Source organism: Antechinus flavipes, chromosome 3 (assembly GCF_016432865.1).
Source record: "Antechinus flavipes isolate AdamAnt ecotype Samford, QLD, Australia chromosome 3, AdamAnt_v2, whole genome shotgun sequence".
Classification (NCBI taxonomy): domain Eukaryota; kingdom Metazoa; phylum Chordata; class Mammalia; order Dasyuromorphia; family Dasyuridae; genus Antechinus; species Antechinus flavipes.
Genome location: NC_067400.1, coordinates 359326364 through 360471363, shown reverse-complemented (window position 1 = coordinate 360471363; position 1145000 = coordinate 359326364). Strand labels below are relative to the sequence as shown.

At 34.9% G+C, this 1145000-nt stretch overlaps 4 protein-coding genes across 11 annotated transcripts in view; 1 reads left to right on the top strand and 3 right to left on the bottom strand.

The window, feature by feature from the left end:
* CCNT2 (cyclin T2) overlaps window positions 1-33013 on the bottom strand; it is a 38348-nt gene extending 5335 nt beyond the window's left edge. The window contains exons 1-8 of one of the 5 annotated variants that reach the window (XM_051985783.1): window positions 32797-32994; window positions 31696-31777; window positions 29694-29720; window positions 14386-14511; window positions 13206-13266; window positions 9881-9943; window positions 5546-5591; window positions 3783-3946 (exon numbers count right to left, since the gene is read on the bottom strand). In XM_051985783.1, the coding sequence (XP_051841743.1) occupies window positions 3783-3946; window positions 5546-5591; window positions 9881-9943; window positions 13206-13266; window positions 14386-14511; window positions 29694-29720; window positions 31696-31777; window positions 32797-32954 (727 nt within the window). In that variant the 5' untranslated portion in view covers window positions 32955-32994. Of the gene's footprint in view, window positions 1-3782; window positions 3947-5227; window positions 5592-9880; window positions 9944-13198; window positions 13267-14385; window positions 14512-29693; window positions 29721-31695; window positions 31778-32796 lie in introns of those variants that run through there. The other 4 variants (XM_051985781.1, XM_051985780.1, XR_007951951.1 and 1 more) reach the window with 4 other exon arrangements.
* A 20948-nt stretch (window positions 33014-53961) lies between these two features.
* ACMSD (aminocarboxymuconate semialdehyde decarboxylase) lies at window positions 53962-122905 on the bottom strand. Of its 2 annotated transcripts, none has more exons than XM_051985778.1 (10): window positions 122799-122905; window positions 112374-112418; window positions 97266-97362; window positions 94343-94392; window positions 92836-93072; window positions 88068-88161; window positions 86434-86529; window positions 82403-82590; window positions 57761-57859; window positions 53962-54187 (listed from the first exon to the last, which is right to left on the bottom strand). In XM_051985778.1, exons 1-10 carry the CDS (start codon window positions 122853-122855, stop codon window positions 54125-54127), a joined length of 1026 nt encoding a protein of 341 aa, XP_051841738.1. In that variant the 5' UTR covers window positions 122856-122905; the 3' UTR covers window positions 53962-54124. The 2 variants fall into 2 exon arrangements, with proteins under 2 accessions (XP_051841738.1, XP_051841739.1); XM_051985779.1 differs by having other exon boundaries at window positions 82403-82575.
* Window positions 122906-247968: 125063 nt separating this feature from the next.
* Window positions 247969-543604, top strand: TMEM163 (transmembrane protein 163). The gene is made up of 8 exons (XM_051985777.1): window positions 247969-248808; window positions 255060-255179; window positions 402732-402775; window positions 404191-404282; window positions 477280-477376; window positions 516778-516889; window positions 541739-541880; window positions 542562-543604. The coding sequence occupies exons 1-8, from the start codon at window positions 248625-248627 to the stop codon at window positions 542620-542622; spliced, it is 852 nt and encodes a 283-aa protein (XP_051841737.1). The 5' UTR covers window positions 247969-248624; the 3' UTR covers window positions 542623-543604.
* Window positions 543605-545555: 1951 nt separating this feature from the next.
* MGAT5 (alpha-1,6-mannosylglycoprotein 6-beta-N-acetylglucosaminyltransferase) lies at window positions 545556-922355 on the bottom strand. 3 transcript variants are annotated; one of them, XM_051985774.1, is made up of 18 exons: window positions 922154-922355; window positions 861782-861934; window positions 766261-766646; window positions 747845-748015; window positions 694543-694619; window positions 693575-693664; window positions 674859-674930; window positions 672061-672222; window positions 670841-671010; window positions 669486-669620; window positions 664150-664283; window positions 641401-641534; window positions 596642-596791; window positions 580924-581070; window positions 576178-576294; window positions 572413-572487; window positions 567166-567323; window positions 545556-552414 (listed from the first exon to the last, which is right to left on the bottom strand). In XM_051985774.1, exons 3-18 carry the CDS (start codon window positions 766499-766501, stop codon window positions 552216-552218), a joined length of 2232 nt encoding a protein of 743 aa, XP_051841734.1. In that variant the 5' UTR covers window positions 766502-766646; window positions 861782-861934; window positions 922154-922355; the 3' UTR covers window positions 545556-552215. The 3 variants fall into 3 exon arrangements, with proteins under 3 accessions (XP_051841734.1, XP_051841735.1, XP_051841736.1); XM_051985775.1 differs by having other exon boundaries at window positions 766261-766643; XM_051985776.1 differs by lacking the exon at window positions 922154-922355 and adding an exon at window positions 879266-879340.
* Window positions 922356-1145000: the final 222645 nt, after the last annotated feature.

Here is a 1145000-nt window from a genome sequence, read left to right as displayed (position 1 = left end):
AAGGGAAAGTTTACACAATTTGTAAAAATGAACCTTTTCTTAAATGAGCAATATTGAAGAAGCTCATGATTATGCTCCCTAAAGGAAAGGACCAATGAGAACCTATATAACTTAGCCTGTCATGTGATCAGGATATTGACTACATATTAATTGTGTTAACTGTCTCCTTACTCTTTGCTTTCTTTCAGTTATCTCATGAATCTTACTAAATTCCAAATAAAATGATATCCTGAATTGCACTTTTAAAATTGATAAACATACCTATTTTCCTATTCCAAGATACTATTTTGCAAGCAAGCCTTTTTTGGGGAGGGTAGGGTGAAGTGGGGTTCTGTTGGTTTTTCCTAATCTGCATTTCCATTAATTCAGTTCCTTATGTAGAAACTTAATTTACAATATGTTCAGTTATAACTTGAGATCAGTATGTGAGACACTAACAAGTTCAGTGCTAGAGGTGGGACTTTAACCCATGTCTGCCACCCTCCTCCCCAACCGAGAAACCCAACCCAACCCAACAAACTCTTATGTCTAAAATCCTTCACTCATTATGGACTCAATTAGAATTCTAATTTGTATACAGGATATATACAGATAAAGTTAAAAGTGTGATGGTTGTTAAATAAACAAAAGAACAATTCCTCTTTAAAATTTAAAAAAAAAATTATGAAAAAATTTAAACATAGGCTTCCTTTTAATTGTACAAATCAAACTACAAAGATGCAAAACAATACATATATTCATTCAGCATTAGGTAATTTTCTGGGGCAATACATTTATAAGGGTTTTTTGGGAACTGTCTGGTAAGGGTAAAAAAAAAAAAAAGCCAATTAGTTTTCTTAAAATGGAATCTGATTTAGAAAGAACTCTAATACTGAAAGGATTTGTTCAGCATGTTAATTTGACAAAACAGTTCAGGAATAATTTTTCAAGTTACTGTTAAATATGATTCTTATGGGGCAATTAGGTGGCACAGTGGATAGAGCAACAGCCCCGAGTTCAAGTCTGTTCTCAGACACTCAATACTTCCTAGCTGTGTGACTGTAGGCAAATCACTTAACCCCAATTGCCTCAGCAAAAAAAAAGAAAAAAGAAAAAAAGTAATTATCATCCTTTCAAAGTGCTATGAGGGTAAGCTATTGAAGTTACAACTACACAAACTGAATATTAAAAGTTTTGATCCTAGTTGGGAGACAGATTGTGAAGATTTTTTTAAAAAGACACACCGTGGGGGCATCTAAGTAGTACAGTGGATGGAGCACCAGAGTTGAAATCTAGCCTCAGACACTTAACACTTTCTAACTGTGTGACCTTGGGCAAGTCCTGTAACCCCAATTGCCTCAGGGAGAAAAAAGATATACTCTAGGGATTAACAAGAAGTCACTGGGGTCTAAAAAATTTTAACTATGATTACAATATTACTTTTGCATCTGTGTGGGTAATAAATGAGAGGAGAGAGTATGAAGGCAGTAAGATGAATCAGGAAGCTACTGCAAAAGTCTAGGTGAGATTTCTAACTAGAGTAGTGGCCACCTGAGAACATTGGATGTAATGGGTAAAGAAGGATGTAGAGTAGAAAATGATTTAGGTTGTAAATCTGGGTGACTGGAAGTAGAATAATAGTATTCTTGACCGAAATAAGGTAGTTTGAAAGAGGGTTAAAGGAGAAAGATGGGTCCTATTTAAGATAAAAGGTTATACTCTTTATCTAGTATGAACTGTCCTATAGTCAACTGATGATAGAGGACTGAAGCACAGAAGGTGGACCAGGGTCTAACATATGAATCATTTATGTGGATATGAAGCCAGAGAGTATACCCTTCTTTACATAATTAAAAAAAATTATGGTATTACCATTACTTAGTAACTATAACATTGACAAAATCATAGCCTCTCAGGGCATGAATTTATTCTATAAAATGGAAGGATTGGACTAGATGATTTTTCACGTAAGAATAATCATTCTGGCTCTAAATCATTAAAAAAAAAAAAAAAAAAAACCAACTATGTCTTTCTTTCTCTTTTGGTAGTAGACTTGACTTTGGAAAATGATATTTTTATACTTAGTCCATAGGTAGTCTCTGCATTTTGGAAAGGAATTTTTTTTTAGTCATTGCTTGAGCTGAATGAGAAGGCAGGGCATAATCCTTAATAGGATATGTATTTTTAATCATCTTTTCTTTTATCTACAGGTTGACCTGGAATATTACTGAGAATCAGGCATTTGTTACGAACCCACTTTACTTGACTCATTGGTAGAAAGAAAAGATCTCCCTTCTGAAAAAAAAAAAAAAGAGCCTTTTTAATATTTGTAGCTGAATTCATGACCTAGCAACTATTTTTCTAATTTGTTTAAGGAAATAAAATTCTGTGGGAAAAAATTGGCTGTTCAAACTCTGCAAGGGTACTATAGTTAAGGTAGATAGGTTCCCAACCTTTATCTCAATGATCCTCAATGAAGAATGAATGAACACGGCCTTCTTTTTAAAGAAATGATAATCAGGAAAAAGGAAAATTGATAGAAAAAAAAACCATGAATATTCTGGTCAAGAATATTTTGTAAAGATTTTTAAAAGGAATCCAGTTTTATATATGTTTTTAGCAAAGCTAAGATTTTTGTTTTCAAATGACTTTCTTTACATTTCCATAAAAAAACAACAAAACTTCCACAGGGCCTAACCTGAAAACTTGGAATAGAAGATATTATAAGGTTGGGCAAAGCTGCTGATATGAGAAAGCTTCAGTAACCCATGCTCTCTTCCACTTCTCTACTATTCAGAAGTGTCTAGTACCTGGTAATCTCTGATTCTCTCACACTGTGCTCCGAATTCTGGTCCTTGTTATTTATATCTGTCACATCTACTGGAACTGGCTACATCATCAATTAACTTGTTAATTAATAACGTCTACCAGTACTGGGATACAAAGATGCTTACCTTCTACTGGGGCATGGAGCTTGTACATATCTAAGTAAAAAGTAGGTTGGGTTTTTTTTTGGGGGGGGTGGGATCATATAGGTCGTGGGTGGAGAATGTCTGGCCCTCGAGCCATATAAGGTTTGCAAAATCATCTGGTTTGGCGCTATCAAGGCAACAAGAATCTCCCATTACTTGAGTTCTTTAAATTGATAAATTTTGTATGGCTTGAAAATAAAGTTATACATATCTAAATGGCCCTAGGCCAAAAAAGGTTCCTGAATCCTGGTACAGAGAGTACAAGCAGTTGGGGGAATAAGAAAAATCTTAGGCAGGAAGTAGCACTTAAGTTAAATTTTTAAAAAGGATAAAGATTCTCAGATGCAGGAGTAAAAGAGGAAGTATATTCTATGAGTCTAGGCATGAAGGAGAGATTATGCAAAGACATGGAGATGGGAATGGCTTATAAAGAATAGCAAATAGGCAAATTTGAATGAAATGTGGTATATATGAAGGGTAGTTAATATGTAAAAAGCTTGCAAGAGAAGACTGGAAGTGAATTGGAAAGGGCTTTCAATGTTAATGTTCATGTTTTATTACTGAGCATCATCAATTGGTAACATAATTTAGATTCCTTCCTATGGAAGATGCCAATTTTTTTTTTTTTTACAAAGAATTACCAGTTTACTTATCAATTCTATAACTTTGAAATCACAAAATTAGTTAAGACATTTGTATTGGGTAAGTTCATCTTGCAGTTGTGCCAACCTAAGAACACTTTACATTATGGCAGCTATCATCCATTTCCTTTCCCAATATCCTGAATAATTCCTTTAGATATTTTTGGGATGATAATTTGATTATACTCACCATCAAGTAATTCTAAAGTAACTGATGGATCCACATATTCCCACCAATGCTTTCCATCAGTAGATACAGGAATCTCCCAATTGGACCATTTGCAGGCCAAATGAATGCATACACATGCTATCACTGTGGGTTTATATTGAAGGCAGAAGGTAGTAAGATGTAGACTATTGCAGGACAGGTTTGAAAATGAAGAACCAGATATTCAAATATGCAAAAACAAAGGAAAAAAATTAATCAGTAAGATTAGGAATAGTACCCCCAAAATATATAGGTTTTCTTTAAAAACCAGACACACACTAATATCAGGTCAATGAGGCTATCTTAATGGTTAAATCAAATAGTTTACTTATTTATAGGGACAAAAGATAGAATATTTACCTTTCAACTCATTTTTAATTTAGTACAAGTTACTATAAATGTACTTAATTTAAAAAATCATATATTTACTTCTTTCGTAATTTGAGAACATTAAAAAAAACAAAAACAATTAAAGAATAATTTGTTAAACTAACAAAGTATTATTAAAACATGTACATAAGTTGGGATCAAACCATTTCATGTGGATCTCCAATAGCTCTTATGAACAGCAAATTATCTAGTCACACAAGAGTTAACACTTTTAGCTCCTGAATGACTCTCTTTTTTCCTCCAGCAAAAGCCCCACCAAAACTTACCTCTGGCTGAATAGCTTCTTAAGGCCCAAAGTAACCAAAAAAGCTAACTATAAAAATGTTTAACTAGTAGGCTGACCAAATAACTTCTGTGACAGCCATCCCTCCCACCCCCACCTCATCTAAAACCTTTAAATCTAATATTATCCCAGAATACTTTCAACTATGAAGGTTAAATTTTTAGGAATGAAGACATGCATCTAAGGACACATGTGTATTTACAAAAATCTTACTGCTTAACAATGTTTTCTGTCATAAGAAACTAAGGACCACACAAAGTTGGTTTGTTCCCCTCCCAATCATCTTCTAAAAATATGTAAAACGTTAATGTTATGTCTATACCATAAAAATTTAATATTCAGAGCTCAAATATTCTGACACCTAACTACTCTTCCAGGTTCAACTTTCAACCGATGGAAATGGAAATAATTGATGGATATATTTATTGAACAAACATAGAAGCTTTTACATAAGTTGAAAAAAGGTTTTACATATTGTTTTATCTAAGATGAAAAAAATAAAACAAAACAAAAAACCAAAAACCAAACCATTTACTTAAGGCATAAATTGTGCTTATGGAAACCCATGCACTTATATGATTGACTACTTCTAGTTTACTACTAGAGGGTATTATCTGGAAAAAAATCCGAGTTAAAAGATTTTATTTTTTTTAAACTTTAATGATTATTTTAAAGTTAGGATTGGATCAATATGTTTAAATTAAAAAATTGTCATTTAACTACAATTGTAAACTAGAAATAGCTTTGTACTTACCAAGATGCTCGAATTTCTAGGTTAAGTTTAGCTCTTTGTAATCTTTAGCTGCTATTCAGGCTACCAATTTTAGACTTATGCACTCACAATCGAGAATATGTCATCAGAAAGCACCACTACACTTCTCATTGTGCATTAAACCCCTTTGTGCCAAAAGACCCTTGTACAATACACCGCACTGCAAACAGGAAGGTACCACCACTCTAGATGGTCCAGTCGCCTGTTGCAACAAGGGTAAAAGACACATGGAGGGGGCCCTGCAGTAAAGGAAGCTATAGTGTGCTACAACAGTGCAACAAAGAGGGTCAGGATAACAACCTGTTGGTAGCCATGAAATAGGATGTCTGTGCCAAATCCTTGCTTGCTGTAAGAAAAGAAAAAATGAAATATTACTATTTGTTCTAATATGTTAACACCAAAAGGCTTTCAATACAAGAAAATATTTCAGCTCAAAGGCTTGTGCACAAAATTAAGTGCTATGATTTTAATACATAAAAATTAATACCAGTAGAGCTCCAACATTCTCAATAGTACTGAAAACCTTCAAAAACATTCATGTCCTATGCTATTCACTCAAAGATCTAAGAAAATCTACTAAATCTGTACTAGTCAATTACACTGGCTAAAATTTCTTGTGAAGTTAATAAGATAGTTCCCTTGATTAAAAAACATAATGGAAAGAAAACATAATGGGAGCCTTGATGATGAATACAAAAAATGTTTTATCTTCTGTGATACTAAGTTGACACATGCATTTCTAACAGTAAAAATCCCTAACTAGTTTGTTCACTGTTAAGTAAACTGAAGAAAAAAGTTTCTGTTTAGCATAATGAATTGCTGTGTCCCTTCAATAGACTGTTAATTAAACCATCCCAAAAAAATAATTTTTTAAAAATCCAGATATTACTGAATTTCCTTTCTATTATAAGAAATAAATTATTTACAGGATCACAGGTGAGAAATTCTATCTATTCCAGCATTAGGATGCTTTAATCCTGGTGATCCCAGAAAAATACTTTTTAATATCTAGGTAATATAATCTTAAAAGGTTTGATTAAACTAAACTAAATTCAAACAATTCCTAAATTGCCATGGCTGTTTTCTTTCTCATTCCTTTTTAAAACTTATATTTTAAGTTAATGCCTCTACTGAAGCCCAATGTCCTCACCACTGCTACTGTTAAGGATGTCAACATCTGTCCTTCTAATCCACACTGAGAGTGATCAAAAAGTTGAAGCATTGCTGAGCTTAGGAGGTATTTCAATGTGGCAGGTATCTTGTGAATTCTTTTGGGAGTGAGAGAGGCAGTGAATAAAAGTCACCAAGACTGTATTAAAAAAACATTCACAGTTTCAGAACTTCTGAGGAGGACATAATCACTTAATGCACAAAATAGCTATTTTGAAAGAAAAAGCTATGATTCCAAATTTGTGTAGTTTTCATCCTGAAGAGTCTCAAAACTTAATGATGAGAGCCATTAACTTTATCATTAAAACACAGCCATCACTAATGTAAAGCATAATACAACAGACAAGTTATTTTTATTTATGGAAGTCTGTATTAAAGTAAATAATTATAAATACTAAAGTTTAGAAAAAATTGATGATTGCCAAAAATCTACAATTTGAATGGCAACAACAAATTAAAGCTGAAACAAACTTTTAAAAAGAATTCATTCACAAATATTAAACAGGTTTAAATATTTATTTGATATATTTTAAACTAGCACATAAAAAAAGTTTTAAAGTATTTATATAAGCAAAATTTTTACCTTACGTTTAGAAATGTAGAATATTTGTAACCAATGACAAATAATACTTTGGGGAAGACATAAAAACTAAAACAAGTTTTCCTAATAAGGCTGATACAAGCTAGAAGTTCAAAATACTCTTTACAATTCCACTTAAAGTTTTATTTCCCGCCACATCTCAAAAACAAAACTTTGAATCTATTTAAATTCATGCTTCATTTCAAAATCTCCACAAATGAAATCACATTATGTACCTTTTTCCTACCCTTGATGAAACTTACACTGACTTTCTATGATAGACAGCCAACAACTACTCTGTAGAGCAAGTGTGATCTTGTTTTGGTCACCTCAGGTTGGAGATTCTTACATCATGTCACAGAAGTATTTTTAAAACTGGAGATAAGAATTAGTATTAAATACCTAATGAGATAAGCCATATGACCTGGCTTCAAAATACAAAGTATAAATCCCATACCTATCTATGAATTTAACTAACATCATGACTCACAACCAAAACTCTTAAGAAATAGATGTAACAAAATATCAACATCAAATGATAAAACAGATTTATATGAGATAATAGAATTTAATGAAAAGCAGTGTATAGCAGTGAATAAAACTTTGGCTTCAGAAACAGAATAACCTGGATTTAAGTCTGCTTCTGACATATTCTAGTTATGTTATCCTAGGATAGTCATTTAATGCTTTGCTGCCCCCAAGTCTTTTTTTAAGTCTCTACTTTGCAGAGCAAGTGATCTCTGCTGCTAAAATGAGTTTCATTAGAGAATCCGAATACAAATTCCTCTTCTAATAACTTACCATGTAATGCATCAAATTTAGGAAAATGTGTGTGTATGTGTTGATGGTGATGGGTTCAAAAGAAAATTAAATTATATCTTTTCAAATAACCTTTAAATTTCCTATCCATGTTGGCCAGGAGAAGCCTAGCACATCCACTTAAGTTTTATTATTAGAAAGAAGCCATGTTTTTTGAGAACTGCAAGGTTATAGCACATAAAGCTTGATATGAAGGAGTAGTTCAAGTCCTGCTTGCGACTCATCCTGGTTATGTGATTTTAGGCAAGGACTTAATGTTATTAGTATGGGAGGCAATTTTTTAGGACTAAATGGTGCAGACAATGATCTGAATTAGTAGAGGGGAATTTTCTTATTTTCTTAAACCAATGGAATTAGGACTCTTGGGGGGAGAAGGAAAAAAACCCTCCAGGATGACAAAAATCTTTTAAATAAAATGAAGACAGCATGTTACAGTGGGAAGGATACTGGAACTGAGAACCAATAGACTTGGTTCCATTACTTTTTTTTTTTTTTTTGGCACAGAGGCAACTGGAGTTAAGTGACTTGCCCAGGGTCACACAGCTAGGAAGTATTAAGTGTCTGAGGCCAGATTTGAACTCAGATCCTTCTGGCTTCAGGGCTGGTGCTCTATTTACTGAGCCATTTAGCTATCTGCTCTACTACTTATTTTTATCCATTTGACTGGATAATCTTATGTCTCTAATCAATCAAATTTGTTTTTTCATTTGTGAAATAATGACTGGAATGATCTAAGGTCCCTTCTAGCTCTAACATTCTATAACTATTTTTGTCCACACAAAACTAACAGGACAAAGGTCAGGCAAAAACCTATTGGCAATCAGTAAAAGTCATTTCAAAAAGGAAGCAGCAACATGTAAAGCAATATGCAGAAGTGAAAAGCTTTCCCTGCTCGAGGTTACAACATTAGACTATTATAGTATAGCATTAGTAAGATTAAATGAAAAAGTGCATTCTCTTTCTTCCCTCAAATTTATAGCTATATCTATCTATATCTGGATATGTATGTGTATTTACACAATTATTACCCAGAGTTGGTTACTGAGAGCAGACAATAGTCAAATGAGCAGTTACACTCTTAGAACAATACATCTTCATTTATTAGTGCTTTATATTTATTATTTCATTCAATATTACTAATGCTGTATATACTATAATACAATTATAGTCTAGTGTCGCAACTGAGTAATGAAAACTTTCCACTTCTGCATGTTACTATATACCTAAATTTTTATTTCCGCATTGTTGCTTCCTGTTTGAAATGACTTTTACTGACTGCCAACAGGTTTTTGCCCTGACCTTTGTCCTTTTAATGCTGTGTGGACAAAAATATTTGCAGAATGTTAGAGCTAAGAGGTCATTTTGTCTAGTTCTTTTATTTAACAAATGAAAGTTAAGATTTACACTAACTTTTAGCAGAAATTTCTAATCATCAAATATAAAAATACAAGTATTTCAACTAGTTTTTCTACCTTAATTATTTCTGAATATTTTATTCTGAATACTGAAAGAGAGTAACAATTAGGACACTATTTTGCATATGTTGATGATTACGGTTATATGGTTATACAGTGGGAAATTAGAATTAAGAAAAGAAAAGCCCAAGTTTTGCTTTAATTTCTACAAAACTTTCCAAATTCCAGTAAAAGATCTCCAATGTGTTATATAAGCCATACAGGACATATGGAAAGACACAAATAAGAATCAAACAGAATTAGAAAATATGGATAGGCCATAATTTTTCTAACAGTATTAGGCATTTCTTGGCTAATCAGAGAACAATTCCATTTAATTATCCATATTGCTGGCTTATACCTATGGAGTTCATGCAATGGCCTATGGAAGGGAGGGAACTGGCATAAGCATTAAGTCTCAAAAGACCTACTGAAATTTTCTAGTGAAATTATGCATTCTCCATTAAATCTAGGTCAGACATTAAATCACCATGTAGAGTTAGAAAATATTTTCCCTGTCCTCATAAAATTCTCACATATGAGAATGAAATCACACAAATCAATTATTAAATCTTAATACCATTGTATGAGAAGGTTTCAGAGGTTATTTACCTCTCACTAACTGGGTACATTTCACCACATCTGTATGTGGGTGTTCAATGGTGATCTCAAAACCTGAAACAGAAAACAGTTTATTAAATTAACTACCATTTTGATGCCCATCTTAACCAGCATAAATTAACATGAAACAAGTTATTTTCCATTATACCTCAAGTCTATTTCCCCCATCCCCACCTTGGTTAGGAGAAAAAGTCCCGCCTTTTCAAAATCCAAAAGGACTTATAATATATCCTACCCATTATACTTGAAGGATTTGTCTTGTCATTAACATTAAAAAAAAATCAAGTGGGCTTTCCATATACTCTGAAGTTATAACCTGCTTTTCTGATATAAAAGACAAACTCCTTCATATCAGAATCCTTTCTTTTTGCTTCAATCAATTCAGTTAACCTTTCATTGTCCCCTGCAAGCTCTTTTAAAACTTAAGTTACAGATCTAAAATTGGTAGTTTTCCACTGGAATCTACCTATACTAACTACCAATCTACACCAAATTAAAAAAATAAAAAACTACTAAAATTCATTCTAGTTCAGCAGAGTACTGTTTTAATAATTGAAAGAATCAAAAACATAACCCCCAAAAAGTAAAAAAATAGAGAATGTATAAGTAAAAAAGAAAAGGTGGTTATTGCTAAAAAACTACTTTTCAATTTAAAAACCAAATTCATTTACAAAATGACCTCTTATATTTTTTGTTATATTTACAACTTCTTCATAGTTCACTTGTGAAAAAGTAAAACTAATAATGCATGTGATATTTCTTCTAAAAGTGCATGTAACATTCAGCATTTCCCTGAACTCTTTATTTCTTTTTAATGCACAGAAATCTATTATTTTCCTTCCTACCTCTAATTATCACTGGGAAAAAAAGTTCTCCAAACAAATATGCATAGTCAAGCAAAATAAATTTCATCAATGACTGCATACAAAACTATCTCTCATTCTATACCCTAAATCCATCACTTGTCATTGATAGCAGGTTTCATATCAATCCTGTGGAATCACAAATGATCAATGCTCACAATTCTTATAGCTTTCAAAGTTTTTTGTTTGTATAGTGTTGTTATTGTATTTATTTTCTCCTAGTTCTGAATTTTTACTTTTTATCAAGTTATGAAAGTTAAAAAGTGTTCATTTTAATAATACTGATGTTATAATATTAACTGTTCTGGGATTTCACTACGTAAGTTTTAAAGTTCATATATTTTTGAAATAATCTTTTTCTTCATTTCTAATAGTACAATACTATTTTGTGCCATCACTTGACTTAATAATGACAGGTAGCACTAAGTTTGTAAAGCACTGTAATTTGTTACTTCTTTGATCCTCAACCAAATAATCACAACTTATTTAACCACTCTTTATCTGCCAGGTTTCCTTGTAGTTTTTTTTTGGTGATTGTTGTTGCTACCATGAAAAAAATGGCTATAAATACATATAATCTTCTTTTCTTTGGGTATAGGCCTCGCGATGGTAGAGCAGGATAAAACAATAAAAACTGTTTAATAATTTTTTTTTGGTAATCCAAATTGTTTTCTAACATAGTTACATCCTTTCACAGTTCCACTAATAATGTATCAATATATCTATTTTCCTACAATCCTTCCAATATTTATCCTGAGCTTTTCTTTAGAAGGTAGAGATTTCATTCACAAAGATATGTGTAAAAAAGTGATTTTCAAATTCATATTTAAATCCAGAAAATTGTAATAGGAATGACTACACCATCAACTTGATATTGTTCAAATTAATTTTTAATATGGCACTTTAGCCTTTCATGAAGAGTAGTCTTTTCTTAAATATCAAATCAAACTGTTCAGACAAGCAAATGTTTTGGTTTAATTTTTAAACAATCAAATTTTCAACGCCAGGTAAACAAGATTATTACGTTGCATATAATGTTATCATTATTGCCTCTTGAATCACACTGCAGAATAAAAAAAGGATGTAATTTAAAATACATTCATACAAGACTTACTCTAGATTTTATGTATTTTCTAGGTATTAAAAAGAAAAAATAGTTTGAAATCAGGAAGAATTGAATTTAAGTCCTGCCTCATATACTGATTAACTGTTTGACCCAAATTTAACCTAAATTTTCTCACTCATACCTTACAAGTTGTTATAAAGATCAAATAAGATAATAGATATAGCATTTTACAAACCTGAAAGCATCATCTTATTTCTGTTTAAACAAAGATACTCATTTAAGTAATTTATTTCTGTTCTGTTCTCCACTTCAAATATTATCCATTCCCCTGCTAAAGAAATTTCCTTTTCAGGAATGATGGAATGTGAAAAAATGTTAATAGTTAAATCACTTTTCCTTCTCAATAATTAGTAATAAAGTGATCTTTTTTTCAACTGTAAGTATATCTCATTTCTAATACATGAAGGCGATAATGTTCAAATATTTAGCCATTTCTGAATACAGATACCAGAACAATAAGATAACTTCTTTTCCCACTTTGGTAATTTTTAATTATTTCTTAGCTTGCTACATAAGATAAATGATTTAAGAAATAACTTGAATATTTCAAGAATCACTTCTTAAGTTTGAGTGCTCCCCTCTAACAACACAGACTGTAATCATTAGAGTCTTCAAAGAGCTTGTACAGCCAGAAAATTCATCACATTCAGGATAACTTGATAATGAGAGCTCTTAATTTAATTGGGGTCATCCTTAGGTGACAGACATAATACATCATTCAACTGACAAGGTATGGAAGAGAAATCAGAGGTCATGTTGTTCAATACTGTTATTTCACAAATGAGGAAACTGAGGCAAAAGAGGTTAAGTGATCTCCTCAGGGTCACAAGGATAATAACTGTTTCAGTTCAGTTTTGGATCCAGGGCTTCCTGACTCCAAATACAGTGCTATAATCTATAAATTAATCTGCTTCTTTTCATACTTTATGCTTTTTCATTCTGGTCAGGACTGATGGAAAAGCCTTTCAGAAATCAAGTCTTCATGACATCAAGAAGCATGAAAGTAGGCCCACTGGTGTGGGCTATCATAATACAATCAAGTCAAACCATTTCTATGTGTTTTGATAAACTTCCACCCCCATATGTTTAATCTGAAGATTTGTTGAGATTACATAAGCTTTCAAAGAATGTTAGAAATGTTTCTAACATTTCCACAAGTTCAAAGTGTAATTTTAAAAATAATATGCATTTTTGTGATATGGAATAGACCCTATAGCTACTAAGTTTTTAACATGTTATGCCAAATATATACTCAAATTGTTCATTTTTAGAGGTTTAAGAGAATGAATAGATCAGTAATAAATTTTAAATGATACCTACTACATACCCAGAGTTTGTAGCATTATAGTTTCAAGTATAACCAGTTCTTGGGTCTGCTGAAGGTATGCCTGTCATGGATAAATGATAATTACTTAATAAAGAACAGATTAGTCAATTTTCTTTTATTAGAATTATGGGTTACACGAAAGAATGTCTAAATTATAATAAAATCCCAAAGAAATTTATTCAAAGTTTTTGAATTATCTCTAGTGCTTACAAGAATATGTAAATTTAGAGAAAATATGTATTTATATCTTATTTAAGGTATTGGATAATAAACATCTTCCCATTTCTGAAACAAAATCAATTAAATATAAGCTAATGGATAACAAGATTTTGGACTTCCCATTGAACAGTTTATTTAAGAAATACAAATCAAAAAATGATTTGAAACACCTACAACTAAATTGTTTTTAACAAAGACTTTAAATTCAGTTTTACAACTTTCATTTTGATAAATGAAGTTAATAAATCAACTCTTTTAAAGGGAAAGTGGGGAGAGAAGCTATCAACACAAAGAGTCACAAGTAATGTATTGTGGTGTTAATATGGCTCATGCCCCCTAAAATTAAAGCTTTCTAAAAAATACAATTAAAACATATAAAATTTAAAAATTACTCCCCACCATTATTCTATGTAAGAGTCAGAAAACACCCAGACCACAGAGCTTTTAATGGTTAATGAAAAATGTTAAGATACAGCTAAAATGATTCTCATTTCCTTTCCCTATCCTTCTTTTACTTCAACACTGAGGACAGACAACTAGTTCAATTTTTAAGACTGCAAACTACACTAACTGATGTGATATACCACTCATAGCCTTCTTTTCTCATGCCTAATTTTCTTGGATACCAAATACAAAACTATATATTTAGTGCTTAGATTTTATATCACAGAAATGGAAGGGAAATACAGCTTTTATCTGGTTTAATATGGTTTAGAATTCTTAGGTGTTATCTACCTGATAGTTGAGTGATAGCACTTTGTAAAACAAACAAAAAACAACAATATAAATTGAACAACTCAACGACTACATCAATAATGATTTATGATTTTGTGAACTGAAGTTCAGTTCAGAGACTTAAGATAGGGGCTCTAATAGTCATGAATACTGACAAAAATCTAGGTAAATCAGTGTCAAGTGCTGAAGTGAAATAATTTCAATTTTTATGAATTCTGTCACATACTTCACTCTTTGTGTCCAACAGTAGCTCTTGATGAAGACAGGCATGTGCTACTTTGATGACATGTTCAAGTTTTCTTGGCTGTTCTTCAACTTTTGCAGCCAAGAATAATGCAGTAGGTGCTATTATCTGCAGAAAAGACCAACTTAATTTTAGTTTTGTTAGTTTTCTTTTAAATTAAGCAAACTCTTTATTTGTAACATCTAGTGTCTCTGGGGAAACAGAGGAATTGCCTATCTCAGCCTAATTCTTTTAAGTATTTGACCACAGGACAAGTGTATGTATATATATATATTTGTATATATATTGCTTCTTCAATTCAAGTAACAAAGCAAGGGGAAAAAAGAAAGAATAAAAAGATAATTCTACTTCAGATGGAAGAATTTAGCTATATGGGAAAGTCTTAAGTAGTTTTATTTTATCATTATGCTCATTAACATGTCACAGAAATAATTTCTATTCCACTATAAAAGAAAAAGGCATCAAAACTTATGCATTTTGTTTTATTTGTGTATATATATAAATATGTAACAGTCTATGTATACACATACACTTTTTTTTTGCAAAAAAGATAATGAAATAATTTGTTAAATTATGTTTAATCTCATATTTAGCTAAGAAATTACTGAGAAGCAAATGCAAACACAATGGCTACATTCTTTACAAAATATATAGACAAAGAATAAGCCTGATTTATATCAGAAATTAGGTATAGTGCATCATTACTCAACCACACAATCAAAAACCAAAAAGACAATAGCTATTAATTTTTTTTTTAACACTTCGCTAACTGAGCTCATACCTTTAAACACTTTAATGATTCTGGGAATAGGAAACATTGGATTCTATTTTCAGCAGGGGCAAAAAAGCACGGCATGTTTCCTACAACACTTCCTAGAAATTGCTTTTGAAGCAAAAATGAATTGAACAATCACAAATTTCTACCACATTATATTGCTTTTGGCTTAAACAAGAACAGGAAGGAAGAACAGTTTAAGTATAAAGAAAAAATAGTAGCTGTATAGTCTGGATTTCAAGAATAGAAATATGGTCACCAATAATGAAAAGAAGTATAATTTGAACATGAAAATTCCTTTAATGGGGCTGCTAGGTGGTACAGTGGATAGAGCACCAGCCCTGAAGTCAGGAGGACCTGGGTTCAAATCTGATCTCACAGACTTAACCCTTCCAAGCTGTGTGACCCTGGGCAAGTCATTTAAGCCCAATTGCCCTGGAGTTAAAAAAAAAAAAAAAAAAAGTCCCTTTCATTACTTTTATTGGAGTTACTTTCATTCAACTGTTATAATAAGTCTAAATAATAATATTTGAGATAATCAGTATGAGATCAAGAAAATATAATTTATAACAATTTTGCATTTATTTTTGATTAGAAATAACTGCACTACAGTCCTTCATTGTTAACTAAAAATAAATCAACTAATTTAAGAAGGCTGCATTAAGGTTAAAGGGCAGTAGTATTAACTCAGAAACTGGGAGCTACTAAATTTTACATAATACATGTTTATGGGTCATGTATTGGCTTTAAAAGCCACATATAAACAATCTATTTTCTACTGTATTTTTATTTTGTCCTATATGTCTCAATTACATTTAATTTAGTTTGATACAAGTTTGACCCTTCTGGGCTAAAGAATATACACAAAGGTAATGAGGCAAAGTCCCTCCTCTCAAAAGTAAGAGAAAAAGAATTGTGACAAAAGTCCTACATTTTTTGTCCTCATTTTAGTAAGTTGCTAACTAAATCTTTCAAACTTCAGTTTCTTCATTTCTAAAATGAAAAGGCTGAAGCATAAAATCTCCAGAAACCTTTGCCAGGTCTATATTACATCCTATTGCACCTTGTGAAAAAGTTTTATTGATGCTTTATATTTTTATACCATCATTTCCCAAAATATCCTTTCTTTTACGATCATTTGTGACATAAAAATGAAGTAACACCAAGAGAACCCACACCTAACAAGATGTACAACATTCTGGAAAAGAGGAAAGAAGTATGTCTCATCATCTACTTCCTAAGGTCTAGTTAGTGTAATTAAGTAAGATTAGGATGCCTTTTTTTGCTGCTGTTTATATGCCCTCAATGTTCTTTTCTGTCTTTTGCTATAGCTAAAATTTTTTAAATGATATATGTAATTATTAAAAAAAAAAATGGTGGGAAGAGCCTAACCTTGTCTTTGTTTGTTTGTATAACAAAGTTCTTCAATACCTATGCTTCTGAAATTTAAAAAAAAATTCAAACAAATGGTAAATTCTTCACTACTGATCAAATGTTTTTGTTTTGTTTTTTTGTTATGATTAACCATGTTATTTCCTAATGTTAATTCACTCTTGAATGGGTTAAGACCCATCTTGACACAGTAGATACTTATTTGAACAGATTACTAAGTAGTTGCTGAGACTTTTATATTAATAATTATTAGCAAGAGGTAGCATGGCATATAATGGACAGAAAGCCTTCCTTAGAGACTTAGATTCAAACCTACTCTGTTGGTATTGTTGCTTTTTTATTAAATACCTGAGACATAGTAAAATTTTCTTTTCGGATCTTTTAATTTTGAATGTGACTTAAAAAAACCTGTTTCTTGTAGGAACAGAGAGAGCAAACTAGAGATGTCTTTTTCTTTGTCCGTTTCGTTATTAGGGCATTTTACATTAACAATTTTTATTAATTGGTTATAATTGTCTTCTTTATGGCTCTTAGCTAGCTAGGCATTCTACAATACCATTTTTGATGACACCAGTGACATCATGAGTATATCCCCTTCCTTATATGTGAAGATGTCTCTAACAAGGAAAAAAAGCCCAATTTGTTACATGCAGATATTTTCAATGTGTTTAATATTTTCTCTACTCCTTTCTTTCAGGAGATTACTTACTGGGAATTAGATGCTAAATTCGGAGATAGAAGACACCAGCTTAATCTAAGTCTGACAGTTCTGAATGGTGAGTTTCACTATTATTCTTAGTCTTTTTCCATTATCAACTATTAAGAAATAAAACATTTTGAAGATACACCTAAAGGGACCTATTTTGATAGCTAGAGATGTGGCACCACGTTAAATATTAGCATACCACATTGTATTTCCTTCCTATCCCATGTTGTTCCACCTTCTGAGACAAGATCTCATTTATATTCTTTTTTCTCAGGCAGCTCAAGAGATTGAAGAAACCACTACCCAATTTACCCCCAAAACTCATTTGGACAGGAGCTATATATCTGTTCCTCTTCTTTCAAGTATTATTCACTTAAAATGGAATTTAAATTCTGTAGTTTCAAATGGCTTCATTTTTGTAATATATCTTTGAACAGGCTGTACTGCCAATCAAAAATAGGTTCCAAAGGAGTTACTAAAGCAACCTTCAATTTTCAATATCATAATTCATAGTCAGAAAAAGAAAATCTTATTTGCTATTAACTTAATTCATTCAAATTTTCAGGTTTTTCAAATTTCTCCAGTCTTTAGGAAGCTGAGGGTACTTCACAGGTTACGTATATAGTTTCATTAGAGTATTCTAAACACAGAAAAATGTTTCAAAGATAATCTAGAAAAAGCAATGGACTCCTGGATTTGAGGAGCAGCATGACTAACTAGCTCAGTGACCGTGGGCAAGTCACTTAATATCTCTGGCCCTCAGGGGCCATCTAGTGAAATCTGTACATGAACAAGAATTTCCATAACTAAATTCATCCTAAGTAGTCAGATAAACTTTTGTTTAAGACCTCAACCTAGTCAGGGAGAATCTATTGCCTCTTAACTCCCTATTTTTAAAAAAAAGAGTTCCTTTCAGCTCTTAAGATTTACACAATTAGTAGCTCTTCCACTTCCTACCATTAATTTTTTATTTCACTAAAACAATAATTGCTAAGATTCTGATTATTCCTTTTTTTGTCAACAACAATCAGTATTCTCAATTCTGATCCAATCTTTCCAAAAGTTCTGGCTTCATAAATAATCTTGTGATTCATCTTTAATAACATGGTAGTACTTAATTTTCAATTTAACTCCATAAAAATGTCAATGTCCACTACACAAGGCATTTTAAAGACTTGGTGCAGCTTTAAACCATTAAAGTTATTGAAGCTTAAAACTGCTCTAACACATATGGGATACTGTATTTAAGACAGTGTTAGGTACTGGGGACAGAAATAAATATACATTTAATATATACTGCATGGCAATATCTCCTCAAGAGACTGATAATGTCTACAGATTTAAAATATAATTACAACTTAATCTTAGGAAGGAATGAACACTTAACTAAGATGAGTCAAGTGTTTCAGGAAGAATGGAGTCAAGATAATTAATTTTGTTTTGATCATGCTGAATTTGAATTGTAGTGATATTCAAGACTGAAACTCAAAAGAGATTAGAATTGTATGTGGAATTGTATGTATTGTAGAAATGATACCTGAATTCATATAAATAGGAAAAAACAAAAAGCTTTTCTTCTATCACTTGTTCTTGAAAGACAGTCTCCAGCCAATCGAAAGCAAAATATTTGTACTAAAGTGTATCTCTATATACTTTTCTTGGGAAAAAAATTTATTATCTGACAACTTAAATGGTCATGCTTAAATCTGGTAGAACTGAAACTATTACGTATCTGTAGTCAATTCTTTCACAGAAGAGTTTAATATTTGCTCCTCTAGCTGTGCTCACTTTCAGCCATTCAAAATGGTTCTTTTCATGTTAAAAAAAAAAAAAAAATTTTGATCATGTGGAAAACCAAAAATCCAATGATTTGTTCCAGAATCTATCTTTTCAGTGACATTTGAGACAATAGTACCTGAAGGCATTTTTACTAATTGCTATCATTTATAGCTTTTCATTTCTCTTTACTCCTGCTTTTATTTTCTTTCTTTCATATTCTTCATCTCTCAGGTCTGCTAGTGGCACCCATTTGCAATGTGCTGAACCTAGGATTACATTCCAGGTTAACTACTCCATTTGATTTGAAATATGACAGATAACTTCTCTGGACCTTAAGTTTATTCATTTGTAAAGATAAAAAGAGTGGACTAAATGATCTTTTAAAGTCCTGATAGTCTGAATGAAAACAGAATCTATTTCCACTACATTTCTTTATTCATTTTCTTTAAACTTTACCCCAAACAAATATCTTTCCCCTTTTATTTTGTGATAAACTCTGGTTGTTCAGTCCTATTCCCGTCATGTCTGACTCTATGACTCTATAGCCCTATCTAGGGTTTTCTTGGCAAAGATACTGTAGTGGTCTGCCATTTCATTCTCTAGCTCATTTTATAGATGAGAAAACTGAGACAAACAGGGTTAAATGACAACTAAATTATAAATCTTTATTTGGGTTGAAGTGATCCCAATGGAACTATTCCTTACATTAAAATGAATACTCCATATAAATATATGGTAAAGAAGATAATGGAATAGCATCTAAGAAATAATGAAGTCAAGAAATAGTTGACATAGTGGATAAAGGACAGGCCTTGGAGTCAGAAGGACACAAGTTCAAATCGTACCTCAGACCTTTCTAACTGTGTGACCTTGGGCAAGTTACTTACCCCTACTCTAACTGCGCCCTCTTCCCCAAAAGAAGAAATACACATAAAGAAATTCAAAGAAACTTGAGAAGTATAAAACTAATGCAGAGTGAAACAAGTAGAACCAAGAAAACAATCCAAACACAAAATGACTAAACTCTAATTTTTTTTTTAACTACTAGAGGAAAAACAAACTGAGTAATTGTAATGACCAATCTTGTTCCTTAATAATAGAGAATAAAACAGCTCCTTTTCAGAAGATGGTGACTACTGATATTAGAATATTGGTTCTGAAGTCAAAATGTAATTCCTGTGCCAAGTGGTTTTAACTAACTGTGATTCTTTGGTACCAAGAAGAGTAGAAAGAGCAATATCAAAAAACAACTGATAATTCAGGTACCACAACTAAATTATAAAAAGACACCTTTATAAAAAGCTTTATTAAATGCATGGGCATAGATCTATTACAAAACTTCTTGTTCAAACTTTAGTAGATCCTTATTAGCTAATAATTGTTAACATGAGCTTTTCAGCCAGGGCATAGAAACAGTATGGCTACCTGTATCATGACATTACAATATCACCAATTGGAATAGTTAACTACCTTAATTTCCAAGTAAAAACTTGGTAATGATGATTCATATACTAAAAAAAAAAAAAAGACACATGCTAAAACATAAATCAAATATAACTTTCATGAGTTTGGGTTAATTCCTGGCTTTGCCATTAAAAACCAGTATGACCTTGAACAAGTCACTTAACCTCTGTGTCTCAGTTTCTTTATCTGTATAAATGAGAAAGTTGGACCAGGAAACCTCTCTACAGATTTGTATCTATGATTCCATGTGCCTAAGTACTAATAAGCATAATGTTACATGCTGGGAGACTAAAGATCTCCTCTCCCTCCTCCCTGCCCAAAAAAAGTGTCACAGGATTACATATAATTCTCTTTTATTGATGAAGACATAGGCCCCCAAAAGTTCCTTACTCAGGGTCATACAAATTAAATGGTAGGCTCATTAGGCCATAACTATCTAAGTACAGCACCTTCTCTACGATACTATTATTGGCCCAGCTTAATTCCAATGAGCAGAGGATATAACAGGAATACAAGTAAATATACAAAATATAGGCAAATCTGTTTCAAGAGAATGTTAGAAAATGCTCACGGCTGTTGTGTTAGTCTGAAAAAGCAAAACAGTTCCACATTAATAATGCTTAACTAAATCAGAAGACATCTTGGGAAATGTTCATAATATCACCAGTGTGAAATATATCCTCTACTAATGCAAATTTCAACTTCTTTATACCTTTCCATCAGATCCTTGTTTTGTTCATTTTTCATGAAGGATCTTAACTTGAGGAAGAATCTCTGACTACTTATTCTCATCTTACTGTTCATACTACTTATACATATGTTAAAAAATGTTCTTTAATCAAGCAAGCATTTATTAAATGCTCATCATAGTGGAGGTACTACACAATGTCTGCAATGTCTGGGGATTGGACGAATAACAAAAAACTAAAACCCCTGAAGCATTCTCTTCCCGTAGATCACCTAAAAGCAGAAACAACACCCTCACATAAATAGATATAAAGTAAATTTAAATTAATTGGAGGAAAAAGGAAATAGCAATTGGGGGAACGTGGTTAAGAAAAAACCTTATAGTATCTGAAGTCGGCTTTGAAGAAGGCCAGATATTCTACCAAGAGTCAGAGTGAATGCATTATAGACATGAAGGACAATCTGGGAATCAGAGGACTATGTATTCAAATTCCAATTCTGTTATTAACTGTATTGTCTTAAGCAAGTCATTTTCCCTGCTTTGGGATTTGAGTTTCCTATAAAGAATAAAGGGTCCAAAATGGGTATCTAAAGTCAATCCCTGTTCTAAATTAGTGGTATCAAACTCAAAAAGCTAAAATTGACTTATTAGCAAACTACAAATTAATATTATCTAGACTACTGTATTTTCATTCACCTTGTTAAAGATCCAAATTAAATTTTAATCTGGTTTGGGCCACATTAGGGAATTTGACATCTCTGTTCTAAATCATATTATCTGGGATTTTATGGTAACATATTACAGTACACTATCATAATCGTTGGGCTATTTGTTATTCTATATATTTTGAGATCATGACATTCCAAGATTTGTGGGCATACAGAAAACATAAGCCAAGTATTGATATAAAAAAGATGGTGAGCTATACATTGGTGATGTGCCACAGAAACTATCATCACTTATTTTTTCAAATACAATCCAACTTGATGAGGTGCAATATGGTATAGAGTAAAGAGGATTGAATTTGGGTGAAGAACAATTAAATCCAACTATTGCCTTTGAAATTAAATATATAAACATGGTGTCATTTTCATTGTGTCCTGCACTGATCCCATATCAGGTTTTCTTGGCAAAGGTACTGGAGTAGTTTGCCTTTCCTTCTCCAAATCATTTTACAAATAAGGAAACTGAGGCAAAAAAGGTCAAGTGAGTTGTCCAGGGTCAGGCAACTAGTAAAGTCTCTTAAGTTATACTTGAACTCTAGCTTTCCTTCCTCCAGATCCAATACTAACTACCTTGCTGTCCCTTGTTATGGTATATAAAACCTTAAATATCAAAAATATTTGTATTTTTTTCCTGAAAAAGGAATCATTCAGTTTTTAAACATGAGAGTAAGGCTAGATCTGAACTCAGGTAATCCTAACTGCAGGTCCAGCATTCTATTCACTGTATCACCTTACTGCCCTATGAGAATGTGCAAATCATATAAACCTCTTTTTTTGAACCTCAAGTTTCCTTATTGGCAAAATGAAGATAAAGCCAGTACTATCTATTTCACAAGGTGATTGGCAAGATCAAAATAAAGTGAAGCATTTTGCAAATCTTAAAAAACACTGTGGAAATGTCAGATATTAACTTTCTCTTACCCCTCTCAATTTTACTTCAACTCATCTACCTGTATCATTTAAAGAAAAACAACTTGACAAATCTATTAAAACAGCTGCTCATAATCAAAGCAATATATAATTTTCACTCTTTCTAGCATGAATTACATTAAGAGGTTTGTAGTATTCTAAAATTTGATGTAATTAACATAATACTATCTTATCATTTCCAAGAAGAATCTTACCATCAATGAAAAATTTTTTTAGTTTGAACTTTGTTAAAATACTTTCTGTGGATTAGCAAGCATCTCTTGAGTGTGAATTTCCCTACTAAACATAACCCTCTTGATGTACTCAGTGGGCCACTGATTAAAGTTTTGTTTGAAAACTGCTATAAATTTTATAAAAATCATATATAATTTTTAATTTATAAAATTTTGATTTTTATATAACTATAATATGTATAACTATATATAATATATAATTTAAAAATATATAATAGAACTTTTTTGAGAAGTGCCTTCAATCAGGCTCTAAGTCAAAGACTTAATTAAACAACAAATACAATGGTAGCAGCACATTCTCTATATTTTCAAATAGTCGTTGGACCCTAAAAATGTAATCCAGTATAGAAATTACCTGTTTTTCTTATGGTTTTCTTTGAGGATGCCTTTGATAAAAGCAGGAACCAAAATTTTATAGGGTCGTCTTTTTTGGTTAATGCAGCATCTTTTTCCTTTCTTTTCAACTTTTCCCTATATTGATAGAACTTGAAGAATGTCCCCCACCAAATTTTAAAATTATATCATTTCTGATAACCACTCTTCCTTACTCATCTTGATTCATGGTTCCATTAATGTTGCTGATGAGAAAAGATTGCTTGACTTGGGATCAAGAAATAAAAAGCCAGACTTAAAGATTATTTTGAAATCTCACTACTGTTTAATGACAACTACTTTTTTCAAGAAGATAGCTAAAAGGTATTAGTCATGCCGCATGCTGTAAAATCATAATAAATCGCAACAGAAAAGTGACTAGTTACAGATGTAGAAGTGGTAGCCTACATACAGTAAAACTGGCTGCTTAGAACAAAGATTAAAGTAAACACAAATTAGAAGGACAAGAAATGCATTATATTCACAGCAGCTCGAATCCAATTTGTTTAAACAAGCAACTGACTCCAAAGTTCAAATGAAAAAAGTACGAATACTGAATCATGCAACTATAAGGAGATAGAGTGTTTAGTCATATGGGTATTGGGAATATAAGTTTTTCCAAAAAATTTTTCTCTTCAGATTGAGGGAGGATTGGAAAAGAAATTATAAAATCTTTTGCCTTTTTTCTTCCAAGCTTTTTCATGTCCATGACAATTTAGTTTTGACTTTCCTTTCTTGTTTGTTTACAGAATGGAAAGGAACAAGCCTGTTGTCTCAATTCTCATGTGTTTTCTCAAATTAAAATTGGTCCAAGGACTCATTCTTCACCCAAATAAGGAATTACTGTCATTTAAAGTAGGACTATCACTTTCTTAAATGATGAATACCAACTATTTAGAATGTTAACATTTTCATTATTGTCTTTCATGGTAGACAAAAAATTACTTATTTTTCTATACTAGTACATATCTTTACTATTTAATCATGGCAAAACGGGTGGGTTTTAGGTGATTTTCCTAGATATTTAGTATGTAATAAAATTCATAAATATCATGACTTTGAATTATGATGTTTGGGGTAGAAACAACACTGAGCAACTACATATCTATATTATTTTTTAGTAATTTATTAAATTTGTGATAGGAATCTGACACCATTCAATTTAACTCACCATAATATCAGTTCAGTTTGGCATAAAAACCAACCAAAGCCTCAGTTTAAAGTTTTATCTCCATATAGAATTTAATGTCTGTGCAAAAAAAAAATTCTGTTCAATAATCTCAGCTTACATTCTTAACTTAAATAAACACATGGACACTGACTGGGATTATGTGGAAAGGCTAAAAAAAAATCCTTTATTCAAAGGAAAGAGCTATCAATATGTACACTATCACTGTTATAAAAGTACTACAAAATGACCTTTAAAGTACGGTTAATTTATAACTAAAAAGGAGGTCACATAAGCAACAGAGTACAATAAGTAGATTTCTTTATGGGAAATCAGGAGACTTGGGTTTCAATATTGCCCCAGATACTTACTAGCTATGTGATCATGGGCAATTTTCGTTTAGCCACCAATTGTTACTTTCTAAACAAACTACTAATTGCAAAGGTAAGTATTCTGCAAATGTAAAGCATTACATAAATGTTAATTACTGCAAAGTCACTATTGAAGAAAGGTAAAGTTGTTTTGTTTTTTTTTTTTAAATCACAATACCAAGCAAAGAGAAGTTATCATAGACTGAGTCCCTTTCATTTTAGGTAGAAGCAACTAGGAAAAGACCTTCATGTCATACATTTAATTGGATAGCTTGTGCTTACCACATTTAACATTGTAGCTAATATAAAATTTACAGTAATCACCCAAGTTAAACATACATTATTTCCTAAACATTATGAGTCTGTTTGGACGCATTTATCCATCCCTTAACAAACTCTAGAAGAGATCAAGGTATTGGCTATTGCAATAGAATATGGAGTTTCTGGAACAAAAAAATCGCAACAAATATTTGAATGTAGTTGATATGCTACATACATTTTGAAAAGTTACAAGTCAGAGTTAAATCCACTGAGTAAAAGGAATGACAATAATTTTAGTTTGAGTTTATGAGATATGAATAAAGTGACAATACTAATTTGCTTATATAGCAAATGTAAGAAATTTAAGATAATTTTTTTTTTTAAGACAGTGATAACATCATTTAATTAAGTGTATTTCAAGGTGAAAGCTTTGAAGGACAACACAAATTCTGCTGTTTAACTTCTGGTAATTTTACTCATATTTTTCATATCTCCCAATAGAGTGTAAGCATTTTGTTATGTGCAAGACCATGTCTGAGAGTGATAATAAGGTCCTCAGAGTTTTTAGTTTTTATGATGAAAGTATGCTAAGTCTGTAAATCTTACTTTAAAACCAAATTTTCTTTGTCACTGCTGATGAGCAATTCTATTAGCTACTAATTTAGCTTTTAGCTAATGCCGTTCCTTCTTCTGTCCTACATACATTTTAGTAAACTTGCTTTTAAACCTCATTCACAGACAAGTTCTCGATTCTACAGGGTTGCCATAAGCATAATGCACTTTATAAATCTTAAGAGTTATATTTCTATAATGAATGCTATAAAAGTATTGTACACTGTGTAAGTATAAATTAGCAAAAGACTGCTTTTTCACAAGTAGGGCATATCCCTGATGTCAGCTTGTTACTTTGGAATTAAATATATATTTATGCAAAAGTAAAAGAATATAGTCCTACTTTTCGTTTTTACTCCTTGTTTTGACATTTTTGCAATAAATTTAGCTAGAAAAAAAATTCCTTCATGTAAACCAATTTAAAGGAAAGATACTTAAAAGTTCTTAGCTTTATCAACTTCAGATAGCTAGTAAGAATTTTGTAAGTTAATAAAGCTTGTGACCCCCAATTTCTACAGCACTATTAAGAATTCTGATGACTAAATCTTATTCAACTGTAAATTTGCAAAGGCTGGTTTAACTTAACAACAAATTTGGAAAGCAAGCAAAAACATCTCAAAATTAAATCTATTTAGCACAATGTCTTATAGAAAGTAGACATTTAATGTTTATTAAGTTGTTCCTACATCTTAAATTATTTTCAAAGATATTTATGATGGCAGGAAAGAAGTTTAAAAGATATCTTGAAACAATAAAATTTAACGTAGTATATATAGCACAGTTAAAAAAGAGTATTGGATTTAGAAACTGAGAATCTGTATCTGACCCCCAGATCTACTATTTTAACTAGCTAGGACTTTGGGCAAATCATCACCTCTTTGTGTCTGATTTCTCATCCATGGATTGAGGGGATTAGATAAGATGCTAATCTCTAGAGTCCCTTCTAACTCAAAATTTCTGACTCTTTCTATTAAAAATGAAATTGCCTTACTTTGCCTTTTATCAGTGAGCCAGGAATGAAATAAATAAAAAAGTCAAAATGGCTCAACAAAAACAAAATAAATTAATATTTGGCCAGTTCAGGAGACCTCGTTTCTATTTCCAAGTGGACCACCAATTCACTTTGTGACCATGTCACTCTCTTGACTTCAGTTTCCTCGTGTGTGTGTGTGTGTGTGTGTGTGTGTGTGTGTGTGTGTGTATGTGTATGTATAAAATTTAAATAAAAAAGGGGGAAGAGAGCGTATGGACTAGATCAGAAACGTCAAACTCAAATCTCAGAATTTCTTAGCACAAGAAGACTAAAATGTAACTGGGAAATACTTAATAAGGCAAAAATAGAATAGAACATTAATTTGTGATTGTCTAAATCAATATGCAGCCTGCAGGCTATTTCTATATGAGTTTGACACCACTGATCTAGATGATTTCTAAGTTTCTTCTCAGCACTAATAGTCTATGATTTAATAATCTGTTTCATGTTATATTGATAAATAATGTCTGGGTAAAATGACAAAGAATAAATCTTTTTTAGAAATCTAAAATGACACCAAGTTCAAACAGATAATAGTACCTATTCAGGGAAAAAATACAAAAGTAATGTTTAAAACTTGGTATGTTCTCAGCATAAAGCACTGAAATCACATCAAATTACTGTTAGACATTAAGCTAACAATTACCACTTTATTTTAGGTACAAAATTACTTAAAAGCATTAAATACATTAGAAAGGATAGTCCCAAACCCTTAATTAACAAGATCAGAAGTGCCAGATTACAAATGTGACCCTTGTTCATGAGAAAGGCAGCTAATAGTGCCCAGGGGAAATAGACAGGTGAATCTGGAATACAATTTCCATTCCTGGTTAGCTAGTAGACGTCAAACTAAAAGACAGAATTATTAAAAACAACTGAGGGAAATCTCCCAATTTTTGTTTTTACTATAGTTCTAGGCAAAGGGATATCAGGCCTAAAAAGTTTACTAGTGTTTGAGATGGTTAAAAGAATATTGAGATAAAAGAGAACTATAATAGTTAATTCCAAATAACTTTAGTAGTTAGTGTATAGTAAAGTTCCCAATTTTCAGATAACAAACTCTTCTACCAAAGCACCAAATACATGGGATACATTACTAAAAATTAAGTGAAAGAGATCAAAGTAAGTGGTACAAAAATATTGGATTCTCAGCAAACACCCAGGAAAGGGACCTAGAGAATCTTTGTAAATTGTCTACTGAGAGCTGACAAAAAGATCAGGCATTTTTAAAAGGTTGAAAATACAGGAAAAAAAACACAACATTATCCTACCTTTGTAAAACTAGTGTATCCACATCAGGCCTACTGTGTGTAGTACTCTCATTCCATTATGTATTCCTTGAGTTGTGGTAATTAGACGGGCCAAGGAAGATCCAAGGAAAGACAACTAAAATAAACAGAGGATTCGGGGTGGGAAGTGGGAGTTGGAGGGAAAAGTAGGACTGTTGTATGGAGAGGCTAAAGAATAGGAGTTCTTCAATGTATACAACTAAAAAAATAAGAAGGGATGAGATGGAAAGCTATAGAATCTTAAAATGACTGGATAAAGTGAGAACAATCTTAAAATGACTGGATAAAGTGAGCACAAACTTGTATATTAAATCCAGCAATACTAGGATGATAGTACAAAAAGATATCTTTGAAATGGGAGTGAAGCAAGTTCAAAACAAAGACAAGAAACTACTAATTCATTTAACAAACATGAATATCTACTACATTCCAGGCTCTAAACCAAGTATTGAGAAGTATACACAATTTTTAAAAAAAATAATCCTCACTAACAAGGAAAGTTTATCAGTCATGGATAAATGCACCTATCCAAAATAATAATCATGCTAAATTTCAATGCATTTAAAAAAGGGTCTGGATTCATTATTAGTGAATGCCACATAAATGTCTATTACAAGAAACTAGGATACAGCTAATTTTTAAGTTACGTTTTCCCAATAGGGAAAAACACTTTTGTCTTTCTGTAATTACTGGTAGCAATAGAATACTGGGCTAAGCAAATCCATACTAGTCTGACCTAGTATGGCTATTCTTATATTCCCAATTCCAATTAGGAAAAAAAAAACCCTGAAAAATAGAATGAGGTTGACCGGCTTTTCCTCTTGGGTAAAAGGAAACACTTAATCATAAGGTACTTGATTCATGTCATTTAGCTTTCAAGGTGATTTAACCTTCCAAATAAAATCCTCAATATAATTCAACAGTATGTTCAAGGCAAAGAAAAAATTGCTGGGTTGTAGAGAATACCACAAAGATACAATGTTGCATTAATGAAGAATCTTAGGAAGGGGAGAAGTAAGAGTTACTAGGAAGTAGTTCCCATATCTTCTGGCCACTTTTAATCCAGAATTGAAGCAAGAAAAGTCAAAGACTATAGGATCTGCCTTCTTTCTCTGAAAATCATCTTCAGGGACAAAGATATCCATGTTTGTTTTTTTATTCAAATCCACTTTTCAACAGAACATAACATCACACTTCCCTGTTGTGTTAACTTTTAATTTTATGCTAATAGATTTTAAATGGAAATATCGCATGCCATAAATACATTATGTTTAAATATAAAGTTTCTCATTGGGTATGCTTTAAACCTGTCATTACTATTGTAACATTCTATATTGTTTGTTTTTTTATTAAAAGGAATAGTTTTTCATTTAGCTAGATATCCTAAGGAATTATAATTTCCTAAATTTAGTTATACTCTTCAATTAAAACCCTATTATTGAGCAAAAATTTCCTGATGATTTGGGGGAGTATGAATTTAAAAGTGACTCACATTCAATTTGAGACCACCCCCTTCACCCTAAAAGAATAGAAAAAAAAAAGATAAAAGAGTAAAGTTGTACATTTGATGCTAGGGCATCAACATAAATATTAAAACCATTTTTGATGTTATATGACAGCAAATGTAAGAAATTTCTGTAACTGATTAGGTTCTTATATTAAGGTTGTATTGTACAATCTTTTAACACTTTGTAAAATAAAAAATGAATAACACTTTAGAGTTTACATTAACACACAAAGTTTCAAAAAGTTGTTTTGATTCGTGAGGACAAGTCAGATACACTAGATTTGCAATTTGATATCATTTAAATAAAGACTGAAAAATACAACGAAAGTAGCTAGTACTTTCAACCATTGCACAAAAGATTTCTGAAATGGACAAAGCTTTGAATCTTGACACCAGATTTGACAAATTGCTAACGTAGGTAGACTTAAAGACACTCGATATCAAAATATCAAAACTTTCAGAAAAGTGACTCTGAAAAATCCTATGAGCTATTATTAATCAAAACTGTAGTTTGTAAAGTGTGTGAAAATTCTCTGTGTGACTGTAGATCATTTATTTTCTGAATTAAGTTTTTGCTTTGCTTTTTGTATTAAAATCTGTTACTGGAAAACTTCATAGGGTGGTATGGGGTAGGAGATTACAAAACTGGCTTCTTCCTATAATTTGTCTCCACAGCCTGTGTGGTATGTTTTAAATCAAGCAATTCCTAACCTAAAGGCTGTCACCTTTAACTTTACCTCTACCACTAATTCAAACCCACTAGACTAAAACTATATGAACTATATGAAGACTGATGAGATTGATTAGAAAGAAAGGGAACATACCAGAGAAAGGAAAAAGATGTATAATAGAAAAATGCAAGTGGGGGTGGTCCACTAGAAAATATTCATATTAGAATTATGCAAAATAAATAGAATATACTAAGGATCAGAGGACTAACTTATAAATGGGAATGTTAAACATTGCTAAAATTAATTTAAATATGCCTTTTCATTTATTACAAAAAGTGTACTAATACCTTTTTAAAGAGTTATTTTGATTAACTATTTTGGATCATCCACTGATGATGATCAAGCCCTTTATGATATATCCTTATTGTTAGAACAACATTCTTTATAAAGCTGTGGTTGAATAAAATAACTAAAAATGAGGGCAGGGCAGAATATGGCTAGTGCAAAATTCCATCTAAAGATAGGCAACTTTCTTCATTATAAAGAACATGCATTGTTAGCATTTTTTGTTAGAGTGCCTAATATAATTTATATAGAAAAATTTTCATAAATTATAAAAAAATATATATTTTTAGAAATTAAGCTCTAATGTTACATGGAAAAGTGAACTAGAAAATGTTTATATCCCTACAGTTCCATAATTTACCTGTGAGATATGTTTGAAGCAAGATTTGTCATTTGGTTGACCAGTATTTATAAAGGTAATAAGTCCCCCAGTAGCAAATGAAATTTTGGCATCCTTTGTTTACCAGACATGAATTACAAAGATACTGACCTTTTGCAAATTAATATTCCTCAACTTTTACTCCCCCCTTTAAAAAACAAATGGTCAGTTTCAAAATCAATTACAAGGTCAATATAACAAAGAATTGATAGGACAAAATCTCCTAAGAACTACTTACATATATTTCTGGCTTGTCTAAACAAACTTTGTATTTTACTGAAATATTTAAATATAAAATTTAAAGTATTTTTTTTTAAAAAAGTATTGCTGCCAAGTAAGTAACCCTAATTATACGATTTTCTAAGACGTAGGTAGTATTACGGATAAAGATTACTATTCTACATATTTACATGAAAGCAGGATCAGATCATTTGAAACAAAATATAAGCATGAGTTGCAAATATAAATTTACTATTAATACCCAGATCATAGTAAAACAAAGCACTGACAGACTCTTTCTCTATTATAAAATAATTGAAAGTTTAACTACTTTGAACATATGGTCAAATGCTGTTTAAAAAAGTGTACTTACATTTCTGTTAAACTTGGTGAAAGAATGGTGCATATAAAACCTGTGCATGTAAACAATTGCAGTATTTATTGTAAGTTGAGAGCTGGAAAGTAGTGTTTAGGAAATAAACGTTTTAAAGGCGAAAAAAATCTAATTTTTTTTCTTAAAACATAATTCACAAAATTAATACTCGGGTGTTGGCCCCAGCTTTCTTTGAAGTACTTCAGTGCTCTTTTCCAAATCATCTCATTCAAGGAAAAAAAAAAACTAAAATGGAAAACTGATAGGAGAGGGCCTTAAAATTGTTAAGGGGAGGAGTGAGATGGGAGGAAAAGAAATATGAAGCTTTTCAGAGTAGGCCAGCTCGCCAAACCTCCTACGAGGATTTCTAACTAAATGAGTGATATTTCCTTCAAAAATCTGAGCACTTCAAAGCCGCCCCAAGAACATAAAGCCTAGGCTCGGTGCGTTCCACAGCACATGGAGTCCGAGCCGCCCTGTCTCCTCCAGTCCAGCCAGCTGGATGCTCGGGGGGTGGGGGGTGGGGGAGGCCTTCGGAGGGAAGTCTTTCAAAGCTCCATCCACCGGCCTCTTCCTTCAACAGTCTCCCCAGACCCTCCCTTCCCCGCCCCCTCCCCCCTTCCCGGTTCCGCGCTAAAGCTTCTCCGGGATCAGGAGCCTCCAAAGAAGCTGTCCCGTCCCCCCTCCCCCATCCCTGCTTTCCAAAGCGGCCTTCCCCCCCCCCCCCCTCCCGCCACGCGGAGCATCCGAAGGGATTACACAACGCAGTGTTCAACCTGGGCCGGGGATCCCAGGGCCCCAAGCTTTCCTCTCCACCCCCCCCCACCTCTTGCGGCCTCACCGGCTCCGACCAGCCCCCCGGCGCCCCTCGTTCCAGCCTCCCCCCAGCGCCGGCCCCTACTTGATCCCTCTCGGCGTGGCCGACGGCTGCAGCGCCATGTTCTCCACGTCCAAGCCCCAGACGCCGGCCACGGCGGTGGGACGATGAGGGAGGTGGCGGGGACGGGGATGGGGGGAAGGGAAGATGGAGGTTGGGAGAAGGGAGATTAGGAGGTGAATGGTGGAAGGTGGGGTGGGGGAGGAATAAAAAAGAAAGGATACACATTGAGACGCTGCCCCATATCTTGGATAAAGTTGGCCGCCTGCTGGCGGTACGAGAGCTCCTTATCTGCCTCCACCCCGCAGCGGCGGCTCGGCGTGTTCTCCAGCTGCTCCCGGCTGAAGAACCAGCGAGAAGAAGCCCCACGGCCCGACGCCATGACACTTCCTCCTCCTCCGGCTCCCCCTAACCCGCCCCCCTCCCACCTCCCCTCCTCCCCGCCAAGGCCTCGCGGCCCCGCCCCGCTCCGCTCCGCTCGCCGTAGCCGCGCGCCACCCCCTCCCCACCCCGGTCCACCTCGCTATCTTGAGCGCGCTTGCGCGCACCCTCTCACACGTTGTGTTTATTTGGTCGGCCTTGTTCTTTACACTCCCCACCCCCCTAATCCTTTCTGCGCCGGCTCGGCCGCGCAGGAGACCATAATGCCCCGCGCCGCGCATCATTCAGTCGCGCCCAGAGGAGTGTCGAGTTGAAAGGAAAGGCGGAGGGAGGGGACGCTATGGGGAGGGAGGAGCGCGGGGCCGTGTGCTACGCGCCTGGGGTGAGAGAGACGAGACTGAGGTAAAGAAGAAGGGGGAGGCCATACTTATTAAGGATGGCGGAGGAATGAAGAGCGCTGAAAGCAATCCCATCCTGGTGGAAAAAACTCGAGCTCAGAGTCGGAGGTCTTGTCCTAACGTTGCTCCTAAGCTTTAATTTGGGCAAGGGTCTGGACCTCCCTTCATATATAAAATGATGAGGGATTTGGATAAGCTGGTCTTTAATTCCTTTTCCAGCTTTTTCGTTATTTTCTAGTTGAAAACATTACTCTCCTTTTCGTAGCATCCTCGAAATTATAAATAGGTATACATATGCACACATTAACGTTGGTGGCTAATTTGGTCTCGTCCCGCTATTGGGTCGTAAGCTATTTTGAGGTAGGATTCACGTTTCTTCTTAAATATGCATTTTAAATACTCTGCTGTGCACAGGTATGCAGTAAGACGTCAAGTCTTTATTCAGCTACTACATGGACTATTAAAAGCAATTTTTCCCCATGCTGGAGGATACTAAGTAAAGATTAGCATAAAATCCTGAAATGTATCAAATGCATAATCTTAAAACAACAATGACGATGCCATTCCCTTACATAAAAATCTAAAATGTCTGCCAGTTGACACTAGGAAATCATGAAAAACCTTCACTCTGTCATTTTAAGCCCTCTACGATATGCCTCCCACCTACCTTTCATAGACTGTCCAGTCAAACAGGCAGGCCTGCTTAGCTGTTCCTCGTGCACAACCTCTCACTTTGGTGCCTTTGCACAAATGGCATCCCGTATCTGGAATTTACTCCCTCCTCACCACTTTCAGCTTCCTTCATAGCACAGCTCACTTCCTACATGCGGCCTCTCCTCATCTTCCCATTTGTTAGCTAGCTCACCCTCTTGAAGTGATTTTGTATTACATTGTATATATTTTAGATTTACTTTTTTGTGTACATGTTACATTTCCTCAGTAAACCGTAAGTTCCTCTAAGAGGAAAATTTTTTATTTTTGTCTTTGTATTCCCATTGTCTTCTACTTGTAATGTTACAGTAATAAGATCCTTGGCAATGTAGTCAGAGGATCTAGATTCAAATACTACCACCTTTTTACATATTATCTGTGTGATCTTTAGCAAGTCATTTAACCTCTCTGGGTCACATGTAAAACAAAGGGGTTATAGTCTCTAGGATTTCTTCCAGCTCCTAATTTGTGATCATATGCAATATTTGTTGAATTAGTCCTACTATTACTATACTTAAAAGATATATAATTATGTCCACATAGTTACTCTCTCCAACAATACAGATTCTCTACATGGAGGTGATTCATACAAACTCAAAGGTCATCTAGTCTGACTGGAGCCTGAACAAGAATACTCTCTATTGTGTCATCAAGCAAAGAGATGTTTGATTATAATAGGAAGGGGGGAAACAAGCATTTCTTTTAAGGACTTACTATGTTTCAGACATTGTACTAAGAACTTAAAAAAAAAAAACTCACTTGATCCACTATGCATATGTACATTTAGTAATAAATCAAAGCTGAAGTGACTAAAAATGCTGGGAATGAGAAGGCTGGAACTCATCTGCAGAAAATAAAGTACAAATAAGGAAAGGACTCCAAAGTGTTGTCATTAGCTGGCACTACTTTCTCCTGAAGGCAGTCAGTTGAACATTTAAGAACATTTAAAAAGAATGACCTTGCAATTGTGTTTTGATCTAGATCTGGCTCCTTGCTTTTGCAAACTTACTCAAGCAGGAAATGTCAACAAGGAATCTTTGATTTTGTTGTGAGATTTGTTTTAGACTCTGAGAGTTCTTGTGTCTATAGTAGTCTTGAGAATTGGCATTTAGTTTTATCCTGATTGAGTTTGTATTCCTGCCTTTGGTTTTGCCCTGATAGATTTCCAGGAAGGTACATCCTGTCTCTGTGTCCCCATTGTTCTATCTGTCTGTTTATAATGGGAAGTGAGACAAAGCCAAGGATAAAGTCATAGCCTCAGCTAAAATAATTGTGCTTGTTTCTAAAAATGTCCACCTAAGATTACTTTTATTTCAGCTTCCTCTGCACCTCAATAGAATAGTGAATTGTTGTGGCTGATTAAAAAAAACAAACAAACAAACAACAACCCTAATCAACTCTTGTGGTGAATCTAAACTTAATTTGGCTGGTTTTTAGATGACAGATAAGCAAGCTGCCATATACTATACTTAAGCCTAACTAAATAGTATCTGCTAAAGAGTGCAGTTTGCAAGCATAATATGTAAGAAAACAGAATTGCTTTAACACTATGCTTAAACATCACCAGATGCTTATTAAAAATTTTACTAAAATCTTTTCTAAATTATATTATTCTGTTTGTTGATTACAATTTTGTTAAAAGTGGACCAGACCTGAGAAGAGAATTTGAATTGGACATTACCTGTTATTTATTTCAGTGACTCATATGCTGTTGCCTCATCTCCACTAATCAAGGTAAGCTAGATGTATATGGACTGAAATTTTTTGGATGCAAAAGAGGACAAGTATTGCTGAATGATAAATCAGTGAGTGTTAGGTATGAGATATGACTTTGAAGAAGGTATAAAAACAGGTAAAGAAATTAGCTTTATTTGAAGAAAGGTCAGAAGTTGTTATGTATCAGGGATGGAATAATAATTGATATACTAATAATGACAGGGAAACCGAAGGATTTATTTGAATGTGAAAAGGAAAGAAATGGAGTTGAACAAAATATTTTCCACAGTTCCTTTTAATTATAAATTCTATGAATCTGTAAGTTACAGTGGAAACAGAGGACTGCATTTATTTCAAATATCTAATAAAGCATGTGGCATTCACTTTGTGACTGCCCCCTCAACTTGTACTTGCTGAACTCCCACAGAACTACTACTTTTAAGTTCAAGTTATTCTATAAGCTCATTCTTCTGAAACTATGGCTCAAATTCTCCCGCTGTTGGGTTCACATTTAATTGTCAGCCACCTGACAATTAATTAAAAGCAAAGGCATTTGCAGAAATGGCAACTTAAAAAATAATACCAAAATATTTTCTCCTCAGATCTGCACATAGTTTCCACTCTTTCATAAATTTATAAAATTTCACTAGGAAGAATGGACATATATACAGAGTATATTAATGAAGAGGTACATATCTGGGGAATACATGTGATATAGCATTTCAGTATCTAATGCTGAAAAACCTCAATATTGTTTTTCATAATGTCTTCATACTACTCTCTCCTGGGTATGGCATCTATGTAAAGCTTAGGTTGTCTCAGCTGTTCTTGTTTAATTCACAGATCATCTCTGATTCATTGGATACTGCCTACCATAGGCTGTGGAAGGGGAAGAAGTAGAGAGGAAGAGAGGAAGATCTCCTCTCCCCTTGCCAAACATTGCTCAAAGCTTTTCTAAGAATTGGTTTTCTCCACTGACTGGGATGACTCCCATGACTGACTTTATTAAGAATACACCTTGCTTTTTAAAAAGCCCACCAGATATGTGATTTTTCTTTCAGCCATCCAATGGTTATGGACCCAGTAATTCTGCGAAGAATATGAATGAAGAATTTTTTCAGTATTGCTAAAGGAAAAGCAAAACACATACTCCTTCACACTCTCTTTAAGACTGGAATATTTAATTATCTCTATTATTTGCTCCTTATACTCTTGTCATTTCAAGTGAATTGTAAGGACTCAATTGACCAATCCTGCCTTTTATCCTGATCTGTCCCACACCATAAATGCCATATTGCCTATACCCCTTTATTTCTTAGGTCCTAGGCATACAGGATAACAAGGCACCCAAGATTATTAAATGTTTACAATAGACAATTAATTTTATGGAATAAACATTATAAATGCACAGTAGGTCAAACAGATACTACAGCCAGGTTTTATAACATTGGAGTGGGATTTAAGTATAATTATCATGTTAACTGCAATCCCCTCTTCTTCCCTTTTATATGGAGAAGAAATTGTCTTGGTAGAATTCAGATAGATTGAATCCAATTACAACTTTAATCATTGTTTAGATCTAGATACAAGTTAATATGAATAATGAATACTTTGACATGTTTATATGTATCTGAATTTGTACTATTAAAAGTTATAATTATGTAAAATATGGTCTAATAGAATTATATATTGTCCCAATTTTGGTGCATTCTGGAAGTTCTCTTCCATCTTGAGACAGTAGTTATGGCATTTTTTGACTTCTCCCTTCACTGAGGAATTGATAAAATTAATTTAACACAAGGCTAAAGCATTCCTGGAAACCAAGTTCAAAACTGGCCAATTCAAACCCTCTAAAATCCATCAAATTATTGTCTGGTTCATATCTTTATCCTCTCTATAAAAGTATTATGGAATACTTTAGTGCTTTGTTGAAATTTATGTTTGTATATGTGTATAAATATGTGCATGTGTGTGTGTATACATATATATACATATATATATAACACATATATTTCTCCTGATTATCTGTTTAATAACTTTGTAAACAAGAAATGAGTTTAGTTTTCTCATATTCATTTCATCATTGATCATTATCTTTTCCTGATTTGATCTATTCTTGATGAAGCCATGCAACTCTTTTCTCAGTGCTTCTAATTGTCTTTTGAATGATCCATTTTAGAATTTCTTTGGAATTAAAGTCAAGCTCACTTTTAAGACAATATTGGCATGCCTTACATAGTGTTGTCTTTAAATATTGTTTGATAATATCATAATAGAGTGACAAATTTTTTTTTTTTTTTGGAAAATCAGGATATTTGTTTCTCTTTCATCTTTGCTTACCTTTTTTCAGTATTTAACATCTTGTCCTGTATGAACGTCTTCTCTGTAAACAGTTGAAATGAGTAGTGGCTGATTGAGCCATATATATTTTTTTAATTGTTAACTTTTATTGATCTCTTTTGTTTTTACATCTATTTCATTTCTGAATATATCTCTTTCTATTCCCCTCCCCAACTAACTGTCTTTTATATTCTGGACCAGGCTTAACTCAGTTTTAGGACTCAAAGTAGGGATTAAAAAGCAATATAATGCTTATCAACCATAAGATGCAATAAAAATTACTTGACTTATTACTGAAGATATAACTAAAAGTAGACACTGCTCTACTCTGCCTTCACATTTACCAGGGCAATAAGGACAGTAGGAACTCTGTCAAACCTCAGAAACAACAATACTCCCCTTTTTATATTCCTTTGATCCAACCAAATCTGGAGGATAGTTCCCTACCCTTTTTAATGAAAAATTCATTCTAGTTTATCTAAAATAAATGTGTATCCTCTCCTTATTTCACTTGTAATGCCAATTATTCAGGGTTTCCTGCCCTTCAGAAAAAAACAAAACAACTTTGGAAGGCTCATCTAGGAGATGGTACAAATGATAGTACTGATTGTGGTGCAGCCCTTAGGATGGGTGTAGAAATAATCCCAGGGCCACCTCGCCTTGGGAGTGATAGTTAGAAATGACATATTTTTCCCTTAGGTTATTTTGCTCCAATTTATAAGACCAGGATGCTGAGCCCATAAATATTGTTGGCTGTCATATAATAGTTTGTTGGTCAGTGATAGTGGGGTTTCTGAAATTAATGAGTAACAATAATGAGGTACTTAAAGTTAACTCAGGGGCAGGACAAAATTGGATGCCTGCCATTTGACCTACTGATGTTTCAGGCCTAAAAACACACCTCGGGAAAGTGTCCTACCATTCCTTTCCCCTGTCCCTATCACATACCTTGTGAGCTCTGTCTAGAGAATTATGGGTATGCATTATGAAGTCAGTACCAGATCACTGCTCAACTCCACCTCTAAGCCATAAAATCAGCATATTGGTGACATGAAGCATCTATCTGGTCTCTAACTTTTTCCTATAAATTTACCTTCTTGTTTCTGGTTCTTTGCTAACTTCTTTTGGAATTTAGCCCTCTCTAGTGGCCATTAAAATTATAATAAGCTTTTCTCCTTGACTTGGAGATGGGTCCGAGCCTGCAAATTCTTTTGAGACACCTTGAGGTGCTAGTCTGGAATCCCTACATTTTTGAGGTTCCCCCTTAAATCCCATTAGTACCAAAGATGTACTTTTAGCATCTCACCCAAAAGGTTGTCCTAGTCTTTTTGCAGAGGCTAAGTGAAGACTCCTCACTCGTCTTCATTTAGGGACTCAAGATTGCTATCAAGTCCATTAAAAGATCTTTTATCTTTTAGGTAACTACATATTTACTATTATTATGAAAAATCTATTTTTCTCCCTTAAATCATTAGAAAGCAAAGCACTTCTCACCAATTCCTTCCCTTGGCATCCTAAAACTTTTTAGTAAGAATTTATACAAATCATGTCGGAGAAGAAGTAAAATCCACAAGGACTGGGTATTTCTGTATAGAATATAAAATAAAGAAGGACTAGAAAGGATTGATTGGAGACTGTTTATAATTAATCTGTCCTTTTTAAAGTAATTACTAGAGACTGAATCCAAGAAACCACTGAAGTCAAGCTCTCAGCTTTCTAGGATAGTGTCAACTCTTCACACATATCAGTTTCTATGAGGGGAGATCCAACCTTAATAAAAAGACGTATGATGAATAATCAGATGTATGCTGTTTTAAGAATTCTTTTCAGCATTCAACATAAACAAATGCATACAGGAAATGGAAAATACCATCAATGTGATTGTTGTCTGCCCAATCTTGAAACTACTTTAAAGTAAAATGGGTGCTATGATCAGAAATAAAAACATAAGGGGGAAGAGTGGCATAAGGAATAAGTACATATTTTGTAAAAATTTTAATCTATAGTAGTGGATTTGCCATATTTTGCAATGCCATATCCCAAATATGGACATTGGTAAGGACAGCTGATATGATTACTCTTCCAACTGGTGGCAGTTTGAGAAATATGTGGATGTTCTGTTTAGCATGTTGAACTTTAGTGAACATAAGTAACTGCCTCATCTTAATTAAGGAGATCATTTGGGTGTATACTTTTTGCAGCAGTACATCATAGCCTCTCTGTCCAGATTGATGATGGATCTGATTCCCAATTTTTGCTATTCTTATAATATTAATCTGATTCATCTCAGTAGAAGATACATGATGTTTCCTATGAGCACTAATACACTTTATAAACAACTATATATGATGGGAAGCATCAGCCTAATTCCTCCATTGGTTCTGACCCTTATAGATAGAACATTTTATTATCTACTCCTCTTATCTCTAAGACCCAGACCAGATTTATGAATTTAGCTAGATTCATGAATATTAATCAGTTATCAGTCAACAAGCATTTATTAAGAACTTACTAGTTACCACCCTTTGCACTAACACAAAGAACACAAAGAAAAAAAATTACACTCCTTGCCCTCAAGGAGTTCACATTTTAACGTCTTGGCCTAAATTCAAAGGTCAAGGCTACTTACTTTGACAACTGTATAGAAAAAGTATATCTGAAAGGGCTAGGAAGTATTTTGCTACAACTATGGATGAAATTATATACTTCAAAGAGTAATGTGGAAATAGTTTTCCAGAAACTAAAGTCCCTGAGATAGGCATTAGAAAATACAGGACAAGCTATTTCAGACTTCTAAAAAGTAAGTCCCTTCTTTTTTCATAGTCCTTTGAATTTAGAATCACAAGACCCTGTGTGGCAGCAGTAGTGAAATTTGATGTGATAAAGTGCTATGCTGTGGAACTCAAATGACAATTATATTTTAGTTTTATAAAGAAAATGTACCAATAGCTTGTGAAAAAGTAGATCTTCCCTCTGTGAAATGAGTAAGAAGTGTTATTTCTAATAGTCAAGTCAGTACATTTGGAATTTTCTGAGGAAGTTATGAATATTATCAAGAAGGTAAATACCAGAGCCTTGTTATATCCAAACATAGGCAATATTTTCAGTATTTTGACACTTATTTGGGATCATTTCTAGACTATTCTGAGTATTGGCTTACAACATTGTAGAAGCTGTAGGAGGACAGAGGATCACACCAACTGGGCTATGAGAAGACTAATATTGTCCAAAGCCCATTCGTGTATTACCATATAAACCCTCTTTTATGATTTTAGATACATGGAGCAAGAGAAAATTCTTGGTTCATAATGGGAAATTATTGGCTCAGATTTCCAGAAGATTTAATACTAAATAAAAGGCCAAGACTTACCTTGCTGTGTTCAGAGGAAAGTTGTCACTTAGAAAACATGGCAACAAGTCTTTGATGCTAATGTCATTAAACTTCTTGTCTTTGGTAGGAATTAAAGAACATGAGCACATACTAGTGGTGATGGATAACATCACCCAGCACACTGCTCACTTAGCAAATAAAGAAATCCAATAGTGGACAAAGGAGTTCCAATAGCAGACAAAATATTTCATTAAGTATACAGTGGATAGAGTGCCAGGCTTAGAGCCAGGAAGACACATCTTCTTGAGTTCAAATTTGGCTTGAAACACTAGCTGTGTGGTCCTGGCAAATCACTTAACCCTGTTTATCTCATTACCTTATCTGTAAAATGAGCTGGAGAAGGAAAGGACAAACCATTTCAATATGTTTGCCAAGAAAATCCCAAAGGAAGTGATGACAATATATGCATATATAAAACATATATACATGTAAACATTTGCATAGCACCTACTATGTCAGACATTGTACTGTGCACTTTGCAATTATTATTTTATTTTATTCTCACAACAGTCCTGTGAGTTAGGTGCTATTATAGCTTATGGGTGGGGAAAATAAGGAAAACAGAGACTTAAGTGATTTGCTAATAAATGACTGTGGCTGGATGTGAACTATGGATTTCCTCATTCCAGAACTATTGCTCTTTCCAGGGTGCCATCTACTTGCCCCAGTTTTAAGATCAGGTCTAGGATAATAGTTTCCTATTCACCAGTTGCAGCTGGATACAACTGTGCAACCAGATGGTTGAAATGGGGAGAATCTTAATCAAAAATCTGATGAAGATGAAAGCCAAATTTTGATAAACAAACACTTTCAGGATGGAGAAGCATTCCAAAACTGTTTTAGGGAGAGAGAGAGATCCCTGTCTGAATAGAAGGAAGGGCTAAATCCAGAAGCCTTTTATTTCTTGCCTGCTAGTCCTGCTTAGGAAGCTCCATGTGAACAGAACTATCTACAGATATTGCTGACTTCTTAGAAAATGGAAACAGATACTTTTAGGCTGTACCATCCATGGACCCATTTTGGGGGCTGTGGAATCAGAATTTGGGTCAAGGAAACCTAGTTCTGCACAGAGGATGGGAAGACCAACTGTTGAGAAATGGCAGGACTTCATAGCATAAATGTTCAAATTTACATAGCAATTTAGCTAGTGAAAAAGTCTGACATACCCAGATGGTGATGAATAAACATTCTACTTGTGGTTTGGTGTTGCTTGCTGGCACAAAGCCTCAAACTGATTGATGGTGGAGTAGGAGATAGAATATTGGTCCTAGAGTTAAGAAGACTTGAATTCAAATTCAAGTTACTTAATAGTTGTGAGACTCTGGGCAAATCATTTACTCTGTTTGCTTCAGTTTCTTCATTTGTAAAACAGTAACTACCTCACAGGATTGTTGTAAGGATCAAATGAGATAATTATAAAGTATTTAGCACAATGCTTGGTACTTATTAAGCTTGAACGAGATAAAATGAGATCTTTCAAGACAGTTGTGAAAATCGAGTAAGGCTTCATCTATTTCAAAGTTTGAGTAGGCCTGAAGGACTTTAAGTATTAAGTCAAGGGCACACAGTGTCTTCTCCCTGCTATTCTCCTAAAGGCATACTTAAAGTCTCCTCCCTTCTATCTTAAGGGCATACTTAAAGTCTCCTCCCTGCTATCTTAAGGACATACTACCTGCTGTCCCTTCCCTGTTATCCCCCTAAGGGCATACTTAAGTCCCCTTCTTGCTATCCTCCCTATTTCAGCCAAATATGGGCAACTATGTACTTATTGGTCAAGTTCAATTTCTTGGGTAGTTCCCGAATTTAGAATGTAAGATCCTCAGCCAATAAGGATGAGGGTCAGTGGTGGGAGGGGGAATTTGCGTTAGGGATTAAAATCGTTGACCCTGCCCCCTACGGTGCTTTCTCCCTTCCATTGTCTGCTCGATTGGTGGGCCGCCCAATTATCAGGGGAACTTATAATAAACTTTGCTTTGCTTCTAGAGATCTAGCCAGTCTTTTTTTATTAATGGTTTCTGACCCACACAAGCACTATATAAATATGTTATTATTATTATTCATATATAATAGAGTATATTTCCATTGTATGATATTTTGTAATATATAACTGCATGTGATCCATTTATTTATATACTTTGTGCAAGACTATGCTTTGCATAATCCATGGGTGTTATCTATGTGCCTGTGCATGACCTACATATATATGTACTTTGAATATAGCCACTTTATATGACCTATGGATGTTGTTTTATAGTACCTACAAAAGTGCACATATGATATATTTTGCATAAATTTGAGTGTATACAACAGAATTTTTATTTAGAATGTAATATATATTTGGGAATAGGCTTTGAGTCAGCTTTCCTTCAACCTTCCTTTTACCTTGGATAGGCAAGTATAGGGTTCATGCAAAACAGGCACTGAACAGGAACTATGGTTGTAGTCAAAAGGCTGTGAATGCCACACAGAAGAGACAGGGCATGTAGGCAGTCAGTCTAGAGCTATTCTGAAAGGATTCAGTTATTCTGAGGCTCAATATGGACAGAGCAAGCTATAGGTCATTACTTCTATGCCAAGAGACTAGAGATGAATGTTATTTGTAAGGAACAGTAAAAAGATCATGTACAACAGAAAACTGATTTAAATTCTACTTTTAAGACTTAGTTGAACTGATATAGATATAACACTCATTCGTACTGTATGAGTCAAAACTCATAATCCTTATAACTTCACCATTCACCTAAATTTTGGAAAAAACTTGTCTAAAGGTCAAGTTTTTATATAATTACCTCTTCTTTTAGTGAAGTAGTACATAGTATACTATACTCAAGTCTACAGACTAATCTTGTCACTTGAATTATTACTCCCATCTCCTAATGAGGAAGTAAAAGGAGTAGCAGGTGAGGAGGAAAGTGAGTTGAGGTGACTCATCCTATTTACTCATTAAAATATCTGTTGTTCAGTCATATCTGACTGTCTTGACCCTGTGGACCATTTCATGCCAATAGTATCCATGAGGTTTTATTGGCAAAGATACTGGAGTGATTTTCCATTTCCTTCTTCAGTGGATTAAGGCAAACAGGTTAAGTGACTTGACTAGAGTGACATAATTGTTAAGTATCTGATTTAGGATTTGAACAACACTTTCTGAACTATACCACCATTGCCTCTGTGTCCAGCAGTCTGACTAGTCTCTAAAGATTTATGAAGCACCTGCTGTGTGCTAAATGACATGTTAAATTCTGGGAATATAAAGAAAGATAAAAAACACAACAAAACAAATGTCCTCCCAAACTCCCAATCCTTGCTCTTAAGAAGTTAAGTCTAAGGAGAAGAAAACATTCAGGCAACTATATACAAACAAGTTATATACAACTTGGAGATGATCAACAGAGGGAAGTCAGTAGGATTAAGAGGGATACAGAAAGGCTTTCTGTAAAAGATGGATTTTAGCTTAGAAGAAAGCCAGGGAAGACAGGAGAAAAAGATGAAGAAAGAAAGAATTCCAGGCTTGAGAAAATAGCCAAAAGCTATTTGAAATTTGAAAACTAGAATTGGGAGATGGAATTCTTGTGAGAAATGCAAAGAAGTCTGTATGGGTGATTAGAGTGTGGGATTAAAGGACTGGAATGGTAGGAGAGATCTAGGTAATTTAAAAATACTTAATATTTTTATTTTCCCAAGTTATACTTAAAATAATTTTGAGTTCTAGATTCTCTCCCTTCCTGCTTATCCCCAGCTTTCATTAAGAAGGCACATGTGAAGTTATGCAAAACATTTCCATAAAAGTCATGGTGTGAAAAAAAATATGGATTTCCCACCCCCCCAAAAAAGAACCTTCAAGGGAAAAAAAAAAGAGTATGCTTCAATCTGCATTCAGACACAATCAGTTCCTCTTTGAGTATGGATGGCATTTTTTATCGTAACACTTTCAGAGTAGTTGTGGATCATTGTACTATTGAGAATAGCAAAATCATTCACAGATGATAACAAGGACCAGGCTTTAAAAAACAAACAGAGGAATTTAGATTTGATCCTGGAGGTAATAGTGAACCACTAAAGTTGATTTAGTCAATAATCAAAGATTTATTAAATGCTTACATATGTCAGATACTGTGCTAGGGATATGCAAAGAAAGGCAAAAGATGGTACCTACTCTTTTTTTTTTTTTTTTTTTTTTTTGCTTTTTTGCTGAGGCAATTGGGGTTAAGTGACTTGCCCAGGGTCACACAGCTAGGAAACGTTAAGCATCTGAGGCCAGATTTGAACTCATGTCATCTTGACTTCAGGGATGGTGCTCTATCCACTGCACTACCTAGCTGCACTTTCCTTCTCTTTTTTAAAAATTAAATTAACCAATGGTTTTTCTATTTTATAAGTTATTCTTTTCATAAAACCAACTCTATTTTGTTTATTAATTCAGTGATTTTTTTCTCTCAATTTTATTAATCTCATCTTTGATTTTTAGGATTTCCAATTTAGTGTTTAATTGGGGATTTTAATTTATTTTTTCCTAGTTTTTTAAAATAGCATGCCCAATTCATTTTTAATTGATGTAAGCTCTATTTATTGATGTAAACATTTAAAGATATGAATTTTCCTCTAATCACTGCTTCTGCTGTATTTGTTTTGATGTTATCTTATTATTGTCATTCTCTTTAATGAAATTATAATTTGTGCTTTAATCTCCTTATGCATTAAGATTAAGGTGTTTAATCTCCAATTAGTATATAATTCATGTTTCTGTGGTCCTCTATTAAATAAAATTTTTATTGCATTATGATCTGAAAAGGGAACTTTTAATATTTCTGCTTTTAGCAATAAAATTTTTATGTATTAGTATATATGATCAATCTTTGTACAGGCATCATGAAGTGCTGAGAAAAGAAGTTTATTCCTTTTTTATTTCCATTAAATTCTCTCCTGATAGCTATCATATCTAGTTTATCTAAAATTCAATTCATTTCCTTAGCTTATTTCTTATTTATTTTTTGGTTAGATTTATCCAGTTATAAGAGGGACAAGATTGAAGTTATATTATAGTACTACTATCGATCTTCAAATGTAATTGATGTAACTTTTCTTTTGAAAATTTAGATGCTATAGTATTTGGTAGATATAGGTTCAATAATGATACTGTTTTACTGTCTATAGTATTTTTTATCAAAATGAAATTACTCTATCTTTTAATTAAATTATTTTAGCGATAACTATGAGATCATAATAGTTACTCCTGCCGTTTTTTGCATTCTGTGCAAAATAATATAGCAGCATAATATAGCACACAGCAGGTAGTAAATTCTACCCCAACCAATTATTTTAACTCTATATCTCTGATTTTTAAATGTGTTCTTATAAACAACATATTTTTGGATTCTGATTTTTAATTCATGAGTTATCTATTTCCACTTTATGGGTGATTTCATTCCTTTCTCACTGAAAGTTATAACGATTATTTGTGAATTTCCCTTCATCTTATTTTTATGCACTATTTTCCTTCTCAACCTCTCTTTTTTACCCTATCCTTGTTACTTCATCTTTTCCCCTTACTCTCTTTTTTCTTATTTTACTCACCCTTGTAAAAATCCCTTCCTTATTTTCTCCCACCCTCCTAATTTTAATCTATACATCATTCTAAAAGTCCCACTCCCACCCTATCCTCCAATTTTCTTGCCTCTCTAGAAGTTCGGAAGATTTCTGAAACTCTTCAGGTGTACGCTTTGTTTCCTCTTCAACCCAGTTGAAAGTAAGTTTCTTCTAATTAATCAGTCTTTAATGATTTCCTTATATTTCTTCTTGAAATTTTCTACCATTCTAATCTTTTTGCTACAAATATCTGAAAATCTTTCAGTTTGTCAAATGCTAAATGTTTTCATCATATTGTAATATGCTCTTCTTTAAGTATTTTTTTTTTTCATTTTTAAAGATTATTTGCCTTCATGCACTCTGTGTTCTCCCAAATTGGAACATCTTTGAAGCAAATTACTCTAATAAAGGCTTCATTTCCAAAATATATAAAGAACTTATTCAAATTTATAAGCTGAACAGCCATTCTCCAATTGATAAGTGCTCTAAATATATAAATAGAATTCTTAAAGAAAGAAACCCGGACTTTCTATAACCACATTTAAAAATGCTCTAAATAACTGCTAATTTGAGAAATGCAAATGAAAGCATTTGTGAGATTCATATTTTATTTTCATCAGAGTGGTAAGATAAAAGAAAAATGACGAATTTTGGAGAGACTGTGGGAAAATGGGCACACTGATGAATAATTAGTAGACCTAAGAATGGGTGTAACCATCCTGGAAAACAATTTGGAATTATATACAAGAAGTTACTAAATTGGAATGCTTCCTTTCTATTACATATACTACTTCTATGCCTATACTAAAAAGAGATCAAAGAAAAAAGTAAAGATTATCTGTGAACAAAAAAGGAAAGAGATTTTAAGGATCTGGTTTGTTTAAAAGAAGAAGCTATCTCAAAAGAGGAGGAAGAAATAATAAACTCTGGATCTCAAAGACTGGAATATTATTGGCATTTCAAGTAAGTCCTTTATTTTTTTTTTATTTTTTTATTTTTTTTTATTTTTTTATTTTTTAAGTAAGTCCTTTATAAGCAAAAAGGAAGCGTGAGCTTTAACAGAGAAAGGAAACACCTAGAAGAGCTTTTAGCTCTCAGGAAGACCCAGGATGAACTAAGTACTGAAAAAGGTCAGCTTTTGCTTCATTCCATTTACATTTCTTCTGAAAACTTCATATCATTTGACCACTTATCTTTTGGATAATGATTTTTCTTTTTTGTAATCCACACTGTAGAGTTTATCTCTCTGTCTGAAACTCTTCTAAAGACTCTTTTGGAATTTCTATATCAGCAGATATTAAATTTAACCTAACGGTTATATTATGCCTCAAATTACTAAGAATTTAAAAAAGGCTTAACAGTGTACAAAGATAACAAAGTTCTTTTCATGTACATACATCCAGTCACTTCTTTCTCTTTTCCTCTATCTTTTCTCTTCATCTAGCCTACAATAGAATTATTACCTTCTTTGTCCTATGCTTATGTATGAAATAAAATGTACAAGGAAGGAAAAGCTCAGGCTTTAATATCCTATACAATTTCACATGGCTTAAAGAAAAAACTGTAAGTGCTAGGTTATCTATTAGTTTTTGAGTAGGAACAGACTACTATGGGAATGTTGAAAGCTTGCAGATTTTTCCTATCTTGTCCTTCATATACAGAAAAAACACAACACTCAATATCCCAAGAAAGCAAAAACAGGAATACCCTTTGTCTTTCATTCCAGAAATGTAGCAGAATCCAACCCTAACATTAAATTTAAAGTCAGGAAGTAGACTGGAAGAATAGTTGAACAAACAAACAAAGAATTCTACTATAAAGGCTAATTATGGAGGCAGAGAAGTTCAAGACAAAAATACAAAAGAAAATTATTTACAAAATATCTACAGGCAATGCCTTAAAAAAAAAAAAACATAGTTTGGGCAAAAACTCAACTTGAATTTCTAGGAGAGATGAAGCAAGAGTTAAAAAAAAAGTTTCTATAAATAAAATGAGAGATTTGAGGAAAAAAAGGAAAATAAATGAAATTAATGGGAGAAAGAATTAACTTGTCAAAAAAAAGGTACAAAATCTTGTCTCTGAGATCCTGAAACAACACAATCCTCAATATCAGAAGAAAAAAGCAATAGGAAACCCAAACCTTCCTTTCAGAAGTACACAGAGACTGACCTTAACATAAAATCCAAAGTCAGAAAGTAGACATAAGAAATATAAAACTTTGTCCAAGCAAGAAATTTCCTGAAAATGAGAATGGACCAAATAGAAGACAATGACTCCACGAGATGGCAAGAAATATTAAAACAACATCAGAAGAATGAAAAAAAAAGAAAAAAAATGTAATACATAGAAAAAACAACTCACCTGGAAAATAGATCAAGAAACAATTTAAAGATCATTGGAATATATGAATGCCATGTCCAAAATAAAAATCTAGACATCATTTTTTCTAAGAAATTTTAAAAGAAAATTTCCCAGATTTCTTAGAATCAAAGGATAAAGTAGAAATAGAAAGAATTTATTGGTTACTTTCTGAAAGAAATCCCCCAATGAAAACTCCCACAAAAGTTATAGCCAAAATTTTAGGTCAAAGAAAAAATACTGAAAAATTAGAAATAAATAATTCAATTATGGAAGAGCTATAGTCAGGATAATATACTTAAGGAGTGAATAACTTGTAATATGATATTCCAGAAAGCAAAGAATATGGGTTTTCATTCAAGAATAACTTATTAGGAAAACTGAGTATAATGTTATGGGGGAATAAAAGAAACTTTAGTGAAATTCCTGTTTAAGAAGATGATAAAAAACATAAAAAGGTAAACATAAATGAACAATGATGATGGTAAAAGAAGTAGTACCTCAGCTAATGTCTTGACCTAAAACTAGAAACTGAAGGAAGCTGCACAATCATGTTGTAATGCCTCAGTTTTCTTGGTGGCCACCTCCCTTTCCTGGCCATTAGGACTGAGAGAATTAGGACCCCAGAGGCTTGGATCACTCTCACATTCCAAAAAGTCATAAAACTCCAGATGGCTTATCTCAAATACCTGGGTATCTCCTGGTCTCAGACTTCTGTCTCCTGCTTTCGACCCCCAACCTGTCAGAATTAAAAAGTTATGGTCCTTCCTGGAATTTCCACTCACTCAGTGCTCTGACCCCCTTTGCCTTTGTTTCCCTGATAGCTGGAGCCTTATAAAAATCTCTGGAATTACTTGCTGGTTTGCTGAGTGCTTTGAGACAAAAAGTGCCATCCAGCTGGCTAGTATGGCTGTTGCAAGTCCAAATTCTCCAGTATTACAACATTAAAAACCCTAATCTCCATCTTGCCTCAGTTTCTCCAGCATTACATTTCACCTAGTGAAGCCTAGGAGAGATCACATGACTAGCAGACACCATCTGACAGTAGTAGCAGCATCATCATGAAACTAGTAAAAACTGGCAAATACTCTGTCACATTAGACCAGTAGAAAAGTGAATAATTATATCACTAAAAGACATATATATATCATCCTCCAATATGTTTTCCTTCCATATACAGCTATACAATTTGTGAGTTGAAGGGGATCTAGGTAATGTTCTGAACCCTCCATATTCACATTTTACAAATGGGAAGACTGAAATAGAGACTCTATGTTTGCACAGATAGTAAATAATAAAAAGGAGAGTTCAAACCAAGGGACTCAAAATCCAAATCTATTGCTTTTTCATGACTATGTAGAAGATACCATGTGTGATCACAGAGTGAAGACAGAAATTTTAGTAAGATGAGGTTTTTGCTTGTGCAATCCCAACCCTTTTGGAAAAAGGAAAATTTTGACACATTTACTTGAACCATTTAATAAAGATAATAGAAGAAGGACACACAGATATACAAGCCTCATCAGTCATTTAGCAACTATAGTTGCATTTTGTTTGTCCCTGGGGTATGCAACAAGTTTGTCTAAAGGCAATTTAGCATCTTTTGAGCCAAAGATCAAGATTGAGATAGTCTGCCCCTCCTCTTCCTTGTTCACTTCTTTTGTAATCTTATTTGAAAGAAGTACACTGAAAGCTGCATTAACTAATTATGGGTAATTTATTATAGTAGTGATTGATAAATTACTAAGGAGTCCTCAGTCTTGAGTTGTACACTTTCAGGTTTATTTCTAGTATATGCAGTGATCCTCAGATCAATAGGAAGGATCTACTTCTCTTTTTTATTTCTTTGGATCAGGTAGGCAAGACAATAGGATGAATAAAAATGGCACAATGGTATATAAAAAGTAATTACAGATAAGAAATGTCACTATGTATAGTGGTATACAGTACAGTTATATAGATGGATATATATTTGTAAAAATATGCATATATATTTAGAGAGAGGCTATTTGCAGAATAGCACACAAAACAGTAAGGAAACTAATAGTTTCTATAAGATACAATTCAGGAGAAAGAACAACTATAACATCTATTATTCTAATAAAAATATTAGGTGATATTTTTTAACCAACAATTCTAAGTACAAGTAAATTGATACTTGTTTTGTTTTTTACTTTGTTTTGATTTTGAAATCTTATCAGAAAGTTTTTAAACTTTAAGGAATGTTATACATACCACCATGTTACACTCAGAGGATATATGTTCTAGGGAGAACTATAGTATGTACTCTGGTGACGATAATAAAATAGAATGTGAAAATAAATGTGAGAGGCTTAAGGTGCTGGAAGCATTTCTGAGAAGGAAGAACTATCTTTGGATGAGGGAATGATTTCTTGCAGTAAAATTTCACTTAGCTACTCCAGCTCACATTAATCTCTCTTCTTCTGAGCTTCTTTAAGTGCTTTGAAAACAAACAATGATAACAATAAATATCTCATGTGTATAAGGATTCTTTATTATAGCAGATGTTAGTACTCAAACATTTAAATGCATGAAAATTATCTTAAACTGAACTGACTTCTAAAGAAACATATTGTCTAGTTATAACCTAAAACAAATGAAAGAAAAAGAAAATTTTTTCTTTAATGGATCTCTGCAAAACTAGGATATCCTAATGCAAAAGTAATGGATAGAGAATCTCTTCAGTGGATCTGTAAAAATGAAAAGGGCTCCAAAATTATACTAGAGATTTTACAATGTAATCAAATCCTTTCGAGGTCTACTTTCTTCAGTTCTTGCTTGTCTGGGTGAGCCAAATCCCCAGAGAGTAGCTGATTACTTATTCTTAGGCTTCTAGTAGGTAACTGAAAGGTTTGGTGTCTTCTATTGTCAATCATAAGCTCTTATGGTTGTTCTATGCAAGGAAGCACTCTGCCCTAGTGTGCTCTGCCCTAGAGAAACGTATCAGCCACATAGGATTGTCAGATAAGAATTTCAACTTTTAGCAAATATATTTACTAAGATGGTATAGTTTTAAAAAATTGGTATAAGTCATTCTCTTCCAAATAAGGGATGTGTTCTTCCCCTATGCATATAAAGTCTGGGGACAGTGGATTTAAATTTAGTGTACAATGATAATGAGGCATATGAATAAGCTATACATTTAGTAAAAGAATCCTCATTGGTTCTTGGAATTTTATGGCCTAGAAATCCTAGAAGAAGCAGTTAACAGTAATGATAATAATGGCTAGCATTTATATAATTCTTTAAATAAAGACATCTGTCTTTATCATTTCCATTTTATAGATGAGGCAAAAGGCCAACATAAATCAAAGGGACTTGTTCATACTCACACAGCTAACAAGTATTTGAAGCTGGGTTTGAACTTGGGTATGCCTAACTCAATGTTCAATATTCCATATGACTGGCACGTTTTTCTGGTGCAAAGAGTCACACTCCTTGAAACTGCTTCCTTCCATTGGCAGGATGTCCTACTTTGAGATATGAACAATTTTAAAAAATCTTGTTTACACATCATGTCCTTGATTTATTGATTAATTCTGTAACTTAGTCAAACTAATAAAAGTATATGTGTATATGTATGTGTGTGTGAGGAGGAGTATAGAACTGTTATTCTTACAGTTTCATAAATACAAGTCCTATATCCCCACTAAATTCTACATGGCAAAGGTTTTAAATACCCATTAGTACTAAACATTGTTTAACAAATATAAAATGATTGGGAACAAACAATTTAGGGGCTTTTTATATTTTATTTTTCAAAATAGAGACTAATCATAGCCTTTTAAAATAATAATATGTATTAAGGGGACATGTCCAAATATGGATTCCATGTTCTCTCTGGAACTAAATTCCTAAGAATATTTGTGAAGTCACAGTGTGAGAACTTCTTAGCATGGTAGGTTTTGAAAAACGTGTGGGGAAGTGTTACAATGAAAGAGATATAGGATTGGATGATTATAGAGGTCAACCAAAAGAGAGAAGCAAACGACATCTATTTCCTGATATTTTTTATCCCCTCTTCTATCTCATTGAATTCCTTTAACACTGTCTATGAGTGATGGGTGAATTCTTCCTATTGCTCTGTTGCAGAGACAGAGTAGTAAATTAGGAGCTAAGATGAGTATGAGACATAGGGAAACAACAACTATTTGGGAATAGGTGCCAATAATATTTTATCCTTGACTTGATTCCCTTATTTTCTCATTATTCTATTTTGTCAAATGAATTTATTTTGAATTAGTCTTCAAACTTGGTAAAATAGCTTGTGATATCTTTGTTTGAATGTGTCAATTTTCCAACGATACCATAGACAGAGATGTACCTGAAAAGAAGGTCACCTGGAAGGCTATATACCATTTTGGATCTTTCCCCAGACATTTAATTATCCTGCCACATAAGATTAGAATGGTTTGAGAGGAACAGGTACATTGTACTAATTTCTTAGACTTTCATTTCTTGAATGAAATGCTTCATGGAAAAATGAAGAAAGTGATAAATAATTTTAATCATGAATAATTGATTTTTTATAAATGTTCTATTTCTGGAAATAGAGTACACAATAGAATTTATAGCAACATATACCTGATACATAAAGAAGCAGAGAAAAATAGGATTTCCTCCTAAAGTTTTCCTCAGTAGTAAATTCAATCATTCAAATTGTTTTTTCTCAAGACCTAAAAATGCCAAAGCATTGCCAGCTTTGAGTTTATCCTGGAAAGGAAAAAGAAAACATTAAAAATATTACTGGTGTTTGGTAAGTAAATACTTCAAGGACTTAGTTCCACAAATCATCTGAAAGTAAAAGTTTAGATAGCTGCCCAAGTCTCAGGAAGTTTAGTTGATATTCATAGTCATACAACTGATAGTGATCAGAAGCTGGATTTGAATTTAGGCTTTCTGATTTTAAATACAAAACTTTGTCTATTAGGCTACACTTTCTTATCACTATTATTATTACTACTGATGATGATGATGATGACGACCATGATGACCAGGCCTTTATCTTATTCAGATTATAAGTGCAGTGGACACTTATGATTGCAGTTTCAGTGCTGATCTGCATAGAAGCTTTGACCTGATCCACTTCTGACCTGGACTAATTTGTCTTTTCTTGGTCCTCAGTTTTTTGGGCTTCACCATATTGATGAGGGACTAAACTCACCAACTAAGCCTGTTGTATCTCAGAGCTCCCCAACCAACTTCAGCTCTCCTCATTAGAAGGAATTATAGACAAGAACCACCATTCCTGACGACATTGCCTATTTAAAATGCAATCAATTCATTTGAAAAATGTATTAAGTACCTATTGTGTGTCTTATGCTACATATGTATGCTTTTTTTTTTTTTCTTCAAGAATTTGCCTCAGTATAAGAGAAAATATCTTAATGAACATCTCACCAAAATCTTATTGGCTTAGGACCTGAGAATCTGGAAATTACAACACAGTTATCCTAAAGGGGAAAAAAGATGAATTTGGAAGCTAAAATCCTTCTAAACTATCCATCGGTTCACTGTGGTAGAAGTTTCCAGAACAATGTTTTCTTGCTTAAACTAAACTATGTTCTGGATTAGTAAAATGTCTAAAATTCTGCATCTTGAAGTATTACTGTCCTTCTGTTTTCTTTCCAAAGATCAGATATATGGAAAAGAAAATTAGTTGTTTAAGTTTATAGATTTGAAAAAATATATAAATTAAAACATTATACCATATGTAATAATTCATATCCATTTATCCTGTTTAATTAATTTAGTTTGTCTATAGCTTTCTTGTATATATTTGTTTGTTGTCTTTGCTATTAGATTGTGAGTTCCTTGAGGGCACTATCTTTTGCCTATTTTTGTAACTCCAGTGCTTAATATAGTGCCTGGCACAGAGTAGGAACTGAATAAATTTTTTTTTGTCTGACTAATATTTACTGCTTTAAAGTTTACATAGCACTTTACAACGACCTCGATATATAGGTAGTATAATATTAGTGTTCTTGTTTTCCAGAAAAAGAAACTGTCATAAAACTGCTCATTCAGTGTGGTACAACTGATAAATCTTAGAAGCAAGAACTCATGCCTTATGAATCTTGAGGTTATGACCTTTGGTGGTAAAAATTATGTAGATCAGCAAAGCAGTTCTCATGGAGAAACTACTGGTCATGGGACCTTTCCCTCTCTGGGAAATCGGCCTCACTAAGAAAATCTCTATGACACAAGGAATTAAGAACTTAGCCTTGTACATTTGCACCCACCCTGGCAGTCTGGTAAAGCCTTTGAAACTCTTAAGGTTTTTAAATGCTAAAATAAATATTTAGGATCACAAAGGAAACCCATTATATTGAAACATAACCCCTGCCATGATAGGTTATGAGACAGGTGGGGAGTTCATGGATGATGTTCATAAGATCTTAGATTTAGAGCTGGAAGGAATCTTTGATTTCATCTTGTCCAATCCCTTCATTTTACAGAGGAGACAAATGAAGACAATGGAAGGTAAATAATTTTTCCTGAGTATTAGAAATGGGTTTAGACCCAGGTCATCTGACTCCAGAGGTAATGGTCTGTGCTACTTTAGATATAGCTATATAGCATGACCACATAGACATATTTATGTGCATACAGACAGATGGCTGATAAAAGAATGTTTACACCAATGACTATTTCCCCTACCCTCACTTGACACATGCAGCTCTGAGAAACCATTTGTATTCCCTCACAAGAGGAGTTTATACGTTCTCTCCAGCAAAAATCCCTCTAGAACAATGTCCTTAGAAGGTCCTTTACTGTCAGGATTTTTATTTCCTGAAGAATGATTTTTTTAAAAAGTATATTAAAATCATAATTGACTAGAATGTTTGAGTAATGAAATTAATTTCATTTTCTGATTAACTGAGTTTATGTGAAAAATTCTTTAAGTTGTAGCCCTTATGTCTGAAATGTCTCCTATCTTTCTTCTCCCTGTTCCCTCATAGTTCTTTAAAATATTTGAGGATATTTTTCTCTTCTCAGTAAGAGAAAAACCTTGAATGTGATTCAAGATATTACAGTGCATTGTGATTTTAATTTAAATCACAGATTTAGAGCCATAAGAGACTTTAGAAATAATCTTGTCCAACTGCTTCATTCTACAGTTGGGGAAACCAAGGCTGTAAGTTATGTGACCTATAGGCCACGTAGCCAATGAGTATCAAAATAAAATTATAGATCAGTTTAGAATTGGAAGGGATCTCAGAGGCCACCAGTCTAATCCTTTTCATTTATAGATGAGAAAACTGAGACACAGAGAAGTTGTGATCTGCGTGAGGAGTCACCTGGTAGTTAGCAAAGCCAGGCATTTTCTGCAGTTACATCCACTGATTTCAAATCCAAGTTGACTACACTTCATTGTCTCCAATACATTTATGATGTGACATTGTGGATGTAAACTTGTAGGAAATTAGGTAATTCTGTATTAATTCTAGGACTCTGGAAAACTCTGGAAAAGGCTTATTAAGTATATCCCTATTAGTTCGTTATTTTGTTGCCATTTGCTTAACAATAATGAAACCTTCAGTTATGATTGGTTAGTTTCTGGATCATTAAATTTAGACACTAGAGAAAAAGAAACAGGGTTTTGTAAAATGAGAATGATAACAATACTAACTTTCAGATTGTTATGAAGATTAAATGACATAATGTTTGTGAAGTACTTTGTAAATCATAAAGCACTATACAAATGCTAGCTATTACCATGATCATTTTCATTATATTTTTATAAATAGCTAATTTCACAAATTGCAAGTGAGGAAACTGAGGAGGCAGATGGAATGAGAATAAACATTTATGTGGTGCCTATAATGTGCCAGGCACTATGCATTTTACAAATATTATCTCATTTTATCCTCACAAGACTGCAAGGTAGGTAGAAATCATTATTATCATCCTCATTTTATAGATGAGGAGACTTGAGTCAAGCAGAAGTTATGTGACTTGTCCAAAAGAACACAGCTAATAAGTGTGTGAAGCCAAATTTGAGCTTAGTTCTATTTGACTCCAGATGCATATTGTATCATATTACTACTTTGGAGACAGAAAAACAACATTTACTTTATAAATTATTAAACATTCCGATAGGATGATTCAACTATGCTGTTAATTATCAAATATCCTCTGACAACCACATTTACACTTCTGTGACATTTTAAAAAGAGTCTTGAACTCTTTTTTGTGTAAACCTCTATCCCAATCTGAATTGGAAATATACTCCAAAGAAATAATAATGAAGTAAAAATCAAAACCAAAACCCAAATAACATACCTTTGTTTCATCATCAAATTCTTCCATAGACTCTATCAGTTTTCCACCTTCAAGATCTCCCAGGGGAAAAGGATAATCAGTCCCTAAAAGAACTTTATCCTGAAAATAGAAAAAAAATGTGGTTTAAAAAAAATCTTTTAATTTCATTGGATACCAAAATACATGAGGTAAACCAACCAAAGTGGTAAACTTTTGGAAAATATTTCTTGAAAACAAGAAACTGTGTCTACATTTGGTTTATCCTCCATCAAATCAATGGAAATATAAAATATAATGACCATGATATTTTGAGATTGAAAAGAATTTTTCTTCATTTGGAAGGTTTTTAAAAAAGTCATCCTAACATCTTTTCTCCAGCAGATGTCACCCTGGTGTCTTCTAAAATTACAAAACTGAGTAGTTTAAGAGAACTGGAGGAAAATAGAGAATTATGACCTAAAAATGAAGGCTTCTACCTGATATGAAAATATGGATGACTTCAATGGCTACATTGAAGCAACATAATACTATGTGATGATATAATTTCTGAAAAAAAAATCACTGCACACAAAATCTATAAGGTTTTTAAGGGTATAGCTTGTACAATCCATTTTGCAGATGAATTAGTGCCCCAAGAAGTGAAATGACTTCTCCAAACCACACAGGCAGTCACACAAGATCCCGACTCTAAATTTGATGCTCTTTCTACTCTATTCCACATTTTTCTTTTTCTTTTTGACATCGGTAAATTACTTTTAATGTTTTCTTTTTTTTTTTTTTCTGGTTATGCCTGTACATTGATTTTTAAAAATACGCATTTCTTTATGAATCATGTTGGGAGAGGAAAAATCAGAACAAAAGGGAAAAACCATGAGAGAAAAAAAAACCAGTAAACATCATAGCATGTGTTGATTTACATTCATTATCCATAATTCTCCCTCTGCATTCAGGTGGCGTTTTCTATCCAAAGTTTATTGGGATTGTCTTGGATCACTGACCTGCTGAGAAGAACCAAATTTTTCAAAACTGATCAAAGCACAATCTTGTTGTTACTGTGAACATTATATTCCTGGTTCTACTTGTTTCACTCAGCATCAGTTCATGTAAATCTTTCCAGGCCTTTCTAAAATCAGTTTGTTCATCATTTTTTATAGAACAATAATATTTCATTACTTTCATATACAATAACTTATTCAGCTATTTCCCAATTGATGGGCATCTACTCACTTTCCAATTCTTTGTCACTATAAAAACGAGCTACTATAAACATTTGTATACATGTAAAACCTTTTCCCTCCTTTATGGTTTCCTTGGGATTCAGACCCAGTTTTAGCACTCCTGGATCAAAAGGTATGTACAGTTTTATAGTCCTTTGAGCATAGTTCTGAATTGCTCTCCAGAATGGCTCAATCATTTCACAACTCCAGCAACAATGTGTACCATTTTTTGCACATCTCCTGTAACATTTATCATTTTCTTTTCCTGTCATCTTAGCCAATCTGAGAGATATGAGGTGGTACCTCAGACTTGTTTTAATTTACATTTCTGTAATCAATAGTGACTTAGAGTATCTTTTCATATGACTATAGATGACTTTAATTGCATCATTGGAAAATTGTCTATTCATATACTTTGATTCATTTTTCTTAAAATAAGCAACTAACTAAACAAACAACTTTCACAATATGCTATGTTTGTTTTTTGAATGATGTTGCTTCAATATTCATTTGGGATGTTTGTAAATTGGAATAGTATTAAAATCTACCTTCTTTATTGAATAAATTACATTACATAAATTAAGATCACAACACATTTTTAAATAATGGATTTCTCAGTTAAATATAAGAAGAATGATTCTTTCATTGACTACAGTCCTTTCTAATGGGGTAAAGTGAAATTCTTCTCAGTATCTGAAAACGTAGTTTACTGATTTCCTGTCAGTGAAACCATCATGTTGGTGTTTTTCCAGCAGTAAAGATCGACTTGATCTGAACAATTTGCATCCCTTGCAGGTGCTCATGAGTGGGGTATTTTTAAGACAATTGGACACAAACAAGTAATATCATCTTTGGTTTTGGAACAAATTTCTAGCTAGTCAGGCACAATGGTACAGTAGAGGGGGGCATTAGAGAGGACATCAGGAAATTTGGGTTTTAACCTCTGTTGTACTACAAGGATTCCAAGAGGCCAGGAAAGCAATTAGTTTGTTTTTTTTTTTTAATGTATCAACCATAGTGGACTCAATTTCTAATTTAAGATAAGTCTGAGCTTTCATTGCATTGGCATAACATTGCCACTTTTAATTAGAATTGTACTCCAAGTCTTAATTGGATAATTTCATACAATGCAAATATCTGTCACATAAATTTTAAAAAGTACAACTTGACAAAGACAAAAAGATATAAAGCTACATTCTTAAACCATCAAATATATCGTTAGCACTTTAATTTTCATAGAAGCCCAAATGATAGTTCATTTCATCAAATCCATAAAATGTAAAAAGATTTTAAAAAAATATATTTTATATGAAATAGTTTGAAAGAAAATTTGAAGACAAGACATGATGGATCAACAAATCTGTTCCTTATTTCCATGATCGCTGCTATATCAAACCAAGCAAATTAACATTTTCAACTCCTGCTGTTGGAAGTCCCCCAAAGACCAAAAGTTATGTCTTTGTACATCTGTGCAAACAGCTGATCCTTTCTTAAATTGCCTGTTGATGTTCACTAGAGATTCATTTGTCCTTATTTCCAAGCTCTCTTAAAAAAAAAAAAAAAAAAAAAAAAAACCTCTACAACTATTTGCAGTCCTGAACTCCTTCTATCACATTATGCATTTTAAAAATTTGAATGTTTATAATATACTTGTCAACTCTTTGCATATGAAAATCATGTCAGAAATTAATTTATCTTTCTAGTCATTAGTGCTCCCATTCCCAGTATATATAACCTACTTTGATATTTAATTTGTGATCAGATCTATTCTGCTTTACTACAGAGAATACGTAATTCAAAAACAGAAATGAAAATGGTTTCTTCTGAAAAAATTCAAAAATTCTGTTTTTTTGAATTAATTTCACAGAATTTTAACACCAATAGGGACACTAGGAATCATCTTGTCCAACCTTCTCATTTTACAAATGAGAAAACAGGCCCAAGTATTTTCCCTATGTAGATTGTTAATGGAAGAGTTGGTGCTGAAATCTGGTTATATTCATTCCTATTATGATTTTCTATTTACTAATCTATATTTCCTCCCCTTTATCTCTATTACAGTTTTCTGGATCCAAAATACAGGAAAATGAGAATACATAATTATTTCTAGATTTTTTTGGAACCTGCATTGTTCAGAACTTGTAGGAATTGTCTACTCTCAGAATTAGCAAATAACCTTTTCAGAAACTAAATATTGAAATCCATATGGGAAAAAGAACCCAGACTGTTACATACTTCACAACTTGTCATCTACCCTTCATATGAAAACTTCTGAGGGATGGGGATCTCCCCCAATTTAGCAATTCAATTGAAGTTAGGATAGTTTTAATTGTTAGAAAGATTCCCCTTCCAAGCAACTCTTCCCATCCCCACTCCTCTTTATGTTGAGCTAAATCCTGTTTCTTTGTATCTTCTATACATCAGTCCTCTTGGACCAAGCAAGACAAATTAAATCCCTCTTCTACATGGGAGCATTCAGTATGGGAACAATATGAACATCTAGAGAGCACATATATAATATTGTGCCAAAAGTCAGAAAAACCTGAGTTCCAATCCTGCCCTAGACACTAGCTTTATGATGTTGGACAAATGACTTAGCCTTTGTGTACTTCACATTTCTTAACTGTAAAATAGGATAATCATAGCATTTGTCTCCCAGAATTATTGTAAGATCAAATGAACTGTATTATTGAGTCTTCAGCATTGTCTAAAAGGATCTACTTCAGCTTGTAAGAGATTTTCCTCATAGGGGACAACAAGAACTGAATATAGAACTCTGGTTGTGGTCCAATCAGAATCTAATACAGGAGGACAATTCATTTGTGCAATCTAATAATCTAATAATAATAATAGTTAATAGTTATATAGCACTTAATATGTGTCTAGCTAATTCCATGTGTTAGCTATTCCTCTCAGCCACATTTCTAATCTGATTTAATAAAAATACCACCTATACTTTCATTCAATTTACTGATAAAAATACGATATCTCTGATGGCCCTTGACAGGAGTTTTGCTCTGTGTTATACTTAGGATCACAAAAGGGGTTCTATTTCCAAATATATCATCCTAGAATCTGTTAATTTTTACAAAAAGTTTTTCCCCTGGTGGCACCTGTCTCTTATTAGAGATTCTGTCTCAGAACCTCAAAGTTATCTTTGACCATTCCTTTTTTCTCACTTCTACATCCAATGAGTTGCAAAAACCTCTGGGTTTTATTTCTAAAACATCTCATATATATCCTCTCTTTTCACTTATAGAACCTCCACTCTAATTCAGATCCTTCTCACCCAAATCATAATAATAACTAACATTTATATAGCTAGAACTTCAAGGTTTACAAAGAACTTTGCATATTTCATCTTATTTGATTTTCACAACAAGGCTATAAAGTAGGTGTTATTATGATGCCAGTTTTATAGATAAGGAAATGAGGCTGAGAAAGGTAAAGTGACTTGCCTAGGAGAACATAGCTAGTAAATGTCTGAAGCAGGATTCACTCAGGTCTTCTTAACCTTGAGTCCAGTGCCCTATCCATTATATCATTTAGTTATCTTCTAATTGGTCTTTCCGGTTCTAGTATCTCCTCTCTCCAACTCATCCTTCACACTTAGTTTTATACACATTTGTGTATGTCATGTTACTTATTAAAAACTTCCAGTGGCTTCTAATTATTTCTAAGATATAAAACATCATTTAAGGACCTCCACAATCAGGCCAAAACCTACATTGGCTGCAAGTGACACTAATTTTATTTATACAGTCTACCATTCCAGTAGAATTATTAGCTATTCCTTGATTTCATCCTGCCTGCTCCTATTTCTGAACACTCATTCAGGCTATCCTCTCTGCTAGGGTCATACTAAGAATCACAAGATTTATATCAGAGTTGGAACTCATAGGGTCACTTACTCTAACTTTTACCTGAACAGGGACCCCATTGACATTACCTCTGGAAAGTGGCCACCCAGATTTTGCTTGTTGATAGCCTGTAATAGGATGTCTGAAGATGAAGCATTATACTCCCACTTCATCTGCATCTGTTGAAATTTTTATAATGTCATCCATGATATTTCCCCTCTTCTCCCTCAGCTAAAAGTGACTTCTTTCCCCCAAATTTTCTCAGAACATTTTAACTTTTATATTTGCCCTTATCATAGTCTACTTACCAAATTTAATTATGAGCATGTTATAAACTTTTAAAATTGTGCCTTGTGTAATTTTTCATCTTTGTGTTCCCAGTATCTAGTTTAGTGCCTTGCAGTCAGTCTGCCAGTCAGCTGGTCAATAAATATTTATTGGGCACTTAGTTTGTTCCAGGCATTGTGTTAAGTGCTAGGGATAAAAAAACAAACAAACAAACAAACCCAGAAAAGATAATCCCTTCTCTCAGAGATTTTACAATCTAATGGGGAGACAACATACAACCAACCATGTACAAAATATAGGACAAATTGGAGATAATCAATAGCAAGAACACATTAAAATTAAGGAGGAATGAGAAAGGCTTTCTGTAGAAGTTGGGATTTTAGCTAAGACTTGAAGGAAATCAGGTAAGCCAAATAGTGGGAATGAGGAGGGAGAGAATTCTAGGGTTGGAGGACAGGCAGTGAAAATTCCTGAGATTTGGAGATGGAGATGTCTGTATGAAGAATAGCAAGGAGGTCAGTGTTCTTGGAACACAGAATAAAGTATGGTGAATCAAAATATTAGTTTAAATAAGGAGAACTGGATGTTAAATAATGATTTCTCACAATACTTTGCAAAGTTCACTACCTTAATAATCTTAATAAGATTTTTAAAAACTAATTGAATTTTATTTCTCAGTACTAATCTTGACTCAGTACTATTAATAACAAAGATGATTATATTTTAAATTCATCTAGATGAAGGAAATCTAGAAGTTAAATCCATCTGTGCCATTGTCCTGATAGATAGATAGACACATGCAGTTTTGAGTAACTCACAGTCCTACTACCTCATCCTTAACATAATCCTTCCCCACTCAGGCATCTAGGGATTTCAGGCTATCCTTGATTGTTAAGCCCCCTTACTACAATTTCCCTTCTAGCAGTATTCTGAACCTTTGTTTTCTGCTCCTTATTCCTTAATCAAGAGTTATAGATAAGTACTTCATTCCCTTAGTACCTTGAATGACACATTGATAATTTGATAAAATTACATTTATGAGATGATAAGTTAATATAAATATATTTATGTTTTCATAGGCCATATTTGGTGATATTACAAGAAGTAACTCTAGTTATGGAAATTTCATGTACCATAGCAGCTTTATGAGGAAAATATTTTGGGGGTAAATTTGTTCTCTCATTACCCTTGAAAGAAAACTTATTTAACAAAAAGGCCCTGGATTTCCCTGCTTACATAATTTTAAAATGGGGAATCCTGTATAATTCTACAATGGTAATAATTTAGCCTTAGACTCTTCTCTTCCACTTTTTTTTTTTTTTAGTATTATCAATGGCAAATCTCTCTTTTTGAGTTCAAGTACTTACTAAATTTATAATAATATAATTAACAATCTTGTTAGTGAAAAGGAAATAAACTGGTTGCTAACTAGTTGAAGGGCCATTAGCTTGCTGTCTCATTACATTTTTAGTTTTCTCAAGTTCAAATATCCTATGAGGTAACTTGATAAATGAATATACAACTGGCCTGAAAAAGTTAATGTATCTCTATGTTGTGAACAGCTGAATCCCTCATCATCATTAGATTTTATTAGGAGATCAAATAACAAACTCAATATAGTTATAATAGAATGCATTCTATTGTTATACAGATTTATTGATGGCTATCATATTCTTAGAAATATAATACTAAACAGAAATAGTCTGATATTATTATTACAACTTTACTGATTAAGTTGAGGCTCAGAGAAGTTTTCATTTTTTTTTAAACTTAGAAATACAATTTATGTGTATAAAATTAGCAAAATTCTGCAAATGGAGGTGTTTTTTTTAAATTTTTTCTCCAAATAGATGTTCTAGTTACTGTTTTTGGCACTTGCAGCTTGATGAGTGATTTATGAGTACCACTGGATGATTTTAAATACCTTTCTTTAGTTCTTAAGCAACAGTAGCTCTCTTGAATGTTCATATCTTCACTCTCCCCCACTTTTTTCCCCATTTCTTTCTTCTTTATAAAATGTCTGTTTTTATCTGAGTCCCCAGTTGCCTTGATTCCTAATTCTCAAGTAGTTTACACTAATAAGGGTTACCACCAGGCTTACATTTATTGGGAAACAAAGAAGTCCTTTCTCCTGTGGTTTGAGTTTCAGAACTTAGGATGTAACCTAATCTATTCTTGAAAAGTCTAGTAGGTTTCAGATAAATTCAGGAGAAGCAGGGAGTTCCCAAAATGAGGCTACTTATTCAGAAACGTTTAATAACATATATATTCATGCAATTGGTAAATATGAAAAGGAGAGTTTTAAAGCTGGGTCTTTAAACTCCAAGTCTAATGCTATTTACTCTATTATTTCAAAGTTAAAACAAAGAAGAAAAAGAATGTGAAGAAGCAGAGGCATTTTCTATTTGTGTCTGGGGATATGACTCAAGAAAGGAAGGGAAGATAGACCACTTAATTTTTGGAACTGTGGAACAGATTTGATATTCTTTGTGTAAAGAAGAGATAGCAACTTTTGTTCCATGGAAATATGATGAGATTTATAGATGCTTCAAGTAATGTTCAGCATAGAGTATAGAGAAAACATTCAATATTATTATTAGGAAGAGGAGAAAAGTCATGGTGCTTGATAACTTCCTGATGAAGGGTCCAAAGGTAGCCATGTGATGACTTAGCATGAATAATTGGAATGGGTGTTTTATCCTTGATTATATTTCTAGAATTTAATAGAGAGGCTTAAGAGACTTGTGAAAGCTGAGGACCATTGGCTACTTTAGAGATCCTTATAGGAAAAATATTATAGCAAGAAGGAATCAAGGAAGCATTACTAGTGATTTTGAAGTCTTATAAAAGGAAATGATTTCCTTAGGTGCTAAAAATAGTAACTTTGTCATTGCCACTGGTTGGAATAGAGGGTTAAATCAAAGAATGATAGCTGTGACAAATTAAAAACAAACAACTTTCTAAGAAAATGACATGTAAAAATAGAATTTGGATTTCTGTATTTGGGTTTCAGATAAAGATTATTCTAAGGAAGCACTTAGTTAATAAATCTATACCAATATGAGTTTTCTTAAAAAAAATATTACTGATTATTTTATTGATGTACCACATAAACAATGACAATTTGAAGGGGGTGATAATATGCTAATACAATCCATTTCCTCAGATAGTATGCAGTGCATTCAAAATAGCTTTCAAATGACATGATACATTAATAAATTTAGGAAATGGATTTCTCTTTTCAAATTATTGTTTTTTTTTAAACTTTCATGTTCTTCACAAAATCATTTCTTTCCTTAATAGAAGCTTTTAGCACTGGAATGGTCTCAAGGACTATCTTCCCTTCAAAAGGGGAGCTTTTTCTAATGCCTTTTTTTCCCCTCAAGCAGCAAGCATATGGAAAAATAAGAGCACTTCATTTCTTCTGATGTGACAGAGGAAAATTCCATTTCTTTCTTCTTTCCATTCATTGTCTCCACAATAAAGAAGACAAATCTGGTACTGACATAGACCATCTTTAGGGTAGTAGAACCTACTCTAGCATTAGCTTTGACAACTTCTATTCTAGTTTCTTGGATTATTCTGTCAAGGTTTTCAGCTGTTCCTTAGGAAAATCTATGCATCAGGGAAGTAATAGTCTTCCCTGCATGGCCACCAATGATGGGGACATTGACTCAAGAAGGATCTTCCCTTCTGTAACACAAGAATTTGCTCTGATGATATCCAGTGCTGTCCCACCAAAGATTCTGTTGAAGATTGTACACAGATTTTTTTTTTGGAAAATTTTAGATGTGATTGGGATGTTAGAGTTGACTAGTTGCAATAATCCAAACCATGGCTTCTGGGTAATATTTAGCACTTGCATCAAGTAGCTAGAGGAGTAGAGGAGTTATAGTATTAGTATTGAAAAAGGTCAGGAATAATTCCTGATTTCTTTGGGACTCCGACAGGAATCATAACAACATCCCAACTTTTCAAGCAATCTGTTCATATGCAACCTTTCATAGTTTGGTTTCAATGCGGCTCTGATCAGCTGCTACAACAGGTGTATGAGCAATATCATAAAGCATTAGATGGCTCACTAAACAGTTATTCTTCAAGAAAAGTGAAAGGGGTTGTCTAATTCTTCCAGAAATATTGAGCACAGCTACTTTAGTATTATTCTGTACTGTGGTCCTAAGACCATTGAGCAAGCCAAGGGCAGGTACATTAAAGGAACAATAGATGGCACAGTTTCAGTGTGGGGCAGAAGAGAGGCCATTTACAAATGGAAATTATTTTCAGAAAACAAATGAATAGAAGGATTGTAGCAATGATAATGTATTAGATCATCCTGTCAGATAGCAGAAATGGAATATGAGTTTTAGAAATAGATGACAAACTCAATAAGGAAGCATGATATAGTATGATGGGGAAACCTCAATTCTCTTAGCATCCCTGAGAGCTCTTGCAGAGAAAATTTTGATTTTGAAAGATTGATTTCAGAGGTCATAGATAGGAAGGAGGCTCAAGTGAAATGAGATGCTCTCAAGATAAATGTAATGATACAAACAAAAAAGATTCTGATGAGGAAGAAAAGGGGGAACTGAATAAAAAAAAGAGTTATGGATGGATAAGGAGCTCACTAACCAGTTTAGATTTTAAAAAGACATCTACACTATAAGACTGAAGCAAAGGCAGATAACATGAGGAGTTTTTTAAAAAACTGGTGGTATAGTTCTATGAGAATGCTATCAGGTACATTGTCTCAGAACAGCTGATGCTAATAATGAAGGCTCAAAAAGCTTAAAAGAAGTTTTTACAAAGCTGTGTCAGAATCAGAAAGAGATCAATATATTCAGGAAAACTTTGGAGACATTTGCAGGAACCAGGGGGAGCAGCTGAGTCTAGGCACTTAAATTGTGACTAGGACTCCAGAGTCTGGGGCATGACAGTAAGTTAGTTGTGGATGACTTGGTTCCTGGAAGATGCTGTGCATGTGTAGTCTGCATGATGAAGAAATATGGGTAAGTATTATGTCTGACTTGACCCCTTTTGGAGTTTTTGGCAAAGATTCTGGAGTAGTTTGCTATTTCCTTGTCCAGCTCATTTCATAGATGTGGAACTGTGTCTTGCTCAGTCACAAAGCTAGTTAAGTATCTGAGGGCAGATTTGAACTTAGGAAGGTACATCTTTCCGACTCCCAGCCCAGGGCATTATCCACTGTCCTACCTAGCTGCCTTAAATAATAGCATAGTTAGATTCAGAATTGTTTGAATGATTGGATCCAAGGAGTAGTTATTAATAGATAAATGTTATCTGGGAGAGATTTCCAATAGAGTGGTCTGGATATTTGTCACTGTCCTTATTTCCTCAAGTCAAATGTAATTATTTAATTTTTTATCTTTATAGTCCCATTGTCTAATACAATGTCTGGAATGTAGTAAGAATTTAGTAAGTATTAGTTGAATTGAACACTATTTTATCAATTAGAGAACTACTTTATAGATAAGAGAATCCTATTTTATAATCGAGAGGTTGAGAACTTACTTATCAGCAAGTAATGGTACTGGGATTTGTATCTTCGTCTGCTCCATACACCTTATACTACTCTTCTAGAAAGGGTATTTATTAACATTTATTGTTGTGAAAGTGCAATATGGTTGCAAAAAATTTTTTTTTAGTAGCAGCTTCCTAAAAGACCATAAGATGGTGATACAACTCCATGGAAGCAGGTCATATTTTTTCTTTTACCTGTAAAATGAAATAGCTATTTTCTACTTTCCAGATCAGGAAGTTTGGGTTTCTTATTAGAAATTAGGAAAAGATGCAGATTAAAAAACAGCTATATATTTACAAAATTTATAGGTAGGAATTAAAATACTTTTGAATGAATTCCAATAAGTTTTTTTGTTTGTTTTTCATTCTAAAGAGTTATATATTACCCTCAGGATAATATTAAAAAAAATTAGATATTTGCTACTCAGGTAACCATATTGGATCTCTTTGTTGCACCCACGTCATGGCAGCTAGTTGGCTAAATGACTAGAGTGCAGAGGTGGAGTAAGGAAGGCTGGAGTTCTAATCCTATCTCAGATACTTAGTTTTATGATCTTGGGTAAGTTGCTTAACCTTTCTGTGCCTTAGTCTCATCATTTGCAAAATAGGAATGAGTTTTTAAGAGTTATGAGAATCAGTTCAATTAATATATGTGTGTATATACACACACACATATATATGTGAAATGCTTTATGAACTTTAAAATACTATATAAATGCTAAATATTATCATCATCATCGTCATCATCATTATTACATTTTTTTGTCTCTACCTTTTGTCAGGATTCCTGCATGACTAAAAGAATGACTACATCAGTGAAGACAAAGCCTCTGATGACAAGCTGTTAAGAAAAAGACCAACTATCCCAAAGTGAATTTGAGGAGTACAAATCAGACATGGCTTTGCCTTTGGACACAGATACTTAAAGACTTCTAAGCAAGAAGGATTTTTCATCAGGGGACTAAATTCTGCTTTTAAAGGTTAGAACTTGATTGTCATAGCGGAAAAGCCCCTGGTCTTGGAGTCAGAAGAAATAGATTAACATCCCAGCTCTAAAACTTACTATCAGCTATGTAAACCTTTCCGAGTCACAGTCTTCTCATCTGCAAAATGGGGATAATACTCCTACTACCTACTTCATAGGTATGTTAGAGAAAATTGCTATGTAAACCTTAAAATGCCATATAATGTGAGCTGTCATCCTCCTTATTATTCTTGTGTTTGGCTATGATGAAATGATTCTGACAATAGAAGAATTTTGTTAGAATAGCAATATGCTTAGAACTTTCTTTGATTCTGCAGCCAATGTAAGGAACTAGACCAGTCACACTAAAAATAATATCACTATCCTCTTGGTTGTTATATTTTTCCATATTTTCACATTAAATATGTTATATTAATATATTATATTGAATATAATATGAAATGTTAATATTAATTATGATAAATTATAACAGAGGTATCATGTGTTATATTTGTTAAATTGAATTTTAAATCTCTAGTCAGTTGAAAATCAAGAATGTCTAAAAATGACTAAATTTTCATTTGTATGGCTCTATCAGCTTCATGATGGAAGAGCCTTGAGTGTCTTTTAGAACACAAACCTTTTTCACCAAATAAAGACATTCACTAAATAAAAGGATGCACTTGGAAAAAATTTCAATTGTATGTAAGGTACTGGAGGATTACTCGCACTCTTTTATATAGAATTTGTTGAGAAATGTCTCAATTTAAAAGATTGTTTCATCAAGAAATAAATAAGCCAAATATATTATACAATATATTTATATTATGTGCTTTAATTGTAGTATGCTTATTGGTTAAATAAATATATGGAATAATTGTTATGATCCATTACTGAAAAAAAATTTCTCTACTCTTAGTGGAGCTTCTTGGACAGCTAGGTTTTAGGAAAACCAATAGAATTCTGGTTTTGAAGTCAGAAAGACCCCATATTCTATTTTAGATACTTCTTATTTGTGTAATCCTAGGTCTCAATTTTACCTCAGTTTTCTCATCTGTATAATGAAGATAATTAACATCTGCCTCATAGAGTTATTATGAATATCAAGTCAAATGAGACAATATACAAATGTTAAATTATTTCTATTATTGAACTGACTGCATATGGAATTCAGGACATAGGCTAGAAAGTTGTTTTTTTCTTTTTTAGCTTGTTTTCTTAGGATTTGTTTTTTTCTCCTAGAAGTGGTTAGTAGAAAAAAATTAAGATTATTGAGAATTCCGCTTAGTGGAGTTCTCATTAATCAAGGTTTCACTGTATTATCTCATGTACAGCAGAATAGAGCATACAAAAAAAGCTTATTATTCTCATTATTTTATTTTAGTTAAACAATCTGACATATTAGTTGAAATTTCCCTTGTGACCACCATTAGTCTAAATAAAGTGGAGTAAATGTTATCATTATATCTCAGGCTTTACTTGACTTTGAACTATCCAAATTTCATTTTTCTCCCTTGGGAAACAGGGAGTTGTCACAGTTGTATTTGAAGTAAGGTGGCTTTTAAATGATTTATTTTCCTCTTGACACAGTAAACACAATACAAAGCTATTTTGTCATTATTCCTTACATCATTGGTTATGCTCTTAATTCTAAACATCTGTCCTGTCTTTCTTCATTTTACTATACTCAATCTTGCTTTTAACACATTCAAATATAGCATTCCTTTAGGATAGTTTCCATTACTTATTTTAGTTAATTTCTCTTGCCTTTTCAAAGCTGTGAGCCTATTATTCATATCAACTATAATCAAACAATAAGGTTTACATAGTTAATAACTTATTTATTTCTATAGCTGGAAGTTCAAGGATACGTATGCTTACACATTTTAGGTATAGTACTTAAAAGATCTTTGTTTAAAAATGCTAATAATTAACATCTTCTCTACACCATTTTTTAAAGCATGAAATTTGTATTGATATCTTTTATTTTCCATCCCATTCATTTTTGAATGTCCCTCCTTTTAGACCACCCATTCAATCTTTCCTTGCAACAAAGATTAAGGAAGAGAAAAAAAAATCAGTTCAATAAAACCAATCAACACATTAGTTATTTGAAAGGTCTTACACCAAGAGTATTCCACCTCTGAAATGAAAAGAACCTCCTCATTATTTAAAGTCTAAAGAATGTTTCTTCTTTCCAAGTAAGAATATTAGTGAAGGGGTAAGGGTTGAGAGTTATTAAACTAACCACATCCTGCAGGTCTATGACATAATAAAGAGTTTTGGAGAGTATTTTATGTCTTTGAGGAGGGGAAAGAGTAGTGCCTCAGTCTTTTCCTCCCTCTGCCCTTGATTTTTTTAACATTGAAAGATTGAAGGATATAGATTTCTCATAGGTGGCTTTCTAGGAGTACCAGGGACTGGCCGCAATGTCTTTACAGAGAGTAAACTAGGGACATTGAGGCAGGAGAATGTTACGGTAAACTCTAACCAATTTAGGAACAATTAGATTGTTAATTTTTAATGTGAGCATATATAACTCAGAAATCATTGTTACAAATCAGGACTTGATTTATTGTTTTGTTGATTGTCTAGATTCAAGAAAACATTAATAATGCTGATTAAAATTAAAAGTATATGTGTATATATGTATATATATTCCCCCTTCTTTCCCACCTGTTGTATAACTTCTACTAGCATATTTCTGGATTATTCCGTAAATATTTTTTGGACTCAGCAGGAGTAAGTATAGTAATAGGCTCAGGGAATCCCTAGACTGGAGATCTTATGACTATAGGTTGTTGCTAATAATAACAGTAACAATAACAACAGCTTCCATTTATACAGTACTTTTAGGTTTACAAAGTACTTTTTATTCTTTATCTCATTTTAACCTTATTATACTCTTATATTGAGGAAAAGCAGTTCAGGACTACATAAGGATAGACAATCCATGACAGGAATTTTTGTAAGGATTCCATGAAAAGAAAAAGAAAAAAAAAAGACTTCCAGGAGTTTTGAGTTATTTCCTTTGCCTCATGCATGGAAAGCTTGAGCTCACTTTTTATTTTTTGGACTCAGCTGGAGTACAGTATAGTAATAGGCCCACTTTTCCTCAGGGAGAGTATACCACAGACTTTTGGGGAGATTTTTGTTATCAACTTAGTATCTTAGTCATCTTAGTAAATATTCCTTTCTAAAAGCTTGCTACATAAATGATATAAACATAATCATGGAAGGAGGCACATGAGGGAAAGATTTGAAAAAGAGGACCTCCTCTGAGTGTCAAACTCCAATAGATATTGAGGTCATTAAACCTTATACAAGGATCCCTGGGGTTGAATATTGACTTAGAAAACCACAAAATGAACATTGCTTATGTTTGAATGTATTCCTTTTTGTTGTTGTGTTAGATATTTCCCAATTATAGTTTAATCCAGCTTTGGCCACTCCAGAGTGCTGGGGCATCAGGATGGCCTTTGGGCTTCTATGTGACTTGCTGCTCTAGAACTTTGAGAGTAAAGTTAGCAACTGTTCTCTGAGGATAGAGCCTGGAAGTACGAGTTGGAATCTAGAGAATACTTATAGAGCAATGCCATGGTACTAGATAACTTGGCTTTTCTGGCTTTGGAAAACATTGAAGTATTCCTAATATCTGACCCATGTCTGGTCCTTGAGTCAAACTCCTGCCCTCAGACTCTGGACTGTTTGGGAAGCATTTGCCATATCTAGCTTAGGCCCAAAATCTATCTTGCAAATCCCTTTCCAACTTCAGCTGTGTAACAATGATCAGTTCATCTCTAGCATTCCAGGACAGTCAGAGCCCTATAGTGCCAGTTACTGTCTTTATGACTTTCTTGCACAAAACATTCCTTCTTAAGCATGATTCCCCTGTATTTTCTTCCCTTAGTACAACATAAGCTCCTTGCCTGTTGGTATTTGTTTCCCCAGCACTTAGTACAGTGTCTAGCAAGTCAAATCACAGTAACATTTATGAAGCTTTTATTAAGTGTCAGACTAAGTCCTGGGGATTCAAAGAAAAGGAAAAACACTTTGCACTGGCACCAGTTATTACAAATTATTTTTGGATCAATGCTTAGAACATAGTAAGTGTTTAATAATTAAATTATTTTTTATTCATTCGTTTCCAGACACAAAATACAAGATGACTTGAATGAAGACAAAACAACAGACGGCCTAGCAAAAGCTTGATGCATTGCCACACAACATCACCTAGCAAAACAATCAAACACAGAGAAATGAGATAACTTGTAAAATCCACATCTAATTTCTACAACTCCTGAATTGTGAGCAACTCCTTATATAGTTAACTAATAAAGATTGCTATAAGGCCTTTCCTTCATTCAATTGCTAAGTTTCTCTCCCATAGCTTTAACATTACCCACTCTATTTTGCCATTTTTGCTTATCTCAAAGTTCTATGGCTATGGGCAAATGAAGAACTGTCAGATGCAGTTGCATCTGGGAGTTGCAGTGATTATTCTGTACATAGGTGGCCCAGACCATAGTTTTATCTTACTAAAGTAGCAGTGGAATTTGGCAGCTTTCTGGGTGTCTGAGCAACATTTTTAAGGAACTACATGGCTCATCTCCAGGCATGAGGTAGAGAAAAGAAGCACTAAAATTGTCTGCTTTACTTAAACTAACTCTTACCTGATTACTACAGCAGACAGGGTTGAAACACACAAAAATGTACCAAAACTTTTTCAAAAATGATTCCACTCACCATTAGTACATGGAAATGAACAAACTTATGAACAAGAAATTAGACCTGAAAAATGAACAGCTCTTATTGCAAGAGAATTCAGCAGGTATCACATCCAAAAAGCAGCCCTGAGTGAAACAAGGATGGCAAATAAAGGTCAGCTTACCAAAGCCAGAACTGAATACACGTTTTTCTGGAGTGGCTGCAGTAATAGGAACATCGTGAAGTTGATGTGGGTTTGGCAATCAAAATTAATCTAGTCAACAACCTTGTATGCTTCCCAAAAGGAGTGAATGACAGGCTCATGAGAATGCAATTGGCACTCGCAGAAAAGCTCCAACCATCATCAGTAATCTGTCTGCACCATGACAAAACTTGATGAGGTAAAAAAAATTTTTTAATGAAAACTTGGAGGCTCTCATCATTAATGCACTGAAAGAGGACATGCGTGCAATTCTGTGTGACTTCAATGAGCGTAGGTACTACTCTACGAGGAGTATCAGGAATGACAGGGAGTCATCTGGAGGTTTGGAAATGGAAATAGCAACAGCAACAGTTACTGGTCACAGTTGTATCTCATGACCTTCTATCACCAACACTATTTTCCATTTGCCTAAATGCAATAAAACTTCATGGATGCACCTTCACAGCAAAATTGGCATTTAATAGAGTATGTCATTATTAGTAGAAGAGACAGGCAGCATGTGATAGCGACAAAAACCATGTGTGGGGAAGAGTGTTGGAGTGATCATAGACTTGGTTTCTCCAAGTTAAATATTCATCTTCAACAAAAATGGTGGATCACGAAGCAAGATGACTACCAGAAGACTTCATGTCAACAGATTAGAGTAATTCTTCCTGCATAAATAGCTTGTTTCTAATTTGGAAGGAAAGCTAAACAAACACATGGTTGACAATAGTGTAACTGAAAAGAAATAAACAGCTTTCAGAGATTTGCTGTGCAGCAGCACATTTATTCATCTGGGCCAGAATACTTACAAATATCAAGACTGGTTTATTGAAAATGATGGAAAAATTCAAAAACTACTAAAAACAAATGAAAAACGAGAATTCCATAGCCTTTACCAGCAGGATAGTTCATTCATCTCTAAGTAGGTGGCATTTAATTCCATCAGAAGTAAAGTGTGAGTCAAACCCTTAGAGAGATGAAGGATTCTTGCCTCCATAAGAAGGCAGGTGAAATCTAGTTTTATGCTGAGTTACAATCCAAAGTGCTTTTATGATATCCTGAAGGCTCTTTATGATCAGACATATACTGTATCTCAACTATTCAGTGTTGGTGGGACCACATTGGTTAGTGGTACAGATATGATCTAGAGAAATGGACTGAACAGTTTCATAACAGTTCTCACTAAACTGTTATTAACCAATGCTAAAGCCATTGACTGTGTACTTCAGGTTGAGGTAATCTCTAGCCAAACTTCCAATTGAAGAAGAGCTTTTGAATGCCATTAGACTCCTCTTATGTTGCTGGTGCTGATTCTATTCCAGCTGAGCTTTACAAGGCTCTCCTCATACAAAAGCTGACTAAAATCCTCTGGATTATATGGCACAAGGAGGCATTCCCTCAGGAATTCAAGGAAAGGAAAAGTAAAAGGAAAAACATTGTCCTGTGACAATCACAGTTCTCTCTTTTAGTCATTGTTAGCAAAATTCTTGCCAGAGTTCTTAATAGGCTGATCCTTCACCTGGAGGATGGTCATCTACCTGAGAGCCAGTATGGCTTCAGAAAGGATCAAGGAATGATTGAATGGTCTTTACTATCTAACAATTTCAGGAGAAAATGCCAGGAGCACAACAAAAGTCTGTATGCAACATTTGTTAGTTTGACCAAGGTCTTTTATACTGTTAGTTGTTAAGACTTATGGAAAATAATGGCAAAATTTTGTTGCTTAGAGAAATTCATCAGTATTGTACATCAGTTTTATGATGGCATGTTTACATGGGTTCTGGATAATGAACAATGGTCTTGTGCTTTCCTAATAACCAATGGAATGAAACAGAGTCATGTGCTTGCTCTATGCTTTTTTATGAATTTTTTTTATTTTAAGTTAAGTTTTATTGATGCTCTTTGATTTTATATCACAGTCATTTCTGGAAAAAATCCTTTCTCTTTCTCAAAAAAATTAATAAAACTTATGCTTGTAAAAAGAAAAACAGTTATGCAAAACCAACTTATATTGTAATTTCTATCAATAATCAGCTAGATCAATATTTTCATCAAAACCAAAAAACCAAGAAATTGAAACCATATGGAAACAAAATGAAGCATAAATCATCCCCATCATCCTCTCTACTACTGCCATTATTCCAAAGATGTTGTCAATTATTATTATTATTAACCCCATTTTGCAAATGAAGAGACTGAGATTAAATTATTTGTCTATTATTCTCTGAACCTTTTATTTCCATTATTTCTTATTGCATAATATTTCATTAAGCCTTGATCATTCTTCTTTCAGTCCCTACCACATTTTTTAAAATTTATTTTTTTATTATAGTTTTTTATTGACAAAACATATGCAAACCATGCTTTTTTTATATGATGTTTTCAGTGATGTTGTTAGACATCTTCAACAAAGACAAAAAAGGCAATGAAAGCAAGGTCGCCTACCACACTGATGTTTAATTATTTAACTTGAAAAGGCTACAAACCAAGACAAAAGTGGAGGGAAAATTAGTGCATAACCAATTATGCACAAGATATTGTACAACGGGATGTACAAATTTAGAGATATCTCCACTCCAGAAGTTCATATAGATTATTTATTTCTGAGCACGGTAGAGCCTTCTGAGCTTGTATTGTGATCAGTCATTGTGAGGCTGTTTTGGTCCTCTGAGCACAAAAGAAAACAACCATCCCTTATGCAGATAAAATCTGAGAATTTTACTATCCAGTATATTTCTACTAAATATAGTCATCAATTCTCCTTGTTTTGTTTTTGTGATTTGGGTTTAAGTGACTTGCTTAGGGCTACACAGTGAGGAAGTGTTAGGTGTCTGAGGCCTAATTTGAAATCACTTGGCCAGGATCACATAGCTAGTAAGTGTCTGAGGCCAAATTTAAACTCAGGAAGATGAGTGTTCCTAACTTCAGACTTGATACTCTATCCACTGTGGCCACTTAGCTGCTCCCTACCTCACAGGATAAAATTATATAATATTTATAATGCGTTTTACAAATCTTAAAGTGCTATATAAATACTAGCTATAACAAGTCCTCAAGATCATAACACTTTGGATTTCTTTGACAAAGAGACCTAACTCAGTTTAAATTGATAAATGATGGACAGAAGCAGCTACATCCAAAGAAAGAACACTGGGAAACGAATGTAAACTATTTGCATTTTTGTTTTTCTTCCCAGGTTATTTTTACCTTCTGAATTGGATTCTCCCTGTGCAACAAGAGAACTGTTCGGTTCTGCAAACATATATTGTATCTAGGATATACTGCAACATATCTAACATATATAGGACTGCTTTCCATCTAGGGGAGGGGGTGGAGGGAGGGAGGGGAAAAATCGGAACAGAAGTGAGTGCAAGGGATAGTGTTGTAAAAAAATTACCCTGGCATGGATTCTGTCAATATAAAGTTATTATAAAATAAAATAAAATATATTTAAAAAAAACAAAGTAAATCAGTTGACAAAATAAAAAAAAATCATAACACTTCAAAATACAACAATTTTATTTGCAAAATAAAAGACCCCCAAAATGCCTGTATCTGAGCCCATGAAGACTTGAACTTTGATAAGAAGAATTCATTCTAACAAGCTATGATATATGATTTTTGGAATATTATTGTGCTATAAGAAATAAAAGCAGAATGATTTCAGAAAAACTTGGAAAGACTTAAATGAACTGATGCAAAATAAAGTGAGCAGAACCAGAGATTATTCACAGTAATGGCAATATTAGGTGATGAAGAAATGTGAATGACTTAGTTGTTCTCAGTAATACAATGATTCAAGAAAATCCCAAATATGATGAAGCATGTTATTTTATTCCAGAGAAAGAACTGAAACTGCTTGAATACAGATTGAAGCATGTTGTTTTTCTTTGTTCTTTCCTTCCTTCCTTCCTTCCTTCCTTCCTTCCTTCCTTCCTTCCTTCCTTCCTTCCTTCCTTCCTTTCTTCTTTCCTTCCTATTTTTTCCTCCTTCCTTCCTTCCTTCCTTCTTTTCTTCCTTCCTATTTTTTCCTCCTTCCTTCCTTTCTTCCTTCCTTTCTTCTTTCTTTCCTTCCTTCCTTCCTTCCTTCCTTCCTTCCTTCCTTCCTTCCTTCCTTCCTTCCTTCCTTCCTTCCTTCCTTCACAGAAATGTCATAGGACCTATCATTAGTGCTCTTCTGTTAAGTATTTGCATTGATGACTTTGATTAAAAGATGGATCAAATTTGTGGATGACAGTTGCAAGGAATAGGTAATATGTTGGACCATAAAAATTATTGAAAGGTAAAAAAAATTGACAAGTTTTAAGGATTTGCTCTAATAAGAAAGAATTCTATAGCAATGAATATAAACTATACCTGGATTCAAAAATTCAATTGCACAAATATGGGATGGGGTAGGGAGGAATAGATAACAATTCATGTGAAAATGGTCTAGAAATTTTGGTTTTAAGTCTAAAACATTGGGGCAATTCTAATTTTCTTTGATAGGGATATACTGTCAACAACGAGGCAGGAAATAATCTCTCTGTTTCTGATTTGGTGGACCATGGCAGAAACATTGGGTGCTAAGTGCCAAGTTTTAGGAAGGTCATTGATAAACCAATGTACATCCAGAGAAGACTGACCAGGCTGGTGAAGATTTTAAAACCGTTCAATGCAAGAATTGATTGAAGAAGCTAGGAGACTTGTGGGAAATATGATCATTGCATACAAATATTTCAAAGTTATCATGTAGAAAGGAGATTAGTCTTGTTTTCTTGGTCACAAAGGACAAAACTAGGATCAATGAAGGAAAGTTGCAGAGAGGCAAATTTCACCTGGATAAAAAAAATCTTGCCAATTATAGAGTTATCTAAATGTAGAAGAAACTGCCTTGAGAGATGGTAAAGTCTTCATTACTGCAGGTCTGTAAGCTGTGTCATCCATCAAAGAAGAAAGCAAATTTTTAATTCTATTGAAATAGATGTGCTTATTTATTTTTACATAAGGAACTAAATCTTAGCTGAATATTTGATACTTTTTTACCATTTACTGTTGTCAAATTTTTTTTTTTACAACCCCTACATTCAGCTTTTCCATAAGAGTTTCAATCCAACTTAAGAAACTTTGGCATAGTGGATAGAGTGCCAGCCTGGAATCAGGAAGATCTGAGTTCATATCTAGCCCAAGATGCGAGTAAGCTGTATGACCCTGGACAAATCATTAAATTTCTATTTGCTTTAGTTTCAATTGTAAAATGGGCACGATAATAATAATGATTAACTCTTGCTTGGTTATATTTTCACCTTTTTTTCCTTACTTTTTCTTTCTCATTTTTTCCCTTTAGGTCTGATTTTTTTCTTGCCCAATGTGACACATATGGAAATATGTTGAAAAGGATTGTACATGTAGAATTGACACCAGATTTCTTGCTGTATTGGGGAATGGGGAGGTGAGAGAAGGAAGGAGAAAAAATTTGGAATATAAAATCTTACAGAAGTGAATGTTGAAAATTATCTTTATATTATCGGAAAAGAGGATGCTATGAGGAAAAAAATAAACAATTTTTTAAAAAAAGAACCTTCCTTTATAACAAATTTGGCCTTGTCTGAGAAAGGACGTTTCAATGGGCAACTATTACCTATCACTTCTTTTCCAAGAAGAAATAGATATATTCCAGTGCTAGTCAGATTGATTTTGGTCTTGACAAGAATTTTTGATGTCTTTCATTCTAGTGGGGTACTACTCCACTTAGATTCTGATATCATTTCCCTTCTATCATCGTGCAGATTGTTCTCCTGGTTGTGCCTACTTTATTCTGAATCAATTCATAAAAATCTCCCCAAATTTCAAAGAATGCTTCTGAAAATATTTTGTTGTTCCAATAATTCCAGTTAATTTGAATAGTACTTTTACTAATTAATATTTATTATATTACTCTTTTGTTTGGCTTTTTTTTTCTCTTTTTCACATGACAGTCCTTCAGATATGTGGATAGCTATCAAGTCATTTCTAAATCTTCTCTTCCACATCCCCTGCTCCTTCAATCAATCCTTCTATATCATGATTTTAGGACCTTTTATTACTCTGATCACACTTCTGAGGATACTCTCCAGCTTATCAATGTTCTTCCGAAAATATGATGGCCAGAATTGAATTTGGCACTCCAGATATAACCTTTCTGGCCAGAGTTCAGTGGAATTATTATCATCCTAGTCATGGATGCTATGCCTCTCAATGAAGCTAGATGTCCTTTTATATCATCTTAATTATTTGGGTTTCAACTCCTTGCTATCTAATTGTCTTCTTTTCTTTCTAATCTAAAGTTTATTTTTCTTGGTAGAAAAGTGGAAACAAGTTATAATTCATTGTCTTTTTACCCTTGCAACATTCATATCCCTTTTTTGATCCTCCTCTTTCCTCCAGTTTAATATAAAACAGTCCTTCTTTGGTCATCCTTCATTTTTCTTATGAGACTTAGTTCATTCTGACACTATCCCTACAGGATTATACTTGTTAAATTGTTGTTGAATGCCCTGCATTTGTGGCTATTCTCATTTTTTTCCTCATTTGATTTTTTTGTCCAAAAGTTTTTAAAATCTCAATTGGTCAATGAATTTCCTTTGCATTCACATTGTTCTTTTTAAGAAATACTCCTTTTTTTTTAAACCTCATTAAATTTGGCCTCTTTTTATCATTAGAATTTCATTGTTAAGAACTCTCCATCAAAGAACTTGATGTTCTTTGAGGAATTGTAGTGTATGTAATCTTACCTGCCTTTTCTCTGAACTCTCTGAAACTTGTCTTGTATAAGGTAAATTTGTGTGATGCCATAAGCATTGCTGCTATCTATAATATCTAATTTGGTAGAAATATATAAATGGACTTTATTCCACTTCTTCCTTTTAAGGGTAAAGCCTATCACTTTGCTTTGGGGGAACCTCCTCTACTAGATTTGCAAGACTCGGGACAAATATATTTTTATGAGTCCTTACTGACTGTACTTCATCCTTGGCCCCAAAGTCCTTTATTCCTATAATTTAAGCCATGGTTAGGCAATCCCAAACCAGTTGTTTTCACATATCTTTTTAGTTAAATTCACTTCCCATTGATGTCATCCCAAAGTATAGAATTTATCTTTCCTTTTTCTGAGGTACCATAGAATTTCATGTCCTATCCCCTTTCCTCTTTTTCTGTTTCTGTCTTTGTCTCTCTCTCTCTCTGACTCCTATATTCTATTAGTCCCTTTAATTATTGTATAGTATGGCATATTTGTTTATGGATGTCTTTGCCAATAGTACAAAGACAATATCTTAATTATCTTTCTTTTCTTCCCCAGTGCCTAGTATGTTGCTTTGCTCACAAGATCATATATCTAGAATGGAAAGAGATTTTAGAGACCATATAATTTAACCATCTTATTTTTTTACAAACAAGGAAACAGAAGTCCAGAGAGATTAAATAATATGCAGAAGGTCACACAAATAATTAATGTATATTTGGATCTAGAATCCAAGATTTTCCCCATTAGTTTTGTATTCTTTCAGTTATATCATGCTGTCTCACCTCTTCAATTTCTGCTTGGGAGGAGGAGTTGGGGATGTTAAAATATCTAATTGGTTAAGCTAACTTGTTCGGAATGGTAATAATTCTCAGGTAATAGTATTAGGCTCTAAGATTTCTCCTTGTTTAAGTAAATCTACACAGCAGGGCTGAATTTTCAATTTGGTAGGTGACAGAAACAGAGTTCTTATTTGCCTTTTCTTCTCTTTTCTTTCATTCATATTTCTTGATTATTTTGTAGATAATAGAGTAAAGAACATAAACTTCTTCAGCAATCCTCCCTCCACTTCCTTCATGTTTCCCTCCCCAAAAGCAAACATCAAAAGGATGTCAGCTTACCTTCCCTATAACTTCTGTCAGCAGCTTCAGGGCCAGAGGATCATGAACCAGGGAATCTGTATAAAAAGCTCCGAGGTATTTCCTTGGGTCAATTGGGTTGTCTTGGGCACACAGATCAGGGCGCGCATTGAATCCGTGAGATATTCTACCCACTGTAAATGGAAAAGCACCACCTACAAAGAAAGCTTCTTATTGAGGGGGTTAATCTTGATTAGAAAAATACATGACAAAGCAGAGAGGCATCCTTGTGATACTGACAATTTTGTGCTGAGTATTAAATTTATAAGAATCATAAGATCACAAATCTAAAGCTATAAGGTATCTTAGACATTATCTGGTTGAAGCCCTTTATTTCTCTGATGAGAAAATTAAGTCCTAGTGACTTGCCCAAGAGCACATCAGGGGCAGGATTTGAACACTGATTTCTGGTTCCAGACACTGTGCTTTTCTGATTTGACACAGGAAACGAAAAATAGACAAGTATGTTTGAGGATCTTACATTCTTCTTTTAGGTCTCATAGGTTAAAAACAGCAGTAATCTGTACTGAAGTCTTCTCTAAGGATTCCCTTACAGGGGTTCTCAAACTACAGCAGTGGGCCAGATGCGGCAGCTGAGGACCTTTATTCCCCACAGGGCTATGAAGTTTCTTTATTTAAAGGCCCACAAAACAAAGTTTTTGTTTTTACTATAGTCTGGCCTTCCAACAGTCTGAGGGACAGTGAATTGGCCCCCTATTTAAAAAGTTTGAGGACCCCTGCTAGGATATTCATATATCTAAAGACATCAGGGCAGTATATCCTGCTGCTTTTTCAGAGATAAATGATGACACCTAGGCTACAAAAATATTCTATGATGAAGTCAAAATATAAATGTGTTCATGTTCCTAGAGAGTTTTGCTTTTTTTTTTTTTCATCTGGGAGACCTTAGGGCTTTTTCTCTTTTAATTAGAAAAGTATTAATAATTTCCTTATTACAATGTGGAGGTAGGAGGATTTGTAGATGCCAAATTTAATTTTTTCCATTTTCCACTAGAGATGCAACACAAGTAGAATGACTAGATTGGAAGTATTGAACCTTTGTAAGATAGAGTAGTACTGCACAAATCATCTGCTGGACTCCTTAGTAAAGAAAGGAGGTCCCCATTGAATTATGTGACCAACCCCTGAATTGAGTATATATATTTACTTTATATTTATTGGGTGTCCCTAAATAGTTAGAGTGGTTTTAAGATATTAATGCCTGATGATTATAGTGATGGCAATAGTAATAATAACAATAACCTACTTACATGTATATATGTTGTTTTGCTTGATAGGATGTAAGTTACTTGGGAGCAGAAATTCTTTGAATTTTTGTTTTTGTATTTCTTAGTACCTACTGTAGTACTTGGCAAATAGTAGGTGCTTAATAAGTGATTGTAAAATAAATGAATATTCAAAAAGTATGATGAGTAACTACCTTTTACTTTTATGCTCCCCCCCAAAAAAATCTATCAGTGGAATTAATCCACTGAACAATGCAACCTAAAGGTACAATAAACCATAAATTTGCCATAAATTAGTTCAATTGTCATTTAATAGCATTGACCTTTTCCTCAGTATCTTTTGGTAATTATTGTAGTGAGATACTTCTGTTGGCTGCCTGTCTTCTACAGCTTTGTTAGAGAATGGGCCACTTTTAATTAAGGAGTTGTTATTTCAGAAAGAAAAATCTGGTAATGCTAAGGAAAAAAAATTCCCTTCCCTCTCCAAAGATTCCTGTATCCACTTCCAAGCAATTTGCCTGAAATAATATCCAATTTTCCGATCTACTGGGGTTAATAATCTTGGAAGCAGAATTTTCAGGTTGGAGAGACCTCAATAGCCATCTAATCTAACCCCAACTCAAAATGAATTGTCATTACAATATACTAAAGAAGTGGTCAACCAGTCTCTGTTTGCAGATCTCTGATGAAGGGGATTGATTTCTCAAAACAAGCCATATCCCTTATGGATCACTCTAGTAATTAGAAAAATTTTCCTGACATTAAGCCTAAATTGATTTCTATGCAACTTCCAATCATTATTCCTAGTTCTGCCCTTTGGGACCAAACCAAAATGAGTCTCTAGCTTTCAAATGACAGTCCTTCATATACTTGGAATATTTATCATTTACCCTTGAAGTCTTTATCTTTTCAGGATAAAAAATACCCAGTCTTTCAACCAATCCTCATATGACATGGATGCAAAGGTCTTGTTTTACTGATTGTTCTTTTCTGGGCACTCTACAGCTTATCACTGTCTTTCCTAAATGATGGCAGCCACAACTGAACACTAGACTCCAATTATGGTCTTACCAATGCAGAGCACAGAGCTATCACCTCCTTATTCCTGAGAGCCCTGCCTTTCAGTGTAAACTAAGATTGATTTGCTTTTTTTTTAAAGCTGCTACCTCACACTGATTCATATAGAATTGTAGAAAAAATTCTCTGTTTTTTTCTCCTTCTCCATCTTGAGCTATGAAGCTGATTTTTTTGAACCTGAAACTCACATATTTCACATTAATCCATATATAGTAAAAGCAGCAGACTTGGAATAAGGAGAGACTGTTCAATTAGAAGCCCAGCTTGAGTTTTCATTTCTTGTTTTTCCTTTCCATTAGCACAACCAATAAAATTGAGTACTATAAAGTATTACATATTTCTGCCTAAGATCAGTTATATAGAGTGGTGAATATGTTGGATCAGGTCAGTTACTAGAAAATCTATGGCTTGAGATGGTCACTTAATTGAAGAGTTGATGGGAGTGAGTGTCAGTTGATTTTTATAGCCATATATCTTAGAGCTAGAATAGGTCTTAAGAAATCATTTGGTCTAAACAGCTGTCTATGGGCAGATAAAGTATTTCTTATGCTCATTTTATAGCCATAAACACAAAATCTCTTCAAGTTTTAGGTTCCTCATTGGCAAATTCATATAATATTTGCACTACTTTGCACTAATGAAGAAAAACTGTGTGAACCTTAAAGCTTTATATAAATGACAGTTATTATTATTAACCCAAGTGACAGAGGAGCCTTACTGGGGAGTAACAAGAAAAAAGCAAAGTAACATTGGACCAGGAATCAAGAGAACTGAGTCTTACTCTGTCAACAGATAGTTGAAAGATGTGGAGAGATGTATAAGAGAAATCCCTTAACTTTTGGGGGATGAATTTGCTTTACATGCAAAAAATTGGAAGGTTGGTTTTGATCATGTGAGGTGATATACAATTTTAGAATTCTGTTAGGCCTTGAATTTATAAGGAGAGACTGTTTTATAAAAGACCTTTAGGAATAGGCTTTTGATTTTTAATTTATTTCAACAGAAAGCCAATTTCCAGTTCTCTAATAGGAGAATCATACTATGTATCAGATACTATCTTTTGCTCTGAACTGTAAGCTTCTCTGGGACCTAGATTATGTTTTTTGTTTTACAATTACAGAAGTAAATCCATGGTATGCCCTGTCCCTGGTGCTAATGAAATGTAACTGATTTTACTGTTGCCATGATGGGCTACTAGACCAGACTGACATTGCCATTTAAATCCAGTGACCTTAAAGTAACAGAAAACATTCAAAATTAGACAGGTTAGATGTATAAATTAGTGGTTGATGATGAGTGATCAGATGTCACTTTTTCTGATGTGTAGATAAGTTTTCAGTATAACTAATAGGTATAAGAAGAAATGGAATAAGGGGAGCACTATATAGCACCTATTATGTGTCAGGCACTATCATGAGTACTTTTTCAAAAAACAAACAGTATCCCATTTGCTTCTACCAATAACCCTATGAAGTAAGTGGGCTTATTTCGATTTTACAATTGAGAAAGCTGAGCAGAAAGAGATTAAGTGACTTTAAAATCACACAGCTATGAAGCTATGAATTGGATTTGAGTTCAGGTTTTCCTGACTTCAACCCTAGTGCTGAATACCCTGAGTCACTAGTTATCTTTTTACTCTAAATTCTATGAATTGAATTATTTGGAAAATGAAGCTCCCCAAACTCTTACCTCCATGTGCAAAGCACACTTTAAGTTTAGGAAACTTCTTAAAGACTCCTCCCATAATCATGGAACAAATGGCTATGGTAGTTTCTGCTGGCATGCCTGAAAATAGTAAGAAAAGTAGCTTGTTCTATTGGATTGAATAGCTGAGGAGTTGTAGGTTTTTTTCTTACCTTCAGTTCAGTAATTTCTTAAGTTTATGCTCTCATGACTTGATAAATACAGATGTTGGAAATATCATTACTTTGGAGATAATGTAAATTTACTTTTTTTTAACTTTTAGTTTGGGTTGTTTAGGGGTTTAAAATAATATTGTGATCAGATGACCTAGTTTCAGTTCCTGAGTTTTTTGATAATTTATGAACATGAATGGCAATTTGGCTTTAGTCTGCCTGTCTCTAAAATGAGGATAATAGTATGTAGTTCCCTTCTTCCCTTTTTTGTTCTTTCCTCCTGTCTGTCCCAAGATATAAGATCAAGACCAAGTAGTGTAGCTTAATATGAAACTTACAAAGTTCTTTAGGATAATTGCTATAGTTGCTCTACATCAAATGCATTAATTAACTTCCCTTCCCTTAGGCAGATAATTACCAATTTTGTTAAGAAGATCTTTAGGACAGGTCAATTCCATAGAGCTGAACAGGCACATTTCTGAGTTGTCAGGTCACTAGGGTATAACTCAGGGTGATGGGGATGATGAAACTTCATTCTCTGATTAAAAAAAAATTCAGGCTGCCCTATAGTTCCCAGAAGAATTTGAGCCAACTATCCAAATAGGATGTTTGTTTTAAAAATCTCTTGTTGGATTCCTTTTATAAGAAAGCAAAACACAGGGAAGAGATTTCTGGTCATCTTAAATACTTTTAGAGAAGCTAAATAATCTCTATGCCTGGAGGTCTTTGAATACTGTATGGATATTCAAGACTTGCCAACAGCCCTGAGTTTTAACCTTTTTTCCTCTTATTGCCAGAGCTGATAACAAGTGACCAAATAAGTACAGTGTGAATTACTTCCTTTTTTCTATGGATTGTGGTAAAGTCATAGCAAGAGGTGATATGACTAAAAATGTGGGGGCAAAGTGAAGCAGGTCTGGATAATCTACTACAGAGTCAAAAATGAGTCACTGAAATTTGGCTGACTGGTTGTAACAGTGAGAATCTCAGTTTTCGGAATGGAAACACTAAAATTACTAGAATGGAATCTCTAAGTCTCCTTCAATAATTGGCTCAAGCTCTACCTTCTACATAAAGCCTTTCCTGATCCTCACAGCTCCAAGTACTTTTCTCCTCCAAATTGCCTTGTATAATTTTTGTAAAATTCTTTATGTGACAGAATGTAAGTTCCTTGAAAGTAAGATACTGCTTATTCTTTTTTTTTTTTTTTTTTTGTATCCTCTGTGCCTAGAAAATGCCCGGCACCTAGTAGACATTTAGTAAATGCACTTTGATTGATTGAAATTATTAAAACTAAGTCATAAAACAATCTAGGAGTCACTGCTTGGGCCTAATAGGGGAATTTGGTCCTGGGGATCTATTCTATATTCCCATTAATGATTAAAATTTGGTATCATATGTGTTAACTGATGATTGGGAAAATGTGAAGTTGTAGCTACCTTCCCAGCCTCCCAAAGCAATACAAACCCACTAGCCACGGGAGCCAATACTTGGCCATTCGTCCATCCATTTGCATGTCCCAGGGGTGTACAAATAAGGAGCAGTTCAGCTGTTCTGCAGCCTTTAAGGAAGCGAGCAACACAAAAAAGGTTATTTTAGATTGGTCAGTAGCAAAACATTAGCCACATTTATATTTGCCTCTATCATTTTGAGGAAATGACCATACTTTGATTCTGAATATAATAGTGTACTGAATAAATAGATTCAAGGAATTAGGATGTTACCTTTTGACTTAGGGGACACATTTATTATTAAGTTCTGACCCTGCAAACATGATTCCAGGTCGAAGAAATTCAGAAGAGAAGATTAGAATAAAATGAATTTATAGTTAAGATTGATTTACATTGGCAAAATAACACACCAAATTTTCATAAATCAATAAATCTTAAAAGATTTCTGAATATTGGAGGGAAAAGTGAAAAGAGAAAGAATCTGCCAATTGCCTCCTGAAAGAAACACACAAATGAAAACTCCAAGGAACATCATAGCCAAAATCCAAAGCTCCAGATCATAATTAAAAAAAAAAAAACTAGAATACACAATATAATGACAACATAGCTTCGGCTATGGCAACATTATATGAAGTATAGAAAGCATAGGATCATAGATCTAAATTTGGTAGGGACATCATAAGCCACCTAGGCCTTGTCTCTCATTTTACCACTGAGGCAACTGAAACTTGGGAGGGTTGCGCATGGTTGCACAGATAGTGATCATGAAAGATGGGATTTAAATACAGGTCTTCTGATTCCAGAGTGAGTGCTTTTCCCCCTGTATTTTATGTGGGAAAAAAGTTTTTCTTTTTTGTCTCTTTAGCAAGTTTAGTGGTTAGATGGTTAGGTTTAAACAGTTAGATAACACAGTAAATAGATCTCTGGGCGCAGATTCAGGATGATCTAAATTCAAATATGGCTTCAAACATTTACTAGCTGTGTTATCCTGGTTAAACCATTTAATTTCTATTTGCCTTAATTTCCTTGGGGTTCCCAGGGTTATTGTCAGAGTCAAATGAGATAATATTTGTAAAATAGTTAACACAGTGCCTAGCACGTAGTAGGAACAATATAAGTACTCATTCTTTCCCATCTTTTTTTCCCACTATATTGGGGCTATATTAAAATGTGTAAATCAGATAGTCTATGCAGCCATTTAGTAAATGCTAAATAAAAAAGGATATATTCTTTTGAGTTAGAAATTTTTAGCATGGTTATTACATTGAGATAAAATGTTAGAAACTAAATTATATACAATAATTTGAATGATTTTTACCCCTAGGTGGGACTTGTACATTCATATTCATTAGAAAGTTCCCTTTTAGTTAACTCCTCCTACCAATGTAAATTAGCAACCAGCAAGTACTGGCTCTGCCAGGTTAGATAACTTGTCTAGAGTCACCTAGTCAATATGTGTTAGAAATTTTCCTAAATTTGAGGCTGGCCCTCTATCCATTATACTATATTGCCTTTCTCTTTGAACACAGTAAAAACTTAACAAATACAAAGGAATTGCAAAGAAAAAAAAGAAGCCATGATTATTATTAATGCATATCTTATAGTGGAAAGTTCACTGGTTGTAGCCAGAGAACCAGGGTCAGATAGCACCTCTGTTACATACTACCTGTGTGACTTTGGACAAGACATTTTCTTGCTCTGGTCCTCCATGTCTATACCTGTAAAATGAGAGGATTGAATGAAGTCCCTAAGGTCCTTTTCATCTCTTAACAGCCCATGATCCTGAGGTATTATCTTTTGTTAATTACATTTACAAACTGTAATGAATCATCTTCCTTTTTTCATCTACCTTAAATATCCTTAGAGTAATCAGGCTGATGAATCATGTTTATCTGCAAATAGTTAATGAATGAATAAGAGATATCCCTAGAGCTCCTTTCCAAAGTGTCTCTAGGGAGCCCCAAATGACTCTAGGTTTATAAAATAGAAAGATTAAAAAGGAACCCAAGTGTCTGAATGGAACACACAGGTGATATAGAAAAAGAGAAAAGCGTTTTAATTCAAAAGAGGTTTTGATTAGAAAAAGAAATATTCCTTGAGAAATGAGGAGAGAGCAATTAAACCTGGTTGAGGAAAAAAAGTGGTTCAGAAAAAGAATAGATGTGAGGAACTAGACAGGAAGACCTTGACCTTTAAGTAGATTAGGTTCAGGTGTTGGAACAAAGATATCCAGATGGCAATGGTCTCATAGGATTAGAATTAGAAAAAAATCTTAGAATCATCTAGTTCAATAAACTCATTTTATAAAAGAAGAAATAAAGTCCTCCAGAGTTTAAATCATTTGCCCAGGGTTATACAAGAAGTAAAACAGAGCAGAGACCACTAGTAGGAAACTAGCATTACATACTCTAAAGAAACAATCCCCGCCTAGGAAAGGTTTGATTCCAAGTTTGATTTGTAGTCAATTGCTTGGAATTTAGGATGCCTGTTCATATGAAAAGAGTATTAGAAAAGCTAGTCAGATTTCCTCTAAAGCCTGTTTAATACCAAGTTAAAGCACAGGTTGCAACGTAGCTGCATTTTGAATAACCTTTGCAGAAATAAGACATCAGCAGTAGAGGTATCACATATTGACAAGAAGAAAGCTAAATGGTGCAGGAGATAGAATGTTAAGAGTTGGTGTCAGGAAAACCAGAGTTTGAATCTTATCTCCTACCCTTACTTATAAGTTATTTTCTTCCAGCTTCAGTTTCCTCATCTGTAGAATGGGAATAGTAATAGTATCTACCTCACAGGATTATGAGGATCAAACAAAATAATTTATCTTCTTTGCAAATCTTAAAGAGCTATATAAATATTATTATTATTAAAACTCTTGAATGAGTAGTCATATATAGTGAGATGCAAATTTCTTTGCTTAATGATGTGGAAAAATATAGTCCATCCTGAGTTATTGGTATTCTGGCAGTCACACACACACCAAAATAGGCAGGCACCATACACATGAATATATTGCAAAATCTGTTTTGAGTAAATGAAGCCCAACTTGGACCAGAGGAGTGAAAAAAAAAAAAAACCACCCTCTTTGCAATGTAGAAATTTACAGTGAAATAGGTGGGCAAATACACATCTCTGACCCAGTTCTTCAAAAAGTCATCAAGTAACCCCAGATATGGCCAATAAAAATCTCACAAAGCTCTTCTGAACTCTGTGACCTGAGGGTGATGATTTCTTTTTGCCTTCTGATGTGAACGGTAGAAATAAAGCAAGAATTAATGACAAAGAAATCAGTTATGGTAAGTCAGATGATTTCTGTGACTTTCTAATATTGTGATTCTGTGATACTGTGTGCTTGCAATGAAAATTATTTAAAATTATACAGTCATATTACTAGTAAGTAAACTTTAAAAACAATGCACTTGAACATGAAATAGCTTTTTAGGATTGGTGTTTTAGGAAAATTTTGGTTTAAATGGAGAAAAATCACAAAGTTGATGAAGTTTTCTGGAACTAATGACAGATCTATGACATTCCTTTCTCTTGACATACTAGATAACTAATAAAGTAGTCTTTTTCTGTAAGTTAATCTATATATCTGCCTGCCTATATGACTGTCAGTTTCTTTAGTGCTCACTGAGACAAAAAAAAAAGAGAAAGAGGAAAAAAGAAAGAGGGAAAAGAAGGTTAAAGAAGATTATGAAAAGACATGAAAGGAACTTCTGGAAATGGAATAAAGTTTGTGAAGCAAACATTTACATATATCTATTGGTCCTTTTAACTGTGAATAACTGTTAATATTATCTCTATTACACAAGTGAGGGAATTGAGGCTGAGAAAAGTTAAGTGATTTGCTCAGTCACATGATTTGTAGGGGTCTGAAGTATAATTTGAACTCAGGTCTTACTGGCTAGAATTTCAGTGCTCTATTCACCAATGTCTAGATATGCAATATCTAGAATTGCATTATAGATATACTATAAGCCCAGATTGGGTGGAAATACGTATTTGCTTGAGGGAGATTCTGCCTTTATTTAATATAGAGTTTAGGAAAAGTGTGCATTTAAGGGTTTCTCTGCTTCTGGGCATACCACTCAACTGTGCTCAGGGAAGTACTTAGGGGAGAAGAAGATTAAAAAAAAAACAAACCAAAAAGATCTCAGGTTCTCCCAAGCACATAAATTGCCCTTATGGCAAAGTCTATGGGGATTGGAGTGAATTTCTGGAAATAATGCCTTCTCCCTACCACCCTCAGGCTATGTGTTATTATTTCTGTGCTACCTCTCCTCCCCTTCTCTGTTTTTTCAAGTCTACCTTAGGTGTTCATTTTAAGTCAAGTTCACCTTGTAAACATATCAGGAGTTTCACTGAGTGATGGAGAGGGAAAAGACTCACACAGTGGATCACCCCTGTACCTCTCAAATTGATAGTATGGGATTGCCAGATTTCTGGGCTTCAATTCCCTCCCTCTATAAATTAAGGAGATTTGACTTAATGACATCTAAGGATCCTCAGATATACTAATGTCAACTCTTAGACAAGTCATGAATCTACAACTGAGGAAGAATATTGCATACAGCAGAGCTGTTAAACCTTCTGCTGAAGGCTGCAAGCACCTGCAAAACAAAACAAAACAAAAAAAAACTCCAGAGCACAGCTGAACCAGATTTAAATGCAATTGGAAAATGTTTAAATAAATAAAAGTACAACAAGATAATATTAATTTGTGATGTTCTGGAAAAATGGAGGGCTCAGAGATCTATTTCTATTTGAACTCAGTGACTTACAGCATAGACAGGGAAGAGCTCCTTGGAATTCAGGTCCCACTCATTGATGTGGGATCCAATCTGTATTCCAGGAAAACCCAGCTCCTTCACACACCGATGCATCTCTTTCACTGCCAGGTCTGGAGCCTGCATTGGCAACGTTCCCAAGCCAACAAATCTCTTTGGGTACTTTGCAACAGTTGTAGCTAAGTCGTTATTTAAAATCTGGCACAGGTCTAAGGTATCATGAGGTTTGGCCTGGTAAGAAACAAAAAGGCATGAATGAACTGGTTGAGTATCTCCCCATCCATCTATAGCCCTAGACATGTGATTTCATTAGTGTGCAGGAGTAAGAGGAGGGAGAAAGCATTTATACCTACTATGTGCCAGCCATTGTGCTAAGCACTTTACAAATAGTTGCTCATTGTAAGATCTTAATGTTTCAGACCAATGTCTGCAGCACTGAGATATCAGGTGATTCATTGAAAACTAGGGAGAAGTGGAATTTAAACTCAGATCTTCCTGACTCCAGGAATGGCCCTCTAAACATTATTCCAAATTGCTTCTTGCTCTATAGCGGAAACTTGATAAATTTTTGTTTAATCCAAGTGAAATATCTCATCCAGTCTACTAGCACTATCATCTGTCCTATTTATGTATCCTGAGGACTTATAAGTTTTGATATTTACCTCATGAAAATACTCTTGGCACTTTGGGGTTTTTTCATTTGCTCTGCAGCAGAATTTTCTTTTATGAGTTGCCTCCCCCAGTTAAAGTGTGAACTTGTGGAGAGCAGGTACTATTATTTTAATTTTTTTCTATTTATATCCTTAGTGCTTAGAATAGTATTTGAGATATAGCAATTATTTAATACATTTTCATTCATGAATTAATTAATTGATAGTTTCTAAAATTCTCAACATTAGACACCCTTTCTTTTTGTTTAAGCTTTTTGATTCCAGGAGCTCTCTCTTTCAAATTTTTACTTTCAAAATGAAAGTTAAATGTATTTTACTTTTAAAAGTAAAATAATTATTAAATATATTAGCATTCCAAAGCTATCCAAAAGAATAATTATTTTACTAAATATATTAGCATTGAAATGCTAATGTATTTAATAATTATTTTACTCTTTAACATTTGTTAGTTAAGATTAGCAAATCAGTCACTAAATAAGGATCTCTGAACTGAGTTCTGGGACAGATAAGTTTTTTTGTTGTTGTTGTGGCAATTGGGTTGAAGGGAAATGTCTGAGGCTGGATTTGAACTTAGATCTTCCCAACTTCAGGGCTAGTGCTCTATCCACTATACCATCTAGCTGCCTCAAAATGGGTAAGTTTTGATGGAAAGAGAGAAGGAAGGGCAACCATGTCAAAAATTGCTTGCTTTTGAAATTTTGCTCATTTTACTCCTTATTCTGTGTATAGAGAAGCAAGAGAGAGGGTAGATGGAGGGACGGAGGATTGTGGGAAGAGATTTGTTTGATTTGAAGAGATTGTTTGAATGGACAGTTCAGTTTCATACTTACCCAGTAGCTAAACATAACAGGGACTGTAGAAAGAGCTTGGACAGTTACTCCTAATCAAGAAAACAGACCAGAAAAAATGTCAGCTCTTTGTATTTCTTCATCTGTCATTCATATGAAGTCTTATCTCCCTTTGAATCCCTACTACAATCATCACTAGCAATCTTTGCACCTTGGTTGAGTAGAATGAAACCTACCACTTCAAATCTATAATTTAAAATTTTATTTAGTACAAATTTGGGGATGGGTGAGATATAGGGTATGAGAGACTTAAGGTTACTATCTTGTGGGAAAGACACAGAGTTTGGGGCTACTGGCTTCCAATGGGGAGCCCAAACAAATGTTAAGACCTTTATTGGAGAACAATCATTCAAAATTTGAGAGAGGGAAGCAAGTGGTATAGAGTTGGTAGGAAGGAGTTCACCTGGTGGTTAGCCAGAGCAGGAAGATGTATGCTTCCTAATCGTTTCTTATTTTAAATTATTATTCTGTTTCTGACTAGGTGCTATGTTGCTGAAAGAATGTGGATATCATCAAAATGTAAACAACAGTACAAACTTTAATCAAATTAACCAATGGTTTTTATATTTTATTGCTTTCCCTCTATAAAACTAGCTTCTAGTTTTGTTAGTTTATTTTTTTTTAACTTTCAATTTTATTACTCTCTCCTTTGATTTTCAAGATTTCCATTTTGGTATTTAATTGAGAATTAAAATTTTTTTTAACTGCATGCTCATTTTATTGATCTGTTGATCTGAATGTTTTCTCTACTCCATCAGCTTGGTTCCACTCCCCTACACAAATCTTAAAACTCATTAATTTAAAATTTAAGCCCTCTAAACTTTGACATTCCAAGGAAAAGATTTACTCTTTGGTTACAGTTCTAGTTTCTCCTTTTCCCTACTTCCACATGAATCCAGATGTCTTTATATTGGGGTTTAAGAGAACTCCTCTAAACACTCACAAGTGAGCTTGAGCTTAGTGTAGACTACTATTTTATCATGGAAAGTTTGTAAGACCAATCCTGATGAGTGGGGCTCACAACTCCTAGTTTGTGTTCAGTCCCATTCTATGGTGATATGCCAAATACAACCTCCATGCCTCACACTGATTCAAGCCACTGGTGGTGGACAGGGAGATTCTCACTCTTACTAATGAAATGAATCAGCATTATTCTCTACTCAAATTCCTGGAAACAGTCAATATAGATAGCAAGTATTGTGTCTGGGTTTGTTCAACAATCACTACTGATTTTTTTTGTTAGGGTAGTGAAAAGGGTACTGGATTTGGAAGTGGAGATTTTGCTTTTTTCTCTCCTGGCACAAATCCTCCTCCTACCCCCAAATGCTAGATCTTTGGCATATACTGTGCCACGATAGGCTTCTTCCTCCCCCAAGTCATATACCAGGTGAAACACCTTAACTTCACTTGGCTCTGTTAGGTGATAAACCAGTTGCTTCCTTTCTGCTGTCCTATCCTTCCTACTCTCTCCTCACCCCCCACAGGACTTGCATAGGTTTACCATTCCTGATACTGTTTTCTGAGCCTAATTCAGGCATCAGTCACAGGCCCCTTCTTATTCCATTCTTTTTCAGCTCTGCTTTGGGGCAGGTGGTGGAGTGATCCTGAAAGCACTAATTAAACTTTTCTTCCCCTGAAGATGACAAACAGATTTGCAACTTTTCCCCTTAGAGCTTATCATTTTATCTCCTTCTTCTAAGGACAAGGAACATAGAGTAATGAAATTACATAGAAATGGAAAGGGGGGGCAGAGGAAGAAAAGTAAGAAGCACATTTTAAACTTAAGTTTAGTCATAAACAACTGGTTTATGACACCAATTACTCTGAGTTCTGTCTTCTTGAGTTTTCCCCTTGGAGAGGAAGAGATTTGAAGTAGTTTCATTTGAGATCAAGTCTTCTCATTTCCTGGGGAAGAGCTTTGTCTTTTTTTTTTTTCTATGTAGACTTCTAAATCCCCTTTTCCAGAAGTCATTACTAAGGACTAAGAACTGCTGTTCACTGTTTTTCTGCAATTATGTTGGCACAAGAAGGGCCTGGGGAGATCACCTCCTCAAAGTGCCTTGTAAATCTGAAAGCCTAAATAGAAATTGGAGTTTGTAATCTTATCATTTAATGTAGACCTCCCTACAGAGGAAGGTGGAACACAGAGCTAGAGACAGCCAGAGTGATTGATGTATGTAATTGAGTACAGCTTGGAATCCAAAGGAGTCCTACCAGCCCTGTGTTCAGACCTATTGTTTGCTCAGCCTAGATAGGAACATCCAGCTCCTTTTGTCTTCAACAATAAGAGTCTGTAATCCCTACATTTCCTTATAGTTAAATATTTTTGGCTTAAGTTCAGTTATTTGATGACAATAATAAAAATAGGTAATATTTATACAGTTCTTTAAGTTTTACAAATTGTTACATATGTTATCTCATTTTATTGTTACAATAACACTATAAGGAGATGACACTATTATTTCTGTTTTACAAATGAGGAAACTAAAGCTTATTGATTTTGATTTGTCCAGAATTATACCGGATTTGAATTCAGGTCTTTCAGGTCTTTCTAATTTCAAGACTATCTGCAGTCTTATTTTACTGAATAAGGCCAAAGCAGGGATTTGGAATGGTAGTAAAGGATGGAAGGTGTACATATTTTCATGTACCTTTCCTGTATTAATCTTCCCAGGATATAGTTTGCTTCATTTATGTCTTTAAATCCCCTTTGCCAAAGGGGATTGCCTGAAGTATAGTAAATACTTAATAAATGCTTGCCCAGAGTATGGCTATATAGTAATCTTGAAGTTATCCTGGCCGAATCTCTGCTCCTTGAAATCCAAAACTATTATTATTGTTATATACTATCTCAATAAATAAATTTCTAGAGGATAGCTGTAATCATCACAAAATAATAGCCTACCTGTTTGATCCATTTCTCTAATACGAACTACTGGATCCCAGCAATTTTCTTGGACAATTCGAAAGAGCCTTCCATCTTTCATCATTTTGGCTTCTCCCTAGGATGATAAAATTCAAGAGAATTAAACCAAGGTGGGTGGTGTTCTTTTGGAATCAAAAAGAATACAGCTTTAAGTATTTTGGAAGGATTTTCCCATTAAAAATTACAGATTTTTGCAGAACCTTCAGTTTTATTTCCCCTTAGAAATGGAAATATATTTTCCTGCTGAAAGCTTCCTGCCTACATAGTTGCTTGGAACTGGACATATGCTCTTAAATTCTAAAGCTAAGTTTGGGACAAATAGCTTATTTGATTAAAGTCAGGTGGCAAGAGGGTTAAAGTTAATCTTCAAGGGGTTTAGTAAGCTTCCCTTTATTTCTGTAACAAAGTATAACTAATCAGAGGATCATCAAATTAAAGTGGAAAAGGACTTTAGAGGATATCTAGTTTAACCATCACATTTTTTTAAAGAGAAGAAACTGAAGTATTGAGGAGCTAATACTTGCTCAAGATCATACAGCAGAATTCAGAAGGACACTTGCTAGTATTTATATAATTTTTTTTGAGTTTTGCAAAATTCTCTACAAATATTATCCCATCATATTCTTAAAGCAATCCTAAGAAATAAGTTATTATTATTATTATCCCCATTTTGCAAATGAGGAAACTGAGGCAGACAGAAATGCCTTATTCAAGGTCACATGGCTAGTAAGTATCTGAGGAAGAATTTGAATTCAAGACTTCTTGCTTCCAATCAGGGCTCTATCCACTATACCAAGCAACTTCTCTCTTTTTAGGGGCAGGTGGGTCGTGCAATGGATAAGGTGCTGGGTCTAGAGTGCTATATAAATCTAGCTATTATTATTATTTTCTTTTTTTAAAAATAGTATTTTATCTTCCCAAAAACATGCAAAGATAGTTTTCAATATTCACTTTTGCAAAACTTTGTGTTCCAAATTTTTCTCCCTCTCCCCACTCTCATAGACAGCAAGAAATGATATAGATTAAATATGTGCAATTTTAAAAATATATTTCCATATTTGTCATGTTATGCAAATCATATCAAAAGGGAAAAAAAAACATGAGAAAGAAAAAAATTAGCCAACAAACAAAAAATGGAGGTGAAAATACTAGGCTTCCATCCACATTTAGTCTCTATAATTCTCTCTCTGGATGTGGATGGCTTTTTATATCACAAGTATATTGGAATTGCCTTGAATCACTTCATTGTTGAAAAGATCAAGTCCATCACAGTTGATCACTACATAATCTTGTTATTGCTGTGTACAATGTTCTCCTTGTTCTGCTCACTTCACTTAGCATCAGTTCATACAAGTGTTTCCAGGCTTTTCTGAAATCAGTTTGCTCATCATTTCTTATAGAAGAATAATATTCCATAACATTCGTATACCATAACTTATTCAGTCATTCCCCAATTGATGGGCATCTACTCATTTTCCAATTCTTTGCCACCACAAAAAGAAATGCTACAAACATTTTTGCACATGTGGGGCCTTTTCCTTCTTTTATAATCCCTTGGGATAGAGACCTAGTAAAGACACTGATGGATCAAAAGGTATGCATTCAAGCCATTATTATTATTATTATTTTTATTTTTGCAAATGTTGACTTTGTCATAAAAAAATTAAGTATGAATGGATCATTTTGGAACTGGGAAATACTTCATCCTATGCAATCCACACCTTTTATTTTATACTTGAAGAAAATAAGAACGAGAGAAATCATAGTGATATGGTATAGCTTCCAGGGGAAATATAGCAATATTTTAAGGTTCCCTAACTTAGAGTACTCCTGCTTTAACAATCTGTCAGTGATTCTAGAATCTTCTGGCTTTTGAATCTGTGATCCTGAGGTCCCTACTCCACCAAATTTGGAGGGCTATCATTCTGGCAATCTGTCAATGACTGTAAAAGTCCTTTGGCTTAGAAATATAATAATATTTCTTCCCTTAGATTTTAGGGAAGATATATTAGTGATCCTGAGGACTTCTGACCTTAGAATGCTATTGTTCTAACAATCTCTGTCAATGATTTCAAAGTCTTCTGGCCTTAGAATAGTCCTACAGACATTACTGACTGTCAGATTGAAAATCTTACCTGCCAGTGATAACCAAGTTCCTGAGACAATAGTGAATAGACCACTCCTCAAAACTACTTGTAAGCCATAAAAGTAGTAAATAGCAATATGAAGCTTTGATCCAATTCTGTCCTGTAAATCTATCTCCTTTCTCTTGGTTCCTTGCTAAATTCTTTTGGAAATCAGCCCATTTCAATTGGTGTTAACAATTACAATAAACTTTCCCCCTTGATTTGGATATGATTTCAAGCCTGTAAATTCTTTTGAGACACTTTGTGACACCAGTCTGCGACCTCTAACCTTTATGGGTCTCTTCTGAACCTCAACAATAGGAATAAAGATTTAGAAAGGTAAGGAACCTTATAGTCTGTTGAGTCTAACTCCCTCATTTTACAGATGAGAAAACACCAAGGCTTACAGAGGGATTAAGCAATATTCTCAGGGGAATATAGATAACAAAAATATAGGAAATAGGATTTGATCCATGTCTTTCTAACCTCTGTGTCCTTTCTGGTCTTCTCATAGTAAAGGTTCTTGCCTAAGGTTTCACTGGGAGTTAGTACGACTAGCATATTTTTACCTTTCCCTTTTCTTTCTGGGCATAGTGCCTTTTGGGAAATTATTTATGGGACACCTCAATGACTCAAGAATGACCTTTGAATCCCTATTGGGAGAGTAAAGTGGGTGTGAGCAGGTAAAAAAAGAACACTGTACTTTGGTTGGCTGTTTTCTTCCCTCCCCTCTTCCATGCCTTCCCCTTCCAAGACTCAATCTTAAGCCCTATCCATAACCAATTTGAACTAAAGCTCTTTGCTTTTTCCTTCTCTATGTATTTGAGCTATCCTAACACCTTCATCTAAAACTCAGATTACATTTCACACAAAAAGTGAATTCAGGTCTTTTTAATTAGATCATTGGATCCAAAACAATGTTTGATCAGTAATTCTTTAGAGTCATTGAGCAAGTGACTTGTGAAATCATGTCAGGGAGAACAAACATAATTATTTACAACTCTGAATGTCTGTGTCCTGGTCATCAGCATCCAAATGCAGTTTCAGTTGTAAAGGTATGAGTGTTAAAAAGTTTTTTTTTTTAGGGGGAGGAGGAAAGGAGGTAAAATCAAGAGATGGCATTAAGAAAAAAATCTGGGAAATGTATTTCATTTGTCACATAGTCCTTCCCCCTGCTAAGTATTAGAATGCTAATCAGCATAAAAAAGTACTTAAAAGTTTCTTCCAAAAGAAAAAAGTATTCATATGGAAATCATATTTTTTTAATGTATGTGTCAATGTTAAAGCTGAAGGAACCTATGCTTATCTCACAGAATAATAGTCACAGAATTTCAAAGTTGGAAGGGAGAGAGTGATTTGTCAATCAATTAATCAACAAGCATTTTATTAAATACTTAGTATGTACTAAGCACCGTGGTAAGCACTAAGGATACAAAGACAAAGATGAAACATTTTCTACCCTCAAGAGGCTTGAATTCTATAGGAAGAAGGCAACAGTTACATATAAACAATGTAAATATAAAGTCATTTCAGGGAAGACAGACTAACAGTTGAGCAAGGGGGGAATAGGAAGGTTTAATAAAAAGAATTGACATTTGGGCTATTGTGAATCAATCAGATAATCAACAGTATTTTTAATAATATATAATAATAAAAAGCATTTATTAAGAGCTTGCTATATGCAGGGAGGTGTTGTGCTAAATGTTGAACATATGGAGAAAAAGAAAAAAGCAATCATTGTCTATAAAAAGCTTATACTCTAATAGGGGAGACAATATTTACATAAAGGAGGTATCTAAAAAATATAGACAAAGTGGATGGAAAGTAAAGTGGCATTGAAGAGAATTCTTGAAGAAGCAAAAGATTCTAAGAGATGGAAGTGAGAAGGTAAAGACTTCCAGGCAAGAGGGAGAGCAATCAGGGCAAAAACACAGAGCTATAGTCTGTGTGAGGATCAGTAAATAAACCAGTATGGTGGAACCATAGAATATATGGGAGAAGAGCATTATGTTAAAAAACAAAACAAAACTGATATTAAAGGTAGGGTTGGAATGCCATTAGGCTCAGTGACTTGTCCAGACTGAAATACTTTTTTGATTGAATCAATCACAACTGAGTGTGAATAGGATCTATAGATCTCCTTGACTCAATCAAAACTGTAGCCTTAGAGAATGGGTCACACCTTTCACTTTGAGTGAAAGGAAGAAATTTCAAAACAGAAAATGAGGTGGGGGAAGGGAAGATTACTAGGGGCTGGATTTCGAGATTGGGGTAAGCATGGCATTTCTAGCACAATTTTGAGGCATAAAAGTAGGACTAGGCTATGAGAGAGAAGGTAACTACCTAGGAGAGTCATTGGATTTAGAAATATTTCAGATTAGATGATCCAGCCTGATGGAAATCTCAAGAAAAGTTCAACTCTTTTCTGAACTTTTCCTTATCTATCTACAGACACCATAATATAATTTGCTGTCTTGTTCCCCACGTATCTCCAGTAAATTTAATTTCCCTCAGTCACAAAGAGGCCAGGGGTGAACCAGAGATAATAAAGGTAAATTTAGGCAGACAGCTCAACCTTGGCCTTGGTGTTAGGAATTTCCTCTGTCAGTTTGCAGCAATCCTGGCAGAACTCAGTTTTTCATCTAAAATAACCTCCCTTAAGTCAAAAAGAAAGAAACCAAGTGCACCCCAAACATTGCCCCCTTCCAAGTTTCCTTATTGACTTTTTCAGGGCACCACCATCTTTCCAGTCTTTCATGCTCACAACCTGGATGTCATCCTTCACTTTTTACTCACCATCCCATTCCTGACATATCCAATCTGGTCCCAAGGCTTGAGTTTATTTTTGCAAAATCTCTCCATACAACTCCTTTCTCTCTGATCCTTCTGATTCCTTGTAGCATAGTTTAGGACCTTCAGTCCTTATACCTAGTCTATTACAATAGCCTGCTGATTGGTCTTCCTGCTGCAAATCTCTGTGGTCTCCAATTCATCCTCCATTCAGCCACCAAAATGATTTTTTCAATGTGTTACCCTGACCATGTTACCCTCATGTTCAATAAACTCTAGGAATCAATAAACTCAATGTTTTAAGCTTTTCATAACTTAGCACTACACCCCTTATCCTGCTTCCAGTCTTTTTAGTCTTCTTGTACCTTACACACCATGCATATACTCCAATCCAGTGACACTGATCTCCTTATTGTTTCACTAACAGGACACTACTTCTTTCAGCTCCCAGCATTTTCTTTGACAGTGCTCCTTATCTGGAATATTCTTCTTCTTCATCTCTGCTTCCTGGGTCCCCTAGGATCATCAAGTCCTAATCAAAATTCCACCTTTCCCAATCTTTTAAAATTCTATTGGTTTCCATCTGCCAATCACTTTCTATTTATGCTGCATGTAGCCTATTTGTACACAGCTTTTGCATTTTGTTTCTCCCATCAGACTGTGAGCTTCTTTAAGGCAGACATTTCCTTTTTCTTTTCTTTGTACTTCTCTGTTTAGCACAATGCCTGGCATATAGTGGGTGCTTATTAAATCATTATTGACTTATTAATCTTAAGGGCCTTTAGTCTTAAAACAAGTTATTTATTATAATATTATATTACAAATTGTGGGGTGCTCCAAGGTAAATTTTTTCTTTTCTCTGGTTAGAAATTTAAACCCTGTGCTAAATTAAAAAAATTGTTTGTTTCATTTTTTATCAGAGTGGAAGATTGGAAAGATAGAAAGGACCTAGATTGCAAGGAGTTTTAAATGTTAAACAGAGTAGTTTATATCTAATCCTAGAGATGATAATGGAGCCACTGGAATTTATTGGAGAGTGATGTGTGTGTGTGTGTGTGTGTGTGTGTGTGTGTGTGTGTGTGACAGACAGACAGAGACAGAGACAGACATAGTTAGATTTGTATTTCAGGAAAATTACAATGACAGTGGAATGGAGACAAATTGGAATGGGGTTCTATGAGTATTTCAGAGTAGAGAAATTAGGTTTAAGTCTGGAAGAGCAATTAGGAGACTATAATAATAGTGTGATAGTAGGCCTATGGCTATTTATTGTGAATCTACTGTTTTGTGCTGTAAAAGTCACTATAAAAACATCTATGAGGATGGAAAGTGAACAAAGAGCTTTTTCTTGGGATTTAGTATCCATATATCTTACAAGGTGTTTAAGGAGTATTTCCAATTTATGTTTCTTTTCAGTGTTTTAGACAAGAGAAACAAATGTCAATCAATGACCATAAATAGACCTCTGGAAGGCATACTGCTGTGGTGCTGCAGTTGATAGCATTTTCAATTTCCAAATTCTTTTGAACTTTGATCAATTAGATTAATCAGGGATTGCAAATGAATTGAATTATGAACCAAAATCTAAAAAAAAGTGGCACTGATTTACTAAAACAAGAGTGAACCTTTGTTTTTCACTTGAAATGTCTCCCCTGTGAATTTTTTAAGCCACTAGCAAACCTATTTGAATAAATTTTATTTAAACAATTTCTTTTCATTGAAAATATTTTTATTGTGAGTTTGATCAACAATATTTCAATAAACCAAGGACAAAAAAGAGGATTGCATAATAAGTTGTGAACTGTTTACTTTTTTAAAAACAAATTTATATTAAGTTGAAAAAATAGTAAGAAAATCATACCATTTGTATGACCTACAATATCTCTTTTTGTTTTCTTCTGTGCATCTAACTAAGTATGAGTTTGGCTTTTTGTTTTGTTTTGTTTTTTGCATTTTTTTGTGCTTTCACTACCAACATCTCAGGACAAATGTATTATTCTATATCTCTTGTCCTTCATCTAGGTTGTTGTCAAAAAAATATTGAACTGGAACAAAACCAAAAAAATACAAGATATAATGGAACATTGGGTTGGAATGAGGCAGTGAATGCTGATAGCATACTCCACTGTACAAAACCAACTAGATTTTAAAATAGGAAATTACTGCAACATAGCTTCCATGACTAGATTTCAGAATGTACTTGGATGGGAAAAAGTTTCATCTTTCTTTTTTATTAATCTTCCATTGAAATTTAGGATTTAAAAAAAATAAAACATTATTCTGAGAAGTAATTCCTAGTTTTTCTAGAGGTCCATGACAAAGAATGCTACGAAGCCCTGCAATAGATGTTTTCTTCCCCTGGCTGCCACACTCCCATGTGAGCTCTTCTTCTTCATCTTCCATATGGATTAGCCTCTCTATTTCCTTAGTACCTGGTATTTCTTTTCCACCAAATGAATTTTTCTTTAAAAGTTGACTTGATGGCTCATTACTCTTGTGCCTTTTGTGAATTTTGCTTCAGAAAAGTTAATGAAAATGCCAATTAGGCTCCTGAAATCATGACATCAATATTCTAGTCTGGGTTTTTTTTAGTAATTTGCTATGTGAATAGGTCAAGTAATTTCATTTCCATGCCTTGGTATACTCATCTTTAATGTATAGAGAATGGACATGATGATTCTGATGTCTCACTGTATTCTAACACGTTATGAAAAGCTATCAAAATTGAACTTAATCAATTAGTATTTTATTCAATTTAAGTATCTGATATTAATTTATTTATTATTCAGAAGTATAATACTGTTCTCAATAATTCATTGTCTCATTGACTTTAATCACAAAGCAAACTGCTAGGATGACTAGACTGAACAAGAAGAACTGGTTGAACTCAGGAATCAGTCACTTTTCTAAGACTCTCTTCATAGGAGACTTTCACAAATCTCTATTTTTTGGATATATCCACTTGGATGTTTTGTTAGCACCTAAAATTCTTCATGAATAAAACAATACTTATAATTTTTCCTGGAAAGGCTGAACTATTTAGATCCTTTTCTGTCCTCCCTAATTTCTAACAAATAAAATTATTGTTCTTGTTAAGTAGGTTCAAAACCTTTGATTCATTCTCAACTTTCCCCTTTCTTATTCCTTTTACTTTCTTCTTCTTGTCCCTTTTTCTTCTCCCCACATTTAATTTGTTCATTTCAGTCTTCACATTAATGTTAGTTTAATCCTCCTTGTACATAAAACTAGTTATGTTGTTGTTATTGTTTGTCCTTCATTCTCAAAGAGGACTATGATTTCAGGGATATGATGCCATTACATGCAAGTGTAATTACCCTTCGATGAATCCCTATTTCCTATTAAATAAATTAAGTAAAGTTCAAATTCCATTGGCCTGGCATTCAAAGACTTTCCACAACTTAATTTTATCTTCTTGTTCTGACCTGATTTGAGAGTACCCTCTTCCACATACTCTCCACTTTATTAAAACCTTTCCCAAACTTCCCTTCATGCTTTGGCTTTTATTATTTCCTATAAATGAAAGCTGCCTTCTTTTTTCTCTGTAACTGTTGAATTCCTATCATTCTTTAAAAGCCAACTCAAATGCCACCTATAAAAGTTTCCTCTGTACTCCCTTTTAGCAATGACCAAAACCTTCACATGACTGCACTTTATTTGCTTTTCTAGAGCATTTAATATATTCTCTTTTGTATTATAGTCATTCATATATGAGTTACAGCCCCCTACTAAATTGTAAAGCTTTTTGGGGGAAGGGACAGTGCTTTGTCTAAAGTTTTTTATGTGTCTCAAGCTCTTAACATAGTGCTCTGTACAAAAAAAATACTTAATATTTTTTAAATTTCAAAGTCAGCAAATCATTTAAATTCTTTTATAAAGTCTTTCATATCTACCTTCCCTTCCCCTTCCCATTGTCAAAATCTTAGTCTGGGACATTAGCACATTAAGCTTTTTTAAATCTAGTCCTCTAGCTAATTTTCCTGCCTTCAATCTCCCCCCACTCCAGTTAATCCTGTATATAAACAAATTAATCTTTTTAAAATACCATTTTATCATATTAATAAAACCCAAATTTCTATGATTGACTTTATGGTCTCTACCTACTTCTAATTTATCTTCCTACATGGAGTTCTAAAACAAGGATAGGGCTATGGGGTGGGAGGTAGAGATGGAATTTGTCCAGAGGCTGGCAATTTGTTCCACAGAAGATTTTTAAAGAATTGAAGATAAGAAATTGTATTCTTCTAAGTAAGAAGATTGTTACTATATCCTTGAGTTAAGGAATGAGTAGAACTATGTGTTTGTGGAACTTGTGATAGAATAATGAGAGTGGAGACAGAAGCAGACTCCAACTGGTTTTTCATATTGGTGGTCTTTTAGGGTTCCTTAGGGAGAGTTTTGGGTATGGTGATATCAAATTGAAGATCAGCCTTACAATAAGAAGCAAGGTCTAGCCCTGGTGTAAGAAGTTTATCTGCTCACTGTCAAGTGGCCACCTCACAGCATTTTTCTGCTCCAGAATACCAACTAAATTGATCTACAGAAAGTGGGACCAATGGTTTGAATGGCAAGGTAAGAGAAAGAAGACTGCTTCCTTTATCATTATGGCATCCACCCTGTCTCTCTCTATCTCCCTCCCTCCCTTCTTCTCTACCTCCTTCTTTCTTTCTGTCTCCTCTCTCTCTCTCTCTCCTTCTCCCCCTCCCCTCTCTCTTTCTCTCTTCTCTCTGTCCCTCTCTTTTCCCCCTCTTCTCTATTCCTTACCCTCTCTCCCCCCTTAGAACATTACCATGCTACACAACTTAAACATTCCCGAAGAGTAAAAGAAGGAGCTTGGATGGGGTGAATTTGGGTCACAGGGTACATGTGGAAGTTTTAAAGAGCCAAATTCCCGGTTAGGTATTTGTCATGAAATAAAAGACTGATGTCTTGGAAGGGCATTTACACTCTGACCCCCAACTCTCCTGTCCCTGAGGAAATCAGATTTAAATTTGTTGTTGAGTAGTTTCAGCCTCATCTCATCTTTCATTATTTCATATGAGGTTTTCTTGGAAAAGATACTGGAGTACTTTTCTATTTCCTTTTCTAGGTCACCTTTATAGATGAGAAAACTGAGGCAAACAGGGTTAAGTAATTTCCCCAGGGTCACACAGATAGTAAGTATCTAAAGCCAGATTTGAACTCAGGAAGATGAGTTTTCCTGACTTTAGTCCTGACATTCTAATCACTGTATATCTTGTTCCTCAGATTGAAGTAGCCTGAATGAAAGAGAGCTGGGCTGAAACATAAGAGAAAAGGATTCTAGTTCCTGCTCTGACACTAACTCTGAGTCTTTCTCTTCTATTTAGTAAAATGAGAAATTTGGACAAGAGGATCTCTAGTTCTTTGTATCCTCAAGGTATTCAAGTCTGTGAGATTTGGATTTGTCTGTGTCCTTGAACAAGTGACTTGCCTCTCTGAGTTTGTTTCCTTCCCTATTAAGTACAGGAATTTGACCAGATGATCCTTAAGGTCCTTTGTAGCTTTAATATGATATTTTGAGGGAATTTTTAGGGGTTAATTTAAAGCCTACTTTCTGCCCCCTCTCCAAAAGTAGCCATCTTCTTTTTGTTTACTGCTCATTCCTACTAGTTAGGCTTAGGTGTCAAATGCAAAGAAACAACTGATCTCATCAAGAATAATAGATTTATATAGTATGTATTTTTATTCATTACTTAATCCACAAGCATTTATTAAAGACATATTATGTAATAGGCACTGAGCTAGTTATTGTGCAATTTCCAATTAGATCATAAGATAATTGAAAGAGGGACTGTCTTTGAATGCTTAGCACATAGTAAGTCTTCAATAAATGTTGATGAGAATGACCCACAGATGTGGAATGATTTTTGTTCCAGCCCTCTTGTGTATGGTTTCTGAAACATTTTTATGTTTTCACTGGTCAAAGAATTGCCTATAGTCGATAAACTAATAAGTATCAGAGGTGCCAAAAGTACACTTGCTTCATTTGCTGCTTCCTATATATACTAATTAAAAGAGAAATGTATTGTTCTTTGAAATCTTTATAAAACTCTACAATGACACACAAATGTCACTGGCGCTGTTCCAGGTCTATTCAGGAATTAAGGACTGAGAAGGAAAACAGAGAGAAAAACAATTGTAAAGTGTTTCAGGGAGATCTTTTGGGAAGCTCAAATCTCAGTTAAATTAGGCATTGAGACCAGTTGTCCCAGAAGTTTAGTTTTATTAAATGAATGTAGAAGAACGAAAATACTTTGCAAGTGAAAAATCCCAAATTTCATTATTGCTATTTACCTGGGGAAGGTGAAAGAAAAGTGGTGTCATAATTGTTATATTTCTCATGAATCAACTTTATGAGCTCAAACTACATTTGTCTCATAAAAGAGTTGAATTAGCATGCCATTTTTATTATGTTTAAAAATAGTCTAGAAATATAAAGATTACATCTAGTCATCCAGCTAATTTTTCTGTCTTCAATCTCTCCCCACTCCAGTCAATCCTGTATATAGTTAACAATTTGCAAAAATTCACTGACAGAATGGATTTGTCCTGGTGTTTTTTGCAGAGAAGCTCATGAATGATTTATTTGTTTTCTCCTTTTCTGACTGGTCTATTAAGATCATATTTCTTATTTTATAAGTTTCAATATTTTATCTTTTATAGATATTTTTTCTTTTATTTTGTTCTCATTTGAATAAAGTTGTGTATACATATCTCTGACTTTTCACTTTATCAAGGATCTATTGATGTGGATCATCAGTTACAACTTCCCTTCTCCCCAATCCAATTCCCAGTCATAAATAAATTATAATTTTGAGGTGTTGACTGTGATACAGAAAGTTTAAATGAATTGCCTATGGTCAAGAAGCTAGTAAGTATCAGAGGTGGGATTTGAATACACATCTTTCTATTTTCAAGTGCAGTAATCTATTGATTATATCATTCTGCTGCTTAGATTACTGACAATTTTCTTTAAGAATAATTATCAATACTTATTAAAATTTCTGACTGCTTATCCACATTATGGACATTCTTGCAGCACAGCTTGGAAAGAACAGCTGATGAGCAACTGGGGAAAAGCAGGGCAACTAGATTGGTGAATGACCTAACATCAATTTAATAGGTCATGGAAGGTGTGAAGTACAAGTTGGTCTATCATATAACAGAGAGTTAGATTAGTTCTCTTGGGCTCAAGGGGGCATACAGTGGAGCAATGAAAAGGTGGAAATAACAAAGAGGCTTTAGGTAAGGAAAAACTCTTTTACATTAGTAGGAACCCCAGCAATGATGCTCTGGTCTTTCAGTCTATCTGCATTTTTCTAGCTCCTCTTTATGTTTTATTTTCTTCTTTTGGAATGTAATCACTTTGAGAGTAGGGAATGTTTAGTTTTCTTGTTTTGATATCCCCAGCACAGAGTATAAGTACTTAATAAATTTCTATCAATCTCCACCCCCCCACCAGCTTCTGTCTGTCTCTCTGTCTCTGTCTCTGTCTCTCTCTCTGTCTCTCTGTCTCTCTGTCTCTCTGTCACTCTCTTTCTCCAACTATGAAGCTGTCCCAAAGCAAAATGAACAGGTTTGGGAGTCTTTCATTGAAACTTTGCTTAAGACTAGATGAACATTTATCATGGATGTTGTAGAGAGAATTCTATTTGAAATGGGATTGTATTAGTTGGCTACAAAAATCCCTTTCAAATCTGAAATTGTTTTTTCCCCCTCTCTGTCCAGTGCAAATACTTAAGTAAAGTTATTTTGCATTTTTACAGTCATAACTTCTACAGTTCTGAGATAGGTAACTAGTGTGTTACCTATGAGTGATGGTCCTAAAGTCAGGATGATTCTGTGTTTATATGCTGCTTTAAACACAGTCTGTGACTTTGAGAAAAATCTTAAAACTCTTATGGCATCAGTTTATTCATATGTAAAATTAAAGTTAAAGTTTTTGAACTTGATGTTCTCCAAGGTTTCTTCTAGATCTAGAGTACTAGATCAGGAATCAAGAAGACCTGAATTCAAATTCCACCTGAGACATTTACTAGGGGTGGAGGCAAGTCACTTAACTTCTTTCTGCCTCAGTTTCCTCAACTATAGAATGGAGATAATAATAGCACTTATCTCCCAGTTTATTAGGAAAATTAAATGAGACAATATTTATAAAACTTTTAACACAGTGTCTGGAACATAGCAGACATTTCATAATTACTTGTTTCCTTTCTTTCATTCTATCATCTGTGAATAATTCCCTTGTATTTCCATTTGTTGATGGTCTGTACCTGTATCAGTGGGGTGAGGTAAAGAGCACATATTATACTCACCTGTGTGTGTGTGTGTGTGTGTGTGTGTGTGTGTGTGTGTGTGTAATGGACATCATTAATATTAGAGGCATTATTGGAGCACTTCATCATGACCTCAAGAGACAAGCTGACTCTGAAGCATGTCATCTAACCAATCCTTCACATTACAAAGTAGAGACGGGTGGCAAAGTTCTTCAGTATTAGCAGCTATTTATGAAATTTAAATCTCAAAATGATTGATGAGAAGTTTGCTTTTAATGATCTCACAAGGTCATCAGATATTTAAGGGCTTATGAAAAATCTAATTATGGTTTATGTTTTGTTGCTTATTGACTCTAGCATAAAATAAATACTCCTTTCTTTAGTATTTACATCCCTGCCCAACCTGCCCCTGGTTAACTTTGCAGGCTTATTTTTACCTTATTCTCCCTTGTGAACTCTTAACTGGTCTTCTTGCTATTAATCATACACAGCATGGCATCTCCCACCAACTCCCCTGGAGTGCCTTCCTTTCTCACTTCTACCTGTTAGAATTCCTAACTGCCTTGAAAGCTTAACTTTCTATAGCTCCAGCTACATCTCCAACCTCAACTCAAATCACCTTGTCTCTGTTTTATATAGACTTTGACCTTATTTTCCTCATTTGTAAAATTGAACAAGATGATCATTAACAAAGTCCCTTTGAACTTTGAATTCTGAGATTTTACTTGATTTGTGTCTTGGATAATTGGCCAAGTGATGCTACTGAGGGATTTGATTATAATGTAATAATAAGGGTTTTTTTTTTTTTGCAAAAATAACAGTTCTCTAGGCAACATTTCAAATGGTATGCTCATATCATAATCACTTTGCACAATAATGTCCACTTCAAACACCATAATTTCATTTGTAAGATGGTATTACCTTATATAAAAAATATTATGACTCCCTACATGTAGGTACATATTTGTAGTAGACAGTATTTCCAGAGCAATCAGATTCTGTTCTAGAGTCAAATTTCAAATTGAAACAATGGCATAAAAATTAGGCACGGAGTTCCTAAGATTTGGGTTACTTGGGAGCCATGAAGCATCTCCACCTTGTAGTACTTTACCTTTAATAAAATAACCAACCAGTTAAAGTTGTGGACTCTAGAAAGCTAGGCATAATGCGCGCTTTTTGTGTATCCTATTTATGCTATGTGCTGTACAGAAAGCATAAATAAGATTCAGAAAAGTGGAAGATGAGGAAGAAATGCTAAGCAGGCTCCAGCTGTGTTAATGATAGCTCATTATTACTCTGTGAATAAAGTTAGGGGATACAGTCCTTCCCAGGGCCAGATTTGTAGCTCACCCTTGGGCCTAATTATTTGCAAATTGGATTGCCTGGAGGCTCTTTCTCCTTCCTTCCTTTTCACTTTTATCAAGCTCTGGCCCCAGTGAAGGCTTTTCTCCTTTGCCTCTGATATTTAATTTCTCTAACTTGCACCAGAATCCAAAATACTCCATTTATTTAGCCTACCTTAATAACCGCAATAACCTGTGGTGAAGACTAGGTCATTTCCTAAAGGCAGAATAATAAATGTCCAAATTGATTTTAGGGCAAAAAGAAGTTTTTTAGTGGCATCTCAGACTACAGTTTCATCTTTTTAAAATGCTGCTCTTAGAAGGTAACCATTTTTTCCTAATAACCCTGAGAAACCTTTCAGAGAATGCCAAATTAATCAGGGAGATAAAGTAACTCAGCTATTTGGAGGCCCTCCTTTGGAATCACACAAATTTCTGTAGGTTCTATACTGCATTGGGTGCTTGTAGGGGACTAGTGGGTCCATAAAACCTGAAGAGAGGAAAGGTACCAACCTTACTGTCGTGATGGAGCTGCACCCATCCTCCGTAGCCATATCTCTGTAGAGAGTAGAAAAGCACAATTAAATTCTCAAAGGATTGAAATGGAAACAAGCCCATCATTCATAGGAACATTTGATTCAGAGAATATAGTATTTAAATCCCTAAAAACAAATAATAATGACTATGGTATGAACTAAATACTCAAATAGAAATGAACTAAAATATTCAAATAGATCTGTGATCTCATTAATTTGGAAGTTCCTTCCAAAACAATTCATCTACACCTATCCATCCCCCATAGAACTCTAGACTTTATCATCTTATGAGACTGACTGAAGGTCTCTTTTGGTCTCTTCTGACACCACAAATGTACCAGTGGAAGTTCTGGCAGTGCTCATATCATTCTCTCTCTTCCCATGTGACCAACCCATTTTTTCTTCTTCTGATAAATTTCTTGATGACATCATTGCCTCTTTTTTTTATTTTGGAATTCATTATTAGTTATATATTGTAGTGAATAATATTTGGCTCACTGTTGGGCTGTTGGAAACTGATGGAAAAACAAAGATGAAAGGATGTATAAGGGGATGTTCTTCATATGAGTTTTGTAGGTGGGCTTGAAGTTAGGAGCCCTAAAGTTAAGTCCCAATTCTGTCATTTCCATCTATTTGATCTTGGGCAAAACATTTTTCTCTTTGGACCTCAGTTCCTTCATCTGTGAAATGTAAGCATTAGATGATCTCTAAAATTGCTTCCAGTTTTGATTCCCTGTTTCAGATTTTATCTCAATTCCCTGGATTTTTAGTGAAACTAGGTGATATACTTTCAAAAAAATTCACTTTCTTCTCTACAATTCAAACTGTAGAATGGTGATGTGCTTTCTTATCATTCTTAAGGCTTCCTTGAAAAGACAGCCTGGAATGCTGGCAAGAATACCAGGTTGGGAATCATAGAACCAAGATGTAAGAGGCAGGAGGAAGGGTTAGCACATCCTTGAACGGCAATAACGGCTTTTCAGGAATCATACATACTACTTGCACAAGTTTTTCTTCATTCTCATTGTTTTTAATTAGCAACTTGGCCATTATTGCAATTATTTCAACAACAAATTTAGTAGTTAGCCCATGATCCTTTTCTTTACATCACCATCTCCTATAATGGGAAGCAATGTGGTATGGTAGAAAGAGCACTGAATCTGGAGTTAGAAGACCTGAGTTTGAATCTTGGTTCTGCTATTTAATTCCTGTAAGATCTTCATTTCTAGACCTCAGTTTCCCCACCTGAAAAAATGAAGGAATTGGACTAGATAACTTTTGAGGTCATTTCTCTTTCTTAATATATGTTCCTCAAGGCTTTCATTATTCATGTTGATAATCCTGCTAAAAAAAAGCTGTGATTTGTCATGATTCCTTCACTTCCTAAATTTCTGGCACCCTCCTTCATTCCATTCAGTCAAATACCAACACATCCAAGATCTCAGTATTTCTCAGATTCTGCCATCTCAAAGATCTGGAAATGTAAAATCCACCTCTAACTACAGCCTCCTATGCACCTCTACCTCTCAGTCTCTCAGTAAACCTATATTTTGCAATTTTCATAATCTTCAGTCTCTTGAGGAATCCTTATTTTCCAGGTCTTTCCTCCCTACTCCAGCACAGTGCTTGACACTGAATAAGTGCTTAATATCTTTTCATTCACTTATTAACTTGCTTCCATATCCAACTTTCATTCAATTTCTATATGGAATTTTAAAGTTTTAATCATTCAATTGACTAATAGGCAGTTATTGAACATTAACTATGCACACTATGCTAAGTATTGGAGGTACAAATACCCCCAAATACAAATGCAGAAGAAAAAAGACAGCTTCTGTCCTCAAATGCATTACATTGTTTTTTGTTCTTTTTTATTATTATTATAGCTTTTTGTTTACAAGATATATGCATAGGTAATCCTTCATCATTGACAATTGCCAAACCTTTTGTTCCAATTTTTCCCCTCCTTCTCCCCCAGATGGCAGGTAGACCAATACATGTTAAATATGTTAAAGTATATGTTAAATACAATATATGTATACATGTCGAAACAGTTATTTTGCCAAATACATTACATTCTAATGGGGGCAGATAATGCATAAGAGGGGGAAAGTTGCAGTAGAGAAGGTCCAGAGTGCACACAGCCTGATGAAGAATGAGTTTCAGTAGCTACTATACCAGAATCCCTTGTATCCCTTCATTATCTGCCATCCTAGCCCTGTGAATCCTTATTCCTTTGTAACCCCTACATATGATTTCTTCATTATTGCTTTAGGGCTGCTGAGTCATTGAATAAGTTAAAGTAATTGAGTTTAATTTTCTCACTACAAATACATAGTAACTAACTTCAGCTGGATCCTTGCTAACCCTCTCTAGTTTTTTAAATGAATTTTTGCTTTTCTTGTTCAGTTTTTTTTTCAGTTATGTCTTATTCTTTGTGACCTCATTTGGGATTTTCTTGGCAAAAATACGGGGGTGTTTGCCATTTTCTTCTCAGGCTCATTTTACAGCTGAGGAAACTGAGTCATTTAACTAAATGACTTGCTTAGGGTTACATAGCTAGTGTCTCAGCCCAGATTTGAAATGATTTTTCCTGAATCTAAATCCAATACTCTATCCCCTATGCCACCTAACAAACTTCAAAATACTATAGAAACATCAGCTTTTATTATCATAGCAGATAACCTAGCCTCCTAATTTATTGAGATTGTGGTCAGAGTCTTGGGCCTGGAGTCAAGAAGGCTTGAATTTAAATCAATTTTCAGATACTAATTAGCAGTTCAAATCCATGTCTTCCATGAGGATAATAATAGCAGTTACTTCTCAGGGCTGACATGAAGATCAAAGGAGATAATATTTGTACATCATTTAGCATGGTGCCTGATACATAGTAAGTTCTATATAAGTGAAATCTGTTTCTTTAGAGGTCTTAAGATCTTTAAAGAAACAGATTTCATTTATACAAACCCCTGCTCTACCCAGGAATTCACATGTAAAATAATATCAATGAAAACAGTAGAAGAAAATCCTAGACCAAAGCAACTATAAATTTCATGGAAGCTTTGCAGTCATTTATTTCCTCATGATTTCAGAAATCCTTAAATGTCTTAGGAGTATGTGTGCTAAGATATGTTTGCCTTGACTCCTGGTTTAAATATCTACTAGATATAGATGGAGTCTGTAATTATTTTAGTTTTTAGTAAAGCTGCTCTTTCCTCTCTCGTCCAAGCTCCCCTTCTGTTATTTTTCTTTTCCTTTAATGTAGGACTCCAGTTGAACTCCACTAATACTTGTTGATAGTCTTTGGATTTTTTCTCTGTGGACTATTCCATGAAATTTAACAAGTTCAAAGAACTTTATAGAATCTTTGCAGGCAATTGCAGTCAACACAGAGTTTCAAGGCATTTTAATTTGATGCTTTAACTTCAAATAAAAATAATAGCTATATAACTGAAAAATTACCTGCTTATTAATTTTTCATAAATTGAATCATTTTCAAGAGCTTACCTCTTAAATAAATAATAGCTTACATTTATGAAGTAATTTAACATTTACAAAGAACTTTCTTCACAATAACTCTGTGATATATGTGATACAAATATTATTTTCTTTTCATAGATAAGCTAACTAGGAGTGGTGAGATGACTTTTCCTACAGTTCAGAGATATAACTAAGGCAGAGTGAATGGAGCTTTGTCCCAGAACACAAATTTAGAAGAAACTGACAACATTCAAAAGAACAGCCCAGACAACAGTTCAATGCCTAGTTTTCAAAGTAATTACTATAGGAAACTATCACTAGACTGAATTTCAATTTTCTGCCTCCAGTACCTCATACAGGGACATATTTTGTTCTTTCTTTTCCATATGCAAAAATACCTAGGGCCACTGTAAAAGTTACATAGCAAATAAGAGAAAGAGACCCAATTCAAAGGATATTTATAATGAACTCTTTTTGTAAAGTTAATATCAAATAACTTCTAATTTATTTTCTTTGTGAAAACCAAACTTTAATGTATGATTATTACACAAAACCATGCTATGCTTATTATAGTTTCTTCCTAAAAACTAAAAGTACTAAAAGAAAATCATGATCATTAATTAGCAATTAATTAGTGATTAGCAGGTGAGGATATATATATACTTAAAATAATAGCCTTAGATTTGCTTGACTTCCTTGGAGTTTATTAGGGGAAGGGATTCTTACAATTTGAATCTGTCTTCTGTGTAATTACTTTGCGAGTCACAGGATCGTTTAGAGTTAGTGGGGATCATGGAAGTCATTCTCATTTGACAGGCAAGGAAATTGAGGCATTGAGAGGTTAAATGGCCTGCCTAGTGTCATAGAGGTAGCAAGTGGAAGTGCTAAGATTTGAATTCAGCATCTTCTGCCTCCCAATCTAAGACTTCACAGCACCAAATCTCTCACACAAATCTCACTCTTAGTGCATTTTGTTAGAATCTTTATTTTTCGTGAAGGTGGACCTTAATGAATTTGAAATACCCAAATGCAGCTCCATAAAATGTGTCTCTCCAGCTGGGATGCTTCCTAAGTTTTCAGCAATAACCACTAGGCCCAACAACACTCTTTTCCAGAAAAGATGAAAAGCACATCTTAACTGGCTTTTTGATCCTCCTCATTTGCAATCAGCTAATGATTAGCCAATGCCTTGTTGATTCTGCCTGCCCTCTTTTCTTCTTTCAGCTGCAAAGTAAAGGTCACCTTGGTTTGGCTATTAATATTTAAAAAGCAACGATGGGCTTAAAAGAAGCATTGATTCTTTCAATGAAGCCTGAGGTTCTAAAATGATACCTAAGACCAGATTATTCTTTTAATGCTTTTATTATAGAGCTTGCAAAAAAAAATGGAAAAGAAAAAGAAAGAAAGAAATGGTAAGAAAAGCAGATGCAAGAGGGAAAGAATATTCTTCAATTGCATTGTATACATCAAAAAATATTTTTAAAATAAAGGAAAACCTTTAATGTTACATCTAATATGCTTTATATCATGACCTCCTGAGGGTCCTTGAAAAGGAAAAGCATTTTTATCGAATTTATTTGTGTCTCTGGCATCTTTATTTGTTCCATTTACCCAAGTTTGCATATGCATTTAATGTAGCTGAGTTTTATGGCCATATGCCCAATCATTGAATTTGCTATTGATAACTGCGCTCATAATTAGAAAAGTGTTATAGGAAAAGTTTGATGGTTTTGTTCGTTGCTTGGAAATCAAGCTGAAGTTAGTCTTTGAAGAAAAACCATTAGTGGGCTGACATGGAAAGTGTTCAGGAGAACATTGGAGGATATCTTGAGGCAGCATAATACAAAATGGACCAAAACAATATTTGTTCCATTTACCCAAGTCTGCATATGCGTTTAAAGTAACTGAATTTCTGGCCATGTGCCCAGTCATTGAATTTGCTATTGATATCTGTCTCATAATTAGAAAACTGTTATAGAACAAGTCTGATGGTTTGGTTCATTGCTTGGAAATCAAGCTGAAGTTAGTCTTTGAAGGAAAGCCTTTTGTGGACTGACATGGAAGATGTTCAGGAGAGCACTGGAGGAAATCTTGAGGCAGTATGGTACAAAATGGACTAAAGTAATCGAAGGTCTGAATTTTAAAAAATTAATTTTTAATTTATGGAATAAAACAATAATTTCTATAACATAGCATAATGAAAAGATGATTGCTCATGTAACTACAAATCCAACAACCCTAGGAAGTTGGTTTTATTATTATTGCTATTTTATAGAAGATAAAATTGAGTTAAATAGAGATTGTGTCTTGTTCAGAGTCCCATAGCTAGTATCTTTATCTCCTCCAATCTGTGAAATGATGGGATGGAAAATTTATTAGATATATGTTCTTTGTAGTTTTAAAGGTCTGTGATTTTAGGGAAGAAAATCATTTTGAAACAGGAACAGAGGAGGGAACAGAAAGTAAGCCTGAGCCAGGATAATTCAGGAAAGGACTTTGAACAGCTGATGGGTAGCATAAGGACACTGGGCAGTGGAAGAGGTGAGATGTGGAAAACAGATTTGACCTCATTGTTAAATAGGCAGGGCCAGGTCTCCCAGGGTACTTAGGTGGAAGACTGTAGAGGAGGGTGACTGCTGATTTTATTAGTGCCAGGATATCAAATGCAAGAATAAGAAGATATTCAAACAGGTCAGAATAAGTGAATGAAGACAAACAGGCAATTCTGCTCCTCCTACTCTTAAAAAACATTCTTACTCATCAGTCTCTAGTTATGGATAGGATTCTGGACTTGGAGTCAGGAAGTCCTGGGCTCAATTCTGTCTTAGACACTTACTAACTGTATGATCTTGGGCCAGTCATTGGAACTTTATATACCTTCGATTGCTCATCTGTAAAATAAACGACTGGTCTCAGCCTCTAAGGTCTCTTTCTGCTCTAAATCTATGATTCTATAAGCTCCTTTTTCTGATTCTATTCAATGGGAGCACTGATTGAATGAGTTATAAGATATGCTAATTCATTTTATGCACCCAGTCTCCATGCTTCCCAGAGACTCTGAGGGCTGATCACAATTTCTATCTATCTTCCACACCCCCATTATGTTATAAACTACTCTGTTAACCTTAAATAGCAGCATTTAAATTTATTCAGTATTTGTATTGTGCTGGGTACTATGAGATAAATAAAAATGAATTTTTATGCTCAAGGACCTTATATTCTAGTAGGGAAGACAAAATAAGTAATTAAATAAGTAAAAGTCAAATGGGGCAAGTGCCATAATATGCTAAGACAAAACAACCTGAAGTGGATTTTTAAGAGGAGGGAAAGCCCTAGTGTAGTAGATAGCATATTGGACTTGAAATCTAGGCTTTATATTCCCTGATTGTCATTATAATTATAGACAAATAACTTAAACTCTGTGAACCTCAAACAACTATCTAAGGCTATAGGGTATAAAATTTTTTTAATTTAAGCTTTTTATTTTCAAAACATATGTATAGATAATTTTCAACATTCATCCTTGCAAAACCTTGTGTTCCAAAAATTTTTTTTCTCTCCTTTTCCCTCACTTCCTCCCCTAGGCAGCAATTTAATCCAATATATGTTAAATAAGTGCAATTTGGGGGGCATAGATTTTTATAACTAGAAGTTAGAGACTTTTACATTGATGGAGCTTATTCCTACAAGATGATAGGGTACAGAGTGTATGTGGAAAAGGTCACACTTGTATACTTGTAATAATTTCCTCAATATATTCAATACTGACCTCATGTCCAACTTTGCCCTATTCTTTTCAATTGTGACACTAATTATGTGACTAGCTGTTTTTATGTTCACTGCCCCTGCTGGTTAGTATGGCACACTAGGAAAGAAAGAAGTGGAAGAGAAAGAATTTGAACCCAGATGTCTTAATTGCAACTCCTCTTCATACAACTATGTATTGCTAGGACCTGTATTCAAATACAGTCTGGATTAAGATCCTAGACTACTGATTGAGATATATATATATATATATATATATATATATATATATCAGTAGTGTACAATCTCAGCTAAATGTTATAAGGAAAGTAGCAGAGTAAATTCATTCACACTAAAATGTAAATGACTGCTAAATATTACCAGATTCTTAAAATAGATTGTTTTTTAATTTTAAAATATCATTAGCAAATGACTCTTGAATATATTCTAGAGGTAATGGGAGAAATTTTGAGGCAGAGGTCATCTCAGTTCCCATCTAAATTATTTCTGAAGGAATATATATAGCACAACTCTTACTTCTGGGCCCTGTTCTTGAGAATTTTTGACCCTCTTCCACTCTCCCCACATGAGAGTTCATACTTAAAAATCAGTTAAAACTACTGCCATCAGCTCCTAGACCTTAGCAATATGGAGCCTGGGAGTTTTTAATTTTCTTTTTACTTATGAAAGCTGCAAATTCTGTATAAATGTTCTTCTGGTCTTTTATACTTAGGAAGCAATCAACAACTATAGGTCCTGTGGACTGGGTGATATTTCAGGGTGGGATAATAAGAGGGAAATGTTGTTGGGAATTCTTAGGATTGACTTCCTCATGAGTGGGTCTGTGCAACATGAAAAGTCTTAAAGCCTGAATTAAAGTTTGGTATCTAGAATCTAGCTTTGGAATTTGGTGGTACCAGACCCATAAAGAACTAGTTCAGTGCTTATCATTCTTGGTGTTTTGTATGAATCCTCTTAGTATATAAGCTCTTCAAGGAAACAAAAAGCAAAATAAAAAACAAAACAATGTGATGCTCCAGCCTAAAGTCTGCAATAAAATTACTATCATTTCCTAGCTCTAAATGCACTGAAAATAGGTCTAATTGCTTCTGTCTCAAAAATTTATGAATTAAGAGTTTTTGGTGCTTTTATTTCATGAAATAGTTTACATTAAAGAGAGTCTGCTTGTCCTTCAGGAATACATAACTGGGTCAAAAGGATGCTAAGGAGCAAGTTCTTAGCGGAGATGTTAGTCACATTATTATTATTATTTTTTATTTTTATTTTTTTTTGTCAGCAGGGAAAAGAGTAGAGAGGAAACAACTTTTAAAGATTTTTATTGATGATGTTTATAGAAATGTATAGAGTGGACATTTATAGCTTTTCTTAAAACTTTAAAATTGATATTTTCTTTATATGTCAAATTCATTTGAAACTAAGAATAAAAAGATAAAGAGAAAAACAAAGCACTTGAGCAAAACCAACCATTCCTTCTACATAGTCTGGAAGTATAGATAATATTTCACATCCATGGGCCCTCACTTCAATAAAGAAGATACAAAGGTACATTTTTTATTTTTTTATGTAGGGTTAAATTTCTAGGTGATAATTTCATTGTTTTTAGTTTCTTTCCCCTTTTTCTCCCATGTGTTTTTAGAGTTGTTTTCTTTATTCTTTTTTATAGTTCTGGTCTACAACATTTCAAAAAGGGTCATTTCAGAATTTTAATCTCTGGGCTGCTAGTATTGGGGAACCATATGTTCCTGAGTAATTAATTCTCAGAAGAAAGTAAAATTTTGAGCTTTCACCTGTATTAGTATATAAAGAAAATTTAGGATTACCAATCCTTCAGAGCACATGGAGAGAGGAAAAATAAGTTTCCTTGTGCTTGGAATAAAACTTAAATGAAATTTTGGGTTTAATTTATTTTTTCTTACTTGGATTAGAGGAGGTAGAATATTCTCAGTGGTATAAAAGTTCTAGAAGATTGAATACTGTATTTTAAAAAGAGAAAGAAAGGCTTTCCTAGTTTGAGCTAAGCTGAAAACTATTTTAACTTAATTTTATTTTTAAAAAAAGTCCTAAAAAAATTACCCTGGCATGGATTCTGTCAATATAAAGTAATTATTAAATAAAAATTAAAAAAAGTCCTACTTCTGATTTAATTAAGAAACATTCATTCAAAAACTCATTGTGAAAAGAAGAAAGGCACATTTTGGACTTAAGGAAACGTCACATTTTACTCTTTAGGCAAACCCATTTTACAAAAGATGCATCCTTTATTCTAGTTTCTGAGGTTGTAGCTTCATTGTTCTTCATAACAAATTTATCAAGCATAAGGCAAAGAGAAAGGCAAACTAGACAGAAATAGGATTTAGAGTTGGCAGAGATTTTAGACTCATAGAGGATGTTGGAGGATGTTGAATCTAGCCCCATCATTTCCAGATGGGGAAAAACCAATTCCCAGAAAGGAGAACTGGGATTTGAACCTACATTTTCTGCATATAGAATCAGAAAAGAGGTTTGAGATCCTGACTCTATGACTTTCTTCCTGTCTGAGCTGGTTCAGACAGCTTTCTAGGCTTTCCTTTTCCCAACTTGTAAAATGAAAACCTTAGATTCCATAATCTGGGAGAATACTCTCAGTTTCTGATCATCTGAAGTTCAGCCAAAAGCCATGGACAAAAAGGTGAAAAGCTGTGCATCTCTCTGTAAAAATTATTATCCAGATTTTGTAAAACTGCCAGGCTTTCAATCTTCTGGGAAATTTATGCAAATGAATTTGATGGTCATTTACTTGAAAATCCCAGTTTTCGATTCTGCAGCTGTGACACATCCCTATGCATCTGTTTGTTCATTTACAACCTGATTTAAAGCAAATAAAACTGACTTCCACTAGATAGATTTATGATTCATAAGGGGTGATATATGGCAATAATAATAATAATAATAGTAATAATGATTATTTGAAAAGTAGCAAAATTTTGATTTCTTCCCATAAGCTGTTTCTCAAAACAAATGTCAGAAACATGGAAAACAAATTTATAATCAATAGCAATTAAATCCCATAAAATTAAGGAAACCTAATATTTTATTTTATAAAAAAAAAAGGATTGTAACATAAACATGGAGAAATCACAGAGGAAAGCAGAAGTTCAGCAAGGTCATTGAAAGTTACCTTTTTCAGGTCAGGCCATTCTTTAGGCAAAATATGACTGTGGATATCAATTTTCATCTTTAAAAAATCAATTGAAGATAGGTGTTAAGGAGAAGATGTTGTTTTATCCAATGATACCTGTGAAGGCCATTGAGTTAATCAGGTTATTTTAATTATCTACAAAGATTTATCCTCCCTAGCCAATCAGTAGCTTGGGTCTCATGAGCTGGAATCTCATTGGAGCTGTCTCATTCACGTTAAAAGTATTTGCTGTTTGTCAAAACTGCTATGAGTCAGCAACCCTTAAAGCATTTCTCTCTGTACTAATTGTTAAAATCTGGACTCTGGCCCATCTCCTGAGGTTAAAAATACTAGAGGCTGCTTCAGATTAGAGTAAAATGAAAAAAAAATGTGTAGGAACATATAGCCAGAAGGAATCTTAGAAGTTTTCCAGTTCAAGTCCCTCCATTTTACAGATGAGGAAATTGAGGCACAGGGAGGTCATGGTCATAATAAGAAACAAGAATCAGAAGTAGAATTTAAATCCGAGTCCTCTGATTCCAGAATCATTGTTCTTTCCACTGTACTACACTGATTTAAAAAGCATTTTATTTTTAAAAATATAGCAGGTTAGAGACATTTTGGAGGATCTTCTAATTATTTGAGGAATTCATTTTTTCAGTCTATTTTATGTTTATCAATAGTCAGGGATAAAGAATTAAGAGATAAAAGTTTCTGTATTTCAACCCTAAATATCAGGTAGATCTGATGTAGAGACTGATTGAAAGGCAGGTGATGAAGCTGACTCCAACATTTTTAAGAAATAGGTACATTTCTTTTTATTCCTGTTCATTAATCATGAGAAGTTTTTCTAAATTTCTATTCAGATCATATTTTTTTTTCTGATTTGTCTTTTTTGTTAAATTTGTCTAGGCCTGAAAAGGGCACATTAAGATCCCCAACTCTTCTAGTTTTGCTATTTATTTTTTCCTGTAATTCAATTAGCGTTTCCCTCAAATATGTAAATGCTATGCCATTTGGTACACATATATTAACTATTGACATTATTTAATTATCTGCAGTACATTTAAGCACAATGTAATTTCCTTGCTTATCTCCTTTAACCATTTCAATTTTATTTTTGTCCATTTTGTACTATGATTACGATCCCTACTTTTTTGAAAACTTTTGAAGCAGGAATGTTCTCGATTGGTTTCTGCTTTTTAATATATCTGGCTACCTTCTTCTGTTATATGGATGAGTTAATGATATATTTCTCTCCAGGCTAACCTGGTTTCCTTTTTTCCATTTTTACAAAGAGGAAAGGGGTGAAGAAACAGAAATATCAAACCAGATATCTACCAAGTGGACTTCTCCTATTTCCTTGCCTTTCTTCTCTTCATCAAGCCCAGTCTCTGATTTCTGATTCTTACAAACTCCAATCTTTTGAAATTCTCCTTTTATGATCTTCTGAAGGTGAAGTTTATTTTGTTTGTGACTATTATCTCTGTATTACACTGTACTTCTGTCCCATTATCCTTTTCTCTTCTCTTTCCCTGTCCATGCTTGCTTCCACATTGAATTTAACATTTTTATAGCAAACTGCATGTGTTTATGTGTATATGTTTAAGCCTCCTTTGCTTATTTCAAATACAAATGACTCAGGTTCAGGAGATGTTCTTTCCCTCACTTTCTATGCTTGTATATTCTTTTTCTCATACATTCTCTTTATGTAAAAATAAAATAAAATTCTTTCTCCATTTTCATTTTTTTCTGTGTATTCCTTTTATTTTCTCTCTTAACACTAATATAATAGAACAAACAGCATGTTTTTATGTTTGTCTTAATTCTCTCTGTGACTCTTAAAGACAGTAGAATTTGGTAGAACACTTGACTCTTCTTCTTTATTAGAATATAAGGACCTAATCTTCATTTCACCCTTTTCAATTGCTGGAAATGTATTTACCTTCCTAGGTTTCTCTGTACTCCTGTGTTTGCATTTTGAAGTTCACCTCTGCCTTTTTTTTTTTTTTAAATCAAGAATGCCTGAAGGACTTTTGTTTTATTTAAGATCCATGCTTCTCCTTCCAATCCCACCCCTAATCCCATAGGTTTAAAGAGTGACATTCTTGGCTGTAAATCTTTATCTTTTATCTTTTTGAATATCATATTCCAGATTTTTTCTTCTTCCACTAAATGCAACATAGGCTCATATGAAAAACTGGTTGTTTACAATATCTTTCTTTTGACTTGAAAGTTTTGGATTTGGTGTTGCTAGGTGGTGTAGTGGATAGGGTACCTGCTTTACAGTCAGGAAAACTTGTCTTTCTGAGTTCAAATCCAAACTCGGATATTTATTAACTGGGTGACCCTAGGAAAATCACTTCACCCTGTTTGCCTGAATTTCCATCTCTATAAAATGAGCTGGAGAAGGAAATGGCAAACTACTCCAGTGTCTTTGCCAAGAAAATCCCAAGTGGGGTCATGAAAGTCATACGTGAATAAAAAATGACTGAATAATAACAATTTCTAGATGTTTTCACTTTGAAGCTTCCTTTAGAAGGTGATTAGTGGATTCTTTCTAGTTTTACTTTGCCCTCTGATTCTACTAAATCTTGTTAGTTTTCATTGATGTTTTCTTGAAGTATATACTATCCTGGATATCTGTCTATTTACCTATCATGGCTTTCAGGGGTTCACTTCATTCTTAAACTATCTCTCTGTTATCTATTTTCTAGCTTAGTTGCTTTTGATAACGTGTACTTTACATTTCTTCTTTATAAAATTTTTTTGACTTTTCCCCAAATATTCCTTGTTTTATGAAGTTATTGAGTACTTTTTTCGTTCTATTCAATTTTTAGAACTCTATTGCTCAGGTTAGATTTTCTATTCTTTGTTCTAAGCTATTTATTCTCTTTTTTCCCCCCTCTCAAAGTTTTATTCATTTCTAATTTCATTTTTATTTCTTGCTTCATATCTTCTAGACATTATGGCTAATATATTCTCTCTCACCCCAAACTGAATCTCTTTTTATGGGTTTTATGGGTTTATTTTCTTCATCTGGTCTAGCTTTTGGGTATTTCCTGATTCACAGTATTTCCTCATTGTGTTTACCATTTTCTTTGGTTTATTCATGTTTTTAGTATCAGATCTTGGATTAGGATTTTGTTCTCATGCTAGTCACTTAAGGCACTATCAAATAGATTAAGTAAATTTTGACTAGTCTTGTCCTTTCTACAGTCTGGATACTACTACCACTGACACTGTCATTACAAATTTGGATGGGGTTACTAGGTCCCATTCTAGGCCACAATTTTTGGCTTCTGTTTCATTCTTCTGTTAGTTCATTGTGAATTCTGGCCTCAGTTTTTCCAACTCCTTCACTTTGCATATTCTCCAATTAGGAGTTGGTTCTGACCGTTCCTGTGATCCTGAATGACCCCACTGTAGAATTGAGATCGTTCTTGTCTCTGACTTCTTGCATGCTGTTTTTAAAAAAAAATCATAAAAAATTTTTATTTTTCAAAATACATGCAAAGAGAGGTTTCAAAATTCACTCTTGCAAAACTTTATATTTCTATTTTTCTCCCCCCGTAGTAATCCAATATTCTTCTAAGCACAGTTACACATTTATCATGATGCACAAGAAAAATCAGCTCAAAAAGAGAAAAAATTGAGAAAAAAAAAACAAGCAAGGAAATGACCACAACAAAAAGGGTGAGAATACTTTGTTGTGATCCACATTCAGTCCCATAATCCTCTCCTCTGGATGCAGATGGTTTTCTCCATCACAAGCTTATTGAAATTGATCTGAATTACCTTATTGTTGAAAAGAGCAACGTCCACCATAGTTGGGAGGCAGAGATGTACCAAGATGGCACAAGTAGGCTTTTATTCCAGTCAACACATTTAAAACGCCATGTAACCTTTTCTTTCCAAGGACTTCCTTCATCCTGTTGAGGATGGCAATTCTAGAATTTGCCAAGGGGTGTAATGGATGATAAAATTAGAAAGGATATAAATTATTTTGACTGTCAGACTAGTTTATATTTGATCCTAGCAGTTATAGGGAGCCCCTGGATTTCATTGAGAATGGGAGTAACATGGTTGGGTCCAAACTGAGACCAGTGGGATCATGGGGATGGGAATCATGTATGAACCTTCCCAACCATCTTCAAACATTTCTACTGGGGAGATGCTTGGTACCTGGACATGTAGAAGGGAATAAGCAAGAATGTCATGGCCACAATGTGATGGCTGGAATTAGGCTATCCATCACCCCATTTATCTTGGTGCCAGTTTATGTCTGGGTTTTATTAAGGGGGAAGTAAGGCTTGGACAGGGATAGGGACCTAGAGGACCTCTTGTATAGCAACATCTGGTACTGAAGCATAAGAACCTTTAGAGGCCCCCATATCTGCAGAGGGAGTAGGAATTCTCCTCACAGAAGGCTGGGCAAGGGGGCATCTGATTGGCATTGGGCAGCTGACTGTCATAAGCTTCCTTCTACCACCCAACTCCAGGCACCTTTCTTGATTCTTTCCCCAGGTCTAAAAATTCTTAGTCATGGCTCTGGATGGAGACTTTGATGTTAGTCTCTAGGAAGGACATTCTCTTCCTCCAAGACACTAGGAAATGATGGGAGGAAAGGTGTAAGGACAGTAATAGGTTGGGAAGAAGTTAATGAAACTCAGCTGGATGACTTCAGCCACCACTTAGTGTTGGCTGTTACCATGGAGAATAGTGAAAGTGGCAATAAGACAAATGCTTCACAGAAAGAGAATTTAGAAAAAGCTGAAAATCAGAGCAGTGCCCCAAATATTCACCTGCCAGCAAGGCCCTTGATGGCTCATAAATTAATTTTTTTATTTTGTTTTGTCTAACTTGATATCTTGTTTTCTTCAACAGTGGTTACTTTAGTAGCCTGTCCCTGGACTTTGCCTCTCAGTGGCTCCTGTGAACTTGGCTGTGATTCTGCTTCTCTATTAGATACTGTTTAGCTGCTTTTTGGCAGTGTGGGGTAGGAGGGAAAGTGCTGAGTGTGAAGTGAGAAGTGGATTCCTTGCCCTGACATTTATTAACTATGCAATGCTGGAGATGAAGTTTTTCTCTTTCTCTGTTTCTTCACCTGTAAAATGAAGATAATGGGACTTTGCTATTTACATTTCATGTTGTTGTGAGAAAAGAACACATCTCAAAGCTCTATGTAAATGTTTTGTTATCCAAAGCTTAGCACAGTGCCTGGCACACAGCAGACACCTAATAAATGTTTTTTGACTTATCATTTTAGACATTTAGTTCCATGTTGCATATTCCATTTCACTGGGTTTAGCTTGTTCTCATGATTCACCCTATTTGCTCAGAAGCTTATTATGATCAACTTCTATTACTTTCCACTTGTATCCCTCAGCCCTGCCCTATTGCCTCAAATAGAAATGCATCCACCAGGTCCATTGAACCTTTTAGCTTCATCCTGTGATGAGTCCTCCCCCTAGAACCACCTAGAGGCAATAATACAGATCATATTTATCCATTCTATGAGGTGGGAGATGAGGTACCTTCTAAGACTCAAATGGAAAGGGGAGGAAAAGGTCAAAGAATTAAGGAAGAAGGAAAAGATGAAGAATGACAGCCAAAACTAGGAGAAAGTCAAATGTCAAGAAATTTTAATGTGTGAAATCTGCACCATCATTTAAAGCTAATAAGGGAATTACTCTTTACAACCACACATAGCCACACAGAGAAACTCACACAGTAATGTTGTTTTTGAAGTTAAAAACAATGTTATGTATTTTCTTTCTGGGTAGTTAGAATCATAAATTCTTAAGGTTATCTTGTCACACTCTGACACCTTAGTGCAATATGGCAGAGCTCTCCAGTAATCTTATTTCCCCAATTTGTCACCATAACTCAGTAAATAACCCAACAACTCCTGAAAAATAGGCTTTTGCAATATTGTTAATTTTCTTTTATTTTCCTTCTCAGCTGCTGGAACTCAGATATAAGGCTCAGTCCAGGAGCCCAGCTGATTGTATTATTGTCTTGTCACATCAGAGTAACTTAATAAGGCTCCATACTTTGCAGAAAGAAGCTATTACTGACACACAGGGAAAACCAAGAGCTCATTCACAACTGCATACAGTCATGTCAACTTGACAGCCAGTTTGGAGCTTGCATCTTTCTATCTGTTTCACTCTTGTTTTGAGTCATGGCCCAGAGCCCTCTTCTCTTTCTACTGAGTCTCTTCAATCACTATTTTCATAATTGATGTCTAATTCAGAAATGAGGTGTTATGAATTTGCATAATGGGCAATTATATACTATTCACTCATAACACAAAAGGTTAGCATTGTCAATCAGTCCTGTACAATTATAGTGCAGGGAAGGTGAAAGACTGAAAAAAAAATGACATTCATTGGTTTGATTAAACACAGAATGAATCCTACCACAGAAATACATGTTGCTTCACTCTCTCCCCTGCAGAACTGAGAGTGGGCTGCTTAATCCTATGCAAGGACCCCTTTATAGGATCATGTGGGCAGTGTGATGGGCAGAATGCTTTCCTTTTCATGTTCATTCAAAAATATTGTGATGTTCTTAGTTTCCACATTGGGGTATGTCTGGGGTAGAAGAAGAAGAACAATAGGAGAAACTCAGAAAATTCATTGCTAATGATAAAAAGTCTTCAAAACATTTTGTGCAAATTATTTAATTTCATTCCTAAAACAATCCTGTGAATTAGGTAATAACATTCAACATTTATACAGGATTTCAAGATTTTTTTTTTTTGGGGGGGAGTGCAATTGGGATTGCCTTCACCAGGACCACACAACTAAGAAGTATTAAATTATCTGAGGCAGGATTTGAACTCAGGTAATCCTGACTTAAGGGCTGATGTTCTATCCATTGTGCCATCCAGCTGCCCCAGATATGAAGGTTTGCAATGTGCTTTATATACATTATCTTACTTAATTCTCAAAATGTATATACAAAGTAAATGCTACACATGTTATCATATCCAATTTATTGTTTTTGTTTTTGTCCCATCATTAAGTCAAATCCAATTCTTTTTTTTAAATTTTATTTTATTTAATTTTTAAAATTTTAATAGCTTTTTATTTACAAGTTATATGCATGGGTAATTTTACAGCATTGACAATTGCCAAACCTTTTGTTTCAATTTTTCCCCTCCTTTCCCCCACCCCCTCCCTTAGATGGCAGGATGACCAATACATGTTAAATATATTAGAGTATAAATTAAATACAAAATAAGTATACATGTCCAAACCATTATTTTGCTGTACAAAAAGAATCGGACTCTGAAATATCATACAATTAGCCTGCGAAGGAAATCAAAAATGCAGGCTGGCAAAAATATAGGGATTGAGTTCGATGTAATGGTTCTTAGTCATCTCCCAGAATTCTTTCACTGGGTGTAGCTGATTCAGTTCATTACTGCTCCATTAGAACTGATTTGGTTCATCTCATTGCTGAAGTTGGCCACGTCCATAAGAATTGATCATCATATAGTATTGTTGTTGAAGTATATAATGATTTCCTGGTCCTGCTCATTTCACCCAGCATCAGTTTGTGTAAGTCTCTCCAGGCCTTTCTGAAATCATCCTGCTGGTCGTTTCTTACTGAACAATAATATTCCATATTATTCATATACCCCAATTTATTCAGCCATTCTCCAATTGATGGGTATCTACTCCACTTCCAGCAAATCCAGTTCTTCATGACCCCATGAACTCTAGCACACTATAGCGTCTATCCTCCACTATCTTCCAAAGTCTGTCCAAGTTTGTGTTCATTGTTCCTGTCACACCATTTATTCTTTTCATCCTTTGCTGTTTCCTTTTCCTTTTGACTTCACTTTCCCTCCAAATCAGGGTTTGTTCTAATGAGTCCTTTCCTTCTCATTATGTGACAAAGTATTTGAGTTTCAGGTTCAGTATTTGTCCTTCTATCAGAAGAACAATATTCTGAATTAATTTCTTTAAACTGATTGATTTGATTTCCTTGCTGTTCAAGGGACTCTCAAAAGTCTTCTCCAGCACAATTTAAAAGTGTCAGTTCTATGTCACTCAGTTTACTTTATAGTCCAACTCTCATAGCCATATGATTAGACAGACCTTTGTCAGAAAGGTGATATTTCTGCTTTTTTAGTATTCTGTCCAGATTTGCCATAGTTTTCCTCCAAGGAGCAAGTGTCATTTAACTTCTTAGCTGCAATTTCCATCTGCAGTGATCTTTGAGTCCAAAAATATAAAATGTGACATTGCTTCCATTTCTCTCTATATATGCCAGGAAGTGATGGGACCAGTTGCCATGATTTTAGGATTAAAAAAAACATTAATCTTCAAACTAACTTTTGCACTCTCCTCTTTATGCCAGGAAGTGATGGGACCAGTTGCCATGATCTTAGGATTAAAAAAAAAACATTAATCTTCAAACTAACTTTTGTACTCTTCTCTTTATGCCAGGAAGTGATGGGACCAGTTGCCATGATCTTAGGATTTAAAAAAAACATTAATCTTCAAACTAACATTTGCACTCTTCTCTTTATGCCAGGAAGTGATGGGACCAGTTGCCATGATCTTAGGATTTAAAAAAAACATTAATCTTCAAACTAACTTTTGCAGTCTTTTAAATTTTTCATTTTTTGTCATCAGACATCTTCTACATATCTGAGATTATTGATAATTCTTCTGGCAACCTTAATTCCAACTTTTGATTCATCTAGTCTGGCATTTTTCATAATGTGCTCTCCATATAAAAAACAACAACCAAAAACATCCTGCCCCCCAAACAACCCAAACCTAAAGAAAAAAACCTTTAAAGCATTTCAGGTAAATTATTTAATTTCATGCTTAGAACAACAGATCAGAAAAGTGAGGCTTGGAAAGGTCACATAGCTGGTAAGTGCCAGAACAGGATTTAGAGATCTTCCTAAATCCTAAATCCATCTCCTTGTCTGCTACACTCAGCTAGTCTGAATACTTTTGTAACCATCATCCCAGAAGCTCCCTCCTGACAATAAGGGGAGAGGAATACTTCACTTTTCTTTCTTTTTTAAAAAAATATTATTATCAAAGCTTTTTATTTACAAAACATATGCATGGGTAATTTTTCAACATTGACCCTTGCAAAACCTTCTGTTCCAACTTTTTCCCTCTTTCCCTCCACCCCCTCCCCTAGATGGCAGGCAGTCCCATGCATATTAAATATGTTAAAGCATATATTAAATACAATATATGTATGCATATTTATACAGTTATCTTGTTGCACAAGAAAAATCGGATCTAGAAAGAAATATACCTCACTTTTCTGTCTCATCATTGCTCAGCTGGCTCTTGTAAATATCTGATACTTTCTCAAGAACAGTCACCAGCACTCCTTATAAGTGTTCAGGCTAATACAGTTCAAAACACAAAACAATTTTAGTTGTAAATCAACATTCACAGGAAGGAGTTAGTTCCAAACCAAGAGGTTAACCCCAGTCTCATATATAGTATAGTTTCTGCAAATGACATTTACTGTTCTAGGTGAAAATAGTGCTACTTGGAATATTCTTTTATGTCCTCTTCCCACTGCCTGTAGTTCTCTTTGGATTCCAGCAGATGGTGGTCACTCCTTGTGGACCCTACTTGCTGTGTAACTCTTAATTATTGTTTGTCCTCAGTTCTTGAAAAGGATTAGGACGTCTAAGAACTGATGCTATGATCCTCCAGTGAATTAGATTTAAGTGAGGGAGAGCTATGCAAAGTCATCAGTCTCTCTACTTCGGAATCATCTGGTCCTCTGGCAAGATCAGGACACGATTCAATCTTAAACAGCTGGCAGCTAGTGCAGCAGATGATGCTTGCAATCTTTTCAAAGGTTGTCCCTTTATGTGAGTTCCCATAGTATGTTCTCTCTAGAGATTTTGCCTTTCTTAAGTCTATTTATAGCTTAAAAATATAATTCAGAACCAATGAACCTGATTTTATTTTTTTAAAAAAGTTTTTTATTATAGCTTTTTATTTACAAGATGGTAATTTTTCAGCATTGACCCTTGCAAACCCTTCTGTTCCAACTTTTCCCTTCCTTCCCCCCACTCCCTCCCCTAGATGGCAGGTAGACCAATACATGTTAACTATGTTATAGTATAAGTTAAATACAATATATGTATACATATCCATACAGTTATTTTGCTGCACAAGAAAAATCGGACTTAGAAATGAGGTAAAAAATAACCTAGGAAGGAAATAAAAAATGCAAGCTAACAAAAACAGAGGAAGTGGAAATGCTACGTTGTGGTTCACACTCATTTCCCATAGTTCTTTCGCTGGGTGTAGCTGATTCTCTTCATTTTTGAACAAATGGAACTGATTTGAACCTGATTTTCTTTGACAATCTTTCGTATACTTTGTATACTTAGTTCACATAGTCTTTGACCTCTTATTCTCTCAGGATATGAGAGTTCTCTCTTCTAGCACTGTTCAAATGAATCTCCACCATCAACTTTATATGGGATAATGGTGAGTCAATTTTTTTTGCTTCTCCCTCAGCAAATTCTGTAGGCAGCATATCTCATGTCCATATCATGTCCAAAACTATATTTCTTAACATGATTGCTAAGAAGAGCTATCATACAGAGTTGATCTTCAGACAATGTTGCTAATACTATCCGCAATATTTTCCTGGTTCTGCTCACTTCACTTTGCATCTGTACATCCAAGTCTTTCTTGTTTTTATGAAATCTGCCTACTTGTCCTTTTTTATAGCAAATTAATATTCTGTTATATTCATAATCTACAACTTGTTCAGCAGTTTTCCAATTGATGGGCATTCCCTCAATTTCCAGTTCTTTGCGATCATAAAAAAGAGCTGCTATTGATATTTTTGAATCTGTAGGAACTTTCCCCTTCTCATGATCTCTTTGGGATACAGATCTGATGACAAAAAATGAAAAATTTAAAAGAGTGCAAAAATCAGTTTGAAGATTAATGTTTTTTTTTTAAATCCTAAGATCATGGCAACTGGTCCCATCATTTCCTGGCATAAAGGGGATCAACCAAAGGATATGCATAGTTTGATTGCCTTTTGGGCATAGTTCCAAATTGTTCTCCAGAATAGTTGGATCAGTTCACAACTCCACCAACAGTGCATTGGTGTCCCAATTTTTCCATATCCTTTCCAACACTTATCAATTTTCTTTGCTGTCATAGTAGCCAATCTGACAAGTGTGAGATCACTACATCATACTATTAACTCGTATTGAACTTCCAGTTCTTTATCCCCTCTCAGATCACCCATTAGTTTCTTTCTTTGTTTTTATCTTTATTTTGACACTACAGAGTAATGCTATGAATATTTAATTGCATATGGGATATTCTTATCATATATTCCTGGAAAATTATCAAATAGGGGAATGGCTGGATTAGAGTATATGAACAATTTAAAGCATATTTACTTGGATCATTTAAAACATAAGATCTCCTTTGCTACCTCATTTTGTTGAAAGATCATCTTTGAAATTTCTCAATAACCCAGTAGCAGAAGAATAATAAAAATCATAATTTAATGAATAAACATTTAATTAGGCATCTTATTATTGTTGAGTCATTTTTGATTCTATGTGATTCTGTTTGGGGTTTTCTTGGCGAGAATACTGAATTGGTTTGCTATTTCCTTCTCCAGCTCATTTTACAAATGAGAAAGTATCCAGGGTTATACAGTTAATAGGTATCTGAGGCTGTATTTGAATTCAGGTCCTCTTGCCAGGGTGCCAAAGGTAGCATGACAGAGTGAATAGAGACTGGTGTCAGAACCAGGAAGACCTGGGTTCAAGTCTCACCTTTAACACATTTAACATAGAGGGACCTCAGATAAGATCTGACTCAGAGTAAAATATGAATATATCACAAGAGCCCTTGCCTGCTTTCTTGAAAGTACAGTAGACAGAGCTACATATAAACATGTAACAGCAAACTTTTACAGGCTTCTTATCACTTAAGACTCCCCCAAGGACTATGATATTTTAGCCAAGATACATGAATATGAAGCTGACTTAAGTGCTGCTTAAGGTCTGGATATCTTAAATGACTATCATCAATTCACTAATATATTCAGTTAACATCATATTCTTTTGCCTTTAATCAATCTACTAATCAATTAAAAATATTTTGTTAAATATCTACTATGTATGTTATTCTAGTTGTTGGACATACAAAGAAAAAAATGAAATATCCCCTGACTTCAAAGGGAGACAATACACGCACACACACACACACACACACACACGTATATATGTGTATGTGTGTGTGTGTATATATATATATATATGCATATATATATATATATATATATATATATATATATTATATATATATATATATATATATATATAAAATGCAAGGTAATCTGGGGAGGAAAGGTACCTGGAGGAGAACATAGAAAGCTTCATGGAGAAGGCAGTGCTTGAATAGAGCCTTGAAGGAAACAAAGGGGAAGAAGTGCAAAGAGAATATATTGCTGATGAGGGATTTCAAGGTTATTCATATTTCTTCCTATGCATATACCCAAAGATTACTTCATGCTTAGTTTAAAGCAACTACTCTAATTTCACCTGCTTCCTGCTAATGATGGATTCTGATTCTTACATTAGATTGCTTTGTCAAAATAGCCCTAAGTCAACATTTGCTTTATTATGTCTAATAATAACTAGCATTTATATAGCCCTTAAGGTTTGCAAATCACTTTACACATATTCTCTCCTTTTATCCTTACAACAACCTTGGAAGGCAGGTGCTATTATATCCTTATTTTATAGATGATGAAACTGAGGCATACAGTGTTAATTGACTTGTCTTAGGCTAGTGTGTGAGGTAGTTTAGAAAATGTTTGGAGATGTTGCTTCTGCATATCACTTATTAGGGTGTAGACCCCTATGTGACAGAGAAACTGGACTGGTTAAAACTGGTTGAAACCAGATTAAAATAAGGAGAAGGAATGCTGAAATGTGGGGACAAAAACTCATTAAAGGTCTAAGTACTCTGTTTAGGCTGTAAAGTCTACAGTTACCAGCCAATGGGGAAACAGTGAAGGGAAATACAAATGAAGAATAGAGAATAAAAGGCTGTGTATTTGTTTTGACAGGTGTGCTCACTATTTTGAACATCTGCTTTTGCAAGAATATTAATAAAAGTCTTTCCTGACTAACCAGTAGCTTTGTGGAGTTCTTGGTAAGGCATTTGTCTCTTGCAGTACAATTTGAACTTAGTACTCCTTGTGCTACCTAGTTGCCAACAATATTTTATTGAATATTCATGGTGAGTTTAATTTAGAACAAAATGTTTGCATTAAGGTATAGTTTGAGCTGGGGATATAATATAGCATTTGTCAGCTAGTTGGCACATTGGATGGAGGGACCAAGAGTCAGGAAGACTCTTCTTTCTGAGTTCAAATCTTTGACATTTACTAACTGTGTGAACCTGGACAAGTCATTTAACTCTGCCTCATTTCCTCATCCATAAAATGAGCTAGAGAAAGTAATGGCAAACAACTTCAGTATCTTTGCCAAGAAAATTCCAATCATGGTCATGAAGAGTCAGACATAACTGTACAGCAACAATATAATATAGTACAGTACTGTATTGTATAGTGTGGTATGATGTAAAATGGTGTGGTATGCTCTGAAGTAGTAAGGTAATATAGAGTTTCCTGTATAGTTACAGAATCAGAGTTGCTAAGGATCTTAGTTGCCATCTGGAATAATAAGGAACCGGAAGAAGAATTCCCCTCTAGCACATACTCATCGAGTTATTACATAGACTGTTTGAAGATGTCTATTGAAGTAGGACCCACTATCTCCTAAGGCAGCTTGCTTCATGTTTAGATGGATCTAGTTGCTAGGAAGTTTCCCTCCTTTTCCTCTTCCCCATATCATGCTTAAATTGACCTCTTGGATTAGTCACTACTTTATTGTATGACCTTAGGCAAATTAATCTCTCCACTTGTCTCAGAGTATAGTTAGAAAGATAGAGAGAGAAATACTGTTTATGAAGATTCTTTGAAAGAACTTTTGAATTTCAGAGTATTATATAAATGTATGGTTATATTTATTTCAAAATCAGTCATTCTAGATCACTGTGGATAGAGAAAAAAACTATTTTGTTCCTATCACACAATACTTCATTGTTTCTCATCTTTGAACCTTTGATTGGTTGTTCTCCCTTCCACTTCTTAGGTTCCCTGGTTCCCCTCAAAGCTCAGTTCAAATCTCACCTTCTGTCATTCCTACTCCATCCTATTGTTAGTGCTTTCCTTCTGACATTTGCTTCATCTCTTCCGTATACCACTTCATATCTTTAGCATTTTATATAGTCTTACCTGTTAGAGTGTAAGCTCTTTAAGGAAAGAGATCACATTTTTTTACTTTTCTTTGAGCACAATATGTGGCACATAGTAGGTGTTTAATAAATACTTATTGGCCAAGAGACTAAATTTATTCATTCATATTTAAGAAAAGCCCAACCCTTTACGAAGACCTGGATTAATTTTTTTGGACTATTAACTTTGATCTTTACATCTTATTAAGCTCCTAAAAATGGTGACAACAATCTTTTCTTTTTCAAAGCTTATGTTTTACTGACTGCTGGGAAGGGATATAGCTGCCTATAGCATCCCAAAAAGAAATGTTTCCCACTTCTCAATTTCTAGGTAAATAGTCTGTCCTAATCACTCAATTTCATATTATTGAACTGAATCAGTACTTAAATCTTTAATCCTTCTAAGGAATGTTAGATGCATTGAAAAAAATAGATATATGCCAACACACAAGGTAATTTGATTTTCTTATAGTTATTCATCATATATTGAAAAATAGTTCTTGGAAAGATTGGTTACAAGACTATTTTCTTTGGGAAAATAACAATTGTATTTTTATCATTAAGACAACCTGACAGGGAATACAGAGGTGACTTTGATATCATGTAGGTCTGGGGTCCATTCTAACGTCAGGTACTTATCAGCTCTGTAACATGACTAGCAAGTCATCTATTAAATGAGTGCTTGATAAATGCATTTTGAATGATTGTTTGCTTGGTTGAACTCCAAATGGATTGGTTGAACTCAGGAAGGGATATAGTCTTTCAAAAATTAGGGACGATTTCATTCTATGTTTTGCCCAGAGCCTGTCACATAATAGGGCTGGATAAATGCTTGTTGATTCCTACTTAGTCCTTGATTTGTTCATTTTATACTAGCACCCACTGTGATATCCTATTGATAGTCCTTCATGGACTTCTGGAAGCTGACTCCTGGTTCACATCGCTCCCTCTAATATTGAGAATTAAACTATTTCCCCAAGTCTTACCCCGCCAAAATTAAACAATTATAAAAATCAAATGAACAAACTTCTGCTGGTCTCTCAAGGCAATCAAACCAAAGTTCCCCTAGATCCTGCAGGGCAAGTGTCCTTAGCTGACTGGACTCAGTCAGGTCTTTGCTGCCCTCTTCTGGTAACTGAACCCTGAGTCTCCATAGCCACCTTCCATATCCTAAGCTTGACTTTGTTACTCTGGTTCTTCAGAAGGCTACTGGTCGCTAACTTTCACTGCCTCTTTCCTTGCTCTCCAGTTTATTTTGGAAGTTCTCATTTATCAATTTACAGCCACAGAAATGATCTGGGGAGGAATCCCATTGGGCTCATCTGGGTAGATGCTATTAACCAAAGCAAAAGCATTTCACCTTTTTGGAACGTTCAGAACAAAGACTACTACACACTGCTGTAGAAAATCAGCATGAAAAAATTATCAACATTTAACTTTTGATCTTATTCACAGGAACTATTTTGATAATTGACTCACTGTTTTAGTGTCCCAACAATATTTTCTCTGGAACAAAACTGTGATGAGATCCATTAAAATAATTAAATCTGATTTAGAAAGGCTCTAGTCTATATCTAGTATTTTTGAAATTTTCTCTACCATTTTGGTCAATTAGTATCCATCTAGGGCTAGGACATCTCTAACAACAAAGAATTAGCTATCATACTAGTTGGATTATACATTTTTGTGCTATTCTGTGTTAGGAGGTTATTTTTTATATTGAAAGAAATCATCCTTCATAGAACTTCCAGTCACTGAGCCTATTATTACCTTTAGAAGCCACTTGGAATAAGTTAATCTTTCTTTCATATAACAGCTCTACAAATATTTGAAAATGACTGCTCTGGTTTAGTTGTCTCTTTTAGGAGAAACTTGAGGGAAAGGGGGAATTATGATACATTATTATATGTGGTGAGGTTTATAACCATAGAGTTTTGGCTAGGTTACAGTACCTATTCTCGAATTGCTTATTGGGAGATTGATCAGGAGATTCCTAGATCAAACTGATATGTTTACACCCTTTATTTTGGGTTTGGATTGTAACTCATTGATCGGAGATAAACTGATTAGATTGAGTTATTGTGAGTTAGAAATGTTCCTTCATGATAACCTTTGAAAAAAAAGGGAGGGAACAGCCATAAAGTTGGTCTTTTGGATCTTTTTCATTTGTAAAGAGTAATACCAAGTCAATTACTGGAGATCTAAGAGCAAACTTTGGTCCTTGGGAAACTCCTGAAAATGGATACAGCTCATGCACCCCACAAGAACTGATCAATTATCTCATTTCTCTCATTTGTTTCAAGAGGTGGTAGGAGTTAGTTCAGTGATGGGATACTGACAGTACTTGGAACTTACCCTGGAGAAGCTCTCATCCATGTGACTTCAGCAGACCTAGAGCACTGAGAAGGACCTGCAGAGGGATACAGAGCCAGGATGGATCAGGATGGATCATTGAACCTGAGGCCAGGTCACTAGCCATTATACCAAACTATCTTTCATAAAAATAATAGTAATCATAGCTAGCACTTATGAGATTTGCTAAGAGCTCTATGTGTATGATTTCATTTGATTCTCATAACTGTCAGATACAATTATTATCCCCATTTTACATATTAGGAAAAAGACTCAAAGAAATTAAGCTATTTTTCCAAGGTTAGAGACTAAGAATAGGGATTTGAATCCAGTCCTCTCTAACTATCAATTCAGTGCTCTTTCCCACTGTGCCATTCTGACAATAGCCAATATTCAGATTTTAGCTATTGTGACCTCCCAGGTAATCACACCTGACTTGATGATGTAATCACCTGCCTAGTCTGTGCATAGCTTGCTTTTCCAAGCTGCACTTTCCCAGGCGTTCTGGCCTGCTCAATCTGCTCTCAGTTTGCAGTAATTCGTGTCATTCTGACTTGGCACAAACCCCCATTCCTGTCTGCTTATTGGTCGGCAGAAGCTGGGAAGCTTCAGGAGTACTGAGTTCTCATGAGAATAGAATTTGCAGAAATGATAAGAAACCTGCCCAGAAAGGAGGAGAGACAGTTTGTCTGAGAATGCTAAAGTTTCTCCTTGACCCTAACTTTCTCATAGTCCCTTCATACACTGACTGATTTATCAATTTTTTTTTGTTTTCATTTGTCTTTCCTTAGCAACATTGTGTTTAGAAAGCATTTAAGGGTACTATTAATGATAATAAAGTGCTTGAGTCTCTCTTTAGTCTCTTCTGGAGAGAACTTTACTAAGGAAGAACACCGGTGTCTGTCTTTCTTTTCTGTAGCTTTTCCTGGTCTCTGTGAGAGCCAGAACAGCTGGTCTGCTTTCTGGCATTTTCATGGGTTATGCATTCCACTAACTATCCCTCATCCTTAGGAAGAACTTTTAAAGCAACATTTCCAGTCAAGTCAGAAGTTTGATTTCTTAAAATGTGGATTATATTTTATAGCAAACGAAGTCTTCTTGAAGAAGTAAGTTAATCTTGGTAGGGACTAAAAAATACCTATTTTGTACTAATACAAATCTTAGCGATCTTAAATTTATTCTATCTCCACAGTCTTAAATTTGAAAAAAAAATGGAATTTGATGAAGAATGGGGGCATCCCACAACTGAAGATCTGTCTTTCAAACAGTAGCTTCTGGGATGCCTAAGGACTCTTTTTTCCTTAAGATTAGTTCTAATACAATCTAAGATTGACAGTGAGGATAAGCAGTCTCTGTAGCAGGTTTACAATAAAATTATTAGACTACCAAAAACTAATGCAGCTAAACTGGATTAAGAGAAACAGAGTGTCCAGAACGAAGGAGGTGATACCACTGTTGCCTTCTCTGATCAAGTCATATTTGGAATAGTGTGTATTATGTTTTAGAAGGGACGCTAAGGACTAGAGTAACTAGAGTTAGACCACAAGGGAAAAGAACTAGAAACCATGTAGCTAGCTGGAGCAGTGAATAAAGTATTAGCTTGGAGTCATGAAGTCATCAAATACTTACTAGCTATGCGATGTTGGACAAGTCTTGTAATCTTCTTTGGTCTGTTTCTTCAGTTGTGCAATGGATATAATAATAGCATATACCTCACAGGGTTGTTGGAAAGAGATAATAAGAATATAAGATAATAAGAAATGAGATAAAAGTTATAAATCACTTAGTACTTTGGCACATAGTATGTATTTAATTAATGCTTGCTCCTTTAATCCTTTCCCCTATATGATGATCAATTGAAAAAAGTAGAACGCAGTAACTTGGACAAGAGGAGCTTTTGGGTTCCAAAACATATTAGCTGTCTTTAGATATTTTGAAAGATTGTCAGATGGAAGAGGGATTGGATCTTTTTGTTCGATCCCTTAGGGAAGAGTTAGAATTGATGGAAGAAAGTTTTGAAAAAGCAGATTTTTGGTTTATTAAAAAAATTCTCTTACAAATAGATTTTTCCTAAAGTAAAAAAAGTGGTGGTGGTGGAAACAGTCCAGCAAAACCAATAAAGATATTAAAAAATATGAAAACTTGCAATGTTCCATGCCCCAAAAAGAAGAGAGGAGAGTTGTCCTTCCATATCTCTTTTTGGGAGGCATGCTTATTTTCTGTATATTTTCAACACTGATTTTCTATCATTTTCTGGTTATTCTCTTTGTTTTCATTATTGTAGTCATTTGTTTTCTTGGCTCTGCTTATTTCATTCTGTATCAATTCATATAAATCTCTTCAAGCATCATTTATCATATTCATCATTTGTTATAGCACAGTAATATTCTATTACATTTACATGATGTTTAGCCATTGCCTAATTGATGGACATCTACTTTGTTTATAATTCTTTGTTAACACACACACAAAATGGTGTTAGAAATATTTTGAATATGTGGGCACTTTTTAAAAATTAATGACTTCCCAAGGATCTATATCTATATCTATATATAAATAGATTCCACTATTAGGCATATCTATCTATCTATCTGTCTATTTATCTATGTATCTGGACTCTCTGGGTCAAAGGTTATGGACATTTTAGTCACTTCAATTTTCAAATTGTCTTACAAATTGTTTTACAAATGGTTGTACCAGTTCACAGCTCCACCAGCTGGGTCCTAGTATGCCTCACTGCACACAATCCTGTTAACAAATGACTAGTCTCACCTTTTGCCATCTTTACCCATTTGCTGTGAATTAGGTATATCTTCAGTGATTTGCATTCTATCATATGTTGATGAATAGTTTGAAATTTTTTTGAATAGAGGAACGAATAGAGCATTTATTAAAGTTTCACTCTGTACAAAACATGGTGCTAAGTTCTGGGGATATGAATAGAGAAGATAGTTCTTGTTCTCAAGGAGTTCACATTCTACTGGAAAGAACAACACACATGGAAGCTTTTAAATATAAGTTGTTGTTTCCCTGGACGGTGGCTGTCAGGGCTGGGCCAGAAGGAGGACTGGTGCTCTGGTGGTTGCAGCCACTCTCAAAAAGTCTGTCTGCCTGTTGATGACAGTTAGCAGCTGTTGCTGAAGGTGATGAGGAAGTCAGGTCCCTATTTAATTTTCCCTTTAGTGATGGATATAAGCTTCAGAATTTTTTAGAAATGTTTGTTCATATACATTTATCTTTTGGGCAATGGATTTTAGTTTTCTATATATTTTTTAGTTGTTTTTATATCTTGGTTACCAAATACAAAGATCTTTCCCCCTGCTTTTCCGAAATGCATTATTGTGTGTGTGTGTGCATGTGTATATTTATGTGTGTGTGTACGCATGGGCACTTACATGAGTGCACAGACACATGTTGTGTGCAGAAGTTTTTCAATTTTATGTAATCAATTAAAACTGTCTACTTTTTTTTTGTAACTGCTATTATCCCTTGTTTAGTTAAGAATAAATCTTCTACCTACAAGTGTAAATGCTATTCAATCTGCTTTTCTTTTAATATTTTAATGATATAATCAGTTCATTTTGCCTTTTTTGTGTAGTATGGTATATGATCTAAGACCAATTTTGGTTAGATGGCTTAAATTCTTCAATGATTCCTCATGGTTTACTAATAAACCTGAGCCAATCTATATTTCCAGCCTTATCTTCTACTACTACACATAAGTATTGCATTCTTAGCCTTTTTGTCTCTTAGCTTCCTTATCTATAAAATAGGGATAATAATAGTTGGAATACCAAACTTAAAAGAGTGGTGTCAGCAAAATGCTTTGTAAATATTAATGTATTTTTTAAATGCGAGGAATTGTTATTGCCATCATCAACATTATAGTCACATAATTTCCATTCTATCCAAATTGATTTATTCACTATTTCTTGTATGTAGTTATGTTGTTTTGCCTCACTGAAAGATAAGGTGTTTTTTTGGTGCTGAAGCAATTGAGGTTAATTGACTTGCCCAGGGTCACACAACTAGGAAGTATTAAGTATCTGTGACCAAATTTGAACTCAGATCCTCCTGACTTTGGGGCTGGTGCTCTACCCACTGCACCACCTAGCTGCCTTAATAACCCTCTTTTGAAATAAAAATGGTTAACTAAAAGTGACTTTTGACAGAATATGCAATATTCTGTACCCATTGTCCCCACTTTTTAAATGGAAAGAGTGAAGTATATTTCATTATCTATTCTATTGAAGTTATTTTTGTATGTGAAGTTCCAACAAGTTTGGAAGGTCCTTGTGGATAGTGACTCTATCCTAATTCAACTTGATACATCCCACAACACTGAAAACAATCTCTGTACATAATAAGTACTCACGAAATATCTGGTCAATGTGAGAATGAATGGAGGGATGTCAGCTAGGATGGAATAAGAGAAAGAAGTTTGGAATTAAGACTTTGGAATGAGGTCAAGATAAATATGTATAACATAATAAGCATATACAATAAGTAAATTTATAAAATAGTCTTCTCTTACTTTTTATTCTTTTGGGAAGTGGGAGTCATATGCAGCTAAGTGATATTGTAAAGATTATAAGACAGTAAAATAGATTTTATTTTGAATTTTACTTTACATAATCACTACCTGTGTGATTCTGGACTAGTTATTTAGCATCTTACAGTCTCAGTTTCTTCATCTCTTAAAAATGATATATTACTTGCCCCTGCTTCCCAGGATCATTGAGAAGATCAAATGAAATAACATAAATAAAGTTATGTAATGGGAGACTGGCCAATAGGATTTTAGTCTTGATATATCCATGTTTTTGGAAGGGCCTCATGGAAAGTCCTTGTCCTTTCCTGATTCAGTGTATAAAAACCATATGATTGTTTTCTGTTGCTTACAAAACAACAAATGTATGGTGACAAAAAAGTCTTTTAACTGAAAGATGAGCTGGAACTCAATTTGCACACAAAAAGCTAGAGTGAATGAATCACTCTTTCTTGATGGTTTTTAAGGAAGAAGAAAAACTATAGTCTTCTGGATGGAAAGAGAGATAAAGGAGGGGTGAAAATGGACCCTGCTTTGGATGGCAATGTGACTGCATGCTGCTGACTCTATTTCTGTCTCTGTTATGTGTAATCTACCTTGATTCTAGATGACTAAGGTTTGGAGAGGGAATGGACTAGGTTATGACCCTGTGAACTTTGAAAGATCACAAGAGACAGAAATTGAAATTCTGGAACTCATAGTAAAGGCTATGCAGTAGTATGCAGTGGTCAAGTTCAGTGGAGTCCTGCTTGACCTAATGCAAGTGACTGGATCTGACAGCTGAGATACAATGTCCTTAAAGCAACATTATGACTTTTCCATTGGTTATGCCCCACTAAGAAGTAAACTTTATGGAGCGAATGTTTCGTAGTGCCCACTTTGTTTGAACTGATATCCTGAGGGACTAAGAGAATTAGTAGAGGAATAATATGCCCTGGTTTTGGAAGAGAGGATACACTTGTATTTTCCTTGTAATGAATTCTCAGCAGATGTTCCTTTGAATTTACAAGATATTCCTAATAATTTGTAACTACTTGGTTAATTTAGTAAATGATATTGAGTAGAAAACAAGTGATCAAATTAAGATTGGGGAGATAGTAATTTCCCAAATGATATGAGTTGAACACAGTAAAATCAATAATATTAAACAATAGAAACTAAAATTAATAATTTTATTTTATTTTTAAAAAATAATTGCTTTTGTTTTCAAAATATATGCAAAGATAGTTTTCAACATTCACCCTGGCAAAACCTTGTGTTTAAAATTTTCCTCCCTTCCTTTCCCCTCTACTAGACAGAAGGTAATCCAATATATGTTAAACATGTACAATTTTTTCTATACATATTTCCATATTTATCATGCTGCACAAGAAAAATCAGATCAGAAAGGAAAAAAAATGAGAAAGAAAACAAAATACAAGCAAACGGCAACAAAAGAAGTGAAAATGCTTTGTTGTATTCCACACTCAGTCCCCACAGTTCTCTCTCTCTGGGTGCAGATGGCTCTTTCCATCAGAAGACTGTTGGAATTGGCCTGAATCATCTCACTGCTGAAAAGAGCCCCCTTCATCAGAATTCATTATCATATAATCTTCTTGTTGCCGTGTACAATGATCTCCTGGTTCTGCTTACTTCACTTAGCATCAGTTCATGTAAGTCTCTCCAGCCCTCTCTAAAATCATCCTGCTGGTTGTTTCTTATAGAACAATAATATTCTGTAGCATTAATATACAGTAACTTATTCAGCCATTCTCCAACTGATGGGCATCCATTTAGTTTCCAATTTCTTGCTGCTACAAAAAGGGCTGCCACAAACATTTTGCACATGTGAGTCCCTTTCCCTCCTTTAAGATCTCTTTGGGATATAAGCCCAGAAGAGACACTACTGTATCAAATGCACAGTTTGATAATCCTTTGGGCATAGTTCTAAATTGCTCTCCAGGATAGTTGGATCAGTCCACAACTTCACCCACAGTGCATCAGTGTCACAGTTTTCCCACATCCTCTCCAACATTTATCGTTTTCTTTTCCTTTCATCTTAGCCAATCTGAGAGATGTGTAGTGGTACCTCTGATTTGTCTTAATTTTCATTTCTCTACTCAATAGTGATTTAGAATATTTTTATATGACTAGAAATGGCTTTAATTTCTTTGTTAAAATTAATAATTTTAGATGAAACACCCAAACTCTTCAAATTTCCCCTAGAAATTTAAGGGGAGAAGAAATCAGCTTTTTTCTGGGGAATTGACTTGCTAGTAAAAGTGGGAGTTGAGGTAGTGAGCCAGAATCTTTATGCTTCATTAATTTTTACTGTGAAGATTGGATGGGATTATAGAGATGATCTAATGCAATCCTTTTATTGTATAATGTTAAGTGAGAAACATGAAGTGAGAAGTTACATCATGTGGCCTAAAGGTAAAGTCACAGAACTAAAAAGTAGCAGGATTGGAACTGACTTAACAGCAAGACAAATACTAGTACATCTCTCTACTCCATTGAGGAAACAGCTCTACAAAATTTGTCTGCTTATTTTACATCTTTTCCAACTCCTTAGGAGCTGAAATGTCTCTTCATTGATAATGATTATTTAAATTATAAATCCTAAAACTAGAACAATATGCCTATTTTGCTTTAGTAGTGCTTATTAGTTATACTAGTCCTGGGCAGGTCATCTCTGTTTGCTTACATTTCTTCAAATATAAAATAGTAATAATAATAGAACCTCCTTCCCAGGGTTGTTGTGAGGATCAACTGAGATAACATTTATAAAGAGCTTAGTATAGGTCCTGGTACATAATAGGCTCTATATAGATGCTTATTTCCTTCATTTATCTTTCCCTACTTCTGATTTACTGCTGTATTATGACTCCACTGGGAGTTAAGTTAGTTCTATTTTACCTAATTCAAAACTTAAATTTGTCTAAAGCTAAGACTCCTGAATTCTTTGAGGTTAATAGGCTACAACTTGGAAATTACTATTTCCAAGCAAACCTGAAACCCCTTGGGTCCTAAGAATTAATGCAACTTTTTAGAGAAATATCTAGTTCAGACTCTAGGAAAATAAGATTTATATTACTACTTCTATAATTTAAAACTTAGATGTTTTGCTTGTGAAGAATTCAATAATAGATTAGTAGTGCTTCAGATTTTTGAGAAGGAACACCAAAAAAAGTCTTTGTGATCAGAAGGTTAGTGATTTACTTTGGTCTCAGCATGGATGTCAGCTAGACAACCCAGGGGTGGCACAATAGACTTAGAAATATAGACGCCCTCTGTACAGAAGATGATCAGGAAATAACAGAGCGTTGCTATGGGAAAGGGGATGGAGAATTGGCCATTGTGGTATCTCTGGGCAACCAGTTGACAAATAGCTGAAGTTTGACTTAAAATTACCAGCAAGAAGTTACTACATGGGGACAACTTGAATTACAATTACATCAAGTAGATTTCAGTATCTCCAGAGAAGACTGAATGCCAGAACAAGGAGAAAAAAAATCTTTTCAGTTTCTCTTGGCTAGATTCTTAGCTGAGAATTCCCTCAGCATGACAAAGTGATGAAAAGTATTTTTTTAAGTACCTAAAATCACTTTTTTTCATTTTCTCAATTCAGTGCACTTCAAATCTGAAAAGGATTATCTCTTGATTGCCAAAAAAATTAATCTATTGGGAACAGTAAAACAATGGAATATTTCTTGACTGATATGACTAGGGCTGTGAAAAAGAATTAAAAAAGTAATGAGAAAAAACACATTTTAAAATAAGAGCATATATGATTAATTGATTTATCTGACAGTCATAACTTACATGAAACTTTTCTGGAGAATGAAAAGTTTCTTTGGATGATATTTTCTATACATTCTGAGGTCCTACATAAGAAATAATGCCATATTTCAACTTCATTGTAAATATTTAGCTTTATAGTTTGTGGCCAGTAACCTGAGAACTTGGGCTTTTAAGGACTTTGTTTAGGACTTCTTTTTTGTTTGTTTGTTCATTTTTTTGATTTCTCATTTTAATTTTGGCTCATGTGACCACTGAAGATTTCTGAGTCCCTTGAACATCAGTTCTTATCAGTTCTATAAAGCAGAGAACAAATTTATTTATATTATTTTTATTTCATGCAACAAGGAATTTAGAAAATACTCACATCTTATTCCATAGATAATTAAGGAGCCTTTCCCCAGTGGTGATCCAACCTTCTTCAGAGACTTAAGCAGTTTCTCCAGATTTATAACATCCTTGTAGATATGATCCCTTTATTCAAATTCAGATAAAATTTTAAGTTACTAAAGAGTCAACATCCTGCCTTGCAATTCTACAATTTATCTGACTCTCATAGGACTAGGAGGAAAGAATTCCAGGTTCACTCTTTTATATATAGTGACTTTTTGTCTTTTTTCTCCATGGTATTAGCTCTTTTAACTTCCAACTTGAGCTAGGAATTCTTTGGCTTTGTATGTTCTTTACACATTTATACTGGTCAGCATTCTCTTTCTCAGATTGTAGGCTCATAGACCCCAGAGAACTTTCTTCTGACATACAATATATGTTATCTTCAAGTACCAGTTAGCAGATGCTTTACTAATGTACATTTATAATGAGGTATACTAATGATGGTATTGAAATTCATTTTAGGTTATTAATCTCTATAAGAGACTTCCAATTATGATAATTGCTACCTGTGGGTCATGCTCTAAAATTCTTAGTTGATTCATCAGAAATACTATATTAGGCAATCCTGCATTGAATAAGAAATATTAGATGATTTAGGAAGAACCTTTCCTAAAATCACATAATTCTATGATTTCTTCCTTTCTCAGTGTCATATACACACATTAACAGTACTTGATTAATCTTCAAGCATTTCTCAGGTCAATTTATTAAAGCCATGGTACAAAGCAAATGAGGCTTTCCTTCATGGTGGAGGTAGGATAGAGAAGGAGTGTGAGGCAGTAGGGGGTGAGAAGCACAGCCTACTCCTTAGAGGGGAGGCTACCATTGTTTTTGGCTCATGCATCCACATGGCACATCTACATCAAGGTTTTGTTTCATGATATCTCCTTTCATATTCTCTCATGAGATTAAGGATCAGAGAATCTTCCTTTCCCAGCAATGCATGACGATTGTCTATAAAGCTCCAAGACCATTTGAAAACCAGAATTTTTTGTTAAAACCATGGCTACATATTGCCATGACAAATGTAATTCAATTAAGTAGAATAGAATCTGATTTGCCCTTGCTTTGCCCTTTCATCATGATTATTATTTGTCTTTAGGTCACAGGAAGGGTTCTTATCTTCTTTAGGGTATTAGTTTACTCTCAAGCCATTTTCTATTCTTACTGGCTTTAGTATAACTTCCAGATCAGTCCTATCTCCAGTACAAGGGAATAGATTGTCAGACATACATGAAACCTAGCCCTAAACTAAGGGCTAGCTAACTAAAATATTTTGAGTTAAGATTTAATATTGTTCCATTCCCCATCCCAGTCTTTTGGATGAACTATTCTTGCATCCATTGAGTCATGCAGAGAAATCTTGTATAGCCTCCACTAGGAGAAGGAGAAAGAACAAATAAAGAGAGCAAATATTCATTGTAGACCCATAAAAGAGACAGTCTTGGAAACAAGAAGACATGACACAAACTGGTTGTGTGACCCTGGTCACGACATGTAACTTCAAAGCATTCTATGCATTCAAGACTAAGTTTCAGAGAAGGTGCTGAACATGCATGAGCAGAAAAAATTTCCACATCTGGAAGTTCCCCATTTCAGTAAACTCACATTTCAGGTCCTACTAAACACAAAACACAATACTTAGTGTTTTGAGGGACACAAAGACATAGAAGATTCAAGGAATTTATAATCTCATTGAAGAGACAAGATACTCGTATAATGCTTCCCTTAATCTATTTTATTTTGAGCTAGCCAAGACTCTTATTTCTGAGACCATTCTTCTTGTTCTTTGGTCCTCCTCCTCCACATTATTTCTGGCTTTTGGAATCCTTTAAAGGCTATTACATGAAGCCTTCCCTGGTTTTACAAGTTAAAAATGGTTTCTTTCTCAACTTTTCCATGGTGCTTTGTCTGGATTGTTCATTTGCAAAATTGTTGATTTATTTAGCCTCATAGGTTAAGACTTGGATTCAGCAATTTTTAAGAAATTGTTACTGTGGTTTTATTATACGGTGTGGCAAATAGGCAAATAAAGATCACACACATATGTATACATACACACCAGGTTCATCCTTATAGGTTCATCGCATTCCAATGTGAGAATGAGGGATATGTGTTGGGGAGTAAATATGCTCAAAGTTGAGATTTGGGTGGTTAAATTATATACACTAAGAATAGCCTTGGTTGAAAAAACATAATTGGTACCAGATATGGGAGGAGGCATTCTTTCTCTGACTCAGATATGGTTGAAAAGTTCTTGGGGTCACTTATCCAGGCTTGGGTGAAGGCTGAATCAGTAGAGTTTCTTTAACAGGACTACTAATTAACTGTCTAAAGCATCAGGAGAATGATTCAGGCTGCAACTAATCAAGAGTTACCCCTGTTCAAAAGCTCAAACCATGATCTTCTTGACAAAGAATTAAGACAGAGCAGAATAGTGGAAATGTATACATTTCTCTATTAGCCTATATAGTTTTATGGGTATTAGGACCACTTTTCAAATGACTCTCTATTAAAGTCTTAAAATGATCTCTTAACACAGCAAATGAAATAAAGTTAGAACTATTATAATTATTTATAATTTTCTTTTTTCAGTTATTAATATAACTAGATCTTTACCTAAGCCTGGGACATTTTGCATACTACTGTGTCTACACAAGGAGATGTAACTCTGGATTGATGAAGAGAATGTTGAGCAAGATGTTTAGCTCAGTAAGGGACAGATTTGATGTGAGAGGCCTATGTGATTCTTTGGAAGACTCTCTAGAGAAGAAAAAGTCCTTAGAAGCTACAGATATATAAGGGAATCCAGTTCCTCAATATTCCTATTTTCTAGTTTGCTTCCCTAATGATTTCAGAGATTTTATTTTCTTATGGATGAGATTGGGCTCTCTCTTTTGGTTGAGTTGATATTTAATTTGATCCCATCTACAAATTTCAATAACTCTTGGGTATTTTTTTTTGTTAATTCCACTTTGTATAACTTCTCTGGCTTCTGTTTGCTATTTGCTTATATAAATGGATTTATTCCATTTCTTATTGTGATAATTGTTGAAGGAGAAATTCTGAGAAACAAAGTTCTGAGCATAATCCTTTTGTTAGCAAGGCTAGCAATCGCCAATAAATGTGTTCAGTGGTTTCTCAATGACCAAAGACCTCAAATTATGAATGATAGTATCTTTTATACTGATTAACGAGATGATAGAGCAAAGTAATATAGATGTGTCTTCTGCTGATTGGCTAGAAAGAAAAATCCTCTGACATCAGCTTGATGTAACATCATTTGGATCTCTCCTTTTGAAAACCTTTTAACTAAAGAAGACAGGAGATTTGGAAAATTTGGGAATGGCTACAACAGCTTTGATTGGATTAGCTTGACCTTTAGTATATTTTCTCCAGAATGTGGGCAGTAGGTGAAATTACAAGGGTAGAGGTACAAGCTGCACAGTAAAGAGTTAGAAACCACAATAATAGAATCAAGAGCCAAGATAACCTGAAGTTACCTGAGTAAACTGGCCAGAGCAAGGAATTTAGGCATATATGATGAGAAAGAATATTATATCTATGCAAGTTCAATTAAGTCTTAACAATATAAAAGAAAAAATTGGTTTTCAACGTCAGTCTTTTGTGTAGGAAAGAATTGGTGGAAACGACTTAGGCTGAAAAATATAAACTAAGGGCTAGCATCAACTTTTTTGTTTTAGCATCCAAACTCATACCTCCGGAATAACAATGATTAAAGGGGATAGGTAGATGTAATTATAGTCTGATACCTCTCAGAGGAAAGTAGAAAAAGGAGCAAATATCTAGCTTTGGCCCTTTCCTCAAGGTTTACCTCAAGGCAGATATTGCAATCTCTCTTGGGGAGGAATGGTCCAGATTCTGGAGATATCTGTACATTAGTATCGATTAAAATAATCCTTGTGGGCATATATATTTTACATGGGCCTACACATAATCCTATATGTCATACTTCCTATTAGACTATAAGCTGAGGACGGGGATGTAAGGAAGAAATAGATTGTCATTTAAAAAGTATATCCTCAGAACCCAGCATAAGCACTTCATACATAGGTATTAAACAATTGAATCTAATCCAATAATTGAAAATTTAAATAGCAACCATGAATAAATTATATTGAGGTTGAGAAGGTGACAAATCATTACAATCAAGGAAAAGTTCATGGAGGAGGCAAGATTCTTATATGGGTATCAAAAAATGGAGTAGGATTTAAGAGGCCTAAAGGAAAGGGGAGTAAGTAGCAAAGCTAGAAATAGAAAAATGATAAGATGTGTGGACACTTGGTGAGAGGTAAAGAGAGAGCAGACAGAAAAGAAAGTCATGATCTGGTTTTATTTCATCTTTTCTTCAGAGGAAAAATTGATAGAAAAATATATCATTAGATGAATTCTGTTATTTCAATTTTATAAGAATGTTGGGAAAACACTAGCAGATAGCAAGGAAGAGATGAGGATATGTTTAAATATAGATAAATGCTTCACTCAATTCCTTGGGAAAAAATAGTTAATTAAAAAAATAACAAAATCCCAAACCCCTATTATTAAAAAAATTCACAAATTAATAAACCAATAAAACATTCTGCTCTTTGAAATTAAAGTTTTAAATAAAATTCATTGTTTTAGCTGATAAATTAAAAAGTCTTTTCCATAGCTAATTATTTTAATTTACTTTTAAAAACTCAAATATAATTTTTTGTATTTATTTAAGAAATAAACTTGATTTTAAAGTCTAGATTCTAGTTTTGTCTGTACTTGTTAAGTTAACTTGCAAATGTACCTGTTATTTAGATAGCAACACATTACCAAGGATTTCTTTGTTGAACCACTGGTTCCTTTGATAAGTCACTGAATAAGATATAATAATTTGACTAAGTTTTGATGACATTGAATAAGTATACAGGGAACAGCAAACCCATGGTAACAGCAACTTACTTAATCTTTACAATTTTAACCAAAGCCGATGTTTATTGGGTTAAAACTGATGTTTCTATTAAAGGATATTTGCAGTTAGAAGAAAACCCAAGGGTTCCTACATATTTGTCTGAGTTAATTAACCAGACACATGAAAACTTTTATATTTTATTATAAATAAAGAGAGGGAGTGGGACATTTTAGCTTCAAACTCTCTACTTAAAGACAATCTTGAGAATATTGTAAAGATTTTGGGATATATTAGACTGAGAATCAAAAATCTCACTCTGATCCATTCTGGTTTTGAATTTATCACTTAGAAAGGAGACACATTAGATCTGTGATTTTATCAGTATAAGGAACTTCCAGTGAAGAAATTTCTAACATAAGTAAGTACCTTATCTGCTTGTAGAGTTTCTAAGAACACTGAGATTTTAAATAGTGTGTACTTGTGAGCCATGTCTCATATATATCTGATAGGTTTTGAACTTAGGTTTTCTACCTCTCAATCAGCCCCCTATTTACAAAGTAAAATTTGTGAAAAAAAAAAAAGATTGCATTTCATATGCTTTTGTTAAATTGAGAGTCCTCTGGAGTAGCATTCCTGCAAATGCAATAAACACAGTTAATATAATATATTCCAATGAGGTTGATTCACTAAGTGGAACATTTTGTAGTTTACTTTGGGGACTTCAAAAATTATTAATTTTAGATTTCTTTGGTAAAATCCTTCTTTGGTTCCACCTTGTAGTATGGAGATGACCCTAGGTTCTCAAAAGTTTTGTCAAAGGCCACAAGATCCTTTAAGTCATACCAGAGTAGAAAAACTGATTGTCCAGCTAAGGACTGGATTGTTATTTGGCCCAGCCTTAAAAATGGACAGAATAAATTGGAGATACTCATCATTGGGATGGCCACAGGATGATGTTGTTTTCAGCTATAGTAAATCTCTCAAGTCCAGGGAGGATAATAATCTGTGTCATCATATAGATAAAATCATATCATCTAAATGAAATTATGGGACTCTCCGATTCTTTTTGTACAGCAAAATAACTGTATGGACACGTATACATATATTGTATTTAACTTATACTTTAACATATTTAACATGTATTGGTCAACCTGCCATCTGGGGGAAGGGGTGGGGTGAAGGAAAAGAAAAGTTGGAACAAAAGGTTTTGCAGTTGTCAATACTGAAAAATTACCCATGCATATATCTTGTAAATAAAAAGGTATATAAAAAAAAGAAATCATGGGACTCTGAAATATTTTAAAATGAACAAATAATTGACTAGGACAGAGGGACATAGAATTTAGATTTGGAAAAGACCATAGAGATGACTGAAGATAAGGGTTCTTATCTTTTATGTGCATTATATATCCTTTTGACAGTCTGGTAAAGCCTGTTGGTGTCATCACAGAATAATGTTTCTCAATTCATGAACTAAAATACATAGGAATACAAAAGAAACCAATTATACTTATGTGCAGTTGGCAAAATATTCTCAAAATAAGTCCAAAGATCACCAGATTAAGAATCCTTTATCTAAAAGAACACTCAATCTACAGATGGGAAAATTCAAAGTTCAGAGAGATTGCTACTTGCTCAATTCTATAACCAGCAATAAAAGGAAGAGAGACTTAAACTCCATTTCCTATCTCAAAGCCCAATATATTTTCTTCTTTTTTTCATTTATATACTAATTATACATGTGCCCGGAATTGGGAAAGGGTCCTGAAGAAACAACCCCTTTAAGAAAAAAAATCCCCCAAAACAACCACCCCACAAACAAACCTCAAATCTGGTACCCAAATCATTTGTGACTTCTAGAAATAAGCTGTCTTAATGCAGTAATCATTAACATTAACTGAAAACAACATCTTCATTTAACAGCTGACCAACCTTTTCCCAATCTGAATTTAGTTCTGGCTCAAAATCTAAATACCATCTTTATTAGGTTTGCTTTTTGGGAGTTTGTTAATTGAAGACATTCTCACAGGTACACACCTTGTGATGACTATGAATTTAACAAAGGAAGACAGAAATGACAACTGAGCCTACATAATTAAAATTCAGTGAGTGGGAGTTGTCTGTGTCAGTCACACCCTCGGTGTTACCAACACTTCTGCATTCATGTGTTAGTCTATTCAGGCTTTAAAAGGATTTTGTTTTCCAGCTAAACATCTGGGAAAGGGAAATTAACATGGGGTGATGGGTTCTTTTTTGTTTTTTCCTATAGCAGAAAAAGAGAAGCTGAAGAGGAAAAGATGAAATAGTCTCTAGATTTAAGATGAGTGGAAGATGAAGGTCCTGAAATCAGGTCTGAAATCAGAATTTCCTTCCTATGTGTTAAAATAGCCTTTGTTTAAAAGTCATGAAACAAATAAATTAAAAAATGCATATTATTTAGTTCCAAATGTTGTAAATTTATGTGGCTCTTAAAAATTCATGAAACAAACATTTTATTTCCACTTGGCATTTTGTCCTGTTTTGTTTTTCCTTTGGAACAGAAATGGAGAGGTTCCCAAGAAAGATGATAATACTGCAACTGAATGTTTGATTATGAAAAAGTATCTCATAATTACACATGTTATCTTCTATTTATACATCTATTGCTTTTCCTTCATGGCATATGTAGAACTCCACAAATATAATCTTATTAATTTTCACAAGCCTTCTGTCTATAGAGTAAGTAATATTATTTCCATTGTAAAGATGTAGCTACAAAGAGATAAGGAGTATAATTAATTTATAGATGAGGGATTCCAGGCTCCAAAAGATTCCAGGTTCCAAAACATCAATCTGTTGATAGTGTTCAATAACAAATTCAACTCATTTCAGCAAACGTTTCTTAAATGAATATGCAGAGTACTTTGCTAAATATTAAGATAGGTAAATATTAATAATTGACACCTCTGCCCTAATTACTTCAATATGGACCCACAATCTCATTGGAGTGGGGTTTCTCTTCTCTGATAAAAATCTATAACCTTTATTTTGTACAATTCTTATTCAGTGTTCCCACCCAAGCTTGACATGCAGGATCTACCAAATATACTGGGGGACTTACTCTTCATATTTTAATATTTCAAGGATAGAAGTACAGTACTCAGTTTTCCTATCTTCATTTTTATGTAAAGTTAAATTTCAAATGGAAACAATATAGCTCCACATCTGATGGAAAGGCAGGAGACAGAATTTATACCAATAGTAGCTTTTCTAAAACCCCCAGCTATTAGTGTTCCTTATTAATCTACTTTGTATGTTTTTTGTTTAGTCTTATGTAATAGAGTATTAGCCAATGAGTCCTTGGAATATGTACAGGAATATCACATGGATGATGTACACATTGTCTCCTCTGATGGAATATCAAACTCCTTGATGGCAGGGACTATTTCATTTTTTAAAATTTTGTATCCTTAGCACCTAACAAAATGGTAAGCACTTCATAAATGCCTGTTGATTGATTGATCAATTAAATGAAAGATTCAATCTGTCATAACTAAAAAATTATGCCCTGGTGAAATGAGGTTCTCTCTCAATTGTTTCTTCAAGAAATGACATCTCTCCCTGGTATTAGTTTGTCTCATCTAATTTGGGAGCACTTTTTGGTGGAAGAGATTTGTAACAAGGAATAGATGAATGGATGAGTAGAAACTGAAAACAAAATACAGTTAAGACCTGGTAATCTTTTTTTTAAATAACTTTTTATTGATAGAACTCATGACAGGGTAATTTTTTACAACATTATCCCTTGCATTCACTTCTGTTCCGATTTTTCCCCTCTCTCCCTCCACCCCTCCCCCAGATGGCAAGCAATCCTTTACATGTTGAATAGATTAACAGTATATCCTGGATATAATATAAATGTGCAGAACCGAGCAGTTTTCTTGTTGCACAGGGAGAATTGACTTCAGAAGGTATAAATAATCCGGGAAGAAAAACAAAAATGCAAGCAGTTTATATTCATCTCCCAGTGTTCTTTCTTTGGGTGTAGCTGCTTCTGCCCATCTTTGATCAATTGAAACTGAATTAGCTCTCTTTATCGAAGAGATCCACTTCCATCAGAATACATCCTCAAACAGTATCATTGTTGAGATATATAATGATCTCCTGGTTCTGCTCATTTCACTTAGCATCAGTTCATGTAAGTCTCTCCAAGCCTCTCTATATTCATCCTGCTGATCATTCCTTACAGAACAATAATATTCCATAACGTTCATATACCACAATTTACTCAACCATTCTCCAATTGATGGGCATCCATTCATTTTCCAGCTTCTAGCCACTACAAACAGGGCTGCCACAAACATTTTGGCACATACAGGTCCCTTTCCCTTCTTTAGTATCTCTTTTGGGTATAAGCCCAGTAGAAACACTGCTGGATCAAAGGGTATGCACAGTTTGATAACTTTTTGAGCATAGTTCCAAATTGCTCTCCAGAATGGCTGGATGTGTTCACAATTCCACCAACAATGTATCAGTGTCCCTGTTTTCCCACATCCCCTCCAACATTCCACATTATCTTTCCCTGTCACTCTAGCCAATCTGACAGGTGTGTAGTGGTATCTCAGAGTTAAGACCTGGTAATCTTGAGAGAACTATGGAGATTTAATGTGGATCAGAGCATAGTTTTTTCACCTTTTTGATGTTTCTTTACTTGTTTTTTTTTTCCTTTCTTGTGTTTTTTTCCCTTTTGATCTGATTTTTCTTGTGCAGTATGATGAATGTGGAACTGTTTAGAAGAATTGCACATGTTTAACCTATATTAGATTGCTTGCTATCTTGGGGAGAAGGAGGGAGAAAAATTTGGAACACAAGATTTTGCAAAGGTGAGTATTGGAAACTTTCTTTGCATATATTTGGAAAAATAAAGTACTATTGGAAAAAAATGCCACCAGACAAATAGTACAGTAATGCCTAAGAGGATCTGTAGTGACCTTAGTATGAGGAAATCCCCTCATCATCTTTCAAGGAGTATATAACATTTCACTTAAGTAGATAAATACAAGGAAGTCCTATATGTAACTTGTGGCTCTCCTAATAATTTCTTATTTATGGATGTAGATCTTGAAAAGTTGCTAGTGGAGACTAGATGTGCTTCAAGGGGACAACTGAGTTGGAGAAACTGAAGTTCAGGTCAAATGAGCATTGAGCCTAGAGGATCTCAGCAGTATCTATTTAACCCTATTAAAAGGAAGATAAAATGGAGAGCTTGTGGTCACTCAGGCCAGCAACAAAAAACACTCATTTCAGACACGTTGGAATTCTGCTCTGGGCTCAGTTGGCCCTAGGATTAATCTACTTTCCTCAGATGTGCCCTCTTTAAGACTTCACTTTGGATTTAGCTGGGCTATTTTTGCTCACTCCTGGTCTGAATCTCACAGTAAGACTGGAATTCATTAAATTTTTTTCCTTGCTGTTCATTTTTTTTTGTTTTTGAAGAGGAGGAGCAATGGCATCATAGTGATGTCTTTACTTGCATGTAAGTTGGATTTAAGTGAGACAGAGTTGCACAAAATTGTCAGTCTCAATCTCAAAGTCCAATGGCTTTGAATGGCAATGGCCTAGATGCAATGAATGAGGTGGGCATCTTCAATTCCTGACCAAGCTCTAATGGCTCTATAGCATCTGCTTTAGCTACCTGTTGTTGTAACAAATTGTTCTCACAAGATCCATCTGGGGACCATTTCTTTCAGGTAATTCTCTGGGAAGAAATATCATTCTTTTTCTGGGCATATACATTTCAAATTATGAGGAAAAAAATCTGGTTAATTATAATCTTATTTTAGTGTTTAGAAAGAGAAGTTCAAAAATTTTATTGGATAATAATTTTAGCTTAATTTTTGATTTACCCAAATCATTCAGATGGTAAAAAGTAGAACTTGGGACTTAGGAACTTTGGATCTTTTCATTCCAAATGTGGTATGGTATTGATGACATCATGACATTCAATTAATTGAATTTGTCTCTGTTTTGGTCACTTCCTCTTCACTCTTGTTACCCATTTCCTACTGATGTGGTGACCTTATGCTAGTTCTTGGTCACCCAAGTTAACCAACTCCAGAGATGTCCCAGGCCCCAAACATTTTTTAATCTCAACACAAAAGCATATGCTTTATTATGAAGCAAAGAAGGATTTAGGGGCACTGCTCACTTTGATTTCTACACTCGAATATTTTTCTTTCTCACATCCACTTATTGAAGAGTCTCCAAGGATTCTTTTGTACCATAACTAGGCCACTGCCAACATTTTCTCTTTTTCAGAAATATGGAGCATAGACTACATAAATAAATCAAAGACAAACCTGCTTTATTATGAAAGGATAAGACAGTTTTGGGGAAAAGGAATACATGTTATTTTATAGTATATAGAAATAAGCATTTGTCCATTTTAATGATTTTTATCATTTTGACATTTCTCATTTTATATTTTGTATTATCTCAGGCAATACCTAGTCCTTAGGCCTTCTATCTCAGTTGACTAGGCTTGAATACCATGATTACCACTTATAATTTTCTACTTTCTTCCTATTTTTCCAATTAGGAATTTTTTGGGGGGATACTCAGTCCTACTTACTACAAAATCTGAGAAATCCAGTTTATATTTTCTAGATGTAACTTGCTTTCTTAAATACTAAAACAAGATTTCTGAAGTAAAACAATTCAGTGTTAGGTGACATTTATACAAATCCAGTGCCTACATTTAGAGAGAGAAAATAATCTTATTGCCTCAACCATATTTAGAGGAAGTTCTGTTTTCATTTCTGGGTACCATATTTTAAGAAAAACATTAACAAACTGTATTACATTTACAGGGAAATACAATCATGATGATGATAATGATAAATAAATTTAAAATCATATTAAGGAAAGAATCTTGAGGAAACTGAAAATGTTTTGCTGGGAGAAGGGAAACTTCATGGGGACCTTATTAACTATCATTAAGTATTTGAAAAGACATTTTCTGGTACATAGTAAATGATTAACAAATGTTTGTTGATTGATTGGAAAACAGCATAAACTTAATCTCTATAGGTTCAGAAGAATGAAATCTCCAGAGAGAAAGAATGACCTTGTAGAAAGTCACTAATGCTGATTTTATACATTATACTTTCATGGTCTATAACTGTTAGCCTCAGCTGATTGTTGATAATTCTATTTGATCAATCAACAAAGCTTTATTAAAAACACCTCTAGCTCAGAAACTCTGATATGTAATAAGTATTAAAAAATGGAAGTCTCTCTCCTCAAAGAGCTTACATTCTATTGGGGGAAACAATATATGTGTAATATAAATGCAAGATGAACTTTTTGGACTGTGGAGAATACTCTATTGTGGGGGGTGAAGATGATAATTATGTAGAAGAAGGCATGTGTACAGAGTTATGAAGGAAAGAAGGGATTGAAAGAAATGGAGATGAGAAGGAAATGCCTTCCATGCATTGTGGATAGCTGTCCACAGGTGGCGAGACAGAAGATGTAGGGTCTTTTATAAGGAACAACAGGAAGACCAATTTAGCTCTTCCTTTATCAATTTCTTATTTTATCCTCCACAGCTATTATTCTTAAATTTTTCTTTTCTCTTTTCATTATCAACATCCTGCCCTGACAGCAAATAAGCTTGCCTCCTCCTTTTCTAAGAGAATGGGAACTACCTGATGTCAACGACCTCATCTCTTCTTCCTTCATTTCTTTCCCCTCCACTTGACAAATTTTCTTGGGCTTTTTCTTCTTAATTTACACACAACAGCACCTTTCACCTGAAGAGCCTTAGATATTTTACAAATGTCAACACTTTAAAATAACCACACAAAGAACAAGAGTTTTTGCAGTCAGCCTTTGATTCAAAATACACTGGTACTTGTCAGAGCAGCAGTCTTGCTAATGATGATTCAGGACACAACTCTTTTTTTTATGGGTTTTAAATTGAATTGGGGGAGGGACATCCTCCTAATACAGGCATCTTTTTTGGTAATAGAGGAAAATACAGACTTGGATAAGCCTCAGGGAAGTGGAGAACTTCACAGGGTTGTCGCTAACACCTGAATGCACCTCATAAGGCAGTCAACACTATTTCAGGAACACAGTATAAGATCATAGAATCATAAATTAAGAGTGAAAAAAGACTTAAGAAACAATTGATGGTTACAGATAAGGAAATTGAGGCCAGTAGGATTGAACAACTTGTCCACAACCACATAAGAAGAGTCAGAGGTAGGATATAAATCTTCCTTTTCTTTCCTTCCCTTCCCTTCCTTTTCTTCCTTTCTTCCTTCCCTTCCCTTCCTTCCCTTCCCTTCCTTCCCTTCCCTTCCTTCCCTTCCCTCTCTTCCTTCCTTCCTTCCTTCCTTCCTTCCTTCCTTCCTTCCTTCCTTCCTTCCTTCCTTCCTTCCTTCCTTCGTTCCTTCCTTCGTTCCTTCGTTCCTTCCTTCCTTCCTTCCTTCCTTCTTTCCTTCCTTTCTTCCTTCCTTTCCTTTCTTTCTTTATTTCCAAGATGGCAGAAAGAGGAAGCTGAAAAGAGAGGCTTCCCTGATCCGGATTCTTCCAAACATTCAGAGAATGCACCACCCTGAATCCTGATGGGGCAATTGAAGAAAAAAATCACAGTGAGTCATATTTTTTGGAGTAAGTTATCACAGAGAGATGAATGGAGAGGGTTGTGGACAATGGGGATGGCTCTGAGCAAAAACCCAAGAACCCACTACATAAAACACTCCAACACTCAGGGAGAGACGGTGCAACGGGGCAAATGGAGATCCCAGAATCACAAAGGTCACATTCAGACCTATGGCAGGGCATCTTGATGAGAACAGCAGTTTTATTACATACATAGAATTCCAAGTTACAAAATTAAAGGAGGAAAGAAGACTTGTGCTCTGTCTCCCCTGCCTCCTGCCAAACACAGACTCTGGGATGTGTATTGAGAGAGGAGGAGGTTCAGAGGCAGGAGCAGTGTGATTCAGACCCCAGCAGAGTCCAACAGAGGCAGAGGAATCACTAGGTCAGGAATTCCATATCAAAGAGTACTCTGCAGTTCTGTTGCTTTGAACCAATAGTGGCTGAGTCCAACTGCATTCTATTGTTACTCAAAACTAAACTCAGGAACTTGCAGAGTTAAGAACAGGAGACAACAATCAACTTTGCCTTGATCAGAGCTTTTTGGGAGTGGCTGACAGGTCCTTAGTGCGAATTATTCCTGAGATCTTGGAATGATAGCACACTCAGTACCCCAAGAAAAACAGCAAGAGGACTTGTAACCGTCCTTCAGAAGTGCACAGAAACCGGCCCTAATGTGTACTCGAAAGTCAGGAACCTGTCTAGAAGAATGAATAAATAAAGAATTTCACCCTAAAAAACTTTGATGGTTATAAACACACTCAAGCCATTAACCCAGAAGAAGAGATGATTCCAACACATAAATAAGCAAAGCCTCAGAGAAAAATAGTTTGGGCACAAATTTGACTAGGAGTCCAGGAAGAGATGAAGCAAGAGTTTAAAAAAAGTTTTTTTTTTTTTTTTTGTCAATGAAATTAGGGTGATAGAGGAAAAAACTGGAAAAGAAATAAGATGTATGGAAGTAAAAATTGGAAGGAGAAAAAACAATTTTTAAAAAAGGTACAAAATTGTGTCCAAGCAACAAATTCCCAGAAAGTTAGAAGAAATAGAAGCCAATGAGCCCATGAGACAAAAAGAAAACATTGAAACAAAGTCAAAAGATTAACCCTCCCCCCTCCAAGAAAATATAAATTATTTCATAAAAAAAGCAATTCATGTTGAAAATGTATCGAGAACAAATTTAAGAGTCACTGGGATACCTGAATGCCATGACTAAAACAAAACCTTAGATATCATATTTTAAGAAATATTAAAAGAAAATTTCCCTGCTGTCTCAGAATTAGAGGGCAAAATGGAAACTGAAAAAAAATTGACTGGTACTTTCTGAAAGAAATCTCCAAGCAAAATCTCCCAGGGACATTATAGCTAAATTTGGAGCTTTTAAGTAAAAGAAAAAAATACCACAAGGAGCTAAAAAGAAAGAATTCAAGTACTGAGGAACTATAGTCAAGATCAAATATGATTTAGCAGTCAAAACTATAAAAGAACAGAAATAAGGTAGGCAAAAGATTTACAGTTAGGAATAACTTACTTGTCAACACTAAAGATAATCCTACAAGAAAAAAATGGATTTTTAATGTTAGAAGGCTTCTAAGCATTTCTGATGAGAACACTAGAGCTGTATAGAAACTTTGAAGTTCAAGCACATGAGTTAAGAGAAACATAAAAAGGTACATATGAATTAATAATGATGAAGGAACAAACAAGGATAAACTATGTTTTAATATGAGGGGAAGATGCATGTGTCGCTATTGAACACCATCACCCATAGAAGTCATTGATGTAGTCCAAGTAGATAAGGACTGGAAGTAGTTCTTTTATGTTTTGATCATAAGAGAAGAAAGAGAGGAAGGAAATTACACTAGGAGAAGAAGGGAAAGGAAAGTTAGGGGAAATTATTTCATATAATCAGGGTGTACAAGTACACAATTATACAAACAATGAGGAGGGGTTGATAGGAGTGTAGACAATATATTTATCTGAATTGGTCAGGGGAGGGATGAATACATAAACATAATACAATCTGTTGGGTGTGATAGAGGAGATAGGAGGGGGAAGAATTAATGAAAGAGTACAATAAGGGAAAGATTAGTCCTAAGCAAAAGAAACTCTAAGATTGAATAAAAATATTTATAGCTTTTTTTTAAATAGCAAAAAATGGGAATCTGAGGGAGTACTCATAAACTGTGGAATGATTGAGTGAGTTTGATGTGAAGATATATGAACTGATGCACAGTGAAGTGAGCAGAATCAAGACAATGGTGACAATAATATTTTATAGACAAACAAGTTGAAAGAATTAAAAGCTCTGTTCAGTGCAATTACCAAACACAATTCCAGAGAACTATTTATGAAACATGCTACCTACCACTTTTTAAAAAGATATGGCCAGTGCAGAAATTTGATTTGTTTCACTATATAAATAAGTGATAAAGGTTTTGTTTTTCTTTTATTTTCATTTTGGGGGAGAGGAATTGAGGTGAGATGGAGAGAAGGCAGGTTTTGATGATTAAAAATTTTTGCTCATATATATATATATACACACACATATATAATTTTAGAAAGAAAAAACAACTTTTTCTTGTGAAAACCATTAAGCTGAACATACCTAGTACATCAATCAGAAGTCAAGGCAGTTATTTTTCTCGCTACTGTACAGATGGTAAAAGTAACCCTTCTTAACCCAACACAAGGGATTTCATATACAACCTAAATGGAGAGAGTAACAAATTCTTTTGTTTTAAGGCATATTAAGATGATCAATTCTACCTTTTCTTTCATTTTATGTCATTGATTGTTCTGTATAGTACCTAGCCAGTTGTATAAGATCATAGAACTAGAGCTGAAAGCACCATTAGAGTCAATCCAAAAAAAACATTTTTTATCTTCCAGGCATTGTACTAAGCACTGGAGAAAGATATAAAGAAAAGTAAAAATAGTTTCTGATCTTAAGGAACTTGTACTTCCATACAGAATCTGTATGTACAGGTACGCATAGGGAAAAATTAGATAATGTCAAAAGAGAAAGAATTAAAGATTAAGGAAAATTGGGAAAGGATTGGTTAGGATCTGAGCTGTCTTGAAGACAATGAGGGAAGCTAGGAGATAGAGACAAGGAGGAAAATCATTTCATTTACAGGGAACATTAAAAATGCTGAATTAGGAGAAGACCAGTTTTGCTACATCACAGAGTGTGTTTTTCTTGTTTAGTTGTTTCAGTCATGTGTGACTTTGTGACCCTTTTTGGGATTTTATTGGCAAAAATACTAGAATGGTTTGCCATTTCCTTTTCTAATTCATTTTACCGATGAGGAAACTGAGTCAATCAAGATTAAATGACTATCACAATGTCACACAGACAGTAAATATCTGAGACTGGATTTGAACTCAGCTCTCTGATATCAAGAAAAAGGAGGAAAGAGTAGGAAGGGGCCAGGTTATAAAAAGCTTTAAAATTTATATTTTATATTTGAATCCTATAGGAAATCAGAGCCACTAGAGTTTATTGAATAGGAGATTCATTGACATGGTTACAACAGCTGCTTTAGGAAGATCATTCAGTTCCACCTTTTCATTTTACATGAGAAGGAACTGAAGCCCAAAGGGGTTGCTTGCCTAAGACTTGCCTAATGTTACAGAGTAAGTTACTGACAAAGCTGGGATTTAATCTTAGATCCTGTGACTCCAAGTTTGTTTTTTTCTATGGTACCTCACTTTCCATTGTGTTGACAAGAAATAAGTCAAGTCTATAGATAGAAACTAGATGGAAGATAATCAGCATCTTCTTAACCAGTGATGAACACCCAAGGTCTCATTAAAAAGTCACATTGAAGTGAGAATGCAAACACTGACATAAGTTAAGAAGTGTTTCATGGGAGACGAAGTATAAATAAGTAGTTTTATTGGGATACAAGAGTCATAGATATAAAACAATTCAATGTGATTTATGGTAATCAATATATGTATATGTACACATGGTGCATATATATACATGCATGTATATATGTGTACATATATTTTAATATTTAAAACAAAGAAACATCATTTATATCATATATTAAAACATAATCAATTTCTAATTTTCTATAACTGGTGAAATACATAGTTACAGAGAATCCCTTCAAATAAAAATGCTCTTCCCTTTCTGAATTCACCTGGGAGTTAAACCAAAGATGAAAAGTTTCTAATCCACAATTAATAGTTGAAATTCATGCTGTAAAGTGTCTGTGTCACCTTATTGAGGTTCTCTTCCCTGAGCTCTTGAAGAAGAGGGACTGTTTTGCTTTTCTATGTGTATCCTTTGCACATTGTAAGTGTTTAATATATGTTTTTTCAATCACCCATTCTATTTCTTATATAGCTATATAATTAAAAGCTACACATATTTGGGGCAGTGGATTGGATGCTAGATATTCCATTTTTACCAAAAACAGTAATAATCTAGACAGTAGCCAGGATGGTGAAGGACTTTGAATTCATGCCAGAAAAACTTTGATTAAAGGAAGTGGAGATGTTCAGCTTAAAGAAGAAAAGATTTAGGGCAGACATTATCATTGTTTTCAAACATTGAAAAGGCCAATATGTGGAAGACTGATGACACTTATTCTACTTGACTACAGAGAACAGATTAATGAGGAGGAGGTGGAAATCACAAGAAGGCAGATTTAGGATCGATTTAAATATAATAATGTTCACAATTAGAACTATATAGAATGGAATGAGCATCCTTGGGTTCCCAAGCTAGACGTTTTGGTTATTCCATTTGGAAAAGGTAAATTTGTAAAGGGAAGAAAAAATGGTGGAAAACATGTCTAAAAGAAGTTACCCTCTTCATTTCCCCAAATATAAAACCAAACCAAAGGTGTCCTCACACACATACATTTTTCCTCCCCTTCCCCTTACTAAGCACAATATGTCAAGGAGAGCTTTTGACATGGAAATTTTTTAAAAATGAATTTCAGGGTGATTGGGAGGTTATTTCCTCAGAGGGGAAAATTTGATTTTCAAAACTACCTGAACAGATGCTAAAATGCTTCATTAAAGTGAACTGGCTTCACAACATTCTCAAAAAGACAAAAATAAACTGAAGTCAAAGGATACCAAATAGTACACAAAACAATTTACATCAACTTCATCTCTGAGTGTGCACTAAACACACTAAGAACACTTGACCTATATAAACAGATTATTATATCTTAAATATATAAGTGATTTTAAATTAGAAAATCACTTTAATCTGTTGAGTGCTTTGACTACTCCCCCCAACTCAGTGCTAAATTGCTAAGTGTTTAAGAACTAGCTCTCAAAAAAAGAGATAATGTATATATGACATACTTTAAAGTTTAATCTGCTTCATTAAATTTTTTTCTATCACTCTCTAAATAACCAATAAAATCAAACTCTTGATTGTATTACTTGATTTGTGAATCAAGTAATTGCTGATTTCTGAGATGTAAAAACTCATATTCAGACTTTAACAATATGTTCTGGTGGGCTAGTGTGAACTAGCTCTAAAATAGCCCTGAAAAAAGCCTAAAACACATCTTAATGGTGCAGTAAATCTGTAATTTCAATGATGTTGAGCTATTCAGCAATGCAAAGGATAATTCTATACTTGTTTAATCCATGGAACTTTTGTTCACACCCTCCTATTTGATTTTTCTCAAAAATTTTTTTTTCACATGGTGAGAACATGTGTGGGCTGTCCTTATTTCTTATGTTTGACACAAGACTGGTCTGTCTTTTTTTTTTTAATATACATGTCTTTGATGATATCTTTTATACTGTTTCTCCATAAATTTCCTAAAACCATGACAAGGAATGATGTTATAGAGAGCTCTAGCTTGGCTTGGCTTCAAAGGACTTTATGTTTTAGATGTACAAAATGTCCCGTTCTTTTCACCTTTCATGTTGCATCCAAAAATAAACCATGCTTTCAAAGTGAAATGCAACAGAAACAATGACTTTATTTAATATTCCTTGTGAAGGGCTTGTAAATTGAATTAACCTTAGTTCTCTAGGGAAAAAGTTCTTAATTTGGGGTCCATGCCTCCCTCCCCAGAAGTTTAAGGATAGATTTCAAGTGATGGGTAGGATTTGGGTGGGGAAAATTACATTTCCCCCCGCCTAGTTTCTAAATGAAAACTATAATTTCCTTCAATTATCTATTAAAACAATTATTCTCAATAAGCATCCAAAGGACTCACCAGATTACCAAAGGGTTCCATGATGAAAAAAAGCTGAGACTTTGCTCTTGGGGCTCTGTTCAACATGGTAGAATGAGTTCTCTAACAACTACTCTCATAAGTATTTTGAAAGAATCACCACCAAGTTACAAAGAAATGATAAAAAAAAATCTAAGAACCTATAGTAAGTGTATTTTTTTCTAGATCCACACAAAGGGATTGGGAAAGGCTGGAGGACTCCTAACATAGCTTGCAGAAGCTTTCTAGCTCCAAGGCTAGAGGCAAATCCAGAGAAATTTAGGAACTAGAGTTAAGTAGATACTTTGAAATGGAAACACTGGCATCAAAGAAGAACATGGTAAGATATTTGGACAATCAGAAGAGTGAAATATAATAGTGAATTGCTTATATTTTAACAAGAGAAAAGAAACAATGCCCCTTCAGAATTCTAGTAACTTCTGGAGTTATAGAGGTAATAAATATGGTAGTGGGCTTGGGAGCAATTGTGTTATTTTCTGATGATCTTAAGAGGGAAAAGAAATATGCTATAGAAGATAGAGGGAAAGATGGGTAGGATAAGATGGGAAGAAAAAACAATTATGGTCACCATAATACACAATAAATTTAGATAATTTGAAATGCAAAAAGTTAATTGTGACCTTTGCTATGAAAACTATCTTGATCAGAGTGGTTGAATCAGTTCACAACTCCACCAACAATGTATTAGTGTCCCAGTTTTCCCACATCCCCTCCAACATTTGTCATTATCTTTTCCCGTCATCTTAGCCAATCTGACAGGTGTATAGTGGTATCTCAGAGGTGCTTTAATTTGCATTTCTCTCATCTGTAGTGATTTGGAGCACCTTTTCATATGACTAGAAATGATTTCAATTTCTTCATCTGAAAATCGTCTGTTCATATTCTTCAACCATTTGTCAATTGGAGAAAGGCTTGAATTTTTATAAATTGGAATCAATTCTCTATATATTTTAGGAATGAGGTCTTTATCAGAACCCTTAAATGTTGAAAAAAAAATTTCCCCCAGTTTATTGCTTTCCTTCTAATCTTGCCTGCATTGGTTTTGTTTGTACAAAAACTTTTTAACTTAATATAATACAAATTATCTATTTTGTATTCAATAATGTACTCCAGTTCTTCTTTGGCCACAAATTCATTCCTTCTCATAGATCTGAGAAGTAAACAATTCTTTGTTCTTTTAATTTGTCTATAATATCATACTTTATACAATGAACCTATTTTGACCTTATCTTGGTATATGGTGTTAGTTAGATGTGAGTCAATGCCTAGTTTCTGCCATACTAATTTCCAATTTTCCCAGCAGTTTTTGACAGATAATTATCAATGGAATAGGTTATATTTACAAAACACATTAGTCAATGAGTATAGTGGTCTAATGTTTGAAAAACTAAAAGACTTCAGCTTCTGGAATAAATACTCGTTATTTCACAAAATTGCTGGGAAAATTAGAAAATAGTATAGCAGAAACTCGGCATTGACCAACATCTAACACCCAATATTAAGATATTTCACTGATTGACTATTCTTTTTTAGCCAGTACTTTTGATGACTGCCGCTTTATAATATATTTTTAGCTCTGATACAGCTAGGCCACCTTAATTTGCATTTTTCATTAATTCCCTTGAAATTCTTGACCTTCTGTTCTTCCAGATAAACTTTGTTATTTTTCCTTGATCTGTAAAACAATTTCTTGGGAGTTTGATTGGTATGGCACTGAATAAGTAGATTAATTTAGATAGTATTTTTTATCATATTTGCTCAGCCTATCCATGAGCATTTGATATTTTTAGACATTAGTTAGATCTGATTTTTTTGTGTGGAAAGTGTTTTGTAACTGTGTTTATATAGACTTTGCCTTGGCAGGTAGACACCCAAATATTTTTATATTATCTATAGTTATTTTAAATGGAATTTCTCTTGTATCTCTTGCTACTGGACTTTGTTGGTGTTATATAAAAATGCTGATTATTTATGTGGATTTATTTTGTATCCTGCAACAAAGTTGTGAATTATTTCCAGTAGTTTTTAGTTGATTCTCTAGGATTCTTTAGATATACTATCATATCATCTGCAAAGAATGATAATTTGATTTTCTCATTATCTACTCAAATTCCTTTAATCTCTTTTTCTTCTCTTATTGCCAAAGCTAAAATTTCTAAAACAATATTGAATAGTAATGGTGATAGTGGGCAGCCTGTTTAACTTTCATGATTTCTTTGCTAGAATATAATGTGATCCATGACATTTAGCCTTTAGTGCATCAAGGTAAGCAAACGTCTTTAGATTATAGTATTTACTATATTTACAAAATTGATCACAAATATGTAGCTAATATTAGGAATTTGTTTTTTAGTTTTGTATAGTGCTCCTAGTTCATAGATGACACCTTCTATCTTTGATATGATTTTCACCCAAAATTGGGAATTGGTTGCTGAGATAGAAAAATAGGAATCTTTGTGAGAATCAGTTAGAAATTGAGAAAGAAGAGAAAGAAACAAGGCAAAACCACACATTCACCATAGATTTTGGAGTATATTTCAATGAATTTAGAAGAAGTAAGATCCAAATGGGCTAAAATTCTGCAAGAGACATGAATTCGGGGGAAAAGAGAAGCTCTTATGAATGAAATTCTCAAGACAGAAAAAGAAGTAATTCTGAAGAAGAGGAAGGGGGAGTTGTTAAAGAGATTGATTTGGCTGCATAGGGGACTCATCAAGTTTTAAATAGATTTGAAGCTTTAGATTTAAATTTAAACAGATTTCAAGTTTTAAATGGGTATGAATAGAAGATGAAATTGAGAGTGGGTCAAAGAGAATAAATATAAGAGAATGTCATAGTCCTGTAAAAATTACCTCTAGGATTGGAGCTGAGATTGGAGACAGAATTGTTAGTGCAAAAAAAAGTTCTTATTTTTAAGCCATGCTGAGGGAAAGATGATGATTAAGAAAGAGAGAAGACTATTGTTCAATATTGATGGGAGAATAATAATGGATGATGGAGAGGATTAAGAGCCCCTCAACTGCTATTTTTACTTCTGTTTTCTTTTTCAACAATCATAATCATTGGATTGTAGAGGACAAAACAATGATGATTAAAATAGGAAGTTGTTGCTCAAAATAAATATTGTTGTTCATTCTTTATTTTCAAAGAAGACTAATGATATCAAGATGTTGTCTTGACTTGTGCATGAATTGGATTTAAGTGAAGCACAGTTGCACAAAGTCATCAGTCTCCATCTCTCTTCCAGCATCATTGAAATCCAGTAGCAGATCAGTAGTAATGGCTTAGAATGCTGTAGATGACCTTGACAATGTCTGATAAAACTCTTAAACTCCACAGAACTTGCTTCTTCTGCCTTCACAGCCATTGGAACAAACTGCTTTTATCTCCTATTCTGCTGAAGGAAGTCTTCACATGCTTGGGATACACATTCCCCTAACTCACCTATGGGTTTGAGGCCCCTTGGTCATCCTCATCCTAGTTTAGCCTATTTGCCAAGGCAGTTTTACTGGATATAGCTGCCATGCATGCTACAGCTTCTTGAAGCTACAGGTAAGACTTGGGTGAATCAGGTGGACACTAAAGGTGGGTGACCAGCCTGAAAAGGATTTGGCAAGCCCTCACCTGAAAAATGCTAGTCTTTCCTAAATACCCTATATACTTGGACCAAGATAAATAAAGTCACAGAAGAGATTATCTAATTAACTTGTTCAAGATACCAAGTCTAGAGGGAAAATGTCCAAGTATTGAAAGAAGGAAGGGAAGGGGAAGAGAAGAAGCATTTATCAAATACCTACTAAATCCTAGGCACTATGCTAAGAGCTTTACAAACATTATCTGCTGTGATTCTCACAAAAAGCCTGAAAAGTAGATGCTACTATTATCCCCATTTTATAGTTGAGTAAACTGAGTTATAGTTGATGAGTTACTATCATTGATCTTTGAAATATATACTTGAAATCAGGGACCATTTTCTTTTGTTTTGGTTTTTCCTCAAGGCTCAGCACAATTCTTTGCACATAGGAGGCACATATGTGCATTTGTTGAAGTTAATCATGAAGAATGGAAGATTCTCATTTGGAAAAGAGGGAAGAATATAGAGTCTATAGCACAAAATCCACTAAACATTATTTTTATTACTAGCAAAACCTTTAACATGTTATTGTGGAGATGGTTAACTTATGTTACCTTGTTTTTCTTTTTAAAATTTTTTATTAATTGTTTTATTTTTCTGTTTTTGCATGTATATTAACTTTTTAAATACACATTTCTTTATGAATCATGTTGGAAAAGAATAATTAGAACAAAAGAGAAAAACCACAAGAGAGGAAAAAAACAGAAAAAAAAGTAAAAATAACATGTGTTGATTTACATTCAATCTCCATAGTTCTCTCTCTGGATGCAAGTAGTATTTTCTATCCAAAGTTTATTGGGATTTCCTTGGATCACTGAACCATGAAAAGAACCAAGTCTTTCATAGTTGATCATCATATAATATTGCTGTTTATGTGTGTATTGTATTCCTGATTCTGTTTGTTTCTTTCAGCATCAGTTCATGTACATCTTTCCAGACCTTTCTAAAAATCAGCTGGTTCATCATTTTTAATAGTGCAATAATATGCTATTACCTTCATTTACCACAACTTATTCAATCATTCTCCAATTGATGGGCATCTATTCATTTTTCAATTCTTTGCTACCACAAAAAGAGCTGTTATAAACATGTTTTTGCACGTGTGAGTTCTTTTCTGTTATCTTGTTTTCTAAGCATCTAGAAGGAAAAGTAATGGTCACAGCAGGTGAGCATGGCTTCAAGGAGAACAGGATATGTCAGACAAATTTCATGTCTATTTTGACAAAATGGTAGATTTGGGGGATGTATTTGATAAAATTTCTCATATCATTCATGTGGAAAAGATGGAGAAATGTACAGAGAATTGAATTAGGAATTGGTTGAATGAGTGAATCCAAAGAATAGTCATTAATGATTTAAAGTCAGCTTAAAAAGGGATCACTAATGGAATATCTCAAGGATTTATGCTTCATCCTGTTCTGTTTGGCATTTTTACTGATAACTTAGAAAGTGGCACAGATGGATTACTTGTCAAGTAGCAGATAATATAAAGTTGGGAAGAATAGCTATTATGTTGGTCAGGACACAATTCTGATGTTAGGATGACTCTAAAAAGATAAAATTTAATACACATAAATATAAAAGTTTGGGGAAAAACTTTTAAAAGTTTAATTCACCAGTGAAGGAGATGTAGCTAGCTCATTTATTTGAAAAAGATCTGAGAATTCTAATGGTCTGCCATTTTAATATGCATCAAGAGTGTGATAAGGCTAGTATTATTATTTTAGTCTATATTGAGAGAAAAACAATATCAAAGACTAGGGAGTAGTGAGTCTTATGTTACTCTACTATGGTGACACAGTATCTGGGGTATTTGTGTTCAGTCTTGAATTGACATATTCTAGGAAGGATATTGATAAATTAAAGAACATTCAGAAGAAGCTGTTAACTGTGATAACAAGGTATTAGTATGTTAATGAATGTTGTTCTGTCCTATTATTCTTTTACAAAATAGGGAAAAGTTACTCTGAATTGACTAAGATTGACAGTGCCAATGGAAGCCTTCTGAGAGGTAAGTCCCTCAAACCTCAGACACAGAGGTTTGTGTCCAGAAATCTAGCATAATTGAGATGTATATGGTAGCGAGCAGAGAAACTTACTCTCTCAGGAGACACAAGACAGAAAGGAGCAGATTTAAGGCAGAAAATTTTTACGGAGTGGTTCCTGGCAGTAGAGAAGAAGAGGGATTTTGGATTCCAAAGAAAACTAGCCTTGGCAGTTAAGAGTCAAGTGGTGGAGAGGAGCAGACCCAGAAACTCCAGCTGAGTCAACTGCTTAGCGGAAATGCTGAGAAGCAGTATGAAAACTCCATGAAAAGGGAAAGATGTTGGTACCCTATGGTGCTAGAGATGTTTTGGCTGCATGTTCCTTACAAATGTTTCTCACTACTAGAGTACTCCTACTCTGTGCCTAGTCTTTCAACGTATAGTTTGTATTTATGGAATTATAGGGTTTTTTATTCTTTTTTAAAGCTTTTTTTATTTTCAAAACATATGCAGAGATAGTTTTCATCATTCATCCTTGCAAAACCTTGTGTTCCAAATTTTTCTCTCTACTTCCTCCCCTCTTCCCTCCCCTAGACAGCAAGCAATCCAATATAGGTTAAACATGTGCAATTCTTCTAAACATATTTCCACATTTATCTTGCTGCACAAGAAAAATCAGATCAAAAAAGAAAAAAAAACAAGTAAACAACAACAAAAAGTGAAAATACTATGTTGTGATTCACACTCAATCCCCACCTTCCTCTTTCTGGATGCAGATGTCTTTCCATCACTGAACAATTGGAAATGGCCTGAATCACCTCACTATTGAAAAGAGCCGTGTCCAACAGAATTAATCAATTTTGCTGTTGCCGTGTACAATGTTCTCCTGGTTCTACTCACTTCACTCAGCATCAGTTCATGTAAGTCTCTCCAGACCTCTCTAAAATCATCCTGCTGATCATTTCTTACAGAACAATGATATTCCATAACAATCATGTGCTATAATTTATTCAGCCATTCTCCAGTTGATGGGCATCCACTCAGTTTCCAGTTTCTGGCCACTACAAAGAGGGCTGCCATAAACATTTTTGCACAAGTATGTCCCTCTCCCTCCTTTAAGATCTCTTTGGGTTATAGATGCAGTAGAGACACTGCTGGATCAAAGGGTATGCACATTTGATAACCTTTTGAGCATAGTTACAAATTGCTCTCCAGAATGCTTGGATCCATTCACAGTTCCACCAACAGTTTTCCCATATTCCCTCCAGCATTCATCATTATCTTTTCCTGTCATAATAGCCAATTTGAGAGGTATGAAGTGGTCTCTCAGAGTTGTCCTAATTTGCATTTCTCTGGCCAATAATTATTTAGAGCATTTTCCCCATATGACAAGAAATGGTTTTAATTTCTTTATCTGAAAGTTTTTTGTTCATTAAATGTCTAGATTTTGAATTAGTTGTGTCTACTATCTATTATAATAAAGCACACTGATGGGAGCTCAAGATCTATTGCTTTAGAAGTATGGAACTACAGGGCACCATTTGAACGTATCAGAATAGATACTCCTTTGGAGACCTAACTTGTAAACCTATGAGTGCTGGATTGGGGAGGCCCAAAATGAGTACTGAATAGAGGGGAAAATCCTTAGTTACTCAAAGATTAAATGGACAACTTTGGGAAGTAGTAGATTTTCCCTCAATAAAAGTCTTCAGGGAAAGCTTGGATGACTACTTGTTATTAATGTTCTAGGGAGTTTTTCTGTTTAGATTTAAATTGGATTAGATGTCTTCTCGTGACCCTTGCAACTGAGATTCTGTAATTGTCCATTTATATCTCCACATATTGTAACAGGTGTAGATACTGATTGAACATATAATTTTTTGACAGGAAATAATACAAATACTCTCATAATAACTTCAGATCATTTTCTGGCAGTTATTTGCAAAGTCCATAATATCCATTTACTTTTCTAGGCCCAAAGATGTGATTTGAAGAATTAAATGCCATAGCAGTAGCAACGGAAGTTGGAAGATATCTAAAGCTATAATTCTTCCCTCCTTCCTCCAGTCTTCAAATCTCACCATTTTTACTCTTTCTCTGATCTATCCTTTTGGTTATAATAGAAGATACATTTTTATTTTTCAGTAAAGCAAATCCTTTTATCCACGTATTTGATCCCATGATCCTCCATGATCTTTGTCATAGCCATTATCCATTTTTTTCTCATGCTTCTACAAACATTTCTTTATAATTGGCTTCTTCCCTTTGAGCTGCAAACATGTTCAGCCTTTCCAATTCACCTCTCCTTCTACCCCAGTCTCTTAAGTTGATATTTCTAGCTATTCTGCTGTGATCTTTTTTTTCTCTTTCTTTTCAAAACTTCTTGAAAAATTTGTCTATGCTCAATTCTTTATTATTTGTTGTCTTTTAATTGAACTTCTTTTCTCATTCCTCTACTGTTGCCCTTTCTAGGGTCAACTATAGCCTCCTCGTCACCAAGTCTGGTAGCCTTCTTCTTTCAGTCCTCATTTTCATTGACCTTCCTGCAGTTTTGAACATTATTGTCTGGCCTATTTTTTTATATTTATAGCTTTTTATTTACAAGTTATATGCATGGGTAATTTTATAGCATTGACAATTGCCAAACCTTTTGTTCCACTTTTTTCCTCTCATTCCCCCCCATTCTCTCCCCCTGATGGCAGCTAGACCAATACATGTTAAATATGTTAAAGCATAAATTAAATACAATATAAGTATACATGTCTTAACAGTTATTTTGCTGTACTAAAAGAATCGGACTTTGAAATAGTGTACAATTAGCCTGTGAAGGAAATCAAAAATGCAGGTGGACAAAAATATAGGGATTAGGAATTTTATGTAATGGTTCATAGTCATCTCCCAGAGTTCTTTCACTGGGTGTACCTGCTTCAGTTAATTACTGCTCCATTGGAATTGATTGGGTTTATCTCATTGTTGAACACATCCATCAGAACTGATCATCATATAGTATTGTTGTTGAAGTATATGATGATCTCCTGGTCTTGCTCCTTTCACTCAGCATCAGTTCATGTAAATCTCTCCAGGCCTTTCTGAAATCATCCTGCTGGTCATTTCTTACCGAACAATAATATTCCATAACATTCATATACCACAATTTATTCAGCCATTCTCCAATTGATGGGCATCCACTCAGTTTGCAGTTTCTGGCCACTACAAACAGGGCTGCCACAAACATTCTTGCACATACAGGTCCCTTTCCCTTCTTTAATATCTCTTTGGGGTATAAGCCTGGTAGAAATACTGCTGGATCAAAGGGTATGCACAGTTTGATAGCTTTTTGAGCATAGTTCCAAATTGCTCTCCAGATGATTGGATGTATTCACAATTCCACCAACAATGTATCAGTGTCCCTGTTTTCCCACCTCCCCTCCACATTATCTTTCCCTGTCATTCTAGCCAATCTGACAGGTGTGTAGTGGTATCTCAGAGTTGTCTTAATTTGCATTTATCTGATTAATAATGTTGTCTGTCCTATTTTATTGACTGCTTTCTCCTCCCTCAGTTTCAGAAAAATCATTCTCTTTGCTTTTTTCTCATGTTTGCTTCTTATCCTTTTTTAGTCATTTAATGTGGATATTCTCCAAGGTTCTAGCCTTGTCTTTCTTTTCCTTTGTACATTCTCTAAATTTTCATTCATGTATTTTCATTCATTCATTCCCAAGGCTTTTCTAAAAAGATGGCACATAAATCTATATTTGCAGCCTGATTGCTTTTGTAAGTTACAGACTAAAACTGCCATAAATCTTCAGGGCATCTACATCTGGATATTTCAAGTGGCATTTCTTACTCAACATATCAGAAACTTTAGTGATTACAGTGGAACTATCACAATGGGATTACCTCATTATTGGATATAATGGAGGAAGAAGTAGCAAAGGCAATGAAGAAAGTAAAGATTCAAGCATATCTGAATCTGAAAAAAAAAGGTGAAAATAACACCCAAAACTGCTAATAATATTAAATAATAATAGCTAACATTTATATAATAATTACTATGTGCTAGGTATCACATTAAGCACTTTATAATGATTATTTCAATTGATCTTCTCAACAGTTTTGAATGGTTTTTCTATTTTAGTGATAGAGAAATTGATCAAACAAAAGTCATGACTTGTTCAGTATCACGCATCTACTGAGGCTCCAGAAAAATCAGATCCAAAAAGAAAAAAAATGAGAAAGAAAACAAAATGCAAGCAAACAACAACAAAAAGAGTGAAAATACTATATTGTGATCCACATTCAATTTCCATTGTCCTCTCTCTGGGTTTAGATGGCTCTCCATCACAAAACCATTGGAACTTGTCTGAATCATCTTATTGTTGATGAGAGCCATGTCCATCAGAGTTGATCTTTGAATAATCTTGCTGTTGCCATGTATAATGATCTCCTGATTCTGCTCATTTCACTCAGCATCAGTTCATGCAAGTCTCTTCAGGTCTCTCTGAAATCATACTGCTTGTCATTTATTACAGAACAATAATATTCCATAACATTCATACGCCATAACTTATTCAGCCATCCTCCAACTGATGGGTCCACTCAATTTCCAGTTTTTTGCCACTACAAACAGAGCTGCCACAAACATTTTTGCACATATGGGTCCCTTTCCCTCCTTTATGATCTCTTTAGGATACATGTCTAGTAGAAGCGTGGTTGGATCAAAAGGTATGCACAGTTTGATAGCCCTTTGTGCATAATTCAAAATTGCTCTCCCAGAATGGTTGAATCAGTTCACAATTCCACCAACAATGTATTAGTATCCCAGTTTTCCTACATCCTCTCCAACATTTGTCATTACCTTTTCTTGCCATTTTAGCCATGATTCTAGTTAAAATAAATAGAAAGGGATGGAAGCAAGAGATAGTAAAGTGGTAGGAGATACAAAATTTGGCAACACACACACATATATGTTTATTTATAAGATTTGAAGATGGAAAAGTTGAGGATGACTGCTAAGTTGTAAATATAGGTAACTAGAAGAATGGTAGTATCTTTGATAGATGTGGGGAAATTTGGAGGAGAGGTAGGTTTAGAGGGAAAGATAAAATATTTTGTTTTGTATATGATGAGTTTGTAATGTCTTTGAAATACTGAGATATTCAAGCAGTTACTTGGGGATGTAATCCTAGATTTTGGTGAAAGAGATGAGTTCTAGATAGATAGATTTGGAAGGCATCTTCATAGAGATGTGAATTTAATCTGTGGGAGTTTGCAGAGAGGGAAAGAAAGAGAGAGACAGAAACAGAGAAAGGGACAGAGAGAGAGAGAGACAGATAGACAGACAGACAGACAGACAGACGCACACACACACACACACACACACACAGAAAGAGAGACAGAGAAACAGAGAAAGAGCTCTATAGTACTAGAAGGCAGGACATAGATAATAATCCTATAAAGAAGATTTGAGAAGGAACTGTCAAACAATTTGGAAGAGCCATGACATAGCAGTGTCATGAAAACTTGAGTGGGACAGCAATAAGAAAAAGAGGATGATCAACAGCATCAATTCTGCATAGTAATCAAGAAGAATCGAGACTGAGGAAAAAATAATTCGATTTAGAAATAAAGGGATCATTAGTAATCTCAAAGGAAGTGGTTCCAGTTGGATATTGGGAACAGAAACCAGATTATATAACACATCAAAGGTTTCTTTGATATAAACATGAGAAGGAAATATTTCGTTTTTTATGGACCCTTTTCAATACCAGACCACATCCTTATGGTCACCAATTAGCTGAGAGGTATAGGGAATTTATGATTCTGTTATGCTTACTGTTATTGAGAATATGGACCCACTCTCACATGTTCCTAAGTATATTCTACTTGCCATTAAAGCTCACATCCAGACCCAGACCCCTATAGAGAGATTATTGGAGAGCTCAGGAGGATGCCAATCAGATGTCTATATCTATTAGTTATTGGTCATCATAGGTCCAAAAATGCTAGAATTAATCCATGAGACTAAGTCCTTCCTTAAAGTATTGATGCACTCAGATTTAGAGCTGAAGTGTCAGCAGAACATAGAAGCCTCCATTTAGCCAAAGTACCCTCTTTTTTCTGCTTTCCCAAACTTTCCAGAGTACAATAACCAGTAAATCAGGGAGTTACATTTAAATGCATACTGTGGACTCACACAAAGTTCTCCTCAAATATGATGTTTCTCATACTTATTAAAAGCATACAATATCCTTTTTGTAGTGAAACTACAAGAGATAACTGTTCAAATAAAACAGGCAGATACTTTAATAACAACAGCATCAAAAACCTGACATTTATATGAGCCTATAGAGTTTACAAAGTCAGGCAAGTACTTTGGAAATTGTTTTATAGAGTCCCAGCAAAGAAAGTTTCTTATTGAATCAGTGCTATGTATGATCAAGAGTGCAGAATTTAGAGTCTGAACATTGAGGTTTGAGTCAATCTAATATCTGTTTAAACCCGAGAAGGTCATAACTTCACCAATTTTAAAATTCACCATATATATAAAATGAAGTAAGGCTAAATTATATTTAAAGTCTCTTTGAACTCTGATTAGATAATCCTATGATTTTTGACATTAATAATTACTACATATGTGACCATGGAAAGTCTCTTCTCTGAATGTTTCCTTATCTGTAAAGCTTGACTACTAATACTTTCACTACTTTCTTTATAAAATTTTTTTTGAATAAAGAATTCTGGAAACCTTAAAGCAATATACAAATTGTTATCTTCTACAGGAAGTCTTTCTCAAACCCTCTTAATTTTAGTATCTTTTCTCTGTTGATTTTTTCTGATTTGTCCAACACAGTTGTTTGCTTGCTTTCTCTCCAACTAGACTGCAAGCTCCATGAGGGAAGGACAGATTTTTGCCTTTTTTTTTTTTTTTTGGTAATGACAGTCTTAACACAGTGATTAGCATACAGTAGATGATAAATGCTGTTGACTTGTATGAAAAATGCAAATTTCTATGACATCCAGCTGAATAGAAAGACTGCATTAGTTAATCAATTTAAGAAACAAGTTCCTGTGCAGAACATTGTGATAAACACACAGAGATAAAAAGTTTAGGTAAGTTAAATTCCTGTCTTCATGGAACTTATGAAGATTTTGGAAAGATGCTGAAGATAGACAATGTAATGATCCTAGAATTAGATAGAAATAGGACATTGATTTGGCAATTCTGAGAAGAAAACTTAGCAGTGCCTTTAATGATATGAGAATTCTTGCTGCTATAAAAACTCAGCAACCCCCTCCCCAATCTTATTAAATATATTCTCCTGATGAGAGAATGGTTGTGAATCATGGAATACCTATATCCCAAAATCAGAATGATTGGAACTCAGAGGGCATTAATGACACATGTTAAATCAAAGTAGGCTATTCTATGATTGGTCCATTAAGGTAGATTTAAGAAAAGCTGAGAATAAGATTTTAACAGAGTCAATATGAGTAAGAGCTATTTAACGATTATAGCTATACAACAATGGAATATGCTGTTTCATAAAGAAATGAGTTCTCATCTTTGGAAGTAGTAGAAAGGACTGGCAGGCTATTTCCCAGAGATGTTGTGGAAAGGATTTCTTGAACAAATTTTTAATATAATCTTTTAAAAAATATATATCACAAAGTATCCCTCTATCTTCAGAGTAACATTCTACAAAGAAAAAAAGAGAAAAATGAAATGAGAGAAATCAACCAATAAAATTCTGATATATGAAATGTTCCATACTGTTTTGTAAACAGGATTTTTCATTGAGTAAGAGCTGGACAAGTAACCTCTCACACCCTGCAGCTCTAAAATTCTATGATCTTAGGAGCTCCTAGAATTAGAGTTCTTTATTCCAGACTTGTGATTTTAATAGGTTAGGGAGTTCCCCAGAAAAGAAACTACCTTATAAATAAACAGAATTGTTCAAATCTTTATACTATACATGAAAGATTGTAGTCTGAAAGAGGTTCTTGGGATACTAAGAGTTTGTGACTTTTCCGAGTATCATATAGCAAGTATATCATGTAAACGTAGATCTTCTGAACTCCAAGACCATCTCTCTATCCCTTAGACATGCTGCATCTCCATTATTATAATATGTAATTAAGAAATTAAATGACAACAAAATTAGATATTGCAGCAGTTTTTCAGTTAGAAAATATAAAGAAATTATTACAGTATTTAATTTTTAATTATTGACATAAGTAAATGTGATATGTTTCACAGCTACTATGGTACACAGGGATCAGCTTAATTTACTCACAGATCTCATCTTGTGTTCTGACTTGGTTGAGATTCCTGTGCTCTGGGACAGTATTAGCTGATTAGCTGTCATATATTGGCAGGGAGAAGGGCAGAAGGCATGGTTCTGAAGTCAAAGGAAATTGTGGAGAAACGTGGTCACAAATTTAGTTAGAGATGGAAGGGTAGCAATGACTATAGACTAGGGGCGTATAGGAGACTGCCACCAGCTAGGTCAGTGAAGGGATTCTCACCTTAAAACCAATAATACTTTGCATTATAAAATATATACTATATATGTATATATATATAATATAATGTACTATAATATATGTGGTAGGATATATAGTTTGCTAGAATATATAGAATTATATGTTTAGAACCATTAATACATAATTGCAGAACTTAGATAATTGTAGAACCTGGACAAGATGTTCTGGTTTCCTCCCCCCATTCACACTAGATGGCATAGTGAGCTAGCTGGCCAAGACTGTGCATCATGGTTTGAACTGCCCAGAAAAACAGCAGCAATACTTCTATCCAGTTTGCTGATGTCAGTTTCTACCTGCAAGGGTACTTTTCATGATGCTTCAAAAGAGAATATTTTCAATTCAACAAACATTTCTTAAGTGACTTGTTTAATATCTCTAAATAAGGCTCAGGGTACAAAAGATAAAATGAAAGTCCCTGCATTCAAGGAGATTATGTATTATTAAAAGGTAATAAAAATTAAAACAATTTCATATTCTGTATAATGTATATTAAATTATTAGAATGTAGGAGAAACAGTGTGTGCATACAATTCTTGAATCAGGAAGACTTGGGTTTGAACCCAACTTCTTTCACGCAGTAACCATGTAACCTAGGGATAAGTTATTCTAACTTTCTGAGTATTAAGCAGGACTAATGTAAAGTCCTTGGGAGTAGAGTTTTTTCCACTCTTTATATCCCCCAAGGGCTACAAAGTGCCTGGCATATAGTAGATCCCCTAATGGGGAAAATGAAAAGAACAGGTATATATTAATCACCCTTTATGTGCTTTTTGAATGCTTTAAACATATCTCATTTGATTCTCACAACAACTTTGCAAAATAGGTGCTTTTATGATTCCCATTTTATAATTAAGTAAACCGAGACAAGCAGAGATTGAGTGACTTACCTAGCCCACACAATTAGTAAATGTACAGGCTGGATTTGAACTCATCTTCCTGACTCTAAGCTCAAATTATTTGTTGATTGATTGACTGACTGAATGACCTAAATGGAAGATCTTTCCATATTGATTAATCACTAAATCATCCTGAAACAGGTGCCATAATAACATAACTCACATTTCCACAGTGCATCAGTGCTTACAAAAAGCTTTCTATACAAAATGGGTAATTGTAATTACTTTTTTATATATGAATATAATATATATGAATAGAAGGAAGTTTAGAGAAATATGTTTTGCACAAGTATGTATTTTTATACAGAGATCCTGAAACTTTTTCTCCCAGGGAAAACTAATTCTTTGAGGGAAAGGAATAGTTTATACTATTTGCTTGAAACAGTTCAGCTGTTTTTCAGCCATGTCTGATTCTTTGTGACCCTATTTGGGGTTTTCTTGGTAAAGATACTGAAATGATTCATCATTTTCTTCTCCAGCTCATTAGACAGATGGGGAAACTGAGACAGAGTTAAATGATTTGCCCAGAGTCACAATTAGTGTTCAAGGCCAGATTTGAAATCAAGACGAGGAGTCTTCCTGACTCTGGACCTGGAACTCTACCCACTGTGTCACCTAGCTGCCCCATCTAGAAGAAAACTATAGCCTGGCAAAGTGATGTGGAAGACAGGGAATTGCAGTATGGTGTAGAATAGATGATAGGGACTAATATTTCCTCCTGAGAACTACAGACAGAGCAGCAGGCCACACAGAGGAACTGGGGTGAGGGATGTGGAAGTGGAGAAGGAGAAGCCAGCAAGAGGCATCCAACCAGAAGGTCAACAGGAGACAATGTCTGAAAAGCCCTTCCACCCTTCTTTCTCCATGTCTCCTTCTTTTTTTCTCTTCTTTCAATTCTTCCTTCCTTTCTCTCTCCCTTCCTAGTACCTGAGATTTGAGTCATGGCTTTGACATTGATGACCTGTGTGACTGTGGTCAAGTCCTCCCATCTTTCTACATTTCTTCTCCATCTTTAAAAAATGATAGTTATAATTCCTTATTTCCTGAGTTGATATAAAGAAAGAATTTTGTACATTTTAAAGTCAAACCATCATTGCTGTACTTGAAAAAGATTACATTAATCATACAAATCCCATTATTTTTGCCTCTCATTCTTATAGGGTTGTTTTGTTAGCCTCTTCTTCTGGAGGTCAGCCTGAAGGTTATTTGCATTCCTTTCAATCAACAGTCAGGCCTCAAGATCCTGTCTCCAGCTAAATCCCTGCTCTACATACAATATTTATTATCTATATAAATTATTTGCATTATGAGTGTGTTTGATTTGTTCATATGTACACTCTTTAGTTTTGGGGACACTTAAGAACAAAGTGTTATACTGCCTTCCTGTTCTCAGTTCGGGCTAACCAATCTTTTGAAGTTATTTCTCTTTGATTGCATTCAGTACTGAGGAAAAGCACAAAGGGAAAGTTTATTACTGTGTCTTATGTGATAACTCTTTTTATTCACCTTTTTATTTCTTAGTGCCAAATAATTTTGATAATTACTGCCTTATAACATAGTGTAAGATCTGACACTGACAGACCTCCTTTCTTTATATTTTTCATTAATTCCTTTGATATTCTTGACCTTTTGTTCTTCCAAACAACTTTAAATTTTTTTCTAGCTCAATACATTTTTTGGAAATTTATTTGGGATGACTGCATAAACAGATTAATTTAGCTAGAATAGTAATTTTTATTAAATTGGTTATATTATTTGGCATTTTTATATTGCCTTGGCCCATCCATGAACAATTAATATTTTTCCAATTATTTACAACTACCTAATTGTACAAAAAGTACTTTATAATTAAATTTATATAGTTTTCAGGTTTGTCTTGTTAGGTATATTTAAGTATTTTATATTGTCTATAATTATTTTAAATGAATTATGTCTTTAAGCAGGAATTTTTTTATCATATATAGAAATACAGATAATCTGTGTCAGTTTATTTTATATCTTGCTACTTTGCTAGAAATATTGTTTCAAATATCTATTTAGTTGAATTTATATGATTGTACAACTATCCCATTATATAATCTGCAAAAGATATGGTTTTAATATTTGTAATATGGCAAAGAACTTTTTGTAATGGCAAAGAACTGGAAATTGAGTGAATATCCAAGGTTGGAGGAATGGCTAAATAAGTTACAGTATATGAATGTAATGGAATATTATTGTTCTATAAGAAGTGATAAATAGACTGATTTCAGAAAAGCCTGGAAAAACTTAAATGAACTGATGCTAAGTGAAGTGAATAGAACCAAGAGAATATTATACACACTAACAGCAATATTATGTGATGATCAACTGTGATGGACTTGGCTCTTTTTGACAATGAGGTGATTCAAGACAATTTCAATAGCACTATGGAGACAGAATGTGGCTCAAAACATAGTAGTTTCACTTTTTGTGGTTTATTTGTTTGTTTGTTTTTCTTTCTTGTGTCTTTCCCCCAATTTTGACCTGATTTTTCTTGTGCAGCTTGACATATGTGGAAATATATTTAGAAGAATTGCATATGTTTAACCTATATTGGATTGCTTGCTGTCTTGGGGAGAAGGGATGGGGGAGAAAAGGAGAAAAATTGGAAACATAAGGTTTTTCAAAGATGAAAGTTAAAAACTACTTTTGCATTTATTTGGAAAAATAAAATACTAAAAAAAGTTTTATTATCTCAATGCACATTATGGTTCCTTTAATTTTTTCTTCTCTTATTGTTATTGCTATCATTTCTAGTAATATTGAATAATATTGCTGATAATGGGAATTTTTGTTTCAAACTTGTCCTTTTTAGGAAGGCTTTCTAGCTCATCCCTGTTACTGATAAAGCTTGTTGATGGTTTTAGGTAAATATTTCTTATCATTTAAAGGAAAAATCCATTTATACTCATGGATTTTTTTTTTACTTTTCTTATTAATATAAGTAATTTTATTAATAGTTTTCCAAATAATCAAACCAGCCTTGCATTCCTGATATAAATTTATGTCATAATGTATAATATTTGTGATACATTGTTATAGTCTCCTAACTAGTATTTTATTTATAATTTTCACATTGATATTTATTGGTGAAATTAGTCTATAATTTTCTTTTTCTGGTTTTACTCTTGCTGGTTTAGGTATCAGTATCATATTTGTTTCATGACAGGAATTTGGTAGGATGCCTTCTTTGCTTATTGCCCCAAATAACTTATTTAATATCAGAATTAGTTGATCTTTAAATGTTTGACAGAATTTACTTGTAAATTCATCTGTTATTGATGTTTTTGTCTTAGAAAACTCATTTACAGCTTGTTCAATTCCTTGTTCTAAAATAGGTTATTTAGATATTTTATTTTCCCTTCTGTTCATCTAGGCAGATTATATTTTTGTAAGAATTCTTCCATTTCACTTAAATTAATAATTTTATTGGCATATATTTGGGAAAATTAACTTCTAATAATTGCTTTCATTTCACCTTCAGTATTGGTGTATTGATCCTTTTCATTTTTATACCCATGATTTGGTTTTCTTTTCTCTTTATAAAAACATATTAACCAATGGTTCACCTATTTTATTAATTTTTTCATAAAATCAACTCTTAATTTTATGTATTAATTCAATTTTTGCATTAAATATTATTAATCTCACCTTTAATTTTCAGGATTTCCAACTTGGTGTTTAATTGGGAATTTTTAATTTGTTTTTATAGTATTTTTAATTGCATACTTAATTCATTGATCATTAATTCTTTTTCTTTTTTATTAGTGTAAACATTTAGAGATATACATTTTTCCTCTAATAATTTGGTTTTTTTTTTTGATCCCATAAATTTTGATATGTTTTCTCATTATCATCATTCTCTTAAATTTTTTTTTTAATTATAGCTTTTTATTTACAAGACATATGCATGGGTAATTTTGCAGCATTGACCCTTGCAAAACCTTCTGTTCCAATTTTCCCCTGCTTTCCCCCCATTCCCTCCCCTAAATGGCAGGTAGACCAATACATGTTAAATATGTTAAAGTATATATATTATATATATATATATATATCTCATCATTCTCTTCAGTAAAATTATTTATTGTTTCTATGATTTGTTTTTTGACCCACTCATTCTTTAACATCAGATTATTTAGTTTCCAATTAATTTTTAATTTGTTCCCATAGTCCATTATCAAATGTAATTTTTATTTCATTATGATATGAAAAGGATGCCTTTAACATTTCTGCTTTTCTGAATTTAACTGTAAAGTTTTTATAGCCTAATATATAATCAATTTTTATAAAAGTGCTATATACCACTGAAAAAAGGGCATATTCCTTTCTATTCTCATTAAGTTCTCTCCAGATATCTATCATCTAGCTTATATAAGTAGATTCTATTTATCTCTTTTACTTCTTTCTAAATTTTTTTTGTTAGATTTATCTAGTTCTGAGGAGAGAAGGTTCAAATGCCCCACTAATGTAGTTGTGTTATTTCTACCTGTAATTTATTTACCTTTTCCTTTAAAAATTTGAATGCTTTAGCATTTGGTGCTTATACATTTAGCATTGATATTACTTCATTAGGTATGGTTCATTTTGACATAATATTGTATCCCTACTTGTAGAGGGCTGAAACTATGAAAAGGTGTGCTTGAATCAGATGATGAGCACTTAAGGCTAATTATCTATTATATGTGAGACAATGACTCTATTAGCCTATGTTTGGAAAAATGGTTCTTCTCACTGTTTGGTGCTTACTGAATGTTTGGTGTTAAGATAATCATAGAAAAGGATTTGAGGGTGGGGTGAGAGAGGGGCCAGAGAGTCACTTTGTGGCAGGAGGAGGAGGAGAGAGACTGGTGACTCTGGACTCCAGAATCCAGGATACATCATTGATAAGTCTCATGGCAGTTTGCCTGTTTCTCTCAATTCTCCCCCTAAAGACCAAGGACTTTTACTTATCCTGACTCTGGCTGACCCTGAAGCCCTCTAGGGAGCTAGCCTGAACCTTACACCTACTTATCTCTTTTAATTAAATCTATTTAGTTTTTATTTTGTCTGAGCTCATGATTGCTACTCCTGGCTCTATACATATATACATATATGTGTATATATGTATATGTTTATATCTCTCTCTCTCTCTATACATCTGAAACTTAACATATTGTTAGGTTCTAATTTTTCATCCATTCTATTATCAATTTCTGTTTTATGCATGAATTTATTCCATTCACATTCAAAGTTATAATTACTAAGTATGTATTGGCCTCCAAGGGTATAAAAGTCTTTACAGAGAAGCAAGATGGTAAGAGGATAGAATAAGGCAATGACATTTAGAAGCATGTGGATTAAGTGTGGATTAAGGTAGGGGGAGATTTCTAAAGTGGGGGGAGAGAGAGAGAGAGACAGAAAAAGATAGAGAGACAGAAAGACAGAGACGGAAAGAGAGTCAGAGAGACAGAAACAAAGAAAAAGAAACAGAGATAAAGACAGAAAACAGAGAAGGTTAGAGAGAGAAAGAGACACACAAAGACACAGAAACATAGAGAGAACAACAGAGACAGATAGACACAGAGAGAAACAGAGAGAAATAGAGAAGGAGAGGGAGGGAAAGAAGGAGAGAGAGGGAAGGAAGGAGGGAGGAAGAGAGGGAGGAGAGGAAGAAGGGGAAGGGAGGGAGGAAAATAGAATGGAAGGAAAAACATTTTAAAATGAGAGATACACATAGTGTATAAAATAAAGGGGCTGGTGCAGAAATAATTATGCTTCAGCTTCCCACAATTCCTGGTTGCCTTAGTTTTTAAATAAGGATTATAACAGCACCTATTTCACACAGTATTTGTGAGAATCAAATAAGATTAAGGTTTGCAACTTTGCAAACTTTTAATGTGCTTCATAAATGTTATCTGTTAGATATGATTATCTCCATTTTGACTGAGATTCAGAAAGGTAAAGTGATTAGCCCAGGATCCCATATCTAGTGTCAGAGGCAAAATCTGAATAATAATTGTAACTAACATTTGTGTAATACTTTTAAGGTTTACAGAATATTTTACAATTATTATAGCATTTGATCTTCATGACAACCCTGGGTGATAGAAGTTATTACTATCTCTATTTTAAAAATGAGAAAATAAAGGCTGATGTAAGTTAAGTGACTTGCCCACGTTCACACAGGTAGTAGATATCTGATGCAGGATTTGCATTCAGTTCTTCCTGATTCTAAGCCCATTACTCTCACCCACTGTGCCAGCTGCCACTTAGATACTCTCAGATCCAGGGCTAATATGTATAACATGATCAGATACCTTAATTTAGCCAGGATAATCTATTTTAGACTCTCTGCTCCCTGATGTCCCTGATTTTTGGATTTTGCCAAGACTCCCTTACTTTCTTTGTTCTTTCTTTCTGGTTTCTATTCTTTCTTCTATGCAATCCAATGGAATCCAATCCAGTCTAGCCTGCCAAGGATTTACTAAGCACCTATTATATGAAAGGCCTTGTGCCAGACACTAGGGAGGCTTCTTTCATCTCAAAAGTTAAGTATGCTTATTAAAGTATTATCTTCACAAAGCCCAGAGTTGTTACTTAATTCTTAGGTGGAGGCAGCAGAGCTAATGTGATTATGGGTTCAGAGTCAACTCCAGGGGCTGAGGCTGGCACTCAGCATTGCTGGGCTGCAGTGTTCTCAGTGGCAATTGAGTGCTGAGTTTCAATTGGTCCGAGTTACCTACTCTTACTGCTGCTATTGGTGCTGCTGTATAAGCTGCAGGGGGAGACCCAGAAGAAGGAGAATTTCTTTGCTGAAAAATTATAACAACTGAAGGACTAGAGATTAAGACATTCAGTTGTCTGAATGGGTGGAGATAAATTCAAGAGATTTGGGCAAAACAACTTTAGAACTATTCTATAATTGTTAGGCAACTAGGTGGTGCAGTGGATAGTTGTCTGGGACTCAGAAGTCAGGAAGACCTGAATTCAAATCTTCAGACACTTATTAGCTGTGTGAACTGGGCAAGTCATTTAGCTCTGTCTGCCTCAATTTCCTCAGTTATGAAATAGTTGTGATAATAGCACTTACCTCCCAGGATTGTTGTGAAGGTCAAATGAGAGAATACTTGTAAAATGCTTAGCACAGTGGCTGGCATATAGTAGGCACTGTATAAATGCTGGCTATGATGATGATGATGATGTTCATTCAATGTTTTGCAGCTACAGAGACAATGTTCTATAGTAGTAATGATGAAAAAGAGGGGCTGGCAAACTCTTGGAGGAACTCCTATCTTTTCTTCCACACATTATTCTTCAATATAGAGAATGATAATGAGGGGGTAGATGTTTTTCAATAGCTCAATATGAATTTTGATTCCAAGTTAATGAATTTTCTTTCAAAAGAGAAACTTAAGAAAGACAATACTTCAGATCTACAAAGAACTAGATTTGCAACAGGAAAACTAGCAAAGTAGGTTGCTGACAGGTTTTAGACCTCCTAGTTCCTTTGATACCATTGCCTTGGTCCTATTGGCTTTCCTTATGGAAGCTTACTATACTTGAAAAGGAACAAAATTTATCATAAGCCTGGGTGGGCTATGACTTTTCCTTGGTAGTCTTTGTTATGACATCTGGAAAAATCATATCCAGGAATCTCCATATGCTCAGAAGAATTCTCAGAATGAACAAATGATTTACATTTATATACATAGACGTCTTCCCTGCCTTTCTTCAAGTTCCAGTTAAAATCTTAATTTCTGCAAGAAGCCTTTCTCTATCCTTCTTTAAGAGACTTTCCTTTCAGATTATTTTCAATTTATCTAGTGTATCTCTTGTTTGTACACAATCATTTGCATGTTATCTCCTCCATAAAACTATGAACTCCTTAAAATATTTTTAGGATTTTTTTTTACCTTAGTATCCCCAACATTTAATATAAGGTAGGTGCTTAATAAATGGTTGTTGACTTAACAAAAAACTAAAGCACAACAGCAGCTGTAAGAGGCTATCGTTTATCTATGGAGAATTGTGTTTAGCGAGTAGAATGGAAACAAGGAATTTCCAACCTGAAAAGGAAGGTCTAATAGTGAGAGGAAGAACAATGGATAAACTAACAGTCTATTGGTTATATTTGTAATTAATGGTGGAATATTAAGAGAACTGGAGAAAGTCACCCCTGCTCTCTGCGTGGGCAACCTGTGGTTGATTCCTGGTAGCCCACAGACAATGTCAAATTGGATGAAAAGGAATGGGTGAGTTGCCATTTGTACTATTGGACAGAGTAACCACATTGATAATGATTGCTATATAATTTATTATTATTGCCATGTAATATATGATAATAATATAATTATGTTACTAAATATGTTATTAGATAATTTATAATGTGCTTTAAGGTTTACAAATGTTTTACATATGTCATCTCATTTGATGCTGTAATTATTTCTATTTTACAGAAGAGGAAACTGAAAATGGTTAGTGATTTGCCCAAGGTACCATAGCTATTAAGGGTCTGAGATAAAATTTTAACTTATGCCTTTCTAATTCCAAGTCTAGCACCACTCAACTAGATCCCTCAACATAGATCCATAGAAATAAGATATTGATATTTTTACTTTCCCTTAAATACTCATTCAAATTGATTCTTCACTGGGAACTTAATTAAATTCATCATTTAACCCATCATACAATAGATCCTGAATGAAATAGAAAATTTAGGTATGGTTACTGTTCTTACAATAGTTAAGAACTATGTAGTTTAGTAGGAGGGAGCGGTGCATATGAAAATGGCTGAAATATGATAAGCATGAAAAAAACATAATAGGAGAAGTATAAGCAAAGTTCTAAGTGAGTCTCAGTGAAAGGGAGGTCATTATCAACTCAGAGTAAAGATATAGATATCATGGAGTTCTTTAAAAGAAGTAGCATTTGATCTGGGTTTTAAAGGGTGGGAGAAAAGGGATTATGGAGAAGTCATTTCAGATACAAGAACAACTTTGATCAAAGACATTGCCTATCTTCCCAGTGCTTTCCTATCTTCTCACCTGCCTTCTTAGTTTGGACTCTCTTCCTTGGATGTCCTATAGACATCATGAACTCAATATGTCTAAAATTGAAATTGTTATTTTCCCACCAAAGCCCTCCCCTCTTCCTTACTGTCTTACTACTGTCTAGGATATTATCATCTTCCAAGTTTGCAACCTAAGTATTATCTACTCTTTCTTGTCCCTAGCATCTAATCTGTTATTGAATATTATTGAGTCTACCTTCACAATATCTTGGTGAAACATATATCTGAACCATTGGTTGGTTTCTATCTCATTTCCTCCCTCCCAACCCCCACTCAGTGACTCCTTATTACTTCTAAGATCAAATATAAACTTTTCTGTTTAGCTTCTAAATGACTTTATAACTTGTCCCCTTCTTACCTTTACAACCTTACATCTTATTCTCCTCTACATAACTTTGACATCCTTGCATTTTTGCTAACTGTCCCCTGTGCCTGAAATTTTCTCCCTCCTAAATTTCATCTCCAGGTCACTCTGGGTTCCTCCAAGTCTCAGATAAAATCCCATCTTCTTTATTTTTATTTCTTTATTTATTTTGCTGAGGCAATTGGAGTTAAGTGATTTGCCCAGGGTCAGTCATACAGCTAGGAAATGTTAAATGTCTGAGGCCAAATTTGAACTCAGGTCCTCCTGACTTCAGAGCTGGTGCTCTATGCACTGTGCCACCTAGCTGCCCCAAAATCCCACCGTCTTTAAAATCCTTTTACAATGCCATTAATGTACCTTCTCTTTATTAATTCAATTTTATCCTTTTACAATGCCATTAATGTACCTTCTCTTTATTAATTCAATTTTATCCTTTTACAATGCCATTAATGTACCTTCTCTTTATTAATTCAATTTTATCCTTATGTATTTAGTCTATACATAATTGTTTGCATTTTGTTTTTCCCATTTGACTGTGAGCTCCTTAAGAACAGAGGCTTTACAAAAAAATAACCTTTTCTTTGTATCTTTAATACTTAGCACCATTCCTGGCTTAACAGGTGCCTAATAAATACTTGCTTATTTGACTTGTGACTCAAAGTGGTTAGAAGCCATTTTCAAGAGAAAAATAGAAACTTGGAATGCATTTTGCATTAGCAAAGCAAAATGTTGACCATATACAGTCTTTGAATTTGCACATGAGGCTTTGCATCACTTGGTTTATTTTAAATTAAGAAAAACTGCCACTTTCTAGAGAACAGGAGCTGTATTTATCATTAGCGTTGTATGGAAGCCTCATGAGTTTTCAGAAAAGAAATGAGGGTTTTTCCTCTTTTGTTTCTGCTAAATGAAGTGGATCTAAGCCAGGGTATGTTATCATGTCAAAATGAAGAATATTTTTAAACATTTATTTTATTTACTTCAAGGATTGATAATACTCTCAGAACCATAAACAGAAACATGAGAGAGTTGTCTAAAGCAAAATTTGTCTTGAAACTTCTGGGGATCCTATTTGTAGATGGGGTAATAATTAATAGTAATTAAAATAATACTAGTAGTGACAGCAACATCAAGGATTTATATAGTGCTTTTTAGTTTACCTAATGTTTTATATTTTTAATCTAATTTTATCATCATAACAATTCTGGATAGCAGGTATACAAAGAAACTGAGGATAACAGGTGATATAACTTAAAATCACTGAGGTGGTAAGTCTAATAAACTATGTCTAATAATAAAATCAGGGAAGTTACAAAAATAGCCACTATCCTAAGACAAAATAGATTTCAGAATTTGTCAAATAAATGAGGAAAACGAGGTCCAGAAAAATTAAGTGTTTTGCCCAAGATCACACAAGTAGAAAATAAGAAGTAAAGTTGGGACAATGCTCTCCTGGGTCCAGATTTGTTGCTCTTTCCAAGATGTATCCAAGATGTATCATCTCTTATATCCAATGTGTAACATAGTATAGAGAACACTGAGCATAAAGAACAGATGTGAACCCTTATCCACATTTGTTCACTGACTGGCCAATGATGGGTTACAAATTCCCAGACCTTCCTTTTTCTTATCTGTAAAATGAGGGTAATAATATCTACCTCACAAGATGATTATTAAACTCAAATTAAATTTTACATAATGTATTCGTGTTGAAGTTAGATAATCTGAAGTCAGATCTCAGCTCTGCTCCTTACTTCCTGGGTAACCTTGAGAGAGCCACTTAAATTCTATGGGTCTCAGTTTTCTTCTTTATAAAACTTTTAACTGTGTGACCAATGACAAATCATAAATTTCAAGAACTTCCGTTTTCTCATCTGTCACTAGATTCCTGGTAAGGCATCCCACTCTAAATCTCTACTGTTGAATTATGTTCTTACATGTTTGTTTTCTCATTGTGTAATTTAGAGATCCTTTACATAATTATTTGCCTTTTGTCAAGTTTTTCCAAGACTTTCATATACATTTTTTCCTTTGATTCTGATCTTTTAAATTTTTTGACATACATTGCTTTATGAATCATGGTGGAAAAAATCAGAGCAAAAGGGAAAAGTGATGGGAGAAATAAAAAACAGAAAAAAAGAAGTGAACATAGCATGTGTTGAGTTACATTCAGTCTCCTTATTTATTTTTCTGGATGCAGATGGCATTTTTTGTCCAAAATCTATTGAGATTGCTTTGGATCACTGACCCACTGAGAAGAGTCAAGCCTTTCATAATTGATCATCGCACATTCTTGCTGTTATTGTGTACAATGTATTCCTGATTCTGTTTGTTTCACTCAGCATAAGTTCAATCTTCCCAGGTCTTTCTAAAATCAACTTGTTCATCATTTTTATAGAACAATAATATTCCATTATCTTCATATACCACAACTTGTTCAGCCATTCCCCAACTGATGGGCATCTACTCATTTTTCAATTCTTTGTTACCACAAAAAAGCTGCTACAAACATTTTTGTACTTGTGGGTCCTTTCTCCTCCATTATGATTTCTTTGGGATACAGACCCAGTAATGGCACTGTTGACTGTTGGTCAAAGGGTATGCACATTTTGATAGCCCTTTGAACATAATTCCAAATTGCTCTCTAGAATGGTTGGATTATTTCACAACTCTACCAACAATGTTTTCCCACATCCCCTCCAACATTTATCATTATCTTTTCCTGTCATGTTAGCCAATCTGAGAAATGTGAGGTGGTACCTCAGAGTTGTTTTAATTTGTATTTATCTACTCAATAGGGATTTTGAGTATTTTTTCATATAATTATAGATAACTCTGAATTAAAGCTATCTATAATTATATGAAAAAAATGCTCTAAATCCTTTCAATTTATTATCTTATAGAAACAATTTATTATATTACATAATTAGAAGAAACTGTGGCCAACAAAAACCCTAAATACCGTAGAATAATTTAAAATGTAATTGGAAAATGACAGACAAAATAAACAAATAAAACCAGCAAAATAAATAAAAATACAATATAACATAGGTAATGTTAATTTACTGTCTCCTAAGTCAATATACAGATAACAGAGATCCATGTCTATTTGAATTTGATACCATTGAAAGAATCCCTAGAAGTTAAGTGACTTACCCATGATTCTATGGTCAGCATGTAGCTGAGGTACGACTTTATCAAACTCTTTGAATCATATATCATATAGCCAGTCTCCAAACTGGCTCCTTCTCTAACCACTATACAACACTATCTTTCAGCTACTTAAGGAGCACAAAGGCAAAACAAAGAAAAACCCTTGCCCTCAAGAAGGGCATATAAACATGTAAAGAGATAAATACATGAGTGGCCATTAAGAAAGAGGGAAAAAAACTCTACCAGTTGAGGTAAGAATTCTTAACAATTTTTGTGTTATGGATCCTTGAGCAGTCTGGTGAAGTCTCTGGACCTCTTCTCAGAAGAATATTTTAAAATGCATAAGGAATGATTACAAAGGAAATTCTAATGAAATGTAAATATCAAAATATTCTTTAAAAGAGATTATGGAATTCAGACTAGAATAATTAATAACAGAATTAGGATTGGGAAGGTTCAACTACAGGAAATGCACTTTAGCTGAACTTTGAAGGAATTGAGTTATTCTAAGACATAGAGGTAAAGAGGAATACTTTCCAGGACATCCCATAAGTGACACTTAGGTGCTATGTGATTATGACACTTAATTTTCACAGACCTCAAATCTGGAGGAATGGACTTGATGGTCTCTGAGGCCCCTCTTAACTTGAAAGCTCTGATTCTAGGACATGGAGGCCAGCCGTGATAAGTTCGGCACCAAAGCCTGAGACAGGGGAAGAGGGAGTAGACCAGCTGGGACCAATTAGGGTAGAGAGCATGAAGGGGAGTTATGTGCCATCATTCTAGAAAGGCAGCGCATTGGATTGTGAAGGACTTGAAAGGTGCCCAGAGTCACACTATTAGTAATCAGCATAGCTGAGACTCACACTCAGGTCGTCTGACTTCTAGTTTCATTATCTGCATTATATTCCCTCTTAGAAATAATCTCTAAGTCTTATTCTACCTCTAGAATGTAGTGATAATACAATTTCTTGTGTTCAAATCCTGAAAAAAAATTTTTTCCCCCATGTCCTTTTGCTGCTTAGGAATCAATGGGAATAATCCAAGATTGTTATCCCTCAAGTGTTTAAGCAGTTTTCCCCCTAAGCAAGGAAGTCCACCTCCTTGTTCATGAAGGCCATATGAATTATCCTAGGCCTGTGTGGGCTTTTCTGTTCCTTAGAAAATACCTCTACTGTCATGGCTGCATCTCATGCTCATAGCTGAATAGAGACTTTCATTCACATGCCCTCCAGAGCTGGGGAGTCTCTTGAATATAAGCTTTGTGAGAGCCTTGATTGTATGTCTTCCACATTATGTACTGTACCTAGCACAGGGTGAGCCTTGAATTGAGGGTAAATAAATTTTGGTGGCAGCAATTAGTAATAATAAATAATGATATTCATTAGGAAGCACTTCTGCCTATTCATACATCTGCCTTCGTGTATACACAATTCATTCTCATTATACTTATGCTGAGTAAAAAACTCTCCTTGTTTTCTGGATGTAGACCCCTGTGCAGACAACTTTCTCTGTCCAATTTTCCAATTTGGGAGCCAGATAAGGTTACAGTAAGTACAGTAGTATAGCAGAGTTAGAGCATGTGCTATAATGCAAAGCAGACTGAATTTTGGTATTGAATAGCTTTTAATTCAAGCTTTACCACTTAAAAAAAATCTATTCCTAATCATTTTGGTTTCATTTTCTTCATCTGCAAAATGAGGAGGTTTGGACTAGATGGCACTTAGGGTTCCTTCCAAAACTTAAACTTATTATTCTACTATTCTATGATCTAAGAATAATAGTTAATATTTATATAGTGCTTTCAGGTTTACAATGCTTCACAAATAGTCTTCCACTTTATCCTCACAATAAGCCGGAAAGATAAATGCTATTCTTATGTTCATTTTACTGATGAGATAACTCACACAGATAAAAAATAGAAGGTAGAAGTGACTTGCTCGCGTTCATGCAACTAATAAGTGCCTGAGGGAGGATTTATGCATGTTTCATATTCCCAAGCCAGTGTTCCATCCGCTGCATCACCTAGCTGCTTCTTATTTCTAGATCACAGAAATTAGATCCTACGCTATCACTTTTTCTCCATGCTATATATACAGGGCTTAATATTAGGAGAAGGAGAAAGGAATTGGAATGGTTTCTGTATTGAAAGTTACACCATATTCAAAAAGGTTGGATCTTTGAGTAGGTAAAGAAGGCAGTCAATATGATTCATTAGGATTCCAAAATCATAGCTTTAGATTTGGAAAGGACCTTAAAAGTCATGTAGGATCCCCCCCCCTCCTCATTTTATAGAGAAGGAAAGACTGGACAAGGAAAATAACTTGCCAAAGATCACACAATATTAATAGGGATTAAAACCAGGAACTCAGGATCCAAATCCAGATGGAAATTCCTGTTATTAATACCATGCCCCTTTGTGATAAGATACTAGGCAATCATATATCATCAAAACACAAATTTAAACCTTTAAGACACAGTAGAGACCATTTAGTCAAACCCCTGCATTTTAAAATGGGGAAAATGAATCACAGAGGAGTTAAATGGCACGTCTAACAAAATACAACTAATGACAGAGGCAGATTTGAAACCAGGTCTTTTGATTTTGCCATCTGAAGATATGTATCCAGCTGTCCTCAGCCATGCTTTAGTTTCCTCCCCAGCCAGATTCTTGCCACCCACTCTGCTGGCAGTTATGTCTATTGGACAACCAAATCGCCAGAGATGATCTCTTGAGGATATTTAACTCTGTAGATCTGGAACTCCTACCGTAAATAATATCCTGACTGGTGACTTATGATACCTAACTACTCCTAAACAATGTTTCACTCTACCCAGATTCCTGCTACTTTCCCTGATTATTGTTGCACCCTCTGACCACTGGACCTTCTTACCATCTGTACTGGAGAAATTTCTGCTGCCTTCTCTACCTCCCCATTCTCTTATCTTATTCTGGGATTGTAATAGAATTAGTTATACCATAAAGAGTATGCCCATCATTTCTCAAGAGGCTCAGCTTAACATCCCTATGATTTCCCAAACCCAAACCCAAACTCTGTCCTTGACCACAATTCTGGGATATATTGTATCTCACATTCTAGAAAGTAAACTCCTTGAGTTGTGGGAACTTAGCTTTTCCAAGTTATATACAATGCTTACCACAGTGTTGGCACATAGTGATCGTTAAATGAATATTTTCCCATTCATTCATTTATTAAAGACAATGTACTTTCTATTACATCAGCTGACTCTTCTGAATAAGATCCTGTGAATACATACATATGTTTCTAAAGTGTGTCAAATAGGCATTTATTATAACTCTGGCACTATTAATTGACCAGATTAACTGATATTCTCCTTGGTAAATAATAGTATCAAAGGGGAATAGTTCACAATAAATTCTGATTAGGGCAAGAGAAATGGAGGAAAGATTAATAGTGGGAAATATAACTGAGAAGGGTTGGGAGGCTGAATTTTTATGAGGGAGAGGGTCCTGGGATCCTGGAAGTGAGAAATCATTTCTGATGACATGGAACACTTGGAAGTTGAAACAAAGTTAAAAAGTGATTTTGGGAAGGTGATGAAGAGGCACGCTCTTATTTCAAATTAGATAATTAATGTAAAACACTTTAAAATACAATGGAAATGCCAAGGTCAGTGAGATTGGATGTTTCATCAACTGAGGAGAAATGGTGGTAGGGAGGGGTGCCAGTGGAGGATGGGAGGGAAGAGCAGAAGAAATAGAAACAATAATGAAACCTGAAAGTAAAGAGACCATTCTAAAGTTGTTTGTATAAGATCAGAGAAGAGGGGATGGAATTAAAGCAAATGTGGACGCTAGCATGTCATTCTCACTTCATTGCACAATTCTCCAGCCATGTAGATGCATGAAATCCATTAGCCAACATCCCTTTTCACTTGTGAAAGAGAGGGTGTTAGTCATCTCCTACAATCCCTTCTAGCTCTATCATATTTTTCCTAAAGTAGCAGTAACATGCTTTTTCTTGTCAGATAAAGTCATTATTATGACCATATCCAGGAGTACATGCAATATTCTTTATATTTAGGCATCTCTTTCTCCAATCTGAGCAAAGACAGTGGAAGAAGACAATTATTCCATGGAACTAGGAGTCACTTCAAGGCTTTAGTGTGTGTATGTGTGTGTGTGTGTGTATATGTGTGTGCTTGGGGAGAGAGTGAAAATATAAATATCAAAGGACAGACTTTAGTGAAAACTATCACAGAAAACTTCATAATTAGCCATGGAAAATCAACTTAAGAACTAAATAGCCAAGAATTTCAAATGACAAAGTGAGGAGGACATATGGGAAGCAATGAAAAAATAGGTTCACTCAATTAGATTTTCTTAAACTTTTCCCATTCACGTTCCCCCTTTTGCCTGAGAAATCAGAATCAAGGTTGCAGTGAAGTTGTATGTTACCAAGTTACCCAGAAACATCTTGGGTTCATTATGTGTTTGATTTTGAACTAATTTTTGATCATTGCATTCAGAAACCATTTTTGTTGCCAAATTTTTGTGACCTCCACATTCATTCAGTTATGTGACCCCAAATGAGGTTCTGACCTAGTTTAAGAAGTTTTGCACTACATTCTACAGATATCTCCTCCACAGAATAACATAAATTACCTATTTAAATAATTCTTTTCTTTAAGATGTGTGGATCTAAAACCCTATCTTAACATAGAAATAATATCATAAAGTTAGTCAATAAACAATTATTAAATCCTTACCATGTCTCAGACAGTGCTAAAAACTCAAATAAGAAAAAGAAAGACAGCCCCTCCTCTCAAGGAGTTTATAATCTAATGGGAGAAGATAGTACACAAAAGGAAAATGAAAAGGGGAAAGGATGCCAGAATGCACACAAAGGAAGTATGATGTTTATAGAATCAAAAAACAAGCAAAGAAACTGGGAGGAATGAAAAGATAAAGTTATAAAGGATTATTAGATTCCTGCTCACAAACTCTTCCTTTAATCTGTAAGAAGTCTGATGAATGCTAATACTACTATAGTACAGTGGGGAGAGGGAGCTACTAAATTGTGTGTAAGGATCCCTGCAATCTCTATGTTCCTTTAGAAAACCACATATCTATGTTCTATTGTATTTTTGCTTATTTTATAAATATTTTCAATTACATTTTAATCTAGTTCAGAAATACCATGTTACACTTCTAAACTAGGCTATGTATATGACATCTCTGCTATAATACTATCTCAATGGCAACAAACATAATACTCTTGTTAACACCATTTTATATCATTGATAAATTTTATTTCAACATAGAATATAAATCTCTACTTAACTGACAATTATAACTCCCACAGTGTTTAATGTGATTGAAAATAGTTTAGCAGAGCACTATTATTAACACTGCTTCTTGTTATTGATAAATTTTCTTTCAACATAGAATACAAACTTTGACCTACATCACAATTACAGCCCACAAAATGTTCAGTGATTGAAAATAGTTTGGCAAAAACACTGTTATTAACACTGTTTCTTGTTATTGTAAATTTTCTTTCATCCCACAATATAAACTTTGGCCTATATCACAATTACAACCCCTACAATATTCACTCATTGAAAAATAGTTCAGCAAAACAGTATAAAAATGAATTTGACAATGTTTGGGATTTTATACTATTGTGTAAATGGTAGTTTACCAATATTTTTTAAAGATAGGAAAAGCAAATGCTTTAAGTTGAATGTTAGTACTAAAGTTGCCCATTATGAATGATCTGAATCCTGTTGATTGCACATTATATTTTTTGTTCTTTTTTTTTCCTTTACTGCATTACTGGACACATTTCCAATATTTCTTTGAATTCTTCATATTTGCCATTCCTTATAGCACAATGACATTTCATGTTCACTCTCCATAATTTGTTCACTCATTCTTATTTGTTGTGCATAAAGTTTGTTGCCAATTTGTTAATACATATGATGTTGATATGAAGATTTTTGTATAGATAAGGCTTTACTTATTGGAATTCTGAGTCAAAGGAATAACTTAGAAACTTTTCTTGCACTACTCCAAATTGTTTTCTAAAACAGATGGATGAGTTCACAACTTCACTAGTAAGCACTGAATTTGTTTGATTGTTCCCCATTCATTTTCCAGAGTCAGATTAAACTGTGACTTAAATTTTTTTTACAACCTTTTCCAATTTGATGTGGTACTTTTAGTGTCTTAATTTGCATATTTATGATTCTAAGCAATTTTGAACATTTCTTTATATGGTTATAAGTAATTTATATTTTTTTCCTTGAAACATTAATATCTTTGACCCATAGCTCCAATTTTGTCACTGGTACTTAGTGAATAGTTTTCTTTCCCCAGTATTTTGAGTACCTGAGTTTATCAAAGATTAGATTGATACTCATATTTTCATTTTATCTAATCTATTCCATTGTTTCAATTTTCTAATTTTTGTACCAAAGTTTTAATAATTATTGATTTATAATGTAATTTGAGGTCTGATAATAGTAAATCTCTTTCTTACTGTTTCGTCCTCCACTTTTTCTTCTCAATTTTTAGTTCTCCTATACAGATTTTGTTACTATTTTGGCTAAATCTCTTTGGTAAATTGATTGCCACAGAATAAGACCTGTAGACTATTTGTATATTAATTCTAACAGGTTGACATATAACAACCACAAAATTGGATATCTCTACAATTATTTGCATTGTTGAATATTGTTTTGCAATTTTATTTATGAAACTGTTGGGTGTGCTTTGGTAGATTAACTCCCACATATTTAATGGACTTTATTACTATTTTAAGTAGCATGACAATTTTTCTCTCTATGTATATCTATAATTACTTTCCTTAGTAATATAAAAATGAGTAGAGTTGATATCAAACTTAGGAAGTCCTAAATTCAAGGACTACCTCTAACATATACTGATATACCCTCACATACACAGGTACCTAGATCTGGGCAAAACATTTTAACCTCTCAGTGTCTGAAGCAACTCTCTTTGATTATATGTTTAAGAAAAGATATTGACCTTCATTAGTAGAGTGAATTCTTAGGAAGAAACTCCCTGGGTGTGAATCAAATTTCAAGTCCAAGCAAACAAGCAAGAAAAAGAGAAAGAAGGGAAGGAAGAAAAGAAGCGAGGAAAAAAAAAAGAAAAACCGATCATTTTACAGATTTATGATACTTTGCTAATATTATTATTGAGATGTTTTCACTGATTCTCTAAAGCTTTCTAAATGAACCATTGTGTTATTTTCAAATGGAGATAATTTTACCTTCCCTTTTTCAATGCATATTCTTTATTTTTTCTTATGTTCTTCCTATCACCAGCATATTTAATCCTGTGACAAATAACAACAGTTGGACAATGAGAGTGAGTATGCTTTTTATGCTCTTGATCTTACTGGGAAAGCTTCCAATGTATATTACAAATAATACTAATGCCTAACTTTAGATAGATATTTCTGTTTATATTAGTGAAAGAGGCTTTCATTCCTATGCTTTTTATTTTTGTTAAATATTAGAATTACACTTTATTAAATGTTTTCCCCAAATCTATTGAGATAATATCTAGTTTATGTTGTTTTGTTATTAATATGATCAATTAATCAACAAGCACTTAGTTACCAGGCCTGTGATATATTATGCTAATTATTTTCATTTCTTGTATTACTATTATAAATCCCACATGGTCATAATAAATCATTCTTTGGAAGTAGTTTTGTAAAATCAGCTTTAGAGGCTATAGAAGATGGAATGGAACGGGGAGAGATGAACTAGTTAGACTAATTAGAAGGCTGTTGATACAGTACAGGTGCAAGGAGAGTGAAAACCTGAACAAGGGTAATGACTTTAAGTAGAGAGAATAACATGTGAAATGAGTTTTGTTATTTTGATAGAAATGCTAAGATTTGGTAAGTGATTGGATTTGAAAGAGTGAGGAGATGAGGATGACAATGAAGTTGATAACATGAGTGACTAGAAGGATGATTGGTGTCTTCAATAAAATTAAGGACATTAGAAAAAGAAATGGGTTGGAAGGGCATGGTGAAAATAAGTAGTACTATTTTGGACATGTTGGATTTGAAATGTCTTTGAGACAACTAGTTAGAAATTTCTGTATTCTACTTTTATTGATATGTTTTTCTTCTCTCTAACCTAACCCTAGTAAGAATATAGTTTAGGAGTATGATTTTCTCTACCCATTTTCTACTACTAACTTTTACAAGTGATACTCAATTTGAAGAAAAAATAGCTCGTTTTTAAACCCTCCTTTCCATTCTCCAGGTAGATTACTTCTGTTTGTTCTAATTCTATAGAATGTTTCCCTTAAGTTTCTAACTTTTATATTCTCAGTGCCCCTCTTGAAAAGTAGGACTTAAAAAACTACAATAATCATATCACGTTCTTATATCATGTAAATTTTATTTTTTTAACTTGTTATTTACTTTCAAATTTTATTTTACCGAAGTTATATTGTTTGATTAATTAACATAAATTAACAGATGACTGAACAGAACAGAACAGGATTGAAATTTTTTGACATCAACTAAGAATTTTTTTTCACTTGGTAAATTATGTTCAGCTTTGTAAAAATGACAATCTTATAGAAACTGATTTTCTTTGTTCCTTTTTTATTGAATTTTATCCAGATTTTTCTTTTTCCTTCTTCGCTGGTCAGTCTTAATTCTTTTTGATATGTACAATGCTTCTTCTTGCATATATGTAAGATTCTTTCTTTGATAACGAAGCTTTGATTTGAGACTACACTTTCAGAAGAATTAAAGTTAGTTTTTCTCTCTGTGGGCACTCTATGGATTCTATTGATTTTTTCAATCTGGTACAACGTAGGTCCTTAATAAATACTTGTTGATTGATTTATATTTACTCTGTTATTTGTTCCCAATACTTCCAAAATTTTTCTTATATGATTTTCTGAAATTTGGTATTTATTCTGTTTGTTTTTCTGGGAGACTCAGAGATAGCTAGGTGGTACAATGACTAGAATGATGGGTTTGGAGTATGGAAGACAAAAGTTTAAATCTGGCTTCTGACACTTATTAATTGAGCATGTCACTTAGTTTTTGTTTGTCTAAGAGTCCTCATATGTAAAAACCGGATGATAATAGCACTAATCTCTCAGTATTGTTATGAAGACCAAATAATATTTTATATAGACATATGCATGTATACATATATATGCAAATATACATATAAAGTACTAAGCACATTATGGTATATAGCAAGTACTTTGTAAATGTTAGTTATTATTATTGATTGGTATAATTACTATTAACCTTTGAGCTCTGTCCTCTAGTTCTTTTGATTTGGTTTATTTTTCAATGGTGCCATTTAATTGATTTTGCTTTATTATATCTTGATTTCTAATAAAATCATTAGCTTCCATTTATGCAATTCTAATTTTTAAGGAATTATTTTCCTCAGTGAGTTTTTGTACCACTTTTCTTGTTTGGCCAATTTTGTAAGGCATTTTTCTCCTCATTAGCTTTTTCTATTTTTCTTTTGTACCATTTTCAATTCTCTTCCTAATTTGTCTTCTATCTCTCTTACTTGATTTTCAAAATCCCTATTGAGCTCTTCCATATTCTGAGATCAATTCTTATTTTTCTTGGAGGCTTTGGATATAAAAACTTTGACTTTGTTATCTTTCTGATTGTGTGTTTTGATCTTTCTTGTCACCATAGTAACTTTCAATGTCAGAAATTTTTTTCTGTTGTCTTCTCATTTTCCTAGTTTATTATTTGGCTTTTAAATCTTTGTTAAAACTCTATCATGGAGCTGATTTAGAGGTCCCTATGTCAGTTCATGTTTTGCTGGTGTGCAGCTGGGACTGGGCACTGGGGCTGTGCTGACATGGCTTGCATGGAGACTATATGCTGGATTCCTACTCTGGTACTACAGACCTTTTCTACTGACCTTCTAAGTTGTCTTCAGGTGGAAAATGTACTACTTTGTCTTTTGGGTGTTCTGACACTCTAAAATTTATCCGGAGTCATTATTTAAAGGAATTTGGAGTAGTTTGAAGGAAAAGTCAGGGAGTTCCTGCTTTCATTCCACCATCTTGATTCCCAACTTGTGTCTTTTAAAAGCTTGCTATTTTTCTTCTTGTGACTTATGTGACACCTTTTATGAGCTTTCATTTCCTCCTATGGAAAATGAGGGTGTTGGACTAGAATACTCCTAAGGTCCCTTATAGTTCTCTAAATTTATGACCTTATTATTGTAAAATTCTATTGACAGATACCTCTACATGGCCTACAATTAATTTACTGAAATGTTCTTAAACAAATAAAGTTTAGATACTGAAAAAAAAGCTTGGTATTTATCTCACGAGTCCTGTGTTTTCTGTTATTTTTGAAAGGTTTATTCTGAGTTTCTTTCCTTTTTTTTTTTCCTTTGAAAAAATTCATGTGCTACATTTGTTGCTATTTTAAGATGATAAGGACATTCTGGAATTTGTTGTTATTCACTTGGCCATCTTGCTACAAGTTCTATAACAATGTTTGTATGGGAACCAATCTTTGAGGTCTAACCAAGGACATCAGGAACATATTTTACTCTCTTTTGAGTATTGCATTATTGGAGGGGCACTCCATATTGGATTACTTCACAACTCCACCTACAATATATTAGTGTCCCAGTTTTCCCACATCCTCTCCAACATTAATTATCTTGATGAATATACCCAATTTTTTTTCACTTTGAGATTATTTCCAAATTTTATGTCTGCCTTAATTTCCCTAGAACAATGAGGCTATTAATCTTGCATTTACTTTTAATTTTTATAAAATATAATCCTTATCTTTCCCTAAAATAAATTATACAGAGTGGTACTCCAAATCTTACTAAGATATTTCATTTGGAAATGAGTTCCTGGAATTACTCAAAATCACAGGACTTCTTCTCTGCAATTTTGACAATAATACATTTTCAAACCTCCAAAATATGTTGATGTTTTTAGCAGTTTTATAAACTTTCATTATCTGACTTTGTTTCTATAATTCCAGTGTAACTATAGCTGAAATGACAGAAAAAAGTGTTTTGTAGATAAGACACTTATAACCTAATTTCCTGAAGAAAGCCTAAAGTGGGAGTCAATTTTGTTTACTGGGACAATTGCTTCAACTTTCCCAATGTTCTAAACTCTCTGGCTACAGTCCTTAGAAGTTTTTCTGGTTGACTGCATTTTATGTTTTTCAAGGTAATAGAATTTAACTCATAACACAAACACAGCACAGACATTTTACATTTTACAAAAACACAAAGACAGACAAAATGACAAGGCAGATACAGACAAAGATAGTTTGAACAAAGCTTGCAGCTACACTCCATTGACAAGCATACATTTACCAGTTTAACAGAGGCATGAAGCTAACCGAACATCATTTTAGCCTATAGGGTGTGTGTGTGTGAAGTTGGGTCAGAGAAATTAAGAGCCTCCCAGGCTAAAGATCGCTGTAACCTTGCAAAGTATCTTGAGGTTTATGGCTTAGATTTCTTTTTTTAAGGATAATGCCAAATTATTCTGCTGGTCATTGTTTGGGCTTTGATGCTTCAGAGTGAGTATAAATAGGAATTATTTCCAGACCTAGAGAATCTTCCTCTCCCATTTTGACTTTTTTTTTTTTTAACTGGGCAGAAGAGGCCATTCTTTGCTTCATTTATTACCTACCCTTAACCACTGAATGGACATTGCCTACAATAAACTGAGACCTTGGAAAGACCTTAGTTTAAAAAGGCCAAGGTCTCCCACTGCATCCAGGGCCTTCTCTAGTCATCTTGACCTATATCTTGCCAGGTGGCTCTGGAGGAGTGAGATTGGTGACTCTGCAAAGTCCTGCTTCACTTAAATCCAATTCACTTGCAATTCATGACATCACCTTCTTGATGTCATGAAGCTCTATGAGAATGAAATGTCTCAATTTTCCCACATCCCTTCCAACATTTGTCTTTTCTTTTATATTAGCCAGATGTGAAATGGTACCTCAGATTTGTTTTAATTATCATTTCTCTAATCCATAGTGATTGAGAATATAATTTCTTATGGCTATATATAGCTTTTATTACTTTGTCTGAACACTGCCTGTCCATGTCTTTTGATTATTTATCAACTGGAGACTGGCTCTTATTTTTGTAAATTTTACTAAGTTTCTCTCTCTCTCTTTGGATATACATACACGCACACAAATATACATACATACAAGTATACATATGTGTGTACATATGTGTGTGTTTGTGTGTGTATGTGTCTTAACCTTATTTTGCTTAAGGTTAGTAACCAAATTCTCATTTTCAGTCTAATATATTTCTTCAACAGAAATATAAGGTGTTTTGATGATAACAATTCCCTAATTATCACATTCATTTCTCTATTTATATATATATATTTCAGTGAAGCATATCATGTTCTTCCTTCACTGTAAGATTGCACAGTTTATCACATTCAAATGAATAATGACTATCTTGGAACTCTGAGTCTCACTTAACTTTAATCATAATTTCTATTTGAACTCTCAGCAAACTTATGTTCTATACAAGGAAACTGTCACTCATTTATACATGTGACCAGGGAACACACATGGAGCTCTCATATAGAAAGAATATATATGACTGGTCTAACAGGAACAATATCTTAACTTATTCTCTCAAGGAACTTAGGCTAGTTTTTCCTCAAAAGTCATTAAAACCATCCTTGTAGTTAGCTCAGGGGGGTAAGAGTTGTTGACAGCACTTCTTGGCTGTCTGAGTACAAGATAGGCTCCAAGCTTGGTGAAACACAATGGACAAGTCACACAAAGTTGCTTCTCTCAGCTGGAACAAGTCAGAGTGTCCTCAGCCTCTATGCTTGTTTAATATCTTCTACTGTGGCTAAGTAATCCTTCTTTTGTTAACTATCAAGTAATCTTTAATCAATGATCTGCCAGTAAGTGTTTAATAATTTGCTCTATAAAAAAGTATACATCACACACTTTTAAATTTAGTTTGTATTATTTCTGTCTCACTCTTAAATCCAGAAATCAAGAAAATATTAAATTGATATTTGTTAATTTCTGAAATATAAGTGCTCATATTAAAAATTTCATAATGATTCCCTGACTGGTACAAACTAGCTCCATTATCCCTTGCCTAAAAGTATCTCATTTTGCTCTGATATCGAACCTAAAGTAACAGCAGATTGATTCAGCAGTGAACAGCAGGAAACATATAGAGAGGGAACACAGGAACTTTGGGATTATGGTACTTCTATATGAAAGGCACACATGTAACTGCAGAACCATTAATATACTCTTGGGATTGGGTCTATCTGCTCTTCACTGAGAAGCTCTACTTCTTTCATAGTTATTATGCTGTTTCCTCTATAACCTATTGGCTTTTGGCTCTGGAGGGCTATCTGTTGCCTTTTATACCAATTTTTTAGTGGTCTATCATTCTTTTTGCTTATAGCAGAGTGCTTTAATTTACCATAGCAACCTAGGCAGAGAACAAAAAATATCAGCACATCTTTGGATAACATTATCTATGAAGACTTAAGGGACCAAGGACTTCTGAGTGGGGAATTAGAAAATTACTTCTTAACTCACAGTAAGTTACTGACTGGGGGTCTATATTCTAAAATCCATTCCAAGGGCTTCTATGCAAAACTCCCCATAGAATGAGTATGCAGTTGAAATATTAGATTTGCCTCTTTTCCACAGGCCTTCTTAACTGGGGTGCAAATGAAACTAGGGACAAGAACAAAAGGCTAGGTGAAGCAGGGCCATTAGTCTCCCATCCTGATCCACACTCCTGCCAGTTTTATTGCTACATTTTGGCCCGAAAATGCTTGCTGTTCTCTCTCCCCAGGTAAAGGATTTCGGCTTTTCAAAGCCGGGTTCCTGGCACTTGGTATATAAACATGTAAATGGGCACTTCACTCTGTGAGACTGTCAGTCCTGTGAAATGTGACTCTCTACTTGGTTTCAACTTTAATCCATTGCTGGGTAAGTGAAAGGCTGTTTCTGTGGCAGCAGGAAATTTGTTTCCTTATTCAAGCTGTGGGGTTCAGAAAAGGTTATTTAGCAATAGTTTCACAGAGGAAAGAGAAAATTATATCAGGTTGAATGAAAAAAAAATCCTGAGAAATTCATTTTATCTTTTTATTTTCAGGAACATCTCATTCAGAGGATAGCTGTCATTTTTATATTCGTGATCTAGCATGCTCCTCATAATTAATGATGCTCCATCCTTTAGCTTGATTGAAGATTAGGAAAGATGGGGGCCTAAGGGTGCTCCAACATCCGCAAAATAGAAGAAGTAGAAATGGATGTAGCAAATTGTTCCTTTTCTATAATTACCCCTTGCTCCTACCTCCAGTAATTTGTATGTTTTCCTTACCTTCAATTCTTTCTCACCCTCATCAATCAACAAGCATTTTATTAAGCAGTTACCATGTGCCAGGGACTATGCTAAATGCTAGGATACAAAGAGAAGTAAATCCATTGTATTTGCTCAGATCCAAATGGGGGTAGAGATAGGATGAAAACAATTTTGTTCATACAATATCCATCCATCCATCCATATATATATTTACCATATTAGGGTTGCCTCAAGGTGAGTTGGTCTGCTTCCAGGTCAAAGTGAGAATGTAGCGATTTCCACATAGAGTGATCCCATCACTATGATGCTCATTGTCTTTTTTTTTTCTTTTTCTTTTTCTTTTTTTTTTTTTGCTGAGGCAATTGGGGTTAAGTGACTTGTCCAGGATCATACAGCTAAGAGGTGTTAAGTGTCTGAGGTCAGATTTGAACTCAGGTCCTCCTGACTTCAGGGCTGGTGCTCTATCCACTGTCTTTTTTTCTTAAACTATATCATCTCCTAATTTTACTCTTTCTCCCAAGAGTACCATCTGCTTTCTAATTGTTCAGCTTTTTGACCTAGGAGACGATTTACATGGTTTGCTGTTATTTGCTCATTCCATTCTAGTAGTTGCCTCTTTTGTTTACTCTCAACTCTAACAATTCTTTTATTTAAAAAACATCAAATTTGTGGCCCTTGAGCCACAAGAAGCTGGCAAAATTCCAAAGTGTGACCCAGATCAGATTAAAACATATTTAAGAATGACTAATAAAATTAATAAAAATATAATATAACAGAGAAAATATTAATTTTTAAAGTCAATGTGTTGCCTACAAGAACCTGTTTCTATTTGAGTTATTTTATCCATTTAAAAACGTGATTCTGAGGCAGGATCCTGCCAAAGGACAGTCTGACCCCAAAATGGTTAAGAACTTCTGCCTTAAGAGAAATGAAGAATCTGGAATACTTGTTACATGAGAAACATTGTTCTAGTTTTATTCAATTCAATATTAATGTATTGATGTATTAAGTATAATTGTTTTTTATCTTTTGGTCCCGTCTCATATAAATGAGTGACACAATGGCTCTGAGAGGTGAATCTTGCCCTTGGAGCTACCTATATGATCTTAGGTAAGTCACGTAACCACTCTGTGAATTAGTTTCCTTATCTATAAAATGATGGAGTTGTATTACATGGCTTTACTTCATTTCACTTCTGGACTATAGCCACAGACTCTTAATCCACATAATTCCCAAGTACTTATTTCTAAAGCATAGGTCTGCCAACCATGTCATTCTCCTGCTCAAGAAACTTCAGGGGCTCCCTGTTTCCTCTGGGATAAAATACGAACACCTTTAATATTTAAGTCATTCCCAATCTAGATCTAACCTATTTCCATGCCAACTGTGCATGACTCCTCTCTTTATATTTTATATTTGGGTCAAACTGGTTTCCACAATTTTCTTCAAAAATCAAGTTCCATCTCTAGGCTCTATCTTTTTACATGGCTTGTTCTCTACCCCGGAAATTCACTCTTTTATTAACTCCATGTTGAGCCCCAAATTCTTTTTAAGATTAAGCTCAGCTCAATATTTAGCATGCCTGCCACATAGTAGCTAATTAATAAATGTTATTGGCTGAATGACTCAAGTGCTATTTCTCTCATCTTTGATTCTTCCCTGCCCCCCCCGAAATTCCTCTCTTCCCCCTTCCCATATTTCTTCTATTTATTTACTCTATAGTTGTATTAATTTATCTATGTGGAAGTTGTTTCCCCCAGAAGAATGTAAATAAACTCCTTGAGAGGACTATTTCATTTTTGTTTTTGTGTCCTTAGCAACTGGCATAATGCTTAGCATAGGTCACTTAATACATTCATATTGAATTGAATAGAATTAGAACAATTTTCATGTAACAAATATTCCAGATTCTTCATTTCCCTTAAGGTAGAAATTCTTAATCATTTTGGGGTCAGACTGTCCTTTCCCAAGGTTGGGATAGCCTATGGGTCCTGCCTCAGAATCATGTTTTTAAATGCATAAAATAGAATACATAGGATTATAAGTGAAGTCAATTCGGAGTACAGTTCGAAGCATACTATTCACCTTTTTTTTTGGTTGTTGTTTGCTTTCTTTTTCTCTTGGTTTTTCCCTTTTGATTTTTCTTTCAAAAAACAACTAATATAGAAATATGTTTTAAAAATTGTATATATATATATATACATACATATATATGTATATATAGCTATAATAGATTGCTTGCTGTCTCAGGGAAGAGGAAGTAAGGAGAGAGGGAGAAAAATTTTGAACTCAAAATCTTACAAAAATAAATATTGAAAACTATCATTTTGTGTAATTGAAAAATAAAATAATGTTAAGATAAAAAATAAAGTTCCATGGAAAAAATAGGTGAAGTAAATTATATTGAAGAGTTACTCCCCCAAATTTAAGAAAGCAAATTCATGGGCACCAGGTTAAAGTTAAAAAGAATCCTCTTGACCTGGCTCCTCTGCATAAATCCCTTTGGACCACCCCAGAGGTTTATTTCTAGACACAGTTCTTATTTCTCACTTTCATTAGTGCTCTAAGAAAGGGCTCAAACGTCATAATTTTGAAATGTGTAATGGATACTAAATTAGGAGGTGCTGCAAGCAGCAAGGACAGAAAGTCATACATGAGAACCTAAAGAGGATCACGAAATTTTATTTGGGAAAATGAAAGTGAATAATTTGAAGAAAATAAAGCTATTTCAATTGAAGGCACTTAAGGAGTAGTCAGTCACTTAGGAGAGATCAAAGCTGAGAATCCAGCAAAGTCCCATAAGTAGTCCAAGTATATGGAAGCCTACATAATGTAATTCAAAGTCTTCATTGTCATGCATTTGCTTTTTAAAACTTTGACCCTGATTTAGCCTGAGCCACTCTTAGACATTATGGTCTTGTTATCTGAATGCTTGCCGGCCTAATGCTTCTCCGGATATTGATTGGCTTTGGACATTTTTAATTTATATTTCTGTGCATTACCCTCTCTGTACTTCTTTCCTTCTGATACTATTAGCAGACTCCTGCCTCTTGTATTCCATATGCTTTTCCGTTTCCCTTCATCTTGCATCTGGTCTTGTCTACAGGTAGAACAAGTTTGGTCCTGACAATATTTTGATTATAATAGAATCTGGTGTCTTGTAACATTGAATATACCTCCCTGGGTCATCATCAAGCCCTGCTTAGTACATCTTGTCCACAATGATCATAAAGCATAGTGAAAAAGGGACTAGAACCTGAATCAGAGTACTTAGATTGAAATCTCAACTTTACCACTTACTAGCTGTATGACTTTAATTATCCTCTCTGGACCTGCGCTTTCTCAACTGTAAATGAAGGGTTGGATGAAATGATCTCTAAGGCTCCTTCCTGCTCTAAAATTCTGATTCTATATCATGAGTCCCTTTGACACACATTTTGATAGATCTATTATCTTAATGGTCTATATCTACTTCAACATGTAGTATATATAATATCTAGACTTGGAGTCAAGAAAATGTAGGTTCAAATTCATATAATTAGAACTAGCTACATGACTGTAAAAATCATTTAATCTTTTCAGGTTTCAGATTTCTCAGCTTTTCCAAAATGGAAATGACCGCTAGGTTTCTTGACATCTCTAAATCTGATTCTCCAATCTGCCCAACACACTAGGGGATTTTTTCCAGTTTCTTATTTTTCATGATCTCACTACAATCAATAAGAATTTATATATTAAGTACTTATTATGCATCAGGCACTGTGATTAGTTCAGAAAATTCATATACAAGTAGAAAGAAAGGCAGTTCTGAACATCAAGGAGCTTATTTTTTAATAAATAATAATACTAATAAGTATAATAAGCTGAAAATAAAGTATGGAGGGTATCTCATGAAGGGACATAGCAGAGAAAATCTGGATAGTTAAGCCTGAAGAAGAATTAAAACATGGCTGGCTTAGGCATTAACAATATTTTGTAACATATGCACATCTACCATGTGTTTCTTCTTTTACTTTAAGGTCACCTAAAATATTACTCTTTGGAAATGAGTCTTCTTTCATTTGCATCTCTGTAATATGACTGAAGCAATATTAAAAACATAGCCTTTTGGTGTCAGGGAACAGCTTGGATCACTGAAAATACTGCCAAATTTTCAAATGACAATCCAGCCCCACCTGCCTGTTCCTCTTCCATTCTAGACAATCTCATTGTTCATTGATATTATCTGAGACAAATGTACTAATGAAACAATAACATAGATTGTTCAGCTAACTACATGTTATAATCTAGGTAAAATGTGTTTTTCTTTCCTCAGTTTTTCTTATGTATATTACTAAACCAGTCCATTTTGAGTGGCCATACATCTCATTCAAGAGATTTATATATAACATTCTTAGATGTAATGTCATGCCTTTTTGAAATTCAGAAACACCATGTAGATCAAACTGTTCTTTATACCTACCAGTCTAGCAGTTCTATCCAAGAATGAAATGGGGTTAGTGTGATAGAACTTGTTTTTATTGAACCTATGCAGGCTCTTGATAATCACCAACTTTTTTTTTTTTTTAAAGAGTTAAACATTCTAGATTTCTGCTGGGAACTGGCATCAAACTTACTCTTCTATTGTTTACTTAATCTACATTTCTATTCTTTTAAAATTTAGTGTGATATTTGTTTGCCTCTTGTCTTATGGCACCTTCTTGTACTTGACAAAGACCTCTCCCTCCCCTCCTTGCCGCTGCTGAGTCTCCTGGGACACTTTTAGTAGCCTACATTGGAGGCAGCTGTCTCATTCTGTATCTTAGAGGGGTGCCAATGAACAAGATGGGAAAAAAGAGAAAGGAATAGGAGACTGGTCCAAACTCGCAACTGGCAGAAAATCCAGAGAGTTGAGGCGGGGAGATAACTGAAAGATTCAGATCTGATACTGGGGTGATGAAAGAGGAGGATCTTAAGGAAACACAATGGAGGGAAAAGTATAAGGCACCAGGGACTGTCTCACTCAAGGCTTCAGACTAAGACCATGTTCTTTTGGGCAGCAATGTACCCTGTCCTTCTACTCAGTTGTTGCTGTGCAGCTGTGTGCCTGGAAGCTACAGCATATCAAAGATAGCAATGCTGCATTTCTAGGTTTTAATCCTCATAGATTTCCCTCCTCTTCTCATTTGGTTATACTTTCAATAACCCTGGAGCAAATCTATACAGGTACATTCAGGAATGAATCAAACAACCAAGTTAAAGACAGTGAATTCTAACAGGAAAACAGACTCTGAAGTTCTGTAAAAGGAGAAGTCTCATTGTTTTAGGTCAGTGATAAGAGCAGGTTTTTCAATTTAGCCAGAAAGATAAATTTCTTATGAACTGCAGTTGTTATTTTTAAATGTAATATCATTAATCCATTTAGGATGTTTAATTCTCTTGGGGGGGGTAGTGGAGAAAAAATGTTTATCTAGGAAAAGAGAAAACTTGGGCATATGATAGCTATTTTCAAATGAAGTACTTGCATGTGGAAGAATAAGGAGAGCTAAGAGGAATAGGTGGAAGTGAGGGGAAAGAATATTTGACTTTTCTCTAAGCAATGATTTCCTCACAATTAATTGTCCTTAAATGGAATGGGCTACCTCAGGAGGGAGGGAGTTTCCTGACATGGGAGGTGTTAGGAGAGTCGGGATAATGGCTCACGGGGCTGTTATAGTGTCATAGGCTTTAAATTTAGCAGAGATCTTAGAGTTTACCTAAAGAAACTTTCTTCTACTAACTGCCACAAAGGGATTTTATGAGGAAAGTTCTTTATAAATCTTAGAGCACTAAATAATTATGAGTTTTTATTAGTAGCCCTCTGTCAGCTGCTACTTTTCTTTCACTAAACATTTTTATTTAAATATATCCTTAAACTTTTATAATAGAGTGATGGAAGTGATGGCTTTGGCTTCCTTCAGTAAACTATACACTCAGCTCTTTGCCCAAGTCTTATGTCAAACATGCTAAAAATAAGCTGGAGCTTTTCTCCTTCATCCCTCATACAGCTCCTGAGGAGAGCACATCTTTTGGGCTCAGTTACCAGTCATCTTCAGCATCCTATCACCTCTTGACTGGAAATCCTGGGGATAAAACAAAAACTTCTGATTGCATATGTCCTATAGCAAAAGGCCCTGAATATACGGCTTCTGAAGTGACCAGAGATCATATTTAGTCCCAGGCTCCCTTTTATACTTTCTTTACTTTATTTCTCTTTCTTTTGTCTTACTTTTCCCAAACCAGAACAAAAAAGATGAGGGAAAACATAGGTTAGTTTCCTTCTGGTCTTCTTGCTATTCAGTCAATTTTCAGTCATATCTGACTCCTTGTGATCCCATTTGGGGTTTTCTTGGCAAAGATACTGAACTGGTTTGCCATTTTCTTCTCCAGTTCATTTTACAGATGAGGCGACTAAGGTAAACAGGGTTAAATAACTTGCCCAAGGTCACACAGTTAGTAAATGTCTGAGGTCAGAATTGAACTCAGGAAGTTGAATCTACCTGGACTTTAAACTGAGGCTTCTATCCATTGTACCACTTAGCTGCTGCATTGATATTAGTCACATTTATGTTATTGAGTAGTTTTGCTAAAATGTTTTAAAGAATATGTGTTGTACAGAAATGTGTTTTGCATCACTTTGTATACTATTCCCTTCTCGAGTTGGGGAAAGGGATGGAAGAGAGGGAGAGAATTTGAAACTAAAAATTTTTTAAAAAATGATTGTTAACATTTTTATGCACAATTGGAAAATATTTAATGAAATTAATAAAATAATTTTTTAAAAATAAAAAAGTAGTAAATTGAAAGAGGATTTGGGGAACTGTCTTTATTGTCAACATGTAAAGTACTGATATTTTTGTAAAATAATTTTAAAAAACAAAATGTCCCACTCCCTCTGGACTCATTCTTTCAACTCCCATCCCATGGATGAGAGTGCTCCTTCTAGGCTCATTTTCCTTCTTCCCCAACAAGTATACTGTGGGAAAAATGAATCTTTTTGGGGATATGTTTTTGAACTATACAATAATTGGAAATAACCATAATGAAAACCTAATTAAAATCCATGTGACTGATTTTCAACTGGATAATTAATGAGACATATATTGGGGGGTTCTTGTAAACAATAGTATGAGGAACCCCCAAACATCTCAAAAGTTACCACTAGGATCTTGAGAGAAGAAATAGAAAGTTCCATTATCTTGGTTTCTAATTTACTAGTCCAATGGTGATTGGAGAAGCAGTCCTACAATAAAAGAATATGTTAAGTTTTTTCTGTTTCTTATCTAAGATTCAAAATAATCTGTATCCAATCAAATTATGTATCATCTAGGGACTAAATTGCTAGCTAAAGTAACTTCTAATTCCTTTCTTTTATATGTGTTTTACTCCTTTATTTTAAGAAATTTCTCATTGGTATAGGAAGAATTCATTTGACAAAAATATTTTTGGTAGAGAAGTCCTGCACTTGGAATGAAGAAGACCTGAGTTCAAGTTTTGCTTCAGTGTTCCTAAATATTTGTAACCTTGAAGAAGTCACTCTCTTAGTCACTCATGGGAATAATGATAGTGCTCATTCATAGCTTGTTGTGAGAATCAAATATGATAATATAGAACACTATATAAAAGCTAGTTATTACTATTTCATGACTACCCATTTTTCTAGACAATATCAAAGTAGCTCCTTATCAAAGACTTCTTAACATACTACTTTTTCCTACTGAATATTTTAAAATACATTTTGAATGCAGCAGAACAGTTTTTAAATATAGTTACAAAGTTATTTCCTTTAGATATCCTCTCTCTTTTTTGTAAGAGGCTGGAATTTTGAGGTCTGTCTCATTTAATCTCATTCAGGCAGATTTAAAACAGCAGCAAAAGTGACTCAAGGTTCAGACTAAGCATAGGACAAATCCAATCTCAATCTGCCAAAACAGGAAGAAAGGAAGCATTGGCTCAGAAGAAATCAAAGGAGGCAACTACTTCAAAAGAGAACTCAATTCATTTAAATATTCATTAAGCATCCATTATGTGTAAGGCAATGTTCTAGGTTCAGAGAAAAGAAAGATAGATATTACATAGACCTGCCCTCAGGGAGTTTACATTCTACTGATGGGAAAATTCATAAATAAAACAGTAGGAGGCAGGACCAGAGGGCCAGTGGAAGAGGAGAACCTCAGCACGTGCTCTGGGAGTTAGGACATCCTATCAGCATGTAGAAGGGCAAGGCATTAAAAACTCCCTGCTCCAGCCTCAACAAGACAATATGCCATCTCCTCCCTGCATAACTGGAAGGAGAGACCACTTAGAACAGGGTCTTAACTTAGGGCCTATGAACATTATTATTATTATTATTATTATTATTATTATTATTATTATTATTATTATAGCTTTTTATTTCCAAGATATATTCATGGGTAATTTTTCAGCATTGACAGTTGCAAAACCTTTTGTTCCAACTTTTCCCCTCCTTCTCCCTACTCCTTCCCCCAGATGGCAGGTTGACCAATACATATTAAATATGTTAAAGTACAAATCAAATACTTATATAGTTATTTTGCTGCACAAAAAGAATCGGACTTTGAAATAGTGTACAATTAACCTGTGAAGGAAATAAAAAATGCAGGCGGACAAAAATAGAGGGATTGGAAATTCTATGTAATGATCATCTCCCAGAGTTCTTTTGCTGGGTGTAGCTAGTTCTATTCATTACTGCACTATTGGAACTGATTTGGTTCATCTCATTGTTGAAGAGGGACATGTCCATCATAATTGATCATCGTATAGTATTGTTGTTGAAGTATATAATGATCTCTTGATCCTGCTCATTTCATTTAGCATCAGTTAGTGTAAGTCTCTCCAGGCCTCTTTGTATTCATTCTGCTGGTCATTTCTTACAGAACAATAATATTCCATAACATTCATATACCACAATTTGTTCAGCCTTCTCCAATTGATGGGCATCCACTCAGTTTCCAGTTTCTGGCCACTTCTAATGAACTTGTTTTTAAAAAATATTTTGATAACAGTATTTCAATATAATTGGGTTTCTTCTTAATCCTATGTATTTTATGCATTTAGAAAGTGTTATTCTAAGGCATCCATACGCTTCACCAGACTGCCAAAGAGGTCCTGATTTAGACACATTCATCTGTTTGTCATGATGAATATTTTGCCAAATGCTTTAATGGGGGGATGCGGCTTCACTCATCATTATTATGAAAAAGATGGAAAGGGGAGAGTTCTGGGATTAAGCTTACATTCAGATAGGGAAGAGTTACTATTGTTCCCCTTCTTCCAATCATACTTGGTCTAATTAGCACCTAGTTGGTAACAATAATTAAAACAATAATCTTTTATCCATATTTTCCCTCACAATCACAGCTAAACACCTAAGGGGAAAAACAGCCCATTGCCTCTGGTTCCTATTTTCTCACTTATTTCTCCACTGAATTATAATCCTATTAAAGTAGCTAAAATAGCTTTCTTCTAGATTATCAAGAATCTATCAATTACTAAATCCTACAGGTAACCTCATCTAAAGCTTGCTTCTTCTTGACTTTTCTGCATTTTTTAGATTTGATTGCCCCCACCTCTTCTATCTAATCATTGTTATAGATTCAACTTCCATTTATCTCATTTCCATATTTCCTTCTCCAACTATCTATTTACTACCTCAGTTCTGGTTTTCATCACTCCTCACTTGTGTGATTGTGTTTGTAATAGTCTCCTACTTGAAATTAGATTCATTTCTTCCAATCCATCTATTATGCAACTGCTGAAGTAATTTTCTGAAACTCCAAGCCTGATTATATTGTTGTCTGCTCAAGAATTTTCAATGACTCCCTGTTGGCTATAAACAACTCCCTGTTGTCTTACAAACTTCTAAGCTCAACATTTAAACTCCTTTATGGTTTGTATCTTTTTGGTCTGTTTCACAGAATTTTCCTTTATATATTCTTCATAATAGCTAAATTGATATACTTTCTGTGGTTGGTATTATTGTATCATTGTATAGACTGTGTCTTCCAACCCATATCTGATGTATATTCCCTTCCTGATCACTCCTCTTAGAATTCTAGCTTCCTTCAAATTTCACTTCACATTGTCACCTTCCTGGGAAGAAACCTTTCCCTTGTCCCTTAATTGTTAGAGCCATCTCCTTAGTCTCAAAGTATCACGCAAATACTTAAATACATGTTACATCCCACTAGAAGAATGTAAATTCTCACAGGACAGTAATTTTTTTTATTCCTAGTGCTGCATTTGAGTAGTTAGTTCAGAGGTATTTTACATTTGATTGGAAGCCATGAGATGATCTAAAGGTGAGATCCCTTATACCACTGAGTCTGTGAAGTACAGGGTAGTTTAAGAAACTTTTCAAATTTTGTCTGGCATTCATATATAGAGAATAACAACTTCCTCACTCAGTGGTCCTTATTCTGCTATGAACACACAGTCACAGTATTTCTTCTTTATGGCAATGCTTAATATTCTGACCTAAAAGGAGATATATAAACACAGAGAAGAGCAGTTGTGGAAGAAACCCCAAGACATTGTAGTGATGTAACTTCATTGACAAAATGTCCTGTATAAGTTCCTAAATGTAAAATTTAGACTTCCATCTGTCTATAAATTTTTTTCTCCTAGTAAAGTGAAGAAGCTGTGCAGAATGGATGTTGATGAAGGTCAGCCATCTATTACCAATATCAGATACTTCTCTCAGAATGAGAAGGGAAGGAAAGAGAATTTTATTTAAGTACTTACTAAGTTCCAAGAATTGTGCTAATCATTTTGCAAATGTGAAGTAGGTTCTATTATTCCTATTTATAATTGAGCACTGAAGTTAAGTGACTTCTTCAGGGTCACACAGAAGGAAGTATCTGTGGCTGAAGTAGAAATAAGGTCTTTCTGCCTCAGGCTCAACAGTATTTCCACTATGTCATCTATCTGCCTCGATTATAGATATAGACCTCATTCAACTATCTCCTTGACCCATACTTCAGATAATAAACACAAGTTTTGTCTTTGACATTATCTCCTTAGGAAAGAAAAGTTAATTCTAGTTGGATAAAAATCACATAATCTCACTCTAGCTGAAACTCGAGGTGATTCCGAGCATCATTTGAATGAAGTCTCCATGATAATCACCATAAATCCCTGGATAGCCAGAGATCCCATTCTTTAAAATCCTAAGTTTTCTTCCTAGGCAATTATTTAACTAAACTATCATATCTATCATTCCATACATATCTAACAAAGCCTTTCAATTTATGACACCCTTTAGCTACCCAGATCAGAGCCCCAGATTCTGGATAACCCTTTTGGTGCCAGAATGACTATCCTGCAATCCCTACTCTCCTGCATGGTGAATGCCTTCTGTGGCTCATTATATTTAGGTTAGCTCCAGTTATGCTTCATATTTTTATCATATCAATCTTGACTATTGCTATACACTCTAGACCACTATATTTGGCATCCACCCCTCAGTTTACCGTACCTTCCAAATAAATATCATTAATTAATACTGCTATTGCTACTAGAAGATGTATATCAATCAATTTCCTTATTACTCCACTTACCATCCCTAAACTTTTCCAAAACTAAACACTTCTTTCTAGTCACTACTCACTTATATGCATTAATTACCTTGATTAGAAAATTCTTAAAGGCCAGGATTGTTTTCATTTTTGTATTTGTATTCTGGGCTATGTTTTAGCACATGTTATTTAATAAATACTTTTTCTTTCATTCATTCATTCAACTAATCTTCAAAATTTCTATTAGCACTGCTTTTTCCAAGCCCTCAAAATTTTTTTGCTATCACAACTTATTAATAACAACTATAATTATAATAATAACAATAGCATTTATATATCACTTTAAATTTTTTAAAAGCACTTTACACATGTTGTTTTATTTGTTCTTTACAACTTACAACTTGTTCTTTTCTACAGCTTATCTTATGAGTTAGGTGCTGTCACAATCCCTATTTTACAAATGAAAAAAAAATGAGTCTGAGAGTTTAAATGATTTATATATAGTCACATGGCAGAAATTGAACTCATTTAATGTTTGTGAGTACTTACTACATGCTTTATACCAATCACCAATTTTACTAATGTCATGCTACCCATGAGAATGGTTCCCTATATCCAGGAATTCTGTCTCAAAAACATAAAGGTCTTTCCTCCTTCATTAAAGTCCTTAACTAGTCAGAAGCAACTGCTCCCAGTTTTTTCAATGCCATTAATGCTACTCACATCTGTTCTAATGAAAAAGTATAGGGAGAATTTTAAAAAACAACAACTGACAATGCTCAGAGAAAGCTAATGATTCCCTTCCTTTGGCCCCAGAAGATGGAAAAGGATACAATAGTGGATCCATTATACTTAGGTCATTACTGCAATGTCTGCATTTCCTGCACTTATTCCCCTGACTTCTACATTCCTTTGATCTAGGACATGGAGAAGAGAGCTGCCTGAGTAGTGTATTATTATAATGGTCAGGTCCCCTGTGACCTGTGATGGCCAATCAGCCAGTCAAGCAAGCAGTAGAAAGTCAACAAACATTTATTAAGTACCAAAAACTATGCTAAGTGTAGTGGATTCAAATAAAAAGAAAAACACAATTCTTGACTTCAAGACACTTATAGTCCAATAGAGGAATGAGTGAGAAAAATTTTTTCAGTGTGCCCTTAGTCTCAGATGATGTTCTTAGGGATGAAATATCTCTTGCAATGACTGAAAAAAACGTTTATTAGGCTCTAATGCTGTCAGGCACTGTGCTAAGAACAATCACTGCCCTCCAGGAGCTTACCTTCCAAAGAGAAGGGAGGTGTATTGTAGTATTTTTTGGAAATAGCCAGAGAGACAGAAGTCTGGCTCCAACAAGATAAGGCTCAGATAAATCCCAGAGAATCACAGAGATTCCAATGGAAAGAGAATGAGGAGGATAAGGATGACAAGAATTCAAGCAGCATCATTTGGGAATAGCTGGGAAGCTGATTTAGGGCATGAATTTTCATCATAGCCTCTCCTAGTAGGTACAGATGTTCCAGGCAGCAGACCTCATGAGAACAGAAACACACAGTCCTTTAGGGACACAAAAACCACAATTCCCCTGATATTTTTCCCAAAGAGAGAGCTGACAACAGTGCACATAAATGCACACATGAGAAAACACCCAGGGCTCTAGCTGCTGGGCTTGTGCTGCCTAGTTGTCCCCACAAGCTACATCCGATTCTTCTCTTGCTTTATTCCCCAATATAACAATATGATTCTAACTAGTTCTCCAAGTAATATACCAGTCCCATCCCTTCTGTCTGTTTCCCTTAAATACCCTACCTATAGCAACTCTGGAATAAGAATGCTACAGCAATCAGCCTCAAAACAGCTGTTCTCAGTGGCTCAACAATAGAAACCTCTTGGGGACAGTTTTCAGTGGGACATACATGCCTTATCTGGACTTTGTTTGACTTTTATTCCCTATTGTATTTCTCTCCTAATTAAAGCCATTCAAAAGTCCTCTGATCACTAATATCAAGTGAGGAATAAAACAGGGAAACAGATGCTGGCTAAGGTATTTACCATCATCATGGAAAAGGTTCAATGTAAAGTGCAAATTTTGAAGGGAATTTCTAGAGTTGTTAAGGTTCTCCAGATGCTTCTGTTTGCAAATGAAACTCTTGATTTCACCTGAAGTTGTTGCAGAACTTCTTATATGAGATATATTTGCACTTCAGAAGTGTCTGATCTAACTCTCTGCAGAGGAAAAAAACAAGTAGATGAAGATTGCCTCTTGTTCAGACTATGACGGGTAACATATAGATCTGATTTATTAGTATATGGATCTTGAAGACACACCTCGAATGAACAATTCATTGAGCCCAGAATTGTATAGGAGAAAAAAAGATTAGTTTTCCTTTGGAAAGTTGTGCAGTGTTTTTAAGAATGAACTAAATGAAAAAAAAAAAAACTTAAGTACTTACTATGTGCAAAGCATTATACTAAATGCAGAAGATACAAATAGAAAAGCAAGACAGTTCTTACTTTCAAGAAATTGACATTTTAATAGAGGCAATATCAGCTACAAGTTAGATGGGAAATTCCCATGATCCCTAGTAACAGCATCTTTATGTCATTTCCATTGATAAAAAATCATTATGTTCCTAACATTGAACCTTTTGATAGGACCAAAAACTCTTGGCAAGAACTTTCTTTTCTAGGTTTTCAGTAGCTGTGGTTGCTGAGGAGGCACCTGAAGTTGCTAGATTGAATTTCCACAGATATTGCTTCTAGGATGATGGTTGGGGAAGCTGGGTTGGAAATAGGGCCAATAATAGTCTGGGGGATGCTCCTATACCCAGGGCTCTTGTGCTTACTTGCTGATGGCAGCAAAATAGGGACATTTAGCAGGTTAATGACTCCCTAGCTTCTCTCTTTAATAAAGCACCATCTTAAAACAAAACAACTATTCTTCTGATGCTGTCACAATCAATGGCAAAATACAAGAAGCAAAGAATTAAAATTGAGGGTCACCCAAAAGTCAGCAGGACACACGGTGAGTATGAGTAAGCTGCAACACTATATTGTGCCTCGAATATTGTAGTACTTAACAAATGCCCTGTTCTCTTCTCTTTTCTCTTCTCTTCTCTTCTCTTCTCTTCTCTTCTCTTCTCTTCTCTTCTCTTCTCTTCTCTTCTCTTCTCTTCTCTTCTCTTCTCTTCTCTTCTCTTCTCTTCTCTTCTCTTCTTTTCTCTCTGTCTCTCTGTCTCTCTCTGTCTCTCTGTCTCTCTCTCTCTATCTCTGTCTCTCTGTCTCTCTGTCTCTCTCTTTGTCTCTCTCTCTGTCTCTCTCTCTCTCTCTCTCTCTTCTCTCTCTCTCTCTCTCTCTCTCTCTGTCTCTCGCTCTGTCTCTCTGTCTGTCTGTCTCTGTCTGTTTCTCTTTCTCTCTCCCTCCTCCTCCCCCCCTCTCTCTGTCTCTCTATCTCTCACTATCCTTGTTTCTGTCTGTCTGTCTGTCTCTCCCTCTCTCTCTCTTTCTGTCTCTTTGTCTCTCTCTCTGTCTCTGTCTCTGTGTCTCTCTCTTTCTCTTTCTCTGTCTCTCTGTCTCTGTCTTTTTCTATCTCTTTGTCTCTGTCTCTCTTTCTTTCTCTCTGTCTGTCTCTTTCTGTCTCTCTGTTTCTCTCTCTGTGTGTGTCTCTGTCTTTCTCTGTGTCTTTCTCTCTGTTTCTGTCTCTCTCTTTCTCTCTCTGTCTATCTCTGTGTCTGTGTCTGTCTGTGTCTGTGTCTGTCTGTGTCTGTGTCTGTCTCTCTGTCTGTCTCTGTCTCTCTCTCTGTCTCTCTGTTTCTCTCTCTCTCTCTCTCTCTCTCTCTCTCTCTCTCTCTCTCTCTCTCTCTCTCTCTCTCTCCCTGTCTCTGTCTCTCATCTTTTTTCCACCTGTTAACAAGTGGGTTAACCTTAGGCTATGAACTAGTTACCAGTATTTGATAAGAACTCCAATCACTTGGCTGAAGAAATATTTACTCTATGCTCACCAAACCTGCACAAGTGAAGTCATTCTTCCCTAGCAGAAACAATGGCTGTGTTCATGTCTGGGGCTGGCTAACCCATAGCAGGAGATGAGGGGGTTAATTGCCAGCAGCTGCAGCCTAGGAGCCAGGGAAGGGTTGGGCAAAAGTTCTTGTAGGAGGTCTCTGCATGGGGCATTGGCAGGAAGACAATCAGCAGTAGGTGAGAGAATTGGGAGTGACAAATCCAAGGCAGGAAGCAGGAGCAGGAACCAAGCACATGCTGGGTTGGAAAAGATGTGATGCAATGTTGAGAAAAGCAGCCAAAAGCAGACATATCCGGCAATGGAAGAATTAGAATGGAATTGAAACTAGAAAGTAGCCAGAAGAAAATAAAGTATTTTTTTATCATAATGGAGACTGATTGTCACATGACAAGGAATGTCTTTTTCTAGTCCCCTGAGAAGCATACAATTAAATTAATTAGAATTATTATAGGACATTATAGCATTGAATGAACAAACTAAGTTCTCTGGACAATTGTTAATTTCCAATAAACTAACTTTACTTTGCCTCCATCCTCCAGGTCTCTCCCACATATAACAAACAAAAATTAAATAAACTAAACATCACATATAATGATATATGAACCATTTTGAACCTCTAACACAAGGAGAGACAAGGAGAGAGAATGTATCACTGGCCTTATGGAGCCAAAATTAATCTCGATATATCCTCACAATTTGACTTTTAATTAAGAAGAAAAATTTATCATCTCTCCCAAGAACATGACAGAGATGTGATATAACCCTAAACAACTATTTCTCAAATTTCTCCAGATCTTAACCTCTTTTGTGTCAAGGATCCCTTTGCTATTCTCAAGAAGTCTCTGGATCCTTCCTCAGAATATTTTTAAATGCATAAAATAAAATATGTCAGATTACAAAGAAAACCAACTGTATTGAAATAGTTATCAAAATATAGTAAAAAATAAATTCGTAGACTTTAGGTTCAGAGCTCTTTTAAATCAACGATAGCTCTTTTAAATCAACGATAGCTCTTTATAGACTTCTTGTCAGGGCAGAAACCCTTTGTAAGATATAGTCACCCACATAGTTTGCAGAGGGTGACTTCAAGATTTTGTATTATTTGTCTTGCTTGTATTTGGTTTGGATCTGGAACAGTTTGGCAGTATTTTGAAGAGTTTCCCTTTATGAGATAAGAGAGGCAATAAATGGAGGAAATTCAGAATGAGAATAGCACTTGAAAGCAAGAGGAGGGGAGAGTTGCAACATATTTTCATGAAACTAGGAACACAGAATTAGCAGCAATTCTCAAGTTTCGCAAAGGACTACAAAACATCACAGTCTCTTGAGATGGTGCCACTTTGGATAGCAATTCTAAAATTCAACTACAACCAGGAGTATTCTTGCTTAGAATAGCACCTTTCATCCAAAGATCTTAATGTGTCTCTACCCAATGAGCAGTTATGATTTTCAATCCCCATAGGAGAGGAGAAAAAAACTAAGGAGAAAACAAAGAAATGAATTCTGAACAATTCCAACAAATTGTTTGTTGGCTGAGAGAAAAAAATTGGCTTTAGAAGATGGATGAAGAATATTCAGGTCCACTTTTAATTTGTTTTCTTACAGAGATTTTGTTGTCTGCTGAAGCATAGTTTTAAGGAGATAGTATTTGTGTTAAAATGTTTGATGGTGATGAAGGTGAAGGCTGAAGAATTGGGGGAAAGAAATTTATGATAATTTTGTCGAGTTTCACCTTTCCTTTTCCAACTTGGCTCATCTACTTACTGTTCTTTATCTGTGGATTCTGGGACTATTCGTTCTCTTAATGCTTGATTCATGCTCTATTGTATCCTGTATTTCCATGGCACTATAAGGTAGCATAGGGAATGTGGAATAAAGGCAAAGCTTTGAGAAATGACTCTGAAATAATGGATTGCAGTGAGAGGTCAGAGAGCTAACACAGGTCAAGAGGATCTGTCATCAGGCAGGTGGACAGGATGTGAGAAGAGCAGAGTTAAGAGGCAGAGAAAGAAATGGTGGAGAAAGGTTATTATCATACACTCAGATTGTAAATGCAACCTAATCCAACCAATCTGACATAGTGCAATTGAATTTTAACCCAATCCAATGCAACTAACATTTATTAAGCATCTACTATATACAAGTTTACATGGCCAGGTGAAAAGGTCTTCCAGTTTTGTTAGAATCTGGATAGATGGGGGGGGGATTTAACATTAAGGACTGCTAATTAGCACATTATGAGGTGACTGATTTGAAGCAAATTTCTGGTAGAACTATGAGTTCTTATTCACTCCTTACTAATGTACAATTCTTCATGGAGGCAATGCAAGGATTGTAGATGAGAGTAGGCAAGTGAATATACTTGTTTCATTTTGGAGGTCATCTTAGAAGTGATCATGCTGTCTAAGCTAAAAAGGGAAGGTTTCAATTAGAAAATTTCGGACCAACAGAGAATTGAATCTGAGATTCCTTGGCTGCTTACCAACCAATTGTCTGTTGTTTATGTGATCCATGAATACTTTCCTCCATATCTCCAGATTTCTAATTTTATGATGATTATCTTAGGACTGAAACAAAACACAAAACATACTTGTCCATCTAGGACATGGAGATACCATAGAGACCCAGATCTAAACTTCATTATTCATATGACGCCTTTTTGGCAGGTAAACTAACTCAAATATACTTACTATTTCTATTTGTAGAAAAGACTAGATATTTAGTTTATCTAAAAGTAAAAAGTTTTTATAAAAAAAGGAATGAAACAAAGTCAAACTTAAAGATTCAATAAAGAGAGAAATTTACATATGTTGGCCATATTAATATTTGTAATGGGTCAGAACTCTGGAGAAATATACTTGAGGCAAGGATTCTTACAACAAGGTGTTCATTCAGTGGAATTGATAAAACAATGGTTATCTAGTTTAGCATGATGATTAATAGTTCTCTAGTGCAGTATGATTGATTTAATCTTACAACAAATAATGGTTCCCTAGTGATAGAATGATTGGCTTATACTTAGTATGATGAGGATTTAATTGTAATAGAGTATTTAAGAGGTCAGAGTCATTCCTAGAGAGGACTCAAAGAGACTTGAAGACAGAGACCCTAGTAGTGGCTGGCCTGTCCTTCTTCACTTCTTTACTGAGAAGGCCTATCTGAAGGTCTTCCAGAAAGCTAGCCCCGTCCCAGGCAGAGGAGACAGACTGTGAAGGAGATAATAAAGACTTTGGACTTTATTCCTAACTATTCTTGTGGTGATTATTCTGCTGAAACCAAGGCTGGTCCCGAGACCTCCAGAAACCTAGTCAGACCATTACATTTTGGTGCCTGAATGTGATCTAAGGACCTAAACTCAACTGACTTGATTGGAAGCCCAGTGGAGAAGTCCCTGTGAGATCCTGCGACCCAGAAATAGGGTAAGTACAAAAACAGATAAGCAGGAAACTTTGGTAAGGACTAAACTAGTTACTTTTATTTCTCAGCAGAAATGGGGCAAGAACTCAGAAAAGAACCATCTCTACCCCAAGGGAAGTGTGTAGAAAGCATAGTTAAGTTAATAAAGAGGCAAGATTTGATTGTAATAGGGAGCAGATCATTGAACTCTTTGAAACATTAAAATACATATCTCCTTGGCTATCTAAGAAAAATTAAAGTCAGATAAGTGGGAATTAGTGGGAGAGTGTGGGGAATAGAGATAAGGTGAAGAACTTACAGGAATGTAAGAATTATTTTTCTGTATTTTATTATTTTTGTGTTTCCCCTATGACCTGCATAATATGTGCAGGCTCAGATCTACTTGAGCCTTGGCCAGCTAGAAATGTATTTACTTAACCTGAACTGATGACATTTATTGGTATTTGACATTTATCGATATTTAGTCTATTAGCTGGACCACTTTCTGCTTGATTAAGCCTGAAGGCCTGATTTTCTGTTTGCTAGAAATCAGGAGATTTCAGGGAAACAGAAACCTTCCATTACAATCTCCCCAAATAGCAACAACCAATTAGATAGCTCCCCCTCGCATTCTCGATGCTCTCTTAGTAGTGATGTAATTTCTTGTATAAGAGTGATGTGTCTTTACTACTTCTTTAGCCCTCCTACCATGAGCTTTCTCTTTCTTATCTCATGATGGGATGGCTCATCTTCCAGAGGTTTTCAAAAAACAACTTTTCTGCCTTCTACTGAGTGATCTCTGAGTAGTCATTTGGGTAAGGATCTTCTACATCTTTCACAAGAGCAACTAATAGAACAATACAATGATAATGGTCCTAATTCAATACCTAAGGAAACATTCTATATATACAACATAATACAATTGGCTTTAAGGAATTACGTAAGTATTAGAATAATGAAAAAGAAGAAAGAGGAGGAGGGAGATGGTACTGAAAAAGCAGCTGAAAAGCATAAAGAATTAGACAAGAGAGGAGTTAAATACAGTAGTGATGAAATTAAAGAGGTAGATGGTATTGATAAAACAGCTGGAGAACATAGCCAATTAGACCAAGTTAAGTACCAAGCTGATAAGCTTAAAGAGTATGGTGATTCTCAGTTTCACAGCTCTGTTTCTTTTGACTCTCCCCCGCCTCAATTTCCCTTTGTGGGTGGAGGAAGGAGGGAGGAGGGGCAGTGACACCATCAGCACCACTCATGCAGCAGCTTTGTCCACCTCCTATGACAAGATTACAAAAGGCACTAGTTAAAGCTAAAAAAGGACAGGATATATCTGATTTGAGAATAAAAACATACTCTGTGACTAAAGAATTTGATTCTTCAGGTCAAGCCAGGAGAAGATACACTCCTTTTAATCTGGAAAGTATCAAAGATCTGAAAAAAAACTTGCATTCTTTATGGGTCTACATTGTCTTATGTTAAGATGTTATTAGAGAATTTGGCTTATGAACTTTTAATCCCTAGTGATTGGAAATCTATAGCAAGGACAAACATATGTTTAAAACCTGGACAAAATTTGTTGTGGCTTTCTGAGTATAGTGAACTCTGTAGGATACAAGCCTAACTTGTATGAAATAGGCAAACTGGAGTTAATATATCAGTCACCTTTGATCAACTAGAAGGTTTAGGTCATTATGTAGACACTTTAGCGCAGATTAATTATCCTTTGATAGCATATGAGCAAATTGCTGCTGCTGCTAGAAAAGCATGGGGCACCCTCCCAGGAAGACAAAATAGAAGGGAAGCTTTCACAAAAATAGCACAAAGTCCAAATGAATTCCTTGCTGATTTTGTGGGAAGTCTGCAGATAGCTGTCACACAAACTATTGGTGAAAATGCAGCAACAGAAATTGTGATAAAAACAACTTGCTAAGGAAAATGCTAATGAGGTTTGTAGAAGAATTATACTAGGACTACACAAAGATGCTCCTTTCGAGATCATAAGACGCTGTGCCATAGTGGGTACAAATGCTTTTAATACCCAGGCTATGATGCAGAACATGAGAAGGGTCCCTCTCAGCAAGGGACTCCCAGAGAGACTTGTCGATGCTTTCAATATGGTAAAGTAGGGCATCTGAAAGCTCAATGTTGGCATAGAGACAGAGTGAGAATACAAAGTGAGAGAACAAGACCCAAAACTCTATGTCCAAAATGCAACAGAGGCTTCCATTGGGCCTCAGAATGTAGGTTGACCCAGGAAAATGAAAGGCAGGGCCCAGCTGTAGGGCCTGAGGCCAAAAACAGGTGGGGCATGATGGCAACCAAAGTTACACTCAGAGAGTCTTTAGAAGTTCAGGACTCTGATATGATCAATCAGTCAAGAAGCAATCTGATGGGAAAAAGGGATTACAATTGGGGAGAATACAGGTTTTATAACCCACTGGAAGTGCAGTGTCCAATGTGAGTAACTGCTCTATCTTTAGATAATCACCAGGTGATATGGAGAGATCCAGAAAGTAGTGAATGTAAGGGAGCAGATAGGTTAACTGTTTGGGGGAGAGGGTTTGCTTGTATCTCTACAGATGGAGATACCCAATCAGATGGGTGCCAATGAGCCATATTCGGCTTTTCCATCAGAGAGAGACAGAAAAAGAGAAAAAACCCCTCAAAACAAAGCAGAAAACTCAAGAAACATTGGGTGATTCCATCTCTAACTACATGTGCCACTGAAAAAGCATGACTGTTAACCCAATGTGTATGGCAATTGACTTATGAACATCAAAAAATTGTTGATAAGACTATTACAAAACTTAAAAACTCTTAGGAATCCTTGCATTCCCTGAGACATGATGAGACTATGGCAGGACTTCAAAACTTGCAGAAATCATTGGATTCCCTGACATATGAAGTAATGGACAATAGATTGGTTTTGGACTATCTCTTGGCTGCTGAAGGAGGTCTGTGTGTGATTGTTATTTATATACCCTCCTTCTAGGACTTACGGACATGTATAATTCCTCATGTTGATTCATGTTGTTTGTTACATCACTATTAGACTGTGTTATATTACTATGTGCTTGTGTAATACCTCCCATGTTGATGGATTATGTATGCTTGTTTCAAATGAGAACCTTCAGAAACCTGCTAACAAAATCTGGTTTGACTCTCCATTTCCCTTTGGTGTTTTCATCTCCCTTCCTGAGAAGTCAGGTAGGCGTGACCACTTATGTTCTAAAACAAAAGAAAGCGCCAGATGTAGAGGGCCAGAATTCTAGAGAAATGTACTTAAGGCAAGAATTCTTACAACAAGGTATTAATGAAATTAATAAGACAATGGTTATCTAGTTTAGCATAGTGATTAATAGTTTTCTAGTTCAGTATGACTGATTTAATCTTAGAACAAATAATGATTCCCTAGTGATATAATGACTGGCTTATACTCAGTGTGATGAATGGATTTAATTGTAATAGAATATTTAAGAGGTCGGAGTCAGACCTAGAGAGGACTTGAAGTTTGTGGCAGCTGTCCTGTCTTCTTCACTTCTCCACTAAGACCAAGGCTTGTCTGAAAGTCCTCCAGACAGCTAGCCTGATCCCAGGTGAAGGAGATAGACTATAAAGGAGATAATAAAGACTTTGGACTTTATTCTTGACTATTCTTGTGGTGATTATTTTACTGAAACCAAGGCCCATTTGGAAGACCTCCAGAGAACTAGCCATAATATTACAAATAATGTTTTATATGCATATCTACATGTGTGAAAATTCATATGTATATATGCATGTAGGCATATGTATGTGAGTGTGAATCTTTGTGTGTATGTGTGTATGTATGTAAATAGAAGGGAAAAAATAAAATACTTTTTGTATCTTTTTGTGTATTATATTAGGACAGATAGTTCCTTAAAACATAATTATATAGACTTATGTATGAGCAAACACCATAGTTTTATAGTACCACTTAGAATTTTCAACTTTGTTTAAAACAAAAACAAAACCTTTATCACTCATAATAGAAAGTTAATAGACAGTCTGATATCTCTTAAATGCCAGAGCTAAGGGTCTTTTCTCAGTTCTCATCCTTTTCAATGTCTTCAAAGAATTTGGCATTGTTTATTGCTCACCTTTCCATTCTAGATACTCTCTCCTCTTTGGATTTTCTGGATTTTCTTTTCATTTGGTTCTCTTTCCTACTTACTCCATCTCAGTTTCCTTTGCTGAATTTTCACATGACTACTATAATAATGTTTGTGTTCTAAGGATCCATACTAGAGTTTCTATCTTTTCCCTCTTCATACATTCCCATTTGATGATCTCATTAACTCTTATTAGTTATGCAGATAATTTATAATTCTATACTGTATATCTAGCCCTGGCTTTTTTCTTAAGCTCCAGTTCCACATCATCACCTTCCAAACTATTTATATGTCAAAATCAACATATTCAAAAAAAAATTTGATCATTTTACCCAAATTTATCTCTCTTCCAATAATCCTTATTTCTTTTAAGGGCGCCAGCATCCTTCCAGTTCAAAGATTCAGGGTCACATTTGCTCCTTACTTTCACACATTCCATCTATCCAATATAATTTATTTTTTCAATTATCATTTATTTTTTCTATCTTCTTTCTCTTCCTACTCACTGGGAACCCTTCTCTCCCAAAGTTTTATAACTTTTATGTATAGTCAAGCAAAAATAAATTCCTTTATTGTGTCTCATTCTTGCATACATTACTTCTTAGGAGGTAGATAACATTCTTCATCTTTGATTCTCTGAAATTATGATTAATTATCACATTGGCCAGTTCTTGAGTTTTTAAAAATTGTTTTTTTCTCTTTTTATGATTTTTTTGATAATATAAATTCTTCTCTTTGTTTTGCTCCTTCACTCTGAATCAGTTCATATGAGTCTCCCCAGATTTCTCTGAAGCCATTTCTTTCATAATTTCTCATAGCATAATAGTATTTCATTACATTCATATATATTGTATATTCATTTATAATATATGTTCATATATCTGTTCATTCATTTATTTGTTCATTTGTTTAATATATGAGAATTTCCTTAGTTTCCAATTTTTATTCTCTCCAGATTTTGTATATAAAGGATCTTTTCCTCTTTCTCTGATCTCTTTGGGGATATAAGCCTAGCAGTGATTTTGCTGGATCAAAGGCACACATGGATTTTATTTTCCATTTTCAAAATTTAATTTAGTTATTTTCAATGAAAATTTTTTTTACTTCTCTCCTCCACTGCGGAAAAAAAGAAAGACAAAAACCCTTCAATGCCAAAGGAGGGATGTGTATATGTTAAATCTTTATAAGAAATATACATAGTCTAGCAGAATAAATTTCTATATTGACCATTTCCAAAAAGCATGTCTTAAAATGTACTCTGAGTCTATCATCTCTCTGTCAGGAGATGGGCAACATGTTTTATCATGATTCCCCCTGAAATCATCATTAGTCATTGAACTGATCAGTGTTTGTACTTTTATATTTCTTTGTTCAATGTTTATACTTTTATATTTCTTTGTCTTTATAATGTTGTTGTAATTTTATAAATTATTTTCCTAGTTCTGTTTATTTCATTATGTATCATTTCACATGAGATGATTTTAATAAACCATCCCCTTCAACATTTTTGTAGCACATAATTCGACTATATTCATATACCATAAATTATTGAGTCATGGGCACTCTCAGTTTCTAATTCTTTACAAATACAGAAAAAGCTATTATAAATATTTTTGTGCAAATGGGTCTTCTTCTTTCTTTTGTCCCTTGAGGGCTTAGTAAAAGAATATGCACAATTTAATAAATTTCTGGTAATGACTCTAAATTGCTTTACCAATGGCTATACCAATCCACAGTTCTATCAAAATGCATCAATATTTCTGTTTTCCTTCAGACCATTCAACATTTTTCATTTTCCTTTTTTTTAACTTTGTATGATTTACTTATTTATAACATATTTCATGTCTCCTCTTTACTTGCACAGTTATAATTCTAGTTTGGGCCATCATTGCTCATTTGAGCTATTAAAATTGCTTTCCCAATTGGACTCCCTTTCTCAAATTTCTCCTCACTTCAATTTGTTTTCCATTCTAGGCAGCCACTTAAATGATTTTTCTAAAGTATAGCTCGAACATATCATCCCCTACTCAACAAACTCAAAGGTTCCCTATCACTTCTAGAATCAAATACAAATCCTTCTAGTGAACTTTTTAAGCTCTTCAAAATTTGACCCCTTCTTGTCTTTTCAATGTTCTTTGGACGCTAGTCTAGATCAAAGCTTCTAAAACTATGACCACATATGGGGTCACAGAACTAAATGTGGAAGTTACCAAAAAAACTTGCAACAATAAAAGGGTTCTGAATGCAAAAAAACCCAAAACATTAATTCAAAATAAAATGAGTTGGGATATTTCTGGCAGCACCTGCCTGTGTTGCATTGCATGACTTTACTGCAGCATTGGTTCTGAACACACAACATACGCATTTTGCATTATGCATGAGTGCTGCCAGAAACACCCCAGTTCAGATTAGAGATGGCAAAAAGAAGTCACAAATGGAAAAAAAGTTTAAGAAGCCCTCGTCTAGCTCACTGGTCTGCTTGCTTTTTCTCACATATAAAGATATATCTCCCATCACTGTACCTTTGCACTGCCTATCCCCCATGCCTGAAATGTTCCCCCTAATAATCACCAATTCTTTTTCCCTGGCACCTTTTAAGTGTCACCTCCTAAAAGATATATTCCTGTAATGACCGCGTATTTAAAATCAGCCGGAGTCAGGAATTCAGGTTAAGGGAAAAATCTTCAATATTTATTGAAGTGAAGAGGTGAATAAAGATTGCAATAGCAAATATAGGCAAGAAAGATTGCGATAGCAAATATAGGCAGTTGCGACAGGAAGCCAGCTAAGAGAGAGCGACGCGAGCCGAGCCAACCGTGGCAATGGCAGTCCCAAAAACCTCTCCTCCCCTTCCTTTTCCACTCCCCTGCCTCCACCCACCAAAATTGTCATTTCCTATACAACACATCAGGACTTGCACAAAGAGTGGGTGGGGGCCATTCTTTCTCCAAGCTTATCTATTAATAGAGTATGGTCCAATTACTATTTAGCCTCATGTGCTTGGGACCTCAGTGCATCAACTCAAGCCTCAGCCCATTACATATTCCCTTCTAAGGTTACCTCACATCTCTTCTGAATGTGTCTTATATATACCGATTTATGCACATGTTTATCTCCTAATAAAACGTAAAACTCTGAAGAAAAGGACTTTTTGCTTTTTCTTGTATTCCTAGAACTCAACATAAGTGCTTTTTACTTGAAACTCATCAAGGTTACTCTGTATATAAATAAGAATTCTCTGTACCACATCTCCACAAATGGTCATCTAGAATCCATTTAAAATTCTTCAGTGATGGGAAAACTCCCTACTTCCCAAGGTAGACTATCCTACTTTTGAGCAGCTCTAATTATTAGGAAGCTTTTAAAAAATATTCAGCCCAAATCTGCTTCTTTCCAATTTATACCAATTATTCTTCAATCTGCGTTATGATGTTATGTAAAATTTATCTAATTCTTTTCTACATGATAGCTCTTAGAATACTCAAGAACAATTATCATGCCCATTTTTATATCTTCTTTTCTCTAAATTAAATAGTCTTAATTATTTTTATATGGCAAGGTTTTCAGTCTCCTTGCAATACTGGTCATCATCTTCAATACGCAACCAAATTGCTAATGTCCCTTCCCAAAATATGGCATTGAGAACTGAACACAGATCTGATTAGGACAGAGATGAATGTACCTATTTCATTCTTTATTCTGGATACCATGTTATATGAATGTTTCATTTTTCATCAGATTTCAGTGCTTCTCCTTCATGTCCCTGAAAATTTTTTAATCTTAGAATTTATATTTCTCATTCCCTCTCTAACCCCTTACCAGATCAGCTATCTCTTCATTTCTCAGTAGGTCTTATTCACATGAACAGTAATATGGGCAAGACTCTCTAATTTTAAAAATCCAGGTAGTACTTTTATTTTTTAAAATTAATTATTAGATACAGCCCTATTGTCTAATGCCATCAATATTTTTTGGTTCCTGTCTTCATCATCCAATATATCGTTAGCTACTTCTGAAAGTTCTGTGTCATTTGAAAATTTGATAAGCATGTTATTTATACCTTCATTATAGCTGTTAATAAAAATGTTGAACACAACGGTATTAGAACTGAATTCCTGGAGCACTCCAACTAGAGACTTATCTCCAGGTTGACAGTGATTCATTAATCACTATTCAGTATATTCAGCAGTTATCCAGTTTGGAATCTACCTAAATGTATTATCAAACTTTTTTTATTCCATCTATAATATAATATAATATTCCATATTATACACACATACATATATATATGACTTTTATATACACATACACATATATGTGCGTTCAAGCCCTTGCTACCAATATATCTATTATTTACTTATTACTTCATTATATATACTTTACATGTATTTATGCATGTTTATACATAATTATGCAGCATAAAATTATAGAAATAGAAATTTAAAAAGAATGCAGTAAAGATGAAATATTTCTTAGAATCAATAAGGAGCCATTGGAATTTCTGGAATAGAGAAGGGCCAAATAAATCATTTTGGAAGCTGTGTGGAAGGTCATCTGGAGAGGAGAAAGATGAAAAGGAAACTAGGGAGGAGTAAAGTTCTTATTTATTGATCATCAATCACCCTGGAGCTCAGAATCTCCTCTCCTAGGGAAACTTGCACCAGGTAATCTGTGGGATTTACTAGGGGAGGAAATTTTCCCAATGGGATTTGTGTAGCTGCTGCTCTGGATTCCGAGGAAATGGTTAGGTTAGAATCACGCAGAAAGATCTAGTCTTTTGTACTTATAAATAGGGTTGGACATACTGTGCTTCTCCAATGAAGGTTGAATGTTGTGGTATAACCTTAAGTGTGATTGTGCTGATTACAAGCCTCAGAATTAACTATTGTTGGGGAGGTGAGATGGAAGTGGGAATCAACTACTTTGAGTAGTTGACAAACAATAGGATGGGTAAGGGGGTGATCTTTCTATTTTGAAGGATACTGGTCTGCCCTGTAGCCTTTCCAACCCGTCCACAAGGATTTTACAAGGGACTTTATCTCTTTTCCTTTCTGAAAGAAAACAGAAGTTCAGAAGGGGACATACACAAGTCAATTTTGTTACAACTTAAAAAAATCAAATATTCATTTAAAAGGTTAATTACATATAACAAAAGTGGTATGGATATTGTCTCTATTTTTATCCATGGAGTTACATGTTTCCACATAGATCTATAAGGTATGGCTCATAGGAATTGACATTACATATTTAAAAGCTCTCCCTTTACCTTTTCCAAGGAAGAGTGATTTTTTTTTTGCTGAGGCATTTGGGATTAAGCATTAAGTGAAGAGACAGATTCTTGACAACAGGGGAAGCAGGGAGGAGAACCCTGTTTTCTTTAGAAAGAGGGACTACCAGCCTAGAAGTAAATCAATCTGTTCCCTTCAATATTATCAGTCTAGAAGATGTTATTTTAGGTTCCAAGTACAGCTCTTGAACACTCTTCCTTAATGGAGATGGAGTATGCTAAGTTTTATATCCAAGGGTTAAAACCACTTTCCTATCAGATGCCAGTTTCATAGTGAATACACACACACACACACATATCTCAAATAAAAAAGCTACTTCTCTAAGTTTATAACAAAATAGAAATCACAGAAAGTATATATAGGAGACTATAAAGTAAATAGTAAAGAGCAAAGGAGTTCATTTATTAGGAGTGAGATAACTCAACTCAACCAAGAGAAAAAGTATCCAAAATCTCTGGATTTTGGGGAAATTCTCCACAGTCTCTAGTGAAACAAGCTAAGTACAGGAACATCATCGAGACCGGCAGCTTCTCTCTATATTGGCTCCTTTCCAGAAGCCTTTCCAACTTCATGGTCCTGAAGAAATGTTAGAATAATACATTTTTTGTCTTGAAGTTGCAAGGCATGATGTTTTTCCTTTCCTGCTCTTACTACCTCTATCTGCTCTTTATACAAATATGGAAGAATAATCATCCTCCACTAAATGATGGAAAGAGTTGCATGTAATTGTCCCTCTGACCCAAGAGTTACAGTATATATAATAGAAGTTCTATACATCACATCACCAACAAGGGTTTAGGATCATGATCCCAAGATGTCTCTGTTCCTCATGTTGTGGCTTGTCTGGGTCTTGTGCTTTTTTGTCCATCTCATCAGTTATCTTGGATTTCAGTTCTGTCACTAATTTTTAATGTCTCTTTTCCAGAATAAAGATTATTATTCTTTGTAGAAAGAACAGAAAGGAAAACAAGAGTTGAGTAGATTTGCTTCTTCTCTATCATTCATTATCATCATTACTATCCACCTCAAGGAATGATTCTACCTCTTCTTTCATTTTTTCCCCTGCTCCCAATGTGTCAACAAATCTCCATTTTTGTTGTCCTTACAACAGTGTAGACTCATTCTGAGTATTATCAATCATGATGCTATTCAAAGAGTATCATGCCTCTTTTTTTGTATATATCCTTACTTCTTAATCTTGCTATCTAAAGGTCTAATTTAGTCAAGCCTCTGTGTATTCATTTTAGATAGCTTGCCTTTCCCTTATTGGTTGGATTAAATTTCAATTGTATTGCTTTTCATGCTTAAAAGTATTTTCTCAGGGGTACATAAGAAGAGAGGGATGGAGAATTTCAGGCTATGATTAAAATGAAAACAACTGTCAGTCACAAAAACTCATCTTTTCCAACAAATAAGATAAAACACAAATTAAACATAGTTTTATTTTTAAAGATAAAACCAATTTATGTTTGGTAAGGAATAGGTAAAGATTAACTCAATTAGATTAGATTGCCTCAAAAATTTAGGCTTGTACCCTTAGTTAAATTTAAGACAATATGTCTCAAATTGTGATTTTCCCAAAAAGATTCCTTCTTTTCTCTGCCATTTTTACTTCTCTTTTTCTCTTACCTATCTCCTTATAAGGAAACTTAGTCAATTTATTATTAAATGAGAATTTGTATTGGAGAAGAGAATTTTTAAAATGGAAGTTCAAAAGACAAAAATAATAAAGCAAAATCCTAAATTGAATAAATAATAGGTTAGAAATAGGTGAATTCAGTGAGGAGGTATGCAAATTGGACACAATCACTTGAAGATACAATGCAAATGAATTTGTAGACCTTTGGTTTAGAGACTAAAATGTGGCTGTGGAATGCCGTCATGGAGGTCATAGGTTTAAGGTATTTGGACTTAAAATTTTTACAATTCTCCTGATAATTAAAGGCACAAAAAACAAACAAACAAACAAACAAACCAAAACCTATGCTGAAAATGAATGTATGAAATCATACATTTTCATTTAACTCATGTCATATTCTATATATTCCACATCTGCATTTTAATTAATTTTGCCTTTTGGTCTGTTTCTTTTGTGCATTATCCTTTGGGTTGGAATATTTCCACAATCAATCAAATATTTTTTGAAGGACTGCTACATAGAAGAACTATACTTTCTCTGTGGAGATTTTTTTAAAACTATGACATGATCTTTTGCCCTCAAGGCGCTGACAGCTTAGTTAAATAGAAAAAGGTAACAGATACAAAATAATTAGTGGAGAATTAAATATTTAAAAATTATGGTTCTGGCTCCAAGTATAATAAGAATTCAGAAGAAAGAAACATCAGGTAAACTAGGGGACTCAGAGGATATAGAAGAGAAAATTCTTCTTTCAGTCAGGAAGGACTGATTATTCAGGAAAAAATATTATATTTGACCTAATCCAAGTGTAAAAAATGTTTAGAAGAGAGAAAAGGGGAAAGAGATACTTTTTAATTGATAAAGTTTAGATTATATTTATTCTAATCAATTTAAGATTAGTAACTGATTCTTTAGTTTGTAAGATTGTTTAGTTATAATAATAATATTATTTATATAGTATTTTAAAACTTTACAAAGTGCTTTATATAGACTTATTTGACTCTTACAACAATATTGTAGGAGAGGAGACAAAATAAAAATTATAAGATCATAGATATCCTTTTTTTTAAAGTCATTTAGCATTCTAATATTGAAAATATATAGTGGACTATCCTTAATATTCCTAAAATATTTATTTGGGCACGTGTATATATGTATTCATATATGTTGTATGTGTGGATAGATATATATCTCTGTGATATCTACTGTTTAACCTATATAGATGTGCTATTTATATGTTGATATTAATAATGTACTCATACTATTTTCCCACAGCTACTCTAGCATTTATCATGATGAATCTGCCTGGCAATGAAAGTATATCATTCATATGACACAGTAAGAAAGGTGCTATTTTTTCCAGCCTGATAGTCTCTCAGATGCTCCAAAGTTATGGTTCACATATAACCATTCTAGGATTCCAGCCTGCCTATATTATGAGTTGGAATCAGTTTTGAAACCATTGGATTCTGATACTAGAAGCCACAGTGGCTAGGGATTTCTTGTTGAACAATTTCTATTTTGGACCCAAGTTGTTATTGTCAATCTGGAGCCTATGGGAAAACTGAATTAATCATTTCAAACGCAGAACTTCACATATTTTCCAAAAGCAGTTCATTCTATGCTTGTGAAATATCCTTATTAGGATCACTAGTTAGCTGGTTGAATATATTCAGTCTATTGTCATCATTTATTTTCCTTTTTATTTCATATTGTTAAATGTGTCACTGGTTGGTAAGTGATGTTTATCTAATTCTGAATGACTATAATTACTTCTTTTACCGCTTTAGAAGGGTGATATTATTTCTGCTTTATAATTTTGGAGGACAGTGGAAGCTTTGTTAGCATCTAGGTAGTTAAGTGGATAGAGCACTGGGCTTGGAGTTGGGAAGATCTGAATTTAAACCTGACCTTAAATACTTAGCAGCTGAATGATCCTGGGCAAATCGCTTAACCTGTCTTTGCCTAATCCACTGGAAAAGGAAATTGCAAACCAGTTTCTGCTCCAATTTCTTTGTTAAGAAAAGCCTATACAGGGTCACAAAAGAGGGAACCAATAGAAGACTTTTCCCAATTACTCCACATAAGTATTCCTAGAATACTTTGGGGAATGAATGAGTTTCTTTAACCCAGAGCTTACTGGCCTTACCAATGAAGTAGACCCTTTCCATTTTTTTCCCCCTGAGGCAATTGGAGTTGAATGACTTGCCCAGGTCACACATTTGGGAAGTGTTAAGTAAACTCAGGTCCTCAGGGGTGGTGCTCTATTTACTGAGCCACCTAATTGTCTCCCCACCAACATTTCTTCAAATATCTGTTCTCTAGAAGCTCACAAATTTAAAAAGAGAATCCTCAGTCAGTCATCAAGCATATTCTGTTTAAGGCACCATACTAAGCCCTGGGGATACAAAGAAAGGCAAAAATAGTCCATGTACTACAGGTCACATCCTCAAAAAACTGTCATTTAAAAGTCAGTGGTTTTTTTTTTTTTTTTTAAACTTAGTCAATTCTCTTGCTTCAAAACTTTGTAGTGGAAATGGCTTCTGGTCTCATAAGTGGAGAACTATTCATTGTTTGTGGGTATATTAAACAAATATAATGAAAATGACAATACTACCTAAGTTAATTCACTTATTCAGTATCATATCAATCCACTCACCAATCGATTGCTTTAGAGAATTAGAAATAACAATAATGGAATTCATTTGAAAGAAAAAAAAGTGAAGAAGCTCAAGGAAAATAATGAAAAAAAGTGGGAAGCAAGGGGACTTAGTAGTACCAGATCTTAAATTATATTTCAAAACAGTATAGCTCAAAGTTGAGGTCAACCAGTGGAATAAATTAAGGACATAACATACAGAAGAAAATCTACCTTTTAGTAGGATGTTTGGTAAAAACAAAGATATTGACACTACAAGAACTTATTATTCAAAAAACTGATAAAATTGCAAAACTCTTCTGGCAGAAATTAGGTAGAGATCAATACTATCATACCATGTACCAAGACTATATTGTAATTGGCTAGTAACAGATGGGCATCCCCTAGATTTCCAATATTTTGCCACCACAAAAAGGGCTGCTATAGATAGATATTTGCATATATAGGTCATTTCTCCTTTTAAAAATAATCTCTTTGGGATACAGATTTGATTTCTTCATATGAATCTGCCAGTTCATATCCTTTGACCATTTGTCAATTGGGGAACAAGATTTTTAAAGAAAGAAATTTAAGTTATCAATAGCTATATGAAAAAAATATTCTAAACCCCTTTTTCTTAAACTGTTGTTTAAGACTACATATGGGACCTCATAATTGAATTGGGAGTAACAAAATTATGATTGATTATCACTAAATGTTTGGTTTTTATACCTATTTTATATACTATGTACCTATGCTCTTGTAAAATTTTCTGTATTGAAAAGGGGTGGGAAGAAACCCTGCTCTAAACAACTAATAATTAGAAAAATGCAAATTAAAGCAACTTTAAAGTACCACACATTAGATTAGTAAAGAGGGAAAAAGGAAAATTACAACTGGTGGAATGATTTTGGAAGAAAAACATATGAATGCATTGATGGTGGAATTATGAATTTGAAAACAATTTGGAATTATATCCCCAAAGTCACAAAATTGTTCATCACCTTATGACTTAATGATACCACTAATAGAATTATGCTTCAAAGAACTAAAAAAAGGACTCATTCCTACAAAAATATTCAAAATAATTTTTTCTATGGTTAAAAACACCAAAAACTAAGAGGATTTCCATCAATTGGGGGAATAGTTGAACAAATTATGGTATTATGAAGTTAATGGAATACAATTGAGTTATTAAAATGAGAGAAATAATTTAGAGAAAAGTGAATTCTGCATAGCAGAGATACAGTTTCACATGTTCTATCATATAAATGTTCTGGGGGTAAAAATGAAAGGAAGTCAGTCTCAACATTCAAGGGGCTTATATTTTAATAAGAAAAGAAAACATATAAAGGTAAGCTATGGAACATTAGGAACTGTTCTTTGTTGTGGATGCTTGTTATTATTATTTTTTAAGAGAGTTGATCTTAGATCCTGTTGAGGAGTCTTCTTTCCTTAACTAAATCCCACACAAGTCTCCATTTGAGATGCTCTGAATTGAAATTGGCTAAAAGAAGGATATGGATGAGTGATCAAGTGCGGAGGCAGTTGGTTAGACCTTGTCTACCATTCCTTTCTCCTTCCTTTCTCCTCTGTGGCCTTTCTGCCTGTACAGATTTCTCTATCACTTCATGATCTGTCTATTAATTTTACTCTTAGGTTTCATTGTGGGAATCATTCTTTCCTTCTGTCAATTCTTATGTGACAGAATAGGCATAGGAAAGGATTATCTAGGTTTGAGTTGAAGGAGTCAAGAGTGGTGGGCATTTCCTACTTGACTAGCCCCTTAAAATAATAACAGATGTCTCAGTTCATGATCTTTTCCAATTAGGGGTCAGAACCTGAGCATTTAGATTTGACATAACTGCAAATTAACTTTTCTTTGCTCTATTAAGTTACCCACATAAGAAGGATCTGAGCCTGTTTTTCTGATTTCCCAGATGGCTTTTGGTAATCCTCCAGTTTATTCATGTAAAGCTAATGTATGAAGCTTTCTTTCTGTCTAGTGCATTCTAGCTACTGCTCCCCTTGTAGTTTGCTTAAATTTGTAAGAGATAATTCATCCCATAATCCCTGGGCTGTCTTCTCCTCCCATTTTTTGGTAGTTTTGTATCACCTTTCCTCATCTTTCTCCATCTGTGGAAAAAAGTTGATCACATAGAGATGACATATCTCTCCATGGAACACCATTGATTTCCATGATCAATATGGCCCTTCACTTTAGGCGTGGTGGGCTAGAAGCTTTTTTTTTCACCCCCCCCCCCACCTTAATTTTATATAATATCCTTGGTTATTTCAGATTTTTGGCACTTAAAAAAAAGGCAGTTTGCTCACTCTTATTTAGATTTCTGATACTGAAAATTTCAAATGGACTCACCTTTGAATCTCAAAAGAATTTATTAAAGGGGCTTAAATAAATAAATAAATAAATGTACATGCATATATATGTGTATATATATGTATATGTACATATATATATATATGTAAAATCATATGCTAATGGAATAATGAACTGATCCTATTTGCTTTAACTGAAAGGAAAAAATTTTTGTGGCATCATAAAATGGGTGCTTTTTCATTTTGGTTAGTAGTTTTTTCAGCTTGAACTTATCCAGGATTCCTGCATAGTCACTCTAGACTCCAGCTGACCTGTCCCTGAAGGTACACTCTACTTCTAATAAGTTGGGTTTTAAGGCCAGTTACTATATAAATCAATAAACAAACATTTATTATCTGTCTTCTCTACTTGCCAGGCACTGTGATAAACACTAAGGATACAAAAAGAGACAAAAAATAGTCCCTGTCCTTCAAGAGCTTACAATCTAATGGGCCTCCAGTAAAGTACTTTTACTGAGCTTTTGGGGCACTAAATGCTTATAGATCTCTTGGAACCTATGACAGTAAGCACAAATGTACTTCATTTCAGTGTACTTCATTTTAGCGTGTTTACTATCCAGATATTTAAATTTTTTTTTTTTTTTTTTACAAATTGAAGATTTGTGGCAATCCTGCATCGAGCAAGACAGTGCCATCTTTCCAATAACATGTGCTCACACTGTATCTCTGTTACATTTTTGTAATTCTCACAAAATTTAAAATTTTTCATTATTATTCTATTTATTATAGTGATTTTTCTACTATTTTAGGGTTCCATGAACTGTCTCCATATAGGTCTGTGAATTTAATAAATATTATGTGTGTTCTTATTGCTTCCTGCTCAGAAGTTCCTTCTCTCTCTTTCTCTCTCTTCTCTCTCTCTCTCTCTCTCTCTCTCTCTCTCTCTCTCTCTCTCTCTCTCTCTCTCTCTCTCTCTCTCTTTCTCCCTCCTCCTTCTCTTCCTCCCTGCCTCCCTCTTCCACTTTTCTTCTCCCTCTCTCCCTCCCTCTATCTCTCTCCCTTCTTCTCCCTTCCTCTCCTTTTTTTCCTTTCCTTCCCTCCCTTCCCCACTGTCTCTGTCTCTGTGTCTGTCTGTCTCTCTCCTCTAGATCTGCTTATTCCAGAAAATACAACACTGAAATTAGTCAGTTAGTAACCTCACAATGGTCTCTAAGTGTTCAAGTGAAAGGAAAACTCAATGAATAGGGCAAACTTCAGTGTTATTTATTCCTAAAATAAGAAATTGTCCCAACTACCTAAACTTCCAGCAACCACTGTCCTGGTCAATAAGCAACTGTCAACATCCAAAGAAGACCCTCCACCAGCAAGAAGACTATAAATGATGAAGGCTCTGGTGATGATTAGCTTCCCCCCCACAATAAAGTATTTTTATGCAATATGATTGCACAATTAATAGATGATAGAATAGTGTAAACATAATTTTATGTGCATTGAAAAACAAAAAAATCACATGACTCACTTTATTGTAATATTTGCTTTATTGCAGTGAAAATACATTGTAATAGGTTGTGTAGGAATATAAAATGCAAAGACCAAAACTCAGGCCCTGCACTTGACAGAATTTATAGTTTAGGAGGGATAAAATAAATGTATACAAATAATAATATAAGATAGGAATCAAAAATGCAAAGCAAATCCTAAAGGATTTCACAGGACAGAGAGAAATCACTTTTAGGGGAGAGGAGAAATCAGAAAAGGCTTCAAAAAATTCTAGAGTTCTGGACTTGTTGGGTAACCAAGATTCAATCCTGACTGAATTGGTTACATAAGATTCTTTTCATTGGTGCAAAGAATGATCACATGAAGCTCCATGCCAGTGAAGAGAGGAGTTGGAAATCCTGAAAGAGAGAGTCCCTATCTCACCTGAAAGGAAATTCCCTGAAATCTCTAGTGCCCCAGACTGGAAAACATTGTAGAAGTTGGATCCTCTGTATCGCTCATTATTCTCAGTCTTTCCCCTCTTCCAAGGCCTTTCCCTTGAATTTCCCTGAATTCCCTAAATGCTCTCTCCATCATCAATGAAGATAGCTTTTTATAATTGCATCAGGCTTGAATCCTGGGTTATACCTACATATGGGTATGAGCCAACAAAATGCTAAATGAATAAGAAAATAACTGGTAGTTCAGGAAGGGGAGTGATCAATATGTGATAAAGGGGCCAAAGAAAAATATTCAGAGAGGATGTGGCTTAGTTCTGAGAGGATATGGGGCTTGGTTCTGGTCTTGAATGACTGATTGGTTTTAGGAAGGAGGAAGCTGGGATGAAGATATCCTAGATGGTGAGAATGTGCGGTGCTGAAACAGCAAAAGGAGCAAAGACTGAAGGAAGAGTGTTGGATTACGCTGAGGATGTCAGCTGGGCTACAGCAGAGGGTTACTGTTGGGGAAGGTGCTTTGCTGGGAGTAGCCTGAGATTTTTTAGGGGAGAGAAAAGATCTTTGGTTTTATTGACATAGAGAATTCCTTCCAGCAGTGCAAATCAGCAATTTCTCTGCAACATCTCGTCTTAGAGAATGATTGCGGTATCAGGAGCTTAGGTGAATTGTTTAAGGTCACATAGCTAGCACTGGATACCTGGTTGGACTTGGACACGGTGGGATAGATGGCTTGTTACCACAGAAATCTGTGACATTGGATAATCAAGATTCCCATTTGATGCTCCTGAGGTAAGTAGGACATTGGGCCTTGGGAAAGCAGAGAGAGTTGGAAATGCAACTGGCAGGATCCAGTAGTTCCTGAACGAGGAGCACACGAACAACCTATAAAGTCATCTACATAATGCTCTAGGTTTATGCCAGAGAAAATAACCTTTCCTTCCACCTTGATTTAAAATTTTTTTTCTAATTAATAACCTTTTTCTTACTCTCTTTTCTCTCTTTTCGCTTTCTCCTACTCCATTACACCCCGCAACTTTCCCATCAAATCAGCGCAGGGGCATTCATGTACGGGACACAGAGTCATTGGCAATAAGGTTCTCCGGAAAAGTGAAATTCAGTGTCCCCCCATTTTGCGCTGCTATTCCTCCAGTCTTTCCCCAAAGAAGCAAAGTCAGAAAGGACCTCACAATCCGATTTCTGAGTCCCGTACCCCCTCCCTGGCACTCCCAATGATCCACAGCCCTCCTCTCTTGGGTTTCTCCGCATGTCTGCTTTCTGCAGCAGGGCACCCCTGCACATCCCGGCTTGGAGAGGGTAGAGGCGGGTCCCTCAGTCTTTGCACCTGCCCTTAGGGCGGGGCGGGGAGCCGAGGGCCGCCCCCTTCAGGGCGGCTGCGGTGTAGCCGAAGCGTGCGGGGCTCCTGTCTGCCAGCCTGCCTGCCAGCCAGCTCCAAGCCTAGTCTCCTCCTCCCCTTTCCCCTGTGTCCTCCCTCCCCTGCCCACCAGAACGCACCTCTAGCTAGCGTCTCCCTCCAACCTGCCCTCTCTTCTCCCCTCCCCTCCCCCAAGCGCCCGCTTTGCCTAGCACTTCGTACTCTCTGGCCACGGTCTCCTGCCTCTGCAGCCTGGTCCCTCTCCGTCCCTTGCCATGGAGCCAGCCACAGACAGCGAGCACGGCAGCCCCTCAGAGCCCGGAACCCTACAGCCCCCCGGGGGCAGCTCGCCCTTAGCCACCGGCTCCCAGCCTTACCCAGGCCGAGAGCCACCGCAGGAGGAGCGGCACCTCCGGATCAGCGAAAGCGGCCAGTTTAGTGACGGGCTGGAGGATAGAGGTAAGTGAGAGTAACCTTAGCTCCTCTCTTCCCATTTCCGAGCTCTTGGTTTATCTCTCAGTCTCGTAACTTCTCTACGAGCTAGAGTGGATCCGGGCTCCTAGGACTGGGTGATACCCACACCTCTCAGCCAGCGGCTTCTTTTTCTTCTCCATCTATGGGGGTCCGTTACACTCTGCTCTTTTGGGGGGAAAGCTCGGGTCTCCGACTCCTTGCGCCGAACGAAGTGGTTTTTTTTATGTTAGAGGGATGGAAATGAACTCGTCTGCGTTCCAGCCGATCTTTCTCAAAGCCGGTTTTCTTCACAGCTACTGCTTTTGAGAATTCCAAGAAAGATGAGTGTGTGGGTGGGTGTGCGGGGGTCTCCTCTTCTTTCCTTGGGTATCCTCCATCCTCCCCACCCTCCGCAGATGTGGCTACCTTTCTCCGAACAACCCTTTTCGGGTTTCTACCAATTACCCTTCAGCACCAGCCTAGAAAGCATCCCCATCCCGCTCCACCGGGAAAAGTTTGAGGGAGGCATTTCGATCCCCTGAGATCGGGGCTTCGTTGGGACCCTGGAGCCCACGCATCACTTGCTTGGGAATGCTTAGGGTTGAAGCCCTCCAGCTGGACGGTGTATTTCCCTTTTTTCCCCCTCCGTAGCTTGGGCACAACTCTCCTTCCAGAGGCGCGCCGACATCCAGGTTCCTCTATCGTGGCCTTGCCAAATCACAGGGTAGTCACTGGTCTTGGCTTCTCCACTCATTTCTGATCTCCTTTTTGAATATTTCCAAATGCGGATTTAGTTTCTCCCGGTTATTTCTTCGTTTCTGGAGCTAATCCGCCGCAAAGCTCTGGGTGCCAACACCTGAGGACAAGTGTGGGAATACCAAAGAGAGGAAAGAAGAAGGTAGTGAGAAAGAATTCGTTCTTTGTGTTACTGTCCAGACCGATTTCTATTGCATTGTCACTTACTTTATGTCCCAAATCATAATGGATTTGTTTGGACAGCAAATCTTATCCATCTTTTGATAAAAAGAGAGACAGCACGATATCAGAGGACAAAGGTGGCTCCTGATTGCTATGAATCCAAGAGCTTTGCTGAATGGATCTAAAATCCAGGAGCTTATATACCGAGGCAATATAAAATGTCTCTGTGGTTATTATTGATCAGCTATCTTTCTCCTCCCCCCCCCCCCAATCTGTTGTGTTACCACATTCCTGTAATGGCTCTTAGTAACAAAACCTAAACTCTTGACTTCTGAAATTCTTCTTTTAGTTAACTTCAAGAATCAGCAACGATTTGATGATACTCTTATTTTCCTTCTCTTTCTTCTTTTTTCTATCCTTGCACCTCCTTTCATATTTTCAAGCTCAGCTTGCTTGCAGAACCCAGATCTCTGTTTCATAGCTGTATCCTTACTTCCTTTCTTGTCCAGGCAACCACTGGTTCCAAATTGACTTTACAATTTGGGATTTTAGTTGTCTAAACGGAGTCACTGGGTTTATTCATTAACCAAAGCAGAATTTTACAAACAGTCATCTGGAGAAATTCATCTCATTTAGCCTTCCCTGACATAGAAATCTTGATTAAAAGAATTCTATTACAGGTTGAGATCAATTTGTATTTTTTGTCTTATCTTATTTATGTCCCATTTCTAGCCTCCCTGAACTGCGTGCCTGTTTGGATTTTAACGTCCTAATGCATGACCCCCATTTTTTTCCTTCTGAAATTTAAAACTGTAGGATTTCAAATAGAATGAAATGGAAACAACTCCCAGAGATTCAGCAGAGATGCTTACAGACAATTGGAACTGTTCCAAATGCACCGAGTTCTGCAAATGCCTTGGCGTTTCAACCCTTCTCCTGTTTCCCATATACTTAACAAAAAATTATATAAAGGAATATTATAGGAGACTTTGCAGGTAGCAAGATTCTTGTTTTGATCATGTTAGAGTTTTGATGAATGTTGTACAAATTAAAGTCTAAGATTTATTTTGAGCTGAAGACAGCCAGTCACCTGCCTTGAGCTTATTTTTGTAGCATTGCAGGTTATATTTAAAAGATGGCCTATTTCTTCCCACCCCTCAAAATGATAATTTTAATAAGGCACTGTGACAAGTTACTTGTAGCAGAAATGTGAAAAAAATCTCTCATTCCTAGGAATTCATTTCTAGGTTATTTTTGTTGGTAAACTGATTTTCATTTTTTCCCACTCTATAGCAGTATGAATGAATTTGCTTCCTGTTCCTGAAATATGTCAATGTGTGAATTCAGTGCATGTCATATACAATAGCCTGGATTTCCCATTCCTGTTTCTCTCCCACCCAGCCCTAAGTATTCTTTTCAATATAGCTGATTCCTTTGCTACAAGATGTAATTCACTTGCTTTCTGAAATTGAAAGGTGAAATAAAGACAAAGCAGGTGAGGTTTTTGGGGGAAAGAAAAAGGAGGAAAAAACTAAATCTCATTTATATTCCATAATTCCATATCCTAGACAACAAAAAGCTAAAGTTGAAGTATTCATTTTTATAAAACAAAGCATATCACAATCTTGGAAAGTTTATTTTAGTATTTATGTATTCATTTCTTAAAATGAAACAATATGGCATAATGGGAAGAATATTGGGTCTAGAACCAGAAAATCAACATCCAAGTCTTATCTCTGCTACTTATTGGCAATGTGACTTAGGGCAAACCTTTTTTTACCTCCCTTGCTTTCAGGCTCTTCATTTTAAAGTGGGGATAATACTTATGCTGTTTATTTTATAATGTTGTTATTAGGAAAATATACAATCTAAAACAATATATAAATGTGAGATTATTAAGAGATTGAATATAATTATTTTGCCATTGACCTGAAGAAGACCTCTGCATATCTTATTTCTTTGCTTTTTCTTTCTTTTTTTTTTGTTTTGATATTTAATTACTTAAAATAGAGAATCAGTGGCAATTCTGGCTGTCTATTGTGCCCTTGATTTAAAATACCTGCTTAATAATGGCTTAAACACCTCCTGGTATTGGGGGTGATGAGGGTTATGTAGATTTGGTGCTACCACACAGTCTCTCTGGAAAGATAACTGACTCTGTAGATATTGGACTTGGATTTCAATATTGCTTTTAAAAATACTTATTCTCTGAATGATCTTAAGCAAAAATTACTTAGTCTCCCTAAGCCTCAGTTTCCTCATCTGTAGAATGGAGGTGTTGTACTTGATGACCTTTTAGAACCTGTCTCATCATAAATTCCTATAATCCTCTCCCTCTGACTCTATTTCCGAACTTTTTATTCAGAACTTCAAGCACAGAGGGAACTGAATATAAATCAGTTGTTTAGAAATGAATGATAATCTGATTCTTGGACTAGCTCTCAGAAAATTGATCCAGGGAAGTTAACTAGAGAGTACCACTTTAGGAGGGGAAGAGAAACAGAAATATGTTGGCTTGAAGAAGGAAGTATCTTAGAGACAGAAAGGTGGCTTTGTGAAAGAACTTGGAATAAGGAAGACCTGAATTCAAATCTTGCCTGAGACATTTACTAGCTGTGAAACCCGGGGAAAAAAGGACTCAGACTTCAGATGTTTCTTCAGTAAAAATGAGGTTAAAAATACCACTTATATCATGGATTTCTTATTGAGATCAAGTGAGATAATATATGTAAAGCTCTTTACAAAGCTTAACATAATATATTCTATCATTTATTTTCCTTTTTCTTAGAGCAGAGCTAGATTTAGAGAAACTCTGGTGTGTGTTTTTTTTTGTGTGTACCTACTACCCTTATTCTACCTGACAAAATGTTTCCCACTAGACCTTGCCTATAACTGAAACTCCTTTAAATTTATCCCAGCACTCAGCTAGGTGTTAAGAAGAAAGCAGTTGGATTGGATTCATTTATACTAGTGTTTGAATGACAACCCATTCCCAGATGAATTCCCAAATGGCAAAATGTTAGCTTGGTAGCCAAGAAAAGTGAAAATATTCAGGAAGTATGGTTGAAAATCTTTTTTTTTAATTTTAATTTTTTTAAACTAATAACTAGTAGAGATTGGCATTTTGTGGGTCTTTTGTAAATCAGATATTTTTAAGTTGGGAATGTCTCATGCTTTTTTCTGCATTCCTTACCTAATCTCTGAGCCTAACTTCTGGGTTAGCATGTTCTTTGCTCATTTTAGGATGGAAACTCAAACTATTTTTTGAGGGTGGAGATGGGAAGGGATTGGTAGAAACAAAGAAGGTTGATCAGTTCCAGGACTGTCTTCACAACAGTTATACTCATTGGGGATAGAATAAAGGGTTAGTTCATGAGAGGAAGAAAATTATACTTTAATTATAGAGGCCAATTGAAGGTATATTGTGGGAGCAGACCAGCCATACTAAGTAAAAATTATACCTTGTCATTCCTAGAAATTCCTTCAGACAAATGTTGGTTGGCTGGTGTGGGAGAAGAAATTTTTGTTCTTTCTAATGCCTGGCATGTTGTTAGCAGTGGGTAAATTCATCATAAAGAGGATAAATGTTATGGTGTTTAATAGAAAATCCAAATCTTCATAGTTCCTCTCTGAATTTTAAATCCTTTTCTAAAAAGAAATATTAGCCTCCTATTCAGCAGATAAACTGCTGAAGTATTGTCATTGCCAAAAGCATCTACCCTATGAATAACTTATACAAGTCAATATTCAATACAGCTTTATACAGTCATGAAAATCCAGTGGCAAGGATGAAAAAAATTTTATTTTGTCACTGAGGATAGCACAGATAAATTCTTAGGAGTAAAGGGCAGTAGGAGTGAGAGGAAGAGGAGCAATAAAAATCTCTGAGGTTTTCATTTCTACTTAGATAATCATAGCTAATATTTACATGAAGGGGACAGTAAAATTTAAGTAAGAAGAGGGAATTTTTTATGGTTAGGAAAGATTAGACAAAGAAAAGTGCTGTATTTGAAATTAAGATTATTTATCTAATAGAAAATTTGATAAAAGAAAAGACCTCTTGTATTAAAGTAGTTTTATCAGAGGCAGTCTAGGGACGATAGAGGGAGTTTTTATATTTGCCACTTTTAAATGTACCTGTCTGCTTTAATATGCTACACTTTTAGACATAATAAACTGGCTTTAGATGTGACTGGTTTTTTTCCTGACATTCTCCCTCCTTGCTTTATTTAATAAACTATCACTTTGGAATCAATTAGTCAACAAATAAGTATTTGGTCAATGCTTATTATATGCCAGACACTGAGACATAAGTGAAGGAGTTCCCACGTGATTCCTATTTTCTTGGTTGAAATGAAAATGCAGACCAAGGACTAATTGATGCCCTTCATCTAAACACTATGTGATATATGTGAATTGTAAAACAAACACGAGTCCATTTATTAGAAAATAAAATATTTCAAAGCCTTTTTGTTTATAAACTGGGCATCTGAGGTAGTTTTCTCAATTTTAACTTATTATTAAGATGCTAGAGCACATGAAATGACTAGTTCATTGCATTGGTAAACTCCCATTTTACTTAAAACAGTTGGGAATTCACCTATTGGATAATAGAAACTATGGCTGATAAATTTTCAGAGAACTAGAGTATAATAAAATACAATGACTGCTGAAGCTATAGTGATTATAACATTGGATTCAGATTTTAGGTACTTTAGTCTTATCAGTGATAAAACCTATTTACAATGTATGATATTATGAATGTTGAAATTAGGAAATTGGATGGAATCTTTTCACCTATCTTTTCATCTATCTATTCTTGTAAAGCCTATTGATTTGTGGAAGCCTAAAAGTTTTCCAGAAAAATTTCTAATGTATTTTGTTTACTTTTGTTTTCTCAAGTTTTTTTTTTTATCAGTAGAGATATGTGAAGAAAAGAAGACAGAAAAGGGAAAATTCTCAAAGTTGGTTTTTTTTTTTAATTTGGCTGTTTAGAACATGGAAAAACAGGAATTTTGTTATTATCTCATTGCTTTATTATGTGGTTAATTCTAGATACCATTCTACATGAATTCAGGTTAATTCTACTCCTGGAATAAAATAATTTAGAGATTATAGTTTCCTAAAAGGGGAGCTTCAATATCATCTTCATATATAAAGGACGGCATATCATAATCAGTCTTTAAGACTTCATTACCTAAAAGAAGTAATGTAAATACTAAGTTGCCAAATTTACATTCAAGAACTGATTAGGCATTGCTGAATCTGGTTATAGATTTCTTAAGAGAGAAATGTGTTTATGAATGTTTATTAATTTTTTCCTTCATTTTTCTTGTCAGGTTTACTAGAAAGCAGCACAAGACTAAAACCTCATGAGGCTCAGAACTACAGAAAAAAGGCATTATGGGTATCCTGGTTCTCTATCATTGTTACATTGGCACTGGCAGTGGCTGCCTTTAGTGAGTATTGATTGCTAAGCCATACATAAACGTTAGCATTTTTATATATGTGGTTATTTATTAGTATTTTATTTTTTCAAATACATGTAAAGATAGTTTTCAATATTCATTTTTGTAAGACTTTATGTTCCAAATTTTTCTCTTTCCCTCCCTTCCCTTCCCCCTCCTCAAGACAGCAAGTAATCTGATGTAGGTTAAATATGTGCAGTTTTAAAAAGATATACTTCCATATTTGTCATGATAAACATTAGCCTTTTAAAAAATTCTCATATTTGTTTGTCATGATAAACACTAGCCTTTTAAAAATTTCTCATGATGGTGAGGGAATGCTCCCATTGCTTTTAGTCCAAGATGATGTTGAACACTTTAACAGATCTCTGGTGAAGTCACAGTCTTTACATTTTAGTAAAAAAAACAAGGAAAAGATGTATTTTTTCTTTTCTGTAGAGGAAAGTAATGGTTAAGAAGTAGAGAGGCTTTGATGCTAATTTATCTATCTATCTATCTATATGAAAATATGTGATTGTTATCACCTGAAGAAGAAAAAATACTCTGTTGGTATATTGCCTCAGATGACAAATATGATAAACATATATTTTTGACATCCACCTCTTGAACCTAATGCAGATAGATGAATGAAACATTGTGTATTATTTTCTTTACTTTTTTTATTGGTATGGTATGATATTGTGTGAAAATTTCAGTTTTTCCTCTGCTTAAGAAAACAACAGATTCTTATGTTCTGTTTCCTAGTTTGTGATATCTACTGAAAGGAAAACATTAATTTCGATCAAGAACAAATAATTAAAGAAAATGAAATTTCCTCTGTGTACAGAAAATCATGTTTTTCATTTAAAAATTCTGTGCCATGAATTGTTTTTGCAAATGCTTTCCATAATGAGATCTGTGCACAGTGGATGCTTTTATTCATTATTAAGAGATGCATGTGCTTAACCAGTGACACATTGGAACTCCAGTCTCTCCATATAGAAATGCTGTGTGTGTGTGTGTGTGTGTGTGTGTGTGTGTGTGTGTGTGTGTGTTTACATACTGGGAGAAGAGAATAATCTATTTCCCTTTTGAGATTATTTTATTACCTTAACAGAAAGATGTCTGAATCAACGTTCCTCAGACCTGTGTATATACAATATATGGATGGGGGATGGAGTGAAGAAAATTCTGCTTTCTAGAAGCTGCTCCAGCATGTGTGTTTTTCTGATCGACAGTGTTGGACCTGCTGCTGGAAGTTGCTGTTAACTCCCAAGAGGGATTATTAGAACTTGACCACATGCTCCCTGTAAAACTTGGCATATATCACTTGAAGTGATTTTATATTAGAAACACATACCATTCCTTGGCTCCAGAAACAAACATTTAAAAGTAGGCTACAACACATTAGAGAGTATAAACATTTATGAGGGAGTTAGAAATCTAATCAAGAAAAATTCTTATTTCTGAAATTCCCTCCTCCCTCCTCTCTTCCAGCGGAAATCAAATAAACAAGCCTGTCTGTTTTCCCCCAAGGATGATTTGATTGTGGTAGTTGTGATCTATGGATCAGACATCATAATTTACATATGTAAAGGAAGTGGATTAGATGAAAGATGGTTGAACTGGGAAGGAGCATAATGGCCATTCAAGCACTTCCATGCCTAATAAAATCATTGTGGCTTTATTATTTGTGTGTTTGAGGAAGTAAAAATAAAGATATATTGAGGAAATCTCTTTTGTTTAGGGAGGACTTTATTAGATGTAGCATAGGAAAACAGTGTTGGAAAAAACAATGTTAGGGAATAGAGATTTCACATTCGAGCCTCATGATCAGATCGGTTATCTTACTTTTCTGGAATAGAAAACTATTATCACTCCTGTATCCTCCTTTCCCTAATTAAAAAAGATTTGAATAAAATACAGAGAAATTAAATATCAATTTTTCCCAAAGGATTCTTATTCTTTTATCCTAGCAATTGTTACAAGTAGCTAAGTATGAACAGTAGACTACTTCCTTATCTTTATTGCTAAATATTAAGAGAAAATTAATATATTTATGACATATATATGTGTACACATGTATATTTTAAAGTAGTCCATGTTTTAAAATAACTCTGGACTCACACAAGTCCAGATCTTTTGCATAAGGATTCTTTTCAACAAATCACTTCCATGACTTCTTATCTCACCTGCATAATTCTAAGGACATCCAAAGTTAATTGCATTTCATGTATTTAAAGGCTAACCATAGCAGCAGAACCAGATCAGAAAAAGCAACAAAAATGTAAGGTAAATATTTAGGGCAGATATACAGTAAAGACACAGAAAACAATCACTAAGCACATTTCCACTGAATGAACATCTATTCCCCTTTCCACTAGTTCTATAGGTTTGCAAGCATGATAGGAAAGTCTTGGTCAAAGCCTCCTTACAGCCAACGACAAGGGGTTAGACATTTCATGCAATTTTGCTCATTCACCTAGTAAGTCTGCAGTTAGATTTTTGTTTTCTTGCTTCTAGGGGAGATAGCAATGACTTTGAAGTCCTCTGATCTTGGAGTGGTATTGTTCTGAAAATCTGTCTGTCAATGATTCTAAAGTCTTTTGACCTTAGAATAGTCCTACAAACATTACTGACTGTTAGACATAATCTGTGATAACCAAATTCCTGAGACAATATTGAATAAGACTACCCCTCAAACCTACCTGAAAGCCATAAAATAAGCAAATAAGTAACATGAAGCTCTGATCATATTCTGTCCTATAAATCTATTTCCTTTCTCTCAGTTCCTTCCTAATGTCTTCTGGAGCTTAGCCCACTTCAGTTGGCCCATAAACTTTGCTCCTTGACTAGGAAATGGGTTCAAGCCTGCAAATTCTTTTGAGACACCTTTCGACACTGGTCTGTGACCCCAACCTCTTCCCAACCTCAGCAGGATGTCAGGAAAATTCCAGAATCTTGCCAACCTTATCCAGTTTTTCATGATTTTCTTCATTTTCAAGAGGTTATGTTTCTCCCTAATTAATAGCTATGTCATGAGTACATGTTATTATGAGAAATAGAGTTCTTATTCTCTCTAAGTGCATGCTTGTATTCTGGGCCCAAATATTCTAGGAAAGAGAGACTTTTCCTATCAAGCATGCCATTTATATATGTGCTTAAAAATGTCAGTGTTAGGATAGTATACCAGTTTGCATACACACATATATACACATACACATATACTGTATATATTTATATATCTTAAGTTGTTATGTTGTTTAGTTGTTTTTCAATTATGTTTGACTCTTGATGATGCCTTTTGGGAGATTTTCATGGCAAAAAAATACTGCAGTAGTTAGCTGCTTCCTTCTCAAGCTCATTTTAAAATGAGAAAACCAGAGGCAAATAGGATTGAATGACTTGCCTAGAGTCACACAGCTAGTAGGTGTCTGAGATCAGATTTGAACTCAGAAAAAAGAGTCTTTTAACTCCAAGCCTTGTACTCCATTCATTGTGCCACCAAGCTGCCTATTTATATTTATATCTATGAATATATCCTACATAACTATATCTAAATATATCTATATCTAACTTTTTATTCACACATATGAATTTATATATATACATGTATATATATGCACACACATCTATACATATTTATGTATAGATGTGTGTGTATTATATATTCTACACCATTTATAGTGTAAGTTAGGCTAGCTTTTCTTTAATAGGCATTGAAAGAATCCTTGGAGGACTGAAGGATGAGGCTATTGATATCACTTCCTGATCCTCCGAATACAAAAAGCCACCAGGAGCTTTATGTTGATTTAGCTACTTGGCTGATGGACCACAATGGGCCACTATGATGGGCCACTATGACTGGGGAATTTTACTCAGTTAAATCAATTTCTGATATCCTTAATGCATATCCTTGTTGAATATTCTGCTTTTGTTAAGATTATATAAATCTTCTTCCCCCTTCCCTATTACATTATCTTTAATAAAGAGTAAGTGCTTTGTGAAAGTCTTCTGTTAGCTGTTGAGTGACCTATGATTATCTCATTTCATTCCAATGTTGATCATAAACTAGGGTAACTAGTACTCGGGACACTGGTCCGTATAAGGCTCAGTTTAGAACATCATCTCTTTTTTTAAACATAGATATAGCATAGTCATATGACTAACATGGCATTACAGAGGCTACATGAAGTTACGCAATTCTGTAAAAAGTAACAATATTAGAGTTATCTCCAATAATAGCTAGAATTTATATGGTGCTTTAAAGTTTGCAAAATGCTTTACAGATATTATCTCATTTTTATTTTTAAAATAATCCTGGGAAGTAGATGCCATTTTTTGTTGTTCAGTCATTTCAGTTATGTCTGACTCTTCATATCCTCATTTGGAGCTTTCTTGGCAAAGATACTGGAGTGGTTTGCATTTAAGTGATTTGCCAAGCATAAAGATAAGCGGTTTTTGAAGTTGGATTTGAACTCGAGCCTTCTTCACTCCAACCCCAGTTTTATGCACTTTCATTTAGCTACCTCATAGCTGTTCTCTATCTTCTAGTAAACTTCTGTTCTGTAAGAATTGTCAGAATATTTAGCTTTCTACTTGTAGTACACTGATGATATTTTGAATAGAATGGAATTTATCCTGTTCAATCCCAGAATGTTTATCATTTTTGGACATCCCTAGCCTATATCCTCTCACTGACACCTATGACTTTCAGGCTACTCATCTCACTCTGATATGATCCAAATGTGGGTGGTCCTTTCAATTCAGGCTACAGAGCACTAAGCCCTACATTATTCCAAGTATTCATCCCCAAACAACTGGAAGCTAATTGTCTGTTAGTATTAATTGTGAAACATGCTATGCTGCCATTGTCACTGCTGTTGCTGGATGGGGGTCCAATGGATCAGGTAGAAAGGACCTCTGAAAATGTCAGTAGGGAAATATTAGCTTTCTTTTTTTTTAATGTAATGAAAATGTTTTTTAAAATTATTATTATAACTTTTTATTTACAAGATATATGCATAGGTAATTTTTCAACATTGACCCTTGCAAAATTTTCTGTTCCAAATTTTCCCCTCCTCCCCTCTACCCCCTTCCCTAGATAGCAGGTAGTCCAAATATTCACATTCTTTAAGGTCTGGGATCAGGTCCTGGAACACCACATCTTCTGATTAAACCATTGGGTAATTCCCTTTCTATAATGCATCTAGCTTACAGGAAGAGAAGAGAAGCAGCATTTATTACACACTTACTCTATACCAGACCCTGATATGTGCTTTACAAATATTATCTCATTTGATCCTCACAACAGCATTGTGAGGTAGCTGCTGTCATGATTTCCCTCTTACAGCTGAGGAAATGGAAGCAGTCAGAAGCTAATCAGCTTGTGGAGGATCACACACTAAGTGTCTGAGGCTGGATTTGAATTTAGGTTTTCCTGATTTCAGAGTCAGCATTCTGGGTCCTGTTGCACCTAGCTGCCTTCTACTATAATGGTAATAAAGTCTTTTTCTGCCAGGGCAGTTGCCCTGTTCCCAGTATCTCTGGGCTTGATCTATAATGATCTCTTTTTAGAAGGATTGGTCCAGTTTTCTTCAACAAGGCTTAATTAGAATTGTTTTCTCTTTTGAGCTCAGTAATCTAGACCTTAGGCGACTGGGACCATGAAGAATTGTCTCTTATTACTTCTGGATGATCTCTTTCTTCTTGAACAGGTTTATTTCTACCTCCTTGATCAAACAGAACAATTCTGAGTAACTGGGAGGTTGTTCTTATTATTCTCATAGCATTAGGGGCAACCATATCGAGGTAGTCAGGAAGTCCTCTGGGTGTAGAGTACTGGACTCAGAATCAGGAAGATCTGAATTAAAATCCAGCCTTAGACACTATCTGTGTGATCTTGGGCAAGTCACTTAACCTGTCTCAGCATCTTTCCTCTCCTGCCAATTAGCAAACACCTCACAGAATTGTTGTGAGGATAAAATGAGAGAATGTCCACAAAAAGGCTTTGAAAATCTAAAAGTACTCTATTAATGCTAGCTGTTATTTTTATTAATTTAGTGAACTCTACCATCATTGCCCCATTTTGATTGTTGCCTTTTAAAATATCTTTCTAATCCTAACAAAAAGCTGAAAGCTTTCTCTTCCTCCTTTTGAAAATTAGGAACTTCATGTACTTAACCTCTATATTCTCAGTGCTATCAAAAATAATTATCCAGTTCCTGAAAACATTTGAGGACAATAGTCTTATGATGTTGCATGTTTAGGGTCTCTATGATGGCCAAGATGATAATCTACATTTCCTTGCAAAAAAAAAAAAGCAGAGACATAAATTCAAAAATATCTTCCAAATCTGACAGGCTCAGAGCACTAAAGGACCAGGCTATAGATACATCATTTTTCTGGTCATTTGAATACAAAAGAGCTACAATGTATTCCAGGTATATTCTGATGCTTGGTCAATAGACTTCAATGGACAATTCAGAGAGGAGAATTATAGTCAGCTAAATCCAATTGGGATGTCCTTAATATATATCTTTGTTAAGTATTCTTCTTTTGTTATAGGTAAATAAATCTTTTCCCCTCCCCCAACTGCATTACTTTACATTATATTGCATTATATTATTTTATTTCTGCCTCTCCCATCAAGCAAATATTGGGTACAAAACTTCTCAAGAAATGTAGTTCTTGCTTTTCTTCAATGAAGACCTGTGCTCAGGGTCCCAGCATCCTCAGAAATAAAGTCGTTTCTCTAGTAGTCATGCTTTTGACATATTTTTTCTTTATAGCCATTGAAAGGAAATTAATTAGTGTCTTTCTCCTCCCCCATTCCTCATATTATAAAATATGAAGTTTCTAATGATACAGTTAAATTTAGCATTTGTGGTATCAATAGGATGTCACTTTAACCAGATAATTTCAAATTGTCTAGTTTAGATGACCCAAATGTATGAGCAGAAGATATTTTAGGTGCCATATAAAGCATTATCTACACTTTGAACTTAAGTTCTTTTGTGTACTGTACATTTCAGAGGCCAACTTTTTCATGGAGATGTGACTGATGTTAGGAAAAGCAGTCATAGCTAAGGAATTGAAAGAGATTGTATTCAGGATAAATTGAAATGTGTCTAAGGGAAAACTTCAAGTTTCAGAAAAGGTGATACAGACTGAAAAATAAAATGACACAAAAAGCATAGAGATAATATATTCCAAAAACCTAGTACATGATGTGATGACCTAACCTAGTTCGACAATTATCACTTTTTTTTTCCTCAGCAAAAATTGTTGGTAGAACAATCTGGTGTAGTGTTTGCAAAATATCAAAACATCCTCAGGTATTAGTTGAAAAATAAATCTTTGGTGTTTATAATATTCTCACTGTTGGTTGTTATTTCCCTCAGCCAGTTGGGCTGTTGATTTTTTTTTTTGAGCCAGAAACATATGCTTTTAAAAAAGTATTTTATTGATATCCATGGTCTTCACATCATCTCATTTCTAAACAAGAAAAGACACTTTAATCTCCCTTTAAATTGGATTCTTCCATTTGACTAGAGGTATGGAAAGGCATTGATTAGAAATGGGGGTAACCATGAAGGGAAGGAAGAGGAAGCATGGCTGCTGAGTGTACATATGTAGGTACATAGACACAGAATTAGTCTTTTTGAGACTCTTTGGACCTCTAATTCTTCATATATGCAAATGAAGAGACTGGGAATAATATACGCTTACTAAATGCTTATTGACTGTGTTGACTGAGGTGTGAGACAAGATATTTTTTGTTACAGATCTTTCTAGTAGAAGTTATTTCTTACTTCAAATCTCTTTATACTTTGTATTTCTCTTCTGCATTTAAAGTGCTCCAATCTATATCAATTTTTATACCTAATTTTATTTCTTCTACTGAATTATGAACTATATGAGGCCAGAGATATGGCCTTATTTCTTAATTGATCTTTATGTCTGCTTGACATGTATTAAAAATAAGATTTTTCTTAAATGTTTGTAGAATTGAATTAGTTAAATAATAAATCATTATTCTAATTGAGCAAACAAATAAAAATCATCAGATTTCAAACTGGAAAGAAATTTAGAGTCATCTGGTACAATTAACTCCTTCTATAAATTAGGAAACTGAGGCTCAAAGAAGTTTCAGTGATTTGTTTAAGGTCATCCAAATCAATAGAAGAGTTGAGACTGAAACATAGGCTTTCTAATTCTAATAGGCTTCTGATATGCCATGTAGATTTTTTTTCTAAGATAGTTATCCTACCTGTGTTGCTGTCAGTAAATTGTTGTGACCATTATCAATCATACTGATCAAATATCAAATGTGTCTTAAATATTAAATAATTGTCAATAGTATTGCATTGAATTGGTGTGACAAATGCTTTATATCTGAAGTGGTTAGAATACTTTAATGTTTGTTAAGGGATTGCCAGCTATTTAAGGGAGGAGAGTTTTTTTTTGGGGGGGGTACTTTAGAATGCAATTTTGTCAATAGTCACATTATATTAAATAAGTAAAAAGAATAATGCCAGAAAAATTATAGAACAATCCTCTACACTGGTTTCTATGTTAATTTTGTTCTATAATAATAATAATTATTATTATTATTTATTGCATTATTAAGTGCCTACTGTGTGTCAGGCAGTGTGCTAGGCATTAGAAATGGAAAGACTAAAAAATCAACATTAAATTTAGAGCTGGAAGTATTCTAAGAGGCTCTTGAGTCTAACTACCTCATTTTACAGAAGAGAAAATTGAAACTGAGAGAGTTTAATTGACTTTCCCAGAATCACACAGCCAATTAGTGTTTGAGGTAGGATTTACAACCCTATGTTCATGATTCCAAGTACAATAACTATCTATTACATTGTGTATGTGGTTCTAGGAAACCACAAAAACATACAATCCAATTGTGTGCAAAGGAGCGCTGTATAGACTTACATCCCTGCCTTCAAAGAGTTTATATTCTATTGTGTAGGGTTGGGGGGACAAGGAAGACAAAATATACATAGAAAATTAAATATAAAAAGTAGGTGCATTCTATCAATCTTTAAACATTTATTAAGTACATACTCTTTGCCAAATACTGCTGAGTGCTGGGGATATAAGAGGCAAAAGCCAGTCTTTTTCTGTAGTAAATACATAGTAAATTTCAGAATGGAGGTAGGAGGCACTAACAGTAAAGGGATAAAAATATGCTTCCTATAGAAGGTGGCATTTCCTCTGGCCTCTGTAAGGAGTCAAGAACTGCATGAGAAAGACAGCGGGAGGAAGAGTTTTTTCAATAAAGAATGTCCCCATGTAAAGCCTATGTGAAGGAATAGAAGCATAAGACAGAATTTGCAAATAGGCCAGTTTAGTTGGAATGTAGTAATGGAAAAGGATAATGTGTGATAAGTCTGGAAAGGTAAGCTGGAGTCAAATTATGAGCAAATTTAAGCATTAAATAAAATTTAATCTGAGGCAGTGGTTCTTGATTCAGGATCCATGAACCCCATAGAAAGATTTCAAGGAGTCTGTATACTTGGACAGGAAAAAAATTGCCATTTAATTTCAAAGTAATTGATTTCTTTTTTAAGCTATGTATTTTATTTTATGCACTTTAATGGGAAGGGGTCAAGAATCCCTTCACCAGACCGTCAAGGGGATCCATGATGGACAAAAAGTTCAGAATCTCTGTCTGAGAGGTAAGAGGGAGCTACTAACACTTCTTTAGGTATGATATAATATGGTTAGACCCATGCATTAGGAATATCAATTTAGAAGCTGTGTGGAAGCTAGATTGGATAGAGGGAGCCTCAATGCAGAGAAGTCAGAAAGAGATTAGGAAGTGCTATTGCTGTAGTGATGGTAAAAGGTATTAAGGACCCAAGATAATGTGGTGGCCACATTAGTGAAGAGAAAAGACAAAATACAGAATATTTAATGGAGGTAATTTCTGCCAGATATGGCACCTGACTAGACGTGAGGGAGAATGAAAAGACTTATAGATTTCAAAACCAAATTCAAAAGGATAGTAAATGGAAAGATCATTTCCCCGACAAAATTTTCAGTTAAAGTTTAGTGAGTTCTTTGGACATTTTGAGTTTGATACTTATGGAATGAACAATTCCTGATGCTGAGTGCAGGGTGACATATTCATTTTTCATTGTAGAAATTCACAAAAACTATATCTCAATGGGTAGAGATACGAGGTTTGGGAATCAACATTGATAAAGGGAAAACTCACACTTAAAAATCATTGATCTTTAAAATGTTGAAATATAATTGACAAGATATTTATCTGTTATTTCCATAAAGTTCTTGTAATAATGTGGCGTAGAAACTAGGAATAGGTGAAGAAGATGATTATTTCTTACAGATTCTCATGTATTGATGAGTATAATGACTTTATTTGTTTTCCCAATTGTCATTGGGAAGGCAGGGAAACCTTGACCCAGAGGAGATGAAGTATGGGCCAAGAGGAAGAACAGATAGGAAAAGAAAGAGGAGTAGGGAAACATGGTTACAGATGAACACTAAAGATATTGGATAATTGCAGAAAAAAAGGAGGCAGCATTGATAAAGAAGAAAAAAGGATCTGCCCTTTGAGCACCAGACCTAAAATCAAGAAGCCTCATCTTCCTGAATTAAAGTCTTGTCTCAAGATTTAGTAGCTGTGTGAACCCACTTGCCTCAGTTTCCTCATCTGTAAAGTGATCTGGAGAAGGAAATGGCAAATCATCCTGGTATCTTTCCATGAAATCTGTAAATGAGGTCATGAAGAATTGGACATGATTAAAAAGTAATAGCTGCAAAAAGAAAGAGCTTTGGGTTTGGATGTCTGAGAACCTGGATTTTGTAGCCTGGCTCTGGTGATCTTGGATGAGCTCTTCTCAGTTTGCTAATTTGCAAAATGAGAAGATAGGACCCAATAACATCTAGAATCCCTTCTAGTCCTCAACCATGGGTTATATATAATTGGGTGTGAGAAAGGATCAAATGGCTTAGTTAAAGATTCATTATGTATAGTAAGCTTTGTAATATGTGTTTACCTGTTAATGAGACAATAACACAAAAGTACAGACTCATTCATTGATTCTAACTGAAAGAACAGCAGAAGTTATTAAAGAAACACACATCTTCCTTACTCCTGCCTGATGATGCTTATCTTAGAAAAATCTTTGTTATGAATCTCTTATCCCCAAATGTCTTCATCACTTCTCTTTCTCCCTGTTCTTTTTCTCCCTTCTATCTCACTGAGCAGACATGTTTGGTTCTTTTGTAAGATATGTTTTGTTTCATGCAGTTAAAAACATTACTCTGAGGAGTCTGCCAAAGGGTCCATGAAAATCCCTGTCACTAAAGATAGGTATATAACTTTTGAGGTAGGATATAACTTTCAGACCCTTGCATTAGAAATGTCAATTTGGAAGCTGTGTGGAAGGGAGATAGGAGAAGGGAAGGCTGGGCGCAGAAAGGTTAGAGGCTGATTAGGAAGATTTATTGCAATAATGCAAGAAAGATGTGATGAGAACTAGATTGTTGGTCCAGCAAATTTTCCCTTAGAAGGTGATCTCTTTTGCCTTACTAGATATGAATTTTAAAAGGGGAACCTAAGACATCTGGTCTTGTCCTATGCCAGTTGCATTTGAAATCTTTACAGAAGACCAGATTATACCATTTACTGGTCCAATACTCTGTGGCATAGGACTTTTTGTGTCCAACAGATCCTGTCACTTAGCTTGTATGTTAAGAGTCATTTATACATTGGTTTTTCCTACTTTTTCTACAGAAATGGGAACAGAAGTAATATAGATAATTATAATCTTAAAATCAGCTAATGAAATACCCCTTTTAGTTTTATTTCAGAGTGGGTTAGACTTCTTAATAGTTCTAAGATATTAAGAGAGGCAGAGCAATCACCTTTACTCACTCATCCTTTTTTGGTCCATGATGCTTCATGAACTTGCTGTAAGACACAAGTCATACATGATTTACTTGATTGTACATTGAATGAGTTTCAAAATTCTGTACTGCAAACTCTAATTTTAGTCTCATAATCTATTAATGTTGAAGTATCCAAAAGCCATAGAACTATGCCTAATGGGCTTGTTGCCAGGGTGATGTGCGCACACACACACACACACACACACACACACACACATCCAACAGAGAATACATTTCAAAATGACATATTTTGCTATCTTTTACCTGCTGCTTTTCCATTTTCCGAATTTTAAATTTATAGTTTTGCCCAGACCCTGTGTTTAGGTTCCTTCAAAGGCACTGAAGATTGACATAATGCTTCTTAAATTTCTGAGTATTTGGTGATCATGCACTAAATGAGTAGAAAGGCATTGGGACTCAGTACATATGGATTCAACAGAACTTTCTACCTCTAACATTTTATGATGATAGTAGTATTCATTGTCATTAGCACCAGATACAAAGATGCTTGGCACATGGCAGGTGCTTGATAAATGTTTATTGATTGATTTATTGATTGTTAGAGCTGACTCATACTAAGCCTGTGAGAACCTATTGTTATATTTTAATTGTGAATGCATAATCTTAATTGGCAAAATGCTATAAATCAGGGCTTAATTTAAATTTTTTTGATTGTCTAGACTTAAGAAAGTAATGGAGAAAATGTTAATAACAAAGTATACTTATTTGTTTTCAGAGAGCCGGTTGTTAAGCATTTACCAATACACCCCCAACTAGCTCTCAATATTCTTCTATTCAGTTTTATATAGTCTGAAGTCTCCTACAAAATCATAAACCTCTTAGAGTCAAGGATTTTGTATTCTATTATTGGAGCAAGAAGCGTCAAAATTTTTTCAAATCACAGAACGTAAAAGTACTTCAGTAAATAATTTTCAATGAAATAACATTGTTAATGGGCCAGAACTCTGAACTTGAAACAAAGGATTCTTACAAGGTACTAAGTCAGCGGAATTGATAGAGACAATAGTTATCTCATTCAGCATGGTTCAGTATGATTGATTTAATCCTACAAGATGTTATGGTCCAGAACTTGAAACAAGGTACTAAGTGGAATTGAAGAGACAATGGTTAAATCTAGTTTAGCATTGATTTAATCCCACAACAAATATTGGTTTCCTAGTGATATAATGATTGGTGTGTACTCAGTGTGGAGCATATAAGCTAGAAACTCTCAGGGTCAGAAAGAGACAAACGCACTAGAAGCCTCTGAGGCTGAGACAATTCATTTCATCTTCCACCTTTGTTGTGGCTGGAGGCTGAAGCACAAACCCTTGAGATTCGGAAAGATTCAAAGACAGACAGTAGGCTGGAGGGTAAGGGCTGGAGCACAAGCCCAAGCCTTTGAACTCAGACAGATTCATCCCATCTTACACCACCTTGGTGGCAGGCTCCCTTCCTTTGCTTCCCCGCTGAAACCAAGACTCCAGAAGGCCCCCAGAAAACTAGCTGAGCCCCAAGTGAAGGAGATAGAACTTTGAAGGAGACAATAAAGGATTTGGATTTTAACTCCTGGCTACTTGTATGTTGATTACTGAACGAAACGAAGGCTGCTCCCAGAGACCCCAAGAAAACCTCAACAAAGGACATTACATTTTAGAGAGAATACTACAATAATGAAAACATTTTCTTGGATGTCTGGGAAATAGTGATCAGTAAATATATCATAAATCTCTTCTGGAAATTTAAACATTCTTGTTATTATTACTGGTAAGACTCTTGATGGTCTTGCTACCACATTCCACGATAATTTCATTCTCATAACAACCAATATCTATTTGATGGTGGGCAAATGCTCTGTCCAGCAGTTCTCCTATGTGCTTTGAAGATGTATATATATATATATATCCTTTTGCCTGAGCTAGATGACAAACTGCTGAGAGTGGATGGAATTTCTGAATACAAAATTTTGGGAAAACTTTTTTTAGGCAACTATAGTGATACTGACATTTCTACCTGATATATATATATATATATATATATATATATATATATATATATATACACACACATATATATATATATACATATATGTATATATATAAATATATATATATATATAAATATAATATTCTAGGCATTGTTAATCTATGACTTTCCCAGTAGCTTTTAATTCATCAGGTGTCCTGTAATTTTTGTTGGTTTTTAAGTCTTTTCCCTGTTATGTAAAATATTTAATTTTCTAACATAGCTAAAACATTCCACATAAAATTCTATTTTAAAGACTTGGTGACTTTGTAAGTTGGAGTTGGGGGGTATGGGGCACCTTTCTGCATTGGGGATGGTTAGGTCAATGAGTCTACAAGCATTTAGTAATGGCTTTCACTATGGAAATACAAATACAAGGATGAAAAAGATAGTCCTTGTCTTCAAAGAGCTTACATTCTAATAGGAAAGTCAAGACATAAAAAAGAAGCTAAAAGGGGAGGCATGATTGTACCCTGGTCTGAGGACATGGAAAGAAAATTTAGTGGAATAAGGAATGCAGTCTGGAGAGAAATAAAGATGTGTCTGTTCTTGATGACCATCTACTTTAAAAGATGATTCTAGAGGAAATATCCAAACAAAGAGAGAGGTTCCAGGAGTGGAGGTTTCAGCTTTTAATGTATGAAGTCCAAAACTGCAGCAAGCTTTCGGGTTGAGGAGGTTGCAGGAGTATGGTAGAAAAAGTGCTAGAGACTCAGGAATACAACCTGGGTAGAAGCAGAAGTTCTGTTCTGTTTCCAAACTGGGAATTTTATACACAGAAGAAAAAAAAAGTTTCTACCTTTCCCCTATAGTTAAGGAAAATAAGATCAAACATTTTGACATTTGAATAAATGAGTCTTAATCTTAGGACATTATGTACATGTTGAGGGAAAAGATACTTATAATGCTTTCTTAGGGGAAGAAACTCTATATACCCATTTAAAGATATTTTAAAAGTTCAGAAATCTTAAAAATAAAATTAAGTTCAATCTTCTCTTCCCTGGATGCATGCATGGATGAAAATATATATATATATGTATATATATAAAGCATGTACTATATACCAAGCACTGTGCCAAGAACTGGGATACCAATATAAAAACAAACAGTCCCTCTGCTCAAGGAACTTTTATTCTAAATGTGGATAAATGATTTTCTTGTTTATTCATTTAGTCAAGTCTGATTCTTTGTGACCTCATTTCGGGTTTTCTTGGCAAAAATACTGGAATGATTTACCATTTCCTTTTGCAGATAATTTGACAGATAAGGAAACTTAGACAAAAACAGTTAAGTGACTTGCTCAGAATCACGTAGCTAGTGTCTGAGACTGGATTTGAAATCAGGAAGATTAGTCTTTCTGACTCCAGGATTGGTATTCCATATCCTGTGCTATTTAGTTGCCTTGGATAAATAATGCTCATAGAAAAATGGTGGATAGGGAGAGGCACTTTGGTGCAGAAAATTACATGGAAGGTGAGTTTTTATTTTATTTATTTTTTAAAAATTATTTATTTTAATCAATCAAAATTCACCATTTTACTCTCCTACCCAACTCCTCTTCCATAATGAGAATATGAGAAAAATAAAACATCACAAACATGTATTCAGTAAAAACACACTTCTACATTGGCTATGTCCAAAAACATTTTTTTCCTCATTCTTCATTTTGAATCCTTTACCACTGTATCACAAGGTGTGTAACATTGTTTCATAGTCCTCAGGATTCAAGTTTGTTGTATTATTATAACAATTAAGTTGTAATTAAACTGCACAATAATATGCCATTACATTTATATAATATAATTTGTTCCTTTACCCCCAGTTTAAGGTCACTCCTTTAGATTCGCATTCTTTGTCACCTCAAAAAGCTACACATCGTACATTCTTAGGGTTTGTTTTCTTAGAACTAATCCTTTTAATTTAGCTTCCCTCAAATTCTTTCTCCCCCTTTCTCCTTTCCATTATTTTTCTCTGTTGAGTGAAATGTATTTCTATAACTAATATTGTGGATATATGTGTGTATTTTTCCTTCTTTTAATCAATTCAATTTGAGTGAACGAAGTTCAAGTGTCAGCTACTTTAACCTCTCTTCCAACTTGTTTGTATAGATGTATATGTATGTTAAATATTTTTTCCTGCCCTTTTCCTCCCAGACTGTACTCTTCTTTTCCTCTATTTCCATTTTCTCCCTTAAGATCATCAAGATATAACACAGTGGTTCTCAAACTTTTGTTTTCAGTATCTTTATCCTATTAAAGTGTTTTTGTTTATCTGGGTTATATTTATAGACGTTTACCATATTGGAAATAAAAGCTGTTTTTGAATTTGAAATCCTAAAAGGATTTCAGAGATCCCCAGGATTCTCTAGACAATACTTTGAGAACTACTGATATAATAGAACTATTCTCAGATCTTATCTAATTGGATTCCCTTACTGACTCCTGATAATGATAGAGTTCCAAGAGGACATGTATCATCTACCCTTATACAAATGCAAGCAATTGGCTTTTGTTTAACCCTTTATCATTTTCATTTGTGTTTTCTTATTTGTGCTTCTCTGAATTCTTGCTTTGAACTTGATAATTTTTATGCAGCTCTAGCTTTTTCATCAGGAATATTTAAAAGTTTTTTATTTCATTAATAATCTATTTTCTCCCTGTAGCATTATATTAAATTTTGCTAGATAAGTTATTCTTGGCTTCAAGCTCATATCATTTGCCTTCTGGAATATTGTATTCCAAGTTCGTGACTCCTTTATAGTGGTGGCTGCTAACTTATGTTTGATCCTGACCATGGTGCCTTGATACTTCAATTCTTTCTTGTCTGCCTGTGGCAGTTTTCTTTGACCTAGAAATTCTGCATTCTAGCTATAATGTTCCTGGGAATTTTCATTTGGGAGTTTCACTCAGGCAATGCCTTTATATTTCTACTTTGTCCTTTGGTTCTAAGAGTTTTATTTTAAGATTTAAGATTTCTTGTAATAGATTTTGTAGGTGTTGGGTTTTTTGACGTCACCGTGTTTGGATAATTCAATGATTTGAACATTTTTTTTCTCCTCTATTTTCCAGGTCAGTTTTTCTTTACTATTTTTTTTAGTCTTTTGAATTTATCCTGTTATTTCTTATTGTCTCATGAAGTTAGTCAGCTTCTATTTGGCTCATTCTAATTTTCAGAAAGTTTTTTGGTTGAGCAAGGTTTCCTATCCCTTATGGCAAACAGTTAACTTTCTTTTCATTTCCTCCTTTTTGGTTTGTATATTGAATTTCCATGTTACCATAAAAGCTCTTTAGGATGAACTTTTTGTTTGTTAATTCTTCTGGTTGCCTTTATAAGTTTGAATTTGATGTTAGGGAAAGACTGAAGCATTTCTAGAGGAAGGTTTAAGCTGATGTTCTTGCTTCTTTCTTAGGGTATTGAATGTTGTATTATTCTAGGATCTCAGGGACAGGCTGAAAACCTGCAACTTGTGAGTGCTTTCAGACAGGTCTGATCCAGGGCAAAATCTGATTGTTGCTTCCCTGGTTAGAGCTCTGCAAGTTCTTGATCTGGATTTAGGTCTAATAGACTGCTTTTGGTTTTAGCCCCTATCAGCTAGCTGGAAAGCTCTGTTGGTTCAGATTGACAGAATTCTAAGTTCTCTTTTGGTGTGGGATTCCTACCATGATATTTCTCTACAGAGTGGGCTATATCCTGGAAATAAGATAGTGCACCAAGCCTGGGGGCCAGGCCACACTGCTGCTGATGCTTGCTTCTGAACAGAACTTCCTTTCTTAGTATTCTGCTCATGGCCTCCCCTGTGACTGGGTCTATGACATAAAACTAGGCAGTGGGCAATAAAGCCACCAGTTAACAACTATTTCCTTGGTAAGACTAAAGTATGGGTTTGGTAGAACACAGATATGAGTCTTGCTCTCACCCTGGTGTACAGCCATGCTTTGAGTATGTGATGTGCTTCTACACAGACTCTATTCCCACTGTCTGCAGATTTTACTGTTTGTCTCTTAAGCCAAAAGACTTGTGTCTTTTTCCAGATTTCCCCATCAAGACTTAATTTTTCCAGATCTATATAAAGGAAATTTGTGGAGGAAAGTTAGACTGATTTCAACCACTACATCATCTTGTTTCTCTCTTCCTTCAGTCTTCAGGAGAGTATATTGGCATAAATGAAATCTCTTAAGGAAATTGTGGGGAGGAAACAATAGCTTTAGAAAGAAATGATTGGATTCTGATAACCACTTTTATATCTCTTGACAAGTAGAGTGCATTCTTCCATATTTCTACTAATAGTTTAATAATGATAAGATAGTTTAAAAATATTGGTTAAACTTATTGTAATCACCCAAATATAATTTCAGAAACTTTTTAAGTGTTTATATCTCAGCACTTCTTAAAGTTTTTCACTCATAACCCTGAGAAACCTTATGTGACCACATGTATATAGGCATGTGAAACAGGTATTCAAAACAAACATTTACTGATAATAAGGACATTTATTTTAAAACAATTCTTTTAAACACATATAATTTTACCATTTATTAAAGATGAATCAAATTTGCATCTTAATGAGATGGATGTGCTTGTTCATTTTTACATAACGAATTAAATCTTGGCAGAATATTTGATACTTTTTGCTGTTGCCGAATTTTTCAAGACTCCCACATTCAGTTATACAACCCCACATGGGGTTGTGACCTGCAGCTTAAGAAGTTTTGCTATATCTCACTCAGAGAATCCACAGTGAGATTGCAAATGTAGCTACTATTTTGATTTCATAAATTGCCATCTAGATAGCCTTTCAATCAGGCTGGTTCCCTCACCAAAGACCACATAATCTCTTGGAAATTGGGTGAAAGAACAAGGAATGATGCAGTTTGGGACCATTATGCTGACAACTTCCTCTTCTCCTTGTCCCTTTTATTCTCTGATCATTTCATCAAAGATTTTTGTTCCTGTTCTTTTCTAACCTGCATGATTATTCTACACATAATTAATATCACTCAAATTATTGTGCCAATAATATTCTAATAAACACATTTTTATTCATGTTGGAAAAGGCATTACCTTTATACTTTTCACTTCCATGACTGTGTCTTCTTACTGACTTCCCCCTATATTTGGAATGTAACCTGTCCTCACCTGCACTTCTTGGCTTTCGTAGCTTTTTTAAAGATTGAACTCACGTCCTACTTTCTGCAGGTGAATTTCCTTGGTCTTCCTTTATCACCATCCCCTCAGTGCCTTCCCTCCCAAGATTTCTTCTTCTCTCTCTCTCTCTCTCTCTCTCTCTCTCTCTCTCTCTCTCTCTCTCTCTCTCTCTTTCTCTGTCTTTGTCTCTGTCTCTATCTCTGTCTCATTATCTATCTAATCTTGCATGTCCTGTTACTTGCATGTTTTCTCCCCCATTAGAATATAAACTCCTTGAGAGTAGAGATTATAATCTCCCCCTCTCCTTTCTTTGTATCACCAGCTCCTGGGACAGTGCTCAGTATAGAATGATGCTTTATGATTACTTGTTGACTGTATGATCGCCACATTATTGAGAACCAAAGAGCGAGCTGAATCTCCCGTTAGTTCAGATGAATGATGGAAAAACAGAGGCTGGATGTTAAGTTTTCAAAATCAGTCTCCAGACAAACTCAGAAATGGTTGGAGTAGTCGCTTTATTTTTACTTCTATGGCCTCTCAAAATAAGTTTATATAAAAGTCACTGACACTGTTAGAAAAGCACATTTCCCTTTTAGGGCTTTCACAAAGGTTATCCCTTTGGGTGTGTGGAGGGAAAAAGCTAACCAGCTGCTTCTCACTCCTATTTCCCTTTCTCAGTACATTCTACACATTGTATTTAATTAAAAGTGTGGTCAGGGCACATTATTAGCAGGAGAGTGTAGTTCTTACACAGAAATGGCAATGACACATTCAAGTAGGGCTGGTGAGCCTCAGCTGTAGTTCTAGGATGGTCTAATTAGACAGGGAAAGGTCTTAACCTCCCTTACCTTTCAGGGCCTGTGTGCTTTATTTTAGGAGTTACACAGGATCCCTTTGGGGAAATTTATTTTCTTCTCTCTCACCACAACCCAGATTATCTTCTAGTTCTATTCCTGGCATTAGAATTATAATTGTAAGATATTTAGCACAGTTATTGGCACATAGAAAATTATATAAATATTTATTTATAGTTATTATTGTTATTGTATTTGTTTTTCAATACAGCATCCTAGATTAAAGGAGAGTTCTCAGATTCTGAGATCTGTAGCATAGCTTTCTGATACTCTCATTCCTATTTTTTTAAACTTTCTGATGAGAGACATTATGGAGTATAAGACAAAAGGCTATCTTATAGTTAGGAAAATATGGGTTCAGGTTCTTTCCCAAACATACCACAGTGTGATTATCATGGACAAAGTCATTTAATCTTTCAGGGTGCCAGGCAAATCTCTAAAATGATAAATTGCAATGTAATTGCTGATAGCATTGGTAAATGCAGTTTCCTCATGAAGATCCCTCACATCAGTGAAATCAGAGGTCAAAACCAACCTTTCTTGTTTAGGATAGATATTGTTCTATTAAAATAATAGCTGAAAACAAAAAGGGAGTTAAACCCAAGATTGTATGTATCTACTTTGTCCCATTCTTGATTGTATAAATAATTATATTTTTGCTCCTTTGTTGGACCACTCATCCAATGAATTTTAATGAGTATCTATTAATGTACATTGTAGAAGATTCTAAAAAGAATAAGAAATGTTCCTGTCTTCAAATAACTTGTAGTTAAGAAGATAAGGTTTACATATATGAAGTGACAGCCATACAAGAGATGTAATAATGCAGAATATGATATGGAAGAGGTTCACATAATGGAGGGAATCAAGAAGCCTTTTTCAATAATGTGTGGATCTTGTGGCTCAGGGGCAAGGTTTTCAGCAAGAAGGGTCATGATTAGATTCTACTGGCTTATACTAATTATTAGGAATGTGGATTTGGATAAGTAATTACCTATTAGGGAGGCTTTCCTGAGTCTAGTTAGGGACCACAAGTTTCTGTCACTGTTATGTATAGTGTAGAATTACATTGGATTCTGCATGACAGCAGATGGATGTAGCACGACAGATACCAGAGTAAGCCGATGAGCAAATTGTTCTACTTTCAGAGAAAGCAGACAAAGAGGGAAGACATGGATGCTGCTCTCACTGAGAAATCCAATTCAACTTATACTACTGAGAACTTCTCTTTTGGTCTTATGAGTTTGTTACCATGGACATAGATGGGGAAGAAATATCCCTATAGGGAGGAATAGCCCTATTCCTTTGCCCCTGGGTTTTGAAGTGAGTCTTTTTTCTGTTATTCCATGCCCAAATGTTTAATGAGAGTGTGTTGCTTTAGGGAAAAGCTAAAGATGAACCAAATTTAGGGTCTATTCTCTAAGCATGAAGTGCTTAGTTTATTAGAGAGATCTAAAGATTAAACCTGCTTGCTTTGTTAAAGAAGGGTCTGAAAATCCCAAATGATACACAAAGAGATAAGTACCACCTGAGTGGGTGGCAGGTCATAGGAATATAAAAGATGGAGGTATTAGTCAACTGAGTCTTGATATTTTAGCAGATAGGCTGGTTGACCGTCTAGAAAGGAATTTTAAGTTTGCAATGTCCTTAGCATAGTTATGCAGATAACCATTTTCTTGATGTATTTAGGGGCATAATAAAGAAGTGGGAAATAAAGTTGAAAAAATAGATTAAGTTTAATAATATGGGAAATTTTGAATGCCGTGGTAAATCAGGAATTTCATTCTCTAGGAACCGGGAAGTCATTTAGATGGATGCATACTCTGAATGTGTGTGTGTGTGTGTGTGTGTGTGTGTGTTATGTATATGTTTATGTATGTGAAAAAGTACTGATGTTATGAAAATTTAAGAAAATTAATCTTTTGTTAGTATGCATAAATATTGAAAAGGGGAGAAGTAGTTAAAAGGTTATTGTAATAGTCTAGATGTGAGAGGTCAGTATGAGAGAAATGAAAGGAATATTCTAAATTCAGCTTTTGATATCCTGAATTTTAACTGACAATGGAACATAGCAGAAGAATTATACAATCTGATATTAGAAATATTGGATCATTGCATCTGCAACACTAGGCTCTATTTTTCTAAGTGTTACTTTAGAAAAATTCTAAAGCACAGGAGAAAAATCAACAAATAATCAAGTCATGTGTATTGACTAGATCCACTGATTTGATTGCATTGAAAATTTTCTTAGAAGGGATCCACATGTGCAAAAATGTTTGTGGCAACCCTGTTTGTAGTGGCAAGAAACTGGAAAATGAATGGATGCCCATTAATTGGAAAATGGCTGAATAAATTGTGATATATGAATGTTATGGAATATTATTGTTCTATAAGAAACAATCAGCAGGATGATTTCAGAAAGGACTGGAGAGACTTGCATGAACTAATGCTAAGTGAAATGAGCAGAACCAGGAGATCATTATATACAGTAACAAGATTATACAATGATTAACTCTGATGGATGTGGCTCTCTTCAACAATGAAATGATTCAAACAAACCAATTGTTCAGTGATGAAGAGAGCCATCTACACCCAGAGAGGGGACCATAGGAACTCTCTACTACATGTTGAGTGTGGACTACAACATAGCATTCTCACTTTCTGTTGTTGTTTGCTTGCATGTTGTTTTCTTTCTCAGTTTTTTTTCCTTCTTGATCCGATTTTTTTTGTGCAACAAGATAACTGTATAAATATGTCTAACATATATTAGAATTAACATCTATTTTAACATATTTAACATATTTAACATGTATCTGCCATCTAGGGGAGGGAGTAGAGGGAAGGAGGGGAAAATTTGAAACAGAAGGCTTTGCAAAGGTCAATGTTGAAAAAATTACCCATATATATGTTTTGTAAATAAAAAAGCTTTAATAAAATTAAAAAACATAAAAAAGAAAAAAAGAAATTCACCTCCTATGAAAAAGCAATCAGCAACAACAAAGAAAGTTTTCTCACTGTTTGCATATGATTTTGTCTACAAGTGCGATTACATGGTTTTTGCTTCTTGATGGCTCACATTTTTCTTCCTTTTTAGTTGTTCGTATGGATCTCTGTGTCCATCTTCTTGATTATTTTAGTTTCTTGGCCTTCACTTGTATGCGTATGATTATTCCCCACAAAATCTTTGCCACAACACACACATATGAACACATATATACACATACCCACACACACCACTTTTTTGTTTGCTATCCATTATCCAATAACTCCTGATAGTCAAAGAGAAGAATGTTTAAGGTTGAATGTAAAATCTATTTAAAAGTTTTCCAAAGAAATAATCTTTAAAAGTCTTAAGAGGGTTACAAATGTTCCTTTATAAGTCTTTGATAATCTTTTTTCTACATATCAGTATTTAAGTTTATCGGTATTTTAAAAAATAAAGTTGCAAATCACCTGAAGACTAACTGAACGGATGTACCATGGGGATGAGTAAGTTGACTTATTACCAGTGAAAAATTGCATAGGAGAAGCAGTTTAAAAAAATGTGAGGGGGATGAAGGATATCTGGACTTGTGATTTCATTTGTATGTGAAATTTCTACTAGAGGAATTTATCCCATTAATATAGATGAACAATTCATCTGTAATTTATAGTCTCAGGAAATAGCTTAGAGATACTGAAAAGTTTAGAGATGTCCATAGATCAATCATTAGTTATATGTCAAAGATAGATCATATTCATATGATCTCCATATTGACTCCAAGGTCAATCTTCTATTCATAGTGCCATGTTGTTTATGGTGTAAAAGATATCAGATAATTGTTTCTCATGAAAAAAAGGAGATAGGCAGGTCATGTAGTGAGAATGAAGTCAACCTGATGGATAGGTCCCAATGTTCTCCTCAATGTCCTGGCTGCATTTTAGCCTATAATTCTCCAGAATGCAGTTTAAATAAGATTAAAATATAAGTAAGAAATATTTAAGAAAATATATAAAATACAATAAAACACAGATAATAGAAATTTATGATTTTCAAAGTCAGTATGTGACTCCTAGAAATTCTTTTATATGGCTTAACATTCCTGTTTCTACTAGAGTTTGACATCATTGCCTTACTGGCACCTAAACAATGTTGAAAGACATTTAACATTTCTATCACATGTCATCATAATGCATATGTTTCATTCACATTAAATAGGATCTCCTCTTTAATATTTATAGGATAGAAGGGAGAGTGAGGGACCAGGAAGAATCACATATCTTCAAGGTTTTGAACTGGGCAATAATGGTGTTGATGGTAGTGATACCACCAACAGGAATGTGGATGTCAGGAGAGACTACAGAATTAGGGTAAAAATTTTGTTATTTTGCTGGGTTGAGGGGTGTTAGCAAAACATCAAAGGAAAAATGTCAAGTAGGGAGCTATGGCACCAGAATTTAGGGCAAGAAATTAGAACTGAATAACAAAAAGGTATGTGGTGGTGTGGATAGGGTACTTGGCTTCAAGTCAGGAAAACCTGTATTTAAATCCTATCTTTGAAAATACTCTAATGACCATAGTTGAGTCACTTAATTTCTCTGAAATTTCCTTACACCCCTCAAAGTCTCTGCTATTCAGTCACTCTGGGCTTCTTGCTATGCATTGAACAATATATTCCATCTCATGCTTCAGAACGTTTTCTCTGGCTATCCCTCATGCTTAGAATGGTATCTTTCTGCATCTCTGCCTTTTGCTTTTCCTGGCTTTCTTTAACTTTCAGCTAACATCTCATCTCCTATAAGAAGCCTTTTCTCAGCCTCTTTGATTTGAGCTACTGATAATCTCCTATTGATCCTGTACATGTTTTGTTTGTACAGAATTGTTTGCACATTGTTTCTCCCACTAGACTATGAATTCCTTGAAGACAAGGATTATCTTTTGCTTTTTTTTTTTTTTTTGTATCCTTGGTATTTAGTGTACTGCTTAACACAGTGGTGCTTAGTAAATATTTCTTAATTGAATGATTATGTGCCTCAGAAAACATATAAAGGTAACTAGTTACTGTGCAATCACAGTGTTGAAGTGAAGGACTTCACAAGCAATATCCAGGATCATTCCTAAATTGATGGTAATATAAATTTGGGGATCATCTACATAGAGATGAATAGTTAAACCTATGAAAATAGCTCAGATCACTAAAACAGAGCTGTAAGGTCATATGGGACTTGTGAAAAATCCACCAAATATGTAGTAGAATATTATTGTTCTATAAGAAATGAGAAGCAGGCTGATTTCTGAAAATCATGGAAAGACTTGTGAACTGATGTTGAGTGAAGTGAGAATATTGACCAAAAGAATATTGTGTCATAACAATATGATTTTGTGATGATCAACAATGAGGGATTTGGCTCTTTTGAACAATAGTGTTTCAAGGCAACTCTTGGGATGGAAATATGGCTTCTGCTTCCAGAGAGAGAACTATGGATATTGAATGTGGATAGAAGCATAATATTTTCACTTTTTTAATGTTGCTGTTGTTTGCTTGTTTTTTTTTTTTTTCTCATTTTTTCTATTTTGATCTGATTTTTATTGAACAACATGACAAATATGGAAATTTGTTTAAAATGATTATACACGTTTAACCTACATCAGATTATTTGCTGTCTTGGGGAAGGGGGGAGATAAGGAAGGAAGGAAGAAAAATTTGGAACACAAAATTTTACAAAACTGAATGTTAAAAACTATCTTTACATATATGGAAAAATAAAATACTGTTGAAAAAAAATCACCTTATCCTCACATCATTTTTGTAAGAATTGCATTAAGCCACATCTCTATTTAATATTTATTTGATTAATTTTTGAAACACCAAATGAAAGACTTTGCATTCATCCTTTTCAAATTTTATACAGTTGGTTTTGGTTTGGCATTCCATCTAGTTTATTAAGATAACTTTGACTCTTGCATCTGTCACTGATATTACCATTAATTTTAGCTTTGTGCCATCTGGAAATATAAAGAGATCTTCATCCAACTCTTTGATTAAAACATTTAATAGGCTAGCACCAAGGACAAAGATCTATGTCAAAGGGATAACTCTGGAGTATGAAACTGAATTTATCACTAAGAACCAGCATAGGTTTACAACACTAGATCATATCAAATTAACTTGATTGTCTCTACGGACAATTACAACACTTAAATCAAGGAGATGCTTTAATCATTATATAACTAGATTCTAGCAAATTATTTTATGACAATTTCTCAGAAGAGACTAGAGATCTAGATATAGAGGCTGGATGACTATTAGGGATGCTGTAGAGTAGATTCCTTGTCCGGTATGGGTTTAGGAAGATAACATATGAGGTCACTTTCATCTCTAAATTTCTATATACAATTCTGTGGCATACCATGGAGATTTTCTATCAAGTTTATTTAGTAGACATCTATTTAGCACCCATTTTCTGCAAGACATTGTACTTGGTCCTGTGGGGGAATACACAAAATGATATTCAAGGAGCTTTTATATTCTAATAGGGATATTCAAGTAAATATAAGTAATATGTGATAGGTGCCAGAATAGTGATACAAACACTGTGAAAATAACAATAAATGCTATAAATTAAAGAATACTTTAGGCCATCTAGATCTCTAAGACTATCACCAAAGCCTCCTAATTAATCTTCCTATAATTCCTCCAAACTGCTTTCCTAAATTGTTTTTTCATAAATTGCAAGCAACTAGTCTTCCTCTTTCCTAGATATTCCTTTTCCCCAAAATTTGCTATATACATTGAAATAATTGGAAAAGTGATGAATTTGTGGAATTTGTGGGCATTACTGGAGGCACAAAGACAAAAATGGAATATTTTATGTTTTCAAAAACTTTTCGTTTTTATCAGGGGAGACAAAATATGCTATCATTTTGCATAATTCCTGGCATATGATAGGTAGTTAATAAATGCTTCTTGACATGATATGGATATCATGTATATAGAGATATGTGTATAGAGATAAGGTGAGTTTAGTAGGGGGGTCCCAACATTGAAGGGAAATCAGGAAAGAATTCATGTACAAAATAGTCTTTGAGCACGAGCCTTAGAATGAGGGATTTTAAGAACTAGAGTCAAGAAGGAGTGTATTCTAGACATGGAGGACAACCATCACCATGGCATGGAAAAGGAAAATGTATGGTGTCATGTATGGAGAATAAGCAGATCAGAACTGGATAATAGAATGTTTGAAGAAGAGTGATTGATAATAAGAGTAGAAAGGAAGAAGTTTGGAGGGAGGTTATAGAGGGCTTTAAATTCCCAGAAGAGATGATATTGACTCCAAGTCATAATAGGGAATCACTAAGAATTGAATAGGATAGTAATGTGGTCAGAATTGTGCTTTTGGAAAACTATTCTAGCAGTTTCGTGTAAGTTAATAATATTGACTGAAAGATGATCAAGTTGCAAGTCTAAAAATGAGGGGAGTAAATATTTTTTAAAAAATTATTCATTTACACCTAACTACAAAATAAGAACAAACAAAATTGAAAAAGGAATACAGACAAACAAAACAAAACAAAATGTCATATGCTCAACAGAGCATTAGAAAAGACTCAATGTATAACAAAAAATTTCCATTAAAGAAAGCATATATAATAATAGGATATTATATTCATTACTGTCTATCTTTACTTCCTTGTAGAGATTTTTGTTTTCTGCTATGTACTTTTTATTTTATTCTTCTCCCCTTTTTATTCCCTCACCTCTCCCAAGCAGGGTATAGTTAAGCATAGATATATATTCTCATTCATACTCACCCACATATATGTACACATACATATACCCACATGTATAATACACACAAAACACATATAAATGCATTTGTAGATATGCACAGACATGCATCTAAAACAATATCAATATGGCTGAAATATAGTATAGATTTTGCTCTTGATTGAATCTTTAAATTTGACTTTGAGATCAATGATTGTTAGCCCTACTTTTTTCCCTCTAATAATCTACTTGTAATCCTTGTTATAGTATTTGTGTTTATCTCTTACTTTCTATTCCTATTAACTCTTTTACTTTAATTCCAATCCTTAATTTGCCTTGGTATTGTTTAACCCCCACCTCATTTCATCCTTATCTTCTTCCCCCATCCTTTCCCTCCTTCTTTACTCCATTCCTATTAATCTATATACCTTATCCCACTCCCACTTTTCTAAATACGCTTCTGTATCCCACCTTATTCTATGTACCTTTTCTTCCATTTTTATTCCTTTTTCATTAATCAACACATCTTGTCCCTCTGCTATAAATCTACACAACCTTCTATATCCCATCTTGTACTATTCCTTCCCTCCTCATTTCCTTATAGATTTTGGAGGGGGATATACCCTTCCTTCCTGGTATAAATATGTATTATTCCCTCTTTAAAATATTACCTATGTCAGTAGGTTTTCAGAACTGCTGGTCCTTCTCCCCCATCTAATACCTCTGTCAATTCTTTCTCTGCACCTCATTTGTACAGAATAATTACTATTTTTACCTTTTCCTAGACAGTTTTGCTTTTTAGAGTCAGAAAAATATTCAGCTCTTTCTTTTAAACTACCTAATTACTGATGTCAATCTTAAACATATGGTTTATATTTTCATGTAAAAAACATAAATAGTTTGTCCTTTGATTCCCTTGAAATTAAATTATCATGTTGGCTCTATATGCTAGATTTTCTATTGATTTCAGGTATGGTTGAGAAAAAGTCCTGAAAATCTATAAGTTCATTGAATGTCCATTTAAAAAAATTTGATGTATGCTTGGCTTTGTGGGATATGATTTTTTGGACCACAAGCTTAATTATTTTGATTGTTGATATATATTATTCTAAAACATGCAGTTTTTTTATTTTAGCTGCTGATAAATCTTGTACAATTCTAACTGTAGCTCCAGCATAGTTGAATTAGGATGTTTTTTGTTTCTTATTTAGGCTCAGACTGTCTCTGAACCCAGTTTTCTACTTGCTATTTCTGTGAAGCTAGACTGGAGGTATTTCCACTTCACACCAGTTAAACCCCAGTGTTGGAATTTTTATTCAGGGCTTCTGGGGTTGTGCCAGGATGATCCCTGTTCTGCCCCAAGTCTTGCTTGTTTTTCACCAGAATAAGTTCGCCCCTATAATGCCATTTTGTTTTGTTTGTGGGTGAAATATGAATAGCTTGAAATTTTCTGACCTACTCTGCCATCTTCCCAGAATCCTCACTCAGAAGTAAATCTTAGGACACAGATGTGATCAGATCTTGGTTGTTTGAATTACTTTGGGAAATGATGATTTGATTCAGATAAAGATATATGTTAAAATCAATAAAGGAAAGCTGTTTTCTCCATCACAATTCTGAGTGACATAGATATACTTAAAGATCTCTGATATCTTTTTGAAATATTTCTTCATTGAATTAGCTCTCATGATATGTGATTTCTGATGCGTCTTTTGGTACCATGCTGCCCAGGTATAGGTTGCCATGTGCTTTAATTGGTTTTCCTCTATAAGATATGACACTGCTGTAAAGTAAACCCTAGACCAAGAGCTCTAATATTTTTTATGTCATGGACCATTTTGACAATCTATGGTCCTTTTCTGAAAATAATGTTTTGTTGTGCCATTTTGTTGTCTTTTGTAGACTATATCTCCCTTTTTTGGAAGAATAAAAATATGGTGGCTACCAGGTCCCATTGTACCACTTGAAACTGGAGTTTTGACTTGCTCTGTTTACCACATAGGTGGTTAATTCTTCCTTCTGCAACTGAGTATCTCACCATATTGATACTGGACTTAGTACAGAGACCCCATCAGTTTAGTCCATTGCACTTCAAAATTCCTGAGCTTCAGCTTCCAGATAGCAGAGATTATGGGCCTGTAACACTATGCCCAATTTAAATAATTAGAATCCAAAGGATAACACACACATATATTACTTTGTGAATCTTAAAGTATTTTATAAATGCTAGCTATAGTTATTGCTGTTATTATAAGAGAAAACAATTATGTTGAAATACCACTATCAAAATATTTTTAAAACCCCCAAACACACACAAACCTTAGTTCATGAACCCTTGCCCCCTAAGGTTACAAAGCAATAGTAGAATGGACACTGGAGTTGGAGTTAAAATGTCTTGGGTTGATTCTTGATTATGCTGCTATGACAGTGAAAAAATCTTGGTAAGTCAATACAAAAAAGGCTTCAGTTTTCTTATTTGTAAAATGAGATAGAATTTTAAAATCCTTTCTAGTTCTAATGAACTCTGATTCTATTATATGGAGTTTTAAATATGGTTAATGCTTCAGAGAAAAATTCAGAAGACTAGGGAAAATGATTATTGATGGGTTAGGAAGAGCTTTTATTTCTGTTTCTAACTGGGGATTAGAGAATTACCTAAATAATTAAGGGCTTTATAATGATTGGGTTTTTTAAAGCTCAAATTATTCTTATTTACATTTCTAATCCCCAAATCAAATATACTCCCTCTATGCTTAAACCTATTTTGAGATATTTTAAGCTTTAATAAATTTGCATTTGGAAGAACATGACAACTTCTAAGTGAAGGGAACTTCATAATGTTGTACTGCCTCCCCAACTGCCCTTCCTATACCTCCTTTCCCTAGTTGTTAATACTCTCCTTCTGTTTGAAATTAGTGTCATTTTTATATACTTTTTATTGTCTTTTATATTGTTTTATGCTCCTAGTAGAATATAAGCCCTTTCAGACCAGAAAGTCTTTTATTCCTGTCTTTGTATGTCTGGCACTTAGCATAGTCCCTAAGTGTTGTAGACATTTAACAATTGCATATTGAATGGCAAATTTCACATGGACTAGGTAATTCTTTTGTGTCACTAAGTTGATTCTTATACATAATAACACAAAGGAGAAGATAATTTGTTGCATGTCTTTAGTTAGAGTATAAGCTATTTGAGGGAAGAAGCTAAAGTTTATGTGTCTTTGTATTTCTCACAGGTCCAAGTGTGGGATATGTGCATATAGTAAATGCTTTATAAATGTCAAAATTAATTTAATCGTTTTTCCCTCTATGTTGTTTATTTTTTTATTATAGCTTTTTATTGACAAAACATATGCGTGGGTAATTTTTCAACACTGACTCTTGCAAAAACTTCCAATTTTTCCCCTCCTTCTCCCCACCTCCTCCCCTAGATGGCAGATAATTCCATACATGTTAAATATGTTAAAGTATATGTTAAATACAACATATGTATACATATTTATACAGTTGTCTTGCTACACAAGAAAAATCGGATTTAGAAAGAAGATAAAAATAACCTGGGAAGAAAAAACAAAAATGCAAGCAAACAATCACAGAAAGAATGTAAATGTTATGTTGTGGTCCATACTCATTTACCAGTGTTCTTTCACTGGGTGTAGCTGGTTCTATTCATTACTGATCAATTGGAACTGATTTGGATCCTCTCACTTTTGAAGAGAGCCACTTTCATCAGAATTGATCCTCATATAGTATTGTTGTTGAAGTACATAATGATCTCTTGGTTCTGCTCATTCACTTAGCATCAGTTCATGTGAGTGTCTCCAGACCTTTCTGTATTCATTCTGCTGGTCATTTCTTACAAAACAATAATATTCCATAATGTTCATATACCACAATTTACTCAGCCATTCCCCAATTGATGGGAATCCACTCAATTTCCAGTTTCTAGCCACTATAAAAAGGGCTGCCATAAACATTTTTGCACATGCAGGTATCTTTCCCTTTAATATCTCTTTGGGATATAAACACTGCTGGATCAAAGGGTATACACAGTTTAATAACTTTTTGAGTATAATTCCAAATTGCTCTCCAGAATGGCTGGATCCATTCACAACTCCACCAACAATGCATCACTGTTCCAGTTTCCCCACATCTCCTCCAACATCTGTCATTATCTTTTCCTGTCATCTTAGCCAATCTGAGAGGTATGTATTAGTATCTCAGAGTTGTCTTATTTGCATTTCTCTGATCAATAATGATTTAGAACACCTTTTCATATGGGTAGAAATAGTTACAATTTCATTATCATCTGAAAACTATCTGTTCATATTCTTTGACCATTTATCAATTGGAGAATGGCTTGATTTCTTATAAATTTGGGGCAATTCTCTATATATTTTGGAAATGAGGCATTTATCAGAACCTTTAATTGTAAAGATGTTTTCCCAGTTTATTGCTTCCCTTCTAATCCTGTCCACATTAGTTTTGTTTGTACAAAAACTTTTTAATTTGATATAATCAAAATTTTCTATTTTGTGATCAATTATGGTCTCAAGTTCTTCTTTGGTCACAAATTCTTTCCTCCTCCACAAGTCTGGGAGTTAAACTATCCTATGTTCTTCTAATTTATTTATAATCTCATTCTTTATGTCTAGATCATGAACCCATTTTGACCTTATCTTGGTGTATGGTGTTAAGTGTGGATCAATGCCTAGTTTCTGCTTTACTAATTTCCAATTTTCCCAGCAGTTTTTGTCAAATAGTGCATTCTTATCCCCAATGTTGGGATCTTTGGGTTTGTCAAACACTAGATTGTTATAGTTATTGATTATTTTGTCCTGTGAACCTAACCTATTCCATTGATCAACTAGTCTATATCTTAGTCAATACCAAATGGTCTGGTGATATGCTGTTTATTTTTTAAAAATTTAAATGTAGCATCTCAATAAGTCTTTTAAGATTTATAATAGTTTTTAAAAGTTGATGTTCATAAAAATTCTTTTAGGTACATAAAAGAGTGCTCTGACAGGTTTTCAACCATGGTTAAAATGAGCAAATTTCATAAACCGGGACTTGATTTATTGCTTTGCTGATTTCTAGACTTAGAAAAGCATTGTATCAATTGTTAATATTATACATTTGTGTGTGTGTATGTGTGTGTGTGTGTGTGTGTTGTGTATTGAAGAGGAGGAGTGAAGCTGGGTGCTAAACAGAGACCAGAATGCCCAGGTTAGCATAACTGAGTTGTTTATTGTGGAGTTTGGCAAATATCTGCTGCTGTGTTATATCTGTGATCTAATTAACTCTCAGTTAAGTGATGTGTTGTACAGTTAAGTGTAACTTGAGAATCACAATTACCACCTGTGCTTTGCTTGCACTTAGTCACAGTCAATGTCATGGTGCATATTTATTTAAGACATCCAGGTGCCTGCTTTTCTGACTATGAATAAGATTGGTGTTCTCCCTTCAAGGGGAGTATACAGGTTAGTCTTATTATTTTCATATTTTTCTTCTAATTTGTTTCTCTTCAAAGTCATATTATTTTGTGGATTTATGTCACTTCATGTTCTGCAGAAGTGTTTATTTGTATAGAAACCCTGCCTCTGTTTCCCAATGTGGAGGTGAGGGATATAATGCAGTTTCCAATAACTAGTTTGAAAAGTGAAAATGTTTACAAAGTTAGTGCTTTATGAATCATAATACTGTTTTATAGCACCTTCCAGCCTTGGTCTTAAAGAGTTAGACAAGCCATCCATCATCACAACAAAGAAATTCAATTATCTCTGGAATGGGAGGCAGACTTCTTTCAACCTTAAGACTACCATCTGAGCACAAAATACTCAAATAAAGTTATATGTTAACAAGTTATAGAAGGGAATATGAGGGGAATGAGATTTCATGTGTCTTATTGTTATTGGTTGCCCTCAGTTCTCAAAGAGGACCATGACATGAGGGAGGTGATGCCATGATATGCAAATAAGTTGGATTTAAGTGAAAGTGGGCTGTGTACATCAGTAGCCTCACTTTCTCCTCTAGAGTCATCTGGGTCTAGTGGTAATGATATTAGGTTTTGAATGATTGCAAATAGCAGTTGTTTCTGCTTTGGCCAGAAATCCTGAGGATCTTCCCTTACCAGCTTGAATTTGTTATTGCTGTTGTTTTTTGGATTAGGTTAAAAAAGGTCATTCTTTGCCTCAATTCTTACCTAGCCTTAATTATTGAATGGGTATTGCCTCAGTCAAACAGACCTATGTTAACGACCTTAACTTAAAAAGACCAAAGTATTCCACTGCATCCAGGCCATCTACAGTCATCCTTACCCAATGTGTCTTTGAAAATGGAACTGGAATATTTTACTCAGAAAGACAGCTAAGTAGCACAATGCATAGAGCACTGGATTTGGAATCAGGAAAACTCATCTTCTTGAGTTCAAATACATATTAGCTGTATGACCCTGAATAAACTGTTTATATCAGTTCCTTCTCTGTAAAATGAGCTGGAGAAAAAAAAAGCAACCCAGTATCTTTGTCAAGAAAACACTAAATGGGTGCACAAGACTGAAATTACTGAACAACAATAATCACTGGGTATCTATATCTTCATTTAATGGGAAAATGAGCCCTTCAATTTCACACAGGTTGCTTTGAGTCATGAGGGATTCACTTACTAGAAAGCAGACCCTGTAAATATAACCTCAAGTGTGTTAGGGTCTTCTGCTGCAGTGACACACTTTCTCATTAAGTTCTTTCAGGGATTTTTTTTCCCCCATGATCCTCTTAGAAATTCTCTTATATTTTAACTCCTAAGCTAACAATGCTGGAATTATACTTTATAAAATATGCATGATTTACTTATTCATTCATTCATTTATCTATCTATTTATTTTGCTGAGGCAATTGGGGTTAAGTGACTTGCCCAGGATCACATAGCTAGGAGGTGTTAAATATCTGAGGCCACATTTGAACTCAGGTCTACCTGATTTCAGAGCTGGTGCTCTAACCACTACGCCACCTAGCTGCCCCCACATGATTTATTTTTGATAATTCTGCTGCTTAATTTCCCCCAGGGACAGCAGGAACCCCCAAATTGTCCTTGATAGATGAGTAGCAGATTTACCTATATGGTTTTATTTTTTGGATACTGCCTATTTACAGCGCTTATCAGAAATTTTTTGGGAGTTATCTATAGAGAAGAATAGGTTTTTCAATTCTGATAAGAGACTTCTTTCTTTCCTCTTTTGGGGAGTTCAAGAAATGTTAGTTATAAGCCTATAACTTATAGGGGAATGTATGAGTCCTTGGGGAAAAAGTGATCAATATGGGCTTGGATTGCTTGAGTTTCTAGCAACTTCCACTTTTTTCTCTTTGATTTAACTCCCTCAGGCTTGTATATAACAGTTTATTATTGTGTGGGTCCCTGGGAGATCCAGATACTCTTCAGAAAGGGAAGGAAAAGAAGATTGTTTTGAATGTTCATGGACTCAGAGGTGAATTCATTTGTATTTTGCATTTTCTTCCAGATTAAATAGTCTGTTTTTTTTTGTTTGATATGATTACTGCTTATATTCCTGTGACTTTAAGCAAGTTACATAAATTGTCTATGTCTTGACTACTTCATTTCCAAAATCAGAACTTTGGACTGAACCACTTTTGAGGTACATTCCAACTCTAAATCTAGCATCCTATGATGTTATTAGTTTGTAAAAGTGACTGTGTGATCTGTAGGGCACTAATCATAAACCATATTATTTTGTCCTTAGGGTAAATGTTTTTTGGTGGCTTGAACCAAAGAATCACTGTGTCCCATTGAATCTAATCCATATAAAACCCAGAACTTCAGTCCTGAGCCTCTGGTTATAATAGTTCATCTTGGAGACTGGATTTCAACACTAGTTCCTCTACATTAGTATTAGTAGTTTTTCTACCATATAACACTTAGATTCCTGGTAGAAAATGCCAGTGTTTAATTCCTCTTGTAGTTTACTATTGAACGACAGAAAACTATTATTTTGAAATAGGAAAACACCAAAATTATAGGATTTTTAAACTTATAGGACAAAGGCACTGAAAACTTTCACTCATTTGTTTTCTCTTATGAGAAATATGTAAGCCATCAATCAATCTTAAGCCAATTTTCAATGTGCATTTGAGAGGTTAAGAATCTGGGGTGTAGTGGATAAAATTCTGAACTTCAATTAGGGAGATCAAGTTTTAAATCCTATCTCTGACATTAGCTCTCTCAGCTTAGAGACAAGTCTCTCTCCCCCCTCTGAATAGGGTTTCTCTAAAATTGATCTAATAATATATAATTATATAGACTGGTTATGCATCTCCATTGATGAGTTGGTAGGAGTACCAATAATGCAAAAATTTCACATCTTTGTCATGTTGCTATATATGAAAAGTTTTGAATAACTTAAAGAGGTAAATAATATCATCCTCTAATACATAACTCTTGTTATTATTCATGGCAACATGAAGTATGAAGCATTGATGGGGCTTGTGTGCAATGGATAGCATTGGCTAGATACAGGTAGAAAAAGGAGAGTTTAGGCAACTGAGGCATTTTAAATACAATATGAAGATATTGTAGTGAAGTGAAGAACAATTTGGATAACTTGTAGATCTGGTATTTTAATTATCTTCTATTTTATCTGGTATTCTCTCCACATCTCCATAGGAGATGGTTCCGTAAGTTATGTCCAAAATGGCAGCTAAACCTCTGGTGATGAGCCTCTCTAAAATTAGCTAAATCAAAACCTGATAGACAGTCTTTTCAAGGATCCACACTTGAAGTCCTTCCAATTAATTTGGACCTTGAACTCTACTAGTATTAGCCTTTGAAAACTCTGAGTGATGTCCATTCTCCAATGATGTATTAAAATACAACTTAAGTGAAGAAATTAGTTAGAATCTTGTGAATTTAACAATAGACTATCTAGGAAACTTGTACTTTAAAAATGAGAATTACAAAGGAAAAGAAATCAAAGTTTTTTAAATAGAGGTATCAGAATAAGGATAAAAATATAATTTTTTTTGTTTGTAAGCTTGGGTTTATGGTTTAACTAGACCACAGACTTAGAGAATAGCATATGTAAGTTTCTTTCCTTTGGAACAAAATAATTTTTGATTGTTTAAAAATATTTTTGAGTCATAAATATTTGACTTTTAAAAAAAGAACCACTTAAAATGAGAATGCTCAGAACTCTATTTAAAAATAATAAATAATAAATTCATTTATTGCTTTATTTTTAAGTTTTTACTCAAAATAATTATGCAGAAGTTATTTTACCATGCAGCCATTTACTTGACTAAAATTTATAAAGTCTTAGAGATTTTCCAAGGGAATTTCCATTTTTCTATTTATTAACACTCATTTGGAGTTGTATAGTCTGGTAAATACTTATATTCTTCACATTGATTGTCTGAAGAAAGTTTGATTGGGAATAATGTATACTAGACAACACAGCTCACATCAATTAATCAAATAGTGACATTTCTTCATTACCTTTTTTGGTGGGAATTTTGTGTTTGTAGACTAATTCCAAGTATATTTCATTTTGGAAAGGCAGTTGGATCATTTAGATGTGACTAACAGAAAAAAGTCATATGGGTTAAAGTATGTCTGTTATGTTGGGAGATGATCGAAAGATAGACATCTTTTCTTAAAGTCACATAAGCAGAAAAAAGCCTAAATTATGCTTCTAATATTCTTGATATGATGACTTGATTTTCCACGAATAATAATACTATAGAGAAAGGTCTGGCAAACTATGACACATGTGTCAAATTATTATATTTATCATTACTGTAAAGAAAAAATAAATATTAAATAATATTTTATTTATGTAATATTTATTTATACAAACATACTTTAAAATGTAAAAATCATTCTTAACTTGCTAGCCTTATGAAAAAAGGTAGTAGATTGGATTTGGCTCAAAAGAACCAATTCCTACTCTAGAATTTGACTCTAATGTCCTATTATGGCATAAAAGAGTCTGTATGTTCTTTCAGTTCTATATGTTCTATCTGGGATTCAAACTCTGAAAGGTCCAAACAAACCAGAAAATCCTTGAGGTCTATGTTTGCTGTCTGAAGACCAATCTTTACAAAACATGGAGACCCTCAACATAGAAATTTGCTTGTCAGATGTGATTCTCCCTCCCCCACCTACCTTAATTGTTGAAAGCTATTTATTAATAACCTATGGCAGAGTTTTTTCTGTCATATTAAAAAGTAATGGATCCTTGAAGTATTAGTAGAGGTTCCTACAGAGTTATTCATTTAATATGTTGCTTTGTTTTATGTTTTTGGTTTTGATGTTTTATGTTTTGAATATTTGTAGGCATTCTGGGGTTTAGTGTATATCTAACATTATGATTTAGAATAGTTAATTTTCAAGGCTTTTTAAAAATCTATACCTCATATTTATTCAAATGAAGTGGAAAGATGAACAATTGTTCAGAATATTTGAATGACAAAATCATAGAAAGTTAGAGCCAGAAGGTATCTTACACTTTATCAGTCAATTTCAAACTTTTTGTTTTCAGGACTTCTTTGCATTCTAAAAAAACCATCAAAGACACTTTTGTTTATGTGGGTAATGTATACAAATATTTACCATTACTAAAATATCATATTATTATTATTTAAAAAGAGTTTTGATTTCATAGATACACTGAAAGGACCTCAGGGACCACTATGGTCCTTCTCAACCATAATTTGAAAACCATTGAACTAAGCCAAATCTTTAATTTTATACATTGAAATATAGAAATATTATAGATTTAGAGTAAAGGGACTTTGAAGGCCATTCAATTAAAAATGCTCATTTCCCAGATTAGAAAATCTAAACCTGGAGAATTTTAGTATAGTGCTTTAATTCATGCAGATTATTGTTTAGCCATTTTATAGTTGTTGCTAACTCTTATTGACCCCTTTTGGGATTTTCTTGGTAAACTGGAGTGGTTTGCTATTTTCTTCTCCAAAAAAAAAATAAACAAAGTTGTGATTTGCCCAAGGTCAGACAGCTAGTAAATATCTAGAGCTAAATTTGAAATCATGAAGAGAAGTCTTCCTAATTCTAAGCCTGGTGCTCTATTCCTTGTGCTACCTAGCTGCTCTGTTCACATGATAAGTAGCAAAGCAGGACTCAAACCCAAGCCTTCAAACACTAAATATACTGTTCTTTCCATTGTACTAAGCTTAAATCAGATTGAATTAATTAAAGTTAATGAATAGGGACTAAAGCAAGGTCAGTTCTCTTCATCCTGATTAATTTCACAAGTGACAGAAAAATAATTTTATAAACATTCACAAAGGATGATTCTCAAGAAAAAGCAGCACACAGGAAATTTGATCTACACATTTGGGGAAGGGTGTCAAAGGGTTTGTTTTCTTAAAGCAAAGATGGAACAAAATGCAGCTTCAAGGAAATTGTCAGTCAGGGACTTTTGTACTTTAGGACAGGGAGGGAAAAATAATAGAAACATGAAGGCCTAGGATTATGGTTCCCAAACTATGAGCTCTAAGAACGCCACAACAAACATAGGAAATCACAAATTTTTGCAGGAAACATAGAAATACACTATATCTGTCAGATACTGCACTAACTCCTGGCTCAGGGGAGTTGACAGTTCCAACATTAGATCACAGCTGCTTTTCTTTTGAAGACTTTCTCAAATGGTAGTGATATGTTTTCATTTACTTGTACTTTCAGATATGCCAATAATCTCTCAAACTTTCTCATTTGTAAAACTGAGATTTTGTTGATTGTTGTGATAAGAAGCAAGTACTGTGCAAAAATAAATATAGAAGAGGTAATGAAAGCAGTGATACCCTATCTAATTCCAAGGCTCAAAAAGCTGCACACTGCCTAATAGGCACACATATCCCATTAGTAAGCCATTGTGGTTATTGAAGAATGCAATAAAAATAGTATTTCAATATCTACTATTCTTAGGACATAATTTCTTGTTAAGTTGTTACTGCTTAATAAAGGGAATTGTTAGGTATTTCTTTAAGCATAATGACGCTTTGAAAAAAATTACTAAAACACCTAGGGTGCCATGGACAAAGAAAATTTGGGAACTTTTGGTCCACAAGGAAATCACAGCTTTTCCTTCATCTCCAAGAATAGCCACCTAAACCAATATACCTCTAAACAATAATACTATATGATGATCAATTCTGATGGATCTGGCCCTCTTCAGCAATGAAATGAACCAAATCAGTTCCAATGGAGCAGTAATGAACTGAACCAGCTATGCCCAGTGAAAGAACTTTGGAAGATGACTAAGAACTATTATATTGAATTCCCAATCCCTATATTTTTGCCTGCCTGCATTTTTGATTTCCTTCACAGGCTAATTGTACAATATTTCAGAATCCAATTCTTTGGCAAAACAACAGTTTGGACATGTATACTTATTTTGTATTTAATTTATACTTTAATATATTTAACATGTATTGGTCATCCTGCCATCTAGGGGAGGGGATGGGGGGAAGGAGGGGAAAAATTGGAACAAAAGGTTTGGCCATTGTCAATGCTGTAAAATTACCCATGCATATAACTTGAAAATAAAAAAAAAGCTATTAAAATTAAAAAAAGAAAAGAAATCATCCTGCTGGTCATTTCTCATAGCAGTTCATTTTCTTTTAATAGGGAGAGGCAGCATGATCAATCCTGGCTCAGAGTGGTAGGAATGATGGAAGAGGAAAAGATAAGTGTTGCTTTAATAGAAGAAGCAAAGAATAGTACTACAGCTATTCACCCAACTTCACAATTTTGTTATTCCCTCATTTAGAAATCATCCCATCGTCTACCCTTATAGAATCAATGAATATTACAGGTGGAAGGGACCTGGGAGATTATTTGGCATTTATACATATATATGTGGGAAGAGAGAGGGAGAGAGAGAGAGAGAGAAAGAGGAAGGGAGGGAATGCAAGAGAGGAGAGAGAGAGAGAGAGAGAGAGAGAGAGAGAAGAGAGAGAGAGAGAGAGAGAGAGAGAGTAGTTATTTATCCAAAGTAGCTATATTACTTATTATCAGAATCAGGATTCAAACCCAGATATCCTCTGGTTTGGTGTTCTTGCCACTACATTGTACTTCCTCAACCACTTCTATTTAAATGGCTTAGAAATGATACATTAATTAGAGAATTGAGAGTAAAGCACACTTTGGTTTTTCTCTTTATCCCTATCTCATCTCCTAACCTGATCCTAATAACAGGTACTTTCCTTTGTGTTGTTGATATCCTCTGAATTTCAAAAATTACCCTGTTAAATTGTTTCAAGTTTACATAAATACTTCCTAATACCCTTCTCTATTTAAGGCACAAACCAAAATATACAAAATTAAAATGTGTCCATCCATTCTACAAAAGAAATATCACTTTTAGATAAAGACTCTGAGCAGTGATACAAAATCATATATTTATGATCAATTAAGTATAAAAGATGATTATATTTCCTAAACACAAGATATGAGAATATTTTTAAACAGTCTATATCCCACTTCTGGTGTTGTTTTTGTTTTTTAATCTCTCAATTGTTGGAATCTTTACAAGCTGTTAAATCTTTTAGGTAGGTTAATTGCTTGGGGAAGAGGGTTTGCTTGCATTTCCACAGGTAGAGAAGGAATCAGATGGATGCCAATGAGCTGTATTCGCCTTGTCCATCAGAGAGAAACAGAAAAAGAGAAAAACCTCAAAACAAAGGAGAAGATTTAAGAAACATCTGACACTGAAAGAGCATGGCCGACAATGAGACTGTTAAAAGAACTTTAAAAAATCTTCAGGAATCATTGGATTTCCTAACACAAGATAAGACTGTTTTAGTTCTTGAAAAATCAGCAAGAATCATTGGATTCCTTGAGATGAAAAATTGTTGATAAGACTATTGCAGTACTTCAGAGCTTACAGGAACTATTGGATTCCTGGCACATGAACTAATGGACAATGGATTTCTTTTGGACTATTTCTAGGACTTATGGGCATGTGTAAATTCGCAGGTTGATTCATGTTATTTGTTACATTACTACTAGCCTGTGTTATATTGCTATGTGCTTATGTATTTTATGTAATTGCAAGAATCATTGGATTTCTTGAGATGAAAAATTGTTGATGAGACTATTGCAATACTTAAATTTTCATGTTGATTCATGTTATTTGTTACATTACTACTAGTCTGTGTTATATTGCTATGTGCTTATGTAAATTATGTGTAATGCCTCCCATATTGATGGATTTATGTATACCATGTATATCTGTTTCAAGTTCTGGCCCATATTGATGGGTTTATGTGTACCTGTTTCAAGTGAGCTCCTTCAGAAACCCGCTAATCTGATTTGATTTCCTATTTCCTTTGGTGTTTTCATCTCCCTTCCAGTGTCAAGGGAGGGCGTGACCATCTTCTTTTTATGGTGTTTTCACTCCTTTTTTGAGCAGTCAGGGAAGGCATGATCACCTTTTTTGGGGGGTTCTCACCTTTTTGAGAAGTCAGGGAGGTCATGACCACCCTATATTCTACAAAAAAAAGAAAGTGGGAGATGTTGGAATCTTTACAAACTGTTAAGTTATTAGAGTTGATAGACAATAATTATCTAATTTAGCATGGTTTAGTATGATTGATCTAATCCTAAAAGGAGATGTTATGGGCCGGAGGAAACAAGGTACTAAGTAGAACTAATTGATACAATGCTTGTGTTCACACCTTTACTCGTTGGAGTTTACAAGTATGGGAGAGTCACAAAGTAAACTTTGTAACTTTGTGAATTCACACCTCTCTTGAAGCTCTTAGGGCCAGAGAGCACTATGGGAGAAAACCCATAATCCTGCTCTCTGATATTTAAGAAGAAAGCAGAGGCCCAGTGAAGGAAATTCAGCTGAATTACATGAAGAGTGGAGCTGAATTAGATTGAGAAGGAGCATCAAGTGAGTTTAGCCAGAAGCCCTCTATGAGTGAGGAGTTTTACTTTGGAACATTGACTGGGGTCGGAGAGGAGCACTCTGGGAGACTGAGAGCCAGAAGCCCTCTCTCGGAGGCAAGACAGATTCATCTTTGTGCTGGCTGGGCTGAAGGACAAACTTTTGGATTTGGAGACATTCGGAGGGAGCTCTTGGAACCAAGCAAAGAGATAGGCCTCTAAGCTTACCAGGCTATAATGGAGACAATAAAAGATCTGAACTTTTATCACCTGGCTGTGTTTTGGGTGATTATTTACTCTTAATTGAAATTAAGGCTGCCTCCAGAAAACCTCCCCGAGAAACCTGCTTTCTCTCAGAGAACCATTATATTTGAGAGAAGAACATTACACTCAATAGTATTTTATTTTTTCCACTTACAAAAAATAAAATTTCCAGTGTTCATTTCTAATATTTTGAGGTCCAAATTTTTCTTCCCCCTCCCTTCCCTTTCTTCTCCCTAATAAGCAATTTGATATAGAATACATATATGTGTATATATGTATATTTATACAATTATTTTAAGCATATTTCCACATTAGTCATGTTGTGAAAGACAAAAAAGGAAAAAAAAAACATGTGAAAGAAAAAAATTCTTTTTACATTAATTCTTTAAATTAAAGCTTTTTATTTATAAAACATGCATGTGTAATTTTTCAACATTGACCCTTGCAAAGCTTTCTGTTCCAAATCATTCCCTCCTTCCCCTCACCCCTTTCCCTAGATGACAGGTAGTCCTATTCATGTAAAATATGTTAAAATATACGTTAAATCCAATATATGTATACATATTTATACAGTTATCTTGCTGCACAAGAAAAATTAGATCAAGAAGGAAAAAAAACCGAGAAAGAAAACAAAATGCAAGCAAACAACAAAAAGAATGAGAATGCTATGTTGTGGTCCATACTCAGTTTCCACAGTCCTCTCTCTGGGCATAGATGACTCTCTTCATCACTGAACAATTGAAAATTAGTTTGAATTATCTCATTGTTGAAGAGAGCCATGTCTATCAGAAGTGATCATTATGGAATCTTCTTATAGCTGTGTATAATGATTTTCTGGTTCTGCTCATTTCACTTAGCATCAGTTCATGTAAGTCTCTCCAGGGCTCTCTGAAATTGCCTGCTGATCATTTCTTATAGAACAATCATATTCCATAACATTCATATATCATAATTTATTCACCCATTCTCCAATTGATGGGCATCCATTCAGTTTCCAGTTTCTTGCCACTACAAAAAGGGGCTGCCACAAACATTTTTCCACATGCAAGACCTTTTTGGGATATAAGCCCAGCACTGCTGGAAAATTTTTTTATAATCATTTTTTTTTAAATATTTATAATCCTTTGGGCAGAGTTCCAAATTGTTCTCCAGAATGGTTGGATCACTTCACAACTCCACCGACAATGTATTAGTGTCCCAGTTTTCCCACATCCCCGCCAATGTTCATCATTATCTTTTCCTGTCATTTGTAGCCAATTTGAGAAATTTAAAGTGGTACCTCAGAGTTATCTTAATTTGCATTTCTCTGATCAATAGTCATATTTCATATGACAAGAAATAGTTTCAGTTTCTTCATCTGAAAACTGTCTGCTCATATTCTTTGAGAGAAATTGGAGAGTAATTGGAGACTGGCTTGAATTCTTATAAATTTCATTCAATTCTATATGTATTTTACAAGTGAGGTCTTTATTAGAACTTCTAATCTTCTCTGCTTTAGTTTTGTTTTTACAAAAACTTTTAAACTTATATAATAAAAATTATCTATTTTGTGATTAATAATGATCTCTAGTTCTTCTTTGGTCACAAATTCCTTCCTCTTCCACAGATCTGAGAGGTAAACTATCCTATATTCTTCTAATTTGTTTTTTAATATCATTATTTATGTCTAGATCATGAACCCATTTTGACCTTATCTTGGTATATAGTGTTAGGTGTGGGTCAATGCCTAGTTTCTGCCATATTAGTTTCTAATTTTCCTAGTAGTTTTTGTCAAATAGTGAATTCTTATCCCAAAAGCTGGGGTCTTTGGATTTGTTATACACTAGTTGTTATAGTCACTAACTATTTTGTTCTGTGAATCTAACTTATTCCACTGATCAATTGCTCTATTTCTTAGCCAATACCAAATGGTTTTGATGACTTCTGCTTTATAATATAGTTTTAGATCTGGTACAAGTAGGCCACCTTAAATTGCTTTTTTTTTCATTAATTCCCTTGAAATTCTTGACCTTTTGTTCTTTTATATGAATTTTGTTGTTATTTTTTCTAGGTCAATAAAATGGTTTTTTGGGAGTTTGATTGGATAGCATTAAATAAATAGATTAGTTAGGTAGTATTGTCATCTTTAGTATTTTTGCTCGACCTACCCAAGAACAGTTGATATTTTTCCAATTGTTTAGTCTGACTTTATTTGCATGGAAAGTGTTTTGTAGTTTTGCTCCTAACTTTCCTGACTTTCCCTTGGCAGATAGATTCCCCAATACTTTATACTATTGATAGTTATTTTAAATGGAATTTCTCTTTGTATCTCTTGCTGTTGGATTTTGTTAGTGATGTATAAAAATGCTGATTGGTTTATGTGGATTAATTTTGTGTCCTACAACTTTGCTAAAGTTGTGGATTATTTCTAATAGTTTTTTAGTTGATTTTCTAGGGTTCTCTAATATATCATTTGCAAAGAGTGATAATTTGGTTTTCTCATTACCTATCCTAATTCCTTTAATCTCCTTTTCTTTTATTGCCAAAGCTAGCATTTCTCAAACAATACTGAATAGTAATGGTGATAGTGGGCAACCTTGTTTGGTCCCTGATCTTATTGGGAATAGTTCCAGTTTATCTCCATTATATATGATACTTACTGATGGTTTTGAATAGATGCTACTGACTATTTTAAAGAAAACTCCATTTATTCCTATACTTTGTAGTGTTTTTAATAGGAATGGGTGTTAGATTTTATCAAATGCTTTTTCTGCATTTATTGATTTTTTAAAATTTGTTTTTGTTAATTTGGTTATAAATATAGTCAATTATGCTAATAGTTTTCCTAATATTGAACCAGCCCTGCATTCCTAGTCTAAATTCTACTTGGTCATAGTGTATTATCTGTGGATAATTTTCTGTAATCTCTTCACTAATATTTTATTTAAGATTTTTCATCAATATTCATTAGGGAGATTGTTCTAGGTATAAGTATCATGTCTGTGTCATAAAAGGAATTTGGTAGGAGTCCTTCATTCCCTATTTTTTCAAATGGTTTATATAGTATTGCAATTAATTGTTCTTTAAATGTTTGGTAGAATTCACATGTAAATCCATCTGGTCCTGGGGATTTTTTCTTAGGGAGTTGCTTAATAGCTTGTTTTATTCCTTTTTCTAAAATGGGACTATTTAAGCAATTTATTTCCTCTTCTGTTAATTTGGGCAATCTATATTTTTGTAAGTATTCCTCCATTTCACTTAGATTATCAAATTTATTGGCATATAGTTGGGCAAAATAACTCCTAATTATTTCCTCTTCCTATGTTGTCTTATTGTCATTCTCTTGGATGAAATTATTGATTTGTGTCTATGATTTGCTGTTTTACCCATTCATTGTTTAGGATGAGATTATTTAGTTTCTAATTACTTTTTGGTTTATTTTCCCCCTGGCTTTTTATTGAATGTAATTTTTATTGCATCATGATCTGAAAAAAAATGCTTTTACTATTTCTGCCTTTATGCATTTGATGTTGAGGTCTTTTTATCTTAATACATGGTCAGTTTTTGTATAGGTTCCATGAACTGCTGAGAAGAAATTGTAATCCTTTCTGTCTCCATTTAATTTTCTCCAAAGATCTATCATACCTAACTTTCTAGTATTCTATTTACTTTTTAAACTTCTTTCTTATGTATTCTTATTTATTTTGTGGTTTGAGTTATCTAGTTCTGAGAGAGCAACGCTGAGATCTCCCACTATTATGGTTTTGCTGTCTGTGTCTTCTTGTAGCTCTCTTAACTTCTCCTTTAGGAATTTCCATTCTATACCATTTGGTCCATATATGTTTAGTATTGATATTATTTCATTATCTATGGTACCCTTTAGCAAGTTTCCTTCATCTTTTTTAATTGGATCAATTTTTGCTTTTGCAAAAGCAAAAGAAAAGAACTCTTGAGAAAATATACTCTTGTGTATTTTTACACAAAGAAGCAGAAAGATCTGCAGATCTGAGATTAGAATAGCTACCTCTGCCTTTTTTACTTCACCTGAAGCATAATAGATTCTGCTCCAGACTTTTACCTTTATTCTATGTATTGCTCTGATTTAAATGTGTTTCTTATAAACAAAATATTGCAGGATTCTGGCTTTTAATTCAGCCTGCTATCTGCTTCCACTTTATGGGAGAATTTGCCCATTTACACTAATTCTATATTTCCTGCCATCTTATTAACCCCAAATTATATTTTTCTTTTTCCTTTTCCCCTTTCACTCTTCCTCAGTATTTTATTTATGAACATTACTTGCCTTAAGCAGCTCTCCCCCTTAAAGTCCCTCCCCCTTTCTTATACCTTTCTTCTACTATTTCTGTTTCCCTTCTATTTAGCATACCCTTTTCCTTTTCCTCTTTCCCCTCCCACTTTTCTGTAAGATGAGAGAAGTTTCTCTGTGAAACCAAATATGTTTAATATTTTCTCTTTGAGTCAAATCTGATGAGAGTAAGATTCACACAATGTTCATCCTTCTCCCTTCTTTCCCTCAATTATAATAGGTTTCCTTTGCCTCTTTATGAAATGTAATTTCCCTCATTTTACCTACACTTTCCCCTTTTTCTGGTATAATCCCCTTTCCATCTCTAGTTTCCTTTTCATATTATAACAGTAAAATCAGATTATAATGTACTCTCTATGTATATTCATAACAGAAATACAGTTCTCAAGAGCTCTTTTCTTTTTACCTTTTTATGCTTCTCTTGAATTCTATATTTGGATGCCAATTTTTTGTTTAGCTCTGGTCTTTTCATCAGAAATAAATTGAATTCACCTGTTTCATTGAATGTCCATCTTCTTCCCTGAAAGAAAATGCTCAGTTTAGCTGGGTAATTTATTCTTGGCTAAAGCAAAAAACTTAAAAAAATGAAAATACTATGCTTCAATTTGCATTTAATCTCCATAGTTGTTTTTCTGGATAAGAATGTCATTTTTCATCCCAAGTCTATTAGAATTGTCTTTTATCACCACATTGCTGAGAAGAGATAAATTGATCATCACATAGTCTTGCGGTTACTCTGGTACAATGTTCTCTTGTCCTCCTCACTTCACTTGGTATCAGTTCATGTAAGTCTTTTCAGATTTTTCTGAAATCAGTTTCCTCATCATTTTTTACAAAACAAAAGTATTTCATTACATTCATATACTCATTATCCAATGATGGTCATCCCCTCAACTTCCAATTCCTTGTCAACTTTGCTGCAAACATTTTTGCACACATGGGTTCTTTTCTCTTTTTTATGATTCCTTTGGGATATACACCTCCTCCTACTGTTAACAAAATGCCTCCTTCATTTGTTACTTACAACCCTTTTTTTTTGCATACTCAGATGCTAAAAATCCAGATATCAAAGAAAAAGGAAGAATATATGTTTGTAATATTCATTTTAATAAGATCTTTGAAAATGATTCTTTGTTAATTGCTTCATAATGAATTCTTACCAAAGAGTATTGCTTTAAGCACATGGAGGAAAGATGCCAAAATATCACTGCATCTTTTCCAGGCACTGGCCATAGCTCAACAAGAAATTTTTATAACTTTGGACTTCAATTTTCTCCTCTATAAAATAAAGGGGCAGAGCTTATCAGCCTCTCAAATTCTTTCCACTGTTAAATCTGTGATCTATAGTTATGTATGGTACAGTTATGAGAGGATTAGATGTAGAATAAGAAGACTAGTTGTGATGGAAAGCAAATTGTTTCATCTTTCCTAGCCTGAATATCCTCATAGTCAAAATGGAGATAAATATGGCTCTATATACCTCACAAGCTCCAAGGAGCTATAGCATGAAAAGTCCTTTATAAATTATTAAGCACTATACAAATACAAACTACTAAATGTCATAAAATATTCAAATATATTATTTCAACATTTGGGACATCAAAATTGTCACCTTAAATGACAAATAATTTATACATGGAAATTATCTGAAGGGCAAGTCACCTAACTTCTTTTATCATCCTCTCTCTCTCTCTCTCTCTCTCTCTCTCTCTCTCTCTCTCTCTCTCTCTCACTTTTCTCTCTCTTTCTCTTTCTTTCTTACTCTGTCTCTGTTTCTGTCTGTATGTGTATCTCTCAGTATGTGTCTTTCTGTCTCTGACTTTCTCTATGACTCTCTGTCCCTCTCCCTCTTCTCCTTCCTTCTTTCTTCCTCCCTTTCACTCTTCCTGCACATACATATACATACACACATATGTGTATATATGTGCCGAATAATCTGCTAGGTTCCTTCTACTTGTAATATTCAATGATTCTATGAGGGTACTCAATAGGATGATTTCTAAATGATGGAATAACTGAAGTTTGAAGGGCTTCAGTAACTTGACTTAGACAAAATTGTGAAGTTGAATGAGTTGCTGTAGTACTATTCTTTACTTCTATTAAAGCAACACTTAGCTCTTCCTCTTCCATCATTCCTACCATTGTGACCCAAGGTTGTTCATGCTACCTCTCTTCATTAAAAGAAAACGAACTGGTAAGTGATTTTATCTCTTTCTATTAATAAGTTCATATATTACTCTTATGAATATGTGTATCTTAAAAAGAGACCCTCAAGATGTAATTTCCTCATCTGCCATTTTCTTTTTCTTTCTTTTTTCTTTTTTGCTGAGGAATTAATTGACTTAAAAGTAAGAAGTTTTAAGTGTCTGAGACCAGTTTTGAACTCAGGTCCTCCTGACTTAAGAACTAGTGCTCTATCCACTGCCACCTAGCTGCCCCCACCATTTTCTAATAGTAGAATTTCTGAGATTTGAAGATTTGATGGGAGCCTCTGGTAGTACATGGAGCCCTTCAAAGGAAATGATCTATAGCCAAGGATCTACTCTGCTTGTACAAAAGATTAGTCTTGCCCCTAGGGATTGAAATTGGCTACTGTGGTTCTACTCTCTGTTTAGAGGTATATTGGTTTAGGTGGCTATTCTTGGAGATTGAGGAAAAGTTGTGATTTCCTTGTGGACCAGAGGTTCTCATATTTTCTTTCTCCATGGCACCCTAGGTTTTTAGTAATTTTTTTCAAAGCATCTTTATGCTTAAAGAAATACCTAACAGTTCCCTTTATTAAGCAGTAACAACTTAACAAAAATATGTCCTAAAAAAGTTAGTCATTTGAAAAAACAATAAACATAAGTTGAAAGGAAAAAAATATACTATTTTTCTTGCATTCTTCAATAAGCACAATGGCTTACTAATGGGATATGTGTCCCTATTAGGCAATGTGCAGCTTTTTTGAGCCTTGGAATTAGATAGGGTACCACTGCTTTCATTACCTCTTCCATATTTATTTTTGCACAGTACTTCCTTTTTATCACAACAATCAACAAAATCTCAGCTTTATAAATGAGAAAGCTTGAGAGATTATTGACATATCTGAAAGTATAAGTAAATGAAAATATATCACAACCATTTGAGAAAGTCTTTAAAAGAAAAGCAGCTGTAATCTAATGTTGGAACTGTCAACTCCCTTGAGCTAGCAGTTAGTCCAGTATCTGACAGATATAGTGTATTTCTGTGTTTCCTGCAAAAATTTGAGAGGATCATAGTTTGGGAACCATAATCCTAGGCCTTCATGTTTCTATTATTTTCCCTCCTTATCCTAAAATTTTACAAAAGTCCCTGACTGATTGATAGACAATCTCTGTGAAGTTGTATTTTGTGCCACCCTTCCCCAAATGTGGAGACCAAATTTCCTAATGTGTGCTGCTTTTTCTTGAGAATCATCTTTTGTGAATGTTCATAAAAATCTTTTTCAGTCATTTGTGAAATTAATCAAGATAAAGAGAACTGACTTTGCTTTAGTCCCTATTCATCATTTTTAATTAATTCAATATGATTTAGGCTTAGTTATCTGAAAGTCATTTTTCAGACTAGAAATATCTGAATTATTCATTTCTAAATCAAGCTAGGCCTTTTTTATTTCTCCCTTGAGAAATCATTGTTACTCTATCTTACTGTAGTTCCTGGTCTTTGATTTGTCAACAGCTTGTAGTGAGGCCTACAATTCCTCAGCAATTAGATATAGCCAAAATAAAAGCCATTGTATTGAGGGAAAACTGATAACAACAACAACAACAATAATAATAATAATAGCTAGAAATTACAAATTACTTTAAGGTTTATAAAGAACTTTAACAGTATTATCTCTTTATTCAAACAATGAACTTGGTAGGTAGGTACTATTTTACAGATGAAGAAATTGAGACAGAAAGAGGTTAAATGAGTTACCCAGATTTACACAGCTGGTATTTGAAGCTTTCTTTGATCTTAGGTTTTCCTGACTCTAGATCTAGCTTTCTTTCTCTCTCTCTACTGTGACAAGTTATTGAGTAGAAGAGAAGGTATGTTAAGGAGATGGAATACTAATTCAAAGGAATCATTCATTTTTTCTTTATATGGAGTTTAATATAAGGTTACTCGTCACTGAGCATTTAATAAACAGAAACATTACTAGATAATCTTAAGATTTGTTAAAATGTAGTTTAGTGAAATCTCTGGCCTTTATAAGACTTTTTTCCTCCCACCCTCAACTTTTTATGATGCTGGATATATTTTGATTTCCCTCTTCCCCTTACAAGTGTGATATATTAGAAACCCTCTTTACCCATGCCAATCAGCAAATCAGCAACTTTTCTATAAAATATTCTTAGAGAATTTTCTGGGATTACTGAGAAATTAAATGATATGCCCAGTCATACTGTTAATATACATATATGCCCTCCCCTCTCTCTCTGTCTCTGTTTCTTTCTGTCTTTCTATATATACATATGAATAATATATATCTATATCTATCTCAGAGGCAGGATTTGAGCCCATATTCTTTAGACCTCAAAGCCAATTTTTTCATGTACTATTCTGTGTATATACTTTGTGTTGCTTTTTATCCTGTATTGCATCATGCATAATTTCTTGTGTCTTTGGTTTATTTCCTCCCTAGAGTATACATTTCTTTGAGATTATATTCTCTGTTTGGTCTAGGTGGGGGTTTCAAATAGAACAGATAATAATCATAATATTTTTATACAGTGTTTTTGATACTTATGGAATACTTTCCTCACTATATTTTGTGAAGTATAATACCAGAGAAATTGAGGCAAGATAGAGATTAGAGAGTATTTAATAATTTATTTAAAAAGGAGAGACCAAATGGATCCATGGTTTGGTCCCAGGGCTGAATGAGACTATCGTCTCCAAGAATCCAGCAAACAATGTGAGTTCTCAATGACCAATATTACACATGGCTCAGACTCAGGGGGTAGACTGAGGCAGGGCAAAGTCAGGATACTGAGAGCGGGAACTGGACTCTGACAGAGTGGGGTGAGCCTCTGAAGATGGATGATATAGAAGATGGGATGACCTAATGGAAGGAGAAACCCTGGAGATGGGGAGAGGCATCTTGATGAGAGGGTATCTGACATTCCAATAGCTTGGGATTGGGAAAGGCATTCTGGTATTCTAAAACATAAGATCAGAATATATCAAATATTCTGATAAAGAGGGAGGGGAGGTTTTACAGGACTGAGCTTCGAGCTGATAATTATAAACTGAAGCAGAACAATTAGAGAAACTGAATCAGGACTGGTTCAGGATAATTAAGGAAACTGAGTCAGGACAATAAAAGAGAACTGTGGCATAACAGAAGTAGCTAGTACAAAGCTACCAGAATCAAAGGGATTATGTGATTTGCCCAAGGTCACAAGATTGTTTCAGAACTGAAATTTAAACCCAATTGTCCTGGCTCAATTTCGGTACTCTTTTAGCTATACCATGAAACTATCAGATTAACCTTTTCCCTATTCCATCTATCCTATACAATTTAATACAATGAACTTTGTTGAAGTCTTTAGAGAATTTATTTTAATGTCGTTGTGAGATACTACATTTTAAGACTTGTGACTACCTGGAGGGTAATGGAGGGGAGGACAAATAACAGGATGAATTTGTTTTTCTTTATTCTAATTCTATGTGTTAGCTATTATTAGTTTTAAAAATTGTTCTTTTTCTAGCCGATATGGGATACCCTATCCCATTCTTCTGCATTATTGAACTATGGATCGCTAAACCAATAAAGAAAAACTTTTTTCTTTTTTTTTTTTAATGTTCTATCAACATTTTTATAAAAAGTTTGATCTTTTTGTTTTATATTATCTACATTTAAGATATAATTTTCTAATATTTTGCTTCCCTCTCCTTACTCCTCTTAGAGAATCTTTTTTAAATAAAAGAACAAAAAAAGAGAAAAAAGTTAAACTTAACTAACCTGATATCATATATTGTATTCCATACCTATAATCCCTTATCCTCTGCATAGATGGGAGGGAGCTGTATTTCTTACTTTATCTTTTCTTGGATCCAGACTTGGTCATTATTATTTCAAAGCATTATGTTGTTTTGTTGTAGTGGTTCTTTCCATATCTATTTTTTTGTTGTCATCTTTCTGCTGAGGAATGACATTGTACTGGTTGCATCTACTCCAAGAACATTACAGAAATCCTAGTACACAGCATAATTCCTCAAATGAGATTTATCCATTTAGCCACAGAGGAAATACCAAGTAGATTAAAAATGCTACTATCCATGCATTTAGATGGGCACCCTATAGTGGTACTTGTTCCTTGTTATACATTTCTGAGACAGATAGTATATCTGGACAATAAGTTGAACCCAGAGTTAAATAGAAGGAAGAATATGGTCTGGATTGTCTTTGAGAAATGGTAAAGCTCTTTTGCTGACCCAAAGTTTCTTCTGAAAGCAAAAATTCATTTCTTCAGTAGTTACATTCTATTGATATTATTTTATGGCAATGATTAATGTTGAGGAATTTAAAATGAATACCACAGAGATGTCAATGGAAAAGCTCATAGTAAGTGTGAGTAGGAAATAAAATGTATATTTTGTTGTTATTCTTGAGTTGTTTTTATCATGTTTGACTCTTTGTAACCCCATTTGGGATTTTCTTGGTAAAGATACTGGGGTGCTTTGCCATTCTCTTCTCTAACTCATTTTACAGATAAGGGAATTGAGGGAAACAGGGTTAAGTGACTCACCTAGGGTCACACAGCTAATAAATGTCTGAAACTGAGTTTGAACTCAGAAGATTATTCTTCCTGATTCCATGCCTGGTATTCTATCCATTTATAACACTGATTTGCCCCATAAAACCTATTAGGAATGAATTTTTTTAAGTCATTTTTATTTGTTATTTTTAAAATTTATTTTTATGTTTTATTTGTCATTATTTCATGTCAGATACTGTATATATTGAGGATAAAAAAGGGAAAAGAAAGACAGCTCCAGGCTTTAAGCAATTAACATTTTAGTGATGCAAGATAAGCCCCTTTTCAAGTCCTGGTGGCCAGGGAAGGGTGCTAAAGGAAACTCTCTATGATTAGAAATTGCAGATTCATTGCAAATTTGCATTTGTTGAGGAAGTTTATTCAACAGGAGTTTCCTATACCATCGAAAATTATAAATTTAACTGAAAAAAAAGACAACCCCTTCACTCTAATAGGTGTATAATGCAAACATTTTAAAGTACATTTGTACAGTATTCTCATAATCTTGGAAAGGAAGCAGGATGGGTAGGGAGAAGCATCTTCATTTTAGGTTTGAAATTTTTTCCCCTGAGGCAATTGGGGTTTAGTGACTTGCCCAGGATCACACAGCTAGGAAATGTTAAATGTCTGAGGTCAGTTTTGAACTTAGGTCCTCCTGACTTCAGGGCTGGTGCTCTATCCACTGTGCCACCTAGCTGCCCCATCTTCATTTTATAGATAAGGCTCCCAAATGTTAAATGACTTATCCAAAGTTTAAAAAATTGCTCATTAATGTTGGATACACAAGCTAGTACCCAGATCATCTAGCATATTAGATCAATGCTTTCTTTACTATGTTATCAGATGATTTTGGAAAGGAATGACTTTAGAGAAATGGTTTGAAAGTTGGGAAGTAAATAACTTGTAGTACAGCTGGCAAAGGATGGTATGAGATATTGACAAAATTTCATGGGGAAAGTAGTATATATGTATGTATATTGAATGTGTATATATGCATATGTATGTGTTAAAGGAGACGTGCCCCAGGTTGATGGACATATATTCCTACTTCTTAAGCAGCTTGGGGAAAAGTCCAATTTCAAAGTAGTGAAAAAAACTAAAATGGAAATCATCAACGGACAGCTATTATTCCCTGCAGTAATCTATAACTGTTATATGATGGGGAAGAATTTCTGTTCTCTACTTTTCCCCTCCCCTCAATACACCATGAAACAAATCTTGAGCAGAGTAACCCAGTTTGTGATGAATCATTTTGCTCTCTGCCCCAGAGGCTCCCTGCCCACATTTTTCAATGAATCACTTTGGCATTTTAGGGTCCCTTGATATTAGCCTTGCAAAAAGAAAAATGTCTGAAATGCAAGTGGGATTTTGAAACCTTTAGGAAGTTGAGCATTGTGGATCTGTAATTCAATTTACCATGACTTGGTATTAGCATTTTTAAGGGATGGTATTGGTCTGGGTAATAAAGATACATAAACATATTGACACAATTTCTAATGAGGAGGATTCTAGAAATGACTTTGCAAGAGGATATTAGTAAATAAATACACACACAACCAAAGGCTCAGAAGAATCTCCATTAAAAGGAAACGATTTAAAGAATTATGTGCTATTCAGACAGCACACAAGTATAAACTATGCAGTACTTTGAGGCTGCAGTCTCATTTAGAGGACCTAGGAAGTATCATCAGGAAAAAAAAATCACTGTTCAAAGGGAAATGATTGAACCAGAATATTTGGGACCACATAAGTAGTATAGGTTTCAAAGTCCTTTAAACTTGGGGATTTTCATTTCAAATAATTTGCTTTTTATGGTGCAGTCTCATGTTATAGATGGGAGAGCAGGTGATCTCAGATTTCTACTGACTGATACTTTTTTTTTGCTTGGTCATCAGTTAGAAGACATTTGTGATTTGTGGTGTCCTCAGCATTTGCATCTCTTCAGCTGAACACTATCTCTTCTTTTTCCCCATATCCCACACAAACTTTATACCATTCCCAAACACTAACAGGGATTTTGTTTTTTTCTTAAGTGTGGCTAGAATATGTTCCATATAGCCATCTCTATCTATCTATCTATCTATCTATCTATCTATCTATCTATCTATCTATCTATCTTTCTATCAATCTACCTCTCTGTCATCTATTTGTTTATCTATCTAATCTCTGAACAGATTTTAACCCTTTCAACAAAACCCTTTAAATACCAATTCTAAAATTGTCAATTGTATAAACTGAAATAAGACAAAAGAACTTAGTTTTATATTCAAAGAGCTGTGGTAAAGGTGTTAGCATTGTTAAGAACTATGACTTTGAGATACAGATAACAAGTTTTTAAAATATATATATAAGGATCAGAATCACAGGGTTTTAAAACTAGAAGGGATCTTGGAATTAATTTAATCTATCCTCTTTTGTACCTGAGAAGACTGAGGACTAAAAAGGATGTCTTGTTCAAGGTTACAGAGTTTGATGATGGAGCTAGAAAGAGAATTCTTATTTCTTGATTTTCAACATGTTGCTATATGAGAGCCAAACTTCCTTGTAGGTAGAATGCTGAATTTGGTGACAAAACAGTTGGGGCTCAAATCCTGCTTCTGATACAAATGACCTGTCCATAAAGAAGCCATTTAACCTGACTAAACTTTAGTTTCCTCAGTTGTAAATTGGAGATAATACCTATTTTTCTATTGGTTTGTTGCAAAGCTCAGCTGAGATACTGTATGCAAAATCCTTGTAAATTTTTATTTTTATTTTAATAGCCTTTTATTTTTCCAAACAATGCAAAGATAGTTTTCAACATTTACCTTTGCAAAACCTTGTGTTCCAATTTTTTTCCTTTCTCTTCCCCCTCCCCCAAGACAACAAGCAATCTGATACAGGGTAAACATGTACGATTCTTCTAAACATATTTCCATATTCGTCATTATGCATAAGAAAAATCAGCTCAAAAGGGAAAATCATAAGAAAGAAAGAAAGGAAAAAGAATTAAACAAACAACAACAACAAAAGAAGGTGAAAATACTATGCTTTGATCCACATGCGGTTTCCACCATCGTTTCTCTGGATGTGGATAGTGCTTTCCATCTTTGTGCAAATGTTAATGTACCCATACTGATATTATTTCTGTATATTATGTTTCATCTCAACTGAAGTATATTTAAAATTCCCCTATTTTTTAAATAATCAATTATAGATGTACTGATTTGGGGATCTGAAAACCATTTAGTCTAACCCTTTCATTTTAGAGTGGAAGATTTTGAGATCTAGAAATATAAAATGACTTTCCAAATCTCTTAAAGCAGACACAAGATTTGAAACCAAGGTCTCTGATTCCAAATTCATCATGCTTTTTACTTGCTTAAAGGTATGGGGCTTTCTGAAATACAAGTTCACATTTTTATAATGCTTTGCAGCTTGCCAAAGTGATTTCCTCACAACAAACATGGGAAGAAGATAGTGCAAGCTTTAGCTTCATTTACAAAGAAAGAAACATTTTGATAAGTTGGGTGATTTGTTCACAGAGAAAGTATGCAGGGTCAAATCTGGAATCATGGGTTCTGACTCCAAATTCAATAGTTTCCTTCACTATACCATCCTGTGCCTACATTACTAAAAATAATTGTATCCTCCTCATCTTCCTTCATCCTCCCCCCACCTCTATTCCTTTTCGGGTCTTATTAAAGGGTCTGAAGGTTTTACTTTCATAAAACAGGATGCTCTGTGGTTAAAGAAGGATGTGCTTGGTTTCGTGGTCTCTGTTGTTTGATTTATTCTTTAGTATCCTCTTTTACCCAGCAAATGCTTGGGGCTAGGAATTCATGGGCTTCTTTCTGTGTGTGATTTTATTGGTTTTCCTTCAGGAAAAGTTGTAGAAGTGGGACCATAGTGTTGGAAATAGAGAGCAGCCACATGATTTGGACACCCATCTCCCAAGCATAGAATCACAGAAATCAGAAGTCTTTTGCTTTGTCCTGAGAGAAATAATTTTACATATATAACCTATATCAGATTCCTTTCTGTCTTGGGGAGTGGGGAGGAAAAGTAGGGAGGGAGGAAAAAACTAGAATTCAAAATCTCAAAAAGTGAATGTTGAAAACTATATTTACATATAAGAAAAAAATGCTAATTTTTTTTTTAACTGAATGGAGAGTTAGCTTCAAAGGAGTTACATGATTTGCCAGAGATAACAAAACTAGTGATTGGTACAGTTGTAATTGCAGCTCAGGCCTTGTGGTTCCAAGTCCAATGTTTTTGTTGCTACATTGCGGTGATTTTGTGAATATCAAAGAATTACAGACTTAAAACAGGAAGGAAACTTGGATCATTTAGTCCAATTCCTTCATCTAATAGATGAAGAAACTGAGGCTCGGAGAAGTTAAATAATTTATCCAGGGTTAAGTGGATTAATTGTATATCTAGAATTTAAACTGGGTTCATTTTATTCCAAAATCAATATTCTTTCTCCTTAACATCCTGCTTTTTTATACTCTATTCTCTTTCTTGTTTTGTTCTCATAGAAATAATTGGGTTTAATTTTTATAGTAGGTATTTACTAGATCATAATATTCCTTTTAGTCAGTGAATTGGGCCAGGAATGATCAAGATAAATGATGAAAAAATTTGGGGAGATTAAATGGGTTGGGTTTGGACTGACAATCCAAAATAGGTTGTGTTTGTTCAATCCTGATTGGTTCTTATCCTTCCTACTGTCCCTATGGAATATTATTTCAGTTTCAGGGTTTTTTGTGTCAATGTGAACATTCCCTTCTTGGATTTCCTTAGCCAACTGAAACCCCTCTACTAATTAGTGGAAGCAGCTTGTTGTCACTGAAAAATTCATCATCTTTTAATAAACTTGAAAATGAACTTCCCTCAATTTAGCTAGGCAAGTCTTCAGTTGATGGGCATATATAGTCCATATGGGGCATGCACTTTATCAGCTTGGTAAAACCTGCCAGAGATTGCACTCACTGGCATTTCTTTCAAATACTCAATGCTATCTGAACATTTGTAGTTATCAGTTACTCATACATGAAATTAGGAGTTTCATGATGATAAACCAAAGAGAAGGAAGATTGTGAAGTGATAGCTTATAAATCATGGCAATATTCCAGAATATTCCAGGGGTAAAGATGTTAATGAAAATTGCTGGGTAGGGTTGAGTTCACATATTTAGGATCTGATTTGTTGGGACTCTCATTTCTCCTTTCTAGCTTCAAATCCTTGGGTTATTACTTTGCTAGTTGTCATCTTCATTAGACATTGGGTAGAGAAAGTTAAAGGTAATAATCCAAATTCTTCTAATGTTATTCCTTCTTAGTGGATAGAACTTCTGTTTGAGATGGGATATGTTAGCAAAGTCATTTAACCACTCAGTGTTGTAGAGCAATAGTGCCAAACTCATACAAATGGAGACCTCTAGTCCCTACCTAGAGATCCCTGTGGTTGGTATATTGCTATTTTAAAATGTAATATTATCTATATTTTATTGAATTTCTCAAATATTACCAAATTAGATTTTAGTTTGGCTCAGGATATTGCTGACCACATGCCTTTATGTGTTTGATACCTCTGCTTAAAGTAACTCTTTGAGACTATGAGATACAAAGTAGTAATGATGACCTGCATTGGTACAAGCCGCATTCTTATCTGAGAGGCCCTGAAACCCATGGAATCATACATTCAGTGCCTAACTTTGTCCTCAGCCAACAGTTTAGAAGTCTTCATTTTATAATAGGATTCTATTGCAAACATTTACAAATTTAGTATGTTCACAGATCAGTTTCTACAAGTTCAGGATGTCAAAGGGTGACTAGAAGGCAGTTTGTGTATAAAAGATCTCAGATTTTTAGTAGATCGCAATTTGAGAATTTGGCAATAAAAACAATGGCAATTAGGTACTTAGAGTATCAATAAATATCTCAACTATTCAAATTTGTTTGGGATCTCATAGACTTGAAAGTTCCTTCTAGTGATTCAAATTTCAGCTCATCCATCTCTGCCTGTCCTGTGTGACTCTTGCCTATGTTATCTTTCTTTCACCCACAAGGACTTATTTCAATACAGGAAGCTTTCCTCCCTTTTGTCTTCCCTAGTGAAGGTACTAGTGAAATACTCCAGCACTTTACAAACATTTATTTTGTGCAGAATATAGCTAAATACTTGTTTTCTCAAACAAGGAGAAGACTCGTTAAACTCTCAATGACAAAAACAAAAAATAGTTTGAAGAGAATTGAAATTAAAGTTAGATCTAGAACAAGTTAGCTTTCCTAAGAGAGGCAGCAAAAAAAGAATTTTAAGAAACTGAAAGAGTAAGCATGTAAGTGTTCAAGGTCACACAGACAGTAAGTAACTGAGGCCAGCTCTAAATACTATGATCCTAAATTAGATCAAGTTATTTGGTCCAGAGAAATTTCATCATAATGCACTCAGATAATTCAAACACATGCTATATTGAAGAATTTATAAATAGGAAATAGTGATTTTTTTCCTTTTCCACCTCCCTCTCTCCTTCCTTCTCTCCCTCTCTTCTTTCTTTCTTCCTCCCTCTCTCTCTTCCTTTCTCCTTCCCTCCCTCATACTTCCCTTCCTTTCTCCCTTCCTCTCTCTGTCCCTTCCTTTTTCTCTCTCTCCCTCCCTTCCTTCCTCCCTCCCTCCCTCCCTCCCTCCCTTCCTTCCTTCCTTCCTTCCTTCCTTCCTTCCTTCCTTCCTTCCTTCCTTCCTTCCCTCAGGATCTCATAGCGAATAAATATTAGAACTTGGAGGCCAACTGAAATGAAAATCTTCAAAGATCAGTGAATTTCTTGGGTGTGGGCTGGATGAGAATATAGTCATGTTGATTTGGAACAGGCTGAATAATTATAGTCAAAGTGTATTGATTTATGTCATCTTTAAAGGAGGGCTCTAATGAAATGTGGAAGGGCTCCATGTTTATCTAACTTCTGTTCAACACTTTAATTAGTGACTTAGAACAATTGTCTTCAAAGCTGAAAATAATTTGGTCAGCCCAGCTTTAAGTAGTTTTTTTGGCAGGGGTAATAAGCAGTGTAATGTGGAAAACTGCTTTGAAATCTCCTCCTAGTATAAACACTATGTAATATAGGATAAGAGTGGGTCCTAAGCTTAGAGAAGATATGTGGCAAAGGTGTAGCCTCTAATTCCTAGTCTCTCAGAATTTTTGTTCTCTCATATGTGGGATGCTCAAGAAGTTCCTCTTAAGCATGGTGGATATGTTTCCAGTGTGTCCTTGACTCCTGGTGCAAACATTGCTATAAGATAATTTGGAGATTCCGTTTAGAACGGTAGTGGAAAGATAGGAAGCCCAATATCCTTGAGACTTTAGAAGCTGTTAAGCCGAAAGGTCCTCCTCTAGTCAGAGTTGGAACCCAGAAGCAAATCTGACCAAGGATAAAGTTGAGGTTGATGGTCTTGTAGTCCAACTCTTAGTTCCTTCTCAGGTATATGCTAGAAAGACACATACTTCAATTTCTATAATTCCTTCTCTTTTCAACTTGCTCAAAATTTTATGGAGTACCTTTAGAGGCTTGACCAAGTTTTCTAGCCTAGCAAAACAGGCATAATTTTACTTTTTTCAGTGATTTTCAAAGATTTTTCATATTTAAGTCTTTACTCATCACTATAATGTAAAGGAAAAAATACTAATAGACATTAAAATTTTGAATATGGTAATATTTATTATGAGATACATTCTGAAGATGAGATAATTTATGTAATGCCATGCTGTATAAATATCTACAAAATACTTACAAAAAACCATATGACTTCCAAAGGACTTCTGATTAAACATATTTTCCTTCTCCTAATAGTGCATTATAAATAGGACTGCTGAATGTGCTGATGGATATGGTTAATATCATGCTTTTGTTCCTCTTTGTTACAAGAGAGAAAGAACTTTCTTTTTTTAATTAAAGCTTTTTATTTTAAATATATATATATATGGATAATTATCCTTACTTTTGACCTCTGTGTTCTAATTTTTTTTCCTTCCCTTCCCTCCTTCCCCAGTCAGCAAGTGATCCAACATATGTTAAACATGTGCAATTTCTTTATACATATTTCCACAAATATCATGCTGCACAAGAAAAACCAAATCAAAAAGGAAAAAATGAATAAGAAAATAAAATGCAAACAAATAACCACAAAAATACTATGTCATGGTCCACATTCAATTCCCACTGCCAAGAGGAGGAGTTTTCTTGGAAGTCAGGACTGTTATTCAGAAGTGATCCTAAGAATCAATAACACTAAAAATGAGGAAAAAATTACTACTTTGTCTTTTTAAAAAGTGACTATCATATAGTGAGGTTGACTTTCTCATATAGCTTTTAAATTGACTACTAGAAATTTCTAGAAGAGTCCCTGAATTATTTTAAATAAAAGTATGTTTTGGATATAAAGACAGACTGTCAAATTGATTTTTTTTTACAATATTTACTTGGGTACTTAAATTCTATTGTGAAAAGTGCTGTTATTTTAACAAAACCAGACCAAAGTATTGTTATTTTTAGCTTAGTTTATTTGATTATTTACTTTATTTCATTATTAAATTAATTTCATTCCTGAAGCCAATTCCTGTTCTACAGTATTGGTTAAAATGTATGGACTTGATTTACCTTATAATTATAGAGTTGAAAGGGATTTTAGAAGTCATTCGATATTCTATTTCAATGAAGAAATACTCTCTGCATTACTAATAAAGATCATTGTGAGGAAGAAAATAATCCAGAATGGACATATAAATCAAATAAAAACAAAAAGTCAGCATAACTACACATTGGTTATCTTTACAGTGTTTTGATGGCCACTGAAAAACAAACCAAATACTTCACCAGAATTAAGGGGAAATGTACTAATTTTTTATGTGTAAGTGGTTTTTCCCATTAGGAGGGCAAACAGTAATTTTGATTTTTCTTCTCATCATTAGTACCTAGCAAAGTCCCTGGCACAAAATAAGTACTTCACAGGTACTTATTGATTGATTGATAGTGTAAAGAGGCATTGAATGTTCTTTTAAGTCCAGTTCAGAGGCAATCATAAAAAGTACTAAAATATGAAAAGATATTAATATATTAACCGTTGTTAACTGTTATCTCTTTACAAAGTATGAAACCAATTTTGTTAGGTCAGAAAGGAACACTGGATTAGCATAATTAAAGGACTCTTACATGCTTCACTTTTTCTACAGTATTCTTCACTTGTGCATATTTGCATTTTCAGCTATTCTTTATTTTATTTCATTTCTTTATTTTGGTAAGACTAAAACCCATGTATTCAAGTTTTTCTATTCCATCTATTACTTTTGTGTAGTCCATGAATTCCCTTTTTTATAATTCTTATTTCTCTTTCAAATCAGAAACATCCTTCTGTGAGTCCATGACCCTTTGAGGTCATCTGCCATTAGGTGTTGATTCACTTTCTTTTGTCTTGCAATATTAATTCAAAGATTTTTGGATTCTTTTACCTGATCTGGAGATCATATTTCCTTCTGTTGTTAATATTTTTCCTATTGTTTTATCTGTTTATGCTTAAGGTCTTTAACTGATTTTTCTTCCTCCTGAAATCTTTGGTGATTTCAGTCATTTTTTTCTCATTGTACACTTTTAATTACTTTCTGACTCTTTCTCTAGAAGCTAGACCTAAGCCTTCTTAATCTCCTCTCAAGTGAGGAATTCATGGTTCACCAGCTTTCACTTCTTTCTCAAGTGACTTCTAGGGAGGACAGAAGCAACCTCAGCTGGATGCCAGACTCTTTCTCTCTGACTTAGTTGTTATAACACATCTACACACATACACCTTTCTCCACCTGTTCCTCAATTCTCTGGCTGATCTTTGTTTAAACATAGAGTAGTGATGACCCTACTGTCACAGCCTGAACAAGTTTCTGAGGCACAAGAAGAAGGAGGTGGGAAGGTGATGAGTTCATTCTATTTCAAGTCCATGTGAGAATAGTGCTAAGAGAACACTTGAGGGGCTAATTGATTAACTTTGTCTGCTATTAATTCATAGAATTGTTGTGCCATTCTGGTTCTTGATGTCCTAAACTATAGAAAGAGCTGAAAATATTTTATTTCTTGGGTACAATTTCTATTTGGGAAAGGTTTGAGAGGTCATAAGCTTTAGAGAATATATATACATATAAGCCTCTAAGATGTTGGTCATGTAACCTAGAATTCTCTCTTTTAGGATATTAGAGATTTTAGAAATTCAGATGACTTGCTTGTAGAGGATTCCCCTGAATTGGGAGAGAGAAGGAATTTCTATTTCCACACCACCTTGGCCAGGGCATATAGTATTGGAACTCCCTACCCAGATGGACATCCTATCTAGCAGTTTGAGAGACCTGTGGTTCAGGAAAATAGTTGTATTTGAGGAAGCAGAGACATATGATCTAGATGGACTTAGATACAAGAGAAAAGTGGTTCGGAGACCCCTAGCAGAGGAAAAGAGCTAGCTGTGGATTCAAGAGAGTTAGCTCATGCAATTTAAAATCCAGTTCCCAAGAGGATTTTAGAAGGAGAGAAAAGACCTTAGGAAACTTCAGTCTCAGAATTCTAAGTTGTTTTGGCTGTGTATATACCATCTACATGTGTCTTACCATTTTTAAAATCACTCTTCCTACCAGCCACTTGTGGGAAGTCCATCCTAAATTAAGGGGATATAGAGCTATGTTTTCCTACCTACTGTTCTTACTGTACCTTTGTTAAGAACCTGTTGTGTCAATTGATGTGACTATAAAATAGAAATGTACTAGCGACTTAATAGTAGTAGAAACCTGAACCCATAGGGTGCCTTAGAATCTGAGAATTGCAACCTTCCTCTGGGCATAAGATCCTTCAGTGTGAGTGCTAGGTGGGGAAGTAGCTCAGAAAACATATTACATTGGTATGTCACAAAACAAACTGGAAATGTATTATGCATATTGTTAGCATTGAAATGTTAGATGCACAAAAAGAAGCAAGAGTTATCCACACTCCATACTGAAGATCACTCTTCCAATAATTTTCTCATCTTACAAATGTAACACCATGTAATATTGAGTTTTTATTCCCTTCTTAATATTTCAGTTTTAAAATCTATAACATGGAGGATAAGGGATTAAAACCTTTAGGGGGTGCTTCCTTGAAAGGCATTATAAAAATTTGGTACTTACATCTATCCATTTCCTCGGATAGCTTTCATTAAAAATCTCTCTTCTAGAGCCTACAACTATGCAAAAAGATATATAGTGCCTCTAGGCTCTTTGTTGTGGACACTTTCAAAAGCCCCTTTCAAGCTGCCATCTTTATTGATTTTTTTTTAATATGTGAAAAGAAACAAAATTTAAATGACATTTCTGCAATGGAATTAGAATGGTTTTTATAGAATGTAGTGTTTTTAATGGTAATTATGTGCACTTCTTAAAATCTGCAATAGCACAAAAGCACAACAGAAAGATTTTAAACAGCAAAATGGGTTCACTGGTTTTTTTTTAAAGTAAAATTTTAGAAGGAATTAACAAAGAGGTAAGTTATCTTTCCAACATCTTAGTTGATGTCAATATTATTGAATTTATAAAAACAACAATACCTTTGTTTTGAAGGCATTTGACTAGAGTTTTGCAGAGTTCTTTGGCAAGCCATTTGACTGTCTTCTGTAAATAATACATTGTTTGAAAATTGTGTATTTAGAAAGAATGTGCAGTTTTCTAATGGCATCATTTTTTTTCATCTTACAGAACTGTTCTTTTTGTGGTCTTGGATAAAAATACCCTTGATGTCTGTGTCTAGTTAGCTCAGCTGGGTAGAACATAATGCTAATGTAGCCAAGCTAGATTTTTCTGTTCTCATCCCTAGCCACTTAACCACAGTCATATGCATATTGTTGGGTTCAAGAGGGACCAGTTCAATGATCCTGCAAGTCAATTTCTACTTTTAAGAGAATATCTTTTAAACAATAGATTCTGCTAACTGTGATTTAGAAAAGTAATTAGTTTGGTTGAAAAGGCTCTCCCATTTCTTGCCATGTTAATAAACCAAGGTCAAATCTACAGATAGAAAAGCAAAGAATCTCAGCCCTAGATGGATAGAACCATGAAGATTATCAGGTCCGACCCTTCTTTTTTTAAGAGATAGCATAGAATGACTGAATTAGGAATACTTAACTAGGCTGTAGCAGAGATGCAATTTAGTATTTAACTTTCTCTTAGCAGTAGGGGTCATCAAGATATTGTTAGATCTTACTTATTTCATCTATAAAATGAGTTAGTTGGATTCAATGTCCTTTCGGTCCTTTCTACCTGTGGACCTATGATCCTTAAATTACAATCATGAATCAGTACTTTATCTGCCTGTATTATGTAGAGATAACTTCATTTTTAGAAAACTTGAATTATTTGATTTATTTGTAGGGTTGTTAATGTTTCTCCACCACCAGAGTATGGAGTTCATCAATTGAAAAGTATTTGTTGCCTGTTAATAGAAAAATTGAATCATCAAAAAATTTTCTTTAAGAAATTAAATAAAAACTTGATGCTTTATTTGGTTTCATTTATCTTGTGATTGCTTGTTTTTAAATAGTAATGTCCCACAATTTCGTTTGTGTGTCTGTTTTTGGCTATCTATGCATTCTCATGACTGTTTTCTTTACATTATTTTTGTTTTTTTCATAGATTCTAAAAATACATATCTGAAGGAAATAGTAAAATACTTTTAGACAGTTATCAATCTTTTATATGAACAAGTGACCCTTCTCTTTGCCAAGGTTATTTCTTCTATATATTCCATTCCATCTTCTTTAGCAGATTACGTGTGGTGATTTTCTTCTTTAATATATTAATAATATGATGGTTCTCTCTGGGAGCGAGCAGGTTTCTCGGGGAGGTTTTCTGGAGTCAGCCTTAGTTGCAGTTGAAAGTAATAATCACCCAAATGCTGCCAGCTGGTAAAAATGCAAACATTTATTTTCTCTTTCCAAAATAGCCTGGTTAGTTGAGGCCTATCTCTCTGCTTGGTTCCACGAGCTCTTGAAGCTTTGTCCTTTGCTTTTGCCTCTGATTCTTCAGCCTCCAGAGCCAGCACCAAGTTGAATCTGTCTTGCCTCTGAGGGAGGGCTTCTGGCTCTCAATCTCCTAGAGTGCTCCTCTCTGACCCCAGTCAATGTTCCGAAGTAAAACTCCTCACTCAGAGAGGGCTTCTGGCTGAACTCACTCAATGCTCCCTTCTCAGTCCAAATTCAGCTGAACTCTCCTAACTGGGCCTCTGCTTTCTTCTTATATATCAGAGAGTGAGATAATGGGTTTTCTCCCATAGTGCTCTCTGGCCCTAAGAGCTTCAAGGGAAGTGTGGATTCAGATATCTCATTCTAAACCCTGAAATCTCCCAAACATGTGAACTCCAATGAGTAAAGGTGTAAACACAAGCATTATATCAATTACATTGAGTTAACACTAGGATTCTAACATCTCCCTTGAATTATCACCTTGTTTCAAGTTGAGTTAACACTAGGATTCCAACAATTATGTATTTTTATGATTCCCATCCTCTTTCTAATGTTCTGTATCTCCCTATGGAATGACTCTATACCTCCTCACCTTTTTGGCATACCTCCTCACCTTTTTGGCTTACCTCTTTGAGAAAGTCACCTTTATTCATTGCCTTTATTGTTGCTCTTGCTCAGTGCTAAACCCTATGCAGTTTGGCTTCTGACTTCATTATTCAATTGTAAGGAATCTTTTAATGGCCAAATCCACTGACCTTTTCTTAGTTCTCATTCTTCTTGATCCCTCCAAAGCCTATATGTTGATCATCCTCTTCTAAAAACTCTTTTTCTAGGTTTTTGTGACACTATTCACTCTTAGTTCATTAGAGAACAGTGTCTATCTATCTCTCTGCTCCTCTTGGTCTATTTTGCTAGATCTTTCAACAGTTTAGCCTTTCTAAGTGTTACTAACCTTACCAATCCAAGGATCAGGGTTATCTTCAATTTTCTCTTACTCACTAGACATACCCGTCTAGTTTCATATTATTTTCATTCCAGCCCTCCTATGGTCTGATTTTCTTCACTCACACAGCTACCACATAAGCCTCGTCATCATCACTTTATATGTGAGTTATTATAATAGCTTTTTGATTGGTCTTCCTCTATCTTCCCCCACTCCAATTATTTCATCTCCACTCAGCTACCAAAACTTAAAGCACAGGTCTAGACATATTACTCCAACACTCCTTCCTATGCCCCCATTTGGTGTCTCCCAATTGCCTCCAGGAAAAAAGATATAATATTATCTTGTGTTTAAAACCTTTCTATTCTTATACTTTATTCCCTTCCTTGTACTCTGTTACTTGGCTTGCTATGGCACTGTATCTCCAGCCTTTATTCTTTTTACTAGCCATTCTCTATCCTGTCTTTCCTCACTTCTGTCTCCTGATTTATTTATCTGGTTTCCTTTAAAACTCAGATCAAGTCCTAATTTCTGCAGGAGGCCTTTTACAATCCTTTCCACCGTTAGTTTCTTCCTTCTGAGATTACTCCCTATTTGAATTATATATATCTTCTATATAGAGTGACTTGCATGTCTCTCCCATTAGAATGTGAGCTCCTTTAAGGCGGGGATGGTATTCTTGTGTTTCTTTGTATCCCTAGTGATTAGTAGAGTTGTTATTTTTTATCTGTCAAGGAGTTGTTATTGTTTATCTTTCCCTTTCAAAGAGGGCCAATGACATCATGGGTGATGTCTTGACTTGCCTGTGAATGGATTTAATTGTGGCAGTGTTGCATAAAATCATCCTCTCTCTTCTAGCCATTGATGTCTAATAGTAGAACTAAAGTTGACAAGTTTGGTGATGGCTTGGGATGCAGTGGATGACTTCAGGCTCTAAGTACTTCTCAGTGTCTGCTTCACTTTGTATCATGGTCATTGGAACAAATTATTCTTACCCACCTATTCTTCCAGGGGAAATCTTCATACTTTAGAGTGTACGTCTCCCTACCCCACCTTTGGGTTTGAGACCTGTGGGTTATTGTCAACCTGGTTTAATCCATCTGCTGAGAAGGTTTTACTGAGATGTAGTCTCTGTATGTGCTACAGCTTCTTTGGAGCCACAGATGAGAGTTGAATGCCAAATGAACATTAAAGGTGGATAAGCAACCTCTAAAGCACTTTGCAAACCTCACCCAGCGGTGCTAGTCCTTTCTGAACATCCCTGATATATAATATGTTCTGAATAAATATTCTTGATTTGTTGTTGGCTAGTTGTTGATTATGAGTAGGTTATCAATTAGTGAGAAATCAAGTGAAATATGCAGGATTTTTTTGATATCATTTATGCCATTTAACATAATTCTTGCTTGTCTAACATTAAATTTTTAAAAATTTAAAATTTAAAAAATATTCTGGTATAGGCCATATAATGTCAGTCCCGAGGAAACAATATTTTTGAACCACAAAACATCAAAATATTAAAACATTTTAATGTTAAAATATTCTTTATAGTCCTAACAAATTTCAGTCTTAACAAAACAATATTTTGAATCCTTAAAAACATCACAAAAGAGGACCAAATGGATTTACTTGTAGGAAGTCTTTGGGAAGAGATTCTAGGAGCATTTGGTGTGAATTTAGAGTAAATAAGTTTAAAGAAATAAAGTGACTTGTCTGAGGTCATGCCAAATAGGCAATGGTAGAGTGAGCATGTGAACTGAGGCCCTCTACTCAAAATCCAGCACTCCCCCCCTCTTTACCATGTTCCTTGGGGACAGAGATTCAATTTTCATTTTTATTGTGATAATAGTTCTTTTCCATTGCATAGTGTACTACATGTAGTAGAAACAGTAAATGGTGGTCAAACAAAATAATTAAATATTTTGGAGTTTTTATAGTTATTTTATTTTGTCACAAATTCCCTTTCTAACCCCTTTCCCCATTTATTCTACTCTTTTAAAAAGTTCTCTTTGGCTTTAAATTAAAGTTAATTGAAATTATATTTTGAGGGGATTAATTGAAGAAACAAGGTATATATGAACTAGAAAAGAGAAAACTTATGGGGACCATGATGTTTGCCTAAAGGCTGACATAGAAAAGGGATTCGACTTCCTCTCTTTGGCCCCAAAGGATAGAATCAAGACATTAGAAGTTACAAAGGTAGATTTTTGACTTTGTGAAAGGAAAAAAAAATTCAGAGCTTTGAAGGTGTCCAAAATAGTAAGAGTCTTTCTTGAGGCGGGCCTTCACTGGAAACAGTTAAGTAGAAACTGGGTTAGGTGGGACTGGCAGACCATCTCTGACTCCTCAGGGAGGATGTTGAGGAGATTCTTGTTGAGGTCTAGATTGAACTAAATGCTCCCTCTCCCAGGTCTCCAGCAACATATAGATTCTTTGATATTAAATTTTAAGTTCTGATTCAAATGAGTCACTTATCTACTGCCTTAACAAATGCTGAGTAAATAAGATAGTACAATACCATACAGTTGGCAGAAAAGAAGTCTTACACATCATGTACTACAATCTCTATTTTGAAAAGCCTATTAAAAGCAGCTCCATTTAGACTTACTTCTCATATTTGTAGTGAAGGTTTCTTTTTAAGTCTTTTTGATTTAAAGGGAAATGTAAATATGATGACTTTTCACCAGCTGGGAAATTGTTCTTTTAGGGACCTTCAACATATGCTAACTGAAGCTCTACTCTTTCTATTTCAGAAGGCTAATAGTGTGATTGCAGGTTCATAGACTCTTACAATGTAAAGGGATCTCAGTGATCAGGGAAATGAGGTACAGAGCAATAAATTATCTTGCTCTAAGTAACAGCTAGAAACTAAAGTTTCCTTACTACTAGTCTAATATTCTTTCAGGCATGCTTTTGAATCTATGAGGTTGTGCAGTTTATAAATAATATCTCATTTTGACCTCATAACACTGGGATATTGTTGTGATTCTTATTTTGCAAATAAAGAAATTGAGGCAAAAAGAGATAAAGTAATTATTCAGGCTCACATAGCTAGTAAGTATCTGATAAAAGATTTGAAATCAGCTAGAAGCAGGCTTCTCCAAGGTCTTTTAAACTTCAAAAAATCTGTGATTTTACTGCTGTATATACTCATTTTACCAATACAGATTTTAAACACTCTCAATTCTTTGGTAGATGAAGTATTTATGAAGTGTTTATTTAGACTTAAGTGTTTTGGTTGCAATCTTGATTTTCTCCCTGTATGCACCCAAACACACACAAACACTCTCTCTCTCTCTCTCTCTCTCTCTCTCTCTCTCTCACACACACACACACACACACACACACACACACACACACACAGAGGCAGAATAAGTTTCTCAAAGTTAGAGTATTTGATATTTGTCCCTTCCCAGAGCCTGGCACATAATAGATGCATAAAAGCTTGCGAATTGATAAGTTTTACACACACACACACACACACACACACACACACACTCACACACACATGATGTACACAATTTCCTATGTACATCAGCCAGAATTCGAGTTCCTACCAACTATATTGCCATATAAAAGTGCTTGCCCCTGTATTAAAAAAAAAGCCAGCTCAAAAGTAGCTGAAATGGCAGTTTGATTTCTTTTTTTTTTAATTCTTCCATGAGTTCGTCTTAGCTTATTCCCTTATTTTTTTGTGGTGAAGGAATTAAAAGCCAATAGATTTTTTTCCTACAAAGGTATATTTCAGATGATTAAATCTAACAAATAAACTCAGGAAGTCAGTAAGATTTGGAACAAAATATTGCTCTCTGTCTCTGTCTCTCTGTTTCTCTCTGTGAGTCTCTGTCTTTATCTGTCACTATTTCTTTCTGACTCTCTCTCTTTCTCTCTGTCTGCCTGTCTCTGTCTTTTTCTCCCTGTCTCTTTCAAATCCTTGACATTTATCTCCATACCAACAGCCTGATTTTGCATCTTATATTTTCCTTAAATTGCTATGAGTTTGACCTATTGCCATTCTTTCCTGGAAGTACTGATTGATTCATAGCTAGGGTAAAGATAAAATACACAGTGGATTTGTTTATTAACAAATAAGATGGGTCAGAGAAGGAAATGCTCTCTGTAAACCTCTTGCTCAGTCATTTCAGTTGAATCTGACTCTTCGTAACTCCATTTGAGGGTTTCTTGGAAAAGATACTGAAGTAGTTTGCCATTTCTTTTTCTAAACATGGGTAAATTACTCTGAATGATCAGATTTTTTTGACTAAAAAATAATCCAGTTTTACTGGCTGATTCTGTCTAGCAGAAGGTAAATTAGCAGGTCACTTAATGTTCAGGCGAGGTGCTTTATAGAATTAACTGATGAATTTAGTGAAGCCACTTGCCAAAGGAGATTGGTTTCTCCTTCCTAGTGGTATGTTAAGAAATATTCAGTGAAAAAAATTCGTTGTTTATATATTTAACAGTGACCTGCTTTTTTTTTTTAAGTTTTAAGAATGGTTTTTAAGTTTTTAGTTTTAAGAAGAATAGAATGTTTTTAGTTTTAAGAAGGATAGAATGTGGTTCCCCCTCTTCAGTATCTTCATCTTTTCTCACATCCCATTAAATACAATAACTACAACTAGACAAAAGAGAAATCTCTTTGGGGCAAGATTATACATATCTATGGTACATTTAGGCAGCATCTCTAGTCAGTGACATTTTGCTGCCCACTGGTCTTTGTTAGAATCTTCTCTTGTCGAAGTAATACTATTGGGAATTAATAACTTGCAATGTCTTCAGCAGAAACAACAGGCTACCTGAAAAATAGGAAATCTGAGCTATGGTAGAGTAGGTTTTTTTCTTTGGGGAGAAGTCGCAGTGGTATCAAGGTATCTAAGGAAGTATAACAATTATCCATATTTTCTTACTGGGTTTCACGGGAATATGGGAATGTGAGATTGTCATAACAATCTCTCATGTCTTAAAAATAATGAGATATCAGTGAATACTATGCATGTCAATTTAGGAAGGGACTAAAATATCATTGTTGGCATTAGATATACAACTCTTTTCTCTAAAGAATCCAAATGCTTTAATGCTTAAGGAAGAGGCTTCATGAGTCATCTATTAACTCATCATATTGTACATAGTTGATTTTGTCTCTCTCAGTATATATATATATATATATGTATATATATATATCATTATATACTGTTGGACATTGTGATATATCATATATTTATATCTATATATCTATATCTATATCTATATGCCTATATCTATCTGTCTATCACTTTATCTATATTTATATCCTCACATATATAATGAGATAAAGAAGGAGAATTTTAGATGAGTATCTATATATGAAAATCTAATGTCTACCTACCACCCCAATCTTCCTGCTGATCAGTATGGGATTTTTAATTTATTGCATTTTCAATCTTGGTCAATTTATGCCTATATGGACAGCCTAGAGGTCTTCCTCTTCCTCCACTTAAAGGCTTTACCATATTAGTGCCAGTCATAATATGTATACCTGATCTGTTTTGTTTAGAGCATCTCAGAACTCTTGAACTTATGTACTTATCAGTTTTAGCCTCCCTAGTTGTAAAATGTATGAGCATATGCCACAACAAAGGGCATTTGTAATAGTGAGAATATTATTAATCATAGCTAGCATTTATATAGTACCTTAAGATTTCCAAAATACTTGACAAATATTGCCTCATTTTTGTATTGCATAAATCTAGAATTAAGAGGGAATTAGAAGTTATCTAGACCAATTCTTATCCAAAGCATTAATTCATCTGCACTGTAACATTTTTGGCAAGTGAACTCATTACTTAACAACGCATTTAATTATATTTTCTACAGTTCTAATCTTTAAGACATGTTAAAAATTATTTTGAACTAAAACTTTTAATGATCTTATTTCTTTTCTTCAGAAAGACAAAGAATGTCTAATGCCTCTTTCACATGATTGCATTCCAAACACTTGAAGACAGTTATGTTTTTTCAAGTCTATATATTAGTATCTTCAATTATTTCTCACACACCATGGTTTCAAGTTCCCCTTACTATCATTGCAGGCCTCTGGATCTAGGTCATTTTGAAATGGGGTTTGAATGGAGACAGCAACATAGTACAGTAGACAAAGTACTAGGCTTGATGTCAGGCGGGAATAGTTCAAATTCAGCTTTAGCCCTCTATTAGCTATGTGACCTGGATAAAATAATTTAATCTCTGCTTGACTTAATCCAGTGGAAAAAGGCAATGATAAATGACTCCAGTATCTTTGCCAAGAAAACCCCATAGACTATATGTTCTCTGGACTCAGAAACAGTTGATTCCTGTTGAATGGCTTGTGCTTTACTCTAACTTCCAGACATTTTTGGCTAAGCATCACTTTGAAATGATAATTTATTCTTTAAATTGAGCATAAGATTAAGAAAAAGGAGTGGGATATGATTTAGGAGTTTAGGTCTAAAAGGGAGCATAATATTGAGTAGATAACGACCAATGTGTAGCCTGCAAAACTTCCTAATGTGGCATAAATCATGTTAAAATGCAGTTGGAAATATTTAACAAAATAAACGAAATACAATGTGGCATAGATAATGCTTTGTAATTTTCTAAATCAATATGCAATCCACAGGGATCTGTTTCTATCTGAATTTGACACTATTGTGTAGAGGAAAGACCATTAGTCTTGGAGTCAGACCTTGTGTTGAGTTGTTGACACTAAAAAGTATGACTTTGGAATTATTTAACCCTTCCTGAACTTCAGCCTTCTCAAATGCAAATAGGATGGAAGATACTTAGAGATATGCATGAAAATTAGTGCCCTGATTATCTCACAGGGTAATGGTCAAATTTCATAGGTTTCTTTTTTACTAGATGAATAGTTGAGAAAGAAAACCAACAGTGCTGGTACACGGCTTTTTAAATACCTTTCATTTATCCACATATCCACTAAAACATTACCATTTTCAACAGTATGCTCAGGCATGTACCGATTAATTGGATGCTAATAATAAGCTTTATATTTTGAATTATAATTAAATTTAGTCAGAGATTTATTCTTTCTCAAAGAGAAAGAGTTGTATTATGAGATTCAAAATATATTCATTCCTTGAGTAAAATTTTTAAACAGTGGAGAATGATTATCATTGTTACAGAGAGTTAAGAATCCATGTATTATAAATCAGACCTGACTTCATTATATTAGGACTGTACTTTCTCTCACAGTTTTCTCTATTTATTATTGGATCATTTTTATTAGGAAGTTTTGGGAGAAGTCAATGGGTAATTGTCCATGGATGTGAAGTACCCTGAAGAGGCTAAACAAACCTTATTTTCTGATTTTTGTCTGATTTAATTTTACTGTCACATGGAAAGCTTAGGACCCAAAATATTGCTCTTAGGACTCATCGATATTGATGAATTTACCCAGTTTATAATGCTATAAAGTTGTAGAGTGGATTCTCATAAACTATTGTACCTGACTACAGAAAAGGGTAATTAAAATAGAATATTTTTCACATAATTAGAGGGGGGAAGAGATTAACATTTTTTGGTATCAGGGACCTTAGTGATAGTCTGCTGAAATCTATAGATTTCTTCTTAGAATATTTTATATGCAGAGGATCAACCACATTGGATTATACAGAAAACCAATTATGTTGAAAAACAGGTTTATGCACCCAGATCAAGAACTCCTTTAGTAGAAGCTTGTAGTAATCTAATAAATTGCTTTCTCTTTGGAATTTTCTTACAATTGTAAAATGTAGATTTTATCAAGCTCTCTAGAGCTTCACAGACATCAGAGTAATCACATGTGGACACCAAGTAGTAGCTTTCAAAATGCATATATGCGGAACAAATTGTGGCAATATGTTTTTGGTGCTGACTCTTTCCTTTCTACTCCCTCCCTTTGATAAATTCTCAATATGAAAAAAGGAAAGTAAATTGATTTAGAGAATTATTCTGAGAATAATTTGTGACTTTCTTAGAATTTAGAGGGGTCAGTATTATTAGCTCTTTCTTTTTTCTTTAGACAGTTTTTTTTATGAATTTAATCATCAACAAATATTTTAGTATTGGAAAAGAACAAGACAGTTGTTTATCTTCTATTATGTATAGTTTTAAAATATTTTATTAAGTATATGAAATGAGATACTTCTTTATAGCATATCACATACTAATTATACCACGTTATATTGTATTTTATTGCATTTGTGTCTTATCACATTATATTATATCCTATGGACAGCTAGGTTGCTTTGTTAGTAGTCAGGAAAATCTGAGTTGCAACACGAGCTCAGACATTTGGTACTGTCATTCTGGGCAAATCAGTTAACCTCTATTTACCTCAATTTCCTCATCTGTAAAATAGGCACAATAATAGCACCTACTTTCCAAGGTTGTTGTAAGGATTCAATGAATTAATAATCATAAAGCTTTTAGGATACTGCTTGTCATATAATAAGTGCTATTTAAATGCTATTTTCATATTATATTTAACAAAGTGGTAAAACAAAACAAAATAAAAAATCCTCCTGTTATTTGATTGTATCTCCTATACTTTTTTTTCTTTTGTGCATTCAAGCAAGTTTTATAAGTGCCCTTCGTTTTTAGTTTTTGTTTTTTATTATCTATTATTATTTGCTAACTTATCACTTAGCTCTCAGAAGAAATCCTTTTTTTGTAACAACTGTACTGTAAATAATCCAACAAAACACATCTACACATTAGCTAGATTTGAGAATTTATACCTCATCCTGCATCTCCTTTAGCCTATCACCTCTGTCAAGAAAATGGACTTTTGTTTCATCATTTGTCTTTTGAAATCACTCTCATTGCCAGGTGTGCTGGCATAATTCCTGCTTCCAATGAGACTGAGGCTAGGGGATCTGTTGAGCAAGGGAATTCTAAACTACAAAGGGATAAACAGATAGGATATCAACATTAAATTTGGCATCCATGTGGTACGAGTCTCTGAAATTGGAGTCCATCAAATTTCTTAAGGAGAGGAAAACCAGCCCAGGTCAGACATAGCAGTCCCAGAAATCACTGTCGACACATATTCCTAGCAAATAGAATTTTTCATAGCTATACAAAGTGTAACACAAAGATACTTTTCTTTAAAAAAAAAACTGTCAACATCTGACAGTGGTTCATGGGTTTCCCGCCAATTGGTATTTTTATATTGGCTAGATTGATTAGAAATGTTTTTAAGATAGATAGCAGTGACATATAGAGACAAGCATGAATCCAGATTTTGTTATCTAGTAGTGTTTTATATGCCTATTGCTTCTAGAAGAGAGCAGTAGTTGAGAGAAACCTGCCTAAAACCTTCTCTTAGATGTGTGACTGTATACAGGCTCATGAATCTTTTCATGTTCATTTCCAATCATGGAAGGACTGAGCAGAGTTGCTCTGAAGAATCAAATATTCATAAACTAATATTGTTGCCCCTTCTCACTGATCTGTGACACTTATAACTCATGGTGCCCTCTATCCCCCTTTGCCCCTAATCAAGAATTTTTAGCATTCATGTGAGCTTGGGAATTGTTCTGCCATTCTTTTTGTATGTACAGTTTTCTTTACAGCTTGGGAAGCCTTTAGTTCATTTTTTGTAGTCTTTGTTATCAAGCTTTGTTGAAGATTATTTTCATAATTTTTCTTTTCTTCAAGTGTTTGACGCTTATTTGAGTGAATCTGTCACAATGTTTCCTTTATCTTATTAACACAGTCTGCCTCATATTAGCAATAATTTTTTTCCTTTTTTTTCTTTGCATAATAAAGTGTGGGAGCCAAAACACCCCCTTCCCACCCACTCTACCTCTAATCCCTAGCACTACACAGATATAGAAGTAATATTAAAATTTTTTCCAGCTATTTTACAGTGTTTAAGTGGTAAGGCTGTCTGCTTCAGAGAGATGCTTCTGATACTAGAGGGGGTGTGCCTTTTGAGGGAGTGTTGCCATGGTTACTGTTTGAACTATAACTAAACCTAGGCAAAGAGCACAGCTGAAGTAGGTCCATCCAGCTGACTCTCAGATCAGTCATTCCTGTTACCCGCTTCCTATGGAAAGAAGGAAAATACTTTATTTTTGTGTGTATTGATGGCACCCTTGGTTGAGTATTGCAGTATTTCTGAAAGAATGTTTTAAGGGCCCAAGTGGATGTGTCATGACCACTTCCATCCATTAGAGTCTAAATATCTCCCTTTTTGTATTATTTCTTTTCTTCTGCCCCTGCCCCATCCAAGTAGATGGCCTCTTCTTGACTTACATTTATTTCTTCCCATATGTGCAGTGTTGTATTTGAAGTCAGTGATAGAGAGGAAGATGGAAAATGAAATATAGAAAAAAGCAGTAATTTGGAATACTGAAGGGGGATGGTGTTTGACAAGCATTTAGTAAATACCTATTAAGTCAGAGCACTGTTCTAGACAGAGATATCCACATCAAAAGGCTAAAACAAAAACAGTTCCTGTCCTCAAGAAGTTTATATTCTAATAGCTGTAAGGAAGATTGCGGTCAATCAACCAAAAGACGTCTAATCGAAGAATATTTTTGGTGAAATGGTGTTTCTTTTTTACTTTTAAGTACAGTAGGTTATATTAGATTAATAGCCTTGAAGCTAGCAATGCTCCTGGGAAAGGGCAGAGTAGGGGCAGGGATGGAGGAAAGGAACTGAAATATACTCATGGGAGTTGGGACTTCTCGCAGTGAAGTCTTAGGTGAGTATTCAACTGCAGAGGATTCTGGTAATTGGACTTGCTGTTGTCATTCTGCAGTGGCAATGCAGTATTGATCATTTGGTGCCAGACAGAAAAGCAGTTTTCACATGACAAGTGGGCAGCTGTCAGAGTGTTCCCTCTCTCTCACTGATGCTGTCTATTCAGGGCTGCAGAAGTGGTTGTAGTCAGAAATCAGGACCCTGGGATACATCAAGGGAGCTTACCTGTGAAATAAAAAGAAGGTACAAGCTCAGCTCTTACTACTTATGGGAGCACCCTCTCTCACTCTGTCTTTCTCAGAGCCTTTCACCTTCAATTGAGACATTTCCTATATCCCAGGGCAGAGAGTCTCTGCCCTATGTTGTCTACCTGATTTCCTTAGGGTCCACCTTTAATGGTAATAATCAATATATTGTTGGATGTTCTGAATTGCTTGTTTCTCTTATGTAGCTGAAACCCTTCACAGACCTGTAATTTTATTTACATAGTTGTTTGCTATCAAATGGTTTTTTTTTTATCATTTATTCTTCATAAATAGTTAACAGGTTCATTTCAATCCTGAACATCACAAACTATAAATTAGTGGAGTTAGAATTAATGAGATCATTATGTATGTATGAATTTTTGAGAGGCAAAGTGGTATAGTGGTTAGACTTCTGAACTTGTGATCAGAAAGACAGCACTCAAATCCTGCCTCAGAGACTTTGCTGTATTATACATGTATAGTTTCTTGCTGCAAAAATAGAGACAGTATATACAGAACCTTCCTAATGGGGTTGTTATAGGTAACAAAAAGATGAATGTGAAGTGATATAATCATCATTATTGTTATGATGTGGCTCTATTAATATCTTCTCAGAATTGTAAAGGATTTGACTCTCCCTAGTTTTGGAAGAACCTACTTTTCTCTTAGGATTCACTGTTATATGTCCTAAGATTTAGAAAAAGTACTCATACACAATGGAGGGTTGTTTTTTTTTTTTTTTGATGAACATGGATGCAATTACTGTGTAAGTGGGCACTTTGATTTCCAATTCTTGACTACCACAAAAGAAGTTTGTATAAATAGTTTTGTACAAATATGTCATTTCCCTTGTTTTGGCTATCTTTGGGATATAGACTTAGTAGTGGTATTGCTGGATCAAAAAGTGGATTGCACAGTTTTATAGACCTTGGGGTATAGTTCTGAATTGCTTTTCAGATTGGTTAGATCAGTTCATAAATCCATCAACACTGCATTATTGTCCCAGTTTTCCAAAATCCCCTCCAAAATCCAAAATTTTCCTTTTTTAAAACCATATTAGTCATTCTGATAGGTGTGAGGTGGTGCCTCAGATTTGCTTTAATTTACATTTTTCTAATTAATAGTGATTTAGAGCATTTTTGTATTACTATGGATAGGTTTGATTTTTTTTACTGAAAAGTGCCTGTTCATATTTTTTGACAATTTATCAATTGGAGAATGACTTGTATTATTATAAATTTGACTCAGTTCTCTATATATTTGAGAAATATATAATGAGAAATGAGGTATTTATCATAGATACTTGTTTCAATCCCTACCCCCAACACTGCTTTTTGCTTTCCTTATTAATTTTGGCTGCATTGGTTTTGTTTGTGCAAAATCCATTTAATCTTATATAATCAAAAATATCTATTTTACATTTTGTAATGCTCTCTTTATCTTCTTTGTTCCTAAATTATAATTTTATCCATAAATGTGACAAACTATTCTATATTCTTTTAATTTGGCTTTGGCATTATCTTTTATATGTAAATCATGTGCCCATTTTGATTTTTATTGGTATTTGGTGTGAGACCAACAGATCTATGCCTAGTTTCTCCCATATTGTTTTTTAATATTCCCAGTAGTTTTTGTCAAATTATGAGTTTTTGTTCCAAAGCTTAGATCCTTGAATTTATCACATACTACATTATTGCACTCATTTACTATAATGTAATTTGTACCTAATCTGTTCCACTGATCCACCACTCTTTTTAACCAATACCATATTGTTCTGATAATTATTTCTTTATAATACAGTTTGATACCTGTTATGACTAGATTATTTTTTCATATTTTTTTCCATTCATTCCTTTGATATCCTTGAGGTTTTGTTTTTCCAGTTGAACTTTGTTGTTTTTACCAAGCTTTATAAAATAATTTTTGATAGTTTGATATGACATTGAATACATAGATTAATTTAGGTAGGACTATTTTCATTATATTGGGTTGACCTATGTATGAGCGATTAATCAATTTTTAATTGTTTAGGTCTGACTTCATTTATGTGAAAAGTGTTTTTCAGTTGTGTGTATATAGTTTCTGGATTTGTTTTGAAAGTTGATTCTCAAGTATTTTACATTGTCTCCACTTATTTTAGATGGAATTTCTCTTTTTTTGTCTGCTGGACTTCACTGTTAATATATAGAAATGCTGATGATTTATGTAGGTTTATTTTGTATTCTGCAACTTTGTTAAAATTATTAATAATTTGATATATGTTATAGAATTTTCTAAGTATAACATGTCATCTGCAAAGATTTGTTTCCTCATTGCCGATTCTAATTCCTTTAATTTCTTTTTCTTCTCTTATTGGTATAGCTAACATTTCTAATGCAGTATTAAATAATAGAAGTGATAATGGGCATCCTTACTTCACCCTTGATTGTATTGGGAAGGTTTCTAGTCTATCTGTATTACAGATAATGTTTGCTGATGGTTTTAGATAAATATTATGTATAATTTCAAGGAATAATCCCTTTATTTCTATGCTCTCTTTCATTAGTAAAGTATATGCTGTATTTTGTCAAAGGCTTTTTCTGCATCTATTGAAATAACCATATGATTTCTGTTGCTTTGTTATTAATAGAGTCAATTATGCTGATAGTTTTCTTAATACTGAGACAGTTCTGCATTGCTGGTATAAATCCCATCTGATTCATGATTCTTTTCATTATGCTCATTTCTTTTTCCAATTTTTCTTCTACTTCTCTAATTTGCTTTTTAAAAAAAATTATTTAAAAAAACCAATAAGAAAAACAGAAAAGGAGTACAAAACAAAATAAAACAAAACAAAAGAGAACATTGTTATGTGCCCAGTAGAATATCAGGGAGGATTCAAAATATATAACAGCAAATTACCAGATCAAGAAAGTATGAACATATACATACATACACATGCACACACACATATTAGTAGAAAAAATTATATTCATGAATGCCCATTTTTTCTTTACTTCCTTGTAACTTGTTCTTTTGTTTTCTGCTGCTCACCTTATTTACTTTATTCTTTATTTCCCTTTTCATTCTCTTTACCCCCAACAAGCTATAGTTAAGAAAAGATGAATTTATATATACATGTGTAAATACACATACATCACATACACAGTCACATATCTTTCCTATCCTTGCTGACTTTACTTTAATTCTCCTCCTTAACTTGCTATGCTATAAATTAACTTCTTCTCATTCATGGATCCTTTCCTTGTCTTCTTCCTATACCCTTTGCTTCCCCATCCACCCATCCCTCCCCCTTATTTCTTTATAGCTATAGAAGATACCCTTCATAGTATATATGTAGTATTGCCTATTAAATCCATGTCCAATATGAGTAGATTTTAAGAACTATGAGTTCTCCTCTCCCCTTTACTGCCTTTGTGTCTATTCTTCCTTTACACTTCATTTGTATAATAGAATTACTATTTTTACCTTAATTCTGCCACTTTTTTTGAACTATCCTATTGTTGATACAAAATTTAAACATACGGTATATATTTCCCATGTAAAAAAGTCCATAAACCATTTGTTCATGTTGAGTTTCTTGAAACTGATCTTTGATATTAGTTCATATATTAAATTTTCTATTAAGTTTGATTTTGGTTGATAGAAAGTCCTGAAAATCTGCAAGTTCATTGAATGTCCATTTTTTTTCTCATTCAATTATGGATAATTTTGCTGGATATGTTATCTTTGGCCCCAGGCTTAATTCTTTTGATTGTTAGTAGATATGATTCCAGGAGCTATGGCTTTTATTATAGTTGTTGATAAATCTTGTACAATTTTAAGTGTAACTCCAGTATATTTGAATTGTTTTTCTTGTTTCTTGAAAAATTTTCTCTTTGATCTAGGGTTTCCAAGATTTGGCAATAATATTTCTGTGTATTTTCCACAAAGTGTGCTGTTGAGGTGGTGATCAGTAGATATTTTTCTACTTCTACTTTCCCCTCATGTTCTATCACTTCAGGACAATTTTCTTGGATTATTTCCTGCATCATATGTCAAGGTTCTCAGTCATAACTTTCAGACAGTCCCATTATTTTTATATTTTCTCTTCTTGATCTATTCTGCAGATCTATTATTTTTCTTATGTTCCACATTTTGTTATATCTTCTCATTCTTTAGAAATTGTGTTTTTTTTAATTTCTTGGTCTTTTATAGCTTCATTGGCTTCCTCTTTCCAGATTCTAATTTTCAAAGAATTATTTTCATCTTTGAGAGTCTTTATCTTCTTTTCTAGTTGATTAACTTTTTTCATAATGTTGTTTTTCTTGGATTTTTTTTTTTAGTTTTTTTTTTCCCAAAGTCTTTCATTTGATTTTCAAATTATTTTTTGGGTTCTATAAATTCTTTCTGGGCAGGGAGCAATTTCGTGGTCCTCTTTAGGATAGAAATTTTTTTACTTCAGTATCCTCCTCTGAAAATGAACCCTGGTCTTCCCTATCCGCTTAGTAAATTTCTGTGGTGGGTTTCCTTCTTCTTTGCTGGTTCTAAAGATTTAGAGATATAAGCATCTCTAATTGTGGAGAGGGGAGATGCTTAAGCTTTCTTTCAGTTCTTCCTTCTGACCAGAAATCCCAAACTAAGAGTTCTACTCTCCTACAAGGTTCCATAGCCAGCAGCCTCTCTATCCCATTGCTTTTGCACTTATGGGTGCTAGTTCCTTCTCACCCAGGGCCTTATTTTGGCAGTCCAGCTAGGCCTGGATTTCCTAATCAGTCAAGGTTCATTGAGTCTTCCTGGACTCAGAAAAAGTCTGTGAGGTGAAAGTCTCTGTGGTTCCTGCTGAGATACCAGCCACTCTCAGCTAGCCCAAGGGGTTCCCACTTGGTGTTGCTGCAAGAGCTAGCCAAAAGGTGTTTGCATTTCACATTGATTAACGACAGCTTGAGGTCTTTCTTCAGCTCTAGTTGGGTTTTACAAGGAGGACACCTGTTCTGCCCCAGATCTTCTTGATTTTTCATCAATCTATGTTCACCCTGAGGTACAAATTGTTCTATTTGTGGGGAAAATGTGGAGAGCTTGAAATTTATCAACCTATTCCGCCATGTTCCCAGAATTCTTCCTTCTAATTTGTTTTTAAAAATCCTTTTTAAAGCTCTTCCAGGAATTCATTTTGGACCTGAGACCAAATTACATTTGAGCCTTCAAATGTAGTCATTTTGATATTACTGTCTTCTTCTATGGTGATCCTCCTTTTTACCGTTGTAACTTTATATACTCAACTTCTTTTTTGTTCATTTTTTTCTGCTTTTTTTGTGACTTGGTATTTTTATGTGATTTGGTGGGTTGTTTTTGTGAGAATTGGGCTCTGCTCCTGTACCGTCCTAAACTTTTTATGCTGAAGCTCTTACTGTTGCTTTTCACTGAGCTTCAGGACTGAGCTGCTTTCTTTCCCTAGAGGGTGGGCTTTCCTTCTGGCTTGCACTGGGATGAGTTGGCCTCCTCTGGGTATGGGGGTTAGCCTTCCCCAGGGGTGGAGCCCTACTACTTGATAACTATGGAAATAGAATCTTTCTTTGGCAGGTACCAGTGTCAGAGTCCTGCTGTCCTGAGGTTGACCAGCCCTGGGGTGGGCTTCACTACAGGTCAGCAATGGGGTCAAGGTTTTGGTGGTTTGTACTGGAGATGGGATCTCTGTGGTGGGATCTTGCTGTGCTGCACAGACTATTCACTTGCCTGGGCAGCAGACTTGAAACCTAATATAGGCCACCTGCTGTAAGGCTGGCTGCTGCTATTACCCTTGGACTTCATTCCCCTGTCAACTCAAGACCTGAGTTCAAATCTGACCTCAGACACTTAAGATGTCCTAGATATGTGACCCTGGGCAAATCAGTTAGTCCCAATTACCTCAGCAAAACCCTCCTACAGCTGTAGCTACTTTGAAGTATTTATTTATTATTAAGTATTCATAATTTATTAGAATATGCAAAGCATGGGCTAGGCATTAAAGGTACAGGATAGAAAAATATATCAGTTTCTTCTCTCAAGGAGCTGACATTATAATGAAGACCAAACATATAATATGAGAAATAATTAAAGAAAATTGTACTGAAGTGTTGGAACAAGTGAGGAAAGTAGAAATAGAGAAAAAAAAATCCATTGGCCACTGCCTAAAAGAGGTCCTATAAGGAAAACCTATATCACTGCCAAATTCTGAAACCCCCACATCAAGGAGAAAATTTTATGAGCAACAAGAAAAAAAAGCAATTAAAATATAGTGGAGCCACATTTAGAATCATTCAAGATCTGTCAGTGGCTACCTTAAAAGACTGCAGGTCTTAGAACACTATATTTCAAAGAGCAAAAAATGGATTATAGCCAAAAACATCATATCCAGAAAAGTTAAGTATAACCCTGAATGGAAAAAATTCAATGAACTGCCAGACTTTCAGGTTTTTGTTGCAAAGAAATTCTCCCTAAACTTAACAATAGAAAATTATCTGTGATATATCATATTATACACATAAAAGACTAATTTCAATCAACTCAATAAGAAAAAACTATGTTTCATATTTAGGAATATAAACCATATGTATATGATTGTTAAATATGATGTGATTCTAATAAACAAAACTGTGTAGGAAAAGGTAAAAAGAGTAAAACTGTGTTATGCAAAAGAGATGCAAGAGCAAAAAATGACAGGAATTAGATGGAGAAGGAGGATTGATAATTCTGGAATCCTACTCACATGGTGAATGGATTAAAGAGGTAACAATACATACACACATATATGCATACATGTCTATATATAGTTATAAAAATATAGATATAAGTATAAAAAATCTCCTAAACTTGTAAAGAAATAAGGAGAAAAATAGGATAAGGGGGAATATAGAAGAGGGAGTAGATTAAGAAATGAGATAAGATATGTAGATTAATGGGGATAGGATAAAGAAGAAGGGAATAAATGGGAGAAGAAGATAAGAGAGACATGCTTGGGGTAGGTAAAGTAATATCAAGACAAGGTAGTAGGCAGAAGTAAAGCAGAGAAGTTAGTAGGGATAGGAAATAAAAGATACACACAAACATAACAACGATCAGGAATATAATTTATTAGAAAAAAAGCAGGGGTAGTAATCATTGATCTCATATAAAGTTAAAGCTAAAATAGATTTAATCAAAAAAGAAAAGTAGGGAAACTATTCTATGTGCCAACCATATTAATCAATATTGTTTTAAACTATTTAACGTAACTAGATAGTATGATTGGAAATTTGCTGTTATTATGAGTTAGTGAATTTAGAAAAATATGGAAAGACTTGGACTTATTAAATATGATGTTATCCATCTTTAGAGAAACAGATGACAAACAAGTATAGTCAGCCTTACATAGATGTATATGTATATATCAATGTGTATGATTATAGATATCTATGTATGTGTGTATATATGTACATATATGTATGTACATATGCTTATGTATACATAAATATATCGATGCTTAATTGTAACCTTTTGGGGGGAAGTGGCAGGGAGGAAAGGGGAAAAAGAAAAAAGTAAACAGCAGAGAACAAAAGAAAACCTACATGAAAGCAAAGAGAAGATGGACAATTCTGAATACAATGTGTAATATTTATAATATATGCTTTCTTGAAATGAAAATTTATTGTCTCATATTTTGAATCCTCTCATGTTCTGCTGTACAAATAGAATTTTTTTTCTTTTTCTGTTTTTATCTTTTGTTTGTTTTTCTACTTTGCAATTAAAAAAAAAGTTGTTTTTTTTTAAAAGAAGACAAAGCATGGACAATTTTCATATGAGTCAGATAGAAAGTTCCTAAGAATGTCTTGGGAATGTAGATGTCAATATATTTTTTAATATTATGTTTCCACTGACTCTGTTGCTGAACCATTTGACATATATTAGTACTGGTTTAAGTTGCCTGGCATATACTGATTTCAGAATGGATTGCCTACTTTGTGTGTGGTTGTTGGTTGGCAGTTGGTAGAGATAATTGACCCTTCTCCAAATGAACTCCTATCCCAGATGATGGCTATGAGATGGAATGGTGGGTGAAGAGATGTTATTACTTCTATGTTTCCCATTTTCCTTGATCTTTTAATGTTAGTTGCTTAGCAATTATTGCTGGATGGAAAAGCTCTGGGAAGCTGGTCTGGGGGACACTTCTATTTCCAAGGCTCTTGGATTCAGAGTCCTGTACTTTTTTTCATTAGAGTCTGAGGGGACATGGAGGACAAGGTGAGGATGGTAGATTGAGTAAACAAAAATTATATATATCTTAGTCTGGTATTTAAAGATTTTCCTAGTCTTGTCTTAGTCTATACTTCCAGTTTTATTTTGTACTCTGATTCAGCCAAAGAGAACTATTAGCATTTCTTTAACAGTACATTCATGGAGGTCATCCCTTAAATATTGGACGCACTATCTCCTCGTCTCTACTTCTTCTTACTAAGATATAACTTAGGAAAAGACTTCAAAGGACATCTAGTTCAACTCCTTCATTTTATTGATGAGGAAACTGAAGCTCAAATTAAATTATTTGCCTATCTTTATGTAAGCATTAAATGTTCAAGGCGAAGCCTTTGAAGAACCAACCTTCCCTTAATTGCTAAAACCCTCTCCCTCTAAGCTATTTTGTATTTATTTTTTATTTAATCTCTAATTTATCATATGTATACGTTTTGTCTTCTCTGATGGAATATAAGTTCCATGAGAACAGGAGCAGTTTAATTTTCTCTCAGCATTCAAGGATGTTCCGACAAATCTTTAACAATTAGCACTCCAAAAAAATCCATACATGATGCAATTTCATCTTTATTAACATTTTCTCCATCATCTTCTTAGTCTGGATAATCAACAAAAGGAGAAATCAAATCCCAATTTTCAGAATTTGCTAATCAATGTATAAATGCTCACTTTGAAACTTTCACAATTTTCTCTTGAATATTCAAGAGGACGCTTGTACATCCTAGTGCATAGCACAATGCCTGGAATATAGGTGACCCTTAATAAATGCATGTTGATTGATTGACACTTTTTAATTAATTGATATTAGTTGAATTTTAAATGTTCAAGTTTAGGAGTCTTTAGGAAGTGAGAAACTAGATGGTAGAGAACAATTGGAATATCTGATAAATTAATGATATGTATGCAGCTTGTTTTCTGTTCATGACCTTTATTTTTGAAGCATTTCTTATTTGGCAAAATTATTTGAATCTTAAACTTTATTCAGTTTTACTATTTCTAGGTGGCCCATGCCTGTCATTGAAGGATGAAAAAAGGAAATAGCCAAATAGTTGGGTATTTGAATTAGTGGGTCATTTATTTATTTGTTTGTTTGTTTTTCTGTTTTCTCTTTCTATGTTCTATGGAATTAATTTACTGTAATGACTTAGTATGGTGGCTATGTTCCTATTCTTATGATAGGAATGTTCTGCTTTGATGCTAATGGGTAGAAAGAAAAAAAAACCAGAAGAATAGCTTTACTTGTCTGGTCTTTTCTCTGAAGTTGAGTTATTGAATTTGTTGAATGAATGAATGAATGAAGTTAAATATGTCAGAATCACTTAATTTTGCCAAAGCTTGTGGGAGTACGAAGACATCAAGTCTGCTATAATTCAGCAGAAAGTTTTCTTCCCTGTATTTCATTAAGGCAATTAGCATTCTTATCCAAATAAGAGTAAAGGCATTGCTGTAGGTGCTAGTAATGGAAAACAACTGCTGTATGTTTTAGTTTAAGATGCAGTTTTAAAAGTCTTTAAGCTTGGCTGACAGTTTCATAGCAACACGGTTAAATCACAATTTGGAATATTGGGGCCTAAGGGAGAAGGACACTGAGCTTAATTTATAATGCATGCATGCCTCCAACTTTGAGCTGCATCAATTATAAATGTTGCCTAAGGTCTTGAATCTTTTCTCATGGGTCTCCCTAGAATTATTGCTCATAGGGAATTATTCTTTTATTTTGTTTATGCCTTAATGCCTATATGAACAGAAAGAGGGGTCTAGGGTTGACATTTTTTTCTTCAGCAAGCCTTTGCTATTAAATTCATTATAGCTTAAAAACAAAAAGTAATTATTCTAGTATTTTGTTAGCTTATTCTAAAAGACCTGTGTTTTTCTCCAATATGATTTCTGATAAAGAATGGTCAGAAATTTAGCAACTAGGTACAGTGGATAGAGTGCTGAATCTGAAGTTAGGAAGACCTGAGTTCAAATTCACTCTTACAATTGAGCAAGTTATTTACCCTCTCTTTGCATCAGTTCCTTAATGACAAAAATGGGGATAATAATAGCACCTGTCTCACAGGGTTTTTATGAGGATCAAACGAGATGACATTTTTAAAGTACCTGATTTGACCCACAGGAAGTACTACATAGATGGTTATTCCCTCTCTTCCCACAGATTAATTTTCCACAAAAATAAGTCCAATGAATGTGAAACTTTTAAGAGACAGTGGATAGGGAGAGGACTTCCAAATTAGGAAGACCTGGGTTTAAAGGTCCACTTCTGACACACACTATTTGTAGGAGTATGGGAAATTGTCTAAGACCAGAAGTCATAGAGTAGGGTCACTGTAAAGTGACAGAGGGAGAACTTCGCTGATGAAATCACAGTGATATTAAAGATTCAGGAGCTTTCCATTTTGGTGGTACTAATATTTTTGTAATTATAAAGATTAAAATTGTATAATTAGCTTACTATGAATATCTCCAAAGCTGTGTCATTGATACCAGTAGTTTGGTTCACCATTAAAGGCAATTCATTATAAAATGCTGGTGCCTTTATGAGAAAACCTAGAGATTTCTTATCTTAGATCTGTCAATGGTAGTTTATGTTCTAATGAACTAAATCAGAAAATTGGTCCACCCTAGTAAAGGACGATGTTTCTGTCACTAGTACCACAGGGAATTTTGTAGAAAAGAATTGTTCCTTTTCATAAAATCAACTTAAAAATAGGAATATATATATATATGTATATATATATGTGTGTGTGTGTGTGTGTGTGTGTGTGTGTGTGTATGTAATCATACCTTTGCAAAAGGAATTTTTTTGTCTCTAGAATCATAAAGTCTTTAAAGATCATTTAGTCCAGTGGCCTCATTTTAGAAACAGGTTCATCATGTGAAGTGATTTGCTTGAGGTCATACTAATAGTGGGAGTGTTCTATGAAATCATGTCTTCTGATTCCAAATTCCAGTCTCTTTCTATTATGTAAAGTTCATCCCAACCATTAAATTTTGAAATAAGTTAGATGTTGTTTATGGGATTAAATCAAAAGCAAGTATTTAAAAGTGATCTGCTCAAATGGAAATATTTGAAGTAGAAATAAATGCTTTGTTCAGCCTTGGGCTTCTACCTGACTAACTGTGCACATTAAGGGACTCTAGAGAAAACACTCTTCTTTATTTTCCTCCTTGGCAAACCTCAATTTGGGGAAGGGAGAGAAATTTTCAGTGCCACTTTCATCCCTTCTAGTTTTATTTGGATGGTGTTATACAAAGAACACTAGAAATGGATTTTAATGTACTGAGAATGCTGCTTTTTACAATACCACCTATTTTGTCTTAGGAAAAGATCAATGAATTTGTCTGGGTTCCATGATAAAGGATATTATTATTGTTGTTGTGAAAAATTTAAGCAATAAGAACTTCTTAGAGAAAAAGGTAAAAATTATACTTATAAAGAGTTGTTGTACCTCTCTAAATTCATCTCAGCCTCCTGCTGCCAAAAATGATGGTTTCCTTCCTCCTAAATCTCCTGTCACTTGCTAACACTGCCCCCCCGCCCCCCAGTAAACCATTCTTGAAACACTGACATCTTTGACTCTCCATTCCACCTCTTAATTCCCCACATCAGATCAGTTGCCAAGTTCTGTTGATTCTATCTGTACAATATTTCTCCTATCTTTCTACTCAGCCTAGGCTGTTATCACTTCTCATTTGCACTACACAATAGCTCTAATCTAATATCCCTGCCTCAATTGTCTCCTTTCTTCAATCTAACCTTTCCATAGCTGCCAAAACTACATTTCTAATTCATACATTGGACCACTCTATTCTTTTTTTCCAAAATGATGCATCACAGAAATATCATGGGAAAGGCTGAGCTTAGTATGAATCTACCTTTCCTTTTTTATTTCATATTCTATAATGTCTGGAGTAGCTCTCTGGAGGGCCTCAGGCTCAGCCAGAGTCACGATAAATCAAAGTCCTTGGTCTTTAAGGGGAGAAGTGAAGGAGGCAGGCAAGCTGCCATGCTACTTGCCAAAGATATATCTTGGATTCTGGAGTCTGGAGTCTCCAGCCTCTGTCCTCCTTGTCCTGCTGCCAAGTGACTCTGACTTCTCTCTCTCCACTCTCCAATCCTTGCCTATGATTATTTCACCACTAAACATTCAGCAAGCACCAATGAAGATGAGAGCCATCATCCAAATATATGCTAATAGAGCCATTATCTCACATCAAATAGATAATTAACCTTAAGTGTTCTCTTGTCTGATTCAAGCACACCTTTTTCAGAGTTTCAGCCCTCTACAATATTCTTTTCCTTCATGTACTTCACATAGCATTCAAAGTGAACTACTAGTCACTTCCCAATATCATCTCTCAAGTCTCCTTCTCCTACCTCAATGAATTCATTTTCCATCTCTATGATCCCCTCCTTTGTCCTCTTGGCTTATTGAAATCCTTATTTTCCTCCAAAGAATAAATCAAGAATCATCTTCTCCATACTTTGCTTGACACCATCTCTACCCAATAAAAAATACTTTTTACCTTCTAAGATTTTCCTAGAATACTTTGGAAGGAATCTTTCTTTTATTATATTTTATATTCCACAAGTTGTGTATTCTGTCTGATATCACAGCTTTTCTGTATTCCTCTCCCACACTTCTTTTAGTAGGACAGCACTTCACTAACAGTACTCACTTAATAAATGTTCATGAATTGAATTGACTTTCTTTCTTTTTTTTTTTTAAATAACTTTTTATTGACAGAACCCATGCCAGGGTAATTTTGTACAACATTATCCCTTGAACTCACTTCTGTTCCGATTTTTCCCCTCTCTCCCTCCACCCCCTCTCCCAGATGGCAAGAAGTCCTATACATGTTAAATAGGTTACAGTATATCCTAGATACAATATATGTGTGCAGAACCAAACAGTTCTCTTGTTGCACAGGGAGAATTGGATTCAGAAGGTAGAAATAATCCAGGAAGAAAAACAAAAATGCAAACAGTTTACATTCATTTGAATTGACTTTTAAAAAAGACTTTCATAGACACTCACATGAAGAAAAAGAAAAGAAAAAAGCTAAGTTACCATGGGATTGGAGGAAATGCTTTTTCACACATTATGAATGGGAAACAGAAGATGACATAAGAATGGAACATCTTTCTGATAGATAAATGTTAATAGCATGATTTAAAAGGAAATAGTCTTAATTAGCTTATTTAAAATTATCTGAATGAAGATCTGAACAGCAAAATCTCCAGATTGTTAAATGATACAATATAAACAATTATAAAACAATGAAACAATAAGATTTTCTTTTTGTATCATGGACCCTTTGCCAACCTCATAAAGCCTAGGGACCCTATGCCAGGATTAGGCTTTTAAGTGCTTAAAATAAATATATAAGATTGCAATATTAGCCAATTATATTAAAGTACAATTATCAAAATATTTTTTGAAAACAAGTTTCTAGTACAAATTAAGACAAATCTGAGGTACCACTTCACACCTCTCAGATTGGCTTAAGAAGACAGGAAAACATAATGATAAATAATTATTTATCAAATAATCATTTGATATGGGATGATTGAAAAGGGATGTAGGAAAATTGAAACACTAATACATTATTGGTGGAGTTGTGAACTGATCCCACCATTCTGGAGAACATGGAATTATACCCAAAGGGCTATCAAACTGTGCATATCCTTTGATCCAGTGGTGTCTCTACTGGTCTGTATGTCAAAGAGATAAAAGAAAAAAACAAAAGAACCCACATGTTCAAAAGTATTTGTAGTATCCCCTTTTTGTAGTGGCAAGGAATTGGTAACTGAATGGATGCCCATCAGTTGGGGAATGACTGAATAAGTTATGGTATGTAAATGTAATATTATTATTCTACAGGAAATGAAGAGCAAGCTGATTTCAGAAAAGCCAGAAAAGATATACATGAAGTGATGCTAAGTGAAGTACATGGAACCAAGAGAACATTGTTAAAGAACAACATTATTATGTAGTGATCAATTGTGATGGACTTGGCTCTTTTCTCTGAATGAGGTGATTCAAAGCAATTCCAATAGACGTGTGATGAAAAGAGCCACTAGAGAGAACTATGGAGACTGAATGTGGATCAAAGCATAGTATTTTCATCTTTTGTTGTTTGCTTGCTTGTATTTTTTTTTTCTTTCTCATGGCTTTATTTCCCCTTTTAATCTTATATTTTTTGTGCCACATGAAAAATGTGGAAATATATTTAGAAGAAATCCACATGTTTAACCTATATTGGATTACTTGCTGTCTGAAGGGAGGAAAGGAGGGAGAAAAATTTGGAACACAAATTTTTTTAAGGGTAAATGACAAAAACTACCTTTGCATGTACTTTGAAAAAATAAAAAGCTTTTATAACAAAAAAAGTTTCCAGATTCCAAATTAAGAACTCCAAGCCTAAAAGAAGTTAACATAAACTTTTATGATTGAATAATTTGGAGAATTGAAGGAAGATACATTAAAATATGTAAGGAGAAGACAGAAAATAAAGCATATAAAAGATAATGGGCCAAGAAGGATCAGAAGCCACTGTAGAATATACATAATATCCTGGACAATTTTATATCATGGCCCAAAACCCCCCACAAACAACAGAATACTGAGAATAATCAAGAAAAATTTCCAAATAAAATTGAAACCTATTCTTACAAAAATCATTGTGCATCTTCATGTGAAACTTTATACACAATTCTTATAATAAAAGCTAAACTGGAGAAGATGCTGAAAAGAAAGTTTGCTTTGGGCATATTTTGTGACAAATAAAGCAAAATATTTAATACAATTCTGGCAAATGTATATAACTTGTTTTTTTTTTTTCAATGTTGATAGAGGCTATAAATAAGTTAAAGAAGGATTTATGCAAATTCAAGAGACATTGTAATCAAAGAATTTAGAGTTGGAAGAACCTTTTAAAAATTTTCTGGTCAACTCTTTTTCCTAAGAAGTTCTTGGTTAAGTTTAAATGCCTATTGTGAGGAAAGGGGGAGAAAATTGGTACACAAGGTTTTACAAGGGCTAATGTTGAAGAATGGTCCACGCATATGTTTAGAAAAATAAAAAAGCTTTAATTAAAAAAAAGTTTAAATGCCTGTTTTATACCTGTCATAACACAAGCTAGTTTTCATGATATATCATTGCTTAATGACATGATTACTTCCCTTATAAAATTTCAATTTGTTGGTGAAACATAAACAATCTAAGAACAAAGTAAGATAGTATATCATCAAATGCTATATTGTGCATCATGCTAGGAATTCAGGGAACAGGAAAATTCAATCAACAATCTCTTAGTAATGGCTTACTGTATATGTGGAGCAATTGGAGCTGGAGTAATTTAAAAAACCTTCACAAAAACAGTGGCTCTTGAGCTGGACCTTGAAGGATGGGTAGAATGTAGGTGATCCAAGAAAATTGGGGAGGTAATTTAGGTAAGAGGAGACAACAAGGCATGCAGGAGATATGGGGAATGTAATGCAAATGGAATATGACCAACCTATAGTGAAGTTACAGGTAATAGGAGCTAAGGTGGGATAAAGTGGGACTCATTAGAGAAATACCCATCTCTTTTTCCTATAATCCCCTACAAGGATTGTGGATGGAAATTATATTTGCCATTTGTCCCAAATCTCAACACATTTCAAGCAACAGTCCATGCTACTCTTGTATGTTCTTCAGAGCTTAAAGAGATGACAGCCAGACCTGATTTTTGTTTTATGACATCTATGTTTTCATACATTTAGAGAATTCCTGGTAAGAAATTCATTCTTCTAATGTAGCTTGGTATTTATCCTGCAATGCACAGGTTTAAAGAGCTACCTGGCTTCAGCTTAAATAACTTGCCCAGCATCACGTAGGCTGTAATGTGTCAGAATCAGGATTTGGACTGACTTCTTTTCAGTATTACCATCTCTCTGTCACTATGCCAGGTTGCTCTTTAGATCTCATTACTAACATCTAATCTCTCTATTGTGTCTGCAACATTTCTATTGTTCAGATAAGCATTATTAAATCTAATTCCAATTGACTTCAAGCTTCCTCTTTTAAGGAACTCTTTAAGTTAGGCACTATACCCATCCTTTAGAATGTGTTTCAGTTTTCTAGGACTATATATTGTTATTCATTCTAGCTTGAGAAAAATTATTAAATTAGGATCTCGGATTTCCTTACTGAGGGCCCATCCCAAGTAGAAGATTACTCAGTCATTGAAGGACATAAATGCTTGATGAGATTACCCTATTCCACAGGGAACTTGCTTCTCTATTTTGAGCATCCAAATAGGACTCCTTACTTCTGTTGACGGTCTTAAAAAAAATCCAGTTTAAGTTTTGACTTGAGGAAATGAGTCCCTCTCTTCATAACCCTTCATTACAATTTAGAGTGACCCAGCTCATGAAAGTAAAAACCAACTAGAGTGTCTGGTATTTTAAACTAAGACATTTCCAATTTTATTTTTAAAGATATATATAGCTACTGAATTATTTGAATAGGAGAATGGAATGATCCAGCCTGTGCATTAGGAATATATTTTTGGAAGATGTGTGAAGGTTAGATTGGAAAAAGAGACATTTGAAATAGGAAAATCATTTTGAAGTGATTATGGATTTCCTTGTCCAGATTGCTAGAATGACCTTGTCTCATGATCAAGCTACTTTCAGCAGGAAAAGCCAAAGGCTTCTAACTCACTTTGGATGCCACCAATCAGGGTTGATTTTCACTTGCCAAAAGTTTCTCCTTTTCCAAAAGTAATTAAGGTTTTTAACATTTCCATAGTTTTGTCTTTTTTTTTTTTTGAGAGAGATAAACCACTCACCGTCAATTTAGTACTATCTAACATATTTAATAAATTCATTATTAATTACTCAGAAACTCTGTCTCTTGGAGTTTTTCTTTTGTCATAATCTATGTGACCCTGTAGAAGTCACTTAGTCTCAGATTTAAATGAAGGGATTGAATCAGGTGATCTCTGAAGTGCAGCCCTAGAATTCTTTCTTATTCATGTTGAATCATGTTTTCCATTTGGCTTTTTCTACATTCTTGTAGTATGTAATTCCAGGTTCACTTCCCATACTCTAAATCACTAATTAAAATGTACTTTAGTGAGAACATTGAACCTATCCAATGTCAGCTCCCTTATTATTCCATCTATCTGAAAGCATCCATCTCAAAATACCTCAGTATTTCTCCACATGTTCACATATTGTTTTTTCTTCTATCTTCCCTCAGAGAAAGTATTTCTCCTTCTGTATGAGGCTAGCTCATCTTCATATGTTCATTTTTTGGGAAGGTAATTGACTTGCATAGGATCACAGAGATAATACATGTCAAATGACTGAGGCTGGATTTGAATTCAGGTTCTCCTAACTCCAGGATGAGCACTCTATCCACTGTGCCATCCAGGTACTACCTCTCCATGTATTCTTGACTTCATCCTCTATTCCATCCTTCAGAAATTTATTATTTTTTATCTTGATTCGTTAATCCCTCTATCTTTTGTGTTTCTCAGTTCTCAAACATGTGCTTAAGTTTTTTTTTCTTACCTTAAAACATACATGAAATAAAATACTTTTGTTAACCCTGGTGCCTCCTTAGCTGATATTAATTCAATCATTTGGCAAATACTTAATAATAAGTGCATACTTCATGATTAAAGATACAAAGATGAAAATGACAGTTTCTGCTTTCAAGGAACTTACAATTTAATATGAGAAGAACAAAACATTAGAGACCACAAGTATATTGAAAAAATTTGAGAGAGGTAGAGGTCACTTTCAACTGAGAAGGGAAGAGAAGGATCAGGAAGACATTCATAGAAGTTGGGATACCTAAACTGAGTTTTGAAGGAAGAGAAAGATTTTAGCTAGTAAAAAAAAAAGTAGTTCACCCCAAATATAAAGGATGTCTTACTTCATTGCATGAAGATGGGAAAGGACAGAATGTCAGTAATTGAAAGTTCTATGTGACTAGAACATGGAATTGATGAAGGGAAAAAGTGTGAAATAAGGTAGGAAAGGTAAATTTAAATATGTGTATGTGTGTGTTTGTTTTAGAGGTAAATGATATAATCATACCTATATATTAGTGAGATAATTTATTCAACAACGTAAAAATGCATTTGAAAGGGGTAAGGATTGGACATAATGTGAATATTAGGGTTAATAGCCCAAAGGAGGAGTAATGATGGCTTTAAGCAGAATAATGACAATAGGAATAGAAAGAAGGAAAATGGATACAAGCTAGGTATATCTTTGTAATTTACTTTTACCACCAAATCTTACAATAAGAACCATGCATACTAATGTCTTCTTCTTCTCTTACCACTCATTAATACCTTACCACATGGCTTCCATTCATCCCTATCCTTCACTGAAACTACTCTAGTTCACCAGTGATCTATTGATTAGCAAATTCAATGGCCTTTCCTAAGTATATTTTGTCTTTACCTTCTATGCAGCATTTGACAGTGTAAGCCATCCCTTTTTCCTTGAAAGTCTTTTGAGTATGAATTCAGAGAGACCTTTTAATCATCTTAATTTGCAGCTGAGAAAACTGAGAGTCCAAATGATATGTCCATGTTCATAAAATTAGTAGCAGAGCAATAGCTAGAACTTTAATGGCTTGACTTCTAATCCAATGCTGTTTCTACTACAGAATAATGTCTATCCAGAAGGGTATTCTCAACAACAAATGTCAAATAATGATCCTTAAAGTTTGAGTTATTTGCATTTGATTTTATTCATTTAACAAGTATTTGTCCATTATCTGTGAAGTTCAAATTGCCATATTAATTGTTATTCTGATTCTTGGAAATTTGAGCATTTCTATATTTGGTGACTTCAGATTAATGAAAATTTTAAAATGTATCATAACTAGACAATCAATTTAGGTATTTTTAAGAATCCTAAGAATATATAACCAAAAGCTTGCAAGATGGCAGCTAGATGGTAGAGTGGATAGAATGCTGAAGTCATGAAGATCTGAGTTCAAATCCAGCCTCAGACACTGGCTGAATGATTCTTGAAAAGGATTTACCTCTGTCTACCACAATTTTTTCATTTATAAAATGGGGATAATAATAGCACCTAACTCTCAGGATTGGTATGAGCATCAAATTAGATAATATTTGTTAAGCATTTAGCAAACCTTAAATCGCTATATAAATGCTAGCTGTTTTTATTATTATTATTATTAGTAGTAGTAATAGTTACTGGGTCTCTGTGGAGAATACTGGAGTTACCATGTGTTAACCTTATATAGGCATGGAGATAGATTATCTTCCTAGTATATATGTCTAGGGCATGAAAATATTTTCAATAATTATGAAACCTGACTGCTCCTATCCACCTTTTGTGATTTATGTAAAGACAAATGATACCAGCAGAAGAAACCTGGAAAACATTGCCACAGATTATAAAATCTGAAGCAAAAAAATGAAGGCCTTGAGGGCATAAGTAGTATTTTCATTTCTATTGCCAATAGAAGAAATTAAATTTAGAAGAGCTGGGCAGCTTTAGGAAATGAAAAATTGACTAATTATGGCAATGAATCACTATGTTGCCTTATGAACCAAGATTTCAAATACAAAAATGATGACTTCTTAACCAATGATAGATTAAGCAAACCTAACCATTGCCAATCTGCATTTACCTAGAGTCCTTAAAATCTAAACAAGAAAGCTTTCCACTGAAAAAGAAGGGGTCGAATAAACCTGTCCATATAAATCTGATAAACCTAGAAAGTAGAAGGTACAATATTAGGAAAAAAGACATTATAAGAGACCAGTGTTTTCATAGGAAACAAAACATCTGTGAAGAGACAATAATAAAATTTATAGCCTCAGATATAGTATCTGTTTCTATAGATGCACTGAATATGATTAATAAATGGGAAGAATTAGAGATTTTAGCTCAAGAAGGTAAATTGGATCTCATATAGATATATAGCTAAGGTTTGATGGAGTCCATTATAGGAATATAACATTAGAAAAAATATTATATTCAAGAACCTCTCTGCGTTTTCCTCCCTTTCTTCCTCCCCCCCCCAACCATGCTCTCCTATTTATTTTTGTCTCTTGGGCTTTCTTGCCTTTCTTCAAGACTCAGCTCAAACATTGCTACAGCAAGGAAGTCATATTCCTGTTAAGAGCCTGAAGCCAAAGGTCTTACTGACTCCAGGTCTAGTGCTTTATCCACTGTGCCATCTGGTTATCTGACACATAGTAGACTCTTAATAAATAAATAAATTAAAAGGAATTTCAGAGATCATCTATCTAGATGAATTCCCTCATTTAACAGATGATCATAATTTGTTAGATCTCTTAAAGTAAATATTCCTTTCATGTATGATTTGAACTGGGTAGCTTCTGATGTTTCTTCCAATTCTCAAATTTTGTGACTCAGAAATTGAGTCCCAGAGAGATTGTCTCTTGCCCAAGATTATACAGATAGTAAGTATCAGAAGCTAGAACTGAGACATCTTTGTCTTCAAAACTAGTATTCTTTGAACTGATTGATTGAGAACATTTGTGTAAAGATCAGGGGAAACAGAAATAAAGAGAGAGAGCATATTACAGATGCCCTAAACAGGAGTAAGAATTAGAAGAAGTATTTAGGAAATAATTCACAGATCTTGAATGAAAATATTCTATTGCACTGAGAGACTTCAACCATCTACACATCTGCTGAAGCTCTCTGTCAAAAATAGAGCATTTGACAAATTTGTGACTTGTCTTAATGATGGCACAGGTGGTTTTGGAAAAGATTATTATTGACATGATTCCAACCAATAAAGAGAAACTTTTGCTCAAGTAAAAATTACAAGGGTAAGTGGCCACTCCATTATAGAATTCTTGATAAAGAAAAGTCAGGCATAAACTGATATTCACTCTGTTTTTGGAGACATCATATTTCAAAGTATCCAGGAACAGGATTGATTGTATCCTAAGGCATTATACTTTGTAGAGGAAGTCAGTCCAAGAGGAATGAAAACCCTTAAAAATGAAATTCTGAAGACATAAGCAGAAATTATTCTGATGAGGAATAAAAAAAGAGAAGCTGCCTAAAGGCACTGACAACTTATCCAACTCAGACTTTGAAACATCGATTATATGAAAGAAAAACAAGTTATTGAAGATAAATATGAGAGAAATGTGTAAGGGTGGTGTTGAAATTTGAGTTAGGACTGATGATGAATGTTAACAGAACAAAAAGATATTTTGAGGGCAAGAGATGTATCAAATAAGGTCTAAGATTGTTGCTCAAAATGTATAGAATGATAATAGACAATGGCAAGAATGCTGAGGTAGTTCTTATACTTTTGTTTTCTGAAAGGAGGTCCTAAGAAAGATCTCTGAGAGGATGAGTATAATGTAAGTTCAAGATGAAACAGTCAGTATGACATGGAATTCTGATCTTTTAGGATTCATTAGGAAAGGTATAGTGTCCAGAATTAGAGAAATAATAATGTCATCTATTCTGCTCTATTCTGCCCTCGTCAGGCCACATCTGGGGGACTGTTTAAACCAACATTAAGCATCTATGTATAAATTAATGTGTTGAGCTCTGGAGGTATCTAGATTATTTGGAGTTTGGAGGGATATAATGTATTATTAAATTGATTTAAAGTATCTACAAATAATATAGAATGACTTTTAAAAAGAAAAGAGAGTGCTAATAACTGTAGCAGTAGAGTATACCTTGTGAAAGAGAGGGCACCTGAGCTGTGCTTTGCAGAAAGCAGAGAGTCTTTAAGGTGAGGGTCAGAAAGGAGCAAATTACAAAGATGGGGCCTCAAGATATGAAGATAAAAGATGTTGCATGTAAGGAGCAGCCATCCTGACTGGATTTACTGGAATGTAGAGTATAGATATAGATATAGTAGAGGATAGTATTATTAAATTTAAATAAAAAGTTAAATCAGATACTGATGTGGATGGTTTTAAATTCCAGACTAAAGTTTTTGTATTTGTAAGAGGAGTCACTGAAGATTTTTGAGTTGGGGAAGAGATAACACTATCACATCTGTATTTTAAGAATATCAATTTAATAGTGAGATCAGAAATCAGATTGTAGAGAATTAAGAATAGAGTAAGAGGGAAAAGAACTGGAGGCACGTGTTATTGATGAACTGCTCAAGTAGTTTAGATGCAACAAGGCAGAGTATATCTGAAAGACTTCATGATTCTTCAAGAACTGGACTTGGATAAATACTCACTCAATTAGAGAATTCTCCCTGATAACAAATCTGGCCTGTGTTCAATTTAATGATTCCCTTAATGATAAGGGATCCCCACTAACACTTCTCCCCCATCCCTCTCCTCCCCCCTACTCCCTGGGTTTTGAGGTAATTTGTTTAGCTGCTTTGTTACAGCTATTGATAAAACAAGTTTACATGAATGATCTCACTTGTTCATCAATACTTGGTTAAGGAGGTATTATGGTAATTAGTGCTCTGTTTACAATATGGAAACTGAGACAAGAAGGGGATCATGGTATTCTTCATGTAGAGGTGAATAGAAGTATAAATTTAGAAGCTTTCAAGTGTAGCATCATCATTCTGCAGGAGAAAAAAGAGGCACAAAAAGTTAAGAGATTTGCTTATTCTATCACAGTTATGAAGTATCTGAGTTGGGATGTGAATCCAGGTCTCTTGTCTAAGTTTAGTCCACTTTTCATTACACCATGCTGCCAGAACCAACTTACTGTTTGCTGCATTACATAAAATACTGAGACTTGTCTCTTCTAATAAAAGTAAAATAAAAGTAAAAAAAGTAAAAGTAATTCCAACTATATAGCCAATAAATGATAGATACTCATTCCTAGATTACTTATATATTTTGATAGCTATGTCTACCTTTCCTCCCCCCTCCCAAAAAAAAGGATCTAAGTAATTGCCTTTTGATTCATCATTTTGCTTGTGAATGACCTGATTTTACTGAGTCAATATAATTATTTTATTTATAATTTTCCCCTTGAGCTTTTGATAGATGAATATATATAACTGGCCATACACATATTCACATTGCAGTTCAGACTTATTGCTTGCAAATGGTTCTATCTCTCTAATCATATGTAATATATATATTTGTAAATTTATTCTTTATCCATTTTTACTCTCTATTACCTATCTGTGGAAGTCTACTATCTTGCACATTTGCTACCTTGCCACAGGTGTGGCTCTAGGTTCTCAAACAAAAGATGAAATAACAAAATGAGGTCTTATCCTATAAGATTCTGTGTTATATGTAGGATTTAAAAATAACTCTTATTTACCTTTTTCACAAATTTGGCACTTCTATGGGTTTTATGAAATGACATTTACTTGATTACTATCTGAAGTAACGAGATGGAAATTAACATAAATTCATAAAATAGGCCAACAGAATCTCTTTCAGTGTGTGTCTCACCCCTCCTCTTCCCATTTAAGTCTAGCATACATTTCTACAATATCTTAGGCTAACAAGGATCTGGGGAGAAGCTTTTCGTATCACATATGTCTTTGTTTTTATCCTGCTGTGTGTGTGTGTCAGATCACAGTGACAGGCAGCATATAAATAGCTAGAGTCTGTTTTTATTCTGGTTGGTAATGACTTTTTTTATGAAATGGGATTTCTTCTTTAATAAGTTATAGGATGTAATTACCACCTAAAAGAAGCCAAACTGTCTTAGAATAATCTTGGAGCTTTCAGTGAAGTTAAAGTCCTTCTGTACTTCACAATGAAAAAAGCCTCACATTGAAATGGGTAGCTTTTATACAGCAGTCATTTTTTTGGCATTTAATTTTTTATTGTTTTTATTTAATGAAAAGGGAAAAGAAATAAAATAAAAGTGGAAATGTTCCATTGCATACTTTTGTTGCTGCTACTGTGTAGTGTGTATGGTTCATGATTCACATACAATCCTTTAAGGCTTCAAATACAAATGATATTCAATACATCTATTTTTAACTCCATCCCTGAAAACCTTTAAAATTATGCAGCTTAAGACCACTCTAAATCACTTTCCTGACCTTTCTTCTAGGTTGACCTCTACCCTTCCTTTCCCATTACCCAGTATGGAAGTATATGCAGTTAATGTTTATGTGGGAGAAGACATTGACAGCCAATAACTTACTGGATTAAAGCACTACATGAAAAAATCCCAGTGTCAGAACTTCTTTAATTTTTTATGAATCAGGTTTCTATTCATCAGATACTGTTAACCCTTAGCGGTAGTGCTTTTTAAAAAACAAAGCTTTCTATTTGCTGGTATTTTCATCCTGCATATGATATTATGCCCTATCCCCACAGGACTTGAAATGCCAGGAAGGAATTGTTCCCTTAAGAGCAGTGTTGTGGTACTCTGAATCTGGGTAGACTTGGCTAACTTGAGGATGTTAATCATTAAAAAGAAAGTGATTTGTATTCTATGAAGGTCTGGGGGTGGGGGTGGGGCATTGATCTCTTTGAAAATGGTAGTCTCTGGAATTGATTCAGATTCTATTGTTGGATGACTAGACTCTGTTTGAGAAATGAGGTATTTAATTTAAATTTAATTGAATAAATTTAAATCTGTAGTGGCAGAATTAGAGAATTATTAATAATCTCTAAGGCATGCCAAATGCTGACAAATGTTTTAATTAAATCATACCTGAAATGGTGTTCTTCCTCCTCCTTTCCATCCATTCATTTTCTCCTCTTCTTTCAAAATAAAATTTGAGGCCTGTTAACAAATAGATCCTGTATGAAATCCTCCTATTCCAGCCCACATAGATCTCTTCCTTTCTTGACCTCTATTGGTAGTAATAGTCCTTTATGCATTAGTCCTTTTGAGTGTGTGTTTGTATGATCATAAATACACTTAGCAGAATTTATTTCTTTCAGGGATTTAAGAATTAGAAGAAATTTAGAATCAGTAAATTAGTCAAAAATATTTGTTAATTGTCTGCTCTTTGTCAGATATTGTGCCAAGCACTGGGAATAATAAAAGCAAAAAACAGTTCTTGCTCTCAAGGAGCTCACAATCTTTTGGGAGTGACAATATGTAAATAACAACATATGAACAAAATACAGTTATCCCTTTCACATCTCATAGGTTATGGATAAATCCCTCTTCCCCTTGCTTTAGTCTGTGTGAGGTGGAAAACCCCATAAAATATCTTGATTTTCTCTTTGCACCAGAGAAGAAGTCTTAATTTTTACTTTTATGGGTTTTCACAATACCTTATTGTAGAATTTGCATTAAATATTGGGTTAGATATTTGTGTCATCTGTTGGCTTTTGTATGTTTTCTTTGACTTCTTCAAAGCACCTCAAAAATTTCCCACTTAATTTCTTATGCCAGTCCTGTATGTATTGAAACCATGATGGGAAAAGTCAAGATGTGGAAAGGATAACTGCATACTCAGGAGAAATTGGAGATAATCAGCAAAAGGAAGACACTAGCATTAAAAGGAATTGGGACAAGCTTCTTGTAGAAAACAATCAAGTTCATTACCCTTCCTAATACAAGAATTCTTTCTTAGTCAATGGTATCCTATAATTAAACACTTAAAACAAATCAGAAATAATAAAATATCAGAGAACAATAGAAATAAATAAAGTAACTTGCCCAGGGTCACAGATATAGTAAGCAGTAGAAATGAACTTGGAATTTAAGTTCTTTGATCACAAATCCTGTACTCTTTCAGGATTTTCCACAGTGTATGTATGTATACACACACACACATACATTATTTGCAATATATATATATATGCACACAACTTATAATACACATGTGTACATTCATATATGTGCATGTATATATGTACACAGATATATACATACTTATATATATACATATATGTGTGTGTATATATATATATTTCCACTTTACAGATGAAGAAACAAAAACTTAGGGATATTATAACATTCATATAGTTTTATATATCAGAGCTCTCTGAATCTGAGATGTTCAGTAAATCTCTTTATCAATCCCTCCTACTTTTGCCCATCATTTGATGATGATGACAGTTATATCTATTAGGAGGAGACTATTGTTCTGGCTCTGCAAGTTTCAAGATCCATCTAAATAACATATCTGTTTATTAGCTGTGGTGGCCTGGGTCTGTGCTTTAAATTTCAGCCACATTCCCAATTTACCTACAGTAGGAACAATGGAATGGATCCCAAGGTGGCAATTGTCCTTTGATTTTGGCCTTATTTCCATGACCTGGATAATGTGCTTGTGATTCTTATTCTAGAGCTGCATCTGGCAGATGCTGATGGAAATAGACTCAGCCATTGAATTAGCAATGGCTTTTTGCCATTTTTTGGTTTCCTTTTCTCATTGTCTTTGTCATTTGTGTGTGCTTTTTAAACCCTTTAAATAAGAAAAGACGCAGTGTTTCAGAACTATATGCAGTATTGGATGGTGTAGTCTACTTTTGGAAAAAAAGTTAATTCTTTGTCTAACATGTAATTGGAGAAAAATACAATATTGTTTTTTAAAATTCTTGAACCAGGGTGGTGGTGAGCCTAAGTTACCAGAACAATAACTATCCAGGGAAGTACCACAGGCATTTCAGTGATGCTAGATCACTTTGTGGCAAAGGCATTTTTATTTGCTGCAACATTTTGCTTTCCTTTGATGCATAGTTAGGCCAGAGAGGCTACAAATAAGAAACAATTTTTTTTTCTGTTTCAGGAAGGGAAAGAAGAAGAATAATTTATTTCTACCTGAAAGACAGAGGAATAAAATATATTTTGTGGGGTACAGGCATACCCCACAAAATGCTGTTCTGTCCAGCATATATATTTTTATATATTATATAATAATAAATTATATATTACTAATATAGCAAAATTCAATCCTCACAGGCATATCACAGAGCACTACTGAAAACATTTGGTAGATTGATTGCTTGAGATGTAAATTGAATGATCAGTGGTCTTCTTACATAGCCTATTAATGAAAATAGTATGAACTCCCTTAAGTAGCATTCTTTTGACTATTTGGTTACTAGCTATATGAACACTTATATTTAAAATTTTTTCTCAGATAAAATCAATTTGCCACAGTCCTTAATAGGATAAGATTGAGAATAGTATAGCACCTGATATATACTGTTAGGTCATTGTGGAAACCTATTTTGAGGTGATTCATTAAATGACTATATATCAATAGTCTAATATGTACAAAACACTATAGGTAGCAATTGGGGAGATAAGAAGTTGTTGCAATATTTTCCTTACTTAATGTAGCAAAAGAGATAAAGTACATATTTAAATATATAATCGTTGGATGGCCCTGTGAAAGTTCATTGAAGTTGTCTTCTTTCCAGTAGTAGAGATCACAACTCCTTTGTACTTATTAATTTTTGGCTAATTTTATCTTTGTCCCTCTAGAAAATTTGCTATAGGGAGTCTGTCTATCCAAAGTGAATCCATGAAATAAATGTCATATTATCCAGTAAATATATTTAATATTTATGGTGAAGAGTAAAATATAGTAAGATCCTCAAAGGTCAAAGGTCTAGATTTTGACTCTTCAAGTACCATATTGCATAAGGAATAGGTATTAGTGATATTTCATTTTGTAATATATTTATGAATAGGTATTTGTGATATTTCAATTTGTCATGTATTTATGTAGTATGTGAAGTAGACATCTACAATTAAAATTTAAATATGACATTTTCATAATTTGCATAGTTTTTCTTCATTAACTGACTGAAGGAAGTCAGTAGAGCATAAGTCATTTGCTGGGGACACGGCAAGAATGATCTGAGTTGCTACTTAACTAAAATTCATCTGGGTAACAACTTTCAAATAGCAAGGTGAGCACTCTACAGTAATATGTTCAGGGTTTTCTTGACCTACAGCAGAGCCATGAAATTTCACTATGAGTCTCAAGAAATAGAAAATTTGAATTCTAAAATTTCACCATTTGATTCACCAGTATTTATATATTTTTTAAGCTTCAATTGCCTTTATTGAGATTTAATATGAATATTCTTTTTTCAGACATGCTGATAGAAACACTGAGGATAAAAAGCATCGAAGGTTAGGGTAAATGCTATTGCTAACCCTGAACACCCCCTGAAAACCATGGAAATGAGTTTGATAATCAGAATTGACTAAAAAAATGTAATCTTGGGAGGTCTTGGGAGCCCAATACTGTCCAGGATTCTTGGGCTTATAGAATAGTTAAAAACTCCTAGGATATTTTAACCATCTTAGAATTTGCCATATGCAAGGGAAAGGACAGAAACTGAAATTCAAATAGGTACATTTGGTTCCTGTTTGATGTTCTGGAAGAGATAAAATAAGCTTTTCAAAATAAACCAATTGGGAATTTAAACTAACTAGTTTCTTCCTGTCCTTTTCTTCCATTGCTCACTCTCTGTATTTGTACTTACATTCATATTATTTAATATTAATCATATTATAATAAAAGTATCTACAGGTAGGGAGTGCACCCTCATTTTTAGCTCTCCAGTTCTTAATGTAAGTGCTATGTATATATTCAGATTTCAGAATGCATCACTTAATTATATTTTAGAATTGCATGCATTATTCAAACATAGGTTGCAACTGGTTGTTTCTTCTCCAATCTAACCTGCCCCCCCACCATCCAGTATCTCTGGTCCAGTATTATTTTCTTTGAAATCAAGTACTACTAATGTTTGAAAAGAGCTCTTATAAAACTTAAATAATCTATAAAAATAGGACAATGAGTTACTTTTCCATCTGAACTCTTGCAAATCACTACTAAAAATTAGTTATGCTCAGCAATGGAATTCATTGACTTTAGAGAATCAAGGGATTTAGAGCTAAATGGGAACTTAGAGATCATATAATACAGTCTTTTCATTTTCAGATGAGAAAACTGAGAGGCAAAGAGAAGTGATTTGCCCAATATTACTCAGATCATAAGTGATAGGGTCAGAATTTTAACCCAATATCTCTTATTGTATTCTTTCTATTCTCCTATGCTGTTTCATAGGCTATACTTTTCAAGGAATTGGCTTTTAAATATGTAATTTTCATGAGAATGTTACTAGGGGAAAAGACACAAAAAGGGATTAGCAGTAATGATGGACCAATAGCAAGATTCTCAACATTATCCCCATGTATCAAACTAGTATTTGATAAACCCTGATATTCTAAAATTTGTTTTGAATATTAAGTCCCATTTTAAATTAGTAAGCATTTATTAGACACATATTCTAAGAACTGTGAGAAATACAACTATGAAGAATGGAAACAATCCTAGATATATTTTTTAAAATTAAGAATTATAAATAATTATAATAATGTAAGAAAGGAGCTAACTTTCTTGTCTCTTCCTGATCACCTTAACCTTTGCAAGGTTTAGTGATTTTTTTTGATGTTCAATGGTTCAGTTGTGTTTGATATTTATGGCTCTATGTATCATAGCACTTCAAGTCCTTCTATTCTATACTGTCTCTTGAAGTCTGTACAGGTTCATATTCATTGTTTGCATGATACTATTTATCCATCTCGTTCTCTGCTTTCCCCAATTCCTTTTGCCTTGAATCTTTTCAAGGGTCTTTTTCAATGAGTACCATCTTCTCATTATGTGGCCAAAATATTAAATCTTTGGCTTCAGTATTTGATCTTCCAGTGAATAGTCTGAATTAATTTCTTTTAGAAATGACTGGTTTGACCTCCTTGATGTCCACGAGACTTTCAAAAGAATTCTCTAGCATTACAATTCCAAAGTGTCAGTTTTGCAGCACTCAGCTTTCCATATAGTCTGACTCTTACAACTATATAATGCTACTGAAAGAACTATAGTTTGAGCAAATGGACTTTTGATGGCTAGGTGAGGATTCTGTTTTTTAGTATGCTACTCAGATTTGCCATACCTTTCCTTCCAAGGAGAAAGTATTCATGGCTGTAGTTACCGGCTGCAGTGATCTATAAGCCCAAGAATATAAAATCTGATACTGCTTCCATTTCTTCTCCCTTTATTTGCCAGGAAGGAACGATGGGACCAATTGCCAAGATCTTAGTTTTTTTATGTTAAGCTTCAAGCCAGCTCTCCTCTTTCACCCTCATCAAGAAGCTTCTGAATTCTTCTTCATTTCCTGCCAGCATAGTGATATCATCTGCATATCTGAGATTATTGGTATATCTCCAGGCAACCTTAATTTCAGCTTTTAATTAATTCGGGCTAGCATTTCACATGATGTACTTTGCATATAAGCTAAATAAATAAGGTGACACTCTCCTTTTATAATCACAATCTATTCAGTTTTTCCATATTTGATTCTAACTGTTGCTTCTTGGCCCACATAAAGGCTCCTCAGGAGATAAGTAAGACATCTGTATTCCCATATCTTTGAGGACTGTAACATTTTGTTATGCTCCACACAGTCAAAGACTTTGGTGTGTTCAGTGAAGCAGAAGTGGGTATTTTTCTGGAACTTCTTTGTTTTCTCCATAATCCAAGAGGATGTTGGCAATTTGGTCTCTAGTTACTCTACCTCTTTGAAAACAAGATTGTTTTTCTGGTAATTCTTGTTTCATATATTACTGAAGCCTAGCTTGAAGAATTTTAAACATCACCTTATGGGAATATAAAATGAGTGCAATTGTTTAATAATTTGAACATTTGTGACATTGCCTTTCTTTAGGACTGGGACATAAACTGTTCTTTTTCTACCCAATGGTCATTGTTGTATTTTCCAAATTTGCTGGCATGTCAGCATCAACTTCTAGTGTTTAAATAGGTCAACTGAAATCCCATCTACTACCACCAGCCTTAATGTTAACAATGTGTCCTAAGGACAACTTGACTTAATTTTCTAGGATGTCTGTATCTAGATCAGCAATCATCCCATTGTGGTTATTGGAAATGTTAAGATTTTTCTTGTAAACTTCTTTTGTGTATTCTTGCTATCTCTTTTTAATCTCTTCTGCTTCTTTTATCATGCTCATTATTACATGAAACTTTCTCTTAGTATCTAATTTTCTTGAAGATCTCTTGTTTTTTTCCATTCTATTGTTTTCTTCTATTTTTTTGCATTGCTTGTAATCTAATTTCAACTAGGCTTTCAATGCAGCAAAGCTATTCTCCAACTGATGGGCATCCACTCAGTTTACAGTTTCTTGCCACTACAAAAAAGGGCTGCCACAAACATTTTTGCACATGTGGGTCCCGTTTCCTCCTTTAAGATCTCTTGAGGATATAGGTCTAACATTGCTGGATCAAAGGGTATGCACAGTTTAATAACTTTTTGAACATAGTTCCAAATTGCTCTCCAGAATGGTTGAATCAGTTTACAACTCCGCCAACAATGTATTAGTGTCCCAACTTTCTCACATCCCCTCCAACATTTGTCATTTTCTTTTTCTGTCATTTTAGCCAATCTGAGGGTTTTGTAGTGGTACCTCAGAGTTGTCTTCTTTGCCTCTTTGTGAGATGTAATTTCCCTTATTTTAACCTCTTTTTTCCTCTTTTTTTCCCAGTACAATTAATTCCCTTTCCACCTCTAATTTCTTTTTCATGTTATCATAATAAAATCAAATTATACTGGCACTCTCTAAGTATACCCATAACAAAAATATAATTCTTAAGAGTTCTTTCCTTTTTACCTTTTTATGCTTTTCTTAGGTTCTGTTTTTGGAGATCAGTTTTTTTTTTTTTTGGTTCAGTTCTGGTCTTTTCATTAGAAATAGATGAGATTCATCTATATCATTGAATGTCTATCTTCTTTCCTGAAAGATAATGCTCATTTTAGTTGGACAGCTTATTCTTGCCTGTAACCCAAGTTTCTTTGACTTTCAGAATATCAGATTCCAGGCCCTTTGATCCTTTAAGGTGGAAGTTGCTAGGTCCTGGGTAATCCTAATTGTGGTTCCTCAGTATTTAAATTGTTTCTTTTTGGCTCTTTGAAATATTCTTTCCTAAGCACAATAATTCTGAAATTTAGTCATGACATTCCTTGGGGTTTTAATTTTGGGGTATCTTTCAGGAGGTGATCGATAAATTCTTTCAATGGCTATTTTACCTTCTGCTTCTAAGACACCAGGGCAGTTTTCCTTCATGAATTCCTGTAAGATAATACCTATGTTCTTTTTTTCATCATGGCTTTCAGGAAGTCCAATAATTCTTAGGTTGTCTCTTCTAGATCTATTTTCTAGATCAGGTGTTTTTCTTTGGAGGTATTTCATATTTTCTTCTTTTTTTCATTTTTTTTGTTTGACTGATTCTTAAAGTCTTACTGAGTCATTCACTTCTATTTCTTCAATTTTAATTTTTAGTGTATTTTCTTAGTTACCTTTTTTAGCTCCTTTTGGTTTTGGCCAATTGAATTTGCATTTTTTTTCTATTTCACACATTTTATTTTTCAATGAGTTGGTATCTTTATCATATCTATTTTGTAAGGAGTTATATGTTAAGGACCATGCCTAGGTGAAGGGGCAGGTCAATTCTCTGAGAGCCTCCACAGCTGTGAATCATAATACTTGAAGGAATTGCAAAGCAGCCTTTACTTATGCAAATGTTCCTTGTGGATTGGGAATGAAATAAATTGGAAGCAAGAGGGAAGAGGAAAAAGGTCAGACAACACAACTCTCTCTCAGTCGAGAGGTCAGAGAACAGCAACTGTCTCTCAGTTTCCTTGTATCATCATCCTCCTCTCACATGAAGAGATCCATTCTACTGGTCTGAGTTAGACCTCTAGCAGCCATTAGCAGGTGGCTCCCGTATCACAACATATGGTGCCCGAACCGGGACATAAGAAACAAAGAAGTAGCAGCCCAAGAGCTTTTCATGAGTAGAATCTTTCCAGAGATTCTTTGGTAACTTGTGGAGAAGGAAAGGGAGAAGAGACCTGGTAAGACTTTTTTAGTCAGGGTAATTCAATGGGTCAACACATCAAAGGGCCAAGCTAGGAGACTGATGAGAGACTTATATAAGAAAAATGCCTGTTCTTACTATAGTCCTCTTCTCTGTTTGAAAGTTTGCCTCCATGACATCTCACAAGATTCAACACCTGCTATAGTGCTGTTTGCACTCTTTAGCATGTGGACTCAGACACCTTAGCATGTGGACTCTGCACAAACTGATTAGCATGTGGACTCAGATAACAGCTAATGTACAAACTTATTGACCATAATGTGGGGAGAAAATAATTGTGTTTCTGTAAAACAAAAAAAAAAATGGGGAATATTGTTAAAGACCAGGCCTAAATGAAGGGCCAGGTCAATTCTCTGAGAGCCTCCACAGCTGTGAATCATAACATTTGAAGGAGTTGCAAAGCAGCCTTCACTTACACAGGTGTTCCTTTTGGATTGAGAATGAAATAAATTGGATGTAGAGGGAAGAGGAGAGAGGTCAGACAATACAACTGCCTCTCATTCTCCTAGTATCATCATCATCCTCTCACATGAAATGATCCATTTTACAGGTCTGAGTTAGACCTCCAGCAGCCACTGACAGTATGCCTCTCATATCACAAAAGTTATATGCTTTTTCTATTTTATCAAATCTGTTTTGTAGAGAATTATATGCTTTTCCCATTCCTTCTTGCAAAGATCTTATTTCTTTTCCCCATTTTTCTTTTAACTCTCTTTTAAGATCTTATGAAAGCCTTGTGAAATGGGGACCAACTTATATCTCCCTTTGGGGCTTCATCTGGAGTTGATTTGCCTTTAGGAATCTCAGGATTTGAGGTCTGTTCTTCTCTCCATAAAAGCTGTCTATGGTAAGAGTTCTTTTTGGTTTTTTGCTCATTTTTAAGGCTCATCTCTCAAATCTTTCCATGCCTTCCTCCTCTATCCCAACCTTTACAATCAAGTATCTTGTTTCTTACTTTTCTAGGGAAAATTGAGACCATTTGCTATGATTTTCCTCTTCTCTCATCTTTTTCATCTCAAAATCTCTTAAAATTGTCTCTTACTCTCGCCTTCTTCCCTTCAGCCACTGATATTAAGGTGGCCCTCTTCTTTGTCTAGGCTAGCCTCTCTTCATATGCCATTAAATTCATCTTCTGTGTTTTCCTATGGATTGACCATAGCAATCTAGTTCTATCCACTTTCTGTCTCTGGTTTTCAATCTATCCTTATTTACTGGTTTCTTCCTTACTCCCTTCAAACTTGCTAATACTTTTTCTATCATTAAAAACAAAACAAAAAACACCTCCACCAGACTTTACAATTCTCAACGTATATTTCTTTTTTTCTTTACCCAAACTCTGAGTAAAATCTATCTTGTACTTATTGCCTCTTACTTCCTCTGCTCTTATTCACTTTTTAGTCCTTTGTAAGCTGGCTTCTAACCTCATCACTCAACTGAAACTGCTTTCTTCAAAGTTATTGATGATTTCTTAATTGCCAAATCTCATGTATTTTGTCAAGTACCCTTTGTGATCTTTCTGCTACATTAAACACTGTTTATCTATCGTTTCCTCTTGGAAACTATCTCCTCCTTGACTTTTGGTGACCCTACTATGGGTTCCCCTTTCTCAATTTCATTTGCCGAGTCATCTTTCATTTCATAGCCCCTAACTTCAGGTGTACTCCAAGTATCTGTATTGGGCTCTCTTCTCTTTTTTCTGTATTCTCGATCAATAAATTAATAACTCCTTAAGGACCTAATTATTCTCTCTACTCCCATGACTCCAACATCTATCTTTTCTCTCCTCTGACTTCCAGGCCCAGATCCACAAATGCCAATTAGACATTTCAAACTGGATTGTCTAGAGATATCTCAAATTCAGCAGGTACAAAACAGAACTCATTGCTTTCCTCCCCAAACTCCTCTTCTGTACTGTATTTAACTATTGTTGTTGAGACAATCACTACACTTCTTGTTTCCTATTTTATAACTTTCCTTGGAGTTATTCTTCACTTCTCTTTATCAACCTCCATATCAAATAAGTTGTCAATTTTTTCTGTTTTTACTCCATAACTCCTCTCATACCTGACTTCTTTTCTCTATTCATAGCTACTACTTTAGTCCAGGTTCTCCTAACATCTTTTCTAGAGTAGGGGTTATTAATCTATTTATTTTATGGACTTCTTTGGCAATTGGTGAAGTTTTTGTACTCCTCAAAATAGTTGCCTACCTTCATAACTGAAAGAAATGCCAAATTTCATTTAAAAGAGAGTGAAAATAAATACAGGTAATGCAGTGAAGATAGTAACAGATCCCATTCATTTACTAGCTTGTAACCTTAAGCAAATCATGTTTCCTCAGTTTGCCTCAGTTTCTTCATTTACAAAATAGGAAAAACAATAATTCCCATCTTCCAGGTTTTTTATGAGAAGCAGAGGAGACAATAATTATAAAGCACTTAGTAAAGTGCTTACACATAATAAGCACCATGTAAATATTAATTATTTTCAGCTATTAATTAAAATTTCTTCATGAAGTGCATAGCAGAGAACAAAAGAAAACCTACAAGGAAGCAAAGAAAAGATAGACTGCTCTTAACACAATGTGTAGTATTTATTACATAGACTTTTTTGAAATGGAAATTTATTGCTTCATGTATTGAATTCTTCCTTATGTACTGTGCACATGATCATGGTTTTTTCCTTATCCTATTTTCAATTTAAGTTTGAAATTAAAAAAAAAGTTTTTTAAATGACCTCAGGACCTCACTTGAACTAACATTTCTTTTTTTTTTTTTTAATAGCTTTTTATTTACAAGTTATATGCATGGGTAATTTTACAGCATTGACAATTGCCAAGCCTTTTGTTCCAATTTTTCCCCTCCTTCCCTCCACCCCCTCTGCTAGATGGTAGGATGACCAGTAGATGTTAAATATATTAAAGTACAAATTATATACACAATAATTATACATGACCAAACCATTATTTTGCTGTACAAAAAGAATTGGACTCTGAAATATTGTACAATTAGCCTTTGAAGGAAATCCAAAATGCAAGCAGGCAAAAATATAGGGATTGGGAATTCAATGTAATGGGAACCAACATTTCTAGCCTCATTCTATAATATTTTTCTTGCCATATTCTTTAATTTAGCCAACCTAGATGGAATCCTCTCTATTCCTCACATAGCTTTCCATGCCTTGGCATTGGACATCTACTATGGCTAGAATCACCTTCTCACCTCTACTTCATGAATTTCTCCTTTTCCATGAAAAGAAAGTTTAAACACTACTTTCCTGATTATCTTTAACAAGTACTAATGTTCTATACTTTAACATATTTAGCATGTATGGGATTACCTGTCATCTAGGGGAGGGAGTGGAGAGAAGGAGGGGAAAAGTGGGAACAGAAGTTTGCAAGGATCAATGTTGAAAAATTACACATGCATATGTTTTGTCAATAAAAAGCTATAATAAAAAAAAACAGGTACTAATGTTAACTACTTTGTATTTATTTTGTATATATTTCTTAACATATACTTCTATATTTACATGTGTCCTTTCTCCATAAAATGTAATTTCCATTCCATATTTTGTCATGGTATTCTCAGCACAGCGATAGACCTATGGGTGTTTAATAAATGCTTAATGTAGTAAGTGCTCAACAGTATCTATTGAATTTGGGTTTGGTAACTCTAAAATGATTTTTTGTAGAAAAAGGAATGATATTTTCTTGTGATAATTATTTCACCTTAGATTTCTGATCATTTGGTGATTTTCTTGAATACTTGTTGAATAATAGCAAGAAGTCATTATAGGGCAATGAGGAATAGCCTATATAATGTTAATAGGATTCCATTGAACTTTCAAACTTTTTGTTCTCAGGATCCCTTCACATTCTTAAAAATTATTGAAAATTTCTCCAAAGAGCTTTTATTTACATTGTTTTCATCTATAGTTATTTCTATACCAAAAATTAAAACATATTATTGTCATGATAATAGTTTTGACTTTGTGGATTCTCTGAAAGACTTCCATAGATCTCCACAGCTCCACAGACCACACTTCAATAATTTCTAGTTTATATAAAGAGGTGGTTATAGGGTTTAGAGTCTGGGCTATAGTAATTTCTAATAAATAGATAAAGTTCACTTTTTTGGATCAGGTTGGAATCTGCAGTGGAAGTATTGTATCATAGGGATTGGGGGAGCTATGGCAGTGACACTAAATACAGAGGTCATAAAAAAGGTACAGATCAAATACTTTATAAGAAGTGTAATGCAACTTGAGACTCAAAGTCCATTTGCCTAACTCATTGGTATATCGAGTTGGTGAGAACCTGAAAGAGGAATCTTAGTCTTCTGGTTTTTAGCTTTGAGAGGGAAGACATATGTTTCCAACTTCTCTTTAGGGATCGATCTCTGAAAGGAGAGTAAGACTCTTGGAAAAAACAAGTGTGATCAAGTACAGTGATGTAGTCCATTTTCATTTGGTAAGCTGATAAGGGCAGAGAAGATAATTGTGAAACATGAAAAAAGACAATTCTGAGTAGGGCCTATGAATGGTTCCTGTAAAGAGATTTTCAATGAAGGATTAGATGATCAGCTGTTCAAGATTTTAGAAAAGCCTGGAAAGATTTACATGAACTGATGCTGAATTAAGCAAGCAGATCCAGGAAAATATTGTACATATTAAAAACAAGATTGCTTCTCAGCAATTCTGCAACCAAGGCAGTCCCAATAAATTTTGGATGAAAAACTCCATCTACATCCAGAGAGAGACCTATGGAGACTAAATGTATTTCAGTGTACACTATTTTAATCTTTTTTCCTCCTTCTTTCTCATGGTTTCTCCTTTTTATTCTGATTTTTCCTCTTCCAACCTGATTCATAGAAATACGTAAAAAATGAATGTACATGTAACCTAAAATAATAATAATAATTACAAAAAATATTCTAGAAAGAATTCCTGTTCCCCTATAAATTGCTCTAAATGATCTCTGAAATCACTTCCAGTTCTGAGTTTCAATGATTCTGAAAGTAATTATAGAATTCCCTTATGCACAAATAATTCTTTAAAAAAAATTTGGACATGATATATTCTAAGTGGTTCCCTGGTGACACATAGCAATTCATTTTGCCTATAAGAGTTCATAAGCTATTCTTAATAATCTGTATTAGAATTTTGTCTGTGATTTACATCAAGCTCATTGGCTTAGAATTTTCAAAAATTTCTTTGTTCTTCTAGGTTAAAAATTGGAAGTTTTACTTGTCTACAGGCTCTTGGGATCTAACTTCAAAGATTTGAGATAATGGTCTAGCAATCATAGCAGCAAATTAAAGGAGTTGTACTATTTGATAGTCTTTGTACTGTCTTTATAATGATAAATTGAACTCATTTAAGACATGTAAAGTACTTTCTACCTCCTCCCTAATTTTGGTACCTTTTGTGCTATCCTTCTCAGTATGATCATTCTTCTTAGGCTTCTTAGGCAGGAGGAAGGCAGTTCTAAAGCTGTATACTCATGAACCAATGAGAGTTAAAGCCTTTCTTTTGGAGAATTTCAAGAGCTTCTTCTATACTATATGTCTCAGTATTTGAGTAATGTGGCACAGAGAGTGACCTGTATGTCTGTGACTGATGTTTATTTAGTAACATTAAATTAAAGAGGAAATAGGGAAAGCAACTTCAATCTTTTTGCTAATGTTGAGAAGAGAACTTTGTGACAAAGGGATGTTGGCTGGGGAATGTCCTGGATAAGATTGCAAAGTCTGATGGTTCAGTTTTAGTAACTAATGGATGATTGGTAAATGTCACTGATGTGTTTTCTTTCTATCATGCATAACCTAATAGAGGGGAATTTAGAGAGATTATCAAATCCAGACTCTACTACTGAGTAAAACCAAAATTGTATAATTATTGTCAATTAAAACAAAGATGCTAGGTGGCACATTAGGTAAAGTTCTGGGCCAGAAAACAGGAAGATCTGAGTTTAAATCCATCCTCAAATATTCATTATCTGTGTAGCCCTGGGCAAGTCATCTTACAAGAGATAGGAAACCTTTAAGACATGTAAAGTACTTTCTACCTCCTCCCTAATCTTGGTACCTTTTGTGCTATCCTTCTCAGTATGATCATTCTTCTTAGGCTTCTTAGGCAGGAGGAAGGCAAACCTTTCCAATAATTTTGCTAAGAAAACTCAATGAACTGTATTAATGTGCAATGATTCACAAAGAGTCACAAAGACTCAGACACGATTAAATGACTGAACCACCACAACAAAACAAAGCTCAATTAGATTTTCTACCCCTGTTCTTTGCTGTAGTTCATTGTCACAACTGGGATTAAAAATTATTTTTGCAGGAGAGGGTGTATTGATAAGAGGAAAAGTCACATATGTGCAATGGAAAAGAGGACAAGATCACATTTATACAATGGAAGGAAAGATTTGAAATCTCTGCTGGAAAACAGGGTTGGAATTTGAAACATTTCTTTAGAGGATCAATTTTTCAAAAGGAAATTCCTTAGTATCAGATTATTTATTGTTGACTTGCTTCACTGGGTGTGGGGCCTGACTGTAGTTCTGAAATAGTTTGGCCAACTAATTAAAATATAGAATAAAATTTTAAGTCCTTCAAATTGTTAGAAGTGACTTAAAGTTTTAAAGAAACCTAATTATTTTTGCAACCAAAGGATTCATTCCAGCTGAAATGCCTTTGTTACACATACTTCAAAAATCATTAAAATGCTGAGTAGAAATTTAACATGCTACTCTCAATGTAAACAGGAAAAAAATATTTTTAATGGATGATTTGGATGTGGAAAGCTAGTGTTCTGCAATATGGATTTTTATGTGGACTTAAAGTTTATGAATTATTAGAACCAATTCTTCTAAAATAATAGTTTTTTTTGTTTTCAAAACATATAAGTAGTTATAGAATTCCCTTATACACAAATAATTCTTATTATGTTTTCAACATTTGCCCTTGCAAAACCTTGTGTTCCAAATTTTTTCTCCCTGCCTTCTCCCACTCTTCTAAACAGTTAGTAATCCAATATATGTTAAACATGTGCAACTCTTCTTTACATATTTATACATATTTTATACAACTTATACATATTTTACATATTTATACATACATATAGAAAAGTTGGAATCTGAGATGACATGTTTCATGAAAGAAACAGAGAACAGTAGATCAGGAATGCAAGTAGATAGAAGTGAAAAGCAGTCTAGAAGAAGAGAAACAACCCTCCCCGCCAAAAAAAAACACCCAATAACATTCAAATATTCTCACTGTGCAAACAAGACATCCAGATCTCAGACAGGTTGGATAGAGACAACAAAAAGATCATGTCTCCCAGAAGAAAGGAAAAAAATCTTAACATCACAATGAAGGAAATAATGAAAAGGAACTGCCCAAAATTTCTGAACAGAGAAAATGAATAGAAGTTGAAAGAATTCATAGTTTATCTCCAGAAAACAACAATAACAAAATTCTAAACCTAAAAACCCAAGTTTGCAAAATCTAAGACTTAACAATAGTTAAATTCAACAATTCAATTTAGGAACAAATTCTGAAAAGGTTTAGGAGAATGACTTTCATATACAAAGGAAAGGAAACTGAATAATATTAAACTATTCTGAAACCACCAGAAAATGTAGGTGGGAGTGAAATAATGTGTTCTGAAGAGCAGTAGCACTCAGGATGCGGTCCAGCGTGATCTACTCTGAAAATCTGAGATTAAATAATATATGAAAAAAGTGATATTCAACAGCAAAGAGACATTTTACACATTTTAAAGTAGAAAACCCAAACTGAAGATGTTATTTTTCAATACACCAGACCACAGAAATTCAAGAGGAATGAATAAACACAATAGCCAGGGAAAGCAACAGCTACAAATTGATAGAAGAGAGCTCAGTAAGAAATTTCTTACTGATCTTATAAAGGTGAAGGTGAAATTCTGAGGAAGTAGCAGTGAAGAGGAAGACATGGAGCTTTATGGACAAAACTTAGTGATTTTGCCCATAGATAAATTGATGCTTTTTTAGGAGACTCCCACATAATAGAGTATGTGAAAAGGAGAAGGGGAGCAGGAGAAGAGAGAGTACTGTGTAATATATCAGGGACTAGCAAGGAGGAGAAGATGACCTTTGTAGTCTCTTAAGGAGAGTATAGCCTACAGGGGTGTGGGTTCAAGAAGTGGTGATGGGGGGATGAGGATTGAAAAGGAAAGACAAAGGAAGCCTAGTGGAAGGAGTGCCACTGATGAATGTTCCTATCTGGAGTCCTCAAACTATGGCCCGCAGACCAGATGCAGCAGCTGAGGACGATTATCCCCCTCACCCAGGGCTATGAAGTTTCTTTATTTAAAGGCCCACAAAACAAAGTTTTTGTTTTTACTATAGTCCTCCCTCCAACAGTCTGAGGGACAGTGAACTGGACTCCTATTTTAAAAGTTTGAAGACCCCTGCATAGGTAAATAGAGGTGGTCAGTGAAAGGAGATTGGGTTCTGTGTTAGATGTGGCCAGGTGAATTTGGTGCTTGAAAATTCTATTTCTCCTATCTTTGTAGGGTAAGTAGCAAAAAAAAAAAAAAAAAAAAAAGGGTAACCAGAGGAGGGTATAGATTACTGATGGACTACATAATCAGGAATGTGGTGGGGGAGGAGTTCTATCATAGGGCTTCTTTGACACCTGCAAAAATTGGTATTGTCCTGGAAGTGCAAAAGGATATGTGCTACCAGAAAATATCCATGCTCCAATGAATAAATTGAATATTAAGTAACTTGTCTCACTCCCATTAGTAAGAAGGTTGTTGAAGACTAAGGGAAAAATCTCAACTTAAAAAAGGCATCTTTGATGACATTATTGATGATGACAGTAGAAACATTGCAGAAATTAAGGTTTTCACAATGAATGAATATAATTTCAATGAATATGACTATGTTCATATAAAAAGAATGAAGTATAGAAAATGAATTCATTTTCAGAGGAATAAACTTGCCTATTTTCACATAACTCATAGCTTCTGAGTTACAGAGATACTTACTTATAGGACAGTATTTTTAATAAATTCATAAAAATATTTTATTTACAAGAGTATGTATTATTGTTTGTCCTTTGTTTTAAAGGAGACCAGTCACAGGATGATGTCTTGACTTGCATGTAAATTGGATTTAAATGAGGCAGAATTGCATAAGCATCTCCCTCACTTTTTCTTCTAGAGTCTTTGAGTCTAGGGGCAAGACACAAGTCAAGACAACTGGCAATAACCTGGGATGCATTGGATAATCCTGATGTCTGTGATGTCTGACCAAGCTCTAAGCTTTCCTCAGTACTTAGTTGAGCCACATTCATGACCCTTGGAATAAATTGCTCTCATCTGCCCATTCCTCCAGGGAAAGTCTTCACGTGCTTGAAGCAGACATCCCCCTAACTAACTAACATGTTAGAGACCCATCGGTTACTTACAATCTGGTTTAGTTCATCCGCTGAAATGGTTTTACTAGTATTTGGCCACTGGTACTATAGCTTCATGGAACCACAAGTGAGAGTTAAATTGAAAGATGGAGACTAAAGGGTGAGCAGCCCTGAAAAGAGCTTGTATTATGTATTGTATATAATGTATTACCACCAAAAATATGTATTATAAGAGAAGTGACTGAATTTTATATGAATGAATATTAGATGTCATTGTTTTGCTTCGCTAAAGGGAAAAATATCATTAATTATATCAACAGTCTAGATACTGAACTCTTATTTGCATATCATAATAGTAGACTTAAAATATTGTAGAGTCCTGTAGTTGCTAAAGGTCTGCTTTTGTTATGAAGATCTGTATTCAAGTTCTGTCTCAATTCATATTAGCTGGCTGACCATAGGTTATATGTAAAATGTTTCAGGCACATCTCAGATAATAAATTTCAGTTAAATTGCCAATTTATATCTCTTGATGGGGTTTTGAAAATTGTTAGTGCTCTACATGAATGAAATCACAAAACCACACCATAACAACAAAAATATCATAAATTCAAAACAAATTAAAAGACAGGTTTGTCCTCTTAGGGGAGAGAACACTGATAAATGGACAAATTTAAGAATCTTTCTCTTACTAGAGTATAAAATAAGTGCTGTTATTAGGGGAGGATGAGATGAGATCATTCCCTATATTTTCAAGGTCTTAAATAAACAATGGGATACTTTTCCTTGAAATGATAAACAAACCATCCCATTTCTTCTCCTCCTTTCCCTTGCCTCTGGATAAGAAGTCAGAGGGATCAGGGAAATATTTTGGATCTTGTGGATAGAAAAATGGGGGGTGGAGAGAAACCTGCTCTCTGTAGGAGTGTCACGTGACAGATGCTTTTCTCTTTCCCTCTGAGAGTATGGTCAGGATAATCTCAGCTGTGGTTGTGAAAAATTCATTCTCTGCATGCTCATGAGATATTAATCTTTATTTGCCTAGACCATTAAAAAAACACCAAGAAACACTGGAAATAGGTTGTCACATTATTAAAAAATATCTAAGGGGAAGAAATTAATAACATCTGCAGTATTTGTGTAATTTTGGATTTATAGTGCTCTTTTTATCTGTTTACTAGGGAAGGGGTTTCTCAACACAGTTTTAATTGTACCCAGTTAAATCTTCTACAAATGGCCACATGCAACATGGTACATAGAAGATCTAACACTGTCAGTGTCTATTCAATATTCACCTATATCAAGTAGATGATGATTCAATTAAGTATAATAAATGCAAATATTTCATGTTACAGGAAAGCTATCCCAATGAGATAGAAGCATCAAGTAAATTTGGTCCATTTCAAAACCATTTCTTGCCTAAGCAAAATATACTGAAGAATATGCAAAATGTGATAATAGGCTGAACCTAACTTCTAATGTAAGCCTGAAACAGGTTACTTTTTCAAGCTCTATTGTGTCCCAGTTTTAGTTTATTGGAAGATTGCTATTCCTAAGATACTATTTCATATTTCATCTTCAATTCTCAGTCAACATCTCCTACCCTATAACTCCTTGTCTCTACACCAGCATATCGCAAGAAATTTTTTCTACATAATGAATTTATCTGCTTACTGACCTTTGTATTTTTGCAGTCATCATCTTTCATTAATAATTCATTCTTTCATTCAGTGTGGTAGAGGTGAAGGCCTAGTCATGAGTTTTTGCTCCAACACTTACTATCTCTGTGACCCTGGCCAAGTCAATCCTCTTTGATCTTGTTTTCCTCATCTTGAAAATGAGGGGTATAATATGATAATACTACATGTAGTATAGGATATTTATAAGATTTGTATAATGTAATTCCTCACAGTTTCTTGACATCTTAAACCTTTACTCTAACTGCATAAAATAATTATATTTAGAAAAATACAGTAGATCTATTACATTCTTGTACCACCATTGACAGTTAGAAAAGAAGTATGTACTCAACATAATTAATATAAGAATTTTAAACTTTCAGTTTTTTTGAAGTGTTTTTTTTTTTTTTACAAAAAATGCATATATTTACAGATTGTTCTCACTTCATGAGAAGGCTCTCGTAACAAGGTAAAACAGTTAAGTAAAACAAATTATACAGAGATTTTTATGAGAAAGAGCATGCAACATTTTACCATCTCTAGCACTAGCCCCCACTGTTTTAAAAAAATGAACAGATATCTATTTTCTATCCTTCTCATACTAATCCCAATGGAAAAAGAAAGAAAAAGATTCTTGTAGCACATATATATAGTCAAGCAAAACAAATTCCCCCAAAGTCTGTAAACTATACATGTTTTATATATATAAATGCATAGATACATACATATATATATATACACATGACATATATATACACATATATATATATTTATATTTATATATCACATACAGTTATGCCCCATTCTGCATACTAAATCTATTATTTCTCTGTAATGGATAACATGGTTTACCATCATTCCTCCAAAATTATGAATGTTCATGTATGGATCATATTTCTTATGATCTTCAGGTTTTTTTTTACAGTGTTGCTGTTATTGTATAAATTGTTTTCCTGTTTTGCCCATTTCATTTGTCATCAGTTTATATGTCTTTCCCTATTTCTTTGAAATTATCTATCTCCTGATTTCTTATAATACAATGGTGCTCCATCACATTCATGCACCACATCTTATTCAGTTACTTCTTTATTGCTGCACATCATCTTGGTTTCTAGTTGTCTATAGAAATACACATTTTTGTATATAAAGGGCTTTTCTTTTTCAACATCTCTTGGATATTGATTTAGCATTGGTATAGCTAGATTAAAGAAAAGAGCATGCACTATTTGCTATCTTTTTGTGCACAGTTCTTTTAGCTTTCTGAAATGGTTGTACCCATCATAGTCAAAATGATAATATAATGTGATATACTATGATCTAATGAAACATGTAATATAAGATATTATATAATATCATATATGTGTATATATCCAAATGGTGTTGTGATTTTCAAAGTGCTATTTCATCTTTAAAGTGCTACATGTATATATGTATTAATATCATTCTTTTGATAGTTTTAATGCTTATTATATAGAAAAAATTATTCTAATAGGAATATAGAAAAGCAAGTCAATCTTTGTCCTTATAGAAACTTAAATTCTTCTGGATTCTTTTCCTTATTTCCATTCTTCTTTTTTTCTTTCCCTTACTTCAGGCTTTGCCCACTCCTAATGGTCTGGCTCTCTTCTATTCATCTATTCTTGATCTCCAACCTATTATTTGGCAAATTTTTGCCTTCACTTTTGGAATGTTTAACAGAATCTGTTGAATTTGATTTATACCAATGAAAATTTATGTTAATGGGACCAAATGTCCTTAACAGGACGTTTGAGGAATGTTTGTTTTTCCTTACAGTTCCTCCATCAAATTACTTTCATTCAAATTACCTAAACTTTGAATTTACAATTAGAATTTGCAATTCCATAGCACTCTCTTTCTCTGTGTTTTCTGATCACAATAGTTTTCCAAATCATTCCTTTAAAAATTATCTTGACCATCTCTTTCCTATTATATGAATCCAGTTCAAATAATTCTTTAGTACCCAAAGTAGCATAGAGCATAGCATACATATGTGATATAATTTAGAGATTTTTTTTCAATAACATCTACACATCAAGGTTGGGGAACTCTGAAGTGAGGCACTGATTTCAGTTTCTATTTTATGAAAATGTTTAGGCTTTATCTTTTTTCTTTTGAGAGCAGCCTGATTTTACGATGCTTTGTGATATTTTCTCTACAATTAGATCTGTGTTCTCATCCATGTGGTTATTCTTTCCCACAGTGCATCTTATAACCCATCCTTACAAGCCCATTTTGTATGACTCAGATTCTTTCATAAATGTGTCACCTTTGGGACCACTCAATATGAGGGGCCATCATCGCGATATTTGACATCTCAAAGATATTAATAGACCATGTAGATTATACCTTAGTTATTCTTTACAGTAACTACACAGCATATCCTCTTAAAGTTAATCTGAGGCTTTTTGGAATTCCTTATATTTGATTCCTTTTACCATAATTGGATCACAAGCAAGGAAGCTTGTGAGTGTGTGTGTTTGTGTGTGTTTGTAGACACACACGTATATACACACACACATACAGAGTTCCACCATAAGCTATTTGAGAAGCTATTAAGTTTTCTTTGTTTATTTCAAGTTGGATAAAAGTGCTATAATAGGGCTATTATATACACAGACCTGGGAAAAATAGTTCTTTAGACTTTGGGGGATTTTTTTTAAGTGAAAGGTTAGAAAAGGCAATCTGTTTCATTTTAACAATTTATGCTGTGCTGTCTTTCTCTTCCCTCATTTTAAGCCTTACATGAATAGTTCTTTTCCCATATGCCATGTAATATCATTCTGTCCTTTTAGGTAGTAACTCAAGGGCCTTTGCTCCATCAAACTTGACTGAATAAGCCTCTGCCTTACTCCATTCTGTTAGCACAAATTATTCACTCAGATAAATTTTTGTTATTATCATATACCTAGTAATTTACTGCCTATTTGTAAGCACTCTGAAGAAAGAGAACCTATTCTTTATCAGATTTCCCAAGTACTTAATAATTTTCTATACATCTTATTGTTCAATACTTCAAAAGCCCAATGGCATCCTCATCAGTATGAGTACTATGTTTATCCATCCCACATCTTGGGGTTTAGGAGCTTGTCTAGAAAATCCACATAAATTTTTGGACTCTTCTTTCATAAGAGAAGAAATCTGATTTTTTTTTCTTTTTCCTTTATGGGGTGTTTACAGTATCCTGTAAACTTTGGATTAGTTATTTGGTCATACACTCTGTGACATCCATTGGACTTTAAGTGTTGTCTGTGGCTTCTGCAAAACGTCCCCAAAATTTACATTTAATTTCTTATGCTGACTCACAATATATTGAAACCATGATGGGGAAAGTTGTAATGTAGAAGGGATAACTGTACTACATTAATACAGATAGCAACCTCTTAACAACTTTCTCAGAAACATCCTTAAATTACTATGGTCAAAAAAATGATTAGCTGAAAACCAGTTTTCCATTGATGACTGTCTCAGGTTAGGCTAATCTTCTAATGGCATTTTCCAAACTGAGACTTGATAGTTTGGTTGAGCAATACCAGAACTTGTGCTATTCTAGACTAATTTTTGAAAAATCAGCTATGTTTCTACTCTATCATGAGACTTTGCTACAGAACTTTAGTGGAAGAAGTCTACTCAGTAAATAATATTGGTAGTTATCTTGCCAGTTTCTTTGCTGAGCCTTTCTGGTCTTTCCCAAGTCTTTTAGAGTGTTTGAATTTAGGAAAATGTAGGAAGAGAAATGTAGATTATCAGGAATAACCTCTCCTATATATTTTTTCTTTAAAGATAGAAAGAGATTAACATTTTTCTTCCAAAATGGGGTTAACATTGATAATAAAAGTTGAAGAGGAAAGATAAAACAAGATAAAGAGATCAAAAGAGGTCAGTTTATTAGCAGTGAAGATTTTTACCCTTTCCATTTTGGAAATAAAAATGCTTATAGCTATTTTCAACTTTGAAGAAGATTTGACTCCTACTGAACTTAAAATACAAGATGGACTCAGAAGCAAGGAGGCCATTATCTTTTTCACCTGCTGCTTTTTTGTGTGTCAAGGTTTCTCTCCATTAAAAAGAGAGCCTTGTCATCTGAGAAATGCTCTGTGGGACCAGGAAAGATCTCATGCTGAGCCATTTAGAAATGCTGAAATTCTTACTGCATCCAGATTTGTGGCTTTTTTTTCTTTTTAGGACATTCCATTTTTCTCTGTATATCAGGCACACCTTGCTGTCCAAACCCTCACTATGGGATATGCTAGTTTTGTGAAAACAGATATAGACAAAAAATGCTGACAACGTTTTTGTTTTCCCACTTTCAGGGCATAGTGAGAAATATAAAAGTTATGCTTTGTTTCCACAAATAAACCAAATTATGGAACTTTCTTTATAGGTCACAGTGCTAATCTAATAGACTACCTTTCTTCCAAGGAACTCTAAGAGTGTGTCAGGCAGCTAATGTCATTCATCTTAATGGTATCTCTGAAAAATGTTGAGTGTCATTGACCATGGCTTAATCTGACCTGGAAAAAGAGTAATAATACCACACTTTTTGTTATCAACATTTATCTTCACTCGAGTATTTCTAGGAGTTGATGGAAGTTGATCCAAGTATACACATATATGTATGAGAAAATAACTAGTATTCCTTTAATACTGTGTCCTAGTACTTGTGCTGACTGGAGGAGAAGCACAAGGCATGAATATAGAATAGTAGAGAATGAAGCAAAGACAGGAAGAGTGTCTGGGAGGCCTAGGAGTGACCAGGAATGTGGAGGGGTCAGGTCCACTGACTGCTGGACCAGTGCAGGCCAGCAGAAAAGTTCTTAAGAAGTGTGTGAGAGTATTTGGTTATAGCAGAGAGGAACGTTGAGCTGACATGAATGGAAGCTAAAGGCAGGCAGGATGAGATACTGGTACTGTTTTCACTGAAGAATTCCACTTCCACCATTAGGGACTTCCTCTATTGATTTTGTGAGGTTGGTTTCTTGCTAGCAGATAACTTGATAAATCCCACACATTTCCATATTGGATTGCTTTGTTTTAATTAAGACATTGTTTTAATTAATTATTTAATCGATCAACAAAGGGTTTATATTCTAATGAGGGAAATAACAAATTAGTACATAAAAATAAATACAGAGTAGATGATGGAAGTTTTAGCAGAAAGGACCAAAGTAGAGATTAAGAAAAAACCTTTCGGTTAGCTTTGGTTGTTAGCAGGAGAACTAATACATTAGAAATAAAGTAAATTTAAGTTCTGCATTTGACATCTTGGTGGGAGCAAAATAGGACAGAATATTAATTATCACTAATCAGTTATAGCTTTTTAAGATTGAAACTGGAGACAAGTATGATGGAACACACCTGTAGATCTTGCTGGGGAGGCTGACTGAGGCTGGTTGCTGCTTGGGTTTGAGAATTCTGAGCTGCAGAAGGGATTAAAGCCAATAAGATGACTGTCCTTGGGTGACTGCCTAAGTACAGAAGTCATTGGATTGTCTAAGAAGATACAAATTGTCCCACAGTGGAAAAATGGAGAAGACTAAAGATTATATGCTGATCAGTGGGGCTTCTAAAGGACTGCTGTACTTCCAATCTGGCCAATAGGAAGACCCAGCCTGAAAAAAAAATGTGGATCTGTATTAGTCTAGGGTTCTGGTTCTAAGTGGTGGCTTACATATAGAATATGCAAAACTCTAGAGATCATTTAGCCCCGTTTTTCTTATTTAAGAGATGAAGAAACAGTTCAATTTATGTCTTAATATCACAGAGAAAGGCTAGGAGGAAAGATGTAACCTAGAATATTTTTAGGTGCTTAGTTACTTGCGACCAAGGTTCTCTTTTTAAAGGGGAAACAGACCCTGAAAATGATAAAACTATAGTTTTCCTAGCTATTGATATAGTACAGATTTGGAGTTACAGTTTAGAGAGCACAGATCTACCACTTATTATCCATAGGATGTTGGGTAAGTCACTTCATTTCTTTGTATCTCATAAAATAAGCAACTCTGACTAGATGATATTTAAAATCTTCTAGCTCTAATTTATTAACCATTTCACTTTGTAATTATAACTTTTTTTCCTTGCTGCAATTCTAGCTGTAATTTTAGTAAAATGGGAAAGTTTACCACTGGCTTCTCTTTTATGATCCTTCTTTTTTTCTGGTTCTAGGTACTCAAATTCCTTAAGCTTTCCCTTTTCTATCTAAACTTCTCCTCAATAGCTTTAAGCTTCTTAAGCAGCAATCTAGACTCTAATCCAGGCCTTTGTAAGTTTTTGCTGGTATTGCTATAGCCATCTGACAAAACCTAGGGGATTTCTCAGAATCATGGTTTTAAATACATAAAATAAAATAAATTGGAGTTTTTACATGCGATTGAAAAAAATAAAATATTTTTAAAGACGTTAAAAAAAGAACCTTGTTCTATACTTTTTTTCTGCTGAATATTCTCATTCAAATTTACTATCCCTGTGAAGCCTTTCTTTTTTCTTTTGAAAAATCAGAAAAAATGAATGTATGCTAATGGGTTTCTCAGTTAAGAATAGCTTTTTCAGAAAATCACCATTATGAAAATCCAGAGATCTTGTAGTTCAAACTTTGGCTCATTTGTGGTTCCTGGAATCTGAAGCATGTGCAGCAGTTCAGCAGCTGCACTTGGTAAATTACCTTGATAGATGGGCTAAATTAGTTTGATAGTAATCAATAGAGCTCAAATCCATTGATGAATTAGGGGGTATTTACTCCAACTTGTGGAGACTTCCCGTGGTAGAATGGGAGGATGAGAATAATTTATTCCAACAGCCATGAAGATAGGTGAAATAGGCAATGTGGAGTACTTAGAAACTAGTCAGATGTTGAAGATACCAAGGGCATCCATTGTATCCTGAATCATTGTCAATCATCTTGACTTTCACCTTGCCACTAGACATTGATGACTGGAAGAGATGCTGAGACTAAGGACTGCATTAACTCTGCCTCATTTAAAACCCAATTCAAACGTGAGTCAAGATATCACCCTGTCATTGATCATTGTCATCAACCCTTTTTGAAAATAAAGGACAAATAGCAGTCCAATCTGTAACTGAACAGCAATCCCTTCTTTGCTTTTGCCCAAAAATGGCCATAGGGAGCTAAGTTGTACAGTGGTTAGAGTTTCAGGTTCAGAGTCAAGAAAACTTAAATTCCTATCCTGCTTCAGACACTTACTAGCTGTGTGACCCAGGGCAAATCACTTCACCCATTATGCTTCAGTTTCCTCATCTGTAAAATGAGCTGGAGAAGGAAATGGCAAACCACTCCAGTATCTTTGCCAAGAAAACTTCTAATGGAGTTACAAGAAATCAGAAGTGGCTGAAATGACTAAATGAACAAACAAAATAGTTACCTAGCTTCTTCTTCAAGATCTCTACTGATGGGGAACTTATGCCTTCCTGAGCAAACTCATTCCACTTTTTAAACAAATTGAGTTTTTAGGATGTTTTCCATTATATTTACTCCATCTATCTCCTTGTGGCTTCCAGACTTTTCTTCTAGTTAGATAGTTCCAGACTATCCATCCAGAACGAAGATAATCCTGCTTGCACATGATGGTTGTTCAAATATGTGAAGTCAGCTTTCATTGTTTCTTCTCTCCCCTCAAAATTTTTTTCCGCTCATCCCATATAATCTACTTTCTTCAGTTGATCCCTCACAAGGTGTAATTCCTATTCATACTTTCTACATGGCCTTGACAGTATGTAAACTATGAATTTCAGGCATCTTTGCAAACCATAAGGGAAATAATTTTGTGAAAGGGGGTTTCCCTATCTCAAATTGTATCAACCAAACATTTAGCTTTATATCCTCTCCTTCTCAGTTTTCACACAGCTTTATTTGTTACATGGTTTTAAAACCTTGATGAATTTTTTTATTGTTGTAATAAACACATACATAGTCAATAAGAACAGAGAAGACTATGAATTTGTACATGTGTACTTTTATACAGTCTTATTCAATTTTTAAGATCTGCTATATTAGTGTTTGGTCATAAAGATTTATTTCATAATACCTACAGTGGTGCTAATTAGTATTTCTGTAGTGTTTGTCTGTGTCCTTTTAAAAATTTTAATTTATTGTAAAGCACCAGAAAAATGATTAAAAATACAAACTGCTATGCTAGCCTAAGGAATTGGAACACAGGCTGCATGATGAATAAATGATTTTTTTTGCGTTCTTAAGCTTCCCTTCTCTTCCTCTGTGGAATTTCACTGTGAAGCATTAGTTTCTAGCATTTTGGCAATTCATAAAATACTGTATTTAAAACCCCATATTATTGCCAAATTAAAATCTAAAGAAACATTGGATGTTGCATTCTAAAGAATATGAATTTCAATACTAGTTATTTGGAAATGTTTGAGCCTAGAGTATTTGATTGAATAAGCATTTGTTAAATATCTGTTAAACATCTGCTATGAGCTAGATATTGTGTTACTCGTTTTTAGAGCTCTAAATCCTAAACAATCTTTACCTTCAGGGAGCTTACATTTTTTATTTGATGTGATAGAACATATATACAGATAAGTAAGCATAAAATATATTCATCTTTTTATATATAAATATATATGTTAAATATAAAAGATATCCATATTTTATATGTTCCACATTATCATCTGAATAATGGATGTCTCAAATTGGATGTCCTAGAAGCATTTCAATATATCCAAAGCAAAATGCACTATCTTCTCCTCTCCCTTCTCCAACTTTTCTCTTCCCGACTTTCCTATTATTGTTACTATTTTCCCAATCAACCAGATTCACAGCCTCTCTTTCATCCTCAGTTCCTCAATCACACTCATCCATCATATTCAATCTATTATCAAGCCTTGCCATTTCTCCCTTTAGTAATCTTTAGTAAATATCACTTCTCTTCATTCACATAGCCATCACCATACTACGTTCTCATTGCTTCTCATGTGGATTACTGAAATAACCTTCAGTGTCCTTTCTAAGATTCTTTACTTTAGTCCATTTGTCACTCAGCTGCCAAAGTGATTTTCCTAAGGAGTAGGTCTGACTGTATCATCTTTGTTTCCAATAAACTCTTATGTCTCCTCATTGCCTTCATGTCATATAAAAAATCTATAGGAAATTAAAGCTCTTCACAACTGAGCCCCTTCTGATCATTATAGTCTTTTCTCCTTCATTCCCTTCCACACAATCTATGACCTAGCTACATTAGCCTACTTATCCCTCATATGCCATTCTGTCTCTTAACACTGTGTCTTTTCCATAAAAAAACAATATGAAAACATACAGGACACAAAAAATTGTCAAACATGTTTAATAATATTATGAGCATTATGAAAAATTATAGAAGCAGAAAGTATATGAGATTTGGTTTGAATGTCTTCCAACCTTATGAAACTGCCTGAAAGGTAAATTCTGGATCAATTCCCTAATATCAGGATTTTTGACTTGCCATTTGTCAGTCATAAAAACAGTGGAAAATTCCAGTTATTTGCATATTCTACCTAAGTAGACATTTTCTGCACAAAATGACACATATCTCTCAAAGTGAGTTCTCACATTTCCATATGCAGGCAAGTGATATATTCAGCTAACATGTGCTTTGAAATAAAGAGATGTGTGCTCAGTTTCTTTAAGGAGCTGACTTGGGATTTCAGACTAACTATACTGAGGTGATGCCATACTCTTCAGTTCAGTCAACTAATCAACAAGTATTTATTAAATACTGTTTGGTGCTACACATTCTGCTATAATAAATGAGACCAACCCTTATAATCTATCGGGAGAGAAAAAAAATTGTTCATATGCAGAATAAATATAAATGGATTTAAAGTTGTTAGATAACAAAGTGGTTAGATAGAAAAGGCACTAGCAATTGGGCGAATCAGAAATAGACTTTTGTAGAGGATAATGCTAGAGCTGTTCTTTGAAAAAAGAGAGGGATTTAATGTCCCTTTATTATGGGTTGCAAAAAGATACAGCACCCCAAGTTTTTCCAGGGCAGAAATAGATTATGTCAAATAATTTTGGCAATCCATCATATTTCAAAATGGTATGCATGTGAATAGCATCTGGATGTCTGGTCACTTTTTTGTTTTGTTTTTATTAGCCACGTAATTTAAGTAGCATTGTCCTTTACGATTCTATACTGACATGCCAAACAGAATTCATTATGGATCACTGTCCAGTTGAAGTTCCAAATAAATTTAATATACCTGAGAACCAATCATCTGTGCCTATTACATTGGCTACAGCTGCATAGTAGAATGAAAAGGGGAAGGGAAACAGTGAATTATTAATATTTTTTGTAGCAAGAAATGGGAATAAAGTAAGTGTCCATTGATTGGGGAAGTGCTGAAAAAATTGTGTTCTGTGAATATAATGGAATATTATTTCACCACAAGAAAAGACCAATATGATGAATTCAGAGAAATGTGGGGAGGAGTCTGAATTGAAGCAGGAAAAAGAAAGCTGAAACCGCAGAAGAATGTGTATGATGAAATAATAATATAAATGACAGGCATCAGATTTCAGGTTAAATGCAGTCTTGGTTTCAGGCAGTTAATGATGAAGCATACTTCCCCTCCTTTTGTATAGAGGTGGTTTATTCTAGGTACTAAATATTGTGTGCTTTAAATATAGTCACTGTGCCCCTCCCTCAATTTGATCTTTTTTCTTTCTTGTGTGCAAGAGTATGGCTAAGAAAATAATAGCCAGCATTTATATAGAGCTTTGTGGTTTGCATAGCGTTAAAAAAATAGCATCTCATTTTATCCTCACAACAACCACTGGGAATAGGTGTTATTATTATCCTCATTTTACAAATTGGGAAACTGAGACAGAGGTAAAGTGATTTGTACAAAGTCACATAGCTGGGTTTAAACTTGGATTTTCCTGATTCTAAGCCCAATATTCTATCCACTGTGCCATGTGCATACCTAGGGAAGAACACTTGACTTTAAGTCACAAGACATATTTGGATTCAAACCCCAATTTTCCTCTTACTAGAAAAATGACTTTTATTAATTTTTTAAAAAACATAAAATGGTAAAAAAAAATTGAGAAAAAACAGAGTGATTTAAATCTAGATTTTATTCTTATTAAGAAAATCAGGTTCCTTTCCTCTGATCTGCAGAGTGTATAGGTTGAACTAAATAATCTCCTAAGACCTAAATGCCAAGAATTCTGTGAGTCCATGTAAGAGAAGCTTCATTCATTTTACTCTTGACAAATGAGTCCTAGATTATTCTATATGATTGTACATAGGAGGTTTCTCTGCCCCAATGTCTTTCTATTTAGTTCAGTTGATTGGGAGAACAATGTCTACTGAATTTACATAGAGAAAATAACTGTGTTCCATGGCAAGACCAACCTTAGCCTTAATCGTCAGTTAAATCTATGCAATCTTTTAGTGGAACAGAGTAAGAAGATATGGGGTGGTTATTTTTTTCAAACTAATTTTATTTACTGGAAAAAATCATTATTATATATATCCTTGAGATTATGCACTTAATATAAATTTCACTCTATTCAGTAAATGGGCTCTTCAAAGTTTGCATCTAAATTGAAATTATGTAAATCATGTTATGTGATATACATGAGCAGAAGGAGACTGTGTTATACAATAAAAAGAGCTCTGACTTAAAGTTAAAGGACTTGGGTTCAAATCCCAGTTCTGTTACTTACTATCTGTGTGAACTTAAGCAAGTCTGCTTCAGTTTCCTTAGTTTTAAAAAGTAAAGCTTGGACTAGCAGATATCTAAGATTCTTTCTATTTTTAAAACCACATACTAGCTATTTAAATGAATTCTATTATGAATCTCTTGATAAAGCAACTTTTAAATATATCTCTTGAATAAATCAGATTTTTACCCAAGGGAAGTTTTGTTTTCCAATGTGGTTGAGAAATGGATGTTCTATTTCATAGAATAGTCTCCTTAGCTGAGAGTTAGTAGATAGGTCATTCAAGAAGTAGTAGTTTTCAATGAATTAGAACATAAGAAAGCACTTCAAACTTTACTCTGGAAGGTGTCTCTATCTTCTTGCCTCAGGTTATTCAAACAAGAACAGCAACAAAACAAACCACTCATCCCACAACCTCAATGATGCAAATTGTCTTCAACTCTGAAAATCAAATTCTCCTTTCTTCTCATGGCATCTTAACATTTTGTGTTACTGAATACTTTTTGCTTGTTTCTCAAACTCTTGAATATGCTAGGCTACACAGTAGCTAGACTATTGAACCTGAGTTCAAATCCAGCCTCTGACATTTAGAAACTCTGTGATCCTAGGCAAGTCATATAACCTTTTTCTGTATCTCAGTTTTTTCATTTGTAAAATGGAACCAAAAATAACATTTATGTTTTGAGGTTTTATAGGGATTGTTTTAAGGTAATATAGGGATAATAGAGTATAATAATAGTAATAGGATAGTATGATAATAGCAAAGTGTTTGCAGACCTTAAAGAACATCTAAATGTTATTATCATCATCATCTGTGGCTGTCACTGCAAAGATTTTTCATTTAGGCAGTATCTCCAGTGTCTATTCAGGACTGAGAAGGATCGAGAAGCAGGGGAAACAATTTTTTTTTTGTCAAGGCAGCCTGTGCATATTTTCTTCATCCCATCCCACCCTCACTTACATGATTAGATTTTCCAGGACGGAATAATATTTTTTTTCAGCTTTGTATTTTGCATTTAGTAGGTGGTTAATAAATGTTAACTGAATAAAGAAAAGACTTCAGGGTTTCATTTTTGAAATGCAATGCTACTATCCTTGTGGGATGGAATGGTAGTTTTCTTTCAATATGAGCACCTAGCAATTAACTTCCTTCTATCCATATTCCTGTAGTTTTCTGCTGGGTTTTTATTTTTATTATGAATTTTTTAAATGGGATCAGTCAACTGTGCTGAAGGCACTCCCCAGTTCAATTTACTCTTTGTTTTTAGAGGTGGTCACTTATTAGTGTAGCATGGCAATAAAGTTTATCCAATTTGGGACAAAGGCACTATGTTTCTTTCCTCTTATTTTTGTTTTTACATGCTTGAAACTTATTATCTTTGATTTGTGTCAAAGTATCTCTGGGAAATTGGCCCAGATTGTATAAAGCATGTACAATTTCCATCTCCATCTGTGCAGGCTCATCAATGACTGGTGCAATTCATTTCTACCAGAGTAACCAGCTGTATTAATGAACTCTTGGCATGATGATGCTACAAAGTGAGGACTGACGCCTTTGAGCTATAGTTTCCTAATGGAGAGGGGGAGTTGAGTCTCTCATATTTGTTATTCAAACCTATTGCCCAGATACTGCTAAGGGGAACTTTGATTATTTAAGAGGAGCTAGATTTATTCCTTTCACTTTTTCAGCATATTCTCTCCTGTTTCACTAGCCCATAAAGGCACATTTGTTCACATTTAACTTAAAATATAGATTAGATTAAGAACCCAGAAATAGATTATCTAAGAAAAAAAATTGAAATTGAGTTGAAGCCATTATGTAGGTTGATAGTCTCATTGGGTGGAGTTATAACAGTTGGCAATGTTAAAGAAGGCTGTTAATTCCTTATTTAAAAACAATAGATCCGAGCAAACTAAAAATATCAAAAGTAAATACAGGTTTTCAAATCAAATCTTGTTGATTGAAAAAAATCATTATTTTCAGTTCCAGTTATGAATAATTTTTTGGCTCAGAATTTTCTTTTTTTTTTTTTTTTTTGGAAGGGGCAAACTGTGGTATTGATAGCCTACCAACTTCCCAGTAGTTTCTTCAATTTTTAACCCTTCCAAAAGTGAAAACAACTCTCTAGAAAGAATCAGTGATGTCTTTGAAGGTGTCACAAAGCCTTCATAGGGGATAAAGATAAATGAAGACCTGAGCTTTTGAATTACTTGGAAAAAATATTGTTTTGTGTGATGAGCTATGCCTGTAATCCCTGCAACTAAAGGAGGCTGAGGCTGGTGGATGACTTGAGCGTGGGATTCTGAACTGTGGTTGGGCTAAGGCAGATCAACATCAATATGATGGTCAAGGGACCACCAGGATGCCTAAGGAGTGAGGGAATGAAGCTCAGGTCAAAAATGGAGAAAGTCACAGTATTATTGGTGATCAGCAGTGGAACTGATCCTGTAATGGCTTCTGCATTTCCATCCTGGATGAGATAGGGAGACCCAATATTTAAAAAAAGCTAATAATTCAATAGCTCCTTCCTCCTTTTCTCTTTCTCTTTGGAATGTCCATGATTGTTATCTTTGCAGGGATCTACAATGATTCCTCTCTATTACCACGCCATATTTTCTTAATCCTACCCTTAAAGAGAGGTAGAGTGGAGTACTAGAGAACTGGATTCCCATATCTGATATATACTGTTTTGTGCAACCTCAGGCAATTAACTGAACTAAATAATCTAGGGCCATTTCTTTAAGACTCCTAGTTACAGTATGGTTGTCAGTCTGAACTGATAGGAGCTGTTGCTGCACTGATGAAATTACATACAATACCTCTTTGTGTTTCTAAATCCTCAAATATTTTTCATAATGGATAGGAAATGGACTTTTAAAGCATCATATGAAAGGGAGGTCATTGAAAATTTCTGTTATTTAATGATATATATTAGAGTCTCTGAATAATCCTATTGTTTTTAAATGTCATGACTGATACTCATAAAGGTAATACCATATGATCGTAATTGTTGTTTGGATTATAGCAATTTATCAGAGTAAAGTGACTAGTTGCCTTGAAATCACCTAAGATTTTTGATAGTTCAAATCAAATACATATCCTTTTTAGTCAGTCAACTTGCATTCTTAAGCACCCAGTATGTATGAGAAACTCTGTATCTCTGAGAATACACAGAAGGCAAAAAAAAAAAAAAGAAAAAAAGAAAGACAAATTCCTGCTTTCAAGAACCTATGTCCAAGGTGAGAAACAACTATGTACAAACAAGATACATACACAATAAATTGGTAATAGTCTTAAAGGAAAAACACTAAATTTAAGGAACACAGGGGAAAGACCTCTTGCAAAAGGTGGGTCTTCAGCTGAGATTTGAAGGAAGTCAGGGAAGCTAAGGCAAAGAGAGATAAAGAGAGAGAGCATTTCAGGGTTGGGGTACAGCCAGTGAAAATGCTCACAGCTGAGAACTGTAATGTCTTGTTGGTGAAATAGCAATAAAGTCAGTGGTACTGGATCAAAGAGTATGTATTTGGGAGTAAGATGTAAAAAAGTAGGGAGGGGCCAGGATATAAAAGGAAAATGTTTGATCTGAGAGAGAGAGAGACAGAGAGAGGGGGGGGGGCAGACAGATGACAGAAAGACAGCGAGAGACAAGAGACACAGGGAGACAGAGAAAGACCATAGAGAGAAACAGAGACAGAGAGACACATACAGAGAGAGAGAGAAAGAGGGAGGGAGAGAAAGAAGGAAGGAGGGAGATTAGGAGAAAGGGAGATTGATATGGTCACACTTGAATTTTAGGAAGATTCATTTAGTAGTTGATAGAAAATGGATTAGAACTGAGAGAGACTTGAGGCAGGGGATACAAATAGCAGGCTATTGTAATCTATTTTTCAGATCTAATTACCTATGGCTAATATATACCTACTATGTGCAAGGCACTGAGGTTACAAAGGTTTAAGAAATTTCAGTCCTAATTCTCAAGAAACCCATGAGGCCCTTAAGGAATTCCTCTGCTAGGGAGAATATAATGCATAACAAAGAAAATAGAATTCAGTAGGAGGTTATGGTAGCAAATCAAAAATCCAGACAAAAATCCAGGTTCTTAAAACCTGAGGAAAGAGTGAATATTCATAGATGATTGGGGATAGAGTTGGGGAAGATATAGGAAAAGATTTTATGGAGGAAGTGGTGCCTGCTCTGAGTCTTAAAACAAAAGAAAGATTCTGAGCAGGGAGAACATTATCAGTATAGGGTATGCATAATAAAGTATTATGTATTTGTACATTTCACTTTTTAGAACATGTTCTTACATCTGTGTCCTCTCCAAAATATATTGCCCAGCTTTGATATTATCATTTTGAAGTGATTGTATTTCAAAAGGCTGTCCATCAGTCATTGAAAATATCCCTTATGAGTGAAATGCAATGTGTCAGTCATTAAATCTTGAGGGGATGTTAGAATTCATGAGGAAATGGAAGTTGTACTTTATTCTTAATAGTTTTCCACAGATCCTATAGTTCCCTGATTTAAAAATCAAATTTCATATTCTCTGCACCTCTGCTAAGTCTTTGTTTCTCTCCACAAAGAAAGACATGTTAATTCAATTACTTATTCCTCTGAATAAAGGCTTCATAATATATCTTAAGAGGTACAAGCAGCTAGGAGAGGGACTTAGGATTTTTGTTCCCTGGTCTTGTTCATTCCTCTGATTGCAATATACCCATGTACATACAAATCTTCAGGCTATATTATTGTAGAGTGAAAGCATATACTGCCTACTCATTCATTATGATTGTAGAATGGAACAACCTACTTACCCATGGAAACTATTGATCACAACAACAGCTGGCATTGCCACCTGTCAAATTAAGATTATGATATATATATACACACACATACACACACACACACACACATATATGTAAGAAGATAAGTAAACAACAAAGCTACGCTTATATACTTATGCTGTCCTCCTTGATACCTTTTGAGGGAGAGAAGATAGGTATTTATGATGTAATTAGGTACAGAAACAGTAGAGTGAGAGGTAGGTGGGTAGATGGTTAAGCCATCAGTTAATAATGTATTATCATTGGAGAAATCAAAATACAAGAAATCATAAGCAAAACAGAATTTTGTGCAGCAAATTAGAAGAATTTTATAGAAGAACTCAAAAAAGACTTTAAAAATCAAATGAGAGAGATTGAGGAAAAACAAAAAATAAATACCCTGTACCGTAAGTTGAGCTATTCCTAATTCATAGTGAGCTGAGACCATCTTAGGCTAATAAATGGGATGTGCCAAAGGACACTGTCCTGAAATGATAAACAATTTATAAATCTGCGGTATTCTTTTAAAATTCATTTCCTTTTACCCAATGAAGTTAGATCAACAAGAAGTAAATTGATAAACAAATATATCACTCATCTTCTTCATCTTGTCATAAGAAGTAACTTTACCTTTGGGGAGAAAAGAGGCTATTTAATTTATTAGAAGGTTTTCAGACAGGTGGGAAACTTTGAATCTCTAAACTAATTTCTTCATTTGTCTGAGCCCCCATTTAAAAGTGAGTAGAGCAGAGATTTTTTTTAAGTTGGAAGAATAACATAGCTGCCTCTAATATTGTGGTCTAGGAATCTGAGTGATAGAGGCAGTTTAATTAAAGAGAGATTGATTTATTAACAGAGATTTACTGGTCACATAATTTAGCAGCTAGAGATATTATGGAGCTTGGGGTAAAGCAGGACTGCAGAGACTCAAGATAATTATTGCTTGATTTTGGACAGCTTGACAGATGGGTCTTCATTGTTGCTATAAATCTAGCCTGCAATTGAAATCACTTTCTTTATTTAATAGGGTTGAATGGCACATTGCTGATAATGACATCACAATTCTCTGAAACACACACCGTCACCCTGCAAATTTCTAAGGCTTTGTCCAAAGCCTTTTTTCTCTTCTGCTTGTTTATTCAGCTGCACAATTTACATGTGATTTTATCCCAACAATGAATCCAGTCCATTTTCCAGCTGTCCTTCTGTTTGATTTGAAGTTTCCAACTTGGATTCTTTTCAGAATGGTGGGACTCTGATTTAGTTAAGGCAGGAAAAGGAGGTCTATTCTTTTAACTAGACTGATATACAGGCATAAATATTTGAGTTAATTGTCTTCCATACTATTTTACAAGAATATATATAATATACATGCATAAATATATACATATGTGTGCATATCTATTACTGTAATGTTACCTATAATTTTATTAATAGAAAATGTATCTTATAAATTATATATTTTATGCCTATTTGTGCATGTGTGTTTGAGAGGGCCTCTCACACTTTCCCTCAGAAGCTCCCAAACACTAAACTAGCTCTGCCAGTGCATGCATCGACCTCATTATCAATGTTGAGGGAGAAAGAGAGACAGAGATCTAGAGAAACAGAGAGAGAAAGAGGGAGGGAGACACACACAGACACACACACACACACACACACACTCACACAGAAAGAGAGAGAGAGAGAGAGAGAGAGAGAGAGAGAAGCAGAGACAGAGATAGAGATACAGAGACACAGAGAGAGGGAGGAAGAAAAAAAGAGATAGAGAGACAGAGACAGAGAGAGAGAAGGAAGGAAGGAAGGAAGGAAGAGCATATACATACATACAACTTTGTATTCATATTTCCTTTAATGCAAATTTGAGTCCAATAAAAAAGTTAGCCTGGAGGTTACAGATGTAGATAGTAAATCCCTGTCGCCTTGCCTCTTATTGAGACCTACAGTTTAGTTGAGGGATGTGTATATGTGTCACACATATAAATAATAGGTAAGTTTATAATGGGGTTGTTATTTCATCTTACAATTATATATGTGTTATGTATAGAAAGGAAAGGTAGAATAATTGATTGTAGTAGAATGAGAGCCAAATCTGAGCTTTCTGCTTAGAAGTGGTTGGTAGAAAGAGTGATGGATTTAGATTGAAGGACCCTTATTCAAATCTGGGCTCTGTTACTTGCAGCCTTTGTAAACTTGGACAAATTTCTTGGTCCCAGTGTCCTTATCTGTAAAATTTCCTAATGGATCAAGATTACCTCTAAGGATGCTATGATTTTGAGCTTATTTCAAGACATGCTTGGCTTAAAGTGTTTTTAGGGCAAATAGATTGAGATATGAATTGGGAACTTAGGAGAGAAGTCAAGGATGGTGATTTAGCTGTAGGAACAATGCAGAAGTGAACTAAAGCCCTGGTAATAAATTAGACTCTCAAAAAAGAGACTATATAAAGAGAGAAGAAGAGAAGAGCAAGGACAGAACCTTAGAAAAAGTTCATGGGGAGGAATGTCAAGAAAAGAAGACTATTAGGGAAGTAAGAGAATAAAGAATGAGGTCCCTTTGAAACCAAGGGTAGAGAAAAAACCCAGAAGAAGTAGATATCCAGCAAGTGTACCCGGAAAGTCCTAGTATATGAAAAGGGTAGTTAGTATTTAGGAAGTAATTTGGTAATGCTTTGCAAGAGCACTTTGAGTAAGTACACAATAGCTCTGCAGACCTTCAGTTTGGGGTTTAATCTAATACTTCTCTCTCACACTTTCTCTCAGAACTTCCCAAAATATTGAACTAGTTCTGGCAATGCATGTGTTGACCTCATTATCAATGTGTACATCCCTAGAAAGTACTCTGCTAAGAAAGGTGAACTTATCCACACCATTCAAAACTTCACTATATGCTGTAACTGATGGTCTCTTTTATGGATGGTGTACTTTGGCTGATGGAGCACCTGTGTAAACATTTAAACTCTGTGGCAGTGGGACTGGCTACAGTGTTTGAATGACAACTGTATACTTGCAAAATGCTTTTTTTTTTTTTTTTTGGAGAACTCACACAGGTCAAGCTTTTGCAAGTCAGTCAGAAAAAGTGATATAAGGTCACTCTTAAGGTCTTTCAAGAATTTTAGATTTTAGATTTAGATTTTGGACCTCATTTCTAAAATATGTAGAGAATTGACTCAAATTTATAAGAATATAAGCAATTCTCCAAATGATTAATGGTCAAAAGATGTGAACAGATACTTTTCAGATGAAGAAATTAAAATAATTTCCAGTCATATGAAAAAAATGCTCTCAATCACTATTGATTAAAGAAATGCAAATTAAGACAACTCTGAGGTACCACTACATACTTCTCAGATTGGCTAAGATGACAGGAAAAGATAATGTTGAATGTTGAAGGGGATGTAGGAAAATTGAGGCATTAAGGCATTGTTTGTAGAGTTGTGAACTGATCCAATTATTCTAGAGAGCAATTTGGAATTGTGACCAAAAGGCTACAAAACTGTGTTTGTTTGTGTGTGTTTGGTCTTATTTCTACTGGGTCTGTATCCCAAAGAGATCTTAAAAAAGGAAAAGGACCCACATGGCAGCCCTTTTTGTGGTGACAAAGAATTGTAAACTGAGTGGATATCCATCAGCTAGAGAATGGTTGAATAAGTTATGGTATGTGAATGTTATGAAATATTATTGTTCTATAAGAAACGATCAGCAGGATGATTTCAGAGAAGTCTGGAGAGACATGAACTGATACTGAGAGAAATGAATAGGAGCAGGAGATCATTGCACACAGCCACAACAAAATTATTTGGTGATTAATTCTGATGGATGTGGCTCTTTTCAATAATGAGATGATTCAGGCCAGTTCTGATAGACTTGTGATGGAGAGAATTGTGGGAAATGGGTGTGGATCACAACATAGCATTCTCGCCTTTTTGTTGTTGTCTGCTTGCTTTTTTTTTCTTTCTTATTTTTTTTTTCCTTTTTGATCTGATTTTTCTTGTGCAGCATGGTAAATGTGGAAATATGTGTGGAAAACTGAAAAAAAAAAAGACTTTTAGAATTGATTGTGTGACATGGGAGAAAATGACACAGATAGTGTGCCCTCATCAGAGAAGGTCCTGTGCTCTATGAGAAAAACAGAATTGAATTAGCTCAGAAAAAAATATCAATTGCACAGAGAGAAAGCACCTCAAATGTTCATGGGGACTCTGTGTCTGACCTGTGGCTGAACATTCCAAGCTCACACTGGGCACACTAACTTGACTTTAACATAATGATGTCATTTTGGTCCTTTTCAAGAATGAAGAACAACAACCAATCAACTTTGAGTAAGGTGTGAAAGTGGGAGCTATATTGCAAATGGTTGATCGTAGAGTAGATGTTGAGAATGTTGAAGCATTAGGCATAAGTATCTCTTCAAAAGGTTAATTGATTTCGATAAGAAAAAAGAGATGTCCAGTAATTCAGTGGAATAGAAAGAATAGGAAATTCAAGATTTTTGTTTTTGTTTTGTTTAAGGAAAGTAACATTTTGCATGCAATTTGGAAGGGAATTGAAGGAAGGAGGGACTGAAGGATATATAAAGGAATAATTGAGAGAGCAAATATTTTAGTTGAAGAAGGAAGGCATAAGGTAAAGGGCACAAATAGAAAACAGTCTTAGCAGCAGATATAGAGATCCACTTTCTATGGAAATAAGTGTGCTATTATGGAATTTTTTTCTTTTATCTTTTTATTTTTATTCTTAATATAAAGAATGATTTTCTGGCAGGAGCAAGTGGTGAAATTCAGCTGGAAATATTGGTAATGTAAAAACCAGATATTAATATACAAACACATTTACATACAACATTAAATGTGTATGCATATATATTTGTATATATACATATATATATATATAGACATTCGTTTGAGAAGTAGGAAAAAAAAATGATGTTGTAGAATAAAGGTGAGTTAGGGTTGCCCTCATTGGATGTTCATAATTTTCCTCAGTAAAGAAGGAAACTGGGGCATCTGTTGTCATTATGTGCAGGGGTGAATTGGAGGAGGGCACTTCAAGAGAGAGCCAAAGGTTGGAAACAGTGGCTGTACATAATTAAATAAGCAGCCAATAAGATTAAAGTAGAAAGATTGGCCAGCTGATGTTAACTGTCTTAATTTTCCATATATTCCCCCAATGCATAAGGCATATTTAATGTGGATGCCTCTTGGGGGCAAGACACATTTTCTAAGCTTCAGTGGCAGAAAAGCCTTTGAAAATCTCCTCAAGGGGCTCTGTGATTTTATTCTATTCAAATAAATTCATATGGGACGGGAGAGGTCTATGGCACTGAATTGCTAAAATAGAGATTAAATGAATCTAGCATGGGAGTGGCAGGTGTAATGACTTCATTACCTCTTAAATATTCTTTTTTCACCAGAATAACCAGCTTCAAGGGGGTGGTGATAGTGTTTGGGGAAAAGTGAAGTCCAACCTCCATGTTAATTAATGGCTGGTTTATTCATTGTTATTGCTAGTCACAGCAGTAGTTTAAGGTCAAATGAGTACTGGTCTATTGTCTGTCCTACATAGTTCTTTTCACAGAGCCATTCCTCTAGCTTTGAATTTGGGACTCCTATTGGCTTTTAATCACCACTGATCCAAGCTGAATTTAAATGTTTTCTTGATGTCAAAGGTGCCATATCTCATTATCTCATTCCTGAGCCATTCCTCCTGGCCACAGTCTGATATTATTCAATTGAAATTTATTTTTAGCTCCAAAAGTGGTGAAAACATGCTCAACAGAATGATCCAGTTTGACCTGACTTTATCTGTAAGATTTTGACCTGCCTGAGTTTAGCCCAGGAATTGGACAAGAATTTGTTTCATTGAATTATGCACCAAAAGGAAAATAGAGTTGCCATTCAAGGTCCTCCTGGAAATTTGGAAAGAGACCCAATAGACTCCCTGTGATCAGGTTCTGTGCTAATGTTTTTCTTTTATTTAATAGTGAAAATTGGCTTTGGTGGTGACTAAAAGTTGAAGATTCTGTGGATAAAATGATCCTTGGGGTTCTTTAGTGGTTCTTTGTTCCTTAAAGGATTCTTAGCATCTTTTCCTTTTTATTTCACAAAGGAAATCACTGGAAGTCAATTTATAATAAAAGTGGAAATTTTAAGCCTTCTGTTCTATTAAGAACTCTTGGGTAAATTGTACTACCTTTAGTAGAATTAGCATATAAGGTCCTAGATGATGGAAAAATATTACATTTCCTTTCAGAATATCTCACTTTTGAAATGACATCAAAGTATATATTTTAACTGATTCAAAAATGTTGTTTTAATGTTATTTTAAATATATTTAAATCATAGGCATTCAATTCCAAAAGACCCCACCATACATTATTAATAGCCCATCTATATTTCTAAAAAGTGGCACAATTCTACTTATTTTCCCATTTTCCAATGCATTGAAATGGTGTAAAGAATTACTCAAGTTAAAGGATAATTTTTAAAAGCCACATAATGCTTTTTATGTATTTTTTGTACTTGTATATATTTTATGTATTTTTGCTAATATTTGTAAATATAGCCAATAATCTTCCAATAGTAGGCACATCTTTTAATTTCTCTGAATAAGACATGGTGGACATACACACACACACATACACACACATATATATATATATACAGACACATATGTAATATTTTTATTATATAATATGAATATATATGTATATATACATATTTAAAATGTAGCTTCTGGCACTATATATAAGATTATAATATCCAGAGAAAAATTAGATGTAAAGGGAAAATAGAAGTTATTCTAACTAATTTAAGCAAAAACAGGGACAAATATGCAGTAATTTTAATTAGAATTTATATTTTCTTCATGCTTTGATATGGTATGTCTATCTTCTTATGAAAGGAAATGAAAAAGGCTTTAATTATTTATAATAGCATAAGAGTCAACACTTAAACCAAGGTGGTTGGTAGATAGATTATTTTTGACATTTCTTTTTGCCACAACCTTTTACCTGACACCAGTGAGAACTACTACTGGTATCATCAATTGCACCTTCTCAATCCCCAGCCCTCTATTATTTCCCATTATACTCTACTCTTTTTGCCAAAACAACATGAAAGCTGATTAGCATCCTGATCTTTTCAAGAGATTGCCGAACTTTAAAATAAGTCTCATCTTCAATGATGTGAAGTTTAAATGTATCTAAGTTACAATTTTAGAGTGGCCAATACCTACTCCGTGTCAAATATTGTATAGGTATTTGATAGATCACAGAATTATGCAAAAGTTTTACCAAATGTACTTGTCAAAAAAAAATCTCCCCCCAAATACAGGAAAAACCATGTCTACTCTTGATCCATTTTTTTCCCACTTTGAATTTGGATCAAATTCTCTTTGAATGTTTTTGTGACTTCTAAATTGTAACCTCCTTGGGGTTTAGATGTTTTACATTTAGAGTAAGCTTTGTAATTTTAGGTATAAAGTATCCCAGTATGTCTGTTCCTGACTGATTGCTTTTACAATCCCAAATACTGACTGATTGCTGCCATTTTAAAAACTTTTATATTCAGCACTAAGAGTTTCTCAGTGCATGTTTGCATGTTATTTATGTTTCTCTCCTTTTCTGTAATAAACTTTGTCAACTTTTGACACCCAGATCTTGAGAATCTGATTCATAATGAAATGTTTTTCTCCCATTTGAGAGCCCTCAAAATGTAATGTAAGACATTATTGCAGATTGAGAAGTAAGAGGATGAACAGTATCCCTTTCCTAAGAATAAAGCATGATGGAACCTCTTGATTTGAATCTTCCAATTTACATAGGTACCTGTGATTTTCCTCCAGCATTGAAAAAGGCTACTACTGATGACTATATTCAGGATGAAAAAAATAACCCTAACAAGGTTGAAATTATTCTGAATAATATTTTCTTTCTTTTTAGCTGTCTCCGTAATGAGGTACAGCGCCTCTGCTTTTGGGTTTGCTGTAAGTAATTTGAAATGTCCTTTTATGCTGCTTTGTTCCATTATCTGAATCATGTAAACTTGCCACGGATTCTATGAATATGGGTAGTCAGAATGCAATAACTGTCTCTGAGATGATCAGCAGTGGGAACTATCTTAACACATAGTCAAATACTTTAGTATTCAGAAATGCTAAATACTGTAGTATTTAGTAATAGATTTGTTTTTGAAACCATATTCCCAGTCATACAGTACAAGTGTTTTGATATTTCACTCTTGAGTATATGAAAGTCTCTCAATAAATGTTTACTTTCCTGCAGTCAATTTAGGATTTCAGTTTCCTCTCCCCCCCCCAATTTATTGTAGGCTTGAAAATGATACTAATTCAACTATTCTCTGGGTGTGATTTCCTCTCCCCTCTCTTCTAGTTCCTCCCTCAATAGGATCACACTATTGATAGTGTGATAGAAAAAGTGATAGAAAAAGATAAGTCCTGTTTAGGATTGGCTCTAAGTATAAGCTTCCTATTTGCTTTGGAATGTAAAGGGGTTCTTAAGCATTTTTGTGTCCTGGATCCCTCTGGCTGTTTGGTGAAACCTATGGACCCTTTATCAGAACATTTTTTAAATGCATAGAACAAAGTAATTATAATTACAAAGGAAATAAATTATCTTGAAATAGTTATCAAAATATTTAAAATGAAAAGTTTACAACCCCCAGTTTCAGAAACTCTGCTCTAAAATCTAATTTAAAGAATGCTGAGAGCTATTGCTTAAGTTGTGATGCCATTTACAGAGAGGAGAAAGTGGGATAACTACACTGTTCTGAAAGTTTCAATTATAAAAATAATTGGGGAAAGGGTTTGTATTTTTCTATAATTTCACCAGATAAAAAAAATGATCAAACAAAAAGTGTGTGTGTAGACAGTAGAATGTAAAGGAGGTCTTTTAAACAATGAGGTTTCTTGTTTTTCTCCTCATACACCCCTATGTAAAAATATCTCATTCTCAATTCTATTTTCCTTTTCCAATAGAGGAGCTTTAGAGCATGTGGAAAAAATAGTCCTGAAATTGTTTAGTAAGAACTTCGTCCAAATGATTTAAGTTGTATTAAAAGTAGATTCAGTGTCTTTGGAATCACTATGTTCTGTTTATTCTTAATGTCTCCAAAGGGCTGGCAGCTAGAGAGCATACCAACAAATCTTTCCCTATCAGACTGACATTTTTAAGTTAGCTAGCCCAGGTGATGATACCTTTTTGATGATGGTGGATTAGATGTACAGGATTCTTGAATCCCCAAGAGTTTGCTATTGTGTGATAGATCAGGGGTGATCTTTATAAAAAATGAATATTAAGTCTCCTTTTCCTTCAGTTAACTTGCTAAATATTCCCAGAAAAATGACCTTAGAAGCCACTGACTCTGATTTCTCTCCTCCAGTTTGATGCCATCCTGGATGTTTTATCATCGGCGATTGTTCTGTGGCGCTACAGCAATGCAGCGGCTGTACATTCTGCCCACAGGGAGTACATGTAAGTATGTCTTAGCTCTTTTTAAACTGGGCAGTGGCAAAGTGCAGAGCTGTGGCAATTGGGTATTGACAGATCTATATAAGATACTATGAAAAGGATGGTTATCAATGAACTATGATCTATATATCTTTATGTTTCTAAGTAAAGAAGCACTTTGAGGCTCTTTTAGTGGTTTTTAGGTATAACAGGAAGTTGCTAAGAGATATATAGTTGACTCATTCAGAACTTGTTTCTCTCCTGGAAAAGAAATTGGATTCCATTATATAATAATGAATTTTCTTATCCTTGAGTCCAGCATGCTATTGTTTGTTTGTTTTTTAAATCTATGATTGGTACAGAATTGCATATTTCTTTATTGGAATCTTTCTCTCTGCTTTGCTAGTATATTCTGTTTTTTCCCCTTCCTCACTAAGATAAATCTTTTACTATTAGAGGATCCTGGAATACTCATAAATGTTTGTTTTTTAAATCTATGATTGGTACAGAATTGCATATTTCTTTATTGGAATCTTTCTCTCTGCTTTGCTAGTATATTCTGTTTTTTCCCCTTCCTCACTAAGATAAGTCTTTTACTATTAGAGGATCCTGGAATACTCATAAATGATTTTCTCTCTCTCTCCCTTCCTCCAAAGCTCTTCATTTATCATGACCCATATTCACTTTCTTACTTTCTCATCTCCCCCAACTTCTGTCACACTTTTCCACTCCCATACCACTTCATTAGCAAGGGTTGTCACAGAAATCTTTATGCTGGCTACTTAGTTCACACCTTTCTTTTTCCCTGTCCCTTTTGTTCTGATAGCATAATAATAAAGGGATATGTTATAAAGCAGGAAAAAACTGACTTTTCTTCTAAATGTACACTGAATGTTAATTGTCATAGGTAGAGCCAGCACCCTGACTCTTTAATCAAGATTTAATACTTCATTTCATGTTCATTCATTCTTTCCCTGTAGTCACAATTACTATTAATTTTAAAGTCAATTCAACAGATACCAAGTGCCTACTAGGTTCATGACATTGTATTAGGTACTGCGGGATATAGAAAAGGATGTGACTCAGATCCTGTTTTTAAAGGGCTTAATGAGAAATTGGGATGTGTGTGTTGGGGGGAGGATGGGGAAAGTATGATCTGACAAAAATCATGAAATATTCAAGAAAAATACGAGAAATATGAAAAGGGATACCTCACTATCAAACTATAGGAGAAAATCAAATGTACATTGAGAAGAAGACAATGCCAGAGGTAGGCCTTGAAAAAAAGGTATTTCTTATTCATTTAAAAACAAAACAAACAAGTACAAGAAATATTGTTTTTAAAATTAAGATTTAATAGACAAAAGGGAGAGGAGAGAATTTTTAACAGAGCAAAAATCTAAAATATTTCTTTTTTAATGGAATGGAGTGAAATGAGTTTATTCAAGATATAATTTGAGCTAAGACTCACAGAAGGGAAAGGTCAAGATAAAAACAAGGGATAGAATTTATTGGATCACAGAATATATGAAAGGTAATAATGTGGTAATGGTTGTAAAAAGCTAGACCAGCATCAAAGTGTAGAGGACCTTGGGTTTGAGAATCAAGAATGAATCTTTTATTTGTAAATAAATTGAGAAGTGATGTGATCAGAAAAATACATTAGGAAGATTATATGAATAGTGGTATGAAAGGTTCTTTAGAGAAGAGATGGATTAGCAACATCCAGTACAATAAAGATATTTAAATTAAAAGCCAGTTGAAAACAAAAGGAGGTCCTGAACTAGGGTACGAAATAGAATTTAAATGGAAATAGAAATTAAAGGGTGAAAAATTAAAGATTATAGAAAGAGAATTGATTTGGAAAGTTACTAGATAGCTGAGATGAGGAAGAGAAAATTCAAAGGAGTTTAGTGTTTTTCCACCTAGGTATTAGAAGGAAACAGTGCATAATAGTTTTTTTTTCTGATATACTTATTTGAGTTTTGCAATATTCTGTGTAACACATCTGGGTTGCAAAACACTTTGCTTATTATAGACTCGAAGTGAGTATTATTATTATCCTTATTTTATTTAAGGAAACAAAGTTAGAGATAGTATGATTCATTAACAGTTACACAGATAATTAAAACTGAATCTAGGATACTACAAAAGGGTCAAGGACATTAAGAAAATGGGAAAAGACAATGAAATATAGTAATAAAGTAGTTTTTAGGAAACGACCTTAGAATTTAACTTCGATAACTTTAGATTTCTTCTCTTTCAAATGAGGAAATTGAATTAGATGATATTTAAACTGCTTTCTACCTCTAAAAATGATTATGTAGAGGAGTCAAGGAGAATGAGATCAGAAAAAGATCACTTGATTATTAGTAATTCTATGGAAAGACCATTTTTATTGAAGTAGTGGGGAAAGAAACCAAGTTGCATTGGGTTTGAAGAGGTGAGATAGGCAAAAAATCAAGGCAAAGTGTATAAGTTGATCTTTCTAAAAATTTGGCAATAAAGGGCAGAAAAGAAACAGAGCAATGACTTAAGGAGTACTAGTAGCATAGACCAAGATAAGTTTTTAAAATCTAGAATACTAGTCTTTTAATAGGATATGAGCTTCCTGAGGACAGGGACAATTTCCCTTTTGTCCTTAAATTTCCAAGACCTTGTATGGTACATATTAGGTGCTATATATTTAATAAATGCTTTGTGATGGATTGATCAGAAAGGAACTAAATGTCTTGAGGACAGAGGTAAAGAAGCCATTAGAGAATAAGAGATTGAAGGCACATGGAAAAAATTGCTAGCCAGTCAGATTTTAAAATAATAGAGAAAAACCTAATTGCTAAAATGAAAATGAAAATGAAAAGTTCTTGACAAAACAAGAGGAAATAAAGAAAACCATTAGAAAAAAAATTATGGCAATAAAAATAGCTAACCATTGAAATTGATGAATACTTAACAAATATCATCAGATAAACAGAACCAAGAAATTGAGGATTTAAATAACCCAGTCTCAAGTGGATGGAGCACTGGCCCACCTCGCTGCCTCTTGTCATATTGTTTTAGAATGACTTTGTCATTTTGACTATTATAGATACTCAAATTAAATATAAAGGATCTATGAAGTAATATCTGCCTCCAGAGAAAGAACTGATAAATAGAAGTGTTTATAGAATGACTTTCTTATGTATATATATTTGTGTCTAATGGTAAAGATCTCTAGGTGCGGGGAGTGAGGGAATTAAAAAAAAAGAACATGATATTTATTATATATTTTAAAGGAATAGCAAGTTGTATATAATAAATTTGCAGTTTTATGTGAAATCATCTTTTTATTATATTATGTTATAGAAATGCTTGTTTTATTTCATAAATTAAAAATTAAATAAATACAATTTTAACAAGAGGACTTTGACAAAATTCTTTCTATAAGACATGGCATTGATATCTAAACAAGGGAGAACAAATTCAGAGAAAGAGATTATATAATGTTGATAGCTACAATTATGAATATAAGGACTGCAACAACATATTTAAAATATTATATAACATACCAAGTTGGACTTATATATCAGGACTGCAGATTTAATGTACTAGTAGGAAAAACATAAATGTAATAGGTCATATTAGTAACAGAAGCAGTAAAAACAGGATTATATTAATAGGAATAGAAAAGTTTCTTTTACAAAATAAAATACCCATTTTATTTAAAAACTTTTAAAATAATAGGAATAAATGGATTGTTGATAGTATTATCTAAAATCTAGCATCAATTATAATTGAGAATTTTTAGCGTCTTATAATCGTATCAGGAGTAAAGGAAAGATATCCATTGTTACCGCTGTTAATGTATTTCTAGAAATACTTTCAACAGCAACAAATCAATAAAAAGAAATTGAAGAAATGATATACTAAATAAGCAAACTACTTGCAAACTTATGCCCCAAATAATGTAAAAGAAAGAGGAAAAAGAAAGAGGACTTATGTACACAAAATATTTATAGAAATTAAAAAAAAATTTTTTTTGTACCAAAGAACTTGAGATATTAGGGATGCCCTTTAGTTTGGGGAATTATGGGACAAATTTTGGTATATGAATACAATGGGATACTAATAAAAAATTATAAGAGGGACAGAATCAGAGGAATCTGAGAATACTTGCGTTAACAGATGCAGAGTGAAATTATAAAAACCAGTAGAATAGTTTAGTCAGTAACCACTTAATTTTTAAATGAAAGCCATATAAGTTTTAAGATGGATCATCAATGAAATGACTATTAATAACTCCTGTTGAATGCTGATGGATTGTCTTGACAGAAATAAAGGAGTAGAAGTACAGATGGGATAAACATTTTCAGATACAGTCAATGTGTAGGTCTATTTTGCTTTTCTACATATGTGTATATATACATATATACATATACACATTGGGTTTGAAGAGGTGAGACAGTCAAAGCTTTTATTATTATTTTTGGAGGGGGGGAAATTAAGGGAAATTGTGGAGATTATGATGATACTTGAACACAGAAATAACAGAAAAATAGAAAGAAAAAAACTTCAGGAATCATTTTTTAAAAATCAGCATAAGAAAGTTCATATAGGTACATAAACCCAACAGGACAATGTAGGAACTAATTTATTAAATTTGAAATATATAGAAATAACTCAAGCAAAATGTAGTGGAGATTCTTATCTTCAATTGCAGTGTTTTTTCTGTTCTTGTACAATGAAATGATTGTATCTGTTGACATTTATCAAGTTCATAATAATAATAAAGAACATTTTAAAAAGATGTATGAGAGAGATGGGAAGAAAGAAAATAAGCTTTTTCGTTGCCAGGCACTGTCCTAAGTGCTTACAATTATTTTATTTAGTCCTTACAACAGCTCTGTGAGGTCAGTGCTATTATAATCTCCATTTCACAGATGAGAAAAGCAAGGTGGACAGAAGTTGTGTCTTGCCCAGGGTCCCACAATTAGTGTCTGGGGCTGGATTTGAACTTGGGTCTTCTTGGCTTCAGGCCTATTGCCTTTTCCTATCATAGTGTCACCTATTTGCCTTTTTTGAATGGTCTTTGGGCAAGATCATGGCAAAGGCAGAAAAGGATGGGATAAATTTACTGGTGGATACTTGGTCTGTGTCCCAAGAAAATCATAAAGTAGAGAAAAGGACCCATATGTGCAAAAATATTTGCAGCAGCTCTTTTTATGGTAGCAAAGAATTGGAAAATGAGCATAAGTCCATCATTTGGGGAATGGTTGAATAAGTTATTGATACATGAAGGTAATATTATTTTATAAAAATGATGAAAAAGTTGATTTTCATAAGGACTGGAGAGATTTACATGAACTGATGCTGAGGGAAACAAGTAGAACCAGGAATACAATGTACACAATAACAGCAAGATTGTGTGATGATCAACTATGAAAGACTTGGTTCTTCTTAGTGGTTCAGTGATCCAAGGCAATTCCAATAAACTCTGAATAGAAAATGCTGTCTGCATCCAGAAAAAGAACTATGGAGATTGAAAGTAATCAACACATGCTACATTCACTTCTTTTTTCTGTTTTTTTTCTTCTCTCCATAGTTAGTTTTCTCTTTTTGTTATGATTTTTATCTCTCAACATGATTCATTAAAAATGAGTTTTTTAAAAGTTAATATACATGTATAACCAGAAAGAAATTACTAGTGGAACGTTGAAAATCTTGATTTAAAACTACTAGATTTTTTCTTAACTATAACCTTTTGAGTTTAAAACTAATGATGTCATAGAGATTTTAGGTCATTCTCAAACACATTAAAGCTTTCATGTGTGCTTGAAATTCTGCCATTCAGATAGTCATGTAAATCACTGCCCATAGATATAAAATTAAAATTCTTATGAGCAGCAGTAGGATTTATTGTGTTAAATATGAGTTTACATATATTACAACAGAAGGTCTATGATGCTCAGATAGTCATAGCTGGGCAACTACTGGTATCCTGCTTTGATTTAGGTAAAATGGTATCCAATATATTCTGGGAGGTCATTCCTCCCAGACAACTAATGGTTTGTGTTGTCAGTGAATGGAACCCAGAAAATTTGGAATCATTCCCATAAGCTAACACATCTTACACAGTAGTGACAAAAGTAAATATCTTGAAAAACAAATATTTCCTTTTCAGCTCTACCTTTGGCCCTTCTTGAAAGAGCCTTCACATATAGATTATCACTGTAGTTAACATTATTTCCAGTTGTTCTAACACCCTTCTTTGGTGCCAGATGTCCTATTTTCATGTGTAATTTCAATGCCAACTGAAATTTGGAAGAGAATAAAGACTAAATCTTTGTTGTCTTAGCTTCCTTTAAGATAGGATTTTCAGTGCTCATTTTGACAGCATATATACTAAAGTTCAAGTTTTCACTCTGATTACATGAACATTAAATTCAGTACTTTTATTTATTTATTTATTCTGTGTACTATTCATTTAGAAATTGATAGATAGAAATCTATTTTAGCAAGAGACTTCCAATCTCTAGAAATAGTCATCATGCATTTTTAGAATAAACCTAAAATGATTATGGATAATCAAGAAGAAAGTGATTACAACAGAGAAAAAGATAATATTGAAAAAAAGGGCAAAGCAAAAAATACATGAAGAATCTCATCTTATGTGAAGCTACTTACCATTCAGTTTGAGGGAAATTCTAAATTGCTAATTATAAATCTTCTTGAGAGAGCAGACAAGATTCAGTGTATTTGTGACTACTGGGGCCATAATGGCATTTTTTTTTTTGCTGAGGCAATTGGAGTTAAGTGACTTGCCCAGGGTCCCACAGCTAGGAAGTGTTAAGTGTCTGAGGACAGATTTGAACTCAGATCCTCCTGACTTTAGGGCTGGTGTTCTATCCACTCTCCCTCCCATCTGCCTCCCCTAAAGAAATTAGGTTTTTCTGTGCTTATTTGAATACCAGATATTATGTCCATTTCAAATTATTTGGTGATAGACTAAACATAATTAAAATCATATGTCATTCAAACTGAGCAGTTGGTGTATAATTTGGGGGGAGTTTTGAAGGAGATGATCACCTCTTGTAGGGTTTACATAGTATGAGGAAAAAGGATACTAGTCTAGGAGTCAGGAAATTTGGATTCTGATATTTGATTCTTGGCTGTGTTACTAATTGGCTGCAGGATCATTTGGGGAGTCAGTTAACCTCTCTACACCTCCATTTTCTTATCTTCATTTGGGGAGTCAGTTAACCTCTCTACACCTCCATTTTCTTATCTATATCTGTGATAGAATATTTGCAATAGAGTTGTTATATAGACAAAATGAGAACAAAAATGTCAAAGTACATTAAAACGCCTTGTAAATGAAAGATGGTATATTGCGTTATCATTATGTTATTGTTGTGTGGTGGCCTACCTTTATAAATAAATAAACTCTTGAGAAGAGGAAAGACTTTCACCAAACTTTGTCTATATCCTTTTAGAAAATTGGTTCTTAGAAAAAAATATGGCCTCTTAGAAATTTGCAGAGCATTTTTTACTTGGAGTCATGGTTTCCTAAAGAAACATACAAATCCACATTTACATGAGATAATTACATTATTTTACAATGAATTCAATTAATGTTTTTCACTGCCACCATTTTAATAAAAATTCTTATGGTTCCTCTGATGAAGTCAGTTGAAGGGGTAGTTGAAGATAGGGAACTAGGGAACATTTTTTTTTTACTTCATTTTACTTTTTACTTTACTTTTTTTAAACTTTTTTTTTACTTTTACTTTTTTACTTCAGTGTAAAAATTTTCAACATTCAACAGGCTGCTTATGGTTCTTTCGAGTCTTAATGTATTAAGACAGCCAAACTTGAGCTTAAACTCTCTATGCTTTGACTTCCTCATCTATAAATAACTCCCAGTATCCTTATAAGGTTAAAATGAGATAATATTTGTAAAGTGCCTTACAAACTTGAAGTGTAATGTAAATTATATACATATATATGTCTATATATATATATAAAATTTTTCTCCTTGACATAGATATTGCAGGGAGATAGCAGAATCTATCTATCTGTCATCTATGTATCATCTATTTAGATATCTACCTATCATCATCTTTATCTACTATTATCTATCTATCCATCATCTGTCTATTAGTCATCTATCTTCATAATCATCTCTCATCAATCCATTCATCTATCTCTCTGAGTTGTCATTTTTTTTAGCACATGTGTTTCTCAAATAAAAATTGAGCTAAAATCACAGCATTTTTGAAAATGGATTTTCACACACAAACATACACCTACTCACACAAAATCCTTTGCATCACCTAAAGAGACATCATTTCCATCTGTCTCCTTTTGTTTCAAAGTTGAACAAGGTTTCTAGAATTTAACAATCTTCTAGGAAATTTGAATTTGAAAATTTGGGAAGAATTGAATTTATTTTTGAAGTCTTATCTCCTTTAATGTCATTCTTCTAATTATATCTTTCCACTTAAATCATTCCCTTTGATTTACTTCCTTATCATAAATTCAGAACTTTTGGGGGGTTCTCATTAATTTGGGAACATTATAAACAAATTAGATGGCTTAGAATTTCTTGACATAATACTTGATGGCCTGAAATATACTTGACTATTGTATGTTTAATGTTTCTTAAATATTTGTCTTTTTAAAAAAATAATATTTATGGGCTTAGTAGATAAAGACAGACTCTTGAGAAAATGTTTTGGTAATTTCTAGATGGCTGGTAATCTGATAATGTCAGTGAGTCACAAAGAGACTTCCGTCTTTAGATTATTCCCTGAAAATCCAAAGTCATTCTGTGGACTGTTAGCAGGAAGTAGATGTTGACCTACTGATGTATACAAGTGAATGATAGTGTAGATGGATTAGGAGAACCTGATAATCAATTATTTGATTAAGTTTTCTTAAGTGCAAGGACTATATTTAAGATGAATCAGTCTGGAAAACAGCAAATTGGACCTCAAGTCATTCCTTTTGCTTCCTGAGAAGATTGCAAGCTTCACATGAGTCCTTAAACCGTGATTGTCATTGTAAAATAAACAGAAGCCCATTCTTCATGATTTAGTCAAGCCATCTAACTGTGGTTGGGTTGCTCTTTGGTGTTCAAATACACACACATGTACACACACAACTGTCCCCCCAAATCTATGCATTTGTTATTTTGGAGCCCATTTTTACTCCTAATTTGTTTCTTTACTGCTATAATCCGTGACCTAACCTCTCCCTCTACTTCTAGAACTCTGGTCTGACTTAGGTCAGATCTAATTCTAGGGATTTGATCCAAAGCAGGTTCAAATTTCATTTCAGGCACTTGTGAGCTGAGGGATACTGACAAATCTCTTAAATTCTGCCTTTGTTTCCTTCACTGTAAAATGAGGATAATAATAACACCTACCTTCCAAGACTGTTGTGAGATTCCAATGATTAATAATTGTAAAGCACTTTGCATAATTCTGGACATGTAATAAGTGATTAATAAGCATTTGTCTACACACCCCCCCCCCTCATTTCTAGAATTAAGAAGACCTCATGAGTGATCATACTTTAGCTAGGGTTTGAATGACTCGAGGAGACAAGAAGAATCAGTCAAGCAAATCCAAAAAAATCAAACAATGGAGAAAAATGTGAAATACCTTCTGGGGAAGACAACAGACCTGGAAAACAGATCCAGGAGAGACAATCTGAGAATCATTGGACTCCCAGAAAAACATGATGAAAAAAAAGCCTGGACACTGTCTTCCAGGAAATCATCAAAGAGAACTGCCCAGAAGTCATAGGAACAGAGGAAAAAATAAACATTGAAAGGATTCATCGATCACCCACTGAAAGGGATCCTAAAATCAAAACACCAAGGAATATAGTGGCCAAATGCCAGAACCCTCAGGTGAAAGAAAAAATATTGCAAGCGGCTAGAAAAACCCAATTCAAGTATCAAGGAGCCACAATAAGGATCACCCAGGATCTGGCAGCATCCACATTAAAAGATCGAAGGGCCTGGAATATGATATTCCGAAAGGCTAAGGAACTTGGTATGCAACCAAAAATAACTTACCCAGCGAGAATGAGCATCTTTTTCCAGGAAGAAGATGGACATTCAACGAAGTAAGCGAATTTCATCTATTTCTGATGAAAAAACCAGAACTTAACAAAAAGTTTGATCTACAAATATAGAACTCAAGAGAAATCTAAAAAGGTAAAGATTAATCTTGGGAACTATATTTTGACTATATAGATGTATAAAGAATACATGTATACCTTGTTCTAGAAATTGATGTGGAAAGGACATTGTACCAGAAAAAGGGTAAAGTGGGGGTAGTACATCTCATGAAGAGGCATAGGAAACCTATTATATCTGAGAGAAAGAATGGAGGGGGATGAATATAGTGGGTATCTTACTGCCTTCAGAATTGGCTTTAAGTGAAAAATCTTAAGACATATTCAATCTATGGTGAAACTTCTCCCATCTCATTGAAAAGTGAGAAGGGAAAAGTGGAAAGGGAAGGAATAAGCTAAGCGGAAGGGAATACGGAACTGGGAGGGAAAGGGGTAAGATAGGGGGAGGAACTCTAAGGCGGGGGGAGGGACACTAAAAAGGGGGCTGTGAGAAGCAAGGGGTGCTCACAAGCTTAATACTTGGAAGGGGGGGAAAGGGGAAAGAAGGGAGGAAAGCATAAACCGGGTTAACAAGATGGCAAGTAATACAGAATTGGTCATTCTAACCATAAACGTGAACGGGGTAAACTCCCCCATAAAGAGGAAGCGGTTAGCAGAATGGATTAAAAGCCAGAATCCTACAATATGTTGTTTACAGGAAACACACCTGAAGCGGGAGATACATGCAGGTTAAAGGTAAAAGGTTGGAGCAAAATCTACTATGCTTCAGGTGAAGTCAAAAAAGCAGGGGTAGCCATCCTGATCTCAGATCAAGCTAAAGCAAAAATTGACCTAATTAAAAGAGATAAGGAAGGACACTATATCTTGCTAAAGGGTAGCATGGATAATGAAGCACTATCTATATTAAACATATATGCACCAAGTGGGGTAGCATCTAAATTCTTAAAAGAGAAACTAAGAGAGCTGCAAGAAGAAATAGACAGTAAAACTATAATAGTGGGAGATCTTAACCTTGCACTCTCAGAATTAGATAAATCAAACCAAAAATAAATAAGAAAGAAGTCAAAGAGGTAAACAGAATACTAGAAAAGCTAGATATGATAGATCTCTGGAGAAAATGTAATGGAGACAGAAAGGAATACACTTTCTTTTCAGCAGTTCATGGAACCTATACAAAAATTGACCATATATTAGGACATAAAAACCTCAAACTCAAATGTAGTAAGGCAGAAATAGTAAATGCATCCTTTTCAGACCACGATGCAATGAAAATTACATTCAACAAAAAAGCAGGGGGAAGTAGACCAAAAAATAATTGGAAACTAAATAATTTCATACTAAAGAATGATTGGGTAAAACAGCAAATCATAGACATAATTAATAACTTCACCCAAGAAAACGATAATAATGAGACATCATACCAAAATGTATGGGATGCAGCCAAAGCGGTAAATAAGGGGAAATTTCATATCTCTAGAGGCCTATTTGTATAAAATAGAGAAAGAGAAGGTCAATGAATTGGGTTTGCAATTAAAAATGCTAGAAAAGGAACAAATTAAAAACCCCCAGTCAAACACTAAACTTGAAATTCTAAAAGTAAAAGGTGAGATCAATAAAATTGAAAGTAAAAAAACTATTGAATTGATTAATAAAACTAAGAGTTGGTTCTATGAAAAAACCAACAAAATAGACAAACCCTTAGTAAATCTGATTAAAAAAAGGAAAGAGGAAAATCAAATTGTTAGTCTTAAAAATGAAAAGGGAGAACTCACCACTAACGAAGAGGAAATTAGAGCAATAATTAGGAGTTACTTTGCCCAACTTTATGCCAATAAATTCGACAACTTAAATGAAATAGAAAAATACCTCCAAAAATACAGCTTGCCCAAACTAACAGAGGAAGAAGTAAATATCCTAAACAGTCCCATCTCAGAAAAAGAAATAGAACAAACTATCAATCAACTCCCTAAGAAAAAATCCCCAGGACCAGATGGATTTACATGTGAATTCTACCAAACATTTAAAGAACAATTAACTCCAATGTTATATAAACTATTTGAAAAAATAGGGATTGAAGGAGTCCTACCAAACTCCTTTTATGACACAGATATGGTACTGATACCTAAACCAGGTAGGCTGAAAACAGAGAAAGAAAATTATAGACCAATCTCCCTAATGAATATTGATGCTAAAATCTTAAATAAAATATTAGCAAAAAGATTACAGAAAATTGTCACCAGGATAATACACTATGACCAAGTAGGATTTATACCAGGAATGCAGGGCTGGTTCAATATTAGGAAAACTATTAACATAATTGACTATATCAATAACCAAACAAACAAAAACCACATGATCATCTCAATAGATGCAGAAAAAGCATTTGATAAAATCCAACATCCATTCCTAATAAAAACACTTGAGAGCATAGGAATAAATGGACTTTTCCTTAAAATAGTCAGGAGCATATATTTAAAACCATCAGTAAGCATCATATGCAATGGGGAAAAACTGGAACCTTTCCCAGTAAGATCTGGAGTGAAGCAAGGTTGCCCACTATCACCATTATTATTTAATATCGTATTAGAAACACTAGCCTCGGCAATAAGAGTCGAGAAAGATATAAAAGGAATTAGAGTAGGCAATGAGGAAACCAAACTATCACTCTTTGCAGATGATATGATGGTATACCTAGAGAACCCCAGAGATTCTACCAAAAAGCTATTGGAAATAATTCATAATTTTAGCAAAGTAGCTGGCTACAAAATAAATCCCCATAAATCCTCAGCATTTTTATACATCACCAACAAAACCCAACAGCAAGAGATACAAAGAGAAATTCCATTCAGAATAACTGTTGATACCATAAAATATTTGGGAATCTATCTACCAAAGGAAAGTCAGGAATTATATGAGCAAAATTATAAAAAAGTCTCCACACAAATAAAGTCAGACTTAAATAATTGGAAAAATATTAAGTGCTCTTGGATCGGCCGAGCGAACATAATAAAGATGACAATACTCCCTAAACTAATCTATTTATTTAGTGCTATACCAATCAGACTTCCAAGAAAATACTTTATTGATCTAGAAAAAATAACAACAAAATTCATATGGAACAATAAAAAGTCGAGAATCTCAAGGGAATTAATGAAAAAAAAATCAAATGAAGGTGGCCTAGCTGTACCTGATCTAAAATTATATTATAAAGCAGCAGTCACCAAAACCATTTGGTATTGGCTAAGAAATAGATTAGTGGATCAGTGGAAAAGGCTAGGCTCACAAGACAGAATAGTCAACTATAGCAATCTAGTGTTTGACAAACCCAAAGCCCCTAACTTCTGGGAAAAGAATTCAATATTTGATAAAAACTGCTGGGACAATTGGAAATTAGTATGGCAGAAATTAGGCATGGACCCACACTTAACACCATATACCAAGATAAGATCAAAATGGGTCTATGACCTAGGCATAAAGAACGAGACTATAAATAAATTAGAGGAACATAGAATAGTTTATCTCTCAGACCTGTGGAGGAGAAAGAAATTTGTGACCAAAGATGAACTAGAGACCATTACTGACCACAGAATAGAAAATTTCGATTACATCAAATTAAAAAGCCTTTGTACAAATAAAACTAATGCAAACAAGATTAGAAGGGAAGCAACAAACTGGGAAAACATTTTCACAGTTAAAGGTTCTGATAAAGGCCTCATTTCCAAAATATATAGAGAACTGACTCAAATTTATAAGAAATCAAGCCATTCTCCAATTGATAAATGGTCAAAGGATATGAACAGACAATTTTCAGAGGATGAGATTGAAACTATTACCACTCATATGAAAGAGTGTTCCAAATCATTATTGATCAGAGAAATGCAAATTAAGACAACTCTGAGATACCACTACACACCTGTCAGATTGGCTAAGATGACAGGAAAAAATAATGATGAATGTTGGAGGGGATGCGGGAAAACTGGGACACTAATGCATTGTTGGTGGAGTTGTGAACGAATCCAACCATTCTGGAGAGCAATCTGGAATTATGCCCAAAAAATTATCAAAATGTGCATATCCTTTGATCCAGCAGTGTTTCTATTGGGCTTATATCCCAAAGAAATACTAAAGAAGGGAAAGGGACCTGTATGTGCCAAAATGTTTGTAGCAGCCCTGTTTGTAGTGGCTAGAAACTGGAAAATGAATGGATGCCCATCAATTGGAGAATGGCTGGGTAAATTGTGGTATATGAATGTTATGGAATATTATTGTTCTGTAAGAAATGACCAGCAGGATGAATACAGAGAGGCTTGGAGAGACCTACATGAACTGATGCTAAGTGAAATGAGCAGAACCAGGAGATCATTATACACTTCGACAACGATATTGTATGAGGACATATTTTGATGGAAGTGGATTTCTTTGACAAAGAGACCTGAGTTTCAATTGATAAATGACGGACAAAAGCAGCTACACCCAAAGAAAGAACACTGGGAAACGAATGTGAACTATCTGCATTTTTGTTTCTCTTCCCGGATTATTTATACCTTCTGAATCCAATTCTCCCTACGCAACAAGAGAACTGTTCGGTTCTGCAAACATATATTGTATCTAGGATATACTGCAACATATCCAACATATAAAGGACTGCTTGCCATCTAGGGGAGGGGGTGGAGGGAGGGAGGGGAAAAAAAATCGGAACAGAAATGAGTGTAAATATAATGTAATTATTAAATAAAAAAATTTAAAAAAAAAAAAAAAAAAAAAGAAACATACAAATCCACATTTACATGAGATAATTACATTATTTTACAATGAACTCAATTAATGTTTTTCACTGCCACCATTTTAATAAAAATTCTTATGGTTCCTCTGATGAAGTCAGTTGAAGGGGTAGTTGAAGATAGGGAACTAGGGAACATTTTTTTTTTTACTTCATTTTACTTTTTACTTTACTTTTTTTTAACTTTTTTTTTACTTTTACTTTTTTACTTCAGTGTAAAAATTTTCAACATTCAACAGGCTGCTTATGGTTCTTTCGAGTCTTAATGTATTAAGACAGCCAAACTTGAGCTTAAACTCTCTATGCTTTGACTTCCTCATCTATAAATAACTCCCAGTATCCTTATAAGGTTAAAATGAGATAATATTTGTAAAGTGCCTTACAAACTTGAAGTGTAATGTAAATTATATACATATATATGTCTATATATATATATATAAAATTTTTCTCCTTGACATAGATATTGCAGGGAGATAGCAGAATCTATCTATCTGTCATCTATGTATCATCTATTTAGATATCTACCTATCATCATCTTTATCTACTATTATCTATCTATCCATCATCTGTCTATTAGTCATCTATCTTCATAATCATCTCTCATCAATCCATTCATCTATCTCTCTGAGTTGTCATTTTTTTTAGCACATGTGTTTCTCAAATAAAAATTGAGCTAAAATCACAGCATTTTTGAAAATGGATTTTCACACACAAACATACACCTACTCACACAAAATCCTTTGCATCACCTAAAGAGACATCATTTCCATCTGTCTCCTTTTGTTTCAAAGTTGAACAAGGTTTCTAGAATTTAACAATCTTCTAGGAAATTTGAATTTGAAAATTTGGGAAGAATTGAATTTATTTTTGAAGTCTTATCTTCCTTTAATGTCATTCTTCTAATTATATCTTTCCACTTAAATCATTCCCTTTGATTTACTTCCTTATCATAAATTCAGAACTTTTGGGGGGTTCTCATTAATTTTGGGAACATTATAAACAAATTAGATGGCTTAGAATTTCTTGACATAATACTTGATGGCCTGAAATATACTTGACTATTGTATGTTTAATGTTTCTTAAATATTTGTCTTTTTAAAAAAATAATATTTATGGGCTTAGTAGATAAAGACAGACTCTTGAGAAAATGTTTTGGTAATTTCTAGATGGCTGGTAATCTGATAATGTCAGTGAGTCACAAAGAGACTTCCAGTCTTTAGATTATTCCCTGAAAATCCAAAGTCATTCTGTGGACTGTTAGCAGGAAGTAGATGTTGACCTACTGATGTATACAAGTGAATGATAGTGTAGATGGATTAGGAGAACCTGATAATCAATTATTTGATTAAGTTTTCTTAAGTGCAAGGACTATATTTAAGATGAATCAGTCTGGAAAACAGCAAATTGGACCTCAAGTCATTCCTTTTGCTTCCTGAGAAGATTGCAAGCTTCACATGAGTCCTTAAACCGTGATTGTCATTGTAAAATAAACAGAAGCCCATTCTTCATGATTTAGTCAAGCCATCTAACTGTGGTTGGGTTGCTCTTTGGTGTTCAAATACACACACATGTACACACACAACTGTCCCCCCAAATCTATGCATTTGTTATTTTGGAGCCCATTTTTACTCCTAATTTGTTTCTTTACTGCTATAATCCGTGACCTAACCTCTCCCTCTACTTCTAGAACTCTGGTCTGACTTAGGTCAGATCTAATTCTAGGGATTTGATCCAAAGCAGGTTCAAATTTCATTTCAGGCACTTGTGAGCTGAGGGATACTGACAAATCTCTTAAATTCTGCCTTTGTTTCCTTCACTGTAAAATGAGGATAATAATAACACCTACCTTCCAAGACTGTTGTGAGATTCCAATGATTAATAATTGTAAAGCACTTTGCATAATTCTGGACATGTAATAAGTGATTAATAAGCATTTGTCTACACCCCCCCCCCTCATTTCTAGAATTAAGAAGACCTCATGAGTGATCATACTTTAGCTAGGGTTTGTAAGGAGTGTGGACCAAAAGCATTCCAATCATGGGGAACATGTACAAACATACAGAGTTTTATTTTTTATTTTTTTCCTTTATTTATTTTATTTTTTTTACTGTGCAATTTATTTTATTTTTTTTAATAATTTTTTATTGATAGAATGCATGCCAGGGTAATTTTTACAGCATTATCCCTTGCATTCATTTCTGTTCCGATTTTACCCCTCCCTCCCTCCACCCCTTCCCCGAGATGGCAAGAGTCCTTTACATGTTGAATGGGTTGCAGTATATCCTAGATACAATATATGTGTGCAGAACCAAACAGTTTTCTTGTTGCACAGGGAGAATTGGATTCAGAAGGTAGAAATAACCCGGGAGGAAAAACATAAATGCAAGCAGTTTATATTCATTTCCAGTGTTCTTTCTCTGGGTGTAGCTGCTTCTGTCCATCTTTGATCAATTAAGGCTCTCTTTATCGAAGAGGTCCACTTCCATCAGAATACATCCTCAAACAGTATTATTGTTGAGGTATATAATGATCTCCTGGTTCTGCTCATTTCACTCAGCATTAGTTCATGTAAGTCTCGCCAGTCACACAGAGTTTTAAGATGGAACAGAAAGGAAGCCAGTGTGGCTGGAATTTAGAATCATGGCTAGTAACAAGAAAAGATAGTCTGGCACTAGATTGTGAAAGCTTTTAAATGTCAAATGGAGGAGTTTGTAGTTTTTCCTAAGGTAATTTGGAGCCATTGAGGTTTCTTAAGGAGATTGTGAGGTGGTTAGATCTTGCGTTGTGAATATCACTTCCTAAGAGAGATTAATTCCTTTATATCTTCTGATTCTTGGCTGTTTGCCTTGATTTTGACTTCTAGTTTTGCTTTGACCTCTAGCTTCTGCATGTTGCCTAGGTACAATCTATATCCAAATATAGATTGGAGTGAAGAGAGACTTGGTTTGGGGAGGTTTAGACATTTCCTTATCTGAAAGCAAATTTTTCTTTTCAATACTATGCATCTATCATTACCTAATATTTACTATATTCAAATCATTTTTTAAACAAGTTTTCACTTTAAAGTAAACAGAATTCTGAATCTATTGTGAATATTTATAACAAGACTTACACCAAATATTTGTAAATGTCAAGATATAGAAAACTACTAAACACCCCACAAATGATATAAGTCATGCGGAATAATAGCTTTCTAAGCCGAATTTTTTGGTCTTTTTTATTTTTATGGAAAAAAAAAGAAAAAAAAATTAATACTGACATAGCATACAAACTTAATTTTTCAATATTTTTTCAAAAAAATTTTTTATTTACTGTTTGTGTAGCTTATCCAAAGCAAAGCACTGAAAATGCTTAGATGGGCTTTAATCAGTCCCTACTGTGCTCACATTTTATGAATAGATTTATCGGGTAGTAAAGATTAGAAATTAGATGTTGTTTCCTTAAATACTACAAAAATCTGGAAAACTCACTTTCCTTTTGTTATTTTAAAGGCAAAAAAGCTGTTAAAATACTAAGACTATTGGGACACTGTAAATAGCATTAGACTAGGACTCACTCTATAAAAAAAGAAAAAGAAAAAAGAAAAATTAAGCGAAACTGATAAATTCATTGGAAAAGTTTTAGTATGTTTACAATAAACTATATAGCATCAACTTCTGGTTGCTACAAAGAGTAGGAATGAGGAGAGGTGTCTTTTCACATCTGTTCTTTGGGAACATTTTTATTTTTTGAATTCCATTTATTTTAAAAAATCAACATTTTTATTTCATTAAATATTTCCAAATTTACATGTATACTTTTAAACATTCATGAAAAAAAATTGAATTCTAAATTCTTTCCTTTCCTCCTAGCTCTCCCCCACCCATTGAGAAGGCAAACAATAATATATTGATTATGCACTTATATTCATTTTTGATTGTCTTGTGGTTGTTCTCATTTTCATCATTGAAGTCAATGTGGACATTGTTTTCTTGGTTCTACTCATTTCATCAGTTCATGCTTTTCTCTTTTCATGCTTCTTTTTATTGATCATATTTGTCATTTCTTATAGCTCAGTAATATTTCACTCATACCACAACTTGCTTAGCCATTCCTTAAGTGATGAACAACTGCTTCCAGTTTGAACTCACTTTTCAGGCTATATGCATTCTCATACTGTTTAGTCATGTGCTTTTGCTGTAAGTCACTATTAATTGCATGAGAATGGAGAGGAAATGGGAAGAGATAGTCCCTTCCCATTCTTCCATGAAGATTTACTTTGTGGTGCTTCCACATGACAGGCTGATGTTTACAGAGAACTAAGGGAGCTCTCCCAAAGAATGTGAACATTTTCCCCAAACTTTACAGGTTGTTTTTCAGAAATTGGGGCTGTCCCATGATGAAGACAGAGGTTAGAAAAGTTGTCTAGAATCATAAAGCTGCTAAGTATGTGGAACAGGATTTGAATTTGAGTCTTTTGAACTTGAAGTTCACAGCTTTCTATTATTTCACCACAAAATTATTCCCCTTTATACTTCCTTTGTTTATTAAAGTGAAAATCTCAGAATCACAGTGTTGTGAAAACCTTTCAGAAGTTAGTTAAACTTCTTAGGAAATATTAGACTCTCCTGTGGGCATTTTCTATTTAGTTTATTGCCAACTTCATAGTTAGCCTTAATTTTCCTCCCTCTGTCCATTAATCATCAATTACTCCCTCATGGTTTTGGAAATGAACAGACTAGACTTCAAGAGATTAGAAGTTTATAAAATGAAAAGTCTGTGAGGCAATCTGATTCCTCACTTTTCAACAAGAATATGCAAATAATTTTCCATTGATGATCTTTCTATTTTCATCTTAGGCAAAATATTGGACCTTAGGAACCTTTAAAAGTCTCTAATATGACTTTTCTGGCTATTAAAGAACTATAATTTGTCATTAGTGGTCTAAATGGCACTGGTGAGTTATTTTCCCAAATTATGAGACAAGTGAGATGTATTTTAGTTGAACACAATTTCTGTAGCCAGAAAAAATAATTGCAAAACTTGAAAACTGGATTAATTTGCCCAAACATTTTCCAACTTGATTAGCCTTTTATGACTATGATTACATTCCTCAGCATTTTGTTTCTTTTTCTTTTGGGGGAAACATTGATCTATGCCATTCACTTTAATCAGTTAATGCCTCTTTTATTTCAGGTATTTCCTCTGAGTTTGCAAACTTTAGTCTAGTCTTCTATTACCTTTCTATTTAAGAGGAGAGCCTTACTTTTATTCTTCTCTAATGAATAATAATAAAAATGAGAACCTGAAAGTTGTAAGATTTCAGTTTTCTTGAATGTGACTTTCTAATTTCATCTTATTAACTCACATTCTCTTCCTGTCATGATTTACCTGCTACTTCCTAACAGACCTTGTGATGAGTTTTTAGCATAAGAATCTGGTTATTAATATATCCTGCTTTGTAGCAACATTGGACTTTAGCATTTGCTTGTTCCCTGATTCTTGACTACTTGGATTGGTTCTGACATCCTAATCTGCCTTGACCTCTAGCTTCTGCATATTTCCTAGCCCCTGATTGACAGTTTGACACTGGATTCATTGCTCTGTCCTGGCCCTTAGCTTCTGTGAATTTCTTGGGATCAAATAATTCTTCTGACTGTCTTCTACCTTTTTGTGGATCTTATTTTTAATTCAACAAACAGGATCTTTTGGTTCTGACAGCTGTCTCTTCTTTCCCTTCAAATATGGCCTCTAAAAAGGGGCAAAACTTCCAGAAGAAGAATAATAGACTCTTCACTTCTCTGAACCTTAATGTGCTTATCTGTAAAAAATAAGATGTTTGGCTAATCTGGAAATAGGCTGAATATGATTGTACATAGATTAGATTGAGTGCTGTCTTGAGGAAGGGGTGAAAGTAGGGAGGGAGAAAAAATGCAAATCAGAATCTTATAAAAGTAAATGTCAAAAACTAATAAGTTTTTAAAAATAAGCAAATGAGATGATTAGCTTAGTTGATATCCTAGATACCTTCCAGTTCTATTAATAATTTATGAACATTTTCATATTTCTCTGGACTTCCTAAATCAAGTCTGTTGACTATATTTTACAAAAATTTTCTTTTAAAAATCTTAGACCTGGAGGAATTAAAATAACACCTATTATGATCATGAAAGAAATGAATGGATTGTGCATGGTTTTAAAAATGTAAACTCCTTAAAGGCAATAACTGGTTTTCATTTTATCTTTTTAAATCTACTCTCACTTCCACCCCCATTACCATGTTAAATACATAGTAAATGTTTAATAAATGCTGCACTTATTAGGAAGAAAGATATTAAAGCTAATTTGAATATTGAGTTGAAGAAACAAACTCTAAAGGGCTGAAGAAGAAGCAAAGGGAAGAGATCAGCTAATATGGTAAAGAATAAGGCAAACATGAACAGGTTTTGGCCAAATCAAATTACATAGGGAATTCCAAATGTATGATCTCAAGACTCCAATTAAAATGCAGCATGTACCATAGTGTAAGTCAATAGGAAATACAACCACCTGCTGAAATTAGTTTTGGAAGAGAATCAGGACACCTGCAATGAAAGGTACAGCTTGATTCCCATTATGGGTACCTGACATTTTCCATCTGATTACAGCACAGTCAGGAGTAACACGAAAGCTCACCAATCGTAGCTGTCTCTTTAGGCTACAAATCTACACGGTTGGAAGGAGAAGTGCCGGCAGATGGGAGGACAGTATTCACCTCTTCGGCTTCATAATTCTTCCACAATGAGGGAAAAACAAATCTTCATAGATCAGAAGTTCATTTTCCTGTGCCAAATCTACCCAAATTTCCTTAAGCTCAGCAAGATTGAAAAAACTTTGGAAGCATTGCAATGAAAGTCTTTGAATATTTGTCCATTTGAAGAAGAAGGAGATACATTATATTGTATGGGGTTCCTATCCTTTCCTCTTTATCCAATTTGCTGAGTTGTAGAACTTGGTTAAATTAAGGATCATAATAGGCAGGATAAAGTCATATTGCCTTAACTTGATAAGGTCAGAAATTTAAACTTTTTTCAGTTTTAGTATTTTGTAAAACACAAAACATTTCAAACTGCACAATAAATTGGTCAAGTGAGGGAAGATAATTTTAATTTTTATCATCTTTTAAGGACTGGTCACACTATTGATGGGTCTAAATGAAAAGACCGACAAAGAAAGAGAGCTTAATCAATCAATGATAGATTAATTATTTGTTTTGCCATGCTTTAAGTGAAAAGTAACGGCATATTAAAAAGGATAAGAACCATAGAATCTCAAAGTTGGAGGGGAAACTTAGAGGCTCCCTAATTCAACCTCTGTTCATGATGCTTTAGGAATAAAAGTAGCCAGGCATCTGTTTGTAGTGGCTAGAAACTGGAAATTGAATGGATGCCCATCAATTGGAGAATGGCTGGGTAAATTATGGTATATGAATGTTATGGAATATTATTGTTCGGTAAGAAATGACCAGCAGGATGAATACAGAGAGGACTGGCGAGACTTACATGAACTGATGCTAAGTGAGATGAGCAGAACCAGGAGATCATTATACACTTCGACAACGATATTGTATGTGGACATATTTTGATGGAAGGGGATTTCTTTGACAAAGAGACCTGAGTTTCAATTGATAAATGACGGACAAAAGCAGCTACACCCAAAGAAAGAACACTGGGAAATGGATGTAAACTATTTGCATTTTTGTTTTTCTTCCCGGGTTATTTTGACCTTCTGAATCCAATTCTCCCTATGCAACAAGAGAACTGTTTGGTTCTGGGGGAGGGGGTGAAGGGAGGGAGGGGAAAAATCGGAACAGAAGTAATTGCAAGGGATAATGTAAAAAATTACCCTGGCATGGGTTCTGTCAATAAAAAGTTATTATAAAAAAAAAAGTAGCCAGGCATGAGGGCATATGCCTGTAATCCCTGCTAAGAGAGAGGCTGAGACTAGTGGTGGATCTCTCAAGTTTGGGAGATCTGAGCTCCTATTAAGATTAAGTTTGACATTAATATGGTGAGCTTAGGAAATGGTGAACATATCCATGTCAGTAACAGAACATATCAAATTTTTCTGTCAATTAGTTCTGGATTCAGATTCTGTACTTCTAGACTGGTAGAAATGAAAAAATCCAATTAAAAAATGTGTGTATGTGTGATATTATATCGAAGTCATATCATACCTGCCTTTCAAAGAAAAGTTTATTTTCCTGTTCCTTTTACCCATCAGGTAGCTATGATTTGGATGGGGCATGAGATCTGAGGTTCTGAGGGATTCTATAGAATTATTTTACATTTATTTAGCACTTTTAGCTTTTCAAAGCTCTTAATACACATCTTAAACCTATGTTCAGGAAAACTTGTGACTTTAAAAATGTCATGAATAAATGGTGATTACAATAAACGATAGAATCTAACATAGAACTATAACACTAGTCCCCTGAAGACTTTGAGCTCTGAAGCGAATCAATCCTGCAAATTATGATTTGGGATTCTACCAGAATAACACAATTTACCAGCCACATAGACCATAAATTCAACAGCAAAATCATTTAGTTAAGATATAAAAGCAATGTAACTAAATCAAGTGGCAGAACTGTTGTCATCTCCCTACTTCCAAAAGATCTAGAAAAAATATAAGCTTTTCAGGAAAAACTTATGAATAGTAGGGAAACTATTGCTTAGTCAATAGGTGGACTAGGTAAGAGGACTTTCATGTCCCATTCTACCTACTTCACAGTTTATGGCTATGGTTAGTTTCCTTCTGATTTTGAGCTGCCAATTCTTTCCACAGGGAATTTATTTCCATAATTCCTATCCCCCAAGCAAGCTGTTAAGACCAACATCAGTGTTACATGGATCATACTTTATATCACTAGACTACCTTCATTTGAATGCTTAGGAATATCTTTTTTTTTTTTTACAAAGCATTATGTTTTCTTTATTTCTCTTTTTTGAAGAGTTACATGCTTTTCTTTTTCTGAGTCCATGCTGCCTATTACAATTCTCCACCCTATCACAAATCTCCTGGAATTCTAATGTACTAGAACTTCCCTTCCCTAAGCCTCTTTTTCCTTCCCACTGTATCATTCCCTTAATTCATTATTATGGGTGCGAGTAATTCTGTAGAGTTCCCTTTAAAGGAAAAGGTCAGACCAAGTTCTTTCCACTGTCATGAAAAAAATATGGGAAACCTCACATTAAAATAGACAGAACAGTGGTAAGCCAGAGCACATCGGTACTGAGGGTACTCCTGAGGGTAAGTTCAAGTTATTTTCTTCTCACCTCCTATAATGAACCAACCAGCAGATTGTTAAAATGCTAATACTGGCCTCTTGGTAGTCAGGAAGGAAGTTTGGAGGGGTGGGGAAAGGATAATAAAGACCTTTATCCAGGTCATTAATTTCATGAGGTAAAAAAACAATGGAAGTCTGATTACAGTTCTTTGGCATCCTTACAAAATATATAAAAAATGAAGTTAAAAATGGCCACAGCCCCACCTTGTATTATTTGGAAATTTTGTTTGCCCAGAATGACATTTTGTACAACTGATCTTCCTTCAACTCTTTTCAAACCACAACTCGTTGTAACTTATGAGTGACCAGTTTTCCCAGATATTTCAATACAATACAAAGAAAATAAACCCATGGAGATATTGAGGAGCCATGAATAAAAGGATGAATTCCCTATAGAACTAGTACATAATAATGATAATAATTGATGTTTACATAGTATTTTGAGATTTGCTAAATTGATTATCCCATTTGATCTTCGTTAAAACCCTATAAAGCATATAATATGGACATATTATCTACATTTTACAGATGAGGAAACTAAATCTCAGAGTGGTTTGGTGAATTTCCCTATAGTAACACACTAATAAGTGTCAGAGAAAGTCTTCTTGGATTTGAATCCAGTTCCCAATCCACTAGATTAAGGTTCAGCAAACTCCACCTGAAGGCCAAATCTGGTTGCCCACCTGTTTTTGAACATAGAAAGCTAAGAATGGTGTTTGCATTTTAAAATAAAATAAAAAAACACTTCATTTTAAAATGTGAAAAAAAATTCTTAAAAGGGGTAGTTTATTAACTTCTGCACTATGTTAAGGTATCTTAATTTAGTGTCAATGAATTTGTTTTTAAAATTTTTTAATAAATTATTTTTAAATAATTGCTTTTCTTTGTAGTTCTATGTGTTTTATTTTATGCATTTAAAACATTATTCTGAGAAAAAAATGCATAGATTTCTCCAACTTGCCAAAGAGGTTCATGATATGAAAAACTTTAAGCTTAGAGACCTGAATTAGACCCTGCTGCTTGAGGAAAATATTTTAACCCATAGCACAGTCCTGGGCTTTGGTATTAATTCAAAAGATAGAGCTTCTGAAAGTATTTTAAATATCTCAGCTGCAAACATTCTCTTTGTTCCATTCTGGGCCTATGTCTTCATTTCCCAAAAGCATCAGGCTATATTTTATGTGCACACTGGGGCAAAGGACTGACTTTGGAATTACTTCAGCCTTGGATGCTCTGTGGCCTTGCAAATGAAAATAGTTTGCTTTTGGCTTCTGCCTGGACTTGTTCATTGCTCATTTACACCCCAGTACTTTTAAAAGGCAGAACTAGCAGCTGAACACGAGCTACTCAATTTTCTGCAGCCTAAAAAAGAAATCTGGCAAAATTCTTCAGCATTTTCATTAAGGAAAAGACACCTTTCATTTGTCTACATCTAGTATTAGGTACCATGGTTGGGAACTCAGGAGAGAAAAAACTGCTATGCTTGACTAAAATGAGAAAAAGTAACTCTTAAAAGTACCAGAAAATCTGGAAGTAGAGGGAAAAACAACAATAAGAATGAGAACAAATAACAATAATAATATCTATCATTTGCCTAATGCTTTTTTAAGGTTTGCGAATATGAATCCGTTTTACCTTCACAAAAACCCTAGGAAGTAGATACTATTATTGTCTTCATTTTACCGAAGAGGGAATTTGCCTTGAGTCTCTCAGATAATTAATGTCTAAAACTAGATCTGAAGATAGATCTTGATTCTAGATCCAAGGCTATCCTGTTGTACCATCTAGATATAGAAGCAGTAGTTGGTAACAGTTTTCCCTTTTGGTGATAGGGAAAACAGGGGGATCACTGCAGTGTATCAAAGGTACCCCATAGATGAAGAGCTCAATGACAGAGGGAATGCACTAAAATTGTAGCTATAGCTTTTTTTGCTCCATTAAATTGTGTGGGACAGATTCCCAGTGGTTCACTTCCTTTAATCAATCAACCTACCAATAAAATTCTCAGGGTCATTTATTGATATCATGTTTGGGTGAAGCTCTGGTAGAAGGAGTTTCTACAACATGAACTAAGTTAGCATATGAGACAGCAAAACAAGAATGAGTCAGGGTCCTTACAGTAGGTCAAGAGCTTCATTGAAGCTCTTTAGCTTTGAATTGAAATTGAATTGAAACCTTTAGCATTATTTACCTGACACAGAACTAAAATAGATATAGCACTGGAAAGGTACCAATGGTCCATTGTTGCTCATATACTTTATGACATTAGGACCATTTACTCTAAGTGACTCCATATTGGACTTCTGTCATTATAATTATAACATCAAATGTAACTATAACACCAAATAATATGTCTTACAATTACCACAAAAGCAAAAATACTCTCCACAGATGCAAGGTCTGGTGGTATATATGTTAAGCATTCATTCATTCATTTTGTCATTCAGTAAACATTTATTAAGTTCTAGCACCTTGCATTAGATGCTATAAATTGGTTCCTACTTTAATTGCCTAGCTAAGTAGCCTTAGGAAAAAAATATTAACAGCTTCTGACTTTTCAGTTCTTCTGGCAAATTAATTTCTCATTGAATCTAATAAAAGACAGCCCTTTCCTTTATTTTCTCCATTTTATCATTATTCATGGAACTTACAATCTTGGATCTGCCCAATAAAAGATAAACATTGTATGTAGAGGGAAAAAAAGATTTAAAAGTTTTTCAAAAAGATTATATATGGGAAATGAATATTAAGAGTTGCCAAACAATGTTGTATCAAGATCTTTTATGAGGGGACATTAAAGGTTTCCTTAAAGAAATGGCAGGTACAAAGGACAGTTCTAAGAAAGAAAAAATATTAGTGATTTTCCTCTCTAGTTATTTTTGGGGCATAAGGGAGGAACTCAGATATTTTCATTCATTGGTGTAGATTCAGAGAAGCCTGGAATTGAAGGAGTTTCTTCCATCAGTGCTAGTTTGCAAGTAGTCTGCAACTTATAACCTAAATCAAAGTTTCTTAAACTATAGAGTCGTGTAACTGAATGTGTGGGCCTTGAAATTATGACTTATCAATACATATTTGATCAGTAAATATTTGATTTGTATATTATTTTATATATACTTATATACTGGGGGGGTCATTTTAAAATTTCCCAAATGAAAAAGAATGTTGATTGGGAAAAGTTTAGGAAGCCCCGGCCTAGATAGCTGGCTATGGAAATGTAGAATTCAGGGCATGGGGGATATTGCAAATTGAAAATGAATGATGTTGCAAGTCCTTTCTTTCAAGCTATCCAAGATTAGAAAAAAACTGAAAAAAAGTAGGCTTTCTACTTATTCCTATATGTGTTTTCACATGAGCTCATTTGGTGCAGTGGAGTGTCAGAAAAGTGATTGCTCTTTGAAATTTGTAGTTGGTCAGTCAATAAGCATTTATCAGGTGCTTACTATGTTCCAGGAATAATGCTGTATACTGGGTATATAAAAAGAGGCAAAAGATGCTATCCTCAGGGACCTCACAATCTAATGGGGAGACAAGCAAACAAATATGTACAAACATGTTACAGACAGAGTAAATGGAAATAATTAACAGAGGGAAGGCAGTAGCAGCAAGAACATTTGGAAAAGGCTTCTGTAGCTGGCATTTGAAGAAGTTGGGGAAGCCAGGAGGAGCAAATGAACTTTCCAGCCATGGGGGACATTGAAACATGTAGATTTTTTTTTCGTTTTATTTTTTACTCTGTCTATAAAAACTGTGCATTTTTTATGTAGTATTGTGAGAAAACCAAGAAGGAACATGAAAGGCACATTTAAAATTCTTTAGTCTTTTCTGTGATATTCATTTTCTCCCAATTACCTATCTCCATTCTGGTCAATTCTGAAAATTATCTCGGGATCTCAGAATGGAAAGGACCTTGGGAATGATCTGTAATTCAATCCCTTCTTATACAGTGGAATAATCTGGGGCCTGCATAGCCTAAATAATGGCAAATAGGGGATACAGTGCTTAGAGTGCTGGGCCTGGAGTCAAGAAGATGCATTTTTCTGCATTCAAATCTGTCCTTGGATACCTACCAGTTGTACGACCCTGGATAATTCTACTTGATTCCGTTTCCTCATCCTCATCTACAAAATGATCTGGAGAATGAAATGGCAAACTACTCCAATATCTTTGCTAATAAAACCCCAAAGTGGGTCACAAAGAATCAGATATGACTGAAAATGAATGACTCAAACCACAACAATAACTTATATTTACCAAGTGTCAAAGGTGGAACTTGAGCCAGTTGACTTAAAATCATTTTTTTCATCTAAAACTCAGTTCCTTCAAAATATGTTACATATCTTCATTTCTTCTTTGGAAAAATGCAGGTGTGTGCTGTGGTTTATGCTCTTGAAACCTACCAATTTCATTCAGTCCAGCAAGCATTTATTAAGTTTTGGCACTGTCTTTAGCATCTGAGAATCCAAAAATATCTCAGCTTCTTGGGGAGCTTGCAAGCTGACTTTAGCAGAAGGAGTAGTGAGTGCTTTGAAGGTTCCATTGACCTGCCTATGATTGCAAGCATAGCCCTTGCCTATTGTCTGATTTTTATTTTTTTTTGACACATGCTAAATAATTCAGCATGGAACAGCTAAGGTCCTTTATCAAGTTTAGTCAGGATTAAGGCTCTTTTTCCAGTAAGAATTTTGGGTTGGTTCTATCAGAGTAGATAGCATTTTGGAATGATTTCAGCAGACATTCTAAGTAGCTCAACATGTCTTTTCCAGATGTAGGAAGGACTTAGGCGACTAAACCTTTATCAAACCTCATTGAACATTGTCCAGATATGTCCTCTTCATCTTACTGAGGGTTTCTAAAGATGCTTTGGGGCTTCTGGAACAGGGATGACATTCTAGGTATTCAGGTTTCAGGAGGAAAAGGCCATGGACTCAGATGAATTTGCATTGCTCAGGTAACAAATGAGTTTTGTATAGTAGAAGAGTGGGGAACTTTAGAGTCTTCTCTATCCCTTCTGAAATTTCAAGTCAAAGGAAGTTATACTTGTCATATGAAAAAAAAAAACTACCTACTATTTCATCATAATATTGTATTATATAAGAAACTCTTCTAGCATCCATGATTCACAAATTTTGGGACTCAATATTAGATTGGTGGTATGAGCTTTAATCACTGAAGATGGGAAATGAGGTCATCCATAGTCTTCCTGCTGTAAAAGCTTATCTTTTTTATAATCTTATTTTAATTAATCAAGATTTCCCCTCCATCAAAGACAGAATCTAAATTATGAGTGAATTCCAAAATATAGTGTTGTATGTTTTACTTCTTTGTATTCAGAGTGGAGATGGAAGCTCTTTGTTTGCATGCAGGATATATTGTATAGAAGATATGTATTTGACTCTATAGTTTTTCTAATGAAATCCCCCTGCTTTGTAATCTTGATTACTCCCCATGTAACAGCTGTGCTTGGGAAAATCTGCCAGTCCCAATGGTGTTAGAAGGAGCATAGAATTAGGAACATATGTAGGGATTGATAAATTTACCTATTTCTTATGCACAGGAGAATGATGGTATTCCCTAAGCACATTTTGTGTCTCACTCACATCTGTGATTCTATGTTATGCCAGTTTTCCTGGTGTCATTAGTAACCAAAGTCAGAGATTGACTTAAAGAGGGCAGAAAGCCTGAGATGCTTAACCAAAATCCATGGCTTTCCTTATTGGTATAGGTTAGAAACCAAAGTATTTGTGACTGTGTCAGCTGGAGCAAAAATAGATGCATTCATTGCCTTTTTGCACATTGAAATTTTGAATATATAATACTATCAGGATGAATGCATGATATGGAAATTTATTTGGCTAGTAAATAATCATCATAATTTATTATTTTTTATTCTTACTCCAAAGGTAAGTTCTATTACTTTAGTCCTAAAGATAGGTCAAGTATTATTCTCTGAAGCAACCCCATGGTACAGTAAATAGAGATCACTAGGCAATCTGTATGTTATTATAGCATCATTATCTGAAACCTTTTCAAGAATTCTTCATAATTACTTGAACTATTAAGACATGTTTTGGAAAACAAAACCCATAATATTCTAAAGGACATTGAATTTTATTTATTATATTATAATAAATATATTCTTATATTATGCATATAATAACCTAATATATTGTTGATTATTATAAATTAATATTTTAAAACAGTTATCAATATATGTATTAAGATAGTAAGTTCAAGGACCCCAGCTTAAGAACCTTGACTAGGGCTTCCTTTGTTCAAAGAGCAGCAAGCAGTTTTTAGCAGCAGAGCCAGAACAAAGACTTCAGCATCACATTAATGTGAATGTGTCACAGGAGAAGTCAGGTTCCTAACAATTTCCTGAAGATAGAATAATGATGATTTCAGACTAGGGAGATTCCATCCCCAGGGAACTCTGAGGAAGAAGTAGATTATACTGTATAATTTTCTCTGCCCATCATTTCCATATATGTGAAATCAAGTTAAAAATCTTAAGGGCTGCCTTGAAGGGGAAATATATATATATATATATATATATATATATTTTTTTTTTTTTTTTTTTAAGAGGCAACTGAGAATGAGAATCAGAGATTTGAGCAGGAAAGCATCTGGAGGCCATCCATCTAGATCAACCCCCTCAATTTATAGATAAGAAAGTTGATGCCCAGAGAGCTAAAATGTTGTCCAGGAATTGCATAAGTGGAAGGATCAGGATTCAAATCCAGGTCTCTGACTTTAAGTCCAGTACACTTTTCATTACATGATATCTTCCAGAGAAGCAGAGTAGTGATGGGCTATTGACTATTTTGGATTAGGTTGACTATATATATATGTGTGTGTATGTATGTGTGTGTGTGTGTGTGTGTGTGTGTGTGTGTGTGTACATGATTCCATTTTAAGTTCCATTATTGACGTTTTCTTCATCATTTTAAGTCTAAACAATCAATAAAATAATAGAACAAATCACGATTGGTGGCATTTGTCTATTTCTGAAGTATAAATGTTCATTTTGAAAATTTAACAACCAGCTCTCATGAACCAAGTTTCAGTATCAGATTTCTTGGTCAGTCTTGGATTCTTTGATCTAGTATTACACGTTTCCTTAACGGGGAATTAGGCTCCTTAATAATTTATCCTATTGTTCTTTTCCACTATACACATAAGGAAAGTTGTTACTTATAGAATTGCTAATTATAGGAATAGTTAGAAGCTCAGAGTCCAGCGTTTTCCTCAGCAACTAGCTAATGGAGAAACATGAAGCAGATATGAAACAGTTATTCCTTCATAGAAAGGGGAATACTATCAATACAGAATAATAGAATGATTAAGATCCAATACCTTATCAGCAATAGTTCAATCATTTGGAAGGCTGATATTGAGACCCTGTTAAGATGTAACAATCCAATCAAACATTAAGCAAATCTTCCCAGTGGTCTTGCTTTCTCTCTGATGTTGATTTTTCCCTACTATAGTAACTTCCTCTGCTGCTGTACCCAATGGCTGCTTTTACTTCTCTGAGGTCTTTTAGGATCATTCAGTATTCACAAGTTGTGTGCTAAAGGAAGATGTAGCCAGTGACCCTGGTACAAGTCCAAATAATTGAGATATTGGCGCCTGCTACCATTTTGCCCAGGTAGAAAATCGCTCCCTTTTCCATTCCTTACAGGAATCCTATATTGCTGCCAGGAGTGTGGAAACCAATATGGTCACTGACTGGAAACTGCCTTTTCTTCTAACCATTATATCATTAGTTTTTCTTTTAGTTCAGCAACCAATTAGGGGGTTTCAACCCAGTAAAGTCACACCTAGCCAGACATAGACAAAGTATCTGTGTATGTTTAAATTTCTAGATAGTCTCTGGGGGAATTCAGAGGATATCTTCATTTGTTCCAAGTTAGAGGATGGGAGAGCAATGCAAAATTCATGTCAGTTATTTTTGCACACATCTTATTTCCTTTTATTTCCTTGCTCAATCGTAATCTCATTGAAGCCAAGGAATATTTTTCTCTTTTTCTATTTCTGGCCGTTAGCACAGGATCTTATATCTAATAAGTACTTAATAAATGATGAGTTGAATTGATTCTGGAAGCACAATTTCAAGTACTTTTTCAATTCTGATAACTATTTTGAGCACAATTGGTGGTCTGGGGGATAGGAGAGAGCTTCCTGGCTGCATTTGTTGGTCTATTTTAGAATAGGACTTAATGCTCTTGTTTATAGTTTCTGTCAGTTAAAGCCCCGAAAAAGTTGTCAGAACAAACTTCTGGGAAAACGACAGCAATAGCAGCAACAATAACAATAACAACAGAAAATGGACATAAGATGTGGAGAGGACAGTTTAGTCATGTTACATAATTAAATAGACAGCAAAGGCTTTACAGCAAAGCTAAGAGTTCCAGGGAATGAATTGAACCAGGCTTGTTTTGCAAAGGAACCATGGCTAGAACGAGAAATGCATTCAGACCAGGGGCAAGACTTAGGTTGCTTGGTTTGTGGTTTAAGGGATCTTAAAAATAGCAAGCTATATAACAAGCTCAGGTAGTCATTTAATTAAATAATTGATAGGAGAGTTGAGATCAATTTAATATAATTTATTTAAAAATAAATTTGATTGGAAGAACCTTTATAGGAATGATACTTTATTATTATTTTGGAATTATGGTTATATAGTTTATAGTTATCTATTATAGTTGATATAATACAGCACCAAGCAAACAGTTCATTCATACTAGTGACACTTTAATAACAGGTTGATTTTCACAACAAGATCCTTCAAATCTTACTCTTAAAGCCTTTCTTTGCTTTCTTTTGTTTTTGCTTTCTTTGCAATTCTTTTCCCTACCTTGCTGACCACCATTAGAATGCAATGGGAGCTGGTTAAAAAGATGCATATTTTCACCTTTGCAACTTCTCCCCTCTTCTTCCCTGATAATGCTACCACTCTACTGAAGTCCTCGGCCCCTCATTCTTTGATTACTGCAATAGCTTGCTGGTAAGATTGCTCACCTCAAGTCTCTCACCCCTCTACTCCAGACTCCATTTATTCATTAAAGTGATTTTCCTAAATGCAAGTTTGATCCAATCCCTTTCTGAATGGCTTCCTATTGCCCCCCCCCCCCAAGAAAATCCAAATGCTTTGTTTGGCATTCAAAGCTCTCCATAACCTAGCCCCCTCATACCTTTCAGTTTTCTTACACTTTACCCTCTATCACATACTTTTTGATCCAGTGAAGGGCTGTCCTGATTTTTTCTAATAACAAGACACTCCATTTCTTGTCTCAATCCTTTATATCTGTAATGGAATGTTTTCCTTCTTCTACTCTGACTAACAATCTTGGCTTCTTTTAAGTCTTAACTTAAATCCTACTTTCTATAGAAAGGCTTCTCTGACTTATCTTAATTTCAATGTTTTTTCTTTCTTAATTATTTCTTGTTTATCCAATGTAAAACTTGTTTTGTATATATTTATTTGTGTGCTGTCTCCCTCATTAGATTATAAGCACCATGAAGATGGGTTTTGTCTCTTTTTGTATTCTTAAAATTTAGCACAGTGTCTGGTATATACCAGGTATTTAAAATAAATTGAATTGTATGATTCAGATCAAAGAGAAACACAGGAATTAAAATCAAAGCAGGAATGGAGAAGAGGGATTCTGGGTGGGTTTGCAAATTAAAATTTAATGGGTTTTCAAATCCTATAATGTAGGATTGATCAGCTTATTTCAAAGGGAAAAGAAAATCTTTCTTTTGTTGATGTCTCTGTGTGTGAGTAGCAATGATAGCAGTGAGTATCTGAAGAATAAGAACTGAGAATAAAAATAGAAGGAAATCACAGCTACTCAAATAACTATCTTAATTCGTTCTTTCTCCTTATAACCCCAGAAGTGAGTTCTATATGATTAGGTTTAGTCCCAAAGAAGGTACATTACTGAGTTATTGAAGAAGTTTGAACTAGTAATTTAATTTTTGTTATAAACTAAAAATGGCTTGGATAGATTTACAGAGAAGAAACTCCTTCCCATTCCCCAGAGATCCAAGTTTCATATTGGATAGAATAGCCAAAGGCACATTTTCTGAAAAAGTACACAAGGTCGTTTTTATAACGGATTGAAAGAACAGAATTAAATGATCCCTGTCCCTGTCAGAGTGTTATTTCTTGGGGCTCCAAAGATGGAGGTATTCCCAGAAGCAGGGGTATAGTAGCAAGAAAAAAAAGGATTTCAAAAGAATGTCTCTTTGCACTTAACTCCTCATACTGTTGGTTCCATTACTATTATTTGTTCCCTTTTAAAATAAGTATCCAGTGCGCTAATGTACATTAACGTAAAATCCTAAACTCTAATGGCAGAGTTGGAAACAGAGTTGGAAGGTGACCCTAGAACACCTCTTAACTACCTTCATAATGCACAAATTACATCTTTAACATTTTTGAAAGGTACTCATCTTTCCATTGCTTGAGTATCCACTTTTTTTTGAGGTAGCTTATTTCACTGTAAGGCAGTTCTAGTGTTTGGAAAGTTGGAAACACTTAGGTCTAGAAAATAATATTCTTCAATAGTAGAAAGGCAAAGATTATAAAGGACACAAAACAAAGATAAATTTTTTTTAAATTATTCTGACACTTTTAATGTGAAATGTATATGGAATTGCATATCAAGCTTTTTCTTAGAACAATAAACTAGAGGAAATACTAGAATAGTCTCTAGAAAATTCACATTTTCTTATATTAGTCCCCCAAATAAATTTTATATGCTTCTCCAAGATCAGACTGTATAATTGACAATAAATATGAAAACCATCACATTAACAGTGAAGTTGAGCTTGCCCTGGATCATAGAACAGAAGATATTTTCAGTTAGTTTTTTTTTATTTAAAATGTTTAATTTTAGATTATTTATTTAATCAACAAAACTTTAAAAAAAAAGAATTTCCATATGCACAATAAAACAAGAGAAGGATGATTATATTTGAATTTGAAAGTTTCTATCATGTACAGCTTATTCTTTTTTAAAAGGCATGGAATAACTCGTATTACTTCTTAAACTGCACTATTGTTTTTATTTGTATTTTTCCTGAATTTTCCTCTATATTCTTATGTGCATTTTCTTTTAAATAACTCCATGACCTTCTTTTTTATGTGCTGGGTTAGACATCATTATCACTATCCGTCCTATTCCCTCTAACTCCTCCCTCATATTGAAAAAAAATGAGAAACAAAACCTTTGTAACAAATGTTGTTCAGTCATTTCTGATTCTTCATGACATCATTTGTGATTTTCTTGGCAAAGATACTGAAGTGTTTTGCCATTTCCTTTTCTGTCTATTTTTGCAGATGAGGAAACTAAGGCAAACAGGGTCACATAGCTAGTAAGCATCTGATGCCAGTTTTGAATTCATAAAGATGTCTTCCTGATTCAGGCTCAGTATAGTATTAGTCAAAACCCCTGGAAACAGTGGTTATGTCTGAAAGTGGATCAGTTCATACAAAGCTTTCCATATTTCTCTGAAATCATCCTTTTGGTTTTTGTTTGTTTAACTATAGAAAAACATTCCATTAAATTCACATACCATTATTTGTTTAGTCATTTCCAAATATGTGGATACTCCCTAAGTTTCCATTTCTTTGGAAATGGAAAAGAGTTGTTCTAAATATTTTTGTGCACATAGTTATTTTTCCCTTTTCCTTTAAGTTCTTTGAGGTATGGGTCTAATATTATGTGGCTAGGTAAAAAAGCATGCAGTCTTGCAGATGTTTTTTTTGTGTGTGTATTATCAAGTTGATTTCCAACGTGACTGGACCAGTTCATAGTACCACCATTAGTACAATGGTATGTGTGTTTCCCCATAACCCTTAGAGCAATTGTTCTTTTTTTAAAATCATTTTTGATCTTCATCGACCTGTTGGATGTGAAGTAGAACCTAAGAACTATTTTAATTTTCAGTTGCCTATAAGTATTTTTGATCTGAAATATTTTTGCATTTGGCTATTGATAGCTTGGATTTTTTCATTGGAGAACTGCCAGTTGATATCTTTTTTTCTTTTTATCCCTCCTTCTAATTTCCCCCATTGCATCTATTTGCCATCATTGAATTTTATAAGTCTCTAAGTAAGTGGTAGAGTGAAGATCCTAACATGTCTGATCTAATCATTGAAATAGAACGGTGTATTTATGAGTGTAACTAGTCAGTCAGTCAAGAAGCATTTATTAAGTACTTAATTGTGTTAGGTCTAGTCTTAAATGCTGGAGATAAAAAGAAAAGCAAAACCAGTCCCTCCCCATATGAGCTCACATTCTAATGACAGAGGCTGTAAATAACTGGGCACATACTAGATGTATACCGAGTGCATCAAAGTGGTTAAAAGGACTCAGTAGCTATGGAGACTGGGAAAAAGACTCCTAAAGAAAGGGAGATTTGAGATGTTCTGAAGGAAGCCAGAGAAACTAGTAACCTTAAAGGAATGATTTTTTAAAAAAGAAATCAGGATATACTTAGAGTATTGTGTCCAATTGTTAGTGTCATATTTTTAAGAAAGGTGGAAAAAGGACCACTGACAAGTTGGAGCACACCCATAGGAGACTGGTGAATGTGATCAGAAGCCATGTCATGTAATTATCTGAAAAAATAAAAATTTTAGCTTGGAAAACAGAAGACTTTAGGGGACATGGTAATTTTCAGGATTTTGAATTGTTCCAGAGGCCAGAATTAGAGCAAGATTTTAGCTTGATAAAAAGAAAAATTTAATTAGACCTGCCACCAAACAGAATGAGGTTCTCGTATGAAGTAATGAGTTCCCTGATTCTAGCTGTTTAAATAGGATTTACATATGGTCCACTCTAGTTTCTTTGGTAAGAAAATCCTAAATAGGATTACAAAGAGTTGGATGTGACTGAAATGACTGAAGAATAACAACATTATAGAAGAGGATTCAAAATACTGGGTAGTTTAAAGCCTTCAATGTTGATACTAAACTTATGTGTATCATTAGATCATCTTAGTACATCATTGTGTTATTTTAATTATAAGGTCTAAAATAATTTTTGTTCTAAATTTTAAAGTGATCAGTACAAATTAACATTTTCTAATACACATGATTCTATGGTAGACAAGAAGTAATCTGCCTTTTCTTGAATTGTTTTAGATCAAGAATTTTTAACACAGGGTCCATGATTTTTTAAATTGGTTTCCTTTGTGATACTATATATTTTTATAAATTTTAAAGCATTATTCTGAGAAAGGATTCATAAACATCTTCAGACTGTAGAGGGGCCCATGACAAAAAAAGATAAAAGAACATTGAGGAAAATGAATGAATACCAGGACAGTGTTAGTGACAAGAATTAGGAACAGGAAAGGGATGCGGAAAATAAACAAGAGCTAAGAGAAGGATGCAGAAGTTGAAATCAAAGACAATAAAGCAACCTTTGCCCATGTGGCAATTTGCCTAGACTTCTGTCTGTAGCTGTAGTGGAAATGCCTGTTATGATATTTAGGCTAGTTTTAAAAGCATTGCATGAGGGTAACCCATGGTAATTTGGTCTATCTTTTCATTGAAGACAATTGAGACTGGTCAGTGATGATCAGAGGGACTGTCTGGACCTGAGTATGGAAAGGCTAAAAACCTTGGTCCCTCCCTTCTAGAAGCTGAGGAACCACTCAGGAGGGAGAATAGGGAGTGCTCTTACAAGATGCTTCCTGTGAGATCCAGCCCTTTGTTTAATCCTAGAAACTTTGCTCAAATATCCTCCTTTGCTCAAGTAAAACTAGAGGCCACACCCCACTTCCCCCTGCTTATTGGGGCCTGATTGGGGAAATCTGCATTTCTGCTCCTGACTGTTTTCTCCATGAACATCCTTCATAAAGGGCCTAAATTGGTTTTCAGTCAATCACCCTCAGATAGGCACTTAGATTTGTGTTTTTGTGAATATATTGGGTTGGAAGGCAGTTAAAAATTTGTAATAAATGCAGATATTAAGGGGGAAAGCAGTGTTTTACAATAAAAGAGTTGTACCCATAGGACTTTGTGTTTGAATTCTGGGATCTCTGCCACTTACCAGCTGTGTGATCTTAGGGCCTCCTGGTTTCCTCATCTGTTAAAAAAAAAAAAAAAAAGAAAGGTATTAGACTCCATGGTCTTTGATACGGGTAGTGGAAGTGTGTGAAAGTCTAATAGCACCTGGATGATAAGCAAGCTTGGGCCATATGCTGCCAGTGATACTTAAGTGGTGGGCAGTGAGTCCTTCCTGCCTTAGAGCTCTATATTATGTCAAGGTACTTTGGCCCTCATGACAATGCTACTTCCATTCATTAATGCTTATAATAGTGCCTGATTAAAAGGGGCGAAATGTGCCTGCTTTTGGCCCCCACATTTCCTGGGACATTCTGCTTGTGGATACAGTGGCTGCACAAGGACTTGATTATGATTTTGTACTTCAAGAGGGGTTTCCACGCTTGTTGACAATAGCATGTTCAGTGGAAAGGATACTAGTTCCCACGTTAGAGGGTCCAGGTCCAAATCCTACCTCTGACATGTACCCTCTTGTGTCCTTGGACAAGTCTTCTCATCTCCCTCAGCCTTAGTGTCCTTAGTCATGAAATAAGGGGGTTGGACTAGATGGCCTCTGAGGTCCCTTCCACCTTTCCATCTATGATCCTATGAGCCAATGTATTACAGAATCTGAGCTTTAAAATGTTGGGGTATCACCATTTAATAGGAAAGAAAACATGGGGCCATCACATTTAACAGAGGTAGATCGCCTTTCTCCTATCCTTATATTCACATATGAGTTCTTTATACAGTGAGACCTTTTATAGAGTAAAATAAAATAAGGAATAGAGTAAGCAAGCAAAATGTCATAATATAGTCTGGCCAATCTTATCTCCCATTTCTTGATGTTTCCTATTTTAGAGGGACTTATTCTTGTACTTACATCACATGCAGCTTCAGAACTCACAGCTGACAATGGCTCATCTGGACTATAATTTTATGCTAAATCATCCCCCATGTCTCTATGATCTTTTCCAAATATGGTATATTAATCAATCAATCAGTAAACATTTGTAAGTACCTATTATGGATCAGGAGCTGTGCTCTGGAAATACAAAAGGAGGCAAAAGAATGTCCTTTCCCTTGAGACACTTAAAATCTACTATGATCATCTAGAAGGACTTCTTATTTTATATATATACATATACATATATATATGGAAAATGAAACCTAAAGAGGTAAAGTGACAAGGCACATAACCAGTATTTGAGTCATTACTGGTATCCAGGGTCCTCTGTCTCAGCCTCGGGCTCTTTCTATGTCCTCGTAATTGATGGCATGCAATCATTGCTGCTCTGCTTCAGGAGTGACTATAGTTTGTTAAAGAAATTGCTTATAAATTTCTACCATGTTTAACATATAATGGATTACTTGTCATCTAGGGGAGGAAGTAGGAAAAAGGAGAGGGAAAGTGGAACATAAGGTTTTACAAGAGTTAATGCTGAAAAATTATTCATGCATGTTTTGAAAATAAAAAAAATTTAATAAAAAAGAAATTGCTTAACAGAGGCCCAAGCTTTTCCTGGTGACATCAGGGAGCATGAAATAAAAATTAACCAACAACCCAATAACCCAATCTCTGAGCTTTATACTTTTGATATTTTCTTTTAGATTAACTTTTTGGCATATTGCCTTTTAAGAAGCTGATGAATAATTCAACTTCTATTGACTGGATAGTGTTTGTTTTTATCTAGAGAAGTCATCACAGTTCAGTGATTTAATGTGTGCCCAGTGCCATCCTTGGAGTGTACCCTTAGGCAAAGTATATAGTTCAGCTGGTAAAAGACAAGATTATTTCACTATAAGTGGAAAGGAAGCCTTTTGCACATTAAAGGTTTAAGTTTAAGAGAGAGAAGAAGAAATAAGGGATATGTGTTGTGTGTGTCTGTGTGTGTGTATATATATATATACACATCCATAGCTAATCTTTACAGGATCCTTGGTTCTCTTGTACCACCTCTGCCATTAATGCAGCAGATTGAGTGTAGAGTGGCAATTATCCCATGCTTCATTATAGGCTTGGTTAGGTCCTGTGTCACTCTATTCCATCTGTCAGAAAACCAATGGGGTGGTAATTAGGTGGGAGATGTGTATCACAGGAACTACTTGTAACAAGCACATTTTTTAACCTGCAAAGGTATATTTTTAAAAAAGGGAATGACTTAATTGTTTAATTCAAAATCATCGGGCAAATAAATTAAACCAAAATGAGGTAGTTGCAACATTAGGCTGGAGTGTAATGACCCTTAGATAATCCAGTGAAATAATTGCAGCAGGAATAATAAATGACTATAGTTTTTATTGCTACTGTAGCCATTTACTTTACTGGTTTATGGCCCAGTGCTCTTGAACCACTTCTATGTTGGCAAAATAAAGCAAATGGATAGGAAAGGCTGTAAAATTGGATACTTTTGACATAAGACTACTGGATTATTTATGGAAAGCTATTGAATCTTCTTGGCTGTTTTTTGCCAATTATCTGTTCTGTGTCCATGAATAGGAGTCCTGGTGGGTTGAACTCTGTTAATATAAGTAAAATTTAACTTGCAATACTAACTTTCTGAGAGACAAAGAGAGAAAGACAGACAGACAGACAGACAGATCTAGAATTCATCAAATGAAAATGGAAACATTGACAGGAAATAAATCCCGTCAGGGATACTAAAACATCTGGCTTCTTTGCCCAAACCAACTACCTTAGTTCATAAGAAAGCTCTAGTGAGAATATAGATGACTCTATAAAAATGCCCAGTATGGCAGAAAAATCTCTGACAGATTTACCTGAGTTTGAGTATTAGTTCTATGATTTTGGAGAAAGCATTCAAATTTTCTCGGTCTCATTTTCTAACAAGGTGGTTAGACTAAATGAAACCTAATGTACCTTCCAGCTGGGATAGTCTGCTTGATGTCCACTATGGTAAATCACTACTCTTGTTCATATAGTGCTTTTAAAATGATGACTTGTGCTTAACACCATCTAGCTGTGTGACCCAGGGCAAGTCACTTGACCCCAATTGCCTCAGGAAAAAAAATAATATGTATGGCTTGGGTCAAAGGCATCATTATATCCAAAGGTAGGTTCTGGAAGAGCCTAATGAGAATAATCTAGCTGTTGTCAGTGGACTCTTTTCTGTTTTCCCTACTGTAAAAGTGAGGTGGCCATGAGGTAGCTGCCTACAATACTGCATCCTGTTTATTGTTTCCAATTATCCCACCCAAGTAGCTCTTTTTAAGCGAGATTAGTTTTCTTACTATCTTTTAATCCTTCTATGCTCATTCCTCTATTTATTTCTCTTCAGAAGAGAATGCATTCCCTCCATCTGATTCCTATCCATCCTCCAAAATTCATCTTATATCCATTCAGTAGACTATAAGCTCTTAATAACATTAACATTTATATAGTTTGTTAAGACTTGCAAAGCAATTTACATATTTATAAAGGATCATTTGATCCTTTCAACCAGCCTATAACCCAGTTTTATAGATGGAGGAGAGCAAGATGGAGAGTAGGTAAGTGACTTGCCTTGAGTCATACAAATAATGTGTTAAGAGGCCATTTTGATTTCAGATCTTCATGATTCCCAGAATTCTGCATTGTCAGCTTGAGGGCAAAGGTTATTGTGTCTGTATGCTCCTAGCTTCTGGCTTATATACCCTTATGGAATGAATGAGTGACTCCCACCCATCAATGGAACAGGTATTTACTGAGTACTAAGTACTTAAGTTTTGCAAGACTCTGTATGGGTCCCTAGCAATATAAAAGCAAAAATGATATAGTACTCAACCTTAAGAAATTTTTATTCTACTTAACAGCAACATCATAGACATTGCTGAAGTATACAAAAACATGTAAAATAAATACAAAGCAATTTTGGAGGGGCAAAATGATGATTTTTACAAAACGTACACTGATCATAAGACTGATATTGTATAATTTTATTGAGTCAATGCTATCTCTAGTTTATCATTCTTCTATTTATTAACTAAATAGCTAAGTTATTAAGCTTGAGATGTAATGAGACAGCTGGCAATATAGTGGATAGAACCTAGTGGACCTAGAAGGAGGAAAACTTTACTTTAAATCTGGCCTTAAGACTATGTGACCTGGAACAATTCATTTAACTTCTTTTTGTTTCAGTTTCTTCAGCTGCAAAATGGGACGATAATAGCATTTACCTTGTGGAGCAGTTGTAAGGATCAAATGAGATAATATTTATAAAAAATGCCTGGCACATGGCAAGTACTATATAAATGAGCAAGTGGTATTAATATTGACCTATTAAAGGCAACGCAGACTTTCTCCAATTTGTATTGGAAGAAGTTTTGTTTGACTCCAGAGTCCAAGTTAAGCATTTGAGAAATGGCAAGGCAGCAATATATGACTTTTCTTTTAAGCTTGGTCTTTTCAGCTTGGTTCTCTCCCTTTTCTCTGAAGTATAGACCTCATGTAGGTCAGGGCTGTGCCCTCTTGACATTCATCATTTCTTATGTATTAAACTTCCCATCTTGTTTTCCCCAAAACCCATCATCTACTGTTGATAACTTGTGCCTCCCTCCTAGTTGGGTCCCCAGATGGTTACTGATCAGTGGGATGATTTTAAATAGATATATACTTCAAGGTTAGATGAACAGGATTAGATTAAGAGGGTCCCCTTTACAGTTATGGAAGTTTTCAAATATAGTAAAGTTCATATAGAGGTTAGATTCTAAAATCAAACCAACAGATAAAAATCCATGTAGTTTAAAGTGTATTCTCCTCAAAGCAGGTCTCCGAGGTAGACAGTATCTGACAGATTGGAACTATATAGGTAAGGGAGGTTCATGGGCTAGCTCCCTAAATTTGGGCTCAAGATTGACTGGTGAGTGAAATGGAATTGGGTCCAAGCCTTGGGCAGTATTCTTACTCCCTGTCTACTGTTTCTCTTTTTCTGTTACCACTCCCCTCTCCCTTCACTTGCCCATCAGAAGGATAAGAAGGCAGTTTCAAAGTTCCCATCTCTACTCCAGAGAGAAAAACTATGGAGATTGAATGTAGATCAAAGTATAATATTTTTACCTTTTTTGTTGCTATTTGTTTGCTTTTTTTTCCTTTTTCTTCTGACTTTTTTTTGTTCTTCAGCATGACAAATAAGGAAATAAGTTTAGAAGAACTGCACACATTTAACCTACATCAGATTGTTTTCTGTCTTAAGGAGGAGAAGGGGAGAAGAAAAGGAAAAAATTTGGAACACTTGTGAAAATCAATGTTGAAAACTATCTTTGCATGTATTTGGAAAAATAAAATACCATTAAAAAAAGAGGTTCCATTTCTGGTTTAACTCCAAGTCATACATTTATTGTGTAAAATGATAAATGGAATCACTATCCCTGTTAATCTACTTATTTTTCTTTCTTTTGAGCCTGTAAAATTAGATTTGCATAAGTCAAATTGATGTATCATGTACTCCACTCTATATGCCTGGTAGAGAAAAATCAATGAAATTCAGAGGGGATATACAGGATTTACAAAAAGAAAATGTTTCCTTTTTCTTTGATCCCCCAACCCTTTCTTTTATTGGCCCTACTCATTATATAGTACTTTTTGTATTGTAAAATGATCAGTTTTAAAATAATTCTATTCCTAAAGATGGCTAGGCCAGGAACATGTTCTAATAGTTGGGATACAATGTTTCTATTTAATATTACCACTGTACACAATTTGAATGTGGGAATATAAAAATGCCATTCTGAGTTAGGCTAATGATACTTCCAGCCCAGAATGTGTTTAACTCTTTAAGTTCTTTCTGCACCTGTGATTATTTTTTCTTTTGATAGTGCTACAACCTGTGAGTGTATAAAGTATCTTCCTTTCAATTGCACCAATTTATATTTTTATATATTCAATACTTGCGAAAATGTCTTAGCCTTTTTGTTCCTTTATTTTCCACCTGTAAATTGAATAGTATAATACTGAGTATAGTGATCACTTAAGAAAATAAAAAGGATAGATAGATGAAGTAGTAGATAGAGTGCCAGCCTGGAGTTAGGAAAATGAGTTCAAATATAATTTCATACATTTATCAGTTGGGTGACCCTGAGCAGGTCACTTAACTCTGTTTCCCTCAATTTCCTCATCTATAAAATGAGGAGAAGGAAGCAGCAAACTATATTGTCATCTTTACCCAGAGAATCCCAAATGAGGTGATAAAGAATTGGACACAACTAAAAAGGACAGCAATAGGAGGATATAAAATGTTTTGGTAAATATTTTTGTTATATACTAGACCTTTAGGGTCCAAGTCAAAAGACCATTTTGTAACTGAGATTATTTTTGTAAAGAAGTTTTTCTATTATTTCTAAGAAGAATTAGAAATAGTTGACAATAATTCAAGGTGTGCAAAGTGTTTTAGTCATTATTTCATTTGATTATCTTCATTTTTTAGACGAAGAACTTGAACCCTCAAAGTAGGGATGTAGTTTGCCTGGGGTCACAGAAATATTTTGTGTCTGAGATATATTTTACAACTAGATCTTCCTGAATCAAAACCCAGCACTGTCCACTAAGATATTTATTCCAAATTCAATGCTATCTCCAAGCTATGATAAGTGACACTGTTGTTATAGCACAAATTAGTATAATTTTAAAGGCATTTTGAACCAACTCAGTGAGTCATGGATAAATGACATTTTCCTTTTAAAATTTTATTTGTATTTTCCCCCTTCTCTAAGAAATTTGTCAGCCCTTCAAAATAGCACAATCTGTAGGTCACAGAGAACTTGCAGAAATAAGAAAGATGCTAAGTTTTCAATTATATCTTGACCATTATCTGACAGTGCTCTGGTGATAAATGAGAAAAAACCCATAATAATGTGTTATCTGCTCAGTGGAAAACTTATTTTTAACTTACTAGTGGCTATAAAATGCCTACTGTCTAATTCCACCATTTAAATTATGCAAATATACTAGGGCCTTTGACTCATAGTGAATAAGAATTAATATCTTCAGTGATAGCCAAAATTCTAATGCAAATTAGAAATGTTACTCTCCCAACATTTAAAATAGAATAGACTCATTAGAATGTGAACAGAACTTAGAGAATGTCATTTTTTCATAGAGGATAAAAATATCAAGTGATTTGTTGAAGATCTCACAGCTAAACAGCTGTAAGGGCCAGTATAAGACCCTAGACTTGATGACTTCCAATCTAGTTGTCTTTCTCTTATCCCTCAGCCAAGGAAGAAGACAGCCAACATAAAACTTTTCAGGTTAGATATAGTTGAATTTTTAAAAGACTTCTACTTAGCTAAGGAAGAGTAGAATATACTCTATAACTTTCCAGGGAAAAAGATACACAGGACCAGATTACGAATTTCAGCTTCTGACATGGCATGTTATATGCCATGTGTACCAGATTGTCAGTATAAAAGCATTGCTCATGAAATAGGGGGATTTGGGAGGATGGGGAAAATGCCACAGAATGAAGTTTAAAATGTCATTCTTCACACTTATCCATGCTTAGAAACAAATTATGGTATGCTGACTTTAAGGCTTTTTTTTCTGGTCTAGAAATTTCCTAATGTATATATCTATATTTGTGTATATCTCACTTATATTTTAATGTCATTTTATGCCCACGCTTCATGTTAGGAACGCGAATTCCCATTTATGTGGTTCTGTCAGAACATTGGCAATATTAGTCTAGTAAAAGACATTCTAAGGTTTTTCTAAGTGGATTATTTCTGCACCGGCTCCATTTTGCCAGTATCTCCACCAGAGAAGCATGTAACATGCCTGTGGAAATAATGTCCAAGTATGAAATTAAAGCATTTCCTGAGTTGATAGATTCTATAGCAGTCCAATTCTCCTCTTTTACTTTGCTTTAGATGTGTATAATAGAGGCCCTTCTCCCTTTCTGAATTAGGCCACTTGAAAGGAGGACTTGAGGAGGGTTTGGGATAAGTAGGGGAGATTAAAGGTTTCCTGAAGAGGAAATTGGGGATGAAAGTGGTATCTATTATTGTAAAACTAGCAAATGTCAGGTAGGAATAGAGCTCTGTTTCCTCCTGACTGTGATTCTAACACTCTTTCCACTATCCACGTCTCTAAGCACAATTTAAAATCTTGACATTCCCCTCTCTCCCCCAAAATTGTCTTTCTTCTCACAGGAGATCTAACTTTCATTCCCTGCTCCCTGTCACTTACCAAGAAATTTTGCAGTAGAATTGCAGCATATCTGCAATCCACAGCCCCAGTAAGTTTAGGAGTGTCTCCCTTCCTTTGGTTTCCATGTTTTCTTTTTAATGTAATTATTGGCTCTCCCTTAATGATGGATAGTTTTGGTTCTAATATTTGCTTTTATCAGTACTCTGATAGTGGGACTTTGTAAAGTTGTTTGCTTCTTCCTTTTGTGAAGAAGACATGGACAAAAATGTGACTTATTTATAATGATCTAAAGATGAGAAAAGCGGAAAAATCCAAAATTTGATTTCTGGTCTACTTCTAGATAGCAACCCCTAAATACTTTTGCAAAGATCTCATCCAGTTTTTTTTCCTCCATATTCTAGATTGGTTTAGTCCATCATCACCATGTAAATAAGTACTTTTAACAACTACTCACTTGTATGTGATTCTCTATAGGCAAATGTTAACATTCAGTATCCATCTTCTTGGGACTCATGATTTAAAATACAAATCTTTTAATTGGGCACAAGGCACAAACATGGGGGAGGGGAGTTGCATTATGATAAATCCATTCACTGAAAGATCATAATTTCCTCCTCTGTAAAATTATAATGTTGGATTAGATAATATGTAAAATGAATACATCAGTCAGTAAGCATTCATTAAGTATCTACTAGTGCCAGGCACTATGCAAAGAGCTGAGGTTACAAGGCAAAAGACAATTCTCCCTTTCTAAAAGATTCCTACTGGCTCTTAATTTTAATACCAGGAGACAAGCTATTATCTATCCAATATCAGACAGGTAGTAAGTAGCCAAAATTGAATTTCATTTCCAGACTTTAAGGGCTATCAACTAATGCTGAAATTATCAGTGAGCAGAGATTTGATGTCAGTCAGCTGAGAATTAAATAGAATTAATGGACAGGGGAGGAGAGAGAGAGAGAGAGAGAGAGAGAGAGAGAGAGAAGGATAGCAAGGGAAAAGACATACTGTTAGAAAAATGGATTGAACCCTAAGGGTTGGGAGAAAGTGTTGAAGAATTATTAGTATTAGTATTTTAGAAGGATCTTTAAAAAATAATAACTTAAAATCAACAGATGCTTTCAATTCCAATATTTGCTGAAGATTAGGTTTTACATATTCCTTGACTCTTGCCATTTTTTGAAAGTTGTTTGTTTGTTCTACAAATTCTCAACATCAACTTTCTTCATTTTAATAAGAATTTTCATGCAGATATAAAGTCATCGTTAATTAAGGGTTCCATTTATTTGAGGTTAATTAAAATTTCCATTTATTAATTAAAGGTTCTGGTCAACCAAAATTTCACTGAAAATTTAAGCCAAGTATTTTGTTTGGGGTTGTAGTTAAAGAGGGACTAGTGATAGTGATCTCTGTATGAAAAAGACTGGCATCCTCTTTAACATTAATTGTCACTTCTTTTTTTCAGATAATGTGCTTTTTAAAGTAGATAAATTAATTTTATATAAAGCCAGCTGGAGTTTGAGAAGAAAAAAAAAAGAACTATTCTGAGGATTTTAGGAAGCTGCCAGGTAAACAACAGTGATCTGGAATGGATAAATAGAAGAATTTTCATCAGAGATTCATTTATTGTAATAATATAATACCACCTGGAGTTAAATGATAATATTCTCCTTTCCTTAATAGGTACTTAATGAATGTTTACTGACTGATGTACTCATTTTAGATATTATCTAGTCCAACTCTATAATTTTACAGAGGAGGAAATTATCATCTTCCAGTCAATGGAGGATTTATCATAATGTAATCCCTCTCCCCCATCATGTTTGTGCCTATGGTCCCAATTAAGGGATTTGTATGTTAAATCATGAGTACCAAGAAAATAGGTACTATATGTTATTATTTCCCTACAGAGGGTCACATTTAAGAATACCTAAAAAAGACTAAACTGAATTGACTCAATTCATTGTCTTTTTAAAAACTCCATAAGTGACAACAGAGATAAAATAAAAATTTTACTTCAAAACGAAATTATAATATTTGCTTGTAACTAGTTGTAATTATAGTACTTGCACAGATAAGAGAAACTATAGTAAATTGCTGGAAAATTACTTTTGAATTTTACAAGAATTATTTTGTCAACTGATACAATTAATCTGTCTGGTCCCATCAGTATTAACACTTTCATTTTCTGGGTCTTTTGCACTAAGTTTGGAAAGACCAACAGTTACTCTGCTTAAATTCTTGAGTTTTGATTTTTCAGTACCTATTTTTCTTCTTTTGTTACTTAACCTACATTCTTTGTCTTGTAAATGTTTGGTTTTGATTATAAGAATATCTGAATGTATATGGACTCAAAATTCTAGTAGAAAACCATTCAGAGTGCACTGAGAGTGTGTCTATAGTACCAACCTTTGCATATCTGTGCAGCAGCTTATTTTTGTTTTGCTTCTTGGAGATAGGACTGACTGAATGAGATAACATTGGCTTAATGGTTTGAAATTGTGATTATAAGGAACATTCTAGGGTTTTTTTTGGAAAAGTAGCTAGTTAAGAATGGAGATCTGCTACTGTTATGATGTTTGGAGGTTTCTTTTTTAAAAAAAAAAATATTACAGGCAAGTTCACATGGGTTTTCAGTTTCTGTATCATTCCAGATTTCTCATTTTCACTCACATCCAATCCATTGCTAAATGCTGTCATTTCTATCTCCCCAAACATCTCTCAAATCCATTGACTTCTCATCAATATCAGAAGCACAACTGTTAGGTTCTCAATACCTCTTACCTGCACTACTGCAATGGGCCTCTTAATTGATTTCTCTATGTCAAGTCTTCCCATTCCAAACCATCTTCCACACAGCTGCCAAAATAAAAGCCCCCAGCCCCCTTTTTTAGCCAAGATATTCTTCTACTAATTAAATTCCAGTGACTCCCTTCTGGCTCTAGGTTCAAATATAAATTCTTATGTTTAACAATTACTGACTGTCACTAGCTTACTTTTCTAGCCTTATTAAACACCACTCCTAAAACTGAAGTCTGAATATATCAAACTCCTACCCAATAAAGATGATTCCTATCCAGTTTTCCCTATAACCTCCAGGATCAAATATAAAATCAAAGCCCTATATAATCTGCTCCCTCCTGCTTTTCAGTTTTCTCAAATTCTCCCTCTCCCTCCCTCATACTCTTTATTTCAGCAATACCACTCTCCTTGTTGTGCCCCCAAAAGACATCCTATTTCCTGACTTCATTCCTTTTCATTAGCTATCCCCCATTCCTTAGATGTTCTCCCTTCTCATCTCTGCCCTGAGGCATTCTTTAAATCCTAGATAACACCCTACTTTCTACAGGAAGCTTTCCCATTTTCCTTAATTCTAGGGCTTTTCCTCTGTTGATTACCCCTAATTAATCATATGTGTAATTTGTACTATTTGCATGTTGCCTCCTCTGTTAGGCTATGGGTTTTTTGAGAACAGGGATTTTTTAAAACTTTCTTTGTATTCCCAGTGCTTTATACAATGTCTGGCACATAATAGGCACAAAAATTACCTTGTGATTATTTGGTATCTATTTTGAATACGCCCACATATATGCCAATATTGTCTCCCCCAGGTAGATTGTAAACTTCTTGATGTCAGATACAATCTTACTTTTGTTTTTGTGTTTCTTACATCTGGCATATAATGAGCTACTTAACAAATCAGGCATTAAATCCCATTTTATTCCTAGAAGCATAGACCTAGAACAACTAGTGTAGTTAGCAAATGTGAAAGGAGAGTGTCAATCAGACATACACACACACAGAAAGAGAAATAGAAGGAAAGGAGGAGTAAAGAAAAGGAGGGAGGGAATGAAAGGAGGAAGGAGAGAGGAAGGAAATGAAGGAAAAAAGGAAAGAAGGAAGGAAGGAAGGAAGGAAGGAATGAAGGAAGGAAGGAAGACTGGATGGAGAGAGGCAAAGAGGGAGGGAGGAAAAAGAAGGGAAGAAGGAAGGAAGAAGGAAGGAAGGAAGGAAGAAAAGAAGAAAGGGAGGGAGGGAGGGGAGAAGGAAGAAAGGAAGGAAGGAAGGGAGAGAGGAGGGAGGAAGGAAGCGAGAGAAAAACAGAAAGAAGAAGGAAGGGAGGGAGGAAGGGAAGGAAGGATCGAGGGAGGAAGGAAGGAAGGAAGAAATAGACAGGAAGAAAACACAATGGGTCAAAGAACAAACTGTGCTTCTCTCTGCAGTATTAGCCATCTTCAACTAGTGTACCTATTATTTATTCCTTTCTCCTCGTCCCTTTTTGCCTTTTAAGTATTACTTAAATGCAATTGGCAAGGAGAGATCTTTTATTGTTTATACATTAGCCTCCCCCAAAATAGTTTCATAGATGTCAGAACTAGGACTGAAGTTTTCTGGATTTGGATGTAGTTGGATCTTTAACATCCCTAAAATGATCTTTATCTATTATATTTGTCCTATTATAATTGATTTATTTTCTTCATTTGTGGAGAATGAAACCATGTAACCACCCTCTGACTCTCTTTTCTTTTGAATTTGATTATTTGCTTGATCTAACCTTTATATAATTAGGGAGATACCTTGGACATTATTCAACTTCAATACTAAAAAGATTTTTCGATACTTGTATTTCAGTGAGAGATGGGGGGAAAGTCAGTTATCTGTGGCCTGAAGTGAATCAGATTTAGGTATCTCTGTGGGCCATTCTGGACTTTTCAAGTTTGCAAGCTACTTTGGTCTTTTGGAAACTGAACTAGGGGCACAGAAAAATGAGACTCATTATTTCTATCATCTTGTTGAATGTTTAAATTGGTTTCATTAACTTTAGTTCATTATGCAAGTGCTATTCTCATGTAATATTGTTTACTATTTCAAAATTTCTATCTTTAAAATGGGATTTCTTAACCTGTTTTGTTTCATGGACTCCTTTGGTAGTCTAAAAAAACCTATGGACTCCTTTCTCAAATAATTATTTCTAAAATGCATAAAATAAAATACACATGATTACAAAGGGAATCGATTACACTGATATAATTATCAAAATATTTTTAGAATTACACAGGTTTGTTAACCTGTCCATCAATTAACTTCAATTATTTTAAAGTAACATATCATGAGGCATGCAGTATATTAAATACTGGGAATACAGACAAAATTAAAACGTTATCTGACTTTAAGGAGTTTACAATCTATCTAGACATATGTGAACATATTCAAATGTAAAATAAAAATATATGTAACATTATGTATTTGTTATATGTAATATTTATGTATAATTTACAAAAATATAAAATAATGACAAGATAATTTTTTCTGGAAAGATTATAACAGCAATTGGTTGAGGGAAGGTCAGAAAAGAATACAGAAAGTATCATTTGAGCTGAGCCTTGAAGAAAATTTGAGCTTCTAAGAAACAGAAGTCAAAGAGGGATGATTCCAAGCATGAGAGACAATTAATGCAAACATACGTAAGCAAGAAATAGTGTCATGTCAACAAGTAGACCATTCTGGCTGAACTGAATTATACATCAACAATGCCTCAGTGTGCCAATCTTTCTCTTTAACATTGACAATTATAATCTTTTATTTTTCTTTGCCATTTGCTGAATATAAAGTAAAATCCATGGGTTCATTTTATTTAGGTTCTTCTTATTAATGGCTGTTTGGAACAATCTTTCATATGGTTGTAAATAATTTGCAATTTTTTGAGAATGTTCACATCTTATGACTACTTATCTATTGGGGAATGGCTTTTGATCCTGTTACATTTGTGTTAGTTATCTATATATCTTGAATATTGAACCCTTTGCTAAGAAATTTTGATGAAAAGGTCTCTATTTATTTTACTGTTTCCCTTCTTCTTTAAATGTATCAGTTTTATTTGTGCAGAAGCTTTTCAGTTTCACATAATCAAAATTATCTATTTTATCATAATTTTTTAAGTCTCCTGCTGGTTAAGAATATATCTCCTACCTATAACCTTGCATCATATATTCTCTTCCATTTTTGTGATATGATCTCTAATATTCATGTTAATATATTATTATGAATAATAGGTAATGTGTATGCTTTAAAATTTACAAAATGTTTTATTAATATCATCTCATTATATCCTCACAACAACCCCGGGAGTTAGGGACTGTTATTATGCTCATTTTACAGACAAGGAAACTGGCATAGATTGAGTTCAAGGGATTTGTCCAGAGACAAACAGCTAGTAAATGAGGTTGGATTTGAACCCAGGTCTTTCTTACTCTGAAATCCACTGCTCTCTCCAATGTAACATATTCATATATTTTTATAAATTGTTTTGATCCGTTTTTCTAAAGCTTAATAGAATCTTATAGGAATTGGTGAGGAATATTAGAGATGTTAAACAAATAGTTTGGGATCATTGTGTGTACTTATGAAGAAGATAGCTCTGAATAAGGTACCTAGATAATTAAAGGATAATCTGAGAGTACTTATAGCTCAAAGAGTATAGATGAGGGACTCACTCATTGCAGTGTGAGAAGATACTAAAAGAAAGCAGAAAAACACCAAAGATCATTTTTGCCAAGAGTGTTGCTATCAATATTTTTGTACATATAGGTCATTTTTCAAAGGCTTGTTTTGAGACTCAAAAAAGATAATTTATGAACAGTGCTTTCTGAAAATTAATGAGCTTCTGTGTGTTAGCTGTTAACATTGTCCTTTGTATGACTATTGATAAACTCCTTCCCAAGGTATACCCATTTCCTTCCTTTAGATATTTTAATTGGGGTGAGGGGTGTAACTAGGTGGCAGAGTGAATAGAAAATCAATCCTGAAATCAACAGGACTTGAGTTCAAATTCGACCTCAGACACTTATTAGCTGTGTTACCTTGGACAAGTCTCAACTCTGATTAGTTCCCCCAAACAACAATAACAACAACAAAAATAAGTTAATTGTTAGGAAAATTGTGCTTATTTCAAGTCTAAATTCACCACTTTTCAACTTCTATCCATTGCCCTCATTGCCTTTTGGGACCAAGCTGAATAATTCTGATCCTACATTTACATAGAATCTGTTTAAAAATTGACAGCTTTCAGCTTCTCTCTTTACCTCCCAACTTTTTAACCTTTTAAGTCTTTTCTCCTTATGTCTAAATATCACTTGTTTTTAAAACGAATCCCTTTGTGTCTTGGTCCTTAGTTCTGTCACCACTTTGGGGATCTGTCTGGGGATATAGTCTCTGTTTTGTCAATGTCCTTCCTACTATGTAATGCTAGAATTGAATATTTTTTATGATACTATCTTTTATTTGCCTCCCTTAAATAGTGTTCATGACATTTTTTTTTGCTTGCCATGTCAAATTTGAGGCTTACACTGAAATTGTAATCTATTAAAGCCAACTTCTTAAAGTATGTTTTGTGACCCCAAAAGAAGTCCTGTAACTGAATGTAGGGGTCATGAAATTATGATTTATTATCAGTATATGTTTGATTTGTATACCTATTTTATGTTCTTATACCCATAGGATCAGGCAACAATTTCTCAGATAAAAAGGGGTCATGAGTGGAAAAAATTTAACAAGCCCTGTACTAAAGTACTTAGGGTTTTTTTCACTAAATTCTTATCTTGCTATGCCTTTTTGATATGATGCTTGGGCCACTGGTTTAAAAAAAATTTCCCAAAGCAGAGAGCTTATTATATTATTACCTTTGGCATATGTTTAATATATTGTCAATCTGGCTTAGTCCATTAAAGTGAGTCCACAAGCCAACATGTGATAAGGTATTGGACTTAGAGTCACAAACCTTGGTCATTTTTGCCTAAGGAATATATATGTATTTAAGGTCAAGTTCAAGTTCTGATATATGTACCGACTATTTGACCTTTGGCAAATTACATAACTTCTAGTCAATTTGCCTTAACCAGGATTACACAGCTAATTGTCCGAGACCAGATTTGAATTCAATGCTCTATCCACTGTACCATCTAGATGTCCCCTTAGTCAGTCTTCTAGAAATTACAGAATATCTATTCATCTGTCACTGAGAAAACTTCTTCAACATATCCGTGAAATCACAAATTAAAATCCCTCACAGCATAATATTGTTTAGTGAATTGGGGTCCTTACTGTAATTATTATTGAGTTTAAACGAATCTAAATTGTCTCATTGATTCTTAAATCTTAAGTTTTTCAAAATAAATTAATGAATGTGTACACAAATGAATAAATAATGTTATTATCTCTCTATCGCTCTTATCTAATCTATCTAAATCTAATAAAATCTATTTAATAATAGATTTTATTATCCCAAAGGAATGAATGTCTTTAAAAAGATCCATAGTAGTTTGTGCTTTTTGATCACATTTAAAGTATTGTTCCTGAGTGTCACATTTTAAAGGGGATTCTAATAATTTAAATAGAATCTAAAATAGCACAGTCAAAATGGCAAAAGGTTAGAAACTATACTGTATGTAGGAATAGATGCACTTCTAGGTTTTTAACATATATAAAAGGAAATAGATGCTCTCTTTATAAAAAGCAGCCATGTGGAAAAGGAATAAATCTTAATCTGAATAGCTCTAAAGGAGAGCAATATGATCCATGAATGGAGGTTAGTGAGAGTTGGATTTGGGTTTTATGTAAGAATTTTCTCATCATTTTCTGTCCAGCTACAGAAAAACTCACATCCTGAAAATATCAAGGTACTTAGAAAAATACAACCAGAGACTGAAAAACTCTCTTTTAGCATTACTATAACAGGTGGTCCTTCTTTGGGAGGGAACTTGAGCTTGGGCTTTTCCCAAACCTAGAATTCTATTAATCTGTAAAGGAAGACTTTCAGGCAGTGACAACCTGTTTAGAAAAATAATCCTGATCGGAAGAAGCTTTCCCAATTTCCCAGAAATTAATCTATAGATTTCTGAATATTCAAACTACTAAAGTAGGCCCCATTTTTAAGATGTAATTTTTGTTTTTTTTTTCTTTTCTTGGACAGCATGCAACATATTTCAGGTCACTAGGTGGCCCAGTGGATCGAATGCTGAGCATCAAGTCAGGAAGACTCAAATTCAAATCCAGTTTCACACTTACAAACTGTGTGACTCTAAGCAAGTCACCTAAGTTCTGTCTGCCTCAGTTTCCTCAACTGTAAAAGGATAAAGCAGCACCTAACTTCAGGGTTGTTGTGACAAACAAATGAGATTATAATTGCAAAGCACTTAGTTTAGTACCTGGCACATAGTAAGTGGTATATAAATATTAGTTATTGTTTCTGTGTTGGAGAGTTTGCATTCCTGTAAAACCCGTTTGTATTATAACACATTTTTCTACCTGTCTTCACCCACCCATTTCAATTGGAAAAAAAGGCTTTTATTGACTACCTTACCTTTTGAACACTTATACACAAAAGCCAAGACTTTACTAATGTAACTTCTCTATCAAATATCCATAAATAAAGTGTGTGTTCACAACTTGATGTTTTAGTTTTCATCATTGGTCAAACATTTAAATAATTTCCATAAATTATAATGAATAATGATTAGCATTTACAAAAAGATAGTAGAGAAGATCAGAAAACTTTTAGTTCTCCAAATTTCCTCCATACACGCAAAAAGACAGAACATCAGTTGAGAGGGAATGTTGAGTAGCTTGAAATAAACAACAAAACAGTTTTCCTAAGACAGCTTGAGAAGACCCTAAGAAAGACTTGACTTCCAGAGGTGGAGGTTGGAAGGAGTGAAGCACAAACAACTCAAAGCCAATTCTGTAGACTCAACAAATGTCAAGCCCTGGGAGCAGCTGGGTTTGGGGAGGGACAGACTCAATCTTAAAAACTTTCATGTCACAGAGAGTGTATTGAGTCTGATGGTTGAATAGGAAAAGATTAAAGGACCTTCCACTGTTGAGAGATGTTAACCAGAGCTGAACTGAACAGAGGTGTCCAATGCTACTGCTACAGGGAAAGAGCTAACACACATCTGGAATGTGCAAAAGCAGAGGGATAGAAATCCTTCTGGCTGAGGGGATTGGAAGGAGAGTAGAGTCCTTGGTTTCACTTCCAGGGCAGAGAGGACTGATGCAGCTGTAGGGAGCAAGATCATTTGTAGGACAATGTTTCTGGGATTAGGAGTAGAGAGAAAATCCCAAGGACCTCAGGACAGAAAATAACTGTAAGGCTAGGGGCATTATTCTTCATCCTTAAGACTAGAAAGTGATTATAATGATAGCTGCTAAAAAAAAAACCAAATTTATTTAAAAAAATCAGTAAGCCAAGGAGAAAGAACTCAACCATGGCAATAGAGAAGATCTGGATTCATATACAGAAGAAGATAATGGAACTAAAAAAGCCACTCCTTTTTCAATGAGAAATGCCAAATGGTTCCAAAAAAGAGTTCTTAGAAGAACTTAAGAAGGACTTTAAATATCAAATAAGAGAGATCAGGAAAAAAAAGAAATAAGATGAAGAGAAATCCAAGAAAATCAAGAATATTATGAAAATAAAGTCAACTAATTTGAAATAGAGAATTAAAAACTTAAAGAAGGAAAATAATTCCATGAAAAGTAGAATTGGGCAAAGGGAAGCTAATGACATTCTTAGAAGCGAAGAAACAATAAAATAATATAAAAGATAAGAATTTAAAAAAAAGAATGTAAAACATCCCATCAGAAAAAGAACTGATCTGTAAAACAGATTAAGGAGAAATAATATAAGAGTAGTTAGAATTCCTGGAAATTACAATAAAAAAATCTAAATACAATATTACAAGAAATTATCAAGGAGAATTTCCCTGAAGTTCTAGGACAAAAAAGCAAAACAGAAATAGAAACAATCTACTATCACTACCTGAAAGAGATCTCAAGAGGAAAACTCATGAGAACATTATAGCCAGTTCCAAAACTCCCAGATTAAGGAGAAATTATTGGAAGCAACAAGAAAAAAATAACAACAATGTAAATAGCATAGAGTTAAAAAGTATTACAGAAGACCTAGCAGCTACTATGTGAAGAATTGTAAATCATCAAATATCATATTTTGTAGAGCAAAGGATCTGAGAATAAGGCCAAGGGTCACTTACCCACAAAGTTAAGTGTAATCCTGAATGAAAATAAAAAGGATATTTAATGAATTGAAAAACTTTCAAGTATTTATAACAAAACAGCAGAATTTAAGGGAAAATCCAATATATAACATCCATTATAAATAAAAGGTAAAACATCAAAGACCAATTTATAAGGGACTCAATAAGGTCAAATTGTGTACTTATTATATGTAAAAATATAATGAGTGTTCTTATGGCTGTTATCATTATTTGGGTAGTTTGAAAGAAGGACTTGGGTTGAACTGAGTTTAATGGAAAAAACGAAAGTATATGGAGAAATGCAAAAAGGAGCAATTATCTCATAAAAATGAGGCATAAAAGGAAAATGTTACAGAAAAAGCTAATAGTGGGGAGGGCAGATAGTGCTGGAATCTTACTCTCATCAGAAATGGGTTAAAGAGGAAATAACATATATATATATATATCTAGAAGGGTTATAAAAGTCTTCTAAATCCAGAAAGAAATAATAAGGTAAGGTTATATTCTTATCCACAGATAAGAGTGGGAGTCAAGAATAAAGGAGGGACTGGGGAGGTAGATTTTAGACTAGGAAAGCAAGGAAAGTAAGGAAGGATAGGGTAAATAGGGTGAAAAATATAGTGAGGGAAAATAGGAAGGAGAAAAATACACAACAAATAATTATAGCTTAGAAGGTGAATGGGATGAATTAGCTTATAAAATGGAATCTGATAGCAAATTTAAGAATTTGAATTCAATAATGAAAATGCTATAAAAATGAGAAATATTATCTAAAGATCAAATAAAGGTCAGGAGTAGAAATTATTATGTTAAAAAAGCAGGCATAGTAATAATGATATATAATATCATAAAAATAATAAAGTTAAAGCTAAAATAGATTTAATCAAAAGAGAAAAATGGGAAAATTACATTATGTATCAGCAATATTATTCAACATTATTTTAGACCATTTAAAATAACTAGATGGCATAAAAACCTTCTAAAACAATCACAGAAACTATATGAGCATAAACATACTATATTTTTATGCAAATTAAGTCAGATCTAAATATTTGAAGTAATGTTTATTGTTCATGATAGGCAAAGCCAATATAATTTTTAAATGAGAATTTTACTTAACTAACCTATTTATGCAGTGTTGTCACAATTAAATGATTAAAAACTATATTATTAAGCTAGAAAAAATAATGACCAAGTTCATTTGGATGAACAAAAGACCAAGAGCTTTAAAGAAACCAGAGGGAAATGATGTAAAGGAAGCAGATTCAGTAGTTATCAGACCTTAAGCTATATTATAAGCTGAAGGCATTGTTAAAATATAAAATTGATATTTTTATATTTTAAATTTAAAATTTCCTTAAAAATAAAAGTTATGAAGCCAAGAAAAGTTTTCATTGATAATCTTTTAGTTAGGATGTGATTGGGTTGGACTATGACTGTGGTGAAGGAAATGATAAGCTAGTTGATTTAGAAAAACATGGAAAGACTTAGACTTAAGAAGGAGGATACTATCCACCTAGATAGAAGGAAATAAGCATAGCATTGTGTTACATATAGGTGTATACTTTTAGGTGGTCTGACATACATGTATATGTTTATATACCCATATGTATGTATGTATATGCCTATGTTGAATTGTAACCTTTTTTGCGAGGAGTGTGATGAGAAGAATAAAATAAAATAAATACACAGCAGAGAACATTAGAAAGCCAACTAGAAAGCAAAGAATAGCTGGGTACCTTTGAAAACAGTATGTATTATTTATTACATAAGTTTTCTTGAAATGGAAATATATTGTTCTGTATAGAATCCTCTGTTATATTCTGCTATGTACCTGGAAATGTTTTTTTTTTCCTTTTCCCATTTTTTATTCAAGTAATATAAATAAAATGTTTACAAAAATAAAAAATAGTACATGAAGGTTTGCAGAGTACTTTTATAAATATGATCATCTTTTATTCTCACAACAGCCTTGCTGTACCCTAAGAATCATGGGATATTTCTCTCCGATGTGCTGTGGAAACCTTCATCATCTTTTGCATAAAAATGGGAATTGCTTTTAAAATAGGGGGTTCTTAATTTTCTTTTTATATTCTCAGCATCTAGCACAGTTCTCTGAACATAGTAATGCTCAATAAATGCTTTATTCATTCATTAATCCTATTTTACAAATATAAAAACTGAAGTAGACAGAATCAAAGTGACTGATCCAGTGTCACTTAGCCACTATGGTACCAGAATTACTAAACATACCAGGCTCCTTCAGTCAATCTTAATGGAGTAAAGGCATGCATATTTTCTCAGCATCCTGATCACCATTAATCACTGAATGAGTTTTGTCTTACAAACTGAGATCTGTTGAAGACCTTAGCTTAAAAAGATCAAGATCTCCCTTTGCATCTAGAGCCATTTCCAGCTGAATTGACCTGTATCTGACCACTAGACACAGAGAGATCTGGAGGAGATAGTGAGACTGGTGACTTTGCACAGTTACTTAAATCGAATTCACTTGCATACCATGGCATCACCATCCTGATGTCAAAGTGCTCTTCAAGAACAAAGGAGAAATAATAACAAAAACATGTGTCTTTCTTAAACAGGTTTGGAAGTTGGGTCTTCCTGATGATAGATTCAGTGCTCTCTCCATGGTACTGTCTATTTATTACTAAAATTAGAAGGGTCTCTATTGTGGAATATTTTAATACTTTGAAATCTGGCATGAAAGATCATAAATCAAATATTAAACATTACATTTTCAATTAATTTGATTAATTGTGAGAAGTACATATTTTAAAATTTAGCTAAAAGGAAAGATGAAAAGAAGCCTTTCATCACTCGCCTTTTGAATTTTGCTCTCCTATTTAAAAAAAGCAGGTAGTTTAGAATTTATAAGATTAAAAATAAATTAAGTTTTACTAATAAAAGTTGAAGCATACAATTGCATTAATTGGTTAGGGTCTAGCTACTCACTACAATAGCAACTATGAGAAGGTTTTTTGTATACATTTGGAGAGGAAAGGTTGAAGTAAGGAGTCAAGTATCTATGAAGGTTTTGATATATCACCTTTAGAGCTGAAAATTAATACTTTCAACTAATTACACTTAGAGACTCTCAATCACATCTGTAATTAGCACCCTTTACCCTTAAATTAGGGTGCAAATATCTGACAGCTTTTAACTATTCTTGAGGAAATGATGATTGTGTCTGAAACAAGAGTAATTGGAATTAAAGGCAATGTGGGAATTATAAAACTAAAGAACAAGAGAATTTTGAGAGCAGTGGATAATAATTGGCTTGTCTATTCTCTTAAAAAGTACCCCACTCCCTCACTTAAATGACTTCTTGCTTTATCAGGGAAGATGAAGTGGGTTGGAGGAGATTGCTTATTCTTGGTTGTTGTACCTCTCCTACCTTCCAGTACAACTTCTATTCAGGATTGTGGGTGTCCATTCTATTGCTGGTCAGGCTACATCATCTATATTTTTCATCTGCTTTCTTCTTATTCACTTTCCCCAAATATTTCCACCTTTGTTCCCAATATAGGAGCAAAGTAGTATCAAAGAAAAGACTGAGCAAGCAGCATTTGTTTTGCCTGCTTCTTCCTGACCAGAATCTAGGCAGTGTCCCAAATCTCATCAGTCTCTGGAGTGAATGTTTATAAGATGTCACGTGTATGGTCTAAAACATGAAAGTGGCGGATGGTCTATAAGTCAGAGCACTAACTTGTAAATTAAATGAGGTAGATTCTGTTTCTAAATTGACTGGTTAATAAATAGGTGGGCTTGGAAAAACTTCTTAAATTCTTGCATTTAAACTTGTTTTAAAAACAACTTTATATTCTTACTCTTTTCCCTGCCACCAAACAACTCTGTGGGTAAGGGACCCCCAAGAGATTTATAAGCTGATATCCAAAGAACTTTGAGTGCTTGAGAGGAAAGATGCTATGTAAACATAATGCATTATTAATAAAATGTTAAAAAATAGCATCATACTCCTTTGCTAATAATAGTCATCTTGGCTGTGCTATTAAATAGATGCCAAGGTGCACGCTGACAATGATGTTAGAGAAAGGCTGACAGTTTCTTTAAAATTTATAGCATTAGAAGGAAAATTAAAATTGTAAAAAGAACTCCTAAGGCTCTTGGTTTATAAAGGATCATGGGACTAGTTTTTCTCCTTTCTTTTCAAATACACAGATTTTCAAGCATCCTGGATTAGAAATGGACATTTTCTACTTTAATCATCTGTTTACAGGAAGAATAGTGAAGGATATATAGTCAAAAAAGTACAAATGTACTTTTTTCTGAAATAGGAAAATTGTTGAGTTGTGTGTATGGAGTCATTTTTTCAGAATCAAATTGTAGGCTTTATTGATTTATTCTACATTTCAAAGATCCCTTTAAAATTTCTGACTGATCTTCATCAGACAGTTGATTTCTAACAGTTTGACTTTGAGGTTCATCATTTTCTCTCTTCCAACACTATTTGATTAAAAAAAAAGATTTTAAAGAGCTGATTAGCAATTAAAAACATTTTAAAATATCAAGCATAGTGCATATTTGAAGATACTAGAAAGAAGCCCCTCTCACTTACATTTTTTATTTTAATAGCTTTTTATTTTCAAAATATATTCAGATATTTTTCTGCATTCATCATGCAAAACTTTGTGTTCCAAATTTTTCTCCTTCCCTTGCCTTCACTTCCCCAGACAGCAAGTAATATGATATATGTTAAGCATGTGCAGTTCTTTTATACATATTTCCATATATATTATGTCACACAAGAAAAATCAGATCAAAAAGGAAAAAAACAGAAACAAAAGGCAAGCAAACAACAACCAAAAGGGTGAAAATACTATGTTGTGATCCATATTCAGTCCCCACAAATCTCTTTCTGGTTGCAGATGGCTCTCTCTGTCTGTTGGAATTGGCCTGAATCACTTCAGTCTTGAAAAAAGCCACATCCATCAGAGCTGATCACATAATCATGTTGTTGCTATATACAGTGTTCTCTTGGATCTACTCATTTAACTTAGCATCAGTTTATGTAAGTTTTTTCAGGATTTTCTGAAATGATTCTGTTGCTCATTTTTTATAGAACAATAATATTACATAATATTCATAAACCATCACTTAGTCATTTGTTCCCCAACTGATGGGCATCCACTCAGTTTCCAATTCTTTTTCACTACAAAAAGAACTGCTACAAACATTTTTGTATGTATGGATCCCTTTTCTTTTTTTATGATCTCTTTGGAATATAGACCCAGTAGAGACACTGCTGGATCAACGGGCATATCAAAGTTTGATAACCCTTTGGGCATAGTTCAGATTGCTCTCCAGAATGGTTGGATCAGTTCACAACTCCACCAACAATGTATTAGTGTACCACTTTTCCCACATTCCCTTCAACATTTATCATTATCTTCTCTGGTCCTCTTAGCCAATCTGAGAGGTGTGTTCACTTATATTTTTTAAAAATTCTTTTGTAACCAGAGAGAATTTATAGGAGAAATAAAAAATAATTTAAAAATCAAATGGGAGATATTGAGAAAAAACTAAAAAAAAAAAACTATCCAAGAAAGAAATAAGAAAAAAAGTTAAGCAACTAGAAAAGGAAGTGCAGAGTCTCAAAGATGAAAATAATTCTTTGAAAATTAGAATTGGGTAAGGGAAAACCAATGAAGCTATGTGAGAGCAAGGAATAACAAAACAGATTATATTATAAATAATATAACAATAGAACAGAATGGGAAACATCTTATTTAAAAATGACAGATTTGGAGAACAGATCAAGAAGAGAAAACACAAGAATAATTGAACTTCCAAAAAGGTGTGACCAAAAAAATGAACCTAGATACAATAATGCAGGAAATAATCCTAGAAAATTGTCCTGGAGTAATAGAACATGAAGGGGAAAGTATAAATAGAAAAAATCTACCAATTACCACTTCAAAGAGATCCTTTGTGGAAAACACACAGGAATATGATTGCCAAATTTTGAAACTCCCAGATCAAAGAGAAAATTTCGCAAGAAACAAGAAAAAGACAATTCTAAGATGCTAGAGTTCTAATTAGAATTGTACTAGACTTATTAGCAGCTATAATAAAAGACTGTAGGTCCGGGAATCATATCTACCAACAATCAAGAGAACTAGGTCTGTGGCCAAAAATATCATATCCAACAAAATTATCTATAGTTCTGAATGAGAAGAAATGAACCTTCAATGAACTTGCAAGTTTTCAGGAGTTTCTATCAACCAAACTTGAACTTAACAGAAAATTTAACATATAAAAGCCAACATCAAAGATCAATTTTAAGGAACTCAATATGGACAAACTGTTTAAACTTGGACAAATTGTTTATGTCTTTTTTTTACATAGGAAGAAATGTATACTATATGTTTAAGATTCCCATAAACAATAGGGTAAAGAAATATTGGTAGAGTTAAGTTAAAAATAGTAATCATATTATACAAATGAGATGCAGAGGAAGAATAGACACAGAGGCATTATAGAGGGAGAAGAAAGACTTGTAGTTATGGAAACTTACTCATATCGGGAATGAGTTAAATAGGCAACACTACATATATAATCACAAAGGATATAGCACCCTCCAAAAATCTATAAATAAGCGGGAAGGGATGGGTGGATGGAGAAGCAAAAGATGAGGGAGTGATCCTTGGATAGGGGGAATTAAGTAATAAAAAGGAAAGTTATGGAGCAAACTGTCAGCAGGGATAAGAAAGATGTGGGGGGGGATGTGTGTGTGAGTGTGTATGTATATATAAATTGACATATGTATACATAAATATATCTTTTTTTAATTGTAGCTTGCTTGGGAGTGGTGGTGGTGGGGTGTTTGAAAGGGGAAAAGAAGAGTAAAGTAAATAAGAGGCATAACAGAGAAACAAAGAACAATTTATAAGGAAACAAAAAAATGGACAGTCATGAATATATTTTTCAACTAATTAATACATATACTTTCTTGATCTGGACATTTGTTCTTATATATTTTGAATCCTCCCTGATGTTTTCTTGGCAGATAACAATGTTTTATTTTGCCTTATTTTATTTTGTATTTTTCCCTGTTTTTCTTTTTTTTTCTTACTTTTTTTCAAATAAAATTAATTTAAAAAATTACTTTTGTAAAGTAATTCCTTCATGATGCAAAAATAGTTCCATAATCTTATTTATATCATATAATGGATATAATTTAGTATGTACTTTTTGTGGAGAGGGAAGTTAGTGGGTAGAGGGGTTCATTTCATCAATATAAGGAACTCTCAATTTGCAAATTTCTACTTGTGGAGTAACTTGTCTTTAATGTTTTTTTTTACATTTTATTTTATTTTTCATAATTATAACTTTTTATTCATAGAACCTATGCCTGGATAATTCTTTACATTATCCCTTGCACTCACTTTTGTTCCGACTTTTCCCCTCCCTCCCTCTATTCCCTCCCCCAGATGGCAAGCAGTCCTATACATGTTAAATATGGCACAGTATATCCTAGATACAATATATGTGTGCAGAACTGAACAGTTCTTTTGTTGCACCGGAAGAATTGGATTCAGAAGGTAAAAATAACCCGGGAAGAAAAACAAAAATCTAAACAGTACATTCATTTCCCAGTGATCTTTCTTTGGGTGTAGCTGCTTCTGTCCATCATTGATCAATTGAAACTGAGTTAGATCTTCTCTTTGTTGAAGAAATCCACTTCCATCAGAATACATCCTCATACAGTATTGTTGTAGAGGTATATAATGAAATCCTGGTTCTTCTCATTTCACTTAGCATCAATTCATGTAAGTCTCTCCAAGCCTCTCTGTATTCATCCTGCTGGTCATTTCTTACAGAAAAATAATGTTCCATAACATCCATATACACAACTTATTCAGCCATTCTCCAATTAATGGGCATCTATTCAATTTCCAGTTTCTGGCCACTACAAAGAGGACTGCTACAAACATTCTTGCACATACAGGTCCCTTTCCCTTCTTTAGTATCTCTTTGGGGTATAAGCCCAGTAGTAGCACTGCTGGATCAAAGGGTATGCACAGTTTGATAACTTTTTGAGTATAGTTCCAAATTGCTCTCCAGAATGGCTGGATGTGTTCACAATTTCACCAACAATGTATCAGTGTCCCTGTTTTCCTACATCCCCTCCAACATTCCACATTATCTTTCCCTGTCATTCTAGCTAATCTGACAGGTGTGTAGTGGTATCTCATAGTTGTCTTAATTTGCATTTCTCTGATTAATAATGACTTGGAACATCTTTTTATATGGCTAGAAAAAGTTTCAATTTCTTCATCTGAGAATTGTCTGTTCATATCCTTTGACCATTTATCAATTGGAGAATGGTTTGATTTCTTATAAATTAGAGGCAGTTCTCTATATATTTTGGAAAAGAGGCGTTTATCAGAACCTTTGACTGTAAAAATGTTTTCCCAGTTTATTGCTTCCCTTCTAATCTTGTCTGCATTAGTTTGTTTGTACAAAAACTTTTCAATTTGATATAATCAAAATTTTCTATTTTGTAATCAATAGTGATCTCTAGTTCTTCTTTGGTCATAAAGTCCTTCCTCTTTCACAGGTCTGAGAGGTAAACTATCCTAGGCTCTTCCAATTTATTTATAATCTCATTCTTTATGCCTTGGTCATGAACCCATTTTGACCTTATCTTGGTGTATGGTGTTAACTGTGGGTCAATGTCTAGTTTCTGCCATACTAATGTTCAGTTTTCCCAGCAATTTTTGTCAAAAAGTGAGTTCTTATCCCAAAAACTGGGGTCTTTGGGTTTGTCAAACACTAGATTATTAAAGTTATTGGCTGTTTTGTCCTTTGAACCTAACCTATTCCATTGATCAACTAGTCTATTTCTTGGCGAATACCAAATGGTTTTAGTAACCACTGCTTTATAATATAATTTTAGATCTGGTACAGCTAGGCCACCTTCATTTGATTTTTTTTTTCATCAAATCCTTTGAAATTCTTGACCTTTTGTTTTTCCATATAAACTGTTGTTATTTTTTTCTAGGTCATTAAAATAGTTTTTTAGGAATCTGATTGACATAGCACTAAATAAGTAGATTAGTTTAGGTAGTATAACTTGTCTTTAATTTTATAGATTTAGAGAATGCCTGGGGCCACTGGAAAATTAAGTGCCCCCACTTATGATCTCAAAGCCAGAACATGCCAAAGTCAGAATTGAACCCAATTCTTCCTTATGCCTAGGTTGGTCATTTAATCACTATACCACAATGTATTTGTAGATGTAGATGTGAGCACTTCTAAAGTGATTTTTTGTGTGATAAAGAAGGAGATGATTTTCTTTCTACTCACTTTACTCATATTCATTTATAAAACTCTTTGAATCCAGTGTTCTCTCTCTCTCTCTCTCTCTCTCTCTCTCTCTCTCTCTCTCTCTCTCTCTCTATATATATATATATATATATATATATATATATATATATATAATAATACTAGTTTCTTGAGGAAATGAAATTGGTCAGGAAATAACTTTAGAATTTGTTAGATGCCAACTCTCTTTAAAATTTTAATATGAAATGATAGTGTAATAATTAAGTTCCAGTGATTTTGCACAAGATTCCTCCAAATAGAAATAAATAATTGGGATCTAAACTTGAAGCTTTTTTCCCCTCCCTGCAGTACCAAATTATTCTCAAGGAAGGAATATATTTTACTGTGAAAAATCTCTTAAATAAGTTTCCATTTTTCTCTTTTTAAAGTGCTCTCATTTTAGGGCTATAGCCCATGTTCTGGGAACAGCCTGGCAGGCTTCATATATTAAGATTAATCCCTTACTAGGCTTACCATTCTCTACTAAACAAAAGCTTTTGGAATAGAAGTGCTTCTAAAATAGAAAATGTTTAGAATATATACACAGTTGGAAAAAGACATATACCTTGAAGCAGATAGCTGGCCATAATGCATCTTGTGATGGGATAGAGCAGGTTTGGGGAAGGAGAGCAGCAAATGAGACAGTTTTAAATGTCCTTTTAAATGTTTTTGTAAATAAACAGTTACACTGCCAGAGCATTCTATTGCCTATAATACACACCTCTTAATTACATTATAAATTAAGTCACTTGTTATACAAGGCTTAAAGTCTCCAGTAGATAGTAATGGACAGAGTGTTATTTTGAAATAACAGCAGCAAATGAGGACAACAAGGATCCTGAATTATATTATGCATATACAAATGCTTCATTCAATTCTGAATATGAGCATTATTGATTATAAGTAAAATCATAATCTTAGAGTTAGAAGTAACCTCAGAGATCATCTAGTATAACCTAAGCAGGAGTTTTCTTTATAATATACTTGACCATAAGGTTATTAACTCAGTCATGTCTTATTCATTAATTTTTATGGATACTTTTCTTATTTTTCATATTTTATCCTATTTCCATTGCCATGGTAGCAGCCCACATTTTTTCTCTCCTTCCTTCTTTTTAGATTTTCAAAATTTCTTTTAGTTTCATCTCTTTGATCCTTCAATTTCTTCCTTCTTGTCACTGATCCACTGTCCAAGGTGCTTCCTCTATTCAACTGTGTATTGTCAATAGGAGCCAGGGTTCTCTGCTTTTGGAATTCTTCATTCTACCCTTCTTCATGGCTATGTACTTTGCTGGTGATCAATGGCGACTTGTTCATGACCTGATTTTTGCTTTTTCTCTCCTTTTTCATCTAAAGGCTGGTGGTAAGTATCATGTGATTAGAGTGCTATATCTGGGAACAGGAAGATCTAAGTTTAAATCTTGCCCCAGATACTCATCAGCAGTGTGATCTTGGGCAAGTCACTCTATATTTGTTTGCTTCAGTTTCATCAATTATGAAATAAATGTATTAATACCATTTACCTCGTAGGGTGGTTGTGATGATAAAATGAGATAATAAGTATAAAGCACTTTGGAAATAGCTAGCAAGTTATTATTATGTTCAATCATATCTTCTCTCTTAAGAATCTCATTATAAAAATTTGGCATAGGTGTAACTTTCATGCCACCTGCTATGTACTGCTCTCATACTTTTATTATTGTAGTCATTATTAAATTATCATTTTTCCCTTGTATCTTCTTTTTGAAATGATTATAATTTTTTGCCTTATATTCTCTAACCATATTGATTTTTAGACTCACACCTGTATTTTAAGAAGCACTGAGTTTGAATAGCAAGAAATCTGAATTTGAGAGGCTATGCATTGCAGTTCCATATAACTGACCCTAAGAAGTCTAAATCATTCTGCTTTGCTAATAGTGAAGAATAATATCAGTTAAAAGACTATCAGCATTTCTTAATCTAATTTAATCATATAGCATTTTGGGGCTTGGAATATAACAACAGCATACTTGAATTCTACTAAAGGAAGTCCAAGAATATGAAATATACATATGATTATATAAAACAATACAGCTATCTATACAGATCTATATACTTGCATTTTATATTTATGGGTGATAGGTTTACCTATTAGTCATAAGTAATTCAGGCTACTGTTAAAATTAATTTGTATTATCTGAGGACAGATTAAGTCTTGAATTATGGGGAAATCACATGGGTTTAAAAATTTGCCTCACATAAGGCATATAAAGATAATGAACTGATAAAATTAGAATGATGGTTGTCTTTTCTTTTCACCTCATAGTCACAATCTTTATTTTATTCCTATTGTTCTTGAGTCTCTCCTTTGCCATTCTCTTCCCTTATCACCCCTTTTCTCCCTCCATTAAATTAAATTAAATTGAAATTAGCACTGCTAGATTATATTCATCTTTCCTAGGTATTATTAAATTTCCTTCCTTAAATACTTTGCCTGGGGCTTCTATAAAGCAACATCTAGGTCTAATATCACTCTATCTCAGCATTATTTTCCTTCTGAATCACTGCCCCAACCTTGGTTTACTCCTACTCTTTACCTTGTCTGTTATTCTTCTCCGGCTGCTAAAGCCGTTAAAGGAAGTCATATAATCATGCTGATCTCTATCACTAAAATTTTATATAATCTTTCTAAATATGACAGAACTCTCACTGCTATATGCTGTTGTCTTTTCTTCCAGCTACCTATCCTTCTCCTTTTCCCTTCTTGCATAATATAGGACCTTGATTCATACTTTAGTGAAAAATTACAGCCATCTGTTTTGAGTTCCCTTTCTTGTTCAATTCAGCACCTCAATCCTCCTCTACATAATTCTTTCATTCTTTTCCCTTTTCTGCAGTTTTAATGTAAGATGTGACCTCTCCACATGTGCCTTTAGTGCTGTCTCTTCTGGGAGCTTGATCTTCTAATTATTTGATTAGTCACCATCTCCCTTTCTTTTTTCCCTTCTCTCCTTCTCCGCTCCCCCTCCCCCCCACTACTTTTTTGCTGCCTGGCCCAGTTCTCCATTCATTAAGCCTTCACTAGACTTTATAATCTCCTCAAGTTTTTGTGCTATACCTTTCTTTACTTTCACAAAGTCCTAGTAAAAGCTGTTTATATTCATTTTCTCAGCTTCATCATCTTCTACTCACTTTTAAACTTTTTACAATCTCATCACTAAGCTGAAATTCTCTTTCCAATATGCAAGTGGAAATCTTTTTATTGCTAAATCCAATAGAATTCTCTTATCCTCATCTTTTTTTATATCTCTCTGCAGCATTTGACACTCTTGATAACTTTTACTCCTTGATACTTTCTTCCCTGAGTTACACTACTCTCTTTGTTACACTATTTTGTTACACTACTTTGTTACTCTACTTTGTTACACTACTCTCTCCTTGCTCTCTTTCCACCCTTTGAACCATTCCTTTTAATTCTTTTTTACAGGTTCCTCATCTACGTCCTGCCATTGCATGAATGTATCTATCATGGCTCTGTCCTGGACCCTTATCCTTCAATACATTTTCTAAAATCTTATTGCTTTCCATGAACTCTATTGTCATCTATTTGCAAGTGACACTAATAATCTACAATTCAGACTTTATTTCTCTCCTGAACTTTAGACCTTCATTTAGTTGTCCCATAACCATCTCAAACTCAGTATATCTAAAACAAAACTCATTCTCTTCTCTTCCTTCTAAACTGAACTTTTCTTTCCAATTTCCCCATTTCTATTGGTGGCAGTATTAAGAATACTATCATAATTCTAGTTATCTATCTATGTTTGTAACATTTTAATCATCCTCGACTCTTCCTTTTCTTTTCCTTCTTTTCTTTTACCACTTTTTCTTGATTGTTCCATATCTAATAGTTAAGAGGTCTAATTGATTTTAGATCCCCATTGTTTTGTATCTGTACCTTTCTCTTCACTTACATGGCCACCATTTTATCTCAGTCAATCATCATCTGAACTATTATAACAGAGTTATAATTAGCTTCTCTGCATCTACTTTCTCCCCTCCCTAGACTATCCTCAGAATAGCTGCTAACTTGATCATCAAAAAGCGCAGAATTGCTTATGTTACTCCTCTGAACAAGATCAGTCAGTCCCAAATAACCCCAGGATAAACTAAAAACTTCTCAGTTTGTTATTTGAAAGCCTACTTGCCCTATCTTTATCCTCCTCCATTTCAACTCCCCATTTCTTGCTTTTTCATAAGCTGTTTCATGTCCTAGGAATGCTCTCCTTCCTTTTCTCTGCTTCTTCTGATCATCAGCACCCTTAATTGCATAATTTGAATATGACCTTCTACAGGAGACCTTTTTTGACCTTGAGTTGTTGGAATTCCTTGCCTTCAAATTATTTTTAATTTATTTTTACACATTGTGTATTTACTTATTTGTGTGAGTTGTTTCTCTGCAATGGAATGTAGGCTCCTTGAGAGAGGACTGGGGGTTTTTGTTGTTGTTGTTGTTAAAGGTTTATATTCCTGGCATTTGTCACAGCACCTGGTATGCAGTAGGCATTTATTAGATGCCTGTTAAATTGAATTCTTGCTTTCTCTTATATCAAATGTCTTTTAAAAACTTACTTTCTTATTTCTCATTTCTGTTTTTGAATTCAAATCTTTATGGGCTTTCTTAATTTGAGAAGTTTCTATATTTTCAAGTTTCAAGCTCCCTCAATATTTTCTTCCTGAGTAGTCTTAAGAGTTGTTGTCAATAAATATCCCCTGAAATGTTTCCCTCACTTATAAAGAGAGAGCAAAAACAGGAAGTTAAATTTATTTTGATCTAAGACATTTAACCCTCTTACATTCAGGAACACCTTGGTCATGCTTAATAAGGACTATTTTGTCTTTTTTTAAATAATAGTACATATTTACATATGTAGCCCTTTGTCTTTCAATAACTCCACAAATAGGTAATATAAGAAGTAGAATTCCCATTTACAAGTTAAGAAACTTTCCCTACTTACCTAAATTGTTGGGCCTTTTAATAAATATATCTATCTTGATAAATCATATCATTCATTGTCTCCTTATAGTCTTTTTTTAGTATTTGTTTATTTGTCAGCTGCGTGATGAAATATTCACCCCTTGTAGACCACACATAATAAAAGTAAGTGCCAGACATGAGAGAGCCCAACTGTCTAGACTTGTTCAAAGTGGTTTACTTGATTTTTAAGTTTATTGCTTTAGGATTGTGTAGGGAATGTGCTGTTTAAAAAAAAAGGAATATAGTGAGCTCCAATTACCTTACTTAAATCAAGCATTTCATATCAATAATAGATGCACAGTATAGATTGCATCCTATTTGGATAGATTCAAATATTCTTAAGCAAGTTTCTGAAAGTCTCTGGAAGTTTAGTCTTGACATTCATAGATTTTATGAGTTTATTGAAACTCCTTAATTGCTTTTCATATTACATTTAGTTTTAATAGTTAGCCCATGTTGTCTGGTCCACTTGAAAGTAATTGTTAAGTAGCCATGTTGTAAGAGGGGTATCAATTCACACAGAGATTTGAGCCTGGATTTTAAAAAGATCTGCATTTAAATCTGGCCTGCATTTGAAAAAGTCAGTTAACTCTGAATGCTTCAGTTCCTCCACTATAAAATGAAGTTCATTATAATATCTTCCCCATAACCCACAACACCTACACAATTGATTTGACTTTCAAATGAAATGATTTTCAGAAAGCACTTCGCAGAGTCCCTAAAACATAGCAGGTGCTTAATAAATACATATTCTCTTTAATGGCAAAGCTATTTATATTTTAATATATTTGTATATTTAATAAAATTAAGTATTTAATTAATTATTAAAAATAAAAATATTTTAATATATATTTGCAAAGGTTTGAATATGAACCTAGCTACTTAGTGTATGATCTTGAGAAATTCACTTTACTTTCATGAATTTCAATCTTCTCAACTGTAAAAAGAGATTATTGAACCTCAGGTACAAAAGGTGCTTGACTCTAAATTTTTGCCTTCCTGGTAACTCTGCAAATTGTGTACATCCTCAGTGGGATATGGGTGAAATATAAACTTTTCAGAATTGCTCTCTTTATCCTTTTTGTGGTCATTGTTGATTGTATTAATACCTTTGTAAGGTGATATATTCCAAATTAATATTCTCAATCTCTTCTTTCTTTACAGAGCCTGTGTGATCTTGGGGGTGATATTCCTTCTGTCATCTGTATGTATAGTGGTCAAAGCCATCCATGACCTTTCAACAAGGTTGCTCCCAGAAGTGGTAAGGTCACTCTTGTTCATTAAAATTCTCTTTTTTAGGGACATCAGTATTCTATACAGTCCTCAAGCCAGTAAGATTGCTGGGAGTGGTAGGTACATTGAAAAAGAACACAGCATGCCCGTGTTTAGGAAGGATATGAGAATTCGTGTTTATTTTGGTAACTTGACTACAGCACAGAGGGGAATGACTTGAAGAGCAGCAACAGGGAAAACGTAAGCAGCCTTTCTCGACATATGGGCCATCTGCTTTGTCACTACTGTGTTCAGCATCATTCTCTGTAGATATTTGGAGTCCGATGCTTTTTTTACTTTAAAGTAACATGTCTTTAAATAGATCTTTTGTATTGAGAATGTTTGTTTCACATATGGCAAAGTGATACACTTCATATTGCTTCCATCTGTCATTCTTTGTCCATTCAATAGAATTAATGTTTTTCCATCTTTTTTCCCTTTCCCCTCCCCCTAATTATATTACACCTCAGTACACAGAACTATTTGCATTAGGTTTTCCAGTGCAATGGAAATTCCAGTGGCACAAACTAATCTTTGCATTGGTGGAGATAAAAAAGAAATTGGACATGATTTTTAAAATCTCCGTGACTTTAAAAAAATAAGATCCTCCTGTGGATGTCTCACTCTTAGGATATAAATCATTACTTGCATGCTGATCTTTTTTCTAAGAATGCCCAGAGTAGAAATATTTGAATAACTTCTATCAGTGAATCTACACAAAAGACAGCCACTGTGATTACTCTAAGATGAAAGCTCTACCCTGGCAATAATTCTTCTGTGTACACAAACTGTGCAATGATTCAGAGGTAAAATATCGGCTGAACTTGTAGCACATGATTTGTTGAGTCAGGCTGAGAGTCTGTAGTACCTCTGCAAGACCAGAGTTATTAGACCTTATATAATTTTGGTTTGGAATCATGCAGGGAAACCTATTTGGAGAAAACATGACAGCCCCTTTCTGAAGTCTCCTTATTTAAGAGTGATTTTATGGTTATACTGAGGAATTGACATTGAAGTAAATTTCCACAGCTTATGAAGGCAGTTCTATCATAGTCCTAGAGGATACCTCAAGATATTCCTTCTCTTTATGCAGACTAGAGTCACCTAGTAGATCTTACAAACTTCAGTGTTTGATATTCTCATTGGCTGATAATCTCTAAGGTTCTTTCTAGCTCTAAATCCTATGAATCTTTAAATGTTTTAAGGAGTTTGTATATTTTCCATTTAAGAATATATTGGGTGTACTAAGAATATAAAGTACATTCCCTATGCCCTCTTCTTAGAAATCTGGACTAAAATTATCCTATCCAGCTTATATAATTTCTAATGCACATAATTCTTAGACATGTCATTTAACTTTTTTTTTGGACCTCATTTTACTTATCTTTAAAATTAGAAAGCTGAGTTATTTGATCACTAATGTCCTTTATGGTTCTAAACTCTTTGACTGTTTCCATTATAGCTATATCTTTGGAGTTTCCTTTTCTACTCCCATGTAACATCATTCTTTTCTTCTCTCCCCTTTTTTCTACAATCTTAGAGTAAGAAGTGTTCCTTCTTCTTGCGAGGGCCATTCTTTAGGACAAAAGCTAAAACAATTCCTACCAGAGAATGAGCACGTGTGTGTGTGTGTGTGTGTGTGTGTGTGTGTGACATAAGCTGTAGAAACCAAAAGGAGAGACTAAGATGGGTAGTTATTTAGGCTTAAAATTCACCAATATTAAGCTAAAATGATGAATATGGTTTATGCAGATGGTTAGCTCATATAATGTTAGGGGAAAATGAGAATGTCGCATGATTCCTTCCTTCCTTCAAATATATTCTTGGAAAGTAGGAAATATTCCCTTCTTTTTGAGTGATCACGACTTGTTTTGGGGGTGGAGGGACAGGTTTCTTGTTTCTTGGATGACTTGTGGCCACAGCAGCTAGTTTTGTGTGTGGGGCTTTCTTCTCACTATTTGTCTGGTTGCTATAGCTAGAGTGTAGAAGGTACATTTCTAGAATGCTGATTTCTGTGTTAAACTCTGGATAATATTTCATAGAAAAGTGTTCTACGTTACATTTCCTGGATTATGTTGCCAGGTGATCCTGTGAAAGCCCGTCCAACTCCTAATGTGCAGTACAATTGCACGGGTCAATGACCTAGTAGTTTGTTATTACAATGATAAGAGAAATATGGAGTATGGACAGAGACAGTAAGTCATACAGAGCAGATTGGGGAGCAAGACATGTCAAAGCCAACATTCCCCAAACAAAATTTTTCCCCCAAATTAATTCTGCCTTTTGATTTTGCTATTTTAATAATTGCATCACCATTTCAAAGAATTAAAACTGGGCGATTCAAAAACCAAAGGCAGATGTAGTATATCTGTAAAATGAAAGGACAGACGACATGACTTCTTGTGGCTATTTAAGCTTTTAACACTAAGTCATTGATCCCAATCCTGTATTAAAAGACTTAAGAATATACCCCACCCCTCCAAGTACAATGGGAGATCCCATCAGAAAAGTTTTCCAAAGGACAGGATAAGAAGACCTGAAATGGACATGGATGATTTACATGGGCACAGAGAAAACTAATATAAGTTCATCTTATCAAATACTATTCTTCACCTAGTAACCAGTGCTGGACATTCCAGTGCTTTTTTGTGTGTGTTTTTATTTTTTGACTCATTATTCTCATCTATCAGATATATTCAACCACTTTCTGAGGCCTATTGATTCTGTCTCTACAGTATATCTGAAAATCCTTCCCCCTTCTTTTCTATTTCTACTCTAGTGTTCTGTCCAGAGAAATATATTTTTGGTTGTTCATATTTTGTAAATTATCTGGATGTTTGGAAAGTAGATTTTTTTTGTGGCTGAGGCAATTGGGGTTAAGTGACTTGCCTAGTGTCACACAGCTAGGAAGTATTAAGTGTCTGAGACCAGATTTGAATTCGGTCCTCCTGACTTCAGAACTGGTGCTTATCCACTGCACCACCTAGCTTGCCCTAAAGTAGATTTTTAAAAAAATTATTTATATTCATCAATTTTTTAAAAAGCTGGCACCATTTTTGTCCTACAATTTTCATTTATGATTTCTTTAAATACAGCTCCGAAAAAGCAGACTTTTAAAAAGCTCATTGTCTGTACCTTCTTTACATCCCTTAACACACTGATTCTTAAGGGGTATACATTTTTTCCACTATGACTTCCAGGTTTTCCTTTGGTCACATCTTCTCCTTTTGAAGATCATGCTATCAACATTTCTCATCCTGTATGTATCATAGTGCTTGTTGACTACAAGATTCCAGCTCATTTTCCTTCCTTTCTCAAAGCCTTTACCAAGGGACCCATTACTTTCTTCTCTTCCACAACTTTTGCTCTATACTAGGAGCCTTCAACATTCAAACAGAAGCTCCCTCACTCACCCTAACCTCCCATTCTTCAGTCTCTCATATTCTAGATCTCCTATTTTCCTAAGATATGTCCAAGGATAGCCATTTCTTGGATTTCACCATTCCAACATTTTCACCAACATCTTCAAATGTTTCACTTTCTTAATTTATAAAAAAATCTGATGTCCCTCCACCAAAATGATCAAAGCTTTCTATCATTTCATCTTATCCTTTGTCTCACCTTTCTTAAAACTATTTGCTTATCCCGAAACCTTAAACCTTCTGTATGTTTTCAGGCCTCTCTGCTCTGACTTTACTTTTTTCTCTTCCCTATCTTGATCCTATAATTAAATAATTATCCTTTCTTCTCTACACTGTCTTCTGCTTTCTACTACTTCCAATCCCTTGCCCCCTTGAATTCTCTGAATAGACAACATTTCAAGATTTAAGAGTAGCTCTGGGCCATCATTATTAATGCTAATTATCATTGTATTATAGGTGTGCCAGTTAATAGAAAGTCCTGTTAGATAGAGTACCATAAGATTAATGAGGAGATGCATTTTAATTTATTCTTGAACACATGGAATAGTATTATTCTCCAGGTGTGAATTATTAGAGTCAATGCAAAAAAAAAAGTTTTCAAAATTGGTTAGTTACTGAGTATCCTTCAGTCAATATAACATGGGTATGTCATGATCAGAAGACACTTCGAGATTATTTAGTCCTATTCTTTCACTTTATAGATGAGAAATATTTTAGAATCATATGAAGTGATCTGTCCAAAGTAACATCAAATTCATGGCAAAAACTGAGATCAGAACTCAAGTATTCTGACTCTGATTATTTCTTTTAAATGTTAAATGAATGAATATCCGGGCCATTCAGCATTTCATTGATTAGGCTGTGGATATTTTAAAATGCTACAAAGATAGAGGCTTGTGTCCATTGTCTTATATTCAACAGGTCCAGATGCTGACATACTATGTGAAATTAACCTACTTGAATCCTTGACCTAAGTCATTCACTTCAATCAATATCTGAATCAATGATAGCACTATTCATTGCTTTATTCATCCATTGAGCTATATATAATTCCATGATATGAATATGGAATGAATAAGTACTTTAAACATTGCCCCAAACTATAAAACTTCATTTTACACTTTTGATTTATGCATGAAATTACATTGCTTTCCCCCAGTCACATTACAAACCAAGTTTTTTAATGATAATTTAATCTACACAACTTTTTTTAGAATGAGAACAATTATGACTGTGCATAAGTTTTGAATAGGAACTGTAATTACCAATTTCTTAATTGTAACATCCTTTGGATAAAAGTCTTGATGTTGCTCACTCCCATTGAATTATTCTGAAGCAATCATGCTAACTTTATTCTCTCTTATGCTATGTATAACATGAGTTAAACATTCAGCTGCTAGGGCATAATGTGCAAATAATATAAACAGTGTTGTTTCCCAATGTACATGGAGGTTCTTTGGAATGTAAATGAAATAGATTTTGGAAAAGAAGAAAATAAACTTCTGTAAAAATCTATGCCTATTTTTTCTTGTTCTAGACCTGCAGTTTTGTTGAAGTAAAGAATTCCTTGCACTGATATACATTTGTAACATGTTTATAACTTAACATCATACTATTATTGTATTAGAACTAGAAAGTAATTTTTAAGTTGTTTAGTACAAATCTCTAATTTTACAAATAGGGAAGCTAAACTTACTTAGGTAGAAAAATAAAAGATAGGCTTTGAACTTAGTTCTTCTTCCTTTAAATCCAGTGCTCTTTCCAGTGCACCACATACTTATAGACTTGGACAGCTGTCTCTTGTACTGAGAGATTGTGAGTTTCCGATGATCATATTGACTTGACTCTGGGTCTTCTTGACACTAAGGAAAGCACTCTGTCTCGTACACCACAATGTCTCACATATTTGTATATATATACATGTGTATACATGCACGCATATGCTTAAGTGAACTTGGTGCTTAATTCCATTATTCCCCCCAAAGATGCTGATTGCAACCCATGACGGCCCATCCTGTGTAACTCTTGTTCCTCCTCTCTCAGAAAAGTTTACCATGTAGGAAGGAGGTAAAGAAGTTTGTGGTAGGAGGGTTCCAAGGAGCTTACTTTCTTTTGATCTAATGAAGATCCTAGTGCAATAGAGTCTGGTCTAATCTTTCTTTTGGCCATGTGACCAGTTCAACATTTTAAATTCATAATATATTTGATAAAGTCCTTTATTCTAGGACTTATTCATAAGTATCTATTTATAATGCAACATCCACCATATACCTTTCCATTGTGTAAAATATACATGATATAAATACTATATTTAGGATCAACATATAGTGGGAAGAACAATGGATTTGAATTCAGAAGACAGCTTTAATCTCCCTTCTACGCTATTTATTACCACGTGGATGACTTGGATTCATGCATTAAAAACAATGTGAAGAAGTAGTACAAGGAGAAGGGGAGGGAGGAGGAGAAGGAGGATGAAGAAAGAAGAAAAGTTCTTAGTCAGCAGGTGTGAAGGTCATAGTTTGTGAAGTCCTAGATTAAATGATCTCTCTTTTTTTTTTAAAACTCTGAACATAATAATCCTACATTCATTCTCCTAGCATTTTAATCTTTATACTCAGAATTGGAACAGTTTGTAGTAGTATTATATTAAACCTATATTGAGGAAATATGAGATAGGAATGGACTAATAAATCTCTCTATATAGTAACATGTAGATTTGTGTGTGTGTGTGTGTATATATATATATATATACATATATATATAGTCATAATAGATAATGTGATATATAAAATATATTCTTCTTGATTTATAGATATATCACATCTATAACATAATATATAAGCATAACAGATGCTATATATCTATAATATTATTATAAATAATTAAAATTATCACCAATTAAAAGATATAATATATCTATATATAGTTATAATTATATCACCATATACAATAAATATTAATATGCTATATATTTAATAATATATATTAATATGTCTACAGATAATCTAGATATAGATTAAATAGAGCTAGCCTCAGAACCAAGGAAACCTGGGCTTAGGTCCCTCCTCTGACACATACTGACTGCCCTTGTGACTCAAGACCATTAATTTATTCTCTAATACCCTAAACATCTCTCTAATCTTAAAAGCTGCAGAATAGGTATTGCTCTGCATTGCATTCATCATGAAAATTACTAACTTGGAGCTTCCTTCATGGATAAGTTTTGGTAAGAGAAAAATGTTGTTATCATTGCTTATATTGGTGAGGGTACTTATACATGACTCTATATTTTATTTTCATGATCACCATAGGAAATTAATGTCAGATTAAAGGTCAGATAATGTTCTTTTCATTTTATGGATGAGGAAAGTAAGGGATAGTGGCATTCAGTGACTTGCCTGAGTTGACCCAGATGGATTTTTACACAGCCAGGACTAAAAACCAAGTCTTTTAAGATTTTGGGCTCACTCTTCTTTTTACTTCCATGCATTTCTCTGATCATCTAGAAATTTGGAAATTGACCATGAAGTTTGGACTTGTCACAAAATCCCTGTTAATGCTAAGATGTCATAGTTGATAGATAGAGCTACACTGATAACTTCCATCTGAGATCTTTTACCTCTTGGCTAAGTTCATATTAAATGCTCTCAAAGATAAACAACAGATTTTTGTTACTAAAGTGACTTATTAACAATAACAGTAACAGCTAGCATTTATACAGTGCTTTAAAGCTTGTAAAATGCCTTATAATTTTAGCTATTTAAATTACACCCTGTTTTCTTTTTGAAGAGAAATTTATTTCTTTTCTTAACTCTATTTCTCAGCATCTGTATCTAGTAAGTGAAATATCACTATCACTTAGAGCTCCTGTCCCTACCACAGCCAGTCCCTACTTTATTCCTCCTGGGGTCATTTTCATTTCCACTCACACACACACACACACACACACACACACACACACACACATGATCCTATTTCCTTGACTTCCATAAGCTTTAGAGTTCAGCCATTGCCAACACCATAGTACTGATTTCTAACTCTACTATGCCATGTGTGAAAACATTGCTCCTTTCTATATAAACTAAAAGATTTAAAAGAGTAATTCTACAACCCCCCCAAAAAATACCTAAAATAAATAAAAAAACTTAGAACTACAGAGAGTATTATATCTGAAATGATGGAATTGCAAGAAAGACAAAGCTTTAGGGAAAAGAACAGTTTTTTGAATTGGCCTGGTTGTTGAATAGAGATATTCTGATTTTCTAGCCTAAGGTATGGTTGATTTGGCTTTGCTCCCAGCAGTGGTGGGATCCTAAATCTCTCAGAATCAAATCCCTGGTCTTTATTACAATGTATGAGCCTCAGGTTATTCCCTATTACTCTGGGCTATTTTCTTCTGCTGATCTAATACCCTTGAAGAGGAAGAATCTGACACTCAAAAGACTACTCCTGGGGGTCATCTTTTATTGACCTTACTTTTGCTTTCTTTGACAATCCTGAAGATTTCTATTCCTATGAGACTTACTTTTCTCCTTGACACATTTTATGTTGTCCTATTCAATTTACCTAAATTATTCAGTTGTTAAAAATAAGTTATATGTATCCTTATTTTCCATTGTACAGGGATTTAAAAATTTTTAAACAATAACTTTTTATTCTCAAAATACATGCAGAGGTAGTTTTCAACATTCACCCTTGCAAAACCTTATCTTCCAGATTTTTCTCCTTCCCTTCCTTCCACCTCCTCCCCTAGATGACAGGTAATTCAATGTACATTAAACATATGCAATTCTTATATATATATATATATATATTTCAATATTTATCATGATGCACAAGAAAAATCAGATCAAAAAGGGAAAAATATGAGAAAGGAAAAAAAGCAAATAAACACAAAAAAGGTGAAAATACTATGTTGTGATCCACATTCAGTCCCCATAGCTTTCTCTCTAGATGTAGATGGCTCTCCCCATCACACATCTATTGCAATTGCTCTGAATCATTGTTGAAAAGAGCCACATTCACCAGAGTTCATTACCACATAATCTTGTTGTTGATTCTAATTTTTTAAATTATAAAATTAATAATTATCAACAAACATGAACATTTCCATATACGAAGGTCAGAAAAAGAAGCATGCATTGTGAAACTGTGAATCTATCATGTATAACTTGTTTTACTTATTATTTTGAGAATTTGCATGACCCTTCTTGTCTATGTTCCCTTTTGAAATTGTTTCTATTCTTTTCTATTTTTACTTCATCAATGTTCTTTTCTTTGTTTCTCTTTTCACTTAAAATGATGATCTTCCTTGTTACAAATATATAGGGATATGGAATAGATCTTCAATATCATTGTCATAAGGAATTTTCAGCTGAGGAAATCTCTCTATCAATGCAGATGGCACTTTCTCTTTAACTTAAAGTCTCAAAGTGTTGCCTTTGTACACATATCTAGTAGAGACAAGAGACAAGACTGGTGCTCCTGGCTAAGAGGCCAGCTTTCTATCCATTAAGCTACACTGCCCCCAGTGAAGTGAAGTGAAGTGAAACAAATTTGCATAGTATTGATTGTTTCTGGAAATGTAGGTCTCATTCCTTCTCATGTTTTCTAAGCTATCATCTGGATCTTGTTTTTTAAATATCCACATAGGTGACAACAGATTTTCTGGCACTCCTCAACATTGTACCAGATGGATCTATTAGCCAGAATAAAATTCCTCATGTCCTATTTCAAAAGTTATACCTCAGTTTGGGAGGGTGAGGGATAACCCAAACCTATTTGTGATATAGACAGTTATATACTAGTTATATGCTTACAATCGGCTCTTCAAAATGCATGTTACATGGTGAAGTTTAATGTATATCAACAACCTTTTCTCCGTGTCTCTCTTAACTCTGGACAATCACAAGATAATAAATCAATCCCTAATTTTGTAGCATTTACCAATTTCTGAGTATAAATGCTCACATTGAAAATTTAGCAATAGGCTCAAGTAGAGATGATCTACTTCAGAATACTCAGAATGTTTAAATAATGGACATAATTGAACTTCCAGGGTCTGTTTCCTCCTTTGAATTCCAAGGGGAATCAGACTAAATGATCTTGAATCTCATTTCCAGGTCCCATTAACCCTACTGAATGATAAAAATCCAGTGTAGATTGTCCTGCTGCCCTTTGATTCTTGAGGATATCCCCTGCTGCCTGATCACTGAGGTATTCCATGAGAAAGAAAGAGCTCTGTCAAAAGTCTCATAATTCCTTTATTTCTATGCCCAATATCTTAAATATGACAACTCCTTGCTGCTGCCCAAGTAAGATGAAAGAGTTGGATTTGATGTAAGTTTTGTTCCAATATTGTCAATTGTCTGACCTTGCAAGGGCTTCTGTGTGTGATGATTGAAAAAGATTTAGTTAGACATGACATTCTTTTCTTCTGCTAATCAGTTGGCCACAGTAAAAAGGCAAAATGGTTGAAATGGGGATGGAGAGTTTTTAAAATGATTGTGGCTTGTGAGAATCAGATCTTACATCTCACATTAACCTCAGAGTGCAAGAATCATTCTGTACAGGTTTGATTCAAATCTGTGAAGGCAGATGTTAGGTGGCCATTTAGGTCTAATGTTGACTAAAATTAATTCTAGTTCTTTATCTCAGTGGAAGAAAAACAATGGGTGGTCAAGATATTAATGAATGGACATTTATATCTTTCCATATATATATGATATGACTAATTAGCTTACAGGTATTTGTCAACTACAAATAAATTTCATTGCAAGAAATAAAATATTAAAAAAAAGAATTCCCTTAATGCTTAGCCATTTCCATGGCTCATGAAATAATGCTTTGATGCTCTAGTTCACAAAAATTATTTAGAACAATTAAATCTCTATTTTCACGGTCTCTGGAAAGGAAAGAAGATGAGGGAAAAAGGAAGGAGGAAAATGGGAAGAGATTAAGGGAGAGAGAAAGTTGGAAAAAAGGAAAAAGACTGAGGGAGAAAAGAAGAAAATAAGGGAAATGATTGAGGGTGAAAAGGAGGAAGAAAAAAGAGAGGAAGGAAGAGAATTCTGGATTATAGGGAGAAAAGTATTCCCAAGTGAAGTTATTTCCCCTTTTATCCATGTGAGTAGCATTTTCTATTCTTTATTCCATGGATAAAACAGTTAACCTTTAAATGTCCTCATCTGTAAAATGGGATAATACATTTAGCACTACTTCAGAGAGGGTTCAAGTGAATTAAAATCTGTTAAGTGTTTTGCACTTGAAGCCCTACATGTCAGATATTATTATTATTCCATTTTCTTTCTTCAGTCCAGATTCTCTAAATATTTAAACAAAATCTCCTCAAACTGTCAAATCACTCATCAAAACAAAACCTATAAAATGCAGAATCTTTGATATTTTTAAAAATTATAAATAGCTTGGATTGAAATATTTAATCCTAAACTTAAAGAAATTCATAATGAAAATGACATTAAAAAAGGTTCAAAATTCTAGGAGGAGAGGAAGTTAGTAGCTACTTTATCTTTTCCTTCCTGTGTTCAGAATCTTTTTTCAACCTTACTAATTAAATCTAGATATAACATTTTTGACATGAGGATTAGCCTGCTTTTATCTATTTTAGCTTATATAGACTTTATAGTCTATACAGTCTCTATATAGTCTACATAGTCTGTAGCAACACACATATTCATTCATCTAACAAATATTCACTGAGCATGTATTACATGTAAGGTACAATGTTAGGAATTGAACAAAGTATGGAGCTTCTAGGGCACTTGAAAACTTTTCTGTTATGCTTTTATTTAGAGTTTGCTAATCACCAGCATTTCAGAAGGAGCATCCTACCAGCAGAAAAGAACTCTGGTAAATGCAATTGCAGTTGAATACCTACCTGTGTGACCTTTTTCACTTGCAAAACATTTTAGAGTCTGATTTTTTTTTCTTGTTGGTCTACTAGGAAATCAGTTGAGGCAATTCATCAATATTAATTCTATCTCTTCTTCACTGTCCTCATCTTCCCTATCTCTATGTTAAAAACTTCTAGATTCCTAACAATTTGAATTTCTATAAGTGCCTTTTATTTTTTCAAAGTGGTAGTTCATGATAATATTCCATTGAACCTGTCGACCTGCTGTCTCTCATTCTGGTTATGTGGCCAGTCCACTGTTTTTTCTGGTCATACATGTTAGCAATACATACATAGCTTTTATTTCAAAATTCTAAGTTGTTGGTTATAGATAATATGTTATAGACTATTTTATATGTGTTATAGATTATTTAGGCTCATAATGTGAATTATCATCTTTTGTTTTTTTTTTAATCTTGAATTCTCTTGAGATCATGGCATTATGTGATTCATGATCATCTAGAATTACTGAAGTAATTTTTATGTTGGGAATAAGCTTTTACAGCAGTAAGCAGTTTGAGATCATTGAAAGAACCATATCATTTTCCAGATGCAATCCATTCTCTTTTCCTCTAGCTTATGTGTGGGCTAAATTCATCTATGTCGTTTGTCCAAGGTGTATATTTCAATCTACTAATTTGATGGATTATCTAAACATCTCCATATAATTTGGCCAATATTTCTTCATTTAAACTAGTTGGTTTCATGGATTTCAATAGGAGAGATCACATCAATCTGGGAAGAAGTCTTATTGTTTCCTATGCTACATGAATCCAATTGGAGTTTTCTTGACAAAGATGCTAGAGTTGTTTGTTATTTCCTTTTGCAGCTCATTTTACAGATGAAGAACTGAAGAAAACAAAGTTAAGTGACTTGTCCAGAGTCACAGAGCTAGGAAATATCTGAGGCTAGATTTGAACTCAGATACTTCTGACTCCAGGACCAGTGTTTGATCCACTGTATCACTTTGCTGCCCAGGGCATTTGGAATAGATCTTAAGTATTGAATAAGCCTATAAAAGATAGTTGGGGAGAATATTCTAGATGGAGGAAACTCTGTGAATAAGAAAAACCACATTTAGAGAAAAGTGAATTCATCTAGAGCTTAGAGTACATGGAGAAAAGTAATAAGAGAAATCTCAAAAGATCAAGTTATATATTATAGACACAGTGGTCCTCAAACTACGGCTGCAGGCCAGATGCAGCAGCTGACGTTTATCCCCCTTACCCAGGGCTGTGAAGTTTCTTTATTTAAAGGCTCACAAAACAAAGTTTTTGTTTTTACTATAGTCCGGTCCTCCAATAGTCTAAGGGACAGTGAACTGACCCCTTATTTTAAAAGTTTGAGGACCCCTGTGAAGATCTCAACTGCTGGGCTAAGTTTAGGTGATGAAAAGCCATGAAAAATATTGTCTAGTATGTTGGATTACTTGAGGGGGTGAGAAGAAGGGAGGGAGAAAAATTTGAAACACAAAGTTTTGCAAGGGTGAATGTTGAAAACTATCTTGGCATATATTTTGAAAATAAAAAGTTATTATTAAAATATTGTGTAGGAAAAAGATAGCATCAAATTTATATTTTTTCAGAGTTGTACTTTGGGAAGATTAGTCTAGCATTAGATTATAATATGGTAGAACCTTCCCTGATCCCTTACTGAAAATAGTTTATCAGTGATTCCCCACCCCAGGCCAATGATAGAGATTATATACACTCTTTTCAGTCCTTCTTTGGCATTTCACCATCCTTTCTCTTGAGGTCCTTTCTCTTCTTGTAATTTCTTTGACGATATTTTTCAGATTCTGTTTTTATATTCTTTTATCTTGGCAGCTGTTCTTTTTGTCAGATCTCTCTATGCAATTTTATTGTATTACCCACACATAGGATGCCCATAGTATTTCATCTGCTACAAAGGAAACTGCTTTGCTATTTTATAGCAACACTTTTTAACCTTTTCTATGTCATATCATTGTCACCTCTTTGACAGTCTGATAAAGACTTGATTCCTCCTCAGAATAAAGAAAATATTTGAGTAATAAGTGAAAAGATAAAATAGATAAGATTGTAAAACAATGATTTTTTTTCTGAAATACAGTTATCAAAATATTTTTATGTTCATAGAGCCCAGGTCAAGAAACCTTGAATCTAGTCCCCAAACTGTGGGTGTTCCTCAAGATTTTGCACTTAATCTACTACTTATTTTTTGATAACTCTTTCCCTCAATAAACTCATTATCCCCATGGCTAGACCTGGTCCTGAAGCCATGAAGAAGCAAGCTCCTGTTCTGGTTGCATGGCCCTGGCCAAGACAGTTAGCCTAGGCAAAGTTCTAAGACTATTATGACAATCAAAAGAGATATTTGTAAAAAAAAAAATTAAAAAAAGAGATATTTGTAAAGCATTTAGCACAATGCCTAGCACATAGTAGGTGCTAAATAAATTGTATCCTTCCATATTAATAATCCTGAAAATATTACTGTGTAGTGGATAAAATGAGAATTATAACTCTCATAGTTGGGAAGTGTGAGAAAAAGAAGGATATATATGACTTGGAAAAGGTCCCACTTCTAGTTTATGACAAAGCCAGGACTAGAATCTACATCTCTTTCCTGAATTCAGAGCTTCATCTATAACCCAATGCTGATTCTTCTCATTTTTAAGTTCTGTGGAACTGAAAAAAAGATGATTCAGTGGAAAGAATATTGGATTTAAGATCAAAGTTCAAAATCTTGCTATTCTCCATACAGTCTGACTTTGGCCATGTTGTTTCATTTTTCTGGGCTTCAGTTAACTCATTTGAAAAAAAATTAGAAAGCTGGACTAGCTAACCTTAAGCTATCTACTAGTTTTAAATCTATGATCCCAAACTAGTGGTAGTTATCATTTCTTAATTTAATTCTCTGTGCTTAGGTTGAATTAGAACTGATAGAAGATAAGAGATGGTCTCATTTTGAATTTTCTTCTCTATTGTTAATTTCTTTCTATTATGAATAGATAATCAATAATATCAATTAATTTTTACTTTGGTATAGGGACAGATGGCTTGATTGAGTTTCCATTATGACATTCTGATGAGTATATTTGACCTTAAGCAAGCTATTTAATGATGTTAAATTAACATTTGACTATTATAAATTCCCAAGTTAACTCCAAGACATATGAAGAAAGAAACTATCTGTATCCAGAGACAAAACTGATAAATAGAAATATGTATAGAATAATTTTACATATATATATACACACGTACTTATTTGTATCTAATGGTAGCCATCTCTCAGTTGGGGGGGATAGGAAAGGGGGAAAATGGAAATAAAAGAGAAAAAAGAAATTTACATGAAAGTTTATCATATATTTTAAAAAGAATAGCAAATTGTACATAATATGTTATACATAATATGTTATTCAGTTTCATGTGCAATCATCTTTTTGTTGTATTATGTTATAGAAATGCCTTTCTTTTCCATTAAAAAATAAAATAAATAAATGTGGAAAAAAACTCATTGAAGGAATACTTTGTAATTGCTTTCCTCCCAACAGCTTCATGAAATATATAGTACTTCCTCATTTTACAAATGGGAAAACTGAGACCAAGAGATTTCCTATCAATCATAGCTCTAGTCATAAGCAGGACTGAGCTTTGGATCCAAATATGTCTTATGACTTTAATTCTAATTTTTTCTAGGCAGCCAGGTGGCACAAATTGAAAGCTATTCATTGGGGTTGTGTTTACTTACATTAAAATAAACATCAAGCAAATACAATCTGGCCATATTGTCGAAGGCAGCTTTGTCATCAGTGAACTCTGATAATTCTCCTTTTAAAAAAACTCGTACATGGGAGAGAGAAGTGCAGAAACTTTCTAATTTTCTGCTGTCAACATTCAATTTTTGTCAGAAAGATTCAGACCAATTCTTTATGTTGCTAAGAGAATCTGCCTCTTCACTTGCCCTCGGGAACATCCAAGGGAGAAGCTTCAGTTTCTAAGCTAAGAGAAACAGCATGATATTCTGCCTGCTATAATCTGAGTATCAATGAGTTCATGAGCTGAGCTTGGGCAAAACCTGACCATAAAGAGGCAGAAACCTTGGGAACCTTGATCCAAGCTGTGTAAGATAAAAATAGTGCAACCTAAAATTTTAAGTTGCTAAGCATTACGTTTTTGCTTGAATGTAATCAATCCATTAAACACCCACAGTGTTTCCTGTTCAGCATGGAATTTGGAATATAATAGAGCAATACATAGAAAAAAAATGAGTTGATAAGAGCAGAAAAGAATGTAAACAGCAAGCTAAATTTAACAGCTGTTATTGAATGTAGATGGTAAGAAATGCTTTTGCTAAAAGCTAGTTATATTATTCAAGAACTGAGAATGTGCCAACAGGTAGCAAGGGAATATTCCCTACTAATGACATAATCATACCTGTACTAGAATATTAACCACTCTGAAACATGTGAAGAAATTAGTCCTTTTGTAAAATGGTATACTTCTAATTTTATCTATTACCTAGGAAATAACTAGAAACAAGTTTTTCTTCTTTCCCTTCTTTTTTTTTAAAGGATACACATACATTAGTATGCATGTGTATGTATGTTTATATACATACATGTATATACTACCATATTAAACATATTTCCACATTAGTCATGTTGTGAAAAAAGCATCAGAAAAAACAGGGAAAATACCAGAAATTAAAAAAAACCAAAAAGTGAAAACAGTATGTTTTGATCTGCATTCAGACTCCATATTTCTTTCTCTAGATATAGAAAACTTTCCATCATGAGTTTCAGAATTGAGCTAAGTCTATCAAAGCTGATCATCTCACAATGTTGCTATTACTGTGTACAATGTTCTCTTGGTTCTACTTACTTCACTCAGGATCAGTTCATGATCATCAGTTCCCATATTTTTCTGAAATCCACCTGCTCACTATTCCTTATAGAACAATAGTATACCTTTACATTCATTTCCACAATTTGTTTAGCTATCCCCCAGTTGATGGGCATTCCCCTGATTTTCAATTCTTTGCCACTGCAAAGAGAGCTGGTATAAACATTTTTGAACATGTGGATCCTTTTCCCTTTTTAATGATTTCTTTAGGATACATACCTAGCAGTAGTATTGCTGGATCAAAGGGTAGGCACAGTTTTATAACTCTTTGGGCTATATTCTTGAATGGTTAGAGCAGTTCACAACTCCACCAACAATGTGTTAGTGTTAATTGGTTTTCTTTTAATTGGCTGAGTTTAGGGATCAAAATATGATATTTATTGAAGGTTTCTATTGCTCAATTTCTATTATTTTGAACATAGCTATATGATATTTTGTGCCTTCAAAGGTGTTTTAAAAACAGTTTAACACATTTTAAAGATAATACGACAGCTAGAATATTGGACTTGGGAATCAAGAAGACCTGGATTCCAATCTGACCACAGGTACTTACCTGTGTGATTCTGGACAAGTCTCTTAAAGACTTAAACTATTGCTTAATTTCCTCATCTGTAAAATGAATATTAATTATGCCTACCTTCCAGCGTTGTTGTTAGGATTAATGAGACGATATATGTAAAGCTCTTTGTAATCTTAAAGTGCTACATAAATTCTAGCCATCATTATTATCATCTTTAATGAGACTAGTCAGGCAATAAACATTTATTAAGTTCTACACTAGTCAGCCACTGTGTTAAGTAAGCACTAGAGATTACAAAGAAAAGTTCAATTCTTGTTCTCAAGCAATTCACCATTCAGTGGACAAGACCACAGACAAACAACTAGGTATAAAGAAACTATACAGAGGATAAATTGGAATAATAGGGCAAAAAGGCACTAGAAATAAGGCTTCCTGTAGAAGGTGGGATTTTAGGTAGGACTTGAAGGAAGCCAGGGAAACCAGGAGGTAAAGAAAAGGAAGGAGAACATTCCATGTGTCAGAGATAGCCAATGAAAATATCCAGACATTGGAAATGGAGTATCATTTTTAGGGAACATAAAGGAGTAAAAAGGATATGGGGATGGGGTGGTATACTAATATAATGGAATATTATTATTCTATAAGAAATGATGAGTGAATTGATTTCAGAAAAACCTGGAAAGACTTACATGAACTGATGCTAAGTGAAGTGAGCAAAACCAGAACACTGAACATAGTAATAGTAATATTGTGTGGTGATCAGTTATGATGAACTTAATTCTTTTCAGCAATATAATGATCCAAGACAATTCCTAAAGACTCGTGTTAAAAAATGCTATCCAAATACAGAAAAACAACTGAATTGAAGCATACTCTTTTCACTTTTTATTTGGTTTTCCCCTTTTATTCTGTTTCTTCTTTCACATTACTAATGTGGAAATATGGTCAACATAATTTCACAAATATAACATACATTAGTTTGCTTGTCATCTTGAGAAGGGGGGAAAAGGAGAGTGAGAGAAAAATTTGTAACTCAAAGTCTTTCAAAAAATTAATGCTGAAAATTGCCTTTATATGTAGTTGAAAAAATAAAATACTATTAAATAAAAAAATTGAAAAGAGAGAATAATAAAAATCCCTTGGATCCAAAAAATGAAATAAAAATAAAGTTGTGTCAATATTTGTCAGGGGAAAAAAAACCTAGGGTTAAGAAAGGATCAAGGAAAAGAAAGTGATTGAAAGTATTGAAGGTTGCAGAGAGGTCAAGAAGGATGAATATTGAGACAAAGTTATTGGATTTGGCAAGAGATCATTGGTCTCTTGGAGAGAATAGTTTTGCTTAAATAATGAAGACTGAAGCCATTCTATAAAGAAATAAGAGATACTTGAGAAGAGAGGAAATGGAGGTGCCTATTTATTCTATATCACCTTTTAAATATATATATATACATATATATATATATGTAATATTTCATTAAATAGTCCTGGTTACATTTAAAAATTTTAAACAATTATTTAAAAACTTTTTTATTTCCAAATTCTCCTTCTTCCTTTTTTCCCTGCCTCCTTGGGAAGCAAAACAATTTGATATCAATTATATGTGAGGTCATGCAAAATACATTTTCATATTAGTCATGTTGCAAAAGAAAATACAAACAGATAAAATAATAAAAATAAGAAAGCAAAAAATGTATGCTTCAAACTTCACTGAGAATTTAGCATATCTTTCTCTGAAGAGACATAACATTTTTCATTATGGGGCTCTTGGGATTGTCTTGGATAATTGTCTTGATCAAAGTAACCAATCTTTAGCAATTGATCATCCTTTAAAAATATTGTTGTTACTATGTACAATGATTTCCTTGGTCTACTCACTTCGCTTTGTACATAAGCCTTCCCAGGTTTTTCTGAAAATTTTTCTGCATTTCTTGATATAATCATATGGTTTATTATTATAAATATGATACATTATGCTGATAGTTTTCCTATTACTGAACCAGCTCCCGCATTCCTGGTATAAATCCCACCTGGTCATAATGCTATATGCTTATAATCTCTTTGCCAGTATTTTATTTAAAAATTTTCATTGATATTCAGTTGTTATGGAGTGTTTAGAGCTTGAGCAGATCATTATCAGTCTTTTTTTGCATCTAGCTGCAAATAAATGAATCATTATACATTTTATATTGCTTTCAACTTAAAGATTCAATGCAAGACAACTATTCTTTTTCTATAAGAAATTCCAACACTTTTATCTCAAGATACCAGTGCTCACATTTGATCACTTCTACTTTTTTCTTGTTTCATGCCCACTTTTAGGGGAGGGTGGCTTTATACCACAAGGAAATATGGATAATACTCAGTTGTAATTAGAACACGAGGTATGTATGAGAGTTAAAAATATTCAAAATCACATATTTTGCATAGGTAAATGTTAGAGAGATTGATTTTTTGGCTTATTCTAAGCTACTAGATCTACCTCCGGTTTTCCAGATTAGCACCTTTGAGTTAGTAAGTGATGGGTTTGGGGAATTGGTGTGATATATTCATGACCATGAGAAATGATCGAAATTCTCAAATCACATAGCCAGTAATAGAGTAGCCATATTAAAGAACAGGCTGAAAAACCCAAGCTCAATACTCCCAAGTTTTTAGAGACATCATATCAGTCATACATAATTTTGCTTTTGATAGCATTGCTGTTTTTAATGATCTTCTCCTTCAGTAAGTAGTCCATGTTTAAACTTCTGACCCTGAGGAAAGATGAAAGGAAAAGCCTTTTTGCCCTTTAGTCATTAAAGAAATATGAAAAATTAAATATTAAAGAAAATGGAGGCAGCTAAAAGGAGCCAACTCTTTTGCTTCAGTTTTGTCTTGCTCTCTTGCTTATGCTGCTTTCAGGCTGAAATAATGGGCACATGGGTGTTTTCTGAATGTTTAGAAAAGTTCAGCTGAGCAAATGTTATAGATAAATGCTGCATTGTGGAGCCTTAAGGGTCTCTGATAACACCCTATAACTATTTTGTAGTTGATTCAATAGGTTTAAGCTAATCAATTTATAGCAAGTCTTTACTGACTCCTTCAGTCTGTGAATCTCCCAAAGTTATAGGCATTATTGTTCTGCATACCTTGTACGATAATCAATAAGCATCAAAGGGAGATTTCTCACTGTTTAGATTAAATGGAAACATTTTGGCTTCTGTTCGTGAATTGTTCCATTTTACTGAAGCTCTGTTTTCCCCCATTCCCAGTGTCATTTGTGTGTCAGTATATGGGGATCTGACTTAGTGCATCTTTTATGTTTGATTTGGTGCATTCTTTGACAGAAGCCAGTCCTAGTCCTTGAATATGTTAGCAAAGCATTTCAAAACATCCTCTTTGTCCTCCAAGGACATGAAAGCTTGTCAGCTGCCTCTGCTTCCCCTACTTTAACAGCATCCAATGACCTATTGTGACTTCCAGCCTCTTGGTGCTTATCATTCTATTCTTTTAAAGGGAACTCACAGATTCTGAGCTGTCAGATTTATAAAGCAGCCCAGGAGCACCAGGGATCTTGTCTCCCATGACCATCTGCAGGATCTATCTTGTGACATAGTCATGATGGGCAGTTGAGCCCTCCTAGCTTCCTTACCTGACTTGGTAAACAGAGACCCTTAACCCTTCTTGCCCCCTCGTGATGGAAACTCAATTTTAAAAAGTTATTGAATGTGAATCCACAGTAATCCATCAATATAATTTAATAATCAGGGGAAGAAATTGAAGGCTGCTTTTTGGAGCAGTGGCTTCTCCATCAGCAGGCTTTCCTCGTCGGCTTGAGAGACTAAAAGATCCAGCAAAAGAGAGTGACTGTTTTAATTTCACCTGGATCTGTAAATCGATACCCATGTATTATTCAGCCAGCACTTGCATTTCCCTGGGTAATAGTATAACACATGTAGTGTCAGGGTGGTTGGAAATTTGTCCTCATTAGTATGGCAAAGGACGCCTTTTTGCAGACATAAGCAAGCCAGCTTCCATATTTTCCTCGACTTGCTGTCACACATCTTGGGAAAAAAAAAAAAAGGCATGTGTTGGGTACAGACCACGCATGTCAATGACAGAGGTCTTTGTGGGCTTAGATTTTATGAAATGCAGTGTCTGTGAGTAAAATTAGTAACTGCCATTCATGGTGAGTGGGGATTAGGACTACAGATGTGTCCTGCTTTATGGGAATCTGATTCTCAAATACAGATACTTAAAGACATAGAGAGCAGAGGTGATATTTTGTACAAAAGTGGCTAGAATATAGTGCAAGAGGGCATCTTGACCTATTCCTTTCCTTTAAGATAAAGCACCTGAGAGAGTCCATGGCAGTTTTGAAACCAGGTTGTCTGTCTCCAAATCCAGCATTGCTTCCATCATACTGCAGCATCGACAAAAGGTTTACTTGATTTTTATTAAAACAGCTTGTTGGAAGATGTCATAGAGAACTAATGATCTGAGCGGGGCAGAGAAGTCTAAAACCCACATGTTAGAAAAGCAACTGCTGACTGAAAATAAACAGAAATGAAGATGAACCATATAGAAAAAATCAGGAGGAAAATAAAATTTGGTTTGGAAAAATTGAAATTCTTTATTTCTTTTCAAGAATTTACCTATTGTATGTTGGTGAATAGGCTGTGTGGAAAGAAGCCACACGTATAAAGTTCAACATCACATACTAAGGGACTGACAGATCAAACTTGAGCTAATTTTAACTAAGAGTTGGGACTTTGGTGAGTATGTCCCAGGACCCTGGGACAGCCCTTGACTGGTGACAAGAGTTACTCATTTAACTTAGATATGTGGACTTTCAGGTGCTTGATTTGAAAATCTGAGAAAGGAAGAGAGAGGATATTGTAAACTATATTAGCTTTTCACCTTCTTTGTGCCACATCTAAAACCTCCCTCACTTTTTATTTGGTTCTCATCTCTACTGATTTATAAATAAGAAATCTATATCGGAATACTTTGTTTTGTATATGGTATTTAATTTTTTCCAATTATATGTAAAGATAGTTTTCAACATTTTTTAATAAAATTTTGAGTTCCAAATTTTTCTTCCTTCCTTCCCTTCTCTCTCCTGAAGACAAGAAGCAATCTGAGATAGGCTATACATGTGCAATCATGTTGAACATATTTCCATATTGGTCGTATTGTTAAAGAAGAATCAAAACAAAAGGGGAAAATCATGAGAAAGAAAATACAAAATATAAAAAAGTGAAAATAGTATTTTTTGATCTACCTTCAGGCCTTTAAATAATAATATAATTATAATAGCTAGATTTATATAAGATTTTAAAGTTTGTAAAATAGTTTAAAATATTATCTCATTTTATCTTCATAACAACTCTTGGATGTAGGTGCTATTATTTCCTCCTTTTTACAAATGAGGAACCTGAGGCAGATGCAAACTAAGTCCAGTATCACACAGCTAGTAAGTGTCTAAAGCCAGATTAGAACTCAGGTATTTGAAGCTTTAGCTCTCAGATGTCTGTCCATCCAGATATTTAGCTACTTAACAGAGCTTGAAGTGACTTCAATTATTCTCCAATCTAATTATCTTATTTTAAAGATTATAACATTGAGACCCTGAGAAGAAAAATGACTGTCCAATGCCATACAACAAAATAGTGGCAAATCCAGGGCTAGAACTTAACTCTCAGTCCAGTACTCTGTTACATCCCATATAATCAGAAAATCTGAGGACAGGAAGGGACCTAAGTCATCCAGTGTTTTCCATGCTTGAGTAGGAATACCTACTGAAGCAAGTGATTTTCTAGCTTTAGACCTCTATTGATGAGGAGCCACGGCTCTTAAAGGAGCTATGACACTTTTGGACAATGTGTAATATGAGGAAGTTTTTCAATTTTTTGCTTTTCTTCAGTTTATTTTTTTCTGATTTCTCACTTTTGTGATTTCTAGATCAAACAAAAATAAGTCGAATTACTCTTCCACATATTAATCTTTAAATAGTAGCTGATGATCATGTTTTTTCCAATTTTTTTTCAGATTAATTCTATTATATAATATTTTCTAATCCATTCCTTCACCATTTTGTGCCCCCCTATGGATATATTCCAGTTTATCAGTTTCCTTTCCAAAACATATAATCCAGAACTGAATATTAAGTTCCTATTGTAGTCTAACTCAGACAGGTTTTTAATGGGTTTTAAGTGACCTGATAGTCACTGTGTTTTTATTATTGCTGCCTAAAATATCATTGGATTTTGTAACTTCCATGTTACACTGTGGCCCATATTAAAATCACTAATCCATCAAATTCCATAGGTGTTTTTAAGTGAATTGTTGTTTAGCTACATTTTTCCCCATGCTATTCCTGTGCACTTGATTTTTTAACCCATTGTGTATTTGGATTGATTTCAATTAAATTCACATTTTATTAGAATTGGTCCTTAGATCTTGCTATTGACAATTTTTTTGGATCCTGAATGTGTAGCCCAGCATGTTAATCATCCTTCCCAGCTCTATATTAGCCACAAAATTGATATACAAGTTATTCATGTCTCAAAAGGAAAAAAAAGCAACAATAGTAGAACCCAAAATAGGACTTCATGATATCTTTGCTGAGATTTTCTTCTTTTCACATCAATCTATTAACTGCTATTCTTTATAGTTCTCATTCCACTTAAGTAAAATATCTGTCAGTCCACATTTCTCCATTTTTTTCCCACAAGGTTATCATAACATACTTTTTAAAATGTCTTATTGAAGTTTAGATAACCTAATTTTATTTACCACTGTAGTGACCTTTGCAGAAAGAAAATAATTTGCATTTATATAAATAGCATTTACATAGTTTTCATTTGAACTTCACAATAACTCTGTGGAGTAAGTGCTGTTATTATCTCCATTTTATTGGGAGCTATAAAGATTACATGACTTGTCCAGATTCCCACAGAAAGTAAGTGTCTAGAGTGGAATCTGAACTTAGGTCTTGACTCCAAACTTTATCAGTACTCTACTATACCACCTAACAACCTATGAAATGTAGCTAGATTGATGTGATGAGCCTCTGCTGAGTTGGAAGTGATCCTACTTGTTTTTCCAAATTTTCACAGACTATTTATGTAGTCTAGAATTTTTAGGCAAAACTTGACAGCCCATTGCTTTAAAAAAAAGTCTGCCTTCTTAAGAATCCTTTTTGATCAACTAGGACATCTGCCCTACTCCAGTCAACCCTATGAATGGATGCCCATCAATTGGAGAATGGCTGGGTAAATTGTGATATATGAATGTTATGGAATATTACTGTTCTATAAGGAATGACCAGCAGGATGAATACAGAGAAGCTTGGAGAGACCTACATGAACTGATGCTCAGTGAAATGAGTAGAACCAGGAGATCATTATATACTTCAACAACGATACTATATGAGGATGTATTCTGTATTTCAATATTTGTTTGTGGCAGCCCTGTTTGATTTTTCCCCTCCTTCCCTTCAACCCCTCCCCCAGATGGCAAGCAGTCCTATATATGTTAAATATGTTGCAGTATATCCTAGATACAATATATGTGTGCAGAACCGAACAGTTCTCTTGTTGCACAGGAAGAATTGGATTCAGAAGGTAAAAATAACCCAGGAAGAAGAACCAAAATGCAAACAGTTTGTATTCATTTCCCAGTGTTCTTTCAATTGAAACTAAGTTAGATCTTCTTTTTGTCGAAGAAATCCACTTCCATCAGAATACATCCTCATATAGTATCGTTGTTGAAGTATATAATGATCTCCTGGTTCTACTCATTTCACTGAGCATCAGTTCATGTAGGTCTCTCCAAGCTTCTCTGTATTCATCCTGCTGGTCATTCCTTATAGAACAGTAATATTCCATAACATTCATATATCACAATTTACCCAGCCATTCTCCAATTGATGGGCATCCATTCATTTTCCAGTTTCTAGCCACTACAAACAGGGCTGCCACAAACATTTTGGCACATACAGATCTCTTTCCCTTCTTTAGTATTTCTTTGGGGTATAAGCCCAGTAGTAACACTGCTGGATCAAAGGGTATGCACAGTTTGATAACTTTTTGTCTGCTCTAGTTTTATGATAGGAGCTCAGCAGTCATCTCTGAAGGAATTTTCAATAGATGGAGAAATATTTCAGAAAGACTTCTTGACCTGGATTTACTGAGAACAACTTGTTGCTCTCTCATCTCCTGTCTTTGGCTTGATGGAATCATAGTAACTTAGAGTTGGAAGGAACCTCAAAAAACCTATAGAATTAAGCACTGTCTTTATAATATACCCATTAAATAGTCATTCATTCTTAGATTGAACCTATCTAGTAAGGTTAACCTACTACTTCCTGAGGCATATCATTCTATTTTTATATAATTCTGTTGGAAAATATTTCTTTATGTTAAGCATAAATCTGCCTCTTTGAAACTTTCACCCATTGCTCCTACTTATGCCATTTGGTAGCCAGACAAATTCTAATTTTTCTTTGACATGATATCTCCTAAGATATGCAAAGATAGTTCTCTTTTTCCCACTGTCCCCTTTCCCCCTCCAAATTAAAGCACTGTCAGTTTCTTCCACCATTCTGTGTGAACCATTCTGACATGAACTCAAATGGTCTTTGCCATTCCAATGTCCTTGCTAAAACAGAGGAGCTCATAACTGAACATGGGCTGATTAGGATACAACATAGTACATGATCACCTCTAATGCTCTTGGACATTCTATGAATGAATTTCAAGATCCTTTTGTTGTTGCTGTTGTTGTTTGTATATCACATTGTATTCATATTCATAACATCCCTCCCTTTAACTCCCTATATTAAAACTTTACAAAAGTATATTTTTCTCCTTCCTACCCTTTACCTCATTGGGAAGAGAAAAGAAAAATGAATTTCTTGTAACAAAGATTTATATTCAAGCAAAACATATTTTATTCATTAAGTGTAAATGAAATTATAGATATTTCAGTCTTTCCTCTAAATCCTTCACTTTTCTATAATGGATAGTTTCTTATCAGTTCTCTAGAATCATGAATGTTCTTTGTTCTCACAATTATTAAATCATAGTTTCCAGATCATAATTCCCCTAGTTTTTAAAGTTGTTTGTGTTTACAATGTTGTTGTTGTTATATACAGTACCATCTTGAATTGGAAATTTCTTCCACAGATTAGGGAAGCTGAAAAGACTTAGGTAGTCTTATACATAAACTAGAGTCTCCCCAAAACACAGCTAATGAATAGTAGATTCAATCAATCAGTAAATATTTAATAAGTGCCTATTATGTGCCAAGATGTGTAGGAACAAAAGTAAAACAGTCTTAAGTGCCTACATACCCAAGAAGCTTTCAACTTAGCTGGAAGATATAATGTTTGTATATTTGTTTGTTTGTATGTATGTATATGTATGCATATATATAATACATATATATGTTTACGTGTGTGTGTGTAAAATACATATGATTTTTTTCTACAAATCAGTTAAAAGATAGTTTGGGTTTGACAGTACTAAGAGATAGGAGGATTAGGAAGGCTTCATGAAGATAATAGCATTTGAACTAAAGCTTTTAGTTTCCTAAAGGAAAGTAGGGATTTATAGATGTGGAACTAAAGAAAGACAATTCTAGAAGGAAAGGAAAATCAATGCAAAGACACAAAGATGGAAGATTGAATGTCATGAACAGAGAAAATAATAAGGCCAATTTGGCTGAATACATGTGAAAGGGAGTGATGTGTAGATTACAAAGGTAATCTTCATCAATACAAGCCAGTGAAGGCAGCTAAATGCTGAAGTTCAGTGAAAATTAGCAATAAAACATTGAGCTTTAAGAGAAGAAACTTGGGACAGTGAAAGATCAGAACCCAACTCTCATATAAAAATAGCCAGTCACAAAAATTCAGAAAAAAATGAACAAGAACAACAAAAGGAAAAAAGGAATTTGACTACAAAAAAGTTATTATTGTGATAGAGAGGATATAAGGCATAAACTTAGAAAAGGACTGTAGTGTCGAAATGGCTACATGGGAAGACTCGAACTAAAATGTAATTTGGTCCCAGGCCCCAAAAGAATTCCTGGAAGAGCTTTAAAAAGTCTTCAAAAAGCAAATTAATAAAGTAGAAGAAAAATTGAGAAAATATATGAGAATAATTCAAGAGAATCAGGAAAAAGGGGCATGAGCATAGGGGGAAAATATACAAAAATTTATGAGGCAGATAACTCCCTAAAAATTAGAATGGACAAATATAAAAGGAAATACAAAAGTTCACTGAAGAAAATAATTTCTTAAAAATCAGAATTGAGCAAATGGAAACTAACGACTCTATGAGACATCAAGATACAATAAAACAAAACCAAAAAAGAAAAACAATAGAAGAAAATGAAATTCCTTATTGGAAAAACAAGTTAAATAGAAAATAGATCCAGGAAAGTATTTAATCCAGGAAAGTAAATTAAAAGTATTAAATTACTTGAAAGCTATGTTCAGAAAAAAGCCTGGACATTTTTTTCAAGAAATAATCAAAGAAAACTGCCTTGATATATTAGAACCAAAGGACAATATAAAAATTGAAAGAATCCAACAATAACCACTTGAAAATACTCCCAAAATGAAAACTCCCAGGAACATCATAGCCAAATTCCACAGCTCACAAATCAAGGAGAAAGTACTGCAAGCAGCCAAAAAGAAACAATTTAAATATTGTAGGGCTATATTCAAGATATCTTATGCAAGAAATCTGAAGATGGCAAGAGGGAACGTCGATTTGCTAGAGGCATGAAGAATTTGATGCAGAAGAGAAAGAGAAGGTTTACTGACACTTATGGCTAAGAAACTGATATGAGCCCAGTCTATACATCTGAAGGAGCTGAATTTGTAGAGAAAGCTCTTCCCTGTGCTTCACAGAATAGTGATGTGCCTAAGGAAAATTATTTAGTTATCTAGTTGGGATCGATACCGATAATCTGACTTCGCTTCACACAATCTAGGATGTAATAGGAAAAATGCCGATGCTTGTCAAACCCACTATTATTCATTTCTGGTGATTCATAAGGACATAAATATTACTTTAAAAAGTGAACAAGCATTTATTACACGGCAGCCACTGGGTATAAAAATGTTAAAAGACTGTCCCTGCTCTGAAGGAACTCATAGATTAATAGGAATTTTAAGAATAAATTTAAAAACATGACTAAAGATTAAGTAACCTTGAATAAGTTGAAGATATTGTGTCAAAGGTGGCATTTTAATAACTGCTGCTAACTGAAAGCAAAGGTCTGAGAAGAAAGACTGATTTATGAAGTTAAGAGCCTGTGAAGATTAAATCTGAGAATAGGATTTGGATTTCTAGACCATGTCTTAAAATATAGAAATGATGGGTTTCTGGTCTGGAACAGCATAAACTTAATATGGGCTGATTAAAATTATTTACTTAGTTTTTAAAAATCTAGCCAAAGAGCTTTTAAAATAACAGCAAAGGAGAAGAAAGAATACTAAAACTACTCATCACAGAGTACTTACAATGTGGGAAGAACAATAGAAACTCTTAAAATTTTTTGGGAAAAAAAATCCAAGAAAGAAAAAAGAAATAAAACCTCTGACTGGGGATGTCCTATTGCACAAATGATCAAGGTATGGATAACAAACTAACACAAAAGACAAATTTGATCTCATAGCCATCTAAAAGGTTTGGTGTTGATATTCTGATGGTAATATGGCCCTGGTAGGGTAAGGGATATTGCTCTTTAAAAACTTGTTTCCAAAAAAAACTCTGGGAAATGAGTATGAACCACTACATAGAATTCCCAATCCCTCTATTTTTATCCACCTACATCTTTGATTTCCTTCATAGATTAATTATACACTATTTCAAACTCCGATTCTTTTTGTACAGCAAGATAACTGCATGGACATGCATACATATATTGTATTTAAGTTATATTCTAACATATTTAACATGTATTGGTCAACCTGACATCTGGTGGAGAGGGTGAGGGAAAAGAGGGGAAAAGTTGGAACATAAGGTTTTGCAATTGTCAATGCTGAAAAATTACTCATGCATATATCTTGGAAATAAAAAGCTATAATAAAAAAAAATAAAAAAACAAAAACTTGTTCCTATGAGGAAATTAAGGTACCAGGGAAAATGAAAGCAGCATAGAGGGAAGGGAGGAAAGATGGAGAAAATATTTTGATGAGGACGAACAGAAGAGATATTGCTATTATGTATTATAAAGCAAACCACAGGGATAGTCAGAGGAAATAGTTAAGTGTGAAAAACTGAACATAATATGTTGAGATGTAATAGCAATGATGAAAAACTTCAATTAGTCAGACGTGCTGAAGTTCTCTGGCTATATGTGTGCCTGTCTCTTACACGCACACAATTGGAGGAGATAATAATTTTGCCTTTATTTAATGATATTTTCAAACTTCAGAAAGATGGAGAAATCAACAAAAGGACATTTTATTCTGAATATGATATTAATTTTAGAGGGATAAATATGAAATCCCAAATTTGGGTTCAAGAAATCACCTTCACAAATACAAAGGACAGTATAGCATAGATAGTCACAAGTTCGTTTTTAAAAGATCTGGAGGTTGTAGCGGACTTCGGCAATATGAATCAATGGTGTCACATGGCCATCAAGAAAGTATATGCAGTCTGCCTTATGTTGTTCAGTTCTATTTACCATATTTGAGGAATGACTTCAATTGCTTTGAAGAGCATTCAGAGGAGAATAGCAAAGATGGTTAAAGGTCTTTAACTTGTGGCATATGGAGATCATTTGAAGGAATTGGACCTGTTTAATTTAAAGAAGAGAGGCTCTAAAGAGCAGAACATGATAATTGTTTTCATAAATTTGAAGGGCTGGCACATGGAAATGAGATTAATCTTGTTTTGAGTATCTGAAAAAAGAACTCATAGCAATATATGGAAATTACAGAGAAGTAAACCTGGATTGTCTAGGGAAAAAAGACTTCTAATTAGAGCCATCACAAAGAGGAATGTCCCACCTGAGGATGCTTCCTCCACAGAGATCTTTAAGAGAAAGCTAGATGAGTGCTTGGATTTGGTGTCTTATAAAGGGAATTATTGTTCAGATATAAGTTGAATTAAATGATCTTTGAGATTCCTTCCCAACTCTGAGACCTCTGAATGTGATGTATTTTTTTATTTAAATATGAGGTATATACAAATGAGTCAGATTCTGATGTTTCCATTTAGCCAGAGTTTTCATCTTGAATTATAACTGCCTGCTGGATATGTCTACCATATCTCAAACTCAAAAATTCCAAAACCAAACTCATTTCCCTCCATCCTCCTGTTTTAAATTTGTGATTATCTTAACTGCCCTTTTCTGAATACTTTGTTATTCTGCTCTCCACTCAGGAATCACTGAAAGATTGGTTGTGAGAAAAGGTATGATGTAATTGGAGCATCATTAAAGCTTATCTTTGCCTCAATGTGAAGGGTTGATTAGAATTAGGACAAGGCAAATAATTATATTTCTCCCAAGAAAAGATGCTTTCTCCCTTATAATCTTTTTGCTCTTATACTTTTCAGGTATTAATTGTATTATTGTTTTTTTGTGCTTCTCTTACACTAGATGGTATATGCTTTGAAGGCATGGGTTACATGTATTATTTTGGCGATCAACATTGCACAGTACAGTGTTTTTCATATAGTTAGTAGTGAATAACTATTTGTGGGATGCAATTGAAGAAAAGTACTTTGAATACTTGGCTATCTTTGAAGTAGATTCTTCCTTTATTAACTTGTTGCACTGGTTGACTTGAGACATCTCTTTGACATTACACTCATGCTAAAAATAGATTCTGGTATCTCTGTGTGAATAGGATCACCTATGTGTTAGTTGATCCTAGAACCAAGATGTCACATTTCTTTTCTGATATAGAAAGTCATAGAAATGCCTATCGAGGAGACCTGACTTTTGATACTTACACAACTTTGCCAAGACCCTCAATTATTTTGGAGGTATAAGTCTCTGAGGAGATTCTGGATGAGTTATCTTTTGGCACCATGAGAGTTGATGAGTGCCTTTCTGTCATGAGTTCAGTGGCTTCAGTTCGGTTAGGTGCCATAACTGACACAACCTTTGATCTTTTGAAAAGAGGGCAGCCATTGCTCTAGCATTTGATAGGAGAAAGAGCCCCTGGTGAAAATAACAGGGGGAGAGGGATTTAAAGTATTTCCTAAGCCAGAAAGTTGCTTGTCTCATGGTTTATGGAGATGGTTCTTTAAGACTCAAGATAAGTTTTTTTAAGACAATATAACTAATGGATCAAAATACTTATTCCTGTTGAATTGTAAACTAAGTATGTGATAGCATTTCATATGGTTTATAGTCTCACTTATATTTGGATTTTTCTCATCACATAGCACAGTGCTTTGGAAGGGATGACAGAAGCCTGGAATTCTAACTTTGACAGTGATGACAGGATCATAGACTTTTAGATTTGGAGGGCATCTTATTCATCCAGAAAGTACTTGATGTTTGAATTCCCTGTATCCCATTCTCAATGTTTTTTTCCCCTGACTTTTGATAGAACACCTCAGTGGTAGGGAGTTCATTATCTTTTCCTTATTTGAATGCTTCTAATTTTGAGGAAGTCTTCCTTTATAATAGGCCAAAGTTTGGCTTCCCAGGATATTAAATTTGGAGGTAACACAAAGATAGAAATGGCTTCTAGTATGTTAGATTAAAAATTATCTTAATAGACCAGAATATTGTGCTAAATCTAATAGCATTAATTTTTAAAGGGATATATAAAATCTTTAAGTCTCAAAAAATTTAACTTCATAAATCTTATGTAGGGCGAATGTAGATAGTCAATGTTTTGTTTAAAAAAGAAGATTTGGGCTTTGTTTTAGTATGCTGGGAGCTCAGAATGCCTGAATACTACATTTTATGGAAGATGATGTTAAAATTGTGGAATAAAAAGTCAGCAACTTTGCCTTTGTTTCCTGAAAACCTTAGCTACATTGATCTAAAACCATGCCAAATTGAGTTCTGAGTTGGAAGAATAGGGAAAATTATTTCGTATAAATGAAGTACTTGAAGAAGCATTTATACATTAAAGGAGAAAATTAAGGAAAGCAGGAAATACTTGAATCTCACTCTCATATGAACTGGTTAAAGGTGGAGAGAATATACATATATAGTACAGAAACTTACTTTGCCCTGTAGGAGAGTAAGAAGGAAAGAGATTAAGAGAAAGAAAAGAAGAATTAATAGAGGGGATTGATTAATGGAGACATCTATCAAAACAAAATTGACTCAAAAAGAATACAGGGTAAAAAAACAGATGGATAAATATAGAGAATTGGATGGAGGAGAATTCACAGTTAGCAATCATAACTGAATGTGAGTGGGATGAACTCACCCACAAAAAGAAAGAAGATAGCAGAATGGATTAGAAACCAGAATCCAACAATATGCAGTTTCTTGTAAACACTTGTACACACTTGAAAACAGAATGTTACACATAGCATTAAAATAAGGGTTTTTATTAGGTTATTATGTTTCAGCTGAAAAGTAAAAGCACTACATTTTGTGACACAATGTAATTCATTTGTTTTTAGTTCTTGCCTCTTAGGTCAAGCACACAACCCTTCAAGTATTTAAAAGTATTTTAAGTATCTGTAGCTCCTATAAGAATGTGTGTTTGAAATGCTTACTAGTATCTTCATCTTAATGGGATGCATTATACACATCTTTGGGTGTGCTTCAAGTTGTTGATAATTCAGTCTGAAGTTTAGACATAGCATTAATTTGATATAGTGAAAAACAATTTGAACATTGGCTTAGGAAATCTGGATTTGAATTTCAGTTCTGACACTTTCTAGTTTTATGACTGTGGATAAATCATTTACTACTTTGAATCTCAGTTTCTCATGTAAAATGTAGGTAATTTTTGTACTACCTATCTCAAAGGATTGCTGTGAAAAAGTAAGTTATAATTTATGTAATTTAAACTTGTTATCTACTAAAATCTTCAAGTATATTTGTGTAAATTGTTATCTGGTTCCAGGTTTTTAGTCTTTTGCTTGTGCAGTTTAATTTTTTAACTGAAATCTAAATCTGTTTACATTTATATTGAGGCAGCTAGGTGATACAATGGATAGAGTGCTGAGCCTGCAGTCAGGAAAAACAAAATTCATTTCTGACTTCAAATACTTACTAGCCTTGTGACCCTGGAAAGTTACTTAACTTCTGTCAGCCTCAGTTTTTTCAGCAATAAAATGGGGATTAAAAACCCTACTTCTCAGTAAGCACATAATCACTACTTAATAAATTTTTGTCTTCTTATAATTTATTGCCTGAGTCAAGTTAAATGGAATTTATCCCTTGGCTTAGATTACTAAAGCTCATCATCTGTCCTTAAGTATTCACTTGGGTGTAGTTCTTATGTTTGATTTGGTTCTTCATGAATGGCTTAAGGAGAGCCAATCATTACCCTGTTAGAAATCAGTTCTGTTCTAGTTGATCAGGGGTTAACCTTGTTTTTTGTCATGAACCCCTTTGGCAATCTGGTAAATTCTATGGTTTTCTCAGAATCATGTTTTCAAATGTATTAAGTATTCAGGATTACAAAAGAAGTCAATTATTTTGAAATACAATTATAATAAAAATATTAAAAAGAAAAAAGTCCACAGACCCCAAGTTAAGAAATATTCCTAATGAACCATTGCATTTCTCCTCTAAAAGATTGCATTATTGGAGTTCCAGATTCTTTTGGAAAAGGATTCTTATCTATTCAGCAGAATCAGTAGTGATTCCATCCACAGATGTGCCAAGGTGGCAAAACTACAAATATCAACAATATTATTAAAAATCATTACAAATGAAACTATGAACCCTGGAAATGATGCTTTTGAAAGCAAAAAAAGAAAAGAAACCATGAGAAAAAAAGGCTTAGTCAAAGCTTTAATAAATCATTAGTTTGTATATCTTGAAGTCAGAGGAACCTCTAATTGTAAGACTGCAGTATTTTTATTTTTACTTCATGCATATGTGCTATGTTGAGAAAATATTTACCAAAATGGTTTGTTACATTAATATACATATTTATGGTTTATTTGAAAGTGAATTTTTTGTTGGATTATTAATTTTTCAATAGTATACTTTTGTATACTTTTTTGTGGTGGTATATTTTTTTCTTTTTTTGGTAATCTATAATCCAGACTTCTGCTGAGTATAAAGTTGCTAAAATCATAATGCAAGTGACAAACTGTGTTAAAAAATTACTAATTCATAGAGGTGCATAACAGACTAGCAACAAACATTTTTTTTTTTCGCAGAGCTAACTTGTCTTCTGTGCATTATAAAAATTACTATTGTTTCTTCTTCTTCCCAATTTTTCCTTAAAGTCAAAATGACACCTATTTTATATGAAATTTCTTTTTTATTTTCTTCCTTCCATACTTGTCAAGTTTATTCTTATTAAGTTGATTCTGCCTTTTTGTTCTTATTAGTTGATTTACCCAATATTCTAACATGTTAAATTTTTTGGGGGGGAGAAATCTAGTTTCATTGTACTGACTATAATATCCCTTCCAGTTCTATGTCACCTGAATATTTTGATAAAGATACAATTCATGTCTTAAAATCAATAGAAAAAAATGTTGAAAAGAACAATACCAAGAGATCAGATTGATAGCATATTCAAATCTTGCTAGTTAGTGAATGAATCATTTAAGTAGTTCTGAATCCTATTAATTGTATTATCATTCATTTCACCTCTTTCCAGATTTTCCACAGGGATATTGTGAAAGCCTGTTAAAAACCTTGATGGAATCCAGGTTGATTTTTTGACCTATAAGTCTAGAAATTTTTCAAAAAAAAAAAAAAAAAGAAATGAGAACTTAGTCTGAAGTGACTTGTTCTTGTTGAACTCCTGCTGACTTTTTTTTTTTTCAATGACCATTTTCAATGGTCATTTTCAATCATTTTCAATGACATTCAATGACTATGTCTAAGTGAATGCTAACTACATTACTCTTTTTAATGGCAGCTTGTAAGAGTGACAAGTATGTAGCAAATATTTTGTAAGTTCTTTTAATGAATTTATTAACACATTAATCTTATTTTTTTTGAAGCTTTTGCATTTGGACCTTTCATAGAGGAAATGAATACCAGAAATTGACCTCTCACCTTGTGGTTTTTTTTTTTTTTTTTTGAAAATTTAATTTTATTTAATAATAACTTTGTATTGACAGAATCCATGCCAGGATAATTTTTACACAGCATTATCCCTTGCAATCACTTATGTTTCGTTTTTTCCCCTCCCTCCCTCTCCCCCCCCAAGATGGCAAGCAGTCCTATATATGTTAAATATGTTGCAGTATATCCTAGATACAATACATATTTGCAGAACCGAACAGTTCTCCTGTTGCACAGGGAGAATTGGATTCAGAAGGTAAAAATAACTCAGGAAGAAAATCAAAAATCAAATAGTTCATATTCATTTCCCAGTGTTCCTTCTTTGGGTGTAGCTGTTTCTGTCCATCATTTATCCAATGAAACTCAGTTAAGTCTCTTTGTCAGAGAAATCCACTTCCATCAGAATACATTCTCATACAATATCGTTGTCAAAGTGTATAATGATCTCCTGGTTCTGCTCATCTCACTTAGCATCAGTCCGTGTAGGTCTCTCCAAGCCTCTCTGTATTCATCCTGCTGGTCATTCCTTACAGAGCAATAATATTCCATAACATTCATATACCACAATTTACCCAGCCATTCTCCAATTGATGGGCATCCATTCAATTTCCAATTTCTAGCCACTACAAACAGGGCTGCTACAAACATTTTGGCACATACAGGTCCCTTTCCCTTTTTTAGTATCTCTTTGGGATATAAGCCCAATAGAAACACTGCTGGATCAAAGGGTATGCACAGTTTGATAACTTTTTGGGCATAATTCCAGATTGCTCTCCAGAATGGCTGGATTCATTCACAACTCCACCAACAATGCATCAGTGTCCCCGTTTTCCCACATCCCCTCCAACATTCATCATTATTTTTTCCTGTCATCTTAGCCAATCTGACAGGTGTGTAGTGATATCTCAGAGTTGTCTTAATTTGCATTTCTCTGATCAATAGTGATTTGGAACACTCTTTCATGTGAGTGGTAATAGTTTCAATTTCTTCATCTGAAAATTGTCTGTTCATATCCTTTGACCATTTATCAATTGGAGAATGGCTTGATTTTTTATAAATTTGAGTCAGTTCTCTATATATTTTGGAAATGAGGCCTTTATCAGAACCTTTAATTGTAAAGATGTTTTCCCAGTTTGTTGCTTCCCTACTAATCTTGTTTGCATTCGTTCTGTTTGTACAAAGGCTTTTTAATTTGATATAATCAAAATTTTCTATTTTGTGATCGGTAATGGTCTCTAGTTCATCTTTGGTCACAAATTTCTTTCTCCTCCACAAGTCTGAGAGATAAACTATCCTATGTTCCTCTAATTTATTTATAATCTTGTTCTTTATGCCTAGGTCATGGACCCATTTTGATCTTATCTTGGTATGTGGTGTTAAGTGTGGGTCCTTGCCTAATTTCTGCCATACTAATTTCCAGTTATCCCAGCAGTTTTTATCAAATAATGAAATTTTATCCCAAAATTTAGAATCTTTGGGTTTGTCAAACACTAGATTGCTATAGTTGACTATTCTGTCTTGTGAACCTAACCTTTTCCACTGATCAACTAATCTATTTCTAAGCCAATACCAAATGGTTTTGGTGACTGCTGCTTTATAATATAATTTTAGATCAGGTACAGCTAGGCCACCTTCATTTGATTTTTTTTTTCATTAATTCCCTTGAGATTCTCGACTTTTTATTGTTCCATATGAATTTTGTTGTTATTTTTTCTAAATCATTAAAATATTTTCTTGGAAGTCTGATTGGTATAGCACTAAATAAATAGATTAGTTTAGGGTCACCTTGTGATTTAACTGAGGCTAACCCAACCAGTGATTGGCAAACAGTAGTTAGAGTTCATTACAATAAATTGATGACCGTCTTAGAGAATACTAGAATGCATTTAACATGTTTACATCACTTTATATCTCTAAGCTGATTTAGCATATTCATTTTCGTGTACCAGGTAATGATGATGCAAGGTTCCTGATGTATCATTTATGATAGAGAAAGATATTGTGTATTATTCTCTGAGAAAGAAATCCATTGTATAGCTATTGCCCCCCAAAAGGCAAAAAAAAAAAAAAAGGACACCATGAAGAAAGGGTACAAAGAGTTGGAAACATGGGATTAGTCTCCACATCATTTTCTTGCAAATATAAAAATTATGATTTTCTAAATGAGAAGTTGTATGAAGTGCCTTGGGAATGCAAAATATCAGAAGACTGCTCATATTGCTCTCTCTGAATCTTTAATCAAGCAATAAAATGACTGATAAGGTTTAACTTGTATTCATTCTATCTTAACTTTGCTTTAGATTAATTCTTAATTGTTTTCAAGTAGGTTCATGTACTTACTATTTTCCTTTCCCCCATTCCCCAGGTTAAGCCTCTCAGGAATGAGAAACTATATCTCTTTTTTCTTAAATATTGTATTAATTATTTTTCTGCATTACTTTTACTTCCCAATACCATTGACTCCTTCCCCATAACAAAGAAATGCTATGCTAAATAAAATGACTCAGTAATTGTGTCTGACAAGCATTCTTCATCCATCTTCACTTGCCTTTCTATCAAAAGAAACAAATATTTTATTAATCCTCTGGTTTCATGATTTGTCATTATGTTCATTTTTAATATTGCTTTTCTTTAGGTTATTGTAGGTATGGTGTATAATATATTTGGTTCCATTTCCTTCATTATGTCTCAGTTTGGATAAGTCATCTCAAAGGTCTCTGAATTATTCATAGTTGTTCATTTCTGGCCTGACTGCACTCCTGACTCCCTCAACTGTACTATTTTCTACCCCAGCTGCCTTCTCAAGCTAAAGATGTGCTCCTGAAGCCACCTCCTCCAATTAGCAAGTTCCTGTCCTGAATCTACATTTGAAGATATGCCAAGATTGGCCATGCTGTTTTCTAATCTATCTCTAATCTTTCTCACCCCCTACCCTTCATCTCCTTTTTAGGTGTTGACTCCCTATAGTGTAAGCTCCTCTAGCTTAGGCCCTACTTTCCTTTTTTCTTTGTATCTGTTTTGCACATAGTAAGTATTTATTAAATGTTTTATCTATCAAATTTTTGTGGCATAATTCTATCCCAGTATATTATTATAACATTATCAGAGCAATTGCTAAACAAATCAGTAAATGTTTCATTTTTGTTATTTATCCATCTAACTATATATATCTCAAATAATAGGCCGTCCTCTGCTTTGTTGAAATAGATGTTTAGAGAATTTAAAACTTTAAAGTTTTAAAATTCCTTTCTTTCGAGCATATGCCTCCCTATCAATTCTTTCTTTTCACTTTTTTCTTTTATTTATCATTTCTGAACTCCTTTCTCCTTCAATTATAATTGTGATTTCTGCTGACAAAATGTTTACAGAATCTCACCTTTATTTGAGACAAGTGCAATCTCCTATTTCAATCAATGATACTTTTTCAAATCCCTAGTTATTTTCTTAATTTTTACTGATTTGAAAAAATAGAGAATCAATAATAAATATTCTTGGAAGTCCTGATGCCAAGAGTTGTTTGCATGGACTTGGAGGACTGATTTGTCCCAGCTGGGTCCCAATGTCAGGGAAAGGTTATTGGTGTTGCATAAGAATGACTCATTAGCTTGCCATGATAAAGTAAAAGTTTATTGTAAGTGTTGAGATAATGTCAGTAGCACATTTTATTTTTAGATTTTTTTTTTTTTACTCACCATAAAGATTTTATTCAAGCTCAACTGCATTGTGAATTCAGTGGAAATTTAGGTGATGTAGCACCTCTATCTATATTTAATCTCTTGGTATATAGAGCTGTCTAAGCACTTTGTGACTCTGGGGCTACCATCTGAGGAACCCAAATTCTCAATTATCTGCATGTAGACTATCTGCTTGGTAAATTATTTATTCATGGACAATATTTAGCAAATGGCTGATTTGCTCCTATTGTTCTGACACCTTCTACTAACCATCAACTTGTGTGTTCAACTCACTTGAAACTTACATAAATATTTCAAGTTGGATCACAACCTGACTGAAATTTATAACATTAGCTGCCCAAAGTTCAGAAAGGTTAAATGACTTAACTTGGAAAAATATCAAGACAGTGTCTGTTTTAGAGGATATATGTGTAGTTGCATGCATACATGTTGAATTGCATTGCAAAGTATAAATACAAGTTTGCATTTTAGCAATTTTTAGATATAAATGATCTGTTTGATAGAATAGCTGTCTATATATCACCTTTTAAAATAGATTGTAAAACCCTTAAGACCTTATCTTATCTAAATTTTGTATGCTCCCCAGGCAGTTCATAACAATCACTTAATTGTTGTTCAGTGAATTGATTAAACTAAATTGAATAACTAAGAAGTGCTTTTATTAATCTATTTGTGTTTTTTTGGAATTAGAATAGTTGACGTTTTAGACTATTATGATTTATGATATAGTAGAAAGTAATTTGTTGAAATATTCCATTTTCTTTTTCAGGATGATTTCCTGTTCAGTGTTTCCATTTTAAGTGGGATCCTATGCAGTGTCTTGGCTGTGTTAAAGTTCATGTTGGGAAAGGTTCTGACAAGCAGGGCTCTGATAACGGATGGTAAGTAGGACCAACTAGTGTGATTTTTGTATTAACATGTAAAACCAGGGTCCTAACTGAGCCTTTTAGGTACAGAGAATGTAAATGAGCTTTATTTGAGTATTAAGAGTATTGTGTAGCCCCTTATTTTTTCTGATATACTTGGTTAGATGACCATCCAAAGAAAAAAAGATACTTCCCTTAAGAACACTAAATTCCCTTTATGAATTATAAATGTCCATCTCTGTCTCTTAGCAGTATGCCTCTGGGCCCTTAGCCTTTTAATAATAAACTACAAAGGTTTTCTTGTATGGTTGACTTTCCCCTGAGTTGCTCCAAGCAACAAATCCTTTTCCAGTGTCTAAAACATAGCTTCTTCCCAACATGGTTAGGATTTTTCCCTTTAGCCAATTACAATCAATCCTTACCAAAGAGATTTATATAAATTCTTCTTAGCTATATGAATGGTCCATGTTCTTTGTCTGAAAATCCAAGACAAATCAGACAATTCTGTGTTTATCCTCAGAGTGAGCAGAAAATGGGATACAGGGATAGTACTTTGCGGGGGGGGGAGGGGGGGGCGGAAATGGAATTAGAATCAGAAGAATCTAGATCATGTGAATAATAATAATGGCTGGCATTTATATATCACTGTAAAGTTTGCAAAATATTGTATATATGTTATCTAATTTGATCTTCACAACAGCAGTGGAATTTAGGTGCTATTATAATTCCCATTTTACAGATGAGGAATATGACCTTGAGAGGGGTTAAGTTCAGTCAGCATTTATTTAATGCCTTTGTTGAATTGAGTTGAGACAAAATTTGAATTCAGGTCTTCCTGATTCCAAATCCTGTATTCTCTCCTTTGCATGACCTACCTTTCTTGCTGCTTACCAGCTGTGTAACCTGAAGTAGGTTAGTTAACTTTTCTGAATCCCACTTTCCTTACTTGTAAAATGGATATGATAAAACTTAATGACCTATTTTTATAAAAACCTTAAAGTATTATTTAAGTGTAAATTACTATCAATATAAGTATAACTTATATCAATATATCATAAGTAGTCATAACTTTGTAGGTATATAGGTACTATGTAGTGGAAGAAGGAATGTTCTATATGAGAAACAGACAATAGTCTGGTTTGACTGGAATGGAAAATGAATGGAGAAGAGAAAAATAAAATAAAACAGAAAATGCAGGCGAGAGTCAGATTATGATATTTTTAAAATGCTAGAGTAAAGATTTTGTATCTTTTCCTGGAAACAATTAGGAGTCACTAAAGATTTTTTTGAATAAAGGAATGACAGTGAGAGTTATACTTTAGGAATATCATCTTGGCAGCTGTATAAAGGAAGGAGAGTTAGATATCTACAAGCTAGATATATTTCTCTACTTTAAGGGTTACAAATTATTGTAGAGATAACAATACAAGGTAATAAGAGTAACTCTGAGCTTGTGAACTTGGATGACAGGAGGGAAGATGGTTCCCTTGACAGATATCTAAAATATTGGTGGTAGATTGGGCTTTGAGGAAAATATAGTGATCTGAGTTCAAGATGCCTATGGATATTCAAGTGAAGAAGTCTTTGCAGCAGCTGGCATTGGTATAGAGGTATAGATTAGGTTTGAGGAAAGATTTGGGAGGTACCAGCATAGATAATTGAATCCATGGGTATATTGCAAAGAAGTAAAAAAAAAAAAAAAACTACCCTAAAACAAAAGGATCCATTTACTCAAATTCAGGGCAATTCTTTCTCTGCTAGCAAAAAACCCTTGAAACAAATTTCCCATCACTTAGAGAATGGTTATACAAATTATAGATGCATGTAATGGAATATTATTCTACTTTGGGAAATGATAAATATGAAGAATTCAGAGAACCATTGAAACATTTGTATGAACTGATGGTGAATTTAGAAAGCAGAACTAAAAGGACAATATACACAATGATTAAAATAGTATGAATAAAATCATCATTAAAAGGCAATAAATCCACATTAAATAGAATAGTAAATAGTTCCAGAAAAATTGTTTAAACAAATTTCTGTCCTCTCAGTAGGGGTTGCAGTCAACTAAAGGGGGTTGCTTTTTAATATATGTGGTTACTATGTAAACTGGTTTTGTTTAACTACATTTTTTGTTACAAGATGAGTCTTACTAAATAGGGGAAAGGAGATACATTTCAAAAAATGGCTGCAGTGTTTTGTTAAAAAGCACCATAAAGCATAGTGATAATTGAAATCACAGTTGCTAATAAGATCATCTGAGACTATTGAGAGAGAAAAGAAAACAGGACACAGATGTGGGGGGAATTTATGCCTAGTGGGTAGGAGAAAGGTGATGAATCAGCAAAGGAATTGTCAGCCTTCCAAGACAGGGGACCGGGGAGAGACAGAGTGAGAGAGTGTGAGAGAGTGATGTCCTAGGAGCCAGGAGAAGAATATTCGAGAGGAAGGGATCGTAGTGGCAGGTAGGTGGAACAGTGGATAGAGCACCAGTTCTGAAGTCAGGAGTTCCTGAGTTCAAATCTGGTCTCAAACATTTAACACTTCCTAGATGTGTGACCCTGGGCAAGTCACTTAACCCCAATTGCTTCAGCTAAAAAAAAAAAAAAAAAAAAAAAAGGAAAGGATGCTTGATTGTACCAAAATCTATAGAGAAATCAAATAGAATGGGAAAACTGCTTTTCAGTTTCTGAGGGAAAGCTGTTGAGCAACTATGCATTTGCCTAGAAGATTAAAAGCTGAAAAGCAAGTTGCTTGTTGTAGTGTTCTGGTTGGTTTTCTGGAGGTCTCTGGACCAGCTTTCTTTTCAGTAGAGTAATTGCCACAAGAATAGCCAGGGATAAAGTCCAAATTCTTTATTATCTCCTTCAAAGTCTACTTTCCTTGCCTGGGGCTTCGGCTAGCTTTCTTGAGGTCCTCCAGAATGCTTCTTGGTTTCTGTGGGGGAGGCAGGAGGACCACAACAATGGGTGGGAGATAGAACGAATCTCTCTGACTGAGTTTGTCCCAGCTTATATGGAATATCCTGAATATAAACCAATCATTATATCATTAGGGAACTATTATTTGTTGTAAGATTAAATCAATCATACTGAACTTACAGAACTATTAATCCTCATACTAAACTAGATAATCATTGTCTTATCAATTCCACTTAGCACCTTGTAAGAATCCTTGTTTCAAGTACAAGAGTTCTGGCCTATAACAGCTTGTAAAGAATTAAGATCAGGATCATAGGGGGCTTTAGAAGTCACTGGGTCCACTCCCTCCATTTTTACAAATGAACTTCCTCCATTTTTACAAATGAAGAAATTGAGTCTCAGAAAGCTAAAGTGACACAGTTATGAAACATAAATGACACAGTATGAGACATAAAAATAATAATTTCTTTTTTTCTGATGGTTTTTATTTTTCCCCATATATGTATTTAATTTTATTTTTTCACATGTTTATTAACTTAATATACATTTCTTTATGAATCATGTTAGAAAAGAAAAATCATAGCAAAAACACCAAACAAACCACAAAAAAGAATCCTTAGCATATATTGATTTGCATTCAAATTTCAGAGTTCTTTCTGGATGTAGATGGCATTTGCTGTCCAAAATTTATTGGGATTGCCTTGGATCATTGAACCACTGAGAAGAACCAAGTCGTTCATAGTTGATCATGACACAGTCTTGCTGTCGCTATGTACAATATATTTGTGGTTCTACTTATTTTGCTCAGCATCAGTTCATGTAACTCCTTCTAGGCCTTTCTAAAATCAGCTTGTTCATCATTTTTTAAATAGAACAATAATTAGAATAATAATTCCTTAAAGTTTGATAGTCTTTCTGAAAAAGCTGAAAATTCTTTTACATACAAAGTACATCAAAGTGAACAGGATTAATGATTTTATACATAGGAAAATATAAAGAATAGATTTAATGGCATCTCCAAAAGTACATGCTCGTGGAACACTCTCCTAGAGTCCAGGTCTCAGAATCCCAGACTAGTCAGCAGACCATGTATAAGATAAAGCTACATTTATATATTATTCTGCAACCCTCTTGAGAGCTGCTATTGTCTTTTGCCTTTTTTTATATTCCTAGCACTAAGTGCACTACATGACACATTTAAATTTGGGATTTACTTGGTCAAGATACTGGAGTGCTTTGTCATTTCCTTCTTCGGCTCATTTTACAGATAATAAAATGGAAGAAAACAGTAACCTTGTTTTGTCACTCGCTTGTCACTCACCTGAGTGACAAGCTCAAGGTCACACAGCTAGTAATTATATAAGGGTGAATTTGTTTTTTTTTTAAATAACTTTTTATTGATAGAACGCATGCCAAGGTAATTTTTTTACAGCATTATCCCTTGCACTCACTTCTGTTCCGATTTTTCCCCTCCCTCCCTCCAACCCTTCCCCCAGATGGCAAGCAGTCCTTTACATGTTGAATGGGTTGCAGTATATCCTAGATACAATATATGTGTGCAGAACCGAACAGTTTTCTTGTTGCACAGGAAGAATTGAATTCAGAAGGTATAAATAACCTGGGAAGAAAAACAAAAATGTAAGCAGTTTATATTCATTTCCCAGTGTTCTTTCTCTGGGTGTAGCTGCTTCTGTCCATCTTTGATCAATTAAGGCTCTCTTTATTGAAGAGATCCACTTCCATCAGAATACATCCTCAAATAGTATCGTTGTTGAGGTATATAATGATCTCCTGGTTCTGCTCATTTCACTCAGCATCAGTTCATGTAAATCTCGCCAGTCCTCTCTGTATTCATCTTGCTGGTCATTCCTTACAGAACAATAATATTCCATAACATTCATATACCACAATTTACTCAACCATTCTCCAATTGATGGACATCCTTTCATTTTCCAGCTTCTAGCCACTACAAGCAGGGCTGCCACAAACATTTTGGCACATACAGGTCCCTTTCCTTTCTTTAGTATCTCTTTGGGATATAAGCCCAGTAGAAACACTGCTGAATCAAAGGGTTTGCACAATTTGATAACTTTTTGAGCATAGTTCCCAATTGCTCTCCAGAATGGCTGGATGTGTTCACAATTCCACCAACAATGTGTCAGTGTCCCTGTTTTCCCACATCCCCTCCAACATTACCCATTATCTTTCCCTGTCATTCTAGCCAATCTGACAGGTGTGTAGTGGTATCTCAGAGTTGTCTTAATTTGCATTTCTCTGATTAATAATGATTTGGAGCATATTTTCATATGTCTATAAATAGTTTCAATTTCTTCATCTGAGAACTGTCTGTTCATATCCTTTGATATAAGGGTGAATTTGAACTGGAGTCTTTCATACTTCAGGCTCTGAGCTCTTTCCATCTGTCCCTTAACTGCCCTAGTAGGTGCTTAATAAATGTGTGTGTGTGTGTGTGTGTGTGTGTGTGTGTGTGTGCATATATATATACACACATTTAATTTGTTAGTGTTTCTAGATCATAGTATTAAGTGATATAGGAAGTGAAAGAAAGAAAATAACCTAGAAGGAAGATTCCATATCCTCTTTAGAAAAGCAGTCTCTGCCCTTAAGGAGCTTACATTCTATTAAAGTGGCAGCAATGGGTCCACAGTGGGTAGGAAGTACAATATTGTAGCAGCGATTGGTCTGTGTGATGTTTTTGGCAAGCATACCATCTGTGGCCCACCCCCCACTCTGATTTTCTACATAAATGTAAACAGTCATGCTACTTTACTCTGTGCTAGGAAAGCACTTTCCCCATAAACCACAATTTTCCCTATTCAAAGCCCTCAAAGGCATCAGCTTATCATTGCTGTGGTAAATGGGCTTGCTAGATGGAGCCTTCTCCACCAATCTGCTTTTAGGTAATATTAGTGCAGTGGTGTGTATATTTGGCAGCCTGACCTAAGTCTTTCAAGAACTGACCACAGGGATTTCTTACTCCCGCAGGTCTGGACCCAGGATAGGATCTGCTGACTGAGTGTCTTGTACTTAGTGCTATTTGAGGGAAGTGCTTCAATAATAATCGATCAATATTATTGAGCATCCACCATGTGCTTAACTCTGTGCTGATCCATCAGTTGGGGGAAACCAGGAATTTTATGTAAGATCGCTGCAACCAGTATGGACATATAGACTCTACTTCTGGGTACTGCCTCCAGAATTCAACTTCTGCTTTACACTAGGATTCTAACATCTCCCTTGAGTTATCACCTTGTTTCAAGTTAACACTAGTTTCCAACATCTACTGGTCTTCCTAATTTCAAAAAATTATAAGATCAGAGATTTAAAATTTAAAAGGACCTTAATCAATCAATCAATCAATAAACATTTATTAACTACCTACTGTGTGCTAATTACTGTGTTAAGTGCTGACAATACAAAAAGAGGCAAAAGATAGTCTTGAGATGTTTCCATCTCCTGAATCTTGAGAATCTCCAAATCCTGAAGCTCTGGGAGCAAGTGTTGGCTGCTGCTGATTCCTTTCTCTGCTGGAGGACTTTGAAGACATTTTGTTGGGCATAAAACTTGTTTGAACTGCCTTAGTGGAGAAAACAATACAAAGTGTGGAAATACTTTTCTTAACTTCAGCTCCATTCAAATTACCTTTCTAAAATTTTTTGTCAAATATCTAATTTGTGCAAAGCTTTTTGAATATGAAATAAAAATGAAGAAGTTCTAGCTAAAACACATCATATATTGAATATATTCTATTCATTAGGAGGAGCTGACAAAACATAAAGGCACTGAGGTGCCTCTGAATTTGCAATGAGCCTGAGCAGAAAACAAGACTATTTTAATGACCTAAGAAAGAGCCATTTCTATAGGCACTTAAAAAGTCACTTTGAGTAAAACATGAGGCATTGTAAAATAGCCAAACTGAGTTTTTAAAATTTTTATTGAATTCTTTTTTTTCCAAAATTTCTGTCCATCCTTCCCAAACCATCATCAAGAGAGCCAACCCATATAATAAAAGATATTTTAAAAGTAAAAATAATGAAAACTTCTGAAAATATGTGCTATGTATCACATCTGTGAACTTTCCATCCTGCAAAGGAATGGAATGATGGTGTCTTCTTATACTTTTTTTTCTTTTTTAGGCCATGATTGTTCTTTGCATTTCTGCAACATTCACTCTTGATTGATTCGTCCTTGTTGTCTAAATACCATTGTTTAAGAGTTAATGTAGGGCAGCTAGATAGTATAGTGGATAGAGCACTAGCCTTGAAGTCAGGAGGAGTCAAATCTAGTCTCAGACACTTAATACTTCCTGGCTGTGTGACCCTGGGCAGGTCACTTAACCCCAATTGTCTCAGCAAATTAAAAAAAAAAAAAAAAAAAAAGAGTTAATGTAGTGAGCGATTCTATGCATTCTTTCTTTACCTTGTTGTGTGTTTGCTCTGCTTAATTCACTTTGCATCAGTTTCTCTAAGTTTACCTGTGTTTCTCTATTTATTTTCCTTTTGTTATTTCTTCTCAGCACAGTAACACTCCATTATACCTGTCCAATCAATGGGCATCTATTCTGTTTCCAGTTCCTTAACATCAGAAGTTTTAAATAGGCTGAAGGGACTTGCACCCTGGAAATAGGAAAGAGTGATAATATTTTCTACTGAGGATTGTGTAATCTCCCCTTCCTCTTTTCCCCTCCACAGTCCCCACATGATCCAGCTTTTCTTTTCTAAGAAAGTAGGTAAGTAACCCAGTCTTTAGGAAGATATCTAAACCACAAACAGCAGAGAAATGGAGCTGAAGACAACAGCAGTGATAAGGAACCGTGACGTTTGCATGGGATGACAGCAAATGAAGCAGAGGGATTAAATATAAATAGGAATAGAGTTGCTGGAGGAAAATCAAGAAACAGAACATCAATGTGGAAAGGCAAACTCTGGCCTTTTCCCTTATTACAGATGAGGATCTCTTGATTACCTCCCTGGGTTAAAAGGAGAGTTTTTTCTATACCTTTTACGGTACAAAGTTTTGAAGCCTTGTGGGCTTGGGTGCTTATAAAAGGAGCTAATGGTTGCCTTTGAAAAATATTCTCATAATTTAAGTTAATATTCTTAGATTTCATCTGTGTAGAGACAATGACTTACATATATATTGGTAATTTATTATTCTTTTTGTTAGAGATATGCTCTGGGGATTACTAATACCCCAGAGCATATCTCTAACAAAAAGAATAATAAATTATACAATTTCTACATGTTATACATATAACATATATACAATGTTATAATTATATAAATTCTATATAATGACAAATGAACTATACTGACATTTTAAACACTAAAATCTGAATAAGGTGTTTGTTCATCTGCCTTGGATGGACTGAGACCTATGGGGCATATACTAGTCCTGCTCATGAAATAATAATTTACATTTGCATAATGATTTACCATCACAAAGCACTTTAATATATGATTTCCTTTGATTTTTGCAATGATCCTATGTCTTAAGATAATCATTTTATTTAAAGCTTGGAGCTTAGTGAAGGTCACATAATCAACAAATAGCCAGAACTAGATCTACTGATTAAAGATCCAATGTTCTTCCCACCACATTAAACTTATAGAAAATGTCTTTGAAGTCTGCTGAAGGGGCTATATTGTCCTTCTTTGAGTTCTTCTCTGGGCCAGTTCACTAGGAAACGCATTGTTGGGCCTTCAGGATAAAAAATGACCAAGAAAAAGAAGGAAAAACATGGGCTCTAAATACCATTGTTTAATAGTTAATGTAGTGACTGATGCTATTCATTCTTTCTAGGCATCTTGTTTGATGTATGTGCTGTTTCTTTTGTGTGCTGCATTTATCAAGGGGAAATATAGAAAACAGGCTACAGAAATTTGGGTCCCTTTCTGAAACATGCCCACCTCTCCTGGGGGCATAAATAACATCTATTTGTTTCCTTTTATAAAGTCAAATATATAATATATATTGAGTTCTTGTAATAGAAAGATCAAAACCACATTATTATTTATAGGGGATATTGAATCAGATTTTCACTACGTGCTTCAATTTTCTCTTCTATATATGAAGTTCTTTTTTTCCTTTACTCTCTCTCTTTCTCTCTCTCTTTCTCTCTCTCTCTCTCTCTCTCTCTCTCTCTCTCTCTCTTCTCTCTCTCTCTCTCTCTCTTTCTCTCTCTCTCTCTTCTCTCTCTCTTTCTCTCTCTCTCTCTCTCTCTCTCTCTCTCTCTCTCTCTCTCTCTCTCTCTCTCTCTCTCTCTCTCTCTCTGGGTTAGTCAATTTATTTTTGGGGGTCCTTCTTGACTTTACTTTCACAGAACTTAGAACAGAAAAATGACCTTAGAGATCATATACCTGACTATTCAGAGAACTATTTTGTTCCTCTGCCTCCATTAAGGCTATTGTCAAGCATCTGTAAAAGATAGCACATTTACTCTTCACAAGCAGGGATTTCTCATTTGGGTTTCACAGCTGGCACCTCCAATCCTCCTGAGCTTTCTTGGCCTGAATGTTGTTAATTAAGGCCTTGGGTCTGTGTAAAGCTGACAAGTTAACAGACATATGAGGTTTGCCTATACGGGTATGAAAGTGGTTTTCTTTTTAAACAAATATGCTAGAATTTAATAATGTAAATGTGCTATGTATCCCCATCAAAGGAGTTACCCTGGATGGACACATTATTAAAGATGGCTTTCCCTTTCTACCCTTAGAGAATAGATCTTCCTAGTCTTCGAGGGAAAGGAAGGGAAAGGAGAAATAAAAGAGGGGTGGGGCTGAGAAATTCTGGTTTGATTTTTGTTTTAATCCTCTAAAATCAATCAGAGCCAAGCTTGGTGAATAGGTGCTGGATCTAAAATGGGATCAGAAGATAGTATGAGAATCAAATGTTTACAAGGAACTTTAGAGACTGGAGTTCATTGAGGTGTATTTATGTATGTTTTATGGAGGAAGTGGCTGAAGCTCAGACAGGTCCACTGACTTGCTCATAGCCATAGAACTAGTAAGATCAGAGATTTCCTTCCTGAGTCTAGCTCTCTCTTTATTCTATTACGTTTCTTTCCTCTTATGTGGCTAGAAAGTAAGATGATAGTCTTATATGGCTTGTAAACTGGCTCTGAAGATAATTCTAAGAGATTTCATTATCAGTTTAAGCAATAAGTACAAACATCAGAATAAGTGGCTCATGTCCTAAATTCCAATAGACTTGTTTTAAAGAAAATCAGTGCCATTATTTTGTAAGAAATTTGTATTTTTACATTAATAAATACATGAATGAAATGTGACTTTGTTAGGGGAGAGGACTCTTGGTGTGGAACATAGCAGTTAAGTGACTTTCCCATTGTTTGTGTGTGAGAGAGACTTAAAACCAGATTATGCCAACTCTAAGCCTAGTACTCCATTCAATATCTCTATGCTGCTGGCTGTCATAGCAAATATTAAAATAACATATATCAATAACAACAACTAATATTTACATTTGCTTTATGGTTTGCAAAGCATTTTCTTTATGACAATATGATATCTGAAAATTTAAACTTAGGAGTGAGCATCAATTATAGAATTTAAGGATTAGAAATTATAATTACATTATATATAATCATGTTACATATACTTTACATATGCATATATATTAATTAAATTAAAATTATAGGATTATATTTGCAACAAACAACTATTTGCATTGCCCCAGGGAACTTTACTATGTTATAAATCTCAGAGTTGAGAGGAAGATATCCCTTAGTTTTACCTATCCTCAATAGAAATCACTGAAAAAAGATTTTTTAAATCATTCTGTCAATAAATGCCTTTAGTACTATCCTATTTTGGGTCAGCTCTCAAATTGTCAGGAAATTTTCCTAATTATGGGCATGATCTGCCTGTTGTGTCATTTTTGTCCATTGCTCCTACTTCTCTCCTGTGTGGCCAAGAAGAAAAAGTCGATCTTCTACCAGTTTGTTTGTTGTTGTTGTGTTTACTCAGTATTTTAGTTGTTCTGAATTTTGGTAACCCCATTTTGGGGGTTTTCTTGGCAAAGATACTGGAGTGGTTTGCCATTACCTTCTCTAATTCATTTCAAAAAGGTAAAGTGACTTGCCCAAGATCACACAGCCTATTAAGTGTTAGGGATGATTAAAACTCGGGTAGATGAGTCTTCCAGCTGCCCTCCTTCCACATTATAATCCATCAAATACTAGAAGACAGTTACCATTTCATACCTTCTCCTACTTCCTCACACTCCACCACAAATCTTTTCTTTAAACTATCTCCTTAGGTCCCTTAAATTATTTCCTCAATATATTTTAAAACTTGTAGTCCCAGAATTGAACTTAATACATCTGTTGTTTGAATAGGCAGAGTACACTGTGAATATCACCGCTCTTATTCTGTACACAATGCCTCTCTCTATGCAATCCTCCTTCAATACTGTGTAAACCTTAAGTGCTATGGAAGTTTGAACTGTTCATCTTATTGGATTTCAGCTGTTTTTCTAGCGTGCCAAGTTTTTTATATCTAGATTCTGTTTCTGCTATGTTGGCTATCCTTCCCAGTTTCATGTCATTTAACAGTTTCATAAGAAGGTCACTCTACCTTCATCAAAGTCATGAACAAAAATCTTGACCAGCCTAGGACTAAAAATAGAGCTCTAAAACAACTCACCAGAGACACTCTTCAGACTGAATAGAACATTAATGATAGTAATAATAATAATAATAGTATTTATATAGCACTTCAAGATTTACAAAACACTTTACTCATTTTATTTTCTTGAAAACTCTGAGAAGTAGGTGCTATTATTATTTCCATTTTATAGTTGAGGAAACCAAAGCAGACAGAGACTGTGATTTGTCCAGAATCACACAGTTAATAAATTTTGGGGGTGAGATTTGAACTCAGGTCTTCCCATGTCTAGTTCCAGTAATCTATTCACGAGTCACATAATTATCTTTGACATTGATCATTTAATAATAATTCTTTATGTTCAATCATTTAGTCGGTCCCATATATCCAGCTGTAGTATCAGCCAATCTACTAAAAAACTTCAGTGGATTTCAGTATCCATGTACATAACCTCAGTTGTTTTCCACTTGTCCTTTCCTTCCCATTTCTCTATCTTGCCTCATATATTTTTTCCCCTCACTCCTCAGTTGTTCCTCATTGTTCTACAAGTATTTCCTTTTTCCTTCTTCCACTCACATTGGATTCAAATTCCCAATCCCTTAGAGCTTTTCTTTCAACCTCTAGATCAGATATATACAATCTGATGAAACTACTGTGATGGAAAATCTCTAATCCTCTTTTCCTGCCTTATTGGATGATATTCACAGTGTACTCTGCCTATTCAAACAACAGATGTATTAAGTTCAATTCTGGGACTACAAGTTTTAAAATATATTGAGGAAATAATTTAAGGGACTTAAGGAGATAGTTTAAAGAAAAGATTTGTGGTGGAGTGTGAGGAAGTAGGAGAAGGTATGAAATGGTAAACAGATCTTTATTTCTTCTAGGGATGTTTATTTGTTAGATTCAGTGTATCTCTGTTTCTAGCAGTATATGGAGAATATTTAACATCAGTCATCTCTCTTCAAGCATGGAGTTATAATTCCCATAACTGAATCTCCAAATTAGCTCTGTGCCAATGCCTAACATACAAGGGTTCAGGATCCTGGCTTCCTGAATACCTTTGGGTATCTGGATAGCCCTTGCTGGAGAAGGGGAAAAGTCATTTCAACAGATCCCTGCATTGTACATCTAGAAGTCTTCACAGAGGTCTCAGGGGCCCTTTTGATTTTCTCTAGCTTCCCCTATTGTTTTCTCTTTCATCTCATCATTTCCCTTAGATGATTTCAGAAAATCTTGGTTTGAGTGGGTGAAAATAAGAGTAAAAAATATTATGAAGGCTTAGCAGTGCTTCTTAGTTAACACAAGGTACAGTAATAATTTTGTATCCTCAAATATGTCAGATTAACTTTATTGTAGACATTATTTGATTTGTTTTTGTAGGCTTTTATAATTGCTTATAAGACATTCATTTTGGTTCTCCAAAGAGTATTATCATTCTGGCCATCACCAACACCTGCCAATGAAATATCACTGAAGCAGTATTCCCTCCCTCCATCCACCCCTGACCAATAGCCTGACTTATATAGCCGAGTGGTCACAACTATTTTTCAGGGAAATGCATTTTTTTAGATTTGCTGGAGCCCTTCTCAGGAGCCACAGCAATGAAAGATCAGAAAGAAACAAAGCCCTTACCATTCATGTCCTTAATTCTCTCAAATGATTCAGAATCAAAAACTGCACTTAGCACAGTGTTTTGCACTTAAGGTTCAACACCTGGTTTTTCATACTTTCATTCACTTCTGACCAGTACATCATATAACTTAGATCAAGCGCTCAGTAGCATAAGATTTTAGGATCATAGATTTAGATCCAGAGAGAATTTTAGAGGTCATACTGAAAATTTAACAATAGGCTTTCTGTTCTCTCAGTTTAAACTGTGTCTTGCAAACTTCTGCCTCCTTTTCTGAGTCCACAGCTCTTCTCATTGTTATTGGCTGCCTGAATTAAAGCTGTGAGGCAAGTTTCCAAAAGGTTTGAGGCAAAAATGAACTTGCACTTAACTTGAAAAAAACAAAAACTACTGGGAAGGTCCAAATAGGCAGGAATTAATTTCAAAACACTTTGGATTACAAACAATTCAAGTTAATAAAATGATCTCACAGCTAGAGAAAAAGTTGGAGGCTTAGGCTCCAGTAATAGAAGTTCAGAATGAAGAAGACAATAGTCCTATTAATTATACTCTGTGCTGGTCAGTCTATATCTGGCATCTGATCTGGGTGCTACATTTTAGGAAAGTCACTGGCAAGCCGTGACTTGTATAGAAGAGGTTGGCTAAGGGTGAAGGGATTCCAGATGCCATAAGAGGATTGCTGGGGATTTTAGACTGGAGCAAAGAAATAGAATGATATTATTACTATCTTCAAATATTTGAAAGTTGTGTGAAGAGAGATTAAATTCGTATGTGTCTCTTTAGGACCAAATTAGGATCAAATTAGTTAAAGAGATAGATTTAGGCTCAATATGATGAAGAACTCTCTAATGATCAGAGCTATCTGAAAATAAAAATAATCCTATCACTGGGACTGTCCCAGAAGAGACTAGGAGATGTAGTCACATTGTAAGCAAGGGATTGAATTAGGTGATGTTGGAGGTTGCTTCCAATTCTTATGGTCTATGATCCTTTAAAACAGGGCTGAGAACTGCAGGTGATGTGGATGCTTCCAAAGTCTGTATATATATTTCAGGAGGACTGTGAACTGGATACGGAAAAATGTTGCATTTTTATTTTAGAATTAATGGTTTCCTTGTAGTCCTATGTATTTTATTTTATGCATTTAAAAACATTCTGAAGGGTCTCTAGGCTTCGCCAGTCTGATGAGGGGGTCCATGAGACACAAAAAGGTTAAGAAGCCCTGCTATAAGGAGACCAGCCTGGCAATATTTGTGGCTTCCCACAAGTGGATCTTGTCCTGGTAATTTGTCAGAAATGTTATGTGAATGATTTCAAAGAGCAAAGGGGAAAAGAAACAGAAGAGAAACTGGGACTCAGAACAGCCACAATTTGCCTCCTGGGTCTACTATTTGTTTTCTCCCCATTTTCTGCTTTGTGGCCATACAACTGTTTTGTTTCAGACCCCTACCAGGCAGAAATAACAGGGAAATCTGTCTCTGTAATTGCATCCTTGTGCTAATTGTATCATTTAGAATCTGGAATTTGTTCATTCATTGATCAGGAGAATTAGGAGCCAAACTCTAATTACTCCTGTTTTCAGTTTTCTTATTCCCATTTATATGAAAGAAGGGAAGAGGAAAGTAGAAGGGTTCTCTGATGGTAGGGGAATGAGCACAGTTTTCCTGGCTGGTAAGATCTGGGATTTCTCTATTGGATAGTGTTTGCTTTCCTCTGAGTTTTGCAAATAGCAAGCAGGACCCCTGGGGTTTGCCTTCTTTTATCACCTGGTTGCTGCTTTCTGCTCATTTGCTCCCTGATGCGACAGAGGCATGGGTCTCTCCATTATGGCAGGCTGAGTCAAGCATTTTCTGTCAGACAAGGAACTGGCTTCTTAGGTCAGTACAGTGTTTCTCCTGGAGGGAACATCCACTTAACCCTAAGGGGGTACATTTTGAAAGCCTAACTTGTAGTGGGTGAATTGGCTCGCACCTTCCTTACTTCACTGACTTTGTTACAGACCAGCTCCCTTCCCCCTATTTAAAAAAACAGACTTAAAGAGCAAAGTATTGGATCATTTTGAACAGGTAAGACTGAGTAATTGAAAAACTGAGGATCATCAACAGCTTCCCTCAGCTAATTCTAGGTCAAAAAAGCTTCATTAATTGGACCCACAGATGGTTTCTCTAGAGTAAGTTAAAGTTCACCTCTGCACTCTAAGAAGAAAAAAATTGCTAAATAAATTAGTAGTAAGCAGGATTATTGGGGTAACATTTAAACTATTTAAAAGCTTGTTTCCAAAAATTTCAAAGACTAGCTTATTCCTGTTCAATTGATATGTTAATTTCAGTATTCAGCAGATTGATTATCAGGGCCTTTATTTATACTTAGGAGTCATAAGCATTTCTCCAAATTTGTTATTTTCACAGAGTTGAAAGATGTTCCCCAATTTCTATACATGCAAGTGCAGACATTTCTTTTTTATTTTCTTTTCTACTTTTCTACAATTAGTACATTTTTATGTTAGTTTTTAAAATTCCTGACAAATCTTTGGCCAAAGTTGTCAACATGGGACCTAATGATTTATTTGAATTGCCCTGGTTCAGCCTGGGAAGGTACTAATGAGTAGTAAGAAACTTTTGGCTAGAAAAGAATTGTTCGCAGTCCTCAAGTCAATAGAAAATGCAGTTTACTACAATTAACGGAAAACACCTAATACCAAGATGACTGAGTGAGAAAGGAACTCCGTGAAGCCCTAATTCCTTTCCAAACAACTAGAAAACCACCTCAGAAAAGATCTAGGAGGGAAATAGCTTTCCAGCATGTCAGAAAAGATCTGTCTCACTGGGGTGAGAGGGCAGTAAGGTCCTCCAGGCTCTGGGGCAATCTATTAGCTAGACAAATGAGTCAAGCCCCACCCCAGTGAGCCCACTCCCAGTATGAGCCACCCTTGACTCCATTGCTGACCAGTAATGAAGGCTTACCCCATGAGTGGTCAACAGCCCACCCCTGCTCCTGAGGTCTGTCATATTTCCATAGCTACCCAGCATAGTCCGCCCGTGGGCAGACCAGCAACAAGATTTCTCCTCCAGAGCCTTCTAGCAGAGAGGCCCTATTTCCATAGCTATCCCAAAGCAAGAACCCACCACTGGGGCAGGCTAAACCCCACACCCAGGGAAGGTCAACAAGAAGATCCCATCCCCTACTACAAGCCAGAAGAGAAGCCTACCCTCCAGTGAAAGTAATTAGTTAAGCCCTAAAAGCTCATTGAACTAACAATGGTAAAATGTAATGAGCCAGAACTCTGGAGAAATATACCTGAGGCAAGGATTCTTATAATAAGGTGTTAACTCAGTGGAATTGATAAGACAATGGTTATCTAGTTTAGCATGGTGATTAATAGTTCTCTAGTTCAATATGATTGATTTAATCTTACAACAAATAATGGTTCCCTAGTGATATAATGATTGACTTATACTCAGTATGACGAATGGATTTAATTGTAATAGAATATATAAACTGGGGACAAACTCAGCCACAGAAGAGAAGACTTAACCAGCCTCATGGTGGCTCTCCTGTCTTCATCACTTCTCCACTAAGACCAAGGACATAAGTTGGGTCCCAAGATTCTCCAGAGAGCTAGTCTGGACACTATATTTTAATCCACCCTGGTGTGGGGGTTCTGGAAAGCAATGGTACATTTTGTTGTCCCAACTTGGGGGTTCTATAAAGCATGACATTACATTGAAATGTGCAGGCTGCTGACTGGCTGATTGACTGAGACTGCTGACGGAAGACTGGGAGACTGAAGGAGACAGTAAAGACTTTGGACTTTATCCCTGACTATTCTCGTGGTGATTATTCTGCTGAAACCAAAGCTGGTCCGGAGACCTCCAGAAAACTAACTAGAACATAACATTTCTTTAGATAATCACCAAAACAAAAGAAAACAGGAGATGTAGAGGGCAGGAACTCCAAAAAGGTATACTTAAGGATCAGTATGATTGATTTAATCTTAGAACAAGATGTTAACTCAGTGGAATTGAGATAATGATTCTCTAGTTTACATGTACTTAATATTAAGTATAGTTCTACAAGATTGACATCTATGATGATGTACTTATAATAGAATATATAAGAGCTAAGAGATCTGGGAGGGAAGACAGACTCTGAGATAGATGGAGAAGACAGAGGACTGGAAGACTGGAGGACTGGAGGACTAGAGGACTGGAGGAAAGACTTGAAGATAAAGACACTCATGGTGGCTGTCCTGTCTCCTTCACTTCTCCACTAAGACCAAGGCCCAACTGAAGGTCCCCCAGAAAGCTAGCCCAGCTCCAGGCAAAGGAAACAAATTGAGAAGGAGATAACAAAGACTTTGGACTTTATTACTGACTATTCTTGTGGTGATTATTCTGCTGAAACCAAGGCTTATTTGGAGGACCTCCAGAGAGCCAGCCAGAATATTACAGTAAGACCCTGAGCTCCAACACAAAAAACTTGGAATACTGAAGGATTAGAAAATTACAAGAAGGAAGAATAAATAAGCAAGAAAATAACAACAACATAACAAAAAATGAACTTGACAATAGAAAATTACTGTGGTGACAAAAAATGATTGAGGCATTAATTTAAAAGAGGACAATAGTGTCAAAATAGCCTCAAAGAAAAAATGTAATTTAGTATTAAAAAGAATTCCTGGAAGTGCTTTAAAAGGATTTTTAAAAAGCAAAATTAGAGAAGAAGAAAAAAATGAGAAAAGAAATGAGAGTAATACTTAAGAATCATGAAAAAGAGCCCACAACAGAGGAAAATACATACAAAAATTAACTGAGAGAAATTAACTCCCTACAAATTAGAATTGGCCAAATAGAAAAGGAAGTACAAAAGCTGACTAAAGAGAATAATTCCTTTAAAATTAGAATTAAGCAAATGGAAACTAATGATTCTATGAGACATCAAAATATAGTAAAATAAAATCAAAAAGTTTTTTAAAATGAGAAGAAATTGTGAAATTTCTTAGTGGAAAAACAATTGATCTAAAAATAGATTCAGGAGAGATAATATAAAAATTTTTGGACTACCTAAAACAACGTTCAGGAAAAAAAGACATTATCAAAGAAATTCTTTCAAGACATTATCAAAGAAAACTACTCCAATATATTAGGACCAGAAGTCAAAACAGAAGTTGGTAGAATCTACCAATCACCATCTGAAAAAGGTCCCAAAATGAAAACTCCTAGGAACATCATAGCCCAATTACAGAGCTCACCAAAGAGAAAGTACTGAACGTAGTCAAAAAGAAACAATTTAAATATTATGGGGCTATATTCAAGATTACATAGGACTTGTCAGCTTCCACATTAAAAAATAAAACAAACCGAAGGGCTTAGAATATAATATATTGGAAGGCAAATAAGTTAGGATTATAATCAAGAATCACCTACCCAGCAAAACTGAATATCAATTTTCAGAGAAAAAAATGGATATTTAATGAAAAAGTAAACAAGAAAAGAAAACATAAGAACTTCAGTAATGTTAAACTGTTTAGATTTCTATATGATAATATATATAACTCAACTTTATTACTATAAAATCAGTTAGAAGGAATATATGTAGACAGAGGGTATAAAAATAAAGTGATTTTGATGGCATGATACCCCCATCAAAAAATCCCAAAATAAAGGGGTGAGAAAGAAAACTGCACTGGAAGAAGAAAGGTGGGGGGAGATTGAATGAGGTAAATTATCCCATAAAAAAGAGTTATAAAAGCTATTATAATGGGGGAAAGATGAGAGAGATGGAGGGCAAAGTTTAAATCTTGCTCTCATCAAACTTGTTTATAAGGGGGAATAATATTCATACTCAGTAGGTACAGAAATCTATCTTATCCTATAATAATAAGAAGAATAGTGATAATAGAAGGGGGAGGGGAGATTGATCAAAGGCAGGGAAGATATACTGGAGAAGATGGTAATCAGAAGGAAAACATTTATGAGAAGGGAAAGGATAGAATTGTAAGGAAGGGATAAGTAAGGGAAAAACTGCATGGAAGGAAATACATAAATGTGAATGGTATGAACTCACCCATAAAATGGAAGTGGATAGCAGAATGGATTAAAACTAGGAGGAACAAATCTGTTGAGATTCCACTGGCAGATGCCTAGTTGTTGAAAGCCTAGTTACAATGATTTTTTCCTTATTGACTTTAACAAATTATAGATCTATCAAAGAGTGAAAGAAGTATTGGATTTGAACCCTGAATCTACTATTAAATTTTGTGTGATCTTGGGCAATTAGTCAATCATTGAAACTCTATGAGCCTCAATTTCCTTCTGTATAAAGGGAGGTTATAAAACCAGATGAGCTCTGAGCTGATCCTTTCTTGGTCTAAATCTATGATTCTCTAAGGAATGGAATGTGGGCCAAGGAGGCTGCTGCTGAAGATCTTATGTTTTGGAAGACTGTGGAGGGATTTGCTCATTTGTTCTGTTTTGGCATATCATTCCTGATGATAGTTTGGAAATTTTGAAAATGTTGGAAAATATAGTCATTATATTCAATTTGGAGGTAGCCCTTTAAGCTTGGAAGAACTAAAATAATCATTTAAAAACAACCCTATCTGCTTTAGTGGGAAATACAATTAGGGAACTCATGTCAAGAAGTGATACTTAGCTATTTAAAGGGATTTTGTTGGTTGGGTTCTTCCTGTGGTCTAAGTCACATTCCTTTCTCATCTTGTTTGATTTTTAGTTATATTTTTATATCCTTCATATAAGGCCCTCCTCCCTCTCTCAAATCATTGGCGATCTCTACCAGATTCTTTGTATAAAGAATTCTATACCTAGCTAATAATATTATCTAGCATAAAGAGTTGTGGGGATCAAATGATCTAATATATATTAAGAGCTTTTCAAATCTTAAAGTGCTGTATGCATGCAAGCAATTATTATTGTTGTTAATTATTAGTCCCCAGCCCTATTAATCATAATCATAATTATCATTATGTAAAACAGAGGTGTCAAACCTACTGCAGCTAGAAACACTCCTTAGTGTGGCTGAAACAAATTAAACTGTTTGGAGAAATATTTAATAAAATAAATAAAAATATAATAAAACATAGATAACAAAACTAAGTCATATGCAGTCCATAGAGTATCATATATACAAATTAGTGTCACCTGTTTCTGAGTTTGACAACACTGAAATAAAACACATTGAAAACATTAAAGCACTATAAAAATAGAAATTCTTACTGTTATTTCCATCTAGTTATTCATTCACCATCTTTGAATATAGTTACATAACTAATTTCATTTTCCAGTTAGACATATATACATACATATAGATACATCCTTTTTTTTTTTTTTTCCCTTTGCAAGGCAGTTGGGGTTTAGTGACTAGCCCAACAGTTAGTAGGTATTTAGTGTCTAAGGTCAGATTTGAATTCAAATCCTTCTGACTTCAGGGCCAGTGCTCTATCCACTGCATATCTAGCTGGATGTAGGTATATCCTTAATGGAGCCTTCTAGGATACTTATTGATACTTATCACTTGTAATGGAATGCAGCCTATTTGTGCCTATCCAAGCTTCTGGGGTTACCTGTAATTATGTTTTTTTTTTTGAGATTTGTTATACTTTGATTTGAAGCCATATAGCATCACCAGGAGAAGTGATACATGTTGAAAATGTGAGTGGTTCCCCAAATTTGCTTAAGTGAATTCACGAATAAGAAAGATTCTTTCCAGTCTAAAATGGGAAAAAATATATATATATCCTAGCACTGATCTTTTCCTGTGCACTACTACACCTTGTGCACTTGGCCAGGGGAGTATAGGGAAGGACACTGAGCCTGGGTGACTGGAAAGCAGTCTCAGTGTATTTTAATGAATGACCACCAATATTCATGAACTAGCTCTATGACTTCATGGAGCTGAGTGGACATCTAGTGGTCATGATAGGAAAAAGCATGGGACTGTATACTTCACTTCCTACTCTCACAGAATAATAAAATGTTAAAGCTCAAGAGTTTTAGGAAGAGTCTAGTCCAATATCCTCTTTAAATATAGGGAAATTGAAGTTCAGAGAGGTAAGATAATTTGGCCTAAGTTCCAAAGCTAGTTCATTCTCTTGAAACAAACATTGGCATTGACCTAAGGAAGCCAGAAGTTTCCCATGAGTGCTCATAATAAAGATGGCAAGGAAGGAGTCAGGGTTGAGAGGCTGAGAAAAAAGAGAATTACTTGCAGGGATAAGCAAAGCTCATATTTCTCTTCTTTTTTATTTTCAACTCTCCCTCCCAAAGTCCACAAACAGTGATTTCAAAAAAGGAACTTTCAGTTAATGAGATTTTATCTCAGTGTGATAACAGAAGTGAGTATATAGATGCAAATGGGCTAACTCCTAAGAGGTTATGTGGTTCCTCCTCTCCTCTTCAGGACTCTCCAAATGATAGAATCTCTGTTTTCCAAGATAAAAAGTTAATCTTAAATGCTACTTGATATGAAAAACTATCCCATATGAATTGTATACTATTTTGTACATTATGATTTGCCCAACTTTCTCATATTGAATATCACTGGAGTATTAGTATCCTCATTTCACAAATGGGGAAATGAGACTCAGAAAGGTCTATACTTGGTCAAGGTCACAACTAGTATAGTTTTGAGTAGAGATTAAAACTCACTTTTTTTTTTTTTGGTTCTTAACCCAGTACCCTTTCTATTATATCATATTACTTTCTTGGTAGTAACATACTAAAGAGAAAAATGAAGGGTCCAGTCTTATCTGGAAAAAATTCATTTTAACCATAGTCAGAAGAGAACACACAGTAATTACTTAAAATTAGTCATTTTGTGATGGGTAGTGGTGGTGGTGATTTGGATGAACTTTAAAGTTCTGGTATCAAGCAGAAATGACATAATCTTTTTATAACCTACAGCACAAAGCAGTCACACGATCAAATTTTCACTAGTAGTGATCACATGAGAAATTTGGAGCAGATGATCTGAGTTTGCACTAAACTTGCAAAGATCTGGAACATCAAGCCTCTTTTCTGTGAGGTATTTGTCCTGATTGCATTATTTAGAAATTGTTAAGGAATTCAAAAGACTGAAGGAGAATTTGAGCCCAACTTCTAGGGATATCAATATTATATGCTATAGGCAGAAGTCCACTCGGTGCTTAGAATTAAACAGATGGTATCATTTGAAGTTTCTGCTACCTTCCTCAAATACCAGCCCCTGCCATAAGACTTAAACCTCAGTCTGCTATTGGCAAGTTCAATGAATACCGTTAGGCTGACTTTGAGAAGGTATTGTGCTAGGGTCTAATGCTTAGGAATAAGGGGGAAAGGAGTGGAAATGTATTATGGGAGTACACTTTAGGACCAATTAAGACTTAGAGCTTCATGTCTATGAAGTAGTACAGTATATCAGGCTTATTATGTGGATTGTGGGCATTCTCTTGCCACTTAAACTGTGGGTAGGTAGCTTGGAGGAGTCACTTAGATCTTCCTGTGCACACATCCCTGCCCTTGAACTGCATCTTGCCTTAGAGTTTAAACCTCTCTTCAGAGGATAATAGAACACTAGCACTAGAAATCACCCAGTCCACTCCTTCCATTTGCTAGGTGAGAAAATTGAGGTCCAGATAGATGATGTAACTGGCCAGAGGTCACAGAGTGTTCATTAGTGGAAAATCTGGGACTTAAAACCAAGATATCCTGATTTGCAGCACAGATACCTTTTGAGCATACTGTGCTGCCTTTAAATGTTTTGAGATCGAAAAATTTAAGGACTAAACAAAATCTCTTATCCTCTCCTTCCTCATCTAGATTCTATGCAGAATTGTGCTGGAGCCAGCTCTAATCAGCCTAACTTTTAAATTTTCATTGTGAACATTCACCCTTCAAAAAGTAGTAACTGCTCCAAATGCTTGATTTATTGTTTTGTCAATTGTCTTGACTTAAGAAAATGTTAATAATGCAATTTGATGACTAAACATTTACTACTACATTCCAATATTGCTTGAGTTTCCCAGAAGGTCTTTAGAAGACTCACTGAATTAAATCATTGACAGATTAGAAACCTAGTAGTCGTAAACTAACAACAACACAAACTGACGTGTAGAGCACTTTAAGGTTTCCAAAGTGCCTTATATTCATTAACTCATCTGAGCCCCACAAAACTCCTGATTCTAACTAATAATAACTGATATTTACATGACATTTCTCAATGTGTATATAGTGAACTTGTATACTTTTTTATATAGTCTACATCATTGTCATCACTGCTAACATTTATAAAGTGCAATAAGCTTTTCAAAGCAATATATATATATATATATATATATATATATATATATATATATATACATATAAATCTTATTTTATTTTCACAATAGCTCTACAAGGTAAGTACTATTATTATCCTCATTCTACTGATGATGAAACTAAGGTTGAGAGTGACTTGTCCACAAATAGCTAGTTGGTGTCTGAGGCAGAATTTGAAGCTAAGTCTTACAAGTCTACTACTGTGACACATTGCTGCCTGCTGGAATAACATATACCTTTACTCAATGAATGAGTACCTTGGGTTAACTGAGGCAGCTTCTGGAACTAGTTAAACCTCTCCTTATTTGAAATACTGAGAGTAGCAATTTATAGGGAATATTTTCTTTATTCTAGCTACTGAGCTGTGCAGTAGTTCTGGGATTTCTTTGTAAGACCATCTTGAGAGCTATTTGGGACAAATGAGACATTCTCATGGCCTGTTTCCAGCAAAATCTCTCAAGATTTGACAACCATAGACAGTGATATGCCTTTTTTGCCCCTGAGGCAATTGGGGTTAAGTGACTTGCCTAGAGTCACACAGCCAGGAAGTGTTAAGTGTCTGAGGCCAGATTTGAACTCAAGTCCTCCTGACTTCAGGGAGGGTCTTTTCTTTACCCACTGCACCATCTAACTGCCCCTAAATGTACCTCTATTTCTTTTGTCTAAGGTCATGAAACTTCTAGGCTTGTGGGCTGGGACAGTTTTATCTTTACATCCTGATACATACATAACATAGTGCATTTTACTTTTTCTGTGGGTTAGGTCATGAGGGTCTGGGATTTCATTGCCTTGAGAAACTTCTGGTGTGGAAATTCCCTCCCCTGAAGCAGATTGACAACTTCATTGTCTCAATTTTGGAAAGTTACTTGGGGTGCCAAGATCTTTGTATTAAGTAGGTACTTAATAATTTAAGAAAAATTAATTCAATTCCTACTTCTCTTCATGGAGAAATCATGAGGGTTATTAAGTTATATACCATGATCTTATTTGTAGACTACACTAGACTGGGAATTAGGACACTTGAGATTTTAATCTCAATTCTAATATTAACTAGGGAAGTTTCTTCTGTTCTTTGGGCTTTGGTCTGTTAATGAGGGGTTAGATTAGATACTATCTGAAGATTCTTTCATTTCTAATATTCTGTGATTCTTTTCTCTCCCATGTAAAACCCTTAAGAGCCCAAGATCCAAGACAATTTGTTATTTACTCAGTCCCTAAGGACTTTTGCTCTTTGAGCTTTCCAAAGTTTCAGCACATTCTCAGGATCTGGGTTCTTTTCTTTGATGATTCAGACGTTGGCTTCTGAGGTTGGATGATCTTTTTTTGAACACTATACTTCTTATTTCCAGGCTTCAACTCACTTGTAGGTGGAGTGATGGGATTCTCCATTCTTCTCAGTGCAGAAGTGTTCAAGCACAATGCATCTGTCTGGTACCTGGATGGGAGTATAGGAGTGCTGATTGGCCTGACCATATTTGCCTATGGAGTCAAGTGAGTTGAGTTCTACATCTTCTCATTTTTAACTTGTTCTTCAAGCATATTTCTCCATCATCCTAATCCCCCCAACCATTCTCCCATTCTATAGCCAGGGATTAATAAGTAAATTTAAGAATTTAGCAGTATTGATTCAGGGGCTTAGGAGAGCTTATATTCTATAGTGGTCATAGTGGGCTTAAGTACACTGTAATAAGATACTGAATTCCATAGTGGCCATAGTGGGCTTAAGTACACTGTAATAAGATACTGAATAAGTACATTGAGTAAGATACTATTTATTCAAGTTGTCAAACACAGTGGACATCACTCCTTGAGAGTATACCTGTCTCCTCATGATGACTTGATCAGGGTCACATAGCTGTAAGAATACAGTCACCTCTCACTAAGCACCTAACTGGGGAGAGTTAGAGTCATTTTATCTAATGATGTGGAAGAAAAGTCATTATATTTTTTCAACAGCTTTGGATTTGTCATTCGAAGTTGCAATTTCATTTTGAATTAACCATTTCTAATGGCCATTAAAAAAAAAAGTCAGTGATTCTAAACTTGAGGGTTTTACCAGATGATGATGATTTATATAACAAAAATATTCAGACCACTTTACCAGTTCAAACAGTAGCCAGACTGATTGGTGATCAGGTATTGAAGTGCCCTTATTTTGGTTTTCTCTTTCAGATTACTCATCGACATGGTGCCTCGAGTGAGGCAGACCCGCCATTATGAAATGTTCGAATGAAGGTAGCTGGTGGGGGCAGAGCCAGTGTCCCATACCCTGCATCAGTAGCATGAGGACTCTCAAAAGTACAGGCAAATGGTGCCAACATTATTTAATGGAACATCCAATTTCTTTTTGGGTAATTTTCTTTTGTAAAGTCTTCTGACAGGAAGTAGATCCATCAAAACAGATAAGTCTGTGCACTGCTCATTTCCTCAGTACCACAGGCTCCCTTTCCCTATTGAAGTGCACCATTGAACCATGCACAGGAGGGAGAGATGAGGTCTTGATTTTCCAACCCTAACCAGTGGACACCTTTTCATTCTCTAGAGTGAAAATCTTTTCATGGATAGGATAAGACCTCTACCTAGTAACTGAGGCTCATTTCACAAGAGTTCTACATAGGACTTAGGAGCTATTTCCATGCAGTGAGGCTAAGGGGACCCATAGCTTTCTCCTACCCAGCTGATCCCTTGAAAGACATCCAAGTATGGCCCTCTAATTTCTAATGTATTTAATTGGTTTCATACTGTTTTACTAATCTTAAATCTTAACCAATTAGTTTAAAAGAAGCTACTCTATTTTTAAAGTAATTAGTGACACGTGTATGAGCTTTGCATGGACCAATCAAGCACATGTTCCTTTTCAGTGACCTTAAGAACTTGAAAGCAATGATTAAAATGGATCCATTTTTTTGAGAAGTAAAAACTGAAGTCTTTTATTTGTAAAAAAAAAAATAAAAATAAAAATTATATATATAATCTATATGCATATATCTATATGCCCTGTTAAAAATGGTAAATGGTATATGATGGTATGTTTGTGATGATATACTCTTCTCTAAAGAGCAGGATGTTTTCAGTTGTGCAATTTGTTAGATTAGTCTCTTCTGTAAAAATGTTCATCCAACACAAGGCATTCTATACCTCTAGCACTGTTGCTTCTTCAAAGTAATGGTGTATGATCAATAAAAATGTCTATTTTATATGGTATGGAAAGATAATATTTCAAAGTATTTTTTACTCTGCAAGTGTGAGACTGGTATTTTCCCTGGATGATGCTTTTCTTAACTTTTTTTTGGTTTATAATTGCATTGCTGTGTTAAAAACTCAATGGAGATCTAGGATACCTCTGCAACTTTGTTTTAAAGTTGCTTAGAGTTATTGAAAGATTATGATCTGCCATGAGTCACACAGGTAGTATGTATCATATAATTATAGGTCTTAAAGCAGAATTTGAACCCGAGTCCTCTTAATACTAAATCCGGTCCCCTATTCACTATGCTATACTGCCTTTCTAGATAGCATTTATAGAGGAAAATAGGTAGAGTCTGCCCTACATAATCCCTAGTCTTGTGTACTTTTGTATTCTAAGTTATTGGTGGTAAAGAGGAGGGGTATATGTGATGGTAGGGAAAGCATTGATTTAGTGCCTACTATATACCAGGTACTCTCATATTTGTTTTTCAAAACAACTCTATGAGCAGTAAATGCTATTATATCTTCAAAAATTGATGATTTGCCCAGCCACCTAACTAGTAATTATCAGGGACCATATGTGAAATCAGGTCTTCCTGATTCAGATCTACTGCTATATTCACTGAACTACTTCATTGCTCTTAGCAATAAGTTTCCTCTTCAATACTTAAAAGAGAGTAGAAGCAGGAAAGATACATTGAGATGAAAAGGACCATTCCTTTTAACATTAACTAAATGGTTGCTGAGATCCCTTCCAACTCTTATATTCTGTGATTCTGGGATATATAGAACCTGAAAGCTCAGAGATTGTATAAGAAGGCCAATGTAACTCTCCCACCAACCCATGTGATTTGGTGTAGTTGATCTATAAGCACACCGTTTTTTGTAAAAATGGGGTAGGAAGTTGTAGTGTTCAATACTTTATTTTCTCCAATGCTCTGCTAATGTTACCTTGGGCTTCCAAAGCTAATATTACAAACTCTAGACTTCTGGTTTATTCACCCCTAACATGAAGAAATTGGATTATTCATCTATTCAATGGTCTAATGAGACCACACCCTTTCTAGTTGAGAGGGGGTGGGCAAAGGCACAAGCTTCAGGTATCTCCTCCCCTTAACTTCTTGCATCAAGGTTCATCAGTTGTCTAGGTTTATCTGGACTATTTGTTCCAAAAATGAACTTGATGCCCTAACAGACTATACCTTAGTCTCCACAGACCATTCTTGAGGTTTTGCCAGCTTTTTCTCCGTAACTTCGAAAGCAAATCAAAGGTAAAAGGACTTTAAAACTTCTTTCTAGCTCTGATCTTTATGAAAAAATACAGATGAGAATTTCTATTCTTTAAAGAGCTACTTTTCTCAACCCAGATAGGTAATAAAAATAATTATTTACATTTTAGAGAGAAAGGGGGAAAAGGGAAGAAACATTTATAAAGTGACTACTATTTGGCCCTTTATTCCCTTCAGTGATGGTGCCTGGTCTCAAAGGAGAACTAGGTTAATTAATATACCAGGCTCACCTTTTAGGTACTAGGCTAGTTTATTTTTAAGAACAGTTTGTATAGGACTAAGTGTGATGTGTCTGTGTGCATGAGAAAGAGAGAGAGAGAGACAGAAAAAGAGAGAGAGAGAGAGAGACAGAAAAAGAGAGAGAGAGAGAGAATATGAATATGAATATGAATTTTGTCTTTCCTGGATTATTTTACAGGTTGGTATATTATTATATAAAGTTCAAATCACAAAACAGCTAGATTCCCTAGTGCCCTTTTAGATACATGTGGAGAGAGAACATACAGTGGCATGTGGTCTGAAGCTGGGGTAGGGAAGAGTAAAGAGTACCCCCAATGAATACTTTAAATCATAAACCTTTGGTTGCCAACAACTACTTTCAGTGGATTCTATTTTGAACAATTAGATAGAAGTCAAATGAGTGCTGTATGTAGGTTTCACCTCCAAACCAAAAAATGAGTCCCACCAGTCACACAAGAAAAAAGTTTATTGAAAAATAAAGTTCTCCCTAGTTTTCTCTACAACAGTGAAAAACAAGCATTGCTTTCTATGCCAGTAAAGTACATTCAGACATTTACACTTTATTTTTAGAATCCCGGACTATTAAACCTCAGGAACTGAACAATAGGAAATAGTTGTAACCAGTATTTGGTGAGCTGTGAGCTGCTTGAAGAGTATAGTGGAACACACCAGTCTGCATATTTAAACTAAGCTTAAAAGTATCAAGGTTATGAATTCAAACTATAGTGAAAGGGATGTTACATCCTTTGGCATCACAAACCCATTGCTTTTAATACCTGGGCAGACTGGTTAAAAACAAAAACAAACCCCCAAATTTCATGGATTCCAGCTGTCCTGAAGTTTGCTATCTATGACTGATATCAGTTGATTCTGAGGTACATGAAGATGGATGGCAGAATTTCATCTAGCTAGACCCCCTTTAGACTATGGGTTCTCCATTGTGCCTCAATTACAAGCCTTTGCCCATAACATTTTTGACTTACATATCTTTCTCCTCTCTCCCATTCTTCTAAAAGCACCATTTACAAAGGTAAAATTGGCAATATCAGATATTGATTTTCTGATATCCTTCTAAAAATAAATGTGGCTCCCCTAAAAGATTCTTCACTTGCCTACAAATCCCCATCCAGTAGGTTGGGCTGACTGTCCAAGTTCAAGGTTGGGATGGAATACAAAAATGTTCATTTAGTTGAAGATGCAGTCAAGGTTTTTATATCAAGGGATTAACTGGTGTTTCTATATCTTTTAATTATAATCATATGAGGTGGAGCCTGAAACAGAAATAGCTTTTAAAATCTAGATGTTCCTTCATGAGCATTAGCAGGCAGATTTATCAGATAAGGAAAATCTAGAAAACAGGGAGAAAAAAATGAACTGGCATCTCAATAACAACTGATTTTCAAGAATGTTAATAACCTTGTCTAGTTCTTGTCCTATTTGGAATTATGCTTTGGAGAGGTAACATCCAACATTATGTTTAACATCCAACATTATGTTTATACCACCTTTAAAGGCAATTTCCAGAATCCAGTCTCCTTTGGGACCTGAGCAACTACAAACAAAACTTTAGTTTCCTTAAGTTTGGTGCCAAGACCATGAGATGACTAACAACCTAGAATCCAATTATGGTGATATGACTTCTCATACTGGGTACTTATGGATTCCCCCCATCCAGCAGGGGGCAGTGGGATACCCTAAAAAAGCAGGGAGAAAGAGATCATCTCTATATTGAAAATCCGAAATATAATAAAGTCTCATTTATTTGAAATTCAGCAGGGAAAGCTAAATCAACATTGACTGAAAAGGTGCTTTTCATTCAATATACAACTTCTACAAGGCAGAGGATACTTTAAAGATTAAAGAAAAAATTTGCAAAATGGTTTTGAAAACAACTTATGGGTGAAAGTCTATCTGTGTACAAGAGAGACCCATCCCCAAGTTCTTGTTTCATTTAGGGCTGATATGCTAAATATTTCAAATGAACCAACCTGTTTCAGGTCACAAAGTATTAGAAACCCCTCAGTTAGAATTTATATTAGCAAAGTCAAGGATTTAGGGCAATCTAGATGGATAATCCCTACTAAGTCAGTCAAGAATAGTATTTTCATTTAGACACTTTCAGATTAATATATATGGAGTGTATTTATTGTTATTGTATTTAATGTTATGGAAGAGCCTTTAGTGTTAAGGAATCACTTGGTCCTATATAACTTTTTGGAATGAACCACAGAGAAAACGTGGCCTTTTAGCCATTGAAAATCTGGTTTTCCATTTCCCTTGGTGCCAACAATAATCAAAGACAGTTTACTTCAGCTGTGGGAAATTGCTAGCTTCTCAAATTACATGAGAATCTATTTCCATTTGTTTGTCTCTTCCAATGAAGATGCTTTATAGCCATACAAGAATGGATGGGGCTTGAAGAAAGCTGTTAAATGAATTTAAATATGCTTTTAATTAATAAATAAAATAATCCAGGCTTAGGATAGAAACATACACAATAGAGCCTGTCGTTAAAAAAAAAAAAAAAAAAAGCAATTGTCTAACAATTGAGAATTTTTCATGAAAACAAACCCCTATACATTTATGGGGAAAGCCAAAGAGTTTCTCTCCCAGGTTTAGCCACAATCTAGTATTGTGAGAGAGGGTAAAATGTTGAGGAAAACCAGCCAGGCCTTTAGAAATAGTCCCCAGGAGAATGACTTAAATTGGTCTTGTTTAAAGATCATGTAATTGTAAACATTTTCAGCTAGATCCTTAACTCTTTAGTATTCTTCTAAAATTCATCTGGAAACTCATTGAAGGGTTGAGATAAATCTCTACTTCTACTTTATAAAAAATCATTCTTTCCTTAGGTCTTGCAAATACTTAAAAAATAACACTCCCTGACCCCGGAAGTTATTCTTTTTCCTATTATGTAGCCAATAAGCTAATATCTTACAGCCAAACTTTGAAAATCTTAGTAGATCTGAGGTTGATCTTTTAATGCCTATCCACTCAAAGTAGCCATTTTATAAAGGTCATGCTTTGATCCCCTGGAGGGGGTTACCCTTTCTTCGTCCTCTCACCAGGAGATTGAGAATTAAATATGAACTCCACTTTCTCACTCAAGGTTCTCTTGATGAGGATATTTGACCAAGGGGAGACCCCAGAGAGTGAACATTTGGAAAGAATGATGACAATCAATTTTTCTCATATATTTTTTTTTCCTGCTTTGTTCATTTGTGGGGACAGAAAGGGCATTTTGAAGAACACATGCTACATATATCTACATTTAGAACAAGGTAGAGTCATGTGGCAGAACTAGTGTTCCATTATACTCCTTCAAATAGCATCTGGCTCCCAACATATAACCCCAAAGAAAAATGAAAAGGCACATGATTTAAACAATAAATATAGCCTAGGAAACAGAATCTGACATTTCTAAGCACGAGGCCACGTTCAAGAAAGGAACAAGTTATGGGCAGCAGCAGCAACAAAAAATCTAAGTAAAAATGCAGAAAGCCTCTTCATAAATGTGCAAATCAAGTTGCATATATGAAATAAATGAGGTTCTTATTGGCATTTAAAAACAGTGTCTATTTCTCCATTTTACCTTTCAAAGGTAAACTTTTTTTTTTTCTGTTAACCATCTTTAATAAATTATGTTAATTTTTTTCCTTAAATTTCCTAAGACCCTAGGATCACCATGAAAAAATCAGAAGTCACTTGGAACAAAAAAAGATACAAAAAACAGAAAGGAAAGTCTAGGAGAGCTATGCTTACAGCTTAGGATAACATTGGTTATGCTTAGGGGTTTGCATCCCTTCCCCCCTCCCCCCAACACACATTATCAATGACTACAAATTTGCTTAGGATTCCATCTAGGCCCGCAATTGGCACAGACACTAAAGTTAAGGGCAGGGATCTGAAAACTCCCTGCCCAAAAGGGTGGGGGGGAGGGGCCCTTCTGACTGTCCCTCCCAAAGGGCTGATCTATCACTTACAACATAAGTCAACCCTTTTGCCTTTCCCAGAAGGGGAGGGTGAGGAAGGGAAATAACAGAAAGTTGTCACCCATCTCCTTCAAGAGCCAATTGACCGCATCTTGAATGCTCTTGAAACTCGGCTGATTCCAGTTCGAACCTTGGTCCTCATGAAGGAGACATAGGTCCAAATCTCATGCCCGGGTAGGGGAAAAGTACCTCGGGCCACTCGCTGGTTGACCCCGAGACTCCCAGGAAGGTTACAAAGCTAGTCCTCACAACAACCCTGTGAGGTAGGTAGTTCAAGTATTGGGGTGCCAATCAGACAGCGAAGGCTTTCCCAAGGTCGCTAAGCGACAAACGGCGGAGCTGGGACCCCGACTTGGGCCTATTCAGCCTCTGACTAGTGCTCTTCATTGTAACGCTCTGCAGGGTGACAAAAAGAGAAGGCAAGAAATCTCCTCTCAGACCTACATCCAGTGTGTGGTTGGGGATTAAAAAAAAGGGACTGGAATCATTTCATCTCAGAATTTTCAAAGCAGCAGCGGCTTCTCTCGGCTGTCGGACAGCGGGCGCTACCCTAATGAAAACGGCACGGAAGCGCTGCGGCCGCGTGCTGGCGGCCAGCTTCATCCCCGGCCCAGAAAGGAGAACCGCGCGGGGGGGAAAAGTGGCAGAGCGCCGGGAAGGCCCGCCTCCGCCTCCCGTCAGCAGGGGCGCCCTCTGCTGGCCTCCGCGCAGCACTGGCGGCCGCCTGGCTTCTGGAACAGGACGCTCACTAGATGGCAGTGTCAGCTTGTCTACGGGGCGGGGAACTAGCGGGGAGCCGAACAAGGCAAGCAGCAGATGGTCCCACCTTTCCAATGTAGGTGCTAGGGGCCTGACGTGTCACAGCGACGGGGGCGGGGGCGCACCTGCACAGACCCCCAGCTGGACGGTGCACATTTATGCCGAGGGATTGATCCCTCCCGGGCGCGGTATAACCCTCAGCGCAAGGCCCAAGCAAAGCAAAGCTGTAACTTAGGCTCCTCCGTTAAACGCTGATGGTGGGGATCTTTTCCTGCGACTCCCCAGGTCCGGGTGTGGGAGCAGGGAGAGCGAAGAAAGCAATCCAAACTCTGATTCTCCGGCAGCCCACGCAGAGCTGAGGTCATCCATTAAAGGAATAGGGTCACAAAGGCAGAGGGAAATCAAACTTTGCCGACACAAAGGCTCATTAGCAAGGGTTCCTTCCCTTTTTTGTCTACTAATTCTACGAACCACAGCAGTGGGCGTCGAGCGTACAGAAGCCAAGCGCTCCCAGAATGACCTGAGTATTTCTAAAATCTGAGTGGCAAGGACAGTCACATCTGTTTGTCCTGCTGAACTAGTCACAAAGAAAAGCCACTTTTTTTGCTTAGAATTCTTAGAGCTCCAATGGGAAATGAGAGATAGGGAAGGGACATCTCACGATGTTCCCAAGGTCCATTCTCCTTTGACAAAATACACTTAAACTCTTTCATCTTCCCATCAGGAAACATAAATTCAACAGCACTTTATTTTAGACACTAAACTGTCAACCAGCCATATGGAAATTCACAGAACTTTGTGGGACCATAGTTAATTCAGATAAGGAGAGAACCAGGGACCATCTTCCCTTCCCAACCCCACTTCAGAGAGGTTGGTGGCTTTTTTAGGAAACTGATAAGTTAATCAAAACAGCCAACAGTGTGATAAAGAGCTGAATAGACTGAACTTTTGGACGAGAGGAGATTCCTAGGGCTAAATAAGGTGAAGCCCTCCTAGATGTATACAAGCAAAGTTACCTCTATTCTATTCATTCATCCTTTCCTCTTAGCTTTGCAACAAGCATCCACAAAGAGCTTTGCTTGATTCATAAAACCAAAACAAAATTCCACCATTCAAGAACTCTCCAAAGTGAAGACTCAGGTGGAATCATTTACAATCGTTGTCTTGTCTTTCTTCTTTCCCTTCATTGTAATACTAGATGCTATGGAAAAAATATCACCCAACCTGAATCTTTAGAATATGTTGTGATCAGGAGGAGTAAACAGATTCTTTTCTTTCTTGATGTCATAACATAACTCCTCTCTCCATACGGTTTTACATCAACTACTTCCCTCACAGCCAAAGGCTAGTTGGTCTTTAAGTCTTAGGGTGGATTTTTTAGTTTCAAAAACCTTCTCCTCTCCCACTCTATTTAGTAAATTTTAGGTGAAGGGAAAGTATGGCAAACTGGCAAGCTAACATTAATATTATTGATACAACATTGATTCCTTGTATTGTTATATATATATGTATATATTACTGGAGCTGAAGGAGAAGAGAGATCTTTCTCTGGTAAATTTGCACCACCTGATGGGTTTGGGCTCTAGATCACGGGTCACTCCCCAAGCACTGCTAATCTCAAACATAAAACTGATGCTTTTCTCAATTGCCTGAACCATCTCTCTCACTTTTGTGGAAGAGATGTCCAGGAGAGCAGACTGATGCCTTGGAGTGTACCATTTGGTTTTAAACAGCAAAGACTTTTGTCTGTTCTACAATTTGTCACTTTTTGGGAACCTTTTCAGTGTTCCTCTCAATCTAATTCCTTGACTACAACTGTACATCAAAATCTTGGCACTTCCTTCCCTTCCTCTGCCATCCCAAACTCCACTGGAATGCTATTTAGTGAAAGTGGAAGATGGACAGTTGAAGGGAAAAAAATGCATTATTCATTCCCTTCCTTCCCTAACCCTCCCTAACCCTCCCACAAATAAATAAGTTAATGAATTTAGGAATTTTTCCCACACAAGATTCTTCATAATTATCTTAACTTTTTTTTTTTTTTAATGAAGCATGGAACTTCATGTATTTTTACCCAAGAGCAGCTGGATGGTTCTGTAGGAGTCTCACCACAGTTGCTCACTGAAGAGTTTTTTTTAAAAATCCCAAACATGAAGAAGTCAGTCCACTGCACTGTCTGTCTCTATTTTGTTGCCCGTTAGAACTTCATTATTGTTCCGTCTGTAGCAAAACCAAAATCTAAACTAAAAGGCCAAAGAGTTCTGGTAGTGGGGCCAGTCCTTGTACTACTTTCTCCCTTCCCGCCTCTAGCCATGTTCCTTCCCAGTTGAATCAGTCGGGGCCTGGGGCTTGTGCTGCTATAGGCAGTCTTGACAGAGAGCTACTTGGCCTTTGATATAGTCCCTGCAAGGGCATATTCTCTTGTGCTTGGGGTGGGCTCCTGCACAGCTGAACAGCAACAGATCACCTTGAAACACACAATGTTTTTTCCTGTCATCATAGGAGGGCACCAGGATGTCATTGGCCAGTTCTGTTGTGTGGCACACCACCTCGTACCTGCAAAGGAAAGGACAGGGAGACATGGAGTTTAGATTAGGGCTGGAGCTGTTTGCCAATAGTGTCCTGGAAATAAAACTTTCCAGGAATCGGATTGCTTTGTGGGACTGTTGGTAAAGGTAAAGTATTCCATACAAGCCAGAGAACTGGGGCTCAGGGACCAGGGTAGCTAGCTGCTTACCACTTGTATGGCTTAACTTCTTCGAGCCTTCAATTTTTCATTTGGAAGAGGAGGAGGCCGGATCAGATGATCTGTAAGGAACTTTTAAACCCTAAATCCCATGGTCTGGTGAGGGCCCCAGTCACAGAACTTGCCAAAGGTAAAAATCAACTAAACTTAAGTAAAATATTGACTATGAACAAAATCCAACATTTTTGACTGCTCTCAGTTGCCATTGGTAGCTTTATGCTGGACATTATGAAATATACAATAAGAAATATTTTGTATTAAAGACTCCTTTTGGCTCCCTCAACTACCAGAGAGCACAGTGGAATATCTTAGAAAGCAAGAAAGATTATACTATTTTTCTACTGAAAATATGAAATATAGTAAAATTTTACTTATTTGAAATTCAGAGGGGCAAGAGTAATTTTGGCTTAACTACAAATATGATGCAGTGACATTTATTCTGCAATTATTCACTCTATCAGTTTTCTGATTCTTTGCTGAAACTGTTTCTGAAACTCTGAGTGAGTATCTTCTTTTCTGTTTTATACCTCTGAAATTCCAGTCTTCACTTTAAACCTAATTCTAAAATGCCACCTCCTCCAAGAAGCTTTCCTTGATTCCCAAGGTAGGAAATTACTTTCTCCCTTGTACTTCTATAGTACTTCATTGTTTAATTTATGAATGAACTTAAAAATCTACATATGTAGGTTTTACCTTCCCAGAAGACTATAAACTTGCTGAGAAAAGGAAACATTTTTTAATTTAACCTTTGTATCCCTTAGTTCAGTACTGAACATTGTCCAGACTGGGCAGTGTCTGACATAGGCACTTAATATTTTTGTTGTTTTTATTCATTTGTTTCAGGCATGACCTTAGTTGGAATTTTCTTGACACAGATATTAGAATGGTTTGCCACTTCTAAATTTCTAAAACCATTAAATGACACCCAGGATCACACAGCTAGTAAGTGTCTGAGGCCAGATTTGAACTTCATCTATTGTACTACCTAGGTGCTGTAATAAAAACTTATTATATTTATATGTTCACACATTCACACATTTTCTAATATAGAAACATCATGGCATAGTAGATAGAGAATTGGTTTAGAAGTCAGAAAGTCCCAGTTCTGTTGCATGCTCCCTCTGTGACCATGGTTGAGAGGATATTGGTAAATCTGTAACAGCATGCTCTCCTTCCAAAAATATTCAGGACACACTTTTTAGTTTAATCTTCATCATTAACACTCTATTAAGTCTAGACAATTAACAAAACAATAAATCAAGCCTTGATTTGTAGCATTTGGTGATTTCCCAGGTGTAAATGCTCACGATGAAAATTTAACAATTTTTTGAGTTGGCTCCAGCACACCCTGGATATGGCACAAGTCACTTAACCTTTCAATATTCTAGGCAACTAGAAGACTATAAATTATAAAGAAGGTGCCAAACTGTTCTAATAAGATGGTTCCGCACCTGAGAATTCTCTAAATAAGAGAAATCACCAGCCCAGGCCCTATTCCAAACTCTACATTATCTGACTGATATTGTAATGGTATATAGTAGGCACTTAATGCCTACCTTATAATGTTCTATGGAAAAAATTTGGGTAAGAAATTAGTATAATTCCTTATTCCTGCTTAGGTATATCAGGTGTTTGAGGTTCTTCTATCCTTTCTTTTAAAATGATGATATGAAGCTATGTTCCAATGGTAAGTCAACTCCTTCCAAAACATATGGCACCATGTAGCTGGGCTATCACCTCTTAAAAACTCTCAAAGCCAGCTTCTACTTCATGACACTGGAAAATACAACTGCTTATAGAAGGACTTTCTATACTCATTTTCTGGAATCTTCTATCAAACCAAAGAAACCCAGATCAGTCAACGTGTGTTAACGTCCTTCTTATCCAAATCTTATTTTCTTTTTTTTTATTATGTATAACTTGCTAGTCCATTTAAATGTATAGGAAAATTAAGTAAATTTCTTCCCCCGCCATGTGTGTATACACACATATGTACATATGCACATGTGAAATCATTCTATAGATGATTCTTCTGATCAGTTCTTTCTCTGGATGCAGATAGCGTATTCTTCATATTTATTTCATAATTAATTTAGATATCTATAATGATCAAAATGACATATTCACTCAGAGTTAATTAAGAGATATAGGAATATTTCTCAGGAGGACATCCTAGTCTCTTATCTCTAAGTAGCCATTGCATAAAGTTTCAAGCTAGGGGCACAGAGGAGTTTTGTGACCTCTTTTCAACTCCAAACACTTTCAGCCTTGGAAAGTCAAAGAGAATAAAGGTCATCTATCAGGAGGGGAACAGAGAGGAAAAATGGGTTTTACCGATTTCCTAAAAGGGAAAAAAATAAACTGGAGAGTTTTTGGACTATACAAATCATAGTGGATCCCTATTAACTTCTGAACTTGGATTTTTTTTTCTCTTTGTGATGGGAAAAAAAAGACTAAAAGCATTTCCTAACCTGAAGGTTACTCAGAAAAGGGGTGTACAAGGATGGTTATATTTTGGTAGCTCTTAAAAATTTCCCAAAACTGTCTCTCCAAGTTAGCTCTTACCCTGCCAATAAGAGGAGGATCTTACTAAAGGATGTTCTGAAAAACTACAAAGGATTTTGAAGCTATCTAGAGTTACCCCTTATAAAGAAACCAAGTTCTGGGGAAATTAAATAAAGTGTCTAAGGTTACACAGATAATAAACAGCAAAGATGGATTGGAATCAAAGTTTTCTGACTTAGGTTCATTGGTCTTGAATCCAGTGTTCCTCCAACTGTACCATATTTTCGTCTTTGTCCTCAATTTGTCCCAAATGTATGGAGTTGGCTGATATAAAAACAGAATCTAACAGTGAATTCAAAAGGAATAAATGACCCCTTCTCTGAGGGAGGAAGGAATGAGAAGGAAGTGGCTTCACTATGGAGACTAAAGGCTGGGACCCACCAGGCAAGGTCAATATCCCAGAATCAGTTCAAAGTTTTAGATAACCTGGATCATTCTTTTAATATTAGACTTGAAAGTCTGAAAATAAATCTATATGGGAGAAATTTATATTTAATGGGTGGTGCCCTAAGAAATAGCAAATGTACTCAAGCCAGATTGAGTCTACTACACTGGGTCTCATTATCTATGACACATCCTGCCTTAGTGTGGGATTCTTTATTAACATGGGTTTGTCTTGGATACCATCCATAATAATTTAGTTGTTGGAGGTACTGGAATGACCTCACTATTTCCTGGTGTCATCTACCACCTGGTTCCATGGTTTAGAATCTGACACAGCATTAAAAGAAAGGTTCTTGGATGAAGGCTCACTATTGGGCATGCTGCTTCCCAGGATTAGGCAGTTGGATTTCAAGACCAATAGCAATGGAAGACAATAATAATGCAACTAAGACTAGTATTAACTAATAAAGATGACTTCAAACCAGTTTATATCTATAGGGTTTGACACATGGCACAGAGAAGTTCATAGGGACAATGGATAATAGGCAATAAATGCTTTGATAAATTTCTGCAGAGGACTCTTAGGGAAATAAGACTGTATGTTTGGCTACATAACTCACTGTTATCCAACTCCCCTTCTTTCTATATTAACTACTAATTAAGAGTTCCTTGCATTTACTATCTCATGTGTCTTCCTAAGGACTCTATGATTTAATAAAGCACTTAAATCATCATTCTGACTTTAAAGATGAGGCAACTGAGGCACAAAGGCACTCTCAGAGCTATACTTAGGGCCTAAGTATATTGAAATTCCACTAAAATTCCTCCCTTTCCATTACCACATACATAAGCTCTCATATGCTAATGCATGCATGCATACACACACATTCCCCCTGGGTATATACAATCTCTTCACAGTAGCCTCTCAATACACACTCCTCCCTACCTCTAGCCACCAGCAATCATGATCAGATATTCCTGTAAGACAGAGGTTATTTTTCTGGAGCTGGGACCTTTTGCGATAATTGACATTTAGGCTAACTTTAACAGCTCTTAGAAAAACAAAGAGTCACTCTCAAATATCCTGTAAGATATTGGCTTCCTACTCTGCAATACAGGAAGTGACCCAAATTACATGAATATATCTTCTGTGCTTCTCAGTAATTTGCAAGCATGAGATGAGAATAGCTAGTGGAAATCATTTTAGTTTCACTGTTCCATGAATATGTCTTCATTCGTATTATCTCCCTTCTGAAGAACACTCTACTCCTTCTTATACAAATCTTATTTTCTTTTTTTTTTTTTATTATGTATAACTTGCTAGTCCATTTAAATGTATAGGAAAATTAAGTAAATTTCTTCCCCCGCCATGTGTGTATACACACATATGTACATATGCACATGTGAAATCATTCTATAGATGATTCTTCTGATCAGTTCTTTCTCTGGATGCAGATAGCGTATTCTTCATATTTATTTCATAATTAATTTAGATATCCATAATGATCAAAATGACATATTCACTCAGAGTCATTCTTAAAACAATACTGGTATTACTATATACAATATCCTCTTGGTTCTGCTTATTTCATTATTATTTCCTGCAAATCTTTCCATGTTTTTCTAAGATTTCCTTTTTTTAAGGCTTATTTCCTTCATTTTATTCATTCAATCAATCAATCATTTAACAAAAGCTGCTTGAATCTTCATTGATCTCACATTCTTCTGAATTTTCATACCCCTTCAGTCTGTATGACATTGTTTAACATTTAGTTACATAAAGCTGACCATATCATTTTATGTTGTTTCATCGGCATTAATCTTTCCTACTAAATTTCAAACTCCTTGAGAGAAGGGATCATAGACTTATAGAATGTGACTGTTGAGAAGAATCTAGTTTGGCTAGTTCAATTTCATTTTATAGAGCAGGCAACCTTCTTAACTTCCATTCTCATTTCTTCAAACTCAAGCACTTTCTCCATTAAACTTTTCTTAATCCTGTATGTTAGTGCTCTCCCTTCTTAAGTAGAAATTATTTAACTATCTTAGACTTATTTCTATTTTTTCTCATATTTATTTGGTAAATATGTATATGTGTGTATGTGTGTGTATATACACAGATGTATATGTACAAATACACATATATGTGTATATAGGAAGTTTGTATATGTGTATGTACACACACACCCCTCCCCTATTAGAATGTTAGCTCCTTGGGAATAAGGATGCTTGTCTTTATATTAGCTGATTAAGTGACTTGGTAGTAGGTAACAAAGCCAGGGTTTGAGCCTTGGTCTTCTGATTAGAAATCCAGTATTCTTTACACTAAACCTTACTGTTTAAGATCATGCAACCTGTCACAAGACATTTCTTATTTATGTCTCCTAGTCACTGCTACAGCATATACCCTGAGGTGTTTAGTTGAAGTTGGTCAGCTGAGTTTCAGTCCCTCATCATTTAATAGCCATTCCCATATTGCAATAGCCTGTGATCTCATCAGTGTGATGATTCCTTTCTCCAATGGATGTCTCTGAGAGCTGCCAAAGCTGAAAATCTATCATCCTTTGGCCAATCTCATGATGATCCTTTCTCAATTTACCCAGATTCCTAAGACAAGGAGATCTATGGTCTATCACTGGAGATGTACTTGAAACCTTGCTGGTTTGGAAGGGACTGTCAGACCTTATGTTCTGCTGACACAAGAAGAAGGACTAAGATTAGAAATGTGATATTGTAGCTATAGGCAACTTCCTCAGTGAGGAAACGTTCTCTACTAATATAGGATGGTGCCTTCTCTGAACATACATAGTTTTAAAGCAGGCATTGGCAAACCAGGTTCTTAAGGGTCAAATTTGGTCCCATCATTAGTTTTTGTACATCCCCAAGCTAAGAATGGTACTCTCAGCTTGTAAGCCATACAGAAACAGAGGGTCAGCTGGATTTGGCTTAGTTTGCAGCTTTCTGGTCTTAGAGAGTTCCTTAGAACTCGCCCAGGATCACACAGCCAGAATGCATCAATGGCAGAACTTCAGTCAAGTTAGTTCTCTTATCTACCATGCTACTACCTCTCTTCTGACATGGCTTTCAAAGATTTAGCGTCACCAATTTGCCATTATAGATTATTGGAAGATTGATTTAAACAAATCACAGTATATCAGAATTTGAAGTTATCTCAGAAGTCATCTATTTCAATCCATAGCTATAAAATGAATCCACTGATAATATCCTAGGCATTTATCAAAACTCTGAAGAATCCTTTAATTAAGTTTTACTCTGCATCTCTATCATTATATCTTCGACACTTGTCTCCTTTTTAGCTTGCAAACTTAATTCCCTCCAATCTATCCTGTAATGCACAGAAATGACTGCCTGCCTCCACAATCACACTGGGCCAGTTTGGCCTGTCTTCAAATGACTTTGCACTGTACAAGATAAAGTTATCATGAATTTCAGTGGCTTCTACCAGTCATCTCCCTTTATGCCTTCATTCTTCATGAAGTTCATACATTTCAAGCAGATTCCCTCTTGCTGCTTCCTGCTGTGCTTTTTCCAGCCTTTAAAGAAATCTTGCAGGCCCTATTTCCCTCCTTGCCATGTCTTTCCTAAAAGACTCTGCTAAATTATATGCCTTTCCTTCCAAATCCTGCTCAAGCCTTACTTCCTTCACTAACTTAAATATACTTTAAATACACAATAACTTAAATGGCACTATGGCAGAAATGCTTTTATCCTCACACATTCCTGACTTGTACATGTCACAGAATCTGGCACTTACAAAAAGAGACCTCAGAAACTGCTCTATTCCTTGATTTTTTTACATAAGAAAATTAAGGCCCCCAAAATTAGTGAATTGCTCGATCACACTGCTACTTAGAGGAAGAACCAGGACTGCCATTCAATTCTCCTTATGTCCAGGTTTTCTTTCTACCATAGCAATCAAATTTTAATTAATGACTGGTATTGAATGGGACCAGCCTGAATATTACATGTAAAGCTGTTGTGTTAAATAATAAACTTTTGAAAATAAGGAATTCAAATAATTCAAACCTTTCCTCTAATTCCTAACTTCTCAGCTTTTTTCAGTGTTTTTGAAAGTAAGGAAGTCAAATGAAGTTTTAGATAGATAGATAGACAGATAGACAGACACACATATGTATAAACTTTTCCTCCAATTTTTCATTTCTCAGCCCCTTTCAGTTGAGTTTTTGAGTTAACCAGTAATCTCTTAATTGCTAAATTCAACAGCCTTTTCTCAATCCTCATCCTTTTTCACCTCTCTGCAGCTTTTGACCTTAGTGATTACTTTCTTCATAATTAGTCAGCAGACTTTTGTTAAGCATCTACCATGTTCTGTAGGTGCTGGGGCTCTAGAGACAAATGAAATAGTTTCTGCCCACAAGGATTTACATTCTATTGAACAATTTCTCATTGTTCAGCTTTTTGTTCTCTTCCCACCTGACTGGTCCCTCTCTGTTGTTCTTGTGAGGGTCACATTTATGACCCACTCCCTAACCATGGAAATACCCTAGGACACTATTCTGGGCCCTCTTCTGTTTTTTCTGCTTTATTCCTTGGTGGTCTCATTTATCCCATGGGTGATTAATTCCATGGGTTTAATTATTAGCATTATACAGATGATGATATGACAGCACTTCATCTCCCTTTTGACAGTTCCAAGATAACAAGACACTGACTGGACAATACTACCAAGAAAGACCCCCTCAGTGTCACAAATGAAATTCATTATCTTAAAAATCTAATGATTGTTAGGATGCATACACCGAATATTTGTATATACGCCAGAAATATATTATGGAAGCACAGGGCATCCATCATATGAAACCTGGTTTAAATACAAATGGTCAGGTATGTTCTGCCCAATTCGGGAAGATCATTTTAGGTTTATTGATAGTCATTATGACCATTAATTCTACATTCATTTAAGTATAATAAAGCATTATCTAAGTAAATAAATTGAAACTAGTTCAATTGCTTAAGTCATCAAAACAAAATTCTTAAAGCTTAAATGTCTTCCTAAGTACTTTCTTATGAGAGCATGACTTTATTCTGTTTTACTCAGGTTGGAAATAACTTTGGAATTGCAATTTTACAAATCCACTTTTTAAGACTCTTGGCATTTTAGTTGTTTTTCAATGCTACTGAAATAGTCTCTGAACTTGGACAGTGCACATATAGCTATTCCTATATACAAGTGTCTATCTGCAGAGAGCAAGGCTTTTATTCACTAGACACATACATACATATATTTATATCACCAAAAAATATGTAGTGTTAAAAGGAACTATAATCCAATCCATACCTGAAGCAAAATTGCTTTCTATAACAGCCTTGGCATCCGGTTATCCACCTGTAACACAAAGCTTGCTACTTTCCAAGGCAGCCCATTTCATATTTAGACTGTACGAATTGTTGGGGATTTTTTTTTTCCCATCTTGAGCTAAAATCTGCCAAACCACATCTACTTGTTGGCCCTTTAGGACCAAATGAAATAAATCTAATCTCTCTTATTTTCAGTTGCCTTTCAAAATTTTGAAAACATTCATTTGTGTGCATGTATTATATCCTGGTATAGGCAAAAATAAGAAAGCTTGATGGTAATCTAGATATATGTTTGGAGTGATTCTGGGATTAATGAGAGAAAGCTTCCAAAAGAAGATGTATTTTTAGGATGAGAGGAGGAACAAATAATTCAATAATTTTTTGACATGACCATATCCTTAAGAGTCATATATTCCAATAACTTTTGAACATTGGTTCCTCTAGGCTAGGGTTGGGCTGTCTCACAAGAAAACTATGGGATTTGCTTGATTTAATAGTGTCCTTGAACTTTTTGTCCTTTTTCTACAAAGTCATAAGAATGCCAGATTTAGAGTAGCGAGACTCAATAGACCCACCAATTTAAATGCATCCTTTATTTTACAAATGAAGAAACTTGTGAGAACAGAGAAAGTAGCAGGTAGCATTTGTCAGCATATAAACTCTGCTCACTGGTTTGACCTCAAACTACAGACATTTCTCTTATAATGGGACATATGTATTCATAAATAGAACTGTAGCATACACAATTATACAAATCTGTAAATATACAGAGCCAATTAAAAAAATGAAGTTGGGGCACAATACTCAAAATTTTTATCAGTGACACTGTTATGCCACAGTTCTCTTTAACTGTCCTGACTCAGTTTCCCTGTACGAGTTTCCTTTGTCTCAGTTTCCTTAACTGTTTTGTCTCAATCTCTTTAGTTGTAAATCCCCCTCTGACCCAGTAAGACTGAGGATTATTTGCTATAAGGTTATAAATTAGCAAGATAAACAAGAGAGTAGATCTCCTGACTCTTTTCTGTCCTCAAGAATTTACAATATCCCTCTACAATATTCCAAGATACTTCACTGATATCTTTACTTCTTTGTATTCAGACATACTGTTTCTGGGTTTTTAGGATTTATGGCCTCCCCCATCCTGATAGAAGTTTTCCCTTGCTTCTTATCCCTTCCTTTGTTTAGAGAAAAGATATTTAAGAAGTTGGGGTTCCTCCATTCATTGCTAGAGGCTGGAGGCTGGAGGCTGGTGGCTGTATGCTGGATTCTTTGGGATGACAGTCTCCTCCAGCCCTGGGACCAACATGGATTCCTTGGTTCCAGTATATCTTTATCTCTGTCTGACTGGATAATTTGAGATGAGAGTCCTGTCCAGTTAATCTTACTCTCCCATTAACAAAATATTAAAAACTCTCTAATTTCTCTCCTGCCTCAGTTTCTCCGGCATTACAACAAATGTTAAAAAAAGATAAGAATCTAATTAAAATATCAGCACAGTTTTATACATCTTAAATGGTTAAGAAATTTTTAAAAATACCATGTTCAGTTAATATCCCAGGCTACACAAGCAAATTGGGTATCCTGCAACTCCTACCTTGCCCAAGGATGAGGGAAAGGTGAAAGGGAGTGATGTGGCTAACCCTTTTCTGTCCACAGTTCCTACTATATATACCAGCAGACACATGCAAGATGTGTCTTGAAAAAGATCTGAAGTTTGCTTCTGGAAATGTGTATCAGAAGGGTTGCAGCTTTTGAATTATTATGAAGTAATAGTTTTCAGCATTATTAATGTTTCTTTCAAAAGAAATCAATTCTGAAACAAACAAATTTTGCTCAAAATATTCCCTAAAATGTCGGTTTTGTTAGAACAAACTCATGCTTTTGAAACATGCTTTATAGCAGAACTAACTGAACTTCATCTGGGCCATTAAGCCTAAGATTAGGTCTGAGGGTCTTCTGTGTTTAAGTGAAACATGAAGAAGAGAGATGATTTAAGGTCCTAGGCTAGCAGTGATTAGTAATGGTTGTTATTTTAACTAAAAGACTAAAAAATAGATAAAGCTAAGGTTCAAAGAAGTTGAGATCTACAAGTTGAGATTTTGAAGGTGCCCTTTGGCAAGTAGTCAACACAATATCTGATTACACCTTCAATGATATTTCTGTTTCTCTTAGCTTTTAATCAAAAAACCTTGCCACTTTGCAAAACAGGCCTTGATTCCACTGTCACTTCTTTGTTCCTTTATATTGTATTAGTTTTTATGTCCCTAGAAGAGAAAAACTTGTTTATTGACCAGTTGTAAGACATTCAGGATTCTCCATCAACCACCATGAATTCTTTAGGAGAAAGAAGAATTAAGTACTACATCTGAATGGGCAAAACACCAGTGAGAAATAGTAAAATATTCCCCTACAACCAGACAAAGCCTAAATTTCTTGGGATTAGAGACTCTGACTTAATGCTTCTCAGTTCCCGAAATTCCTAGAACAGCGTTTTATACAGAGTACTTGAAATAATAAATACTGTTGGAAGACTGATATGAAATAGCTATAGTAACTGTACTCATAGAAAGTAGTAAGGGGTTTATTATTATAGGAGGGATAGTAGCATTAGGATTACTATATATTTGGAGGCAGCAGTTTACATGGGAAAAAATATTAAAGGGTTGGAATTCTGAGGATATGAGTTCAAAGTCTATCTCTGGCACTTAATGTCTTTGTGAATGTGGACAAGTCACAAATCTTTCCTGTGTCAAATGACTAGTTAGGTCCTTTCAGCTCTAAATCTATGATCTTTGTGTTGTGTACTACCCCAGAGTGGCAGGGTAGGCTGCCCCTGAGGAAAAGGAGACCCTAAGAACTTGAAAATGGCTTATATCTGAACCAGAAAAGAGCCAAAAGCTCTAGGAACCAATTTAGAGAAGAAGAAAAAAGTACCCAGTTTAGAAGAAATAATTACCTATGAATGTGGATATGCTAGGATTACCTATATTCAGACGAAGTCTTTAAAAGAATGTGTAGATAACTTGGTATAACACTATCAGCATTCATCAATGCATGAATAAGTTATTCAAAAAGGATTCCTTTGAACTAGGAATTAATTTAAAACTTTATTACAAACATCAGCATTCATTTCAGCTTTTTAACAAACACAGAAGCAGAGGTGGTGTCTTTTGCCCCATCCACATAGTCCCAGCCCAGCTGGCTTCCCTGTCACCAGATTCCTCCTATCATTGAGTCTGCTAGCTACAAAGGTGGGTGTTGGTCCCTAAATTTCAACAATGATGGACTCTCTGGGAGAATAAGACAAATATTGCTCTGCTGGGATCTTTCTGTCCCTTTCTCTTGCTTTCCCCTTTGCTGACACAGGAAGATCATAGCAATGGGTAAAGGGAGTTGCTATCTTCAGGTGACACACTTATGGATAAGATAAAAAAGGCAAAAAGAACCAGAAAAATGAATACAGGCAACTAACTGGTGAGGAACTTTTGTGGTGTTTCCTCTTACGAGGCTGATGACACTGAAAGACATGTCCCTACAGTCTGTGCCCTGACTGAGAGGAAACAGAGTAGAATAGAGATACAAAACTTGGAGGAAGAAAGGAAGAAAGGGCAGGGAGCTAGTAGTGAGAGAAGAAGGAAGAGAGAAAGAGAAAAAGAGAGTGGGAGAATGGAAGAGGGGATACTTCCTTCCAGGTTCACTGGCATATGAACCATCTGAAAATTCCCATTTGACTATATTATAGCTAAGAGCCTTTAACACATTTTCTGCCTATTACATAGGAATAAATCAAGGCAAAGAAGGTAACATGTATAGTGGAAACACCAGTACATTTAGTAACCAGGAGACCTATAGTTAAAGTCCTACCTTAAACCTATGTTTGAAACATGGAAATAATTTGGGACTTCTGCTTTCCTCTGTATACTAGATAAATTCTGAACTCTTAAACACCTCACTGCCGTCTGCCCCCCAATTACCTTTCCATTTTGATAACAATCAATCAATATTTAATAAGACTATATTGTGCCAGCGTCTATGCTAAAATAATAAAACAAAAATAAAACAAAATAAAACAAAAATAAAAAAGACAAAAAGCAGTCCCTGCCCATATGAAGCTTTCAATCTAACAGAAGAATTTACAGTCTAATGATCTTATACTTTTCCCTTTCAGATGCTCTGGTCAAGGAAGAGTCAGTGCTCCTTACACATCTAAGTGTCACTATTTTCATGCTTTTGCTTATGCTGTTCATTATGTCTATTTCTTCTTTGTACATCTCTAATTATTGAAATTCTTTGCCTCAAAGCCTCACCTCTTTTAAGAAGTTCTTTAATCTCCCCCTTTGTTCTTTCCCTTTCTTCTGCAGATTATCAGCAATTGTATACACTCTCTATAGATTTATATAATTATACTTTATATTACAGTTATTTATATATTTGAACGTCCTATTAGTTCCTTGAATAAAGATACTAATCTTTTTATCTTTGTATTCTCTTTAGCACCTGGTTCAGTGTTATATATGTAGTCAGTGCTTAACAAATATTTGGGAATTTAATAATTCTAAAGCAGAAAATTCAAAATTTATATATATTTTTGAATATTTTCTGGTTGTTTTTTTAAGCAGTATGTTCCTGCCTGCCTGTAATAAATGTTCTTTACCTAGACTGTAGGCTCTGAGAATGAAGAAAATATGTCTGGGTTCTATCATTCTTTGTATAGTACCTAGCACAGGGTCCTAACACAATCAACTCAAAAAATGTACTTGGTTGAAGAAATCCTTTGTATGATCTATCTTGACTCAAAAACAACTTGAGAAGAAATCAAGAGTAGGCCATTTCAAGGACTTTATGAAGACAAAAATGGTGTCTAACATCCTCATGATGACATTATCATTGCATAAGTGCCCTAACCCCCAGCAGAGGCCTCGGGGAATATCAAACAAGCTCTCAACATATGTAATTCATCAATTTTTGCCCAAAGAATAGGGGTATGGAATTGAAATTATTTCTTATGGTTTGTGGGTTTTTTCCTCTTTTGTGGTTAAAACAGAAAATAACTTTTTAGTTTGAACTCCATTATGTAAAGAAAGGAAAAAAAAAAAAAAGCACCACTCAAGTCTCTGCTTAAAAGAACTTTTCTAGAAATGAAGATGCTTTTAAAAAAACAAAACACGGAAAAAAAGTGTTCTAACACTTGAGTATCATGAGATTTGTAGGACAAATGACAAATACAGAATTGCTTCAAGCCAGGGAATGGAAAGCAGATGATATGAGTCTTAACTTTACTTGATTATTTAAATTTCCTCTTAAGTGCTATGCTATGACAGACAATGTGGACTGGAGATCTGTAACTGTGATCACAATATTTTATTATTTATAGGCAATTCTTCTAACAGAGTTCTTACTAATGATAATAAGGATAAAAAGGGTTCCTGAATAAGCAATCCTTATATATCTAGGAAGAAATGAGTTAGACCCTAGAGATAGAGTTTTTATATTGGGGGGAGGAATGAATCATATAGCAGAAGCAATCCCACTAGAGGTTCCAAGTGTAACATTCATTCAGCAAATATTTATTAAGTGCCTACTAAGGATAAAGTACTATATGATCTTGACCTAGGGGAAATATAACACTTAGCTAACAGCTAAGAACACATCAATTCAGCAGACACCACAATAATGGAATAATGTTATAGTTAAGGGAGGTGGGCATTTGGACAGATGTCCAGAGATGGATATGGAATATTTCCTGGACTCCTTTTTTCCCTTCCTTAAAGTCTGTGATTCCTAAACTATTTGGCCGGTAACATCTTCTTGTCATTTGTTCTAGTCTAATCTGATAGTTATTTGGGAGCTGACTACTGGCAAAACTCTCATCTCTTGTGTTGCATTCATGAATTCTCATCAATATTGGTTCTCACAGTTCAAATTTAAAAATATTAACAAACTGAAAGCAATGCCCATGATCTCCACCTCTAGCAAGGCAAATAAAAACAATCACAAAGCAGAGATTGTCACTAAGCTCCATGAGAATGGTGCATGACTTCATCACAGACAATAATAAAAAGTAGCTCTTTTGGGAGTGAGGGTGGAAATCATACAGTTCCCTCCTCCCACTCTCAATAGGTATAGAACTAGGAACCAGAAGGTATTCACGGCTCTAAGCCAAACCTGGACATGAAAGGAGAGATTTGTTCAATGGATAAGAAACCAGACTGGAGGGCTGGCACATCATTCCCATTTATAACCAGAGATTAGCTCCTCTGTTGTGCACTTACTTGAGCACATCCTTGTCCTTGTTGAGGTGTTGGAAGAAAGATGGCTCACAGATGAGTTGGTTTTCTTGGCAGACTTGTTTGCATGATTTCCCAGGTTCAGAGAGCTTCACCTGCAGAGCACTAAGTGGTGGCCACATAACTTGTCCATGACAGAAATCCTATAATAACAATTAAGCAATGAGTTAAGATTCAGTTCAAAATGTCATCTTTTCTGGGATCTGGAGCTATTAGTCTAGTCAGAAATTATCTTTCTCTACTTGGAACTCTCTGTACCTGTCTTCTGTGTTTAATAATATTCTATTTTATTTTATATGCATATATGTTATCTCTCCTATTAGAATGAAAGCTACTTCAAGGCAGAGACTGAATATTATTTATTTTTGTAGCTTTCTCAGCTACACTTAGGATAGAGACTTACACATAGTTAAGAGTTTAATAAATATTTGCTGGGGGAAAGAAGAAATCAATCAATCAATCAGTAAGCATTTTTTAAATGTCTATTGGTACTAAATGAAATATAAGAAATGATGATTTCTTAGATGAGATAATCTTTTCCTTTAAGAAGATTGCAACTGAGAAAGGACAAATTTCTCAACCAGATTATTTGGGCAATACAACAACTCTGAAGGCTGTTCAGTTGATTCTGTGACTTCATTTAGGGTTTTCTTGACAAGGATACTAGAGTAGTTTGCCATTTCCTTCGTCGCTTTTATTGTACAGATGAGGCAAATAGCATTAAACGACTTGCTCAGGGTCACACACCTAGTAAGTGTCTGAGGTCAGATTTGAACTCAGATATTTCTGACTTCCGGCCAGCATTCCACTTTGTCACTTAATTTTTCTGCACTCCTCAGATACAGGTTGATTTAGAAACTTCAATAGATTATTTAATACAATGAAGGTACTTAAAACTCAATCACTAACCAAAAGCTGTAAGAGATTACATACACACACATCCACAGAGTTCAGAAAAGGGAATGGAGAGAAGAGTTAACACTTCACTGCGCTCCTTATGAGGGATTTAGTAACACAGGCTTTGTCATTAATCTTTATGGAACATCTACAGCAAGTGTCCCTCTCAGGAATCTTGTATCTGCTTCAAAGCATAAGAAGCTGTAATTGTCTCCTAATTCTAGAACAAAAGGAAATGGCCATAGGCTTAAAACTATAAGATGATCCAACTAGTTAATGTGGTTCTTTTAAAAAGCAAATTAAAACAAATATTAACAGGCATTTGTTATCTCTAACTACTGTGTCTTCCCACCCTGCAAAAAATAAAAATAAAATCCTTGTAGTTATTATTCACGGTCAACTAGGATTTGTCCCCATGAGGTGGGTAGCATGTTTCATCATCAGTTCCCTGGAGTCATAGTTGATCTTTAAGTCTTTCAAAGTTATTTTTTTTTTTTACAACATTGTTATAGTAGTTATTGTTCACTTGATTCTGCATCAGTTCATTCTAATCTTCCCAAGTTTTCCTGAAACTATCCTTTTTTCCTTCCTTATGTCACAATAGTAGATCGTTACAGTTTTATACCATAATTTAGTCATCTATTACTCCCCAATTGATGGGCATTCCTCCACCTAATTAATGTAAATGAATCAAAGATCAATGATTATTTGCTCAATAAAAAGAAACAGTTAAGTCTAATTCTGTCCTCTCTCTCTCCTCCCCCATTTAAAAAACTTTGAAAGATGTGTTAATCATCTCCATGGGATCATCTATCTTTCTTCAAGTTTGACTGGAAACGATAAAAAGGGGGGCAGGCCTTTTTGAATGCTCACCCAGTCAATCAGAAAAGCCCACTAATAGAAACCACATAAAAGGCAGCCTACTTTACTTGTGAAGCACAAGCTTTCTTAGAGAAAGACTTGTAGAAATGAAGATTTCATTTTCACATTATAGGAATAAGGTAAGAATCTGAGGCTTTTAAAGGTTTGCAGGTCTGGGTTCAAGGACTGGCATTAGCTAATTGTGTACCTTTCCCTATGTACTTTTCTCACTGTAAAGTGGAACTATCACCTATCCAACATCATTTATCATCTTATGCAAAAGAAGTAAAACCAAAATGTTCTTCTGACATACAGAATCAATGCCTTTGATATTCTAAGGGCTTCATGAATAGCTACTTTTTAAAAAAAAGATAAAACATTCTCTCCAACTGCAGTTCCAGGTCCTCCTTTGAAGCAACATTCCTATCAGACTGACCATTCTAGATCTGCAGGTTCTTTATTTGGAAAATGAGAAGCCTGGAGCAAGTCATCTCTAAGCTCTCTTCCAATACTAATAGTCTATGAACTAATGCAATACATCTAGAGAACATGTTATTTTAAGTTCCTGACTAAGTCTATTTTAATTAGTCATTCAGTTTATACCAAGAGTGAACTTTGTCATCTCTTTTTTAAGTTCTATTCAATGATTTTAATGAGAGGTACTTATTAATCAGTTAATGATTTCATAATTATAATGGACAGGAGAAGCTCATTCAGAGGAAATGACCTCCATGAGGAGCTAGTCAAACCTAACAATAATGCAAATTTTACAGTAACAAGGGTTACAAAATAAATTTGAGTTAACAATTTATACACAGTTCACAATATGCTGTGACATTGTTGACAACTGGCAATAAATTATAGCTCTCTCAATTATTTTCCAACCAAGGAATGAGCTTGTATTGTTTCATCTTGCCAATTGCCCCTTGCTATCAATGGTGCACCGGGATGAGAAGTCAGGGTTTGGAATTAATCAGTGCTTGAAGATCAGTGTTAATAAATGTTTGCTGTAGGAATTAAATTTATAGTTTTGTATCATCACCATGCTGAAACCAACTGAGTTAGGGTATACACATGAAAGTCATTTCATCTGCTAGGTAGGTGACCAAGGACATACCTCTTTACTCTCAGATCCTTAGTTTATTCTTTGGTGAAATGGGGTTAATAATACTCATGACGAGAGCTGATAGGAGGCACAGTGGATAGATCACTGGTCTCAAGTCAGGAGAACCTAAATTCAAATTTGGTCTCAGGCACTTGACACATAAGACCTGTCCAGGTCACTTAACCCCAATTGCTTTGCCCACTCCCCCCCCCCAAAAAAAAAATACTATCATACTATCCACCATAGAATTATTTTTTGCTTTGTAATTGTTAAAAAGCTATATAAATGTGCTTGTAATCATTATCATCATTATCACCAATGTTATTCCTACAAGTCTGAAACCATTCAGTTGATAAAGTCCAATGATTTGTCAAATCTTTAACATTAACTAAAACTTTCTCTTTTCTTCTCCGCCCACCAGACAACAAGAAAAGGACCAGATTCATTTAAAAGGCCTGTTCTTATGCCTAAACTACCTCATTGCTCATAAAGAGCTCTCAGTGACAGTCTTTTCCTATTTAGGCTTAATATAAGATTGGCAATTTTGGTCACTTTTTAATTTTTTCAAACTGCTAAGATCCATTAAATAGCATTTCATTAAAATATTACTTCATTTGAATATTTAATAACATAATTTATTGCTAATGCTGGTACTGACCATAAAATTTTACTTTCAATAAATCCACTATAAATTGAGGACAACAAAGAATCATAAGTATATTGATTTAGTAAATAAAATATTAATTAGAAATATAATAATTCAGGTTAGAAAGTAAGAGAAATCTTAATCTTGGGTTAGAGGAAATTTTCACTATGGGCACTAACCCTCCAAATTCTCATGAATGAGATCAGAAAACTGATTATAAAACAGAATTCAATTTAAAAATCAAGTACAGTAAGGGAAGAAAAAAGGAGAGTCTTCATGATTTCCTACTCACAAAACTTTTCCTTACTGGTCATTCATCTGTGCCTACCAGTTTTGGGTTGCGTTTGGTCTATCCTGTGCTCTCATGGCTGACTAGTGTTATTAATTATAATCTGCTTTGGACCAGGGTGAGCAAGGATAGGTAACCTTGAAATATGTCTTGGAGCAAAGTAGAAATAATAGTAAAACATATGCCATGCAGCACACAGCTTCCAATACTGTAGTTCAATTTAATTAAAACTGCACTGGGATTTTATAGCTCAAGGTTACATGAGCCCTTTATCTTGCAGTCACCTCCTCAGGGTACAAAGTTTTCCTAGGGGTTCATGAGTCGGCATGTTTCTATATATCTCCATTTTCATTTCTCAATTACAATTTTAAGGAATTATGACTTCCTCCCCTAGTTACAGGACAACTTCCAATTGTAACTTTAAAGTAGTCTGGTGTACCATTTATTATTCAAGGGCTGATTATCCCATTTGTAAACTAGAGTTCTTGCTCTTCTCCCTTCCCCCTCTGCTGCTTCACTGGGAACATTATAGTTAATTAACATCTCTACCAAGAGGCTACTAGGGAAAAGTTGGGATGGGGAAGGTTTCCTTCCAGTCCCTAAGCCACAAAAGAAAAGAACAGGAGTTTGATACAAGTGATTTTCAAGGTCATTCTCAGATTTAATGTTACATGTAATTCTGTTAAAGTTTAAAAAATTAGAACTTAAAACCCCTAAGTCAGTCACAAGTGTTCATTAAGCACTTATAGAAAGATGACAATTGAGGCAAGATAGTAATGTATCCTATGGGTTCTGCCTAACATATATGGGGTCAAGTGGTCATGGATTTATTTACCAAATTCCAGAATTATAGCACTATTTTGCTGTCCTTGAAACTTGATTGAGAATTTTTTTGTTGTTGTTTTAAGACAAATAAAAGGAAGTACTACCTTATATAACAGAAACTTGAGAAATTGTTATCTGAAAATACAATGCAGATAAAATACAATCTGCAGTCAAAAAGAATTTACATAACATTCTGAATGGGTTCTAAAATGGATTTAGCTCTCGATCTATAACAGGTTACTAAAGAAAAGTGAAGGTGTTTGAGACATAACCTTAATTTTATGATTTTTATATAGAAAGGGACAACTCTTTCAGTTTTTGGGAGAAACTGAATAATCACATGGCATATAATATTTTATTGATAGAGTACATTAAAACAGATTATTGTCATTTTTAAAATGAGAAAACTGAGACTGAGAAATTGATGATCACATCATCACTTGCCTATGATCACATAGCTAGTAAATAAATGAAGAGAATTTAAAACAAACATTCAATGATATTTCCACCATTCCATGCTATCTTTCCTGAGGTCCTTGAAAATCCAATAATTGAGATCATATAAAACAGTAAAACCAAAAGAGAAGACATGTTTCTAAAGAAACTTACCTGTTTCTCAATAAATGCATTCATCCTTTGCAGCATCCCTTCACATGTGAACTCGTATGGCATGTAAGGTTCAATCTGTTGAAATAGGACATATTATTTCTATGTAGGGGAAGAAGTACTTATTGGTTTTTCCATTTAATGGGTAATAAGCTCAAGTTGGATTATGTCTATTAATTGTTGCTTTTGAATGACAGTCATGATATTCCAAAGAAGATTCATGATATTCGTCCACTTCATAATCTTAATAAAAACTAAATTCCAAATTATGCAACCAGGGACCCTAATTCCATTGTTCTCTCTTCAACAAGTCTTACAACTCAAAGGAAGAAGGACAAATTCTTGTGCCTCTACTTAACACTTTTTAGCTTTTACTTTGCACCTTAACCGAGAATTGGGCCAAACCAATGCTGGTAACTTTTGGTCTATCAACAATGCTGCAATATAACTGGTCAAACTCAAGTTTCCTTATTTTCATTGTTTTGCATTAGTACATTAGGCTGCCTTGAAATATCCTTAAATTATAAGCATAATTCACAGTACAGTGTTTGTTGAAGAGATGAATCATGACTCTTTTCCTATATGCAATATGTAATATTTATCAATAACACTAATCTGTATGTCAGGGTAGTGATTTAAGGAAACAGTGTGAATATGGGAATTGTATCTAAGTACCGTGGGATCACACCAGGGATTTTCATGGCAGAACTCCTATTTCTATAGAATGTATCTCTGAAGAGCTCAATGTACTTTGAAGTTATTCCATTATTTCTACATATCTTTTTAAATGTCCTCTATACATCTGAGATGGTACTTCACATTAATTATTTCATTTTACTTTCTTTTAAAATAATTTTTATTTACATTTCACTAAGCAGTCACTTATACTTTTCACATTACAACAGATCTCTAACAAGAGATTCAGATAAAGGATTTTTCCCTTCCTCCCAAAAAAGTCTCTGTAATGGGGGAGGATTTCTTAAACATTTTCCACTCAGGACTCCTTTTTGCCTAAAAAATTTTACATGATCCTGTCTCAAATCTGAGCCAAGGTATTTCTGGCAGTATTTGTACATGCACAGTGCAAAAGAGAGCTTGTTGTGCATTGAGAACCAAAGCTGCAGTGAAGTTGCTTGATGTAACATAGGCAAGCACAGTTAGAAATACCTTGGATTCATTTTGTGTTTGATTTTGAATTAATTTTTGGTCATCAGAAATGTTTTATTGTTGCCAAATTTTTGAGACCCCAAAATTCAAGATGAGGTCGCAACCCACAGTTTAAGAAGCTTTGTTAATAGAGGACTCATTCACTCACTCACAGGTTTTAGCACACTTTGCTGTGGGCGTTATCTTTTTCTACAGCTAGACAAACTGATAAAAGCCACCTTCAATGTGGTCAGCAAATCTAGTTATGGGTCTAAAACAAGCTCTAAAACACAGAAGCCTTTTCTCCAATGTATCCCAAAAGGCACACAGGAATGAAATCGAAGTTTATTAACTCAAAAGGCTTATTTCAACATACTAAATCTGAGAAATATTTCTTCTGTTCTCTACCCAAAGCCCTAGCCTAGTAAATTTGATGAAGTGCATGAATTGCTTTCTGACTACTACAGTGTATTAAAAAGCTGTTAACTGCAGCAATTTTCCTATCAAACAAAAAAAAAGGTGTCATTTATTCCTAAAATCCTTGAAAATATGTATTACATTCCTTTGGAGAGGGACCTAGACCTACTAATGATGATACTTTAAAACAGATCCACCTTTTGGGAGAAAAAGAAATACAGATCAAAAGTCTAAAAAGAGGAAGATGTTCTCCAATAACCAGACCTTCCTAGTTTCTGGCCACCACTGGGTAGGAGAAGAAGCAAGAGTATGTTTGAAGTATACAGGCAAACAGAAGAGTCCTTTCCCGCCTTGGCGACATCCTTCTCTGTTAGGTTAAAATGCTCTTTTTCAGGGATCCACTGCAATTTCATGGAATTTCCCCTGGCACCTATATTAACTGCTCCCCATCACAGGAATCTTTTTGGATTAGCAAAGTCACACTTTCCAGTAGTGGCAGCTATTCCCCAATGGTGTTAGTTGATAGTGCTACAGACCAGCCTATGATTTCACTATAGAGGGAACTCTTGGTGAGGAGACCACTTCCATCACTGCAGGTCAGCATGTTCTTGGCAACTTCTGGTCAGAAAGTTAGAGATATTAAGTACCTTGCTCAAGGTCACGTAGCCTGTATGTGTTAAAAATAATACTTGAACCCAGGTCCTTCTGGTCTCAAGCCCAGTTCTCCATCCACTACATCCACTCACAATCTCATTAGCTGTGGGGTGTGATTGCATCACTATGTGAGGTTCCTCTGCCAAAGTAGATTTTAATTCCTCTGTAACAGTACATAGTCTCTGAGAGTTGGTGTGAATGAAAAAGTTTATTATCTCTGACTAACCCAGGGAAAAGCCTGACCTCTGAAATGAGGTGACTGCTCCTTGGGATGTAAATCAAGTCTGTTTGGGGGACTCATTTGAATCTTTTCCAAAATTTAAAGGCCTTCTCAAACTTATACTCTGATTCTACAGCCTTCTAAAGTCCTGCTTAACTGCACTCCATGGTGAGGGATCATTGTAGGTTTAATAACAGTTTACTATGTTATCAATTTCTGGGAAGGTGTAGTCATGTTAATGTGGGGGAAACCTTTCATAACCAATGGGAACATCTTAAATGGGGAAATATGATGAGAGCTAGAGGGAAATATTTTGGGGAAAGAGGGTCTCAAAAACTACTTTGACTCCAAATCTACCTATTATAGACTCCCCTGTAGTAGTGGGAAAGGACAGCTACAACTTTTGCTCAACTATTAATTTAGTTCTACCTGTGGGATGCTACCTGTGGTTTTGTTCAGTTATTTCAGTCATGTGCAACTTTTCAAGACTCCCTTTGGGATTTCTTGACAGAGATACTGCAATGGTTTGCCATTTTCTTTTCTAGCTCATTTTACAGATGAGGAGCTGAGGCAAATAGAGTCGAGTAACTAGTCCAGGATCATACATTTAGTAAGTCATATTTAAACTGGTTTCCTGACTGCAGGCCCAGCATTCTACCCATTGCTCTCCATCTAGCTGCAGGATATTATGCTTAACTAATTTGATGCCCTGAGCATTGAAACAGAAGATAAGTGAAGGTTAACAAATGTTCTACAGTGAAATACTTCTGGTACCTGGCCCTTACAGAAATTTCCTTTACTGACAAAACACAGCTTGGAGAAAGACAAAGGATGTGCACAGTCTTATTTCCTAAATAAGAAAAAAAATTATTGGCACTTAATTGGAATTCCAATATTCTAATTAGGCCTAACAGAGCAACCTTATCTTATACATATTCATTTAGCACAGTAACTAATAGTTATTTTATATAGTGCTATACAATTAAAAATTTGAATGACACCAAGGTAAAAATAATTTACTGTATTAAAATTTTTTCAAGAATTTCCTTAATTACTTTTCCTAATCTCTTTATCACAGGCACATGCCATAGTTCCAGACCTATCTTCTCCGCCTTCAGAGCTTTCTCATGGAATAAAAATGAAGTATTTCATAGAAAATGTGGGAAACTCCCATGTCAAATCCTTTAGAATAGACCCTTTTTTTTCTATCTTTTGTGATAAGGTACAATGATAAAGTTTAATTTAGGAGAACAAAGCAATTAGGAAGATTGCCAGATCAATACTTTCTGTTTTATCCTATACATGGAGAAAATGAAATTTTTTTTCTTAACCTTTTGATTTAAAATTGCTTTTACTGCATTCTCTACTTCACGATGATCAGTTGGGTTCACGGTCCAGACATGTGGTCGCCCAATGAAAACTTCAGCATAAGGATGCTGAGAAGTTAGCTGAAAAAGAAAAAGGAACAAAATAAAACATATTATCATCAAATAGCAGATATTTCCCTTTATGACAGGCACTTTTTGGTGCCTTTTATGGTATTGAGTTGTACTGGTGCAAGTAATAGAATGCTCTCTGAGTAGTAAAAACAAAGAAACAAATAAACCAACCTCCATTTACATCCCATAGCCTTCTTCCCTTCTGCCTTCCTTTCCCTCCACTCTCTAACTGCTTTTGGGCATTCAAAACATCTACAGGTAGATAACAATAAAACAGAGATGATTTCAAGGGTAGGGACAAATTATGAATTCCATTTGGATACAGGAAATGGTATGACACTTCCAGGGTGAGATGGAATATATAGCAGTACCCCCCCAAATAAGATGAAAATAAAATAGACTGCCACATACCATCCATCACTGAACTTCACCTATATCAGCTAGTGTCTATTAAATAGCAGCTGAGACAGTCAAATGGGCACAGAAGGGAGGCTTGCAATAAAAATCAAGGTTTTAATATTATAAAAATGAGCAATGGTAAAAAGTAGATAAAAGAGGGAAAATATAGCAGGAAGCTCCCCACAAGTTTTTTGGACTGGTCTAGAGAATAGGAATTATGGTTAGTGAATGCTGATAATAAGCATTGTAAGGAAGCTAGGGAATATACAATTGTTGTGTCCTTTAGATATTAATAATTTAATTTGGCCCAGGAGACTAAGTAAGAATATTTCTCATTATTAATCCTTTTTTGGCCTATAAAAATGCTTCATAATAGGTATATTTGTTTAGCTAGCTTGTCTTCTGGGCAGAACTTGTCTTAGCTACATGGTGCTTTAAAAAAATCATACATTTTCCATTTCCCATTATACCAAATGGTATACCATCTTTATTCAAGCCAAGGGAATAAGCATAAGACACTGCCCCCTACCACTAAGCCTTTATTAATACTAAGTCTGGGGTCCACATATCCTTCAGCCACAGTCCTACCTATTGTGTCCCTCTCCTCTTTCCAAAATCTGCTCAGGATTCACTTTCTCCAAGAAGCCTGATTACTGCAATTCTTAGTCACTTTAGTACCACTAGAATCCTCTTGCATCCTTCTGTAATGATTATTTTGTTCCTTCCCTTTGAATAGTGGCAAAAGATATACTTCCAGCCATTTTCAATGCCCTCTAATTAGATTGAAAGAAAGTTCCAAGAAAGAAAAACAACAAAAACATAAATTATTTAATTTCTCTGTCTCTCTCAATAAGGAGTACAATATTCTGCACTGCTCTTACAAGCACTTTGATATTTGAATTTACAAAGAAGAGAGGAAAACCTCTGTTGATTTTTTAAGAATGAGTGATCTTTTCCTCTTCTGGGTCCTCATGGTCTTTTATTTGTACCTTCCCAAATGGCTTAACACTTACTTATTTTTCTAATTGCCTCTGGTACCTGGTTGTATGACTTCACGCAAGTCACTTAGTTGCAGAAGTAGAGGGTGCTTTCTCATCTGGGAGTTTCCCTATACAATTGAAATCCTAAGCACTGCTCCAATTCCCTGTGACACTTATCAATAATTACAAAATGACTGGGACCCTATCTTATAAATCTTTGTATCTCCAAGCACCCAGAATGTAGACAAATCTTCAGAGGTGGGAAGGATCTCAGGGCAGCACAGTACCTGGCACAGAGGAAGCACCTAATGTTTATTGACTGATGTTGTTCCAACCTCTACCTGAACATGAAATTCTTCTAAATCATAATTGAGAAGAGGTCACACAATCTTGGCCTATTACTTTCCCAGGCAGTCAATCCCCCTTTTATGAAACTTGATTATTAGGATGATTTTCCTGCCTTTTGGGACAACCCGAATAAATCTAACTTCTTTTTTAGATACTAGAACTTTATAGGCTTGAAGATATCTATCATGGACCATGCTGCATCTTCTCTTCTATAGGATAAATATCCCCAATTCCTTTAGATGATCTTTTATACAAAATGAATTTGAGGCCTTTTACCATTCTAATGATCCTCTTGATATTCCCTAGTTTATCAAAATCTTTTCTAAAATGTAGCATTCAGACTGAAAATCACCCTCCAGATGTGATCTGATCAGGGTGGAATAGAGCAGGATTATAACCTCCTGAGTCATGGACATGATATCTCTCAAAATAGCCTAAGATTTAATTTGCTTTTTTGGCTGTTGTATCAAATTATTGCCTTTTCAGTTTTCAATCAACCCAAAGGCCCAGATATTTTGCATGTGAACTGCTGGTGAACAAGGCCTGCTCAACTAGAACTGATGAAGAATATAATTTTACTTTGTGATTTCAAACCAGGATGATCTGAGTTCAAATTTGATTTTATCTTGTACTACCTCTGTAATGTATTTCACATATGTTCCTTCTGCTTCCCTCTAACAATATCATCACCCTGATGTAGGCACTTATCACCTTTTACTCAACCTATTGAAATGCCCTGCTGGTTGGTCCCTTTGCCTCAAATCTCTTCCCCACTCCACTCTATTATCTACTCAAATCAAAGTAATCTTGCTATAATGCCCCACTGACTTGATAACTTGATAACCATCAGTGATTTCTCATTACCTTCTGGATCAAATGTTAAATCTTTTTTGATTTTTAAAGCCCTAAATAATCTGGCCCCTTCCTATTTTTCTAGTGTTCTTATAGAAGTGATTTCCTTCTGCTGTTCTCCAGTCTTACAAAAGCAATGTAGATTACAGAACACTTCAGGGTCAAATGGCTTGAGTTTTATCTCTATCATTTTGCTACCCATGTGACTGCAGGTAAGTTGTTTATTATTTCTGAGTTATTTATAATATCTTAGAATCAGTTCCTCATCTTCAAAAAGATAATGAATAATCATCCTTGTACTGCATATATGCCTTACTGGATTCTTTTTTTAAAGTGCTTCTTAAATGTTAAAAACTACATAAATATGACTAATGAGTTATTTTCAAAACCATGTTTTTCCTAAGTATGAGCTATGACCATTAAGGACTGGGATGTATTTTTAAAACATCTATACATGATAGTGACATTTACTTCAAGCTGGATTTTCTTTCTTTGACTTCCTTCAGGGAAAATTTATGAGCTACACCAGAAAATAACCCTTATTTCTTACTTAAATCACCACCAACCACCTTGACAACATACTTAATTCACTAAGCTTGGCTCCAAAAGACTTTTGGTCAGTTCCAAAAGTCCATCATCAAGGATGAATGAGCTACCATGAAGGATGTATTTATTTTTTAAATTTCCTAACTTAACAGTTTGGCTACAAGGTACAGTAGGTAGAACATTGGGCCTTTTTATGGCAGGAAGACCCAATTTCCATCTCAGTTATTTAAAATACTTACTAGATGTGGGATCCTAGGCAAGCACAGTGCCTGGCATATAGCAAGCACTTAATAGATTTTTGTTTCCTTCCATGTAAAATGGACATTTCCACATACATTGTAGAAGAGGAGAGAATTGTACTTGAAACCATAATTATCTATCACGTGAAGGTTACATAACTGGTTAAAAGTTTGAGATGTCTAAGGGACATTTAGATCAAAATGTTCAATAGCCAGTTGAAAATATAAGACCAGACTTAGGCCTCAGAGGAGAGATTAGGGATCTATTGATTTTCTAAGTATATAGTAAATTTAACATAACTTTCAAAGCTATCCTGCATAAGTACGATACACAAAAAACATGTGTAAATTTTTTTTTGATGGTACTAAAGTGCTGGAAACAAAATGGGTAATTGTTGATATGGAGGAACAGCTAAACAAATCATGGAACTTAACTATAATGGAATTATGATTGTGCTATAATTACAAATATAAAGGTTCAGAGAAACACAGAAGACTTGCATAAACTAATGGAGAGTGAAAGTAAGCGGAAGAAAGTAAAGCAACATACATAATGAGAACAATGTAACGGACAAGAAACAGAGTAAAGAAACTGAACACTAACTGGAATGACCATGGGTAGACTCTTTTCAGGAGAGATGTAGAGGAATATAGGTAATGTAACAGACACATTCTCAGATGCCATCAATTCATTGATTAGTTTTGTTTCAAACTAATTTTTTAATACCATACTATTATGAGAAACTTTACAGAAGGAAGGAGTATATCCAGATAGGACTGTGACATCATATCAAAGAGCATCAATAAGATTTTACTTCTATTTGTGGAAAGTCTGCTTCAGTGACCACCTATACCATGAAGCCCTCTGATTAGTGGGACCTCTCCCTTCTCAAAAATGTTTTTGAGAACTGGAAGAAACAGTGCTCAGCCTATGAATAAAGCCTATGAATAAAGTGTTTTGAAGGCGAGAACATTCATTTATATTTGATTTCTTTAAAAAATATCAATCATATCACTTTATAGTGACTTATGATATATGTCATTAACCTGCTAGACTTCTTCCTTCTTGAAGACAAGAAATGTGCTTCATTTTTCTTTATACAGCTTAAATGCCCAACTCTATGCCTTGCATGTAGCATATGGTCAAGAAACGTCGGCTAATCAATTTTATTTACTTCTCATTCCCTGCTCAGAGAAGCCTGCTAAGGGTAATATTTATTAAAGTACTAAGCCAGAGTCATATTCTTTTGGTTAATGCTTTGATAGACGCTTACCTCTCTCAGGGTTGGTTTGCCTATAAAAAAGTCCGTGTTTTTGCTGCTTTTTGGTGGGTTAAATTTGACGTTCAGGAATGCACATCCATTAGCGATAGCCTCAAGTGGAGCTGGACCCTCATATGGGAACCCCAGTCCGACAAACAACTGCAAAACAATAATAAAACACACAATTCAGGATGGTTTTCCTTCACTTAAAATGAATCATCACTGCTTAAATTTCTCATCATTTAAACTGCTATAGTTCTGTAAGAAATACATAGAAATCTTAAGTAAGAGATAGGGGAAAGGCATTTGTTCCCAATGAACTCTCTGCAAAAATACAGCTGCAAAGCTTTCTAGAAATGTAATTAAGTAAGATGCCCTATATTCTTCTTCCATGATGATAAAAGAGAGAAGGAATGAGCTTAGCAGGAGGGAGGAGGAGGTCCTAATGTCCAACAATAATCTTTCTGTAATGGGCCAGAGAACATGACTAAGAAAACTCTTGGTAAATTAAGCAGGAGGTTCTTCATTGAATGGATGGAACAACAGAGCCTTTCAGTAAAGCTGGGGGTTGGGGGATGCCACAGAAGGTCACTTGGTAGCTTGATTACATTTCGAATGACAGTATTCTAACACATGATGGCAGACTGGAAGACATGGGTTTTTAGAATGGTTACATCACTGGACACCATCAGAACTCTTATTTTTCGTTTTCTTTTTTTTAAGGAGGTTTGGTAGGAAAGGGAAGGCATTATTCTTTGTAAAATCAGTAAACTTGCCAGGTTTCACAGCTCAAGCAAAATTTGGGGCTTTTCCTAATAAAGGCAGTAGGTGGCAGCAGAATGCCAGCCTGCAGACCTCAGTAGGGCTAAGACAGAGGGACAATGGGGGTCACACAATGCTTCAAATTGACATTGTTTTTCCTAGTCCAAAATGAAATAGGATTTAATCGGCAAAAGGCAATTCTACCAGCTAACACATCTTAGGAATTTAGGTTCCCAGATGATGAGGGCATATCCTCTAGAGAATTTGGTAGTATGCTAGGTGCCAAGTATGTTCAAATAATAAATATTAAGTATGGTATCGGCAAACCCATTGTATTGTCCTCATGGACAAATCAACTTAAGACAGATCACATTTCAATGGGGATCATTTCCTTGTGTAATAACTAGAGAGAATGGCAAGAACCTAACCTTTCACTTCCCTGACTCTTAGAGGCTAAGGGCATTAAATCAGAATTGGTTTTATGAATCTATTGCTTCGACTTCCCCTAGTCTCCTCTGCCTCTACAGCTGGTTTAATGGGGAAGTAATTTAGAATGGATTAAAAAGATCTAAGCAATAACTGTCCTGTTCCCTCTCCTCTTCCTACTTTCTCATCCTACTTACTACAGTAGTGAAGACTCTGTAATCCTTTCAATCTTCAGTCAAATTCCAGAGACAGACATGAAAGTGATTTTTACTCCTGAGACAATTGGGGTTAAGTGACTTGCCAAAGGTCACACAGCTAGGGAGCATTAAGTGTCTGGGGTCAGATTTGAACTCAGGTCCTCCTGACTTCAAGCCTGGTGTTCCATCTACTGCGCCACGTAGCTGCCTCAACATGAAAGTGATTTGACCTCTTCTATTTCTCTTTCTCTCCATCTAGACTAATACTTTTAACAATAGATTTCTCTGTATGTGAGTTTTCCAGAATCCAAGTCCCATGCTCTGGGGAGGATAATCTGCTATCTGTGGAATTCTCACCTTAGCATCCAATCCAGCTAATTATGTCACTTCTATCTTTATCTCTCTCATCTAGCCTCTCTTCTTCACATCCTCTGTATTCACAGGAGTTTGAGCCTTCATCCCTACTTGCCTAGGTTATCAATAGTTTCTAACTGGCATATGTCCTGTCTATCTGGTCTCAAAATCATCTTCTGAGATACTCTGTCAGCAATCTTCCTAACACTGTAAAAATCATGTCATTCTTTACTCTAAATTCTTTAGTGGCTCTACAGTGCCTACCAAACATAATATAAACTGCTGATTCTGACAATAATATCCAGCACCATTGCCTTTTCCACTTGATCGGATCTCAACCTTTCTCATTTGATCTAAACTCTTCACACATCCTTTAATAAATTTGGACAAGGGAGCTAATGTTATGATACAAGGAAGTCCCAAGGGACCAAAATGGAACAGGGGAGAATGTCCTAGATATATCTTCTCAGTAAAGAAGGAAGAAGGTAGGGATGAAAGGAGGGTAGGAGAGAGGAAAGAGGAAAGGGAAGTAAAGGAGGAGGGAAGAAAAAGAGGGAAGATGAGGAAGGAAGGGAGGGAGGGGAATGAAAGAAAGGAGGAAGGAAAAACTAGATTTAGAATCAGAGGGCCTGAGTTTAAATCTACTTTTGCCACCTACTATACAACCTTGAAAAGTTACCTTTTTTGAGTTTTCAGAGAAGTTTCCTTGAAAGATGATGGGGTTTCCAATTGCTGCCTTCTGAAATTCCTTCTGCATGAGAAATCTGTATCATCACTACTCTACCGCCATTCTTTGTCCTGACCTCTGTGGGTTTCTTTGCTTACAACATTATTGTCCTTCCAAGCTCTCCCCTCTATTCTTTCAAGGTCTAACTCTGGGGCTATATTCTTCCCAAGTGTACCTTGACTATCTCTGGTGAATATGATTTCAGCTGCCTCAAATTTCTAATAGAACATATCATTCTTCTTTGTGAAACTGCCATCTCCACTTCTGAAGAAAGGCTATTGTAGTAAGTTTGCATTACTAGCTCTAGCACAGTGCTTTACACATCATAAGTGTTTATATATGGCTTTAGGATCTAACAATGGATTTTCCCTCTAAAGGTTCGCCATATCTTAGCAATTTATACTGTTTTCTGTTAAGAGAAAGTATATTTCTGAGAAAATATATACAGGTATATTTCTGTGTACTTGCAGAAAAAAAGAATTCAAGTAAATACCAGGTATTGGTATGGAGTAAGGAGAATGAGTTTCTCCTTGACCAATTTAAGGCCCTGGAGACAGCTTACTCTTGATAATTTTGAACATTTGTTACTTGTTTCTATATCCCAGGGAGAACTTCCATTTCTCTGACAGACTTTGATAATAAAAAGTCAAGTCACAGGAATGGTAGCATTAGAAAGTTAGAAAGGCCCTTACATAACAAATATAATGACCTATTTCCAGTTCTCTTCCTGAATCTTTTTATCAGATTTAATTGCTTTCTCTTTCTTGAAGATTTTTTATTCCTTTTATTCCCTTTTTATTTTTGAAAATTAATTTTATTCACTCTGTGTTCTTTTCTGTTTTTTCTCCTGTTGTTCCTACTTGTTTTCTATTGGCCCCTTCTATCTTTACATATGAATTAATTTACATATGAATTTCTTAGTATTTTATTTCCCTTGAAGATCTGAATGAATTATCCCTTTTCTACAACTTGCAGGTCTGTACATCCAATCCTTTCCCTGCCTTCTGGTGTCTCATCAGTACCTCAAAGTTAATATGTCTAAAATTTTACTCAACTTCTATCTAAAATCTTATCTCCCTAACATCATATGTGTGTGTGTGTGTGTGTGTGTGTGTGTGTGTGTATGTGTGTGTGTGTGTGTATGCATATATGTATATGTTTGTCATTAATACACATTTACTCAGGCTCAAAACTCAGTTGTTCTTGACTCTTTCTCTATAGATAACCAACATCTATAAAAAAAAAAAATCCCTTATTGCTTAGATCCATTTTCTCTTCTTTGATCATACCACTAAGAAATATCTGTAAGCCACATTTAGGGGTGTGCTAGAGGCAGCTTATATGGGTTCTTAAGAGCCAGTTGCGAAAATATCATTGTCACTGCAGAAATCAGCAAGTGCTACAAATCAAATCTTGATTTATTGTTTTGAATGTCTAGACTTAAGTGTTAGAAAAAATGTTAAACGTGAATTCAAATTAAAAGTTTGCCATTAGTTCATCTTTGATTTTTTTTTTTTTGAGATATGGTTACCAAACATTTATGAGCCTATCTACCACAAGGTCATACTGAACTTCAATGACTGTCATAACCCTTTAACTGGTTTTCTTGCTTCTTTTCTTTTCCCTTCCCAACCCATTTGTCAGTTACAAAAATTATATTAATGACAGTATGTCACTCCCCTGTTCAAAAACTTTTTAGTGGCTCTCTGAATCCAAAGTCTGTACCCTGGCATCCAAGGACCTGTGCAATGTCTCCTCATTATCCATCCAGCCTTTTAAACAAACTGTTTCCTAATATCATCCTCTACTTTTCTGGTTCTGGTTCTCCAATCTCACCTAATATATTCTTCTTCACTGATTCTCCAGTAGAAAATATAATCTACCTCCTCTATGTTTTTATGTAGACCATTCCCCATGACTAAAAAGCATCACTCTGCCCCAACATATCCATGTCAAAATTCTTTTCTTCCTTTAATGCTTAGCTCAGAAGACACTAACTCCTCATTTTTGAATAGTCAGCATCTAATTCAATGTTTCTTCACAAAGAATGTACTTTTTAAAATGCTTATTGTTATTAGTGTTTAGATCTGTGATGTTCTTGGGAATAAAGACTGATAGAGGATTCAGATTATGTCCCCAAAGGTTTGAGTCAGAGAATAGGGTTCTTACTGCTTCATAACCTCTGAAAATAAGGATATGTTGAAACTTTCATTGCAAACTGCATTACACTGAATTGTAAATAAGAACTCTGGAGAAAAACAGATAAGATAAACGTTGCTTGACTATTAAATAGAATTTTTAAAAAAAATTAATTTCCACAAGCAACCAATTTGAACCTATTAATTAAAAGAATTTGGGACTGTTGATTAATGGACATGAATATGACTGAGGTTTAATTATATCTGGATATATCTGTATTGGTACCATCTTCTTTGCTGAGTGTCAGTTATGAAGTTCCCACAAAAAACATATTTTCGCTGACTCACAGAAACCATGGCAATTTAAAGCAAAGCTTAAACAACAGCACACAACTTCTCTTCAATTTTTTTATGGTGCTAATTAAGGTTACAGGAAATGAACTACTTGGAAACATCAAAACAAGAATTTTAAAAGTCGTTTCTCCCAAAAGATATCTTTTTTCCCCCCTGCTTCCTGAATATGCCCCTATTTGTAACATTAATAATGGAGTAATCAGATCCATTGATGTCAAACAACATAGGGGAGTAACACTGAACCATAAAATATTAAGAGTGGGAAGGGGACTTAAAGATTTTCATCTACCCCTGCTCCTATTTTACAGAAGAAAAAAGAAAGGCTCAGAAAAGTTACAGTTAGTTACACAGCTTATCAATGAAATAATACAAATTAGAACCCCAGGTCTCCAAATTTCTAGTCCAGTATCTTTCTTACTATGTCATTGTAAGTTGTTAACACAGAAAAATCAGAAAAGCTGAAAAGGACTTTTTCTTTAGAAAGTCCCTCTAATCCAAGCCTAAATTTTACAGTTTTGTGGAGCAAAACCCAGAGAAGATTTGCCAAGGTTCATACTGCTAGTTAATTTCAGAATATTGAGTGGCATGTGGGTTGTGCAACTTGTGAACCCAAAAAAACCACTTATAAGCTATCATATGAAGTTGACTTTTGTCACATGCTATAATTTGACTATGCACAATTCAAGTCCCTTAACTGCCTGCCTACTTGCCTATTTCCTCAGTACCTTAGCATGTAGCCAAGTTACAAAAAATTGCAAGTATGCACGAAAGTGCAGGGGCTGCTGAGCTCCACTATTCAGCTAAAAACGGAGCATATTTTATTTATGCTATCTCTACCCTTCAGAGGTCTGAAACCTAATGAGAATATTCCAGATGAAGAAACAGCTCTATGGCTGCTCACCCCAACTCCGTCAATATGCATTTCTAAACAGAGGCCTTATATGCTATAAAATTAAACCAATCCTAAGTAGTAGAAAACAGATGAAGTACCATCCGTTGTGTTCATAGCACATTGCTGGGATCTGGTTGCATAAGAACAAACATTTTAGAAAAACTACTCAGGTTTGGACTCTTCTTAAGTGGGAAGGAAAATGGAATTGACAAGAGCTTAGTTTTTTTTTTTTTTTTTTTTAAATATATATGGCATAGACAATGGTTAGACTCTTAAAGGAAGTCATGATGATTTTAAAGAACCTGTGGACTTAGTTATGAGATCATTTACACTGGGAGAGGAAAAAGGAAGAGGTTGACCTGGATCAGCCTAATTAGCAGAAAACCCCCACAATAATTGACATTTGCTTTGGTATACAATGTACAAGTTGTCTGAAAAACATTATTTTCCAAATTCTGACCTGCTCAGTTCAGTGTTATAAGTAATTTCATCTTAGCCCATTACTACTAAGCAAAAAAGGGAGGAAGCTGAGAAAAAAAGACATTCTTAGTATAGGAAATAACATGAGTGTGGAGGCAGCAAATATATTGGGCGCTTTCACCCACTTGCCAAAGCTGCATGGTGAGCAGGTAAGAACTTCATTCAATGAATACATTCTGACTCATTAATTGTTCATTTCTAACTGGAAAAGGGAAGTTCCATCTAAATTCTTTAAACTCCTTGGTCTGTTTCTTCCTAGATTGGGCCTATTGTTCCTCAAATAACCATTTTAAGGTTTCATTATAATGAATGACACTACCAATGAGGTAGGCCCTTAGCATAAGGCATTTTAGAAAGAATATCAATTTTTCAGGTCATAAAAGGTTGAAGTGGTAAGGGATCATACATACATTTGCCCTACTGTCAAAGAATGAACAATCACTACACAGAGGACAGTCTTAGTCTTCTTTATATACAATATTGGTGCTTTATATGAAATGCTAAATTTAGCTTTTGCTAAAGGGAAGTGGGAAGAATCTAGAGCAAGGAGAATATTTTTCTCAAGTGTTTCTCACAATATGTGTTTGTGATTTCTTACATGCCCTATAATACGGATTGCTTCATACTTCAAAGTTTCAGAGAGAAGATGGGTAATTAAAAGACAGCCTGACATGGGATGTGGGGAATATGTGAACTGAGGGCTCTTAACTTCAAGTTCAAAGTCTATTTCTCAGTCTTGATGCTACACAAAAGTCACATGTTCCTGGTGAATCTTTACTTCCTCTGTTTTAATATGCTAACTACAGTTCCATAATGAGGAAAACACTCTACAAGCTGCAAAGCACCATATAAATGTGAGCTGTTACTCACTTTTACCTACAAGAGGAATCTATAAAAACATTATAGGGCCTGCTTTTAATGTGGTGCCAGAAACTAACCATGATAAGTGTGCATATAAAACTAATATACTGTCTGAGTGATCTGAGTCACAGAATGCTACATTCAGGACACTTCAGGGATCATCCAGACTAGGCACTAGAATCATTTTACAAAGGTTGCATAGTGAGACAAGTGAGACTTTCTCTGACTCTTGATGCTTCTCTCCAGGGGTACCCAACACTGAAAGGAGAGGTGGCAATAACTCTTAAGTCCTGCTGGATAGCTGGGCTATTTCATCTCCAAAATCACCACACTTCTCCTTTGCTACCTTACCCTCAATGTTGGTGGCCCTCTTAGGAGGTTTCCACTGAGGCAAACCCACCACATCAATATCACTGAAGAGCAAAAAGGCCCCAGATACTCTAGGAAGACAAAAGGCATCATTTTGCATCATCAATGCTTGACGCCTGTTAAAGTCACTGCCAAACCACAGATTCTTTACTAGAGATCAGTCCACTGGGGATAGGCCAATCTTGTTGTACTCAGCTGTCTAGATTCTCTTTGAAAATCCAACCCCAGACTTCAATCATCTCCATGATAAAAATAAAGTGGCAAGCCTTGCCTGGTGGATTCATTAATTTGAGAATTAGAGACAAGAAGGACAGCAAACTGGACAAATTAAAACCATGGAAAACAAAATCCAGATACTCCAATAAAAAAACTCATTGTTTTCCTACATTTCTCTCCAAGTGTTAATTGTTAATGGATCATATCCTATTGAATGAGACAACTTTTCAAGAAGCACAAGTAAAAAGTGAGGTGTTTGCCTTTTGAGGTTATAGGGTTCCAAGAAGATTCAGGAGACCCCCTAACCAACTGAAACCCTCACAGCCTGAAAAAACTGATGTTCTTCTTAAAGTGTCTTATACTAAGGGCCTAACTTAGAAGCATCAATGACTACTATGCTAATCATTCATTAAAAGGAGATCTGCTAACTATAGACAACTGAATAGTAAAGGGCCTAATCTAAGAAAACAGATGGCTGAGAGGAACTAGATAAAATTGTCATTGAGATTTAATGCTTACCTATTCCAAATTTCTGGTTAGAAAGAGATAGTTACTAAACCACAATGCACTCATCTGATGAAATCTTATCTTGAGCAAGTTGGTGAAGAACCTGCTCTTGGCTGATATGTCTGCTTGCCTTCATGCTCATGCTTCTTCTTACATCCAGTATTCTCCTGCCTTCCCCTCTACATCTCTACTGTTTGAATTAGGACTAATCTTCTAAAATTCAGCTCAAATAAAGGCTTCCATGATCCTTTACTGTAAAATGATCTTTCCTTCCACAAGCCTAATATTTACCTATCACTCTCTGGTTACCTCCACCATATTCAATTCTTCATTAGAACAACTGTATAGCTCTCGTACACACACTAAGAACTGCAATGTATTACATTATATTTTTTTTTTGTGAGTATGACATAGTACCCCTGCTAGATCAATCATGCAATGAAGAAATACAAAGTGCCTCTTTTGTACCAGGGACTGTGCTAGGTGTTAGGGACAGAAATTCAATAAATGAAACAATCCTTACTCACAAACAATTGCCATTTTAGTGGAAAAGATAAGTACATAGATAAGTAGATACACAATAAATAGAGACCTACATAGAATAAAGTTTCATAATGTGAGGGACCAAGTCTTAATTATGTTTGTTTTTCCCTCAGGACAAATCAAGAGTGCCTTGCACAAAGCAGATACTAATTAAATGGCTTTTGGATTCATGCCACTGTGACCTTTCTCTTGGATCTAGTTTGGTGATGAACAGGTGCTAAAGGCACTAAGAGGAAGATTTCTTAACTGTGTGTGTGTGTGTGTGTGTGTGTGTGTGTGTGTGTGTGTACACATATAATTAAGCCTATGTATTTTAATTTATTCTTTTAAAGACATTATTTTGAGAAGGGATCCACCAGACTGCAAAAAAGGTCCATGACAAAAAACAAAACAAACAAAAAAAATGTAAAAAACTGCTGAACTAGAGGCAGAGATTATGGCTCCTAGGCTTACAGACAGCTCAAGGGACCCTGATGAGCTATAACTGATTATCAAACTGCATCTTTCTGTCCTGCTCTAGTCACAGGGGGAGCTGTCTTCATTTGGAAAATAAACAATTAAGTGACATGCAGAAAGAAAAGGGAAGTGTCCAGGAAGACATTTTTCCCTGACAGCAGTTGGACAGCATGGTCTGTAAGTCCTCTGCAACTTAAAATGTGAGGAAGTACAGACTAGCTTTTTTGATTTCATAAACAAGACATATCTGTAAAGCTCAGTGCCTGGTGCATAATAAGCATTTAATGCCCTTTTCCTTCCATTTTTCTCATAGGCAGGTTTATTTCTGCCTTCTAGTACAGTTCCTTTGTATGCAGGATTCCAGTGTAAGATGTTGCTCCCCTAGTTAATTTCTAAGGCGATTTGGTAAGCACTCCAAAGTGAAACTGAGACTGGGGAGTAGAAAGGGGAGAGGAAGGAAATAAGGCTGGATCCATAACAAACAAAGAAGACGTGTCTGAATTGGAAAGCATGAGAAGAGAGATTTTTCCAAGGCCATCCTGTGAATCCTGGTTTCCTAGTTTGCATTATACCATTGGACTTTAGTTTTAGGAATTTTCCCTCTGTAAATTTCTGAGAAGCAATTAAATCGTCAAAATCCATTTCTCCATCAAGACTGTCCTTCAGAATCACCAGACACCCCGGCTCTTTTGGTTCATATTTAATATATCACTAAAGACCTTTTGTCCTCACTTGCCTCCTGCTGCCTGATAGTGCTAATGACACTCCCGTTGGCTAATGGCGTTCAGGGGACAGAATTCTGCTGTATAGAGGGTTTCTTGCACTCGGTTCAGAAATGCAGAAAGATAGTTCATCATGAACAATAATGAATCAGAAGCTGATTAAACATCAATCATTTCTATATGGCTCTAGCCCTCTAGAGAAGTAGCAGATTTGCTTCCTTGTGAAATAATGAGGAGCTGAAGAGAGTGGGGAATTCCATTCATTCCAGTGGCACTGGCTTCCTGCATCTCTAGTACCCCACCTCTAATGTGGATCAGAATAAATTGCTTTTAAATTGCCTGGAGACACAGAGGAAGGAGTTATGGGCAGAATGGGTTGTAGATGCAAAGCTTCACTGGTCTTTAGTGTCATTATTTCAAAACTCAAGATTCATTCATTTTAGCTATTGCTGACATCATGTGCACAAAAATCACCTCCGCTAAACACTGGATGATTTCCTTCACAGTGACTAAGTGATTCAGCCATAATTCCATTCAGTTATTTGGATGTGCTCTAATAAGATCAAAAAGCAATATATAACTGGAGCAATCCTATAAACCAAAGGCATTTGGTTTCCTAGAATGACTACTACCTATTTCTCATGATCCCACTCTGTTGATCACACCTGTGTGTCAAGGGTGAATACTGCTACCTCTCATGGTACCTCTGTTGTCCTCTCCTAGCTTTTGATGGCCTCTATTTTTGTCCATTCCTTACTAAGTGATAGCAAATAGATGCTACAATTGTGGAGATATGTATAAAAGAATTGCACACGTTCAATTGGAGTACTTATTATCTAGGGGGAGGTAGGGAAGGAGGGAAAAATTTAGAACACAAGATTTTGCAAGGGTGACTGTTGAAAATTATCTATGCATATTTTTTGAAAATAAAGAGCTTTAATAAAAAAATTAAAAATGACAAAAAACATTTAAAAATGTTTTAAATTTAAAAAATTCTTTTTTGTTAAAAAGAAAAGAAAATAGATGCTAGAGATAGTGGATAAGTGTTCTGTCTAAATGTGCAAGGTTGAATAAAGACATTCATAAAGTTAATAGAGGTGTGAACGACAGTAATGACATACTACTGAACAACTACACTGCCAAATGTTATTTTAAAGGGGGATGAGCTTTTTCTAACATGCCAGGGAAAAAATAGTAAAGCAAAGCAAATGGCAAAAATAGCACTGTCACAAATGGGTAGGGACCTTTTGTTTATTCAACAGATTTTTGCTCAGAGCAGATTGTACCCTTCTTAGCCCTTAGGTACCTGCTGGAAGGAAGTGACCAAAATTAAATTATGGGATTTCTCTGGGATTTGCAGACTGTTTGAAAAATTATTTCCCAGGGCAACAAAGTGTTAATGAGAACTACTTTGAGAATATAATGAGTCCTTGTCTAAGGACCTAAAGATCCTTGACCTTTATCTCAATTATGACATGTTAAAGGGGGGAATTATCTCCCTTTTGTGTGGGAAAAGGTGAAAAACTTACAGATTCTAAAGTAGATCAAGCCTTATAGGCCTCAGTTTTGGCTTCTCCGGATCACATGATTTTAGATAAGGCCTGGACTACATGGCTGAAGAAGCTGTATATCACCTTGTCTACTACATTTCACTGACCAACTAGCGGAACAGTAGACTTATGTGACCAATCACAACATACAGAGGGTGGGATTTTGGAGGTTCTTTCATGAAGGAAAACCTGAAACATGGATGGAAAGACAATAACATCATTGCACAGGGCACTGTACGAGGAGTTGGGTTCAAGAGTTCACTCCAGCACTTAAAAGATTTAGAGGAATCACTTCTTCCTGAGCCTCAGCTTCATATGTATATTTAAAAGAGGAGAAATTCAGGAGAAATTCACTCTTTCTCCTCAAATTGATCATCCCTTCCCCTAGATACACGGGTCCTCAAACTTTTTAAATAGGACAGTTCACTGTCCCTCAGACTGTTGGAGGGCCAGACTATAGTAAAAAGAAAAACTTTGTTTTTTGGGACTTTAAATAAAGAAATTTCATAGCCCTGGGTGAGGGAGATGATTGTCCTCAGCTGCTGCATCTGGCCCGTGGGCATAGTTTGAGGACCCCTGCCCTAGAATATGGACATGTACATCAATACTTTGTTAAGAAGGTAAATGACAATGCCCAATCGGCTCTGGACCCACAGAATCAAAGGAAAATAGATCTAAAACTGAAAGGCACCTCAGAAACCAATAAGTATAATCTCACTTGTTTTACAGATGAAGAAACTGAGTCCAAAGAACTCTGACTCTGTGGTCTGTGCTTTCCCCTCTTGGATCCCCACCTTGTTTTAAAAATCTATGAAGTTTTTTCTTATTTGCTTACTATGAAGTATTTATTCTCTTTGCAGCTAAATGTGAAAAGACTATATATAAAAATATACTTATGAAATGCTTTATTTTCATGCCTTATAACATGCATAAAACAAGGTGCAAAAGGAAACTTTAACTTTTTCTGAAATCCCCTTGTACCCCAAAGTTATGAATGACTATCGGTTTAGCAAAAACTAATCGAGCAACCAACTTGTTAGTAGATGCCAAACTAATAGCTTCCTAGCGTGTTTATCTGTAAACGGGGAGATGGAAAGAATGTACAATTTTGGCTCTCATTTTTACTTGTAATTAGAATCTCACAAATTTACATAAAAAATTACTATCTGATGTTACTTCCCTGCTTAAGAAGTTCTAATGGTTATCTGTTGCCTAATGAATAAAATTCAAACACTTCTGCCTGTCATTCAAGACCCTTTATGATCTGGCTTCATCCTACACATCTTATTACTTCCCAACACAAAGTATGCACTTTAGTTGGGTGGTATGCTTCTTCACTGGTCACTTTTCTCTATCTGCCATCTTCCCGCTCAAAAAGGCCATTTCCATTTCAAATTTTGGGATCTGTGGTTTCAGAAGGACCTTAAAAAGCTCTTCACAGAAGTGAGGTAACTTACTGTCTTCCCCCTTCCCCAACAAGTTATTATCAGATATAATCAAATTCCCAGACTATCCTGTTTGAATAGAGTGATTGTGAGAATGGAACTCTTTTGTCTATCCCTCAAACCTCTGTGCATCTTTAAACAACCTATGATAAACTTATACAGGTCAGGGACCTGGTCTGCCAAGTGCATTCCATCAGGCTCTTTGACTCTTCCTCTTGAGTTGGGCTTTTATGCCTGGGAAACCCCCCAATGCTTTATTTCCCCTATATAAGACCTGGTTATGATGAAAAACTTTGCTAAGTTCTCAGAACTAAGCCCATTATGAGGTTACTCTTTCTCGCTTTCCCTTCTCATGGTGCCTTCCTCTAATGGCATCTTTCTCCTCACTTTAACTGGGTTAGTCTAAATATATATATCCTTGCAACTGTGTCATATTTACCATTCCTGGTATCTATTGTATCCCTTCATTTTGTCTGTAACCTATTCTAAATAAATCTACTTTTTGTCAAAGAGAATGGCCATTGTGAATTTGTCACATGTTTATTTCAAACTAGGAATTGCTAACTTGATCTCATCAGAAAGGCAGCCAAGGTGGTTAAAGGTACTGAATTAATTATAGATGAAGATATGTTGAAGGAAATGGGATTATTGAGCCTGGAGAAAAGAAGAGTGAATGAAGGGGACAGAATGGCTGTATGCAAGGATCTGAAAAGTTGCCATGAAGGAGAAATTGGATCTGGTCTCAGAGAGCAGAAGAAGCAGGAGAAATGGATGAAAGGTATCAAGAGAAAAATATAGGTTTGACATCAGAAAGAACTTCCTAAAAAATGAGAACTGTTCCCCCTCCTTGGAGGTTTTTAAGAAGCAACTGAATAACCCATTATCAGGTATATTAATTATAAGGGGAGTTCCTTTAGTGTTTAGGTTTAACTAAATAATAGCTGGTGATGTGATCATATGATGAGGTTCAGGAGAGCAAAGATGAGGTGCAAAGATTGTGAAGAATCACAATGAGCCATTCTCCCAGCCAAAAGGCACTGTATAGGACAAACTGAAGACCTCTCTTGGGAATATGGCCTTGAGACTTTGCAATAACAAGTTGAGTTACAGCTAAAAAGCTGCAGGTGTTCAATTGTCTTGTATGAACATTTCCCCTCCTATTTCCTACCACTTCTTAATTAGCATTTAAGTACTTCTTTTAAAGGCTATGATGGCTTTGAGAATTCAGGTAACAGAATTTTTTCAACCAAGAATATCTGCTTCTAGTTCTCTAGGGAAATTTGAATTAAGAGTTTGTTACTAATATTCTTTTGTTTCTGGGATAGATTTCCATATTTAAAGTACAAGCCTGAACTTCCTCCGGACAACAGGAAAAAATTCTGGGAAGATATAAAAGGGGGAAGGAGGGAATGGAGCATCTGGTCTATTTAATCTTGTGTTTTGCAGTTTGTGCTTTGCACTCCTCTACTTATGCCTTGTCTGTCAGGAGTTGCCCTTTCCCCTTTGTTGTGCAGATGAAGAATCTGAGTCCAAAGAATAACAGATTTGAGCACAATTTCTCTGCCTCCATGATCTGTGCTTTTCCCCCTTTGGATCATAATGTCTTTTTTTTTTTTTTTTTTAACCTCAAGAGTCTCTGATTTTAATTTGGGTTCACTGTCTCGCACCTTTATTAATGAGTAAAAATTTTGAACAGAATCCAAATATGATTTTGTGCCATAGTGTGGGAAGGAATGATTTTTATAGACAGAAGGAAGGGGGAGAAATTAGGAGAGTTGAAGAGATTGGTGATGCTTTGATTACAAGGACAATTAGGGAGATAAAGTTTTTGATTACTAGGACAATTGAGGAGATAAAGTCAGAGAGGAGTGGGGGAAAATGCTAGTAGGATTTCCTACTCCAGGAAGAGTAGGAAAGAATGCTTGAAGGGTAAGATGGAGTTGGAGTGATAAGGACAAAGTCAGGGAAGAGCTGGAAAAATACTTGAAGGACAAGGTTAAGGGAGATTTGGAGAAACCAAGTCAAGGAAATTTAGAGAAACACTCTCAGACTAAATTGAGGAATTTTGGTCTTAGGGAAAAAAGCAAGCTGACTTGAGTTCTCATCAGCTGAGGTCCCTTACAATTCTCACACTAAGTGATTTTGTAATTTATGCATTGTTCTCTATACTTAAAATGCCCTTTCCTGTTCTTTCATAACGTACTATATGCCCTTTATGACCTAGTTCCAGGCTGCCGCAGGAAGACTTTCCTGTTCTAGTCCACACTGATCTTTTCCTTCTTCTGAACTCTTGAAATGTTTGTAATATCCAATAAACACTTGTTAAATTATCATGAACTGAGAGGCAGGAGAAACAGCCTTGAATGGCAAGGGGATAGATAGCTCAGTGACCTCTTTCTTACAACTAAACGCTTCATCATCATGATGGATGTAATTTCCATCTATAATCCTCTTGAGCTCTCTCATAAAAAGTTACCTCCTAAAAATAACATTCTAGAGGCTTTCCACAAAACACAGGAAAAAAAAAGGCTGCCCCCAATTGTAATAATAATTAGAAACAAATTCACAAATATGGCCATTGAGTGAACTCTATTTTTTTTTTTTTAGTTTTAAAAATGTATTTATTTATTTAAAACTTAAATGCAAAATAAGAAAAAACAAAAAAAGAAAAGACAGGAAGAAAAAAAAAACATTATTATGAGCCATTAGATGGAACCAAAAGCTGGTTTACCTTGGTTTCTCTGAGAAGAAACTGTAAATCTCGTCCACTAAGGATTCCATGATTCTTCACATAGCTTGGCATGTGGTTAGTGCTAGATCCATAAACAGTTGCATGTATTTCCATATATGTGTGAATGATGTCCAAGTACTCCTTCTTATTCTAGAGAACACAAACACAAGTTTTAAGTTACTTTAGTTTTGTACTCTATTAATGTGGATCATAATTTCTATAAAGGAAAAACAACAACCTAAAAAAACTCAAGTTTGAAGAGCCAGAGACTGTGGAACTCACTACTCTTAATTTCATGGTAATTTAGAAATAATAATGACAACAATAATAAAATTTAAGATACATGTAGTATTTTAAGGTTTGAAAAGACCTTAATAAATACAAGTCCTAAAGTTTGTTTTTGTTTTTCTTTTAAAAATTCTGGCTTGAGTTTTGAGTGACAAAAGAATCATATAGCAGATATACAGTTTTGCACAGAAAAAAAAAAAGTTATACAGCAGTAGCAGTAGAAACTTGTTATTGAATACCAAATGAATAGCTCACGGCAAATTGTTTTGAAGTAACATCCCAGTTTTGTGATTACCAAGAACTCAACACACCAGTTTTGGCTCATCCTCATTGTGGAGGAGGAAGTTTGGGGAAGAGAAAGGAAAGCCCTGAAAGCTGTCTGTCTGGAATAGACATTTTGAGATACTGAGGAGTTCCTGTGGAAAGCAAGTACCCAGTCCCAGCCAATCTGTCCTTTGATAAATAGCTTGATTCCTCTTGTCAAAAAGAGAGTCCACTTATTTCTGAGCTTAAGGAGACATAATGGTTCTATACAACACTTATTTATTAAGCAAGGTAATGTAGAGATGATTATAGGACTAAAATAAGGAAAGGAGAAAAATTAAGCAAGTACATTTCTTTTAATACTTAAATGTATCACTCTGGTATGTAAAGTTACTGCAGTAATTGGCATATGTAGATATTATGTGTAAATGTATGTGTATATAATATACATACATATATATGCTATATACAAACAATACCAAAGTACCAAAGTACAATACAAGTACCAAACCTAAAAATACGTGAAATATATGTATGTCTTTACATATGTGTGTGTGCACACACACATATCATATATTTATAGGCAGCATATTTTGAAAATGGTTTTATAAGTCCAAATTTTCTGTGGGTGTGACTTTATACAGTTTTCTTTCTTGAGCACTTCATTTTGCCTAGTATTTGCCAAATCTATTGCTTGAGCTTGATTTCTCTCGATTTCTTCATTTTATAAAGCTCATTGTTCCATAAAACACAGAGAGTGAATTTTCTTTCTGAGCCTGATTCCCAAGCTCTCAAGTCAAATACAATAGTAGTAGTGATATGGTATAGCTTCTAGGGAAATACAGAGGTGGTTTTAGGGTCCCCTCATCATGTAGGGGCTTCTGTTCTGGCAATCTATCTGATTCCAAAGTCCTCTGGCTTTGTCCCTCCTCCCCCAACTTAGGAATGCTATTTTCCTGACAATCTGCCTGATTATGCAGACCATTCTTCAATTCACTGCTGACTGACAATCTTGTCAGGGAGAACCAAATTCAGAAGATCTCTCCTCTATCCTACCTATGAACCATAGAATTAGCATATCAATGATAGAAGCTGGATAAATGTTTGTCCTTGCTTCAGTTTCTCTGCTGAACTGTCTTAGAATTGATTGCACCTGTAATAGCACAATTGCAATAAACTTTGCCCCTTGACTAAGGAGATGAGTTCAAGTCTGTAAATTCTTTTGAGATACCTTGTGACACCAGTCTATGACCCTAACTTTTGGGGTCCCCTTCCCAACCTCAACAGTAGGTTTTATGAAAAGAAACTACAAGGGCTGTAGGGCTTTCAAAATCAGTATTGTGAAAACCTCTATTAAATTATGAGCTCCTTGAAGGCAAAAACAACCTTTTGCCTCTTTTTGCATTCATAGAGCTTAGCACATAAGAGGTATTTATTAATGTTTACTGACCAACTGTTATGGCATAAACCCCTTCCAAAAGAAGAAGAAAAATGTGATACTTTCTCCTGAGATGGAGGTTAAGATTTAAGTTGGAGAAGACTTAGAGACTGCTTAGAGAAGAATGACCTGTTGACTTTCAAGGCAGAGTGATAGATAGATGACTTCTCAAGGTCCTTTTCATTCCATATCATCCCAAGTCCTTCTGATGGGGGTGAACCCTGAAACTGTCCCCCTTGACTTTTGGGGGTGGACTCTGAAACTCTCCTCTGACAGAGACCCACCCTTCAGGGCAGTTCAGTGGTTTCAATCGGTTGGAAATCTTGGCTGCACCCTCTATTGAGTTGAAGATTAGCCCAGAACCACTCCCAGTAGCTTGAACTTAAGTGGTCTCATTCAGTTGGAGATCTGGGCCTTATATTCCTACTGAGTGGCTTGAAACTCCAAGATAAGTACTCTCTTTTCAACCGGAAATCTAGGCCAGGGGGCATTGAATAGCCTCAGAATTCTTATAAAAAGACAATTTTGAATTTCAAATCTCTGCAGAAGTCCGAAGTAGGATTGTGTTTTGCCAAGGAACCACTCTTCTTGGCCCAGTGACCTACCAGGACTCTTGCCTGCTGTGAAGATACCCTCTTCTCAATTGTTATTTCTCTGATAGGACCTTGCCACTGAGGAATCTGTCTTCCTAGCAGAGCTGGCTTCTCAGTGTTAATAAAAATCCCTTTTGCCATTCAGACTTTTCAGGTTCATGAATCCTTTCACATTGGACCTGCGCCAACCAGAAGGGATTCCCCACCCCAACTGTCACATCTCTAGAGACCACTAGAACTGCGTCACTTCTAGAACAGACATTGGTTCCATATGGTATGCTATACTTCTGAAAGTGAGAAAAAAATCCCCGGGCACTGGGGTGTCCAAAGGCAAAATATGCAGAGTGTGGATCTGTCCATAGATTACATTTGTTCCAGCTCTTCACCCTAACCACCCACAAGCCCAAAATAACCAAAAGCAGTTTAGAAGACCATTAATATCCACGTGATTGGACAGCAGAGTCACTTTCACACTCTTGAATGTTCTTCCCACAATCCCACCTACTTCATCATGTTTTATAGAGTCATAATTTGGTAACACTCTATTAAGGAAATTGACACCTGAAGCTTCTCTCCATGATCTCATGGTAGAATCAATACTTATAATCACATCCCTTTGCTTCTTAGGGGGTGAACAAGACCCCAATAAAAACAACAAAAAGGTCCTTGGTATCTGGGTGGGCCAAAGGAAAGGGCATAAACAGGAGAAGACTTTTGTTAAATTTAAGTGGTCCTTGTTGCCCAGGTTGAATTCTCACAGCTACTCCCAGAGGTAAGCAGGAAGGAGCATTGACAGGATTAAATTGCCTGTGTAAGTGAGTGCCTTTAGTGTCCTTAAGCAGGCTTTTTTTGCATTGGACCCTTATTGAATTTCTTGCATTGACAAAATCATCTTGACCTCACAGTTACTGTATCTAAACATACATACATACATATATATATATAATCTATAATTTGATATCAATTTCCCTCATTTCACATTATTTTTCTCTTATAGAAGAACTCCACTTCTTTTTTAGGAATTTAGCCTGCTTTCTCAATTTCATAATGGGGAGTTCTTTAGGAACTTTACTGGCTTACTGGACATTACAATAGCTAGGACCTTTATCTATCTTATGGCTTCTTTATCTTTATTATATGGCTTTATTTATCTTTATCTTTAATTCATTAAGAACTTTGCCAACCTTTTGGCTTCTTTATGGCTTCTTCCCACTTCTTAATAGTAAGTTTCTTCCAAGAGAACTTATCTTTCTCTTTGTTAATCTTTAAACTCCCTTTTGGAACTTGCTGTAGTATAATAATATATTTTTCTCTTGATTTGGAGATGGTTTAAGCCTACAAACTCTTCTAAGATTTTGTGACACTGGCCTGAAACCTTAATATATTTTTGAGATTCAACCCTTACACAGCAACATTTGGTGGTCCTATACAGGGAGAGTCCTGGAACCCCATATTTTGGGAGTTGAGAGCTTCTGTACTCCCATATGCAGTCACTTCCAGTCCAATGTCCTATTATATTAATCTAGCTTTGGACAGCTGAGCTACATCATGGACAGAACCCTAGAGTTGGGTAGAAAAACTTTGACTTCAAGTCCTGCTTCAGACATTTGCTAGTTGTGTTATCTCAGACCAAGTCACTTAACTCCTTTCAGCTTCAGTTTTTTTGTTTGCAAAATGTATATCATAACAGCACCAGGGTGGTTCTAAGGATTAGATTTTGCATGCCTAAACATTCTATATAAATAAATGCTAGCTATTATCATTATGTTTAAGTGGGGAAATCATACATAATATTAGCCTCTGATAGAAAAAAAAATTGGTCGTTTACTATGTCTCAAAGGTAATAAAGGGTAGAAAAAAAGAAAGGCAATTTCGCATCCTCAGTCATGTTCTGCAAACAGTGACCACAAAGATGTAAAGGAAAACAATGCTAGAAGACATTAGAACTTGGATCAATGCAAGTGACCAATTTCGACTCCAGAGGATGATTATGAAACCTCTCTTTCTCTTTGCAGCAGAGGATACAAGTGAGGAATAAAGCATATGCTCTCAGATGCAGAGAACATGTTGATTTATTTTGCTTAAATCTACTTCTTTGTTACGAGAGGATTCTATTGACGGGAAGGTATTAGGAAAAGACAGTCATTTTAAAAAGACATCAATATTTTAAAAATAGAACTACGGTTTTAGTTTAAGAGAACCACAGAGAAATTTTGGCTATATATAATTCTATTAATTTATATAAATTTATGGCAAATTCTTATTGAATAGAAGTGACATTTAAAACCTTGTTTTATTCATATACAAATCCTTCCTAGGCCACAGAAATCCTGAATAACAAAGCTTCCACTAACAGCTCAGAGGACTAATAGTTTAAAAAATCTTCCAGTGGTATTTCAATAGTCAGTATAATTTAAAGAGGCAGTTCTTCCTCAAGAGCAGGCTGTGTGCAATTAATCTTTATATTAATATGGTGCTGCTGATTTGATTTCCCAGATAATACCATTTTCCCCCTCTTCAACCTGACTCCCATTAATAGAGCCAAAGCTTAGGGTTTTATACTGGATGATAACTTAACATTTTTCACCTTTGGTAGTAGGGAGGGATTGTGGGCTGGGTAGCTACAGCCAGACAGGGAATTGGAGGCTTTGGTAGTAACACTCTCCTTAATTGAACCAAGCCCATATCCCTGAAAGCCACCTTCAAGGGCCATGCCTTCTGCTAACAGCTTCTTAAAAGTGTGTGAAGCTGAGAATTAGTACTGTAAAGTTGAACAGCATTGGGCTGGGAATCAGGAGATGGGGATTCTACATGTGGCTACCACTAACTCATATGAATGGCACTCATCTCTTGACTCTTTCTGAATCCCATGCCTGGCACACAGTAGCATGTGCTTGATTATTACCCCTCTGAGCCTCAGTTTCCATATAGGTAAACGTGAAGGGATTATGCTGGGACCTCTAGACCCTCTTTCTAGAACTACCAAGCTATTATTTCAGCTACCCCAGTCTCAGTCTTTCCAACTTGTTCTCAGACTGAAGCCAAGGGATTAGAGAAAAATACGTATTAACAAAACAGCGGAAACATAAAATCCATGACAAGAGAGGGCAGAAGCAGGATTTTCTTGGATGCCAAGAATTCCCCCCCCAACACACTTTTTTTTTGTCTCAAGCTCAATTTAAATTCTTATTAAAGGCAAGTCATCAAACCTATTAAAATTTAAATCTATAAAGGCAGGAAAGGCACATTTCCAGATTTAAACAAATAAGGCTAAGGAAAAGGTGAAAATTTAGTATAGGAGCACTCAGCCTTTCCAGCTTCATTCTTTCTTTAGTTGTTTATGATTATAGCTTGAGGCAACTACATTTGCAACAGTAGTAGTAAGATATTTAGTGCAGGAATTGAGAGCTTTAGGAAAACAAGTAATATGAAATATCACTGGTGTGAGGGGTGAGTGGGAGAATGAAAAATGAATAGCTCTTTTTTCATTTCTTCATTCGCTCAAGCTTTTTATATTAAGAATTTCATTTATGAACACTACTTTTATATGCATTTAGTAACCTTTTAAAAACATTCACAGTTTGTTAAACTGTTTCTATTATATACATCTCTCTCTCTCGATTTGCAGTCAAAGGATCTGGGCTTGAGTCTTAGTTCTGCTAATCTAATGATTGATGTAATAGAATTATCACAAAGATCAGGGGACATAATTTTATTACATCAGAATAATTATTATTATTTCCATTATTTGGAATGATTATTTCCCTGGGCCTCAGTTTCTATTTCTGTAAAATTGGGAATTGTATTCAATAATCTCCTGAGATTTTTTTCCAATTTTAAATCCTTTGAGAGTATGATCTTTGTTCATATAAACACACGCACATTTTCATGTGCATATGAAGTACTTGTCTCTGGGATCTATTCAGGGATCACAATGATCCACATCTGTGAGTATGCATTTGGTACCCCCAAAGTCATAAGAAATCTCTGTGGGTATAAATTTCAGAGCACTTAATACTTTATCATTTTACCTGATGGTATTCAAATTTCCCTTAATAGAGATATATCCTGGGTTAGCAGCCTTCACATATTTGAAAGACTGTGAAATGGAAAATTCTGAATGACTCAGGAGTATATCATTCTGAAGTTGGAAAGGACAGATGCCTATAGTTCGGCCATTGTCTATACAAAGAAACTACGACTTGGAGAGGTAATGTTGCCTGACAAAGTGACAGAGCTGATTAGCAGAAGGGCCATAACCAGAACTCAATCCTACTCAAATGCTCCAATACACTATCATTTCTTAAGCTATTCTGTTGGACTTTGGTGGCCCTTATGACGAGAAAAGGTATTTCATGAGAAATCTTTGATATAGGGGTTTTTTCTTCCAATGTTTTAATGCAATAATGTATCATGTACAAAATGAGGAAGGAAGAGAAGGGAATAAGCATTTATGAAGTGTTTACTATGTGCTACACACTGTGCTAAGCATTTTTTACATAGACTATTTCATCTGATTCTCATGATACTTCTACAAGGTAGGTACTATTATTATAATACTTATTTTATTGATGAGGCAAACAGATTAAGTGATTTGCTCCGGGTCACACAGCTAGTAAGTATCTAGGATCAGATATGAATTCAGGTCTTCCTGATTACAGGCCCAGCACTATATCCATTGCTTTTATCATCTGCCTTTCAAAAACACATTAAAGATGTTTTTAATATTAAAACAACAACAACAAAACAGGCTAGTAAGTACTTCAGGGCTTTAGGGTGGAGAAAGATGTGAGATGAGTGCCCCAGTCCTTTGAATAGTATTTACAAATGTGAAAACTGAGGCAAATAGGGTTAAGTGGCTTGCCTAGGGTCACAGAGACTATAGGGTGTCTGAAGTCAAAATTTAAACTCAGGTTTCTGACTCCAGGCTCAAAATTTTATCTACTGTGCTACTTAGGGGTCCAAACATGGTATATATACTTAGCTAAATTGATATGTAATAACATATAAATAACATGTATGTACTTAAAGTATCTACTGAAAAATTCATATCTCTTCTCTAAACCCTTCAGTTCTTTCAAATTGAGAAGATGGGACCACATTGTTATGCCACAGTTCTCTTTAACTGTCCTGACTCAGTTTCCCTGTCTCAGTTTCCTTAACTGTTCTGTCTCAATCTCTTATAAATTAGCAAAATAAAAGAGTAGATCCCCTGACTCTTTTATGGATTTACAATATCCCTTAAAATATTCCAAGATAACCCACAATATCTTTACTTCTTTGTCTCCGGATTTTTTAGGGTTTTATGGCTTCCCCCCCCTGATAAAAACTTTCTCTCCCTTTCTCTTTGTCTCCAAAAAGGTACTTAAAGGTTAGAGGTTCTTCCATTCATTGTGGAGAATGGCAGCCGGCGGGTGGATGCTGGACGCTGGATTCTTTGAGATGACAGTTTCCTCCAGACCTGGGACCAACATGAATTCCTTGGTCCCAGTTTATCTTTATCTCTGTCTGTCTGATAATTTGAGACGAGAGTCCTGTCCAGTCAATCTTACTCTCCCATTAATAAAATATTAAAAACTCTCTAATCTCTCTCCAGCCTCAGTTTCTCCGGAATTACAACATGACTTAAAGCCTCTTTCATCTCTAATATTCTATGATCTTAACTACCTGGTCTGTGCCACCATTAGTTAACCTAGCAGCAATTTCATAATACCTAGCAAAGGAGTATTACAATATTGTCCCGGATTCTTACCTATTAAATAATATTTGAAAGCAAAATATTCTGGAGGGGGAACTTTTCAAGAAAATGTAGCTCCTACAGAATCATGATTTGCAAGGTTTGCAGAGGAATAATTTCTAGGATTGTGATGGTTTAAGAGGTAGAAACCAAACTGAGTTGGAACACAGCTTGGAAGGCCTGAACTTGATCCTTTCATTCAAAAAGGAAAAAGAAAAAATTCTCTGTCCTGCCCTTCCCTAGAGTTAGCATCTAAATACTAATAAGCAAAATCCCTCTCTCTCTCTAGAGGCACCTTCCTCAAAAGCAAATGCTTTCATATCTGAGTTTTGCTTAGTTTTGGAGCTCTCAAATCTCCAGAAAGAAAAAGAAAGAAAGAAAAAAACAGAATTTTAATTTTATTTAATTTATAAAGACATAATCTAGCATATCACACACACTGCTACTAAGAAAAAAATTAACACAATCAACTTGACATTAAAATCATCCCAATTCTGGAGTTTAACTGATTGCACAAACTTTATTTATTTATTTTGAATAATAGCTTTTTATCAAAATATATGCAAAGACAGTTTTCACCATTCACCCATGCAAAACCTTGTATTCCCATTTTTTTCTCCCTCCCTTTCCCTCAACCCTCTCTCCCTTAGACAGCAAGTAATCCAATGTATATTAAACATTGCCTAATACAAAATTTATAAAACTTTTTTTTTCTTTTTAGAAACAAAGAATTTGATTTTCTTTGGAACCTAAATAAAACCTATCTCTTTAAGAACCACAGGGCAATCAATAAAATGTGGGAAGGTCAAACAACACAGCCTCCAATGGTGCCCCAGGCCATTACTGAAAATTCCCTGCAAGAGGATTACAGATTTGCAGTATGATACATAATTGAATATGCCAGGAAGCTTCCATTATAATCATGATTATGCTTGTGGTGAGCAGCAATGCTTCAAAATGACTGAAGAGTTTTTGAAGATCTTTACGTTAGGTGCCTCTTTCCAACATTCAGCAATAACTGTTCTGTCTCCCAGAATGGATGGAGGAGATGGAAAACATGTTGCCAGCATATGTTTTATTATGCAGGGAGATAGGGGACAGGCAAATTTGTCTCTGCCTGCAAACAACCATTCTCCTGGCGCCTGGCACACAGGGCTATGCTAAAAGAGCAGTCTACTAGTCAAAAGGTAAAAAAACAAAACAGAATCCAGCTGCTATGGAGTTTTCCTGACCTAAGTGAATCTTCTCTGGCATCTGATAACATCCTGAAGAAGGCTCTCCTCCTACATTCATAACTAAGGGAAAAAAGTATGCATCAAACACCTGATTTTATCTGGAGAAATTCCCCAGAGCGGGAAGAGCCAAATGACAAATAAGATCTATCATGATTAAAGGGTAATTTCTACCAGTACAAGAAATAGCTGCCTAAACACAGGGTTGTGCACAGAGACTCTAAGTATCACCTAAAGAGAATGGACCCTTTCTTCTACTAGATCTTTTTAATTGACTATTGCACAAAAGGTCTGGGAAAGGAAGGCCTTTCGGAAATGTATGTTTGGAGGCTTAGACTTAAAATACATCACTGACTTCAGGAGAAAATAGCAGAAAAACAAAGGGCTGACTGGGAGAAAGAAGTCCTTGGTACTAATCCCCATTCTGTAGTTAACTGTCTGGATGGCCTATCTGGGACTTAGTTTCCTTAGCTACAAAATGAAATGAAAGGTTTCAATTTGGGATATAACTAATCAAAATGGGGTCTCAAAAGGGCCTTAATTTGGGAAATGACTAAAGAAACTACACAATGTAATTGAATATTATTGAGCCATAAGAACCAATAGAAAAAATTCATAAGGACATGCATGGGAAGACTTATATGAATTGATACACAATAATAGTTATGTAGTACTTTAAGACTTCAAAGTGCTCTAATAAATATTGTCTCATTTGTTCTTCACAACAATCCTGTGAGGTAGATGTCATTATTATCCTCATTTTACAATTGAAGAAACTGAAGCAGAGAAATGTCAAATGACAGCTGATAAATGTTTCAGGCCAGATTTGAAATCATGATTTCCTGACTCATAGGTGAAACACTCTATTCACTGAGCCACTTAAATATCTGGAAAATTAAGTAAGCAAAGTCAGGAAAGCAATATACTTAGTGATAACAAGAATATAAATGGAAAGAAGAAAAAGCAAAACAAGTCTGAATGTCGTGTAATTTCAGAGATCAAGCTTGCCTTCAGATAAAAAATGAGAAATGGGAGTACCTTCCTTTTTTTTGCAGAAACTAAAAGACTATGGATAGAGAATAATGCATTCAGACTTCTTGGATGCTATTGCTTAGTTCTGCAGAACTGATTTTTTTTCCCTCCTTTCTAAACAAGGATGGCTGAAGTAAAGGTGATAGAAAGACCAAGTATTAACAAGGGTCAATATTATGTAGCAGACAGTCTTGAATTTGGAATCAGGAACACTTGGTTTCAATTCCTATCCCAGACACTTTAAGGCTATGTGACCCCTATGTATATACCAGTTGTAGAGGGCTGGAACTCTGAAAAGCTGTACTTGAATCTAGGTCAGCAGGGTGCTTATAATTAACTACCTATTCAATGTGAGATAATGGTTCTCTATGGTGATGTAATGGTTGCACATGCTCAGTGTGCAATCGTACTGAAATATTTAAAGAAGTCTCAGACACAGAAAGCTCTCTCAGTCACAGACACAAGAGAAGACGCTAGACTTCAGACCCTGGATGCCATCTTTGACCATCCTAGTGGCCCTCCTGCCTCCTCCACTCCTCCACTAAGACCAAGGACTCGGCCTGATCCCAAGGTCCTCCAGAGAGCTAGTCAGGACATTACAATCAATCACTTAATTTTTCTGGCCTTTAATTTCTTTAACTGTAAAATGAGAGGACTGGATTCAATAACATTAAAAATCCGTATAAGTTCTAAATTTATGGTAATACATTTGGAATCCAAATAAAACCTATCTCTTTAAGATCTAAGACTACTTTTCCCTTCCCATTTGCACATAGACTGATAAGCAGTGTGGTACTATAAAAATTATTTGTTAAATAAAACTGAAGTAGGAGAGGTAAGAGATCTAAATCTTAGCACTGGCTCTGATCATAACTTATTTAAAAAATAAATATATTAATTCTGTCTATTTTTAATATCAATACAAAATTCAAATTAAAGGGATGCAATTGAAAAACTAAATTTTTTTTCATTGTTATATTTTCAAGGATGTAACCTCTACTTTAAAAATATTCTGCTATACAATTTTTATTAGGATTTAATGCAACAAAAATTTGTCTATAATTTTCTTAACAATTGTTTTAGGAACCTCTGAATGTTTCTGAATGCTTAGCAGTTGAATTAGAGATACTTTTAGGATTCTCTTTCATATTGTATTCTTTCTTTTTTATTGACTATATGGGGAAAAGTCACTCTATAAAATTGAAGGGAATAACTAAGGCAGAGAAGATTCTACAGGAAAGAAAGTGGTATCATCAAAATATATATATATATATATATATTACTGGCAAGATTTTGTGCCTAGATAGCCCTCAATTTTTTTCTATGAAAAAAAAAATTCCTTTTCATTAGGAGACTTTTTTCTTGTCATCTTGTGGTTTAAGGTTTTATTTCTATTCATTAGGCTTACCTTCCATTAAAAAATTTAAACCTATACAGAAAAATTTCAAAATGTTTTGTAAACCCTAATTAATTTCCTAATATATTTGTTTATGTCTTATAAGAATGCATCTAATATTTTGCCAAAGAATATGTAAATGTATTCCCCAAGAACATGAGGAAAATTATTCATCACAATGTTTTACATTTTGCTATCTGTCCTTTTAAAATTACAAAGATAAACTTAATTATTGCCTGAATAGCATCCAAAGTAAATTATATATATGAAGTAGTACAAAGTGCTGAATCTGGAGTTCAAATTCTGCCTTAGATACTTATTAGTCATGTGATCTGTGGCAAATAGCTTAAATCGCTCTCATTTTTCTTATCTCTAAAATGGTGACAATAATAGCATATATCTCCAAAGGTTATTTTGAAGCTCAAATGAGATGTTTGAAAAAAAAAATTGCAGATCTTAAAGTGCTATGGATTGCTAGCAATTACAAACAAGAATATGAAGCTCTATAAACAGTCTAATCTTCATTTACCAATGATGCAATTAAAATTAAACAATTCAAGGGTCTGTAATTTTGCTCCAACAGTAACTAAAGTGTACTGCTGAGCAAGTCATTTAACCTTAAGCCTTTTTCCTCAAGATTGCCAAATGAGAAAAACTTCCACTATGTCAGTATCACTATGGAGATCAGAAGAGAAACTGGAAGTCTTCAGAAATGATTTCCAAGTAAAAGGGATTATCAGCCATCAGACTTCTATCCATTGAGAAATTAACATGGATTTAAATTTGCTCCAATATAGCAGGAATATGGCACAGTGATACATCAATAACATCCCATATTAGAAGTCATCAAAAACAACTCTTTTTTATGGATAAGGAAACTGAAGCCTAGCAATATGTCATATGGCTAGTCAATAAGTGCAGAACCATGGCTAAAACCCACGTCACCTGACTCCAAACCAAATGCCTTTTCTCGAAACAGCTCCTATGCATATTAATGTAAATAATTTATTATTGGGTATTTTAATTGCTGATTTGCTTTACTTCTCAATGGGTAGTAGGAGTTATTTATGGTTTAGTATATCCTGGTGCATGCTTCCCCAAGTTGTTATTGCCCATTTCACATTTTAATCCTCTGAAGTGCAAAGACTACATCTGTTTCATTTGCTTTCTAAGTCACACAGCCCAGTGCCATATGCACTAATAAATATGACGTGATGATGATGGATGTGTTCAGTTTGTAATAATGTGCATAATATCTCCCCTCAGAATAACAAATGTTAACATATCATTGTTTTTTTTTTGTTTTTTTTGTTTTTTTAACATATCATTGTTGTAATGTTGTGGACCACACTCAAGGAAAGGACAATGGATAAACCAGGATATTAAAATAACAATGAAACTACAAGAAAAAACCAGGACCCTTCATCTTGGTCTATACTCCTTGTCAAAAACCAAACCAAATCAAACCAAGTAAATAAACAAACAAAACCATCCTTGCTAAAATCCCCATTCAAAATCTTTTTGCAATCTTGTCATACAGAGAACAAGAAAGCTCAAGTATCTTGACTGGGAATATGATTTTGGACTGAAGATATGAGTTACAGTTAAATCCTTAGTCAAATAGTAAGGGCTAGTTTTAAAAGTGTTTCCTCCTCTTTATGTTCACAGGTCTCTTGAAATTTCTTCACACCACCTTGTTGCTTTTGGAAACATGCAGACAGTAAAAAATCAGGACACTCATTTTAATTAGAACATATTTAGAATTTTAAATGCTACAAGTAAGTTTTTTGGTTAAATAGCTAAATACTTAATTTAGAGGCAGAAATCTGAAAACATGAAAAATTAAACCTATGGGAAAAAAATGTAACTAAATTCACAGGGCTATTCATCTTTTTAGCAATATCTTCTTCAAGTCTCCCCTCAGGTAGCAATTTCCAACCAAACAAGACATCCTGTTGAGATTTGAAAACATACTTTTGAGATCTCAAGAACTCTGTTACCAGACTGAAAATCATCAGCAGCACCTCTCTAGATAGAGTTCTTCTAGAGGTGCTAAATAGATAAGATCCAGATTTTAGCCTTGCTTGTATAATTTCCTTTAGTGTCTCCCAATTGTCCAGTGGGCAAAGTACAAACTCCTCAGTTATTTTTTTCAAAGTTTCATCTAACTTGATTTCTAAGTCCTTCAAACTATGCTCATTTTCCAGTGAACCTAGTTTCTCTATATTCTACACAAGTGCACACACACATATATACATACAAACAGCAGATGCCCTCTTTTGGCTTGGCTCCTACCTTTTTGGCTCTCCCTTTATATGTATTATATTATATATACATAGTATATATAATATAATACATATAAACCTCCCCTTTATAATAACCTTGCCCCTTTTCACCTTCTTTTATGTGACATTTCCCCCTCATTAGAATTTAGGTTCTCAGATATGAAGAATTACTCTCTTTTTTGGTGTATTTAAATTTCAAATACATAGCACAGTATTGGGCACATAATAAGAATATTAATGTTTATTGATTGATTAAAAATGCTATTTCTATCCTCTTGTGTCTATGCTTTGGTTATGATTCTGTCCCTACTCCTGGCTCCAAACTGGATTTGTCTTCCAATTCCATTTCTTCCATGATACCTTTTTCAACCATAACTGCCCAGAGGGATATCTTTTCCCTTTCAATCTCTGCAGCAATTATTGTCTGAACTAAACTGTCATTTTATCATATCCTGTCTTCTAATATTATGCAATTATTCACGCATACATTTGGTTTGTCTCACCAACCAGATTCTAAATTATGACAGAGCCCAGCTCTGCAGATTTTGTATAACCCATCCAGTCACATAGCATATAGTAGATGCTTGAGAAATACTTGTTGAATTAATGACAGACCAACCTTACATCAGTATAGTAAAACCATATTAAGTTAAAGAAGTAAAAACTTACTGAAACCCAATGAGTTCAAACATTTATGTACCTTAGAAAAAGTGAAATAAATCAGACCGTGTCTCCAGGGACAAAAATAGTTTACTAGTATCCCTCACTAAGGCTTCACATATCCAATGTATCTGCAAGATTACAGGAGTCCTCAAACTACAGCCCGCGGGCCAGATGCAGCAGCTGAGGACGTTTATCCCTCTCACCCAGGACTATGAAGTTTCTTTATTTAAAGTCCCACAAAACAAAGTTTTTGTTTTTACCATAGTCCGGCCCTCCAGTAGTCTGAGGGACAGTGAACTGACCCCCTCTTTAAAAAGGTCGAGGACCCCTGTAAGAATACTGTAGAGAACCTTCCACTTTAGTGAATGATCACTCCCTAAAAGGATCTCTTTCTTACAATTCTAGTTCACCCTTCATGGTCATCTTGACAACTTGTATTTCTGATGCTTTCAGCTTTACAAACTAATTCCTTTCATTGTAATAAACCTGTAAGATGATTGGTGTAAATATTAATAGCCTCATTTTATAGATGAAGAAATCGAGTCTCAGACTGATTAAAAGAGTCATATCCATTACATGTAGAAGGCACGATTTAAACACAATTCCATCCTGATGCCAAGATACTAATAGAGCATTGCAAATGGAGCATTTGCTCTTGATGAATGACAATGCTGTCCATGGCAAACAGAAAAGTGAATTCATTTCTTTCATCTCAATGGATGAACAAGGCGGCAGAGGGGTAAATTTACTGTCCTTCCTGGAAAGATTATATTAAGACCACATCTGTGCTGTACACATAAAGTTCTCCATTTAGAAACTGCCATGCTCTGAAAGGGAAGTAAAGCCACACCCTACCTCCTTGCATTATGTGAGAAAAGGAGGACTTAAAACACAAGTGAAATGAGCTCACAGCACTTTCTAGAGAAAATGTGGCTAAGTCCTGTGTCCTTGAGTGACTATCTGAACCTTGGCTTCTGAGTTTAGTTTCTCCCCACCAAAATATTACAAATCTGCGGAGACAAAAAACATGTGTGATCCAAATTTATCACAGGCACAGCCCATGCTAATTTGCAGTGCTTCTGATTTAAAATTTATTCAGGTCATCTTCACACACCATTAATTCAGTTAGCCACAAAGCCATTAGGTAGCATATGTGCACGACTGTGGGCCAGTTTGTTTCCAGGAAAGAAATTAATCACCAGAGACATTATCTAGTTGGTTATTTGGGTAGTTCAGCTGGTAAAGCATATGGGAGGTAGCACATAGGTCAGGGTTTAAGTTTTCTTTAATAAAATTAAAATGTAAATGTCTTTAAGAACCTTATAAACACAGTTTTTTTCATAAAAAAAATGTTTCTGCTAGATATGAGATTTATTGATGTAGCTTTAGGGATGTTCCAAATCCTAAAATTTAAATGGTTAAATTCCAAGACTAGCGCCAGTATCTTCGGGAGATACAATCAATAACAGTAACAAACCTCAAACTTGAAAGTGATAATATATCCATTAAAAAAAATAATTTGGAAGTTTAGGGGGGAGAATAAATTAATGACATAAGTCCAAATGCCAAGTATAGAAAAGGGTAATCAGGTCAAATTAAATGACAAAGGCAAGACAGCAAGCATGGATTACTTAGCAAGAATTCTTTACTTAGTATATATTAGCTTTAATTTGCCTAATGGTTAATGACTAGAGTCCCTTCATCCACCTCATAACAGAGGACTCCATTTTGGACCTCAGCTCTTAATATTTGACAGAACATGATCACCATGACTCAAAAGAGCAAAAAAGCATTACAAAGAAGCGGTTCTGAAAAAGAACATTTTATAAGAGAAATGGATGCCTTAAAATCATTGTTCCTTTAGGCAATAATTGCATTTCAGAATTAATTATAAAATTATTTTATGAGCAAGACTAATTGTTGGAGGGAGGTATAGATAAGAAGAAAAAGTATGAGAATTTAGTTCATAATTCCAGTGTCTGATTTCAAATTGGCTAGAGCCAGAAGCCTAAGTATTAAACTTCTCTGCTACTTTCATAGATCTGAGATCCTCATTATAAAACTGAGGGCATCTTGCCAGTCCTTGAGTTAGGAGGACCTGAGTTCAAATTTAGCCTCAGATATTTCCTAGTCATATGACCTGAGCAAGTCACTTAACTGTTTGTCTCAGTTTCCTCTTTTGTAAAATGACCTGATACTCCAGTATCTTTGCAAAAAAAAAAAAAAAAACCCTACACATGTAATCATAAAGCATTGAACACAATCAGCTAAAGAACAATAATAACAATTATAAAATGGAGTTCTTTTTAAAAATTTACATATGTTCCTAATGATGTCTATAAATGTAATCTGCATTATTATTTTCACATCATTTTAGGTCTATATAATCAACAAAACAATAAATCAAGCCTTGATTTGTAGCATTTGACATTTTCCAAGTCGTAAATGGTCACATTGAAAATTTAAAAAATTACTTCTTATTGGCCAGAATAAGCTGGCTCCAGCACATCCTACTTGTCAATTCCATGTAGTCTTACTGAGAAAATGATTGTTGAATAGCAGTTTTTTCTTCCCAATTCTATGATTCTTTCTTAATTTTCATCAAGATTGCCACTATCCTTTCAGCTACCCATGGTCAACCTTATAAAAACTGACCTCACTTGCCCTCAATTCAAATATCCAATCAATTCCTAAATTTTCTCATTTCTAACTCCACAATGTATCTCCCATCTGTCCCATACTTTCTTCTCATACAGGTCATATTAGCTGAGGCTAAATTTAAAATCCTGTGTGGTTTTAAAAAGTCTTCTACAACCTTGTCCCTTTCCACCTTTCCAAACCATTTAAGACTTTATGCCCCTGCTTTATTTTGCTATTCTACATTTCACAGAAACCGGCCTTCTAAAACTGGGGGAAGGAATTAATAAAGTCTGGCTTGATCTTCTTAATAAAATGAAGCCTCCAGAAGGAAATAACCAGTTAAAGAAGGGAGGTAGATCTTCAGAGGGATACTGTCACAGAGAGATCACAGATGGTGGGTTGCCAAGGCAAAGAAACCCCAGGCACTGTGGGAAGTTCCAAGAAGAGAAAGCAGTTAGAGGCTGTGTTTGGAAGTCCAGAAGATCAGGAACAGGGCTTCTTTAAATCCTCAAACAAATCCTCAAACAAATTGCCTGAGAACATATTGTCCAGTGTAGAAAATCATCCTCAAAAGCTTGTTCTTTCCCACCTTATATTCATCAAAGATACACTCAATACATAGAAATCATCCTTAGGAACTAAGTGCTAGAAGCAAGATTTGATTCCAGGTCTTCAGATACCAAACCCAGACTTTCCTCACTATAACTCAATACCGTTTACATTTTTTGTCTATTTGTTTGGATTCAGCAACATTTTTTTTTTTAATGAATTTCTTTTTCTTATGAGCCATTTCTACTTTTTTGGACAGCACAAAGGTAAGAGTCTAAATATGATTGCTCCATTGCTACTGGTAATGTGAATAGATTGCTATAGAAACACCAGTAAGCCTCTTCTATTTTATGCTTATTTATTGTCTTTCCAGTTTTATTTATAAATGCTCTTGGGATAATCTGGCTTAGCAACTTAGTTGGGGCCCATGTTAAGCTTTCTATGGGCTTTTCTTCTCCTCTGTTTTTTGCTTTCATGTGATGACAGCATTTTGGCACACCCCCTGCCATCCCCTTGCTTTTGCTTCATGACCAGTCTATCCTCTCTTAATACATATTTCCCTAATGACCCATTTTTACTACTTTTTTCTTAAATTTCCTCAAATGACATTTGTTGCTATCTTTTCACCCATTGCCTTTTGTGTGGCACATTCTCTCTCTCTCTCTATCTCTTTTTCTCTTTCTCTCTCTCTCTCTCTCACACAGACAGACAGACAGACACACACACACACACTGAGGCAGCAAATGGGGTTAAGTGACTTGTCCAAGGTCACACATCTAGGAAGTGTTAATGTCTGAGGTTCACATTTGAACTCAGGTCCTCCTGATTTCAGGGCTGGTGCTCTACCCACTGCATCACCTAACTGCCCCTATGACATTTATTTTTTAATTATCCTCAGAGTATTATTTATATTACCACAACTGGAAAGTGATGGTATTAAAAAAGATTTTTTTTTTTTTTTTTTTTGTGGGAAGCTTAGGGTCATAAAAGAAGCTTTGACATTTTCTGAAGGCTCTCTAGCTTGTTATCTTCCTCCTGTTCAACTCTGGGCCCAAATCTGTATCCAACTGTGTTATCTGTACCAGATAAACATACTGATTATCAAGCTCAATAAGATACCCATCTAAAACCATACCGTGAATTACATAATAAACATTCATCAGCTACTTCATTTTTTATATATGGATCATCATTTTTTGAGTAGTTATAGATGGCCATGCAAAGTTGTGATCCTTGAGGCAATTGGTACAATATCATGTGTGAATAGGACTGTCTGGAGGATCTCCCTGTCCACAAAAAATCCTACTTGAATTAAGAGTATGTACTGGATTTCCTCCATTACGTGGTGAACACCTTTGATGAGCTTATACCTTTATCTTCTCATTTTATGCTTCACCAGATTTTTTCTTTCTTTCTTTCTTTCTTTCTTTTTTAAACAAATCATTGCTGAATAAGGTTGCAGTATCTTTTAAAACAAGACAACATTGTTTATAATCTTTAATCTTCTATAATAATTTGCAGATGAGCTTATACTTTAAACCATGTTATCCTCTTGCTGTCATGTCTCCTTATTTGTCAAAGAGATAAAATCTTTGCTGGCAGAAGCAGTTACTAAGCTCTTCTGATCATTTCATTGAAAAAATTATCTTATGTTGATTAAGCTTCTGCAAGAAATGGTGATGAACAGAGTCAATATTTTTATTTTTATCCATTTCTTTATTTTCAGAGACAATAACTTGTTTAAGTCTTATTGGAGTGATCATAATTGTATTAACTGCTCTCTATTATTTTTTTTTTTTATCATCTCCTGAGTTTAAGTGATTCTGGATCAGTAACTAGTTCTTAGTTGTTCAGTTGTACCTGATTTTTTTGGCACAGTTTTTGGCAAAGACACTGAAGTATGACATTTCCTTCTCCAGTTCATTTTACAGATGAAGAAACTGAGGCAAACAGTGAATGACTTGCACAGGGTCACAGAGCTATCTAAGGCCAGAATTGAATTTAGGAAAATGAGTTTTTTGGACTATATCTACTGTTCCACCTATCTGCTCCAAATTAGTTGTTGAGATCCATTCAATTTCATTTTCAAAAGATGTCTTTTGGTTCATATAATGTCCCAAGCTTGAATCTTTTCTGAAATAAGATTTGATGATATACAAATGTAAAACTTCTGAATAATCTATAAGACTTGAAGTTCTCTTATTTCTGAATCCTCAAACTTATTTTCTCAACATATCTTTTATTTTCTTCCAAAATCCAACATATTGCTCCTTTTTTATTGCCTTTTCACCAAAGTGATTAAATATCAAACCAGACAATGACTTACTTCAGAGAACTCATAAAGTTGTTTGTAAAAATTTTCTACTCCTTCATTGTTTCTTTAGCCATACAATGGACTAATTGTGACAACACATTTATTTGCTTCTCCAAGGAAAAACTGAGTTGTCCTTACAAGTAGCTATAACTTTCATGTCATCTGATTTCATTTATAGTGAGAATTTCAAAATTAATGCTTCAATGCCTATAGTAGTAAATTCATTGGATATTTGATGAAGATGTTTCGTGCCAAAAAGTTGTTTGTCTATAATCCAGAAACTGTGCCAATTTTTGGCACCCTCTGTTGCAGAGTTCAACCTTATTTTTGTGTCATGGACTCCTTTTGGCAATCTGGAAGTCTATGGGTTTCTCACTCTCCCCTTGCCTATCAGAATAATATTTTTAAAGGCACACATCCCCCTGAAATCTATACACAAACTCCTGGGGGTTCACAAGTTACCAGATTAACAATTCTTATTCCTTTCCCCTTTGTTACTTCACCACAATCCTAGATACAAATTTTCTGATGTCTGAAGACCAAACTACCTGAGGAAGAAAGTTATTATCAAGAAAGTGGTCACTAGATAGTCTTTTTTTTGGCCACAGTAACCAAAGGAATGCTTTTGCAGACATAGTTGGGAACAGACAAGAAAAAAAATAAACAAATTGATGTTTGTTTGCTTGGTTTTTTTCCTTTCTCATTTTTTCTCCCTTGTGATCTGGTTTTCCTTGTGCAGCATTGATAAATGTGGAAATATGTTTTAAAAAATTACACATGTTTAACTTAAATTGGAATACTTGCTGTCTAGGGGAGGAAAGAAGGAGTGAAAGAGGAAGAAAAATTTGGAACAAAAAATTTTATAAGGATAAATGTTGAAAACTAGCTTTGCATATATTTTGAAAAATAAAAAATATTTTTTAAAAAAGAAAAATTAAGCAAGACCAATATTTCAACAAGGATTCAAAACAATAGAAGAAACACTATTGAATAAGACAGTATATGTTTCTATGCCAAATGAAAGTATAGACTCTATGTATTATTCACAGGTCCTGGTATTCCAGGACTCACTTGAATTCTATTTTAGTAAGGAGTCTCCATCATTTCCAAAAAACTTCCAAAACCTAGTAATCACCTCAGATATTCTCATATCACAGTTTTGTTTGTTTGTTTTTGAGAAGTGGACTATATATATATACACACCTTTTCCTGTGTTCTTGGTCTCGTGTATACATTCTTCAATATTTATGGCTCCATAACTTTCATGCTACGTACACGCTCACTTTAGTGTCTTTCATCTCCATGAACTTTCACCAAAGGGCCTGGCCAACCAGTCATTTTTCTTCTTGACAGCTACTCTCTAATAGTGCATCCTCCAGGTCCATGCTTAAAAGAAACTTTCATCATTAAGTTATCTAATCATTATTTTTGTCTCAATATGCATTTGAAGATTTGCTTTGTTGTTCTAGTGATACAATTCTATGGGCTTCTTAGGATATGGTTTACTGATGACAATAAAAAAAAAAAAAAAAAAAAAACTAGTAAGGACTTTTCTCAGCTTCCAAGTTATACTATCCAATGATTGTCACAGCTCCCACTGAAGCTTTTTTCATTTTTTCTGTATTTCTGAAACCTCATACCTTCTTATGTATTTCTGTTCCCTGAGGAAGGGAATACTTTGATTTGTTCTACTTTGAAGCATTTATCAAGATCTCATTTTCTTTTCCTTTTTTTCTTTTGAAGGCACTTGACTCTTCTACAATTTCCAAGCTCCTTAGATAGAGTCCCTCTGTGTTGCTCCACCTCAAATATGGTCTTTCCTTCATTTGGGCAATAAAAAACTTTAAATACTCCTGTTTTCCTTTAATATATGTAAGTAAATATGTGTACACATATAGATATCCTTTTACACACACACACACACACACACACACACACACACACACACACACACCCCAAACATTCTAGTCTGCTCCACCATAGATTTTTTTAGGGATTCTTTAGGGACCTGGAGCTCCAAGGTCCAGATTCCACATTTCTAGATAATTGTTCCTAATAAACCATATTTTCATCAATGCTTCAGTCATCGCCTCTTATGATTACTGAGGAGTTTGACAAAACTGGAATGGAATATAACAAAATTTAAAGAATAAGAAAAATTAATGCTAATCACAGAAATTTAGAAACTACCTAAATTTTCCCCCAAGTGAGAATAAATCTGTTTGTTTTCATTTAATCATAATTTTGGTTTGCTAAGTGATTTAAAAATATATGAAAAATTAAGAAGAGGAGTTGTACATCTCACATTGCTTACCAATATAAGGTGAAAATGGATTCATGACTCAGACATAAAAGTTAAAAGCAAAAGCAAATTAGAAGGGCAAGAAATAGTTTATATGTCAAATCTATGGAGAAGGAAAAAAATTATGTCCAAACAAGATATAGAACATTATGTAATTAAAAATGGATAATTTTGATTCTATTAAGCTAAAAGGCTTTTTTGAATAAACAAAACCAACATAACAAATATTAGAAGGAAAGCAGAAAATTAGGAAACAATTTTTATGGCTAGTGTTTTTGATAAAGCTTTCATTTCTCAAATATATTATGAGTCAAATTTATAAGAATGCAAGTCATTCCCCAATTAACAAATAGTCACAGAATATGAACAGAGAATTTTTAGCTGAAGAAATTTAGGCTATCTATAGTCATATAAAAATGCTCTAAATCACTTAGAGAAATGCAAATTAAAACAATTCTCAGTACCATCTCACACCTTTCCTAAGGCTAAGAGATGACAGAAAAGGAAAATGATAAATGTTGGAGAAGATGTGGGGAAATTGGGATACTAATGCATTGTTGATGAATTGTGAACTGATCCAGCCATTCTGGAAAGCAATTTGGAAACATACTAAAAGAGCACTCAAACTGTGCACATGCTTTGATCTAGCAATACTACTACTAGGTCTGAATCTCAAAAGTATCATAAAAAAGTGAAAAAATCCTATATATACAAAAATATTTACAGCAGCTCTTTTTTTGGTGGTAAAGAACTGGAAATTGAAGGGATGCCCATCAATTGGGGAATGGCTGAAAAAAGTTGTGATATATAAATGTAACGGAAAACTATAGTGCTATAAAAATTATGAGCAAATTTCAGAAAAATCTGGATTTATATGAATTGATGCTGAGTCAATGACTTATGAAGGAAAATACTGTCCAAAGAAAGAACCAAACATTCAGAATACAGATTGAAGCACATTATTTCACTTTTTTGTTTGCTTTGTTTTTTGTGGCTTTTTCCTTTCATCCTGTTTCTTCTTTCACAACATGACTGACATGGAAATATGTTTAACATGATTGCACAGGTATAAACTTATATCAGATTGCTCGTTGAATTGGTGTGAGAGAAGAGAAGAGAGGGAGGTAGAAAGATATGGAACTCAAAATCTTATAAAAATGAATATTAAATACTATCTTTACATATAACTGGAAAAAATAAAATACTAAACAAAAACAACAACAAAAAAGAACTTTGAAAGCTATAAAAACAATAATAACAACAAACAAAAAACCCAAACAAACTGCTAGGTAACATATTGCATGAGTCAGGAAAACCAAAGTTTAATTTCAGCTTCAGGCTGTGTGACCTTAGACAGATAACTGGACCTCTTTGCCTCAGTTTCCTCATTTCTTAAATGAGGATAATAATAGCACCTATCTCTCAATATTATTATAAGAATCAAATGAAATAATAATTATAAAGTAGTTAAGCATAGTATCTGACACACAGTAAGCCATATGTATATTAACTATTATTTATTATCACCCTTTACTGGGAAAGAGGAGTTCTGAATTCTAAATAAATAAGGAATAGTTCAGATCAAACAGTGATGTCTTATGTATTCTCCTTAAAAAGAGTTTTCTTCCACTGAAGAAAGGGACAAGAAAAAGACAAAAGGCATTTAGATGATTGTATAATGAATATCATGCTGGATTCTGGAGTCAGACTATCAGAATTTAAATCCAGCCTCAGATAACTAACTAGATGTGACTGATCCTGAGCAAATCATTTAACCTTCTCAGGCTTCACTTTCCCCATCTGAAAATGGGGGGAAAACACAAAGCCTTTACAATCTTTAAGACACTATTTAAATGTTAGTTATTAAGGAATTGTAGAGGTCTGGTTCAGCAGTAGACAGGTGAATCAACTTAAAAGAGAAATTACTTGCTGCTGAGGGATATTTAGTGCTCCCAATGAATAGCAAAGTTGTGATAAAAAGGCAATTAATTCTTTCTAAGTAGGGGCCAAGTGCAAACTGAATTACACAGAATCAAAAGCTATGAAAATGTCTAGAGTTCATCTATAGGTAGGAGAAAGATAGAAAAATTTAAGGAACTAAGTTTTAACAGTTAAGTTAGATTCATAATACTTAACTATACTTTTAAACAATCTCTCTCTCTCTCTCTCTCTTTCTCCCTCCCTCCCTCCCCTCTCCCTCTACGTATATATATACACACACACACACACACATATACATACACATATATAATATGGAAATGTGACTATTCAACAGCCAGAGGATCATAGATTTAGGATCATTTAGTCCAAACCTTTCATTTTTGCGGATGAAAAAACTGAAACCCATAGAGTTCTGGTTTAAGTAGTTTTAACTGTTTTATGTCTGACTTTCAGTTTCTTAAACTTTAAAAACTGAAATAATAATACTAACATATCTCATACATCAATGACAATAATGACAATAACATTAGTTATTGAGAGGGTTAAATAAGTAAAAATTCTTTAGGATTTGGAATAGAAACCAGATCTGCAATTTCATTGCTAGAGGGAACTCCCAGATAAGTAAATTCTTTTCATCAATGAAAGGTAGTGCTTTCTTTAAAACTCATAATCTTATAGAGTTTAATAGAGAACCAAAAAGTTAATTAACCTCTATTTCCATCCCCTCCACCCAAGTTTGTATAGGTCAAGAGGTTGTATTTGCATCCAGGTGTTTATGGTTTTAAGACTTGCTATTTATTCTGCTATGCTGCCTCTCAATTTTTTAAAATAATGAAACTGATATTTAAAGTAGTATTACAAACTTCATAAAATTATGCTTAAAATACTGGCAAGTGTAGGGAATTACAGATATTTACATAAATGGAATTATTGGGCTAATGCCAATATAATCAGACACCATCACCTAATGGGTAAAAGCACAGTGTTCTGAAAGAACTGAAAAGGCCGTATAAGCTAGGATTCATTTTGCAAACTCATATTCCTTTTAGAAATAGAAAAATCCTTCCCCCAATTTTTTCTTCTGTTGTTTTCTTATTATATTTTGCACATTACAGCCCAATTGAAGTGAACAAGTTAAATTCAGTCAGCCTATAGCAGAAAAATAGATTTTAATATTAATTAGCACTTGCAGTCTAATAATGTCAAAAAAGAAGCCTCTAAGTCAGGATTCCTCAAACTATGGCCCATGGGTCAGATGCAGAAGCTGAGGATGTTTATCCCCCTCACCCAAGGCTATGAAGTTTCTTTATTTAAAGGCCCACAAAACAAAGTTTTTATTTTTACTATAGTCCTGCCCTCCAATAGTCTGAGGGACAGTGAACTGGCCCTCTATTTAAAAAGTTTGAGGACTCCTGCCTAAGTTCAAGTAAACTTAAAAAGCTCTAGTTTGTTGCTTCATATACATAGTTCAAAAATCTTCAGAAATCCATAGAAAAATAAACTTTCAAAAGAGTTTAAAAAATAATTTTCTTTTAAAATTCTTCAAGACAAGTCTGAGATTGATATAAAAAAAAACACCAAAAGACAATATACATTTCAGTATCATCTTCTGTACATCATCAGAATTTGAAGGAACTTTGAAAAGTGATATTCAACACCTGAGAGTCAAAAAAAAAGTTTCAATGTAACTTAACTGCAACTAGAACCATGTACAATATTACAACCTAAAGTGTCTGAAAATTGTTTTAATTTTATTAATAAGGCAAAAAAAATTAAGCATTCACCTGGACACTCATGAACATCACCAGCCATGCTGCTGTTCTGATCTGGTCTCAGAAAAAAATAATAATTCGAAGGAACAACATGGAACTGCTGTATTCAACTTCTCAGATCTTCTCATATCCCTATTCGCAGAGGTTGCTAAAGTCTAATGGCATTGAATGAATGAAGAAATGTTGAATGAAGTATTTAGTAAGTGCTCACTATATGCAGAACACTGTGCTAAAAGCACAATAAGACCATCCCGGCTCTCAAAGAATTTCACATTCCAAAGGGAGACACATCTATGGAACATTTCAGCTCCAAGTTGGATGGACAAGTCCAAATGTCTTTAAGGAATAAGAGGAAAGGTACTGAAAAGAATAAACATTGCTTAGGAAGGCATAAAGGGATTCATTAAGGTAACCAGTCATCCCCATTAACATTAAGAATGACAAATAACACAATTCTCAAAAATACAGCTAAAATGCTGCCAACACCTGGGTCATTCCTCTGCTCATTTGCTTATTATTATTTTACATTTTATATATACTTTTAGTTATACCTCTTTGTATCTACATTATTTCTCCTCATAGAATATAAGGTTAAGTAACTTGTTCTGGGTCACAGAGATAGCAGTAAAGGCAAGATTTGAACTCAAGTCTTCTAACTCCAAGCCCAGTGCACTTTCCACTAACTAGACCAAAATATCTAAGTAGGTCCAAATTTGACAGAATTTCTTTTAAACTTTAGAGAACAACAGAAATACTATATGATATATGGCAAATATGTCTATTCTATAAGGCATAAAGAGTAATGGGAGTCAGGACATCTTGGTTCTACATCTGGATATGGCATGAACTATCACTTTGACTTGGGCAACCTGTTCTTCCATCTTTTAATCTTAAATTACCTCACCTATAATGTGAGGAGGATTGAATTAGATGATGTCTAATATCCATTTAAGCTCTAAATCAAAAGTATGTTTTCCTCCTCCCCTTTTCTTAAAGGAAATGTAGATTCCAAGGCAGGGTTAAAATGAGACCACCAATTAAGGGAAGCAGCCTATATGCAATACAAATCATTTCCTGGACTTTCATTTAGGTATTTGCTGGCATGAAAATGGTCAGATTATTTTTTTACTGGGAGGTGTTTAAAATACATGTTTCCTCGGCTCAACTCCATCCAGATGTTCAGTTGGACAATTCTTACTGATAATAGCAAATATACTTTCTTTCTGTCTTCAGGTACCAGAAGACTACTTCTATTTCAAGATGCGCCCAGTAGAAAAACCTTCTTAACTTCTTATCCAAGTGGCTAAGTGAAGTCCTAGAAAATTACTGTAACATTCTCCTTCTGAGGGTGAGAAATTGCTTACTCTATGAATATTCCTAAAGCTTCATATCTATTGGGTAAAGCAACTTTCTATTTATTTTAAGTCTGAAGGAACAAAACTGGAAGAAAATACTTGACCCTGGTGTCAAGTGATGCATGCAAGAAGCCACTAAAACAATATAAAATACTCTAACAGATAACATGTTTGAGAGTTTAACTTTTTTTTTTTTTTTTTAATCTTTCAGGCTAAAAAACACATGCATTATGAATTCCTTTACCCACAAAATCAAACAAAACTATTTCATTCATCACTGTTTATTCTTCTTAACAACAGGCTAAGTATGAGATCCTAATAAAATAAGAAAATAGGAGGAAAAAATAAGGAATAAAGGGCAGATAGAGGAGAACAGAAATGAGAGAAGAGTGTGAGTGTGGGAGAAGATATCAAAAAATTAGAATATTTCAGGAATTATGCTACCTTAGTAGGAAGAAATGAGCTAACACAATCATAGTCATTATCTTTTCTATGACCCATTATTTCTTCATCATCTTAACAGAGCTAATTATCCCATATAACTTATATGGTTATATATTTAAAGTCTACATGTAGACATTGTTTTCCATTGAAAACATCCAAACAGATTATAAGAATATTATTAAGCTTAATTTTAAGGCAAGAAGCAAACTGGACCAATCAACTATGTTAGTTTCCTCATCAGTGATGATTGTGAGACCACCTGAATTAAATAATTTCTGAATACATCAGAAGTAAAAGCGAAGGGGAGAAAACAGATCCATCATGGAGGCTTTGGTAGGAAAACTTGTCTTGACTGGTAGTTTGGTTCATTATGTCTTTTCTTAACTATTCTTTTCAGAATTCATATTTGGCAAAAACATGACCTTGTAGAAAAAGTAATAAAACAGAAATGAAAAGACACGATTAGAAGTCCTTGCACTACTCATGTGACCTTGAGAAAATCACAAATTCTTTGACTCTCAATTTCCTCATCTACAAAATGGGGATCATAATACTTGTACTACTTACTTATAGAGTTATGGTGAAGAAAGTGCAATGAAAACTGAAAATTTTTAATCATTATTATTATTAAACACAATGCATAAGCAAAACAAGAAGGGCCCTCTAGTCCCTATTTGATTCTGAAGAATAGAGGAAATATAGCTAATGTCAATTTGATTTGACAACATCTACAAAGGGTCTATGAATATCTTTTTCCTTGTAATTCTCCCTCCCCCAACAAGATCTTTCCAATCTTAAACATGTGGCAATATAATTCAGGGAAAAAATGTTTTCTTCAAATTGCAAAGAAATTTCCCAATGAAACTACCATGTTCCTGCTTCACATTTTTGAACTGTTATCCAAATTGCCAGTGGTTTCAATTATCCCATTTTGAATGATTTCATATTAATATTATCACTAAAAAACAAATAACAAAGGAAAAATACATGTCTCTCTTTAAGGACAAGCTCTTAGGGGAATTTGGAGTTCTCATTTTCAAACCTGTTGAGAGCTCTAATTTGCAAAACATTTAGAATTATGTGCAACCCTCCTGGACACTGACATGAACAGAACTGAAACACTGTTTACTGTTTTAGCAAGATCAAATCAATCGATCAAAATATAAAGTGTACCAAACACTGTGCTAAGAGCTAAGAGTTAGAGACAGTCCTCCCCTCAAGGAACTCACAAAACCATCAGGAGAGACAATATGAAAACAAATGCAAACCATATACAAGGGAAATAAGAAATAAGACAGGGGAGGCACTGGAATTAAGAGCAGTTGGAGAAGGCTCTTTATGGAAAATAAGATTTTAGATGGGACTTGAAGTCAGGAAGATCAACAGTCAGAGGGTGGAGAATTCCAGGCACAGGAGGCAGTCAGAGAAAATGGCCCCACTGAGAGATGGAGTATCTTGTTCATGGAATAGCCAAGAGGCCAGCATCACTGGGTCTTAGAGTATGTGTTGGAGAGTAAAGTGTAAGATTAGAAAGATAAGAGAGGGTTAGGTTATAAAGAACAATGAAAGCCAAACAGAGAAACAATTTTTATTTGAGCCCTGAGGCAATTGGAAGCCAAAGGAGTTGAAAAGAGAGAGAGGAAGAAGTCTAAATGTCTATGTTAATCCAAGTGACCTAAAGGGAGACCTAGTTAAATCTCAGCAGAGAATGAAGTCTACTGTCTGTTACTCACCTGTCTGTCACAGAAGGTACAACATGAGCTTTCTCTCAAGGATGAAAAAGGGCAGGTCTGATGTTCCCCCTTCCCCAAGAGTTTCCCTTGTCCTGCTCTGCTCATTCCCACAGTCACCCGCCTAGCTCTCCACTTCATTAGTGGATCTATGAGGTGTGATAGAGAATAAAACAAGTGGATAAGCCACACATGATTCTGCATCTCATTAACTGATAGTAATAGTTAGTATTCTGCCATCGTTGTAACCTACCAAAAATACATAGACCTTACACACACACACATACACACAATTTTTAAAAAAGTCTCCTGCCTGTGTTTTTGTGTTGTTTCTAATTTTATTTTGTTTATATATTTTTCACATGTTTGGGTATGCTAGTAGTTTATGTTTTTGATTATAAACTACCCAAATATAGATAATGTTTGTACAGTTCTTTTTGCACAAAATATATGCAAATTTGGGGCCTTAATAAATTATTTTGGTTTTGATTAATCATAGAGTCAAAACTATTTAGTCTTTAGAGGGAGTTTAATTTCATTTAAATTTGGGATCAATAGAGTTGGGCTGTTTCTCATCTAGGTTTCTCTTAGGTGAGAAAAGTTTTCATTGTGGTGATCTAAGACATTGTAGGATTCAATACAGAATCTGAACTTTTTTTTTTTTTTGAAATAGAGATTTCATTGCACACTGGTTTTTAACTTTGGGACTGGAGGCTCTGAAGGCAATCTACCCTAGAGCTAAGGAAGATTCTTTTTTCAGATAAAGTGAAAATAGATTCAATCAGAAGAGAAAACTAGGGAAAATATACTATATGTCAGCCATATTAATCAATATTATTTAGACTATTTAAAACAATTAGATAGTATAAGTTGAAATATTGCTGTGGTATGGCAAATGATGAGTTAGTGGATTTAGAAAAATATGGAAAGACTTGTACCTAAGAAGAAGGAAATTATTCACCTTCAGAGAACTAGAGGATAGAAAATCATAAGATAACCTTAAATAGATGTATATGAATGTATATGTATATGGTTATAGCCATCTATGAACATGTATGTGTATATCTTTATATATATTACATACATATATTTGTGTGTACACGTATACATATATATAAATACATACATATATTTCTATGTATGTAGAATATATCCATCTGCACTTAATTGTAGTCTGCTTAGGGGAAATGAGGGAGGTAGGAAAGAGGGAAAAATGAATAAAGTAAAAAGTACACAGCAAAGAACAAAAGAAAACCTACAAGGAAGCAAAGAGAAGATCAGCAAATACAATATGTATATTATATATATGTATATATATGTATATATATATAGAAATATAAATGCATTGTTTCATATTTTGAATTGTCTCATGTTCTGCTATGCACATGAAAAAATTTTTTCCTCTTTTTCTGTTTTTTTTTTTTCTTTTGTATTTAAGTTTTAGATAAACACTTTAAGAAAAAGGAAGGTCCTTTTGCACATAGGAAAAAATGATACACAAATGGAAAGACTCTCAGAAATTAGACAAATATGAGGGACAACCAATGTTAAGATTATAAATCTGTATGACCATTGAACTTTCTTTAAGTCTTGGCTTCCTTCGTAGTGAGACTTGGACAGTCACAGAGAGAAGTCAACTTCTTATTTCCTCCAAACACAGATCAATTCTGCTTTCAGGTTGGTACATTACAGAGTTTATTAAATTACATGTAACAAATGTATGTTAAGCACACTTTGAGCAAATTGATAGTCAGCTTGAAATAAAGGGTAGGCACAGAGATCCTGAGTTGGGGAGATCTGGATTCAAACTAAATTTTTGGCAATGAGATCCTAGGCAAGATACTTAAAACTTGGGGGCAGCTAGGTAGCGAAGTGGATAGAGCACCAGCTCTGAAGTCAGGAGAACCTGAATTCAAATCTGATCTCAGACACTTAACACTTCTTGGCTGTGGGACCCTGGGCAAGTCACTTAACTCCAATTGCCTCAGCTTAAAAAAAAGATATTTAAAACTTTCAATTGTCTTCAAACTCTCTCCTAGAAGTTTCAGAGAAGGTCCAGTTCTGATTTGGTAACTGGAGTTTTTTCACTGGGAGTTCCCCATACTGATGAAGTAATAATAGTAGCAAGTGTTTTTATAACATTTTAATGTTTCTAGAGCAAATATACCTCTAGTTGAACTACTACATATATGCTACTACTTGAGCTTCACAACAAATCTTTTTGGCATTTACAATTGTTTTCCATTTTAACCAGTGAGGAAATTGAGGCTGAAATAGAAGTTATGTGATTAATCAACATCCTCCTGATTTTGAGTTTAGTGTTCTGTCAACTATGTCACCAAGTTACCTTAAAATCACAGCTCTGATTTTTAAAAATGTGCAAAGTATTATGATGAATACTAAAGATACACAGATCAAGCCAAATTGTTCTTACCCTTAAAGTGTTTACATTCATGAGTGGGGGTGGGCTATATGTGCCAAAATGTTTGTGGCAGCCCTGTTTGTAGTGTCTAGAAGCTGGAAAATGAAAGGATGCTCATCAATTGGAGAATGGTTGGGTAAATGTGGTATATGAATGTTATGGAATATTATTTTTCTGTAAGGAATGAGCAGCAGGATGAATACAGAGAGGACTGGCGAGACTTACATGAACTGATGCTAAGTGAAATGAACAGAACCAGGAGATCATTATATACCTCAACAACGATACTCTTTGAGGATGTATTCTGATGGAAGTGGATCTCTTCAATAAAGAGAGTTAATTCAGATCAAAGATCGACAGAAGCAGCTACACCCAAAGAAAGAACACTGGGAAATGAATATAAATTGCTTGCATTTTTGTTTTTCTTCCCGGGTTATTTATACCTTCTGAATTCAATTCTCCCTGTGCAACAAGAGAACTGTTCAATTCTGCACACATATATTGTATCTAGGATATACTGTAACCTATTCAACATGTAAAGGACTGCTTGCTATCTGGGGGAGGGGGTGGAGGGAGGGAGAGGAAAAATCGGAACAGAAGTGAATGCAAGGGATAATGCTGTAAAAAAAAAATTACCCTGGCATGAGTTCTATCAATAAAAAGTTATTAAAAAAAATGAGTGGGGGTGGGAAATAACATGTATACAACACAAAGCAAGTTCAAGGATGGGAGGATGCTAATGAGAAAGGGGAGGGACAGAGAGTCAAGACAGACTTTTGTGCAGCAGTTCCTGTCACTTAGAGGATGGGAAAAGAGCTTAAGGGCTAGAGATAGGGATGCACATTCACAAAAATAGAAGCCCCTTGTACTAATGTATGGAGGCAGGAGATGAAACATCATAGAAGGCAAAAAGGCCAAGTGTAAGTTAAATGGAAAACATATGGAATAATAAGAAAAGGGAATGGAAAGAGAGGTGAGAGCCAGATTTTAGAGGACTTGAAATATCATCAAGAAAGTATGATGCATATGTGTACATAGCATTTAAAGAACCTTTTAAGAATAAAAAGTTCTATAAATGCTAAATACTATTTCAGAAGCACATTACTAAGTTAGATCTAATATTTTCTAATTCTGTTTTTTGACAGTTTTCAAATGTTATAATTATTTTTCTCAGAGTAAAAATGTGGAAAATGTGCATTCTGGCTTCCCCTAAAACTCAGCATAAGCAGACTATGCTCAGTCCATATTCTTTAGCTAAACCATCACACAGTTTTGCCTTGTGGCTCCTATATCAAAATTGCTGTTCACTGATAAATTGGGTTCCAACAAAAGCAAGTGTATGCTTTCCAGACTTTAGGAAAAAATTATTCATTTAGTCTTCAAATGTTTTAGCAGTTATTACTCATGGGAAGAAACAAAAAGTACAAAGCACCATGCTATACATTGAAAAGAAATGCTTTGCACATATTTATATTTATTTGTATATGGATTATATTTCTCCCAGTAGTCCCTCCCTATTTCCAGCACCTTAAGGACAAGGAATGTTTGGTTCATTTCTTTGAACTACATATGTGCAAATATTTGTATAATCATCTATCTCTATGTATGTATATCTATATACATCTGTTTTCCTAGTTTATATACATCTGTATATCTTTATACACAGCTGGTGTTTATATATATCTAGTGAATCCAGTGATTCTAGCATATATCTATTGAAGAAAACACTATGTACAAGTGTCCATTCTCTCATTTTTTTTACTTATTTTGCTCCCACTAATAAGGAAGGGAAAGAGAGGCTAGTCTAGTGCTCTATCCTTTATGCCATCTAGCTGCCTAACAGATTAATTTGATTTATTAAATAGATTTATGAGACAACTCAATATAGTGGAAAAAGAATTGGTTTCCAAATTAGAAGGTCTCAAATTCCAGTTCTCAAAGATCAAACCAAATGGTTCCTGCCCTCAGAGGCTTACTTTCAAGAATATATTTATATAATACAAAGCATATACAAAGCAAGTTCAAGGGTAGGAGGATGCTAATAGAAAGGGGAAGGATAGAGAGTCAAGAAAGACTGCCTGTGCAACAGATCCTGTGGTTTGAAAGATGTTAGAGAATCTGAGAGCTACAAACTGGAGTGCACATTCACAGAAATGGGGAGCCCCCTGTACTAAGGCAGAAGATAACCCTGCTACTCAATATAAGACTTTATCTGCTTCAGTAGAGAGAGTTCCTCTTGAGAATACCTAACATTAATGAAATTACAAAAACAAACAAACAAACCTCCTAGATTTACAGTTTCTAATCCCAGGAATGGTTTTTACCCTGATCCTGACTACCTTTGAGAGAGACCAGAAATCTTTATGTGTCACCTTTCTCACTGATTCTGCAACTATTATTTCATTCTACTAACTTAACTCAAGGGCAGCAAGGTGGCCCAGTGGGCTCAGAATCAGTAAGACTTGTCTTCCTGTGTTCCTATCTAGCCCAAAATACATAATATCTATATGCTGGGCAAGTCACTTAACTTGTCATTTATACTTCTGTAAAATGAGCCCGAGAAAGAAATGGCAAGACATTTCAGGGTCTTTGTCAAGAACACCCTAAAATGGGGTCGCAAAGAGTTGGACAAAACTGAAATGTCTGAACAACAGCAGAGGGGCTTAACTATCAAGCAAGTGTAGATGTGAATATATCTGTGAGCTCCTCCACTTTGCAATCTTGTAAGGATAAGAACAGTATAATATTTCCCCATTATCAAATTGTAGCTCTTTAATTTTGATTTAATTTTCCAAATTAAAAATATAGCGTAGTTATGTTCTTTTTCCTACGTGAAGCAAGCCTTCTTGGAATTCAGGCAAGGGGAGATAAATTCTCTTCTCTTGTCTTAAAAAATGTTAGCCCTTCATCCTCAGGACTTCCACAGCCTTTGTGAGCATGAGGTAGAAGACATTTCTTGCAATGCTGTAGTCAGTTACAGGAATTAGTGTGGGAACACTCAGGGGGCATGCACAGCTTCCATGACAAACATTTGATATTAAGAACACCCCTCAAGTGACCATTTGTTGCCTAGAGTCACTGAGAGCCATTAAGTCTTTTCATGCTGTGGACAGTGTTTTCAGAATAACTCAGACTGTGCCCTGCACTCTTATCCAAAACAAAATTTCCCTATAGGTCACATTTCCAATAATTTCCTACTCAGTTTGCTTTAGAAAAAAAAATCTCATAAACAAACTGATATTTCACCTGTTCTAACTCAGTGTCTAATCGAATTCGGAAGTCAAGCCTCTTCAATAACTTCAAATTCAGAGAAATTTAAGTCTGTCTTCAAGTTTAAAAACAATCTTAATATCTCTTCTCCCATCCCTAGAGTGAGTGATCTTTTAGTGCCTTCCAGATAACATTAGATGTCACTTCTCTGGCTTCTTCCAATACCATAGGGCACTTCAACACATTAGTCCTCCTTAGTCAACCATTTCAACACAAATGTGGTAGCTTTTGCTCCCTCCAGTAATGTCTTTTGTGAATAGATGAATTTGTTTTCTTTCTTTTTTTCTCCTCCCTACCTACTTTCATTCCTTCCTTCTTTTGTTCGTTCCTCCCTCTTCCTTCCTTCTTTCCTTCCCTTCCTCTCTTCCTTCCTTCTTTCCTTCCCTCCCTTTTTCTTTCTTCCTTCCTTCCTCCCTCCCTCCCTTTTCTCCTCCTTTTTCTTAAAACTTCTCCCCAGCACTGCATTGTTTTCGAAGGCCTTCATTCACTGACAGCTGCTCTGTTCTTCTCTTCCTCTCAGAGAACAACTTCTTTTCCCATCCCTAAACCACCATCATTCCCATCTCTGTTGCCAAACTGTTAGTTTTGGAGTCATAGTAAAGAGTCTGGAGACAAATTACAACCACAACAGCTGTGTTTACTAAGCTACAAATGAACTCATCCCAGTGCTATTAGAATTGCACGAGCAGGCAGCCATTTGGAACCTACCAGCATTGCTCCACCCTCAGGATGTACATTGGCTGGCTGGGCCATAGGCCCTTCCAAGCAAGTGATTGGCTTTGTGAATACATTCCATTTTCCTGCTAAACCCCAGAGACCTCTTTGGGCCCTCAGTGTTTATACCAGAAGAACTTACCCTCAATACTTAGGTATTCTTCCTTCTCATAGTTGGAGTAATTGCCACTTGGTTTTTGTATTGTCTGTCTGGGAGAGCGTTGCTTGAAGTAGAGTAGATACTACTTGAATAGCAACATAAAAACTCCCTTTCTGCTAAAAAAATAAAATAAAATAACCCCACTGGCCTATCCCACATGCTTATACACCAATATTAGAAATTTATTCTTGAATTGATAAGTATAATTTGTCTAGGATCTTAGGAACAACCTACCACTTTGTACCACTTTTCCAATAACTTGGCTCCCTGTTCTCCTGCCCTGTGTTTGAATTTCTGCTTTATTTTGCTGCTAGTATCCAATATCCTCCCAAAATTAGGGTTTTGTTTTGGTTCCCACTAATCTCTCCAGAAAGTAATGTGTTGCCTTTAAGCTCTATAGTTATCCCTTTTATGGTTTCAATACATCACAAGTTGTCTTAAGAAATTAAATTGAAATTTTTGAGGAGTTTTGTGGAAGCAACAGACCATATATTAAGCCCAGCAGATGATAGAGAAAAAGTTTAGAAACTCAGAAATGCATAAAATATATGTATAGAATTATGTAATATTAAAGTATTTTATCTTTTAATATTATAATAATTCAGACTTCTTTCCTGGTAAGAAGGGAGAGCCAAAAATTTTTGCGTGAATTTTCCAGATTATAGGGGCTGAGGCCAGCAACTATGATTACTCAGTCTAGCCTATCCTGCCCTCATGAGCTCTTAGAAGAGAAAAAAGAGAGTGTAATGTTGGAGAAGAAAGGCATATCTGGGTAAGATCCCAGAGTATTTCTATGAATTAGATGAAGGGCAGCAGGTATACAAATAAAAGAAAATATTGTGAAAGAAAGAAATGGGGCAAAGAAAGACACTGTCATCTTTACAATTTTGCTTAAAGTTGACATTTGTTTTGCTGTTTTTCAGATACTTTTTTCTTTTAAGAAATTAAATTACTTTTCAACGAACAATAATTTATTTCCTTTTGCTCCTACCTCTCCTCTTTCATTTAAAAAGAGAAAGAGAGGGAAAATTCTGGTAATAAATATACATAGTCAAGTACAATGTAATTCCTGTTTTGGCCAGGTCCAAAATGAGTCCACGACTCTAATGTGTATTACAAGTTCATCTCCTCTTTAATATAGAGAACATGGTTTACCTTCAGTCAGTGTTGGTTATTATGTCAAACAAAGTTAAAATTTTTGTATTTACAATGTCGTTGTAATTGTATAAATTATTCTCCTGGTTCTACTTACTTTACTCTGCCCCAGTTCATACAAGTCTTCTCAGGTCTCTCTCTGAAACTTCTCTTTCATCATTCCACATGATATTCTATTCCATCAGGGGTTTTGAATTTTGGGAAGTTTTTTTTTTTAATATCCTAATACTGTATTTCAACATAATTGGCTTTGTAATCATACATATTATTATTTATGCATTTAAAAAACATTATTCTAAGTGGCCCATAGTCTTCAAAGGGGGATCCACAAACAAACAAAAAAAAAAAATTAAGAACCTTTGTATTACATTCAAGTAACATTTTATTCATCCATTCCCTAGTTGATAGTCTCTCCTTTACTTTTGAGTCTTTATGACTACAAAAAGAACTACTAACAATATTTTTGTACATTTTGGTGCTTTATTTTCCACTCTTGAATGTATTGTTCAATATATTTTTATATCTATGTGGGCATCTGAGAAGAGAAGAAAGGACATGAATAAAACAGTCTCTAAGTCTAGCATTTTGAAAAGTGGACATCAGGTAAAATAAATTCAGATATCAAGTTTATTCCAGGATAGGTAAGCAGTGTCTTAGATTGCTTGAGGGATTCTTAGATTTAAGAAAAAGGGTTTGGAGTCTCTGGATTTATAACTAGAGTTAATGTAATATGAAGTTGAAGTAGTAGTATGACTTGAGGGATGACAAGTGGTTTCCCTGACTTAAAATTTCTGTCCCACTTGCATGGCACACCATGCTTAATGTTCTCAGTAGTAAAGATGACTCTTATATTAAAAAAAATAATTCTATGAATCCTCTACAAGAAATGTAAATATCCCTGGGAAAAAAGTACTACAAAAACCCACTCTAAACCCCAATTCAGTTGATCAGATTACTAGATATTACCTTAAAAGGTAGAGAATGGACAGAATTCTTTAGGAAAGGACATAAGAAAGACCAATTGGTAATAGAACTGAAATGCTGCCCAAGGAGAACAAGTTGAAGTGGGGGGTGGGTCCTAGACCCTTGAAGTAGAGGTGAGAATAAGTACAAAAGGGAATCAAAAGCCTAAGGGGAAAAAGAGGTAAAATTTTAAAAATCTGAATTCTTAGTTGTCATTTTGTTTGCAGTCAGTCTTGTCTACCATCAATGGGATCAAAGTGTGGACCTTTAGTTTTCTAAACTAGGCTGAACCTCCCAGATTTCTCAATCATGGCCAAGCAACTTCATTTTGGAAGCTCACTTCAGGCTAGGAAGGCATACTTCAGAAGTACAGGTTCCTCCTATTCCCATCTCCAGTTAAGGAAGACACCCAGGTTAGCACTCTCTTCATTTGCCACCAGGCTGTACAGCTCAGGATTTCTCCAAAATGCCCCCTTGCTGGATACTTTCTGCTTGCTCTTCTCCTTTAGCTTTTTAAAAATGTACAGTCTTTCCCCAGTAGAATGCCAATTTGTTGAGGGCAGGGATTGTTTTTTCAGTACTTATCATAGTGCAAGTGTTTGTGTTTTTTGATGGCACTTCTACAGGTGTGGGTCAAGACATTTGAGATCTTCCCAAACTGATATGTGGACAGAGAACTAAATGCTACCAGAGGATAGTCAAAAACCAAGCACAAAAATGAATTCTCAGTCCTTTAGCCTTTGAAAAATTACAGACCACTTTCCTTACTCGGATTGGGCAAATTGGCAAGTAACTGGACTATAAAAACTGATGTAATTCATATTGAATGACTGCCTTTCCCTGCCTTTACTAGGTTAGGAATCTTGGTGAAATCACGGAAGGTTGTTCCAGAGGGTTTTTTTTTTGCTCCTGCTCCCTTCAGGGATGAAGAACAAAATCCCCCACACTATATTTAATCAAGACTTAAGCTAAAGAGTCCTTCTGACCACTGATGACTTTGTGCAATTCTGCCTCACTGAAATCCAATTCACACATAAAGCAAGACATCATCTCATGATGTTATTTGTCCTCTTGGAAAATGAAGAATAAACAACTTTATTGCAGCAGTATGAATTCTTACTGGAAGAGGAAAGAGGAGGTTGGAACATTATTATTCTAAAAAGCAAATCAGTCAACTGGAAACCCCAATTGCAGGTTTAAAACTGTGAACAACCCATCCTTTCCAAAAGAAACAGTTCGATCACAAGCTGGGAGCATTTACAGAGATGCTGGGGCACACACTTGCTGTTGCAATCAATGGCAACTCCTTGTATAAATTTCAAGGGTGACAAGGATTAGCCTCTGATGGTGGGATCTGAAGATGAATGTTGATTTCGAGAAATTAGAACCTTAATTATGTAGCAGCGGGGCACTAATGAAGTCACATGCTTATTATAAGCATTTTCAACAGGGAAGCTAAGAAACTGAGGCACTCTTCTATTTAACCTCTCTCAAACCTCTTTTGTCTTCACTGCAGGCAAAGGCCTAATGCTGCATCAAAAAGAACAACTGATTGAAAGGAATGAAACAAGATGTTTTTATAATTTTGCATAATTCTTTTCTGCAGGTTTCTGTTCTTATGTAGCCATAGGGAGCTGCTTTTGAAGGAGATAAGATTAGGTCTCCTTCAGCAGACAAGTTGTTCCTGGGAAAAGTTAAGCTGAATAATTATAAAATCTAAGGACTGGAATTAAATTGACTTAATCTAGAAGTTTATCTTTCTAAACTCTCTGGAATACTAGTAAGAAATAAGTAAAAGAGCCAAAATAGAAGTCAAAAGGTCCATTCCTTGGAAATTTGGGACTTTAATGATAAGATTCCCTTGGGCCTTTGCACCAAGCCCATTTATTCCTGTTTTCACATATGGATGATATTCTTGGTTATTCATTCTCTTAGTACAAATAGTTAGAAACAGCAAATTAGTAAAGGGAAAGGGAAATGCTACCACAGAAACTTTGATAACGACCAATAACTTTATAATTTTAGAAAAGACATAAAAACTATAAAAAACAAAATGAGATATAAGAACTAAAATGACACCAGTCTAAGACCATACATTGGAAGGGCAAATAGTTCTAATATCCCCCCAAAAATAGGAATTTTAGTTTATTATAACAGAATGTAATAAATTGTGTTGAAAATGATGGATAAATCTTCAAAAGAAAGTGAAACTATGTTATATGCTCTGCTTAAGAAGGCAGGGGAAGCATGTGATACATTTAAAGGGGGGGAAAGGAATTAAGACTAAATGAGTGCTAGTCCTAGGATTGTCACTAACTAGATATATGGCCTTTTCCTTAGGTTTAAATTAACTCATTTGTAAAATTAGATTTTCTCTCAGGATCTTTTCAGTGACATTATTCTAGATTATTTAATTTTAGAAATATTCCCACCAAAAAGTGATCAAATCACTGAATAAATATTTACTATATTTGTAAAAAAAAAAAAAAAAAAAAAAAAGCATGATAAAGTTTTTTGGAACTTTGAACTAAGTCAGTATTATGTGGCAAATTTACCCCACAAATTCAAGATAAATGGAATGATATTGCACTTAAAATTCTATTTTCTTTGAGAGAGCTCTTTTCATAGTTATATCCTTTGGAAGCTTTGAGATCAATGAATACATTGCATAGTCAGAGTACCTGGCCCTGGAGAAGGATAAAAGGAGTCTAAGTTAGTTATACTGGTGGGTTAGGTTAGGAGTAACCTCAATTAACAGGTTCCTTGGTTCCCCAAAGGGACATACCTCTCACTTGTCTGAGCATGTCTTCCCTTGAAGTTCATAAGCACAGATAATCCCAAGAATCTTAAATCAAAATGGTACCACCAAAGTTCAGCTGGTCCACTTCCCTACCTTTAGGCAACTAATTATTTAAACAATTTAAGGAAAACGGCCATTTATTTTCATAAAGTTATTTTGTGGAAGGGATGTGAGAGGGGTGGAATAGAGAGGTGGAGGAGAGAAGATCCCACAACCTTCAAGGGTAGCTCATTCTAATGTTAATAGCAACAACACAAATTTGTGGCCTGAGTAACACTCATTTTAAAAAGAACATCTGTTCCTTGTACTTGGTTCCCTGGATGCTCTGAGATGGGAACATTTTGGAAAAAGAAACCAAACTCCTACACACTGTGTTGTGTTCAAAATTTCAAGAATATGTCCTATATTTATGCTAAATTTCAAAACGTGCTACATCTGTTTGGGCCTCTCCCAGCATACAAAACTAGAATGATGTAATAAAGTCAAAATCACATCTCAAACTTCTGGTGTTGAAACAAATCAAACTGACTTAGACATTGGATTAGCCTGCCTTTTCTCATGCTTGAGGAGTAAACACTGCCTATAAAACTGAAGAAAATTTTAACACCTTGGGATTTTTAGACTATTTTCAAATATTTATGCCAAGGAAATAATATTTTAGGGATTTTGGTTGGCCCTTATAGCATTTCTTTCTTTCTTTCTTTCTTTTTCTTTCTCTTTCTTTTTCTTTCTTTCTTTCCTTTCTTCCTTCCACTCATTCTTTTCTTTTTTCCTTTCTTTCTATGTATGTGTTGAGTATCTATCTATCTATATACCATTCATCCATCCACCCATCCATTCTCTATACCATCTATCTCTTTTTTTTGGGGGGGGACCCTAAGAGATTTTAGAGTAATAGTTCCTTCTAGCTGTGAAACTGAGAAGGTTGTCAAAGTCACCTGGCAGAAAGTAGGACTCAAATGTAGAGACAGGAACAATAAAATTTCAAGGTCAAATCAATATAACCAAGCTTTTCCCCATCCTTGCCTGAGAGTAGATGGGAAAGTAGAAAGAAAGATGAGATTAATATACACCTCTTTTCTTTTACCTTCTGTATTTTAAGTCACCCATGAAAACATCACCATTCTACCTATGATCTCATTTCACAACCTAATTGAGAAGGGGAACAAGAAATATTTCTTTTCTTATCAGTCTCAGCTAAAAAATGTCTTGGTATTAGATCAGCATTTAGTGTCAGTAAATAAAGAAGTATAATTACATGGAAACCTTATAAGATAACCCTTTGTAAACCAAATACTCTTCCCCAACACATTAGTGCTCACTTGAGAGAAAACTATGAGATGGTAGCCTTGCAAACAGAAAGGAAGTCTTTCCTTTCAAGCAAGAGTATGTCCTGGACCATCACATGTAATACTCCAACATTTGGCAATCTAATAAAGTTTGTACAACCCCTTTCAGGGAAAAAAAAACAAACAAAACAACTTGTCTTTTCTCTTAAATAAAATAAAATTCCAAGGATTACACAAGACTCCAATTACATTGAAACAAAGATACTATTTTCTCCCAACTAAGGTCAAGGATCCCTGAAATCTATTCATATACCCAAGTTAAATTTAAAGCAACTTTTTGCCACATTGACTCAAAATGACAGGAATAATATGTATTAGAAAACATAGAAAATATGGGTTCTTTATAACAAAGACAGCTACTCTGGGTTAGTTAAATTAGCTTCTCTTCCAATTCTTGATTTAATTCAGCTACTCCCCTATTCATTATACTTCAGCATCCCAGAAAGACATTAGTATTAAGATATAAAAAACTGTCCTCCTCTTATACACTGCTTTAAAAAGAAAAAGCACAAACTATGAGCATGAAACCCTTTTTAGTTCTAAAAGCATTCGTAATATCTTAGCTATAACATTTTCTAATTCAAAGAATCTTACTGATCATTCTGGGAAAATATTATATGGAGTACATGTATATAACAAATGGATCTAGCATGGGACCTTTTGTCAGGAAGATTCGTCTTCCTCAGTTCAAATTAGGCCTTAGACACTCACTTAACTGTGTGACCTTAGGCACATCACTTCACCTTACTTGCCTCAGTTTCTTCATCTGTAAAATGAACTAGAGAAATAAATGCCAAAAGAGGGTCACAAAAAGGCAGACAAGACTGAAAAATGACTAAACAACAACCAAAAATACATAGGTAGGCAAGGATTTTATAACCCAGAAACCAATTCTGCCTTAATAAATTGGTTTACTGTAACTTACACCTACCTGTGTGTTTTGAGGCTAAAATGCTTTTTGAGTGGCTGTCAGTATATCATTCAATCTGATGTTTCTCTTGCTTTTACCATTAATATGTTCTAATAAATCAGTATTAGAAACCATTCCAGGAGAGGAGAAAGAATGTATTGGGTTCTTAGCAATAATATATGCAATCACAAATTCTTTTTGTACCAAAGGTCTCAATTTGAAATCTGTCCATTACTGACCTAAGTAAGCTGCAGAGTACTGAGGCCTGACAGGCCTTTAAAGCCTCTCACTGTTTAGCTGGTGATGACTAAACTGAAGGACGGGAAGGTGAGCTCTTTACCCAATCTAAAGAAGTTTCAGGTCTTTAGAATGTAAGCCCAGAGAAAACAGAACCCAAGACTTCTTGGAAAAAGAATCATTCTCAGCTCTAGTAATTATTTTCTACATAGTACTAGAAGGCTAACAACTTAAAAATCTACTTAACAAAAAAAAGAAACAAAAACAAATGAACTTCCTTTGTCATCCAAGTTGTAAATACAGGAATTATTCACGGGCACCATTTTACTACTGATCAGCATGGGAGCTTTGACCTTCTTTGCTTCCGACTGGGCTGCTTTGCCCCTCCTTCAACAACTTGTTGGCCCTCTACTCACTCAAGGGGACTCAGCAAGGGATGCTGAACCAAATGCAGACACCTGATGGCACAGCCTTATACAGCTCAGAATTCCCAAAGTCAGAGATGTACTGTCTTTGCAGCCGACATGAGGGGCATGCACCACCAGGCCTGGCCCACTCATTATTTTTGACAGGGACACTTCAAAGCAATGTATGTCAAGAAGCTAGAATAGCTTCATTTCTATATGGAATAAATGGAGAAGGAAGGACGACCTTTATTTGATACCCTAATACTCAGCTTTCAAATTCTTTAATATTTGTGTTTACTTCAAAGAAAATCACATTATGACCTGAGAATTTAGCTTAATTGTTCCCTAGAAGAAAATTTAATCATGTTATTGAATATTAAAAAAAAATCAGACTTACCTTCCAGAAGCTATCAACTTTGCCATATACAAGGGACTGATTTTGCCTTTTGATTTCATTAATGTGCTTGATATCACTTGAATTCAGGTGCTGTTCTACCACAAATCCCAGAAAGCTGTTGTCAGGTGTGTGGGCTATTAAAAAAAAAGTAATAGAGGTTTATGCTTTTATAAGTATAATGATAAAAAACATACATACACAGGGCTTAAATGTTTATATTTACCCTAATTTGATGTAATAACATAAGAATGAAGACTTTCTTTTGCTACCCCAATCCTTTCCTCTGCTTCACATTTATCCCTTGCAGGCTTTCAAACAGGAATGGTTTTCTCTATTGTGCATTAACCTTGGCCCAATTCCCATGTCCTCTGAACACCTAGAAGTGATGTCTCAGAATCATTAAGATACATTTCTTACTGACCCCTCATCAAGGCACTGTCTATAGACTAAAATGACAAAAGAAAGGATTTCCTATCTGCCTAACTGCTAATAAATTAGGAGGATAAGGCAATAGATTAAACCATACCTTACAAAGAAGAAAAAAACAAACAAAACTGAGACCAAAATCTGTTATACAATTGTGGGAAAAGACTTTTTTCAGTATCTCCCTGTCATTCTCTAGGCTCTGAACACTACTATATTTTTGTATTTGACTTTGGCCAAGAATAATTCAGTAAGGACGTCATTTATATCCTATGCCTGTAATCTTCAGAGGAAGCTCAACAAATGAAGCATGAACAAAGGAAAAATTCAGTTGATTAAGCAAAGATTCTCAAAATTCTTTCCCTTGTACACCTATCTATCCCAAGGATCCCTCAAAGGCCTTGTCTTAATAAGATCCAGTGGAATCTCTTGCTTATAGCCACATGGGGCTAAGACTTGACAGAGACAGGACTCCAAATCCAGCATGCTTTTTACTATTTGCTAAACTGCCTTTCTCTTGCTGGGCTATGAATAATTTAGATCAAATTCTTCCTAGTAAATGAAGCATATTCATTAAACATAACACACTTGGGGGTTAATCACATTCATTCCCACAATGATCACTATTTTAATCTACAGATTAAGAGGAGAAGGGCAATCATTTCATAGACTTTCTCTGCAAAGATGCCTCCACAAAGCCAGTTCTGGTACTCTTTAAAACATTAGGAGCATGCCCCATGGACTAAAGCACTGGACTGGAGAAGTGTAAAGACCTGAACCTCATTCTCAAATTAATCACCCAAAGACGAATGACTTAACGTTGGCAAAATCCAGTGAAGAGCTCAGATGAAAGAGATAGATACATAAATAAAATGTTATCATCATCTGGTCTCCCAGGCTTTTGCCTAATGGGGGTGACAGAATGAGGAGATAATAGGGTTGTGACGGGGGAGTTTGGTTCAGTCTAGCCAATCTGTTATTTCATTTCTGAGATTTTGAACAAGTGCCCAGAGGCGATTACAATGCCTGTAGCTTACAGAACAGTACACAACAGAATAAATTTCTCAAGTGAGAAGAAAAGAGGACAGGACTACTGTTCTCTCTAGTTCTCTCTCTCTCTCTCTCTCTCTCTCTCTCTCTGTCTCTACAGACAGACAGACGGAGAGGGACAGAGAGAGGGACAGAGTCAGACAGAGAGATAGAAAGAGAGAGGGAAATGGAGAGGTGGGGGAGTGTAGCAGGAAATGACAAATGGAGATGTGAAGAACAGGGAGAGGAAGATGGACAAGGAAAATAAAATCCCTAAATATACTTAATATTCTCCCAAAAGGTAGCTTAAGAATCAAAGAGACTTCACCAGTGTCTTCATTACTTGGAATGCTTTAAAAAAATAAAAATAAAAGGAAACTAAAAACTGGCAGGTATTTGATTCAAAATATAGCTGATGGATGACAGGTATTTGTTGTGTTATTACTGTAATTTAGTACCAAACCAACTTTGACATGGTACAAAAGATGAATTACCGAATTATATATACATTCTCTCTTACATGTAAGTTTTCATTTGAATCATCCATCTTAACTCCTCTCTGGTCTTAGGATAATATACTGTGAATAAATAGCCTCACAAGTACGGTTCAAACACCTCTGATTAAAATCAAGAAGAAAAATGTGGGCATGTGTATGTAATTTTTAATGTGCATTTTTGCAGTACTGATTTAATAGTAGTTTAGATACTGCTAAAAAAAATTATTTTGTTTGACAGATTCTGCTAAAATCTTCTATAGTACCTTAGGCTTTAGGTAAATGGAAAACTTTTCTTCTCAGTTTTTTTTTTTTTTTCCCATTGCTGATGATTCTAATCTATAACAACAACTAGCAAGAAAGCCAAGGTGATGTCAGAAGACCCACTTATGGAGATGAGTCTAGAACAAGAGACATAATTCTTAGCCATCTCTCTATCATAATAGAGACCAATATCAGAACACTAATAGACCCTTGGGAGGAAGATACACTCATATGTGACTTTAAAAGGATTTATTAAAATCCTAATGTTTGTGTGAACTGACATTCTCTGGTCTTAGAAATTTAACAGCTAATAAAGTTGCACAGAATGAAATAGAACAGTTCTTGGGTAAATATATATATACACAAAAGCCTGCATTACAATGTCACTCCATTTGGAACCTTCTAATGTGGAATTTATGATCATTCAAATGGGGTTAAATTGTTTTCATAGTCAGTACAAAGCTAAAGAATATGTAAATCTTTTAGGATCCTTAACAAATTAGTAGAGTAAATAAGGCTTTGGGGGAGAACATTTAGCCTATTAAGAGAACTATTTTCAAGTACTTCTAAAATACTCATTAACATACAAACAATTAATTTCCTAATTACAAACTTTTCTGTTAGCTGATCAATCCCCTAAGGATAACTTTTATGTAACACTATTAGGCTAGTCTGAATTACCATATTCATTCAATCAACAAATATTTATTGAGCACAAACTATGCTTAGAGCTCTCAAGGATGCAATGATGCTCAGGGTATAAAGATGACATCATCCCTGTCCTGGGGATTTTGAGATCCCTATTAATAATGGATACACGATATACAACTTCTCCAAAGTTCTTCATGTGCTCTAAAAAGAAAAGCTTCAAAGAATCATAATAAAGTATTTCATTAGGGAAATGTGGAATTGAAAAAGACCACCAGTCAAGAGAAGTCAAGAATTACAATGAAAGTTAATGAGTGGATACCTCTAATATGTCGGTAGTAAGCTAAGATGTCAGGGAAGAAGCATGGCATACTGGATTTAAAAAATGTAATTAAGATGTAAGGGGATGGGGCAGCTAGATAGTGCAGTACACAGAGCATCATTGCCGTCCTGAGTTCAAATGTGACCTCAGACATTTAATACTTCCTAACTGTGTGACTTAGAGCAAGTCACTTAATCCCAATAGCTTCTCAAAAAATAATAATAATAAAAGAATTAAGAAGATGTGGGTTCAGATACCACCTCAGAAATTGAATAACACTTTGCAAATCATGTAATCTTTTTGTGTGTCAATTTTTTTTATCTAACAAAGAGATGGCTGAACTCAATGAGCTCTAAAGCCTCTTTTAACTAAATCTATTCTCCTATGGTCCTAAGACAAAGCTAGCAAAACTTTCAAAATAAATTTATCTTCTGAATTTAGGGGAAGTCAAGGATCAGGGATTCACACTGAATGAGCAAGGTATAGACAGGATCAGCCTCTTGGAAGGGAACACTCAAACCAAGATCTGAGACTTTGTCTAAGAGAGGTTATTTTAAAGCAACATAACTTCCTTTATTTGTAAAACAGTCTGTCACATTTGATTTTTTAAATTCCACCTTGGTTTTTTCTTCAATTAGAATGAAATATAATAGACACTTTATTTTTAAGAGTCAACACACATTCTTTTTAGTTTCTCTGCAACTTCTGACACTTCTGATGACCATTACCTTTTCTGGAAACTCTTCCATGACTTTTTTGATGACATTTCTCTCTCCTGGTTCACCTCCTACATGCTGAATCAACTTTTTCTGTCTCACTGGTTTTTCATCCAACTTCTGCCCTGCACAGGTATATGACAAGGCACAGGGCCTTCTTTTCTTTTTTCTATTCTCTTAGTGATCTCATCCGTTCCAAGGATTCAATTATCTATTTGCAGATGACTCTTATTTTTATATCCTAGGATACTTTCCCTCCTGAACTCCATTACTAGAATGCCATCTGCTTTTTCGATATTTCCAATTAGATATCTTTGTTCAAAACAGAATTCATTCTTTCTCCATTTAAACCCACCTCTTCTCCTCAAATAATGAAACTCAGCTAAGGGCAATCAGCAACCTTTTACTCACCTAATTTTGAAACTGAGTCATATTTAACATTGCACCTCCCTCAATTTCCATATTAAATCACTTGCCAGTCTCATTGATTCTACTTCCATAATATCGCAATCAATTTATCTAATCAACAAGCATTTATTAAATAAATAAGTGTGCCTGGCATTGTGCTAAGTGCTAGGGATGCAAAAGAAGGCCAAAACAGTCTCTTCTCTAGAGACATTCACATTTAATGTGGCCATCAACAAGCAAACAACCATGTACACAAGTTTGTATAAATCTATCCATTCTCTATAGCTCACTTGGCCAGTGATTTGGGGCCTCCTGATGAACAATTTCCCAGTTGTGGTCACCTTGTCTCAAGTCCACTGGCTTTCAAATCCATTTTCCACAGCTCTATCAAACTGATATTTATTTATTTATTTTTATTATAACTTTTTTATTGACAGTACATATGCATAGGTAATTTTTGCAATATTATCCTTTGTACTCACTTTTGTTCCAGTTTTTCCCTTCCCTCCTTCCACTCCCTCCTTTAGATGGCAGGCAGTCTTATACATGTTAAATATGTTACAGTATATCCTAGATACAATATATTCATTTATAAAATAGAAATCTGACCATGATACTGCCCAGATCAAAAAACTTCTATGACTTGACTGATTGCTTGTAGGACCAAAAAGATTCCAAACCTCTCATATGGTATAGCTCTGATCAATCTTTCTAGGCTTATTACACACTGCTCCCCAACCAAATCAGTCTGCTGAATGTTCTCTATATACATCTTATTTCTTGTATTCATCCTGTAGCCTTTCTCCAGCTTGTCTCCCAGGTCTATACTTTATTTTCTTTCTCATCTTTGATTCTTAGAAATCCCAGCTTTCTTCAAAGTTCAAGAGACAATTCCTACACAAAGTATGCGTCCACAAAAAAACAGTTTTGACCTATTTCATGTATTTTGGATTAACTTATGTGTATACATATTGTTGCCCTGGAATATAATTCCTTGAAGATGGGGATAATTCAGTTTTAGTCTTTATTTTCTTAATAATGGTCAGTGCTTAATACCTAATAGGTGATTAATAATTGCTTCTTCAATGAATTCAAAGAATTAAAGTTATTCCTTGTACTGCCTTATATTTCAAACTGTCCCCCTGATATAAACATTGTTGACTTATCTTTATATTTTAGGAGGGGAAAAATGCTAAGACACAAGGTAGGCCATGGGGGGGTAGAGATGGGGTCTATCAGAAAAAAGTGTCATAAAAATTGAAACTAGAAGGAAGTTGAGAATTTCACAGGCAAGTCATTTGTGCTTTATATTTCTCCATTTCTTCTTCTATAAAATGTAGGTGAATATTTGTATTCTATAGCTCAGTGGTTCTCAAAGTGTGGGGCAGAGAATCTGGGGAGGGGGCGTCTCTGAAATCCTTTCAGAGGTTTTATAAATTCAAAATTAGTTTTTATTTCTAATATGGTAAATATCTCTGAATATAACCCATATAAACAAAAAAATTCTTTGGACAGCTGCTCAATAATTTTTAATAGTATAAGATACAAGAACAAAAGTTTAAGAACCATGGCTTTGGCTCACAGAGTGGATTGTGAGCAATTTACTTTGTAAAATGAATTACTATGGAACATGAGCTATTATTTTTATGACCTCACCACAAGGAGAAGTTACTCAAACTGAGCATACTATTGTGTATAGCTGGATACAGGGTACACTAGGATGAATTAATCATACACCAAAAAAAGGAGCCAAGAAGTAATAATGGTCTGTGTCGCGGGTCTGTAACAAATAGAAAAGCATCTCAAAGGCCAGAATGAAAGCTCCTTCTAGTTGGAGATTAAAAAAGGAAATTGTATGAACTGCAACTTGTGATTTTGTACATTGTGCTTTTAGATATAATTTATATTGATGCCTTTTGTTTTTATATCATATTTGTTCCAAGATAGATACCTCTTTTCCCTACCCCAGCAAGCCTTCCCTTAGGGGGAAATATTTTTAGAACTCTATTGTGCTTTTTAATACGCCACCCCCCCAAATAATAATTGACATTTATGTGACTCTTGAGGGTTTTCAATGTACTCTACACACATTGTTTTGTTTGAATTGTAGAATAATGCTGTCAGATCCCAAAGCTATTATTGTCCTTTTTTAGCAGATATGAAAACACAGAGCAAGGGAGATGAAATAATTAATCGAAGGTATGGTCAGTAAGTATGAGAGATTGAATAATCAAAATCATTGTTTACTAGATTTTTAGTTTCAGAAGACTTAGGATCAAAAGCTAGAAATTACAAGGAAGTTGAAAGATCCATCAAAGTTTTTAATGATAACATTTACTCAATGATGGAACTTGTAGAATTGGATACTTATCCCTAAAGATCCCCAGAAGGGAGATAACCATCTGTCAGGAATAGTATATGGGAAATCCTTGTCTTGAGTGAAGGTTGAATAGGGTAACCTATAAGAATTCTATTTCAAAGAGTGTAGATTTGGTAAACGAGGAGAAAAATTATTCCCCCTCCCAGTGGGTCTCACTATCCTTTCCCCTAACATCTCTGGCAATGTGAATCTTCCATAGCTTGAATCCTTCAGCATTGAACATGGAAATAAACCCATATCAGCCAAAGCAACAGAATATATTACAGGATTCATTGTAATAATTTAATATGATATTGAAGGGGCCAATTCAATATAAAAAGAGAAAATACATTGCCTGACTTTTGTGGCAGGAAAGGCCACAAGAATAGGCTTTCTCCCAATCATTTCAACAAGAAATCAAATTCCTGTGTCCTATATGGGTTTCTGTGGGGAAGAGTTTTATTGCAGTACACTTACTAGTGTGATTAAATAACAGGGTGGGGAGAAAAACAGCCAGCAGCAGCAAATCCTCCCAGATCAGAGTATTACAAAAGTCTTTTAGAAGAAAAAAGAGGACATTGTAAAAAGTCTGAAGTCCAATTTAATTCAATTCACAAGCATTTATTAAATGTCTACTCTATGCAAGACATTAGGAATGCAAATACACAAAGCCCCAAATTAACTAGTGATTATTTTCATGGAGGTCATATTCTAGTGAGAGGTGAGAGGAAAAGGGAGATAGAAAACATACCCAAAGAAGTGTATATTGTGGAGGGTCCTGTGTGGAAAAGGTGAAGAATTTACAGCTCAAGCACATATTGACCAGTAATTGTTAGCTAAATTGGCAGTTTCAGCTTCTCTGGAGTCACGTGATTTTAGATAAAGCCTGGACTATATTCCACTGTCCAAAGAAGAAACTAAAAATATATGTAGCCCAAGGAGCTATACTATTATCTCATTTACTACATTTTACTAACTAAATAGGGGAATAGAGACTTATATAGCCAATCACAGCATATCGAGGGTGGGATTTGGGGGGTTCTTTGTCTGAAATGTTTAAAAGCTGCAAGCATTCTCAGGGGAGCGGGCCTCCTATTGTGAGTTTCTTTATCTCTCAGGGGGACTGCCCCGCCTCACATGAGACCCTATAATAAACAATCTGCTTTCTACTTTGAGTGATCTCTGAGTAGTCATTTTTGGGCAGGGGTCTTCCACGTCCCACATAGTCTCAAATACTAGGCTGAGAAATTTGTTATTTTATCCTCATGGCAGCGAGGTGCCTGTAAAGTTTTGAATCAGGTATACAGTATGCTGAGACTACGCTTTGGGAAAATTTCTTTGGCATAATAGATTTGGGAAAGGAGAAACTACAAGCATGGAGACTACTACAGATAGCTATTGCTGTAGTCTAGTTGGGAGATCAGAGCTTGTACTATAGTAGTGGTGATATGGGTAGAGAAAAGGGATTTGAAAAATATCACAGGGGCAGAATTGACAAGACTTGGAAAATGATTGAAAATCAGGGTGGAGGGAAGGTTAAGACTAAAAAGTAGCCTTAAATTTCTGAATCTTGGTGTTTGGCAGAATAACAGTATCTACAATATAAATAAGAATTTGGTGGAGGAACAGATTCAGGGAGATAATGGGTTTTAGGCACACTGCCTCTGAGATTTGTGCAAGGCACCCTGGAGCAGATGGCCAACAGGCAACCTATTAATTCTTATATTTGATATATAAATATCCTCATATTCAATATGGTTATATTAAGCACCTATAATGTGAATAACGCTTTACTAGGTGCTAGAAAAAGATAAGAAGAAAAATAGTACATTCAATCACTGAGTTTATTTGGACCACATAGAACTAGAATTCAGAAGAGAGATTAGCGCTAAATCAGGAATTTTACCAGCATCTGCACACACAGGGTAACCAAAGGAGAGTCCAGAGCAGTATTTAAGAGCAGAGCTTCTTAAATGTTTTTCACTTGAGATCCTTGAAAAATATTTTTTTGCCTGAGAAATTTTTATGTGATCTTGATTATATAAAAAGATGTACAAATTCAGCATTTACTAATAATAAATCATAATTTTGTGACCCCCACCACCACATTTAGTTATGAAATACCATGTGGGGTCATGACCCACAATTTAAGAAGCTAGCTTCTTGGGTCTATGAATTTAAAATATAATTGATTTTCTTTACAATCCTTTGTATTTTATTTTATGCATTTTAAAAGTATTATTCTGGATCATGGATTTCACCAAGTTGCGGAAAAGGTCTATGGCAAACAAACAAAAAGGCTGATAACTCCCCTATTCTAGAGATAAATATAAAAAAGGCTCAGGAAAGAATCCTGAAAGATGCCCACATTATAGAAGTAGGAGATGATGATGATTCAGAAAAGAAGCAAAAAGATAAGTGAAAGGAAAATCTGAAGAAAAATATCTTATAAAGGAAGGAATGTTCACCATTGTCAAACACTGAACAAGCAAGATATATGAAGATAGGGGAAAAGGCTGAAGTTTTCTTGGAGACTGCGCTTTTAGTCCAGTCGGAAGATTGGAAATCAAACTTCAACAGGATGATTGCAAAGTGATGGGCTGAGTTGGAAACTGGCAGTGATAGAGTTCTAGATCTTGAGGAAATGGAAGGTCAAGTAAAGGCATTTTAAGGCGCAAGTTTATAGGTTCAAAGTTTAAGAAAGACTGAACACAAGAAAGAGGGAATAATGAAAGGAAAACTAGAGGAAGTTAAAGGCATGGTGGAAAGCATTCTGGGTCTGGAATTACAAGTTCTGAGTTCAAACCTAGCCTCAAAGACTTGTTAGCTTTGTGATCTTGGGCAAATCACTTAACCTTTACTTCAGTTTCTTCAACTGTAAAATGGGAATAATAATAGGATTTACCTTGCAGGATTGTTAATAGGTTCAAATGAGATATTTGTAAAAATGCTTAGCAAATATTTGACACAAAGTGGGTATTCTATAAGTGGGTTTTCTCTTTTCCTTTTCTTTCTTTCTATTCCCTTCCCCATGGGGAAAATTCACAGTTTTCTATCATTTCCTTTAGTCTTTGAAGAGGTCCTTCTCCTCACCAAGACTAAGGTCTCTATATATACTCTTTATCCCATCTCTTCATTTCCATCTCTTCTTTTTTCCAGCCCAATACCATTCTTCACCTTTAATTTTCACTTTTTCCCTATCCGCTGGGGACACTTCTCTGCTACCCAAACACATATTTGTCTCCTCCATTCCTAAAAAATTCTCACCAGACTCAACCATCTCAAACTATCATCATATAACTTTCCCTTTTGCAGCCAAACTCCTTGAAAAATAAAGCCACTTCTCCATTCAAGTTCTATTTAACCCCAGCAGTTTGGCTTCTAACTTAATCTCTCCTTTGAAACTGCTCTCTCCAAAGTTAGCAGTGTTCTCTCAATTACCACACAGAATGGCTTTTTCTCAACCCTCATTTTTGCACTCTCTGTAGCATTTAATACCTTGGACTGCCTTCTTCTGGATTTCTCTGTGAGTTTTTTTTTTTTGTTTTTTTTTTTTTTGTTCTCCTACCAATAAGTCTGAATACTCCTTCTCTTTGGCCTTTGCTGGATACTTGGCTATCTCCTGGTCTCAGACTTCTTGTCTACTGCTTTTGACTCCCAACCTGTCAAAATTAAAAAGTTATGGTCCTTCCTGGAATTTCCACTCACCCAGTGCTCTGCCCTCCTTTGCCTTTGTTTCCCTGATAGCTGGAGCCCTACAAAAATCTCTGGAATTACTTGCTGGTTGTTGGGTCCTTTGAGACAAGAGTCTGATCCAGCTGGCTGGCTCTGGCTCTGGCTAGTAGGGCCTTGACAGTCCAACTTCTCCACTATTAAAATATTAAAAACCTCTAATTTCTGTCTTGTCTCAGTTTCTCCAGCATAACACTAATCCCTTTATTATAATGTTCACAATATCAATAAGATAGAAGCAAATTGCCTAGGTTTATTCAAATTTGTTCATTTAAATTTCAACTTGTATTCATTAATTCAGGGTAGTTTTAACTATCCATGCCTTAGATTGTGGGTTCTTTGAGAGAACACTGGGTGACTTTTGCCTCTCTTTATAACTCCAGTGCTTAGCAAGATGGCTGACACATAGTAAGTGCTTAAATATTTGCTTGCCAGCTAATAGAAAACTAAATTTAGGACCACCTTGTAATAACTTAGAATCTTCCATATCAAGAGAGAGCAGGGATATAATGAAGTACTATAAGATTCCACAATCTCTCTCTTTCCTTTACTCTACCCCTCACCCTTGGTTTTTTTTTTTTTTTTTTTGTGGTAAAGAAAAAATTCATTAGGAATTTCCAAAATAAAAATGAAAAGTCTGTTGCTCTTAGCACTAGTGATTCATGGCAAGTCATGTTTGTTTCTTTAAGCCTGAATCAAATGGAAGAGATACCCAAATATGGATATGTAAGCTCCTATTGTATTCTCTACTCTAATGGTGACCTATCTCTCTATTTATAATCTAGCCTTTAAATCTGGTCCTTGATTCTCTATATATTTCCTTCCTCCAGACTACTTATCCTTGATCTTGCCTTAGAAAATTTGGAACATCAGGTACCAGAAGAAAGCCAACTGAATTTAAAATAATTAGGCAGTGATTCTCAAAGCATGGTCCAAAAAATCCTGAAATCATTTCAGAAGGTCTACAAATTCAAAATCAGTTCTTATTTCTAATATAGTAAATATCTATAAATATACCCCACATAAACAAAAACTCTTTGGACAGATCTTTTTTAATTGTATAAAAGGATATTAAGAACAATTTGAGAAAGTTTGAGAACCACTGGGTCTACTGGATAGAGAACTGGGCTTGGAGTTAGGAAAGAACTATGTCCAAATCCAGCACTGGCCACTTCTTAATTATATGATTCTGAACAAGTCACTCAATCTGTTTGCCTCATCTGTAAAATGGGGATAATAACAGCATCTACCTCTCAGGGTTGCTATGAGGACCAAATAAGATAATAATTGTAAAGTGCTTAGCATAGTGCCTAGCACATAGTAACTGCTATATAAATGCTAATTGTGATTTTTAATATTGATAATCTTGTTAATATGATCTGAGTTCAAATTTCACCTCTGCAACTTACTATAGTGGGCAAGTTGTTCACCTTCTCTGAGAATCTCTTTCCTCATCCATCAACTAATAGCTTCTAAGATTCTCTGCAGCTAAAAATGGATGACCCTCTGCATCATGTGTTCCTGATTTCAGTTTCAGATACTCTTCTCCTACATTTCTAAATGCTTATGGTTGTGTTTTGAAGTAAAGTTTGATTATCTAATCTGAATTTCTGAAACTAATCAGGAAAGAACTAAGTTTCTTCTCCCCTACTTCAAGGCCCAAAATTTGAATTAGAATTGTATAACTTTCTCCCTCTCTCACCCCCCTACCCCCCAGGCAATTGGGGTTAAGTGACTTGCCCTGGGTCATATAGCTAGGAAGTGTTAAGTGTTTGAGGCCAGATTTAAACTCAGATCCTCCTGACTTCAGGGCTGGTGCTCTATCCACCTAGCTGCCCGGTATATAATGTTCTAAGTGAATGAATGAGTAGGCAATTGGTAACTTAAAATAACAATACAAAAATACAGGTAAAGTTCCTTTCAATGCCTTGGTTTTATGGGATCATCTTAACCTCTTCCCTTGCTTTCCTACTCATTTCTTTCTCAGAAAATGAGGGGTTTTTTTCAACTTTTTCTCTCTCATCCAAGATCTATTTACCTTCCTGCTCTCTTTCTCATTTCCTAACAGCATTCCTTACTTTGTCATAAACTCTTTTCAAAATCATCCTACCATAAATAGGTAGGAATCAATTTCACTCCAATGCTCCATTCTTCCCTATAGCCCTTCATCTAAAAAGAAAGGAAGTCCCAAATTTAAGATTAATACCTTTCTCTTTGACTTTCCAATTATTAACCAGTACCAGAATAAAGATTAATCTTGCTTTGCTATCAAAAACAAACAACTAAAAACTAAATTGTCAGCCTTCTTATTTGTATACTTATAGCCTTGTTAGAGATGCAAAAAAAAGGTCAAGTTTTGTATTTACAAAACTTATCTGATAATAGTGAAAAACCCTTCTTATATGTCAAGGGTTGATAAAATCTTCTGAAAATTTGGCACAGACCACCCTTATTCCATTTTAGCCAAGGTAGAGAAAATATGGGTACAGAATATTGCCTATGCTATCACACCTGTTTGAGTGGTTTCAGTGACCAGCTCTAGGTAAGTCACAATCTCACTGGTCCTCTGTATCCTTGTGAAGTAAGGGAGTCAGACAAGTTCTAATCTCCAAAGCTTCTAGCTCTAAACACTACGATCTTATGATTGCTAAGAGGACTCCAAGATGAAAGCTGGTCTTTACAAGCAAGAAGAAATAGTTCTTGAGAATTTCTATCAACTACTAAAGTACTGCAAGTTTGCCCCACCGTAAAGGAAACTGCATTGGTAATGGCACCAAGCTCCATTTCCAAAACTTTCTGTTGGTGTGACTCTAGATAAGTTACTTTTTGAAAATTTTGTTGGACTGATGCTTGATGTTTCATTGAGTCATTCATTTATATTTTGTCCTATTCTAATTTTTAAAGAATTATTTTCTTCAGTTAGCTTTTTTACTTTGGCTAATTATACTTTTAAAGAAGTTGTTTTGTTCAGTGAATGGTTTTTTGTTTTTTTTTTCCCATTTCACCAATTCTATTTTTAAGGAGTTGTTTTCTTCTTCCATTTCACCAAATTTATTTCTTTAGAAGTTGTTTTCTTCAGTATATTTTCCCATTTCACCATTTATTTTTAAGGTGTTTTCTCAGTCAATTTGTATACTTCCTCTCCCTCCCCCAAACTTTCATAACTCTTCTGCAAAGCTCCCATTTCTTTTCCCCATTTTTTCCCTCTTTAAAGTTCCTTTTTGAACTCATCTGACAGAGCCTTTTGAACTAGAGACCCAGTTCACATCCCCCTTTGAGGATTCACCTGAAGGCATTTTGCCTTTGCCATTCTCTTCTGGGTTTCTGTTCTGATCTTCCTGGTCTCCTCTGTAGTCAGATCTCTTTTGCCTTTTTGCTCATTTTTAAAGGTTGAGGCCTGCTCTTAGGACACAGGGGAGGCTGCCACGAGCTTCCTCTGCAGGGTGAGAGGGAGTTCTCTCTGACTGTGCTGGGGCCGGTTCACTGAGTGGCTGGCCAAGTCCCGCCCGTGAGGCTGGGGTTCAGGGGTTCACAATTTGCCTTCTCTAGCTGCACTGGAAGTCTTACAGGCAATGCCGCTGTATTTTGGCTAGGAGCTTCCTGTTAGATTCCCCACACCGGGCCTCCCCATGCTGTACTTGCACTGGGACCATTCCCCCTCTGCCCAATTGAGACAAACCTTTCCTGAAGTACTTCCAAGACATTTTAAGCTGGAAAATGATTACACTCTAAATGTTTGAGGGTTTTGTCACTCCAAAATCCCTTCAGAGGCTTGTCCTAGTGTCGATTCTAAGGGAAACTGTGAGAGCTCTGTCTACTCTCTATCATCTTGGTTCCACCTTATACCTTGGATAAGTCACCTTATACCTCAGTTTTCTCATCTGTAAAATGGGAATAGTAATACTCTTTCCTATCACATGGCATTATGAAAAAGGTACTTTGTGAACCATAGAGAGTTATACTAATGTGAACTAGTATCTATTTAATGTCAAGAGATAAAAGATCTTCAAGTAATTTGAATGAGTTACAAAAATGCATCAGAAAAGACATCTATATCATGTACTAAAGACCCAACCACAGTTTGGGTAGTTTGCATAACTTTTAGTAACAGACAGGAAGTCTGTCACTGGCGCAGAGAGGAAGTGGTATAATTCTCCAGGTATGAATAGCCCTGTGAGTTAGGGGAAGAGATATTCTGTTAGAGGAAATTTGTACAGACACACACAGAGCCACCCACACACACGCCTTCCACGCTCATTATCCTGGACACTAATCCTGCCAACTGTTCATGGAAACTCAGAAGTTCCCGTGCATGCTGCTGCTGAAGACAGTTTTCTAACCTTCAGTATCACACATTCAAATTACTTCTCCTCTTCTTGTTTAGCACAATACCCAAAGTCCTCACTCTCTTCTCTGGCCCTCTACCCTACCTCTCTACAGTGCTTCAATGTGGCTCCCCCAAAAGTATTTTTTTTAAGTTATGTTTTGATGGTAGACAGATCTTCCTAAAAGAATGTCTGGTCAGGAGGTGACTTTGGAAAGCAATTCTGGAAAAGAATCATACATACTCCACCCAGAACACTGGTAAATTAAAGAGTAGAAAGTGGAATGTCAATTCTTCTAGCTGAGTTTGAATAAAACTAGATAATACAGTGTCCCTGTTACATTTCCTACAGGTGATAATGTTGATCACAGTTCCTCTAAAGATGATAATCACTGTAGTAATGACTACAACAATCGTTATCATTTGTAAAATGCTTTAACATTTGCAAAGCACTATTTATTTTTTGTTGATATTTCTTTTTTATTGTTTTATTTTTCTGGCTATACACATATATTAATATTTTCAAAATACACATATAAATACACAGCACTTTATGAATCATGTTGGAAGTGAAAAAAACAGAAAAAAGGGGAAAACTGAGAGAGAAAAACCAGAAGAAAAAGAAAGTGAACATAGCACGCATTGATTTACATTCATTCTCCATAGTTCATCTCTCTGGATGTAGACGGCATTTTCTATCCAAAGTTTATTGAGATTGCCTTGGATCACTGAACTGCTGGGAAGAACCAAGTCTTTCATAGTTGATCATCAGTGCTATTCATTTTAATTCGTTTATCCTTACAATATTCACAGAAGGTAAATATTATTATCCTCTAGAAGGAGTCAAGTCAATTACTCACCCCTGGTCAATTTAGTTTGTATGTGTCTGAGGCAAAATCCATTTATTTATTTATTTATTTTTTAGATGCTTAATTAATTAATAATTTATTGGTTAATTAATAATAATAGGTCACATTTATATAGTGCTTCTCTGAGGCAAAATTTAAAGTCAGGTTCTTTTACCTCCAGTCACATACTCTAGCCATTGAACCACATATTATCTCCTTTGTGATCTTCAAGTCATTGGCTCTATTATTATAATACCCATTTTACAGAAGAGAAAACTAAGGCTGAGAAAGATCAAGTTACTTGACTAGAGTGCACAGATAATAAAGATTTGAACCAAGGTCTTCCTGAATCCAATTCCAACAACAGCTAGCTGCCTCTGAAGAGGGAAGGAGAGTCAGTTTGCTCTGTCCCAGCTCTCCCTTGCCACATGGTCAACAGATTAGAGGGCTAGCTATTCAGGCTTCCTCTCCAAGGCTAATTGGTGAGACACTATGCATCTATTAAGCCCTACTGTGTAGCAGGCACTGTGACAAGTTCTGCAGATACAAAACCCCCAAACAGCAAAAAAGTCCCTGCTCTCAAGGAGCTCCAGGATCTAGAATGAGAGGTAAAGAGGGAGAGCCTTCCAAATGTGGGAGACAGTTAGTGAAAGCACCTGGACAGTGGGCAGGGGCAAGGCCAGGAAATCCAACCCCATCGTGTTCCTTCCTCTTACCAAGAGGTCAGGTTGGAGGCTGGGTGATGTGTGAAGGAAAGGCCCTTCTGGAGCTTCATCATACCAAGCCATCTCTTGGAAAGGGGGTGTGGGATGGGGGTGGAAATGGGAGAAGAGCACCCCAGCCTTAGGAAGGATTCTGCAGACGTTACTTCAAGAGTCCAATGACATTTACATAGTGCTCTGGGGTTTGCAAAGCACACTATATATATATATATATATTAATTGACTCATTTTATTTTCAAAACAACCAAATGAGTTGAGTTCTACACTTATGCTGCTGTCTTTACTCTTCCCATTTTACATACCAGGAAACTAAAATTAAGTGACTTGCCTGTGGTTGCAAAGTCAATAAGTGCTGTGAGGTCAAGGTTGAAATCAGATCTTTCCTGACTCTATATCAGGGCTCTCACCTCTGCAGTACCTCTATTCAAACAATACCCCTGGGAAGGATCATCTTAACCTATATCTTAGTTAACAGTTATTAGCAGGGCAGCTAGGTAGCACAAGTGGATAGAGCATCAGCCCTGAAATCAGGAGGACCTGAGTTCAAATCTGGTCTCAGACACTAAACACTTAGCTGTGCAACCCTGGGGAAAGTCACTTAACCCCAATTGTCAAAGAAAAAAAGAAAAAAAAAAAGAATATAAAAGAAACCATTATTAGTAGGAAAAGGGGACAAAAGTGAATTGGGAAAAGGAAAGGAGAAGAAAGAAGAGGAAAGATAAAATGATTATTTGACAATTTTGTACTTTTTGCTATCACCTCTGGGTTTGTGCTTTTTGATTGCCAATTTCTGGGTTGGTAGATTATTTGGGGTTTCCTCTCACTGGTTTATAAATGTGGATTATTGAAGATTCCTATCATTGATTTACAAAAGAAGGCTTGAAGAAAGGAAGTTCAAGCCCTTTTTAATAAACTAATGCAAATGGCACCTATTTCAAGAATTCTTTGATTTTTTTTTCAGTTGTCTCTTAGGACTGCACATAGTACTTTGCCTTGAATCTTCCTCATGAATTCACAAGTCATTAGTAATAGTGTGGTTATTTGGGTACATGAAATTCCCCTATTAGACTTCGATAATAGTTAAACACACACATACACACACACACACCAGGGATAGGATCCTGTATACAAAGCAAAGACCAGGGAAATGTCTTTGGAATTGAATTGAATTCTTTCTAACCCCTAAAATCAGATGCTTATCTGAAATACTATTTAATTGGTTTTCTCTGTTCTCTTTTTTTACTCTTCTAGGCTTGAAAGCATCACCTGTGGCAGCCTTAGGCCATGCTAGAGGCCACTGCCTTATCTCAGTAGCATCCCATCCCAGGGCTGCTACTCTTGGGCTTTTTAGTCACAGAGTAACAGTTTTGTATCTTGAAATATTCCTGGAAAACATCACCCCATTATAGCAGTGTCCAAAGAATTCCAATTGAGGGACACTCAAAGGGCATTGGAGAGTCATGGGATAGTTGTGATGAGACAGCAAAACACTGCAAAGGAGGAATTCATGTGACAAGAGTAGCATGAAGGGTATTATTTGAGAAATGCTTGACAGGGAAGATATGATGGGCCAGGAAAATAGTGGGAGCTTGGGGACAGACAAACTTGGGAACTCTATTATAATGTATTTCACTTACTCTCTTATAATATCAAGAGAATAAAAGGAGAGAAACCAGAACTTTGGGTATTTAGGTGGATCAGATTTATGAGAAAACATGGATTAAAGTCCCAGAGAATGGGCAGGATGGGTGAACTGCCATCTGTATCACTGGAGGGAGTAGTCACATTGATGAGATTGAGATGCCAGTGGAGGGCAATAATTGATATTCACAATGATAACTTTGAGACATCAAATTACATTTGGTACTAAGTTTTATCTGCTATGAAATAGTTTTTTTTTTTTTTTTGAGAATTCTATTAAAATTACATTTAGAAGTTAAGAGATAGTTATCTGGAAAATTTATTTTTGTGGAATACTTGATGATAAAAGAAAAACCACTGTAATAACAGCTACATGTCATCTAGAACATGTTAGATGCTTTATGCAATCCAGAAGAATACACCATCATCGATGGTGATATTTCACAGTAAGTAGTACAGTAGGCAGAATGCCAAGCCTGTAGTCAGGAATGTTTCCATGTGTCTGACCCTGCGTGACTGCATTTGGAGTTTTTTCAGCAAAGATACATGAATGGTTTGCCACCATTTCATCCGGCTCATTTTATAGATTAAGAAATAGGGTTAAGTGACTTGTCCAAGGTAACACAATTTGTAAGTATTTAAGGCTAAATCTGAATTTAAGTCTTCCTAATCATGAGCTCATTTTTTTTCCCCATTGTGCCAACCATTGGACAAATTTGGTCTCGACACACAAGCTGTGTAACCCTAGGCAAGCATTTCTCCTCAGTTTGACACAATTTCCTGAACTATAAAATGGGGATAATAATATCACCTATTTCACAAGGTTGTTGTAGGTCTCAAATAGATATTTGTAAAGTGCTTGGTATAATACCCAGCACATGGTTAAGTGCTTAATAAATGTAGCTATTATTATTATCATTACAAAGACTTTCATAAAGCCTTTTACAGTGTTCTCAAACTCTTAATGATTCCTACATTTTTTAAGGAGTTACAACCCCAACTCCTTTTGAATTTCCAAATAGTATCTGCTTTTAATGTTTTTGATCATAATGATTATTTTGTCCTTTTATTCTGTCCCTTTATTCTGAACTATCTCCATTAAAAACAAAACAAAAACAAACTTTTAGAACTCCAGTGACTAAAACTGAGCACAGTGTTTTTTGAGTTGTGTCTACTGTGTCAAAATAATATGTAAAACTCAAACAAACAAAAGGCAGAGTAGGGGGTAGACTATAATTTTAAAATATCCTTTAATTCCATCATAAAAATGGATTTTAAAAAACATCATATTTTTCAAATCACAAAAGCAAAACTGGGCATAATGCATTATTTGAGCACACAAAATGCCCTTATTAGACTCAGACTACTGTTAAGAAAAAAAAAACAAAAACATTGCAGATTCATCCTTAGTCTCTGCCCACTAAACATTAAACACTAACAGCACAATTGAACATGTGACCAGCCTGAATTCTAACACAAAATGTAACAACACAACTAAGGGCCACACTTCTAATTTCTGACTTTATAAAGAAAAAAAAAACAAGTCTTTGTGGACTCTCACCTGCAAGCCTCATGATGCAGGATGCTTTATTTCAGAACTCTTCTTCCCCAGATCCAAGGAGGCATAATTTTCAAAGATACAGCTCCCTATATCTTCAAATGCCTAGGTAGCTTTTTAATATACTATTCTGTCATTTGTTGTACCTTTCTACAATATCTAAATTAGTCTGTCCAGAGCAGCAGGCCAGTGAAGAGCTATAAGTATGTCGACAGATTTAGATATCACAAGAACTTTAAGAAGCTATATAGGTCAGCTTCTTGCCTTCAAGGAGATGATCTCACCGGGGGTATAAATACTACTGAAAAAAAAAGTTATGACAAGTACATCTAAGCTCAAAAACTTTTTTTTCTTTTGGGTCCTAAATTAAATCCACAAGTACTTCCCATGACTAATAGTGAAAGTAGGAGTGTCAACAGCAGATAAGCACTTTTTAAAAATATACCATCCCTTACTCTTCCCTCCCTTTCCTCCCTTTCCTCCATGTGTATTAACAATGAGGTGACCTTGGCCTTTACATGTACTTTTGAATCCATCCTCTTCAAGAGACTGCAACCTCTTTCTCTCATTGAATTCCTATATCTCTCTTCCCTTTCTCAGCTAAACTAAAAAAAAAAGCTGTCAACACTCACTTCTATTTCTTTCCTTCTTACTCCTCAACTCTCTGCACACTGTATTTCAACTTCAAAACTTAAGTGAAATGGCTCTTTCTAAATTAGCTGCCAGATCTGATGGCCTTTTCTCAGACTATTTCCTTCTTAACTGATTGGCTACATTTTACCTTGGTCACTACTTTCTCCTAGATATTCTCCCCAAGTTGGGATTCTGTGACACTTCTGTCTCCTGCTTCTCCTAACTGTCCAACCACTACTTCTCAGGCCTTTTCCCTGCCTCATCAACCGTATCACAGTGCCTATATTCTGCAGGGTTCTGTCCTGGGGTCTGTCTACCTTTCTTCTTTCTCTACACTCTTTCTCTTGGAGATCTCATCAGTTTCCAAGAGCTTAATTATCACCTATGCAGATGACAACTCAGATGTAAATACTTATTAGTCTTAGTTTCTCCCCGGCTTCAGAATCTCATTACCAATAGCCATCAATAGCTCGAAATAGAACATTTCAAACTGGATGAAATCATAAACTAACCCTCTCTAAAACAGAATTCACCTGCTTCTGTACTCAAATCCATAACCCTTTTAAATTTCCCTCTCATTTGTGAAAAGCACCAAAAATCATCCAACTTCACGGATCACAACCTCATTACAAGGGCTGACTCAATTGATTCCTCATTCTCTTTCTTTCTCCTCGTGTATCCAATCTACTGCCAAGTCTTGCCATTTCTAGCTCCATACATCTCTCACAACAGTTCCTTTCTCTCTACTCTGGTGGCTAGAGCTCAGGAGTCATGAAGTTCTCAGTTCAAATTTGATTCCAGACATTTACCTACTGTTTGACCCCGAGTAAATCACTTAATCTGTTTGCCTCAGTTTTCTCAATGTAAAAGAGGATAACAGTATATATCTTGCAAATAAAGTTACATTTGGAAAGCACTTAATCTAGTGCCTGCCATATAGTAGGCATGAAATAAGTGCTTCTGTAGTAGCCATAAATAACTGTTTCCCCTATTTTGTCTCTACCCATCAGATAGTCACTATTCAGACCATCTCTTGTTGGAGATAAATTGTTCCAATGGCTTTTCTAATTGACCTTGCTGCCTCAAATTTCTCCCCATTGTAGTTCATCCTGCACACTGTTGCCAAAGTGGTTTTTCTGAAAGCATAAGTTTGATGACATTACCCTACTCAGTCAACTCCAGTGGCTTCCTATTGCTGTTCAGGTATGTATCCAACCTATCTTTCCTATCTCATTGGGCATTATGACTTCTCTCTCACTTTACAATCCAGCCAAACTTATCTTTTCTTTTTTTCTCAATCATGGCAATCCATTTTTAGTCTCTGTAGCTTTGTACCAGTCATTCCTTATGCCTGGAATACACTTCTTCCTAACCACTATCTCAGAGTCTCTTTATTCCTTTAAGATGTAGTTCAGGTACTATCTTTTATATGGAATACTAAAAAATACATACATACACATATGACATTATACGTATATGTGTATATATTTATTCAATTTACATTTATACTGTACATATTTTTACATGTACTGTTTTATTAGAATGTCAACACTGCACTGTTTCATTCTTTATACTTATATGCCCAGTGCCTAGCACTAGTGCTTAGAAATAAATGTCTCTTCTTTAAATGGCTGCCAACAATATTTCAGGAGGATTATTTTAAAATTAAGTGAGAAGAAAAAAGAATGTCAAAATGAAAAGGTGTCAATTTCTTTTTTTTTTTTTTTTAATGTTTTTGTTTTGCTATCTTACAAATTTTTGCAGAGTTCAAATGAGAATTCTAACACTAGGAAAGCTAGACATTCCTACCCCCTAACGCCCAGGAATCAAATCTGTAAAAGCATTTTCATTTTTCTTGTGCTAGTCAATGAAATATATCTCCTCACTTGGTCTTCTGTCATATGACAATAAAAACAAAGTAAAAAGAGAGAAAATATTAAAAGAGGAGAAAAAGGGAAAAGAGAAAAAGGAAAGAAAATTGAAGAGAAGCGAATAAAAGAGAATCCTGGAACTTTTGTCTGACTGGGCTTAGGAGCTGACTTTACAAGGAAATTAAAGATCATTTATTCCAGTGGTGTCAAAATGAAAGCATACATAAGGATCCCTGTGAGAGATACACTTATTTAGAAAACCACATATTACCATTATCTATGACTTTTTGTTTATTTTGTTAACTATTTCTCAATCACATTTTAATATGATTGGGTTGCAATGGAGAATGTTGTAGGCTGAATGTAGTTTGCAGATAGTGTTCAGTATTGCTAATTTACTTCACCACTCTCATTTCACAGATAAGGAAAATAAAGTACAGAAAAGTAAAGTCATTTTTTCCAAGGACATAAAAGCAACAAAGAAAAGCTAGGATTTGAAGCCTGGATATTCTGGTTCCAAGGCCAACGTTCTTCCGACTATATTATGCCATTTTTAAAATTACATTATTGTGGCCATTGAGGGACATGCAAGTTCTCTTTTTAGCACCAGGGTCAGATTTGTTTATAGATTTTCAAGGCAAGCTACAAATTATTCTACCTTCTACAGTCTTTCATCTGAATCTACTCGTGAGAGAAGGGAAAGGGGCACACAGTCAAATTTGTAAGAATTTTGGAAAGCAGGAAAAAGAATACTCACGGAACATTGTATAAAATTGTTGAGGATTAAGGTTCCATTTTCCCCATGGGGTCTTATGACCTTTAGACTGGGCATAATTAGCATGATTAAATTCTGGTTCAGTACCAAATGAATCCAGTACTCGGAGCATGCACCTGAAAGAAAAATCCATGTTTTTTCAGAATGGAAATTTGTATCTGAAAAATCTTAAAAGCAAAAGACTCTAATTTATGCTTATAGCTGTACCTTAAATACTGAAGTATTTTTACTTTAAAAAAAAATCTAAAAGCTAATGGTTGTTGTCCCCTTGAGTTGCTTTCAGAGAATTTTAGAGCTAGAAATGATGGCTTATTTAGTTCAAACCCCTCTTTTTATAGCTGAGGTACAAAAAAATTAAGTTACTAGTTTAGAGTCTAAAATGAATTGTATAACTGAGATGAGATCTCAAATATCCTATTCTCTCCTTGGGACATGGTGCCTCCTTTGTAGATCAAATTCCTATGTCAATACTAATCCACCATGTAGGCAAAAAATATTTTCCTCAGCTTTCTCACATAAATTGTAGCTTATCTTTCAAAAGCTTGCTTGCCTCATACTTTAGGTGGTAATTCTTCAATAAATACAAAATAAATCATAACTTGCATTTGAAAGCTGGTATACATGTGGGGGAAGAGAGGAAAGGTTTGGGCCAAAGAGACATGAGAATTATTGAATTCACCTCTTCTTTGACACAAAATAATCTTATGTATTCTAGAGGGTTTAAAAGCCACACATGTGATTCTAGGTAAGGCTCTGAATTTTTCTTAAAATGCAAGATAATGATTTTTTTAGGTATTCTATTGGAATAAAGTAATGTCATGCAGTCCAAGAACATAAAAAAAGGGAGAAAATTCATGCCAAGTATTCAATAAACATTTTTTTGTATGGACACACATATGTACATGCACCCAAAACCCTGAAAGTAGGAGCCAATATCAAAGCAAAAATTATTCTTTATTTTTCAAAGCTAATGATATTAATTTTATCTCATTTTCATCATCAATGGCTGCTACTTGAAAATGCTATCTTTTCCTGTACTCATGCATAAATAAAAAATTCTGAAACCTACTGATCCAGCATGTTTAAAGTAAATAAATCAAGACCAAACCATCTATCTTAGGACCCGATGAAGAGAAAGATCTTATAGAACCTGGCTCAGCTACTTTCCCCCTTTTCTAGAAATATGAATGCCTGCTATTTCAGAGGTCAAATTTGAAACATGTATTGTACTTCAAGGAACAAAATCAAGGGGGGGAAATCAAATACCTAAAAGAAAAATTTTTGAAGAAGAAAAAAAGCATAGTGTCCCTTTAATATGATGACTTCCCTATCAGAAAATACATTTATCATTATGGAGGCGATTTATTTCTTGGAAGTCTTCCTAAAGCAATACATTTAGAAAAAGGAAAAAAAAACCAACAACCCAGGACCATACTGAAACACAACTCAACCTCGGGGACCACTTTAAATCAATGGTTGTCATTCTCTGTATGTCACCACTAGCTTTCACTAAAATATTTTCAAAGCATTGGTTTTTCTCAGCATCCCCCAGAATAGTCCAGTGGGAATCCAGGGGATGCTATAAAGGTAAATCTGAACCATAGGTTTAGGAGATAGAGAAAAAAGGGAGCTTTAGTCTCCAACACATTTTCCATTTTCCATGTCCTTTGAAAACTGCAAGATAGGTGGGTGTATTTTGGAAACAACTGTGGGTGATTTCTAGGATGAGGTTCTTTAATGGGTATCCACAATAGCCATTCTCATTCCTCAGTTCAATACAAATAGTGAGTGAGTTCTCTCTTTGTAATAGGCAGCATAGAAGGTTCTATGTAGTGAATGAAAAGATATATAAAGGAATGACTCATGAAAGGCTCTCCTTCTGACATGTGTCTCCTCTTGATGATAATTTAAAAAGAGAATCGAATCGTTACCTTTTTTGTGTCATGGAAGCTTAGGGACTCCTTTCCAGAATAATGTTTTTAAATGCATAAAATAAAATATGTAGGATTAAAAAAGAAACCAATTTTGCTGAAAGCCAACTTCATGGATTCCAAAAAATTTCTAATTAATCTGTTTCTCTCCAATCTCTTCCCCCTTTCCAGTTCTTTTCCCCTCCAGAGCTAGTATTTACAAAGTGTAGTTCAAATTATATTAACTATGTCCTATGTCACTTTTGTACTTAAAAAGCTTCAGCATCTACTTAATGAACCTAAAGTAAATTATAGTTTTCTACTTATTTAAAGCAGTGGAAAATCTGGCTCTAATCTCTTTTTAGAGTGTTAGAACGACTGCTTTCTCACATATACACGCTATGTTCTAAGTCAAATTGGCCCACCTGCTATTTTCCAAAACCATCATCTTTCATCTCTGTGCCTTTGCATCCTCTCATACCTAGAATGCACTTTGTTCCTCATCTCCAGCTCTCAGAATCCCTATTGCCTTCAAAATCACAGTTCAAGTCCCATCTGTACATGAAGTCTTTCCTGAGCCCCACTTAACAAGAGATTTTTGTAATGACCATTATATTCAGTGACTAGCACATTAGGAGCAACTAAGTATTTTTTTAAAAAATGATTCAGGTATTCTACATAATGGCTACAAACTGGAGACTTCAAAATACTGAGGGTTATTTTGCTCTAAGGTTTTGGGTTTTATTTCTGTTTCTGAGGTTGTCTTTTAAAGTAGTTGTCAGAGTGATGGCAACAGAGGAAATAGAAGAGATTCACAGGGAAGGGCCTCTTCCTCAGGAAATTCCAAATTCACTGTATTATAGAACTATATTTAAACTATTAATATTAATGTCTTCACCCTGATTCTGTGTGCCTGGCATCTCAGGGCATACTGATGATTAAAAAAGACATTTTGCCCTGAGATACTAGGAGCAGGTGGCCTTCTACCAATGAGGGACTCATATATCAAAGCCAAATAATTCTGAAGCAGCTTTCACCATTTCTTATCTCTAGTACCACTAGGTGACCATTCATTACATTTCTCTACCTGTTCCTCATCTCATATTTACTGCATTACAAAATGCCAGGGAACTATTTGCCATTGGAACTCAAGCCTTTCACTTTCCCCAGTCTTCTTTAAGTAGATTCTGAAGTGCACCATAGAAAAGAGGTTATTTATAAACCTCATTTCAAGTCCAAGTTCAATAGAGTCCAAGTTCAAATGTTTACTCCTAAATGAAAATGAATAATTTTAAGCTAAAATTCAATATGATTTACTGGATTACCCCTTGGCCCATTCACCTACAAGAATGAGACACTCAAACTACAGCCAAATTTTCTAGATTCTTAGTCTTGCCATGGAACACAGTTCCTGGAGCAGAGACACTAAAAGAGATATATTGCTATTTAATATCACTGATAGAGATGGTATTTAGGAAAGGAACAATGGATAAATTAGCATGCTGTTCTGAAAAGACCCCCAATGAATTTCAGTTTTTTAACCTAACCAGAATACCTCCAAATAGGAGTGACCAATCATACAACTGTCTTTTTTAATTGATCCACAAATTTTATTACTGAAGGTTTTGGTTTGTTGTTGTTTTGCACAATGGCACCAGTTAATGGTTGTATGTAAGATTAACTATTCAGATGGGAATTTCTATCTAATATTTATCAGGCATTTGCTTGGTTTAGGCAGGTAAAAGTGGGAGAAGGAAGGGAGGAGGAACCCAAGTCATCTAACAAGAAGTCCTCAGCCTTTCAACTTAAAAATCACAAATTACATATGCCTATGCATCTAATTATATGCAAAATATTTTACTTGCAAATATAATGCTACTTTGGACATTAGGATATACATATGTATGTATGTGTCTGTACAGACACACACACAATCATACAACTACAAAGAAGACACTGCTATTTCCAAATCAAAAGCAATTGTGACAGACAAATTCGTGATTCATAAGGGGTGGGGGAAATAAACAGGGGAAGCCCACACTGGAAAAGGGAAGTGAAAGAGGACCATCACTGCTGAAACTATAACTAAAAGAAAATAAAAAGAACATACTCTCCTGTCCAATCAACTGTCATTTCCTAGGACTCCTAAAACCATGCTGCCTCCCCTCAGAACATTCTCTCTCCTGGACCTCAGGGTTCTGATTAGAGAAATTTCGCTTTATCTTGCTTGGTCCCAGGCCCACTGTGTCACTTACCAGCCAGCTCCAAGACATGGAGCCCATCCCTCTTTCCAAGTCCAGTTCCTGTATATTTAACATCTTCCTTTCTTAAAATGTTTTTGTATTTTCAACACTTAGTATAATGCCTGGTCCATAGGAAGTATTTAAGAAATGCCTCATTTATCCCAGTAATTGGCTTTCACATTACTTTTCAGGTGCTTCCAAAACATACGACAGCACTTGCTACTGCTTTTCTTCCCTTCTCTCCCTCCGTTTCCTACCACTGGAACATAAGCTCCTTGAGATCAGGGGCCATATTTTTAACGTTCTAAGCAGAGCACTGACATACACCAGACATTTAAGAATTCTCTGGGGAAAAAGGACGGAGACACAGCCTGCATCTAACTTACTTATATCTGTACCCCTAACTCTTAGCACTGGCATATGTAGTTGTTCAGTTGTTTCAATAACATCTGATCTTTGTGACCCCACTTGGAGTTTTCTTGACAAAGATATTAGAGTGGTTTGCCATTTCTTTCTCCTACTCATTTTACAGCTGGGGAAATTGAAGCAAACAGGATTAAGTGACTTGTCCTGGGTCACAAAGCTAGTAGATGTCTGAGGCCAGATTTGAACTCAGGGAAATGAATCTTCCTGACTCCAGGCCCTGTACCCCTAGCTGCCTGCCAGGAATATAGCAAAGGGCTTAAGAAATGGTCTTTCTTTCATTTTCCAAATATCAGGTTTGCTTATTTTTAAGTGTAAAGCTCAGGCTTCATTATAAGTACTTCCTATTAGTTTGGGGACCGATATCTAAGACAGGGGAAATGCAAGATGATATTACACATTAAAGAAAGAGGATATGCAATCTCCTTACTAAAGTGTGCCTTATTGGATTCATATTTTATCAAAGGGCTGAAGTAGGTATAGAGAGAAGAGAGGGACATAAAATTGGGAAGTTAGAAAGAATGCCTAAAATATGCTTCCTGTTCTTTGGAGATCAATGAAAATAATGAATGATTGTGGAAAGTGGAAAGTAGCTGTGAACAATTTGGCTTTCAATTCGGGATAATCAGCCCAAATAAAAAGGACATTCTTTTATCTTCTCATTCCATACACAAACAAATGCCACTAAAATGTCATTGTTAAAAAATAGGCATAAGGTTTCAAGTGAAAACAAAACACTTACTGGTAATGAACCCAGGAAGGGCCAAGAGTTTTCTTAAATTGAGCAAGTCCCACGATATCAATATAAATGAGTTCCACAATCCTGTCACCAACAGTCGGGCAGCCAGATCTATTACCTACAACCCTCTTCATTATCCTAAGGAAAGAGGAGAAACACACAACACACACCATTTGTATTGTCATACATTCACAGGCACTTGGGTGACTTCTAATCAAACATCCCACTTCTTCTAGGAAGCCTTCCCTGATATCTCCCAACATCTGAGAGCTGGGTTCAAATTTCACAAATGATATTCTTAGATTATTGATTTAACCCTGGAATTTTGTTTTTTCTATAAAATGGATCTAAGACCTGCTATACCCAGCCTTGTAGCATTGGAAGTGTTGGATAAACTCCAATGTCCAAATAATTTCTAAAACTTATAATCATCATTAATGCATTTATCAAGAATTATTCATCAATAGTATTGCTATTGTTGTCATGACGCTAGGTGCTAGTGATACACATTTGGTTTTGCATTATCTGATACTTTAGCAAATGTCATTTTTCTTCTCATCTATTCTTAATAAAAAGTAACAGGGTGTTTTTTATAGTACTTTCTAAAATGTTCCTTTACTTGCAATTTCACCTATAAGTTAAATTCAAATCCATTGGAGATTTCTTTCCTTATTCCACACAATAATAACTTGGAAGCTTGGGTCAGCCTCTCTCTAGGCAGCTCATCCAGTGCATGAGTGGAAAGAACTGATGGATGTGTCTGTGAGTATACTTAGCCAGCTGTGTCAATCTAAAAGGGATTAAGAGACTAAGAGCAGAGGGGAAGAGAAGGAAAGGAAAAAGGAGAAAGAGAAGCAAATGCCAGTTAAATAGAAACGCAGTAGTTGACAGACTTGGAGTTTAAAGTCTGCTGACTTAAAAAGAAGTACAGGCTTTTAGGAAATTTGCTCTCCCTAAATTAAATTATAAACAGGAACTTGCCTTGTCTTAAAATATGAAAAGCTTGATGCTGAGTGGGGAAGGGTGTGAATTTCAGCAAGAGACAAGGAATTAGTAAAGTTAAGAATGCATTGTGCGACAGATGTATGAAGCACCTGTAACAGCAATGAATAAGCTCCTTAGTTTGAATTTTCTTGCGTTCATTTATGAAGCCTCCAGAGCCTGCAGCTACAATGAAAACATATCATCCTTTTCACAGTGTATGTATTTAGCTCCTGAAAATAATCTTCTTATCTCCTGTTTAGTGAATTATCACTTTCATTTTTCTCTGCAAGAAATTACACACTAATAGAGGCTTCAAGAGTTTACAATTTCTTTTTTTGTATTCCAGCTTCAAAATTGAAAAGTAATCTCCTTACTCCTTGAGCTCAGCCAGTGAAGCTGAAATCCTAATGTCATGGCCCAGTAAGTAGAGAGATGTAATTAAATCACTCCACTGAACTAATTCACCAAGTGGGCCTCCACTAAATGCATTCTCTGCAATCTTGAAGCCAGATTCCTTGGTCAGGAGTCCCAGATGAACGAGAATCTGAAAAATAAGACACACAGATAGGCTCATGTTGAATTAACATCCAAATTACTCAAGACACTTCTACCACAAAAGTCAATACTTGATAAAGTGGCCACAAAACAGTGTTCACATTTAAAGGCCTTATTTTCTAGATCATAAAGAAAAGAGAAAGAACAATAATGTATGAAACAGGTGAGCAAGGACTACTTCTCAAGTCATTTTTAAAAAGAATATTAAGAAATCACAACTAATGAAGGGAAGTGCAAGTGAAAATTAGTCTTATAGTTTTACTTCATACTCAGTAAATTGAAAAAAATTACAAAAGATCGCAAGAGTCAATGTTGGAAGAGTTGTAAAAATATGAGCATAAAGGCTAATACATTGTTGGTGGAGCTATATATTGGACCATCCATTGTGAAAACCAATTTAGAATTATCTAAGTGACTAAAATATTAATTACCTTTGACTTAGAGATCCCACTTACAATCATACAATGTCATGAGGAGGTCAATGACAAAAGCAAGTTAAATTATCCAATAAAACATTTATAGTAATGTCTTTATAGTAACAAAGAATTAGAAATAAAGTAGATACCCAATCTTGGAAATAATTAAATAAATTGTGGCACATGAAAACGATGGAGTATTACTATGTTGTAAGAAACAACAAATATGTTGAACACAGAGAAGCACATGGAGACTTATAAATTGATGCAAAGTCAAGTGGAACCACTAAAATAATATATACAATGACTAAAATAATTAAAATGGAAAGAACAATAAAACAATCAAAATTAAATGATTTGAAATAACAGTGACCAATAACAATGGAATTAGGAAGAACTGGAGACACTACTAAATTTTCAAACAAGTTGTTTATTCTTGAGGTTTGAGAGGACCATGATTTGGGGAAATTAACACAAAAAAAAACTGTACAAAAGATACAGCAAATTCACCCTGAGGGAATATCATTCTCAACACCATATATTTCTTTCTTGGTTCTATTTCAAAGCAGAATCAAACTTAAAAGGAAAATTGGGGATTGTAACAAAATTAATAAGAAACTCACTTTTTTCCGTTTTCTCTTTTCAAGGTTTTGCTTTTCTGCCAGTGATTTAATTGCTTCAATCCATGCATCAGCCATTCTTCGGATCCTTAGTATCATCCATCGGAATTCTTCATGCCGTTTCATCATTCCATAGAGTAGGTGAAAATCCGTACGAATTTCAGCCTATGATTAGATGTTTAACAGAGAAAAGGGACATGGTGTGAAGACAGATGAATGACCCCAAACATTCAAGAAGCATGATAGTTTTAATGTGGTAACATTTCATCTGAACTAAGTCTTCTCCTTTATACAACTTAATTTTAAAGAGCCAGAACTAGCAATTGAAGTGAAGGAAACTAATCTTCTAGGGTATACCATAAGAAAATTTGATATCAAGCAATTCTTATTAAATGAATTCTGTTCAACCTCATTTTAACATGTGTTAGATGTTTTGAACTTCTCTGACACTAGTATATGGAAAGCAAACAATTAGTAAATCTATAGAGCACCTTCTATGAGTTAATTGATTCCTCTCAGGATTAGAAGACATTTTCACAAATTTTCTGTTTTCTGCTTCCAAGGAATTTATATGCTGTTCTACCACATGAAAGGGAAAGGTTATGAGAAGGAGCAGAAGGATGTATTTCTCTGTCCCTGACCAACCAGGACAACTTGACTAGGAATAAGTACTAAGTACAAGACATTTGGTTTTTCTATGGAAATTTTTTTCAGGGGGGGAGGTAAAGGAGAAAGTAAGGTAGAAAACTTCAGTGAGGAGTCTACCACTGAACATCTGCAGCTATTTTATTAGAGCTTACAGTTTTAGAGAATGACCTTATTTCCAATACTTTGTATTTGCCTATGATATTCCCTCCCCACTACCCTTCTGCTTCCGAGGAGCCAAAGAATGTTTTAGTTTTAGTCTTTGTAGTCCTGGCACCCTCACACATAGCAATTTTTGAAACATTAAATGACTTGCTTACGATAACACAGCATATGTCTGAGCTGAAAATTGAACTCAGAACTTTTTTCTTTTTCTTTTTTATCCCTGAGACTAACTATCTTGTAGATATACTTAATGGAGCATTAGGACTAACATGGGGTTCCATATTTTATGATGAATGTAGTAAACTTTGAAAAGGCCCTGAAGAAAACAAACTAAGCCATCAAAAGACAGGAAATTAGAACCTCAGCCAAAAGAAGTTAATAGTTTAAGGGATTCTTAACCTGGGGCGTGTGAACTTACTCTTAAAAATATTTTAACCATATTATTCAATACAGCTGTTTTCCTTGGCAATTCTATGTATTTTTAATGCATTTAAAAACATTATTCAAAGAAGGGGTCCATAGGCATCACCAGACATCCAAAAGTTAATGTTTAACTTAACAAAAAGATAAAGAATTCTTGGTTTTATTGGGACAATATGAATGAAGTTTGGAAAACCCCAGCAAATCCCCAAATACCTTATTTTCTTTTATAATAATTCCTTGTCACTATTGTTTCCAAAGATGATGGAACTAAATTGAGTTATTTTAAGCAATTATTTTTCTAGGCCATTTTAAAGAGTCATTCAGAAGGCATCATAAGTAAAGAATGGAGACATTTTCTTTCTATGTCTAAGCTTTGAAAAAAAATTTAAATTTGTTTTAACTAGGTGAACAATGTCATTTTTTTTTGCTCATTTTTTTCTTACCTACCATTAATCAGTGAATGAGTGTTGCCTCAGTCAAACTGAGACTGTTAAAGATCTTAGCTTAAAAAAACCAGTCTCCCACTGCCTCCAGAACCATCTCAAGTTGTCCTGAGTTATATCTGACTAGTAGATCCAGACAGCTCCAGAGGAGAAAATAAGGCTGGTGACTGCATAGCCCTCCCTCACTTAAATTCATTTCACTTGCATGCCATGGCATCAGCTCCCTAATGTTATGGTCCTCTTCGAGACCAAAGAAGAAACAATAAGACCTATTAACTAAAACTATTTCACTGAGATACTCCTGTTCTCTCAGCCAGAAATCCAGCCATTGTGCCACCGTTACCTTCCTGAATCATTGGTTTCTTTAAGTTTATGCTCAGAGGTTGGATGACATAATCAATCATCTATAGGAAGTATTTCTAAATGCCTCAAGTTACATACTCTCTCCTTCCTCAAATTGTCTTGTCATTGCTTATATGTATACATGATATTTCCTTCCCCCCAATCCTCATCCCCATATCACAGTAGGCAAAAAATATTTGTTTTAGTCTTTGCATCTCTGGTGCATTCATTGCATAGTACATCACACATAGCAAGCATTTAATATATGATAAATGAATGATGTTCAAAAAGATCTGTGGTTTTTTAAATTGTGTTTTCAACAGGATTCTTTGACCGAGTTCAAGTCATATTTTCTACTAATTTCACATCCCATCTTGTACAAACAATACAGGTCACACAATAGTATTTAGTAAATACTACTTAATTTGTCCAGGCCACTCATCATACCTGAATAAATTCCTAACTTCTATAGGACTAGTAAAGAAAATTGTTCCTTTGAGAGTGTTTTAGGTTATAATACGAAGAATCTAGAACAGAGGTGCCAAGTATGCAGTCCTGAGAACTCCTGAGTGGGCCAGAATCAGATGCAAATGTAATTTAAAATTATTTAACAAAATTAATAAAAATACAATAGAACATTGGTCATGTTAATTTGCACTATATGGGGTTTAAGGGCTCCCATTTCTATTTTAGTTCAACACCAATGTTCTGAGTTAATTACAGTGAAAATGAATCTATTCCTAAAGACATAAGACTTGTAAATAGGTTTTCAAACTTTCTCACCATTGAATTCTGATCTGGTTCTTCATAGGGATTTTTTGCTCTCCAAGGTAAATGAGGACACCAATTTTCAACCTGAAACAAAAAATGCAAAGCCATAGGTGATTTGATTCGTATATTAATGCCTCTTTCCTCCACCTCCTCCTGATTCCTTCTTTGAAAAAATATTATAAAATATTAAATAATTTAGTCTGAAATCTTGTCTAATCAGAATGAAAATCCTCATCAGTTTTTCCTACAAAATATCATTGCTTAATTCTTTATCAAAGGCCTACTCTGTTTCTAAAGTAAGAGGCCTAAGCAGTTGAGGAAAGAATCTTTCCTGTGACTGATTAGAGAAATGATCAGATAAAGGGCAAAAATATTTTTTAATGGAGAGACCACAGGTATCACCAAACGCTCTTTCCTGAACTTTCTCTTTATCTTCTCTTGGTGATCTCATCAGATCTCGTAGGTTCACATCTCTTTATACATGACTCCCAAATCTTTATATCTAAAGCTTATCATTTTCTTGTTTGGTATTAAGGAGATGGGCCTCTATTTTTGGAGAAGTCCGGGATCATTAAAGGTTTTTTTTTTGCATTTTCCTGGACATTTCATTGTATGGCTACTAGTTATAAAACATAATAATTTTTTAAAATACTGAAAGTGAGAATTACACAAAGAGAAGTGGAGAGTTTCATTTTAGGTGTGAGAAGACCATGAACATAATGGAATAAAAACTTTGAAGACTATTAAGAAGTAAAAGATATAATCCAGGAAATATAAGAGAATGTAGGCTTTTATATGTCCAACGATGATAGATAGCTATCTAGACTATTCCATTGGTATTCCTGTGATATTAAAAGAAGGTAAGGAAGGCTTGCATCATGTTGAATGTCATGAATTTATGAGAGTCATGGGCAAGAGTTATGCAAGATGAACAGACATGCACAGATTTCAAAGGAGTCACCAGAAGGAACACTGCTTGTTAAGATAACAGATCCATTCAAGTCATCTCAGTACTAAGCTACAATTCAACTTGGTGATTATCTTTGCCTAATAAGCCACAGGCATCTCAGAAACAAGATGCCTAGTATTGAAATTATTATCTCCCTTTCTCAAACCTGCCAATACTCTAAAATTCTCTATTTTCCCAAAATATGAGTAAAGATAGTTTGCAATATTCATTTCTATAAGATTTTATGTTCCAAATTTTTTTTCCTCCCTTTCCCTCTAACACCCTCCCCAAGACAGCAAGCAATCCAATATCTGCTCTATTTATTTTGAAAGCATCATCACTCTTCCAGTAACCTAGGATTACACCCCTGGAGTTTTCTTTTACCTTTCTCTCTCCCAAATACCACATATCCTATTAACTACCAAGTCTTGTTGATTTGACCTCCATAATATGCCTTGCATATATATATATCCCTTTCTTCACATTTCCTCAGGCTTTATTTTAATTCAAATTTTCATCATTTCTTGTCCAGACTATTGAAATGACCCCTGAACTGGCCTCCCAGTTGAGTTTCTCTCCATTTCCAATCTATTCATCACATAGCTACCAAAATAATCTTAAAGCATAGGTCTCACAATGTTATGTTCCTATTAATATTTTTTTTTCAAAATCAAACTTTCCATTGCCCTTAGTATATAAGATATAAATTCTTCAGCCCTTCACATTGTGACTCCAGTCTATCTACCTAGACATTTTGTATTATTCCCCTTCATATTCTTTGTATTGCAGACTAACTGGCTTACTTACTGATCTTATGGCTGTACAGTCCCAACATTCAACTCTCAATCTTTGTCCAGACTATCCCTCATATCTAAAATGAATTCCCTCTCTCACTTCTGCATCCTAAAATCTTTGAATTTTTTCAAAGCTAAAATTAAGTGCTATCTTCTACTGGAAATTTTTTTTGGTACTCGAAGGTATTATTACTCTCTTCTTCCTAAAAATATTTTATATTTACTTCCCTGATAAAAAGTAAGCTTTATTTTGCTTTCTGTATTCTGAGCATCTAGCAAGGGACTTATACAGAATAGATATTTAATGCAAATGCTTTTTAAATGGATTAAAAGCCAAAGTGATAGCATTTAACTCTAATTATAATGTAGCTTAGGATCTTCTTAGTAAATTATGACTTTGATTTAGAAGCCAGAAATAGGGTTCTTCATCCATGATAATTTTTTTTTTACCTATTTAGTATAAATAAATAAGGATTTCCATCAGTAATACTCAGCTTTAATGATCTGGATACAATAATTATATTACTAATGTGGGAAAAGAATTTCTTACTGGAGAAGTGAAATGTATCTTTATCCTTTTCTGGATTACAGGAGACACAAGGTGTATTTTTTTTTTTTTTTACTTTACTGGATCAAATTTGGATTCAATCATACACACAAATGATTTCTGAATGTCAAAAAGACTCTCTAGAGTTAACAAAGGAAATGTTGGAACAGTTCTTCATACATAAAAAAGCAACTTGTGTTGGCTATCCAAGTTCTGATTTCAGCTCTTATAAAAACATTACCATGAATGGTCAGATCTTAAGAACTACAAATGAGAAAAGTGAGGAAGAAAAAGAAAAATAAGTAATATACATGGAGAAGGTCTTGTTGGACCCAGGAACACTGCCTACATCTGTGCTTCATATATTTTGGCTGGACTAAAGAGCTTAGATCAAAGTGATGAAAGAGAGCTCCCCCAACAAAATATTGCTAAAAAGCATGTTTATAAAATGAAAGCTTCAAATAGACTCCAGGCTTCCACCACAACAAATCATTAAAAGTGTAGGAGAAGAAAGGCAGAGAATCTAAATAAACTTGACACTAAGAAAATAAAACAAAAAAGCCTACTTAATTTAGGACCAGAAAAATGAAACTATCCATAAGGGAAGAAGGAAATAAAAAAATAAAAAGCAATGTTAATAAGACCATGTCTTGATTGCCAAAGACAGCCTCTCACTTCCTCTATTCTTCTTAGATTCACTTTGGTAGAAATGTTGTATTGAACCCTTGCTCCAAAAGGTGATGTTGGATTAGAAGACAAAAAACTAGTTCCTTTGTTTAGATGATCATGCATATCATTTTTTCTTAACCTTAAAAACTGAACAAAACTTAATTTCTAAAAGCAGGCTGTTTAAATATGGAAAATTAAATAGGTCAGTGAAACTTCTAGCTAGCTAGCTAGGAATTTCAATATAGCACATACTAGATTTGATTATGGGAATCTGAATGAACAGGAGTTGGTTTTGGTAGGGAAAAAGAATAAAGAGAAAAAAGAATCCCTAGATAACAAACTAATTAATTATACAAAAACCAATTCTTCCATAAGGAAAACATTTCATTTTTTTCAAGTTTAAAAGGATTACTCAAGCTGGAAGAAAGCCAACATTGGCAATAACTCAAAATACTGAAACAAACAACTCTTAAATGAGCAACATTTTCCAAAATAATGGCTTCAATTAATAAAATTTGGGGAAAATATTGCCAAAGTCTAGTAATTCAATGTCCTTAATCTGTAACTTTCTCCTTAAAAACCAGCTTAACATTCATGTCACCAATACTAAGCCATAAAGAACATACCGTTTTAAAAAGTCAGATCATTCCTAAAATGACCTCTAATTTGAGAGCAAAATTCATTCAAGATGAAACAATCTTTTTAGTGCATTGGCTTCAGGCTATAAAATGAAGTAGCTAGAACAGTGGAACATTAATATATGTTTTATGTAGATGAACCATAAATCAATTTTTCTCACAGAGAACACACAAAATAAAACTATTTTATGTTTGATAACCCTATTTGAAAAGATAATAAAATTACATTTCTATGGTACTTACAGTAGATATAGAATAATAATAATATTCAATATCACATAAAGTCTCCCAAAAAAATCAAAGCTAGGTCACATTTGTATGAAATCTAAAAAAGGATATATTCTATTAAATTATAAAATATATGTATATGAAATATGTCATGTTGAAATATAGAGTGGGAAGATGAGAGGAATAAAATCATGTCAAAAACAGTGAATGTATGTATACAATGATGCATAATATGAATTTGCCTGTTGTTATTTCTCAAAAGTGAACATTCTAGGCTTTATTCTTCTGAAAGAGTTAATTATTCAGCTCTTTTCTAGTTTTTACTTTTTCTAAAAATTATTATTGTTCTTTGTTCAGATAAATAACTCATACTTTACACCCGAGGTTTCTGTTTGGTCTTCAGTTATATTTTTCAGTTAAGCAGTGCATTCCAAATTAAATTAAGTCATGTTCAATCTTTTACTTGAAACCTTGTCTGGGTGAAGGACACAAGAGTTTACTTGTATCCAACAAGACTACAAGGGATCAACTTTTAAAGGGAATAGAGCTGGGGTAGGGCACCTGTTTCATTGGAAATTTTTTTTATTGTGTTTTGGTTTGCAATGTTTCAGAAATTAAACTCAAAAGATAACAATATTGAATATGTCTACACACACAAGGGTGTATATCTTAAAAATAACATATTAGCATGATTTATGTTATACTGAATTTTTTTATTTGCTATGTTAAATATTTCCCAATTACATTTTTATCTCTTTCAACCCATACCCAGGAGTGTTGCCAGCTTTTCTGACCAAGGATTTGACTTTTCTGTACTACACCATGAGTCTGTAAAAAGATGGTCATAAAAGTTTCAAATTTCCTTTGAATAAGTCTTCCTGGAGAGGAAACACAAATTTACCTCTCAAAAGAGGGAAACAGTGACATATTTCTCAGCAGTGAAATGAATAAATTAATTGTGCTTGTCTGTATGGGTAAATATAAAAGTTTTCTATATTCAAAATGAATTTCCCCCTCTCAACTACCTGCATTACTAACAGAAGAGAAAAAGAAACCTATATGAACTGTGCTTTTCTAGAATCTATGATTGGAGGCATTCTAGTAGTCATTATTGGCCATTTTCAAAGACAGCCATATTTTGATGGTTTGGTATATACAGCTACAAATTTTTATGGATGGTTCACAGATTTTTAATGTGAATTTTTTCCTAGAGCAGAGACTCAAGGCAAATATTGTTAAAAGATGGTAACTACTAAAAAAAAAAAAAAGATAAAATAATACTTCTGAAAATACATAACTCTACCATTTAACATTCTAATTCTCTCTGTAAGCAGATTATATATAATATATATTATATATATGAAACTATAAAGATTAAATGGAAAAAAAGTTTGGTCAACATGAACTCAGAATTTCCTTGCAACATGCATTATTACATTCGACTAAGTTTGCACTGCTATAAAGAATGGAAGGGTCCTTATTCCTGCTTCCAAGTTTCTTTCAAGTCCCAGTTTAAGTCCCACATTCTTCAAGAAGACTTTCACAGTTCTCTACATCTTAGTGCTTTTCCTCTGAGACTAATCTCAATTTATCCAGTTCATACCTGTTTTGTAGTTAATTGTTTGCTTGTCGTCTCACTCATTAGCCTTTGATCTCCTAGAGAGGGACTGTTGTTTTGTTATTATTTTCTCACTGCTTTTCTTTTTAATCTCAGTATTCTACAAGGTGCCAGGAACTTAATAGGTGCTTAATAAATTTTAATTGACTAATTTATGGCCAAGAGAAGTTATAAAGCCTAACAAAAATATAGGTGCCTCTGTGAAGCCATACTTTTTTCTGTTTCAAATATTGTTTCTTTTTAAAGAAAAAGATATTTTACATTTTGATTATATATTGCCTAAATATTCCCTGGAAGAATCTCTAAAAATGATACTGCTCCAAAGAGAAAAAGGAAATTTAGTCAATCCAATATAATAAATATGTCTTCAACAAGATATTGTGCCTAATTAGGGCTGAGGATAAAAAAGATGAAAAAGAAAAAATGATCCCTGGCCTTAAGTAGCTTATATTCAATTGAATGTAAATAGTCTGATTTACTATCTTCTCTCATTGAAGAACACAGTCCAACACAAGTAACAGGGCAAAGAAATTTACAACACATTATTGAAACCTTTAAAAGGAACTATATTGTAGTGCTTTTTGGTAGCAAAAACAAAACAAAATAAAACAAAACTCTGTGTGTGTGTGTGTGTGTGTGTGTGTGTGTAGAAAATAAAATGGGTCATAATTGAAAAAGAAACCTGAGCAGAAAACTTTCTGAAACTCTGGAGGGAAATAATCTTATAGGCTTATTGTTTATAGGTTATAGTTTTAGCAAACAAGAGATCAAATATTAAACATAGAAATAATAGATCGGAAACTACACCATTTATGTATTAGAGTATTTGCCAAGATTTTGGTATAAGCTAATTTTACCTTTCCCCTTTTTGATTTTGGTGAAGTAGAGTCAAGAATATGTCTGATTAGGGTAAGGGAGTATCTCAATAATTAAAATCTATAAACTGGAAATATTATAAAGAAATGTAACCAAATGACTACAGGAACAGAAAATCAAGAAATAATTGACAAGCTAAGGACATCCAGCTCTCTTCTTTATTAGTAATACAATATCCTGAGTATATGTGTCCATATGTGTATGTGAGCATAAGTATCTAGAATTTAAGATAAGAAGAACTACAAATATAGATATAGAGAAGTAGAACACTCAGAGAGTGAAGGGAATATTATTAAAAGTCTATACACCTACATTTCTGCTGAGGAGCCCAATATATCTTACTAAAAGGGAAATTCAAATTTTAAACTGTCATTCTTCTCATGCAGTAAAGTCTCACAGTAAAGTGTTGCCCCTATTACACCAAAAACCAGAGAGTTGTATTCTTCATTCAGATTTTTTTCCCCTGCATCATAAACAGTCAATTCTTCATCACTGCCCACTTTGACAAATTACTCCGTGCAACACCATTTCCAAGTTATCTTTAGAAGCCAACACAGCCCATAAATCCAAATCATTGTACTGGTTATTAGGATTTCATTTCATGCTCGCATTCACAAACATTTAAGCTCCCAACCTTTGCTGTTGGGCATTAATCTTGGCATTAATCATGGGATTAAGTACGCTGAATTTAAACTCAAGGTTAATAGCATGTTCAGCCAATATTAGTTTTACATACTGCCAAGGGAGAACTCAAAGAGGCAAAGACCTTTATGTCTGTTGTTCACTAGATATGAGGAACAGATTGATGAGTAAGGCATAAAATTGCTTCTTTGTTCCTTATAAAGCAATGGCATTTCCCCACCCTAAACACACACACACACACACACACACACACACACACACACTCAAATTGTCATATGAATCAACAGCTTTTACCTATTATAATTCTAGCAATCAATCACTCTGTAGATTTATTCTTTCCGACTACTGTAATTCTTGGAATTATTAGGTACTACAAAGGGACATAAAAGGTTAAGGGATTTTAGAAATATGTGTTGTCTGCTTCAAGGCTGGTTGCTAGAAGAGTCACGTAAAGTTGGGAGCTAGGGAAGAAGGGAGGAGTAAGTTGCTAGGAAATACACTGATAATATCTACATACATAGCAAGAGAAGTGAATTAAGAAATTCATTTTGAATTCACTGAAAGATCACAGCAATGAAAGTAGATTCTAAGAGCTCTTCAGAGAGCTAAGTTAATATACCTGAAACAATGACATTCATAATAATTATCTTATGAATCCCCATTTCTATAATGGGGGGTAAGTTACATGATTCACAAAGACAGATAGAGAAAATTATTTTCCTGGTGTTCCAGAAATGTAAAACTGCCTAATGAATCAGTCACTGATTTCTTCTACTTGGAGCAGCTGCATACCCAGTATTTTAGAGAAGATTGCTTTCAAGATTCATTTTTTGGGGGGTGAAGGGGTCAGGTGCCAACTCAATGGTACATTTGAACCACCAGTAAAATTAGGACAACTAAAGTTCATTTTATAGAGATGAAGTCAGGTATTATGACAAATTTCAAACATTTACCGACCTGAATAAAAATGTTTTATTTGAAGACCAGACAATCAAGAGTACAAGGGGGTCATGCTGTGGCTAAGAGTTCAAAGACTCACAGATTCTAGCAGTTGAAAGGAACTTGGGTAAACTCCTACTTTCCGTTTCCAACCAAAAATGGGCTCAATTATCTCAGAGGTCCTGTCTACTCTGAAAATGCTATGATTTTATGATTCCTTTCAAAGTATACTTACAAAAGGGTGCAAATGTACTCATTAAAACCCAAAATTTCAGCCTTCCAACCTGTAAAATGGGGGTAATTTACTCTAGCTTTGCTTCATACAGATATTTTAGGAGTAAATGTTGACTATATTTTAAAAAAATCGACGAATTAAGAAGTTTGAGGAGGGCTTATCCTGCTTCAAGGGGTAAAGAACAGAGTGATCATAACTAATTCAATGGGAGTTAGCACATCATAGAACAGTCAGAAACCAAATAAGCACAAGCCTGGAATTACTCAAAATCATAACTACAGTTGCTGAGGCTACCAGAGAATTAAAAAAAAAAAAAGATTCATTCAGGGAATCCCAATGGGAAAAATAACAGGATGTAATGTAACTTAGGGAATGCAAAAGTACACATAAAATTGGTGTTCACACTAGAGACTTTATGCCTTTCTTAAAAACAAATTTTGAAAGTGAAAGATTTAAAGGGAAAGAATAATAATAATAATAATGGATAATTATAAAGAGTTTTAAGATTTGTAAAACTTTTATACACTATTTGACCTTTAGAATAATCTTGAATAAAATTACTATTATTGTCCTCATTTTACAACTAAAGTAACCAAAGTTTAAAGAGGTTAAATGATTAACTAGCTCAAAGTCACAAAACTAGTAAAAAATGGAAGGAGGAATTTAAACCTTAGTCTCTCCTGACTGCAAATCCAACATCACAATGCCTCTTAGAACAAAGACATAATATAAAATTTAATGGACCTTATGCAAGGAACCGGAATAGTATTTAAAGATGTGTTCATATAGTCAGTCAATAAACAGTTATACTTAATTTTTAAAATTGTTTTGTATCTGTAAAAATATCCTCTGTATATTGTCTATGCCTCTCCCCCTGTAAAAGTGACCAATAAGAGGTATAAGTAAATTTACTTAATCCAGAGTTAGAAATGTGACATAAAATCATTTTCATTTTACATTTAATACATGAATTTAAAACAATTATGTTTCCACTACTGAGGACATAAAAATCCATTTGTTTTCATTATTTTTTTTCTAAACACGAAAATGTTTGTTAGGATTGCTGACTTTTGTAGTTTTCTTGAAGCTTTGCCTGTCTTTCATATCTATTATATTATTTGGGCAGTGGGGGAATTGTTTACAATTCCATTCCATACAGGAGATTGGAAAGTCTTGGCTTCATAGTCTATTCAAATTAAATCCTTGAAAATAAGCATATCCTCATAATATTCCTGCTTAAATATATATACTTTTTACTGTTCGTTCTAATTGCAATTTTATCATATGTATCTCAAAAATCTGAAACAAAAATAAGAGACTTATTTCTTCATCCAGATAGCATCTGGCACCTTTCTTTGCACATATGAGGTACTAAACTTTTATCATCTGAAATTGTTAATTAAATAAAAAGGAAGAAAGAGCATCAATAGTTAAAATATTGGTTAATACAAAATGATTTCCATATGGCTTTGAATGACACTTCCCATATTTTCCTTAACCCCTCCATCTTTCCAAATGACTTACCTTTATTTTTTTTTTCTGGAGTAAAAATCAATAGTGGTCTTAATTACTGAATACATACCAATCAATAGCATAGAAAAGGAATAAGAATACTGAAGGATAAGAGAAAACTAACCTGAATTAGAATTTTTGTATAAACTGAGAATAGAGTTCATACAAAAATAAGAGGTGTCATTATATAGTGTTCCCAAAGCCTATGTGTCATTTTAAATAATTATAGCTTAAATGACATAAAATGGCACTAAGATGTTTGCAATAGCCTATATTTAAATAAGCTTATGCCATAATATAAGGAACAATTAGCAAAGTATACAAAGTTATCTTTTGGTTTTAAAAATTACTAGAGTTCTAATTTATGCTCCTACTTTTATTATTATTAATCATCACACCATTCTGCTGGAATATATTTTTGAAAGTCGTAAAAAAGCCAGGAAGTTGTTCCTCATGCAATAAATGGATCTTTCTTAGATTATAATATCTAATTTGGGTTACAGAACTTCAAACAAAATATAGAGAAACTGGAGAGAGTCCCACAGGACAAAAATGGCTAACAGGATGAAACTGCCTCTAGAGGAAGGATTGAAGGATGTTTGGAAACATCAATAGGGAGAAATGGAATAAACAAAGGGTTAGCAGAGTCAAGAGGATTTTTTTTTTTTTTTTTTTTTTTTAGGATGGGAGATCCTTCCACTCCTGCAAAACTTGTCTATTTATTTGTCCCTAAGAATGACATCATCATCTCCCCTGCTCTCAGAAGTCCCCAGTCCTCACACCATTTTTTTTCATGCCATTTGCCTTTCCTGGAATGTCCTAACTGTTCCTCTTTTGCTAGAAACCAGACCAGATAAAAGGAGAAAGCAGATGTTCCAGTTACCACTACTAAGCTTTTCTCTGTTAAGTTATTCCCCCAGGCCTTTCTTCAAAACAAAATCCCAGGCCCCCTTTCCACTGAGGAGACTCTACTTTCCATATTTATGATATAGCAATTACCATGGTAATACAAGGACACCACGATCCCTTTGCAGATAAGGAAACTAGGGTCCAGTAGGGTTAGAAGTTAAAATATAAGCTCCGAGAGAACAGAGGTTATCTTTTACTGTTCTCTGTATACCCAGCCCTTTGTACAGTGTCTAAAACACAAGTGTTCAATAAATGCTTATTGACCTGATTAATTTAAATGAATTGCTCTAGGTAACATCTAGAGTTGAAATTTGAACCTAACTCCAAATCCAAATGTTCTCTCCGCTGTTACTCCCTGAATAATTTAACTCTGCTTCAGATACAATAAACTTGTACTCAAAATATGTTTTAGACAGAAGACTCATTTTTATACACTACTCATAACTATATTTTGGAAAGAATGAATGAATTAAGCACTCATTATGCAACAAAATTGAACTACACCCTAAAATACAAAGAGAAAAAATAAGACAGTTTCAGTACATAAGGAGCTTACACAAGAAGTGAGAGATGACATATATAAGGAATTCAGCTGCACAAGACAGGAAGATATCCATAATTCTACACTGGTGCAGTCGTAGAACCAACATTAGGCCAGGCCATCTTAAGTGGCAAAGAGATGCATACGATAACTGGAGAGTTTAATATTGGCAAGCTCCAGCCTATAGCTTTCCCCCTACCCCTACCCACACCAATTTAACAAATTCACCAAACTATTCAGCACTGACCATCTTATATGTTAGGAACTGGAGCTACAAAGCCAAAAAATGAAACAGGCCCCAACTATCCTAAAAGAGATAGGATTTTGCAGGGGGGTGGGGAACAGATATATGGAAAATGCACAACAGTACAGTGAGCACCATATAATCTGAAAAGAAAATGCTAACTGAAGGGAGAAGACAGGGAGATACTGGGATGGAGATGAGGTGGGAGGGAATTCTGGGAATGGAAAATGCATCTTCCAAAGACACAGAAATATAATGCAGCATTCTGGGAAGTTCAGAGGTAAAAGGATTTGTAGTATATGTAAAGGGGTATAATAAAAAAACAGATCTGAGCCATGCTTTAGGAAAACTAATGTGTTAAGGTTTGTGATTAGATTACGGGCTCTTTGAGAACAGTGATGGTCTTTTGCCTCTTTTTGTTTCCCCAGGACTCAGCATAGGGTCTGGCACAAATGTGCTAAATTAAAATCAATCACTTATTGATTAGAGAATGGACTGAAGGCAGGGGGACCAACCAGGAGATTATTACAACACTCCTGGAAAGAGGTAATGGGAGGTTTAACAAGAGTAGTGATGATGTGAATGGAGGAGAGAGGTGGATTTAAGAAATGTGGTGATAGATTTTAAAACCTTGGTAATTGAATGGGGGATGGAGGAGAAGGAAGAGTTAAGGATAACTTTGAAAGTACCTGATATAGTAAACTAGGAGTATCTTCCCTGCACACGAGGAGATTGAGACATGATCAGAAAGGGAGGAGGAGTATTATGTAGTACTTGTCTATTTATTTGTCCCTAAGAACTCAATAGAAAGTAGTATTATGAAAACCTAGGGAGGAAAGACTATCCAGGACAAAAATGATCAATAATGTGAAATGTTGCAAATGAGTCAAGCAGGATGGAAGCCTAAGAAAAGACCATTAGGTATGGAAATTAAGAGATCAATGGCAATTTTGGAGAGCATTTCAATTGAATAATGCAACAAATAGGCAGTCAAAATGCAGAAGGTTTAGCAGAGATAATGAAGGGAAGGTAAAGACATCTAGTGTAGGTGACTTTCTCAGAATATAACCAAAAAGGGAAGGTGAGATATAGGCAGGATCAAATGGGAGGTTTTTTTTTTTTTTTTTTTTTTTAAGTCAAAGAGACAAGCACATGCTTATAGGTATTGATGAAGTCCTAAGTAAGTAGGTAAAGTTGGCAGAAGAAATATTGACATATTGACAAAATTACAGCCTCTGGCAAGCAAGGAAGGGCACTGATGGGGATCAGTTCAATCTTATAGTCCTGCTCTTTGTAGAGAACAGCCCCATCCTGCTATGTTCTGTCAGAAATCCAAATTATGTCAAAGCCCTGAGGGTCAATTTCCCCTAGAAATCTATCCATGGCTCATGCCCTCTTTCCTAAGCCCCTTTAAATTATGTACTCTGCTTATATACTCATACTCATGCCATGTGATATTTTTTCTCATCCCCCACCATGCCTCTATTCTCTTTCTTATAGCTAATTAACTCTTTTAGGCTGCTAAATCCCTTTAGCCTGCTAGCTAAGAGGATACTCCAACCTCATGGGGGTGTTTCCTTTCTCCTGGTTAATTGTGAGTTCCACTAGAAAAGTTATCTTTTCCATTATTAATTGTTAAAACCCTTTTCCTTGCTAACCATATGCTCTTCCAACTCTATTTCATATTTACCATTCCTGGGATCTATTGTATCCTGTCATTTTGTCTGTAACCTCTTCTCCTAAGTAAATCCACCTTTTGCCAAAGAAAATGGCCATTGTGAATTCTTCACATGACCGAACTTTCAACATTTGATGACTACATCAATCTCCTTATTTGCTGTTAATCCCAAATTCATAATGTCTCTAGAAATTGCTCTCTTAAAATCACATCAGCATCAATGAAGGAGCCAGTATATAAAGTGATACTAAAGAGGAAGATGTAGGCCTGAGAGCTGAGGCAGTTGGGAAAAAAGGGAGGATATATCAAGGCTTTATATTATCTGGATTCAGTGGCATGTCATAAGAAGGAAGACCATTTCTTCATCAAATATAAGAGTGAAACCAGACACTGTTGGGGGAGATTGTTTTAATGATGTGAGATAAAAAACAAGGGAGAGAAGAAAGAGCTCTCAAAGACTGATCCTTAAAGAATAAAATCTATTCTTTAAGGTAAATAGCAAGGCATCTTTTTATGTTGTTTCCATTGATAAAATTGTATCGATTTCTGATCTGGTATTTTTGTATTATGGACAGAAAGAGAAAGGGATAGAAAAAATATAACACCCTTTTTTTGAGGGGTGGCAGGTTTAAGGACTTGGACAGGAATGCTGACAATTCCTGTACCTTAGGAGAAACATATTGCAATATATAAACCCTTAGAGGAACATGAAATTAGTTAGGCTTGTCAATCAGTAGAGTTGGATTCTGGCTAATTTCTGGAACTACAAGGTAAAAGAAAACTTTTGAAAATTAAATTGAATAGGTTTCACCCCAAGGGTGAAAAAGGTACTTATAATTGACTTCTCATGAGACTAGAGGCATAAATAAAGTGTGACAGCATTACTTCCACATCCCAAGGAAATAGAAGGATGTCCACACTACAAAACCAAAGCCAAAAATTTATTTGAAAAGAAATGTTATAGGAATCAACTTATAAAAAATCTGTTAATCAGGAAAATCAGACTGCCAAAGCTGGAGTCATGGTGACTACTAGAGTCCTTGGCTAATGGGTGACCATGTCAAAGGGAAAAATCAGTGACATTACAGTCAATCCTCAACATTCACTTACTTAAGCATTTCAAACATTGGTGATGATGAGAATTCTAAACCAGTTGTGAATTCTTATATTAGTCATAAACAGGTCAGTTCTCCCAGACAGTCCAGTTTGCATAGAATGATGTGGAGGAGGAGTCCAATGTTAATCCATTCACCCAACCTTAGAGACTGTCTTAACTAGCATATCTTTATACAATCAACCTCCTTCCTGGTTCCTCCCCTTGCTCCCTAGATCCTGCCTTCCTCTAGTTCACTCCCAGAGACTTTAAAGATTGTTTCCTCCCAAAAGCAAGTTCCTACCTGACTCTGCCTTAAGCAAGTCATAGTTGATTAGGTTTGTGAGCTATTTCATAAAATAAACCCTGGTAACCTTTCATCGATGTCAATGCCATAGTTGTTCCATATTACTAATCATTATACTCTCCCAATTCTTTTTCACATTATCACTTCTGGTGACTTTTATTTTCACTTCATATGATGCCGAAACCTGTATGGCATCTATCACAAGAACAAAGAAAATGTGAAGTCACCCTAGTATTTAAGGGGTCTTGCTTCTCAACTGCGGTGGGCTGTCCCTGAGCACTAGGCAATTCTGAGGATATTTGTGGATCATTTAAGTATTTATTTGATCAGATCTAGTTAGGGGATGCCCTGATGAAAGGTCCTTTTCTGAAGACATTGCTTATATCCCACTTTTCTCTTTTGTTCCTGGGTTATTGGGTGTGGGCTGTGAATAGGAGACCCCAAAATTACACTTACAAAATTACAGGAGGCTAAATTCAGCAAACTAATGTGAGAAGGCTCATCCTTTCAATTCAGGATCTAAAAAGTATACTTTTTGTGTTGTTTCTCTGGGCCTCTAGGTCTGTCTCCCTGTATCTGCCTCTCCTGATAGTCTGCTCTCTGTGTTGTAAATTTCTGTTCTGTTTATATTTTGCACTAACTTCCATTATCTTGAAAAAAGGAGCTTTATAGGTGAAAAGATTTGGCCAATTTCTATTTCATATTATCACTTCACATGGTACCTTTATTTTCACTTCAGCATGATTTATTAGTAACCTCATTTTCACTTTCACATTGGCAACCATGCACACTCTAGACTACACATAGTAGAGAAAAAAATGAGAGGTGTGATGTGAGGAAGTTTATATTCACAAAAAGGAGGAAACTATTTGTAAAAGTTCATGAATCTACTCCAAAAAGAGATAAAATAACCTCTCAAGTATTCAATGAGAAAAATGGAAAAAATGGGGAAGTGACCAAGTTTGTGGGTAAATGAGATGGTGATGATTCCCCTCCCCAGTTCACTCCCTCTCTTCTCACCAGTGTCCCACACAGGATGCACAGCATCTCAGCTGACTCAGCATGGAGCAACACATCAGCTTCCCCAGGTCCCTCCACCATGTCACTTCCTATACTTAGGGTGAGGGTGGGGGAGAATTCAAGACTTCCAAGTTGAGGGGAAGGGGTTACTGAGTCTAAGTCACATGCTTTTCATGGGGAATAGTTCAAATGCAGATCTGAAATGACCAAAAAAGATGGCAGATTGACCCATTCCCTTTTTAAACCTTAGGATTCTTCTGACATCAATATCTGTCCCTCCCAGTTCCATTTGCCTTACTTCTCCCTGACATTTTTACAAGTTATTTCCTAGTTACTGTGTTAGGAAAAGTGCCTATGATGAGGTCCTGAAGAGTAAGTATAGTGGGAAGAGAGAAACTGGAGTTCTGATAAAAACTATTCCCTGGGGTAGGTAGGAAGAAGGGGGCTCTGATAATGAGGAGATTTAGATCCATGGTCCCATCCTTTGTGGAAGTAATCCAGTCAGAAATCCAAATTATATCAAGTCCTTGGGGATAAAATTTCCCTATAAAACAGCTTATGACCATGGCTTCAATATTGCCTTCCTTTGGGTCAGTTACCTCTATCCTTCTCCCATGCCATGTGGTGTTCCTCCTAACCTTACTATGCTTCTCGACCCCACTTCTCCCCCTTATAAGCTAACTCTTCTAGGGTACTCAGGCCTTTTCAGGATTTGGACTGCCAACCAAGAGCATATGGACTGCCCCAACCTCATGGGGTGCTTCCTTTCTACTGGGTATTTGTGAGTTCCACTAAAGAACTTGTCTTTTATTTACTCTCCCACGCTATTTCATATTTACCACTCCTAGTGTTTATCATATACCTTCATTTTGTCCGCAACATCTTCTGCTAAATAAACCTACCTTTTGCCAAAAAGAATGGCTACAGTGAATTCTTCACATGACCAAACCCTAACATTTGATGCCCACCATTATCTGGTGTTTACATCAGCTACATCACATATTATCAGAATTAATATTTCGTTACAAAGAGTTGTATGCAGAGATGTGTATTTTCAGTAATTCCTTGTAAAAGAGTATAGGTTTTGATGATTTCGAGGAACTAACTTCCTATTTCTCATAGGTTCAAAGTATCAACATTCCAGTTTTTTATTTTTATACTCTTTTCTAGAAACAGGATTGACTGTATTTTGGATCAAGGATAAAAAAAGGCAAGAGTTGGGGTGAGGGCAATTTTCACAGCAAAAATGACAGAAATCTGGGCTACAAAGTCTATATATAAAGTTACCAAGTTGGCCTCCAGGCTGAAGAGGAGACTTTTCCATCATGGCACAGAAGAAATGAGATATGAATTCCTTATAGAAGTGGAGCAAAAAGTATTTTATTCAGCTATCTTCCTTATTCATTATCAAAAACAGAGGCATTTCCCTCTGGCCTAGAATGATTAGAGAGCTATTAATATCAATTAGTCAAATTGAAGAGTGAACAAAGATACAATAGAGGGAGGGAAGGGCAGGGCAGAACCCCCTGGTAATACTTAACAAAATTTCTGAATTCAAGTTCAAGGAACTTGGTCTCATTAATAGAAAGCCTGTCATAGTACACATCTGACTTTGCTCAGAGGAAATAATCTTTGAAGCAGGAATGGGACAGAATGCTATTGTTGAATGGTTTCAGTTGTGGGATTTACTTAGCCAAGAGAGTGGAGTAGTTTGCCACTTCTTTCTCTGACTCATTTTACAGATGAGGGAACTGAGGCAAACAGCTAAGTGACTTGCTCAGGGTCACTAGTAAATGCTAGTCCAGACTTAAAACTCCAGATAATGAGTTGTCCTGACTCTAGCTCCTGTACTCTATTAAGCCACCTAGCTGCCCAATGAGATAGAACAGGATATTATAAAATCTACATTGGACTCTCGACTCTGTCTTTGAGTTCTAACTCTAAAAGATGATTTCCCCAAAGATAATAAATCTGACCTTTAATAAATGACATGATTAAAAATAATATATGGGTAGAGAAGCACCATGGTAATAATAGAAAGAATCCTGGATTGACAACCCAATTATTTGTGTACTAGCCATTGTCTACTTCTATGAACTTGGTTAAAATATTTCTGAGTCTTCGTTTCTGTCTGTACAATTAAAAGGGGAAAGTTAGCAGAGTTAGTGGATGTAAAACAAACACAAAGTGAGAGATAGCTGGGTTCACATTCCTTCCCTGAGAAATAACTCCATTAGATTTGAGAAGAGTAAAGATAAATATCTTTTAATTACACAACTGCAGAGGTGCTATCCTATAGAACAGGAATGCTTGGAATCAATACTTGCTTTTTTATATTAGAAACGCAAGCCCCTCCTCTAATATCCCATTGACTGACAAGCAGAGGGCACAACCTCTCACAAGGGCATAAGCCCTCCATGTGAGTATGAATCTCCACCTTATTTGGATGTAGTTCAGTCCTTCCCTGATTCTCTATTGGCTGAGTACTATGCTATCTGAAGAATCTAATTCCCTTACTTGTGATTCTGAGTCTCCTAAGATAACATCATTACATCTTTGGGGCTCCCCCCCATATAAGTGGTTCTCCACCTCTAACTACATTTTACAACAGTGTTTCTTATGCTAAATCTCAGATTATATTTTCCTTTTGTTTTTTTATTTCCTAGTTTCATGTCCTAGTGTCCTTGCCTCTGTTTTTTAAGTATCAATTTTCTAATCTAAGTTTCATTTCTCTGTATTTCTTTAATTTTCCTAACTCTTTGCAAACTAAATTCCCATCCATTTCTCAGTGGCCAGGTGATACTGGGTAAATTGCTAGGCCTCTGAATGACCCCAGACATTTCTTTTGGATTATAAATTGCAGAACAGTTGCTAGTCTCCATCCAAGTAGGAAATTACCTCCACTAATGACATTACAAGTCTAGGACAAAAGTGAAATAAATTTGAAATATAATAAGATGGAAGGGGCTGGATTAAATGATCTCTAAGGTCCCTCCCTAGGTCTAACATTTCCAAACATTCTGATTCTAAGTGCTTGGAGCTCTTCTAAGAAGATGATACTTAAATTACAAGGTACAAATGGCAATGCAGGGAAGTAAAAACCATATCCATTTCACTTCTTTTGCACCAAATTACTAGCATGACATCAGGAAAGAGGAGACGAAAAGGGGAAAAACATGATTATTCAAATGAAAATTAATACAAATTCCAAAGCAATTCTAGCTCAGAACACAACTTGAGAAAACAGGTACCACACCCGAACCCCAAGGCCACCAGATACAGTACTGACCTCACTGAGGTAAATAAAAAAAGAGCACGTGGATCCATCCACACCATAATTTGCGTAGCAGGGATCTGTTCTCCACATATCTTTCATCCACTGCAAAGACAAAAATCAAATGAAAAAAAAACACTGTTGTTCCTTCAGCAACACTTCTGCTTGTCTGCCAGCAGATAAGGGGAAATCAGAGAAGAATCAGGGCTGGCTGACCCACTCAAGTGTGAGAACAAGAACACAGGGAGTAAACTGAGCTTCAAATACAGAGAACAGAAAACAAAGTGTTTGAGTAACAAGAATTTAACACTGATTCATAGCTGGTCTGGCAGAGTTGTATTTATATGAGAAGGCAAGAAATCAGAAAGCTGAAGCTGAAGTGGTATGGATTAAAAACAACTGCTAGGTAGGGTTTTCACCTGAATATTCAGTGATGATGCAGATGATTACAATACAGACATCCTTGAGACTGAATATTATAATCTAATTCTATAACCAACTCGGTTTTCTGAACCTCCCAAACCTTGCTTTTCTTGGAGAATCATTGCCCCATATTTTGGATTATTAAAAATATTACTTTTTAAATCACTATTGAGGATGCTCTCAAATGACTAGGGTCTTCTAAATATTTGGGCACAATTGTAAATATAACAAATAAACCCAAGATCCAGAGATTTTGTATAAAGGACCCTGGGCATTTATTGTAACAACAGTATCTCTCTATTGCTGTGGCTTTAAAAAGTTTCCAACTTAGAGACCCAGGCCTGAAGGAGGAGTTTTCACTCTCTCTACTTGACTAGTTAGCATCCTCAACAAAATATATTAGCATCAAGGCGGTACTAGTTCCTTAAGATACTGAAGTTCACAAGTATATGGAATTTTTTCTTCATTAATGGAACACCTTCTTTTGTTGGAGAAGAAGAAAGAACAAATATAAAGGGAGAATCTAAGGCATGGATACCAAATGGAGAGGCGTGTTTTACCTTGATTTTCCCTTCGCAGTGTGGGAAGCCATCCATAGGAGGCAATTCACATTTTTCTTGAGCTCCATTAATGATATCTATGGAGAAAAAAACAAGACAAGAATATCATGAGTAATAAACAGGAGGCACAAAAGCTTTATGGGTAAAGTAGCAAGTATAAATCCACACAGATTGGCTTTGCATTCTGAGAGAAACTGTAAAGTTGACAAGTCATTATAAATCTCTAGCAACAATAATTATTAATAACAGCTGACATTTATATAGAGCTTTATGGCTTGCAAAGCATTCTGCATACATTATTTTATTTGATTCTCAGAACTACCCTGTTAGTTAGGAAGTCAAAGTATTAATATCCCTATTTTATAGGTGAAGGAACAAACAATTGATGGAATTTGCTTATAGTCACATAACTACTAAATGTCAAAGGCTGTATCTTGAACCAGGTCCTTTCAAACTCCGAGACAAACACTCTTTTTGTCTTTGCACTGTGGAGAAATAGCAAAAAGCCAATAATTATTTGCATTTTAACATTTCAATTAACCCGTTTGCCGTCAAGTGGGCATAATGATATCTGCAACTACTTGTTTTATAGAAGTACCATTAGGGTCAAATGAGAACATATGTTAAAAGTATTAGAATCAAGGCTCAATTAAAATGTATTGAACATTATGAAATATTGAACTTTAGCAGTTGTAACAAGAACTTTGCTTCCAAATCAGATTAAAGAAGTGATTGATTGACCAAGAAAAAGGAATAGAATTGTCCAGGGTAATAAGGGTGATAAAGATAATTGAAAATAAACAGATAAATATTGTGATCTCATAATAAGGAATACATATCACCTCAGAAATATAGGTAACTGGGATCAGACAGAATAGCTATAAAAACTCAATTTTAAAAAAACTTTACGCGTAGATCAAGCTGAAATCATTTTGAGTTTATCATGATTATCACAGATGATGAAAGCCACTGTCTTTTAAAAAAATTATATATAACAAGATGTTGAACAATATTTCCTCATAAAACTGAGAAGCTGCGATGTTTAGGGGAGGAAGGAAAAGAATTTAGAAAGTTTGGCTTAAACCAGGAACTAGGATGAGAACAAATGGAAAAAAATCAGACTAAAAAATAAAAGGATCTATCCTGATTTCTATTGTATACTATCTATTCTATTAGTGATGGTAGATTCTCCTATGATGTTTTGCTGGACACATGAAAAATTTTTTCTTTTTCTGTTTTTCTTTTTATATTTTACTTTTTTAAATTTTGCATTTAACTTTTAAATAAATACATTGAAAATATGATGGTAGATTCTAACATTATAGTTCTGAACATGCTATATGAGGAAATAGCATTATGAAAACTACACACACACATATATATACATATTGCAAAAGAATATGATTTGATTTTAAAATATAATTATTTAATTAACAAAAATCAATTTTCTCTCCCTCTCACCCGACCCCTTTATTAAAAAGGAAAGAAAAATAAAATCTTGGCAACAAAGAAGCATTGTTACTGCTTTTTACAAATTAAGCAAAGACACTGGGCCCAGAAGAAAACAGACCAAGTATAAAAATAATATATTCTTTTTATATAAACTGTGAGGAAAAATAAACTGTGGGAAAGAAGTAGTAGTCATGGTTGTGAGTATTGGTTGGTGGTAATAGTGGTTATAGTTGCTGTGGGAATTGGTAGCTGTTATTGTTTTAAAGGAAAGTTCTCTCATAGTCTTAGTACTATTTTTTTTTTTTTTTTTTTGCAGTACCAGCACCTACTGTCAGTGGGCATTGCTAAGGGAAGGATTTACTACATAAAATGGTGAAATCCTTAAATTCATCAGGGATTAGGGTACCATAGCTGTCAGGCTGGATCACCTCTGTCTGTGGTCTGTTTGAATAGTTTATCATGAAGCACAGAAGAAACTCACAGGCAGAATATAGTGTGTGAAGAGATTCTAAGATTCAAAATGAATTTCCATTAAGAAGGTCAATTTAAATTTATAAAGTCATGTATTTCTGGCTAGAAAGGGCCTATGAAGCCAAGCAATCAGGCACAAGATATTTAAATAATTTGCCCACAAAGATAATTTTCAACATTTACCCTTGCAAAACTTGTGTTCCAAATTTTTCTCCCTCCCTCCCTTCTTTCCTCTCCCCTAGATAGCAAGTTATCCCATACAGATTAAACATGTGCAATTCCTCTGAACATATTTCTACATTTATCATGCTACACAAGAAAAATCAGATCAAAAGGGGAAAAAAGGAAAAAGATTTAAAAAAAATAAGCATGTAAACAACAATAACAAAAGAGGTGAAAGTACTATGCTGTGATCCACATTCAGTCCCCATAGTCCTCTCTCTGGATGCAGATGGCTCTCTCCATCACAAGTCTTTTGGAATTCTTATGGGTATGTAAACAGCTATACGTCTAGCAGGTAGATATTAGTAAGGTATAAAAAAGGTACCCTCAAATTAGCTTCTAAAGGTAAGTTCTTCAAGGGACAAAAGAAAATAGATGCTTTTCCTCTCATTAAAGATTTCAAGGGAAAATAAAGCAAACATCAATAAGTATAACAAGAACAAGAGATTTGGTGCCAAAATACACAAAAGGAGGATTACTGTGGTCAAAAACAGGATTTTTTTTTTTTTTTTTACAACATATACAATGAATTTCTCTTTTTTCTACAGTAGGTATTCTAAACTTGGCCTATGGATAGATTTCTGAATACTTGTAAAGCTGAAATTTTTAATATTTTGGTGATTTTCACCCCAGTTGTTTCCTTTGTAATACAATTTATCTTATTTTATTCATTTAAAAATTAGCCTGGAAAGGGGTCCATAATTTTCACCAGACTGTCAGAAAAATCCATGACATTAGAAAAAATGAACAATCCTGGCTTTGAACAGATTTTTAGTTTTCTAGCCTTAAGTTTTCTAACTTGCAGATGAAGGTAAGAAATGGAAATGAGTTAGAATACAGTGTTAAATGGGGATTGGGAAAAACAAAGTAAAGAGGATAATAAGAATAGGGAAAGACTAATGATAGAAATAGAAGAAATGATTACATCGTCCTATATACATTATCTGCTGCACCACTGAGACAGCTAGGTGGTTGAATGCAAAAAATCTGGAGTCGGCAAGATGGGATTTCAAATCTTCTCTCAGCACTTAATAGCTGTGTGACTCTGGGCAAGTCACTTAATCCATCTGACTTGGTGCTCTAATCTGTAAAATGACTATAATAATAGCACCTGACTCCCAGGGTTGTTGAAAAGGATCAAAATCAAATGAGGCAATATTTGTAAAATGCTAAACAAACCTTAAAGTTCTAAGCAAATGCTAGCTATGACTTCTGTCTTCATTGCAGTCTTTCTTTCATGTAGATAACATATTTAGAGTTAGAAGAGTCTTTTAGAGACAGCTAAGTAGCACAGTGAATAGAGCCCTGGACCCAGACTTGAAATCCAAGTACAAATTCAGTCTCAGACACTTAAGCTAATTGACCCCAGGCAAGTCACTTAACTGTGGTCTGTCCTAGTTTCCTCAACTGTGAAATAGTGATAGACAGCACTTAGCTCCCATGACTGGTGTGAGGATTCAGTAAGATAATATTTGCAAAGCACTTAGCACAATGAATGGCATATACTAGATGCACATTCCCTTGCTTTATGCATTATCACATTTTATATTCACTACATTACTGGGATCAAGAGAGACAATATTCCCTTAATTTTACAGGTCAGGCAAGAGAATTCTCAATAACTCTGGATGGTACTTCAGCCTATGATTTTTACCCCAGACTTCTGTTCTGATTGTGATCAATCATGACTATTATCCTTTGGGTCTGGGAATTCTGAAGGGAGAAACTTAAAAATGTCATTTAGGAAGATAAGACACATATCTAAAAACTAGTTAGTGAAGGGTAGTATAGTCTAGAGACCCAACAAATGCTGAAGGCAGTAAGGGTTCCAGGAGTTCTGAGAAAGCAGGAATCACTAGAGAATCAGCATTTATGTAGGGGCCTTTCAGTTGTAGGCTTTTGACTTGGATTTTGAGCTCTGAATGAGTCTTAAAAGGGGTTACTGCAGAGAAGAGTATGATCACTTGTACAGAAGATGTGAGTTATAGGAAATGAATTTTAGCTGTGACAGGAGGGATTTAAATAAGACATAAGGAAGACCTGAAAATGAGTGCTAATATTATCCTATAATTTCTTTATGATGTGAGTAAAGGGAAATAGGACTAACATTATTGCAGTTGTTTAAAACATATTTTATCAAGTTTTAAAATACATCATTATGTTTCCTGTGATATGTTTTTTAACTCATGGCCTATTTGAATATATGTACTAATGAGCATTTAGGGGCTTATTGTACACAAAGCAAAATTCTAAGCACCTAGGGAGATGTAAAATTCAGGTAAGATATAGTTCCTGTCTTCAAGATGCTATTCTAGTCTAGTGGGGAGGGGGGAAGGGGAATAAGGTACCAATATAGATAACTATAATATACACTATTACAGCTTAGTAAAACCATCAGAGTTATAAAATAAAATGCTATATGACTTCCGAGGGGAAGAGAAAAGAACAATTTCCAACTTGTGGAAGTGGAGAGGTAGACCCCCTGGAGGGGTGGTATATGAGTGGTACTTTAAAAAATGGGTAGGAAAACAGTAAATGAAACCCAGAGAAGGGGGTGTGAGAGTAAGGAACAGATAGGAGAGACAGAAAGATGTCCATGTTTGCTTGAGCATAGAATGTATGGAGCTTAATACAGGAAGTCTATTAAGAATGGTAAATCTAAAACAGGCTATAGAGGATCAGGAGTAAGTAAATTAATTTTACCTAGGAGGCAACAGGAAGCCGGTGAAGATTTCTGAGTAGAAGAATGATTTGACCAGATCTATAAGAAAAGCTATTATGGTGATTTCTAGAAGGAGTGGATTAGAAAAGAGAGTTGGAGTGTAGGTGGGGAAGATCCAGAAACTTAAGTGTGTGAAGTTACTGAAAATCAGAGTGGTAATAATAAAAATGATCCTTGGCTGACTGAGTACAAATAAACAGGAGAGGAAAGGAATCAAGAGATGTAACAAGATAGAAACAACTGACTGACTATGAGAAATTAGGGAGGGAAGAAATCAATCAAAAATGATAGCAATGATATAAAGATAGGAAACTAAGTGAATGATGATATCACATAAACAGAGAAATCAAAAAGAGAAGTTTTAAGAAGAAAGACAATGAGGCTACGATTGGGATCATCTGATTTTGAGGTGTGGTGGGAGGACCATATTCTATGGGCATCTGGAAATGCCAGTCATGAACTTTAAAAAGGGGAGGGGATAGTTAGAGTTTAATATTGAGATCATATTGAAGGACACAATTAAATTTCCTTCTGTTTAGATGGTTAGACAAAAGGTAGATATGAACAGATTCTTAGGCAATCCCAACAATAAAAAGGTGAGAGGAAGAAGAGATATCACACACCAGGATTTTATTATACAAATAAATCAAAATTCACAGATTCAGCACTGGACTTAGAAGTCTCTAATGTTCCATAATCATACTCTGTGCATAAAAATGAATATTTAATGTGTTTATGCCATATCATAAAATAGTAATTTATATCCAATAAACATTGAAGCAGTACAAAAATATATATCCTACCTGTGACTAAACAGATTCAATATGTACTTAAAGCAGAAGGTTGGAAGTCCTACCTTCTTTTATAATCAGGTTTTTAAGTTGTCCATTGTGGAGGAAATACTTAATATATGTTGGATGGGGGCCAGTGGGAGAAGGAGGTATGCTTTTGGTAAGAGGAAGAAATGGAGCATAAAGGAAATAGAAGACTAAACCTTCTGATTGATTCTTGCAATGTTCGGGCTAGTTTTCTGGAGGTCCTCCGGAAGGGCCTTGGTCTCAGCAGGATAGACACCATGAGAATGAACAAGAATGGAGCTCAAAGTCTTTATTGTCTCTTACACAGTCTGACCAGTCTCTTCCAGCAGTCTGATAGTCTGCGGTGTCTCAACCAGTCTCCCTCTGAGTCTGACTGTCCCCAGTTTAAAAACCCTCTTACAATTACATCATTAAAGCATACTGAATATGTGTGAACTAGAGAACCATTACATTACCACGCTAAGTACTAAGTATATATGTGAACTAGAGAACCATCATCTCATCAGTTCCACTGAGTTAACATTAAGTATACTTGTCCAGAGTTCTGGCCCTTTACAGATTCTTGTCCATTCAAAAGGTCCATTTTTTAAAGATTCATTTATTTTTTAAATTCAGTTCAGTAAAAATGTTAAGCATTTGAAAGACTTCTCTTTGGGAGAACTCATACAACATAGTACCATTAACATTTTAACCAGCACAGAATAGCCGGGCATCTGATATGTTAAGGGCCCGTCTGGTTGTCTAAGTGAACCACTGCTATTTTAAAGAAGAAAACAGCTCAATGCAAAAATCTAAAAAAAATGACCATCTGTCAGCACTGCGAAGTCTAAGAGAATTTAGCAGAGTTCCTTATCCTGTTACTCAAAAGATTCGAGACACTGATCTTTATAAGAAGTGACACCATTCAGTCCATGCACAGGTGAGACAGAGGGCTGTATTTCTTTTTAAAACGCAAGCTTCTCAAATGGTTCTGTTTTGTCCGTAGCATAAGGTAGTTTTTATTTCTGAACACCATATAAATTAGGTGGGCATGTATTTATCTAATACCCACAAAAAGGAAACGTATCTGTAGGTCTAGAGTCCTATTTTTTTTCCATTTCTAATATGATTCAACTTTACATCTCTTATGAGAAAAGATATTTGTCCAGATGCCATGGTAGCTGGCTGGCATCATTTAAAAAATTTATTGGGGAGTAGGAGGTAGGGTAAAATTAGATAATGTAACTGTAAAGAGCTATACAAATGGGAATGATTATTACTATTATTAAGCTGATGAATTTTCTGACCTTCATAAGTCAGTTTCACATGAAAAATATGACAAAGGTAAAATGCAAATCTTCCTTTAGGGGAATTCAACTTTGATATAATTGTGAAATGATTCCATTACTGTGTTTTAGGGACCCATCTAGGGTCATTTTTCTATTTCTATTGCCTACTAGAAGCAGTCATTCTGTCTCAAGGAAGGGTTTAGCAAAAACAAGCAAACAAAATAAAACCCACCAAAATCTCTATCACCAAGGAGATGAGAACATTGTAAACTAGTCCATATAAACCATAGGGAAGAAGAAGGGATGTTTGTCTTTAAGAAGAAAATTTATGGGAGATATGAACTTGTGTTTTCAACCATTTGAAGGCCTTTGAACGCCTGTGATTCCAAGAAGACAGAAGTAGCAACAATGGGTGGAAGTGGTAGGCAAATATTGCTTCTATTTCTGTATTAGACCTCAGCTGTTCCTCTATAGTGCAAAGGTTCTTAACCCAGAGCTCATGAACTTGAAATTTTTTTTGGTAATTGTACTTCAATATAACTGGGGTTTTGGGACATCCTATTTATTTTATTTTGTGCATTTATGCATTCATTATTTGAAGAGGCCCAAAGACTTCACCAAACTGCCACAGGGATCCATTACAAACATTAAGTTAAGAGCTGCTGATATTGAACATATTATTATTCATGCTTTAAATGTGTACACGGGTAATCAGTTAGCTGATAAACATTTATAGCAAATTACTATGTGCCAGGAATTGTGCTAAGCACAAGGGACAAAAAAAATTTCAAAGATATGTCCCTATATTTATCCCAGAATGGGCAAAAGCAGAATGTCAAACTAGATGTCGGGATTCTCTGCTGTAAATTTATTTTGAGAGGAGGGAAAGTCAATTTTCTCCCATAGGAATTTGTCTTTAAAGCTATATTTGCAAGTCAATAAGAAAAGAAAAAATTGGTATGTATCTGGGATGTTATTTGTGAAGGGAATAAAAAACTTAATCCACTAAAGAAGATCAACTTTTTTTTCTCTGATGTCATGATTTTGATTGAAATAATGGCAAATAATATATAACCAATTTATTATTATCAGTGTTGAAAGGAATGGCATAAAAAAGACTTCCTATAATTAAGGACAATTTCTAATTAAAGATTAATCTTTGGGGTAAACAATACAGGTTCTACTCACTTTAGGAGAAAGAGAAAATCGTGAGCTCTTGTAGGAGAAGGGTGGGAGCTATCTCTTAGAATTGGATAGGAAAGAGGTCAAAAGTTAACAGCTAGAGAGAAGCCAAGTATATTTATGATATAGGGCACAGACAAGTCTTTCTAGAATTACTAGAATCCCTTTGCTAGGGAACAATGGAAGGAAAAAAACCTTTGGAAAAATAGGTTGGTATTAGCTTACAGAGTATTATGAAGCTCAGGCCAAGGAAACTAGACTATATCTTGCAGACAACAGGAAAAGCTGGTAATGTTTTTGAACAGGGAATTGACACGATGTGAAAGCAATAACCCTTTCTCCAAGAATAGGAAAAAAAAATAAAATGGTGCAATTTTTTCCATTTTAAGGGTAAACTATATACAAAAACTCAATGACAACTAGGTTATATATTCTTGAAACAAAACCAGTTGTGAATTTTTAGGTAGAATAGGTTTTAGTTGAGATTCTAAATCAAATATTCTCAGCTACAGCCATTCAGTTGATTTACAAACATATTTGCAAAATATACCTTTGGGTCTCCAACATAAGCAATTAAGATGAAAGGGATTACATTTTCCACATATTCGTGCTCTCAGAAGATGATCTCTTCTTACCTGTCTTGGTCTCTCTTTCTTGCACATATGTCCGTGTGTGGGCACACAAACACAACTATACCAAACTGAAGGTAAAGACACCCTTTTACAAGGCAACATATTCCTTTTTTGAAAGCCCAGTTATAAGGCATATAAATCAAACTGAGCATACAAATAGCCAGCCATCTATACATATACACACACAAAACCTTTCCAGAATGTGGGTGGGTAATTTAAGAAAAAGTATAAGTCTTTCCATGCAATATTGAATTTCTAATGCTATGAAATATGAAGCAGTGAAAAGCAGCTAATGTATAGACATGCTTAATATTTTATATAAAGTGAAAAATAGAGAAGACAGGGAAGGGTGGAAAGAGTATATTACGGGAACACACACAGTTTTTATTTTGCTCATTTATTTTTTCAAGAAATTTGTCAATGGTATATCTGATTATCAACTCTATGAAAGTAAGTAAAATTTGAACTTTTAATTTTATTTGTATAGTACCAATCTCCTGGATACCCCACAATTAGACATGAAGGACTGGGACATACAAAGTATGAGGAGCAAAAAATGAGAGATGGAAAACTGTAGCTCAAGGATAGAAACCACCTCCCAAAATGAAACTATTCAAGGAAAGGTCTTCAAGACACTGGAGAGACCCTGAATAAAAATTTTAGGAAAAATATGGATGGGCAAGATACATATAAAATTAGAAGGCAGAAAAAGTTTCTTGTTTCTTTTCTTTTCTTTTTTGTTTTTATTATTCTAACTCCTAGCACAGTGCCTTGCAGACAGAAGGTACTTAATAAGAGCCTGATAAATAAGAGCCCTTGAAATGTCAAAGGTTACAGTTGGGGACCTGAGAGTAAAGAAAATAGTGAAGAAAACATTTGAAATTAGTTAAAATTCTCTTAAAATTTATACCTTTTATAGCAGCATATATACACCATTTGCTTTTGGAATGGATGCTGAAACTGAGTTTGCTGAATAATTTGGATAATCACTCTTTTATGCATAAATCTGCATTTATTCATCTCTATGTAAATGCCATTTTCCTCGAGTTTATTCTTAATTTCTATTCTCATTGCTGCTGCAACAAAATGTTCTTTACTAGCATTTTAAACAGTAATATAAAGTATAACAAATATACCAAAGGGACATTTATGGGGACATTATATTCATATTTTTATGGTAAGTAGACATTAAATTCTATACTTTTGTGGAATGATGTTTTTACATATTAAGCAAAATGAAAAATTAACTGGATTCACTTATAAGATCTATAAAAGTCAGGATATTCTTTGAATCATGTTTTTAAAAGTCCAGATTTCAGTACTGATACATTTATTATTAATTTAATTTTTTCAACTAAGATACAGATGTATACATAAAAAAGGTGGTAATGCATTAAAAATATCACTGAAGAGCTACCTTTAATACTCAAGGTGGTGCTTTAAGAGAACTTTAACATCATGAATCAGAGGCATCTGACTAGAGTGGATAGAATACCAGCCCTGAAGTCAGGAGGACCTGAGTTCAAATCCAGCCTCAAATACTTAACATTTCCTAGTTGTGTGACCAGCCAAGTCACTTATCCCCATTGTCTTACCAATAATAATAATAATAATAATAAAAATTAAACATCATGAATCATTTCCAAGATAGGTTATTTAATGTAATATCGACATCCTACAGACAGATATTTTGTTTGATGATAATAAAGATAAATTATATGTGAGATTCTTTTAACTGTAATGAATCTTGTTAGTTAGAAACACAATTTTCTCCCAATCCCCATCCACCTTCATACCACTAGTTAAAAACTAGCTTGTTTTCCTTCTGCCAAATAACAGATTTTAGTAATGCACAGTCCACAGCTCTCCAACTGCTCTTATCAAGTCACAGGAGTTCCTGTCTATTTTTGTAAAACAAGAGCAATTCCATGAATATTCCTACTTTGTCTTCATCCAACTTCAGATACTAACTAGATATGCAACCTTGGGCAAGTCACTAGAACTCTCCCAGCCTTGTTTCCTCTTCTGTAAAATGGGGGTAGTAATAATGCTTATCTTCAAAAGGATTTTGTGAGACTCAAATGAAATAATTATGTGTAAAGAAGTTTATTCTATATAAATGCTGATTATTATTATTACTTAAAATGAGAGGATGAAATGAAAAGTTCTCAGAAAAATGAGATTAAAGTCTAAAAGTTAGCATTCAGGACATTATTCAAGCAAATTTTTGTAATAAATGTAAAGAATACTGTATATCCTTTGTCTTATCATAGGAATTGAGGCATTTTATGATAAAACAGTCTAGTTTTCTGGTGGCTGGGATGCTCACTTTTGGCAAAAGCAAAAATAAGCACTACTACCTCCCCTTCCAAAAAAATTTCTGAAATTTGTATTTAATAAGAAATTATGAAATTATGTTGGGCACAGTTTTCTCACTTTAAAAGTATCACTAGTATGTCAGAGAGCCAAACTAGTTTAAATTTAGACATGAAATCTGGAAGTTAAATTTCTGATGCTAGGAAGGGAGTTGAGAATGAAGAAAGAAGCCAAAACTCTTTTAGTGTGTTTCCAACAAAATACTAAAGAGGAATGGCTTGAAGAAAGAGTTAGGACTCAGTTCAAATTTAAAACCTATTTTGATTTGCTTATAACTTACATAAAATATACTTGTTGACCTAAAGAAGTAACTTTTGTCTAGTCAATTTAATCAACATTTATTGATTGTACTGGATACCAAGGGGAACAAATGAAGAGATGAAGACATAATCTCTGCCTTCACTTAAAAATTATGAGATAAAAATAAAGCAGGCACACAAATATATATGAACTAGTCCCCTCCTCTCTCTCCAGTTTTTTTAAACCTTACTCCCCATCAAATATTCTTCCATCAAGTGACACTGGTCTTTTGGCTTTTTGACCAAGAGGACATTCCATCTCCTCCCTTGTTTTGAATATATTGTTGATATCATCTCCCCCATCACATTGCAAGTTCCTTGAGGACAGAGATCATCTTTTGCCTCTATTTATATCCTCAACACTTAACAAGCACAGTGCCTGACACATACTAAGTGCTGAAAAAATATTTAGTGACTGGTTGATACACTACAAACCAGAGTATAAAAACGCATAAGAAGGGCAAAAGTGTTACCAGCATTCACAGAAAGGGAAGTCTACTGCTGGCTGAGGGGAATGTCTTGAGTCTTTATCAGATTGTTAAACATACTAGCTTATAGCTCTCTCTTGAAAATATACTTATCCTACCAAATGGTAAATTTCAGAGGACAAGGGGCAATGTCTTACCCTTCTATCTCTTCTTGCCCCTGTACCATGCTCTGAACACAGTATTTGATAAACATTAAATTGAACTGAAATGAATTGCTTTTTTGTATATTCTTTTCTATGTATGCTAGTGTGGATCAGAATTTTAAACAATAGAGAAAGTATCACACTCAGTTGACACACCAACTTGGTGTTTGTGACAGTATGCAAAGTCAGCCGAGCTAGAGCAGCAGGGTACCTTGATGGAAAAAAAGGAGGCTGCAAGTACCAGGTGAGTCAAACCACACCACTGCCCCTCTCCCATCTGCCTCACATCACTATACCTACAATTAATTAGCACAACAACATGCAAGGTGCTCTAGACATCAAGCTTTGATGTACAAACTGGCAAGGCTTCTGAGTATTAAAGGCAATTTGCTCTTGTCAGCCTAAAGTGTTTGGCTAACATGTCTAATGAACAAATACTGGTTTGGATGCTTGGTTGTTGACCTTTCATCTTCAAAGAGTACCAAAATGATATTGCTATGTTGAAGTCAAGGAATAGTGTATATAGCTGTGGTGGATAGACCAATACAAGCTTGGAAGTCTCTACCACAGGTCAGGCACAAATTGTCCACGTAACTATTTGGAATGGAGATATTTCTAAATCTATGAATTTCACATGTCTTTGGAACTATTCTGCTTTGCTCATAGAATATACTACCTTCTTTAGTAAAGACAGTCATTCTGGGTAGTACTGTGCCAAGTGATTCCCATGTATCACAATCAATTCCAAAGTTCCTCACAGAGACCTTGAGAGCATCCTATATCACTTCTGCCATTCCATGAGAGTTTGTCTTGTGTGAGCTCTTTGCAAAATAGTCTTTTAGGCAAACAAATATTTGGTATTCCAACAACATGGCCAGCTCCTTGGGGTTGCATTCTGCAACAGACTTTGAATGCTAGGTTTAGCTCAAAAAAGGCTCTCTGCATTTGGTTCCTTATTTTGCCAATTTTGAGGGTCTTCCCAAGTGAATTCAAACGACAGTGATTCAATTTCCTAGGCATGTAGATGACACACTGTCCAGGTTTCTCAGGTACAACAATGAGGTCAGCATAATAACTTTGTTGACCATCAGTTGGGTAAGCAGTCTAACACCTCTTCTCTCTCTCATACTGTCTCCCAAACACTGAGCTAGCTCTGACAATGTGTGCATCAACTTCATCATCTATGTGTACATCCCTGGAAAATACACTGCTAAGGTAATGGAATTTATCCTCAGCATTCAAAATTTCTCCACTTGCTATAAGTGACAGTTCCACATATGGATGGTGTAGTGCTAGCTGGTAGAGAACTTCTGTTTTCTTAGTGCTATCAGATCAAAATTAGCACAACTAGCAAAGAATTTTCATTCTTTCTTGCAGCTCAATTTCAGAGGTAGCATTGGGGGGATCATCTGGGAACAAAAAATCATGCACCAACTCTCCCTCAACTTTAGTCTTTGGCTTACAACCTTTTCATCACTTTGTCCCTGATCTTGATGCCATTTTCATTCTCATTGAAGACCTTTGACAAAATTGCTGAAAACATCACGCTAAAAAACATGGGAGGAAGCACACAGCCCTGAGTCACTCCACTGGTGACTGGGAAAGCATAAGAATATTTTCCATTATTCAGAACCACAGGCAAACATGTCATCAAGAAAAGCTTGGATACTAATGACAGTAGGAAACTCAGAATTATGTAACCAATGTTATATCCTTGGTATACATAATATATATAAATGCAATATGTAGTACACATCTACATACGTATAATATTTAAAATACAGCTTAAAATGTCACTAAGACTTTTGGGACATCTTGTTATAATATACAAGCAGAAGGAAGCAAGTCCTATTGTCCTTTGCTAATGTTCTATTTGTATATTTATGTGATTCTGTGGCATAAGACTTGGATTCAGGAGACCCAAGCACTAATCTCATCTTTGCTACTAACTACATGTATAACTCTGAGAAGTTAATTTTTAAAATTCTTGGCCTCAGCTGCCATATTCATAAAATGAAGAGGTTTGATTAGATGATCTCTACAATCCCTTTCTGGGCAACCAGGTGGAGATAGAGCACCTAGTCTGGAGTCAAGAAGGTCTAAATTCAGAGTCACATACTAGTTATATGATGCTGAAACAGTTAAAGTCACTTAACTCTGTTTTTCTGCAGTTTCCTTATTTGTAAAATAAGCTGAAGAAGGAAATGGCAAAATACATCAATGTCTTTGCCCAAAAAACTCCGAAAAGGGTTTCACTAAGAGCTGGACATGATTGAAACAGCCTAACAACAACAAAAATCCCTTCCAGTGCTAATATTCTATGATTACTTTTTTTATCATCCAAGGACAAGGGAGAGGACTATTCCTTCAATGAGTTCTTGATAGACAGTGAAGAGAGTCCAACCTCCCAATGTATTCAAAATATTCACAGCTAGCTACATTTTTTTTTTCTTAATAGTTGTTGCTCTGGTAAAGAGGTTAGTCCACAAGCATGTTTAAAATTAAACTTTAATCTTAGATAAGTCACAATGCAGGGGTTAAGTACAGCTTCTTAAGGTGCTACTTTTTCTGGTTGTATTTTCCAGTCTGTTTCCAATATGTTTGGAGCAGAATGGTTAATTGTATATTTACAGTGCTTAGCCCAAATCTGGAGAACAGTTTAAATAATAGACTTAAATCTAAAAGGTAAGCTGCAGGTGTGCAATGAGAGGCAAAAGTACCAGGAAATAATTCACTTCTAAAACACTCCAGCAGAACAAAGGCTGTGATTTCACTCCCACTCCTTGTCTACAAAGTACTTATAAAAATCACTATAGAGATTTTAATCTACAGCATGTAACCCACATCTCTCAGCCTACATCCAGATATCATTCTCTTTAGAATTTAGGGTAGATGTTGAACAATCAACCAAAAACCTGTCAGGATGATAAATATCAGACAAACATGATGGATAACTTGTTCCCCTTTATCCTTGAAAGTCTAGACAAGTAATTTACCAAAAGGTAGGAGATAGAAGAGGTACAGCTGCTTCTGGCTGCAAGTACAGGTAAAACTGAGATTACAGGTCAAGAAAGTTTAGACCTTAATAACAACCAGGAGATTCTCATTCAACCACCCACTTTTATCCAGTCAGTTAGAGAGCCAAAGGACTCATTTGGTAGTGGCATTAGCAAGGAAAGATCAAAAAGTACTGTAATTGTTTGGCTGAATTCTACAACCACCTGGAGCAGCCTGATGAATTAGGGCCAAAGAGATAGAAAAAACATAAAAAGCTTTTAAGATTTCTGAACAAAAGACTGGGATGTGGGAATGTGAGAAGGGAATTGCCCCAAGAAGGAGAAGAAGGCGTTACATTGAATGAGATGTAGCTGGGGAGGCAATGTTGAAGTACAAAGAGGTCAGTTCCATGTACATGGTTCTCAATCAAAAAGGAAGACCAATGAAAATAGGGACATTTCTTTTTTGAAAGAGACCTCCAGTTCCTCAGTACACACCCAGTTTGGCAGTAGTATTACTAAAGTTTCTCTGGGTGGGAAAGGTATGAACAAAACAAAGTAGAAAAGAAACAAGATAAAGTATTTCAATGTTTTCCTCAGACTCCAATGCCTTCCCTACCAAGGATCTAAATCTCATCATATTTCAAAACCAAGTTCACATCTCATACCTCCGAAAAATTTAGGCCATTAGATGATTTTGTGACCGTTTTCTCTGTCTTCCATTAGCACTTGTTGGACAACCACACTACTTAGTACTCCATTGTAAATTGTTCTGCATGATTTTAAATTTTTTTTTATATGCTTCCCAATAAAACAATTCAATAAGCATTTTACTAAATGCTTATATTATGCAAAGTTGCAAAGACTATAAGCTCCTCAAGGTCAGTGGCCTATTCTGGACTCCTTTTGCATCTTTAGAGCACATAAAAAAATATTAAGGACACGATATAATGTGGGAAAAGAACTTTAATCAGTCCATCCTGCCTCCATAGTCAGAACTTTAAACACCTACCCTATTCCCATAGTCATACACAAGTAGAGGTCAATTCCCTTAGACTCTCTTCTTAATCTTTTCCTTCCTTCTTTCCTTCCCTCCTTCCTTCCTTCCCTCTTTTCTTCCTTCCTTCCTTCCCTCCTTTCCTCTCTCTTCCTTCCTTCCCTCCTTTCCTCTCTCTTCCTTCCTTCCCTCCTTTCCTCTCCCTCCCTCCCTCCCTTCCTTCCTTCCCTCCTTCCTTCCTTCCTTCTTTCTTTTTTTCCTTCCTTTCTCTTTCTTTGACTAATTGTTTTTCTTTTTGGGGTGAAGCAATTGGGATTAAGTGACTTTCCCAGGATCACATAGCTAGTGTGTCTGAGGCCACATTTGAATTCAGGTCCTCCTGACTACAGAGCTGGTACTCTATCCACTCTGCCATCTAGCTGCCCTTTGTTAGCTTTCTAAAAAGCATACTCTACTTCCTCCACTCTCAACCGGTATCTGATTATGTAGATGTGTTTGGGAGTATATTCTTGACTAGCCCCTCCCTGACCCCTACCCAATTCCTCCCTAACTTCCTAGATCCTGCCTTTAATTCTCCTCATTCTTTCCTCTGACTTTAAAAAGCCAAATCACCTGAAGCATCTGGCTTAATCACATTTGATTTAGCTTGTGTCCCTTTCATGTCAATAAAGGCATCCTTTGTGACTGTAACAAAGATCTCATGAATTCTTCACATTGTGGACCACTCTTCCACCACCTGGTACCTGGGTACTTCATGTACCTGATACTTCTTCAAGTAGGAACTAAAAAAGATACATGGTGTTTTGGAGCTAAAGTAAGAACAGTATAGTACTCTAGTGGATCAAGGAGGGGCAGGAAGAAAGAATCCAAATCCAGAAAGGTACACCGAAATACAACAGCTCAGAGACTTATCAAAAATTTGAAAAAATAGAATTAAGGGAACAATTTAGAACACCAATTCCTAACCAGTGATATTCTTCCTAGATAGATATTCCTGGAAGAATGAGGAAAATAAAAATGCCAAATCAACTTTGATGCATTCATTGTTCATATAAAGGCTCCTAATCATACTTGGTTCTTTATAATCCTTGATTCTTTTCTTCCCTCCCATCCTCCACATGCACAAGTTCTTAAACTCTCTAGTAGTGGGACTTTACTCATAGGATTTCAAGTCCCATTGCAAGAGAGTGAGTCTAAGCCTCACATTACTTCTTTTACGTTCTGGTTTTTCTTTTCAGCCTACTACATAGAGTGCCATTTTAGAGGGAAGGAATATATATATATATTTTAATGTTATAATGAGATTATTACAAAAGGGTTTAATTTCTGATTTTTTTTTACCTCTTATAACACATTACACTTATTTTTTCAAGTTGAGAAAAAAATTCTGCCTTTTTATATATGACAATACTAGCTTTAAATTCTGTCACATAGAAAAGTGAATAGTGCCTTGAATAAAGAGTTGGGAAGATCTAGATTTGAATACTGTCAAAGACAAGTCATTTAACTTCTCTAAGCATCAGCTTCCACATCTGTAAAATGAGCATAATAGTATCTTTAATGTCTGCTTTGTAAAGATGTCTTAAATGAGATCATCTGCATAATATGATTTGCAAACTTTAGAGAACTACATAACATCAGTTATTATTAATGTTCCCTGAACACTGATATTTATCCAAAAGACACACATGGTGAAATCCAAATGATTATATCTTTGTAATCCATCAATTTGGCTTAAAGGAAAAAGATCATGGAAACATGATGAAGATGCTCTGGATTTGTATTTTCATATTTCAAAATTTGTATTTTTTAAGATAACTTATAAATGATTAAAAATATAACAGCATATTTTCTTCCTATTAACTAAACAAGCTTGTGAGAAAATAAGCTTCATCTGTCTTCAAGTCTTTTCCTGAATTGTATTGCTTTAAGTACCAAAAAGTAAATATTTCCCCTTCTTATGATCAGATAACAACTCCATTTTAAATAAAGTGACATAAATAAGAGTAATATAAAAAGAGATTAAATGCAGAAGGTAAATAAATGGTAACATCTATACAATAAGGTCAATCCCATAAATAGCATCTCGATCTCATGTGCACTATTAAAAAAGAAAAATTGTTTTGCTTCAATTCTAACATCCTCTCATTTTCTATGATTCCTTTAAAGTATCAAAATTATTCCACTTTAGTGAAAAATATGGGTGAGAAATAAGAGAGAATGAAGAGGCTATGACGAGATGAAAATTAAAAAAAGGAACCTTCCATTAAGCCAATGTGGTTACGAATAGGAAATTCAGAGAAATAACACCGTAACTCAAGGCAGTTACTCCCTCAGTTAACATTTAAGTTTATGACTCCGAGTTTACTTAGTACCCACAAATTCTAGAAATTTGCTCCCAGATTCAACTGGCAATGCCTAACTATACATTTAAAAAAAGGCTTGTGGTTTTTCGTGGAGGAATAACTGCCCAACCAAGGTTCCCTAAAACAGAATCCTTCTGAGGCTTATACCAATAAGCTAATTTCTAGCTTACCTTGTCCAGCTGGACCTAATCATTCTCTGAAAAGGTCAGATAATGACTCCCCTATTTTTCTTCAAATGGCAAAGACCTTTTCCTTCCAAAAGGGAAAAAAAAATATGAGAAGGAACATTTTATGCTCAAAGTTGCCAATATGACTAAATGGTTTCCTTCCTCCCAAATAGATTTCATTCATCCAACTATAAATTGATTATTAAATACATCTCTTCCAACTATCTTCTCCATGAAATAAAGTTGTGACAGTACTCAGGTTCCACTGAAAGTACTAAACCCATAAAATATTGGAGGTGTGTATAGGATGTTTTCGAATCATTGAAAATCCATTTTTTCTGCACCCTGAACAGGGTTAAGATTTCCTTTAAAGTAAGACAGGAAAGCATTGTCTTGGATAGTTGCAGGGTGGAGATGAAATGCAGATAAAGATTCTAGTAATTTAATCTGACTGAAAAGTATCCCATTATTCTATACTGTAACAAAGCAGTGTTGTAGATGGAGATTGGTTCCAATGCTAATTCACAACAGTCCTTTACTTTACCAGTGCTTTACTAATGGTGATGGGCAATAGAGCTACTTTTAATAGGAAGTGGGAAGAGCCCATGGAGATCCAGTAGTCCAGATAATCTATTTCACACATAGGTAAATGGGCATGTGATAAATATCCTCAGGAATTCTTTCATTTTACAGCAATTTCATAGATATACCTCTAATTTTGGTGCCAAGAATAAACAAAAGAACTCACTATTCAGAAAAAAAAAATGTTGGGAAAAATGGAAAGTAGTATGGCAGAAACTAGACTGACATCTTGGAGCTGATATCAAAATAAACTTTATATATATATAAAAGGTCACATTATAAGCAAAAAAAAAGAAATTACTCTTCAGATCTATGGATAGAGAGAGAGATCCTAACCAAAGAAGGAATAGAAAGGACAAAAAATCAAATAAACAATTCTACTTATTTAAAATTACAAGTTGTTGCAGAAACAAAATCATTGTAGCTAAAAATGAGAAGAAAAAAAAGGATAAAAAATCTTTGCAACAAGTTTCTTTGATAAAGGTCTCAAAATCATTATATATAAAAAACTTCTTCAAATCTGTAAAAATAAGAACTATTATCTAACTGATAAATGATTTTTAAAAATGTTATGAATAGACATTTTGCAAAGGAAAAAAATATTAAGTTATCAACAGCCATATTAAATGTGTGCGCGCACACACAAATCATTAATATATAAGTAAAATTAAAGCAACTCTTATGTTTTACTTGACACTAATCAGATCAACAAAGATGCTAAAAAAGAAAAGGCTATACATTGGAGGGACTGTCAGAAAAGTTACATTAATGTTCTGTTGTGAATCTGTGACACAGTCATTCTGGAATGCAATTTGAAACTACGTCCAATTGTTATTAAATTGTGTATAACATTCACCCTGTGATACCATTAAGCCTATTCTGTAAGAGAGAGATATATGCTATATACATATATAGCAGCTTTTTTTTGTAGTGACAAAGACTACAGTTAAATGAGGATTTGATTATTGAGCAGAGAATAGTTCAAAAAATATTGTATATGAATGTGATGGAATACATGTGTCACAAGATATGTTAAAAGAAATGGTTTCAGAGAAACCTGGAAAGACATCATTAACTAAAATAGAGCAATATGAATGAATCAAGGTGAATAATTTATACAGTAACAACAGCATTGTAAAGACAAAATCTCTATGAGTAATACAATGGCCCACCATGATTTCAGAGGACTTATGAAGAAACATGCTATCTACTTCTTGATGAATATGTGATGGACGTAAGACACAAAATGAAATATATATTTTGGGGCAATAGAAGAATCTGTTATGCTTGACTATGCATTCTTTTATTAGGATTTTATTTTTCTTTTTTCTAAGGGAAAGGGAAGCAGATAGTAGAGAAAATGTATTTTTAGTAATTAACAAATAATAAAATTAAAAATCAGGAAAATAAAAAACAAAAAGGTCTATATGAGTTCTTTCCAAAAGGCTTGACAAGGCAGAAGAATGGAGGATTTGGAAGGGTCAACTAATGGAATTAATATGTCTTTTCCTTTTAATTCTAGTGGATTGATTCCCTCATCTTCAGAAATATGGTAAGGTGGGAATGAAGAACAAGACAGCGTTTATTCATTCTCCTAATCCTTTTCATTATTCCTAAAGGTCTATAATCCCGTGTGCTTTTAATTTCTATTTAATATACTAAATCATAGGACTAGTAACCACATCAGTGCTTGGAACCACACATGCATAGATAATGTACTCTTCTGCAATTTAATGAGTCCATCGTCCATTTTCAATTTTCATATTTTCCACTCAGTGAGTAGTAACACTTATTATCATATACACATTAATAAAACATGCAGGAAGAAATAGATGGCACAATGAGCACTGTCTGAAACAAATTGTAATTAAATGAAAGTGAACTCTCTTGCATATTTAAAGATGAGGTCACTGATTCATTAACACTACATTCTGAGTTTCTCAGTTTGTTCTGTCTGGACCAAGATGGAGATGGAACTGCCCAGTGCCATCTTTATTCTCTCATTTACTCCCAGAATCACAAGAATCATAGAATTTGAAAGTCGGAAGAGGTCTCATTGACCATCTAGTTTAACTACTGAGGGATCGCATTTCCTACACTAACAATCTGACTGGTGGCTTTTTAGTCTCTTCCTGAAGCCCCTAAGGTGGAATCCTTCACTTTATGAGGCAGCACATATCACTTCTGGATGGCTCTGATTTTTAGCAAGTTTTTCTGGTTTTTAGCTTAAATTGTTCATTTTCCAACTTCTACCTACTGCTCTTGGTTCTGGCCTCTGGAGTCAAACAGAACAAGACTGATCCTCCACATGAAAGCCCTTTAAATACTGAAGACAGTTATCACATGTCCCCTCATTCTTCTTTTCAGACAAAACATGTTCAATTCTTTCAACTAGGCCTCATGAGAAACAGATTCAAGGAGTTTCATCATCCTAGTTGCTCACCTCTTAGAGACTCCCCAGTTTATCAATATCCCTCTTAATTAAATCCTAGAATAGAATAGAATAATGAGGTCTGGGGAAGACAGAATACACTTCCCTTCTTACCATATTTCTTCTAATTCCTAGGAACTTCTCTTAATGAAGCCCAAAGTCTCATTTTTTTTTTTTTTTGTTTTTGTTTTTTGGTTGGAGTTTTTGACTGCCATATCAAACTGCTAAATTATTTGAGTCGACTAAAACTCCCAGAACTTTTTCACAAATACTTAAATTTTAGCTATGTCTTTTTCATCTTATACCTTCCAAGTTGATTTTGTGTGTGTGCTCATATTCTCTCTGCTGAATTTCATCTTATTAGATTCACATGGTGGATAAAAAACTGGACCGGGAGGCAAGAAGATATAATTTCATTCTGACTCTGAAACAAATCAATGTACTACTTGGGTCAAGTCATTCAACCACTTAGTGCTCTGGTCTATTGGTCTTTTCAGATAGAAATGGTGGCCACTAAACCATACATAAGGATCACCGCAGACCACATACTGATATAGAAAGGTACATATTAATGTTATCTATCTCTTACTCTATTTAAAAAAATTTTTTTTGGTACTTCCCAATTACATTTTAATCTAGTTCAGATTATATTTAGTAGTGTTGTGGGTTTTGTGTTTAATACCTATGTTCTAGACAACTCTAAATTTATAAGTTGGACAGAAATATTGGATTACTTCTTTAATCATCACAGGTACAGGACTTATTCCAAACCTTAGACTGACTTCAAGATTCTAGTTCCTTGAGAGTCTTTTGGCTCCTAACTCTGTCTATCCAGTGTATTAGTAATCCTTCTCAGCTTTGTGCTCACCTACAAATTTGATGTGCATATCATCCATCATTGTATCCAAATTATTGATGAAAATTTTCCAACACATGGCCAAGCTCAGATGCCTGAGATTTTCCATTGGAGTTCTCCTTCCACACTGACAACCACTCTTTAAGTATAGCCATTCAAACAATGCTGAAGTCATCCAACCATATTCTCATTAGATCCGTACCTTTCCATCTTTTCTCCCAAAATAATGAGAAATTTTATTAAAAGTTTTGCTAAAATCTACATTAGGGATCCAAACAGGAAGAAGTACAGTCAAACTCCTCAAGACAACTCTTCCACAAATATCTAGAGAATTCACAAGACTGAATCCTTTTCAGGAAACCCAAAGAAAAAAAAATGGAAGAAATCATATTTCTAGCACCTGGTGGGGATAAGGGGGAGAGGAGAGGTTGCCAGCAATGGGGACAGGGACTAACCAATGGCAAGCAATGAAAAAATAAAAGGAAACCAAAACTGTGAACTACCTCAGAAAAGGGATCCCAAATTCATACAAGGGAACCCTGACCTTTTTCCAAGATGCAGGAACAGGTGTCAACTGGTGTCACTAATTCAGAACAGACTGAGGAATGAACATGAGATTAAGGGAGGTGTTCCACACTGAGGAATGGTTAGAAGCCCCAGTTTGTGATCTGAATTAGGAGTAAGTTCAGAAGCAAAAAGCACAATAAAGGGATTCAGAGTAAAGAAGACATGTGTATATGTATATGTGTGTATACATACATTCCTGCCTTTATATATATATTCATGTGAGTTTATCTATGAACTATGTGTACACAGACACATCTAAACCCAAAGATTATGACATTGCTATTAGGATATTGGCTAATATAAAATATATTACATTTTTGAACAAAATAGGTCCTTTTTTGTTTCTTTAAGATATAGAACTAGTACTGATATAAAATGATCAATGAGTATTTACATTGTTTGATAACTTTTGAGGCATAATTTCAAACTGCTTTCCCGAGTGGCTGAACCAACTGACACAGCTCTAACTGACATCAGTGTTCTAGCATACCTGCTTTCCCATCTGTCCAAAATTTCCAACATCTGTCATTTTCATTTTCTGTCATCTTTGTGAGTGTAGGCTTTGAAACTTCAAACTACCTTAATGTTAGTAATTTAAAGTATATTTTCCAAAGTATTATTGATAGGTTCAATTATTTCTTTGAAAACTGCCTGCTTATTTTCTTTGACCATTTTTTAGTTGGGGACTGGCTCGTATTCTTGTAAATGTGAATAAGTTCCATATGTGTATTCATGTATGTATATGCATATATATGTTATATATATATATATAAGTACTTATCACAGAAACAGTTGCAATGATTTTTCCTCATGATCTGTTTTTTTTCTATTTACTACATTAAATTTCTTTGTGTAAAAGCATCTTTATATAAAAAATTAGACAAAATAAATTGTATTGTAGGAAAACAGGGTACATTTGAGAGAAAAAATATACTTTTTATAATATACAGTGCTTAGGAACTATGACAAAAATAGTTCCCTTTTATTTTTATCATTTCTTCTGAAAAATCTGTACAACTGTTTCCCAGATAGAAACAACAACAACAAATTCAGATTAAAAAACCTAATATATTGATATTGCTAATCAAGATAAAGCATGCTTAGCAAAAGAATGTGAAAAGGAAATCTTTCACCCAAGGCTGGTAATTGGTAATGGAAAGAGTAAGAATGGTCCTGATTTTATCAAATGAGGTGAGCTCAAAGGAAAAGGTACATTAAGAAACCTAATGAACTTATCTAGGAAGTAGCATTTAAGATGTTACTTGAAAATTCCCAAGAGAAATCAATGAACAGTTTGGAAAAGCAAAAGCTTACATGCAAATTAGCATTTGAGAAAAGCTGCCCAGATAATCACTACTACCCCCAATCCGAATCTAGAAGTAGGTGTAGTTGGAGAGCAACAGAGACCAAGATGGAGATAGAGACAAAGACAGAGAGACAGAGACACAGAGACAGAGAGAGAGAGAGAGACAGAGACAGGAAAGAGGAGGGCAGGGAGAGGGGAAAAGGAAAGGGAAAGAGAGGAGATGGGAAAGGAAAAGGAAGGGGAGGGGGAGAGGGAATCCCTTCATTTTATTTTGTGTCTTTGCAGGGGCTTTTGCTAAATTTTTTTTTTTTTCCATAAGAGGTAAAACATGAAGACAGGAGGTTTTGTCTAGCAGTGAGTGATCTCAGCTCTGAAATCTATGAATGTTCTCTCTCCCAGTGTCAACCTATGCTCAGGGGAGAGTGAGGGCACAGAGAATTAACAATTCCCTTCATCATTGTGACAAGGTTCTTCCTCATCAAAGTGACAGTGGAGTTCTAAAGAGGAGTAGAGTAGGGAAAGAGAAAGGGACTGAAACTCACTTGTCAACCTCTCTTAATTTAACACTGGCAAAGGAGATAACAAAGGTTAAAGCAGGCACACAATCAAGAGAAATTTTAAAGGAGTGATTTTTAATGTGGGGTCCATAAACTTGTTGGTGGGTTGTTGTTTTTTTTAATTATTTTCTAATTAGTGTTCTTTTTAATCCTATGCATTTTATTCCATATATTTAAAAATCTTATTCTGAGAAGGTCCACAGGTTTCACCAGAATGCCAAAATAGTCTGACAGGAAATAAGATTAAGAATCCTTGGGTCAGACAAATAAAGAGCAGTGCAAAACCAAATTTTTAAACAGAATTAGAGATGTTACATATAGTATTTAAAAAAAAAAAAAAGGAACACTAAATCCAGTGAGAAACCACAGATTAAATCTGTGTGGGTCAGAAACCATTAATAAAACAACTGGATAGATATCTAGAAGCAAAGCAAAGTTCATTTATGTTCTCGAGAACGGGTGTCTCATCAATAGAGCAGACAATCGAAGGGAGACCCCGTAGGGGGAAGGGTCGGTGCTTTTATCCCTAACGTAAATTCCCCCTCCCACCACTGACCCTCATCCTTATTGGCTGAGGATCTTACATTCTAAAGGCGGGAACTACCCAAGAAATTGAACTTGACCAACAAGTACATAGTTGCCATATTTGGCTGAAATAGGGAGGATAACAAGAAGGGGACTTAAGTATGGCCTTAAGGGGCTAACAGGGAGGGAATAGCAAGAAGAGACTTTAAGTATGTCCTTAAGATAGCAGGGAGGAGACACTCTGCAGGGAAGAGACACTAAGTATGCCTTTGACCTTAAAGTCCTTCAGGCCTACTCAAACTTTGAAATAGATGAAGCCTTACTCGATTTTCACAACTGTCTTGAAAGATCTCATTTTATCTCGTTCAAATCCATCTAAAGCAACAAGACAGAATGGATAGGAAGAACTTAGTTCAAGTCCTTTACCCATAACACATATTGGTTATGTGACCCTAGCCAACATCCTTCATTTGTCAGCAGCCCCAAAAACAACATTAAGCTTCCGAATTATCAGCAAATGTGGTGGTTGATAGAGTGCTGGGCTTGGAGGAAGTAAAATCTAAGTCTGAATTTTGCCTGAGAAACTTGTTAGTCTGTGTCAGTCTAAGTTGTCTCATCTGTAAAAGTGAGGCAAATATTTGCATCAACAACATAGGTTTCTTAAGAAAATAAAATGAGATAATTATGAAACACATGAAAATGTTATAGCATTATATAAGATATGTATATATGTACACATTTCTCATATATATATGCTATCTATTATAATTTTCTCATTATGAGTTTCCTATGAGAGAGAGAGAGAGAATGAGAATTTATTCCAAACAAAGAAACTGGGAGTCCTGAACTTTTACTTTGGTACCTTTCTAAGTTGGAGTGGGAGGGAGGCAATAGTTTAAGCAAAAAAAGGATATTACATAGCTAAGATTGGGTTTTTAAAAAATAAAAAGATGTGACAGTAATATACCAAAAATTAGCTAATGTGTTCATCAACAGCAAAAGACAAACAGTAGAGACTGCCTCTCTTCCTTTTGCCCTATGCAATTCTGATTTGACCTGTGTATGTGAAATGGGTTGTAGTCCCTTTAAGAAACTGTATTTCCTATTGATTTGTAATTCCTTTCAGATTTCCAGCCCCTCCTGGCTGAGGCATATCCTCCTCAGACGAGTTCTCTTTCCAGGATGCCAGACATTCAATTACAAATCCTGGTGAAAAAGCATCCCTTTGAATTCCAATAGAAGATCTGGGCTGTCCAGCCCCCACTGGTTCTGATCTGCTCGGGCTTCCCAACCCTCACTAACACACTCAATAAAACAGCTTCCATCAACTAAGATCTTTGCAGATGGACCTCAGTGGCTCACTCAGCTGCCAGGACTTTTGTCCATTGTGAACTGCATTTTCAGTGCAAAACTCCATTTTCCATAAATCTGCCACTATAAAAGTCAGTTTCTGGGTAAACTGATTTCTATCTAATAATAAACTTTCATTTTGCAACTAATATTCAGGAATGAGTAAATTGTTTCACTCCTAGAACCTGCGGCTGATTTAATGGGGATTCTTAATAACTCTCTCACAGCTACTAACCTCTAGACAACCAGGAATCTAGACCACTCTACATCTCATCTGATGATGTCAAGGAAGAGAAAAAGAGAATAATGGATACTACAATTTACATAGGACATATGCTCAGTAAGGTGGGTCAGGATCCAAATTGCCTTAGGAATAGAAAGACTGGGAAATAAGTCAAGAAACCACAAATGGTGAGCATACTTGCATATATCAATATATTTGACACCAAGATGCTTTTCTTGAATAATCAGCCCCTAAATAAGATAAAATAATTACTCTCAAATCCTGGGAGGGGCATACCTTTTCCAGACTATAGCCAGATAAGTAATCTCATTCAACTGGAAATCTTGGCCTGGGGCATAGTAAACATCCTCTATTAAGTGGCTCAAACTGTTCCCCAGCTCCAGCCCCCAAACCATATATTAACCAGATATAACCAAGGGTTTGTTAACTCATCTTAGCTAATTCCTAATTAGGAGGAAGGCCTGCTCTTCTGGACTTAACCCACAGATGAAGATTATTTTCTTCTCAGTATAAACCCATCTTTACAATAGTTCTAACAGGACTTTGCCCAGTAAGAAAGCTTTCTTCTTAGCATACTGCTTTCTTAGTGGAAATAAACCCATTCTTTGCCACAAATCTCCTGCCTGTATTTATTGGGGTTTGCGAATTCTTTCACAAACCCTGTGTAAGTGGCTAAGGGGATACATTGTTTTTAGGGGATCTTTTATCCTCAATTCTTGCACCTCATCATTGTTTTGATTATTTTGTGGGATATGTTCTTTTGGTTCTGCTTACTTCCCTATACAACAGTCCATATATATATATATATCTTTTCATACTTTTTTCTTTCACATCCATAATTATTTTATAGTACATTAATATTCTATTATTTCATATATCACAATTTGTTTAGCCATTGCTCAACAGATGGACAACCCCTTGCTTTTCAGACCCTTTCTTTTTGTCATTGACCTTCTTGGCAAATATGTCTAATAGTGAAATCTCTGGTTTGAAGGGTGTATGTATATTTTTGTAACTTCCTTTGAATAATTTCAAATTGTTTCTAAAGTAGTCATATTGAAGAAGGGATACTCTAAAACTCCTTGAAGGAGAAATTTTCCTTGGACTCTGCCTCAGTGAGGGACCCTGAGTGAGGGGAACAAGATAAAACAGCTTCATTCTGTTATCTAGGTGGGGTTGGTTCAATCCTGAATAAAAGAATTCCAACCCTATTCACAATTAAAGAAACTCATTCAATTCTACTCAAATTCCAGCTCAAGCTAAAACCCAGTTTGTAGATAGAGCCAACTTGGGACTCCACCCACTAGCCCCTTTCAGCTTGTAGCCAAAGCTCCAAAAGCCAAAGCTTTTTATAAAAGAGCCAACTAAAATCCTCTCTTTGCAGAGGTGCTAAACATGCCAGGCTATGCCATGCTATGCCAAGGAGCCTCTGCCCAGTGGATAATATTCTTTTTCAGTGCCACCCTCTCTTTACCCTCACCTATTTCCCTAACGAGACTTTATGCCTCTCTGTCAGGATTTCTAACATTACTTCCAGTCCCCATAATAAATCTCTTTTATCAATGTAGGTTTTTGGGTTTGTAAATTCCTTTACAGAGAACCTCTGGGCCGCCAGAAGGGGGTCCCCAAAACTCCCTACCCTTGTACCGAATCTTAAAGGAGTGCAGGGGAGACAAACCTCTTCATTTGATTACTTGAACCCCAAACCTGCCACTAAGACCTTATCATTTAACTCCCTGACCACCAGAAACCCTAATCTCATTTTGGTTCCCTAAATCTAGACCTCATCATTTGGTTCCCTACTAAAAGGAAGCCCAAAACCTAAACCTCATCAGTATAAGTTTACAACTCTACCATCATGTTAATGTGTTCATCTTTCTACATATCCAACAATGATATTCTCATTTTTATCAACCTTATCGATTTAGCTTACAGTGTTAAATTAAGCCTCAGGGTTATTTTAATATGCATTTCAATTATTATTTGGAGCATTCTTTTCTATACTGCTTAGTAACTGGCAATTCTTTTTTAGAACTATTTATTCATAATCTTTGAATACTTATCTAATGAAGAATGGCTTCTGGTCTTACATATTTCATCATTATTATTTGGGACAACAGGAAGAAGGGAACAAAGGAAAGAAGTATATTATAAAATAAAGTTGATATTAAAAAATCATCAATAAAATTTATTTTAAAAATAAATTATAAATTGAAAAGAATCTTACTTGTGTTATGCCACAGTTCTCTTTAACTGTCTTGACTCAGTTTCTCTGTACGAGTTTCCCTTGTCTCAGTTTCCTTAACTGTTCTATCTCAATCTCTTTAGTTGTAAATCCCCCTCTGAAAACTAAGGATTATTCGCCCTCAGGTTATAAATTAGCAAGGTAAACAAGAAAGTAGATTCCTGACAGTTTTGTATCCTCAAGGATTTATAATATCCCTTTAAATATTCCAAGATAACCCCCCCCCCAATATCTTTACTTCTTTGTATTCAGACATCCTGTTTTTTAGAGTTTTATGGCTTCCCCTTCCTGATAGAAACTTTCCCTCCCTTTCTCTTCTTTGTCTCCAAAAAGGTATTTAAGAAGTTGGGGTTCTTCCATTCATTGCTGGAGTAATGGCGGCTTGCAGTTAGTATGCTGTACTCCTCCAGCCCTGGGATCAACATGAATTCCTTGGTCCCAGTATATCTTCATGTCTGTCTGACTAGATAATTTGAGACGAGTCCTGTTCCAGTCAATCTTACTTTCCCATTAATAAAATATTAAAACTCTCTAATCTCTCTCCTGTCTCAGTTTCTCCGGCATTATACTTGCTTTTGTAGAAAAATAACAATTATACTTATAGGCTTGGAATCTAGAGGTAAAGGGCCCCAAGAAGACCACATATGTAGTAAAGCTAGAATTCCAACCCCAGTCTTCCTTCAGATTCTAAATCTGAAGCCAAGACAAGTTTTAAATAACCTGCTTAAGTTTACAGAGCTAGTGAGAGACTCGTAAGAGTGATATGGGAAAGATTCCTGTCTAGATTCCCATCCTCTCCAAGTTAATAATATAAATTGCCTTTTAACTCACAAATCCTGGTGCCTTTGAATTCCAATAGAAGATCTGACCTGTTCCCAGCCCCACCCGGATCTGAGCCAACTTTGGGGCTACACTCAAAAGCCCCTCGAGCTAAGTCTCCTATTATAAAAAGGCCGCACTGGAAACCCCTCTTTGCAGAGATTCCAAACATGGTAGCCATGTGAGGACTCTCTGTCCACTGGACCCTTTGTCCAGTGCCCTCCTTATCTCTATCTTCACCTAATAATAAACCTCTTTTATCAATCTAGCTCTCCGGGCCAATAAATGCTTTTATTGGGAACTTGTGCTGCTACTAGACCCCGTTTACCGCCGTATCGTTGCGCCGAATCCAAGGGGGTTGCAGGGGAGCTTTGCTTGACTCCCTGTACCCCAAACCTGCCACTAGACCTTAACTAAACCCTAATCTCATTTAGGTACCCCAAATCTAGACCTCAACAAGAGGGTTACAGAACTCAAGCCTTCCAACTCTCAGTCCAATTTTTTAAATTTATAAATTTTCTCCATAAACCATTTTTCTTTGTAAGAACAATGGTGTTAAAAATACAAATAAGAGTTTTTGTTTTCTATTGGACGACTGTCAGAGGTAGAGGTAGAGGTAGAGGTAGAGGTGGAGAATTGGGCCAAAAGGCATAGGATCACACACAAATAAAATCTCACTCTGTCTTCTTATATCTCATTAACCTAATTAACACAGAATATTGTAAAAGAATAAAAAGAAAAGTTATCCCCTCCAACTCCCTTTTCATATTCAATATATTACAAAGGAAGATCTAAAAACATTTTAGGAGTAAAAATTATTTGTTCTGGCTTCACAGCATTCAGACCTTTCTGAAGTGATTAGTAAAGATTTAGAAGACAATTTACTGAATATCAATATAAGGTGGGGAAAATAATTAAATAAAAATGTCCTTAAGGCTTTGGATTGATATTCAAATTAAATAACTAGAGTTTAGTCAAAGCCCTATAGGAGAACTTGTCTAAAATAATGTTTCTCATTTTCAGGTCATTAACTTTTTCTCATCTTAAAAAAAAATCCCAATTGTATTACTTTCCTTTGTTTTAAGATTCACTAGGATGGTATACTCTCTGCAAATTAATGGGCTCCTTCTTTAAACCATAAATTAGGAATCCTTGGCTGCACCTGCTTCCAGGAAATTAAAAGAAACAAAGTATTTACTACAAAGTATCTATAAGTTTTTACCACTTTTATTCCCTAAAACAGTGAGCCTAGTGTTAAGGGAATAACTAATATCTTCAAACAAGATAAAATAAAACAAAACAAAACAGAGCTAAAAGAAGCACTAACCTCAACTAATGTGTGTAATAGAAACCACAATGATTTAGGAAAAAATGGAGCTCTAATTCAGATAAAAAAAAATCAATCTCAAATCCCATCGTGTTTGCAAATTAAGTGTTATATAGTTAGTCAGAGAACACCTTACCTCTGCATGATGCTTTTTGCTTTTCAAACTGTTTTCTTATTTTGTCACTGTACCTAAAGAAGAAGCTGGGGGTTTTAACATGCATTTATTATGTCTACTTTAAGAAAACTTGACAATAATCAGCAAGGAATCATGGAGAACTAAGAGAAATGACAAGAGAAACAAAATGCTATTCTGACTTTAGAAGGGGAAAAAAATGTGGATTCCAGGAAAAAAAAAGTGCTAAGCTTGATAATAAGTCTCAGGAAATAAAGCAAACAAAACAGTAAAACTTATCTATATAGAACTTTAAGAGTTGCAAAATGATCATTAGGAGCCAAAATGAGTTCACAAAGAACATTTTCTAGCAATTTAAGTTTTAGTGATGCATTTTTTTTTTTAACTGATAGTTACTATAAACACATCACTAACCTCTCTGAGCCTCAGAGGATATTTATAATGAGGTTATTGGTCAAATGATATAATAAGATTAATAAGTTAAATGACTGAGATTCTAGGATTTATGCTAAAAGAGTTCCTTTCCCTTTTTGGATATAGGGTTGCTATGTAAAAATGAATGTGGTAGAATTAATATATCTTGATTTCAACAAACACATCTGAGAAATCTCTATTTATATCCCTGAGCACGAGAGAAAGGTAGACTAGATAATGATGAATCACATAATTTTATGTGTAAGAAGCCTAAGCAGCCAAATAGCCCAACCTACTTATGAATATATAAAGTGATGTGTTAAATAATCATAACCAAAGGGTGATTTATGAATGTCCTGTCATTAAATTGGATTATATAGTTCCAGTAGTTAGAGTATTGGACCAGAAGTCATGGAAATCTGGGTTCAAATTCCACTTCCAGCATATATTAAGTACCATTTGGCAAGCCACTAATACCTCCAAATTTCAAACTGCACCTTAGGACTTGACTACTAAATATGGTTTGCAATTTATATTGGTGGAATGAGTTTCCTTCACAGGACTTTCCCACACTGGTAAAATTAATATTCTCATTGGTTTTCCCTAAGTTCCTAAATATGTCAATCACATTATGAAAGACATATCAGTAACTTTCTGGGGGACTAAGACACTGGCCCTGATTCATTTGAGATTGTTATTAACACCTTTCCTGAAGCCACAGAAGACATGCATATCAGATTTCATTAGGAAACAGCTGAGAAGGATGGGCAATGTGCTGCATGGCAGAAACAAGACTCAAAAAGATTTTGGTTGATCATGTAACTACTTCAGAATTCCTCTTATTGACGTCTGTAAAGTCATTTTTTTAAAGTTCCAGGAAAAACAGGGTAGATTTACTTTAGGTCCCATTCATCAAATTTCTTCATTTGTGAGAACATAGTAAATTACAATATACCTTAGCAAAATTAATTTAGTTATTCTTTAGAGACAGTTAGCAGTTGATGGTATGACACAGGAAGTTCTATATATATACTTCCTGATCATTCTATAAGTGGATTTGGCTAATACTATGGCAATGATTATTAGGAAGATATTACTAAGAACTGAGTGTACAAAACAATTTAAACAAAACCATACAAGTACTAAATAGTAAAGATCTGGTATATTGGCAGCATACTGAAAAAAAAAATGCATTTCTCTCCCTAGGAATTTTAATCTATTAAAATCCTACAAACTCAAGAATGATACTTGCTTCATAATAAATAATCAATGTAATGTTGGACTACATTAATCAAGCATAGTGTTCAAAGTCAGAGAGATAAGAAATTTTACTTTAAGCTGTTCAGTCCACACTTAGAATATCAACTTCAATAATGGGAATCCTATTTTGAGAAGAGTTAGTTAATGGAATAATGTGTGTGTGGGAGTAAAAGAATATTTAAATTTTCTCAGAACCATACTATGTCAGAAATAGTTGAAGGAATTAAGAATAGTTAGTCTGAAATGGAAAAAAAAAAAAGGAAGAAAGAATAGCTTTTGTTAAGTATTTGAATGGTATATCATATGGGAGATGAATTAGGTTTATTATGTAAAATCCAAAAGTAAACAATTAGAAATACTAGAGGAACTGGCAGGGAAGAAGATATCCACATATACATATATAAAAATACACACACACACACACACACACACACACATATCTGTATGTAATTAAAACTTCCCAATAATTAAAGCTGTGCAAAAAAAAAAAAATGCTGCCCTTTTAGGTAATGGCCTCCCACTCACTACAAGTACTCAAAAAGGATCTACATGACCTCTAAGGTTCCTTTAATGTCAGATATTGAAGAGGGGATTACTATATTGGGTAGAAAGCTTAATTATATGACTTCTCTGGTTTTTCTAACTCTAAAAACTCAGACTCAAGGAACAGAGTGGTTGTAACATGTCTAAGGCAAATGTACCTAATTAGTGACAGTTGGGTTTATAACCCAATTCTTCCAAATTGAACCAAGATGTAACTCATTTCTTAGCCTATGTCTTCTCTCTTCTAGGGAAATTCAAAATTCAACTCAAACTCAAATTCAAAAAGAAATAGGGGCCAACAAACTGTACATATATGCCTTGCAGGTACATATTAATTTAGAAAACTACATATTGCATTATCTATATTATATAAAGCCATATAATAACATGACCTACATTTTACTGAATTTTTACTTATTTTGTTAACTATTTCCCAATTACATTTTAATCTGATTCAGGCCACATATGATAGTTAAGAATCTAACTACAATTACAGCATATTCTTGTTGGAGTCCAGGAAACAGAAATCAAGTTACTTCTTCATGTTCCTTCTTACCATATGACACTGAGAATCCATAAAGAATAAACAAATCTTTGTCCTAGAATGGAAAATGCTAAATTCACAAAAGTTTCTAAATCATTAGGTTGATCACTTTCTTAAGCTAAATCATAAAAATAGTTAACTTTAGAGATCTTATAGGAAGCTAAGAATATCTTTGCTCCTTATTTCTAGGAACCAAAATGATAAAACTGAAACATAAAGGTATAAGCTTCTTAGATAAGCATAAACCCAAACATAGACAAGCTACTGATTTCCATAAACCTTGAATATGCTTTGGGGTCAAGAAAACCTTGTCTGGTCCACTCAGAATAGTCATTACAATTAAATCATAGTATGTCCTTGAAACTATGAATGGAATTAGTCTCATTCTCTTAGGCACTAATTTAAACTATTTAAATCTCATTAACTTTTGTTTTGCCAATCCTATGGTAAAATGGTGTAGCAGAAACTAAAGAATATCTGGCATTGAATGACCTAAATTTGAATTCCAGAGGTGCAATTAATCATTGAAATCCTAGGCAAGTCATTTCCTAGAGGAGTTATCCACAGTGATCCTCTAATTTTCCTTCAAACTTAATCTATGGCACTATGAACCTTTTAAAACCACCTACTTAAACCATTCTTCTCTATTTTAATTATTAAGAATTAATTATTAAGAATCAACTACCTTCTGTGCTGGGAACATCATGCCAAGAGTCTGATTTTGAAAAGTTCAGAAGCATGACTTGAAAATTCTCATCTTCTTTGTTGGAAGTATCAACTCTGGGATCCCTTTAGATATATAATGGTAGAGTATATAGACCACTACTGATGATATATCATCAATGCCATAAAAACCGGATACTAATTTAAATCTCCCCCAAAGCCTTAGGAATACAGAACAGTTAGCCTAAGCAATTAAGACATAGTAGACATAATGTGTTTGCTGAAGAACACACACTAATAATTGGAATTCTTTGAAAGATCAAATGTCTTCCAATGGCCCAGCAAGCTTCAAAATTAGGAATTTAGAAGGCATCTTTCTTTCTGAGAAATAGTTATTTGACAAGATCTACTTCTTTAAAACTTCCACCATTTCTAGGAAGGAGAGAGATGGGCATTTATAACTATAGCACCATCTTACCAAACTATAGTCAAGGTCAACCAAAATCACTGAAAAGCTGGTTTTCAATGACTACCATGAAAATGGATACTTCCTCAGGAGGTCAGGCAAAAGAGTAAAGGATTAAAAGAACAGTTGAAGAGAAGTTAATAAGAACTGAGTTGTGTTTTATTATAACTAAGCTGAAGGTCAGGTATAATATTACAGCAACAAAAATAATAAAAGTCACTTTTCTATAGTTCTTTATGGTTTGCAAAAGTTTTTCTTTGCAGCCTTGTGAAAATAAGAAGCCCAAGTATTACTACCATCATTTTAAAGACAGAAAAATAATTCAGGAGAGGTTAAGCACTTACCCACAATAACACAAATAATATCAGATCTGGGATTTACTCTCTTTTCTCCTAAACCTTTAAATCTAACTCTCCTTCTATTGCTTCTTTTATTCTCGAACCAAACCTTATTCCCATTCCTAACTATTGTAACCTGAAACGAAATCTCAAATATTTATTTTGATCTTCTATTTATCAAGAGCTAATATATGCTACTGTAGATGTTGAAATTATTAAGCTCTGGGCCTGGAGTCAGGAAAACCTGAATTCAAACTTGGCTTCAGTCTCTTACTAGCTGTGGAAAGTCACTTAATTTCTATATACCTGAGTTTTCTCAGTTGTAAAATGAGGATAATAATAGTACCTACTTCTAGGAGCTAGGATCAATTGTAAACAGTTGTAAAAGCACATAGCACAGTTACTGTCTACAGCAGTTTGTTATCCCTCTTTCTTCTCTTACTTCCACCATACTTAAAAAAAAAAAAAAAATTACTAATAATGTTCCTTAGAATAGAAGTTAAGACAGATTAGCAATTGTCTTTGAATGATAGTAGAATGCCACAATAAGGTTTTTCTTCGTTTTTTCACTTTATTTTTTTGGGGGGAATCTAAAATGAGACAGTGAAATGCAAAAAATGAGAATAGGGGATGAATTTTATTCTTCTGTGATAAGACTCTAGAAAGTTGTAAGAGCTTCATATTTCCCCAATTGGGGAAATCCCCAAAATAAAATTTCATGATTATCTGACAAAAAGTAACAAAAGGAGAAGAATTAGAATTTTAAGAGATCTCAGAAATCACCTAGTAAGGGAGACAGAAGTCATTAAGCAGAGTTTTGGGGGGAGTAGGCCTATAGAGCTGCAAAAATTTCAGGTTACTATCCCACAGGCCATACCCAATCTAAATGGTATCCTGGGAGCTGTCTGATCTTAAGTGTGCAGCAAGATGTAGCAGAAGGGTTTCTACTCTATAAAGTCTTCCCAACAGTACAAAGTATTAGAATCCTGAAAGCAGAAAACTGGCAGGATGTTAATTTGCTTCTGTCCACAATTTCTAAGTTTCAAGATCTCATCTCCAGCTGCACAATGGTAAAGAGTAAGTCTCCATTGTAAATGTTTACTCAAAAAGCTCACAAGCATGAAACATAAAGACAGCTTAAGACTAGCTAATAGCGTAGCTGTCCAATTCTGACAAGGCAAATAAAAAAGCAGTTTACAAACCCTCTGTAAATCTCAGACACATGTAGTCTCTCTGCTCTAACTGTCAATGCTACATGCCCTTAACTTGACATAAAGAGAACCGGGGTGCTACAATCAACAAGCTTTCGACATAGTGACTGTCTTCGAACAAAAGAAAGATGAACCACAGGAGCAGAAAATTCTACAAAGAAGATTAATTCCACTGACCCACACTCTGAGATGGTTCAACTCCTCTCAATCATACAATCTACTGATTGGATACCTGGTCCCTAACACAGTACTTTTTCACTGGGGAGTAAAGTTCAATTTTTATATTGCTTTTCTTTAACAGCTTTTATGACATGAAATTTTGCTCAAGGTTTTGTTTCTGGAATATAAGCTAGAAGGGGAAAAATGCTGAACTTAATTTCCATTTAAAGGTCTGTAAATTTAAGCAATGGTTATGCAAAAACCTGTCCCCAAACCTTATGCACAAGATAGGTAATCCTCTAGATAGCAATCTCTATCTTTATCTCCAGCTATCTATAGAGACAACTATATAGAAATTTAGAGATAGTAATGTGTGTATGTGTCTTTTTACTTCTAGATAGCTAAAGACCTAGCTAGGTCTCTACATAAAGAAATCTACACACTTTCCCTTTCTCTCTCTTGATATCTATATATAAGATATATATAGCTACTTATGCAGGGAAACCTAGTGATAATTCGATAAAGATAGATATAGGGGTGTGTGTGTGTGCGTGTGCGTACACAGATATATGTATATATAAAATATAAAATTATATGTGCCCATATCTGTATATATACATGTGAATAGTATATCTATATGAATTTATCTACTTATAGCATATATATTTATTTATTTATAAAAATTTATCTATATATGGGGGGGACATTGAAAATGGAAAGGAATAAGCATTTTATAAAGCAGCTATTATGTGTAAAGCACTGTTCTAAGTGCTTTTTACAAATGTTATACCATCTGATCGTCATAACAATTCTGCAAGGTAGATACTATTATTTTTCTCCATTTTACAAGTTGAAAGTCTATTGAGAACACTATAGGTGTGTTTAGTCCATTTATCCAGAATCATATCCCTGATCATTGTGTTTCCATCAATGCTGAGTAACTGAGATGTGCTAGAGGTCTCTAGTCCATAAAGACATTTCAGGGCATTATAGAAGCTATGTGAATTCTTGGTATCACTGTAAAACTGAATCTCATCTGCCTTCTTACTGAGCCAAGAATTCTGCATCTTGCTAAATTTCATTTGCACTTTACTTTTAATGAAGTTACATGCTGCCTTCTTAAAGATAGATGAAGTGTCTTACTGGTAAGCCCTATGCAGTTTTTGGGTTTTGTTCATCAGCTTCTGAATTTCCCCATAATTTTTATCAAACCAATCCTGAGTTGTCCAGTGTCACAGAGCTAGTAAATGTCAAAAGTCTGCATATGAACTCAGGTCTTCCTGATTCCCTGACTCTAGGCCCAGAACTCTATCCATAGTATCATGAATTGCTTCTACATAATAAAGGAAGGGAGAGAGAGAGAGGAAGGTTAGCTAGATAGTTAGGTGACACAGTGGCTAGTACTCTAACCACTAACTAGCTCTAGAGCCAGGAAGAACTGAGTTAAAATCCAGCCTCAGCCAAGTATGGCTTATACTTGACCTCTGTTTATCTCAGTTATCTCACTATAAAATAAGGATATTACCTCCCAGGAGTGTTGTGAAGATCAAATGAGATAATGAAGTAGTTAGTACAGTTTCAGCCACATTATCAGGTACTATATAAATTCAAAATATCATTATCATCATCATTATTAGTATCTAACCATGACAACCTTGTGAGATACATGCTATTATTACCCCATTTTATGGATGAGGAAAATGAGGCTGAAGAGATATAAAGTTACTTGATTGGGGACACACACAGCTGGTAAGTAACTGCCAGTTTCTTTAGTCTCAGTTTCCTTACTTGTAAAATGGGGATTCAAAAATAGCTTTTCTTGATTCTGATTATAACACTATTCACTACCTCACCAATATGTGTTTAAATGTATAACTCTTTAACAATATTCCTGAGTTTGATGTTCTTAAAACATAAGAACTCTAGCAATTCAACTGATAGCTGCATTTCAATGAAAACAGGTAAAGAAAGATAAAGCAAATAAAACAGAGGAAGGAAAAAACATATGGTATGATTTTAATTGCAAAATGAATATTGAATCAATACCATATGCAAGTTGATACCACAACTGCACACATGTACTTCATTAAGTCAAATTAGCATATGGGATCTGTCACGTTTTGATTAAAGCAAACAATAAAAATTTCAATGTGTGGTATTTCTCATCCCAATAACAACAACATGCAGTGAAGTCTTCATCAATGACACCAAATCAAATACTGGCTCCCACAGCCAGACACTGAAGAGAACAGTAAAGAATCTTTTCATGGTTTTTTTTATCAAACAACTGTGGTAGATAAGCATTTCAAATTGGGATGTTTAATTTCACTTTTTAACTTTTTTTTTAAGCTTTTAAATAAAATGTTAAGAATTAGCCCAAAGGTATTACAGTGCTTGGATTTCTGTCACTTTATATTTATTAGCATATTATTATATATATCTCTAAGGACTAATTTTTTCACTTTCCACTAATACACCAAAGGTGTTAGAATTTTTAAAATTGTCTATTTACTTTTGGATAATTGGTTATTAAGAAAACAGTTAAGCACTGAACCATATTTCAAAGAAAACATTATAAAAAGTATTCAAACTTGAATCTTAATTTTTTTAATGCTAATAAGAATTCATTAGGGTAAGTCTTGAAGAAATTAAAATATTTTCCATTTTAAGAATATCAAAATGTACTTCTGTACTTCTAGTTCATTCAGGGGTTGGTCTTAAATTATGTTAGGGAAAGCCAAAAATACTTTTTTTAAAAGAGTCATAATATGATTGCTTTTGATTAACAGGTAAACACAATTTCTCCCCGTCATGGAGGGCGGGCGGAGGCGGGGAGAGGGAGGGTCCATGGTTCAGTTAGAAGAAAGGAAGACAAAAAGTTGTACTACTAGATGTAGAGGCCACAGACTGGGGGGGAACTCTGGATAACGTATAAGATGCTTCAGGCCAGAGGGAACCTGCTGACAATGTCTGGTTCAGCTCCCCATTTCCCCTAAGAGCTCTCGGCCTTCCTGAGAAGTCAGGGGGCAGTGACAAACTGTGTTGAGATTGAAGCAGAGTGATATCAGGTGGAAGAGTGATACCAGGTGGCAAACTATGTACAATAGCGAGTTGTTTATGTGATCCTGTATGCACAGTATTTAGTTAGTGCATGCAGTGTGCTATAGTTATACAAGGGTATTAGGGTATATAAGACTGAGAGAATTTGGAATAAACAGACTCCATGTTTGACCATCCACATGAGTCCCTCTTCTCTCCTCTTCTAAGACCAAGGACTCGGGCTGGTACCGAGGTCTCCCAGAGAGCCAGTTCGGACACAACATGCTACTCCTCCCTTGGGGGCTCTCTAAACACCAGGATTTATATTTGGAGTATATATTAAATTATGTTGATATTGCTTTGTTGCCTATGGTCTTTTTTTTTTTCCAGCAAAATGTAATTTCCTTGTTTATTCCTTTCTATGTTTTGCTTTTGTATTTTTTTTTTTAAATTTACTAGATGCTGAGTAAAAAAGAAAAATGTCCCCTACCACCAGTTAAAATGATAGTTCAAAGACTGGCCATCTCTGAAACATTACTAAAATTTTGGGGAAGGATCACCTTACTTGTAGCACCCCAAATTCTGGAATCTCTGCAAAGGGATTCTTCTCTGTTGAGGATCATAGATGACCTTGCAAGGATGAACCTTACTCAAAATCATATTTTAAAAATGCATAAAATAAAATAAGTAGGATGACAGAGGAAATCTGTTATATTGCAATAATTATCAAAATACTTTTTAAAGAAACCAAATTCAGATTAAGAACTCCAATGATTGAATGACCCTGATAAATTTGGGTCGGTTCTAAAAAGTCCATAAATATAAGTGGTGGCTTTTCTGGTTAATCTCTATAACTGAGAATAAGAAAAAAAAAAAATCAAGGTATAAGCTTATGCTACTTTCCAGGAATTTCTAACTACTAAAAGAAAAAAAAATATTCAGGAGTACAAAGTTTAATTAGGAACAACTCTTCTTGAGCATTTTAGGGCTGAATCATCCCAGGTCTTATGAGCTATCTGTACAGTTAACTCAGGGGTTCTTAATTTGAGGTCTGCTAAGTACCACTTTGGATAGAATGCCATCCATGGAGTCAGAAAAACCTGAGTTCAAATCCAAATATTTACTGGCTGTATGAGCCTGGTCAAGTTACTTAACTTCTAAATGGTTTAATAATAACACCTATCTCTCAAAGAGTTGTTGGGAGGATCAAATGAAATAATAATTGTAAAGCGTTTAGCTCAATGTTTGCCAAATACAGTAAGCACCACATAAATGTTAGCTAGTATCATGTCTGTAAACTTTAGTTTGATAAATATCTTTAAATTCAATTGTTTTCCTCTAGAAGTATGCATTTTACTTTATTTATTACCCTGAGAAGGGATTGTAGGTTTCATCAGTTTGCGATTTTTAGAAAAATATATTCAGAGGTAGTTTTCAATATTCACCTTTGCAAAACCTTGTGTTCCAAATTTTTCTGCCTTTCACCCTGTCTCTCCATTCCATAGACAGCAAACAATCCAATATAGCTTAAACATGTGCAAGAGAATTAAACTTTTAGCTCAATCCTAGAAGCCTCCCAAGAAATCAAGGTTTGGAGAAGACCAGGGTACATAAGCTCAACATCCCCACTAGTCTATAAGTTAAGCATCTTACGAGCCAATGAGTGGCCAGAACTTCCCAACCACAGTAAGGAGCTCATAAGAAAGCACATACTAACTACTAATTGGGCAAAGCTTCCCAAAATCCTAAGTATTTTGCTAGACTTAAATGGCACGTAGCCATTCTTATGTCTGTCATACTCTTTGCAGTAAGCAAGTCTCTCTGCCAACTCTGGATGAACTGCAATGATAAATAAGTGCTCCAGAGGGTTTACCTTTAAGAAAAGTCTGGTATTATGAAAGTTCTCTATAAAATTAAAATATGGACAGGAACACATAGCTAATTTATTGTCAATTTTTTAAAAATTTGTGAAAATCAACCAAAAGGATCTTGAATATGATGCTACCAATGCACATCAGAACTAGATCGTTGCTCTATTTCTCCAAAACAGAAAGGACATTCCCAAAATAAAGCTTACTCAAAGTACATGAATTAATTTAAGCATAGGCAGTAGACACAGTAAGTCAAGTACAAATTCATATTAGCCAGGCCCTCATTGTTGCAGGTCAATCCCTTTACTCATCCTTGATTGAATTCTCAGTGGTTATTCCAGACCTTTTCGCTCTCTCATAGCCCCCCAAAGCCACCTCTACCATCTTCTCTCTTAGCAGATTGGCCTCTGGCTTTACTAAGAAACTCAATGTATTCCTTATTCTACACTTCAAAAAACCCTCTACATAAAGAGCTCTCAATCTCTTTTGTGTCACTGATCCCTTTCACAATCTGGTGAAGCTTATGGACACATTCTCAAAATAATAACTTTAAATGCATGAAATAAAATACAGAGACATATCAAAGAAACCAATTATATTAAAATATAATTATCCAAATGTCTCTTAAATTCACAGACAACAGGTTAGGTACCCCAGCCTACATCTTCATCTACCCTCTTCTCTTTTACTTCAATCTCTAATAGGAGAGGGCCAAGTGTAAGCCTTCTTGGTTTCTCCAGGGGCTTGCTTTGTCAATTTTTTTCCCTTTCTCTACTGACTTACCTGCTGGCTTAGGTCATGCTCGGATTTACCTTACCTTCAAAAGAAACAAACAAAATCTTCACTTGATTTTACTTATCATCCCCTCAAACTAACACTATATCTCTTTTGTCTTTCACAGACAAACTCATATAATTTCCTAGCATACTGCCTCCATTTCTTTGTCATTTATTTTACATCTCAACCTATTGCCATCTGTCTTTCAACCTCAACATTTAATTAAAATTGCTGTCTCCAAGGTGACCAACAATTTATTTCAACTATCTGCTAGACATCTTCTCCTGGCTATGTAACTGGCGCTGTAAATTTATAAAATGTCTAAAACAGTACTCATTATTTTATTGGCATCTTAAAATTAACATGTCCAAAACACAACTTATTACTTTTCCATTTATACCTTCTCCTCCTTCTTCAAAATTCTCTATTTTTTTCCTAACAGTATCAGCCATGTTCTCAGTCACTCTGGACTAAATACAATCACTTGCCAGATCTCATTGATTCTATCATCTATCTCCTTTGACAAGCAAATCTTTGCTGAATGACATCTCATATCCATTGCTCTATTCTTAACTCATATAGTCACCATCACCCTCGTTAAGTTTCTCATTACCAAAGCCTTGCTCTGAGAAGGCTCTGAATATGTGGTTATTGGAAAAATAAAAAAATCATCAACTTTTATCTCTTGTGTTAATCTGCTAACTGGTATGTCTCCCTCTTCTAATTTCTTTCTCATCCAATTTACCTTTTACACAGGTATAACAATAATCTAAGACATTAAATTGTTATTATCCTACTCATAAGTCCCCAGTGGCTCCCCATTGCCTCCAGAAAAATTATAAAATCCTTGGCCTGATATGTAAGGAGGCCTTCCACAATTTGGCTCTTATTTATTCTTATAGCTCCCTTTTTATGAACTTTTTCAGGCCAACATGGAATATTAGTCATGCTCTCTCTTATCCACCCATAGACTATTCCTCAGTCCTGTAATGAATTCTATCCTCATCTCTCGCATAATAACTACTTTCATTCAAGCTCAGCTGCCAGATTTTCAGCATTCCTTGACTCTCTCTCTTACAATATACACAAATGTATATGAATATCTATACCTATAGACATACATATATTTAATATGTTTATATAGATATATGACATTATATTCACACACACAACACATGGAGAATTTAAGCTATTTGAGGACATGTAGTATTTGGATTTTATCTTTCTTTTATATCACTAGCAACTAGCATGAAGCCTTGCAAGAGATAATTAAAAGTTTATTGAATTAAATGATAATCAATTAATTTATATCTCATTTATTGTGTTGTGATATGTTTAGAATTGAACTTAGTTTAAAATAATCTCTTCTGTTATCTATTATCAAGATCTTAGTTATGAGGGAATTTTTTCAATCTGCAACCAATTCCTCAGTATTTTCAAAATAAGGATACAAGAACGTTATGGATAACTTCAACACCACTTCAGTATGATCTAACAATTTTTCCTGTTAAAGAGTGTTTCATCTGTCTGTTAATGCAGGCCAATAGTCAATTATAATATTTTCATTAGCTTACTTTAGATATGATTCATTATGATACCTTTATAAGTTATTATTTACTCTTTTTGAAAGTAATTTTTAAAAAAAAATTATTTAAATATATTGTTAACTCAGACTTTCCCTATTATTCTTCTGAAAATAATAAACATACAAGCATAGGTATATATAAATATTATGACATGGTAGAAGAAATCATGGAATTTGTATATTTAAAAGTAGTTTTTTTGGGTCAGAATAGATCAGATCCCTACTTTGGATATTCTAGTATTCCTGGATATTCCTGGGTCAGAATAGATCAGATCCCTACTTTGGATATTCTAGTATTCCTGGATATTCCTGGATCAGAATAGATCAGATCCCTACTTTGAATATTCTAGCATATTCATGTTTACCTGTATAGCCCTGGAATCAATGGGATACCTTGACCCTTTTAAGACAATGTCCTAACAGGTATCATTTTGAATGAATGAAGCAATGCCCTTTCAGTGATTAAGGCCAGACAAGAAATGAGGCAGAAATGATCAAAAAAAAAAAAATTAATCTGGGAGAGGAAGTTCCTCTGGCCAAAGATTTTGTTTTGACTAGGTAAAAGAGGCCATTCTCTACTTCCTTTTTAAATCTAGCTTTAATCACTGAATGGGCTTTACTTCAATCAAACAGACCTGGGAAAGACTTTAACTACAAGTGATCAAGATCTCCCACTGCATCCTGAACCATCTCCAATCATCCTGATCTGTATCTTGACACTGCACCCAGATGGCTCTGGAGAAGAACGTGAAATAGGTGATCTTGCACAGCTTCCCTTACTTAAATCCAATTTATTTGCATGTCATAGCACCATCTCACTGACGTGATGGATTTCTTCAAGATCCAAGGATAAATAACAAAACTACTTCTCTAGATGCCCCTAAGCAGTGAGGTGACACAATGGATAGAGTGCCTTATCTGGAGTCAAAAAGACAGACACTTACTAGCTGTGTGACCCTGGAAAAGTCACTTAACTCACTTCACCTCAGTATCCTCATCTGTAAAATGAGCTAGAAAAGAAAATGACAAATCACTATATTTTCTTTATCAAAAAACAAACAAAAAATCCAAATGTAGTCACAAAGACTAGACAACAACAAGACTGCTTTCCTTGAGGTCTTAGGTTTTTCAGCTATCTGATAAAGACAGCAAAGAGACAGTTCTGTCTGAAAATTTTAGTCTGAATTTTATGACTTCTGGACATCCACGCAGTTATGTGATAACAATTCTCATTCCTGCAACACACTTTGGCCAGCCAAGCAGTTGGCAACCTGGGTACACAAGTTCTTCTCATTTGGAACCAATTAAAAACCATTAACCTACTGGCAACCAAAGTACTATTTCACTTCCACCATATAGTTCTAATTTTTTTAATAATGAAAAAATACAACACAAAGTTAACAATAGCGTGTTTCCCTGGATCCCAAAGAGAATAATTTCTGATGAGTATCAAGCCATTTAATGCTGTTCTTTGAAAAAATTAAATTTAAAGAACTGAGTTTTAAAGCAACTGAAATAGTCTCTTACTAAAATTAATAGGAATGTAATCACTTTGTAACGGGTTTCCACTTCTTAGTGAGCCCTCTGGAATGTTATCTAGATCAGAGAGCTATATGGTTAAGCAGGTCAAAATGTTTGATGGACTGTTCTAGCATAACTGATAATGCCCATGAACAAACATAACCAAGGAAACAAAACAGATCCAACTTAATTTCAAGGCCCATTAGCAATACAAAGAGGGGAAAATTATGCCTTCAAATATGACCCAGAAACTCAACAGAGCCATTTGTCATTTGAATTTCTAAATGATAAGTATAATGATAGGGTTTTTATTTTCTTTTAAAATAAATTTCTCCATCAAACACTGGACAGATAAATGATAAGATTCAGGATATCAGTTAAAATCCTTTGTCTTGATGATCTAATACTAGAATATGCATACAATGGAGAAAATGTTCAAGAAGTGAGGAGCTGCCTCATGTTCAACTTAAATTCAAATACCAGAAAATAACCACTTGAGTTGCAAATGCATCTTTGATTTTGTGATTGTGTTTCCCAATTAACCTTGTAAATTAGATCATTCACAATGCAAGAGTGCTATTTTCATTTGGATTTTGGCTAACATTGTACACTGCACCTTAATCAGTTACTCAGTTGAATGTTAGCCTGCAACTGAATGTTAACTATAACTTATATGTATTTACATTTAAATCTGCTGAATATATCCAGTATGCTTCTGTCAGTATGCTTCAGCAACATTATATTGTCCAATGAAGCACTTATGGATCCTGACCCCCAAACCAAAGGGTGATATTTCTAGGCACATCTAAGTATGGAGTTAGGGGGAGGGAAAGTTTTTCTCTTCAAGACTCATGTACAAGTAGGGAAGTAGAACATTTCTTAGACAGTGAATAACACCTACATGTAAATGATTACATGCTTAAGTAATCCTTAGAGACAGATAGGTGACTCAGTGGATAGCACTCTGGAACCGGAGTCAAGAACACCTGACTTCAAATTCCATTTCAGATGCCTGCTAGTTGGGTGACTCTGGACACACTTTACTTATCTGCCTCAATTCCCTCATTTGTAAAATAAGGATCATAATAACATCTATCTCTTAGGGGTGTTGTGAGGATCAAAATTAAATGAAATAATATTTATAAAGCGCTGTGCAAAACTAAAGTGGCATGATAAATGCTAGTTATTATTTTCATTGCACTTCAATAAATATTAAGCTTCTTGTGTTTTGCACATACTAGTTAAAAATACAATTAACAAAACAAAACAGGCTTTATCATTAAATAACTTAAATTCTTTATTATCAAGCACCTAAACTGAACCCATGACTCTGGATGCTGAATCGAGCTCTGTCTGGATCTAAGCCCTATCCTCTATTAACCTAAGTACAGAAAAGCTAGAGTTCTTTGGGGAGAAACTGGCTATTGGAATTTTGGTTCATCTTTCCAAAAATCCACGTCATTTAAAAAGTAGGTCATGGCAAAGTAGGTGATGGTCTACTTTTGTGGTTGGTTTTTGTTCTATCATGTCTGATTCTATGTGACTACATTTGAGGTTTTCTTAGCAAAGATACTAGAGTGGTTTTCCATTTCCTTCTTTAATCCATTTTACAAATGAGAAAAATGAGACACACAAGATTAAATGACTTGTCCGACATAACACAGCTAATAAATGTCTGAAGGTACTTCTGAACTCAGGAAAATGAGTTTTCCAAATCCCAGACCTGGCAGTCTATTGATTTCATCATCTAGTGGCTGAACAAGGTACAACACCTTATATATAAGCCAAATTCTTTATGACCTACTTCAGAAATCAAAACTGGAGAGCAAGAGAATGAATAATGGTTAAAGTTTGGAGATTCTAGAAATGCTTCTCTTCCACTCCTAATTCTGAGAACGGAGAACAAATTAGCATCAAGAACTATTATTTAATTGATTTTTGGTTTTATTTTAATTTTTGGTTTTATTAAGATTGATATTCACTAATGTTTATTTGAGGGACATATGATTTTGCAGAATGAAAAAGTCCAGGATAGCAAAAAACAAGGATTCCAATCTACTTTTTCCAGCTCAATTTCCCCTATTCCATTTTTTCTCATCTTAAGTGCCTTACTGGTTCTTTCATACACCTTTTGTCTTTTGCTCCTTCTGTTTGGAAGGTCTTCCTTCCTTCGACCCTCTCATTCCCTACCAATTCTACCTACCTAAACCCCTTATATTTGAACACTCAGCTTAAAAAAAATATGCTTTCTGATTCACCTAACTGGGTATCATCTGCTAAAATAACACTATGTGCCTTCTTTTTTATAGCTACTTAGAGACAATATATTCTGGGACTTGGAATCAGGAAAGCATGAGTTTTAATTCTGCTTCAGATACTTTCTAGTTATATGACTCTGTCATGACAAATTTTCATTTGTCTAGGGATAAAAAAAACTTAATTCATTGGGCTATGATAACAGATAACAGATGATGTATAATAATAGATGAGATAATAGACATATATCACTTTGCAAATTATAAAGCACTAAATAAATATCAGCTACCATCATCTATACATCAGATCAGTAGGAGAACCTCCAGTGATCGGATAGGACATAAAATGTAACCCACTCATTCTATAAATGTCTTCTAAGCTATAAATGTTCCTTGAGGTCAAGAGTCATACACTCTTCATATCTCTCACAGTGCCCAGCAAAACGTCTTACAGATATTACATGCTAAAACATTTGTTGAGCATTAAAAAAAACAATTTAGAAATGAAGCTTCCTGGTTTTTAAAATAAATGAAGTAAAAAGGATAGTCACAACCCAGAAAATAAATTTCAGAAACCTGATTTCCACTGCCATGGTACACCATTTAAAGATAGTTTGCAAGCAACAGGAAGATACATCAGCAAGCAATAAGATACAACAGTAAGCGAAAAGAAACATCAGTTAGCAATAAGACACACCAGGAAGTACATTTCTGAGCAATTACCACATGTCTTAATGCAAAGAAGGAAGAAGAGAATCTTTACTCAACTAATATGGTAATCCTGCTTTTTTTTTTTTTTTTTTTTTTTTTAATGGATTTTCTCACCTCAAGAGCTATGTTTGCCACATCTGGGCGATAGTTTGAAAATCAATGACATATATCAGTGAGATTAAACTAAATCATAAACCACTCATAAGGAATCTCCTCCAATACACACACACACACACACACACACACACACTCTCTCTCTCTCTCTCTCTCTCTCTCTCTCTCTCTCTCTCTCTCTCTCTCACAGAGGAGGCAATGTCACAGAATAGAAAGAGGTCTGGTCTTGGGAATCAAGAAAACCTGGATTCAAATCTTAGCTCTAATTCTTCCTGTATGATCTAAGACAGGTCTTTTTGAGCCTCTGTTTTCTCAACTGTAAAATGTTCTCAGAGGCATAGGAGAGGGATGTTAAGTGCTCAGTAAACCCTAAAGCAATATAAAAAAACCCAACATTGCTATTCTCTTCTAAAGATCAGCAAACACTGAAGTATGAATGTTCCCATTTTTGAAGCAGGTCGTATGTAATTCCTCTCTGATCAGGTAGGATTTGGCTTTAACAATTATTACATTTCTCTCCTCTCCAATCATTTGTAAGGTTATCATAGAAATGAACCTCTCTGAACTTAGCTAGAATGGTCCTAGCTAAGTTATTTGAACAGTTCCAGTTTGTTTGAACCTTGCAGACTCAGCACTGACAAATTTTTGAGAACTGAGGATCCATTCTACAATAAGGCATCAGGTGGTTTTTGAGATATTTTTATTGTTAGCACACGCCATGTCAAGGCACTTATTTAATAAATAAAGTCATAGCTTTTATAGTTGCCAGGCTAATTAGAACTCCTAATTCAGTGAAGTAAAATTCAATTCAACATTTGTGAGGTGACTTTCCAGCTTAGTTTATCATGTATTGTGGTCAAAATTTTGAAAATGAACACTGTAACTATCCACATATTTTATTTTATCTCCATATTTTATGAGATACTAATTTAACACAAAGGTAAGAATTTACTTTTCAAAATCTTGTCAAAAAGAAAGGTAAGAGAAAATGGCGTTTTAAATGGAAACTGGAGAGATTTTAATTAAAAAAAACCTTCTGATATTTAGATATCAAGGGACATGGGTGAATCTCACTTCCTATTGTCTTCAAAAAATATGGTAGCATTTAAAGACTTTTCAAATATAATAAAAGAAGGTCTGGGGTATTAAAATCCCTTCTAGAGCTAGCTCTTGAAGGCAATCTATGGCAGTAATTAGGAGAATGAAAAAAAAAAAAAAAAAAAGACATTTCCATCATCAGTATGTCTCTTCCCCAGTTTCACTTCTCTTTTCTAGCCTTCATGTCTTCTATAACTGAATATTCAAGACCATCCATAACCTGGATTTAATTTCTATTTCTGCTCCCACTAGACTGAACTCCTCACTGACCTTAGTAAACACATCATGTGTATTCCAACCTACCGCATAGATCTAAAATGTTCCATGCCCTTAAATCTTTGCTCTCCACTTACTTAAATCTGGCCTATCTTTCATTATCCAACATAAATCTCATCTTATGAAGTTTTCCCATACTACTGCACTCCAAATGGTCTCATTCTGCTTAATTCCTTATCTTCTCTGACAGTCATTTAGAGCTTTATATAAAGTAAGTAGTACCTCATATAATTAGTTATCTTTTACTTGGGTTATGTTTTGTTTATCTAGATAAATCATAATTTTTTGAACATATGATATGCTTCTTTTTCTTTCTCTCAATGCCATTAGTTAGCCCATATGTGCCCAGAGGTTACTCAGAAAATATAGATTGATGGATTAAATAAGTATGAGTTATAGTTAAGGGAATAAATGAGATTCCTTCCCATTAAGACTTCCAGTGTACTTTATTCTATTACTCCAGTGGTAGAGTCTCCATGACAATGAAGTCAGTGACTCCAGAAACAAATTTCATGAGGATCTCTAAAAATCCTCACTATCAAAAACAAAACAAAACAAAACAAAAAATGATGCATATATATCAGAAAACCATAACTCTGAAGCACTGAGGCAAGGGACCCAGGAAGGCTAAGAGCAGTAGTTCTCAAAGAAAATTCTTATGAAACCAAGAATTTTCCTGACAATATTTTCCATTGCAGGAGGAGGGGCAGATGAAGGAGAGTTACATATTTTAATAAGCAGCTCAACACAGTGGGAGGTTTCCTTGTCTAATTACAGAAGTTGTTAGAAACCACAGGGAAGAAAGGATTTATGTCCTAGATGACATTGTCTCTGTATTGTAATTAAAAGTTATTTTTAATACCTTTGTTTAGTTGGATACTTAGATTATTGGAAATATATGTTGAAATATACAATTTGCAAAAAAGGCAAAAAACATTTTGAGGAAGCCACAAAAATAGGGCTGCATAAAGTAAAAAACAAATGTTTTGCTGTTCTGGTGGAAGGAACTAAAAAATGGAGGAGTGAAAAAGTGTTTCACCAAAATATATGAAAAATTCATGACATTTTAAAAAAGTGGATAGAAAACACATTTTTGAAAAAGCAACAATAATATGTAAGTAAACGAAACTATCCTTACTCAGGGCTTTGGTACCATTCACTAGAGTTATATGCATATTACTCATAACTACTCCTTGCACTGAACTTTGATGCTACAGAGATAGGTGTTTCTCTGACTTGTTGCTTCCCTCATATTCTCTCAGCCTCCCGGGGAAGGCCCAAAAGTAAATGTGAGCCCTAGACCATCACCATGAGTTGGAAGGGATAGTTACCATAGGGAAATTGTAATTCTATACTCAAGAATATATAGCATCTGTCCTTTAAAAAATAACAACAAAATCCCTCAGTGCCCTTTTGCCTAAAATTAACTCCCATTTGTTTCAAAATTCTACAATTTGAAAAAGAATAAAAGAAAATATATTTAGTTGATTTTTGTGATGCTGATGTCAGGGACAGTGTTGTATCATCTTAGAAGGAGATCTCTAGGTTAACACCCAGTCCTAAGGTCCTTAACTCTGGACTATTCAACATTTTTATTGATAACCTGAATTTAGACATAAATGGTATGAATAATCAAATTATAGATGGCACAGAATTGAGCAGAATGTCAGAATCGGGATTCAAAAAGAATTTGACAGTCTATATCAAAAATAGCAAGATGAAATTTAGTAACGGTAAATACAGTGCCCTTTATTTGAGGGGCTTTTAAAATAACATCTGTAGAAATATAAGATGGAAACTTATTTAGACAGCAGTTCACATTAAAAAAGAAACTGAGAAGAGTTAAGTAGGTCATAATCTCATTGAGTCATAAGTGTACTACAACTTTCCCTGAAACACTTATTTGATTTTGGACTATATTAATAGAAGCGCATTGAATAATTTAGGCTGTTAATAGTAGCATATTGTCTAGAACAAAGGGAAGTGACATCTCAGTATATTCTATAATGATCAGATCATATCTAAAACTGTAGACAACACATTTAAAAAGAAACATGAAAAAGTGGAGTAAGTTCAGTGAATAATAACCAGGAAGGCAGAGATATAGTTTAACAAAAAGGGGGAGGAGGAATCTTTAAACTAAAGAGAAGGTCTAGTAGAGGTTATAACAATTGTCTTTAACTGAAGGGTCATGAAATAGAAAAAAAAAATTAGATTTATTCATGTTTCAAGAAGATGTAGACCTGGAACAAATAGGAAGAGTTATAGATAGTTTTTGATTCAACATAAAGAAAGAATTTTTTAATGGTTAAAGACACACAAAAATGTCCTCTTCCCTAGCACTGGAAGTATTTAAGCAGTTTGATCAGCTAATTAATACAGATTTTATGATTCCCTATGATCATGTTTGAATGATTAAGGGGTTCATAATCTATTTAATATTATTCATTCTTTTCTATTTTATCTATTGCTGGCTTTTCCCCTCTATCTCTTAATTGCCTAATAGGCTTTAACTTAGCATTCAAGGAGTCAGGCAAATAGAATTCAAAGTTAGTTTTTTTCCATTGTCAGGGACTTTTAAAAAGATGTCCATGGCTATAAAAGTGGAGGAAAAAAAGATCTAGTTAATATGGAATTTTTGGACAATTTGTGTATTCAATTAGAATTCACATTCCAGAACTCATCAAAGAGCAAATAACATAGAATGAGAATATAGAAGAGATAAAGCACATGTAGACAGAAACAAAATTTTAAAATTTTGCTATTTGCAATATCAAACTAAGTTTTAGTTTTACGTTCTCAATATTTTAAGTACCTTATGCTATAGTCCAAAGTACTACTTCTTTATTTGTATCTCTTAATATACCTCATTTCTCCCTGCTTCATCCCATCAGAATAGCATTTGACCACACTTACCTGCTACACTAATTTTCTCAAATGCTGCTATACTGCTGGGAACAGCGGTTGTGGTGGTATTAGTTGAATTTGCTCCAGTGCCATTGATCACAAGATTGTCCACCTTTGATTCCAACTTGCCAATACGTTGCAAAATATTGTCCAATAAGACAGCAAGAGTTTTCTTCAGATCTAAACAGATAAAATAAAATAAGGGCTATTTGAAATTAGTTGACTCCTAATAGGACTTTGTCTCTCTCTCTCAAAAGGATGAAGTATCCTTCAATCCAACCATTTCTAAGTGATCTTCAGAAAATGCTACCCTGAAATCCTTCCATTTCTGAATATTAAGGGCTTAGATGATAAAAAGTTCTGGGCCAAAGTCTTTTGGGAAAAAAATACATTACCAAAAAATTAAAAGGTATTTGCTTATGGAATTCCATGAGTTATTCTAAGACACTAAGCTGAGAGCACAAATTCTCTGTAATACAGGTTTGTTTGTTTTTTTTTTTTTTTTTTTTTATCAGAATGCTATTAGGGCCTATATACCTACAAAACAATGATGACTCAAAATTCAAGAAAGATTAAATTATGCTTACATAGCAATGTGTCCATTTTCTTAACAGAGTTGACCATCATTAGACTGAACACTAACATTAAATGGCAGACTTGTAATGAAATAAAGTTAGTACACTTTGTTAAGCACTTACTTAACTTTTGTGTTTCAGTGGCTGATTTAGTGAACAAAATATATCATCCCCCAATCACACAATCATTATCATCAATACAAAAGTTCCCCTAAAACCCTTTCCATTAAAAAATAAAAATGTGCACAATTAAGCCCTTTGGTAAGAAATTAAGGAAAATACACACTGACACACAGATACACACACATAAATACATGACAGAGAGAAAGAGTAGAGGGAGAAAAAGGGAGAGGTATCTTAACAGTAAGGCAAATATTAATACATCATCAATCAATAAATAAGCATTTATTAAGCATTTACTATATGTTTTAGGTAAGTGCTAGGGATATAAAAGAAGGTCACATGGACATCTGAATAAAACAGATCACAAGTCAGCCATGTCTGCCCATCCCAGGAGACTTTCATCCTCATTCTCCTAAAAATTTACCCTAGAGGGACTATTTTTGAGGTCTTAATTGTTTTCCCTTGACATCACTAGGACTATTCAATGACAATTCTTCACTCTTCCTACATGACCAGACTGTCCTCTTTTATTATTACATGTTTATTTAAACACATCCGTTACTCCAATTCTTCAGTAATTTTTTTTGTGTGTGTGTGTGTGTGTATGTGTATGTTACATACAGCCGTTTACACCCATCAAAGTGCCTCTCCAATGGCCTCTTAATGACACTCAATTTTAATTCTCTGAAGACTATACAGTGTTCCATCACTTACAACCATATGACAAACAGTGGTATTAAAAATATACATCTTAATTTCAGAGAAAAAAAATAAGGTGTAGGTAATACATAGCCCAGAGTGATTGTGAGAATTTTGATTTTATATAGATGAAAAATTATCACCCTTCATTTTATTCCATGGGTACAAAGGTCAATTTGCCTTTAAACAAGTACTTTGCTGGTTGAGCTAATGTACCCAGGCATGATTAGGATATAAATATATTATATTTATTAAATATAAAATGTATTATATATATATATATCTGTCTAGTTCACAATAGGCTCACAAGCAGCTATTGGAGCTGAAGTCAAGGCTGCTTGACTGTCCCACATGGAGAATTCATCAGAATAAAAAAATAGTAATGTAATTAGGGTAGAAGCTTAAATAGTATTTTTAGGGATAGCCCTGCTCAAACAATGAGAACAGCCTTAACTATTAGCAACATGAATGTGTTATCAAAGGGTCTATCACAGTATCCAGACAAAATAACAATGAGTTGTGATTACAACCTTATAGGAAATAATATGACTATGTCTAAAGCAGAATTGGCTTTACTAACTGGAACATAGTAAGTACTTTATAAATACTTATTAATTTGATGTGATCTGCAGAATAAGAACAAATGTAATTAAAGATACAGAATAGCAAGAAATTTTGAGGATGGATATCCATGAAAAATGAGGGAAAACTAATGAATTAGAATGTAAGAGACCATGTCTTTTATCCATTTTATAGCTTTTTGGTTCTGGGGTTTTATTTTCTTAAGATTAATTGCTTGGTGGCTTGTTTTTTGTTTGTTTGTTTTATTGGACTGTTTGTTTCATTCACTTTTTTTTCTATTCCTTTATAAGCACCTTAGGGTCTATATGATGTAAGGATTTAAGTATGGTGGCTTCACTATTCCTGATGCAGAAAATAAGTTTGTTTTAATATTTTTGCAGATCCCAGAGAGAGGACAGTGGGAACTGAATATGGACCACAACATAGTATTTTCACTCTTTTTGTTGTTTTTTGCTTGCATTTTGTTTTCCTTCTCATTTTTTCCCTTTTGAATCTGATTTTTCTTGTGCATCATGATATTTGTGGAAATATATATAGGGGAATTACACATATTTAGTATAGATTGGATCACTTGGGGAGTGGGGGAAAGAGTGAAGGGAGAGAAAAAAATTAGAACACAGAGTTTTGTAGGGATCGAAAATTATCCATGTATATATTTTGAAAATAAAAACCTATAATTAATAAAGATAATGGAAAAATATTTTTGCAGACACTGCCACTTTTCTTCTGTTGTATTTCTTATCTTTCAGACTTATGATTTCTTAAATGATGAAGAAATTCATAAAATATGCACACACCCAGTACAATAAGTTGTTAGATGTCAAAGAGAAACTTGGCCCTTTGCCTGAGAAAACAACAAAGACGCAGCCCTTCCTAGTTATTGAATTCCTAGGTAGCCATTGCTAGCATATTTGTGACCTCACATGAGACCTTATTAGCTTAAAAAGGCCAAGGTCTAGGTCATTAATTCTAAATATCTCAGAAGGAGAAAGTGAAACCAGTCACTTTGTGTGCTTCACTTAAATGCAATTCACCTGCAAGTTATGGCATAACCTTCCTCATACTATGCTCTTCTTCAAGAATGAAGGCTAAACAATGACAGCAGCTTTTTTGAACATACTCTGGTCCTTCAAATTCTCCCACTTGAAAAACAAGCTTAGCTGCTACTTTCTGAAACTTAAAGCTTCTGATAAAGCAGCTTCTTACAGAAGATGCCCTAAATGAATCAAGTCATTTATAATCGAATACCCATTAGTATTTATGACCCAGTTATTCACCAGCGTGGTATGAACCTGTCTGAGGACTGGAAGATACCTATCTTCCTGCTTTCACAAAGTCTAAGTGATTGGATTTCTGGGATGGTCAGTCAAACAATTTGCATCTGGAAAAATGCACAAGACAGCAATCAGTGTAAAAATCTAAGCCATTCAGGACTATGAACTCTTCAATTTTAAGCTCTTTGAAAGCAAGGATTTTTTATAACCTCCTCAAGGTCTGCATTTATTTGCTGTTTCTTTTGCTGATAATTATTGTACTTTCCTTTTGATATCTTGGAGGTTCAAGTCCAATAATCTTTGGTAGTTTGGTAGCTGGATGGTGCAATGGATACAGTGCTAAATGTGGAGTTTGGATGAGGTAAGCTTGAAGACTGCCTCAGCACTTACTTATTAGCTGTGTAAGCCTACAGAAATCATTTAACTTCTCTCAATCTCAGTTTCCCCATTTGTAAAATGAAAATAATAACAGCATCTACATTTTCAGGACTGAAGTGAAAATCAAATATCTATAAAATGACTTTAAAGCATTATATAAATGTTAGTGATGATGACGATGAAGAACTTGACATCACTTTCTCAACCCACAACCCCCAAAACCTACTATGTCAGCAAGAGAATATTTTAGTGCATGGGTAATATAAAAGCTAGAAAAGTGTTATCATAATTGGGTTTGTGCTATGCTCAGTAGAGTATATTTTAAAAATATATTTGTATTAAGAATAGAAGCCTGCCCTTACACTTTTCAAGAACCATTAACGAGACATTAGATAGGCACATTTGAGGCTTATACAGGAGCTGAATCCCTGGGCATTGAAGATTAACCACAGTCTTCCTATTTTCTCAGCTGGATTCTTTAGCTGTTTGATGCTTTCTACCAAGTTTTAATACATGGCTAGGGCAATGAAAAAAAGAGAAGGAATTATATCCTATGAGCAAAGTTTTGGAGTAGAACCACAAGGGAGTATCATTGCTGCTCTCTTACCTGCTGGAAGGGCTAGCAAAACACAGACATAGGGACATGGCAGAAAAGGGGATAGGGCAGTTCCAACCAGCTTGGAGGAGATTCATTAAGATGTCCGAATTTACTGGTTCCATTTTCAACCAATATTTACTAAGTGCCTGTTGAAAGATTCTTTCACTGCTGCCCTTCTCTCTATCATCACGGAATGTGCTTGGGTTATGCTGGAAAGCATGGGTCTTGGTGGCAGAAAACTAAATATGGCCTAGGCTTGGACTATAAAGTAGCTTGATTCCATATTGATTTGGCCATAAAAATCACTCTTTGGGATGGCTGGCCAAGCAGCCATTGAGCTACAACTACCTTGTATAAGAATATTTCTCCAAATATGACTTCAAATTCATGGATTTCACTGTGTGTTGTCTTGGATAATCCTAGCAAAGAAAGAATGCTGGTGAGAAAATGTAGCTGAAAACCTTCACCTTACCTGCCAACACTGTGAAGCAAATGTTAAATTATATCAACAATCTTTTTGAGACACTTTTCTCTAGCTTCATTAGATAGACAAAACACAGTTAATAACAATTATAAAAAGAAACACCATATTCCATCCCAAGTACTGAGATATAATTTGCTAATTTCCTGAATGATGGTAGAAAACAAAACTGAGGACACTGTTCAAAAAATCATCTCCATGTTCCTCACTTTATTACTATTATCAGTTGCTCTAATTTCCTCATCTTAGTACAGATTTTTAAAGGAACATCTTGCATATGATTTCCTCATACATTATTACATAACAAGAGATATTCACATAACAGGAGCTAAGCAACATCTGCTTTGAGGATATTTGACTGTGATTACCAAGAGGTTCCACCATACATACATCACAGTGACAAAACTGCCAACAAGGAAACGACAGAGTTGGAAGAGCTGCAGGAAAATTGACACATAAATACACTGATGATAGAGCTATAACTGGTCTGATTATTCTAGAGAGTAAATTGGAACTATGCCTCAAAAGTCATCAAAGTGAATGTACCGTTTGGCCCAGCAATACCATTATTAAGCCTACACTCACAAAGAGATCAAAGAATGAGGAGAAGAACCAACTCATAGGTATAATGGTTCTTTTTGGAGTGATAAAAATTGGAAACTAATGAGGCGTCTATCAAGTGACTAATGCCTAAACAAATTATGGTAGGTGAATGTAACTATTTTATTATGAGAACTATCTTAAAGGGATGGTTTCAGAGAAACCTAAAAAGACTTATATGAACTGATAACGAGTCAACAGAGCAGCAACAACACTAGTAAGTGTAAGATAACTATAAATGATTTAAGAATTCTGTAAAATGCAATGAACAAACACTGTCCCAGAGGATTAAAGATGAAGTTTCCTACCCACCTTCTGAGAGAATGGTGATGGATGAAAGAGAGGATGCAGAATAATACATAAATTTTTGTATAGGACCAATGTAGGAATCCATCTTACTCTACTATTCATATTTGTCAGAATATTTTTTTCCTAGTTTTCTCATGGGGAAGGGGGGTAACGAGAGGAAACCAATGCCTATCATTTAAAAAAGAGTAAAATGAATACTACATAAAAAGAAGTCTTCAAAAAAAAAAAACTACCAAAGCTAAAGAATTTATTAGAATCATTCATTTAACAAAAATTTATCAAGCATCTATTGTACACAAAGTACAACATAAGCCACAAAAATCATCAAAGCATGGCCCTTGCCCTCATGGAATTTACAATCTATTGGTGGCTTGGAGAGATATACATGAACTGATGCTAAGTGGAATGAGCAGAACCAGGAACAATACACTTTAACAACAATAGTACATGATGAGCAATTCTGATGGACATGGCTCTCTTCAACAGTGAAAGGATCCAAATCAGATCCAACTGATCTGTAATGAACAGAACCAGCTACACCCAGAGAAAGAACACTGGGAAATGAGTATGGACCACATATAACATTTTCATTCTTTCTGTTATTGTTTGCTTGCATTTATGGTATAAATATGTATACATATATTGTATTTAACATATACTTTAACATATTTAACATGTATGGAACTACCTGCCATCTAGGGGAGGGAGAGGAGGGAAGGAGGGGGAAAGTTGAAACAGAAGTTTTTGCAAGGGTCAATGTTGAAAAATTACCCATGTATATGTTTTATAAATAAAAAGCTATATAAAAATGGAATTCACAATCTACTGGGAAAATGCAGCATGCACAAGAAGAAGCAGTGTAATAAATTTCCAACAATGACAAGCAGAGTAGAACAAAATGACAATTTAAGAGAGCTTCAGTTAAGTGATATAACCAGAAGCATTACACAATCAATTAGCAACCAAGATCAGAATAAAACTCAGGACTCTTGATTCACAGCCTGGGCCTCTGTCTCATTGTTAAATTGATGTGACCAAGGATTCTCAAAGGCTCTGCCAAAAGACTATAAACTCTGGCAAAGGTGGAAAGACTTTTAGTATGACCCCAATTATAAATGGTGCATGCACTGTTCCAAGACCAGCTAATGTTAAGAAGGCTAGTGATCAAGTTATGAGGATGTGTTTTATGGGTTGGTTATTATTATGTTTTAAGTCACAACAACTTACAAAAGCTATTTACTCAGTTATTGGGAGCTTTGGATCACAATTAGTGGAGTACCTCATCAATAAATATCAGCAAGCATTTATTGAGTGTTTACTGCATGCCAGGTATTAAGCTAAATAAAGTGGAAGTTTTCCTGTCCTCAAGGAGCTGACATTCCAACAGAAGAGACAATACTACAGAGTAACACACAAAATATAAGAAAAATACAAAGTAGGTGTAAGTTAACCTTAGAGGTAAAATTACTAAAAGCTAGGGATAAAAGAAGAGACAAGAAAAGGAAGGCCTCCTGCATAAGATAATGCTTGAGAGCATACTTGAAGGAAGCCAAGAATTCTGAGGCAGAGATGAGAAAGCAAAGAATATCATATGCAACCACTGCAAAGATACAGAAATGGAAAGTAAGTTAACTAGGGTTGCTGGATCATGGACATATGATTCAATGTCAAATGCTTCCATTCCAAGAATTTTGTCCAGGTCATTATTGAGTTCTAATCTTCCACCAGGAAAAGTTCAATATTTGTGATCTTCCTTTATGATGAAAATAAGGATCCTCTGAAGGATTATAGCTTTACAAGAGTACAAAGTGCCATATGGGAAGAAAGAAAGACCATTTCTCACTGAAAGAATGGGGGTAAAATCAGTGCAATCTTCAAAGATGAGGTGGTATTTGATATGATCCTTGGAAAAGACATCAGATTTCAAAATGCAGAGAGATAAAACAGAGAGAAGAGGAAGATATTCCAGACACAAGAAAGAATGTGAACAAAACACAAAAACTGAAAAGTACTGACTGGGTACAAGGGACAATGTACAGTCTAGTTGAATCATCACATACATAAAGAGGAACAATAAGACTGTTTAATCCCAACTCCCAACCCTACTCCTTTTTTGAGCATTTAGTAGAAGCAGACTTATGTTCCTTATAGTAGTACCTTATCTGAAAGTGCATGCAACATTTCACATCTATGTATAACTTCCCCCTGTATCCATTTCTTTTAAATGAAGAAAAATCTATTTTCTCTCCCTCCCATCTCAGTTGCAGTGATTTTTTAAAAATTAATTTCTTGTTAAAAAATACGCACAATCAGCAAAATAAATTAGTCTTCTTAGTCTTGGCTATACCTAAAAATCTCATTACGAATAACTTCATTGTCTAGCAGAAAAGTTAACAGCAAAATATACTCTATAGCTAATATAGAATAACTTGCCTTCTTTTTAAAATTTTTTTATTTTTATTAAAACTTTTTATTTACAAAACATATGCATGGGCTATTTTTCAACATTGACCATTGCAAAACCTTCCAAATTTTCTCCTTCTTTCCCTTCCCCCCTCCCCTAGATAGCAGATATTAAATATGCCAAAATATATGTATACATATTTATATAGCTATGGTGCTGCACAAGAAAAATCAAATCAAGAAGGAAAAAACTGAGAACGAAAACAAAGTGCACACAAAAAACAACAAAAAGAGTGAGAATGCTATGCCGTGTTCCACACTCAGTTCCCACAGTCTTCTCTCTGGGTGTAGATGGTTCTCTTCATCACTGCACAAGTGGAACTGGTCTGAATCATCTCATTGTTGAAGAGAATCATGTCCATCAGAATTGATCTAAAATTATCCTGCTGGTTGTTTCTTACAGAACAATAATATTCCATAATATTCATATACCACAACTTATTCAGCCATTCTCCAATTAATGGGCATCTATTCAATTTCCAGTTTCTGGCCACTACAAACAGGGCTGCTGCAAACATTCTTGCACATACAGGTTCCTTTCCCTTCTTTAGTATCTCTTTGGGCTATAAGCCCAGTAGTAGCACTGCTGGGTCAAAGGGTATGCACAGTTGCTAACTTTTTGAATAGTTCCAAATTGCTCTCCAGAATTACTGGATGACAATTCCATCAACAATGTATCAGTGTCCCAGTTTCCCCATATCCCCTCCAACATTCGGATACTGATACATTATATCTCTGAAATGCTGAAACCATTCCTTGGAACTATCCCACCCACTATTAAAGAAGGTCTACATTCTACCTCTAGTAGTTCCTCAGTCAACTTGTCATTGACTCTTCCTGGCTTCAGGGAGAATGCACAGCTATTTTGAAACCCTATCAAATTTATCTTACCTCTGACCAGGTTCAAATATTAATGGCAGAGATATATTAGAAGAGTACACAATGTTTGTACCTCCATTGCAATTACCAAATCTATTGCTTTTTCCCCTCCTCAGGGATGGGACCCAATCCTATTCCAGAAATGCCAACAAAGCTTTGGTCTGGTGACTACAGCCCTAGACTGAGGAACAAAACATGCTTATTAATTGTCCATTATATACCAGGCACTAAGCTAAGCCTGGGGATGTAAAAACAAAAGGAAAACAAAAAGCTTCTGCCCTCCAAAAGTTTTATCCACCATGGGACCAGTACACTAAAGCCAAGGGTCAAGAGGGCACAGCACTGTCAGAATTCAGCATGCTTCCTTCATCCTACCATTCCTTCTCCCCACTCACATAACTACCACCTTAGTTTAAGTCCTTATTGCCTAGATTACTGCAGGTTCCTATTGGTCTCTGTACCTTAAGTCTGTTTGAACTCCAATCCAACCTACCCCGGCTGCCAAAGTAATTTATCTCAAGTGCAAACCTAATTATGTATGTGATTTTCCTACTCCACCAACTCCAGTGGCTTCCCTATTGACTCTGAAATCAAATATGAACTCTTCTGTTTAGCTTTTCATGTCCTTCACAAGCTACCACCTTTGTGATCCCCATTTAACTTCTGTCTTCCTCATTTTTTTCATCTTTAGAATGAAGATAATAACAGCACACATACCTATAGGGTTGTTGTGAGCATGAAATGAGATGATACTTGTAAAGTAATTTGCAAACCTTAAAATGCTATGTAGATGCTGCATATCACATCATTGTTGGTATACTTTAATTTGCACAAGATATACTACTTGTCTCCTTTATTAGAATGTAAAGACATCCATCCTCAGTAGAAAATGTTTCATTCTTGGTGTTTGTTCTCTTCAGAGATACACTGTAGGTTCTGAATAAATAGTTGTTGGTTGATTCCTTAATTCCATCATCATGCCAAAAACACTATTATACTCACATCTCCTTGGATTCACAGCAATCACATATTTGGGTCAATGTATGGGTCCAAGCATTGCATACTTATATAGGATTGATTAAAACCTAAATATGATGATATCCCTTCAATAGATTTGGGTCATCAGACCCAAATTGCTTTTACTGTACTGATAAATTGTGACCTAAAAGTCATTTATTATATTAGATTTTCCCATCATAATGGACTTGATGTGGGTTGAATGATTTCTCATGATGAGAGTACTCCTTTTAATGTGAGCTGGCCCATAAAAGAAAAGGGAAGAGGGAACCACAGACTGCCCACATGATGACAGTCAGAAGATGATGTGTGCAATTATCTCAGGTAGCAGTTCGTTAACACTGATGCTCAAAATCTCATCCATTTTTCTTGCATTTGAATCCCAAAGTACTGAACCTGAATTGTCTCAGTCACGGTTTCAATGTGGTAACAGTGACATGAGAAGAGAGATCATGATAAAATTGGGGAGAATGTAAAGTAATATTCCAATCTTTTACTTACTTATACACAAACACACACACACACACACACATACACATACACACACACACATACAGAGTCCTAACCACTAACACTACTAAAGATTATTCTGAGGTCAAGAATATAAGAAAACTAAAACATTCTCCCCTTTCCTCCCCCCTTTTCCCACCTTCAGTTCTTTCTTCAAACTTCTGGGTTTGTGGTATGTAAAATTTTAAAAAACTTTATGTTTGATTATGGTTTCAAGACTGGAGGGAATTATGCTTATAACACAGTAGATCTGGGGGGAAGCATTAACCCAAAAGGACTCATTGAATCTATAAGGTCTTTTCTTTTGAGCTGTTGGTTTTCAGTCAGCCACGTTAACATTTTTTAATGACAGGCATCTCCCTGAGACACTGTATAGCCACATCAAACAGTTATGAATATTTTTTTTTAGTCAGTTTTACTCTCTACCCAAGAATGGCGTGCTTCCTTTCCTTTCAGAGTAGTAAGGGAACTTCTGCTATTTCAATGGTGGTGTTTTGAATGTTACTCTCAGGGAAGTACTAACATCCTAGTTCCTTCAAAGGAAAAAAAAAAATAAAGTCCTTCAAGATGTCTGTAGGAGTAAGGGCTGGAAAATATACTAGACAGTTTTATTATACTAATTAAAAATAAAAACAAAACTAATTTTAAAAGTTAAACAGGAGGCTATATAAAATGTCTGTATGAATTCCAAATATGTTGGCAGAAACAAGGAGAAAGAAGCCATCAGCTGCTCTTCATAGGAAATTTTTCTAAAAACAGTTTGGACTCTCTCTAGAAGTTATAATCACTGATTAGTCAACAAAAGTCCAAACCCCCTTGGAAAAAAGATATACTCAAATGAATCTTGACTGTCACAATATCCCTCTATCCCACCTCTTTTCCCTTCCAGCTCTCTTTTCTCTATTTGAACATAAACTTCTTGAGGACAGGGGCTTGGGTATTGGTTTGTACTTGCATTCCCTGATACCATCCCAGTGCTTGACTCATAGTAAGTTCTTTCTCTCTCTTCTGTTGACTGTAGGTGGTGGTAAGGGAGAGGCAAAACCAAAAATGTGAAAGAGGAGACCAAAATAAGGCAGGCAGAGAGACAAGGGCTTTCTGGTTTCAAGAAGTACATAACAGATCAATCAATAAACATTTAGTAAATCACTGAAAAGAGAAAACAACAAAAATGACAGTCTTGATTTTCAAGAAGTTGACAGTTCATCAGATGAAACAATATGTACACATTTAGTATATGCAGAATAAATACAAAATAAATTCAGGGAAGTTAAATCTAAATGAAAGGGCACTGGAAGTTTGAGTAGAAGGAGCTCTAGGAGGGCTTCATATAAGAAGGTGATGCTTCAGCTGAGCCTCAATGAAGTGTAGAGTTATGTGAGATGAATATAAGGAGAGAATATACTCCAAAGGTACAAAGCTGGATAACTGGAAAAATGGTGGTATCTTTGATAGAAATGGGAAAGTTCAATAAGCGCCATAGACTGACTAATCATTTGATTATATGGTACTGGAGTTTTAGAATAAAAGTAGGGCTGGAAAGATAGAATTCAGAGTTCATCTACATAGAATTGATAAACCCATGGAAAGGAATGAGAAGAGAGAGAAGGAAAAAGGGGAGACAGGGAGATGGGGAAAGTGGAAAGAGTTAGAGACAGAAATAGAGAGACAAGAGACACACAGAGAGAAGACGAGTCCAGAACAGAACTTTGAGGAATATCTACAAAAGAAGGAAATAAAATGGATGCTGGGCCAGCAAATAATGAAAAGAACCAATCAGTCAGATAGGAAGAAAACCAGAAAAAAACAGTGCCATGGAAACCTAGAAAAGAGAAAATATCCAATAGGAGATTGTGGTCAACCGTGTTAAATGCTGAGAAGTGGTCAAGAAGAATGAAGACTAAAAAAAGTCACAGTTTATAATTGATTGCTAACTTTGGAGAGAGTTATTTCAGTTGAGTGAAGCTAGACTCCACAGTACAAAGTGAAAGAAGGGGAAATGAAGGCAAAGGGCACACAATCCTCCTCCCCCTCCCCAAGGAATTTGGCCGAGAAAGGGAGGAGAAGAAATATAGAGGATAATAATAGCTTGACCATATGGTCAGATCTAGTGGAAGTTTTTTGAAGGATGGGGGAACCAGAATATTTTGGAAGGAAATAAGGAAGCTACCAAAAGGTAAGGAAACACAAGATTAGAATAGGGGAAGGTGATGAATGAAGGACCAATTTGCTAAAGGGGGCTGGATAAAGTTCCTGTATTGAAATATTGATCTTGGCCAGAAGGACTTCATTATCAGGGACTGGAAGAAAGGAGGAGAATATGAAGGATGAAGTCAAGAAGTTTTGAGATGAAGAGAAGGGGAAAAGAGGGAGCTCCTGTCTAGCTCAACTGGCCTCAATCTACTCAGTAAAAATAAAAGGAGAGATACTCAGCTGAGAGGGTGAGAAAGGAGAAAGTGATGGGAAGTTGGGGAAGTCTAAGAAAAATTATAGAACAGACCATCAAGGAGTTGAAATAAAAAATCAATTAGGGAGGATTGCTTTGCTTTAGAATAATGCCCAACTGAATTCAGTCACATAAACTGATAATGTACGCAGTCAATTTAATTACATGGCTTTTTCTAGCTCTGGAAGAAGCACCTAAGCAGAGAAACTAAATGTTAAGAGCAATTTAGGGGGGGGGGGGGTTGGCAAGGGATGAACAAAAAAATGAAGCCAAGGATTATGACTAAATAATGGGAGCAAAAATATATAGAAGTCTGGTCAAGGCATATATAGTAGTTCAAAACCCAGGCAAATGAACAAGAATCAAAGAATGTGCAGAGTACAAGTTTTAGCACAGCAAACCTACGAATGACTGAGGTCCCCAGGTGTGACTAGTCATCATATATATAAATTTGCCATCTCTTCCCCAAATACTTCCCAAAACCTCAAACCCAAATACTCACATACTTACATACTTATATATTTAGCTTAGAGGATACCACTATCCTCCCAGTCATTCAAGCTGGAAACCTTGGGGCTAGCATTCTAGATTCTTTTCTCTCTGATTATGCCCCAAAGTTGTCCTGTTGCCAAGTCTAGCTGATTATAACACTATAACATGTCACATCCTTCTCCTTTTTCTTCACTCATCAAATACTGCTCTTTATCATCATCTCTGATCTAAAACAATCTCCCTGCATCCAGTCTTTCCTCTCTTTAATCCATCCTACCACATTTCTGCTAAGATATTCTTCCTAAAATACAAGTTCAACTGTCTTACTCTATTGCTTAAAAACTGTCAGTAATTCCTTCCTCTACAAGGAAAAAATACTCTTCTTGGTATTTAAGGCCCTGTATACCATATGAAGAAGCAGAGAGATGAAGCAGGGAATAGAGTGCTGAACCCAGAATCAGGAAGATTCTATTTCACTTTTGCATGTTTTGTTACTGGATCAATATCTTGCACATAGTAGGAACTTGCTAGTGCATCAAACTGATAACAACAACAACAACAACATGTTTTTCCTACTTATACTAGAAAAAAAAGATGGAAAACACTATTATATTCCCATTTGGACAGAAAATACATGCCAAAGGGGACCACAAGAGAGACACCCCAGGGACCATTCTTTCTTTTAAAATACAAAATGGGATCAAAAGTTTCTTTCCATTGCTATTTACTTTGACCCAGAGTCAATCAAGACCCAAACAACGACCACGTGGATCTTGGCCTGGGACCCTTTTGGCCAGTCAATGAGAGTCAGAATATCTTTGGTTTAAAGCATGATCCTTAAAAAAATATATAGCCAGTAATCCCCAAGATATTTTGGGAGGGTTCAGCGATCAAAAAAAAAAAAGTTTTTAAGAACTTCTTCAGGTAAGTTATTATAACCTACTATGTAGACAGAGGAAGGGGAGAAAGGAAAGGAGGAAGAAAGGGATGAGGAAGGAGGGAGTTAACTGACTGACCACTTAGGTTCCCAGTAGAGCAGCTGTATTCACAAAAGTTGTTTGTCCTTTGTTCTTGAAGAGGACTATGACATCAAGGAGATGATATCACAACATGGATTGAATATGATGAGTTAAGTTGGATTTAAGTGAGGGCAAGGTCAATTTTACATTTTGAAATGCTCTCTATATCTTCTTTGGTCCTAAATTCTTCCTTTATCTATAAATCTGACAAATAATTATTCTATGTATTCTTAATTTGCTTGTGGTATCACCCTTTATGTATCAATCATGTACCTATTTTGACCTTATGCTTACAGATGCTCTTAAAAGCATTTTTCTTCTTTTCTTTTGCACCTCTGAAACCTCCCAAGATATCTTAGTGTTTACTGGCTAGATTCCTTTCTTAACGATCAGGTCTTAAACCAAAATTAATCTGATTCTAATTGGCTATCAATAAGTCCTAAGCCAAGCTCCATATGGTCATTGTTTGAATCTGATCGATTCTGGGTGAAAATAAATAGCAATTATTCCTACTTTGATCAGAAACCCAGAGGGTCTTCTTCTCTTAGATTTCTTTAGTTTTGACTAGGTGAAAGAGGCCATTTTTTACCGTACTTGCTACTTACTTGCCTTAATCACTGACTGGGTGTAACCTCAGTCAAACTGAGACCTGTTAAAGACCTTAACTTAAAAAGGCCGGGGTTTCCCACTGCATACAGTAGGATCTCTATCTGGCCACTGGACCCAGATGACTCTGGAGGGGAAAATTAGGCAGGTGATCTTGCACAGTCTCCCTCACTTAAATCCAATTCACTTGCATTTCATGGCATCCCCTTCCTGATGTCTTGGTCCTCTTCAAGAACAAAGAAAAACAACAATAAGGAATGAAGCTGTGTGGAACAAAATCAGTCATTACTTTCCTTAGACCTGGACAAAAGGGAACTACCCCTAGCAACCAAAATTGATTAAATGACTCCTCTATAATATCTTCTAGGTTTGGAGTTTTACGATTCAGTTTTAAACTATTGAATTAACCTACTGTGATTCTGGAAGGACTTGGCATGTCTACCAAATGCTCTCTTAATGTATACCTACAAGATTTTTAATTAATCTGATATGAGAGGGGATGAGAAGAATTCTGTGACATTTTATTATCTGACATCTTTCTCAGAATGGTTGCTGAGTAGCTTTTCCCTCTTTCAGAACAGATTTTTAAACAGTTCATCCACAGCAATAGAATAGACATCGAAGGGCTTGCATTTCAATCCCAATTCTGCCTATGTGGCTAAACTCTTCAACTTTCCACTTCCTCATCTCCAGAAAACTACGGGATAGACTGCCAATGTTTCTGCATTTGACAGTAATGGATTCAGCAAAAATACAGCATAATAAACAGGTTCCAAGTACTGTGCTTAGAAATCAAACCTCCTTCGTATAGAGTACTACCATGGATCTTTCTAAGTTCTCAGCTTGAAACTAGAAAAAAATAAAGGGAAATAAATTGAAGCTAGCAAATTTTAAATAATTAAAATGTGGGCCTGCTAGAGGATTGATAAAAGACTGTGATGTCTGATAACTGGCTTTCTCTGCTCCCATTCTCTTTTGGTCAGTGATATTCACCCTATGATCTTAAATATTTAGCACAGCTGAACTGTCTGTTTCGTTGGCACATTCTCAACTACAAAACTGAACAACTTAGACTGATGTGACAAATTGCCATAAGGGAAAGAAATCATAACAGGATATGCAAGAATTCCTGATGAATCTTGTAAAAGAGAGAAAAAAGAAAAGAAGAGGTACCCAACTCAGAAAGGAAACTGAAACGAAGACTGTTCCTTAACATTATTCCTATGAAGCTTAAAATCTGAGGTATAATTATTTATTCTTTCTAATGTCAGGGAACATTCTATTTTATGAACAACCATTCTTGAAAATCAATGAAGAAATGAACTAGAGCAAGTAGAATTTTGTTATCGAATATTCATATGATTTAAACAAGACCCTTCTCACAAAGCTTTTCTAGAAATAGGAATGAGGACTAGACTTATGATTTAATTGTCCCAGGAACTCTTGGATAAAGAAATACCTCCTTCCTAGCAATGCAAGTTATCAGCTCTGCAATTTATAGATTTAAAAAGTTCTCTAGGACACTGAGAGATTAAGTGATTTGTCTAGGGTCACACAGCCAATATGTGTCAGAGGTTAAAGCTAAATATTCTGGCTTTGAAGCCGGTATCTCAGTCCAGCATATCTTATTGCCTTTAACTTTCATAATAAAAGCAAAGTAAAATTACTTTCTTTGTCCTCCTTATCCCATAAAGGGAAAAAAATTCATGTAAATAGGATACTGAATGTAGACTGTATTACCAAAGTTCTTAATGAAGAAGAATTGGAGTCATTATTTCAGTTTCATATAGCTTAAACAAACAATTCTAGAAATGTCCTGGAAGCTCTTAGTTAACTGAAAATTAGACAGTAAATTTTTAATTTCTAAGCTATTCTCTAAAAATGGGTCAGAAAATTAAAGAAAATTCTTGCAAAATTGTGCCTCGTGTCTATTCTGAATAGGATCACAAGATAAAAAGCTAGATGGGAAGTTATGGAAAGATGGAATTTTATTTTTGGCATATTAGTAACAAATGTCTTACTGGCCATGCTCTGAAGGGAGAGATCAAAAGCAGACAGCCTGATGAGTTAGCTCATATTCGTGAAATACTTTGACAGACTCCCTTAAACTTGACAAAAACTTCATGGAAGATACATAAAATGGGAAAGTAAATGTCATTTAAATTATTTTTAATGAAATCTTTATGCAAGAAACAATGTAAAATGGTCATTTTCTTCTCTGCCATACCTACCAGTTCCTACAATTAGTTCAGACATGATGCACTACTATTCCACACACATGAAAACTTAGAAGCAAAAGAAATACCTGTTCAATAGTATTCCCTTGCCCAGATATATAATCAACCCTGAGAGGAACAAAGGTGTACAGGAGGTTTCCGATAGACTCTTAAACATCTTGGTGTTTCATAAACATTTGAGCATTTCATTTCTTGAATCCCTTCTTGTGAGTACTAGATTCTTTTTTTCTATCTTAATAGCGTTTTGTTTTGAAAATTTGCTTTCATACCAGAAAATATTTATTTCTTGCCAGTTATCTAATTTTTTTTTTTTTTTTTTTTGGCCAGTTATCTTTAACAAGAAAGCTTTAATTTGTAATTTTAGAGATTAACTTCCAAAGTTTTCTTCATGTTGACTTGACTATTTTGAGTTGTTCTGTTTCTGTTAAATTTTCTTCTGCTTTTTTTTTTGTGGATTTTGTTTGTTTTTACTTTTGCATTTAAGATCATTAAATTTGATTTTGTTTTGCTCAAAAAAATTTGATGTTTAAGAATGACACAGGTAAAAGGGAACTATTCTCTAAAGAATTGGATATATCTTGAAGATTATAATAAGTTTCCATGATTGTCAAATATTTAAAAAATGCAAAATATTACCATCTTATTATTTGAATTAATCTAGAATCTCAAACATGTCAGTGGTTGTCATCATTCAGCAATATTATGTTCACTTTCCCCAATACAATCCCAATTAGGCTTAGTTTGTATGAGTTGGAGACATGAGGAAGAAAGTGGTCCAGAAATGTATTGTGTGGGGGAAAAAAATAAAGCTTAGAAATTTGCCAAGCAACTTCCACACAGAGATATTTAAGAGTTACCTACAAATGTCTCCAATGAAATCAGTCAGCGAATATTTGAGAATATGTTGGTGGCTAGAGTCTTATTTTCAGAAAGGGTCAGCTCTAATGATGTAGAGAGCATCTGTTATGGCACCATTACCAAGTAGCTAATTTAGTGAGTGCTCCTAAAGATGCAGATGATGAGAAACACACTCAATTATAATTACTCAATTAATAGAGGACTGGGAGTTTGTGACTGTAATTTTTAAAATACCACCACCAATTATTTTAATAGAGAAACACCATATTTAAGACTTACCATAAGCTGTCATCACACCAACGTAGGGTCCATCCACCACGTTCCTATTTTCTTCTGCCAGAGCTTTGATGTACCTTTTGCTGAGGTCCAATATTTGTTCACGAAGCATTGAGCTGCTTTCATGTTGAGTTCGTTGCTGGATGGTAAAATGCAGAAGCATCATACCCCAAATGAAGCCAAAAGTCACCAGGAAAAACCCTAGTTTCTGAGAGGATAACTTCCATGGAGCAAAGAAAGCCATGGCTCCCAAGGAGCTGCTTCTTTCCTTGGGTTGGATCTTAAAGCACCAAAGGGAGATGCAAATCCATGGTGTTGGTTTCAGAAAGGAGTGTCAGTCTCACTCGGGCTCCTGTGTCAGCCGATTTCCTTCTTTCAGTTCCATCCTGCTGTCAGAAGGAGGGAAAAAAGTTGGTATAGCGCAGCTAACCACAAAGAATAGACAACTCTCATGCAAAGACACTAGGTTTCCACTTTGGTGGCTATAGAAGGTGAACTGTCAAAAAAAAAAAATGCTTACTTCTATATTTTGCATTGTGGTTGAAAATTTGACTAAGTGGGGCGGGAAGATTTGGCAAGGTGATAAGCTGTACGAATGAAAAAGGGGAAGATGTATCTGCATGTTTGAGTATGTGTGTTAACAGGTGTAATAAAAATGTACAAGTCTGGACCAAGTTTGAAACAGGAAACTCATTTTATGCAGAGTGAAGGGGGAATGGGAAGGGAGCCCACTGGATGCTGGAAAACAGCTGGAGGGGAGAAAGTCATCCATATCAACCCCCTTCCTCACTTTCTAGAATTGTTAGATGAGCTTCTGTCCATCACACACACACATACACCACCACCACCACCATCACCACCACCACCACCACCACCACCAAACCCAGAGCAAAGGGCTATTTATACAGGTGATAATGAAACTAGAGTTCCTTCCATGGGTAATAGTGCTAAGAGAGGCAAAAGAATATTATTTTATTCAATTCAGACAAATGCAGACTTTTCCTAGGAATATTCAGAAGGCAAGAACTCTTGTGGATGGCATCTTTCCAAAGCATGATTATCAAATGATTATGTCCAGGGATACTTAATTAATTTTAATTTTCTACTCACAAATTGAAAAATGTCAGTGGTTATCTCACACTTTGCCTTTATATTTCAACAGTTTTAAATGAAACCACATTCTTTCCTCTGTCTGACACTGTCTGAAATAATGCAAATTGGGAGGTCCTTAAATAGGACTCATGTATGGCTTCAAGTAACATTTATTCTTTGCATTTTCATTTTTATCTTTTCATCCACAGCATTTACACAGGGTCAGATACATAGAAGGTATTTAATAAATGTTTGTGTTTTGATTCTTTGTAAAAATGACAAACTTTAATACAAACCAACTATACCAAATTTAACAACCAAGAAGGCCTTTTCTAAAAGGACAGGAAAGAGATCTTTGAGGATCTATGGACTAAGCATGAATTGTTACCATAATAATAATTTATTATCATAACAAACAAAATATATAAGTGATTAAAATCTCCTAAGTATAAAGTATGGGCAGCATAACCTAGCCATAGTAGTTAAGAAGATCTGGGTTTAAATTTCCAGGCTGATATTTACTAGCTAAGAGAACATAGGCAAGACATTTAACTTCTCTGTATCCAGCAAAATTAACACTATAAATTATAGATGATCATCATTTGCATTTGTGGAAGATGACTCAAAGGAAAAGCAAAAGTATTACTGACTTAAAGATAAGATGCCATATTATGAATTCTAGGAGTCTCCCAGGACAAGACATGACTTCAGATAAACAATAGCAGAGGTGGGTGTAGATGGTCTATCGTTTAATCAAAGAACTACCAATAATAACAATTTAAGGCTTATTACAGAGAATACAAATAAGGATAAGCCTTAAGTATGGTCCTAATCATTCCTAAAAAGCAGAAGGCAAGTGCCATGAAGACATCTGACAAACTAAGCTTCACGCTTAACAGTCTCCCACCCAATACTACCTCTGCCCCCAATAATTTGGTACCAACCTACCTTTTAGATTTCATTGCTCACAGTTCTATAACAAAAAGTTCTTCATTCCATTCCTCTTTTCCCATTTTCTTTACCTTATTTAAAACTCCTTGATACCATTCCCCAAACTCTGACAGTAAGACAAACCTTTCCCTTGCCAAGACCTTGAAGAGAAGGATTTCATAAAACAAAAGTGAGTAAAAAAGTTGGTTTTAGGTGTGTAGGAAAAGCATGGCAATGAGAGATGGAGTACCATGATGAAGAAACAGAAGTGGAAAAAAAGGAGTTTGGCTGTATGGTGCAGTCACAATTGGGGTGTAGTGCCCAGTGAGTTTGGAAAGGTTGGCTGTAGTTGAGTATAAATAAAACTCATACAGTGGCGTTCATTTTTGGTTTTAGCGTAGAGATGACTAAGTGGCAGAGTGATATCATAGGTCAATCTGGACTTAAGCAAACTACCTTTGGTAGCAATATGGAGAATGGGAAGTAGCTGAAGCAGGTTTACTGAGGCCATTGTGATAATCTAGGTGAAAGCTGTGTAAGTAAAAAGAAGGGACCAATCGTGCTTGGAGACAGCTGGGCTAGCCATGATTAGATACACATGACAATGGTGAATAAGATCAGAAAACCTGAGAGACTAGAAATATGATTATAAATTCAAAGAAAATGGGGAGTTATGGAAGAGGGGGATTTGGAGGGAAAAGATAAAGAGATAAAGTGCTCAATTTAGACATACTGAATCTGAGCTATTTCAGGGAAATCAAGTTTGAAGTGTATAATGGACAATTGGTGATACTGATGCTTAGTTGAATCTCAGAATAAATTCTAGGCCTGGATAGATAAAGTTTGTGGTTGTATGCAAAAAGAAGTTAATTAACATCATGGGTGTTAATGAGATTATTAAGAGAAAGTCTGCAGAGAAAGAAGACAAAATCTTGAATAATATTCACTTAAAGGGGCATAATGTGGATAATGAACCAGCAAAGAAAATAGAAAAGGAGTGGTCAGTTAGTTAAGAAAGACAGTCAGGAAAGAGTGCTGTCATAAGTACCCTGAAAGGAGAAATTATAAAGAAGAAGACCGTTGGTCAATACTGTCAAATGAAGCAGATGGCCCGAAAACTTTAGAGGAAGTAGTTTCATTTGAGTAATGAAGGCAGTAATCAGATTACAAAGGATTTAACAGTAAATGAGAGAATAGAAAGTGAATGCAGTGAGTTTGTAGTCAGCTTCCAAAGAACTCTAGCTGGGAAAGGAAAAAGAAATAGAGGATGACAGCTTGGTGTGACCTACTGAAGTTCGTTTATTTTAAGGATGGACAGTGGATTTGGGGATGTCTGAAGGCAGTGGGGAAGGAATAACTAAATGGGGGAAAAGTGAAGTTCTAAGAAAGAGTGAGAATGATTGAAAGTATATACGGCTAAAGAAGAAAGGAAGGGAATGATATTTCCATGATCGTATATGTGTCAGGGTTTTCTTTTTTTTTTTCTTTAAACTGTCAAGGGGCCTATTTCATATATTCATGTATTCTAGCATACAAATAACTGTTTGTTGATATGGAGTAGTCATTTGTATTGAATATTCTATTTTTAAAATGAGGGGGGAAAGATGTCAAATCATATATAAAAATCCCAGGTTGAATACTGATTTAGCAAACTACATATTGGGGACAGCTAGGTGGTGCAGTAGATAGAGTGCCAGCCCTGAAGTCAGGAGGACCTGAGTTCAAATCCAACCTCAGACACTTAATACTTCCCAGCTGTGTGAACTCCAATTGCCTCAGCAAAGAGAGAAAGAGAGAGAGAGAGAGAGAGAGAGAGAGAGAGAGAGAGAGAGAGAGAGAGAGAGAGAGAGAAGAAAACCACCTATTTACATATTCTATATGCCACTGTGGGTGGCTTTGTGACCCTAGGTAAGTCACTTAACCCTGTTTTCCTCAGTTTCCTTTTCTGAAAAATGGACCACTCAGTATTTTTGCCAAAACCCCCAAATGAGGTTGAAGAGAGTCAGATATGATTGAACATAACAAAATATTCTATTGCACTTTTATTTATTTTGCTAAGTATTCCAACTTTCTGTACAAAGAAGGATAAAATTCCTTTCTTAAACAAGAAAACTGCTATATAAATACAAGGCAGTTAGATAATGAGGTGAACAGTGAATGTGCAGTAGAACTGGAGTTGGGAAGAGCCAAGTTCAAATCTGGTCTCAGATACTTACTAGCAAGGCAAGACACTTAACCTCTAATTGCCTCAGTTTCTTCATCTATAAAATGGGGATAATAATATATATTTATATATGTATATATAATATATGTATAAAATGTGATAATAATATAGCATAATAATATCCCAAAACTATTGTGAGGATAAAATGTGATATTTGTAAAGCAGTTAGCAAACCTTAAAGTATATAATTTTTTACCACTATTAATGTTACCACATATGCAGAATATTACTAATATCAAAAACAATCTCAATTCCTATTAGGAATACAGTTATAGGAGCTCATTCCTAAAGGAAAAAAGGAAACTCTTCAAGTGAGAGAATCCTCATCTCAAAACAGTGGTAAAAAAATTGAATGATGAGTGTACTGTCAATAAATTCTTATCAACAAAAGATTCACTACATATTTATCACAGGTTTCAGAACAGCAGGTTAAGGATCTGTTTTGTCTTCACATGTTATAGCCCTAGAGTATTCTAGAAAAGTTATCTTTTCTGCTGCATTAAGTACTAAGAGTCTCATGGGACCTTCTGCCAGACAGATTAATAATGGCTTATATGATTCTCTCCATCCATCATTAGAAAATATTAACCTACATTGTCTGGCCATGATTACCTAAATGTCCAATAACACTTTTTGCTCTCCAGGAAGAAACTACATTCAACTTTGCTGTTAAAGGTACCACTATCCTCCTAGTCTCCCAGGCAGGCATCCTAAGCATCATCTTTGACCCCTCCCTCTCTCTCATCCTTTATTTTAATCAGTAGTCAAGTCCTGTTGTTTCTTTTTCTAAAAAATAATTTGATTACATAATATATCTGCAGTTTCATGTACAATTAATGGTTTTTATTTTATTTTGTTCCATAAATTAAAAATAAAGTAAAATTTAAAATATGTATATATATGTAAATACACACACACATATATATGTGCCCACTCATATACACATACATATATATAGTCTTTCCTATTAGAATCTACGCATCTTGAAATCTAAGAATGTTTGTTTTTGTTTTTGTTTTTTTATCCTCATCATTTAGCACATTGGTAAATGCCAAGCAATTCCAAGTGGTAAATCTGCTGTTTCTTATCCTGTAAGAAGGGAAGGAAGGTAGGAAATAAGCATTTATTAAATTCCTACTATGTGATATGCATTGTGTTAAGCATTTTGCAAATGTTTGATCCTTACAACAATCCTCAGAAGCTTGTATTAATTATTACCATACCTATTTTATAGTTGAGGAAACTGAGGCAGATAGAGGTTAAATGGCTTGCCTAAGATTACTGCTAAATTTAAACTCAGATACTAGTCATTGTGCTATTTATCCATCTCTAAGTCTTTCTCAGCACTAATTCTTTTGATTCTACATAAATAAAAGTACAATTTTAATTGTTTTATTCTCTCTACTTTCCCCACTATTTTCCTTTTTTTCCTTTTTCTTTTTCTCCTCCCTATTCTCAACTACATCATTCTTTCCCTTCTCCCAGAGCAACAATATCAAAGTAATTTTTGCCTCCTCCTACTTCTTCATCCACCGTTAGCAAAAGATCCAAATCTTTCTAATTTTTTTTCTATAACATTTCTCTAGTTTGGACTATCTTTTTCAAAGCTTCCACCTGGACCACTACATGAGTTTCTGAGTTTCAGCCAATCCAGTGTCTCTTTGCCAAATCTTCCCTAAAAATTGTTTTAATCATACCATCTCTCTAAGCATAACATTCTCAGTGCCTACCTTCAATCTACTTTATCATTCCTAACTCTACTATCTAAGATGAAATCTTAAGCAATTCACTAATTCTAAATGATTTTTCAAGTTCCTTCCAGATAAATATGTTAATATCCTAACAAGCTCTACCAAGCATTCCACAAAACCTACTTTGGTTTCTGCCCATTCTGCAGGGAACGTCCTCACATGCTTAGTACAGACATCCTCCTAACTTACCTGTTGGTTACCTTCAACCTAGTTTAGCCCACCTGCTGAGACAGTTTTACTGGCATGCTGTGTATGCTATCCAGCTTCTTGGAACCATCGGGGACAGCTGGGTGAAGGTGCACACCAAAGGTGAGTGAGTAAGCTCAGAGCTTGATTAGACATCAAAGACTACTGCATTTTAGACTATCACCAGTGATTTTTGACTTTTTTCCTGTCACTGGACTTCAATGATGCTGCAGGAGAGAGAGAGACTGCTTACTGTGCAACTCTAACTCATTTAAATCTGATTGATGTACAAGTTAAGACATCACTAGTGATGTCAGTGATCCTCTTTGAAAATGAAAGACATTATTTGAAATTTTCCATAAAATAACCACAATCAAAACCAATGTCTTCATTTTTTTCTATTTTCATTTCCCCTCATTAACATTTAGTTTATATAAATCCTATTTAGAACTGTCTTTTTGTTATATTTATCCTTTCTTCTAATTTCATCTTAATTTGAATCTTTGCTCTCACTAATCAATGATCTGGCTACTCACAAACAGCTGATTCTCAATTAACACACAAATAAAAGCTAGTTAGTTAAAAAAGAAAGAAAGAAAGAAAGAAAGAAAATTAAAGAAAAACAACAGACAATTAATATCCCATTTCATCTTTGTATCCCCTATGCCTAGCATAAGATTTTGAACATAGAAGGGACTTAGTAAATAGTAATGTTACATTGAATAGGCAACTGGGTAGAACAGTGGATAGAGAGCTGGGCCTGAGATCAGGAAAATGAATTCAAATACAAATTCAGGTACTACCTGTGCAACTCTGGGTAAGTCATTTCATCCTGTTTGCCTCCATTTCTACAACTGTAAAATGAGCTGGAGAAAGAAGTGCAACCACTCCACTATATTTACCAAGAAAACCCCAAATGGGGTGGCAAAGAGTTATATGCAACTGAAAATGACTGGACAGTGCTACACTGAACAAAGCACAAACCTCTTCCTTTTAGTAGTAAAAAAAAAAGATGTATACCTTCCATTCAGATCCCAATGAATCTCCGAGAATAAGAGAAATATCACAGAAGCCTTTCTTCTCTAATCATTCCACACAAAAGTTTCAAAAGTTTCTTTTGCAAGGGCACAGTTGGGGAAGAGGAGGCAGCAAATATTACTTCAGACCAAATAAATTTCTGCTTGCACTGTTCATACATGTAAGAGAGGTCCTTCCCATCACCTGTCCCGCCCCCACCCCTTGCCATGACTGTCACAGCTGTTCTATCCCAGCACCCTTGCCAGATTCATCAACTGAGTGTCTGCATTTTGCCATCTGGCTTCCTCATCTTCACTTAACAAGCCTCCTATTTCCACTCTAAGAAGAAGACAGATTTGAAAAACTGTTCAAAAATAATAATAACAGCTAGCATTTATGTAAGTTTGCAAAGCACTTCATGTGTATGTTTTTATTTAATCCTCAAAATAGCCTTGTGAAGTAGGTGCCATTATTTCTTTTTACAGATGAAGTAACTCAGGCCAGGAGAACTTAATTGACTTGCCCAGGATCACACAGCTAAAAAGTTCCTGAGGCAGGAAAGGAACTGATCTTCCTGATTTCAAGTCCAGCACTGTGCCACCTAGATGTAGTAATTAATAAAAATAACTGTAACAACATTTACATAGAGCTTTAAAGCTTGCAGAGTGTTTTTCATATGTTATCTTGTTTGATCCTGGGAGAGTTTTTTGAGAATTATTCTGTCAATGCCCATAAATGTATCTGGGAACATGCTTTCCATTTCCAGGTAAATTACAAATCCTTGAAGATGGATGTAGTGTCTTATAATTTTTGTATTCTCTTCTCCCAGCTCTCCTATCTCCATCAAATTGAGTACAATACACTATGCACAGAGAAAAAAAGAATTATTTGAGATGAAGCACAGAGGTGCAATGTAAAGAACAGGACTATGTTTGATCAAGGGAACTATTTGCTAGCCAACATTGTGCTGTTGTCTAGCAGTAAGATCTCTAAAAGTCACTTTCTCCCTGGTGTATTTCCTCTTCTAGAAAATGAGAGATGTGGATGAAATGAGCCTGAGGTACTTTAGGGATCATTGTATGAACCTTACTGGTTTGCTGTGATCTTCATTAATAATGAGATGTAACATTTATTAAATACCTTTTGTTTGCAAGATAGGTTTTCAAATAAAAGGGCCCATCACATAAATATATATTCTGATAATTCTTATATTGATTCTTTAAAATACCTATTCATTATATTGCATACTATAGTAATCTTCATTAGTGTTTGCCACTTATTCCTATCCAACATATACACACACACACACAAAATCCACTATATTGTACAAGCTTTAAAAGGAAAGATTTGTATAATGGAACTTTTTATTTTTCCCATATCTGCTGTTTTTTTTTTTTTTTTAAGTTTTGAGAAGCTAACCACACAATACTCTTGTCATTTCACATTTCTATTCCTTTCTCACCTCCTCTAGAAGGAACAGAAAATGACAGTGTTTATCAAGTAGAGATATGCTAGTAAATGTTCAAACAACTAGGTTTAGGGGTGGGGAAAAATATAGGCAGAACACATTTTTAAATTGAATCAACATCTTGCATAAACAAAACCAATGTAGTCAAGATTAGAAGGGAAGCAGAAAGCTGAGAAAAAAATTTTTAGCCAGTGTTTCTGATAAAGGTTTCATTTCTAAAATATATAGAGAACTGACTCAAATTTATAGGAATATAATCCATTTCCCAGTTGATAAGTGGTCAAAGGATATGAACAGATAATTTTCAGATGAAAAAATTAAAGCTATTCTTAGTCATATGAAAAAATGCTCTAAATCACTATAGATTAGAGAAATGCAAAGTAAGATAACTCTAAAGTACCATATCACATCTCTGAGATTGACTAAATTGACAGGAAAAGATAATGACGAATGTTGGAGAGGATGTGGAAAAACTGGGACACTAATGCATTGTTGGTGAAGTTGTGAAATAACCCAATCAATCCAAAGAGCAGTTTGAAGCTATGTTCAAAAGACTATAAAACTTTACGCTCTTTAATCCAGTAGTGTCACAACTGGTTCTATATCCCAAAGAGATCATAAAAGAGGAAAAAAGATTCACATGTGCAAAAATGTTTGTATAAGCCTTTTTTGTATGACTAGGAACTGAAAATTGAGTGAATGCCCATCATTTGGGGAATGGCTGAACTTGATTTCAGAAAAGGCTGAAAAGATTTGCATGAAGTAATGCTAAGTGAAATGAGCAGAACCAAGAGAAAATTGTATACAGTAACAAGATTATGCGATGATCAATTGTGATGAACTTAGCTCTTTTCAACAATAGGATATTTCAAGAAAATTCCAATATGGAAAGTGCCATCTGCATCCAGAGAGAGAACTATGGAGACTGAATATAGATCAAAGCACAGTATTTTCACCTTTTTGTTGTTGTTTATTTGCTTTTTTTTTTCTTGTAGGTTTTTTTCCCCTTTTTATCTGCTCTTTCTTTCTTTTTTTTTTTTTTCTTGTAGGTTTTTTTCCCCTTTTTATCTGCTCTTTCTTTCTTTTTTTCGTTTTTCTTTTCTTTTCTTTTTTTTTTTTTTGCTTAGGCAATTGGAGTTAAGTGACTTTGCCCAGGATCACACAGCTAGGAATTGTTAAGTGTCTGAGGTCAGATTTGAACTCGGGTTCTCCTGACTTCAGGGCTAGTGCTCTATTCACTGCTTCACCTAGCTGCCCCTTGATCTGATTTTTCTTGCAGAACATGATGAATATGGAAATATGTCTAGAAGAATTGCATATGTTTAATTGACATCATATTGCTTGCTGTCTTGGGGAAGATGAAAAAGAGAAAAATTTGAAACACAAGATTTTGCAAAGATGAATGCTAAAAACTATTTTTTGCATATATTTGGAAAAATAAATACTATTAAAATTGAATCCACATCAACATTTTCTCTATCATTTTCTTAAGTCTAGACAATCAACAAAACAGCAAACCAAATTCTGTTTGATAACATTTGCCTATTTTCAAAGTGTAAAGATCACCTAATGAAAATTTAACAACTGGCTCACCTTCCACTCCATCCCTGAAAATAACTGCCTGTAATTTTTATGTCTGAGGACATGTCAATTGTAATTAAGTATTAAAATATTAACATTTAGAAAAGACACACTAATCTAGAAATGTCATTGCTAGGGAGAAGTAAAGGTTAGCTAGGTAGCTGTGAGCAGTACTAGGGTGAAACTGGCAGCTTTAAAGGGCTGGTAAGTTTGAGAAATGGAGTTAAAGGGATACTGGGATAGAGGAAGGGAAATTAATTAGAATCTCAGGTCAGAAGGACGAAAATAAAGGTGATAAAAATACACTGCACATATGTATGTATGTATACACATATACACATGCATATACACTTATAAATTATGTACACATATGTGGGAGTGCACATGTATTGTATGGGTGCATGTGTTTGTATTATTCATGTAGAAACAAGAGGGAAAAATCAGGAAATTACTACAGATGGAATCCATGAGATACAAGCCTTTCCTTTCTTTTTCAGATCTAATCCGATTCAAGGCCTAGTTCAGATGATACCTCTAAAAATAAAAAAGAAACTAATAAAAAACATCCTCTTCAGAAAGTGATCTTTCTGTTCCAATGAATTTCCATGGCACATTTTACCTTTTCAGATGTACATAACTACTTCTCATGTATATGTAACTATTAGTCCAAACCTTTATTCTCTCATACAATAGTACCATTATGCAGTTGAATGAACAGCATATATGACAATATAGGGAACCTGCTTCAATGTTAGCCTCCTCCTCTAAGTTATTCCCATGTGCCATTAGCTGGTAGAACCTTTTTTAAGCAGAGATAGTCCTCCTAGGTCAGGAAAGGGAATGAAAAGTAATGTAGTTTTTTTACATTAAGAGTGATTCTATAAAGGTCTATTTATTCACTGCCTTTCCAAATTTCACTCCGCTTCACTCACTTCCAATCCAAGTCCTACCTGTTCCTTTTTATTGGATACTTTAAATTTTTTTTTTATTTTTACAAGCATTTGTCTCTTCCTGACAACTCCTTCCAATTAAACAATAAAAAAGAAAAAAAACAAAACAAAAAAAAAAACACTTTGGAATAGGCATCATAGTTCATCAAAACAAAATTCCCCCATTAACCATGTCCAAAAAAAAAAAGTTTCACTCTTCATTTTAAATCCATCACTTTTCTAACAGAAAGTGATTGCATTGATTAGTTCTGAAATCTTTTGAGTTGTTTGCTTTATAATGTTGTTATTGTTGCATAAATTGTTTTTGTAGTGCTGCTTTAGTCTGCATCAATTCAGAGATATTGTTTCCTCTTAAATGATCTATTTCATCATTTCTTACAGACTGTTAATATCCCATTATGTTCATGGACCATCATTTGTTTAACCATTTCCTAAGAGATGAGCACACTTTTGTTTCCAGTTTTGGGCTCCAACACTGTTGTTTTTCTACATATGGTTTTGTTTCCCAGCACTCACCATAGCAGCTGGTACATAATAAGCCTTTATTAAATGCTTGATTTGACTTTTTCTTTTTACCCCAAAATTTCTTTGGCCAGCCCATAGTGATTTTCTCATCATTTTATCACATTTTATCACATGATTTAGTACTCAATTATATGGCAACCAGTATTGTTTCACAAATGTTAGTCATTTCCCCAGGTGGATTATAAGCTTCTTAAAAAGCCTGGGACTAAGCTTTTTATTTCTTGTTGTTCCACAATATCTTTCATTGACTCGAATACATAAGCAAACCCTCGAATACTTATTGAATTGATTGGAAAGCTAATGTGTCCTTCCTTTTTTTCTTCTTAAGCCTCTTCAACACTGGTAAGTATCAAAGATACTTTCAGTGGACTATTAAAACAAATCCTTAAAACTGACCTGTAGTATGTCTTTTATACAGCTCCTCTCCTCCACTTTTTTAAAAATAAAAGTGTACTCTGAAATGTCCCTAATATCACTTTTAACAGATTTCCAATGAGAAGCTGAGAAGGCTGCTCATTCTTTCCAGAATGACATATTTTGGGGAACTGTTCTCTGTATACTAAAGTTTATACAGAACTTTAATTTCCAGGCATCCCATTACCCTACACAGCTTTAATGGCATATTAATATCTATCTTGCGTCAAATTTTAGTTGTATTTTTGACTTATTTTCTTTTGCAAACTTGACCCTTGACATCTCTATTTCTTGATCTTATAGGCAGTCAAGAGACACCTTGCAGGTTTTGTCCAACAAATATATAAAGAAAACAAAACAAAAATTTACTTTGAGAATTAGTGAGCTTTTTTTTTAATAAAACTGAATTTGATATTTTAAAATTGGAATATGTTTAGGGAATGAAGCTCCAGGGTGAGGATATTATCTCTACCAGAGCTCTGTAATTTATGTATCCTTAAGAGAGTTGCCTAGAGCAAGAAGTTAATTGAGTTGTTGAGGATCACAGAGCCAAAATATATTAGACATGAAACTTGAACTCAGATCTTCCCAGCTCTCTAAACAAGGATTCAGGATTTTTTCTTTTAACCATTTCTACTACAGTAAGCAGAATACAGAGAAAATAATTCAGCTATTTCTTGAAAATTTCAGGCCCTCGTTAGGACTGAGTGCTACAATAGTGATGCCCTCGGGAGCTGTTCAGATATGTGGGACTGTTTGTTCTGACACTACGTACCCTCAGGCCACGATGCCTTTTCCAGGAGTGTTTTCTTTTCACCTTAGTTGTCACTTTTCTATGCTGTCACTGGGTCTGCTAGAAACAGCTCACATCATTCTTCTAATCTGATGTCTGCTGCAAACTAGGGCAGAGCTAAAAGTCACCAGGGGATATCAGATAACCAAGCTTATTAAATCACTAACCAAAATTTTACATAGAATCCTAACTCAATGATCTCTGTCCTGAGGGCTGCTCTACATCCTCTCACAGAAGAGAGTGCCCCAGCTTTCTGACAACTACTTTCATTATTGCTCAGTAATTTTTTTTTTTTTTAACTTCTGGCTATCTGGATTCTAGATGATTGGAGAATTTTGACTGATGCACATATATAAGATACATTAGAGCTCAACCTAGTCCAATATCTCATTTTACAGGAGGAAAAACCTGAGGTGAGAGGTGAGAGTGAGTGGGTCATAAAGTTTAAATAGCACAGTCAGACTATAAATTCATATACTCTTAATTTAAATCCAGTGCCACCCTTCTACCTCACCAGAATGACTCCTTAGAAAGTGTTTTATGAAGTCCCTAAAATTCCTTTGTGGTTTTCTACCTTAGTTTCATTAGTGTTTTAATTCAGAATCAATAAGATATTCTAGATTTATTGTGGAGTTTTTTTTGACATCACATTAACTTTCTTCCTTAATTTATACTTATTATTTATATAATAATTTACATAAATTAATTTATACCTATTTATATTATTATATTACATATATTATATTAAGGTACATTATAATTTATACCTATTAGTTGCTTTGTAGAAAAGTGACACTTTTCTATCTTACTATTTTTATTTGGTTGTTTGAAGATATCATTCAGAATTTGTGTCCTACTCAGTCTTGATTTCCCTTTATGCCTGTTGATTCATAGCCTAGCATTTTCAACAAGGAGAAAGAACTTCAGTGCCAGAGACTAATTAACAAATGGTAGCCCAGCCAACTTGGGACCTGGACTCGGAATCCATAATGCCAAGAAGCAAGAGCGGCTCTGATGCATTCCGGCTAAAGTATGGTTTTCTTCCGATCAGCTCAGAACTGAATCAGAAATGATGACTCTCTTGGTAATTCAGATAAATGAAGCTCTGCCAGAAGTATAAATTTAATGAAAACGTCTGACTTCTGTTTTGTCTTTGGCTTTTGTTTTCCTTTGTGATGTAGTCCAAATAACTTGGCTTCCCGGGGCCTCTATAACCCTTTCTATGAATTTCTATGAACCAGTTTCATTGGTTTATTAAGTAATTTTTGAACCCTTTAAGTACCAGACAGATAATTTATTTTGATATAGGTATTTAACACATTTGAGTCTGTTGTCCAATTTCTGTTTTTAAATTCTTTTTTAATGGACAAAAATCAATTTTCTCCCTCTCATTCTCCATCACTGAAAAAGAACAAAGAAAACTCAAACTCTAAAAAGTAATACTGAATATATCTTCCCAATTTCTGACAACATAGTCAGCAATGAATAACCTTGGATTTGAAGAGTTTAAATAAATGAAATTTATGGAATATGCAAAGGTCAAATATCTAGACTTTAGTTTAATGCCATCTGAGCCAATCTCATTCACACTCAGAAGCTTCCCACGGTAAAGCTGCAGGTGGAAATGATAAGGAAGTGATTACTAGAGTCTTAGGGTCATGATAATTTAGGAATAGGGCTTGCATATCTGAAGACTGAATATGAATTGGGGCATCAGTGGACAAACCTCAGAGACAGACTTATATACTAGAAGAAGGAAGATTGTTTTAAGACTGAAGAGATTAGTAGAGAGTTTTCACTGTAAAACACACAGTTATGGAGTAAATTTCCATTTGTAGAATCATCTTGATAATCAATTGATAATTGATCAATGCCAAAAGGTAGATGGGGGAACTACCTAAAACTCTAAGAAATGATCACTTGTAAAATGGAAAACAATAACAAAACAACAATGTTTAAGGATATATTTCAAGTATTGATGCTTGTAAAAGCTTGTTAATGAAAAGGAGTGGGATGGTGAATAGTATGGTATCTAGTGGTTCAGTAGCGTATTTTTGGTAAAATGAAGTGATAATGATTTTCCCTTAAAATATAAATGTTTCCCTACCTTTGTTGAGGGGCCAATATTACTAAAGTGATAATGACAGCACTGGCCATTCCTGAAGTGTCCTGTTGCCACAATTTGGGTATGGTTTCCAAAATACTTGGTGCTATCAAGCATTCATGCCTGGGGATTTGGGGGTTTCTGTGATCCCAGTGAAGGGATCCATATGGTATGTTTCCAAGCTGGCAGAGCTGTGTGTAGCTGCCTAGTAATTAAGCCTGTCAGCTATAAAGTCTTTTAAAAATGACCTCCTAGATTAATTCCAGAAGTTTACACTTCATTCGGAGAAAGAAGCTGCTTCACCAGTACTCTGGCTCCTTCTCAGTTCCTCTTTTTAACAACAAAAAAGGCAACAGTATTTCTAGTTAGAATCTCCCCCAGCCCATCTGTCTTGCCTTTAATAATAATGTCTTAAATTTGTATTTATATTTGTATTTCTTTTCACATACGTTCTCATTGGATCCTTATGGCCCTGTGTGGTAGGTAGGGCAAGCATGAGTTTCTCATCTCCTCCTTACATAAGAGGATTTGACAATGGTTTCTGGCTTGTTCTTGAGAACCAAATATAACTTTAGTATCTTTTCAGAATATTTGAGTCTGTTGTCCAATTCCTGTTTTAAAATTCTTTATTAATTGACAAAAATCTATTTTTCTTTTTCACCCTCCCCACCAATGAAAAAGAAAAAAGAAAACCCAAACTCTTAAAACTAATGCTGATCATTTCTGATAATATGAAGTAGTTAGCAATGAATAACTTGGGTTTTAAAGAGTTTAGATAAATGAAATTTATTGGATGTGCAAATGTCAAATATCTAGTCTTAGAATTTAGAGCCAATATAGGAGGGGAACATACTTCTTTGAATTCTAATAGTTCAAAATTGGTATTAAAACAGACTATATGATATGGTGGGAAGAACAATAAGAACCAATTTCTGCCTGCATTTGTCACTGGACAGGCCTATATATCCTATGGCATAGGATAAATTGTTTTCCTTGGAAATGAAGATGGGGAGCTGCCCATTATTGTGATTCTGATATTGTTATCCTAATTTTGTAAGTGAAAGAACACTTAATTAGGTGACATGTTCACAATCACACTCTGAATCAGTGGCAAACTCCTGACTTCAGACATCTAGTACAATGCCTTCTCCCTAATATGACATGGTGTTTCATATTTCCTCTCATCATCACTTCCCAATTAAAATAAGGGTGAAATATCTAACTCTAACAGAAGCCTCCTTAATCTCAGTTCTGATCTTCTTTAATTTAGGTGTCTGTCCAATAATCTTACCAAAGGATGAGAGAGATGTCTTTCACCTTCAAAATGTTTAATGAGGAATTAACAGCCTTGTTGTCTCTCTTCTCATTAGACATTCAATCATGTCTGATTCTTTGTGACCTGTCTGGGGTTTTCTTGGCAAAGATAATGAAATGGTTTACTATTTCCTTCTCCAGTGGATTAAGGTAAATAAAACTTAAATGACTGGCCCAGGGTCACTGAGTGAGTTACTGAGACCTTAATTCAAGGTCTTCCTCATTCCAGGCCTGCTGCTCTATCCACTGAGTCACGTAGCTGCCTCCTTCTTGTCAGTAACAAATCACAAATATGATAAAACCACATCATTTCTGGTAACCCTTACTCTATTATTATGAATTTTAAGTCAATTAAAATATATTTGCAGTAACTATATGAAAAGATTATGTAAATTTTATAGTGATAATTTTATAACATGTTCATAGTAGTACAGTATGAGCTAGGAGAAATTATTAATGCTCTAACAACAAAGAATTTGGGTATCTATTTATATTGTGCTCTTTACTATGGTGAATTCAGCCAATACAACTACTTATATATAAGTAGACTGCAGTTAATCAATTAAATCCAGCTAGACTTTTGATTTTAAGGAAAGGGGAAACTAAGGTTTCATGACTTAAAGAATTATATGATTGGACTAGTTAAGTCTTAATATGCTTCATAGCACATATTTGTAGGCCTGGTGGTGGTGTGATTAGCCAGTGCTCTATCCAAAATACCACCTAACTAATCCCAGGCAACTCTTTGATGGTATTATTTCTTTTTTCCTTCATTCTTCAGAGTTCCTTATTGCTTATAGATTGCAGCCTGCTCATAATCTTCATGCCATTGCCTTGGTGGGATACTCACATTTGGTTCTTTGCAGGCAGGTGCAGTCTATTTCACTGTCATACAGCAACATTAGTAGAATGTGAGCTTTGAAAAATGGGCCTTCGCTTTTATGGGAAACTTGCGGTCAGTAATGGAGGTTTACAATTTCCCCAAAGCAATCAAACATGTTTTCCTCCTCCTGTTCAACTCCTAGACCAACTCACTATTCATCTGTACTGTCATTCTCAGATATAAATACTGTTGAATGAGTGCTACAGGATATCCATACAATGAATGTAGAAATTTGGGCAATAGACATTTTAATCTACTTGGTCTTTTAGATATTTTTCACCTGCTGAATCTCTCTTAGGTGGATGGATGGGCTAAACTCCTTTGAGTGATGACCAGAAGGTACTCTGCTTTTTCAAGTAAATGCTAGTGAGTAAATGACCATAGTAATCTAGTATATAATAAAGCCAAAGATGCAAGATCTTGGTACAAAAATTCATTATTTGACAAAAGCTCATGGGAAAACTGAAAAAATAGTATGGTAGAAACTAGGTATAGACCAACACCTTACATGGTATACCAAGTATTGTTGTTGTTTGTCCCTCATTCTTGAAGAGGACCAAGACATCAGAGGGAATGTCATGACATGCACGTGGATTGGATTTAAGTGAGGGAGGCTGTGCAAGCTCACCTGCCTCACTTTCCCTCCAGAATTCTCTGGGTCCAGTGGCCCGACAGAGATCAGGACAACTGGAGATGGACCTGGTTGTAGTGGGAGACCTTGTTCTTTTTGAGCTCAGGTCTTTAAGGAGTCTCAGTTTTACTGAGGCAGCACCCAGGCAATGATTGAGGCTGGGTAGCAATCAAGGCAAAGAATGGCCTCTTTCACCTAGTCAAAAACAAACAAACAAATAAATAAATCTGGGAGGGGAAGACCCTCTGGGTTTCTGGCTAAAATAGAAAAGATTGCTATTTACTTTCACTCTGAGTCAATCAGGATCCAAACAATGACCATATGGAGCTTGACCTAGCACCTATTGGTAGCCAATTAGAATCAGATTAATTTTGGTTTAAGGCCTGATCTTTAAGAAAGGAATCTAGCCAGTAATCACTAAGATATATGGGAGGGTTCAGAGGTGCAAAAGAAAAGGAAAAAAAAATGCTTTTAAGAGCATCTGTAGGTATAAGGGAACATGACTGACACATAAAGGGTAACATCATAAGCAAATTAAGAACACATGGAATAATTATCTGTCATGTTTATAGATAAGGGAAGAATTTAAGACCAAAGAATATAGAGAGTATTACAAAATGTAAAATAGATAATTTTGATTATATAAAAATTAAAAATGTTTTGCATAAACAAAAGCAATGCAACCAAAATTATAAGGGAAGCAGAAAACTAGAAAAAATTGCAACAAGTATCTCTAATAAAGACCTCATTTTTCAAACATATAGGGAACTGAGTCAAATTTATAAAAATGCAAGTCACTTCCTAATTTGACCATTTTGATAAATGGTCAAAGCATATGAACAGTTTTCAAACAAAGAAATCAAAGCTATCTATAGTCATATTAAAAAAATGCTCTAAATCACTACTGATCAGAGAAGTGCAAATCAAAACTTTAATGTACCACCTTAAACCTATCAGCATAGCTAACAAAAAAAAGGAAACTATTGGAGGATGGAGGGGATGTGGGAAAACTGGGGCATTAATGAACTGTTGGTAGACTTTTGAACTGTTCCAATAATTATGGAGAGCAATTTAGAACTATGCTCAAAGCACTATAAAACTGTGTATACCCTTTGATCCAAAAATATCACTGCTAGGTCTATATTAAAAAGACATCTAAAAAGGGGGGAGAGGGAAAGGATCTATTTGTACAAAAATATTTATAGCAGTTCTTTTTGTGGTAGCTAAGAATTGGAAATCAAAAGGACACCCGTCAATTGGGGAATGGCTAAATAAGCTGTGGCATATGAATATTACTGTGCTATAAGAAATGGAAAGCAGGATATTTAAGAAAAACTGGAAATACTTATGTGAACTGAAAAGAACTAGGAAAATGCTGTACATAGTAACAGCAATATTGTTTGATGAAGAATTATGAATGACTTAGCCATTATTCTCAGCAATACAATAATCCAAGACAATCCCAAAGGTCTAACAATAAAGCATACTATCCATCTTCAGAGAAAGAACTGATATTGATTAAATAGAGAGTGAAACATATTTTTCACTTTCTTTTTTTCATTTGTTTCTTTTATTCAAGTTTTTTGTACAAAATATTAATATGGAAATATTTCATCTAATTGTACATGTATAATCTACATTTCTATGCTTACCTTCTCAAAGAGGGGGAAGGAGAACAATGAGGGCAGGTTTTAGAACTCAAAACTTTAAATAAAAATGTTAAAAAGGAAAAAAATTCAAATGAAACTTAAAGCTTTATGGAAAGGACCATTGGTAGATTATATGCATGTTTTCTAAGGATGAGCACAACTAAATTCAGAAAGGTTAATCATCATATGAGATCTGGGTGATATAAATTTTTAGCAACTTTCAAAAGACCATCTCTAAATCAGAGGTGGACTGGTAATCTGTTTTAGTGAACTACAGGATTAAAAACAAGAATCTTTGAAGTACATTTGAACCCAAGTTCAAATCTATCTTTAGATGCAGATGAACTGTGTAGTCCTGAGCAAATTTGAGCTCTATAGCAACCCTATTAAATAAAAGTGTATGTTAACCCTGTTTTAACAGGTGAGGAAAGTTATACTTGTCAGGGTTAAGTAGCTTTCAACTACAGAGCTAGAAATGGTTAGAAGTGGGATTTGAACATACATCTTTCTGACTCTAATAGTTTTTAATCTACTAGAATGAGCTGCCTCTGATATCAAACTATCACCAAAAAAAACCAACAACAAAGATTTAGATTCACAGTTTATATCACATATCAACAGAAAACAAGTTATAAACATACTTAGAAAACAACTTATACTGACACCTTTTCAAGATGATTATCTTTCTTGTTTTCAAAAAGAATAAATCTCTAGCTTTCTGCCAATGCAAAGCCTGCAATAGTATTTAGTATACAGGGCAATCGCTAAAATTTACTTAAATTTATTCTTGGCAAAGTTCTTTAAAGCTTACATGGTTAAACAAGTGGCTGTTAAAGACAACAACCACTACTTAGCAAAGAAAACAACAAAATTTACACTTAAATATGATCCAAATAAATAAATAAACCCACCAACTCAGTCAAGAAAAATATTGCTTGGCTTCTTTTTCTCTCTGAAGGCTGAAAGAAATCTTTAAAAGTACAATTTTTCCTAAAGAACATTATTAATTGATTATTAATAGATAGAAGCTGCAAACTCATCCCCAAGTGAAAAGTGCAGTGCTTATTGCGGCCACTGCAAGTATTTCACAAAGAAATGCAATAGTTACTATATCAAACCTATAGTTTCATCCATATCTATATAATGCTTAAGGGACATTCTCCTATAGATAGGCAAGTCTTTCCTAAAGTTAACTTCAGGGAATAAATCTCCCATAGCTTCTCTTACAATCCATATATAACTCTGTCATTCATTAATTTACACAGGTCCTTGGACAATCTATATCTATTTCCAGCATATATAATCTTTCTTCAGTGAAGAGTTTATTACCCAGTACATAATTACAGCATTTAGAGAGGTGTTTATAGCCCAAAGAAAAGATACACAAACCTGGGCAAGTCATCTTTAAATCTCAATTTCCTAGAATGTAAAAAGAAATTTAATGCTAATCATACTATTGCACAGGACGGCTATGAGAATCTAAAAAAGATAATTGATACAAAACACTGTATAATGATAAACATAAATAAGGATTTATTGTTAATAATAATCTCATTTAACTCAATATTTCCAAAGAACCATATTTTCTTCAGTGTGTATGAGAGGGAAGAAAGAAGGGAAGGACAAGAGAAAACATTATATAATTCACTTGAAGACTTTTCGCTGTGGTTTTCATTTATGATATTAAGCCTCTCTGAACTTAGTTAGATCAGGCCTTAAATTTAATATCAGACTAGTAGGATCATAGATTTACAAGTGACAAGCACCTTAGATACTTTATAATTAAAGAAACTATGACCCAAGCCATTCAGAAACTTGGCTGAAAACTCATAAAAAATAGAATTTGAACTCAGATCCTGTGACTCCAGAGGAATTTTCACTGCATTGAGTCCTTGTTTTAGTCAGACATAAACTTCCTTTGCTCAAATTTTAAACCAGGTCTCTTGATTTTTGCATTTCAGAATTGTACCACATCCATAATTTCTGAAATTTGAGATTTCCATCACATTTCCTCTTAGATTTGAACTTTCTAAACCAAGTCTCAGTCTTTTTAGTCCATCTTCATATAATGGTGTTTCTCTCCCTCTCCTTTCCCCAAACAAAATAAAACAAAACAACAACAAAAAAACAACAACAACAAAAAATCATGTCCTTTTCTGGATGTTTTTGAATTCAATTAGATTATTCTTTAAGTGATCAGAACTATATGCAGCATTTCAGATCACAACAGACTTGTCTTATATACTAGAAAAGATCCACAATTGCATCAGTATTAGTTGGTTATTATCCTTCGTGCTCAATGAGGCCCAAAATGACATCACTAAGTCCAGGTCAAATTACAGGTGTGTCCAGCAGTGGCTCATCAGACCAATACAGGTTCATCAGATTCTACCACAGGTCAAAAACAAATAGTCCATATGAGCATCTGAAGTGGGAATAACTCCGAATTTGTGTACCTCTCATCAGTTGGAGAATGACTGAATAAGTTAATGTATAAGAATGTTATGGAATGTTACTGTTTTGTAAGAAATGAATAGGAGGATGCCTGGAGAGACATACATGAACTGATGCTAAGGGAAGTCAGTAGAACCAGGAGATCATTGTATGTTGCAACAGCAAAATTACACACTGATTAATTCTGATAGACGTGGCTCTTTTCAACAATGTGATGATTTACTTCCCATCGTCATGTGACAGAGGGAGTCATCTGCACCCAGAGAGAGGGCTGTGGGAGCTGAGTGTGGATCAGAACATAGCATTTTCACCTTTTTTTGTTGTTTACTTGGATTTTGTTTGCTTTCTCATTTTTTCCTTATTAATCTGATTTTTTCATGTGCAGTGTGATAATTGTGGAAATATGTATAAAAGAACTACACATGTTTAACATATATTGGATTGCTTATTATCTAAGGGAGGGGTGGGGAAAAGGAAGAAAAAAATTTGGAACATATGGTTTTGCAAGGGTAAATGTTGAAAATTATCTATGCATATATTTTGAAAATAAAAAGTTCTTTAAGAAAAAGATACAAATAAGTAAATAAATCTGTGCACCTCATCTTTCTTTTGAGCTACTCTTTTGCTCATAGAGCATAGCACCTTCTTTGACATAGCTAGACTGTCCTATGCCAGGGTTACCTATATCTTACAATCAATTCCAAAGTTCCTCAATGAGACCTTGAGAGTGTGTCCTCGTTTCACTTCTTTTGACCTCTACATGAATGCCTGCCTTGTGAGAGTTCTCCATAAAATAGTATTATAGGCTAACGTACATTTGGCATTCGACACTGTGGTCAGCCCTCTGGAGTTATGCTCTCTGCAGCAGAGTTTGAACGCTTGGCAGTTCTGCTTGAGATACCTTAACTGGCTGGGTGATCTTTAGAATCTTCCTTAAGACAATTAATATGGAAGTGATTCATTTCCTGGCATGGCACTGGTATACTGATATAGTACTCAGATTGCACAGGCAAACAACAATGAAGTCGCCACAATTGCTCCATAGACTTCAGTTTGGTATGCAGGCTAACATCTCTATTCTTCCACATTTTCTTTCAAAGCTTCCCAAATGCTGAGCAAACTCTGGCAATGTGTGTGTCAACTTCATCATCAGTAGACATCCCTGGAAAGTACACTGGCAAGGTGAGTGAACTTATCCACAGCATTCAGAATCTCTCCATTGGCTGTAATTGATGGTTCCAAGCATAGGTGGTGTGGTGCTGGCTGATGGAGAAATTCTATCGTCTTGATATAGTCAGGCCAAAATTAACACAAGCAATAGAGAATCCATATTTTGTTGCACTGCAAACTTAGAGGTTGTACTGAGTGCACAATCATCTGTGAACAAAAAGTTATATAGCAACTCTTCTTCCACTTTGATCTTGGCTTGTAGCCTTTTCAAGTTAAATAATTTACCATCAGTGCAATACCTGACCCTAATGTTGTTTTTGTCCTTTTTGAATTCATCTAACAACACTGATGAAAAACATCATGCTAAAAGCGCACAGCTCTGTTTCACTGCATTGATGACTGGGAAAGCATAAAAGTATCATCCATTATCCAGGACTGGTGCAAGCCTGCCACAGTGAAAGTGATACACAATTACTGATGATTAATTTAAGCAATTAAACTTTGTCATAATCGTCTACATGTCCTCATGACTAACAGTATCAAAAGCCTTGTTCATATCAGCAAACACTGGTTACAGACTTCAGTTCTGCTCCTGCATCATTGTAAGTACTTTTCCTACTGATGCAAGTCCTAACTCCTCCAAATCTTTGTAGACAGATGTTGTTTCAGCCAATAGAATTTCTCATCTAGTGGCCAAATATCTGGTGGTACATGTGCAAAAATGTTTGAGGCAGCTGTTTTTGTAGTGGCAAGGAATATTATTGTTCTATGAGAAATGATGAGCAGGTTGATTTCAGAAAAGCCTGGAAAGACCTACATGATGCTGAGTGAAGTGAGCAGAACCAGGAGATTCTATGATGATCAACTATGATAAATTTAGCTCTTCTCAGCAATGGTATATTGATCCAACACAATTCCAATAGACTTGGGATGCAAAATGTTGACTGCATCCAGAGAGAGAACTATGGAAACTGATTGTCAACTGAAGCATAGTATTTTCACCTTTTTCTTTCTTTCTTTGCTTTTTCTTTCTTGTGGTTTCTTCTTTTTTGGTCTGGTTTTTTTTGCATAACAATGGATATATGATTAAAAATAAGACTGCCTGCTGTCTTGAAGAAGGGGGAGGTAAAGCAGGCAGAGAGAATAATTTTGAAACACAAAATATTACAAAAATGAATGTTGAAAACTATCTTTACATATATCCAAAAAAAAAAAAAAAAAGATTGTAGAAAAAAATCCAAGTATCTACTGGTGGGTCTCGATGAACTTAGCTTAGCTGGTTCTTAGAATATAACACAAAAGTTAATTGTGAAACTTGTACTTTGAACATTTTAAGAGCCACCAGAACATGTGTTGTATTGGCCCTGGAGAACCTATTGCTATTTAGACAAGAAATTTGACAACATTACACAAGAAAATAGAACTTTTTGGGAGCATTATTTTACTTAAGTGCAGATAATGTTATTTATTTAGTTTCCAGCACTCTTCCCAGCAATATTCTTTCTACCTACTGGCCACAGAAGAAGCACATTGTTTGTATTTTTAAACAACTACAATGACTCCTAGATTTCTGTTCCTTGGTTGCAACCTTTTAATCTTTTAATTCTCTATATGGAGTTTGAACTCTTGATCCCTAATGCATCAACTGAACCTTATATGTAGCAGAATCTCAACATATTTTTGTTGAATGTATTACTACCATAATACAATTACTGCCTTAAAACTTAACTTCCTTTTTTTTTTTTTTTCCACATACACAGACGTTTCTGTAGTTTATCCAAACAGCTTGAGTTTTCACTACCCAAAAAAGATTACAGTTCTAATCCATATATTTTTTTGGACAAAATAACTTTGAAAGTGACCAAGGACTCAAAATCTCTTAAAATAGGATTACATAATTCTTTTAAATTAATCTGGCAGTTTACAAGGATCTGAAAATTTCATTTTACAAGCACCTAGGTAATTCTGTAGATAGAGGACAAGACTTGGGGAGACAGGAAGATATAACTTACTTGCTGTGTGTAATTCTGGGCAACTGACTTCTTTCTATGCTTCAGTTTTCTCATTTATAAAAATGGGGATAATAATAGCTCCTGCCTCTTAGTTGTTGGTGTGAACATTAAATGAACTAGCATATGGTCAGTGCTTTGCAAACCTTAAAGCATTACATAGTTAAACTTTCCTCATCATAGGAATTGGGCACCCATGATCTAGAAAATCTGCATACAATTTTTTGTGCTCCCTTCAAAACAGAGAAGCCTGATTTTTTTTCTTTTTTTTTAATGGGGTGTTTATGGTACCTTATCTAATATTTGAGTTGATAATATAACCTTTATATACATATACATTATGCATTTCTGATTTTTCTAAATTTATTTTGTGTTTTCCATTGGCCTTTGTGCATCATCATCAGCCTCTACAAAACTTCCCCAAAATTCCTATTTAACCTGTGATATATCAAAACTGCAATAGAGAAAGTCACAATGTGGAAGGCACAGCTGTATAAATGCTAGCTATTATTATTATTATTAATTTGTGGAGAGCCTTGGTATTTTAAAAAAGAGTAAGTGTAGGTGTCTAAATAGCTTCCCATTGACAGCAGAAAAATTAAATACATACTAAAAAGCTTCCAAAAATTGTTTCTTCTGTGTTTCTGATGTATTCTACCATGGTGTACACATCTTCCCCATGAGATCATAAATTCACAGAAGTCTGTCATTAATGTCCATAATTGTCAGAGTATATATCTATTCCTTCCCAATCAACCTTTAAAAATGCCAGCTATACCTAATATAAACAAGCACCTAGTTTAGTGCCCTTCATATAAAAAGTGATCAAAATATTCCACAAAACTTTATCAGAACCCAATTCCTTGGTGAAAATTATTCTATCAATATTATCAAGAAGTCATCTATCAAGACTGTGAATAGATAAGAAACAGGACCAATAAGTTTTGATGAAAAAATAAGATAAAGAAAGTTCAGAGAAGGAAATATTTCCAGAGACATTTGATTTATATCAGACAACTTTGTTTGAGAGGATAGGGTCAAAAGAATGGAAAGCTACAAAGGAAAAGATTACTGAAGAGATAATCTTTGTTCAAAGTTCTCCATTGTCATAGCAAGAGTTAGAGCTGGATGTTTACATATGGGTAAATGCGTGTGTGTGTGTGTGTGTGTGTGTGTGTGTGTGTGTGTAAGCCTGTGGGTGGGTATGAATGTATATGATATCTATATTTTTCTATATGTACATTTATATGTTTATGTAAATACATAATTATGTATCTATAAATATGTACATATACATATAAATAAATGTTTATAGGTTTAACTGTAGCTTGCTTAGGGAGGAGGGGCATTAAAGCAGGAAAAAAGAACAAAATAAAAAATGCACAGCAGAGAACAAAAGGATAACCTACAAGGAAGCAAAGAAAAGATGGACACTCATGAATATATTTCTTGTATTATATATGCTTTCTTGAAAGGGAAATTTATTATTATATATTTTGAATCCTCCCTGATGTTTTGCTGGGCATATGATATTTTATTTTGTTTCTTATTTTCAAATCTATTTTTTCTTATCTTGTTCAATTAAAAAAAAAGGGGGGTGGAATTCAAAAGAGTTAGAGGTGGAAAGAAGTCTCAGAGGCCATCTTTTCTATTTCTTTTTTTACACATGTTAAAAACTCAGGGACAGGGAAGTTGAATGTCTTGCCCGAGATCACAGAGCTAAGAAGCATCAGAGTTTGGAGTTGAATTTAGGTGCTCTGCCTCTAATAGAATATTATTTTCATAGAGCCATTTCGGACATATACTTATGAAGTAGGGAATCTGTAAACTCAAGAAAAGTAAGTTATTAAAATCCTCAAAATTCTCACCCCAAACTCATATATCTCTGGTGATGCTCCTCCCCAAAGTGAATACATATATTGTTACATGCACAAAAGACATGGCTGAGTGTAGAGGACTGAAACTCTGAATAGATGTACTTGAATCAGACAATCAAGCACTTAAAGCCAATTACCTATTCAATATAAGACAATGACTATAGCATATGTTTGAAAAAATGGCTCTTCTCACAGTTGATGTTTGGTGTTAAGATGATTGTAGGCAACTATTAGAGGTGGGGTGAGACAGGCCTGAGTCACTTTGTAGCAGGACAAGGAGGAGAGAATCTGGTGACTTTGAACTCGGGGAGACATCTTTGGCAAGCTTGTGGCAGTTTGTCTGTCTCCTTCACTTCTCTCCCTGAAGATCAAGGACTTTTACTTATCCTGACTCTGGCTGTTCCTGAGACCTCCAGGGAGCTAGCCCAGACTTTACTTTTAGGTACCCAACATGTGAACCAAGGACCCTAATTTCACTGAATAAGTGCCTTTGACCAGGAAATAGGGTGAGTATTTTTTTTTTTTATTTTTCATTTGTTTCTTTCTTTCTTTCTTTTTTTAATTTTTAAATAACTTTTTATTGATAGAACCCATGCCAGAGTAATTTTTTACATTATCCCTTGCACTCACTTCTGTTCCAATTTTTCCCCTCCCTCCCTCCACCTCCTTCCCCAGATGGCAAGCAGTCCTATATATGTTAAATACGTTACAGTATATCCTAGATACAATATATGTGTGCAGAACTGAACAGTTCTCTTGTTGCACAGGGAGAATTGGATTCAGAAGGTATAAACAACTCGGGAAAAAAAACAAAAATGCAAGCAATTTATATTCATTTCCCAGTGTTACTTCTTTGGGTGTAGTTGCTTCTGTCCATCCTTGATCAATTGAAACTGAATTAGATCTCTTTATCGAAGAGATCCACTTCCATCAGAATACATCCTCATACAGTATCGTTGTTGAGGTATATAATGATCTCCTGGTTCTGTTCATTTCACTTAGCATCAGTTCATGTAAGTCTCTCCAAGCCTCTCTGTATTCATCCTGCTGGTCAATTCTTACAGAACAATAACATTCCATAATGTTCATATACCACATATACTCAACCATTCTCCAATTGATGGCCATTCATTCATTTTCCAGCTTTCTAGTAGGGTGAGTATTTTAACAGACAACAGGGAACTTACTTGTTAAGAGCTAAACTAGTAACTCTCATTTTCTAGCTGAAATAGGGCAGATGTTAGTAAAAGATTCTCCCCCACCCCCACCTCCAACCCCACCTCACAGGAGATCTACAGGAAGCATACTCAGATTGATAAAGAGACAAGGTTTGCTTGTAACTTAGGAACAGATTGGTGGACTCTTGGAAACATTAGAATGCATGTCCCCTTGGTTCTTCAAGAAAGAAGAAATAGAGGCAGATAATTGGAAACTAGTAGGAGATCAACTATGTGAATATGTGAATGATAAAGGTCCTGATTCCATTTCCAAGGAAACATTCTATATACAATTGGCCTTAAAGAATCCTGCAAGTTCTAGACAAAAAGAAAAGCTCTAAGGAGAACAGACAAACAAGGAAGAGTGGGGAGAAAGAGGAAGAGACTGCAGAGGGTAATAGAAATATCACCTGAGGACAGAAGGAATTAAGTGAACTTGAAGGATGTGGTGTTTCTCACTCTCACAGCCCAGTTTCAACTCTGCCTACCCCACAAGCAGGCTCTTGACCCTCCCCCCAACAACTATGGCAGTTTGCCTGCTTCTTTCACTTCTCCCTCTAAAGACCAAGGACTTTTACTTATCCTGACTCTGGCTGATCCTGAGGCCTCCAGGGAGCTAGCCCAGACTTCACAACTGAGGACAATTTCATACTATGATATAAAGTCCTCCCATGACCTTTGGATGATGCTATCATAATACTCCAAATTATCCATTGTTTAAATCTTCAATTCCTCTTCTGTTTTAATGTTTTTGTCTTGATATCTAAAATTTGGCATTAAAGTCGTTGATGATCAGGCTTCAAGGCTTATTTCTCATTACTCCCTTTCACTTACTCTAGGTCAAGCTAAAAGACTTTTTTTTTGGTCATTATCCTATACAAACGTTCATCCATGTCTACAGTCCATGGCTTCCTTCCCTCAATGTCTTAGAACACCTCATTTCCTTTAAAGCTCCTTAAGTTCAACCACTTGCAGAATGCCTTCCTTGAGCCACTGAGTACAGCCAGGTAGATGGAACTAGAGGCCTGAAGTCAGGAAGATCTAAGTGGAAATTCAGTCTCAGATATTTATTAGCTGTGTGACTTGGGCACAGTTACTTAATTCTGTTTGCCTCAGTTTCCTGAACCATAAGGATTATAATAATACCTCCCAAGGTTTACTAGGAGGATCAAATGAGGTAACATTCATAAAGGGCTTAACACTGTGCCTGGCACATGGTAGGTGCTATATAAATTCCAGCTCTCACTATTAAAGTTCCTTCTCCCCTCATACCTCCAAAATTATCCCATATTTATTGTGCTCATTTTGTATAAGTGGGCATGTTGTCTCCGCCTTGAAAAATGCAAGATGCTTGAGAACAGGAACTGTGCTATTTTTGTCTTTCTATCTCCATTTTTAGCACAGTGCTTGGCACACAAGAAGTGCTTTAAAAAAACAAGCAAACTGGTAGATTGATTGACAGGTACTATAGAATATTAGCAGTATTTCGGGTACATTAAAAGTTGAATGAAAAAGTCACAAGAGCTCCAATTAAAAGGCAACTGGCTTATTTTGACCACTCTCTCTGATATCTGTAGAGCAAGTGTCCATCAAGCAATCAATTAAGGATTTTTAAAACACATACCTGCCAAGCAGGTATCATGTCAGGTGGTAAAGAAACAAATACAAAGACCATAATGATTGCTACTCAAAATCAATATTACATTATATGGGACACTCCAGTAAAAAAAGAAACAGATCAAATCCAGGATCACAGCAATCAAAGCAAGTCACAGTTTCAGTAGCTTCATGAAATGAATCTGACTCCATCTTAGTTAGCTTGGAGTCCCTTCCTGCTAAGAACCAAAAAGGGAGAACTCAATCAGAAAAGTATGGCTTAAGAGACTAGAGAGAGGGAGGAAATTTCATAGTCAAAACGAAAAAAAAAAAAAAAAAAAAAAAAACAGTGAGTCTGAAGCAGTACCCTTGAAAGCCTAAAAAGGACAAGTTGTTGATTGCAAATACCAAAGGAAGATATTTTAGTTTCCCAGGCCTTTTCTTTCTGGATGAGTGACATTAAAATTCATATATTACATAGGAATCACTTATCTTATAAATGTTTTAAGGTGTATTTTTTTATTAAAGCTTTTTATTTTCAAAACATATGCACAGATAATTTTCAACATTCACTCTTGCAAAACCTTGTGTTCCAAAATTTTTCTCTCCCTTCCCCCTCACCCTCCTTTAGACTGTAAGTAATCCAATATATGTTAAACATGTGCAATTCTTTTATACATATTTCCAAAATTATGCTTCATAAGAAAAATCAAATGTGATAAATTTACAAATCCTACACACATGTAGATAAATCCAAGCTGCACCATCCTAGTCCCATAGGTCTTCCCACCACAGCAAATGCCAAACATTCCTAAGCCAGGCCTTTCAGAAGGAAAATAATTACATTTCAATAATAAATGCTCTCATTTTGCATCTATAAAGGCAAAAAAGCCATAGGGAGAAATTGTTAGATTTAATGAGAGGCAGGGCCAGAGTACCAGGAAAAAAACACATCTACTGCCAATATAAGAAAGGTTGCACCCTTTTTAACTTAAATGGGCTCACTGATTCACAAAAGCAGTTTTATAAATAATAAGGTCAGCAACCATGAGTACAGGAAAACTGCAAACTACATAGTAAATGTTCATATACAGAGAATGATGCTAAATAACAAACTTGGAAAAATACGCAAAAGAAAACTCCAAAATTCATAAGACATACACAAAAAAGATTTCTTATTATTACTACACTGTTAAAGTTAATACACACATTTAAAAATGCTTCAAGGGGATACATTATCTTATTAGTATGGCAATCTACATTCTCATCCTATATGATATCTTTGCCATATTCTCCATAGTAGATCAACCCCACACACTAGAGAGGAGTCTTTTTACATTTTTGTAGTTAGCAGCATACCATTTTGGCTGCATACTTTTTTATTTTTAAGCAATCTGCAAGTGATGAGAGAAAAAATTATGCTATTGGCCTGCCACCTGAATACCATGCTTTTAAGAGATGTTTATCCATTAAAAGATTCAGCTTATAGGAAATTATCTAGTCCTTCTCTCTCAGTATCGCTGGTCAACTCTTAATTTGATTCTACATTTATTAAGCACCTACTATATACTGAGTAACTGTGCTAGCCTCTGTGATACAAAAACAAAAAAGCCCCTGTCTCAAGGAACTTACTTGTTGCTAGGGAGAAAAAGCATAGAAGTCATATGGCATATATTTGTGAGATGGCTTATTTTGCTAGAATTTAAACTAGTCCACACAAACATAATATCTGAATGGAAGAGAACCTGATCATTTCTAAAGGTTTCTTCCAAGGCCAACATTCTACACACCTATACGTTATTATAAAAGGTCTAGAAAAGAGACTGATCCTCAATTCCTTTATAATCATGTTCTGAATCAACTGAAGTGTTTAGTTAGGAGCTAGAGAAATTGGGATGGAAAGACTCTGGAAGAATGATTTCTGTGGAGATTCAACAAGAATTGCATATGTTTAACATATATTGGATTACTTACAGTCTAAGGGAAGGTGAGGGGGAAGGGAGAGAAAAATTTTGGAACACAAGGTTTTGCAAGATTATAAGCATTTATAACAGGGGAGCTAGAAATTTATGGACACACACAGTGAATCATCAGTGTTTGCCTTACACACACATACACACACATTTATTGATACCAATCCCATTCAATAATATGACTTTCTAGATAAATGAGGAGGAGGAAGATGAGGAAGATAATGAAAATAAAGAAAATGAAGAAGATAGAAGACGATAAGAAGAGCACTTATATAAAACATTAAGGTTTGTACTATGTGCTTTAGATATTTTATTCCATTTTATTTGCAAAGCTAATCTGGGAGGCAGGTACTATTATTATCCTCATTTCACAATTAACTTGCCCAGGATCACACAACTAATAAGTATCTGAAGCAGAATTTGAACTGAAGTCTTTTAGCTAAAAGCTAAGTGCTTTTAGCTTTTAGTTGCCTAATTCAATTCAGCATTCTTAGGAATTCCATGGACGACTTAGAACAGTATCATCTGTGTTTTGACAGGGACTATATCTTATATAATAACAAAATGCTTTATTATTTGTTATTTATTAAGCTATTTAGAGGAAACATGGTCCCTATTCCCTGGAACTCTCATCAAAATCAATACAGATACAAAGGGGCTTTTTATTGCAAAACATTTGCATCAGGAATAAAACATAATTCTAAATCATACAGGAATGTGCTAAATAATTTTCCCCTAGAATTTCCAGGCCAATCATGAGGAGACAACAAAAATATACCTTTGTAGTAGAAAGAGATGACCAATAAATAAAACTGAGAAACTGGAGTAAAAAAAGCCAAAATTTCAAAACAAGCACCATAACTGGCATCCACCTGTCCCATGTTTTCCTAATATTATGCAAGAAATTGCAGTCCTTGCTGTGGTTAAATTCATGAAAACATTTACAGAATGGTGGGATGGAGACCACGAAGCTGAGGAGGAAAAGCAATTAAAAAAGAAACAGGGTTTGGGGAATATTAGCTTGGAAAAAGCTTCGTGAATTGCCAACAGAATAAAGTGTGGAGGTGGCAAAAAAAAAAAAAAATTCTAAGAGATGTGGCAGAAACAGAGAAGAAAAACATGATCTGAATGGGAGATGAGCCCACAACCAACTCCTGGCTACAAGTCACAAAGAGATGCCATCAAGGCGACATTTGTTAAGCAGATGAAAAAAGTTCCCTTGACAAAAGAGAAGGAGCTGACAGACCAACCTGATAGAGTGATGGCTGGAGACAGCTGAGTGTGGCCCAGGGGACCCTTGCTAAGGGCTGGGGGTGGTGATGGTGATAAGAAATCACAAACGACATCAGAGAATTCGACATTTACATGATCTCGGGATCTCATAAGAAAACAAGACCAAACTGATGATGGGTAACAGATGAGCTTTCTAAGGTACCACAAATCAGCCAGCAATTACAAACAAACGCATTCTGAATCATCGAAAGGATTTACTGGCACTTACAAGAACCCTCTCAGCTACATTATGGGGCCAATCCTGCCCTTTCCCATTAGCGCAGGAAATGACATGGCAGAAATACCACTTTATGTTCCTTTTATCTAGTCCATTTATTGCTGTAGGGTTGGGGGGGGGGGGAGAGAGAGAGAGAGAGAGAGAGAGAGAGAGAGAGAGAGAGAGAGGAGAGAGAGAGAGAGAGAGAGAAGTCGGGAGATAAAGAGGAAAGAGAGGAGAAAAGGAGAAGGGGAGGGAGACAGAAACAGAATGGGGAAGGGAGACAGAGATGGAGAGAAAGACAGAGACAGATACAGTAAGAGAAAGATAAAGACAGAGATTTAGAGAGAGACACAGACAGAGACACACAAAGAGAAAATGCGACAGAAAGAGAGAGGGGGACAGAAAAACAAAAACAGAGAGATACACAGAGGGGGACAAAGCCAAAGAAAGAAACAGAGACGGGGGAGGGAGATAGAGAGATAGAGACAAGAGAAAAGAAAGGGGAGAAGATACATTTGACTATATCATTACTTTACACCAGGGTTGCATTTATAAAAGTAAGCTTCCAAAAATGGGAGTTTGGGGAGGGATTAAGCATTGTATTGAGAAGCATAAAGTTGTATAGTACTAGCCTGTAATTTCATGCAGAACATAAATAAAACGTCCTATTACCGTCCACCTGTTTCAGAACTGCACCAGCACAATGAGAGGCTTTAGCTCGCAGACTGAAGGTGTGTGGTGCTTACAGTGCTACATTTGGAACACTCCAATCCTGCCTCAGCTACTTAATGGGCTGCTCATCCCTGGCAAGTCGTTTAATTAATCTTGGCAGCTTCCTCATTTATACAAAGGGGGGAGGTGTAACTGGGAGGGCTAGACTGCCTACCTCTGAAGTCTCCCATATGGGTTTCCCTTCTATTCACTGGGCTAAGCGCCGTAGCCACCCTTGTAGGGGCTGCCCAATAAGTACAGTTAGCAAGGCCATCGCTACATTAGTCTTTCCCTCCATCTCCCTGTGAGAAAGGAGACAGCGCGGGAATCATGGGGGTTAACACACAGAGAGGGAAGATGAGACAAAGCACCACTGCAGTTTCCAGAACTTCATTAGTCTAGGTCTATAGAACTCCTAGAGAGGGGAAACCATGTAACTATTTTCTGAATAAAGCTATTCCTCAAGACATAGGACATTTTGGTGAGGATTACTGCCTCCACTTTTCTTCTCCTCTCTCCAGGGTACCCACAAAATCTTTCACCAAGAGGAGATCACGAAGCGACGCCCAAGGCTGTTGTTCTCGTTCATTTTCCGTCACTCCCTCCTCAGTTATGTGATTCCATTGGACACCGGAGTGGTTGGCCATTTCCTTCTCCAGGCCATTTTACAGATGAGGAAACAGAGGCAGACAGGGTTATGTCACTTTCCCAGGGTCACACACAGCCTAGGCCACATTGGAACTCTGGCCCCAGAATCTGGACGTCTACTCCGCCATCTAGCTTCCAAGGTCACCATACCCAGAACCCAGCCCTATTTATCAGAGCCTACATTCAGTCATAATAATCTTTCTAATCATTAGACCAGATTCTAATCATTTCCTTTCTCTCCCAAGATCAAAAGCCTTGCCAAGAATGGCTCCCTGAGAGTGCACACCGTTCAGTCTCCATGGTGTGGAGGACCTCTAACCGGCTGTTCGGCTACAAAGCACTTTTTTCTCAACCTCATTTTCACACCTCCTCCCTCCTCCATTACTAGCCCTGGAATCTCCCCCTGCCCCCCAAACCCGCACGACCTTTCCCCTCTGATCCGCACTCAGACCAGGCCTGCCACAATACCATTTCCCCCCAGCCTCCCATCAGCTCATCTCCCTATCTTCCCTCCTTAGAAGCAAACTCCTCGGGGTCAGAGACAGCTTTCTGCTTGTGTTTGTACTCCAGCAATTCAGCACAGGCCTCCGCGCACAAATAAGTACAAAAGAACTTCTTGTGACTCTAGTTCCTTTATTACTCTGAGGCAGCAGTCCCGGCTAAGGGACTCGCCTGTGGCCATACAGCTATTAAGTGTAAAAGTAAGCTCCCAGGGCAGGTGGGTCCTCCTGATTCAGGGCCCCCATCTTTATCACCTTCCCATCCAGCCCCATCACCTTCCAAACTCCCCGGATGCTCATGGGCAGCCTTCCCCCGACACCCCAACCCAGATTATCCTGACTTCCTATTTCTTCTACTAGTAGATAAACTCCCCATCATCCAGGGCCTGAACATCCTCACAGCAACCTAGCATCGTGCTCTAAATAAAGGAGCCACTTAGCGTCTACAACCATAATGACATAAAGGAAGAAGGAATGGACAAGCCTAAGGGCAAGCAGGGAAAGAGAATGGGAAGGACCTCATTTCCTCCTTAGAACCGGAATGGGCTGGTTCCAGCTCCTTCCTTTTACAGATGCAACTGAACATTTGAGTGCCAACTAAGTGAAAGCCACTGGAAACACTAGGAGAAAAATAAATAATTTTGCATGTTGACATTCATTTTTCGAATACATGTAGTGGTGAACATTAATTTAGTTGCTCTTTCAGGCAGCTAGGTGGCGTTATAGATAATATATTAGGAAAAGCGAAGTTCAAGCCTAATCTCAGATACTCCTAGTTACATGACATCACTCACTTTGTTCAGCTTCAATGTCTTCATCTGTAAAATAGGGATAATAATAGCCACTACTTTTAAAGGCTTATTGTGAGAATCAAATGATATCATACACATAAGGAGCTCTGTGAATCTGTCAGTGTTTTATAAATGCTAGCTATTGTTATCATTACTTCTGATATTAAAGTTGATATTTTTTATTATCAGAAGTGATTTTTAAAAAGTAGTGATTTCTTTGTTTACGAGTTATTTAAGTTATTTAAGAAAAGTGAACAATCACATATAGAATTCCATGTCATGAGATGTAAGGACTACAAAGAAACCTGAAACATAAACATTCGTACATATGTAAGTGGATAATCAAAAAGATAAAAAAAGAGATTTCAAGAGAGCAAACTGACAAGCTTTTTCATCATAGATCAGGGATAGACTCCCTCCTAACCTCAGCTTCTTGAGGCTTCTTTTAAGGCTCAGTTTTCAAGAGCTATCTCCTATACAAAGTTTATCTTTTCCCTTGACAGCTCCAAGAGTTCAACCCAAAATCTTACTTTGTTTTTACTCTGAATAAATTTTGAATTTGCCTATCTACATACAGGTTGACACAATAGAATCAATAGAATACAAGATCCTTGAGGCCTGGAACATTATTTTTATAAATTACATCTCTAGCACCTAAAGGAGTGCCAGGCACATTGAAGTTATTTAAGAAATGCTTATTAAATAAAAGCTATTAGTTATTTCTATTTTGACATTTTTGTTGTCATTACAAATATCTTTCAATATATGTTCATTTTTTGTTAAAACTCATAATAGGCTAAAATAAAATTTCTGCCTAAGGTTTTTTTTTAAAATTAAATAGAATTGAAAATTATCTCCTAAATGACAATTTTCTGTTTGTCCTTGCAAAGAGTACACAGAGAAATAATCCCCTACAGTAGGAATAAGCAATAGAATTAATCCAGCCTCTTTCTTTGACTTTCAATTGTTATCTTTCCCTTTTCTTCTTCTTTGGAGTGCCAGTCTGCTTTTCAGCTCAGTTTTTACTTAATTACACTCATTTCTCATTCTTCCCTCAGACTTGCCAATACATGAAGAAGACCAAATATAGTTATGGGAAGAGCTTCATAGATAAAGACTGGTGAGACAAATGGTGAGAAGCTACCTTCTGTCAGTACAAGCTATGAATTCCTGAGCCCACTGTACCCTTTTTCTGAGCCTCCATCATTTCATCTCTAAATGTGGAGATATTAGATTAAACCAGATCATTTCTAAGGTTACCTCCAACTTGAACATTCTATAAAAGCTATTTGCTGCTCTTCACTGCTCTCCCATATGACTGAGCTTCTCTCCACACACTCATTTGGCAAGCAAAATTAATTCATTTAGTAAGTACAACAGACATGGAACACTGTGCCAAAAGTGTACCCCTGAGAGTCAATGAAGAATCAAGCCATTCCTTCCAAGAGTCTTTCATTTAATAATAAAGGTCTCTAGTCTCAGGCAACCCCTGGAAATATTTCCAGAGACAATAAGGCAATAGGACCTCAGTAAAAAAACCATCTCCCTCATCTCTAATACAGCATTCTGCCAAACCCCCTCTGGCTTTGCCCTTTCCCCAAGATTAAAAGATGACCGAATTGGTCTTTGTCAGAAGAAACAGAGTTAAATTCTGTCATTAGCAATCCTTATCATCATCTGCTAACCAGAATAAAGCTATACTTAAGCCATGCTTTTCTGCTCATTATTAATCAAGCCGTGGTGCTTGCCAGACAGATTGGATGGATTTGAAGGTGTGAGAGGGAAGGAAGAAAAAGAAAAAAGCAGCAGTATAAAAATGGTACCAGATCTGGCTCCATTGATGAATTTCCTGGGTCTGTTGTGAAATTGTCTTAGAAATAACTGAAGGAGAACAAATCCTTACTTGCTTATATATTGGAAAGATGCCAGCTCTCCCTATCTACACCTTTTAACCTTTTGTTTCCTTTAAGTATCCTTTGGGTAAAGGAAGCTGAGGAAAAGACTCTTGGGCAAACTTCACTGAACTTTATTTTACCTTCTCAAGTTTTAGCCTTGCAGAGGCTTCCATTTTGGAAACATGTTTGGGCTGCATCATGGGAAATTTCAATACCAGCACTGTGGGCTTAGTAGCATGGGATCTTTTAAATAACAAGTCTCAGCAAGGTGTAGACTTTACCATCTCTCACCCAATAACTCCAGCCAAGAGCATTGATGCTCCTATTTGATGTTAATATACACAGATAGCCCAGAACTGAGCTTCTACAGCCTGACTAATTGGAACTTTGATTTTTATTGTTGCAAATCCCATTACCACTACTATGAAAACATCTGGTGAGAACAAAACATCTTTCATCCCAATTTGGTATACTTCACTCTCCTAAGAAAATAATTAAAATCAGGAATTGCAACGTATCCCTGCTACTACTTATTACTGTCAGTATCATCGTCACTCACTAAATACTGTTAATGTAGAAAACTCAGCAATTGTCACTCACGAGGGAACTGAATAATGCAAGGCAGTGTCACTTTCCAAATAGTTTGCAAGATAATGGGATGATTTCTTCTAAATTATCTTTGTTTTAAAGCTGAGATTGTGAGGTAAGGAAAGAGGTAACATACAATGCCTTAAAAATTGAGAGACAACACACTACAGGTCATACAAGACTTCTGCTTGGAGTCAGGAGTATTTGATTCAATCCCTACTTCTGACATTTACTAGATCCATGACAGTGAGGGAAATCCCTTATCCCAGACAAACTTCAATAAAAAGGGAGTGGCTAATCCATTCATAAAGATCCTCAGGCTATATATTGACTTAGTTTTAAAATATAATGTTATCTAAGTTATTATCTAGTTATTTTGTTAAGTATTTACCAATTATGTTTTAATCTCTTTGTCAGGGTTGTATATTTGCCCCTTCTCCCTTAATTCATCTAGCTCTCAGATCCCACACCTGTAAGAGGAGGTTTGACTATATATTCTTCCCAACCTTTATTGCTCTAATATTCTACACATCTACTTTTAGGTGTCCCTACTTTTTCTTTCTTCCAGCTACTCTATATATAACTGGTATAACCTATTCATTTATATGTCCCCTCCATTAAAATAAGCTCCTCAAGGCCAATAACTATTTTCTATCCTTTACTGTATCAACACAGAATACAGCAATACAACGTTTGGCACGTAGTCATGTTGTTTGATAAATGTTTATTGAGTGACTGACTTTGTTGCGTTTATCCTGAAACTCTGTTTAGGTTAAGTCTAGGGCCAATATGACTCCTAGGTTAGTACCAAGAAAAAAAAAAAAAAAACAATGCATTTGTCTTAAGTCTACAAATTTTTAAAAATGGAAAGATTCCCCTTTGACATATCATCTATATTGCCTTTAATCAAATGCCCTTAAAGTCAGGTACAACATTTTTTTAGGTGACATGGAATATAACTGACCAGATCACTTACTCTCTGACCTGAGGATTCAGCAAATTTATTGTCAGTTAGTCAACTGTATTTATTTTAGATGAGGGAAAAAAATGGATAATACTGTAAGTAGGTTGGAGTGCTGAATCCAAAGCTGACTCAGAAGAGCAAGGACTGTTAAGGAAGGATCACATGCTTTCTTGTAATATGCACATATTTAAATGCCTTGTATAGCCATGACTTTTCTGTAAAGCACATAGCAACTTGATGTTAAATAGAGGTTGAAAAAAAAGTACTTCTGAACATGTGCCTTCTTCAGGTAAATGGGGTCTCTAAACTAAGATGAGCATCTGTGCCAAGCCAATTGATTTACCACCCATGCATTATTTGGGAGAAATACAAGATTCAAGGTCTTAATGACACACTTCCTCATCCTTGGAAATAATAGTTCAAGATGTCACAAGTTAAAAACAAAAAATTCTTCTTTAGGTGGGGAAAAGAGGAAAAGGAGAAGAGAGGGGGCTAAAAAATAGAAACAAGAAGTGGTATACTTCATAAATTCAAACTATATAATCAATTCTCAAAGAAAAAATGAACTTTTAAGTCAAAAGGGACCTTGAAAGATGATGTAGTCCAGAGAATAAGGATAAGGATGATATCTATGATTCTACTGTTATATGGAACCCCTCTAAAAAAACAAACAAACAAACAAAAAACACCTCCTGCATTCATACTGGCCAGCATCTTCTCTGCAACTTTGGGGAATCAGCCAGAACACCAAAAAGCTAAATAGTTTGTCCAGGGGCAACGAGCTAGGATTGCCACAGGGAGTGACTTGAAGTCATGTTTTCTTAGCTCCAGTTTTCCATCCCTCATGTCGTGCTGCCTCTTTATCTGGTCTAAACCCTTTCATTTTCAAGATTTAGAAAGATTTAGAGAGATGAAATGATTTCTGATACTTTGAGTCTGTTTTGTCTTTATCCTGAAGTACAGTATTGGTAGAGCATGAGTTGTTAAATCTCCATTAATTTGGGGTTTTTTCACATGGAGTTTGAAATAAGATGATTTTATAGACTTTTTTTTAAAGGAAGACAATAGCTCAATGGGAAAAGCACTGGCTATGAAGCTAGGGGACCTCAGTTTGATTCCTGCCTCTGCTACTTACTACCTGGCTTGACTTTCAACAAGTCGCTTTGTTCTTCTTGTGCTTCAGTTTCCTCCTCTGTAAAAATAAAAGGTCCTTTCTAGTTCTTGATCTGTGATCCTATGTACTGATTTGGAGTAGAAAGTAAATAGGAAAAAATAAGATTAAAAAACCTAATGAAACAATGCCTCCCCTCTTTGCCCCTCAAGATGAGAACATTCAGTATCTTTCAATGGAGCACTTTCAAAAAAGAACCTCATTTTTATTATACTATAGTTCTTAATGGTATATGTGATTTCTAAGAATACTATTCCTGAGAAATCTAACAAAACTCACTGGGACAGGGATCACAAGGACAGGGGATTATATTACTGAGTTGCCTTGTTATTTAATTGCAATTTCCCAAGGAGACTCAAGAAATAAAAACAATATTTTTTGAGGAAGCAAAATATACAATTGCTACAAGGATCTTCTTCCTCTTCCTGGGAAATATACACCCACAACCCAAAAAGGGTTACACATACTTGGAAGTAGGACTTGTGGTTTGGTGGTGATATTTTGTTTTTTAATTTATAGTCTTCCTGGATTTCTCAGACTTTGTTCTAGCCTGTTCAGAAGAGGTATCAAAATGGGCCAATTGCCAAATATATATTTTTGATGTGCTTACTTGTACATTTGTGTAAGGAAATAAATGGCTAATAAACACAACTTTAGACTTGCAGAATGAAAATTGAAGAATACTCCAAACCTATTTCCTATGCCTTCTATTTGAGATACTATCCAGCTTGTTCATCAATCAAACATGTCAGTCATGGAAGTTATTGAAAATAAGGTTGACATTTTACCTAGGGAAGTGCCTTCTAGTTATGGACCTAAGAGAAGAAAGCATGACTTTAGTGGAACAACTAATGGTCTGGGAATTCAGTTTCTAGTGTGACTGTGACCCCTCTGAGCCCCAACTTGTTCATTTGTGGAAATAGAGCACTGTAGTAAATCTAAACTTCCCAAAATGTAGGCCCATGTTATCTGTGGCAAAAAGCAGAACTACCCTGTTCTCACAGATAATATATATTTAAGCTTTACTAGGACTCGTGAGATTAAAAAAAAATAATAAGTATCAAGGTTCTTCCAATGAAGTAACAAATTCATTAAGTTAAGATTCAGAATTGAAAAGGACCTAAACTGTCCATTAGTTTAAGTTTTCTTATAAAGGAGAGTCATCATGGCCCCATGTGATCTTACATTCAAAAATCTTAATGATACATATGTCATCCTATAAATAAGCAAGAAATTTACTTTATTGTTATTATTTAGATAATGACAGATTTGAGTAAATCTATTAGATTTCTGAACCAATACCAAACAGCTATTAAGAATCTGAAGTTAGATTTGAACTCAGGTTCTCTTGATTTCAGGTTTGGCACTCTATCCACTGCACCTGTGGGCTTCCCAGGAATTAAAACCAGAACCTAAGATTCTTATGCTGTGCATTAATCAGGATCTTTTTTCTAGGTATGCTCTAATATAGTCGAAACAATATGTTTGACCCATGTTCAAATCCTGTGACCTTGCACAATTTATTTTACCTCTTAAAACCCAGTTTATTCAACTATGAAATGAGGATATTAACACTTACATCGGATAAGTAAAACCATAGATTTGCATTTTAGTTAATATTTATTACGTCTATTCTAAGCCTGGTACTTATTTTCACACATTTAATTTGACCAAAAAATGAATGGTTTCCAGGTATTTTCTCCTTCCCACATGACTGGCCAGGGCTTCCTACAGAGAATTCACTTAACTGACTGATTGTGTTTCTATAATAAGCATATTTGCCTGGCCAAGCATGAACTGTGTCAACAAATGAATCAAATGCAATGTTTGAAACTACCAGTCCCTAAGAATGAAACACCCAAACAGACTTCAAATCAGTCAAGGATCACCAGACTATGGGACACTTTCCTTGAATCCTCACTAACAGGCCAAGTGGACAAATATACAGTATTACTCTGTTAAGGATCTTAGGAGAAGTAGAAAAAAAATCAGCTCAGAAGTGATAGTACCCACTTTAAGATGTTTCATGAATGACAGTCTTATACCACATGGGCAAAAATGCTTGTTTTTCAGTAGCCCTTTCTAATATATTACTGATAGGTTTCCAATACCATGTGGTCATTATCATTGCTGTTCTACTGTGGTTATTCAACAATTAAGGAATATATGCCTAATATGAACTTCTTGCCTCTGATGTTTTTTTCTAATTTATTTTGTATATATTTTGTTTGAACATAGCTGTTTGCCTATTGTATTCCACATTAGATTTTGAGTTCCTTCAAGGACTATCTTTTACCTTTCTATATCTTTCCATAGGTAAGTGGCAAAAGCAGATAAAATATTGAGCCTAAAGTCAGTAAGACTCATCTTCCTGAGTTTAAATTAGACAGTTACTAGCAATGTGATCCTGGCATCAGTTTCTCATCTGTCAAAAGAGATGGGGTAGGAAATAGCAAACTAGTCCACTATCTTTGTGAAGAAAACTCCCCATGGGGTCACAAAGATTTGGACACTACTGAAAAATTACCGAATTACAACAACATACTCCCAGATATCCCTTAATAAATATTTAGTAACTGGCTCACTGACCTTAACAAATATGTTAGGATTCCATAGATGGGTCTGCTACTTATTTTCAATGTCAAACACCCAAACAAGAGTTACCTGAAAGGAGATATCTTTGCTACCTATTTCATAGGGGATTTAAGAGGAATGGTTCCTCTTAAATCCCCAATGAGAAAATGTATGTAAATTGCTAAAGCACTACCTAAATGTGTTATTGTCTTTAATCAATAAATCTATTTCCTGAAGGGATTTCAATTCCAGGAATTGCTTTACCTGAACTGACTTGCAGAGATTATCAGACTAGTTCTGTGAACTGAGGGAACTTCCAAATGCCTCACTAAATCTCAGGAAATTCTCTTCCCTAAAGGGAGAAATTATTAATTCACTTCTGTTTAAAAAAAAAAAAAAGATAAATATCTGCCACTGCAAGTTTAAAAAGAAGGTAATGCAATAGACAACAGGAATTATGAGAGCTGGGGAAATAAGTAAAAAGTGAAAAAGTGGTTAAATATGGAAAAAGAAAGATAGCCCTATAAATTAAGCAATAGAAATGAAACAGAAAAAATTTGATAAGCTTCATTTTGTTATCTTATTATGTACTAATTCATGGAGGAAATAATAAGTACACTTATTATGTACTTGGTCAAGATGGAAACATCGATCTGGTGCTAAGACTGTACTTATGCTAAAAGAAGTTGCAACTTATTTTATCACTAAAGAAAGGAACAACATGTATGATGGATTCCTTCTTGAATAGAGTACAAAGGATGCTTCGGGTATTTAAGGGTTACAGCAGAAAGGGGAGGTCTCATGGGAAGAGAGAGTGGCAATCCCACATTCTGCCCCCCAAAATGGGAGTGGCATGGGAAGGGAAAGGGAATAATAGGAAGAAGGGGAGCAAAAGAGAGGAGGGCTCCCCCAAACTGCCAAACCATGGAGGTAGAATGTTCTGCTCATCTGAAAGAGTGGCAACTGCAGTTTATCAGTCTGGTAGATTGACTACAATCGGGTTTGTTGCTGAATTGATTTCAAAGGCATAATGAGTTTAATTGAGTTCAACCGCAAATAAAATCACTGTTATGTTGGTTTGGGGGCCTTCATCTGTGGAAAATAGGGCATCTCAATAAAACAGCCCTAAAATTGTTTCTTCCCTGCCTCCTCCCCCCCTCCCCAAAAACAAAACAAAAAAAACTAGCATGCTTGCTGTGCACACACTGATAAAAGTAGCAATTGTCATTTGCAACAACTTGTTGTGGGATTAGTTTTGGCCTAGAAAAGCTAAAGAAGAAAGAAACACTGGATGCCAGATCTCTATTTACACTGAAAATGAATTTGTTAATTGCTGCACTTATGGATTAGTTTTCACAAATTTGTTTGGAAGTGAAAAGAATGGTGCTAAATCCTCAAATTGCTCTTTAGTTTGGGCTTGATAAAAAAATTGAAAGCTTTTCCCTATTTTCAGCTTTTTCAAATCAAAAATTAACCTTTAGACCCCCTTCTCAGAATAATGCATTTTAAGTTCATAAAATAAAATACAAATGATTACAAAGGAAACCTATTATACTGAAATACACTTATCAAAATATTTTTAAAAAACCAAGTTTATAGACCTCACAGTTTAGAACTCCTACTTCATACCTTCCTCTAGATTCACAATGGATTAAGTCATGTGGGATGCTCCAAGCTTGTTGGAAGTAAAGCAAAGCTCTGGATAAAACCAGAGCATTATTATTAAACATTTGAGGACCAACCATTTATTAGACACTCAGAACATTAAAGAATTAATTGAGCAACTGTACAAAATCCTAGCAACTTGTAATACATGCAGCAAATTACATATTAGATGCCAAGCCTTTTAATCTAGAGGGGAGTGGAGTGGACCTGGGAATGGGGGAGATAATCAGTTGCATTCTGAAGGAACTGTTAGTCACCACTTTCCTACAAAAGCAAGCAGCCAGAGTCTGGGAGAGGTGGCCTTGTGAACAAACACTTCAGGGCTGATAAGGCTGCCTCTGCTGCTGGGCTTACAGCCGCCTCAGACAACTGTACCATTTTCAGAAGGCTCATTAGCATTGTGCAGCTGTCCCCGCACTTGACAGCATCGCCTGCCTTAGGGATCTGACAAGTACAGGTCACTTTGAAGGTAGGAGAAAGAGCTGGGAAGACAAATTTGAAAAATTGTTTCACCCTTCTGGATGTTGCTATGGGCTGACCCAGTGCTGCAAAAAGCACTGTTTTTCTTCTCATGGTAAATCCCTGGGTCAAAAGAGGGGCCCTTTTCTTGTTTATTCTTTTCTACAATGCCCCTCCTTTCTCACCTACTTGGGTACCTTAAAAGATACAGAGGTCAGGGGTTAGAAAGGAGAGTAGATCATAATGTGAAAGAAAAATTTAACTGTTAGACTAAGCGAAAAAGAGTATCTTTTAATATCTATTATCCACCTACTGAGAAACTGGAGAAGTAAAGGAATACATAGATTGGTGAGACCAGTTTAGAGAAGAGGACTATGACAGATGCACAAATAACTATAATATGAAACAGAATGGTGACAATGGGTCTAGAAAACAAGGAAATAATCACAGAGGACCACAGAGTTTAGGAAGGAGAGAGGGAGGGAGGAAGGAAGGAGGAGAAAGAAGGGAGAGAGGGAAAGAAGGAAAGAGGGAGGGAAAGAGGAAGAGAGGGAAGGAGGAAGGGAAGGATAAAGGAAAGAAGGGAAGAAAGGAAGAGAGGGAGGGAGGAAGGAAGGAAGAAAGAAGGGAGGAAGGGAAAGTGGGAGAGAGAAGGGAAGGAAGAGAGGGAGAGAGGGAAGGAGGGAAGGAGGGAGGAGAAAAGGTCCCTAAGTCTAAAGGAGCTCACATTCAAATTATAGGAGACAGCACATGTGGTAAACATTTTCCTTTGTATACAACAACTATTTTATGGCTGATCCCACCAAAAGAAATTTGAAGAAAATCCTCCAAATAACGCTAACTGGATTATTCTCTGAAATTCCATCAGTTTGAGCCATTAATAGTACTCTTATTAGGACAAGGCTGATAGTTCTGAAATATGTTTTAAGTTATATCTCTTTTATTAACATGATCCTTTTTTATGGGCTTGCTGGAACAGCCATCTTGCTAAAAATAAATGACCATCATTTACAAAGCACTATGCAGACTCATCTCAATTATAAAAGGTGTTAGGGGTCATACAGAAATGAAATTTGGAGATAATCTAAAAACCTCCTTGAAACCAATAGTTTCAAGCCTCTAATTGTTTCATATGTGTTAGTCATAATAACCTGCAGTCAAGAAAAGTGGGAAAAGACATGAATTTGAAGTCAGAGGGATAGGTTCAAAATTCAGCTCTCCTATTCACTACCTAAGCACTGAACCTTTCTGGGTCTCCAATTCCTTACTGGTAAAACAAACAAAAAACAACAAAGAAACTATCTAGATCAAGTGACTTTCTCAGATACCATCCAGATATAAATTAATGACATTCCATATGCAAAAATTTTAAAAGCACTTTTTATCACAACAATCTGAGACAATCCTCATTTCCTAAATAAGAAAATTAAGACTCAAAAAAGACAATACTCTTGCTCAATTAGACTTTAAGTTCCTTTATATTATAGAACATAAAATTTCTATTTTATATTTCTCTATCTCCTATAGCAGGACAGTGTGGGCATATAATAGACATCCAAACATGTGTTGATTGATTTGTCTCCTCCTCCATCAAATCTTCATCAGACCTGATAATAAGGAAATATTGATTTTAGCCTCCCTATTTACTCTTTCTATATTCACCCTTGAGAGAGGAAAAAAAGAGCCTGGATATACCTATTTCACACATACAAAAAAATAATAATTGAATGACTCAAGCAATAGGGAACTATAAAATGAGCTTTGTGTTCATCAAGTAATTTGGAGGAAATGGAAGTACATTAACATTTGGTAATCATTTAACCAACATGCAGAACAGGACAAAAATCATTATGTTTTTTTCCGAACAGTGCCTTAATGCTTCATCCCCACAGAGCAAGAAGCAAAAAGCAGCACAATTTTTCATTTTTGAAAAAAGAAAAAGAATATAAGCATAATCCAGCTGCATCCAGCATCCAGTTCTAACATACCAGCTGCAATTGGGAAACTTGAACTACAGACAATTGGGCATAGCAACTGAAGAATGGAGTTTTCTTCTTTCTTCTAACAGCTGGTTCTACTACTTACATCATTCTGTGCCAACCATCTTTTAAAGTTCCAACTCCATCCTATATAGCCATGCTCTGTTACATCTTTAATTCTGTGCCAGGTTGGGCTAAAGGAAAATTCACCACTTTCTTAAAGAATATAAAAACACAGAACAATATTCAATCTGAAATACAATTGAGAAGAGATTGTCATAGCCTAAAAGCTTGGTCAAATTTCTTGAAAATATGTTATAGTTTTAACAGTGCAAACTACAGAATGAAATTTAATATAAAAGCTATAATAACAGCTAGGGTTTATATAGCACTTTAGGCTTGTAAAGCATATTATGAATAGTTTCTGTGGTCCAATTTGAACTCAAGTTTTCTTGACTCCAGGTCCAGTGTTTTATCTATTGGATCACATAGCTGTTTCTTAGATTTAACACTTATACTTCTATCACCATTTTAAAAAATAAAACGTATTTAATTTCTGTAAAAATGTATATGTGAAATTTATTAGCATACTATTTTTTTTTTTTTTGAGATTGGGTAGCTTATTTTATTCAGGCTGAATACAAAGCAACTACTCATAGGTCTAATACCAATTTTTACCTTGTCTTCATCAAAATGTTTTAAGACAGTTTCATATGCCATGCTACTACATTTTAAAGGAGCTGAGAAAAACAGACACAAATGTCAATCTTAAAATAAATTTTTTCCCCTTCATCTCTCATGGAGCAGAAAACAGTCTGATGTCTATTTACAATTCACAAGGTACTGAACTGTCCTTTCAAGCTAGTGGAAACAGGACATGAGTCTGATGCAAACTGAATGAATGATAGGATGAGGGCAAGGAAAACCAACATAAAGAAGGTTAGGGCCTCACTCTCCAACCCTCCTCATGGACCAGGCCTTGAGAATACCCACTAGATAATGAGAAATTAGAGTGACTTATGCCAACTGAATCTCATTAAACTCAGCCTACTTGGATGGAATTCAAGACAGACAAGGCTTACAAGATAGACAAGACTATTCTACAGCCAAGTATGTTGCAGAAGAAATTCTAGGGCACAACTTGATATCCTACTCTGAAAGCGTCACATGGGGAAAATAGGCAGTAGTGTGAGACAGCCTCAGATCCAGTAGCTCTGTTTTAATTTTTTGGTGTGTTCTGCTTTTATCATGACACCCCCAACATCTAAACAGAAAGTGTGATCAATCCCTGAAGACAGTTAATTTATAGAGGAAGGATGAATTCTTTCTTTGACAGATTGGTACTAATATGGAGTACCAAACTCTGACCGAGTTTCATTGCCCCTGAATGTTAACTTAGTGCATAGGATATTGTTCCAAGGGGCTGCAGTGGGGCTCATAAGGGTTCAACATTTATTACAGTACCTATTAAGTAAAAGATTCAAAAAGACTTTTTAAAAAATATGTTAAAGTATAAATTAAATACGAAATAAGTATACATGTCCAAACCGTTATTTTGCTGTACAAAAAGAATCAGACTTTGAAATAAGTGTACAATTAACCTGTGAAGGAAATCAAAAATGCAGGCGGACAAAAATAGAGGGATTGGGAATTCTATGTAGTGGTTCATAGTCATCACCTAGAGTTTTTTCGCTGGGTGTAGCTGGTTCAATTCATCACTGCTCTATTGGAACTAATTTGGTTCATCTCATTGCTGAAGATGGCCATGTCCATCAGAATTGATCCTCATATAATATTGTTGTTGAAGTATATAATGATCTTCTAGTCCTGTTCATTTCACTCAGCATTGGCACATGTAAGTCTCACCAGGCCTTTCTGAAATCATCCTGCTGGTCATTTCTTACAGAACAATAATATTCCATAATATTCATATACCACAATTTATTCAGCCATTCTCCAATTGATGGGCATCCACTCAGTTTCTAATTTCTGACCACTACAAAGAGGGCTGTCACAAATATTCTTGTACATACAGGTCTTTTTCCCTCAAGAAGACTTTTTAAAAGTTTGTTTCAGTCCATGAATTCATACCTGGTGCTAGCATATTACCCTGCTGCCCTTTAAAGGAAGACTTTTTTTCATTTTTGTCTCAATATCACTGGTACTTAGCAGAATCTTACACAGAGTAGGCAATGAATAAAGAATTACTAAATATTCATAAAGTCCTATGTAGTGCTCCTGAAGGCTGTGACCTCAATTTTTTTTTCCATCTACCAGAGAGCTCAGTAAGGCAGCAGGGCATGGGAAGTTAAGATGAACAGAGGTTCATCCAATTGTAAATTTTAAAACGAGAAGGGATATTAAAGATCAGATAATTCAGCCAGGATATTTAAGAAGATTAGACTTTTATTATTGGGCCTGAGAAGCTAGAACCAGGACTAGTAGAGGAATGAATAGATGTTACAGACAGAGATTTAAGATCCATGTAAGGAAACAATAACAACAACAGATAATCTTCCTAACAAGTGTTTGATGCCAGATTTGAACTCAGGAAAATGAGTTTTACTGACTTCAGGCCTAAGAGTCTATATACTGTGCCTCCTAGCTGTCCTACTAACAATTAAAGCTATCTAAAAGTGGAATATATTACTTCAGGAGGGAGCAGGCTCTCCCTCACTGTGAGGCTTTTAGCAAAGTCTGAATGATTGTGTCTGAGTATGTCATAAAAATGATTCTTAGTTATAATCAGGTTTGTACACATGTTTACTTTTTGGGTCTCAGTTTCTTCATCTATAAAATGACAAGGTTGGTCTAGATGATCTATGAGATCCCTTCCCATGATACCATGATAACTTTCTGAGTTTTGCAAGGCTTGATTTACTGAAAAAACAATTTTTTTAAGTTATAAAAGGAATTCTTGATTCCCTTAATTAACAATTAACAGCCAAAACATTAAAGCAACACAAGGAATCGCAACAGTACAGAGAACAAAATAAGTAAACATCAATCATAAACCTTAACATTTTGGGCCCTAGTTTCCTGAGTTTTCAGATTTAGCATTCCAGGAGAAACCAGTATTTTTTTCCCTTTTTTCCCCCTTCCCCGAGTATGAAGATGGTACACAAGCCTTCATTCAAGATTTAAAAGTTCTATGGGTAAGTACATAAGGAAATAGTAGGAAAGATATAAGGAGAAATTTTACAAGTTTACAAAGTCTCTTCAATTAATCTTGGTCCTATATAGAAACAGATTGGCAGCTAGCTCTGAATCCTTTTTAGTTCTCCATCTTTTGCCTGACAGCATCATACATAACAGACTTTGTGCTCAAATCAGTCAAAACAATCCTGTTTTCAGTACAAGGTAGATCAAACTCTGATTTTTAAGGCAGATTTGGTTTTATTGAGCTCTGAGATGCTGCAGATATCTTCCAGAACTACTTTATCAAGTTTAAAAAAGGGACCCCTTCCCCCCAACCCACAGTCTCTTTTCAACTAAGCCTCAGACCACCCTCCAGACCATAGAGACTTTATAACAAATCCTCTGTCTACAGTAAAGGAAAAAATCCCACTCTTTTTTCCTTTGGCTTCTTGGAAAGGAAAGGGTCTACTTTAACTTTGACATTCCTCCACCTCAGTGTCAAAGCTGGGATGATAATGGACATCTGGAATTCATGCAGGATATCAGCCAGTGTTCTGGACTTGAGAGTCAGGAACATCTAAACTGGAATCCAATTTTGGACATTTACTAGCTGTGTGACTCTTGGCAAAATATTTATCCTCAATCAGCCTCAGTATTCTATCTGTTAAATGGGGATAATAATAGAATCTACTTCAAAGAGTCATTCTAAGGATCAACTTGGAGAATATATGAAAAAGTGCTTTGAATATATAACTGTGCCCTATAAATGTTAGCTTCAAATACTCCTGTCCTTTCCCTGGCCCAGATGTTTTCTCTAAATATTTCCATGGTCTTAATACTGTCATGTTTCATGTTCCTCATTATCCCAGGAGAGTTGTTTATTAGAATCTAGTTTCACAGTTAAGACAAATTTCTTAACCATTCTATAAACCGCAACAGAATATTCCTCTTTCTCTCACCAGTCAGTGTAGGCATATAATATAGCACCCTACAAAATTGCAGGGTTACTCCCACCCCCAATTTTGACTAATATATGTAAAGATTTAAGTGATAATTAACAAATATTGGATGGGAGTTGCTATTTAAAAGTGTCTTTTTGTAAAATAACAACCTTTTTATAAAATAATAATCCTTTGATTTATCTGTTATAAAAATCCAGATTTATATATCATTTTTAGTTTGAGTAGAGTAATATGTAAATTCTTTAAAGGTAAAAAAGAGTAAATTAGAAGACAATAGCATATATGTATATTACAAAAATTTATGACCATTGCAGGAAAGTTTAAAAAGAAGAAAACCTAAAAAGAAATTGATTTTTAAAAATAACATTAATCACCACATAAAATGAAGCTTCCATTTCATGGTGGGTTGAGAATGAAGAAAAAGCAAAAAAACAAGTAGAAATACCAATAATGAAAATGTCCACTAGGGATCTTATATGACCTGAGACTGTCATGGTAGCTAATAAAGTCCTGACAAATACAGAAAGTCCTGAAAATTAGGCTCTGGCAATATAACTGATTAGATTAGCATTTCAGTCAGTTATTTCTTCAAAGAGTAACAAAAATAGATGGGAAGAAGTAAGGGATTGTAGGTTGGTCTTAATGGAAACTATTGCAATGTGCAGTGGGCACTTGTTGAATTCTTGAATTGACAAAACTATCATGACCCCCAGAGTTATTGTATCCAATCAGAAGGCTAAGTTATAGATGTCAATCTCCAAGATTATTTTTCTCCTATAAAAGAACTTAAAGGTACCTCTAACTCCTTTTAAAAATTTGGACCACTTACTAAGTGCCACGTGAGCAGATTCATTAGGAACTGCCTTATCTATAGCAGAATATACTCTAAGAACTTTTGTCTGCCTTAAAGCGTCTTTCTCCTTGTTAAAGTTAGTTTATTAGAAACTCAGTCCGCCTTATGGCATCAGGTCATATTCCCATCTTTCTCCTTGTTGATGGCAAGTTCTGCTAAAGAACTTAGCTCATATCTTTCCCTTTGTAATAAACTCACTACCTTTTGGAACTTAGCCCAACAGTCAATGGTGTAATAATAAAATCTTCACCTCTTGAGTTGGGAAAAAAAAAAAGAAAAGAAACTATTGCTATGATCAAAAAACAGAAGTGATACTTTCCTATACATAGAGTCAATACTAGGCAAGATAAAGCAGGAAAAAAAATCAGGAAATGACACTTGTTGGAGGTACTGATCACTAATGTCAGTAAACCATGAGGATACCAAAAACACAATCAAGGGAAGAAATATTTCATTTTGTGACAAGTGTTAGAACATAACAAAACTAAAAGCCAGTGACAGGGCTTCATTCTACTCTTTATTAGTGGAATCCTGAGTTACAAGTCATATAACAACATATGCTGAGCAATTGAAAAGAGACAATTTAATTCTTGAACCAAAATTAGATGACATGAAAGCTAAAATTGAGGAGGGGCTACTAAGATGGATAAGGACAAAGTAGAAAAATGTGAGATCACTAAAAATATTCACTTAACAAAAATTCTAGATATTCTGCCTAATAATGAAATAGACAACATAAACTCCAATGATTTTGAAGAAGAGATGGACATACATTTCAGGACTTGCAAATGGGACCCATATGGCAGCTATGTCAGAATCAAGAGAGAAAAGTGGAGCAATCAAGGAATGCTCCTAATGCCAAGAATCAAACACTACCGTGGCAGACGTGACTTGAAAAAGCTATTTAAAATGTGAGAAAATGAAGTGGAAGATTACATCAACTGGCACATGCAATACAACACTTGTATGTATCACCCAATTCAAAGCAACAAAAAAAAAAAATGTGGAAAGTAGCATGGAAAATAAATTTGTAGCAGAAATTTTATATTCCTATAATTAGTCGTTGAAAGCAAAATTCAAAAAGTTAAAATGAACAGAGTCAAAGACTAACAGAATAATCTTTTTTTAAATTCAAAATCAAAAACTTTATAATAATCAAAGAAGAAAGAAAACCCCTGAAAAAAGTATGAATATAATTTCTGGTTATCTTTCTGGTTCAAAATTGGATCAAAATAAAATAGAAAGCTTGTGCATGATCAAGATAAGGTAGCCCAAAAGTTTTGATGCAGTTTTAAGCTTCAATTGCTTAAATTAAGAGAAATTTCTTACATATGCTGTGAACAATAAATGAACATTTCTTTCCCCAATTAGGGAAGGCTTATAAATTTTAAGCAACTTTAATTGCTTAAAACTGCACTAAATTTTTGGAACAATCTGTATAATGAACAAAAGAGATGTGTTAAAAAGCCACAGGGATGCAAAGTGCATTCTACTACAAATTCAAAAATTATTGAACAAGCCAACCAAAATCACTTAATAATTATGCTGCCTTTCTTGATCACTACAAACCATTGACTCAGGTCTTTATTAGTGGATTATTCATATACTTAAAATACATAAAATAAACCCAAGTGTAGTGAGAACACTAAAGCAAGCTGGAAATACTTGGGTTTACTTGATGTATTCGTGAAGATTCTTAATCTTTTTTATGTGATGACCCCTCTTAGCAATCTAATTAAGCCAAGGGATCCCTTTTCAGAATAAAGTTTTTAATTGCAGAAGATGTGATACATTTAATCATAAAGGAAACTAATTATATTGAAAAAAACAATTATCCAAATATTTTTCAAAAACAAAAAAAATTTCAAGCACCACAGATTAAGTCCCATGATGCTAAAACAATCAAATGCTATCCATTTGAAAAACTTTCCCATATTTAAAACATCGCAATACAAAAATGTCAAGGACAATGGATATGAAATGTGGCATTTTTGGGGGAAATAGTTCAAACACTAACATTATTACTAGATCATAACAAAAGGAAAGTGACCCATATGTACAAAAATATTTATAGCAGTTCTTTTTATGATAGCAAAAAATTAGAAATTGAGAGATGCCCATCAATTGGGGAATGGTTGAACAAGTTCTGGTTTATGATTGTGATGGAATATTATTGTGTTATAAGAAATGATGACCAGGATGATTTCAGAAAAACCTGGAAAGACTTACATGCATAAATGCAAAATGAAATGAACACAAGGAGAAGATTGTACACAGTAATAATAGCAACATTGTGTGATGATGAAATATGACTGACTTGGCTCTTTTCAGCAATACAATAAGTCCAAAAGACGCTGATGGAAAATGCTATCCATATCCAGAGAAAGAACTAATGTTGAACTGAATGCAGATCAAAGCATAGTATTCTCATTTTCTCTGTGTGTGTGTGTGTGTGTGTTTCTCCCCTTTTATTCTGTTTCGTCTTTCAGGTGACTAATTTGGAAATACATTTTACTTGACTATATATGTCATTAAAACCTATGATTAGATTGTTTACTATCTTGGAGAGGAGGCAAGAGAGGAAGGGAGAATATTTGGAACTCAAAATTTTATATTAAAAATGATAGGATTGTTTTTACATGTCATTGGAAAAAAATAAAACACTATTTAAAAGGAAAAAAAAAAGATTCTTCCTAAATTTAAACCCATTATCGTCTCTCCTAAACAGAACTGCATGTATCTTCCATATAGCAAGACTTTTTACTTGATATACATGGTTGACATCAAATTATACAACTTCATCAAAAACACAATTATATGAAAAATGTCTTTCTTAATTAACATACACCAAGGAAAGAAACTAAGAACCTTGAAACTTGACTCAAATGGTCAAATCAAAACAACTGAAGAAAATATAAACATCTTATGCTTCTCTAAAGCAGAGCTTATCAACTGTTAAAACTTTGAAGAAGAATGCTCTAAGTTGTATATATCAAGAAACTTAATGAAATCTCAAAATCAAAACTCAATCAAAATGTTTAAAGTAATTAACAACTAGAACATACCAATTTTTTTTTTTTTTTTGAGGCAATCAGGGTTAAGTAACTTGCTCAGGATCACACAGCTAATAAGTGTTTGGGACCAGATTTGAATTTGAGTCCTCAGGACTTCAGTACTCCAGCCACTATACTACCTACCTGCTCACCCATACCAATATTAATATACATTCTTGCAACTGAAAAAAAAAAAAAACAACAAACAGCACAACAAATGTAAAAAGTATACTACAAAAATCCATACAATTCAATATTAACAAAACAAAAGGTCCACCATTATGGAGAAATTCAACACTTACCATCCAAAGGAAGAAAGGATAAATAAATATTCTCAGAGCATATGATAAGGGTTAATACCTTACAGAGAACTACTTTTATAACAGAAGTCATGATTAAAACAAACAAATGCCACTGGACTTGCTGAATATATATAAAAGCGGTTTACCTCTAAGCAGAGGCTATGGAGTAGCTGAAATTTAAGAGCAGAATTAAAAGGCCCTCCATGGGAGACATACACATAAACTTAACCAACTGTATGTCCCAAAAGAGGTGTCAAGGAATGAGTGAGTCATGCAAATTTGTTCACAGAAATGGAGGCGTTTATGAACTCTGTAAGAGTAGGGTTTTTCATCTTTTTTGGCTTCCCAGAACATAATACATACAGTATCTGGCACAATAATAACTGCTGCCTAAAAAAAAGAGAAATTCAGGTGCAGTTTATTCGTAATTAAAGAAGCCTGCACTTATTGATCAATGCAGCTTATGCAAGAAAATGGTAAACAAAGAAAACAAATTTTGCATAATGCATTCACTGAATCCCTAGGAAAATGCAACCTGGTGAATAAAATTATACATTAGAAACTGGTTTCCTTTTCTTTTAATTTTTTGGGGTTACGTTACTGTCTCTTATCTCTCTCCCATCCTGCACTGTAGAAGGCCACCATTTGACACAGTTAGAAATATATGGAAAACCATACTATGTGTGCTTCCATTTAATAGATCTTTCTCTGGAAGTATATAACATCTTTCTTCTTAGGTTGTTTAGGTTTTTTGATTTGAATATTTATGATACTCAGAATAACTTGGTTGTTCACAATTATTTTTCAAACCATATTTCTGGGATTATATGCAATGTCCTCTTGGTTCTGCTCATTTCACTTTTCATTATTTCATGCAAGTTTGTTTTTTAAACAACCAATCACCTTGTCATTTCTTACCACACAGTAGTATTCCTTAACAACCATAAACCACAACTTGCTAGCTGTCCCCGCACCCTAAATGGACATCCCCTCAATTTCCAGTTTTTTGTCACCACAAAGAGAGTTGCTATATTTGAGAACATATAGATTCTTTTCCTTTATTCCTGATCACCTTGGGAAACAGACCTAATAATGGTTATTGTTGGGTCAAAGAATATACACAGTTTTATAACTTTTTGAGAACTATTCCAGACTGTACTCCAAGATATTTGGATCAGTTTGCAGTTTCACTAACAGTAAATTAATGTCCCCATTTTTTTTCACATCTCCTCCAACATTTGTCATTTTTCCTTTCTATCATTTTAGCCAAAATGATAGGAGTGAAATTATGTCTCAAAGTTGTTTTAATTTACACTCTCCAATCAATAATGACTTGTAGCACTTTTATGACTATGCACGGTTTTAATTTCTTCATTGAAAATTGTTCTTTTCCTTTCATATCCTTTGACCATTAATTACTTGGGGAATGACTTTTATTCTTGTAAATCTGACAAATTTCTTCATATATTAAAAATACTATCCAAAAAACTGTCTATAAATTTCCTTCAATTTTCTACACTTGTTTTGTTTGCACACTTTTAATTTAATATAATCAAAATTATCCATTTCATATCTTACAATGTTTAACTCTTGTTTATTAGTCAATTCTCTTATCCAAAGTCTGATAATTACTGAATTCAATGTTCTTCTAGTTTACTTATAATATTTATTTTTATATCTAGGTTATGCTATCCATTTTGACCTTATCTTGTTAAATGGTATAATAATACATTGATTTATACCCAATTTCGGCCAGATTGCTTTCCAGTTTTTCCCAATAATTTTTATCTTTTTTACCAAATAGTATGGTGTTATCCCAAAAGTTTAAATCTTTACATTTGTCAAACTCAAGGTTAATATAATCATTTACTGCTGTGAACTGTATATTCTGTTCCTTTGATCCACCTTTCATTTTCTTAGCCAATAACAGATAGTTTAAATAAATACTATCTTATAATATGGTTTAAAATCTAGTACTGCTAAATTTTCTTCCTTTACATTTTCTCTTTAATTCCTTTGACATTTTCAATCTTTTATTCTATTAAGGGAATTTCTTTTCTAGCTCAATAAAATAACTTTTTAGTAATTTAATTGGGACTATTGAATAAGTAAATTAGTTTAAAAAGAATTGTAATTTTTATTATATTGGTTCTGTCCACCCTTGAACAAGATTTCTCTAATTATTTAAATGACTTTATTTATATATGAAGTCTTTTATAATTATTTTTTATATAGTTCCTGGGTTTGTCTTGGTAGGTATACTCCCAAATATTTTATGCAGTTTATATAATTTTAAATGAGGTCTTGTTTACTATCTCTTGGGGTGGGAGGATTTCATTGCTCATACATAGAAATGCTGATTTATGTGGGTTTATTTTATATTCTGCTTCTTTGTTAAAATTATTGTTTCAACTAATTTTTTAATTGAATCTCTGTAATTTCAAATATGTCATCTGCAAAAAGAAAGTTTTATTACCTCACTGCCCTCTCTGATTCCTTCAACTTCTTTTTTTCCTCTCACTGTTATTGCTAGCATTTCTAATTCAATATTGAATAACATTGGTGATAACTGATTGAATAATAAGGTGATAACCTTGATCCTATCAGGAAGATTTCTAGTTCATCTTCATTATTAAGAATGCTTGTTAGTGGTTTTGGGTAAATGCTTATTATTTTAAGAAAAAAATTTATTTATACCTATGTTTTCAAGTGTTTTTAATTGGTATGAGTAATGGATTTTGTCAAAAGCTTTTTCTGCATCTATTGATATAATCATATAATTTTTGTAACTTTTATTATTAATATAATCAACTATGCCAGTAGTTTTCCTAATGGTAAACCATCTCTGCATTTGTGGTACAAACCCTATTTGACTACTAGCTATAATTTCTGTGATATAGTGTTGTAGTCTCCTGGCTAGTATTTTATTTAGAATTTTTGCATACACAACCATTAATGAAAATAATCTATAATTGTCTATTTATGGTTTTGCTCTTCCTGATTTAGGAAGGAGCCACAATTGTTTCATAAAAGGAGTTGGAAGGAACTCCAAGTACTTTATTTAATATTAGTTGACCTTTTTATATTTATTACAATTCACTTCTAAATTCATCTAGTCCTGATGCTTTTTTTCTTATGAAGCCATTTATGACCTGTTCAATTATTTTTTTCCAAATATCTAAATAGAAATTCTATTTCCTCTTCTGTTAATCTAAGCAGTTTCTATTTTTATAAATATTTTTCAATTTCACTAAAATTGTTGAAATTTAATAGCATATAATTGGGTAAAACAACTAATAAGTACTTGAACCTCATCTTCATTAGCAATATTGTCACTCTCATTTTTGATATTATCAAATTGATTTTCTTCTCTCCTTTTTGGTCATATTAATCAATGGTTTATATACTATATATTTTTAATAAAACAAACCTCATTTATTTATTAATTTAATGATTTTCTTGCATTCAATTTTTATTAATCTCTCCATTAGTTTTTAGAATATTCGATTTGATATTAGTCATTTTTAATTTGTTCTTTTTCCTAGTTTTTTAAAATTGCATATCCCATTCATTGGTCCACTCTTTCTCTATTTTATTGATGTCAGCATTTACTTACTTAATGCTTTTGTTTGCATCCCATAGGTTTTGAATAAACTGACTTTTATAAATAGATAAATGCATATGTAAAAATACATATGAAACGACATTGAAACTGTACTATTATCATAGATGAACCGGTTGTCCACAATTGTCCCAACACAACATTTTTAATAGGAATTGCCAACCAATTTTTAATAATCTTCAAACTACATAAAACAAAAATTCTCAAAATATATAGAGAGAGCAAAATAAATAAAAACCTTATGGGTTATTGCATGAGGCCCAACCCATCCCAATTGTATTGTTCACTAAACAAATGCCCTGAAAATGTTTTCAGTAAGCATATAGAACACAACTTTCCATCCCAATATTTTGATTAAATTACAAAATTCAATTGTTTTATCCATCTGTGAATAGTCTACAGAATATTAAACACTAAAGAATAAGAGCTAGATATTCCTATGCCTCAGGATCATATCTATCTTTATATCATCCAAAAAATCAGAAGAATAAAACCAATAATTTTAAACTTTCATTTCAAATTATGACAATGAACAAGAAAAAGAAAAACAGATATCCCTTTGAGAAAAGACTTCCCTTCATATACTCAGTTTTTTTCCCTTTAGGAATAAAAGAAAAACTATTCTCATCAGGTGGCATCCATACCTTTTTTAAAAGTAGATTTTCCAATCACTCGTCAAGACATAAGTAATGCTTGCTAAAAGAAAACACAACTTGGGAGAGTATCACAGGTCAAAAGACATTTCCATCTCTGCTTGTACCATGAGCTTGGCAAAGAAAGTGACCATATAAATGTCAAGCAAAAGGATATGGAACAATAGCAACAACAAATTCCCTGATAAGAACACTATTCTTCCAAAAATTAATCTGTCAACATGCTGCTAAATAGCAGCCTCTGGGGAAAATTACCAAGTGTGATAGGTTGATTTTTGCACTCCAAGATGCTGCTAGCTGATAATGCTACAGATGCTCTCTTGCTATAAAGTTCCAGCATTCAAAAGTTCCACATATTTATACACATAATCACAAAATGTTAAGAGCCAAAAAGGGCAATAGCAACAATTCATATTTATATAGTGTTTTGAAGTTTACCACATGCTTTGCTCAGAACAACCCTTCATGTGCAAAATGTTATTCCCATTTTATGGCTGAGGAAACTCAAGGTTAAAAAGGTGACTTTAAAAGCAGTCTAAATCTCTTTTTTTATAAATGAAGAAACCAAGGCCTCATCATATAAAAACAAACTTACCCCTCCCCAGAGCACTCCATTATTAGTGTGAAAACCAAATCTGAACCCTAGATGTCCATTATAATCCTCTTTCCATTAGACTGGCAATATCAATCTCAAGCAAAAATGAAGCTCAGAATCCCAGCCAGCTACACACTGACTTAGTTTTTAAAATGTAATGTTATCTATATTTATGACATTTTTATTTATTTTGTTAAATATGTTCCAGTTACATTTTAATCTGGCTGGAGTACTACAAGTCACACATGACTTCAGATTATGTGTTTGACACCTCCATGCAGGAGCATATACCTAGCTGATAAAGATCTGTCCTTGAAATGATCTTTGCAATTACCCTATCTCCCAAAATATAAAATCAGCCATGAAATCTCAATCAGGGGAATCAATAGTCCTTCCTTTAATTCAAGTGCGACATATACAACCCTCTACTAAATAAGTCTCCAGAAGCTTTCAGTGTCTTGATCCAACTTCACTATGGGATTTGCTAAGTGGAATTCATAATGATTCTGAGTGAGAACCATAAGAACCCTTCTTAATGGAGGCCTTCCCATATGGGTTCAGCCACCAGAATATTCCAGCAAAGCAAACTGAAAAGGAACAGCTAGAAAGACTGCAGGTGAACTAGGAAAAAAAGTTAAGAAAAGCAAGAGAAATTATCAAAAAGACTGGGGCCAGGGAAGACAAGGGGGCTGTTAACAAGGAGATGAGTAACAAATCAGATTTGGTTTTTCCAAGTGTTTATTACTTTATTATGTGCCAGGCATTGTGCTAAGTGATTTAACAAATATTTCACGTTGGTCCTCAACAATCCTGGGAGGTAATTGTTATCTCTCTTCCCATTTTATAGTAGTCAGAGGTTGAGTGACCCCAGGTATTCCTGACTCCAGATCTAGATTCAGATCTAGAGCTCTATCTACTGCTTTATCTAGCTACCACTCATAGTACCTGTGAAGGCAGAAATCAACCTCTTCAGTTTATACTCCCTCACCCGTCAAGGAGGAAGGAGCTGAGCCAACAAAGAAATGAATAGGGCTCTAGTAAATATCTGGTGATCAGAACCCCAGGAGCTTGACTAAATTGCATTTAGTTCCAGTTTCACCAAAGATGGAAGAGAGTGATAGGTACCCCAAAGTCACCTTGCACACTGTCATACACTGAACTCTTGAAGGGCCTGGTTTCTGAGGCCCTCATCCATGACAAAGAAATAGATGGTACTAAGGCACCAGATATCTCAGCTCTGATAATCAGAAGAGACTGAAATGTTGCATTTCTGAGTCAGTTTAGTTAAGCAGGGCCAAAGAGCAGTAAAATTCCAAGTTGAGGAGACCTCCAAATACAAACCCAGAGAGGATCATGCCTAGAATTCCACCCAGTAATGAAGAAAGGAGGAGACTTGAGGACACAAATTGTTTGTACTTCATTTCTGAAGACACCCATGACATCAGAGAGGTGATTCTATGATAACTGAGTTGGATTTAAGTGAGGGAAGGCTATGCAAGGTTACTCTGTCCTGTAGAGCTCTGGATTCCATGATAAGATATAGATCTGGACAACTGGAGATGGCCCCAGAGGCCCAGGGAGACTTTTTTAAGCTAAGACCTTCCCATGTCTCAGTCGAGGACACAGGTATACCAGCGATGACTACATGGGAATTCAATTGATTGGGAAGAGCTATTTTTGTTTGTTTTCTCAACTAAGGAACCAAAAGTTCTTCCTTGACATCTAATAGCCTATTGTATTAGGTGTTTACAGGAAATCATAGGTCTGAAGAAAAACAGAAAAAAAGGCAGTGTTTGCAAAAGTATTACAATAAACTAGTTTTTTTCATCAAGAAGAGAGGAGCCACCACACTTGAACAGACCCTAAAGAGTTTACTGAGAAGTTAGAAATGGAATTAAAGAGAGCAAAGATGGGAAAATAAACTGGGATGGATTGTGTATATGATATAGAACACAGCCATGTTTAAGGTAATAGGTGAGAGGGCACTGAGAGACTCATTTAAAAAGTAATAATGATGATGACAATAGCAACTGATATTTATATAGTGCTTTATGATTTGTAAATCATTTTACAAATATCTCATTTGATCCTCAGAACAATCCTAAGAAGAAGGTAATAGTATCCTTATTTTACATTTGAGTAAGTTAAAGAAGACAAAAGTTAAGTGACTCGCTCACAGGGCTACTAATTATCTTAGATCTTCCTAAATTCAGATCCTACTGAATGACCTAGCAAACTCATAATCACCAGCATGTTAGATTTGTAAAGCACTGTACATATATTGGAAGGAAAAATAGCAAAGGCAGGGGGGAAATCGAGGATCTCAATGATTTGAAAAAAGGAAACATCATCCACTGTCTACTTGTATACCTACTCACATCTACACAAGATCTTTTATGAGGGTCTTATTTATAGACAATTTGAGGGCATCCTCAGTGAGGATGAAAACAAACAGGCATTTTTTTTCTCACAAGGGATTCATTATAATAATGAAATCACATAAAATAAGAAAAAAAAAAAAAGCAAGAAAGATTCAGAATTAGAGACCAACTAGCTCAAATGAGGAAATTGAAAGATAAATAAAATGGTTTGCCCATGGTCCTAAAGGTAGAATTTAAGCCCAGGTCTTACAACTAAACATGAAAGCTTCTTTTCACTGTACCATGTTACTTGTATTTTCTTTTATTTTTGTTTATATAGCATTTGAATTATATAATACTGAAATTTCAATATTTTTTCTTCCAAAATAATTTAATTTTGCATAAGTACAAATTCATGGTTTGTCTGCAGGATTAAGTTAGCAAAAATAGAACAAGAACTACCAGGTTGTAACTCCAGGTTGCGTCTCAGCATCTAGGCAAATGATTTTTATCACTTCAAGCTTTGATAAGATAAGGAAACAGTATACTCTCTGCTTCCCTTTTTAGATCTCAGGGACATTGCTGCCAGGCTGAAGGACAGAAAACCTACTTGGAGCATCCTGAAGTAATGCTTGGTCAATTTGTGCCATGTGTGGCAGTGTGGTCAAAGAATGCCCTGAGAAACTTACAGTAATGGAGTGGGTAATTAATGGGGCAAAGTCCAGTTCTTTTGAGTATCCCCCCCACTGTCCTCTTCTCCTAGCACATGCAGAGCCACAAGTATGGGTGAAAGCTTCTATGGAATGCAGCTTATAGAACACATATATTCTCAGGGATCCATATGAAAAGAAGAAAAACAAAGTAAGTTCAAATACAGCTCATCAATAAAGCTAATTCAATGGTTAGAAAATCATTCTAAAAAATCATTACCACCTTTTTTCTCCTTGTTTAAAAAAAAGGGAGGGAGGGGAGATGGAAGGAGAGAGAGAGAGACAGAGAGACAGAGAGATGGAGAGAGACAGACAGAGAGGGAGGAAGGGAGAGGGAGAGAAAAACCTGCAAATTGCTATTGGCAGAGTTTTATGTTTAAGATACATTTTATGCATAGAACATTCAAGAGCAGCTCAAGGTTTTCCAGCAAATGCCTATTCATTAACACAGCAGGAGGCTGCAATACCATCTGGCGCCCCATGCCATGTCCAACTGAAGATACATTGCTGAGACTGAACTCCAACTATCACACAAGCTTATTTTTGCACTTCTCCCTGTGCCACCCCCTCCTCTTTTTAAAGAACACTACAAGGACATATATATGCCTACGTAGGGTATGCCAGTGAGGGTCTTAAAAGTAACAGGAAAGTCTGTTACATACACAAAATGAGATCAAGTGGGAGCCTAGCTTTAATGGAGACTGATTAAACAATTCCAACTCTGGCAACAACCAAGTTAATGAGCCCAGATAAAGAGAATTTAGGAACTCCAGAAAACTCCATAGGGGCTCACTTAGTACACCGCCCCTCTTATGGAGCAATTACAGCAACGTTTACAGTGGAAGCTGATCTGAGGTTTTGGATCTTCCTTTGGGGCATTTCCCTTGCATATTATTGCAGCAGAACCAGCAGACTTTTTAGAGGTCACATTCACTATGAGTTCCACAAGAGCTCTTTCCAGTTCTATGGGGAGACAAATATCCTAAATCATTGTCCATCTGACAGCCCACTCATGAAAAAGACACCAATAAAGCAGACTCATTTGAGGAATCACAGATGTGTGTGTGTGTGTGTATACACACACACACACACACACACACACACACACAGTTAGAGGAGGCTTTAGAAGTCTACATAACATCACCTCCCCATTTTACAGATGGAACAATATCAGGGAGACAAAAGGGAGACCCTAAGCTCATCATTCCCAGTCAAATTCACTTTCTACGCCACTGCTACCAAAGTGACTACCCCATACAGAGAATCCCTTCACTCTTCTGACATCATCATTCAATAACCTGAAAAATATGAGCAATAGAAAATAAGCCCTCTGAAGACAAGGATTGTTTAATTTTTGTCTTTGTACTCCCCCCAGTATTTAACTCTAGCATCATGCCTGATAAACAGTAGAGTCAGAAATTCCTTCTTCCAAGGCAGATCAGCATTCTTCTGCAATAAAAAAGTCCTAGAGAGTACCTAAGCACTAAAAAAAAAGATCCTTAGAAACTTCATTGAATTGAAATAAAGCCAGAGAGACCTCCTCTGAAAGAGAAAGTTCAGAAATTCTCCTATTGATCTTGAGAAGCCCTTTAACACCAACCTTCCCAGAATTATTCTCAAAGGATTTGGAAGGCCTCTTCATTCTAACAAACTCATTATGAACAGGCAGGGGTCAATATGGTAGTTTCTAAAATGAGTCTTCAATCTCCTCAAATAGGAAAATTAAATAAAAGATTTCTAAGAGGGAACACCAGGGGAAAGTTTGTATGGCTTTATTACCACAGCATTTAACTATTTGTCTAGGCTAGCTCATCAAATAAAAAGCAATATGTTTTTATTAACTTGCCTATTTAAAAAAGGATTTGGAGGCAAGAGTCTGTTTGCTTTATGTTTCATCATAGTGCTCTTTTCTATAGTACAACTCTTCTTACATTCTCTTGGGTAACTTAGTGCATTACCATTTCACCAAAAAAATCTAAAACAAAACAACTAATTCTCCAAAAAGGTACATCCCTATTAATTACACCATTCTTCTGGTTTATTGTTGCTCAATCATTTAAGTCTTTGTGATCCCATTTTGGGGTTTTATTGACAGAAATACAGAAATATATTTCTCTATTTCATTTTTCAGATGAGGAAACTGAAGCAAAAAGGGCAAGGTGATCTTCTCAGGATCACACAGTTAGGGTCTGAGGACAGATTTGAACTCAGGAAGATGAGTCTTCTTGACTCCAGACCCAGTGCTCTACTAGCTGCCTCCAGTTACCTGGATCAAATTCTTAGAGATACCAGGTCATACTGTATTACAAAGAGAACTCTTTCTTGAGTCTGAAGACTTTGTTTCAAACTCCACTTCCAAACTCTGACTTACTTATGTCAGCTTGGACAAGTCACTTAATTCCTTTCCCTGGGTCTTGTTTTTTCTATCTGCAAAATAAGGAGACTGGAATAAGCGAAGCTCCTCCAGTGAAGAGCCTCCTAGGCAAAGAAAGGCCAAAAAAAAAAAAAAAAAAGAATCCCTGTCTTCATGGAGCTCACATCCTCATGAGTAAGACAATAGCACAATAGTATAACAATACTAATTGTATATTAATTATAATTAATATTATATTACTCTGAGATAACCTCAGAGAGGAAGACATTATCAGATGGGGAACCTAGGAAAAAACATTTTACTGAAGGTAGGATTTGTTTTGAGTCTTGAAGGAAGCCAGAGAAGTTTAGAGAAGTAAGGAAGGATAGCTTCTTAGGCATGAGTAACAATCAGTGAAAAGGCCAAGAAATGAAAGCGAATTATCAGGTGAGATGAACAGCAAGAGCAGCATAGCTAGTTCACAGGGTGTGTGGAAGGGAGTTAAATATAAGAAGACTGGAAAGGTACAAAGAGACCAGGCTATGAAGAGCTTTTAAGGCCAGCAAAGGACTTTCTATTTGATCCCAAAAGTAACAGAGAATCACTGGAGTTTGCTAAAAAGGAAAGTGACACCATTAGACCTGAACTTTAGAAAAATCAGTAGCAAAAAAAGTAAAGAATGGTTGGAGTGGGAAGAGACTTGAGGTGAGCACTGAAAAAGCTATTGTAACAGTCCTGGTGAGAAATGAGGAGAGCCTGAACTAGAGTTGTGGCCATGTGAGTAAAACAAAAGATGTTGCAAAGGTAAAGTGAGACTTAACATTGGATTGGCTATATAGGCTGAGAATGAAGAATCTGCTATGGATACTGACAAGAAAGTTTGGAAGAAGAAAAGATTAGATATAATTCTGTTTTGGGCATACCAAGTTTAAGATGCCTGTAAAATATCCAGTTGGAGATGTCCAAAAAGCAATTAGTGATGGAAACTCTAGATCAGAAGAAAAGCTAGGGCTGGATATATATAGATCTGGTAATAGAGAATATGATTGGATTAATGGGATCCAATTTATTAGAATAAAGATGATAACTGGAGTGATGGGAGTTGGTTAGAGCAGATCACTAAGTAGGAGAATATAAGTAAAAAAAAAAAAAAAGAACAGAGGAGAGAATCAGTCTCAGGATGGAGCTTTGGGAGATATGAACAGTAAATGAGTATTAGATGAAATTAAGGAACTATTGGGGAACTCTCTCTACAAAGCCAATCATGACAAATCTTGTAACTTCTACTTTCACAATATCTCTAATATTCTTCTCCAACCACCAGAGAAATGGAAATGAGGAGAGGGCCATCATTCTAATTCAAGACCTCACCATCCTGGACTCCTTAAATAGCTTTATTGGTCTCCCTGCTTCTGGTCTTTCCCTATTCCCTTTCATTTTCCATAGAACTGCCAAATTGATATTCCTGAAGCAAAATTCAGACTTCGTCACTCTTCAAAAAATTTTAGTGACTCCCTACTGACTCCTGTTGTAAAATACAAACCCCTCTGTTTGACTTTTAGAGAAATTCACAGTTTATTGGCTCTACCTATCCTTACAGGCTGATTTCATACTGATCATCATCACATACATTACATCCTAACTGCTGTACAAAACATTTCATCATGTCTGAGTCTTTGTGTTGTCGCTCTTTCTCAAGCCTGAAGTTTATATGCTTCTTACCTTTACCTCTTATTAAGATCCTAAAATTCCTTCAAAGCTCAGCTCAAGTTCCTACATATTTTTTTTGCATTTATTTAATACTTTATTGTTCCTAAGTTGTATGTAAAAACAATTTTTAACATTTACTTTAAAAATAAAAGACCCACATCTTAATTGGGGCCTTTTTTTAAACTCCCCAGTTGTTAGTACACCTAAATTACTTTTAATCTACTTGGTCAATACATATTTTTTTCCTGCTTAGTGTTTCCTTATTTTTCCTTATTTTCCCTGAATAAAATAGAAGGTCCTTTAGTAAAGGGTCCATCTTCATTTTTACATTTATATCTCCAGAATGTACCAGCACTTTGCACATGGGAAACAATAAATGCTTACAGAATTTATGGAGTTCTATAATGGGATACAAGAGAGTTTTCGACCCAAAATAATATAGCATTGTGGCTAAAGTACTGAACTTGGATTAAAAAATGACCATGTTCAAATCTTGCCTCAAACACTTTAGTTACATAAATATGTACCAGTCACTCAATTAATAAACAATTATTGAATATCTACCATACTTCAAGTACTGTTTTCTGTGCTGGAAATATGTAGACAAAAGTGGAACCTTACTTCCCCTCAAGGAGGATTCTCTCTATAAAGACAATCTATAGGAGAGGATAGAGGAATATATAAAACAAATAGAAGGTAGGTTTGGTGGAGTAACTAGTAGTGATGGAAGGTAATCAGAGAGATGATATTTGAGCAGTTGTAAAGGAAACTAAGGATTTTAAAAGACAGAGATGATAAAGAAATATATTCTAAGCATGGGAATAGTATAAAAGGAAGGGGAAGTTGGGTTGCCATGTAGGAAGTACAATAAAAAGGTACAGTTTGACTGTACTACAGAGTATAGAAAGGAAAACAATATGTAATAAGACTAAAAAAGTAGTTTAGAACCATGTTGTGAAAGGCTTGAAATGCCAAACAAAGGAATGAGAGCCCTTGCAGTATATTGAGAAGGAGGAAGGGTGTTACTTGTTAGACGTGAGCTTTTAGGAATATCATTTCTCCTCCTCCTTCCCGGACCTCCTAAATGGTTGCTTGCCTTAAGCCTTTTCCTTCTCCAGTCCATCCTTTACATAGTTGCCAATGATTTTGTTGTTCAGAAATTTAAGTTATGTCCACTTCTTCGTTGAGAGGTTTTCTTAGCAAAGATACTGGAGTAGTTTGCCATTTTCTTCTCCATTTCATTTTATAGATAAGGAACTGAAGCAAACAGGGTGAAGTGATTTTCCCAGAATCACACAGTTAGTAAATGTTTGAGGCTAAATTTGAGCAGGTTCTTCGCTCTATCTACTGCACGATCTAGCTGACATCTGATATTGTATATCAAAATTCATTAATATAAGATCAGAAGTTAAGATGGAGTAGACGATTGTGATCAAGACAATGAACTCACTAAGAAAGGAGGAAAAATGATTTGAGAACAGGTAGGTAAGAGCAGTCAGGATATAGACTGGGTGATTAACCTCTCTGAGCCTCAGTTTCCCCATTTGTAAAACATGGATAATACCAGCACAAGGATCAAAATATTATGAGGATCAAATAAGATGATTCTTTATACTTTTAAAACTTAAATTGCTGGATATTTTTGAACTATTATCACTGAGATTTCATATAAATAGAAGGTCATTTATTAAAACAATCAAGGAAACATAAAAGATCAAAAAATTCACATTTTTTAAATTTGTGTTGTTTTTTAAATAAACAATTTTTAAAATTTTTTAAATAAACAATAAAAACATCTCTGACTTTTTATAAATCCATTTGGATTTTCTAGATGAAGATACTGGAATAGTTTGCCATTTCCTTCTCCAGCCCATTTTACTAATGAGAAAACTAAAACAAACAGGGCTAAGTGACATGCTAAGTAAGAGTCAGATGGATTTGATGGGAGAGGATGAGACTGCAGTTTCAGTGCTCTATCTACTGTGCCACCTAGCTAACTGCCCCAGTTACATTTCATAAAGAAGGAATAATTTAATAATTGAAAAATGAAAAAAATTAAGCAATCATCTACTAGGACTATAATAAAATATATCTGGAAGAATCCCAGAAAAACAAAAAGAAACCTGAGCAAGACCTCCTAAATCACTAGTCTATAAAATGCATATGGAAGAGGCACTAGTGTGTTGTGATTGTGAAAAGAATAGAAACATTAGCCTATCAGAGAAAAGAACTCTGCTTCTGATATCTATCCCTCATATGGCTGTGGGCTAAGCAATTAGCTTCACTGGGCCTCAGATTCCCCACATAGAAAAAGAAAGGACTAGAATAGATGATCTATACATTTTCTTATATCTCAGGATCTGAGATTCTAACCAACCTTTGTGGTTTTCTCTTGTATTTGTCTCCTTCATGTGCCCTAAAAATTCCTTAAATCTGTAATCCTAAAGGTTGTCATTGAAAGGGAGAAATATGCTGAGACTAGGATAGAACAGATATTTTTAGGAGGAGCAGCCATTAACTACTTACACTCCTCAGAACATTAAGAAATGATTTCTGAATTCTGAAAGCATGCTGGAGATCACACTTAATGGAATTCAGAAATCATATCCCTAAAGGACTATAAGGAAGACAAAGAAGAAAAATGTCAGTCAGTACAGTGGAAGTAAAGTAGATGACCACTGCTTGGAAGAAAATGCTAAGAGCAAATGAGAAAGCAATGTCAGCAATGGCTAAAAAAAAGTGATTAGATAGACTACAAGGATAATGGATAAGATAAAGGAACATAACAATTTTACAAAATGAAGATTTTCAGGTTTTTGTCAGATTTCAATTTTTTTTTCTTTTAGAAAAAAGTAAATTGGACACCCTCCAACTGTCCTTTCCCAATTTAAAATCATTATTCTACCAACTGCGTACATCCTTCTTGCTCCAATTCATTCAATTCCCTTCTACTAATAGTGAGTATGATGGAAAATGCAGTAGCCTTGGTTTTACAGAACATGAGTTCAATATTGCCTGTGATGCTTACTTACTAACGGTAAGTAAGAACTCTTGGGAATGTCACAAACTTCCTGCGTCTCAATTTCTTCCCTTATCTGTAAAAGGAAAGAAATTAGAATATATGGCTCTAAATTACCTTCAGCTTTAAATCAATGATTCCACGATCCTTTATTTTGACAAGAATAGGACAAATTTCTTCAATGAGAAAATATATATGTATATGCACATACATTTATATTTATATACATATATACATATATGTATATGTGTATGTATGTAGTACTTTAAAGCTCGCAAAACACTTACATGTTTCATTTGAGCCTCAAAACAATCCTATGAAGTGAGGGCTATTATTACCATCCATTTTAAAGATGAGGAAACTAAGATGGGTTACATGGCTAGTAAGGCAGAATTTGAACTCAAGTCTTCCTAAGTCCAAGTCTATCATTCTATCCACTGAATCAGTCAATTAGGACAATAACTACTTCTTGGGTACAATAAGGGGCATGATTTATTGGAGGGAGAGGAGAAAGTGAATTGCTTGGAAATGACATATTTCTTAAAAACATTAATAAAACATTTATTACAATGATGTAAAATTAACAAACTTTAAAAATGTGAAAAATCATTATGAAAAGAAATGTAAACTCCTTGCTTTCTATTTAGAAGTGATTAGTTAGTCCATAAACCTTCACTAAGTGCTTGCTATATACCAGACACTATGCAAACTAAAGGAGGTATTAAGAAAGGCACAAGACAATCCCTGCTCTCAAGGAGCTCAAAGTCACACAACATGTAAGCAATTATGCTCATTGAAACAAACTATAGAGAGCCTCAATTGGAAGTGATAATAGACTGAAGCTACTAAAATTAAAGGGAATGGGAAAAGACATGGGGAGCCAAGAAAAGAAAATGAAGGCAAGCACTGCAGAAATGGGAGAAAAGCCAGCAAAAATCTCTGAAACTGGAAGATGGAGTGTCATTGTTCAAGAAACAGCAAGGAGGTTAGTGTCACTAGGTCCAAGAGTACATGGGAGGAGATATAAGGCCTAAAGAGATGGAAAAAATAGAGGACAGACAGGTCATAAAGGTCTTTAAAAACCAAACAGAATATTTTACATTTGATCCCAGAGGTGATAAGGAACCACTGAATTGTATTCTTAGGTAAAGCATGACATAACTAGAGAGAGTATCCCTCCCCTCTTCTAAAAGTTTAATATTCACATTATGATTGTTGCTGACATTTATATTATGGTGCTTTAAGATCTAGAGGGCTATTTTCAAAGGAAAAATAAAAGTGTTTCTTTCCTTCCTTCTTTCCTTTTTTTTGTCTTTAAATCTCTAACACAGAGTAAGAATGGTGTTTTAAACATGTTTTTATTCAATTGTGTTCCTACTCTTTCTGACCCCACTTGGAGTTTTCTTGGCACTTTCTTTCTCCAGTTTATTTTACAGATGAGGAACTGAGGCAAATAGGGTTAAGTATCTTCACCAGGGTCACACAGCTAATAAGTATCTGAAGCCCCATTTGTACTGAGATAGATGACTTCCTGATTCCAAACCTAATACTCTATCCATTGGACCACCTAGCTATCCCATCTTGTACACATAGCAACCCTCTGAAACATCTTTGCCATTTCAGAGATGTAGAAACAGTTTCATATAAAAGGTTATATGACTTGTAAGGGATTACATAGTATCTGAGACAGGATTCATAATTGGGTCTTTCTGATGCCACATAAAGCATTCCAACCAAGAAATGTGTCATTTCTCTTTTTTTAACTTCTCCCTATCCTCATTTTCTAGTTTCCTTAAAAAGCAGAGAAATGGGAAATCACATCACTATTGCCTAGGTAAAGAAGCAATGAAAATGCTTGGTCACAAAATTACTCATTTTAACTACAACAAAGAAAACTAATTTTGAAAACACAGATAGTGTGTTAAAGGAGGTTAACTATTCCCTTGAAAATCTTTTCCAACAAAAACACAAACTAGCAGCTGGATTATACAGGATAAAAATGAAAATGACAACTCTCACTGAAATAAATGAGTAGGTTTGAAGTTCTTTTTCCTCCATTACTGGGGTCTGCAACTCAAAACACTCACTGCATGCTAACCTTCCATGTGTTTGACATCAATTACTACTTCACTCTTTCTATTATTTAATAACTGCCTTGCTAAACATTTCTGTCTTTATTAAACTGATATATTGATATGCTCTTGGGGTGTTTATCATCACAGTAACCAAACATTTGGCCAGCTAGTCCTAGTAGTAATGATAGTGTGAGTACAAGTTATATACAAATACATAATCATCTTTTTCTCTTTCTTGTTCTGAGATTATACTAATACAGCTGGGAAGCTCCCCAGAAGTCAAGGAAGCCCTGCAGGATGTGGGGGAGGATCCTTTATGGAATATTTATGGTAAGATATGGATGATGTCACATCATATGAGAATATGTATCTAATTAAGGAGGGAAGAGAATGGCAGAGATAAAACAGAAAGGAGAAGGTTTTCCTTTGCCTTTAGGAGAATGTAATCACACCTTCTGGTAGTACAGCTTCTATTCATTCAGTTACTCTGGTAGATCCCAGAAGTCATCTTCTAAATTAATGGACTTTTTCTCTGTATATATTATTCTATGATACAAACTTTAGTCAGTCAACGTCTTGATTACTTATATACCTGCAGTCTCCAAAAGCAGCACAATATAACAAAACACTGGATTTGTAGTCCAAGGGCCAGGTAGATGTTCTTTCCTATGCTATCTTGAGTCAGTTACTTTAATCACTCTAGGTCTTCATTTCTTCATTTGAAAAAGTAAAGGAACTAAATTAGATAATTTCTGATGTACCTTCCAGTTTTAAATTTTGTAATCCTATTATGATGATAACCCATTGATATGAAAATAAATTACTGTGGTATTAATGCTTCAAAATCAAAAGTTATTATAAACTCCCAAGTAACCATTTTTTATATAACTTTCTGGCAGAGTAGACTCAGGTTTTCAATATCTATGTTTGCCCTGACTTTAGAATAACTTGATTTTCTGTATCATTTTCTATATTTCATATATCTTCTAAAGCAGAAACAAGTCACATCATGAACATTACTAGCCATTTTCTTAGGTATATGAGGAATAAATGTCATGTGTCAGTTATTACCAAGACCAAAATTGCCACAAATTAGTAAGGTATGCCTAGAGTTCACAGGATTCCTACATGATAAGAATTATTTTCTTCATTAAGTCAGATCTCATCTGACAAATTTTTAGAGAGTCCTGGTGACATAGTTATTCCCCACAGTGGAGAATAAAAATAAAACTGTATAAGACACTAAAAGTTTTTTTTTGAAAGATTAATAAATAATCCAGTTCTCCTGTGGGCCATAACTAGAGAAATACAGCTTCCTGTCTCAATCTACCATTGTTAAGTGATCACGATAATGATAGTTAAAATTTGTCACATTCCACAAGGGTCCAAATTCTCCAAGTTGGAATTTAGATTGAACAAGAGATGAATAGGTTTGCCGTCATAAAATCCATTGAGGGTCAAGAACTCTATTGTATATTTGTTCCCAGTGAAAGTAATTTACTGTATTCCCTACTTCCACAGGCTACTAAATACACACTGACAAAAAGGGGACCATTTATTGAATCTGTATTCAGAAGGCTTTGATATATTATAATCAGCAATATCTATGTTTGATTTATTTAGAGTGATAACTCACTTATCCATTAACCTATCTAATAAAAAATACAAAACTTGTGAAGTATAGAGATTGGACTTGTGATTTTATTGTAGTATAGGAATTCAAAGTAAAGAACTTTTTCTTATGAATGCAGGTCTCTATCTTCTTTGAAGTTAATAATTTGAAGCCATTCTCCAATTGATAAATGGTCAAAGGATATGAACAGACAATTTTCAGAGGATGAAATTGAAACTATTACCACTCATATGAAAGAGTGTTCCAAATCATTATTGATCAGAGAAATGCAAATTAAGACAACTCTGAGATACCACTACATACCTGTCAGATTGGCTAAGATGACAGGAAAAAATAATAATGAATGTTGGAGGGGATGTGGGAAAACTGGGACACTAATGCATTGTTGGTGAAGTTGTGAACGAATCCAACCATTCTGGAGAGCAATCTGGAATTATGCCCAAAAAATTATCAAATTGTGCATACCCTTTGATCCAGCAGTGTTTCTATTGGGCTTATATCCCAAAGAAATACTAAAGAAGGGAAAGGGACCTGTATGTGCCAAAATGTTTGTAGCAGCCCTATTTGTAGTGGCTAGAAACTGGAAAATGAATGGATGCCCATCAATTGGAGAATGGCTGGGTAAATTGTGGTATATGAATGTTATGGAATATTATTGTTCTGTAAGAAATGACCAGCAGGATGAATACAGAGAGGACTGGCGAGACTTACATGAACTGATGCTAAGTGAAATGAGCAGAACCAGGAGATCATTATACACTTCGACAACGATATTGTATGAGGACATATATTGATGGAAGTGGATTTCTTTGACAAAGAGACCTAACTAAGTTTCAATTGATAAATGACGGACAAAAGCAGCTACACCCAAAGAACGAACACTGGGAAACGAATGTGAACTATCTGCATTTTTGTTTTTCTTCCCGGGTTATTTATACCTTCTGAATCCAATTCTCCCTATGCAACAAGAGAACTGTTCGGTTCTGCAAACATATATTGTATCTAGGATATACTGCAACATATCCAACATATAAAGGACTGCTTGCCATCTAGGGGAGGGGAAAAAAAAATCGGAAAAGAAACGAGTGCAAGGGACAATGTTGTCAATATAAAGTAATCATTAAATAAAAAATAAAAATATATAAAAAAAAGAAGTTAATAATTTGAAAGAGTAGCCTAGAATACTGAAATGTTTAGAATAACACAAATAGTAAATCTTCCAGGAGTTTATAGTTCTAAAATGAAAATATGTAGTTTGTGACCAGTCTAAAAATAAATAATCTCCCATATCTTCATTAAAAGTCTTTATGATCATCACCTTATTATGGCATAATAACTAACCTTTTGCTTTGAATCACAGTCAGTAAGACTAAATTACATTGCTTTCATAGATCTTTCTTTCTCTCCCTCCCCGCCCCCCAATCTCCACTAAAAGTCTATTCTAATATCTCACTGAGTTAAGGAAATCTCTCTCTAGTCCCAAAGTCTAAGTTAGAGAAGGCTAGTTTGGCTGGTCCTAGACCAACCTTATTAAAGTTTCCAGAATTTCATCATCAGTTCATTAATTCAAAGAAAAAAAAAGAGAATACAAGCACGGGCCCATTTCTAGAAAAACATTTGGAAGATTCAGAAATAAGAGGAAAATGTATCTTTACAATAAAATGAATATTTTTATAAAAGGGCTAAGGTGAATCTATCCTTAGCCTCAAGAAATTCCCCATAGTATAATAAGAAAGGAGTTGTATTTGAAGTCAAGATTCCCTGCATTCAAAGCTACTTCACAAACTAATTAATTATCTATCTAACTAGGAGCAATCCTTTACCTTTCTGACTATAATCTCCTCTTCTATAATATTTGTATTATCTTTCCTAGAGTTTTTTTTTTTGAGGTGCAAATAAAAAAAGTAAAACGCTTTTCAAAACAAAATAAAATATATATATTCCCCATCTCAAATGTCAGCTATTACTATCATCATAGCACAATGCTGATCACAAAAGCAGCCTAAAAAAGTACAAAATGATCAATAGAAATCTTATAAATACTTAATTTACACCATGAGGAAATACCAATGACTGAAGTATGATAGAAAGAGAGCTTGGGAGCCCACAGCCCTGAGTTCAAATAATATGGATTTCCTAAACTTATCTGAAATTATTTCTTCATTTTTTAAAATGGGATAATGGTAATATAATCTACATCTCCCAGAATAGTCTGAGAATCAAAGTAGAATTTAACACTAATGTAAATGTGAGTTATTACAATCAGTTTCTCAAATCCTCATTTTGTCTTATTTTTCTCTCACTCTCTCCTGCCATTCTGTTCCCTTTGCTCTTTTCTGCATCTCACTAACATCATGGAATAATATTAAATTCTGAAATGCTTGCTGTTTGGCATTTAGGTGTCATGTTCTAATTCTATAGCCAGGCACAAATATCTATTCAGTAAAAAAAGTTTAAAAAATTAAAAAGCCTTCATTGAAGAACATAAATTCTGTATTCAAAGAATGACCATTGGGCTCTCCATGGCAAATGGACCAGATAGTAAAAGAAAGGGATTTGCAGTGGTTTGAAACTCATTTGTGAATTTTTACTTAATTGAATTAATCTAAAGGAGGATCAGACCACAGAAGACCTAACTCTATCATTCTATGCTAAAAAAAGAATAAACAAAATGTTATCCCTATATCTTCTCAGGGGAGGTATTACATACAAAAAGAAATCATTTATCTGGTCTTCATAAAAAGAAATTAGATATTATTTACAAATTGATCCTCTATTTCCAGTCTCAAAATATGATAAAAGATTGAACTAAGGGAGTGGGATACAGAAAATACTTAAATTTGATAGCCAGACAAGAGTTGTTGAATGAATTTCTGATATATGATTAATACAGAACTCAGAAATGTGGTATCAGAAAAGGTAGAAGAATTTAAGTAGACAGTCTCTCTTTCAGAAGATTAAATAAAAGTTTAAATAAGGAGGAACTGAAGATAAATATTAAGATATCAAAAATTCAAACCCTCTCCCACTATGATCCTCCTTCCCCCCAAAAAAAGTATGAATTACTTACCAAAAAATGATGAGGAGAAAGCAGAATTTGACTATACAAAACTAGTCTTCCAATACTAAGTATTCATGGACTAAGTCCTAGACATATTACTTTTTCTTAGGATCTTGGAGTGAAGGGAGCCAATGATTTACCAATAGGTCAATCACATACTGGGAACACAAAGAAAAAGTAAATCAGTATCATTCTTCAAGGCAGAATGTATGGGAATTCTCTAATACTGTGAGTTAAGGAGAAGATGGAAATCTGCACTGATGGGGGTGGAGGGGGAGGTTTCTCCTGGGAATTCTTTATAACAGTAAAATTACAGATGCAATCCCTATTTATATCAAATAGAAGTTGTCTAAAGCTTCATCCCTTTCCATTTTTCCAGTCTTCTTATCTATAACTCCCCTCTGCATACCCTACATAATAAAAACATAATGTAGGCTAGGTTGGTGAAGAATAATATTGACTTTGTCTCCTTAGGTTATGCTTTTTACTGGATAAAATTTTAGTAAACCTGTAGATTAGTATCCACTTGAAAAACTGAGAGGTCCATAGGTTGTACCCCAAAGCAGGAGAGAGGACATGACACCCAAAAAAGTTAAAGGACTTCTGCTGTCAATCTAGATTTCCAGAAAAATCACATAATGCCCAGTTCCATAATACCATCTTCCTTATCTTTCTTCTCTAACCAATTTCTTTGGCAGGGTATCATATCCTAGCTGACTTTTTTCTGTGTGTACCTGCATGATCTTGGAAGATCATTAAAATGGACCTCACAGTTTCCTCATCTTCAAAATGACACACCCAGCCTCTAAGACAGTTTCCATTGCTATGGTCTTTGGTTTATTTATGGTCCTCAGTTCCCTTGCAGAGTGTGCTCATCTCAACTATTTTTGAAGTTTCAGTTCTTCACTTTTTGACTTCTCTCTCTCTCTCCATACATTCATTACCCCACACAAGATTTATTTATGAGGTACAACTTTAAGAAAAGAAGCACAAAATAAGATAACATTTCCACGGGGCTTCTGGTAAGGCCCCCAATCTCTATCTCAAGTCCCTTCCCCCAACTCCCAAATCATCACCTCACATCCTTCCACTTAGGCATGGGGAACAAGGGGAGGCAAAATTTCCTAGAGTATAAAAAGGAGGGAAAAGCAACAAATTTTTAATTTAAAAAAAATTTTAAATTTTATTAAAATTATAAATATTATTTTAATAAATGCCTATTTTAATACCAGAAAATTCTATTTTCCATGGTATAATGTTATTATTTGTGAAAAATCAAATATTACTTCATAGTACATGTTTAAAGCTTCCTGTAAACAATAGCACACTGGAGGAGCAATTTACAAACTCTGCCTAAAGTTAATGAATATATAGTCTTAGCTCTGTCCCTTACTCTTTGTGTTCTAACAGCCTGTTTATCACATTTTTCTTGGCAGTTATATGATTGAATAGTCATTTTATCTTAGAGGTTGCAAAACTATGTTTCAATCAAAGTGATTCATCGAGTCAAATATCAAAACAAACCATAAAAATTGATATATACTCAGAGAAGATAAGTCAAAAAGAAAATTTTCATAATTTTGGCAGAACATTTCATTATTAAGCTTACTACCGAAAAATTTCTGTCCCTACTGACAAAAAAAATATCCTTAATCCCAATATGCCTTCACAAGTAATGAGTAGTCACAGGTAGCCTGTTGGCAATATGGGTATAAAACAACTGCCACTTCTTCAAAACTAAATGTTTGTTATATGTAACAGTTGGAGCAGGATGAGGGGCCTCCGTAAGTTAAAACTCTCTCTACCATAGTTTCTCCATATTTAAAACTGGGATAACAAGCTGTTTGAAAGACCATTCACATCTATTTTTCAAAGTTTAAAATGCTATATAAATTTCTAATATTACTATCAGTCTGCATAAAAATAGGGTCTCTTCTACACTTACTACAGCAATTGACATTTAGGAAAAAACACTGAAAAGTAAAATCATCCAAGCTTTCCATAGTATAAATTTCAATGAAAGTGAATCTCATTTTGAGGACTCCATGTATAAGAAGTTAAAACAACCAGTCAATCAGTAAGCATTTATTGAGCACTTATTGTATACCAGGTGATGTCCTAAAATTTGGGAAGGGTAAAAACATAATTCCTGTCTTTAAGAAGCTTGAAGACCCATCAGGTTGTCAGGAAAAACAGATATGCACAGTATTTGCATCAAAAAGGGGGGGGGGCATTAAAAGAGTATACCATTGAATTGGGGACAGATTAGGAGCTGGAGAGAGGTTAGAAAGACACATGTTGATGGCAGACAGACATAGCACACTGTGCAGTGCCTGCCTGCTTGGTGATGGCTTGTATGTCAAACCCACACATTAAAGTGTTGATATCTAGAGGGAGGTGCAAACATTTTACTAAAATAACAGCACAAGGATAGCAGACATATATTCACCTACTCCAGAACACAAGTCAATGCATTTGTATTAACAGGAGCTAGAAATAGTATTTTAAGGCTCCCCATAGCAGCCTACTACCTGCAGCTACCATGCCTGACTACCATTTAAGAAGACTGAACCAATTTCTCTCTCAGTCAGCAATAAGCCAATTTCAGGGACATCACACTGTTTTAAGTTGGCATTGTTCAGTAGGACATGAAATGAAGTTCTATTCCCATTAAACGTGTGTGTGTGTGTGTGTGTGTGTGTGTGCATGTGTGCGCACTGAGGATGGAGTTAATGATGTATATTTGCAGTATCTTGACCAAAATCCTATCTCTGGAACAGAGCCAGGAGAATATTATACACATTATATACAGTAACAGTTGTTACACTGTGTGATGATCTACTATGACTGACTTAGCTCTTCTCAACTATACAGTGATCCAAGACAATTTCAAAGAATTCATGATAAAAAATGCTATCTATCTCCAGAGAAAGTACTGTAGAGTCTGAACAGAAATTGAAGCATATTATTTTTACGTTGTGGTTGTTGTTTTTGAGGCTTTTCTCCTTTTGTTCTGTTCCTTCTTTCACAATATGACTAATGTTAAGATATGTTTATATGATTGCACATATATAACCTAAATCAGATTGCTTGCTGTCTTTGGGTGGGGGGATAGGAAGGAGAGAGAACAAAATCTGAAACTCAAAATCTTATAAAAATGAATGTTGAAAACTATCTTTATTGTAAGTGGAAAAAAATTACTCTTTGCCAAAAAAATTCTACCTCTACAGATATTCTAAATTCCTTTGAAGTTCAAAAGGAGATACTTCCTGTTGTTAAGATTTCCTCCTGCAGGGTGATTCCAAGGGTGAAATCTTTAGAGGATGCATAGATAAAAGACATTATTTTCTAACATTAATATGAATGCTTTTATTCACATCAGCCCACTAGAATGGATTCTCTCTCTCTCTCTCTCTCTCTCTCTCTCTCTCTCTCTCTCTCTCCCCCCCTCTTCCCCTCCCTCTCTTCCTCTTTCTGCATATGCGTGCGTGTGTGTGTGTGTGTGTGTGTGTGTTTAAATACTTTTGACATTGTTAGATCAAGAAGTCTGTTCAAAGGCCCATATAAATAAGAGGCATGGTAACCATGATGTTTCATTCTTTTGGATTAATATCCCTTGATTTCCAAATTCCAAAACTTGGGTTCAAATCCTTGACATCTTCCTTTAGTATCTGTATGATCTTGGAGAAATGATTTACTCTCTCTGGACCTCGGATTCCTCATTTGTAAAATAATGGGGAAGGATAATACTCTAGCTTTAAGATTTGCTACCATCTCTAAACCTAACTGAGGCCTCAAGAGGTTAATATCTGATGAGGAAAGGGGCAATACTTTCTATTACATTTTTGTGGCAAAACTGAAAATGAGTGGGTGCCTGGCAAACTGCAACTACCCAAAATAGGCTAGAAATCATGCATCTGTGACAATTCACAAGCTTAAATAAAGTAAAATGATGAAGGTGCATTTGTTCCTGGAAAGAGGTACAGCTGAGAGGCTGCATGCATTTACAGAATCATAGACCAAGAATTAAAAGGAACCTTAATGATTATACAATCCTATCCCCCAATTTTTGCATGTGAGATCTACTCTTGCCAGCTGAACTGCCTTATAAGCATTCACAGGTTATTAAACACATGTTAAATCAAGCAGGGAATACTGCTCGGAATTGATAGCCTCTCTTCCTACAAGAATTTGAACCAACTCATTTCTACATTCTCCAAATAAGGCCAAAATAGCAGTCTCTCTACTCTTTTCCTTTTTATGTAGTTGAGCCTTACCTGGACCCTCTTGGGTCATTGAGCCTTACCATTCCTAGAGGGAGTAAGGAAACTTATTGAGGGAAACACAAAAGGTACACGCTTTGACAGGTAAGTAGCACTTGTCAACTAAAGTTCATAAATCTTTATCCATTCAAGGTTCCCAAGGGCTAGGCTTTTGTATATGCTTGGCAGATATTCTGGGCATCATGCCTGGCTGGGGTTAATAGCTGTTTATAACAGTAGTTGTATGCCCTAGTAGATCCTACTTAGATGTCCCTTACAGAATAGTTTATCAGTCCTAAAATCACAGGAACAAGAAGGAAGGAGGGGAAAAAACCTCCTCCTTAAGAACTTTATCTACTCCAAACAAGGTACATTTCTTCTAAATACAAAAGCTCTTTTGTGAGCTTGCCTGAACTTTGTTTCTCTGTTTGGGGAAACCCAAATGCTTTTAAAGATAAGTCTCTGGAGAATGCAGTCTTAAAATAACTAGGAAGAAGGGCCTATCATTTGAACACCCCAGAGGCATTTATCTGAAAGAGTATTATCTTGCTTGTTAGGAACCAAATCCATCAATTATTAGTTCAGCAGGAGTTAGTCACATTTGGCAAGGACAGAACATCTATATAAAATAGTTCCCAGTTCCAAGAATCAGAAGTCATTAACTAAAGCTTTCACTACTCAATGTATTTTTCTTTAGCAAAATACACACATACATTAATATGTGCATGTTAAAAGTGATAAACTTGGAGTCAGCCTGGGTTCAAATCCTACCTGAAAATATTAAGAATTTTGGGCTGTGTGATAAAGGCTATCAGTCTTAGTTTCCTCATCTGTAAAATGGGAAAATAACACTATCAATCCAGGGATGTTGTGAGAAAAATGCCTTGTAAATCTAAAAGCACTATACCTTCAACAAATAAATTCTATCTTTCCCTTTTGGGTAGTTAGGTGGTACAGTAGATAAGAGTGCCAACCTTGGAAACAATAAAATCCATCTTCCTAAGTTTAAATCTGGCCTCAGACACCTCCTAACTGCATGACTTTGCCTCAGTTCTTTATCTGCAAAATGAGAAAAAATGGGAAACTCCTCCAGTATCTTTGCCAAGAAAACCTCAAATGGGATTATGAAGAGTCAGACACAAGTGAAAACCTGTACAATTTTTCCACACTACATTTGAAATTATTATTCTATTCAATAAATAAAATATCTTTAAAAGATTTTTCTTGAATAGTAGTTCTAGCCAGTCCAATTATAAATCCCTTGCCTCAAGAACATCTAGATTATTTCTGGTCATTTCACCTGGAAAACAAAACAAAGAATCCATTCCCTTGGATACACAGTCACAAGAAAGAAAGCATTTTAAAATTGCAAGTAATATCCATTTCAGAGAACTCCAAATTCAAGACTTTCTTTAGGCTTAATGACCCAAAAGGGTCCAGGTATGGCTCAATAAAAATCATCAAAGGAAAAAACTGGCGGGGGTGCAAGGGGGAGGGGCACAAGGGGTTAGCTTTTTTGTATTTAAAAAAAAAGTAATATTGCTGAATCCTTCCAAAAAGGATAATAGATCATTTTTAATTTCTAATTTCTACAGAATTTTCTGGCAGAAAATCTTAACAGTAGGAGGGATGAAGGGCGAAAAACAGAAGGGAAGAGGGAGAGAAGGGAGGGATGATTCATCTTTTGAATCATCTAAGCCACAATGACCATCTATCTCATTCTTAAATATATCAACCACCCTCATCTGAAATCTGCCTCAGAGTCAAATAGCCTTTTAAGTAATTTTTTAAAAAGCTTAACCTAAACTTATTTCCTTTCATTTAATTCTCAGTATATATGGAACATAGTTTGTATCCTTAAAGACAAGATATATTCTACTTAATTCATGAAGCAGTTAGTTATCTAGCACTTAAACCATATTATAAGGTTTATCCTGGGTACCAAATATTGAAAAAAAATTACATAAAATGTCTTGCATAAAATTATCCTATAGGGCTACAGCATGTATATATATGTAAAGTAAATAAAAAGTAATTTGGGTGAGAAGATGGAAAGACATCTTGAGAAATTTTAAAAGACATTTTAAAAGATGACCTCTGAGTTGAAGAATTCCAGGAGAGAGAGAACATGGAAGATGGATATGGAGCAAGGCCCGTATAAAGATATAAGATTAACAAGAATTTCTTGCATGTAAAATAGTAACTAGGCCAATGTGACTGAAATACTGAATATTTCAATGAGAGTAATATGAAATCATTTTGGAAAGAGAAGTTGGAACAAAGAAATTTACATATCAAATAGAAATTTGAATTTCATCCTTAAAGCAATAGGAAGCCACTGAAAATATTTGAGCAAGTGAGTGATGAGTTCACGAAAATGTTTTTTTTTTTTTTCTGCATCAATTGAGCTCCCAAATCTATCAAAAATCAAGCTATTAGGAGTGCCTTGTTCTTATAAACATTCCTATTTATAGATGGTTTAATCTATTCAACTGTCTCCATTCCTATCATTTTGAGTCCACATTAACTCATGAAGTTACTTCTGTTCTGAATTACATGGTAGAATGGGAAATGTCACCTTTACTCTTCCATAAGCTCAAAGTTCTTGTGATCCTGAGTTACCTATAGACAATTCATGGAATAGATCCAAGATGTTGACCTAATGTCTCAGGAATTCTGTGGTGCAGGAACAACTTTTTCTCATTCTTGTCCCAATAAGATTTGAATCAGAGTAGGAGAATCCATTCCTGGTCCATACAGTTTTTCAGATTACAGGTCAGGAGTTTAGAAATATTTTGCAAATTGTTAAGTAACCATTAGGATAGGATAGGAAAAGGTACTATCAGATCCTCTGTTCTCCTGAGAATGGCATGATAATGGATATCCAGGCTCCTTGGTTTTAGAGTTAGAGCCAAGTGTTCCTCTACAAGTAAACATTTAGCTATTATTTTTCTTCTTTCCCATATTAAGATCCCACCTTCCATTTTATATTTTTATACTCAGCTTCACAAATAACCAGACATGAACATATCCACATAAACGGAATAAGGGGAGAGGGAAGACTCTTACATATGAAACTATACATTACATTTGGTTTGTGTTTTATTTATTTTAAGTTGATAAATATTCCAAATTAATTATCCACTCCAGCTTAAAACTATCCTGTTCACTTATATCTCCCTTTTAATTTCTTTCTTTTTGAAGTATTTAAGTGCTCCAGTGATATACTTTTTTTCCTGACATCATTATCACTAGTCCTAATCCTCATCAATTCCTCTTCTAAATTTTTTTTTTACTGACTTTACCTCCTCACCTGTATCTCTCTTTTAATTTATTTCTTTTTCTTTTTGAAGTAAATCAAGTGCTTTAATGATATTTTCCCCTGACATCATTATCAAAAGGCCTAATCCCCATCAATTCCTCTCTCCTAAAATTTTTTTTACAATAATTTCACCTGAGACAAATCATAGTAAAGTGAAACAAATTCACACAAGGGCCATATCTAAATATTATTTGTCTCTGGCAAGAAGTATGTAGCAAGTGTTGTTATCAGTCTTCTGGAGTTATTCTGGTGATTGCATTGATCAGATCTGAAGTCTTTTAAAGCCATTTTTCTTTCTAATGCTATACTCACTTATAGAAAATGTTCTCTTAGTTCTGCTCACTATATTCCGACTTAAGTCATCAAAGTCTTCCTAAGTTTTTCTGAATTTAAATTTATGCCTTTCATCATTTCTCACTGTGAAGTACTATTCTACTACATTCACATGCCATGATTTTTTCACCCATTCCTCAAATGAATGGAAACCTTTTTCGTTTTCAGTTCCTTGCTGCAACAAATATCCAGTATATATGTTACTCCCTTCTTTCTTGTATCTCTTTGTAGTATAAATCTGGCATCCCACCTTCAATTTTAGTACAGTATGGAACAAAATATGATCACCACCAATTTTACGAATGTGATAAGCAAAACTGTAAGGAGGGAAAATATCAGAAAATGAAAGCTTCATTTAGCCCCAAAGGCTACTAATACAGACTCTTCTCTTGAGATCTTTAGAATTAAAGTACACAAGCAAACTATCGATTATCATTTAAGAATTAATCTGCTCAGAGACAGAAGGAAAGCCCAGAGTTCTGGACCCTTTCTAGCCCAGCGTTCTAATGCCAAGAATGACAGTAGTCAGTATGAAAAATTGAAAAAAGATACAAAAATGAATAAAGGAGAATTTGAATCCTCATACTTCCTAATAGGACATTAAAAACCATGGTAGGGAGGGGTAGCAATAAGTATTTATTAAGTGCCAGACACTGTGCAAAACATTTTTCAAATATGGTTTTGTTTCTTCAACATAAATTAGGAAGCTATCTTTTACTTTAAGTAGCTTTGAAGACCAAATTAGTAATGAAAATGCTGAAATATCAGACAGAAAATAATAAGTAAATGAAGAAAAGTTGCATCACCCAAATGAGTCCAATTGCCAAGTTAAATGCTGGCAACCATTTCTTTGCACTTAAACAAAGAACAAAGCAAAGTATGATTTAATACTTAAGAAAATTATCCCCATTAGCTCACACCCATGTGCCTGGGGCCTACATAATGCCTCAAACTTTGTAATACTTTGGACTCTTCAAAGTGTTTCCACAAATATTTTTTTCCATTTAATCTTCATGAAATGTGCTGATTTATTGGAAATCTGTCTTTTATAGTGAGTTCTGTGGGTGTTTGCAATCAGGTATACTTGTGATGACTCAATGGATGGGTGATGGAAGATCTATAAAATCTTATGAGATTTAGGGGTTTACTAAAATATTTTGAACTTATGAAAAGGTTACTCTAATAGATTTCATCACTCCCCCAACACTTTCAAATTGAGATACTTATAATCATACTAACAGTCTAAATTTAATTATAATTTCATTTTAAATCTTATATCATATATGTATGTAATACATACATATATAAGGGTGTGTATATAAACACATATTGCTTCAGCATGGCATTCTACATACACCAGAAATTTAATGTGTCAATCAGATTTAAAAAAAAAAATAACCTTTTCTTTTAGGCACAGCATATACTCTAGGTCATAATAAAGCTTCACTCTTTTCCTGAGAAATGTTTTCAATCATTTCTCTCATAGCTTGCTTTTAAAACATTTGGGGGCAAATATAGCCTCGAAGTAATTTTGAAAGCTCACAGAATCATAGGTTTGATGCTCATCTAGTCCAATCAAAGCAAAGAAGACATGAATTGACTTGCCCAAAGTCATATTGATATTATGTAGAAGGTAAGATTTGAACCTCCATTGTTTCCAAGGTATAAGAGATAAGCAAGGATCTCTGAAAATAAGCATTTAGAAAATGGTCTCTCTTTAAGACAAGCTTCACCCTTTCTCTCTTTTTAAGTGAGGAAAAAGAAAAAAAAAGTCCCTAAGAAATACTTAACCAGAAGAAAAAAAAAGTGACCTACTTAGAAAGCTGAGACTGCAGTGCCTACAATTAAGAACAACTATATGAGACTTTTTTCCTCCATCTCCCCACTCCTCTGAACCAAATTGTGGCATTCAAAACATCTTTAAAAGATGAGCTATAACAAACTAATGCATATGGAAAGGCCATTGCTCACAGAGCCCACTTGGGACATGATTACACAGAAGCAGCAGTGTGCTCTAAGAATAAGGCTCTCAATTTTTCCTCTTTGGAAACCCCTCTGGCATCAGGGAATTGCCCCTTCTTCGATTCCCCAGAAACAGTGCCTCTGAACTTTCTCAAAATCTACCATCCCTTGGTCCCAGATCAGTAATTTATGGAACTTAATACCATTTCTACCATTCCCACACTCCCAAACAATTGTAAATGATCAAGGAGAAGAGAGGAATGACTCCTAAGTTTATTCCCTTTAAAGTGTGTGGTCCAAAAGAAAGATGTTTTAATCCTTGCTCAAAATGCCTAAAGCAAAGATTTAAAATGATCATGAAAACACCCAGCAGCCCTCAGAGACAACTCACAACTGCTATGATTTATAGGCTAAGTTTAAGTCATTTGATCTTCCTATCAGATGGAACAATGCCCCTATGGTTTAAGTTAGAAGGTTCAGATCACTATGAATTAGGTATATATTCAGTTTCTATTTAGGTTTTTTGCTCTGGGAGAAATTATAATCTAATTCTTTGGTTGGTTGTTGGTTTGTTTGTTTGTTTGTTTTTTAACAAATATAAAGAAGCTTTCTTTGTCCCCAGTTAATTATACAGACAAATTTATGTCAAATTCAAAGATCAAGAACTCTGTTATGAGCTTGAAATAGCCTCCCCCCCCCCCCCCCCCCACTGAACAACCCCATTTTGTGTGAGTGTTTATGTCATGTGAGCACTTCCTTGTGAACAACTCCAAGTCTTGCATGAAAATTTTTGAAGCCCTGTGCTTTTCACATTTATTCCTACCTGGCTTCTTTGTAACTCCTCCTAGTATGAAGAACTGAGAGGAGGTTCAAAGGCTAGACAGAGCTGGCAACAATGAAAAGCCCAGGGGTAGATTACTTGAGGGAACAAGTAAATAACGATAAACAGGTCTCCTTCCATAATTTCTCATTCTAACAAGCAAATCTCTATTAAATTCCTGCTATGTAGAAAGCTCTCTGGTACATCTTGGCTCTATCAACAATTCCTCCCTCATTAGATCTACTTTTAAGTACTATAAGAGTCTCTTAATTGGCCTAACTCAGATGTCTTTTCCTCTTTCAATTCATCCTACAAACTTCTACCAGACTGTTCTCTTCCGGTGGGTACAAGTCTAATCATTTTACTTTACTGTGGAAAAACCTATAATCTAACACTTCTAGGAACAGAATATGTTGATAGAACTCATTAAGGCTGAGGATTCTAGGATTCTGGAATGAGCCTCTAAAATAAATGAGAATCAGGAAAATGTTGAAGGAAAATATAGAAATCTGTCTCTACAAAGAAAAATAATCACACGTAATAAATATTTGTAATACCTTTATAATTGTATATTGAATATTTTACAGCAGAAAATAATGCTTTTATTAGCCATATAAACATTATTAAAGAATTTATTAACATTAATCAGCATCATTAAAAGTTTTCCCAAAGTCTACCATAGAATTTTTGATGCTGTGTTCTTCGGGGCTTTGTGTTTCACAAAATAAGAACTGGAGTTTGGTCAAAGTTGATGTCAGCATTATTTAGCACCTTAGCATACTGCCCACCTGCTTAATGCTGAATGAACCTCTAAAAGGAACCATTCAAATACAGGCTATGGAAAGTACAGAAATCAGGCACCTCAGAACTGGTAGAAACAGGAGAAAATACTCTGTGTGGAGGAGAAGAAACCACAGCAATTTGTACTCTGGCATGAGACAACATTGTGTTGTAGAAAGAATATAGTACTAAGAAGAAACCAGGTTCCCAGTCCCAAATCTACTATTAATTCATTCTGTGTACTTGAGACACTGAGCTTCATGGGCTTCAGTTTTTTCCATCTCTAAAATGAATGTAATTGACTCAATAACCTTTAAAAGACCTCTAACTTCAACATTTGAATCCTGTAGGTATATAAACTAGAGATTAAAAGCCAGTTAAATGCATAATTAAATTTTATACTATTTCTTGACCTCTCCAGCCATACTGTCTTGACTCAGAGACCTTTCAGGTTTAAGTCAGCTTTATGTTTCTTGTCACCTCTGTCCCCACCCCACCCCTACCCTGTTAGAGTTCAAATGTTGGAGTTTGTTCTTCTCAGAGCACAGCCGGTTTAGAGGCTTGGAGCCCTTCGGATGTCTCCAAATCCAAAGGTTCTGTCCTTCAGCCTCTGCCTCTGCTTTCTTCTGCCTCCAACCAAGACAGAGATGGAATATCTCTCTTGACTCCTTCTGGGGAGCCCAGCCACCAACTACAGTGGTGTGAGATGAAGATGAATCTGGTTGTCCACTGAACTCTCACTCGTAGCTTTATCCTCTGAAAACCCTTCGTCTGCCACCAGAGTCGCTCCTCTCGAGTCCAGCTGAACTTTCTTCTGCGACCAGCCAGCCAAGAGGAAATAAGGTGTATTCTGGAATGGCTGTCTCGCCTTATATGTGAACCTTCTGAGAGAATGGGATTATGGGTTTTCTCCCATAGTGCTCTCTGGCCCAAAGAGCTTTTAAGGTGTGGCGTAGAAAGTGTACTTTTTGAAGCTAGCATACTTGTGGAGTCCAATGAGTAAAGGTGGGAACACAAGCCTTGTCTTGATTAGTTCTATTTAGTACCTTGTTTCAGGTTCTGGCCAAAACAACTTCTTGTAAGATTAGATCAACTCTAATTACTTAGCAGTTAGTAAGGATTCCAACACTACCCCCCAAAAAATGTAATCTTTTTTAGGGCTATCATCATTATTAAGAAACATTTATTAATTTATGACTATGTGCCAGGAACTACTACTGTTCTAAGTGCCAAAACCATGATACCTGTCTCTAAGATGTACATTCTAATGGGAAACACAACATGAAAACAATAATGGACATACAAGATACATACATTGTAAATGAAACTTCCGTGGGAAGGCATTAGCAGAATGGAATGGGGAGATAACATCAGGAACAGCCTCTTACAGAAAGTGGGATTTGAGCTGAATCCGAAAGGAAGCAAAAAGACGAAGGGAGAATTTCCTAGTCTTGCTTAATGGTATTTGTATTCCAACCTGTAGCATAATGCACAGTCCTCAATAAATACCTTGATGTCACTGTCCAATTGGAGAATGAAGGACAAACAACTGAGTGAAGCTGGCTTGGAATTGGTCAGTTTATCCCTTCTTCCTTCCTTCCTTCCTTCCTTCCTTCCTTCTTTCCTTCCTTCCTTCCTTCCTTCCTTCCCTTCCCTTCCCTTCATTTCCCTTCCCTTCCCTCCTTCCCTCCCTCCCTCCCTTCCTCTTTCCCTCCCTCCCTCCCTCCCTCCCTTCCTTCCTTCCTTCCTTCCTTCCTTCCTTCCTTCCTTCCTTCCTTCCTTCCTTCCTCCCTCCCTCCCTTCCTTCCTTCCTTCCTTCCTTCCTTTCCTCTTTCTTCCTTCTGCCCAGAGAGGGTACCATACCCTTACATACAGATGCTCTTAAAAGCATTGATTCTCATTGGTCTGGTGACCAATAGGTACTAGGCCAAACCCCATTTGATCATTGTTTGGATCCTAATTGACTAAAATAGCAGTCATTTCTGCTTTGGCCAGAAACCCCTTCCCAATTCATTCATCTATCCATTTATTTATTTAGATTTTTTGGACTATGTTAAAGAGGAGATTCTTTGCTCCAATGCCTACTTGGCATTAATTACTGAATGGGTACAGTCTCAGTTAAAGTGAGACCTGTAGAAGACCTTAACTTAAAAGGCCAAGGTCTCACTTCATCCAGGGCCATCTCCAGTCTTCTAATCTGTACCTGGCCATTGGACCAGATGGTTCTGGAGGGCAAAGCGAGGCAGGTGACTTTGCACAGCCTTCCCTCATTTAAATCTAACTCATTTGCATGTCATGGCATCCTCTCCCTTTTGTCTTGGTCCTCTTCAAGATGAAAGGACTAACAACAATAACAATAACAACAACCACAATAACAACTTTGTCTACCTCTCCAAGCTTTTTTGTTTTTTCATCTCAAGTTATCCCATCCTTAGACTTTCAGGATTGTGCAAATATGCCCAACACCATCTACTGAATACCAATAATGAACAAAACTTGATACAGGAAGTAAAAGGATTTTTGCATATTGTACAATGAATCCTCAAATTAACAGCCTTAGTAGGAAGGTATCATTGTGTTATAAATAAGTTAATGGCAAAGATGTAACTAGAGGACAAATAGAGGCTCTATTCTAAAGTGCTGAAATTTAGAAGTTGCCAATTTCTATAATTTTCCATATTATAGCTCCAACTAGAACTAAGATATTGAGAATGATTGGTTAAAATTGAAAGGTAAGATACCAAAAGGCATTAGCTTCCTATACCCGACAAACAGATGCTACACTGGGATAAGTTTCTAATCTCCCTCTAACTAAATTTGTCTCTAAAAGTTTGAGGGCATTTTTCAGTCTGCTTGCCCCAAGAATGCTTTGTGAGGTTTTCCTAAAGTATGAAAAATGTCAGCTATAGTTCTGTGCACTGGACTAGGAATCAGAAATCAGAATTCTACTGGTAACTTTGTCATCAATGATGTGACTCTTGAGAAATCATTTAACTTTTATGATTCAATTTTTTCATCTATCAAAATGAGGATAATAACACCATGTATCTATACTACCTTACAAAGTTATGATGAAGATAACATGACATAAAAGATTTGTAAGAGCTTCACAAAGTCAGAAATACTATACAAATATAAAGAGCAGAAAAATAAAGTTGATCAGTTAAAGAATGATCACATTATGGGCAAGAAAGACACCTAATATAAATGAAAAAAAGAATGCTGACATTAGGGATCTTACATTTCTCACTAGGCACAGGTGACTGAGTATAATACAAAAACCAAAACAAAACTAAAAACAACATACAGGAATCTAGTGCAAGTTACTTACATGGGTATTAAATGATCTCTGACAGAAAAGTGTGACTAATAGGCTTAGTATGAAAATAGGATGCTTAATTCAATAACCATAGATAATTTACAAGTGATACACAGGCTTAAGTGAAGGAAAGGAAGACCTGGGGTGACTTTTTTTTTTCTCCTGAAGACATCCAGTGACTTATCCTACTACTAATGAATAACTTCTAATCACTCAAGTCTATTACTTTTAGCTTTTTTCTTCTTCCTTCTTCCTCTTTTCTATGTTTTGGTATTCTGGGAAAGAGGTGATTGTTAAGAAAAATGGTACTGAGATGCTAACATACACTCTTGCTTAAATGAAACATGAGGTTTTTTTTTTTTAAGTATATAAAGTTAACTAAACAATGTGCACTGTATATGATATGATAATTTATCAAAGCTACAAAACATTTTATCAATCAGCAAGCATAAATTTGTTGAGGTATTATGATAGGTTTGAGGATACATAGAAAAGAATAAAATAATCATTGCCTCAAGAAATTGACATTCTATTCAGGGGGACAACATGCACACACAAATAAAGACAGAATAAATATAAACTAGTTACAGAGGTAAGATAAGGAGAAATTCACTTCATCTTGAAGGAAATGAATTATTTGAGAAAGATGAAAGGGCATTCACTCCCCTCTCATGACAAGGGATGATAATATTAGAAAATCTCTGGAGATGGGAGATGAATTATGAGGAATCTAGAGAAGTCCAGTTTGGCTGGGCAGCATATTTTAAGAAGAGGAGTAACATATAATGAAACAGAAAGCTATATTGGGGATTGGTTGGTAAGAACTTTAAAAGCCATAAGAGTTTATGTTTAATTCTAGAAACAATAGGGAGCCACAGAGAAATAAAGGAGCAACAAGGTCAGATTTATAGGTATGAAAATTTACTTGAATAGCTGTGTGAAGAATAGAGTAGAAATGGCAAAGATCTGAGGCAAGGTGGCAGATTATTGTATTATGTTATAATGCTAGGTATTTATGGCAATACATTGCCAAGTGGATATAACTAGGCTGTAATAATGTACTCTTAATTTAAAATGCATACTCACTTAGAAAATTCTAGATGGTTTTGTTCTGATTTTTTTAAGGGAAAAAAAATCCTCTTTTGATCTGATGCTTATATTAGATGTATGCTCAAAAAAGGATTAAAGACACAGGGGAAAATTCTGTTATGCAGCAAAATATTTATAAAAGTATTTTTTGTGCTATCAAAAAACTAGAAACAAAGGGGGTACTTGTAAGAAATAATTCATTTGGACCCCCTACTCCATTCCAATCAATATTAATCAGTTTGAAATTTTATATAAATCATATAAGGATAGATAAGTTTTCACAATGGGCTTCAAACTTTAATGCAATGTTCATTACTTATTTACCAAATTATGAGGCTCACTTGTGCAATCACAAGAATACTGAAAAAAAAAATCTCCATTCTGTTTTGCTCAAAGTCCATGTCCCAATTCAGTATGGTGGGAAGCCTTGATGCCTTCAAAAGTCCCCCAACTTGTTGTTGTACTTCCATACCATTCCTCTTGTCTAACATGAGTAAATGACTATCTTATGACCTCTTTTACTCAGTGGAGATGCCCCAATGCATAATCCAACCTGTGACCTCTACTGATATATCATTTATCAATTCTAACTCTATAGGTCTGGCATTGAAACATCCCTTCTTCCTTTTGGTATGAAAGTGTTAAGAATATATATATATATATATATATGTATGTATATGTATATATATAGAATATAAATATAAACGGAATAAAGCATATACACTGTTACATCTAGTTAATTCTTTTGTCTTGCTTCTGTAGCTTATTGTTTCAAGGAAATGATTTATTGGCTTATGTATTATTGGGAAATGACTTATTTATTTATTTTTTTTAAATCAAGAGTTAAAGAAAAAAAAAAACCTGTTATTGTCTCAAAGATTTGTCAACTTGAAGTTTCTGTAAGTAGTACTTTCTGTTAACAAAATGTATTAACATTCAAGAAAGATAGAAAAAGTGCCATTATCGAAATTTTCCTAGGACATACTTTAACTAAAGATACATAAAGTCACAATGAGTTCTACTCAATCAATTTTTACAGCATCCCCAAAAATATCCAAAGAAAATTACTGTGAATTAACTTCATAAATCCACTTTTGGAACTAACCTTGGATTTTGATCTGTTCCTTTACCCTTTTGGTCAAAGGTCCATTTGCTGAAGTTACTAATTTGCAGACAAAATCTCTACTTTAAGTTTTATCTACTCCTTAAAACAGACTTGAATTTTCAGTTCCTTAAAAACTTGGTACAGATGATGTCAACTGCTTTTCTCTATTTTTATTTCTTCATAAGGAGGCTGACTATGATTCATTTACCACTTTATGAACTCACTTAAATATTGAGGGGTTCCCCCCCCCAAGTAAGGTTAATATTGAATGCCATATCTGATGTAATTACAGAAACACTTCAGCAACAAAAGCTGTATCTTTTGTCAAATGCAGTAAGAGCTCTTACCAGAATTGGTTATAATTATATTACTCTATTCTTTTTCATAATGTGCTCACAATAATGTATTCCTTTGAAACCAATCATACCACATGTCATAACAAGGAAACATGGAACCTAGACTCCAAATTGGTTTATTATAAACAGAGATCAAAACTGTAGGTATTTGGGCAAACCTATTTAAAGTGACTAAAAACAAATACACATCTACCATCTGGCTCATTTTAATTTATCTAGGTGGCATTTAAAAAGACATTTTGACAATTTCTGCAATTATATGATTTCTTCTAAGGAATTACCCCTAAATTCATGATCATATCATCAGAGAAAGAACATCTGGATTAACTAAAGCTTTTTTTTTTTTTTTTTTAAACTAAGGAGCTGCTTATAGAGAAAAAAAGCTAAATGTTTTCTACAACTTTTACATTAATGAAATTTATGTTCATCCAATCAAAAGAAGTTAATTTCAAACCTGCTGCAGAGGTGTCCAGATGAACTGTGAACACAAAACATTATTACATTTTCCTTTTCTGAATAATTTCACACCTATATTGGATGGCAAAAATAACTATATTTGAAGAACAATATTTTTAATTCTGGTAAGATGCTGAACTAACCCCAAGGAGCATAGGAAACAGGGATTCACAATATAAAGAAAATTAAATATTCACAGTTCTTTCTGATAAGTAACATGGCTGAACATGTAACTACACAAATTTATCTCAAGATTACAATGTTTAATCATATATTCTAATGTACTTTTTAGTTTCAGTGTCATCCTATCCCCTCCCCCCACCAAAGACTGAAACACTAGGAAACTCTGTAACCCATTTACTTATTTCATACATACCTAAGTTCTTAGTAGTGACTAAACAGAGAGACTTATTTAATATACAACAAACTCTCAATTCTTCAGGTGCTGTAGACATGCTCTGTTTCTGGATTGGCCGGTTGTGTTTCTTAGTCCTCTTCTATCCTCTGGTCACTCACTGCATTTTAGCACCTGTAGACAAAATGAGTTTATCAATCAAGGTAAAGCTTATTGTTTGTTTTGTTTGTAGAAATAAACTGTGGTTTAATAGGGACAAATATATAATACTACCTTTGCATTCAAAAGTCTTCTACTGCTCAGACAGTGGCAGTCTACAAAGAAGTTTGGAGTAGGAAGGACTTAAAGGTTTCAATTTATTCAATAATTCAAAGAAATGATAGATAGAAAGAGCTAGTATGATCTTCAGCTACATAATGAAAACAAAGTATGCAAATAATGAAACTTTTAAATGCAAAGAGCTCACATTTTAATGGGGGAAATAACATGCAAACAATTATGTACAAATAAGATCTACACGAGATGAAGTAAAGATGATCAACAGAGAGAAGGAATTAACATTAAGAAAGCTGGGGGAAGGTTTATTGTAGAAAGTGGGAGAAAGAAATGGAGAGCATCCCAAGCATGGAATGCATTCTATTTCTCACAATGCCCACAGGTCTTAAAAACATGATCTACCTCATCTGTGGTAACTTTCACATTATTCCCCATCTATCACCACCCTTCCTTTGAACTGTTTTAACATTTATAATATGTAGTACAAACTTTTGCAGATTGGTACATTGTTGCCACAGTGAATAAAGACAGCGTACACAGGGGAGAGCTCCAGTAAGACTCACTAAGTTCAAGGGTTGCCTAAAATATATAGGCTATGTGGCCCTGGAAAGAATATTGATAGGCTATGTGGCCCTGGAAAGAATATTGATCTCTTAGTACTCCAGAGAAACTTGAGAGGAAGCTCCTTCCCAAAGGAGTTGTCTAGTCTCTATCCCTAGTGTTCATCCTCTCATGTCACACTGTTAGTCTTGCCTCCAATTAGAACTGCATAATCCTGTCTTATGTGCTTCCTGTCAACTCCAACTATGTACCAGGATAAATCAAACATTCTCAAATATTTAAATCATAGAATGCTAGATAGAAGCACAACACTAAAAATCATCTATTCCAAGCCCTAGAACTTAGTAACCATGAGACAGTTCAGTGACACCATGAATACGATCTGGGAGGCAGAAGATCCAAGTTAGACTTTTTGCCTTCGAGACCATCAGTTCTCAAAGTGTGGTCTTGAATGCACTTTTAGGAGGCCATCAAGATCAACTAAAAATTGAGACATTATTTGTCTATTACAACATCCTCCTTTCCAACTATATATTTATATAAGGCCAGATTTTCTTTATACACTTCATCAAAAAAAAAAAAAAATGAATACAGAAGCAGATATGAGAATCTGGCTCTTCTATGAAGCAAGACATTAAAGAATTTTACTAAAAATTATATAGAACAATGCAACTCTTTGAACTTTTTATTGTTTTGAAAAATTTGAAAAAAGTAATTAAAAATATGTAATAGGTTTATTATTATTTTTGTGGATTAGTAAATATTTTAACATTGAAATATTGAGAATACATAACATTGTCAGTTTTAATTTCTAATGTAGTAAATATAGATAAATGTAATTCACATATGCAAATATTTTTTGGGATCCTCAATAACTTAAGATTTGAAGAAGTCCTAAAACCAGAAAGTTTGCGCCTTAGACAGATACTAGTAAGTCATTTAATCACTCTGAGCTTCAGGTTTTTTTAATCTATAAAATGAGGAAGGCTAGACTCCACTGTACTCTCTAAATCTAAATCTATGAATCTGTTACCTTGGGCAAATTACTAAGTTTCTTCCACTTTTTAATAAGAATAATTATATTTGTTTAACTTATAGTTGTTCCTGAGGATCTTCTGAAGAAAGGACTTTGTAAATGATAAGGCTATATAAATGTAAATGTAATTTACATATAAATTTATTGCAAATATAAGCTATTATTATTACTTAGTTCAGTCTTCTCGTCTAACCAGTGGTTACACAAAGTCTTATCTCTTGAATCACAGTGTGGGTGGGTAAATGGTTCAATTTCCAGGAGTTAGGCATTTTTAGCTGCAAGCCTTCCTTTTCTACTCAAAGAAAATGAAAAGTATCTCTATGAGGACCAGGATTGGTCGTTCTTATTTTCTGTCTCTCTGCCTGACACTAAATAGTCATGATGTTGGTTAAATTGAGTCTGGAAAACAGTCTCCTTCCCAGTCTCGCAAAACAAGATGATCTGATCCTTTTTTTTTTTTTTTTCTTTAACATTTCTAACCTCCCCTTGTGGTTTCTTTAACCAAAGCTTATAGTACCAAGCCATCCTGGCTTGCCCTAGTCTAAGTTACACAAAAATGTCCATGGTATAGAATATTTTGCCATAAAATTGCAATCTGCACTATGCAGAAGTCTGCATTGTTTAGTCTCTTCTTTTAGTATTCTATTCACTATTTTTCCCAGTGGTGGTGGGCTGGTCTCCTCTTTCTGGATCTGCCTTTCAAAGGTTAAAGTATTCCAATGTACCCTAAGTACTTCTGGATTTGCTATCTGCCCTGCTTTTGTGTCCTCAGGACCTCCAGATATTTCCATCAGCTGTGCAGCAGAACTCTCTTACATGTGTTTTCTTCCCATATTAAAGCATGAATGCTTGAAAGCAAGGGTGTTTTTCTCTTTCTTTTGGCATCCCCAGTGTTTGAAATAGTATGTAGTACATGATGGAGGCTTAAGAAGTGCCTTTTTCATTTATTTGTTGCTGAGCATGATGCTCCTTCTACAATGTACTTGTATATCATGCTACATTTTATCAAAGGCTAGAAATAAGCATGCCTGCATATATTACATACACACACACATATTATAATGCTGTACTATACATATAGATATGTATGTCATTTCTCAGATACTGCAGTGCTGCTAGAACCATGAACGTTAGAATTAGGTAAATCTATATAAAATTGTGACCTTATCTCTCCCCATCTGATGTCGCAACCCAATTTTCCAATTCTACCACAATGTTTCACACCTAAAACCATTCTTCATGTGGACAGTAAAAGTTAGAAAGTTTTCTGTTCTCTAAGGCTTAAGGAAAATGGTATTTTGGGAGGCATAGTCATCATTTGGGTTTATTTCCAAAGGAACGTGATGTAGTTCCTCTTAAGAGGTGTTTCTACACCTTCTGAGTAGGCTGGTAACAACCCCTTTTTACCTTTGGAGTTCTTTACACCCTAAGATTTCACACTCTAAGGTTACACTCCCTCACCTTTTTATAGTTATTTTTACAGCAGTGAGAAAGATTTTTGTGTCACTTCAGTTCTGCTCTCATCATCTTTTAATGACTGGTTGGGATTAGGGAGCCCGAAACAAAATTTTTATAACTCACCCTCCTAGAGACTGAGCCCAAGACTCTGACTTCATTAGTTCTTACCAAATAAGCTACAATCAGGAATAAGGAGTAGTTTTGATGTTCTAAGATGATTACTACATTCAAAGATACTCTTTCTACAAAAGAAAAAAACAATCCAATTTGTGTGGTGCCTTTTACTTGACCTATTGTGAAGAAGCTTCAAAAAACAAACAAACAAAAGAGTAAACTAGTAAAAAAGTGGCACTCTTCAGATACTCCTACTAAATTATCTATTAAAGCATGAACATCATTGCAGTATTTTGTGTAAAAACACCCTTTATCAACAATTAATAAATACTAAGGTCTTCATCCCCACTGAAAAATATTTTTCCCCCTGATGATAATGCATTAATACCCAGTTCCTTACTATTTTTTTCAATTAAGTCATCACACAGAAATCTCACATTAAAAAAAAAAAACTGAAAATTTAGAATGACTTTTCTTTTTTCTTTCAAATTAGCTGATCCCCTACCAATGTCTTTATATAAGTATAAAATAAGATGACAAAGCCAAAAACCTATCTAGTTTTCTGAAAATTGTGTAACTTACTACAACTTGATCCTTTAGGAGATACCAGCACTTGAAGGTGGGAGCAAATAAATATGAAATAATATAAAAATAAAAATTTATCAAAAACATATGCTTACAAGATATTCTATATAACAATCAAGATCAGTGGGCTAGAATGGAGCCAGAAAGACAGCTCAAATCCAGCTTCAAATATTTTCTAATACTATGATCCTGGATAAATTATTTAACTCCTGACTTCCCCAATTTTCTCAACTGTAAAATGGGGATAGTAACAGCTCTTACTCCAAGGATTGTTGTAAGGATCAAATGAGATGATATTTGTAAATTGCTTAGCCCAGTTCCTGACACATACTCAATACTCAATAAATGTTGGTTCCCTTCCATTCTCCCCTTCAAGGCCAAAACCTCAAGAAGTACTGACCACACTAATAAAACAGGACATAACTATCCTCCACGTGTAATTTAGTGAACATTTCTAAGACCATCTGTTCTTTACTAATATCTATGCATGTGGGGTAGCTAGATGGTGCAGTCCCCTGGACTGCCACTTAATACTTCCTAACTGTGTGACCCTGGGCAAGTTACTTAACTCAAATGCCTTGCAAAAAATTTTTAAAAGAAGAAAGTATATGGAGGACATAAAAGTGAATAAATGCATGGTCTCTACTCTCCAGAATTTTATACTATAGAAGAAAGCAGCTAGGTGGTACATTGGATAAAGAGCTGAATCAAAATCAGGAAGGCCTGAGTTCAAGTCCAGCCTCAGACACTAGTTATGTGACCTTTGGAAAGTCATTTAATATCTATATGCCTCAGTTTCTTCAATTGGAAAATTGGGATAATAATAGCATCTAGCTTGCAGAGTTGTAGTGTGGGTCAAATAAGGCAATTGTAAAACATTTAACACAGTGCCTACAAAATAGTAGACACCATATAAATGACAATTATTATTAGATCAAATGATTAGACATTTACACATAAATTCATAAATTAGAACATAATTGAAGAGCAACACAAACAATATTTTATAAGATTATATGAGGAAGATGGTTTTAAGGAGGAAAGCAAAGCACTGTTCTGGGAAACAGACTTCAGTTCAACTTTCTGCTTACATACTTACTACTTGCTTGGCCATAGGCAAGTCATTTAATCTCTATTTGCCTCAGGTTCCTCATCTATAAAATGGAGAAAATTATAATTCATCACCTCACATGATTGCTATAAACCACACTTTTTAAACACTTAAGCACAACAGAAATGTTACCTATTACTAAGTGAAGAAGCATATCTTCATAATTCATGCATAAATTTACATCTTTTGTGTATGTTTTGCAATACCTATACCATCAGTTTTAGGTTATGGGAGCCCAGTGTACAAAGAGCATGCCTGCTTAACATGCAAATCCTATCATTACTTTTTTCTGTTCTTTATTACTTCAACATTCTTTGCTGTTTTGTCCTTCTTTCTTGAAGAGCACAATGCCATCAAAGAGATGATGTCATGCTGGATTCAAATGAGGGAGACCTGTGCAAGATCACCTGCTTTACTTTCTCCTCTAGAGCGGTTCATTGGCCAGATATAGATCAGGACAACTAGAGATAGTCTTATAAAAGTCCAGTGAAATTTCAGATCCCAAGTGTTAGGAGTCTTACAAGATACTAAGTCAGTTGTCTAATTTAGCATGGTACTTAACAGTTCTCTAGTTCAGAGTTCACACCTTTCACACCTTTAAGAGTTCACACTTTTAAGGCAGCATATAAGAGGAGGAGCCCACTAGAGAGATTCACAAGTCAGGATTCAGTGGAGAAGATTCACAAGTCTAAGAGAAGCCCACTCTCTTGGAGGAGGAGTCAGATTCATTCCAACTTTGACCTTGGTACTGGGAGACATTCGGAAGAAGAGAAGCTGAAGCTGGCAGAGGCAGAGGCAGAGGCAAAGGACTAGCGGCAAGAGCTCTTGGAACCATGAAGAGATAGGCCTCTAAGAAAACTAACCAGGCTATTTTGGAAGAGACAATAAAGGACTAGACTCTGCATTTGAGGTGATTATTAATCTGAACTGAAACTAAGGTTGCTCCCAGAAGCTCCCCAAGAAACCTGCTCCCAGAGAACATTATATTTTTAGAGAAGAGAATATTACACCCAACCTATTAAACTTTGCCCATTCTGCCATTTTGTATATCAGTCATCCATGTCCTTTCCTAATTTTTAGATGGAGGAAAGGGGTAGGTATTTTGCTATTGATATCATGAATGCATTCTGTCTATTCATCTGTTATTTCTTATTTTTGCTATATATACAGGACATCTTATTTTTGGAGTATACATTTCTCCAGTGCCATCCTTCATCCCATTTCTCTATTAAAATTTCTTATTTATGGGGCAGCTAGGTGGCACCAGCCCTGAAGTCAGGAGGACCTGAATTCAAACAGATTTGACACATAACAGACACATAACTACCTGTGTGACCCTGGCAAGTCATTTAACCCCAATTGTCTCAGCAAAAAATTTTAAAAATTAAATTTCTTATTTACATGATGTAGCAGAAAGAGTTCCAAATGAATCACAGAATATCTAGGTTCAAATCCTATCTCTGATACTCAGTACTTAATGAACTTGGAAAAGTCACTGAAAACTTTCTAGGGCTCAGTAAAATCTAAAATGAAGGGGTCTGCCCCCTTACCTGGAATTCTCTCCCTCTTCATTTCCCACTTCTTAGATTACCTTTGAGTCTTCCTTTGAGTCTCAGATAAAATCCCAGTTTTCTATATAAGAAACCTTTCCCTGTGCCATTTAATTCTAGCTTCTCTCAGTTGATTATTTCTAATTTATCCTGTCTATAGCTTGTTTGCTTGTTGTAGTTCCCTATTAGACTGTGAGTTCCTTAAGAACTGGGATTATCTTTTGTCTCTTTGTATCTTCAGCACTTAGTGCTGACACACAGTAGGAGCTTAATTATTTATTGACTGGCTATAGCTGGCCCTCAAAGTTCCTTCCATTCCTCAATCGATGATGCTCTAGCTGCATCCTGCTGAAGCCCACTATGCCTGCTGTTCTTGGGGCAATCCTCAACTTCAATTCTTTGGAGAGAGTAGCATTCCATGATTCATAGTCATGCACCATTGGAAGAATATTGGCTAAACAGATAGGCCTTTGTTTTAAACAGAAGCCCAGAATTCTTTTGTTGTTATGTTGATGAAAATAATAATAGCAATTGTTTATGTTTGTCGAGCATTTTAAGGTTTATCTCTTTCATATCAATCCCATTAAGTAGGTAGAACAAGTAATATTATTCACATCTTACAGATAAGGAGATGACACAAAATGGTTAAATCACTTGCCCATCTCACTTAGTAATTGGTCTCTTGACTCTAAGCTTAGACTGTTCTTTTAACAGCTGCCTTCATATCTAAAATGTGCCCTGTTTCATATATAGATTTGACACAAGAGGGTCAACATCTTGGGAATGTGTAATAATCTGCATTTTGATATTAAACATTTGGCTATTATTGTGGTTACACAAACACTTCTCATTCAGCAATGTTTATTAAACAGATTCTTTGTAGTATATAATTATTAAGAAACTTTTTTTTGAAATAAAAATGTCCATACCAAGAGGTCTCTATTTTTATTGGCAATTGATTAATAAAGAATCCACTCAATTGGGAATCCATAACTCCAGAGAGTTGGGATCTGCCATAGAATAAATTTGGTCAAGTCACTTCATCTTTCTACCCTCAGGTTCCTTATCTGTAAAATCAGGAGTTTGAACAAGATGATTCTCAAGCTCATCTCAGCTCTGACATTCTAAGATAACAACCAATAAAAAGATTTGTGGCATCCAAAAGATTTTGATTTTTCCTACCCTCAAAGCAATAAAGTTGGAGAGAAAAGAAGCAATGATACCAATTCAACATAACCATAAAGTATTCTATGATACACACCAAAAGAATAACAAATGACACTCTAAAGAAATTCAAAAAGAGTTACAAAAGTTACTTTGAGACTACATGGAGAGGGATGGAGCCAAAATGGCTAGTGAAGCTAGGAAGCTGTCGGAGCTCTCCCTGTTTCCCTCAAAAACCTCAAGAAACCAAGTCTCTGAACAGAGCTCTTCCAGTCTCCCTCAAAAACCACTCTTTAGTTCAAGATAGGTTGGAAAAACTTCAACAAAGGTCTTAATGGGTTGAAATGGGGGTCTGAGAAAGTCAATGAAAGGGTCTTAATCATAGCAGACCAGCAACTGAGATTCTTGGTCCTAGCTCAATAGAGGAGCAGAAAAGTGGAAACTAGGCTGTTTCCTGAAAAGAGCAGGAAAAGCTATCCCCTGCAAATACAAGGGGCCCTTGTACTAAAAGTCAAGGTTCAAAGCTGCACAGGAAGCTTGGGACAGCATCCCTTTTCCCCCCAGGAGCAGAACTCCACCATAGAAATAAAAAAGAAGAAGGGCAACATGAAAAGGAAACAATGAATAAGTACAATAATAATTAGTATAATAATAATAATAATTAGTAGCAATAATAAATGTATATGCATCAAATGGTAGACCAAATTCTTAGAGAAGATATTGAGCTAGTTAAAGGAAGAAATAGATAGCAAAACTATTTTAGTGGGGGGACTTCCACCTTTCCTTCTCAGCCATTTGGTACTGGCTAAGAAACAAGAGTGGTGGATCAGTGAAATAGGTTAAATCAGGGATCCTCAAACTTTTTAAATAGGGAGCCAGTTCACTGTCCCTCAGACTGTTGGAGGGCCGGACTATAGTAAAAACAAAAACTTTGTTTTGTGGGCCTTTAAATAAAGAAACTTCATAGCCCTGAGTGAGGGGGATAATTGTCCTCAGCTGCCACATCTGGCCCGTGGGCCATAGTTTGAGGACCCCTGGAACCGTTAAACATATATGACACAGTAATCAATGACTATAGTAATCTAGTATTTGATAAACCCCCGAACTTCAGCTTTTGGGTTAAGAACTCACTATTTCACAAAAATTGCTGGGAAAACTGGAAAACCATATGTCAAAAACTCAGCATAGACTTATGTCTCACATCCCATACCAAAATAAGGTTAAAACGGGTAAATGATTGGGCAAAAAGAGTGCTATCATAAGAAAAAAAAGGAGAGCAAGGAATAATTCACCCATCATATCTTTGGAGAAGGGAGGAATTTATAACCAAAGAAGAGATGGAGAACATTATGAAATGCAAAATGGACAACTTTGATTATATTAAGTTAAAAAGTTTTTGCACAAAGAAAACCAACACAAACAAAATTAAAAGTACAATGTTGGGAAAAAATTTTTTACAGCTGGTGTTTCTCATAAAGTTCTCTCATGCTAAAATATAGAGAGAATTGACTCAAATTTGTAAGAATACAGACCATTCCCCAACTGATAAATGATCAAAGGATATGAACAATTTTCAAATGATGAAATTAAAGCCATCTACAGTCATATGAAAAAAATGCTCTAAATCACTATTGATTAGAGAAATGCAAATTAAAACAACTCTGAGGTACTACCTCAGAGTGGCTTTTTTTTTTTTTTTATATTCTCCAAACTGAACCATCAATAATGTCTGAGGCTCTGTTTACTACTTTAAAGTTTGATATAGCTATTATTTTTGATGGTCCATTTCAGTATTGGTTCAGACTGGCTAAGATGACAGGAAAAGGTAATAAATGTTGGAGGAGATATGGGAAAACTGGGACACTAATGTATTTTTGGTGGAGTTGTGAACTAATCCAACCACTCTGGGGAACAATTTAGAACTATGCCCAAAGAGCTATAAAATTGTGCATACTTTCTGAACCAGTAGTACCACTATTGGGTTTATATCTCAAAGAAATCATAAAGGAGGGAAAAGACCCATGTGCAAAAAAGTTTGTAGCAGCTCTTTTTGTGGTAGTACAGAATTGGAAAATGAGTAGATGCCCATCCATTGGGGAATGGGTGAGTAAGTTGTGATAAATGAAAATAATGGAATATTATTGTTCTATAAAAAATTATGAAAAAAAGCTGGTTTTTAGAAAGGCATAGAAAGATTTATATCAACTGATGTTGAGTGAAACAAGCAGAACCAGGAATATAATGTACACAGTAACAGCAAGATTGTGTTATGATCAATTATGAAATTCTTGGTTCTTCTTAGTGGTCCAAGTGATCCAAGGCAATCCCAATAGACTTTAGACAGAAAATGCCATCTGCATCCAGAAAGAAAACTAAGGAGATTGAATATAAATTAATACATGCTGTGTTACTTCTTTTTTCTGTTTTTTTCTCTACTATGGTTTTTCCCTTTTGTTCTTTTTGTCTCCCAACACAATTCATAAAGAAATGTGTATTTTAAAAGTTAATATATATGTATAACCTGAAAAAAAAACAATAAAGAAAACAAAGAGAGAGACCACATGGAAGACTTCCCATGAGATGGGAAAAGATCCTAGCAGATACTGCATAGGAAAGTAAAAATGATAAATAAATGCTACACATGGAATCAAAGACTTTTGGACATGCTGGATATATGACACCACACAAATATTTTAATTTTGGAATCAGAGATAAGGGTCAACCAAATGGCAAACATGAGCAGGCCATAATATATTACCAATGTAGAATTACACTGGGTATGGGTAAGTTGGAGTGTGGAAGAGAAAAGGGTGCTCACAGGATAGCTTTGGGGTTTGATGGGTATCACATATGAAGAAATCTAAAAGAAGCATCCCTGTGCCACCCTCCTCCCCCATTCCTACTTCCATACACTGTAAGAATATAAAGAAGGAAAATGGACAGGAAAAAACGACGTGGACAATTGGCAGTGATCTCCATCATTGGAGAGTTTATTCACATGGACAGATCTTATATCAAACTATCAGATAGATTATCTCACAGAATTTTTGTGAGTAAACATGTTTTCTAAGTCTTAAAGCACTATCTGAATGTAATTTTTTAGTAAGACAGAGGAAAGGTAGGACGAAACTAGTTAAAGGGACAATGATAGACTTGTTTTCTCATAGGGGAAGAGTGAGTGATTAGCTGCAAAGAGAGGCTAAAATCAGAATGCTAAAGCCCTTGGATATCAGTGTAAGGAATTTGGACATTTACATTCTCTTGCCAAATGTTCCTCATGACCCGGACCAATAGCTCTAAAATTATATGAAGCAGCTGACTAGAGTTTAAGGGCACAGCACTATCAAAACTCAAACTGTTACATCATGCAATAATCATGAAACCAATACTGAAATGGACCATCAAAAATAATAGCTATATCAAACTTTAAAGTAGTAAACAGAGCCTCAGACATTATTGATGGTTCAGTTTGGAGAATATTAAAAAAAAAAAAAAAAAAAGAAAAAAAAAGAAACAAAATCACAACCACAGACCTTAATTTGAGATCATGCAACCAGGTGGCTTAGTGGATAAAGCACAGGGTAGGTCAAGACCTTAGTTCACATCCAGCCTCCGACACTGGTTGAATGACTCTGGGTAATTCATTTAATCTGTTTGTTTCAGTTTTCCTAAAAGTAAAATGTGTATCAAAATAGCACTTTCCATAGTTGTGGCAATCAAATGAAATTATGTTTGTTAAAAGCACTGAACAGAGTCTGGCATGGAGCAAGCACTTTATAAATGGTTATATTTTTCCTTCCGTCCTCCCTTTCTTCCCCTCTTCTTCCTTGGTGTCTTTCCTCCCAGAGCTTAGCACCATGTCTTTCACAAGTCAGTATTTAACATAATTTTCATTGAACTGAACTTCTTAATATCAGATATCATTAAATTCTACAGGAAATAAATGGGGAGAGGGAATTCTACAAATTGAGATTCTTTGGCTACTTAGTTAAAAACTAACCAACAAATATTTACAGTCTACTAACACTATGCCAGATACTAGGGGAGGTTGGGACAAGTAATTTAAAATAGGGTTACCTGTTATCAAAAAGTTTTGGATATTGTTGGGGAGAAAATGCTTGCTTAAGTTACAGAGATTCCTTAATGTCACGGTTCAGACCTGAAAGAACCACACTTTTGCTAAACTTACAAAAAAAAAAAAAAAAAAAGGTCTTGGAGGTGAGGACATACCAAGGAACACCAAGATGAAAATCAAAGATTCTGCCACTCCTCCTACCAATCTACTTTGGAGCCACAGGGGAGCTTATAACTTTCTTTTAGTTCTTGACCAGAAAAGGAAGAATAACTAGAAAAGTTTTATATGGACATGAAGCAGAAAAAAAAAAAAAAGCCTTCACTGGTTCTCCTATCAATCACTAGCTCCAAATATAGCTTTAGCCCAGTCCTAATAATCTTTGTTGAGAGAATTTAATACACCAAATGAAATTAAGTCCTTTAAACCAAAACCAAAAGCACAATAACTCTTCTTCTAAGCATACAATGAAAAGAACTATGAATATTGTCAGGGAATGGAGTTCATAGCCATTCTCTACCATATCAGTCTGTGTACCTTCCCATCCCTCATCTAAAAAAGAAGGATTATTGAAATAGATATTTCTATGGATTCTTCTAACTCTGCAACATCAACTTTGTGCCATTTTTACATTCCAGCTTCCAAAATTTTTTACCTCAAGTGGGGTAAGATAACTATACCAGAAGTCCTTCTCATAATGTTTAATAAACTGATACCATAGTAACTCAGTAGGCAATCTCTAAACTAAACATTCAATACTGGATTGTCCCAGAGACAGACAGATTTTTAGTTTATTTCCCTGTTTGCAGTCTATTTTTGGCATCTGACAATCTTTCCCAGGAGACTTAACTAAGAGAAGAGCTACTGTGGCTATAATTGTATTACCATATTTTTTTTCCTACTAGCATAACCTCTGACCTAGAAACTTATAACTTAAAAGTCTGTTTCTACATAAATACAAAGAGATAGCCAGTTTACCTGTATTAAATGGAACAAAGTTGTCTTTTGATTAATCAATAAGCATCTATTAAGCATTTACTATATACCAGGAACTGTGCCAAAACCCAAACAACCAAGGACTATAGCTGTGGAAGCCCTTCCTAAACCACTAAGACTGTCCCTAGGATTAAACCAATCAAATATCTGCCTTGGAGGACCTCTTTTTGTTTTGTTGTCTGTAGTGGGGGCCAGAGACCTGTAGCTACAAAGAAAAGTGATTAAGCAAAATGTCAGGGGGTGGGCAACTTGAATTTTAATCCTAAAAATAAAACCCAGCGACTCAAAGAAATAGACTTTATAAGATTTTGAACACAATCTCACTATTTCTCAAGAAGACTTAGAGCCAAATTCTTATTTCAGCAGCTAAGTGACTTTGGATAAGGTGCTGAACATTTCTTAGCCTCTGTTTCCTTATCTGTAAAATGATTGAAAAATCTAGATGATCTCTAGTCACTTCAGGTTCTAACTCTTACCCACCCTATGAATTTTGAAACTTTGATCTGACTAGAATTTGAGGTTTTGTGAATAGGAAAAAATGTTATTACTGTAGGAGGGGTTGTGAAAAGATAGAAGTATTAAATGCACTGTTGGAGAAAAGAATGTTGTGCCACAGTTCCCTTTTATTGATCTGCTTCAGTGTCCCTAAATTGTCCTGCCTCAGTTTCCCTGAATTGTTCTGCCTCAGTTTTCCTGGATGCAACCCTCCTTTTCTGCCCATTAGAACTGAGATAATTAGGGCTGAGGAGATCTGAAATTCCCGAAGTTAAGACTCCAGATGTCCTATTTCACATACCTAATTGGCATTGTTTATAACTCTAAGTTTCAGACTTCCTGGCTTTAAGCTGGACACAATCTTAACTCCCAGTTTGTCAGAATTTATGATCTATCCCACAACCTGTCAAGAACCGGATTGATGGTTCCTGCCTGGAGATTCCTAATCACCAGAGTTTGAACTCCACCCTCTCCTTTGTTTAGTTACCGTGTATAAATATGTCATTGAGAACTCACATTGGCTGCTAGATCTTTGGACAACAGCCCTGGGGGCAGTATGCCCCCAGCATAATCTCTCCCTTTCAATAAATTATTTAAAACTCTCTGATCTCTATCCTGCCTCAGTTTTTCTGGCATTACAGGATTTGGTCCAACTATTCAGGAAAACAATTTGCAATAACATAAATAAATTGGCTAAAAATGTCCACTCCCTGTAACCCAAAAATTCCACTGCTAGGCACATAACCCAAGGACACCAAGGATCAAAAGATCTAATATACTTTATAAGCCTATATACTTTATAATATATATATTATACTTTATATACCAAAATTCTTATACTAGCACCAATTATACAAAGAATTGGAAACAAAATACATAGCCATCAATTGTGGAATGTAATGGAATTTCTGTGTTGCTGCAATATAATTAACAATGAACATGATGAATACTATGAAACAACAGAAAAGCACAGAAAGAAGCATATAATGTTAAGTAAGCAAAAATCAGGAAATCAATATACGTACAATGACTACTATGATTGGAGGATGGGGCTAAAAATTCCAAAGCTCCATTTAAGAAGGAAGCCAACCCCAAACATCTCTGTATTTTTCACTAGGCTGTATTATTTAAGTCTTCTCTGAATGAATAATTTCTCAACCTAGGTGGGACAGAATACCCTCAGTGCTTTTCAGCTTCCTTTTTTTAATAACGATTTCTCCTAGTACATTATAAATCCCTTGAGGAAAGGAATTTCTTTTTTTCCATTAACACAGTACCTGCATGTGGTGGGCACTTAATAATTGCCTATTGCTTAATATGCTTATTAACTGGTAACAATGTAAACTTAAAGAACAACAAAAGAATATCAAACAAGAATGCAGTGAAAATATAATGGATTAAACATGGCCTCAAAGACCAGACATAAGAAATGTATCTCATTCCCCTCCCCACAAGGGGATGGGAGTATATGATTCTGTATATGAAAATGAATATAATGTCAGACTTAATTGATAAATTGGTTAGCTTCTCTAACTTAAAAAAACAAACAATAACTTGTGTTTATCCTTTTTTTTTTTTAAGGCAAAAGGGATGCCTCTTGGAAATACAGATAATGTGAAAACAAAAATAATAAAATTATCCAAAAATAACGAGAATATTACTATTAATAGCAGATGTGAGTCTCCCATGCATGGTTCCTATAGTACCAGAGGTGACCAAAAGGGAGGTTAAAAATGAAAACAACCTAAAGAAAACAACTATGTGATGATCAGCAATTATAGGTTTAGCTTTTCTTAACAATACAATGATCCAAAACAATTCCAAGAGAGTTGGGATAGAAAATATCATCCTTATCCAGAGAGAGAACCATGGAGACTGAATGTGGATGGAAGTATACTATTTTCACCTTTTTTTTTTTTTTACTTGCTACTTTTTTCTCCTGTTTTTTTTTCCTTTTGTTCTGATTTTTCTTTCATAACATAACTAATATGGAAATATGTTTAAAATAATTGTACATGTGTAACTCACATCAGACTGCTTGCTGTCTTGGGGTGGGAAGAGGTAAGGGAAAAAATATGGAACTCAAAATCTTACAAAAATGAATGTCAAAAACTATTGTGCATGTATATGGAAAAATAAAATATCTATTGAAATTTTTAAAAAAGAAAATGAAAAAAATATGGGAAAAGAAGCCAGATTGGATGAAGTATATATAGGAATTCTGCATTGGAGTCCATAAAATTTTGAAGGTATCAAGGGACCAAACTAAAAAATGGAAGAAATAAGCTGTTATTATAAAAAAAAATTTAAAAAGATAGTGCAAATCCTCCATCTATAAAAAAAAAGTGATAAGAACACCAAGAACTATCAGCCCATATGCCTATTTTTAAAATATTTATACACAAAACTATGTTTATACATATATACACACACATATATATATATATCTTATATACAAATTCCACTTTTAAATATTTAATAAAATAAAATACAATAAAACATAGCTAATGTTATTATGTGATTTTTATTTTTTTGCTGAGGCAATTGGGGTTAGGATCACATAGTTAGGAAGTATTAAGTGTCTGAGGCCAGATTGACAGGTTCTCCTGACTTCAGGGCTGGTACTCTAACCACTGCACTAACTAGCTGCCCCTATTATGTAGTTTTTCAAAGCTAATGTGTAACTGGAACAGCTTACTGGCTCCTGTTTCTATCTGACTTTTACATCACTGTAATACATTTTTCAGTTAATTGCTAGATATAAAAGTATATTCCTCATTACTTTCTAAGGGGTGAAAGAGCAGGATTCTCAGTGTGAAACTCTACATGTAATGTCAGACTTGGTCAACACAGAATCTTAATGTGAATTATTTATATACATCAATCAAGGTCATCTTTGATTGGAGTATTAATATGCAACATGCAAAAATCTCAGAGAATATTCAAAAATACACTAAATCTTTTACATCGAGCAATTAACTGAAAGATGTATAACAGTGACACCAAAATTACTGGAAACTAAGCTGTACAAGTCATAAAGTGACTTTTGAAAATCACATAATAACATTATCTATGTTTTATTTGTATTTTTATTTACTTTATTAAATATTTCTCAATTACATTTTAACCTGGTTCTTGCTGCCCTCAAGAGTATTGTAAGACTACAAATGAAGTTAATGAGTTACATATCTGATACCTTTGAAATAGAAGATATATGATCCCAATATTGCTTATTGTGAAAAAAATATTTGATTTGGTAAAAGAAAATTCAGGTTTATAAGCCTTTTATAGTAAAGTGTCTCCTATCCATAAATCAGGCTCACTTAGGATTACTTGAGAGGTGTAACAACAGAAATAATACAGTTTAATGGCCCTTTGAAAATAAAATCAAGTTTGACATAAAACAATGAGTTTTTTTTCTCAAAAGGTATTCCCAAGTCCAGGCCTAGGATTAATTCCCTGTAGATGTTGAGATGTCTTCATATAATCCTATTTGCGGAATTCATTGCTATTGAAGATCTTCTTGGAAGACATTTGTAGTCATTCCAAGGAATTTGGCCTGTCCATGTACACAGAAAAGAACAAGTGGGTGAAAAATGTTTATTTTCCAGATTTCAACAAGCATTTGGATGGACAGCACACAGAACTTATCCAACATCGTGTATATGTAGAATAGATAATGCAGATAGTCAAAAAGTTGGGTCCAGAGCTGAGGAGGAAGAAATCAGATCAAATTGTTTTCCCAAGAATTATAAAGCTCTTTTATTGGCCCAATCATTGAAAGCAAAAGTCCTTTTGAAAACTAATAATTTACCAATGTTGTTATATGACAACAATGCACAACCTCCAAAAGATAAAATGAATATCAAACCAATGACAAGGGAGAGGTAAGTTGTGGTATTGATATCAGAATGCAATATATAACCAGGAGGAACTCCAAAGAAGGATAAAAATAAGACAGGAACAGGAAAGAAATAAGCATTTATAAAGTACCTACTACGTGCCAACTACTGTGCTAAGAACCTTTACAAATATTCTCTCATTTACTCTCACAACAACCCTGAAAGGTAAGTGCTGCTTTTATTACCATTTTACGGCTGAGGCATGCAGCTAGCACATCTCTGAAGCCATAGTTGAACTGGGTCTCCCTGACCTCCAACCTAGTAAAAAAACAAAAATAAAACCAGGATGAGGGCCAGAACCCTTTAAGACGTAAGAATGACTCTTCTAGATAGAAGACAAAAGCAGGTCCTCAATACCCACAGTAAGATATTCCAAATGGCTCTGTGGAGCTGGAAGTGACATTAAGAGATCACATAATCCAGTTGTGCTGCCTTGCCCTATATTTTGTTTTGCCTGAGGCTTTTACTCAGATTTCTGCTTCCTAACCATGCTTCAGCTTGCCTGTTCTAGTTGTAAGAACACATGTTTTCCATCTTACAACTCCATCCCCGTGTAGCCTCAGGATTTTTCCCTGAAATCTGTCCCTCTGACCTGTACCTCTGAATCCAATTCTGCTACAGTCACACATTATGTCTATTTCTGCCTAAAATTCTGAACTAATCAGGGAAATCATGCACATATGCACACATATGAGCAAGAACACACAAAATAGACAGCTGTAGCCAACCAGGTAGGACTGTCCAATTACATATTGTCCTTTTGTGACTTCAAAGCTGCCCTTGATATTGATGGTGATCTTTTACGGTAAACAGGGTATAAAGAGTCTGAAGCTTATGGAAACTTAACACCTACAAGAGTCTTGTGAGAAGAGGCACAGTACAAGTGATAAAGACAGTGAGGTTCAGAGAGGCTACCTGGATAATGTGTCAGAATCAGTATGTGAACCCATTTATTTTCCTGTGAGGGAGGGGTTGACTGAATAAATCAAGTCATCCTACACTATTTACATCAGTGATAAAATGCTCTGCCCTGCTACTCTAACCAGAGGAAAACACATCTCAATCAATCAAAGGTTTTAGACTAAGTGCAGAAAAAGTCCTTAATCATCTAGTGACACCGCAGAGAAAGTGTGAAAATTGGCTGAGAAAATGTGATGATGCTTTGTGGTCCTGATATACAGGAAAAGAGTTAGTTCAGAAGCCAAGAATTTGAGTAGACAGGAGTGTTTCTAGCTAAATCTGTGAGAAGTAAAGGACCAGAGGAAGCCTCAGTGATCTCCCCCATGTCTTGACTAGCTGAGGACCTTGCAAGTTCTAAAAAGAGAAGAAAATGTTATATCATACCTGGAGATCACCTTGAAAACTGCAAGAAAAGGACTCATCGGAGCTTTGTGTTATTTATTTGCCACATGTATTTTCCCTGTAGTCTATTTTAGTGGTGGAGAAGTGTTTCACACTTTTTTGGGGAGAGGGGGCACATTTTAAAATCAGTTATACCATATAATTGTCTGACTAATTGATAATCAAACCTAATTATGGCAAGAAGCACTCCAGGCAAGCTCACAAGCTCCAAGGCATTAAAAGATACCACTGAATATTAGGGCTGTCCATAGTACCCTATAGAGAAGTATCAAGACTTGACTATATATGCTAGAGTATATGCTATTTCCATTATGCTATCCTTCCTCCCCACCACATTTTTCTCCAGAGCTGATGAGTGACCTTTTCATTTTGGAAAATAATTTAAGCGTCTACTTTATTTCATCAAATTTCCTGACAGTGATTATTTTAACATTAAACAGTTTACATAAACCGTGAACAAAAAAGAAAAAAAAGGCAAAAAAAATTGCATACATAAATCCCCTATCCTTTCCACCTCATTTTGGCAACAAACTACAAAATGCAGCACTTGGTTTAGAAAAAAACATATAGACATTTCCATGAAATTATTACCCATCCTTCCATTCACAGTGATCTCCATCTTGAGTTTTAGTCTTTGGGAAAAGTGCTCAAACTTAGGTTTTATTCACATAGCTACACAATAGAAATCAGTGACAAATGTCCAAATGATCCCACTGCTTTTCCCACAAACATAAGACAATAAATTTTAACTTTTTTTTAAAGGCTAGTTCAAACTTTAACAAGAAGCATAATCTTACTTTACTATCTCAGTTCCTCCATAATTCCCTGGAGACTCTATTGTAACATGTTCTATAAAAGCCACAAGGTCAGGATGATTTGGTTTTCTAAGGATCTACTGATATCTGTGCAGGGACAATTTAGAGGGCTGGGGAGAAGGTAGCATGTTTATGCTGTCAGAATACGAGTCATTTGCTTTGGGCGTAAAGTGAAGCATTAAAGTCTTGGTGAATTGTTGTTTTATTTTCCCTTTCTTTTGTAGATTAAAAAAAAAAAAAAAAAAAAAAAAAAGAGTCTGGGTTTCCTGTTCATCTATTTTACAGAGAATGAAATGGCCAGATACAAGTCATAATGAAAATTAGTAGCCCAGGTTAGAGGCACCCTAATGTGAAGAGAGTCAATCAGGTGAGGCTTGAATATTAATTGTTTTCCTCATCCACGAAGCCGATTTACCTCCATTATATCAGTCTCTCCTTCACTCCTATGTTTTCCCAGGAAAAAAGAATGAGAGTGAGATTCAATGAGATGAATTAGCCACATTCTCATAAGTAGGAATAATATCATTTGGCCCCTTGAGGTGACTAGATTGCCAGTATGACATCAATGAGAAACATCAGTCAATAACCATTGATGAAGTTCCTGATCTTTCCTAAATACTATGCTAGAAATTAGGCATACAAAGATGAAAATTAAACAGGCCCTTATCTGAAGGTGTTTCCATTCTATTAGGAGGAAAAAAACCATGTATATGTAAATGTATTCAAAATAAGTACTAAGTGATTGAAGATTTATCTACAAGTGAGGCTGAAAACCTCTAGTCTTTTGCCAACACTTGACTTAATTTCATCCAGACCTTGGGACCAATTACCAAGAGATGATATTCGAACTTCTTATAATAATTGTGAAAACATAACATGGTTTTCAGTCTTTGGCAGAAAAAGTCCTTTAAAGAACCCAAAACAGATATGTTCTTTGGAACACTGCATATACAATATAGGCCATCTATCTCTTTTTTACTATATTTATTTCTCCTGTCTTTTACCATCTCCCTTTTGATTTTCCCTCTCAATTGGCTATACAATAGAACCAAAGGTTATTTTTATTTAAATTTATATAATGTGGTCTTAATTTTTAAAGCTAATTATCAGAACATTTTATATGTATCTTGCTATAAAAAAAGTCATTTTTAAAGGCAAAAGTGAATTGTGTTTTACTGTGTTTAACTGTACCATCAATTGATTTGTTTTGCATGATGGGTCCAAGAACTTTGGGATCAGAGGCTCCCCAACTCTTCTAAGTGAAAAGGTAAAAATTTGGAAGGCAAAAGTGAAATGGCTGGTATTTGTACATCTCAAGGTGTAATAGACATAAACAAGTTATAGGATAGAGGAAAATCTGTGAACAGAACACAAAGCAAAACATACTTTCACACAAACAAAATAGCATACACTCCCAGTGAAATATCTGCTCCCTGCTTGCCCCCACTGCCAACTCTGAGGTCTATAAACTCCCAAGTATTGCTCTCCTACTGCATTCAAGAAATAAAGCTGAATTTGTGGTCTAATCTTCCAAGAAGGGTCTTACATACAATACATAACATTCCTCTGAGATGGTAACAACATAAGACAAAGGCATTATCATTTTTATCAGGAATAACAATAATCAATGACACTGGAGACACCAACTCAGTGGCACCAGTGGATTACCTTAAGAAGGCTTTAGGGAGAACATTGGACATTTTAATAAAACAGTAAAGACTTTTGTCTTTAGGGAAAGACTAGGTTATTATTTCTTCCTCCTATTTCTATTCAAGGAAATTACTTCCTGTATATCAATCTTGCCAATATGGAAGTGTCTAGAGGTAGGATCATAGGATCATAAGATTTAGAGATGAAAGTTTTAGAGCTTTGAGATGATTCAGTCCAACTGCTGAATGAGATCATAGAAACCAGGTGCAAAGAAAGTGAGAAGTGAATACTTTTTAAAGCCCTAAAGGATAATCATAATTCTGGTCAAATCAAAACATATGGGAAGGTCTTTAAGGATAGCCCTTTGCAAGAGCCAACATGATAAAATAGAAAGCACTCAACTGAGCTCTCCCAATATTCCCTTCCAAAGAACTTTAATGCCTCAAATCAAATTCTGGAGTGGCAGAACTACAACAGGTCAAAATGAGATACTTCTAGCCCAAGCCAACTTAGGAAATTGGAAAGAAAGATCTATGACACTATAGTTAAAGCTAGCTTAACAAAAACAGCAGCTTCAGGAGTTTTCACCAAAGAGTAAGGGGACCTGGAAACTAGTCAGAAAGAGATTACAAGGCATCCCTGGAGTAGCATTAGATGAGGTACTAGACTCTGTCAACCCCATTGCCTATATTCACTTCTGTCTCATAGTTCAAGGGCAGAGAAAAACACTCCCAGTCAAGAAGGAATGACTTCATGCACAGTAACACTTTCAGTACAAAGGATTCTGGAACCCTGAGGAATAGTATTAACTGTACTTCCAAAGGATCAGCAGCCATTCTTGGCTAAAAAAAAAGAGAGCAGCTAATACTCTTCCCTGCTCCCCATCCTCACCCCTCCTCCCCAGATCACATCATTTGGGAAATACTAAAAAGTTTGAAATCTTCAGGACTAGTTTTGAATATATTAATGTGAAAAATCCTGAAGCTTAAGAAAGACCCTCTTCCCCCTACAACAGAGAAACAGAGCCCAACATTAACATAAAGTTAGAAATCAAGAAACACAGTGGAAAAATAAACAAATAACAACAAAAAATGAAGAAGAAGCTGACCTTAAAAAGTTATTATGGTGAAAGGTAAGATCAAGATATTGATTCTCACTCTCCCAGCCTAGCTTCAACTCCGCCCACACCCAAGCAGACTCTTGATCCTCCCCCTCAATTTCACTTTCCTGGGTGGAGGAAGGAGGAGGAGTGGGAGAGGCACAAAAATTGAGGTAAATAATACCTTAAAAATAGAACTAGACAAAAGAGGTACAAGAATTAATGATGAAAATTCCTTCAAAAGCAGAATTGGCTGTAGAAGGTTGAAACTCTGAATAGGTGTATTTGAATAAGACAATCAAACACTTAAGGCTAATTACCTATTTGATATGAGACAATGACTATTAGCATATGTTGGATAAATGGCTGGTCTCACAGTTGATGCTGGTTCAATGTTTGGTGTTAAGATTATGGTAGTCAAGGATTAGAAGGCAGGATGACAGAAGCCAGTCACACTTTATGGCAGGAGGAGGAGGAGAGACGTTGGTAACTTTTGACTCTAGAATCGAGGACACATGTTTGGCAAGCATCATGGCAGTTTGTCTGTCTCCTTCACTTCTCCCCCTAAAGACCAAGGACTTTTACTTACCCTGACTTTGGCTGATCCCGAGGCCTCCAGGGAGCTAGGATGGACTTTACATTTTGGCACCCAACATGTGAACCAAGGACCCTAATTTCACTGAACAAGTCCCTGTGACCAGGAAATAGGGTGAGTATTTTAATAGACAAATAGGGAACTTACTTTGTTAAGAGCTAAACTAGTAACTCACATTTTCTAGCTGAAATGGGGCAGATATTAGGAAAAGATTCACCCCCATCCCCATCCCCACCCCCTCCCCCACCCCCAACCCCACCTGGAAGGAGATCTACAGGAAGCATATTCAAACTAATAAAGAGACAGGTAACTTAGGAGCACATTAATGGACTCGTGGATAAATTAGAATGCATATCTCCTTGGTTCTTCAAGAAAGAAGAAATAAAGACAGATAACTGGAAACTATTAGGAGACCAACTATGTGAATATTATAATGATAAAGGTCCTGATTCAATTTCTAAGGAAACATTCTATATGCACAACTTAATACAACTGGCCTTAAAGAATCCCACAAATTCTGGAAAAAAGAAAAGTTTTAAGAACAGCCACGTAAAAAAGTGTGAGGAGAAATAGGAAGAGAAAGGAGACATTAATGGCAATATTGCCAGAGGGCATGAGGACCTAAGTGAACTTGAAGTGTATACTGATCGTCACTCTCACAGCACAGCTTCAACTCTGCCCAACTCCACCCTCCCCAATCAACTTCACTTTTCTGGATAGAGGGAGAAGGAGTGAGAGGGGCAGTGATATCACCAGCACCTTCCCCCCCAGCAATCACCACCTCCTTATGACTAGATTACGAAAGGCACTATTTAAAGCCAAAGAGGAAGGGCAGAATACAACTGATATGAGAATAGAAATGTATCCTGTGATTGAACAGCTTAACTCTTCAGGTCAAGAAAGGAAAAGATACACTCCTTTTGATCTAGAAATCATCAAAAACCTAAAAAAGGCTTGTACTCTTTATGGGGCTACCTCATCTTATGTTAAGATGGTGTTACAGAATTTGGCTTATGAAATTTTAACCCCTAGTGATTGGAAATCTATAGCAAGGACATGCTTAGAACCTGGACAAAACTTGTGGTGGCTCTCTGAATATAGTGAACTCTGTAGGATACAAGCCCAGTGAAATAGGCAAACTGGAGTTAATACTCCAATCACTTGTGATCAGCTAATAAGTGTAGGTTCTTATGCAGACACTTCAGCACAGATTAATTACCCCACAGCAGCATATGAGCAAAATGCTGCTGTTGCTGCTATCAAAACATGGGATTTTATCCCAGATAAACAGGACAAAGGAGAGGCTTTTTTGAAAATAACACAAGGGCCAAATGAATCCTTTGCTGATTTTGTGGGATGTCTGCAGACAGCTGTCATATGAACTATTGGTGAAAATGCAGAAATTATAATAAGGCCACTTGGCTAAAGAAAATGCTAATGAGGTTTGTAAAAGAATTATTCTAGGACTACACGAGGATATTCCTTTAGAGCAGATCGTAAGACGCTGTGCCACAATGGGCACAAATACTTTTTATAGCCAGGCTATGATGCAGATTTCCCAAGATCCAAACATGGGAAAACAGGGTCCCTTTTGGTAAGGGACTTCCAGAGAGACTTGTCAATGCTTTCAATGTGGTAAAGTAAGGCACCTGAAAGCTCAACGTTGGCATAGAGACAGAATAAGGAAACAGGGTAGGAGAACAAGACCCCAAACCCCATGTCCAAAATGCAACAGAGGCTTCCATTGGGCCTCAGAATGTAGACTGATTCAGGGAAACGGGATGAAGGGCCCAGCCCCAGGGCCCAAGGCAAAAAATACTTGGGGCATGATGGCAGCCGATGCTACATCCAGAGTCTTTAGAAGTTCAGTACTCAGACAGGACCAATCAGCCAAGAAGCAATCTGATGGAGAGAGGGATTACAAGTGGGGAGAATAGAGTTGTATGCAGCTGGGACTACTCAGATACCCTCTGGAGAGGTTAAATCTGTTCCTCTCCTGCCTATGGATCCCTTATCTCCAGGCATAGTAGGCCTGACTATTTCACCTCCTGAGAGCACTTACAAAACAGTGTCCATCCATACAATGATGTGGAAAACTGGGGAATGTGTAGATAATATCCCAGTCGCTAAAACAGGTAGACATTGGGTGACTTATCAACCAGCAAAAGTAGTAGCATCAAGTTTACTGATACAGACTCCTAATAGGCAATCTGGTGATAGTTGCCCAGATTCTGACTTCAAGCAACAGAATGCAGGAATATTCTGGATTGTAGCAGTTACAGATGACCTTCCTATGCTCACTATCTATATAAATGGCCTACCATTAGAAGGATTGGTAGACACAGGGGCAGATCATACAGTCATTAGAGGTGCCAACTGGCCCAGTCACTGACCAAAGATTAAGGCAGACTCTTACATGTCTGGTGTAGGGGGATCAATAGCAACTAAAGTCAGTGCTACCCCTTTGAGATGGACATTTGAAGGCAAAACAGGAGTTTTTACTCTTTTATAGTTGAAAAAATTCCCATCAATCTTTGGGGAAGAGACATTTTACATCAGTTAGGATTACAAATGAGTACTTCTTTTTTAAGGCAGGGCTGCTCTTGAAGGCCTGCCAACACTCTCACTGTTCCTATTCAATGGAAAACTGATACACCAATGTGGATAGAACAGTGGCCTTTGCTAGCGATAAAATTCAGGTCTTATTAGATATAGTACAGGAGCAATTTGACCAAGGACACTTACAACCTTCTCTAAGTCCTTGGAATTTCTCTATATTTGTTGTAAGAAAGAAATCTGGAAAATGGAGGATGTTGACTGATTTAAGATAAGTAAGTGAACAGATAGAAACTATAGGGACTCTTCAACCTGGACTTTATTGGACTTCAACCTACTCAACTGCCTAGAGAGGCCTCTTTGGGTTATAGACATTAAGGATTGTTTCTATTCTATCCCTCTGGATAAGGAAGATATGAGAAGGTTTGCCTTTTCAGGGCCCAGAGTTAACTTAACGGAGACTTATAAAAGATATGAATGAAAATAGCCCTACTATGTGTCAAATGTATATTGCAGCTGCTCTTACTCCAGTAAGAAAAGCATTTCCAAAAGTAATGTTATTACATTACATGGATGATATATTCGGATGTGCACCTGAGGAACAAATGTTAGAAGCAAATCTACAAAAGAGCATGGAAACACTAAGGAACTACAAATTGCATATAGCTCCAGAAAAAATTCAAAGACATGCTCCTTTTCAATATTTAGAATATGAAGTATACCCTAAGGTGCTCACAGTACAAAAACTTTCCTTAAGAACAGAGAAGGTAAACATCTTAAATGACTTTCAGAAATTGGTAGGAGATATCCAATGGATGTCCAGTGTTGGTTTGACTACCTATCAATTGCAACCATTATATGACATTTTAAGGGGTGACATTGCTTTAAATTCATGACACCAGCTTACAAAAGAAGCTCAAGAGGCTTTGAGAGAAGTTAAACTGACTTTATCCAATATGGTTGAGTCATTCAAAAACCCTTGGAAATATCAGTTTTTGCTACAAAAGAGGTACCCACAGCAATCTTTCATCAAGGAGACATATGATAAAGAGATTGAACCTCCCAGCACAACCAGAAAAAAGCCTTACTCCTTACCCAGTGCTTGTGGCTAGAATTTTATTAAAGGCCATTAAGTGAGCACTCCAATTATCTGGGATAAGACCTGACAAGATATGTACCAATGTACAAATTAATGTGTGCTGTGAAACCATCCAAGAGTGGAAAATTTTATTGGCCATAGCTCCAACTTTTAACACACGGTCTCCATTAAAGATAACCAGACTATTACATAATTGACAATGGATTCTTGAAAAAAAAGGTTGCATTCCTTATACAAGCATTTGCAATTATGGGTGTGCCACAAGCAATAAAAACAGATAATGGACCTGCATATACTTCTAAACATTTTGCTCACTTTTGTGCACAGTATAAGATTTTACACACCACTGGCATACCCTTTAATCCGCAAGGACAGGTAATAGTAGAGAGGAGAAATGGAGACATCAAGACACTCCTCCAAAAAACAAAAGCAAGGGGGAGCCACAGGTAACCCTAGAGAACTTCTAAATCTAGCTCTTTATACAATTAACTTCTTGATTTTTGACAGAGATGCACTGGTTCTGGTAGACAGGTTTTATAACCCACTGGAAGGGCAGTGTCCAGTGGGAGCAGCTCCACTATCTTTAGATAATTGCTGGGTGATGTGGAGAGACCCAGAAAATGGTGAATGGAAGGGACCAGATGGGTTAACTGCTTGGGGGAGAGGGTTTGCTTTTATCTCTACAGGTGGAGAAGGAATCAGATGGGTTCCAATGAGCCGTATTCACCTTGTCCATTGGAGATAGAGCAGACCCTTGAAATGAAGGAAAAGACCCAAGAAACATGGAGTGGTTCCATCGCTGATTGTGCCCACCACTGAAAGAGCATGGCAGTTACGGCAATTGACATATGGACATCAAAAATTATTAATGAGACTGATACAGGACTTGAAAACCCTCAGGAATCATTGGATTCCCTGACATATGAAGTAACAGACAATAGACTGGTTTTAGACTATCTCTTGGCTGCTGAAGGAGGCGTATGTGTGATTGTTATTTACATACTCTCCTTCAAGGACTTCTGGAAATCTTTTACAACACCATGTTGATTCATATTGTTTGTTATATCACTACTTGCATGTACAATTTATGCTTGTTATACCACACTGAGCCTGCACCGGCTATGGGGAGAGTCATCACTAATAGCCTGTGCTTTATTGCTATGTGCATGTGTAATACCTCCCATGCTGATGGGTTTGTGCATACCTGTTTCTAGTAAGACCCTTCAGCCCAGAAATCTGCTAACAATATCTGGCTTGACTCCCCACTTCCCTTTGGTGTTTTTCATCTCCCTTTTGGTGTTTTCACCTCCCTTCCTGAGAAGTCAGGGGGATCCTGATCACCTCCTGTTTGGGGTTCTCACCTCCCAGAGAAGTTGGGGATGGTATGACCACCTGTGTTTTAAAACAAAAGAAAGCGGGAGTTATAGAGGGCTGAAACTCTGAATAGGTGTTTATGAATCAGACAACCAAGCACTTAAGGCTAATTACCTATTGAATATGAGCCAATGACTCTATTAGCATATGTTTGGATAAATGGCTCTTCTCACAGTTCATGAGGGGTGAATGTTTGGTGTTAAGATAATCCCAGGCAAGGATTAGAGGGTGGGATGAGAGAGACCAGACTCATTTTGCAGCAGGATGAGGAGGAGAGAAGTTGGTGATTTTGGACTTGAGAATCGAGGATACATCTTTGGTGAGCCTTGTGGCAATTTGCCTGCTTCTTTCACTTCTCCCCCTAAAGACCAAGGACTTTTACTTATCCTGACTCTGGCTTATCCTGAGGCCTCTAGAGAGGTAGCCGGGATTTTACATTGGCCAAATGAAAAAAAAAAAAAGGCAGTACAAAACTTCACAGAATAAAGTAATTTTTTAGAAATTAGAATTGTGCACATGGAAGCTAATAACGTCATGAGATAACACAAAATCACAAATCAAAGTCATGTGAATGAAAATGAAAATGGAAATGATGAAATGAAATGGAATGAATGAAATGAAATGGAAAATGGAAGAAAATGAGAATTATCTCATTGGAAAAGGAACTGATATGGAAAATAGATCAAGAAAAGATAATTTAAGAATTATTAGATTACCTGAAAGCTTGCCATATCTTTGAAGTGAGGGCAAAATAGAAATTAAAAGAATCCACTGATCATTTCCTGAAAGAGATTAGGATAACTTCCATGGATATTATAGCCAAAATTTAAGGCTCCCAGATCAAAAAGAAAATATGTCAAGCCCAGCCAAAAAAGAAATTGTTCAAATATCATGAAGTCAGATTCAGGATGTCATAAAATGCAATAGCTACTAAATTAAAGGAAGGGAGAGTTTGGAATTTGATTATCTGAAAGGCAAAAGAACTACAATTACAACTAAAGATAATCTACCCAGCAAAAGTGAATATAATCTTTCAAAGGGGAAAAAAAGGATATTTAATGAAACAGAATTTTTCCAAGGATTCCTTAAGAAAATATGAGAACTGAACAGAAAATTTGACTGTCAAATACAAGACTCAAAAGAAACATAAATGAAAAGATAAATGAAAAAAAGAGAAATCTTAAGGGACTCAAAAGTAAAACTGGTAACTTTTCTATATGAGAAAATGGCATACATATCTTCTAAGTATTTTATCATCATTAGGGCACTTAGAAGGATTCTACAAAGAAAGACAGTATGGCATTGAGTCAAATTATGTTTAGATGTTTAAACAGAGGCAAAAATGAGTATGTCCTGGAAGAAGTGGGAAGGAAGAAGGATGGGGAAATTATCTCACATAAAAAATTATCTCACACTCAAGGGAAAACTTTTTACCTTAGAGGAGAAATGAGGACAGGGCAAAACCTGAATGAATCTCAGTAACATCTAAATGTGTTCAAAAAAGGAAATACATAACACACACAAACACACACAAACACACGCACACACATGCACAAAACTGGTAACAGAAATTCATCTTACCTAATTGGGAACCAGGAGGAGAAGAGGAGAAGAGAAAAGTGAATGCGATAATAAAAGGAAAAGCAGATAAAACAAGGCAGCAATCAGAAGCAAACCAGATTTTAGAGAGGGGAGAGGATAAAATGAGAAAGAAGGATAAATAAAAGAAACCAGGACGATAATCTCTCGTGTTTCCATTGAAATTTTTAAAAAAAGCCAGAGATAGAAATCATGATCTGAGACAAAGCAAAAGCAATAATAGATGAGATTAAAGGGAATGAGCAAGGAAATAACACCTTACTAAAAGGAACCATAGACAATGAAGTAATATCAGTGCTTAACATATATGTACCAAATAACATAGTTTCAAAATTCTTAAAGAAAAAAATGAAATGAATTACAGGAGGAAATAGTAAAAACTATCCTAGTGGTGGACTTTCTCTGCTCACAGCTACATAAATTTAATCATAAAGTAAATTAGAAAGAAATTAAAGAGAAAAATAGAATTTTAAATAAGTTAGATATAACAGACATCTGGAGACAACTGAATGGAAATAGAAAGGAGGATGCGTTTTCTTCACACAATTCATAGTACCTGTATTTGGCACATATATTTGGGCATAAAAACCTCACAACAAAATGCAGAAAAGACAAACTATTAAATATACCCTTTTATACATAATGCAACTAACAAGTACACTTAGTAAAAATCCATGGAAACAGTTAATAAAGGTTAGTTGGAAATTAATTTAATCCTAAAAAATGAGATCAAAGGACAAATCACAGAAATAATAATTTCAGTAAAGAAAATAACAACAATGAGATAATATTTTACAATTTGTGGGATGCAACCCAAGTAATACTTAGAGGAAAATATATATCTCTAAATACATACATCAATAAAAGAGAGAAGGAATAGATTAATGAATTGGGCATACAATTAAAAAAAGAAAAAGAACAAATTTAAAATTCCCACTTAAACATCAAAATGGAAATCTTGAAAAATTAAAAGAAAGATTAATAAAAATTAAAATTAAAAAAAAACACTATAAAACTGATATTTTATTTTAGAAGCTTATTTAATGGGGAAACAATAAAATAGGCCATTGATTATTTTGATTTTTTAAAAAAGAAAATCATATTACCAACATCAAAACTAAAAATGAATTCACTACTAATAAAGAGGAAATTAAAGCAATAATTAAAAGTTATTTGACTAATATATGAAAGGAAAATTGACAATTTAAGTGAGATGGATGAATATTTACAAAAATATCAATTGCCCAGATTAACAGAAAAAAAAATAGAATGCTTAAATAACACTATCTAAGAAAGAAATTAATCAAACAAGCCATCCACAAGCTCCCTAAGAAAAAATTCCCAGGACCAAACAGATTTACAAGGAAATTATATCAGATATTAAAAGACCAACTGATTTCCATTCAACATGAACTATCTGAAAAAAACTAAGTAAAGAAGAAATCTTTCCAAATTCCTTCTATTACACAAAGTTTTTTTTTTTTTAAATACCTCAACATAATAGAACATGTCAAGCAACAGCAACAACAAAAATCATATGATTATACCAAAAGAACTAGAAAGTTTTTGATGAAACACAAGACAATCCAATTAAAAACACTAAAAAGGATGAAATTAAATGCAACTTTTCTTAAAATTCTAAGTAGCTTTTATCTAAACCCAAAATCAAGCTATAGTGGGGATAAACTGGAAATCTTTCCAAGAAGATTTGGGGTGAAGCAAGGCTCTTCATGACCAACACTATCATTCAATATTGTACTAGAAATGATAACTATAACAATGAGAAGAAAAAAAGAAATTAAAGAATAGGCAATAAAGAAACAAAACCTATTACTTTTTGCAAGTGATATAATAATGTACTTAGCAAACCCTGGAGAATTAACTTAAAAAACTAGTTGAAGCAATTAACAACTTCAACAAAGTTGCACAGTATAAAATAAACCTACATAACTCATCAGTTTTTCTATATGCTACCAGCAAAATCCAGAAGGAAAAAATAGAAAGACAAATTCCATTTAGTCACTGCAGGATAAAATATTTGGGGAAAAAACTGCCAAGACAAATCCAAGGATTATATGAACACAATTACAAAATACTTTTCACAGAAATAAAGACAAATCTAAACAACTAGAGAAAGATTAATTGCTCACAAGTAGGCCTGCCAATAAAAAATGACAATTCTACCTAAATTAATGCTCTTATTCACTGCCATACCAATCAAATTACCAAGTTATTTTTTTTCTATTTTAAATTTTTATTTAATAACTTTATATTGACAGAATCCATGCCAGGGTAATTTTTTTACAACATTATCCCTTGCATTCATTTCTGTTCCGATTTTTCCCCTCCCTCCCTCTACTCCCTCCCCTAGATGGCAAGCAGTCCTATATATGTTGGATATGTTACAGTATATCCTAGATACAATATATGTTTGCAGAACCGAACAGTTCTCTTGTTGCACAGGGAGAATTGGATTCAGAAGGTATAAATAACCCGGGAAGAAAAACAAAAATGTAGATAGTTCACATTCGTTTCCCAGTGTTCTTTCTTTGGGTGTAGCTGCTTTTGTCCGTCATTTATCAATTGAAACTCAGGTCTCTTTGTCAAAGAAATCCACTTCCATCAAAATATGTCCTCATACAATATCGTTGTTGAAGTGTATAATGATCTCCTAGTTCTGCTCATTTCACTTAGCATCAATTCATGTAAGTCTCGCCAGTCCTCTCTATATTCATCCTGCTGATTACCAAGTTATTTTACAGAACTAGGAAATAAAAGTAATAAAATTCACCTGGAAGAATAAAAGATCAAAAAGGTTAAGGAAACCAAAGGGGGGGAAAATGTTAGTAAGGCATTTTAATAGTTCCAAATTTCAAATCATATTACACAGTAGTAATCATAATAACAATCTGGTAGTGGTTAAGAAATAGAATGGTGGATCAGATCTATGGATAAGAGTTTATCTGGGAAACTACTGGATTGTTGGTGGAGCTGTGAACTGATCCAGCCATTCTAGAGAGCAATTTGGAATTATACCCCAAACTGTGCATACCCTTTAGTTCAGCAGTGTCAGGATTTGTATCCCAAAGAGATCATAAAAGAGGGGAAAGGACCCACATATGCAAAAATGTTTATAGCAGCTCTTTTTGGAATTGAAAATTCAGAGGATGCCCATCAATTGGGGAATGGCTGAACAAGTACATGAATGTAAAAAAAAATATATTATTGCTCTGTAAGAAATGATGAACAGGAGAACATCATATACAATAACAGCAAAATTATGTGATGATCAATTATTATAGAGTTAGCTCTTTTCAGCAATATTGTAATCCAAGACAATTAAAAAAAATTGAGAGATAGAAAATATCAATTGCAACTAGAGATAGAACTATGAAAACTGAATGCCAATTGAAGCATACTGTTTTCAGCTTTTTAAATTTGCTTTTGTCTCTCTCATGGCTTTTCCCTTTTGTTCTAATTTTTCTTTTACAACAAGGCAAATATGGATACATCTTTAAAGTGATTATATATGTGTGTGTGTGTGTGTGTGTGTGTGTGTGTGTGTGTGTGTGTGTGTGTAAAACCTATATCAGATTGTTTGCTGTCTTAAGGAAGAGGGAGGGAGAAAAGGAAAGGAGAAAAAAAAACTGGAACTCAAAATCTTACAAAAACTGAAAACAATTTCTACATGTAATTGGAAAAATAAAATATTATTGTGGAAAAAAGAGAAGAATTTATAATAAAGTAAGAAATGAAAGGAATTATGGGAAGTAAAATAGATAATTTTAATTCCATGAAATTAAAAAGCTCTTTCACAAACAAAACTCATTTAGTCAAAATATGAAGGAGAACAGGAAACTGGAGGTAGGGTGGGGGGGGGCGGTACATCAAGTTTCTCTGACAAAGGCCTCATTTTTCTAATATTATACAAAACTGAGCCAGATTTATAAAAATGAGGGCCATCCCACAAATGATAAATGGTCAAAGGATATAAACAAGTAATTTTCAGAAGAAATCAGAACTATCAACAATCACATGAGAAGTGTTCTAAATCACTACTGATTAGAGAAATACATATTAAAACAACTCTGAGATACCACCTCATACCTATTATTAGATTGACTAACATAACAGAGAAGAAAAATGACAAATGGTGGAGGAGATAGAGAAAAATTGAGACACTGGTATACTACTAGTGAACTAGTCCAAGCATTCTGGACTAACATAATTTGACATATTTTGAAATTATGCCTAAAGGGCTTTCAAACTATGACCCTCTGACTCAGCTATACCATTATTGTGTGTGTATTCCAAAAAAAAAAAGAAAGTGGAAAAGGACATTTTTATATAAAAATATTTATAGCAGCTTGTGGTGGCAGAAAATGGGAAACTGAGGGGATACTCACCAATTAGGGAATGGCTAAATAAGTTATTGTATGATTGGCTATAAGAAATGATTAACAGGATGGTTTCAGAAAAATCTGGGAAGACTTACATGAAAGCAGGAGAACATTGTACAAAGTAACAGCAATATTGTAAGGATGATCAACTGTGAAAGACAACTATTCTGATCAAGACAATGATGCAAGACAATTGACTGCAGATTAATATGAAATTTTGAAGTATTAAATATGAAAATTTATTTCATGAACTCACAAATATAATCAAAATCAAAGTGCTTGCCTTCTCAAGGAGAGGTTGGGACAGGAGGAAGGAACAAAATTTAAGAGTCAAATTTTTTTACATATCAATAATGCAAACAAGATTAGAAGGGAAGCAACAAACTGGGAAAACATTTTCACAGTTAAAGGTTCTGATAAAGGCCTCATTTCCAAAATATATAGAGAACTGACTCAAATTTATAAGAAATCAAGCCATTCTCCAATTGATAAATGGTCAAAGGATATGAACAGACAATTTTCAGAGGATGAGATTGAAACTATTACCACTCATATGAAAGAGTGTTCCAAATCATTATTGATCAGAGAAATGCAAATTAAGACAACTCTGAGATACCACTACACACCTGTCAGATTGGCTAAGATGACAGGAAAAAATAATGATGAATGTTGGAGGGGATGCGGGAAAACTGGGACACTAATGCATTGTTGGTGGAGTTGTGAACGAATCCAACCATTCTGGAGAGCAATCTGGAATTATGCCCAAAAAATTATCAAATTGTGCATACCCTTTGATCCAGCAGTGTTTCTATTGGGCTTATATCCCAAAGAAATACTAAAGAAGGGAAAGGGACCTGTATGTGCCAAAATGTTTGTAGCAGCCCTGTTTGTAGTGGCTAGAAACTGGAAAATGAATGGATGCCCATCAATTGGAGAATGGCTGGGTAAATTGTGGTATATGAATGTTATGGAATATTATTGTTCTGTAAGAAATGACCAGCAGGATGAATACAGAGAGGACTGGCGAGACTTACATGAACTGATGCTAAGTGAAATGAGCAGAACCAGGAGATCATTATACACTTCGACAACTATATTGTATGAGGACATATTTTGATGGAAGTGGATTTCTTTGACAAAGAGACCTGAGTTTCAATTGATAAATGACGGACAAAAGCAGCTACACCCAAAGAAAGAACACTGGGAAACGAATGTAAACTATCTGCATTTTTGTTTTTCTTCCCGGATTATTTAAACCTTCTGAATCCAATTCTCCCTACGCAACAAGAGAACTGTTCGGTTCTGCAAACATATATTGTATCTAGGATATACTGCAACATATCCAACATATAAAGGACTGCTTGCCATCTAGGGGAGGGGGTGGAGGGAGGGAGGGGGAAAAAATCGGAACAGAAACGAGTGTCAATATAATGTAATTATTAAATAAAAAATTAAAAAAAAAAAGAAAATATGAGAACTGAACAGAAAATTTGACTGTCAAATACAAGACTCAAAAGAAACATAAATGAAAAGATAAATGAAAAAAAGAGAAATCTTAAGGGACTCAAAAGTAAAACTGGTAACTTTTCTATATGAGAAAATGGCATACATATCTTCTAAGTATTTTATCATCATTAGGGCACTTAGAAGGATTCTACAAAGAAAGACAGTATGGCATTGAGTCAAATTATGTTTAGATGTTTAAACAGAGGCAAAAATGAGTATGTCCTGGAAGAAGTGGGAAGGAAGAAGGATGGGGAAATTATCTCACATAAAAAATTATCTCACACTCAAGGGAAAACTTTTTACCTTAGAGGAGAAATGAGGACAGGGCAAAACCTGAATGAATCTCAGTAACATCTAAATGTGTTCAAAAAAGGAAATACATAACACACACAAACACACACAAACACACGCACACACACGCACAAAACTGGTAACAGAAATTCATCTTACCTAATTGGGAACCAGGAGGAGAAGAGGAGAAGAGAAAAGTGAATGGGATAATAAAAGGAAAAGCAGATAAAACAAGGCAGCAATCAGAAGCAAACCAGATTTTAGAGAGGGGAGAGGATAAAATGAGAAAGAAGGATAAATAAAAGAAACCAGGACGATAATCTCTCGTGTTTCCATTGAAATTTTTTTAAAAAGCCAGAGATAGAAATCATGATCTGAGACAAAGCAAAAGCAATAATAGATGAGATTAAAGGGAATGAGCAAGGAAATAACACCTTACTAAAAGGAACCATAGACAATGAAGTAATATCAGTGCTTAACATATATGTACCAAATAACATAGTTTCAAAATTCTTAAAGAAAAAAATGAAATGAATTACAGGAGGAAATAGTAAAAACTATCCTAGTGGTGGACTTTCTCTGCTCACAGCTACATAAATTTAATCATAAAGTAAATTAGAAAGAAATTAAAGAGAAAAATAGAATTTTAAATAAGTTAGATATAACAGACATCTGGAGACAACTGAATGGAAATAGAAAGGAGGATGCGTTTTCTTCACACAATTCATAGTACCTGTATTTGGCACATATATTTGGGCATAAAAACCTCACAACAAAATGCAGAAAAGACAAACTATTAAATATACCCTTTTATACATAATGCAACTAACAAGTACACTTAGTAAAAATCCATGGAAACAGTTAATAAAGGTTAGTTGGAAATTAATTTAATCCTAAAAAATGAGATCAAAGGACAAATCACAGAAATAATAATTTCAGTAAAGAAAATAACAACAATGAGATAATATTTTACAATTTGTGGGATGCAACCCAAGTAATACTTAGAGGAAAATATATATCTCTAAATACATACATCAATAAAAGAGAGAAGGAATAGATTAATGAATTGGGCATACAATTAAAAAAAGAAAAAGAACAAATTTAAAATTCCCACTTAAACACCAAAATGGAAATCTTGAAAAATTAAAAGAAAGATTAATAAAAATTAAAATTAAAAAAAACACTATAAAACTGATATTTTATTTTAGAAGCTTATTTAATGGGGAAACAATAAAATAGGCCATTGATTATTTTGATTTTTTAAAAAAGAAAATCATATTACCAACATCAAAACTAAAAATGAATTCACTACTAATAAAGAGGAAATTAAAGCAATAATTAAAAGTTATTTGACTAATATATGAAAGGAAAATTGACAATTTAAGTGAGATGGATGAATATTTACAAAAATATCAATTGCCCAGATTAACAGAAAAAAAAAATAGAATGCTTAAATAACACTATCTAAGAAAGAAATTAATCAAACAAGCCATCCACAAGCTCCCTAAGAAAAAATTCCCAGGACCAAACAGATTTACAAGGAAATTATATCAGATATTAAAAGACCAACTGATTTCCATTCAACATGAACTATCTGAAAAAAACTAAGTAAAGAAGAAATCTTTCCAAATTCCTTCTATTACACAAAGTTTTTTTTTTTTTAAATACCTCAACATAATAGAACATGTCAAGCAACAGCAACAACAAAAATCATATAATTATACCAAAAGAACTAGAAAGTTTTTGATGAAACACAAGACAATCCAATTAAAAACACTAAAAAGGATGAAATTAAATGCAGCTTTTCTTAAAATTCTAAGTAGCTTTTATCTAAACCCAAAATCAAGCTATAGTGGGGATAAACTGGAAATCTTTCCAAGAAGATTTGGGGTGAAGCAAGGCTCTTCATGACCAACACTATCATTCAATATTGTACTAGAAATGATAACTATAACAATGAGAAGAAAAAAAGAAATTAAAGAATAGGCAATAAAGAAACAAAACCTATTACTTTTTGCAAATGATATAATAATGTACTTAGCAAACCCTGGAGAATTAACTTAAAAAACTAGTTGAAGCAATTAACAACTTCAACAAAGTTGCACAGTATAAAATAAACCTACATAACTCATCAGTTTTTCTATATGCTACCAGCAAAATCCAGAAGGAAAAAATAGAAAGACAAATTCCATTTAGTCACTGCAGGATAAAATATTTGGGGGAAAAACTGCCAAGACAAATCCAAGGATTATATGAACACAATTACAAAATACTTTTCACAGAAATAAAGACAAATCTAAACAACTAGAGAAAGATTAATTGCTCACAAGTAGGCCTGCCAATAAAAAATGACAATTCTACCTAAATTAATGCTCTTATTCACTGCCATACCAATCAAATTACCAAGTTATTTTTTTTTCTATTTTAAATTTTTATTTAATAACTTTATATTGACAGAATCCATGCCAGGGTAATTTTTTTTACAACATTATCCCTTGCATTCATTTCTGTTCCGATTTTTCCCCTCCCTCCCTCTACTCCCTCCCCTAGATGGCAAGCAGTCCTATATATGTTGGATATGTTACAGTATATCCTAGATACAATATATGTTTGCAGAACCGAACAGTTCTCTTGTTGCACAGGGAGAATTGGATTCAGAAGGTATAAATAACCCGGGAAGAAAAACAAAAATGTAGATAGTTCACATTCGTTTCCCAGTGTTCTTTCTTTGGGTGTAGCTGCTTTTGTCCGTCATTTATCAATTGAAACTCAGGTCTCTTTGTCAAAGAAATCCACTTCCATCAAAATATGTCCTCATACAATATCGTTGTTGAAGTGTATAATGATCTCCTAGTTCTGTTCATTTCACTTAGCATCAATTCATGTAAGTCTCGCCAGTCCTCTCTATATTCATCCTGCTGATTACCAAGTTATTTTACAGAACTAGGAAATAAAAGTAATAAAATTCACCTGGAAGAATAAAAGATCAAAAAGGTTAAGGAAACCAAAGGGGGGGAAAATGTTAGTAAGGCATTTTAATAGTTCCAAATTTCAAATCATATTACACAGTAGTAATCATAATAAGAATCTGGTAGTGGTTAAGAAATAGAATGGTGGATCAGATCTATGGATAAGAGTTTATCTGGGAAACTACTGGATTGTTGGTGGAGTTGTGAACTGATCCAGCCATTCTAGAGAGCAATTTGGAATTATACCCCAAACTGTGCATACCCTTTAGTTCAGCAGTGTCAGGATTTGTATCCCAAAGAGATCATAAAAGAGGGGGAAAGGACCCACATATGCAAAAATGTTTATAGCAGCTCTTTTTGGAATTGAAAATTCAGAGGATGCCCATCAATTGGGGAATGGCTGAACAAGTACATGAATGTAAAAAAAAAAAATATTATTGCTCTGTAAGAAATGATGAACAGGAGAACATCATATACAATAACAGCAAAATTATGTGATGATCAATTATTATAGAGTTAGCTCTTTTCAGCAATATTGTAATCCAAGACAATTAAAAAAAATTGAGAGATAGAAAATATCAATTGCAACTAGAGATAGAACTATGAAAACTGAATGCCAATTGAAGCATACTGTTTTCAGCTTTTTAAATTTGCTTTTGTCTCTCTCATGGCTTTTCCCTTTTGTTCTAATTTTTCTTTTACAACAAGGCAAATATGGATACATCTTTAAAGTGATTATATATATATATGTATGTATATGTGTGTGTGTGTGTGTGTGTGTGTGTGTGTGTGTGTGTAAAACCTATATCAGATTGTTTGCTGTCTTAAGGAAGAGGGAGGGAGAAAAGGAAAGGAAAAAAAAAACTGGAACTCAAAATCTTACAAAAACTGAAAACAATTTCTACATGTAATTGGAAAAATAAAATATTATTGTGGAAAAAAGAGAAGAATTTATAATAAAGTAAGAAATGAAAGGAATTATGGGAAGTAAAATAGATAATTTTAATTCCATGAAATTAAAAAGCTCTTTCACAAACAAAACTCATTTAGTCAAAATATGAAGGAGAACAGGAAACTGGAGGTAGGGTGGGGGGGGGGGTACATCAAGTTTCTCTGACAAAGGCCTCATTTTTCTAATATTATACAAAACTGAGCCAGATTTATAAAAATGAGGGCCATCCCACAAATGATAAATGGTCAAAGGATATAAACAAGTAATTTTCAGAAGAAATCAGAACTACCAACAATCACATGAGAAGTGTTCTAAATCACTACTGATTAGAGAAATACATATTAAAACAACTCTGAGATACCACCTCATACCTATTATTAGATTGACTAACATAACAGAGAAGAAAAATGACAAATGGTGGAGGAGATAGAGAAAAATTGAGACACTGGTATACTACTAGTGAACTAGTCCAAGCATTCTGGACTAACATAATTTGACATATTTTGAAATTATGCCTAAAGGGCTTTCAAACTATGACCCTCTGACTCAGCTATACCATTATTGTGTGTGTATTCCAAAAAAATAAAAGAAAGTGGAAAAGGACATTTTTATATAAAAATATTTATAGCAGCTTGTGGTGGCAGAAAATGGGAAACTGAGGGGATACTCACCAATTAGGGAATGGCTAAATAAGTTATTGTATGATTGGCTATAAGAAATGATTAACAGGATGGTTTCAGAAAAATCTGGGAAGACTTACATGAAAGCAGGAGAACATTGTACAAAGTAACAGCAATATTGTAAGGATGATCAACTGTGAAAGACAACTATTCTGATCAAGACAATGATGCAAGACAATTGACTGCAGATTAATATGAAATTTTGAAGTATTAAATATGAAAATTTATTTCATGAACTCACAAATATAATCAAAATCAAAGTGCTTGCCTTCTCAAGGAGAGGTTGGGACAGGAGGAAGGAACAAAATTTAAGAGTCAAATTTTTTTACATATCAATTATTTAAAGAAAATTACATGTAATTGGGAAATATTTAACTTATGAATTTTTTAAATAGTCCCTGCAGACCCATGTCTTTATTTGAGCCATTGATGTTCCTTTTAAGTCCATTTATTGAGAAGACAGCACAAATATAGAAAAACTAATGAAAGAGTAAGGTTTTTTTCCAACTCTAACAATAAGACTGGAAGAACCAACTATGTTGTCATGGGGAAGAACAGCAATATAAATGAAGTTTGAAACCTGGATATTAACATGAGAAACTTTTCATTTATGGAGAATGATTATTTGAGACCCTGTGCTTGAGTTGGAGGAGGTAGGGTCCAGGTGGGGATTGGGGGCTAAGAAGGTTAAAGTTTTGGAGAGCAGTTTTCTTGGGGCTTCCTCCTCAATAAAAGAACATACACAGTTCCGCATTTTGGGGGGAGTTCCATGAGGAAGAGAAAGAGAGAAAATAAATCAAAAAGTGGGAAAGGGGCTTCTCATGCATATGCTTATTTCCAGCTTGCCACCCTGGAAATTTAAGGAAATTTCCTCTTCCAAATTTATATAGACATATAAACTTATAAGGGCAACACATATACCTTAAAATTATATGCACATAATCCTCAAACTTAACTTGGAGTCATGAAGACCTGTGTTCAAATTGTATCTCAGACATTTATTATATGTGTGATCCTAGGCAAGTCACTTAACATTTGTTAACTTCAGTTTCATAGTCTGTAAAATGAGGACAATAAAAGTATTTATATCACATAATTGTTGTGAGAATTGAATGAAATAACACTTATAGAGGAGCATATACACAGAAAACATATTAGGCTGCTGAGATGTTTACTCTTCAATTTTCATGTGATAAATTTTCAGAAACCATTCTTAGTTCTTATTGTATGCCCCTGATGATAGCAAGCATTCCCAGGACTCTTATTTCTTTAAACAAACAAAAAAGGGAATAAGTGAAAATGTTAAGAAAACTGTCAAATTGTTTTCAACTTCCATCTACCATGCTCCCAGATCATTCACAAGTGATTTATAAGGGCTAGGCTGGTTAAAGAACACTGTATTTTTCCCCCAGCAATAAATCACACTTGGTTTCTCTTCAGTTTGTCCATACCAAAATAAATAAGTGAATCCTCAGAATACTTGAAATATGTAGCATTTATATAGTATTTAAGGTTTGCAAAGCACTTAACTATTTTAACTCATTAGATCCTGGTGAAACTTTAAGATATTGGTTATTATCTTCATTTTATAGATGAGGAAACCAAGGCAGATTTAAAGTCTATCCACTGAGCCATCTGGTTGCCTAATTACTTGTCAGAAGACTTGACTTCAAGCTATCACTTTAATACTTATTAGCTATATGATCTAATTCTTCATAAGAAAAAAAAAATGGATCAGCTCCCTATACTTCATAGGTTGTTACAAAGAAAGCATTTTGCAAAACTTCAAGCACAACAAAAATAAATTATTTTTGTTATTATTCACAACTCAGCTATACTTGATGGGCTATATCACATTAAGTCTTCAGGGTTTCCACTCTACCAACTAAAAATTCAGCAGCAGTTGTAACTTGAAAGGATATCACTAGCCAGATCAATGAAGGAAAGAAAGTTTGGGTATGAGGAGGGGAAAAAAGCCTTATTTAGTTTTTTCTGAAATCAATATTATTAATTCCTTCTAACCAAAACTATACAAAACAGTAAATAAATTTCTTCATAATGACATTATTTATTTATGGTATTTTGCACAGCTTTTCTTTGTTCACTGTTTTGCTTGATGTCACTTTAAAGAATAAAGAGTTATATAGTAAAGCACATACACATAGTAAAGTAAGGGTTGATAAAATATAAAATTTATTTATGTCTAAATTTCTAGGATACTTTGTCTATCAATCTGGAACCATTAGACTGAGTCTGCTACAATAATTCTGACCAAAAAAAGAGAAAATATAGGAAATATGATTCATATACTCCCTACTTGGCAAGAAAAAATACCTGCCTGACCTTAAGTCAAGAAGACATGAATTCAAATTCAGCCTCAGATACTTACTTTTGTGACTGTGGAGCAACTCAATCTGTCAGTTTCAGTTTTTTTGTCTTTTAAATGGGGATAAAAATAGCACCCACTTCCCAGAGTTTCAGTAAAGATCAAATGAAATATATTTGTAAAATGCTCTGAGAAGCTTAAAGTACTAGAAAATGATAGCTGTATTAGAACAGCTAACAAATGGCTCCAATTTTCAGTTCTTCCTTCTTGCTTCAGTGATATTGATCAAAATGCTTTGCTTCTTCCTATTTCAGTTCTCTTTTCAAACTATTCGTGACTTCACATATACTTCCTTATCTGTGTTTATTCCCCTATCAAAATATAAGCTATCTGAGGATAAGGCCTGTGTCACTTTTGTCTCTGAATTCCCAGTACCCAGTACAGTGCTTTACACATAATATATATGTAATAAATGTTTACAGGATTACTGTTGAATTCTAACATATTCCTCTAATATATGGATGATAACATTTTTTTTTTAATATCCCATTTACCCTAAAATTGACCATGTAGGTCACAAATTTAAATCATATTGAATGTAACTCTAAAAGGGAACATTTTTAAGCCAATGATTGACATTCCTTGTAAATTGGGTTCTGCCTACACCCTTTAATTATATCATTTACCAGTCTTACCCAAAAAAGACCTAAAGATACTTAAGTTTAATGGACAAGCAAAGTGGAAAAGGAGAAGGGGAATGGCTCATCAAGGAAACACTAGTTCCTCTTCCATATTTGGATTGTAGAAATATTAACTCACATTTTTATAACAATTTCAGTTTTATAAAGCACTAATCTCACAATCATTGAAATAGCAAATACGAGTATTATACTCATATTGAATATGAAGAAATTGAGGTTCCAAAAGAAGGCTAAGATCCAAAAACTGGATTCTATATTAGACTGGATGCCAGAGAGTTGTATGGGACACTGATCACTAACCCAAAACAATTCAAATAGATGTTTCTTAGAGCCAGAGCAGAAAGCAGTTTCTTCAATTTCTGCAGAAAAAGGGCATTGCTTCCATTAGCATAGTCTAATGGACTGAGGCAAGAAGCAGGACACAGAATAGGTTTTTTTAATACCCTAAAAGTTTTTCACATCTTGGTTCCCAGCTGTCCCTGACTTACTTCATCCTTAGGGTACAAGAACAGGGGGAATATAGATTACAAAGTGGTTTGTGTGAGATTAAGCAAGGGTACAGACAAGGGGGTTTTCCTTGAACTGTAGCCCCAAATTATGGCAGGGATCAGTTCTCTGAGAAGTCCTGGATCCCACATAAAATCTGAGACACAAAGAGTGAGGAGAGAGAATTAGGGGGAAAAAACTATTGGTCCACAGAGGTGGTTTTTATTTTCTTCAGTAACTTTGTAACATTCCTTTGAGACACAAGAAATGCATATTTCTTGAAAACTAGTTTCACTGTACATTTTAATCACAGCAGTATTTTTCAAGTAGCTCCATATGAAAGAAACACTGTTTCTTCCACTAAAAAGACTCAACTGTTTTTTTTTTTTTTCCCTTCCCTTGAAGACATCCATCACATGGATGCCAATATCTTGGGGATCAAAAAAAGGGCCTCTTTGAAACTTTTAAAGTTAAATCAATACACTCCTTATCCCATAATATTATGCTGCCTGCAAACTACCAGACTGGACCAGGTCTGCTGATTTTGTAATTTTAAACACAGCAACATAACAAAGAACACATATATGTGAACAAACATATGTAAAACCTATATCAAATTGGAATAAAAATTAAGTTTCCAGAAGAATGTTAGATATGAAATTAAAATCATAATCAGTGATATAAAAGTCTAAAGTATGTAAATCTTTGTGTTGAAATATTAGTTTTGAGTTAACACTTCTTTATAACAAACCAAAAGTTACTGCCACCAAAGACAAGTGGAAAACAATTTTATTTATTCATCATAAAGTCAAAAAATCATAAGATTTAGAGCCAAAAATGGCCCTAGCAATGATCTAGTTCATGGTTCTTAATCTTTTTTGTTCCTCGACCCCCCTTCCCCCCCCCCCCGGCACACTTTGGTTAAATCTAAACCCATTCTCAGAATGTTTTTAAAGACATAAAATAAAATACAGAATTACAAAGGAAGTCAATTACATGGAAACACAGTTATCAATTTTTTTAAAGGTCACAGATCTTAGATTAAGAAACCTTGATCTAACCCAAATGCTTACTTCAGTGATAAAAGAAAATGAAACCCAGAAGAGCTAAGGGATTTGTATGCCCCAGTAAGTAACTGAGATTGTATTCAGCAGTAGGTAACTGAGATCTGAACCTAATCATTCTGAATTCAAAAGCAGGATTCTTGTCAGACTTCTTTTCTAAACAAAAGTGATTATTTCTTCAATTTTTTTTTAAGTCAGGAAAAATGTGTGATAAAAGTAAGAGTTGTTCTCTTATGTTTGCATATGGCTCTCAGAGTGGCTGATTTTAGCCAAACTGTGATTCCTTTAAGGTGACAGACTCCAAGCCAAAGAATCATGTACAATTATAACCCCTAACAGAAATATTGCTTGCTTCATATTATGAATAAATCAGGTTTTTTTTTTCTTCCTTCCTCAGCTGCACAGTAAATAGTACCATTCACATGAACATCTTCAGACATGAAGGATTACAGTTCCTTAATTACAACTCAAGAGACCTTTTGAAATTAACCCTGTTCAAACATTTTCCTTCTAAATAGTCTCAACTCATTTCCTTTGACTTTAGAATGCCTTAAAGTTTGGGATTTTTTTTTTTCTTTCTGAAATCAGCCCCTTATTCATTATGTCAATTCAGAAGCAGTAGAGAAAAAAAAAATCTTCTAAGTAATGAATCATTTCAACATTAACCAAATACTGCAGTACTGTTAGGATGCCTTCGTTCTTTATCAAAGCAGCATATTATCTGAGGAAAATTATCTATCCAGGGTATTTTTTCCTAACAGAAGCTAACAAATAAAAACAACCTTCCAAACCATCTGACAAAGTATCTTCAATTCAGTTCCTTCCAAGGAGAATGGTTTTATATTAGAAAGGGTAAAATAAACATGATAAAGAAGGAATTAAAACCCAAGCTAAGTGATGAAAAGTGAGATAACATCCAGATAAAGTTTTAAATCTACAATATAAATCTATTTATCAAGAATACAAAAACAACTTGGTACAGAACCTGTGATAATATAAGCCCTTCTGATGGAAGAGCATCAGATTTGGAGTCAGGAAGACCTGACTTCAAATCCTGCCTCAGATACTTACTGGTTGTATGATTCACCGACCCTCGTGTTTCTTTCCTTATTAGCAAAATGGGGATAATCGTTATTGTTGTTTGCCCTTTGTTCTTTTTTAAAATAATAGTTTTGTATTTGTCCTTTGTTCTTGAGGAGGTCCAATGATGTCTTGACTTGCAAGAAAATTGGATTTCAGTGAGACAGGGCTATACAAAGTAATCAGCCTCACTCCACAGTAATCTGAGTTCAGTGGCAAGATATAAGTCAGGATGATTGGAGATGACTACAGTTTTAGGGGGAGATCTTGATCTTTTAACAATAATAGCACTTATTTGAAAAGTATTGCTGTGAAAATCAAATAACATATGTATAGCAAATCTTAGGAACCAATTAAATGCTCCCTGCTATTATAACTGAGGAAATCTGAAGCACAGGAAACTTGAGAGATTTGAGCTATATAAGTGGTTGTCATCATTTTACAAGAGGGAAAAAAGGTGAATTCTAGAAACTTTGAACTTGATACCAATCCACTCCAACTTCCTAGAACTTTCTGGGATCAGAATAATTTGTGAGGACTTAAAAATGTGATAGATCCTTCAAGCCAAAGTGGATCACTAAAAATAAGTCGCACAATGTAACTTCTTTTCAATAGGTAAAGATATTTTGATATATTTTACTATATAAATATTCATTGTTAAATATATTTCTAATAGCCAGCTTTAAACATTTAAACATTATATATCAAATATATAATAATAATTTATAAGTTTAAATATTATATACTAGATATGTAAATATTTAAATCTGATTACTAGACAGGTAAAGTAAAGACAAACATAGAAAGTGTACCCAGAATTCAACGGGCATTATACAAACTTCTCCTGACATTCTAATGGACAAGGTCAAAAAAATGAGCAAGATCCACAGCTATATGAAGAACCATGTTCAGAATACAGATTATTTGATGTCAACCTAAAACAGATCTCTAGAGTTAAAAGGAAACATTTAATCCATCTGCTCAAGGAGAAAATGATGTTAAAGAGACAGCAAAGTGAAATATAATGACTGGATTTAACATCAGAGGTCCTGGGTTCAAATCCCACAATTGCTATTCACTATCACCTATGTCAAGGATCCTCAAACTAAGGCCCACGGGCCAGATGCAATAACTGAGGACGTTTATTCCCCTCACCCAGGGCTATGAAGTTTATTTAAAGGCCCACAAAACAAAGTTTTTGTTTTTACTATAGTCCGGCCCTCCAACAGTCTGAGGGACAGTGAACTGGTCCCCTATTTTAAAAGTTTGAGAACCCCTGACCTATGTGAATGTTAGTAAGTCATTCAAACTTTCTAGGCCTCAGTTTCTCCTTGTATTATATCAAGGAGTTAGAAGTCTAAGAACCCAGGTCTTTGTACTCCTAATTCAATGTACTCTGCACATTAAGAGGAATAAAGGTACTTTACTTTAGATTATCAAATTTTGTCCCTCCTTTTAGCCTCCCCCCCTACTCATTATACTACTACAACTACTACTAATAATATTATTACTACTACTACACATGAAGGCAAACAATATATATGTGTATATGAAAGCAAGTCCATTATGCATGTGAAGTTATGCAGAACTGTGACATTACCTTTTGAGATAATTTGGTGTTTGTCCTTGCTGTGACACTGAGAAGGAATGTCTTAACCTTCACTTTCAAAAACTCCTGAGATGGAATAGTTTGCTTCCCAATTGTGCTAGGTCTATCAACCATGAACATAATGTCCATTTAGCTACCCCCATTGACACTCTTAACTTTTATAATTCTATCATTCTCTTTTTCTGCTTTAACCACTTACCTAGTTCTTGGCTTTCTAATAAAAACTTGGCTTTGTGCCAGATTGTCTTTCTGATCTGGGAGCTAATCATATTGGTTATTGCCTTGGATGTAACTACTGGATTTTCTAGATCATTTTTTGTTATTAGCAAAGCCATTTTTAGGGAGAAGAGGGTGAAGTTGGGGAGTAGTTTCTATTTCTGGGTTTCAAACCATTCTTGCAGGGATAGTCCTTGGATAACTAGAGTTTCATTATTTAGCTATTTCAAATTAAAAGTCATTTTGAATAGCTAGAAAAATAATACTCTTACTTTTTTTTAATGTGAGGAGAACTATTCTTAAAACTCTTCTTGTTGAAGTTGACTTTTAAAGGAAATTCTCTTTGGTTGACATCTGGCATAAAATTTCATCATAAAATTATACACAGTATGTATAAAGAGAGTATTGTACCAGTTTACACCTGATTAATTTTAACTTGTTAATATATTGCTACATAAAATGATTTTTTGGGTTGTCTGGAGTTTTTTGAGGGGGTGGGTTTTTGGGGAGAGGGTATTATATATGCATGCTTTCTCCACCAGCAGATCAACATTCTGAGGGCAAAGACTATTTCTTATATTTCTGTATTTGCTTATAGTGTTAGATACAGGCAGACTCATCATATTCTGTCAATAGACCAACCACTAATATATTAACTTCCCCTCAATATTTAAACTCTTCCAACAAAAGTTATTTAACTCCCTTCACAAAATCATAAAATTTGAGAGCCAGGAAGATCCTGAGAGATCACCTAGTCAATTTTCTTTATTTTATACATGAAGAAACTTTCTCCTACCTTCCTCCCCCCCTCCATATATCCAATCTTTAGGGACCATATCCTAGCAAAAAAATCTAATTAACCCCTTCATCCCATTAATAAGGGAAAGGCTGGGCAAACTGTGTTTTATGAATATCATGTAATACTATTATTCCATAAGAAATGATAAGCAGGCAGGTTTCAGAAAAAACCTGGAAAGACTTCACTGATGATGAGTGAAGTGAAGAGAATCAGGAGAACACTGTACACAGTATCAGCAACATTATGTGAATGATCAACTTTGATAGACTTTGCTCTTCTCAGCCATACAATGATCTAAGACAATTCCAAAAGACTTATGAAAGAAAATGATATCCACATCCATAGAAATAACTATGGAGTCTGAATGCAGATCAAAGCACATTACTTTTACTTTGCTGTTGTTTTTTCTTTCTTGTGATTTTTCCTTTTTGTTCTGATTCTTTTTGCACAACATGACTAATATGGAAATATGTTTAATATATCATATATAACTGATACCAGCTTGCTAATTACCTTGGAGAGGAAGGAGGGAGAAAAAAATGGAAATCCAAAATTTACAAAAGTGTTGAAATTAGTTTAAAACATTTTATTTAAAAAATAATATTTAAAAGAACAGAAAAAAATAATCCCATTAATTTGGGGATTTTATCATGGGGCCGAAACAGTACTACTTACTTAGCCCATGAAAAGTCTCCTCAACTCCTTATATCCACTGTCACTGTACACAGACAGTACTTCTTATGTCTTCCAGGTATCTACCAAAACACCAGAGCCTGTCCAGCTCAGGCAAGGTGCCATCTGTGTGGCCTCTTTTCCTACCTCTTACTGTGGTAACAATAATAAAATCAATATTATCATTACTCCTGGAAAGGGCATGACAATCCACTATTTTATGACTTTACTCATCATCCCTGTGACTAACTAGAACAACTTGGCCACCATTCTTATAAAGGAACATATATACATAAACATATAATAATATATATTATATCCCTATTAGAAGCATGAGGATATTTAGAAGATGAGGATAATAGAGCAATTGTACAATTCAAAAATATACATATAATCTTTTTAAAAGAATAGAAAATAATTAAAGTGATTTTTTCATATATTTACTAGTGTTTAGGTCTGAGGTTTGAGTCTTCCCTTTTTCCTACCACTTACCTAATTTCCAAATAACAAAAAGGAAATGCTCATCATTTTCATACTCTAAATATAGGCTTAGAAGCGGCAGGGGGCGGGGGGGAGGGGAGAGGAGGGAGGGGGAGAAGGGAGGGGAAGAGGAGGGGGATTGAGATAGTAACAATAACATCATTTCTTAGTGATTAGGAGGAAGCTATTCAGTTGAATGAATCATCCTACAAGCCAAATCATTTCCTTCCAACAGAAGATTCTTGAAATTCAATTAAAATTACCAAACAGTTATTAAGCATCTAGAATATATATACATTATATATAAAATACACATATACGTGTTTATATGTGTAAGACATGTAAGACACTAAGTTCAGTGCAGAAACACAGAAAGTCTATGGGCAATTAGTTCAGCAATTGCTACATAGTCATCGGGCTAAGGTAGAAGGTATAGAATAGCACCTCAATCTTCCTGAGGAGAAGACCATCTCCCTAATGTGACAATTCCAAGCAGTCTCTCAGAAATACACTCTCTAAAGTCTAATAATATCTGAAACCAAGTGTCGCTATTTGGAATTGCCCCAGACAATCTCATATTATCTATCTCCCCTTTTTGTGATTTTGAATAGGTTGGGCCCCTGATACCTGGAATAGACATCTCTTCTCTTCCATTTGAGAATTCCTATTTTCTTTCAAGATTCAATTTAAGTATCATTTTTATACACAGCCTTTCCTAATTCCGCTAGATATTAATATCTTTTCATCCTCAAAATACCTTATATTTTTACCTATTTGTTTACATGTCAAGTCAGAAGACCTTGCTTTCAATCCCATCTTATTTCTTGCATAATTTGAACAAATCACTTCAGAATCTGCCTAAATTTCCTTATAATAAAATATACAGATATGCTAGATTACCTCTAACATCCCTTCTGGCTCTAACTGTATGATTCTCTGCAGGACTAAGCTTTGAAGGGTCAGACTAGGGCTGAGCATAAAAGAATTATTCCTAAGGTCCTTGACAACTCCAGAACTCTATGATTCTTCAAATACAGAGTTCACAGAGGTATTATTGACCTATTTCAGGGGTGAAGAGATAAAGAGTAATTGCCCACAATATTCTAAAAGGAGTTCATTTCAACAATAAACATTTATTATGTGCCTAACTCAGGAATATAAAAATGAGCAATACACAATCCCATCCTTAAGAAGCTTATAATCAAGTAGGAGATGTAAGACGAGTACAAATAATAATGTTGATCAGTGGATTGAAGAGATTCAAATAGAATACTAGGAGAAATTTGAGAAAGCAGATGTCATTGACAGTTACTGGGATCAAGGAAGGTTTTATCAAGAACATAGCACATATATTGAGAGAAATTTGAGAGAAAGGGAAGGATTTCAAAGGTAGGGGAGAGGATAGGTTAGTATATAGAGAGACAGACTGTCTCTAAAGACAAAATGGCACTCGGGAATCAAGAGTTGGAATTAATCCTGGGAAACTGGAGAGCCTTGATCCAGAGGTAAAATGATGATGGATAAAAAATATTTCCTTCACCCTGCCCCGTGGTTTCATAGAATAGGGTGGCTACTGCTCTGCTTTTTTCCTCTAATTCCCCCTTATGCCAAGTCTTATCTGTCATATCTTTCCATTACACTCATTGAAACTTTCCCCTATTGTTAACAACACCATTCATCCAACATCTTTTCCACTTATCTTGTTCACACTTTCTAGTCCTCACTGAAATCTAGTTTGTTTTTCCTAAAGACATACACAGTATCTTTTGACACTCTCTTCAGGGACTCTTCTCCTACATCTTCTCCTCCTCCCTCCCTCCTCCCCAGCCCCCAACACCTAAGACCACAAGGATCCACTTCCACTGATTCTGATGAACATTTCTTCTCTTCTAAAGTTCACTTCATCCTGCCCAGATTCTTGTTTTGTCCTCCATTTCACGCAAAATCACTATTCCTCCTCTATTAGTGCTTGGATCAGTCTTTCCCCAAATATTCGTCCCATGACTCCACCTTTCAACTGCCATGGCCAGTCCAATCTACTTCAACCACACCCAGGAATGGTAAGAATAAAGTTTCATGTTCCCTTGAGTTGAACCACCTCAACTGAACTTGCCCATAGTGGTAGAATTCCTAGTTAACAGATTTGCCAGAAATGAAATCATCTTTTAAGATAGAAAATATAAATGGGAAGGGGAGCAATATGTGAAAAGGTAAGTTGAGATCTGATTGTAGAAAGAGAATGAGGAATTTTTATTTTATTTAATAATCACTAAGGATTACTTGAAAATGTACATCATGAATGATCTTCCTTAGAAATAAAATTATTTTAGCCTCTGAGAGAAAAGAGGGGGAAAACAAACAAACAAATAAATAAGCAACCAATGGAAATAGATAAGGGAAGGAGGAGAGTGAAGGAAGACATAAGAAAACCAATTAGTATATGCTAGGACAGAAATCAGAGCACAAGGGACAAAGTACTTGGTCTGGAGTCAGGAAGACCTGACTTCAAATCTAGCCTTACTTACTAGCTGTGTGACTATGGGCAATAACTTAACCTATTTGCCTCAGTTTCCTTCTCTGTAAAATGGGGATAATAATAGGACCTAACTTCCAGAGTATTATATAACGTACTTATCACCATAGTAAGCACATAGTATCATCAACAGCACAATCATCATCATCATGATCACCATCATCATCTTCAGTAGTGGTGGTGGGTGGTGGGTAGTGGGTGGTAGTAGTAGTAGTAGTAGTAGTAGTAGTAGTAGTAGTAGTAGTAGTAGCAGCAGCAGCATCCATTTAATCTAATCCAGGCAAGAGGTAATAAGTTCTAAACCAAGGTAGTAGCAATAAAGGGGGAGAGAAATGGATAGACAGACAGGGTAGCACTGGGATAGAATTGACAAATCTTGGCCAATGTTTGAATCTAAGGACTGTAGGAAAGAAAAAAGTTCAGATAAACCTAAGGGTTGGAGCATCTGCAAATAGGAAAAGTACTATAAGTAGAAATAAGGAAATTAAGAAAAAGTCATTGAAAAGCTGATAACGCGACAATTAATTTACTTTTAAATTTGGGGTATATGCAGGGCCAATGGGAATCCAAATGGAAATTTCTAAAAAGGAGTTGTAGAGAGTCATCTACATAGTGGTGATAATTGAAGCCAGGGGAATAGATGAAATCACCAAGAGACAGAATGAAGAAGACCAATTCTTTAAGATTGGTTGTTAAGAGTTCTTATACAGAGAAATAGAAACAATCAGAAAGTGAAAATATATAAACCAAATTCTGCTCACAGGACAAACATCTCATCTCTTTCCATGAAGTACTATACTACATAGCCATAAGAATCACATAAACTCAATCACTCTTGTTTGAACTTGTTCTCAATGGAAGAAAAACCAGTCTACTCTGTTTTTTAAGAAATCAAGTCATTTCCTACCCAGAGAACAAGCAACAACAAATTAATTTCAAAATATCCAAGAGAAAATATTCTTAAAGGTAATGAAGCACAGAGATTTGGTTCTTTTCTGCAAAGTATTTTAACTGTATACCAAAGTAACTTGCCAACAAGGGAAAATCCAATTCGATTCAACAAATTCAATTAAATGCTTGTTGAAGGGGAAAAACAATAATCATTCTTCCACAACCATTTTTGTTCTTTTAGCCCATATCAACTAGTCACTTATCATTATTAGAGAATACTAAACTAAACTTGGAAGGCAATTTTAGAGATTACCTATTCTGAACTTCTTATTTTAAAAGGAAACTGAGGCACTAACAGATCAGTTTGCATTTAATTAAATTACATTTATTTTTTACATTGCTTTGGAAGTGTTTTTAAATATTTCATATTATACCTTTCTGGAAAAAAAATATAAATTATTTAGACAAAAATAGCATCCTCTTCTTTACCTACCTATGTATACATTAAAGGTGGTGCTCGTGTTGGTGATTCTTTTTGGACCAGATAACATAGAGCATAAATGGTGGAGAAAGGGTAAAGTATAAAATAGGGAGAAGTCAAAGAGAGATTAATAATATATGAAGTAATGTAATAAGTATAAATGAAGGAAAAATGTTCATTAGCATTCCAACATGGTAACTACATGAAGTCAAGTGGTCCTAGTGGGTCAGAGGCTATAGTATTCAGGAATGTTTTTCTAGGCTTCTGCTCTTTCTAGGATTCCATAGAAACTTTGGTGATGTTGCTTAGATTAATCTTTACTTTGACAAATCTCCTCAATGAATCTCCTGCCCAGACATTTCTAGCCCATTGCTTATTTCTTTTTCAATTTTCCCTAAAAAAACACAACTTCTTAACAGAATAAAAATACATGTTAGAAAAAACCAGGGCCAAAGTTCTTACCAACCAAGAAAAGCTAAAACATTTAAGACAAAGGATAAATAAGCAAAAGAGGATGAAGGCTTTGAAGAGGGATGAGCTTTCAAATTAAGAATACAGACTACTGCTGCATTTTAAGAAAGTAAACTTCAAAAGCAAAATCAGAGAAAAGGGGAATGAATTCTAAGGCACTACTTATAACCTTCTATGGAGAAGCAGCTATAACATAGTATACTGTCCTTCTGACTCAAAGAAAATGCTCCTGAACCAATGTCAGTAGCAAATGTGCTTTAAATAGTTTTTTGAGTAGTGGAGAAAAATTAACATTAAACTATCCATAATCTCTACAGGTTCTTCTGGTAGCTAAAGTAGAAATTTATTGTAAGCTTGCCAGGCTTGGGCAGAAAGTTTCAAGCCATGGGAAAAATGTTTTTCCAGTAGTTATAAATAGTTCACTAGTTAGATTTGGGATCTGACCCATGGGATTGACTATCCTTTTTTATCATCTCTATTCAACTGAGCTATCTTGGATAAGGAGTCAAAGAACAAATGACTACAGTGGTCTCCAAATTGGAGACAACAGAATATTCCTCACAAGGGTAAGAGAATGTGAACAGGAAGGTGAGAAATTAAGAAGACTCACTTCCAGTTTCTGCCTCCAGTCAAGTAGGGTCTTATCTTCAACACAACTAACTATGCTAATCCCCTACTCACTCTAAATTGTAGTTTGTTAAACTCCAGTGACTCCCTATTGACTTTAAGTTTAAATATTATTTGACCTTTACCTGATCCTTTTTAAATTAATAATGTACATAATTATTAGCAAACTGGCACATATATATATTTGTGTTATAATGATGATAACTATTAGTAGGATAGTAAAAAAAAAAAAATGATGTTCAAGTATGTAATGCTTATAGACCACTATCCTAGACCTAGACCATGAATAAAGAAGGCAAGTGGTAATCTTGAAAACAATATTTCTAACTAAAAGTCACAACTGCAAGGCTTTCTTTTCTCTCCTCTTATCTACTCACCCAAATTGATAGTATATTCCAAACTGAAAACCGGAAAGACCCTGAAGAAGGACCACAACCACAAACAATACTTTCTTGTAGAGATCCTTAGTATCAAATCCCTGAAGGCACACTTTTACATATGCCTTTCTAGGGAAGGAAGGATACATTTAATAGTGTAACCCAATGTGCATTTATTAAGTATCTATGATTTTCTAAACACTGAAATACAAAGACAAAAGTGAAAGTTCCTGCTTTCAAGGGATCTACAATCTAGTATCAATGAACATTCATTCAAATATGGAAACATAAAAAAAAAAAAAACACCCCAAATTCTACCATTGAGAAGATAACTATAATGCTACACAGTGTTCTGGGATCTCTATGACATGGAGTTCTAGGTAAGTATTTGATTTTTATTACTGTGAGAAAAGACTAGATACATTAAAAAGGAAAACAGAAATTAAAAGGAAAAACATAATCATGGTGAAAAGAAACCATGATTGGTTACACCTTAATCTAATTTAATTTTCTACCCAAATATATACTGAGATTCTCTTGATATGTGGAATTCTGCAGTGCAAAAATTCCCTCTGTCACCAGGCCGATTCTGAGCAGCCAGAGGGGTACAACAGACAGAGTGCCAGACCTGAAATCAAAAAGACCCAAGTTTAAATTCTGCTTCAGACACCTCATAGCTGTGTGATCCTGGGCAAATCATTTAACCTTCTGTTTGCCTCAGTACCTCATCTGTAAAACAAACTTGAGAAGGTAATGGGAAACAACTCCAAGAAAACCCCCAAACAAGGAGCCAGATACAATTAAGAAGGCAACAAAACCAAGACTAAATAACAAATAACGACAATTAAATAACAACCAGGCAAATCCCAGCCAATCAGTCACTACTTATTGAATAAGTCTTACTAACCTACTTGAATTAAGTGATTTGCTCAGTTTTACATAGCTGAACCCAAATCTTCAGGAGTACAACTCCCAAACTGTATCTACTCTTCTAAGATGCCTCCCATCTTCACTATTTTTATTCAGAGTTATTGAATACTAAATAGCCAGTTGAAAACCTCAGAAAATGTATCAACATAGAATCCACAAAGAGGAGAAGGTGAAAAAAGGGCTTCCTTCAGACGTGTAATCTTGTAACAGTACAGCCATCTTCTGGCTGGTAAAAGTTTCTTAAGGAGATAGTCTTCAAAGCATTTTTTAATGCTTAATGTAAAACTTGTAATAACAAGTCCACATTTCTATTCCTATTTCACCAAAATCTGACATAGTCACAATGACCCAAAGTCACAAAACACATCATGACCTTAAAAATATTTTCCCTTATCATATTTCCACCTGCCTTTCTGGAAAACACTGGTAATAACTCACTACACCAGTCATCAAGAAAGCGTCTTGTCACTGAGGACACTCTGTTTCACACCTAATTCTTGGTAAGAAGCTATATAGTACACATTTCCCCATGTGAGATAAAAGCCAAAATATAGAAAATAAAATAGCACCAGCTTTTTATACTTCTTGGCTAACACTAAATCACCTGCCTCCATTAAAACTTATAAAAACAGGAACAGACACAAATTAGCCAAAAAATGTCCTGTCATATAGCCACTACTTCTACTCATGGAGAATTTGCTAAAATAGTTCCAAGATTTCACAGAGAATTGAGCTCACTATTTCAATTATATCTAGAGTAATAGGCAGTTATCATTGGAGCAAAGACCAAGTTTTGAATGGAAGATCAAGGTACTCTTAATTAATATGTGGCACTCTCTTCCATCAACTAACTGAAACTCTTCAATATAAGGCCACAGCATTAGATACTGTAAGGACTTTAGCATTTCAACTATTCTGGAGGAAAACTGAGTAAAAGGTTGATTTGTTATTTTTAAACTGAAAAGGAGGAGGGAAAAAGTACTTTGAAAGATCTTGAGGTTCCCTGCTCTAAGATGTATTTTTCTATTAAAAAACACAATAAATGCATGCATTATACATATATGCATGTTAAAAGATTCATAAATGAATACTGAGGTCATACTTTCAAGCCAGAAAACATCAGAAAATTAAAATTTGATCAGATTAAAAAAAAACCTCATTATCTTTTGCTTTGTACCAGTGACTAGAACTACACAGAAATTCCATAATTGTACTACCCTCAAACCATTCCCTTTAGCAAACGTTGTTATTTCCATCCAGGTTATAAATGAACACCCATTATATGGGTTCTAGGTACATGTGAACCAGGCAGGTAGACCCACTTTTTTTCTATGACTTATATAAATGAATTTGACTTTGATGTGAGAAAGGCAGTTGGTCACAAAGGAACAAATAACTGAAAAGATCTTGACATATACCTTATAAGAATACCACAGGTAACACTGTTGAGTTTTCTGAACTCCCAGCCCAACAAAAACAGCATTTTCTCTAATTTCAGAGGCTGCTAAATCTCCTACAATCTGGGGAAGTTTGTGGATTTTTAATTATAAAGTATAACGCATGGATTTATAAAAGAATTCAATTTATACTGCAATAACTATCAAAGTATTAAAAAAAAAAAGTAAGATCTTGGTTTAAGAACCACTGCTCTAGTATTAAAAAAGCACACACACACAAAAAAGGGAAATAGAAAGAAGGGACAAGCATTTATTAAGTACCTGCTATGTTTTAGGCACCATGCTAAGCTTTTTTATAAATCTCATTTAGAGGGAGAAAGGAACAAAAGTTGGAAGGAAGAAACAGGAAGTCAGGGGGAAAGGAGATGGGGAAGAAGGAAGGGAGGGAGAGAATAGGAGGAAAAGGAAGAAGAGGATGAGGATAGAGAAGGCAGGGAGAAAATGAGACAAAGTTTAAAAGATAGAGATAAAAAGAAAGAATTTTAACTATACTTTTCAAAGGGACACCACTTCCTATTTCAGGATCCTTTTATTTTTTGGAGGGTTTTTTTTTTTCATTGATTATTAGTGGACTGTTTGAAGTCCACTGTATTGTATTTTAATTATAACTCTGATATGAACATTTTAAATGTAAATTATGGTCAAGGAACGGTAGTAGAAAATCTATTATAATACTATAATGTCAAAACAGAATTGAAGCTTTTTCCTTTGCAAAAAGCTTCTGGTTTTTTCATATCAGGGAAACAAAGAAGTTACTAATCTACCACCAAGACCAGGAGGAGACATAGGGTGTGTGTCACATACAACCTCATCCAGTTTTTAAAAAAACAAAACACTAACACAGGACAATTTCAAGGGGTAGAAAGAATGAAAGGGAATAGAAGTCAGCTCCAACCATACTTCCACCCCCCCCCCCAAACCTTTTTACTTGCCATACCTGGAACTTAAGGTATTTTGTGTGCTTTAAACCGGAATAACATTCATATACCCTCTAAAATGCTCATTGCCTCTTTCCAAGGGTAGCACACTCTCTGCACTGCACCCCCAACTTCCTAATCTCAAGCAGAAAATTTTTCACTCCAACCCCATACTGCCTCCAACAGGCTTCCACCTGCGGCTATTGGAGCTTATAAGGCTTCCCTAGGATGGATGTCTTCAAACAAGGAGTAGAACTGGAAAGGAGGCAATCAGTGGAAGGACCTAATAAAGTATAACGAGAGCAGGCTGCCTGCGCATTCCCTCCATCCTTTTATCCAGAAATCTGGCTCCAATAGTTCTTGTTCTGCTTAGCAAGAGGCTCGTGGGCTCTCAAAACCCTTGCTAGACCAAATAACTAAGTTCCACCCGCGGCTTCACCACCACCCCTAACTCTTTTCCCTGGAGAAAGCTATCAAGATATTAAACAGCATGAATATACAGAGTTAAAATGTATACATTAAAAACCTCCCAAAATCCTTCTGCGTGGAATGGGTTTGTTGTAGGGAGAATCTGGACTAAAAACGGACTGGACTTCATACTCATTATCAAAGGGAAAACTCTGCTCCTGCCTTTCTGTTCCGAATCCCCTGAGCTCCAAAAAGAGACCACTATCATCACCATTACTACCACTCCCCAGGCCTCCCAACATCCAACCCTGGCATCAGAGTGGGCAATAGAAAAGCAGATGAGAGATGCTAAATCCCCTCCTGACTCTCCCCCCAGGTCTGCAGAACGTGGCTCACTGACAGGCTCCAGCAGGAGCTAAAGAAGGCCCGGTTCGGGAAGGAAGGGATATGTGGCAGCGCCGGGGTTCTGGGGGCCCGAGCCCAGGCTGCACTCCCCTCCCCTTTCAACTTTCAGAATTGCTAAGGGTTGAGTAAGGGAGGCGGGCGGGCAGGGTGCTTGCCTGCCTCGCGAGGCTCACTATTCGGCAGGAAGTTCCTTGGGTTCCACTGAGCATGCTCTCGCTTCCCCCCCCTCCCACCCCCTTCCCTTTTCCCCCCTTCTTTCGCCTCTCGCTTTTCCCAGACTCATAAACCACCTCGAGCTGGCGGGCTCACAATCTGGCAACTGCGCTCCCAGGTCTTGCTAACCCCTTAAGTGGGCACTGGCCAGCGTAACCCGGGGGCGGAGGAAAGAAAGGAGGCCGCAAAGGGCCAGCGCTTCCAGTAGCCCCAAGCTCACCGCACCTACAGTCCCAGTCTCCGTGGGAAGCGTTTGCTTTCTGCTCCACCATCCTACTCCCAACAACACCCCCCACCCCCATTCACACACACACCCCATTCTCCTTGCACCGGGAGTTTAATACAGACCTCGACTATCACCTCATTAGCCCTGAACCAGGAGACACCCCCCCCCCCCGACATCCCGGCGGCAGGAGAGTCTGAGCCCTCACCTCGATTTCAGGAGGACTCCCGTGGGTGGACAAGATTCGGTTTCGGAGTCTCCCATTTTTAATAGTCTAGTCGCTCATTCTCCTGCTCATCTCCCTTAGACTTCTCTTCCACAGAGGATGCCCGTAAGCTTCTAACATCCCAAACACGCCTCAAACAAACCTGAAAACTGTCCCTCTCTCTAGGGAGGAGCAGACCCAAGCTCAGATACCCGTCCCACGGGTGAGACTATGGAGTGGGCGCGAGGGCGCCGGTCTCCGGGGAGCAGCCCACCCCAGCTCTTGAGTTCCAAGGTCTTACCCGAACGGCCCGAGCGCTGGACAGCTGCAGAAGGAGGTCAAGCCTAGGAGGCTCAGTTAGCGGCCACCCGGTTCTGCTCCCCCGACTTGTCCTAGTCACCCCGTTCCTCTCTTTCTGGGGGAATATCTTCCCTTCTCTAGTGGGGCGGGAGGATGGCATGCTAGGGGTTGAAAGCAGAAGAGATGGGGAGGGGATGGGGGCGTGCATCCTTCTTTAGCCCAAGAGTAACAAAAATCATCGCAGACGCTTCTTACCTCTCGGGCTGCTTCCTTTCTCAGTAGCAGCAGCAGCCCCCGGAGGAGCTGTTCACCCGTCGTCCCTTATAAGAGCCAGTGTGCAGGGATGCGGAGTTGGGCAGGCAGGAGGTCACACCGCCCGCAGGCTGCAGCAGGGACCGCTGAGCCTGCCTCGCGAGCTACCTGGGAAAGGAACCAGAGCCCGCGAGCTGCTGCCGCCGCCGCCGCCGCCGCCGCCAAAGCTGCAGGGTCGTGGAAACGGGCCGAGTCAGGGACAGTCTGCAAACTCCTAGACTTGGCAGGGACCGTGCACACAACACGCGAACACACTTTCACAGAGGAAGATACGCTGTCAGGTTTTTGAGAGCTCGGGGCAAGGGTTCCTCTGCAAATTCCTCAACCGTCCCCTCCCCAGCCCACCTCACCAACTTCTGTGGGCTCCTGGGCCATAGCAAAAGAAGACCTGGATTGAAGCCAGGGACTGTCTCCAAACTCCCCGCCCTCTCAGTCACTGCACAACCAATTCTGAATCAGGGAATTAGGCTCAGGGACGGTCTACAAATTCCCAAACTTTCTAGAGAAGCATTCTCTCCAGTTCTGCCTCTCTCTGCTCCTTTGCCTCCTCTCTCTCTCTCCTCCCTCTTACCATCCAAAAGTCTGCGATTAAATCGGAGTCACTTGACACTTCTGATTGAGGAATTAACAAAACTGGTACTAAAGTTAGAGGCATTTCTCAAATTCTCGCATGAGCAAGGGTCACTCATAATCCAACGTAAAATTTTTTTTGAACAATAAAGCCTCTTTTTATCTTCTTCAATTAATTTTTTTTTCAAATAATCAACAATTAAACATTGTGGAAAATCATTGATTTAAAGATCAAGGGACCTAGGTTCTGACACTGACCTTCAAATTTGTGACCTTAAATAAAGTCCCCTAGCCTCCCTCCCTATCTTGTTCTCTGTCCATTCATTAGAGAAATGAGAGTATGGATCTCCAGCTCCTAGAATCTATTAATATGATCAGCATATCTTAGGGATTTGGGGAGATTAAAAAAGAGATAAACTTACTTTCCCTGAAAGACAGGAGTTAGCTCACAACCAGCACTGATCGGAATTGCATCCATTTAAGGCATCTGAAAAACCATCTTAGACAAGTATGTTAAATATAAGCACATTTCTCATGAACAGAATATTGTAATGAATTAGCTGGAGATGATAAGTAGCAAATTTTGTAATCTCAGCAAGTACTAGGAAACCTGTCAAAGATATGATAATAATAGCTAACAATTCTATTTATATATATACTGATGTAACATTTGCAAAGTACTATATATAAAATCTATACTCTCATTTGATTCTCACAACACCACTGGGTACTAAATATCCCAATTGTGTGCAGATAAAGAAACTGAGGCAGGATCAATAACTTACTTGCCCAGATTCACCAAGTAAGTAAACATCTAAGGCAGAATTTGAACTTAAGTTTTTTCTGATTCTAGATCTAATACTACATGAATTTCACCAACCTGCCATCCAACTACCAGGTTTATTAATGTTTCATAATAAAAGATATGGGAACAGTTACTGGCATCATACAACCAAAATTAATTGACTTTATAGAATGATAATATAAAATAAATAAATAGAAGAACGATAATACAAAAGCCCAATTGTTCCTGTTGATCATTCTCTATCCCCCAATTTCTAGAATGATCCTTCTCGGCAGACAAACATTCCTAAATATTTTCAACTAAACTAAAGGCTGGGAACAATAGATTGTACAGCTGTAAAGGACCTTTAAAGATAATTTGATCTAGTACCTTCATTTTTACAGATGAGAGCACAGAGTCTAGAATGAGATAGAACTAACTAGTGGCAAATGTGAACCTAGGTCTTTTAATGATCTATTATTGTTTGCACTGCATCATCAAAGTGATGACTTTTTCTCCACCCAGTCATGCAACCTCACTTAGTCTTGGCTTGTGGATGCACTGACTGTATTTTTCATGTGATTCTACTTAAGAGATTCAGACAAAAGTAATTAGGTAACCACTATCATCTTATTCAATTCAACCCCTCTAGGCTTTGATTTTTGTATTTGTAAATAGAAGTATTTGAATTATGTGACCTTTAAAGTTCCTTCCATTAATTTATGAGTCTGTAGCCGTCCTGTCCAGGTTGTCAGAAAATCTGTCCTCTGACAGAACATTCAGAAACTGCCTAGGATGGTGTTTTTGGTTTTTTGTTTTGTTTTTTTTTTTTTTGTTTTAGCTTTATGCGGGTCTCCATAGAGTAACACATTAGAAATCAAGGAAACTTTTGTGATGATTCCTTTTTTTTCTTAAAGATGTTTTGAGTGAAAGATGTCTTTAATTCTGAAGTGTATATATACATTAGTTCCTAGGACTATGGACAAGTTATCTAAAGTTTTTCTCAAGGCACCTTTAGGGAGGAAGTGGAATGGGGACATCTGGTGGTCATTAGCCACTCTACTTTTGATACAGATGGTATGGATTCTGCTGAATAGTAAAGACTAGAGCAAAGTATCTATGTCTGATTAATAATTTACTACTTAATCTAAAGTTCATAGATTAATCTGGAAGTCATACATTAAGATCAAACTTGAAAGTCTTAGATTGTTCCAAATTGAAAATCTTAAATTATGTTTAGTGAAATCAGTATGATTTGATTTGGCCTCTAGAATTAAAAAAAAAAAAATTACAATGGAATGTTTCTTTAGTAGAAAAGCCTATGTCCTAAGGTTTAATATTATCTAGTAGCTTTTTCCAGGAAGTAGATATTGTAATTTTCATAAAAGTGCTGAAAACCAATTACTTCTACTCACAATCATCAGAATAAAAAACAAAACAAAACACAAAACTGCTTCCGAGGTTGGAATAGGATTTTTCATCCAATGTTCTCAAAGGTGAATATTTTATCAATTGAGAAAAAAAAAATCATTGGAACTTTAATCATGAGAGTTCTGTGAGCCAGGATCCAAGATCTCATAAATCCACTGAACAATGATATTTGGCTTACTATTTGCAAATTTTATCTAGCTGGCTTACTATTTGCAAATTTTAGCTTGACTATAAATAAATAAATTAAAAAACATTACTTAAGCATTTACTATGTGTTAGGTATTATGCTAAATGCTAGGGATACAAACATAAGACACTACCTGACCTCAAGAAGTTTACATTTTAATAGAAGATAACACATAGATGAAGTGATGACAAGGGAAGAGAATGTGTTGGGATTCATAGAGATCCTATAGTTGTTTGATAGAATAGGAATACGCATAGTAGCATTGATTTGGTTATTGAACACAGAGCAAGGACAAGAGAATTATTGTATTGTTGTTATTATTGTTTGTCTTTGTTCTTGAAGAGAACCAAGGACATTACAAGAGTGATATTTTGACTTGTATATGAATTGGATATGAGGGAGACAAAACTTAGCAAAAGCATTATTTAATCAGCTTAATCTCTTTCCTCCAGAGACATGGAATCTAGTGTCAAGACAAAGGTTAAATGGTAATGGTTCATGATGCAGGAGGTGACTTTGGCCTTTCTAAATTAAGATCTTTCCTGGGTCTCAATTTGCCTGAGACTACACCCATTCAATAAATAAGAGTTAGGTAAGAGTCGAGACAAAATGGCTCAATTTACCTTCACAAAGATATCAGTCTAGGAGTGGAAAATCCTCTGAGTTTTTGCTTAGTACAGAAAAAAAATACTCATTCTAAAACAGCAAAACCTGAAATCTAAACAATGAGCCACAGAGGTTGAGGCTAGGCTGTTATTGACTATTTAATGAAATCCAGAATTATTTGGGTCTTAAGGAAGAATAGCGTATCTCTATTTACAGAATAACGGAGTTTTTAAAAAACTCTTTTCAGAACAATATTTCAAATAATCAAAAATGAAAACTAACAGGACAAAAAGTAAATTGTCCCAGTTTTTTTTTTTTTTGGGGGGGGGAGGGGAGGAAATAAATGAAATAGGAAAAAAGGAGGAAAAGGAGAAGTAATAATAATAATATTATCCTTCTTCTCAGAGGATGGTTCACTGCTTCCCACAAATACACACAGTGTGCATGGAAGGAGTGAGCTTAACCTTAGACCATAATAGTAGTGATGCACACATGTAAGAAATATGTGTGACAAGGTTTAATTCACAACACCTGCTCTGAAAGTACTCTCTAGAGATATTATGAGCAACCATTGTAGTTGTTATTCATCCTTCATTCTCAAAGAGGACCAAGGATATTAAGAGGATAATGTCCTACTTCCTAGTATGCAACTATAGAGGAAGTGAGGGAATAGTAAGATGGCCATTGTGTATGACTGGATGGAAGATGGATGGATTGTTGTGTGAATCGGTCTCCTGGAATTAGGTAGATATAGTGAAATAGTTGAGTTGGTGCTCACCTACTCACTGACTGAAACAGTTTGGCCCATGATAGGGATTCCATAGTTGAATTAATTAGCTCCTCTGGTAAGTGAAGTCGTTTTTTCTGCTGATATATATGCTGGAACAATGTGGGAAGAAGCATGGCAGTGTCAGGGAAGATGACAAGATGGTCACAATATATTGTCTTCAATTACCTTACCCAGTTCCTCCCATAGAAAACTGCACATCAAGAAAACAGGCTGATATCCATAGTTCAGGCTCTTTAGTCTGTTTTCCAAGATCCTATAACCTGGTCTCTGTGCGTCTGTCCAATGCCATCTTCTATCATGCCCCAACATGAACTCTCTGTGTGAAAACAGTAGCTATTTTATTCCTACCCCTGCTTTCCTGCTACTGATTCACCCATTTGGGATATTTATACTTCTCTAAATTCTTCAGAATTCAACTGCATGACTTATTCCAAGTAGTTCAAAGTCACATTCATAACTTTTTTCCTAACCTGCTATGCACAAAACCATATACCATTTGGCTTTTTTGTTTTGTTTTGTTTTGCTGAGGCAATTGGGGTTAAGTGACTTGCCCAGGATCACACAGCTAGGAAGTGTTAAGAGTCTGAGACCAAATTTGAACTCAGGTCTCCTGACTTCAGGGCTAGTGCTCTATACACTGCACCACCTAGTTGCCCCTACCATTTGGCTTTGACAGTGATTTTTAGTTTTAGGTAAGGGAGATTTTTATTTACATGAAAGATTATTTTCCCAATTAGATTACAAGGGCCTACAGAGCAGAATATACTTGTCATGCTTTAAAAAAAAAATCTCTTAATAAGAATTGATTAATTCTTGCTTAGCACTGTCCCTCTGATATTATTTCCAATGTATTCTGTATATATCTATTTTGTACATAGTTGTTGACATATCGTCTCCCTCATTGGATTATGAATTGCTTGAGAGGAGGGGCTGATTTTTACCTTTCTTGAATATCTATAATGCTTAGCTCAGTGCATAATATATAGTGGAGACTTAATAAATTTTGTTGAATCAGCATGATTCAATTCAGCTCATTAAATATTTATTGAATACTCATTCTGTATATCAAGCAATTCTAGGCATTATACCTATGACCTCTGTCCCAAAGTCCAGTGATATGGGACTTTCTTCTTTTTGGTGGAGATGAAGGCCCTGTTCTATGGGAGTGGCAGACAAAGTGGAGTTGGTGAGAACTAAAGGACTCCAGCCTTCTTTAGTAGTCTTTGGGATTCTTCAAGCTTGAAGTCCTTTTGGAAACTCCTCAAGTTTTAAGTCTTTGAATTTTGAGTCACTTTGGCCACTTCTTGTTTTCAGTTTTGAGAGGAAAGATAGAAGGGATCAACTCCACTCCATACTGCTGAAGGAAAAGACACTGGGAAGACATGAGAGCAGCAGGCAGGCAGTCTCCTTCCTGTCTCTGTCTCCAACTTGCTACTCCAGAGACTTGGGAGGTGGGATGGAATTTTTCCTTGGATAAGATTGAGATTTTTGATCTATCTTATTCATCCCAGTGGGAGAGCTCTTTTGCTCTCTATTGTCTGGCGTATATTTTCCTACGTGTACCTTCTCCAATTTCTGTTTTGCTCTCTATTTGAATATTATTTTTTCCTATTTGCTATGTTTTTTCATTGTGGAATTGGTATTAGATAAGAAAGGGATCAAGCTTTATATAGAGAGCTTGGGGTTTCCCTTCCCCCAACAAATGATAAGGGGATCAGAAGTTAAATTGAACTCATTTAAATTGTCTTAGACTAACAATATTTAAGTATACAGATAATTATAGTTCTAGCCTAGTAACCCTTCTCTTTGAAGAGGGCAGAGTGGCCTCCAGCTCCAACCTTCTGCTTTTCATCTTGGAAGGAATGAAAGTCTCCTTTGGAGAAGAGTTGGTGGAAAAGATATTAAAGATAGAAAAGAGAAAGAGATAGAGATATAGGGACATCCTTCTCTAAACTTGTGGTCTTACTCATCTATAAGATATATTAAAAAACAAAATGGGTATTTTCTGTCTTAATCATACTGCTATTTTAAAGGTATATTTTGCATTTATTTAACGTAATTAATTCAAATCCAAGCTATATCATAAATTACTAATCAATATTAATAGGTACAAAGAGTAGTTAAAATGAAAACATATTTCCTTTTCCTACCTTAAAAGATCCAACAATATGACCAAGTAAACAAGATAAATACAGGTAAAGAAACTTTCTTTTCAAATGACAGAAATAATTAAAACTTAACCAACCAGATCAGTACAAAGATGATTTCACAAATGCTAACAAGGTTTCTACATTGATTGAAGTGATGGTGACTAAGTGAAGATTATTAGCCTAAGAAAATTTCATGGAAAAGATAAGGAATTGGAGAGAGAGGAAAAAAGGAAATGTTTGGGGCAAAACACTTGGAAATTAGATAATTAAATTAGCTCCTTGAGGATAGATACAGAATCTTGTATAGTACCTTGCACATAATAGATGTTTAATTAGTAGTTTTAACTTAATTAACTGTTCTAAGTAGTACATGAAATTCTGACATATATAGCACATCACACATAAATTGAATCATAAAAAGTACCTAAAGATTATGTATTACAAAATGTACTTAGTTATTTTTTTAATATAGGTGTTCTCGATTCATAGATTTTCATTTTAGCAAACATTAGTTAAGCCTCTGCTATTTACAGAGCCCTATACCAGGCTCCAGGGAGACAAAGGCAAAACAATCTTTACCTTAAAGGAACACTTCTTCTCCCGGCATTCCTATGATGTGCAAAATATTCTAAAAATATTCTATATTTCAAACCTATGAATCTTAATTCTTACATTTGAGAACTGTTCCTCAGGGAAAATTGTTGGTCTCAAGGAGGATTCAACTCAGAAATGAGAATATTGTTAACTGCTTGAGGTGTCAACCCTTTTCAGAGTTCAGATTAAGATAGACAGAGTTAGTTGTAGCCATGGGTTTATTCCTCCTAAGAAGGCAGACATGTATACATGAGAGCACAGTGAGAACTGAGCTTGGGATGAGCATAGGCAGCAGGCGTTATAAAGACAAATATCACAAGGGAGGCAGTGTAATCGCATAGTTGTCTGATCAGATTATCAAGATAAAAATCACAGGTCAGGGAGTGGAGGTAATCACACAGTGGTTTTATCAGGTTATCTCTAGGTTGGGTATTGTGTCAGAGCTGGTTTGGTCACTGAACTGAGGGTCTCATGAGGTAGTCTCATAAAAGGTGAACTCAGGATTCAGTATGTGAATACTGCAAGAAGTTTCTGATGTGCTTAGTTTAAAGAATGCTTAGTTTGTCTCCTGATTGGCTGATTCTTTTTCTGGGTTCCTCTGGGTAATAGGGAAGCTTGATCAAATCCAAGGGATTCAAAAAAATCAATTGCCTCAATTTCACAAGGAATAAATACTAAAGGACAAATTCATAATTAAAAAAATAGTGATTATACCCAAAACAAATCAGAACATATAAATGCAAAATCTTTAACAATATTACCTTCTTCATAGGTATAGATCTTAAGGTTACAGGTTATAGATCTTAAGAATTATAACAACAATGACAACTTAACTGAGCAGAACATAATGGACTAGTCACTCAATTTCTGTCAAGCTGTCCCACTTTCTCTTACAATGCAATGATAGGGAATGTCTTTTGTTGGCTCAAACTCTGGCACAAAGAAATGAAGATGAAGGTGCTAGGTCTGTAGTCAAGAAGATCTGAGTTCAAAATTAGTCTCAGAAACTTACTAGTGTGTGACGCTGGGCAAATCACTTAACTTTGCCTTGGTTTCTTCATCTGCAAAATAAAACCCCCTAGATTCAGGCCAATTTCAATGGTCTTGTGATGGAGAGGACTCTGCATCCCAGAGAGAGGACTGTTAACTGAGTGTGAATCACAACATAGTATTTTCATTTTTTTGTTGTATTGTTTGCTTGCATTTTGTTTTCTTTCTCTTTTTTCCTTTTTGATCTGATTTTTTTTGTGTGTGTGTAGAAGACAATTGTGGAAATAAAATAGAAGAATTTCACATGTTTAATACATATTGAATTATTTGCTGAATAGGGGAGCAAATGGGGGGAAGAGAGAGAAAAAAAATTTGGAACACAAGATTTTGCAAGAATGAATGTTGAAAACTTGTATATATTTTGAAAACAAAAAGCTTAAAAAATAATAGCACCTATCCCCCAAGTTGTAAGAATCAAATGAGCTAACATTTGTGAAGGAAGTGTTATATAACCTTTATATATTTATTTATTAAATATATATTTATATAACCATTACTTATTAGTATTGTTGCTATATGAACAAATTGAGAAATGTATTTATACAATAATAAATTGCATAAGGAGTGAACAGTGCTGAAACACATGGGCAACAGACCTTAAATTTTCATGAATGAAGCTTTGAGGAACTAGAAGTCAAATTGGTTCACAGATCTAATGTTGAAAAGGATATTAAGTATGAATTTACTGCTTAATGTTATAGAGACAGATAGTGGAATAGCTCTCTTGAAAAGGAAAAGAGGAGAGATCAGGAAATTTAGGCATTGTGAAAACAAAAGACATTAATAAAAAGCATTTTACAAAAATAAATTTTGAAAATGAAGAGTTTTATATTTGATGTCTTTTTGAAGAAGGTATAGAAAATGAATTCAAATTTTGCCAATAAAGTCAACTTTCTGTCTTTCTTTCTCAGTTTGTGATAAGAAGCATTATTTAAATGAATTTCTTTGCTAGAGATTTAAAAACTCCATCTCTGCACAGGATTAATAAATTGAATGTGTAAAACCTCCCTACTCCTGGGACTAAAGTTTGACACAGTAAGCATAGTAAATGATGACATGTTGCTCAAATTAACTTGGATGCATAAGTATTTTTCTTAACATGTTTCTATAACAATCACATTCAGCTTTTTAGTTTACTTTAAGTCTATGCCAGACTGCAGTTAAGTTATGGAAAAAGTATCCCTTTAGCATCTCAGGACTACAGATTTTTTAAAAATAAAGTTTTACTGATACCTTCTGTTCTTCTATAATATACATTTCCCATTTTTTCCTGAAAAAGAAAAGCACAGCAAAAATGACCAACATTCCCCCCCTGGAAAAAAAAAAAAACCATCTCTGGTGTTCCCTCAGCAAAAAAAGGAAGACATCTTCCTGTATCTCTTCTTTAAGATTGTTTGACCATGATGATTTTGTGGCATTCATTTTATTTTTATGGGATGAAAAAACATTTATTAATATATGCCAGGTATTATGCTTCATGATAGGTATAAAAACCAAAGAAAGGACAGTTTTTGCCCTTAAGGAACTTCCATTCTAATAGATGAACTAGTGGCTAGGGTAAATTTGTATGCATTTGTGTGTATGTGTATATATATGATCTACCAATCATGGAGATGATGATAGTTCATTTTTTATTAACCAAATATCCAGGTTACATGTATTTTAAAATATTAATTCTTTTCTTTTCAGTTATAAATTTCCTCCATCCCTCCCTTCTCTCATCCATTGAGAAGGGAGGCATTATGATACCTACTACATGACGTCATATAAAACATTTCTATATTAACCATATTATAAAAGTAAAAACAAAATGAAGAAAGCTAAAAAAAATGATTCAATTCAATCATCCTCAGAATTGTCTTAATTTGCATTTCTCTAATCCATAGTGATTTCAAGCATTTTTATATGTAAGTATTGATTTCTTTGGAATTTGGATTTCTTTTTTCTTTTTTTTTAACTTTTTATTGACAGAACCCATGCCAGGGTAATTTTTTACAGCATTATCCCTTGCACTCACTTCTGTTCCGATTTTTCCCCTCCCTCCCTCGACCCCCTCCCCCAGATGGCAAGCAGTCCTTTATATGTTAAATAGGTTACAGTATATCCTAGATACAATATATGTGTGCAGAACCGAACAATTCTCTTGTTGCACAGGGAGAATTGGATTCAGAAGGTATAAATAACCTGAGAAGAAAAACAGAAATGCAAGCAGTTAATGGAATTTGGATTTCTTTATCTGAAAACTGCCTGTTCATATCATTTGACCATTTATCAATTGGTAACTTAAAAGTTTTTTAGTTTACATTTTAAATACTATCTCATTTTTTCCAATTACATGTAAAGATAAATTTTAATGTTCATTTTTAAAAATTTGAGTTCCAAATTTTCTCCTTCTATCATCTCACCCCTTTCTAAGAAGGTAAGCTATTTGATATACATTATATATGTATAATTATACAAAATATGTTTCCATATTGGTCATATTTTGAAAGAAGAAATAGACCAATGGGGAGAAACACACATGCAAAAATATAGAGAGTGAAAATAGTATGCTTTGATCTGCATTCAGACTCCATCAGTTCTTTACTTGGATATGAATAACGTTTTTTCATTATGAGTCCTTTGGGATTGTCATAGATCATAGTATTGCTAAGAAGAGCTAAGTCATTCATAGGTGATCATCATATAAAGCTACTATTACTATATTCAGTATTTTCCTTTGCTTCAGTGCATGTACATCCAGGTTTTTCTGAAATCTGCCTGCTCATCATATCTCATAGCACAAAAGTATTCCATTACATTCCTATATCACAGCTTGTTCAACCATTCCCCAATTACCATGCATTCCCTCCTTTTCCAATTCTTTACCAACATTAAAATAACTGCTATAAATATTTTTGTACATGTAGGTTCCCCTTTTTAATTGATCTCTTTGGGATATGGATCTAATTATGGTATTGCTGGGTCAAAGTTGAATAACCCTTTTGGCATAGTTCCAAATTGCTCTTCAAAAAGTATGATCAGTTTACAACTCCACCACTAGTACATTATTGTTCCGATTTTCCCATATCCTCTCCAACATTTATAATTTTCCTTTTATATCATTTTAGCCAATCTGATAGTTATGCTTTGGCACCTCAGGAGTGTTATAATTTATATTAACTTAAGCAATAGTGATTTTGAGCATTTTAATGTGACTATTGATAGCTTTCATTTCTTTATATGAAAACTGCTTGTTCATATTATTTGACCATTTATTGATTGAGGAATGTATATTATTGTATAAATTTAGCTGGTTGAGAAATAAGACCTCTATCAAAGAAACTTGCTATAAAATTTTCTCCCTCAGTTTCCTGCTTTCCTTCTCATTTTAACTGCATTGGTTTTGTTTGTGAAAAAACCTTTCAATTTAATGTAATCGGAATTATCTTCCTATGGTCCAATTTATTTCTTGTTTGATCATAACTCTTCCCATATCCAAGATCTGAGAGATAAACTATTCCATGGTCTCATTTTTTACTTATTTACTTATAGCACCCTTTATGTCTAAACTATACACCTATTTTTGACTTTATCTTGGTAAACCATGTGTTTCTTGTAAACAACATATTTTCAAATTTTGATTTCCAATCCATTCATTCTATTATCTTCTTTCATTCTGTGAATGAGTTAATCCCGTTTATATAGTTATAATAACTGTGTATTTCCTTCCACACTGTTTTCTTCTGTTTATCTTTTTTTCTTTCTCTTTTTTATCCTGTCTCTCCTCAAGATTGCTTTGCTTCTGATCATTGCCCCCCTTAATCCATCCCCATCCCACTCTAATCCATGCCTACACATCCACCCACATACAACCCTTTTTCTCTTCCCTTCCCTTCATACTTCCTTTTGAGTAAGATAGATTTCTATGCCTAACTGAATGTACACACACACACACACACACACACACACACAAAGAGAGAGAGAGAGAGAGAGAGAGAGAGAGAGAGAGAGAGAGAAAGAGAGGCTTCCTGTCTTTCTCTTAGCCCCTTCCTCTCCAACTTTCCTTTTGGGCAAAATAGATTTCTATACCCACCTGAGAGTGTTTATATATTCTTCCCTCTTTGAATCCGTTCAGATGAGTATGAATTTCAAGCATTATCCCCTTCATTTTTTCTCCATTATAAAAATCTTCCTTTTATTCCTCTTTTATGAGAGATAATTTATTCCATTTTCTTCTTCCTTCCCACTTCTTCCAGTGAATTTCCTTCCTCACCCTTTCTTTTTTTCTGAGGTCATCCCAACATAATAGATTCTCAACGATGTCCTCTGTCTATGTAGACTCTCTCTAAATACTCTAAACGATAATAAAGTTTTCAAGTGCTTCCAACTGGTAAGGTAAACAGTTTAAGATTATTAAGTCCCTTAAAATTTCTCTTTCAAGTTTATTTTTTTATGTTTCTCAAGTTTTATGTTTACATGTCATATTTTTTATTCAGTTCTGATCTTTTCATAAGAAGATCCTCTCTTTTATTAAATATCCACTTTCTCCCTGAAGGATTATACTGAGTTTTGTTGGACAGATTATTCTTGGTTATAATTTTAGTTCCTTTGCCTTCCAGAATGTCATATCCCAAGCCCTCTGCTTCTTTATTATGATAGCAGCTAAATTTTGCTGATTCTGATGGTAGCTCTGCTGTATTTGAATGGTTTCTTTCTTGCTGCTTGCAGTTTTTTCCTTTGACCCAACAACTCTGGAATTTGATTATAACATTCCTGGGAATTTTCATTTTGGGATCTATTTTAGGAAGTGATTGGTATAGTCTTTCAATTTCTACTTTGTCCTTCACTTCTAAGATATTGAAAGAATTTTCCTTTATAATTTTTTGAAATGTGATTTCTAGGCTTTTTTTTTAATTATGGCTTCCAGTTTAATAATTTTTAATCTGTCTTCTAGGCCAAATGTTTTTCCTAAGAGGTAGTTAACATTTTCCCCTGTTTTTTAATTTTTCTGACATCATTTTGTTTTGTAATGTCTCATGGAGTTATTAGCTTTCACTTGCTCAATTCGAATTTTGTAACTTGTACCTCTTTTACCATTTGGCCAATTCTGTTTTTTAGGTGTTATTTTCTTCAATTTTTTTTGTGCCTCTTTTACCAAGCTGTTCTTTTTAACAGTTTTCTTGCATTGCTCCCACTTCATTTCCCATTTTCCCCCTACTCCTCTTACTTGCCCTTTAAAATCATTTTGTCTTCTTTTAAAATCTCTTTCTTTAGCTTCTCCAGGAATTGGGGGGTGGTGTTGTATTCCCATTTTTATTTGGGGATTTGCTTGTAAATGTTTTTGCATTGTTGCTTCCTCCTGAGTTTGTATCCTGATCTTCCTTTCCCCAAACTAGCTTTTTATACAGTCAGGTTCTTTGTTTTTGTTGTGGTTTGCTCATCTTTCTAGCCTATTTTTTTACTTTAAACTGTATTTTAGAATTGGGTTCTACTTATCTGATAGGAGAGAAGAATTGCTGTCCCAACCTTCAGACTTTTTCACATTGCTATTTTCATAGCCAATTTTGGGAATGTTATGTTTCAATGCTTTCAATAGAGAGTGAAAAAAGAGACAAGTGTCTTCTCTATTGGACTGCACTCTGGCAGTTATCTAAGTAGGGGTTCTGTTTCCTTGCAACTGCAAGTGCTGGTGTTTTTTGGTGACCTAGAACTGGAGTCCTTGTTCTCTCTCTGCCCTAGAACTGTAATGCCAGAGAAACTGAGGCAAGATAGAGATTGGTTTTTAATAGAGAGTTTTAGGCTAGCTGATTGGATGGGATTCATGTCCAGAAATCATTAGGGCCCCAAGGAACTGAGGCAGGGGACTTATAAAGAGTTTTAGATAATTAGGGGTTGCAAACAGAATATATAACCCGAGCATACAATCTTATAGGGGAAACAAAGGCAGATAAGGGAAATGAGGACACTGGGTGGGCACACAAGCCATAATTCCAGGAAAGGATCATAGCTTAATCTTGACAGGCTAAGAATCAAGATAAGAAGGTCGAGGGCATGAGACAGTGAGGTGAGGGGCAATACTCACATGGAGGGGAAATTATCCTAGCAATGATCTAGATAAAGCACCTGGAGTTTATGATTCAATGGTATGTAAAGTTGACAGGGCTTCAAAGTTTTTCCTGACTTAATTCTACTAGTCTTAATGGCAAGAAATGGAGGGAAGGGGGAGAGTTGACCATAATAATTTTATTCAAGATATAACAATTCAGGGCATAACAGAACTTTGGCCCAGATTTGCACCCAGTTCCAAAACAAGAGTCTCCTCTAATTTCTTTCTGACCAGTTGTTCTATCTCATTACTGGCCCTCGATGGTAAAAACCAGAACTGTTGCTTTTATTGCAGTCACCATTACTACTTTATTCACTGCAACCTCCATGGATTATTGTTGGTGTTAGCTCTGCACTGTGCTCAGTGTCTACCCTATTTCAGTGTCACACACCTCTCTTTCTGAACAAAGTTATCTTGGTCTGGAAAAATGGCTCATTCTGCTGTTTGGTACCATCCCAGAATTCAGTTTGTTGGATTTATTTAAAGTTGTTTGGAGAGGAATTTTGAGAGAGAGAAGCTTCAGTCCTCATTTTACTCTGCTATTTTGGTTTTAACCTTCTTCAATATCCATTAATTATTTTTTGTTATTTTTTCCATTTATGTTGTTGTAGTCATTATGTGCATTATTTTCCAGATTCGGTTTAATTTTCTTTACATCATTTCATATAAGATTTTTTATGCTTTTCATTGTTCATTATTTCTTATAGCATAGTAATGTGTTTAATCATTTATAAATTGATGGACACCTATGTTGTTTTGGAGGAGGTTTTTTTCTTTTTTTCAATCACAAATTGTGGCTCTATTCCATTATATTTTGATATACTGAGTTTTCTTTTTTTGTCAGTGACTTTATTAGTTTATGTATGTATCTATCAATGGAATCTCTGGGGCAAAAAAGTATTGGCCTTTTAAGGACTATGAACTGCTATCTGCACTCTAGAATACATCCCTTAAGAATCTTCCTGGAGGAGGGGAACCTTTCTGGATTCCCCCAGTTAGTAGGTCATTCCTTCTCTTTCTCTGCCTCTGTCTCTCCCTTCCTCCCCTTCCTCCTTTCCTTTATCCTTCTCTCTCTCTATCTCTCTCTTTCCCTTCCCCCCATCTCTCTCTCCCCTCTGTGTGTGTGTGTGTTTCTCTGTCAGTTTATCTCTCTGTCTCTGTGTCTCTGTCTCTGACCTCATCTTTTATATGATTTCATATTGTGTACATACCATTTTATTGAATGTAACTTCCTCCCTTTAAAAAAAAAAAGGTGGTTTTTTTTTTAAAATATCTCATCTCTAAAACAGCTCCTAGCACATATTAAACAGTTTATTAAATTGAATCTCACCAATAATGGACAAAATATAGCTTTTTTTTTATTTGTAGACTTTCAAAGGGTGGCAATTTAAGTTCACCAGTTCAATCACAGTGAAATACCCTAGAATTTTCTTCCTAAAGTGAGGTTGGACTGTGTAAAGAGCCCTGGATATGGTGATAAACTGCCTGAGTTTGAATATCCACTCAGTCATTTAAAATCTGAATATCTTTGGAAAAGTCACTGAACCCTCTCATCCTGCTTCTTCATCTGTAAAATGGGGAGAATCAGACCTTCCTGCCTTAAAGCATTATTCTTGGGATCAAAGAAAATTAATTAGTATGTGTGAATGTGCTTTGTTATCTCTAAAATTCTACACAGATGTAAAATGGCACTAACAGAGCTTTTTTACCTACTGATTTCTCTTATCAGGCACCAGCAGACACTGTGAGACTTTGAAAAATTGTGGACTACAGAAGATTTCATAGGATCAAATGGACTGAAGTACCAAAAATTGAGCTTGCAATACCTGGACTTCCTCTCAGGGTCAGGGGTTAGGTTGGTTGGCCTGGGAGGTGTTGGGGGGAGAGAAGTGGGAGAAGTCTGGAATTTAATGAACTAATGCATATGAAAGGAATTTTATTAAGCATTAAGTGCAGAGATTTATATTTGTGAAAAATGCCTTCAAGATATAAATAATTTTTTTTTAAAAAAGGATTTTTGGTTTTATGATGAAATTTCCCCTCATTGAATTCCAAATTCCAGAACTAGATGAAGGGCCTAGATACATTTAGAGTATTTCTTTTTGCTTTAGGAAGGACATTGGGATTTGGTGGTGGTACCAGTGTCATATTTGTTCTGGCATTTCCCTCAGAGCCCCCAAGGTTCCTCTGTATTCAATCAAACCCCTCTACATTCTGATTCAGGGGCATTTCTCAGATAAGCCAAACTGAGGCAGTCACACTTTGGTCCAAAATCTGGTGGATCTTTGGGCTTCTAGCTGCTACTGGTTGATTAAAGACAAGGTGACAGATGTTCCCCACCAACCAATCTGCATTATCCACATGTGGAACCATTGGTTATAGCAAATGGGGACATTTTTAATGCTGTGCTTAAGTCCTTGGCAGGATACTTTTTCAGGATGTACACACAGATAATGAAGTTGATATATGCATTGTCAGAACTAGTTCAGTGTTTGGGAGGCTCTGAAAAAGATCTGGACGAGTAGAGATGTTAGACTGCCTCCAAAACTGAAGGTATACCGAGCCACTGTGCTGACCTCTTTATTGTAAACTTGGACAGTTTACAAGCACTTTGCTAGGAAACAGGATCATTTCCATTTGAATTGCCTTAGGAAGATTTTGAAGATCACCTGGTAAGACGGGATCAGACACTGAGGTCGGTTTTCAAGCTGAACTGCCAAGCATTCAAGCTCTCTCTACAGAAAGTCACCTTCGATGGGCTGGTCACATTGTTTGAAGCTCACACTGGTCTGATCAGTCACAGTTGGTCACACTATACTTTGACCCTAACATAGTGATGTCATTTTGGTTCTCTTCCAAAATGAAAGACAACCACCAACAATGTAAGGAGACAGTGAGGGAAAAGGAAGTGGATTACCTAGCTAATCATTCAAAAGAGTTCTTGTAGAAACTATTTAGAACATACTAAAGATCATTGGTTCTAAAATTAGGGGAACTGAATTCAAATATTCCCTTGGAATTTTATTTGGCATGGGTTGGTGTTCTTTTTATATAGAAAGTCTTATTTAAATGCAAATATGCATATAAGAGTAGTAATACTCATCATAATAATAGCTAGTTTTTCTTGCACTTATAATTTGTAATTTGCTTTATAAATAGCATGTCATTTTATCCTCACAACAACCCTAGGAGGCAGAAATTATTAATATCCTATTTTAGAGAAACTGAGTCAAGCCACTAATAAATATGTAGGACCATATTCTTGAATACAGGTTTTCTTGACTTCAGCTCCAGCACTCTATCTACTATATCACTTAGTATTACTATTACTATTACTGACATAATAGGTATGGATAGTATTTTGCAGTTATAAAGCAATTTAATTTATTTTATGACTTTTTTTCTGGTTATATGTGTACATTAATTTTAAAAAATACACATTTCTTTATGAGTCATTTTGGGGAGAAAAATCAGAACAAAAAGGAAAAACCATGAAAGGAAAAAAAAAAAGCTTTTATGGCATTCTTATAGCAATATTGTAAGGCAAGTACAGGTATACCTCATTTTACTACACTGCAGATATTGCATTTTTTGCAGATTAAAAGTATGTGGTAACTCTTTATTGAGCAAGTCTATCAGTGCCATTTTTCTAACAGTATGCATTCACATTATGTCTTTGTGCCAAATTTTGATTATTCTTGCAATATTTCAAACTTATTCATTATTATTACATTTGTTATGGTGATCTGTGATCAATGATCTTTGATGTTACTATTATAATTGTTTTGGGGTGCCACCAACCATGTCTATATAACATAATGAATTTAATCAATAAATTTTGTGTGTATTCTAACTGCTCTACTGAACAACCATTCCTATCTCTCTCACTCTCCTTGGGTCTTTCTATTCCCTGAGACAAAACGATATTGAAATTAGGCCAATTAATAATCTTACAATGTTTTCTAAGTGTTCAAGTGAAAGTGAAAGGAAGAGAAAATCAATGAAGCTAACTTCATTGGTATCTTATTTCAAGAAATTTCTAGTTACCCCAATCTTCAGCAACTACAATTCTGATGAGCTAGTAGCCATCAACAAAGGGACAAGATCTTCCACCAGTAAAAGGATTACCACTCATTGAGGGTTTAGGTGACAACATTTTTTAAAGCATTAAGGTTGTTTTTTTTTTTTTAATTGGGCAGATAGAGCATTCAGTGGATAAAGTGCTGGGTCTAGAAACAGGAAGACTAGAGTTCTAATCCAGACTCAGACACTTATGAGCTCTGTGATCTTGCCTTAGTTTGTACATCTACAAAAATGAGCTAGAGAAGGAAATGATAAACCATTCTGGTATCTCTGCCCAAGAAAACCCCAAATGGGATTACAAAGAGTCAAACGTGGCTGAAAATGACAAAATAGTTGTGAACATTTTAAATTAAGGTATATTCTTAAAAAAAAAAAAGACAAAATACTATTGCACAATTAATAGAATACATAGTATAGTGTAAACATGACTTTCATATTTATTGGGAAACCAAAAATTCCATATAGTTCACTTTGTTGTAATTGTTTTATTGTTATACTCTGGAACCAAACCCACAGTGTCTGATAAATGACTATAGTTTTTATCTATGCATATATTTTTATATAGTTTGGGGACAAATTCAACTAGAATTCCTAAGTGAAATGAAGCAAAAGTGATTTTTTTTTATTGTAAAACATATTTTAATTTTTATTTATTTATTTTTTCCAGTCATTTTTTCCAGTTTTATTAATCTTAGATTTTGGGGGGAGAAATCAGCTCAGTTACCTCTTACTCTGGATACCTGAGCATGGTAGGGAGTTCATGAAAGGAGCTAGGGTTCTTGGAAGTTTGGAGATAGATCTATACCTTCAGACCCCAGATCCTGCAGGAAGGAAACATTTGAATCTGACTTACATCCCGACTATGGAGACTTTAGATCTTTTAACCCTCAGTTTCTCCATTTGTAAAAATTCCAGGATATGGTCTTTATTACAAGCAGTTGTTCCAGACATGCTATTTCAAAGACCGGTCTTTTGCATCTTGAAAATCTCCTTTTGTAAAACATATTTTTAAAAATGAGACTCTAAAGGAAAAAATTTGGAGAAATGATTACAACAAAGGAAAGAATTGAAAATGGAATTAACAATTTGGCACAAAAAATTCAAAACCTAACCCAAGATGCAAACTTCATAAAAATTGTAAAGTATATGATACAAAATACAACTAAGCTCAAAAACAGATCAGTAAGTGGTAATTTAAGAATCATTAGGTTGCCTGAAAGCCATGATCACAAAAAAAGAGTATAGATAGCATTACTTCAAGAAAGTATATGAGTAAACTACAGAGATTCTTAGAACTAGAAAGAAATGTGGTAATATAAAGAATCTACTAGCATCATGTCCCCAAAGAAATTCAGATTCCATGTCAAAGAAAAAAAAAATACTGCAAATAGCCAGAAAGAAAGAATTCAAGAACCTATGTGGTACAGTCAGTATCATACATATTTTAGCAACAACCACTGTAAAGAAGTAGAAAATTTGGAATATAATATATATTTTTAAAAATCCAAAAAAATCCAAACAAAGAAAATACAAAGGGTAGAGGTTTAAAACCAAGAATAACACCTAGCAAAACTAAAAGAGGGGAGAAATACATCTTTAATGTGGTAAAGGACTTTCAAGTACTTCTGATGAAAAGATAAAAGCTACATTAAAAACTTTGAAGTGCTTACACAGGAAAGAAAAGGAACATAAGAAGGTAAAAATGAATATTCAAGGGACTAAATATGGATAAATTGTTTATATCCCCAATATGGGACAATACTATATGTATCCTCTCTGAATCATTATTATCATTAGGGGTCATAGAGGGAGTCTAATTAGTCACAAAGTGTTGTGTAATGCTTTGATGATCTTAAAATAATGGAAAAGGAAGGGAACAAGAATATACTGGGGGTGGGGGAGGGAAGAAGAAGAAGATTAGGGGAAAATATATCACATAATTGAGATGTACAAGTTGAAGTCTACAACAGTACTATAACCAACTACAGCCTGAAAGAAAGGTGAAAAAATTAAAGTTCAGAAGACTGGGATGATCACATACCCTCATTATATCTAAAGATAATAAAGTTCTAAGAGCTTGACTTGTCAAGATCTCCCAATTAGGTGGCAGTCAGGATTCAAACTTTAGACTTCAATACCAGTACCAAAAAATCCGTTGGAATTTTTTTTTAAGTAGTAGGAAATTTATCAATAAGAAATAGTCTAGTTAGATGGCATAAGCATTAGAACAACCCAGTAAATATGAATCAATGGAGCTTATGGTAATGAAAACAATGCATCAAGAAGAGATGTGGGGAGGCTTACTTGGGGGATGGAGTCATTTGTCTTTTAAACACAGCATCCTAAAATAGAACTTTACCCCTGGGAGATTTATACACACACACACGCACACACACACACACACACACACACACACACACGTATACATATATGCATTCACATATATACATATACATTAATATAAATCACTAAATGCCTACATATATTATTTAGACATTTATCGGAATATTAAAAAAAAAAACAACCTTCATCAATTTTAATTACACCATTAGGCATAGAGTGACCTTCAAGTTATCAAAAAAATTTTTTTTTACTGATTGAGACATATATATTAAAAATAATTATTTTTCCCAATTACATGTTAAAACAATTTAAAAAAACATTAGTGAATACTTTGTGCAAGGCATTGAAGATATAATGGTTGAGGTACATAGTCCTTGCCTTAAAGAAATAATTGTCATACAATACAAAATGTGAATAAAGAGAATTAGGGCTCTAGATTAGAAGTATCAAATATTACTATCAATCAGAACCAGATTAAAATGTATTTGGGAAATATTTAACAAAATAAATAAAAATGTGTAACATAGGTAATATTAATTTGTGGTTTTCTAAGGCAACATACTGTTGCAGAGATCTACTTTTTTTTTTTTTTTTTGAATTTGACCCCACTGGCCTAGACTATGTGCTGAATGGGCATTGCCTCAAATAATTTATTTGTCAAAAAATTTTGGCAATTTGGTCAAAAGATCTACACCCTGCCCTGCCCCCTTCCCCCACTCTCCTACTCCCCAAGCCTGAGTAGAACATTATGGGCTTCCCTATGAGAAAGATTGAGAAGAATGTTAAATCCAATCTCATTACCAGTCCTATTCTTCAGGGGCTGATTTGACCTAGTAAAGAATGAGGAAATAGTAATACAAAAAATTCTGGTAGTAATTGATTATTAATATAAGAAAGAAATAACAATTACTCTAAATATATGATTTAAGTTGGAGTAAGCAATAGATATCTAAGCTGGGTGACTGAGAAGATGGTGACTCTCTCAAAAGTATTAGGGAAGTGAGGAAGGCAAGGGGAAAGAAAATTAGTTCAGTTTTGGATATGTTGAGTATGAGAAGCTTACCAGATGTCCAGTTCAAGATGTAACTTTTAGAATGGAAACATAGTTGACCTGAGCCTTCTTAAAGTGGAGGTGTTGGGAGGAATCAGATAATCAGGGAGAAGAGATGAAAGTGGTAGAAGATATTTTGAATTTTCTAGTGTGAGAAATATTCAAAGGTTAGGAGCAAGAGTTGGGGGTGAGGTGGTTAAGAGAAAGGGGAATTAGCTACAGTGAGCTTCTAGGGTGAAAAGGTTTCTATGGCATGGTATCCAAAGTCCCATGAAAATGGGCCAGCAGGACAGCTTGGAGAGGAATAAACACCCTCCAAAATAGGGGTTTCAGATAGGACAAAACAGGAATGTGCTTAATTATGCATTATGGCTGATTTTTTTTCTCATATTGATGCCACAAATGTATAAATCATTTATTTGTGAATTGTTGTACTTTTGGATTCATGATAAATTCTACCCTGTGAAGACGTTTATTTACTTCTCCAAGGAGAGCATGTGAGCCATCCTTCCAGTTAGTGGCATTTATGGTTAATAAAGTTCAGTTCCTTCAAAAAAAAAAAAGATGTAACTTTTAGTGTTTACTGGTTTATCACTTTAAGTGAGATTAATTGACAGTTAACCTAGAGCTATAAGTATCCCTTCAAACTCTAGGACCCCAGGAAGTAGGGAAAAATAATGAAAAAATTTAAAAGATATGTAAGATTTTACCACTTTATTTCCCAGTTTTACTAAAGGCAAGGCCCGATAGCCTCTTATAAATATGAAAAGAGAAATGAGGAGGAAAAAAGTCAGGACTTAAAATTGAATTTCTCGATAATAAGATATTTGTTGAAGGTAGTGATATTCAGATTGTTCTTATGTCTTGTGAATTAAACTATCAGAATTAACGAATCCAGTAATTGCCTAAAGAACCCCTGGGTTTTTAATAAATAAAGAGTTAGGCTCTGCCACACAAGAGCAAACAATACTGAAAAGAAAAGTCTGAACGTCTCAGTCTTGTTCTGATATTCCCTGTTATATAGCCAAGGAAAGGCCCAGAAGGCACTAAAAAGAGTTGATGTTTCTCTTAAAATTCCCTTACTTTTTAAGAGGCCTCTGCTTTTTCTCCAAAGAGTAAAGTTGACATCTCTAGGACCACACCATGATCCTGTTTGTCTTTGACTTGAAATGATGACTACGGTGAGATCTTTTCTTCCTCTACTAACTATTTGCAGGTGGGCAAACTCCATGGAATAAGGTGTCCTTTAGGGCCCATACTTCTTGATTTCCCACCCCACTTCAAACTTCCTTTAGTGTGTTGTCATGTTTATTAGATTGTAAGCTCCTTTAGGGAAAGGAATGCTTTTTTCTTATATTTATCCCCAGCACTTATCATAGTGCCTGGCACATATTACACTCTTATCAAATGTTTATTAAATGAAGTTTATTGAATTATATCATTTTTTCCTTTGGTTCTCCTGTACTTTTGAAAAAAACAGCAGCCTTTTATAAAAGCGAGAAATATTTTCATTGAAGAAGAGTGAATGACCTCCATAAATAGACTTTCACTTTGAGAATTGTTGTTATTGTTGTTGTTTAGCCATTTTCAGTTGTGTCCAACTTTCATGACCTCACTTGGGCTTTTCTTGGCAAAGATACTGGAATGGTTTTCCATTTACTTTTCCAGTTCATTTTACAGATGAGGAAACTGAGGCAAACAGGAGACAGTGACTTGCCTGTGGTCTCACAACTAGTAAGTATAAGAACTCAGATTTGAACTCATAAATCTTCCTAACTCCACTAAGCCTTGCCTCTCAACTGCCACATTTTGAGAATTGGTTAGGGTTATCTGGCCTCTTTCCTCAAAGCATTTTCTTTCCTGCTTCAAATTCTAGAAATCCCATAATGATTAATTAATCAGTCAACCATGGATTACATTCTATGTATCTAAAACTTTTACTCTAAAATGAAGAATGTTTAAATGAAAATAGCCCTGGGAGAAGGAACACTTTACTTACAGTAAAGTATCAAAGACTGGCAGGAGATTCTTTCCTGAAACTAAGATTTAATAGTCAAATCAATCAGCATTTATTAAGGCCTACCATCAGCCTGGAATGATAGCAAGTCATGTTTACTGAGAGTTTTACAAAATTTTATTTAAAATATATGAAACTCTTGCCTCCCAATGACCTTATAAGATTTGAGACAAGGGAGACTAAAGAGGTTTAAAGGTAAATTATTGAGAGACTGAGAAGATCAGCTTCAAAATATTTATAATGTTACTGAAAGCTGAGCTTATCCACAATCTAAACTTGGAAAAATCTAACAGGTCAGACCAATGTTGTTTCTTCCTGCCACCCAGAACATTACAGGAAATACAAGTTACCATTCTTACATTCCCCAGGTGTTTGAGTCAAAATCTGACTATCCACCCACCCAGCAGCAGAGTCTGCATCTAGAAGAAATCTTTTTTTTTAATTAAATAAATATACTTAATCATTAACAAACAGAAATATTTCAATACTCACAAGAAAACAAGAGACTTGCTTAACAAATTATAAACAGATGTGAAAAAACAAGTAACAATTAGAGGGATACAGATTAAAATGGGTTTGAGATTTTATCTTATACCTATTATATTTACAAAGATGACAAAAGAGCAAAATAATCATTGTTGGAAGAATTGTGGGAGAACATGCCCACTAATATAATATTGGTGGAGCTGTGAATTGATTCAAACACTTGAAAAACATTTTGGAACTATAACCAACGAGTCACTAAAACACATATATATATATATACTATGACCCAGAAAAACTCCTATTAGGCTTATAGATCCCAAGGGGATCAAAGATAGAGGGAAAGATCCCCTGAGAATAAAAATATTTATAGCAACATCTTTTGTAGTTGCAATGGCCTGGAAACAGAAGAATCTCAAAGGATGTTGGTTCAGGAAAATTTCATCTCTTTCATTTCAGTATGTAACTTAAAATGGGATTTATTCACTGCTAGTTGTTCTGACCTCTTTAATTTCCCCTAGAAAGACCTGAAGTTGCTGTTATATCAACTTCTAAACAATTGAAAACAGAAAGTATGAAAGAAGAGATAATGAAGGTAAAATTAACGGAAAGACATTGAATGGATAATTAAAGGACCTAGGTTCCTAAACCAACTAACAGCCACTACTAATTCACTCTTTGATCTAAAGCAGCCCCCTTTTAGGCTGTGGTTTCCTTAGGGAAGGAATGACGGAGCTGTACTACATGACTACAAAATTCTCTTTTACCTATAACATTCTACAACCATTTAATAATCACCTACTATGTGCCAGACACTGTGCCAGAGGGCTGGGTATACAAAAAGAGGCAAAAGACATTTCTTACCATTAAAGAGCTAATGAATTGTAATGCTTTAATGAGACTGATCCTTAGCTCTGCATGGTGATACATGCCTCTGATCAAGCTACCAGAAGGGCTAAGGCTGGAAGAGTTCTCATACTTGGGACTTCTGAACTGCAGTGATTTAAGATGATAAGATATCTGCACCAAGTCAGGCCAGTGGAAAGCCCTTGGGAGCTGGAAATTGTCCAAAGAAGACAAATTGGCTCCAGTCAGATAAGGAGCAGATCAGAGCTCCAGTGCCAATCAATAGTGGGATCAGGTCTATGAGTACTACTATTTTCTACCTGGATAAGAAGGGAAATCCAGGCTTTAATCACCACGGCCACCACCACAACAATCTTTGATTCTATGAGATTTGAGAGCACCTGAAAATTTTGCAATAACAAGATGATTGCATCATTGTTTCATATGCATCATCATAAAAATGAAAGTTGTGGGGAAACATATTTTCTTTTCCTCCCTCCCTCTCTCTTTTTTCCTTCCCTCTTTCCCTCCCTCCATCTCTCTCTCTCTCTCCCCCTTTCTCTCTCTGTCTCTCTCTGTCTCTCTCTCTCTCTGTTTCTCTGTCTGTCTGTCTGTCTCTCCCTCTCTCCCTCTTTTCCTCTTCCTCTTCCTCTCTGTCTCTCTGTCTCTGTCTCTCTCTCTCTCTCCCCCTCCAACTTTCCCTCTTGCCCTTTTTGGCTCAAACTTTCATCAAGGAAGTGGGGGGAAAGGGAGGAGAGATTTGCTGCTATATCTTACTCAAGATACTATTGGAAAAGAAGTTATTCTGCTACCATTAACAACTATGATTCCTGAGTCCCCACTGTTATATTCCATTTAACAAATTCACCCAAATGATGCCATTATCTCTTAAGTAGAAACATTTATTAAATGATAGGCAAAGCAAGAATAATTATAACTTAATACTCCACTGATAAATAGGTGATACAATATCCCAATGAAAGTGGGCACAAACTTAAAGAATGATATTAAGAGGGCACACAAGTTATAGACAAAGCTTTGGATTGTGGACCTTGACATCCTTTATCCCTTACAGAAACAGTCTGTATGGATGAGTGGGGCTACTTCTCAGTTACCCATTTTTCTCCTTTCTAGGTTTTTACATTTTCCTACTGGGAAGGGCTGCTTTTCTTCTGGGGTGCTGAAGTGGTATTCAGCTCTTTTGTCAAAACTGACTATACCCTAGGGAGTGACTGAATTTGGACATTTTTTTTTTTGCTTTCTGGTTGCACTTCCTAAAACCTGAAGAAGAAGACAGGAACCTAGGCTGGAATGGACTGTATATAGTCTGTGTGTGTGTGTGTGTGTGTGTGTGTGTGTGTGTGTGTATCTTTTTAAAAATTTGTTTGTTTATAATACACATTGCTTTATGAATCATGTTGGCAGAGAAAAATCAGAACAAAAGGGAAAACCATGGGAGAGGGGGAAAAAAAACAGAAAAGAAGAAGTGAAAATAGTATATGTTGATTTATATTCAATCTCCATAGTTCTTTTTCTGAATACAGATGGCATTTTCTGTGCAAAATCTATTGAAATTGCCTTGGATCACTGAACCACTCAGAAGAACCAAGTCGTTTATAGCCAATCATAGCACATACCTGCTGTACTATGTACAATATATTCCTTGTTCTGCTTGTTTCGCCCAGCATCAGTTCATGTAAATCTTTCCAGGCCTTTTTATAATCAGCTTGTTCATCATTTTTTGTAGAACAACAATATTCCATGTACCACTTCTTGTTCAGCCATTCCTCAATTAATGGACAACTACTCATTTTCCAATTCTTTGCTACCACAAAAAGCTGCTACAAACATTTTTACACATGTGGGTCCTTTTCCCTTCTTTTTGATTTCCTTGGGGTACAGACCTAGTAGTGGCAATGCTGGGTCAAAGGGCATGCACAGTTTTATATCAACCCTAATCATCTTAAAAGAGGGAAAGATGGGTGCTTAGAAACCTGAATGAAAATAGGGATGGTGGTAGTAGAGAGGAGAGTTGAATAGAAAAAGACAAGTATCTGACCTTCTCACATCTCAAACTGGATAGATTATACATAGAACTTAGAGCTAACAAGTAAAATTATTTACAAAGGAAGCTATTGACTTATATTATCTTTTTGCTTTCACAGCTTCACCTCTGAAACAGCCTTCTGTGTTCATTTGTTCCATTCCCTCTCTTCTCCCATTTATTTCTCAACTCGTCAAAATATGGTTTTAGACATGATTCATCTGAAACTGTTCTCTTTAAATTTATCAATGATCTTTAAATTGCTATTTCATGTAGCTTTTTATCAAACTTGATCCTGGTTGATCTTTCTGAAATTTTCTATTTCATTGGCCAGCATCTCTTGCTGGGAAGTCTTTCCTTCTTCAGCTTTCATGACACTATTGTCTATTGGTTCTCCTTTCTTTTGGGACAATTTTCTTAATCTCTTTTGCAGAATAATCACTCATTTCCTACCTAACTATGGAAGTCCCCAAGGTTCTGTCTTACTGGTCTAATTTATTTTATATCCTTTCTTCTCTTACATGTTTAATTTTTATTTTTGTAGATGCCTCCCAGATCAAATAACCAGGCTCCATATATGCCTTGAGTTTCTGATCTGCATCAACCCCTTCCTGTTGATATTTCCAATTGGATATCTCATAAACATCTCAAACTCAATATGTCCAAAGCAAAATTCATTTTCCCCCCTCTATACCCATCTGTCATTTAAACCAGTATTTCTTGTGGACAACTTCATCCTTCTATTTACAAAGACATCATTCTCAACTTTTTGCTCTCTTACCTATCGCATATGATTGTTGATTCTACTAGCTCCAGAACACCTTTGATCCTCAAAATTTCTTTTTTATTTCATTAGAGAATACAAACTTTTCAAGGCAAGAATTTTTGTTTTGTTTTGTTTTTATATCTTCAGTGCACTAATCAAAGTCCTGGCATATAGTAGATACTCAATAAATTCTGTTTGTTGGTTTGGATGAAAATCTTAACAGATTGTCTATAGAATGGGATAAGGAAGCTTCACTTTGATCTGAAACCTTTTAGAGACAATTTTATTTATGATGCAAGCAATTTCAAGAAAAAAGTAGTTTCTTCCCATCAATCAAATTTCAATTAAAGCACTTTTCAGCTAATACATTTATAGAAATCATAAAATCAAAGGTGACAAAATATAGGCATTGAAACTGATACCAGGTTTTAGTTAATGGTTTTCCAATACTTACGAAAATGAATAATGATAATGTGGAACTTGATAATATTTAATGCTAGGAGAACAATGCTAATGTGGACACTTGTTATTCTACTTAACAAAAAGTGAACAATAGTAATGTGTATACTTGGCAATGTTTAATGCTAAGAAAACAATAGTAATGTGGACATACTCTTTGAAAAACTTCTCAAAAGACTGAAGACTCTTTTCTAATCCTGACACTCTTACACTAGCAGACTCAGGTCAGTAGGTTCCACATTAGGGCGAATTTTGGTTCCTGGGTGTCTGTTTCTGGCACTTCAACTAATTCTGCCTTTTGCAGGATTTCTAGTCACAACTAGTCAGCAAATCTGTATTAAGTATCCTTGATGTGCCAAATCCCCATATCTCCTGGTTTAGAGAAATATATGAGAAGATGCAACTGTACATACTCATACACACATACATATACGTACATATACATACATGTATATATGGTTTTTAAGTTTTCATTTTTTTCAACAGTATTTCATATTTCCAAAACATGCAAAGATAGTTTTCAACATTCATCTCTGTAAAATCTTTTGTCCCAAATTTTTCTCCCTCACTCTCCTCCTGAAATGCTGGGAAAACTGAGGCAAGACAGAGATTAGAGGATTTTTAACATTTTAATAGTAGAGAGTTTGGACTGGTGGTCATACTAGCCATAGCCATAGCCAGCTGGCTGGATGGGACTCTCAAAGCATCCAACCACGAGCAACAGATTCAGAAACTCTTATAGGAGTCCAGCTATCAGGGAAACAAAAGCAAGGTGGGGAGAACACTGGTGAGCTGAAACTCCAGGAAGGACCATAACTTTTAAATTCTGACAGTTTGGGAGTGAAGAAGGAAGGATCATAAATTCTGATAAGCTGGGAGGGAAGAAGCTTTGATACAGAAAATCTGAGTCAGAAAGATAATCCCATCTAAGTTTTTGAGATAAGCCGTCTGGAATTTTATGACTCTTTGGTTCCACAACCTCCTGTCCTAATGGCCAGGAAGGGGGGATTGCCACTAGGGAAACTGAGGCAGAACAATCCAGGGAAATTGAGGCAGGGAAACTGAGGCATAACACTCCTTTCCCTTCTCCAAGATAGTCAGCAATCAAACACAGGTTAAACACACACACACACACACACACACACACACATACACATACACACACATATATAGCTTAATTATTATAGTTATATCTATATATCTTGTACTATGTGTATACATCATATACATATATAAAGCATATGTATTACTTCAATGATCTATTAATGCAATATACATTTATATATCTAATTTAGTATCTTAGGAAGTATAAATCTTCCAAATTTATCTTTTAAACTTTAAAAAGTTTTATTGATACCTTTTGTTTGACATTAATTTCTACATAATAAAAATAGTTGATATTTATATAACAATTTAACATTTGCAAAACATTGTACAAATATTATCCTTATGACAATCTATTAAGGAGGTGCTATTATTATGCATGCTTCATTCAAGAAGAAACTGAGGCAGAAATGACTTGCTTAGGATTACACAGAAAATAAGTCTTAAGGCCAGACATTTGAACTCAGGCTTTAAAGATAAAGATCTATCCATTCATTCCATCACCTCACCTTTCCTTTATAAGTAAAGAAAACCACCCAATTATATTTTAAATTCCTCAAATTGTAGTCCTTGGTATTGAAATGGTTTTGAGACTCATCAATATAGCCCATCTCTTGCCTTCAAGTCAATATTTTCATCCTTAGTTTATAAATGAAGCAACAAAGGCTTAAAGAGATTAAGTGATTTGGCCAATGACACCCAGTGAATTAGTTTGCTTTTAATCCTGTGGAGTCTTTATTCTAATGAAGTAATTATGAGATTACTATGAATAGGCCTGTGGCTATCTGAACATTGCCAGAATGCAAAACATAACTGATGGTTTCAGGAAATAAATTCTTAAAAAAATGAACTCTGGATTAAAAAAAAAAAAAAACAGCTAACAGGTCAGTATCAGTTTATATTAAATATTGCTGTCCAAAAAGCTGCATATCAACCCTGTGAAACAGTGGAAAGTATCTTTTTGTTTGTTTGCAAGGCAAATGACTTGCTTAGAGTCACACAGCTAGTAAATGTTAAATGTCTGTTAGATTGGAATTCAGGTCCTCCTGGGCAGGTACTTTATCTAATCTGCCATCTAGTTGCTATAATGTGGAAAATATCAATTGCTCATTGCCTGCTATAGGACAGGAATTTCTTTTGGAGAACGTAAAAAATATCAAAAGAATTTTTTTCTGGGCGTATGCTCTCAGCATGTTCTCAAGATTTGATTCATATCCTGAAATGAAATCCAACCTAAGTAGGTGGTGAGGTGGGAGGGAGAAAAAGGAGAGCAATATTCTGGTGTTCAGCATAACCCTAGAATTACCTTCCAACTAATTCATTTGAAGTACATTGCCTATAACCTCTGAGGAATATACAGAGATGGGATCACTAAATTCCACTGCTTGATTTGAACATTTTCTGAGATAAAATAATTATTCACACCATTAGGGAAAAGCAAGAAAATCCCCCAACAATACTCAAAATAGAAAGTGGAAAAAATAATGTTAAAGGTAAAGGCTAATCCATAGGGAGTGTTTTGTGCTTGAGGAAACAAAATAGAATAAGGTTAGTTAATTGATTAAAGTCTTTTGTTTTCCGTGGTTTGGGTTTTTATTAACTATTAATGACAGTGGGGGGTGGAGGAAGCTATCACTGTCCTGAATAAATATGCTGAGCAGTCACTTTTCCCCAAGATATAAGTTCCTTGGCCAATGCAGAGGTTTACCCTAAATACCCTACACGTTCCCTCATTTTATTTTTTTTCTTTCCCTTCTTATTCTGCAGACCTATAAAAAGACTCTTAAATAATCATTATGGATTCTTGCATGATAATACCCTTTGTTGTGTAGTAACTTAGAAACAGTACATCCGAATTACAGTTCTCATTGCCGTTTGTTACCTCCATTTCTAGTACATTACCAAGTTGGGCTTGATTTCTCCATCTGTAAATGACGATGATAGCATCTATTTCAGGAAGTTGTTGCAAAGATCACATGAAATAAGATATGAAAAGAGCTTTGCAAAATTAAAATTGCTGTATAAATATTAACTATTGCCTTATTATTATAATTGTCATGTGAAAATAAATGAATATGAAGGATTCAGGTGTAATGGAATGAAAGGGAAAGAGGGAAATGGAGGGAAGGATGGAGGAAGTAGGAAAGCAGAGGAAATCAGAGGAGAGCCAAGAAAGGAAAAAAGACAGAGATGGAGAGGTTATACTGTGATGTGAAAGAAAGGAGATCTTTGTCAGAATGAAAATACATTATCAGAGAGTTATAACACAATCAATCATTAGCTTAACTTTGATATGTCACATTAATTAGTCACTTATCAAAGGGTGAAACCTTAAGAAATTGGAGTCAGGTAAGTTTTAGATTAATCAAAGGAAGAGGTAGAGTTGGAGTTTCCAATACTTCAAAATTATTTTGCCAAGATTTGAACTCCTGTTTTTCCTGACTTGCTAGGGGTCAATGATCACACAAAAAAGTGAGAATTGTTAGAATGTTCATTTTCTCAAGGCAAGATAAGGAACAGGTAGCAACTCCAGCAAAAAGAAGCAGATGCCCAAATAATTAGTAGGATCATATGCTGTCAGTGACTGGTATCCAGGCCATTACAATTCAGCCTTTCATCTCTGATGCATATGCCATGGATTACCAATGCCTAGCAAAAGCAGGAGTGGAGAGAACTTTTCATTGGGGAGTTCTAGGGAGGATTTAAGGCAGCAGGAATATCTATCTGGAGGGATAGTTCATAAAGGGAGAAGAGAGTACAGTAAGATAGGTATTAAAGGTACAAAAAACAAGAAAGTATTAAGATTATCTTAACTTATTCAACAATATAGTTAAGGTTAAAGGGCTTTTGTCCCTTCTTCACACCTTTCTTGTGACACTTCAGGATGTGAAAAAAGCCCCATTTTTTTTTTTTTTTTTTAACATTCCTGTCATTACCTTCAGATGTCTCTTTTTGCCTGGAGGGTGAATTTGGGAAATGGTAAATTGTTTTGTTCTGTCTGCACAGATGGCTTAGAAGTGCTATCAAAAAGTCAGTTTCTTCCATTATGGATTGCTAGCAAAAATAGAAATCATCCTCATATTTTCTCCTTCTCTCTCCCTCTCTCCCTCTTTCTCTCTTTCTCTCTTTCTCTCTCTCTTTCTTCTTTCTCCCTCCCTCTTCTCTCCCTCCTCCTTCCCTTCTTCTGTCTCTCCTTCCTTTTTTACACCCCTTTTTTCTCCCTTCCTCCCCCCCTCTCCCTCTTTCCTTTGCTCCTTCTCTTCTTCCTCCCTCTCCTTCTACCTCCTTTCCTCCCTTTCTCTCCCTCTTCTTCTTCCCTCCCTCTTCTTCCCTCTCTCTTCCATTGTCTTTTGCTCCCTCTATTCCTCCATGTCTCTTTCTATCTCTCTCTCTTTCTCTCTGCCTCTCTTACACACACATCACACACACACACACACACACACACACACACACACACACCCTTTATATAAGTAAAATGTTGCCAGAAATAAGAGGTGTTCAGGCTGTAACAGTGGAAGCCAGAAGTAAAGATGTTTCAGCACTGGGCTTTCTCTTATCTTCACCTCTGCCCTTCTTCCTTCTTGCCAGGATTATCTATCTACTTACAAATAGCTTAGCATTACACCACTATCTGAGGTAAACTTGTCTTAGTTGGTTCATTAAGCTTTGTGATGCCTTGTGATGGATGGACACTATTGAAAAGAATATATAGGATCAGCTTCAGCTAAATGATGGAGGAAAATACTGTTAAATACTCACCACTACTCAAAGATTAGTATTATAACTATATAGTATTTTTTGTCCATTAAAGGGACTAATTTTAGAGTCTGGAGAGATGATGAATCACTTTGGCTCATTCCCTAACATTAAGCAGCAAGTGCTCTCTAAATGGGCAATTATTTAGTAAATGTTACCACCTACTACCAAAAAAAGTGAAAGCAGAGTTCAGAACACAGCTTAAGGATCCAAGTCAGTCTTTTGTATAGTATAGCTGGCCAGCTCTCAGGATGATAAAAGAACGATGCTATAATGTAACTGCTTCTGATGTACTGCCTAGGTCTATGACCTCATCTCCATATTGATTTTGAGTTTTAATTTCTGATGCTCTGGCATGTAGAGAGAGGAAAAAGGAAAAAAAAGTTTCACTTTTGATATGGTCCTGAAGCCATGTCAGCTATTGATTGGCCAGGTTACAGTTAGCTGAACTCATGAAGTCTTTCCAAACTCATGATTGATCTTTTGAGCAGCTTGACCTTGGCATACATTCACTAAACTTTAAAGACTGCTATTATTTCAGGTTGGTCTGCACATTGCAGATTATCATCATTCTCCTGGGAATGACCTTGAAGAAGCTACCAGATCTTAAAGTGGTAGGGTAAAGTCTATAAATAAAGTTTTGTAGAAGAGTTAACAAAGAACAGTGAAAAGATTGAATTTTAACAGGCAAGTCAAGAAGTTATAGGAAGTTATGTTATACATTGAATAAAATTTTTAACTAATCATGGAAGCAGAAGGGATTATAATACACTACATTTAATATAAGCACTTCTTCCTTAAGAAGGTAACTCCCCCCCCCCCCAAATTGGGGAGTATTTGTGGTTTCAGATGTAACCTGTCCCACACAGAGATTATGATTAGGAAATTTTCAAGCAGTTTTTCCTTGACTTTCTCAATTCCAGCATTCTAAGAGAATGTAGGGATTTTTTGTTGTTGTTAGCATAAATTTGTGATGATACAAGTAGATCTTTCACTGAAGGATTGTTTTGGACTGCATCTGATTCAAGCCAGTACTGGTAGTTTAAAATTAGATGTTTGAAAAAAAATGAAACACTAACATTGAACAGTTAAGAAAAAAGATAATTCCTTAGCAATAGCAGGTGGGTAGTCAACAAGGATGGGCACTGAAGATAGCATAAATTGATTAGCCTTTATGGCTCTCCCTCCACTGCTGCCCACTGTGATCCACCAGTCAAGCATCAGAGAAGGTACCTAAACTCTTTAGGGTTATCTTGTATTGAGGCACCTAGGATGCAATACTACCCCCTAAATCTTTAATACCCTGAGCCAATCAAATTTCAAAAATGGTCTCAGTACTTTTTAAGGAAAAATTAGCCTAAACTTAAATGCGGGGAAGTGGAGGGTTAGGATGTTGTTTCCCCCAGAGGGATTATGAGTGATTTGTACAGATTCCTTTTTGACTCTCTCCTATTCAGTATTTTCTTCCCTTCATTGATAAATCTGTTAGAACTTTTGGAAAGGAAAGAAAAGAAAGACAAAAGTAGAGATTCCTTTTCTGAGAAATAGAGATTTTTTTCCCCCCTTTCTATTTAATCCCCTTTCATGGTTTGCCAATAGTCCATCTAATTGGTAATGTGAAAACATAAAATGCTGGTATGAATCATAGAATAGTACTCTGCATTTGTATAACTGTTTCTTCAAAGGACTTAAAAGCATTGTGATATGCTGAATATCACAGTAATGCTCACAACACTCTTAATGGGTCAATCCCATTTAGGTGTTTATTGCATGCAGAGTGCTACACGAGGCACAGGATATTGGGCTAGAGTGAGATTGGGGGATATTGCTACAAAAAATTCAAAATAAGTGTATTTTCTATAGAGTTCCTATTCTGAAGAAAAAGACAGCTGACAAACATTAAAAAGTATACAATAACATAGTACCAGAGAAACAAGTATAATACTAATTACAGATATAGAAGCAGATGGTCTCATGCCTGCTTTATACTTGTGGAAAACTGAGGCAGAAAACAGTCGAATGTTCTTCCTAGTTAATTGCAGATGGAAGAAAGGTGAATTTTGTCTCAGTCTCTTCTATTCTCTGTATGCTGTTTTGTAATGTTCTGAGATTTGATGCAATTAGTATGTCATTTGTAAACAGAACTATATGGAATATAATTATGTAGCCTCATAACTGTACTTATCTAGCTCTCATGTTTTTAACTTGTCCACAAAAATGAGAATACTTGCAAGCTCCTCTCTTATCATATAGCCAACTTTTCTAAGCCCTGCTTAACTTGCATCTATATCATTGCTCCTCTACCCTCTGATTTCCATCTTCTCTGAACTCCTTTACCACTCATTTTCCCTACCATCCATTTATCATTTCCTGACTTTTAACTCGTATTATTAATTGTCTTTTGTAATTTGACTTTGGTCAATGCTCAGATCATGAAAAGGTTAGGAAGCTATCTGGAACACAGCAGAGGTGTTCTTCTGTGAGAAGAAATGCTACATTTTCCTCCATTGAGTGAAGGGTTGCATCTTTTAAAACTAATAGAGGTGGACAGTCTCTTTTTTTGTTTTTGGCAGTATCTAGGAGGTAGGGATGGAGGTGACAGTCCTGCTTATTCATAGCACAAGGACTGAGGTGAGGTTGGGAGATGGTAGGTCTTATGGCCCTGAGAATATACTTTTCAGCTCTAGATATAGGCAGTGGAGCCATAGTTCCAGGTTAGATATTGATGTTACTCCACCAGGGAAACCTTAGAAGTCAGAGTGACCCGGACTCTAGTCTAAGAGGCTGAGATTAGTTAATTAGTGAGAACATAATATATGAGGACTAAATTAAGCTGTGAATCAAATCTCCATATCCTCACCAGAGACTAAGGTAATATGGGAGAGAAGAATTATGATCCATATATTGGGATGGATATTTGTGTATTTATATTATTATACTCTAAAAGTAAGTATTCCTTCATAAAAATGAATGTTAAGTGGCTAAATTGAACTCGATTACAAACGATCTTAAAATTGGGGACAAAATCATTGAGGACTAGAGTTATTGGATAGAGCAGATAAGCCCACCAACATCCCTTGTATATAAATACTCTATTTCACCCAAATTGTAAGATTTTAAGCCATCTGATGGTAGGAGTCATCCCTAAAATATAACACAGAGTGCCAATAAGAGTGGATGCTCAGCAAATGTTTCTTATTGTTCATGATGGGGATCTCCACTGAATAGGATCTATGCTAATCAAGCTGAAGGAGTTGTGGAATGAGTAACTCTCCAAACATTTTTAGTGGGAAGTGGTGGGGATTTAGCACTATAGAAATTTATAATTAGAGTTGTTATAATAATAAAGAAGAAGAAAAATGGAAAGAAAAAAAATTCCCCTATTGAACTCCTTTATTTTTTCTTCTAAGGATTTAATGTTTTCTAAAAGGTAGACGATTCTATAAATTGTTGGCAATGTACCTGAATAATTCTGCAGGAATTCTTCAGAGCAAAATGTTGTCTGAAAGCAGGATTTTTTTTAGGTTTTTATGCCATGACTTCCTTTAGTGAAGTCTATGGACTTCTTCTCATTATTGCTTTTAAAGGCATAAAATAACATATATAAGATTACAAAAGAAAATACTTTAAAAAATATGTTCATTATTCTTAGGTTAAGAATGCCTTCCTGAAAAGCCTTTTTTCAATAAAGGGACTCCCATATACCTGTAAAAAAAAGATACCAGTAGAGTCCTCCTGTTGATCACATTTTATTCTTTATTCTTATTGTGTGGTCAGCTCATTTTTTCTTACTGTCACACAATTCTTCGATGACATCTCATTTCTTTTCTACTGATTTCCTTGTTTGTTCTTTGTTGCAATTAGCTTACCCTCTCTCCCCCATATGTCTTTCCATGTCCTTTTGCAAGCTGCTCATCTTTAATTCTTTGGAGGCGGCAGTGTTCTATGTCTGGCTAGCTGCTGCCTCACAACACCTGTAAAATGTTTCTAATGAAAAGATAGGCCTTTGCTGCAGTTTAGGCTAGGTAAGAGTGTTTGTAGCTTTCCTAATGCAATATGCCCTACTCTCTACCTGCTTTTTAAGTCCAGGCCCATCTCATTCACTATCAGTCATATGTGTATGTGTGTTTGTACAATATATATGTACATAAGTAGATGATAGATAATAGATGAGAGGAGAGACAGACAGAGACAGACAGAATGAGAGGCGGGACTCTATAGGGTGTCAGTTCAGGTGCATGTTAAAGCTAAGTAATGTTTTCTTCATCTGTTTAGTTTTTCCTGTGTAGATCGATAGGCTAAAATACTTTTTAGCAATTATAGATCCCTTTAAGGAAACTTTGCAATGTCCTAAGGATTCTTTTATTAAAGCTTTTTATTTTTAAAACATATGCATAGATAATTTTTCAACATTGACCCTTGCATAGCCTTGTGTTTCAGATTTTCCCCTCCTTTCCCCACCCCCTTCCCTAGAGGCAAGCAATCCAATATATGTTATACATGTTAAAATATATGTTAAATCCAATATATGTAAACATTTATACAGTTCTCTTGCTGTACAAGAAAAACCAGATCAAAAGGGAAAGAAAAAACAAAATGCAAGTGAACAACAAAAAGTTAGAATGTTATGTTGTGGTTCACATTCAGCTCCCACTGTTCTTTCTCTGGGTGCAGATGGCTCTCTTCATCACAAGATCATTGGAACTGGCCTCAATCATCTCATTGTTGGAAAGAGCCACGTCCATCAGAATTGATCATCATATAATATTGTTGCTGTGTACAATAATCTCCTGGTCCTGCTCATTTTACTCAGCATCAGTTCATGTAAGTCTCTCCAGGCCTTTCTGAAATTCTCCTGCTGGTCATTTCTTACAGAGCAATAATATTCCATAACATTCATATACCATAACTTATTCAGCCATTCTCCAGTTAATGGGCATCCACTCAATTTTCAGTTTCTGGCCACTGCAAAAAGTGCTGCCAGAAACATTTTTGTACATGTTGTCTTCAGGATTTAAGAATCAGCACAACTTTCTGTGAAAAAAGGAGCATCTGGAGGACCCTACTATCCACAGGGGATTCCTCCTTGATCTGAGTCGTACCCTATCTCCTCCATCATAGTGGCCAATACTTTTCTGTTTTATGTCTTGTGTAATGAACAGAGCTATTGAATGCAGTTATTATTGTTGTTATATTTTCTGTGGGATTTTTAATGATCTTGCTAAATAGACAGAAAATATCTCATTGTAAAAGAGCCCTTATGTTACTGTTTCATTTGATCAAATTGGATACTTTTCCCCCCAAAATGAAGAAACAATAAAGATAATGGATTTTTATGTTCTCTATAGCTTCCAGTCAATTATGAAATGGCAAAAATGAAGCATAGTGTTAAAAATCATTCATACTATTTGTTTCCTACTTATTCTTATTGAGGATGTCCTTAGTTTGTATATAGATAATTCATGAAGATTTTTTTTAAAGAGGAGACTAGGCATATAATATTAGTAGTTGTTGATATTTTCTGAATCACTTTTTCTTGCATCAAAACTAATATTTTTCCACATTCTTAACATCTTTTTTCTTCTTTAAACACCCAGTCAAGTTACATTTTTTGTCTACTCTGTGTACTTGATTCAGTCCATCTACTTTTCCAATCTTTGTTCTCCTTAGTGCTATTTCTGCTTGCTCTACAAGCACCTCAGACAATGTTATGTTAGAGTTCAAATGTAGTGGTCCCACTACCTTTGATAAAGCATATAATTTGTTGCAAAAATAATGCATATCTTTTGATTTTCTTTTGTTTGTATTCCTCTTTCCATTTTTCCCCTTGAATTTCCTTGGAATGATTCATTGGTCATCTTGCCAAAATTTCTTTAAACTTGTTTTATCCTCTACTGCTTCTCTTTGTTCTATAAAATGATATTGTTCATAATAACCCATCATCCTTCTTTGTAAAATTTTGCCAATATTTATATTTTGATATTATCTTTATTAGCTATTTCTATCTGGCAAACAAATCAAATGGTTTCTGACTCAGGTATGTTGGGGGCTCTTTTAGTTTTCTTGTAATTTCTAGTTTAACTTCTGGATAAAATAACTGTATTGATGTTGACAAAATTTCTGTTGCCCTTTTCTTATTTTTGCTTAACAATAATAATTTAAATAATTTTTCATTAATTGCATATTGTATCTTTTCATTGCTATTCTTTCTTCTTGTTTATAAATTCTGATCTTAGCTCTGAAGAATTCATGATCTAATTTACACAAACCACTGACTCGAGGATAATGTCTGTCTGTAATAAGTTTTCCCCTGTGTATTCAAATGTAATCAGTGTTATTCTTCGTGTTGTTAGTGGATGAAGAATGCCTGTTTTTTAGGGGTATGCAATTGGATGGACAACTCATAGGGCTCATCCTTGAATACATATACCTTAGAGAGATTTTGCAAATGGACATTAAACTGGACTGAATTGCCTTGGGGAAATCACACAATTCTTTAATGAACACATGTTTCTCCTAGAAAGATTTATCTTTTTAATATTATTATATTCCCTGTGTTATTGTTTGGCTCTGAGGCATAGAGTACTATAGTCTCTGAAAAATTAATGCTGGGGATCAACCAAAGGTCAAGGGAGAGGCACAGGTTGGACAGGAACACACTTCAATACATTGTGAATGAAGAATTATGTAAGAGAAGGATGGAATAAATAAAAATTTACTTTGGAGTAAGTAATTACATTGACAACATAGATCCATTGGAATATTGTATATTTAAAATCAGCTCTGATGAATGTGAGGCAGAATGCTTCAATTTGCATTTTTTAAAATTCCTGATTTAGAGCACTTTTTTCATATGGCTGTACATAGCCTTGTGAACTATCTGCTTATATCTTTAGATCATGTGTCAATTGGGAAAAGACTCTCTTATAAATTTGAATCAGTTCTTATGGGAACTCCTAGGAAGACTTGTGGAATGTCTCAGATATCTCTATTTGCTACTATGTGGAAACCTCTCAATCTCTCTTAATTCTAGTGCCTACCCACTGTTAATTGCTTCCCATTTGTTCTACAAATAGTATGTTTGTGCATATTTGTTCACTTTTCTCCTTCATTAGCTTATAGATTCCTTGAGGGATTGTCTTTTGCTTCTCTTTCTCTCTCTAGCAGTGCCTGGCCCATAGTAGGTGCTTAATAAATACTTGTTGACTATATTATCTTTTTTCCTTTTTTGGCTGAGGCAATTGGGGTTAAATGACTTGCCTAGGATCACACAGCTAGGAAGTGTTAAATGTCGGAGGTCAGATTTGAACCCAGGTCCTCCTGACTTCAGGGCTAGACGTATTGTCAAAATCAATTATTTAAATAAAGAGGTGAAATTTTTATCAAATTTCCAGATGACACAAAACTTAGAAGAATGGATAATATATTAAATGGTAGCATACAAAAATGTCTCGATAGGTAAGACAGGTAAGGTAAGACTAATGGGTGAATATCATGGGATAAAATTTAATAAACAAAAATGAAATTCCTGAGTGTAGGTTCAAAAACTTAATTTGTTGAATAAAAAGGGGGAAATATGGCTAGACAATAGTTTTATCTGAAAAAACATGTGGGATTTTTTTAGTAAACTATAGGCTCAGGGTGAGCCGATGGTATGACAAGGAAGCCAGAAAAAAGCTATTTCACTCTGTCTTCATTAGCAGGTGCTTAGAGTCCAGAACATGGAGTGTAGTCTTTTTAGACATTGCCATAGTAAGACCACATCCAGAGTGTTGTGTTCAGTTCTGAGAATCACATTTTAGGAATGACATTAAGAAGGTAAGGAGCTTAGAAATTAGGCTATTTAGGATTGATTGAAGATATAATAGGTGTTTGACCCATGGCAATTCAGTCTTTCAGTGCTCTAAGCAATTTTTAAGATAATAAGTTACAGAAGAGATACTTCTATGGATAGAAGAAATTTTTACAATCATTCTCTACCCAACTGAAACCACAAATCCAGTCCATATCCCTCTCTATTTTTTTTCCAAATGTTATTTAAGTGGTTATTCTTTTTTTAAGGTCACTTTTTTGTTCTGTCTCAGATTGGACTTAATTTTTTTTGGTTGCACAACAATTTTCATTACCATTCACAAATTAGGAATACAGATACTTCTCTTAGAAATCAATGTATATAATTTATTCTTGCATGAACAGAAGACAAAATAAGCTCCCAACATGTTTATATATCTTTCTGACTGTATGAAAGATTAAAACCAATTATAACAAAAAAGACTGGTTGAAAAAAATTGGAGATATTAGCAAAGAGAATGGAGACCAATGGAGACACAATAGCGATCTTCAAGTATATAAAGGGTTGCAATTATATAAGAGGGATTAGATTTGTTTGCCTGGTTCAGAAAGATGGAACTAGGCTTAAGGGGTAGAAGTTGTAGGAAGTCAGATTTAGATTTGCCGTAAGGAAAAACATTTTTGACAATTAGAACTCTTCAGTAGTAGAATGAGCTTATGAAAAAAATTCTGCAAATCACTATTGATTAGAGAAATGCAAATTAAAACAAATATGAAGTACTACCTCACACCTATCAGATTGGCTAAGATGACAGGAAAAGATAATGATAAATATTGAAAAAACTGGGACCCTAATGAATGTTGGTGAAGTTGTGAACTAATTTAAATTTTCTGGAGAGCAATTTGGAACTGTGCTCAATGGACTTAAAACTGTATATACCCTTTGATCTTGCAGTGCCACTACTGGGTCTATATCCCAAATAGATGATAAAAGAAGGAAAAGAACCCATATGTTCAAAAATATTTGTAGGAGCTCTTTTTGTGGTAGCAAAGAATTGGAAAATGAGTGGGTACCTATTAATTGGGTAATGACTGAATAAGTTTTGGAAATGAAAGTAAGGTAATATTATTATTCTATAAGAAATTATGAATAGGTTGATTTCAGAAAAACCTGGAAAGTCTTACATAACTGATGCGTAGTGAAGTGAGCAGAACCAGAAAAGCATTGTACACATTAACAGCAAGATTATGTGATGATCACCTATAATAGACTTAGCTCTTCTCAGCAATTCAGTGATCCAAGGAAATTCCAAAAAACTCTGGATAAAAATGCCATCTGCATCTAGAGAGAGAACTATGGAGACTAATGCAAAATGAAGTATGCTGTTTTCATCTTTTTTTTCCTTTCTCTTATTTTTTTCCCTTTGTTCTGATATTTCTCTCCTAATATGACTCATAAGGAAGTATGTAAAAAAAGAATAAATGTACTTGTATAACCTAAAAACAAAACAAAACAAAACAAAGTGGAATGAGCTTTCTTAGGAGACTGAATTTCCCTTCATTCAAAATCTTTAAGCACAGTCTGAGTGACCTGTGATATTGGAAAGGGAACCTCTGAGGTTCCTTATAGTTCTGAGAGCCTGTGATTCAGTTATTCAAGGAAATGGGGGTGGGGAGGAGGTAATGTGAATAAAGGCAGAATGCACATGAGAGAAAAATCAGCTCTCTGCCAATTAGATCAAAAGGTCTCTCTGCTACTGTGGTTTTCTAAGTTATGGAGTTGTTTTTGGAGTCTGAATTTCTAAGCAAAGCACAAAATCAGATCTGGTGCTCCAACTACAATTAGATTCTATTCAATGCCTAGTAATACTTTGATTATTTACAAAGATGCAGAAATGATCACTTCAGGATTACAATTTCTTAAAAAATCAGCTAAAACTCATTACCCACTCTTTAAAATAATTACTATGCTTTTTTTCCCCTTCCTCTGAAGCTCATGAGGCAACATGAACAAACAAAAACAATAACAAAATTGGGCTTTGCAAGTTGGCTTTCTGAAGGTAGAAATACAAAGCATTGAGCCTGACTCTTTGTTGTGTCCTGCTTTCTAGAGCCTCCAAGTTGGGGTGACAAACCATAGCATTCCTTTCTAAAGCCCCCATGCTGGGTGATTAAAATATACCTTGCTAGTAGAGAAGTGATAAGGAAGGACTCCTGAGGATGGTGGAAAAATGGAGTCTGTTTATTTCAAGGACTTTCCCCTTTATATAATGTAACAAAAACAACACTGAGCCTGTAGGACCACAAACAACTTGCCATTGTACATAGTTTGCCACCTGGGACTCTTCCACCTGATATCACTCTGCTTCAATGACAACACAAGTTGTCACCGACCCCTGACTTCTCAGGAAGCCTGAGAGCCCTGAGGGGAGATGGGGAACTGAATCAGACATTGTCAGCAAGTTCTCTCTGACCTGAAGGGTCTTATACCTTACCCAGAGTTTCCCCACTGTCTGTGACCCTCTAAAACTCTCTATTCCTACATGTGAAAAGGAGAAAAAAAATTGGAATCTGGGGCAACTCAGACTGGGGAAGAAGGAGAGAAAAGAAATATTTTTTTTGGCAGAGGGGGAGTGTTGTGAGTTTCAAATAAGATAATGAATACAAACTACTTTTCAAACTTTCAAGTGTTCCATAAATGTCAGTTATCACCACCATTGCCAGCACCACCATCATCATCCTTGAGTCACCAGGACTCCAATTTGGTGAAGAAACCATTCCCTGAGCCTCTTACTGTACTTCTGCTATGCTCAAACAATGCTATAGAATAATATAGGGATGCATTAGTATATGTGGACTGGAGGGGATATATTCATATCCCTTTTAAATTTAATCTATTAACACATTCTTAAGTCTAAATGATCAACAAATTAGTAAATCAAGCTCCATTTTATAGCAACTGCCAATTTCTCAGGTATTGAAATTTTAACAATGGCTCTGCAAGTTGGTTAGAATTGATTCCAGTTCCAATTGGAGGCAGAAAAGTTTTGCCCTTCAAATGGTAACAAGTGACACTTCTTCACTCATGATTTTCCTTAAATTGAAATTCCTACCCTTCTCTTATCTTTCTATCTGCTGCCCTTTACCCATCCAAATCCTATTCTTTTTTCAAAGTCAAACTCCATTACCATCTCTTCCATCATTCTAATCCCTATTCATTCCTCTTGCAGATTTTACAATAATTTAGAATTGCATTATATTTTGGGCTACTTTTTGATATATAAGTATATCTTGTTTCCCAACTAAACTACAGATACTTTGAAGGCAAGGACTGTGTATTTTTCGTTCTTTCTTTTTCTCCTCCTTTCCCCCCTGCTCTAGCCTAATACTTGCTCCAGTGCTAGATCTTTAAAGTCCCTTCCAATTTTGAGAATAAAAATTTATGAGTCTAGGCTGCTCCATAACACTGGGGGATTATTTGTTGATTTTCCTCCCCAACAAGGAATTAGGATGGGGTCTGGTGGCCTATTGGGTAACCTATCCTCTTGGGAAAGAAAAAGGAGAAGAGAGAATTGAGAACTGAATCCTGAAAAAAAAAATCTCCGCCTAATGGATCTGTCCATCTTTTTCTTTACAGGTGTCTGACACTGCCAGTTGTGAAAAAGCCAAAGAGGCTCAGGTTGGAAGGTGGATTGGGGAAGGGGAAGTTGGGTCAATAGATATTACATGTGTTGATTCTTTGGGCCACACTTAGCACTTAAACTGAAAACACCTAGAGAGCAAGGATAATGCTTCCTATCTCTATATTTGTATTCTCCCTCTTCAGTGGCCTGTGTCAGGCAAACACATAGTGAATACTTCATTAAAAATTTGTTGAATTGAAGAAAATAGGATAGAGATATAAGTATGGCTAGTTTCTATCTCCTAGATGCCACACAACAACAATGCATTTGGCTGCATTAGGGAATAATAAGAGAAAGAGATGAGGCTGTTATTTCCTTCTGTGTAGTTAACTCTCTGCTCACTCCTTGGAGCCAAACTGAGTTAATTATTTAATAGGGATTTTCTAGTGTTTGATAAACCCAAAGATCTAAGCTTTTGGACAAGAATTCGATATTTGACAAAAACTTCTGGGAAAACTAGAAAGTAGTTTGTAAGAAACTAGATATAGACCAACATTCATAGCATAGTCTAAGATAAGGTCAAAATAGGTAGATAATTTAGACATAAAGAGTAACATCATAAGCAAATGAGGGGAGCATGGAGTAACTTATCTGTCAGATCTATGGATAAGGGAAGACTTTTTGACCAAACAAGAAATAGAGTGCATTATGAATATAAAATGGATAATTTTGATTATGTGCACAAACAAAACAGTGTAATCAAAATTAGAAGAAAAGCAGAAATTAGAAAATAAATTATAGCAAGTTTATCTGATTAGAATCTTTTCAAAAATATAGAAAACTTAAATCAAATTTAAAAGGATACCAGTCATTTCCTAATTAACAAATGATCAAAGGATGTGAATAGGTAATTTTTCAAACAAAGAAATCAAAACTATAGTCAAATCAAATGCTCAAAATCACTATTGATTAGAAAAATGCAAATTAAAATAATTCTGAGGTACTACCTCACACATATCAGATTAGCTAATATGATAAAAATGAAAAATGATAAATGTTTGAGGAGATGTGGGAAAATTGGGACACAGTGAACTATAGGTGAAGTGGTAAACTAATCTAACCAATTTGGAGAATAACTTGGAACTATGCCCAAAGATATGTAAAACTGTGCATTTCTTTTGATTCAGCAATGCTACTTGGTCTGTATTCCAAAGATTTTTATTTTTTTTTAAAAAGGCAGGGGCAAGAACCTATTTGCACAAAAATATTTATAGAAGCTCTTTTTTATGGTGTATTAGAACTAGAAATCGAGGGGAATACTGAATAAATTGTGACATTATTATGATGGAATACTATCATGCTATTAGAAATGATGATGACACTGCTTTTAGAAAAGTTTGGAAAAACGTATACAAATTGATACAAAGTGAAATGAACAGAACCAGAAGTAGTAACAGCAATGTTATGATCATGAATTGTGAATGACTGAGCTATTGTTAGCAATACTGATTGACAATCTTGACAAATTATTGTTGGCAATTATTTAAGACAATTTTAAAAGCTTAATCATGAACAATGCGATCTCCAGAGAAAGAACTAATGGAGTCTCAATGCAGATTGAAACACATTTTTAAAAAGATTTCTTAATCTTTTTTGGTTTGTGTTTTCTTTCACAATATTACTAATATAGAAATATATTTTTGTATGGCTTAACATGTATAACCTATATTAAATTGCCTGCCTTCTCAAGGAAGAATGAGAAGAGAGAGAATTTGAAGATCAAAATTTTTTAAAAAAGTGAATGTTAATTTTTTTTACATGTAATTGGAAGAACTCAAAAAAATTTGAAGGAAAAAAAAAAAGCCCAAGAGATTGGAAAGTAGAACCTAAGAAAAATCACTGAAAAAAAGATAAATTTAGCTCAAGGCAGAGAAGGTACACCTTTAAAAAAAATCCAATAATAAAGAGGCAAGAGTCTTTCATCCCAGGTTTGGTTATCTAAGAATAAGAGACTCTTTCAGTAAAACTTAAAGAATCAATTCTCTGAAATGATTTATGGATAGAATCATTGGAAATCATTTATAAACCCTGACATTTTATGATAGAGGATTTAGAAATGCTTTCTTCACTGAATCCTAATTGAAGATACAATTCAAATAAATGCCTAATTCCACTTGCAGATCACCTATGACATCACTAATCTTATTTTTATTTATTTATTTATTTGTGTGGGAGGCATTTGGCTTAAGTGACTTGCCCACGGTCACATAGCTAGTAAGTGTTAAATCAACTGAATTTGGATTTGAACTCCTGACTCCTGGGCTGGTGCTCCATCCACTGTACCAAGTAGTTGCCCCAACCCTGTCTTACTTTGGTCCACTTTCAGGGTTCCACAGACTCAATTTCACAATCCCTACTTTGGAACTTGCTGGGGAGGGACTCAGTGCTAAGGAAAAGCAAGAAGTACATTCCAGGATATTCTTACTGGCCACAGTTTTCCTGACTCCATTCATGAGCTACGTCAGCTTTCTGTTCATCCTCTAGAAGGAAGAATAGAAATCTCTAGTCAACCTTGCCAAGCTACTATCACATCCATTTGAAAATGATTGCCTTATGACTAGTAATCCTTTTCTTTACAATTTTTAATGATGATGAACTCATTTGGTATGAGGATGAATATTACCAGCACTTTTGGTGAATTTTTTTTCAACTGCAATTCTTTGAAGCAGAGTTTCTCCTCCCTACCTCAGCTTCTTCCCCTCCCTCCTGGTCAATGAAGCCAGAGAAGTGTTAAGGGAAATTTTGTTAAGATTTATAGCGGCAGCATTTGACCTACTTTGTAATAGCAATATTTTAGGCAGGAAAGAAGCCCAGATTTCAAATATCTGTTTTCTTTGTGTTTAAATCCCTTGCTCTATGTCTGAGAAATTCCAAAGATAGACATTGTTTTTCCAAAGCTTAGAGAATTTGGGTTTTAGTGGTGGACTGTTAACTAACAAGCATGATTCCCACTTGGTAATCAGTTTCAAGACCAACACAAAAAGAAAAATCATTTATAGCTGAATGAAGAGAGCAATACTAATTTCGACTTCATTAAAACACCTCAGTGTTAGCCAGCTAGAAGCAACCAAATTGGTAGAATAAATATTTTATTTTTTCCTGTGAATTAAAAAGAGCAAAGAGATAAATCTTCTCATGAATAAATATATTACTTGAAGTTTTCAAGAGTCCTTAAAAACCTCCAGAAAATGACTTTCTTTTTCAGAAACAGATTGCTCCAAAGTGAGGCAATTGGGCCATTAACCTAGTCATTGGAAAAGAACTTTAACATTCAGTTAATTTTTTAAGTGGAGTTGTCAGAAAGAGAAAGAAAATTACAAATCTTAACAACCCCATTCCAATCAATAAGCATCTGTGTGTAATGTCCCACTCTATTTACTATACAATAGAGATCTGGAGTGGGACATTACACACAGATGCTTATTCATAGTAAGTATGCTTGGGAATTTATCACATATTTGGAACCACAAATCAGTATATAAATTGATTGATGGCCTCTGGGAACAGAAAGCCAAATAGCTGATTAGAAAGTGATTAGTGAAATTTTTCTCTCAAATAATGGGATCTCCTTTATAACTAAGAGTGAATATATCTACCCTTTCTTGATGAACAGGTAGGTTGGATTGGGTTATGTAAAGGCATAAATTTAAAGAGTATTCCTAATTTAAGTCATGGTCTGAGATGCTATAAACAATTAAGACATAAGGGGTAAATCTCCTCTTTAGGGAGACCTCTAGGTAAAATATCTTCTCACAACTTGGCAGGGTTGAACAACTTTTGTAGAGAAAAATGAACACATTTATTAGGCAGAGTTGTTTTAGGGCTCAATTCCCAGTTTTCTTTCTCTCCCCCTGTTTCCTTCCAAGAGGAAACAGGCCATGAAGCCCGATACAGATTCCTTGTAGAAGAATCAACACTCAGTTCCCAAGTCCTTTGAAAAGGACCAAAACGATTGCTTAGCATGGGGTTCCAAAGCTCAAGCTGTGTCTGCCTTCATGCAACTTCTTAGTAGTTTCTAGTCATATTTATGTGTCTTCCTGGTCACTTAAGGTTATAAAACAACCTAAGTGGAGTCAGATCCCTTCAGACTTGGTTCCAAAACTTGGTTCCAGGTTTCAGAACCATGCAGGTATTGGCTGAGAACAAAACCCATAATTTCTTCCATGCTGTTTAGGACTTCTAAAGCCTAATATCCCATATTAACAGAAGGATAGTTTCAGAAGCAGAAGTTAGGTTAAAGTTTGAAAGGAAGATCATCAGAATAACTCAAAACAGGAGAAGCATCTTCTTCATTGCACATAGCATCAAGAGCTTGATAGAATTCCTTTAAAGAGGGATATTTTTCCAACGAGTCATCAAATTGAAAATCAAATTGAATTAACATCAGGGTTTGTAAGTCAGGAGGCTTGTATGGAGAAACAAAGATGCTGTACAATACAGTGAGACTTCCTAAACACTGAAAACAATGAAATCACAGAGAAAAACACATATATCCATGAATATCTCAAACCTCGTCGAATTTATATAAATCATCCAATCATCCAATTCCTGGCAGCCATAATCATGATCAAGTACATCAGACATCATCAGTGAATGAATATTTAGGTTGAATACCTAAATACAATTTCTATAGGTCTCCTAGGGAATTTCAATAAGTTGGCCATTATTTTAAATGTTGAAACAATATATTCCCTGAAAGTCTTTGTGACCAGGGCTATGCCTGAGCAAAAGGTAATCAATGGCTGCCCTATTCTCCAAAATAGTCTAATTGACCTGTCCTAATTATGAACACAGAACAGAAATCATGGTTGATATAAGATCAGGGCAAAGATAAAATTGGTCAAGTGGGTGTAATTGTGGATAAGCTCTGTATGCCAATAAGAGAGGAGAATAATGAAACTTACTTATCTTTGGAAGGGATGTTGACTAAATAGTGACAAGGTGCTCTCCCTAAATGGTGATAGAGCCTTTACTGGGATAGAAGAGAAGGAATAGTATAACTTTCCCTAGGATACAGGGACTATCTGACAGAGCATGGCTGCACAGGAAGAACCATCTGATAGGAAGACAGTTTGGTTATAACTCATATTCTTATTAGTACAATTGATGGTATTAACTTGCAAATTCAATAAACAATTCAGCATAGCTCACTTTGGAGAGAAAAAACTTAACTATTGCTCTATATTTTGGTAATGGAGTCTAAATTATAGAAATTTCTCTAGGAACAGTTATAATTAAAATCCCAGAGAAATGTATAGTTTCTAATCAGTTCAATAGGGGTAGGAGTTTCTGACAAACACATTATCTTAATCTTACTTGCCAAGAAGTTTTCTTGTAGACAGAAGTTACTCTTATTCAACAGCATGACCCCCATATTTCCTTTCAGGAAAGGCAATTGCTCAGAATGATGGCAAATCCCTTGTCCTACTTGGATGAAGAATGTCATAATCATAATAACAATCTTAATGGGAGACATGTTGAGTAGCTGGGTTATTAATCAGAGTTTACCCATGGTCTTAGCACTTATTGCCCCTCAGAACAGATTCCCCACTCACTGCAGGCAGAAGGATGAGTCCCAAGGAACACAATGATTATGACCCACTGACTGGTTTCTAGCCAGTAGTATACTAACCAATCTGAATATGTTTCACATTTGGATTTTTTTTTTTTCACACTGTAACTCACTGAAGAGCTGATCTCATGGTGAGGAATCTTTCCTCTGCACAGGTTGTAGGGCTGGTAGGCCTTGTCTTCTGACTGCAAGCTCAGAATCTGACATAATATGTTTGAGATCAGGGTAGATTTATTTGCAGTAAAAGGCATGCACCCAGTTGAGTCTTCCTTGTAACTACAGTATGAATAGTGAAAAATTGCTGGGTCAGTTGAGACCAATATAGCATAGCTCAAGAACATGTTTCCAGTGCTTGAAAGATCTAATCTCCTGGCTGCAGGAAATGTTACAAATCCATGGGAATATGGTAAGGGAGCTATAGTGAGATTGGATGTCCTTAAGATCATTCATCAACAGAGCAATAACATAAGATTCATTATCCAATACCAAACTGTTCAAGGTGAATCTAGTGAATAACAGAAGCCTTCCAAAGAGAATTTCATGAGAAAATAATCCCATTTTTCTGTTGGCCAGATTTTGAATTTCCACAAGGACCAGTAGTAGGATTTTAACCCAACTAAGCCCTGTTTGTTCACATATTTTTATAATCTGGTTTTTCTTTTTATATTTTCCTGATGACTTAGTGTATCTCTATAGTGCAGCTTCTCTTTTATACTCAGCCTATTTTGTACCTGGGAAATAATTTGAATTGTACAATGTGCTCTCCTTTCTGAATTTTAAGCAGTGGGATTCTAAATCTGGTGATGGTTCCATGAACAATTTGCACAGAAAGGCTTCTATCCATCCCCAAAACAAGTCTACCATAATCAGGACATATTTATAATCTTCCTTAGGGAGAAATTCAGTGAAATCCATCTGGATGTTAACAAAGGGTTCCCAGGGTAAAGGATGGGTCCCTGGGGTGGTCTTAACTCTAACCCCTAAATTGTACTGTATGCAAATAAGGCATTGTTGACAGACTGATTTAGCTGCTTATAAAACTCCTGGAGCCTTCAGTTTTATTAAAATTGTCACCACTTGGCTCCCTTTGATTCATATGTACCACAGGGTAGACAGTATAAACCCAGGACTGGAGAAATGCATGGAGATCTTTGGGCATCCTTGTTTCAAAACCCAGATACTGATGTAGTCAGAGAACAAACCTCCAGATTGCCTGCTCAGTCTCTGGGCAGTCGACTGAGTTGTCACACTGTCACTAAATGACCCCAGGGGAGGGGTAGGTATCCCAGGAACAGTGACCACAGGAAACCGAAAAAAGTGACAGAGTGACCAGGGTACATGAATTAATCCATGTGTAACAGCCTATTATGGGAACTTTACCCCCTTCTTTTATTTCTAGGTTTCTCCCCAGTTACATGTAAACAACATTTTTAACATTTATTTTTTAATTTTATTTTTAATCTATTGAGGTTATGCATGTACACTCATTTTTTTACATATTTCCATATGTCACATTGAAAGAGAAAAAATAGAACAAAAGTAAAAAACCATGAGAAAGAAAGAAAAAAAAGTAAAAATAGTATGTGTTGATCCAAATTTAATCTACATAATTCTCTCTCTGTGGATGGTGTTTTACATTCAAGGTTTATTAGGATTGCCTTGAGTCACTGAATTGTTGAGAAGAATCAAATCTGTCGTAATTAATCGTCACACAATCTTGTTGTTGCTGTGTACAATGTTTAGCCAGTTCTGCTTGTTTCACCCAGCATCAGTTTATTTAAAAAATACTTTTTTTTCGGTTCCAAATTCTCTTCTTTCCTCCCTTCTCTTGAGAAGACAAGCAATCTGATATAGATTATATACATGTGCAGTCATATAAAACATTTTGGGATAGCTCAAGTAATAAAGGGAAGAGTTTCTATATATCCTTAAATGGGTCTAGGAATCACCTGATATTCCTTAATATCCTATAATTTCCCAGGCCTCCATTTCTGAAAGGGTAGGGGATGCTGCCTAGAGTGTTATTGTTTACATTTCTGATCAGAGATCCAGGAGGTTCTCAGGGAGTGGGGAAGAATCTTTAGAAAATATAGGGTAGAATGAACAAGGAGCTTAGGTACGGGACAGCCTTCAGTGACAACACACGGTGGAACTTACGAGGTTTTCAAATGAGTTTTTAAGCTGGTCATTTCCTTTTCCAGTCTCCTTTTATTTTCTTTATGGGCTGCAAAAAAAAATAGACTGAATCTTCTTTTTAGTTTTCATCTTATACTAGAGGAAATAAACATCCATCTGGTAGGAATGTTTGATCTTAATTGCTCTTCTCAAATAGACTAATTTCTGTAAGTCAAAGGAGCCTTCCTCAGGGACCTATAATGTAGGATTGTCCTTGATATAAAAATGCCACTATGAAAGATATTTCACAATGGGTGGGCCATAAAGCTCAAATATCTTATCTGTTAGTGTCCTCAGGGAGATCTTAGAGCTAGATTGTCACATTATAAAAGAGAAGGATTTATGAATAACACTAGACAAGACACAAACACAAGTCAAGATACATGACAGGGTTTCCTGAGAAGTTCATAAAGAAAGTAGACTAAAAAGAAAAAATAAGATTGATTTATGATTATTTAGTTTATGAGTGTCCAATTTTGGGAAACAGCTTATTTAGTTAATATACAGTCAGACTTGCCTCATTTACCTGGGGTCATCCTAAGTGAATGAATGTAGTAATGATTTTAGATGACCCATTACTCAAAGTTATATAGTCAACTAAACATCAAGACAAACACAACACAACATAACTTTTTAATAAAGGGGTTTCCTTCTGGCAAATCAGAAGGCTGAGTCATGAATCACAGTGCCATGCTCACTAGGACATCAGGGCAGATAACACCAGCATATAGTCATAGACCAGTCATATGGTATATATACCATAGATACAAAATTATCTAGTTTATTTTGTAATAATCATGGGAGGATTGAGAGAAGTATAAGAAAAGAGGGGAGAGGAGGGAGAGACAGATAAACAGACAAAGACACACAAAGAGATAGACACAGAGAAAGAGACAGAGGCAGAAAGACAACAGAGATACACACAAAGATAGAAATAGACAAACACACAGAGACATAGAGAGACAGAGAGATAGAGACACACAGAGAGATAAACAGACAGAAAGGTATAGAGACAAGCAGAGAGAGACAAAGAGACATACACAGAAGACAGAAACAGTCACACACACATAGAGAGAAACAGATACATAGACAGAGAGAGATATGCACACACAGAGAGGCAAAGAGAGACAGAGACAGAGACAGAGAGACAGAAAGACAGACAGAGACAGAGAGGCAAAGAGAGACAGAGACAGAGAGACAGAGAGACAGATAGAGACAGACAAACAGAAAGAGAGAGACAGAGACAGAGAGATAGAGAGACAGAGACAAAGACAGAGACAGAGAGACAGACAGACAGAGACAGAAAGAGACAGAGACAGATCTGCTGGAGGACTGGCTAAATTAGCTGACAGTAGATTTGCCCATAGAGTCCTTTGTTGGTTAATACAAGAGCACTACTAAGCTTCCAGTAAAGTGGCTAGACTAGTTCTAACCCTACCTTGAGTAATTCCCTATTCAAGACGGCACACACAACTCACTGGATTTCTGGAAACCCATACTCCTCAGCCCTAAGACTGAGTCTGACATCAGGAACTTGATTACGTTCTACCTGAAACACCGGGATTCAGTTTTCATCGTGCTGGTTGATCTCTTCTTGGGCTACTTCTTGTTTCAAACATTCAGGATGCTACTCTGACACAATGAATTTGTAGGTTGAGAATAAAATCCCAAAGTAAAGAAATTTAGAAAGTTTATTAAATTATCCAGCAGAGGGGAAAGTTGAAATAAGTATCTTGTTCCACTGAACTTGTAGATATTACATATCATATAAGTTTTGAGCAAAGAAGCAAAACCATCTATTAAGTTGGTATATAATGAGTTTCCAAAGGAGACACATAGATTAAGTTTCACATAGATTAATGAAAATGCATTTGTCAGGAAAATGGAAATCTCTCATCAATTTTTGGGTCCTTTGAGATTTTCTGGGTTTTTCTAGGCAATACATGTTTGGTTTCTTGCCATATAGAAATGCTATATTCAAACAATGAAATACTTGTAATTTCCCCTATAATTAATTTTTAATTTTAATTATTAATTTTCACTACATAAATCATTATAATCTATTAACCGAGTAGAGGGAAAGTCATATCCCCCTAAGTTAAATGGGTATCCTTATTGACAAACCTTTCTATACTATGGTTAAGCACATTTCCTTTTATTACCCCTCTTTTATTGTATATTTATTTATTTTATTAACTATTTCCAAATTACATTAAATTTAAAAAATGAGTTCCAATTCTTTCTCCTTAACTCTGAACATAGGAAAGTCAAGCAACAACATGGTATCGATAATAAATGTGAAGTTATGCAAAATATATTTCTTTATTACCCATGTTGCAAAAGAAAACAAACACAAATAAAAAAAAGTCCAAGAAAATAAAGTGGGGAAAAAACGCAACAGATTTCAATAGCCCTCAGAGTTTATCAATTTTCTTTCTGGAGGTAGATAGTATTTTTCATCAAAAGTCCTTTAGAATTGTCTTGGATCATTGTCTTGATCAGAGTAGTGAGGTCCTTCATGGTTGATCATTGTTATAATATTACTGTTACTGTGTTCAATGTGAGGCTTTCCCATTTTCCCCCAAATGATCCTGCTCATCATTTCTTTTACCACAATAGTTTTCCATTACAATAATATGCCAAAACTTATTCAGACATTCCCTAATTAACGAGAATTCCCTCAAGTTACAGTTTGTATAAATAGGGCCTTTCTCCTTTTTCTTTAATCTCTTACTCTTATTCTTACTATTAAAGGATATGCACAGTTTGGGGGTAGAATTCCAAAATTTTGCAGATTGGTTGAACTAGTTGACAATTCCTCTAATAGTATATTAGTGTCCCAATTTTTCCACAGTTTACCCAGCATTTGTAATTTTGCTTTTCTGTCTTATGAGCCTATGTGATAGGTTTTACTTGTTTCATTTAATTAGATCTATCTTAACTTTTATTTTGCCTGAGAATATGATTGCTACCCCTGCTTTTTTCTTTTTTAACTTTAGCTGAAGCATAATAAATTCTGTGCTAGTCCCTTACCTTCCTTTTGAGTGTGTCTATCTGTTTCAAGTGTGCTTCTTCTAGCCTATATATTATAAGATTTTGCTTTTTAATCCATTCTGCTATCTGCTTCTATTTTATGAATGAGTTTATCCCATTGACATTCACAGTTATGATTACTGTCTATTTCCCTTCATCCTATTTTTTCCTTTGTTTATCCTCTCTCTGGGTGTTTCTGTGTTTTTGTGTCTCTCTGAGTCTATTTCTCTCTGTGCTCTCTCTCTCTGTGTATCTTTTCTTTTACTCTGTTCCTACTCAAAAGTGTTTGTTTCTAAGTACCACCTCTCCCAATCTGCCTTCTCTTCATAAGGACCATCCTTCTCTTATCCCTTTCTCTTCCTACTTGACTATAGGATAAGGAAAATTTCTATACTCCACTGAATGTGTATGTTCTTTCCTCTTTGAGTCAATTCTGAGGAAAGTCTGTTTCAAACATTGTTCATCCTTCTATCTTCTTTAGTGTAAAAGTTATTTTGTCCTTTTTTAATGTAACATTTTATCTCATTCTACATCTCCCTTCCCTCTTCTTCCAGAACATGTCTTTCTTAGCCCTCAATTTTGCTTTTTGTTTTTAATATTATCCTATCCTCATAAACTTATAATGATAAAATTATTAGGAGTTAAGAGTATCATCATCCTATGTAGGAATGTAAAAAGTTTAGTTTTATTGAATCCCTTAAGATTTCTCTTTCCTGTTTACTTTTTTATGCTTCTTGAGTATTGTAGTTGAAAATCAGATTTTCTGCTGAGTTTTAGTCTTTCCATCAAGAATGCTTGAAAGTTTCATAAAATATCTATCTCTCCTTGAACAATTATACTCAGTTCCACTGGGTAAGTGATTTTTAGCTGCAGTCCTTGATTTTTTGCTCTCTGGAATATCATGTTCCAAGTTCACTAATCCTTTAATGTAGAAGCTGCTAAATTTTGTGTTATCATGACTATGACTTCATAATATTTCAATTATTTCTTTCTGTCTGGTTGCAGTATTTTTTACTTGACCTGAAAGCTCTGAAATTTGGCTATGATATTTCAGGGAGTTTTCATTTTGGGATCCCTTTCAGTAAGTGATTAGTGGACTCTTAATTTCTATTTTACCCTATATTCTAGGACAGTAGGTAGTTTTTCCTAATAATTTTTTGAAATATGATGTTTAGGCTTTTTAAAAATCATGGCTTCAGGTCGTCCAATAATTTTTAAATTATCTCTTTTTTATCTATTTTAGGTTAGTTGTTTTACCAATGTGGTATTTCAACTTTTCTTCTATTATTTTATTTTTAAAAATTTTGTTTTTTTTTAATTGATATCTCATATTCATTGAGTTGTTAGATTCCAATTGTCAAATTCTAATTTTTAAGGTTTTATGCTAGAGGGAACTCTTGTACCTTCCCCCCACTATTTGGTTATTCTGTTTTTTAAGGAGTTATTTAGTGAATTTTTTGGACTTCTTTTTTCCATTTTTTTGTGTTTCCTTTACCAAACTGCTGACTTTTTTTCACAGTTCTTTTTGTATCACTCTTACTTCTTTCCCTACCCCCACCTTTTCCTCTATCTCTCTTATTCCTCTCTTATCTGATTTTTAAAATCTTTTTAAAGTTCTTTCAGAAATTCTTTTTGGGACTGACAGCAATTCAAGGGTTTGCATGTAGTCATTTTAATGATGTTCTTCTCTGTGCTTGTGTTTTGATCTTCCTAATCACCATAGTAACTTTATATGTTCAGAGTCTTTTTTATTCTTTGCTCATTTTCTAGCCTATTCCTTTTTTTAAAATAGTATTTTATTTTCCCCCAATTACATTTTTAGAATTCATTTTTTATAAGATTTTGAGTTCCAAATTTCTTTCCTTCCCTCCCATCCTCTGAAAATGGTACACTATTTTATATAGGTTATAATGTACTATTATATAAAACATTTCCGTACTAGTCAGTTTCAAAAAAAGGAGCAGATAAAAGGGGAAAAAAACATTAAAAAGAAAAAAAGTTAAAAAAATCATGCTTCAATGTTATTCAAAGTCCATTAGTTCTTTATCTAGAAGGGGACAATATTTTCCTTTGTGAGTCTCAAAATCTTCAAAAAATGTTGAAAACTATATATGTAGTTGGAAAAATAAAATGTTATTAAAAAAAAAGAAGTAGTTTTTCTCAACTTGCTTTTGTACTTTCTTTTCTATTTGGCCAATTGTACTTTTTAACAATTTGCTTTCTTCAGTAGATTTTTACATCTCTTTTTCCATTTGGTTAATTCTATATTTTAAGCAATTTTCTTTTTATAAGATATTGACTTTTTTCCATAATTTTCTTGTATAACTCTCATTTCTTTTCTCAGTTTTTCTTCTACCTTTCTTATTTGACTTTTTAGCTCTGTTTTGACCTCATTCATGAGTTCTTTCTGGGCTTGAGACCACTTTCCATTTTTCTCTGAAATTTTGCCCACAGCTTTTTTGACATCGTTGTTTTCTTTTCAGTTTGTGTCTTGATCTTTCTTGTTACTTTGATAACTTTCTATGATCAGATTTTTAAAAGTCACTTTTGTTGTTGTTCACCCTTTTTAGCCTTTTTCCTTTCTTTAACATTTGAGTTCTGCTCCTGGGACACTATCTCAGGTTTCTTGTGGCAAAGGCTGCAGGTGCTGGTTTTTTATGGGGTGCTGCATTGATGTAGCCACAGAGGAACCATGAGATATTACTCTGAGGGGTAAGGTGAGGTGTGATTGTTGCTGCTGGAAGCCATAGGGGTCTTGCTGCTTACCCAGGCTGAGGTAGGTATCTAGCTGGTATCTGGCATGTTCTGAGCTGGTGGTCTATTTCTGCATTTCTTCAAGTATACACTAAAGGACCTGGAGGTCTGTGGCAGAAGCTTGGTGCTGACAGCTGCCTGTTTGCTTGGGTACCTATAGAGTTTGTAGCTATTTGATTTCCCAGAGCTATACTGAAGTAAGTAGCGATTCTCAGAGTTGGTATCTACTTTTTCGTTCCCCTCACTAAGCTGAGGCATGGGGGGGGGGGGGGGCTTGGTGTTGGCATTTGCCTGCTCCACCACACTGTAGCTCAGGATCTACTACTGGCTTGCCAAGGAAGGGTTTGTTGGGATACTTTCTGTCTTGTATTGCATTCCCCTTTTACCTGCTGATCTTCCAAGTGTCTTGGGCTCAGCGATTTTTTCATTCCATCTTTGTGCTGGTCCTGCTGTTCCAGAATTTGTTTTAGGCTGCTATTTTATGGTTGTTTCAAGATAAATGTGGGAGAGTTACAGTGATTTACTACTTACTCTACCATTTTTGCTCCCGAAAATCTCTCCATCCTATTTCTTGACTTTTAACTTTATAATAAATTTGGTTTCTCTTTCTAGGGTAGAAGGGGCACTATCCCAAATTTCAGGTACTTAATATTGCTATTTTCAGAGCTAATTCTGGGGATCTAAACGTTTCCAGGTCTTCCAAGGTGATGTGATCTAAGAAGAGGAGTGGTCAATGCTTTCCTGATCTGTGCTCTGGTTTGTTAGTGACCACAAGCACTCATTTATAACCTTGCTGTTATGATCAGGGTCCTCATTCAATTGCAGCTGCAGAGTCTAGTGCTTCTCCTCACTTTGGGAGCCCTTGGTCTCTGACCTGGGCTTGTGACCTATATCTCAACAAAGTGTTTTTTTTTCCTGACCAGCTGTTCAAATCCTGTCTCTCTTTTACTGTTTGTGAGCTGGGAGCTCCAGAAGGCCCAGCTGCCAATTCAATCACCCTCCAAATCTGTGCTAGCTTTCCAGAGAGCCACCTGTTCTGGACTGTACTCCACTCTCACTCCAGGGACACAGACCTTTTCTGTCTACCTTCTATGTGGTCTTAGACTAGAAAACTGGTGCACTTCACCCTTTTGCTAGTTCTGCCTCTCCAGAATTTCATTTGAGGTGTAATTTTAAAGTATTTTTGAGGAGAATTTGGGGGAGCCCTATCTTTGTTCTGCCATCTTGACTTTGACTTTTGTAGGCTTTTATATGTTATATAAATGTGAATTATTATTATTATTACTGTAGCAATAGACTTAAAGGAGCATAGAGTGATGTTGATACTTAAGCTGACCAGATCTAGGGGACAGATGACAAATAGGACTTTGGGTATAGTAAGAAAACCTGGGACTCCTGGATTTTCTCTCTGTGGCCATGTGCACTGCTGCTCACCCTCTCATTTGGGAGACTTGATTAGGCAAGTGGGCATTGCCTATATTCTTCAAATTATCTATATGGCTGTTGCAGACTCTGAATATAACTTATATTCTTGGTGAACTGGGTAATAGAAGATAATAGAGTAGAATTTAAGAATATCTAGAAGCACCAGGAAAATTTTAATAATGTCTATTCCTTTTTAATGACTGTGTTGCAGATTCTTTCCAGAGCTACATATCTATTTGTGCTGATGAAACCACCACCCTGTTCCTCAGGGAAATACACCACTAGTATCTAAGATATGAGTAAAGCATAGATTTTCTATCATTCTTACATCAGTAGATTTGTCTCATTACATATGCATAAAACAATACATATGAATGACAAGCTAAAATTTCAAGTTTTGAAATGTAACATCAGGGGAACAGAGTTCATTGTGATATTTCCCAGCATTGCTGAGTCAGGTATAGAGAATGATAAAAGTTCTGTAAAATTTATCTATGACCTACTCTAGAGAAGCAATTTGTACTGTGAATTGTCCTAATAAGTAATAAAAAGATTATTTAAAGGAGAATGAGCATGAGGGCACAAGGAATTTCTTTTATATTTTTATTTCTTACATTTTCTTACATTTTGTAAAATCTGGAGCCCCTGGTCTTCTCATCTAGACCTTTAACTCCTGACTCTAGGGTTTAAAATTTTAAATTAAATATTTAATGTAAATCTTTATTAAATTTATTTATTAACAACAAATACATGTATTATTAATTTATTTTACTATTTACATTATTTACTATTTAATATTATTTATATATTTATTAAATTTATTTCATTAAAAATAAACATTTTAAAAAATTTTTAAAAGATTTTAAAAAATCTCCTGAGTCTGAGATTTTTTTTACTGGAAGTGTTTTATGTCTCACAATGCTTTCCTTACTTCTGCCTCTTTGTTTCTTTGTATTCCTTCAAGACTCAGTTTAAATTTCACCTTCTACAAATGGTCTGGTTCAGGAAAGATATCCTGGGCCATCCATTCTTTTTTTTTTTTTTTAATGCATCAACTTAAGTTATTTTTTTAAATAGCTTTTTATTTATAAGCTATATGTATGAGTAATTTTACAGCATTGACAATTGCCAAACCCCTTGTTCCAATTTTTCCCCTCCTTCTCCCCATCCCCTCCCCTAGATGGCAGGATGAACAGTAGATGTTAAATATATTAAAGTATAAATTAAGTACACAATAAGTATACATGACCAAACCGTTATTTTGCTATACAAAAAGAATCAGACTTTGAAATATTGTACCTAGAAGTCCAGTATCCAGACATGACCAATTAGCCAGAAAGCCATATGATGGGAGAAGGGGATTACACAATCAACCAGCCAGGAAGCAATCTGATGGGAGAAAGGAATTACAATTGGGGAGAATAGAGCTGTATGTAGCTGGGACAACTGAGATACCCCATGGAGAAGTGAAATCTGTTCCTCTCCAGCCTATGGATGCCTTGCCTCCAGGCACGGTAGACTTGACCGTTTCACCTCTTGAGAGTATGTACAAAATAGTGTCCATCCATATGCTGATGTGGGAAACTGGGGAATGTGTAGATAATATCCCAGTCACTAATACAGGTAGACAATGTGTGACTTATCACCCAGGAGAAATAGTAGCATCAGATTTACTCATACAGAATCCTAATAAGGAACCTGGTGATAGTCATCCAGATTCTGACTCCAGACCACAAAATCCAGGAATATACTGGACAGCAGCTGTAACAGCTGACCGACCTATGCTCATAATCTATATAAATAGCATACTATTAGAACGATTGGTAGATACAGGTGCAGATCGTACAGTCATTAGAGGTGCCAATTGGCCCAGTCGCTGGCCAAAGATTAAAGCAGACACCTACAAGTGTGGAGTAGGAGGATCAATAGAAGTTGAAGTTAGTGCTGCCCCTATGAGATGGACTTTTGAGGGCAAAACAGGAGTTTTTACTCCTTTTGTAGTTGAAAAAATACCCATCAATCTATGGGGAAGAGACATTTTACATCAATTAGGGTTAAAAATGAGTACTTCGGTTTTTTAAGCAGGGCTGCTGTTGAAGGCCTGCCAATACTTTCATCTGTTCCTATCCAATGGAAAACTGATAGACCAGTGGGGATAGAACAGTGGCCCTTCGGTAGCGATAAAATTCAGGCCTTATTAGAAATAGTACAGGAGCAGCTTGAACAAAGGCACTTAACAACCTTCTCTAAGTCCTTGGAATTCCCCAGTGTTTGTTGTAAAAAAGAAATCGGGAAAATGGAGGATGCTCACTGATTTAAGAAAAGTAAATGAACAGATGGAAACTATGGGAACTCTTCAGCCTGGACTTCCATCTTCTACTCAGCTTCCTAGAGAATGGCCTCTTTGGGTTATAGACATCAAGGATTGTTTCTATTCCATTCCTCTGGATAAGGAGGATATGAAGAGATTTGCCTTTTCAGTGTCCAGCGTTAACTTTGCTGAGCCTTATAAAAGATATGAATGGATAGTTTTGCCACGGGGAATGAAAAACAGCCCCACGTTGGGCACCAAATGTGATGACCGCGTATTTAAAATCAGTTGGAGTCAGGAATTTAGATTAAGGGAAAAATCTTCAATCTTTATTGAAGTGAAGAGGTGAAGAAGGATTGTGATAGCACTATGGGCAGACAGGAAGCCAGCTAGCAGAGGGGGGTCAGAGGTGAAGGCGGTCGTGATAGCAATGCGAGCAGCTGTGTCAAGACGCCAGCCAGCAGTCTCTCTTTCTGCTTCCTTTTCCACTCCCCTGCCTCCACCCACCAAAAACATCATTTCCTATACAACACATCAGGACTTGCACAAAGAGTAGGTGGGGGCCATTCTTTCTCCAAGCATATATATTAATAGAGTATAGTCCAATTACTATTTAGCCTCACATGCTTGGGACCTTAGTGCATCAACTCGAGCCTTAGCCCAGTAGAAACACTGCTGGATCAAAGGATATGCACATTTTGATAACTTTTTGAGCATAGTTTCAAGTTGCTCTCCAGAATGGCTGGATGTACTCACAATTCCACCAACAGTGTATCAGTGTCCCTGTTTTCCCACATCCCCTCCAACATTCCGCATTATCTTTCCCTGTCATTCTAGCCAGTCTGACAGGTATGTAATGGTATCTCAGAGTTATCTTAATAATGACTTGGAGCATCTTTTCATATGGCTAGAAATAGTTTCAATTTCTTTGTCTGAGAATTGTCTGTTATATCCTTTGACTATTTATCAATTGGAGAATGGCTTGATTTCTTATAAATTAGAGTCAATTCTCTATATATTTTGGAAATGAGGCCTTTAGCAGAATCTTTGACTATAAAAATGTTTTCCCTTCTAATCTTGTTTGCATTAGTTTTGTTTGTACAAAAACTTTTCAGTTTGATATAATCAAAATTTTCTATTTTGTGATCAGTAATGATCTCTAGTTCTTTGGTCATAAATTCCTTCCTCTTCCACAGGTCTGAGAGGTAAACTATCCTGTTTTCCTTTAATTTATTTATAATCTCATTCTTTATGTTTAGGTCATAAACCCATTTTGACCTTATCTTGGTGTACGGTATTAAGTGTGGGTCGATGCCTAGTTTCTGCCATATTAGTTTCCAATTTTCCCTGCAATTTTTGTCAAACAGTAAGTTCTTATCCCAAAAGCTGGGGTCTCTGGGTTTGTCGAATACTAGATTGCTATAGTTATTGACTGTTTTGTCATTTGAATCTAACCTATTCCACTGATCAACTAATCTATTCCTTAGCCAATACCAAACGGTTTTGGTAACTGCTGCTCTGTAATATAATTTTAGACCTGTGGACCATCCATTCTTAAATGTGAAAGGAACTTTTTTCTACTTCCCTCTCCTCCCTTCCCAATTAGTGCTTTTCCTGAGGTTACCTTTCATTTACACTGTATATATCTTGTTTGAACAGAGTTCTTTATATATTGCTCATTCCATCAGAATGTGAGCTCCTTGAAGGCAGAGTGTTTGATTTTTAATCTTTCTTTGTATCGCCAGTGCTTTATACAGTACCTGGCATTTAATAAATGAATGTTATTGTTGGTGGTGACAACAATGACATATAGTGGGATCAGCATACCATAATGAGAGAAATGATTCTTTTAGTGGCACAAGCAACATGTACCACTAAAGAAAAGAATAATATAAGTCAGGAATTGTGAAGCTCCTAGAGTTTCATTATTAGGATGATTTAAGGCTTTGGAAGTTATGCTCTTAAAAAAAATCAAAAAAGTATTTGATGATGTCCATTGGTCAATGACACAACTCAGTCCATTCCTATATGAAGTCTGTTTTTTTAACTCTAAAACTTGGGCCATCAAACTGCATGAGGTAAGGAATATGCCTTTCCCACATCATAGAATGAATTTATATAGTTTTTATGAGTTATATGTATGTGTATTATAGTGAATTGGAAAATAGGGGGAAGAAGGAGTTACAGAGGAAGGGAAAGGCCAGATTTCAAATGAAAGCTCCATTCACTTTATGTAGCATTCCTGGAGGGGTGTATAATTCTAAGAATATAAGAAGGAGACATTCAGAATGATCAAAAAGTGTGCTTATGCCTGTTCTTTTCCATTCTATTTCTCTTAAACCTAAGAAGAGTTCCTAGTAATGGAATACTTTGGTGTTTCCTATTATTAGGATTTTATTTATAGGACCATCAGATTTAGGGCTTCAGGATTGTCTGGTGTAATACCCTCATTCTATAGGAAATTGAGTCCCTTGAATTGCAATTTCCAAAGGTCATACAGATCATTCATGTCAGAAATGGATTTTTTACTGAAGTCCATTAAGTCCAAAATAAAAACCTTCTCCACTATATCGTGTTGAAATCATTGCATTCCATATTACAGTATCACAGTATAGTTCAGAACCAGTCATATTCAAGTCAATATAAAATCTTTTTTTACCTCTTAGGATAATAGATTTAGAACTAGTGCTAGATGAGACCTCCTCAGAAGCTATCTAGTCTAACTCCATCATTTTACTAATGAGAAAACTGAAGCACAGGGGGATTAAAGGACTTGTCCAAGATCACACTGTACTAAATGTCAGAGATAGTATTTTAACCCAGGCAGATCTAACCTCAGAGCCAGCTCTCTCTGTCTTTTTTTCTGTGCCTGCTGTCTCTGTCTCTGTATGTCTGTCTGTCTATCTCTCTGTGTCTGCATGTATTGGTCTCTCTCTCCATTTCTGGCATAGTTCTCTTTCTCTGATTGTCCACAAACTATTTTTCTATTTTCCCATTGAGCACCATTGTACCTATCTAATGTACTTACTCTCTTTCCTTTGCTCCTTGTCTCCCTCCTCCCATTCTGTTCTCTTCTTTCCTTTCTCCCTTTCTCCTGTGCCTTCTTCCTTATTTGACTGTCATGTGAACAAAAACTGACCGAACATACTCTTCATCATGTATAACAATATCTTTATAGCAACATTATTTTGACCTAGAGTAGCTTTTATGAGAAGACAATTCTTTCTGAATTCATTTGGATCCTAGAGTAGTTAATGGAGTTGTGATACATTTGAAAAACAATGTCTGTCCTATGGGATTTGTAGAATGAGATTGGGGAGAGGAAAGAGGAAAGAAAAGAGTAGTGAAGAAGGAGTGATGGATATAGGAGTGGATAAGGGGAAAATCACAGTGTATTCTTATATTGTATGATAAAAGGATAATAATAGTTAAAATTCATATAATACTCTTAAGACTTGAAATGAACTACACATATATTATTTTTTAAAAAGTTTATGACTTTGTGAAGGAGACTTTATAGGTAATATTCATTTTATATTATATATATATATATTATTTATAATATATAATAATATGTAATTTTATAATATAATATATATATATAATTTATATATAAAATTCCTCATTTTATACATGAGGAAAGTGAAATTAAGAGATAATGTAACATGCCCATGTTCACGACTTACTAAGTATTGGAAGTGGGATATGAATTTTAGTAATCCTTCTCCCCCATTTTTTCCTCCTCTAATCTAGCTAATCTGTCTTCTAAAATTCATTGCATTTAATAAGAGACCAATTCAACAATCAGAACCAGAATTTTCCTGGAAGGAATCAAGGAGTCAGTAATGATCTTTTTAAAAACAGGAATTCAATTAGATTGTTGCAAATTACAAAAAGACATAAATTGAACTTTTAATATGGCTATTCTATTCACTTTATATTTTTCTATGTGATAAATTTTCTAGATACAAATGTCATCAATTGTTAAATTGAGAATTTAATTATTAATTCAATAGTTGCATCTAGAATATGTTATGCCCATCCCTTCCCACTTTCTGATAGCTTTGTTACTGTTATATTTTTACTGTTCTAAATAATTGTTTCATCACATGTCAGGACTGATAGACTCTGGAATATTTAAGTTGCAACTGTGAAATCAGAAAGTGTTCAGTACTGAGCTATAAATCTGAATCAAATTAGCTTGAATCATTGCTGATTCAATTGCTGAGTATAACACCAATAACTATGTATTTTTGTTATTGTTCATTTGTTTCAATCCCTTCCAATTCTTCTGGACCCCATTTGGGTTTTTCTCAGCAAAGATACTTCAATGATTCGCTATTTCCTTCTCTATCTCATTTTACAGAAGAGGAAACTCAGGCAAACAGGTTTAAATGACTTGTCAGGTCATACAACTAATAAGTATGTGGGATCAGATTTCATTTCAGGTCCTTCTGTCTCTAGGGCCAGTGCTTTATTTACTGTACCATTTAGCTTCCCTACATATTGCATATATAACATCACATATATAACATTTTATTAATATCCATTTCATATATGTACGTGCATATTTCATACATAAAATGCATGTCTGAATAAATGAAATATCTTACAATGATTGTAAATGATGAACTTTATAATAGGAAAGAACCACATAGGATTGTAGTTAATTTTACTATTTTCCCTCAATTCTATTTGATCCTGTTTTTATATTCACTAAAGCAGACTCACTGAAGTAGAAGAGCAAACTGATGCCAAACGTTATTTTATATTATAGTTAATTTGTGGATTAGCAAAATTGTAAAGGTAACAAGCTGATGACCACAATGCCCTGAATGTTGTGTATGAATAATATATCAAGTTCTATAGATGGAGAGGATTTGTGTGGGATAGAATTGGAAAATTGGCTCAGAAAAGCAGTGTCAGGATTTTCCTAACTTACTTCCCACTGTTTTTCCTCTCTGAAAAAGAGCATCCTCAACAAGACTAAATGAAGACTTAGATGTTATACCCCTTGGATATAACTATCTATTCTAAAAGTTAAACCTGACAGAGGATAAAATAATATGAAAGAAATTGGACTTTGCATGCCTATGAGAATTTAGTCTATAATTCTTAGACCCAGACATAGCAGGGAAGAATGAATGTCCCTTCTAAGTTTCCCTTTCCATCTGTCATAAATTCTTCTGGTCCCTGAAGAAAACCAATTTCTTCATGATGAATTTTGGTACCTGGCATTGGCAAAGATGCTTTTGGAGCACAATTAAATCAGAAAAGGAAATTTTAAATTGAATAACATTTTAATGCTATTTTATCAGTTACAGTAAAAATAATTTTAAACATTTCTTAAAAAAACTGACTTCCAAATTATTTCCTCCCTCCCTCCCCAGTACCTGCATAAAACAGTAAATAATTTGATATGTTTTGTATGTACAATCATCTAAAATTTATTTCCAGATTAGTCATTGTGCAAGTAGAAAAAATAAAAGAACCATAAAAAAATTAAGAAAGTGAAAATAATATACTTTGATTTGTATTTGAGCTCAATCAGTTCTTTCTCTAGATGTGCCTATCATTTTCCATCTTGAGTCTTTTGGGATTGTCTTGGGTCACTAAATTGCTGAGAAGAACTAAGTCATTCATAGTTGATCATTGCACAGGGTTGCTATACTTTGTACAATGTTATCCTGGTTCTGCTCACTTCACTAATATATATAATTTTTTAAAGATATTCCCACCTTGAGAATTCATAATGGTGGAAAAAGTTCATCAACCTTGTGTTAACATCCTGTTGTTTCACTCTGATTTTCTTTATTACCACTTATCTGAACCTGTTCTTTTTATAATAAGAAATCTTCATTCTTTGCAGCCCAGTAGGTATTGGCCATCTAGGACTCACTTTTAAAATTGTGATCATTTCTCAGGACATGTAAATTGGTATAATACCAAAAGCTTCTTCCATATAATCCCAGTGTGGAACTTTAGGCTTCTCCTCTCATTACCCTTCCTCTCTAACCTTTCTGTGCTTTTTACTTTTGATGCTAGTTTTATCTCAGAATAATAGAGTATGGTGGAATGGGTAGAGTTTGGGAAACAGTGTGACTTGAATCCTATCTCTGACATATACTGGCTATGTGATCTGGATCAAGCCCTTTAACTTCTCAATTCTCTAAGCAATTCTGTAATTCTACAAAGTTCAGAGAAAGTGCCAACAGACTGCATAGGCAGAGGGAGTTTCCTTATTCCAGTTTCCTATACTATTGAAATCACAGGTTCAAATAATTTCCCTATTTTATTCTTCCATTTCACATTCTACTAGCTACCTTTGGTCTGTTCAGCTCCAGCGTTTGTTTGTTTAATTCTGAACCTTGAGAGTTTGTTAAAAAAAAAAAATTAACTTACATTTGCACAAAAAAATCCCAGTTGCAAAGGCTCCATCAGGTCTCAAATTTGGGGAATTCAATCAGTGACATAGAACTATTCCAGTCTTAATTGTGATAGGCCTCCAATCAGGTTTAGAGGTGGGAAAGAATGAGAGATAGTACAGAATATAATAAAACAGTTGGTGTTAATTATTAGTCCCAAAGTCATTGACTAATAGTATTACTACTAGACCTATATACCTATATATGCAGAATGAGATAGATACTTTTTGGATATGGCCAATGGGGGACTTTGTTTTGTTAGACTATGCATATTTGTTATGAGAAGGTTTTTAAAAATTGTAAAATGAGGGTAGAAGAAAAGATATTGATGGGAAGAGATGATAATTGCTTGCAAAATAAATAAATAATTTGAAAATAAAGTATATGATACATTTTACTCATTATTTAAATTGTTTATTTTTACTTGTAGAATTGTCCTTTGTTTTGTTTTTGCCTTTTCATCTTTGAAAAACTGTGAATAATTTCTGTATCAATACCCATTATAGAGAACTAGGTAAAGTTTGAAGAAATAACAAAACAAAGATATTAATAATCATGACTAATGATAAAAGAACTATCCATGAACTTAGTCTGGGTATTAGATTCCAGACATATACAGAAAAGAGATATATAAAAATAAATTTCTCTTAGATTAACTTATAATTATATATGTTGTTAACAGACTTTAAAAATAGTTTCATATTGTGGGCAAAATCACAAGTATTTATAAACAAAGCATAGAAAATTTATAAACAAAACTCAAATATTTAAAGTGAAAATGTAGTGAACTAAAACAACCTCAAAGAATGCTGGTTTATTTAAGGCAGATAAGGTATTGACACTGAAAAACAAGAAATGGATAAAGTAAAAGACATCGGAATAGACTATAAATATTTCCCACAGTTTTACTGAAGGAAAGTAACAGCCACCACAAAAGTACCAAAAAATCTAGCTCAGCTAACAAATACTTGGTCTCCTTGTCAAGTAGAGAGACATGTTAGCCAAAATCAACCAAAACCCATTTAGAAGAGAAATTCATTTGCAAAATATTATAGAGAAGGATAGAACAGCAGCAGCTCATAATAAAACAGAAAAGGGCAATAGCAACAAAAACAAGTTTGTAGAACACTTGGTCTAAGAACCAATTAAGCTAGAACATTATAAGATTAACTAAGGATGAAACTTAAAGGAGAAAAAAAAGATAACATATAGATCATATATGTCTAATATTTTTCTAATACTTCTTATCAGTGATAAGGCAAGTGACACATTTTTACTTCATCTTTGTTTGTTCCTATTTACATTATAGGAAGAATCAAAATTGGCACTAAATAAGATGGAGAAAAAGTACAGGGGTCCTCAAACTTTTTAAATAGGGGGCCAGTTCACTGTCCCTCAGACTGTTGGAGGGCTGGACTATAGTAAAAACAAAAAGTTTGTTTTGTGGGCCTTTAAATAAAGAAACTTCATAGCCCTGGTAAGGGGGATAATCATCCTCAGCTGCCGTATCTGGCCCTTGGGCCGTAGTTTGAGGAGCCCTAGGTCCGAACAGTATGCAGAGAAGAAATCTGTACTGATGGCAAAACAATTTCAAAGGCATTGAAAGATCAACACCTAAATGCCTGAAAGAGTAAAGATACTCAATGGTTGGAAGAATCATAAAAGGTATCACTACTAAAAAAGATAATCAAAAGCACACCATTAACAACGGACTCTTCTGTCTATTTATTGATGCCTATAAAATTTTTATGGGGATGTTTTTATACATATATTAAGGACATTGCTGTTGCTGCAAATATGAGGAAAGAACAAGTGGGCTTTCATAAACAATTTTTCTATAGCATCTTGAATTCAATCCAAACATTTCCTTTGTGCCTTCTATTCAACAAGCATAGCATAAGGCTCTAAGGAAACAAAGAGAAAAATTCAAAGACTTTACTTGTGCCAAAATATGCAGAGTATAATATGTTACTGTATTTATTGTTTATGGATTGTAAAGGTATACCTTGTTTCAGCAGCTCTCTTCTGGGAGGAAACAGACACACTGAGGAAAGACCTTTTCTTTCTTTTATTGTTTTATCAGTTTCCAATTCCCAAAAATGTAGCTATGTGCTGGCTTGGAGCCAGGAAGACGCAACTTCCTGAGTTCAAATTCAGCCTCAGACCCTTACTAACTGTGATCCTGGGCAAGTCACTTAATTTTATTTGCCTCAGTTCTTCATATGTAAAATGAGGTTGAATCAAGCCACTCCAGCATCTTTGCCAAGACAACTCCAAATAAATTTATTAAGCATTGAATAAGACTGAAATAGATGAATGATAAAATATTCCCCAAATTGTATTTATTCTCACTGGAAAGGACCTTAAAGATCATTTTTAGGAAGATCTATGTGGTTCTTACATGCAGGATTGGATGGGTGAGGAAGAGGCGGTTCCAATAATTCAGAAGAAATCTGAGTTAATGAGAGCAGTGAGAATAAAGAGAAGAAATAGATATATTTTGAAGGAATCATTGGCTTAATGGGTAAGTGGAAGAAAGAATCAAGTTGACTCAGATTTTGAATCTGGGTAAAATCTATTTGACAGGAGGAAAAAAAACCTAAGAAGACACAATTTCTTGGTAGCATGAATTTAAAGAGATGAATAGAAGAGGGATTTATAAGATAGATGTGTCAGACTTGGTGACTCTAGATATAGTAGACAAGAATGAGGGATATATTTGATATTCCTGAAACACAGATCTCATGTGACATGAAAAATTTTCAATGGTTTCCTACTGCCTATAGGATAAAATATAAAACTATCACTTTGACATTTAAGTCCCTCTATAATCTGGCTTTTACTTACCTTTCTGATTTTATTTCATACTAATTCCTTTCATACATTCTCTTTTCTAGGCAAACTGGTCTACTAACTGCTCTCCATAATATTCTATCTTCTACCCTTATACAAATGGTTTCCCATGCCTGGCATGATCTCCTTCCTCTTTTCTGCCTTGTAATATCCCAAACTTTCTTCAAATAACAACTCAAATACTATCTTTTATATCAGGTATTTCATAATTCTCCTCCTTTTTCCCCACTCTCTCTCTGTGTCTCTCAATATATATCTATGAAGATTGCTTTCTTTTTTTAAAATTGTATTTATTTTATTTTAAACTTGAGAAAAAATAGGCATTTCTATAATAGAATAGAAAAAAAGATTATTGTGCATGAAATTGCAAATCTTTTATATATCTTGCTATTCCTTTAAAATATATAATAAAGTTATTATTGTAACTTTCTTTTTAAAAAATCTATTTAGCTAGTATTTTTCCCCCTAACTCACTACCAACTTGGAAGCTGAATCCTCCATCTATGTTTCTGTTTCTCTTTAGCCTTTTCCCCCTTTTCCTCCTTTCTCTTTCCACCTCCTTTCTCTCTAATCTTCTCTCTCTTCCCCGCCTCTATCTCTTTCCTTCCCTCATTCTCTCCAGATTACATTTATATAATACCTTATAGATACCAACATTTTTAGTATGCATCTTCTCTAGCATAACAACTTCCACTTAGGCACTTAGGAAACGATAAAGTGAATTTTTCTGTCTATGAAAGTGACACTCCCTACTCACCACCACTAAAGCTTACACTTAGAGTTGTTTTTCCAGAATCATGGACGGATGCATCTGTTTTCTTGTCTCTTGTGACCATCCATACACATTTACAAGATGACTAGCCAGGTTTACTGGAGTAGTCTATGGTCATGGAACAGAGCAAAGCTAATTGACCCCCATGGGATGCAAATCCACAAACTTCAGCTCATTAGCGCTATGCTCTAAGCAGCTGTCCTCAGACAATCTGATTTTCATTTTAATAATGGGAGACTATGGGAATAAGGTTAAGGAAGGAAGGCAAGGGACACCATTTAAGCACACCTCAGTTGAAAGTGCATAACAAACAAGGGCAGGCTTGTAAAGATCAGTCTACATTTCAGCTTAATGAAAATATTTCAGTACTTTTATGGAATCTACCATGGGGATGTGATGAAGTGCCAACAAAGACAGGGAAATCTCTGGCCACTTTAGACATTTTTTGCTTAATAATAATAGCTCATGTTTATATAGTATTTCATTATTTACAAAGCACTTTCCTCACAACAACTTTGTGAGGTCAAAGATCTCCAACTTATAAATGAGGGAATTAGGACTTGGATTTACTCAAGATCATGTTGCTTGTAAGTTGATATAAGGATTCTAATATAGTCCCTCTTGACTCCTAAGTTCAGCACTGCCCACAATAATATGCTATTTTCTGTGTTTCTCTCTCCACTTCTGCAGTCTTTAAAGATATCTAAACAATTGTAAATAATTTGAATATAGAAAAAGAGTTAGAACTTATGGAAATTACATGCAAATAAATGCAAATCATTATGTAAATGTAGTAATACCATCTGGGTTCTCAGAGTAAATACTTATCATTCTACCACTGTATCTTCAATTATCTCCTGAATTTAGAGGAATAAATTTGATTAGATTAAGTGGAGTGGACTCCATGGTTAGGTTAAGTCTAATGGATGCTCCCATCACTGCAAATTTAAGCTACACCTATCAGTTTGAAAGAAAATAGAAATAAGCAAACAAAAATAAAGTATAGAACAGAGAGTCAAGTAAGTTAAATTTTCATTTTTTAATTATTTACCATATATATACATATATGATGTCTATTACTATTACTATTATTATCTTTACTTAAATGTAATTACATTTATTTTTTAAAAATTATTTAAGACAGACATTAAAACATTTTGGTTCATGATTCTAAAATAAATAGTAACAGCTCAAATTTATTTAAGGCTTTAATATTTATAAAATCCATTTCTCACAATAACAGGGTAAGGTAGATAGTAAAAGAACCATTATCTCATTTTATAGATAAAGAAACAAGTTTGACTTCTGGGGATGGAGCCAAGATGGCAAACTAGAGGAAATACTAAGCTAAACTCTTTCAATATTCCCTTCTAAACAACTTTAAAATAGTTCTTCAGATTAAATTCTGAAGCAGCAGGTCCAAAAAAAAAAAAAAGATTAGGATAAGACAATTTTTTCCAGCCAAAGACAAATTAGGAGGTGTGTGTGTGTGTGTGTGTGTGTGTGTGTGTGTGTGTGTGTTTATGTGAGGAGATGCGTGTACTTATGTGAGTAGATGTGGGTATAATGATAAAAAGAATTATTGATTAAGAGAAGCTGCAGTCAGATAATTCCATTACCCATTCCTTACCCACCATTTTCTCTTCCATAGAAAAGAGGCACAAAAGAAAGAGCTTTTATATTAAAGCTCTTTCTTTTGTGCCTCTTTTCTGTGATATAGTTTTCTTCCCTCTTCCTCTCCCTCTTTTTATCAATGCATAGCTCTTTTTCATATATTCATTTTTTTAGATCATTACAACATAATCAATTCATTCATGTTCCCTGTATCTATATGGCTTATTGGAGCTCTAGAATTTGGCTATAATATTCCTAGGAGTTTTGTGATCTCTTTCAGGTGGCATTTAATGGATTCTTTTAGTTTTTATCTTATATAAAGTCAATTAGTAGCTTGGCAAAAGAAGCCCAAAAATACTGAAGAAAAAAAAATTTATCTTAATTTCTGGTTCTAGGATATCAGGGCAATTTTTTTTTTTCTGAAGAAAATAAGACCTTAAAAACCAGAACTGGACAATGGTAAAAAGAGGTACAAAACTTCATGGATGAAAATAAAGCCTTAAAAAGCAGAAGAATTTGTTGGAAAAAATAGGGGTAGTTATCATTGACATTGACGTAGACAAAGTCAAACTTTAAAAAATTCAATAAACAAATCTATATTATATATCAGTCATATTAATCTTGCTTTAGATGTATGTATGTTTGTGTATATATGTATATACATATGTATGAATGTATACAGATATATGTGTATGGTTTTTCACTTTATTTTTCTTGCTTTTTATTTTATTTTATTTTTTGCAACATGGCTAACATGGAAATACATTTTGCATGACAATATGAATAATCAATATCATATTGCTTTCCTTCTCAATCAATGGAAGAGGGACTGAATGATGGAGAGAATTTAGAACTCAAAAACTTTAAAAATGAATATAAAAATAAGGAAATAAATAAATAGAAAACTAAGCAAACTAACAAATAAAGAAAGAGACTAAGGTTTAGATATATTTAGGTGACTTGTCCAAGATTACCTATCTACAAGAGGGCCAGGGCTAAGACTTCACTAATGTCTTCTGTCTCAAAATTTATTGCTTATTCCCTTAGACTCATACTGAAGTATCTTAGACAAAAGATTTAACTTGATTTGGGGACATAAAAGCAGTATCCTAGTAACTGTTAATGATTTTAATCATACCTGAAGCAGACTTGACATAAATAACAGTGTTTGCGACCTTAAAAAGAAGTTGTTTTTATTCAGAGCAACTTTTCCTTAATATTGAGTAGAGATAAAAAGGGCAAAAAAAAAAAATGAAGTTCGAAGAAGAGAAGAACAACACAAAAAGGGCTCAAAATAGTCTAGAAATATATGAGATTTTAGATCTCACTTTAGAGCCATTTTTTTTTCAGCTTCCAAAATAATGATTTTTAAACAAGGTCCTTCTAACAACGTAGAGAAATAGAAAAATTTGAGTGTCACCCTGTGAAATGGAAGCTAATAAATACTAACATAAAATGCTTAAAATTAGCCTTATCCAGAAATCACAGGTTTCAAAAAGATGACTTGTGATTGGGTTGCTAATAAGCCTAGAGTGCTTATCAATTAAGTGATTTAATTAATTGCAGCATATCTAAGGCAATATTGTTAGAACAAGAGTAGTGAGCTGTGTTGGAGTTTAGAAAAAGAAATGTAACAGAGTAGTAGTTTGTAAGCACTTACCAACACTGTCAAAGGTAGAGAGATACTATTCCATGGAGACACAGGGATTCTAGCTACTGGAACAGTATCTTTCCTCACTATAGTTTATAACTAGGATGGACCAATTAGGCATTTGCTCCAGGGTGCAAAGATAGAGAAGACACTTATATACCCGTAGTTTTTCTTTCAGTGACATTTGTGGTGCTTAGTACATAGGCGCCAGAATCCCAGGATATCTGTCTCTTTCTCACACAGCATTTTCCAAGGTCCTCCTCTCTCTAGCCCCTCTTTTCCTTCCTTTAATACCTAATATGGAATTTTTCTAAAAAAATTGATGAGGTCAAGTTTCAGTTGTCTGCCTCAGGCATATTTCCTACTACTTGCCCCAGGCCCAAAATTGCGTTTGTAAATCTGGTTCCCACTGCAAATGAATACATTGACATTCTGATTTTAAAATTCCTCTCTCCTGAGCTTGTTTCCTAGGGTTCGAGTAGCATGAACAGATAAACTGACAAAATAGATTAAACTGAGTTTCTGAATCTGCAAAACTGAGGATTAAATTTTGGGAACTGTAGTTATTCATCAGGTTGCAACTCTCCTGGGATCCAAGTAAGCCAGTTGGTCTCTTTCTATATGTATCATTTAGCTACACCTCAACGATCTTAATACATTTCTAAATCGTTTAGCTATACCAGGTTGCTTCGTGGGATGAGACCTTTAAGCCCTTATAAAACTCAGCTAAGTTCATAGGCTAATTAACTTCTAGCATAATATAAATAAACTGGAGCAGAAACTAAGAAAAACTCTCCAACTACGTGCTTGATAAAGATTAGTGTTTTAGTCATGAGATAGAAAAGATTTCTATCGTTGAGACAACAAAGGATTATACTTTAAAGAATTATATGGGCAGAAGACCCTAAGATTAAAGGTACTTAAAATGACCCAAAAGTTTAATAAAGTTTTAAATTCAGTCTTGATAGCAGTTTAGTCCTTTATTAAATCTTTATATCAGAAAGGTTAAATGTATTTCCCATTTCTAGTCACCAATAAAACAAATGTAATAAAGCCATGCTTCCCATGTGATTTAACAACCAATAAGACCAAAAATGCAGCTCTCTGCACATATAAGATTAAATGTTTCAAAAGAGTCACTACATAGCTCCATCTATTGTCTGTAATAAGTAAAATATCTCTGTTTATAAGAAATGATCTCTCTTTAAAGAGAAATGTGATTAATGTGATTTATGATTCAAGCTGCATGTTGCTTCATTGTTCACCTTACTGCCTTTTGCCCAAACTGGTGAAGAATTTCTCTCTTTTTCCCCCTTTTTTTTTCTTTAAGACCTTTCTTTGCTAGAAGGAGATCCTTTAGGGGATAGACCTACTTTGAGAGTCCTTGGTCAAGGGTTAGGAGTTCAAAACAGTGACTAACCATCTCCTACTCTACTCCAGGCTGAATTTCTTACATTAGGCTATGTCTTGCTTTTATATTCTGTATTGAATAGTATCAGTTTAACTCAAGGGAAAATTATTAGGATGGTTCATGAGCATTTTGTGAAAAAACACAGTCCTGTGGAAGGACATGAATAAGTTCTATCTAAAATGAATTCTGGCTAATTCCCATAGCAGGAAAAAACATTTAGCAAATTTGTGAATTATAATTTTTTTTCACAATTTTTTATCTCAAGGCTAATTATTTATCTTAACAAGGCTTCCTGATATTATTGAGTAATAAAAAAATGATGAATATGAATAATTTCATAGGAAGATTTGTATGGAATGATACAGAAAGAAATAAGCAGAACCAAGGGAACTATCTGTGTTTGATGACCCATAATAAAGCTCATGAAAAAAACAGTGGAAAGGAAACTTAAGTTTGAGTAACTACAAGAACCAATTTGGTATAATGGATCAAACAATAGAATACAGTTCATTTAAATTCTTCCTCTGATAGCTATGTATGAGTCTGGTTGTCACTTACCTTTTGGTGACTGAGGCACCTCTTGAAGTATAAGTTACAAACTAGTCACTAAATTGCATTAATGGAAGGAATTTGAATATTTGCTTCTATGTTACTTAGGTTCTTTTTGGGGATGGGCAAGACATGGTATAATTTCTCTTATGACTGGAATCCCTAAACTATTGAAATCATAGATCAAGAGATATACAGAGATACATAGTTATACTTTCCACATTATGGTTTCCCCTTGAAGTTTCTATCTATCATGGGTCAGCCTAAGAAATTAAATGTGAGGGGGCAGCTAGATGGCACAGGAGATAGAGCTCTGATCTTGGAGTCAAGCGGACCTGAGATCAAATCCAGCCTCAGATCCTTAACACTTACTAGCTATGTGATTCTGGGCAAGTCATTTAACTCCAATTGCCTTAAAAAAAAAAAAAAAAGAAAGAAATTAAATGGGAATTTTTGAATTTTATGGAAGCCACAGAGCCAGTAGGTGACACAGAGCATGTGACCTAAAACTTAACCCAAATTTTATAATAAGGTACTATAAACTCCCCATAATAGAAGAAAAAAAATTCAGACTTCTCTGATATGAAGGAAAGGGGGGGAAATTTTTGTGGATTTATACTCCTTGTACAGCATTGCCTTCCAGGTTTTCCTTCTACAATCATCACCTTCACTTTCTTTTTTGAGGTTCATGCAATTCATATCTACCACTCAAACTAAATGGTGATAGCTTTTGTCTATAGACTTTTAGGATATTCCCCTTTCTTCCTTCTTACTCCGCTGACATTTTCTCTCTCTTTCCCAGTTCCTGTCCTAATATAACTAAAGGACTTCAAAATATACACTGAGATTCTCTCAAACCTCTAACCTCACAATTCTCTTATGACCTACTCCTGTACCCCACCTTAGCCATTACAAAATTCTCATGCCCTTGATTTTACCGTCACCCACAAATGCATCACCTCCATGTTCATGAACTCTTAACTTTACAGAGATAAATAAAGGCATAAAAGGGAAAAGCCAAAAATAAGGATCAAAATGAGAGCAATTTCAAATGAAAGAGAATCTCTTCACTAGAAAATAGAAAGTAGAGCATATTCCAGACAAATTTGGGGGGAGGACTCAAAAATTAATGAAAAGTATTATAAGCAAATGTATCCCTTCCATTTTTTCATCTTATCCCATTGTAATCTATTTGCTTTCCACCTTCCTATCTGTATTTCAATACTAAATCCTCTTCTTCATCTACACCATGACCTTTGATCTTTGATAATCTCAGTTCTCTTCCAGGTCATCACTCTAACACTTTCTTCCTTTTCTCATTTTGACCCCTTGGTGAATCAGTTCTACATTGTCCTTTTTTCTTGAGTCTCTTGCCTTCTGACCATATTACTGGTTGTTAAGCTCCAGCTTTGAGTCACTTTCACCATTAACTGTTTTTGCTTCTTCACAAATGCTGTTGAGTGAAGGTGAAAATCATGTAATCATTCTGATTGTAGTTACTACAAATTCATATTATATAACTTTAATTGGGCCTTCATTGCTGCCAGGCAATCCTTCTCTATCTCCCTAATTAATTGACTATTTCACTTGCCAAAGCAGGCTCTCTGAAATCTTTTCTTCTTCCCTCAAATCTTTCATGTTTCTACTTCCCACCACCCTCTCAGCTGAGAACCTTGCCTCATATTCTACTGAAAAAAAAAATTGAAGCCATTCACCATGAGCTCTCTTTTCTCTTCTTTTCCTCATTCATTATCTCTCAAATGATATCTGTCATTATTTTCCTTCATCTCTGTCTCATATGAAGAATTGGTCTTACTCTTAACAAATTAAATCTCTTTATATCCAAGAAACCCTATTCCATCCTCTCTCTTCCAACACATTATTCCCTTTTTAATAAATCTTTTTATTTTCAAAATATATGCATAGTTTTCAACATTCACCCTTGCAAAACCTTAATTCCAATTTTTTTTTCTCTTTCCCCCTCCCAGATAGCAAGTAATCCAATACATGTCAAACATGTGCAATTCTCCTACACATATTTCCACAATTATTTTGATGCACAAGAAAAATCAGATCAAAAAGGAAAAATAAATGAGAAAGAAAACTAAGAGCAAGCAAACAACAACAAAAATTGTCAAAATACTATGTTGTGATCCCCTCTGTTATTTTTAATGTATTACTTGTCTTTAATCTCTTTCTGTCTACTGGGTCCTTCTCTACTGCCTATAAACAAACACTCTTGAGTTTTCTCTCCATCCTCAAAAAACTTTCATTAATCCTTCTATACCCGCTAGCTATTATGTCATATCTCTTTGGTCCTCCACAAGAGGCTAACCTCCACAAGAACATCTATAAGGATTACATCCACATTCTCTCCTTCCACCCTCTTTTTTAAGCCCTTATAATCTGGCTGCTGATCTCAATATACTCGCTCCAGTGATCTTTTAATTGTCAAATTAATAGTGTATTCCTTCAATCCTCATCCTTCCTGATTTCTTTGTAGCCTTTAATCTCCTCAACTACCCTCTTCTCCTTGGTACTCTTTTTTTCTCTAGGTTTTCAGGACATTATTCTCTACTGATTTTCCTCCTACTTCTCTGACCACTTCTCTCAATTTTTGTTGACTCTTCCTCCAATTCCTGCCCACTGACAGCAGTCAATCCCTAGGGCTTTGCCCTATGCCATCTTTTCTTTTCTTCTCTCTTTATACTACATCATTTGGTGATCTTATTAGTTTCCATAGATGCATTTATAATCCCTATACGGATGAGTCTCAAATCTACTTATCTAGAACTAACCTTTTGTTTATCTCCAATCTTGTATCTTCAATTGCTTATTAAAAACACCTTGAAGTGGATGTTCTGAAAACATAATAAACTTAACATGTCCAAAAAATTATGTTTTCTTCCCCCTTTCCAAACTTTTCTTGTTTACTTATAATTTTTTAAATGTCATCTCCCTCATTAGATTGTGAACTCCTTGAGGGCACACAAAATGTCTTTTGTTAGTTCTTAGTACAGTGACTAACTCATTGGCTGGCAACTCAAATAGTTTATTCATCAACCAGGATAAAGTAGAACATTCAAGGATGGGCATAAACAGAACACTCAACAAGATGTAGGAGCTGATGAACACAATGAAAATATAACAGGAAGGGATAAGTACGACTGCAGAGAACAGAAAGAGATTGATGATAGAGGTACTAGATAAGAGCAATTCATCTATATATTTTCCTTAGTGTTGCAGTGAGTGAGGCAAGAATAGAAGAGGAAAGAAATAGCTTATGTGAAGGATTGTCACAATCAGAGAAAAGAGCACAATATTGCCTCCTTGCTGCTAGTGCAATCTCTGCAGACATTGGTTTTCACAATCCTTTGGGACTACACGAAGAAGAACTGAGTCACTTCACATGCTCTCTCTAACAATATTGAGAACACATTTGTTTCTTTTCAATTCTAAGCTTTTTTTCATCTTCTCAGAATTCTTTCTGAACCAATCTCAATCTCACCCATATACAGCCTTAGTTGCTGTGTGACCTCTTTCTCTCAGTTTTCTCATCCATACAGGGGAGATGATAATAGCAATTACATACAATGCTGGTTTGAGAATCAAGTGAAACAACATATATAAAACATTTTGTAAATTGTAAAGCATTATATAAAATCTATCTATTATTACTATTTTCTAAGCTATTTTCATTGTTGTACAACCTGGGACTGCTATACCTCAAAAAGGTAAATAGATATACAAAGCACTGGGCTAAATACTAGGGAGAGAGAGACAAAAATGAAACAGCCCTGTTTTCAAGGCCATTTATGGGGAAAATCAGTAGAGAGGAAGGGATAAGTATTTATACAGTTCCCACTAAGTATCAGACATTTGTAAAGCTAAGTGCTTTACAAATAATTTCTCATTTGATCCTTACAGCATTCTCATGAAGTAGGTGTTTTTATTATCTCTACTTCATAGCTGAGAAAACTATGGCAAGCAGAGATTAAGTAATTTGTCTGGAATCATATAACTGGTGTTTGAATCCAGATTTGAAATCAAATCTTTGTGACTCTAGACCCAGAGCTCTATCCATTGTGCCACCTAGCTTCTTGGCGGAGATCAAATCTGACTTGATTCCTAGAGGAAGATTGATCAATCAATAATTAATAAATATGTATTAAACACTTGATAGGTACCAGTACTGTACTAATTTCTGGACATATGAAAAAAGACAGAAGTTCTTGCCCTCAAGGAACTTACCATCTAATGAGGGCCTTATAATCTAATAAAAGATAAAAAAAAGAAAAGAAATTTAGGAAGGAGAGTTAAGAAGGGAATTCGCTTGAGACAATTTCTACAAATACTGTATTTGGAAGCAGAAAATGGAATGTCAGCTTCAGAAAACAAGTTTGGGAAGAATTAAGAATATGTGAAGAAGATGAGCAACATGGAAGCCCATTTAAATTTCAGCTGTGGAAGACCTTCAATGTCAACTTGAGGAGTTTAAACGCTTTTTTAAAAAAATTATTATTATAGCTTTTTATATACAAAACATACACTTGGGTAATTTTTCCACATTGACCCCTGCAAAAACTTCTGTTTTGACTTTTCCCCTCTTTCCCTCCACCCCTTCCCCTAGATGGCAGGTAGTCTAATACATGTTAAATATGTTAAAGTATATGTTAAATACAATACACACACACACACACACACACACATTTATATAGTTATCTTGTTGCACAAGAAGGGTCAGATTTAGAAAGAAGGTAAAAATAACCTGAGAAGAAAAAAAAATGCAAGTAAATAATAACAGAAAGAGTGGAAATGTTATGTTGTGGTCCATATTTATTCCCCAATGTTCCTTCTCTGGGTGTAGCTAGTTCTATTCATTACAGATCAATTGGAACTGATTTGGATCCTTTCATTGTTGAAAGGGCCACGTCCATCAGAATTGATCATCATGTAGTATTGTTGTTGAAATGTTTAATGATCTCCTGGTTCTGCTCATTTCACTCAGCATCAATTCATTTAGGTCTCACCAATCCTCTCTGTATTCATCCTGCTGGTCATTTCTTATAGAACAATAATATTCCATAACATTCATATACCACAATTTATTCAGTCATTCTCCAATTGATGGGCATCCATTCAATTCCCAGTTTCTGGCCACTACAAAAAGGACTGTCACAAACATTTTTGCATATGTGGATCCTGAATCAAAGAAGGACACAAGTGAGTTGGTAGCAGGGTTTGTAGGTGTGGTGTTGGGAAGATTAGGGAGCTTTGATACAGATACAGATAACTTTGGTTTTCTCGGAAGAGTAGGTAGAAAAGACATCAGCCAGAAGAGAGGGGACTAGGGAAGGCATGGGGGAGGAGAAGAAGGTTTGGAACAAAAATTCTGGGAGCATGAAAGGAAAACATCCTTCACAAAACTGCCAAGTGAAACTCCCATCATGTCAATGGCCACAAGAATATCCAAGGACAACAGACTTCTCCTTCAATACAAATTGTAAACTTGCCACAGTCTGCTGGGGATAGATTTACTTTGCTACATGCAATTAGGCAGTCATTCGTGAATTAGCTGAGTGACCTTGGCCAAGACATTTATAATAACAACAATATTAGTAGTCATTGGTATTTAAATACTGCTTTGAAATTTGCAAAGTGCTTTGAGCTTCACTCCTCTGGGTCTTATTTCTTCTTCTGTAGAATGAGAGTGTTGGGTTAGATAATCACTAACACTCTGATCATGTTTGTCATTCTATGAATACATGTATTGAGTGTCAGCAAGTTTTAGAGTGGTGAACTTGAGTTTGTAGGATGTCTAGAGATCAGAAAAAAATTCACACTGAACTCATAGGTTTGTACATCCTAGGAGGGAGAGATCATGATGGCAAAAGTCTATAAACAAAGCCATGAGACAGAAATGGGAAAGTATGAACAGCAGCATTACAAGCTGCTCAGAGATAGTCATCTATCTCATTAGTTAGATGGAACTTGCTTAGTGATAAGAGCATAGTATCATTCTGCAGTAAAAAGAGGATGAATTTTGAGTCAGAAGACCCAGATCCAGATCTTGGATCTGCTATTTATTATCTATGTAAGATTAGACAAGCCTTAATTTTCTGGGCCTCAGTTTTTTCATCTGTAAAATAAGTAAGTTGGATCAGATAACCTCTACTTTCCTTTCCTAATCTAAGTTTATTATTTCTAAGGTGACTTTTGATTCTAAATTTATGAGTCTTTCCTATGCTAACACTGCGATTCTAAAGTACTTTGATAAGTATATGTTATATAAAATAACTTTGATAAGCAAATGTTACATCCAATGATTTTAATAAATATATGTTTTACACACACACACACACACACACACACACACACACACACACACACACACATATATAAAAATGATAAGTCTCCTGATACCCAATATGTCCTCGATCCACCAAGGGGAGGAATAATAATTGTGGAGACTAGGGTAGAAACATTTTCTCTCCTGAGTACAGGACCAGATGGATAGCAGGACAGCGGCTGCAGGATCCCATGTGGTACAATATTCCAGAGAGATTGCCAGGGCTTGAAATGGGAAACCGAAGCAGGGAAGCAGATGCCACAGCATGTATTCCCTGGGGCTTTGGATGAAAGCTGCCAGATCCTAAGGAAAAGATACTTTCAACTACATAAGCAAGCCCTGTTTTTAAGAAATGTATGTACTTGCTACTTGTAAATCTCTTCCCCCACCACATCACTAAATAATAATTCTTTTATATTAAAACAGTCTTGTAATTTAGTACTTTAGTTATTTTCCCACTTTAACCTGACTATCCATACTATTCTCCTATCCCTCCTACAAGTATATTTGCTGTTAATCTAAATGTAAATAATAATCTTTACCATTTACCTGGCATGTTATTTTTCACTGCTCTTTAATGGACTAAACATGTGCATAAACATAAATACACTTACATATCCAACCCCTTGCATTTCCCTCTAAATTAATTCTATTTTTATATAGCTAATCAATCAACAACAAGACATAGTCAGTATCCAGGTGGCAAAAGCAATACTAAAATCCAAGTCTCCAGCAAATCTAGAACTTTACTGCTGCCATTATATAAACAGGTCAATATTGGCTTTTGAATTTTGAATTTAAAATGAAATCTAATAATGCAGGAATCCATAAGATCAGATTTTCTTATTGCTCCCCGACCTGATGTTGAGATCTATTTAGTCTGTCTGTCTATCTATGTATCTATATATTTAACATATAGAGATCAACTTCCTTAAGCACTTCCAAGATCTTTCTTTTAGCTAGTGTGGGTATTCCTTACATTGTATAGATCACAATCTTGTCTATGACTTAGTAAATGGGCTTTAAAAGCTGCTATAGCTAACATATATATATATCATCCTTTTGCAGCCAACCTGAAGATAAGCCTCTCTAATTTTGACTTGGTTGATCCTCTAGCCATAGACTTATCCTGTTCTGTAGGTTTTCACTCAAAGCTTTCCCAGCTTGATAGGACCTACTAGAAATAATACTCAATTAGCATTGCCTTTGAGTCAGCAAGATCATTGCAGATCCATAGAAAGAAAATGGAAGGCTAAAGAGATATATATGTGAACATATATAGATTGGGAATGTGTCACCCTCGACCAGCTACTTAATCTTAGTTTCCTTTTCTTCAAAATGGGAGTAATATATGTCATCTAGGAGAGGGGGTGAAGGGAAGTAGGGGGGAAATTGGAACACAAGATTTTTCAAGGGTCAATGTAGAAAAAATTATCCTTTCAATAAAAAATAATAGCAAAAAAAATGGGGATAATAGTTTCCACCTCACATGGTTTTATTGAGCATGAGACAAAGATATGGGTCTCAAAGCTTTATATAAATGTTTCCTATTGCTCATTAAAATATTATATACATTGCATATATGCAGATATATACAGTCTATAAATTTTCCTCCCAAGTTTATCTCATATAATAAAATATATGTGAAAACAACATGTCAAAAGAGCCCAGGGCTGAGTGTTAGGACAGCAGATTCCAGCCTTGGTTCTGTCCCTTATTAGTTTTACAAATCATATAATTTCTCTGGGCCTTAGTTTCCTCATTTGAAAAATAAAGGGTTGGGCACTATGATTTCTAAGATCTCTTCTTGCTTCGACCTTCTAAATTATTTTGAAAAACTTTTTTGTTGCTGCTTTTGGGGATTTATGGGGTTTTTTTTTGAAGTAGAGAGGGAGTCCAGACCTGTGATTTTTCCATCCCTAGTGGAAGGAAATTCTGATGGGGAAATTTCTTCCACCAAACTTCACAAATTATATCTTTAAGAGTTTTCTAGGACATCAAGAAATTAAGTAATTCTTCCAGGATTACAGAGTGAATATGTATACCAGTCGGGATTTCAAACTGTGTGTTTCTGATACTGAGACAAAATCATGGTCTGCTGTTTCATGAAGTCACTTCCTTTTTCAACTTAAGTGTGCTGTCTACACTGGGCATCCCCCTGTTCTCTAGAAGAGGATAGGGAGAACTGGAAACACTGATTATGAAGCACATGTTAGGGTTGTCCATCTGGAATCTGAATTTAGAGCTTCCAGGGAACTGAGATTTCATTCAGTTCTGCTTCTCTCATTTTTACAGAGGAAGTAGTGGAGGAGAGATGGAGCTAAGAGGATGTGTTCACAGCCACACAGGCAGCAAGTCCAGGGTCCCAACTATAGCTCTCTGATTCACAATCCACTACTTCCCATTAGAGGGAAAGGCTAAATAAAGCTAGGTAGACTCATAATAATAAAGCTAGTCTAGCAGTTTTTAGTCTTTCAAGTAAAGAAGCACTTCCTCCCTAAGGAATCCCTTTGACCCAATGATTTTTTCTTCTGCCTATGATTAAAAAAGAAAGTAAGAAAGTAAAAAAATCATCAATTTCAGGGCTCCTGGCAAACAATGTGAAGCTTTCTTTCTGTCTTAAAGTAAATTCATCAGTTCATGCTATTAGGCACTGGCTGCTGGGTTCAGAGCCAAAGCACAGATCATTTGGAAGCAAGATTTTCCCCAGGATTTTCACAAATTCATCGGAAAGAGTTGTAGAATCCTCACTGGAAAGCACTACTGGGTTAGAGGGAAAATGAAACGAAGTGAAGTGTCATTGTGATAACAGGCTAGTGTGTCTGGAATCATTTAGGGTACATTAACGGTAAACAAATCAGAGAGAAAGCATGCCAGCAACAGTTACATTTTGTTACAAATGTGTCTTATCTTGTTCCATTCACAGAGGAAAAGAAAACATCAGTTCTGAAGGCAAACATATTTTAGCATATCATCCATCTCTGTATCACCAGGCTTTGCAGATATCGCATCTATTAGGATTTCCCGTTATTAGAATAACACATACACCATATTCTCCTGAAACTTAATAAGAGACCTAAGTGTCTTTTATTATTCATGTTGCCCGTGCCTTATCTTAACATAATGTGATAATATGGAAATTAATTTAGTGCTCATCAGATAACATTACAGTAATTGCCAGGATTCAGGTTTCTCTCGGCATTGTCGCAAGGTTTTTTCCAGGATCTAAAAATTTAATATTGCTTGAACATGGAAAAAGTAATTCCATGAAAATAAAGAGGTTCCTTTTTATACGAAATAGCCTAAGGACATTTTGACTTTTGAAGAAGGAAGTGAAATCGTTCTAAAAGAGGGAAATTCAGAATCCTTCTTATTTGATGTCCATTCTGGTTTTATTTCTTTGCTGAGAGGTAGGGGATAGGATTCGGATAGAACAGGAGACAGTGTTTGCCATTCTTTTTTCCTCAATACAAGAAACTGGTCATGTGTGAGATCCTTTGAAGTAGACAAAAGAATTCCATTCTTGTTGCCCATATGTACAGGTGTGTTAGCCACTTTTCATCTGGGTATGATAATTACAACTTACATTTTATTTAGTTCTTTGAGGTTTACATATTGTGGCAGTATGGTTGTAGTGGGTAGAATTCAGGGCTTAGAATAAGGAAGACTTGAATTTGAATCTCTCTTCCTTCTTTCCCTCTCTCCCATCATCTCTTTCCCTCTCCCTCTCCCTCTTCCTATTCCTCTCTTTCTCCCTCTCCGTCTCCCCCTCCTTCTCTTTTTCTCCCTCTTTCCCTCCTCCCTTCCCCCCCCAGTTGTATGACCTTGAGCAAGTTCAGCTAAATTTCTAGAACTTATCTATTAAGTGATACATAGATTAAAAAGGTAGTCTGTGATGGAAAGTATCCCCAGCTGGAAGTGCCCTATATTGCTGAAATCATGGATTCTTCCCATATTCCCCCTGAGGAGTACAAAGCATCTTTTCTCACAACAAAGTAGGTAGGTCAGTACCTGTGAGGAAGGCAATAACAACTCACATTTCCATAAGGTGCTAAAATTTGCAAAATGTTTTCCTGACAATTACCTTGTGAAGCAGAGAGTATGATATTTTAATTTTAGAAATGGACAAACTATCTCATAGCTTTCTCTAAGTTCCCTGGAAGCTCATATGCTGGTAAATGGCATATTTGGTACTCAAACTCAAGTCTGACTTGATTCACTGATTTTTAGATCAAATGTCCTCCAAGATTACAAAGACATATTGTAAACAACAGTGCAGGTCATAGACTTATTTTATTCAGTTTAGAGCAAGAAGGGGAGTTCTAGGACCTATGAGCTTTTAAAAAATATTTTAATAACTATTTCAATACTATTGGCTTTTAAAATTCTATGTTTTTTTTTTTGCATTAAAAAACATTATTCTGAAAGGACTTTCACTGTTTAATTTTAAGGAACTGGCAAATCTATTTAGGGTTTTCTTGGCAAAGATACTGAAATGGTTTGCCATGTCCTTTTCCAACTTACTTTACAGATGAGGAACTGAGACAAACAAGGTTAAGTGATTTGCCCAAGGTTACATAGCTAGTAAGTGTGTGAGACTAGATTTGAAGTCAAGAAGTCAGTTTCCTGACTGTAGGCCTGATACTCTATTCATTGTAATACCTATGTGTCCTATAGGTTTGTTCTCCCTAACTTTCAGGCTTGAATTGCAAGGGGTCACACACAGGCTGGGTTCCACTCTAATCAGTAAAGGAGCTTGGATCAACTCCATTTCTGACCTGTGCCACTTTGCCCTTCCTTGGGCAACCTGATAGATCCCAGTTTCTTGAAGTTTACCATATTAATATTAAACTTAATTGACCATATAATAGATTTAGCCCACTACAACTTTGAACTCCTGACCTAAACCATTCTCCGGCTCAGCTTCTCTGGTTGAAGAGTAGCATCCACTATCACATCTCACCCCAGAGCCAGGATTTTAACACAGGGTATTTTACTGTAACTCCAGGGAGCTCTTTCCTAGAGCATATTGCTCTCCTACTTTACTCTTGGTAAGTTTGATGTTTGGTGAGATAGCCCATTAATTTCTATTCAATATTACTATTTAGAGAGGTGAAGAGCTATGAGGATTACACAATCTTTGTCCTCAGGGAGTTTTCTTACTGTTTGTGTAAACCAAAGGCACTCGAGTGCAATGCAGCAAGCATAGAATAATAGAGTACATACTTCTTGTAGGATTTTGGGGGGAGCTAGAGATGCAGAATAAAGAAATGATCAAGTAATTATTTATGTAATCAGGAGAAATTCACAGAGGAACATTCTTTTTTCCCTCAGTAATGAATTTATTCATTTTTATTTTTTTATTATAGCTTTTTATTTACAAAACATATGCATAGGTAATGTTTTAACATTGACCCTTGCATAACCTTCTGTTCCAAATTTTCCCCTCCTTCCCCCACCCCCTCCCCTAGATGGCAGGTAATCCAACACATGTTAAATATATTAAAGTGTATGTTAAATTCAATATATGTATACATATTTATATAGTTATCTTGCTGCAGAAGAAAAATCAAATTTAGAAAGAAGATAAAAATAACCTGAAAAGGAAAACAAAAATGCAAGCAGACAAAAACAGAAAGAGTGGAAATGGTTCGTTGTGGCCCATACTCATTTCCCATAGTTCTTTTGCTGGGTGTAGCTGGTTTTCTTCATTACCAATCAAGTGGAACTGATTTGAATCATCTCATTTTTGAAGAGAGCCACCTATATCAGAATTGATCCTCATATAGTATTGTTGCTGAAGTGTATAATGATCTCCTGGTTCTGCTCATTTCACTCAGCATCAGTTCATTTAGGTCTCTCCAAGCCTTTCTGAAATCATCCTGCTGGTCATTTCTTATAGAGCAATAATATTCCATAGCATTAATATACCATTTTTTATTCAGCCATTCTCCAATTGATGGACATCCATTCAATTTCCAGTTTCTAGCCACTACAAAAAGGGCTGCCACAAACATTTTTGCACATGTGGGTCCCTTTTCCTTCTTTAAGATCTCTTTGGGAGATCTAACTCAGTTTCAATTGATCAATGATGGACAGAAGTAGCTACATCCAAAGAAAGAACAGTGGGAAATGAATGGAAACTATTTGCATTTTTGTTCTTCCTGGATTATTTTTACCTTCTGAATCCAATTCTCCCTGTGCAACAAGAGAACTGTTCTGTTCTGCACACATATATTGTATCTAGGCTACACTGCAACATATTTAACATATATAGGATTGCTTGCCATCTAGGGGAGGGGTTGGAGGGAGGGAGGGGAAAAATCAGAACAGAAGTGAGTGCAAGGGATAATGTAAAAAATTACCCTGGCATGGGTTCTGTCAATAAAAAGTTATTATAAAATAATTTTTTTTTAAAAAGCACATTAAAATAAAAAAGATCTCTTTGGGATATAAGCCCAGTAGTAACACTGCTGGATCAAAGGGTATACACAGTTTGATAATTTTTTGATCATAGTTCCAAACTACTCTCCAGAATAGTTGGATCCATTCACAATTCCACCAACAATGTATTAGTGTCCCAATTTCCCCACATCCCTTCCCAACATTCATCATTATCTTTTCCTGTCATCTTAACCAAACAGAGGAACATTCTTAAAGACTATCATAACATTCTTAAGGACTACAAACCTTTGTGTTGAGACCTCTGGAGTCCCATTCAGTTTTTTATATGAAATTTTAGTTGTTAGGTAGATATGGAAATCAAGATAGAAATGTAGAAGAATGATTAATGTGTCTTGATAGAGACACTCAAACTGGAAGATCTGTGTTCAAATCTCCCTTCAGATGCTTTTAAGCTATAAGACCCTGGGCAAATCTATTTACCTTAATTTCTTCATCTGTAAAATGGGACAATAATAGCACCTACCTCCCAGGATTGTTGTGAGGATAAAATGAGATTTTAATTGTAAAGCACATTGCAAACCTTAAATGTGATGTTAAGTAGTATCATATTTTATATGTTACTATATCAGTCTTGGGGACCTCACTAGCACAGATTAAAAAGGCCTATGAAGATTATAAAACGAACTACCACCATAGTGCAGTTTGAATGATTGTATATATTACATTGTATTGCCTGTGCTTGTAAAACTAAAGGTGTCATAATTCTAGTTTCCTTTGCGGTAATTGCCTGAGATCCGATCTTCATCTGTGCAATAATGTTCAATCCTCATTGGACTATTCCTTGGTGTTAGAACTAATTGTATTTATGCTACTGCATCATGGTTATTGAGTAAAAGACTCAAACCAGTAATCATTTCCTACTTAATTCTAGTTTAGGGCTAAGGGGCTAGAGGGAATGTCATCTGTTGGTGAAAGCTCTGTTAAATCCTTGTGCCCATCTGTCTCAGATTTTGGGAATGCTGAGGCCCCAGGGATGACTGACTGCATGGGCAAGAATGTTCTTCTGTGTGTTTTTTATAAAACATCCAGTCTTAAATCCCAGCCAATGGCAATGGAATAGTTCCTATTCCTTAGCTCAATTAAGAAAGTTGACCTGAGAAAGAGGGCTTTTTATTTTATTAATTTATTTTGTGTGGCAATTAGGGTTAAACAACTTGTCCAAATACACAGTTAGTAGTACATGTCTTACTGGATTTGAACTCAGATTCTCCTGATTCTAGGAATAGAACTCCATCCACTGCACCACCTAGTTTTCCCCTCTATTTGATTAATATTAGTCAATACTATTGACATGTAGCTGACAGTAAGGCTATTAGTTATATACTGCTCTAAAAAAAAAAAAGGATCAGGGATAGGGGATAGTGCCAGGGTTATACATATTGTAAAGACTTATGTGTGTGCATGTTTTTCCTGATATGATGAAAACTCTTAGAGGGCAGGGTCTATTTCATTTTCATTTTGTATCCCTAGTTCCTAAAATCAAACCCAGCTTATTATAGGATTGAATAAGTTCTTGATTGATTGTGAAATGTTGGGTTAAAGAAGAGTTTAAATACATTAGCACTTCTACTAGAGATTATAGTTAGCCTGTAGTATTGTGGGGATCAGGTAGAGGGACCAGTGCTGCTAAATCATTTATCAAAATGACCAACAGAGCATAGTGACAGATGGAATAAATAGAGAGTATGGGCATAGAAGGTAAGAAGGGTTAAGGGCATGATTAAATGCTTGGAACCTTTTATGTGGACCACAGCTTATGGGGGTCCTTCTTATGATATGTTATTATTATAAGATAATATGCCCTACCCTCTGGGACAGTGCTGGGGGAAATGTAGCACTTATTCCTCTGAGGTGCCATGGTTATGTTTCTGAACACCACACATACTGCTCAGGCTTTTGTATTGGAGAATAGGTGACTTTTTGACTGCAGCAACTCAAAAAGATAATTTGTTCATTTGAGTTGAAGGTTAGAATCTGAATCTGCATAAGGAGTCCACACCAATAAAATAGAAAATCTTTGAAATATTCAAATATATGCCTTTGTATGTATTTAGAGAGGCAATGTTTGTATAATAGAAAGTACAAGAGTAATAATAATAATTTGCACTAGATAAATATATTGCAGTTTGCATTATTTGAAGTTAAGTATTATTATTGCTATTCAGAAAGATTAAGAGCCTTGCTCAGAATCACATAACTAGTAAGTATCTAGGGCAGGATATGTATCCAAATCTGCTGAATTCATGCCCAGTGTTCTACTAATTTGCCAACCAAGTTGTGTTTTTCAAGTGATAGATAGACAAAGACAGAGAGAGACAGAGAGACAGAAAAAGAGACACAGAGAGAAATAGAGAGTTAATAAAAAAAGTTATAAAGTTATAAAAACAATTTATAAGTAAACACAAATAGAGCAATATAGTTACTCTTTATTAAATTTAAATAAATTAAGCAAACTGCATATAACAGTATGTATCAAGTCTACATACAATCTTCTATTTTTTTGTATTTTCAAATATTTTAATATTAAAAATGAACACTTTAAAAAGAGTATTGGGGGTAGGACTAGTTAGATAAAGATCTGGCCTTGACAATTGCAGTTTAAATCCTTTGGCTGGAGGAGAGTGAATCTTCTGAGGGTGCTTAATAAATGATTATTGACTATTTATTATTGATAGGAATGAAATGAAAAAGGTTGGGATTGGAATAAAGACTCCTAAATTGAAAGGCCTCTGGATTGGAAAGATGCCAAAATTAACATGTTAATTCTAGTTAATCTGGTCCTTATCTTCACTTCTAAATTACAAACGAATCTGCAAATACTTATTCTCCAGAAAATCCCTGCAAGTGAGTAACTGTACCACTTTGATCAAGAGCTATTGGGAAGTAAAAAAGAACAACCTTAGACTAGGGGGAAAAAAAAAACCCTTTGAAAACCGAACTCTGCAAAAATAAGGCCTCAGGGGAGAATGTAATGGCAAAGAAAAGCATAAGAAATGTTAGCACATTTTAGCCTAGGAAAAGGGAAGCTTTGTCACTCCCACTTAAGAGTCTGGTGACTACCCGCAGAAGTCCTCCTCCACTTAGGAGGAGGTCAGTTATTTTCATTCAAAAATAAATCTGGAAATCTGTTTAAATAATTGGAGGGCAAAAAAGGAGGAATTCTGTTCCCTTTTTGTGCCTTCTCCTTCCTATTTGCTCTGCCCATTGCTGTGGTCAAGAAGGAGAAGAGAATTATAAAGAAACAAACATTTATTAAATGCTCACTATGGCCTAAACACCATGCTAAAAACTTTACAAATATTATCTCACTTTGAATAATATTCACAAATTCATAATTCACAAATCTTTGAGTTAGATGAGAAGAAGTTAGGGAGAATATGATGCATTTTAGAGGAATGTAACCATTGCCAATATCTTTGGGAATCTGTTTTGCTCCCCAGAACTGGCTTTTCTCTGCTCCTTACTGCTGCTTGTCTTCTCTGCCTGAATTCTAAGCGTTTTTAAGTCTAAAGTTTTTGCTTTGAATCCTTATATCCATACACTTGTACACATTTAATGTATATTTGTTAAATTAAAAGTTAAATAGATTGAAGTAGATCATCTTCAAGATTCCTTCTAGTTCGGGACTTCCGGTTAAGATGGCGGAGAGGAGGCTCACAGTTGCATAAGCTCCGCGCTTTCTCTCACTATCCACTTCATTACAAGCCTCTGAATCAATGCTTGACTGAAAAAAACCCACATATAGTTACCAAGAGAAGCCATCCTTGAGATCCGCCAAGAAAGGTCTGTCTTTACTGGAGGGCTGGGGCGGTTTTAGATCGGGCGCAGGCGGCGGGCAGCGGCAGTGAGAGCACGGGAGCAGACTGGAGAGGGGGTGGGGAGTGATCGCAGCTGTCTCTGCGGGGAGAGCTTCGCTACAGGTTTGGAACCTGCAGCAAGTCAACAGCCCAGCAGAGAAGCTAAAAACACCGGGGCTGAAGAACACAACCGCAAACAGCTGGAGTCTCTCAGGTCCTGGCCGCCCCCCCCTTCCCCCCCCTCAGTGACTCAGCACGCTTTGGGATCTCAGAGCGCAGGCGCAGCACAGTCCTGCTAGTGCCTCACTGCTGCCACCTGCAGTCTGTAGAGGAAGCTCGATAACACACCCAGCCCCCCCCCCCCCCCCCCAAGAAAGACTCCAGTTTTTTCTGTTTTTCTTTGGTAGTTTATCTCTGATTAATAGACAGAATGAGCACGAAGCTGAAGAGGACTTTAACCCTTGACAGCTTCTATACAGATAGAGAGCAGACTCTAAATCCTGAGGAGACTAAAAACAGGCAGTCCCCAGGTGATTCCCCAAAGGAGGAGATCGTCTGTTCCTCAGCACAGATGAACCTCATAGAAGTGATTAAAAAGGCTCTCACAAGGGAGCTAGAAGAAAAATGGGGAAAGCAGAGTGAGGCTTGGCAAAAGGAGAGGGAGGCTTGGGAAAAGGAGAGGGAGGCTTGGCAAAAGAGCCTGGAGAAAGTTAAAGAGAGAGTGGATAAAGAAGTAAAATCCTTGAAAAATAGGATTAGTGAACTGGAAACAGAAAACAGCTCTCTAAAAAACAAAATTGGCGAAATGGAAAAAAATTCCACAGAACAAAAGAACTCAATGGGACAATTAGAGAAAGATTTTAAAAAAGTGAGTGAAGAGAATACTTCACTGAAAATCAGAATTGAACAAGTGGAATTGAATGACTCGAGGAGACAAGAAGAATCAGTCAAGCAAATCCAAAAAAATCAAACAATGGAGAAAAATGTGAAATACCTTCTGGGGAAGACAACAGACCTGGAAAACAGATCCAGGAGAGACAATCTGAGAATCATTGGACTCCCAGAAAAACATGATGAAAAAAAGAGCCTGGACACTGTCTTCCAGGAAATTATCAAAGAGAACTGCCCAGAAGTCATAGGAACAGAGGAAAAAATAAACATTGAAAGGATTCATCGATCACCCACTGAAAGGGATCCTAAAATCAAAACACCAAGGAATATAGTGGCCAAATGCCAGAACCCTCAGGTGAAAGAAAAAATATTGCAAGCGGCTAGAAAAACCCAATTCAAGTATCAAGGAGCCACAATAAGGATCACCCAGGATCTGGCAGCATCCACATTAAAAGATCGAAGGGCCTGGAATATGATATTCCGAAAGGCTAAGGAACTTGGTATGCAACCAAAAATAACTTACCCAGCGAGAATGAGCATCTTTTTCCAGGGAAGAAGATGGACATTCAACGAAGTAAGCGAATTTCATCTATTTCTGATGAAAAAACCAGAACTTAACAAAAAGTTTGATCTACAAATATAGAACTCAAGAGAAATCTAAAAAGGTAAAGATTAATCTTGGGAACTATATTTTGACTATATAGATGTATAAAGAACACATGTATACCTTGTTCTAGAAATTGATGTGGAAAGGACATTGTACCAGAAAAAGGGTAAAGTGGGGGTAGTACATCTCATGAAGAGGCATAGGAAACCTATTATATCTGAGAGAAAGAATGGAGGGGGATGAATATAGTGGGTATCTTACTGCCTTCAGAATTGGCTTTAAGTGAAAAATCTTAAGACATATTCAATCTATGGTGAAACTTCTCCCATCTCATTGAAAAGTGAGAAGGGAAAAGTGGAAAGGGAAGGAATAAGCTAAGCGGAAGGGAATACGGGAACTGGGAGGGAAAGGGGTAAGATAGGGGGAGGAACTCTAAGGCGGGGGGAGGGACACTAAAAAGGGAGGGCTGTGAGAAGCAAGGGGTGCTCACAAGCTTAATACTTGGAAGGGGGGGAAAGGGGAAAGAAGGGAGGAAAGCATAAACCGGGGTTAACAAGATGGCAAGTAATACAGAATTGGTCATTCTAACCATAAACGTGAACGGGGTAAACTCCCCCATAAAGAGGAAGCGGTTAGCAGAATGGATTAAAAGCCAGAATCCTACAATATGTTGTTTACAGGAAACACACCTGAAGCGGGGAGATACATGCAGGTTAAAGGTAAAAGGTTGGAGCAAAATCTACTATGCTTCAGGTGAAGTCAAAAAAGCAGGGGTAGCCATCCTGATCTCAGATCAAGCTAAAGCAAAAATTGACCTAATTAAAAGAGATAAGGAAGGACACTATATCTTGCTAAAGGGTAGCATGGATAATGAAGCACTATCTATATTAAACATATATGCACCAAGTGGGGTAGCATCTAAATTCTTAAAAGAGAAACTAAGAGAGCTGCAAGAAGAAATAGACAGTAAAACTATAATAGTGGGAGATCTTAACCTTGCACTCTCAGAATTAGATAAATCAAACCAGAAAATAAATAAGAAAGAAGTCAAAGAGGTAAACAGAATACTAGAAAAGCTAGATATGATAGATCTCTGGAGAAAATGTAATGGAGACAGAAAGGAATACACTTTCTTTTCAGCAGTTCATGGAACCTATACAAAAATTGACCATATATTAGGACATAAAAACCTCAAACTCAAATGTAGTAAGGCAGAAATAGTAAATGCATCCTTTTCAGACCACGATGCAATGAAAATTACATTCAACAAAAAAGCAGGGGGAAGTAGACCAAAAAATAATTGGAAACTAAATAATCTCATACTAAAGAATGATTGGGTAAAACAGCAAATCATAGACATAATTAGTAACTTCACCCAAGAAAACGATAATAATGAGACATCATACCAAAATGTATGGGATGCAGCCAAAGCGGTAATAAGGGGAAATTTCATATCTCTAGAGGCCTATTTGTATAAAATAGAGAAAGAGAAGGTCAATGAATTGGGTTTGCAATTAAAAATGCTAGAAAAGGAACAAATTAAAAACCCCCAGTCAAACACTAAACTTGAAATTCTAAAAGTAAAAGGTGAGATCAATAAAATTGAAAGTAAAAAAACTATTGAATTGATTAATAAAACTAAGAGTTGGTTCTATGAAAAAACCAACAAAATAGACAAACCCTTAGTAAATCTGATTAAAAAAAGGAAAGAGGAAAATCAAATTGTTAGTCTTAAAAATGAAAAGGGAGAACTCACCACTAACGAAGAGGAAATTAGAGCAATAATTAGGAGTTACTTTGCCCAACTTTATGCCAATAAATTCGACAACTTAAATGAAATAGAAAAATACCTCCAAAAATACAGCTTGCCCAAACTAACAGAGGAAGAAGTAAATATCCTAAACAGTCCCATCTCAGAAAAAGAAATAGAACAAACTATCAATCAACTCCCTAAGAAAAAATCCCCAGGACCAGATGGATTTACATGTGAATTCTACCAAACATTTAAAGAACAATTAACTCCAATGTTATATAAACTATTTGAAAAAATAGGGATTGAAGGAGTCCTACCAAACTCCTTTTATGACACAGATATGGTACTGATACCTAAACCAGGTAGGCTGAAAACAGAGAAAGAAAATTATAGACCAATCTCCCTAATGAATATTGATGCTAAAATCTTAAATAAAATATTAGCAAAAAGATTACAGAAAATTGTCACCAGGATAATACACTATGACCAAGTAGGATTTATACCAGGAATGCAGGGCTGGTTCAATATTAGGAAAACTATTAGCATAATTGACTATATCAATAACCAAACAAACAAAAACCACATGATCATCTCAATAGATGCAGAAAAAGCATTTGATAAAATCCAACATCCATTCCTAATAAAAACACTTGAGAGCATAGGAATAAATGGACTTTTCCTTAAAATAGTCAGGAGCATATATTTAAAACCATCAGTAAGCATCATATGCAATGGGGAAAAACTGGAACCTTTCCCAGTAAGATCTGGAGTGAAGCAAGGTTGCCCACTATCACCATTATTATTTAATATCGTATTAGAAACACTAGCCTCGGCAATAAGAGTCGAGAAAGATATAAAAGGAATTAGAGTAGGCAATGAGGAAACCAAACTATCACTCTTTGCAGATGATATGATGGTATACCTAGAGAACCCCAGAGATTCTACCAAAAAGCTATTGGAAATAATTCATAATTTTAGCAAAGTAGCTGGCTACAAAATAAATCCCCATAAATCCTCAGCATTTTTATACATCACCAACAAAACCCAACAGCAAGAGATACAAAGAGAAATTCCATTCAGAATAACTGTTGATACCATAAAATATTTGGGAATCTATCTACCAAAGGAAAGTCAGGAATTATATGAGCAAAATTATAAAAAAGTCTCCACACAAATAAAGTCAGACTTAAATAATTGGAAAAATATTAAGTGCTCTTGGATCAGCCGAGCGAACATAATAAAGATGACAATACTCCCTAAACTAATCTATTTATTTAGTGCTATACCAATCAGACTTCCAAGAAAATATTTTATTGATCTAGAAAAAATAACAACAAAATTCATATGGAACAATAAAAAGTCGAGAATCTCAAGGGAATTAATGAAAAAAAAAAATCAAATGAAGGTGGCCTAGCTGTACCTGATCTAAAATTATATTATAAAGCAGCAGTCACCAAAACCATATGGTATTGGCTAAGAAATAGATTAGTGGATCAGTGGAAAAGGCTAGGCTCACAAGACAGAATAGTCAACTATAGCAACCTAGTGTTTGACAAACCCAAAGCCCCTAACTTCTGGGAAAAGAATTCATTATTTGATAAAAACTGCTGGGATAATTGGAAATTAGTATGGCAGAAATTAGGCATGGACCCACACTTAACACCATATACCAAGATAAGATCAAAATGGGTCTATGACCTAGGCATAAAGAACGAGATTATAAATAAATTAGAGGAACATAGAATAGTTTATCTCTCAGACTTGTGGAGGAGAAAGAAATTTGTGACCAAAGATGAACTAGAGACCATTACTGATCACAGAATAGAAAATTTCGATTACATCAAATTAAAAAGCCTTTGTACAAATAAAACTAATGCAAACAAGATTAGAAGGGAAGCAACAAACTGGGAAAACATTTTCACAGTTAAAGGTTCTGATAAAGGCCTCATTTCCAAAATATATAGAGAACTGACTCAAATTTATAAGAAATCAAGCCATTCTCCAATTGATAAATGGTCAAAGGATATGAACAGACAATTTTCAGAGGATGAGATTGAAACTATTACCACTCATATGAAAGAGTGTTCCAAATCATTATTGATCAGAGAAATGCAAATTAAGACAACTCTGAGATACCACTACACACCTGTCAGATTGGCTAAGATGACAGGAAAAAATAATGATGAATGTTGGAGGGGATGCGGGAAAACTGGGACACTAATGCATTGTTGGTGGAGTTGTGAACGAATCCAACCATTCTGGAGAGCAATCTGGAATTATGCCCAAAAAATTATCAAAATGTGCATATCCTTTGATCCAGCAGTGTTTCTATTGGGCTTATATCCCAAAGAAATACTAAAGAAGGGAAAGGGACCTGTATGTGCCAAAATGTTTGTAGTAGCCCTGTTTGTAGTGGCTAGAAACTGGAAAATGAATGGATGCCCATCAATTGGAGAATGGCTGGGTAAATTGTGGTATATGAATGTTATGGAATATTATTGTTCTGTAAGAAATGACCAGCAGGATGAATACAGAGAGGCTTGGAGAGACCTACATGAACTGATGCTAAGTGAAATGAGCAGAACCAGGAGATCATTATACACTTCGACAACGATATTGTATGAGGACATATTTTGATGGAAGTGGATTTCTTTGACAAAGAGACCTGAGTTTCAATTGATAAATGACGGACAAAAGCAGCTACACCCAAAGAAAGAACACTGGGAAACGAATGTGAACTATCTGCATTTTTGTTTTTCTTCCCGGATTATTTATACCTTCTGAATCCAATTCTCCCTACGCAACAAGAGAACTGTTCGGTTCTGCAAACATATATTGTATCTAGGATATACTGCAACATATCCAACATATAAAGGACTGCATGCCATCTAGGGGAGGGGGTGGAGGGAGGGAGAGGAAAAAAAAATCGGAACAGAAATGAGTGTAAATATAATGTAATTATTAAATAAAAAAATTAATAAAAAAAAAAAAGAAAAGAAAAAGAAAAAAAAAAAAAGATTCCTTCTAGTTCTTGTTCTCTGGTTCTATGTTGTCAATAAGCACTTATTTAGCACCAGCTATATGCTAGGTATTATTCATCTCACCTCAACCTATTAAATTTTGCTAAATAAAGTCTATACTTTTTAGCCTGATAATTAAGGTTCTCTACAACTCTGTGTCTTATTGATTAGGGGAGCCCCCAAACTCTCTGAATTTGGGGGTAACTGCTTGAGGGGGGGATGACAAGGGGAGTCCTGAAATTCTCTGAAAACTCTTTCAAGGAGAATCTCTCCTTCAAGGAGCTTTAGAGAGAGTTTCTGGGCTTCACTCATCATTATCTCTTTAGTCTTATGTTATGAATCCTGCCTTCTACCCAAATGGTAATATCCCCTTCCCTTTTTTTTTTCTTTTATCTTTTTTTTTGGTAAATGTTTTTGTTTTAAATTTGAAAAATGAGAAAAGAAAAAAATGAAATGGTAGATCATAGCAAACCATAAGACCATAAGAAAGGATCTTGTTGGTTTTCTTTTGTTCTATGCCATGTATTTTTTACTTTTTTTTTCTTCTCCTCCAAAAGAAGGATACAATTAAGCACAAATATATAGATATACATATCTATATATAGATATGTATATCTATATATACACACATAGAATATCTCTATACATATATATATATATATACATAGATATTCATAAACATATACTAAATATATATGTAAGATCATACTATGCTTATTTCCTTTTGATCTTTCTTTCTCTGAAGATGGATAGCATCTTCCCTCATACACCCAAGTCTTTCCATGTTTTTCTAAATCAACAACCTCATCATTTTGTACACCATAGTAATATTCCAACCTAGTCACATACCATCTGAGGGGCTGTCTATGAGAATTTTTTTTTAATTTTCTTCATTCTTTCTGTTCTTCACTAAATAATTTTGATTTATACAAGAAAATTTTAATCTTGTTTTGTTCCTTTAAATGAACATTATTATTTTTTCTAGTTCAATAAAATGATTTTTAAGTAATTTAATTGGGATGACACTGAATAGTTAGGTGAAATTGTCATTTTAAAATTTATATTGACTTTACCACTTAAGAACAATATACATTACTTCAATTATTTAGGTATGAGTTTATTTGCATTAAAAGTATTTTATATTTATGTTTATATAGTTCTTGTGTCTGTTTTGGCAACACATAGGTATTTTGTATTGTCTAGATGCTTTAAATGGTCCAAAACAATATTGCACAAAATTGCTAACCATGTAATTTCTCTATTTTCATTTTTGATTTCAACTTTTTAACTTTAACTTTGTCTGAGATCAAGATTATTATCCCTGCTTTTTAAAAATACTAAATTCTGCTCCTGTCCTTTATTTTATTCTTGTCTATAGCTCTCATTTTTATGTTTCCTAAAAGCAACATATTGTTGAATTCAAAATTTTAATTTGTTATCCATTTCTGTTTTATGGGTAAATTTGTCCCCTCACATTCTAAGTTACAACTAATTATTGTGTATTTTCCTCCTTCCTATTTTTCCTCATTAACATTATTACCCTATTTACCTTATTCTTCTTACTCCTCTGCTTTACTTCTATCCACTTCCTTATCCTCCTATTTCTTACCTTATTCACCCCTCCAAAAACTCCTCCCTTATTTTCTCCCCCTCTTTATCCTCTCATCCTATATTTCTTTCAACATTTAGAAGGCTTCTATATCCTTCTGGATAGTTCTCTCTTTAACCCATTTCTGGTGAGAGTAAGGTTCCAGGACCATCCTCCTCCCCCCACTAGCTTCTTCTGTATCATTTTTTTTCTTTTATGTCTCATTTTTATGAGACAATTACTCTTTTTAAATTTCTCCCTACACAGTTTTATTTATTTATTTATTTTTGAATGGCTCCATCATATTCAGTTCAGCCAACACATTTCTTTTGAACTACTTATATAATGATGACAATCATAAGAGTACTGCTAATATTTTTACATATAGGAAGTAAACAATTTGATCTGATTAAGTTCCTTATAATTGGTCTTCAATATTTATCTTATATTTCTTCTGGATGTTATATGTCAAATTTTCCCTTAAGTTCTGGTGTTTTTGTCACAAAAATTTGAAAGTTTTTGAGTTTGCTAAGTATCTTTTTTTTTTTTTTCATTCAGATTATATTACTGGATAAATTACTCTTGGTCATAATCCCATGTCTTTTGCTCTACAAAATATAGTATTACAAGATCTACAATCCTTTAACATGATAGCTGTTAGGTCTTATGTACTCCTTATTATAGCTTTACAATATTAAAACTGCTTTTTTATTGTGGCTCCAATATTCTCTCCTTAACCTAGGAGTTAGAAACTTGGCTATGATATTCTTGTAAGTTTTTCTCCTGGGATCTCTTGCAGGTGGTGATCAGTAGATATTTTTTCTATTTCTATTTTGTCTTCTTGTTGTAGAACTTAAGGGCAATTTTTCTTGATAATTTCTTACAGTATTGTATCAAAATTCTTTTTTTAATTGTAATTTTCAGGTAGTTTGATTATTCTTATATTATTTTTCCTCTATCTGTTCTCCAGATCAGTTCTTTTTCTGATGAGATGTTTTGCTTTCTCTTTTACTTTTTCATTCTTTTCTGTTTTATGATTTCTTATGATGTCTTTGAATGTCATTAGCTTCAATTCTAGCTTTCAAGGAATTATTTTCTTAAGTTTTTGATTCTTCATTTCCAGTTAAAGTTTTTTTTCATAATTTTATTGTTTTTTTTGGATTTCTCTTATTTTTTTCTTCCAATCTTTTCCTCCATTTCTCTTATTTGGTTTTAAAATTCATTTTAAAGTACTTTCAAAGACTCTTTTTGTGACTGGGATCATTTGACATTTCTCCTTGAAAAAGGAGTAGCCTTTTTAGCTTCATTATCTTCCTCTGAATATGAACCCAGAACTTTATTCTCATAGTAAATATTGATGGTTGGGGTCTTTCTCCTTGGCTTACTCATTTTCTTGGTTTTATTTTATTTTTTACAGTTATTAGTGTAATCAAATTATCAGTTCCAAGTTTGGGGAATGATGCCCCAAGCCTTCTTTCTGTTATTTTCTGAAATCTGTCTCAGGGGTCAGCCTTGGACTAAACCTCTTCACTCCTAACCCATGATTAGCTACCCTATTTAATAAATGATCTGTCTCTTTGCAGTCCCTCCAGTGGTTGCAAACTATAGCTGTCCCTTCTGCTTGGGAACTGAAACCAGGAACTCTACTGTCCAAGTGCCTATAGCCTATAGAACCCTGGTTTTACACTACTATACTCACCAGGTGTATTCTAGGTCCTCCTTCCTAGAGTCCACTGTCATAATACTATATGTATTTGGTAAGCACAACTGTGCTTGGGATCCCTCAACAGTGGAAGGTTCTTCAATCTTTTCCTACCCAGTCTTTAGCTCTCTATTCTTTTGCAAGATTGTTTTTAAGGCTGAGGCTGCTTCTCAATCCCAGCTGCCTCAGGACTTGTTTGTTGATTCTGCAGAATTGGCCTGGAAGTATTTGCACTTCTCTCAAACCAAACCGCCACTCCTAGAGGTTGGGTCTTTCCTAGGGTCTTCTCAAATTGTTTTAGAAGTACATCTGCTTTATTCTGAGTTTATTTCTACTGCTCTGAGATGATGTTCTGTCTTTTTCTTGTAAAGGAAATTTGGAAAGTTTTCCAACTCACTCCTCTATTTTCCAAGAGTATTCTCCCCTTCCTGTACAATGTCCAGAATTTCTTGCTTCTGTTTTTGTTTACTCCATCACATCTGTCAGTAACTGTGCTCACTTCCCAAGACCGTAAAAGTATGACTTGTTGACTATATACTCAATGTATAACAAGAGAAATCATACAGATCTAAAAGGAATAGACAAAGTCCTTACTCTTAAGGGAATTATAAATGTGTGACGAGGAATGAAGAGAAGACAGATGAACTTTTACCACTTCAGAGTTAACAGTCCGTGTAGTTTAGTGAATGGTTTTGGATTTTCCTATGGGAAACTGAATTCAGATCCTTATTTTGACTGTTATTAGTTATGTGATCACAACAAAATCACTAAAACTCACTTTTCTCTCCTGCAAAAGTGGATATAATGGCAATTACTTCATGTGCTCATTGTTAGGTTCAAATGAGGTCATATGTATAAAGTGCTCCATAAACTTTAAAGCACTATATACTAACTTTAATTAGTAATCAGAAGGTAAGTAGACACTTCTCATCTTTATCTGTTAAAGTTCTACTCAAATTAAATACTCCTTCCAAAAAAAAGTTTTTCTTAATGAGTTCAATCCAAAGAAATTTCTTCCCCGCCAAGAACTCTTAAAGCACTCATCTTTACAAATCAATTAATAGTCATTGAATGATAATATGAATGTAGTGTGATGGGAATGAATTGGGTGGGGAGTTATAAAGATAAGAAGACATGATTTTGATTCTATGAAGCTTATAATATAATTGGGTCTTACAATACATATATAAATGTAATGCCTCAGTTTCCCTGAATTGTAATACCTCAGTTTCTCTGATGGCCATCCCCCTTCCTTGCCCCATTGGGACTGAGAGAATTGGGGCCTTGAAGCTCTGGCCACTCTCACATTCCAAAGAGTCATAAAACTACAGAAGGCTTATCTCAAATGCCTGGTTATCTCCTGTTATGGGCCAGAACTCAGAAACAAGAATTCTTACAAGGTGTTGTCAGTAGAATTGATGAGACAATGGTTATCTAGTTTAGCATAGTACTTAATAGTTCTCTAAGTTCAGTATGATTGATTTAATTCTACAACAAATAATGGTTTCCTAGTGATATAATGATTGGTTTATACTCAGTGTAGAACATATAAGCAAAGACTCAAACTTAGCCAGAGAGAGAGGTAGAGAAGACAAGAGAACAGGAGGCAGGAGCTCAAGCTCTCAGAGCAAAGAAGAGACAGATTCATTTCCATCTTCATCAGCCTTGTGGTGGCTGGCCTGGCCTCCTGAATTTTCTCCATTGAAACCAAGTCCCCTCTGAAGGCCTTTAACAAAGCTAACCAGGCCCCAGGAAAGGAGACAAGACTTTGAAAGAGATAATCAAGGGTTTGGACTTTAATACCTGTCTATTCTTGTGGTGATTATTTACTGAAAAGAAGGCTGCCCAGAGATCACCAGAAAAACCAAAAAGAACATTACATTTTGGCACCTGAACGTGGGACTAAGAACCTCCATCTGTGACCCAGAAATTAGGGTAAGTACAAAAATAGACAAGAAGGAAACTTTGTTAAGGGCTCCTTTTCCACTTCAACAAGTATTGAAAGCATAGTTAAACTCATTAAAAGCCAAGGTTTGATTGTAACTTGGGAGCAGATTCTTAAACTTTTAGAAACATTACAATACATATCTCCTTGGTTCTCTAAGGAAAAAGAATTAGATCCAGATGAATGGAAATTAGTAGGAGAGCAACTATGTGAATATTATAATGATAATGGTATTGATTCAATTTTTAAAGAAACATTTTATACATATATAACTTAATACAATTGGCTTTAGCAAATTATATAAGTTATAGAATAAGGAAAAAGAAGAAAGTACAGGAGGGGAAGGATATTGACAAACTATGTTCTACACTGAGTATAAAAGGGTGAAGAATTAGACAGCAGTTAAGTATAATTCTGATGAAATTAAGGAGTGTGGTGCTTCACAGAAGGAGCCATTAGGGCATTCCCCAATCCCTGATCTATCCCCCTTTCCCCCTTAATTAACTCTTCATGGGTGGAGGGAGAAAGAGGAAAAGGAAGGGGAAGGAGAGACTGCTGGCTGGCGTCTTGACACAGCTGCTCGCATTGCCATTGCAACGGCCCTTCAGCTCAGGTCTCTCTCTGCTAGCTGGCTTCCTGTCACAGCTGCCCATATTGCTATCACAATCTTTTTTCACCTCTTCACTTCAATAAAGATTGAAGATTTTTCCCTTAACCTGAATTCCTGACTCCAGCTGATTTTAAATACACGGTCATTACACTTAACCCCTAGTGATTGGAAATCCATAGCAAGGACATGTTTAGAACCTGGACAAAACTTGTTGTGGTTTTTGGAGTATAGTGAACTATGCAGAATATAAGACCAATGAAATAGGCAAACTAGAGTTAATATACAAATCATCTTTGAGCAACTGGCAGGTAAAGGTCAGTACCCAGACACTTCAGCACAGATTAATTGTCCCATAGCAGCATATGAGTAAATTGCTGATGCTGCTATCAAAGCATGGGGCTCCCTCCCAGGAAAAGATCAAGGGGAAGCCTTCATGAAAATAGAGCAAGGTCCAAATGAACCTTTTGCTGATTTTGTGAGACATCTGCAAACAGCTGTCACAAGAACTATTGGAGAAAATGCAGCTACAGGAATTATGATAAGGCAACTTGCTAGAGAAAATGCTAATGAGGATTGTAGAAGAATTATATGGGGACTCCAGAAAACCGATTTAAGAACATTACAATCTCCTGTCTCAGATTCCTGTCTATTGTTCCACCATCTTCTTGTCCCCCAACCTGTCAGAATTTGAAAATTATGATCCTTCCTGGAATTTCCACTCACCCAGTGCTCTATCCCCACCCTCTTGCCTTTGTTTCCCTGATAGCTGGAGCCCTATAAAAATCTCTGGAATTACTTTCTAGGTGCTGGATGCTTTGAGACAAGAGTCCCATGCAGCCAGCTAGTATGGCTAGCCCAAATTCTCCACTATTAAAATATTAAAAACCTAATTTCTGTCTTGCCTCAGTTTCTCTGGAATTACATAAATAACCACAATATAATAATAACAGCTGGCTAATATTTAGTATTAATTTATTATTAAGGCAAACCATTTAATGCCTTAATTTTCTGGAGAAAGTAATGGCAAAACACTCCAGTATTTTTGCTAAGAAAACCCTATGGATTGTATGGTCCTTAGGGTCATGAAGAATTGGATGTGACTGAATAACAACATTTATATAGTGCTTACTATGTATCAGACACTATGCTAAGAATTTTACAATTATTATCTCATTTGTTCCTCACAATAAATCTGGGAGAAAGGTGCTATTACTATCTTATTTTACAGGTGATGAAACAGGATATACATTTCTTGCCCAGGATCATACAACTAATAAGTGTCTGCAATAGATTTGAACTCATGTCTTCCTGATTCCTATGGAATATGGTAAGTCCACAGGTACAAAATGCTACAAGTGTAGGTCACTGTTAGCTTTTGGGGAGAGCTGGGATGTTAGGGGTAACTTAGGTGAAATAAACCGTAGAGTTTGGCATTTAAGAGTGTTTGAAGGGTCGCTGCCTGCACAGGGAACAGCTGGGGGGAGACTTGTAAACAAGAACAGGATGAATGAACAAAGAAAGCATTCAGCAATGGTTCTCTCCCATCACCTCTTCCTATCTCCACCCCTAAAGCAAACACTCTGGAGCATATTTCTTCTTCCCACCTCCTATATTGAAATATCTTACCACAGATGGCTGGAGTGGGGGCGGGGGTGGGGAGAAACAGGAATGATTTCTTTAGCAATTAGGGTGGAGGCCCTTAGTGACATGGCATAATGCTTCACATACTGGGGCTACAGAAATATCTGTTGGGCCATCATATAAAGTTCAGTTTCCTTATCTGAAAAATAGGTATAATGATCCTTGTCAGTGAACTTACTTGGAACAGAGGTTACTGGGGTTGAAATAACTATGAGATACTGGCTTAGTCTTGGGATCTGGGTGATAAAATGTTTTTGTTTGTTGTTTTTTTAAATCAACAAGTAGAGGCTTAGCACAGCCTGTCATGCACAATTAGATCCTTAATTAAGGCTTCTTGTGGATAAAAGAGGCATATGTAAGCACCTGGTCCAATGAAACAGAGGAGTGATTTGGCCCACAGCAACCCCTTGCCCTTCCCTAGTGATTCAACCCTCCTAGCTACCTGCTAACAACAACTTGGCAACTTTCCCCTCTTATACTGTAAGGAGGTCCTGGCCTGGTAATAAAACCTCCTCTGGGTTCATTTGTGTCATTCTTAGAGTAGGAACATTTAACTAATTAAGGCAAAACAGACACACTTAAGGGAGGCAAAACCAAAACACCTGGAAGGCCCAAGATAGTAATGTCAGAACCTCAAGGAAACACTAATGTAAAGGCCCTTCTGTGGAATGTGCTACTGGAGAGAGCCAGGGGATATCAGTTTGCTGGGGAGCAGCAGAACAGCTGCCACTGTAGCTCCCAGGGTTTTGACCCCCTTCTAGTTCTACTTTTTTATTGAAAAGAATGCATTGACTACTGTGGAAAATCAGGCCTGTTTCATTCATTATCAAACCATTCTCTTTCTGTGTGCATGGGTCAGTTTCTGAGGAATTTTCCAGCTTTGTGAAGTAAGAGAGAGAGAGAGAGAGAGAGAAAGAGAGAGAGAGAGAGAGAGAGAAGAGAGAGAGAGAGAGAGAGTGAGTGTGGGAGTGCTGTATTTTCCAGCTGCCTCCAGCTCTGGCCACAGACAAGTTTCTGCAACTAGTCATATAGTTTTGACTATTCATGGAGTTTGCAATCAATAAAATTGAAGTTCATTGGCTTGAGTTCTCAGAAGTCCATTTGGTTTTGCTGTATTGATAACCATGGATTGTATCCCTGACCACTTGCAAATGTGGGTCTTGAACAGGGCTAGGGAGTGTGTTTGGCTTATCATATTCCCGTGCTCAACAGGGGAACAAAAAGAAAACTCAAAAAATAGGAACCTGTATTATGTGAATGTAAAGAAAGATGATTTTTCCTTGGCATCTGGCACATGCACAAGCCCTATCCACTTGCAGGGCTCATGCAATCTCTTTATATGGAGGATGATGGGGAGTTTGAGTCTAATAGAATTATGATGAAGTCTAAGGAAAGAGTCTTGAGTGACTTATAGAACATATGTAAATATCCTGCAACTAATTCTGATTGGATAACCACGTGGTAAATGGGAGACTACTTGCAGGTTTCAGAAAAATTTAAAAAGCCTTAGTCATGAAACTTCATTTAGCAAATCCTTAACTTATAACATCTGGTAAGAAATCATGCTGTAAAGGGAAAGACATCTGGGTTTGTTTCCTTCTGAGGTTTTATGGAGGGGCTAGCAAATGGACCTCAGTACTTGGCCTTTTTATTCAATGTTTCTTATTTTAGGTAAAAGGAATAGAGTCTCTGCTCTTGCTTGGGAGAGTGGGCCACAGATATTGGAGAACAGGAATCCAAGCTAAATGTTGTAGTGAGCCCATCATTAAAGACCTCAAGAAGAAAGTAATCTTTAGAAAAGAGCTCTGGAAGCTTAGTCCAGCAACAGGACAAGAATGCTATGTAGCAAGTGAGATATTTTTGAATCCATTTCTCTAGAGAATGAGGTGGTGGAAAAGGGAGAAGGACCTGGATGTATTACTTATACATTTGTTCTAGCCAAGCTTTTGGAGTCAGTGTCTCTTTGTAGATGCCAATTGATATTATTGTCATTAAGTGGAATTGGGGACAAGTTAATGACCAAGATTGGTTGGTTGGTTATTGCTCTTTGAACCAAAAAGACATCACTGTACTAGAGTTGAGTTACAGTTTTTCTGACTATCGCTGATTCCAATATAAGCTTGGAATGCTCTGCTACAGATCGGGCACAAATAGTCCACATGTACATTTCAGAGAGCTTCTCTAGATGCCCCTCCTAACTCCTCAAGGTATATTTCTGGATCCTTGAGGACAATGTCTTCAAGACCTGGCTTGGAGAGAGCCAGGGAACTGAGCATACCAGATACACCTGTATGGGATGAGAAATGATGAATAGAATAGTTAAAGAGAAATCTGTAAAGATCTGTTTGATCCCATGCAAAATGAAGTAAGCAGAACCGAGAGAACAATTTATATAAGAACAAGAGTATAAATTCAAATGATTTTGAAGGACTTTAAAATTCTGATAATTATAACAACCAACCAAAATGTCAAAGGATCCACAATAAAAATCTTATCCACCTCCTGATAGAAAAGAGAAAGATTAAGTTATAAAAAATGGAGAACATACACTTTTGGACATGGCCAGTGTGGTAACTTGTTTTGCCTGACTTTGCCTATTAATTATTATGATTTTGTTTTTCTTTTTAAGGGGAGAGATAATGAGAGGTGAAAAAATTGTTAATTAAAAGATAATATTTGATTAAGAAGAAAAGGCATGGAATTCAGGCAAGTCATTTGACCTCTCTAAATCTTCATTCCCTTATCTGCAGAAAGGAATTTGGACTAGACTAATCAGTTATTAATGTCTCTTTAAACTCAGAATCTATGATACTATAAAATAATCAGGAATTAATTGAAGAAAGACTTAGAGGAGTGTTGGACAAAAGAAAGAAAACATTTAAACTCTCATTATATACTAGATAGTGTGCTAACCTCTTGAAATTCAAATACAAAGTTAAATCAAAATAGCAAGGTAACCAGCAAGATAATCCAGTGTACCAGGATAGTAAAGCAGGAAATTTGGGTCTGAGATTTGTGAGTGAAACAATAGGACAGTAAATTGACATATCTTATTTGCTAGTGTAGATTTAACAACTGTTCTAGGAACAAGAAAGGACATATGGGAGAGATTAGGCACGTCCATGCCCATGGCTTGAAAAACGGCCAGTTTGAAACAGTACTCAGCAAGAGGTAAATTCTGGAATATAAAGATCTCAAAAAGCTAATTTTCAAATTTGAGAGACAAAAAGTAACTATATACATACAAGAGAATGAAGGAAGTCAAGGATGCTAAGAGGTAGAGGCAAAGATGTTTTGGGAAATGGGTAGCTCAAAGGCATGGGGCAGTGATCAGAGTAAGAGGATTAAGAGTTAGAGTTGATTTGAATTCCTGCTTCACACACTTACTACCTGTGTGACTCTAGGCAAATAATTTAGCTTTTCTGTACCTCAGTTTCCTCATCTATAAAATGGGAAGAGTAATAAGAGAACTTCTAGTTTAACTTTACCACAATCTACCAAAGATGAGCATGTCAAGTAAACAGTTAAAGCCTGTAAAATCAAGCTAAGATATTAACCACAACCCTTGTGTTAACTGGTTAACTTTTTGCTCTATCTGTCCTCAAATTTACAGGTGAGACATTAGCTAATAATAGTAACTGATAGGAACTTCCCTATCTGCCATATGTTCTTTGGTCTGTAAATCATTATCTTCCCTTATTTTCTCTTTGAAAATCCATTGAACCCATCCTGCATATGTAACTAAATCCTATATAAGGCTGTTGAAACATGCTGCTCAGGACTCACTGACTTTTGTAAACAATGAATCTAATCTCTGACCATTTCTCTGTATCTCTTGTGTTGTTGACTGTTACAATTAGTAGCAGTACCTGTCAATGAAAACTCAGGCAATTTTTGTCATAGTTTAATAACAGCATCTTCCTCATAGATACTTCAGTGGTTTAAGATGTAAAAAGTAAGCATATATATAAATGCTAGTTGCATTGCAAAGAACAACGGACCATTGTAGCTGGATCTTAGAGGGGAGTAAAGTATAAGAAAATTAGAAAAAAATGGAATGGGTTGTAAAGATCTTCAAATGCCAAATAGAAGAATTAATAGTTGATAGTAATATAATGATTTACTTGCTTCAAGCACCCTAAATCCCCAAGGAAGTGTAAGAGAAAAGTCTTGGACACAGACTATTAGCAACTATCCTTAAAGGGAACAAGAATAATATTGAACATGAAGGATCCAAATTCCCATAACACAGTTACTTGGAATCGCCTCTAAACAATTTCATAAAGCATGACCGAAAACAGTGAAACATTTCGTCATTGAAACTGAAATCCAAACACAAGAACAATTCAACTAGTATTCAATCTCTAACCTAAACTATCAATCCCTAATTACTTATCTAAATAGGGCCCACAACTACCCAATAATATAATACTTCTATTTCTAATCTACCTTATTTGCCCTTAATAAAACATGTTTAGTACCCACCTCCAAATGTTGGCTTATTTTGTGGCACTGCCCCTTCTCTCTTTTCTCTCTCACTTGGAATGTCTTGTTCCCCTTCAATACCTTTCTAAATCCAACCCTTGCTTCAAAGTCTGGCTCTTTTGTTGTTACTTTTGCATCTCTACCTGGATGTCTAGAGGTCATACCCTGAAGAAGTTTTGAGACTCCTACCCTGGAGCCAGATTGTGGAAATTTTTGAATCACATTTCATTCAGCTAATCCCAGAATCCATCATCTAGTAGGTAACAGTAGCCTATTGGAGTTCACTGAGTGGAAGGGGTCATAGCATTGGTGTGGAATGATCAGAACTTAAAGAAAATTATTTCGGCAGCTGAGTTGAAAATAATCTGGAATACAGAGAGACTTTAGGCAAGGAAATCAATTAGAAGCATATTGCAATAGTCCAAGAATGAAGTAATGAAGATTTCATGAGGTGATGTTAGGGAAAAGAAGAGGATGGTTATAGAGAAGAGACATAAGAAAGATAAAAATAAGACAACAACAAATTGATTATGTGAGGTGTGTTTGAGTAAAAAGTTGAAGATGACCACTAGATTATAAGGCTAGGTAATTAGGAAGATAAAGGTGAATTGAACAATTCAGGAAAGGTTGGGAAGAAAAGAAGGTTTGGGAGGAAAGATAAGTTCTATTTGGTATTTGTCAAACGGAAAATGTCTACATGATGCCCAGTTTGAGATGTCCAAAAAGAAATTGATGATGTGTGACTAGCTCAGGAGAATTAATAGGATTGGATAGATATTGATCTTTATCTATCTATAGTGAATGTAGGTTCACTACATTAGATTAAATGTTTATCTATCTATAGTGAAATAACATGGGAGAGAGCAAAATATCTAAAACAGAACCTTGGGACATACCCAATGTTTCAGAGGTGTGACCTGTGTGAAGATCTAGCAAAGGACACTGAGAAGACATCAGCTAAGTGAGACAAAAACTATCAGAGAGTAGTGCTTTGAAAACAGAAGAGAATATCAAAGAAGAAGGTAATTGACAGGATCAGTAGATATAGTAAGGTCAAGAAGAATGGAGAATGAAACGTTATTTGATTTGGCAATTAAGAGATTATTGGTGAGTTTGGAGAGAGAAGTGTGTTTAAATGGTAGTTTGGAAGCCAGAAGATTTAAGAAGAGAATGAGAGGAGTTATGGTAGTAGTACCAGTGTGGATGGCTTCTCAAAGAGTTTAGTCAAAAAAGGGGAAGAGAAATAAGAAATTACCAGCAGGATGAATTCAGAGAGGCTTGGAGAGACTTACATGAACTGATGTTAACTGAAATGAGCAGAACCAGGAGATCATTATACACTTCAACAACAATACTATGTGAGGATCAATTCTGAGGATCTCTTCAACAATGAGAGGATCCAAATCAGTTCCAATCGATCTGTAATGAACAGCACTAGCTACACCCAGAGATAGAACATTGGGAAATGAATATGGACCACAACATAACATCCCACTCTTTCTGTTACTGTTTGCTTGCATTTTTGTTTTTTTCTTCTCAGGTTATTTTTACCTTCTTTCTAAATTTGATTTTTCCTGTGCAATAAGATAATTGCATAAATATGTATACATATATTTTATTTAACATATGCTTTAACTTATTTAACATGTATTAGACTACCTGCCATCTAGGGGAAAGAGTGGGGGGAAGGAGGGGAAAAGTTGGATGGAAATTTTTGCAAGGATCAGTGTTGAAAAATTACCCATGCGTATATTTCGTATATAAAAAACTATAATAAAAAATAAAATTAAAAAAGGGGGAGGAGAGTCATAGAACAATGGATGGTTAGATCATGAGTTTTTCTTAAGAATGGGGAAGTCTGAACAAATTTCTAGACCGCAGGTAAGGAATTTATAGACCGAGAGGCTGAGAGAAGGGGGTGATAGCATGGGTTCTCTGTTGGAAAAATAATTCTTACAGCATGATAGATTTTGGAGGTGGATGGATATCATGTGATTCACAAATTTTCACGATCTAACCCCAGGGCAGGAGTTGCAAAACTCCTTCAGGACATGGTTTTTGGAGATCTAATTGGAGGTCTAACAGAAACAGTGAAAAAGCTAAACCTTGAAGCATGGGCTGGATTTGGAAAGGTATTGAAGGAATTCAGGATATTCCAGGTGAAAGAGAAAAGAAAAAAGGGGGCAGTGCAATAAATTAAGTCAGCATTTGGAGATGGGAAATGAGTATTAAGAGCAAAAAAGGTAGATTAGAAATAGAAGTATTACATTATTGAGGAGCTGTGGGAGTTATTTAGAAAGGTGCTTAGGGATTAGTAGTAGAGGGCCTTGAATACTAGGTTAAATTGTCCTTATATTTGGATTTAAGTTTCAGTGTTTTTGGTCATGCTTTATGAAATTGTTTAAGCAATTCCAGGTGACTGTGTTATGGGAATTTGGTTTCCTCATATTCGATGCCATTCTAGTTCCCTTGAAGGATAGTTGCTCACAGCTTATGTCTAAGACTCTTTTCTTGCATTTGTACAGGGATTTAGGATGCCTGAAGCAGACATTTTTTTCATTTTATTCCCTGCAATAGCAAAACTAATTCCCAGCATTCTCATCTGCATTACACCCACCAAGAGAGAGAGAGAGAAAGAGAGAGAGAGAGAGAGAGAGAGAGAGAGAGAGAGAGAGAGAGAGAGAGAGAGAAAGAGGAGAGAGAGAGAGAGAGAGAAAGAGGAGAGAGAGAGAGAGAGAGAGAAAGAGGAGAGAGAGAGAGAGAGAAAGAGAGAGAGAGAGAGAGAGACAGACAGACATGGGGAATTTGTTTTGCTTAAAATCACACAGGAGACTGATGCCCCCTGAAGAAGCAAGATGGAGGAGATTAGGAACTAGTTCTGCAGTCAGGAAATCTTGAGTTCAAATATGGCCCCAGAAACTTACCAGCTGTGTGACCCTGGAAAGGTCATTTGATCTTTGCCTCAGTTTTTTCAATTAGAAAATGGGGATGATACTAGAATTACTTAATTCTTAAAATTGTTGTGAAGATAAAATGAAATAATGTTTGCAAACTGCTTAGCATAGTCTTGGGCACATAATAGGTGATTAATAAACACTTATTGATTTTTTTTCTTCTTTTCCTCCAACCCACTCTGATTCAGTTTACCAGTCTCTAGAATTCTCCAAATTAACTACTGAGTGGCTTATCTGAGCCCAGTATTGCTTTATCTACAAAAATATCTGATAAATCAGGTATGAATGAGATATAAAAATCTGATAAGTTTAAACTGAAGATGGTAATCTAATAGGAACTTTCAACAGGTCAAGAAGATAGGCAAAAGAGGGAATGCTGATGAAATCTGCCCTGCTAATATTTGTTTTGAATAATGTTCAGCTTCACTGTTTGCCTCAGTTTCCTCAGCTGTAAAATGAGCTGAAGAAGGAAATGGCAAGTCACTCCAGTATCTTTGCTAAGAAAACTTCAAATGGGATCACAAAGAAATCTATATAATGAAATGACTGAACAACGATATTCACTATAATTTACATAACCTGTGACTTTCTCATTTGATTTCTTCTAAATGTCTAACTTGGTAAGATGCAAAGAAGATGAAAAAAAGTTTACATGACTGCTGCCCCTTTCAATTGCAAGAATAAAGCTCTGCTGATTCTAAATGGTGGCAGACCTGTTTTTACATGTACTTAAATGAATTTTAATTCTGGGGGCAGGAGATGAGTCCAAGTGGATGATAGAAAATCTAATTATCAGAGAATAATAAAGTTGGATGAAGGATCTGAGGGGCTCAGAGCAATTAAATGATTAACCTTATTGCTATCAAAACTAAGATTTAAATCTAGATCCCCTGACCCTTATATCTAATGCTTTTCTCCCCATTTAACCTCTGGAGGCCTCAGTTTCCTTAGGTATAAAGTGAAGTGAATGGGGTAGTTTGATAGCTAAGTTCTCTTCTAACACTAAGGTTCATAAGTGAAGTTTTGAGATTCTGAATTTCAGACCAAAAGTGAAGAACTGGGTGGACTGGGGGAGTTTCCCTTTCTAACCTTACCATTGAAACAATTATCCATCTTTCTTTAGTTAAGGACTTTCTTTGGCTTCCATTTCTGTATATTTTACTAGGATCTTGGACTTGGAGATAAGGAGAGCTTCTGGCTTTGAATAGGTCAGAGTTTAAAAAAAAATTTACTTGGGAACTGATGATTCTTTTTAAGCCTACAATGTTCATAAAATCACATCTGTAGAGCTGCAAATTGTCTTAGAAGGCATCTAATCAAATGCTTTCATTTCACAGATAAGAAAACTGAGGCCCAGATATGTTAGGTGACTTCTCTATGGTCAATACATGGCAATTGTTATTTCAGCGCAGGTCTACATCTATTTATAGCAATCTTTACACAGTACTATGGTTCCTTTGAGAAGGAAGAAGGAGTTTGATTGAATACATTTAGAGGAAATTCAGCCATAAAAGCAACCAACACCATTCTTTGGTTGTGATTGAATGTGTTTGAGATTTCCTAAATGTAGTGAATTCCAGAGTAAAGCACTCTACCAATTTAGATCAAAATCTTTTCTGAAAGTTGGAGAGAACAGCCTAGAGCACTGAGAGGTTGGGTGACTTGTCCAGAGTCAAGTGATTTTCTCGACTCTAGGATCAGCTCTCTCTATGCACTTCCCTGCTCCCTCTCTAATTTCTAAAAAACGGGTAAGAATTCAACAGAAAGGACATTCTAGGTATAGATAATAAAGTGACAGAAGGCAGTAGGTGAGAAAATATAGGACAGAGAACAACGTAGTTCTGGCTGGCTGAAGTCAAAAGTACAAAGAGGAGAATGTGATGAGAAAAGGTTGGAAAGGCTGAGTTCCCCTCTCAGGGCACTGGTTTCACCCATCACTCATTTAGCCAGAAAGGGAACTCAGTGGAATGGAATTCCACACCCACTTATTCAGGGCTGCCTTTGAAGGAGTTAGCCAACTGGCAGAGGACACCAGGTTTTCTGGGTCCACCAGCCCTATCATTCTCTAAAAGCTTCGCATTTTAAAAATCATTTTCAGGGGATTTGATGAACTCTGTGGATTTCAGATCACATGCTTATCACTTTAAACTTTTCATTGATTACAGATTTACCTTGATTAAGCAATGACCCATCCTAATGAATATAGTTGATTCTTTTAACTTTCATATTTTACATCTTTTTAACAGTGGATTAGGCCCTGAATCTTTACCATATTCCTTTGTCCTCTAAATAGATCACCTTGTGTTGTTTTCTTTATGTTTTTATTCAGTTTCTCCTGTTAGATTTTAAGATTCTTTTAGAGGAGGGACTCTATCTTCTATTTCTTTAGTATCTCTCCATGATAACTAGTATAATTCTCTGCTCAGTACAGTAGTTTGGACATTCAAGGTGCCAAACCCATAACTAGCAAAAATTTCAGTTAGGACAATGGGCATATTCACTGGAGAATGACTAAGGGTATGAAAGGAAGAATGAAAAGCTTTCCACCTTGGAACAACTTGAAGTTTCTTTTCTTATAAAAATACTATTAAGGGAGAAATGTCTGCTGCTAAGGGTATAGTTGGCCAGATGGGTGATGGTGAATGAAGCCAATGATGAACCAAGTAGCGAAGAAAAATCACACTGATTCTTGCTATTGATAGAACTGGGACAGGGAGGAAGTGTCCCTAGAAAAGTATTGTCAGCAATGTCTAAATTTTTTATTCTGTGGAAAAGCCCCAGTTGCCCCAGTCTAGTTATAATTCTGTCAACAGAGTAAACTAGCAATTTAAGTAGCATAGTATAACTTTAGGAATTTTAGATTTAGAGTTCAAAAATCCTGGATTAGAAACTTCTCTAAGTTTCATTTTCTTCATTGGTATAATTTGATACTTTGCATGACTTACCTCTTAGGGTTGGTGTAATGAAAATATTTCATAAATTTTAAGGTAAAAAGTTATTATTATTATTAAAGTTCATTTTTTTGTTCATCACTGAAGCTAAACTATGCATAATTAAAATTCGATTCTATTCATAAATCCATATAATTTTGGAATTGGATCTTAGAAATCAGAAAACTGAATTGATCTGACTCACAATTCAAAGAATCAGAACCACAAAATATTAGAAGTGATCTTACAGGTCATTTTGTCCAATTCTCTCATTTTATAGTTGAGGAAACTGAGACTTGCAAAGAAAATGGCGGAGCTGCAATTGGAATCCAAATCTGTAACTTCAAGTCCAGATCTCTTAAAAATATTTAATGAGAAAGCTCTATATATAGATATGATAGATAACCTTTTGTTTTTGTAGCAATCATTTCTCAACATCCCACTAAATTTCTTCATGGATATCTCCCTTATGACAAAGAAAAACAGTTAAACAAAGCCAACAGTGATCATGTAAGACAGTATAGCCAACATTCTATACTAGTCCCCTCTCCTCTCTCCTGAAAGGCTGAGGAATCTGTTCTTGGTTCCTCTTGGTCCTAGAGAGATTATTAATGTACATAATTAATTAATTAATGTACATACTAGGTTCAAGTCTGTTAAACTTTTTTTTGTTTACATAATCATGTACATTGTTCTCTTGGTTCTACTTATTTTCTTCTACATCAAGTCATACTAGTCTTGATATTTCTGTTATTTCTTACAGTATAATAATATTCTTTCATGTTCATACCACAAATTGTTCAGTCATTACCTAATTGATGAACAATTACTCTTTCCACTGTTGACTCTTAAGTCTGCATCAATTAAGCCTGAATGAAGTCTAAATTAACTTTCTTGAGATTTTCTATGTGATCATATAGAGCTTTCTCATTAAAACATTTTTCCTTCAAAGCCTAATTCCAGTTACACTTCTCTGTTAAGTCTTCCATAATTATGCCAGCCCACATTATTCTCCCCTTGCTCTGAAACAGTAGAATGCAGAAAGTTTCTAATGCATCCCACACAATCTAGCATTTGCACCTGTAAATGGTTTGTATTTGTCTTCCTATTGCATTTTGTTTCATTCTATGCTACTCAACTCAATAATAAGCTTCTTGAAATCAGGGCCTGCTGTTTATTTCTTTGTATCCCCTCTAATGTCTTAATGCAGGGATGGTTATATACTCAATAAACCCATGTTGAAGTGATATGAATTAAAATAGTTTGTTTAATTTAAAGTTATGAGCAATATATAATTTGAAATGGAAATTAAGTTTTTTGTCCCCAAATTGATGTATAATTTGAAAGCAGATGTCCTAAGTGCTTCCCAACAGCTAAAAATCGCACCTGGGAGAGTGATACAAATTGGTTGTTTTATTATCTTTGATAAGCATGTTCCTGGAAAGTAATATAACCTGGGGCATTTTTCTGTAAATTATTCAAATAAAGTCATGTCACAGCTTCCTAGAATTCAGTTTAACTATGGTGATAATATGTGCTTCACATTAACCTGAAGAGAGATTGTAAGCTCCTTAAAAGTAGGAACTGCTATTTATATTTTGTCTTTGTATCCCCTTATTATGTGCATAGTGCCTTGAACATGGTATGTGCTTAATAAATCCTTATTTTATTGAATTGACTTTATAGGTACATAGATATAGGGCCAGAAAGGATCTTAGAGATTAATTGTAGGAGAAAAAAATATATTCCCTTATCCAAAAATGGTAAAGGTTAGAGATTTCTAGTAATGTGGAGACTTAGAGCTTTGTCAGGCATCAAAGGTATCAAGATCATCTGTTGCATCTTGAGTCATTGCTGATGATCATCTTGACTCTTATCCTGCCATTGTCCTTTAATACCTCAAAAAGAGAGAGAGACTGAGTCTAGTTGGCTATAATTAGAAAAAAATACTAGATTGTAAGGAAAGGGGAGGAAAATTGTGGCTATTTGTAAATATTCAGTACCTGCATTTGTTGGAAAATAGTTGCTTCTCTTGGATAAGAGCCTGCCCAGCTATAAGATTCCAGTTTACCTGAAGTCCCTGGCAATGATGAGTGAATAGCACCAAACCTGTTTGTTTTAGATAGTTCTCCAGTCCAAATTTCACACAGCTGTTAGAGTGACATCTGTAAAGTATTAGTGTGACCGTGTCATTCCCCAGTTTAAGAGGCTTCACTGGCACCCTATTGTTTTTAGGATCAAATACAAAGTTCTCTGGTATGAAAAGCTCTTCCTAATCTATTTGTCATTTACCTTTTCAGACTTATTATTCAGTACTCCCCTTATTGCACTCTGTGATTCTGTCAAAGTGGTCTACTTGCCATTTGTCCCTCACACAAGGCATTCTATCTTCCATTCTTTGTAGCCTTGTCCAGACTGTCCCTCCAGTTTGGAATTTGCTTCCTCTTCAACTCAGCCTTGTCAATTCCCTAGTTTTCATAAAAGCTCAGCAGAAATATCTGCCTCTACATGAGACCTTTTCCAATCCCTCTGTTAATGCTTCCCTTCTCCCCAAATTTGTTTGTACATATTTTGAATATATTGTATCTATTTTACATCAATTTATATATGGACTCTTTTCTCTTGAAAAAAAAAATATAATTCCTGCCTTTAGGGTAGGATTTGTTTCATTTTTAGTTTTTGGATCTCCAGTCTCCTGGCACATATTAGGTCCTTAATAAGTTCAATTTATTGAGGAATTCAGTAGGAAAACCTTTCTAATAAATAAGCAAAGTGAGATCTGGGGCATGGGCAGGTGGAAGGTAAGATGGGGAAAAAACTTCTGGTGAAAGTTAATGAAGCATTTCATGATGTTCATAATCAGTAAACATCAGTTCACTGTTATGTGAATGCATAGAATTAACCAATTGAATAACAGTTGTGTACCAGGTACCATGGAGAAGGCAAAGATACATATGGCAGTTTGTTCTGGAGAAGCTTATGATCTAATGAGAGATGAGCTAATGAGCAAATGACTCATTGACTAAATGAGCAAAATATAAACAATATATACATATGGATGTAAGAGGATGGAAAGATCATTTCAGATTAGGGAAACTAGAATTTCTTTTAGCTCAAAAAGTTCTAGGATGCTATGATTTTCAGAAGTTCCTCAGATTTAAAATGGCCCTTGGAGGATGGACAGGACTTACTCAGAGGAAAAGGTTGAGTATCATAGATGTGAGGTCGACATGAGCAAAGACATGGGCAGAAAAGCAAGACTGAAATCTTGAGCTAGTATTCTCTCCTTTGGCTGCCTAGAGGACCTACCCATAAGTTACATAATTTCTCACGCAATTTACTCATACAATGGCCCTATTAACTGATTTAAGATCATCCTTGGAATATTTGCAGATGCCATTTTGAGAGAATGGCGTTTTGCTGGTTCTCTTTATTTATCATCCTCCTATTCCCACAATGGCTTCTTAGTTTGGAGTTCTACTCCACCCAGTTGAAATTCAACAAACAACAGTTTGTTGGCCAACTGACCCAGTACAGTGTGTCCTGTTAGCAGTATAGCTGAGGGAAGCAAATGGAAAATTTGAGAGGACAGCTGAGGATACTTTGCCCCATTTCTGTCTCCAGAAAGGTAATAGCTTGTGTCTCTGGGCATAAAGAGAAGAATGGATCCCAGTAACTTTAAAATCCTTTTTGCTAAGCAATTTACAAATATTATGTCATTTGATCTTCCCAATAACCAGGGGAGGCAGATGCTATTTCTAAACTCATTTTACAGTTGAGAAAGCTGAAGCAAACAGAGATTAAATGACTTGCACACAGTTGGGAAGTGTCTGAAGCTGGATTTGAATTCTGAGCTTTTGATTTAAGGCCCAGCACTCTTTCCACCATGCTACCTAGCATCTGAAAGTTCAATCGGTAGTGATGTATGAAGAAGAAGTCAAGGTTCATAAGCCATATCAAGGAGGAGAAAGAAGAACAGACATTTACTACATTTGGAAGAGTATAGGTAAAAGAATACAAAGTTCAGGAATAGTTTTAGGACTTAGTGGATAGTAGGATGTTGAGACAGATAAAAAAACAGATTTCAATTTGTTAAACTGTTGATCTATGAAGTATGTGTGAGGTTTTGTCTTTGTTTTTAATGCAGTATATGGCTTACCCCTGCTTTCTAAGTCTTTCTAAATTTCTTTCAAGAAAATAAATCTCATTAGGATCTATTAATTTCTCTGCTAACTCTGAAATCTACAACTAAAGATTTTGCTTTGTCTGAGATCAGATTGTTATCTCTATCTTTTTTTTTTAACTTCAGCTGAAGCATAATAAATCTTACACTAGCCTCTTATTTTTAATTCTGTGTGTATCTTTGTATTTCAAAATGTGTTCTTTGCAAACAACATATTGTTGGATTTTGATTTCTAATCCATTCTGCTAGACTCTTCTGTTTTATGAATGAGTTCTTCCCATTCACAGTTATGATTACTGTGTATTTTCCTCTATTTTGATACTTAGCCTTGTCTTTTTGATCATATCTACTCAAGAGTCTGTTTTGCTTTTGATCACTGCTTCTCTCTTATGTTCTGATGCCTCTCTTACTCCCCTGTTTTCTCTTCTATTCCCCTATTGAGTAAGATGAATTTCTTTACTCAACTGTGTGTATGTATATATGTATATATATATTCATCCTTCCCTACTTTAATCATTTTGGATTGGAAATTTGAGTGTTAGATACTTCTGTCCTTACTCATGCTCTTTTCTATTGCATGAACTCTTTCTTCCATGTAGTATCTATTTGAAATAATTTTCTCCAATTGTCTTCTTCTTTCCCCCTTCTCTTGGTGCATCCCTCTTTCTTAACCTTTCAGTCTTCTTTTGAGGTCATCCCAACATTAGCAGATTCCCTCTAAAAATCCTGTTGATTATCAACTTCTGAGGATTTATGTTCCCACATAAAAATAGAAAAAATTTAACCATGTTTCCCTTTTAATTTCTTGCTTATTTGCTTTTTAATGCTTCTCTTAAGTCTTGTGCTCAAATATCAGGTTTTCTATTTAGCTCTGATCTTTTCATTAGGAATACTTAAAAATATAGAAAATATAGAAAAGAAGAATTGGAAAGGTGTTGAACAATGCCAAGACTGCTGGGTTTGGAGTCAGAGCTTAAAATCCTAGCTATATCATTTGCTACCTGTGCTATTTCAGGTAAGTCACTTAACCTCCATAACCCTTAGTTTCCCCATATGCTGGATCAAGTAGACTATGAGATTGATTTTAAGTATCATAAGGTAACCTCTCACAGTCTCAATTTACTCATGGATTGGAATCAGTAGATGGCCTCTGAAGTGCTTCTAGCTATAAATCTATGCTATTATGATTCTCATTCTGCCAAATTTTTCAGTCTCCTCTAAAACATTCCTGAAAATGCTTACTCAATTTTCAGAACAGAGTTGGATTAAGCAAATGTTGGAGTAGTGGTCATATATAACCCTCTATCTTCAAGCTGTCATTTGTATAGAGAATATGTATGCTTTCTTCATTTTTACCCATTAGGATCACTTCTTTTCTTCAGAGCTCAATTTGTTACCTTCAACATGGAACCTTTCCTGCTCTCCCCAGGTGCTTCTTCTCCCCCACATTTCCTCATTGTTTATTTAGTTTGTATACTTATGTGTGTACATAATGTCTTCCCGTTCTAATTTAAAACTGTTGAAAGCAGGGAGTTTTTTTTTTTTTTTTTTTGGTTCCACCTTAGTCTAAGACCATATCCAAATAGGGGCTTAATAAGTGCTTGTTGATGTATTGAATGAGTAGTATCTTCCTTTGTGAGCAGGGATATGAATGAGCTGGATCTTTATCCCAAAGAGATAAAAAAAAAAAAAAAAAAAGCAACAGGACCCACATGTGCAAAAATGTTTGTAGCAGCCCTTTTGGTAGTGGTAAGGAACTGGAAACTGAGTGGATGCCCATCAGTTGGGGAATGGCTGAATCAGTTATGGTACATGAATGTCATGGAATATTATAATAATTTTATAAGAAATGATAAGCAGGGTGATTTCAGAGACGCCTGGAGAGACTTACATGAACTGATGTTAAGTGAAGTGAGTAGAACCAAGAGAACACAGCAACAAGATTATGTGATAATCAAATGTAATGGGACTTGGCTCTTTTCAACAATGAGGTGATTCAGGCCAATTCCAATAGATTTGAGATTGAGAGAGCCATCTACAACCAGAGGCAGGTCTGTGGGGACTGAATGTGGATCACAAAATACTATGTTGTGTTTTTTTGGTTGTTGTTTGCCTGCTTGTTTTTTTTATCTCTCATTTTTTTCCTTTTTGATCTGTTTTTTCTTGTGCAACATGATAAATGTGGAAATATATTTAACAGATTTGCATATCTTTAACCTATGTATAATATATATTAATATAACAATAATATATATTAACTATATATATACATATCTAGGGGAAGGAAAAATTATGGAACACAAGGTTTTGCAAAGATGAATGTTGTGAACTAAGCTTTGTATGCATTTTGAAAAATAAAGTTATTATTATAGAAATGTGAATGACTAAGATGTGCTATAATAGCCCAAATATAAGATGATATTTAAGGCCTTCAATGTACTACTCTCCCCAGCCTTCCAAGTCAATATGCCAAATCTATGAAGCCATTGCTTAAGCAGGATTTTAAAAAAAATCCATATTTGAGCTATTTTTATAAATCCTGGGAACAGAAGAGGCAACTAAGGTCTCCTTGAGAGCCATAAATTTACTTTTCAATGAATGTCCAAGGATCACATCATTTTCATTATAAGACAGGGTCATGGTTTGGACCTTATTTCCTATCTAGAAAAATCTGAGCTATTAGAAAACCCAAAGTTCCAAGGCTAAAGGCCAGGCTACATTTTCTTGCAAGTGGGTGAACTGCATTTAAAGCTTAATTGTGTGTGAAATGTGCAATCACCACCTCCATTGGCCATTTGGCTTTGGCAGGGGAAGGCAGCCTGCCAAGCCCCTGTGCAGATCTGCTGCACTGAGGAAGCCAGGCAAGAATTACTATGAAAATTACAATACAATTTGGACAGTCCCATGCAAATGCTGTGGCAAAGTTAGCCACTGGCAAAATTGCATAGCATCAAAGAATTGGAAGAGAAAACCTTGACCAATCATTTGGTTTTGCAGATGAAGAGTGAAGTTGAGTTGGTCAAAGTTTAAGTGCAAGTAAATGCCAGAGCTGGGTCTGTTACAAACTCCTAGTAGAGGGCTCATTCTATTATGCTCTATAACCACATTTATCTTCAGGATGCTCTTTTTCTCCCTTTTACTTTTCTCCTGTTTCTATGGGCATTCTCTAAGATGTCTAATGGAGTAAGGGAATGGAATAAGTATTTATTTCATGCCTCGTATGTGCCAGGTTCTGTACAAAGTACTTTAAACAAATATCTTACTTATTCTAATAATACCCAGTACAGTAGATGCTATCATTGTCTTTCTTTTACAGTTGAAGAAACTAAGGCAGATGGGGGTGATTTACCCAAGGACATACAATGAACTGAACTGAAATGACTGAAAAACAACAGTAAACATAATTTATTTGAGGAATTTCAAAAGTTTTTTGAGGAGTCTAAAGATTTTTTTTTTGTTAGTCATTTTTTAGCTATGTCCAACTCTTTGTGATTCCATTTGGGGTTTTCTTGGCAAAGCCACAAGAGTGGCTCATGATTTCCTTCACTTGCTCATTTTACAGATGAGGAACTGAGGCAAACAGAATTAAGTAACTTGTCTAGGCCCAAACATTTAGTAAGTATCTGAGGACATATTTAAATTCAGGAAGACTCATTTTCCTGACTTCCTGCCCAGTGTTCTATCTGCTGCACCATTTACCAAAGATCCTTAACTTTAAAAAAAAGTTTGATAACCCCTTAGCTAATCAGGAAAAAGGTCAATATTTTATTTTTCTCAGTATTCAGAATCCAATCTCCACAGCACTCTAAAGAATTAATATTAATGAAATAAAGGAAGTAGCAGTTTTAGGAGCAGGTGAATGAGAGATATCTTAGAAAAGGTGGAGATTTTGGCACACCATTAAAATTATTCTAGCTAGGTGGCCAGCCATGCTTTCTATGATCTTAGTAGGTCTCTGCTGCTGTAAAGAAGCAGGTACTGAAATCTCAGGGGAGAGCAGGATTAAACTGATCTCTAATCATGGAAAACAAGCGGGGTCCTTTGGTCAGTCTCACAGTCCTAGGCTTTGTTGGGCAGATCTCAATTTCCTATTCCTTCCTACTCCCCTAAGCTCTAAGAGTTAGAGAGAGACTTGAACTGGTGACCTGGAAGGTCAGTATCCCCTAAAAAGAGAACTACATTCAGGAAAATCATTTTGCACTTTTCAGTGTAAAACAAGCAGAAGAGGAAGTTTTTTGTTATTGTCTTCAGGGCAAGAGACCAGTTTCTAACTGGAGGGGCTCCATGCTTTAGTCTCTAGGACAGCAAGAGTTGCCAGAAGAGAGAATTATAACAAACCAAGTAGAAGCCTGCTGGCTGTGGTTTGCTCTGCCAACCAGGCGCTCCTGCACGGTTATTTGACATGAGAACTGGAATGACCTACTTTCCAGATCAGTGCAGCAGTATAGCAATTCAGCAGTGTATCCGGGGCCTGCTGTTTCTCTCTTTTCTTGATGAAAAACTAACCTCAAAAAGAAGATTGGGCATTTCTTGGGGGAAGATGAATAGGCTAGTTTGGTAGCTCACAAGGAAATAGCCCAACAGTCAAAGATCATGATGCTTAAACCACACAAATGATCAGGAAAAGCTGTTTTTCCCATTTTTCCAAATTTATTATTATTGCTTTTTTTTTTTTTTAAACAAGATCCAATAAAGGGGTGAGGCTTTGGAAAGAATCCTTCTTGCCTTGTGTTGGCATCTGTCCTGCCTGTAACTCTACTTTGTAGAAATGGGATCCTCATCTGGCATAGATCTCAGTTTCTGCCTTTCTCCTCTCTGCATCTTTCTCTCTTTAAAGGGACAATCAAATCCATTTGAAAAACAGAAACCCAACCCCAAAGTGTTTAAAGGATGTTGTTATCATCCTCCAGTTCAAAATACTTTAGTGACTTCTATTTGCTACTATATCCAGTCTTGTTTCTTTGGCTTGGCACTTAAAACTCTAGTATGGATTAAATTATCCTCCCCCTATCAATATAACTATATAAGATGTTAGTTTAGGGGTATCAGTACATCAGTACAAGTAAAATTACACATCTAAAGAATCAGACTGAGTTTTAATGATCTTGTGATGAAGAGAGCCATCTACAACTTGAGAGAGTACTGTGGGAACTGAGTGTGGACATGACATTCTCACTCTTTTTGTTGTTGTTTGCTTGGATTTTGTTTTGTTACTCATTTTCTTTCCTTTTTGATCTGATTTTTTTGTGTGCAGCAAGATAATTGTATAAATATGTGTACATATATTGGATTTAACATATATTTTAACATATATAACATATATTAGAATGCTTGCCATCTAAGGGAGGAGGTGAAGGACAGGAGGGGAAAATTTGGAACACAAGGCTATGCAAGGGTCAATGTTGAAAAATTATCCATGCATTTGTCTTGAAAATAAAAAAGCTTTAATAATAAAAAAAAAGAATCAGACTGTTTTCTCCTTCTTGGATATTTAGTGCTAGGTATGGCCAGGAACACTCCACTTTCCCATCATTCCTCATGGCATTTCATAGCCAGTAGAGACTTACTACCTAAATTGTGGATGTTATAACTATAGGCAGGAAAATTGGAGCTATCCTTCAAGATTCAAAAATTTCCTCCATGAAACCTTCCTAAGTTATTCTAGTCCTCTCATCTTTTGAACTTTCTAGATCATTTATTTTCTATATTATTCACTTGAGTTAATTTTTATGTAATTAAAATTAATTTATGAAATAAAACAAGCATTTCCATAGCATTGTGCAATAAAAAAGATGATTGTACATGGAACTACAAATCATCCGTGAATGACTTACTGTTCCTTTCAATTATAAAACAAAATTATGTAAATTTCTTTTTTCTCTTTTTTCTTCCCTACTTCCTTTCTTCTCCATCCTAGAGATGGCTACAATTGGACACAAGTAGGCATATATACATATGTAGAATTATTCTACACATATTTCTATTTATTAGTTCTTTCTCTGGATGCATATAGCTTTCTTCTTCATGTGTTCTTTATGGTTAATTTGGATATTTATAATAGACAAAATAACTTATTCAAAGTCATTCTTTTTTTTTTTCGGTAAACATTTATTAAGCTTTAATTTTCACAATATCTTATTTCATTTCTGAAATCAGCCTACAAATATTTCCCTACATTAACATCCAACTGGTGATCAATTAATAAATAAAGAATGTATATGTATATATACAATATATATGTAAATATACATTTGCTGTTACTGTATACAATGTTCTTTTGATTTTGTGCATTTCATTTGAATTAATATTAATCACATAGTTTCTAAAGTTATCTATTTATTCCATATGTGTATACTTTGTCTCTCAATATAATTCTCCTAGAAAGTAGTCCTCCCACCCCCTTTTGGCTCCTTTCTTATTTGTGTTATAAAACTTAATGCTATAGGAATAGTAGAAAATTAAAATTTATCAAATATACATAGCTAATATTTATATTATATTTTAAGCTTTGCAGAGTACTACAGATGCATATATGTGATCTCATTTGACCTAATAATTCTGAGGTTGCTCTATTGCTCCTCTTATTTTCCAGATAAGGAAAGTGAAGTTAAACGACTTATCAAGGAAATGTCTGAGGCAGAATTGGAATTTATTTGCTGAAGTCCAAGTTTAGTACTCTATTCATTATACCACTTAGCTTTTTGGCACCACAACACAGTGTTCCTTAAATAATAATGCCCATTTATATAAGAGATACTGCCACATATTCATAGTCCCTCTTGCAGTAAGCATCTTTTCATATGAAAACTCAGAAGATGATATGTAATAGAGGGGGCTTGGAGAGACTGATATATGAGTGAGTATTTTGTAACTGGTTGACCAGCAAACCAACATGGGGAGGAGAAGTTTATTTGGTTGTCTATGTCATTGGGAATAGCCATACCAGACTTGGTCTGTTTTCAGTTGCCTTATTTTAGTTTGATTCTCCTGATAGCGTCTGGTGAGAAAGATGCTATAAAGGGAGAGACCTGGAACCTTCTTCCCTCTAAGGCTGATGTGAAGCCCTATGAAATAGGTCTTGGTCCTTTTCCTGTATATTTGTTCTTTTCCATTTTAAATGACAGGATGAGATGCTCAAGCCTCATGAATATGGAAAGGTAAGGGAAACTAACTTCTGGATTTCCCAGTTCCCTTTAATCGTTTAATCTCAATTTATTTTTTACAAAAGGATATTTGTTTAAAAAATATAACTGTAATAAAAGCACAGATTTCCCATCAACACCTCAGGGACAAACTTTCTTCTATTAGACCTTTGTCTCTATAGAAAGTGGACTTAGATTTGGCTCAGTTACTATGTAGCACTGATATCACCAAGTTTGGAACTAAATTTGGTATTGATACAGGAAGAATCTTTGTGTGGAATTGGGTCCCAAAGGCTGTTTTTGCTCCTCAGGGCATCAATGGAGAGTGACTGCATAATATAAACATTAGGATATTGGTATCTGGGGAGGCTAGTTCTCCTGAGCTTTTGAAACCCACAAAATCAGTCTGTAGTTTCTTTCACTAAAAAGGAAAATAAAAAAAAAAAAAAAAAACAGAAGAAAGGGACCAACCCCTATTCCACAGGGTCACATATTGAACACCATCAATGAAGGAATAGCACAAAAGGAGAGAATAGCTGAAGAGAATGCTTAAGTTTGACTAAACTTGGTGAGGGCTCCTCCATTTCCTTCTATGTAGCCAATCAATGGGTCTCCTCCTCCCCACATGATTAGCAGACCAGAAACAGTTACAGTTTCTCTACTTATATTCTGATTTCTCCCCAGGGACCTTCTATTAACCATAATTTCTACTTTCCTAGAAGAAGACTTCTCTATCTTCACTATCTGGGAAGAGCCCTTCAGAGATACTGAGCATGGGTCACCCCATTATATAAAAAAAAATTAATTTATGGAATAAATCAAGCATCTCCATAGCATAGTACAATACAAAGATGATGAAACTTCAAATCTATTATATACAACTTACTATTCCTTTAAAATATACAACAAAATTATCACATAATTTTTTCTTTTCTTTTCCTTCTCTCCTCCCCTGGCCCTAGAGATGGCTACCATAAGACACAGTTATTATATATGTAAAATTATCCTATACATATTTCTATTTATTATTTTTTCCTCTGGATGAAGATAGCATTTTACTTAATAGATCCTTTATTAATTTGTTAATTTGAATATTTATAATAGACAAAATAACATTCACTTCAAGTTCTGAAAATAATATTGTTGAAAAAAATATTTTCTTTTTATGCCCAAGGGTATATGGGTATTTTTAATAACTCTTGGGGCATAATTCCAGATTACTCTAAAAAAAGATTGGATCATTTTTAAATTTCACAAACAATGAATTATTATTTCAGTTTTTCTATTTCCAGCATTTGTCATTTTCCCCTTTTATCATCTTAATCAATCTCATAGATATAAAATGATATCTCAAGCTTGTTCTAATCTACATTTTTCTTATCAGTAATGATTTAGAGCATTTTAATATAACTACAAATTCTTTTATTTCTTAAGTGGAAAACTTTCTATTCATATCCTTTCATAATTTATCAGTTAGGGAATCTCATGTTTTTATAACTTTTATTAAATTCTAATTATTATTTGTGAACTATTTTCTTTCATAGCTTCTCTTTCCCCTCCTCTTTTATAATTTTTATTAATGTGTGCAAAGTATTTCCTACACCTTATGTCATCTAGTCACAATAAACTTGTGAAATAGGTGCTTTTATTATCTGTTTTGCAAATGAGGATATTAAAACTTAGACAGGTATTCTTTGCTTTAAGGCATCACTCAAAGGCAAGTTTTGGAGAAGACTTTATAGGTAATACTATAAATGTTGAAATCTTCTTGAGTCCAAGTCTAATATTCTTTCTATAAGGCTATGCTGCCTTTACGAAGAGCACTCTTTATATTAACTATGGATCCTCTCCTTGCTTTGCCTTGATTTATCCATTAAAAAAAGGGAGAAGTTTTTCCCTACATGAAAAACTGCCAAAGGTCTGCCTCTACCCCCATCAATTTGATCAAATCTTTGTTTTATGAAGCTTAATAGGAATAAAGGGACAAGTGAATCAGATGTATTCTTGGTTGTTCATCACAGTAATATCATCTAGTAATTAATGCTTCTACCAATTTCCATTTTCTCTGGGAACAATTTGTGGAACTTCACCTTTTGGACTTTGGGATCTTTTTCTGTAGGTTAAAAGGATAAAATTGACTAGATGATCCCTTAGATCCTTTTAGGTCTGAAAAAAAAAAAACCTATGAAATTTAAATAAATAGGAGAGGAAACATGAAGCAATAATGCAGGCAAAGGGAAAGCCATGTAGTAGACACAGTGTTCCTACTTCATTCATTCCATTATTTTAATGAATATTTATCAAGCAACAATATTCCTGTTTTAAGTATTGCAGATTATAGAAATGAAACATATAACATAGTTCCTGTATTCAGAGTTCTTCCTGCATTGTAAGAAATCTAGGATAGGTATTTAGATGATGCAATAAATAGACCTGGACCTGCAGCTAGGACAACTTATTTATCTGGGTTCAAATTTGTAGTCAGCTACTTAACTAGTTGTGTGACCCTGGGCAAGTCACTTAACCCTGTTTGCCTCATCAGTAAAAATGAGAAGGAAATGGCAAACTATTCAAATGTATTTGCCAAGAAAATCCCAAATGGGATCACAAAGTTGGGCAGGACTGAACCAGAACAGCAAGGAAATCTAGGACATGTGCATAAAGAATTATAATTCTTGTTAGCATATTTGAGAGATGATATGTAAAGTCTTCTTTCCCCCCTTCCCTTAATTCCTGTTATTTAACTAAGCACACTTAACTATTCAGTGATTGACATTCTACTGTGTCATCTAGGAAGGAATGAAGACCATGTAGAGTCCAGTTCTGAGCACTAATCTCTACCAAAAAGATTTTTCAATCTCTACCTTAAATATGCCAGCACTGCTCCTTCCGTGGCAAAACTTGCGAAAGAAAGTGATGAGACCTTTGATATCATAAAGCTCTTAGAACCAGGAGGCCCAATGCTTAGTATTTGTAAAGCATATTTTAAAAAATAATAATAATTTAATATTTTAATAATTAACAAAATAATAATGTTCTCTCTCTAATCCCGACATTTATAAATCTTATCTTTATATTTTAAGGAAATAATTTTAACCACTTATTGTAACTGTCCCATTAAGTTGCAATCATCAGAAAAACATAGTTAAGCTTACACCTATGAATCATACTTAATTTAATATATAAAAGGCGCAGATTGCAACTCATCTTGTGGTATTCTCAGCTTCTATGATCTTTGGGCAGATTTTTCTGTATATACATTGTAGATGATCTACCCAGTGTCAACAAATCAATAAATATTTTTTAGTGCTCACTCTATTCCAGGCATGTAGATAGCATGGTGGATAGAGCATTGGACTTGGAATCAGAATGAGTTATCTTGTGAATTCAAATCCAGCCTTAATTACCGTGTGACTCTGGATAAATCACTTCATTTAAACCCTATTTGTTGTCTCTGTTTCCTCATCTATTAAAAAAAAAAAAAAAAGAGCAGGAGAAGGAAATGTCAAACTACTCTAGTATCTTTGCTAAGAAAACCCAAATAGGATCACAAAGAAAAGGACATGATTCCAATGATACAACAAAATGTTCCAGGCACTGTGCTAACAATATTCCTTGAGGGTTTTTTTAAAATTATTTTTTCATGGAAACTAGATAGCCAAACTGGCTGTCCTTCTAACCCTCATTCTTACAAACATAAGTAGTTTACCTCTTATATATCTTTGCTGATGTTACTGTAGAGGCATATTAAACACTTAAAAAAAATTCTTTAGAAATATTAAGAAATCATTTTCAACATCCCAAAAGCTTTTTATAGACTTTCCTCTTTAGCTGTCTCATTTAGATTTTTGCATTTCCCCATCATCTAAAGTGCTTGGGCTGTGACCCACCAAGGAGAAGTATCCTTTTCTATTTAGAAGGGAATCTCATATTGACCAAAGGTAGGAAATCCTTTCAGTACTTGAGGGGAATGGTCAAGAAAAGGATTGAGTAGTGACAAGAATTCTGGAATATTAACCTTAAAGCTCTATTATAGCATTACAGTTTCCCTGTTTGAGATGCTTATAAATTTTACCTCAAATCATTCTGGGATAGAGAAATATCCTAGGATATGAGGGAACTATACTAGTTTGCATATTTTGCTTTCTATAGCTAACTAGAAAAATGCTATATTACATAAATTATGTCGGTAGGCTCATGGCTAAAACACAGAATAGAGAATTAATATTTTTTTCAGTACTCATACTATTTTTTATGAGTGTTAGTCATACATCACAACCTACTTTTCTCTCTATGCATTGTCATTTGAGTCACCCACAAGTGTGATTCTTCTGATATCATTATACCGTTTGACATTTCTAGGAGAATATTGGTGTTAATAAAATGATAATAGGGGACATGATTGAAAATATTGTATTTGTCCCCAGAGGAGACAGCATTTTTATTTTTATTTGAGGAATCTTTGGGTGAATATGTGTGTGTATGTGTGTGTGTGTGTGTGTGTGTGTGTGTGTGTGTGTAGGAGTAAGTATAAATAATTATAAATAAATTTGAGCATAGACTAAGAGAAATTCACCAAATATATGGCTTGATAAAGGTTTGTGCTTTGACCATGGGGTAGAAAAGATTTCTATCATTAAGACAACAAGAAATTAATAACTTAAATACAAAAAGTTTTCTGGATAGAGGACCTTAAGATTGAAGGGCTTAAAATGATACAAAAGTTTAATGGAATAAAGTTTTTAATTCACTATTAGTAACAGTTTAGTCCTTTATTATGAGCAATCTAATAAAAGAATTTATCTCCACCCAAACCTGAGTAGAACACAATGAGCCTCCCGCCTTGGGCCAGATCTGAACAAAATTAAGAAGAAAGTCGATCCAATTTGGCTTGGTCTAGTAGAGAATAAGATTTCAGAGAGGGATTAATCCTGTGCCTCCCCCATACTAACAATTAGCCATTTAATAATCATTTCTCTCAGAGACAGAGCATAGAAAGAGAGAAAGGGGCAATTTAGGACACTAGAGAGAGTGCTGGATTTGGTATTAGTGAATCTAGGTTCAGTTCCCACTTTCTCTCTTCCTTTGTGACAGATAAATCATTTAACTTGAAAAAAATCTTAAAAAAAAAACTTTTAAAAAGTTTGACTAAATGACCTCTAGACAAGATGACCTCTGAGGTCTTTTCTGACTCTTAATCAATAATCCTAATATCTTATGAGTCAGAGAGCCACTTATTCATTTCAGTAATGTTACCAAAGTCATAGGTAGGCTAGCTTAGTGAAGTCCCAAGTCATATAAGGCAAGAAATAAGAATAGTAGCAGACCAGATCCACATAATATCCCCAGGGTCTGAATATCAGGTTTCAGCCTGAAGACAATACTGAGTAGGGATGGGGGATCAGGATTATCAGTAACCCTGACATGAGGGTTCCTCTGTTTATTGGAAAAGAATTGGCCTGCTGGGGTTCCTGCTGAGAAGTTGGGATTTCTGTGACCAGTGCATTTAGTTCAAAAGGTGGTAATTGGGGGAAACACAGAGAGTAGCCAATTATAACTATCATTTTAATTAGTCAGGTAATTAGCATACTGTGTATGGAATCCACAATACATCCAGTTTCTTTCAGTCCATCTGTGCTGTAAACTAGAATGTGATTGCCATTTTCCTTGGAAAGAATGAAAGAGGAAAGAAATAAGGAGCAGAAGGTAACTCTTTTCTCTTTCTACCTTGCCCTTGTTGCTTTAAAATACAAAGTCCTATGAATGTTGCATATGTTGACAGACTTTCTGGCTACATCACTTGGTGTTACTTACCAGTTTTTCTTAAATATAAGGGAAGGCTTCTGTGCATATAAGGATGGGGGAAGGAAAAAAGAAGAGTTATAAACAGAAACAATGATAGAAAAATAAAATGCATGAATTAAAACACTAAATTTTGTTTTTAAAACCCATAATAGAATACAAAGTCCTTGCTTCATCTCAGTAAAACAAGGGTTGGCTCACTTGTGGAATGTTTCATACTCTGTTAGGTGTGATTGCTTTATAGAACAATTTTGTTGACCTTTTGCTCATTATACAAGCAAATACTAACTGGGAGATTTACCAGGAAGTTACACTGATGCAAATAACAAAATGCATGGTTAAATCATAAAATTAAATCCAAAGGCCTAAGAAGCAGATTTTAAGTATTTTTTCAAGATAATCATTTGTGTTCTGTTTAGTAAAATGCAAGCTCTGATAGACTTGACCAAACTTTGGTCATAGTAATAATTGCTATCATTTATATAGTTCTTTAAAATTTGAAAAATAATTTGCATATTTTATGCTCACCTCTAGGTGATAGGTGCTATTATTATCACTTTTCTATAGATGAGGAAATTAATGAATTCAGCTAAGTGTTTTGCCTAGGGTCATACAACTATTATGTGTTTGAGAAAGGACTGGAACTCAAGTTTTCATGACTTCAAGTTCAGCATGCTATATGCTAATTGAAAACAACATCCCACCTCAACCAGATTAAAATACAATTAAGGAATGTTTAACAAAATAAATAAAAATGCCATATGCCACAGATAATCTTAGTTTCTGGTTTTCTAAGTCAATATGCTATCCTCAGTGATCCTTATATAGTACAGTTAGTGGCTCCCATTTCTATTAAATTTGACACTACTTTCTTACACCACAATTTAGGGTAAGAAAATGTAGGGTGAGAAAATGAGCCACTTGCCAGTGGCTCCCTCAGTGGCAACTCAGACCTGTAGAATGGATCTCTTCATGTGAGAGGATGATGATACAAGAAGACTGAGATGCACTTATGATGTCTGACCTCTTTCCTCTTCTCTCTTGCCTCCAATTTATTTTATTCCCAATCCACAAGGAACATCTGTGTCAGCAAAGGCTGCTTTGCAACTCCTTCAAGTGTTATGATTCACAGCTGTGGAGGTTCTCGGAAATTTGACCTGCCCCTTCATCCCAATGGTTAGTTATACTTAGTATCTCTCCTATATCATTGATTAATCAAATGATTATTGCTTTAATATCAATTGGATCTGCAAGTTCTCTTAGGAATGTGGCGTAGTCAATGGATGAAGTAACGCTGAAGTATAGAATCTTGGTTGCACTTAATCTACTGCTGTGGGCTTTGATCTTTATGGGTTGGGTTGATGAGAATTTTGTCATAGATGTCAGTTGCTGGCTTTTGAGAACTCACAAAGTTCTACACAATGAATAAAGCATTTATTTGCAAAGAAAGAAGATACAAACAGGAGTCTGCATCCTAGACCCAGGCTTATCTATGAAGTCATTCACTCACTAGCTGGCTTGATGGGAATGGGGTGAATAAAGCAAATCATCCTTTCCCACTATTTTACTGATTTTTGAAACTCAGAGAGTCATCCTAACATTTTGTAGGCAGCAGGAAGGAAAAATGAATTTTTTTCATTGGATCCTTTAAAATATATTTATAGTTTTAGCTCAGCAACCAGCAGAAAAGCCCCTTTTCACCAAGGAGACTGGAACAATCTATAGAATACATGTGCATGCTTTGACATAGAGAAACCAGGTTCCTCCACTATGGAGGCACAAAAACAATATCTCATATTTTCACATAGCATCTTCCTCACACTCTATGAAATTAGTAGTACATATATTACTATCCTTTTTATGGATAAAGAAATCTGAAGCTCAGTGAGGTTATGTAACAATAAAACACCAGATTCAATACCTGAAAGCAGGTCCATTCTTTTTTCTACTATTTCATGCTGCCTATGAGCAACGATGGAGGAAAGATGGAGGAAAGAAAAATTATTTGTAGAAATAGTGGCAATGAGGAATTTTTAACAGATGACTTGCCACTACCATCCATCATCAAATGTTCAACCTTTGAAGGACAGACTAAGTAATTTTACTTAAGATGAATTTTAAAATTTATTAGATACTTATTACTATCTGAAACTTTACACATGTTCCTTAATCCATGATGATTTTAAAATATGAGTCAATATAGATGAAGCAGATATAGATGAAAGCTCTATGTTCATATAACAAAACCCAGTTTGAGGGTGAACAAGATGGTTTTTCATTTGGTAGTTCTGAAGATAGCTGATTGAACAGTGCTAGATTTTTCCAACTACCCCATCTTATTTCTTATTTTAAAACTCACATTGACAGCCTCTGGTAGATTATCTGTATAGATGGATTTGGAATAATAGGACTTTAGTTCAAATCCTATGTCATTTCCTACTTGTATAACTTTAGGTGAATCACAACTTCTGTGGGCCTATTTCCTCATCTATGTGAAGGAGTTGGAGTAATTGGTTGTTAAAGTTCCTTACAGCTCTAAATCTAGGGTCTTACAATCCTAACATAGCAAAACTAGTATAACTTTGTCTGAGCTTCTGTATGGAGTGTTTGAACTGGTAGCTACTGATGATAATTGATGGGACACTATCTTGCTCTTCGACTACTCTTGGTGGAATTACTATGGGAAAGATGGACGTAGTAGTGTTAATTTGAAGAATAGCCATAGTGAAGATCAATTGTAAAATGATTTCATTCTCAGGAAATGGAAAGTGAATATGAGGCAGAAAAAAACAGTGGTGGGATCAGAGATAGGAAGAGACATTGCAACAATAATAATACTAGTTTGCCTTTGTATAATGTCTCGAAGTTTGTAGTGTTTTATAAATATTATCTCATTTTATTCTTAAAAATAGGAGATAAGTAGATGCTATTATTTCCATTTTACAGATAAGGAAATGGAATTTAAGTGATATATCCAGGGTCACAAAATCACTGGGGATGATGATTAGGGAAGTGCAATGCAGAAAACCATTAGATATTTCCTTTCAATAAATAGGTAGCAGACATAATGGAAAGAGAACTGAGCAAGTAGACAAAAATTTTAGTCTTGGCTGCATGATTTTCCCTGTTTCCATATGTAAATATTAGAAGTTATAATCTCAAAGCAGTAACAATCTGCAATTTGAGGAGGAATTTCTGAGCTCATTTGGTGTAATCCATTGCTTTTAGACAAAATATTGCTCTTCTCATTTTAGAGAAACTGACTGAATTATACCTGCCTTACTCGTTGCACAGAAATTTTGTAAGTATTAAATAAATATAAAATGTGTTAGATATTTGAGATTAGTGATAATAGAAATTTTATACTGCTAACATATTCTCTGTCCTTCTAGTACATTCCCATTCCCATGCTCTGAGATCTCTTTCAGGTCAAAGGGAAGGAACCTTTGACTATCAAATGACTTTTCCCAATGAAGTCAGAGTAGATCTAAACTGGGAATCAGATTTGGGGATACACAAAGTCCTTGCACACTTTGCTCCTATAAAGTTCTCTAGGAGATAGTTCTTGATGTGGGGAAAGGCAGGTCACTCAAAGAAGGAGCTGAATTTTTTGCTCCAGTAGCCCACTGATTCTTTCAGCCATGAAGTACAGACAGAGTAATAAATCAAGGCTTCCACGGGTGTGTGATTATGAAATCCTGTGATGGGGAGATTCAGTCAATGCTAAGTAAAGCATAGCTTTTCTGAAGCCCTGAGTCCAAATAGAAACCTATCACATGACTAGGGCTTTTGAGTCCTGAGATCTTACCAACTGGTCTGCTAGCTTCTTCTCTCTTGAGTATAAAGTCTAATAAATTAATTTGAGAATTTCTGTTATCAATTCTTTCTTTGATTCCAAGTTCTCCTAAGATTGTGAGTGCCTTTCATTCTAGTTTTTCCTGCCAGCATTTTTCTCTTTTTTTCCTTCTTTTAGTACCCACCCATCTCTAACAGATTAGATTTCTAAGAAAGATTTAGACCTTCCTAGGGCAGGGTCAAAGGTCTATTCCACCCAAATCTGTTAAGTTATTCAAAAAGTGATCTCAAGGAAATAAATTTTCCAAACAATTCTAATCTTATCTGTGGAGATAGAAAAGAAATCTAGGCAGTAGTTTACTGGCCCTAGTAATTTTGTATTTGTATTGTATAATCTCAGTAAAAATCTTGCTTGGGAGCAGAACCATGATAGAGTTCACATGTCCAGGCCACATTTTGAGTAAAAGAAGGAAACTGTTCATGAGGTGTGATTTGAGGGGTAGCAGGCATATCATTAGTCATCAGATATTACTCTTCCCTTCTTCCTATGATGTTAAAATTCATTAGTTAGCGGCTGATTCAAAATCTGTTTTACTTGCCAAGGTTCTTAAGAGTCTTTTAGTAGATGGGATTTTTATTATCAAAATTATTTCCTTGAATATCTAACACATTTTATATTTATTATTTCATTCAATACTTAACAAAATCTCTGTTCAATAAAATTTAAAACTCATCTCATTTGGCTCCCTCACTTTACAGATAAGAAAACTGAGCGTCAGTTTGAGAAACTAATTTACTGAGGTCACCCAAATGATCTTGAAGACTCTTTGTCTTTCCAAGTTAAAATATGAATGACCCATGGGAGGGTAACATCTTCAACTTAAAAATAAAATTAAAAGGATTCACCAAAATGTTCTTTAAGGAATAAAAATTAGTTACTAATGCCTTTCATTTTTATATTACCATAGGAATTTCCTGATATGTGCCTTTCCCACACCCAATGGTTACTTCTTTGAAACAAAGAAAAATAATCCATAAAACCAGCTGACATAGCACTCATTCCTATAATATATTCCATGTTCTGTGCCCTTGTCCTACATTTCATCACCAAGAAACAAGAAGTATATTTCATTATCTATTCTCAATGCTCAAGATTGATTACTACAATTAGAATCTGTCTGCTTTTTAGTATTGTTTTCAGTTACGTAGTCACATCTATTGTTCTCCTGATTTTGCTTTCTCTACTCTATATCAATTTATACAAGTCTTTTAAAACTTTTCTGAATTCTTCATATTTTAAAATTTCATAATAATATTTAATTAGTTCATATACCACAAATGAACATTCAGTTTTTTCCCCCATCATAAAAAAGTAAGGCTACAAAGTTTTTTATTTTTTTATTTTTTATTTAAAGGGTTTTTCTTTTGTCTTTGACTTTCCTGTGGAGTGTGTATAGTAGTAGGGTCATTGGATATAGCATACGTTTTTATCAGCTAGCCCGGCTGTAGGAATTATTAGACTACATAAATGAGGTCCCTTGGGAATGGAACACACAGGACAGAGTCTCAGACGGAGAGCTGCCAGGAGGCAAGACAGAAGTACCAAAAGGGAACATGGATAAATGCTGAATATAAACTTCACTGACAGTCTCCAAGGTACTATCTAATTCTAATGTCAATGATTGTGTGATCATATTTCACTGACCTGCTTCTTCCTCCTAATTGCAAACAGGACAGGATGGAAGAGGAAGAAGGGAACCTGATTTTACTCAACTTGGTGTATGTATGACCTGATGACAAAGTCCTTTGCTTCTCATTGAATGGGGTGGTATTTGCAAAACACTTATACTACTCAATTAGTAGAAAATATTTGTTCCCATTATTCCTGACCCTCAAGCCACATGTGTACACACATGCATGCATGTATACATGCACATATACAGTCACAAGAGTATAATAACCTATTAAATGCATATATACCTATTATCTACATATACACATGGGTATATATACAAACATGCATGTACATACACACATACACACACACACACACCAGTTTGCCCACCTTGGGTTTTGCTGAATTCCATTATTGTAGCCTATTCAGACAGTGTTATGAGATCCAGCCAAACTGTCTTTTCCTGTATTTTATAGTAGAGTCAGAATTCAAATACAATTCTTTGACTCCAAATCTAGCACTATTTCTATTGTTTTCAGGACTGATGAAACCTCAGGTTGTATGACCTATTAGTATCCTATAATATCAGTGTTGCAAAAAAAAAAAAAATAATAAACGATTAACTGATTCCAGAGGACTTATGAAGAGTTGCTACCTACTTCATGACAGAGAGATGATGGACTAATAAGTATAATAAAAAGTACATTTTTAGATCTGATCAGTGTAGGCATTTGCTTTGTTTCACTATACTTGTGAACAAATCATTTCATGTATTATTATTACATGTGATTCCTCCTTATTTTTATAGGGAAGTAGGGAAGGAGAGAATAAGACCCCCTAGAAGCTGCATCCATGGGGTAACCTCTGTTCTCTCCTTTGTTAGAAAAGTTGATGTTCTAAATTGCAACTGAGCCTGATGCAGAACCTGTTTTCTTTGTATCCCTCCATGTCTGGTACAGAGCGAGTATTTAATAAAAACTCTTTGAATGATTGATTGACTGAATGAATGAATTTCTCCCTCCTCTTCTCCCACTCCGAGGTTACAGATTCTTCAGTTGCTTAAAATGTAGAATGAACCAATAACTATAGATATATTTCTGTCTCTCTGATGTTTTATTGATTTATATGTATATATTGTCAGGGATACTTGGATCTCTGTATTTTAATTTTATGATAAAATGCACAATTTGGAACAAAAAAGAGACAGAATAAATGAACAATAAATAGGTGAATAGTTACTTGTTTGTAGTATTGGTGATTCATTCCTTTATCAAACTTAATATGACTTTGAAAACATTCTGGGTTACACTTTTTTTGTGTGTTTGTTGAATTGAATCTGTGTGTGTGTGTGTGTGTGTGTGTGTGTGTGTGTGTGTGTGTGTTGTTCTCAACTATTTATAGTTCTTCTGATTCAGCTTTATTGGCAGCAACTATTCCCCAAAGGGCTTGAAAACATTGCAATTCCACAGTCATGTGTGTTAAAGTAACTGTGGTGGAGAATATAAAAATTTTTACACTTTTCATTACTCTTCCTATTATTTAACAATCCGAACTTTTGGTCACAGCTACGCATGAACAATGCCCAAGATTGAAACACTTCATGGCATTGCTTTGAGTCAAGGACACTGTATATTAATTTAGAGCCATATATGGCAGCTTTAATTGGCTCAGTAATGTCAACATTTCAGCAAATAGTGAAACATTGACCATGGACCCAAATCACTCTTAGGTTCTTTGCTTCTTATGAGTAGGCAAAAAACAGGACTGATGATGAAGCACTGAAGTGCACCTATAGTTTTTTGGGTTTTTTAAATGTTATTTTACTTATTTTTATTTTATTTTATAATAACTTTTTATTGACAGAACCATGCCAGGGTAATTTTTTACAACATTATCCCTTGCACTCACTTCTGTTCCGATTTTCCCCTCCCTCCCTCCACTCCCTCCCCTAGATGGCAAGCAGTCCTATATATGTTAAATATGTGGTGCACCTATAGTTTTATTCTGGTTTTTTTTTTTTTTCTTTCTCAGTTGATATGTGCTTTTTGGAAAGTTAACCTGTGTTTCTTTTTAAATTTTAATTTAAAAAATTTTAATGGTTGTTATAGTATCTGTCTGCAATGAGAAGTGACATAACTATGACATCAAATGATATTAAAAATTTGTAGCATTTAAAAGAAAAGAATTTGTTTCAGGGGACCAGGAAGAAAAGTGAACAAGATGAGAGAGCAGAAGTTCTCAGGTACCGTTGCATGGGCATTTTAGGGAAGGAATAAGGGAAGTACCCACAAAACAAATAAACAAACAGGCAACAAGTATTAAATATGTGCTATGGATCTAGGCAGATACTTACTAGCTGTGTGACTCTGAGCAAGTAACTTAACTCTGATTACCTCAGTTTCCTTATCTGTAAAATGAGCTGAAAAAGGAAATAGCAAACCATTCCAATTTCTTTGCCAAGAAAACAACAAATGGGGTCTTAAAGAGTCTGACACAACTGAAAGTAACTGAACAAATGTTCCAGACACTGCATATAAAAGTAAGCCCCCCCCCCAAAAAAAAAAAAGCAATTCTTGCTTTCAAGGAGCTCACATTCCAATGGGGAAGAAAACATACAAAAGAACTGAAAGGAGACAGGAGAGACCATAGTGCTGAAGTCTGGAAAATCAGAAGCACAGCCTCAGGAGATAGCAAGATTGGACCAGGCTCCTCCAAAAAAAAAAAAAAGGCAGCCCGCTTTGGGAGACAGACCTAATAGTCATATTGTTGGATCAAAAGTATGCATAGTTGAGCAAGATAATTGTATTAATATGTATACATATATTGTATTTAACATATACTTTAACATATTTAACATGTATTGGACCACCTGCCATCTAGGGAAGAGAGTGGGGGGAAGGAGGGGAAAAGTTGGAACAGAAGTTTTTGCAAGGGTCAAAGTTGAAAAATTACCCATGCATATGTTTTGTCAATAAAAAGCTATAATAAAAAAAAGTATGCACACACACACAAAAAAAGCAGACCCAAGAATAATTCACCTGCTGCTGAGACATGGTGCTCAAGTCCAGAAAGTATGAAGCATAGATGGGAGGAGAGGTCTGAATTCTGGGGGAAAACTAGTTTTGAGGCCTAGAGAGAGAGAAAAAATCATTTATTGTTGTCAGATTAGGGGTAACCAGAGACCCTTTACCAGGGTTTGGGAAGGTTAGTTATTTTACAGAAGGACAGAGCTGAGGGGGACAATAAATAGAAGGGGCCTATCTAAGTCTCTCCCTGTGTCCTATAAAATTTAGTATGGGGAAAATGTAATATGGGTGACTAAGGAATAACTTTTTTCTCAGTTGCATCTGACTCTTTGTTACCCTATTTTTTTTTTCAAAGATATTGGAATATTTTACTATTTCTTTCTCCATTTCATTTTACAGATGAGGAAACTGAGACAAATAGAATTAAGTTACTTTGCCCCTTTGAATTTAGGTCTTCCTGACTCCAAGCTCAGTGCTATTGTACCATTTAGTTACTCTGCTGAGGAATTTTAGACCAGGCCAAACAAATCCGTGGTGAAAGAATGAAAACTAAGTTAGTATAAAATCCAATCTGAGAAGAAAGACATTATGTAGGAAAAAGTCCAGATAGAATTCATTGCGCTTATATCTCAGAGTCTGGGATGAGGAGCATGACTAAGCTATAAGAACCATGCAGTTTGTGAATTTTTCATCTGTTTATAATTTCTCCTAGTTTGTACATTCTTCTTTAGTTCTATATAGTAAAGACCTTTAAAAAACATACATAGTTGTAGTGTTGGTCTCAGAAGGAGTGAGTATAAATTCAAAATGTTATCAAAGACCCTTACTAGCTGTGTAACTGAGAGAAAGACACTATTTCCTTGACTCAGCTTCCTCATCCCTAAAATGAGGATAATAGTAATGACCTCACAGGGTCAAATGATGTAGCATATGCAAAGTACTTTGCTAGTCTAAATCAATCAAGAAACCTTTATTAAAAGGCTTATATCAGACACTGTGCCTTGTGCTTACAATTCAAAAAGAGGCAAAAGACAGGCTCAGGAAGCTCACAATCTGATGAGGAGACAACATGCAAATAAAATATATGCAAAACCAGTCATATATACAGGATAATTACGAAATCATTAAAAGAGCGAAAGCACTGGAATTAAAAAGCTTTAGGGAAAGCTCTCTTTAGAAAGTAGGGTTTTAGCTGGAACTTAAATGAAGTTATGCAACTATTATTAAGATATTTATGAGATTAATTTGCTGTTTGGGGGGTTACAAGAAAAAAGAGATGAAATTCCAATTAATTTTACTTAAGGTTTTGAAAATTTAGGGAGAATAGTAGCTTCTAGTAACTTGAATCAGTTATGAATGAACCAAGATTTGGGTTTATGAACATGGGAAAGAGTAGTAGGTTACAGATGTAAGACACCTGCAGCCGCCCCCCACTCCCCACCCTACCAGTAGCATTCAATTCATAGACATTTCATTCAGTTGAAAAGCTTACTTTGTGAAAGGTGTTGGGTGAGTCTTTGGGATTCAAAAAAAAAAAAAAAAAAAAAACAAACTAAACTAAACTAAACCCAAGGCGTTCATATTTCACCAGAACATTTCGCATAAAAGAATTTAAATAAAGACAGAGTTCTTTGGCAAAAGGAAAGAACACTCTTTTCTTATTTCTTTTTTTGTTGTTGGAAAACTGGGGAATTGAGGGAGCCTTAGTGGATTCGATAAGGAAAGAAATACAAATAGGAAGAAAATTAATTAATAACTATTTATAACATGTTATCATTTGCTGTGGATTGTCCTTTATTCTTGAAGAGGAGCAGTGAGGGGATGCCATGACACGTAAGTGAATTAGATTTAAGTAAGAGAGGGCTGTACAAAGCCCAATATATACACCAGAATGACTGGAAATAGCCCTAGATGCTGGGGGAGATTTTGGCCTTTTTAAGCTAAGGTCTTTAACTGTCTTGGTTTGACTGAGGCAATGCCCATTCAGTAATTAAGATTATGTAAAAAAGAAGGAAGAAAAAAATCAACCTGGGAGGGGTCACAACTCAGGGTTTCTAAGCCCAAATCAAACAATGCTATTTACATTTACTCTGAGCCAATTAGGAACCAAAAAAATAACTAAGTAGGGCTTGAATTGGAATTAGAGCTGAAGTGATTTGAATTTAAGGGATAGTTCTAGTTCATAGACTCCAAAATATCTTGGGAGGTTTCAGTTATCAAAATTTTCATTTCTTTGGGCAAAGCATCCACAAATAAAGGTATCATATCTTATGTGGATAGAGGAAAGGGAAAGGAAAGAAGAAAGAAAAGAAGAGAAAAGAGATGTTGCTCAACTGGTCAGTTCCAGTTAGGTCCCCAAAGGGGCAACTCCTCCTCCTCCTCCTCCTCACAGAGGTGGTTGTTTGTTTTTTGTTTTTGAAGATTTTTGCATCAGAGAGGTGATGCCATGACATGCAAGAGAGTTGGATTAAAGGAAAGCAGGGCTGAGCAAAGTTATCTCTGTGTCACCAGTAGCAAAGTATTAACTGTGCAACTGTAACATTGTTTTGTGATCCATAATTGCTTGCAGGGATGCAAGTGGTCCCCAGTGGATAACGGGGCTAGTTTCCAGTTTGGATCAGTTCCAAGTATTGCGTCTTAACTTCCTCCACAGGAAAACAAGTATGGGAACATCTGTGAGAAAATTTTTCCTGTAAGAAAATCCTGTATTAGTATGGGAAAAAACACAGTAAAGAAAACATGAATCTCACATATCTGCCATGGTCTATTTCATTAATGGGAAGATACTATGAGGATGTGAATTGAAAAAAAAAATCTTGTAAAATATAGGGAATCCTTGTTAGAAAAATCCCAGTTAGAAATCACTGAAATCTGAAGTGTTAGTTACATAACAATGGCTCTGTCTGCAGTAACTTGCAGAGGCTATGTTTTAACTTCTTGAAAACAAGTAACTGAAAAGTGAAAACAAATCACAAATCTAGCTAATCATCTAGAGGTTTTCCTTCTCTGATATTAAAAAAAGCAAGTTTTCCTACTGAATTGTCTAGTCATTTTGGTACTTTGGAGGCAAAGTTTTATTCCTCAGGGGACTGGGAACAGCTGATTATTGACAATATTATAAAATAGGTTAATTTGGTTTCAGCATACTCCTTCCTGCTTCTGCCTGTGCCTTATATCTATTCTTCTCTCATATCTCTCCCTCATGCAATGGCCTGATTCTCTTTTATGGCTCCCTCATTGTTAAGAATTGCCATCTCCTCTACTGTGGTCTACTTCATCCTTCCTTTCTGGGCAAAACTTCAAGTTCTGGAACTTTTTAAGTCTCTTACCACTTTCAGACTTTCTCTGTTCTGTGGTTAATTTGGTAAATTATTTCTATTTAAGAACCAATAGTTGGCTCAGTATGATACCTTTCTTTCCCACTTCCAGGTAACAGTTGCATCTTAACAGTCATTCAGTATCTCATCAAAAAATAACCTCAATTTCAGTCACTGTGACAAGTAATTAAGACATATATTTGAGAATCTTCCCAGGATCTAATTTGTTCATTCATTCCTTTATTCATTCATTCAATGAATGTTTTATTTATTTATAGAACTAACATTTTTTTATTTTTAAAAAATATTTTATTTTATTTTATAATAACTTTATATTTACAGAATCCATGCCAGGGTAATTTTTTTTTACAGCATTATCCCTTGCACTCGCTTCTGTTCCGATTTTTCCCCTCCCTCCCTCCACCCCTTCCCCTAGATGGCAAGCAGTCCTATATATGTTAGATATGTTGCAGTATATCCTAGATACAATATATGTTTGCAGAACCGAGCAGTTCTCTTGTTGTACAGGGAGAATTGGATTCAGAAGGTAAAAACAACTCGGAAAGAAAAACAAAAATGCAAATAGTTCACATTCGTTTCCCAGTGTTCTTTCTTTGGGTGGAGCTGCTTCTGTCCATCATTTATCAATTGAAACCGAGTTTTTGTCAAAGAAATCCACTTCCATCAGAATACATCTTCATACAATATCGTTGTCGAAGTGTAAAGTGATCTGATTCTGCTCATTTCACTTAGCATCAGTTCATGTAAGTCTCTAGGACAAACATTTATTAAGTGCATACTATATGCTAGGCATTACTCTCAGTGCTGAAGTCATAAAGACAAGAAAGTAAGAAGGTAATAAAAGGAATAAAGAATGAAAAGGAGGAAAGGAGCAAGGGAAAAAAAAAACTGTTCTCAGAGAGCTTATATTCTATTAGGGGTTGCAGAGAAAAAGGGCGGGAAAATGATATCAACACAGATAATCAAAAACAAAATATTTGAAAATCAATACAAAGTAATTTTGGAGGGAGAAGGAATTAGTGACTAGCATAGGAGGTGATCTGTTGATGTTTCTCAAATTACATCACTTTTAAAACTCCCAGATCAACTTATGCCAAGAATTATGTATATGTCCATGCACAATATTGAATAAGTCTTGGAGAAAGATGCATTGTAAAAACCAAGATACTAGCAGTAGAAGCAAGCAAAGAATTGATTTCGAGTCTAATCAGAGAATTAAATGATCAAGGCAAAGAAGAAATTTTCAGGGATACAAAAGCAATTTGGTTTGATGGAGTTGATGGCTAATGGAGTAAGTTGGGTATTTCCTTTGAAGGACCAACAGTGTAGGCCTGTTTTTTGGAATAAATTTCCCTCCTGCCGTCTTGAATTAATATTTTTTCCTCAAAACAAGTTAAATAATATCTATTGAGTATCTTTTACATGTAAAGGAGACTGCAAAGAGGCAAGAGAAGTAGGGTCTGTCCTTAAAGAGTCAGGGAAACAAGGTATATAGAAAAAAGTTAAATAAAAAGCCCAATAATCTAAGCATTATCACAGGATTGGATGATGTGATTAATTACCAGGTAACTGCTTTAGATAATTCAATTTAACAGACTAATATCTGCTATATTTAAAGCACTGAGGATTCAAAGAGAGATTTTTTAATCTAATACCAGTTACAAATAACTGCATAGCATTCTCCACCTGAGTATTCACATTGGTAGGTTAAATTACCCAGAGAGTGGTTGTTACCTCTGTAAGTCGACACTTCTAAAACTAAATAATCCATGATCCCTTCATAATGTTTTTATCTTTAATCACTAGCCGGAAGACACAATTAGCTCAAAGCAAAGGCATTTAATAAAATAGCATAGGAAGAGTAACTATAAAATCCTGCCTATGTGTAAAAGGTGGGCTAAATTCTCTCATAAATACACACCCTTCTCAGTGGGAAGAAAAGGTACATACATAGAAGACATTAGTAGGAAAGCACATTGGTAGGGAACAGGCAACTCCCCTCTTCAGTACTTTGGGGCTCTGATATCCTCCTTCTCATAGTCCTCATGCTGTGTTCTTCTGGGTTAAATATTTCTGCTCAGTAGGTTGCTCAGCTGGACTCCGTGGGCATGCTTCTCTCTTCAGTTCAATTACTGATTGCCAGCAATAATTCTCTCTCAAATATGCAACTAACATTCTTTCTGCTGCCAAGGGTAATACTTTTTAGAGTTTCTTCCATTTTCTCTCCTCCCTACTGACTGTGGGCTGTGAGGTGATACAGTCAATAGAGTCCCAAGCCTGAAATTAGGAAGACCTGAGTTCAAACTGAGCTTCAAACTTTCTAGCTCTGTTATCCTAAGAAAATTATTTAATCTCTGTTTCCCTCAGTTTCCTCAGATGAAAAATGGGAATCATGATAACATCTACCTCCTATAATTGTTATCATATATACTAATTTGTGATATACGTAAAATGATGTCATGATATAATAATTGCAAGTATTTAGCACAATGTTGGTACACAGTAATTTCTATGTATCAATGCAAATTATTATTGTTGTTACTAGTTGAATAGTTCCAATGTGACCTAGTGACATAGTTAATAGAAGGGGATGGGAGAAAGAATATACCCCTGTTGTGATAGTGCAAAAGAGAATGAATTAATGAAAAACCATTTATTAAGTGCTATGTACCAGACTGAGCTAAATACTAGAAACCTGGGGCAGTTAGATGGAACAGTGGATTTAACAGTGATCAGAAAATTGGGAGGACCTGAGTTCAAATCCAGCCTCAGACAGTTAATACTTCCTAGCTGTGTGACTCTGGGCAAGTCCCTTAACCCCAATTGCCTCCCCAAAAATAAATACATACATACTAGAAACCCAAACAGAAGCAAACAAGACAGTTACTAACCTCAAGAAGTTTACATTATACTAGGGGAAGACTGGGTTCTTCCTCCACAGCTGGCTCTCTTCTCTGCAGGTAGGAGTCACATGCCAAAAAGATTTCCTATCTTTCCTGTCTCCCAAACTAGCATATTAGCTTTCTAAAGGTCCTCAGGGCACCTCAGATTCTTGGTTAGCCAATGGCAAATTATTCTTCATCAAGCTTGTTTCTAATTCTTCTCTATGTCTTACAAAGAGCTAATAGAGTATAAACCATACATTGTACTTTAAAATCTTAATATAACCTTATCTCTGTTAATCTGCCATTTACTTTCTTTTGCATGTATTTGGAAAAATAAAATATTATTGAAGAAAAAGCCCAGATTGTGTTTATAAGGGAATGTGTTCTGATCATGGCTCCAAGATCTATATCCTTCAGAAGTCCATCTATGAGCCTACAGGATGAGAATATTTGAAGTATTAGAGATTTTCAAAAGGGAAGTTATTTTATGAAAGGCACAAGAGGAATTTCTCTCCAGTCCTTCTCTTTTGTTCTCCAGAGGCCACACCCTCTGCCTGTGTCTCACCCTTCATAAGCTCTTCCTTTCCCCAGCTTTTCCAAAACCTGTGTTCAGATGCTTTTCCTGCTACAAATTTATATATCAACTTCTGGGGAATATAGTTCCAAAGAAAACATGGAATCTATTCCTACCCACACCTTCCTCCAACCCTCATCCTAATAAGGTCAAGGTCATGGGTTCAATCTCCATAACCATGTAGCTTCCCTGTGTTCCATGGCCCCCAGCTCCACTCTTAGCCCTGATCAGCCATCTCATAAATCTCTCCCACTAGCCATATAAGGGGATAGTGTGGATGATTCAGTTCAAATCCTTACCACACTTCTGGAAAGCAGCTCAATGCAAATGCCCTACTGGTAGTGAGTCATCTTTATAACTGAAGGACAGCATGATTTTTATTATCTGGTGACAGAACTAGAGGAGCAGAGCTGCAAATTCAGAGATGCAGAAATGATAAATGAGGAACTTCACTGAAAATCTACTTTGGTCATCATTCAACCTGGTACAAATGTGGAGAACTAATGGGGTTTTATTTTTATTTTTTTCCCCTACAGTCCTTAAGGAAGTACACATTTAATATCCTCGCCTCCTTTTTTGGTTCTAACCAGAATAAATAGCATCGGGGTTGGGAAATCATTTGAAATACCCCCAAATGATTAAAGATTCCAAATAATGCTATTGCCTTTCCTGGGAGAGGTCATGCATAGCTCAGGTAAAGAATACTGTTAAAATTTGAGACTAAGAATAGCTCTAAGGACTAAGAATAATAGTTTATGATTCTTTCTTGGAAGAGAACTGGAGTGTGGGTAGCTCTACATGACTTGAATGTGTCATGGTGAAAGGCTGGGAGTTCATGGATCACTGGGAACAAACAGAAAAATTCATCCTTCAGGGATTTGACTTCAGGGATGAAAGTTGGTTCCATGTACAGCAGGGCTGACTACTGATTACTCAGCAGTCAACTTTCATTTTCTCTTCAAGTATTTTTTTTTTTTTTTAAGACAGGGTGGGATGGGAAAATGGGGAGGAGCAGGAAGGAAAAAGGAGAAAAGAAGGAAATTCAACTGCTTCCTTTTCTGGCAGGGATTCTGAAGTTTTTTAATGGTCATCCTGAGAGAAGAGTTTTACTTAGAATCAGATGCTTAGAAGCAGCTAGACCTCTTTAGGAAGATCATTTTAGTAACTGAGTGAAGGATGAATTGGAGTGGGCAGGAATCTAGTCAGCAAGCCATTGCAGTATGCCTGGAATAGGCAATGTCAGAGAAGAGAAGTGGCTTATGTAGGAGATTCATGACTTTTAATAAGTTGTATAATCTCTTTGAATTGTAGTTTTCTTAACTGTAAAGTTATTGATTTCTAAGATTTTTTTTCCTAGCTCTATATCCGTAATTACCTGGGTAATTGAACACTTGCCTATGAATTGCCTGTATTTTTTAATGTGAAAAACAAAACAAAACAAAACAAAATCTTAGACTCTCTCCCAATTTTATGCATCAGATCATTAAAGAGTCTTTAAAAAGTATTATACCCTATAATCTAGCAATACCACTACTAGATCTATTTCCAAAGATGATCAGGGAGAAAGGAAAATAATTTACATGTTCTAAAAATATTTATAGAAGCTCTACTTGTAATGGCAAAGTACTGGAAATCTAAGGGATTCCCATCAATTGGGGAATGACTGAACAAGTTTTATATGATTGTGATGGAATACTACTGTGCTAAAAGAAATGAATTCAGTGACTTTAGAAAAACATAGAAAGACTTGCATGAAATGATGAAAAGGGAAATGAGCAGAATGAAAAGAACATTGTATACAGTAACAGCAATATTGCTTTAAGAACAACTTTGAGTGAATTAGTTATTTTGACTTATAACTACCTAAATTAACTAGAAAAGATTTATGAAGAAAGATGAGAACTGACAAATAGAAGTCCCTATAGAATAGGTTTACATATATATATAATATATATGAATATATCTCCGTGTGTGTATACATACAGGCACATACATATATATATACATACATACATTATATATATATATATATATATATGAATATGTATGTGTGTGTGTACGTGTATGCTCAGACACACATACACACACTTATTTGTTTCTGACTGTAGCCATCTGTAGGATGTGAAGAGGGTAGGGGGGGGAAAGGGGTACAAAAAGAAATTTACATGATAATTGTTTTATTTATTTTTTTTCAAAAAAAATTTTTTTTGAAAAAAATTTCTATACAACATTATCTTTTGCACTCACTTCTGTTCCAACTTTTTCCCTCCCTTCCTCCACCCCTCTCCCTGAGATGGCAAGCAGTCCTAACATGTGTGCAGAACCGAACAGTTCTCTTGTTGCACAGGAAGAATTGGATTCAGAAGGTGAAAATAACCCGGGAAGAAAAACAAAAATGCAAACAGTTTACATTCATTTCCCAGTATTCTTTCTTTGGGTGTAGCTGCTTCTGTCTATCATTGATCAATTGAAACTGAGTTAGATCTTCTCTTTGTCTAAGAAATCCACTTCCATCAGAATACATCCTCATACAGTATCGTTGTTGAAGTATATAATGATCTCTTGGTTCTGCTCATTTCACTTAACATCAGTTCATGTAAGTCTCTCCAAGCTTCACTGTATTCATCCTGCTGGTCATTTCTTACAGAACAATAATATTCCATAACATGCATATACCACAATTTACCCAACAATTCTCCAATTGATGGGCATCCATTCATTTTCCAGTTTCTAGCCACTACAAACAGGACTGCCACAAACATTTTGGCACATACAGGTCCCTTTCCCTTTAGTATTTCTTGGGGTATAAGCCCAGTAGTAGCATTGTTGGATCAAAGAGTATGCACGGTTTGATAACTTTTTGCGCATAATTTCAGATTGCTCTCCAGAATGGTTGGATTCATTCACAACAACGCATCAGTGTCCCTGTTTTCCACATCCCCTCCAACATTCATCATTATTTTTTCTTGTCATCTTAGCCAATCTGACAGGTGTGTAGAGTTGTCTTGATTTGCATTTCTCTGATCAATAGTGATTTGGAACACTTTCATATGAGTGGAAATAGTTTCAATTTCACATGATAATTGTTTTATATTTGAAAGAAATAATATGTTGTGATAGTAGATTTGCAATTTCATGTGCAATTATCTTTTTAATTGTACTATACTATGGAAATGCTTGTTTTATTCCATAAATTAAAAATAAAATACATTTTTAAAAGTAAAGTGCTTATTATGTATCAGAGACAGAAAATACAAAGAAAAAGCAAAATCATGCCAGCAGGCAAGGAATTTACATTATAATGGTGGGGGGGGGGAGAGGAGAGAAAGCATACATACCAATTGGCACATACAAGATAAATACAGAATAGGTGAAGATAGTTTTAGAAAGGAAAGCACCAGCCCCAGTGCAAAAAAGGAAAATGGAGCTCCCTGTGTGAGGAACAGTAAATAGGTCAATATGTGTAGAGTGTGTGAAGGGGAGTAATATGAAAAGACTAGAAAAAGAGGAAGGGGCCAGATTGTGAAGATCTTTAAATGCCAAACAGAGTTTATATTTGATCCTAGAATTAGTAGGGAATTTTGGAAGTTTATGGGAGGGAAAGAGTAACATGGTCAGATCTAGATTTTAGGGAAATTCATCATAGGAATCAGTTAAGTATGCTTTAGGGGTCTTGCCTTAGTCTGGTCCCACCAAGGTACTGAATGCTGTGGACCTGTGGGCAACTCAGGAAAATAGGAATATTCCCCTTGTTCCTTGTAATTTTGTTTTGATGGCACATCAATTACATGCAGAGATTTCTTTCTATCTCCTGAGGATTTGATATCATTTTCTTTGTTGACAAATGCACAAAGCTTGGTTAGCTGTCTCAATGTGACTTTTACTTAGCATTCAAAATTAGGACCTAATTTACACAGTCAGCTCTGCTATTATTTGTGGTTCTGTATAATTCATGCCAAAGGATATTTGAGGCAGGTTAAGGGACCAATTTTAGAAATGATGATCTGGCAGATACAGAAAGATTTTTAGTGAACTGGGAAAAAACAGTTTATTTTTGTTTTTTAAAGGATAATTAAAAAAAATAATAGTTTTTTTCTTTTTTAAAAATTTATTTTATTTGAAAAAAACAGTAAAAAAAAAAAGAAAAACAAAAAAGAAATACAAAACAAAATAAAGTAAAACAAGAAAACATTGTCATATGCCAAGCAGAACATCAGGGAGGATTCGAAATATATAACAACAAATTACCAGATCAAGAAAAAAATACACATATATATACACACATATATATATCAGCAGAAGAAATTATATTCATGAATGTCCATTTTTTCTTTACTTCCTTGTAAATTGTTCTTTGATTCTCTCCTGTATATCCTTATTTCTTTTATTCTCCTTCCCACCCCTGTCATCCTCCTCCACCCTTCAAGCAGGCTACAGTTAAGATATATTTATGTATATATATGTAGATATATACACACACACACACCCTCACACCCATACATATCCACATACACACACATAAGTCTTTCCTATACCTGATGTTTCTTTAATTAAATTCTGCTCCATAACTTGTCTTGCTATTACTTTACTTCCCTCCACCCAAGGATTCCTCCCTTGTCTTCTTCCCTTACCCTTTGCTTCACCATTTGACCATCTCTTCCCCCGTTATTTCTTTATAGATTTTGGAGGGTGCAATACCCTCCATGTTATATATGAAAAGCTATCTATTGAATTCATTCCCAACGTGATTAGGTTTTCAGAAATGTGAGCCCTCCAGTCCCTCTAATGCCTCTAGCTTTCTATTTTTCAAAATATATGCAAAGGTAATTTTCAACATTCATGCTTGCAAAATCTTGTGCTCCAAATTTTTCTCCCTCCCTTCTCTCCTTCCTCCCCAATTAGATAGCAAGTAATCCAACATAGGTTAAAGACATGCAATTCTTAAAGGATAATTCTTGAAAGCATAAGGAATCAGTAGTGGACCATATACGGATTCTAGAGGAAGGCAAGTATGGGTTTGAACTTGGTGTGTGTGATCTTAGATAAATCACTTCATCACTTTGCTTTAAAATGTCATTTATAGATGAAGGTGGTCTAGCTGGACCAGACCTAAAACTTTATTATAAAGCAGCAGTCACCAAAACCATTTGCTATTAGCTAAGAAATAGATTAGTTGATCAGTGGAATAGGTTAGGTTCACAGGACAAAATAGTCAATAACTATAACAATCTAGTGTTTGACAAACCCAAAGACCCCAGCTTTGGGGATAAGAATTCACTGTTAACTGCTGGGAAAATTGGAAATTAGTATGGCAGAAATCAAAACTAAGGTGCTACAACATTATTAATCAGAGAAATGCAAATTAAGGCTACTCTGAGATACATTACACACCTGTCAGATTGGCTAAGATGACATAAAAAGATAATAACGAATGTTGGAGGAGATGTGGGAAAATAGGGACACTGATACATTGTTGGTGGAATTGTGAACACATCCAGCCATTCTGGAGAGCAATTTGGAACTATGCTCAAAACGTTATCAAACTGTGCATGTCCTTTGATCCAGCAGTGTTTCTACTGGGCTAATCTCCCAAAGAGAGCTTAAAGGAAGGAAAAGATCCTACATGTGCAAAAATGTTTGTGGCAGCCCTTTCTGTAGTGGCTAGAAACTGGAAATTGAATGGATGCTCATCAATTGGAGAATGGCTGGATAAATTATAATATATGAATGCTATGGAATATTATTGTTCTGTAAGAAATGACCAGCAGGATTTCAGAGAGGTCTGGAGAGACTTACTTGTCTTAGATCCTTTCATTGCTGAGAAAAGCTGAATCATTCAGTTGATTATCACACAATGTCACCAATATTGTGTACAATGTTTTCTTGGTTCTTTTCATTTCACTTTGTATCAGTTCATACAAGTCTTTCCAGTTTGAAATCTGACTGTTCATTTTTTATTGCATAATAGAATATAACATTACATTCAACAATTTGCTCAGCCTTTCCCCAATTAATGGGCATCCCTTCAATTTCCAAGTCTTTGTCACTACAAAAAGTTGCTGCAAATATTTTTGCACATGTAGGTCCTTTCCTCCTTGTTTATGAGCTCTTTGGGTACAGTAAAATCCTTGTATTGCTGGATTAAAGGGTATGCACAATTTGGTTGCTCTTTGGACATAAGAATTTTACTTTTATCAATGTGCCCTCATAGACAATATTCTATGTAATATTATTAACCGCAGGCATTATTATTTTCCTTTCACAAATGAGGAAACTAAGATCCAAAGAGATTAGGGAAGTGTATACTTCCCAATCTGTTCCATATTTTTCCCACTGTAACCTTGATTCCAATCTTTGAGTAGTCAGCTGTGATAGTTCAACTTTTGCCTTATCTTGTTCAGACCCAAGCCTTCAGGCTGCTTTCATGCCAGCTATACTTTATACCCAGCTTTCCACTTTCCTATTTTCCTTTATTTTTATCTTTCCCTTTAGACTCTTTGAGAGCAGGGATTGTCTTCATTGCTTTTGACTTGATTTTGATCCTCAGTTCTTAATTAATGACTGGTACGTGTTCAGTTATCTTTCTGTCTTTGTGACTTTATTTAGGGTTATCTTGGCAAAAGTATTGGAATGGTTTGCCATTCTCCATTATTTTATAGTTAAAGAAACTGAGGTAATCAGGGTTGTGACTTTCCCTGGGTCACACACATAGTGAAACCAGGAAGAGTCTTTCTAATTCCAGGCTCAGCTCTCTATCTACCGTGGCTCCTTCCTTCCCTCCCCCATTCTCTCCTTCCTTTGCTCCTTCTCTCTCTTTTCCCTTTCTCCCTCCTTCTCTTTTCCCTCTCTCCCTCCTTCCCTCCCTCTCTTCTCTCCTCTCTCTGTCTCTGTTTCTGTGTCTGTGTCTCTCTCTTTGTGTCTCTCTCTGTCTGTCTCTGTCTCTGTCTCTCTCTCTCTACTCCCTCCATAGATGTTTTAAAAATATAATAATTTCGATATAATTGATTTCCTTTATAATCCTATGTATTTTATTTTATATATTTAAAAACATTTTGAGAAAGGGCATATAGGCTATACTACACTTCCAGAGCCGTTCATGACCCAAAATGTTAAGAACCCCTGATTTAGATAAATCCTCTTTTTTATAAGCTGAAAATATATATATTTGTATATATGTATATATATACACATATACATATGTATGTATGTATGTATGTATTTATGTCTTGTATATTTATTTTTATTTATTTATTGAATTAAATACAAAGAAAAAACAGAATAGTAAAAAGAAAGAAAGAAAAAGGAAATAAAAAACAAAATAAAAAATTGTCATATGCCCAGCAGAACATCAGGGAGAATTCAAAATATATGTTTCCATTTCAAGAAGCATATGTAATAATAGAAGAAATTATATTCATGACTGTCCATCTTTTGTTTGCTTCCTTTTAAGTTATTCTTTTGTTCTCTGCTGCATGGTTTTTACTTTATTCTTCCCCCCCCCCTTTCATTCCCTCCCTACCTCCCTCAAGCAAGCTAAAATTAAGCACAAGCTAAAATTAAACACATATACATATATCTATATACATACATATATACATAGACCTAGAGGCATGTATACTCACATATACTCATATATATATGTATACATATGCATTTACCCATATGTAAACATACATCTAAAACAATATTAATATGACTTACCTGTGGTCTTTTATTGTGGCTACTGATAAGTCCTGTACAATCCTAATTGTAACTCCAGCATATTTGAATTGTTTCTGTTTGTTTGTTTCTTGCAAAATTTTCTTTGATCTGGAGATTTTGAAATTTGGCAATAATATTCCTATGTTTTTCCTATGAAGGATCTCTTTGAGGTGCTGATCAGTGGATTTTTTCTATTTCTATTTTCCCCTCTTGTTCTGTCACTCAAGGACAATTTTCTTTGATTATTTCTTGCAATATTGTTTCAAGGTTCATTTTTTTGGTCATAGCTTTCAGGTAGTTCTATTATTCTTATATTTTCTCTTCTTGATCTATTTTGCAAATCTATACAAGATGTTTCATATTCTGCCCTAATTTTTCATTCTTTATATTTTGTATGGTTATTTCTTGGTCTCTTAGAGATTCACTAGCTTACCTTTGCCCAGTTCTAATTTTAGTAACCAGACTATCTCCTTCCCTATTTCCACCTCCTCTTGGGAATTCCCGGGAAAGAGGGTTGGGTTTGGAGTCACAGTATATGGATTTGAACACTAGCTCTGCCACTTAAATCTAAATGACGTTTGTCAATTCACTTGTCTGCTTCCTCAATGGTAAAATGATTGGACTGGATGAACTCTGAGGTCTCATCTAACTAGAGCCTATGATCTATCTTATATCTATTGTTTCTGACCCTATGACTCTTTGAAACTTCAGGACAAGGGTGATTTTCCACTCTGCTGCCCCACTCACTTTGCCTCTTTCCAGGCTGTGATTGCATTTAATGATGTAAATTGTTTTATAATACCACACCCCCACCTTCGCTCTCCTAGCCCTGAATTTGTTCCAGGTGCCAGAATTCCTAGTAATCACTCTAGTCTTTGCTCAAGTCAAAATTATCAGCTTCTTTTAAACAAACAAATAAACAAACCTGGCTCTAAATTATTCCTCCCTCTTCTGCATCTGTGGTGAAGCGGAGAATTGGAAAATCATTTGGTTAATCAAGACACAAAATTCTTTAAAAGAAAATGAAAGGACAGGTTGGGTTGTTTACAATGCACATTCACAGTATAATTGTTCACCTCTTATATTCCTTTGTCTGGCAAGACTCGATTTTAACTTACCATGAGATCTATCAAAAGATGCTCCCAATTTAAAATGTGAAATGGCTTCAGCTGGTTTCCACTGTCATGTTACAGTTTCTCTATTGTCTCAGCAGGAGAAGGAAAGGGGAGGGGGTCATGCAGTTTTAGATGGGTCACTTGTTTCCATATGGGATTCCCTCTCCACTGAAGTAAGAAGAGCTGCATACTGGGATGGAGGTGGGGAACTGGCCCTCTTCCCTTAGATACATGTGTATAGTTCCTGTGAGCTGCCAAAAGCTATTTTCCAAAGTCAGAAGCAGATCAAAGGGGGCAGTTTGGAACCCATGCGATTAGCCATGAAACAGTCTTGATGAACTAAGTTTAGAGAAGAAGCTAGGTGACTGAGACAAGAAAGTCTTTTTCTTCACTATCTTATTTTAAAATTATCTTTGATTTTGTTCTATTCTGTCTTTTCTATTTGACCTTTAATGTCTATTTCCATATTTCTCTAGATCTTTGGGCCTCTCCTTTCGTGGCACAGGCTTCCCTTTGTTACCCTTTTTTGCCATTTGTTTTTTCAGCACTTACCAAATATTAAGTGGATGCTTTTTCATTCATTTATTCATATTTTGTATAATATATTTGCTTATGGTCTCCCACATTAGAATATATGTTAGGGGCTGTATCTCTTTTTCTTGGCATCCCTCATGCTTAGCCCAGTACCATGTATATGCTTGACTGATTGAACCATGTGTCTTTAGAAAGTGAATAATTTAAATGACAAAGACTATCAATTAGACCCAGCATGATTAATATATAAAGGAAAAGAGATTCTTTGTATGGAAAAAATTTGTAATGGTTTCCTAAGAGCCTTAGAATACACACTCTCTTGCCTATTTTCTTTCTCATTGCAGAGTACTCTTAAGATTTCCACTGACCATTGAAAGGGCAGTAACTGGTTTTTAAGTCAATGGGCTGGGAGAAACAGGAGAAACTAGTCATTTGGTCAGTCAACAAGCATTTATTAAGTGTTTACTATGTTCCAGCCACTATTTTGTTTTACAGATACAAGAGAGGCAAATAAAGTCCACATTCTCAAGGAACTTACATTGTAATAGGTAAAATAACTTTCAAATAAATAAACATATTCAAGATATAAAACAGAGTAGATGAAAAGTCATTTGAGAGAGGAAGGTATTAGGAGTTAGTCAACCAGAAAACATCTCTTATAAGAGATGAGACTTGAGCTGATGATGAAGGCATGGATTCTAAGAACTGCGAGGGAAGGAGAAAGTAAAATAGGCATGGAGGCCAGCCAATGTGCACAGAAAGGTGAGAGAGAACTTCAAATGGGCTGATGCAGCAGGATTGTACAGAAAATGGAAGATAGCCAACTGAATGAAAGCAAGGTAGGAATGGGTCAAGTTGAGAAGAGATTAAAATGCCAAACTGGAGTTTATCATAGATCTAATATGAGAGAACTGGGCTGGGATTTAGTTCAATTCAATCAGTCATTCAATAAATGTTTACTAAGGGTTACTCTTATCAGGCACTGTGATAAGCATTGGGTATATAAAGATAGGTAAAAACACTATCACATGCTAATAAGGGAAACACGATTCAAATGACATATACAAGGAATGCAATAACAATTGGGGGAACTCTGCAAAGGTTCTCATAGAAGATGGCATTTGAGCTGAATCTTAAAGAAAGCTAGAGATGACAAGAGAAGGAGGCGAGCATTCCAGGTACTGGAAACAACCAGCAAAAGGACAATAGTTGGAATGTCTGTGAGAGGAACAAGAAAGATAGTGTCTCTGGATTGTAGAATATGTGGAAGGGATCTAGATTGTGAAGGGTTTAAAATTTAAGTGAACTCAGTCAGGATTCACTAGCCTTCTTAAGATATTGCTTTCCTTGTAGCAAGGCTGAATTGCTATGTACCCAACCCAAATCAATATTGAACATCCCTTGAAGAGAAATCACAGATGTTGAAAATCAAATTTAGTAACATTTCTGCAGGTACCAAAAGCCAGAGATATGGTAAAAATGAAAAGTAATGTGCTCACCTTAATTTAAATAGCAAACAATTTAGAGAGTAGCACAATAGAAGCAAATAAAAGATTTCAAAAAAAAAAAAAAAACAAAAAACCTAACTTCATCCAACACTTGCTAGATGGCTCTTGTAACTGGGTCTGATTCACAAAAGAGCGAATATAGCCCTTGAGGGTATGGACTCTTTACAGGGAGCAGGGGCCCCACTGATGAGATGTGAACATGAGTTGCTCTGGATGTTTATGGTATCTACACATTTCTTCTCTGTTCTGTTCCATCCCACCTAGAAGGGTGATTATCCAGAGGCACAGTGGGTGTTGAGTGTGGTCCTTATTTTCTATCAGTGTCCAATGCAGCTTTTGCTTTTTGATTCCAGATTCAGAGTCTGGCTTATAATATAAAAGAAAGGTCTCAAGGGACTGTCACTGTGAGGGGCCAACAAAACCACAGTTCTTTTGCATCTTTATGCGAGAGGTTCCTCAACAGACAGATAAGACGGAGTTGCAATGCTCTCATACTTTTTTGGACTCTGCAACAAGAACACAGATTATTTCTGTTCTGGTGCTAGTGGAAACACTGAGTAATGAATGGCAGGATACTGAGCTTTAAAGCTGGACAATTTTACACATATTCTTTGACCTTGGGGCGGTGCTGGGATGATGTATCAGTTATTGTTATCCACTTAGGGTTGTCTCACTAGCATATTCCCTGGGACACATCTTTCAGAGTAGCCAGCTGCCAGATCTAAAGGCTTTAACTAATTTAAAAGGATGTCTCTTCTGAGACTTACCGGCTTCACCTAATATAGTGAGATGTCTTTTGGGGCTTGCCCTGGTGTGGGGATGCTGGCCAATCTGACTTCTGGTATCCCTCAGTGTTCATACATTGTATTGTAACACATTCTTATATTTCACTTCAATACGTCCCTATGCACATTCTTATTTTCTAATGCACATTCTTACTTGCATGATGGTCATGGAACCACTATTCTATTACATCATTTCACCACATTCCAACAAACTAGTCCTATGACTAGTCATGTGTGTGCCTTAGCATGCTTTAACATTATCTTAATGGCAGAGTCATGAGACTCCAATAAAACCTACTTCAGATACAGCTTTTGATAGGTCTGATCACACATCTGGGAAGAAAAGAATCAATCTGTGATAGTTTTATGGCTTCTCCCTCTTGATAATATCCTGTCTGATGGTTCATTCCTTCATATGTGAGCTCATGGTAGATAATTTCCCAATTTATAAAAAAAAGCATGAGGATACTTGCAAAATTCTCCCAGACTAGCTGCTGAGTGGTTCAGGGCTGGTCTGTAGTCCATCATATATCTAAGCCTGCGACTTTCCTGGTGTTTGGGTTGCATCTTCACTTTTTTTTTTTTTTTTTTAAAGTTTCTTTGATGGTGCATCTTTTGTATTCTTCACCTCCTGAGCACATGTTCTGGGACTGGTGGGGTTTGGAACCCACCTCCTCTGAACTTGGTGGTCCTAGCAAGCCCAGCATTGGGTGAAGTTTTGTGTTCTAGTGGGCTACTTTACCAAGTTGAGGTGAAGTCAGTTTGGGGGCAATTTTTGCTCCATATCTCCCAGAGTGGCAGTTCTTTGGGATTGGATGGCACTGGGGAGGGGGCCAAAGCCAACAGTTCCTTGTAGGCCATAATAGAGCAGGCTGTCTCCAGCATAGTGAAGCATCTCAAACATTTTACCCTTTATCCCCTGTGTTTGCACTGGCTTAGACACATGGCAGCTAAGCATCTTTCCAAGTTACGTTAGCCAATTGGAGAAATCCATGGGGGGCATCTGGTCATCCAGCTCATCTTAGTTTCCATTTCCCATGGGGACAACTATCAAGGGGATATATGGTCCCAATAGCACAGCTTTCTTGAGCAGTTTTGCACCTATTGTTCAGCCTGCTGTTGTTTGAGGGTTGGCAGTCACTCAGCCCGTTGCAGCTTCTCAGGCAGATTGGGCAGTAGCTCTGGCAACTACTTCTGGCTTACTTTATTCCATTATACTTTCTGTAGTCACATGCATTCTCTCCATCTGTTCCTTTGCTGGCCTCTATTCTCTCTTCATGTATTTCTTCTACTATGATAGTGTAGGAATTTACTAGAAAAGTATAACTCTGAATTTAGAGGGGTGGGGATCATTATTTGTTTACATTTTACATTTTTACATTTACAATTTACAAAATTACATTTTGTTTTGAATTAATATATTATCTTATTGATTTGGTAAAAGAGGAGATGTATCAATTAGTGCTCATAGGCTACAGTTGTGAATTCATATTTATGAAAAGTGTATCTTGAACTTGAGGTAGCTTTTAAGAGGCTCCTGTTAGAAGAAAGACATGAGCTGTATTTTGGAGAATCATTCAGGATTTCATTTTTTAAATAATGTTCCAGCATTGTAGGTATTCCCTGAAGATATTCCTTTTTAAAAAGTTTAATAAAATTTTATAATTTTTCCTAGGCTTTAATTGAATAACTTTTAAAAAAAATTATGATATTTATAAATCCTACTAATGATTTTCCTGTAATTGTTAGACTGTTGAACATATTGATTTCTTGTCATTTATTAACATTGTTGAATGATCCCAGAACATTTTGATTGAGGATCAGGCTTAATAGCTACTGAGGACAGTCAGGTTATTGGAAGATGGGTTGTTGTCTAATTGGTTTAATCATATCTGACTCTTTGTGACTCCATTTGGGATTTTTTTCTCTAGCTCATTTTATAGATGAGGAAACTGAGACAAATAGTGTTAACTGATTTGCCTAGATTCACATAGCTAAGAAGTGTCTGAGTTTGGATTTGAACTCATGAAATTGAGTTTTCCTGATTCCAGATCCAGCACTCTAATTATTGAGCCACTTAGCTGCCCTTTTTGGAAGATTGGTACTCAATCATTTAATTTCTTGACCTGCCTTATAAATTATTGGATATAAGATTACTTCTTACCTATGGTGACAATACTATTGAATGGGCTCAACAGCATGCTGAAGACATATTTGAGGTATATAAAATAATATCCAGGGAATATAGGAATGGAAAAGCTCTTATTTAAACTGCTTGAAACAATTATTAATGGTACTGTTTGGGAATGACTTAGAGATGTCAGTTGTACATTAAATAGAGAGCACTGGGCCTGGAATCAGGAATACCTGAGTCCAAACCTCTCTTCAGATATGTCCTGGCTATGACCCTATGATTCTAGAAAAGCACTAAATCTCTGTCTCAGTTTCTGTAAAATGGATATGACAACAGCACCTATCTTACAGATTGTTTTTAGGATCAAACGAGATAATATTTGTAAAGCACACTGCTTTACACATAGTATACTTAGCACACTGCCTGGAACATAGTTGATATGTAATAAATACTTATTCCCTTTTCTTTTCCTTATAATGATGATGATGACCAAGAAGTCATGAGACATTTTGAAGCTTCCTGGTGACAAAAAGCATGTCAGTAGGCAGAGCATTGCCCGGAATAGTTTATATCTCTTTAGTAGATCATGGGAAAGTAATAAAATTAGCCCCGATAGTTCTAGATATCATTGTGATAGTAAGAGACAGGCTAGTCAGCTGTTATATATAGAATATATATATATATATATTCTAGGAGAATCAACATGGAAAGCTATGTTCCTTTTTTGGGGGGGAAATCCCTATTCACAACATAAGCAACCCCTTCTGCCTGGAATATATCACAGAGGTAGTTGCAAGGATGGTATGGGATCCTTTGAGAAAAAACTTTTTCCTTTAAAAGTGACCCACAATCCTAGGTGCACTTTGGCCCAGCATTAATTCAAAATCATGACTCAAAAGGACCAACAATATTTGCTTTCACTAGGCCAACCACAGGATATTGACATTTACACTAGAAAACTTTTAATTCAACAGCATAGCAAGATAAACTTCTTAGTGTAATAAGGAAAGTTACATAAAAAGAATCCTCCCTGCCAACTGCTTGCTAGAGCAATAACTCGTGGGTAATTTTTGCAACACCTGGCTTATCCCTTGGGTGGACTTATTAAAACATTCTTTTGGATTCTCTTTTATTCCTCCCTGAATTCTGCTCCTAGAATTTCATTCTTTCACCATGACTTGTAACCTTCTTCCCTGAAAAATCATGTTGTCCCAACAGACCCTTCATCTGATTGGTCAATGAATTTCCATCTTAAAGACAGTACCCGGGCCAATCATGTTCCCCTTTTTATTCCCTATGGCTTCTGCTTCTGGTTCTGGTTCTCTGGACTTTTTTCTCCACTGTGCTTCCACACATACATCTCTCCCCAACTTTTTGATCTTGTTTTATATGTAGTATTGCTCTGTTAGAATGTAAGTTCCTCGAGAGCTGGTTCTGTCTGTTTTTGTTTTTTGAAACTTGTTTTTATGTTCCCAGTGCTTGCACTTAATAAATGCTTATTAACTCATCTTTTCACTCTTGTAAGTTCAGAAAATCTGGAGCACATCAGACTGAACCACTCATGCATCTCTCCCCAACTTCTTGATCTTGTTTAAATGTAGTATTGCTCCATTAGGATGTGAGTTCCTTGAAGGCTGGTTCTATCTGTTTTTGTTTTTTGAAACTTGTTTTTATACTCTCAGTGCTTACACAATGCCTGGCACAAAATAACACTTAATAAATGCTTATTGACTTGTCTTTTCACTCTTGTAAGTTCAGAAAATCTGGAGCAGATGAGACTGAACCAGTGAGTCGAATCCCATTATAACCCCAATAGCTTAAAATAGTTGAAAGTGTTTTGTCCTCTCTATTCACTGCTTACTGGACAATCCCCTGTGCCTATAGCAATTGAATACATTAGCAAAGAATATCTTTTATATTTAGCTCCTGTGACCTTCAGATATCTGATTAAACTGTCAAAAGTCACTGAAAGAGAATTAGCAACTGCTGTTTCTGAAGAAAGGAGGACTTTCTGGGTTTTTATAAAGCTTAGCTAAATATTTAAGATATAGTTGTGATTTGCAGGGCATTGCTGAGATGAGATTTTATGATGTTAATTCATGTGTCTAAATCTACCTTGATACTGTTTTATTAGTGGCTATTTTGTTCTCTAAGAGGCTTTGTCTGTGGACCTGTATGCTTAGTCTCCGACAGGCAATATTACAGTAGCAACAAGCACAGGCTTCACATAAGCAAATAAGCAAGAGCCTCTATCACTGACAATTTGTGTGTATGACTTGGGTCAATTTTCTCCATCTCTGTTCGGTGCAATGTTGGTCTACGTGATAGCTAAGGTCTCTTCTAGCTTAAATTCTATTTAGTTCTATAACAATAAATGAGGAGCCTTAGAAGATGTCTCTAAAATCCCAGGCACCTACAGACACAGCCACACGATTAAGAAACCTCAGAGATTAGCTACTTGTCAAACATTTATGGGCCAAATGTCAGATGAGGCCCCTGATAAGGATGAGGAATAAATGTTATAATCTTGCACACCAAGGAAATAGCCAGGATTGCTAGGAAAATACCCCAGGATAATAATTTTTAAGACATTAGGAAGAATAATGTTTCCATACACAGAGCCCAGCAGGTGCTTTCACTATTACAATGAGGCACATGGGAATTTCCAGGGCACACGGCTGAAGAAGAAATCAAATAAAGAGCTTGCTGACTTCTCTAACCTACAGAATTATTTTCAAAGCTCCAAGCAGATTATTCACTCTCCAGAGGCTCTCTACTTCTGGGTAATATTTCTGAGACAAAGAGTGAGATCTACAGCTCCAGCAACCAATGAATAGAAAGCCTTGCCTTAGTAATATGGCTCTAAATTAATCCCAGATGACCTTTTCTCTCCACCCCCATCCCTCCCACTGGCCAGTGCAAACCATTTTGCATTTTAGTATTATAAAGGCAATGGAGTCATGAAGGGCCCAGAGAGGGAAAAGGTCTTATATGGTGCCCTCTGGTTCCAGAGCTGAGGAGCTGAGGGGGGCAGCAGCTAAATCAAGTAGCAATTGATTGCATTGGACCTTCTTCCAGGGGGGTCAGAGGAGATGGACAATGAGAAGAGGGCTGATTTATCTTGTATCAAACCAGCCTAATAAAGAGAAGTGAGAAAGAACGTGTTAACTGAGTGTAATGAATGCAGGAAAGAGATTTATAAAAGAGTTGTGATATCTACAGGGTTTTTAAACATAGAATCATAGTCCCTGAGATAGAAGATTTTTGTTGTTCATCTCTCTGAGACCCCAATTTGGGAATTTTTTTTTTTTTGGCAAAGATACTGGAGTGGTTTGTCATTTCCTTTTCCAGCTCATTTTACATATAAGGAAACTGAGGCAAACAGAATCAAATGACTTGCCAGGGCCATACAACTTGTAAGGGTTTGAGGCTGGATTTGAACTCAAGAAGATGGTACTTCCTGATTCCAAGCCCAGTGTTTTATCCACTTTGTCACCTACCTGCCCAAATAGAAGATAGAGCATTTATTAGGGACTTATTATATATTGGACAATTATATGTACTCCTTACTGAGGATACACACACAAGCAAGTAGGATAGTCCCTGCCCTCAAGGAGCTTACATTCTAATGAGAGAGGATAAAAAGATCATTTATGCTGGGAATATAGCCATCCTGATAACAAACCACAAACATTGCTCATTACTCTGGGTTCCTTGATTGCTCCTTGAACTTTCTTTTGTTTCCTACTAAGGCTAAAATAAAATTCTTTCCTTAGCTTCATAATCTGGAAGCTGGAGCCTTAATAGGGTCACTCAATAGTGATGGACATTAGGATTCTTCCTCTTCCTCAAAAAGATATCTGTCCTGAGGCTGGCCTAAAACACATTACTAAATTAACTGTGTTCAAGGAAACTTAGTTAGGACAATGCAATATCTAGACATAGAAGTGACTCTGCTTGACTGACTCATTCTTTAGACCCACTGGAAGTGAGGTTTGCTTTATTTTATTTGTTAAAATGTATATGGCCCTGATAAATGTGTTGGCTAAACTCATTGCCAGGGATTCTTTGTTTGGCTAGCTGTTGAGGAAAACTCTTAACCTTTCTTAACAAACTAGGAAAGCTTTGGGAAGGAGTGGGATTTCAGGAGCTGTTTATTTGATCCTAGAAAAGTGACTTCGTAGATGGATGGCATAGAAGCAGTATTCCTGGCCTAACATGCTAGCATGAGGAAGGATTGTAAGAAACTAAGGCAATAGTTTGGGACATGGTATTGAGGAAAAACTGAGGCATTCTGGTAGAGAGTTTGACTTTCAGAGCTTTGGGAAGTCAACCCCAGTCCTACTTTTGAACAGTCCTGGCTGGATTGCTCCTTAAGGAATCAATTTCTTATCACACTCTTATCCTTTCTAGCTAAGGATTTAGTAAGCTTCTCCTGGGAAGCCCAGTGCACTTTGATAACCATGATATTTCAGCTTGAAAAAAAGAGCCACAACAACTAGAAGTATATGTTTGTTAGGATTAAATATCAGGCCCCCAGGGGCCCAAATGGAGAGGCAGATGTTGTCCATTTGATTCAGGAAGGCTCAGATAAGAAGGGCATCTTTTCCCCAGCACCCAGAAGCCTGACTCAGTGGTCACAAGCTCCAGGATAGCTTCTACAGTACTTTAAGCTGTAATCAAAGGATTCTACATTGTGAAAGGAGACTCTGAAGCCTTTCCTGAGCAGGAGGGTGAAGGACAGGGTCAAAGGGAGCTTTGGAGCTTGGGTTATGACAGCAGCTTCTGTGGTTGCTGCTCCCAGATGTTTTATGCATCACTCTATATATCTGCCAGAATTCTCTAGTCAAAAAGAAACTACTAAAAAGCTTTTCTTGTGAACCCACTCAAAATAACCTGCTACACTGGTAGGGAAGTGGAAAAGTCAGGTACCTCTTTCAGTTGTCAATTCCTTTACTCTATTGACTGCTTTGGCTGCTTGTTACCTGGTTTCAGTTTGGATTTTGGGCTAATCCTTTGGATTACTTTACTTGCTTCTTCTGTTTAGTGTGATTTACTCAGATCTGGACCTGTTTTTGTTTATTTGTTTGTTTGTTTGTTTTTCAATCTGTAACTTTTATCTTCATTTCTTTTGTACCTCTCTGAATCCCAGAAAGCAAGGCCAGGCCAAAAAATTTATGATTGGTTATGGTCTGTCACCTCCATTTGTAATTATCTGAAGCTCATTCACAGGTGACTGATTCTTTAGTTCCTGATATTGACTTCTTTCCTCTGGTTTTCTGAATCATCTTGATGCTTGCTTTTTGAGCTTTTACCTGGCTCCTACCCTAGCACTTATTTCTTTTTCTTTTTTTAGGGTTAAGTAATTTGTCCAGGGTCATACATCACATAAGCATTAGTTGTCTGAGGCTGGATTTGAACTTGAGTCCTCCTGACTCCAGTGCCAATGCTCTATCCACTATATTGCCTAAATGCCTAAGATTGGGTATCCTTAAAGGACTTTCATTATTTATTTTTTAAATTAAAGCTTTTTATTTACAAAACATATGCATGGGTAATTTTTCAACATTGACCCTTGCAATACCTTTTGTTCCAAATTATTCTCTTCTTCCCCCATTCCTCCCCTAGATGGCAGGTAGTCCCATACATGTTAAATATGTAAAAATATAAGTTAAATCCAATATATGTATACATATTTATACAGTTATCTTGCTGCACAAGAAAAATCAGATCAAGAAGGAAAAAAAAAAACAAAATGCAAGCAAACAACAACAGAAAGAGTGAGAATGCTATGTTGTGAGGACTTTCATTATTTAGGATGTATTGTTTCTTACATATCAGTTCCTTTCTATAAACTCAAGGAAGGATAGTTTCCCAAGGACTCCCAAGAGTGTCCCAAGGACACTCACTGGTATGTATTTAATGGGGGCAGCCTAGCCTCAGAGAAGCTTTCATGACATTTCAATAATGTCTCAGGTCACCAGCTGTTAATTTCAGTATTTTCTCATACAAAGGTTTATATATTCTGGGTCCAATAGGAAAAAGGAGTGATGGTGGATAGTTTGAGGAGGTGCAACACCTATTATTTCTATTAAATGACTTTCCAACTAAGACTCTTAAAGCCTGTGAGTGAGATTGGGCTTCCATATCCTGGAAGGTCAAAGATCTAGAACTGTCATAGATGCAAAGGCTATCCAATCAAACTATTTCATTTTAAAGGTGAAACTGCCATGGTCCAAGAAGGTTGTGTCTCTCCCAAGACTATAGAAATATTAAGTGCCAGAAAAAATATTTGAATCCATGTCCTTTTACTTAGAGCCAGAGCTCTTTCCATTATATCATATCATCTTTTATTCATTATGATAAATATATTTTGACTGTACTTAATTTTGTTTGTCTAAGGACCTTTCAATGTTGTGGTTTTTTCCCCTAATACAGGTGGTAATCTTTCTGAACCTTATAGTCTTACAGAGTTTCCTGGAGAACCACTGACTTTAATTGACTTTCTTAGGGTCACATAGCTTATAAGGCACAAAGGTAGTGCTTGAATCCATGTCTTCTGGGCCCATTCTCTCTCTATAAGACCATTTAGCTTTTCATCATAAAAATGATAGTCTTATGGTATTATAACATACATGGTGTTCATTTACATCTGTCTGTTCATGATCCAGTTAGGGGATTTCTTGGCAAGAATACTGGAGTGATTTGCCTTTTCCTTCTCTAGCTCATTTTATAGATGAGAAAACTGAGGCAAACCGGGTTAAGTGACTTGTCCAGCTATTATGTGTCTATGACCACATTTGAACTCAAGTCTTCCTGACTCTAAGTCTAGTGCTCCATTGCCTGTGCTACCTAGTTGCCTGATAATATATATGCATATATGCACACATAGATGGAAATTGTTTATTCTTTGTATTTATATTCCCAGTATCTAGTACATAGTAGATACTCAAATTCATGCCGATTGATTGATAATAAATTTAGTGGTTGTAGAGTACAAATTCCTCATTTATAGTAAGGAAAAATAAGACCCAGAAAAATTAAAGGACTTGGCTTGAGTCATTTAGATATCCAGTGTCTGAAGAGGGATTTGAAGCTGGGTCTTAGGTCATTCCAAGTGTAGCATGCTACTACTATATTACACTAGTTTTGTGTTAGTATTTAAATATTTTAAATGTCTACCTTTTATCTCCTATGTGACTTGTAAATATTTTAGGGATAAGGAATGTGATGTATAGTTTTCTTGTTAAACCTATAGAGCTTAGAATTGTGCTAAGGCTGGAGATATGACTTTGTTTATCACATCTATTGGAGGTCTAGGAAGGATAATTGCCTTAATCATCTTACCCTGCTGGCTGATGCCCCATATTCCAACTTTAGGACAATGTTCCTTTAGCTTGAGACTTTGATATTTGGTGAAATGCAATTACCCATGAGAGGCTATTTTCAGTCATTTATACCCTGTGGGGGATATTTTCAAATTTTTTTTTGGAGGCTGATTTTGATAAGATGAGAAGAGAGTTGAGGTTGATACTGGATATCTGAAATGGGGAACAAGGACACAGAATGTGAGGTTTGAAGCTTCAAGGAGAAACTCTGACTTATTCACAATTTTGCTTAGGGCTGGTACTGCTGTAGGTGTTCAATGAATACTTGTTAAATGAATGAGTATAGGTTGCTTTCAGTATTAAAATAATCACTCTGTGGAAACTAATGCATTTGCTTTTCAGGGTTGACAGAGAAAAAATGCTTGTTGGGGATTTTAAAGCAACGAATAATTCTGAAAATCAAAAATTGCTACATGCTCATTAAAGATTAAAGCATTAAATGGCTTCCATTTGGCAGTGGGGGAGGAATTGTGGAGGAAGGGAAGATTGCATTTTAGGAGTATTCTTCAGTGCCTCAATTTGTTTTCTGAGATTCCTGGGAGGTTTGACTGATGAGTTGATTGAATGACCTGTCATCTCCTCTGCTTCTCCCTCTGCCCTGCTGGCAGGATTGCATTTTCCAGCCCCTTCACATGACAGGTGAGGGATGCTGGCTGTTCCTGGTCAATGGGCAGAAAGTCAGCACTATAGGGGCAACCAAGGGCAACAGACTGGATGGGGGCTTTTTTAACCAAGCTCCCCAGAATCCCGGATTCCCAGGGCTGGTCTTCACTCTGTTGTGCTCAGCCACCCAGAAGAACGACTTCCCTGATCACTGCTGGCAGTGACTTGTGAACGCTCCTGGGAAAGGAGGCGGTACAGATGGATAGGCAGGTTAATGGTGCTATAGGATGAGTAGAAAAAAACAAACAACCAGACATGCAGGAAGCTTCTTTCAGTGTAATTCTGCAGAAAATGTGGAATTACTTTTTTCCTGGTGAGCAAGAATGCTAGAGTGAAACAAGACTTCTCTTCTTTCTAGGTAGCCCTGGAACTAAACCATAGCCTAGTATCTGCATACTACAGCCTCTCAGAGCATAAAGGTTAAACAGATAAAGGATAATCATCTTTTGAATTGATGATGTGCTTTCTAAATTTTTATATCTATTAGTTCACTTGAAATATATAACAGAGAAACAGCATCACCTAATGGAAAGTGAATAAGAAAATGTCAGTTCAAATCTGGCCTCTGATACATACTAGCTATCTTGTGTATCCCTGAAAGAGGGTGTTGCTTAATATCTCTGAGTCTCTAACAATGATTTAAGCCTCAAGTTGCATATTAGGGTCCAGTTTGCATGAATAGAGAGTTTTCCATTTGTTAGTGTTTTGGGTCCCCCAATTTCCTCCAAATCCAAAATAAACCAAATAAAAATTTGTGAGGTAATAAAGAGGAATCCTTATTCCCCAGAGGAAAACTCTTCTAGAGAGGATAAGTAAAGTTGCACAGCAAATTATTTGGATTAAATCTTATTTTCACAAGCTTGGGTTATTCTTCTTTTCCCATGTACTACATGGCCCACTCTATATATGCATGACTGGTAGATATATTTTCAGATCAATAATTTTTTTTTCTTTTTTTATTATAACTTTTTATTGACAGAACATATGCATAGGTAATTTTTTACAACATTATCCCTTGCACTTACTTCTGTTCCGACTTTTCCCTTCCCTACCTCCACCTCCTCCCCTGGCAAGCAGTCTCATACATATTAAATATGTCATAGTATATCCTAGATACAATATATGTGTCCAGAACCATACAGTTCTCTTGTTGCACAAGAAGAATTGGATTCAGAAGGCAAAAATTACCTTGGAAGAAAAACAAAAATGCAAGTAGTCCACATTCATTTCCCAGTGTTCCTTCTCTGGGTGTAGCTGATTCTGTCCACCATTGATCAATTGGAACTGAATTAGATCTTCTCTTTGTTGAAGATATCCACTTCCATCAGAATACATCCTCATACAATATCGTTGTCGAAGTGTATAATGATCTCCTAGTTCTGCTCATTTCACTTAGCATCGTTCATTTAAGTCTCTCCTGGCCTCTCTGAAACTCCTGCTGGTCATTCCTTACAGAACAATAATATTCCATAAAGTTCATATACCACAATTTACTCAACCATTCTCCAATTGATGGGCATCCATTCATTTTCCAGTTTCTAGCCACTACAAACAGGGCTGCCACAAACATTTTGGCACATACAGGTCCCTTTCCCTTCTTTAGTATCTCTTTGGGGTATAAGCCCAGTAGTAACACTGCTGGATCAAAAGCTATGTATAGTTTGATAACTTTTTGGGCATAATTCCAGATTGCTCTCCAGCATGGTTGGATCCGTTCACAATTCCACCAACAATGCATCAGTGTCCCAGTTTTCCTGCATCCCCTCCAACATTCATCATTATTTTTTCCTGTCATCTTAGCCAATCTGAGAGGTGTGTAGTGGTATCTCAGAGTTGTCTTAATTTGAATTTCTCTGATCAATAGTGATTTAGAACTACTTTCATATGAGTAGAAATAGTTTCAATTTCTTCATCTGAGAATTGTCTGTTCATATCCTTTGACCATTTATCAATTGGAGAATGGCTTGATTTCTTAGAAATTAGAGTCAATTCTCTATATATTTTGAAAATGAGGCCTTTATCAGAACCTTTAACTGTAAAAATGTTTTCCCAGTTTGTTACTTCCCTTCTAATCTTGTTTGAATTTTGTTTGTACAAAGGCTTTTTAATTTGATATAATCAAAATTTTCTATTTTGTTATCAATAATGCAGCTCAATAACTATTATAATGTTATCTTTCAAAGAAATAAAAAATAACCTTGTTTTTCTTGCTCAAAGTATTGTCCCCATAACATAACAGAAAAACTGAGTTTCTGATGGGCAGTGGAAAATGTTGAGTGAATGATAGATTTGACAGCAGAAAATGTGTACTGAAGCTCGGTTTGACAACTTCTATCTGTACAATCAAAGCCATTTCCCTTCTTGACTTGGGAATCAACTTCCTCATATGATAGATTTGCACTTGGAGTCAGGATCATTGGAGTCCAAATCTTACTCAAATACTAACTTAAAGTACAGATTTTTCAGTTTTATAAATCTGAGCCTCAGCTTCCTTACTGGAAATATGAGGATAATAATAGCACCTAAAGCCTCAAAGAGTTGTCATTAGGATCACATGAAATAATGCATGCAAAGTGCTTTGAAAACCTTCAAAGGCAACAGAAATGTGAATGGTCACTATTATTTGTGGTTGTGTTTGTAGCAAATTTTGGGGATTAGACTAAATAATTTTTAAGGTTCCATTTAATTTTTAATATGACTTTAGGACAGCTAGGTAGTACAGGGAATAGATACCTAGAACTGGAGTCAGGAATACCTGAATTTAAATCTGACCTCAAACACTTAGTGTGTGATTCTGGGCAAGTTACTTTGCCTATTTGCCTCAGTTTCTATAAAATAGGGATTATTGCTGCACCTACCTCTCAGAATTGTTATCAGGATCAAAGGAGATAGTAAAGTGCCTGGCACAAAGGAAGTGCTATATAAAGGTTAGCTATTATCAGTAGGTATTGTTAGGAGCCATAGCTGTGTTAAAGGGGCTTGTGAGAATGAATGGGGGTGGTGAAGGTTCCTTCCTTGACACTGATCTCTTCTTCTAATATCTCCATGGAGCTTCCCTCAAACCAGAGACATTTCCTCTTTTAAATTTTGATGAAGTTTCAACTGAGCAAACTGTTATTTTTCCAGTGGAAAATAACATTAAATACCCATGGCACAGACCTCTTAAATTTTTGTGCATTGGTGTGCACACAGCACAGAATCCAGAGGCAATTTCCTCTTTGGTGAGGGAGAGTTGTTTTTTTCTCCCCAGGAACTGAGTCAGCTAAAGGATGGGAAAGAATGCTTCACTCGGAGCTGTAGGCAGGCAAAACTGAGGGGACCAGTAAGGTCTCTCCTCTCTAAAATATCCTTGACTCACTTCTACCATTAGATAGTTATTGATCCAGGCTGCAGGAGAGCCAATGGTCTATGGCATTAGCCAGGTCAGTTATTTACAATACAATATGACTCGGTTTAAGATAAGTTATCTTTCATATATGCCCCTAAATTGGTTTAATCAAATCTTGTGAACTGTGGAACTAACTTATTTGAAGAAAAGATTGGACTACACTTTATCATTTTGCAGAATTAGAACTAGAAATTTTTGCTTATGGGTTAAGTCAATAAACTTGCCAGGACCACTTGTTCCCAGGAAGGGAAGCATCATGGGAGGTGCCCTTAATTGAGAGCAGAGGTTCATGGAGGGTATAGTAGTCTACTGAGATGGTGACCCTGGGAAACTAAGCCAAGGATGCTGCTAGGAAGCTGTAGACTGAGAAGCTAACCCTAGAATGATAAAGGATGGTACACATTGCCAGAGTTATCGATTTGGAACCCCTAAATTGAATATCCTGAGGAAAAGCACCAGTTGTCCCACACTACTTATAGCAGCACTTTAAGGCCAGGAACTGTATTTTTTTTTCTTTGTATCCCCAAAATATAGTAGTGCTTGGAGCTAATAAGTGCTTAATAAATGCTTTTTAATTGATTGTTGATGATTTTGCCTCTATGTAGCACATTGGATAGAGTGCTAGACCTGGTTCAAATACAACATCTTGTAGGCTATTTGACCTTAAGCCTCATTTTCCTCGTCTGTAAAATGAAGGAATTAGATTAGAGAGCCTATAGCACCCCTTTCTGTTTTAAATCTATGATACTACTGTGAATCTCAGATTTTCCTTAGTGGTTAAAAATAAGCATCCATTAAACTCTTTTCAGCACGGGGGCTGGAGGCTGAGAAGCAAACCCTAGAATGATAAAGGATGGCACATATTGCCAGAGCTATCAATTTGGAATCCCCTAAGTTTCCTCCTAACTGAAGAAAAGCATCAGCTGTCCCACCCTATTTATAGTAGTTCTATCTGTCTGTTTGTCCATCTATCTGTCCATTTGTCCGTCGGTCCATCCATCCATCCATCTATCTATCTATCTAATCAGAAAGGTTTTGGCAGATCAGTATGGGTTACCAAACACATTGAACTAGATCACATTACTCATTAGAAAAGAGTTGTCCTAACACAGAAACTAATAGTTCTGCTCTTCAGAGAGAAGCTCATGGTGTGGTGAAAAAAAACTAGAGTTAGAACCAATTCTTGAGCCCTGGATCAGCAAAGCAGATAGGTAGCAATTCTAGAGCTTATTTCCCTTTGGGATGTTAGAGTTGCAAACATTGTATTAAGGATATCAGGCTCTTGGTAATTTCTTTGTGTACTAAAGGAAAAAAGAGAGCAATTTTGTCACCAAAATCCAGGGGACTCCTGGTCATAAGGGTTTCCATCATTGTTTTCTGCCCATTTTTTTTTTTTTTTTGCCTGTCTTCAAGAGGTTGTTGAAGTTCTTTGAGAAGCTGCCTTCGGCTTATCACTCTTTTTTTCCTAGGAGAAACAGACACAATATGGGAGATGGAACTGAGATGCATCATCGAATTTCACTGGCTTAAGATGGAGGAAGTTGCTAGAGGCAAAAAGAAGATTTCTGAGAGCACTACTTACAAGCAATAAAAAGAGCTGAAATGGATATAATGCTTTAAGAATTACAAAATGCTTTAATGAAATATATCAATCCATCTTGACAATAACCCTGAATGGAAGGTTCTGTAGATATCACTGATCCCATTTCACAGAGGGGTCCCTCCTTGTTTCAGGATTTTTTGGTTAATAGCATTCTAGAACCTTATTTTTTGATATGGTCTCTGACATTTGAACTTGGCTTGAAGATAATTTTGTTTTTAGTGATTTATCAGAACTGATATTTTAACACAAGAATCTCCTGATTTCAAATCCAGTTCTCTTTCTATAGTACTATGGTTGAAGAAATAAAACTATCTCCTCCTTTTCCCAAGAAGGCAAGAGAGTGGTTGAATGTACCATTAAAAAATCATAAAGAATATCACAAGGCAAAGGATATTGATTTGGGAGTCAGAGGGATCTGGGTTCAAATTCTGCCTCTCATGTTTACTCTTTATGTGGTATTAGGCAAGTCTATTAATTTTTCAGGGCTTAAGTTTACATAAAATTAAGGGGTTAAGATTATTTGGCTTCTTAGTTCTCACTTTCTTCTCCCTAATTTCCCAGCACCTTTTTAAAATTTCTGAGTCCTACTCACTATTCTTCTGCTACATCTATCTGAAATATATATATTTATGAACTAAATCAACATGTTGCCTTCTAGCTACCGAGTTCAGGCAACGTACATTTTCAGATATTGCATCTCACCAGGCTTCAGACTGAAAAGCAATATGACATAGTGGATAGAGAACTGGCCTCAGAGACTGGAAAATCTGGACTCTGACACATACTAGCTATGTCACAAAGCTGAATGTGTCACTTAAACCTCTAGGTGGCCTGAGCAATTCTCTAACATTATAAATTTCAAAGCAGATGTTATTCAACTTTGTTAGAATAAATTTCCTTACTAAGAGTTCCTTTTACTAGTGAAATCATAGCTCTGGTCCCCATAAATCAATAAAACCTTAAGGTCAATAATATTGTGGAATTTGGAAGCTCTTCCTCCCACCAAACCTACTTTTCCATATTATTCATCTATGTGAGAGAATTAAATTTAAAGAAACCTATGGCTAAAGGAATGTGTGTACCTTCCCTGTTGTAAAGGGATACAATATCCTTATGGAACAAAAATAATTCTTTTACCTCCACATAGGGATCTGGGAAGTAAGGAAGATTTGTGTAGGTTTATACCTCCCTGTTTCCTTGACCATCTCTTCTAATGGTTACTGATCTCTAAACCTTCTTCCATGAGATAATCCCTATCATGAGTTAACAACTATCCTTCTCTCTCTTAAACAACAACAACTGGAACAAACAAACAAAAAAATCTATATTGTCTCAACTCAGTTAAAATGTTTTCAGGAATTTCTTAAGAAGTTACTCCAGTAATAGAAAGTTAAAACTGTGATAGAATACAAGGGAGGTGGCTAGCTAATCTGCCTGTGCTTAAGTTCAGTAATATCTATTTTTCTAGATTGTTGCTCTATAGCTCAAGAAAATTGTCATCTATTCAGATCAATTCCAATAGACTTGTGATGGAGGGAACCATCTGTATCCAGAGAGAGGTCTATGGGGATTGAATGTGCATCACAACATCGTATTTTCACCTTTTTTGTTGTTTGCTTGCTTGCTTTTTTCATTTCTCATTTCCCCCCTTTTTGATCTGATTTTTCTTCTGCAATATGATAAATGTTTAGAAGAATTTCACATTTAACCTATATTGGATTGCTTGCTGTCTAGGAGAGGGAGATGGGGAGGAAGGGAGAAAAATTTGGGACACAAGGTTTTGCAAGGATAAATGTTGGAAACTATCTTTGTGTGTATTTTGTTCTTTTTCTATTTTATAATAACTTTTTATTGACAGAACTCATGCCAGGGTAATTTTTTTTATAACATTATCCCTTGCACTCACTTCTGTTCCGATTTATCCCCTCCCTTCCTTCACCCCCTCCCCTAGATGGCAAGCAGTCCTATGTATGTTAGATATGTTGCAGTATATCCTAGATACGACATATGTGTGCAGAACCGAACAGTTCTCCTGTTGCACAGGGAGAATTGGATTCAGAAGGTAAAAATAACCCGGGAAGAAAAACAAAAATGCAAATAGTTCACATTCATTTCCCAGTGTTCTTTCTTTGGGCGTAGCTGCTTCTGTCCATCATTTATCACTTGAAACGGAGTTATGTCTCTTTGTCAAAGAAATCCACTTCCATCAGAATACATCCTCATACAGTATCGTTGTTAAAGTGTATAATGATCTCCTGGTTCTGCTCATTTCACTTAGCATCAGTTCATGTAAGTCTCGCCAATCCTCTCTGTATTCATCATGCTGGTCATTTCTTACAGAACAATAATATTCCATAACATTCATATACCACAATTTACCCAGCCATTCTCCAATTGATGGGCATCCATTCATTTTCCAGTTTCTAGCCACTACAAACAGGGCTGCCACAAACATTTTGGCACATACAGGTCCCTTTCCCTTCTTTAGTATTTCTTTGGGATATAAGCCCAATAGTAACACTGCTGGATCAAAGGATATGAACAGTTTGATAACTTTTTGGGCATAATTCCAGATTGTTCTCCAGAATAGTTGGATTTGTTCACAACTCCACCAACAATGCATCAGTGTCCCAGTTTTCCCGCATCCCCTCCAACATTCATCATTATTTTTTCCTGTCATCTTAGCCAATCTGAGAGGTGTGTAGTGGTATCTCAGAGTTGTCTTAATTTGCATTTCTCTGATCAATAGTGATTTCATATGAGTGGTAATAATTTCAATTTCATCATCTGAAAATTGTCTGTTCATATCCTTTGACCATTTATCAACTGGAGAATGGCTTGATTTCTTATAAATTTGAGTCAATTCTCTATATATTTTGGAAATGAGGCCTTTATCAGAACCTTTAACTGTGAAGATGTTTTCCCAGTTTGTTGTTTCCCTTCTAATCTTGTTTGCATTAGTTTTGTCTGTACAAAGGCTTTTTAATTTGATGTAATCAAAATCTTCTATTTTGTGATCAGTAATGGTCTCTAGTTCATCTTTGGTCACAACTTTCTCCTCTCTTTGTGTGTATTTTGAAAAATAAAAAAGTTATTATAAAAAAGGAAAAATAAAATACTATTAAAAAGCAAAAAATAAAACAAAACAAAAAAGAAAGTTGTCACCTAAAATCAGGCATTTTGTTGTTTGTTTTTAGTTTTTTATGCACACACTAATGGCATTTAGGGCAAAACTTTTAAAAGGGATGGAAGGAAGAGCAGTTAGATAGATCAAGGGCTAGAGCACCAGCCCTGAAGTTCAAATCTGATCTCAGATATTTAATATTTACTAACTGTTAACCCCCACTGCCTAAATCATTTAATCTGCTCTCCCCTGCTTCCCTCCAAAAAAAGATGGAAGATCAAGAGAACATTGGAGGAGAATGCCAGCTTTCCTACTTTGGCCACCAGTTACATCTACTTTTCCTGGGAGATTGTTCAGGGATGTGCACATTTGTGTGGCACAGGGATGATTTTTCCCCATCTTCCATTTAATCATGGCCCACTTGGGTCAGGAATAACAAAATGAAGCTTGGCTTTATCTCAGCATTCCATTGGGGAAAGGAACTTGCTCTATATGTAGCCCCATTTCTCTTACTTTAGGACCTGATATTCAGGAAGTCATATTCCACTCATTTCCCTTTTTGCTTCCCAAATACCATGCAACAAATGTCCTGCACATGCTTCTCCTTAGCATTTATATCATTGATATGCATTAGCATGGTCTTACACATGCTCAGTATAGGCTTTAGCTGAGGGATGGCCAAAGGTTCCTTGGTTGTCTTGGTAACAGTTCTATTGTGCTTGCTTACCTCATTCCAATTTGCCTATCTGGCTCTGCCTTTATATGGTCACCTCGTGACTATTTTCTCTTCTTGTCTGTTTTCTAATAAATTCTGTGGTAGATGTCAATGCCATGTCAGTCCTTCAGACCTGGAGCCCCCACTCCTTCCAGCTCTCTGTCTCCTTTGTAACATAGGTAGGAGGCAATGTGAACTAGAAGGCATGTTGGCTCTGGGAAGCTAGTTTCAACTATTGTCTTAGGCACTTACTAGCTTGGTTAATTTGGACAAGTATTCTTATCTGCAAAATGGGCTGAGGGTGGAGATGAAATTCTTATAATATGTCTCACAAGAGTTTCTCTGAGGACAGTAATTTGTAAATCTAAAGATGTTGTACAAATATAGATTATTTTCCTTGGAACAACATGCTTACAATATTACTAGAGCTAAATTAATAAGGTTATTATAAATACCACCGAATAGTTTTATACCATACTCCCTTCACTCCCTACCATTAGAAAGTAGGGAGAACATTTTCCTTTGTGAACCATCCTCAACTAAAGGATTAATGAATAAACATTTAATAAGTGCCAGGCGTTAGAAAATGCAAGAAAAAAAGGAAGACAATCTTCACCCTCAAATAGTTTATGCTATACTATATGCACAATTTAATACTGTTATGATGGCCTTTTTTTTAATTTAAATTTTATTTTATTTAATAATAACTTTGTATTGACAGAATCCATGCCAGGATAATTTTTTTACAACATTATCCCTTGCACTCGCTTATGTTTCGTTTTTTCCCCTCCCTCCCTCCACCCCCCCCCCAAGATGGCAAGCAGTCCTATATATGTTAAATATGTTGCAGTATATCCTAGATACAATACATATTTGCAGAACCGAACAGTTCTCCCGCTGCACAGGGAGAGTTGAATTCAGAAGGTAAAAATAACTCGGGAAGAAAATCAAAAATGCAAATAGTTCACATTCATTTCCCAGTGTTCCTTCTTTGGGTGTAACTGTTTCTGTCCATCATTTATCCATTGAAACTCAGTTAAGTCTCTTTGTCATAGAAATCCACTTCCATCAGAATACATCCTCATACAATATCGTTGTCGAAGTGTATAATGATCTCCTGGTTCTGCTCATCTCACTTAGCATCAGTCCATGTAGGTCTCTCCAAGCCTCTCTGTATTCATCCTGCTGGTCATTCCTTACAGAGCAATAATATTCCATAACATTCATATACCACAATTTACCCAGCCATTCTCCAAGTGATGGGCATCCATTCATTTTCCAGTTTCTAGCCACTACAAACAGGGCTGCTACAAACATTTTGGCACATACAGGTCCCTTTCCCTTTTTTAGTATCTCTTTGGGGTATAAGCCCAATAGAAACACTTCTGGATCAAAGGGTATGCACAGTTTGATAACTTTTTGGGCATAATTCCAGATTGCTCTCCAGAATGGCTGGATTCGTTCACAACTCCACCAACAATGCATATGATGGCCTTTTTAAAAAAAAAATAGGGTAAAGCTCTGAGGTCGTAGGCTGAAGTATATGTCAAGGAAGGAGAAATTGTCCAGGATTAGGACACAGCTAAAATTAAAAAGAAATTTAAGTCTCAAAACTACCATTTCAGGGTAGTGAAATATACCTAGGTCTAGGCAATCAGAGCTTTTGTCAGGGTGCAGAAATTTAAAGTTATTATTAACTCTGTTTTGGGGACTGTTCTGATCAATAGATATTTTAAGTGCCTACTTTATACCAAGCACCATGCTAAGTTTCTGTAGTCCTTGTGAGCCTCTTCCTGATCCTGAATTCTTTGCTCTATCTTTGCCCCATGATTTTGGTGGAAAAAAATCTTAGTTTTACCTCCCAGGAAACATCATTGTTTGATTTAATAATCAGAAAGGGTATAAACCATGCCAATATTGAAGGACTTACGATGAAAGGTGCTTTCTATCATCAGAGAAAGAACTAGTAGAGCTTGAATGCAGATTAAAGATACTTTTTCTTTACTTTTTAATTTTTTATTAGTGTTTTCTTTAACAGCATGTCTCCAAAGAAAAGTGTTTTATGTGACTATACATGTATAATCTATATCAAATTGCTTGCTTTCTCAATGAGGTGGGGAGGGAATGAAGGATAGAATTACAACTCAAAATTTGAAAAAAATACTTAAATTATTTTTATATGTAATTGGGGGAGAAAAAATGTTAAATAAAAAACAAGAAAGGATATGAAGTAATGTTTTCTTCCTCTTTTTTCTATTTATTATCTGAGAGGTCGAAACTGCATGAGAAATGGATTTTTATCTATTGTTGATCTATTTCTGCTCTTCTCAAATTGTTCTTAGAGGAGAATACTGAGACTCAACATAAAGCCCATTTATTTATTTTAATCATCTTGTATTCAAATCACTTTAAATGTCTGAAAACCAATTCCTAATTTTAGCATTTCCAATTAATCCCTTATAACTATCTTTACTGTTCCAATCTTAATGATGATAAAATATTTTATTCTGCAGGTACCTTTTTATTCTTAATGCTGACATTTATCTATCTAAAGAATCATTTGGTGAATCTGGAGTTCTGTATTTAGTTGTATTTGAAAACGTGAACTATGGAGACCCAGAATGTTCTGGAAATGAACCTGTTGTACTAGATTTGTCCTGTTTTTTTTTTTTTTTCCTTCTTCTTGCCATCAATTACCTCATTCTTTTCAGTGCAGTGAAACTAGGTTCTTTGCACATTCAAGCTTTCTTTTGCAAGAAAGAAAAGTGTGAAAAGAATGACATGCTAGTTAACTACTATAGAGGACTGAGGCTTTGTGAAACTTAATACCTTGAAAAAAAAAAAAACTACTCAAGGTCACATTGGAAAGAAAGACAAGAAATGAATGTCAGGATGTTTCTCCTTTGCAAAAATTCTTCACATAGAACTTGCGTGCTACACTCTGCAGAAGCAACCAAAAATAAAATCTGTTACTGATATGTTCTTACATATATCCTATGCAACAACAGCACTGGAAGATGTACCCACATTAAAATGGTCCATCCAAATATAAATAAATTGAAGACTGCCACTTACTGTTGAATGGTTGATTTATAACTGGAAAGAATCTAAGATTCTTCAATTTCTTCATTTATAGATGAGGAAACTAATATTCTTAGAAAGTAAATGCAGAGGCAGCTCTTCTGTACCTTTCAAGGTCAAGTCATATAGATGACATAAATGGGATTTGGACTGAGATCCTCTGACTTGAAATCTATGCTGTCTGCGTTCACTTCATCAGGCATTTTCATCCAGGTCATCTTTTTTAAGTCTAGACTTAAAGCCTGACTTGAATTTGCATGTATGGTATAGACAAGCAATTATAAACAGGAATTGTAGGCTTAGACAGAAGAGAAAATATCTTCTCTTGTATGGCTAAAGAAAAGTGCTAATGCTGAAAACTATAGCTGAATTTATAAAAGCTGCTCATTAGGCCCAAGAGGAATCAATAATTTAACTATTCCATCACAACACATTGCCTCACTTTGCTTATTTAAAGGAACACAGGCAACTTATTCAGGACAGATTACTGGGCTCTTGCACCTCAAAATTTAAATCAGAGGATTGGTGAGGAATACTTAAAATTAGCTTGCTAAAAGAGTACAGAGGAAGAGTTAGCATATGCTTAACAGAGGTAGTTTTGAAATCATATTATAGTCTAAATCTCTGCTAACAGAATTAACTTATCACCAGCCCCACGGGCCTTAGTAGCTTTGGTATTTAACAATCCTTCCAGCTTTAAGTCTGTGATCCTATGATCCTAAGAATCCTTAACTTAGTATAAGACAACATAAAAGTGGAAAGCAGGAAGGAAGAGAGGGAGGGAAGGAGAGAGGAACAAGCAGGAAATTATGAAAATAAAGCTAAAGTGAAAAACCACCAAAGCCTGTAACTAGGAAGCAATCCAGAGAGCTCTGCCTAGCTCACGAAAATGGATTGTAGCTCTGCTTATTGGCTAGAAGAGTTTTTGTATTTTCCAATCTGTAGGCTGCATTTATTTACATGATTTTTCTTTTCTATCATTTCAGAGAAGTAGAAGAGAATGACAGAAAGGATAGCTTCAGAGAAACCTGGGAAGACTTGTACGAACTGATGTAGAGGGAATTGAGAAAACAATTTATATGATATTAACAACACCTTTGTTGTAAAGACAAACCACTTTAAAAGAATTATAAATTCTGCTAAGCGGTAACCAAGCAGGATTTTAAAAGCCCGATGAAGAAGAATGCTGCTTCCTGACAGAGGGATGATGAATATAAGATACAGAATGAAAGAATAGGGGGAGATAGATGGTGCAGTGAATAGAATACCTACCCTGAAGTCAGGAGAACCTGACTTTAAATCTGTCCTGATTCATTTAACACTCACTAATTGTGTGACCCTGTACAAATCCCAGTTGCCTTACCCTCCCTCCCCAAAAAGAATAAGAGCGTTGCAGAATGAGGCAACCAGTACTTCATTGCCATTGCGGCTTATATTACTGCAATTTTTTTACAAGGATTTTTTCTTTCTTTTGAATAGGAAGGAATGGGAAGGAAAGGAAAAAAAAAATGCTTGATTTAAAAAAAATAATAATACTTGCTCATTGAAAAAAAAAAAAAACAACTTCCATCAAATAGAACTTTTACTACTCAATCCTATCAGAATCTGACCCATATTCTGAAGCTTCCAATGATCTTGTCCCTGCTTGATTCTTTGTCGTTGTTCAATTGTGTCTGACTCGCTTGACTCCATTTTGCAGTTTTCTGGACAGTGACTTGCTATTTCCTTCTCCAGATCATTTTATAGCTGAGGAAACTGGAGCAAAATGCCATTCAAGGTCACACTGCTAGTGAATGTTTAAGGCTGGATTTATATTGATGGAGATGAATCTTCCTGATTCTAAACCCTGTGCTCTATCCACTGTACCTTCCAGCAGCTTCTTGATTCTAGTTGCCTCCTACTTCTACAATTTTGTTTCCCTTCCAATTTCCATTATTTTTGTCTCCCCACTGCCTAAAGTATAACTAACATTTAGTAATTCCTTAGCTGGCCACTAAAGATACTCCCATCTTTCTCCAAGAGGGTAGGGTAGGTTTTTTGTGACATTGATCTTCTCTCTGTTCCTCTCCGTTTCTCTCTCTCTCTCTCTTTTTGTCTCTCTGTCTGTCTCTGTCTCTATGTCTCTGTCTCTCTCTTAAACCCCTCTTTTCCTTACCCTTTACTGTGCGATTTTGAGATTGCATAATCCAGGTGTCAGAAACTCTTGCATGATTCAGAGGGCTGGGAAATTATATCTTAATGTTTTTTCACTTCTCTGGCAACTCGCCCTTACCCAGGAACCATGAGAACTTCTCTCTATGGAAGCTACCCAATGGCTTATCACCAACTTAGCTTTTAAGAACAGAGTTCACAAAACTCAAAAGATTAACTTATTTGATTTGTTTATGGGTCAAATAAAATGAGTAAAGCTTACAATAGTACTCAAGGACAATTGAGGCCTGTACAGCCTTAATTACAGTCATGCCCTGGGTAGGGCTCCCAAAGGATATTTCCTCTTCTATTGAGTCTTATTCATGCCCATCTAACATCAAAGCTCCCTTCAGCCCTAGCAGGAAGGCCCTTCTCATTTCTCCTTGTTATTCTCATTAACTTTTGCTCTGATCTTGAGCTTAGGGAAGTTTTTTGTTATACCTGTAGTTCTTTACTGCTTAGCTGCAAATGGGTGGTCATGGTTACTCAAAGTTGTCACATAGTTTTCTCCACCATGCTTCATTGTCTTATGCAGTGCTAAATTCTACCTGAGGTTCTCTGGTCACTGACATGTGTTTTTATACCAGAGCTGTTTGAAACTTAAACAGAAATGAGAACCACTAAACCATGCCTAAGGATCCCTTTCCTGGATATTGAGTTAGAAAAGCACAGATTTAAATTACCTAGGTTTAATTGTATTTTTATTTATTTTGATAAATATTTCCAAATCACATTTTAATCTTGTTTGGACTAGATTTGAAATATATGTAGACCCTTTCCTCTTGGTGGTTTCTCCTGCCATAATTATAAGAGTTAGCATTTACATTGCACTTTAAGGATTGCAAAGCACTTTACAAATATTTAAGGTGAAACTTTGCCTCAGAGGGCTCTCCTGTAGCTGATCTAGTGCTTCCTTATCTTTAGGAGAGAAACTTGGTCTTTCTTTCAGTCCCAAATGACAGATTTGCCTTTAGATTTTTCCTTCATGCAACAGTTTCTATTTACTTCTTTCTTCATGCAAACTTGTCCAGCTTTCTGGAGCACATGCTAAGCTGTCTACCTAGACCATATTACTTCATGATTCTAGATGACCATCCGTGGGAGGGCCTGGTATGGGTAGTGTACATGACACCTGGGAAGAGAAAGGAAAAAAAAGCACATCAGATAATGAGATGGATAGTTAGACTCATGGAAACAATGAATATGAATTTGGACAGATTTCCAGAGGCAGTGGAGGCAGTTGTGAGAGAAGATGTGGGCATTGTAGGACTGTGGAACAATTTCAACCCAACCAATATCTGGCTTCCCTCCAGCATTTCCTGACCTTAGACCTAAAAAAAGAGGTGAAAGAAGTAAAATTCAGCAATTTAGTCCTTACCACACTTGCCCCTCCAGCCCAACCTGTTCTATTTGGGACTAACTGGGTAGAGTTATTTAGATTACTTAGGGCTGCTCCCTCACTTCCCCCTTCCCCAGATGTAGGGTAAGAGAAAGTCAGTCACTAACTTGATACTATGAGTTAAGGAAGAGAAAGCTTTTTATCGTTTTTTCCTTGATTCTATGGATAGGTTGGCTCTTTTCTACTTGCTTTCCACATCCTTGACAAAATGTCACATCCTCCTGAAAATAAGCTGAGGGGTGGAGGTAGGAAGAGGCAAAAACTGTCTACTTCCAAGAGAGACGACAGGTAGACACCTCAGCTTACACGCTCCATCGAGTCCTGCAGTATTCAGTTTAGTCTAACATGCATTTACTAAAAGCCCGCCCCACGAGGAGCCCCTGTAAGCGGCTGGGGAAGACACAATTTTAAAGGAAGTGGTTCTTTCCCTCCAGCAGATTACAGTTTAATGGATTTACCGATGACACATTGCATGGCCTTGTGGAGCTTGTCAAATTCTCTTGCACTAAAACTATAACATCTCTCTAACATTATTTTTCCAACCGGTAGACTTCACAGTTTGCTCTAGATAAATAATTTGACAATCTCCTCATGATGGGGGAGGGAAGCCCCCATCTCCCTTGAGATGTTAAATGAACTATTTTCAAAGTTCCCCTGCTATGTATGTGATGTTAATTATAGTGTATTTATAGTTGATGCTATAAGTTCTCGTTAAAAGGCAGTTGAATCATTTAAGAAGTAACGCTTTAACGAGGATCTGCTAAGGTGTTTGGATGTTAAAGCTGCCAGCAGTTGGGCCTGAATTCTTTCTCTTCACAGAGAGCCTGCAGGGACTTCTGTGTTCTTTCAGTAAACAGAAAAATTTAAATGTTCCACGTTAATTGGAAGTCATTTGTTCAGGATTGTGTTTCCTATCCTGAGACCACACATTCAAATTTGTTGGCAACTTTTTTATCAGCCTTCAACACCTGAAAATCCTGTCTCTCCGATCTGATTCAGCCTTGATTCATTTCCTTCTGGATGACTTTGGTCTTGGTGTTGATACACAGTTCCCAATCAGGATGCCCAGAAAGGTTAAAATAATCCTTGCGAAGGAAAGCGTTAGAAAATGGGGAGAACTGTTTTCTGAGACATATTTTTGGTGCCACCCAGTGGTCACTCTGTGAATCGCAAGTATGGAGTAGATGGTCCTCATTCAGTCTTAAAAAAACCCCCCAAAACTCTGTCTCTAATACAAAAAAGTCTTAGTGCAGTTTTTACAAAAGTTCTCAGGAAGAAAGTGGGATTTGAGCTGTCTTGAAAGAAGTAGTGTTCTAAGAGACAGCCATGGAAAGTTCATCTCCAAATGATCCTTAAGAAAATTCAGATTTTTCTCACCAATAACTAGACTCTGTCTAAATCTCCTTAATTACAGATTACCAATCATTCAATCTTTTAAACATTTATTGAGTTCCAACCATAAGCCAGGACCTGGAGTAGGTGCTTTGTATGAGTTGGGTTGGGATAGAAGAATTAAGATAACATGGGAAAATAAGACCCCCAAATTGAAGAGCTTTCATCTAAACTCTAAGAGAGGTAGCCCAGCATATGCCACAGAAAGATTACTAATCATATAAAACAGAAAATGTTAATTGTCCAGGAAAAATATGCTTATATCAATTCAAGAAATTAAACATTTATTAAGTGCTTATTATGTTTCAGGCACTGAACAATTTAGGGATATGAGACAAAAGAAAGAATTCCTTTTTTAAAAAACAGTATTCTACTTTTCCAAATACATGCAAAGATAGTTTTCAACATTCACTTGTGCTAAAGCTTGTGTTCCAAATTTTTATTCCTCTCTCTCTCCTCTTCCCCCTTTCCAAGATAGCAAGCAATCTGATATAGGTTAAACATGTACAATTAAAAGAAAGAATTCTTATTCTTGAGGCTCAGATATTTACTGGGGGGACTGTGAAGAAGGGGGAAATTACTTAGGGCTGGTGCAATTAGGAAAGATTTTATGGTTCAGGTGGGACATGAACCTAATCTTGAAGGATGAATTGGAGAGAACATTCTAAATGGGGGGTAGGATTGGTAGAGATTTGGGAAGTACAAGGCATGTTTGTACACCATTCTGATGGAAACAATATGTTTTCAGAATATAATGAAATCACTTTAAAACTTTCTATAGAAATGCAATTTAACTACCCTGTCACCTTGGCTTTTATTTTTCCTTTTAAGCTAACTGCACTGAGCTTGAAGAGTCTTGGCAGCAGTTCCCTCCCCTGAGCCCACTTTTCTATAACTTCTCAGCTTTCTCCAATTTAGATGCCTTTAAATTTTTTTTTTCCCTGTATCTTTATTCCATTTTACCAAGAGCCTGCTAGCTAATTCCAGATGAATGTCCCATAGGCACTTCAAACCGAACATGTCCAAAAACAGAATTCATCTTTCTTCCTAATCTTGCTATCCTCCAAATTTTCTTATTTGTATCAAAAATACCAATGGATTTCCATTCATCCATGTTCTCAAACTCAGGGTTATCTTCATCTTTTCCTTCTCCCCTACCCTACATGTACAATGAGTTGCTTAGTCTTTTATCTTTTTTACCATCACAACATTTTTTAGATGTGTCTCTTTTTCTTCACTCACACACCCTTGGATTATTAAAAAAAGAACTCCAAATCTTTATAAGTATTTAAGCTTCCCTCCCTCCCTCGCTACTTCTCTTTCCTTCCTTCCTTCCTTCCTTCCTTCCTTCCTTCCTTCCTTCCTCCTTCCTTCCTTCCTTCCTTCCTTCCTTCCTTCCTTCCTTCCTTCCTTCCTTCCTTCCTTCCTTCCTTCTCTTCCTCCTCTCCTCCTCCTCCTCCTCCTCCTCCTCCTCCTCCTCCTCCTCCTCCTCCTCCTCTTCCTCCTCCTCCTCCTTCTCCTCTTCCTCCTCCTCCTCCATCTCCTCCTTTTCCTCCTCCTCCTTTTCTTCCTTCTCCTCCTCTTCCTCCTCCTCCTTCTCTTCTCCTCCTCTTCTTCTTCCTTCTTCTTCTCTTCTTTTCTTCTTCTTCTTCTTCTTCTTCTTCTTCTCTTCTTCTTTTCTTCTTCTTCTTCTTCTTCTTCTTCTTCTTCTTCTCCTCCTCCTCTCTCCTCCTTCTCCTCCTCTCCTCTTCCTCCTCCTCCTCCTCCTCTTCTCCTTCTCCTCCTCTCCTCCTCCTTCTTCTTCTCTTCTTCTCTTCTTCTTCTTCTTCTTCTTCTTCTTCTTCTTCTTCTCTTCTTTTCTTCTTCTTCTTCTTCTTCTCTTCTTCTTCTTCTTCTTCTTCTTCTTCTTCTTCTTCTTCTCCTCCTCCTCCTTCTCCTTCTCCTTCTCCTTCTCCTCCTTCTCCTCCTCCTCCTCCTCCTTTCCTCCTCCTCTCTCCTCCTCCTTCTTCTTTTCTTCCTCTCCTCCTCTTCTTCCTCTTCTTCTTCTTCTTCTTCTTCTTCTTTTCTTCTTCTTCTTCTTCTTCTTCTTCTTCTTCTCTCTCCTCCTCCTCCTTCTCCTTCTCCTTCTCCTCCTTCTCCTCCTCCTTCTCTTCTCCTTCTCCTCCTCCTCCTCCTTCTTCTTTTCTTCCTCTCCTCCTCCTCCTCCTTCCTCCTCTTCCTCCTCTTCTTCTTCTTTTCTTCTTCCTTTTCCTTCTTCTTCTTCTTCTTCTTCTTCTCTTCTTCTTCTTCTTCTTCTTCTTCTTCTTCTTCTTCTTCTTCTTCTTCTTCTTCTTCTTCTTCCTCCTCCTTTTCTCCCTTGCTTTAAAAAATCCTAGTATTCAGGAAAGTGCCTTATTGAATTGAATGAGTTCACAAAAGAAGATTCTGTTTTTCAGATAAACAGTATAGTGTGGTTTAGGTGGGCTTCCTTTAAGTAATGCTCATAGATAAAAAGATGGATTTAAGCAAAAGATAAATTAAATGGTAATTTTTCACTTTATGGAAGTAGTATTTGCATGAGAAAAAAAAAAGATTGTCATGGGATTTCTTTAATTAGGCAGTACTCTAACTCACTTAAAATATGATTTACTCTCCAGAAAAGACAGAATTATATGTTGTATAAGGTACTAGTCTGGATAGCCAAACTATGGCTATGGGTTAAAATCCCATCCTTGATATATACTAGTTGTGGACCTTGGAAAAGTCACTTTGGCCAAAATTCAATTGACACACAATTTTAGGAATATGTTGTAAAAGAAGATTACCTTCTATTATGATCTCTAAAAGAAGAAGGAATTTATTGGGACTTTAATTTCCATTTCCTCTTCTTTATGGCATTTATGGTATAATTTAAGCTATTAGTATCATTTACCATAATTATGAAGTACCCAAATCATCTATATTTATTTCCCTTCTGGCTCCTATCTTTCCAGATTTTTTCCATATTCTTCTTAGCAGGCTTGATCCCATGAAGGAGAAATTCTTCCTTTTAATTATCTTATATGATTTATTTTCCCCAATCAGAATATAAGCTCTTGGAGCATAGGGACTAATTCATTTTTGTTTGTATGTTTATTTACAGGGATTATCAACTGCCTGGGATATTAAGCACTTAACTCTGTCTTCCTCTGTCTTTCTATCTCTGTTTCTTTTGTCTCTCTGCCTTTATCTCTGTGTCTGTTTCTGTCTCTCTTTGCTTCCTCCCTTCCTCTCCTTTTTCTTTTTCTCTCTCTTTCTCCCTCCCTTCTTACCTCTCTCCCTTCCTCCCTCTCCATCTATTCTTCTCTATCTTCCTCTCCTTCTCTTCACTCCTTCCTCTCCCCTGCTCTCCCTTTCCTGGCCTAAATATTTTCAAGTACAACTCTGCAATATTTCTTTCTCAGGAGATTGGGTGGAGAGAAAGGGGCTATTTATGAAGAAAAAATTGATAATAAACTGAAACAACCTTGCCAGAAAACTCCAAAGTGGGCAGACTCTTTCCCCCCAGAGGCCTGGCACATTTTCCTTGCTGTAGGGGGTCACACAGTTCAGGCCATTGATGTTGCCTCCTCTCACCTGGAAAAGGGATCATGACCCACCTTACAGGCAGTGGGGCAGGACAACACAGGAAAACCTCAGCAAATCCCTGGAGTCCATGCTCTGGAGGAAAACTGGTTTTCATATAAAATGTGTGAAATGTGTTTCCTCCCAGTTCCCCCACACTTCTGCTTAGGCCCACAGCATGGGTCTATAGTTCATGCAGGAAGCAAAGGAGAAGAAAATGATGAAAAAGGGGAAAGGGGGGAATTTGTCTTCAGTGGCTCCCTCCTGCCTCCCCAACCCCAGCCTCACATGAAAAATCTTAGCAAATCATGTTGTAGAGATTTCCTGACCCCACCTCTTTCCTTGTCCTGTGTTCCATTTCCTGCCCTTTATTTTCCTAGATGAATATCAATATCTGCTAAGCTAATGTGGACTAAAATACGAGACTAAACAATGAGTTCATGAGCTGTTACTATTCTCAGCAGCATTCATTTTGGCAGTGGTCTCTAGGAGATAATCGTTGAATCACAGATCTGGAGAAAAAAAGAAACTCAGAAGGTAATCCCCTCTTGTTAGAGATGAAGAAATCAGAACTCAGAGAGGTTAATGACCTGCTTAAGGTCACACAGGTAGGATGTGTTAGAACTGGAATGCATACGGCAAAAGAATGAATATCTAACAGTAGGTCTATCAGACACCTGTGGTAGGTGGGTGGAAGTGATTTTGATTGGAACTGGGAAAAGTGAGAAAGAGGAGAGAAGCTTTTTGCTCTTCCAAGTTCAAATATTTTTGCCTTGAATTCAAGGCTCTTCATAATGGGGCACAACTCTACCTTTCAAGTCTTACCTCACATTGCTCCCCTTTACATTCTCTCTCTTTAGCTAAACTGGAGTAATTTCTACCCTTCGAACAGGACTTGATGTTCCTAATGTTGTTTCTTTGATTGTACTGTTTTATATTTTTAGCATGTTCTACCTGTGGCACTATGGAGAGAACAAGGATTGATGTCAGAGGACATGGAGTATGAATCCCAGTGTTGCCGCTCCCTGCCTGTGGGATCTTTGTAATTTGATGTTCTTGTTTTTTTTTTTTTTAAATTTAATTTAATTTTCTTTTCTTTTTCTTTTTTTTTTTAAAGATGAAATTCTAGATAAGAGCTGTCAACCATGAAGGTATAGCATAACTAGATTAAAATGGAATTGGGAAATTTTTAATAAAATACAATCAAACCTAGATTATGTTAATTGGTGATTTTCTAAGTTATTATGCTGGGGACAAATGCTGCTGTTTTTTAGAAGAGCTAAAAGGTCTCTTTCATCTTTTTAGTCCTTTTCTTTTCCCATAAATGCCCTTCTTTCTTCCTCCAAGGCAATTGGGGTTAAATGACTTGCCCAGAGTCATAGAGCTAGAAAGTGTCTGAGTGTCTGAGGAGGAATTTGAACTCAGGTCCTCCTGACCTAACCAGAGCAGGTGCTTTATCTACTGTGCCATCTAGCTGGCTCCCACCCATTATTTAAAATCTAGTTCATCATATAACTTTTTCCTCAAAGGCTTCCTTGAAGTCATTTTCAAGGTTGTGTAATATTTCCACCCTTAAATGCTATAGCTTTATCTTGCATTTCTTTAATGCATACTTTTTTTTAAATCTTGCATGTTATAGTTAATTATTTCGATGTTATATCTCCTTTATTGGACTTTGAGACTTGTCAAAGAGGGTACTGTATCTTAGGAATTTCATATTTCCCTCCAGTGTTTAACACAAGATATCAATCAACCAAACAATAAGTATTTGTGAAATACCTACTATGTGCTGAATATCATGCTAGCTGCTGGGGATAAAAGTAAAAGGAATGCAATAGGGAGCTTATATTCTAAAGAAAAGAACAAGTAAATATGATATAATAATAATAACTATCATTATATCATATGCTGTGATATATAATGTGATATAAAGGCATATAGTAATACATGTATGTATACAATTAGAATTATATACACATATGCATAGCATAAATATAAAGGAATAAGTACAAATATAGACAAAGCAGAAAAGGTGGTTTGGGATGGTGGACACAACCATTGATGAATAAAAAAAAGTTTCATATAGAGAATGGTGATAAAGTGTCAGGAACACATCATACTGAGTTGGGATTTGAACCCAGGTTTTTCTGACTGTAGCTTCTATGCTCTATCCACTATGGTACTCTGGGATTGGAATCCTCTCTCTCTTATTTATCACCTGGGTGACTTTGGTCTAGTCACTTAACCTTTCCTGTTATGTAAAAAGGGGGAGGGGGAGACTTGGACTCAATTTCCTGAAATGTCCCTTGCAGTTTAGTTTCTTGATTTTCAACCTTCCACTTTGTCTTTTGCATTTCTAATTATCCTTTAAAATCCAACTTAATGAGATGAGCAGAACCAAGAGAACATTGTACATAGCAACAAGAAGATTATGTGATAATTAACAGCGATGGCTCTTTTTTAACAAAGACAATTCCAAAAGACTGGGGATGGAAAGTACCATCCATATACAGAAAGAGAACTACAGGAGAGTGAATATAGATTGAAACATAGTATTTTCACCTATTTTTTTCTTTTTCATGTTTTTTTCCCCCTTCAGTCTGATTTTTCTTGAACAACATGACAAATATAGAAATACATTTAAAAGGTTAGCAACATATTTAACTTAAGACAGGTTGCTTTCTGTCTTGGGTAGGGGGGTAGGGGAGGAAGGAAGAAAAACACAAAAGTTTTACAAAAATGTATTTTGAAAACTATCTTTACATATATTGGGAAAAATAAAATATTATTGAAAGAAAAAAATAAAATCCAACTCAAACATCACCTCCTCCAAGAAGTCTTTCTTGATGCTCATCAATCTATGATGATAATTCGTTTCATTTGAATTGCTGAATTAAAATCTTACTACATCAGCAGTTACCTACTCCTAAACCAAGCTTGGAAAACAGACTTCTAGCAATTATGGCCTGGGGATTTATGGGAATTTATGACTACTAATCTATTTTCACATCATCTTAATGAATATCTCACAGTTAATCTTAATCCTTGGAGTAGTAATATGAACATTGGGTTTATAATTCATAAGCTGCTGTTGTATTCTGGAGTCTTTAATCAATTGTCTCCACTCCTAATTATTATGAAATCTTAATAATTATACTATGAACTGAGCAGCTTAATTCATTTACATTGGGCCCAAAGGTCCTGAATAAGTTGTCAGCTTGCAAACAGAAGTCAAAGGAGTGCTCAGGGAAAGGTTCAAGCATGAACAGACATGAATGCTTATCCTATTATGTAGGCTAATTCCTATTGATTATATTTTTCCTAGCTCCCTCCTAGCCACATTTCCTGCTCTGGCCAGGTAGTAAACCCCACAGAAATGGCTAAATCATTTCTAAACCATGTTTCAACCTTCCCCTCAGTTTCCTCATTTATGTTCTGTCTTCCTCCAACAGATTGTAAACTTTGTGAATCCAGGGGTTGTCTGGATAACTTATATTAGTACTCCCCAGCACTTAGAACAGTGCTTGGCACATAGTATGCTCTTAATAAATGTTTAAAAGAAATTTATATGATAACCTTATTATACATTTAAAAGGAATAACAAAATATAGATAGTAAGCTTGAAGTTTTATGTGCAATCATTTTAAACATTATTTAACATACATAAGGAAATGCTTGTTTTATCCCATAAATTAAAAATAAAATAAAATATTAAAAAATGCAAAAAATGCTTTGTCATTCATCATTTCTTGTCTGTGATCCCCTTACCCTCTTTGCTATGGATAATGAGTTTTGAATGTCCTTTTCCCCCCTTTTTGAAACACATCTGATATTCTTTACTCTTCACATAGCAAACAGGTTTGATGAAGAGTGAATTTTTCTGCAAAACCCTTCCTGTGTGACACTCCTGTGTCATTCCAAATCAGAGCCATGTGCAGTGTTGACGAAGGGCCAAGTTCAGTGGAAAGGCTAATTCTTTTCACAGCTGAAGTGGCTGCCTTCTCAGGTGCATCTCTTCTACTGAGAATTTATTGCATAGCAGGTACTATTTTCCTGGACTTCAGGAGGATAAATAACCTCATTTAGAATGTAGGAGAGGTGGAGGAAAGGAGGTATTGATGACCAGAGAAGATCATGGGGAAGCAAATAGATATTTGAAGTCATCTAGATGCTGGGCTTTTTTTTTTTTTTTTCATTTTCCATCAGTATAAGAAATCAAATTTCTCAGGGCTTAACAGAGAAGTCAGTTCTGAAGGTCAGTGTTAGTGCTGGGAAAGGATAACACAGTGGTAGCAGCTTTAGTGATACAAATGAGATCTTACTGAAGTTTTTTTTTAAAAGCGAGCTTAATGTCTAAGCTTCCCTTTCTCCCCACTAAAAACAGCACCCCCAAGTCTCATTGGAGTAGTAGAAAGGGAATATAAAGGAGGCATAGACTCAGGTATTTTTCCTACGAGGGCTACTGCCTGATTTTCTTTAAATTGTCCCTGATTTCTTTGTTTTCCTGACATTTCATATAGCTAATTCAATTGGTTGGCACTTTAACTATTGCTGAGTACTGAAGCCAGCAGTGGGCTCTATTTGAAAATGGGAAGATTGCTTTCTATGAGGGCCCTTACCGGTCAACACACAGATAGTGGCTCTGTTCAAAAAGGAGGCAATGAGGGATTATAGCTGGATCCACAAAACCCATTATAACTACTGGAAAAGAAGGGGGAAGGAAATAGGCATTATTTAAATGCTGACTATTTTCCAGATACTTTGCAAATATCATCTTATTTTATACTCATAATAGCCCTAAAAGGTAAGTGCTATTATTATCCCTTTTTTTGCAATTGAGGAAGCTGAGACAGAGAGGAATTAAGTGACTTGTTCAGGATTACACAGCTAGTAAGTATGAGACTGAATTTGAACTCAGATCTTTCTGGCTTTATCTACTATACTAAGTAGCTACTTCATAAGTCAAAGGGTATATTCTATAGATTTGTGTTGATTATGTAATTTTTATTATGTCAAAATTATTATATATTCATAATATCTAATTTTCCTCCATCTAACACTCTTTTAAAACTTTTAAACAACTAAAATTTGATTCTTGGTATCAAAACTGTGTATTAGAATTGTCTTGGTCCCCTGTGCTGGCCCACCATCTCATTATCATTTTTAATTATGCAATGCCCAAAGTTAAGTGCTAAGCACATTAATTAAATTAATTGAACTCTTTGGTATTCTCAATCAAGCTTACCAAGAGCACTAGCATGACATACTTGAGTTTGGAGGAAAGTAGACCAATTTATTAGGGAGGTTAAAGGGAATCTGATTTCTTCTCAGTCTTGGATGTCCAGAGGAAGCACTTTCTTTGGGCAAAGGATGAGGATTCAGAAGTTCTGTTGTTGCTATTCAGTCATTTTTTCATTTGTGTCTGACTCCTTGTGACACTATTTGAGGTTTTCTTGGCAAAAATACTAGCTCCCTTTCCAGCTCATCTTGCTCATGAGGAAATTGTGGCCAAAAGAGTTGAATAACATGAGCAGTGTCATACTAGTAAGTGTCTGAGGACAGATTTGAACTCACAAAGATGAATCTTCTGAAATCCAAAACTGGTTCTCTGTTCACTGCTCCACCTACTTGCTCTAATGAGTCCTGTGAATAGATTAAATTAGAGCAGGTTTAAGCATAATATTAGGATGAGCACAATGATGATGATTAATCAGTAGAGGTGATTTTTCTCCTTTATTGCTCATCAGCATAGGTCCTTAGGATAGAAGAACTATATTTTAATTCCCCCTTTATGTCTAAACCATAACTATATAATGCTACAGAAATTGAGGCAAGGCAAAAATGAGAGGTTTTAATATTTTAATAATGGAGAATTTGGACAGGTGAAGCCATAATTAGCAATAGTCAGCTGGATTGGACTCTTGTCTCAAAGCATCCAGCAACAAGCAAGTAATTCCAAAAACTTTTATAGGGCTCCAGCAATCAGGGAAACAAAGACAAGGGTGGGGCAGAGCACTGAGTGAGTGGGAGTTCCAGGAAAAGACCATAATTCAGTTTTGACAGGTTGGATCATAAGGATCATAAATTCTGATAAGTTGGGAGTGAAGAAGATGATTGAGCAGGAGACAGGAAGTCTGGGCCAGGAGATACCCAAGTATTTCAGATAAACCGTCGGGAGTTTTATGATTCTTTGGAATGTGAGAGTGGCCAGAGCTACAGATCCCTAATTATCTCAGTCCTAAAGGCCAGGAAGGGGGTTGCTCCCAGGGAAACTAAGTCAGAACAATTCAGGGAAACTGAGGCATAACAATGAGACATTTTGATATCCAAGACAAGTACCTTAAATCATACATGATGTGAACTTTCTGTTAAAGTTAATGAGGAGACCTCAACTCTGGTGCTGGACTGGTCCTAGGAAGGCTAGCTTATATTGTTTCAGAGATGGGCAGAAGGTAAGACAAGAGAAGAGATTAACCCAGTATGGTAGGTATGTACTAGAATCATAGTAAGGATGGGGCAGTTGGGCCTCAAATCCTAGCTATATAAATTTTCACCTGTGTGAAACAGACAAATGACTAAATGACTTTACTCTAAATCCATGATCCCCAAGGAGGAATGCCTTTATTACATCTGAACTTGTATTTTCCCATGCTAACTCATGCAGTATTATCTGAACTTGTATTTCCCCATGGTAACTCATGCAGTAGTTTCTAAATAGTAGATGCTTAATTGATGCTTGGTAGATTGAATTACATTTATCCCTTCTATATCTCAGGGATTAGGAGTGTGTGCTCTTCCACCTCTCCACAAGCTGGAAAATCCACATCAGATTTTTTGACCTTTCCTAGAGTATCAGAAGTCTGAACTTTTTCTTTTTTTAAATATAGGGTGTTTACAATACCTCATTGTAAAATTTGGGTTAAGTATTTGGTCATGGGCTCTATGTTATCTGTTGGCCTTTGAATGTCATCTATGGCTTTTACAAAACATCTTTTTAATTTCTTATGCTGACCTATAATATATTAAAATCATGACAGGGAAAATCATGCTGTAGAAAGGATAACTGTCTTATTACTATGACTTGAAGGAAAGTTTCCTCTATCCCAAATGATCAGAGCATATCAATTCATCATAAGCATCCTTTCCTGGAAGAAGAAATGTGCTGTGGAAATGTCATGCTATTGATATTACCACGTGAAGAAAAGATTTCTTTGGTGTTAATTGAAAATATGTACACCAGGATAGGCCAAGCGAATATAATAAAGATGACAATACTCCTTAAACTAATCTATTTATATACCAATCAGACTTCCAAAGAAAATATTTTAATGATCTAGAAAAAATAACAACAAAATTCATATGGAACAATAAAAAGTCGAGACTCTCAAGGGAATTAATGAAAAAAAAATCAAATGAAGATGGCCTAGCTGTACCTGATCTAAAATTATATTATAAAGCAGCAGTCACCAAAACCATTTGGTATTGGCTAAGAAATAGATTAGTGGATCAGTGGAAAAGGTTAGGTTCACAAGACAGAATAGTCAACTATTGCTATCTAGTGTTTGACAAACCCAAAGATCCTAGCTTCTGGGATAAGAATTCATTATTCGATAAAAACTGCTGGGATAACTGGAAATTAGTATGGCAGAAATTAGGCACGGACCCACACTTAACACCATATACCAAGATAAGATCGAAATGGGTCCATGACTTAGGCATAAAGAACGAGATTATAAATAAATTGGAGGAACATAGGATAGTTTATCTCTCAGACTTGTGGAGGAGAAAGAAATTTGTGACCAAAGATGAACTAGAGACTATTACCGATCACAAAATAGAAAATTTTGATCATATCAAATTAAAAAGCCTTTGTACAAACAAAACTAATGCAAACAAGATTAGAAGGGAAGCAACAAACTGGGAAAACATCTTCACAGTTAAAGGTTCTGATAAAGGCCTCATTTCCAAAATATATAGAGAACTGACTCAAATTTATAAGAAATCAAGCCATTCTCCAATTGATAAATGGTCAAAAGATATGACCAGACAATTTTCAGATGATGAAATTGAAACTATTACCACTCATATGAAAGAGTGTTCCAAATCATTATTGATCAGAGAAATGCAAATTAAGACAACTCTGAGATACCACTACACACCTGTCAGATTGGCTAAGATGACAGGAAAAAATAATGATGAATGTTGGAGGGGATGTGGGAAAACTGGGACACTGATGCATTGTTGGTGGAACTGAAAGAATCCAACCATTCTGGAGAGCAATCTGGAATTATGCCTAAAAAGTTACCAAATTGTGCATACCCTTTGATCCAGCAGTGTTTCTATTGGGCTTATATCCCAAAGAAATACTAAAGAAGGGAAAGGGACCCGTATGTGCCAAAATGTTTGTGGCAGCCCTGTTTGTAGTGGCTAGAAACTGGAAATTGAATGGATGCCCATCAATTGGAGAATGGCTGGGTAAATTGTGGTATATGAATGTTATGGAATATTATTGTTCTGTAAGAAATGACCAGCAGGATGAATACAGAGAGGCTTGGAGAGACTTACATGAACTGATGCTAAGTGAAATGAGCAGAACCAGGAGATCACTTTACACTTCGACAACGATATTGTATGAGGATGTATTCTGATGGAAGTGGATTTCTTTGACAAAGACTCAATTTCAATTGATAAATGATGGACAGAAGCAGCTACACCCAAAGAAAGAACACTAGGAAACGAATGTGAAAATTGGTTGAAAGAAAAGAGGAACTTTAGGTTGGGAAAGATAAAGCTTAGTGGAGAGCATGATAACCATCCTCAAGGCTTTGTCATACAGTAGAGAGATTAGTTTTGTATTTTTTGATCTCAGAGGAGCAATGAATGTAGGTTACAAAGAGACAGATTTAGAATTTGTGTAAAGAATAACAATAACAATCAGAATGATTCCCCAAAGGGATGTGCTACCTCCAGAGGGAAAGGGTCCTCCTCACTGTTTTCAATTTGAGACTGGATGACCACTTATTGGGGATGTTATAGAGGAGATTCTTGTCCAGATAGAGGTTGGATCCAATGGACTATCCAACCCTTTCTCTCTGAGATTGTAGGACTTCTTTTAGTCTTACATCCCTCATTTGTAAAATGATAGCATTTTACTTTCTTTGTAGATTATAAGGAATAATGCTTCGCAAACCTTAATATACTATAGGAATATTAGTTGTTTCAAACCTCATTTAACCAACATAGTGGATAGAGTATTGAACTTGGAGGCAGAGGAGCCAGGTTTGAATCTTGGCTCTACCACTTAGTAAAGTGTGATATCTGGCAAGTTAATTAACCTCTTGTAGCTTCAGCTTTCTCATTTGCGAGATGAGATGGTTGGACTAAATGACTTCTAAGATTCTTTCTACCTCTCAATCAATGATCCTAAGAGTTCATTTGGCAGGCAATATGGAAGATATGAGGAAGTATTGAGACATTGTTTTTGTCATCAAGGATCTTGTAATTTAGGGGGAATGTGGAAAGATGGGGATTGGGAAGTGTAGACAGGACACAAACAAGTAAAAAGTTAAATAATAAAAATTTAAAAATAATAGCTTATGAAAATATAATTAATGCCCACCTTAAATGTCTAGACAGTAATTACTAAACTATTTCAGAGAAAAGAAAGCTCTCTGTGTAATTAGATAGTTATAAAATTCATTATGACAGATGTAAGTCTTGACCTGAGCCTGGGAGGATAGGTAGTATCTGACTTGAAGATAGGACCAGAATTGGAAATTGGTCATAGTATTCTAGTTCTTGATTACATATCACTTGATATACCTGAATCACTTTTTAAATAAGAAGATTAAATCTGGTAGAAATGAGTATAACAATTTACACTTGGGTGTAAAAAATTAACTTCCTAAGTAGAATACAGGGAAGGTGTGGCTAGGTAATAATTTATTTGACTAAAATTTAGGGATTGTAGTAAACTTACAAGCTCAACAATAGGATCTGAAGAGTGCTATGGCAGATAAAATAAAGACAATGTCATCCAAGAATGCATTAGATGAGCTATAGTGCCCAGGACTCAGAACACAAGGCATCTCCCTAGTTTTGTCAGAGTGATTAGGGTTCAAAGGATGGAGTAATTGCGAAGAGAGAGAAAGGGATGGAGGCAAAAAGAAAGATGGACAGGACTTGCTTATAGTCATTGTTATCAGGTTGTTTCACACGCCTATAGTTTGATCTCCCTAATTAGACTGCAATAAGCAGGGCAAGAGACCATATTTTCTATTTGCTTTGAATTCCCCTGATGGAGATACTAGGGGAAAAGTTCTGCTCAGTACGCATGAAATTCATGCTTGTTGACTGACTGATTGGCAGAGGTTGTGTCAGTATGGACTGCGGTTAAATAGACATATGATGTATGATGCAAACATTCTGGCTCATTCTCAGCTGATCCCATAATTTCTGGAATTGTGAAGGAAGAATCTTTTTTTAAGGATGTAGGATTTATTTTTGGTATTGAGCAACCAAAAATAGATTGAATGTGTTTGCATGTACTGTACTGCATAACACAAGTTATTTCTGAATCTATTTCATTCTCCTTGTAGGGGTAATAGATGTATTACCATCATGTGTGGTTCTAGGTGCAGCAGAAAAGATGGGTCAGACTACCAATTCCTCTATGTCTTAACAGAGCCAGTAATTAGTTGATGCAGTGGGTAAGAGCACTGGACTTGGAAATCCTGCATCAGACATGTTTTAGTTGTATGACCCTGGGAAACAATTCTTGCAGCCTCAATTTCTTGATTAGCAAAACAGGTATAATAAAAACACTTCCCTCACAGGGCTGTTGTGAGGAGCTGATCAAAATGAAACAATGTTGATGTAGGGCTTTGCAAACCTCAAAGTTTCATTATATTAGCAGAGTTTGGTATTTAATTCAATACACGTCTTGCATGATATTGCTCATGACTGCTTCTCTTCCTTCTATGACTGCAGAAGATATTTTGTGCATTTAGTTGACTTTAAAGTATTTTATTGATGGCTTTTATTTTTTTAGTTTAGTCATTACCTATCATACTCCATCCTTTTTTGTAAGAGAGATGAGCAAAACTGACAAAAAGAAACCATGTTTGATGGTATAAAGAGGCCTTGTAATCCTTTTCCTTTCTCTAGAGAAGAAAGAAGTGTTTTTCATGATCTGCTCTCTGGTAATTTTAATTAATCAGTGTCTGCTTTTTTGAGTTGTTTTCATTTACTATTAGAATTATTATGCACAGTGTCCTGATCCTGCTTTTTTCACACTGCATCAGTTCATGTAAGCTTGATGTTTACTCAATGTCCATTATGATATAAATAGTATTCAGTCCACTTCTAATGATTTGTACAAAGGAGATGTGCAAAGACTTAAACTTTGTGTGTTGGGGAACTATTTTGTGTCATATGTCCTTGTAGTCAGGTATGTGGGTACATATACCTTCAGGGAAGTCTCTAGCCTAGCAATCCTAAAAGAGACCTTATAAAATTGTTTTGATTCATGGAAGCATCAGTGGCATAAATATATAACTTCTTTATATGGCTACTCTAAAGAGAATTAAACTCATGAACAAGTTTTATTGACACACACATGTATAGCACAAAGTGTCACCAAATATGAGGCTTCTAATAAAAAAGTAGTTCCTTAATGCAAAAAAAATTTAAGTATTTCTTATCTCTTTGTCCTTTAACCAACTATATTGAAGTTGATTCTATGTTATTTACTCCCATTATGTATGTGAAGAAAAGGTCAGTTGTAGAAATTATTATAACTAATTATAGAAGTTGTGCCTCCTTGTACAGCAAGATATGATGAAAAGGACCACACTTCATTTGTATGTCAATCACCTCTCAATCTATCACTTGATCCATTATCTGATTTTTATTTTAACATTATGGGCTCTAGAGATACTTGATTTCTCATTAATATGTAATGGAGTCTGGAATGATCAGACCATACCAGCTTGCTCAGCTGATGAAAATTTTCTGCATGGAGGACTTTGGGTAGATGATTGGTAGGAGAAATGTGATGACGGTAAAGTTCTGTAGAGAGACTGTGGAGTTCTCATAGACATTCTGTAACTGGTTTTGGTTGGCTAACCACATGGGAGGAGTATTTTTTGACAGACTACATGGGTGGAATTGGTGGAATTTTCAAATGAGTCTGAGGAAGCTTTAGCCATCTCTTTATTCCCTTCACTTCTGGAGAAATTTGATGATGCTTTTGCTCAAGATATCTGCTGAGACATCATAGAGTAAGGGCAAAGACCACAAGGTCTCCTTGGATACCAAATTTCTCCAAGAAATAAATTTAATTTTTAGTCTTTTTATTTGTTCTTTTTTTCCTTTTTAAGTAAAGGGAGTAGAACCAGGCAACTTAATAAATCTGAGAAGTTGCCAATGAAGGTCTTTCAACATTTTCTTTCAACAGAGCCCAGATTCTAAGATGAATGCTGCAGGTGAAGTCAGAAGCAAAGAGTGAGGACCAACGTTCTGTACTCAAATAACACTGAAGACTAAATGAGGATGTCTGGTGATGCTGTTGCTTTTGAATGTGACATTGGTGGAATCAAGACTGGGAATGAATAAGGTCAAATAGACCAAGGTGATATATAGTCTGGAAGTACACATTTGTTCCTGTTATGTCTTTAAAATAAAAATCCCTTTATAAGAGCCAATTGATTTACAAATGAAATAATATTTATGAAGTGCTTAGCATAGTATCTAGCACACAGTAAGTGCTTAATTAATGCTGGTTTACCTCCTTCCTTAAATAGTTAAATGGTTAGTTACTACTCCTTAACAGTGGGAGAACACAGATAGTGGAAACTTGAGCCAGCAGTAGTGGAGAGTCTCAAACTTCTCAGGATACCTTCAAACTGTTAAGGGAATTATGGGCAGTCTGACTTTAAGAGAATGTGATCTCTTTTTCATTAATAAATTGACTTAAGGCTCTACCCAGTTTATTAAATATTGATTATTTAATGAGCTGAATAAACCTTTTCCAATAGCAATTAATCTTCTTTGCCTATATTAAATATTAAAATTACTGAATACATAATTTATTAATGAACAAAATTAATAATAAAGAGCATATATAGATATTTATAATGTTTTAGTTACCTAGAAATTTACAACTATAGTCTCCTCATGTCCTCAATGCAACAGTAAATGGTTCCTCTTCACTTGTCTAGAAAGTTTCACACTAATCAATTTACTCTAGATGCTGGTAAAATCTCTTGCAGATCTTCATATTTCTGTTTTACATAAGAATTAGATTCAGTCTATTGGGGAATAAAGTGGATTAATCCTTTAAAATGATCTCTTCAGTACTCACTTGGAATTGTCTTTCCATACTCCTCTGTACTTTCCAGCTTTTCACCAACTCTTCATAGGATTTGACCTATTAGGTTTCTTCATAATCTATCACTTAATGACAATTCTGACTAGAAGTTTCATATAACCTTATTTCACTCTGTCCCCTCAAGTTCTCCACAGTTCCTCATACATCAAAGGGAAAATATGCACTTTGTACTTGATTCCATAGGAAGTATATTAAGACATATCTCAATTCTCCTCATAAAATTATCAGTATAATTTGCCTTTTCCAATAATTTTCTTTGACTTTTGAAGCAATAGTAAAAGTCTCCATAGTTTTTGTAAAATAGTCATTTAAGCATGGACTACATTATGTTTTTTTTTTTTTTGATAACATAGTTTAATGAAAAAGATGATTGAACATAAAAGTATAAATTCCCTATATAACACCTACTAGTCCTTTTAAATATACCACAAAGTTATCATGTAAATTTATTTATTTTTCTCTTGCTCTTCCCCCTGGAGATGGCCACCAATAGACATAAATACATATTTATACATTTGCATACAAGAACACACACACACACACACATACACACAAATACTATATAATACTGTACAAAAATACAAATACTATTTGGATACAAATAGTATCTGTTTTCTTATTTTCTTTATAGTTAATTTAGGTATTTATGATAGTCAAAGTAACATTCACTCAAAGTCATTCTTAAAACAATGTTGCTTTTGCTATATACAATGTTCTATTTCTGCTTATTTCACTTTTCATTATTTTGTATGTATTACAATATTTCTTTTTTTTTCCAATTAAATGTTTTTTTTAATAATAATTTTTTATTGACAGAACCCATGCCAGGGTAATTTTTTACAACATTATCCCTTGCACTCACTTCTGTTCCAATTTTTCCCCTCCCTCCCTCCACTCCCTCCCCTAGATGGCAAGCAGTCCTATATATGTTAAATATGTTGCAGTATATCCTAGATACAATATACGACTACATTATATTTAAAGAAATCATTCATTAGTTTATAATTCTAATGTATATATGAAGTTAACTCATATAGTAGAGCAGCAAAACATTTGAGAAATTCTCTTGTTACTCTTTGTGGAAGGTATGGAAAGATGGGGGCCTGATGGTATTATCAGTTAAGTAGATGTGCCAATAAGGTAGATTTGAAACTAGTTAAATAGCCAGACATAAAGAGGGATCATTAATGCACAGAGCTGAATGAAGCAAAGAGATGACTGAAGCTGATTCAGCCCTTATAGAGATCTTTGTAGTTCTAACTTTGCAGCCAGTCAAAAAAGGATTTTCCCATACAACATGCAGCTAGCCACTTAGAATATCTACACATGTTCCACAATCTCTAAGACACTTCTCTTACTAATTTTGATTCCCTTATATATCATCATGGCTCTATATTATTTGATATGACTTGCTTTGGATGAATGCATAGATACCATGCTTATCAAATATGCAGATAAAAAAATCTGAGAGGAATAACTAACATGCTGGGTTGTCAGAACTATTATTTAAAAGAATTTTAGGATGTTAATAAACTGAGCTAATTAGATAACATTTAATAGAAATAACTGTCTGAGTTCAAAAGATGAACTTCACAAGTTCAAAGTGGAGAGGGCTGACTGGACAGCCATTTGTGTGAAAAATATCTGGGCCACAGCAAGATTAATAGCAGTCACATATAGAAAAAAGTTTTACATGATTGCACATAAATAGTTTACTATTTAAGTTGCTTACTGTGTTAGGAAGGAAGAAGGGGAGAGAAGAAGGGAGACAATTTGAAACTTAAAATTTTATTTTAAAAATGTTTAAAATTGTCTCTACATGTAACTGGAAAAATAATATTTTAAATGAAAATAAATAAATAGAAGAAATGATTAATAGCAGTTAACAATATGATATGCTAATGTAATTTCATTTTTAATAGTATTTTTCCCAATCATGGATAAAGACAATTTTCACAATTCATTTTTTGAAAAGTTTTGAGTTCCAATTTTTTCCCTCTTTTCTTCTCTTTCCTTCTTTTCCTTACTACTACAGAAGATGGCTGGCAATCTGATATAGGTTATAAATGTGCAATAATATAAAACATATTTTCACATTAATCATGTTGTGCTAGAAGAAACAGAACAAAAGGAAAAAAAAGCCATGAAAAATCCCCCAAAGTGAAAATAGTATGCTTCTATATAGTCAGATTCCATTGATTCTTCCTTTGGTTGTAGATAGCATTTTCCATCACGAGTTCTTTTGGAATTGTCTTAAATCAATGTATTGCTGAGAAAAGGTAAGTCAATAATGACTGATAATCATGACAATTTTACTGTTATGTGTACAAAGTTCTCTTGGTTTTGTTCCGCATCATTTCATGTAAATCTTTTCATGTTTTTTTTTTTCCTAAAATCCACTTGCTCATCATTTCTTAGGCACAACAATATTCCATTTCATTCGTCTACCACAAATTGTTCAATAATTTCCCAAAGCAATTCCTACTTTGCCATCAAAGAAAGAGCTACTATAAGTTATTTTGTACACATAGGTCCTTTCCCTCCTTTTTGTGATATCGTTGTGATACAAATGAAGTAGTAATATTGCTGGATCAAAGGGTATGAACAGTTTGATTGACCTTTGGTCATAGTTTCAATTTTCATCTCCAAAATTGGTTGGATTAGTTCACATCACCTAATTTCCTACATCTTCTCCGATTTTTATTTTTTGCCATATTAGCCAGTCTAATTAATAGTTGTGAAGTAGTGCCTCAGAGATGTTTTATGCATTTTTTAATCAATAGTGATTTAGGATAGTTTTCATATGACTATAGATAGATCTGTTATCTTCATATGAAAACTGCCTGTTTATATCCTTTGACCATTTATCAACTGGGCAATGACTATTGGTAAATTTGATTCAGTTCTCTATATATTTGAATAATGAGGATTTTATTGGAAATACTTGCTATCAAAAATTATTTCCCAGTTTTATGCTTGGCTTCTAATTCTAGTTTTATTTGTGTACAACCTTTTAAAATTAATATAACTAAAGTCATCCATTTTACATTTCATAATGTTCTCTATCTCTTGTTTGGTTATAAGTTCTTCCCTTTTCCATAGATCTGACTGGTAAACTATTCCTTGCTCTCTTAATTTGCTTGTGGTATCATCCTTTATGTTTAAATCACATGTCCATTTTGATTTTATCTTGGCATATGCTGCTTTATATCTAGTTTTGCCATACTATTTTCTAGTTTTCTCAGCAGTTTTTCTAAATACTGAGTTTTTTTTTATCCCAGAAGCTGTAGTCTTTAGATTCATCAAACAGTAGATTACTATAGTAATTTAATATCCTATCTTGTGCGTACCTAATCTATTTCCCTAATCCACCACTCTATTTGTTAGCCAATACCAAATTGTTTTGATGATTGTCACTTTATAATGTAGTTTCAGATCTCATATTGCTAAACCACCTTTCTTTGCTTTTTTAAAAATTTAATTCTCTCAAAATTCTTCTAGATGAATTGTGCTGTTATTCTTTCTAGGTCTATGAAATAATTTTTTTGTTGTTTGATTGGTATGACACTGACCAAGTAAATTAATTTTTATTGTATTAGCTCTACCTACCTATGAGCAATTGATATTTTTCCAGTTGTTTAGGTCTGATTTTATATGCAAAATGTTTTATAATTGTGTTCATATAGTTCCTGGATTTGTCAGGTAAACTCCTAAGTATTTTATATTGTCTATAGTTAATTTAAATAGGATTTTTCTTTCTATTTCTTGCTGTTGAATTTTGCTGGTCATGTAAGAAATGCTGATGATTTATGAGTTTATTTTATATCCTGCAACTTTGCTAGAGTTGTTAATTTTTTCAAGTAGTTTTTTAGTTGATTCTGTAGGATTCTCTAATTCTGCAGAGTGATTTTTTTTCATTGCCCATTCTAATTCCTTTAATTTTTTCTTCTCTTATTGCTATAGCTAATATTTTTAATACAATGTTGAATAAAAGTAGTGATAATAGTTATTCTTGTTTCACCCCCTGATCTTACTGGAAAGGATTCTAGCTTATTATTCCTCTTATAGACAATGGTTGCTGATACTTGTAGATAAATAATACTTATTATTTAAAAAAAGTTCCATTTGTTCCTATGCTCTCTAGTGTTTTTTTAAATAGAAATAGGTGTTGCCTTTTTTCAAAAATCTTTTCTGCATCTATTGAGATAATCACATGATTTTTATTACTTTTGTTACTGATATGGTTAATCATGCTGAGTTTCCTAATTAATGTTAAACCAGTTCTGCATTCCTAGTATAAATACCAACTGATCATAAATGTATTATCCTGATGATAAATTGTTGTAATCTTGCTAATATTTTATTTGACATTTCCCCGCATCAATATTCATTAAGGAAATTGTTTTATAATTTTCTTTCTCTGTTTTTGTTCTTCCTAGTTTAAGTATCAGCACCATATTTGCATCATAAAATGAATTTGGTAATACTGCTTCTTCACCTATTTTCCCAAATAGCTTAAATAATACTGGAATTAGTTGTTCTTTAAATATTTGTTAGAATTCACTTGTAAATCCATCTGACTCTGGGAATTTTTTCTTAATTCATTGATAGCTTGTTCAATTTCTTTTTCTAAAATGGGGTTGTTTAAATATTCTATTTTCTTTTCTGTTGATTTGGTCAATTTATAATTTTTAAAATTTCATCTATTTTACTTCTGTATTAATCAAATTATGTCTGAAATAGGATATTCAGTTTTAGTCTCCACCACATTTTATTATTATTTTTTAAAAAATGAACTAAATACAAAATAAGAAAAAAACAGAATAGAAAAAGAAAGAAAAGAAAAATTTTAAACCAAATCAAAACAGAACAAAATTCCTCAGAATTCCTCTAGCACATTGTAGAGCTGAAGAGTATCCAGGGAAGGACAGCCAGAATGGTACAGAACTGGAAACTGCTATACAAAATTCTGCTGAAATGCTTTGAGCTATTTGGCTTGGAGAAGAAAAGATTTGGTGGGTTCAGAATTGCTGTTCAAAGGCCTGTCATGTGGAAGAGGGATTAGCCTTGTTATTAGCTCAATGTGAGCAGTAATAGAAACTATGGGTAGACGTGGCAGAGGCCAATTTGGATCCCTACTCTGCCAAAGAGAGAAATATTTCTAATATTTCTAATCCTTGCTACAAGGAAGTAAAGGGCATGAGTACTGTTAGATCCCTGCCTTTGACAGAAAAGCCTTTGACTTTTGATTGCTTTTGACATGATTGTCCTGCCTTGTTATTTGCTGCAATCTCACTGACCCTTGCAAATTTTGTCCTCATTCCTTAATCCAGACACTTGGGAGCCGGTGAAATCTGGCTCTGTCCTTGTCCCGTTTAATTCTGAATAGATTTGGTCCAGCCCCAGGCTCAAGGGTGGGTTAGAGTTATTTAGCCTGAGAAAGCTGGAATGAACTCTACCGGAGGCTTGGCTCTGGTCCTCCAAAACTTTAATAACAAGTTCCTCATCTTTAATGAACTGGCACAAAGGGAGAGATCTGTTTAACACCCAGGTGCTCAAAACCTGGATTGAGGCCCAGAGAGGGATCATTCAGGAATCCTGCTAGGTGTGGAAGGCAGAATTTCCAGTTTCTGGCAACAAGACCTAATCACAGCATTTAACCCCAAATTTCTTGTAAATATTCTCCTTCTTGATATTTATCTACTTCCACTGCAGAGGCAGTAAGCATTTAAAAATTATTTCCAACTACTCTATGTTATCTTCCCTTATTAGGATGTAAGCTCCTTAAGGATAAGAACTTCTTTTTAAAATTTATGTTCCTAGAATTTATCACAGTGCTTGTCATATGTAGTTATACTTAACATATGATGTTGTAAGAGTTTGAAAAAAAATCTAGCCTCTCCCCCAAATCTCTAGACTTAGGCCTAACTAGTTTTTTTCTTTACTTCTGTTTGATGATGATGATGATAGTGGTGGTGGTGGTGATAACAACTAGTATTCATAGAGCAAATTTTAAAATATGCAAAGCATTTTATTTATTTCATTTTTTTCCCTCACAAAAATCCTTGGAAATAAATGCTATTGTTATCTCCATTTTACAGATGATTAAACATATGGAGAGAGTTAAATGATTTGTGCAGGGCTGTATAGAGAGTAAGTGTCTGAGATTGGATTTGAATTCAAGTCTTTCTGTCTCCATGTCTAATTTGCTATTCATTGTAGCACTGAGCCCCACTGGTCCTACTTGCTACATGAGAGACAAATCAGTAACTCTAATCTAGTTGAATAGAGTTCAGATGATAAAAATTAGTCATTATCCTTTAGTATTATAGTGATCAAGGGGTTAATCTTTTGATGAAGTAGATCTGGTTTAAGTTCAATACTCAAGGGAAACGATGAAAACTGCTCTTCTATTCTTTTCCTAACTTTAGCTTATTAGGGAATATGACAACATTTTAAGGATTGGTGATTAGTTTATCTGGATAAATGAGGCTGGACTTGGGAGAGAAAAAGGAGGAAAGAACTTTGAAATAGCTATTAGGAGAGTAAAAGAGTAAGTTAGAACCTGAGGTTCTAATTATGGTAGGAGGGGACTAAAATAACAAATGTGTTTAGTAACCAAACATACTTATGGTACATATATTTCTCTTTTTTATTTGATTAAAGCTGTTTATTTTCAAAACACATACATAGATAGTTGTCAACATTCACTCCTACAAAACCCTGTGCTCCATTTTTTTCCTTCCCTTTCTTCCTATCCTCTCCCCAGGCAAGTAATCCAATATGTGTTAAACATGTGCAATTCTTCTTTATATATTTGCACAATTATCATGCTGCACAAGAAAAATCAGATCAAAATGGAAAAAAATGAGAAAGAAAACAATATGCAAGTAAATGTACAATTAAAAATGTGAAAATGCTATGTTATGAGCCTCCCTAAGTGCCCACAGTCCTCTCTGGGTGCAGATGGTTCTTTCCATCACAAGACCATCGGAACTGTCCTGAATTACCTCACTGTTGAAAAGAGCCTTGTCCATCAGAATTGATTATTGGATAATCTTTCTGTTATTGTGTGCAGTGATCTCTGGGTTCTGCTCATTTCAATTAGCATGAGTTCATGCAAGTCTCTCCAGGTCTTTTTCAAATCATCCTGCTGATGTTCTTACAGAACAATAATATTCCATAACATTCATATGCCATAACTTATTTAGCCATTCTCCAACTGATGAGCAAGCACTTACTTTCCAGTTTCTTGCCACTACAAAAAGGGCTGCTAAGGTACATGTATCTCAAGGGATCTTGACTCTAGATTTGGCAGAAGTCTGTGCAGGAAGCCAGGGATCTCAGTTGCAAGGAAAGGACAAATAGAATAGATAACTCTGTGCTGGGATGATGCCTGTGTATATAACAGGAAAGAATGGTAGGATTTCCTAAATAGGCTCTGTCTTTGTATTCCCAATTCCCAGGACAACACCTAACACATAGTAGACACTTTATAAATGTGAATTAATTGCATTGGTTTGGGAGGACATGTCATTCCCTGATCCTATGACTAGGTAGACTCATAGAATAATAAAACTTCATTCTTAGATTAACTTTTAAGAGGATTGATCTCTATATGATCTCTATGTTATATGACTTTGATCTTATGTTAGAGGAAGAATGCTAAAATGCAAATATAGTTTCAAGGTCTGACCGAATCATCCTAGACAGTCTACTTGCCTCATTGGTTATTATGAGTAAAGCCCTTCATCAGCCTTAAAAAAAAAAAAAAAAGTGCACTATTGGTATCGAAATTATTTTAAAACTTTTTGTGGTCAATAATTATTTTGTGGGTTATTCAAGCAATAAGGGATCACAGATTTAGAACTAAGAAGCAAATTAGGGAATCATCACACCAACAAGGTCTTTTTAAAGATGAAAAAACTGAGGTTTACAGTGTGAAGTGGCTTGTCCAAGATAACATAAATAGCAAGTTGCAGATCTGGAGTTCAAATCCAGACTCTGCTTCTAAATACAATGGGCTTTTTAGTATATCATGCTACTTCCTCTAGATTTGTCATCTTTATGCCATCCTTCCTTTCTTCCCCTTTCTACTTTTGGTTTTAGAAACAGTAATTAAATAAACAGTATCATTCTTCAAAGGAACATTTTGGCCACTTGCATTGTAGGTGTATTTATCATCACTTTCTAATTTTTCTAGTCAAAATACCAAAGCCTGGCCATCACTGCATATATATAGTGTCTTTCCCTGAGTAGAATATAATCTTTAGAATGAGAGCCTTTTTTTTTGTGTATTTCCAGCACTTGGGATGGTGCCAATCATGAATGTAGTAAGCATATATTTTTCCCCCATCCATCCATCCATGGACTTCAGTGGTAGTTTCATCAGTTAAGAAGAAAAGAGGTTATTAGAGAAAAGGACGATGCAGCCCATGGCCAGAACGGCTATGGGCTGCCATGGTAACAGCTTCCTCAGGTGGTCAGAGGGATGGTGCTGACAGTGGCTTGCCTTTCTGAAAACCTGTCTGGGAAGAGCTGTGAGTGTGGTGTTACAGCTGCCCAGGCATAAGATAAAGTGATTTTAGAGACACTCCCTCCTATACCCACAGGATCATACATAGAACATGTACAAATGATTTTAGATATCTTCCAGTCCAATTATTTTCAGGTGACAAAGTTGATGCTCAGAGAGGAGAAATGGCTAATTAAAAGTTCCCTAATAAGCAAGAGGCAGAGCTGTGTGAGGAACCCATATCTCCTGACTTTTTTCTCCTGTACTGTCCACACTATCATATTACCATCTCCACCTCCTCTGCCTGTTCATTGATGCCAGAAATCCCTCAAAAGGAGCAGAAGGAGATTTTTTAAAAAGGAAGGCTTTTCCTTCTATAATTAGAGATAGACTGAAAATGCAAATGCCCATAGGAGAGAGAATTCACTAATTTAAACTCATTTACACTAAGGCATATATGATGGACATCCCTCTTTTGCTAAAAGCATAGTGATTTGGGAATAAGTAAGAGAACAGCCATATACAGAGAGGAAATAGGTTACTATTTCAGTGACTGTTAAATTTTCAGTGAGGATTTACATTTTGTAAATTGGCAACTATTATCAATCAGTTGATTGCTAGATTTAAGAAAGTGATGGAGATGATGTTAATAATATGTATTAAGTTTTAAAATGTGTCATGAATATTTCTATACACATTACATACATATGTATGTATATGTATATATAGACACCTATGTGTGTTTATGTATGGGTGCATGTATATATAGATACATATACATACACATATGTGTGTATGTGTGTGTATTTCCTTGGAGTAGGTTATTAAACATTTACCAGATCTATAGGGTTGCACCAGAGACACATTTCCAAACTTTTCATAAGTCTGATCAATGGAAAAGATGTCAATAAGTGGACTCTAGAGAAAAGGGATCTTTTGGGGGAAATGGGAGCCCTAAGTAAAGATAGAGCAGCAGATGTGGCTTGGAAAGAAACAAAGGTTAAAATATAGTAGGGCATTCAAAGTGAGTCTCTTTTCCTTAGTTGTACTTTGTTTTAATTTTAATTTAATTTGTTTTGAGGGATGGAGAATCATATAGGAGGAATTGAAGAAAGAACTCTCTCTCTCTCTCTGTCTCTCTCTCTCTGTCTCTCTCTCTCTGTGTGTGTGTGTGTGGCTTTTTTGAAAAACATGGAAGAGGTAGTCATGTACCAGGAATTAGAAATGACAAATTGGTTCAAAGTCATGAGAAGCTTTAAAACCTGAAAAGAGGTTATATTTGCTTCTAGAGGCAATAGGGAAGTCAGGGAGTAAATTGAGTAGGTAAGTGACATGGTCAGAACTGGGCATAAAGAAAATCACTTTGACATCTATGTGGAGAAGGCTATGAAATAAAGACTTGAAGTAGAGCTTACAGGTGATGAAGGCCTAGATTAAAGTGGTAGTTAGATGAATAGGAAAAAGTGATTAGATTTAAGAGTTGTAATGGAGGCAAGAAACATCAAGGTCTGGCAATTGATTGGACCTGTGGGGTGAGGAAGAGTGAAGCATTGAGGAAAATATCAAGTTTGTGAACTTGAGGGAAGAATGGTGGTGCCTTCTACAGAAATGGGAAAGTTTGGAAGAGTAAATTTTTTTGGTTTGTTGGTTTGTTTTTGAGGAGGGAAGATAATAAGTTCTGTTTTGAATATGTTGAATTTGAGATGCCTCCCAGACATCCAATATGAAATGTCCAAAAGAAATCGATAATATGGAATACTGGATACACACAGATTTATGCACAAACACATGTGTGTATATGTAGATAGACAGATGATAGATAGATAGATAGATAGATAGATAGATAGATATCACTTCCCCTCAGCCCCTATCCCTTATTCAGTTCTCACTCTTAATGGAAGGAGAGGTTCCCAAAGGTCAGTTGAACACTGCTCCCCTAAGAGTTCTATCACAGGTAACCTCAAGAGTCTGTGGATTTCAGTACTCATGATTACCAAATCCCATGTGCTCCCCTCTTCCCAATTCTCAGTTGATACCAGTTAGCTTTACAAAGACAAATGGACAGAAAGACAGATTTTTGTTATTGTTTTTGTTATTCAGTCATGGCTGACTCTTTTTGACCCCATAGATCATAGCACACCAAGCTCTTTTATTTTCCATTATCTCCATTATCTGTCTGAGTTCATGTTCATTGTTTCCATGACACCATCGATCCATCACACTCTCTGCTATCCCCCTTTCCTTTTGCCTTCAATCTTTCCCAAAATCAGTCTTTTCCAATGAATCCTGTCTTTTCCTTATGTGACCAAAATATTGAAGATTCAGCTTCAATATTTTACCTTCCAGTGAGCAGCCTGTTAGATAGCTAGAACATTAATTAGTTATATATATATATATATATATATATATATATATATATATATATATATATATATATATAAAATTAATATATGCCAGACACTGGGGTGACAAAGGGACTCTCAAGGAGTTTATAGTCTATTGGGGAAATCAACATATAAAAAGGAGGTGGAAAGTAGGATTGGGTATGTGGGGGAAGGTAACTTCTAAGAGAAAAGAGAAATGATGTGGAGGTGAGGCAGAAACTTACTGAGGAAGGGAGTGAATAAGAAAAAAATATATACTGAGAAAATATAGAAAGGAGTTTTTATGATAAGTAAGCTAAGAAATTAATTAGGAAGAAATGAAAGAATGATCTTGTTGGACTGTGGGGCTTGGATCATATGGACTTAGAATTAATCCAATTAAGATAATTGTGTGAATTCTTCTAACACTATTTAGGAGCAACATAAATTGGAGTACATGAGATAAATAGTAGGCATAATCTGGAGTTCAGGTATGGGAAGGGATGAAGGATGTGTTTAAATAAACACCAAATAACAAATAAATGTGGTAGCAGGAATTACTCATATTGAGCTAAGGTACTTTCCAACTCTGATGTTCTAGGATTCTGAGTACTGTACATGAAGGCTAGGTATCTGGATTCAGTCCCATTTCTGCTACTTAAAACCTGTGTGAATTTGGCTAAATCATTAAATCTCTGCTGACTTAAATTTCCTCATCTGCAAAATTAAAAGATTACATAATTTATAAAATTCCTTTGTGTTCTCTATCACTTACAATAGTAAGTGTGATCACTACATGTGATCTTGGAAAAGTTATCTAACCTCTCAGACTCAAAGACATTGTGGGAATGAATAATATCTAAAGTATCTTGCATTCTATATCTACAAGTGTGTGAGCCTGTGACAATTACAAGTTACATATCTTAGGTCTGGACTTGAACATGGACCTTCTGATTCCCAAGATCATAGGCCTTTCCATTAAATCAAGCAACAAGGGGACATGCCACACTGATTTATGTTTGTTTGTCTAGACTTTGTTATAATTTGTTTTTATATATATATATAAAATTTATTTATTTTTAATAGCTTTTCATTTACAAGATATATGCGTGGGGAATTTTACAACAGTGACAACTGCCAAACCTTTTGTTCCAATTTTTCCCCTCCTTCCCCCCATCCCCTCCCCTAGATGGCAGGATGACCAATATATGTTAAATATATTAAAATATAAATTAGATAAACAATAAATGTACTTGACCAAACTGTTATTTTGCTGTACAAAAAGAATCAAACTCTGGAATATTGTACAATTAGCCGGTGAAGGAAATCCAAAATGCAGGCGGGCAAAAATATAGAGATTGGGAATTCAATGTAATGGTTCTTAGTCATCTCCCAGAGTTCTTTCACTGGGCGTAGCTGGTTCAGTTCATTATTGCTCCATTGGAACTGATTTGGTTCATCTCATTGCTAAAGATGGCCAGGTACATCAGAATTGATCATCATATAGTATTGTTGTTGAAGTATATAATGATCTCCTGGCCCTGCTCATTTCACTCAGCATCAGTTCATGTAAGTCTCTCCAGGCCTTTCTGAAATCATCCTGCTGGTCATTTCTTACAGAACAATAATATTCCATAACATTCATATACCACAAGTTATTCAGCCATTCTCCAATTGATGGGCATCTACTCCAGTTTCCAGTTTCTGGCCACTATAAAGAGGGTTGCCACAAACATTCGTGCACATACAGGTCCCTTTCCCTTCTTTACTATCTCTTTGGGATATAAGCTCAGTAGTAACATTGCTGGATCAAAGGGTATGCACAGTTTGATAACTTTTTGAGCATAGTTCCCAATTGCTCTCCAGAATGGTTGGATGTATTCACAATTCCACCATTTGTTATAATTTGTTAACTGATTTTGTGTGTGGATTAAACTTATTCATGCTCTGTCCTATTTATTATGTCTATGTTCTCTTTAATGTATGTAAAAGAGGCAACATATCATAGGTGATAGAGTGCTATCATTAGTGGAAGAATGATTTGGGTTCTAGTTTAATGTCTAACACATTCTGGGTGTGTGATCTTTGGCAAGTCTTAACTCATAGTGACCTATTCAGTTCTCTAAGGCTATAAGTTGTAGTCAATTACTGATCTATATTGATAGAATATAAATATAGATGTTATATATGTTATAATATGTACAATATATAATATAATATCAACATAGATAATATAGAATATCAATACAGATAGAAGGAGTTTCCTCACTGAGGGCCACCTATATTAATGAAATCACTCGTGAGTTCTGGAGTAAAACAGAAGCTGCATAACTCTGGAGTATACAGAAACTTCTTAAAGAAACATGCCCAAATATTCCCCTTTATATATGACTTTTATAGATTTTCCAGTGGATTGTAAACGCTGGGAATCTCTACAAGTCAAGTCAACAAGTATTATTAGATAACTTACTCTGTGGTAGGTACTATGCTAAGTGCAGGGGCAAAAACACAAACCACAAGAAAGGTATTTCCTATCCTCAAGGAGCTAACATAAAGTCTAAGGAGGGAAGCTATCTCACAAAAGGATAGGGGGTAGAAAGGAAGGTTTCTATTTGGAAGAACAATGTAAAGTCTACAGAATTATGGAAAGAAATATAGCTGTTTCGGCTTTTCCTCAAAATGGAGGTTCCAAGAAGGAAATAGAACTGGGACAATGAAGCCCAGAAAATCAAAAGCAAAATAAATCAGCTTCTTGAAAGAAGGGCTAGGGATAAATTATCCTGGAGAACATAAACTCTTTGAGAGTAGACATTGTTTCATTTTGATTTTGTATTCCTAGTGTTTGCTGCAGTGATGCAGAGTAGGTATTTAATGAGTATTTTTGAATTTTTATGGATAAATTGTTATTCAAATACCAGGTAAATTCACCAAGTAAAATAAGCTTTTTCATCTATAGTAAAACAGACAAAAGAAGATTGTATATGGAATTGTGATTATGTCATCTTGCTTTTCCTTTCAAATGTATGATAAATTTGACACATAACCTTCATTGGGTCACAGATTTAGAGCTGGAAAAGACCTTTTAGATCATAGAATTCTCTTATTTTATAGAAGAGGAACCTGAGGCTGAGATAGATTGGGTGACCTGCCTTCAAACCACACAGTAAGCGTCAGAAGCAGAATTTAAACTCAGATCTTCTTGACTCCATGCCCAGCCTATTATCACTTCATCACCCAGCTACTTCCTCTTAAAGCTGTCTAGATGCTTTTTGCTAGTTTGGATGGAAGATGAAGAATTGTTGTTTGACAACAATTCTTAAAGACAATCTACTTAGTTATAGTGAGGTTATGATCTGCTTTGGTGAAGAGGGTACCTGAACCAATATAATTATAGGTCCTTGAAGTATTGACATATTTAAACTGCAGAGGAGAATAGAAAGCTACAACCTTGAATTAGGAATATGTTACTGACTTTGGGAAGAATGCCTACTGAAGATCCTCTGTGTTAGGTGGGAAATGTTTCCAGAATGACTCAGTATATCTATTAGTATTTTCTTTTATTTTCCAAGGGTGAGATTTTTGGTTGTGGATTGAAAATTCTATTCACCATGACTGTCCCCACTTCTCAACTGGGTGGAAACCAGGAGAAAGTAGTAAGTGATGGGGGAGTTTTGCACCCTGCTGACCTATAGAACCCCAGCTTGGCTGCCTTTCAGGTCTGAGATTTGGTGCACCAGGAGGGTGTCTTTCAGGGAGAGCCAAAGAAAGCACAGACTTCATTGTAATGCCCACTCATTCCCTGTGCTCCTCTGGAGCGCTCCTATTCATTGCTAAAATGTGGGGACTCCATGCTCAGAGAAAGACGGCCGTCAGATGTCTTGGTGGGGAATCATTGTGGAAGCATATTTATATCCATGTGGTTGGCTCAAACATGTCAGTCACGTACCATGACACAATGCTAGCTTAGGAACTGTCTGGGATCATGGACTTTAGTGTTGGGAACAGAGGGGCAAAGGGAAAAATTTACAGGCGTGCCTTCTTTGGGTGTCTGCCCAGCCAGGATAGTTTTCACTGGACACTCAGAAGTCTGTTAAGGTTTTATAGAACGATAGGAAAGTATTCAAACCCAGAAGATCATTTAGAAATGATCAAAGATTATGGGGTCAGAATCCTGTCAATTTAAGGTTGAAATTTCATGAATAAAGAAACAATTCAATTATAGTGGACTCATAGTCAGGATAACACAAGATTTAGTAACTTCTACATTAAAGAATTTGAGGGTGTGGAATATGATATTTCAAAGAGCAGCAGAGCTAGGATTGCAACTAAGAATCTCACCTATCTAGCAAAATATGAATATAAGCCTTCAGGGGAAAGGGTGGACATTCAAAGAAATGAAGGATTTTTAAACATTCATGATGAAAAGATGAGAACTGAATAGAAAATTTGAGTTTCAAATATAGGACTCAGGAGATGTATAATTAGGAAAGGGGAATCATAGGTTTATCTGCTTACATTCCTCATGGAAAGATGATACTTGTAACTCATAAGAACTTCTTTATAAATATGGCAGTTAGAAGGAGCATATAAAGACAGACAGACAGGTGTGAGTTGAATATGAAGGGATAATATCTAAAAAATAAAATAAAATCAAGAAGTGAGAAAGGAATGTATTGAGAGAAAGAGAGAGGGAGAAGTGGAATGATGTAAATTATCTGCCATAAAAGAGGCAAGTAAAAGCTTTTACAATGGAGGGAAAGAAGAAGAAGGGAAATGAGTAAATCTTATTCTCAACAGAATTGGTTCAAAGAGGAAATAAAAGAGGGAATAATATACACACTCAATATGGATATTGAAATCTATCTTACCCTATAGAAAAGTAGGAGAGGAAGGAGATAAGAGAAAGAGAGATAGAAGAGAGGGCATATTAGGGGACTGCTCAGAAGCAAAATGCTTTTGAGGAGGATCAGGGTGAAAGGAAAGAGAGAATAGAAAAAAAACAGCAATAATAATTATGAAAAGAATTTTGAAGCAAGTTTCTCTGATAGACTTCATTTCTCAAATGTATAATAAACTGAGTCAAATTTGTAAAAAAAAAAAAAACACAAAACAAAACCAAACAAAAACAAAAACTAATAATCATTCCCCAATTAATAAAGGAACAAAATATATGATGTATCCTTTGACAACAATATCATTATTATGCATGAATCTCAAAAGAGATTTTAAAAAAGTATTTATCTGTATAAAACTGTTTATAGCAGGTCTTTGTTCAGGGAAAAAGAATTTAAAATTGACAGGATGCCCATCAATTGGGGAATGGCTAAATAAACTGTGGTGTGGGATTATGAATGAATATTATTGGTCTATAAGAAACAATGAGCAGGATGCTATCAGAAAAGCCTGGAAAATCCTCCACAAGCTCAAGCAAAGTGAAATGCACAGCGTACCTAATAATAGCAAAGTTGTGGGATGATCATAAGTGAATGAATTTGCTATTCTTAGCAATACAATGATCCAACACTATTCTGAAGGATTTAAGTTGAAAAAATGCTGTCCATATCCAGAGAAAAAACTGATTGTGTTTAAATATAGACTGGAGCATATTTTTTATTTTTACTTTCTTTTTTTCTTGAGAGTTATTTTTGGGGGTATAGATCTGTGTTTTCTTTTGCAATATGAATTTTATGGAAATATTTGTCACAACTTCATTTGGGTCTTCTCATTGGGGATGTGAGGAAGGAAGGGGAAGAATCTGGAACTCAAAATTTTAAACACAGAAGGAAAAAAAATTAACGTAACTGGGGAAAATAAAAATATTCATTTGCAAAAAAAATGTTTT

Excerpts from the sequence above, each read along its gene's own strand:
- ACMSD (XM_051985778.1), bottom strand. The coding sequence starts at position 122,855 with ATGAAAATTGATATCCACAGTCATATTTTGCCTAAAGAATGGCCTGAC. Across the intron at positions 94,393-97,265 it reads TAGAGAAATGGATCAAACAG|GAGTAACTGTCCAAGCTCTT; the intron begins GTAGGCTATTAT and ends TTTCTTGATTAG. Across the intron at positions 88,162-92,835 it reads AGCTCTTCCCTGTCTATGCT|GCTGCAGAACAGCTGAACTG; the intron begins GTAAGTCACTGA and ends GCTTCCTTAAAG.
- TMEM163 (XM_051985777.1), top strand. The coding sequence starts at position 248,625 with ATGGAGCCAGCCACAGACAGCGAGCACGGCAGCCCCTCAGAGCCCGGA. Across the intron at positions 404,283-477,279 it reads TCTGCCCACAGGGAGTACAT|AGCCTGTGTGATCTTGGGGG; the intron begins GTAAGTATGTCT and ends CTTTCTTTACAG. Across the intron at positions 541,881-542,561 it reads ATATTTGCCTATGGAGTCAA|ATTACTCATCGACATGGTGC; the intron begins GTGAGTTGAGTT and ends TTTCTCTTTCAG.
- MGAT5 (XM_051985774.1), bottom strand. The coding sequence starts at position 766,501 with ATGGCTTTCTTTGCTCCATGGAAGTTATCCTCTCAGAAACTAGGGTTT. Across the intron at positions 669,621-670,840 it reads TCACTGGCTGAGCTCAAGGA|GATAATGAAGAGGGTTGTAG; the intron begins GTAAGGAGATTA and ends CTCTTTCCTTAG. Across the intron at positions 552,415-567,165 it reads AAGGACAAGGATGTGCTCAA|GTACGAGGTGGTGTGCCACA; the intron begins GTAAGTGCACAA and ends TTTCCTTTGCAG.